General features: G+C 52.6%; 283 protein-coding genes and 1 non-coding gene across 284 annotated transcripts; 128 read left to right on the top strand and 156 right to left on the bottom strand.

Moving 5' to 3' along the window:
- Nucleotides 1-1121: 1121 nt before the first annotated feature.
- Nucleotides 1122-1567, bottom strand: N0V89_010771 (uncharacterized protein; the record flags this gene model as incomplete). The annotated part of the gene is made up of 3 exons (XM_056219512.1): nucleotides 1122-1344; nucleotides 1396-1471; nucleotides 1522-1567. 3 exons carry the CDS (start codon nucleotides 1565-1567, stop codon nucleotides 1122-1124), a joined length of 345 nt encoding a protein of 114 aa, XP_056066639.1.
- A 2010-nt stretch (nucleotides 1568-3577) lies between these two features.
- N0V89_010770 (uncharacterized protein) lies at nucleotides 3578-4936 on the top strand (the record flags this gene model as incomplete). Its single annotated transcript, XM_056219511.1, has 1 exon — nucleotides 3578-4936. The coding sequence occupies one exon, from the start codon at nucleotides 3578-3580 to the stop codon at nucleotides 4934-4936; it is 1359 nt and encodes a 452-aa protein (XP_056066638.1).
- A 2716-nt stretch (nucleotides 4937-7652) lies between these two features.
- Nucleotides 7653-12176, bottom strand: N0V89_010769 (uncharacterized protein; the record flags this gene model as incomplete). Its single annotated transcript, XM_056219510.1, has 1 exon — nucleotides 7653-12176. One exon carries the CDS (start codon nucleotides 12174-12176, stop codon nucleotides 7653-7655), a length of 4524 nt encoding a protein of 1507 aa, XP_056066637.1.
- Nucleotides 12177-12722: 546 nt separating this feature from the next.
- N0V89_010768 (uncharacterized protein) lies at nucleotides 12723-14649 on the bottom strand (the record flags this gene model as incomplete). The annotated part of the gene is made up of 2 exons (XM_056219509.1): nucleotides 12723-14402; nucleotides 14461-14649. The coding sequence occupies 2 exons, from the start codon at nucleotides 14647-14649 to the stop codon at nucleotides 12723-12725; spliced, it is 1869 nt and encodes a 622-aa protein (XP_056066636.1).
- A 187-nt stretch (nucleotides 14650-14836) lies between these two features.
- N0V89_010767 (uncharacterized protein) lies at nucleotides 14837-15679 on the top strand (the record flags this gene model as incomplete). The annotated part of the gene is made up of 1 exon (XM_056219508.1): nucleotides 14837-15679. One exon carries the CDS (start codon nucleotides 14837-14839, stop codon nucleotides 15677-15679), a length of 843 nt encoding a protein of 280 aa, XP_056066635.1.
- A 247-nt stretch (nucleotides 15680-15926) lies between these two features.
- N0V89_010766 (uncharacterized protein) lies at nucleotides 15927-16909 on the bottom strand (the record flags this gene model as incomplete). Its single annotated transcript, XM_056219507.1, has 2 exons — nucleotides 15927-16712; nucleotides 16760-16909. The coding sequence occupies 2 exons, from the start codon at nucleotides 16907-16909 to the stop codon at nucleotides 15927-15929; spliced, it is 936 nt and encodes a 311-aa protein (XP_056066634.1).
- A 460-nt stretch (nucleotides 16910-17369) lies between these two features.
- N0V89_010765 (uncharacterized protein) lies at nucleotides 17370-18386 on the top strand (the record flags this gene model as incomplete). Its single annotated transcript, XM_056219506.1, has 1 exon — nucleotides 17370-18386. One exon carries the CDS (start codon nucleotides 17370-17372, stop codon nucleotides 18384-18386), a length of 1017 nt encoding a protein of 338 aa, XP_056066633.1.
- A 243-nt stretch (nucleotides 18387-18629) lies between these two features.
- On the bottom strand, nucleotides 18630-19440 carry N0V89_010764 (uncharacterized protein; the record flags this gene model as incomplete). The annotated part of the gene is made up of 2 exons (XM_056219505.1): nucleotides 18630-18754; nucleotides 18810-19440. 2 exons carry the CDS (start codon nucleotides 19438-19440, stop codon nucleotides 18630-18632), a joined length of 756 nt encoding a protein of 251 aa, XP_056066632.1.
- Nucleotides 19441-20417: 977 nt separating this feature from the next.
- faeB-1_3 (Feruloyl esterase) lies at nucleotides 20418-22184 on the bottom strand (the record flags this gene model as incomplete). Its single annotated transcript, XM_056219504.1, has 2 exons — nucleotides 20418-21661; nucleotides 21821-22184. The coding sequence occupies 2 exons, from the start codon at nucleotides 22182-22184 to the stop codon at nucleotides 20418-20420; spliced, it is 1608 nt and encodes a 535-aa protein (XP_056066631.1).
- An 853-nt stretch (nucleotides 22185-23037) lies between these two features.
- N0V89_010762 (uncharacterized protein) lies at nucleotides 23038-24117 on the top strand (the record flags this gene model as incomplete). The annotated part of the gene is made up of 4 exons (XM_056219503.1): nucleotides 23038-23088; nucleotides 23147-23552; nucleotides 23624-23875; nucleotides 23933-24117. 4 exons carry the CDS (start codon nucleotides 23038-23040, stop codon nucleotides 24115-24117), a joined length of 894 nt encoding a protein of 297 aa, XP_056066630.1.
- A 156-nt stretch (nucleotides 24118-24273) lies between these two features.
- N0V89_010761 (uncharacterized protein) lies at nucleotides 24274-24651 on the bottom strand (the record flags this gene model as incomplete). Its single annotated transcript, XM_056219502.1, has 2 exons — nucleotides 24274-24558; nucleotides 24616-24651. The coding sequence occupies 2 exons, from the start codon at nucleotides 24649-24651 to the stop codon at nucleotides 24274-24276; spliced, it is 321 nt and encodes a 106-aa protein (XP_056066629.1).
- A 2096-nt stretch (nucleotides 24652-26747) lies between these two features.
- Nucleotides 26748-28394, bottom strand: N0V89_010760 (uncharacterized protein; the record flags this gene model as incomplete). The annotated part of the gene is made up of 2 exons (XM_056219501.1): nucleotides 26748-27356; nucleotides 27414-28394. The coding sequence occupies 2 exons, from the start codon at nucleotides 28392-28394 to the stop codon at nucleotides 26748-26750; spliced, it is 1590 nt and encodes a 529-aa protein (XP_056066628.1).
- Nucleotides 28395-30594: 2200 nt separating this feature from the next.
- On the bottom strand, nucleotides 30595-31449 carry N0V89_010759 (uncharacterized protein; the record flags this gene model as incomplete). Its single annotated transcript, XM_056219500.1, has 1 exon — nucleotides 30595-31449. The coding sequence occupies one exon, from the start codon at nucleotides 31447-31449 to the stop codon at nucleotides 30595-30597; it is 855 nt and encodes a 284-aa protein (XP_056066627.1).
- Nucleotides 31450-34150: 2701 nt separating this feature from the next.
- N0V89_010758 (uncharacterized protein) lies at nucleotides 34151-36484 on the bottom strand (the record flags this gene model as incomplete). Its single annotated transcript, XM_056219499.1, has 5 exons — nucleotides 34151-35408; nucleotides 35454-36055; nucleotides 36106-36273; nucleotides 36332-36399; nucleotides 36448-36484. The coding sequence occupies 5 exons, from the start codon at nucleotides 36482-36484 to the stop codon at nucleotides 34151-34153; spliced, it is 2133 nt and encodes a 710-aa protein (XP_056066626.1).
- Nucleotides 36485-37254: 770 nt separating this feature from the next.
- N0V89_010757 (uncharacterized protein) lies at nucleotides 37255-39636 on the top strand (the record flags this gene model as incomplete). The annotated part of the gene is made up of 3 exons (XM_056219498.1): nucleotides 37255-37259; nucleotides 37290-37296; nucleotides 37903-39636. 3 exons carry the CDS (start codon nucleotides 37255-37257, stop codon nucleotides 39634-39636), a joined length of 1746 nt encoding a protein of 581 aa, XP_056066625.1.
- A 7313-nt stretch (nucleotides 39637-46949) lies between these two features.
- Nucleotides 46950-48686, top strand: nob1 (20S-pre-rRNA D-site endonuclease nob1; the record flags this gene model as incomplete). Its single annotated transcript, XM_056219497.1, has 1 exon — nucleotides 46950-48686. The coding sequence occupies one exon, from the start codon at nucleotides 46950-46952 to the stop codon at nucleotides 48684-48686; it is 1737 nt and encodes a 578-aa protein (XP_056066624.1).
- Nucleotides 48687-48877: 191 nt separating this feature from the next.
- On the bottom strand, nucleotides 48878-49882 carry N0V89_010755 (uncharacterized protein; the record flags this gene model as incomplete). Its single annotated transcript, XM_056219496.1, has 1 exon — nucleotides 48878-49882. One exon carries the CDS (start codon nucleotides 49880-49882, stop codon nucleotides 48878-48880), a length of 1005 nt encoding a protein of 334 aa, XP_056066623.1.
- Nucleotides 49883-50191: 309 nt separating this feature from the next.
- On the top strand, nucleotides 50192-51015 carry N0V89_010754 (uncharacterized protein; the record flags this gene model as incomplete). The annotated part of the gene is made up of 2 exons (XM_056219495.1): nucleotides 50192-50448; nucleotides 50502-51015. 2 exons carry the CDS (start codon nucleotides 50192-50194, stop codon nucleotides 51013-51015), a joined length of 771 nt encoding a protein of 256 aa, XP_056066622.1.
- A 3163-nt stretch (nucleotides 51016-54178) lies between these two features.
- N0V89_010753 (uncharacterized protein) lies at nucleotides 54179-55048 on the top strand (the record flags this gene model as incomplete). The annotated part of the gene is made up of 1 exon (XM_056219494.1): nucleotides 54179-55048. One exon carries the CDS (start codon nucleotides 54179-54181, stop codon nucleotides 55046-55048), a length of 870 nt encoding a protein of 289 aa, XP_056066621.1.
- Nucleotides 55049-55092: 44 nt separating this feature from the next.
- Nucleotides 55093-56032, bottom strand: N0V89_010752 (uncharacterized protein; the record flags this gene model as incomplete). The annotated part of the gene is made up of 2 exons (XM_056219493.1): nucleotides 55093-55532; nucleotides 55585-56032. 2 exons carry the CDS (start codon nucleotides 56030-56032, stop codon nucleotides 55093-55095), a joined length of 888 nt encoding a protein of 295 aa, XP_056066620.1.
- Nucleotides 56033-58142: 2110 nt separating this feature from the next.
- N0V89_010751 (uncharacterized protein) lies at nucleotides 58143-58681 on the bottom strand (the record flags this gene model as incomplete). The annotated part of the gene is made up of 2 exons (XM_056219492.1): nucleotides 58143-58478; nucleotides 58526-58681. 2 exons carry the CDS (start codon nucleotides 58679-58681, stop codon nucleotides 58143-58145), a joined length of 492 nt encoding a protein of 163 aa, XP_056066619.1.
- Nucleotides 58682-60629: 1948 nt separating this feature from the next.
- ERG7A (Lanosterol synthase erg7A) lies at nucleotides 60630-63049 on the bottom strand (the record flags this gene model as incomplete). The annotated part of the gene is made up of 4 exons (XM_056219491.1): nucleotides 60630-60720; nucleotides 60772-62217; nucleotides 62274-62737; nucleotides 62816-63049. 4 exons carry the CDS (start codon nucleotides 63047-63049, stop codon nucleotides 60630-60632), a joined length of 2235 nt encoding a protein of 744 aa, XP_056066618.1.
- A 643-nt stretch (nucleotides 63050-63692) lies between these two features.
- Nucleotides 63693-64641, bottom strand: N0V89_010749 (uncharacterized protein; the record flags this gene model as incomplete). Its single annotated transcript, XM_056219490.1, has 2 exons — nucleotides 63693-64322; nucleotides 64378-64641. 2 exons carry the CDS (start codon nucleotides 64639-64641, stop codon nucleotides 63693-63695), a joined length of 894 nt encoding a protein of 297 aa, XP_056066617.1.
- Nucleotides 64642-67326: 2685 nt separating this feature from the next.
- On the bottom strand, nucleotides 67327-68091 carry N0V89_010748 (uncharacterized protein; the record flags this gene model as incomplete). The annotated part of the gene is made up of 1 exon (XM_056219489.1): nucleotides 67327-68091. One exon carries the CDS (start codon nucleotides 68089-68091, stop codon nucleotides 67327-67329), a length of 765 nt encoding a protein of 254 aa, XP_056066616.1.
- A 1164-nt stretch (nucleotides 68092-69255) lies between these two features.
- On the top strand, nucleotides 69256-72063 carry N0V89_010747 (uncharacterized protein; the record flags this gene model as incomplete). The annotated part of the gene is made up of 4 exons (XM_056219488.1): nucleotides 69256-69403; nucleotides 69667-70257; nucleotides 70304-71198; nucleotides 71256-72063. 4 exons carry the CDS (start codon nucleotides 69256-69258, stop codon nucleotides 72061-72063), a joined length of 2442 nt encoding a protein of 813 aa, XP_056066615.1.
- Nucleotides 72064-73011: 948 nt separating this feature from the next.
- N0V89_010746 (uncharacterized protein) lies at nucleotides 73012-75677 on the top strand (the record flags this gene model as incomplete). The annotated part of the gene is made up of 6 exons (XM_056219487.1): nucleotides 73012-73123; nucleotides 73172-73204; nucleotides 73252-73364; nucleotides 73413-74388; nucleotides 74438-74581; nucleotides 74629-75677. The coding sequence occupies 6 exons, from the start codon at nucleotides 73012-73014 to the stop codon at nucleotides 75675-75677; spliced, it is 2427 nt and encodes an 808-aa protein (XP_056066614.1).
- A 2111-nt stretch (nucleotides 75678-77788) lies between these two features.
- Nucleotides 77789-78128, top strand: N0V89_010745 (uncharacterized protein; the record flags this gene model as incomplete). The annotated part of the gene is made up of 2 exons (XM_056219486.1): nucleotides 77789-77885; nucleotides 77935-78128. The coding sequence occupies 2 exons, from the start codon at nucleotides 77789-77791 to the stop codon at nucleotides 78126-78128; spliced, it is 291 nt and encodes a 96-aa protein (XP_056066613.1).
- Nucleotides 78129-79353: 1225 nt separating this feature from the next.
- N0V89_010744 (uncharacterized protein) lies at nucleotides 79354-82977 on the top strand (the record flags this gene model as incomplete). The annotated part of the gene is made up of 7 exons (XM_056219485.1): nucleotides 79354-79562; nucleotides 79616-79742; nucleotides 79827-79921; nucleotides 79970-80123; nucleotides 80178-80722; nucleotides 80783-82112; nucleotides 82180-82977. 7 exons carry the CDS (start codon nucleotides 79354-79356, stop codon nucleotides 82975-82977), a joined length of 3258 nt encoding a protein of 1085 aa, XP_056066612.1.
- Nucleotides 82978-83761: 784 nt separating this feature from the next.
- GUS1 (glutamate--tRNA ligase) lies at nucleotides 83762-86307 on the bottom strand (the record flags this gene model as incomplete). Its single annotated transcript, XM_056219484.1, has 9 exons — nucleotides 83762-84419; nucleotides 84474-84543; nucleotides 84703-84746; nucleotides 84797-85588; nucleotides 85638-85793; nucleotides 85845-85906; nucleotides 85966-86000; nucleotides 86051-86091; nucleotides 86240-86307. 9 exons carry the CDS (start codon nucleotides 86305-86307, stop codon nucleotides 83762-83764), a joined length of 1926 nt encoding a protein of 641 aa, XP_056066611.1.
- Nucleotides 86308-86768: 461 nt separating this feature from the next.
- N0V89_010742 (uncharacterized protein) lies at nucleotides 86769-90738 on the bottom strand (the record flags this gene model as incomplete). The annotated part of the gene is made up of 3 exons (XM_056219483.1): nucleotides 86769-87344; nucleotides 87393-90611; nucleotides 90664-90738. The coding sequence occupies 3 exons, from the start codon at nucleotides 90736-90738 to the stop codon at nucleotides 86769-86771; spliced, it is 3870 nt and encodes a 1289-aa protein (XP_056066610.1).
- Nucleotides 90739-93530: 2792 nt separating this feature from the next.
- Nucleotides 93531-94914, top strand: N0V89_010741 (uncharacterized protein; the record flags this gene model as incomplete). Its single annotated transcript, XM_056219482.1, has 2 exons — nucleotides 93531-93924; nucleotides 93977-94914. 2 exons carry the CDS (start codon nucleotides 93531-93533, stop codon nucleotides 94912-94914), a joined length of 1332 nt encoding a protein of 443 aa, XP_056066609.1.
- A 384-nt stretch (nucleotides 94915-95298) lies between these two features.
- N0V89_010740 (uncharacterized protein) lies at nucleotides 95299-96840 on the bottom strand (the record flags this gene model as incomplete). The annotated part of the gene is made up of 1 exon (XM_056219481.1): nucleotides 95299-96840. One exon carries the CDS (start codon nucleotides 96838-96840, stop codon nucleotides 95299-95301), a length of 1542 nt encoding a protein of 513 aa, XP_056066608.1.
- Nucleotides 96841-98428: 1588 nt separating this feature from the next.
- N0V89_010739 (uncharacterized protein) lies at nucleotides 98429-101983 on the top strand (the record flags this gene model as incomplete). Its single annotated transcript, XM_056219480.1, has 1 exon — nucleotides 98429-101983. One exon carries the CDS (start codon nucleotides 98429-98431, stop codon nucleotides 101981-101983), a length of 3555 nt encoding a protein of 1184 aa, XP_056066607.1.
- A 784-nt stretch (nucleotides 101984-102767) lies between these two features.
- HSX11 (Ceramide glucosyltransferase) lies at nucleotides 102768-104447 on the bottom strand (the record flags this gene model as incomplete). Its single annotated transcript, XM_056219479.1, has 1 exon — nucleotides 102768-104447. One exon carries the CDS (start codon nucleotides 104445-104447, stop codon nucleotides 102768-102770), a length of 1680 nt encoding a protein of 559 aa, XP_056066606.1.
- A 731-nt stretch (nucleotides 104448-105178) lies between these two features.
- N0V89_010737 (uncharacterized protein) lies at nucleotides 105179-106891 on the bottom strand (the record flags this gene model as incomplete). Its single annotated transcript, XM_056219478.1, has 1 exon — nucleotides 105179-106891. One exon carries the CDS (start codon nucleotides 106889-106891, stop codon nucleotides 105179-105181), a length of 1713 nt encoding a protein of 570 aa, XP_056066605.1.
- Nucleotides 106892-107173: 282 nt separating this feature from the next.
- Nucleotides 107174-108108, top strand: N0V89_010736 (uncharacterized protein; the record flags this gene model as incomplete). The annotated part of the gene is made up of 3 exons (XM_056219477.1): nucleotides 107174-107570; nucleotides 107624-107874; nucleotides 107950-108108. 3 exons carry the CDS (start codon nucleotides 107174-107176, stop codon nucleotides 108106-108108), a joined length of 807 nt encoding a protein of 268 aa, XP_056066604.1.
- Nucleotides 108109-108743: 635 nt separating this feature from the next.
- N0V89_010735 (uncharacterized protein) lies at nucleotides 108744-109967 on the top strand (the record flags this gene model as incomplete). The annotated part of the gene is made up of 2 exons (XM_056219476.1): nucleotides 108744-109452; nucleotides 109537-109967. The coding sequence occupies 2 exons, from the start codon at nucleotides 108744-108746 to the stop codon at nucleotides 109965-109967; spliced, it is 1140 nt and encodes a 379-aa protein (XP_056066603.1).
- An 859-nt stretch (nucleotides 109968-110826) lies between these two features.
- N0V89_010734 (uncharacterized protein) lies at nucleotides 110827-111977 on the top strand (the record flags this gene model as incomplete). Its single annotated transcript, XM_056219475.1, has 2 exons — nucleotides 110827-111015; nucleotides 111084-111977. 2 exons carry the CDS (start codon nucleotides 110827-110829, stop codon nucleotides 111975-111977), a joined length of 1083 nt encoding a protein of 360 aa, XP_056066602.1.
- A 110-nt stretch (nucleotides 111978-112087) lies between these two features.
- N0V89_010733 (uncharacterized protein) lies at nucleotides 112088-113951 on the bottom strand (the record flags this gene model as incomplete). The annotated part of the gene is made up of 2 exons (XM_056219474.1): nucleotides 112088-113873; nucleotides 113944-113951. The coding sequence occupies 2 exons, from the start codon at nucleotides 113949-113951 to the stop codon at nucleotides 112088-112090; spliced, it is 1794 nt and encodes a 597-aa protein (XP_056066601.1).
- Nucleotides 113952-114354: 403 nt separating this feature from the next.
- Nucleotides 114355-115477, top strand: N0V89_010732 (uncharacterized protein; the record flags this gene model as incomplete). Its single annotated transcript, XM_056219473.1, has 2 exons — nucleotides 114355-114732; nucleotides 114782-115477. The coding sequence occupies 2 exons, from the start codon at nucleotides 114355-114357 to the stop codon at nucleotides 115475-115477; spliced, it is 1074 nt and encodes a 357-aa protein (XP_056066600.1).
- A 737-nt stretch (nucleotides 115478-116214) lies between these two features.
- Nucleotides 116215-118725, top strand: N0V89_010731 (uncharacterized protein; the record flags this gene model as incomplete). The annotated part of the gene is made up of 2 exons (XM_056219472.1): nucleotides 116215-116821; nucleotides 116882-118725. 2 exons carry the CDS (start codon nucleotides 116215-116217, stop codon nucleotides 118723-118725), a joined length of 2451 nt encoding a protein of 816 aa, XP_056066599.1.
- Nucleotides 118726-118819: 94 nt separating this feature from the next.
- Nucleotides 118820-119977, bottom strand: N0V89_010730 (uncharacterized protein; the record flags this gene model as incomplete). The annotated part of the gene is made up of 2 exons (XM_056219471.1): nucleotides 118820-119207; nucleotides 119853-119977. The coding sequence occupies 2 exons, from the start codon at nucleotides 119975-119977 to the stop codon at nucleotides 118820-118822; spliced, it is 513 nt and encodes a 170-aa protein (XP_056066598.1).
- A 2065-nt stretch (nucleotides 119978-122042) lies between these two features.
- Nucleotides 122043-123258, bottom strand: N0V89_010729 (uncharacterized protein; the record flags this gene model as incomplete). The annotated part of the gene is made up of 3 exons (XM_056219470.1): nucleotides 122043-122542; nucleotides 122653-122882; nucleotides 122948-123258. The coding sequence occupies 3 exons, from the start codon at nucleotides 123256-123258 to the stop codon at nucleotides 122043-122045; spliced, it is 1041 nt and encodes a 346-aa protein (XP_056066597.1).
- A 763-nt stretch (nucleotides 123259-124021) lies between these two features.
- On the top strand, nucleotides 124022-125538 carry N0V89_010728 (uncharacterized protein; the record flags this gene model as incomplete). Its single annotated transcript, XM_056219469.1, has 3 exons — nucleotides 124022-124166; nucleotides 124266-124363; nucleotides 124486-125538. 3 exons carry the CDS (start codon nucleotides 124022-124024, stop codon nucleotides 125536-125538), a joined length of 1296 nt encoding a protein of 431 aa, XP_056066596.1.
- An 875-nt stretch (nucleotides 125539-126413) lies between these two features.
- N0V89_010727 (uncharacterized protein) lies at nucleotides 126414-127749 on the top strand (the record flags this gene model as incomplete). The annotated part of the gene is made up of 2 exons (XM_056219468.1): nucleotides 126414-126420; nucleotides 126593-127749. The coding sequence occupies 2 exons, from the start codon at nucleotides 126414-126416 to the stop codon at nucleotides 127747-127749; spliced, it is 1164 nt and encodes a 387-aa protein (XP_056066595.1).
- Nucleotides 127750-128811: 1062 nt separating this feature from the next.
- On the bottom strand, nucleotides 128812-129666 carry N0V89_010726 (uncharacterized protein; the record flags this gene model as incomplete). The annotated part of the gene is made up of 1 exon (XM_056219467.1): nucleotides 128812-129666. One exon carries the CDS (start codon nucleotides 129664-129666, stop codon nucleotides 128812-128814), a length of 855 nt encoding a protein of 284 aa, XP_056066594.1.
- A 949-nt stretch (nucleotides 129667-130615) lies between these two features.
- Nucleotides 130616-134201, bottom strand: N0V89_010725 (uncharacterized protein; the record flags this gene model as incomplete). Its single annotated transcript, XM_056219466.1, has 3 exons — nucleotides 130616-131510; nucleotides 131559-132624; nucleotides 132674-134201. 3 exons carry the CDS (start codon nucleotides 134199-134201, stop codon nucleotides 130616-130618), a joined length of 3489 nt encoding a protein of 1162 aa, XP_056066593.1.
- A 1880-nt stretch (nucleotides 134202-136081) lies between these two features.
- On the top strand, nucleotides 136082-137946 carry N0V89_010724 (uncharacterized protein; the record flags this gene model as incomplete). The annotated part of the gene is made up of 3 exons (XM_056219465.1): nucleotides 136082-136295; nucleotides 136361-137083; nucleotides 137144-137946. The coding sequence occupies 3 exons, from the start codon at nucleotides 136082-136084 to the stop codon at nucleotides 137944-137946; spliced, it is 1740 nt and encodes a 579-aa protein (XP_056066592.1).
- A 70-nt stretch (nucleotides 137947-138016) lies between these two features.
- On the bottom strand, nucleotides 138017-138418 carry N0V89_010723 (uncharacterized protein; the record flags this gene model as incomplete). The annotated part of the gene is made up of 2 exons (XM_056219464.1): nucleotides 138017-138202; nucleotides 138257-138418. 2 exons carry the CDS (start codon nucleotides 138416-138418, stop codon nucleotides 138017-138019), a joined length of 348 nt encoding a protein of 115 aa, XP_056066591.1.
- Nucleotides 138419-138815: 397 nt separating this feature from the next.
- Nucleotides 138816-144591, bottom strand: N0V89_010722 (uncharacterized protein; the record flags this gene model as incomplete). Its single annotated transcript, XM_056219463.1, has 5 exons — nucleotides 138816-140351; nucleotides 140402-141763; nucleotides 141813-143134; nucleotides 143184-143694; nucleotides 143857-144591. The coding sequence occupies 5 exons, from the start codon at nucleotides 144589-144591 to the stop codon at nucleotides 138816-138818; spliced, it is 5466 nt and encodes a 1821-aa protein (XP_056066590.1).
- A 423-nt stretch (nucleotides 144592-145014) lies between these two features.
- On the bottom strand, nucleotides 145015-145950 carry N0V89_010721 (uncharacterized protein; the record flags this gene model as incomplete). The annotated part of the gene is made up of 1 exon (XM_056219462.1): nucleotides 145015-145950. The coding sequence occupies one exon, from the start codon at nucleotides 145948-145950 to the stop codon at nucleotides 145015-145017; it is 936 nt and encodes a 311-aa protein (XP_056066589.1).
- Nucleotides 145951-146744: 794 nt separating this feature from the next.
- On the bottom strand, nucleotides 146745-148509 carry N0V89_010720 (uncharacterized protein; the record flags this gene model as incomplete). The annotated part of the gene is given in 2 exon segments (XM_056219461.1): nucleotides 146745-147817; nucleotides 147837-148509. 2 exon segments carry the CDS (start codon nucleotides 148507-148509, stop codon nucleotides 146745-146747), a joined length of 1746 nt encoding a protein of 581 aa, XP_056066588.1.
- A 1317-nt stretch (nucleotides 148510-149826) lies between these two features.
- On the bottom strand, nucleotides 149827-150318 carry N0V89_010719 (uncharacterized protein; the record flags this gene model as incomplete). Its single annotated transcript, XM_056219460.1, has 1 exon — nucleotides 149827-150318. The coding sequence occupies one exon, from the start codon at nucleotides 150316-150318 to the stop codon at nucleotides 149827-149829; it is 492 nt and encodes a 163-aa protein (XP_056066587.1).
- A 982-nt stretch (nucleotides 150319-151300) lies between these two features.
- On the bottom strand, nucleotides 151301-152908 carry N0V89_010718 (uncharacterized protein; the record flags this gene model as incomplete). The annotated part of the gene is made up of 1 exon (XM_056219459.1): nucleotides 151301-152908. One exon carries the CDS (start codon nucleotides 152906-152908, stop codon nucleotides 151301-151303), a length of 1608 nt encoding a protein of 535 aa, XP_056066586.1.
- Nucleotides 152909-153980: 1072 nt separating this feature from the next.
- On the top strand, nucleotides 153981-155207 carry N0V89_010717 (uncharacterized protein; the record flags this gene model as incomplete). Its single annotated transcript, XM_056219458.1, has 2 exons — nucleotides 153981-154142; nucleotides 154191-155207. The coding sequence occupies 2 exons, from the start codon at nucleotides 153981-153983 to the stop codon at nucleotides 155205-155207; spliced, it is 1179 nt and encodes a 392-aa protein (XP_056066585.1).
- A 630-nt stretch (nucleotides 155208-155837) lies between these two features.
- Nucleotides 155838-158339, bottom strand: N0V89_010716 (uncharacterized protein; the record flags this gene model as incomplete). The annotated part of the gene is made up of 4 exons (XM_056219457.1): nucleotides 155838-157445; nucleotides 157494-157540; nucleotides 157602-157814; nucleotides 158255-158339. 4 exons carry the CDS (start codon nucleotides 158337-158339, stop codon nucleotides 155838-155840), a joined length of 1953 nt encoding a protein of 650 aa, XP_056066584.1.
- Nucleotides 158340-158435: 96 nt separating this feature from the next.
- On the top strand, nucleotides 158436-160337 carry N0V89_010715 (uncharacterized protein; the record flags this gene model as incomplete). Its single annotated transcript, XM_056219456.1, has 1 exon — nucleotides 158436-160337. One exon carries the CDS (start codon nucleotides 158436-158438, stop codon nucleotides 160335-160337), a length of 1902 nt encoding a protein of 633 aa, XP_056066583.1.
- A 2344-nt stretch (nucleotides 160338-162681) lies between these two features.
- N0V89_010714 (uncharacterized protein) lies at nucleotides 162682-164597 on the top strand (the record flags this gene model as incomplete). Its single annotated transcript, XM_056219455.1, has 4 exons — nucleotides 162682-162847; nucleotides 163048-163132; nucleotides 163184-163542; nucleotides 163591-164597. The coding sequence occupies 4 exons, from the start codon at nucleotides 162682-162684 to the stop codon at nucleotides 164595-164597; spliced, it is 1617 nt and encodes a 538-aa protein (XP_056066582.1).
- A 1256-nt stretch (nucleotides 164598-165853) lies between these two features.
- N0V89_010713 (uncharacterized protein) lies at nucleotides 165854-167320 on the top strand (the record flags this gene model as incomplete). Its single annotated transcript, XM_056219454.1, has 1 exon — nucleotides 165854-167320. One exon carries the CDS (start codon nucleotides 165854-165856, stop codon nucleotides 167318-167320), a length of 1467 nt encoding a protein of 488 aa, XP_056066581.1.
- A 2136-nt stretch (nucleotides 167321-169456) lies between these two features.
- Nucleotides 169457-171890, top strand: N0V89_010712 (uncharacterized protein; the record flags this gene model as incomplete). Its single annotated transcript, XM_056219453.1, has 2 exons — nucleotides 169457-169654; nucleotides 169719-171890. The coding sequence occupies 2 exons, from the start codon at nucleotides 169457-169459 to the stop codon at nucleotides 171888-171890; spliced, it is 2370 nt and encodes a 789-aa protein (XP_056066580.1).
- A 67-nt stretch (nucleotides 171891-171957) lies between these two features.
- On the top strand, nucleotides 171958-173264 carry N0V89_010711 (uncharacterized protein; the record flags this gene model as incomplete). The annotated part of the gene is made up of 2 exons (XM_056219452.1): nucleotides 171958-171966; nucleotides 172305-173264. 2 exons carry the CDS (start codon nucleotides 171958-171960, stop codon nucleotides 173262-173264), a joined length of 969 nt encoding a protein of 322 aa, XP_056066579.1.
- Nucleotides 173265-173743: 479 nt separating this feature from the next.
- Nucleotides 173744-174793, bottom strand: N0V89_010710 (uncharacterized protein; the record flags this gene model as incomplete). The annotated part of the gene is made up of 2 exons (XM_056219451.1): nucleotides 173744-174625; nucleotides 174677-174793. The coding sequence occupies 2 exons, from the start codon at nucleotides 174791-174793 to the stop codon at nucleotides 173744-173746; spliced, it is 999 nt and encodes a 332-aa protein (XP_056066578.1).
- A 356-nt stretch (nucleotides 174794-175149) lies between these two features.
- Nucleotides 175150-175727, bottom strand: N0V89_010709 (uncharacterized protein; the record flags this gene model as incomplete). The annotated part of the gene is made up of 2 exons (XM_056219450.1): nucleotides 175150-175526; nucleotides 175715-175727. The coding sequence occupies 2 exons, from the start codon at nucleotides 175725-175727 to the stop codon at nucleotides 175150-175152; spliced, it is 390 nt and encodes a 129-aa protein (XP_056066577.1).
- Nucleotides 175728-176355: 628 nt separating this feature from the next.
- On the bottom strand, nucleotides 176356-179015 carry N0V89_010708 (uncharacterized protein; the record flags this gene model as incomplete). The annotated part of the gene is made up of 2 exons (XM_056219449.1): nucleotides 176356-177090; nucleotides 177147-179015. The coding sequence occupies 2 exons, from the start codon at nucleotides 179013-179015 to the stop codon at nucleotides 176356-176358; spliced, it is 2604 nt and encodes an 867-aa protein (XP_056066576.1).
- A 288-nt stretch (nucleotides 179016-179303) lies between these two features.
- Nucleotides 179304-180680, top strand: KTR4 (putative mannosyltransferase ktr4; the record flags this gene model as incomplete). The annotated part of the gene is made up of 3 exons (XM_056219448.1): nucleotides 179304-179490; nucleotides 179542-180421; nucleotides 180524-180680. The coding sequence occupies 3 exons, from the start codon at nucleotides 179304-179306 to the stop codon at nucleotides 180678-180680; spliced, it is 1224 nt and encodes a 407-aa protein (XP_056066575.1).
- A 449-nt stretch (nucleotides 180681-181129) lies between these two features.
- On the bottom strand, nucleotides 181130-185227 carry ADE6 (phosphoribosylformylglycinamidine synthase; the record flags this gene model as incomplete). Its single annotated transcript, XM_056219447.1, has 1 exon — nucleotides 181130-185227. One exon carries the CDS (start codon nucleotides 185225-185227, stop codon nucleotides 181130-181132), a length of 4098 nt encoding a protein of 1365 aa, XP_056066574.1.
- Nucleotides 185228-185854: 627 nt separating this feature from the next.
- On the bottom strand, nucleotides 185855-186678 carry COX6 (Cytochrome c oxidase subunit 6; the record flags this gene model as incomplete). Its single annotated transcript, XM_056219446.1, has 4 exons — nucleotides 185855-185973; nucleotides 186123-186240; nucleotides 186341-186386; nucleotides 186515-186678. The coding sequence occupies 4 exons, from the start codon at nucleotides 186676-186678 to the stop codon at nucleotides 185855-185857; spliced, it is 447 nt and encodes a 148-aa protein (XP_056066573.1).
- A 790-nt stretch (nucleotides 186679-187468) lies between these two features.
- Nucleotides 187469-188664, bottom strand: ELO2 (Fatty acyl-CoA elongase/Polyunsaturated fatty acid specific elongation enzyme; the record flags this gene model as incomplete). The annotated part of the gene is made up of 4 exons (XM_056219445.1): nucleotides 187469-187815; nucleotides 187871-188083; nucleotides 188131-188200; nucleotides 188254-188664. 4 exons carry the CDS (start codon nucleotides 188662-188664, stop codon nucleotides 187469-187471), a joined length of 1041 nt encoding a protein of 346 aa, XP_056066572.1.
- Nucleotides 188665-190017: 1353 nt separating this feature from the next.
- On the bottom strand, nucleotides 190018-192330 carry RTS1 (serine/threonine-protein phosphatase 2A 56 kDa regulatory subunit delta isoform; the record flags this gene model as incomplete). Its single annotated transcript, XM_056219444.1, has 6 exons — nucleotides 190018-190354; nucleotides 190403-190701; nucleotides 190755-191108; nucleotides 191158-191766; nucleotides 191825-192208; nucleotides 192307-192330. 6 exons carry the CDS (start codon nucleotides 192328-192330, stop codon nucleotides 190018-190020), a joined length of 2007 nt encoding a protein of 668 aa, XP_056066571.1.
- Nucleotides 192331-193047: 717 nt separating this feature from the next.
- Nucleotides 193048-195144, top strand: TFC1 (tau 95 subunit of transcription factor TFIIIC; the record flags this gene model as incomplete). Its single annotated transcript, XM_056219443.1, has 4 exons — nucleotides 193048-193218; nucleotides 193280-193646; nucleotides 193691-193768; nucleotides 193823-195144. The coding sequence occupies 4 exons, from the start codon at nucleotides 193048-193050 to the stop codon at nucleotides 195142-195144; spliced, it is 1938 nt and encodes a 645-aa protein (XP_056066570.1).
- A 1078-nt stretch (nucleotides 195145-196222) lies between these two features.
- TRA1 (transcription-associated protein 1) lies at nucleotides 196223-208523 on the top strand (the record flags this gene model as incomplete). Its single annotated transcript, XM_056219442.1, has 4 exons — nucleotides 196223-196280; nucleotides 196356-196513; nucleotides 196565-207843; nucleotides 208397-208523. 4 exons carry the CDS (start codon nucleotides 196223-196225, stop codon nucleotides 208521-208523), a joined length of 11622 nt encoding a protein of 3873 aa, XP_056066569.1.
- A 302-nt stretch (nucleotides 208524-208825) lies between these two features.
- Nucleotides 208826-209557, bottom strand: N0V89_010700 (uncharacterized protein; the record flags this gene model as incomplete). The annotated part of the gene is made up of 1 exon (XM_056219441.1): nucleotides 208826-209557. The coding sequence occupies one exon, from the start codon at nucleotides 209555-209557 to the stop codon at nucleotides 208826-208828; it is 732 nt and encodes a 243-aa protein (XP_056066568.1).
- A 1578-nt stretch (nucleotides 209558-211135) lies between these two features.
- Nucleotides 211136-212427, top strand: N0V89_010699 (uncharacterized protein; the record flags this gene model as incomplete). The annotated part of the gene is made up of 3 exons (XM_056219440.1): nucleotides 211136-211286; nucleotides 211332-211537; nucleotides 211594-212427. 3 exons carry the CDS (start codon nucleotides 211136-211138, stop codon nucleotides 212425-212427), a joined length of 1191 nt encoding a protein of 396 aa, XP_056066567.1.
- A 180-nt stretch (nucleotides 212428-212607) lies between these two features.
- N0V89_010698 (uncharacterized protein) lies at nucleotides 212608-213195 on the bottom strand (the record flags this gene model as incomplete). Its single annotated transcript, XM_056219439.1, has 3 exons — nucleotides 212608-212850; nucleotides 212901-213104; nucleotides 213154-213195. 3 exons carry the CDS (start codon nucleotides 213193-213195, stop codon nucleotides 212608-212610), a joined length of 489 nt encoding a protein of 162 aa, XP_056066566.1.
- A 1069-nt stretch (nucleotides 213196-214264) lies between these two features.
- N0V89_010697 (uncharacterized protein) lies at nucleotides 214265-216544 on the bottom strand (the record flags this gene model as incomplete). Its single annotated transcript, XM_056219438.1, has 6 exons — nucleotides 214265-214490; nucleotides 214539-215386; nucleotides 215438-215561; nucleotides 215616-216227; nucleotides 216372-216458; nucleotides 216516-216544. 6 exons carry the CDS (start codon nucleotides 216542-216544, stop codon nucleotides 214265-214267), a joined length of 1926 nt encoding a protein of 641 aa, XP_056066565.1.
- A 3355-nt stretch (nucleotides 216545-219899) lies between these two features.
- On the top strand, nucleotides 219900-220865 carry N0V89_010696 (uncharacterized protein; the record flags this gene model as incomplete). Its single annotated transcript, XM_056219437.1, has 1 exon — nucleotides 219900-220865. One exon carries the CDS (start codon nucleotides 219900-219902, stop codon nucleotides 220863-220865), a length of 966 nt encoding a protein of 321 aa, XP_056066564.1.
- A 293-nt stretch (nucleotides 220866-221158) lies between these two features.
- On the bottom strand, nucleotides 221159-221670 carry N0V89_010695 (uncharacterized protein; the record flags this gene model as incomplete). Its single annotated transcript, XM_056219436.1, has 2 exons — nucleotides 221159-221416; nucleotides 221473-221670. The coding sequence occupies 2 exons, from the start codon at nucleotides 221668-221670 to the stop codon at nucleotides 221159-221161; spliced, it is 456 nt and encodes a 151-aa protein (XP_056066563.1).
- A 60-nt stretch (nucleotides 221671-221730) lies between these two features.
- N0V89_010694 (uncharacterized protein) lies at nucleotides 221731-222915 on the bottom strand (the record flags this gene model as incomplete). The annotated part of the gene is made up of 3 exons (XM_056219435.1): nucleotides 221731-222308; nucleotides 222378-222657; nucleotides 222709-222915. 3 exons carry the CDS (start codon nucleotides 222913-222915, stop codon nucleotides 221731-221733), a joined length of 1065 nt encoding a protein of 354 aa, XP_056066562.1.
- Nucleotides 222916-223450: 535 nt separating this feature from the next.
- On the top strand, nucleotides 223451-223998 carry N0V89_010693 (uncharacterized protein; the record flags this gene model as incomplete). The annotated part of the gene is made up of 3 exons (XM_056219434.1): nucleotides 223451-223469; nucleotides 223519-223747; nucleotides 223794-223998. 3 exons carry the CDS (start codon nucleotides 223451-223453, stop codon nucleotides 223996-223998), a joined length of 453 nt encoding a protein of 150 aa, XP_056066561.1.
- A 174-nt stretch (nucleotides 223999-224172) lies between these two features.
- N0V89_010692 (uncharacterized protein) lies at nucleotides 224173-225823 on the bottom strand (the record flags this gene model as incomplete). The annotated part of the gene is made up of 2 exons (XM_056219433.1): nucleotides 224173-225752; nucleotides 225808-225823. 2 exons carry the CDS (start codon nucleotides 225821-225823, stop codon nucleotides 224173-224175), a joined length of 1596 nt encoding a protein of 531 aa, XP_056066560.1.
- A 1160-nt stretch (nucleotides 225824-226983) lies between these two features.
- Nucleotides 226984-228172, top strand: N0V89_010691 (uncharacterized protein; the record flags this gene model as incomplete). Its single annotated transcript, XM_056219432.1, has 3 exons — nucleotides 226984-227121; nucleotides 227173-227594; nucleotides 227644-228172. The coding sequence occupies 3 exons, from the start codon at nucleotides 226984-226986 to the stop codon at nucleotides 228170-228172; spliced, it is 1089 nt and encodes a 362-aa protein (XP_056066559.1).
- A 404-nt stretch (nucleotides 228173-228576) lies between these two features.
- N0V89_010690 (uncharacterized protein) lies at nucleotides 228577-230904 on the bottom strand (the record flags this gene model as incomplete). The annotated part of the gene is made up of 6 exons (XM_056219431.1): nucleotides 228577-228858; nucleotides 228963-229079; nucleotides 229143-229313; nucleotides 229964-230174; nucleotides 230228-230740; nucleotides 230801-230904. 6 exons carry the CDS (start codon nucleotides 230902-230904, stop codon nucleotides 228577-228579), a joined length of 1398 nt encoding a protein of 465 aa, XP_056066558.1.
- Nucleotides 230905-231349: 445 nt separating this feature from the next.
- Nucleotides 231350-232312, top strand: N0V89_010689 (uncharacterized protein; the record flags this gene model as incomplete). Its single annotated transcript, XM_056219430.1, has 2 exons — nucleotides 231350-231357; nucleotides 231433-232312. The coding sequence occupies 2 exons, from the start codon at nucleotides 231350-231352 to the stop codon at nucleotides 232310-232312; spliced, it is 888 nt and encodes a 295-aa protein (XP_056066557.1).
- A 377-nt stretch (nucleotides 232313-232689) lies between these two features.
- N0V89_010688 (uncharacterized protein) lies at nucleotides 232690-233964 on the top strand (the record flags this gene model as incomplete). The annotated part of the gene is made up of 1 exon (XM_056219429.1): nucleotides 232690-233964. The coding sequence occupies one exon, from the start codon at nucleotides 232690-232692 to the stop codon at nucleotides 233962-233964; it is 1275 nt and encodes a 424-aa protein (XP_056066556.1).
- Nucleotides 233965-234063: 99 nt separating this feature from the next.
- DAK2 (Dihydroxyacetone kinase 2) lies at nucleotides 234064-236070 on the bottom strand (the record flags this gene model as incomplete). Its single annotated transcript, XM_056219428.1, has 3 exons — nucleotides 234064-234746; nucleotides 234798-235835; nucleotides 236064-236070. The coding sequence occupies 3 exons, from the start codon at nucleotides 236068-236070 to the stop codon at nucleotides 234064-234066; spliced, it is 1728 nt and encodes a 575-aa protein (XP_056066555.1).
- Nucleotides 236071-236403: 333 nt separating this feature from the next.
- N0V89_010686 (uncharacterized protein) lies at nucleotides 236404-237712 on the top strand (the record flags this gene model as incomplete). The annotated part of the gene is made up of 3 exons (XM_056219427.1): nucleotides 236404-236596; nucleotides 236649-237502; nucleotides 237554-237712. The coding sequence occupies 3 exons, from the start codon at nucleotides 236404-236406 to the stop codon at nucleotides 237710-237712; spliced, it is 1206 nt and encodes a 401-aa protein (XP_056066554.1).
- Nucleotides 237713-238330: 618 nt separating this feature from the next.
- N0V89_010685 (uncharacterized protein) lies at nucleotides 238331-239635 on the top strand (the record flags this gene model as incomplete). Its single annotated transcript, XM_056219426.1, has 2 exons — nucleotides 238331-238474; nucleotides 238523-239635. The coding sequence occupies 2 exons, from the start codon at nucleotides 238331-238333 to the stop codon at nucleotides 239633-239635; spliced, it is 1257 nt and encodes a 418-aa protein (XP_056066553.1).
- Nucleotides 239636-240320: 685 nt separating this feature from the next.
- Nucleotides 240321-243876, bottom strand: N0V89_010684 (uncharacterized protein; the record flags this gene model as incomplete). Its single annotated transcript, XM_056219425.1, has 4 exons — nucleotides 240321-242405; nucleotides 242437-242442; nucleotides 243138-243674; nucleotides 243724-243876. The coding sequence occupies 4 exons, from the start codon at nucleotides 243874-243876 to the stop codon at nucleotides 240321-240323; spliced, it is 2781 nt and encodes a 926-aa protein (XP_056066552.1).
- Nucleotides 243877-244377: 501 nt separating this feature from the next.
- On the bottom strand, nucleotides 244378-247942 carry UBP15 (ubiquitin-specific protease ubp15; the record flags this gene model as incomplete). Its single annotated transcript, XM_056219424.1, has 4 exons — nucleotides 244378-244490; nucleotides 244540-244969; nucleotides 245017-247863; nucleotides 247934-247942. 4 exons carry the CDS (start codon nucleotides 247940-247942, stop codon nucleotides 244378-244380), a joined length of 3399 nt encoding a protein of 1132 aa, XP_056066551.1.
- Nucleotides 247943-248636: 694 nt separating this feature from the next.
- Nucleotides 248637-250268, top strand: PKP2 (Protein Kinase of PDH; the record flags this gene model as incomplete). Its single annotated transcript, XM_056219423.1, has 6 exons — nucleotides 248637-248803; nucleotides 248866-248985; nucleotides 249036-249318; nucleotides 249368-250034; nucleotides 250091-250184; nucleotides 250235-250268. The coding sequence occupies 6 exons, from the start codon at nucleotides 248637-248639 to the stop codon at nucleotides 250266-250268; spliced, it is 1365 nt and encodes a 454-aa protein (XP_056066550.1).
- A 235-nt stretch (nucleotides 250269-250503) lies between these two features.
- N0V89_010681 (uncharacterized protein) lies at nucleotides 250504-252872 on the top strand (the record flags this gene model as incomplete). The annotated part of the gene is made up of 5 exons (XM_056219422.1): nucleotides 250504-250795; nucleotides 250926-251048; nucleotides 251164-251515; nucleotides 251627-252333; nucleotides 252415-252872. The coding sequence occupies 5 exons, from the start codon at nucleotides 250504-250506 to the stop codon at nucleotides 252870-252872; spliced, it is 1932 nt and encodes a 643-aa protein (XP_056066549.1).
- Nucleotides 252873-253059: 187 nt separating this feature from the next.
- On the bottom strand, nucleotides 253060-254328 carry N0V89_010680 (uncharacterized protein; the record flags this gene model as incomplete). The annotated part of the gene is made up of 2 exons (XM_056219421.1): nucleotides 253060-254171; nucleotides 254322-254328. 2 exons carry the CDS (start codon nucleotides 254326-254328, stop codon nucleotides 253060-253062), a joined length of 1119 nt encoding a protein of 372 aa, XP_056066548.1.
- Nucleotides 254329-254513: 185 nt separating this feature from the next.
- On the bottom strand, nucleotides 254514-255998 carry N0V89_010679 (uncharacterized protein; the record flags this gene model as incomplete). Its single annotated transcript, XM_056219420.1, has 1 exon — nucleotides 254514-255998. One exon carries the CDS (start codon nucleotides 255996-255998, stop codon nucleotides 254514-254516), a length of 1485 nt encoding a protein of 494 aa, XP_056066547.1.
- A 456-nt stretch (nucleotides 255999-256454) lies between these two features.
- On the bottom strand, nucleotides 256455-258143 carry SPO11 (endodeoxyribonuclease; the record flags this gene model as incomplete). The annotated part of the gene is made up of 7 exons (XM_056219419.1): nucleotides 256455-256982; nucleotides 257027-257265; nucleotides 257321-257357; nucleotides 257405-257511; nucleotides 257556-257627; nucleotides 257672-257883; nucleotides 257932-258143. 7 exons carry the CDS (start codon nucleotides 258141-258143, stop codon nucleotides 256455-256457), a joined length of 1407 nt encoding a protein of 468 aa, XP_056066546.1.
- A 739-nt stretch (nucleotides 258144-258882) lies between these two features.
- Nucleotides 258883-260674, top strand: RLF2 (chromatin assembly factor-I (CAF-I) p90 subunit; the record flags this gene model as incomplete). Its single annotated transcript, XM_056219418.1, has 3 exons — nucleotides 258883-259236; nucleotides 259292-260204; nucleotides 260253-260674. The coding sequence occupies 3 exons, from the start codon at nucleotides 258883-258885 to the stop codon at nucleotides 260672-260674; spliced, it is 1689 nt and encodes a 562-aa protein (XP_056066545.1).
- Nucleotides 260675-262476: 1802 nt separating this feature from the next.
- On the top strand, nucleotides 262477-263999 carry N0V89_010676 (uncharacterized protein; the record flags this gene model as incomplete). The annotated part of the gene is made up of 2 exons (XM_056219417.1): nucleotides 262477-262778; nucleotides 262835-263999. The coding sequence occupies 2 exons, from the start codon at nucleotides 262477-262479 to the stop codon at nucleotides 263997-263999; spliced, it is 1467 nt and encodes a 488-aa protein (XP_056066544.1).
- Nucleotides 264000-265816: 1817 nt separating this feature from the next.
- Nucleotides 265817-266827, top strand: N0V89_010675 (uncharacterized protein; the record flags this gene model as incomplete). The annotated part of the gene is made up of 1 exon (XM_056219416.1): nucleotides 265817-266827. One exon carries the CDS (start codon nucleotides 265817-265819, stop codon nucleotides 266825-266827), a length of 1011 nt encoding a protein of 336 aa, XP_056066543.1.
- Nucleotides 266828-267398: 571 nt separating this feature from the next.
- N0V89_010674 (uncharacterized protein) lies at nucleotides 267399-268616 on the top strand (the record flags this gene model as incomplete). Its single annotated transcript, XM_056219415.1, has 3 exons — nucleotides 267399-267487; nucleotides 267654-268005; nucleotides 268083-268616. The coding sequence occupies 3 exons, from the start codon at nucleotides 267399-267401 to the stop codon at nucleotides 268614-268616; spliced, it is 975 nt and encodes a 324-aa protein (XP_056066542.1).
- A 1173-nt stretch (nucleotides 268617-269789) lies between these two features.
- N0V89_010673 (uncharacterized protein) lies at nucleotides 269790-270739 on the top strand (the record flags this gene model as incomplete). The annotated part of the gene is made up of 2 exons (XM_056219414.1): nucleotides 269790-269794; nucleotides 270070-270739. 2 exons carry the CDS (start codon nucleotides 269790-269792, stop codon nucleotides 270737-270739), a joined length of 675 nt encoding a protein of 224 aa, XP_056066541.1.
- Nucleotides 270740-272992: 2253 nt separating this feature from the next.
- N0V89_010672 (uncharacterized protein) lies at nucleotides 272993-273289 on the top strand (the record flags this gene model as incomplete). The annotated part of the gene is made up of 2 exons (XM_056219413.1): nucleotides 272993-273111; nucleotides 273160-273289. The coding sequence occupies 2 exons, from the start codon at nucleotides 272993-272995 to the stop codon at nucleotides 273287-273289; spliced, it is 249 nt and encodes an 82-aa protein (XP_056066540.1).
- Nucleotides 273290-274846: 1557 nt separating this feature from the next.
- N0V89_010671 (uncharacterized protein) lies at nucleotides 274847-276910 on the top strand (the record flags this gene model as incomplete). Its single annotated transcript, XM_056219412.1, has 1 exon — nucleotides 274847-276910. The coding sequence occupies one exon, from the start codon at nucleotides 274847-274849 to the stop codon at nucleotides 276908-276910; it is 2064 nt and encodes a 687-aa protein (XP_056066539.1).
- A 351-nt stretch (nucleotides 276911-277261) lies between these two features.
- Nucleotides 277262-278489, bottom strand: N0V89_010670 (uncharacterized protein; the record flags this gene model as incomplete). The annotated part of the gene is made up of 2 exons (XM_056219411.1): nucleotides 277262-278304; nucleotides 278405-278489. The coding sequence occupies 2 exons, from the start codon at nucleotides 278487-278489 to the stop codon at nucleotides 277262-277264; spliced, it is 1128 nt and encodes a 375-aa protein (XP_056066538.1).
- A 635-nt stretch (nucleotides 278490-279124) lies between these two features.
- On the bottom strand, nucleotides 279125-282020 carry SWA2 (auxilin-like clathrin-binding protein required for normal clathrin function; the record flags this gene model as incomplete). The annotated part of the gene is made up of 2 exons (XM_056219410.1): nucleotides 279125-279226; nucleotides 279282-282020. 2 exons carry the CDS (start codon nucleotides 282018-282020, stop codon nucleotides 279125-279127), a joined length of 2841 nt encoding a protein of 946 aa, XP_056066537.1.
- A 1987-nt stretch (nucleotides 282021-284007) lies between these two features.
- On the top strand, nucleotides 284008-285658 carry N0V89_010668 (uncharacterized protein; the record flags this gene model as incomplete). The annotated part of the gene is made up of 4 exons (XM_056219409.1): nucleotides 284008-284325; nucleotides 284397-284886; nucleotides 284936-285525; nucleotides 285575-285658. 4 exons carry the CDS (start codon nucleotides 284008-284010, stop codon nucleotides 285656-285658), a joined length of 1482 nt encoding a protein of 493 aa, XP_056066536.1.
- Nucleotides 285659-286831: 1173 nt separating this feature from the next.
- GTR1 (GTP-binding protein gtr1) lies at nucleotides 286832-288037 on the top strand (the record flags this gene model as incomplete). The annotated part of the gene is made up of 3 exons (XM_056219408.1): nucleotides 286832-287031; nucleotides 287122-287670; nucleotides 287737-288037. 3 exons carry the CDS (start codon nucleotides 286832-286834, stop codon nucleotides 288035-288037), a joined length of 1050 nt encoding a protein of 349 aa, XP_056066535.1.
- Nucleotides 288038-289961: 1924 nt separating this feature from the next.
- N0V89_010666 (uncharacterized protein) lies at nucleotides 289962-291650 on the bottom strand (the record flags this gene model as incomplete). Its single annotated transcript, XM_056219407.1, has 2 exons — nucleotides 289962-291599; nucleotides 291645-291650. The coding sequence occupies 2 exons, from the start codon at nucleotides 291648-291650 to the stop codon at nucleotides 289962-289964; spliced, it is 1644 nt and encodes a 547-aa protein (XP_056066534.1).
- A 3325-nt stretch (nucleotides 291651-294975) lies between these two features.
- On the top strand, nucleotides 294976-295930 carry N0V89_010665 (uncharacterized protein; the record flags this gene model as incomplete). Its single annotated transcript, XM_056219406.1, has 2 exons — nucleotides 294976-295379; nucleotides 295441-295930. 2 exons carry the CDS (start codon nucleotides 294976-294978, stop codon nucleotides 295928-295930), a joined length of 894 nt encoding a protein of 297 aa, XP_056066533.1.
- Nucleotides 295931-296596: 666 nt separating this feature from the next.
- On the bottom strand, nucleotides 296597-297037 carry YAR1_2 (ankyrin repeat-containing protein; the record flags this gene model as incomplete). Its single annotated transcript, XM_056219405.1, has 1 exon — nucleotides 296597-297037. One exon carries the CDS (start codon nucleotides 297035-297037, stop codon nucleotides 296597-296599), a length of 441 nt encoding a protein of 146 aa, XP_056066532.1.
- Nucleotides 297038-297062: 25 nt separating this feature from the next.
- On the bottom strand, nucleotides 297063-297296 carry YAR1_1 (ankyrin repeat-containing protein; the record flags this gene model as incomplete). The annotated part of the gene is made up of 1 exon (XM_056219404.1): nucleotides 297063-297296. One exon carries the CDS (start codon nucleotides 297294-297296, stop codon nucleotides 297063-297065), a length of 234 nt encoding a protein of 77 aa, XP_056066531.1.
- A 4741-nt stretch (nucleotides 297297-302037) lies between these two features.
- Nucleotides 302038-306800, bottom strand: SNQ2_2 (ATP-binding cassette transporter snq2; the record flags this gene model as incomplete). Its single annotated transcript, XM_056219403.1, has 4 exons — nucleotides 302038-302992; nucleotides 303092-303762; nucleotides 303813-306187; nucleotides 306353-306800. The coding sequence occupies 4 exons, from the start codon at nucleotides 306798-306800 to the stop codon at nucleotides 302038-302040; spliced, it is 4449 nt and encodes a 1482-aa protein (XP_056066530.1).
- A 4798-nt stretch (nucleotides 306801-311598) lies between these two features.
- Nucleotides 311599-312183, top strand: N0V89_010661 (uncharacterized protein; the record flags this gene model as incomplete). The annotated part of the gene is made up of 2 exons (XM_056219402.1): nucleotides 311599-311803; nucleotides 311879-312183. The coding sequence occupies 2 exons, from the start codon at nucleotides 311599-311601 to the stop codon at nucleotides 312181-312183; spliced, it is 510 nt and encodes a 169-aa protein (XP_056066529.1).
- Nucleotides 312184-314651: 2468 nt separating this feature from the next.
- On the bottom strand, nucleotides 314652-316516 carry OPI1 (transcriptional regulator opi1; the record flags this gene model as incomplete). The annotated part of the gene is made up of 2 exons (XM_056219401.1): nucleotides 314652-315904; nucleotides 316171-316516. The coding sequence occupies 2 exons, from the start codon at nucleotides 316514-316516 to the stop codon at nucleotides 314652-314654; spliced, it is 1599 nt and encodes a 532-aa protein (XP_056066528.1).
- A 1371-nt stretch (nucleotides 316517-317887) lies between these two features.
- Nucleotides 317888-319789, bottom strand: N0V89_010659 (uncharacterized protein; the record flags this gene model as incomplete). The annotated part of the gene is made up of 1 exon (XM_056219400.1): nucleotides 317888-319789. One exon carries the CDS (start codon nucleotides 319787-319789, stop codon nucleotides 317888-317890), a length of 1902 nt encoding a protein of 633 aa, XP_056066527.1.
- Nucleotides 319790-321954: 2165 nt separating this feature from the next.
- On the top strand, nucleotides 321955-322521 carry N0V89_010658 (uncharacterized protein; the record flags this gene model as incomplete). The annotated part of the gene is made up of 1 exon (XM_056219399.1): nucleotides 321955-322521. The coding sequence occupies one exon, from the start codon at nucleotides 321955-321957 to the stop codon at nucleotides 322519-322521; it is 567 nt and encodes a 188-aa protein (XP_056066526.1).
- A 1210-nt stretch (nucleotides 322522-323731) lies between these two features.
- N0V89_010657 (uncharacterized protein) lies at nucleotides 323732-324288 on the top strand (the record flags this gene model as incomplete). The annotated part of the gene is made up of 2 exons (XM_056219398.1): nucleotides 323732-323734; nucleotides 323782-324288. The coding sequence occupies 2 exons, from the start codon at nucleotides 323732-323734 to the stop codon at nucleotides 324286-324288; spliced, it is 510 nt and encodes a 169-aa protein (XP_056066525.1).
- A 794-nt stretch (nucleotides 324289-325082) lies between these two features.
- N0V89_010656 (uncharacterized protein) lies at nucleotides 325083-326135 on the bottom strand (the record flags this gene model as incomplete). The annotated part of the gene is made up of 1 exon (XM_056219397.1): nucleotides 325083-326135. One exon carries the CDS (start codon nucleotides 326133-326135, stop codon nucleotides 325083-325085), a length of 1053 nt encoding a protein of 350 aa, XP_056066524.1.
- Nucleotides 326136-326651: 516 nt separating this feature from the next.
- taf6 (histone H4-like TAF Taf6, SAGA complex subunit) lies at nucleotides 326652-328120 on the bottom strand (the record flags this gene model as incomplete). Its single annotated transcript, XM_056219396.1, has 2 exons — nucleotides 326652-327688; nucleotides 327745-328120. The coding sequence occupies 2 exons, from the start codon at nucleotides 328118-328120 to the stop codon at nucleotides 326652-326654; spliced, it is 1413 nt and encodes a 470-aa protein (XP_056066523.1).
- A 4484-nt stretch (nucleotides 328121-332604) lies between these two features.
- Nucleotides 332605-334220, bottom strand: apm1 (AP-1 adaptor complex mu subunit Apm1; the record flags this gene model as incomplete). The annotated part of the gene is made up of 5 exons (XM_056219395.1): nucleotides 332605-332685; nucleotides 332756-333617; nucleotides 333685-333914; nucleotides 334003-334131; nucleotides 334182-334220. The coding sequence occupies 5 exons, from the start codon at nucleotides 334218-334220 to the stop codon at nucleotides 332605-332607; spliced, it is 1341 nt and encodes a 446-aa protein (XP_056066522.1).
- A 900-nt stretch (nucleotides 334221-335120) lies between these two features.
- Nucleotides 335121-335927, bottom strand: N0V89_010653 (uncharacterized protein; the record flags this gene model as incomplete). Its single annotated transcript, XM_056219394.1, has 1 exon — nucleotides 335121-335927. One exon carries the CDS (start codon nucleotides 335925-335927, stop codon nucleotides 335121-335123), a length of 807 nt encoding a protein of 268 aa, XP_056066521.1.
- A 1352-nt stretch (nucleotides 335928-337279) lies between these two features.
- On the top strand, nucleotides 337280-338167 carry N0V89_010652 (uncharacterized protein; the record flags this gene model as incomplete). Its single annotated transcript, XM_056219393.1, has 1 exon — nucleotides 337280-338167. One exon carries the CDS (start codon nucleotides 337280-337282, stop codon nucleotides 338165-338167), a length of 888 nt encoding a protein of 295 aa, XP_056066520.1.
- Nucleotides 338168-338552: 385 nt separating this feature from the next.
- N0V89_010651 (uncharacterized protein) lies at nucleotides 338553-340352 on the bottom strand (the record flags this gene model as incomplete). Its single annotated transcript, XM_056219392.1, has 3 exons — nucleotides 338553-338590; nucleotides 338640-340070; nucleotides 340121-340352. 3 exons carry the CDS (start codon nucleotides 340350-340352, stop codon nucleotides 338553-338555), a joined length of 1701 nt encoding a protein of 566 aa, XP_056066519.1.
- A 387-nt stretch (nucleotides 340353-340739) lies between these two features.
- N0V89_010650 (uncharacterized protein) lies at nucleotides 340740-341655 on the top strand (the record flags this gene model as incomplete). The annotated part of the gene is made up of 2 exons (XM_056219391.1): nucleotides 340740-341011; nucleotides 341067-341655. The coding sequence occupies 2 exons, from the start codon at nucleotides 340740-340742 to the stop codon at nucleotides 341653-341655; spliced, it is 861 nt and encodes a 286-aa protein (XP_056066518.1).
- Nucleotides 341656-342037: 382 nt separating this feature from the next.
- N0V89_010649 (uncharacterized protein) lies at nucleotides 342038-342667 on the bottom strand (the record flags this gene model as incomplete). Its single annotated transcript, XM_056219390.1, has 3 exons — nucleotides 342038-342479; nucleotides 342596-342609; nucleotides 342659-342667. 3 exons carry the CDS (start codon nucleotides 342665-342667, stop codon nucleotides 342038-342040), a joined length of 465 nt encoding a protein of 154 aa, XP_056066517.1.
- An 836-nt stretch (nucleotides 342668-343503) lies between these two features.
- Nucleotides 343504-344825, bottom strand: N0V89_010648 (uncharacterized protein; the record flags this gene model as incomplete). The annotated part of the gene is made up of 2 exons (XM_056219389.1): nucleotides 343504-344042; nucleotides 344204-344825. 2 exons carry the CDS (start codon nucleotides 344823-344825, stop codon nucleotides 343504-343506), a joined length of 1161 nt encoding a protein of 386 aa, XP_056066516.1.
- Nucleotides 344826-345439: 614 nt separating this feature from the next.
- N0V89_010647 (uncharacterized protein) lies at nucleotides 345440-346635 on the bottom strand (the record flags this gene model as incomplete). Its single annotated transcript, XM_056219388.1, has 4 exons — nucleotides 345440-345812; nucleotides 345871-346046; nucleotides 346103-346201; nucleotides 346324-346635. The coding sequence occupies 4 exons, from the start codon at nucleotides 346633-346635 to the stop codon at nucleotides 345440-345442; spliced, it is 960 nt and encodes a 319-aa protein (XP_056066515.1).
- Nucleotides 346636-347578: 943 nt separating this feature from the next.
- Nucleotides 347579-348692, bottom strand: N0V89_010646 (uncharacterized protein; the record flags this gene model as incomplete). Its single annotated transcript, XM_056219387.1, has 3 exons — nucleotides 347579-348056; nucleotides 348117-348143; nucleotides 348205-348692. The coding sequence occupies 3 exons, from the start codon at nucleotides 348690-348692 to the stop codon at nucleotides 347579-347581; spliced, it is 993 nt and encodes a 330-aa protein (XP_056066514.1).
- Nucleotides 348693-349223: 531 nt separating this feature from the next.
- Nucleotides 349224-350314, bottom strand: RBK1 (putative ribokinase; the record flags this gene model as incomplete). Its single annotated transcript, XM_056219386.1, has 3 exons — nucleotides 349224-349499; nucleotides 349550-349780; nucleotides 349841-350314. 3 exons carry the CDS (start codon nucleotides 350312-350314, stop codon nucleotides 349224-349226), a joined length of 981 nt encoding a protein of 326 aa, XP_056066513.1.
- A 677-nt stretch (nucleotides 350315-350991) lies between these two features.
- On the bottom strand, nucleotides 350992-355485 carry MCM5 (minichromosome maintenance protein 5; the record flags this gene model as incomplete). The annotated part of the gene is made up of 4 exons (XM_056219385.1): nucleotides 350992-352702; nucleotides 353264-355113; nucleotides 355161-355287; nucleotides 355340-355485. 4 exons carry the CDS (start codon nucleotides 355483-355485, stop codon nucleotides 350992-350994), a joined length of 3834 nt encoding a protein of 1277 aa, XP_056066512.1.
- An 883-nt stretch (nucleotides 355486-356368) lies between these two features.
- On the top strand, nucleotides 356369-359810 carry N0V89_010643 (uncharacterized protein; the record flags this gene model as incomplete). Its single annotated transcript, XM_056219384.1, has 3 exons — nucleotides 356369-356609; nucleotides 356668-359563; nucleotides 359612-359810. 3 exons carry the CDS (start codon nucleotides 356369-356371, stop codon nucleotides 359808-359810), a joined length of 3336 nt encoding a protein of 1111 aa, XP_056066511.1.
- Nucleotides 359811-363017: 3207 nt separating this feature from the next.
- N0V89_010642 (uncharacterized protein) lies at nucleotides 363018-364311 on the bottom strand (the record flags this gene model as incomplete). The annotated part of the gene is made up of 3 exons (XM_056219383.1): nucleotides 363018-363743; nucleotides 363799-364037; nucleotides 364095-364311. The coding sequence occupies 3 exons, from the start codon at nucleotides 364309-364311 to the stop codon at nucleotides 363018-363020; spliced, it is 1182 nt and encodes a 393-aa protein (XP_056066510.1).
- An 802-nt stretch (nucleotides 364312-365113) lies between these two features.
- On the top strand, nucleotides 365114-366749 carry N0V89_010641 (uncharacterized protein; the record flags this gene model as incomplete). Its single annotated transcript, XM_056219382.1, has 3 exons — nucleotides 365114-365333; nucleotides 365388-366562; nucleotides 366621-366749. 3 exons carry the CDS (start codon nucleotides 365114-365116, stop codon nucleotides 366747-366749), a joined length of 1524 nt encoding a protein of 507 aa, XP_056066509.1.
- Nucleotides 366750-367184: 435 nt separating this feature from the next.
- Nucleotides 367185-368969, top strand: N0V89_010640 (uncharacterized protein; the record flags this gene model as incomplete). The annotated part of the gene is made up of 1 exon (XM_056219381.1): nucleotides 367185-368969. One exon carries the CDS (start codon nucleotides 367185-367187, stop codon nucleotides 368967-368969), a length of 1785 nt encoding a protein of 594 aa, XP_056066508.1.
- A 69-nt stretch (nucleotides 368970-369038) lies between these two features.
- On the bottom strand, nucleotides 369039-371195 carry N0V89_010639 (uncharacterized protein; the record flags this gene model as incomplete). Its single annotated transcript, XM_056219380.1, has 1 exon — nucleotides 369039-371195. One exon carries the CDS (start codon nucleotides 371193-371195, stop codon nucleotides 369039-369041), a length of 2157 nt encoding a protein of 718 aa, XP_056066507.1.
- A 598-nt stretch (nucleotides 371196-371793) lies between these two features.
- On the bottom strand, nucleotides 371794-372289 carry N0V89_010638 (uncharacterized protein; the record flags this gene model as incomplete). Its single annotated transcript, XM_056219379.1, has 2 exons — nucleotides 371794-371958; nucleotides 372008-372289. The coding sequence occupies 2 exons, from the start codon at nucleotides 372287-372289 to the stop codon at nucleotides 371794-371796; spliced, it is 447 nt and encodes a 148-aa protein (XP_056066506.1).
- A 1999-nt stretch (nucleotides 372290-374288) lies between these two features.
- N0V89_010637 (uncharacterized protein) lies at nucleotides 374289-376094 on the top strand (the record flags this gene model as incomplete). Its single annotated transcript, XM_056219378.1, has 4 exons — nucleotides 374289-374366; nucleotides 374431-374840; nucleotides 374887-375336; nucleotides 375386-376094. The coding sequence occupies 4 exons, from the start codon at nucleotides 374289-374291 to the stop codon at nucleotides 376092-376094; spliced, it is 1647 nt and encodes a 548-aa protein (XP_056066505.1).
- A 312-nt stretch (nucleotides 376095-376406) lies between these two features.
- Nucleotides 376407-377503, bottom strand: ERG20 (Farnesyl pyrophosphate synthetase; the record flags this gene model as incomplete). Its single annotated transcript, XM_056219377.1, has 2 exons — nucleotides 376407-377336; nucleotides 377390-377503. The coding sequence occupies 2 exons, from the start codon at nucleotides 377501-377503 to the stop codon at nucleotides 376407-376409; spliced, it is 1044 nt and encodes a 347-aa protein (XP_056066504.1).
- Nucleotides 377504-377778: 275 nt separating this feature from the next.
- On the top strand, nucleotides 377779-379814 carry cut23 (Anaphase-promoting complex subunit 8; the record flags this gene model as incomplete). The annotated part of the gene is made up of 3 exons (XM_056219376.1): nucleotides 377779-377879; nucleotides 377930-378614; nucleotides 378660-379814. 3 exons carry the CDS (start codon nucleotides 377779-377781, stop codon nucleotides 379812-379814), a joined length of 1941 nt encoding a protein of 646 aa, XP_056066503.1.
- Nucleotides 379815-381600: 1786 nt separating this feature from the next.
- Nucleotides 381601-383400, top strand: N0V89_010634 (uncharacterized protein; the record flags this gene model as incomplete). Its single annotated transcript, XM_056219375.1, has 3 exons — nucleotides 381601-381973; nucleotides 382043-382446; nucleotides 382807-383400. 3 exons carry the CDS (start codon nucleotides 381601-381603, stop codon nucleotides 383398-383400), a joined length of 1371 nt encoding a protein of 456 aa, XP_056066502.1.
- A 2030-nt stretch (nucleotides 383401-385430) lies between these two features.
- N0V89_010633 (uncharacterized protein) lies at nucleotides 385431-387098 on the top strand (the record flags this gene model as incomplete). The annotated part of the gene is made up of 2 exons (XM_056219374.1): nucleotides 385431-386781; nucleotides 386836-387098. The coding sequence occupies 2 exons, from the start codon at nucleotides 385431-385433 to the stop codon at nucleotides 387096-387098; spliced, it is 1614 nt and encodes a 537-aa protein (XP_056066501.1).
- A 4292-nt stretch (nucleotides 387099-391390) lies between these two features.
- Nucleotides 391391-393936, bottom strand: LAP4 (vacuolar aminopeptidase 1; the record flags this gene model as incomplete). Its single annotated transcript, XM_056219373.1, has 4 exons — nucleotides 391391-392133; nucleotides 392181-393090; nucleotides 393567-393573; nucleotides 393932-393936. 4 exons carry the CDS (start codon nucleotides 393934-393936, stop codon nucleotides 391391-391393), a joined length of 1665 nt encoding a protein of 554 aa, XP_056066500.1.
- Nucleotides 393937-394868: 932 nt separating this feature from the next.
- On the bottom strand, nucleotides 394869-395785 carry N0V89_010631 (uncharacterized protein; the record flags this gene model as incomplete). The annotated part of the gene is made up of 3 exons (XM_056219372.1): nucleotides 394869-394941; nucleotides 394990-395671; nucleotides 395725-395785. 3 exons carry the CDS (start codon nucleotides 395783-395785, stop codon nucleotides 394869-394871), a joined length of 816 nt encoding a protein of 271 aa, XP_056066499.1.
- A 1792-nt stretch (nucleotides 395786-397577) lies between these two features.
- N0V89_010630 (uncharacterized protein) lies at nucleotides 397578-398724 on the top strand (the record flags this gene model as incomplete). Its single annotated transcript, XM_056219371.1, has 3 exons — nucleotides 397578-397615; nucleotides 397670-398509; nucleotides 398556-398724. The coding sequence occupies 3 exons, from the start codon at nucleotides 397578-397580 to the stop codon at nucleotides 398722-398724; spliced, it is 1047 nt and encodes a 348-aa protein (XP_056066498.1).
- A 1435-nt stretch (nucleotides 398725-400159) lies between these two features.
- On the top strand, nucleotides 400160-403923 carry N0V89_010629 (uncharacterized protein; the record flags this gene model as incomplete). The annotated part of the gene is made up of 3 exons (XM_056219370.1): nucleotides 400160-400168; nucleotides 400226-401238; nucleotides 401364-403923. 3 exons carry the CDS (start codon nucleotides 400160-400162, stop codon nucleotides 403921-403923), a joined length of 3582 nt encoding a protein of 1193 aa, XP_056066497.1.
- Nucleotides 403924-404601: 678 nt separating this feature from the next.
- N0V89_010628 (uncharacterized protein) lies at nucleotides 404602-405537 on the bottom strand (the record flags this gene model as incomplete). Its single annotated transcript, XM_056219369.1, has 2 exons — nucleotides 404602-405439; nucleotides 405494-405537. The coding sequence occupies 2 exons, from the start codon at nucleotides 405535-405537 to the stop codon at nucleotides 404602-404604; spliced, it is 882 nt and encodes a 293-aa protein (XP_056066496.1).
- A 513-nt stretch (nucleotides 405538-406050) lies between these two features.
- Nucleotides 406051-406779, top strand: N0V89_010627 (uncharacterized protein; the record flags this gene model as incomplete). The annotated part of the gene is made up of 2 exons (XM_056219368.1): nucleotides 406051-406588; nucleotides 406655-406779. The coding sequence occupies 2 exons, from the start codon at nucleotides 406051-406053 to the stop codon at nucleotides 406777-406779; spliced, it is 663 nt and encodes a 220-aa protein (XP_056066495.1).
- A 1213-nt stretch (nucleotides 406780-407992) lies between these two features.
- N0V89_010626 (uncharacterized protein) lies at nucleotides 407993-408707 on the top strand (the record flags this gene model as incomplete). Its single annotated transcript, XM_056219367.1, has 5 exons — nucleotides 407993-408233; nucleotides 408282-408368; nucleotides 408416-408490; nucleotides 408542-408607; nucleotides 408655-408707. The coding sequence occupies 5 exons, from the start codon at nucleotides 407993-407995 to the stop codon at nucleotides 408705-408707; spliced, it is 522 nt and encodes a 173-aa protein (XP_056066494.1).
- A 1187-nt stretch (nucleotides 408708-409894) lies between these two features.
- On the top strand, nucleotides 409895-410224 carry N0V89_010625 (uncharacterized protein; the record flags this gene model as incomplete). Its single annotated transcript, XM_056219366.1, has 1 exon — nucleotides 409895-410224. One exon carries the CDS (start codon nucleotides 409895-409897, stop codon nucleotides 410222-410224), a length of 330 nt encoding a protein of 109 aa, XP_056066493.1.
- A 5232-nt stretch (nucleotides 410225-415456) lies between these two features.
- Nucleotides 415457-416854, top strand: N0V89_010624 (uncharacterized protein; the record flags this gene model as incomplete). The annotated part of the gene is made up of 1 exon (XM_056219365.1): nucleotides 415457-416854. One exon carries the CDS (start codon nucleotides 415457-415459, stop codon nucleotides 416852-416854), a length of 1398 nt encoding a protein of 465 aa, XP_056066492.1.
- Nucleotides 416855-419612: 2758 nt separating this feature from the next.
- N0V89_010623 (uncharacterized protein) lies at nucleotides 419613-421815 on the top strand (the record flags this gene model as incomplete). The annotated part of the gene is made up of 3 exons (XM_056219364.1): nucleotides 419613-420548; nucleotides 420665-421576; nucleotides 421630-421815. The coding sequence occupies 3 exons, from the start codon at nucleotides 419613-419615 to the stop codon at nucleotides 421813-421815; spliced, it is 2034 nt and encodes a 677-aa protein (XP_056066491.1).
- Nucleotides 421816-421969: 154 nt separating this feature from the next.
- N0V89_010622 (uncharacterized protein) lies at nucleotides 421970-423833 on the bottom strand (the record flags this gene model as incomplete). Its single annotated transcript, XM_056219363.1, has 4 exons — nucleotides 421970-422260; nucleotides 422312-422443; nucleotides 422499-423085; nucleotides 423479-423833. 4 exons carry the CDS (start codon nucleotides 423831-423833, stop codon nucleotides 421970-421972), a joined length of 1365 nt encoding a protein of 454 aa, XP_056066490.1.
- A 310-nt stretch (nucleotides 423834-424143) lies between these two features.
- N0V89_010621 (uncharacterized protein) lies at nucleotides 424144-425655 on the bottom strand (the record flags this gene model as incomplete). The annotated part of the gene is made up of 1 exon (XM_056219362.1): nucleotides 424144-425655. One exon carries the CDS (start codon nucleotides 425653-425655, stop codon nucleotides 424144-424146), a length of 1512 nt encoding a protein of 503 aa, XP_056066489.1.
- A 515-nt stretch (nucleotides 425656-426170) lies between these two features.
- GCH1_1 (GTP cyclohydrolase 1) lies at nucleotides 426171-427279 on the bottom strand (the record flags this gene model as incomplete). The annotated part of the gene is made up of 3 exons (XM_056219361.1): nucleotides 426171-426473; nucleotides 426529-426833; nucleotides 426883-427279. The coding sequence occupies 3 exons, from the start codon at nucleotides 427277-427279 to the stop codon at nucleotides 426171-426173; spliced, it is 1005 nt and encodes a 334-aa protein (XP_056066488.1).
- A 3154-nt stretch (nucleotides 427280-430433) lies between these two features.
- On the top strand, nucleotides 430434-432786 carry LSK1 (serine/threonine protein kinase, CMGC, CDC2/CDK sub; the record flags this gene model as incomplete). The annotated part of the gene is made up of 3 exons (XM_056219360.1): nucleotides 430434-430464; nucleotides 430785-431764; nucleotides 431818-432786. The coding sequence occupies 3 exons, from the start codon at nucleotides 430434-430436 to the stop codon at nucleotides 432784-432786; spliced, it is 1980 nt and encodes a 659-aa protein (XP_056066487.1).
- Nucleotides 432787-433197: 411 nt separating this feature from the next.
- On the top strand, nucleotides 433198-433304 carry N0V89_010618. Its single transcript has one exon. It is a non-coding gene; the product is annotated as a tRNA-Lys (tRNA).
- Nucleotides 433305-434397: 1093 nt separating this feature from the next.
- Nucleotides 434398-435413, bottom strand: N0V89_010617 (uncharacterized protein; the record flags this gene model as incomplete). The annotated part of the gene is made up of 2 exons (XM_056219359.1): nucleotides 434398-434847; nucleotides 435411-435413. 2 exons carry the CDS (start codon nucleotides 435411-435413, stop codon nucleotides 434398-434400), a joined length of 453 nt encoding a protein of 150 aa, XP_056066486.1.
- Nucleotides 435414-435796: 383 nt separating this feature from the next.
- N0V89_010616 (uncharacterized protein) lies at nucleotides 435797-439264 on the bottom strand (the record flags this gene model as incomplete). The annotated part of the gene is made up of 1 exon (XM_056219358.1): nucleotides 435797-439264. The coding sequence occupies one exon, from the start codon at nucleotides 439262-439264 to the stop codon at nucleotides 435797-435799; it is 3468 nt and encodes a 1155-aa protein (XP_056066485.1).
- Nucleotides 439265-439667: 403 nt separating this feature from the next.
- N0V89_010615 (uncharacterized protein) lies at nucleotides 439668-440518 on the bottom strand (the record flags this gene model as incomplete). Its single annotated transcript, XM_056219357.1, has 3 exons — nucleotides 439668-440056; nucleotides 440115-440402; nucleotides 440491-440518. The coding sequence occupies 3 exons, from the start codon at nucleotides 440516-440518 to the stop codon at nucleotides 439668-439670; spliced, it is 705 nt and encodes a 234-aa protein (XP_056066484.1).
- An 807-nt stretch (nucleotides 440519-441325) lies between these two features.
- On the bottom strand, nucleotides 441326-442024 carry N0V89_010614 (uncharacterized protein; the record flags this gene model as incomplete). The annotated part of the gene is made up of 1 exon (XM_056219356.1): nucleotides 441326-442024. One exon carries the CDS (start codon nucleotides 442022-442024, stop codon nucleotides 441326-441328), a length of 699 nt encoding a protein of 232 aa, XP_056066483.1.
- Nucleotides 442025-443101: 1077 nt separating this feature from the next.
- Nucleotides 443102-443566, top strand: N0V89_010613 (uncharacterized protein; the record flags this gene model as incomplete). Its single annotated transcript, XM_056219355.1, has 1 exon — nucleotides 443102-443566. One exon carries the CDS (start codon nucleotides 443102-443104, stop codon nucleotides 443564-443566), a length of 465 nt encoding a protein of 154 aa, XP_056066482.1.
- A 95-nt stretch (nucleotides 443567-443661) lies between these two features.
- N0V89_010612 (uncharacterized protein) lies at nucleotides 443662-445449 on the bottom strand (the record flags this gene model as incomplete). Its single annotated transcript, XM_056219354.1, has 1 exon — nucleotides 443662-445449. One exon carries the CDS (start codon nucleotides 445447-445449, stop codon nucleotides 443662-443664), a length of 1788 nt encoding a protein of 595 aa, XP_056066481.1.
- A 1348-nt stretch (nucleotides 445450-446797) lies between these two features.
- On the top strand, nucleotides 446798-448060 carry N0V89_010611 (uncharacterized protein; the record flags this gene model as incomplete). The annotated part of the gene is made up of 2 exons (XM_056219353.1): nucleotides 446798-447213; nucleotides 447631-448060. 2 exons carry the CDS (start codon nucleotides 446798-446800, stop codon nucleotides 448058-448060), a joined length of 846 nt encoding a protein of 281 aa, XP_056066480.1.
- A 420-nt stretch (nucleotides 448061-448480) lies between these two features.
- On the bottom strand, nucleotides 448481-449119 carry N0V89_010610 (uncharacterized protein; the record flags this gene model as incomplete). Its single annotated transcript, XM_056219352.1, has 2 exons — nucleotides 448481-448842; nucleotides 448912-449119. 2 exons carry the CDS (start codon nucleotides 449117-449119, stop codon nucleotides 448481-448483), a joined length of 570 nt encoding a protein of 189 aa, XP_056066479.1.
- A 521-nt stretch (nucleotides 449120-449640) lies between these two features.
- Nucleotides 449641-452231, bottom strand: N0V89_010609 (uncharacterized protein; the record flags this gene model as incomplete). The annotated part of the gene is made up of 4 exons (XM_056219351.1): nucleotides 449641-449710; nucleotides 449760-450909; nucleotides 450956-451429; nucleotides 451553-452231. The coding sequence occupies 4 exons, from the start codon at nucleotides 452229-452231 to the stop codon at nucleotides 449641-449643; spliced, it is 2373 nt and encodes a 790-aa protein (XP_056066478.1).
- A 1970-nt stretch (nucleotides 452232-454201) lies between these two features.
- N0V89_010608 (uncharacterized protein) lies at nucleotides 454202-454722 on the top strand (the record flags this gene model as incomplete). The annotated part of the gene is made up of 4 exons (XM_056219350.1): nucleotides 454202-454256; nucleotides 454307-454442; nucleotides 454493-454594; nucleotides 454641-454722. The coding sequence occupies 4 exons, from the start codon at nucleotides 454202-454204 to the stop codon at nucleotides 454720-454722; spliced, it is 375 nt and encodes a 124-aa protein (XP_056066477.1).
- Nucleotides 454723-455031: 309 nt separating this feature from the next.
- PRE6 (Proteasome subunit alpha type-4) lies at nucleotides 455032-456001 on the bottom strand (the record flags this gene model as incomplete). Its single annotated transcript, XM_056219349.1, has 4 exons — nucleotides 455032-455359; nucleotides 455416-455803; nucleotides 455859-455918; nucleotides 455971-456001. 4 exons carry the CDS (start codon nucleotides 455999-456001, stop codon nucleotides 455032-455034), a joined length of 807 nt encoding a protein of 268 aa, XP_056066476.1.
- A 272-nt stretch (nucleotides 456002-456273) lies between these two features.
- On the top strand, nucleotides 456274-458099 carry DLD2 (D-lactate ferricytochrome c oxidoreductase; the record flags this gene model as incomplete). Its single annotated transcript, XM_056219348.1, has 4 exons — nucleotides 456274-456488; nucleotides 456543-457476; nucleotides 457524-458018; nucleotides 458067-458099. The coding sequence occupies 4 exons, from the start codon at nucleotides 456274-456276 to the stop codon at nucleotides 458097-458099; spliced, it is 1677 nt and encodes a 558-aa protein (XP_056066475.1).
- Nucleotides 458100-458181: 82 nt separating this feature from the next.
- N0V89_010605 (uncharacterized protein) lies at nucleotides 458182-459210 on the bottom strand (the record flags this gene model as incomplete). The annotated part of the gene is made up of 1 exon (XM_056219347.1): nucleotides 458182-459210. One exon carries the CDS (start codon nucleotides 459208-459210, stop codon nucleotides 458182-458184), a length of 1029 nt encoding a protein of 342 aa, XP_056066474.1.
- A 606-nt stretch (nucleotides 459211-459816) lies between these two features.
- MET12 (methylenetetrahydrofolate reductase 1) lies at nucleotides 459817-461852 on the top strand (the record flags this gene model as incomplete). Its single annotated transcript, XM_056219346.1, has 2 exons — nucleotides 459817-459903; nucleotides 459969-461852. 2 exons carry the CDS (start codon nucleotides 459817-459819, stop codon nucleotides 461850-461852), a joined length of 1971 nt encoding a protein of 656 aa, XP_056066473.1.
- Nucleotides 461853-462207: 355 nt separating this feature from the next.
- On the top strand, nucleotides 462208-463386 carry TIM8_4 (Mitochondrial import inner membrane translocase subunit tim8; the record flags this gene model as incomplete). Its single annotated transcript, XM_056219345.1, has 2 exons — nucleotides 462208-462706; nucleotides 462848-463386. 2 exons carry the CDS (start codon nucleotides 462208-462210, stop codon nucleotides 463384-463386), a joined length of 1038 nt encoding a protein of 345 aa, XP_056066472.1.
- A 1698-nt stretch (nucleotides 463387-465084) lies between these two features.
- Nucleotides 465085-466296, bottom strand: N0V89_010602 (uncharacterized protein; the record flags this gene model as incomplete). The annotated part of the gene is made up of 1 exon (XM_056219344.1): nucleotides 465085-466296. The coding sequence occupies one exon, from the start codon at nucleotides 466294-466296 to the stop codon at nucleotides 465085-465087; it is 1212 nt and encodes a 403-aa protein (XP_056066471.1).
- Nucleotides 466297-467282: 986 nt separating this feature from the next.
- On the top strand, nucleotides 467283-467772 carry N0V89_010601 (uncharacterized protein; the record flags this gene model as incomplete). The annotated part of the gene is made up of 2 exons (XM_056219343.1): nucleotides 467283-467493; nucleotides 467546-467772. 2 exons carry the CDS (start codon nucleotides 467283-467285, stop codon nucleotides 467770-467772), a joined length of 438 nt encoding a protein of 145 aa, XP_056066470.1.
- A 182-nt stretch (nucleotides 467773-467954) lies between these two features.
- N0V89_010600 (uncharacterized protein) lies at nucleotides 467955-470318 on the bottom strand (the record flags this gene model as incomplete). The annotated part of the gene is made up of 3 exons (XM_056219342.1): nucleotides 467955-468547; nucleotides 468597-469995; nucleotides 470256-470318. 3 exons carry the CDS (start codon nucleotides 470316-470318, stop codon nucleotides 467955-467957), a joined length of 2055 nt encoding a protein of 684 aa, XP_056066469.1.
- A 716-nt stretch (nucleotides 470319-471034) lies between these two features.
- N0V89_010599 (uncharacterized protein) lies at nucleotides 471035-472201 on the top strand (the record flags this gene model as incomplete). The annotated part of the gene is made up of 1 exon (XM_056219341.1): nucleotides 471035-472201. One exon carries the CDS (start codon nucleotides 471035-471037, stop codon nucleotides 472199-472201), a length of 1167 nt encoding a protein of 388 aa, XP_056066468.1.
- A 985-nt stretch (nucleotides 472202-473186) lies between these two features.
- On the top strand, nucleotides 473187-475930 carry N0V89_010598 (uncharacterized protein; the record flags this gene model as incomplete). Its single annotated transcript, XM_056219340.1, has 3 exons — nucleotides 473187-473193; nucleotides 473365-474111; nucleotides 474159-475930. The coding sequence occupies 3 exons, from the start codon at nucleotides 473187-473189 to the stop codon at nucleotides 475928-475930; spliced, it is 2526 nt and encodes an 841-aa protein (XP_056066467.1).
- A 486-nt stretch (nucleotides 475931-476416) lies between these two features.
- N0V89_010597 (uncharacterized protein) lies at nucleotides 476417-476686 on the bottom strand (the record flags this gene model as incomplete). The annotated part of the gene is made up of 1 exon (XM_056219339.1): nucleotides 476417-476686. The coding sequence occupies one exon, from the start codon at nucleotides 476684-476686 to the stop codon at nucleotides 476417-476419; it is 270 nt and encodes an 89-aa protein (XP_056066466.1).
- Nucleotides 476687-479628: 2942 nt separating this feature from the next.
- Nucleotides 479629-480922, bottom strand: FAL1 (RNA helicase; the record flags this gene model as incomplete). The annotated part of the gene is made up of 3 exons (XM_056219338.1): nucleotides 479629-479687; nucleotides 479737-480591; nucleotides 480637-480922. 3 exons carry the CDS (start codon nucleotides 480920-480922, stop codon nucleotides 479629-479631), a joined length of 1200 nt encoding a protein of 399 aa, XP_056066465.1.
- A 237-nt stretch (nucleotides 480923-481159) lies between these two features.
- On the top strand, nucleotides 481160-482659 carry sap61 (Pre-mRNA-splicing factor sap61; the record flags this gene model as incomplete). Its single annotated transcript, XM_056219337.1, has 1 exon — nucleotides 481160-482659. The coding sequence occupies one exon, from the start codon at nucleotides 481160-481162 to the stop codon at nucleotides 482657-482659; it is 1500 nt and encodes a 499-aa protein (XP_056066464.1).
- A 537-nt stretch (nucleotides 482660-483196) lies between these two features.
- Nucleotides 483197-483685, top strand: N0V89_010594 (uncharacterized protein; the record flags this gene model as incomplete). Its single annotated transcript, XM_056219336.1, has 1 exon — nucleotides 483197-483685. One exon carries the CDS (start codon nucleotides 483197-483199, stop codon nucleotides 483683-483685), a length of 489 nt encoding a protein of 162 aa, XP_056066463.1.
- A 1900-nt stretch (nucleotides 483686-485585) lies between these two features.
- Nucleotides 485586-486187, top strand: N0V89_010593 (uncharacterized protein; the record flags this gene model as incomplete). The annotated part of the gene is made up of 2 exons (XM_056219335.1): nucleotides 485586-485686; nucleotides 485824-486187. The coding sequence occupies 2 exons, from the start codon at nucleotides 485586-485588 to the stop codon at nucleotides 486185-486187; spliced, it is 465 nt and encodes a 154-aa protein (XP_056066462.1).
- Nucleotides 486188-490136: 3949 nt separating this feature from the next.
- Nucleotides 490137-491708, top strand: N0V89_010592 (uncharacterized protein; the record flags this gene model as incomplete). Its single annotated transcript, XM_056219334.1, has 3 exons — nucleotides 490137-490337; nucleotides 490385-490838; nucleotides 490891-491708. 3 exons carry the CDS (start codon nucleotides 490137-490139, stop codon nucleotides 491706-491708), a joined length of 1473 nt encoding a protein of 490 aa, XP_056066461.1.
- A 3390-nt stretch (nucleotides 491709-495098) lies between these two features.
- On the top strand, nucleotides 495099-496748 carry N0V89_010591 (uncharacterized protein; the record flags this gene model as incomplete). Its single annotated transcript, XM_056219333.1, has 1 exon — nucleotides 495099-496748. One exon carries the CDS (start codon nucleotides 495099-495101, stop codon nucleotides 496746-496748), a length of 1650 nt encoding a protein of 549 aa, XP_056066460.1.
- A 526-nt stretch (nucleotides 496749-497274) lies between these two features.
- On the bottom strand, nucleotides 497275-498809 carry N0V89_010590 (uncharacterized protein; the record flags this gene model as incomplete). Its single annotated transcript, XM_056219332.1, has 3 exons — nucleotides 497275-498206; nucleotides 498253-498515; nucleotides 498562-498809. 3 exons carry the CDS (start codon nucleotides 498807-498809, stop codon nucleotides 497275-497277), a joined length of 1443 nt encoding a protein of 480 aa, XP_056066459.1.
- Nucleotides 498810-498826: 17 nt separating this feature from the next.
- N0V89_010589 (uncharacterized protein) lies at nucleotides 498827-499553 on the bottom strand (the record flags this gene model as incomplete). Its single annotated transcript, XM_056219331.1, has 2 exons — nucleotides 498827-499234; nucleotides 499548-499553. The coding sequence occupies 2 exons, from the start codon at nucleotides 499551-499553 to the stop codon at nucleotides 498827-498829; spliced, it is 414 nt and encodes a 137-aa protein (XP_056066458.1).
- A 1072-nt stretch (nucleotides 499554-500625) lies between these two features.
- On the bottom strand, nucleotides 500626-501054 carry N0V89_010588 (uncharacterized protein; the record flags this gene model as incomplete). The annotated part of the gene is made up of 1 exon (XM_056219330.1): nucleotides 500626-501054. One exon carries the CDS (start codon nucleotides 501052-501054, stop codon nucleotides 500626-500628), a length of 429 nt encoding a protein of 142 aa, XP_056066457.1.
- Nucleotides 501055-502488: 1434 nt separating this feature from the next.
- N0V89_010587 (uncharacterized protein) lies at nucleotides 502489-503982 on the top strand (the record flags this gene model as incomplete). Its single annotated transcript, XM_056219329.1, has 1 exon — nucleotides 502489-503982. One exon carries the CDS (start codon nucleotides 502489-502491, stop codon nucleotides 503980-503982), a length of 1494 nt encoding a protein of 497 aa, XP_056066456.1.
- Nucleotides 503983-504216: 234 nt separating this feature from the next.
- Nucleotides 504217-505008, bottom strand: N0V89_010586 (uncharacterized protein; the record flags this gene model as incomplete). The annotated part of the gene is made up of 1 exon (XM_056219328.1): nucleotides 504217-505008. The coding sequence occupies one exon, from the start codon at nucleotides 505006-505008 to the stop codon at nucleotides 504217-504219; it is 792 nt and encodes a 263-aa protein (XP_056066455.1).
- A 678-nt stretch (nucleotides 505009-505686) lies between these two features.
- On the bottom strand, nucleotides 505687-507115 carry N0V89_010585 (uncharacterized protein; the record flags this gene model as incomplete). Its single annotated transcript, XM_056219327.1, has 6 exons — nucleotides 505687-506181; nucleotides 506230-506333; nucleotides 506380-506452; nucleotides 506508-506581; nucleotides 506843-507024; nucleotides 507072-507115. 6 exons carry the CDS (start codon nucleotides 507113-507115, stop codon nucleotides 505687-505689), a joined length of 972 nt encoding a protein of 323 aa, XP_056066454.1.
- Nucleotides 507116-508002: 887 nt separating this feature from the next.
- On the top strand, nucleotides 508003-508873 carry N0V89_010584 (uncharacterized protein; the record flags this gene model as incomplete). Its single annotated transcript, XM_056219326.1, has 4 exons — nucleotides 508003-508204; nucleotides 508297-508515; nucleotides 508567-508579; nucleotides 508714-508873. 4 exons carry the CDS (start codon nucleotides 508003-508005, stop codon nucleotides 508871-508873), a joined length of 594 nt encoding a protein of 197 aa, XP_056066453.1.
- A 2661-nt stretch (nucleotides 508874-511534) lies between these two features.
- N0V89_010583 (uncharacterized protein) lies at nucleotides 511535-514290 on the bottom strand (the record flags this gene model as incomplete). Its single annotated transcript, XM_056219325.1, has 6 exons — nucleotides 511535-511715; nucleotides 511796-511945; nucleotides 511998-512032; nucleotides 512896-512907; nucleotides 512963-513808; nucleotides 513862-514290. The coding sequence occupies 6 exons, from the start codon at nucleotides 514288-514290 to the stop codon at nucleotides 511535-511537; spliced, it is 1653 nt and encodes a 550-aa protein (XP_056066452.1).
- Nucleotides 514291-518281: 3991 nt separating this feature from the next.
- N0V89_010582 (uncharacterized protein) lies at nucleotides 518282-519462 on the bottom strand (the record flags this gene model as incomplete). Its single annotated transcript, XM_056219324.1, has 2 exons — nucleotides 518282-519061; nucleotides 519124-519462. The coding sequence occupies 2 exons, from the start codon at nucleotides 519460-519462 to the stop codon at nucleotides 518282-518284; spliced, it is 1119 nt and encodes a 372-aa protein (XP_056066451.1).
- Nucleotides 519463-521989: 2527 nt separating this feature from the next.
- Nucleotides 521990-523342, top strand: N0V89_010581 (uncharacterized protein; the record flags this gene model as incomplete). Its single annotated transcript, XM_056219323.1, has 1 exon — nucleotides 521990-523342. The coding sequence occupies one exon, from the start codon at nucleotides 521990-521992 to the stop codon at nucleotides 523340-523342; it is 1353 nt and encodes a 450-aa protein (XP_056066450.1).
- A 391-nt stretch (nucleotides 523343-523733) lies between these two features.
- Nucleotides 523734-525291, top strand: N0V89_010580 (uncharacterized protein; the record flags this gene model as incomplete). Its single annotated transcript, XM_056219322.1, has 7 exons — nucleotides 523734-523920; nucleotides 523968-524047; nucleotides 524110-524589; nucleotides 524644-524655; nucleotides 524710-524837; nucleotides 524891-524975; nucleotides 525022-525291. 7 exons carry the CDS (start codon nucleotides 523734-523736, stop codon nucleotides 525289-525291), a joined length of 1242 nt encoding a protein of 413 aa, XP_056066449.1.
- Nucleotides 525292-526440: 1149 nt separating this feature from the next.
- N0V89_010579 (uncharacterized protein) lies at nucleotides 526441-528459 on the bottom strand (the record flags this gene model as incomplete). The annotated part of the gene is made up of 1 exon (XM_056219321.1): nucleotides 526441-528459. One exon carries the CDS (start codon nucleotides 528457-528459, stop codon nucleotides 526441-526443), a length of 2019 nt encoding a protein of 672 aa, XP_056066448.1.
- Nucleotides 528460-528570: 111 nt separating this feature from the next.
- Nucleotides 528571-530827, bottom strand: N0V89_010578 (uncharacterized protein; the record flags this gene model as incomplete). The annotated part of the gene is made up of 3 exons (XM_056219320.1): nucleotides 528571-529100; nucleotides 529498-530284; nucleotides 530330-530827. The coding sequence occupies 3 exons, from the start codon at nucleotides 530825-530827 to the stop codon at nucleotides 528571-528573; spliced, it is 1815 nt and encodes a 604-aa protein (XP_056066447.1).
- An 873-nt stretch (nucleotides 530828-531700) lies between these two features.
- cwf16 (Pre-mRNA-splicing factor cwf16) lies at nucleotides 531701-532585 on the bottom strand (the record flags this gene model as incomplete). The annotated part of the gene is made up of 1 exon (XM_056219319.1): nucleotides 531701-532585. One exon carries the CDS (start codon nucleotides 532583-532585, stop codon nucleotides 531701-531703), a length of 885 nt encoding a protein of 294 aa, XP_056066446.1.
- Nucleotides 532586-533135: 550 nt separating this feature from the next.
- cut9 (anaphase-promoting complex subunit Cut9) lies at nucleotides 533136-535037 on the top strand (the record flags this gene model as incomplete). Its single annotated transcript, XM_056219318.1, has 2 exons — nucleotides 533136-533232; nucleotides 533284-535037. The coding sequence occupies 2 exons, from the start codon at nucleotides 533136-533138 to the stop codon at nucleotides 535035-535037; spliced, it is 1851 nt and encodes a 616-aa protein (XP_056066445.1).
- A 934-nt stretch (nucleotides 535038-535971) lies between these two features.
- CBR1_2 (NADH-cytochrome b5 reductase) lies at nucleotides 535972-537282 on the top strand (the record flags this gene model as incomplete). Its single annotated transcript, XM_056219317.1, has 4 exons — nucleotides 535972-536084; nucleotides 536134-536472; nucleotides 536534-537077; nucleotides 537133-537282. 4 exons carry the CDS (start codon nucleotides 535972-535974, stop codon nucleotides 537280-537282), a joined length of 1146 nt encoding a protein of 381 aa, XP_056066444.1.
- A 2543-nt stretch (nucleotides 537283-539825) lies between these two features.
- N0V89_010574 (uncharacterized protein) lies at nucleotides 539826-542186 on the bottom strand (the record flags this gene model as incomplete). The annotated part of the gene is made up of 1 exon (XM_056219316.1): nucleotides 539826-542186. One exon carries the CDS (start codon nucleotides 542184-542186, stop codon nucleotides 539826-539828), a length of 2361 nt encoding a protein of 786 aa, XP_056066443.1.
- Nucleotides 542187-543430: 1244 nt separating this feature from the next.
- N0V89_010573 (uncharacterized protein) lies at nucleotides 543431-544471 on the top strand (the record flags this gene model as incomplete). Its single annotated transcript, XM_056219315.1, has 1 exon — nucleotides 543431-544471. One exon carries the CDS (start codon nucleotides 543431-543433, stop codon nucleotides 544469-544471), a length of 1041 nt encoding a protein of 346 aa, XP_056066442.1.
- A 404-nt stretch (nucleotides 544472-544875) lies between these two features.
- Nucleotides 544876-546820, bottom strand: N0V89_010572 (uncharacterized protein; the record flags this gene model as incomplete). Its single annotated transcript, XM_056219314.1, has 3 exons — nucleotides 544876-545327; nucleotides 545380-546087; nucleotides 546145-546820. The coding sequence occupies 3 exons, from the start codon at nucleotides 546818-546820 to the stop codon at nucleotides 544876-544878; spliced, it is 1836 nt and encodes a 611-aa protein (XP_056066441.1).
- A 1388-nt stretch (nucleotides 546821-548208) lies between these two features.
- N0V89_010571 (uncharacterized protein) lies at nucleotides 548209-549601 on the bottom strand (the record flags this gene model as incomplete). The annotated part of the gene is made up of 5 exons (XM_056219313.1): nucleotides 548209-548749; nucleotides 548802-548921; nucleotides 549049-549239; nucleotides 549302-549406; nucleotides 549458-549601. 5 exons carry the CDS (start codon nucleotides 549599-549601, stop codon nucleotides 548209-548211), a joined length of 1101 nt encoding a protein of 366 aa, XP_056066440.1.
- Nucleotides 549602-551249: 1648 nt separating this feature from the next.
- N0V89_010570 (uncharacterized protein) lies at nucleotides 551250-552225 on the bottom strand (the record flags this gene model as incomplete). The annotated part of the gene is made up of 4 exons (XM_056219312.1): nucleotides 551250-551449; nucleotides 551529-551600; nucleotides 551665-551894; nucleotides 551954-552225. The coding sequence occupies 4 exons, from the start codon at nucleotides 552223-552225 to the stop codon at nucleotides 551250-551252; spliced, it is 774 nt and encodes a 257-aa protein (XP_056066439.1).
- Nucleotides 552226-552583: 358 nt separating this feature from the next.
- N0V89_010569 (uncharacterized protein) lies at nucleotides 552584-553754 on the top strand (the record flags this gene model as incomplete). The annotated part of the gene is made up of 2 exons (XM_056219311.1): nucleotides 552584-552673; nucleotides 552876-553754. The coding sequence occupies 2 exons, from the start codon at nucleotides 552584-552586 to the stop codon at nucleotides 553752-553754; spliced, it is 969 nt and encodes a 322-aa protein (XP_056066438.1).
- Nucleotides 553755-557542: 3788 nt separating this feature from the next.
- Nucleotides 557543-560572, bottom strand: TRK1 (low affinity potassium transporter; the record flags this gene model as incomplete). Its single annotated transcript, XM_056219310.1, has 6 exons — nucleotides 557543-557995; nucleotides 558186-558545; nucleotides 558596-558932; nucleotides 558980-560083; nucleotides 560304-560424; nucleotides 560473-560572. The coding sequence occupies 6 exons, from the start codon at nucleotides 560570-560572 to the stop codon at nucleotides 557543-557545; spliced, it is 2475 nt and encodes an 824-aa protein (XP_056066437.1).
- An 834-nt stretch (nucleotides 560573-561406) lies between these two features.
- On the bottom strand, nucleotides 561407-563774 carry GSY1 (glycogen synthase; the record flags this gene model as incomplete). Its single annotated transcript, XM_056219309.1, has 5 exons — nucleotides 561407-561578; nucleotides 561635-563190; nucleotides 563237-563512; nucleotides 563563-563660; nucleotides 563708-563774. The coding sequence occupies 5 exons, from the start codon at nucleotides 563772-563774 to the stop codon at nucleotides 561407-561409; spliced, it is 2169 nt and encodes a 722-aa protein (XP_056066436.1).
- Nucleotides 563775-565030: 1256 nt separating this feature from the next.
- N0V89_010566 (uncharacterized protein) lies at nucleotides 565031-567880 on the bottom strand (the record flags this gene model as incomplete). The annotated part of the gene is made up of 2 exons (XM_056219308.1): nucleotides 565031-566860; nucleotides 566915-567880. The coding sequence occupies 2 exons, from the start codon at nucleotides 567878-567880 to the stop codon at nucleotides 565031-565033; spliced, it is 2796 nt and encodes a 931-aa protein (XP_056066435.1).
- A 1705-nt stretch (nucleotides 567881-569585) lies between these two features.
- Nucleotides 569586-570347, top strand: N0V89_010565 (uncharacterized protein; the record flags this gene model as incomplete). The annotated part of the gene is made up of 2 exons (XM_056219307.1): nucleotides 569586-569603; nucleotides 569742-570347. The coding sequence occupies 2 exons, from the start codon at nucleotides 569586-569588 to the stop codon at nucleotides 570345-570347; spliced, it is 624 nt and encodes a 207-aa protein (XP_056066434.1).
- Nucleotides 570348-570991: 644 nt separating this feature from the next.
- N0V89_010564 (uncharacterized protein) lies at nucleotides 570992-572842 on the bottom strand (the record flags this gene model as incomplete). Its single annotated transcript, XM_056219306.1, has 2 exons — nucleotides 570992-572393; nucleotides 572556-572842. 2 exons carry the CDS (start codon nucleotides 572840-572842, stop codon nucleotides 570992-570994), a joined length of 1689 nt encoding a protein of 562 aa, XP_056066433.1.
- Nucleotides 572843-574451: 1609 nt separating this feature from the next.
- On the top strand, nucleotides 574452-576461 carry NRP1 (Asparagine-rich protein (ARP protein); the record flags this gene model as incomplete). Its single annotated transcript, XM_056219305.1, has 4 exons — nucleotides 574452-574607; nucleotides 574663-574720; nucleotides 574788-575494; nucleotides 575544-576461. 4 exons carry the CDS (start codon nucleotides 574452-574454, stop codon nucleotides 576459-576461), a joined length of 1839 nt encoding a protein of 612 aa, XP_056066432.1.
- A 1529-nt stretch (nucleotides 576462-577990) lies between these two features.
- Nucleotides 577991-579340, bottom strand: N0V89_010562 (uncharacterized protein; the record flags this gene model as incomplete). The annotated part of the gene is made up of 3 exons (XM_056219304.1): nucleotides 577991-578339; nucleotides 578403-578616; nucleotides 578770-579340. The coding sequence occupies 3 exons, from the start codon at nucleotides 579338-579340 to the stop codon at nucleotides 577991-577993; spliced, it is 1134 nt and encodes a 377-aa protein (XP_056066431.1).
- Nucleotides 579341-582902: 3562 nt separating this feature from the next.
- RAD9 (radiation sensitive protein rad9) lies at nucleotides 582903-587569 on the bottom strand (the record flags this gene model as incomplete). The annotated part of the gene is made up of 2 exons (XM_056219303.1): nucleotides 582903-587244; nucleotides 587565-587569. 2 exons carry the CDS (start codon nucleotides 587567-587569, stop codon nucleotides 582903-582905), a joined length of 4347 nt encoding a protein of 1448 aa, XP_056066430.1.
- Nucleotides 587570-588311: 742 nt separating this feature from the next.
- N0V89_010560 (uncharacterized protein) lies at nucleotides 588312-588935 on the bottom strand (the record flags this gene model as incomplete). Its single annotated transcript, XM_056219302.1, has 2 exons — nucleotides 588312-588762; nucleotides 588844-588935. 2 exons carry the CDS (start codon nucleotides 588933-588935, stop codon nucleotides 588312-588314), a joined length of 543 nt encoding a protein of 180 aa, XP_056066429.1.
- An 836-nt stretch (nucleotides 588936-589771) lies between these two features.
- Nucleotides 589772-592462, top strand: N0V89_010559 (uncharacterized protein; the record flags this gene model as incomplete). Its single annotated transcript, XM_056219301.1, has 6 exons — nucleotides 589772-590108; nucleotides 590158-590674; nucleotides 590731-590872; nucleotides 590928-591100; nucleotides 591428-591701; nucleotides 591749-592462. 6 exons carry the CDS (start codon nucleotides 589772-589774, stop codon nucleotides 592460-592462), a joined length of 2157 nt encoding a protein of 718 aa, XP_056066428.1.
- A 1126-nt stretch (nucleotides 592463-593588) lies between these two features.
- On the top strand, nucleotides 593589-595088 carry N0V89_010558 (uncharacterized protein; the record flags this gene model as incomplete). Its single annotated transcript, XM_056219300.1, has 1 exon — nucleotides 593589-595088. One exon carries the CDS (start codon nucleotides 593589-593591, stop codon nucleotides 595086-595088), a length of 1500 nt encoding a protein of 499 aa, XP_056066427.1.
- Nucleotides 595089-595876: 788 nt separating this feature from the next.
- On the top strand, nucleotides 595877-596515 carry N0V89_010557 (uncharacterized protein; the record flags this gene model as incomplete). Its single annotated transcript, XM_056219299.1, has 3 exons — nucleotides 595877-596034; nucleotides 596090-596202; nucleotides 596262-596515. 3 exons carry the CDS (start codon nucleotides 595877-595879, stop codon nucleotides 596513-596515), a joined length of 525 nt encoding a protein of 174 aa, XP_056066426.1.
- A 606-nt stretch (nucleotides 596516-597121) lies between these two features.
- On the top strand, nucleotides 597122-601361 carry N0V89_010556 (uncharacterized protein; the record flags this gene model as incomplete). Its single annotated transcript, XM_056219298.1, has 6 exons — nucleotides 597122-597317; nucleotides 597399-598176; nucleotides 598462-600005; nucleotides 600477-600632; nucleotides 600718-600923; nucleotides 600975-601361. The coding sequence occupies 6 exons, from the start codon at nucleotides 597122-597124 to the stop codon at nucleotides 601359-601361; spliced, it is 3267 nt and encodes a 1088-aa protein (XP_056066425.1).
- Nucleotides 601362-602074: 713 nt separating this feature from the next.
- On the bottom strand, nucleotides 602075-603538 carry N0V89_010555 (uncharacterized protein; the record flags this gene model as incomplete). The annotated part of the gene is made up of 3 exons (XM_056219297.1): nucleotides 602075-603045; nucleotides 603098-603304; nucleotides 603355-603538. The coding sequence occupies 3 exons, from the start codon at nucleotides 603536-603538 to the stop codon at nucleotides 602075-602077; spliced, it is 1362 nt and encodes a 453-aa protein (XP_056066424.1).
- Nucleotides 603539-604963: 1425 nt separating this feature from the next.
- On the bottom strand, nucleotides 604964-605904 carry N0V89_010554 (uncharacterized protein; the record flags this gene model as incomplete). Its single annotated transcript, XM_056219296.1, has 2 exons — nucleotides 604964-605282; nucleotides 605366-605904. 2 exons carry the CDS (start codon nucleotides 605902-605904, stop codon nucleotides 604964-604966), a joined length of 858 nt encoding a protein of 285 aa, XP_056066423.1.
- A 2183-nt stretch (nucleotides 605905-608087) lies between these two features.
- Nucleotides 608088-608790, bottom strand: N0V89_010553 (uncharacterized protein; the record flags this gene model as incomplete). Its single annotated transcript, XM_056219295.1, has 2 exons — nucleotides 608088-608571; nucleotides 608624-608790. The coding sequence occupies 2 exons, from the start codon at nucleotides 608788-608790 to the stop codon at nucleotides 608088-608090; spliced, it is 651 nt and encodes a 216-aa protein (XP_056066422.1).
- A 1238-nt stretch (nucleotides 608791-610028) lies between these two features.
- N0V89_010552 (uncharacterized protein) lies at nucleotides 610029-610667 on the bottom strand (the record flags this gene model as incomplete). Its single annotated transcript, XM_056219294.1, has 1 exon — nucleotides 610029-610667. The coding sequence occupies one exon, from the start codon at nucleotides 610665-610667 to the stop codon at nucleotides 610029-610031; it is 639 nt and encodes a 212-aa protein (XP_056066421.1).
- Nucleotides 610668-611996: 1329 nt separating this feature from the next.
- Nucleotides 611997-612384, bottom strand: N0V89_010551 (uncharacterized protein; the record flags this gene model as incomplete). The annotated part of the gene is made up of 2 exons (XM_056219293.1): nucleotides 611997-612175; nucleotides 612234-612384. The coding sequence occupies 2 exons, from the start codon at nucleotides 612382-612384 to the stop codon at nucleotides 611997-611999; spliced, it is 330 nt and encodes a 109-aa protein (XP_056066420.1).
- Nucleotides 612385-614446: 2062 nt separating this feature from the next.
- On the bottom strand, nucleotides 614447-616121 carry LYP1 (lysine permease; the record flags this gene model as incomplete). Its single annotated transcript, XM_056219292.1, has 4 exons — nucleotides 614447-614646; nucleotides 614670-615311; nucleotides 615404-615922; nucleotides 615974-616121. The coding sequence occupies 4 exons, from the start codon at nucleotides 616119-616121 to the stop codon at nucleotides 614447-614449; spliced, it is 1509 nt and encodes a 502-aa protein (XP_056066419.1).
- A 1693-nt stretch (nucleotides 616122-617814) lies between these two features.
- N0V89_010549 (uncharacterized protein) lies at nucleotides 617815-618909 on the top strand (the record flags this gene model as incomplete). The annotated part of the gene is made up of 1 exon (XM_056219291.1): nucleotides 617815-618909. One exon carries the CDS (start codon nucleotides 617815-617817, stop codon nucleotides 618907-618909), a length of 1095 nt encoding a protein of 364 aa, XP_056066418.1.
- Nucleotides 618910-620257: 1348 nt separating this feature from the next.
- Nucleotides 620258-621208, top strand: N0V89_010548 (uncharacterized protein; the record flags this gene model as incomplete). The annotated part of the gene is made up of 1 exon (XM_056219290.1): nucleotides 620258-621208. One exon carries the CDS (start codon nucleotides 620258-620260, stop codon nucleotides 621206-621208), a length of 951 nt encoding a protein of 316 aa, XP_056066417.1.
- Nucleotides 621209-621727: 519 nt separating this feature from the next.
- N0V89_010547 (uncharacterized protein) lies at nucleotides 621728-622771 on the top strand (the record flags this gene model as incomplete). Its single annotated transcript, XM_056219289.1, has 1 exon — nucleotides 621728-622771. One exon carries the CDS (start codon nucleotides 621728-621730, stop codon nucleotides 622769-622771), a length of 1044 nt encoding a protein of 347 aa, XP_056066416.1.
- A 777-nt stretch (nucleotides 622772-623548) lies between these two features.
- Nucleotides 623549-625527, bottom strand: N0V89_010546 (uncharacterized protein; the record flags this gene model as incomplete). Its single annotated transcript, XM_056219288.1, has 4 exons — nucleotides 623549-623697; nucleotides 623747-624291; nucleotides 625108-625362; nucleotides 625418-625527. 4 exons carry the CDS (start codon nucleotides 625525-625527, stop codon nucleotides 623549-623551), a joined length of 1059 nt encoding a protein of 352 aa, XP_056066415.1.
- A 2510-nt stretch (nucleotides 625528-628037) lies between these two features.
- On the top strand, nucleotides 628038-628328 carry N0V89_010545 (uncharacterized protein; the record flags this gene model as incomplete). The annotated part of the gene is made up of 1 exon (XM_056219287.1): nucleotides 628038-628328. One exon carries the CDS (start codon nucleotides 628038-628040, stop codon nucleotides 628326-628328), a length of 291 nt encoding a protein of 96 aa, XP_056066414.1.
- A 2374-nt stretch (nucleotides 628329-630702) lies between these two features.
- On the top strand, nucleotides 630703-631974 carry N0V89_010544 (uncharacterized protein; the record flags this gene model as incomplete). Its single annotated transcript, XM_056219286.1, has 1 exon — nucleotides 630703-631974. One exon carries the CDS (start codon nucleotides 630703-630705, stop codon nucleotides 631972-631974), a length of 1272 nt encoding a protein of 423 aa, XP_056066413.1.
- A 587-nt stretch (nucleotides 631975-632561) lies between these two features.
- Nucleotides 632562-633183, bottom strand: N0V89_010543 (uncharacterized protein; the record flags this gene model as incomplete). The annotated part of the gene is made up of 3 exons (XM_056219285.1): nucleotides 632562-632765; nucleotides 632817-632933; nucleotides 632995-633183. The coding sequence occupies 3 exons, from the start codon at nucleotides 633181-633183 to the stop codon at nucleotides 632562-632564; spliced, it is 510 nt and encodes a 169-aa protein (XP_056066412.1).
- A 2781-nt stretch (nucleotides 633184-635964) lies between these two features.
- On the bottom strand, nucleotides 635965-636770 carry ISU1 (iron-binding protein; the record flags this gene model as incomplete). Its single annotated transcript, XM_056219284.1, has 3 exons — nucleotides 635965-636125; nucleotides 636199-636486; nucleotides 636608-636770. The coding sequence occupies 3 exons, from the start codon at nucleotides 636768-636770 to the stop codon at nucleotides 635965-635967; spliced, it is 612 nt and encodes a 203-aa protein (XP_056066411.1).
- Nucleotides 636771-637194: 424 nt separating this feature from the next.
- Nucleotides 637195-639824, bottom strand: ubp14 (ubiquitin C-terminal hydrolase Ubp14; the record flags this gene model as incomplete). Its single annotated transcript, XM_056219283.1, has 5 exons — nucleotides 637195-637339; nucleotides 637390-637496; nucleotides 637565-639613; nucleotides 639667-639734; nucleotides 639797-639824. 5 exons carry the CDS (start codon nucleotides 639822-639824, stop codon nucleotides 637195-637197), a joined length of 2397 nt encoding a protein of 798 aa, XP_056066410.1.
- Nucleotides 639825-640271: 447 nt separating this feature from the next.
- On the bottom strand, nucleotides 640272-643465 carry POL5 (DNA-directed DNA polymerase; the record flags this gene model as incomplete). Its single annotated transcript, XM_056219282.1, has 5 exons — nucleotides 640272-641471; nucleotides 641526-642135; nucleotides 642191-642347; nucleotides 642394-642976; nucleotides 643025-643465. 5 exons carry the CDS (start codon nucleotides 643463-643465, stop codon nucleotides 640272-640274), a joined length of 2991 nt encoding a protein of 996 aa, XP_056066409.1.
- Nucleotides 643466-646207: 2742 nt separating this feature from the next.
- On the top strand, nucleotides 646208-648096 carry MIH1 (m-phase inducer phosphatase; the record flags this gene model as incomplete). The annotated part of the gene is made up of 5 exons (XM_056219281.1): nucleotides 646208-646461; nucleotides 646514-646581; nucleotides 646641-646926; nucleotides 646977-647669; nucleotides 647721-648096. The coding sequence occupies 5 exons, from the start codon at nucleotides 646208-646210 to the stop codon at nucleotides 648094-648096; spliced, it is 1677 nt and encodes a 558-aa protein (XP_056066408.1).
- A 1241-nt stretch (nucleotides 648097-649337) lies between these two features.
- SLD5 (GINS complex subunit) lies at nucleotides 649338-650340 on the top strand (the record flags this gene model as incomplete). Its single annotated transcript, XM_056219280.1, has 4 exons — nucleotides 649338-649505; nucleotides 649629-649757; nucleotides 649868-650172; nucleotides 650241-650340. The coding sequence occupies 4 exons, from the start codon at nucleotides 649338-649340 to the stop codon at nucleotides 650338-650340; spliced, it is 702 nt and encodes a 233-aa protein (XP_056066407.1).
- A 1883-nt stretch (nucleotides 650341-652223) lies between these two features.
- On the top strand, nucleotides 652224-653153 carry N0V89_010537 (uncharacterized protein; the record flags this gene model as incomplete). Its single annotated transcript, XM_056219279.1, has 2 exons — nucleotides 652224-652453; nucleotides 652502-653153. 2 exons carry the CDS (start codon nucleotides 652224-652226, stop codon nucleotides 653151-653153), a joined length of 882 nt encoding a protein of 293 aa, XP_056066406.1.
- A 5031-nt stretch (nucleotides 653154-658184) lies between these two features.
- Nucleotides 658185-660415, top strand: N0V89_010536 (uncharacterized protein; the record flags this gene model as incomplete). Its single annotated transcript, XM_056219278.1, has 2 exons — nucleotides 658185-659540; nucleotides 659651-660415. The coding sequence occupies 2 exons, from the start codon at nucleotides 658185-658187 to the stop codon at nucleotides 660413-660415; spliced, it is 2121 nt and encodes a 706-aa protein (XP_056066405.1).
- A 514-nt stretch (nucleotides 660416-660929) lies between these two features.
- On the top strand, nucleotides 660930-665187 carry N0V89_010535 (uncharacterized protein; the record flags this gene model as incomplete). The annotated part of the gene is made up of 3 exons (XM_056219277.1): nucleotides 660930-660977; nucleotides 661025-663476; nucleotides 663530-665187. The coding sequence occupies 3 exons, from the start codon at nucleotides 660930-660932 to the stop codon at nucleotides 665185-665187; spliced, it is 4158 nt and encodes a 1385-aa protein (XP_056066404.1).
- Nucleotides 665188-665378: 191 nt separating this feature from the next.
- N0V89_010534 (uncharacterized protein) lies at nucleotides 665379-666516 on the bottom strand (the record flags this gene model as incomplete). Its single annotated transcript, XM_056219276.1, has 3 exons — nucleotides 665379-666085; nucleotides 666135-666426; nucleotides 666478-666516. The coding sequence occupies 3 exons, from the start codon at nucleotides 666514-666516 to the stop codon at nucleotides 665379-665381; spliced, it is 1038 nt and encodes a 345-aa protein (XP_056066403.1).
- A 9001-nt stretch (nucleotides 666517-675517) lies between these two features.
- SWE1 (mitosis inhibitor protein kinase swe1) lies at nucleotides 675518-678748 on the bottom strand (the record flags this gene model as incomplete). The annotated part of the gene is made up of 1 exon (XM_056219275.1): nucleotides 675518-678748. One exon carries the CDS (start codon nucleotides 678746-678748, stop codon nucleotides 675518-675520), a length of 3231 nt encoding a protein of 1076 aa, XP_056066402.1.
- A 2886-nt stretch (nucleotides 678749-681634) lies between these two features.
- On the bottom strand, nucleotides 681635-682671 carry N0V89_010532 (uncharacterized protein; the record flags this gene model as incomplete). The annotated part of the gene is given in 2 exon segments (XM_056219274.1): nucleotides 681635-682448; nucleotides 682460-682671. The coding sequence occupies 2 exon segments, from the start codon at nucleotides 682669-682671 to the stop codon at nucleotides 681635-681637; spliced, it is 1026 nt and encodes a 341-aa protein (XP_056066401.1).
- An 867-nt stretch (nucleotides 682672-683538) lies between these two features.
- Nucleotides 683539-684918, bottom strand: N0V89_010531 (uncharacterized protein; the record flags this gene model as incomplete). Its single annotated transcript, XM_056219273.1, has 3 exons — nucleotides 683539-684385; nucleotides 684439-684749; nucleotides 684814-684918. The coding sequence occupies 3 exons, from the start codon at nucleotides 684916-684918 to the stop codon at nucleotides 683539-683541; spliced, it is 1263 nt and encodes a 420-aa protein (XP_056066400.1).
- Nucleotides 684919-685818: 900 nt separating this feature from the next.
- N0V89_010530 (uncharacterized protein) lies at nucleotides 685819-687455 on the bottom strand (the record flags this gene model as incomplete). The annotated part of the gene is made up of 3 exons (XM_056219272.1): nucleotides 685819-686027; nucleotides 686184-687317; nucleotides 687404-687455. 3 exons carry the CDS (start codon nucleotides 687453-687455, stop codon nucleotides 685819-685821), a joined length of 1395 nt encoding a protein of 464 aa, XP_056066399.1.
- Nucleotides 687456-688265: 810 nt separating this feature from the next.
- On the bottom strand, nucleotides 688266-689765 carry AUR1 (Phosphatidylinositol:ceramide phosphoinositol transferase (IPC synthase); the record flags this gene model as incomplete). The annotated part of the gene is made up of 3 exons (XM_056219271.1): nucleotides 688266-688570; nucleotides 688620-689215; nucleotides 689335-689765. 3 exons carry the CDS (start codon nucleotides 689763-689765, stop codon nucleotides 688266-688268), a joined length of 1332 nt encoding a protein of 443 aa, XP_056066398.1.
- A 2177-nt stretch (nucleotides 689766-691942) lies between these two features.
- On the top strand, nucleotides 691943-693958 carry N0V89_010528 (uncharacterized protein; the record flags this gene model as incomplete). The annotated part of the gene is made up of 1 exon (XM_056219270.1): nucleotides 691943-693958. The coding sequence occupies one exon, from the start codon at nucleotides 691943-691945 to the stop codon at nucleotides 693956-693958; it is 2016 nt and encodes a 671-aa protein (XP_056066397.1).
- Nucleotides 693959-694577: 619 nt separating this feature from the next.
- Nucleotides 694578-695763, bottom strand: N0V89_010527 (uncharacterized protein; the record flags this gene model as incomplete). Its single annotated transcript, XM_056219269.1, has 2 exons — nucleotides 694578-694901; nucleotides 695005-695763. 2 exons carry the CDS (start codon nucleotides 695761-695763, stop codon nucleotides 694578-694580), a joined length of 1083 nt encoding a protein of 360 aa, XP_056066396.1.
- An 808-nt stretch (nucleotides 695764-696571) lies between these two features.
- Nucleotides 696572-699137, bottom strand: N0V89_010526 (uncharacterized protein; the record flags this gene model as incomplete). Its single annotated transcript, XM_056219268.1, has 5 exons — nucleotides 696572-697441; nucleotides 697547-697698; nucleotides 697749-698403; nucleotides 698454-698672; nucleotides 698877-699137. The coding sequence occupies 5 exons, from the start codon at nucleotides 699135-699137 to the stop codon at nucleotides 696572-696574; spliced, it is 2157 nt and encodes a 718-aa protein (XP_056066395.1).
- A 532-nt stretch (nucleotides 699138-699669) lies between these two features.
- Nucleotides 699670-701493, bottom strand: NAG4 (Synaptic vesicle transporter SVOP; the record flags this gene model as incomplete). Its single annotated transcript, XM_056219267.1, has 2 exons — nucleotides 699670-700279; nucleotides 700400-701493. 2 exons carry the CDS (start codon nucleotides 701491-701493, stop codon nucleotides 699670-699672), a joined length of 1704 nt encoding a protein of 567 aa, XP_056066394.1.
- Nucleotides 701494-703027: 1534 nt separating this feature from the next.
- N0V89_010524 (uncharacterized protein) lies at nucleotides 703028-703918 on the bottom strand (the record flags this gene model as incomplete). Its single annotated transcript, XM_056219266.1, has 3 exons — nucleotides 703028-703200; nucleotides 703283-703557; nucleotides 703695-703918. The coding sequence occupies 3 exons, from the start codon at nucleotides 703916-703918 to the stop codon at nucleotides 703028-703030; spliced, it is 672 nt and encodes a 223-aa protein (XP_056066393.1).
- A 5200-nt stretch (nucleotides 703919-709118) lies between these two features.
- On the top strand, nucleotides 709119-710807 carry GBP2 (g-strand binding protein; the record flags this gene model as incomplete). The annotated part of the gene is made up of 5 exons (XM_056219265.1): nucleotides 709119-709479; nucleotides 709531-709583; nucleotides 709647-709919; nucleotides 709970-710621; nucleotides 710674-710807. 5 exons carry the CDS (start codon nucleotides 709119-709121, stop codon nucleotides 710805-710807), a joined length of 1473 nt encoding a protein of 490 aa, XP_056066392.1.
- Nucleotides 710808-711216: 409 nt separating this feature from the next.
- On the bottom strand, nucleotides 711217-712214 carry N0V89_010522 (uncharacterized protein; the record flags this gene model as incomplete). Its single annotated transcript, XM_056219264.1, has 2 exons — nucleotides 711217-711929; nucleotides 711998-712214. The coding sequence occupies 2 exons, from the start codon at nucleotides 712212-712214 to the stop codon at nucleotides 711217-711219; spliced, it is 930 nt and encodes a 309-aa protein (XP_056066391.1).
- Nucleotides 712215-712910: 696 nt separating this feature from the next.
- On the top strand, nucleotides 712911-714824 carry N0V89_010521 (uncharacterized protein; the record flags this gene model as incomplete). The annotated part of the gene is made up of 1 exon (XM_056219263.1): nucleotides 712911-714824. One exon carries the CDS (start codon nucleotides 712911-712913, stop codon nucleotides 714822-714824), a length of 1914 nt encoding a protein of 637 aa, XP_056066390.1.
- Nucleotides 714825-715358: 534 nt separating this feature from the next.
- ACF2_2 (endo-1,3-beta glucanase) lies at nucleotides 715359-718150 on the bottom strand (the record flags this gene model as incomplete). Its single annotated transcript, XM_056219262.1, has 3 exons — nucleotides 715359-715804; nucleotides 715845-717897; nucleotides 717947-718150. 3 exons carry the CDS (start codon nucleotides 718148-718150, stop codon nucleotides 715359-715361), a joined length of 2703 nt encoding a protein of 900 aa, XP_056066389.1.
- Nucleotides 718151-720253: 2103 nt separating this feature from the next.
- N0V89_010519 (uncharacterized protein) lies at nucleotides 720254-721955 on the bottom strand (the record flags this gene model as incomplete). The annotated part of the gene is made up of 5 exons (XM_056219261.1): nucleotides 720254-720523; nucleotides 720582-721104; nucleotides 721155-721176; nucleotides 721248-721610; nucleotides 721754-721955. The coding sequence occupies 5 exons, from the start codon at nucleotides 721953-721955 to the stop codon at nucleotides 720254-720256; spliced, it is 1380 nt and encodes a 459-aa protein (XP_056066388.1).
- Nucleotides 721956-725121: 3166 nt separating this feature from the next.
- On the top strand, nucleotides 725122-727435 carry N0V89_010518 (uncharacterized protein; the record flags this gene model as incomplete). Its single annotated transcript, XM_056219260.1, has 3 exons — nucleotides 725122-725440; nucleotides 725490-726995; nucleotides 727047-727435. 3 exons carry the CDS (start codon nucleotides 725122-725124, stop codon nucleotides 727433-727435), a joined length of 2214 nt encoding a protein of 737 aa, XP_056066387.1.
- An 877-nt stretch (nucleotides 727436-728312) lies between these two features.
- On the top strand, nucleotides 728313-729140 carry N0V89_010517 (uncharacterized protein; the record flags this gene model as incomplete). The annotated part of the gene is made up of 1 exon (XM_056219259.1): nucleotides 728313-729140. The coding sequence occupies one exon, from the start codon at nucleotides 728313-728315 to the stop codon at nucleotides 729138-729140; it is 828 nt and encodes a 275-aa protein (XP_056066386.1).
- Nucleotides 729141-729759: 619 nt separating this feature from the next.
- Nucleotides 729760-732513, bottom strand: N0V89_010516 (uncharacterized protein; the record flags this gene model as incomplete). The annotated part of the gene is made up of 1 exon (XM_056219258.1): nucleotides 729760-732513. The coding sequence occupies one exon, from the start codon at nucleotides 732511-732513 to the stop codon at nucleotides 729760-729762; it is 2754 nt and encodes a 917-aa protein (XP_056066385.1).
- A 983-nt stretch (nucleotides 732514-733496) lies between these two features.
- N0V89_010515 (uncharacterized protein) lies at nucleotides 733497-733847 on the top strand (the record flags this gene model as incomplete). Its single annotated transcript, XM_056219257.1, is given in 2 exon segments — nucleotides 733497-733502; nucleotides 733515-733847. 2 exon segments carry the CDS (start codon nucleotides 733497-733499, stop codon nucleotides 733845-733847), a joined length of 339 nt encoding a protein of 112 aa, XP_056066384.1.
- A 2220-nt stretch (nucleotides 733848-736067) lies between these two features.
- MEP1 (low affinity high capacity ammonium permease) lies at nucleotides 736068-737856 on the bottom strand (the record flags this gene model as incomplete). The annotated part of the gene is made up of 4 exons (XM_056219256.1): nucleotides 736068-736645; nucleotides 736695-737286; nucleotides 737337-737668; nucleotides 737787-737856. 4 exons carry the CDS (start codon nucleotides 737854-737856, stop codon nucleotides 736068-736070), a joined length of 1572 nt encoding a protein of 523 aa, XP_056066383.1.
- A 2370-nt stretch (nucleotides 737857-740226) lies between these two features.
- Nucleotides 740227-740971, top strand: aps2 (AP-2 complex subunit sigma; the record flags this gene model as incomplete). The annotated part of the gene is made up of 5 exons (XM_056219255.1): nucleotides 740227-740261; nucleotides 740309-740348; nucleotides 740400-740429; nucleotides 740565-740795; nucleotides 740870-740971. 5 exons carry the CDS (start codon nucleotides 740227-740229, stop codon nucleotides 740969-740971), a joined length of 438 nt encoding a protein of 145 aa, XP_056066382.1.
- Nucleotides 740972-741699: 728 nt separating this feature from the next.
- On the top strand, nucleotides 741700-744813 carry SFB3 (COPII coat Sec23p-Sfb3p heterodimer component; the record flags this gene model as incomplete). The annotated part of the gene is made up of 2 exons (XM_056219254.1): nucleotides 741700-744675; nucleotides 744730-744813. The coding sequence occupies 2 exons, from the start codon at nucleotides 741700-741702 to the stop codon at nucleotides 744811-744813; spliced, it is 3060 nt and encodes a 1019-aa protein (XP_056066381.1).
- Nucleotides 744814-745108: 295 nt separating this feature from the next.
- Nucleotides 745109-745665, top strand: RPL28 (60S ribosomal protein L28; the record flags this gene model as incomplete). The annotated part of the gene is made up of 3 exons (XM_056219253.1): nucleotides 745109-745215; nucleotides 745271-745368; nucleotides 745424-745665. The coding sequence occupies 3 exons, from the start codon at nucleotides 745109-745111 to the stop codon at nucleotides 745663-745665; spliced, it is 447 nt and encodes a 148-aa protein (XP_056066380.1).
- A 1785-nt stretch (nucleotides 745666-747450) lies between these two features.
- On the bottom strand, nucleotides 747451-749401 carry N0V89_010510 (uncharacterized protein; the record flags this gene model as incomplete). The annotated part of the gene is made up of 4 exons (XM_056219252.1): nucleotides 747451-747815; nucleotides 748197-748934; nucleotides 748979-749211; nucleotides 749262-749401. The coding sequence occupies 4 exons, from the start codon at nucleotides 749399-749401 to the stop codon at nucleotides 747451-747453; spliced, it is 1476 nt and encodes a 491-aa protein (XP_056066379.1).
- A 1996-nt stretch (nucleotides 749402-751397) lies between these two features.
- On the bottom strand, nucleotides 751398-753140 carry N0V89_010509 (uncharacterized protein; the record flags this gene model as incomplete). Its single annotated transcript, XM_056219251.1, has 1 exon — nucleotides 751398-753140. The coding sequence occupies one exon, from the start codon at nucleotides 753138-753140 to the stop codon at nucleotides 751398-751400; it is 1743 nt and encodes a 580-aa protein (XP_056066378.1).
- Nucleotides 753141-754924: 1784 nt separating this feature from the next.
- N0V89_010508 (uncharacterized protein) lies at nucleotides 754925-756474 on the bottom strand (the record flags this gene model as incomplete). Its single annotated transcript, XM_056219250.1, is given in 2 exon segments — nucleotides 754925-756454; nucleotides 756469-756474. The coding sequence occupies 2 exon segments, from the start codon at nucleotides 756472-756474 to the stop codon at nucleotides 754925-754927; spliced, it is 1536 nt and encodes a 511-aa protein (XP_056066377.1).
- Nucleotides 756475-758626: 2152 nt separating this feature from the next.
- On the bottom strand, nucleotides 758627-760249 carry cnd1_2 (condensin complex non-SMC subunit Cnd1; the record flags this gene model as incomplete). The annotated part of the gene is given in 3 exon segments (XM_056219249.1): nucleotides 758627-758800; nucleotides 758854-759853; nucleotides 759873-760249. 3 exon segments carry the CDS (start codon nucleotides 760247-760249, stop codon nucleotides 758627-758629), a joined length of 1551 nt encoding a protein of 516 aa, XP_056066376.1.
- A 21-nt stretch (nucleotides 760250-760270) lies between these two features.
- Nucleotides 760271-762482, bottom strand: cnd1_1 (condensin complex non-SMC subunit Cnd1; the record flags this gene model as incomplete). The annotated part of the gene is made up of 3 exons (XM_056219248.1): nucleotides 760271-761347; nucleotides 761400-761665; nucleotides 761720-762482. 3 exons carry the CDS (start codon nucleotides 762480-762482, stop codon nucleotides 760271-760273), a joined length of 2106 nt encoding a protein of 701 aa, XP_056066375.1.
- Nucleotides 762483-762755: 273 nt separating this feature from the next.
- Nucleotides 762756-764202, top strand: CDC7 (Cell division control protein 7; the record flags this gene model as incomplete). The annotated part of the gene is made up of 2 exons (XM_056219247.1): nucleotides 762756-763005; nucleotides 763067-764202. 2 exons carry the CDS (start codon nucleotides 762756-762758, stop codon nucleotides 764200-764202), a joined length of 1386 nt encoding a protein of 461 aa, XP_056066374.1.
- A 294-nt stretch (nucleotides 764203-764496) lies between these two features.
- N0V89_010504 (uncharacterized protein) lies at nucleotides 764497-765204 on the bottom strand (the record flags this gene model as incomplete). The annotated part of the gene is made up of 2 exons (XM_056219246.1): nucleotides 764497-764994; nucleotides 765061-765204. The coding sequence occupies 2 exons, from the start codon at nucleotides 765202-765204 to the stop codon at nucleotides 764497-764499; spliced, it is 642 nt and encodes a 213-aa protein (XP_056066373.1).
- A 490-nt stretch (nucleotides 765205-765694) lies between these two features.
- SCJ1 (DnaJ- protein scj1) lies at nucleotides 765695-767096 on the top strand (the record flags this gene model as incomplete). The annotated part of the gene is made up of 3 exons (XM_056219245.1): nucleotides 765695-765766; nucleotides 765860-765948; nucleotides 766001-767096. The coding sequence occupies 3 exons, from the start codon at nucleotides 765695-765697 to the stop codon at nucleotides 767094-767096; spliced, it is 1257 nt and encodes a 418-aa protein (XP_056066372.1).
- Nucleotides 767097-767715: 619 nt separating this feature from the next.
- Nucleotides 767716-769461, bottom strand: N0V89_010502 (uncharacterized protein; the record flags this gene model as incomplete). The annotated part of the gene is made up of 1 exon (XM_056219244.1): nucleotides 767716-769461. The coding sequence occupies one exon, from the start codon at nucleotides 769459-769461 to the stop codon at nucleotides 767716-767718; it is 1746 nt and encodes a 581-aa protein (XP_056066371.1).
- An 8446-nt stretch (nucleotides 769462-777907) lies between these two features.
- N0V89_010501 (uncharacterized protein) lies at nucleotides 777908-779260 on the bottom strand (the record flags this gene model as incomplete). The annotated part of the gene is made up of 1 exon (XM_056219243.1): nucleotides 777908-779260. The coding sequence occupies one exon, from the start codon at nucleotides 779258-779260 to the stop codon at nucleotides 777908-777910; it is 1353 nt and encodes a 450-aa protein (XP_056066370.1).
- A 961-nt stretch (nucleotides 779261-780221) lies between these two features.
- Nucleotides 780222-780592, bottom strand: N0V89_010500 (uncharacterized protein; the record flags this gene model as incomplete). The annotated part of the gene is made up of 2 exons (XM_056219242.1): nucleotides 780222-780505; nucleotides 780586-780592. The coding sequence occupies 2 exons, from the start codon at nucleotides 780590-780592 to the stop codon at nucleotides 780222-780224; spliced, it is 291 nt and encodes a 96-aa protein (XP_056066369.1).
- Nucleotides 780593-783022: 2430 nt separating this feature from the next.
- Nucleotides 783023-784114, bottom strand: N0V89_010499 (uncharacterized protein; the record flags this gene model as incomplete). The annotated part of the gene is made up of 6 exons (XM_056219241.1): nucleotides 783023-783296; nucleotides 783341-783412; nucleotides 783550-783612; nucleotides 783736-783755; nucleotides 783837-783909; nucleotides 784065-784114. 6 exons carry the CDS (start codon nucleotides 784112-784114, stop codon nucleotides 783023-783025), a joined length of 552 nt encoding a protein of 183 aa, XP_056066368.1.
- Nucleotides 784115-784651: 537 nt separating this feature from the next.
- ACR2 (DNA-directed RNA polymerase I subunit RPA2) lies at nucleotides 784652-788383 on the top strand (the record flags this gene model as incomplete). The annotated part of the gene is made up of 3 exons (XM_056219240.1): nucleotides 784652-785125; nucleotides 785181-786866; nucleotides 786917-788383. 3 exons carry the CDS (start codon nucleotides 784652-784654, stop codon nucleotides 788381-788383), a joined length of 3627 nt encoding a protein of 1208 aa, XP_056066367.1.
- Nucleotides 788384-788731: 348 nt separating this feature from the next.
- Nucleotides 788732-789547, top strand: N0V89_010497 (uncharacterized protein; the record flags this gene model as incomplete). Its single annotated transcript, XM_056219239.1, has 1 exon — nucleotides 788732-789547. One exon carries the CDS (start codon nucleotides 788732-788734, stop codon nucleotides 789545-789547), a length of 816 nt encoding a protein of 271 aa, XP_056066366.1.
- A 2390-nt stretch (nucleotides 789548-791937) lies between these two features.
- N0V89_010496 (uncharacterized protein) lies at nucleotides 791938-793239 on the top strand (the record flags this gene model as incomplete). The annotated part of the gene is made up of 2 exons (XM_056219238.1): nucleotides 791938-792300; nucleotides 792379-793239. The coding sequence occupies 2 exons, from the start codon at nucleotides 791938-791940 to the stop codon at nucleotides 793237-793239; spliced, it is 1224 nt and encodes a 407-aa protein (XP_056066365.1).
- A 928-nt stretch (nucleotides 793240-794167) lies between these two features.
- Nucleotides 794168-798317, top strand: N0V89_010495 (uncharacterized protein; the record flags this gene model as incomplete). The annotated part of the gene is made up of 2 exons (XM_056219237.1): nucleotides 794168-794353; nucleotides 794406-798317. The coding sequence occupies 2 exons, from the start codon at nucleotides 794168-794170 to the stop codon at nucleotides 798315-798317; spliced, it is 4098 nt and encodes a 1365-aa protein (XP_056066364.1).
- A 315-nt stretch (nucleotides 798318-798632) lies between these two features.
- Nucleotides 798633-799755, top strand: URA4 (dihydroorotase; the record flags this gene model as incomplete). Its single annotated transcript, XM_056219236.1, has 4 exons — nucleotides 798633-798767; nucleotides 798871-799062; nucleotides 799115-799313; nucleotides 799355-799755. 4 exons carry the CDS (start codon nucleotides 798633-798635, stop codon nucleotides 799753-799755), a joined length of 927 nt encoding a protein of 308 aa, XP_056066363.1.
- Nucleotides 799756-802552: 2797 nt separating this feature from the next.
- Nucleotides 802553-805676, bottom strand: N0V89_010493 (uncharacterized protein; the record flags this gene model as incomplete). The annotated part of the gene is made up of 3 exons (XM_056219235.1): nucleotides 802553-805299; nucleotides 805351-805571; nucleotides 805630-805676. 3 exons carry the CDS (start codon nucleotides 805674-805676, stop codon nucleotides 802553-802555), a joined length of 3015 nt encoding a protein of 1004 aa, XP_056066362.1.
- A 1859-nt stretch (nucleotides 805677-807535) lies between these two features.
- COQ9 (Ubiquinone biosynthesis protein coq9, mitochondrial) lies at nucleotides 807536-808366 on the bottom strand (the record flags this gene model as incomplete). Its single annotated transcript, XM_056219234.1, has 2 exons — nucleotides 807536-807868; nucleotides 807932-808366. 2 exons carry the CDS (start codon nucleotides 808364-808366, stop codon nucleotides 807536-807538), a joined length of 768 nt encoding a protein of 255 aa, XP_056066361.1.
- Nucleotides 808367-809060: 694 nt separating this feature from the next.
- Nucleotides 809061-810701, top strand: N0V89_010491 (uncharacterized protein; the record flags this gene model as incomplete). Its single annotated transcript, XM_056219233.1, has 2 exons — nucleotides 809061-809612; nucleotides 809688-810701. The coding sequence occupies 2 exons, from the start codon at nucleotides 809061-809063 to the stop codon at nucleotides 810699-810701; spliced, it is 1566 nt and encodes a 521-aa protein (XP_056066360.1).
- Nucleotides 810702-811613: 912 nt separating this feature from the next.
- On the bottom strand, nucleotides 811614-812214 carry N0V89_010490 (uncharacterized protein; the record flags this gene model as incomplete). Its single annotated transcript, XM_056219232.1, has 2 exons — nucleotides 811614-811858; nucleotides 811935-812214. 2 exons carry the CDS (start codon nucleotides 812212-812214, stop codon nucleotides 811614-811616), a joined length of 525 nt encoding a protein of 174 aa, XP_056066359.1.
- A 1502-nt stretch (nucleotides 812215-813716) lies between these two features.
- Nucleotides 813717-815498, bottom strand: CBS2 (Cytochrome B translational activator protein cbs2; the record flags this gene model as incomplete). Its single annotated transcript, XM_056219231.1, has 5 exons — nucleotides 813717-814861; nucleotides 814915-815052; nucleotides 815102-815195; nucleotides 815252-815308; nucleotides 815358-815498. The coding sequence occupies 5 exons, from the start codon at nucleotides 815496-815498 to the stop codon at nucleotides 813717-813719; spliced, it is 1575 nt and encodes a 524-aa protein (XP_056066358.1).
- An 883-nt stretch (nucleotides 815499-816381) lies between these two features.
- N0V89_010488 (uncharacterized protein) lies at nucleotides 816382-817554 on the top strand (the record flags this gene model as incomplete). Its single annotated transcript, XM_056219230.1, has 1 exon — nucleotides 816382-817554. One exon carries the CDS (start codon nucleotides 816382-816384, stop codon nucleotides 817552-817554), a length of 1173 nt encoding a protein of 390 aa, XP_056066357.1.
- Between the last annotated feature and the right edge of the window lie 236 nt (nucleotides 817555-817790).

Raw genomic sequence — 817790 nt, 5'->3', positions numbered from 1 at the left:
TAAGTTACCACTTCTTCTCCGTTGCATCGAAAGTGGAATAGCAAAGATGACATGCGCTCAATCCCCACTTTCTCAATACCGAAGTCATGGTACGCTCCTACGTCACATGTCTCTACGCCCTTCTCTCTCCTCCTTCTCTGCACCCATCTCCTCTTCCTCTCCTTGTCTCTTCTCCTTATACTCTTCATCCCCGTCACCCTCCATCTCCTCCACCTCCTCTTCACTTTCCTCCTCCCAAGGCCCCCTCGCCGCCCTAACCCACCTCCTCCTTTCATATTCAGGTAAGGTTAACGTCATCCACCCATTCACCTTGCGCTCCACAAGCACTGGGCGCACGCGATTAACCACACAACTGCACCTCATTCTATCAATCCAGCTTATGTGAGTATGCGGCCTAGGGCATGGTGGCGGGAAGGGGGAGTTTCCCCAAGCCGAGCCTGACTGGGCTTGCTCCCTCCCGACTCTGTCGCCATTGGCAGTAGTTTTTGCATTGGCTTGAGTAAGGTTCCAGGGTTTCGAGCAAGGCCCCTTATTCCACACCGCATTTGGACGTTCCGGTTTCGCTAGGAGAGGACGCGTGGAAGTGGTGATTTGCTGGAGCCGCCATGCGAAGCGGTTGGGTATGAGCTTCGTACACTTGAGAGAATTTATAGCGAGGGGAGGACATGCTTTTCCAGAGGGGGGTGAGGTTTCCTGGCTGGATTCGAGGCGCTCTACGGCAGCGAGGTAAGGGATTAGTGCGGCCATCATTATTAGGATTGTGTTGATATTTCCTAGGTGGACTTGCTATCTTCTACACCCGTGAAGTGCCGTGCGCGGATATCGCTCGTAAGGTATGCGCCGCGGGAACCGTCAGTGTATCTTGGGTGTACTCGTAAACCTTTCTTCAAGGCAAGAAAACAGAAGTCGTAACACGGCGTGTGCAGGAATAAATTGAGGTTTAACAATTCAATTTTGCTACCCTGGTACGGAAGTCTCTTGACACTGGATAACCTCACCTCGGTACCAAACCAACACCATCACCTTCCACCCATCACGCATCTTCACGGATATCGACCTGGCTGGTACTATCACCCGTCTTGACCACCACAACCACACCTGAGCTCGCATCAACAACAGCACTAAACAGTACCATAAGCCTGACCTGGTGGTACCTGGCCCGGCTGCGGAACAGGCTGCTGCGGCGGCATTGGAGGCGGCTGTACGTGCTTCCCGCCGCGCAGGACGCGCTCGCTGTAGATGCCTGCTGCGGACCGGGAATGGTATTCGCCGCGCTTGACTTCGCCTTTGCGCTCGTAGAAGACGTACATCAGGTAGAAGGCGTGGATGTGGCCTGGTATGTAGCTACGTGATGTTAGTTTGATTGAGGGATTGGGGGAAGAGGGGAGGGTGTACCCGAGGACCGTGAGACAAATGTTAATGATGAAGTCGGCGCCGCAGCCAGCGACCGCTAAGACGCCCACGGGTGGAACTAGAGTGGTGTTAGTGGTGGTATTTGGGGGGATGAAAGGGACGGCGTACAGAAGAGCGTGACAAGGATCAAGAGGAACATTTTGAGGGCGCCCATCTTTGCGATTCCTTTCCGGATTCTCGTGACACCAGCGAAGGGTTGATTTTAAATGTTGTGACGTTTGTCGCGAGCGAAGGACGACTGTCGATGTGTATGCTAACGAAGAATGCGTGCGTCTAGTTGACGAATGGCTGCTGACGAAGTGTGGGATTATTCGACGAGCGATGTACGAAGACGAAGCTCATTGAGTCCAGTCACGGAGAGGAAAGTCGTTTATTACGTTGTGTGGTGTTTGCCATACGTCGCTTCCTAGATCGTGGAATGCGTACATAAGAATGCAGGAGGCCCGCCTCAATCAACGGCGGCGCTTTGCCTTTATATGTTGCTACATGTCGCAAGCGCCAGGTTGTGATGAGAATCCCTTGTTTCAAGAACTCTGCGTCATGGTCGCTGGGTTTTGAATGCTGTTGAGGGTGCTTGATGAGCGATGATTGGTTGGAGGTGTGGCGCGTCACGTTAACACGTCACCGCCACACGGCTAACGGCATGATGAGATTGGACGTGAGGTCGATGCCCACAGCCACACCCGACCGTTCCGAAGGCAGTTGCACTTGCGATGCTTTCGATCCTTCATACCATCGAAGATACAGTGGCGTGGAGTGATTGAACCTATACGAGGACGGAATGCGCACCCATATACACTGGCAACAGCAGGACAACGCAACATCGCCCCGACCTGGTCTGGTATTGCAGCTACTTGGCCAACTTTTCGCATGAGCATGCTCGATATCAAAGTTTGGCAAGCGTGAAGATGTATGGAATTGACTAAGGAGTCATGGAGTCACCCGCAGAACCTTTAAGCTGAGCAAGCTACAACCAAAGCCCAAATTCCAGGTTCATCTTGTTCAAGGAAAAGGGACTTCAAGACATCAGAGGAACACTGCGCCCACGCAGCGAATCAATTTCCCAGACGTAGGTGATGAGCTGAACACACTCGCATGCACAATCTTGGCATCAAGAGTTTCAATACTTTGGGCAGCGCACCTTTGAACGCCTCCCCCCAGTCCTCTCCTTGACCTCACCGATGAGCTCATTCTCCAAATTCACACAACTACTCGCCATTTCTTCTCGCAGAATTGGCTCACCAAACAACGATGCCCGGGCCACTGAATGCTTCCTTGCGTGGGCGCAGATGACTTCGCGAAACTTGCTTTCGAGAACCTACATAGCTTGAAAGAGCTCTGACTGGAAGCCGATCACATTGTAAGACGGACACGCAACTCAATTCTATACATACGTGATGATAACGCCAACAACCAAGTCGGTCGAGAAGTTCAAGTCTATGCAAATATTAATGGGTGTCGACACGGCCATCTGACCCACTTGTGCGCCCCATTGAATGGATCCGGTGAGCTAATAAGGTCCAGAATTCAGTATAATCCGATACGGTTTGCTCAGCGATCATTCCGAAGCTACTACTATGTACATGATGGGACATATTCTTGTGGATAACTCTTGGACTCATCATACTCGGTGACAGGTCAACATGCGGTTGATCTTCCCATGACCCGCAGTAGAAAGATAGCGCAGGCCTTGAAACTCAAAGCACGACGGCTGTTTACTGGGGTGCAAACTCTCGCGACGGGAAACGAAAGAAAAGGGTCGACCGAGGTTATATCCGCTCCCCCCCGCATTCAACGCCGATCTTAGTCCATACCAGCACTTGCCAGAATCATAGCACCAGCCCTGGTCCGGCACGGCCAGCGATGCCGGATATCTCGACACTGATGGCTGCTTTCCCGAGTGGTGGAAAATACAAGTTTAGAAGTTGATCTTTCGAGAAAGCACGTCATAGCTGTTTTCCAATCCCAGCCTTGGTATAATATTGTACGATCAAGTCAAGACTTGTAAGATGCAGATCACCGATCCAGATCAACCGGATAAGCTTCTCATGCCTCATACAAACATTCGAAGGCGTCGTATTGAGATTTGAGGGTTACATCTTACCTTACAACGGGGTATGCAAGATATACCAGAACACACAATCTCATCTTAGACCGGATCGCCATGGCCACGCTTCAGCTTGCTTCGTGGGCGACCAATCTTCAGTACGCCAACTTGACCTCAGATGTTCTCCTCGCAGCCAATAAGTCCTTCTACAACTGGGCTGGATGCGCAATCGGCGGCTTTGCTTCCCAACCAGCACCTCAGATTGCTTTGAACAGTACACTCGGTCCTTTTTCTGGTCCCGCAACATCATCCATACTCGGTGCGAACGGTTCGATAAGTCATAGCTTCGCCGATGCCCAAATAGCGGCTTTTGTCAACGGCATCGCCAGCCACGTCGACGACTACGACGACACACATCTAGAAACCATCATCCACCCTGCGGGACCTGTGGCCTCAGCGCTTCTAGCTATTGCGGAGGCATATGGTCCAGTGACAGGACAAGACTTCATGACTGCTTTTGTCGCAGGCGTAGAGACAGAGTGTAAACTCGGCCTCAGTGTATGGCCGCAACACTACGATGTAGGATGGCACATCACATCCACGACAGGCTCCATAGGCGCAGCCGTCGCAGTGTCCAAGCTCCTTTCACTCGACAAGAATCACACCGCGCAAGCCATAGGCATTGCATCAACACAAGTAATTGGCATGCAAGCCTTTTTCGGTTCAGACACCAAATCCTTCCATATCGGGCGCGCAGCTCAAAGCGGCATGTTAGCTGCACTGCTGGCAAAGAACGGGTATACCAGCGCCTCCGACGCGCTTGAGGCAAAATACGGCTGGCTACACGTCGTTAGCACCCGAGAAAATGCGACTGCGTATTTTGACCAGCTAGGTAGAGAGTGGGAGATCAAAAAGAATACATTCAAGCCCTACCCGTGCGGCATTGTAATGCATCCTACAATAGACGGCGCGATACAACTCGCCAATGAAATAAGCGGAAGAAGCAGCACGATTGAAAACGTCAAAAGCGTCGAGCTGCGCGTCAACCCCGAGGTGCTCGTTCTGACAGGCAAAAGCTCCCCTCAAACTGGCCTTGAGGGCAAATTTAGCATCTACCACGCCGCAGCTATCGGCCTTTTGTACGGTGAAGCGACGCCCTCACAATTCACAGATGAGGTGGTGAAAAACTCGACAGTTGTAACCCTGCGTAGGAAGGTCAACGTTACGATCGACGATGGCGTGCCCACGGATGCAGCGTACGTGATGCTCCAATTCGACGATGGTACGAAGCTGGAAAAACATGTTGAGCATGTGAAGGGGAGCATGGAGAATCCGTTGACGGATGAGGAGCTGAAGAAGAAGTTCATGGAGCAGGTCACTCTTGCTATCGGGCCAGACAGAGCGCAGAGAGCATATGATACCTTTACCCAGGCGGAGCAATTGGAGGATATAGGGAAGATTAGGGGAATGTATTGAAGTATGGACAGAGCGTCTGGATGATCGCTAGGCCCTGAGACCGCCGCATTTGGGTGGATATATACAACTGTTTTGACACATCATTTCACATACGACCATAGGACACTGAAAACTAGGCTTCCCGTCCGCTCAGCCATATATAAGCAGTGTACCGGCGGATTAGTAGTTGCGTGGGTGACCAGCAGCGAATACCCGCTGTTGTATGTTTTTGGCACTTGCAGCGCGATGGAGATTTTACTGTTGTGGGTCACGGTCACGTGAAACCCCGAGCGACTCTATACCTCTGTAGAACCACTTTGTATCTAAACTTACTACCTTTGGAAGTAATAGACATACGATATTGCCTCCTCGCCTCCCCGCGATGTGCCCCAGGGCCTGAACGACAATCCAGACGCCGTGTCCAGATCGCCGCCCTACGATATTGCTTCCTCGCCTCCCCGCGATGTGCCCCAGGGCCTAAACGCCGTCTCGGACATTCAGGCAGATGCTGGAACAGAAGTCCCCTCTCACCCACAGAACGATTTCGACTTACTTCATCCATTACAGCTAGAAGAATTACGATCGACTGCAGAGCACTTATTCGGCTTACGTGGACCAATATCGGATCAGAGCGTCCAGTGGCTTGATGGCGCCCTGGGCGCTTACTTCATATATATCGACGGCTATCGTTTTCGTGGTTACGGATTCGAACAACGTCTTCTGTGGGAGGACTTTGCAAGGCTTTGGCGCGGGAATATGTCCTCACTGAACCCAGACATCTCGTCAATATCGAAGTATCAGAGGTACACATTCACGGCTACGACTAAATACCGTGTAAAGACACATTTCCTCCTCCCATCGGCACTGAGGAAGTTCGCTGAAGATCAACCAAGGCTCAGGATACCCTAACCCAATTACTCGCGTACACCGCAAGTCTGGACTACACGAAACAAGTCTCTAACAATGCATACTGTCCATCGTGCTCAGATAATACCACGATCGCAGCCTCTGGCGTGGAGGTCTACCGCAAGCATTCGCAAGAACATGGTAACACAGGCGATGACGTCTTCTTCTGTCCTACTTGTTGCCACCTTCTATTGAACATGCGCGATGTTTTTGAGCATCTCGCCCATGTCCAACCAGCAACTTTCCAGCCACAACAACTGTGCTTGTATTCCACTCTTATAGACGCCAAAAAAGAACCCAGCCAAGTCGAACTCTACCCTTCGATATGTTGTAATGGCTGTATAAGTTAGAGGCTCTTTTCGTGGCAAACCCTTTTGGCTCCACATCGATATACAGCAGGGAGTGAGCCTCTCTGGGTTACTTCACATCGCTATTCCAAATCTTCCGCATCCCATGTCGGATGGTTCGGGAGTGTGCCGCCGGAACCATCACATTTCGGGCAAGTTGGCTCGTGGCATGGGCAATATTAATTTCAAGTGGGTTAAAGATATCGACGACCTGAAGACGTGGTCCCTCAGATTCGGCATTGAAGACGCCATGCAATCTATCTATCCAGCTTTCGAACATGTCATTCACCAACGACTTAACTCACATGCTTCTTGCTATCTCCAAGTAGGTCTTTTACCAGGGACCCGACAGAGGTGAGCCTATAGTATACTTTAGGACTTGGTATTCGGATAACTCTAATATTCAATACTGAAGTTCCCGTGTATGATTCTGTCGGTTCAGTAAATCAATTCGGATTATCAGCTACAGTCTTGGCGTTAATACATACAAGTGATATATTACCTTTATAGCTACCACCGCCCCGCACTCCACCTCCACCCGACAGCGTCTGTCTATTACCTTATGGCGGTTCGTCATGGACAGCCAGACGCACTGCACATTCACACCTACACTCACAAACACGACCGTTTTATCGTGAGCTCCAGCGACAGTCTAGCCAACAGGCGCAGGCGCAGGCGGCAGTCCATGCCATACACCCACAACGGACCCCCAGACGAACGTATCGCGCAGACTTCTTAGAAACAGGCGGCGTGTACAGGTACGTATAAAACACTCGCAGGTGTGCTACATGATTCTAATAAGTCTAGCCACCATGCTTAGAGCAAATCAAGTCAGGCCGTCGAAGCCGCGATGGTGTCTGCTGAGTGAGTGCGACATGCGACATGCGATAGTGATTGCTCCGCGTCTCTAACATGACAGATGTAGGGGCCGCAATAATCACACGAAAGCGCGTGATTTTGATGACCACAAGCACAAAGCTAAGCGTAATAATGCTCAATAATGTAATTGTCGTCAAGCACTCTCCTCCAAAACGACTCAAGCCGTCTTTAGTGCTGCTAATGCCATGCACACAACCCTCTATGGAAGGATCAAGAAATTCGTCAATGCGGGAGACCGCACGATGGCGCGCCATGCGCGAGATGAGGTATTCGTAGCTTCCCCTACAGCGATAAACATCAAGAACGCCGAACAAACCGAACCCAGTACAAAGACGTTGCCGTGATAGATGAACGTACCCATGCAATAACGCAAGCTAACCACACGGGCCCGCCCTAATTCCTCCTATCGCGATCAAATTGCGCAGTTGGTTTTATAAAAACGGCTTCTGCAGCTTTTGGTCGCTTGTTCGCCTGTTCCTCCTTACCCTCCCTGATTTCTTCCCACTGTCGTGTTAGCTTGCTCCTGGTCGGTACCGGTGACCTTTTCCTTGACCGCCTTCTCTCGTGGTCGATATGCGCGTCTTTGAAGCGAAGGGACCAGGAGACTATCCGTTCCTCAGGTTCGCAACTCTGTCCCTGCCGTTCGGCAGCGGGCTAGCTGCTCTGCTTCCAGAGCGGGGCGTGCGCGGTCCTACGCTCGCGGCCCGTGTGCCTCCGCCTACGCCCCGCGTCAATTTCACGCGCTCGTTCTCCGTGGTCAGCTGCTTCATTTTTTCGTCGTTAACTCGGAGCAGCTTCGTCAGGATCATGATTTCACCCTTCAAGCGGGCCTCTTTTTCAGCGGCTTGATGCTTTTGACGGTCGTGGAAGTTTGGCACGAGAGGCTGTGCCTTCACTTCGCGTTGCAGCTTATCGTTGTCCTTCTCAAGCTCCTCGACCCTTTGATTTAAGCTGATAGCCTCACTCTGCACGGTGCTACGTGCTTCTTTGACGTATTCCAAAGTGGCTTCAGTAGATTTCTTGGACGCAATAGCGTCCTCTTTCGCTTTTATCTCTTTAGCCAACTGGACTTTCAAAGACTCGATTTCGACACTCTTCCCCGCTATTTCCCTGTCCTTGGCGTCTGGAGACAAGAGGTTGAGGCGCCGCTGCTCCTCAATCTGCTTCCTCAGCTCCTCATTTCTTGCAGTCATGTTAGTGAGCTGCTCGCGGGTCCTTACTCCTTGCCTCTCGCTAATGGCAAGCTTCTCCTTGTAGAGCTTGTTCTCGTTGTTCAATGCCGAGTTCTGAAGGTTCTGTTCCTCGTATCTTCCTTGTCGGTCGACATAGCCCTTCAACGCTCCTTGCAGGCGTCTAATCTCTTGTCTCAAATACTCAACCAGCTGCTCACCGGAAAGTGTGGCTCCAGGTTCAGAGTCGCTGACATGACTGGTACTCGCATGCGGCTGTGGTTGAGGCGTGAACCGCATTCTCTTCGCAGGATCATCCCGGTCATCATCTTGCATCAAGGGTCGTTTGCCAGCGGCAATCGACCCAGGAAGAGGAGACGCTGGATTGAGTGCGTCCAGGGATGGATGGGACTGGTACTCGATGTCATCCTTGATATTACCAAGAGGAGGGAGTGGCCACTCAGACAACGCTGATTCATCCTGGGAAGGGAGGAGAAATTTCACGATCTCACGTGCATATCCGACTTCGTATGACTTGGATGGAGGATCATCGACAGCATGGCCAAGAGTACCCCGGGTCACGAACTGTGATAACGTTGATATGATAGTATCCAACCTCCGCTTCGCGTCGAGTTTCGCAGACAAATACCGATCGATGTGACCTATAGTCCTGGGTATGACTAGTTGAAGGAGCGGGACGCCTGAACGATCAGGTTTCAGGGCCCACGGCTTCTTGCGAATGCTTGTTACGTCCGGCTTGCCATCGAGGCACACAATTAGGTGTGTCTCCCGTAGAACACGAGAGGCAGTGCTTGCGAGGATCGTGATCTTTAACAACTTCTGTTTGTTTGGCTCATACCCCGCTTGATGCGAGTGTCCAGTACTTGGAGATTCGAAGCTGAGGTTGATCCCTCGTAGGAACGATTCCAAGATACTGAAGAGCTGGGCATTGTTCTGATCGTCGATCAACAGGATGACGTGCAAATCCCGTGCTTGCATTGTAGACAGGAGCGCTTCCAGAAATTTGAACTTTATGGAATTGCCACGACTCCACTGCACTAGGTGCTTGTCTAGTGTTAATTGGTTGTCGTCTGGCTGCGGAGTCTGGTTCCTCACCCGCACAAGATCAATGTGCGTTTCGACAAGGCGCAGCTTCTTCAAGACGTCTTCAACTTGCAAATGAGCTGCTGGAAGATTCTGGCTAAGTTGAGCATGAAGATCCTCAAGCTCTGTGCTCACAATCCGATAGTCGTCTGCTTGTCGGCCCTGAATAGGAAGTGTAACGATATATTCCTCGTCTTGTAATTCGAGATTGTCGATCAAAAAGCTTTCATCTTCTTCGTTATCGCTGTATTGAGCCTCCCCCATATCAATATCCTCTGGGACAGACGAAGATGCTTCAGCCTCGAACTCGGGCTGGGGCTTGGCTGCAATATCCTGATGACTTTCAGCCGCTGCTGGAACAGGCACGGGTACTGAAGTAGCCACAATTCTTAGGGAAGTCGGTTCTTTGGGAACGGGGAGACGGTCAGGGATTGTGGAAGGCGACCGTGTGCCAGTCTCAGGCGCCGCTAGTCGATCAGGTCCGCGCATCCTTTCCCAGGTTTCTGGTTGCGTACGGGCCCTCTTCTCCCGCGACTCCTTTTCCCGCTCTGCTTTCTCTGCTTTGAGAGCGCGGTCCTTCTCACGTTTCTCCTTTTTTTGCTTTTGTTTGGCGTCAGATTCGGCTTTATTCTTCGCTAAGTTCTTCGCTAATAAGTCGGTCAAATTTTCTGGCTCAGGCGATTTGTCCGGCACCGGGAATTCCCTCATGTTACTGCCGCCAGTTGAGGACTCGTTCAGGAGAAGGTTTCCTGGAGCCGAGGAAGCTTCTGGAGTTGCCTGCGGCATTGACCGCGGGAGTGGAGGAGTGCCTTCATTCAGGTCCATGGCGCCCGAGAGAGATGTATTCGAAGGCGTTCCAGGCCTTGGGGGAGCGTCACTAGTTATTTCCAAACTCCCCGGTGACTGCTGTGGTGGTTGAGGGACCGAAGACGAGTCCTCGCCAGACTTTGAAGACTCTTGAGAAGAATCGTGGCGCGGACGACGACTCAATGTGCCGCTATATTGCACACTGTTGAAGGCAGGATCGTAAGATAACAATTGTCGTGTCTGAGACGAGGAAGGTTGAGAAGAAAGCGCGCGAAGCTCAGGATCGCCGTTGGCGCAAGTGGTCTTGGCGAACTCTTGGCGGCTAGTGTCGGGACCAAGCCTGGAGGATGGAAGTACGAAGGAAACGGGCTCTGGCGAAATATCGACTTGCGAAATGGATGATAGTCGAGGAGTGTGTTTATCTACAGATGAGACTGATGGCTGCGCGTCTAGCTGGATTTCCGTAAGTTCCTCGGACTGTGACTGTCGTTCTTGCGCCTGATTCGGCGGCGAAGTGAGAATACTCGAGTCGAGGATCGTTGTCCGCTCCTCGCTCTCAGTTTGAGACTGTTGCTGCCCACACAGTTGCGAAGGCGTGATCCGTGGTGTGTTTTGGGACTGGTCCTGAGTTGTCGATGGGATTTCGCAGGCCAGAGACCCCTCGAGACTGCTCTCAGCGGCGGATTGAAGCTCGCGCGGTGTAGTGATATGCGGGGCTTCTGTCGTGAGCTTTTGGGCGGGGTTTCGGTGAGCGTCGTCCGTCTCTTCTTGAACAACAGGCTCGACGTTTTGCGGGAAGCTATGTGGCGCGTCTAGTAGTTCCGCTTGCGTGGAGTGCTCAAACTGTTGCACGGGATGACCTTCAGCGGTGCTCTGAGGCGCGTCCCGTAGCTCTTCCTGAGTGGAAGGCTCAATTTCTCGCACGAGCGAATTTTCTGCGATGCTCTGGTTCGCGTCTGCAAGTTCTTCTTGGGCAGATCGATGGACCTTATGCTCTGAGGGCTCTTCAATCGTAGATAACGTACCACTAGCCTCCAAGGTGTCGGGTATCTCTCGACGGCTTTCTTCCTGAATCTGCACAACCGATCCGTCTTCGAAGGTCCTCTCTTCGAGCTCCTCAATTTCCTCTTCTTGAGCAGGCGTAGATTCGAAATCGGGTTCAGTCTCTGGGATGGACAACGACGGCGAGGGAGGCGAATCTTCGAGTGAAGCAGAAGTAGCCGTAGACTGAGTTTTCGTTAGCGGACGAGAAGTAATTGTCAGATCATGTACACTTACATCGTGCGTAGAAGATTCTGATCCTTTACTCTGGCTCGACGCGGACGGGGACGTGGTTTGTGTTGCAGGATGATAGCTTGCCGATAGGTTGTTGACCTCGTCGGCCGGCTCCGATTCTGATTCAGGGACCTCGATCCTGTCCGAAACGCTTGAGGAGGTGGGTGATTGTGATAGACACGATCTTTGGGCTGCGCTCTGAGCCGACGAATCTGGCGTTGAGTCAACCTGTGAAATGTACACAGCGTTCTTAAGGCTCGAGGGACTGTGCGGTGGGACCTGGACTTGGGGCGAAGGACCTCGCGGCAGGGAGGAGATGCACGACGATGAACGGTTAAAGCGGGTAGATCTACGCGGAAGGTCTTGCTTGGGATTATTGAGTGCTGGAGGTATTGACGATACCGATGAGTGAGTCGTCGAACTCGAGCTCGCGTCTGCACGTGGCTGTCGCTGTTTGGGTTTCTTTTTGAAAGGCCCAGATCTCGTTCCAAAGATTTTGTGAACGCCTCTGGCGGTGGTGGTGCTCGCTGCGCTATCTCGCGTCGCCGTGGCTGGAGTCGCTCGTCCCAGGCCGATCTCTGCTCTCTCCTTCTTCCTCTGGGGTTTACGGGGCCCTCCGTCCGAATATCCTGCTCGTTGTTCCGTGTCCGGATCAGAGCCTTCGATCAAGTTTTCCTTCGGTATTCCCCCCGGCGGTCGTTCGTCAATGGTCTTGTCGTGGTCAGGGTCACTCTGCTCTATGTTACTCGTCCTCTTGCGCTTCACAGAGGCCATCGCGCGAAACGAGCGCGGATGGTGTGGCTAATCCTGTGTAGACTGATCATAGTTAGGATGGTGCTCAAGCAATGGTATTGACAATGCGAGGACCAAGGCAAGCGCGGCGCGCGGGACACCCACCTACCTGTGTGACCAATCAAACGCCAACTATGTCCGAGCCCACTCGGCACGATACCCACGGAATGAGAACGTGCTGTGCGATTGTAACGACGCTCGAACTGCCGAGCAGCAGTAAGAAGAGTCTCATATACACAGTATGCAGGAACCGAATTGCCAAACGCTCTCGAGGGGCAGAGAGGGAGCAAACGCACATACAAGCGAGCGGGAATGGCACTCTCAGGCACTCTCAGGCACTCTCAGGCACTCTCAGGCACTCTCAGGCACTCTCAGGTCACACGAAGTTACCCGCGTATCGCTTTCTATCTTGCTCCGGTCGATCTTCTCAACACGTCCGTCTAAACATTCACTGACACGAGCGGCTTTAACGATGAATTGGTTCTCCAATCATAATTCACGCTACCTCTATTCACTATTGACAAAGCATCAATACCTGCCCTGACCACGTCCTTGCCCTTGGAAACCACCGCGAAAACCACCTCTTTGTCCACCCTGAAAGCTTCCGCGGAAGTTGCCTTGTGGTTGCCCTGCATATCCGCCAAGATTACCTTGATATGGTGGAGCATTGTTCCCAAATTGATAAGTATCATTCGGAAAGCCTCCGGTATTAGGATGTGCGCCATAGAACGGCCCTTGGAAGTTTGGTGGTGGTGGTGGAGGGGGCGGTGGGACGCCGGCACTTTGAAAGTGCTGAGGCGGAGGCGGTGGTGGTGGAAACCCATGCATTGAAAACCCTGAAAATTGTCCAGGCGCAGGCGCAGGCGGTGGAGGTGGAACAAAGCCAGACATATTGTGTGGTGGCTGCGACATTGATGGTGGGGGGAAAACTTGTTGTCGAACACCTGGTGTAGGATACGCATTTGGTGCGCTATAGCTTGGCTGCTGAGTAGATGGTATAGGGTAGTTGCGTTTGGTATTAGAAAAGTCGCTCTGATTGTCAATCCAGCGCGATTGCCTGTCATGCGGACGCTTGCGGCTGACGTTGTCTTGGGATGTACGTCCTTTGTCATCATACCGGCTGCGACGTCCATTCGACTTCCTGCCATCGTCACGGGAGGATCGTCGGCGGCGCTCGCTGGACCGTGATCGATCGTCGCGGTCATGTTTGCCATATGAGCTCGAGCGCGAGTGCGAGCGTGTGCGAGATCGAGAGCGCGAGTCCGAGCTGTACGAGTATCGACGGCGAGGCGATCGCGAATTACGCCCATAGTCGCGAGGGGGTGATTTCCATCGACTGTCACGAGGATTCTGCGCAGCTTTCTCCTTATATCCTTCCCTGAGCTCCGTAACCCTGTCAGGAATCCCGTTTTCTTGCATCTCCTGACAGAACTTCGTGGACCATCCGTAGCCGTTGCAAACGGTTGTCACTTCCTGGGTCTCCTTGTTCTGTTTCACCAGCTGGCCAATTGAATCGAGCCAAAGCTTATATTTCTTCGTCTCGCCGGTCGGATTGTCTGCGTTTGGTACATACTGTAGGTCGATGTTTTCGAAGTAATTGTCGAGCAATTTTCGTGTACGCTCCGAGGGCTGTTTCTGCTCGAATCGAGTCGCATTGATCACATTCGTAGGTATCGGACGATCAGGATTCTTCAACAGAGGCTCGACCATGTAGGATGCAGATAGCTCGTGCCACGGGACGCTCCTGTCACCAAACCAGTCGGGCAGCGCGTGTGTTCTTTTGAGCTGCGGCGTCGCGCCTTGCGCTACCGCGACACCCTCGTCCACTCGCTCGCGAATAGACTTGAGATCGCCAGCGTTGATACAAGCACTGGCGCCCCAGAAGTTGAGGACAGCTTTCAACTGCTGCTCGGCTGTTGAATTCTTTCCCGGTACAGCCAGAGCCGCGAGTTCTACCATATTCTCAATGTATGGTTTTAGATTGTTGAGAATCTTTCCTTGCACTGCGCCATCCTCGCGGTGAAACTTTTCCGCGTGAAGGACATCACTGATAACGAGGAGTACAGCCAGGCGAGATCGGGCGGCTTTGGCTGATTTGGCGGGTTGTTCAACGACAATTGACTTGGAGACGGCTACCAAGTATTCACCCAGTATTGCAATGCGGGCTTTTGAAGGAGCTATGTGCTTAACTATCCAATTCTTGCAAGTCTAAGTTCGCGATTAGTCTGCTCCAGACTGGGTAGCTCGATGCCGTTTCAATAGATACCTGGACGTTGTCCGTCGTGTTCCGCCGGAGCACCGCATCGATGTCGTCGCAAAAGCTTGTGCTGGACTCGAGGGAGACGGATGGGAGCGGTTGACCCGAGTTGTCTTCGCGCTTGAGCGCTTGTTTGAACTTAAGCTGCGCTATTCGTAGGCCTGTTTCGGCGCGCTTGAGCTCGTCGCTATTCACCATTGCATCTGCCAGTGGTTAGCGGCGGTGCGGGATTGCGTGGTTGACGGCGAGTGTGTGAATGTTTAAGGTTTGTCGCGTTTCTGCAACTTGCATGTGGGCTAAACTTCGTTGTCGGTCCCTGCACGCTAAGCCTAGCGTGGCGCCATCAAAGCTCCCCACTGCGTCAAAGCTCCCCACGGCCCTGACCATGTTCACCAACGATGCCATCCAGGATGAGGTTATCTCCATAAACTCGATATTCGAGGAGGACACTCTGAGGGTACTAAGTGAAGACTCGACGCTCTGCAGCTTACGCCTCCCGTCTCTGCCAGATATCACGTTACGAATCGAGTTCCCCCAGGACTATCCTGATGCCCCTCCATCAATCTTAGGAACGGAAAGTGTTGGGCAAGATGCTCCTAAGGGCATGGGAAGCAAGGTCGTCGATGTGGTTCGGGAGGTGCTTGCGCGAGTCTACAACCCTGGTGAGGCCTGCATCTACGATCTTCTCGAGGAGGTACGCGAAGCCATCGAAAAAGCAGAAGCGGATAGATGCATTCAGCGAGACAGGCAAGACGAACCCGAACCCCCAGCAGAAATACCACAGGATCTTACCCCAGACTTAGGGCCCGAACCGCCCTGGATCATCGCCCCTCTGATCACGGAGAAGAAGTCTGTTTTCCTCGCCCGTGTGGCTCCAGTTTCGTCTCCCGACCAGGCAAAGCACTATGTTGCACACCTGTTGGCGACAGACAAGAAGGCCGCCAAAGCTACACATAATATGACTGCCTGGCGTATCAAAGGACCGAATGATACCAGCTACCAGGATTGCGACGATGACGGTGAGACGGCCGCTGGCGGGAGGATGCTGCACCTCATGCAGTTGATGGACGTATGGAATGTTATGGTTGTCGTAACGAGATGGTATGGCGGAACTCATTTGGGGCCTGATCGGTTCCGTATCATCAATACAGCATCCCGTGAGGCATTAGTGCTGGGCGGATTTGCAAAAGATGCCAAAGAGGAGAACAAGAAAAAGGGCAAAAAGTAGACCTACAGTAAAGAAACATTTAGCAGCACCCCCTGACCAAGAAGAACACAGTGGCGTGAACAAGCTTGAAAAACTTATCGCAGCATGCCTGCACAGTACCAAGGGAAGACCCGCACGGGCAATAACGTCGGTCATCATCCAACCCAATGCTATTATTTCATCCCCCGTTATTGACACCGACGTTAACCGCCACATTGCGTTATGATTGCCCTTGAGATCTAATAATTTCTCTTAGATAGACTTTCCTTCAACCGTGACTCTCCCAAAATCCAGCCGCGCCCTCAAGATCATCCACATTGACGAAATCAGCTCCCTCATTATACAGCGTCCTCCAAACAGCATTCCTTGTACCAATGGGGAAGCCAGGCTGATTCCAATACCTCGCCTTGATCCCCTTATCGTGGGCCGTCTTGAGCTGCTTACGCAAAGTCTCCAACTGCGTGTCGTTGAAGCTCTCCGTGCGGACCTGACCAAAGCTTGCCTCGAAGTCCGTACTAGCAATAGGGGAGTCGTTCGCGGTTATATTGGAAAATTCGCCGCCCAACTGAGCCAATGGCGCATCGTAGAAAGCATCACGCGGGACGGCAGATTGCACAAGCCAGATTGGCGTGTTACCGGTTCCGATTACAGTGACGGGCTTCGAAGTGAACGTCGTCCCGTCGTACGTGGAGAGGTATTCTGCATTCCGCAGAGGTTCGAGCGCAGATAGTACGGCTGGCCAGGTTTCCGGTCCCGATGTCTTAAGGTCGATGAAGAAGTACAAGGTCTGAGCGCTTGACATATCGAAGACGCCGTTGAATGTCGCTTCGTTGGAGAAGTCTGTCACGGGATTTTGGCGATGCAGAGTGTCGAGGATGGGGTTAATGTAGAGCGATTCTAGGGTTCGCTCTTTGGTCAGGGCCTGGCGCTCATGCCCGACGTAGAGGGTCCCGTTGATTAGCCAGACGTCTGCTTCGGTAGAGACGGCGCCGTAAGAGAGGCCAGAGTAGAATGGCACATCCCTCCAGTAGTCGTTGTGAGAATGGAATGGCTTCTTATGAAGAATAAGTGATGGTGCTGTACCACAATGGCCAAACATACCGGTAGAATACCTCGTGTGAAGTCAGTCGGGTATTTGTACTTGTTCGTCTGCTCCGTGTTCTTCAAAATATTTTGAAGCGTGCTCGACACGTCCGGGATAGACGATGCAAGGGCGAGCCCCGCGAAGGGAATAGCGAAGGCAAACCGCATCGTGGCAGGGCCTGTGCAGATGTTGACGAACAACGAGTGCGAAGATGCTCTACACAAAGCTTTATATCGTTCAAGCGATCATGGCGACATTTCCAGAAGCCGGGCACGGCACGTAGGGTGGAGAAGGTCGACGCAGGAACCGCGAACTTCCCAGCCAACCAACAACGCCCGTGCGCCATCCACACGAGGGCTCCGCGAAGCTTGAGTGAGCGCTCGACATCACCATGCATACACCTGCCATTCCATCATCTAGACTACGGACGACGGGGCGTAGTGGTTGTTCACGATGAACTCTTCGCTACCGCCTTCATGTCTGATGGCTTTGAGTTTGCCCAGCTAGGTTCCCTGATCTGAAACGTGCAATGTAGGGAGACAACTTCAGGTCGCCAAACGCGACCACATCGCAAGCACCGCGATACTCTGCCACCTCAACCACAATTGAGCACAGAAACCAACGGAAATGCCAGCTTCGGAACCCCAATTTCATTACTGGAGAACACTTCTCTGGAGTCAATGGTGCTTCACGCCGCCTCACCCCACGACACAATGGACCGGCAGGACCGTGATTGTAACGGGCGCGAACATCGGCCTCGGAAGAGAAGCTGCGCGGCACTTTGCGCGTCTGGGCGCTGAGAAGGTCATCATCGCAGCGCGGAACATAGACGCAGCCCAAAAAGCGAAGGCATCCATCGAAATCTCGACCAAGTGTGGGCCCAGCGTCGTCGAATGCTGGCCTCTGGACCTCTGCTCTTACGATTCTGTCAAAGCGTTTGCAACGCAATGTGGCACCTTGAAGCGACTAGACTGTCTTCTCGAGAATGCCGGAGTGTCCAAGTACCGATTCTACAAGACCGACGGAGCCTTGGACGAGCTCCAAATCACAACGAACGTTGTGTCCACTTTTCTCCTTGCTTTTCTCCTCCTCCCGAAGCTCAAGGAGACAGCGCTCAAACACAACACTCAACCCCATCTCACAATCGTAACATCAGAGCTGCACCACCAGGCCACGATCCCAGAACGCAAAGCGCTCCGCCAGGGCGTCCACACCACGCTCCTCGATGCTCTCAACGATCCCCGCACATCCAGCCGCTCAGGCCGCTATCCGACTTCCAAGCTCCTGCAAGTGCTCTTGTTGCGGGAGCTAACATCGTCTCTGGGAAAGGACTATCCAGTGGTGATCAACTGCGTGAACCCAGGTTTCTGCCACTCGGCCCTAACGAGGGACTTCGCACCTATAGCGTATATCGGCAAGATTGCGATGCGGGCGAGAAGCACAGAAGTCGGAAGTAGGACGCTGGTGCATGCAGCGAGTGCGGGGAGAGACTCCTTTGGCGAGTACTTGAGTAATTGTCAGGTCGCGCTGGTGAGCAATTTTGTAAGGACGAGCGAGGGAAGGGAGGTGCAGGAGATGGTTTGGAGGGAGGTTCTGGGGAGGCTGGAGGGCATTGAGCCGGGGATTAGTAGGAATTTGCGATGACGGTGAGTGCTATTGTAAATATAGGATGCAGCAGGAGCATAGAGCGCACGTAAGACGATGAGATGCGCAATCACGACGGCGTGATCCAAGCCGAACATGTAATGATCTTGATTTGGAATCAAATGTAAAGCTTTTGTTGCTCGGGGTATGAGAAGAAGAATTGTACCTCAGGCACTTGAAGAAAGTAGCTATGTAGTGCAGAGTGCAATCCGGTGCACACAAGAGTCGCTAGGACTTTGACACTTAGTAGGCGGTCTCGCCGATGTAGTTACCGGGAGCCTTGTAGCGGGCAACGACGTAAGTAGAGCCATCGCTGCCAGCGGCGGAACCCATTCCAACCTTAGTGGTGTCCTTCCAGACGCATTGAGCTAGAATCACAGTCAGTCTCGATTCTTGTTCACCTAATTTGAGACAATGACTTACTGTAGTGACCGAAAGTCATGTAGTTGGTGGAGGTGATAGCCTCACCGTTGTACGAGCTCTTCTCCTCAAGGAAGCCTTTTACGGCGTTGGTAAGAGGGGTGTCAGTGCCGTACTGCATGTACAGGTTCTCGCCCTGGTCGGAGACACCAGAGTGTTCGAAAGTTCCAGAAGAAGCAAGCGTCTTAGCATAGGCCAGAGCATCCGCAGCCAGGGAGGCGTCCCAGGTCAGGTCAGCGGTGCCAACCTCAGCGCGGGCATCGTTATGTGCGTCGAGAGCGGCCTGTTCGTCGGAAGTCAGACTGCCGGAGGTGCTGGTGCCAGTGCTTGCGGCGGCAGTAGAGGTCTTCGAGGCAGCTTTGGTGGAAGCGGCATCCGCAACGGCAGAGGTTGGGACGACAGCGGCAGAAGTCGGGGCGACAGTAGCTACGACAGTGGTGGCTACGACGCTGGAGGCAGCGTGGCTCACAGAAGCAGCAACGGACTTGGTGGGAGTTGCAGAAACTGCCACAGAGGAGCCGTGGCTAGGACGGGGCCATCCTTGGAAGCCTTGGTTGCTCCAGTCGAAGTCTGGGAAGCGCCAGGCCGAAGCGGTAGAAATGAGAAATGATGCGGCAATAGCAGAGTAACGCATTGTGGAGGTGGTATTTTTGTGATGGGATACGGTGATTCAAGAGTCGAGTCTACTCGAAGAGCGGTGTTGAAATGAACGTAAAGGTCAAAAGAGTGACCAGGAAGGAACTGAAGGAATGTGTTGCGACTTAGGTCGATGAGGCGCAAAGGTTAGTGAGGTCTTTGCTATCTTATATAAAACAGTCAAGGCCAGACTGTCCCCATGCTGTTTACCTTTCGTCATACCTTCCACTGGTTTGATTGCTGATGGATCCCGTGCAAATTTCTTCAGATTTGGCGCAATCTTCCTCCCGAAGCTACATGAAGTCTGGCGCCGACGTTTCGCATTGCAAGGTCTCGACTCCGAGAGGCGGCCCGTCTCCACGAGCAAGTGGGGATGGAGAAATCGAACCGTGAATGTTGGGACAGTTGACATGTCATCTGTATGAGTTGTCGGCTGCCTAACAGCTCGCCTATGTCGCCCATCGCCCATCTCTGTGGGCAAAGCAGCGAGTCAGAAGCGTCTGTTTCATACCCCGCAATATAATCCTGACGCCTCATGCTGGAGGTACGTAAGCGTAATCTTGTCTTGGGGCTGTACCTAGGTAGTGAATGTAAGGCAAATAGCGCGGGATGTCCGGCTTCTAAACAGTGACTATGTCCCTTTTATCACAACCGCAGCTCTTGCCGTTACGTAGAAATACCAAACTCCTGAAGCATCTTAGCCTCCCTCAACATCTTCATGTCTTGGTAAGGTTTTGTGTGGGAAGTGAAGTGGCGCCTAGCTCCCGAAGCTCGGACGAAAAGGGTGGCGCCACCGTTACTCTAGACCATTATGGAGCCAGCCATGCGTTTCACGTTTGATGAACCGGGCATGTGGAACGACAACCGGAGAATAATATTTGCTCTTCATTCACGGCCCGAGCCTGCTGCACGGTTTTGCAAATCCCGACTATCACTGTCGGTGATCGCTAGGATACAATATAGGCACCGCGTCGCTTAAGGCTCGACACACTCCCATCCCTCTTCATCCAATCCCTCACGAGAGCCGGTATATTTGTTCACCTTCGGGTACTTGCAGTGCTTTCGCGTAAACTCAACACCAAGTGCGACCGTATCGTTGATGAACTTTGTGCCCCTCACAGACTCAGGTGCATCCCCCTCCTCTACCCACTGAACGATTCGTCGTAGCATACTGTCGTCTGGCGTATCAGCAGTGACCTGTCCTCCCAGTTGTCCCATAAAGTTCGCTCCAGGGCCACCATAGCAGTGTCCGACGCCGCTTGCCCGGAAATAACGATAGAACTCGTCGAGGTCAGCGACACTGGCGTTCAATGTAGAGCGCACTTTGTTGTAGTATAAGTCTGATGTTCTGCTCACGAGCAATTGGTCAGCAGTCCCGTGCCAATGGAGTATCTTGCCTCCCCGATCGCGAAAGGCGGAAATGTCGCTATCGAAGGTGTTTAGGTGGACGCCATTAGCATCTTGCTGTAAAGCGTACAAGACGTCCTGGAGCGTGAAGGTCATCGGGTCCCATGAGATATCTTCGTACACAACGTAACGAAAAACTTCAGGAATCCACGTGAGAACAAGTGGGCTGTATTCATAAGCGATCAACTCCGGCTCATATCCGTGACCGTGGCCAGGGTGAATGAGGGTTCCGTTGTAGGAGATGGGACCGAACAGCTTCGTCGCAGCTTCGATTTGATCCGCTGTAAGGCAAGTGTTGTTTGTAGTCGAAGAGCAAAGGAGTGGCTTCCAGTCGAGATCGCAAGCAGCAGGGTCTTCCAAGATGCCATCGTGCGCGCCGTCCAACCCATCGCATTGATTCAATACCTCCTCTCGAACAGCAGCCCATTGAGCTAAAGTCACGGAGCTTGTGTTGAAGCCGAGAGTCTGAAGAGCATATCCAAAGAATCCTACGTGCGCCCAAATATCCATGGCTGGCGCACCTGCAACCACGCCGTCGAACAATTCGGGGTTCTTCTGCACTGCCTTCCAACCCTGCCGCCCGCCAGTCGAACATCCAAGATAATAGCTCTTGCCACACACATCGCCGTAGAATTGCTCGGCAATAGACTTCCCAACCACTGCACCGGTGTAGATAGAGCGCCAAGCGTAGTCTTCATAGACCTCCGGCTGGTGGAAGAAGGCTCCACCGGATGTCCCGTTGTGTCCGTTATTGGTTCCAAAGGAGGCGAAGCCGTAAGAGGCGCCATATGTGAGTTCAGAGTATTGGATACCTACAGGATCAGTAGGTCAGCTGGGGAAGTCTTCACGAGCGCATGCACAAAAGCGCTTGACCTATCCGGCTGCTGCACTGCCCGACCTGGTACCGTGGAGGCAACGAAGTACACTCCGAACTTTCCCCCAATTCGTCATCATGAAGAGATTTGACTTACAGCCTGCTAAGCCGCCGTTGCCTGTCGTCAGAGTCCGTCCTTCCCAGTTTTCCGGAAGCCAAACTTCTGTGTAGACCTCACTGCTTTCCGAGGTTGCGACTCTAAGATTCAACCTGCATACTCCGACCGGAACGGGAGCTGTTGTATTTCCAATGGAGTCGTAGCAGGTCGCGTTCAGGCTTTCGGCGGTGAGATCGATCGTAGTATTTGGCGCTAGGTACTCTGCAAGGTTGACTTCAAATGTGTAGTCCAGCTGAATTTTATCGGCGAGATTTGCACACCTTTCTTGGAAGCTAGCTGAAGGACGAGACAATGCTGGCGAAGTGAGAATGCCCGTTAAAAGGAGTGCATATCGAAGCCGCATGATGGGAGGAATAATCGCAGAAGCTGCCATGTAGCGAGCAGGCTATGAGGAGCATGGCAGCTTTTATACGTTTGTGAGTCTTGCTGCCTTGGGACGCGAGATATACACAAACGTTGTACCAAGACTACCAAAGATGCGGATAGATCATCCTACAGGATGTGAGCCTTGCCCTGGTTGAGAACCTTCCGACGCGAAACGGGTCAATTTTGTCGTCCGCGCAAGATTCGTGTACCTTGTGGGCCACCGCAGTAAAGTTGACCGCTAGCCATCAGCCGTTCAGAGCCTAGCAGCACGTGGGAAAATCTCACGCAGGAATGAAGTTCTAAGGATGCCTGAGGATGCTAATGGCTGGGTGCGGAGCATCCTTCATGCCGGCTACCTACCATAGTATGGTGTACACTACGGAGCACCGCTAACGAAAGTCGGTGGAACGGTCACCGGTAGACCGTTCTCAAGCTATCTAATGTTCTCTTTTCAGGGATAACGGTCGTAAACCCTTGGAGAAAGTTGGCGATGGGAACAGAGTGTGCAATACTTCTTGGCCGTCCTTGAACCCCTAAGTCCGCGACCCGAGGGTTTTGGTCCGACTAGCGGCGCTAGTGTGCTTACGTACTGTACCATAGCACCCTAGGTATCATTTCGATTGTGATCTCAGCGTCATCTCGCCATTTTGACATTATCGATTACCAAGCTGTCCTACTCGTTTATCGACTGCATGCGTTGACAATAACGTCGAATCGTTGATTTGATTTCGCGACCGTCGACTCAGAACTCTATCCTCGAACTGCTTCAATGACAATACCAGACGGCGCGAACAAGTAGCTAGACATTGCGATCTCTCCAGCGATAAATAATGGCCAGCAATATCAGAACGGTAGTTGCAACGGGTGCAACATCAGGTCTGGTAGGTTTTAGCACGGCATCCAAGGATTGATCTGCATCTCTAATTATGACTATAACAGGGGTTCGAAGCAATCAAGCAGCTCCTAGCAGAGAGTCAGTCGTACCGCCTCATTCTCGGAGCTCGTGACCTCAAGAGAGCAGAGAAAGAGTTCAGCGACTTGCATTACGACAGGCAGAAGCACAGCTTGGTTTTTCTTCCACTTCAGCTCAATGATCTCCGGACTGTTAGGACATTTGCGACAGAGACTCTCGAAAAGCTCGGATCGTCTAAGATTGATCTTTTGTTGCTGAACGCCGGAATCAACAAACCGGCAGATGAGCCGGGCATCAATGGCTCAAAGTGGTGCGAATCGTACATTGTCAATTCTCTGTCTCAGCATTATTTGACACATCTGCTTCGCGAGCGTCTTGCGGGTCGTGTCGTCATTGTATCCTCTGGGGCAATTCGAGGCGTGTCCGATTCAGGTAGGTGTGATCATCAAGATTTCTGCGGTCTTAACGTTGAAGAGGTGATATCTGCTAATTGGTAACTTCAGCCCGTGTGGAGCAGCTGGAAAAGGAATTGACCGCTAATTCTGGCACTCAATTTCAGCGAACCTACGAGGATAGCAAATTCACCCAGTTGCTCACAGCGCATTGGTGGCGTCGCGAGCTCGAAGGTCAAGCGCAAGTCGTCGCTGTTTCTCCAGGGCTAATTCCGGATACGAACCTGGCCCGACACGCTATGGAGAGGATGAATTTTAAGTTCCCAGACTCTATCATGAAGGACGCCAGAAGCATTACGGAAGGTAAGCTGCTTCGTATGAATAGAATCTTTGAACTGGCCTCCTAAATTTACCAAATAGGAGCCCAATCGATTCTGGCGGCATACACAAGGCAAGACACCCCGCAGGATCCGGCGCAGATTTTCTTGACAAGCTGGGGGGAATGGTGGCCTTTGGACGTTCTTGCAACATCGCTAGACACGGTGCTTCAAGATAAATGGTGTCCTTCTTTGACGCAAATTGAGAAGGAGGAGGTTGTGGAGTAGACGCCAGATTTGTCTGTACCTGGCGATATTAGAAGACGAAGTCAGTCATGGACAACTGAAGTGTCACTGGCGGAATGGTGTTAGAAGGTCATTGTAACCCTACTTCAGAGTTTGTGACCGTTATTACTATATTACATGTACCACATCAATTCTCCACTATTCGCCAGTCGAGTCTCCCTTCCAAGAGTTTTCACCTGACTCGCTCTCAGACTCGCTTTCGGATTCTTCATCGGACTGAGAATCATCCGTCTTCTCGTAGAGGTCCCTCACCCATTCCTCATACGATACTCCACGATCTTCACTGATCGGGTCTTCATGCTCCCACTGCTCTTTAGCTTCGCCGTCCGCAGACGTTAGATCACTCCAGTCCAGCTCAGGCAACTCTTCCCGTTCGTTCGGCACCCTCGTCTCCCATGACCAATTCTTTGGCAGCTTGAGAAGCTAGAAAACGGTTAACCTATTGAGAACGACGAGATCGTATCCTTTGTTACAACTTACTCTGATTACCACATGTGTGGAGCCCGCGACATGCATTGTCCTAATCGCGACCTCCAGTGTCTGATCATCATAGATAGGTAACGATTCTTGACCCCAGTAATGGTTGATATAGGCGCAAGTATACACTTTTGACTCCTTGGATATCTTTCTGTCCCTACAGATCTTGTGCCACAGTCGTACAAAGCTCACGTCTTGAATATTCCAGTCTCCCGTTATTCACTTTTCTTCTGATACCAATGAACGCAAAGGAACGGTCGTATGATGCTCCCGCATCGAGTCAGCATCCATACCCACTGGCCGAATCTGCAATATAATATTTTGCAGTTCGCATTTCTTCTACACGCCCGGAGGAACAGGATGAGCTCTACAATGTCAACCCCAAGCGTCTGCTACAGAGCATTCGAACGGATCGCAGATCGATGCTGAGTGCGTGACGGAACATGCGCTGAAGCCTTCTTGCTGTATACGAGCCCGCAGTACATGCAGGTGCCACGATCATAGCGGTAGATTGTCTGTATCTACGAAAGGGTTATAGGCTTAAAGAATCTTTGGTCTACTGCGTCACGCGTTGTTCTGATGCTGACACATTTGATCTGGAACGGGAGACCGTGGTTTCCTTGTTGGTGTCGGATTAATAGAACGTCTCCTCTCTCCCCCATGAATACGCGCGTTAGCCATTCCAAGAGCACGGCTGTAGGTGGTTCCAAATGACCAAGATGAAGAAAAGGTACTTATTGTCTAATACATGCTATGACTTTGCGAAGCGCGGTCAGGTTCGCTTACTGGCGACCCGGCATGCTAGATAGCCCCATGCACGCAACCTTCTCTACCAGGCTAAAGGAGGCGAGGGATTGAGGCGAAGTGCTACTGTGGTTCCAGAAAGTAACCAGCACAAGTGAGATGTTGGAATGAGGCGGGCAAGTGATGGAAGACCCCTGAGCTGGCGACTTATAGGCAACTTGGATGCTCACTGTTTGATGGACGATGTAGACTTTTGCAGTGGTGCAAATATCTCTTCGTTCGTGCCCAAACTCAAGCCACGGACACACACAAATGCTGTGAAGAGCAGGGAATGACTCTCAAGAGTTGTGCTATAGAACGTCGCCTAAAACCGAGCGTACGCACTGAATGAGATATTTTGCCAAGGCTCTGGCGTGAACAGTTCAGGAGCGTGGGCTTGGATGACGTGCATGTAACTTGATCTAAGTCGTAACATGCCCTTCTCTGCATGACAAACTAGTCTTGCGTATACCGTCTTGCGTCATGGCTTCACTCACGGATAGACGGCAATTCAATCTTGGCAAGCACCCAAGGAGCTGGGCATCTGTGCTCCGTTCTTTCAATTTAGACTTGTTGGAGCATCAATGTAAATGCACGAAAACGTTTTCACCAAGAACATTGTGTTCCTCTAGCCTACTTTGACATCGCCTTGTGTGGCTTCGAGCACTATGCCATCATACTCCATCACTATCTCGATGATCACTTGCTTCCCAACGGTGGAAAGAGTGCTCATACTCGAGAAAAAGTTGTCAAACGCGTCCTAGCCGATGAGCGTAGTACTTTGCGGGGGGACTGTGGTTTTCTACCCCTCGTGGGTCCTGACGCGCGTTCCAGTTCACCATCACCAGCCGACGCGCGTACGCCTTGCGGGAGCCTATGCACCACGCGCGGGCGGATGATCGCCAAACAGGTGTCCAAAGTCAACTATGGCGTGCGTCGACTCTTTAGTGAAAGCTTGGCTGTGAGGTTAAGTAGACGTATGTTTGCCTTCGTCTACACCCAACCTTCAATCATCCGCCCACGCCGTGATGCACGCTATACTTGTACAATCGGCCGCTAGTCGAAGCTCGGCGACACTTGATTCCCGCAGTTGAAGCTGAAGTTGATAATTATTTGACATTGTTTGATATTCGTTGCTCTCCACACAGAAAACACCTTCTATACCTTACGAAACCGACCCTATACAAACAAGAACGCTCCTTTGGAAATGGTTAATATACACCCAGCCGGGTAGTTAATAAAGGTACAACAAATAGAGACAGGCGGGCTATCCAAGAAGCCGGCCCGTGTCGTCCGCCAAATCTCATCGCAAATGCATATGCGTATGGTATCATCTCTTGCCTGCTAAAAGATTAGGCACCGGGAAATTGCACCTTGCACTCGCCCTGGTCGGCAATCCACTTCTCGATCTTCTGGACAGCCCAGCCACTCATCCACCGCTCCTTTTGCTCTTTTGGCTTCTCCATCGGGTTTCCCAGACGGAAGTTCTTCGACATGGCGCAGGCATCGTCCTGCCAGCGGAACTGCAGGCACTCGTCGACGACATCGCATGCCTTTTTGCACGCGTCAAACGAAGTATGCGCCTTCTTCTCCTCCTCGTGCTTGAAGTCGCTCGGCTTGCGCATATGCCACACGTACTTCTGGTCGTGGAAGTTCTCCCAGTCCTTCGACGCGTCGTCCTTATCGATGTAGTACCACACGTTGTTGAGGTAGTCGTCGTACATGTTGTCCCAATCCTCGAGTTTCTCGGTAAGTCTCGGCGCGAAGTATTGGTAGTATAGATCCTTGATGAGGAGCGGAGAGGGTTTGCCGTCGGTGGCATTTGCAAAGCGTTGTTGCTCGTATTGCCAGATTGAAGCTATTTCTTCGCTGTTGAGCTTGTGCAATGTGGCGATAGGCTGGCACCATTGGCGGGGCCCGAAGGGGAGCGTAAAGGGTTTGCGACCGTTGATGGTGGGGAACTAGATTGCAAGTTAGGATGACAAGATTTATCACAACCCTCATCCAAAATATCTTACCAAGTTGGTGTTCGCGAGGCCGATGTTCTCGCGCACAGCGATCGTCATCAGCATGTCGCCGCAGCAGATGCTCCTTGCCGCGTGGTCAAAATGTTCCACGCTCGAGTTGGCTTGGAATTTCTTCATAGCCGATTGCGACAAGATGTACCCGCTACCGCCGTGGTTGAAGTCACCGTACTGCGAAGGCTCGAAGCTACCAAAGAAGTGGTCTTTCAGTGGATCGAACGGTTTTAGCAACTCGACCATGTTCGGCCAGTGAATGTATGTGTCAGCATCGATGTGGATGTACCAATCGTAGTTGGGGCGCATGCGGTAGGACACGTCCGACTGGCGAACGTTCTTGTACTTGTCGAGATTCCAGGCCTCGCCACCAAAGTTACTCCATTTCTGGCAGCTCTTCTGATCAACAAGACATTCCTGCTGACGGCGCCACAGGTTAAAATCGCCATTGTCGTGCTTGACTTCTTCCAAGGTCTCACCGAGGATGTCATACACACGGTAGCCCACGATGGACTCTTCCATGTCTGAGAAGACAAGGAAGTCAGGCAAGCAGCGGGTCATGGTCATAAACTGGGTAGGCAGGCGCTCGTAGGTCTCGCTAGCACCAGTCTTGATGATGAGGAGGATTTTGGAAAGGTCGGGGAGATGTGCGCAAGAGGGATCGATCGGTCGTGCCGGGAGCCAGTCATTTTGGGGGAAGACCTTCTGCTCGGCGGGAGGCGTGTTGACGTGCGGTGCCTCCTCTTCGTTTTCGATGTTACTATTTGGTTTTGCGGTCGGTATCACTAGAGGGGCTGATGTCGAGTGTGAGGGGGCGTTTTGCGCGGCTGGCTTGTCGTCGTGGGACGGCCGTAGTGATAGATGAGACGGGAGTACATTGAGTGTACCGTCATGGAAATACGACACAAAAACAAAGACGGCGAAGATGATAGGAATGCACACCACGGTGATGGCCGTGAAATGCACCTGTCGTAGCAGCATGGTGGGCGACGTGTGTAATGAGCGGCAGTCGTTTGCTCTGTCCTCTCGCGCGGCCACGAGAGTGAGAGAACGAAAAGGTAGACTAGAGAAACAAGAATTAAGTGATCGGACAAAGGCTGAACAGGGGCATGTCCAGATTTAGGCAGCACGTCTGCACAGCCGGGCGCTGTAAGGCTGGCTGTGCCCCTTTGACAGGTGCGGTAAAGCGTTGGCTGGCGACCCGCGAGCAGCAAAGTGAAGGGACCGGAGTGATGCTTGCAGCCGTGCGCACGTTGCCACCACGCCCCTCAGACCCCTGCTCCCCCATTCCTACAAATAGCTCGTCGCTTCTGATTCTTTGGCCAAGTTTCGGGCATTGCTTTGCGTCGATGCGTTTTCAGCTCTGGCCTTTGACAAAAACCCATCTGCATATCGAACAACAGAACCTCGTCGTCCGCCATGTTGTTCCAAGACATCGAGGGCAGTACTTCACGATTTTCAGCTCAGCAGCGCGCGCATCATGGCGCCACCGATTCGCCGAGAAGCTTTCTCGCTGCGAAGGACCCAAGCCCGGCGCGCCTCTAACGGCATGCGGAATGGCGACGGAATTCCAATCGCTCTTGATGTCGCTTGCATGACCGCATCGAGCATCAGGTAGCGGAAACAGGGAGTCCTCGGTTGGGGATCGCCTGTCCTGTCCTTGGCCCGTTCAAACGCCTCTAAATTAACATCCGCGGCAGCCCCCTGCGAGCTGCAGCTTCGGGCCTGATCCGCTCACTCGAACCCCGCGCTAGGATTGCGACCAATTCCGGGGCCTTTGGTGACATGTGCGTGCGGAGTGTTCGAAGTTGATGAAACGACGAGATCACACAAGCTGACGACCACGCCCGTCAGAGCGGCGGCGTGGGGTTCGTGGGAATGGCACGTTTCGTGATGCGGAAACGTATGGCAATGTGGCGTCCAGTTGCACAGATGCGCTGGCCAGGCTGACGGTTGGCTGATACACACACCGACCTGAGCGCCTTGGTCCACTTCGCAGAGTCTGGTCTGATCGAATGAAGGAGGCCGGTTCTAATGCCACGGGTGGATAGTGAAGTCTACTGTGTGTGCAGGCCCCCAAAATTTCGGCGTGTTGCGGGGCGCAGGCGCAGGCTGTCGTGGGCATCGCAATGCAACTCTGGTCTTGAGGTTGCTGTTGCAGGTCGAAACAGCATCAACATGTGTCAGTCGTTCGTCGCACATCGCCAGGGTCATGGATCGTGAACGCCTGCGAACATCTCAGGTGCCGTTGCAGCTTGTTGGATTGGAAATGTCTTGTCGAGTGCGCGGAACCCACTTCCAATCACCGCTCCAGCAGGCCGCCGGCTGCTCCTTCCTCCCGAGGTCATCATGACGTCACGTGATGGCAGGCACGCAATATCATTTTGTCTTGGTCCACACGTCGGTCTCACTACACGGCAACAGGGGTATGTGACAGATTCGTCTGACGAGTTCGTATGGTTATCTGGCTCATGTTTTCATTCAGTCGGTCGCCCCTTGGTAACGCTCTATTGACGCTGTAGGGTAATTTGATATACTCACTGAGCAGGCAACACTACATCACAAAGCAAAGAGAACTCATGGTGGCATTGTATAGCATTTTCTGCAGAGCTATTTGATCCCATCTCCATGCCAAAAGTCGGCCGAACTCAAATCGATCCCTCGAAAATATGCAATCTTCAAATAAGACTTGCGAAGAGCTACTCAACAGCTTGCCTCAGGATACGACTTCAGACTCGGAGCAGGGCTCAATAAGCTTCGGCCAGCACCATACGGCGAAGTTGAGAGTGCTTTGATGTGATGATAGTGCGAAGTAGATGAGGTTTTTGAAGGCATGTGAGCATCTGCTTTAGGCCGGTTCAACCGCTGATATTGCCGGAATGACTTGATGGTCTTTAGGTTCGCGGCATGAGATGATGATGGACCTCTGCGGCTGTGACTGGGCCTGTGATCAGGGGTCGTGGTAGGACTCGAAGTCTTATGAGGAGGGTTGTGGCGATCTTGGGCGAGTGAAGGTATCTGAAAGTCGCAAGCGCTTCGTGAATGTGGACTTACCTCCTTGCCTCAGGATACGACTTCAGACCCGGAGCAGAGCTCAACGGGCTTCAGCCACCACCATACAGCGAAGGAGTGCCAAAATGTCTTCGTAGATGACTTGTCCGGCAAGTGAAAAGCTTGTTCGCTACTGCCAGCGCTGCGCTGCCATCTCAAGGTGGTGTCCAAATTCCGACATCGCCGAAGCAACATAGATGTGATCGTCTTCCACGCGCTTCCGCTCTTTTAGCCCAAGAACGCGAGCTTGGATCTTCTTCTTTTGAAGAAAGATATCGTGCCACCAAGCAAACGTCTTGAAGACAGCCGCCTGGATTGTAGCATCGCTTTCATCCAGCCACAAGTCCTGTTTTGTCTCGCCAAGCACCTCCAACTGTCTGACTTCTAGAGTGGTGAGGAATTCCCTTGCGTAGTAATTCCACGTAACAAGCTTGTCGCGCTTCTCAAACTGCTGATAGGAGATGATGTGCGACTTGAGAGACAGTCTTCCTTCGAAGACGTTTTCGCCCGCGAAGTGTGGGATATCCATCTTCTCGAAGGGGAAGACGGGAGTGGCCTTGGGGTTTGTGATGTTACCCTGGATCCACACGAGTAGCCTACCCATATCCATGCCCCCAACAAAGCGCACGTGAGTGCGTGCCACCAACTCGCTTTGCGCACTCCCTGTTTGCTGAGAGATGCGTTGAATGGTAGCGAGAAGGGGTTTGGCATCGTAACCACGCACTTTGGCTTCGAATTTTGTGGCAGGGTTCCGGAGGGCTGCGGCAATGTAGCCGTATGTCTCATTGTGAATTTGCTTGGAGACAGCCATCAGCGGAGGAAAGATGATTTTGCCTGTCTCATTGATCTCGATAGTGAGGGCCGCCTTGCCATCGAAGACGGCTTCCTTGAAGATGTTGTTGCGGATTTCCGCTGGGAGAAGGTAGAGAGGAGATGGGACGTTCTCCTCGAAGAGAGAGTCGATGCTATTTTGAAGAAAAGACATCTTTAAGACTCGAAGATGAGAAGGTGAAGAAGCTTCTGATACTGTTAGAGCCTTGTCTGCAAACGCAGTGTAGTAGCTTAATACCTGTTGCGTGTTTGTTGGATGCGTGAAGAGGCTGCTGAAGATGCAACAGACACAGGACGAGCAGAGATATCTATAGGAACTCAATAAAATGTTCAAAAGTAGTCTCAAGGTAGATATCTACCTTTCGTATGTGTATTGAGCGTATGGAGGGTAACTGTGAGCTGAGATGTGCTGATGCTGTGAAGATCTGGCTTTGCTCGTAGATGAATTGTGAGTGAGAGCTGTGATGGTTTATTCTACAGAAAGAGGGAAACGGGCAGATATTTATATGCAGCTGTGTCGCACTGACGCTCACAGAACGGAGGTACCGAGGCGCCTGCCTTGACACGATTCAATGGCTCTGTTGAGACCAGACTGGAATCCGCGCCATTCGACGAGGTTCTCAGATGCAGATTCTGCACTTGAGGCGACAAGAATCTGCATCTGAGAACCTGTGTGAAGGAATATCATATGCGCAGGAGTAGCTGGGAAATGCGATAGAAACAGAACGAGATACGTTGGACAACATAACAAAAAAGAACAACACACAAGTCTGAGGGAAAAGACGCCTGTTCAGCAGCTCTACGTTCTCTTTGTCGGAGAACGACCGTAAACTTGCTGCCTGATCATAGGAAATCAGGTACTTGCGGAATAGGACGAAAAACACGCAGATAACTCCAGCATAATAGACAACATGGTTCCGAACAGATTCTGCGTGGAAAGTCCCACAAGCTACAAATTCTAGACTCAACAATCCTCCACTACCTACCACCCCTCCACAAACTTTTGGCTCTGCCAGATACTCACTCACAGTTCGACTTGATGCAACGCCATTTTTAACGTTCACCTCCAAACACGGTGCCAGGAGAGGTTCTGCACCTGCTCTACGGTCCTCGTGCTAGCTTTGATCGGGCCAGGGCGATTTGCGAGGCGACGCGGATAGAGGACGGTTATACCTATTGGCCTTGACGTTCCGTGGCTTCGCGCGAGGTGGAGACGAACCGTTGAGCGACGTTACCCGTTGGGTGGAGCTTACATGTTGAGTAGCGTGGAACCGTCGGTTGTGGGCCCCTGATTGCACGGGACAAACCAAGATTGGCTGGGACCTCACGCTCACTCAAGGTCAACATACTGGACATAATGCACCTCGTCGTTCCATGTTATTGCCTTGCGTGGAAACGTTCCGTTGCTTTACTTTGAGCTCGTCTTCTAGCTTGGGTTGCGCCGTACCTTCCTCCTCTTATCCCGCAAGTAGTCGCCATAGTCGCGCAGTGCGTCCGAGTAATATTCGCAGGTGGTAAGGCTTGGAGAAGCTCGTGCCGCCGCTCCAGCTCTCGTGCCTGATCTCCTTCCCTTGAGCGCGGTAATATTAGTCTCTTATGCCGAGCGACTATGAGAACAACGGGGCGTAAGCTAAGGGGCGCCCAATCTAACATCTGGAGTTAAGGCCCTTACTCAACTGGTTGGTCGCAGCCAGGGAAAGGAGAGGGTTTGCTACCCACAAATCGCTATCATCCGAGATCTAGGCATCAGGCATCTGGGCTGACGCTTCAAAGGTTGGGCGAGGCAAAGGCTCCTCCTCAGATGGAGGATGCGGGCCAGCGGAACTTAACAGCGAAGTAGCTGAAGTGTATGTCTTACATTATCGAGAGCGTAATATAAATGACTGAAGGTAGTAAAGGGGGTAGTAAGTATGGTAATGTGATCAGAAGTTTCAACCACAAGATATCGTAGGCTTCCATGCTCCATCGCCAGTGGTCATTAAATGCTGGGACTGCCGTAAATACTACGCTCTGGCATGTGTGGTGGGAAGACATAAGATGTAAGCCATCATTAACGAAGCGCAAGCCTTTATCAAACGTGCGGCTTATCCCAAGCTAGATATAGGTCATCAGAGTGTCTAACAACAAGCCGTGTCCTGCAGAGCAAGCTGGCATCGTTCTGGCGGATCAGGTAGGCGAGGCCTCATAGCACCGTTGGGTAGAACAATATGGTTGCTCCCCTCACAAGGCCGATTGTGCCGAACTTTGGATCGAATAACGATGAAGTCCTGCCGTGCGCGGTTTGTCACGGCGTCATGAACTGGTAGAGACGTGAAGCCTGGTAACGTCTTGCCAAAGTATATGTAGGGATTTGCCCGCACAGGAGACAGCGTCTTGCTCCAAGTATTGAAAGATTCACAGTATCGCCACATGAAACACTTCCCCATTTCGCAAGAAGCCATTTACATTACACCTCCATCCTTCCTCATACAGCTATCTGCACTATCCTAACCCACATATCTTACCAGTCCTCCCAACCACTTCTAACGCCAGAAATGCCAAAGAACGCCATGTATGTTGTTGTACAATGCAGTCGCAAACGCAAGAACAAGAAAGTAGGCAAGCAAGCAATGCATCGGCATCCCACAACAACAAGCTCATGACCATGCAAGCTCGTCAATCGTGAATCGTATGCAAGATGCAAGACAAGGAAAGACATGAAAATGCAAAAACTACGATGCAGTCGGACTCACAAAGGCGAGCCAGACGCAGGGAGAAGTATACGCAAGAATGGAGAGTGCTTTTGAGACCGCACCACGTCTACCCCACCTGTACAAGGCCACGACCGCGCAGTCGATCGTAGACCAAAGCGCAGTTTACGCCAGCGGCCACCGACTCTTCAGCCCCTGCATCCACTGTCCGTAAAGAATATCAGCAAGCAGACCTTGCTGCTCCATACCTTGTTCCACATGACCTGGCAGCTTCTTCTCGTTCAGCTCACCAGCATCAAACCCAAACACCTTCTCGCCGCCCACAAAAGCGCTTTGTCGACGACGGTGGGACTTGAGATGCGGGTTGTTTTGCGCGAGGACAAGTTTCGGGCCCTTGATTGGGGAGCCAGAGCTGTTGCTGGTGGGCGTGCCGTTGGGAGAGTCGAATGGTGTCCGTGGTCGCACAGGAGAAGCAGCGAATTCGTTCGTGGGCGAGGGCTTAGTAAAGGCGGATGCGGTGTTCGATGTGTTGGCGCGAACGCGAGTTGTTCCGTTGCCATGTACTGTTGTGCCCGCCAAGCTGAATTCGCTCGACTTGGTGTTGTGCTGTTTGGGAATGGGAGTCGGTGCAGGCGACACAGTGATACCAAGGGCAGAAGCGAGCTTGGAGTCTCCTTGCAGTCGGTCCACCATTGCCTTCAGGAGCAGAAACTCTCCTTCAGGGTCCATCTGGTCAAGGTGAGCCCAGGCCTGGTGCACTCGACTCATGGCTTCGCGCTGCTGGGGCGATGCAGAATCCGCATGGGCTTCTTGGAATACCGAATCGAGAGCTTTGCTGTACGCACGTCGACCGTATAGTGCATCCTTCGTGATAGGCATAGGTGGGTAGTCCGTAGGCGGGGGTGTATTCTCGTCGTGGATGTCTAAGGGATGTGCTGAATTGGGTGGCGATAGGCGGAATGTCTTTGCCTGGGGATTGGGATGGAACGAATTCCCAGTGTCAATCGGATTCGATTGAAGGGCTGCTCGCCGCTCGCCTGAGGAGACACGCTTGAAGTGTCGGACTGTGGAGGGCGAGTTGCCGAAAGTGAGATCCACACCCAAAGGCTGTTTAGGAACATTTGCAACGCGCCGAGCCGTTGGCGTTGCCCCAGAAGGTACACGAATAGCTGTTCCCGTGGACGACAAACGAGACGACGGCCGGCGTCGTTCGGGTAATGGCGAGTCTGTGATGTTGCCCAGTGGTGCGGCGTTTAGATCCATGCGCTGCATCGTAGCAACGCATGCGTTGACCTCGCCAGAGGGCATACGTGGTGGTTTGCGGCGCTTTGTCGTGGAAGGCGTAGCACTAATCTTGACCGTCTTTGGCTGCTGGACTGTAAAGTTCCACTCATCTTCGTCGCTCTTCGGGGAGAGATCAACCCTGGAACATTAGCACTGATATCCTGAGAAGAGACAGAGAACTTACATGGTCTCTTCATAGTACTTCACGTGCTTAGTGGTCTCCTGCTGGGCGTCGTACATCTGCTTGCGCTCGATCAACTCTCGCATAGCTTGGATATTGCCCGCCTTCCGGATGAACTTGTGTTCCAGAAGCTCCTTTGCGCTAGCACGTAGATCGGGATCTTTGACCAGACATTTGGACACAAAGTCCTTGAAGTCCTTTGTCCATTGGTTACCCTCGAGCCGCGGCGCTGGGTTCTTCGGGATGGTGAACAAGATCTTCATGGGATGAGAACCTGAGTGCGGCGGCTGCCCCATGGCTAGCTCAATCGCAGTGATACCTAGCGACCAGATGTCTGCCTTGAAGTCGTAGCCTTCTTCTTGTATGACCTCTGGTGCCATCCAATATGGCGTTCCGACAAACGTCATCCGTTGCGACTTGAGGTTCGTCAACTGCGCGGCGACGCCGAAATCGGCCAGTTTGACTTTGCCCATATCCGTGAGTAGGACATTAGCAGCCTTGATATCTCGATGGATCTTGCCGGTGCCATGTAGATAGACGAGTCCAAGCAATAGTTCGCGGCAGACGATGGCAATGTGGGCTTCGCCGAAGGGTTCGGGAGCCATCTATATCTATTAGCCTCTTTACCTGCAATGTCCTTATATAATCTGCGTACCAGGTCTAACGCCGAGCCTCCGCCCAGGAATTCCATAACGATCCATAGCTTCACGCCTCGGACGAAGCTCGTTTTGTATTCGGTAACGTAGGGGCTTTTGCAGGTGCCCAGCAAATTGATCTCAGCTTGAATATCGGCCAGCTCATCGGTACTCTCTTCGAGGTCGATCTAGTGGAATGCGTGAGCGTGGGGATCATGCCGGGGCCAGGGATGGATGCAATCGTACCAGCTTGATGGCAACCGTCTCGCCTGTGGCCTTTTCGATGGCCTTGTATACCTTTCCGAAGCTTCCGCCTAGCCAGTGTCAGCATGGAACTGTGGCTGACCTCGAATTGCACGTACTGCCCAATTCTTCCAAGACCTGGTAGCCCTCTGCCATTGCGGGCGGCTGACGGAGAGTTGCTACGAATGACGCGGGCGCTCAGGGGTATTCAAGCGATGATGGCAGCCAGGTCGAAGACGGACGGCGGTCGCCGTGGAGTAAGTAGTACTGGTGAGTAGAAATAGGACTGTGGTGAGGATGCACGCCTGGTGCGACGCTGCGAGTGGATATGGGAGCTGGGGTTGCAGGGCCAGCCAGTCGGTCTCCATGACAACACGCGGGGCCATCAACAAACGCACACGCCGCCCGCTTTGACGGCTGTCCACGAGTCGGCGAGACCGCAGTGAAGCGACGCGGAGGCGAGCGTGATCAGCAGTCTCGGGGACAGGACACAGGAGCGCATACGGCAGTCTGCAAGGTAGATGTTCGAAGTGTCGGTCGCGCCTGCTACATGGGAACGGCATGCGAACAGGCGGCTGCCAGTATGTTCCTGCAGCTGCTGCATCCAGTCACGGGCAGCCCTGCATAAGCCCGTTCCGTCCTCCGCAAGATGGAGCGTGAGAGCGGCTATCTGATCCCCAGTCGTCCCGACAATTGGTGCGTCATCCGGGTGCGCTGGCCTCGGCGAAGCGGCGGTATCGAACAACATGCTCAGAACGGGCGGCGGCCAATGACGTGTCCGAGTACTCCTTGCAGCGCTCCCGCGGTGGCCTTCTAGAAACCTGCTCGTTGCTGCGGGCCTACTACTTCGCCATAGACTTGAACGCCTGATCCATGTAGACCTTGGTTCAAGAGTGTTTATCGACGCGCCTCTCGCGCATTGCCCGATGCGGTTACCTTCGCCTACGGGTCTGGGCGGCAGGGCAGGGGTCCTTCACAGGTCCAGTCGCGGCTGCCAGCTGTGTCACCCCCACCGTCTCCTCTCTGAGGTTTACACGCGCGGAGGGTGGCTAACGTAAAGACCCAATGCATTTATGCTGGCAAGATGCTTCCGGGGTTGCAGTGTGTATAGCAGCGCGGGCAGACGAGTGTTGAACCTGCGCAGCTACACCGCTCTGGCACTTGCGCAGGCACAGCGAGGTCAGCTGCGAGCTAAAGGCGGTGGACCTGCAGGGAATGCAGATTGGAGCTCTTTGTTTGGCTCACACAGACCATGTCACGCCGTGAACGTGGGAGAGACAAAAGTCGGCTTCGACCTCGGCGGTGAGACACCAATTCCCCCTCTCCTCCTCGAAGAATGCGCGCGCCCATGGTCTTGACATGGGAAACTCAGCAAACCCTGCGTTGCTGAAAGTGTGGCTGTCGTGGTTGAAGAGCGGGTTCCTGCTCCGTTTGATTGGTCTGCCTGCAGCGATTCTAGCCCTGCACCTTGAGATTTGCGACTCTTCCCACCGCTACAGCGTCATCCTCCACCGCCTGTCCTCGCGCCTCCGCCTCGCCCATTTGACCTGCCGACTTTCCAAAGGCCATGGTAGTGGCATGAATTCTATCTTCTACCTAGGAGGAGCAGACGTAATGGACCGCGCACAGCACAAGCCCGCCTCATCTCGGAAACGGTCGAGCACCCCGGACAACAACGAACGGGCCCAGCCATCAGGGGCCGCGCCCGTTTCCACAGCATCTCAACAATCCTCCGACGCTTCGTCGACCTCCAGCACTCTCTCCCAACCCTCGCCCACCCCGCCATGCATTCTCACGCTCGCTCCATGTCGCATGCCGACCTTGTTCGCCAGGGAAAGCGCCTCTCTCTACAATTTCCTATCCAGCCAGCTGCTGCCGGCAGCAGCTCCCCAGCCATTCCCTCTCCGCGCTCGCGACCACAATCCTGGATCGCTGCCCCTTCCCCCGTTCCCTCACCTGACGCGACTTCCGCCGAAACGAACATTCTCAACATCATCGCCGCCCAAGAGCGCTTTGTCCTCGAGCTCAAGGAAGAGCTTACCAAGGCCGAGCAGGATCTCAAGACGCTTAAGAAGCATTACGCAACACAAGAAGCTGTCAAGGTACGGAACGATCTACGCAAGGTCACCAAGCTGCAGCCGCTCAATACCACGCTCGCCAACCATAACTTGAACCAAGACGACGAGGACGGCTCTTCGTCGTGGATGCAGAAGGAGATGGAACGTCGCAAAGCTCTCTTGAGTGCCAAAGCAACACAGCGTGGCGGCAAGGTCTTTAGCGGCTCAAGACACCTACGAACGCTGTCGTTGCTCTCGCCCGACAAGTCGTATACGCCCTCGTTTCCCCAGCCACTCGACCTTCGGAACGATGAACCACCACCTACTCCCGCAACATCCATCAGCAACACTAGTCAACAACGCCCACCCGTACTTTCTCGTCAATCGACCTCTCCCGACATCGCAAACCAAATAGCCAACACTGTCAACGGCGAGCGCTACGATATCGGCGGTCTCTCCAACATTCAACGCGAAGCTCTCCTACGCACAGGGAAGCAAATGGCCAATGACTTCCGAGACGGATTCTTCACCTTTATCGAAGATATTCGGCAAGCCACGGTCGGCGACGACGCCGTCAATGCCGGCGACGGTTCAGGGTCCGGCCAGGCCAGGGATGCCCCCACCAAGGGTACCCGTAAAGCATCCGAGAACCGACCCACGCTAAATCGAGCTGCCAGCTCAAAAAAGTCGGATCCATCCAAGGTGGATATCGGAGATGAGTTCTGGAAAGAGCACGGTCTGTCTGAGCCCAAGGCCTCGCCGACGCACAAGAAAACTCACGCTCTCAAGCAAACTCGCACCCCCCAAAAGCAAACCGCAAGCCAGGCCGACGACTTCGATAGCTGGGATAGCTGGGAAACACCAAACGACCACCAACTTCACGCTGCCAAGGTATCGGGCGACAACAACAGCTCTGATGATTCGGAGGGACCTTCATCGCCTGTGTCTGGTCAGACTAGCTCGAGGACGAGCACCAGGTACCACTCGCAACGCCATGACTCCAAAGCCTCCACTCACACAGCGTCCAGCTCTGCCGGCCTCGTAGACGAGTCATCGCGCCGCGACTCCAAGCGCAACTCCATTCCTTGGCCTGAACTCAGCAAGCTGTCACCTTCACAATTGAAGCGGACTGCTTCGCACTTGATGAAAGAGTGGGAAAAAAATCTCACACCACCTCCGGAGGCGAGAGACTTCAATCACGCCAGCGGTGATTATATCGGCCGATCAGTATCTCCTTCAGATTTTGCGTAATGATTTACTCATGAGCTACGGCAAGCTATATACCTAACGATTAACGCCATAGACGCTACGTCTAGACCAAATGTCTTTTGTCTTTGTTCTTTCTTTTTTTTAATCATTTGTCGAAGAAGATTCAGTCAGGCGGATTGGTGTAGCGAGACAATTGTCGGGCAAAAGTTTAGAGACGGAGCTTCGCTGTTTATATGGGATGAGCGGATTTGGCGTTGACGTGTTGTCTAATGGTAGTCATGATGTTAACAGATTTGGATACACCATGAGTTGCACAAATGAACATGCTTGCTCAACAACGTGGAAGACAAGCCGGCATGTGAACGTGAAAAGCGATTCTGTGAATTTCACTGTTGCAAACCGGGAACGAGCTGTTCCGATGATGGTAAGTTCCGCAACCGTGAATGTAATTGACACTAAGTCGTTAAGATGTCACATTCGTGAAAGCGCATCCGTATTGCAGTTCAAGTTTGCCCAGGACACATGGAGCGCGTGAAGTCCTCACAACGCGTCCGGCCCGCGCCAAGCCCCTTCCGGCAATTCCCGTCCTCCGCGCCTTCTCCGCAAAAGTTCCAATCTCATCGCATCGCATAGCAACTCTTACCGTTCCATACAGCGTCTTCCGTACGACGCCACCACATATACATCCCACACACACACGATGTCTTTCACACCACCGGGTATAAACCCCAATGCGGGGATGTCTGAGCAGGAGGCACAGATGGTGAAAATGGTACGAGCCTCGACGCCTCCTTCAGGAGCGCGGTGAATCTGATAGAAGGGTGCTGACAACGATGCAGATGCAAGGCGCGATGGAGAGCTGTGTGGGGAAGACGGTGATGGCGGGTGTCATGGGCGGTGGCCTTGGTGCTATGTTCGGATTGTTTATGTCGTCGGTGAGTTCCCCGAAGACCTGCCGCAGGGGAGAACAGTGAGAAATGCAATGTATGCTAATAGCAGAGGACAGATGCGATATGATACTCCGATGTCGCAACCGCTCTCTGTGCCAAATCCTCCCGCATCATCGGTGACGAGCTCTTCAACCACCGCTACTGCCGCAGCGAACAGCGCAAAACCCACACCCACACCCGCGACGGCAGCAGCAGCATCCTCCGTCTCCTCCACAGCCACCTCCACCGCATCCGCAACAGCAACCCACCCCTCCCTCGCCGGCCAAATGGTCTCCACACCTAGCGGCACTCTCCCCCTCACTGACCTGCCCCTGCGCCAACAGCTCAAACACGGCCTCCGCGACATGTACCGCTCCTCGATCTCGTCCGGAAAGAACTTCGCCAAAGTTGGCGCCATCTTCAGCGGGACTGAGTGCGCCATCGAGGGCCTGCGCGCGAAGAACGATTTATGGAATGGTGTAGCTGGAGGGTGTATCACGGGGGGCGTGCTGGCGAGGAATGCTGGGCCGCAAGCGGCGGCGGTGGGGTGCGTGGGTTTCGCGGCGTTTAGTGCCGCGATCGATGCTTATATGGTGAGTGAGAGGAGTGAAGGGGAGGGGAGGCTGGTTTATGTGCTGAGAATGAGAAGGGAGGGTTTAGAGGCTAACAAGCGAATAGAGAATGCCCGAGGACGAGCGGAGCCGGCCGATCGCGTAGACGGGGCGAGGTGCGAACAAAGAGAAACATGAGGGAGCTGTTGACTGATACAGCAAGCTCGATTGTTGGGGACGGGTCGACGATATTTGTACCATATGTTGTACTGCGTACGTTTATAATATGCGGATAGATTAGCATTGGGTGGCGTCACGGAAAAACCCCATCAGTAGTTTGTGGAAGCCTTGTCTTCCGAGCGTTTGGACGTCTATTGAAGGAGATAGAACCTGGGCATGAAAGATGGAATATCACAGTTGCTATTTAACTTTTAACGTGCTATGATTGCCATCCCCAAACCGCTTTGCTGCCGTCATCATTTGCTCATTGGAAATGAATCAATCGTCGGTCGTAGACTCCTCCCATATCACGCTCTTAGTCACCAGCATGTAAATGTCGAGTGGTATGTGCCTGACGTACCTGAAAAGATTGCACACAAGAGCAGGGCCGTTCTACTACACTACAATGTACCTCTCTAGGCGGATGACGATTCGAGTCAGCTAATCAGATCAGTCTTATTCAGAACGCACCCAACTGCTCAACGCTCGCGCAAGCATGCCAAGTTCCGCTGCTTGAACACCATAACCGTAGCCACACACTGCACGAGATCGACCAGCATCGTAAGAGAGGGAGCTTCCACCGTACTAATGTCCATTTGAGGTACAACAGACTGAAATTGATTGTATAGCTAGATACATTAACTGTGGTGATGGGTACTTTGCAGTCGAGCCCAATATGTTGTTCGGTGCCCGAAAGTGAGACTAATATGTTGCCGGATATAATTGAAGCGAAAAGCAGGGTTCCACAAGCATTTTCTTCTGGCAAAGCCCGATATGTGCAACCTCAACTCCAGATGAGATCCCCATGCTGGTAATCCCCAAGTTTGAGGAATGAACTGAGATCGTAGTAAATGACATATGTATTAATGGAGGCCTGACGGTGCGTGCATGCATTGAAGCGGCGAGTGTATCCTCTGAAGCTTAACGGAAACGTGGGGCGAGCGGGACAACGTATGTTGATTGGCTTGAGAACGAGGCGGAGCCGTTCTGGAGGCAAGGAAATAAGGCAAGCTGGCAGATTGTTGAGCAATGAGAATATCGTCCTGATGATTCGTGGAACGTCGTCATATTCGTATAAATTCTCTGTGCGTGTCTAAACCGGGTACCGGGTGCCGGCATGGTCGTGCGGGGGTCGAAACGAGGAGCTGCGGTTTGAATCGGTAAGGCAAGAAGGCAACGAACACCTGTTCGCGGACAGCATACGGTTCGTCCCGCAGGTCTTGGCAGGGGCTGTTATTGCCAACGTCGACGGCTGCGAAATCCTTAAGGGTAGTATTTTCCGTACACGCCTTCCTGGTAACGTTTGAGCTCTCTTGTCGTAGACTTGCTGTCCCATGTGGACGGAACCGTGTAGACGTATACAACCACGCCTCTATGATTTGTGCCTTACCACGTCAGTGAACGGGAGTTGGACTGGGGACATCGCATCGACTCACGGCCATGAACAACTCTGTGAGTCGCCCAAGCACCTTCTATGAACATCTGAGGCAGAATCAATTGCACATACCGTGGATCCACGGACAGTGCTATCAGAGCCAAGAAGATAGCCAGGTCGCCCTTTAGACCACCGTAATTCTGATGCATCGGTGCAGCTGGAAGTTGATTCGTGCTCGGTAGCAGCATGGCAGGCCACCTCTGGTCATTCCTTTGTACCCTAAGCGTGTGTTCGGTTCCAGCGTTGGTTAAGTACGAAGAGTAGTCTCGATCATCCCAATCGAACGAAAGTGGATGCCACGCTTCTGCAGCAGGTGGACTGGTCGCGTCACCTCTAAGAACCCAACAACCGAAGCCAGAGGAGTAAAAGACCGAGAAAGTCTGGAAATGTGATGATCCTTGGGGCGGTGTGTTGTCGTTCAAGCGCTGTATGCTTTGTCCATTGCAATACCACCAGATGCCAGTTGCGCCAGCGCCGTGCAAACGCTCGTTGCCTCCGTGGTCGATGGACGGGTTCCATATTCCATACCTATCATAGATCGCTGCGGTATCTGTATTCTCGCGTATCTCGTCGATCCGAAAGATGAATTGTGGCTTGAAGCATGAAATGTCAGCTCAAGCGTTCGCAGGCATTCAAGGACGTACTAACCGACATAGTCAATGACGTTCGGACTCCCTGCAGAATGTCTCGGCGCAAAGTTCTGGCGGTAAGCTTTCCCGAAGCGCGCTTCGCTTGCCGTGGCCATCATTGCCACTTCCACCAGTCCTTTATCCTTCGCCGCTCAAAATGCGGCTCTGCTGCATCTCCTGTGTGCAGGGAAGTATCCTACAACCTTGATCAGACGACCCCGCGTAGCCGTGGTGTGATTGAGACTAGAGCAAGCCGCAGATAAGGCCATGACACGCGGATAGGTGAGGGCGCAGCGAGATTCCTTTTCGGCTGCAGGAGGGTGGAGCAACATCCCGGCGACGCTTCCATTACCCCGCCGCGGGCACGAGTATTGCCGTGTTGTGTTGGCATTCTGCTCGAGCTCGAGGCGTGTAGTTGCTCCTGACATGCTTGTGATCATTCGTGTGACAGCGAGCAGGTTTCGTCGCCGAGCATACTGTCTTAGCGGGTCAACAGGCAGTCTTGTGTATAGACTCTTCTCTACAGCTTTGCTGTGCCACTTCGTAGATGAGCCATAGCTCTTCGCAGCTATTGCCATGTCAGCTGCAATCAAGGGAACAGAATGCGGTAAACCGACCGCTCATCCCCCAGCGGCAATGAGTTGGCTGCATGCAACCACTGGTTGCGTGGACCAACCAGCAGTAGGTCGATAGCGCCTCCGCATGGTGCAGACGGGTGGGACCTTGTGCTAACGGAGCGCCTACTCGATGTTGCCGTTGGCGAATAATTGGTTGCAGCCTAACGCATGCCGAACGGTAGGGAAGAACGGAAAGACTCCTTGGTCTCTCTGGATCGGGTATCTGTCATAGCTATCCCGAATTAGTCTTTTTGCTTTCGCTAGACGGATGTTTCAGATGCCCCAGTGAGGTGGACCAGAGTCGATATGTCCGAGAGGTGCAGGAGCTGACTTTGCACTGCATTGAAAAAGCTCAGTTGGCTACCAGCTATTGCCAAGGACGTATGTCATCGTAAAGGTGGCGGTTTTCGGCGGACATGGACGTAGCTGGGGCGCATGCGCATCGACGAAGACGGAAGAGATAGGTGATGCGGCTCTGCTCGAAGAACCAAGTATAAATGAGTGGCCGAGCGAGCTGGAACGCCGGCGGATCTAGTCGGCGGCAATGGCAGCGAGCGAGGATTGGATGGCGTGAAACGATGCCGGGCATCGGCCGATCTACTTGAGGAACAGAAAACGGGTAAGCTCTATTCCATCAGCGTGTTTTTTGGGTGTGTCCTGCTCACCTTTCATTCTACAGAACTGTGGGCGTGGCCAGCAATAAGTAGGATTCCATGACCGGGGATCGGCTGACCTGCCCTGGGCGTGCGGCGTATCGTCAGGGCTTATGGACAGCCTTTGCCGCTGTTTAGGTCTGCAAGTTTGCCTCGTTGCCTTCTTTCACCCACCTTGACGCGCATTTTGAGCCGCTTCGGTCCTTCTGAGCGAATGAGGCTGCTCAAATAGCGGAGTGCCTTCAATGGCCGTCCTTCGGCTCGATGCACCTATGTCCCTTCTTCCCACAGTTGCCGCCAGCTGCTTCGGATTCGCCGATCGATGGCCAATAGCACCAGGCATCTTACCAGGAGTCCAAATTTGGTTGACCGGACGTAGAGAATGCTCCGCGCCTTCCCCGTGTTCTCGCGTTAGCAATCTACTGAGCTCTGCACGATCAAGCTCACCGGTCAGCACGCAACCTTGCACGCACACAAATTGCTGGTGGATTGACGAGCTTAGGGTCATGCGTGTAACATTACTAGATGTCATTAGTCTGGGCCTGTAGGAGGAGAAGAGGCGTTAACCGAGCGTCTTGTGACGCGACAAGAGGAGCCAACTGTGAGTCCCGTTGAGAAGAAGATGTAGGTGTTGCTGAGCTCCTGTAAAGACAGATCTGCAGCAAGACGATAAGCCCGCCTTCAGCCCCGCAAACGCGACACAGGGTTCTTGAGGCCGCCGCGGCGACCCAGCCCTTCCGTCGAATACCGTTCGTGATAGATACTGTCTCGACCTGACCTTGTACAGACGGATCGTATAATAGGCAACCGCATGACCACAATCGGCTACCGGAATGGCAACGTTCCATCACCAGGCGGGTCGCGTCCAGGTTGGATACGCGTCGTGTATCCAGGCTTACATCCATCCGTATACTTGGAAACATAGGCCTTGCGTGCCATGAGCACAGTTCAATTGCGCCAAAGTAAGAGGAGACAAGAAAGATTATGGGGCAGCGATGCTCTGCTTCCACGAAGAGAGTCAGGATTATGTCCAAACAGATCCACCTAGGGATCAAAGTGTACAAGAATACAGGAACGATATAGATATATCCTTGCAGATGACGTATATACAATCGTTGGTTCGGGACAGGCCATCTGACAAAGATGCAAGCTGAGGTTGATGGGCCAATGGATTCGCTCACCGTCGCGCATATACAATGGATCGCGCATATCGTCGCATCTTGGGAACCGTCGATAGGATGATTCAGGCGAGCACAGCGAATGCAACCGTTTCATCGACATAAAGTCCACCTGCTGGTCAAGATTCTCCGCAGACGATTTTGCGAGCGGCAAGATACCTCTAGGCGTCCGGTGCGAGACGCCGAGGACTGCCGTCCAGTATAGCCGGGCATGACAATATTGATGGAGCCTCAGCCAAGCGTCGGCGTATTGACCCTGCTACGACAATTGCGTCACTCAGCTGGGAGCCGCGATGGACCAAAAACCTCGGTTGACCGATCATCAGATCGGAGTAATATCGTACTACCGATCCTTCATCACAGTATCGCTATAGCTCAGAAAGGAGAAGGGCACCCTGGCTTCAAAGCGTCTCCGCACCCTGCAGCCCAGGCCTCCGACTCGGTGGCCTACATGCGGCTTGCTGTCGGAAGATTGTACATCGAAGCGCCAGAAAATTTCCAGGGTCATTGCGCTGCCGTTCGGGAACGTCAGAAGGTCAGTCTCGAAGTACTTCTCACCAGCGGATACACAGTTACTTCGATACCACCGACGCAGGGCGAGTGGCGGCGCCGGTCGGATTTAGTCGACTCTGCTTCACGTGCAGGGGTGATGGTGCTCCTTAGCCCAAGGGGCGTAGTCAACATTGACGGAAGGTGGTAAGCTGGTACTGATCATGCTCCGTGTGTCCTGGTCAGCGAGTAAGGTGCACGTGGAGGCAGCTAGCCAAGGAGATGAAGCAAGACAAGACAAAGAGTGGTTGAGTCGCTGTAGCTCTTTGAGCTGGTCAGAAGTTAGAGGTTGGAATTGAGCAGCGGGAGCTAAAGCACAAGACCCATCAGATTGCGCCTTCCCTTGCTGCCCGTACTTAGTCAGCAGCTAGCATCGTCACTGCCCAATCACAGCCTTCCCCACTAAACGCACCTGTGTTACAAAATTTGCCTAAAAATGGTGCGCACAACCTCCATCGTCGACGCCGCGCTCGAAAAGTGCAGTTCAACGCCCAATAACCCCCGGGACGCACATCGGTCATAGACGGGCTTCTACTGCCGCCTTAATCCGCACATTGTGGCATTGAAGTAGCGAACATCCAGAACCAACCCCACCATGGCAACCCAAAATAGCGAAAAGCTCATTCACTCGATAATAATCGACACAGGCCCTCTGATCCACAACACCGTTTCCATTTCAACCATTATAAACTCAGCAGAAGTACTTTACACCACACCAGCCATCGTAGCGGAAATCCGTGACCCCGCCACTAGGTCACGGGTCGAGACGACGCTGTTGCCTTTCCTAAATGTTAAGACGCCTTCGCCAGCAAGCTATGACGCTGTTGCAGAGTTCGCAAAGAAGACAGGTGATTACCCGGTTCTGAGCAAGCAAGATTTGGGCATCTTGGCGCTGGCGTATGAGGTGTACTGCGAAAAGCATGGTGGGTCGTTTGGATTGAGGAGTGTGCCAAAGGGGCCGGTGAAGTTGACGGCGGAGGAGCAAAAGAGAGCAGACGAGGAAGCTGCTGAGAAGCGTGAACAAGAATCAAAGAAAGAGGCGGAATATGCCACACTTCGCGAGAAGAAGGCGGAGTTGAAGCGCAAGCAGAAAGAAGTGAAGGAAGCTGCAGAAGCGAAAGGAGAAATCGTGGCGGCGCCCTCACAGCCTATTGAAGGGCTTCCAGCCGAACCTGCTGCAGTATCTCAGGGGCCTTCCGATGAAGTATCTCTTGTGAACCACGAAGAAGTCTTAGAACGGAAGGATGGTGAACCAGCGGCTGCAGTAGAGCCGCCTGAGCACAATGACACCAAGACGACGAAGAAAAAGGTCAACAGCAAAAAGGCTCGTCGCGCTCGCCAATACGCCGAAAAGCAAGCTCTCTTAAAAACCCAGGACTCTGAGGAGCAGTCTAGTCAACCGGGATTCAAGAACAGCACAGCAGACGTCCAGGAGGATATCGCATCTACCCAAACCTCGGATGCATCTCCCGCAACCCAGCAGCGCGAGCAAGAACCTCAGGAGTCTGAGCAAGTAACTCAAGCATCTGAGCAAGCACCCGAGGAGCCCGAGGAAAGCAGCCTTCAGAAGAAGTTGCACCCCGCGAAAGCCCGTCTCCTGCGCCGCGTCGCCGAACGCGAAGCTCTCGCAAACGAAGCCTCACCCGCACCTGGCGTAACTCAGCAACCCACCCCTCCCACCTCGGAAGACGACTCCGATAGCAATGAATGGATCACACCAGGCAATCTCTCCAAGCACCAACACATGGACACCTCCGATACGCCCCTCCGTGCAGGCGAACCCCAGCTCTCCGTCGCAACCATGACAACTGATTACGCCATGCAAAACGTCCTTCTCCAAATGAACATGCAGCTCCTCTCGCCTGCCATGCAGCGCATCCGCCAAGCCCGCAGCACCATCCTCCGCTGCCACGCGTGCTTTCTCACCACCCGCGAAATGGACAAGCAATTCTGCCCGCGCTGCGGCCAACCCACGCTCCAGCGCGTCGCGTGCAGCACCAACGCCAAAGGCGAATTCCAGGTCCACCTCAGCACAAAGTACCAGCACAACAAGCGCGGGGAAAAGTACAGCATCCCTAAGCCGGTTGGCGGGACGAGCAACGGAAAGTTGAGGGGGCAAGGTGGCGGGAAAGGCGGGTGGGGAAGGGACTTGGTATTGAGTGAGGATCAGAAGGAGTTTCAGAGGCAGAATGCGGAGCGGAAGAGGATGGAGGTGAAGGATCCAATGGATCAGGATTACCTACCGGATATCTTAACGGGGAACCGTAGCAAGCATGATGGAAGGCCGAAGGTAGGCGCTGGGAGGGACGTTAATTCACGAAAGAGAAATTAGATGGGGGACAGAGTAGAGGGTCTATTATGAGGTTATGAATGGGCACCATGGATGGGCATGTCGGGATACCAAGCATCACAGTGGCGTTTGAGTCAAAAGCATTTGATAGACATTTCGAACAGTTCCATGCAAGGGGTATCTCAAAACAAAACGCTGACTGAATGGTCAGCCCCTAGCGGGACGTTGACCTCTCAATTGTCCATTCCCCACACGATGACATTGCCATCTCCGCCCGCACTAGCCCATTCTCTCCTACTCGGACAAAATGCCACAGCAGAGACAATATCCTTCTTCCCTTTCTCTTTCTTCTCCACTTTGCCCTTCACCTCTCGCATTTGAGAATGGCGGAATTTGTGCAAAGTGGTTCCGCCTAGCAAATCCCACGCGAATACCATCCCGTCATCACTCCCACTGATAACCACGCTGTCATTTAGACCCAACGTGCTGCGCACCCTCAAATCCGTGTTCACAAACGCCTCATCGCGATATGCTTTCAACAATTGCCCATTCGTCCGATCCATCAACCTGACCGTTGAATCTAGCGAGCTCACCAACACCTCCGTCCCCTTCTTGCTCATAGCCAAACTAGTCACAGGATACCCAATGACATCTACCTGGCAATATCCCGTCCGCAGATCATAGCTCCGCACCCTGCCATCCACCGATCCGGACACAATCTCCCCATCGAAGACTAGCACGTCGGTGACACTGTCCTTTGCGTCGCTAAACATCATGATTGGCTTGTATGATGTACTCCTCACATCCCATATCCTAACCGTCCCATCAAAGCTCGCCGACACAATGACACTATCCCCTTCTCCCCCAAAGACCCCTCTGTTAACGCGCCCGCCATGTCCCGTAAACCGCCTCACCGTCTGCGCGGTTTGCACATCCCACAGGAATACAGTTTTATCTCCGCCGGTGCTTACAAATCGGTCATTCGCTTGATTCACATCGATTGAGAGGACTTCGTAGCCGTGCGCGTTGTACTTGTTGACCAGGCCGGGCGGGTATGCGGCGGAGGAGGCGGGGGCGACGGAGGATGAAGGGGCTTTGGAGGGGTTGTATAGGCGGATTGCGCGGTCGGCGGCGCCTGTGAGGATGTAGGAGTGGGGGGAGGCGGAGTATGCGACGGCGTGGACGGGGCCGGTGTGGCCGGTGAGTTTGGCAATAGGTTTGGCGGGGAAAGGCGGCATTGTGACGGATCAAGGCATGATGGGTAAGGAGTGGGTGGCAGCAATGCAGATCGCAAGGTAGCGTCAAGCGAAAGTGAAAAGTGAAAGTGAAGGTGAAGGTGAAGGTGAAAGTGAGCCAGTAGGAAGACTGCCCCGCTAGAAGCTATGACGTCTCGGCGGAACCTCGGGCGACTTTTTGGAGGCAGTCGCCGCGATGTTCTGTTTGCGCCGTTCTACTTTCGTACACAACAGCAGCAATTGCAGCGCCCGTTTGGTTTGCTGCTGAAAGGACCTGTCGCCACGATTCAATAGCACCTCATTACATCCAACATGTCATCCCTCCGACACAGCAGTACCCCACCCAAACCAGACGATTTCACCCCGCTGCAAGAGCACCAAGAGCAAACGCCCTCCACTTTCTTCGGCGCAAAGCCTGTGCTCTATTCTCACCACATTGGCGTCACGATTTCCGCGCCGCCAGCCAAGCTACAATCAGACGAAGCATTCGCACAATTCAACACCGAGCGCGGAGGCGCGAGCGAGGACGAAGTGCTTGTCAAGGATGTCGAGGTGTGGGTGAGCTCAGAGTACGCACCTTAACCTCTTCACTGTTATACGCACTCACTAATGCACTACCTAGAAACCTCATTCTCTTCCAGCACACACCAAAAGCGACCGGTGTCTCCATTCCCTACCCCTCCATCGCGCTCCACGGCATCACTAAGAAGAACGGCGTCGAAGCCCTCCTCATGAACCTCTCCCTCAACGACGCTGAGACCGTAAATGCAGACGAGGACATTGACATTCTCGAAATCATTGTTCTGCCACCCAGTCACGGTACTGAGCCCCCGCAAACCTCGTGCATACAAGAGATATTTGGTGCGATGAATACCTGCGCGGATCTGCATCCTGATCCCGATGAGGGGGAGGATGGTGAACCGGATTTGACTGCGCCCGGTGCGACAGGTTGGATCACGGCGGACAATATGGACGAGTATCTGGATGAGAATGGCAATTTTGTGGGTACAGTCCTTGGGGGCGAGGACCTGGGACCGGGAGCGGGTACCGTGAGACCGAGGGAGGGGGACGAAGAGGAGCAGGGTGCCACTAATGGCGTGAACGGGCACGAAGAAAAGTATCAGAGGACAGGCTAGACGTGCGAGTGGAGGTTTGAAAAGTGTTATACCCTAAAAGTTCTGGAAGCGCGGTGTTGCTTGAGGTAGGGGATGAAGTCAGTAGGCTGTGACATTGTCATGGGAACACCGGCGTACGTATGGCCCTCGACCGGTCCCTGGATAGTACTCAGCGATATAGGAAAATGGCGTGAACATTGCCAGATTGCGATGCTGGAGCTTTCCGATGCTCTTCTTCACTGCTAGTACAATCTGACAAGACCGAACGGTGCGTATGCACAAATTCGCACAAAGTCAATCTTTGCGAGCGTTATCTTGATCAGCACTTCCAGACTTCACGATTCTGATTCTTCGCAACGCAATAAGACCGTGCGCGCTCACTACGTTATTCACAAGGGGCTTGCTGTTTGTCCACAAAATGTACCAACAGTATGCCGCAAAGTTCAGATCGGCGAATTTTTTGTCAATGCCAATATTCACTGCTGCAACCAAGAACACTAGACACAGTGATGTGAAGAGAGCGACCGCATATTTTGGGTATAAAAGCCTAGACATCTTATCCTTCAACAACGACTCTCAAATGCTGTCTTCTCCAGCTACTTTACACCTCTTATCAATCTCGTCCAAACGTTGAGCTTCCGCTTCACGATTTTTTTTTAACAAACAATTACATCATCCACTATGAGCGTCCACGCACATCCTCTCTATCCGTGTGTCTTCTGTGGCAAACGGCCACAAGAGCGACACTTGCCATCGTGCCTTACGCAACCCGGTTCTATGCTCGTAGATGATGGACCTCGCCGTCCTTCGAGCTGGAATCCGAATCGGGACTCTGTTCACGAGTCTTCATCTCTCCACGCTGGAAATCGTCATCTCACTGGTTCCTTTTACGAATCATGCCGTTCACAGCCGTCCTCGCCTATCTTCCCAAACAACTTCTTAGGTCACAGTTTTGCGCCGTCTCCTCCAGATCTTTCCAACGAAGTACTCGAGGACGCTATTATCACCTACTGGGGCCCGTATACTACTCTTGCAGAGGTTCGTGCCTCACCTTTCTATGTTCGTGTCGAAATTCCGGAAAATCCACGTCTCTTTGAGCAATGGCGCCATGACATCCTTTCGCCACCCAGCCTGTACCACACAATCCCTCCGCCAGATCTGTCTAAGGCTATATTCACGCTACATGCTGTGCTCCCCATTCCCTTCCGCTATCTCATACAGCTGTCGAGTCTCCAATTACATCACTTGGCTCGATGCCTGTGCGATGAACACTACGACGAGGGTGGGCGCTTCCTTAGAGGTGATGCGGTTAGTGCTACCTACGGAGAGACCTTCGAAAGAATGACGACAACCCTCAACCGTATCCATCATATTTGTGAACAGCGTGATAATCAGGCTGTGGATGGCAGGCGGTCTATGCTGACCGATTTCCAAGAGATACAGGGTACTTTCCAGCCTCTTCAGGAGGAATGGAATTACGCTCAACGAGCTGACGAGCTTCGCGACGCAGGTGCGAGAAACAGGAGGCCGATATCTCCTCCTCCCCTTTTACATGGTAGGAGCACCACGCCGCATCGCCATTTCGATTCCTCTGGCCCATTTAGTCCTTTCGATTACTATAGTGGCTATGTCCCAGAGAGTCTCTGGTATCCTCATCGTGCCAGCTCGAGGGCTCGGGAAAACAGGTCTCCTGAACACGGTCGAAGAGAGAGGCTCCATGGTCACAGTCGCGGCTTGTCCTTTACTGATAGTGGCAACTCTAGGTCCGAGCGACCACAACGTGCCTGTCGCGCCAGGTCTTCGTCACCAGCAGGAAGTTTAATCGCGATGTCTATCGATCCAAGGGATCTCCGCTCTCTCGAGCGCATTGCGCGGTTTGGGTTTTTGGATCGCTCAGCGCTTCGTGCTATCAGGCGCATTACCAGGTCAAAGTGTCTCTCTAATACGTGCCCTAGCAACGGAAATACTTCGTCTGCTACTCACCGCGCGAGTGGACTCCGTACCGGGGATCTAGGGCTAAGGCGCGACGGCCGCTCTGGTACTTCTCCTTCTCGCGCGACCGACCGTAACGTCTGCGGGTTCTGCCCTAGCGATACTCCAAATGCAGTCGATCGACGTGGCACTCCTCAGCGTGGGGTTAGTACGCGTGCTTCTGAGCATGACAGGCCTCAAGAAGAAAATCTGGAAGTAGATAATGAAGCGCTCAATGTCAATGGTCCTCGCCGCGGTGGAAGTACCGGTGAAGATCAACCCGATGTAGACAATTCTGGTGAGGGCCACAGCGGAGCGGCGGGTCGTGTGCCTGAGGCTACGAATCAGCGGACTGCATACGTAACCGCCGTTGAACCAGATAGTCATTGATGTGGGTATGGGCGTATCGTGTCGATGAGATCTAATCATGATAAGAACGGTTGGTAAGGTTGTACTCCACCATTACCATGGGTATATCTGTAAAGTCTCGACTTGTCATTTACTGTGGCGGATCATAACTGTATGTAAGCAACCGATTCAAAAGTTTCCAAGGGGTCCTGATCACAATAGACCGCTTGCGATTGGAATAATATGGACCTTTCTCTAGTCACATCATCATACACGCAGAACTTCCGCTTGCACACATTCTTGCGTCTGTTTTTGGTACTTGATAAGGATTTGTAGCCAATACGTCTCATATCGAAGCTTTGCGAATGGGAGAACCGTCGTCTTCAATGCCTCAATACCCTCCCCTCCGAAAGCGCGGCGTCGAACTGTCAGTATCAGCGACTTTGAGCAAAGACGCAAATAACGAATCATGCACATATAGCTATTAAATAGAATTCAGAATCACGGCCGTATCAGAGACACTTCTACATCGCAGTGATATTGGGATAATTACCTACATTGAGTGGACATCACCCTCGAAGCGGAGACTTTTGATCGCACCATCTCAGATCGTTTGCGCGCGCCGACTTGAACTCTCGGCCCAAAGAGAGCATTCCGAATCAACTGCATCATTTGTGTTGTGTCTCATCAATCCTTTGCTCCCTCCTGTAGCTTCTCGGAGACTTTCTTCGTGTCCGAGATGTCGCCGCCCAGCCATCACTGTGCTCCTCTTAACATGGCGAAAAGAGTACATAACAATAGACACTCTACACCACCAGCTACCATAAATTTGAAGAGCAAAAAAGAGCAATTCACAACTCGCATTATGTCTACCAACTTCTCCCCCTACGTCACTGCCCTCCAAACGTTCTACAACAATGTTGGAAGATCGTACAACACAATGACCAAATCCGTCCACGCGAACGGCCCAGAGCGCATCGTCGAAGCCGCCGGCGCCGCCATCAAAGAAGGCTCTAGCGTCCTCGATCTAGCCACCGGCACCGGAAAAGTCGCCTTCGCAGCAGCAGGTAAGGTCGGCGCTTCCGGCCGCGTCTTGGGCATCGACATCTCAGACGAGTTCATAAGCCTTGCAACCAAGATGGCAGAGGATACCGGCGTGAGCGATAGAGTGGAATTCCTGCAGCGCGACGTCGGGGCCTTGGACTTGCCGGAAAAGTCTGGCAAGAGATGGGCGGATGCGGTGACGTGCGGGAGCGCGATCGCTATGTTCGCTTGCCCTAAAGCGCTTCTTAATACCCTCGCTGGCGAAGTGCTCAAGCCCCGCGGCGTCTTCGTGGCAGATATGTGGGCTACGCACCTCCCTGCCAAAATCTTCCTTGACGTTGCTGTTCCGCGGGGTTTCGAATCTCCGTTCGACCCTCTCTGGCTGTCCGACACGGAGGAGGCGTTTCGGCGCGTCTTCGATGGGACGAAGTTCGAATTGGAGAGGGTGGAGAAGGTAGGAGAGAGCACGGCGAGATGGGATGCGGGGAGTGAGGAGAAGGTGGAGGCACTGTGGAACAGTCTGGCGGTAGAGCAGACGTGGCTGAGCTTTGGGTTGGATAAGTTGGACAAGCAAAAGGTGGAAGATATTAAGCAAGCCTGGACCAAAGAGATTGAGGCGTACAAAGACGAGGAGGGAGTAGTGGTCAAGGAGATGGGGCAGTGGATAGCTGTCGCTGGATCAAAGGAGTAGCGATAATGTTCCACGTTTGCCCAGAGAGGAAAAGTAGTAGCAATTCATATCGAGCCCAATTTCTCGTCCTTCTTGGGTGTCCATCCTGCTCCTGCATCCAGCTCCACTGCAGGGTTCTGGTTCAGTGGCATCTCGAATCTGTGTTGTGCGGCGTACAGCTCGGTTCCATATTGCGGGGGCATTTTTTGATCGCCAATCGCGACGGGATAGGTTCGGGCGACTGCAGTATCGGCTTGCAGGTCCTGCAGCTTATTGCCGAAGTCGCGCTGCTGCCGACGGTATCGCAAGAAGAACCATAGCGCAACACCTAAGGCGAGGGGAATGAGGATCAGGGGCACGACAATCGCCGCGACTGGTGTGCTGTTCTTCTTCTCCGATGCGTCTGCAGCTGCCGATGACGATGCAGCCGCAGATGACGACGAAGATGGTGTGACGAAGACGGTCTTAGGCGCCTCCGTAATGCTGCCTGTGGCCGACTGTTGGACTGGAAAGAGTTGGCATTCGAACAATAGCGCCTCGATATGCAGTGTACTCACATCTGGTCAACTCCGTGCTCTTTGCGCAATAGCTATCGAACGCTTCCAGAGCACTCTGAACATCCCCTGCAACAGCTCCTGTGGATGTGGGCGCAGGAGTGACTGTAGCTCTCGCCCTGACATGGTGTACTGGTGTTTGCACAACAGCATGTCTTGCCGTCAATGCGGCCTCAGTTGCGGCACTGCTGCACTGATTTTCAACAGCTGTCGATATGATTGACGCGAACTGGCGACTTGAGTCAATGCAGAAGCAGGCGAAAGATGTCAATTGTGTGTCGTCTCCACATCCAGAGGCTTGGGCGCGCACGATCGCACTGATCCGGTCCTGTGCGCATGATGCGAGCTTCGTGTAGATGGGTACTTGGTCAATATAGATGTGCGTCTTTCCGGCAGCTTCTGCATAGTGCAGACTGCCGATCAGGCAAGCAAGAAGTGTGAGAAGCTGCATCGATGTATACCCGAACGACTCTTTGTGAAGGTTGAAGGGTGGGGTGAAGGTGTTTGGGGAAAGTTCGCGGAGCGAAGGTATCGGAAGGTGGGTGTCGCATATCGTATGTTACCCCCATATTGGCCCCGAGCTTGTAACACCTCCTGCCCAGGGTCGAGCCATGGATCCCTTTCTAGTATAGGTCAACATTATGGCGACGGCGGAGTAAGTAGGCGTTCAGAGGTTGGCGCCGCGGTAGTGTGTTACGGAACGTACATCTAGCGTTGTGGATCCCACCTTGTTTACCCGATGGGGGAATAATGATACATTGCAGGGGTAAGTCGGTCCATGTCCTTTTCTTGAAGCTCCCTAGCCAAGGCTGCTAGAAGATTATACCAACGTAGAATTTATCTACGATAGTAAGATATCGCCGCTCTATACCTGAAGGAATACTGCATTACTACCTCTTGACTTTACGTTGTCTCTGCTCCGGAGGCCCCGCTGGCTTCACATACCCCTGCAACCACGGTACAGGAACCCCTGCGCCACCCCGATGCTCGGACACAGGCTGCATGCCTTGTTGACATCTGATTGCCGGACTTCAGCAAGTTAGTCTTTGTGAAACGTGGAACAGGTAGGGATATTCTGGCTTTTCCTGTGTCGTCCGTTTCGTGATACGCTGGCGAGCGTACACTAATCTCGTTCAGCGTTGGACGGCTGTCGAGACTGCGAACGAACGGTGTGGTGCCAAAAGCTCTGTTTCTTCGACCCACTCGTCCTGTTTGGCGAAGCGCCCAGTCTGTAGGTAATGGTAGTGACATTGGAACCAGGCGGCCGCCCGGCACGTAGTTTCGTCGTAAATCTCCGGTATGCGCATAAACGTGTCCAAGCTCTGGCCAGCCTGGGTACAATAACCGTGCTACTGATCGAATCAGTAGTTACTACGGATGGCCTGAAATCGAAGTTATTGACCTAGTGGATTACAGAAGCGCTTGAGCAGAAGCCACAGGGCTACCAGTGCCGCGACAGCGATCGGAATCCTCGACAGCATGGCCACCAGTCCAAAGACCACCCCTCTTAGCATAACTCACATGATGATCGTTTGGGAGAACGGAAAGACAGAGACAGGAGTAATTAATTAGGACGGCCAAAGCTTCTGCCCAGATGTCGATCGCTCAGCAGTCGAAAATTGGCGCCGTGATGCAAAGCTTGAAATCGACGGGGCTGGGGGCCAAAACAACGACTTCGGGTGCAATTCGACATTAAAAGCTGATGTGCCCAAATTTGTAAACGTCAGAGTTCGATGGATTTCGCACAAGGCTCCGTTGAACAGAATTAAACACTGAGTTGACTATGAAGGATCGCAGGGCTTTCCAAATAGTAGACGGCTTGAAAGCGGCGCCGGGAAGTCGGGTCCAGGTTGCAGCCTACATATATTTTCGCTGTGCGCCTCGTCCGAGATATCATCTGGACGAATTTTGGAAGAGGAAATGGGAGCTGGACGGTGAAGAGAAGCAGAGTCAAGCACGAATTCCTCACACCGCTCGTCACCACTGAGATCGCGACACGCATTGAGTGTCTAGGCTGATGGGCGAATCAAGTGAGCTGGCAATCAACGCGTCGAGGGGCCAGAGGCATGTGGAATGAACATAGCAGCAAACTGAACGGTAACCTAATGTCTATGCTATCCAATGCAAGAAGATACTGGTGAGGATGCGCATGGGTGTGGTTGTACAGATAGGCTGGAGTACGAGTCGAGAGTCGGCAAGCCGCGGTGGTGTGACGCTCATGCCTGTAGTGCAGCGCCTTCAGGTATTGATCGTGCAGACGGCCATCGGGAATGCCGAAAGATACAGAGTGCGGTAGCGCGCGGAACGCCGGGCTGCCATCAAATCCATCGGGCGTCGGCTGAGTCAAAACGGAGTGATAACATTCCAGTCGAAGTGAAATAGGTTGTCCTCGTCTGCGTTATTATACGCGCAGAGGTCATTGGGATTAATGTCTTGGCGTGCGCAGTCACTGGGAGCTCACTGAAACTGGTATTGTAGCCGTTGCCGTCCACTACTCTTCAGCATGACATGCAGCGATCTCGGTCGAATTCCAATATACATCAATTACAACTTGGAAATGCTCACTGGCCAGGCTTCTTCCCTGTAAGTTTCTCGACGCTGTCAGCCCAGGGCTGATACGCACTCGTTCCATCCTCCACATTGACCACCTTTCCATCCTCAACGAACATCTCTTCCCATCCAATGGATAGCTCTGCCCGTCCTGGATCGCACATATCTGCCTCATCCCCCATCAATTTCTGGAAGTCTGGATCGGCAAGCAAGGCTCCCAGCTGCTCCATCGATCGAACATAGAAGACCACTTCGAAGTCGTGGTCGTCAACGGTCCAATGTTGTGGCCTAGCAGTTCCGAAAGGTCCTTCCGTAAGGAGTGCGCGAAGCGCAGCAGGCTTGAAAGACTGTCTGATTGTGAGCGCAAGCGAAAGAAGAGCCATTGCAGACGAACCTGCCGCACGCCCAGAAATCCGTGACGAGCTTGAATTGGGGCGGCTTTTGGGGCGTGATCACGGGTCGCGAAGGCATGAAACTCTTCGTCGGAGACGCCTTCACTCTTGTAACGCCTCGAGGTGAACTTGATCAGGGTTTCCTTCTGCGGCGCCATTATTTCCTGGGAAGATCCTGATAGATGTTGTGAAGATCAGTTAAGACGGCAGCTGGTTGAATTGCAAGCATCAATGGGCATCTCACACGTTATATGTACATTTGCTACCCATCTCCGTTGGCCCACCTTCCAGGATCTCGGCTTACGTGTATCCAGAACGCTGCCTGTTGAACGAGTGCGGGTATAGCTTGCGAAGCATGCCGTCACAGACGCCATAAAGAGAGAAACGTTTCCTGGCAGCGTGAACTTCGGTTCAGCTTCAACGAATGATCCTTTGGCCCTAATAGCTCGGTCGCAAATCCGCATCTCCAGCGGTTAGTTCTCGCGAGACTAGAGACAACTAGGGCTTACGACATGCAAGCTGGAAAATCACACCTTGCGCTAGGCGAACGATCCCCACAGGTGTAGACGAATTATCCAATCAGTGCTTCACCGGCCTCATGCCAGCCAATCAGGATGTCAAGAGCACCGAGTCAGAGTAACGGTACTCCTGGTATTCCAATGAAAGTGTTCAATGCGCACAACGAAACCATAATCTGGGACGGGTCAATTGCAACGTCTAGAATGGTCAATTTTAGCTCAGAGAAAGAGTCGGCACAAACAACATATCGCATTCATATCTCGATTTATGTACGAGAGTAGCATTCAGCACCAAAGATAAGAACAGTATATACAAGAGAAGGTGCATAGTACGCATAAAGCGCATCCACTGACGATAAACCCGGGACATCCAGTGTGGATGGCAATACCCATGTGCGTAGCAAGATCTCTATCATGGCTAGGCTGATAGCATTGTTCCTCAGACATGCTGAACAAAGGTGAGCTTAACGTCGGGGTTACCGAAATTAAGGTTCTGGTAGCAGACGCGGCCGTCCTCGTTAGTGGGAGCACCTAGGCAGTCATTGCCGCTGAAGGAGCCCTCGGGAGTGCCTGAAGGGAACCCGTTAGGAGATCACGCTTGCATGGGGATATTGGAGATTTACACTCGAGGCGCGGCTGGAAGGTGAAGTAACCGGATTGCCCGGCAGGAACAGGTTGGCTTATAGGCGACGCAGGCAAAATGCCTGGCTGCCAGGGCTTCGTAACGACCGGCTCGGGAATCAACGCTATGATAGTAAAGGACTGGGACGACAACTGCCACTTTCGACATCTACGATGTCATCGACACGTCGTGTCAGTTTACGGATGTGCTCATGAAACTGGCGAGTCACGATTGTGAGTATTGCCCTGAGGTTGCGTGTGCAGCAGGAGGGCGAACAAGAGATGGGTCGCAAACACAATCTCGAAGGCGACAAAATCGTTCGGCAAGGACCAGAGGACGCTACAGGATGAGTATACGTGTAACAACACACTGGATTTTCCGTATGGGACCGATTCCATTTATAAGTGCGAGTAGGCAATTTTGAGAAGGCTCAAGCGGAGGTGATGTATATCCACGCGGCAAAACTTCGTGGTATCGAAACTACCTGATGCAACGACCGTCGTATGTGTGTATATTATTTGATCATATCCACTACTATTCACGCTTGTTGGTGATGTCCGTGGAAATCCTATTGGAATGTTACAAAGATCTTTTCCCCCGCTGTTACATAGTCGGGAAAAGCCTTGCTACCTTGCTGGAATACTCAATATAGTGCGATATCGCCATCCGCAGACCTCTTCGCATGGGCAAGCTCGGGGAAGGCTTGAGAGATGGAAGATCTCTGCATATTTCCAGAAGTAGGGAGGAAGCAGACTTGATGAGCCAGTGACGCGAAGTAAGAGAAGACATGGTTGAGAATGAGGTTCGCTTTACTGCGATTGTACGCACTGGCAACGCCCACATCCCCCCACCAGACAGTGCGTCTCCGTATTAATTATTACGTATATGCGTCTTGGCCGTAATGCCTTTTCTCTCTTGTCCTCAAATGCATGGATAGTGCCAGTCGTATATACAGGAGACACCAACTCAAAACAGTGCCTCATCTCCAAATCTCTCTCGATACATTCCCAGCGCCATAATCGGGAAAATGAACTTATAGTTCGGATAGGATATCATGCTGTCTCCGTTAGCCTGACATTCTGTGCATAGGAAGGAGAAACAAACTTACCAGCTTTTATTAAACACCCCCTCAATCGCCTCCTGCACCCACTCCCCGTTTCTCCTTTGCCTCCTGACAATCATCTCCAGTGCCTTCTTCAACGGCTCCTTTTCAGGATACTCCGCATGGCACATAGCGATAACGACCCATGCCGTTTGTACGACTTGCGACTCCGCGTGATTGCACCACACGCCCGTCTCGCAGCTGCGATAGGTCTCGCCCCACCCACCGTCTTCCATTTGATGATCCAGGAAGAATTTACATCCGCGGCGGACACGCTCGGAATTCGCGTATGTTTCTCCAGCGCACGCGAGAGACTCTAGAGCGAACATGCCTGCGTATGTGAAGCAGATGCCCCACGCGCCGTACCATGATCCATCAGGTAATTGTGCAGCGCGAATGTAGTCGATAGCCCGGGCTTTGAACGCTTTGATCTCGTCTGCGCGGTACACAGAGTCGTATTTCTGGAACATATGCAGGGCGGTGATCACGGCGGTCGTGCATTCCGTGTAGTCGTACTCGATCATGATGCGACCGAAGACCTCTGCGGCGTTGAGCAACTCGAGGTACTCGGAGCCGCGAGTGGGTTCATAGGAGGCGCAGCCGCCGCTCTTGTTTTGCATAGTCAGAAGGATGTCGATTGCGTCGTGGAGTCGGGTGTCTGGGATGAGGGACTCGAACTCGGGAAGTGTTTGCAGGATTAGTACGGCTTTGAGGCCTTCGGACGTGCAGTCAGAGACTGTGTAGCCCTGCCGTCGGTTCGAGAAACCCCATGCACCTTTTCGGGATTGGCGGTAAATATGGTGCTGGTCGCGGCATTCTTCGGGCATTTGTTGGTCTTCAAGGAACTCTAGCGAGCGGTGGAGCATGTCGTGGTATTGCGGGTCTTGGATGAGGCCGCAGTGTTTGACGGCTTGGACCGTGAACGCTGTATCCCAACATTGCACGCCGTTCGTGCCGTTCATGAGCATGCCCTCGTCTTTCATCCATAAGAACTCTGGGAGTGTCTCGAGATGCCGCTGGAAGGGGACTGAGTCCCGGCCATAACGTATGTACGAGACAAGCGTGTTCATCGGTCCGTTGACAGGGCCGAGATTGGCAAAGTCTGAGTTTTCATCTTCGCGCTGGATGATCCACCACGCGTGATCCTCTGCTTTCTTCTTTAGCGAGGCGGGTCGCAGGTAGGGAAACCAAATGTGGACCAGGAACCAGAAAAGGAGGCGCAAGGCGAGACTTTTGGGGTGGTAGTTGTCCACTGGGGAGATGTCGTTGCGGTGGCGGATGAAGGTAATAGATTCGTAGGGCTGGACAAGAAGTTCGGATCGTAATGATTTCGTAAGATCATTCAGAGGGTATGACCACCGCTGGGAGTAGATGTAGCCCATGGGGAGGAAAACGGTTCGCATGTGTACCCACCATTTCCAGGGGTGAATGGGCACCCAATTAGGGAGCAACCTATCTCCATTAGCTTTCGTGCTGTTGCGTATTCCAGGTTATATGGAGAAACATACCACAACTCAGGCGGCACCGGATTAACCACATCCCAATCGAGCACTCCCAACACTGCCAACCAAAACTTCGCCCAATGCGGCGCCTTCAGCGCACCGCCCAGTTTCCACAGTGTAGCCCTAGCCTTTTGCATCCGCGCATCTTCCGCATCGACGCCTAGTAGCCGCAAAGCGGTGTAGTTCATCGCCGTGCCAAACACGCTACTCTCACCCTCGATATGCAAGCCCCATCCTCCATCCTCAGGATTCGCCCTAGCAAACAAATACCTCTTCATCTCCACCTTATGATGCCACGGTATCGGCGTCTCGGTAACGTACCAAGTCGTTATGAGGCCTGGAAGGAGAAACATTGGACCTCCATATTCGCACGCCCAGTTCCCCACCGGTTGTTGTAATTCTTTGTAGAACGCGAGGCCATTGTGTATAGCTTGGAGCGGTGTGTTCGCGGACGGGAGCTCAGGGAGTTCCTAGAACAGCCCAAATGCAATGGTCAGTACTACGCCTCAACTATGCAGACAAGGTGGGGGTACAGAAGTAAGACATACCGTATCCATGCCCAAGTACCACTTATCCGCCGTGCTCTGTGGCCACGCCTTGACTTCCTCATCGCTCTCTAGATAATGCCATGTTTGTGTCCCGCGATCGTCTTTCATTCTCCACCGAGTAATGTCGGTCCCTGCCTCTCCTTCGCCCCTCCTCTGCCCTCCTCTTCTCATCGCCGCATTGCTTTTCACATGCCCATTCGCGTGCCCGTTCGGAGTACCGTTCGCCTGCCTCATGCTATCCCAATTGCTGTCGCGGAGGTCCGAAATCCTGTTTATCGTCGCGGCATGCCCCAAAACCAACGTTGTACAAGAGCTGTAGATTTATTTTGATTTATTTTGCGGCGAGCGATGCTGGATTGGTAGTGCATGCCAAGAGATCCGAGATTCGGAAAGGAGGTTCCGAATGGAGCAAGCGCCCGCCGAGACTTCCGAGGTCCCAAGTGATCGACGATGATGCAGGACGGTGGCAACCCTCGTATGATCGTATGCAGGACTGTGGAGAACTAATAGTGAGTGGGACACCGAGAAGAACTTCGTGATAGGTCGTATGATGCTGCAATGAATTTTGGGCTTGCGGTCTGGAAGATGCTTGAATCTCAACTTCGCAAAGTACATGCTTGGTTCTGATATGACACACTCCTGAAATTATACTCGGGGTAACGCTCCGTTGCCATTACGTATATACATGCAGCGAGCGACATCCCACTGTAAATCCAACAAGTAAAAGAAACGCTATGCCAGCATCGCAATCCTGCAATAACCGCCAGCCCAACGAGAGAACCATGAGTATATGCCAGACGCCGCGCCATATGTCCATGCATCACCCACCCCGCTCCTACATTCCTAATGGGTATCATGGTTTTGAAATAATTGGAGTCTAATCGCTCAGGTCAGGATTAGCAATAAAAAGCCTCGTACCACTCATCGTCGTGGTGCGCTCGTCCACACTGCCTCTCCGATGGAGATCTGAGGTGTTCTTTTCAGGGTCCACCTTGGGCAGCCCTTGTGGCATCGCACCGACGCCGCCAAAGTTTCTCTCTTCGCTACTTCCACTGCCTCCGCTCAAGCCAGTCTTGGTGTGCTCGAAGTAGTCGTCTTTATCGTATATAGGTACGGGCGTCTCCTCCTCGGGGAGGTCTGCCATTTCGCCTGGTGATGAGTTCTGCCCGTTTGGTGGGGTCGAATTGGTCGATATGCGGCCGCTGGCATAGGCGACGCGGCGACCGGAACCCAGAGAGCTGCGACCAGAGCCGGTGCGGTGATGGTAGGGCCCTGCGCTTTGTCCTACAGAGTTGTTGTCCTCGCTGTCACCCTCGTCGACTTCAGAGGCACTCAGGCGCATGGGGACACCAGAGCCGGTCGTGGCGATGGGTGCGTATAACGAGGCTTTTGGTACACCGTGGTGACGGACCTTGGACCGAACTCCTGCGGCGACGCCTGAGCTGCCCGAAGAGTTCCGGTGGGGCGCGTGATGGCCTCCACCAGCGACTTCCATGACGGCGCGCATCTGGCATAGAGTCAGCGGAGCTCAATTGACAATATACAAATCTGTCTCTACATACCTTTGCCTGGCGTTGCTGTGCAACTACGCGCGGATCATCGTACTGAGATCGGTCGCACCATACGGTGGCCTTCTGTTTGCGCATAAGGGCCACATAGCTGGAGGGCGAATTACCAGAGCGTGTGGAGGAGGATCGTCGGAGTGCCCCACTGTTTGTGCGGCCGGGCGTTCCGGTCGTGGAAGAGGTAGAGGAGGTGGGCGTTCGGCGGAGGCCTCCTGAGTACATTTGCTGCGGGTACTGTTGCGGATACTGCTGCGAGTTCATGGTGGCAGTTGTAGGCGAAGGAGCAACGGGAAACACGCCTGAAGACGTCGTTCGTGTGCGTGAATGTCCTGATTGTGCGTCGAAAGGAGGGACTGGTGGCCGCACGGAAATACCAGGGTTTGCGATGGGTTTACGCCGGACGGGCAGAGGGTGTGCAGAGGGGGCCATTGTCGCCATGGCTGTTTGTCACTCGCTTGGACTAGGTGCCGCCTGTGAAACGACGATCGGGCGTGACGTCAAGGAAGGCCAATGTTTCAAACGAGCTACAAGGAAAAACAATATTGCAGGCCGCGCAGTGAAGCGGGCGCGCCGAACAGAAGAATGATATAGCGACAGAGTGTGGGAGGTTCGCGGGGGTTAGGCGCCAAGGCTATCGCCGCCGCATGCGGGTTGTTACTTTCTCACGAGCCGCTTTCGGGGACTGCGAATGGCGTGACAAAAATCCGGGACGCTGACAGACAGGCTTTAAGAGAAGCTCGATCTGATCTCTTCGCTGAGATTCTGCGGGCGGGGCGGGGCTGAGGCCTCAGGAAACGGCGGCGCCTTCACCTTTTGAGGCGGCTAGCTGGAGACATCAGCCACGGAGCCTGGCTGACAAGACGACCAGCGACCCGCACGCGAAAACGTGGGCGGAGGCTGCGAACTCGTACTCACAATCGGAACTGCAGAACCCGAGATCCGCTAACGCAGCTGCTAACCAAACCCAGTGTGGATATCGCAAGCGACAGGGGAGCGCAGAAGAGCAGGTGTAGGAATGGTATGTACAAGTGCCAACGACCCAAGTGCCCTGGCGAGCAGAGCAGAGTCTCGAAAGTGGCAGCGCGGATGTGAAGACGGGGAGGACGGCACGAAATGCGCTCAACAAGAGCAAACGGGAGGATTTTCTATCTTTGCGCCTCGGACGATCGCAAGGCTACTGGAACTAGGCGCCGCCGCTAGGAACAAGAAGCAGTCTCCATCCATGACGACATTGGCATGTTCTGTCGTTCGCGGGCAGTTTCCAAAGGGCTCTTAAGATGACCTATCCCTGCTATATCGCGATCGCAACTTTGACAGCTTGGAAAACCTGAATCCGCTCGGCGCAAGGCCACAAGGCCAGGACAGACCACGGAGGCTCCCACCCGACAGCACCTGCATCGCCCGACCATAGCCGCAGGGGATGCGACCTTGGACATGCCCTGGTCGAGCGAGAGCACCCAAGTGAATGGATTTTGACGCCTATCACAAGCGTTGAAGGCGCGGCGTGGACAAGCGTTCGCCCTATCACGCTCCGCCATGCACCAGAAGTCACGGACCCATGCAACCTTCAGCGGATCACAGGTCGCCTCGAGGGTGTTGAACTACCTTTTGCGTGCTTCAGCCGCGCTCGACGACCGGACAGCGCGCTGCATCGGTGATTTGGTTGCGCGACGGCCATTTGCTATCCAAGCTCCAAGGAAGTCAAGATACCCCTCACCGCCGGGGTAGATGCTGCAGCCTGCACATCCTGCACCTTTACACTGTCATGGGAACCATTCGGAAACCAGCCGACGCAGCATGCAGCTACCCTGTGTGCGAGCGCTCTGCTTCCCCGCGCTTCCCTTTCCCGCTGGGCGGGTCTTTGGCATTGGGAGAGCGAAGGACTGGCATGTCGCTGCTGCATAGATTGTGCAGGTTCTAGGCCTCTCGACAAGCTATACCAAAGCTGCGAACAGTCTCAGCATCCTGCAAACATTGATGTGATAGAGACGTGGTGTAGCAAAGCTACGGAAACGCCACAGGGTCTCTCCTCCCGCTTTCACGCTCAACACGGAAAGTGGACGGTGATCGTTGCCTGCTCTGTACATTTGTGCGACCTTGTTGCTACCCCGCCGACCCCACGCTACTAAACGACTACCGTAGCTCATCTAACAGTACATCGTTGGACGAATGCTCTTGAGCCGGAGCTGAAACCGTAGTGCAACTCAACTGGATTTGGATCTTGAGTGATAGGTGTCGCGCTTGCTTGATGTTTTCCATGCGAAGTGTCTGGACCTGGTGAAAAATCGGTAGGTACCATATGTCGACTGGCGCTCCTCGGAGCAGGCACAGTACCCCTCTCGAACGTCTGCCAGGCCGCGTGTCGTTGCTGCTACATGGCTGTCGTATGCTGTGGGGTAGTACACGGAAATTCAGACAAAGAAATGCAGGGCCCAATTCCAAATCTGAGATCGAGTCGCACCAGCACTGCGGTGGAGAGCCGGTATCTGAGACCGCATAGATGTCGTATCACCCTTGAGAATTCACCTGCCGCAGCATCGTGCAATATCTGGATTGAGCAATTGGTTCACTGGAACGATCGGTCCGTGCTTGGACACGCGTGCTACGAACTCGCACCTGCGCCCGCGGCCCGCAATGCATCTGAGACTTGTGCGCTTGTGTGCACACTTATTGTGTGGGAGTCAGTGCGATTGTGTTCTCTGAGAGGGGCGAGTAAGCGCTTGGAGGACTATGAGGATTCGAGACGCATGACATTGACTGCTGAGCAAGGTTATAGAGCGCTCCAGGTCCATCAGACTTTACGCTAAAAGTTGCTTCAATAGATACCAGGAATCAAGCGGTACTTGGTCTGCTTCTTGAACTTGTCCCAGTCCTCTCCATATCTCTTCTCGCAGTAGCTGGAGCTTGTGTTAGTGTATGTCATGGACGTCGGTTGACCTGACTTACTCATTGAGAACGGGGCACTCCCCGCCTGGCGAAGTCCACGAAGAAGAATGTTCCCACAATAGCGCCCATGATCCAGCCTCCTCCAGTAAGGGCGTATGCCGCCCTCCAGACAGTGTAGCCTCCGTAGTTGATGTGTCTTGCGAAGCTCCACAGACCCCCAGTGTATGGCTTGCCCTTGTTCTTGGGATCCTTTTTGAACTGCTTCCTTTGCACTTCTGAGATGAGCTCCGTAAGAAGGCCTGTTACATACAACGCGCCCCCAACAAGAAGCGCCGGCTGCGGAAAATTGGATTCGAGCGAAGCAGAAGTTGCACGAATGAGGAAGGCATATGAGTTGAGGCTGTTGAAGACTGTGTTGAAGATTGAGATCGCGATAGCGTTGTTGACGTTCATAGGCTCTCCCGAAAGAGCGACTGCCCATATGTCTTGCTTCACCGCGCTTCCCGCGGCCATGCCCAAAAGTACTAGTCGATATGGTGATAGCCCTAGTCCATCAAGTGCACTTATACCAGTGTTCGCAGGAGTACCGGGTGGCAACGTTCGCAGCCCGAGCTGATGCAGAAGCCCTGTACCTGCGCCATGCAGTATAGAGTATTGGATAAATGGGTCAAAAGCTCTCGCTAAGACAAAGACGAGCTTGCCCACGGGCGTCGGTGTGTAGTCGCCGCGGGAAATCAGATCCCTCTTCTTCGACTCCTCTGATCGCGGATCATTGGCGCGGGCCTCATCGTACCCTTTGGTGTTGGGGATGAAATTACTTGGCATCGTGACTCTGGTATGTATCAGATCGGGGGGTTCAATTCGCAACAGACAGGCTAGTTTGAGCAACGCTGCAGAGCGAAGGTATGTACTACTTACGACACAAGAATGTCTGATGGTGAACTTGAGCGCGTGTCGGCTTTAGGTACCAGTACAGCGGTAGACAGTTGCTTCCCCTCTACTCGTGCGGCTTTCCGGATAGGGTCATGCGATGACCGGGAGGGTGGCGAGGTAGTCCAACGTGAAGGATTCCCTTTCAGCTTCCTCGATGAATGTGCGCGTGCGCGCCTTCTTATACCGACGAGATGTCAACGTATCATGTCCGCCCTAATACTCTCGTCAAGAGCTCATGCACTAGCGCATCCTCCACCCTGGCGAGAAGCTTGACGTAACGCGTCGCCAACCTCCGACATCCGACATCATGACTAACGTGTAGACTTCGGTCTTTCGAAAGAGCGACGAGTTCTGGCAGTATTCGACGCCGATAAAGTTGGTTGATGAGCAAATGGAAAGTGCAGCGGAAGCGGAGGCTTCGTGCCCTGTGAGTGTATTCGGATGTGTGTAAGTCACGCAGCCTTGAAAGGGCAAATGCATTCGGATGAATCAGGTCGGAGAAGAGACAGAGGCACCATGTCAGTATAGTTACCTTTCAGCCATGGCAGTTTTCACGCAGAATCCCGATTGTTGTAGAGTTTTGGAAAGCACCTGCATCTGTCGCGCCGAGGTGGGGCAGCCCGATGCAGTTTAGAAAAGCGCGTGCTCAGGTGATGTCGTGCATTAGCGCCCGGACGCGACTCTATCGCACAAAGCGCAGACTTAACTATATACTCCTCCTTCCAATTGTGGAGCAACATCTTTCAGTCCATTGTCATTGCTTCTATAACAGTATCACTATCGGGGGCGTTGTCGAGCGTCACGAATTGTAAAGTGCTACGGCTACAACATGCGATAAGCGCTCTTGCGGAACGCGTCTTTTCACTCAACTGGACCCATCGTATAGCAGGAGTGGACTACCTTCGGCTGGCGGACTGTGTACCCGCATCAGTCGGACTCTCGCCCTGAGGTCAGTCACAGCGCCATCACCGCCTGATGCAGGTCAACTCAATACCTGCTTCCTTCTGATCTCTATTTATATCTATAATTTACCTTCATGTTCATTTATTCGGGTTCATGGTCCTTGCGTTCGGCGACGTGTGCGCCCTTCTAGAAGGGGCAGAGAAAATTGCAACACGGCGCCCGCGATGTCCTCCAGACGAGGTAGAGAAGCGCATTCGCCAGCATGTGGCGAGATGGTTCAAAGAACGTAGGGAAGACCTGGGTAGGTGTTCCCTTGACGCGAAGCGCGACGACCTGCTCCTTTTCTAACTAATCCTAGATGATGCTAACACCCCAGCGGCTGCCATACTTTCAGCTATATTCCCACATCGACGAAAAGATAGGGTCTATGGCTTGCAACCGCCGTCACTATCTAGGAAGATTACGCAACTACTGAATTTTAACCACGGCCAGAGAGCCCTTTTCGGTGGCTGGGCCACCGGCGCTCATGGTGATTTGGGGCGTTATACTGAATTAGCATTCAAGCCTTGGGATGGTACGTTACCCCGAACGCTAAGATACGCCAAACGCATGCTCACAAGACATACTCCATAGGCACGTTCTCTACCAGGATCAAACGTGCAATTCCGATGGAGAGGGTCGATAATCTGCTCACCCAGCTGGCTGCGAAATACCGATTCTCCGACCTAAGCATCCAAAAACAACGTGAGTGGCATATGAGCACGGATACTGAATTGAAGTACATCCTCAGACGTCTCGAGTCTTGGGAGGCAAAATGGTTCGTCAGACTACTTCTACGCGAGTATACCACGATTTCTCTCGACGAGACGTATGTGTTTTGGAAGTATCACTTTTTGCTCCCCGATCTTCTGAAATTCCAGAATGAGTTCGATGCTGCTTTGCGCATACTGCGAGAGGAATTGAGTCGCTATCCGCCGGCTCCAGAGCCATCTCTGGAGAGCCAGATGCGATCAGAGGCCGCACGGCTCCTAAAAGCAGCCGTTGGTGTCAAAGTTGCGCGCCCACCATTTCACAAGGCTTGGTCTTTCAAGCACTGTTTCCAACTTGTTGGTAATCGAGCCTGGGCCGCTGAAGTCAAATATGATGGGGAATACTGTGAGTTCTTTTGAAGACTGTTTGCATGTCAGCTAATTCCAGGTAGGCGAGATTCACGTTGACGTAGAAAGCGCTCCGAATGACATCAAGATCTTTTCGAAGAATGGCAAAGACGCGACAGAAGATCGGCGACCTCTACACGGTACTATTCGAAATGCACTACGCATTGGACACCCCGAGTGCACGTTCAGACGAAACTGCATCATTTTGGCAGAAATGGTACTCTACAGCGACAGAGAGCGGAAGATCTTATCGTTTTCGAAGATCCGGAAGCACATTAAAAGATCAGGTTCATTCCTCGGCACATTACAAGACTCACATCCTCACGCATGGGAACATTTGATGCTTGTCTTCTTCGACGTGCTAGTGTTGGACGACGAACCCATTATGCGTCAATGCCTCCAGAAACGGCGGCGAAATCTGCGCGACCTTGTTAAGATTATTCCTGGCCGCTCTGTGCGCTCTCAGTGGACTCTTCTAGATTTTAAGAGTGAGCACGGTATCACTGATCTTAAACAGGCGTTTGCTCGATCGCTCGTTGAAAAGCAAGAGGGGCTCATCCTGAAGCCATTAGGTGTACCCTACTTTCCACTCCATTCCGAAGCAGGTGTGTACCAGCCCGGATACTTCATCAAGTTCAAGAAAGATTATCTGGGCGATATGGGAGGCCAACGAGACCTCGGTGACTTCGCCATCATCGGTGCATGCTACAACCCTCAGGTGGCCTCAAAGACAGATCTGAAGCCTCTCCATTGGACTCATTTCCATGTCGGATGCATTACGAATAAGCTAGAGATACAGCGCTCCAGAGCAAAACCCAATTTCAAAGTAGTAGGATGTCTCAGTCTCGACAAGCAGATCCCAAAGAGCGACCTGAAGTACCTCAATCAGGTTGGCCGACTCCATCAGGTGGATCTAGGTTCCAGCCTATCAATCGATGCGTAAGTGTAGATCGACCGACAGTCTGTGCGAGACTGTAGCTGACTGCATACTGTCAGGTTCGACCTCGAGCACAGCAAAGGCTTCGAGCGTCGCATGACGGTAGCCTTCAAGGTGCCCTTCGTGGCCGAGATCCTTGGAAGTGGCTACGAGAAGATGCAAAACGAGACCTTCGAGATGCTTCGTCATCCTCGGGTAAAGAAGATTCACCTCGATCGTACTTGGGAGGATGCCGTGTCGATGGACGAGCTGCAACTCATGGCTGGGGAGACGTGGAGCGTCCCAGATGCTAAGGGCTTGGATGGTCACGCGAGAGACGTAGCTCTGCTTATGAAGAAGTACCTCAAGGAGAACGAGGGTTCTCAGATAACGACTTCAGAGTGCGAGACAACGCAGGATACGACTCAACGAAGCGAAGCCTCCACCATCAACCACACCGATTCCGTACCAAAGGACGCAATCGTTCAGGAAACGCAGCAGAACTCATTGCACACTCGCACCACGCTCACGTCATCGCAATGCTCAGGAAGCACTCAGGCCAATGGCACGTGTACCTCGAAGGAGTTCCGGAGCATTCTGGTGCGCGAGGATACCTCCGAGCGTCTTCGGATACACGAGGTCGTCAACAGTAACCCTACTCCACCCATATCATCCGGGGTCTCTATCAGCTCGACACGTAGTTCGCCAAGTGACATCATCAGTCCACCATCGAGCAAGCGGAGAAGAACCCTGGCCCCGCTTGCAGATGCTGGTGGAAACCGAAACCTTGGTTCATTTGATTATGATTCGCAGACGAAGATTATCCATATCTATGCGGAGGAAGGCCTAAAGGTGCAGGTACACAATAGGCCGCATATAGATGACTAGATCTTTCGTGATACCCGACAATACAGTACTGTTGAGTCAGATCCCACATTCTGTCTGGTGTTATCTAGCGGTACGCGAGGGTGCCGATGACTCGCACAATGCGTCTCCGGTCTCTTCAGTCTCCGGTCTCTTCAGTCTCCGGTCTCTTCAGTCTCCGGTCTCTTCAGTCTCCGGTCTCTTCAGTCTCCGGTCTCTTCAGTCTCCGGTCTCTTCCACTACAACACTGGAACACCAATCTGTGATTATTACACACATGCAGTGACGCGCTATCACATGATCTCGTCTTCGATAGGCAGCTTGCAAGGATGGCACGTGTCTGCAATTGCCGGGAGCCTCTCGGCTAGACAGCTGGTTACCAACCTTGGACACCAATCTCAACTGAATTGCGTGGACATTGACAATACTTTCCGTATATTCAAGGAAATTCAGACTTTTAAAGATTCACATGCAGCTCTTCAAACCTTACAAGTGATCCGGATCGGCAGAGACTAATCCATCTCGTGCGTGGAGGAGCACGATGCAACCGTACATCACTGCCAAAGTACCTCTAGGTACATAAGCAACTACGCCCAGCCCACATCTACGTGCTACCGCCCGGCGACGTTCCTATATTCGACTGCAACTCCACCGCCAACTTTCCTCGATACTCCCATGACGTCCTAATATCCCCGCTAGTTCTCTGTACCCCGCAGCCACTGCCGAACATTGAGTTCAACGGGCTACTCTTTCTGGCTAAACTGCGCAACCTTCCCGTTCCTGCACGCTTGCATGCTTCAATAAAACGGTCACGATGTAACGCGACAGCCTTGGAAGAGCATGCGCAGATGTGGGCCTGCCACCCGCCAAGCGTGATAGGATTGTGCTGCACTTAAATACGCGGCGCGCATTCCTCTCTCGCGCGGCTCTCAAATCGGTCTCGGGCTCTTTGTCACAACAGGACCTCGAAGAATGCGGTGGAAATACGGCATTTATACGGTGTGCGCTGCGGGCGCTGCGGTTGTGAGCGCGCAGAAGACGCCTTTCCAATATGTGGATCCACTAATTGGAACGGTAAATGGAGGCGTGTATTCCATAAAACACGCGATGAAAAACGATTAACACGCTGTAGGCCATGTCTTCCCTGGTGCGACGCTGCCTTTCGGTATGTCGCATTTGTCGCATGACAACTTCATACGCTCATGAACACAGGCATGGCGAAAGCATGTCCGGACACAGACGCCGACGAAAACCAAGGCGGCTTTAGCTCAGACAACAGCTCAATCATAGGCTTTTCGCATATGCATGACTCTGGTACAGGAGGAGTGGGTCCTCACAAAATGGTGCTGATGGCTGTGTACTGATACAGCCAGGCTCGTAGCTTGGGAAACTTCCCCATCTTCGCCCAGGCAGGCTGTCCGAATGGCGACATTAACGCGTGCAACTACACTTCTTGGGAGCGCGCTACGCCAAGAATCAACGGAACAGTACATGCCAAACCCGGCTACTTCGACATCACGATTGCATCAGGAGTCCGCGCCGAGATGACCACCACTAATCGCACGGCGTTATATCGCTTCACATTTCCCGAGGCACCTTTAACCCCCAACACCACGCTTAGCCCGCTGATATCCCTCGAGCTCCAGGATCTCCCCAACACGAGAACCAATGCCTCCATCAACATCAATGGACAATCAGGGCGCTTGACTGCCGGCGGTTCGTTCTCTCCTAGCTTTGGGATAGGGCGCTATTCTTCCTTCGTATGCGTAGATTTCAAGGGTGCGACAATCAAGGATGCTGGCGTGTTTTCAAACTCGCGTGCGACGACAAAGGTGAAGTCACTCAAGGCTATCACTGAGACAGAACGATATGCCGAGCGTCCAGCGGGTGGCTTCGTACAATTCGAGAAGCCTACCAGCAATAACCAGATCCTCGTGCGCGTCGGACTGTCTTTCCTTAGTGAGACACAAGCTTGTCGCAACGCCGAGCGAGAGCAGGCTGATTTCGACTTCGATGGCACCGTCGCAGCTGCTGAAAAGGTGTGGACCGAGAAGTTTGATGTGATCAAGATCGTGGCTGGAGGTGCGAGCGAGGTCATCCAGACGGCGTTCTGGAGCGGCGTGTATCGCAGCATGATCAGCCCGCAAGATTACACTGGAGAGAATCCGCTTTGGAACTCCAACGAGCCATACTATGACAGCTACTACTGCATCTGGGACAGTTTCCGTAGTATACATCCATTGATTACGCTGCTGGATCCGCACAGCCAGACGCTGATGGTAAGGAGTCTCTTGGACATATATAAACACGAGGGATTCCTGCCGGACTGCCGGATGAGCTTCTGCAAAGGTAGATGGGCTGCTTGGCTTGACTAAAATAAGTTGCTGACCCAGGCCAGGCTTCACTCAAGGCGGCTCGAATGCGGATATCGTCATCGTGGATTCGTATATGAAGAACATAACGCACGGCATCGATTGGAATTTAGCATACGAAGCTGTCGTCACAGACGCCGAAGTCGAGCCTCCGAATTGGGATATTGAAGGTAATGATGTCTTCCCGCACTTCGAGTCCCCCGCTAATCCCTCCAAGGACGTGGAGGTCTCGAAGCTTGGAAAACTCTTGGGTACATCCCGACCGAAAACCTTGACCTTCAAGGCGTGGGTACCGAAACGCGCTCCATATCACGGACCGTCGAATATGCCTACAACGACTTCGTCATCGCCACTCTGGCTCTTGCCCTCGGACACACCGCAGACTACAACAAGTATCTCCGCCGCTCAGGCAACTTCTATAACATGTTTAAGGCTGACCAAAACTCGACCATTAATGGGACCGATACCGGCTTCACGGGTTTCTTACAGCCACGCTATATGAACGGCACCTGGGGCCTGCAAGATCCCATCTTCTGCAGCCCGCTCTTGGACTTCACTGGATGCTATCTCAACCCGAGCGGCCGTGAGACATACGAAGGCCCTGTATGGCTATACACGTTCTTCGCGCCCGGCGACATGAAGACGCTGATTAAGACGCTCGGCGGCGCCGACACCTTCGTCAAGCGCTTGGATTTCTTCCACGATTCAGGCATGGCTTACATAGGAGATGAGCAAGCCTTCCTCAAAGTCTTCCTGTACCACTACGCGGGTCGTCCGGCGAAGTCTGCAGAGCGCGCACACTTCTACATTCCAAGCCAGTTCAACGACACCATTAATGGTATCCCAGGTAACGATGACAGCGGCGCCATGGGCTCCTTCGAAGCCCTTACCATGATGGGCATCTTTCCCAATGCCGGGCAGGACGTGTACTTCATCACGCCTCCGTTCTTCGAGTCGGTGTCGATCACGAACGGGCAGACGGGTAAGACGGCGACTATCAAGAACGTCAACTTCGACCCCTCGAATAAAAACATATACATCCAGTCTGCCACACTTAACGGGAAGGCATATACGAAGAATTGGCTGCAGCATAGTTTCTTCTTGGAGGGAGGAACACTGGAGTTGACACTTGGCGCGGCTGAAAGCGCGTGGGGAACAAGGCCGGAGGACGTGCCACCGAGCTTGAGCGCGTTTGGCAATGGGACGACGGAGGAGAGGAGGTGGGAGATGCCACAGGTTCCGCAGTTGGATATTGGAAGTTGGTAGATGGAGAAGTACAATGTGCAACATTGCGTGCGTCTAAGCTACTTGCCTGTGTTGTCTGTTATGTCTTGCGGTGAGGTTGTATATTTTCGCGGTAGCGATGTCCAATCGGTGATCACTGGCGCCCGTGGTAAATATCGGCCTTCCTCATCTTCTGATGGTGAGTGAAAAGGAATGAAGTCTAATTAGAGTTGGTAGTGACCCCAGGCGTCGGTAGTGCTAGCGCAGGTTGAAAATGCCTCAGTTGCGTGGCTGGGACGCGAGAATGGTGTTATTCGACCTGTGGAAATGAAAAGATCGACAGAGAAAGTGCGTTAGTTTTGGGAGATTGCAATTTGAAAGATTATGTGTAAGAATAGGTCCAGTGAATCCGCAATGCGAAAGCTCTTGGGTCGTCCTGCGGGTCCGTCATGATCTTCGGTATGCACTTGCTCTGGCGAATTCTCGTGGTTTCACGGACTGTGGTGTCAGAAAGTCTCTGCTATCATCCATATGACATGTTCGCAGTACATGGTAGTGGTGTAAGATGCGTAGGGAGCTAAGCTGTTTAGCTATCTCAAGGCACACTTCCGATGTGTTGAAGATCTCGTGAAGTATTGAAAGGTGCTGCTCTTCGAGTTTGGACTCTCGATTTCCGGACAGCATGACCTCTCCCTCCGCCAGCAGAGTCAGCGGGCATAAGTCGTGACGGGGTGCGGCGTATGCGGCGGCGCCCAAGCGTCCAGGCACAGAGGGGTGATTGCCGACACCAGACTAGTGACGGCCCCGCAACGCAAAAGCCCCCCATGATCGACGCCGGAACGTCGGACAGCCCTCGTGACAACGAACCCAGCATGGAATTCGTTGGAACGACATGCCCTAGGCCACTGTGACGTTTGAGGTGCTTCCAATGAGGCATCCAACCAGTTCATGCCGTAACGAGGCACGAGACCGATGCATTATGTTGTCATCTTAACAGACGCGGTTGTAACTTCTGGTATTGAAAGGATCGCAACCCACGTCGGAGGACCTCGCTGATGCGCTGTTAGAAGAGTAGGGGTACATTGTGGTACTCGGCACACAATGACGATTCAGACGGCGCAACGTGCGATAAGGACGTCGAGCTATTGCGCGCGGTTTGCTGCGGGTTAAAGTTGTGCTGAATTTAGTTGCAGGAACGTGCAGGCGAGCACATTTGCAGGACGGGTCCAGAAATTGGGGTTCCATTTTTATCGCAGCATGTGCGAGTCTAAAAACGATAACAGTGGGTGAGTGTGGCACAGCTTGTTGGCATAATTTGCTGCAGCAACCCGCAACAAGTCGAAAAGAGTAACGGGCTTGTTTGGGTATGGCGAACGGCTGTATCCACCAAGCCCACTGCGGAGCCGCGGCTGGCGGGTCGTCGTCACGTTGTCGTCGTATGGCATGCTTCGTTGCGTACCTGCTGTCATTTTTAGCGGTTCTAGAAACCGCCCGGTGAAATGGTGGCAAAGACTCGTCATGCACGCCATCTGCTCGTTAGTCATGGCGAGACTCTGAAGATGCAAAACGGCACAACGCCGATGCATCGTGGACTTCCTTACAGAGCTGGCTATCGTGAGCCGGGCCTGTAGCCATGTCGATCCCTGGGTTGAAATCAAGAAAACGGCATTGGTGCGCAGTGGCGCGGTGCCAGAGGAAGGCGATCCCGATGGCAGACTGGGATCTTGCGTTGCCGCTGAAACGTCTCGACTTCCCCCAGACTTTCTGTTGGCTGAATCGGGTTCTGGCGGTGAAGTGGAGCGTCTAGGAAAAATGGCGCACTATACCCGATCCATGTTTGCGCGTCCCTGGTAAGACTCAGCTGCCAATGGTAGCGTACTACCGGGCCCTCATCGAGATGCAGGACGATACCTTACCATCGGCGTCCGTGTCTCAAGCTTAAGTCTGTTGTTGCGGTGAGGTTGGACGGGCGCATATAAAGTCTCTGCTTACTCGTCCTCGAAGCAGCAACAATCATCGAGCTTCATCTCTAGCTTCAACTGCACTCCAATCGGGACGTCCCTCTTCCACGCAACACTCTATCCAAACAAGATCGACGCCACAGATCAATCCAGCTTCGCCGTAGAATCCTTAGACCCACAGCCACCGTCACCATGCCTTCTCTTCCCTTCAGCAGCACCTCTTCTTCTCCTTCCTCGTCACCTACGCTCTCGCCAAGCACACCTTCGATAATACTCCATTCGGCTTCGGGTATACTAGATCGCTGCTACAAAGGCTGCAACTCTAACCTCTATCCCAGGCAAGGACTCAAAACGGGAGCTGTACAAGTCCAATGAAGACAAGTCAGCAGCATACCGCCAGCGCTACGCACAGTATCTCGCCTCGACGTTCAATATGTCGCTCGAGGCAGCGATGGCCGAAGCTGACATCCAGCTCGCGCCTCGCCGATCATCAGGCGTGTCAGAATCGGAGATGTTGAGAGACGGGTGGTGAATAGGCACGCGCATTTACGACTTTGATGACTGCGGCATCGTTTGGTGCAGGTTTCTTTGGGTATACACAGCATATGGGAGCGGGTAATTGGCGCTTTTCTGGGATTCTGGATGTGGATTTAATTCAAAAGCTTTCTCCTTGCCTGTGCCTCGACATCGTGAACAGCCCTTGCCGATGATGGTGACAGGCCTTCCCTCCTTCCAGAAGCGCGAAGCGAGCCCACTGGCCGAGGCTCTCCGCCATGGCAACGATAAGACAAGCGAATCAGACACCACATCAGAACGCACCAACATACGGTGAAGACTGCATCACTGCGGCGCTTCTTTGCTGTTTTCGAGCTCTCTCCGGGCGTACAAAGCACTGCGAGAGGAGCATGCCGTGGCGGAGGAGTAGCAGCCATCTGTCATTGGATCGGACACGCCACAGTAACCATTCCACCCAGAAGCTGACCTGATTGCGGGAGCCTCCTGGGCTCATGAGAATGGACCACGAGAAGCCAGGCGTGGAGGTGAAGCTGCATACGGTATGCGGGGAGTGTGCCACGGCAAGAGCTGCATTCGACGGGAAAACGTGGCTCGCGGTCGATCCAGATAACATACGATTCGTGGATGGTGACGGGCTGACAAAGGCACGAGTCAGCCAATAACCGCGTCGAAAACCATACTGCCCGGACCAGACAACCATTCACCGGCTCGCACCGTGCGGACGACATGCACGCGTCTTCTTTCAAACAGGGCATGCAGTAGATGACTGGTAACTTCCCGTGGCGCTATGCGAACTCTGCCGGCTGTTCGGCAATGTGGCATCTACATGACCAGACTCATCAGTCTGAAAGTGTACTTTCGTTGTCTTGGAGCCGTCAGCCAAGGCTCTTGTCGCTCAGCAAACCTGGGACGGCACCAACTGCAGGCGTGTGCAACAGAGCCGCTTGTCGAGACAGCCTGGGGAAACTCGTTGATTGTCGCGAACAGAGCCATGTGGTTTGAGGGGCGCACAACGCTGCAGCAAGACATATGTGCCTGCACCCCACTGGTGAGCAAGGCAAGAGCGATTGAGATACCAAGCCCTATCCCCACGTTCCTTCCTTGGGTAGGCCCACACACAAGCACCCCAACTCGGCGCGCTCGCCTAGTGGGCGTGTAACCCCGCCTTATATCTGGCCCCGCGCAGCCTCTCCCTATTCTTACTACATTCCGACACTTCTCGTGTGTGTATCTCATATTGAATGGGTGAAACCGACTTCTCTACGGCCGAGGAGAACCCTCAAGAAACCGAACCCCCTTTAGGTGCCCAACATGGAGCCTCTACACACCACCACCAACACCACCAACCTTCGCGACCAGTCTCACGCGACGTCGGGAACGCCTCGCCGCTCACGGCCTGGCACTGCCAGACCACAGCACAAGTCGCCCAGACGCTGGACGTGGACATCGGGTACCATGCGACCTTCATCCACACCGCATCTAGTCTACTGACACCTCCTCTAGCAATGGTCTCAGCGTCGACCAAGCGGAATCTCGCCTCCAGATCCATGGGCCTAACAAGGTTAAAGGAGCTGAAGGGCTATCCTTGTGGGCGCTTCTCTTAAGGCAGGTGTCCAACAGTCTCACACTTGTACGTGGCTTTCCTAATCATCCATCGTTCATGCCTTCCAATCTTCGGCCGGTACCAAATGAAGGCTAACACGCTTCGCCTCAGGTCCTTCTCATCACTATGGCGCTAAGCTTTGGAATCGATGATTACATCGAAGGCGGTGTTATCACTGCAGTCATCCTCCTCAACATTGTTGTCGGGTAAGCGTTCCCATGTACCATTGACGTATAGACCTGCTGACTCTATAGGTTTTGGCAAGACTACAAGGCAGAGAAGACGATAGAATCTCTCAAAAGCCTGACTGCGCCAGAGTCCATCGTTATACGTGGTGGAGACACCATCAAAATCCAGGCGATCAACCTCGTCCCCGGCGATATTGTACAGCTGGAGACCGGTAACATCGTAAGTAGCCCTACCGATTAACACCTATACTCCTACAACTTCCTGACTTGATAGGTCCCAGCCGATATTCGCCTCGTGGATGGCTTGAATGTCTCCACTGACGAGGCTTTTCTCACTGGTGAAGCGGAGCCTATAGAAAAGGATCCCTCGAAACTCTATGATGACCCAGATGTGCCTCTAGGGGACCGTCTAAACCTCGCGTTCTCCGGAAGTGAGATGAAGCGCGGGCGTTGCAGGGCGATTGTCGTCTCAACCGGCATGAAGACCGAGGTCGGCAAGATTGCTAACATGCTTCGCCAAAAGGACGAAACATTGCATGATCTTGGACCGCTGGCCAAATTTTGGAAAAAGACTGTCAAGACCGTAAAGTCAATTCTTGGACTTGACGGAACGCCTCTCCAGATCAGTCTCAGCAAATTCGCTCTCTTACTGTTTGGTCTCGCTATTCTACTTGCCATTATTGTCTTTTCGGCAAACAAATGGCAGGTTGGTGGCGAAGTATTGATCTACGGTATCTGTGTCGCCGTTGCTGTCATTCCAGAGTCTCTTATTGCAGTCTTAACTATTACCATCGCCGTGGGGGCCAAAGCAATGGCCAGGTAAGTCGACCCCAGCTGCATCATTACTCATAGGGCCACGCTTACTAAACGTTTGTGTAGATCCAACGTTATCATCCGTGTTTCTTCAGCCATTGAAGCTGTGGGTGGGGTGACTTCAATCTGCAGTGATAAAACAGGCACTCTCACAACGGGCAAGATGATTGCTCGAAGGGCGATCATCCCAGGCTTTGGTACATTAGAGGTGGACGGCACTTCACACTCCTATGACCCCAACAGCGGATTCGTCACGCACGACAGCACCCGTCTCGACCCCAATAGCTTCTCTCCTAATGGTGCCTGTACACGCTTCCTCAGGACGATTGCACTGTGCAACCAGTCTAAGGTAGAGTATACGGCCAACTCTTCTGATGATGCTACCGTCGGGAAGAAAGACGCAAACGAGCGAATGATGAGTGACGACGATGATGGTACCGATGCCTCAACTATCCAATCTGCTACCATCACACGTCCTACCACCGCTTCTGGACAGAGTACGTTAATCTTTGGGGAATGGAAAGCTTTCGGAGAACCCACAGAGGTCGCTCTCCAGGTCTTGGCTATGCGTTTCGGCATGGGCAAAGAAGAACTACTCTCCGGGCTCGACATTCGTCTTGCTGCTGAGTTTCCATTCGACTCATCTGTCAAGAAGATGACCGTTGTCTACGAAGACAGACAGGCTGGCCATCTGGACGTCTACACCAAGGGCGCCACAGAATTCATGTTGCCAGTATTGGATATTCCCCAGTCTGAAAAGGCCAAGATCGAAGAAATGGCAGAGAACATGGCCAAAGACGGTCTTCGTGTCCTCTGCATTGCCCACAAGCTCTTGCCAGTGGGCACGGATCTCCACCAGCGTGAAGCTGTGGAACAAGGTCTGAACTTCATCGGTATGGTGGCTATCTACGATCCACCTCGTCCGGAAAGCAAAAAGGCCGTTCAAGATTGTCAGGTCGCAGGCATTACGGTGCATATGCTCACGGGTGATCACCCCGCTACTGCCGAGGCCATAGCGCGAGCTGTCAGTATTATCGATGCTTCGCTACCCCGTGGCCAGATAGGCAAGACTGTTATGATTGCCAGAGAATTCGACGCCTTGGGTCAAGAGGAGGTTGACGCTATGGAACAACTGCCTCTCGTTGTCGCCCGGTGCAGCCCATCGACGAAAGTCAAGATGGTTGAAGCGCTTCACAGGAGGAAGCAGTTTTGTGTTATGACTGGTGATGGTGTCAACGACTCACCCGCCCTCAAAAAGGCTGATGTCGGTATCGCCATGGGCTCAGGGTCTGACGTCGCCAAAGACGCTGCAAAGATGGTTTTGACGGACGATAACTTCGCCTCCATCGTCGAAGCAGTGAAAGAAGGACGTCGTCTGTTCGACAACATTCAGAAGGTATGTCTTCTATAATGCCTTCCTCTCATTCCTAGTCGCGGAGAACCTTACACTAACACCAACATAGTTCCTCATGCACCTCCTCATCTCCAACATCGCCCAAGTAATCCTCCTGCTTATCGGCCTCGCCTTCAAAGATCGCGACGCGCACTCCGTCTTCCCGCTCTCTCCCATCGAAATTCTCTGGGTCAACCTCATCACATCCTCCTTCCTCGCCATCGGCCTCGGCCTCGAGGAGTCCCAGCCAGACTCTATGCTCCGCCCTCCACACAACCTTTCCGTTGGCGTCTTCACAAAGGAACTCATCACAGACAAGTTCATCTACGGCTTCTTCATGGGCTCACTGTGTCTGCTAAGCTTCGCTGTCGTTGCGTATGCAGGCCCTGGAGGCGGTGATCTGGGTAGCGGGTGTAACGAGGGTTGGAATGAGACGTGTGGAGTTGCTTTCCGCGCTCGAGCGACTACTTACGCGACGATTACGCTGCTGTTGCTTGTCACGGCATGGGAGGTCAAGCACTTCGCGCGCTCGCTATTCAACTTGTATCCTGACAGCACAACACCTCGCGGCTTGTCTGTCTTCCCGACTGTCTGGCGTAACCGCTTCCTCTTCTGGGCCGTCACTGCCGGCTTCACGATCATGTTTCCCATCGTATATCTCCCCGTAATCAATAGAGAGGTGTTCAAGCATGGCTCCATGACGTGGGAGTGGGGCGTGAGCTTCGGCTGCGTTGCAATCTACATCGCTGCCATCGAGGTGTGGAAAGCGATCAAGCGCAGACTTGGACTCTGGAGCGGTGCGCACAAGGTTCTTGCTGGGGAGGAGAGGGTCGACGGAGTTGTACAGCCGGTGGTGGCAGAGAAGTAGGGTCATCTCTGATTGGGAGACGAGAGGAGAAACGGTGGGCTGTTGGAATCAAATTGTTCTTGCTGGGTGTGTATGTGGAGGAATAGGTGGAGGTAACACTCGTTTAGGGGGTTCGTTGATCTTTTGGGATCTACTTCGTCCGTTAGGTGGCGCTGTCGTTGGCGCACCGGTGGGTTTTCGCCAGACGCTCGTTTTGCGTTGCTTTCAGGTATCTCAGACACTCATTTGGCGTTGCTTTCAGACTATTATCTATACACGCAATCCAACTTTGTCGCTCTTTACCATGTATCCTACTATGTGCAGCGCTTTGGAATCACCGCCTCGTCGGCGCTTCACCTAATACTGTGTTCACGTATCGCCTTTCAACACTGGCGTCGTCTTACCTGACCGCGTTGACTTAGGTGGCCCTGCGCTATGTACAACGATAGCATACAGTTCTTCACACCGAATCAAGAAAAAATGTCAATTTTGTTTTTGAGCCGGGCCTCGAAGTGATTTTGAGTTTTACAGTATCCGAAAACAAGAGGGTGAGAGGGTGCGCCCTTTCGAGTCTGCGTTTTGAGTTTTTCGCACACCGTGGTGAATACAAAGGCCACCTAGGTACTAAGTCCCACATCGCAAGACTTTGATCAATCGAGTGAAGTTCATGATCTGCAGATTCTTTTTTTTTTCTCGATTCTTTAACATGTTACTACGCACAGACTTATGTATAGAGGCTTTGTCAAAACGATGCCAGCGCGACACAGCAAGATTTCGCCACCCACTCTCAAATACGTGCGGTAGTCTACTTGCCGCCCGTCGGAATCTTGTACGCCACAGCCGGCTCGCCATGCTGGAACGCCCTGTCGATTCTGAAGTATCCCTTGCGGTCGAACTGGAATACATCGTCGACCTTCAGGTCCGCCACATTCAGATCCGCAACTGCTTTGGTCACAGTCTTCGTGTTCTTGTTCAAGAAATCCTCCAGCTTATCATCCTCTTCAAGCTTGTCCTTTGTAATGAGGTAGTCGAAGTCAACGAGCTCAACAGGGACGAGGTTTTGGTCCGTAGACAACCACGTCACCTTCTTAGACGTCTTCTTGACGTCGCCCTGGAGATGGAGCTCGAGCTCGATACCGGTCACGGTCTTGAGTCCGGAGGGGGAGGCCAGAGGGTTGATGGAGTGCGAAATGTTACGAACGATGGCATTACCCCAATTCATGAGCGTGATCTCCTCGTCCTTGGCGAACGACTGCGCGTCCTCCTGCTCAAGGAAGATGTCTTTGCTGAGAACGACCTTCTTGTTGCCGAGATCATACTTGGCGTGCTTGGCTTTCTCCTCGGTGACGACGCCGGCGGGGGCTCCGACAACGGTGACAGGAACTTTGGCGGCGTCGGCGATGGCGGTGTAACGGGCAGAGACCGGATCGATATGCTTTTTATTGGTCGCCCAGAATGAATGCCTGCCAAAACCGTCAGTGTATTTCTAAAATGTATGGTAATGATATCTAGCTCACCAATCTAGATTCACAATATTCTTCGATGGGCCTTGCTTTAGAATAAACTCACGTAGAGCGGGGATGACGACTGATACCGAGTTAGTGGATACCTAAATAAGTGTAATGAGGGTACTTTGCTGGTGTCTCAGCTAAGCCAAAGGAAGAACCTTCTATCATGCCTGAAGTAGACAAAGAAGAATATTTCTCTTGCTTTATGGAAACACCCACTTTGCACCAAGGGACTTACCTCCACGGCGCCGGACGCCTCTAATGGTCGGCATCCTGGCATCGCTAATATAGGAATCAGTACATGGTATAGCAATGGAGGATGCTAAACTCACTCCCAACCCGTTACGACGCCCTCATCCACAATCTTGGTGAGCTTGCGCTTCGAAAGCAAAGTGCGGATAAAGTTGAGCCGAGCGAAGCCCCAGTTGTACACGCCGCGCAGCTTGAGCGTCTTGATGAACCACTGATACTGCGCATCGCGGTCGTTGTACTCGGTTGTGCGAAGAGCGTGGGTGACGCCCTCAAGAGAGTCCACGATAGGGCAGCAGAAGTCGTAGGTCGGATAGATCTTCCATGTGGCCCCAGTGCGATGGTGCTCCTCCGGGTTGCAGCGGTAAATGACCGGGTCACGAAGAGCCTTGTTCGGGTCATCCACCGACATCTTGGCGCGGATGCACCATCGGAGACCCTCCTTGGTGCCCTTCTTCATCTCCTCGAAGTGCGCCAGGTTCTCCTCCACTGCAGCGTCGCGACGCGCGCTGGCAATGCCGTCCATACGCTCTTCGCGCATACGCTCTTGCGCCGTGTCGTCTGCATAGGCACCGCCGTCCTTGATAAGCTGTACGCAAACGTCGTACAGGTGATCGAAGTAATCGGACGTGTATGAGACAGAATCAGGCTTGATGCCCATGAGCGCCAGATCCTCAACAATAGCATCTTGGAACTCCTGCTTCTCCTTGGTCGGGTTCGTGTCGTCGAATCGGAGGATGAGCTTGCCCTTATATTTCTCATGCGCGAAGTAATCGTTGAGCAAGGCGGCTTTTGCGTGGCCGATGTGGAGGTAGCCCGAAGGCTCAGGCGGGAACCTGGTGACGACACCGGTCCCATCACCGACATCTTGGAGTCTAGTGCATGTTAATTACATCCTAGCAGGTGGAGTGTTGGATACGCTACCCGATATCGTAGTTTGCTCCGTCATCCTTCTGCTTGCCACCTTCCTTTGCTTTGCTGGCGTCTTTGTTCTTGCCTTCCTGCACAACAACGGTCTGCTGGGGATAGGCAGCTTCTATGTAAAAGAACCAGCGTGAGAGGTTTCGCATCAGTCCTTGCCTATCGAAATGTCAGTTTCTAAGTGTGATTGTAATAGTCTTCATCACTAACTTGATGTATGCGTGTGCCACGCGGTTTCCTCTCAATACCGACCAAACAGTAGTATCCGCATCCTGTTACGTTCATTAGCCAAGATCTCACGTTGATCATACGGCATGGTAGAGCATCATACCGTCAGGCCATATCCAATTATGTGCGAGCGAAGTGCTTTGGAGTGTCAGTCCATCGGTTCCCAGTGAACAGCTGCATCTACCTACTTAGATGATTGTCAAGCTCATATAGTAAAGGCTCGATCTGCCTGAGATGTGGGTATGTAGTCAGTGTGAGAGCCAAGATATTGGGATTGTATCTCATGGATGTTTCATGGTAGAAGAAAGACCCGTTGCTCGCTTCTGCGTCTTTCTTCTACCAGCAAACAAATCCACTGTACCTAGGGGATTCCATACTTCAAATTTAGCGGCTTCAAATTCTCGGCGCGGTCCTGCCACTCTTTGATGTGCGCTTCGTAGGTCATTTTGTAGGATTCGCGGTGAGACTGTCGGAATTCTGTGTTGTGAAGATGTAAGTTTTGGGATAACTTTCGATGGGAATGAGTCGTAGTGGGGGTCTTGGCAGGGACGCATCTACCCCGCGCTAGGGCGCTAGCGAGGCTTGAGGCCTCTGCTGGCCTCGCAAAACCTCAGTGCACATTCGAGCAACATCATCACAGGTGCGCAAGGGGTGGAATTCAAATAGAACACCAAAACTCATCTAAATTCATACACCTAAAAAGGCAGCCACGAGGCTATGCCTTATCATACAGACGCCGCCCACAATGCTAGCATATGCGCCAGGCCCAAACGCTGCAGCAGTACAAGTCGTAGAAGTAGAACATGAGTATGCATCGCTTGAACAAAAGGAAAGGAAACACAGCGACTTTTGCAAAACATCCACCACATCCATACACACCTGCACTCAAAGGTACGAAGAGCGATATTAGGCACACTCCCACTGCGCAAAGACACACCACCTCGCACTGCGATCCGCGAGCACCAGACCCCTCCACGTCCCTTTCTCGCCAATCTTGATGACAGTCTCCCACGAGCTTCCATCGCCATCGTTGGTCCCGCTCATGTGTTCGCTCTTCCTCGTCAATCGGATGATCTTGCCTGATGGCGTCTGCACCGCGAGCTTGGCCGGCTTCATCGAAGTGCTGCCCGATGAGCTGGACGATGCTTGCGATGGATTTGTATAGTTTGATCCGGAGGCTGAGACACTTTGCATGCTCATAGCCGATGCTGGACGCGCAAAAGGGTTGGGTGAGGCGCGGCCGGTGAGGCCAGGCGAAGTAACCTCGGGCGTCCGTGTGAGCGATGAGGGATGCTGGCGTACGGTGAAGACGAAGGTATTGTTGAGCGCAATGTTGGCACATTGCGGTTGGGCGACATAGAGGTCGTGGCGCTGAGCGTGGGGAGTGGGATGGAGCGTGAGGAACGAGTATGGAGGGTTCGTGCCTGTGTGCGTGATGGGGAGACCGAGGGCTAGAGAATGAGGATTCAACTTGTTGGAGTGCTGTGGATCGTTAGCAAAGAAGATGGAAGTATTTCTGGGAGAACTTACCATGAGACCGCGAGGTCCAGCATACACCTTGAGCACACCATGACCCTCATCGCTCGGCAGTACTGCTTTCACAGTATATCTTTTCTGGCCTCCAATCCATTCTGCCTGTGCAAGTGCTGGCTTCCGGACGATATCGCCACTTTCAAAATAGTCACCATCCGCATCTTGGGTAATGGCTCTTGCTTCAACTTCTGCGACACATTCAACATCCTCAGGGACGTTGATGTGAATATGTGCCATCTCGAGGTTGTCCAGATTGAGCAAGCTGGTATCGAAGTCCGCCAAATGGAGGTTGTGCTTGAAGTAGATGGGTGTTGCGCACGGCAATGCCATCAAGACATCGTGGGGTTGCGGGGGGCAGATGTGTTGCTGTTCCGGCAGCAGCGGAACGTGAGAATAGCAGACCTCCATCGGCCGGGCGAGGAAGTACCAAATCTCAGCGACTGAGGAACCGGCGTTGGAATATTGCACCCTTTTGGGGTTGGTGGGTCCGGCCAGCGAACAGTCCATTATACGCCATTCGCCTTCAACAATGACTGCGTTCCAGAAATGGTTGGGGTGTGCCACGCTTTCCAGATCTAAAGGCTCTCCTGGAGTCTTGAGGTATCCTCTGACAACCTCTGCATGTAGACCAACGGACGCACACATCTCTGCCACAATTATAGCTATTTCGTGGGAGCAGCCGCGTTTGCTCTGGAGCACATGACGTGTATCGATCTCGCCTTCAAAGTCTTCCTCCCAAGCTATACGCTCGCTAACCCACGTGAAGATGGCTCGTAGACGCTGAACGTCACTTCTGTATGGCCTACAGACATACCCTTGCGCCAGCGATGTAGGCGTTGTTCCGAGGGGGATGCTGTTGATGAACCTTGCACTTTTGTCAACTAGAACAAGATTAGACGCGCTGAAGTCCGTAGGATCTGTTATTGGCAGTCCGTCCAGCCCCTCGTCTCCTTCAGCAGAGTCATACAAGATGTCGACTGGGTTAATGACTGGTATATCCATCATCTGACAGCGATCGGCGCGTTCGGTTCTTTCGTTTTTGCTGAGGGAATTGGACCGATTGATATCTCTTCGCACTTGGACCCAGTCGACTGATCCGTTCAAACCCATATCCCGTGCCGCGTTCGATTGCACCGCCGTCCCTCCTGCGATGCCTATCGGACCTCGACCATCCAGTCGGCTGGCTGCTCGACTGCCCGCTCTACTCGCTGCTCGACTGGCTGCTCGGGAGCCTGGCCTGCTAATTGATCCTGATGCAATGGTACTGCGTGCGTTGGCAGCTTGCGTTTTGGCAGTGTCGATCATCTTCCTGAAGAAACCGCTCTTTCTCTTTGTCGGTTGCATCAATCCTCCCAGCGGATCGGGACCGTCTTGACAGGGCTGCTGCCCTTCGTTTGAACCAGGCCTCTCTCCAGAAGCATGACTGGAATGATATGTGACTCCCGTGAAGGGTGATTCTGGTCGTCCCTCATCAAACCCGAAGCCCTTGCCTGCACCTCTGGAGGTTTCCATCACGCTCTTTGGTCGCTCTTTAGCGAACTTCTTGCGGTAGTAGCTTCCGGCGCTTGTAGAGCTCATGTTTGTTGCAGATGCCCCGGACATTAGGCTTCGATTCGTACTACTGCTCGTATGCGTTGCAGTGGTCGAATTGGTCTTCGTTGTGAAGGTCCTACCCAAAACGTTCTTGCCGATCTCGTATGCTGACTTGCGATGGCGGAGAGTTTTCGACCCTCTGCGCTCCATGTCTTCTGTCTCTGCCATGACGGACCCAGGTCTGCTCTGGTACTTGTTCTTCGGCGGAACTGCGGGTGGCTGGCCTGACGCATCTCCAGGTATGAAGAGCTCGTCATTCTTCGGACCTTCCTGCTGATGCATGCGGCGCAAGCGACTCTCCATTCGCTGAACGTAATTGTGGACTTGGGGTGGGCCATCGTCCAACGTCTCCTCACCGTCGTAGAATCCACTATCATTGCTGATCCCTATCGACGTTTGTGCACGCACTTTATTCCTCGCTGATGCCTTGTACACCTCATCGAACGCCTCCGGTGACCAGACACCGGGTGGTGTAGCACGCTCACCTGGGGATGCCACGCTCATGTCTTGTAGAGCAGACATGACATCGCCCATTGCGTTCGTCAATGGCGACGGCGTAAAGTTGCCCTTACTTCCGGTACGTGGGTCAGGAGATGGAGGCTCAGGTGTATGGTAGCCATGCTGCGGCGGCGCAGGTGAGGGCGCTCTGCTCGGATTATAGGCAACGCGGTGCGGAGGAGGAGGTGGAGGCGGAGGGGACCCCATATCTTGAAAGGACGCCATTGACGCCATTGACTGTCTCCGAAACTGTTCATCTTGGTACGGCGACGGCGATGGACCTCGATCATATGCGCGATATTGAAAGGACGGTGCGGGTGATACAGATCGCGACGATGGGCGATATTGAGCTGGGGGTGCAGGTGATACAGCTCGTGAAGGTGGCCGATATTGCGCTGGCGGTGCAGGTGAAACAGCTCGTGATGCTGGTCGATACTGCGTAGGCGGTGCAGGCGAAGGAGACCTCGAGTATGCTTGGTATTGAGTTGGCGGAGCGGGCGAGACAGCTCTTGCATGTTGCTGATACTGCGCAGGAGGCGCTGGCGAAGGCGACCGCGAGTATCCTTGGTATTTGTTCGGCGGAGCTGGCGATGGGGCGCGTGTGTACTTTGGCGCTGGCGCCGTCGATGGTCGCGGCGATACCGCTCGAAGGTTCGAAGGGCGTTTGGATGGTAGAGGAGACGCACGGCTTTCGGTCGAGGATCTGTCGCGGCTTTCGGTCGACGACCTCTTCATGGAAGCGTATGGTTTATGTTGCGCGCGCAAGCTGCCATTGGGACTCGGTGCGATGCCGCCGGCCTTCACGATTTGGCGCGCAGCAGCCGCCGGGTTGGGTGCTTGTGCAGCTGCGTAGGCCGTGAAGGGCTTGCGGAATGTCTTCGCCTTCTGAGGCGTCTGCTTGACAGGCTGAGCGCTATTCTGCCTCGATATGCTCCCTGGGCCGGTCATCGGGCTTGTGTTGCGACTCCATGGCTGGAAGTCTTCGGGCAGCAATTCGACGAAGTTAGAGGGGAACAATCCGACCATGCGCCTGTCGCGCTTCAATCGTCCCATCCACCACGATCCATCGCCGGCGTTGAGGCATTCGATCAGGTCTCCTTCTATGAAGCCAAGGTCGCGTTTGGTCTGGAATATGGTGAGCGGATTGATTATAGAGCAAGCTCTTGTTCCTACTAACCTCACCACCCCATGAGTACACTGCCTTGCACCAGCACGGGAAGCGCATGGGAAGGCCATTTGCGGCAGGCGCCATGGCCAGCGAGTGTGTGGAGCGATCGGATGCTGGCTACCACTTAAGTTCATCCAGCGGGTGACGGCGAGCGGGAGCAGCGCGACATCAAGCTGCGTTGTGCGTGGCGGTGAGCAGAAAAAGCTACAGCGAGTGGCAATGCGTTTCGCTGTAAGTAATAAACACTGGATGGATAGCGGGGGACGATTAGGATGGGTCGCGATAGCGAATACCGGGGTGGTCACGGGCGCCCGAGTTTAGTGTGTTGTGTTGTCGTAGTGTGTTGCGTTGTCGCAGTGACCGCCTTCGCACGGGCCGCCAGCAGCCGCTCTCGCACGCCAAACGTCATTAGATCCCACCGCCCTTGCTGCGCTCCACCACATCTGGACCGAAGTGTCGCTGGAAACAGTTCGCGTCTCTCCACATTTGACCATGGTTGCCAGAGCGAACTCGCGTTTCAAGTATGCTAAAGTAACACTAGGTATCGATAGGGAATTGGAAACGCTCGCCAACAGCACACTAGACAGCGCCCGCCAAAATACTCACCGTACATTCAAAGCTACCAAGAACAACGCCGCACGCCTCCCGTACAGGCTCAAAAAGACCGCGACGCAAACTAGACCTTGATGTAACGAGTAGAATGCTTCGCGCATGTCATCCACAACCTTGCAACAGGTTGACCCACGTGTTCTGTACCATATACCTGGGTACCTAGGAGGTATCGTTGGTTCAACTCCTGCAGCATAGCAACGGTCGATGGCTCATAACACTTGTCTCTCGGAAGAACGCAATCCTGAACTTCTGAGAAGCTCCAAGTATTTATGTCCAGCATCCTTGGTCTAGGACTTATACCAATTAACTGCATACCAACGGCGTCGTGCGGCCATTGTTTATAGACAATTCGCTTTGTCGCTCTTCACATTCAGAGATCAATCGACTCGATGCTATCCCAGCTATTCTTCGAGCCCAGCCAATCAGGAGTTATTTGGTCTTGCAGCTACGGAGCGACGGTACCACTTCTAATCGTAAGTCAAACAACAACTCGAGACCGTCCATATACAGCGCAAGACATCCAAGAACATCCACGAACAATATTAATGTAAAACACGACTACAGCAATCACAGCAAATTTATGTTCAGTATATTTGAGGTATTGTACTGGACGTTTCTTATGTGACGAAAGAAGAATGTTGTATTTCGGCGGATCAATCAGCAGGGCAATCTCAGCGATACGATTTCGTAGTCTGCCTTTCGGATCACGTTGCTGATCTTGACTTCTCCAAGGAGCGCTCAGATATCGACACTCGTGCTCGTTCGTCCCTCCAATGTGCTTCAAGAGATGGGTAGAATTTAGTGATCGAGAGGCTGGTCAAGAGCGATTCCGATGTGGACGCCAAACCCGCCAAATACGACGGAGCTACAACGCTCCAATCCGCGGCAATATCAGGTCAGTTTGATGTTACTGATCTGTTACTCATTGCCGGGGCCTATGTTAACGAAACCCCCGGCTGTTTTGGGGGCAGGTCGGCCATCGAGGGCGCGGCCAAATCTGGCCACATGGATATGGCAAGCTATCTTCTTGGATTTGGGGTTAGGTGAAAGTTTAAAGAGTGTCATCCGTAGAACCGTGTACCGAGCGTGGCAGCACGGTCACCATCTCTGGCTTGGATGCTTCACAAGTGGAAGGCCGAGAATGATCAGGACCATTCGGGTCAATTCCAGGTATTTTGAGCACAATGACGCCTGAGACACTACTATGGGCGGGATCTTTCAGACTGGTTTCTGGATGGGTCGACCTTGATAGATGCGTCACACCTGGTGGGAGTGGGATTGGTTTACTACGTTTTCTATGTATGTACAATGTTGCAGTCAATGTAAAATGGTGCACACCCACTGCAACTACTGTCCGATAAATCCGTCAATGGCAGAACGTAAGTGAGAGCCGGCGTATGCACCGACGGAGCCTGTAGCAGCACTCCGTGCTCATAAGTATGACAGCATGCGTGGCCGTTTCGGTGTTGCGTTTACAGTCGTGTGATGAGGCGAGAAGCCTGATGCAGATGACATTTTGATGGTTCGACGTTCCTGAAGGTAAGTCTTGTCTTATTATCTCCAAGACTTCCGGAGCTAAGCCGCGCTAACAAATCCGGCGCGCAACCACTTCCATCATGAAGAGCTCCATTGTACACTCAAGATGTGACAAGTATCCATTCGCGACATTTCCTCCTCATCAGGTGAATATTTCGAAGGCTCTAGACCACGCGTTACGCCTCCTCCTATTCTAAAGAACAAGCCATATCCCGGTGTCGATCATTTTCGTCTCCATAGTGAAACGCGGATTTGCCTTTCCACGAATCTCTATTGAATCCCACCAGCCACAACGCCACTGCATCTCTTCGTGTTTAATAGCCGGCAGACATTCAACGCACGCTCGCGTAACGTGCGCCGCCAATCCTCATAAACCTCCGATTGATCGGGACGCGCAGTCCTATTCACGCCTCAATCGGATGAAGGCGTCCGTTTCGAAACCACTAATTTCTCCGACTCCAAAGTAATAATCAAGCTTTCGCCCAGCATTATGAAGGACGCTTAGCCCCCGCGGTGGGGATTCTAATTAATCTGACTTACCCAGGGGCACGACTGTATATTAGTCGGATGATGGCCTGGCTTTTACAAGGGCGCTGGCAATTTGTCTGCTCATTCACTCCTTTCGTCTCCCGTCACTCGTTGATTGATTTACCATTCTTTTCATATCTACTTTCTGCCTGCTGTGCGGTAGCCTTTCGTTTGCTTCTTTCCATCGACGCTCCTGCAACATGCGTCTTTCTATCTTTCTGAGCGCCGTCGCGCTGCTCCCTGCTGCTTTTGCTCAGCTCTCGGGCTCTGTCGGACCTACGACTAAGACTTCTGCGAAAAGGGCGACCAAGACTTGTGACGTGACCAAGTACGGCGCCAAAGCGGACAAGACGACTGATATCGGGCCACCGCTTGCATCAGCTTGGGCAGCATGCCAGAGCGGCGGCATCGTTATCATCCCTGCGGGTGATTATGCCATGAAGACATGGGTCACGCTGAAAAATGGTAAAGGAGTTGGCATCCAGCTTGACGGCATCATTTACCGCACCGGCACGGATGGCGGCAACATGATCATGATCAGAGACACCACGGACTTTGAGTTCTTTAGCTCGACCGGAAAGGGTGCTATTCAAGGTATGTTCAGTTCTAGATTCCCAAGTATCTCCTCCTCTGACGTGCAAACCAGGTAATGGTTACGAGATTCACGCCTCGCAAGGACAGTGCAAAGGCGCGCGTCTCCTCCGCACCTACAAAGTCACCAACTTCTCCGTTCACGACATTGCCCTTGTTGACTCCCCCATGTACCACTACTCTTTGGACACATGCACCAACGGCGAAGTCTACAATATGGCCATCCGCGGCGGCGAATGGGGTTGCCTCGACGGCATCGACGTCTGGTCCAACAACATCTGGATCCACGACGTTATGGTGACCAATAAAGATGAATGTGTCACCGTCAAGTCGCCTGCCAAGAATATCCTTGTCGAGAACATCTACTGCAACTGGTCTGGTGGCTCCGCTTTTGGCAGCTTGGGTGCCGATACCGCCATCTCACAGGTCGTGTATCGCAACATCTACACGTGGAAGTCGAACCAGATGCTCATGGTGAAGTCGTATGGTGGCAGCGGGTACGTCGAAGATGTCGTCCTGGAGAACTTCATCGGTCACGGAAACGCATACGCCCTTGACATCGACCAATACTGGTCTAGCATGAGCAAGGTCGACGGCAACGGCGTCCAACTGTCCAACTTCACTATCAAGAACTGGAAGGGCACTGAGGCGAACGGCGCATCCCGCGGACCGATCAAGATCGCCTGTGCAGACGGCGCACCTTGCACGGATATGAAGATTTCCGACTTTGCCATGTGGACCGAGACTGGCAGCAAGCAGACGTTGACCTGCCAGTCTGCCTACGGAAGCGGTGCCTGCCTGAAGGCTGGTACGGGCAAGTCCTATGCTATGGTTACTAGCACGCAGACTGCGGCCACAGCTGGATACACGGCTGCGTCCATGGCGGCGGACTTGAAGTCGGCGTTCGGAACCACTAAGAGCATTCCGATTCCTGCTCTGCCAACCAGCTACTACCCGGGTCAGAAGCCCATCAGTGCGGTCGCTGGAGCCTGATTGCAGTGTCAATTGAATTGATCGTGGCTTTGTGTAGCACCAGGACGGTGAACATTTTATTCTTGTACATCCTATCATTTAATATTCAAAAACAATGCGAGTGAACGAGCTCACTGATTCTCATGATGATCATGGGTTTCCAACCACACATCGCCGTGCACATGCTTTTCTGATAAATGCAATAAACTCAGTGACCGGCTTTGGAACGCCCGCGTGACCTGACTGCCACCTTGGGGTAAACGGTCATGTCCTGGTCAAGATCACATGTTGAAATGGGTATATATACAGATCCCAGCCACGAGCGCTTGAATGCTTTGCACAGGCTGACCACAAACATGTCAATCAATATTAATTCTCTCCAGTGAATTTAGATTATATGGCCTTCTAGCACGCTTCTGCGATCGCGACGACAGTCGAAGCGACAGTCTTAATACCATCACCGTGTGCTTCAACTTGAACAAACTGCGCATGACCGCTGATGCTGGCAGAGGTCTCAAATCCAGTCTTCTTCACGTCTGTCACGTTCCTCAGACCCTCCCTGGATGAGCCCGCAAGAACCTTCCAGCTCTGGTGCTCGGTCGCACCATTCCAGCTCATGTGTACGCTGGTCGTGGCATTGCTCTCCGCACAAGCGAAAACATCCGGACGCGTGGACGGTGTTCCAACCCACTGAGACTTGTACGTTCGATAACTTTGAACGGCCTGAGCTTGACCCCATTTAACGGTCTGGACGACGTTCCCGTGCTTGTCGAATTCCTTGAGGAAGGGTACGCTGCCATATCCCATAATGGAGTGCCCATTGGAAAGGAGTTGGTGATCGCCCTGACTCACAGCGTAGATCGGCTCCGATGGGTCGTAGAGTTCTTTGACCAGCGTGGCTTCCTTGGTGTCAGTATTGACGCTCAAGAAGATACCGGTCGTTTGATTGACATAGGAGACGACGGCAGAGTTGTCGTTGTTGAAAATGGAAATTAGTGTCGTGGAGCTGTTTTCCGAGTGAATACGGGCGTCGTGCTGGTAGCAGAAATGCAGGTCGTTCTTGAGGGTGAAGTCGCCTCCGGAGTATCCGTTCAACGTCCATTGCACCTCGCCGTCACGACCGATTTTGAAAATAGAGCAGTAATGCCGCGACGAAACCAACAAACTTCCGTCCTCAAACTCGTCCACAGAGTTAATGTGAAAGGGTCCCCATGGATAAGATTGATTTTGACCTAGTTCTCCAAGAGGATATGTCGGAACGGCATCCGTCAACGGAATATGATCCACATGTGCAAGATGACTCCACTGCCACAGAATCTCGCTATTGGTCACGTTCAGCTCCAACACAAGGGAGTCGACGATCCAACCATCCTCAGGGCCGCCAATAGACGTCAAATCCCACGCCGTAACATTCACAGCACCTACGAACATGGTGCCACGAGGCGTAATGTTGTTCTCGTGCATGTCGATCCAGCTGAACGGATCATACTGCGTGGGATCATACTCCGGATAGATACTTTCGAGAGTTGGGTAGGTCGTGTTCCACAGGGTAACGTTGTAGATATTCTCATAGTTCTGGTTGAAGATTTTGACAATGCCATAACCGAATCCCCAGGGCTCAGGGAAGCTGATGCCGCTCCATGCGGCTAGGACAGGCTCGCCAAAGAGTTCTGTTGGCCTGAATGCTGCGTAGTCGCCGTAGCCGGACTGCCAGACAAGCTCGCCATCTTGGTCGTAAATGTTCAGGCTGTAGTTGTGTGCTCCGTCGCCGCTGATGGGGAAGAATATCAGACCCGGTGCCGCTGAAGCATTCTGGGTGATCTCGAGCTGAGGAGGTTCGAAGCCGGGAAGGGATCTGAAGGTTTGAAATGGCCAAGCCGTGTTGTTCTGAGCGCAGGTTGGCAGTATCACCGCCGACAAGGCCACTAGCAGGCTCTGTACGCGCATGGTCGCGACGCAAGTTGAATGAGCTGTTTCAAATCGGCGATCGATGGTAACGTCGTCGTGCAGCTCGACTTTATGCGCCCCGTGGCGGTACGTCTCTGCCGGTAACGGACATGTTTACAGGGCTAAGAGCCCTGGTCCAGCGCAAATTTTCTTCCTCGTACAAGGCCTCACTGTAAAGAGCAGATGGAGCGGACATAGTTCCTTGATCTCATCTTATCAGATGCAACGATCAACATGTTGAGTGGCCGTACAAGGAAGTAGGGTGGAGAATGTGGGGTACAGTCAAATCTTATCTGATGAAGCTGATGAGCTTTCTCCGATGTGATCCCGAAGCTTGCCGCGGTGGCCGCTTGATACAACCTTACGGCCGTCGAGACACGTCCGGAACAACGGACTCTTCATCTGCTTGCGCGAAATACCGGGTAGTTCTTGTCTTGTTCTGTCTCTGTTGTTCACGGGCCGCGCGATAACATGTGATGTCCGGCTCCGGAGCTGCTCCTTCCTCCGAAGTAGCGCAGTAGCGAATCGGCCATCTCCATCTGTCGCGACGCGTCTTGAGACTTCCTGTCTCTGCACGCCGATTCCATTCTGCAGCAACGGCGACTTGATACAAACGTGCGACCTGTTCATGCATTTCGCGTCAGTACCACGAGCCTGAGGAACGACATCCTGAACTTGTATTAGGGTGACTGCTTGAACGCAGCTATCCCGAACCTTTGCTGCAGCAGCTCGAATAAAAGCATACAAGTCCTAGACATGATCTTCAAGAAACCTGACTGAGGCTTGTGCACGCCTCTTCCAAAGGCCTGGAAAATGGCTCCTGGATGCGGGGCGAATGGGGTGTCGCTAACGTGGTGTCGCAGATGCAAGACAGTTTACCGCGGCATAGCGTCTATCGGCTGCGCTCAAATTTGTGAGTCGCTGTCTCAAAAAGTCGCGTCCTTCATTGTGTACGCGTTCTACTTCACGAAGCGATCAAATACGCTGAGTAGATCTATAGAGCGTTGCGACAGAGGGCTACCTGAACCACGCATCGAAAGGCTGTCAATCTAACCCAAGCGCCGCTCGCAAAGAGTCAAAACCAATAACAGCATCGACAACTACAATTCACCAAAATTATCAGCCTATACTCATGCTGCCACCAATGGGTTGCTCGCGAGGGACGAACGGCCACATTCCTGCCCACTCCCTTGCTCAGCTGACTGGCCATCTTGTTTTTCTCCCCATATCTTCACTCCATTCCTCCAAGCTTGTTATGACGACCAGTAAATGTTCCTGAGACAAATGGAACTGTATGTTGACCTTCTAGTCCTCCGTATTGGCGTGGTCGCCTTCGCCGTGAGTGCATTGCACTGTCTGTTACTTTGCGCTTTGTATTGCGCCAATGAGGATAGGTAAGAGGAGGCTTTGGATGATCCGAATTGACTGAACAGCGTACATTGGGATTTGCGACCTGCGACTGCTAGACTGGACTTATACAGAAGAAAGCTCACTGCACACGATAACATCGCACCGACGCGAACGGGGCCCGTTACAAGCTAGCAGCGTGGAAAGAATGTTGCCGGTTGAGGCGCGCAACACTTCCACAATGGAACTGAGCATTACGACCATCGGTGCCATGGGCGCGGGTGTCGGCGTGCTTGTCGTCGGTCTTACAGTCTTTATCGTTATACTTCTCGTCCGAGCACATCGAGAGCACAAACGCCATATGGCGGACCTAGAAGAGCGAGGATACGCGATCGTACAAACCCGAAAAGTCGCGAAACGAAATTCAATTACAAAGCCACGAGCAGTACTCAGGCGAGATACAATCCTACCTTTCAATTCGAAGTCGGGTTGGGGCAATCTCACATCGGTGGAGACAATCGATCCACCTGAGCCGCCATCTTTCCCTCCGCATTATGCGCCTCTAAAACCTGCGGGCTTTGTGCCGAAGCCAAAGAGACTGTCGTGGCCATTCTTAGGGCGCCGAGTGTCGGGCAGGGCAATTCCCATGAGGAAGATCAGGGTTCCTGTGCTCTCCACAGTTCTCGAAAGTCCGAAACCTTCGCCTTTGGTTCCCGTCCTCAGTGGACCACGGGAAGAACCCTCATCGCCACGAAAGAGCAACAGTCGCCCTTCCTCAGACCAATCGCTTCTGCAGCATCACCCTGCTCTTCGTAATCAAGAGCAGTCAGCGGAGCCACCCCACGATCAGGCCCTTTCCGAGCCTCTTCGACGCAGCTTGACCGCCAAGCCTGTACCGAAAACAGAGATCTATACGCGACCAGTCCGGTCCCAATCTCTGGCAGATATTCGGAACAGTAGTAAGCCTGGGAGCATGACTAGGTTCGCGCGGCCACAGCTTCATGAGAGGTCGGTGAGCACTTCTAGCCAGGCTTCGGGAAACCCCCCAGATGCCGGGCTACCCATCCTTCCCTTGGAAATTGCGCGAATCAAATCAGAGGCTCGCAGGCGTAGTGTTCTGAGCCGGAGCCCGTCGCGTCAGTCCAATTCGAGCTACGAGTCAGCAGGAAGCTCGATTCTTGCTGTACAACCAAGTCCGATACTGCGTTCGCCGAATAGTCGAGTGCAGAAGGTGGCTAGGCGGGATATGAGGAACTGTACGATTGTCGGCCCACGACCTTTTCGCGACACGCTGACGCTTCATGGCAAGAACAACCCGTCTCAAGGCTCGATCAAGAGCAGTACAGCGCGATTCAGCTCGGCAACGTCTGCTACACAGGCCGAAAAACAAGGTTCGCTACTTCCCAACTCTTCAAGCCTACATTCTATCGCGACGGTGAAGACAGCGGAGTCTGTCAATCTCAGCAAGTTGTCATCCCCTGTACCCAGCGCGTTCGCGATACGAAACTCAACAACGCCAAAACGCAGGTCAGGCTCCTATGTTACTCCTTATGGTTCTCCGGAAAACCGACGAAGCCGCTCATCTATGTTGCAAAACGTGTCTGGAAACCAGAGCGGTCCCAAGCGCGAGCTATCACAAACTTCTACGCGGGCTTCGTCTACGCGAAGCAGCAACGATAATCCGTTCCAGTGGGATCCGGCGCCTGTGTCTGCCGGAAAACCTTCAGCTCTGAAGGGTAGCCCCAGTGCTCGTAAGCCCGGACACAAGAGACAGAATTGTGTCCGTATTTCGTTGATACCTACCTTGCTTGGACCTCAAAGCCGTTCCCCGAGCCCTGCCATTCACGACATCGCTGAAGAGTCGCCACAAGCCAGTTTCGAGAGGGTACAAAATGTTGGGCTTGGTTTCTCGAGCACGAGGTCCCTGCCATCGCCTCCCAGTACTTCGATCTTCGCACCTGAGCTCAAATTCAATGCGACCAGCATTCGTGCCTCACTTGCCGCGAGTTCGCCGACATTGCCAATGGCGAATTTCGACCACGGTCCAATAGGTACCCCGATCAAAACACAAGCCAAGGCAATCTTCCCCGACGCATTTCAGTATGATGTACAAAGAATGAGCACAGGCTCAGTTTTCAGTCTCTCAACGTTTCCAAGCCCTGGCCACAATTTCCCACAATCTAACGTCATGATATCGCCTCCTCCTATGTTTGCTTTGTCGCCGCCATCCAATGATTATGCAGATGATGGGAGGCCATACGATGAAATGGCGATGGTCTCATCTCCATTCGAAGTGCTCCTCGACATTAACTCTTCCCCGGGAAGGCCACTCATCCTGGATCAGTACGACACTGAAGACCCTTACCTCGTCCATCAAACACCAACAACTAATCTAACGCGCAATTTCTCATCTCCCTTCTCTACGATTTTCGAAGAACCTTGCCCGAACCCGGAAAGCTATGAGCAACTCAAATCAGACGACTCACCACCTTGTTCACCGAAAAGCATGCCATCGGGTTCTTGTTCCAATCTCCGCGACCGTGCGGCGTACAACTTACCCATAAGGGACACTGCCATTCCCGAAGAGCCTTTGGAAACCATCGACCCTGCTATTCTAAGCAAAGACGCGTTCACCAGTCTGAACAGTCCTTTCGACAACAGGAGCGGCAGCACCACCACAGACGCAAGTGCCGACCGAAAGAGCATGACTATGCCTACAAGTGCCACCAAGGCAATGTATTCGACGCAGCCGCTCTTAGACGCCGCATTTCAATCTAGTCCCCCCGTCCAGAACACCGATGTACCTTCAGTAACGCACGCACAACACGACTCTATGGTCTTTGAGCCATCCAGCCTATTTATCCCATCTTCACCTACCTCGATCTGCTCATCCCCTTCGCCATCTCCACTGCTTCCCAAGGCTCCCAGCTCCCCTCGCCCAGCACACGCTCAGCTCCCCACCCTAACGCCCACTCTAAACTTCGCCGCCGTTCCAACACTAGCACCGAGCGGACCCCGCGGGCCTCCCGCACGTTCGCTCCGAAGTTCCATTCAAACCCTCCGCCGGATGAACTCCGACACGAAGAAAGGAAGCAAAGCCGAGCGACGCTACGCTAATCTCGGGCGCGAGGACAGCATCGCGCTACCAGGCGAGGAGAGCTGGTTGGAAGATCTCGACAAGTACGAAGATGAAAACGAAGAGGAGGAGATGTGGGATGAGGAGAAGGGGAGGGCGTTGGTAGGTGATCTGGGGTTCGATTGGGAGGAAGACGTGGACAGAGGCGCCTCGGTGCTGGATCTGTATACTGACCCCGCGCTTACTTCTATTCCGGAGAGCACGATATCTGCGTCTTCGACTCTTAGTATCAACAGCGACGAGACGGTGATCAACGGACCAAAAGCGTCGCAGACGGGGCCTTCCAGCACCCCCGCCCGCGACCGTGGCTCCTGCATTTGGGAAGATGGCGAGAAGTTCTGGGGGAGCACGTCTCCACTGAACTCCCCCAACAAGCCGGCCAACCGCTTTTTGCCACTTTCTTCCTCGCCTGTATCCACACGCTCAGGTAGGAAGCGTGCGTTCGAGGTCGCGAAGGACGAGGTCCCCGCGCAAGAAGATGCGGATCTCGATACTAAAGACAAACGACAATCACAGCGGGACAGTGGCAGGTTCCGGAAGAGAAGCGTGCTGGGTGTGGGCACGCCGAATGTAAAGATCAATGTTGTCCCGCCGAGTAGCGGGGGGTTAGAGGGGACGCCGGGGAGTTTGTATGATGGTGATGGGTTCTTAAGGGGATGATTCTGTGCATTGCAGCCACGATTAGAATATGACGAATAGTGATAGTGATTAATAGATATTGTTTAGTACCTATACGGGCTTGGTCGGAGTCATGGCATTGCAGACTGCAAACTAAGTTCTTATTGACGGGACTGTGGGTTTTTGGCACCTTGTTCCGCATCGTGATGGACATAAAGGTAGGAAGCAGGGATGGCAACTTGATGTTGATGCCTAAGGCGCCATCGCCTCTTCGTCCGCGGTAAAGACTACGGTGAAATCAAGGAGCTAGCAGTCCGTTTTGGAAGAAAAATCAAATGTTATCGACAATGTCGTAATTTCCTTGAGGGCGGTGTGATAAATTTTCTTTTTCTTGTCGAGTGTTTCCCAAGACTGATATTCACTAATGCCAGAATCTAGTTAGATGCATCGAAGTGTGATAGACGTGACACTAGAAAAGAACGGATTGATTGGACGCATTTGTATGGCACATGAACTTAGGTTTGCTGCAGTGTAAATGTACATGTGCACTGATTCTCAAACAACGGTGCAGTACTGCGAGTCCAGGCGGGACTTGACCGACACGTACGATGACGGTGGAGCTGCGTACGGCTTTTCACACCGACGACTGTCAGGACTGAGCATAACGTCATTTTCAATATGTGGGTTTATTTGACTGGAACCAGGCTGTCTATCGAAGAAGAAGTTCGTGAAGGACAAGGCCTATCGACACGCCTTTAGATGGGATGACAAACATAACGGTATTTACTTCACACCAACCCTATGCACATGCTTGCCCAGATATACCCTATCCTTTCTTATCATCGAGTATCTCATGCACCTTCGTATCTAGGCCCACCCAAAACTTCTTTCCCCTCCACTCCACAGTGACGCCACCGTAGAATGCAGCAATCCAGATAGGCAGCGCGGAAACCTCTCGCCCGGCCCACGCAGCGAACCACTCTCTGAAGCTCCGCCTCGCTCCATCCAGTAAACTCGGCTCTCGTGGCGTCTTGTCGCCGAGCAAAGGTTCGAGAGAGGGCGTATTGTGATAGGCCCTCCTCGAGCGCTGGGGAAGGATGAAATCCGGCGTGTGTTCATCCAACTCTACGGTCTTCGCCGAGTGAAGGAGGAGGTACTGAACGTAGTCGACCGCGCACCAGAGCGCCATGCTAGCTATGAAGACTAGGAGGAAAGACAACAAAGTTGGTGGCAGGAACGCGGAGAAGAACGGAAGCGTGGTGACCGCGTACGCGCCGTAGAGAGAGCAGAGGATGGATTCGGTTCCAGGTTCTACAAATGTGGCTGCTGTGACGGTAAACTTGCGCACCCGCAGCCAGCGCAGGCGCCGGTCGATGCACGCCGGGACGGAGGTGTGCGATATAGGCTGGAAGCAGAAGTCGCCGAAGAGCATGGCGTGCTTGCCCCATTTCTCGACTGTCTCGCCAGGCCCAGGCTTGTAGCCGGGCTCTTCGAAGGCTTGCGGTTTGTACCAGAGGGCGTCGCCGATCAGGTGGTCTTCGCAGATGTTGTCGGAGAAGAAGTCAATTCCTGATAGACGGCGAGGAGAGGACGAGGCTGGGGTTACGTAGTTGAGCTGGGCGCGGCGGAACATGGTGCTCTTTCCCATGACGCAGGGCGCCACTAGCACAGTGTTGATAGCATTGTAGAACTTTGCGTGAGCGCTAGAGAGAAACGCTTCGTCTAGTCTGCCTCCTCCTCGCTGTAGAAGTCTTCTGAAGCGGCCACGAGAGTGATTGCGCGGGTCGGAGCTCGTGCTATCGGCGATGTCCACAGCATCGATCGCATGTTCTCCGCCGCCAAGGAGCAACTCTCGTTCCTCGGTCGAGAGAGCCTGCGAGTCCAGGTCCACAGTCAAGGGCGTTTGGTGCACGAACTTGTTCTTCATGTTGCCGCCGTAGCCGCACAATAGATCGACCATGCGCCCGCACACGCCCTTGCCGACCCAGACGTTGCAATCCAGTATCCACACAATGCTATCTTCCCTCGCCTCTCTATACGCGCGGCTCATGTTCCTGATCTTCGGATTCGGCCCCAGCGCATTCTTGTTCTCCTTCAACACAGGATCTTCCTCTTCCACCGTAATCTTCACATCCGCGTTTGGAAAGTCTCTCAGCAGCCTCTCAAGTATGGGCATCGCAGGGTCCGACCGCTCGGACACGCAGAGCACATTGTGGATCTTGGTTGCGGGGTACGTCTGCCGGAAGGTCGCAGCGAGGCACTCGTATAGGCGAGGTTCAAGGCCCTTGACTGGCCGGATGATGGTGACATGTGGGACATCCGGTTCGTTCGCGGCGGTCAAGCACGTTGCTGGACGCGGGCGCCTCGAGTAGTAACGGAACAGCTGAGTTACGCCGATGGCGCATACGATCCATACTACAACGAACCATATGAGACTTATTAGCGCGATATAGAACCGCACCGTGGAGACATGGTCCCCGGCGTCGTGCTGCGCCGAGCGACTCATGCGCTGTGCTTGTGGTTGGTGGGCCGTTGGGTTGTAGCGGGGTGTTGTTTGGTTTGGGTTGGCACACCGTGAATTTGGGAGCGCGGAGGTTGCGGAGTTTGGTCGAAGCGGTGTCACGTGTAAGAAACGAGAACGAACGACGGGGACCGGGAGCTAATGCAGGTACCAAAGAGAAAGGCTGGGCGAAGAATCAAAAAGGTGGACAAAAGTGAACATGGCACGCCTGCTCACAGCTTGTCACTGCACCAGAGGCGGTGCTTCCGATTGTTCCGACAAAACATCCGAGATGACATCCTCCCATCCGCAGGCAATGCCCGGCCCATTGTACGAGTAAGCGTATAACGATGCGCATATCGAACAGAAAGATCTGGCAATTCGTGGCCAACGCTTGATGTTCAAATATCATGTTTCATGGACCCAATCATAAGACTGTTCGAGCCTGCTGCTAGAAATACGTAGCCGAATCGCAATGGAGTGAGCTTTCCCCTGGAGATGTACAGATAGAAATGTTCTCCAGACACCAGAATAAACGCCAGGCTATGCAGTACCGACTTCCCATGCTTCCCAATATGCTTCCATGTAATCCAAAAGAGACAAATTTCTCAAGCTGTGCCAATGCCACACTTGGCCCCCAAGTTCGAAACCGAGATAGCAGAAGAATGATGCAGTGTCGAAAGATAAAGTACGCTGTGTTGCCCTAGAACAGGCTATGCAAAGGGAAGACTTGTAGGTCAATTCTTTAGCTTCTTCCGCACTAAACCTGCGCCTAGCGTGTTTACACCATGAGAGACATTGGCCTCGACCTTGGGTTTCTTCCGCACCAACCCCTCGCCTAGCATTGCTCCTCCCTGCGAGTTTGATTCAGGAGCATTCGCATCTGTCGGTTTCCTCTTCTTCCTCGTGCCGATCAGCGTAATGGTCGTACCGTCAGCCGGTACAGCAGTCGCACTTGGAGTGTCCTTGCGCCCCATAACGGTCTTGGTCCAGTCGTCGACGCTCCCTAGAACTGCAACCTCCTCTTTCCATCGCCGGGTACTCCTAATTGCCGCGGCGCGGGTCGAAAAGTTTTGCTTCAGGAGCACTTCATGCGCTCGATTGTAGTTTTTTGAAGAAAACACTACTGTGCCTCGCGATTCCGCCGGCCACCAATAGTACGGACTCGTTTCAGGAACAGTCTGTGCTGGTGCTCCTGCGGTGCCAGTCGACATGGTGGACAAACCTGATGATGAAGACTTGATCCTCGGGAGGATAAGTGGTATGGGCCCGTAGTCGGTGTTGGTCTTCCGTCTTCTCGACTTCTTCGAAGCTCTCTTCTTAGGACTGGAATTTGGCGAAGCGAGTGCTGTGTTCTGCGAATCATTTTGCGAAGAAGAGGAAAGCTGCGAAGGCTTATGCTCGTCTTCCTCCCCAATGGAAGGCTTTGGTGGAGTGATAACAACCCATATGAAGCCCACTATCCGGCCGGAGGAGCACTCCTGCCTGAATGCCATGAACTCCCAGAATTGATTCAGAGTCTTGACACTCTTCCACTGACCATTGCTGCGAGAAGGGGTGCCTCCTTCTTTAGTCATGGCATCGGTGCCTCGATCCGGAAGCTCGTCGTCCAACTCATCCAGAAAGCGCGCTTTGGGGTCATCTGGAAAACGCGGTATCAAACAGCGTGGCGGTGCGGCAGGATATGGTGCAATCTGGAGAAGTGGGTGTGCGGCTGACCAACGACGCGGTGCATTGGGTGCAGGCGCCGGGGTGTAATAGCGAAGTGTGTCGGAGGGCTCAAATCCAGGAATGACGAGATATCCTGTCGCGGTGGATTCTGGGGAAGACGCTACTGGGCCTGCAGCCGCCGTGAGCCGTTTGCTTAGCGGCTTTGCTTCCTCTTCCTTATATTGCTTTACGAGCGGGTCGAGCACCTTGCACCACCATCGTACCAGCTCTTTATCATCAAGAAGATGCTTTCCCTTGTTCTCTATGCTTGCGGGAAACAGATATTGATCCTGCGCTCTCGCGAATAGCGATACGACCGTCCTTATGCCTTCTCTTTGACGTTCCTTTGCCAGCCATGATACAAAGGTCCCGCATATCGCCTTTAATGGTGATCCACCGTGCGTTCGACCAGTGCCCAACAGTGAGAGATATCCTGTTGAGTCTGCTTTTGAGACAAATATGGTAGTGAGATGTTTGGTAGTGTAGAGCAAGACTTCAATGGCTAGTACGAGGAGCTCATCGGGCGCAGCAGTGTTCGGGTAGTCCTTCGGGTTTATCGAAGCGGCGAGGAAATGCGATTCGCAGTAAGTCCGCTCGGGTTTCGCATGCGGAGGTGCAGCAAATAGTGGCGGGGATTTCGTCGGCGGTGTGGAGTAGTGGTAGAAGGTAAATGCGGCTTCTTTGGGTAGGGATTCGGCGAGGAGGTCATAGAGAGATGTTTCGGTAGCGATATTCGCCATGGCTGCTCAACCAACACGGCGGACGCACAAGAACGACAGCAGCCGCGACGTCCCCGACTTCGAGTGATAGATATGCGGGACTTACGCGTGCAGTGACCTCGAACCGTGGAGCGCGCCTTCCTTTGGTGATGGGTCGCGCCTGCCTCGAAATGGCTTAGTTCGGAAGTCGCGCTGAGCCATCCGAACTTTTGTTCTACCAGACCTCTGAACAACTTCACGCTGCTATCGCCGTGGACGTCCCACATTGCTCGACTCCCGTCGCTCGATCCATCACAGGTCTCAATGGCATCCCATCGGCCCCTCCGAAGCTTGTTCTCGACGGCATCGTCCGCCGTCAACCCCGCGCAACCCGCCCAGCGAGCCCTCGTGCGGACCTCCGCATGCGCATTCTCGACGACAGTACCCTCACGGAGCTCTGAATATGACATAGAAGCTGCCGACCGGCCACGATGGCAACAGACACCGCCCCGCATGATGGCTCCTTTCCGCGTGCGACCGAAACCGCGAGGCCCAGAATTCAAGGTCAACGACGATCCCCGGAGGCTAGACGATGCCTACTCTCGCATGCTGGGGCCTGGTGGCGACAAGGTGCTGTCTGACGAGGTGAAATGGCTGGCCGTCACGCATAAGAGCTTCGATCACGGCCGAAGAGGATTCAATGACCGGCTCGCGTTTTTGGGTGTGTTTCAACTGCATGAGCAGCAACCGACGAAAATGCTGACAAGGACCCAGGACGGCGAATAGTCTCGCTGCAGACGTCCCAGGCGCTCCTCAATGCACCCCAGGTTGAATCGTGGCCAAGGAAGAGCGACGGCACTCCTCTCACAGACCGCTTCGGCCGCATTCCATACATTCATCCCGCGCTCAACGGTCTGCCTGGCCTCACAGGCGACGCAAAGGGTCGCGTGCTAGACAAGTCGCGGTTAGCAGGCCTCGCAGAGCGTTATGGCTTGGACAAAGTCACGCGGTGGACACCGAAACGTGTATGTCGCTTACGTCCCATCTCCCTGCTTGGCAGACGGGAGATTCCCTCATCTTGCGGCCGCTAACACTTCTAGGCGGATAATCTCCAAGGCTCTGGTCTAGAATCAGTCCTCACCACCTCGTTATACGCCATCATTGGCGCACTTGCCCTCGAACGGGGAGGTGAAGTTGCGAACAAAGTCACCCAAGACAAAATCCTGGCACCCCTCGGGTTTACCTTTACCGCCGACTAATACCCCGTTTTTTTTCTACATGTACAAAGCTTAGACCTGTACAAAATGTACTATATCTGTTACATTCCGTATTCATCGAGCTGCGCACGACAACGGCTACCAAATATGACATTCTTGACACCCAACATCACCAGCATCCCCTGTGTTCGTTCATCTCCGTGGGCTGACTTCCCAGGAAACTGGGCCTGACTCCCCATTATTGAGGAAGGCCTCAATGCATTGGGGATTCGCCGCCCACGCGTTCCCTCCAGATTGTCGAATAACGTCTCGTCCTTACCCCAGACCCCGGGCCGTGCGCCCCCAGACCCGAAAGCTTCAAGATCCTTCCGTCTCGCGCGAATCTGCAGACACGAGAGGCAAGAACTGTTGCACCAATCAGACCAAAGTCGCCCTATAGGAACCAACTCCCACCGAGTCAATATGCTGCGCATTATCACATTCCTCATTGTCGCTTACAGGATTTGTCTGATGCCCTGATGAAGGTAGCACAAGTCCATAAGTTAGGAGCACATGTGCATCCTGAGGCCCACCTCTCGACGATCTCCCATATCTCAAGAATCGATCTGCGCGCTTACTAGCTACACTTGTTCGCGATATACTACTGTGAGTGAGTGCTAACAAGCTCTCCCACCCTCATGGTGGTAGCCACCGAGGACTCGGGTATTGGGTCCGACGTCCAACTTCCCTTCGTCAACTCCATCGTCATCGCGTCCTTCACAACAATCGCATGGTACAACGTCCTCGAGCTCACTATCCTTATCCAATCCTTCTTCAAGCGCCGCGCGGGTTTCTATTACTGGTCCTTGCTCGTCGCCACGTATGGCATCTTTATTCACTGTCTTGGCCAATTCCTCAAGTTCTATCACATCAACGACGATGGCTCTCAAGCAAGAGATATCGGATACACCGTCATCGCCTATACAGGATGGATTGCCATGGTCACCGGACAGTCTGTCGTGCTATACTCGAGACTGCATCTCGTGGTGCAGGCGCCCTGGGTGAAGTGGATCCTCGTCTACATTATCGCTGACGGTGTCATCCTGCACGGGACCACGGGTGTGCTCACATTCCTTTCGAACTGCGCGCCCGACCCAGCGCCGTATATTCCTATCTATTCGGTCGTAGAAAAGATACAGGTCACCATGTTCTTCGTACAGGAATGCTTTCTCTCTGGGATATACATCTGGAAAACGTCGGTTATGCTGCGCTCCGAAGGACCGCTATTCAACGCGCAGGAGAACGCGAGAGGAACTAGGGGAAGGAAAGTCATCATACATACGTTACTGATGAGTATCTTGATTATCGTGCTGGATGCCACAACGCTGGGTCTCGAATTCGCTGGATGTAAGTCTCCTGCCCGAAGCCCCTGTCCAAGAGGAAGCATTTCCCTGGCTCGAAGTAAATCATCGCACTAATATTCTCTCTTAGTGTATGACATTCAAACCTCCTACAAAGGCGCCGTGTACTCTATCAAGCTCAAGATCGAATTCACCATCCTAAATCAACTCATGAACCTCGTCAAGGGCGCCCTCCGCGACACAAACACATCCATCTCGCACACGCACACGTCGAAATCGCGACCTCGCCACATGTCCCGCTCGGTGCGGGCTACGGACCTTGGACACTCTGCCGGCGCATACAGCCGCATGGATGAAGAAGGAAACGGGGGTGGAGGCATCAAATTACAGACCTTGCGCGCTGGCGAGATCAACAAGACGACCACTACTGAAGTCCGCATCGACGAGCTAGAGGTCGAGAAGGATGAGGTGTATAGTCCGCAGGGACAAAAGGGTGATAGCAGTAGTAGGGGGAGCAGTGAGGTATATATCATTGAGCGGCAAGGGAGGAATGGGACCTAGACCTTTCGGCTTCTCGGGGAGTGATGTCAATGGGATGATTCCAACGGAATGCTTGACTGTATATCGATGTAGCGTACTAGCGATTTCATTTGTGCCAGACTGTCCATGCTGCGCTATGCTGATTAGTGTATGCAGTGCGCGGTGCAGCTGAGCGACTCGTGAGCGATCTGCACCCAATGGTCTCTTCTCTCTCATAGATCCGGATGATTATACTGGATGTATAGCGGAGTCGACTGAGCTTGTTCACGTGGTGAAGGAGCGTGGGGATGAAGGCGATGTTATTGTACGGCAGACCATGAAGGGAGAGAAGAATGGGACGCACAATACCACAGACGGTCGAGGGAAGGTATTAAAGTCATTTCCATGGCGATGATGTCGTCTTACAATAGAGGTGGTTGGCAGTTCTTTTTATGCGCTTTGAACACTCGAAACGGTCTCAAAGACAGAAGTATATCACGTTGTTAGGTGTGCATTTTGCTGATCGGTGAACATGCGCTACCTACTATTTGGGGATAGAGATCAGAGAAGCTCAAGGAATTGCCATAGAAGAAGGGTCGGAGTGAAATGCCTCCGACTCCATGTAGACGAACAAATCCCCCAGCTTATCAGCCCGACCATGCCCGCCGGGCAACGTGTGTAGCTGTCCTTTTCCGCATAGGCTGTCATGCTCTTACCATTTACGGTGCGTTACAGTAAGCGCTAGTCTTCACGACAGTACGCACCGGCGTAGCGCGAGGCACAGCATAATCACTGCCTCCCACAACGTCGTGATCTTGTCGGTATAAATACCGTCTCAACGTCGTAGTAGGACCGAGCTGAGCAACCTGAGTAGCTGCAATCCCATTCCAGAGCTGCCATCATGTTCACTATGCTCCGAGATGTTGATACCATCGACATCCAGGTCCTAGTCGATAACGAAATCGACCCTATTTCCAAGTCTCAGAGTCCAGCCGTCGTAGATGCAACCTCCTTCCGGCTCACCGAGCTGCCCCGCGGCTCCCGCGGTCCGGCGGCAATGGAGATGCGAATGGACAACATCTGTTGCGGGGTAAACAACGCCCGCTCCTACCTTCATCCCTACGTGTGTCCTAGCTTACCTTTTATGTTCGCATCCAGGCCCACGGGCTATCTCTCATGATCACTGCCGCCTCGGGAGAAACTAAACATACGCTTCTCTTCGATGCTGGTCCGGAAGAGGATGTGTTTGAGCGGAATGTGAAGAGGTCGAGGACGGATCTTAGTGGCGTCGAACACGTGCATCTGAGCCACTGGCATCGCGACCACTCCGGTGGTATACCTCGCGCTGTTCGCCTTATCAACGCTGCAAGAAAGGAGGAGAATCCGCTTGGTCAACCAACGGTGGACGTGCACCCTGATCGTCCCATTTACCGCGGCTTTAACGCAGGCCCTTTCATTGCCTCATTGGAGGCAGACCCCACCTTCGAAGAAATAGAGAGTGCAGGCGGCAACGTGGTGAAGAACGATCAGTCTCATACGGTGCTGGATGGTATGTTCATGGTATCTGGTGAGGTGCCGAGAAAGACGGAGTATGAGGTGGGGTTTCCAAGAGGCATGAGATTCACTGGCAAGGGCGAATGGGTGCCGGATGAGCTGATCAAGGATGAGCGGTTCGTGGTGTGTAAGCTTAGGGAAAAGGGACTGGTGGTCTTCGCAGGCTGTAGCCATCCTGGCATCGTGAACATCTGCCGCCACGCCCTTGAGCTCGGCGGCGGTGCACCCCTCTATGCCGTAATAGGCGGCTTCCATCTCGCCGATGGGGACGCAGCCAAACTCGAAAGCTCGATCAACGGCCTGAAAGCACTGACACCCCAGATTCTCATGCCTGGACACTGTACGGGATGGAGATTCAAGTTCAAGATTGAGCAGGAGATGGCTGGGTCACTTGTGCCTTGCTTCAGTGGTACCAAGTACACACTCAACGCAGATGGAATGCAGGAAGGCCAAAATCTGTTAAAAGACTTGAAGAGTTTTCAATCAAAAGACAAATAATCTGTTCACAAATACATGAGTAGAAAAAAGCATTATTATGTCGTAAGAAGTATCATCCGAAGGTATAACATGGGCCTACTGAAACGGCTTTGCGAAAAAAACCGCTTGTGTCAGTGTTCTCGCTCTTCGCGCCGTGGAAGAGCGGGAGTAACCTCAGGCTCTGCAACAAGTTCTCCAGTCCCTAGGTTACGATCAGTACATCGATAGCAACAGGTTTGAATGGTACTCACCAGTACAGCAGAAAGGCAAGCAAGCAACTCAGCCTCAAGGGTCGAACCAAGCTTCACTCCCCACGATGTTGACTTTCCGCGCTTCAAATCGCACATAGCAAGCACCATATCCTGCTCTTTGCCGTTCTCCGTCCACTTACGTTGATACACGTCGAATGAGATCTGTAGACCAGTGCCAACAGCCAGCGCAGCCGACAAAGCAGCAGAGATAGAGGGTCCTTTCGCTTTGATCTCACGCGCGAGCCCATTGATGAGTATCGTAGCGCGGACCTCGAACCTCCCCCCTCCGAGCTCAGCCGCGCTATGCTCAAGCACCTTGCCCTCCCTCTCAAGCACACGATAATTCCTCAAGAACAACTCCTGCAGCTCCTCCGGTCTCAATACCCGCTGCACCCTATCGGAAACCGCTTTCACTATGCTGGAAAACTCTTGCTGTAGGCTTCTTGGCAGCCTAAGATTCGCGCTGCGCTCCAGCGTCCATGCAACGCCGCCTTTGCCGCTTTGTGAGTTTACGCGGATAACGGATTCGTACGTGGCTCCAATGTCGTGCGGGTCGAGCGGCAGGTAGGGGACTTTCCAGATGTTTTTCGTGCCTGTGGAGGCCGGATGCTCCCATCGCTTGAAGCCTTTGTTGATGGCGTCTTGGTGGGAGCCGCTGTAGGCGAGGAAGACGGAGTCGCCTGCGTAGGGGGCACGCGTGTGGACAGGTATCCGTGTGAGTTCTTCGACGGTCTTCCTGATGGCTGGGAGGTCTGAGAAGTCGAGTTTAGGGTCTACGCCTTGCGTATATAGATTCAAAGCAAGGGTGACGAGATCGACGTTTCCTGTGCGCTCGCCGTTGCCGAAAAGGCAGCCTTCAACGCGCCGTGCGCCGGCGAGCTGTCCGAGTTCGGCGGCTGCGACGGCGCATCCACGGTCGTTGTGGGGGTGGAGAGATACGATGACGGAGTCTTGTGGGAAGGCACGGCAGAAGATTTCGACTTGGTCTGCGAAGGTATTTGGGGTGCTCATTTCAACTGTGGCAGGGAGATTCAGGATTATTGGTACTTCTGATGTTGGGTTCCACGCTTGACGGACCGCGTCGCAGAGCGAGATAGCATACGATGGATCGGTATCGGAAAATGCTTCGGGACTAAACATCAAGTTCCAGGTCGTGTCTTGTCGCGTGGGGTCATCTTTTGTAATCTCTCGTGTGTACTTGACGCAGTCGACTGCCATGTTGAGAATGTCTTCTTGCGTGAGACCGAAAATGGTGTCCAGAAAGGAATCGCTTGATGCAATGTAAAGACTGATGGTTGCCTGCTTGGCTCCAGTTACACTTTCAACAGTTCGCTTGATGAATTCCCTTCGACAAGGTGATAGCACCTGTAGCCACACGTCGTCGGGGACAGCATTGGGGGTCTCGACCAATCGGCGGGTGAAGTTGAACTCGGTATCTGAGGCTCCAGGGAAAGCAACGTCGATCTCCTTGAAGCCCATTTTGACAAGCAGGTTGAAGTAAGTCCATTTCTGCTCGACCGTCATGGGATGAGCAAGACTTTGGTTGCCATCTCGAAGATCTGTCGCCAACCAGCGTGGAGCATCTGTGATCTTTTTGGACGGCCATGTGCGGTCGTTGAGAGTGGGTGGTGAGAAGGACTCGTATTTCTCTGAGGAGGTGTGTAGCCTATATTTATTAGTGCACGCTGTTCCTGGCGAAGGAGATCAGGTGTGACTTGGGACGGAGAACTACTCACATCGGCATGATGAAGTTATTGAGCGTTATCCGTGCTCTCGAGATGGGGTCTGGGCATCGAACCACCAGCGACTTACATATCTAGAAGAACAGTTTCATGGTGTGATGATCCTTGCCATGCATTGCACCGAGCCACAAGCCGAGCCACAGTCGGCTGTAAGGTACGATCGGACCGGCGATGGTGCCGACTTGGCTTCGGTCCGGGCCATATACGGCAACGATCGTTGCAACACCGACGGACCGACGTTCTGCAACTCCACACCGTTTCGCGATGGATTTTTGGGAATCCATGATCAATTCAAATTGGCCAGCTGCGCGCTGTTGGTATCGGCATCACAGAGCGTCGACTTGATCATCAGCTCATAAACAGATTCTCCAACGATTCTCAATTCTACTACACCCACCTTCAACAATGGTCAAGACCATCCCTGTCCTTGATGCTGCTTGCCTGTCCAATGGCACAGCACAGGAACGTGCGGAATTCAGTGCAAAGTTCCTTGAGTCGTTGACCGAGTTTGGCTTCTGCAAATTGGTCAACCACAGCGTGCCTCTGCCGGTGGTCGAAGATACCTTCAGCAAGGTTAGTCAAATTTCGCTCTCATCTGAGCCATTTCTGATGAAGCAACAGATCAAGAGCTTCTTCAAGCTTCCTTTTGCCGACAAAAAGGATATCATCAACGACCCCAAGAAGGGTCAACAGCGTGGTTGGAGCCCCCCTGGTGAAGAGAAAACGTGGTGGTTGGAGAGCAACACTGGCGACGTAGAGTCGCCTAAGTTCAGCGACAACAAGGTATACATCTTCGTTCCATGGCAGTGACGAGCCACTTTGACACCACCAGGAATCATTCGATTGTGGGCACCCAGATGACAAACAGTTCCCCAACCGATGGCCCACGCAGGAGGCTCTGGAGGGCTACCAGAAGACCATGGACCAGTTCTTCTTCGACTGTGGTGACCTATGCAGCGATCTCTTAGAGGTGCTGGCTTCGGCCATGGGTCACGAGTCCAAGCTCTTCTCGTCCAAATGCACGCATGAGGCTACCACCATCCGCATCAACCACTTCCCGCCCGTGAAGCGCGAGACGCTCGAGACGGGCCAGGTCAGTCGCATCTGGCCACACAACGACTTCGGTATTATCTCGCTCGTATTCCCCGATCGCACTGGCGGGTTGGAATACGAGGATCGCGAAAACCCCGGCGCCTTCATTCCGATGCCCTACAATGGAGACGATGAGGTCGTAGTCATTGCGTCAGAGACAATCCAGCGATGGACGAACGGCAGCGTGCGCGCTGGTCTGCACCGCGTGACCAAGCCTCATAACATGGATGAGAATGCTGATATGGTTCCGGAAAGGTGGAGTCTGGTGTATTTTGTAAAGGCAGACCGACACGTTAACGTTGGCCCACTGAAGGAATTTGTCACAGGAGAGAAGCCCATGTACGAGGATCTGACTGCGCTGGAATACCAGGCGATGAGGAACGCTGTCCACTACCCAGAGCCAGAGCAGCTGGAACAGGTTGCGGCGGCGGCATGAATGATGATCGGTGGTGTAAGGGAGTTTGTGAAAACTGGCAGATAGAGAGAGGTGTGAGGGCTAACCTCGGCACTTACCTAAAATAGCATGGCTTGTCTTGGAAATAGAGTTCCACTCCAATGCATCTCATGTCCCTCGCAACGCACTCTTTCTGTCACATCCTCATGCAGACGCTATCATACCTGCTTCACTGATTTGCACGTTTCTCACGTTTGGGGCTACTGGATATTACATCTGACGAACTCCGGTGGTTGTTTCCGTCTATCAAATAGCAGACGCGAAGTTAACCCGTCGGGAATGAGTGGTTCACGACCAGAATGCGATCATTGTACTTACGATCTCTGTTATGCACATCGCAAACAAATTTGGCGTACTCGAGATTGTGGCATTTCCATGGACGAAGCCATCGCTCATTTTATCCACTGACCTCGTAATTCCATCACACAGCTCGCAGCACACACAAACAGCAAGTCAAATCTGCCGGTAATGCCCTCTGTGACTTCGCGTTCGGCAGACAGTAATTGATCAGATGCGGTGACAGGAGCGAGCTGGTCCGCGGGTTCGGCTCGGAGCGCTGATCGGCAAGCCCAACCCTGAGCTGCGTCCTACGTCGGACCGGCATGTGTGTCGTGGTCCACAACCGTGGACCGCACCGAGCAGAAAACCGAAACAGCAGTATGAAGACCACATAGTTGCTGTCCTGTGCGGACATGCTGGATACGCAGTCGCAAAAAGCCATGGACTCGATTACTCGCCCTCGGACGCTCTACGAGAAGATCTTCGATGCTCATGTCGTCGCTGAGCGCGACGATGGTACCGTGTTACTCTATATCGACCGACATCTCATCCATGAAGTCACTTCACCCCAGGCTTTTGAAGGGCTCGACAACCACGGTCGCTCCGTACGCTGCCCTGAGCTAATACTCGCCACATCCGATCACAATGTTCCTACATCAGAACGGCCACAGAACGTGAAGACGTCAACATATCTCACACGCGAAGACTCCCGTATCCAAGTCCAGAAGCTGGAGCAAAATGTCAAGCGCCATCGCATTCCCTACTTCGGGCTACGGTCGAAGAGGCAGGGTATCGTTCATGTCATCGGGCCAGAGCTTGGCTTCACCCTACCCGGGACGACCATCGTTTGCGGAGATAGCCACACCAGCACCCACGGAGCTTTTGGAGCCCTCGCCCATGGCATCGGTACCAGCGAGGTGGAGCATGTATTAACTACCCAGACGCTTGTGGCTACTAAGAGCCGTAACATGAGCGTTGTAGTTCATGGCCATCTTGCCTCTGGAGTGACATCCAAGGATCTCATGCTACACATTATTGGCACCATCGGTGAGTTATACTCCTAATATCGTAGCTCAAGAACCCCGGACCTGGACTGACGCGAAACAGGGACTGCCGGTGGAACCGGCTCGGTGATCGAGTTCAGCGGGCCAGTCATCGAGACTCTTAGCATGGAGAGCCGCATGTCACTCTGCAACATGTCCATCGAGGCCGGTGCAAGGGCGGGCCTCATTGCTCCGGACGAGAAAACTTTCGCTTACATCAAAGGGCGGGAGATGGCACCGAACAAAACCTGGGCCACCGCGGAAACCTATTGGAAGACGCTCCGGACTGACCCGGGCGCTGCGTTCGACAAACTCGTGCACGTCAATGCCGACGCTGTCTTGCCAACAGTCACTTGGGGTACATCGCCTGAGCAGGTCGTACCGATTAATGGTGTTGTGCCCGCTCCCAACGAGTTCACGGACTCAGTCAAGAAAGAGAGTTGTCGTCAGGCTTTGGCTTATATGGGCCTCATTCCTGGAACCCGCATCGAAGATGTGCATGTGGACAAGGTCTTTATCGGCTCTTGTACGAACGCCCGCATAGAAGATTTTCGCGCGGCTGCTCAGATTCTGAAAGGACAGACTATCGCACGCAACGTCAAGTTAGCCCTAGCCGTTCCAGGATCAGGCCTAGTAAAGCGTGCTGCTGAGGACGAAGGGATCGATGTCATCTTCAAACGAGCTGGTTTCCAATGGAGAGAGGCTGGATGTAGTCTCTGTGTGGGCTTGAACGAGGACTCTCTTGCACCGACAGAGCGATGTGCCAGTACAAGCAATCGCAATTTCGAAAGTCGCCAAGGTACAGCCGGTAGAACACATCTGGTTTCGCCGGTAGTCGCTGCTGCCACGGCGATTAAAGGCACCTTGGCTGCACCATCGCAGGTTGTGGAACCCGCCCATCCTACGTCGCGCTTGCAGCACGTCAGTGTTGACGTTGAAGCTGTGTACTCAAGTGATAGTGAAACACTGTCGGACGAAGACCATTCCTCTCAATCTTCTCTTATATCCTCATCGTCAGAACATTCTGGTTCTCCAAGTAAAGTAAAGCGCGTGTGGTCGGCCGTTAAAAAACACGTCAAAGAACACCATGACAGCCTGAACCAGGCTTATTCCGTGTACTATGGTCAGGGCGCCGGGAGACGAAGCTCCGCATTATCCAGTTCTGAACACTCGGAGCATACAGCAAAGCACGCTACTGATTTGCGCTTCGAAGACGACATCCAGGGAACTGTAGCCACTATCGAGCGAGCAAACATAAACACGGACGATATCTTTCCGAAGCAGTATTGCACAACGATAACGCGCACTGGCCTAGGCCACGCCTTATTCTTCAATTTCCGATACAATCCGGACGGAAGCGTTAAACCGGATTTCGTGTTGAACCGCCCTGAATCTCGCAATGCATCAATCCTTATGGCGACAGGCCCCAACTTCGGATGTGGCAGCTCTCGGGAACATGCCGTGTGGTCGTTGCAAGATTTCGGTTTTCGTTGCGTGATCGCTCCGAGCTTCGCAGACATATTCTATAACAATGCTTTCAAGAACGGTCTGCTACTGGCCCAGGTCAAGGCGGATGTCGTAGAGCGCATTGCCACTGAATCAAATGCGGGACACGTTATCAGAATCAGCCTCCGCGAACAAGCTATACGAACAGAGAGCGGCGTTAGAATTGGTCATTTCGAGATTCCGGAGCGTCGCAAGCAAGAGTTGCTCAGTGGTATTGGCGAGATCGAGGCGAGTCTCGCATTTGAAACGCAGATTAAACTTTTCGAGGATCTCAGACGTCAATTATCACCGTGGTACGAAGAAGGCGTTCGTCTGCGGGCAGCCGCGCGACGACGTCCATTACCGCTGAGCCAAAGCAGCCCTTCCGCGGATCATCGTGGACCAGAAGCACTCGTTTGGTAGATTTGTCTCATTCGCAAAGATTGATATATCGCTTCGCCCCGAGCAACGTGTGAATTGAATTGGTCGCTGTTATACACAATCTTTTTTCGTTCGTCTACGTTGGCATCATCATGTCGTCTAAAGTGGAAATGTCGAATATACTCTCGGAAATATCCTGTGGAAAATCAAAGCATCCAAGCTCGCCTGTTGCTGTCTCACATATTCCCTTGTGCTCCAATTGCAATCTAAACGAGTCGCCTTCCACAGAGTCACTCATGGATTCTGGCGGTGTTTGATGTTGGCCCAGCGTCTTCGGATGTGCTGATAAGAACAGCTCGCTCAGCTCCGCAAACAGGTCCGCATCAATTTCGGCTTTCACACGCAACTTGCCGAAGAAGCCTGATGCTATGCCAAGGTAGGGCAGACAGTCTTCTCCTTCATCCCCCCTTTTCATCAAAACGTACAGGACTATGGCGGATAAGGCCGGTAGCATGACGACAGGCCTATCACAGTCAGTCAGGACAGCGATCGGCAGCAGATCGCCTTGTCGGATCGGAGCTAATAGACTAGTCGCAATAACTCACCAGTCTGTGCCGGAATCTGTGCGACATGAATGTGCTGCTCCGAGGACTCTTTTTGCAATCAACACGCACTGGATCTTGCTCGACGCTCGAACCTTGACCACTTCTGGAGGGCAATTGGTCGTGGCAAGAACCCATCGATGAATGGCGAAAGATACTTCTGCGTATCTGAGGGATATGTCCGACCTGATCATAGCATCTCCAGCATGCTCGTGACATTCTGGTCCGTCTAGATCTCGGTCCGGCCGATATGCGGCTGGTATTGACAACCTCCAAGACTCAAGCATGCCGGATAGTTTCTCGATTGCCATTGACACGTCCGCTGCTGTCATTCGTAGGGACATGTGGCTATACAACGTCTTGACGATTACCGAGCATAAACGCGCATAGCGGTAGTTCACAATTTCCCAGCCTGAATAATCTGTTATGCCTTGAGTGAAGAGACCGGATCGCTTTTTGGATGGAGCGTGATACACGAGCAGGTCATCGTCGACCACCTGCGTCGAATCTCAGTCTATATAACCGGTCGGGTCACGGCAAATAGTACTTACGGAATGGGCCCCAAACCTCAGCGCATGCGGTTTCTCGATGGAATAAAGGAGCCAGAACAGACGCTCAAGCTCTTCGGGGTTGGTGACAGTGCCTGTTATCTCCCTTGCTGGTGGTGTAGTCAAGCTGAGATCTGAGATCATGCTAATTGCCTGAGACAGCAAAGATCGTGTCAAAGCTGCATCGTGGCCGCGATGCACGAAGAGAATCTATGGCAATTAAGCTCGCTCCAGAATGTCTGTTTTGGGGCACTTACCATGGAAACGAGAGCCTGCACGAAGACATTAGTATAAAGGTCTCGGGATGCGGACGCAAGGTCGTACCTGTAGCTTCAAAACAGTCGGTGGTCCATTTGAGAGCTCTGTCCGGCGATCTAATGCGCACTGAAAGTATTGTAGCGGACGTATGGGGGACACTGGCGACGTCTTTTCAGAGTTCATCCTTTGTTTGCGCAGAGTATTTCGACAGCCGATCGCAAGTACCGAGTTTAAAAGAATCAATGCGCTCGTATCAATATGGCTCGTCGACCTCATGGCTTCCATCAAGACCTCCACGATGAGCTGTCTGCTAACGAAGATGGGGTAGCTGCAAGTGTCAACACAGACCCTCTCACACCTGTCGCATACGCGCTCACCTGTAGTGTTCCTGGAAGAATACTACAAGCTGATGTCAGCAGCCTGCGGATCTGGTAGATGCTTAGGGCAATCTTACGATCGATGAACTGCAAGATTTCTGGCTGTGCATATGATGGCAGCGCCGCATGCGTGCATATCTTGTGTGGATCATCCACTCTCGTGGAGCCACGCACCTTGTTCCATATGCGTCGTTGAAGATCTTCATCCCGATCATGTAAGTCGCTTGCCGACTGACTGATAAAACGAACGACTGCGAATGACGAAAAGTCCTCTCATGAAGGTCAGCAAAGCAACGACAGGGCCGGTCTACCACGCACTATACAGCTCTTCCGGCCAGACTCTGCTCTGGTGAGGATCATCACCTAATTCTATGCTATGATCTAACGGATGATCTTCGTCGCATGACACGGCACCGCTTGCCCAGGGAGATATACCGTCGCTAACGTCTGGTGTCAAAAGCTGTGGATTGATACCCTCGATAGCTGGAGTGGGGAATGATAGGCCCGTGCTAATGTTGTTATCTGCGTTAGATAAGGGTACATGAGCTTGAGAGTGGAAGGGCTTACAGCGTTGAGTCTAAAAAGTAAGAACCCAAATCCGCCCCGTTGGCACCCTGACTAGGACTGATTGTGAAGCCATCGATGTTTTGTGGGAGGCCGCCGTCCACATTGGTCTGCCGCTCTTGACCCCCGTCAGTCCTTATTTCAAGCGTATTCCGACGAGGCTTTTCATTCCGGCTGCTCGTATTGTTGCTATAACCACATTGCAAATTCAGCTTCTACCCAATTTACTGTCAGTCGCTCCCAAAACGCATGCAACACGCCACAAGAAAGCTCACAAGGCACTGCGAGCAAGTTGCTGCTCCGTCACCTGCAACTATCAGCAATCACGTCACCAAACAGTCAACTGTGCCGCCCCCTTACATCGTACTTTCCTCTGCCGACAATTTACACATGCACCCTTGCGGCGTGTGATTTTACGATATCCGCTCGTATCCATGGTGGAAGGTTTTGGTGAACGTAATGGCGACTTGGTGTTCCAGAGCCAAGGGCATCCCGCGTTCTCTTTGTGGCGGACTAGGTACAATGTGGCGACGAGGAGAGCACCGAGCACCTGCACGCTCATCCACAGCTGAACTGGACAAAGCGTGAGAAATGACATCAACAAGCCGCACGATTGGACCGTGAGGTCTTTGCGTGCGACGCGTACGAGGTGACTAGGGATACGGCATTTGCATTGCTAGGGGCGAGCCAATCAGAGTGGTTCCTTAGTCTGAACGAGCAGCACTATTCCCCATGGGGAAGGCAACAATCCACTTACAAAAAGTCCGGCCATGCAGGCGACACCCTTTCGGAACTCATCGCAGGCCCCCACAATCAGCATGCTGAGGAGTAAGCCTCAACGAGTCGGCTCGCTAGTTGCGGAGATTATTATTCATCAAACGTGGCACTTTTCCGAGCTGGAAGAAGGCAAGGTTTGCACATAATAATTATCTTTTAGCTCGTCCTATGTTGCAGGCTTCACGATTCTGCTCGGGGACTGAGCACTATACCCTCTGTCCTGCTTGCCACTACTAGCTGATCTGGCTGACCGGAACGCTCCACGGGTGTTCTTCCACAGCGTATTGCCTCGCCTCGATCCACTCTTTGAACAACGCCGTTATCGCTCCCGCGCGTTGATGACGGGCCAGCCCGCACTGCACTAGGGTGTCCCCATATTGGATCGAGCGGATAGGGCTGACGACAGCCGCTGTTCCTGTTCCGAAGACTTCGACCAGCTTCCCCGCCCCTGCTGCCTGTATAATTTCTGACATGCAGATCTGGCGCTCACTAATGATCCATCCCGAAGGCCGGAGCCTCTCCCTGGCCAGACTCAAAACACAGTCCCGCGTCACGCCAGGAAGAATCATTCCATCCAAAGGCGGTGTAATCAATTCGAACTGTTCTTCCTGCTCGGACCGCAGCACTATGAAGAGGTTCATGGTACCGGCCTCTGTGATACGGTCGTCGGCACCGGATAGCCAAAGAAGCTGTTGGAACCCTCGCGCTTTGGCAGCTTTCTCCGGAGCGATACCTGGATGAAAGAGAACACAGGTTAGCATACGTCATGAAATGCGGAATGCGACTCGATTTGTGTAGTTCGAGGCGCCTCAAGGGCCAGGACTAGACCGCGGAGAAACGTACACGGCGCATAGTTGCCACCTATTTTGTGATTCCCTGCACCTCCAGGCCAGGCTCTAGTCGCCACGGCGCTGCTTGTCGCTTCTAAATTGATGGCTTTGAATCCTGCGGAGAAATAGGGACCGACAGGACACGCAATGCAGTACAAGAGGGCGGCTGTGGGGGCAGTGACACCTAGATTGGAATTGGTCGCAATGATGACGGGGCGGAGGTAAAGCGAGTACCCCGGTTTTCTGCGACAGCACCGTCAGATTTTCCTGCCGATTTCGGACGCAGACTGGCCTGCTCAGCTGCTTACCCGTATATGAAACGTTCCTCGAGCTTTACAAAGCGAACGATGAGCTTGAGTAACTCGCTGGCATCGAAAGTCGGCAGCGCAATTCGAGCAGCCGACCGATTGAGGCGGTCAAGATTGATCTCGGGTCTGAAAAGTCTGGCGTTGCCCCAAGCATCCTTGTATGCTTTCATGCCTTCGAAGCACTCGAATCCATAGTGGAGAACAGCGGCTGCAGGATCGAGCTCTATCTGCTGATATGGCGCGATCTGGGGCGTTTGCCAGCCACTTCCCGCGGTCCAACGGACTTGGAGGATGTGGTCTGCGCGAATCATGAGCATCGTCTGACCCACTCGTTCAGAGTGTTCGGCGCAGAATCAATACTTACCTGTGGTATGACTGCCAAACGTCAAGTCCTCAGCTGGGGGTAGGGTCGATGGATGTAACGTCTTAGTGATGGACAGTCTCGAGGCATCGAGTCTTGCGGGAACGGAGGCGGTATCATGCTCGAACGAGCGCTGCGGTGAAACGAGTCCTGGCGCCATGGCTGACTTTCCCTAGCCATAGCAACTGCCATCTTGCCATTATAGTCGATATGATTGCGCGATACACGGTTGGAGTCGTGCGGACAGAGTGGAACCGAAGCGTGCGATCCATCGTCGCTTCGGTCCGCAGGCGCGTTCCCTAGCGAGCGGTCCGTCGGTCCGCATGCTACTAAGGCAATTGCAGACAAGTGCTGGCTGAGTAACTGGCCGTCTTCTTTCCAAGATGTTCGAAGGATCGATTTTGTGGTGCAGGAGACCGCCATTTGCTTGATCTTCGGGGCTGAACGCGTTTACATGCCTTTCACAGGAACCCGGTGCGTTGATCTCGCGAACCGCGCAGTTTCCCGACGGCCATGACTGCGAGCTCGCGGGGATGATGCACTATCGCTCCGTGGGACTAGCGCGGGGGCTAGCACCCCAGTTCATAAGACGCTGCTCCTCACCACCCGAATGGGTGTATGCGACGAGAACACCCTCAATTTGGTTCTGTGTGCTTGCCATCTTCCTTGTGCATCTGCATCTGCATGCTGCGTACACGACACTCAACACAGCCATGCCCGACACAAGTCCGGCATCGTCCGAGTTTGAGCTCGAAGACCGCGGCGAGCATTGTCCGCAGCAGCTGCCGCCTGTGGATGGCGGAAAAGATGCATGGCTCTTTCTCGCTGCGTCCTTCGTGATTGAGGCCCTTGTCTGGGGTGAGTACGCTCTGTGACGTCTCCATGCGTGCTGCAGCTGCATGCAGCATGGTGCATGCGATATGCGGTGGCGAGGCGGAGTTCGCTAACACCCTGCAGGCTTTCCATTCTCATTTGGCGTTTTCCAGGACTACTATACGACTCATGAACCATTCGCGGGGAGCGGGAACGTTGCCGTCATCGGTACTTGTGCTATGGTGAGTTAGCTAGCCTTACATTTTCGTGTCTACGGATCCAGTATATTGTGTTGCCCTGAAGCGGAAACGCAGTGTCCAAACAGTCGAGCCAACCGTGCATGGATGTGCTGACTAAAATTCAGGGAATCATGTATCTGGACCTGGTCTTGGTGTTCTCACTGCTCAAGATGTGGCCGAGTTACCAGCGCTGGGCGACATCGGGCGGCCTGGTCGTCATGTGTCTGGCTTTAGCACTGAGTTCGCTGTCGAACAAGACTTCGGAGCTCATCGTTTCGCAAGGCATCATCTACGCCATCGGCGGTAGCTTTACCTACTCTCCATGCATATTGTACATGGACGAGTGGTTTAATAAACGCAAAGGTCTCGCATACGGCATCATGTGGGCCGGCACCGGCCTTGCAGGCGTCATTCTTCCCCTCGTCATGGAATGGATGCTGCGCGATTACGGTTTCCGCACCACACTGCGCGTATGGGCAATCTGCCTATTCGTGCTCACCGCGCCACTGTTGTACTTCGTCAAGCCACGCGTTCCCATTGCGCCAAAACAACAAGCGCGCAAGATCGACTTCACCTTCCTCAAAACATCAACCTTCACCATCCATCAGGCGTGCAACACGATCGAGGCCCTTGGTTTCTTCCTCCCCTCGATCTACCTACCCACATATGCGCGCAGCATCGGCGCCTCCGGCACTCTTAGCGCGCTGACCGTCATCCTCTTCAACGTCGCCTCGGTCTTTGGCTGCGTGGCCATGGGCTCCATCGTCGATCAATGGCACGTCACAACCTGCATCCTCATCTCTACCATCGGAACGACCCTCTCCGTCTTCGTTGTCTGGGGCTTCTCCATGTCCCTTGCACCCCTCTACGTCTTCTGCCTCATCTACGGCTTCTTCGCGAGTAGCTTCACTAGCGCGTGGCCGGGCATCATGCGCGACGTGACAAAGAAGCGCGAGACCGCTGATCCAAGCATTGTGTTTGCTTGTTTGGCCGCGGGGAGGGGCATTGGGAACGTGGTAAGTGGGCCACTGAGTGAGGTGTTGATTAGAGGGCTACCGTGGAAGGATAATGTAGGCTTTGCGTACGGCAGTGGGTATGGTACCTTGATTGTTTTCACGGGGGTTACGGCGCTATTGGGCGGATCAAGTATCCTGGGCAAGCGCCTGGGCTGGGTGTAGATCATCTAGTTTCTGTATTGTATCGCCGAAAGCTTCTAGGATGTTGCGGTTCATCTGATTGAAAGTAGATAGCATCAGCTCACGCTGCGAATATAGACCTGACAGAAGTTTACTCATACCTCTCCCAACCCAGTAACTTGACAAAAACATCCACGGTGTCACCCTGAGGCTCAACGTTGCTAGCAAGTCCGCTCTTAATAATATACCACGGTGAGCATGTTTCTGTCCGTCAAGTCATCGGTAGGTACACGGGATGTTGGGAGCATCACGCGTATTGCGACACCCCACTGGAGGCTGTAGACTTCGACAGGAAAGAGTAGATAGCTTCGACGCCAGCGTGTCGTTGAGAAAACACGCGAAGAAGTTTCTCGACGTCGCGCCGTTCAGCGAGCAGGCTATCTCTCAAGATAGAGGTCTAACAATGTACCAGATCGGCGGCGATGCTGCCTTAGGACCACAACAAGCTAACCGTAAGAAGGTCATACCAAGGCGCTAAAAACTTAGCTTGCATCGAACAATGAGGCCCACGCCGCCCTTGACCCATCTCAGTCTATCTTGAAAGCATCAGCAACGTATGCTTTCCTGGCCGCAACTGCTCAGAGCACCCAGCCTTCGGGCGTGGAGTAATGCTAGTTTCCTACCGTGTCAGAAAGTCGCGCAACGTCAACTGTACCTGCAGAAGCGTTTAATTACCACAAGTAAGGAGAATTCGCCATGGTCACCGCAAAATGTCGATAATACTGTCGGAATTTCAAATGGTGATGGAAAAGGAGAGGAAATAGAGCATTGGGAAAGGGCTAATCGGGAGCCGATATCCTCGCCAGGCTTCGGTACACATTTGAAATCATTCTCTACCACGGAATTTCAACCTCTAGATGGCGAGTTCGACTGGCAGAGTAACCCCAGCTATGTTTCCTCGTTCAATGCGGATCTTAAAAGGAAGACTATATACGTTCCAGGTAAGTTCTACGTCTGCCGACTTCTCTGTCCTACCGAGTTATAATGAACTTTGTGATATGCTGTGTCTTCTGCAGATGACTTACTATATTGGCAGGTTCACCTCCCATGTGGGATGCACCCGATGTGCACTTTCGTAACGAAGATAGTCAGCCTGTTGATGACCTGGAACTTCGAGAAGTTGAGCTCGCCTACTATTTTGCTGCGCTCCGTTGTCTTTGTCCAACCTACGACTATTCTCGCGTGCACATCGACTGCGATTGGGAAGTCTTAGCAAGCCTTTACAGTATATTCCCCCTAGAATCGAAAGACCAGTATGATCCTAGACGGCATGCACACGGGAAAATTCCAGCAATGTTCACACTTCACACAGTGTCGAACACGTTGTTCATCCGAAGAAGACCGTCGCCTGACGTCGAGCACGAGCAACACGCCAAGGCCTCATTGCGCGAGTTCATGCCAGCTGCTACTACATCTGATCACAACATTCCTGCTAGCGCAAGGTCCGTGTATAGTGTCGAATACGAACTGGGACCTTTTAAATGTGTCGTCCATTTTACCCCAGATGCATGGTCACATGAGGACGCCATCCCTCGAGATACTCGCTTCGCGCCGAATCTGCACGGTAAAACCGCAACTGGAGAAAAGAGCAATTCCGAATCGCCTATCCAAGTTCAACAAGTCGGAGAGCATGTATCGATTTCCGATCTGCTGCTTGTACAGAACGTGCAAGATGCGAAGGGAATCGAAAACTACCCGCACCTTCCACCAAAAAGAGCTGCGCGACTCAGAAACAAGATCGTGCACCAAAAGCACCGCAAGGCAGGCCACCGCCTCTGGTGCAAAGTTTTCTTTTCGCGGATGCCCAAGACTTACCGGGTGACACTCGAGGAGTGGACGAAGCGCTGTCTTAAAGTTTCGCCTCACAACAACGAATTGATGCCCACCGAGGTAGAGATCGAGCACTTGCGCCGCATGTTCTCCCTTCTTGTCGCCCTTAGGGAGGCGACGAAGTCTTCGAAAACCAAAGCTTGTGTCTTGCAATTGTCGAATGGGCAGGGTACATGGGAGCACGCGGAGACCAAGATCGACCTGTGGGAGCCGATATTCGAAGAAACCGCCTCACGCGCGCATGACGTGCCCAAGCATCTTTGTGTGCCTCAGCAGATAGTTTCCGACGAAGATTATCGACAGTTCTGGCTTGCGAACAGTACAGAGCTTCATGAGAATCAATCTGGGCAGTCACAGGTTTAAGGACGGCTGACGTATCGCCCTACCACAAATCGGCACAACTTGGGGAATGGCCAGGCAGGTTATATAAGAGCTTTTTATGTTGATGGCGGGTTCTTGTAGTTCCGTATTTGAATTGTAACATATTCCACATCTGGGTTGATAATGCATGGCATAAAAGATCACTTAAGTAAGCAATTAGGTTGAACGACGGACAATCATTGTATTAGCCTGGGAGTGCCAGTTCGTCTACCTATGTTCCGTGTCCAATACCCCGCTTTTGTAGCTTCGTGCCCCGGGAGAAAGCCCGGATAGCACGATACAGAAGCGGGTCAACCGATTACAGTCCTACAAAGCCCGACTACCAGGCTTCGCTTCCTCACTGTAGTCTTCCGATGAGCCCTTACGTGACCTGCCCTTACGAGGGGAGGTGGTAGTAAGGTCGATCGTGCTGCCCCGAGACACGTGCTTCTTCGGGGGTGGCGCAGGAAGGTCGACGTCGTCGTTTTCACGATACCAGTAACCATATTCTGCGATAATCTTTTCGGGGCGAAACCTGAGCGGCACTGGGAGAAACACCAGGCCGAAAGTACCGGGTTTCTCCAACAAGTGAAGCATTGGGCTGCACAGAATCTTCCGCTTCAAGCAGCCACAGCATGCTTCCCTGGATGCCGCGTTCAGAGAGCACTCATTACGATTGCGCCCAATGACCTGGCATTGGACACAAGAAACAACCTCGTGCTGGACTTCCCCCATCCCACGGTTTACCATGTTCTGGTAGGTTTTGAGGTGGTTCGTCTCCACAACCATCTGGTTGTTGTGTGTTGTCGATTCCGCCACGGGGTCTTTCAACAATATACCCCCAGAAGTAGTGATAGTGCAAGCCATCACCTCACTTTCTGTGTGACTCAAAACACCCATGGCTAAGGTGCCATGTACTCACGTTCTCCCCTCTGTAACCTCCGGAGGTACCTTGAGGTTCTTGCACCCAGCAATCACAGGCAGCTGTCGCTCAACCCCCGTATCCAGAGTAAAGTCGACCCCAGAGCCTGGTATCCCACATCCGACCGTTCTGTTCTTAGTAAGTTACCTCAACCGCTCCACCTCGTCATCGTCCGTCGAAGCCCCGACAGAAATCGGTGCCGCACTCGTCCCCAACGGTCTCGGCAACGGCTCTTGCTGCCTTAGCAAGTCGGGCGGCTTAACGCCGTCAAGCTCCTGTAAGTAAGCATTTGCTTCCGCACAGGTAGCCGTTGTCTCGGCCACTAGGGCGTCTACTCTCGCACAAAGAGCATTGATGCTTTGTTTCCTTTCCACATCTTCGCTCTGAATCCGCTTCGTTCTCTCTTTGCACTCTTCCACCCTCTTGTCCATCGTGGCCAAGTGCTCCCGGCTATGATCATCAGCCCGAACAGCGCTCTCGAGCATCCTTTGCATCCGCTCCTTGAACCCAGGAACGTTGGCACGCAGCTTTTTGCCGTCGCGTATCTCCCTCAAGTCCGTTTCCAACTGCGCGAACTCCGCCTCTCCCATCATGTCCATCCTTGGCCGCTTGCTCGAGGCAGCGGCAATATGGCCGAACACGCCACCGCCGGCAGGGTGGGGTGTCGCTCTCCGCAGGCTCGCGGGTGTTTTACCAACAGCAGGCGATGCTGCAGGACTGTGGCCTCCTCTGCTGGGTGAGCCGAGCATAGGAAACAGTCCTGTCCCACGCTCTCTGTGTGGAGATCGTGGTGTGCTGGGAATGGCTGGCAGAGGATGCTGCCGTGCGCCACTCAATCCGAGCCATCCTGGAGAAAACCGCCCGCTCGCAGGTGCAGGACGTAGTCCCGAATACAATCTCCCAAACCCACCAAATCTCACCTGCTGCCCGCCTCCGTTGCTGGACGTTCCGCCGTCTTGTCGCGTCTTGTCACGTTGCTGCTCGCCGTCGTCGTCCATTGCTGCTGCAAGAAAGTCGAGTGTCGCAGTAGAGAGAACTATCGCGAGGAGCAGTCAAGTGAAGACAGGCAGCGCTAGCTCGGCCGTTTGCACGTACCTCTCACTTGCGCCTTTGCCTGCGTGTCTCTCACTCGCACCTTCACCGCGGCTCGAAAGAGCCTTCATATCCTCTCACGTTTCAAAGCACCTTCATCGGCGTCTTTGGGTATCTCCGAGCCGACCATCACTGCGGAACGCATCCGATACGTGAGGACGAGTGGGCGTATTGTACGGATTTGTACACTTTGTATGACAACGATCGCGTTCAAAAGATGGGCGCAGAACTACAAAATGCCTGAAAAGTGTCTTAGGCAAGAATGCGGCAACTCACTCACGTAGGTTCCCAACTCCATAGCTGTGTACAACTTGCTCCCTTCAAGGGTAGTATATGAGCATGAGCAAAGAGAGGAAGTGCAGACGGTAGAATATAATTGAATAAGACATCGGCCTACCGAGGCGCCGAGGTGCCGAAACGCCAAAATCCCGCGCAGTCACATGACCTTCCCCAACGCCGCCTCTACCATACGTGCACCCGGCCGCGAGCGTCTGCAAGCTGCATCTGGGAACGACAGAAGTCAGCTGCACGCGAGCGCACTTCGTGGTGAACGGCAGCCATGGGGAGACATTTGACCAATGGCAGGGCCTCGTTCGAACCGGTCCGCATCGTGTCATTGGGATAGGTTCGGACAAGAGGTTGGAGTTCTGTGTCAGGCGCGGCAGGTTGTCGTAGCCAACAAAAGCCTGTCGGCGGCGCTCGCTCAATACGTCAGGCACCTGGTGTCGCTTGTTTGGTGGGTGCCACATGGAACGGGCACAGCCCTGGCAGGATGGATATACATAGTATATGTATTGTGTCGTGTTAGCGAGCTACGGGCGTAAGGCGATATGTCGGGCAAGTGCCGGACCCTCCCTATCCCATCTTCTTCCTTCCAATGCTGGATTTGGTTAGCCCTGTCCTGACCCTTTCCCATTTGCTCTGCGTCCTCGATCCATTCCCTTCTTCCCACACCACTCCTAAGCCTTGACCACTCCCCACATTCACATTGCCACTGTCCAGCACCTCACTACCCCACCGCAGCTTTCCAGTCTCGCTCTTGAACCAGCCCAGCCTCACACGCAAGTGTTCGTCCTGCCGCAGCGCCTCTACACCACGTTCCTTCACTAGCGCAAGAAGATGGTCGCTCCCAGCAACAAGAAGCATGACGTCAGCCATGCTCGCTATGTTGCGATGTAGTGGTGATAGAAATCTTCGGTGCAGGAATGCTATAGCCATGGTGATGAGCAGGAGGGAGACCAGGATACCGAATGAAAGCCACGTCGCGACAGGATTCATCTTCAATAGCTGAACCCTTTTGTTCAGTTGCGCATCCACGGTCGAGTTCGTGTCTGACAACGGGTATGTTTCCGGGTCTTCTTGTTTCAGCGTTTTTGTCTTCGCGTCAAGTACGACCTTCTTGCCTAGATCAGGCATCTTGTCTCCTGCCCGCTGGTACGCTCGTCGCGTCGTCGAGTTCGCATCCCCACTAGCAAAGTGCGCGAAGAATGTTCGGATGGTTTTGTCCACCAATTCAGAATACAATGTTGTGTTCGTCAACAGTGCAGTGCTGTTCTTGTCGGCGAGATAGTACATGCAATAGGACATCAAGTCCTTGCCGGAATCACCTTCACGAATGAAATACGAAGCACCATTTGACGTGGCGTTTGGGTACATGATGTCGAAGCCCCAAACATTTGTTTCATCATCCGAGATTTCGTAACCAATTTGGGGTGCTTTGAGAAGTGATGAGAGGAAGTAGATACCGTAGCTGCGGGACGTGAGTCTTGTGCGTCATGAGAAGAATGCATTGACATACCTCGATGTGACATTGCGATGCTGTAACTGAGTAGGGTCTGGCGACTGGCCCGCATCGCTGCTGTTATGCGTATAACTGATGAATACATCTCTCCACGGGTCATGGAGAGGTTGCGGGTCTTCCAATAATTCAAAGTCGCTGATACTACCATCCTGAGCAGCAGTCGCTTTTGCGCTAGCGATTTCGATGACTGGTCGACAACTGACTGACTGAAATCTTGGTGCTTCGATGAAGATGGAAAGATTGAGCCGCGGGTGAGTGTCACCACACCAGGTTGCCGGATAGAGCCTCTCATCGTACGTTGTCAGGTTTTGAGTGAAATTATCGCGTAGAAAGAATTCAGACTGAGCAGCGCCCTCTATCCAGGTCGCCGTAAAATTGATTGGCCAATTGGAGAAGCGGTAGGGAAACCTACCCGGCATGTCGCCACTGTAGTCGTTCCACATCGCACCGCTCATTGCGGCGCCCGAAACGCTCGCACAGACGGCAACATCGTTCCATGGCGTGCCATATAATGTGTAGTTTCCAATCCAATATCCCTTCTCAATGCCTTGCGGATTCGCAGAAGTATTCCAAATGTTTGTGTCGGTAAGGTCGTAGGTTAGAAGCCATGATTCTGTGTCAGAGATCTGATAGCTTCCAGACGTGGAGCTACAATCTGCGCGGGCTCTTATAGCTTGTGTCATAATTGACATGGTCTCATTATTCGCTACGCCAGAATACTCGACTGGTGTGAAGGCCCATCCGTTCATGCTCCACGCCGGCTCGTCCGCTCCTTGGACGATCTCGGTGGTGGCACTATATAACCAGCTAGAATCTTCTGCCCAATAAATGCTGTAATCGGCATTGATTTCGATGTCTCGTTCCAATTCGGCAGAGGAGAGCAAGCTCGTCTCGTTGGTTTGAGACCAGGATTTAGCTGCAAGCGGATCGCTGGTCGATGAAAAAGAATTGCGAGCGTCCGCAATGACAGGAAGACGGCGAAGTTCAGTCGTTGTGTTCAATCGCGTATGCGTTGACACATAGCCCGTCTCGCGTGCGAACAATGCGGAAGCTGTTATCACGACTACGAGCGGTCAGCAATGAACGTTTAACCGACACAGTTGGTCGCTTACAGATTTGGCACAGGACGTTGCCAACAATGACGAAGAACAACAGCCAATGTCTGTTCAGAATTGCGCGAGAGGAACTCTTGATCCAGTTGGTGGCACTATAATGCATGCCTGGGCCGTCTTTCCATGACGTGCCTTCAGGCTGTGTCATAGCGATGAACGGCTGTAGCTGGCAAAACTTCTGTTGTATACCGTCCCACCACATCCCGAGTAGCACGGCCAGAAAGGTCGGAACAATGGAAAAAGGTGTGAACCTGGCTACATGTCCTGCAATTTCTCCAAATTTTACTTGATCTACGAAGACGTTCTGGTAGAGACGATTCCCAGTGGCGTAATCATAGAGTATCGAGATTGCTATTGTGATCAAGATCAAGTAGAAAGCGAGGCTGATGAGAGAAGGAATGCGCAGTGTTGTCGGCTTCCAGTCGTGCACCGATTTGTTTGTCTCCAACGCATGACTTGCATCGAATTTCTCTAAACTCGAATTCTGGTCGTGTTCTAGAAGCTTTTCATTAGTCCTATATGTGAGGTTCCGAAGCAACGTGTTTGCCTCGTCTGTAGATGCGATGAAGAGTGTCTTCCATGACTCCCTATTCCATTGTCCCGAGGCAACGAGGTCAGTAACGCCTTCTGTAGTAGATGGATTTCTCGTTAGGTTAAGCGATCGTTGAGTTGCGCCACATTGCCAGGCAAGTGCAGCAAGCATGAGAGCGCATAAACCATAGAGTACGGACAGCGCTATCCCCGTCCCTTGGAAGACCTCTACGCGGGTTCTCACGAGCGCGCTGTTTCCTAAAACGGTCTGCAGTTCGGAAGCATCCGGAAGCACTACAGACGATTGTATCAAGGCAGCGAGGAAACTCTCCATGATAGCTTGGGCCTTTTGCGGAATATGGTCATCCGAAATCATCGAGCCGAAATCGTACTGGTACCCAGCGGAGAGTAGAAGCGCAGAATGGTCGGTTTTGTAATGTGCAGGGTTAAGATAGGATAGCCAGTTAGAGTGATGCAGAAGCCTCCGTACTTCCTCTTCATTCAGAATAGTCTTATCGACCGGAACTTGCTTCTTCGTGAACTCTTCGCGATCAAATATAACATGGGAGCCGGTTTTTGAAGAAAGTGAATACTTGACTGGGATGTCCGCAGTGGTAACCTCTAGCTGGCATTCCCAGGCCTTCTGCGAGTAGTTACTGCGAAAAGTTGTTACACGCCCATCGCCGGTACTGACCAGCTGGGTGGATAGATGAATGATGTCCTTATCAGCGCAATTTGCAGAGCGGTTGTATCTTAGGAATGGACTGCCGGGGCCACTATATGTGTAAAGATTATATTCTGACAATCCAGGAACATAGATATATGCTTGGGTTGTGTTTTTCGCATTCATGTACTCTGTCCAGGGCATCCCAATCTCGTCCAGTGGATCCTGAGCACGCCCCCACACCGCACTATTCACCCTATTCGCCATCATTGTAGGGGCCATGTCGATCCGAAAGTCGCAGCCACTGTCAGAGAGAAGGGTTGTGGTGTCCATTTTCGATGTACCGTTGATCAAGATCGTAGTGTCTTGGTCAGACAGAATAGGCTGTCTCTGCCCTGTTGCAGAGAATCTTTTCGTGTTATTGAAAGATATCGTGGTATTCATCGTGTTGCAGTTGTACTTTGTACGAATGACCGAAGTTGTCGTCTCCCAAGTTGCTGTGCTATCTTGATCACCATCCCCTAGCATTTCTGGCCAAAATGGCAGCACCGTGTACTCGCCGATTGACCAAGGATCGACCGATAGATTGTATATGATAGTACCAGTCGTGCTGAGGAGTACGTCTGGGGAAGCTTCGAGCTGCAGCGGTGTATTCGTCCGAAGTGTTCTCTTCTGCACCGGAACGGTTCGGAGAATTGTATTTTCGCTTGTCGTCAGAAAGCTAGCGGACATAGAACTAATGGCCAAGCTTGCAATGACATAGACTATCGTGACGTTTGCTAGTGGCCAGTTTATAGTACCATCGTTCTTTTTGCGAGAGAACGCTTCCGCCAACATCTTCCACCATACTCTAGGGACATGGAGAACGGAGCTAGAAGCGGGGGTAGGGCTTCGTGCCATCCTAGCAAAGGGTTCGGTCCTGCGGAAGTCGCTGAATATCATATTGATCAAGCGGGCGTAGATGACTGCGACGATGGTAGGGGTGAATCTCCAGCCAAAAAGGAGTCCACTTGATCCGTCATTGTTACCCAAGCCATAGCGGTGCTTTGAGTAACCAGTCAATGCAGCGGTAACTGCACAGAGGCTAAGTGAGATCGCGATCATGCATATGAGGAATGGCCACCGAAGAGTGTATGGGATCCATGGTGGTCGATGCGGATATTGGCCGTCTATAGAGTATGCGCCAGAATGTTCGCTTTGCACCGGAACTCTCGAATAAATCGTATCCTGCAAGGAGAGTTTCTCGTAAGGTCCTGATCGCTTGGGTTCGCTAGTAGGCTGGGGAGGCTCCGCCAGGTTCGAATCCACGTCATGCGTCGCATTTGAGACGTAGGCCATCGCGCAATGGCATCGTCGTAGATGACGAGCGAGGCTGAAAAGGAAATCGACATCTGGGCATCGAGAAAGCAGTCAAGGCAACAAGCGAACTGCGTTTCAGGTTTTAGGGCAGAAGAAACAGCCCCCTTCTCAATGATCCTTCGCGCATGTCGTAACCCCACAGGGGAAATTGATGCTTCCGAGAACAGTAAGAGGTTCGCAATGTATTTCCTACCATGTCAGACAAATTTTCTTGACAACGCAGACTATTTGAGGTGGTCATGGTGGGCTGAGGACTAGTTGGAACGCAACGAAAGATTAGCGCACCGCTATTGTAGAATCACATTAGCGCTTCCTTTTAATGGAGACGTTCCCTTTCTAGGACTAGTGCGCAACGTACGGCTTGTGGGGACAAATGACACTCGAACGCAGGTACGCAGGCAGCAGGCAAACTTCATACATGGTGTGTCGACGATGAGCAGCAATCTCGTGATTTCGAATTTGTCGACGCGACAGAGAAGAGCTCAGGCGGTAGTTCCGCTCACGTTCTGCACCCAACTCGGTCGCTGTCTCCCAAGGCGCCCCTAGCTGCCAAGGTGTGAAGCAGGGCAAGTCATCTGCCACGCGGGTGTCAGGCTACACACCGGCGCACAGGCAAATCATCTCCCGCTACAGTCCCACATGTTGATATGTATTCGAAAGCGACAACGCTGCCTGTGGGCATATCTACAAAGCCTGACCTCTCAAGACTCTAGTAATAGTCATGTCGAGACGATTCCAACAGCTGATGCAAGCGGCAGGCTCCTGGTGGCGGAGTCCATCGTCAATCATATGCTATATATCTAACCGGCCTTCTTCGCTGTGTCACCAAAAACAATGTGCATCCACACAGCGCCATGAATCTGCCTAGGAAACGGCTATTCATTTGCTGCGACGGCACGGGTCGCGACTCGATCCGCGAGAAGAACGAACACATCACCAACGTCGCCAGGTTTGCAAGGTGCATCCAGCCCGTGGATGGAAACGGCGTATTGCAGCTGGTCTACTATCACAATGGCGTGGGGTTACACAACGGGGAGTTTCAGTACAGGGAAGCAGCCACAGGTCAAGGTATGGTAGAGTGTCCGCCAAGAAACGTTGCACTAGCGACCTCTACTGATGCTATCATATCCCAGGTATACATGGTGTGATACAGGACGCATATTACTATCTCTGCCTCAACTTCAGCATTGAAGACGGACGACAGGACGAGATCCACCTCGTGGGCTTCTCCCGCGGAGCATTTGCCGTGCGAGCGCTTGCATGCTTCATACACGAAGTCGGGATACTATCGAGGACTCGTCTCGCGCTGTCACCAATGATATACTCGTTATGGAGGAAACGGGACCTTGCACGACTGAAAGCATATTTGCCGTCATGGGAAGCGAAAGGACATGTACGAAGGAACGTCGACATCACCTCGTGCGGTGTCTGGGATACTGTAAGCGCCATGATCCCCGCTTCTGACTTGGCCTTCGTCAGTGATGCTGTGCCCTCGAACTTGAGATACGCTTGGCAAGCTCTAGCCCTCCACGAAACACGCAACTCGTTTTTCCCTGTTCTATGGAGCATAGATGCATCTGCCCCAGGTCAAACAAACATCAAACAGTGCTGGCTCGCAGGAGACCACTCTGATATCGGCGGCGGGCACCCGGATGCTGGCATATCCACGATCTCGTTCCTTTGGATGGTTGCGCAGTATAAAGAATACACCCATGCTGGTGTTGACGAAGTGATGCTTCTCGACTGTATGACGCCACTGTTTCTACACTGGCAAGAGAAAGCCTTTCTCAACTGGGAAGAGATGACCCTCTTCAACAAAGAGGAGTACCTCATGCAAAATCACGTCTTTACCAAAGGTAGCCACATTCTCACAAGTGCACATGGTTCGGCTGACCTTGGCTAACATCGATGTCCAGGCAACGTCCACGGGCCCGAGCACTTTGCAACAGCGCTTTGGCGTTTGCCCGGCCAGTCGAGCATTGTCGCTCGAGAGTCAGTCTTCATTCCAATGTCGTTAGCAGGTCAAGTACCTACGGCAGCGTCGACTATTTCTGAGAAGGTCCATGACGAGAAGGAATCCATGCCAGCCAGCATTGCCGTGCAACCGGATGAGTCAAATCAGCAAAACGGCCGCCCGAGCATCCACTTCACCGTGCGCATCCTCATGTCCGCACGCAAACAAGAATGCCACCTCCTCCTCAAATACTCGACTATTACTCGAAGCGGCCGCATTACTTGGGCTGACGTCACCAGGGTCCGCGGCTTCTTCGAAGAAGAACCCACAGCATGGGAAACCTGGATGTTTCGCCAATGGATCAAACGCGAAGAAGAGCTCTTTGGCAAAGACCTCATGACCAGCGCCGAAAACGAGCGCTTAACGCGCTTTCTCTACCCTTATCGCCGTGAAGGCGATCGTCCGAGGAAAGCATTTTACTCCCCTGCGCCGCGAGCCTCTAGCACGGATCGATCGCGCAAGATCAAGGATGCGAATGACATGGTCGCTGAGGCAGCTGAGAAAGGCCCAGATTTGAGTCAAAGTCGCTCGTCAGCTGCGACTAGCGTAGGCTCGGGCGTCAAGTACTACCTGGATCTGGACCTGGAAGGATCTTTACCTGAGCGGTTTGGGAGGGCGGGCAGTGCGGCGCTGGCGAGGAGGGAGTTGCAGCTGGACGCTTTGTACCTGTCGCGACGGCCGACGCTGCAGAGGCAGTCAAGCTGATACCATTCGCTATATATTTGTCCATACCCCGTAATGTAATAGCGCGCAATACTTTTGAGATTTCCGGGCCCTAACCCATCGCCCTTGAATGCTCAGCCTCCCCCCTCTCATGCACGCTCCCTTCAACACTATCAATCAAACTCTCACTCCCGGTTTTCTTCCCCACGAACCCCTCTCCCTCCTCTTCCTGCTGGAAGCTTAGATCCTCGCCCCTCCGCGCCTCGCTTGTGCCACTCGCATTATTGCCGTAGGTTGTCTATCATCAATGTCAACACTAAAATGTGATATGAGATTACGGAGGAGATCGCACCTTGTCAGTTGTGCTCGCATCTAGGCCTCGAGTAGCTTCATTTCCAACTTTGAAGGGTACGCTTGGGTCATCTTTCCCGGGGCCGGTTTGCGCGGTTGTGCCTTGGTTGGAGGGGAGGTCGGGCTGGCTGGCAGAGGATTCTTGGGCTGTAAGGCTGGACATTTGGGAGTTTGTTAAGGCGTTCTGTGTGTAAAACGAATAGGGAATGTGAAACGTAAACCCTGGCTGTTATCAAGTGTGTTGTAAAGTGTACCGAGTGCTGAGGTCGTGTACCGTGGTGATGCCCTTGAATACGTCATGATGAACTAGCTATTACAGAGTGGGCCAGGGTCAATACCAACAGCCACAAGCCATAAACAAGCAAGCGGGAAGTATATACCATACATGCTAGTCATATTCATGCTGAATTTTAGTCTAGGTTCATATCTATCATCATGATGCTTTTCGTATGCTTCTTCGCTTTTCGTGTCCCGTGCTCCATGCTCGATGTCAAAATGCATGACCATGTTTGCAATTTACGTCGGCTTGTCTTACTCCTGCCAACCATCCTTGATACCAACTAAGCCCACATGGCTCGGAATTTGGTATCGAAGTCCTCCTTCAGCGCTTGGAACGCCTTGAGCACATTCAGCAAGCCGGCACCCTCCCATGCTGGCCTGTCCTCCGCGTCCTTTGCAGCTTCGGCTTCCTTCAGCTCCCTCTGAGCGGCAATTTCTTCTTCTAATTCTTCCGCGTCCGCATCATCATCCCATGAGTCGACAACCTTCTTTTTCTTCTTCAGTTGGACAGGCAGCTCCTTCTGTGCCGGACCAGTTCGAGTGGCCGTGGAGATGGTTGATGCGGTTTCGTATCCTGAGTCATCTGGAAGGAATTTGTCATCTTGCAATGCTTCTGCATCTTCTCCTTCGCCCCGTACATCGGACAGATCCAGGTCGGACGCCGCCGTAAGCTGCATGAAATTCGATAGGCTGGTCACAATAGTTGCGAGGACCATGCTGAAGTCGTTCAAGACAAACCAAACATCACCACGTCGGATGCGGTTCGCGATAACTATCGCGTTGACGTCTCCATGGTTGAAGAAGTCATACAGGTAGGCATTAAGCGGCATTTCGGACTCTTCGGGGTATAGGCCAACATATGGTATGACCGACTCCTCCAAGAAGACCCCAGAGCGCGTAGTCGTACAAAGGTCATGAACGGACTCAAAGGTATCTCCGTGACCCGAAAGAGCTACAAATGGTGAGCGAACCGTAGTGGGAGCGCGCAGTTGCAGGCCCTGAGCCGAGGCAGTAGCGCCGCTACCTGACTTATATTGGGTCAACGGCAGCGCGTCATCCGGCTCGTTGAGGTGCTGTTCCACGAACGTTCCCACGTATGCTTTGTAGATATCAAGTGTAGACTGGTTGTGCTTCCGGAGAAGGTTGGCTGCGCCCACTGGCATGTCAGGTAGGAAAACCACAGAAGGGCTGCGCTTGATCACTCGGTCCACGAACTCCTGGTCAGCCTGTCGACAATATTGTCGTCCGAAGAGGTGGGACATGGTCAACATGAGCTCCCGCAAGGTATTCTCCTTGGCAGTGTCGTTTGCGTTTAGGTTTGCGCATACCTTGTGAAAGTACCCCTCTTTGAGTAAAGCATGGAATGCGAAAGAAGAGTTCTCCGTATAGTACAGATGGCTCACGCATCCGGCGAAGTTCAACGGGGTTCCACGAGCATCGAGCAGGAATTGTCGCCGGAGATACTCGATCGAAAATCGAAGATGATGCAGAACGGTCATTTTAGACTCTTCGCCACCAAGGTATAGACGTGGTTGCGAGAGGAGTGCATTGACAGATCGAGTGGCGAACTGAGAGTTCTTCGAATCGTTCAGAAGCGTGAACAGACGCAACACCAAAGTCGTGGTGATCGGGAAGTGACCATTGATGTCTGGTAGGCGCGAACTGATCAGTCTATGGACCTTGCTTGTCGATATTGAGTGAAAGACAACGTTTCCTAGCATATCGAATCCACGACGACCCGCACGACCTGCGGCTTGCCTGAAGTTGAGCGCTGACAGGAACACGGAATCCCCAGTGAAAATCACCGTTTTGCAGGGCTGCGTATCATTAGCTCCTGCGATATGAATAGATAGGCGTCTGAGCTTACCATGTTGATACCAAGTGCCAGCGTACCCGTCGCGATGACCACTCGAAGAAAACCTCGTCGGAACAATATCTCACAAACCTGCCTGTACTTCCTGTTCAAACCAGCGTGATGGACCGCGATACCACGCTTCAAAGCGGTTATTAGCCATTCAGGTACATCGCGTCTGAGCAATTCTCTTTCAGTCTTATCCATTTCATCTTGCGACATTTTTCGATTGTCCGCGAAATGGAATCTGTCAATGGGCTTGTCGGGATTGAAGGAAGCCCAAGGGCTGGCCTCGTTGTTCGCTGCGTCTCGTTGGATATCCTCCTTGGTCAGCCCTTCTTCAGCACCGCCCTTCTTCTTTGACAGTTTAGGAGGCCCACGTTTACCAGCCTTGGTCATGATCTTCTTCCATTCCTCCCACTTCGCCAATGTACTCTTCCACTGCGCGCTAGACTCTTTCCAAGCTGTTTCCGCGTCCACAAGTTGCTCCATCAACTTCCGACAGATACGCTCGCAAAGACCGCGGTCATAATTGAACAGAATAGCAGGGAGGGCATCTTGTTCGTGAAGCTTAGAGAGCATGGGCAAAATACTCTTGATGTCGTGTTGTATCTCCACCTCGTTCTCCTCGCTAGCATCGGCATCGTCAGCGACCTCAGCCTCGGGATCCTGTGTTGGAAGTGTCTCTGCCACTGTATCTTGTTGATGTCCTCCCAGGTCTTTAACCACGTCATCAAATGGAGAGTCCGGATCCTGCATCCACTGACGCAGCACAGATTTCAGCGCACTCTCCCATTTGATTGTGTCGATCTTCCTGATCACGGCCGGTAAAGCCACTGCAGGGTCCAACGATTTATCTAGCGGATACTTCGCAGTCTGGTGCTTGGACAAGCTTTGCCATAACATATAGCAGTCGCGCGCTTCCAAAGCTAGATCGGCCGGTATGCCTCGAGCTCGATTCACAAGGCTAGACACGGGATGGACAAAGTGGAAGTCTTTGCTGTCGTCTAGACCTAGTTGTGCGAAAGCGCGATTTTCTTCGAGCCCAGTGAAATTGTTGTCGGTATTAGTAGGTTTATAGATGAACTTTCTCAGGTCCGAGTAACGGTGCGGATGCTGTACCATAGTCAAGTTATTGCCAACACTCCTCTGAGTTGAGTCTAGCCAGGCGCTAAACTCGTCTGGGTTGCCGATTGTAGCGGAGAGTGCCAGGATTGGACAAGGGGCCATTAGCAACAGTTGCTCCCAGATCAAGCCGTCCTCCGCTTGTCCAATGCAGTGGACTTCATCAAAGATGATCCATTTGATACGCTTAGACCATGAATTTGCGTTGGGTGGTGACAACAGCATAATCTGTAGGATGTGTGGTACCGTGACCTATATCGTGTGTTAGCAATCCGTCATGTTGTGATCCAGGGCTACCTACCAGGATTTGACAGCCCGTGGGGTTATTTATCCTCATGTCACGAGTATGAATCGCCCAGACACTGTTTCCAGCGTAGCCGTAGCGCTTCGAAAAGCGACCCTGGATTTCGGCAGCGATTTGATTGACCAAGGCCTTGGTAGGCGCTACGTAGACTAGGACGTCTTCATCGTTGGCTTCCAAAACCTGCTTCATAGCGTAGAAGGAAATGAATGTCTTTCCGGCCGATGTAGGGGCTATGACCAGCAAGCTTCGTTTCGCGTCGATTTCGTCCAGCACCTTACGTTGCCATGCATCCGGCTCGAACGGCACACGAGGGTCCGGAGCTGAATCGATACTTCGGTCGAAGTAAGGACCACAGTGTAGCAATTGGAACTCTTTCTGTGGAATCGGCAAGGCCAATGATCGTGACGAGGAGTCGAGGGAAAACTTGAACGCCAGGGGTCTGTCCCCTTCTGGCTGCGGAAGGGGGAGTTTGGGCAGTGCAAGCTCCTTGAAAACGGTCTGAAGACATTTGACAATAGTCGACGTAACGGGTCTGTTGAACTTCGAGAAGGCCCCGAGTTCTGCGAAGATAAGTGCAGCAATCTTCAGCGCTTCCGGCTTTTCATCGTTGCGACAGGCCGTCAACCAAGGACTCAACAGAGCATTCAACATGTACAGACGTACTTCTGCTTCGAGAGTATCGCGCTTTAGGTCAGCCGAAGTGCCCGTGTTGAGTGTAGCTAAGTAGGTTTTCGCTCGCTGGTAGCGTGCGGTTGCAGTAGGCTCCTTTTCGATTGCACTAACAGTCGTGCGCCAGCCCTGAATGTGTTTCTCCGCAGTGGTTTCTTCCTTTGCACTTCGATCTGCGGCGATCTTGGCTAGCATCGTTTCTTTGCGTGACGGAGCAGCCTTCTTATTTGCCTTGGGCGCTGGTTTTCCCTTTGGCTTGGCATTCTCCTCTACCTCAGCAATCGGTTTCGCAGAACGTCCACCGGTTGTGATGGTCTCGGGGTCGAGAGATTTTCCGACAGTATTCGTGAGGCTTTGAGCGTACTTTTGCATCTCATCCATGAACCATTGATTTCGCTTGCGCGCCCAGAATTTCTGCTTCTCTGACTTGGCCAACTGCTCTTCTCGCAGCTTTGGGTCCAATGGTCTTTTGTGATTGTGCCAGTGCGATATCTCTCTGAAAATGTTTGCCGCCGTTGCGTCTTCTACGTCGCCGACTCGATCGATTGCGAGTTGCACGGGTGCAAGGTGTGGATCGAATATTTCGTTGGAGAAGGGCAGAACAGCGTACGATTCACTGCTCTGTGGCTGAGGTGCGTGCGATACTGCTGCTGACAATAGATCAGCGGAGATCTGGTCACAAAATAACGTACTCCCTACCTGCATGGCCATTACTGCCGATAGCCTGGTCGCTGGAGAAACCTGCGCCTAAGGCTTCGCAGGCCTGTGCCAGCGTGCTGTATAGCTCATTGGCGCCTATTGACGCATCTTGAAGACAAGCCGAGAGTAATCGACCGTCCACGAGATCGGCCACATCACATCCGCATCCCCAGGACTCCATATTTTCAGCCCATTCTTCAGAAGCCAGTATTGTGGAGGCTTCTTCGGCGAAAGCTTCCAACGATTCCTTCACCTTGTCGTCCAAGTTGGCGGCTGATACCAGACGTTCTTGGAGCGAAAGCCCAGATATCAAGGCACTATGTCGCAAGAACGCAGAAACAAAATCCTTTGTGACTTTGTTACCAGCGAGAAGGGCTGACAAAACAATCACGGTAAGGTAGTAACGCTCCGTCAACTGATCCTTGACTTTACTCGTGACACTGTCCCAAGTGCTGCGTTCAAGGTATCGTTGGCGAGGCTCGTCAATGGCATCGTCCTCGTCAAGATCAATCTAGAATGCGTTAGCAAGGTTTCACCAGCCTGCCAGAGTCCAGCCTTGTAACACAACGTGTCGAATGATAGACCATGGGAAGGAATACTGAGAGCATAAGAATCCAACAACATCGAATGCTTCTCTGAAGCAGGTTGTTACAAAATGAGAGCTTATAATTACCTCCATAGATACTCCGCTGCCTGTGCCACGCAGGTTCTCTAGAACCGTAGCAATGATCCGAGCATCCTGGAATTCGACACCGTTTATTAGCACGATGCTGGAACCTTGTGCCATAGACCAGCGTATGAGCTGGCGGAAAATGATCTTCTTGCGTAGCTCCTCGTTTTGTTCGTTGTGCTCTTCATCTTCAAGAGTGTCTAGAGTCTTGTCTAGCAGTTTCCTCTTTCGCAAAGCAGTCGAAGAAGCACCGTCATGACAGAGAACAAAATAGAACTCTGTAGCTTTCAGGTACTCGGCGAATTCATCAGAAGTGACTGACGAGAAGACGCTAACCAGCACGTCTGGGTGGGTAGACTTGAGATTGACAGAAAGGTGGCGAACGATAGCCTCCCTCGCCAAAAGGTATTTGGCGTGGGATGCCGCAGGTGCAAAGAATGGAATGCAAAGCTCGCGGTGCTGATCGAAGAAAACAATGTGAAAATTGGCCCTTCTCGAGATCAGGTTTCGTAGAAAGTGTTCGACTGTCCAGGTCGCGTGGAGGAGTTGGAAGCCGTCATCGAAATCGAGGTGTTCGTCGCTGAAGCAATGTAACAGCAGAGAATCGCCGTCTACCAAAAACAGCTCGTTTCCGGCATAGTCGCCGACAATGTCGACACGGCGAGAATAGATACGGGCATACCACTCAAGCACGGCACTTTGCGACTTGGGGGAGCTGTCGCCCTCTTCGTTTGCCATGTTTGTGGGGTGTCAATTGCGTGAGCTTCAGACGTGCAACATGACAATCGACGGGCTAGAGCCTGTGTATCGTCTGGTCAGGCAGCAATAGTAACACCAACACGTGTAGGATGTACAAGTGCGGGAGAGGTGTGAGGTTCCGAGGTTGGAGAGGTGCGGGAGTGAAGCTTGGGTGATGGTGGGGGTTTTGGCGGGGCGACAAAATTGAAAAAGTACAAGCGCGACCGGCTATCGATAGCGCGTTTTACCCGAGACTGCCACGATGCACACTGGTCGCGGCTGCCAGACCTTCTCCACTTGTGCAGAGGACGGCAATCACTGCTGTCCCTCACACGACATTGTATTACTCCTCATATTGCTAAGCTACGTGCCATGACCGGAAGCCCTCGAATAACACTCCTCCCTTTTTGTGCTGTTGCATTTCTACGAGTAAGGCACTGTTAGCGACTGCCGCAGCTGGTCTTCCATCACATGGCCACTTACCAGGTCAAAATATTCTAACACCAGGTCGTCCTGATTGGGGATGTTGTGGTCGATGCCTGCCGCTGAGTACGCCTCGAATTTCGGCCCGTATCGGTACCTAGTCCATCCTTCAAGCGGTGTGTTTGGTGTGGTTTCATTACGCGTCGGATTGTACCCGAAAACACTCGTCCATTGCTTGATCTCCTCCTGCAAGTTCTGCGGATACAAGACCGTGTCCACTGTGCCGTGAAGTACCTGCAGCTTCGGACGGAACCCGTGGTAGCCAGGATATGCCTTCTTGACGATTTCGGCCCACTCGGCTCCGGTCTTGATCACCTTACCGGTCGCACAGCCGTCACTCCATACGTCGAAGCCGTCACCAGCAAAACAACCAAACGCAACTCCTGCCCAAGCGCTTCCGGCGGCGAAAACGTCCGGATAGGCGCCTACTAACACGTTTGTCATCATTGCGCCCGAACTTGTCCCAGTAACGAACACGCGATCCTTGTCACCACCATATTTCTTCAGTGCCCATTTTACCATGCTCACAATTCCCAGCGAGTCACCTCCACCGTTATGTGTCAACGTAGCATTGCTGCTCACGTCCCAACATTGGTCCGCAAAGTTCGAAGTGTTTGGGTAGATCGTAATGAAGCCATACTGGTCACCAGCCGATGCCCACGATCGGTAGTCGAAGACCTGTTGCGCAGTTCCGTGACACCAGTGAGGCGCAACAAGGATCGGTGGCTTCGGTGGGAGAGTTTTGGGAACGTAGATGTAGAACGATACATTCCTGGGATTGGGGCCGAAATCCTTGACCTGGGTAAGATTCGAGGACAGCTGTTGCGCGGACGCAGCAGCTGCCAGCAGTGACACAGCAATCGACGACGCAATCATATTGACCAAATCCTAGAAAGAAGAATTGACGACACGAGAGCTCATGCACAGTGCGGCGGGTTTCTTATAAAATTATAGCTGATCCCAACGCTAAAATGCCCCGTCCAGGAAGCATGCTCATTTGTTCCACTAGTATATATGACATCTGATTAAATTCGCAGGCCGTCGACCTGACTATCCCCGGTTTTGGGAACGCACTTCGATTTGCGGCGTCATGATGGTATACTAGCCGATTGCTCTAGCCTAATTGGCCACGGAGCGAGGGGAAGATAGATGAATTTCCCCGTTCGCTAGCGGATCGCCCATACATATCCGAACTCTTGCAGAAAATCCACAGTCAACCTCAATTTTAGCTTACAGCCCATGTACGAACGTAAGAGATTTGTCGAGGTCACTGTGTCGCAGTACACGTAGCAGTCACTTCTCACGCTGAGTGATATCAGGTTCGTGTTGAGCACGTAGCTAGGCCAGCAACTCACGACGATGTGGCGAAGTTGCTATTATGACATTCTCAACAACTAATGTATTTAACTTGCGTTGGTATCAAAATTGGATTTGAAGACATTTCAAACGGAATTTCCTGCTACACGTCTTTTCTGTAGGTCAAATCTTAATCAATTGAATTCTTCCTTGATGAGATATACCTATTCCCAAACCTGCACTGACGACCAACGCGAATGAAATCTGGAACTTGATAAAAACAACCAAATTGACGCCAAATCCATCAGCACCAATAGATTGCGCGTCGCTCGCGGCCTCTCCTCTAGTATCCTCTTCCCTACGATTCCAACAGCCTAACTCTGGGCATACTTCGAGCGCGCACGAAGCTGCTTGCCAAACTTATACATCACCACGGTTCCAAAGATCCCCACCACACTCAGCCCACCTAATAAACTCACCCCTCTGCTCACTCCAAGGTTACTCAACAACGGCGTCGCGAACACCACGCTTGCTCCCGCCGTTATACTCCTCCACAAGCTGTTCCCCGCAAAGAGACTCGCCGCGTACTTCGGATACGAGAATGGCAAATAAATGAACAAGCTCTGCATGAGCCAGAAATGTCCGCTGCAGAAGATCGCTACGCCTATGAGGGGCGCAACCCAGTGGATATCTCGCTCAGCCGTCCACGCAAAGATGAATAGTCCGATGGGGAGCAGAAACGATCCGACGATGGCGGGGACGAGGCGGTGCTCTTGCTCGCGGAAGCCTTCCTTGTTGTCGGGTATCATGTAGAAGTGCAGGTACACGAAGTAACCCAGAAGCGCGAAGATGACACCGACGAAGCAGGAAAGGGATGCTAGACCGCTTTGTCCAAGGCTAAATCCATAGAAGGGAGGGAAGACAAGAGGAAAGACTTCGAAGAAGGTGTAAAACACGCCGTAGAAGAAGCCGGTGTATACGTTTATAAAGAGCACGGAGGGATCTTTGAACATGATTTCTAGGGGACGGACAAGGGCCGATGTTAGAATCTGCGAAGCGGTCATGTGGCGTTGGGTGACTTCGCTTTGGGACAGGAGTCTGGGATTGCCGGTGACTTTGCGCAGGCGGCGGGCGCGGCGTAGGAGGATATTTTCGGCGGACGTTTCGGGCATGAGCGTGAGTAGGATGACGAGTACGAGAGACGAAATCCAGACTATCTCCCATAAGGGCCATCGCCAGCCCTTCGCCATGGCCGCAAAACCACCGATCAAGGGACCGAATGCGGGCCCACACCACGCGGCAAGGACGAACCACGATAGTCCATAGGGAACGTATAAAAGCTCGAACAAGTCGGAGGCGGTTGCGCCGCCGTTCGCAAGTGCAGGACTACCAAAGAAGCCCATCCAAAACCGGAGTGCTAAAAGCGACCCGAAGTCATCGATCATAGCTGTAGGAAAGGCTAGGACCCCAGAACACAACAAAGGTAAGGTAGTACACCGGATTCCTTCCAATCGCTGGGATCTCACACAACGGAGCAAACACAATATCGCCAATGCCGTAGGCTAGCACGAAAAGCGACAAGCCAAGCGAAGCAACGATCGGGCTGATGTCGAAGTGTTCCAGAAGACCGCCGCCAACGGAAGCAGCGTAGATAGGGCCTGCAGAGTACACGGCAGCGGTGTAGAACGCAACGATGAACATGACGAAGCCTTTCTTGAAACCGGACCAGTTCTTTGGGTTGGTGGGGTCATCGTTGGTATACCAGTCCACTAATATGATGCCGTCTAATGTTCTCTGGGGGACAATGATCAAGGGATTTGTACGCTCGAGGTCGCGAGGTTGGACTTGAAGTCGTTCCTCCGCGTGGGCTACCGCATGAACGCTGCTCAAATTTCCGTGTAAACCCTGCCCTTGCATCTCCAGATCGTCATGTCCTTTGATCTGGGGTGTTCGCGCGGATGTGTCTTCTTCGATTCGTTCTAAGATTTCATCACCCAGATTTGATGATGGTTCGAGAAGGGCGGCATATTGGGCGGGCAACTCAAAGTCTGGCTTATCCTCTGGGTATTGAAACAGTCTGTTTCCTGACAGGAAGCGGATGACTTGACCCAGAGGCGCTTCGCGAATGATATCGAGCATATTTTACACTGCTAGGATCGTTAGATCATGTCTGACTAGGTGTAAATAGGTCCTTCGAAGCAGCATACATAAGGTATGTACACAATCAAAGTCGTGTCGATGGGTGTATGTGCCGCATCCAAGATGACGTTGAGAGACAAGGATTGTGGGAATTCTGTTGATTCAGTTGCTAGAAAACAAAAGTCGGGTAAACCTGGACTGAAGTCAATGACTGCGTGAAGATGTGAAGCCATTGACCCAAGGGACCAGAGCTTATATACGGAGATTTGTAGCCCGGAGCACAATGTAGCTTTCCACAACCAACTATGTGGATACTTGAGCCCAGAAACATAAGCTTGATTAGTCGATGCCTCTCTCAGGCTCCGTTCATTGATTTGTTGTCTTGCGATCAGAGAAGGGCCGGGTAGACGCTAGCCCCTTTAGGCCTGTGTTCGAGCGGACCAGGGTGTCCTTGTCCGCTCCCTGTGCCAGTCGTCCGTCTTCCCTTCTCGCAGAGTCACGTTTTCCAACTTCTTTGTCACCATCCGAAACGATCAAGGGCGAAACTTTGAAGACTAAATGATTGCACTGAATCGCTTGTCGCAAGATCGCCATGAGGCAGGCCGTTGAGCATAGGTTATAATAACTTGCGTGGGAGGATTTGGTGTGCCAGTGAAGTATTCGAAGCCAACAGTCACATCTCGAATCCATCTTCTTATCTTGAATCTGCTCGATGACAGGTTTTCGACGATGAACCCAAGCTTCAGTGGAATGACTTTTGAGGAAGAACGGTCATGGAAGGCCAATCACCTTCCAGCTTCTCCAGAGCATCAAGGTATCGCGCTACGCGACGTCAGTCATGTTTAATTGTGTGCGGAAGATAAAACCTACATGAATCGCCCCATCGCTTAGCAAATTCCTGAAGTATACTCTTTAGAGAATCGATCCGCAGCTTGCAGACTAGATTATTGGTCTGCTTCCAGACGCGGTATTGCACAACCGCTGCCTGGAACAACGAGTATGGGCAGTACGGAGAATGAACTTCATGGAGTGTACTCCCTATGCGTTCGCTGAACGATAGCTCCGCGAAAGCGATACAACGCAATGATACGTTTTCCATGCACTGCAGAATCCGGCATCTTTCCTCTAAACTAGCTTCGTCGCTTTTGCTCAGCTTGAACTCGTAGAGGATGAAAAGCGCACTGTTGTGGTCGGTATCAGCTCCTAATTTATCCTCGCAAAATCAAGGCGCGTGGCACAGATACCTGAATCAAGGCACGCCACAACATAAGACGTCGTAAACAGTAAGATTTCGAACGTATGCTGAACTTTGATCACTTACTTGTTACACATCGCAAATGCGCCGCAATATTTGCCCGTCTTCAGCTCTTCTTCGGCAAGGAGAGGTACATAAGCCCTTAGAGTACGCTCTATTTGATGACATTCTTCACGATTGAATTCTGGATCCAGCGTCGGGTTAGACATGTGTCGTGTAAGTCTTCCTATAATATGAGAGACCTGACACTCGCGTGCCATTTGTCCAAGAGTGACATTCGATGGCGTATCGAGTGAGGGGGCGGCAGCAATTAGCGCTGCAAGCTCCTCTTGTTCTGAGCCTTCTGACCACAACAAGTCTTCAATTGGGAGCTTATCCGAAATCTCGGGGTCCTCGGTAGCAAGCAGAGTCTCGCCGTGGCATAAACTAATGAATCTGTCTAGGTTGACAATTGCCCACCATGCTCTCTTCTGCTCCTCGAGAACCATGTTGTCGAGGCTTTGTGCTACCTTCGTCTGCCACGGCTTCTCGTGGATACCCATGATCCTCGCCATCTTCGCAGATGCGGCGAGTGATAAGTGAGCTGAGGAATGAAAGCCATGGCCCATTTCATAGTAAGTAAGAAGGATTCTACAGTGGAGTAGATCAATTGTGAAATCGTCGGTCATCTCGAGTAGTCCAATCAAGCTCTTGACATGAACATAAAGCGGAGACCGCATATATGTCGAGGGTTTCTCACCCGGCATTTGTTGAACGAGGTAAACGCATAGAGAAAGCGTCGCAAGGTCCGCAAGGGGGCTACTTGAGACCTTAGATATGCAGCTATGGAAGCGATGCCTTGACAGTATTGGGAGTCTTTGATGCGTCGTGATGAAGAACTCGTTCGTTATCGAGCACAAGTTGTCGTGTGAACCAAGAACAGACATCGCAAAGTCGAAAACCGCTCGTGGAAACGTCGTACGGTCGTAAGGATCAAATGCTGGCAGAGCTGTGTCTGGGCGGAGATTGTTGGTCGCCGCCTGGGCCAAGAAGGATGTGCGTATTGCATCTTCGCTATACTCACAGGTCTTTCGCAGTCTGAGCACTCCGCTGTTACCCACATACAAACCTCGATGAATTCTGTATTACTTACCGAGTACAGTTGGAGCATGCGGGTCGGGTTTTGTCGCACTTGCGCTTCCTCCTCTTGCAAAATGTGCACGCGTTTGCGCTTGCCATTCTCGCTATCACGGCATGCACATGTAGAGAGTCTGATCAGCTTTGCACTGGACCGACCTAATTACCCGGCAATCGAGCTTGACGTGAATTGTAGGAGCGATGTATGGTGTTCCCGGAACGCGCCTAGCGCTAGCTAGCAATCACGTGTGCCAAGAAAGCTAGAGCAACCGCATGGCGCCTTCCATATGCTTGCGTCTTCGAACACCTCTCCTCAGCGCAATATTTGTCCCGCTCAGAGCACCCTGGAATTAGGCATGTCTCGACACTCAGTTCGTCCCACGCGAAGGTAGTGAGCAAATGTAGCGTATGAATGCGACTCTACTTCTCTACGTCATTTCCAACACCCATAACGCTCTCCAAACTCGTCTCGGTATTATCCCACTCTCTCTTTATTACATCGATTGCCCATTGGCCTCTAGGCCTGAGACAGAATTTCAAAGGCCTCGGCTCAGTCATGAACCCGGTAACAACCATAGCCCACGGATCAACCTCTTCACCTTCTAAGGCTTCAACGTCAAACGCCCAAAGAATATGCGCAATGTTCATAAAGGTGCCGTCCATGGCAACGCGCTTTCCCTGGCAAATTCGTCGACCCTGACCAAACACCGGAAGAGGCAGGTCGCTGCGGACTTTTCCACCGCGCAACCAGCGTTCAGGAACAAAATCCTGCGCATCACCGAGGGAAGGATCGAAAACTTTCTCGTCGCGGCCGATTGCCCATGCATTCGCCATAACGGTGACTCCTTTCGCAATCTTGACTCCGGCAAATTCATCGGCGTGGTCTGCACGCCGTGGAATGGAGCCTGGAGATATCGGGCGCCAGCGGAAAAGTTCATGCGCGACAGCATCTATGTATGTGAGATTGCTACGATCGGAGAACTGGGGTAAACGGTTGCGGCCAACGACGTCGTCCAACACTTTATGAGCACGCGTCACGAAGTCGGGATTCTGTATTGCTGCGATGAAGAGCCAGAGGATCTGCCTGGGAGAGGTCTCCATACCCCCTTGAATCGATGTCGCGAGGGTGAAGGCAAGGTCAAGATCCGCAACTGGAGAGTCCGCAGGGGCGTGTTTTGGTGCGGTCGCGATGGCTTGCTTTGTTGCATTCCAGCCCGGGGCATCTCTACCGTGGTGAAAGAGGCGCATGTATAGATCGACTTGCGTAGCGAAAAGCTTGTCTGCGTAACGCTGCCATGGAGAGACAAATGCTGGCAGATGTCGGAGTAATGGCATCAGATCAGGGAGCTGTGGGTTGGCGGCGAGGTGAGTGACCTTGGCTTGTGTGTCGATAACCTCGTGGAGTATCGGCTCTTCGAACTTGGGAATGCGCAAACCATAATGGAGGGCAAGAATGACGCTGGACTGGGTACGCTCGAGCAGTGGGTAAACAATCTTCGTACTGATTGTCGAGGCATCGTCCGATTCCCTGAGAGCGCTGATGAGGTCGAAGAGCAGTTGCTTGGCTTCAAGTTCCATAAGCGGCTGGTAGTTCAATGCGGCGGGAGCACCCAAACTGGGTGAGAGAATGCGATGGTGCAGCTTGAGATGGTCGTCATAATCGTGCATCAGGGTAAACCTGGAGCGTCCTGGTCCGGCGCCAGTAATCATCTCCATGCTCACAGAGGCAGGGCGGTTGCTGTACCATTGACTGCGTTTGCTGAAGAGTTCAGTGACCGCTTCATACGAGTTGAGCACCACGATAGGAACGATTCCAAAAAGCCTGGGAACAGTGATAGGTCCATGTTCTTTTGACCAGGCACTCCAGTTTACGAGTGGTTTTTCGATGGGAGAGCTGTGGAGATCTCCAATGAGAGGAAGCTTGAGGAGGGGCTTCGCGGTCGCATCCTGGCTCTTTTTGCTTGTGCAGACATAAAGCACTGTCAATGCGCCCACAATCAGGACAATTGTCACAGTAGAGCTGGACATGATTGTTAAGGCATCTCAGTCGGACTGAGGGAGCGCGACTGCTTGAGTTTGCATACCCAAACGAATAACAAGCGTGACATTACACAGAATTTTGCTCCGCGGAACGAACCCTGAATCAGTTCGGCACTTCGAACATCCCGTTGCCTCAGGGGTACAGACTCGGCATGCCATTGCCCAGTCTTCTTCGTCAAATCACCCGATGTCGCGTTCGCAAGGCTTGCTCGCCTCGATGGGGCTTCCTCGGCACATTTCACCCGACCGGGGCTCCTCGTCCCACTGAAAGAGGAACGTCGCCCTCGTACGCTGGGCGCTAAATTCCTTCCCCAAACCACACGCAGACAAGACCTGGAACGGTTCTCGGGCCGCATTGCACTAGAAAGAGGCAGCCTGATAATGTCGTGATCCGTAACTTCGGCAAAGCGAGTGGGGAATCCCTAGTTTTCCGAAGTTGACAGGAGCCATTTCGTCGCCCAAAACCACCGTTGTTCGCGGTCAAACCTATCCGGCGACTTGCTCCGTGTACAGAGCACTCCTTGATGTGGCTTCCTTTCAGAATCATTCTCCATACTGCCCAAAGGCTACCATCGTACGAGACGATAGAAACCTCTGGCCTGGAACTTTGTGAATCCTTCGATGTTCTAGTGCCAAAGTGGGAAAAGACCAAGGACTTCTGCTCACTACGCCATTGTCTCCAAGGTGCTAGTCCCTTGGACTGAAGCACGGCTGTGGTATCATAAGTACGCCCCAAACGCGCAACTACTGCCTTGCAACTCACCTGCTAAGTTATTTCCGCCAATAGATGTGCCAGAGTCCCTTGTGTACCCCATAATAAGCTTGGGCTTGCAAGGCGATTTGGGAAGACTTTAGGGCGGCAACCGTGACCAGACTAGACATCGTCGGTTCGGGACCCTACCTCCTTCTAACCTCTTGAAGCACTCATGGCAGCGATCCCTTGCCGTCGCAATGCGATTGCTATATACAAAACTGGGCCAGTTGCTGCGCAGGTACAGTGCAAAATGTAGATATGGAGCCGTGAACCACACAATCCCGTTTTGTTGGACTGCACAGCAACATGGCCGTATTTCCCATCCAGACGCACGACCAGAAGGCGGTGCTCGGCGCAGCTCTCAGCTTCTCTATTCTCGCAACCCTCGCCGTCTCTCTGCGACTCACTGCTCATGCCATCGCGCACAAGAAATGGACGATTAGCGACTATCTGATCATCCTTGCATGTGTAAGTTTTCTACAATCGCCAATGTTAGATGCTGCTGACAGGCCCAAGGTATTCGCCGTCGGCCTACAATCAATTAGCATTACAGGCGTCTTTCAAGCTGGCATCGGCTACGGTCATGTTACAGAAATTGCCCTTAGATACGGCCTGGAGCCCATCACCAAATTGTCTCAGCTCATCATCCCTTTGCAATTTCTCTGGGTCCTGAGTCTCAGTTGCACCAAACTATCGATCTTGTGCCTTTACCTCAAGATTTTCCCGATCCGATGGCTTGCCTGGGGCTCATATGCCACTATGTCCGTAATCATTGCTTGGACAATTGCAACTATCCTCGCTGGCTGTTTGATATGCCGTCCTTTTGCATATAATTGGGACAAGACAATTGTTGGAGGGAGCTGCGGCGATCAAGTTACCTCCTTTACTGTCACTGGGATCATCAACTTGATCACTGACTCCATGGTGCTTCTGCTACCCATGTACCCGTTGTCCCAATTGCAAATGGCAACATATAAGAAGGTCACCCTTATCACCGTATTTGGGTTGGGCGTTGTGTACATTCCCCCAATTTCAACGCATGTATGGTTCGTCTTTCTGACAAACATGGCTAGGACTTGCGTCATCAGCGCGCTCCGTATCTCTGTCCTCTCTTCTATGGACTTCGCAGATATAAGCTATACGCTTCCCCAAGCCAACATCTTCAGCGGTGTCGAACCCTGTCTCGCCGTGGTCCTCGCCTCCATACCCATGATGCGCCCGCTGCTCGGTCGGTCTGCAGCCACACCTTACGGTTCAGGCAAAACACCTGTTAACAGTGGTTCTAAACCCACTGGATCAAAGGGAGCGGGTGAAGATGGATTCGAGAGATTAGATGATGACACCAATCGTCTCTGGCTTCGACCAATGGGGCTACAACATCGTGCTGATGCCTCGGCTTTGCGGGAAACCATGCATGGAGATGGCAGCGATAGTCAAGAGTCGCTAGATCGGCACGGCAGGCAAGGGACACACAGCCCGGGTGGGATTAGGGTGAAGCAGTCCTTCAACGTTACCGAACGGGCCGCCACTTGATCGTTTAGTATCTACTATCGATAGAAATAATGATCACCCGAGCACGCGACGAACTGGTATTGTGAGCATACCTCGCCCAACTACGCCTCATCTATTCTGGCATCCATTCAGCGCACCTGCGAAGTTCTTGAACTTCTCGAGAAGACATCTCCTCCAGAGCGGATGATGAGGTCAAGCTCGTTCCAAGGCTTCCCTTACTGTTCAGGTGATACATTGAGTCCATGGGAATACGAATTTCCTCCCCAATGGATCATGGATTTGAACTTGCCGTAGCCAATAACAGTCCAGGCGCTGTCAATTGTGGGAGCAAAGGCTCTATCACGTTCTGTGAAGTGAAGGGTAAGGTAAAACAAAACCTGTTGTATGGGGAGAGTGCGAATTTGAGATATGAGTGAACAAGGTGCGTAGTACGCTGATGCAAAAGAACCTGAGCGCCATAGACGCCCCGCGTGTGCATTGCTATGGAAGTCTTCATTATCATTCGTTATGTCTTTCCGTCTACCACAACGCATCTCATATGGTACAACCAGCGCATGGATACAGTGATTGCTATAATGACCGTGGCACGTCTGCGGGCGGGGACAGGTACGCTCCGCAAGAGCACATGCTGAAACATACTCCCCCATTCCCTTAACACATGCCGTTCAGCAGCGCAAGACCCGCATCCACCTGGCCATGCTCTGCCTCATCATCGTCCAGCAGTTCGTTGATCTTCTCCACGCTCTTGATGCGCCAGAAAGCCTGCGCACCATCGCTGAAGCGCTTCGTGATGCTCTTGACTTCATCCACAGGACACGCCGCGAAGCACAATCGGGCGCAGTTGAACGCATCGCCATCCCTAATGTCCGTGGTGGGCGCAAACATCGTGCCAGGCGCCACAAGGACAAGATACGGCTTAGTCGTCCAGAAGACCCAGAGCGCTTGCGAGAGGCGTTGAGCGGGTACCTGCTTTGCAAGCGGATGCGAGGAGAAGTCGAAGCGCACCCAGACGAACATACCACCGAGAGGGCGCACAAAGTCGTAGATCTTGGTCTTCTCCACGACAGCCCACTCGTCTTCGTCATCGGCGACCTCGGTCAGCGATTTTCGGCGACCAGCTTTGACGGCGTGTTTGTTCGCATCGAGGACGTCGCACATGGCGTTCATCCTGCGCTCGTAGTTGCCGCGGAGACCCTCGAGCCAGCGCACCCAGCCATCGACCTTCCAGCCGCTGCCATCCTTAGCTCCGCCTCGGCCCGGGTCAGTGGAGCTCTGAGGACCCATAAGGAGCTCTGCGATCATCGACTGGACAAATCCGGAGGGTTGTTGGGTGCTGGTTTCGGTGACGCGGAGGATGCGCTCGACGAGGGCGGGTTGCGCCGTGATCCATCCGAGACGGCATCCTGGAGCGACAGTTTTGGAGAAAGTATCTAGACGAATGACGCGGCCCTGGTAATCGAGCGACAAGTAGGAAGGAATGAGTGAATCGAGAAACTCGAAACCGGACGACTTCTTCGGCTTGGGAGTTGCGGTAGCCCCTGGTGAAGATGAAGGGAATTGAAGATACCAATATGGGTCATCCTCAACGATCAAGATGTCGTACTTGACGCAGAGCGCATAGATCTCTGTCCGCCTCGCTACGCTAAGGGTGCCGCTTGTGGGGTTCTGGCCGATGGTTACAGTGTACATAAGATGCGGACGACGTCCCCTGGAGAAGTCCCAGTTGTCTAGAACATCTTCGAGACCCCCTGGGCCCTTCGCGATCATACCCTCATCATCAATAGCCACAGGCGCAATGTTGAAGCCCTTCGGTTTCGCCGTCTGGATAGCATTCATGTAGCAGTATTCCTCGACCAATAGTCCCGGTCGCTCTTCGACGGGGTTGTAACCCTCAGCCCATTCATTGGAGAAGGCCTGGATAGTCTTGGAGAAGCCGTCAGTCGAACCGTTGGTCAAGATGACGTCTGGTCCGCCTTTGTATGGTACAAACGGGTGCAGGTTGTCGCGTGTGAATTGGCGGATGAACGTATAGAGCGACGGATAGCCCTGTGCTGTGCCATATTGCAATGCCGACTTCAGATCAATTATGCGAGTCGGATCTTGAACGCCAGAATCGTGGGGAACAACGAGGCGTGCTGAGGGCGGATCATCTTTGCGAGTGGCGATGGACGCGGAAGCTAGCTCTGCGGTTGGAGGGTCGTTGGGTGGAGGATCGATTGGCTTGTTGGGCGTGGGCTCCCAGCGATTGGGGTGGGCAACCTATTGTCGGTCAATAATGCTTCTGGGCGCGCGCGTTGCGCGACCCACCTTAGCTTCGAGGGTATCATAAGGAAAGTACTTGTCGTTGGGGAGGCCTGGCGGGGTTGTTAGCTCGGACGAAGCTCGATTGTTTCTCGAAGCTGTGATCTTGCGTACCTCCAGCTAGTTGGGAGATGCCGGGAATCCCGAAGTACTTGTAGAAGCGCTTGATCTGCGAAGCTTCACGGGCCTTTGTGCTGCGCGACAGGTGGTGGGACAGATCAACAGGCTCAGGAAAGCTTGCAGGGTCTGAAGTGTACGACATTTCTCTTGAAGGAACAATCTTTCCCAGTTTCCAAGCTTGAACCAAGATACGATTGAGTTTACCACCTATGGAGCCGCAACCAAGTTCAGATGCGAAGAAGCAGAATACAAGTGGGTTTCGTCCGGGGCGATGGTACTGGAGCTCTTTAGCGTGCCGGCGATAACGATAACGGCTGCTTAATAATGGGAAGGGCGTGCTGCTCACCTTCTATGACGAGTTACAGCGGTTCGCTTGACTCATAGCGGCAGCATATGCAAGGACTTGAATCCTGCATGAATGCCGTCTTCATATTGACGAGGTGCTTCCAAAGAATACAAAGACAGCCCCAACGTCGTGTGAGGCTGCGCGCTGCTGCGGGTGCCTTCGTCCGTTCGCGAATGGTAGGGCTGAGGCTCTTAGCGTGACGGCATCCCGTCCATGGAATGGACCGCCTCCCTGCCGGCGTCATGCAGGGCCGGCGCGTGAGCTTGTGCTTTCGCGACAGCTTTTGCAGCTCCTCACGCACCTAATCGTTGGATAGACCTTCTCTTGCCGTATTCCCTCTCTTTCTGTTTCTCCTTTAGCATCGTCCGCAGCGCAACCCCTAGCATTTCTTGCCGGCTCTGCTTGTGTGGAGCCGCGCCCTCATCCCCGCCGCCAACCTGTCTCGACCGAACTCGCGCCACGAACTCGACAGCATCTACGAGATGCCGCCTGGAAACGAACCCGATGATGAGGGCGCACCTCGCCAGATATATCGTGACGACGAGAATGAGCTGTCCCCGTCTGACGATTCCACTGCCGCCGATGCGACCCTCGTAGATGCTTCCGAAGCTTCCGACGACGAACAATTCACCCAGCAGCCATTCTACGCGAGCAAATACATACCTCCACGGTTACAACGCGCATGGAAAGCTACCAAGACGTGGGTCAAGGGCCCGCAGCCCCCACGGCCGTGGAGCATACAGCCGCTCTTTCCCACAGTGCAGCGTGCGCCCATAAACTTGCTGGATCGCTACTTCCCGAAACGCAAGCACAAAGTCGTGCTACTGATATTATTCTATCTTGCTTGGTTCCTGAGCTTCTCGTTGGTCTTGAAGCGGTCTGCCTTCGCCGCAGACATTCCCGGCCACGGTTCACCTGTCAACATTCGGTGCACTGACAGGTTATGGAGTGACGCAAATGGCTGTGGCCTCAATGGTGATCAGTGCCGGCCATTCGCCAATCAGACTATGGCTTTTCGATGCCCGGCCAACTGCAAGAGGGTACAATTGCTGAATCCCCATGCGGTTGGGGCTAAAGAGATAAATTATAGGCCGCTCGTAATTGGCGGTCCGACCGACGAGGAAGAGACGCTGGCAAACACGTATTACCGCGGCGACTCCTTCATATGCGGAGCAGCTATTCACGCAGGCTTCATCACCGACAAGTCTGGCGGGTGCGGCGTCCTCTCGTTTGTAGGCGAGAAGAGTCACTACCCTAGCGTCAACCGCAAGCACATCAAGAGTGTCAGCTTCAACTCGTATTTCCCTAGATCTTTCGCCTTCCTGGAAGGCACTCATTCGAAGTGCCGGGATCTGCGATGGCCACTCCTCGGTGTGTCGCTGACCTTTACCATCCTCTTATCCTTGTTCACAACCTCATCAGCAGTGTTCTTTTCATCCATATTCGTAGGTATATTCTTCCACGTCGCGCTCGCATCCGATCCACCGAATCTTACCGACTACTACTCCATTGTCAGTATCGCTCTCGGTCGTTTCCTGCCTGCCAGCTTTTGCATGTTCGCCGTGTACAAGTTCTTTGTAAGGAGGACGCTGCTCGGTCTAGATGCCCAGATCGAGAAAACCATTCTTTGGCTAGGAGGTTGCTGGGTTGGAGCCCTGAACAATTACACCTTCGACAAAATCCCGATCGAGCGACTGACCCCCCATGACATCAAGAACCAGCCTGGAGCGGTGCCTGCTCTCATCATCATCGTTTTGACCCTTCTTTGCATCACAATCGGACAAGCATGGTGCCTCCGTGTTGAAGGCCGTCTACCTCGTTTTCTTGTCATCTACGGCATTTATGTCGCTGTCATACTGATCTTGGTCGCTATTCCTCGCATGAACGTTCGCATTCATCACTACATCCTCGGTCTCCTTTTGGTCGGTGGCACGTCTATGCAAACAAGACCCAGTTTGCTCTTTCAGGGTATACTTATTGGCCTTTTCATCAACGGCATCGCACGCTGGGGCTTCGACAGTATCTTGCAGACCCCAGCCGAACTGCGCGGCGATGGGCAACTAGGAACAACTCTCCCCATCATCACCGCACCTATCATCTACAGCAATATTGGAACAGGCTTCAAGCCGAACATAACCTTTGAGTGGGACCTCCCTCATCCCAAGCACTACGACGGTATCAGCATACTGGTCAACGACGTAGAGCGCTTCCGTGGATACGAGGACGCAGGTATGACAGCTTTCACATGGGTTCGCCATATGGAAGATGTCCCAGAGTACTTCCGCTTTGCTTTCATGGATGGTAGTGCCAGGGCGGATTACACCAAGGCTGGAACGTGGCGCAGCGATGGAAGCTGGAAGCAAATGCAGTCTGGGCCTTCGTAGAGATCTTGTAGAAACCCGCGTTATATTATTACCCAACGGTGCGACCTTCGGGACTGCGCCGAAAGGTGCTCCGGCTGGGCAAATGATGTTCGAGCGTACATGGTCTGCACTGCGGTTTGGAAAAGGCATGGGTCGGGCAGGTGCGACTGCTATTGGGGGGCTTGGTATATTACCGCGGGCCTGGAGCTGGGAAGGCGCTATCGCGCGTGTAGCCTGGGATACCCTCACTTGCTTTCACGTTCAGATGTACGGATTGGTTTCGCATCGTATCGCAGATAGACAACTAGACAAGGCTAGAATCCTGAGAATCACTTTCACGTGCACACCTGCCCTACACGGCAACTTTCCAAAACGCTCCTTGTCCTCCTTCCCCGCCCATCTTGAAACGCCAGACCTGTATAGAGAAACGGATGCGCAGCAGCAGCAGCGCGAATCTCTTCGATCCTTCGCGTAGCCCCGCGATAATTACCGATTGGATGCCTCGTCGCAGGCCGCAAATGCTCTCTACAGGAATTCATATTGCCCCCAATGATAGACATCTAAGCGAAGGGCAACTATATGAGCAGCGATATACCCCGTACAATACGATCCTTCGCAGGTCCTACGCCGGAGACGCGGCCAGTTACGCACCAGTACCTAGACCGTATTGTGGCTAGAGATGACTATTCGCCTTGCCCGAGGCACATGAGAGAGTAGTATTCGCGGTTATGTTAAGCATTGCTGTGCCGCCGGGTAAGCCCGATGGCGCTGTACTTGTACAGAAATCTACTGGCCTCAGAGAAGCGAGCTAAGTCGGCACTTGATACTATTTCGGCATCCGGTTGGGTCTTCGGAGGACTTCTCTGCCATGGCATGGAGGGGCTGAGCAGCGGCACGGGGAGACGACTTCGGGGTCGGCACTGTGCCGAGGCGAAGAAATAGACGCTACGGACTTGGTAGAGCTCCTTCATAGGGCCGCAGGCTCATCACCGCAGAAGACTCGTCCGCCGTCTCGTGCGTAATTCGTGTGCTTTGCGACTTCCGTTTCGAGCAGACACCTCGTACGCGTTCATGTTTCTGTGAAACAAAATGGGATGCGAGAAGCCTACAGGGTTCACGGGGTGGAAGCGCTTGTCAGGTACCAGCAGCGTGCGATTGGCCGTCGGTAGGCGAGCACAAGGCTGCTGCACGATGGCTCGGCGCATGTCTTATCGATACGCATGCGGTGATAGGGAAGCAGGGAGATTGGGCATAGAGCCCTGGGCGCTTACCCCGACGGGCTTTGCCTTTTTCTGTCTGCACAGCGTGAAGCACAGCGGATGCGCACATTGGCGAGTTTGGGGTAGACTGGCGCGATATGCCTCCCCTCCTGAGGATCATGACGCCGAATATTACTCGCCTACGGACGATTTGCAGTGCTTGGACTGGGCCGCGAACCGAAGACTACCGGACACGGCATCGCGGGTGCGGCTCTTGCTGATCACAGAGCCTGCTGGATTGCGATGGACCGCAAAACTGGGCCTGCTCGTGTAGCGCGCGGCGCACATGAGTATTCTGGGGCCATGGAGATTGCGATCACAGGCGCACGGTGGTCCACGGCCGGTCCATACCGCCTGGGGAAACACGCGACGATCTGTCTGCAACACCCATCAGTGCCGTGTTACGAGGCATGCGGGCCTGAGGTGCTACGCTTCTTCAGCCTTCGTGGCCGTGTTCAAGAGCTATCCTCCAAGGTCCCACGGCAGATGCGCTGAGAAGAAACCTTGCGAAGCGGTGCATCGCAGAGGGGGCTGCTGCGAGGCTGCATGGCGCATGGCAGGTCCCTAGGCGATCCCTTACGTCCCTCCGTTTCAGCAGAGGGAATCCCTGTGCTCAGGGCGCACATCCCAGCCCCCAGCCCAGCACCGTTTCACCTTCTTTAAACAGACCCATTCCTTCATCTCCCCTGGCCGCCGGAGAACACCATCGGACTTGGTATCGTGATATCTTGCCCTTCTGTCCTCCTTCCACTCCCTTCGTTCTATTTACGCTCCTTCGCCCTTGCGGTGCCTGTCATTCTTTTGTCATCCAACCATCTTCCATTCACTACCTTGCTGTTCAGCTTGCTGGACGCTATCCATTCTTTTAAGTGTACACTGTTGATTGACTGCTTTTTGAGACGGAAGGGAAGAGTGCTGGAGGCCGAAGTTTGATCCCATCGATACCCAATTCACATCCGACACCAAATCGCATCGTTACAATCGACACGCATCGCTTTCGACAGACCAATTACTCGTCAATCGGCCATCGCATCGCACGTTGCAAGTGCGGGACACGCGACGCTACATCGATTTCGACTTGTCGAGATTAAATCCGCAAATTCACCATGAAGTCCATCACTACGCTCTCGGCGGCCGCCGCCATTCTCTCCGGTACCGCCGAGGCCTTCTGGCGCATGGAGTGCCACTCGCGCTCTGGTCTCGCGCGTATCGATCCCATTGTTACCCCAGGCAAGATCTCTAGCCACGCGCACGCTATTCATGGAGGAGGCAGTGAGTAGTCCCATCCCCTTGCCTTTTTTTTTTCTCCTCCAGATCCACTGCGAAAAATAGATGGGGAATGACAGCGGGACGCTGCGACGAACGCATTCAGGAGCTGACATTTTTGGGTCTGGGGTAAACACAAGGGTTGTTGTGCGATGAGGCAATTTGGGTTTCACAGTGGCGAACCGTGGTGCTGATCCTTGCTATAGACTTCGGTTTGAGCTCGAGCTACGAAGATCTCAGGGCTTCGGAATGCACATCGTGCCTAGCCACAGACGACAAGTCGGCCTACTGGTAAGCAAACAAAGAAAGCCCAGGCTCCATAGCTCAATTAACACTACCCAGGACGCCGGCGCTGATGTTCCAGCATGACAACGGCACAACACAGGTCGTTAGGCAGGTCGGTGGTATGCTTGCATACTACCTCCTCTTCTCGAATGAGGGGGAGAAGATTGAGACCTTCCCGGAAGGTTTCCGCATGCTCACTGGTGACATGAACCTACGAAACTTCACTGGTCCCGTGCCGGACCCAGAGAAGTCTCTCTGGACAGACGACGACAAGACTCAGATTCTTCTTGGCCAGAAGGCCATCGGCATGAACTGCTTGAACTACAAGAAAGACCCTGAACCGTCCATGTACCGACATTTCCTGCCCGACAAGCAGTACCTCGACGACAACTGCGTTGATGGTGTCCGTGCTGAGAGTGAGTGACCGAGCAACCCCTGAGAGGCCAAGACTAACGAGGTCCCAGTCTTCTTCCCTTCGTGCTGGAACGGCGAATTGGACTCGGACAACCACAAGTCCCACGTCGCCTTCCCTGACCTCGTCAACGGCGGCACGTGCCCTGAGGGTTTCGAAAAGCGCATCCCATCGCTCTTCTTCGAGACCATCTGGCAAACATACGATTTCAAGGGAATGCCCGGTACTTTCATGTTCGCCAACGGCGACCCCACAGGCTACGGCTACCACGGTGATTTCATGAACGGTTGGTCAACTGACATTCTCGGCAACGCCATCCAGCAGTGCACCAATCCCTCTGGTCAATTGTCCGACTGCCCCGTCTTCGAGCTTCAGACCGAAGAAGAAGGCTCCAAGTGCAGCTTCAAGATGCCCGAGGAGCTCGATGCAGACAACTGCGAGGGTCCTGCCCCTGGTCTCTGCGGTAACGTGCCTATTCAGTTCGGCCCTGAATACGCCACTGGCCTCCTGAAGCCGGGAGAGACCGGCTCTGCCACCGCTGCCCCTACTACCATCGCCACCGAGGATATCTCTGCCGTGCCCACGCTCTCTTACACCACCGCCAAGAGCGCTGTCACCGACGAATTTGGCGGCGGTATCTCTGTCGCTTTGGACGGCCAGGAGTCACTCGGCGCCGATGCCCCTGAGCCTGCGCCTGCTACTCCTACACCCGAGGCTCCTGCTCCTGTCGCCTCTTCTGCCGCTGAGGCTCCTGCTCCTGAGACGCCCGTCTCCCAGGAAGCACCTGCTCCCACGTCGCCCCCGGCCGACGCACCGGCTCCGCCAGCGGGTAACATCGTCTCGACGTCCGTATACACGAGCGCCGGCACGGTCTACGAGGTCGCCATCCAGCAGGTCGAGGTTACCGTTACTGTCAGCGGCCCCGCCCCCGGTGAGCAGACGCTCGCCGTCGAGCAGCCATCTCCTGCCATCCTTCCGCGCGCACCTGTGCATCGCAGGCACTCGCACCACATGCACCGTCGTGACCGTGAGCACGGTCTGCTTGGGCGCCACGTCTAAACGCGTTCTTCCATCTTGGGGTGGGCGCGTAAGGACAAAAGGCGTTGCGAGGGTGCGATTCGGTTCCTTTCCAACATCACATATCACCTCTCCCATTCGTTGCACTTCCCAGTACATGTGCATCAATTGCACGAAGTGACGATGGGCATGTTCATAAGTTCTGGATATCTGGTGGGGTTGGTCATTTTTGGGTTTTATATACCACTACATTTACATTCTATGTGAGGCCTGCGAGGGCATTCTAGCATTTACAGTTTTCGGACGCGTGGACGGCTGTGCCTGAGACGTTGGTCTTTTTCTTGTACAAGGAGGGAGGGAGGGAAAACAAAGAAAGAAAGAATACACAGAACAGGATTGTATGCATGCAATGAATTGAGATACCCTTTGAAGATGCTGCTTGCCAATGACATTGAGTGCGATGCTGCTATGCAATGCCTGCGCCACGTTGCCGGGTGAACGTGGCTGAGATGCAACCGCGTGGCTGCAGTCTGAAGTTGCGCCCTTCGCTCGTTCCGAACCGCGGTCATGCGCAAAGCTGACCTCTCCTGCACAATCACGTCTGGCCGCGATTTCGATTGCCTCTTCTTTCAGCGCGCAACTGACCTTGCAAGCCTCCTAGATCATCCTAGGGTAGTACCAATGACGCACACTGCTGCCTGGCACCTCTCCACTAACCATCGTCGTCTACAGCAGCTACTCCCCTAGCATGGGCGGCCGCTCCCAAAGAGACCAACTTTTACCGGTGAGGCTACGCACCCGCCCAGTTCGCGTTTTCACGCAATCATCCTCTATTGGTCATCTGAGGGCGCCATCCCGCCTTTCAGCTATGCCGACCCGCAAGGCTGTGGAAAGTTCAGGCAACAGTAGGACGAATGGTAGAACAGCCGTAGTAGCTGACCAATAGGCGTTCGATTCCACAGATCAATAAACTAGGGAGATCTGATGCACGTGTAACACAAATAGATCTGAACGCATCGGGCAGATGGGCGAGCAAACGGTGTTGCCGCCGTTAGATCGTGCTGACGGTGATGTGTGTGCGGCTGCGTGGTGCAGGTCGTATATAAGCCGTGCTTTTCTTACGGGTGTCAGTTGACAAGGCTTCAGGTTTGTCTGAGGATCACGCCTCTTGGATCCACCGGGCCTTTTGTTGTTTGGTTATGCTCACAGTCAATGAGTCCTGCGAGGTTTACTAGGTTTACTAGGTTCTACATTCGAGCAGCAACGGCAAGGACGAAACAATACCAAAATATTTCAAAATGGACTTCACACGACTCAACAGCCTGAAGTTCGACCTCTGGTCTACCAACGCTACCCTACCTAGCCTTCCATCGACGCTTCTCGATGCTCTCATACCAGGCTATGGCATCTTCTCTCAGGTTATCTTCCGTCTTCTAGGTTTCGACATCGGTCTCCTAGTCTCCGGATGCCTCGTAGTGATCGGTCTCAGCAAAGGAGGACAGTATCTCTACCACCGCGCCTTTGCAATTTTCGCCAGCTACTTTATGTCTTCGGTACAGATTGAAGATGAAGACCAGCTGTTCCGGCAGGTGGTAGAGTGGATCGCGGAGCAGAACATGACGCGAGTGTCGAGGGACCTGATGGCAGTGACTAAGTGGGTGAGCGCGTACGAGGACAGCGATGAGGAGCAGAACGCCAAGGATGAGGATGTGTTAGATGAGTCTGGCATTTTCAATTACGAAAAATGGGCGAGTAATATCCCACCGCGGTATGAACCCAACTTTGGGAGCGATAAGTTTTGGTACCGAGGCCGCATGTTCACCTTCTCGCGCACGAAGAAGGAGAAGCCAAGGAGTATCTGGAACAGCTCGGATACCCAGTTTCTGGTGATTCAATGCGTGGGCAGGAGCACGGAGCCTATCAAGGAGCTTCTAAACCACATCAAGAGGTGGACGCTTACCAAGGAGCACAAAATGACGAGTGTGTACCGGCCGGCACCGAAGGAAGAGCGCAGAGACTGTGCGTGGGACAGGCAGTCTTGCCGTCCTTCGCGACCCATGAGTACTGTCTCGCTAGACCAGGAGCAGAAAGCTAAGATCGTCATGGACATCAATGAGTACCTCCATCCCGCCAGCGCTAGATGGTACGCTGCTAGAGGTATTCCCTACCGTAGAGGCTACCTATTCTATGGTCCACCTGGAACTGGCAAAACAAGTCTTTCCTTCGCACTTGCCGGTATCTTCGGCCTCGACATCTACTGCATCTCGCTCATGGAGATTGGTCTCACTGAGTCCGACCTGAACAAGCTCTTTACCACGCTGCCACGCCGCTGCATCGTCCTGCTCGAGGACATCGATTCAGCCGGTCTCCGCCGCACTGATGACTCCCCAGCACCCATCGACGCCGATTCTAGCAGCGACGGCACGCCCTCTGAAGACGGCGTCAAAGTTGAAGCGCTGGCCAAACTACCAGGCGCAGCTCTTCAGGGGCCAGGCATCAAGTCGCTAATCTCGCTTTCCGGCCTTCTCAACACCATCGACGGGGCTGCGTCCCATGAAGGGCGCGTCCTGATCATGACGACGAACCACCCCGAGAAACTTGACCCTGCGCTCATCCGCCCCGGCCGCGTAGACCTTCAAGTCCAATTTACGCTCGCGACGCGCTCGCAGACCCGCGACATCTTCAAGCGCATGTTCAGCACCACCTCTTCGTCTCCCCCTCCCCAGCCCAACCCCCAAGCCCTCCAGACCTTCCACACCCACTAAGCAGCCCGCTCTCTCGAGCACCCGCGAAGATGAAGAGTTCCTGGAGCTCTTGTCTAGGGAACCAGAGCTTGATGTCGTGGAGTTGGAGCAGTTGGGCGAGATGGCGGATGAGTTTGCGAGGGCTATTCCAGAGGGGAGGTTTAGTCCGGCGGAGATTCAGGGCTTCTTATTGACGAGGAAGAAGGAGCCTAGGAGGGCCTTGGCTGAAGTGGAGGGATGGAGGGACGGCGAGTTGAGGAAGAGGAGGGACAAGGGAAGGGTGTAAAGCATAGTAGGAAGGAGAGGAAGGAAGTTCTGGTGTATAAAACCGCAAGACGTTCCGAGACATCATAGACAGTGCTTTACCGTCCATTATCTGTATAGAGTATCATCATCCGTTGAGAGAGCCTATGTTTCCAGATTCAAACAGTAGACAAGTAGGATTTTCAATGTTTAGTAACGATTATGTCTTACCCGCCTCTTACGTTAGTAGACCGGTACTGACATTCACGTCGCTTTTGCATTTACCAGTGTCAGAGTATCCAGTCCCTCTCAAACCAGAAATAGTAATTCCCATTGTTCCATGATTTGAATGCGAGGCCGCGGCCCTTACGCTCTGGTCAATTCCAGTGAGAAGCCTGAAACTTGGCATATACGAGTCAAGCTCCTCGATCCATCTTATGCTCATTGCTGATTCCTGATCAGTGCTTGGCCTACCCTGGTAATCAGTCTGTGCCGGTCTCTACAGTACCTATGGTATGGTAGAGCGTTCGAGTATGCCAACGCCAGGTGATTGAGCAATCGTTGTCACCGATCGCATTGTTCTACCCTTGGAATGACCCCCTAAAAATATCTCCGAAGCGTATCCGCGTACCTGGAGGCATTGGTGTTTCAGGAAGGCTGCCTGAAAGTCCGTTACCCCTTCACAAATCAGGAAGGTACGCGAAGAACATCAAACACACTTTCTTTGCCTGCTTCCACGCCCCTATCGACATCTAAATATGGCACGCAAATATTGATACAACAAAGACATAATCAATGTCTTGAACAATTCAATGCGGCGGCGTCGAAATAAGCTCGATCGGGCGAAGAGAGAGCAAGGGGCCACGTTACGTCACCATCCGAGTCGGCCAATCCTTTACGGACTTCAGAGATCCATCGCTTTCGTACGCGTTGTTGACCGTTCGACGCGAAGCATGGCAAAGCCCGAGCCGCAACTCCGCATACATTGCGAGGTGAGGCGGTGCACCTGAACGGCACGTGCGGCCACGAAATGGCGAGCGGCGTGGATGAACCTCGTATCCAGGCTTCGCCTTCTTGGCGTGCATCTTCCATTTCACCATGCAACAAGCACTCTACAGCTACAACTGCAGCCACGCTGTAAGATGGAGTTCTACAGAAGCGCATGGGAAAGAGCCGGAGATATTAACTGGAGCTTCGGAGACAGGCGAAGGAGGGACCTTGAAGAGCATCCGCAGCGCACGGCACAGTTTCCGCACCCATTTCAGCCGCCGCACAGGGGTATGACCGCCATGGCCGGACGCAAAGACTCTAGCCGCTCCACAGAGGGCTGACACCCATCTCTTTTCGTCCATCATCAAATGTGCCAGCGAATCACGGTTGCAGCGAGACAACGGGATGCCGGCGCCACGGTTAGTTTCGAAACAGGGCTGGCCGAGCGAGAGGCGCATGCACGATGCGAGAGACGCGGGATAATAAGATGGAGACGATCCCCCAGAAGGGAAGCTCTACGCCTTTTCACACAGTCGTTTGTGTGAAGGTTCATTCATTCGCTTTTTGCTTATAATCGTTTTGGGTGGTGAGGAAGAATTGCTTCAAGAGCGAGCGGGTACTTGCACACGGGCTTACAGACTCGCCGGACTTTGGTATTACTTTAGGGACCTCGTTTCACAGGCAAGAGTGCTTTGGGGTTTCGAAGAATTGTGAATTGAAAGAATTAGACTGCGGTGGTCGCACGCATACGAGTTTTCCTTCGTTCCATTCGCTCTTAATCCGGCTATATTCAGCCTCGCAGCTTTCCGCGCTATTGAGGCTGCAACTCGCATTCTCACATTTTGGAAGACGTATCGTTACACTCGGCCTTCCTCGGGACCTCCTTTCAACGCTCTCGAGCTTGTACAACTGTAATATTTCGTCATGAGGACTATAGCAACACTTTCGGTGCTGGCATCAGTCGCCACTGCACAGATAGAGACGTTCTCTTTCAGCACAAGTGCTACTGCAGATAGCGGCCAGGCTACCTCAACTGCATCTGTCTCAGGGCCCATAGAGACGGGCAAAGCATGTGGGCAGATCGCAGAATTGGTGGTTGAGACCACAGTCATTGATGCAGAGGTAAGTCAAGACCTGCGATTATGACATGAGCTCCAAGATGTTCATGAGGCTGACGAAAGACCAGCTCGCATATGCCTGCCTCAAGTCCGTACCAATCGACAAAGATGCCGCGACCGATACGTTGAAATCTGTAAAGAACATGGTAGAATGGCAATCAACGCTGTCGTATCTGAAGGACCCACCGGAGGGATATGGAGACGAGGGTGTGGATCTCCAACAAGGACTGGACGACATCAGCAAAAAGATCTCGAACGGCGGTTACGATAATGAATACGATTTCGAGATCGACATTGCGAGTCTGCTTGTAAAGGCACACGACGGGCATCTCACATTCTCCGGAATGGCTCACGCGGGAGTGTTCACCTGGCGCAGGGACCGCGAAATTGCGCTCATCTCGGGCTCCGAAGACGGCACAAGCGATCCGAAGATCTGGGGTATTGGGGACTTCAACAAGACCTTGGGCGGAAACGTGAAGCGATCTGCAATCTCGCAGATCGATGGTAAGGATGCGGTACAGTTCGTCAAAGATGAGAGCATGAACACTACCTACCATGACCCTGACTCGCGCTACAACTCCATGTTCTACATGCAGCCAGCAGAGAACTATGGTTTCTTCGCCAACCCTCGCTTTTATCCAGGTCCTTCGGTGAACATCTCGTATGAGAACGGCACCTCGCGTGAATTCGTTAATTCGGCTGTCGTTGTCGAGCCGAATGACTGGCTCAAGGTCAAGGACGGGCAGGACTTCTACGACACCTTCATTGTCCCGCGCTCGCAGATCTTTGAGACGACCGAGACGAAGAAGAGGTCAATGCAACACAACAAACCTCGGCATGTGGAGTACCCGCGTGAAGCAGAGCTCAACCGCCGATGGGTACCCTGGGCTTACCCTACAGCCATTATTGAGCACAAATCGGAGGACGTCAAACTCGCTGGCTACTTCGTTGACACCGGCGCTGGGAAAGTGGGCGTCCTGATGGTGCAAACATTCGATGTAGAAGCCGGTGAAGGCAACAACGACGAAGCCAGGGAGTTCCAGGCTGTGGTCCAAGAGTACATCAGCCAGGCCAAGGACCAAAAAGTCGACAAGCACATCATTGACGTGCGAACGAACGGTGGTGGTAAGATCCTCCTCGGATACGACTTGTTCCTTCAGTTCTTCCCCAAAGAGCAACCTCAGCTCCTGTCGCGATGGCGTGGGCACAAAGGCTCCGAGCTCTTCGGCGAGAAGCTGTCTTCTATCCAAACGTTGACCGAGGAGACCGGCAATTTGTACACCTCACCATTCAACTACCACTCCTACGTGGGTGCCGATGATAAAGACTTCTCCGACTTCAAAGCTATGTACCCACCAGAGAAGTTCAACGACGAATCCTTCACCAGCCTCCTCAAGTACAACCTCTCCGATCCGATCGAAACCTCCAACGACACCTACTCTATTGGTATCAGCATGACCGGATATCTTGACCGTTCCAACTTTACCAGCCAACCCTTCAAGACCGAAGATATCATCATCCTCTCCGATGGTATCTGTGCTTCCACCTGCTCCCTCTTCACCGAGTTGATGGTGCAGCAAGCCGGTGTCAAAACCCTCGCTGTCGGCGGTCTTCCTTCTACAGGCCCCATGCAGGTCGTCGGCGGCACCAAGGGCTCCATGCTGTTGCCCTCCGATTATCTAATACAAACCTCGTCCAACGTCATCAGCGAGTACGCAACGAGCGATTCTGAGGTCAACGACTGGCGCGATTTCTTGCCCCAGGCCTTCAGCATCGCGGTCAGCTCCGCCGGTGTCAACTTCCAAGACAACATCCGCAAGGGCCTTGAGAAAGACGGCGTCCCGACGCAATTCCTGAACGACACCGCTAATTGCAGAATCTACTACGAGCCCAGCATGTACCTCAACGTGTCGGCGCTGTGGAGTAAAGCGGCTGAGGTGGCCTTTGGCAAAGACGGTGGCATGGACGAGGACGCGTGCGTCGCGGGCTCAGTGACCAGCACACAGAACCAGACTAGCAATGGCCAAGGCACCACATCAAGCGGCGGTAACAGCGGCACTGGAACCAACGGTGGCAGTCCAAGCGGAACTGGAAGCAGCGACGGGAGCTCGCCGAGTCCTTCAGGATCCCAGGGCGCTGCTGCGGGTGTTATCAGGCCTGCGCAAGGCGGCTGGGGCGCGATCTTCGTGTGTAGCGCGGTGGTGCTGGGGTCGATGGCTTTCGGGGCGAGCTTGGTGTGATGATAGGACGAGTGCATTTGCATATAGCGGCGTTTTCTCTCATATGTATTGGGTTTCGATAGACAGTATGAGCTCAGTGAGCTTTAATGTGTAGAGCGAATATCCACGGGCTCCCTAGGTTGATTATAATATCTATTGAGTTCCCGCAACACTGCTGGTGATTCTACATGATTGCCGGAGAATTGAGACGATTGACAGATCGCCTGATCACGTCTGGAGAAGAAAACCTGGAGCTGGTATGGTGACTTCAGTTATTTTCAGTATCAAACGGTTTGCTTTTGACCACGCGTCACCGAGACTTGCAGCCGGTGACGTTGTCTTTGACAAACGGCATCAAACGAGATCATAGCAACTAGTGTTTCTAAGTTATATTTGTGAAGACGTCGATGCCATCGAATCTTGCACCAACCCCAGCAAAACTCAAGAAGTTCACCTCTTGTTTCCAAAGTTCTCGGAAGCAGACGTACTACCATGCCCGCCTCAACCAAAAGGAAAGAAGAAAGGGCAAAGAAGGCACGCGATGATCGCCGCCTCGCGATCTTGCATTTTCCATCTGCCTTTGGAAATAAAATCAGCCTTGACGCGCACGTAGACCTACTACAGAGCCTCATCAACGACGCAACGGACTACGAGAACCTCGACTATCTCCGAGAGACAATCAAAGTGTACGACTCCGCACTGGGCATCCTCATCAAACGCCTTTGTTCTGCCGCCGAGACGAAAAGGATCCTAGACAACTTAACGACGAGTGCAGCTCGGGACAGCGCTTGGACGTACATGACTACACACCTCCAGACAAGCATCGACTCCGCGTACAACATCGCCGGATTGCTACACATGGAGAAATCTACTTGCTTCATGCACGTAGCTTACGGCAACACGGCCCTGAGCAAAGTACCGGAAGAAGTACCTATGCTAGACTTCTTCCGAGAGACTCAGACCGCTTACGAAGAGTTGAAGGAGGCGCTTGCGGAGCATACAGAACTTTGCGAGTCCATGGATGAAGATTACGCGTCTGGTACGCTGAATGAAGTTGAAGTAGCTGTGCTTACCGAGAACTTGGAGTGGGTGTGGCGGTGTCGAGCGATTCAACTCGTTCATGCAACGGTCAAAGCGCGGTTTGAGGAGCTTGCGGTCAAATTCTTCGAAGACAAGGATGCTCATAAGGAGGCTATACAGGTTCTCGATGAGTTTGAGGAGGGCTTCGAGGAGCCGTGGAAATATGTGATGACGAGTGAAGGATTAGTGCGGCCTGGTCAGGATTTTTCCATTGCGGATTTCGAAGCAAGTTCAGGTAGCGGAGTGGTTACACCGAAAGGAGAGGTCGCAGAAGATGGCGAGCATCTAGAAGGCGGAGGGGATGCGCAAGGATAGAGGAGATGATAGATAAAGAAGCCTTAACACGTTCCGAACACGCCACTGTTCGAGAGGCTTCTTTCAAGCGACCATCTGACTCTAGGACAACCAAGATGTGTTTTGTGCGGCTACTCTCCGTTGTAGTCTGATTGCTCTTGTTTACAGCGCAGTACTTCACCTTACCTGATGCTTTCCTCTGAAAATGCTGATGATCATGTAAGTTGAACAGGGGATCGCCTGTAAGGTCATCGCTTCGAATCGGACTTGATGGGAGTACTGCTTGCCTGTACAGATGTAGGACATCATATGAGCTCGTCATTACCGCGAAGGCAATCTCGATTGAACTTTGCGCGTATCGCGTGAACGTACAGTAGGTTACAGTGTCTATTCACAGCTCTGAGAATTGCATTGCTCATGCTAGGGTAAATCATGTCTTTTCATGCGTCACTGACACTCGCACGTTCAGAATATTTACACTTTCATCCATTCCATTACTCCTAACTAATCAATATATCCGGTTCCGCATGAATTTTACGATCAGGAGTCGGACTCGGCGTCAGCGGTCCGTCCTCTGGCGTCCCCATCCCCTCACCTGCCAAATCCAACGTATCCGTCCGACTCAGTGACTTATTCACCGGGCTCAGCGCAAAAGTCTCTCCTTTCCAACCCTTCATCAAGAAATCAGCAATTATCTTTCCCTGCTTCAGCGCAAAAACTTCTGCGATGCGGCTCGCCATCCTTGCGACCCAAACCAACGTTTCCGGGCCCGTCGTGCTCAAACCCAGCAGCACGGACAGCGGCATCATGAGCATATGTGCGCCGATGCTGCGAGTTGATGCTTGCGAGGAGATGAGAGTGTCAAGGTAATACTCGACTGTGTCCTGTATGTCTTGGGCGAGGTCTATTTGCGCGGTTGTGGCACGTTGTAAGGCTTCTTTTGTTTCAGGTGACGGTAATATGGCTTGCTGGGCACGGTAGTATATAACTAGGATGTCGAAGACGAGGAGACGAGACGTGTGCATAATGAGCCAGGACATGGCAACCCAGATGAAGCGGTGGTCTTTGTCTGCGCTGGGCATCGATGACGTGTTGACTCCCGGCGCTGTGCCATCCTTTTTGTAACTTCGGTGTCCGGGCGGCATGACCCATGCTGGGAAGTCGGGGTGCCAGTCGTCGAATTGTTGGATTGTGGCTTTTGCATCTTCGGCCATGGCGTCGGAGACGAACCCCGCGCGTTTTTGTCGGGCGCGGAGCCCGCAGACGCGGTTAAGGAGGGTGTAGAACACCATTTCGAAGTCATTGTCCTTGAGTTTCTCTTCTTTGAGATGCTGTATAAAATAGTCGGGAAGAGGCTCGCTGGTCATGAGGCAGAGGGCGAGCTGGTGGTGATCAGTAAGTTGCGTGGTTGTTGCAGTGCTGACTTAACGTACGATGGAACCTCGCAACCGCACGAACATGCCATGGCCGACGAGGCTGGAGAATTGAGACGTGCCTCGTTGTCTTATGAGAGTTGCCGCGCCTTTCAGATGTATTTGCGAAGCGGCCATCGATTGAGAGCCTTCGCACATTATATTCTATTCCCGATTTAACCAAAGCAAGCACTAGAGCACCACCAACTTACCTCAAAAGACGACAGTAGCAGGCATGTAAGAACAGACGAATCAGATAGCGCCTGGTCGGGGTCCTGTAGTTGTTCATTTCTACACCAAGCCTCGCGTCAGCAAAGACGATCGTGGTATGCATCAAGCTTGCTTACAATTGTCGTAACACCTTGACTTGCTTAATCCTCGCCGCACGTAATAAATCTGGTGCGTTTTTCGCGTTTCCTAAAGCGGCAAGGCCACCTAGTGGATCAGTACAGGCTGGAATGCGCATACCCGCTGGCCCCCACAGGCCACAACATCTACTCACATGCATTGATGATCTCCACTGTCGGCCCCCCTCTCGAGAGATCACTCCGGTACACGGGCAATATGTACTCGAAACCAGCTTCTGTATCCGGACCACTTGAGAAGAAACGCTCATTGAAGTTGGCCAGCCAATGCATGATGGCCTCATCCTGCAGCGTCGCCCTCCGGCTTGGATGCTGAACCAAAGCACCCAAATCCAACATGGCGAAGGCATCTCCATCCGAGGGAGGCGTCGACTCGTCGTCTGTACTCTTGCGCTTGACCTTGCGAATGACCAATCCGGTTTCGTTGCGGAAGACCATGTCCTGCTCGTTCCGATAGCCGAAGCACATCCTGTTCTTTCGGACGCATTGTGTGCATGAGGGGAGGGCTAGGTCGCATCTGAATTGGCTGGTGGTTAGTGCACGGCTGCGGCTTGCGAGCGCTCTGCTGCGAAACCATTACCCGATTGGGATGCGGAGACACCGAGCGAGGGGATGGAACGAGCGAACGACAGAGGCTGGTCTGCTTACTTTGTTCTTTTCTGTCGGCAGGGCAGACACCCTTTGCTGGGCTTACCGGAGAAGCCCATGGTGAGGTGCGGCTAGCTGTGGCAGCAGCCCAATGAGTGGTGTTCGCAACGCCTGCTACGCCACAGGTCGGTGAAGGGCCCCCACAAGCACTGTCGCAGTGTAACACCAAGGCAACTCTTTGCGGACCCTGCCGCTAGTCTACCGAATCGCAGTCCGCGTACGAGGCTGTTGTGTCCGTGATTTACGCCGCCAGAGTGGATGCATCCGCCGGATGTGGTAGCGGAACGGCGCGGGCCCTGCCTACTCAACCAAAGCGAGATGAACGGCGCCGTACAGGTGCATGTCCAGACGGATGGGATAGTCAATCAGACTTGCCGCAAGAGGGCAGGCGACGGAGGGGTGGTAGCGCTGGACAGACCGGCAGCTGCAACTTTCGCGGACGCTTGAGATCTTGCCCCTCGGCGCTCGCGATGCCGGGCCACCCTCAATTTCAGTTTGACGCTACGTTACGTAAGCTCACGACAGCCTCGCCCAGAGACAAGTCTCACTCATGGAAGGAACGCTTCAGTAGATGTGGCCCGACTCTGCTATTCGAGTGTGTGTGCCAGGAAATCCGACCAAGATGCTTTCTAGGCGGTTGCCTGTCTGATAATACGGATGAATCTGGCATTGGATCTCCTCGTCAATTCAGCGATCCCTCTTTCCCTCCCATTCGAGTCGATCTGCAAGAATCTCCCAAACCGGCTCCGCACCCACACGTCCAACGCTCCTCAGCCCGGCCGTCACGAACGAGAGCAGTCGTTCGAACTCCCCATCTACACCTTCCAGACCCTCATCTGATTGAGTCGTAGCAGGCGATTTCGACGCAGCGCTCTCCTCATCATCCTCGACATCGCTACTATCTGAGTCATCCTCTTTAGGCTTGCCAGGTATCACGGACTTGCGGCGGGAGTGCTCCTTCGCTTGGTGTTGGCGAATTGGCTTCGCTTGGGCTGCTTCCCTCGAATGTTGCTGCGAATAGAGCACCGCAAGGTCGAGCAGCGAGACCATGGCCCTGTGGATGGGCTTCAGGTTGTCGGATAGCAGGGCTTGGTCCTGCAGCCTAGCTACATATTTGGTATGGATGGCTGACATCTCGTCAATGTTTTCTGCCATGCCCATCGCAGCTTTCATGTCGGCAAAGGAGGCGTCGATGACGGTTGCAGTGAGATACGAGCGCAGGACATCCGCAAACCAGATCAATCGCTGGCGGAGCTTGTAGCTTAGCTGGCGCAGCTGGCTGTCGTTGATAAGACGAACACTTTGCGGCGAGATCCGTTGCAGTAAATACTTTGCGCGGTAGGTCTGTAGAAGGAAGGTGGAAAGTTGTTGGTAGATGGAAACTGATGAGCGCTGTACGATGTTCATGAGGGGCCAAGGCAGCTGGTATACTTTAGTACAGGGCCACCGTCGCAAACACATATGTTAGGAGGACTTACGGCATAATCAAGCGATACATGAGAGAGAGCTTTGACAGAGCGGTGAGGAGACTTCGAGCTTTTGCGCATAGAGCGGACAACGATGCGCTCAGACTGGCCTTTAGGCAACTCCAAGCTGAAGATGCCGCGCGCAAGCTCAGTAAGCAGGAAACGATCGTTCCAGGCACGCTGGTTGGTATCCATACGTTCGAATACAGCGTCGGCAAATTCTTGGAAGACGGAGCCGTTAGCGCTAAGATATATGGTCCTAAAGCTGTCCAGGGTCTGGACGAGGCCGCAGATATTGAACAAGTATTCCCGCAGCACGGTTGAGGCGAGCGAGTATTTACTTTCTATCCACGTCTGGAATGCTGCTTGAAACAGTTCTGAGAAAGGTGAGAGCGGCGAATCAGCCGAGGTACCGCAGACTGTCTTGTGGTCTAATCGAGGCTCCTCAACCTTCGTTGGTAGAAGAGACGTATGGATACCCAGCTCTTTGAGGAAGACTACGCTTTTACCGGTATTGAAGATCTTCTGCGCTGCAGGCTCGAGGAAAGCGGGTGAGCGCAGTTTATTCTCTTGACCGCGGCGGAGCACGAATCGATCGTGCCATAGCGAAGATGCCTCACTACCAGAGTCATTCTCAAAGACGAAGAAAGTCTCATCATTGAGACCGAGCTCGCCATCTTCCATCCACCTTCGCATAGGTTTGAGGTAAGTTTGCAGACACTCAAAGAAGAGATTGGACAGAAAATCGAATACATCCTGCTCGAGTGTCATCTGCGCGAGATTAATCTGGTCGAACAGTATCTCTAGATGCACGAAAGGGTTAACAAGCAGCTGAGGTTCTATCTCTGAGACTACTCGGGCTAGGCGTAATATAGGTCGAGACAGAGACCTAACATTGTCGTGCAACTCTAATAGGCTTACAGCCGTGGGTTTCTCGGGTACTAGGTACCTCTGTTGAAGCAGTGCCAGCGATTGATCATATTCCCGCAACCGTTTTGACACAGCAGCCTCGAACGTCTGAATAAGTGGCAAAGTCGAAGGTCGCTTTACCCACTGTCGTAGTTGGTGAATCGTACGACCAATATCGCCAAGTTCGGCAAGGAGGTGATTTGCGGTCTTCGTCATGGCATGGCGAAGCTCGTACTCAGGTCCCACGCGTCTGTCCGCATGGAACAAAGAGGTCTGAAGACCAGCTAGCATAAAGAGCGTCTCTCGGACAGCTTGAAGTTCAGTAATTTCAAGTTTCTCGTCTTCTGCTTCTGTTTTGTGCTTCCAGAATTGTGCTTCCTCTATTTCGTCGATGGCAGCTGCATCTACGGCGACAACGCACCCTTTAGGATCGTACGTATCGTCCTCATCTACACTGGTCGGCGGCGAAAACTTTAGAACTTCTTTCTTCGGAGCCAGTAGATCGTCATCAGACGATTCCGCGCCGTAGTCGATGTCTTTCCAGATTTCCTCGTCGCTGTAAGGATCATCTTCCAGTATCTCCTTCCAAGTCAACTCAGGCGAAGGCGTAGGTGGCCTCAGCAACTCCAAAGCCTCGACCCGCGAATTTTCCGTCGGTTGGTCCGACAGTTGAAGCAAGAGTGACAGACATTCCGGGATCCATTTGCCCAGTCTCTTATTGATCTCTTTTACGCGCTCGTCCAGCGCGTCGGCCAGATCGTCGCGGTTTAACACGCGAAACTTCTCGTCCAGACCGATGAAGCTGGCCTGCACGTCAAATTGATTTGTCCGAGCATACTGATGCGCGCGTAGGCCGTTTCTTGCGATGTCCTTGGCGTGTTTGTATGCGCGTTTGTTGGCTTCCGGGTCAAACTTTAGGATCGAATGGATCAATTCATCCGTCAGAGCTGCCACTTTCGCATTCTGCGCCATTCTGAATTTCGACACTCTATCTCTTCACGTCTGGACCCGGGCGACGTCTACGCGTCGAATGACGCGCGTTGTGACAGTTCCACCACTGCAACCGCTTGCCGACACTCGCCGCTAGCACCAACCCGTTCTTGGCATAAGCAGGAACCATGGCGCAACTCTCCAGGCAGGAGGTGATGATCGCAACGAGCGCAACGGGCCCTAAATTTACACTAGCCTAATCGTCTTGGCTCTTACCGCTCCCATACAGCCACCGACACCTCGTCTTTAATCGTATACCCTCGCGCAACCATGGCGATACCCAAGGCGATGCGCCTACTGGGCGGCGCCACATTCCTCGTCTTCCTTTTCGTCCTCGTCACCCTCTACCGAAGCGAACCCACCGCGATCAAGCTACCCACCGAGGGCATCAAAGAGGGCACGAAGCCCAAGACTGGGCTACGTCCGCAAGGCTGGGACCACGACCCGCAGCTAGATCGTGAGTGCTGATGTCACGTCACAGGGAAAGTAGGCTAACCCAACGATGCAGCATCTGGCGAAGCCCCCGAGCCACTCCGCCGCGTGAATGGCAAAAACTACGACCCAGACAACGCGAACAGCGACCGTATAAACGCTACACTGCTCAGCCTCGTACGCAATGAGGAGCTCAACGACATGCTGCAGAGCATGCACGACCTGGAGCGCACGTGGAACCACAAGTTCAACTACCCGTGGACCTTCTTCAACGACGTGCCCTTTACCGACGATTTCAAACAGAAGACGAGCGCGGCGACAAAGGCAAAGACATCGTACCATACTATACCCAAGGAGCACTGGGAAATTCCCTCGTGGATAAACAAAGACCTCTACGCGGCGTCCAAGCAGCGCCTAAAGGAAAAGAACGTCCAGTATTCAGAAATGGACTCTTACCACCAAATGTGCCGTTGGAACTCCGGCGTCTTCTACCAGCACGAGGCCCTCAAGGACGTACAGTACTACTGGCGCGTCGAGCCCAAGGTGCACTTCTTCTGCGGCGTCGACTACGACGTCTTCGGCTGGATGCAGGACCACAACAAGACATACGGCTTTACCCTCACGCTGCTCGACTCCCCCGACAGCGTCGAAACGCTCTGGCCCGAAACCTTGAAGTTCCTGGCGGACCACCCTGAGTACGAGGCCAAGAACAACGCGAAGGGCTTCTTGACCGAGGAGAAAGAGAAGGGCCATAACCAGATCACGAAAGGCTACTCCACTTGCCACTTCTGGTCCAACTTTGAGATCGCAAATCTGGACCTCTGGCGGAGCAAGGCCTACACGCAGTACTTTGAGCATCTCGACAAGGCGGGCGGCTTCTTCTACGAGCGGTGGGGCGACGCGCCGGTGCACAGCGTGGCCGTTGGCTTGTTCGAGGACAAGAGCAAGGTCCATTGGTATGTCATTTCTCCTACCTTTCGCTTCGCAAATTACCTCCCTCCGCTATCGCGGCGCAACTGCATCAGGCGATACGCGAACTTAAGCTAATACGAGAACAGGTTCCGCGACATCGGATATCAGCACATCCCGTTCTTTAATTGCCCTAACAACGGAAAGTGCTCGGGCTGCGAGGCAGGCCGTTTCACCGACGGTGATGACTGGCTCAACTCGCAGGACTGCCGCGCCGTCTGGTTCAAGTACGCCGGCATGGACTGAGTTCTGCAAACCGCTTGATTTGTTGTCTTTCGAGCCACACGTCCTTTCGCAGCTTCTCAGTCGCTGGTCGACCTTCGCTTATGCTTACGCTCTGTACGATAGGTGTATATGGCTGTCATTACATATTTTGGTTGTTTGAAAGGGGGGTTGGATGGAATAATTTAGCGGGCTTCAATCCCGCAAAAGAGCATGACATGGAGTTTCCGGCGCCGGCATCACATGTCTGGGTTTGCACTTGTATACTTGGCACACATACCCGAAAAGCATAGCAAAATAAAAGAAGCAGCGTCATTTGCACTTGTAGTATCGAGTTCTCCTCATGTGAGTCATCTTGATGAATGCATGTCATAACCCATAAACGCCCACCCATTCCCGGTCAATCCCATCCATCCCAATGCATGATCCTCCCACATCTACCCTTGCCTTTGCACACCCGGTCTATACCACACCTACCCTACCCATCGCCTAGCACTCTTGAACATGCGTGCCCACGGACCGACCTCGCCCCACTCGTTGTCTCTGGGGATGTAGCTGCCCACCTCCTTCAAGATAGTCCTTTCGGGATGCGGCATCAACGCCAACACCCTCCCATCCCTACTCCTCACCGCCGTGATGCCCTTGGGGCTGCCGTTGGGATTGTACGGATACTTCTCTGTCACCTTTCCGTAGTTATCCACATATCTCATCGCGACCAGGCCCTCATTGTACAGCGTCTCAGGGCTGATGCCCGGTGCGAAGTGTGCGCGCCCCTCGCCGTGGGCCGTCACGATGGGCAGTTTGGAGCCGTGCATGCCGTGCAAGAAAACGGAGGGTGGTCGCGCTCCAGTGGCAGGGTCGACAACCTCGACCATAGCGACGCGCGCCTCGTACTGTTCTGAGATATTCCTCTCGAAGGACGGCCATGCCTCCGCGCCCGGAACGAGTTCTTTCAGCTTACTGAGGAACTGGCATCCGTTACACACGCCTAGGGCGAAGGTGTCTTTCCTCTCGAAGAAGGTCTGGAACTCCGTGCGGGTCGCGGGGTGTAAAAGGACGGATTTCGCCCACCCTTGCCCCGCGCCTAGGACGTCGCCGTAGGAGAAGCCGCCGCAGGCAGCGAGACCCGTGAATTGGGAAAGCGAGACGCGGCCACTGATGAGGTCGGTCATGTGTACGTCGATGGCGCTGAACCCGGCCTGGGAGAATGCAAAGGCCATTTCGGCTTGGCCGTTTACGCCTTCTTCTCTAAGGATGGCGACGCGGGGTTTGTTTGTGAAGGGAGAGGTTAGGGATGCTTTGAGGGGGAGGATGTTGTCGTTGGGGTTGTAGGTGAGGTGGTAGGAGAGACCCGGATCGGAGTCGTCTTGGATGGAGGAAAACTCTTGGTCTGCGCAGGAGGGGTTGTCGCGCAGGCGCTGGAGCTGGTAGCTCGTGGATGCCCAGCGCTGGTGGAGTTTCGAGCGGGAGGCGCGGTAGATGACTTGAGAACCGAACGCGAAACTGATCTCCTGCTTCGAGGCTGCGGGCACCCGTCCGATCTTCTTGATCATGCCTGGTGGCGGTCCGCAAGTGGCAAAACAGCGGTTGAAGTTGATTTCGTCCTTCTTGCGGACTTGGAATACAGCGCCGAGTTCCTCGTTGAACAGCGCTTCGACAATATCCTTGGTATCAGACGACTTCGCAATGCCGTCGAGCATCACTTCTAACCCGCAGCGCCCGGCAAACATCATCTCTACTAGCGTAGTAAAAAGTCCGCCATCAGAGCGGTCGTGGTATGCGAGCACGATGCCCGCGTCGTGGAGCTGCTCGACTGCGTCATAGTAGTCTTTAAGCACGTCTGCGTCCCACACATCTGGCGCCTCGTCGCCAACCTGTCCGAAGGTCTGCGCGAGGGCGGAGCCGCCCATGTTCTTCTTGCCGGCGGCGAGGTCCACGAACATGAGGACCGTTTCGCCGACGTCTTCGAGACGCTCCAGAGCAGGGGTCCAGGTGCGGTCGATACGGTCTACGGGGGCGAAGGCGGTGATGACTAGAGACATAGGAGCGGTGACTTCCTTGGCTTCGTTCGAGTCTTGGTCTTTCCATTTCATTTTCATGCTCATAGAGTCTTTTCCGACGGGAATCGAGATGCCTAGTCGTGGGCAAAGGTCCATGCCAATAGCCTCGACAGCCTCGTAGAGCGCAGCGCCTTCGCCAGGGTGGCTGGAAGCGGACATCCAATTCGCTGATAGGCGCACTCTTGACAGTCTATCAAACAAGCTAGCAGCGGCCAAATTCATGAGCGATTCCGCAACGGCCATCCTAGCCGATGCAGCAGGAGAGATGAGAGCGAGCGTAGGTTTCTCGCCTATGGACATCGCCTCGCCAGTCTTGATACCAGACATGAGAGAGGTGGCGGTCACCGAGACATCAGCAACGGGGGTCTGCCATTTCCCGACCATCTGGTCACGGACTGTCAACCCGCCAACGGTACGGTCGCCAATCGTGATGAGGAATGACTTAGAACCCACAGCAGGGAGAGCAAGTACTCGGTCCACAGCTTCCGGCAATAGACCCTCCTTCGGTGTCTCCGGCAAGTACATAGACAAAGTGCTGTCGAACGCAGGCAATCTCAGCTTTCGCGATTCAACGATGCGCGACATCTTCGGTGGCTTTCCAAAAAGAATCGGCATAGGAAGGTCGATCGGAGTGGGTGTGCCTTGTGACTCTTTGTCCTTGAGAACCAAACGCTGTTCCTTCGTCGCGGTGCCTACGACTGAGAAACCGCAACGTTCGCGCTTGCAGATGCGCTTAAAGAGGTCCAAATCGTCCGGTCCTACAGCTAGCACGTAGCGCTCTTGAGCCTCATTGCACCAGATCTGTAGCGGGCTCATGCCTCGGTCGGCGCTGTCCACTTCTCTCAGATCGAAGATGGCACCGAGTCCAGAGTCGTGAACGAGCTCAGGCAGAGCGTTAGACAGACCGCCGGCACCCACGTCATGGATGAACAAAATCGGATTTTTATCGCCCATAGATCGGCAAGTATCGATGACTTCCTGCGCTCTCCGCTGGACTTCAGGGTTTCCTCGCTGCACACTAGCAAAGTCAAGTTCGACCTTGCCTTCTCCAGACTGGACACTCGACGCAGCACCGCCACCTAGGCCGATGAGCATCGCAGGTCCACCGATAACCAGTAGATGCGACCCTGGCGGTACAATGTCCGGGTCCTTGAGCGCATGTTGCGGTCGAACCGTTCCCACACCTCCAGCCAGCATGATGGGCTTGTGGTACCCTCGAATCTCCGTCTCCTTCTCGTTCGTGAAAACGCGAACAAGCAGCGTTCTGAAGTACCCGATCGTACATGGCCGCCCAAACTCATTGTTGAACGCCGCACTGCCAATGGGTGCTTCGAGCATGATGTCCAGACTGCTTGCAATGTGCGCTGGCTTGCCTACGTCGTTCAGCTCCCATGGCTGCTCGTGTCCAGGAATGAGGAGATCAGATACAGTGAAGCCTGCCAGCCCAGCCTTCGGTCTTGAGCCCCGGCCCACTGCCCCTTCATCTCTGATCTCGCCGCCCGAGCCCGTTGCCGCGCCAGGGAAGGGCGATACCGCCGTGGGATGATTGTGTGTCTCCACCTTGCAGAGGATATGCACCGTCTCCTTTGTGCCGGTCCACTCACCTGTCAGGGTGTTCGGCGCCCAAAAGCTTGCCTCCTCGCCCTGAAGCACAGCAGCATTGTCGCTGTACGCACTCACAACATGCTCCGGGTGCTTCTGGTGTGTGTTCCGTATCATCCCGAAGAGCGAGTAGCCCTTGCGCATGCCATCGATGGTAAAGTCGGCGTTAAACTGCTTATGCCTGCAATGCTCTGAGTTGACCTGCGCGAACATGAACAGCTCGACATCTACCGGGCCTCTCTTGAGCTCCTGCGAGTATGCCTCGACTAGATACTCAATCTCTGACTTGTCCATCGCGAGTCCCAGCTCTTGGTTGGCATGTTCCAGCGCGGCATGAGGGCTATTGTACTCCTCAAAGCTGATCGTCGTAGCCTGAGCAGGCTCGTGCTCACCGAAGAGCAGGTCGAGGTTCGGCGTGGTGCGGCTGATGGTCTGGGTCATGCGGTCGTGGAGGGAGTCGGCGCTGGGTATCTCGTCGGCGGCGAGCGGCTTCTCGAAGGTGGCAGCGAGGACCATGCCTCGCTCGATGCGCTTCACGGCATGGTCGAGCGTGCATGTGCGGGCGATCATGGTAGCAAGAGAGCTCCATGGCGAAATGGTCCCTGGGCGTGGGCAAACGTAAAAGAGAACGGTATCGTCCTCGGTGGTGGAAGCGGCAGTAGGATTTTGGACGGAGTGGATAAGAGTTTGCGACAGCCTGTCCGTACTCCCAGGATACTCTCCATAGTGCAATATCTGCTCCAGCGTCTTCAATTCCTCCCCGCTCAGCTCTTTGGTAGGATTGACATAGTGCACCCAAAGCGCGCGCACTTCCTTTGCGCCGATCGCCTGGGCCAGGCGCTTGAGGCGGAAGTCTGAGAAGGCCAGAGACCCTGGTAGAACGAGGTAGGGGCTCTCCTCCGACGCCATTGCGTTGTCGTGGTGGCAGGACGAGTTGTTGTGATCAGCGGCGAGCGATGGCGGCGGGCGATGGCGGCGGGCGATGGCGGGGCTCAGAGATAAATAAATTTGTGGGGCTCCTGTACCTAATGACTGTACATGAAAAAGAAAGCTTTATGGGTAGGCTAGCAGATGCGGATGATCTCGGTATGCTGGTAAACGGCTCTGCTTATGTCTTTGCTATGCTGGTGAATATTAATCTGCTGGTGTTCTGCGGTTACGGTGCATTGGGCGTGAGCATAGTGATGCTGTATAGACTGGACTAACGTATACTGATAGTCGATGCAGCGCGTTAGCAATGTCAGGTAGCCAAACGACGACTTAGTAACTTCAGCGGACTTTCACAGCATGTGAGAAGGCTGTTAGAAACGAAAAGAAACTCTGTACAGCAACTACAGCGGCGTACCGCTCTACATCTCCATCACTCCCTAGTCACCATCCAGGCTGCAGTAAACTCACACTAATGGTACAGCGTCCCATCCCTCCCATCTCGTGTTCCAACCCTCTAGACTCTAAGAAATCGAAATGGTGACATTGACAGTCGCGCTGATTTACCCCTCTAGGAGAGATGGAAGGTATTGCAGTGATGCGAGCAGTTTACTTCTCCTCGGGGTACATGGTCTCCTTGAGCGGAATGCCGAGCTCCTCGCGTAACGGCTCGAGCTCCTGAAGATACTCTTCGTACTGGTTCTTGTTCTCGACCTTGAACTTGATGCCTAGATCGTCACGTTAGTATATGTGCGCCAATTGTAGCCTTCGACGCTGTTGAGAACATATATCCCACACCAGCTACATAACAGCTTTAGAGAGGCACCGTAGCTGGGCATCCACGCAGTGTATTAGAGGTGTTTTGGAATAGACATACCCTCGAAGACCCGGACGGCGGAGGGGAAGTCGTTAACGCGGCGCGCAGCGCGGAGAGCGGCAGTGATAACGGTAGGCGAAGGGACGAGATCGTAGGCGAAGCAGTTGTTCAGGTTTCGCTGTGTCCGTTAGCTCTATATCCATCATTGACCTTTCCTTCTCCATCGGAGCTCGGTAGCGTGATGCCGAAACCATCCTCCCAACCGGCGGAAAACGTACCTGAAGCTCGAAAACATCATTGACCTTGTCAAACTCCTTCTCATATCTGCATCAAAGCAACCCAAGTCAGCAACACAGCTCTAGCGAAGCTCAATGGAGCTCAATGGCTCCCTCCCTGGCCGAGGTACCCTCATCCCCTACGCATCTGCGTCACCCCTCCAAGGTGCGTCATACCTGGCAGTGAACTCCTCGAACGTCTCCTCGGCATGCTGGTCGCTGCATCGGATGACCGACTGGGAAAAGGCACGCTGGGCGGTCCAAGCAACAGGGCTGGCGCGGTAGGCCGGGACTCGCAGGCCCACGCGGGAGACCCTCGATACGGCGCGCACGAAGGACATTGCTGCTCAATGACCTGAAAAGAGGTTGTGGAGGCGAGTTCGGAGGCGGCGGGCGCGCAATTGGGTGGAGTGGAGAGTGGTGGTGAGGTCGGCGGGTGGAGGTAGGTTAGCTGATGTCGAACCTTGGGTTTTGCAGCTGCAAGATCACCTGAGGCGAGCTTGGCGGGTTTGCGTGAAAAAAGTGGGACCGTGCCTGAATCCCGGATTGTCAGATGACATCAATCCGTCTCCCCTCGTCTACGAATCTTTGCTCTTTTCAATGTAAGTATTGAACACACGCATGCCGATTGTAGTGATTATGCATTATTCTCATTGCTACGCCGATATTGAAACCAATCCGCCCCCGGTCTGCAACACAAGAACCCCATCGTACATGCTATCTATCGCTTGGACATCTACCCAGGATGCGACTTTTCGTGAGGAGCGCCAAAATGACAAACTCCAAAACGCGTGATAATTACAAGGAGATACTGAACTTGCCCTCCAGGGTTTTGTTGTAATGAAATGCAACGTGGGTTGTCAGGTCATCACCATAAGTGATGGTACTCCCATTGACAAGCTGAAAGCCCTCGTATCAGCAGCGAAGACTCCAGGAGCGTCTTTATAAGGACGTGTTGGCGGGAGAATGTCGCCTGAGCCTCAGGTGGATCGGTGAGCTGGAGTGCGAGCGAAGGGTCGTTCAAAGTCCTCACTCGCGTCCCCAAAGCTGAAACCCACCCTTCTCGAGCCCGTCTCCGTGCTCGCGCTAATAACCTCCCTGACCGTGACGACCACGCCAGGACTAAGGAGATTAGGCCTTGCGCGAACGAGTGGCACGGCTGTTCGGGGTGGAGACGCCTGTTGCCTGGCCGTTAGCTGAGGGATGCACGCTCTGGGAGAGTCTGCGCCGTGCTTCACCAACCGTCGGCACCTTCTCATCCTTCATCTCGACCAAAGCGCTGGTAGCCCTGCGGCGGCCCTTGGGCACCGGCTTCTTGTAGGTCGCAAGGTAGAAAAGGATGAAGAGGAAGAGGTACGACGTGATGATGCAAATACCGGCGATAGCGGCGAATTCCTCGCCAGCGCATTGGCCCATGTTGGGAAGGTGAGGCCAGTAGGTGCTGGTAAAGTAGGTCCAGGAGGCGAAGTAGACGAAGCCTGGTAGCAGCACATTAGTAAATTGGCCGCGATTGCGGAAAGCAGGCAAACTCACCGAGATCCAGAACGAACTGGATGATTTGCATCATCGTGATGTACTTCTTCCACCAGATCCGGATGCCCCGAGCGCTCTGGAAATAGTACCAGTACATGACAACGTGAACCATGAGGTTCAGGGTAATGACGACCCACGAAACGGAGGTATGACCGATAAGCTGAGTGTAGCAGAGCAGGGCAGTGGCGCCATGATGGTAGGTGTGGAGGAAAGCTGGTGAGATTAGTTATTGTTGCGCGGTACAATGCAGCATTACATACTCAGCGGCTTCTTCTTCAAGAACAGGAAGCAAGTGTCGATCAGCTCCAGGAATTTGGTAAGGTAGTTGAGCTACGTTTGTTAGCTTCGTTCCAACAGCCCTTATCTCGCCTGGGAGCACTTACGTAGTAGAGGATGACCATCTTGTCCGTCCAGCCGCCTGCGTGGTCGCAGACAGCAAAGAAAACACCATGTCGCACGACCGTCGGGATAATTTGTTCGAGGAACAGTCCAAGAAGGATTGCGCTAATCGCCGTGAGGTAAAAGTTGTGCACCTTGAACAGAAAGTTGAGCTTGAAGGGCTCGCGGTTTCGCATCAATTCTCTTCCTCCAAAGATTATAATGTAGTATGATACAAGTATCGCCGTGCACGACTTGATCGTGGAGATGGGTGTCTCGCCAGGCACGAAGCGGAAGTCTTGCGGTTTGTATCCGACGGCCGACTCGTAGGCCTTCTCGAAGATGGGCCAAAGCTGCAGGCCGAAGGGGCGGTCGAGCGTAGGAACGCCGGCTTGAATCCAGTCAGGCTTCGACATGGTGCGCGGTCGCAAATGCGTCAAGGTTGCTGGGGTCGTTGAGGTTGTCTACAAGCTGCGCAAACACAGCGAGATAAACAAAGGAAGCGCGGAGAAGGAAAAGATGGCAGCGACGGCCTAAGGAAGGACAAGAAGGTGTGAGGAAGGAAGAAGTGAGCCCTTGGGTCGAGGTAGGAAGGGTCGCAGTAGCGGTGGTGGGTGCGTAAATACCGTAGACTTTTGCTTCGGAACCAGAAAGGGGGAGATGACAATCGCGTCCCGAGCCTTCCGAGCTAACGCACACTGGTCCAAACAACAAATTGCCACGAACGTTGCTATGACATCCCGAGGCAGATTACTGCGCGTTTGATTGGCTCCTCAAGCGTAATGACAGCTGACGAGGCTCTACGTCGAGATGCGCGCGAGTACCTCGTCGTGAGCCGTTGTGCTACATGCAGCCCTACAAACATTGCTTGCTTGTTTTGTACGTCACCTCTCGACCAAGAATGTTTCGCGTGGACTTGATCTTGATATGGGCAAAGCAACGATGTTCGCCAAATGTTTTCCACAGATGTTGGACGCGTTGCCTAAAACTAAAGGTAGCATCCGCACGAGTCTAATGTCACAAGCAAGAAGCCTAATGAACGTCCGAGTCTCCGAACGAACACATGTTACCAAGAGCCGAGGCAGAGTCAGCCAAGGTTGATCTTTACATTCCATGTCTATCAGAGTGTATGAAGAAAAGGGCCAAGCCCACCCCAAACCTTCCATCAGGTTATCTTCAACCAGCGTACCATGACATTGGAAAGAACACAGGACTCCGCGCCAATACACCCTATGAGAAAAAGGCTCCATCTCGCTTTTTGCGGCAGGCCGGACCAAAGGTATGCCGTCATAGAACGCACCCATATCGCAACTGCAGCCGTTTCCGAACATGATAGATAGAAGGTAAAAGGGGAAGGGCCAAACGCGCCGTCGAGAAAAGTGTATATCGCGAAAAGGACCAAACCAAGGTGCTAGACAGCCCTGCTCGTAGCCGCCTTTCCACTAGTAACAGCCCGGATAGTACCATTGGCAGTTGGATTGCGAGAGACGTTGCTGTTGCTGCCCGACGAACTCGGACGACTGTTACTGCGCGGACGACCAGTAGACGACCGCCTTGTGTGAGACGCCTGCGTCCGATCCTCTCGTGAAGAGACGTGGTGTCTCCGCTGCATCGAGCAAGCACACATGTCAGATCAACCCGAACCCAAAACCAGAAGCAAATCTTGACGACAGAGAAAAGCCTAGAAGTCTAGGAATAAAATTAAAAGTACAATGATTCGGCCGTAGAAAATGCTCATGTTCAATGACGCTCAATCTAGGACTCAAGAATCAACGTACCGAAGTCTGGCTGCCCTGCCGTTCAAACTCCTTTGGCCGCCGGTCTTTGGCATCGTCCTGCAGCCGAAGCGCTTCCATTCGTAGGGGATCTGATTCATCTAACCGCATAGGGGAGCCTACTTTCGAAGCGACCTTGTTGTCTACCACGTCGCCGTTCTTCCTGGCTTCTGCGAGTTTTTCGAGTTTTTCCCATCGGCTCTGTCGACTTCGTTCACGCTCGCTGGCGTTATTCTGTGATTCGGCATAGTCATGCGAGCAATCATCAAACAGCTGCGGATTTACCTCCATGAACAATTTCATGGCATTATACACCATGCCGTGGATTGTCCTGCCATGGGTAAGCTTTGCCTCAAAGGTTCCATTTAGAGACACTTACCTGTTCCAGTGTCCTTTCGAGTTCTCGTACAATGGTGCAAACATGATGGGCAAAATGACCTCCACGTTGTCACTGACGAGGTTGCAAAAGTACTCGTTGTTCCAGAAGTAAAGCGCTCGTTCAGCGACCTGGAAATGTGGACTTGCAACGGACTTGGCCAGTTGGTTGAAGAGTGGTTCTTGGACCTTGGCAAACTCGGCGGGATCCATGACCTCGAAAATGTCTTCCACTTCGTTTAGAAACATGACCTCCTTGGTGCTGTTGACCTTGGGCCAGTATCGTAGGAGACCCAAAACCACCTATTCCTTTAGCAGCCATTCTGAAACTCATCAAAGGTGCGTTTCGAACTTACCTCTTCGGTCAATGCTGCATCTTTCTCCAAAAACTGTACGATGCAATACGCCAACTGCGGGTGATACATACTAAGGCTCTTCACCTTGTGCATGGGCAGCAACACGCGCGTAAGGAACAACTTGTGCTCCTCTTTCAAGGGTAGAGCAAATCCGTTAATAATCGAACCGAGAATCTCAAGCAGCTCAGCTATGCCGTTGAAACGCTCAGTCTCATAGCTGAATTGGAAGAAAACGTTGTTGATGGACCGACGAATATACGAGCGGAGATTAAGGAATTTGCCGTATATTCTGTGAAGTGTGGTCTTCAGAAAATCACGTTCTCTTGGGTCTTCTGAGTCGAACAGTTCGAGTAGCTACGAAAGGTTAGACGTGAAGCGGGTAAGGTAGGGGAGGACAACTGACATTCAGGACAAAGCTATGGTCGATGTAGGCTTTCGCGATATTGGTGTTGAAGTCTTGACTCTCTATGAAGCGGAGGAAGAATTCATACACCACCTGGATGTGGGGCCACGCAACTTCCAACACGGGTTCGTCTTCTTCAGGATCGAAGGCTTCTCCTTGCGGGTTCATGGGCGGCGGAATGGGTCGAAACAAGTTCTTTGCGAACATCTCGACAACACGGGGATACATTCGCTCAGTGATGACCTGGCGGTTGTTCGCAACGTAGTCTAGCAATTCGTGTAGCGCCAGGCGCTTGATTTCCTTCGACTTCATATCACCGCTCGCGTCATTAAAGTCGAAGATGATATTGCACTGATCGAGCTTCTGCATGAACAGCTCCTCGCGCTTGTTGGGCGGCACCTCGTGGAACCCTGGCAGTTTCTCCAGCTCTCTTTGGCGCTGGTCCGAAATGTCAAAACGCGACGAATGTTGACGCTTAGGCGTTCGAATGCCTTCTACATTGTCCTTGGGTGTAGTCTGCAGACGATCGAAGATCAACGATTTCTGACCCGCCTTCGGGGGTAGGAGGTCGCCCGGCATGGTCTCTGCTGCGCCCGGGGCCGGGATATGCTGTTACTCGCCCATCAGTCTGTGGTTATCGCCGCACGTACGGAAGGCTTGCACTTACAGGAGCGCTGGGACTGATGATAACACTAGGCGCTAATGGCTGACCTGCTCTGTGGGGTGTACCAGAACCTGAGGCAGCGGCGCTACTAGCACCACCGAAGTTTCCCGTGCCCTGCTGTCCACCGAATGATGAGCCTGCACCGAGAGAGCTCGGCACGCCCGGCTGGCCTGGTTGTAAGGAGCCTGTACTCCCTGTTGCGCCGTCACCAGAGGGGAGCGGCTTGTTGCGAGCATCCGTCAATTGTGTCTGAGAAGATGTGGGTGTAGCGTGTGCAGATCCTGAGGGCGAGCTCGAGGCGCCATGCGAGGGAGATGACGTGCCGTTGTTGGAGTCCTTCTTTTTGGAAGTAGACTTGTCAGATTTGGCTCTCGCGAGCTGTTCGTGCTGAGCATGTTAGCGTTCTGAGCCGCTAGTCGAGGGGGCTGCCCAATTGTGGAGCATGTGCTGTCCAGCGGAGACACTCTCTACGGGGATAGGCTTACCACCCTCTGCCTGAAGCCTTTCATCTCGTGGAAATGCGCGAGCCAACGTCAGGCGATACGGTAGGTGTGCGGCGACGTTCGAAAAGGCGGTCCGCTTAGGGCTGTTTCGAACTCGGCCTGGCGTGAGCGGCAGCCGACAGCGCCAATGGAAGCGACAAGAATGCGCGCCCAGTTGCTTGAATGCTGATAGCGACTGGCAACTCAAACAGACATGGACGAAGAAAGGCGGGTGTGCTGCACGTCGTCGCTGGTGTGAGGGAGCTTAGGGAGAGAAGCACGGCCGATGTCAAGAGGAGCGGGCGAAGGTCGGGAGGGGCTGTAGGAGGCGCGGCCTTGGCGACCACGGCCAGCTTGCAAATGTAGGACTGCGTGTGTTGTCGATGAAGGCGCACACAGGAGACAGAGGGGAGAAACGGCAGACGGTGGACGTGATGTGAATGCACTCGCAGCACCACCGTGAAGAAGGGGAGCGATGCCCTGTTAGTCTATGGTGCGGGCGCTCGGACACCACACCCCCGCCGCAAAGTATGAAGGACGCGATGGAGGTGGTGCCCGCAGCGTGAGCGTCACTGCGAGGCGTCGGAACGGAGCGAGAGGCCGCAGACGGGCCAGCGAGCCAGTAGAGCGCAGTCCAGCAGCTCATCGTCCGCCAGCAGCGAGCGGCGAGGCGTGTCTGCCAGCCGCCATTGCGCTAGGGTTGCTATCCCTGTACGCTCCGAGGAAGCTGCCATCGCCCTCGCCATGAACAGCATGGACGCTGCGAACAAGCACGGTAGCGAAGACGCGGTCGAGCAGACAGCACCGTGGCTGCAGATCCCGTCGCGCGCCATCTCCGTCGTCGAGCACCCGTGCATCATCAAGAACATCGACAAGGGCATCGTCTCGCTAGGTGGGCCAGTCAAGCTTAGCAAGGTCAGAGGCGTACCACTGCTGGACGGCATCACCGTAGACATGCAGCTGACACGACACTTAGGGCTTGAGGTCCAAGCTAGAACCGCAGCCCAACGCAGAGAGCCCAGATGCTCTCCCAAAAGTCATATCAGTCTCTCTTCGGCCGGACGATCCGCTTGCCAAACGTTTGCTCTCCACACCTGTCGCAACCAACAATCTGCTCCTGAAAGTGACGGTCCCCAAACGCACTGGTCGCAAGCGGAAGCGTGGTTCTTCAGGCCCATTCATAGCTGACGCCGATGCGGGAGCAGCCACCGGCAAGTCTCAGAGTCCCCAAAATCAGCACGCGCAAACAGATGCCGCAACTCTGTTTCGCAGTTTGCAAGACAATGCGTCCAGATATGACGTCTCTGTGGCCGGTGTAATCGACGAGACACATCGCTTTCGGAGTAAGACTACCCTCCATCATCTCGTTACGTGGCTAACTGGCCAGATCTGCCGGACCTTCAATATGCGGCTTCTACAAACAGCACAATGCTCAAGATTCGAGACCACGTGCTCCCGCTGAGCTGTAAGCCTATTCACATGTTCTAGCGCATTGACTTGTATATTGAACCTCCCGCAGTCTCCAAATTGAAGAACTTCAACTTAAATACGGCCGCAGGACCCGACCTCACTAAAGATGTTGGACCTTCTGCGGAGTTCCTGCAGCTCCCAATTGCATACAATTACCGCTTCCAGCAAAACACCTTCGTCAAATACAAAGACGACAACGGCGCCGTCGCTGAAGTGAACTTACACAAGAGCCTGGCATGGTCCGGTTACTCCATCATCAAGCCCAACGCAGAGGGTGTTCCCATGCGTCCGAAGTCAAGTCTGCCCCGGGAGTCAGACCTTACGCCCTATGTGCAGGAACTCATTCGTAGCATCAGACGTGAGCTAGAAAAGCGACCCATCATCACCCGTCATCTGCTTTATAACACACTCGGCTGGGACAAGCGCGACAGACTGCGTCAAGCCGCTGTTTATTGCGGATATTTCTTCGAGACCGGACCCTGGCGTGAAGCGCTCATCGCATGGGGCGTTGATCCTCGGACAGACCCCAAGTACAGATTCTATCAGACTGTGTCGTTCCTGTCCTACAAAAAAACAGGCACCGCTCGGCACTTCACCCGCTTCGACCAACACGTGCGGGACCTTGCAGAGTTAAGCCCTCAGGAGCTTCGCAAACAACACACGTTCGATGGCGTGCACGTGTCACGGACAGGAAATCTCTTCCAATTCTGCGACGTTACAGATCCGCTGATTCAACGCATATTGCGGACCGAAGACATTCGTACGACTCCCGCTCCAACAGCACAGGGCTGGTTCCATGTCGGCACATGGGCCAAAGCAACAGTTATCCTGAAGCACAAGATGAACACTATTCTTGCTGGCGATAAGCCTGATGATTCCATCTACGAGCGCATACTTGCGTGGCCTGAGCTGTGGGACGACAAAACATTCTTTGCGGAGCACACGAAAGAGCTTCACGACAAAGAGGCAGTTAGTAGAAAGAGCGTAGAGCACACAGTCATGAAAAATGTGCGGTACGCTGCAAAGAATCCACGATACGCGTTTGAGAGGTTGGAGGCACAGCAAGGGCAGTCATCCGGTGCAGAACACCCGCAAACAGAGGAAGTGGAAGAAGATGTTGAAGTGGAGGAGGATATGTCAGAGGTCCCTGAACGGGCTGAGGACATTCTTAATGAAGGCGGCAGCGTGGAAGATGATAGCGATAATGAGGTCGGCGATGAGGATGAAGATGACGAAGAAGAGGATGAGCTTAATGAAAGTGTGGGTGGGGTGTTGGATGAGGTAATGGACGAGGATGAGGATGCTGATGGGGAGTGGGAGGTTGATGACGTCCCGACTGCTTTCGGCTTCGGCGGTTTCAATGACACGTAGCACTGGACTATAATCTCCAGATGTCAGACAGTCATGACCAAATGAACTATATGAGAACTATAATTTCTCAAGTCACGCTCTCGCATAGTCTACGCCAAACTGCGTGCTCTCGAACATAATGGCGCGGCAAATGAATGCCAAAATTCACTTCGGTGCATGCCTAACAGTTAACAATGTGCCGAAAAAGGGTCCATTCCCTCAATGCATGTGTGGGTTTTGCGATGATTTTTTCGAAATGTTTAATGCGTAGTGTTGGATCGCCAAAATCATGATCGCCTGGAGGTTCTACATGTTGGGAAGGTTACACATTCAAGTACACGTGTATAAAGAGTCAAGGTCATTGCGGGATTTGCTATTATACAAAAGCCTGTACAGACCCAACGTAGTATATACAAGCTCGTTCAATCCGTCTCGTGTCTGCTAATGGCTGGATCAATATATGGCAGATCAGCAAAAACCGATATCTGAGGCATGCATGCTGCAAGGATTGACTTGCGCTGTACGCAAAATAGCATGATAGACCGGTAGAGTCGGTAATGTGCGACTGCTGCATCATTGACCCTGTCATGGCTCACAGAACGAAGCTCGTGCTACATTTCGTTCAGATGGTGAGGGTCGGCGTCCCACTGGTCGCTGGAAGCGAGCGGTTTTGAAACCAATGAACCAGGGGTACTAGCGAATCAACGCGTGCAAAGGAAACGTCTTTAATCCACGTCAGCCGTCGGGGTCAGAATGGTCTGCCCTTCTCAAAGTTCAGTCCGAGAGCGTAGCGTAGCTCGCGACCGGCATCACGTACCTGGGTTGGACGCGCCCACCACAGCTCACCTGCTCCACGCGCTCTTTCCGAAGTTAATGATTTTAATGCACGCTAAGGCTTCGTAGCCTGCACCTTTCCTTCTAAACTATAATTATACCCAGCGCGACAGGCGCAACACGGCGCCGCACCAAACGAGCACTGCGACCAATGCTCTTACTCTCGACCACAGCCCACAATTGACGGAACTTGCGTGCGCACGCGCACCGCGAGAGAGGATTCGGGCAGCGGGACCAGCAGCGCTGAGCTGCACAGCTCATCATCATGGCCGCGCATCACAACTTCGAGGCTATGGCCGCGAAGCTTGACGACCAGAGTCCGGGTACGCCGCCCTCTACAGCCAACTTTGAGGCAGTATACATACACTTACATGGCAAAAGGCTGACACATGACCTAGATTCAAGAGTCAAATTGGCCCAGGCAGTAGATATACGGGACAATATTGAGACATACTGCCAGGGCCAGCAGTACGGCGCATTCTTGAACCACCTCGTGCCCTTATTCTTAAAGGTGCTCGATGGAGATCCAGTTTTCATATCCACGTCTCCGGAACAGGTGAGCGGTCGCGATCGTACTGGGACGGACTCGGACTTACATGATGTGCAGCGCCTCCGCAACTGCGTGCTCGAGATTCTGCACCGATTACCCATGAGCCCACCAGACGCGGTCGAACCACACGCTGCGAAGATCGTGGACAAGCTGGTGGCCTTAGTAAAGACTGAGAACGAGGACAACGCGGTGCTCTGCATGAAGATCGTCATGGACTTCCAGCGACATCAAACCAAGGCGCTGCAGGACAGGGTGCAACCGTTCTTGGATCTTATCCAGGAGATGTTCCAGACCATGGAGCAGGCGGTAACGGAAACTTTCGATAACGCGACACCCGCCCCGTCAGGACAGGGCGTGCCGTCAACGCCGAGCAACCATCAGTACTCGCAGTCTCCGCGACCAGGCTCACCCGCGACATCCCTGACTGCGGGGCCCGCCGGTGATATCAATACCGAGCAGACGCGCATGTTGCTGAAGGGCATGCAGTCTTTCAAGGTGCTTGCAGAATGCCCCATAATAGTGGTATCGTTGTTTCAGGCATACCGTAATGTGGTAAATCGGAACGTAAAACTGTTTGTTCCGCTGATCAAGAATGTGCTCATGCTTCAGGCGAAGCCGCAACAAAAAGCGCATGAAGAGGCAGAGGCCCAGGGCAAAATCTTTACTGGGGTGAGCAAAGAGATCCGCAACAGGGCGGCCTTCGGCGACTTCATCACTGCTCAAGTTAAGACCATGAGCTTCCTGGCATATCTGCTACGAGTGTATGCGCAGCAACTTAACGATTTCCTGCCGACGCTTCCCGATATCGTCGTACGGTTATTAAAGGATTGTCCCCGGGAGAAATCCAGCTCAAGAAAAGAGCTTCTGGTGGCCATTAGGCATATCATCAATTTCAACTTTCGGAAGATATTCTTGAAGAAGATTGATGAGCTGTTGGACGAGCGGACACTGATAGGCGACGGACTCACTGTCTACGAGACGATGCGACCACTCGCCTACAGCATGCTTGCTGATTTGATCCACCATCTCCGCGATTCGCTCAACAAGGAGCAGATTCGACGCACCATCGAGGTGTATACGAAGAACCTCCACGACACATTCCCTGGAACGAGTTTTCAGACTATGAGTGCGAAGCTGCTATTGAACATGGCTGAGTGCATCGCGAAGCTGGAACCAAAGGAGGACGCTCGATATTTTTTGATCATGATACTGAACGCCATAGGTGACAAGTTTGCCGCCATGAACCGCCAGTACCACAACGCAGTCAAGGTTTCCGCAGCCTACAGCACTCCCTCCATCGATGCGGCAGAGGAGAACCACCTGGCCGTGCGGGATCAGCCTCCGGACTGGGACGAGATCGACATCTTCAATGCAACGCCTATCAAAACGTCGAACCCGCGTGAACGGAGCTCAGATCCCATTGCCGACAACAAGTTCTTGTTCAAGAATCTCCTGCATGGCTTGAAGAATCTATTCTACCAACTACGAGCATGCAACCCGCAGAAGATCAAAGATGAGATTGACGCTGCGAACGCGTCGGCGAACTGGCACGAAGTCTCCTACGGCTACAACGCAGAAGAGGTGGAGGTGCTGATCAAGCTCTTCAGGGAAGGCGCGAAAGTTTTCCGATACTACGGTACCGACAAACCGGCAGAGACCAAGGGTCTTTCTCCAGGGGATCTGATGGCGAACCAGCACATGATGTCAAGCGGGAAGGAAGAGAAGGAACTGTTGGAAACTTTCGCAACTGTCTTCCATCACATCGATCCGGCCACCTTCCACGAAGTATTCTCGTCGGAGATTCCTCATCTGTACGATATGATGTTCGAACATCCTGCGCTGCTCCACGTACCACAATTCCTGCTCGCCTCGGAAGCCACCTCCCCGAGCTTTGCTGGCATGCTGCTACAGTTCCTGATGGACCGGATCGAAGAAGTTGGGACGTCAGACGTGACGAAATCGTCTATCCTGCTACGACTTTTCAAGCTATCGTTCATGGCAGTCACCCTCTTCTCTGCACAGAACGAGCAAGTGCTCTTACCGCACGTGAGCAAGATCATTACGAAGTCCATACAACTGTCAACCACCGCAGAAGAACCAATGAATTACTTCTTTCTTCTCAGGTCGCTATTCAGGAGCATAGGAGGCGGCAGATTTGAGCATCTGTACAAAGAGATACTTCCTCTCCTTGAGATGTTATTGGACGTTCTGAACAATCTCCTTCTCACGGCGCGGAAACCAGCAGACAGAGACCTCTTCGTCGAGCTCTCATTGACGGTACCAGCTAGGCTAAGTAACCTTCTACCGCATCTCAGCTACCTCATGAGACCTCTGGTGGTAGCTTTGCGCGCAGGCTCAGAGCTCGTTGGCCAGGGGTTAAGGACACTGGAGTTGTGCGTTGATAACCTCACGGCAGACTATCTTGACCCGATCATGGCACCTGTCATTGATGACCTCATGGCAGCACTTTGGGAGCACCTAAAACCTCAACCTTACAGCCACTTCCACGCACATACGACGATGAGGATTCTCGGCAAGCTAGGCGGCCGCAATCGCAAGTTCATCACCGGCCCACCACAGCTGAACTACAAGCCATACTCTGATGATGCAGCATCCCTCGATATCCGGCTTATTGGTTCCACCAAGGATCGCGCGTTCCCAGCAGTGATCGGCATTGATACGGCCATAGCAAAGCTCCACGAAGTACCAAAGCTTCCTGCAGCAAAGAGATCGGATCCATTCCACAAACAGCAAGCTTTTAGGCTCATAACTTCCCACACTAAGCTCCTCGTGGGATTTGACAGCTTGCCCGATGACTTTGCGCAACTAATTCGGTTGCAAGCCAACGATCTAGTCAGCAAGAAGACGGACGCCGGTGCGGATATAATGACTCTTTCCGAGCGTAGCAAATCCATCGTCAAGAAGGGCGTTGAACAGGAGACCTTGAGGAAGCTTCTGAAAGCCTGCATGTTCGCTATTTCCATAGCGGACCTGAAAGATGATGCTGATACCTTGGTGACAAACCTTGCGAAGCACTTCACTCTTTTGGAGCTAGGGATGCATTTTGCGCATGAGAAGCATAAGGGGAGACCATTCGATGTTCACTCAGGAGAGGGTCCGGTCGTGATAGACGCTGATGTCTTCTCTGATGCTCTCGGTGACTCGCTTGCATCCGAGCATCAAACGGCTCGCGATGCTGCTGAGCAAGCCATCATCACCATGCGCGATACCGCAAAAATCATCTTCGGAGGCCAAGAAAATTTGGACAGTTTCACTTTCTTCGATGAACTCTCCAAAACGTTTATCCATAACTGCTACGCCGATGACTGGTTTATGAAGTCTGGAGGCACTCGGGGTATCGAAATCATCATCAAGAAGCTTGGATTGGGCGACGCCTGGATGCAGAATCGACATCTTGAACTGATCCGGGCACTGACATTCGTCATGAAGGATATGCCGACCGACCTCGACTCTAAGACGCGCATCCAGGCCCAAGGCCTTATAGAGGACCTAATCCGGCGATGCTACAAGCCTGCCACGGAGGAAGAATGCAAGAAAGTGGGAGGCCCCCTCCATAGGATCTGTGGCCAATTAGTCGCCGACCTGTCACATATGAACAAGAATGTGCGAGAAGCTACCCAGAAAGCGTTCCAGGTCCTTTCTGATGTGACGGGTCGTGCTGTGCACGAGCTCATCAAGCCAGTCAAAGAACGGTTGATTGTGCCCATCTGGACGAAACCCCTTCGCGCCCTTCCATTCGGCATACAGATCGCGTACATCGACGCAATCACCTTCTTATTGAAACTGAAGAATAACATTCTTGAGTTCAATGAGCAGCTTACCAGGCTACTAATGGAGTCGCTAGCCCTAGCTGATGCAGAGGATGAAGGACTCGCGACTAAACCTTTCGAGCAACGAAACGCCGAGCACATTGTCAACCTACGAGTCGCCTGCATTCGCCTGCTCTCGACCGCTCAAACATTCCCAGAGTTCAGCACCACACCTCCGAATCAGACGGTTATCCGTATCATCGGTGTATTCTTCAAATGCCTCTACTCGAAGTCTCCCGAGGTCATCGAAGCTGCTAACGTTGGCCTTTCTGGTGTGATCTCAGCAACGAACAAGCTTCCAAAAGACGTGCTGCAAAGTGGTCTTAGACCGATCTTGGTCAATCTCCAGGACCCTAGGAAGCTCTCCGTGGAGAATCTGGATGGATTGGCTCGCCTTCTGAAGCTTCTTACGAATTATTTCAAGGTCGAGATCGGGACCCGACTTCTGGATCATCTCAAGAACATCGCAGATCCCGTCAGCCTGCAGAAAATCTCGTTCACTATGATTGAACAGAATCCTAAGATGAAGATCGTAACGGCGATATTTAATGTGTTTCACTTGTTGCCTCCCGCAGCGATCAGTTTCCTCAAACAGCTTATCGAGAAAGTCATTGAACTCGAAACCGCCCTTCGCCGGACACACTACAGCCCCTTCCGAGAGCCGCTCATCAAGTACCTTTGTATGTATCCGAAGGAAGCTTGGGATCACTTCTCTCCCAACATGAAGGACGAGACGCAAGGCAGGTTCTTTGCACAACTGCTTGAGCACCCGGAGAGTGGCGCCTTGCGTGAAGAGTTGATGAAAGACATCCCAAAGTTCATTGCTTCCTTTGAATTTGATGGTTCAGAGAAGGAGAAGTGCCAAGCGCAACTCAACGCTATACACGTTGCCTACGCCATGAGCCAATTCGAGGGGACGCGCGAATGGCTTGCTGGCAAAGAAGACTTGAGGAAGGCTCTCTTTGAAGCTGCGCGCTCATTGGAGAAGACACTGCGACAGAACAGTATCGAACCTGGCCTGCGTTTAGCTACCGAACAGGCAGGCGAGCAGATCATGACCGTCTTCACGACCTACTTGCGTTACGACCCTGACAACCTCGATTTCTTCTTCGAGTTCATCGACGCGGTGACCTCCGATGATTTCAAGGCACACCCAATACTGTTCGATTTCATCTATGAACAGATGGTGTCGAATGAGTCGGTCGATTACTGGAAGGCTTTAGTCCACAAGTGTATCAATCTTTATACCGGACGCACTTCATCGCAGAAGACGAAGACCTTCATTTTCCGGTACATCGTCAACCCTATTTTTGCGATGGACGCCAAACGCAACTGGGAGACCTTGTTCGGCAGCGAAGCCAACAAGGGTACGAAGCTGGTAGACCGCAGCATGACCGACACAATACATAACCGGCTATGGAAACCGCAGGCATTGATCGATACATCGGAAGAGAGCGCCCAGCTTGGTGTCGATCACTCGCGTATGGAACTACTTCAACTTACTACGTTACTGTTAAAGCATTATTCAGGCGTAATCCAAGAAACTCGAAAAGACATTATCCGATTCGCATGGGCGTATATACGACTGGAAGATGTCATCAACAAATACGCCGCTTACGTGGTCATTGCCTTCTTCATTGCGGTATACGACACGCCCGTGAAGATCGCTAGTCAGGTCTACCAGACACTGCTCAAAGCCCACCAGAACGAGGGTAAAGCCCTTGTCATGCAGTCGCTTGAGCTGATGGCACCGGTTTTGAAGAAGCGCCTCGGCGGCGCAGACCAGAAGATGGCGATCCCGCGATGGGCACAAATTCCCCGGAAGATACTTTCAGAGGAGAGCTCGAACTTGCAGCAGTTAATGAGCATCTTCAACTTCCTCGTCCGACATCCAGACCTTTTCTATGAGGCTCGAGAGCCACTGTCGGCAATCATTATCGCAGCGCTACCGAAGATCGCTCAACCGCCAAACCCGTCCACAGAGGCAAAGAAGCTCGCTTTAAATCTGATCGGGCTGATTAGGACCTGGGAAGAGCGAGCTGCGGGTGAGACGGCCTCCGGCACTGACCGCTCTTCGCAATCACCACAAGCATCCAAGAGGCGCGCAGACGGCTCTGTCGTACCTCTCACTGCTACCAAGGGTTTCGTGGCTGCGCTCGGCATTCGCATGTTACTCGTGAAGTACCTGATCTCGTTCATTGCCTACCTTCCGGAGCGCTACCCTGTGGCCACACCCAAGCCCAAGGATGCCTCAGCTACCACTCCGAACAGCCCCCCGCCTGCCGAAATTTGTCGGAAAGCTGTGCAACTTCTGCACGACCTCTTGTCCCCGCGTCTCTGGAACGACCTGGATTTGGACCTCATCCTCAGCAAGAAGCTTGAAGAGATTTTGGTATTGGAGATGAAGCAGGATGATAAGCAAGAGGCATTTACGACCCGAATGATCAACTCTCTACAGATCGTCAAGGTCATTGTCAACGTAAAGCCTGATGATTGGGTGCTTCAACGCGTTCCGCAGTTTCAGCGGATGCTGGAGAAGCCGCTTCGCTCTGAGCACGCCGATGTGCAGGCGAGCCTACAGGCCGTAGATGAAGGAGAGGATGTTGCATCAAAATTGCAACCCACCCTGAAGCGCATCCTCGACGTTATGCCAGAACCAGTGAAGGACGAAGAGGGCAACGCTGAAGAGACACCATCGACTGAGTTTGTGAACCTACTGGGGACTATCGCCACGGAGGCTCTCTCTAACGGCTCAAACATTTGCGCTATCAACATCTTGTGGACGCTCTGCCATAAGCAACCGGAGGAGATCGATCAGCACATCCCACAGCTTATGAAAGCTTTCCAGGGAAAGATGGCGAAGGATCATCTCACCGCCCATAGTGGCCAACAAGGCCAACCTGCCGTCCCGCCTGGTGTCCGCCCTGACAGCGCTACCCCGCCAACCGATCCCCGCGAGGCTGAGATCCAGACCGATTTGGTGCTCAAAGTTGTGGATATCCTCGCCGCCCGGATGAACGAGCTCGGTGAAAATCGTAGGCCGTATCTTAGTGTGCTTGCGTCCTTGGTTGAACGATCCCAGAGCGCTGCTGTATGCACGAAGGTTCTTGACCTTGTTGAGGAGTGGATATTCGTTTCTAATGAGCCTGTGCCGACGCTTAAGGAGAAGACCGCAGTCCTCAGCAAGATGCTACTTTTCGAACACCGACCGGATACGTCGCTGCTCAATCGGTTCCTTGATCTCGTGATCCGAATCTACGAAGACCCCAAGATTACACGCTCAGAACTTACGGTACGAATGGAGCATGCCTTCCTCATCGGCACCAGAGCCCAGGACGTCGAAATGCGCAACCGTTACATGACGATCTTCGACAAGAGCTTGAGCCGTACTGCAGCAAGCAGACTCAGCTACGTACTTGCCTCACAGAACTGGGATACCCTCGCCGATAGCTATTGGCTCAGCCAGGTCATCCACCTCATGTTCGGCTCGGTTGAAATGAACACATCCGCACAGCTTCATCCCGAGGACTTCCGACTACCGCAAAATTCTTCCATCTTCGGCACCTACAGTAGGGACTCGCGCATCGCGGATGTTATGGTCGACGACGAGCTCGAGAATCTTGTCAGTGGCCATCGTCGCTTTTGCAACCAGCTCGGCGATGTCAAGATCAAGGACCTCTTCGAGCCCCTCGGGCACCTGCAGCACACCGACAGCAACCTCGCACACGATATCTGGGTTGCATTCTTCCCGCTTGCTTGGACTGCTCTCACAAAGGACGATCAGAGCGACCTGGAGAAGGGCATCGCTGCACTCCTGACAAAAGACTATCACTCCCGCCAGCTCGATAAGCGCCCGAATTGTGTCGCAAGTATGCTCGATGCCATCGTGCATGCAAGGCCACGGGTCAAGTTCCCGCCACACATCATGAAGTATCTCGCGCGTTCGTACAACGCTTGGTATACCGGTGCTGTCTATATGGAAGAGTCGGCAGTCGACCCCATCGTCGATACCGAAAAACTTAGGGAGAGTAATCTTGATGCACTGCTGGAGATCTATACCGGCATGCAAGAAGACGACTTATTCTACGGTACGTGGCGTAGACGATGCCAGTTCATCGAGACCAATGCCGCCTTGTCGTACGAGCAAATCGGCATCTGGGATAAGGCCCAGCAAATGTACGAAGCTGCTCAGATCAAGGCTCGGACCAGTGTGCTACCGTTCTCCACAGGTGAGTATATGCTCTGGGAGGATCATTGGGTCCTCTGTGCCCAGAAACTGCAGCAATGGGAGGTCTTGAGCGATTTCGCCAAGCACGAGAACTTCAACGACCTGTATCTGGAAGCGACCTGGAGGCAATTTGAAGTGTGGCAGAACTCTGAACAGCGAGAACAACTGGATGCGACGATCAAAGCTGTCAGCGACGCGCCAACGCCACGACGAGTGTTCTTCCAGACATTCATATCGCTGCTCAAGCTGCACGCGAAGCAGGAAACCCAACCGGAGTTCCACAGGTTATGCGATGAGTCAATCCAGCTATCTATAAGAAAGTGGCACCAGTTGCCTCGTCGCATTACTCAGGCCCACATTCCGCTGCTACAGCATTTCCAGCAACTGGTCGAGTTACACGATGCAAGCGTCATCTGCCAGAGCCTCGCGCAGACAACCCAGGCCAACCTGGACCACAAGTCGCAAGAGCTCAAATTGTTGCTGTCTACTTGGCGTGACCGTCTGCCAAACTTCTGGGACGACATCAACGCATGGCAGGATCTGGTTACGTGGCGTCAACACATCTTCCACCTCATCAACGGGGTTTACTTGCAGCTACTTCCACCAAATCCTAGCAACCCCAGCGGTAACTCGTTCGCGTACCGCGGTTACCACGAGACTGCATGGATCATCAACCGCTTCGCCCACGTTGCCCGGAAGCACAACCTTCCAGACGTGTGCATCCAGCAGCTCAGCCGGATATACACTCTGCCTAACATTGAGATCCAGGAAGCATTCCTGAAACTGCGCGAGCAAGCGAAGTGTCATTACCAGAACAAGTCTGAGTTGAACAATGGTCTAGATGTAATCAACAATACTAATCTTAACTACTTCGGCAACCAGCAAAAGGCGGAGTTCTACACTCTCAAGGGGATGTTCCTCGCGAAGCTTGGTCAGAAGAATGACGCTAACGACGCATTCGGCACTGCCATGATCTTCGATCTTAAGCTGCCAAAGGCATGGGCTGAATGGGGCCGATACAATGACATGCTGTTCAAGGAGGATCCTTCCACCCTTGACAAGGCCGAGGCTGCTCTTAGTTGCTACCTCGAAGCAGCTAGTCTGTACAAGAATGCCAAGTCAAGAAAGCTCCTGGGCCGTGTGCTTTGGTTGCTCAGCCTGGATAACCCTGAGCGGCGTCTCGCTGAGAAATTTGAAGAGTTCCAAGGCGACACACCAGCATGGTACTGGATTACATACATTCCACAGCTGCTCAACAGTCTGTCGAGGCCAGAAGCTCCTATTGCGCGATCCATCCTTGGAAAACTGGCCAAGACGTACCCGCAGGCGTTGTACTGCCACCTTAGGACTACGAGGGAGGATATGGTCACGCTTAAGAAGTCCCATGAGCAGAAGGAGGCGAAGGATAAGGCAACCAAGGCCAAGCAGCAACAGAATCAAGGAGCACAGGGTGCCCAAGGATCACCAGCTCAGAAGCAGAGCTCACCCGACAATCGACCTGGGTCAAGTGCAAGTGGAAACCGACCAATTTCCGCGAACGGTGAATCGAAGCCTGTTACCAATGGCACACCCAACGGAACTGTCAAGACCGAAGGGACTACGCAAGATGCACTGACCGGAACTGCCACCGATGAGAAACCTCCAGCCCCCAAGCGACCCTGGGACCACGTGGAAGAGATCTCGGCAATCCTCAAGACCGCGTTCCCGCTGTTGGCCCTCTCTATGGAGACGATGCTCGATCAGATTCAGAAGAACTTTAAGTGTCCTCCGGACGAAGACGCTTATCGACTGATCGTCGCTTTGTTGAACGATGGGCTCGCCTATGTCGGGCGCTCGCCTGGCCTTTACGGGCAGGAGGTTAGACTCCCGTCGTCCACTGAGGCTAACATCACACGCTTCGCCGAATCTGTGCTGCCGCCTCACATCCGCAAAGCTTTCGAGCTAGACTTCGTCACCAATAAGCCCACCATGTACGAGTACATACAGAAGCTTCGCATGTGGAGGAACCGGTTTGAAGAGCGCCTCGATCGCAGGAAGCTTGTTATCCCTCTCGAATCGTACACTCAGCAGCTCAGCGAGTTCCGCTTCCTCAAGTTTGATGATGTGGAAGTACCTGGTCAATACTTGCAGCATCGCGACAAGAACTCTGATTTTGTTCGCATTGAACGTTTCCTACCGGAAGTGGACGTTGTGCGTGGCATTGGTATCTGCCATCGCCGCCTTAAGATCCGTGGTCATGATGGGAGCATCCATCCGTTCGCCATCCAGTTCCCTGCGCAGCGAAGCTCCAGGAGAGAAGAGCGTATTCTGCAGCTGTTCAGAATCTTCAATGGCATTCTTTCGAAGCGCAAAGAGAGTCGAAGACGAAATCTGCAATTCCATCTCCCGCTCATGGTGCCTATCACGCCCGTCGTGCGCATGGTACAGGACGATGCTTCCTACATCAGCATGCAAGGCATTTTCGAAGACCACTGCCGGCGAACCAGCCTCAACAAGGACGAGCCTGTTTTGTTCAGTCTGGAGAAGCTCAAGGCTCTCAATCCCGTAAGAACCCTGGACTTTCGCCTTCACAAAGATCAAGCTAATGTTGTAACACAGAAAAACATCGAGCACGCTAATAACATCCGGTTCGAGACCTTTGACGCTGTGCAAAAGAAATACGTGCCGCAGACCCTCCTGCTCGACTACTTCCGCAGCACGTACCCGGTCTTCGAGGACTTCTGGCTCTTCCGCCGCACATTCAGCTACCAGCTTGCTGCACTCACCTTCATGACGTACGTCATGCACATGAACTCGCGCTTCCCACACAAGATCAGCATCTCGCGCGGCAGCGGTCGCGTCTGGGGCTCTGAGCTCATTCCCTCGATGGCGATAGGAAAGCCCGTTCTGCATAACAGCGAGCCGGTGCCCTTCCGCCTCACCCCCAACATGCAAACTCTGATGGGCCCCCTCGCCCTCGAAGGCATCTTCGCGCCATCCGTCATGAGCATTGCGCGGTGCCTTATCGAACCCGAGGGCGAACTGGAAATGCAGCTGGCCATCTTCATGCGCGACGAGATGAACCACTGGTTCACAAGCCAGCACAAGGGGCTGACGGCGGAGAATCTGAGAGAGACGGTGCAGACGAATAGTGAGTTGGTTGTGAAGCGGGCGACGAGCATGGGCAGCTTGCCTCAAACGAGCAATTTACCGGCGAACCAGACGATGGTGGATTTGGTCAGTAATGCGGTTAATCCGCTGAAACTGTGCCAGACTGACGCGCTGTGGATGGCGTATCTGTAAGGAAGGGATCGAGCGATGTTTTGAAATTTAGCGTGAGAGGTTTAGGATTGCATTCGGCGCCAAAGGCGTCTAGGGCCATGGGTTCTGCATTGATTCTGGAATTCTTAGCATGGCGCTCAGGCGATCATATGCGATGGGCTTGGTGGAGAGGTCTGATAGAGAGGGTGTTTTGTGTATTGTTGTGTTAAACGGCCAACAGGCTTGATTCACTTTACTTTGTAGTATATAGATACTTCATGAAACGAACAAATAGCTTGTTAAATGACTGAACACTTGAGCAGCTGGTCTACGTGTCTGTTCATGAACACTCTTATGTCTTGAGGTTGAGGTCTCGTCCCGATAGTGAGGGTTAGACACCTCGGCAAGTCCACGCCGGCCCAGAGCGGGGAGCTTATTGGTGTGTTACGCCAATAGCCGATGTCGCTAACGCAACCTCACTCCTTCTCTCCCCGGGGCCACATCCAAAGCACGTGCACATCGGGCATCACGAGGTACGAGGTATTTGAAAGCTTATCTTATGTCATTGAGCGATGCTAACGAAGCGCATAGAACGTCGAAGAAGTACCAACCAGTCGGTACCACTGGTTACGCCAGGCAGCCGTCCCAACGCCCACACACCCCAAACTCCCAATATTCCCAAAACGTCGGCAAGCAGAAGCACAAAATCGCAAAATAGCAGGAGTATCGTGCAAAATCTGAGAAGAGTACAAGAGAATGCGCCACCCTGCCGCTCCGACTGTAATCGCTTTCCTGCTGGGGTTGTTGGCGTTTTTCGTGTTGTGGGGCAAAATTAGGGGTGACGGGCACCATGAGGGGAATCCGCATCCGGATGATGTGCCGCCGAAAATTGAGGAGGAGGTTGAAATTGATGAAGAAAGAGAGGGGGAGTAGATGGTTAAGAGTGCCGTGAAGAGCCAGAACGCCTCGCCTTAGGAAACGACTTCCCACTATACGGCAAAGGACGTTCGATCGAAGACCCTATTTCTGCTCCTTCAAGCCGGCTTTCTCCGCCAGCTCCGCCAGCTCCACATACTTGTGCGACGGAACAAGTCCCTCTGTATCTTTCATCTGCTTGATCTCTTGCTTCAGCCGCATGTGCGCGATGCGGGCATCCCTCTGCTCCTTGCTCGGGCGCCCACTCGTCTTGTAGGAGGCCTCTTTCGCGAGGCCCGCCCCCTTGGGGTTGCGCTTGACTTTGTCTAAGCTGCCAGCTGGGCGGCCACGCTTCTTCGGTGGCGGCGTTGGCTGCGGGGGGGTGAGAGCTCCAAAGGAGTTGAAGTGGAGGGCCTGTGGCCCGGTCCCAAGAAGATTGTCCGGTGACGGGCCGGAGGGGAAGAGTTGGATGGCCTGGGTGCCTCCGTGGAAATTGAGGGTCTGGCTGACCCCACCAGACCTTGCCTGAGGTGCGGACGGCTGCGTTGCATTCAATGTAAACGACTGCCCCGGTACCTCAAAGTTCGGCCGGTGGAGCTGCGTAGGGGTGACGGTGGGAGGGTGCGAGGGTTGAGCAGGCGGTAACATCATCTGCTGGTTCTGGCCTGCTGCCAGGTCGTCCGAGAAGTCGAGTCCTGCGCCGTCCAAAATGGAGTAGTCAATAATGGAGGGGGGATGGCCCAGCATCTCCTCCGGCAACGATGGAGCCCCGAATTGCCCCGGAAGGAAATTTGCGCAGCCGTTACATGCGGTCTCAAGACAATTGCTGCAAGGCATTTTGTCTGCGACTGTTACTTCCTGAAGTGGCGTACAAGAGGAGAAAATGCTTACTTTTGAGGAGGGGTTTAAGTGTGTGGGTGAATTTGCTTGCTGTGTTGCTTGTCGTTATGAGAGGCCTGTGGTGGTGCTGAAGTGTGGTGGTGCTGAAGTGTGGTGGTGCTGAAGTGTGGTGGTGCTGAAGTGTGGTGGTAGGCCCAAGTGTGCTGGTGTGTCGAAAGTATTGGAGACTTGGTGAAGAGCAAGAGGAAATGGGAAGTCGGGGGATTTATAAACATGAGATGAGAGCTGTTGAGGTCGCGCCGTGCGAGGCGAAATCGATTTCCCCCGCTGAGGTCAACAGGTATCGTGAGCGCCTGGAAGGGTTCCAACGGTTATCGTGAAGACTTTTCACGGTAGGGAGGTTGGATAGAGAGAACCACTGGGAGAGGCATACCACATCGTTTCATCTGGTTGTCGCCCAACACGCTCCGGATGCAACAGGGGATGTAGGGCTCCTATAGCAGGATATTCGCAACATGTATGACAGTTGCGATGGCCTACGATGCACTGAGGTACATCAGGGTACACTGCATGCGCCAATCATCTACGAATCTCTCGAATCAGATGCACTATCCTCCTTGATCGATTACGAGATCACCAGAATACAACAGATGTAGGCAACTTGGGAAGGCGGCTCCCGGTTACCTATCATCCGAGGTATCCTGTAATGCTTCCACACTCAACGGCTATCGCAAACGGCCATGGTCGGTCGCAAACCCCTCAAAACAGTCCATTTTCCGGATCGGACAAAATTTACAACCTCAAAGGTTATCACCAACGGTTCCCGGTGGGTCCAATTGGCCCGAGAAGATTACTTCCACTGGCTGCGCACCACAATCCCATGGTAAAAGGGTTTGCTGCAGAGATGGAATTCTTTTATCGATGAACGGAACGATAAATTCAACTCTGCGTACCGTACATTGGTGTCGTCAACGGGTATTCTGGGGTGTGGGTAGGCTGAAGGAACTTCAGGTGGACCATTGGTTGACAACCGTTGACGGAAAACGGCTGTACCAAGGCTCCACCGGAGCATTCGATGGGGTCGTGGTTTGGAGCACCACGTTGTGCGAAGGCGTTGGAGAATACTGAGAAGCCGCCTTTGGAAACGACAAGCTTCTTTTCGGACCCCTCTAAACAGTGTAGTACATCTAGCTTGGAATTTCCCTGATACTGCGTTGCTTAGCTTGAGACACATGGGGTATCCAGACTTCTGACGATGCACGGTAGAGCAGCTGTAACAACTCTTTTTTGCCTCACGCGCACTAATACGATTCTTATTAGAACCTATCTTCTTAGATCGACTGCGAATATCTCAAGAGAACAGCTATCTATGTCCTACAGACTCACCCTCTCACTGTTTGGTTTGCTCTCGAAGAAAGACATGTGTGGTTGCTGGTCAATCCCCACCAATCAGATTGTTTGTTTGCATTACGTAACAAAGTCTGTCTTAGCGCGATATTCCTAGATCATCAGGCTACCTCCTTACCTTCCACATTATTTTTTTTATTCGTCGTTCGCTACAGATCAACTCTAAACATGGAGACTATCACACAGTCAGAGGCCTATGCGATGCAGCTGCAGCTATTGATTGAGCCCAAAGACAACCTTCGAAAGCACGGTTTCATAACACAGCTGCTTACGGACGAGGAGCTTCTCTTGAAGCGAAGATGTCTAGGGTGCGGGAAAGGTAATATACAAAACTCGCATCTGGAATAACAAGTAACATTGCTAGCAATGTCACAACTCAAAGGCAGAGAAAGGATGGGTCCGGGCCATTCGATAGTAGCGCACGCAGCCAACAACGCTTTCAGTTCTTCTACATCGAATATGGCACGCGCATCTCGAACACCCACTTCCGAGCTGAGCGCGCTGAAGGAAAAGGCTGCTCCTGCTCTCCAGTTCAATTGCAGGTTCCATTCTGGTGACGTTATTCAGAAGGTGAGACAAACAGGCACTCTTCCCCGCTCTGCTTGAGTCACCTGACCGTACCATAGTACTGGACCTGTTGCGGTCAGCATTGCACCGCCGACCCTTGCAGCGGCTCCGATTTCCATAATCCGCGCGATGAACCTCTTATAGAACTCGCCCGACATTACCAACTCCATTTCACACCTGTCGTGGCTGCATCAAGGGGACTCGGTAAGGGCCAGGATATCCGTGCAGCCGTCGCGCTGGATTGTGAGATGGGCACGGCGGAGTCTGGAGACACGGAGCTTATCAAAGTCACGCTGATAGATTACTTCACGGGGGAGGTCCTCGTGAACAACATCGTGGAGCCGGACGTACCGTTGCGACATCTCAACACACGGTTCTCGGGCGTTACATGGGGGCAGATGCGTGCTGCACAGAGACAGCGAACGAGCTTGAATGCTACCATGGGAGCGCGACACGCAATATGGAGGTTCGTTGGGGCGCAGACTATCGTTGTAGGGCATGGAGTCAGCAACGATTTGAGGTCGATGAAGTGGATCCATGAGCATGTCGTCGACTCGCTGGTCATTGAACTCAACATCAAGAAGCGTAGGGAAGAGAAAGAGAAAAAGGCAGAAGAGGAAGCGATCGCGAAGGCAAAGGCTGACGGAACCTATGTGGAGCCTGTGAAGGAGACCTTGGGTCCCGGTGACAGTGCAAATGCAGCTGCAGGGCTGCCGGTGCAGAAGAAGAAGAAGAGGAAGGGAGGAGATCTGTCGCTCAAGACCCTGGCCGATAAGCGTTTAGGCCGGAAGATCCAATTAGGTGAAGGGACTACAGGCCATGATTCTCTGGAGGATGCAATTGCGGCGCGAGACTTGGTCCATTGGCATATTAACAACCCGGCTACTGATTAAAGTCGTTGGAGGCGATCTAAACTTCCCTATCCTCCGACAATTCGTTTCGGTTTCATCATCTCCATCGTATACCCAATGCCCCGTTATGGTCATCATCAATAGGTACATCAGAAAAACCCTGCCTTCGTTTACTCCTGCAATTCATGCAATAGTGCACAATTCTGTTTTCAACCTGCATGCCTACTCTCCCTTCTTCGCCTTCAACTTCCTCAGCTCAACCTCGATCGCACTGTCCACCTCCTTCTTCAAGTTCTTGTAGAAGCCCAGCTTGAACAGAAGCTCGTACCAGACAAACAAGGGTGCCAGAAACAGCGCCTGCACCAAGTTGTCCAGCAGCGCGGGTTTGCGTCCTTCGAACTTGCCGTGGCCGACGAATTGCAGGATCCACGATACTACGTGCACGCTGATGGCAATAGTGTTCACCTCCATAAAGTCAGTGACTGCGCAAGAACATGTGAAAGTGAAGAACGAACTTTAGTGCGATCGTACTTGGTTGCGAGCTTGTTGGCGAGGGCAGCACCTCCCAAGACGAATGGACCGATACCGGCACCAGCGAGGTTGGGAGAGAGGACTAAATAGAGTGCCGAGTACGTCAAAGAGGCAAGTGTTGCAACGTTCAAGGGCAAATTGAGGCGTGATAGCAGGGCTGGAGTGCGTAGGGCAGGCGTGTTGGTTCCCTTTGCACCGGCGTTAGCGGAAGGCTGCTGGACTTGATGCTCAACGTACGAAGATCTGGCCGGTCGCTAGGAGGATTGGCACACAAGCCATGTGAATTGCGATGTTGGTCTGTGTTGGGATTAGTTGTAGGGACAACCATATTTAGCTAGAGTCGCGGACAGGTTCATTATGGTATGCGCCGTACTGGATGAAATGATCAGCGAACATTCAAGCTCCCATTCCATCGCTGTCACGCACAAAGACAAGTTGTTGCTTCAGATTGAATCCCATTGTCACGGTACTTCGTGCTGTCTCAGGCCGCCAAGATAGTGCGTGTCAATTTCAGTACGACAGCTTCACGAAGCGGTGCAATGCGAACACAATGAAAGCTTCCAAGCAGGAGTGATAGCTGTGAGAGCACGTTGCACGAGAAAGAGGTACGGTAAGACGGTCATGCGACACGGCGTGATGTTATGTTGGTTATGCTATACCGAGGCTAATCGGCGGGACGTGAGTGGGTCGTTCCTACTTGACATGTGGGCGGACGCTTAGCTCATCCTAGTTCATCAACGGACGCTACGTCACAGCCGTTTTTTGTGGATACTGTTGGGACTCTAATTCAACGACTTGTCATTGTACTTCTCACTTTTTGAAACGATGTGAAACCTTCAGCGGTCGCGAGTCGTGCTTGTGAGTGCGGTGCCGAACTTACCGGACCAGCGCGGAAGCCAAGAAACGAGAGCCCGATGCCGGCACGTTCAGTTTGAGCTACGAACAGATAGAGAAGCGGAATGCACGGAAGCGCAGACGGCCAAGCCTAGTCAGCGGTCATTGATTCGCGAGGAAAAACTGTAGACTAGAAAACTGCCGCCGACGAAACACTCCAGGGCTGGAAGAAGCGCACGTGATGATGTCGAGCCGGGGCCCGAGTTGCGCATTCCACGCAATCACTGTACGAATTTCTTGTATCATCTAATGAGCGACTAATAGCCGTCTACTCACGTACTACCGTCAAGATAAGCCATCAAGATAGGGCTCCAAACAAAGCTGACCAGTTGGGGTACATCACAACTACAGGGATTTCGCCCAGATCACTAGCTTGCGCAGGAAGTCGCTGGCAGTATCGGCTCACAACCCGCTATAGCATGCGGATCCTCATGAGGAACGGACCATTCCGCGCCTACGCCTTCAAGCCAGTAATATCAGGCTTCGGCTCGGTGCTGTGAACGATGTCGAACTTGTATAGGACGGGCTTCGCGAGGCCCTTCTTGCGGAGAATGTACGTCTTGAACCACCAAGGCAGGTTCTGGCCCACCTGGTATTTCATGTGGGTGCGCGTTGGTACGGCAAAGATGTAGTCAAGCTCCTCGAGCGTGCGCTGCTTGGTCTCGGGCAGCCACAAGAAGCTAAAGATGGTCAGCAATACTCCACTAGGATAGCCATATTGAACTTACATCATAATCATGGCCACGATGTTCAGCCCAGCGTAGAAGCCGAAAACACCCTGCGCCTTCATGACCCGCAACATGGTCGGAAGGGTCAGTGAGAGAACGGATGCCCAGAAGTTGTTGGTCGCCACAGCCCAAGACATGCCCATCTCACGATGCGACAGAGGGAAGACTTCGGCAGAGTATGTGAATGGAACCGGGCCCATGCCTGGAGAGTAGAAAGCGCCGAAGATGTACACGAACAAGGCGATCAAAGCCATGTGCGCCGAGCTGTCTTTCGGGATGTAGTAGCACATACCCGCGACTAACAGCGACCAGAACATGTTGGGAAATGTGAATAGCAGCAGGCCGCGGCGTCCAAATGTATCGATTGTCCACACCGCCGGCCATGCGAAGACAAAATTTACAAGACCGAAACCGAAAGAGGCGATAAGGGCAATCTTGTCGGTGGCACCGCCCTCCCTGAAGATTGTGCTTGAATAGAAGGCAATGATGTTTATTCCGCACATTTGTTGCCCGATCATCACCACGCCGGAGGCCTGGGTCGCACGACGCACACGCGGAATCGTGAAAAGCTCGATGAAGCGAGTGAAGAAGTTGCTGCTCGGCGTCAGACCAGCCTCCCTCACAAGAATCTCCTCTTGAGCTAGAAGTGCATGAGTGTAGTAGAGGTCTCGCGCGGCTTGAAGTGGGGTGTTGCGGAGCCGGAGGAAGGACTTATACGCCTGAGCATATCGACGCTTCTTCATCAGCCAACGGGGCGACTCTGGCACGAAGAAGATACCGAAGAGGAGTGGGACTGCAGGGATGAAAGCGGAGCCCAGCTGCAATCGCCAAGCGATCCGACCAACGTTCTGTTCGCAAGTCAGCGACGTGATCTATAATGTATCGAACATTCGACTTACCATGACAACAAGGTTAGCAACTGTACCCAAAAAGATACCGAACGCAGTCCAGATCTGCCATGACATGACAAGACCACCACGGACGTTTGCCGGTACGTTTTCAGCGGAGAAGACAGGGACAGTCCTAATATTGCATTAGCAACACAAAGCTTGTCGAATCCAGGCTCCAGGCACTTACACTTCTTTGAGACCCATACCGATACCTAGCAGTACACGACACACCGCGAGTTGGCCCCAATGCTGAGTGAGACCAGAACCAATGGGAGCGAGAACCGAGAAGATTGCAGCAATGAAGATGGTGCCGCGGCGGCCCAGCAAATCGTTGATTGGATCTGAGATCCACGCAGTGAAGAGAGCAATGGCAATGTATGGGCAAGAGTTGATGAAACCGACGATCCAGCTGTTCTTGCGGCACAAGGCCGTGTTCGCGGCGCTTTCATCACAGAAAGTCGCGGGTCCATCAGGGATACCAAATTGCTGCGCAAAGGTCAAGTTGGCACCGTTTGAGCCCGTCTGGTCCCATCCTTGGATAGCTGCAGCGATAGAGTTGAGGATGACTGTCACATACAGGATCTTGGGTAGCTTCCAGCGGTGCGTAATTTCCTCGCGGAGGGTAATGCGGTCGTTCTCGTCAAGCTCCTCAATCTCATCAATGAGAGCGGGCGCCTGAGCAGCGAGCGCACCCTTGATGAGAATTGGCGTGATATCTTCGAGCTGGTGCTCGCGCGCGAAACCCTCAACGTCTGCGATCAGTTCCTCTTTGGAAAGGCCGACGAGCGGATTACGGATTCTGGAGACGTTAGCGGATCGTTAGAGAAAGACTTGCAAGCGGTACTACGACAAACATCGGCGCAACGCGGAGGACCTTGGAATCGGCATCACAAAGACCGACAGTACGCAAACGTCTCGTCCCGGAACTGAGTCGGCAACTTACTCTCCCTCGGTGTTGGCGGTCAGCTCCGTAATGCTTTGGCGACGCTTCTCCTCGGTTTCGAGAATGGAGCTGCGGCGCTCAGTAGGCCTACAATGCTGTCAGCTTACTGGAGCTTGCGGCGAGATGCAGAAGCTGTAGACTTACTTGGTGCCTGAGATTTTCTCGTCCGCCATGTGTACGACAAACGCGGTTCAGATTGTTTGCAGGTGGGCGATCCAGGGGGGAGGTCGATGAGCGGGGAAGCTGTGTTTTATCAGCTGCGGGGATCCAGGCAGCCGGTCGGGTTGAAAGCGGTCGGTGCGTGGGTTCGCGTTGCAGGCTTCGGTCACACACAAGGCGGAGACTTTCTGGACATAAAGTGAAGGCGTCGCCATTCGGTTGGACGCTGCAGCGAAGGCACGCGACTCTACAGCAACCGCAGCATAGCACCTTCGATCCGAGCCGGCGTCAGCGATGCAACAGCTTCAGAATGTACATTGGGAATGCGTAAGTGGCTTAGCGGAACGTTCTCGTCATTCTTTCCATTCGCTACACAGGCGTGACAGGTTGGAGGCTGCAGGGTGGCTGCGCGTGCGCGCTTGGGGCTTTCACCTCCGCAAAATCTTTTCCACGCTCGGGCCAATTCGTATACCTGTGGCTCGAGGCGTGATCAGGTTGGAGATCAGCAGGCTCATTTTGACAAAGACGAGGGTCTTCAGGATTTGCCCATTCACCGGAAGTCTCCAGGACATTCAGACCATTGGCTGGAGCATTACTGCGGCGTTTCTAGGCCACGAGAATATCTCTCACCAGTCTGCTGAAGGAATCAGCCATCGAGCAATCTGCATCTCAAGTGCTAGCATGCCAGACAGCGCGAGCAACAAAGGGATGCGCAGACTAGCGATCGGTTTTTTGACAGGGTTCAACGACACCATCCCCGCAATGCGGGAACCCCAGATGTGACGATCCTCTAGCGCTCCACCTACCGGAACAGGCTAAAGGGCGACGAGGGACAAAGATCTCAGCTCTACACAAACACTGCATGTCGCATCAGAGTGCGATCAGGGTCTATGGCAAGGACAGACTGCTAGCCTGCATGGCTATCTGCATGGCTATGCAGTGCGCAGCCGTCATTCTGCACCACCCACCGCCAGGGACGACGTTGTGTGCAAAGCGAGGCTGCTGTTGGCAGAACGTTACGCGGAAATGGGAGGCCTCGTTTGCAAGCCCAGCAGTACGAATGGTTTACGCCGAACCGCACCCTGTCTTCACCGGTCCTAACGCAAGGATCATTGACACGCCCGAGGACATTCGCGTGTTCATACATACATTCATTATGGAATATTGCCTACGCCATTCCTTCCAACCTGAAGTCCGACCAAGACGTTGTGACGAGCATATACATCAAGCCTCTGACTCCTTCGCACAGTCTGAATAATAGCGCAAGGGCATCTTGACCAGACCTTTGCTAAGCTTGGAGATTTTTGATGGCTTAGGACGAGCTCATGGGGATCACCGAGTGCTTGAACCGCAAGATCTTACCTGGCCAGATTTGCTGCCTTGGCACTGGGCCATTCTGGCCTTCGAAGTGCTGCGAAAGCCACTATTGTGGTACTTGGTGGTCTTCGACGAGACAGTTCTCGGTGAGCTGAGGCTCTCGCGGTTGCGGGGCGGTCTAGTGTAGGCTAACGCCAGTCGCATGTAGAACTGTATACCCTAGTGTGATTCACTCTACAATGAGTGTTCAAAGTTGTGATGCATTACAGTATTGTTGATGTTCACACGGAAGAATTGCGTGCTACCGACATCCGACTTACACGTAGGTACCCATGGCGTCCAAAACTTCCTTGCGCAATCTAGAATAGATACCTCCATCTCAGATTGAGAACATCCTTTTAAGCACTCATCGAAATCTCCAAGATTCTCTAATGAATGATTCGTCGAAGCATTCCGATTGTGCGTCCATTGAAGGTCAAGTTTGAAGCGCTGACAGTGGCGGAGCTTCGACCTTGCCGCAAAGCTAAACTCAAAACGGTCAAGCGGCTCGATCTAAGCCTTCTAACAGTATGACGAGGTGCAGCTGCGGGACATTTCCCATTTGCTCAGCACGTAGCTGTTCGCATATTTCCTATCATGCCTTTTCCACATGCTTTCTCTGCATTGCAGATCTTGTTAATTGTAAAGCTCGGCCCTTATCTGCCTCCACTAAGTGCGTGGTTTCCAAAAATAGCGGCCCCCTTCATGATCAGGCTCACGAATGAGTGTTTGCGCTGTATACAAGGTAAACACCCACCTACTGCATATCGATAACATACGGTGTGGACTGGGTGGCACAGCATGAAGCTCGGCAGTGAGAAGCCATACCTCGAGAATAAAAAGAGGCCGTGATCCGTTCTCTTGTGATGCATAGTCGCCGCCTACTGACGAAAGCACTACCAAGACCGCCATATTTTTGGGACCCTCAAGCTTAGCCTTGAAGTTTGTCTCGATGGCTTATCAGCCACTGAAGCTGCAGCACAGCATTGCAGTGGAGCCGATGAATGAAGAACGCACGTCTACCTCGGCCCCTCGCGAGGACAACCCTTTCCGAGAAGGATTCCAGGACATACACTTGGATGGGGGTTCGGATGCTCCTACGACTGGTCACACAAGTAAGCATGCTCCACATTGGAGTTCGTCTACCAACACGACGGTCGTCACCTCGGAGGATTCCAGCCTCAAGTCCAAGCGCAGAGTCAAGCTGTCTCACCCAGGTACCTGGATGCCGGAGATAGTGACCCTATTGGTCGGACTTGCAGCTGTTGCCTCAATCATTGGGGTCATAGCTCGATACAATGGGCGTGCATTGCCTGAATGGCCTCACCAGATCACTTTGAATGCTCTCATCGCCCTGCTGGCCACGGTCGCAAATGCAACCATGTCCATCACCCTTTCGAGTGGAATTTCTCAGTCAAAGTGGATCCAGTTCAAGCAGGCAGATACACCTTTATCAGACGTGGAGGTCTTTGATGAAGCCAGTCGGGGTTCTTGGGGTGCCTTAAAGCTGCTACTCAAAAGGAGAGGAGGGTATGTATATCATAACTAGACTGTTGCAGTGCTAATACAGATCTTGTAGGTTTTTAAGCTCGTTCGGGGCACTAATCGCTATCCTTTCTCTCGCACTGGGACCGTTTGCTCAACAAATCGCCACGTATAAGTCTCGGAGTGTCGAAAGCGAAGTCGGCGCCGCGGTCCCTCGAGCTCTGAACTACACCGGTGCTTTGAAAGGAAACACAAGCTCAAGTAAGTACCTTCGCAGCTATCAGCTTGGATTTAGTATTGACTGAGGCTTCTCTAGCTGGCTACGTGCCAATCCTCCCTTTGAAAGCGGCCGTATACAACGGCCTCTTCGCGGAGAATAGCAGACCTGCTGCATCCCTTCCCTTCACATGCCAAAGCGGGAACTGTGCATGGGAACCCTTCGAAACTTTAGCAGTCTGTCACGAATGCATCGACATCAGCTCCCTTGCTACGAGGTATTGTCCATCCGAGTTTGGCCCGAGCCCAAACATGTCCACATGCGGGTGGCAGTTGCCTCAAGGAGCCCGCCTCAATACAAGTTCCGACGTGTTCAGCATGACGTCCATCATTCCGTCTGCATACGGCGATATGCCCCACTCAACGCTGATCAGGATCATCTTCATGGGCACAGAGCTTCACGACGTACCGGACACTCTGAATGTGTGGGCCAAGCAGTGCAGTCTACAAGCTTGCGTGAAGACGCTCTCTTCGTCGGTTGTGAACGGCACACTCCAAGAGAACGTCACTCACACAATGCTGAACCAAACGGTTGTCGACATGAGCTCACCTGACTCAGAATCGGAGTACGACGTGTATATCAAAGGCGGTTCGGACGATCTCTATCTTTTTGGAATGGGTGCTCTTCTTAGTATCCGCGGCTGGTTTGGTGCGATCTTCACGAATGGATCGGCCACCAGGACCACGACGGACTTCACTCGCAGCGTCACCGATCCGGATCGTGCCGTAGTTGTGAACCTTACCGTGGGCATCTCCTCTGGCGAAACGTTCTTCGACACAGATATCGTCACGGCATTCTACTGGAACTACTACGAGTACGCTGATGGTCTCAATATGCTAATGAGCGACCTGGCAGTGTCAATGACCACCGCGTTTCGTGGATTCACGGGTGCAGAGCCTGTGAACGGAAAATCGAGTTCGTTAGAGTCCTACGTGCACGTAAGGTGGGGCTTCGCAATCCTCCCAGTAGCGATCGTCTTGGCAACGGTTCTGTTCTTGATTGCATCGATGGTTATGACGCGGAGTTCAGAAACAAAGCTATGGAAGAGCAGTGCATTGGCAACTCTATTCCATGGGTTGGACCACGATACGAGAGCAATGTTTGATTTGAACGATAATCTGGAGCAGGAGAAAAAGCAAGCGAACGAGGTCAGAGTTAGGCTGAAGCGGGATGCTCCTGATGGAACTTTGCTAAGGGCTGAAAAGATGGCTTGCTAACAAGTTTCCTTACTGTGAAACATCTGTCAGGCAAATGCACTTTTGCTGACTGATGCATTGGGAAGGAGTGGTCTTATCAAGAGCTACCATGACAACGTGTGGTAACGGCATTAGCAGATATTGATCGTTCAAGTCCTGTCAGGATGTTCATTGCGATGTGATTGCGTATGCCGTTGTCCACCGCCCAAGCTTGAACACGACTACCGTTCGCCTCCTGCATCTCGCTGAGCAGTTCGCTATACTACCCAGTGCGCCAGTCCTTCATCCATTCTCGCCTGCGACTGCTCTTGTCTCTAGGTAATGTACCTAAAGTTCTCCCTCCTCGCACGATTTTCTTCTTCCGTAAGCCCCATAATACCCTGCGTCGCGTGTCCCTTCATAGCCTCCGCGACCGACTTCTCGCCCCTCTCAAGCTGCTTGTTGGCTCGCTGGAGGGCGATGCGCATGAACATAGCTGCGATTATGGCCAACAGCGCGAATGCACTGTTCACACTCATAGCCATGGTGTGACGAGAGGCGTTGTGGTCAGGGTATAGGTACGAGGTCCAGACCTACAGACATCGTGTCAGTACTCAATTAGATGCGGAGGGCAAGTGACGCTGCTTACCTGGCTGGTGTTGCCGATAGCATTGACGAAAGCGACGGCGGCGGCGCGCTTAATGCGAGGACGCAGCAAGGTCTTCTGCGTCCATGCTAGACATACAGAGTTGCTACCATGCCCTCCAGCGACCATAATAATCATGGCAAAGTAGCGCGCCCCGGTGTTGAGCGAGGCGGCGGCGACAACGAAACCGACGATCGCCATGGCTAAGGGCCACCTTGAACTGTAATCAGTAATATGTCTGCTCTTGACTATAACAGTCACTTACATGATATGGAAAGACGAGTTCCTCAGCCTATCAGCAGACCAGTTGTTTCCGATAGAGATGAACAATGAGACGATGTATGGCGGTGCGGTCAGGAGGAGCGTGTTCACTCGGTTAAAACCCAATGTCTGCACGATAGTAGGGAAGAAGTTGGACGTGGCGGATGCAACTTGGATGCAGGTAAAGATGAAGGCGAAGCCATAGAGGCGCCAGTCAGCAAAGGCTGCCTTGAAGCCATACGACCAAGACTCGTCGTCTTCGTCCACCTGTCCTGCGTCCTTGATGAGTCGCCATTCTGCGACAGCGCGCTCAGTCTCGTTAAGCCAACGGGTGGTGGACGGCCAATCGGGTAGGACGAGAATGGCGCAGAGAGCGATGAAGACGGTGATTGAGCCTTCGATGATGAAAAGCCACCGCCAGGCTTCGAGGCCGCGGGCGCCCTCAAGAGAGTTCTGGATGCCAGCACCGATGAGGCCGGAGAAGGCACTGCCTAGCTGACTGCCGGAGAAAAGGAAGGCGCTGCGTGTGCCGAGCTCTGAACGCGTGTACCACGATGACAATAGGAACAAAGCGCCAGCTACAGGACGTCTTCAGATACGAATTTCAAGAGTTTTGGGCGCGAGCAACGGCGCGAGCAAAGACTTACGATAAAAGGCAGCTTCGACAAAGCCGAGGAAGAAGCGCGTAGCGTACAGTCCGGCAGCATTGTGTACGATCCCAGTAAGCGCAGAAAGGACACCCCATGCAGCCATCACAAGAGGAAGGTACAGTGACGGACGAAGCTGCGTCAAAAATACGTTTGATGGAATCTGCATCAAGACGTAACCAACAAACAGGATCGCCACGGACGTGGCATATTGCGTGGAGTCCATGTGCAAACTCTTCGCAATGCCGGCGACTTTCGCCGCAGCAATGTTATTCTGAGTCTGTAGTCAGCGGTCAAGCATTCGAAAGTGCGCCAAGACAGGTGGTCTTACGCGGTCCAGGTAGTTCAAGACGAAGATGAGCCAGACCATGGTGGCTAGACGAAGATCAAGCTTCCGCTTCAGTTTCTTCTCGACACTAGCAAATTCCTCTTCAGACATGGCCTGAGCCGGAGCAAGACGGTTGTCCGCCTGCTCGACCTTAATCTGACTGGCTTTCTCATCGTCGCCGACGATGTCATGTTTGTTGTCGAAAGACATAATCGTCAGTGAAGGTCGAGTCCTTAATAATCACCTTAAATTGGAGCACGACTGCCACGAAAGATGGACAGATTAGTCTTACCCCTCAAAAAGAATCGACCAAAGCTCTGCTTTTAACCCGTATGTTTGCTGCACACTACCTCCATCCCCAGATCTTGGCTAGTCACCCGCGCGGAGAGAACAATTGTGGAGGAGGGTGGGGATAAAACGACGCCGGCAAACGACCGGTGTAGCAGGTGGAGTGCACTGGTCGGCATGTAAAAGCTATTGGACCGGAGGGTGGGTGCTTGGCATCACGGTATGATGCCGAAGACTAGCGGCTCCCAGCCGTGTGAGGATGGCGGGTAGAAGGCGATATGCCGGATGCAAAGCTATCCCCCGGGTTAAGAATCTTGCCAAGTGTATAGCTGCTCATGAGATTGAATCTTTTCCAATCACATTCACTGCCCTGCAACACTCCCGCCGTACGTACGCTCATTCTGTCCTTTGCTTCGAACCCGGTACTTTATCGTACGCGAACCACTCTACCTACGACATGACTCTTATCCACATCGGTAAGTATCTCTCATACACGACTCTGCCTGTATGTCTAATTGTTCCGAGTCCTTTTCAAGTTCCGTCCAGAAATAACTGCGGGACATAAAGCCACATTTGTCCGTGAGCTCCGAAAACTCAAGGATCTTTCCTGCGTGAAAGACGGAAGGTTGATCGTAGGCGGTCCGTCAGTCACCGACCCCATAGAGCGGAGTAAAGGCTTCCAGTATGCGCTGGTTAGTTACCACGAGGACCTCGAAGCCTTAGCAGAGTACCAGGCAAGCCCAGAGCACCATTGGTACGTGTCGTCAGAACGGTGGCCGAAAATTTTCCTAATTCCACAGGGTAACCTCAACGTACATGTTCCCATATAAGGAAGACCTTTGCCGTTTCGATTTCGAAGTAGAGCCGGAGGACGAATATATGTGCAACTTCATCGAGAGGTCGTTCGCAGGGAAGAAGCAAGACTCAGTCATTGGGGGCGTAATCACACCCACAGATAGTGACGTGGAGCGCGAAGCTGGACCAGCAGAGGCAGAGCAGCGGTGAGGATACCCACTTTGTACATTGCAAGCGATGCTCGTCTGACATCTGCGGCGTCTTGGAAAGCCGCCTTGAAGAACTGTACATGCTGTTGTATGCATGTAGAAGGCTTATTATCAAAGTACTGCAATAACGTGGTATTGATCCATTCATATATAAGTGCGCGGTAATCAGGTGAATTCAAAGAGCATTTGATGGATCGGCCATCCATGCAAAGTCATACGATGTAGAGAAGTCTCCCAGTTGATCCAAGAAGTCCGGTGGATCAAGCAAATCACCGAAGACGAAGCCGTCCCCTGCATTCATCCAGGATGTATCCAGTTCACCCCTAGATGGCAAGGTGGTGTCGTCGGACTGTATTGCCGGTGCCGCAGGTGGCCTCGAATGTGTTTTCAGGGCGGTAGCAAACTGTATAGTGCCGTTTCGCATTGCGTCAAGAGTCAATGAACCAAGGCTATCGAACTTTTCCTTGGCATCTCTGGCCACTGACCATGTCTGGCCGAGATGCTCAAGTAAATCCGAACAAGCTTTGATGCCGCTTTCAAGCGCTTCTGTAACGGACCTGTCTAGTGTAGTGAAGTTGCTAGAACCCGGTATAGCAGCCCGATTCCCAATACCTGGGAGGACCCACGCTGTATATATGACGGTGATGCCGCTGATGAACACTAAATGCGCAGTGAGCCATGTGTCAGCCAGCTCTCCGAATTTGAGCTGTTCAGCGTGAATTTTGAGGACCTCAAGTGCAGACATGTGGCAGATAGCTAACGCATCCGCTGTAGGGTTCCTAAACGCGGGACTTGGCCGAAATAGTAGCAGAACACACTGGTGATATTTTAGCTCGATCGTGGGAAGCGCACGTCGTGATCGTCCATGCGACAAGCTGCGCGACGACAGGATTCGTCTAGCAGTTGCGAGAAGACCATTGCATGCCTCATACGCTTCCTGCTGCCAGCTACCAAGATCTGTGGGCCATGGAAAGCGCGAAGGCAGCTGTACCACCCGGTATTGCATAAGTTTGATCTCGGCTGTCAGTCTGTCAAAGCGGAAAGAGAACCTCCCAGCGGCGTAGTCCGGTTTGTTCGTGCTTGCAATGCGAACTTTTTTCAACGGGGGTCCTTCAGACGGACTAGCCACCTGAGGAGCAGTAAAGGACTGTACGCTGAAGAAGTCAAGGTCCTGCAATGGAGATGGGATGACAGTTGCAGGGTATGAAGAGTAATTCGTTCCCGTTTCTCCCGGAAACTCTATGTCCACTGCTTCATCTCGTAGGGTAAGCGGTCGTCCAAGCGTTGTTGAGAGGGTACGCTCAAGCGAGTATGCTGACCAAAATATGCTGCTTCGGGTGTCCTCTTCATCAGCATCGAAGCCTTGCTGTTTCGATACTCGCTTCCGCTGCAGTCCCAAATCCAGGCAGCTAGCAATGATCGTCGCCATCAGATACCAAGCGTTCAATCCTTTCGGAAACCATAAGCTGACCAGCACGAGAAGAAGCATGATCTGGACACCTTTAAGACTATCGTAAAGCTGTAATGGACCAATTTCGGCCATGGCAGAAGCCAAATAGCGGTCTGAACGCAGATCGGTGTCGAGTCCTCGTTCAAGGTTCCTAGCTCCTAGAGCTGCTACGAGGAAGAGCAGAGCCAATTCAATGTCCCCTTTGCCTTGTGGCACAGACTGATGAAGCTTCTGCTCAATCAGGTCGTTGATCTCATCTTCCTTTAAAAATGGATAAATGTGGTTGAACGCTTCCAGATACGAGTCTATGAGGAATCAATCTTCGATTCATAAAATGAAGCTGGCATCGCTGACACTAACCTAAAAAGCGATGCATTTGCGAGACAGTAGGAATGGGCGCGCAAGGTACTGATTCACTCTCGATCCTCAAAGAAACATCCGAGGTTGATGCCGGTAACCCTTGACTCTGTGGCGCTGCAGCATACAACAGTCGAGCGAAACTGACACCTGACGATGGTCCCAGATACTTTGGATCGCTACTCGCATTTCCCAGTGAAAGCAAGCCAACATCGTGTGCTATAGGCTGATCGGGCCCAATACGACTCTCGCTGATAGCAGTCTGTGGGGTGTCGGCAATTTGTCCTGCCTCTACTCTCCCTAAAGCGGTGGCATTCGATTGACGCCGTAAAACTGGCGTTGTTTGATCTTGAATGTGCCTTCGCTCCGTCTGTGCGTTGGCTGGCAAGGGTCCGTGAAAAGTTGCTTGATTCGACAACGAACTGTTGGGACTGGCAGTTCTGGTAATCTCAGTCTGTTCTGTGACTTGTACATGCAGAGTGTTAACGTCGTTTGCGTTTTCTATTTGCAAATGAGGTGCATGCGTCTTTAATAGATCTTCGAGCAATGCTACTCGATTCTCTAGTTGTATAGCTCTCCTATGCTCTAGTTAGTTATATACAAGAGAAGTTCTAAACCAAGTTGGCTTTGCGCACGCTCTGTCTTGATTCCCGCTTTGATCGCATGGTACGCCGGCCCGCTCACAATGCGAACAGGCGGGTAACTTGTTATCGCATTTTGTCTTTCTCTGCCTACAGCGCAGACAGGCCGGAATTCGCCGACGAGATCGGGACTGGTCGGCAGGTGCTTCTGACACCATGCAGGCTGCGGGGCCTTGCACACAGCAGAGAACAAGGCCAGCGGTGAGATGGGAGGATACCGCGTCGTCTGGGCAAAGACCGAGAGATATGTGACGGCATGTTGCCGAAGGTTTCCAGCTAGTACGCAGAAGGGAAGGTGCTCCTGGTTAGCGTGCACTGAACGCCTCGGCTATTGGAGCCCACTCCTCCTCCGCGTTTCCACCTCCGGGCACTGCACCAATGCTCTAGTGGTGTTGACTTTCGTCGGCGAAATGCCGTGCTTCGGGCATATACCTGGCGATTTCGCTGCCTATTGTGAATAACATATGTCCAAGACTCGCGAACAGGTAATGGCACCTTGACGATACTTTCTCGTGCACTTGGCTCGATTTCACTTTCCATGTCTTCCATATATTATGCCGATCCGGCCGAGGCCGAGACCTTTGCGGCGTCGCTGCTGGTCAATGGTGGAGGACTTCCGAAGGATCAGGCGCAACTTATGGCCAAGTGCTTGGTCCAGGCTGATCTCCGTGGTGTGGTAAGTGTGTATTATAATCTACAATGAACGCATATTCTGATGTCCCTCTAGGACACTCACGGCTTAGCTCGCCTGCAACAGTACATGGCCCGAGTTAAGGATGGCCTTGTGAACGCTACTCCAAACTTAAAGGTCATGGAGAAGACCCCAGTAGCTGCTCATCTTGATGGCGACAACGGTTTCGGCTTCATCGTCGCTACCAAAGCTATGGAAGATGCCATCCGACGAGCAGAGACTTACGGCATTGGTATTGTCACTGTTAATCACTCGAACCACTTCGGTATGGCGGCAACATATGTGCAACAAGCTCTAAAGAAAGACATGATTTCGCTCGTGTTCACGAACTCCGCAAAGCAGATGCCCCCTTTCGGTGGCAAGGAGACTTTGCTAGGAATCTCTCCTTTCGCTGCTGGCGCTCCAAGTGACAGCGAAGTACCATTCATTCTGGATATGGCTCCTTCGGTCGTGGCAAAGTATGTATATCTACTGTGCACAACCAATCTATGTATTAATGTAAGACAGGGGCAAGATTCGCAAGGCTGCTCGCCGAGGCGAATCAATCCCATTAGGCTGGGCGTATGACAAAGATGGCAAGCCCACCACCGATGCTGAAGCCGCACTGAGCGGGAGCATGGCACCTATCGGTGGACCTAAAGGCTCTGGTATCGCTATTCTCATGGACATCATGTCTGGTGTTCTTGGCGATGCGGAATTCGGTGGCCAAGTTGGTGACCAATACAAGGAGGCGAGGCCACAGAATGTGGGCCACAGCTTCATTGCCATCAAGCCGGGAGTTTTCATGGATGCGGCAAATTTCCGGAAACGCATGGACACGCTCGTACAGCGGGTGCATGGCGTCACGCCGGCGGAAGGCTTTGACCGCGTTCTGTTCCCGGGAGAACCAGAGTGGAACCTTGAGATGAAGAGGCGAAGAGAAGGTGTTCCTTTCACGGATGCTGAAAAGGAGATGTTCACGGAGCTGTCAGAGGCTTTTGGTGTTAAACCACTAAGACTGAGCACAGATCCGCTGAGCTTAGAGCATCAACAATAAGTGCGAAGCTGTATATTTTTGTATGACCTTCTACATAGATTTAGCAACTCCAATGATCATTCACGAAGATTAATGCATAGTACTTTCGGCTTCAGCGTGATATGTTCGGTCCAGGGTTGATCTATTCCGGTACTATTCATAAGGGCTAGTAGGCAACGTTTTAAAGAGATTCATCTCCGTTCTCATGCTCAGTAGATTCGTTTCTATGCCCGAGAATTCGATCGTAGGTAAGCACGCTTGCGTTTGCCTCGGGCAAAAATAGCAAAAGAGACATCTGTTGCGGAACAGGGCAGTCAAAGTACTTCGGATGCAAGGTAGGAATACATGCTATGTTAGCGAGTGTGATCAACTGTGATACCAAATCTTTGATTTGGGTGCTCTATACAAGCAACTGCGGGCTACGCTCATCGACCCCGGTACTCTTTAAAGACATCTTGAACCGTACGTCCTTCCTTTATGCCAGCAGCACACTTCTCGTCAGCCTTCACGATCGGCTCGATAACTTCAAGTACCTTCTCTGCCAGATTGGCAGGTACACAGACAACACCATCCAAATCAGCAACAATGTAATCACCAGGTTCTATCCAGGCCTCATAAGCATCGGAATTGAGCTGCACTCGTACATCTGTCTGGGAAGGCCGACACACTGAGCCTCCGGCTGTAGTGGCGACGCCTTTGGCGAAGACCTAGGGAACAGTTAGAGTTGTTCACCGTAGATGGATTCTCATGATGTTACCGGGAAAGAAAGGTCTCGGTGTTCTTGAAGGTCACGTATTTTGCCGTCAATCACCACACCTGCAGCGTCAAGGAACCGTGCTCGCATTGACATGAGACCGCCATATACAGCGTTAATGTGCGGAGCCGGTTGCGAGATAAACACGACTGCCGCTTTCGGGATACTGTCGATCTGCACGCTTGATAAGTAATCGATCACGACATGGGATGTTCAGTTCAAGATTGCGAGACATACATAATTTCCATTAGGCTTTGGCGCGTTTGTATCCGATATTGGTACGAATTTCACTGTGTACACAAGGCCTACAATCTTTGTATCGCCAGATTGGTACTGCGGCGAGTACATTGTGAGACCATCCAAGTAACCGCCGTAGGGAAGGCCAAGCTTGACAAGACCATCTGCGACCTATTAACGAGGTAAGCCTATGAAAGCATGCAAAGAGGATCGACTACTTGCATCACATGAAGTCCAGCGCTTCAGACCCTCGATGATGCTTGCTGTAGAAGACATGGGACGATTTGACGTGGAGTGGGATAGAGCTGCCAAAGTGGTCGTATGGATGTCACTATCCGTCTGGAATTATATCTCTGGTGCGTGTTTTCACATACATCGCTGTTGTTTCAAGTGGACTTTTTCGGCGAATGGCCGATGGTGCTTGCCCGAAGACATCTGTAGAGGCAGTGACGTCATGTGCCCTACCATGCAAGTAGATGCCTCGGAGTTCATAGGGAACGGCAACCACGACAACAGTCACTGTGGCTGACAACGCTATCACAGACTGTCGGTATGTCTCTACGATTTGAACAATACAGAAGTCGGCTCTACGATCGCCGAAGTGTTGGGCATTGCAACGAACACCTCCAATTCTCTATCGACAACTCCGAGTCGTATCTGTAGAGATACTAAGAAACCTTTGCACCAAGGAATAGATGTAGTACTAACGGTCTGAGTTGTTAAAGCATCCTAATTTCCTATGCTGGTGATTGACTGGATCGGAGCGCCTTTCCCGAACTTCCAAGCATATCCATTGCCCTTCCGATCGATGTGGCATACACTTCGACAGCCTTTTCTTTCAGAACAGTGAGCTCGTGCCGCGAGTATTGCTGTCCCACAAAATCGGTGTAATCGTCCCTCACGTTACGGTTCAAATTGATTTTTGCAACACCCCTGTCCATGGCCTTGCGGAACAGCTCATCAGAAACTGGATGCGTTCCATGGAGCACAAGGGGTGTGGCCGGTCCCAACGCTTGGCCAATGGCTTCTAATCTACGAAAGAACATCAGCTGTAGCTACTAGGCCACGCATCAAATGGAGCTTACCGGTCCAACTGCCAATACTTTTCGGCACCTCCTTCAGGATACGGACCGTGGACGTTGCCGAAAGATGGCGCAAGGAATTGAACTCCTGTCTTCTCCACAAACTCACGTGCAAAGTCCGGGTGTGTATACAGAACCTCCATATCGACAGTCTTGAGACCATCTTCCCCGCCGTTGATCCGGCCCATCTCCGCTTCAACGGTCATGCCATTCTCTTTCGCTCGCCGGGCAATCTCCGCGCAGTACTGCATATTAGCCTCAGGGTCGGATGTTGACGCGTCGACCATCAACGAATCCAGATCAGGAATCTTTAACGCAAGTTCTACATCAGCATGCTCAATGCAGTGGTCCAGATGTACGGCGACAGGAACAGTTGCAGCGTGCGCACGTGCAATCGCATACGAGATGAACTCAGGACCTTGGAAATGGAGCGCCCAGGGAAAGACCTGAATAATTGCTGGCGATCTTTGACGTTCCGCTGCGCGGATGACCGCTATGATCCCATCATCGTTGTAACTGACAGCGCATTCAGTGGATACGAAGTTTTCTAAAGGATGACCACGTCGTCAAGCTTACCAATTGTATGCCCCGACCGCGTAGCCTCCTGTTTGCGCTGCGTGGAGGATTTGCCAGGTACGATTATCTCGCGGATACGTATCTCCGGAAAGGTGTGCTGTCATTGTGGGTTTCGGGAATTACTAGGCCTGGATCGTGATTCCGAGTACTTTTCATATACCTTGATCGACCAGTTGCGTGATTGAATTATTTGCATCACGAAGTGGAACTGCTGGTTCGTGATATCGGTCAAGCCCGAAAGCCATCGGCGTGATACCGAAGCCTTGACCCCAAACTTTCAATCAGTCAGCATTGGGCCTGTATGATTCAGGTAAACGCGGGGAAAGCGAGGACTCCACCATGGGGGCCATGCTACCAGGCCCCGGATGGGGTGAACAGGAGAGACGAATGGGATTATAAATGGAGACGGACCGAAGCTGCTGAGAGAGAGACACCGGAAGTTCCGCCGAGGCCCTCTCTTTCGTCAAGTAAGCTTTTCTAAGCTGACGATGAGATCTACAATCTTGCTGTTTGTTGCAGTTTGTTTTGCAATGACACAAGCCGCCGATAATGCCACCGTGCTGCCGGATGGAGCTTGGTATGTTATCAAACGTGGTTCCTGCAAGTATTTGGTGGCGCTAACGCTTGCTAAGGGACTCTCATATCCATATCATAGACCCTGAGCGTTATCCTATGGACCCTGAGCGCGACTACACTCCCAAAGCTGCGACTGTCAAGAACGCTACAGAGTGGCAACAAAAGCACGGCATATCTCACAGCGTCATCGTACTGCCGAGTGTTTACGGAACCAACAATTCCGTACTGATCGATGCGTTGAACACATTCAGTGGCTCCTGCCGCGGTGTCGTCGTAGTCGATCCGGAGAACATCTCCAACGAGACACTGGCTGAATTCCACGCTGCTGGTGTTCGTGGCGTACGCGTCAATTATGGCAATGAGGGTACAAACGATGAAATCGTAGAGGCGGTGAAAAAGAACGCGAAAGTTGCAAAGGTGCATGACTGGAACCTGCAACTCTGGATCCCAATCAAGGCGATGAAGGAACTAGTCGGCGTGATTCCCGATCTGGGCGTACGAGTTGTTCTTGACCACTATGGACATGCTATGGCGGGTTCTCGTACAAATGTTACGGCGAACACCTACGACCCGTATTCTATCACCGGGTTCTCCGAGCTTATTTCTCTCGTACAACGCAAACTTGTCTTCGTCAAGATCTCTGCGCCTTACCAAAACTCCAAGTCCGCACCATTGTACGAAGACATGCGGGTAATCGGACAGACGATAATGATCAATGCTCCCGACATGGTAGTGTTTGGTAGCGACTGGCCGCACACTGCGAGCAAAGAGGGCAATGCTGCAGCTGGTGGCAGACTGAATCCACAAGACTTTAGGAATATTGATGATGCGGGTTTGATCAAGCAGACAGTAGAGTGGGCCGCGAGTGAAGAGCAAGTGCGGAGGTTGTTTGTAGACAACCCAAGACGTCTATGGCAGTTCTACAAGGATGAGTAGTTCAAGGAGCGCGCACGGTCTCTATAAAGGATCTCAGTGTAGTAATCTTGTAACGTAGATTGATCGGCCTCGGATGTTAGCGAAGCTCCGATTGTTAGTTGTGGCCGATCTCTAATGTATCTTCTGATTGAACAATGAGTCTGAGCGTTACCTGTACTCAGTGACGGACTTTATTCAGCTCCGTTGTTGCATCTGCGGGCGCACGTTTTTGGGTAGAAGACAGGATGATGAACCATCTATAAAAGATATAAACCCCCAAAAGGGTTCGAGTAGCAGTTCCGTCCGATAGGAGCAGCCCCATGCAGTCTCTTGAACTAACTGGAGATTTCAGCCGTACCTTCGAACACCTCGTGCAACGAACCCACCAATATTTGACAATGTCGACTGACGCTCAGGCCAGGATTCTTATTATTGGAGGCGGAGTCGGTGGCTTGACGCTTGCCCAAGGTCTTCTAAAGAACAAGATCCCTTTCCATGTCTTCGAGCGCGATGAGTCTCAGTCATTCCGCGCCCAAGGGTACCGCATTCGCCTTGACGGAGACGCGGTCCATGCATTGAAAGAAGTCCTTCCACAGCACACATGGCAAAGATTGGAGTCCAGCGCAGCTGCAGAGCGCGAAACATCTGGAATTACCAAGATCGATGCTCTGTCTGGAGACGAGGTCAAGACAGGCCTCCCTGCAGGGCCACCTGGAGGTCCAGATGGCTCGAAAGGACTCAAAGGAGCGCAACACACCAATGAGAGACCGATCGCCATTGATCGAACGATTATGCGCGAGGTTCTTCTGTCTGGTCTTGAGCAACACATTTCGTTCGGGAAGGCATTCGAGCGATACGAAATCCGGAGCTCAAGTGTCACCACATACTTTGTAGACGGGACTTCTTACGACGGCTGCTTCCTCGTGGGTGCCGATGGAGTGAACTCGCGTGTGCGCAGGCAATATTTTCCACAGCTTTCCATTGTCGATACTACTGGTCGTTGCATCTACGGAAAGACCACTCTTACGCCTACACTGTCTGCCTCCGTGCATCCAAAGACTCAAAACGGCATGATCTTGATACAGCAACATTTTGAAGACGGCACGCCTTTGACGCTGTTTCTCGAGCCTATGCGTTTTCCAGATCCCGACCTCGTAACGATCATGAGTACTGAAACCGGGGCCAAAGAGACTGCCAAAGATTACATATACTGGGTCCTCTTGTCGCAAGAGCATTATTTCAAACACACGACTGCTGATCTTATACGACTTCCACCAGCACAGGCTGCAGACCTGTCTATCGAACTGACTCGACATTGGCACGGCACTGTTACGCCAATACTTACGCAGCAAAACAAGGCCGCTGCTTCGGCTTTGCGCATCGTCACCGCGGTCCCGGATATGCCCACTTGGAAGCCTTCAAAGTTCATCAGCGTCTTAGGAGATGCGGCGCATCCTATGCCACCAACTGCAGGTCTGGGCGCTGTCAGTGCCTTGAAAGACGTTGAACGTTTGCTCATTGCTATCAATGAGGGGCTGTCGGAGAAGAGTGTCGGAGCGTACGAGGAGGGCATGCGAGAATGGGCTTCAGAGGCTGTGAGAGGAAGCAGGGGTGGTGGTGTGAAGTTCTTTGGACAAGTCGACTTCTCTGAAGCTAAGCCTGTGGAGTTCTGATAAGGGCATACGAGAATCGCGTTTCGCGCGAAATGTAGATAGAATCAGTACCTCTGTAACAGATAAAAGCATTTCGAATACAGGAACAAGCCTATCCGGTCAATAAGCCACTCTCTGCGCTATCATCGCATCCAGTATACCCTGAACAATCGCTACTACACCACAAGCACCCGGATCTGGGATTGCGTCCGCTTCATTTTCGCCAGCCTCTTGCGCAGCACCGACATATGTAGATCTTCCATATTTGCTTTGCAAGCGAGTGGTGCTCTCACAGCCTTTTCGTGCTGCGTCAACAGCCTCGTTCAGTGCGGCAACAGCATCCTGATCAGCGCCCATATGTAATGACTGCACGAAAGGTATAAGCGCATCCATCATAGTGCGATCACCGACACCAGCACTGGTATACTTCCTCATCGTAGCAAGACCTTGCATGAGCGCGTCGCTGATCAAATCCAATGAGAGTGATACGTTTGGGTTGTTGCCGGCGGCTTGTTGAAGGCCTCCACCAAAGCCGGAGAAGAAGATGGAATAAAGCGCGCCAGAAGTGCCGCCCATAGTTGTGCCCAGACTGTCAGTCAGACGTTGAGTACTGGTCAGGAGATCAAACATATTTGCGGTGGCTAAGTCTGAGAATGTCTGCTTGAGACCTGCGGCACCAGCAAGGAGTGTCGTGCCGCAGTCTCCATCGCCAAGATAGGTGTCAAAGCGAGTTATTGCAGGCTCTTCTCGCTCTAGCGAGGAGAAGATGCTTTGTATCACGGCGTTGAAGAAATTTGCGTCACCTATGGTCTTGCGTCACTATTCTGCATGGTCCCTATGAAAGAGGTACTCACATTGGATTGTTTGCTTTAGAGGCGTAGTATCAATGTCCATAGGCGGAGCCTCCTTAAGTGGTGAGTCGGGGCGGACGGCCGTACTATGTTGATTGAAAGGCAGAGCAACTTGCCAGTTGACACAAGAAGTCGGCGCGTCTAGTAACCTAAACACATCGGCAGAGTGTGCCTGTTCTAAAGCCAGCAGGGTAATAGAGAAGCCGCGTCCGTCGAGCGAAGACAGATAGGTGCCTGAGTATACCCGAGACGGACTCATTCCAAAGTTCGTCTTCGAACCGTGCAATACGTGGTCAGTTATTGCAAGCAGCTCCAATTTGGACAGCCCCCCGAGGTTGTTGACTAAGAGCACAAACTGCGTGTTATTATTCCAGTTCAAGAATCCCCGCTCTTTGTTCGACTGATCCAGAATGGCAGATAGCATACTGCCGACGAGTGACATGATATCCTGCTCGCTGCTAATGCGTTGGGACCCGGGCTCGTTGTGAATGCCCATTCCAAGTTCCATTTCGCCTGGAGCGATTGTGCGACCTTCTTGCAATCCAGGAACAGAGCAAGCTTCCAATGACACACCGATGGTAGCGAGGCGATCCGCTACATACCGTGAGTTCGCAGCTACTTCAGCCAACGCAGCACCTTCAGCTGCAGATGCTCCAGCAACCTTGTGCACAAGGACAACGCCTGCCAGACCACGTCGTCCAACAAGTCCGCAACGTGATCGAGGGACTGCTACATCATCCTGGACTACCACAGTCTCGAGCTCTTGACCATCATACGCTCTTGCTTGCTCTGCAGCAAGGCCAAAATTGAGGCGGTCGCCGGTGTAATTCTTGATGACAACGAGAGACCCTTTGGGTGACGCAATATGACGAAGGCCTGCGCGAACGAATTTTGCATTTGGAGAAGCAAAAATTGGGCCGCTGACAGCTGCATCGAGCATACCGTTGGCGACGTAGCCAGTATGTCCCGGCTCATGCCCTCCACCACCTCCACTGAGCAGCGTGACTTTCGGCGCATGTTGACCCTGCGGGCGGTAAACCACTGCCAAATGTCAGCGTTTCCATCTATATACTCCTAAAAAGCACCCTCCAGTTGTGTCACTGACCTCGACTGGCCTTGTCGAGCTCCAAGCCCGGTTGGAGAGATGCACATGCGCGTAGGGCGCTGTCAAGAAGGACGTTAGGGTCCGAGATGAAACTCCTGGTATTCACTATAGAGAGAAGTCAACGCCCGCCAATTCTCCCCATACTCGCATAGCACTCAACATACCGCCCATTTCCAATGTTTGCTAAAGACAGCCTCGGCATGCTGCTGGGTGTCCAAATTTGTAACATCATCGCTAGACACTCGTCGGTCTGACTGCGATAGCTTTCTCGCATCGGCACCGCATAATGGTTGTCTCGATCTCGATAGTTGTCACTAAACGCGTGTCTGATCGATGGTCTTCGGATGGATCCGAAGAGCAGGAGCGTTCCGCCGCTAGGTCCCGGCTATTCACCGACGGTGTTTCGCCGAACATCTACATCTCTTCTTGAAGCATTGGAAACAACCTACCGCTACCTTTTACTCGTCCATTCGACAATATTGATTGTCTAGCGCAGCATTCGGCATGTATGCATTGTCGCGTAGTCACCAGGTCCAGCCGACAAGCGTTCTGCGGCTTTCCGCGTGCACTTGCCGTTCGTTTTCAGCCTCGGCTCATCTTTCCCGTTTCGAGCCTACTCTACCACGCGTCGCAGTCCTGTACCAAGAGCTCGACCCACCTCTCATCAACGGCATCAGGAAGCCGAAGAAGCCTGGAGGTATGAATACGAAGCAGGAATCTATCCAGACGCAAATGTTGACCCTACTCAGGCTACAAAGACTCGGGAGCAGACATCGCATATGTCTTAAAGTATCGCTGCGGGCTGGACGTTGTAACGCCTTCATCGTCACCTGATCCATGGAATGATGCGGATTGGGTATTCGGGGACACGGAATCTAGTATACTGTCTGCCGTCAATCAAAGAGCAACGCATCTCTGGGCCAACACAATCCTCTTCGCCAACCATCCTTTACAGACGTCTAAGAAGCTCAATGAGGCAGCAAAACATCTGAAAATCGTAGGCCAGCCGCCCAAGCTGGTGGAACTTTACGATGACAAGAATTACGTCAATGAACTCTTGAGGTTGAAAGGAGGCTACAAGCTGCCTTCAGCGCAACTTGTTCGAAATGAGGATGAGCTTGCAAACGTGCTTTCATCGCGACGGCAGTTTCCCGTTGTAGGTAAACCGGTTCGCGGGCGGGGTAGCCACGGCGTAAAAGTATGTCGAACAGGAGAAGAACTCCACAACCACTGCAAAGATCTACTTAGCCAACAGTCTTCTGTCATCGTTGAGGACTATCTCCCAGGAGTGGAGGGGACCATCACCGTGATGCCTCCTTCCCAAACCTCGGGAATCAGTGATTACTGGGCGATGCCCGTAGTCGAGCGATTCAACCACGCGGATGGCATCGCTCCCTACAATGGTGCTGTAGCTGTTACGCAGAATTCGCGACTCGTGACAGCCGAAGAGCACGAGCGAGATCCAAATTACGGAGACATACAACGTCAATGCGTCGAAGCTGCGACACTACTTCAGACGACGGCGCCAATTCGAGTCGATGTCAGACGAATCAGCGAGGCCAAGTCTTCACCATTCGCCTTATTTGATGTGAACATGAAACCTGTGAGTACACGCTGTAGAGTACGGTTTGAATCATTCTGACAGCCGTTGTAGAATATGACAGGGCCAGGCCGAAAGGGACGGGAAAATCAAGCGAGCTTAACAGCATTGGCAGCTGCTGGCGTGGGATGGGACTACCCGACACTGTTGTCAAAAATACTGGAATCCAGCAGCGCATTGCACGATCTGAGGAATGTCCATCCACCGAAATAGAAAGTGTACAGACACGACTGGAGTAAAGAGCCTTATCCGCATATGCTATACTGTTTTTGTGACCGGACACGTAGATTCCGACCCACGGTCAATACAACTCCAAACCTTTCGCTCCACTTGCCAGCACTCACCAAACTGCATATTCGCATCATTTATGCGCACTTGCGTCCTGACTACTAGCATAGGCGTGGCGCACAACATTTCTTCCGACACGTTGGCGCCTTCAACCCACGTTGCAGGTAATACAGGCTAAAGAGGCGCACTGCAAACACTCGCATATCACAACCGAATGAGCACTTTGGAAAGACTGTGGAGAATTTGGAACGCTAATCTACCGAGAAGTGGTGGTCGCTTGCTGTCGAATCGGCAAGTGCTCTATATGCATGGTTTCTGGCTATTTGCGCCATGCAGTCCCCAACGCGGCGCGTGTTTGGTCGTCGATCATGGCATCAGTATACATGAGTCGATGCGTTAGACAGGCGCATGGTCGTACCCGGATGCTTGGTTTGGTGTTTGGTCTTGTGATATAGAGGTGCTCCGTTGATCATAACCATTCGCAACCCTCGTCAGTCGGTTCGTATGGCCTTTCGCTGAATCGGATCACCCCTCACGCGTAGGATGGCAACTTCGCCAGCGACAACACTACTTGGTGTTACAGCGTTCCTTTTCTTGGTGATCCTCACTCTGTTCGGCGGACGCGTATACGAGAGAGCCAAGCAAAGACGGTTTCGATGGGATGACTATAGCATCACGCTGGCTACTGTATGTCAAGCTTTGGTTCAGTAAGACCACGCTAACCTGCACAAACAGCTTCTCGCACTTATCGAATGGTCTCTTGTCATCGCTGCCACTACGTATGGTCTCGGCCACGACGTAATTTCTTCTTCACGATACCTCAAAATTCACGCCCACCATCTTCTTTTCGCTTCGGACCTCTTCTGGATACCCACTACTGCATTAATCAGGATCGGCATTGCATTCACAGTCCTCCACTTTAAGCAAGGCCGCCCATGGCGGATCACGCTATCCCTTCTCATCGCCGCACAAGTCCTTTTCTGCATCATCAGTCTCGTGTTCATGGTTGTGCAGTGCATACCACTGGAGTACAATTGGAATGAAGCCATACATCGGGATTCTGTTTGCACGGCTAGCAACACGGTTCTATCAAGCGAATATGTACAAGCGGGTGTCGGCACTGCCACAGATCTCGTCCTGGCGTTGACGCCGTTATCGTTCGCGCAGGCAGGACTTGTCCCGACTCGCGAGGGGATCCTCGCCATACTTGTCATAACGCTCGGCCTCTTTGCAACCGCATGCAGTATTCTAAGGATCACGCTGCTCAAAGCGTACGCGGCCTCAAACGACGTACGACGAGACGCCATGCATATCACCCTCTGGTCTCTCCTCGAAGTCCAAGCCACCCTTATAGCAGCAAACATCGCCTCCTTCAAGTCCGTCCCACCGCCACCTCAACCTCCATCACACCACTACTCTTCCGTGCGAAGGCGCCGTCGAAACCCGAGATCCCGCCGCACTTCATCCCTCACGCACACTGACTCTTTCCAGCTTCCTTCGCTGCACCTATCGCTCACAAACTCGCACAAGCACAGTCTTGGCCTCGATACGAACGTGTCGTCCTTGACGGGGTCATCGACGCTCAAGCGATCGCGCAGTGAGGAGATTATCTGGCCGAGGGAATTCAAGGGAGAGGGGAGCGATGAGGATGGACACGATAGCCCGTGGCAGGAGATCATGGCGGCGGGAGGGATATTGATGACTACGGAGCTGGACGTGAGGAGTGAGGTGTTGAGTCGGGTGGGAAGCAGCGAGAGAGATAGGGCGAGTAGAGAACATGCAAGGAGGGAAGAGTGGGCGATAGCGGAAGATAGTGAGGGCATTAAAGGGGATTGGAGTGCGGTGTGATATATTTGCATACCAAAACGAAGCATGATATCACTAACAAGACACCACTGTGCCAATTATTGCCGCCACATGAAACGCGACTCCTGTTAGTTATGATAGTCCAAAACCCCAAAACCATCGACCTGTTTAAACCCTACAACCCTCGATAGCACTCCGGAAGTTTGACAAGGAGTTGTTATTGAAAGAAAGGTTCAATGAGCAATCTGTGCATCGAAGAATGAATGAAATACTGAATGCCAATGTGCATGTGTGAAGAGTCACAGTGCGTGCACTTCTCAATCCAAGTCTATTCAGCTGCTCCACGAAACCATGTCTAGGCTTCTACTCATTCATGCATCTACAATAACACAATGTTATCACAATGTTATCAAAATCATCGACTTTTGTGATTGTCTATCCTGACTGGACATGCTAACCGCGAGCTCGAGCTCGAGTTAAGCAAAGAGAAAAGCATGTTGCTTCTCGGGGGTATCTCCCTATACAAAGTGTGCTCAAGCAGAAACAAGCAGAAACAAGCAGAAACAAGCAGGTATCTCTCGGCATCGCATTGCGGTGCGTGCCATTACCACGCAACGCCCAATTCCAATATGAGTCAAAGGACACCGAATTCCTTCAAGAGAATCCTGGTGACCAAACACGATCACAATACTCCCAGGGATCTCAGACCAGATCATCTCATCCAATTTTAGACCCATCCCGACGCCTCATCGGTCCAATCGCAAGTCTTCTCTTCTTGCACATATTGCAATAGCTCTCCCACGATGGCACCTTCCTGCGTTGTGCCCGGCTCCGGTGCCCTCCAACACCCCTCCTGTTTATCCCACTCAGGCTCCAGAAAGGTTCCCGTCTCATGTCCAGCCTCGAGGGGGAAGAAGTCCGCATCCGAAGCGGTGATAGGATTGTATGCGGGAAGCTCGAAAGCGTTGATGAACCGGTCGTGGGGAACGGGGGCGTCGAACAGCGGTGTAAGCTCTTTCTCGGTACTCTCAGGGTCATGGGTTGTGAGGTCGACGAGGATGTCCGGTCCTGCGGGCTCGCGTCCCAGGCCGAAAACTTCCTCGAGTGGGGGAACGACGACGGGAGTGCTCCGATCATGCGCCGCCCCCAAATGCTCATGTTCGATACTCGGGACTGGCAGATCCGGGTTCATGCTCGGGAGATGTCCGTAGCGGTAGTCTATTGAGTTGAAATATTGGCACATATCGAACGCAACGTGGGTATATTCGACATCGAACATGTGTACGCCATTTTGCGAGGCTTCGCGCTGTCGAGTGTGATTTTGGATGTAAGTCTCGACCTCCTGCCGCTCCTGCCGGGTGCGCTCTTGGGCACGGAGGGAGGCATCGTGGAACTGCGCGAGGCGCTGGGTCTCTTGCGTGGAGTAGGGTTGTTTGTGCGCAGTGTGGTATGATTGCTTTGTGACGCGGGCGTTTTTGGATTTGTGTAGTATGTCTTGGTTGGTAGGGAGCGACATAGGAGGGTTCAAGGGATTCATGGGCCTGGACTGAGTGCCTTTGGGAATGATATCGCCGCTGATATTCTGGGCAGAGAGCATAGGATGGCCCGTTATGTTCTGGGCAGAGAGCATAGGATGACTTGTTGTGTTCTGGGCAGGCAGCATAGTGTGACCTGCTGTGTTCTGGGCAGACAGCATAGGATAATCTGTTGCGTTCATAGGTGGAGGCGGTGGCGGCATCTTGCGGCGGTCGTCTTCTGCTGATGCTGGAGCGCGAGACTGGGTTCGGAGTTGCGCTTCTAGAGTGTTCAGCTCCTCAGTGGAGTTGATACGGTGCATCGTGGCTCGTGTGCTCTGCTTGGAGGCCTTTCGTTGTTCGGGGGTGTTGCCTCGACGCGTACGCTTGGTGGAATTCTCTGGGCTGGCACTTCGAAGAATGCGCTTCTTGGTTCGCGTGGATTGACCTTGAGCGGCTTCTTGTTGAATCTTCTGGAACTCTTCGTAGACGGAAAGCTTCTTGCTTGGATGCTTGCCTTGTGCGGCTTCTTGCTGAATCTTCTGGGCCTTCTCGTAGACTGAGCGCTTCTTGCTTGGATGCTTGCCTTGTGCAGCTTCTCGTTCAATCGTCTGGAATTCCTCGTAGACGGAAAGCTTCTTGCCCGGTTGCTTTTCAGGGCTGCTGCTCCTCAGTGTACGTTGCGAGTGCTTCTCTGGGCTGGCAATCCTCAAACTCCGCTGCCTCTGTTTACCTTGCGCAGCTTCTTCTTCAATCCTCTGAAACTCCTCATAGACTGAAAGCTTCTTGCCTAGGCGCTTCTCTGGACTCGCGCTCTTCAAGCTCCGTTGACGCTGGCTACGCTCTCCACACTTCTCAGGACTCCCAATCTTATTCCTCAACCTCCGTGCCTTACCGTTGCGGTGCTCAACTTCTTGCAACTCCCTGGCTAGTTGTTCGTCAGCCGTCGACTGCGCTTCTTGCAGCTTCCCGGCTAACTGTTCGTCAGCTGTTGATTGCGCGACCTGCTCGTCCTGCTGCTTCTTGCGGAGAGCGCCGATAGGCTGCTTCTTCCTCTTCTTCGTGGGTGACAGTTGCGGCGGAGCGCTCTTGGGCGGTGAAAGACGAGGTCGCTTGACGGAGTGGGGTTGAAGTTCCGTGGAAGTGCCGTCAGCGTCGGAGGTGAGGTCGATGAACTCAACGCGCTTTCGCTTGTTGCTGCTGTCTACGTTTGGGTGAAGGGGAGGGTGACCAGACGGTCTCGGCAGCGCAAATAAGCCCAGAGGCGGCAGCCCAGGCTGGAGGAGACCGTACAGGTTCTGTACCGTCTCGTCAGCTCCCTCAACTTACCCCTGGCTACCCTATCAAGACTTACCCCTCCCGTCCCAAAGTTCTGCGCGTAATCACGCGCTTGCTGCTGAGCAAGCTCTCTGGCCTGCTGGCGGTCTCGCTCGAAGGTGTCCATGGTAGGACTTGAAGGGTGTTTGTGCGAGAACGCCAGTGTGGTGTTGTGTTGAGTGTCAAAACAAAATGGCGAAGTAGGTGAGGGCAAGAGGGCAAGAGAGGCGGGGCGGGCGTCGTCAGAGGCAACAAGTGAATGACAGGTACCTCATTAAAGGTTTTGATACCGCGAGATTCCCCAGGCTGCGATGCGATACCCAAACTCTTTGCCTGTCAGTGTTCAAAAGCGCACATATTAGAGCGCCGCGATTTGTGCAGAGAGTGCAAATGATATCTCGTTAATCGATCCTGTCTTGACTCCGTATCCCAAACAAATGCCGCTATGATGATACACAATTGACCTTGACCCTCCATGCGCCGCCCGAGCAGGCCCGTTCCAGGCGCGAAGCCCTCGCTTTTTTTTACCCATTGCCATACGCATTTTCTCAGCCCGTGCTGCCGCGTTCGCTCATACGTATCCTAGAAAACCAGTCAGCACATTCACACATAAATAGTCTAATTTTGAGTGAGTCCTCACCTTTCCGCGCGCCCTGAAAGAAGAAGCGCACGATGAAGACCTGTAGCCCAGCCATCGCAACCATCAAACCCACCTCCATCATGCTGAAGTTAAATATCCGCTTCTCCGTGCTCTTCACCGTGCTGAAATTCCGGTTCTCCCTCGTTCTGAAGTACTTCTGGCTCCTGCTGATGGTGCTCAACTGTGCGCTCAGCTTCAATATACTCTCCTCCAGCACGCTCGTCTGCTCCGGAGTCGATCCCTGTTTGCTCGGCAGCTGTGCGCGAACCTCGTTCTCGACCTGTGGGGCTCCTGCGTTAGACATCATGCCTTTCTCATATCTTGAATTGTAATTGGAGATCCAGCGTTGGAGCTGAGGCGGGGTGAGAGCCTCGAAAAAGGAAGTATCGGGGATAATAGTGGGATGGAAAGGTGCCCGTACCGCGATCTCGAAGTCCACCGTCTTCTCAGCGAAGGTGCTCATCTCGTTGTTAAAGCAGAAGCGGTACTCGCCCTCGTCGTTGGCCGTGAAGACGAAGTCGCCCTGGCGCTCCTTAGTGCCATCTAATATTACTCGATCGCCAGGGCCAGTGACTGCGTAGTCAACGTCGAAGGAGCCACCGGATTGGACCTGTAACTCAAATTAGCATTGGCCAGTCAAAGGGTAAAGGCAAACGTACGGCAAAGTAGAAGGCCACCTTGGTTCCCTTAGTCTCGACATTCGTGAAGAAGCACGCGCGCTCGTGGGCCTCCAAGCGGTAAGTCAATGCGGTGGCCGAAACAGTTGTCGCGCAGTAGGCCAGCAGGCCCGTCAAAGCTGCAAAAGTCCGCATCGTGGTGGTGGTTGCTTTCGTCGGACACGCGAGCCTCCAAGGCGTTCCCAGGGTCGACGTGCAACGTTCCAGCTGGCCGTTTCGGAAGAACATCGGGCCATGCGCGGAGGAGCTGCTGCATTGGCCAATCAGTGGGGCCGGGTGCCCGCATTGCACTCGAGCGCGTGCAGAGGGTTGTTAGAGAGCAAAGCATGTTCAAAGGGCATGGAAGAGATTGTACGTATGTGTTTTTTCGATTGATGTGTTCTCATCCCGTTCCCATAATGCAGCCTTCACGCCTCAACATCCAATACAGTCGTCCCGCGCGTGCGAACACTCTTCACCTCGTGCTCGACACCAACCTCCACACTCCAAGCTATGAGACCGCACTCAGCGGTGTCTATATATGCACAAGAATCACACCGAGTCCAATAACATGCAGTCGCTCCCAGACTGCGCCGCGCTCCCTGAAAAAATGAATTTCGACCCTGCAATAAAGCGTACATGCTGTGTAAACAGCCCTCATCGAATGAAGATGGAATCAGACTTGCCCCAGAAGCTCCGCGACTTGTTGGCGTGGTCCAGACCGATTGCTATATCATCCCTATCACCTATCAAATCCCACAAGATCTCGTCTATCGAAGGTTAGAAATGCACCATGCTTCGTGGACGCGAGGAACTCACCATCTTCAACTGGCTCTGGTCTTGAATACGTCGCCCTCGAGACCAGAGAAAACTTGATTTTATCAAATTGCTTGCCTTTGATCTTGGTGAAGTCTGAGAGTCGTTGCTTGGTATCGCTGAAGGTCTCTCCCTCCTTGAGGGATAATTGGAAAGGAATGCCATGAACCTTCGAAACATCCTTGTCATAGTGGAATACGGTGATTTTCTTGGCTGAATCGTCATCAGGGAACGCCGCAGCGTAAAGCTGCAGGTACTCGCCAATGCCCATGACTTGGAAGTCAGCGCTGAGTGACTTGTAAAATTTGTTGTTGTGGGCTTCGAATACGCGCACTTTCCCCATGACCTCATCGCTTATGTTAGCCTTCTTCTGTAGAGCTTCCAGAACATCGGCTATAGTGGCATTTCGCGGGATCATCAACTGATATTGCTCCTATGTTGCGTTAGCGTATACAATTGTCATGAATATAGGAAACATGCCTCTTTAGTCAAGCCTTCCGGCAACCACGTAATGTTCAGGGCCTTTCTTTGCTCCAGTTCCTTCAAACTCATATCTAGTACCTCGTAGAACAGCTGATCCGACCTGAGCATCGTGTTGCCGCCATATGCATACGGTCCCGGAAAGAGAATGCTATTTAAAGTGCCCTGCTGTGAGTACTTGATCTGTGACTTTGGCTTTCCTGCAGTATTGACTGTCGTAAAACGGACGTGCGTAGGCTCAATCTTCAGGTGCTCGGCCACCTTGGTGGAAAACTGCTCGTAGGTCATCTTCTTGCTCAAGGTCAACGTGAAGGTTGGCAGCTGCGTCGATTCGCCTAACCGGGGCGCGAACTCGACTTGGATGCGGTTGAGAAGATAATCATAGAAGTCTTTGGCGTTACCGTAGCCTCCTGACGCGGTGATTTGGGTGATCTCCTTATCCAACAACGTCTTCTGCACGGTGATAATATCGCCATCCTGGATCTCTGATTGAGCGAGAGTAACCTTGGGTTTCATAGCCTCTATCATGTTCTGCTTGATCTCCTCGGAAAGTTGAAATTGAGTTGATGCGGGCCAACCCAAGATCTTGCAAATCTGCGGACCCAAATCGCCGACCTTATCGAGACTTGACGCATAGACGTTGCCAACTCCGTAGAGACTTTGATTCTTGGCATCGAAGTGCTTGAGGAAGAGCATCAACGTCTTGCTGCCTTGCTGGTTCTTGGCGTCGATAAGGTCACCACCGAACACGGGTTTGCCGTCGTCATCGCGTTGATCGGTCTTCTCGATCCAGAGTCTCATGGGTGCTGTTTTTGTACCGTACTTTTGACAGGCTAGGTCCATGGACATCTCAAGGAACCCTATGGGCACGTCTGGACGCGTGGTTCCGTTCTGTCTGTTGACCATGGACCAGGGTCGAAGCAGGTCAGCCTCCGTTCCGAGATCTTCAGCTACCGTATTCATGAAGTCAAGTACGGTGGTCGCCTTGAGCACACGGTATATCTTGGGGTTTGCGTCACTTTCCGTCTCAGCTTTCCAAGGCACGATATCGAAACCTTGGTGGAGCCGGAATTCTCGTTCGGAGGCGACGGCAACCTCCATGTACAGATGCGCTTCTTCGCGCTCTTTCCGCCTTCGCTCAAATGCTGCCTTTTCTTCGGCGACACGTTCGGCAAGATGCTGAGGGGCCTTCACCTCCTTTCCGGGCAGTAACATGTCGTCTAGCCGGCTCTCTCTGATGTACACCAGCATGTAGGCACTCATAGAGCGTTTGGCCGACCAAGTCCGGGTGTAGGGATTCCGCTGGCCAATGTTGCCGTTAGCTTGTGTGTAGTCCCCACCAAAGTTCTCTTCCAGGGCTTCGGGGATTGTGGCTCGTGTAACTCGGTCATCATCGAACTTATAGAAGTGACCTTCTTTCTCGGGCTTCAAGAATGCATAGTAATGACCGGCATTGAGGTCACCGCTGTGCACCAGGACGCCGTGCAAGTGGTAGATCCAGGGCTCCGATCGGTCGGCGGTCTCGGAGAGATACGGCGCCGCATCCCAAATCTCAGGGAACTCGTAGCGATCGTTAACTTTCATCATGGCGTCGCGTTGTATGTCATATTCGAAGCGTTTCAGTTGAAGATGGAGGACCTGTGGGAACGACTCGAAGATGACGCCCTTCTTCGCATCTTGCAGACCGTGTCCTTCGGCGTGGTATTTGTTATCGCCGTCCATAGTCTCGACCTGGATGTAGTCCTTGAAGCTGTCGTCGAGGTTCTTGTTGCCGCTGACGTTTAGCTGGATGTCCCAGAACTCTTCCATCCGCGAGGATTCGTAGGCTACGTTGATACAACTTATGTAGGTTTTCATTTTCCCGACGAACATCCGCTCGAGCGCACCTTGGGCTTCCGTTCCCTTCATTTTCTCGTCGAGCTTGTCCATGAGTACGCGCGATAACTCTTGTACATCTTGTTGCTCGAAGATCTGTTTCGAGTCCCATCCAAAGGAGTGTGTCAAATCAGTAGTCGCAACAGCGGTGTTGGACGTTTGCAGGAGGTAGAATAATCTCTGCAGAGCAAATGCGCTATCGGTGCGGTTCTCTTCTTTCTCGGTCGGTATCTGGTAGACGGCCTGTCGGAAAGCATTGGTGAAGAATAATGACTGTAAAAGGGAGTTCAGATAACAGGTAGCGCCCTGATTCTTGAGCCCGACCATGCCGGTTTCCTTTTTGGAGTCGTAATTTATGAAGTTGTGCCACAGAACGCCAGTTGGGTCTTTCAGTACTCGGACGTAAGCTGTGACGTTTGCTGCATTATCCTCCACCATGGGCCGACCTCTTTCGTCCCAGCTAGCCGAGAATAGCCTCCTAAGCTCAGCAAAGCGTGTGAAGCCCCAGTCTCCCTCATCGGCGGTAAAGCGGTGGGTAGCGGTGTGTGTGATGAACATGGAGGGATCGTTTGGGTTCCATAGGACGAGCATGAACTGCACACAGGCGTACCAGTCCTCGGGCACCTTCTTCTCGTCATAGCCCTGTTCGAGGTAGAAGGAGGCGAAATCGACATTGTTGCCAAAGGGGAAGAAGAGTATGCGCCAGGGAATGCCACCGCAGTCGAAGACAGGGCCATGCTCCCGCCTGGTAAGCGTTCGCCAGTCTTTGATTTCCCATGTGTCATATGCCTCTGCTTCAGTCTCCTGATCTGGTAGCTCGGGCATGTGCTTCTTGAAGAAGGCGTCGTATTCGTCGGCGCGGGGCTCATCGTCGCCATCGACCTCGTCCATGGTGTCATCGCCGTCGTTGGTGATAATGGCAACATCCTGCTTCTCGTCGAACTCAGGCTCGACGACCATATCACTCCCGAGCTGTGCAACACGTTGGTCAGTAAGGCGTCGCCTCTGGGTGCCGAGGGCACATGTGCCCGGTTGAGCTTACCTGGTCCATGGCTGCGGCGCGCGGCGGATGTTGTCGCAGAAGCAGAGGTGCGCAGAGGTGGCGGGCAGGTCAGTGGGTGTGCAGCGCGCTCGGTCTGGTGTGCCCGGGGTCGCTGAGCTCTCGGAATGCGCACCAGTCGCGGGAAGTGTGGAGTGCAGGCGTTGTGCAGATGCTTGGGGAGGAACGGACCTGCCTCGCTAAAAAGGTGGCGGTGGTGGAGTGGACAATGACGATTCGCCGCCGTGCCTGCAGGCGCCCGTTCTGAGTGCCGGAGAGTGCGCGAGAATAGCACCGTCTGCCTGCGTTGGGATTGCGAACGCAACAGTGGTGCTCCTGGGTAGAATGGCTAGAATTCTCAGCGAAAGCTATGTAAAGGGTGCTGCTTCCAAAGGTGTGGTACCGCGTACAAAGGCAGCCCCCAGTGCCAGCTACAACGTCATGCTGGCGCGCAAACACAGGGCGACCAACTCACGCGTGTGCTGCCACGACTGCTCCGGCGAACGCCCACGCAAGCCTCAGGGCCCCGATCTATATCTACATGTTCGCGCGCAGGATGCATTGCTACACCAATCGCGGATCATGCAGGCTGTGATTGTGTCACGGCGGGACTGTGGCCGGGCTGTATGCAGCTTTGCGAGCACTGTTTCCTGTGCGGGCATTGACCATTGATCTATCTCCCCACCACTTTTCTCCAGCAGCTGCCATGTCAATGGCGACGAGATATATCGCGCCTTGGCTGCGCTCACCCTGCTGTGAAAGCTTGACTAGAGCTCCGTCGCAATGCTTGTCGCCGTTAAGACACAAAAGAGCCACCCATGCAGCCGCTGTAGCACACCCGCCCGCATGGCGTCCGTCGTCGGCGTTGGACGAGTATGCCATACCCAACGTCCACCCTTCATAGCAGCCTGGCAGTAGTTGACACATATTCACAGATGGGTCCAGCGCGAGGCCAGGCCCATCAGTCTGCGTCGTTTGACCTTCTTTGGCCGCACCCTCACCGAGTCCCGTTTGCTGGATGGCGCCAACTACTGCCGCTTGGAGCTACCCACGAGGTACTGACCCCTTCCATTTCGGCGGGGGATTGTGTGCTGAAGCTCTATAGGATAGCGCACCGTCTGCGTGACATCCAGACACTTCCTTACGTTGTCGTTGCGAACCCCCATCTTGCCCACGTCTACGAACAATACCTTAGTGCCTTTGAGCGTTTCCGCCGGGTCCCAGAAATACGCACCCTAGATGACAACGAGAGATATTGCAAGATACTGCAGGAGACCTTGACGGAGCATGCAACCGTTATTCCTAGGTTGGCCCTCGGTGTGCTCGAAGTGCGTGGGCTGATGCGACCTGAGGAGACGGACAAGTTCATGAATACCATGCTGCGATCTGTATGAAACTTCTTCTGGGCCAGAAATGGGTGGAGGCTAACACCGGCAGCGTATTTCGCGCCGTGTCATTGCAGAGCAGCACCTGGCGCTGACCGATACCTTCAATTCTCCTTGGCATTTTCCACACAACCAGCCTGAGCACGATCCGCACATTGACACTGTTGGGGAAATCTTCCTGAAGTGTAATGCGAAAGAGATTGTCGAACGCTGCGGAAACACGACGCAGGAGTTGATCAAGGCTGCATATGGCTCTAACGTACAGCTCCCAGATATCCGCGTTGAAGGCCACCTCGACGCCACCTTCCCCTACATCCAGAGCCACCTGGAGTATATCATCGGCGAACTCATCCGAAATTCGATACAGGCAGTCATCGAACAAAGAAAGTACGATGGCGCCAAGCCTCCACCGATTGAAGTCCTGATCTGCGAGACCTCGCAACATGTCATTATCAGGATATCTGATCAGGGCGGCGGCATCTCCAACGAGATTCTACCTCACCTTTGGAGTTTTAGTAAGGGGCCGCGACTTCAGAAACGACAGCAGAACCTGGCCCGTGTACCCAAATTGCTAGGCACGCTGCAAGAATTGAAAATTCCTGGTGCAGACTCGAAAAACCATGACAAACATGACGGTGGTTCCTCGCTGTCGAGCCTCACCAGTCGCCCACCAGATCTTCGCCTTGGCATTGGACTCCCGATGTCGAGGGTATATGCAGGTAAGTAATTCTTCGTCGTGTAGAAGCGATTGATGTTCTAATATAGACACGACCAGAATATTGGGCTGGCAGCCTGGAAATACACAGTCTAGAGGGTTTCGGCGTAGACGCGTTTCTGCAGATATCCAAGCTTGGAAACAAAGATGAGCGGTACGTCGGGCTTGCTGTTTGTATTCGGACGTACCTGCTGATTCACGTAGATTGACAACCCGCGCCAGCATGGATGCCATTTAGCGGAAGGACGCAATTGCCTCTGAACATGATGATGTTATAGGCGCGCAGCACCCAAACACTTGCATCCTAGCATCCGCACCTTGTTTGATCTCCCGGCAACCAGCTGCATCGAACAACGAGCGGCTTATCCGCTATTCTTCATAGCAACAACAATCATCATCAAGCCGGCAATATCATGGCACGCCATGATGTTACTCCCCCTGAGTCGACGCACGCGCATCCTTCGACTCCGCCGATGCCGCAAACACCGCCCGAACAATACAATTCTATGACCGAGCGCCTGTGGTCCTTGTACGGCAAAGGCCTGTTCGCCGATGGACTGCAGCTGAAGAGCCTACCTGGTGAAGACAGATCGACCGCCACCGAAGTTTACTGTCCAGACGTGCGACGTTCAGGCTTCAACAACAATATCTCGATCAATCATTTGGACGTGGTGTCATGTTGGAAAGGCCTCAGCCTCCAACAGGCAGAGGAGGTTCTCACATGGGAACGCATCTTCCGGAAGGCGCTAGAAGAGCAAATCGTAGGTGCGTCAGTCCCACGACGATCAATGCAGTGCCACCGTTGCCCGACTCCTTGTAATTCAGAAACATTGTGCACACATTCGTTTTGTACATGGCTATAGGCTTGTTTAAGCACAACTGATGATTCGAGTAGATAGCGTTTACGAAATAATTTCCACTCTACTGGCTATCGACGATGATACCTTCACCCTTTCACATGATTTTAACATCGATCTGCAAGGTCTCGTGCATACGATGCTCGAATCTTATTATGGCGGTGCGTACGCCTGACTTCAGCTTTTCTCACCAAGCGCTTGGTTATTCCCTGTTTTGCGCCAGCACCGGCAATCCAGTCATACCCATTCCTGATTTACATGACTGACCCTTCTTAGGCAAGCCTGGCCAACGACCCGCGAGCACATGGTGTCTTTCGGATGAAGATCTACCTAGCTTTGCATACAATTTTGTGCGCACGCGCGACTGCTTCATCGATGCCTCTCTTTGTCCCCGCGTTCAAGTTGACCTTCTCTTTTCACTGCCCATGACATCGATCGTGGGAGAAGTAATCTGGCAGCCCCCAAATGTCAGCTTCCCCGAGCTCCCAACCACTTTACCTCCTGGAGCGTCTTATTCAATCCACCCCGAGTATCGCTCACCTGACTATGGCAATGCTACCGGGCCTCGGTTTGCAGTCTTTCACGACTTCGTTAAGTTCACGGTTGATTCGCAGTGCCTCCCACTAGAGTGCGTTTCCCTGATCAGAGACATACCAGTCTTAATATTCTCTGTGTTGCATGTTCCGCGTCAACACAGTGTACGGATTATTGATGTACAGTATGCTGATTTTCTGCATAGGTGGTCCCAAGCTGAGCACAGCTTCAAAGCCATTGTCCCGCGGAGCGATGCACCGACCATGGAAACGACGCTAACTGCCAAGAGTACGATGCATTTCCCTGCAGGAGTCCGATTCGAACGTAGCAGCCGTTACAACATCAAACTCTCGGCTAAGACCCATGCGAAATCACTCCAAAGCGATGATATCTCGTATCATTTATTACAGCGGATGGACAGTATGTCGCCAGAAGAGAAGCTTCCTGTTCCGCAAAATACGGCCATGTCTCTAAAAGGAACCGATGAAGCGAAGTCCGAGTCACCGACGAAGGCGGGTGCTGCCCGTTCAAAAGTTCAGTCGTATGCAGAGTGCAAGAAAGAAAACATAAACCGCATAAACGTCATAATGGACAAGCACGTCGAAAATATCGCACGTGCTGAGACTGTGTCAAACATCCGCTACAACGGCGGATCTACCAAGCGCAAAGCAGAGCGACAGATGCCCATCAGCTCTGTCTTTGACGTGACACCATCCAAAGCTACTCGGCTTGCTTTGGACGACATCGATGATGAAGGGTCTCTGGAGCTGACTACGAAACGGCAGCGGGTTTGGCAGAGTAAAGCAGTGCAAGACAGATCCTCTGATGTCGTCGATCTGATAACCGAAGACGAGCTGATGACTGATGACAAAGGTGCTATGGCCGAGGCATGGACTGATAAGTATATGGATGGTATGTTCTCAGTTACCCTGTGACTACTCCTCACTGACAGAACAGATCTGGGACATCTCTCGACCACTTGCACAAGTGAAGCTCAAGTCGGCTGTGCCACAAAGATCTCGAAGCCGCGGGGCAGTTTCGAACAGACACAAGCCTCAAAATCTCGCGCATATACTACTAGCACCGGAACCTCACGGATCATGCCTGCGCTTCGCAGGAAGGGCAGCGTCAAGCGCATGTTGTTCAATCACCCAGGCCGGGATCGAAAGGCTGATTCCCCACTTGAGGTCGATACGCAGCCAGTCGATAACAGGAACTCGATGCTAACATGCCTCGAAGATCTCGAGCTGTTGGGGGATGGAGCTTGTGGCCCTGATCAGGCCACTATTCGTGGTAATTACGAGGAGTTTGTTCAGAAATCCAGGCACATGAAGTTGGACTCAGATGAGGCCCGGGAGGCGGAGGAGTATGAGAGCTTCTTCTTGGATAGTCCGAGTGGAGCGAGCTCGGTGTCTGATGGGCTGTCGGCGATGTCGCTGGGCGCCGACTGACATGAGTTCTGGTTGGGACATGGGTTATCCTTCTGTGCTTGCGCTGTGAGCTGGACGTCTTTCCTTGGGTATGGGTTATTCTGGGTTTGGTCTTGAAGTGAATGCATTATTGTTAGAGTCCATGTACGGTGTGGAGATCCAATGCTTCGTTCTTGTTGGCCTCCTCGTGCTGCCTGCACCCCAGCCTTCAATCCCACATCATCTCCTTCAACCTAGCCATCGGTCCAACATCCACATTCTGATACCCGTCGCTCCTAAATTGCTGATAGTCTTCCTCTTCTTCCACGATACAACCCTTGCTCCAGTGCACCTCCACCAACATCGTCACTCCAGCCCCCTCATGCTCCTCATGCTCCTCATCCCTCATCAACTTCGCTAGGCTCAGCTCGGCGTTTGGCTGGTGCGCATACTCAACGACTTTCTGTGGATGTGGGTACTGTCCGACCGCGAATTCGACATTCCAGTGCGAAGGAACGTAACCGGTGCAGTTGACTTCGAAGAGGTAGTCGTACAAGACAGCCATGCGAAGCCCATCTTCCTTCTGTAGATCGAGTTGGTCCTTGCTGATCAAGTACCCCTCGTCAGTCTTCCGAAAACCAGACCTCGATTCCTCGTCCCACTTCCTCTGTAGCGCGTCCTCGCCCAAGGTTCCAAGCGTTATGGAAGAGGTTCTACCTGTGGAGTCGCCGAAGCCCGTTACGCATTCGCCGATGAAGAGCCCCGCCATACCGGCTGATTCGCGCCGCCAGACGATGGTGCGAACTGGGGGGTTTGAAATGTGCATACGGCGCCAGGACGCTTCTTTGCGACGGAAGGCGGCAGGGTTGCGGTTAAACGAAGAATAAATGAAGGGCTTAACATTCGGGTCTACTGCCGCAGGAAGCTCAAGGTCGCCCCATTCCACATCCCAGTCCTCTGCTCTTTCAGCTGACTGCACCTTGTTGGGGGAAAATAAAAATGGGAAAGCAGACTTGAGAAGGGGGTTTAGTGTGTATTCAGACGATGAAAAAGGTGTCAAGGATGGGGACGATGACGGCGGGGGAGCCCGAAAGTACAGGAGTGTTTGCAGCGTGGGTGATGTGGTGATGAGATCGTGCCATGGCTTGCATACACGCTGTACGAGGAGGAGGTCGCGCGGGGGTAGGAAAGCGAGGATGTACTCGAGGAGCTCCGGGGTGGTGAGGGCGAGGGGAGGGGCTGCGTTGGGCATTGTGGTGATTGAGGGCTTGGACGTGGTGACGAAACTAGAAACGTCGCGTTTCGTCGGCAGGAGTAGATAGAGAAGAATACGACAACTCCCTGCAACTAGCGAAGAACCTAATTTGACACTGACTTTGTGACAATTAGCGTCCTTATGGTTGCCTAAAGTTCAGAATTGCTACGTCACAAGGAATGAGTCAGCAGATCGGAATTGGTACAAAGCGTTGCATTTTCTAGGAAACTACATACATAACATGCTCTGCATGCTCATTAATCGTTACTCGTAATTCGTCATAATTTCAGTGCCTCTAGGAGCACAACCAATCTGCCGCCAGGCCGTCAGAAGCAATTAACCCATGCGCCTTTTGAACTCGATAGCTTAGCTCGGGGTATATCTGTTCGTACATGGTCCCAAAGCCTGTGTGGCTTTCATTTCAACTTTCAGGCATTGCTCAAAGCTGCCTTACCTCTTCCGAACGCAGACTCTTGTGCTACCATCAACACCTCTCTCAGTCTAGTTTCAGCTTTTGTAAGATCTGGTTGAGCATTAGCCCTGGTATCGGTAAGTCGAGGCCACGGCAACCACGATGTAATGGATGATAGTGTGCTTGAACGTGCTCGAGAGGCGTTCAAGCTGTTAAGCGACGCGTTTCTGCTGTGCGAAAAGGCAGCTCTAGGGATGGCTGTCTGCGGCCTTGGTGAGGGTCTGCTCTCGTCAACGTGTGGGATGTCCTTGATGGTTGATGAAGTGTCTAGCGAGAGATGATTTGACGCTTGAGGAGAGGGAACAGTGATAACCGGGTGATCTTCCGACGAATTGTGAACGGCCCAGGCGGGTCCACGAGGCTTCGCATCCTCTGAAGGAGCTTCGGCTTGTTCTACAGCTGGATTGCTGGCCTTCCGCTTCCCACTCCCGCCGCTGATGACGCTCTTCAAGCTCCCATATGCAGACTGGCTCCTCTTCTTGCTACTCGCTGTGCCTTGTGCCTCCCCAGCCAGTCTCTCACTCGAGCTGCTTGCTTCTGGTACAGCCGTTAGTGTATGATCAGTCGCTGCCCACCCTTGCCCGATGCGTGATATGCGACCTCTTCCCACTAGAGCTCCTACGCCTGCCGCCCAGCCGGGACCGGTTCCAGTTATCTCGCCCTGCGGCGGAAGATGAGCATCGTACTCGTCCGCGAGGCTCAACCTGCTCCTCGCACATATCTCTGCAATGGCATCAATGGCGTCTCTGATCTCGGGATCGACAGCACGGAGGATAGCTGAGAAGGAGAAGTCCTCGATGGAAGGCAGCCTCTCGGTCCGGGCTGCTAGTCCAGCGGACAACGCAGAGGTATTCTGCGACGCGTGCCCGTTCATGTTCGGATAGCGGGGTGAAGCGAAGCCTGAGTGCCGCGAGTTGTGCCGTGAGCCTGAGTAGGTGCGCACCACGACGGGCTGGCTTGACAGGGTAGTGTGGCTCGAAGCCGACTTTGCAGACTTGCTTTTGAGGGTGGACGAGGCGTGGGACTGGAAGGCGGGCGCATTGAGGGCACGAAGGGCGGCCGATTGGGTGGGGGGCAGCGTGTTGGTCAGGGTGGTAGTGGCACTGGGCACTGAGTCTGCGCTGGCGGCGAGGTCTTGCAATGGTGCTTCCTGTGCGTCGACGGGCGAGGGCGCGTGGGTCACGATCGCGGGCGGCAGGGCGGTCGGCGGGCCGTTGGCACTCCACAGCGTCGAGAGCACGCCTAGCGAGACCGACTGGCGGGTCGTCGTCGCCGGCGTCACTGCGGGTGGGAGCGTGGCAGTCGTTGTGGAGTCCGCAATGGCAACATGGAAGCCATGCTGGACTGGCGGAGGGGTTGTGGTAGCGGTCGAAGACGGCGGGGCGCCGGGTGTTTCAAACGCACTGCTTGCAGGGCGTGAATTTTCGGCAGAGTCGGGCATGGTGCGAATTGCTTTATTGGAGCTGCAGGTCAATCATGCATGGTCGCTACGCACACAGGTCGAGTCTCGTGTGGACGAGGGCTGCAGTGTGAGAGCGGGAGGTGTGTTGGCGGATGCATCTCAGCCTTGGCGCCTTTGTCCCACCGTTTCTTCGGAGAATTTCCTGCACCGTCTTTTGACATGTCTGGACTCGAGTCGTACTGCTGATGTTGTGTCCATATCTTTTGGCTTCCTGATGTCGTCCAGTGTCGCTCAAAGGTATCCCAAAGAGAGAATACCACTTCGCCACAGGAGCTGCAATGGAAGAGCTGCAGTGCTGGAGGGTGTGGAGCTATCTCAATTCGGATGGCGATATGCAGTGTGTGCGTAATGTGCTAGATCAGTTGCATCAAGAGTTGGAGGCCTTCCTGCCCATTGATTCGGTTTCAGAGTGGCAAACAGCAATCTATCTGTTGCTCAAAAAAGTATCTCATCGTCTGCTGATCCGCCTTGCATCACTTCCAGCTGGTAGCTCAACCATGAGACAAGCCCTCCGCGCAGCTCGTCCAATATTTGCATTTCCGCCTTAATATTCAGCATCAGCAAGCGTTGCAGCTCCGCCCGCCATGTCGGCTCAGAACCGTGTTCCCCACAAACGCCCCATTCCAGCATATGATGCGCCTTCTTTCTATCCCTAGCGGTCAGTTTCATGACGCCTTGGACATCTGCGAGTGCAGCCGTTGCCGTGTCACCTTCGTTACCCGGTGCTCGGTTGATGTGGTGACTCTGAACACCGAGCCACTGTAGATTCGGCAAGTATACCCCAGGTATATCCATGTGTGCGACGTCCTCGTGAGCGAGACGAAGCGAACCGTATTTGTACGTTGACAGGATATGCATTCCATCTGGATCTAGATCGACAAGGGCGTACATCGGGATATGCGGTGAGTTATCCGCAAGCTCGCGTAGGAACTTCCTAGATACGAGATCGGGGTAGCCTTTCGCCTGTGATTGTCAACGAAGATCTCGAAGCTTACAGTAGCACGCACGGTGAGTATAAGCCCCTGTATGCCGAGCTCATTCCACAGAGGCGAGCTTAGCACAGAACGGAACGTCGCCTGTGAATGTGTAAGCTGGATCATACTTGCCACAAATGGTCTCACCTCCTTCTCGATAACCAGGATCCAATGGACACATGACATTTCTAGCGTGTCGCCAGCTTGCATCGTGGGCACCAGCAGACCCTTAAAGAAGCAGTTAGATCTGAACGGGGTCTGCGGGAGGATGCCTTACTTCCGATTCGCTCAAGCCACGCATCGAAGTCCCGTCCACGCGTTTAATACTAAAGTTACCTGCAATCAGGCCCTTTGCTGCAGCAGTCTACAGGGTTAGCTCGCGGTCTGAAAGCTCAAGAACAGCTGCCCCACCACGTTAAGGAGTGACCGGGATACTCCTAGGGTGCGCGCAATGTCATCCACATATCGGTCCACTACAGACTGTTTGCCGAACAGGTCAGGATGTCGGTAATACATGTCTCTGTACGGGGTTAAGAAGATATCTCGAAGTGGTGGGCGTTACTGTACCGTTTTGTCATGACGACACCGTCGATGAGGCAGCAGTGTATTAGCTCCAAGATTCTCACAACAACAGCTGTGATAGTCAGTCGAAGCAGCCCACTGTGTGAAGATACGCACTGAATCGTCGTGCATCTTGGGCGTTGTTCCCCGGGTAGCTGAGCTGTATGTCTTTTGGTGTTGGTATTGTGCCTGTATCTTGTGCTGGGCCGAGTTCCCGGCGGCTGAGTCGTGAGCAGGTTTTGAGACTGATAGTGAGCTGCTCACTTTCGGTAAGCAAACCGTCGACAATTCTCTCGAGCATACTCTCTATTCGTCCAATAACCCAGTCCCTATTACTGTTAGGAAATTGCATTGCTGCAAAAAAGAGATGGTTATACCTCGTCGGTACCACTGTAGGAGGTCCTTGGGAGCCTTCGCATTGATCATCAAGTTCAAATGTCGAGAGTGGTCGGCTATCATCGAAGTAGTCTTGTAGGATGTCGTCGTCCGCGTATTCTTCCCGTAGATCCCATGACTGGCTGTCCGGAGGTGAAAGCAGAGGTGACTCGAAGAGTAGCTCGTCGGCGTCTGAATCAATAACAGCATCCATCGAAGGAGCGCTTGCCAACGGTCATCAACACCACGCTGCCTCACTGACGATGCCACTCCTAGTGAAGTGTTTTTTGAGCGGTGTTAGCTTGTGTTTGTCCGTTCCACAGCCCCAACTGGTGTCCGAAGATGTGAAGTCAGTCTCGTTTGGTCAGTGGTGAGATCAGACGGAAGGTGCTTTAAAAGCTTTATTCCCATATCAAGCGGAGCGACCACGCAGGCCAACGCTCTCGGCATAAGATCAACAGAGAGTATAACTCGATGTGATTGTACAATGCTTTTCAGATGGAAGCGAGTGAACATGCGTCGAAGATAGGTGAAGGGCAGTGAGTGAGTGTGTATCGCGCTAAACCTAAAAAGGGAACTAGCATACAAATCAGAGGCAAGTGCGCGCAATCAACGAAACGACGCGAGTAGCCCAGTCGTGCCAGTGCCAAGCAATCACGCGCCAACCCCGACCGACGCGTTCGCGAGTTCCCGAAGTCGCGTCCGTCACTACTTCACCACATTCGCATCGGCCCACTTCACCCGCAAGCAATTCCGCCACCAATTGTACTTGTACTGTATTCAAACGCAGCAAAATTACGCATCAGTCAACAACTCAACCTTGACGAGCCATGGAGGCTCCGATTCCTATCCTCGCGTCTCCTCAGAAACGTCCACATGCCGATGATCCTGAGCCTTCCGTCACGACCCCGAGCCGTACTGCTCCCTCGACCACATCCACACCGCTTTCCGTAATGTCTTCGCTGCAGACGCCGTCACCGTTGAAGCAGACCAAGACGGAGACGACTACGCCCGCAAGCAGCATCAACCCTCATACTCAACCACCAGCCTCCAGCAATGAACAGTCCGCAAAGCGGAGGAAGTTGACACAGCAAGAGAAAGACGAGCAGGTCAAGGAGAAAGAGGCCAAGGTCAGGGCACGCGCTGAGAAGAAAGCCCAGAAGGAAGCAGAGGACAGATTGAAGGCAGACCAGAAGGCACAGCGGGACGAGGAGAAGCGCAAGAAAAACGAGGAGAAAGAAGAGAAGAAGCGGGCTAGGGAGCTTAAGCAGCAGCAAGAGGAGGAAGAGAAAAAGAAGAAGGAGCGGGTAAGTAGCTATCTGTCTACTAAGCACCACTTTGCAATTGCTAATTCTGGTCAAGTCTCAAATGAGGTTGAACGCATTCTTCTCCAAGCCCAAGGGTGGTGCAGAGCCCACGGGTAATACCATGGTAGAGCCAGTCCAGATACCCTACACTGGCCAAATATCTTTATCTACGGACACTGTCGAGACTGTTGCTAACGCAGCGCCCCCCTCGCCACAGAAGGCAATAGTTCAGAATGCCCAGTCGGACTACGAACGCGTCTTCCTTCCGTTCTCTCTCCCACCCACGGGCATCCTTGCGCCATTGAACGCGTTTCACACCACACCGGAGAATCTAGCCGCAGCCCAAGCACGCTTAGACAACATCGTGACAAACAAGGATGTCGATATGGAGCCCATCACAGTCGAAACTCTTCGCTCCGTCTTTCCCAAGCGTCGCCGCGGACTTCAGACGGAAACAATGGCTGAAATTGTCGAACGCATCAACGGTTCAGCCGACAATCCGATCGACCTGACAGAAGATCCCAGCGCGAGGCCGCTCGACCTGCTGAAGCCGGTCTCGATGAAATATTTGCACTTCGGCGAGGATGTCCGGCCACCCTACTACGGCACTTACACGAAACGTCACGACCCAGGTCAGGAACGCAAGGTGGCGCGCAACCCTACTATCCGAGGCCTTGCCGACTTGAATTACGACTACGATTCCGAAGCTGAGTGGGAAGAACCAGGTGAGGGCGAAGATCTTGATTCCGAAGGTGAAGATGATCTTGAAGAGGACGGTGAGGAGGACCTGGATGGCTTCCTTGACGATGAGGACGATCCAGAGGTCAAGCGTAGGCTACTCAATGGCGACCAAGAGCCCGTTAGCACCGGTCTCTGTTGGGAAGACACGAGCGGCGTGTCGCGGTTGAACGACGGGTCTGGCGCGATATCTACTGAGTTCAAGGAGTTCAAATTGGGCTTCCTACTACGTAAGTAATCTGCGTTCTCATAGCAAAGGTGCCACTAACTCGACCTAGAAACTCAAGCGCCTATCGATCCATTCTCGGACTCTTACTGGACACCCGAAATCCCCGTCGCTCGAGCATCTATGGCAGCAGTCATCAAGGGGGAGCAGCCCATCAGGTCGATGAACCCACCTCGTCTTCCCCTCGGCACCCGCCCTGTTAACGGTCTCATAAACACTCTCAACGGGCCACAAAAGGCGTCTCCCGCATTCGATACGAAGACCGGAAAGCCCAAACGAATGATCGACGCCAACCTCCTCCCTGCGTTCAAGGCAGAAGTGGCGGGCTCAGATCTCACCAAGATCGGTATGATCGAAGCTTTGAAGAAGAAATTTCCCAAGGTGCCCAAGGACGCTATCACCAATACACTCACGGACGTTGCCCAACGTATCGGCCCGTCAGCGGCGGAAAAGCGGTGGGTGTTGTTCAGCTAGATATCATCGCGTGTCACATTTATATCGTTACTGTATAGCATGGCGTAAGGCGAGGTCACGACGGCGTTGCATTGATTCAAGCGCTGGCTGGAGTCCAGACGGATGCGGGAGATGGGCGCAAGGTGCCATTTATGGGCAAGTATTGCATATGCGTAAAGCATCGTGAAGCGTATCATCATCTTTCCGTAACGCGCTACTGGAGAAAGACGAACGGGGAGTGTTTGAGGGGCGGATATTTCGAGCAGCTATACAATATACATATCTGCAATGTACAATGAATAACGCTTGAACAATCCAAACGAGTTTGAGTGATGAGTGTTCTGAATCGTCCACAGCGCAAGACTACTGCATGTTGAAGACTGCGTCATCTGCTTATACTCAAGCCTTGAAAGTGGGCCAAGACAACGTGTGTAAACGCCTTCCGGTATGTCCTTTGCCGGTCAGCACTTGTCGTTGTGATGCGCCGTAGCGGATCGAAATGATTATCCGGATTTTGTAGGCCTCCAAACTTTGTCACAGCGCTTCGATTTGACACTACGAGGAAGGCTTCGAGCATCACACACCATGTGTTGCAATGGTCCCAAGCAGATCCATATGGCTTCTAAGTATAACTTACACGCCATGGAGGTGCTGTCGCAGCTTTATGAACGATCAGCGATGTACTACCGGAACCAAGATTAGGCGTCATCTCGACAGCTTGGAGGTCAGCTCGAGGCGCGCGTCTTCCTTGGCTGCTTGGAAATGGCGACCGGGAGCGCGACCGCTGACACGGCCACTTGCAGCGGCTTGTCTAGTCCATGCACAGCTCGCTCGGAATGTTGTGGGATCTCTTCCACATGGCCATAGGATCCCTTGTAAGCGCCGGAGCACAAGCCGCTAGACCGCGACGGAGAACGCCCTTGGGCTGTACTCCACATGCCACATCACTGAAGCATCTGTCTTCAACCGGCCAGCGAAGGAAGGGAACACTGCAGCGCCCATTGTTACGTGGGCAACGCCTCACAGGTGCATTCGGCTTCGTTGATTCCGCGTTATTCTTGATGCGGAGGTATCTACATTCGGATGCCGACCGAACTCTGAGAACTGATATATTGCAGCTGTGGGGAATACATTGCAGAGAGTGGCTAGTGTCCAAGGGTGCTTCGTCCAAAGCCTGGAGACGGGCCGGTGAGTAACCGGACGGTCTGGGTACATGGACAAAGTGCATGGAGGGTTGGAAGACCCAGTTTACTGCGAGGGTCCTAGCGTGTAGCGAAGCCAATCGTAGATTTTCGGTAGACGCTGGGCAAAGATCTATTTCCGTACCACGCAGCCGCCGCCCAATCGCTTCCTGTCCCTCGACCGGCACCCTTGCGACGGAAGGGATCATGAATTTTCCATCGTCCGCCGCCCGTTCCAAGCGCCCACGCCATCCCAACGGTGGGAATTGACCATCCCACAAAGGCGTCAGCTGCCGCCCCACAGCTATTCGCTTGCTCGCTCCAGGCTCCAGTTCGCCGCTAAGAATTGCCTCCATGTACTACTCCACAAGCGCAAGAATAGCAGCAGATGCGTCTGACTGGCTGCAGTGATGATGCCAAATCTTAGCTCCCGAGTTGGTGACCATGTAGCTGGCTACAAAGATACCGCTCTGCCTTCTGCAGGTCGTTGCTTACAGGTGAGATTCCTGCCGACACTATTTGCCTCGAACCGACGACGCCCGCTGTTCTGTTTCTCCACACAACTTCGTGCGTTACGGACTCGTCCTTGAACTCTTCAACACACCGCTTGCTGGACTCGAGCGTTGTTGCTGCTTCTTCGACATGGCGTCGCTGGCTTTCTATCTCTCCGCAGCCGTGCTGTTGGCTCAGTCATCGGTTGCTTTCAACTGTTCAATACCCCCAGTCTACGTCGACATCCACAAGAGGGTAACCCACTTTACGGACAACTTCCAGTATGGATCCTTCGTTGGTGTAGGAACACCCGCACAGAACCACAGTCTATGGCCGTCATTGACGCAAAATCAAACCTCCTTCGGCGCGAGCACATACTGCGATGGAAACAGCACATTGAGAGACTGCAAGGAATCAACTGGTGGCTTCTTTGCCTCAGGAGACTCAACTTCGTACGTCTCCACTATCTGTTCTGAACTTCCCTGGCGTCTGCTTACTTCTGTTTCAGCTTTTCCGAGGACAAGGGTTACCAGACGCTAGACACTGCATCTAACAGCACATTCGAAAACTCCTACTTTGGTCAGGACACGCTCCGCTTGTACACACATTACTTCGAGACAGACGGCGCATGGCAAACCCTGATAGACAACTTCACTGTGGAAGTTGTAGAAGAGGGCTCAACAGTACCCGGAGTTGTGGGCATAGGCTCGTCATCGACCGTGCTCAACGACCTTTCCGCAAGCAATCAGATATGCGGCAAGATGTACTCGTTGTACATCGGCCAAGGCTTCGACCGAGCGGGAGGAAAGGTAAACGGAAGCAATGTCTTCGGCGGATACGACGCAGGCCGTTTCGTCGACCCCGTCCACAAATACAACATGAGCGCCGCTGGCACAAACCAACTGAGCGTCCGTGTGAAAGACATCATCATTTCCGAGACTAACAAAGCAAACACCAACGTCTCTCTCTTCGATGCCGCCGCCTTCCCTTCCATGTCCTCCCGCCCCGACGCCTTCGACGCCGAGATCACTACCGACCAGTACCCGCTCTCGCTGCCCTACGAAATAACACAAAACTTCATCTCGCACCTCGACGCCGAGGAGGACAACACTTGGGGCGACAACTCGCTCAAGCTTAAGAACGCTTTCAATGGCAGTCTTACGATTGTCCTCGATGACGGTTTCGAAGTCACGCTCCCATCGGAGGTCCTCATGAACGCATCGAATATCACGCCCGTCCAGTCCCGTGCCAAAGACTCTAAGGAGCCCTTCTTCCTCTCAGCTGCCTTCCTCACACAGGTCTACCTTATGGCCGACTTTGAGAAACAGTCTTTCTTCCTCGCGACCGCCGTACAGAAGAACAACATGGTGATGCCCACAACGTTCTGCCCTGGGTCCACACCCACCGCATACCAGCGGCCCAACCAAGGCGCTTTCGTCAAACAGGGCCTCATCGGTGCGATAGTCGGAGGCATACTAGGCGGTATCGGCATCGGCATCTGCGTGTACTGCTTTGTAGCGAGCTGCAGGCGGAGAGTCGCAGAGCGCAGGATCGAGAAGCGGGCTGAGGAGGGCAGAAAGGCGGCCAAGATGGCGCAGTTTGAGGTCGAGGAGGTCATGGAGTTTGACCCGCCGCCGAAGAGCGCAACGCCTTTCTTCTGGAAGAAGCGGTGAGCACCAGGGGGCGGGTTTGGATCGTTTTATACCCGAGCTGCTATAATTAGCACTCACTTCTTTTCGTTGTAGATATTTTGCATCCCATAGCGATCAACGCATTTTCAGATTCATCAAGGATAGTCTTGTGTACAATGTCGCTTGTTCAACCAGAAACATCCGTTTTGAAACAATACTCCACCTTCCTCCCCTCACTCCACCCTGGAGCCGGCATCGCCCGACAACGATCCACAAGCTGCACCCCAATAACGAGAATTCCACAGAAGGACACATGGAGACGGTGAAGGGATGCTTACGGGACTATGATACCTTCGGTATTTGGATGAAGACACACCGGCCAGCTTTGTAGAGCCAGAAGTGATACTTGGGTATACTCATGGTCATAGAGATGGTCTCTTCGTTAAGGAGCTCGAGGTCTGCGGTAATGGGGAGGAAGAACAAGATTGAGTATAGGGCACCTACGCATGCCTTCCAAAGGACAAAACCCCATTCAAATGCTGGTCTACACTTCTTATACCTGATATATCTGACCTATTGCTTGCCAATCTTGATGTAAAGTTAGACTCGCAATAGGTAAGCTCTATACCACTTGCCAGATGCCGCAAACAACCACGGAAGCAACCACAAGCGCCATGAGAGCTGTTTATGGCCCTTCGCCCAACACGCGTCCAATTCCCTCCATGCGGACATGCGTTTCAGGTTATCGTCTTCATGCTTCGTTTCCTTGCGATTCTGCTCGAATGACGGTATCTCCCAGCGATGCACACATCCTACAAACTCTGCCCGCGCTATCCGATGAACGTGGGCAAAGACTCATGTCATTCTTGCTCTTCTTCATCGTGGTATATGTGATATCGCTTTTTAGGCGCCAGTTGCTGCCCGACGCCATCTGATTTGTAGTCCAGCTCTTCGTGATGATTCTTTCCTTTGTTATCGGCCTCCCGATCGTTGGTTGATCTCTTTGTTTCTTCTTCGGTAAGGTGTTGCTTTGGCGCCGCCATAGCTGGTGCTCACCCAGCCTTGTCAGTGATCGAGGGGAGGGGAGATGTCCATATGATCAGACCAAGATCAAGAGTTCAATGCGCAACGACAGACACTGTCACTGGGACCATGGTTTCTGAGTTGCTCGACTTCTTGGTCTAATATATGAGCTAAGCTGTCAATTCACAAGTCAGCCTACCAGAATTTGCGGAATCAGCGCCTACGCAGTAGGAGATCTTCACAGCGCGACGAAGCCACGCTTCTGAGCAGAATCCCAAGAAGATGGAAGCTGGAAAGAACGGTATTAAGTCCGCTACATCGGGGCTATAGAGCTATATCAAGACTGTAGAACCTCAGGCAGGGATCTGGAATGCAAGTGGTGCCTTGTTGTAGCCTTGGATTGGTGAAGGACTGGGGGTCACAACGCTAAACACCGATGTCTTGGCGAAAACCCTGGCGCAATGCATGCCATCAACCCGGTCAATAGATTTACCGTCTAATGACATCGCGATCCTTGCGGCACATGCCATCCGTTCGTATCGTAAACACTGCACCTGAAAGTCCATAAGTCCATAAGCAGCCTCGTGCGCCTGCTTTCTGTCTTTCACATTGCAGAGAACAAGATACTGCGCGCCTCAACAAGTGGCTTGCGCTAAGACGTCATTGATCCTTTTTCCACCAAAACTGCGCTCAGCTGCGGCGTGTCGCTACCTGCGCTACACCATTGGAATGTCAAGATGTGGTGGCTGAAGGAGCGAGCTGGTTGATAAACCACTTCTATGCCCACTTAATTACTGCATACTTTCTCCCTACTAATATTCCACCCATCAGCCAACATGGCGACGAGGCCCGCGATAGACGCGCCTACGAAGAACTCGACCATCCAGGTCACGACGCGCCATGATCGCTCCATGCTTATGATCCTGCTGCAAATGCTACTTCGCCCCTTTCACAATCACATCGGACGATCAGGACATTCGCGACCGAAGGGCTCAATGGAGATCAAGCCGTCGCCAATCGGAACCAAGAAATGCGATGTCACTCACCGAGTAGTGTGCGATATCCATGTGTACGACTTGATAACGAAGGAACCACCAAAATCCACTCCGAAGAAGCGCATATACTATTTTGGCGGCGGTGGGTGGCAGACACCACCTTCATCCCAACATTGGGGCATGTGTTCGAGGCTGGCTCAGGACGTGCCCGGCACGACTGTTTCGCTTGTGTCATACCCACTTGCACCCAACAATCCGGCACCCGATGCATTTCCATGGCTTATGCGCTTCTATCGCGACATCATGACAACGGCGGAAGAGGTGGGCGAAAAGATCATTCTGGCGGGCGACTCTTCGGGAGGCAACATCGTCCTCTCGTTGATCCTCGAAGCCTTGCGAGAAGATGATCAGAACTTGGATGTGGGGGCAAAGCGTGCACCGCATCCTGTAGCCATCTTCGCGACATGCCCTTCGACCGACCTTACCCGCGACAACCCCGACATCAAGAAGACGGAGAAGAACGATCCTATGCTTACGGTCAAGTTTGTCAAGTCGACAGCCAAAGCCTGGTGTGGAGATTGGGACCCTACCGACCGAAGAGTATCGCCCATCAATGCGGACATCTCTTTACTCGCAAAGTACGGTGTACACGTACATGGAATTACTGCTGGCTACGACGTTCTTTGCCCGGACGGCATCCTGTTCAGGAAGAAGCTCGAGGAAAACGGCGTCATAGGGCAGTGGCTACACTGGGAGAGGCAAATGCATTGCTTCGTCCTAACGTACCCATATGGATTGCGGGAGGCCAAAGAGGCCGTCGATTGGGCGGCCGACGTGCTGAAAGATGATTAACCGGTTCTGAAGTCTTTTCATGGGCAGGTCTTGTTTGTCGTTGCTTGTAGATATCCTGGATGCAGCATCGGGACCGCCCGTCAATTAATGCGCGCCAGTTTGCGGAGATACCCTTCACGAATAGATTACCAACGTCGATCTAGATTTAGCCTTCTGTACTACTCTTTTTGCTTAGTCCTACAGTAATTTGCAGAAGCTGAAGAATTAATCCCGCATTGCATTCGCAGTGATATTGCTGCGGGACCTATTGCCTTGCTACAAACGAAGCCAAAGAACATCAAGGCTAGCACTCGGTCACACGATAGATATCGTGGGCTCGACGAAGCTTTCTATTTGCCAAGAGATCGGACGTGAATAGCCAAATTAGGCAGGTATAGTTTAGTACGCGTAGTCCATGGCACATCATGCGCTTGATTCGGGCCGCGATTGGTTCAACGCATAGCGAACAATTTGATTGATAGGGATTCACCGCATCATACAGCGCTTCTGTGAGGCAAGAAGCTGTATATATACTACCAAGCTTCGCCAAGTGGCCATCAAGGTCCTAAGTCGATCGACAAGCTCATTGGACATGTACACTCCTACGGCTTCTGTGCTCGTAGGGCTCGCAGCTCTGAAAGGCGCTAGTGCCTGGGGAACGCTAGGCCATGCCACTGTCGCGTGCGTATATCTTTGTTTCAGATGAATTATTGGACCAAATCAGCTGACCTTTACATTAGATACATTGCTCAGAACTACCTGACCGACGCTACAGAGGCCTGGTAAGCTGCAGATAACCTACGGACCCCACCCGCGTGGCATTGCAGGAAACTGATAGAGTTCAAAGGGCAAAGAGCGTTCTATCCGATACATCTACATCTTACCTGGCCAATGTTGCCTCATGGGCGGATACATACCGGTCTACGGCCGCAGGAAAGTTCAGTGCGCCGTATCACTTCATCGATGCGAATGACAGCCCACCTTCGAGCTGCAATGTCAACTATGCCCGTGATTGCACTAGCTCTGGATGCTCGATCTCTGCAATCTCCAATTACACCCAGCGTGTCGCTGACGCAAGGCTTTCCACTGCCAGCACAGCAGAGGCGCTCAAGTTTTTAGTTCATCTACTCGGCGATGTCACTCAGCCCCTCCATGATGAAGCTCTTGAAGTCGGAGGCAACGACATTAAAGTCACATTCGTAAGTGCGCCACATCCCCTTCATACCTTTCACCGTTGCCCATCCTACTCGATGGCCCTGATGATTGACTTGTCCAGGACGGCTACGCCAACGACAACCTCCACTCAGACTGGGACACGTACATCCCGGAAAAGAAAGTCGGCGGTGACTCCCTCACCGACGCGCAATCCTGGGCTAAAACTCTCATCGCATCCATCGACTCCGGCTCCTACAAGTCTCTCGCCAGCTCCTGGGTCGCCAAGTCCAACATCAACGACGCCGTGACCTCCGCTACCGCATGGGCTTCTGACGCCAACGCCCTCGTCTGCACCGTCGTCATGCCCAACGGCGTCGCCGCACTCCAGACAGGCGATCTCTACCCAACGTACTACAACAAGGTCATTCCTACTGTGGAGCTGCAGATTGCGAAGGGTGGGTACCGCTTGGCGGACTGGCTGAACAAGATCTACAGTGCGAACATTGCGAAGAGAGATCTGGAAGGCCAGTCTGAGGAACTAGTCTCACGCATGGCAATGGCGGCGCCGTTGCCGCCAGCGAACAGGCCGAATAAGGCGCAGTTGGCGAGGGAGGCATATGGAGGCGGCTGTGGGTGCGACAAGCACAAGAAGTGAGGGGAAAGTCAAGTTCACGGTTCACGAGGTTCACAAGATCACTGTCAAGTATACTGGCTGTTTCCACAGCGTGTTCAATGGATTTTACATACACTTCCTTTGGTCTGCGCTACATTCGGGTGATTGTTGGTAGACCTGGTGACTTGTCGTGCATTGCGTGCGAGCGATGTAGACGTTTGAAGAAGCCGAAAGTGCATCCGAGTTAAGCGCCATACTGCAATTCAAACACTTCAACCCAAAAATGGAAACGGTGCCACGTGAAAATGGTAGTATGGAGTTGAGAGCGAAGTCCGACGTGGCGCAGCTCCGAAGCGCTCACCCACACGTCCACTTCGTAACTCCGCAGAATGCGAAACGGTACCTCCGATCCTACCGGCTCTCTTAATTGAGCATTTACATCGCAAAAGGCAACGAGCGGTCTAATTGTGTCGAGACAGAGTCGTACCATTGGATTCTGGGGAAAGGTATCGCCAGCATCCTGTGCAACGCTGACCCGTATATCCGTATGCTCACCATGTCTTGTACCGTCGGCCCCGGTTGCGGACCTGCATGCGAGGGAAAGGCAAACATGCATGTTTGCCTAGACCATCAAATAGAAGATTGTCTGAACGCAGTCTCGGTATCAGATTGGTGACTACGTATATCTATGCCCAATGGAGCACGCAAAATGCGGGGAACTCGATAAACAGAACACCACCCAACCAGGCGGAATGTACTCTAATTCCAGCTACGTCCTGCAGGACCCGAGGCGGCTAAGCACTCGAAACATCTTGACTTGAGGCTTGTGTCGGACCTCGCATTGTAATACGCTGCGCAGGCGCCGCCCCACCAGCCTCGCCTAGTCGCAGTGGCGGAGATTGTACCCTCGCCATGTTTTACGGACTTTGTCTGGCTGATATTGTTAAAGAATGGGAGAGCGCCTGATCGCGTGCGCTTTGTGCGTTCTTACCACAGTCTTTCATTCATACACTCATTTGATTGTTGCTTTATTCGATTCTCGCGCGAGCCGTTCCCCTTTTTGGCATTTTCGGCATTTTGATAGTGCTGTGATACATTCTACATACAAATTCAGGGTTTTAGACAAATAAGATGGTTTTCGCAAGGTCTGTGGCACTGCTGGCGCTTGGCAGCTTGAGTGGATTGGGATACGCGGCGCCCGTAGAGGTGCGAGGTATGCCGTGTCGATACTTTATTATGTTCAAACAAGGCTCACCCATTCACAGACGATACTGTTTCAACTGAGATATTTGATAAGTTGTCTTTCTTTGAGCAGTATGCTGCGGCGGCGTACTGCCAGGAGAACAATAACAGTACCGACACCAAGGTGACTTGTGTGGTCGGCAATTGTGCTAGTGTCCAGGCGGCGGTTACGACCACGCTGACCGAGTTTGAGAAGTAAGACAATACCGCAAAATATGCTTGGATTGCAAGCAGAAGCTGACAGTCTCGATAGCTCGGCAGAGACTGATGCAACAGGCTTCGTGAGCACAGACACGACCAACAAGCTGATTGTAATCGCATTCCGTGGCTCCAAGAGCATCGATAATTGGGTAGCCAACATCGACTTTCAGATGGAAGACGTGAGCTTCTGCTCCGGTTGCCGAGCGCACAGCGGGTTTCTGGAATCATGGAACGAAGTGCAAGACGGTGTCATCAAAGCCGTGCAAGCAGCGCAAGCCCAGTTCCCAGACTTCAAAGTCGTTATAACGGGCCACAGTCTTGGTGGCGCCATGGCGACTATTGGTGCAGCTGCACTACGCACGATTGACATTCCTGTGGACCTCTACACGTACGGAGCCCCGAAGTCTGGAAACGAGGAGTGGGCGACATTCTTGAGCGGAACGGATAAGGGAGAAAGCTTCCGGGTCGTGCACAAGGATGATGTCGTCCCAACACTACCGCCGAGCGTCCCGTTCTTGATGCCATATACGCATGTGCAGCCGGAGTATTATATCACCACCGGTAACCAGGTGAACGTGACGGGGCAGGATGTCAAAGTGGTTCCTGAAGGCGATAACGGTGGTATGGATATTGCCGCGCACTTGTGGTACTTTAACAAAATCTCGGCTTGCGATGGACTGTTCGATCTGAAGGTGAAGCGAATGGTGGAGGATCTATCGTAGGACGGAATCGGTTCCTTCAGTGATGTGTTAGCTTCTTGTATATGCCCTTGTGTTTAGCCTCTGAACGATGTTCTCTTGACCTTTGCAAACTGAGACGACGCCTGAAGTGCGCGTGAAAGTGAAGTAAAGACGGGACCTAAACCTTCAGGTCGAGTGGGCGCCAGCTGTCACCAATTTCCAGGCACAACATCCAGCCCTACGCTGATAGACTGCAGAAAGCAAGGCCATTCGTCGGAACACGGCTCCTTTTAGACATGACGATATGTACATTCTGGGATTCCAGAAACGACACTAGCAGCAGCTGTCCCCGAGAGATGGATCCCGCTGCTTGTTATTGCGTACCGAGAGAGCGCGTCACCGTTGGAAACTGGTATTGGGCGGGAAGAACACCGACCCGCGCTAGATGGTGTTGGACGAGCGTCGCGAGATGAATTGAATCCACCTCCAACACTTGGACGATGATGTCGGCAGCCTACTAGTCCCCGGTTGACAGTGCATCAATACTCGCAGGAGTCGACACTGTCTCTGCATTCGGAAGCCGGCAAAGGCAGGCTAGATTGGACACATGCACCCAAGCGTCGCACAAGAATGAGGCGGGTCGTCATCTGTGCGTACTGCTGGTTCAGCCCCGTCGAGGGAGACCTTCCACACGTGCTTGGCGGCTTCCAAGTGGAGTGCTTGACGTGACCGCCAGCGTGCGTGCGGTCACCACCATACGTCATTGTGGACTATGGCAACGCGAGACCGCGACGAACGGCACGATGCGTTCACAAAAGAGGAGATTCTGGAGCAGTTGAGGAGATGCACACTGGGCCACTGGAAACAGGCGCAATCGCAGATGAAAGAGCACGCGACATCGAGATGAGCCAGGGACGATATAGGCAGCCTAGCTCTTTAGACCGCCGTCTCCTTACCACGGCCATCTCGATGGGTTCTCAACACTGTCGATTGTCGATGTTGGGCCTAAAGCAGGTATGGCGGGCAAGTACCATGGTAGCGTAGACTTTCGTCGAAGGGGGTTTCGACTCGCAAAGCCGGTGGTGCAAACTGTCCACGACTCGCTTGCCAGTCCCCCGATGATGGTGAAAGCATAGACTTCGGTTGTTGGACTCGAAGAGTATGACATAGCATGCACCCGCAGGAGCGTGTTCTGTGCAGTTCAGGGGATCTGGGCGCACGGTCCATGGAAATTAGCCGCAGGGTGCGACCAAGGACCGGAGAAGAAAATGGGATTCTCACGACAGCCAGGCACTTTCGCGTCACTGTTGACGTCCGTTGGGGCGAAGACGAGGGCGGAGAAGGCGTGGGCTGGCGGAGCGAGGCTGCCCTGCATATGCTCGCAACGGGCGGACCACGCGCTACGCTGCAAGTAGATTAGCGATGCCGTCAAGCACGCAGATCGTACCTACTTCGAGCGCCGTATGACGTCCATTTCAGCTGCGTGCCGCGAGCAGAGAGCTTTCGCAGCCTGCCGAGTGCATTTGCCCATGCGTTGCCTGGGTGAAAGTCGCATGTGGATCCTTTGGACGCACACCGGCTGCCCTATCCCGCGAATCTGACGTCGCGGTTGCCACTGAATAAGCCTCGAACCGCCGCAACGGCGTCGCCTTGCATCATGGGCGTCATACCTGTGGACAAACGAGCCGCGCGACGAGGCTGAGGATCTCGGTGTGTCGACTTGTAGAGACGTCCACAACAGTCCACATGTTCTGTACTGATGTCGGCGCATTCGCGGAGCGGGCGACGGTTCGTTCAGCACGCAATGGGCAAGGTGCATCTACGTTCGCTGGCACACCACGACATCCGCCAATGACCTCACCCCATCAGCCGGCAGATGCACTGGACCCTGGGCACGGGACAACGGCGTCGGTGGACAGCGGTGATGATGCTTACCGCATGGGCAGGCATCTCCAAATCGTCGCCCTGTGATACGTCTCACTCGCCGGCCAGAGTGGAGTCAGTGGGACTAGGGCAGATCTAGCAGGACCCTGCAGATCTCTGACCTCAAGTCTCGACCTTGGGTGGGACGGCCAGAGCGCCTATCTTTGTCGATCGCTAGCTTGGCTGTTGGACGCCCGTCGTGTGGGTATGCAGGGCCCCCGAAGCCATATATATGAGCTCCCCCGCGTGAGCCAATGTTCCATAATCCACCACACGATACCACCCAGCAACCAAACAATTTCCGCAGCTTCCGCATCTTTCCTCCCGCGTTGACCCTTTGTGTCCTACATACTCTTCACACACTTCGACAACATGTCTGCCGACGGCGTCTACATTACCGACAACTACTCCGAGCCCATGGCTCCTCAGCACAACTTCGCCAACAACTTCGACTTGGACAACCCAGGCCGCGCCATGTCTTCGTACGCTCGGTATGTCTCGTCCGATCCGTCTCCGAGCTCCTCACTAACGGGATCCAGTATCATGCACGAACACACCAAGAAGCAACTGAGCACCGCTACCAGCTCCGCTCGCCGACGGTCACAGGGTTTCTCCCCCGACTCATCAAGCAACGACTCTGTCAGCTCTGTTCGCTCCAACGACTCATAGCAACGGTCGTCACAGATACCTACACATTACTGTTGTCCGGGACACAGCTGGAACACATCGACCATTGAATGGCGATGTTACGAACCATTGTACCAATTAGCATGAGCACGAGCATGAAAGGCGTTATCAGCACTGGGTTCACGAGCAATGCTCAAAGGGATGGCGTTAGTCTTTGGAGTCGTTTAGTAACGATACCATCTTCAATTTAATCATTTCACCACTTCAAAATATTGCACCAACCTCATCATGATCGATCTATCTTCCACCACATGTTTCTACCATTAACACATCTACAGGTTTGTAGCAAACTATACGTGCGGCCATGCAACGTATAGCTGTGTACAATGAAATGTATAGCCGTGTACCGCTTCAGGCCGTGACTGGACGCGCGGTTGGGCGTTCCCGCGTCTACTAGCCACGAACACTACTAGTTTCAGGAGGATCAGCACTCTATCACACCATTTCATCTACACTAACAGGTGTACACACCAGAACTTGGCTGTCAATTCCGCTGCAGCCGCTCGGCATATGCGACCATAACAATCTACACTATGCAGCTAGTCGTTACAATCGTCCGAGGCTGTTGATCCTAATCAATCACCTTGCATGGTTAAAATCTAGGCAGATTCAGTACCAACAAGGATAATCCTACACAGCTCTTGGTAGCCGAGTTAGTGCCGAGAAACCCTTCCTATACGTTAGAGAGCTTTACGTCGCTGCTCTACTTCTTCCTGCAAGCCGGCAATCGCTATAGTGAGAGAGATTAGATCTTGTTGCTTTTGTACTCTTGTTACATTAATAAGCGACAGGTGTCGTAACTTCGATCTACCACTTCTTACCAATAAATCTTGATATTTTATCACACGCATTCCCGGGCACGGTGCAATGCAAGCTTACAATATCCCTGATAATTGGCCGGCTTGGCGGGCGGTATGAATAGGTATCTCGGCCACCGGGTTGCGTTCTTGTAGAGGTAAATGGATGTTGTGTAAATCACGCCACGCTAGACCTTGGCCAGCATTTTAGGAAACCATGGCCCGAGGCACTTTCGGACCTTTCGGCCTCACCCGCCCACACTACAGACCTCGCAAATATCTGACCTTGGCTGCCGGACCAAGAGAGGTGTGTAGCTGGGTGATTGAGCGATCTGACCGTAGGTGGCCTCAGTGACTCTGAGACGATGATGTGAACAAGTCCGGGACAACCACACTTCAGGTAGGTACGCGACTGATACAGCCTTTCTTGACCTGTCGGCCGTGGATAGCTGCGTAGGAGTTTCTGGTACTCATCTGAAAATGGTTTTTTTTGTTCCTCAACCATGGGCTGCTTATGGCTCCTGTGGATAGTAGAACGTTCTCTTCGAAATGGCATTTTCTACGTGCATAAAGGCGTCTCACTCCAGCATGTCTTCCTTCCTCACAATTGTTCGACAATCAACAGGTTGTGATTACAATTATCAAAAGCCCACTCCACCATTACCCTCAACTCACATATCCGCCTTCCCCTCAAGACAAGCGTCGAGCCTAAAGCCAGCCGTCACACTCGCAGACGAGCAAGATGAAGATCTTCACCTACGCAGCTCTTGTCGCCTTGTTCTTGCCATTTGTCCCGGCTCTAACTACCTCCATGTCACCTCCATTTCGGCATGCAGCACCGGCCTCAGCGGCGCCCCAGCTGGATCTTAAAGCCTTGACTGATGGCTCTATCGGCAAGGTTTCCGTCCAAGCTTTGATACTACATGGACTGCTTGCAGAGCAGCAGCAGAACGCAGCAGTGTCCCCCAAGGAATGGGAGAGTAAAGGAAAGAGTAAAGGAAAGAGTAAAGGAAAGAGTAAAGGAAAGAGTAAAGGAAAGAGCGAAGACAGCGACGCTCAAGAGAAGGTAGACGCCGCAAATGGAGGGATTGCAGGAGGCGTGATGGGTTCAGCACTTGCTGGTGGCATGATGAATGCGCACAAAGGCCCTGTGGTAGCACTATGCAACGCACTAACCTCCGGTGCTGGCGCTGCTGTTGGTCCTTCGATGAAAGGGGCGGTAGCCGGAGCGCAGGAGAACAACGCAACGGAGCAGACACAAAGTAATCAAAACTACGGCCCGGAAAATTCAACTGATACCGACCAGGCTTCTGAGCCCAACCACATCGCGACGGCCATACCTGCCTCCGTTGTAGGGAATTTTGCTGGTTCGACTGTCGGCACGAGTCTCAGTCGAGGTATCTGCGAGGGCGCTTTTAAAAATTGGGGCATGAAATGGGTTCCGAAGATCGCACAAGAAGCATTTGGGCCTGAAATGTACTTGGAAGCCGCACAAAAAGCGCTTGCCAATAAGCGCTTCAAGACGGTGCAGCAGATTCTGCAGAAGGCTGGGGTACCGGTGAATCGCGCTGCCAATTTCATCTCGGATCTCCAAGCCGAGATCAAACGTCTTCCACTTCAACTGGACGGAGCTGTTGCCAGTCTACAAAGCGACGTCGTTAATGGGGCTTCACAGATCTCTGATACCATCGCAGCCGGCCAAGGAGCTACAATTGGACCTGCCCTCAATGCTGTCAATCAGGTTGGTGCCTTGTCTCCAATGTGTTCCTTTGCTGCAGGTGGCTTGAGCAAGCGCATGCTGTGCCAGCCGCCCGGATCCTCTGCGTCTCCTATGCAGCAGTTCGAAGCATTCACAAGTCAGATGTCGCAACTCAACCGTATGGCGTCTTCCCAGTCCCCCAATGCCCAGGTCCTCAACCAGGTACAGCCCGTCATAGACGGACTTCAACGCAGTGCGTCGCAGGCCGTGAAAGGTGGTCACTCTCTGTTGAAGGGTGCCGGTTCCACTGCTAGAAATGGTCTCAGTGCGATCTTTGATCTTCTATCCCCGTTTCATGATTCAAAAGGAGAGGCAAAGGTCACTAAAACTCATCATGTCACGAAGACACACCATGCCACCAAGACTCATGAGATTACCAAGACTGATCATGTCACCAAGACTCACGAGATTACCAAAACGCATTTGAAGACAAAGACAACAACCGCCACGGAAACCGACACCAAGACGAAGACCAAGACTAAAACAGAGCATGTACGGGAGACCGCGACAAAGACCAAGACTAGAACAGAGCACGTACGCGAGACCGCCCATATTACCAGAGTACACTACAAAACGGCCTCCAAAACGGTAACGAAGACGGCGTGCAATCCAGTTTCTAAGCCCACTGCAGCCAACGGCCCTTCCCAGCTCCGTCTAACTGCAGACAGCGATTGGGTCTCATTCGGGCTTTGGCCCGGGGACACCGTTGATGGAGGCACAGTCTATTGCTACAACAAGGACCGCCATTTCTCTTGTTACGGGACTGTTAAAAATCCGATCAAGTACAAAGAAGTCAAGGACAAGAAATTCGAAAAGTGTGTGCAAGAGGGTGCCGCAGCGTGCTTTGTCAAAAGTTTACCAAAGGGTATCCCAACTTGGTGGATATCGGATAATGATAGGAAACTTCGTGGTGTTGCTTGCGCGGGGACGGGCGCAGGGGAAATACAGTGCTGGGGTACGCCGAAGCACAGCACAGTGCGTTACAAGAAGATGAAGTCTGGGAAGCTTGATAGGTGCTTGCGGAGTCCTGGCAAGAAGGCTTGTTAGTTGCTGAGAAAGTACTTGTGAGCTGGCACGGGATGGTTTTCGTGGAGCAATTCTCGCGATGTATTCGTTTTACTTTAGATCATGAACAGTAGTAAATTTTGTGTAGGTTCGATGTTATGCATTGAGCAATATCATCGATACCTTACAACATGATGACTTTTATAGCTCTCGCTGCATACTAACATTTTTTTGACTCGCTCTCACATTTCGTAGTGTTACAGAAGAGCCGCAGCGACCGTGCAGAACACGCCCTACAATTCTCATACAACCCAGGCCAGCTCAATCCGCAACCTCACTCGCTTGCTTCCCAAATACGGCATCTCCAATACCTCACTCCGCCTCAGCCTCCACCTACCGCGCTCCTTCCTCCTCGCTGTCACTCTCATCCTCCTTTCTGTACAGGAAATATTGTATAAAGACTCCGGCATCAAGCAACAGTGTTCCGAAGCTCCCCAGCAACCAGCTGAGGTTGACCGCAATGTATCGTCCGTAAATGGCAAGAGCCTCACCTTCTTTACAATGGTTGGGCTTCCTGCACACAGGCTTGTACGCCACAATACTCAAGACATAGGTCAAATTGCCAATGCAAGCAAACAAGAAGAACAGCATAGATATACCCTCGGTAGATTTCCTCCGGTAGTTGAGCAGTAATTGCGGAATACGAGACCCGAGGTACAGTGCCGCGCAGATGTACCCGAAGATCTGGCCCCATATGTTGAAGTGAAGTGTTTCGGGGGAGGACTCGGTTGGCGGCGGTGTGGTTGCGGGGGAGCGTGTAGTGGAGAGCCACCAGCCGAAGACGCCGGAGGCGCAGACGAGGATGATAATACCGATGTTGAAGAGGACGGTTTGGACTGTGGAAGGACTAGTCTGCGGGCGATGCGCTGGCTTGTGAGGCGCGGACGTGGGATCATCGTGTAATGGAGTTACGGGCGAGAGATGTGTGCCTGAGACGGAGAGGAAGCGCTCGCGGAAGGAGTTTGTCGAGTGCGCGGAGCTGCGTCTGCGTCCGTCTGCATCTGAGATCCTGGGAGCGGTGCGGAAGCCGTTACTTGGGTCATGTCTATCTCTTAGTGACGGGGATAGGAGGGGTGAGCGCTCCGAGGGTAGAGTCGCTTCGTCGTCTTCTTCTTCCGAGGATTCCTCACTTGAGCTCACTTTGTCGGTGAGGCGGAAACCCTCGTACCAGAAATATTGGCCTAGAAGCACGATGTCTGCGAAAGTGTAATACACTGCCAGGATGATCATCGTTGGAAGGACACCTTGGAGGACGGCGCCGAAGATGTTGAAAAAATCGCCTAGAAGCCATACTGTGATGAAGACAACGGATAGCCCCTCAGCTGAGTTCCTTCTCCAGTTTTCGATGATTTGCGGCGAGAAGACCACTATATCATCTATTAGCTACGTTCTTCTAGGACATCCAAGTAAGAAAGAAGACTGTCAGCTCCGATCGTTTCTCAATTGAGGACCAAGAGTAATGTAGCACAAACATACCTATCCAACAAGCGATCGAAACAGAACCGCATATCTGACTGATGGCATCGATGTCCAGGCGCAAGCCCTGTGATGGAGGAAACATATTTGCCTATGACGTAGCCGTCCACAATTTCACGATTTCTCCTCCTCCCGTTCACCCTCAGTACCTTGCTCTTTCTTGACGAGATCGACCCAATGCGAAACTTTGTGTTACCCTGGAGTTGCCCAATTGACCCGAGATTTGTAAGTGGCGCCTATGGTAGAAAAATCGTGATGGAGGCCGATGACTCCGGGAACAATGGCGGGCTGCTGTATGATTGAACGCCCCACTTCGGCTATAACGAAGCGCTTCCAGTAATGGGATACAACGAATAATGATAGGTCAAGATGCGACTCATTGACGAGGTCGATGGAGAGCAAAATGCTAAATTAACGGCGCGAAGTGCGCTCATCCCGAAGTTGAAGCGGAGTGGCTGGATCGTTACATAATGCCAAGGCACAAGATCTGGGGTATCACGCTGGGATTTGTCGCCGCAATGCAGGTACAATTGAACTAGCCCTTTCTGGACCACACACCAACATGTCGCGTGTCTCGATATCACGATTCACGGCCACACTATCGGGTACAATGCGCGGAAGCCACTTTCATCAACGTCATCAGTCGTTTCATGCAAAATCTATAAAATCTACGCTACGAGGCGCGCACGCCAAACAATGCTATGCAGTATGCGTCTGCGGCTATAGGCCGTTTTCGGTCTTGAACTTGTCCCAGGCTTCGTTTAGAGTCGCGAAGACAGCAGCGCTGATCATCTTCTGCTCGGTCGTAGCGGACTGAGATATCTGTGCTCGTGTTAGCACACTTGTGCATGATAATTCGCACGGTACGGAAGCCTACCTTATCAGGGTGCACCTTAGCAATGGCCTTCATGTATATGATCTTAACCTTGTTCGGCATGACCAGATCACCCATATTGACCTTGTTCCATCCCGCCTCAGGCCACAACACTTTGTCAAGTGATCCGAGCAACGCACGCAAATTGTCTGCTTTGGTGCCCTTCCAGGCGACGAGTTTGGCATCGACCGAATCAGAAAGTGCGAACTTCTCGTCATCCGCTTTCTCCGCCGCAGCATTCGCAGCCTTGAGCTTCTTGACAGCTTCAGACTCCTTGGCTGGACCAAGATCCGACATGGCAGAGGGTTTCGGTGGCACTTTCCGCACAGGTGCCCGTTTGGGCACCGCAGACGCTTGGTTCCCACCACCTGCAGCTTTGTCGCAGCGATTACGGCCTTGAATACTTATAGATCCGCCAACACCTGCCTCGACTGCTTCTCTCCAGACTTTCCCAGCATCAGCCCACTTCTCCATGTTTTCGAGCGCTTCGGCTTTCCGCATGAGTGCCTTGCCGTAGAATTCTTTCATATCTTTATCAGGTTCGGTGCCACCGGCGATGATTTTCTCACCTTCGCCCTTCGAGACCCCGATGATCGCAAGCGCAGAGTCTGCGTCGGAAATTGCGGCTTTGGGGTCGCCCACTTTGATGTTGGTAACGGCGCGGTTGCACAACACAATGATCATTACAGGGTGAGTTGCAGGAAGTGGACCGACAGCCGATGAGTATGCAGCATGTGCAGCCGCATAATCACCGCGCTTGAAGGCTTCTGACCCTTTTTGTCGATAAGATGCTGATTGATTGAGCGCTGAGGATGAGGCAGGCGGGATCTGACGTGGCGGGGCCTTCGGTCTCGGTGGGGGAGGGGTGACCGCAGGGCTTCTGGCTTTTGGTGCCGATTGCGTTGCTTTGAGGAAAGGATTGTTCGACTGTGCCGGTGTGGATTGTCGGGATGTAGAAGGCGGAGGTGAGGAGACCGGCTGCTCTGTAGAGAAAAGATCTGGCTGGGGCGTGGTCTTCTTTCGCCTCGATGGGCTGATGTAGGCTTGCGGGCTCTGCTCTTCAAGGTCCTGTCGCGTGAGCTTGTGAGCAGGTCTCTTGTCGAGAGGTGGTGGCTGTTGACGTAGAGATGGAGATTGAGAGGACATGCGGTCCGGTCGTCCGTTGCGGATATCTTGGCGTAAGTCATGCTGCTCCCGTCTCGGCCGTACTGGAAGTGGCTCTGGATCTCGAGGAGTACCCGACGGTCGTGGTGGTTTAGATGGTCGTCCACCAGCTTCCAACATCATGGCTTCATCAGTGACATCAGCAGCGGGCGCTTTGCCACGAGATTTACCTGCGGACTCAGAGGCCTGTGCATCTCTCATCCATTTCGGCATATTGTGCTCGCCGTCTTGTTGGAAGTCTGCAACTGCTCTTTGCGCTTTCTTTTGAGTCGTTTTCCAGAGCGAATTTGCCGACTTCAAGAAACTAGTTCCTATCTCGGATGCATATTGCGTGACGTCTTTGTCCTGTCCTTGCCCTTCAGTTCTGCGTTGACCAGATCGGCTTCGGCCTTCTTCGCCCCGCATCCAGGCCGGAGTAGACCCGCCAGCGCTCGAATCACGAGCCTTTTGCCTAGGATCGCTACGTCTCGGCCGCTCGTCGAACTCATCCGGACTACGCCGCGGCCTCTCTTGACTGCGATCCTGGGTTTTCTCCTTAGCTTCTGCATGCGCCTGGTTGAGAAGCCATCCAACCGCCTCTTGGACATCCAGTCCCGATTCAGTGGTTGCCAGAGCAATAGCAGACTTCTCGGCAGGAAAACCCATATCAACAAGCTCAGCAACGGCTTTATCATGCGGACTAGCAGCAGCTGGTGTCGATTGACGTTGCATCGAGGGCTCAGGTTTCAGCTCCGGCGCAGCTTTTGTCTGGAATTCGGAAACCGGCTTGCTGAGCAGGCCTAGAATATCATCGTCTTCCGCAGGCGCCGACTCAGGTGGAGGCTGACTGGTAGAATTGTGTGCCAGCTTGTTGAGACCGAACATATCGTCGTCCTCATCGTTCACAAAGTTGTTGTTCGAGGTTTGCGGCGCTGGAGTATGCCCTCGTGAGCTATACGTTCCATTTGCTGGTGTGCTGCGACCGCTGCCAAAGGACGGGGGTGGGAAATGGCTGGACGCATCGACGGGGGCGCTAGCATTAAATGCGGAGAGGAGATCATCATCGGCTGGGGGAGATTGTACGGGGCGCTTGATGGAGGTGTCGAGGCCGGCGAACGGCTTGTTGATAGTGCCTGAGAGGTTCTGCCTGGCCGAAGCGCTTGGTGTAGGGCGCCGAAATCCAGCAGCCGCGGGCTCAGGCGTGCTCTTCCCACTCCCTAGGTTATCGAGGAACGCCGAGCTTGATGCACCAAAATGCGCATCATATTGCTTCTGCCGCTCTGCCTCTTGGCGCTGCTTTTCCTCTTGCAATTGTCGCTGGCGTTCCGCGAGGGACAGGTTGCTCGTAGCGGACTTTGAGCTGTTGCCCGTGATGAGGTTGGCGAAGCTGTCATTCGCAGGCGTTGCAGGCTTGGAGGGCACTTTGAAGGGTCGGTTGCCGCCAGCGACAGCACCAGCACCCGATTGCTGCGCAGAGAGAGGCGTGGAGCGGCCGGATAGCTGAGGCGCGGGGCTTTGGCGGAACGGAGGGAAGGCGGTCGGCGTGCTCGACTGTTGTTTTGGAGGGGCCGACCAGTCAAGGCCGGCAAGATCGTCCATTGTGTGAGGTTGGGAGACGTGTATGTGTGTACGGCGAGCGTCAGGCGGTGGCTATATCATCGCAGCGATTGTTGCGAACGACATCACAAACGCCAGCGTGTTGCATCTCGTGCTCTGTGCTTCTAGTCGGAGGTGGTTGTGGCGCGAGCACCGCCACAGTTTCCAGCCCCTCCCCCAGAAAGACCCTTTTCATGCAGTCAACACAGCTTGAGTCCAACCGCAACACCTTGGACACAAAGCAAGTCATCTGCAACGTGTAGTGAATTCAGACAAGCATTGACCAGGACAGAGCGCACTAATTCTGCATTGGATTCACATGCATGTGGCCGCTATGAAAGGGCACAATCATGATTCTCCTGAGTCTCCTCGCTGGCTTTGCAGTAACAGTGCGCGATAAATGGATCACATGCCACCTGTTTGAGCTTGATCGACATGGGCTTGGGCTTTGTATGCCACTGTAGGAGATTCGCAAGTCAGAATGGGCAGATATAGGCCCACCTTGACGCCTGATCAGCAACCTGTACTGTACGCAGCGCTCATGTTATGTAAAACAAGGGCTTTCATTCCGTTGGTCGTTGGGACAACCGACAGACCTTCCCTGATGTCGGTCGGCGCAATGAAGCGCGAATTGGAATGATTCCTTTGCCAGTAGTGAGCACATGGCAAAGGGCCAATCGTGTGCAGCCATCGGGTTAACGCGTGGTCAGTGAGGATGATCTACGCATCAGGCGAAGCACGGGCGCCGAGTTTCGCGGATACGGGTGCCAAGCCATCGTGGGCTCTTGTCAAAAGCTTTCTAGAAACTTTGGAACGGTGCTTCCAGAGCCCGCGAGCGTGCTTTGCTGACTCGTGGGGCGCTAAATTACTCAGTGTGTGTGACTTGTGACGGACAAGCGTCAATCGAGACACATGGAATCGGCATCTCGCCGACCGCGCCTCCTGAAGGCTCGACGCAGTTTGCGACGTGGGCGATGAAGTGCCGGAGAGCAAGGTGGTTACGCATGTTACGCGGCGGAGATGCCGATTGTTCGAAACCCTGGCACGCTGGGACATCCCGCAGCCATGGCCCCAGTGCACTTAGCGCTTCGAGGCCTCTCTTGCAGCTACTGGAAATCGGCCCGTTGCCCTCATCTCGACTCGCACGGCTCGGACAGCTTCATTACTCCATGGAGCCGAATCTCGAGCCGCCTTGGGCACCGTCGCTCCAGCTGCACGCGTGGTCAGAACTGGAACGCAGTGCGCCTTGGTGGGATGATGTCCATGACGGCTAGTCGGTTTGCGGAAGGCCCGCCGTCCTCCAGAGGTCGTTTGCATGTTGCCCAAGCACATCGAGTGTTGCTTCGCTAGCACATGGTTTGTGAAGGGGACAGCATCTGCAGGCCCGTTTATGGCACGCCTCGTAGACAGATGACGCCATCCTGTAACGTTCAACGCTGCACAGCTGTCAGGTTTGACAGGCGCCGGGGGATAGACGTGTAGAAAAAGCACAACCAGGTACCGCGGGAGGTTCGAGCATCCCGTATTCCTTCTCCTGACCCTGGTGCCTGCGCTTGTGTGGATTCGGACCCTAGCCATTTCAACGGTCCATCGCAAGCGGCGCGACCACTCACTCCCGTCCCTCTCAGACAGCTGGCCAAATCTTACCCCCGTCGAGCTCCCTTCCTTAAGGTTCGGCAAGCAGGCGTCTTCTGTCTGCTGCACCCTCACAGCGAGAGATTCTGCGGAAGCTTCACCCTCTCCGTCTCCGCATCGGATAGATCCCACCAGTGCTCGCCCCTGTCACCCAGTCTACGCGGAGCCAAGCCAGCACTAACCGCAGCGCACTGACTTGACTTTCTGGGCCCGCCCGCGACCCGCCTACGCCCACCTCGAAGCGTGAGCTCTGGCTTTCTTTGTGCATTCGCTGGGCTTCACACCTCTCGACTTTTTTGGCCAGCGAGCACCCCCTCCCATTCCTAGTATCCTCTCCTCACCCTAGGCCGCGACAATGGGTCTCTTCAGCAGAAAGAGCTCCAAGCCAGCAATCTCCCCCGGTGGCAGCCAGCCGAACATGAGCAATGGCTCGCTCAAGTCCCCTGCACCCTCCACTGCAAATGGGAAGTCGCGCATGAGCTTCCCCGACGTGCCTCTACCAAGAGCACCAGACCCAACTCTCGACCCTGCCGCCTATCTGCGCAGCATCTACGCCGTCCGCGAGAGGACTCGCCTGGTCTTGGAGAAGGCGAGGAAGAACCAGCTGAAGCACTTCACCGTTGATATGGCCAAGTTCCAGGACACGGCCACTTATGTGGTCGCAATCATCAAGGTAAGGCACCATGCATCATCAAAGCAAGAATTTGGCGGCGTCTGTTTCTGTGACTAACTTTTTTTTTCAAGCGCGATTACGCTCCCGACTACGCCTCCATCCCTCCTCACGGCCGGTGGCAGCATTTCGATGTGGGTGGCCGACCGCGCGTTGACCAGCTCATGGCCTCATGGCCTTCGACCGTCGATAATCAGGAGCGAACGCGTCGTTTGATTGACCTTTTCCTCGTTTCCGTACTGTTGGACGCTGGCGCAGGCACAAAGTGGCAGTACCGCAGTAAAGAGTCTGGGAAGATTTACCGCAGAAGTGAGGGACTGGCAGTTGCTAGTCTGGAGATGTTCAAGGCTGGTATCTTCAGCAGCAACCCCAACGAGCCTTGCCAGGTCGATAGCGCAGGTTTGAAAAAGCTCGATATCAATGTGCTGGCGCGAGGACTCCAGGTCACCGACGCCAACGTCATCGATGGATTGGAAGGGCGCGCTGGTCTGCTCATGCGACTGGGCGACGCATTGCAGAATCAAGAGGTCTTTGGGCTCGAGGCACGCCCCGGAAACATGCTCGGTAAGTGTCATATAATCAATCGCGCGTGCGAATGCTGATTTTCACGCAGACTTCCTGCTCTCGCACCCTTCAACACAAGCCTCGTCTGTGCCTATCATCCCTCTCCCTACCCTCTGGAACGTTCTCATGGACAGTTTGGCTCCAATTTGGCCCGCAACCCGAACGCAGATTGACGGCATCTCTCTCGGTGACGCGTGGCCTTGCTCTGTCATGCCGTCGCATCCTACGCATCCCTGGGAAAACATCGTACCGTTTCACAAACTCACACAGTGGCTGGCTTACTCGCTTATGGTTCCAATGACCAAGTTGCTCAATGTACACTTTGCCGGCGCTGATCTCCTCACGGGCCTGCCAGAATACCGCAACGGCGGTCTTTTTATTGACACGGGGCTTCTGACACTAAAACCCGAAGACGCGAAGCGTGGTCTAGCCCAGTACCAGCGAAATGCGCAAAACAAGGGACAGCCTAGCATGGAAGTGGTGCCACTTTTTACAGCAGACGACGATGTCATTGTAGAATGGCGTGCGGTCACAGTAGGGTTGCTCGACGAGTTGCTGGTGGAGGTGAACTCTTTACTAGGACTGAGTGGTTCAAACAAACTGAACTTGGCTCAAATGCTCGAAGCAGGCAGCTGGAAGGTACGTCAAGGTTGACGACAATTTTGCTTGATATCCTAACAGATGACAGGGTGGCCGAGAAATCGCTGAAGTATCGCGACCCAACACGAAGGAACCACCGATCATGATCCTATCCGACGGCACTGTTTTCTAAGATACCCTTGTCCCTATTTCTCTTTCCTTTGTCGTCGAGTATCGAATTACTTTACGTTCTTCCCGAACCTAACGATTGTGCTGAGCGGCAGCGCGTAACCGGTTCCGTATATCCACCATGGCCGACCCACAGTCCCACTCGCTCGCAAGGGTGAGCGGACCAACCGACGAACCATGATTTGCACGGTCGCTTGGAGATTCCCCATTCCTGTTCATATGTTCATTTTCTCCTTTTACCCGGGAACAAAGTTCTGCGGTGTTCCGGCACCAGCTTTTTGCGTACGCGCATTGGACACCTTGCACCATTTACCCAAATCTTGTGCGACTTCTTCAAACACTTCACACGCGATTTACATTATTTTTGCTTGCGAGCATTCATCATCTTAGTACAATGCCAAATTCATCAAGGGGACATAGGAGACAGCAAAGGATGGTATTTTGTAAACTTTATTGGCAATGTAGTAGATTAATCATGAGGGTCTCCTGGCTTCGTAAGCTGCTCTGATGGATCAAAACGCGGTATTGGAGGATTGTATTTTTGTGGGATCTGAACGCGCGCGTTGCCTGCCTGTTCGAGAAGAGAGTTTGGAATGTTTACCGGCATCGCGGAGATAGACGCTGGCTTTTAACACTCCGCGAATTGTAACCTGTCAAACTGCACAACTAAACGGGCACGAATTAAACACTGCTGAGGCAATCTTCGACTATGTGAGATGCTCGTGCATATGTTCTCCCGTCTTATCCAAATCAACAGTTGCGATTAGCAACACGTTCATGTGACTAACAATCGATACACCCTGCGTGACAATCTTATCATCTCCCTTGTTCCTCGCACTGTTCACATCCACGTTCAGGGGTAATGTCCAATGTTCATCCCGGCTGATCCCAGCTTCCGCTTCCGTGCCGTCATCGACACGCTAGCCCAAATGAAGCTTACTAGCTCACGTGCTTGCAATGCCGCCTGAGGCCGCTATCTCGTGTTGATACCAAAAGTGCACGTCACCGAGCTTATCCCACAGCGGCACGATTTCATAACACCAGCTCCACCTTCGTTTCTTCCTTGCTGCGCAGCATTGAGTCCGTCGAGCTCACTGCAAAGCAGGCACAGGAGTACCGGACACAACGGCGTTAATTGAGCGAGCGGAGGGATGAGCGAGGAGGCTCGACAGCCACGATGAACACAACAAAGCGGCAGAAGCAGCGCAAGGTGCTGCTCATGGGAAAGAGCGGTGCGGGGAAGTCTTCGATGCGCAGCATTGTGTTTAGCAACTATGTGGCCAAGGATGTGAGACGACTAGGCGCCACAATTGATGTGGAGCACAGCAATATCAAGTTCATGGGAAACTTGATGTTGAACCTATGGGATTGCGGAGGGTACGAAACCTTAACTTCTTCCCATTTGAAGGACACCTAGACCAGATGAAGGTGGATCTAGCAGGTCACGCGTACTAACAAGATACACAGACAAGACGGCTTCGTCGAGAACTACCTCACGCACCAACGCGCCCATGTCTTCAGCTCCGTCGCCGTCCTCATATTCGTCTTCGACATTGAATCCCGCGAGTTCGCCGCCGACGTGATCTCCTACTCATCCATCATTCGCGCCCTCGGCGAGCACTCCCCCTCGGCCGCCGTCTTCGTCCTCATCCACAAAATGGACCTCGTCCAAACGCGGCTACGCCAACAGCTCTTCGAAGAGCGCGCAGAGTACATCCGCCAGGCGTCCGAGAGCTTCGCACCAACGGTAGAGTTCTTCGCAACGAGCATCTGGGACCAGAGTCTGTACAAGGCGTGGACGCAGATTATTTACTTCTTGATCCCGAATGCGAGGAGTATTGAGGGGTTGCTGAGGGAGCTAGCGGAGGTAGTGGAGGCAAGGGAGTTGATACTGTACGAGAGGACGACGTGCTTGATGGTTACGCATGTGACGAGGGATGTGGAAGCCGACAACCCCTTCTCAGACAGGTTTGAACGAATCTCGTCTATTCTGAAGACGCATAAGCAAAGCATGGCGTACGTATTCCCAATTACGTCCTCCACCGCATATTCATGACCTTTGACTAACTCATGTGTTAACAGAAAACACACCGGCATCCCAGCCGGCAGCGCAAACTTCGCCGAAATGCAAATCAAGACTGGTCGCTTCATGTTCTTCATCACGCGGCTCACCGAGAATACGAACCTTGCCGCTGCCATACCGCCCAGCGAGCAGATCTTCAATGCTGCGCGCATCAACATCACGTTGGCTAGGCCAAGGTTCGCAGAGCTGGACATTGCAAGTAAGCCGCGACCTGCGGTGCAACAGGCCTTCGCGCATAGTGCGGATAGTGGGTGGGAGGCACGGGAAAGGGAGAATGCGGCTGCGGGGTTTGTAGGGTAGTGAAGGACGTGGCTGGGTGCAGTGCTTTGGGCATAGGGTAGAGGGTCGGGGAGCCAGAGGGGACTTACAAAAGGGATTATCTGGGCGCAGACGGTGTTTGTGATACCCATCATGTTTGGCGTTACTTCAGGATGAAATGGAAAGAAACGAAGGCACTGCCTTTCCTTTGGCGAGCATTGCTAAATGAGTGTATACCTTGAGCTGGCGCAGCTGTGGTTTAGTACAGCGTCACGATGCTCGACCTTGAAAATTAGTGCTTGAGTGTTATGAGTATCCAATGAACGCTTGTCTAGGCTCATTCTCCGACGCTCTCGCAACAGAAGTTGACGACTATTCAGTCTACGTGTTTCCTTGATCCCGAATCTACATATCATGCACAGGTCGGCTGAACGGTTCGTCTTGAAAGCGGTTATGCTGTGGTGTCAAGCGATGGGCCACGTCGAATGACATAAAGCCGGGATCGGTCTACATAAGTATCGGCCAACTGGGAATCGAGTCGAGGTGTTGAAGGACATATTGAAGCACATGAATGTGAGTTCAAAGTAGACATTGTCCTGAAACAAAGTCGAGTTGGAGAGGTAGAGATTAGCTTAAAAAAGCGGAAACCGATTTGAATGACTCAAGGTTGGGTGCAATGTGTGGGAAGTGGATGCTTGAAAGCGGGGAGGCTCGTTGAGTAATGTAAATTTGAGGTGAATAATCGTAGGACAGCCTGGAAACGAGTTGAGAGAAGTGGGACCAATTTGGGAATGGATTGGTTGGTGTTGGATATGCAAAAACTAGTCAAAAGAGTAAAAGAACCAAGAGGTTCAATGCGAGGGACATTCGCTTTAAGTTACAGCCGCAGCAGTGCGTTCGGTCACGTCTTACTGGAGATAAGTTATCATACCAAAGCGAGACATTGCTCAGGATCACACGCCTGAACGCATCGCATTGTAGAAGCACTCTAGAAGCTTTCGCGACTCTTCTCCCATCCTTGACCCCTTCTAATCTCCGTTTGCCCATGAAACACTTCAACGTCACATGTGTCTCATGACATTGGGACCTGTTCAACCTTCAAGCGCGTCCTGGTCATAATAATCACATATCGATGCCGAGTTCTTAGCTTTGCATTTAGTGATGCTGGGTCGGATAGCTGCTATGCGGAGGTGAGGGCATTGAAGTGCGGAGTGCATGTGGTGAAGAAGAATTGAGTAATTTCGTTTTAACGGTGCCGATCGTTCCTTTTCCAATACTTTTGCAGCTCCTGCTGATTATCCACAGACTCCAAATACGAGCTTGTTTTTGGTGACCATATTATACAGTATATCCACTGAACCCCAGAAATGAACAGTAGCAGCCGTAATAGTATGAAGGAAGAAAATAAGAGGAAAGCAACTATAAAGTACACATTAACATTACACAAAAGCCACCAGTAGGAGAAACGTTTCAGACTATGGAAAGTCCCGGGGAGGTGGGACAGCGAATTAAGTACGTTTGTCGTCGTGCTCCGTCCGGCGTTGCGGTAGACTTTTCGGTGGGCGAATACATATCGTGGCGTCGATCTTATGCGAAGCTTATGCCCACGTGCAGATCGGTGTGCGGGCTTCGGGAACACCCATATGTTGTGCTGTAAGCATGTATGCGAGAATCTCCAAAGAGAGCACGCGCTGCCCGGTCGCATGGTGGTGTATGTTGTGGTCGCATTGCAAAAGCTCTCATTGGCGGAGAGTCGAAGCTGGCACCGCCAAGACGAGAACGCTACTCAACTTCCGCGAACCTATTGACGATCTCGAACATAACTGCCGTTAATTGTGCACACAGCATTATGGCTTCCAGATCCGGCATCAAGATACTCGAAGAACCCCCAAATTGGTCGGGGACAACCGTATTCGCGCCCGGCTGTTCTTGCATGATAATGCGGACGGACGCTTTACGCGGACCGTCAATATCTTGTGCTGGTAAGCCGATTCAGAACCTCAAACACTAGCTGTTGATCCGCTTTGTACACAGCATCGTCGTTCCCGAATGCGGCCTCCAAGCTCTCGGGCAGTCTCCAAAACTGACCAAGCGTACCGTTCCGGATACCCTGCTCTTCTTGCATGGCGGTTTTCGTGAGGTGCTTCAAACGATTCGCCACAACTTTGTGTTGCGTGCGAGCCGATGCCCAGAAGCCTGCAAGCTCTTCAATGCATGAGCTTGCCGTGCCAAGCGTCTCAATAAGGCCCGGAAGAGCCGTGACCGTGCCGGCGGCGGTAACAACATCTATCGAAAGCATAAGAGCGTAGCCTGGAAAAGGTGTGGAGAAGAGATAGTCCGTGGCGGCCGTCGGAGGCAAGCGTTGGCGACGATTTTCAGGCGCCAGCGAATGCATCATATGTATAAAATTCGTTGCATGATAGAAGGCCTGTTCGATATTGCGACCGACCTTTTCAGGGGACATCGCAGACAAGCGAATGTGGCGGTTGAGACGAATAATAGTGGTGCGATACAGAGCATGAAGGGAAACGAATGATCCTGCAGAGCCTTCGACAATACTGTTGTCTAGGTTTTGAGGAGTGTACTGAGGCGAGGCACTATTAGCGAATGCCTCGAGCGCACGCATTCTAGAATAACTTACCCTAAGGCCAACCGGCAGCAACTCAAGCCATGCCTCCAATCGCTCATATGTCTTGGCGTAGAAAGTTTCATAGAGTCGCTCATAGCTAGCTCCAGGGCGATGCACGGCACGGCTGGTAAAAGTCACCACATCGCCCCAAATTGTGGAGATCAAAGTCAAGTAGGCCATGTGTCCCAAGGGAGGGCCGGAGTACGCCTGGTGATCCAAGATATCGAAGTCGAACAAGGGGGTATCGCATGGCGTGGATGCTTCGAACATATTCTCTAGGCAGGGAAGTCGTAGAAAAGTGTCCTCGATATTGATGACGCAAAGGGTACCACCGCAGAAACCATTATATCGCTGTTGGTGCATTAGGTCAGGGGTGGTGGTTGCCGTGAACGCAGTTGAACTTACATCCATCAAGAATCCGGACCAAAAGGTGCGACGGCAACATTCTTCCAGGGTCAAGCGGTCGAATCCATAAGGTGTATCGGCCGTGGTTTCTGGGAGCTCCTTGATTCCGTCCTCGGAATTCAGCTTCAGCGCACTGAGAGCACGCAGCCCGGCTCCGCAGTAATCCCATGCTTCTTGAGACTTGCCACGAGCAAAGTTGTACAGACCCAGAATCAATCGGCTCTGACACAATTGAAGGGTAAACCTGCCAAATCGCTTTTCTAGGGCATATGCAGCAACAGCGGCATACCATTTTCCAGCGCTTCGCTTCTCAACGTCTGTGGAAAATACAGAGCCCATGGCAAGAGCAGAATAAAGCAGCATAAGATGGTCTTGGTTTTTTTCTCGATTGGTCTCCACCCAAGCAAGGAAAGACCTGCGAGGAAACATTCCGTACGTTGCACGTCCAGCATGAAGAAAGTAAAGATCCAGTAGGTGCATTGTAAGCCTCGGATCCGTATCGTACGGGTCTTGCTCCCATTGTATGGCCAGCTGATCCTGGTGCGATCCACGTCTAAGGTCATCCGGGTCCTGGTTGGCTACTGACCCACTCCAATCCGAATCCATCGAGTGTACCGACATGTCTCTTGAGGTAGCGACTGAGTTGGGCCGCAAGGTTCGAGGTTTGAAAGAAGGACCTGTGTTCCAAGTCTCAACTGCTTTGGAATATTGCTGCTCAAAAGCTTTGGATTTGTCGGGGCCAGCCACTGGGCTTAAACGTTCGCTTGACTGGTTCTTAAATAGTACAGACGATGAGGACGGTGAGGTTTCTCCCGAGGCATTACTTATGCCTGGTTGATTAAGACCACTACACCCAGTCAGTATTTGTCACATGAGCAGAAGTGAATGCATTATTAGGTGCTCCGGATGGATACTTTCATGCATATTGGGATGTGGTCGAGAAGAGATGTTGTACACAGTACGGAAAGGCCACTTACCCTCGACAGGCTCTCTGTGATTTGGCGCATTGATGGCATTTGGGATAGCCAGGCTCGCACTTAATTTTCTTCTCGCGACATGTAAGGCAGGCTTGAGCAAGCCGCTTTCTCGGTTTGCCAGCTTTGGTAATGCCCCAAGATGGATTGACCGGTTCTCCATCAATGACGACCCGACAGAAACTTCCGTCGTCAAAGACGTAGCACAAGCCTTCTCCAGCTACTTCCTGCTGGCCTAGGCAATGTTTCGATCTTATTGGAGTGCGTGATGATCCTTCTGTGCGCCTTCGTACTGGCTTGCCTGGATCCATAGGATCAGCGTGAAGTTGAACGTGTCCCAAAAACGCTCTTCCAGGTTCTGAGCATGCACTTAGCGCCGAAAATGCCGATGGTGGACGGAGTATCTTAGTGGTGGAATTGGAATACATTGTTCCAGAAGAACTGCTGTAACGTGAGGATTCCGACGGTTGGGACCTATGGTGGGGACTTGAGGTCGAGAAGGCGGCCGGTTGGCTGTCGCTGCTAGCGGTGTATTGGGCATGACGATGCACGGGTGGTATTCGAGAAGCGAGGGCATGACTCTCTGGATTATCGTGGCTGTAACTGTCGAAATCATGCCGTCTTTTCAAGGTCGGGCTCGCGGATCCATACCTCCCAGAGATGCTATGGAGTAGTTGTGCGCCACCAGGCCGCGGGAGCTGTTCAGAGGTCTTGTTCTCGAGTAGTTCTGGCTCAAGGAGGGTTCGCAGGCTTGGTAGCTGCTGCGCATGATTTTGACTTCCCTGGGGATCCCGGGGACGATGATGTTGCGATGGAATCTCGGGCCGTGATGGTGGAACACTGGTTCTTTGGTAAGGACTGTCAGAAGCATGTGGCTGAAATTGCGCTGGACGCGAGGGTATACTAGGCAGGCGGTTCATGTCGGTAAGCATAGTTGGGGGAGGTGAAGATGGACGGTCGACGGCCGAGGTGGGATGGCTTCCACGATACATTGGTTGGCAGGCCACATGGAGCGATAAGGAACAATACAAGATATAAACTAGGGCACTTTGGATGCAGGCACAGGCTAACCTTCACTCTGATGCAGGCACGGCACCAGCTCGCCGTCAAACGATCGGACACATGGAGGCAGTACTCGCAGGAGAAGGTCGGGAAGGTGGCCAAAGGACTGCAGAAGCACGATTGCGTGCGTCTGTATTGTAACGAGTTCCCGCACTGAGGTCTGCAAGATGGCAAGGTTCAGAGAAAGCGCCAACGGAACTACCCAGTCCGTGCAGGGCTGACGTCCACCCCTCCGGCTACTCCTTGACCACAGCCGAAGAGGCATGTACGGGATGTGCGTGTAGGAGCACCGTAGGGGCCTAAGCTCGGGAAGAGTGACAGGCACACGGGCACAGTTTTGCGGCACGGCTCCGGAGGCAGGCTGGGCACAAGGAAGGGCGTCCCAGACGGCAGGCTAGGACTGGCAATAGATTTGATAGACTAATACCGGGTAGGAGAGCAAGATGAAGACGGGAACCCGTGCGAATCCGTGCAGCGGTAGAGACGACAGCCAGCTGTGCAGGGGACGAGCAGGGGACGTGCTCAAGGCAGGGCTAATATCCTAGTGAACTAAGTTCTGCCAGGGACATGGACGTGGAGCTCTTGGTGTTTGAGAGCCGAGTGAAGGATGGCCCGGGCGGGCAATATTGGCGACGATACCGTGTGGTGACGGGCAGAGGGGTGCTGCTCACGGGGCACCCGGTGCTTGAGGTGTGTCTGGCCGACGTGTGAGGTGCAGGCAGCTGCAGGCGCAGCGGTACTATACGGACTTTGATGCGCGTGGCGGTTGGGATGAGCTGCTCATGGCTCAGCCCTCAGATCTCGCTCCAACAACGGCCTTGGGCGCTGGCCAACCGCGAGCGCTCCCGCAGGCCACTGGTGCCGATCATGCAGCGAGGGCGGGATGCAGCGAACAGGCTTGATGTTATTGCGGCAAAATCCCGCGAGAATTGCAGCTGCAGACGGGCTTGAAATGAGAACGGCAAGCCCCAATAAGCTTCACATAGATTAGTTTCAAAGTGCCCCGATGCACATTCTCTGACTGCGCGGCGGCCTGAACGCATGCACGGCGGCATGTGGTGAAGACTGGTGCTTCCTCCGCTGCGTCTGGAGGCCACAGACCCCGCAGCACGGCACGCCCTGTCGTGCGTAAGAGCGGCTCGCGAACAGGACACGCAGACAGGTTGTAAAGCGGCGTCAGATCGTTCGGGAGCGCGTCCAAGAGCCGTCCGTCGAGTGGAGCTCGACCCCAACGGCATCCCAGCCGTCTTTCTTGCATGTCGGGGACGCATGCATGCCACTTTATGCGCATGCCAGCGGATAATACGCCCGCTAAGCAGGCAGCTCACGGCCCTCGGGTCCTTCGAAACTGTCTTCGAGGTAGCGCCTCCATCCGAACAGGCCAAATGAACTGGCTGCCCTACGCGAGCTGGTGCCGGCCTATCGAAGCGGCCGGGCAGCTCAGGTGCCGGCTGTCGCTCCTTAGTGGCCTGTAGGCGGCGCCACACATCATCGAGGTCATCCTTCGCCGTGGCCTGTGATGCAGCTGGTGGGTTCCAGCATGAAGTGTGAAAGCGAGAGCGAACGTCTCCGGTGCCGTGCCGGCAGATGAGCGCCAGATGGAGTTGGCCGCACGAAGACAGCGGGTCGTAGGCGGTGCTGGCGAGACCGTGTTCGTTTTGGTGCTGTGGAGGCGTCACTGTTCATCGTTCTACGGTTGTAGAGTTGGAAGTTACGTCACGTGTGTGTCGACGCCAAGCCTTTCGATGACTAAGAATCGGTTGCGAAACAGGAATGATCGGACTGGAGGTCGAGGCAGCTCCACCTCACCACGTCCACCCTCTATATCACGCGCGCGCCCGCCGTCGGCGTCGACTCTACTTGGGTTCTTCTCACCAGTATTAGTGCCGTCATAATACAGAATATTTGCGATGACATCGGGAGGTGCCGAGGATGGCCAGAAGGGCCCTGCGTCTGTCGCAGCCGAGAAATCGCCAAACAACAATGCCGCAGTTGATTTTGAACAAGGCCAGAGCCCGTACGCTGGCGACGCTGATTCTCAGCTGAGCGACTCGCTACCCAGACCCCGCAAGTCCTCGAGCCACGATCGGGAGATTGCGACTGCTTTGCAGGCCAAAGGCGAACAACCATTACCCTATGATGATGAAGCGCCTCCGCTGCCCGACGAAGCGCCCCCGGAGGATGATGGATGGACGTATGAGTGGGACTACAATGCACAACGCCACTACTTCTACAACCGCCTGACGGGCAAGGCTCAATGGGAGAATCCTCGGTTGCCACAAGCCACCGCTCCAGACTACGGATCGTACGACAGGTTTGCTAACAACTTATTACTATCTTGTTTGCCTTCTTATCCTAATCCGTGCCTGCCGCAGATACGTGAACAGCTCAACCGTTGCCCCCGCGACCAGCTCTGGCGCACCTGGCACCTCGTCTCCGCCTAAGCGCAAACACGGTGGTTACAATCCCGCCATCCATGGCGACTATGATCCGAATGCAGATTATGCTCGGGAAGCCGAACAGGAAGAGGAGCAAGCGCAAGCTGCTGCTGTATCCGCGGCTGCTGCGGCTGCAGGTCTTCCAGACCCAAACGCCGGTGACTATTCCACGACTGCCCAGTTCAATCGCTTCACTGGCCGTTTTCAGCAGGCCGGAATGAACCCGGACTACCACAATGATGAAAACAAAAGCAAGCGCCAGATGAGTGCCTTCTTTGACGTCGACGCCGCGGCTAACAGCCATGATGGCCGCAGCCTGAAGGCTGAGCGTCGCGGCAAGAGCCTGTCAAAGCAGGAGTTGAAGGCTTTCAAGGAGAAGCGCCGCGACAAAAAAGAAGAGAAGCGCCGCGCATGGCTTAGAGACTAAGATCCGGCGGTAAGAAATATTAGAGATGAGCGACGATTGAATGATGTCTAGTACTAATGCAGGCCATAGTGAGTGCATCCAGGCTACGTCTACAAGTCTCGGCGGGTCAGCTTGAGCCAGGAGAAAACTATTGTATTTCTCGCCCACGAAGTCAAGGCTTGGTGGGTCAGCCTCATTCTTTGAAGAACCATTGCATTTGCATATCAAAAGGTTCTGTATTAACAGCTAGGCGGATGTTTCCTTTCCTTGCCGCCGTCTTGATTTGTATTTGTTCATTTGCTACGTCGCACATACTACGGCATGTCATCCACGAGAGGCATAGACCTAGCGACACATAGTGGGTTCATAGCAGGCGATTTATTTGAGAGCTCTTGAGAGTCTGGCGTATCTACGTCTTGCTATCTCATGATAGAACCAATTCATCATGTTGTTCACATCGCCGTTGGTAGCGCAGTTCTCTGACTCTCGTGCATGCGGTCGTCTGAGCCTACTCGCCCACGCCACATCACCTTCTTTCGCCCCACGTTCGGGGCCCACGTGGCAGGCTTCCCGGCTCCCGGTGCTACACTTCAGATCCTACCGTTCCGAACAACGTCGTTCATTGGGGCAGGGTGTAGGGGTGGTGAGCAATATACGATCCTGGGATTGCGTCTATCCTTAGGCCGTTCAACCGTCTTTTGAGGCGTCCTTGGTATCCATATTGTCCATTTGCCTTCTTACGTCTTCCACTGGACCTTCGGCACTCGTCCCACTGGAGCCGTTCAGGGCTGGCTCGCCTTGCGAAGCGGCCCCCATCGCGAACCGAAGTTCTCCGCCTGATGATTCGCCTGCCTGCCCGATACCTTTCTCCAGCTCTTCGACCGCCCCAAGCAGCCACTCGACCACGTCGCCTTTGTCGTTGATCTCCGCTTCGAATACGGCGTCGTGGCCAGCCTTGTTGATTATCGTGACATCGGCACCGGCCTGAACCAGTAGCTTTACACATTCGAGGTGTCCATTGAGAGCAGCCCAATGCAGCGCGGTGTTGCCCGCATCGTTTATCGCGTTGATAAGCCCCGACGCAGGCGCCGAAGCCTTGCCGGTTTCAAGAGAGAAGAGAAGCTTCATCGTGTCTGCGCTCTGCAGTCAGCATCTAGCTCGCCGAGACACCCAATACATCTAAAGAAGGAATGTCCATACCAACATGTCCGTTCGCAGCAGCGTAGTGCAATGCCGTGTTCTTGGAGTAGGGATCTGCCGCTGCAGCGACCAGCGCGGCCTTGGACTGTTTCGAGTGGGCTGAGACATTGGATAGGTAGGTCGACAGCTCATTGACCTCGTTGGCACGCGCAAGGTACAGGATCTCGTCGACAGTGTCTTCGTCCATAGTGGCTGTTGGGTCTGTAGGTGTGTTGCGGAACCTGGCTGCCCTCCATCGCACTTGTCCTCACTCGAGAAATTTTTGGTGGGGGCGGGGCGCGCCTTCCATGTCATGCTTCCGCTAGCCCCAACATGGCTAAAGCAAAGTAGCACAATGCCGACCCGCACCTGCAGCATGAGGCCTTCGCCGAAACACCATCCACGCTTCGGCACCCTACTGTCTCTCTTAGACATCTGTACGACGCGTTCGCGGGCCTCAATTATCGGCTCAGTCGTTATCTTGGGATACTCATGGTTGAATCTGGCGATTTGTCAGGCGACCGGCAGTGATGCCTCTTCTCACTATGGGGCACAATCTGGCAGCCGCTTGCAATATACCAGCTTTTGCATACGTACGTGAAACATCTCCAACTGCAATGTCCAGGTGTATTGGTACTCAAACTACCAATATTGATTCTTCTTCTTCCTGTCCGCTGTTCTCAATGCGCTCTCGCGGTTTTCCTGTCGGGCCGTTAGGATTCGCTACTGTCTCCTCGGTACTTGTTGACGCCCATCCTACGTACTTCTCATCTTCAACCCTGGCCACTGCATATGCACGGATTGCGTAGCCGTCTGCCCTCTCGAACATACATACTGAGCAAAGTTTTGCGGAAGGTGCCAACCGGCCCGTTCGAATGATGCATAGACGATGCATCGTCCCAACAAGTTATGCCAGTACGTACACTTCGCTTTGAAGGTCACGCCATCATCCTGCAAAGGCAATGATGTAGGTCCATCCCAGCTACAGGAAGCATCGCTGCGATACCTAACCCACTGACCGGGTCTGCTCCCCACAATAATTCAACGTCAGATACGAAGGATGGTCGAGATCCTCCCTCTTACAGTTCATTCATTTAGCAGTCTTGGCAACGTTTGTTTCTCGGTTTTGCATCTCAACAGTCTAAACGACCTGAGCCTCCTGATTAATATCGCAGGGATTTCAATAGCCTCGCTACCACAGCAGACTCTGGTGGCACTACGTACGATCAGTATACGTGCATGATCGCCACAGAATCAATCTCGCTCTAGATGGTGCTTCATGCTACCATATTCCCTCGATGCGCAGCCGAACCGTTGCGTACAGTCTAGCTTACGCAGCGGAGAAGCGGTGAATGTCCTGCAGGTACCGCCGCATCATTAGCCGAATTCGGTCGCTCTGGAACCGCCCGGGGAAATTCTCAGCGACAGGGTCGCTGTACTCCGATGCTGCAGGCTATTGGAGATCATGAGCATGGAAGAATCGGCATGCTCCTATTCAGCCCAAATTTCCGTCGCACCGACTCCTGATGTCCGCATACCTTGCATCAACACTCTATATCGCTACGCGAGTACTCATGTTCCTGGGCACTGCATTGTGCATAGCCTGGGGTAACCCAGGTCTCCATACGGGCTCCAAACTCTTGACTGAACATGTAGCTAGGTACTACATGTTCACGGTCGCTGGCTAGTGCTATGCCTGGCTGTACAGACTACATGGAACCGATCATGAAACAACGTCAGAAACGCCACGTCAACAGCCACCCAAAAACGAAATGGTGCGCCAGCGTTCAACGGTCACCCTTGCGCGATGCCTTTCAAATGTCACAGTTGATATTGTTCCGACATCACATTTACCCTGGTCTTCAACCTTTTCCCGCACGTGGCATTGCTTAGCTTCAGCAATGGCCTCCATGAATTTTCCAACAGCGCTGCTTTATGTTGTTGTGGTTGCCAAGACCACAGCCGTGCCGTCTATATTTGCTTCTTTCGCGGCCCGTACGAAGAGCTAGGAATGGCGCACGGGAGAGCTACCGTGCCGTGGCTGAAACGTTGAGGGCTGGGGCTAAGTTCGAATGCCGTTGCCGGAGGAATCCAAATCATGGAGGGCCGGCAGAGGTGATGTGCCTCCCGTCGGTCCCCCTGAAGTCGATTTGAGGAAGGCCGCGCGAGATTGGCTTTGCCAGGCGGGGATGTTGGGTCATGGATGCCCCCTGAGCTCCAAGAGCAAGGCAACTCGACGAAATGGTGACTTTTCGCCGAAACAGCCAGCATGTGGGAAAACCTTTGTCGCCAAGCATGCTACAAACCTCGTCCGGAAGGTGTCCCAGGACACGGCATCGTGAACGAGATTTGAAGGTGGATTGCGTCGGCGGGCGCACCGTGGCACAGTAACGTATCGTTACGTAATGCACGTATAATTGACCTGGTCGCTTCCAGTATGATGCTCAACATCGCGAAAGAAGAAGGAGACTGTAAGCGATATGTTCTCCAGCGGAGCAGTCAATAGATCTTTAGTCTCGCTAATGCAGACTAGCTGAGGCTTAAAAGTTACATGTAGCATGTGACACAAAACGTCAAAAGTGCAAGTAGACCTTCCTAATCCAGAACAATAAAGAACCTCATAGTACTCTACAAGTCCTTTGGCGTCACATGCTAAGTGACACAAGTAGACGAAGACGGCAGTCAAACATACGATCCAGGCATCTCCCTCTTCACATTCTCCCTCACACCTTCCAGACTCACTCTCTCCCCACTTCCCGCATCCCCACCGGCAACAGCAACCCCTCCTCACCCCCATCATCGTCTGTCCATCTCACCACCGCATCGACCATCTTGTTTACCCCCTCCTCCACAACACCCACCCAATTTCCTGCCCAAAGCTTCTCACCCGTTCTCTCGACCCCATCCGCAATATGCAGGACGCTGTGTGTGCTGCGGGACCGCTTTCTCGGGTCTCCGTTCTGAGCTTCAAGAGCGTCGAGGTCCGAAACAGGCGAGGATGAGCGGCTTGGGTATGGCGACGCATGTGAAGAGCGGCGAGGTGGTGTTGGCGGTGGAGGCGTCGGCAGAGGCTTTGAGAAGAAAGCGTGGTGCGCGGCGAGGTACTCTGAGCTTGAGCGGGGGCTGACGGGTGGTGGGAGGAAGGGGTTTGCTGGTGAGGACGGTGGTGATAAGCTGTTATAAGGTTGATGCTGGTTGTGTATAGTAGACACGGTGACAGGTGGTGGGGTAGAGGACTCCCACGGTGGGAGGGACGGCGAGGGCGGTGTTTGTCGTTCTGCGGCTGGGGTCCTCTTGCGAAGACGTACTGGAGACTTATTTGTGCGCTCTGGTGTTGCGGAGGTGGTCGCGATCGTAGCCGTCCCTTCACTCGTGCTGCTCGAAGTCGTCCCACCTGAAGAACCCGATGGTAGCGGTGCGTATGTTGAAGGCATGTCCACGGGCCTCTGCCGTACCACATGCTGATGTCCCCAGATTAACTTCCACCACATCCGTCTTCCGGTCTTCTTCTCGCTTGTCTTCTTCTTGTGTGTCCCCTTACTTGGTGTTGAAGGTGGCGAGGCGATCAACCACACAAGCACCGACCATAGTGCGCCTAAGCCTAGACATGCGAATAAGACGTATTGCACAGAGAGCGGGATTTCCGGCAGCTCAAACCCACCACCCTCCATACTTTCGAAGGGTGCAGGCGGATTGAAATTTTGGTCCGAGATGGCGGTGGGAGTGGTCGGTCTTTTGGCGCGGTGGTCGTAGTGGGTGAGTGGATAAGTCAGATCGTCTTCCTGATAATGAGTGTGCGCAAGGTTGTTGGACTCGTGCAAAGTTGATGCAATGCCATGCAGGAATGACGGTGGCGACGACGTTGCTGGAGCGGCTACCTCGTTGCTGGGTTGACTGTCGGTCTCTGTAGGTTGATTCCACTCGAAATCGCTTTCACCAGCCACGTGCAACGCAAGTCGCGATTGGGTCGGTGCTGCCTCTGTACTTCGCGAAGCAACCCACTTGAGAGTGCTAGGCGGTTCGACCCATCGTACGGTTGTGCGTGTTACAACTATAAGACTCGTAGAAAAGGTTGGGAGTCCATCCACGCTGCGGTTTAGGAACGGTCTATGGAAATATCGCGGTGCCATATTATATTGCTTCAGTGCGCGCTGTAGCTGGATTTGGGTATAAGTTGGCAGGTCAGTAATGTGTTTTACAAACAAGGTAAAGTTTATCATAACGAAGTCTCAAAAATCAGGCGTAGGCCAGCGCTGGACATATGAGAATACCTTGACCTACGTGTGAAGTATGCAAGTACTCAGTACGCTGTAACATGTGCAACACACTGCTCTGCTATTATTCCCTTGCAGCCCTCCCATGAGTTCACTAAGCATTTGAATGTCCGCATTCGCTCCAGCTTCAGGGTGGAATGCAGATCTGCTAATCCCCTTATCACAACAGGTTTTTAGGTTCATCAGGCGTACACGGAGGCACAGTGTATGCTGCAATACATAGGCAATTACAAGGTTTTGACTACTTAGAAGCATGGGGAATGTCTATTCTTCCCCATGAAGCTGTGAAAACAAACGCCGCCCAATGTAGTACAGTCAATTTTATAATAGCTCGCGCGCTGAAGCAAAACATCTAGCAGTGAAAGTATGAAAGGCTCTTGGGAAGCATTTCAAGAAGAGCGTTTTAAACACCGCATTAGAAAATCTATTAAGAACGAAGGCCCTTTGGTTCGCAACAATCGCGAGTACGGAACTGTGACCTGCATTGTGCTGAATGCATACACATTGCGATGTCCGATAAGTAGTCGCAGGCTGCAGGGTGATCTCGGTGCAACGACAGCGGAGTTTGCGCACGCACTGAGGCTTGACCCTAAGGACCAGCTGCGATAGCGTACAGTGCAGCGGCGTGCTAGCCAATCGGACGTAGGATATACGGGAGTTTTGGAGCAGGTTTGCTCACCGGCGGTTGAAGTTGAGATAACGAGCTGCCATGAACAGGATGAAGAGACTAGAGCCAATGAAAGCCGCCATGATACCAAGATCGCGCCAGCGGTTGTTGAACGAGAGACCAAGGGGCTCGAAGAACTGGTCGCCAACCTTGTAGGCACAGTACTGGCAAAAATCGGTAGCGTTATCGACAATATAGCCCGGACCGCCGTTGTTGAAGTAGTCGCTCATATAGTCTCCACAATTTTGTCCTTTAGGCGCGTTGAAGGTATTCAACTCGACCGGTGTGCATTCTACCTTCCGGTCATGGAGCTCCGTAACAATCATGCCGCCAACGAGACGAGTCATCGGGTTGAGCTGGTAGAGCCAGGCTCGCCAGAAACCAGGGATCTGTGGCTTTGGAATAGTGACACCACAGAAGAGGGCGAAGATGACGATAACGAACGGGTTGATGAGCGAGGAGATGAAGGGAGTTGGGGTGAGCGCAGCGAGGGCCTGCGCTAGAGTAACAGAGAAGATTTCTGTGATAAGGATCATAAGGAATTGGTATCCGGCGCGAGATGAAGCCGGATTCAGCCCAGGAATATAGTAGATCGGTAAGAAGAAGCAGACAGCGCACAGAACGTTGTAAGGCATCTCGGCGATGATCATGGAGAGCGCAAACGGGAACGTCTTATAAGCCTTGGCCATCTGTTCGCGGTAGGAAATCATACGGGCGACGGCGTACTTCGGTTCGACTTGAGCAAGGATGAGGGCGGGCAGCACGGTGACTTGGAATATTACGAAGACCCTGTATTGGAGCGAGGAACGGGAATCATCGAGCTGGAGGTACATCAATCCGGTCAACAACGCGATGATGACATGGTTGAAGAGACGTGTAAAGCCGTAGTTCGGAGTCCTCCAGAAAGCCAGATTCTGGCGCTTGTTGACTTTCTTAATCTGGTGCCACAGTGGGGTGGCATACCTAGACGCGCAGATACGAAGTCAGTTAAGTCAGGAAAGTGGAAATAGTACGAAGTCTTTATGTGTAAGACATATCGAGTCGTACCAGGGTAATACTTACTCCTTCTGTTCCACAGGCTCAGCAGCACCAACCTCAGCGATACGAGTCCTCTTCATGCGGACAATTTCTTCCTTGGTCTGGGCAAATTCGGCTGAATCTCGCCATACATCCGCCCAGTCGTGCTTGCCAATACGGGGCGTCGAGCCAGCGCCTATAGCGTCAAGCATCCACTCAGCAGGATTAGCATCCGGCGGACAGTCTGCACCATGGCGATGAAAGTAGTCGAGAAGTGCGTGGGCGTCCTTGCCAATATCTCCAAAGTAGACACATTGGCCTCCGCGTTGAAGCAACAAAAGCCGGTCGAAGTTTTCGAAGAGAGCCGAATTCGGCTGGTGAATCGTACACAAGATTGCCTGCCCTGCTGCAGCTAGCTTTCGCAGGAATCGAACGATGTTGAAGGCACTCTGGGAATCTAGACCTGAAGTGGGCTCGTCCAAGAACAGGAGGAGCTCGGGCTTGGCAGCCAGTTCGACTCCGATTGTCACACGTTTACGCTGTTCGACGGCAAGACCTGTCTCCGGATCTCCAATGATAGCGTCTGCCATATCTTCCATCTCCAAAAGAGAGATGACCTCCTCGACATATGCATACTTTTCTTCCTGAGGAGTCTCAAAGGGTTGGCGTAGATCAGCAGAGAAGCGAAGAGCCTCGCGAACAGTCTGGGCAGGTTCCTGGATACGATTAGCTCGCAATGTCGATCGATCTAGAAAAAAGGACTTACATGGACATCGAGTTGCTCTGCATACGCAGTGCCTCTCTGGAAGGCAATGCCAGGCGATTTGCCATCAACAAGCTTGTCGCCCCCAATGACACCAATATTCTTCCGGGCTGCGAGCACATCCAAAAGTGTTGTCTTACCAGCTCCGGAGGCACCCATGAGCGCCGTGAGCTGCCCTGGCTTGACGAATCCATAGATATTATTCAGCAGACGCAATTGTCCAGATGGAACCGGGACATCGTAGCAGAGATCCTCCCAGGTAAGCACAGCCTTAGAGGTGATCTTCAAGCCGGAGCTTGCATCAGTGTCTTCCTCTTTGCGGTTTCGTTTGTCGCGCTTCACGTGAAGCTTCTCATTCAGCTCCTTGAGCTCCTTGTCTTCCTTAAGGAAGAAAGTCACCGTTCGGCCTCCCGCACCCCACTTGACGTATTCTCCGAGGAACACGTTGGCTGTCAGGAATGCAACAATAAGAACAACACTGATACCCCAGTTCCGCCAGAGATCGCTCGTCAGGTAGGAGAATCCAATACGGATGTAATCAGAGCCGGACACAAAGGTGGAGCCGGCTTGACTACCGGACAATGTGCATACCTGAGAGTTGATATCGCCATAACCAGGACCGTTAGGGACCAAAGAGGTACCGGCACAGGTCAGATCGAGGCGCCCAAATTCATTCATCATAAGCGCCGAGAAGGCGAGACCGAGCGCGTTGATATAGAAGATCCACCTTAGCCATACCTGCTCAGACTGGTACTGGATGATGTAGCCAGACGTCAGTATGAATAACGTGATGATTGTAGCAGCCAGACGGATAGCGACGTCAAAATCAGGACACAAGCAACCGACGGTTCGGAAGAACAAGGTCATAGCCAGGTATCCGGTAATGATCATGAGAACGAAGATGAAGAAAGCGCCAGCATCGCGTACGAGTCCGGTCATGAAGTAGACGATTATACTGAAGATTAGGATCTGGGCGGATGAGAACAGCAGATCAACACCGATCTGAGCTACCCACAAAGCGGATGGACGATGGAAGGTGAACGCTCGATGTTTGTTGACAATTGGTCGTCCCAACATAACACCTGGCAGTTCGGAAAAGGCGTTGAAAGCGTTGAACAAAAGCGCAATGAAGAGCACACCACCTCGAGTGAAAGCGCCGTCCGAAGTTGTGGGAAGATCCAGCCAGACAGTACCGATGACAATAGCAATGATGATAGAGGTAGCCCAAGAAGTGACAAGAGTAAACTTATCCTGCCACTTGAGCAGGAACTGGCGCTTGAAAAGGGCCTGCACTTGCAGGTAGAACGGGATCGAGTAAACGGATTTCTTCGGTGCATGTCGCTTGCTTTCCTGGACCGCGGTCATGAACTCATCGTGAACCTCTTTCTCTTCAGCCATTTGAGTGTGATATGCGGCGATCTCGGCGTTACAGTTGGCTGCGATCTGAGAGTCCTTGTAAGCTTGAGCCAGAGCGTCCGGTGTACTCGGCACATCTTTCTCACTTCTTCCATCCTTGTATTCACGCTCGAATGGATCCGTGCATCCAGTCAGGTAATCCGGTGATGTTTGACGAGGCTTTTCCAAGAACCCGAGACCTTCAAAGTAAGCACGGGCGTCTTTCGTAGGACCGAAGTAAACCTGTCGTCCACTGTCGATGACCAGCACCTTATCAAAGACCTTATATATGTTTTCAGATGCTTGGTACAGAGACACAAAAGTCGTGGTCTTGTAAATGTTGGTGAGGACCCTAAGAGATCGAGCATAATCGACAGCAGTAGAGGCGTCCAGGCCACGAGTAGAGTTATCCCACGAAATCACAGATGCGCCAGTGATCATCGTCTCAGCAATAGACACACGCTTCCGTTCGCCTCCAGAAACTCCGCGGACAAAGGGGTTGCCGACGATGGTGTTTCGGGTGTGCTCAATGTTGAACATCTTGAGCATCAGGTCTATGACTCGTTCCTTGAAGTCTTTGCGCGACACACCTGCTGGTCGTTTACCAGGAATCTTGGTCTCGAGCGCGAAATCTAGGGTCTGCCCAACGGTCAGGGTAGGGTGATGGTTTTCGTCTTCCTCACAGTAGACGGCTTCACCACGGTAGCGCTTTTCGAAGAAGTCGCTTTCGAAAGGACCGTACAGAACTTTGCCATCGACCTTGGTGTAACCGTAACGCTGGTTGGAGGCCACTTTGAGGAAGGTGGTGCAACCGCTTCCAGGTCGACCGAGGACCAGGCACATCTCGCCCGGCTTCACGACACCCCTAAAGTCCTTGAGAATGTCGAACTCGCGCCCCTTCTTGCCGAGCCCGAAAAGGCCTTGGATCGTGCCGAACACGTTGAAAAATGACACAAATGCATCGGGGAAGGTCTTGACGTAATCTGTGCGGAGCCCATGTTAGTATAGGCATTACATTCGCAGAAAATGGGTTGCAAGATGTGATATACACGCATCAAAGTAGAAAACCCTGACACTGTATAAAGCATTCCGGGCTTGATGCAGCCCATGATAATGTGCTCGAATTGTTTCGACAGCATAGTACTTACTCTTGACGCCGCCAATTCCGCTCACGGTCAGGTCTTCAAAGACCACACCAATGCGCTTTGACTTGATACCTGCTCGTTCTTCCTCGTCGCGATTGCCTCTGAGCACAGTCTCCAGATCGAATGGCTCTTCAGAACCGGCTTCCCCATCAACGGCCTTTTCAATATCGGCGGTGGCGCCTTTACGACTCTGGCGAGACTTTGTGCGGCTCAGATGACTGGTCCTAGAGAATTCGCGATTCAAGGCTGCGAAGTCGGCCTCGGCGCGCGAGATGTTGACACCGGCATCATGTTGGTCGGAAGTTTGGGCGGTCTTCTCTCCGGAGCTACTCGAGATGGTAGTGATGCTTTCGCTGTCGCCACGAGGACGGCTGGCTTCTATTTCTTTGGCAGCACTCTCTGGCTCTTGGCGCAGCGCCGTAGTACTCAAAGGGACGTCGGCCTTCTCCATGGTGGCGCAGGTGAGGGCGCTCGCCAGCGTAGTCAGGCGCGAAGTGGTTGTTGCGCGGGCCACAGAGAGGACGCTCTGGGCGTTTGGGAAACAAAGGAGTGCGAGAAGAAAAATCAGCGACCAGGAGCAGAGTGAAGTATTGGGAATACACAGTATTTCCAATCGGCCTTAAGGCGCGACACGACGCTATGCTCTAGAGCCCGTCTCGAAAGGTACCGAGGGCAGGGGTCTATGGATCCACCCGCCTTGCTCGTTGTCGTTTAGTGAAGCACCGAAGAAGGTTTGATGCGTTTCGCGAAACGGGATAAGGAGTGCAGAAAATGCCGGGAACACGCCGGGCAACTGTTTGAGGCGCGTGGGGGGAGCATTCGTCGGAGTGAGTCATGTTAATCAGACAGGCTCCGCGGGCGTGGTCATGGATAGGGTGGGGCATCATCGGCCTCGAAGGGCGGAGAGGTCGTCGGTAGCAAGCGCCAAGCCACCCGCACGGCAACGGCAATTGCAGCCGCGTCTTCCCATGTTGCTTCCATTTTGTCCTCATCGACAGACAGCATGTATGCTCGCCACGCCGACAGTCTCTCGTTGGGATCCTCCGCACCCTCGCCAGGTTGTCGTGATACCGCGTCAGAAATGGAGAACGAGGTGTGACCGGAGACGGATGCTCACCGATCCGAGCCGAATCGCCAAGGCGCCCGCTATGTTGCACAAATATCGAGACCTCCCCACCGCGAGTTTGTAAGCGGCCATGAGGAAACTCTCGCTGAAAGTTGCCAATTGCTGCGGAATGTCCGTTATTCGTCCTATCTCCAGCATTTGTAGCGAGAAGCATCGGGGAGCATCCATCGCATAACCCTACGCGGCTAGCCACCATCTTATTCCCTCAGCATCTGGTATCCTTGGCTTTACTAGATGAGATACCTTGCTCATAAATGTCGCCGGTCCACTCACGCTCGCCGCTTACACTCCGCTGCCTTCCCTCCTCGAGCTTCAGATGAGTAATTTCGAATCATGTACTGTGTACATTGCAGAAACTACGGAGAAGATACCGACAAGCGACAATGGGCCGCCCTTTTCTCAATCTGCTCTCATCGACGCTAGCAGGCACCCGTCGTGCTAAGACAGCTCCATACCCCCCAACATTGACGTCTCCGGCCTTCTGCCCTTTCCTCAATTCCCACCGGCCTTCTGTTACCACATCGCATCGCGAACGCGTCAAGAAAGCGCGCCGGGTAAGAGATGGTTAGACGCAAGCTGATAAATTGATACTAGGGCGCACCCTCTAGCCAATCCTAACTCTGTTCCGCTTACTCTGTACCTCGGCTCTAGGGACTAGCATTTCGAAGCAAAAAAACCATCACGACTTGGGCCCGAACCGATGACGGTGCGTTTCTACCGTGACGCCAATCGTCGCTTCACAGCTGCAAGGTACACCACGGTGCTGTATGACACCGCTTGTTGCATTGGAATGTCGACTGGCCTCGTATCGCCAGCTGCGCGGCTCCTTGGCAGTCGTATTTGCTTGTCCCTCCGAAACAACACTGCTAACAGTGGTACCGGTATCGATACGAAATCCAAAAATACCCGTGTCTCAACGTCCCGGTGTTATTACCTACTTCTGTAGCAGATCTGAGCAGAAGCGCTGTGGTAACACGAAGTCCGCTCTCGAATCGACTCACCGCGCGCAGCCTCAAAACCCGATAATCGGCAATGATTGGATTGCAGACGCCCCTTGATGCCACCGTTGCTCGCCCTGCATCTCGTATTGCCAATCACTGCTTAAACTTCTCCCGTTGTGCCCGATCGGACGTTGCAGGGGCCTTAGTCGGCAGCTCTATCTTATAATCATACGCGTTTTCCGGCAGGCTTCTATGGCTCTACGTTGGGCTTCTCGTAAGGCACGGCAAGTTGACGCGGTATCAGGTGCCATTCTACGTCGCGAAACGGGTAAGATGAGTATTCTTAGTTAGCTCGGATCATGTACCCGAGCAAAGCAAAGGTTCAGGTATACTCGCGACCTTGACCTTCTTGGAGTCTTTACAGCGGCTAGCTCCGACTTCTGCTCGTTCCTACGCATATATTAGAAGCAGATCTCTGCTCTCCTTTCAATCTTCACAACTCTTTCAGTCAACTCTCTGCTCCCAGACTTCTTCACAATGTATTCTATGCCTCCAATCCGTTTCACGCCGCTTCAAGTCGTCAACGTTCCCTCACCAAACGGCAACACGGGTCATCCTTTCTTCCAGCCCCAAACCTCATCCTCATCCAGTTCTGGATCAGCTGCTCAAATACCCAACACATCCTCAAACAGTTCCAAAAATGATAAATAGTCAGAACGACGGTCACGCTATCGAAGCCTCATGCAACCCCCGCGTCGAAACCTGTTCTGCGATATGGTCAATATGTCGGGCCTCTGGGTCCTGTTCAGCAGCTGGAACGGAGTTCGTTGGCACAGGCACACTGCAAGCAAAGGAGAACATCAAAGAGTTCAGAGGGAAAATTCGATACTCGTAATTCCCGGGGCCTCTCTAGTGGCTATGTTGGGATAGCGTAATGTTGGGCACTGCCACCGCCTAACGCGACACTACGAACCACGATGACTTCCACTTCCACGAAAAGGCACTTTGACTGGATGGACAGCGCGCAAATGGGTTCAGCTATGATTCAGGGCTTGAGAGTGCAATTTGACAGGGCCCATGAAATGCCACTTTGGTCATCCCGCGCGGTCGACACTCACCACCCCTTGTCAAGTCATCTTCTGTAGCTGTGGACTGTATTTAAAGCTCAATGTACCATCCAAATGACTTCATCATCGTCTGTTAACGACTGTGTTAAGATCATAGTTTGAGTTGGACTGATTTCCTAGGCATCACCGCGATGCCGGTGCTACAACAGCTGCAATCCTGCACAAGATGTAACAGAGCCTGTCGTACTTGCAAGAAGTCTCCGAGGACCAGACTTATCTGCTTGGCCATCGGAGAGCCCGAAATAGCTTTCCACTATCGCACTTTCTACCCTGTTGTCCACGATCTCTCCGGTCGTTGTTCTTCAGCTGTATGACAGGCATCTAGTAGCATTGTCCAATCAGAAGTATAGCTGCAACCCAGCTGCTGTAACGTTGTGCACGCCTTTCGATGCGATCATCCCCCCTACTCCCAACAGATCAAGGAACCTGCGCATCGTCAGGAACTGACCCACAGGTCGCCGACCTCTGGATCTACACGAGCAGTCGTATCTGCGATCCTTCCCAGATCCATGTCTCATGGTCCCCACTAAGAACCGAATACGCCCTTGGCGGTCCTTCCAGAAACGGACAAACTCTCCATCACCAACAAAGCCACAAACGTGTCTACGCTGACATCGCTTTACCTCCAGGCACCCGCATGCACACGTGCTGCTCGCATCTGACTACACATGCGTCTGCGTCTTACACAAAACTCTACTCGGTTCCTCGGCGCCATCCGAACAACCTCGTTGAAAAAGGCAATGCGAAGCTGACATTTCGCTGGAGACGCCGGAGATGCACAAAATTAATCAAGCAATCGCCAATACAGATAATTGCTAGGGCGTAGAGAACGAGACGTGGGGGCCGATGGGATCTGAGCTTAGGTGCTAAGAATAGGTGGCTGTGTGGGAGTGGGGAGTACGAGATCAGATGCGTTGATTTATCCTCTCTGGAGAGCAACTCTCAGCGGAATAATTTACCGTGTGTATACGCTCATGTTGCTCTCGGTTCTTTCGCAACGACACACGACAATTGCGCTGACGCGTATAGATAGATAGCTTATGAAGCTCTGCACATTCCCTTGTCTTCTGTCCAAGACAGCCTATATTTCACATTATTTTCCACGATCAGAAGAACTATAAGCATATCCGATGGACAGCGTAGACTTCAGTGATCTTGTGAGGTCGAGGTTGCAGTTCATCCGACCAGGTGCTTTCCACATCTGTAATTCATCCGACCATGGCCTAGACCTCGGCCGACCATGGCAGGCGCACTTCGTGGTAGGCCGAGGTACCACCGTGGTTGCTCGAGCTGAGAACACGACTTCTCTGAGCCTCAAGCCGCATTTGATTGTACAGGCATGCAGTCCTGTTCGATAGGGTTTACACTTCCTGTTGCATAATAGCAACTGTTGTTGCAGGTGACCCGGGAGTTGACCGTGGGGGTTGGGGTCTGTGGTTGATGCAAGTTTGATTCCATATTCGGGTCGAAATGCTGTGGTCGGCTCGTCAAATTCGTGGTCGGCTCACCAAACCCCATGGTCGGCTCAGCAAATCCCATGGTCGGCTTGTCAATTATCATGGTCGGCTCGTCAAATCTCATGGCCAGGTTACGTCAACATCACCTCCTTCCACCTTCACAGCTGCTCTATGCATGCGGTCGCTGGACGATATTCAAACAGCCACCTAGCGTCATTTGAAACGGCCAATCAGTTCTTCAGCTGTGCTGCTCAGTCACTGCCGTGAATACCTGCTCGTACCTCGCTGCACAATTGCATCGCGTTTTTCCGAACAAATTGTCAACCCCATCTTTCCCCCGCGATCGACAGGGACTAGCCCTGCTTGCGCTACCCGTTTCTCCAGATCAGTCGCACGGAAGCCAACATCGGCTTTCATAATCCCACTCGCGCTCATGTAGCCCTCGCTACGAAAGCTACAATGGCCGAGTATCAGCCGCGCAAAATGTTATATAACCCGCCGTCTTGCTAGAAGGTCCTTGAGCTTTACCAATCCTTTCAGTTTGAGCAAAGCTGGGCATCGAGTCGGTATTCAAGGCAGCCATTGTCTTCTCGTCGCGATGCTGAAATTCTTCGTCTCCACGTCCTTGGTCTTGCTGGCCTCCACCGTGACCGGCTTGGCCGCGCCCACCCCGCCAGGCCTAGAGTTCCTGTACTCGCTCAACTGCACCCTTGGCGAGATATTCACCACCGGCGTTGGGCCATACGGAGAGGTCCGCGTGATCCCCATCACCGGCGGGTATTTTGAAGGTCCTAAGATGAAGGGTATCTGTCCCTGAGTTATTTCCTGTGTACTGTCCCGAAGGATGATGCTGACAGTATATTCTTTCTCTTTCCCAGGCGATGTTCTCAACCTTGGTGCAGATTGGAACTATCTCGATAATCATGGCACTACCCACCCCGACACGAGGTACTCCCTGCGGACCGATGACGGTGAAAACATCTACATCAAAACCGCTGGATCCGCACAGTCTGACGGCCTGACGCATCTTCGTGGAATCTACGAGACAGGATCGGAGAAGTATTTCTGGCTCAACTACGTCACAGCCGTTGGCATTTTGCGCAGCGGGGCAGCGTCCAATGTCTTGATCGATATGTGGTATCTCACGTCACCTCCGAACGGCACTGTCGCGGTTAGAGAATAAGTGGGTTGAAGGGAGGCCGCGTGGTGAGGGACAAGTCCAAATATGCGAGCGAGTGAGCTTCATAGTGAAGTGTACTTTGAAAATGGAAGCATTGCACATGCGTTTGGGGTGCATTCCGATTCTGAACTACCCGCTCCACGAGGTGACGGTTTGAGTAGGGTTCGTACGTCAAGATCGAGAAGCAAAAATAAGATCATGAAAGACCAGCCTAGTCATAGGAGTATATGACTCACCTCTTTTCGCATAGTAAATCGAGGGAATACCAAGCATGCCTTTATGGTAGGCCCAGGTCCAGCCATGGTCCAACTTGTGGACACGCGTAGCATCATAGGTGAAAAACTACAAACACGATACCTTGGAATCCAGTTGTACCAGTGACAAGACTAAGACTGCTGACGCAGAGCCAGGATAGCACTGGAGATAATATAGGAGTTAGTAGTCAAAATTTAGTCATCTCAGTGTTGATAAAAGCTGACTTCGTGGTCGGCTCAGCTCTCGTGGTCGGCTCAACTCGCATCGTTGAACGGACTCAACCAGTGATAGCAAATCTTCGGTCAGGCGATATAAGTTTCTTAGTCTCCGGGACATTGATTGCTTAGTTCGGCCAAGTCTACCTCATATATATTTCTTATGGTTGGATGAGCTCTATGCGTGGTTGGATAAGCTCTATGCGTGGTCAGATAAGCTCTATGCGTGGTCGGACGAGCTCCATGCGTGGTCGGACGAGCTCCATGCATGGTCGTGTCAACTCAAGTGGCCCTCGTCAATCTTGATTCGTTTGCTGAGGAGCACAAAAAATAAGTCAAAGGTCGTGGCTGCACGAGAAATTATGGGTGATGTCTCAGGACTGAAGGCTTTGCTGGCTTAGTTTCCTGAACACGTCAATCCGACTTCATGTTCGGTTGAGATCAGGCTACCTCATTGCGGTGTGAAGTCAATGTCATAACTAGCTCCTCCTGAGGCTCATGGTCAAGCATTGTCAAACTCATAGTCCGGCCTCTCTCATTCACATCTGAGATAATCAGATTTGAATGGAGTGGGTGACAGACGATGATGTCCATCACTAGGGGATAAGGAGCAAACCCACAGGTTTGAATTTTGGGAGAGATCCAGAAAATACCGGGCGCTTTCAACCTGCTGCGAGGTATATTTGATGCGAAGGCGAAGCTCTTGCACGAACTTTGAAGGTCTGATAAATAGCGTTAATGCCCAATTGATGTTTGACATCAAAGCACGATGTTCGAGTGAAGCCACGCCGCGCCTTCCCCATGCAGCGGCCTTTGTTTACAGACGTCTCTCACCTTTCACCTCACCCCCACCTCCACAGTCTCCCTCCCCTCGATTTACATACTATCTCTTTCTATCATTATCATGTATACCACTATATAAACGCTTTAATTCAATAGTATTTCACCTTCGACCGACACATAGAGAGTCTGGCGTAGTTGGGTGAAACCACTACACCAGTACTCGTTGACAGTGCACCGGTTCGAGGCCGAATCAAAACACTTTGAGCCGGGGCCTGCGGGTGAAATGGCTTTTTTGCTGGATTTTGGAAGTCCAGTCACTCACTGTCGGAAGAGTAAGCGAAAGGTTGGAGACTTCAAATTTTCTATGAGGTTTTGGGCTCACAAGGTATGGATATGCGTCTGTGTGTTTGCAAGATTGGGCAAGTTCATTTCCCATTTATGTATGCAATGTTCATTTTACGTGTACATGGCGGCAAACGGATTAAAGCGGTACTGGATTATAGCTCCTCCTGTGTGGTATGAAGTGTCATCAACGTTGTCTTCGATGGTCTATATGTATTGAAGCACCTGGGCATTTATGGCTACACGTGCCTTGAACACGTGCAGGTGCTCGTAGCTCTTCGCGACTATAGCGAAGGCGCTCCGGTCTTAGTTGGACAGAGGCTACCATAGGCATGAGCTAAAGCGGTGTTCGGTCGAAGTGGATCATACATCCTGGGTAACTCACTTTGCAAGGCGCCTTCACAGTTGTTGGCCTGATACTGTATAGCCGACTTTCACGTCGATGCGAAAGAAGGCGGCAACATCACGACGCTGTAACCCTAGCCTGAGTTAACTCACATAGCGAGAAGTAGACCCATGAATGTGAGAAGCCGTTACTGTATTGATAAACTCCAGCGCAGCCAGCTAATGTTCCCATCGAACCCATATTCCTCTAGCCTTTGCACAGGAAAGGACAGACAAACGCACGCTACAAAGTGCAACAAGTCAAGCCAAGCCCTTTTGAAACCCTACCGAAGCCCAAAAACGCCTCGCTTTCCACCATGATAATAGGAAACCGGGGGATATAGGCTCGAACCAAGGAATACAAGATCTACAGTGCAAGGAAATCCTCTAGTCCAAGTACAATCCTTCGTCAGTTGGTTTGAGATCCTGAGTTACCCCAGGCTGAGTAATGCAGTGCCCAAACTTCTGGCTAAGTACTATACGGCAAGCCACCTAGTTCTTCTCGTTGATACCAGCGTCGACTCTGACCTTGGTCAAGGGAGCTTTCTCTGGCTCCTCTTCAGGCTGTTGCGTAGGCTGGCGGCCAATGCGACTTAACCAACCCTCTGCGCTCTGTACGGTGCCGTCGACCACCGCGGTGATCTGGCCCATCATATCCAGACCCTCGCTCGCGAACGCCAGCATACGGTTCGCGCCGCGGACCTCCTCGCCGCCGCCCTCACCGCCATCGTTGCCAGTGGCGGTAGTCCTGGCGGCAAGCTGCCACCGCTGGGGCACGGAGAGAAGCTGCGTACGAACGACCTGTGACGCGTTCTGTGGGAGCGCGCCACCTGTGTACCGGGAGACCGAGGTCACGACGGACTGGAGAGTAGTCCAGATATCACTGGAGAGCTGCTTCATGCGATTGGCGATCGCGCGAACTTGCTCGTCTTCTCCCTCAGCCATCATGACGTCTTTCTCGTCTCCGTTGGAGTGGCGCGCATTTCGCAGCGCGGCTTCGTATTCATCCACGACGAGCTTAAGCGCGCGCATGACGCTGTCGATGTGCTTCGTCGCACCGCGCAACAACCGCAAGCATAGCTTGAGTGATTTGAGCGACGCGTCAGAGAGCGCAACGCCGAGGCCGGACGTTGTCATAATGAGCTGTGTAGACCAGTTCATGCGGCGGTCTTGTGTGGATTGCGCCTGTTCTTCTGAAGGGTGCACTTCTTTACCAGTCGCAGGATCAATAGTTATGACGGCGGTCTCCTCGTATTTAGGAGAACGGTGGTCGTCGTACGCGGGAAGGCTCTCCGCGTAGCCGGACGATTGCGAGCCGCCTCTTGTGCGGGATGCTGTATAGTCGCCTTCGATCTCCATGGCGTCGGTCGCCGAGCCAGAATTAGGGCTCATGACACGGGGTCGTTTCCCTCTCCTGTCTGCATCGCCTTGTTCTAGGTCGCTTGGCCGTCTGTGTACCTCTCCTAAGTAGCGTCGTAGATTTTGCTCAACGCCGGTGCGTCTTCCGACAGAGGAGACGGTGTTGACGACCGGCGAGCCGATATTACGTTCAATGAGCTCGGCTCCATATTTGAAAATTCGAGGGGAATATGTCTTCGTAGTATTATACGCAGAAATGGAGCCATTAATGCTGCCTCCGAGCCAGGGATGCGCCGACGTTAGGAGATTGAGCAGCGGTTCGGGCTCGACGGTGGGTTCGCGCGCGGAAAGGGTCACGGAGCGACTTGTCGGCGAGCGGGCGAAATCTGTAAGCCGTTAGCATGCTGCTATTTCTCGTGACAGCGTAGGACGGCGACAAGTTTGCCAACATATTTCGTTGGCAAGCCAATACAGGATCATGCAACCTAGGGTGTCCCGAATGGTAACATAATACATAGTATGGCCGATGTGCATGCAAGGGTGCGCTCTGTAGGTACGATGCCCCACTTGCAACACCAGGAAGACAATGGCGTCGCGACGCAGCACTCTCATGGCAACTGCTGCAATCACAGTGTTGCCGGATATAACTCACCTGGGTTTCCCAGCCCGCTCAGCGCCTCAGCCGCCAACCTCACGTCCGGATCCTCCATACTGACGACGCTCATCTCCCTCCTCCTGTCCTCGCCGCTCGTCGCACTCGCGCGATCCATGTCCATTGGGCTGCCCACGTCGCCCTCAGGCACACGCGGGAACGACACACGGGGAAGCGCGCCCCATTGCGTACTGGTTGTTCTGGGACTAAGCTCCACGGAGGCGCGGGCATCGGGCAGATCGAGGCTTCGCAGGCTTGGGAGAGAGTGTGTCGGGACTGAAGGCAGATTGAGGCTCGACGGGTCGTGCTGCGTGTATGCAGGCGGCTGCGCTTGCTCCTGCTCCATCGTGGCTGTACCCGAGGTGCTTCGCGAAGCCGTGAGTTGTGGTTGTGGGGTCCGGTGTCACCCTGGGCTTGTGACTGTGATTGATCGCGCAAGAGACACCGAGTTCTTTAGGTCTATGCGTGTGTTGACATGACGGATGCTCGTTCCGAAAGTGTGGGATTTTGCGGTTGGGTGGGCGGTGGAGGAGGACGGCGCTGATTTGGGGGGCGTTGCTCACTCGCACATCCGTCCTTTCAGCATGTGATGGCACTCGTCAAGGGCGACACGTGAAAGTCACCCAAACTTATTCTAGCGGTGCATGTGGCGAGCCCTCCATAGTGGAACCGAGACCCGACAATGACGGTGGACCCTCTCCAATTGTTCGAAAAACGACGTCTATGCTCCCACTCTCCACGCCTCTGAAGATGCCGTCCCATTTCGCTTCATTGTGCCATCCGCGCAAGATGCTATTGGTACACTCTGGGGAGTGACGCATCGACGTTAGCGGCCAATCGCATTACTCCGCGCAAAGCCACGCCTGCCCAGGTCTTCCTCCGCGCTTGTCCTTGTTCCACGTCTGCCGATCCTTGATAATCGTCTCCCTCTAACCCGATACGTGAGCGCTGCCGTCCTCCCCGTGCACCCATTATCCCCAACGCCTCCTAATCCACCCCTTCCCCTCAATGTTGACATTGTGCACACGAGTACCAAAGTTGTAAAATGTCAGGACCGGTCGCTCGGCACTGCCTCCACTCCGTCACCTGTCGCATGTTCTTTTCCGAACCATGGTTGATGCTCAATCTACCAGGCAAACGTGATTGGGCGATGCCGTAATCGGCATTGTTAACGAGTTATGTGGGGATCAGGAAGGATGCATCGTGAGACCCCGGATGAAAAAGGGTCCTCGGGTTATGTGAAGGATCAGCGTTTCCCCTCTGCGTTTTCTGTTCCTGGATTTGAATTTCCAGTACTGTGAGGCGCGTTCCGTACTGCTCTGTTCACATTCGTAGCCTTGAGCTTGCACTTCGTTTCAAAAACGTCTCGTTGAGGCGTTGCGCGATGTGCCACTGAACGCCGACTTCGGCTTTCACATGTCGGCGCATACTGGAACATTGTGATACCAGCGCTGAATGTGCCTTGCAAGATTCATATGTTAAAAGTATTCAGAGTATATTGAGATAACGTCGCTAATGTGTATGCTGGGGTATCGTGTCAAATCGTCGTCTCGATCGCTCATACCAGAAAAGAAGGTTTTCCGTAACGTATATCAACAAGTTGGAGAGGCCTGCGTCTGCACCGAAAAAGGTACGTCCAAAGATACAATGCATACTGTCGACCTCCGCAACCTAGACCTGAACGGCCGAGTCGTGCGCCACTGCTTGATTGATGATATCAAGTTCGAGGAGGCGCAAACTTGATTATGTTCCGCAGCAAGTCCATTTCCGCATCTCGGCATGCGCGAGCAAACGTCTCAATCCCCGGTATACGGTTAAAATCCTCTACTGTACGGGGCGAGACAGAGATAATGTGGTCCAGCGTGGCCTCAGAGACTATTGGCGCAGGCGACGAGCTTGCACTGAGCTTTCTGTTGATGAGCTTGCTGAAGGCAACCAGCTTGTTGCGGAATATTCTCGAACGAGGGCTAAGCGGCACAGGTTGTGTCGATGCATGAGCTGGTGGTGGCGCTGCCTCCAAACTAGAGCTTGTCGCAATTGGTTGAGTGCGCGAATGACTAGGCGTCGCTGTGTTCGGTCGCGTATCTGTTCTTTTCCTTTTCAGATAAGAAGGTGATCGCGAAGGTGGTGTTATAAAGACCAAAGAGTCTTCCGAAGAGCTGGGCGATTCAAGACTCCAACGAGCAGTGTTCTCCGCATGTGTCGCTCCAGTGGAAGCGCTGCGTAATGGATCGATGGCTACAGTGAATCCAGCGTCATTGGCCGAATTTTGGTTTTGCGGCCCATCGCCGGTCAAGTCAAGGACTTCGATATCATCATATTGCTGGTCGGAAATTGGTCCACGCATCGCAGGATAGCGTGGACTATCACCCGTACTATCGCCTGGATCTAGTGTAGTTCCTGCTAAGGTGAAAGACAGCCCGGTGTGCAGAACTGGCGTGCGATGTATAGGAGACCCGAAAGCTGGAGATGAGTCTGGTGAACTTTGCGTATCTTTTGGTCGCCGCGTAATTGTTCGATTAGGTGTGCTAGGCCTTGTTCGTGTAGCTTCAGCAGGCGCATTCGACAGAGCATCAATCGTTTTATCAGGACCATGGACTGCTAGATGAAGAGCAATAATTTCGAGCCAATCAGCACCATATTTGGCAACGGATACCTTGCCGATGCCTTTTACCTTCAGCAGCTCCTCATCATTCTGAGGTGATCTTTTTGCGAGGCCATGAAGAACGGAATTGTTGGCGATCAGGTAGACCGGTACTCCATTGGTCTGGGCAAGAGTTTTGCGGCGCTCTGCTAGTTGATCATATAGAATCTGTGCTACAGAGTCCAATGGTTCCTGGGAAGTCTTTGAGATGGTCTTTTTTGTCTTCTTCTTGCCCTCTCCGGGAGTCGGTATAATCGCTGCGTCCTTCTCTTCATCTGTTTTCTGGTCTGGATTGGCCTCGTTGGCCTCGTCCTTCGGGACACTGAAAAAGTCATTGGCTGCGACCGTGCTCCCACCTTCTTCTGTTGCATGGAGCATGAGCGTGGTAATGGGCGCAAATCCCTTGGCACCTTTTATTTTTCGTGGGTATTGTTCTGCAAAGATGGGTAAAGTCGGTACAGGGTTCAGCGCAAGCCGTTTGGCGTTCATGCAATGAAACAGCATGAAACCCGCATAGGCGTCGCTGGCAGCATAGTTCTTTTGTTCGTCGTTGAGAGGTCTACTCCAATTGCTTGTTCTAACGGACCCTTTTGCTAGAGGTAAACCGAGGTGATTCTCCACAAGATTTGCAAGTGATACCATCTTCGTGTTAAGGAGATGTGGAATATACGCAAACCGGACAAGGCGATCCAAGTGTGATAGCTCAAATGCGCCTTGTGGTTTCAATCTAAAGAACCGGTGTAACCTCGCGAAATCTGCGCCCAAGATGCCAACTCCCATTTTGGCGATCTTTGAACTTTCGATAAGCTTTCGGAGCGATGGCGCGATAATATCGTCTGTGGTTTTCCCCGGGTGTAATCCAATATGGAACAGAGCAATTTTGTCTTCCGTGGCGACTTGTATCAGCCCGATCCTTTTCTGCAATGGAGGGTTTTGACCGGGAAAACATGGCCATTCCATGTCAAAACCGACCATTGGCTCATGAAGAAACTTCTGTGCCAGTTCCTCCGACCGCGCCTTGTCCTTGCTGTATAAAACTTGCACCTTTTCGCCTAACGTACGTAGGTGAAGAGTCAGCTCGGGTCGTGTTTCTTTTGTTGTGAGTCACTGACCCTGTGAATTCTGGTACAAGCGGTAGCTCCACCATCGTACAAACGTTGGCTGCTGTAACGTCTGCAGACGATACGCTAAAGGCCAAAGGGTATCGCCCTCTATATCATCATTCGCATCATCTGCAGGCTGGACGGGCTCAACGGTCATCGGAGCATACGACTCAGGATGACCAGCGCTTAGCTGCTGACGTACGCGAAGGAAGATGACTGGGAGCTCGTGAATCGAGCTTTTCTTAATCCTTCCGAGTAGAAGTCAATACAATGAAAAGGGTTGAATGAGATTGTATGCAAAAGTGAGGTCAACAAGACGGAGTACGCGATGGTGTTTGTGCTGGGAAAGGCGCGGGGAAGTGGCGCATTTAGCACGGACCTGACCTCCGGAAGCGCGGTGTCAGGTGTTCTCGCGTCGGCGCTTATCATGGCCCCGTTCAAGCACACCAGCAATGTCAACGGAACGCGAAGTGACCATTCCAAGGCGGTCCGTATCGCGTAAACCCATCCTACACATAGTACCATCCGCCAATTGCTCCCTGCACGTCCCGCTCGAGCAACACGAGCAAGGCACGAACACAGCGAAAGGGAAACAGCAGCAGCTACCCGTTTCTGTGGATGGCAGTGGCTACTGAGCGTTGAGGGCCTGAAATGAGGATGGCCCTTTAGCATGCGCAGATGCTCTGGGCGGACTTGCTATAGCAGTCCGATCCTTTGAGCACAGAAACGTTGAGGACTGGAGAAGGACTCAATGACCAAGGAGGCGACAACTACACCTATGTGTTCTTCGGTAGTCCCATGCATGTGAACTCCATGGCATTGCTCGAGAGCTCGAGAACTTCAACCTGAGTCACTGATGCGAGTCATACTCCTGTACATTCGAGCAGATGTTCGGAAGCGCTCCACTCCGTACAGGCGTTGCAGACGTTGCAGGAAAGCCTTATGTGGTCTGCAGTTGCATCGATCTGGACCGCAGGGCGGCAGTAACTGTGCCGTATGCGGGACATGTTTGAAATTAGTCTTTGTGTTGCCATTGACTTAAAGCGATGGCTCCGGGATAGCGTTCCTTCCCGTCACGCCAGGTTGACAGCTCACAACTTCGCACAGCGTCCCGTCCATCCTTCAACACACCACTTTCGAACAACCCCCACACGGTACGACGCCACCAAAGTGCGCTCTTTGTTCTTGCTTTGATCGCGCACGGCCTTCCTTTGTGCGTGCATACAGGACACTAGGTTGTGAATCCGCAGCGAGTCATTGGACCTTCGACAAGAGCGCTGCAAGTCTGGGGACGCAATTATGCAACCACATGCAACTCTAAGAAGTGAGAACTCTGAACTTGTCCTCCGTTGCGAGAAGACGACCAAGCTCGCTGCATGCAGATCGCGGAAGAGGGAAATAGGCCGGCCCTACCGCGTCACCCCACACTACTCAGCGTGCAATCAATGCATCAACACCCGACATACTTTGGTTGTCAATTCGTTAGCGAACTCGCCGGTAACACGACAGCACCTTGTAGGGTCCGCACAGGCTTCATGGGCTTGTCAACTTCGTTGAAATGGCCTGTCTATGAAAGGCGCTCTTTTTCTCAAGTCAAACGGGCCAAGAACCGACGAACTGCGCCCTTGGTACGGCCAAGTTATTTGTACATGTAGCGAATATACAGAAAGAAACGAGAGAGTTCATCATGGTGCGAAGATACCGGATGCAACGACCAGGGTCTTAGCGCATGCGGGGGATTCGGCCCGCAGCATCATCAACGACTGGCCGACTACCGAAAGGGGACTCCCTCCACAGCGCCTGTGTTTTGCAGGGTTGTTGCGTGTAGATGCAGTGTCCTCCCACATCGCAGATGTGACCCTCCAGCCGTGGAACTTTCGGGACCGCGAGATGGCTCTGGCGAGATGAGGGGACGAGTGTTCAGAGTATAGCTGTTGCTCTTATAAAGGTCGCAATCAGTCTTGCCATTAGACTTCAGTACGATCATTGCGTCTTGTTCTAAGACACCATCGGCTGTCACCATTCTCCAGAACAAATATGACAGCACCACAAGCTACCAATAACCCGACTCGAAGCCCCTCGGTTAAACATCAATCCCGCAAACCAGGGCCATGGCCCACCGAATCCACGGGCGCACGCGAGACGGTCTACGGTACTCCTTTCGACAGATTCCGACCCTTGGGAGGCGGTGCCGAGGGGGACATCTTCCGTCGTTACCACATTCGAGCCGCCGAGGAGGCAGACTTCCTAACGTATTGGGCCGAAACGCGCACATCAGCCGGCATTTTTGCCCGCGATGCTACGGGTACACTTGTTTTTCGCATAAGTTCAACCAATCTCGCGGACTTGAATAACGAGCTTGACATCGGCAGGCCAGGTGCCCCGGATCAGTTTGCCAGATGGATACATGTCTACGATGCCGAAGGCACTTCTTGGCTTACCCAATTTCGCCGTATCGACCTTGAAACCCTCCCGAAGATCTTCGATGGCGCTGGAAAGCCGGTTCAGCATAACGGGAGACTTGGTCTATACGGACCATCTGGGCAAACTGTTCAGAATATCGTTGCTCGCCAACGGATCGAAGCCGAACTCGCGCGCATGTAGTATGATGATTCCTCTACTCTCGCCATCCATATTGGCATCTTCGTGTAACACATGGCATGCCACGTTTATAGCTCTCGCGGATTTCGCATTGTCTCATTCGCATCGCAAGTTCTTCTCCAATCCGTACACTAAGCATGACTCAAGGCGTCGCGTCTTCGCAAAGGCTAAGGACACTTTTCGGGGAGTTGCAAGTATGTTTGCAGCTCTATTCTTAACAGTAACATATGCAGCCGCTGGTATTCTGTTAATAAAGACGCAAGGCTTTCTTGATATCGTATGCAATTTCTACAACACTGTGATTTTCTACAAATGTACGTCACACTGTCATCGCGCTTCGCGCATGCGACGCGCTCTTGGACCACAATTAGAACATTTTTAGTGTCCTCCGCCGCATCTCGGCAGACAGTTCGTTTGTGGTTGTCTTGTCTAACCAAAAAAGAAAACGAGGCTCGGCCACACCCATGCAGGGCGCTTAAAATTCCAACGCTCTGGTTTGGCGCGCTCCTGGAAAACAATCATTGGCCTGAGGCGCCGCAGCACATTCGCAATCACACTTATGTCGGCTCGAAAATCAGCCTTCGGCTTTCCCTTGTGGCATCACTATCTAAGATCCGTGGCTTTATCCATCAATGATAACATTTGTGACTTGTCAATCCGCGCCTATGCCGAACTGCTGGAAACGCATCGTACGGTCGATCGTGTTGTAGAGCCAATGCGGGCTGGGCAACAAGCGACAGCCGCAGTGCAGATGCTTGCCGTAGGGTGTCCAGCAGGTGTCAACATGGGGGATATGTAGGTTCTACTAATTTGGTCCTCGGACTTGGCCAATTTTCATGCGCGAGGCACAATAGAGAGACCTACCGCGCGGAGAGCATGTATAAAGCGACCTTGTGCTACATGAAGGCGTCTATCTTATCTCCGCAAAAGTCCACCTTAGAAGCAAATTCGTGTTGAGAAGGCCTACACGGGATCTTACCTAATTTGCTTTCCATGAGGAGCCGTCTTCGCCCGTCTGGCTTCAGTCACTCGAGGTCCTTTTCTGCGCCCTCTGTACCCAGCTTCGACGTAACACCGCCCACACCACACGCTTCTTGCCACGAGAGAGCTCACGAATCGGACGACGATATCCCCACATCTGCGGCTGCCATGCCCCGTCCCAATCGATATCGCCGGCCTAGTACTCGTACTAGCTTCCATCCCTACGCTCCGAATGGTCAAGCATCGTCTTCGTCACCGACTTTCCCACCTGAACAATACCAGTCCATAAACCCAGGCTTCTTTCGTGGAAAACTTGATGGCAAGACGGTTGCAGCCTTCAGTGTTGTTATAGCACCAGACGGCACTGTTACCATCCAGGGACAGCTCGTCCCAAGGCCAACCAAGTACCCTTCGCAAGATGTCCAAGACCGGCGCTCGTTGTCGCAGCCTACATCGCCTCTATTTTTCCAGAACCCTATCGACCCCTCGATTGCTGCTCTGGGCTTGCACAACCCTCCCAACTCGCCGACTGATGGCGAAACCATATCGCCTCCACAACAAGCAAGCGCTCCGGTCATCCCTCCGACGCAGGAACATACTGTACCGTTTGTTGACCACCCTTCTGCACAGACAGGCCAGTGGTATCTTGAACAGTACAACGCATACCTGGCCCAGTATCAAGCCGAACAGCAAAACACGTGGATGTGGCCTGTTCAACAGATATCTGCAGCCGAGGATGAGCATTCCTCGATTCAGTCAAGAGCATTCGTAGCTGGTCTCTCCTCATAAGCTCAGGGGCGACCCATCCTACCCTAGCTCTCTCTCTCAAAATACCTCACCCTCTGGCTCTTTTCGTCGATCTCTCTCTTTGATGGGGTCAAGCCCGGTGTTATGCCACCGCGAGCACGCTCCTTCCTGTATGGGCTAAGTTTGTGTTTTTTTTTTGCATTGGGGGAAGCCTGTCCTGATTTCTGGGCGGACATTGAGCGAGTCTTTGCATTTGATGGCAGCCTGTCCTTTACGTTTACTGTAGAGAGCAATCTCTATTTCCTTCATTCAGTCGCGCTTCCTGATTGACCATCCAGACTCGAAAGTCTAGACGTCACGGTCAGCATCCCTTGAAAAGACCGGGCGGGCGACCGACTCCCGGTTTGATAATTGCATTGTACCTAGTTACACCATCGTACGTGAATAATACACATCATCTCGAAGAACCTCTGCACCATCATTACCATGCAAAGCATCGCTATATTGACTTCATGCCGTCACTGCCGAGTGACTTTGCGCTACGCTACCAAGGATCTCATCGCTTCACTCAAACAAAGGAACCCGATAAACTGGCCTAAAGCTTCTCGATACCTCACCATCAGTGTACCATGTTCCGGATCTGGAAGACCCTTGTAACTTCGAACAGGAGCTGCTTCACTTCTCTCTGCGTTTCGTGACCACCTCCACCATGCTCCGCTTTCCGCTCCCTCGAAATGCGAATCCGAAGTACTCGCTGACACATAGTGCCTACCCCGTGCCGCACTCTCAGCCACCACACAGATAATATCTAGGAGCACCTACCACCTTCCCACTTCTCACTCCGCCCTGGTTGGTGTCCGAAGCCCACCCTTACGCTTCCCCAACCGTCCAAACTCCAACACCCCACCCCCTGAAAACGCCTCCTCATCCACAAAGTGCATGTACTCATCCTCCTCCGAGTCTGACGGCACGACCTTCCAAGCATTCCGATGTATCAGGCCGAAGTACACAAAAGCCTTCCATAGCACATCCTGCGTCGCGCGAACGGTGACTTTCTTTGTCTCGAGGGCCCCGAGCATGCGATGTAGCTCGACAGGTTGTGGTTCATATGTCCAGCGATGCAGAGCGATGAACCGCTCCATGCGCTCTTTCTTCAAGGTATAAATTGGTTGAAGTGGACCGTCTGAATTGATGGCCCGGCTTAGGTAAAGCAAGGAGCTGATGAGCGAGAAGTAAATCTTCACGTCTGACTTCCAGTGGCCGCCCACGGAGCCGGTAAGGCCTATGGTGAGTTCGGTGAGCGGCAGACGTGTCAGTAGGAATGGGTTGTTAGCGCTCAGCGGGTCGAGCTTCGAGTGCGGCATTGTGATACCCACAAAGCGCAGGTGATTTACCCGTGCTCCGAGGGTCCAGAGGCGCTGGGAAAGAGTCTTCTTCCTGAAGCGCTCACGCGCGTCCGATTTCCTCGCCTTTCCAACCTTCCAAGCGTTCCACCTCCGAGGAAATCGTCTAAAGAACGGTGTACCCTTTATCATGCGGGGCCCATCAAGGACGTGGAAGTACCACTGGTTGAAGGCTAGCTTGTGGGCTTCGCTGTGGAGGAGGCGGCATGTTTCCAGCAGCGCGAGTTGAACGTATGCACGGCGACCAAGTTGCAGACTTAGACCCGAGTCGAAGACGTACCCGTAAATCTGCAGGCGGACTTCTGGTGGGAGGCTCAAAAGGCGCGAGTTCTGTTGCGGTTGAATCGGCGAAGTGAAGAGATGCGCCATGTAGACAGGTTCGAGAGTGTGCGAATTAGGAAATTGGTCGAAATGGCGTATGATGGACTGTGTGACGATGTTGCTGGAAGCGATTGAGCAAACGGACTGGACCGCTGGATGATCCATGGCTGGGCGGACTGTGCGTTTTCAATTGCGGGGTGATGAGCGGGCCGTGTTCGCTCAGTTTGGTGGTTGACTAAAGTGATTGCCTTCAGTGCGTGCTGTGCCTGAGTAGTGTACCTTCAAAGCGGGATATAGGGTTTATATTCACTGGAAGTGGTCTTGGCTAAGCCACATGTGGATAGTCTTTCACCAATCGTCGCCCCAATCTACGCTTACAGCTAACGCATCAGGCAGTAAATTCTAGCCTTCGCACTTTCAGCTACTGCATAGTCATTGCTTTTGAAGAGGTACCAAAAATCGGTCTTTGCAGTGCAATTCTAGCTAGTTTGAACAAAAATTGGTATTTTTCTAGCCTATATGATGAGATGGTATCTTGACCCTGTCCGTCAACGCCGATGACTCCCATGGCCAAATTTATCGTCCAGATGCCTACGACCGAATGTCAAGTCCCGAACCAAAAGTTCACTGCAGATGGCGACAACCGTCAACCGCGGAACGTTGTAGCAGCACTTGAGTGACTTAGGCCATGCTAAGATCTGCCTCCAGTATTGCCTGCGCCACAGCCGTCCGTTCACTCTTGATAAGCTGGTCAGCCACCTCACCGCCAACCTTGTCTGCCAGACGCTGTCTCTGCCCCTCGAGGTTCGCGACGCCATTGGCTCTTGAGGCGCCTCGGCTTCGTTCCATATCATCGAGACATAGTAGTATCGCTGCTAGAACACGCTTTGCTTCTTCCTTTCGCGAATCATCCGCCAGTGCCTCCTTGAGTATCTCGTCGTATATCTTGAGGTTTGGCAAAATCCCTATCCTGACACCATCGGCACCGAGAACGCGTCGAAGTGTTTCTAGCGCCCCATAGTGGGTGCCGAGCGGTTTGTTGGGATCCAGGAAAGCTTTCAGACACGAACGGGCAATGCGCGTCTTGAGGCCTTGGTTGGATGCTGAGTACTTGCGGCAAATCTGTTGGAGAAGAGATGCGGCGGTTTTGCGGATCTCGAAATGCTCGAAATTGGCGCGTCCGTGCCCATTGACGTTGTTCCCATTCAAGGTTTCTGACGAGGCGTTCGAGGGTGCTTGGTGTGACGTCGGTCCCAGATGTTTCCCCAAGCAACACGTGAGGACCGGAGGAACCATGTAGGGGATATAAGGATCTAGGTAGATGGTGGGGTTTGCCAATAATCTATCAGTAGCAAGCAACATAGCCCTGAGCACGGGAATGTTCTTCATGCTATGTGTGACCTTCTCAGCTATAAACGTAATAAGATATGTGGTAAGCTGATGAATGCCAGGGTCACTTTGAATGGAAGCCAGCGCGGCGTTCTGCCACTCCTGGTTGTTCTCGTCAAGCAGAGCACTGGAGAGCTTGGCAAAGAGCTCCTGGGACTCTTTGGAGAGGACGTGCTTGACAAGGGGCTTGACGCTGTAATTGTCCAAGCCGTTGGCAGCGGCCAGATGGGGATTCGTGTTGGGGCCCTTGGGCAGTAGGTCGGCCTGATTACTTGCCGTCGGATTCTGGGGGATGGAGGGTTGCACGCCTTCCACGGCGAGCCAATGCGCTACACAAGTCAGAGCCGTGACACACAAGAACGCTCCAGATGGTTGAGTAACGTACCTGTGAATGTAATTTCCCGCGGTACCTTTGGCAGCGGAGCGTTGATGAGCTTCTCAAAATCGACCTCTTCATCCTCGACGTAGTACAGCGGCTGGCCAGGTCCCAGGGAAGCTTCGCCAAAGCGAAGCGGGCGGGTTGATTCGTAGCCATAGAGCGGCTCCACATTCAATACCTTCAGGGCATGGGAGATGTCGTGCGTGCTAAGCGTTGTTCGTTTGCCGTGTCGCATAAACTTCAAGGCCTCTTCCAGGACCTGGGCCAGGCGGTAGTCGACGTCGCGGGCCAGTTCTTCGACTACGTTGTCTGCCAGTGAGGCGATGCCCACCGACTCGGCGACGTCTCGCACGTTGTCTGGATTCCACACGGACGACGACATGGCGCGAGGTTTGCGTGGGGTGTGCGCTGAGTTGTATGGTGGCCAAACGGTGTGCGCCGGCTAAAGGGGGATAGGGGAAGCTGGAGGGAGCAAGTGGGAGCGCATGCGGCGTTGGCGCGGCAAGCTGGGTGGTGCAGGTGTGGGTTGCAGCGACCAGCCCTAGGAGCAAATGAAGGGCATTCCGGGAGCGTGCAGACAATTGCGCGGCCGTCTTCAGCTGGGAGGCAGCCGTCGGGAGGCAAGAGGCGCGGGAGGAAGGCGCGGTGGGTGCGACTGCTCCTCTGGCTGGGCGCGGTTCCCTTGTTGGGCTGCGGTCAATGTGAATGGAAGTCGCGATCGATGCGGCTCTGTTCGCGTCTGCCCTCGGCCTTGGCGTTGACGCGCCCTCTCACCGACGCCTACTCCATCAATCTCACCTCTCACCCACTGTGATGCTCGCCTCGCCGCGCCTCACCTCACCTGCACCCCTCACCCTGTCACCGATCGCTGCTCCCTTTTCCATTCATTCTGCTATGCAGTAGGACTGCGGAGAGGCCACAGCGTCGGGTTTGCTTCACTCCAGCCCGCGCAAACACATCCGCGACCACTCGTCTTCGCAGCCATGCCTGCGCTGGCCTGGTAGCCGTTGGCATTGCTCGCATGCGGTCGCTGGATGGGCTACTCTCGCACAGTTCCCCACATTCTATGCAACTTCTAGAACGCTGTCACCTCCAGCCCGGGAGCCTCTCCCGCCCAAGGGCTGCCGGATGGGACCAGCACACAGCACTCTCCCTCTCTTCCTTGCAACGAGGTGTCACAACAGACATTGACAATTTGCTCGGTCGGTTCCGCGTAGGGCCGCCTTCCCCGCCAAATCAGCATCCCGCTCCGCTTGCGGTGACACAATCTCGACGGGTATCTGCGCCTTGATTCACTGCCCGACTTCCCCTGCTACACGGGACTAAGTCGACACGTTGCTTGCGCTTCACGGTGCCGCCCGTCTACCACACCCATTCAGGTATCACTTGAGGGCGTACCAGCGAATTCACCCTCTCGCAACATGATTCATTCCAGTCGCTTCCCACCGTGACCGCTGCAATGCCCTCCTCCGCCTTCCGTCCGAGCCGTCGTGACATTGATTGTCGTCTTTGAAAGGCCCGTACTGTTTGCCAGTAAGGCGGGACCCCCTGCCTATGTAGCTGCAGGCTCGCGGACACAGACTATTTAATGTCAAGCAATAGCATTGGCGACCATGTCTTCACAATATCACTTCTCTCTCCACTCAGCGCTGGTTCAAACGTCTCAAGTCTTTTCAAAGCCCTCTCATCCTACATTCATCAACGCCTTTTCCTTGCAAGACAACGGAAATACCATGGCTATCTTGAAAGCAGTCTCAAGTTACTCCGCCGATTTCGACTTCTGTGTCCGTCGAGCTCCGAACGACGAGGCGCCTTCGCTCGATTTCTACAACCTTGCAGCGCTCCGCGAGAAGTCGAGAGACGAACCACCCTCTCCACCACCTCAACCACCACCAAGCCCCGCAGGCTGGAGTCGTCCTTCTGACCCTGACGTCGTCTCCATGGACTCGGTAGGTCCTCGTACCACCCTAGCTTCGTCGGCCACTAATCCGCGCAAAGACCTACACCCTCACATCTTAGTGATACTGCAACCCGCGGAGAAAGACAATAGCCTCCATTCCATGATGCCTTATCGCCCAAGCTTTCATTGCCGCCCAACTGTGCACTCTCCGATAGTGTCTGAATTGCTTGACCTTTCTCTTTCACGGTGTATTGGAGGTACTACGAACCTTTCTTTGCGGGACTAAGCAGTAGATCTCCTCGGTCCTAGGCGCTTCTTTTTCTTCTCCTGTGGATCTTGGTTATCCTTGTATAAGGCTCTTGGAAGACGGATTATGGATTGCGCGAGACAATTCGGACCTTTTCTAGGGCTCTTCGTGTGTCGCCCTTGGTGGGGCTGGCATAGTTCGGAAATTGATGTTGCATTCTCAAGTCTTCCTCAGATCCTCCCTGTGCTACCCTACGAACCTCCCGGACTTATGACCGACTGCTACCATGGGGTGCTGTGTTCTCCACCTTTGTTCTCCATTATTTCGTCATGGGTCTTTGTGGAATCAGCTGGTTTTTTGTGAAAGCCATGGGACACAGAGTTTGACAGGTGGTACAAGCGGTGTACCTGGTACAGCTAGTAACCTTTACCAACAGAGTCCAAATGATGCTCCTGCGGATCTGCCCCTTCGTTCCTGGCTCAGTGGCTGCTCGTACCAGCGTAGTAAACACCTCGCCTGGCCCCTTACACTTCATGCAGACCAGCCGTGTCCACTCCGCGCCATTGGTCGGTGAGCACATCAACTCAATTGCTTATGGTCAAAACTTTCTCTAGACTTCATACGACAGCAAGCACAGCGAAGCACACTGGGCGGTCACGCCCGAACGTAGGTCTCAAGACATGTACAACAACAACGTCTCATATTCTATTACACCACAAGAGTAGGGCGACATATAATTCTGCATTGATCGATCCTGCTTCTCTTATGGGGTTCACATGTCTTGAACGTATGTTTGGACATTAGCCACGGCAATCATATTTAGCTCTCTCATGGTAGATCTTGACGCGATGCGGCCTGCTTTCGCGCAGCCTACGCCACAAGCACACATCGAATGACCTTGATGGAGCTTTGAGAGAAGCACATCATGAGTGGCGTCGACATTTGATTATCAGTACGCACATGCAATCGTAACAAGGAATCGCAATATTCTCTTAAGACCAAAGATACAGGATATGGTATGTGTTGACCAATCGTTTCAAAAAGACGCGCGTTCATGACTCCAGACCGCAGCAGGTCCAGTGCAAGAATATTGCCAGTGGTGTAGGGAGCAAGAAATCGCTGTAAGGAGGCGGAGATCTTGATCGGAAATTGCCCGCCAGAGATTTGTAGACATCCTTGGAGAGCTCCCATGAGGTAGATCCGCTGGCATTTTTGAGTCGGCTGCTCAGGGACCATGTACTGGTTTCGTAGTTCCTTTTCGATAAGTCCACATAATAGTTCTTGTTGAAGATTTGTGGACCGCAGCCATGCAACAGCGTCCAGATACTTTTGGAATGCCAGAAGATATAAGACACGTCGTCTTTACCTCAAGTTGGCGTTCAAATCCGAGCATGCGCTTGTGCATCGTCAAATTCTCTACTACATTGCTTTGGATCGACCACGTGCACGATATATCGAATGGCTTGAGGAGTTTGAAAGGTTTCCTACCCAGAGACATTGTTACTACCGAAATCGAGGATGGGAAAAGACAAAGCATACGTCGTCATGGTCCTTGAGTTTGAGAGAGCTTAGGCGCGAACCACATGCAATAGCGTTCTTCCACTTTCAGACAGACCAGACATGACAGGGTCATTCGATATTTTCAGTAAGTCAAGCACTCGATTTGAGAAGGAGATGTGAGTAGTCGAGGAACAGATAAGGGCGCTTCATATACATCAACCGAGATCAGGTCTATGCAACTTGCTTCGCCCGCAAGGTAAGACATGACATATTCATGCTGGACTTTTCGTCAACCCGTATAGGCCATCCACATGCTGTTTTGCGCGTCGGTTTGGGCAGATATTGTACCACATAAATGCGGCGGGGAACAGGGCAGCACCACGGACATGCACTGTCTATCATTATGGCATTTTCGCCGATCCGGACGGCAAACCACATGACAAGCGGGTGTGTATGCTTTGAACAGATACGGTGTCGTATAGACGCATTATGGGGCTAGTCTAGCACCACGCAGGCATGTCCTTTTTATATATTAATGACGACCTCCATGGTGAGTCATGATCGTCATTTGAGTAGACATTGGAGTGAGTAGAGCGTGATTTTTATAGCGGAAGTTTAGCAGCATTAGTATCTGGAGAAAGCCTAAGACAAACCGATAAGACATGAAAAGTTTTCGGAAGATTTTTGGTACATGCATGGCAATGCTCCGAACTATGAATCAAATTTCGGGCGCATTTTCGAATGCCGGTAGCCCTTACAGCCTCCATGGTCATGCAACGTGATGGTGTATCTTTGTAGAGTGCCACCAGGGGGCCATGCAACGCTTCTGTGGGCGTTTTTGAACGAAGATCCCATGACACTGGTGCTTCTCGCTTTTGATGACGGCTCTGTAACGGGAGCTCTGATCCAGACTCAATGGTCTAGAAGGCTATTTATGCCTGGAGCCAAGCGCGGCTCCACCAACACTATAGGTACGCTACCATGTCACAGATCGGGTGGTGAGGACCATCGTCACTTCTCTCATGTAGTATTTGTACGTGGAGATCCGCGAACATTATAGTGTGCCTCGGTAGAAAAAAAGGAACCTCATGCTCTCTCAGGCTACGAAATGTCATTGAGGTGAGACGGATGAGGGCACAATACAATACAAGAGGGCACAGGGTAGACACAGTATGCTTCATTTAATCATTGGTATCCATACAACCGTTCCAGACCCCTATTAGTTTACGTCCGGCAACCGCACAGCGATGTCGCCTGACTGTGTGATGTATCGCACCCAAGGCAGCGATGGGTATTGTAACTTGTGAAACAGTCAGTGACCATACTTTGATACAGTTCGAGACTGCCCGTATGGCATAGGAAAAGCTTACCTTCGGTTCAATGATCTTCAAGTACCGAACTTGTATCCCACTCGTAGTGAAATACGGAATCTCGAACTTGACGCTGATCGGCCTCTTGCCCTTACCACCACCCACGCCACCCATGCTTCCTCCGAATCCGCCCATCATGCCGCCTCCCTTCTCGTCATCACCTCTTACAGACGGCAGGCCAAGTTCTGCGCGCATAAGGAATTCTTTTCCGCCGCCGAATTGCTTTATCTTCCATACGATGGAGGAGGTTTCGGGGGCGTAGTGCACGGTACCAATATTAGTGCGGAAGCGCGGGGTGTCGGCGTCTTCGGGTACGGGGATGCTGATTTGGACGTTGTTGGCTGTGCTGCGTCGCTTAAACTGTGCTTTTGCCTTCAACATGTACTCTATCCTGCTGCCAGAGTGGCTCTCCACAATGCACTCTACCCAGATCAAGGGCTTGACCTGCGTATTCAAACGGTAACTCATAAGCTCAAACTCGCCATCTGGCGGAATGAAACTGATTGTCCGGTCGTTTTCGAAGCGCGATAATCTGACGCACTGGTGGAACTTGACGTCTTCCATCTCCACGGCTTTCCCTCTTGTTGCCCTTCCTGTGGTCTCGAACATGGCTTTGTCATTGAGTCCTAATCGTAACTCAGGCATACCGGATAGGTAGCACTTCATCTTTATCGCACCTAGAATCTCGGATCGTAGAACATTACCGTTTGCGGATACAAGGAGATTGAGCGATTCAACGACGTCGAGGAAGACTTCGTTCTTGCGGTAGCGGATGCCTTCACTTCGCCAACTGACAGCATTTGTGACTGCGATGGGCGGTCGCGCTTGTACTTCGAGCTTGTGTGACTCTTGTGTGATATATCTGCACGCAAAGTATCAGCATCCAGAACCAGCATACCCCCGATACGAGCGCGGCGGGGCATACGCACTCCTGCAATATCTTTGTCTCCGTTGTTTGCGGGTATCCAAAGTCCATCATCTCATCGAGCAGCTCGTAAATAACCACAAAGTTGTCTCGTATACTTTCCTCCTCCAGCTCCTTGAAGTACTCTGTGAATACCTCGACGACCTTGTGCAGGAATAGGAGGATCTCGGCGGCATTGGTATTGCGTTTCGTGAGGGCGAGGAGGTAAAGGTTGTTATGTCTAATGTATAGATACTGCGTACCACAAATTACGTCAGCTATGTTCGGTTCAGGACAGCGAAAGCGCGGGCATTGCGTATTGTGTCATTGTCAGGGTGCATACGTTGATGCCTTCGTTGGAGAAGCACGGCGGAACGGCGGAGCTCTCTTCTTCGGCCTCACTCAGCAGGACAGGGAATTTCTCGACAGCGGACATAGGAATGTCTCCCCTGTAGTTGCGCGCCAGAAGGGTCTGTTGCTGTGTTAGCCTACGGCTTCACATGGGGTACCCCACAAGCTCACCTTGCCCTTTAGGTCGAGGAAGAACAGCGCCGACGCCATTGTGGAGAAAAGGAAGGATCACAGGTGGGGTATGGTGTGGGCGACTCTATCAGATCATTGTGTGCAGGACAACGGTGGCGGTTGTTATTCTATGTCGTGCTTGCAAGCTGCGGCCATGTTGTCAACGTGAATGTTCGCCGCACTTGCCAAGCCGAGATCTACGCTAGACGTGAACGGTCTAGCACAAGGTACTTCCATCGCACGTGCGACACCCTTCATCTGGCACGTTCCCACTCTCTAAGTTTGGAAATATAAATAGCGCGTTCCACGTGTAGCCTCGCTCAACAATGGCAGCCTGCCACGAATTCGACGTTCTCTGCGAAATTTTGAAATCAATAGGTAATCGCTGGAGAGAAGAGCTCGATATCGCAGCCGAAGGACGACGCCTCATGAGGATGATGAATGAGAGGAGAGAAAAAGAGGAAATAAGATCAAAGTCAGAGGGCAAGGATAAGATTGGACTGGTTTGAGCAACAGTAAGCTGGGTGTGCTAGCTCTTCGAAAAGTGTAGCACCTCTTCTATTTGAGGCAAGCCTTGAGATACGTCGCTGAATTCCTTTAAGTCGAAATTAGATGCGGATGCGAGCGTTAGGTGCAATGGTCGCGAGAGTATCACGTGGACATAACTGGGGTGAGCTGTCAGTCATGGCAAGCGTAATACTGGGGTGTGAAGTATTAATAGATTTGAAAGAATTAAATCTCGTTCATTCGTAGCGACCGTATCTACATATTGAAAATGCAACAACCCAATGCCATGGAAGTCCATTTCTTGAAGGGTATGTAAAAGGAACGTACACCTATATATGTTAAACCAAATCACATCAATTCATGTTTTGGTGAATCAATCATGTGCATCGCTATGCTGCCCTTATTTATTACAACCCAGCACAGCCCATAATTTTATAGGAAGATTGCAACAGCACCACCAATTGCAGCTAATGCGGGGGCCATAGTCTTCATTGGGGCCGCGCCCTGACTTCCGGCGCTGTTACCTGAAGTGTCTCCCGTACCCGCTGCTTGGGCAACCTGGACACCATACTGGGTGGCAGTGGTCTGAACACCGCTAATAGTCGTGGTAACAACGCTCGTCCCCGTAGTGCTGGCACTGCAACCAGCCCAGCTAATCCACGGTGCATCCGTGCTCCACGAACCTTGCGTCCAGCCAGGCCAGTCGCTGCCGGGGCATGCGCTTCCTCCCCACCAATGAGTCCACGGCCCATTGCGCCAGGCGCTATTTGATTGCCACGCAGAAGGACCCCAGCTGTTGGATCCCCAGGGGCCCCAACCATTGGGACCCCAAGGATGGCCGTTTGGACCGTATGGGCCACCACCGTAGCCGCCCCAGGGGCCTTGACCGGGTCCGTAGGCAGAGGAGGGCCAGGAGAAGCCGTTGGATTGTATGGAGCGGTAGATAGAAGACCACGCTCCGGGGTTGGTAGAGAATGGCGGGGGAATGAAGGGAGGAGCTGTTGTTTGAGAGTCGGCGGCTGTGGTTGCGCCGTTGTCAGTGGTGCCGCTAGCAGTGGCAGAAGCATCGTTGTTGCTTCCAGCATCGGAGGACGCTGCGGCACTTGGCAGAACACCGCTGGGAATGAGCGAGAGTGCACTACTCGGGATGAGAGACACGAAGTTGGAGGGGAGATTTGTGAACTGTGACTGTGCGGTTGTGCTTGCCGCGACGGCGAGGCCGATCAAAGCGTATCTCATTGTGAAGGATCCGATAAAGTCTTTGATATCTCTGTAGTGTTGACTAGAAGAAACGATATTGAGGTAGTCGATAGCGCTGCGGACAGCGCAGTTCCTTATGTGTTCGATCGTCCAGAGAGAACCTTGAACTGAATTGAATTGACTTGCAACGATGGAAGATGACTAGACACGAGGCAACAAACCTTGTTATACATGCCTAAAACACGCGGCCTCTCACATCATTGGCGGTGCCAATGACCGTCATCGACCCTCGTCCGGAGGGGTCCCGTGGGCTTGGAGGCTCTGTCTATGCCTTTACTCACCATGATCAACAGCAAAAAATCTACTCAGAACGCTCCGCTGTCGGCGTGACGCGTCATGCTAGGAGTGCTCGCTCGTTGACAGAATTATTCTATGAGTGTCCCTGAAGTAAGCATTGTGGGCGTTGAGGGTTGCAGGTCGTCAGCTTGGGGTTGCTAGTCTCACAACAGAACCATGTATGGCTGCAGATGCGCAGTGTGTGCATGGAAACGGCGCGCTGAGCTCAGAGATTGGTTCGTTTCACGATTTAGTGGGCATATTCCCGGAAAGCGTGGTATGGCGTGCAGGCTGCAGTGTGCTTGCGTCGGAGAATAGTGCGGGGGGAAAGCGCGGAAAGAGTACCAGAAGTCCGGAAGGCGACATACGTCATGCGATAGTCACGCGGTTTCTGAGACGTTGCCAATAAGCTCAAGATCTGCTGTCTAGAAGGAGAATTATGTTCGTTGGATTGCGTCAAGGCCCTTGGTAGTGTGCACGATGTCTAGAAGAGGCCGGTGAGGAAGGAGACGTCGGCGTCTCGAGGCAGGGACCGCCGACGACGTGCATCATGTCACGCATCACTACGAGTACCGACATGCTCTTCGATCTTGCACTACACAAGCAATGGTGCCAAGCTTGACTACGCGTTCGTACCATACTGTATCGGAGAGAGCATGCGTATGCTTCTTTGTCGCCAAGTCTACCGACACTCGTGGATCAGCTCGCAGAAATTGTACACTTTCCCTGGTCGAACCTCAAATCTGTCCATATCATCTCTCCGGAGCGTATGCGCTTGCTCGAACTGATATTCGAGGTACCACTATTGACGGCCTAAGCCCAACTCGTTATTCTCCGCTCCGTAGAAATTCGGAATAGCGACGCTCGTTTTTAACATGTTTGCGAAGGCGTTACACCAAGTGTGTCATTTGCTTACTTTCATCGTAGATGCACGTGTAGACAGCTTCCAATCAAATTCGACGTCAAGCTCTACCCCTCCGAACCTGAAATTGGCCGTGTTATTCTTGCCATTGCTCTGCGTGACCACTTTAAAAGCAGTAAGAACTACTACAAACATGTCCACAATCACGAACCAGTCGACACAGTACAACAGCATAGTCTCCGCCTACAGCAGTCTCTACCCCACTTCGGGACCTTCAGCCTTTCCACCGGCACTCCTAGAAGAGGCACAGGTCCAGACCGCCTTGAACAGACCAGACATCGACGTTCGGGGCAAGCGAGTCCTTGACCTCGCCTGCGGTAATGGCTACTACTCGCTGCGATACCTGCTCTGGGGCGCCGCGAGCGTCACAGGTGTCGACATCTCGTCTTCCATGGTTGACGCCGCCTGCGCCGAGGCGCTCAAACAGGGCATACCAGACTCGAAACTGAAATTTGTAGTCGCGGATGTCACAGACGAGAAGGTGTACATCGATGGTGGACCGTTCGATATTGTTGCCAGTGCGTGGCTGCTCAACTACGCTCCTGACACTCCTACCATGACCAGGATGTGGGACTTTGTCGCCCTTCATCTCAAACCCGGCGCTGCTTTCGTTGGCTTAACTATTGCACCATTGCACAACGCGAGGAGAGGTAAGCTGGCGCTCGAGCAGGAAGCCGCCATGTTGAACATCACCCTGGCCCCAGACGGCGCATTTGGGAAGCTCGGCAATCGTGGGCGGGTATTGGGTTTCGTCGAGGAAGGACTGAAGGTCGAGATTGAGCTCGGCTTCAAGGATCTCGGTCAGGATGTCGCCATGTTTGAGAATTACTATCTCGGCATCGAGTCGTTTCGAGATTCAATCAAAGCCTCTAGGATTGGTGGATCTGAGGCATTCGAGGGTATTGAATGGCAAGACTTTGTGATCCCGAAGGAGCTGAAAGATGCCCATCCTGTTGGTCGCTGGAATGATATGGCTATCTGGCCTCTGTGCAGGGTGTGCGTTGCAAAGAGAGTGAAATAGAGCAGAGGAGAGGTATCCAGCTTTGTGCATGTTATATCTAAGGATTCGACGCCCCCTCCGCATCGCCCGCTAGTCAGTGCTGTCGCCCTTGCAACTCCCCTTTTTTACAACATATTCGGCCCATCTCCTAAAGGCCTCTCTTCCCCGTCCTTGACCGCTCCTCGTAAATCTCCTTCCCCACGCCCCTGTTCTGTTGCTATGCTGACAACCTTCTGGAAAAACTCTCAGGTGTACCTTCTTCTTCTTCTTCAAGATGACATGGCACAACCGACCGAACCGTACATACATCACACTGGCATCACAAGTGCATTGAGCAACAAGGTAATAAGAGGAGCGAGAAATATTCCTTATTGTTCACGGATAGGGGAAACCCGGTATCGCAAATCTATACATATGCAATGGTGTGATCTTCTCTGATTGTGCCTACGTAGTGTTAGCTTAGCCGGACGAGGTTTGAAGAGTTGTCGCTTACCATTGACACCTAGGGCAGTCTCCCCACCCGCAACAGACGCACCCGAAACAGTGATTTCTCCCGCAAATTGTTCGTCGGTGTTCTTGTGGGACGGTGTATCTTTCAACTTCAGCTCCAGGCAGCTCAGCGGGATACCGAAGTGGCTGTGCTTGTTGGACGGGGTGACTGCTCGCCTGTAATCGTAAATGTTCGTTTGTGCGACTGCTCCTGCTACTTTGGCCGCCGTCAAAGCATAGACTACACGCGCTTTGGTGTAGATGCGGAGGTCTGAAAGATCCTCCGAGCTGAGCGGCGGGGTGTTCAAGCCAGCTCTCTCTGAAATGAAGAGAAGACGTAGCTTGCCTGGAGTCGTGCCAATGCTGGCTCTTGTGGGTGCGTTGAGTCGTGACAAGAAATTGTCGGTAGGCAAACGACCAGAAGTAAGACTTCGTGTCTCGAGGTAGTGCGCGAATTTCTTCAAACCGCTTGTGATTGACGTAGCGGTAGTGTTGTGAAGCTTTGCTGCAGTTTCGGCTGATACGACAGCAATCGTTGGAGCAATAGAGCGGGTAGCGAGGGTCATATCAACTCCAGGTCCAGCTACTGAGTTGATGATGACCGTGGCATGCGCGTAAAGGGCAGCCAGGGTGAGGCACAGCGTGTAGGAGTTGGTGAAAGTGTCTGCAGGAAGAAATGAATCGGAGGCACTGAACCGCTGCGGACCGGGAAGGGCAGATAACAGAGCTCCGGTACCTGCGGCAAGGTTCTGTTGTGTGAACTCGACGATCTCGGCTGCTTTACCCGCACCCTCCTGCCATAGGAAAACTACATTAGGTGCTTTGCCCGCGTCCTTGGGCAGCTCCGGAGATCCGGCCTTCTGGTCTTGAACAAGTTGATGCCAGACAGACACGTCAGTCTTGCCACCGATGCCTTCCGGAACCTCGTTCCAATCCATGTGCCTGCTAGTTTTCTCCACCGTCCAGATAACTTGTCGCAAGCTTGATACGCCTTTTCCGACATCAGCAAGCGGAACAGACCCAGCCTCAGCAACGAGCGAGTCTGCATTAGTCTTGGACAAAAGCTCGATCAGCGTCTGGTGCGGCTGGTTGTAGGGAATCAGGATCGGGACAAAGTCGTAGAAAGCACCGGCGAACAAGGTAACGAGGAACTCGAGGCTGTTGGGAAGGTAAACGGCCACTCTCTTTGCGCCATGGTCCTTGAGGTGCTTTCCAATTATGGTGATCTCCTTGGTGATATCGGCAATCGCATGGTCGGTCACGCCTTCCTTGCCAAACACGGTCATGATGTTGGCATGTCCGCTTGACGTGGCGCCCTTGTCGAGCGGGATTTCGCCGGTGACGCGTCGCCAGATGTCTCGTAGATCGCCATCGCGGCCAGCCGTATACATGGGGGCTCCCGGGGGCTTTACTCCAAGACCGGTGCGCAGAGGGTCTGTTCGTTGTCAGCGGCGGGGTAGCTATGTGAATTAAGCTTCGTCTCACAGCCATGAGGGTGCTCTGGAGATCTGTAGACAGCAGACTCGCCAGGCTGCCTCACATAGGAGGCCTGCGCCTGTCTCGCAAGCAGCAGCGGGTGAGTGTCAGAGTCCTGAGTATCATAGATAACCCAGCCCACGAATCCAAGGAGGGTGACAACGAGCAGTGTGGTGTACGCATTATAGCCAGCGAGAAGCTCGGCAATAACGCCGTCAAGCTGCTCGACAATTCCCGCCATACTGCACAGAATGGAGGAGGGGCAGATGTGAAGGAGAAAGGCCGGCTTGCATACGTAGTGTACGCTGACGGGAGGCCCGCACTGCCGCAAGGCCGCAGTGGGGTTGGTTGCCAGGTGCCAGGGTATGACGCCCGGACCGTTGCGGTCGCCGAATGCCAAGGAGACCGACTTTGTGAAAACAAACCGTCTTTCAGTAGCACACTTTCTCCACAGCCCGCCTTCAACATGTCTTTGTAGAGCCTAACTCCTCTGCGCACCACTAACCACCAACTACTAACAGCGCAGGTACAGCTACCCAAGTCTTCTCACCAAGCGGCTCCCCGTTGCGGCGATCCGGCCGTCTTTGATCAAGTAAACAATACCGCGACCGCCCAGCAACGGTCCGCCATGAGCCAGCTCGCCCGAACCACACAGGGCACTGTCCCAATTACTCCGCGAACGCCCAGCTCCGCACCCGCGACGCCGTCTGCTCAAAGGGAACAAGAGTCTACACCAGGCAGGTGGAAGCACCCCCAATTTGACGAGATTGCCCGCCGCCAGTATGCGACCACCTTCGACGAGCGCAATGTGAAGATGATTGTGACAAACGGCTCGTTTCTCGTCGCCACCTTCGTCGCCCCTTCGGTCATCTCGCAGATATCTCTGCTGCGAACAGTCTCGTAAGCTCTTCTCAACTAATGTACAGCTACTGTAGAATACTAATTCGAGCTACAGTAAACCTGTCTTAGGCCTTCTGCACCAGCTACCCTATCAGGGAGACGAGTGGACACTCTTTCTCTTCCGTCTCATCTTCCTCGTCAATCTCATCCGAGCCTTCATACCTCTCGCGCGCCGCTATTTCCCCGACGACATCGCTGATATCCCTCTTACACCCTCACAACGACAGGCTATGGGCCTGAAACCAGGTGTCTCCGTGCCACAGTCGCCAGGCTCCGGATATGCCTCACCGAACTATGTGACGCCTCCCCGCTACCAAAAGTCAACTCCTCGAAGTAGCTTCAGCGCCCAGGGTACGCAGTCTCCGCTATCAGGCAGCCCGCGTGCAAGTTTGGGAAAGTCAACGTCGAACTCCCCCTTTTCTCCTAGCACAGGAAGCCCTCTGTTCCAGAAAGCAGTAAACGGTGGATCTGCTACAAAGAGGATGAGCTTCGGAGGATCAAGCAGCAGCCTCTTTGGGGATAGCAGCTCGAGTGCAGCGCCTAGCACGCCGACACCCAGCACAGGAAAGGCGAGTGTGGGTTTGAATAACAAGTGGCTGTACGAGAAACGCAGGGACAGCCCGAGGAGCAACCTATTCACTTGAGTTGGTAGCGGGCCTGGGGACGATTTTAGACGATAATTGCATACAGGATGATGCTCAGGTGTCGCACTATACCCCAATATACTGCGTTGGAGTTCAGGATTCACATGCATTTTTTATGTCTGCCTCCGTCAGCCATGGTTTGGTAGAAAGGCAGCATCAACTCGATTGAGAACCCAAGGGACGGATGTAGAGTGGAATAATTCATCACAGTTCCGCTACGCAGACTGTCCATTTCAGCCGCAGCTTGTAGTATGGTACAACATCGTACAATCTTTAACCCTTCAGGGTCCACTGTACGATTTGATCGTATACACCAGCTTCTCTGATCGCCAATTGAATAATAACTCCCGCATGTTTCCCAATGCAGCATCCCGTTCTTCGCTCATGAAAAACGGTCTCCCTTCCGACTCCGATAGATATCACTAGCCTCATACTTGCTCTTCTCCCTCATTTTCTGCGCCTCATCCTCAGGCGCATGCCTCGTAGGCGCCGGATCGCCATTCGCCTCCTGGCTCGGGTTCCCCGCCTCATCATGCGCCGTATGCCAATCCTTGTCCTCCCCCATCTCCCGCCGCTTCTTCCCGAGCTCGCTTGTAACCGACTTGGGCGCGGGCGGCGTGTACGGCTTGCCGGCGTAGGAGGGCATGTTTGAGGGCGTTGGCTTAGGCGCTGGAGGAGATTGGCTGTATGCTTGCTCGAGCTGGTACTGCGCAAGTCGTTTTTGGGCGTCGAGGTCGGCTTTGCGTGCGCGGTCTTCGTTGATGGAGCGCTTGGCGAAGTAGTAGGCGCCGCCGCCGGCGACGATTAGGGTACCCCAGCCGTAGCTGGAGACGTATTAGCATGCGCATGGATCCTGAAAGTTGTATGTCTGGAAAGCAGTAGATCCGGAGGTCCGAGACTGGGAGGTTTGTTTGCTGCGCTGGAGCTTTAGGTGACGTACTATACCGATTTGACCTGTTCGATGTGAGCTTTGACAGTCGTAGTTGTGAGGTTTGAAGCTTACAGTGTTCATTGTGAATGTTTGTTGAGGGCTAACTGACACTCAAGGAAGAAAGAGGCAAGGGCCGATTGGCGCAATGTTTTTGTGATGCTGGTGACGAAAGTGGTCTGATTCTCCAGACGGCTTTCGGCGATGCTTCGGCGATAGGGCTTAGGGTAACCGAGGCGCAACCAAGCACTTTTTTTGCGAATCCAGACTGCAATGTTGACCTATAATCGACTAATTTGAAGCAGTATCCAATCGGGCAGCTTAGTGTAGGGTTACGTTCTGGTTCGAGGTCTCAACCTAGGATGACTACGACCTACCACAGTACCGGCAGCCGTGATCGATGGGATGGAGGGACTGCCTGCTCAGCTGGTTAGCATGTACGCCCGTTTCGTTCTCTCTACGAGCGGGCAAGGACTCGGATACTCTGCACTCCACCGCTCTTGTACTTCGAAGAGACCACACGCCCTGCCGACAAGACATGATCTCAATGACCTGTGGATACCAAATACACTAAGATATGGCTTGCTGACAAGCTTGCTTGGTTATGTGTAGTGAAGGCTATCGTTCAACATTTGCTTCTCTCTCCAAGCCTCAAACCCCATCGGACTCTAATAGCACTGACATCTAGGTACAGTCTCGGTGTCTTCTTTCTCTATACTCATGGTAAAGCAGAGTTTATGGTTCCATTTCATTTAACTACGGTCCAAACATGACCCAGGGAATACAATGAGCAGCGGCTTGAAAACATCCCATGCATCGGCTGCTGTTGTGGCAGAGATGCTGTCGCAGTCATTACCGTTATCTATGGTCATCGTCATAGCCGCATTCACCCTCACCGCTGTCGTTGCCTAATACCTTTCCTAAACCCTGTCAGGTATCTGGAACGCGATCGTCCCTCCAAACGGGCCGTTGTGGTTCAAATTACTGATCTTGATGAAGCACACTCCCATCTTGCCTGCCACTCTGCCCTTGCAGTCTATATCCTTCGGTACTGCGACTGTGAAGGGGTAGTCCAGATTCACAACCGGTGCACACCTTCTGAGTGACCTTTTCGGGAACGAGTACGGTACGTAACCGCCAGCTCGAATGCGCCCTCTATTCCCAGGCACGTTCTGTGTGACTTCTGCCTCAATGCCTTCCGAAAACTTTCCGCTTGCGGTAGTATAAATCACCGCATAGATCGGACCCGCGCCATCGCCGGCTACGATGTGATACGTCCCTGAGAGGGTGCCGCTGCCATCAGCACTCACTTGCGGCAGTTCATCACCGCTTAACTCGAGTGTGTCCTCGAGATCGGAAGGTTTAAGTTCGGTACCACTTTCGACAACCGTAACATTGGCCTTGATAACGCCCACACTGCCGAGACCATTGAGTATGAGTTGGAGCGGCCGGGAGAAAACTATTGAATTATGAAGAGAAGCCGAATGATGTACAAATCGCAAAGTTCGAGAAAGAGTGTGGATTGCGGCCGGATTCAACGCTCGGTTTGAGCTTGTTCTCTCATCATGTCCCTCAGCAGCGTCGATCCCTTCTCGACCATCCTCTTATTCGAAATCGTACCTTCCTCTTCCTCACCGTGAACGACCAAATCCGCCACAAAAGCTCCTAGCGTCTCCTGTCCGATCACCATCCCATCCCCAAGCATTTTTCCAACACACTCCATCGCCCACGCGCCTTGGGTCGCAACACCTCCTGGCTTCACCACAAATGTTTGGCATACATCGTGGTACTGCTCCCCCAATTCCAGTGTCCTGGCTTCGGACATCCCATGCAGTTTTCTTGGTTCGGAATAGAACCATAATGGGCGGTTCTGATCACTTTCCGTAAATGCGCCGTTGACACGTATGTAGCGGAAGCGTTGAGATCGGTATTGGCTATCCTTACGCGCATCGAGGAAGGCTGTGAAGAATGCATGAGGATAGACAACGTTTACTTCGCGATTCGCGTCTGTGGTACCCATGGCCCATATTGCGGCGTCTGCGGACAGTATTTGAGAGAGAAGCGAGGCGTCATAATTTGCGAAATCGGACACAATGATGGTGCTAAGTTTTGAGGAAGTGATGTCCTGAGGGAGGGGCCGACGTGAGAGCGCAACGACTGATGTTATAGATGGGTTTTGGAGACAGTGCCTTAAGATCGCAGAGCCGATCGTGCCCGTTGCACCTGTTATGAGGACTTTCATGATGTCGAGTCCCGGTGTGTGACTGTAATAGTTCCGGCTTCTCGTATGCGTGGTACGGACGAACGCAGAGGATAGAGCGCGATGATATGGTCTCGTGCCTAGGTCTGACAAAGAAGATACAGATCGTTCAATTTATCTGAAGACGTGAATCAAGGATCGATGATGGAAGTTCTCGCTGAACAAGATTTGCGAATTGTTGAAGCAAATAGTGCTCCTTATATGTAGTCGCGTGAGCGTGTGAGGTCCACCGGTTGTCCTCGTCCGATTATGTTCCGAGACTTATCTCCATCCGCTCCAAATTCGGACCGGACGATTCGAGTTAGACTGCATCTGCATATAGCTAGGCTCGACCTCCGTCTGGTAAGAATTTCGCATATTCTTTACCTACCACACGAGGCTGAATAACCACAACAGCAGTGTCGCTCAATAATGAGAGTGATGAAGGTCACAGAAATCTGAGAATACAGGGTGCATGACTAGGCGACTGACGCTGCTTTGTTTGGTCGTCTAATAGGTGAATACCATAGGTAGCTACGCTTTGGCTCATTTCCTATGCTGAATCTTCGACTCTATAATTCCAGAGTGACGTTGACGAGTGGTTGGTGAGTGATTTGTTAGAGGATCTCGCTTCTTAAACTCTTCACATCCTGCCAAAGCTCTTCTGCTAATGCCAACACATTGCCTTCCAGAGGCCCCTTTCTAGTTAAAGCAACGGTATCATGGACCTGTTCAATTCGGCTGGCACCCAAGATAATACCATCATCATCGCCAAGCACAGAATGATGTATCAGCCAACGTATGGCTACCTCTGGCGAAGTCAGCCCTTCGGCTTGGACGGCAGCATCGAACTTCTTCATAGCGACCATTAGTTGGTCTCCAGAAAACATCTTTTGCATTACACTCCCGACTGGCGAACTTGTGTCGAAGCGCGTCCCTGTATAATCGTTGTTTACGAACTTTCCTGTCAAGAAGCCGGCCGCGAGAGGTCTTGAAGTGTGGTCAGGCGACTGGTGTTCTTGTCAAAGTTTTGAAGGGCAAAACGTACTGATAACCGTTGAAGTGCATGCCTGCAGATCGTAGCATGGGGAAGAGCTTCGTTTCCATACCTCTTGTTATCAGGCTGTAACTCCCCTGATAGTAGCGTGGTTTCTGCCATCCGTTCTTGTCGCAAATCTTGAGCATCTCTTCGAGTACGGCAGGCGGGGTGTTTGATACGCCCCACTTAAGGTTGGGTCAATATTGTAGTATTTTGTATGAAAGCAACTTGTGGAACTCACATGTTTGCAATGTCCTTGTTGTATTTGCTCGTTGAAGTTCCTGACTTGATCTACGAGAGGTGTAGCCGGATCTGCACGATGTGAATATAGAATGTTGACCTGTAATCAATTTTGATCAGCGAAGCTATCTACAGATATCTGCAGAGATTGGATTAACGCAAGGGTTTGATCAGTCACAGGCATTTGGGTCCCAATCTGCCGGTGAAAGTCGTGGAACTTACGCTTTCTCTTTTCAGCCTCCCCAAGCTTGCATTGACACTTTCCTCCATCGTTTCTTTCTCCAAATCACCACTTCCATCTGTGCTCGTATCGGTAAGAACTTTCGTATCGACAACGAATCCCTCAGCTGTTGACCCAACTAGCTGCTCTGCCAAACCAGGGCTTGGTGGCGGGTACCGAGCAGCAGTATCGAGATGCGTTATCCCAAGTTCTTTCAACGTAGACATAAGCGGGCGCACAGAATCCACGTCCTGGAAAGAGCCGGACCCGGCCATGCCGAGGCCTCCAGTGCCAAATATAAGCTTTGGGGACATTGAGATGAGACGAACGAACACGTTTTGTTGGAGTAAGAGAAGTTAGAACAGGCTTGGGATCTTTAAAGGCTTGAGAAATGCGGATGGTCTTGGCGGAGGATTGACCGTTGTGTAAGCAGTAGTGATGTTAGGAGCTGCTCGCAAGCCATTTTAGGCCTAGTGGGCACCCATCAAACAAGAAACCATCTTCCAAGGCAGCGTTCTACTTCAGATCAGACGTAACACAATAACTATATTTTAGAAGCGGGACTTTCCCTACACCGGTCGTACTATCTCAATCTAAGCACAACCAATCAGTGGTGCATACTCTGCCGAACCCACAAGTACGACTACACTCATTTCTTTCCAAATAGTCTCCGGCCTCCCCCTGATCGACCAATACGGGCAAAATTCTACGAAAAGGCCAACTTTGATCTGCTCTACGTCCAATTTTGCGGTGGCAAATCTGCACTGACAAGATCATATGTGACCACCCCCATAGCCGCACCTAATCAAAAGGTGTACCTGAGGCTTTCGTTTCCTTGAATGACTTCGCCATTCTCGTCCGCGGCTTTGTTCTTCTTTGAAAAGTGCAGAAACATGACCGCACACAGTATGATAAGCAAAAGTTGCGTCGCTACCGCACACCAGACACCCGTCCTGTATGTTGGATACTCCTTCTGCATGAACGTTGTCGAAGCGTATATACCTCCGATCGCTGCAAACAGCAATTGCACGCCATTTGAAACACTGCGTCGCGAGTCTGAGCGAACATTATTGCTCTGAAACGCTATAATGGTGGGCAGATTGGCATTGCAGCCGCTCACGCCGAGGAAGACCCCAAAGTAACGGGCGCCGGAGTTTGTCGAATATGCGGTGATGAGGAGACCCATAATAGTGATAGCAGCGTTTCCAAACATCCAGGGCATTCGCAGGTGGGAGCGGTCGGCCATCCAAGCGCATCCTACAGTCCAGATGATACTAAAGAGATATGGCGGCGCACACACAGGAGGAAAACCACAGCCGTACTGTCCACGATGGTACCCAAAATGATTTGGATGAAGTACGCAAACGCGTATATAGGAGCAGAGCATGTAAGAAACATGAAGCCATACACCCAAAGCTCCCAATTGGCGACATGTCTTGTGAACTTTTCCCAGGTGAGTTTGTCTGGCTGTGAATCTCCTCGGTCCCGCTCGATACGGTTCAGGATGACCTGGAGTTCGTCTTGTGTGAAGCCTTGGAGCTGGTTCGTTGCGAGCATCCTGTCTGGAAAGTCGATGACAAGAAAATAGCCTAGCACGGCTATTCCAATGGTTGCCGCCCCTTCAACGATAAAGATCCACCTCCACCCTTCAATACCGTGGGCCCCGTCCAACTTGACAATGGCAAAAGCGAGAATATTACCGAATGCGCTGACGAACAGGTTGATCAGATACCACCTAAAGATTGAGTCTCAGTCAGGACGTACACTCCACATGTAGTGGCACAAAGCAACTTACCAGCTCATCCTCGGTTGCACCTCAAATCTTTGTGGCCAGTAAGAACATGCAGCAAGGCAAATAACCCGCTTCGAACACCCCGATCAACATCCTGCACACGACGACATATCGCCAGTCATTGATAAAACCCATACCGAGCATCACGGCTCCCCAACACACTGCGAGTCCATTTAAGAGGTATTTTGGCCTGAGTGGTCGGAGCAAGAGGGTTGTGGGCAATTCAAACAGGAAGTAGGTAATAAAAAAGACGAGAAGCGCGATGGAGTATCGGTTGCCGACGTCGAAGCGTAGGTCCGTGTTCATGCCAGCGACGCGCGCATTGGATAGGTTGACACGGTCGAGACCCGCGACAGAATATAGAAGACCTAGGATGGGGATCAGCCGCCAATCCACCTTGCGGAGGACTTTTGCTTCGAGCTTTCTCTGTGCATCAGGGAGAGAGGCTTCGGTGATGTGAAGATCATCTCCCTCCTTAGTGGCGCCGATTTCTTCGTCGAAGGCTGCGAAGGCTGCGAATGCTTCGAATTTGGCCCTTTCAGAGGCCGTTTGACCTTCTGTGGTGACTTGGTGCAACATGTTCGTATGTAAGCTGGAGCCTGGACAAACTTTCTTGGTAGGCACGCCTATGATACAGGGACGACCAACTCGACCGATAAAAACCATGGTCGCACCACATATACTTTTGACTCGCGGAGATAGGGTTTGTCTGTTGTAATGGCTACCTTCATCCATCCTGTTGGAGTCACCATTGCGTCGATCTCCGCTTTCGCAGAAAACAGCATCGGTAATGGGCACAAATAACCAATGACCAGCGACATGCTTTGCTTAGCCACGGGTACAGTGGGTCTGAATTGTATAATCAAGCTTTTCTGAACGACGATATTGGCGAGTGCGGCACGTGTGTGGGGACTGTCGGGTAGGACCTAGGAAATCGATTTCCGTTGGATCCGGGGTCTGGGGTAATGCCAGATCGTTTATGAACGCAAAACAACACTGACGGCCCATCGCTGTAATCGTAATCACTGTAATATCGTGTGTCGACGTTTTTGACTGAAAATCGCTGCTGCTTGCTATCTCGACTCTTCGTCCCAGCCACCGCCGGTGCGATTATGACGACGAAACCTCATCAACCCAAGGGATCGAGGATTGCGCACCCGCTTTCTGCACGGTCAACGAAGCAGCCAGATTAGCATTTCTTATCGCAGAGTCGAGGTCAAATTCGGTAGTCTGAGCGGAAGATCTCCATCTCGCAACAGCAACGGAATAGGCACCAACGAATGTGTCACCAGCTGCTGTGGTATCAACCACTTGAACCTTCCTCGCCGGCACAATCTGGCCAGGCTGTTCCTTTGCATGTTGCTTGTCTGTTCGATAGTACACGCCCTACAAAAGTGTAAGTGACCAGCATTATCTTTTTGAGTAGATGCATGTACCTCTCCGCCAAGAGTGATGATCACGTTCTTTACACCTCTGTTGATGAAGACAGATGCGACTTCATCCCATGATGTAGGGTTCTCGATGCCAGATAATGTAGCAGCCTCCGTCTCGTTTACGATCAGATGACCAAGGCCGCGGTATGCCTCGTCTGGAAGAGGAATAGCTGGTGCAGGGTTGATGATCGTCTCTGCACCTTTCTCACGTGCCAGATTCATGTTGTATAGTACCTAGTCTCCATCAGCGCATGAGATCTCTATATGCGTGCCTCGAAAGGTTGGAAGACTTACAACTTGCAACGGTAATTCCAGCTGGAACAGAACCACAGCAGCATCATCGTCCACCAGATCCTCCACCTGCACGTCGTAGTTCGCCCCCGGGCAAAACATGATTCTATTCTCTCCCGTTCCAGTCTCAACCACGATGACTGCAACGCCCGTCTTCTTGCCCTTCAATATCTTAACACCCTTTGTGCCCAGCCCATCTGCCTGCAAACTCTTCAGGAACCCCTCATGAAATTCATCGTCTCCCACAGCGCCGACCATGCGAACTTCAACATCAGACGCTTCCTTATTCGACGCCTGTTTTTGCGTTCTCGAGAGTCGCGCACAAGCAACGGCTTGATTCGCGCCCTTTCCGCCGAATCCTGTGTTAAAAGACTCGGTCGTCAGCGTCTCACCCGCAACAGGCACACGGGGCGTGCGAGTGACGAGGTCGACATTGAGAGAGCCGATAACTGATATGACTGCAGATTTGGAAGACATTATAGTTCATGCCCGGGGTACTGTTCACGGGTGGCAGCGTGTAGTTAACCTAGGTGATGAGTGTTTTCGTCGGCTACTCTAGGCTTCTTCCGGCTAGGATACCTGACCGGTCCTCGCTTGCGCGCAAACTTGTGGGCTATCTATCTGATGAGAGATTTCGCCATAGAAAATGGGTTCGTGGGTCTCAATCACAGTTCACATTTAAGGATATCGATCAGAATGACCCGATATTCAAGTGAAATCATGGAAATTTACCGCTGTATCTGCAAACTGTCTGTTTATATTTGCCTATGCTTAAGTTTTGTTTATGTATATGTAGATGTAGATATTGGACATTTGGAGAAAGAAGTATATAAGACTCAAGGAAATGGCCATGTGATCGATCAATATGCGACCTAGATCACACGCGAGACACTTTCTCGTTGAGCAAGCGCCAGTCTCGGAAGACTTATGTTGTGTCTCTGTAAGCTATGTCTCGATAAAGAAAGCTAGTCTTGAATTTGCCAGGATGCTATGAGTGGAGCAAACAAGCTCAACACTTAGCAGCTATCAAAACAGCAGAGTTTCGTCATGGACGGAGAGTCATCATGCGGGGGTAATTATACCACTCAGAGGAGTGAATACCGTTACATCGATGAACCCCGATCTCAATGTGATCCAGTACCGAGATCAAGGGTTCAAACGACTTCATCACGTATCCGCGTCGCAACGCGCAAGAGCTTGCCCAGGAATTTGAAGGGCTTGAAAACTAGCGGCGTACGCGGCTTATGCTCTTCAAGCACGTTCACAAGCGTAAGCTCGCCGGCCTCATTCATCTCCACACCAGAAAACTGTTGCTCCGCAGCGTGACGCTGATGGTACGACTGAGGCTTTGTGTGCTTCCATTGCGCTCGGATATTTAGGTCTACAGGTTGGATGGTGTAAAGCCCGGGACGTGGCCAGATACCTTTGGCATCGATATGCAAAGGTGCAGGTACCGGTTCCGCCTGATATGAATGTACTGAGTGAACGGAGATAGTAGCGCTTGGAAGACGAAGCAGATCAAGCGAGCCGAGGGAATCAGGCGTCAACTCGAACGGAAAATGCCGGGCGGGCAATACATCCGGTTTACTCTGGATCACCGTCAGGTAAAGAGGCTTAGCCGTTTCGCGCTGAGCTTTAACCTCGGGGTGCACAGGTTGAAACATCGATGCGTTCGGTCGTGGAGGTCGAGCTTGCATACGAGGTGGAGGGAGGGATTGGAGCGGAGCCCAGTACATTGAATGAGTAGGCCAGACGATCACTGCATTGCGAATGTTGGCGCGCATGGCGCGGAGGGCGACAGTCTTGTCCTTGCGAGGAGCAAGACGCTGGAAGGACTTTAAGGGGCGGGTGATTGGTGCTGTGCGCTTTTCGTCGCTTCCAGGGAGAAGGATCGCTGGTGGAGGGTGCTTCTTCTTGTTGACGTATTTCAGTGGAACCCAGTCGAATGTTTGGCGGAATGGCAGATCTAGATGCTTGATCAGTTGACGTGCCTTCTCTACCGCCACAGCTTCGTCGTGTGCAGCAGCAGTGACACAACCGAAGGACGCCTCAGACTCGGCATCGTCATCATCATCCTCTTCGTCGCACTCCGTCCCGTTCAAGGCCGTAGAAAGAGTTTCGTACCCCACAACCACCCCACACTCATCCGAGAAAGGGTTTTCCTCTTCATCGATCTCTGTAGACGTATACGAGGGCAAAGAGTAAAAGAAGTCCGTCGAGCTCGCCGCCAGCGGCTGAGCCTTGACTTCCGGACCCCAATACAACACCCTCTTCACCTCGCGCTCAAGGAATGTTTCGATCGCCGCGCGATCATAGAGGAAGTCGTTATTCGGTAGACGGAGAATGATAGATGCATCAACGAGCTCCTCGTGGGCTAGAGTCTCGCCATTGAAAAAGGCGAAAGACTCCAACCCTTCCTCATCAATAGAACTATCCGCATCGAAGAACAGGACTTGCTCAAATGGCTTCGTTTCGTGGACAGGATCGAGCCAGGCATCCGTGCGATCAAATGTATCGTGGTCGAGGGCGTGCGCTGCGCGCGGATGCGCGACGTTGTCCAGGCCGCTCCGGTTCGAAGTGAACTTCTGCCGAGTCGTCTCGATCGCAGTCATCTCATATGGAAAGAGGTCGTATGCGAGAGTTCGACTCAGGTCATTGAAATCGGGAAACGGCTCGGTATCCTCCATAGGGCGTCCTACGCCATAGCCAGCGTCGACCGCGGACTGCTTCTTGGTCTTCAACATCTTTGCCTCTGTCATTGCTTCCGAATTCGAAGCTGGTTGGTTACTCGAAATGACGGTTTCTGTTCGCGAAAGGGGAGCTGCAGCCAAGGAAGAATATGGGCGGAACTTGCACTGCAATATTCTGCGTTCACTATAGGATACTTCGGGTCGAAATTTCACGAGGAGAAAGCTGCTTATATGGCGAACGGCGACCGGTATTGTGTGTTCGGCCAAAGAATCAAAAACTACGGAGATGTGTGTTAACAATGACATGCATTGTGAAAGCAACGCTCTCACAACGGCACCACCATTCCGCAAAGTCTCGCCCACGAAAATAACGCCTTCCGTCTGAGATGAATGCCTTGCATCGGCGAGAATCTGTAAAGGAATTAAATGCTGAATTGCGTGGTGATGGTGCGAACGCGGAGTGTTTGAGATGAACCCCTGTGATTGGTAGAACAGTGAAAGAGTCTTCGCATAACGAGAAGCGCTATGCTGATCAGGAACCAGAAACGCCAGTGCAATGTACCGAACCCGTGCGCAGAGGTATCTTTCCTCCATCTTACTCACATTTCCCTCCATCATTGTAGTCTCATATCCAGAACAAGCCAACCCACATATCCGAACGCCAAATTGGTGAAGCCTGACCACACCTAACAGCTAGATATTAGACCTATACACAGCACTTTGCCCATGCCTCCACTGTATTGTCTCTCTTGCAGCCATCACATGCAGTGCACGGCCCAAAGCCTGCTCCGAGTATCCCTTTCCATCACACATCTCGCGCTTCAACGTTGAGAGATTGACCTGCCACCCAATGGGCATACGTCGTCGCAATTCTTCTTCAACTTTGTTCACTTCATCCATCAGCTCCTTCGATGCCTGACCCTCACCTTGGGTCACGGCATCCATGGTAGAAGCCAAGAACAGACGGATCGCTTCGTCGACATGGGATTCATCGGCAACGGGAGACAGCGAGAGCTTAGCTAGAGATTCGGTAATACGAATGATAGCTTCCAATTGACGCACAGTGATTGGAATGGACGAGCGCTGGTTGGCATTCATCTCAGAGGCATGGACCTGTCGTCTAATGCTGACGAAGTGCGAACTTAGCTTCTCCGCAGCTTCGGGCGAGAGGCGTGGCGCGCATTTCTGCCGGCAGTAGGAGATGTAGCGCTTCATCTTCTTTATGTCAATTTCGGATTCAACGACCTCCTCCGTGCCGCGACCGCCCATTGCGAGACCCATGACGTGTTTTGCTATCCGCTCGTCGCGACCGCGGTCGTGCTCGTCTCGGACGATGAAAATCATGTCGAAACGGGACAAGATGGTGGTTTGGAAATCGATGTTCTCGCCTGGTGTCTTCATGTCATCGTAGCGTCCGAAGATAGGATTGGCAGCAGCGAGGACAGACGTTCGCGAGTTGAGGATCGTAGTAATGCCAGCTTTCGCGATGGAGATGGTCTGCTGTTCCATGGCCTCGTGGATCGCGACACGATCTTCGTCGCGCATTTTGTCGAACTCATCGATACACACCACACCGCCATCAGCAAGGACCATGGCACCTCCCTCTAGGTAGAACTCCCGCGTGTTGTGGTCGCGCTGAACCGAAGCAGTCAAACCAGCTGCTGATGAGCCCTTACCGGAAGTGTAGACAGCGATCGGGGCAGCTTTCTCCACAAACTTCAACAGCTGCGACTTGGCTGTACCAGGGTCACCGAGGAGCAGAACATTTATATCACCGCGAAGCTTCATGCCATCCGGTAGGATCTTCTTGGAGCCTCCTACCAACAGACACGCGATAGCCTTCTTTATGTCCTTGTTCCCGTAGATAGATGGCGCAATGCAGTTGGCAAATACTTCGTAAATGTCCCGTCTTCGACTCATCTCCAAAAACTCCTGCTCTTCTTCCTCGGTGAAGGTCAAATTGCCCTTGGCAGTGTGGTCCACATCTGCATGTATGCCAACAGCGCGAATATACGGGTTCCGAATGGCAACCGCGGCGTTCTGTGACCTCTTGGATCCTTTCTGTTGGTAGATGGAGTGGATGCCCATCACCGTGCATCTTGTACCGGGAACAACACGGTTTGCCAGATATCGGTCGGCCGAGATCATGATATGACGCGGCAATTCACCGACTGGTACCTCATCAGGCGCTTCCTGCATCTTGAGCACTTGCTGGTCGATGAACTGACAGCGCTCGTGCAGAACATAATATGGGTCCAGTGGACATCTATCATCGTTTTCTCCACGCTGCCGGCTACAGATGCGTGGGAGAGAAACGCCCGAGAAGCCGCCAGAAACAGGTATTACTTCTTCATGCTGGCAATTCCGGCACCGGATGGCGAGTGTTGTGGATTTTGAGGAGAGGGTTGAGGCGCCAATGATGATGCCCGGTATGCGCACAAGATGCGAGACTTGTGCAGCTGTCAGGTCGCGAATGGAGAGCTTCGCGGCGGACGAGTGGAGGAGCAGCTGGTGCTCTGGCAGCTTAATGTTTCGTTGCGAGGGATAGACGATGCGCTGTGTGCACGACTTGAGGGCGGCCTCGAACTGCAAACGGTAAGAAAGAAAGCCGTATCTCGCGTGGCAAGACATACCAGAGGGATGATCTCAGCGGGGTCTTGGGTGAGCTTATGGGCTAATTCCTCATCGACGGAAATGAGGTGTGCAATATCGACGTCGCAGTAGTATTGCTTGATGAGCACATTTTCGCGAATCTGGTCTCTTGAAAGAGGGTCAGCAGTCCTCCTAAAGTCAAGTCAGTTCCCGCACATACCTGTAGATGAAGACATTGTCAAGATGGAAGTCCATAATAAAGTCGACCAGCCGCTGCTGGATGCGGGTTGGGGCAGCATCCCCGTGGTCGCCATCCCCTTCGCTAGGGAAGACGCTTATGGTATACGGCGTCTGTCTGTCGGCCATTGTGTGTGCGCTGCGTATGCTTGGTGTTGTAGGTCTGCACAGTGCGGCGGGCGGTTGTGGAGGTTGAAAGTGATGGAGGGGCCAGGGCGACGCGCCAAAACGCGCTGAAAACGCGTAATATTGGGCCTATATTGAGCCTAGCGCGCCCTGCTATGGCAACTGTAGGCCCAGATAGACATGTGCCCACGATTGAACAGCAGGTGTGAACTTCTCCAAATCCACTCAAAACGACATCTGCACGCTTCTGTGATGTTCACTTGACGAGGCACCTACGACCCATCTGACTCCCATCGCTGAATTAGGAGAGAGCCAACGACTGCGTGTCTGCCGCTTCCTACAAAATACAGCAGCTACTCAGAACCAGCTGCCCATGGCCAGACTTGAAGCTCTTGTGTATGGCCGTGGAGTTGAGTTCGTGTCTTGCAGCGGGTATACGCTATTTGACCAACTCACACTCACAACAGGGTCCAAGATCGGAGCGCTGCCCCTGCTCTCAGGCATGAAAATCGGCTGCAAGCTTGCCACATAGCAGAGCATCTACAAGATTGGGATTCAATATTCTATCCCAGGGCGTGTTGGTGTGCATTCTCAAGGTGTTGCGCTGATGCTGTGTGGTCGACGTTCACAGCTGCGCCAGAGCAATGATCTAGCGCGGTCCCTGCCAAGCTGTCGGACCTCCAGGGCTACCGCAGCGCGGTGATCACACGTTAACGACTATCTACGCTCTCATCGTCGCACTTTCTGTGTCTCTTGCCTATCTTGTATTATATGTACTGTAGCTTGTGATCCTTCGGCTCGGCATGTCATAGCAATCCCCCCGAATACCGCTTTGTCCCCTCCCTATGCCTCGGCCACCCACGCGCACCCGTCTTGCGCCGCGAATATGTCATCCTCCCCCCGGCGGTCCTCCCAAGAGAGCTTCGAATTCCTGTCGCCAAACATCAGCCATAGCCAGTTTCCCTTTCCCCAGCAGCATGACTGGGCTACCCGCCCCAACTCGACCGGTGGCGGCCGATATCAGCCACGTCGCGGTTCCACGTCAAGCTCGATACACTCGGTGGGAGGAGCGCTGGATACGGCGTTTAAAGGCAGCATGGGACCGGTGAGGGAGCAGAGCAATAATGGTATGTCCCATACGGCATTGCACAAAGCAACAAGAAGTGGTCTTGCTGACGCTTACAGCGATCTCGACGTTGCTTCAGCCACCCATCGTGCGCACCGGCATGTTGCCGCATACCGCACAAACCGCCATGTCTAGCAGCCACAGGCCGCCTTCTACCAAAGATATACCTCCCGTGACCCTAGCAAACATACCCCACGTCGAACCATCCGCTTTCAATCCCTACTTGTCGCAGATTGGTAATCTATACGAAGCTTTTCAGCGCGTAAAAGCCGAGTCAGACGATGCAGCGTCAATACTGAGAAAGGACTCTGTCAAGAAAGACGACTTGTCCGATGCGCTCGAGCGTGGGCTACACGCAGGCTCTCCAGCCGCGACCCCCAAGCTCTCGTCTTCAGCATTCTCACCGTCTAGTTCGCCAAAAGCGAAACGCCGCACGAGTGGCTCGAAACGCGCGCTACCCACCGTCACACCACTGTCCACGATCCCTAATGTCTACTTCGACGAGAACTTCCACCTCGAAAACCCTCGGACCTTTGACGTAGTCAGCGAAAGGTCGGAAGTGGTCAGGCCGGTGCGGATCAAGAGTGGAGACGATCTTAAGGACGGCAATGGGTCACTCGAAGCGCCTCAACCACCTGGGCGCAAGGCGCTTGCCACGAACGCGATTCTGCAGGAGAAGTTGTCGTGGTACATGGACACTGTTGAAGTGCATCTGATATCGTCGATATCTACCGCATCGACCTCCTTCTTCGCCGCCTTGGGTTCATTGAGAGAGCTTCAGTCGGAGGCTTCCGAGTCTGTAGAGAGGATCAAGACCCTGCGAGGTGATCTCAAACGGCTGGACGATCAAATGGCAATAGGCGGCTTGAAGATTGTAGACATGAAACGGCGGCGGGAGAATCTCCGGAAGCTCACGCACGCCACCGACCAGCTGCAAGCTGTCATTACTGGACTCTCTGTATGCGATGAGACCGTGGACAAGGGCGCACTTGAGTCGGCCATGATTCGCTTGGACTCTATCGAGAGGCTGATTTGTGGCACGCTAGATACTACCGATATAACCGCCACTGCTTGGATACAACCGCCATGTCCTCGTGCTATCGTAGATCTTCGCAATCTGCGAGCCCTTGATGGTGTATCTGAAGGCATACAGCAGTTGAGGTTTCGCATTGGAAAGGGCTTCGAACAGCGATTCGTGGAAACTCTGCGCACGGATCTGCGTGAGCACGTCGAGCGCACATCAAGGCGTGATACGCTGGAAAGATGGGCAAAGACATCACTAAGAGGTCGTGGCGATCATCAACGATTCAAATCGACCCTACCGGCGTATCTAAACACTAGCAACAAATTCCGGTCGGACTTGCGTGCGGATCTCGTTGGTTTGAGTGGTTCCAATTTCACCAACCAAGCTAGTGCTACCTTCCGAGACGCCATCGTGCGCGAGATGAAGTTGTTGATTCGAAAATATCTGCCAAGTTCTACCGACGACGATGCTGAGTCCATGACCTCCGTTTCCACGCGGGGCGGTCGGGGCTACAGTCAGCAAGATAAAAACTCGATTTTGGCTCGGAATCTACGCGCTATGGATCCAGCGGACGCGGAGGAGTTTTTCACTGGTATCTTCACCGACATCGGCGAAGCCTTGCGCAGATTAAGCGTACAAGTCAAGGTACTTCTCGATGTTACGAGTGGCGTTAGTACTCCGCCAGCATCTAGCGGAGGCCTTCGGTCACCACCACGGAGCCCCTACATGAGCAGTATTGACGGTGCTATGGGAGCTACACCCAATCCTATGGACATGAACGGACTACAAGAGGAGCTGATGCAAGCACTCGACATGTCGAGTCTGCTTGGGCAGGCTGTAGATGCTGCTCAGACACAAGTCACAAAGCTGTTGAAGGTTCGTGCCGAAGTCACGAGCAACTTACCACTAAACCGGTTCCTCCGCTACTTCAACCTTTGTCGGTTATTCGCCGATGAATGTGAAGCCGTATCTGGTCGATCTGGTGCGGCCCTAAAGGGTGTCGTAAACACCCACATCACTGAGTTCGTGTCCAAATTTGGAGACAACGAGAAACAGGGACTGGCAAAAGCCATGGACTCTGATAGATGGGAACCAAAGGACTTCGATGAACATGACAAAGAGGTACTAGCGAGAATATTGAAGGGTATGGAATCAGACCCATTCGAGTGGTTGCAAGCAGGCTCCATACTGGGCGAGATCGAGGACGAAGGTACTGCAAACGGTTCCGCCCATCCTAACGGCACTTCAACGGAGAAGGACAAGAAATCTCCAGCACCGGCGTACGTCGACGAAGAAAAGTACATCATCTCAAATTCTTCTACCGTCGTCATCCGCGGCATCGAGCGTTTCGAGATCCTACTTACTGCCATGCCCAACATGACCTCCGAGATATCGATGGTTCTCTGCGATTACATCAAGCTCTTCAATTCGCGACTTTGCCAGCTCATCCTGGGTGCCGGCGCCATGCATAGCGCCGGGCTGAAAAACATCAACACCAAGCACCTTGCCATTGCTTCACAAACTTTATCCTTCATTATAGCGCTCCTGCCCTACCTCCGCGAATGTGCACGCCGCCACTCAACAGCAAACAAATCCACTCTGAGTGAATTCGATAACGTGAAGCGTTTACTACATGATCAGCAACAGTCCATCCACGAGAAGCTCATTGACATCATGAGTAATCGTGCAACTGTGCACGTGCGAAACCTTAAGAAAATCGAGTGGGACGCTGAAGCGGAGACGAAGAAAGACATCAGTCCAAACATGGAGACGCTTACTAAGGAGACGGTCACACTGCACAAGGTGATCAACAAGTATTTGCATGAGATGCAGGTCAGAATGATCATGGCGCCTGTCTTTGAGAGTTATCGCGATCAACTCGGCAAGGTTTTGAAGGAAGCCTCGGTCAAAACGGACCTTGGTCGACAAAGGTATGTATTCGTCTCCAAGTCAGAACGGTAGGACTTATGCTCGAACAGACTTCTTCGTGACGCGAAACTCTTCGATGCGAAACTCAAACACATCGACGGTGCTGGCAACACTGGCACGTACCTTATCCAACTTGTTGAGGGGAAGGCGGTCGCGCCAAGCGAACCTGCAGGCAAGAAGAGCGATGAGGCGAAAGATGAGGGACAGCCAGATACCGCAGCAGTCGAATCCAGCGAACCAGCATCTTGAGGTCGATAGCATGCATGGCCGAGATGCACATCTGGCAGCACCAGCATACGGTCACAGTGTGACGACGATCGGAAGGTGGAGAGGCTCTTCGTTTGTAAATTTATGTATAGTGCATCGAGCAAGGCGTCGGGGCGCATAGTCATCTCTGAAGAACGTCTAGGTGCGGTCTGATAGGGGGCAAGACTGCCCAACGCAGAAACGGAAATATCACAGCCACGCATTCCATTCCATTGTAGCGCTTTCCAGTCATTGGCTGTGCGTCGCGCGTACATGCTGCCGCTGCCATGCTAATGAGATCCCTATCCCAGAAATTCGTCATCGACACGGGACGACATACATCGCACAGTGAGCATGCAACGCTGATGTTTGTTTCGGTTTAAACCTAAATCATCCTTCGCTTGCCATAACGCGCGACTTGATGGACCAGGACGCAGTCCCTGCAACCCCGTTCAGAGCTTGACGGCATGACATGTTTGTACGCAGTCTCGGCCGTCACTCAACCCATGCACTGGGAGCTTTGACCTTGACAACGAAATGAGCCGTGTTTGTGCAATCACGAAATTAACTTCGATCCATCTCGCTCCAGCCAACCGTTCCCGTCGCCGCTGCCTCTCTCTCTAGGTAGATATGCATGACGGCGAACAAAGCTGCAGCAACCGTTACAAGCGTGGCCATCTTTACTTCGGACCCATCCGCCGCTCACTCAAAATCAAGTTGTATCCGATGCCGACTACTCCGGTAACACCCGAGCCGGCATCGATAGACGTCGGCCCGCCATTATCAAGATTGTGTGGCCATTCTCTGGAAGCGATGTCTCGTGACGTCGCGCAACGCGCCTCACGCAAAGCTAAGCCTTACCTATGTGGAGCTGTACGACTCTCACCCTCGCGCTCGTGCGGAGAAGACAGGCAGTGAGCATTCTCTCGGGAAGGTGCCACGACAATATCAGCATGTTACTGACGGACACATGTACATGGACCGGTCAACTGAAAGCATGGCGTGTCGGGGTTTGGTCAAGTAAGGCTGTCGGCGACAGCATTGGCGAGTTTCATGGTGACGCTGGACACTGATTTGGATAACACCACAGCGTTGACATACGGACTATACCGCATATTACATGACGACGCGCCTTGATTAAACCGTTCGGCAAAGGAAGATGATCTAGATATATCACGAGCGTCAAAGATACACGTGAAGTATTTCGATGCAGTGAAGTGGGGACATCAGGTCAACATCGGATGGCTAATCCACCAATGGAACTTGATCGGTGAAGCTATACCTCGTTTCATGTCATTGCCTGCGCTGCAACAATCGAGTGCCCAGCAGATACTATGTGCTTTGCGTAGCATCGCCTGGACGGCAGAGAGGTGGACGTACCCAGTTGCCTCTGCTGACCTCGAGGCCATCGCGTATATAGTCTAAATCCCGCCGCCCATTTCTTGCCACAAACGACCTCAAGCAGCATCTCCAGACACGCAGCTCTGCACATCGACCTTCTCTACAAACACTACACCACACCACGTCACCAATACAACGTGTTAGACAAACAACACCATAGTAGCACATCCTATCATTCACCCTGCCGAACAGAAGCTTCTCCAGCTACACCTTAAACAACCATCACACACGCAAACATGTCTCCACTCGCCCACTACATAATCTCCACCTACCAACCCCGCCGTCGCTCCGCAGCCAGCATCTCCAGCACCACGTCCTCCATGAACTCTGACCTAGGTCTCCAAGCAACTGCAGCCGACATCGGTACGCCGCAAGGGTCGAGCGTCGACTTGAGAAGGCAAGATCAGTCGGGGCAAGAGCCCATCAGCAAAGAACAAAGCAGCTGTAAAGGTGAAGAGAAGAAGCAACATCAGCTTAAGGGAGATGACATGAGGGAGGACAGCCGTGAGTGCTCTTGGCTATTATTTTCTGGTGTCCAGTGAGGCTAATCTATCAGGGAAGATGCAGTGTGATTAACAAAGTCGGTCGAACTGTTGTATGGGTCATGTGTGGCAACGAGAGCTAAGACCATTCCTGGCATGGAGATGTGGAACTGTGTAGTAGGCTTTGCAAGTTTGCAGTGATACGAGTTAGAATACTATCAAACACTCGTACACGTTCTGGTACGATTTCGGGTATAGTGAAGATACAGTCTCATGTCGATACGAATTAAGCGACTGTAACTTTTCCACATCTATGGATGAGATTTTCTCAGGTCATGGATCGTCTCACCAGATCAGCGCTACTTGGTTTTTCAATATCATCACCTAGAGCGTCAAGTTCGCCCAGACATTTGGTCGTTTTCCCGTGATTGCAGATCTGTACATATAGATGTACGTTTTTAGGCGCAATCAGTTAGTGTTTGCAGCTTGTCACCGTCACGATTTCATACATAGCATAACGACATGTACGGCCAGAACGTAGAGTCACAACCGTCAACAGCCACTCTGTCACCACATCAATCTCACGAGAAGCATCCGATCGAACGCACACCTAACACTCACAAATATTGCATCCCGCGTTGCAACATCACCTGAACGCACAGAGCAGACGTAACGATGCCTCGTACTCCTGACGAGACACAATTTTGGGCGTCGTGGAAATGCCATGAGTGCCAGTCGCACAACCCCGTGTTTTACGTCGAAGATGAAGAAGGGGACAAATTCCTCGACATAGAGCTCTCCTGTGATGGGTGCGGTCATGGGCATTGTACCCGTTGCGATGGTTACGAGGCGACTCCAAGCGGGAAATGCAAGACCTGGAAAGATGGAGATGCCACCTTGCCTGGGCGGACTGCCCTCGTTCGTAACAAGAACAAAAGAAGTCAAGATTAAGCTTGTACGGGTAAGCTAAGCGATCCATTGTAGAGGTATGCTGCCAAGAATGTGCTAGGTTCGGAGATTAAAAAGCTAATCCTATTGAGCAGAATTTGGAAGGTCTCAATATACCAGCGTACGGGCCATTATATATGCCAAGGTCATTCTAGATCTATTCGTTTAGGGCCAGATCCGCGTGTAGGGCCCGAGCAGGAGCAGTAAGGTGGGCAAGACAGGAGTGCAGTTAGGACATGTGATATCCTTTTAGATGGTCATTATACTCTATCAGAGGCTGAGCCAACTTCAGATTCGAATTGAATAAGTGTATACATGTTTAATAATACATAAAAATGTTGCTTTTTCTCCTTGTTCAAGATCTGAGTGTTCGTCCATCTCACGGTTGGTTGGAGGAAACCTCAAAGTCTCGCTGTACCGTTATGGCACCGAGCCCGGTTTGTTTCCGCGAGTCTGTAGACCCATTTGATGTTCGATCAGTATCATGACTCACTCGTGACTGTGATGCCCCCACCCATGCGCCCCCCTTCATCTTCTGCTCCGGGATCATCTCGAACTCGTCATCGTCCTCAAGCTGCGAAAACATTCCCTTGGGCTTCTTCCGCGAACTCATGTGTCCGCTGACGTTGCCACTCAATCCATGAGAAGCATCAGGTGTCCTCATGTCCGATGGGCGCGAGCGACCACTAGAGAACAGCCGTTTGAGTCCGATAACTCTCACAATGGGTCGCAAGCTTGGCAAGCATGCGCAGGTCAGGCCGACGTTGATCTCAACCAAGCTCCACAGGTAGACATCTTTGTAGGTGTACGTCACATCGAATGTGCCGCTCGCAGTGTCCAAGAGTACTGACAATCGTATCATTGACACGATTGAGACAAAGGTTCCGAGCGCGAATATGCCACCTAGGACGATACGCTGTGCGAGGGAAGCATGCAGCCTCCAGACGTACGGAAGGGGCATGATGACAAGGACGAGGTCGGTGATGACGTTGGGGACGCTTCCGCCGACGTAGAATGATTTCTTGTCCACGCATTTGGCGGTGGCGGCGAGGGTAAGGTCCCAACTCCCAGCTATCGGGTCGCAATTGAATATGACTATCAATGCCTAGAGGGTGTCGAGTCAGTGAACAGGTTCTCGAGTGCGATGTGCAGGAACTCACAATTGTGATACCCCATGCGATGATAACCCCACCCAGGAGCAAAAGTGGGATGCGGGCTTTATTAGTCAAACCGAACAGTCTCCAATAGAGCGCCACTATGGAGAGCTTCAAGAACATAACACTTGGTGTGTACAGCAGATTCGCAAGCCAGAGATAAAGCGCGAATTTTGGAAGCTTGGCCATGTCCTCCGGAGACTGTGCAACATCCACAAACTTCTTCCCGAGCAATGGTCGAACAGCTAGTGCATCTAGTTAGTGACCTTTCCGCTGGAGGTGGCACTGGGGACTGAGCATACCTGTATAGATGACCGCAAAGGTACTCGTCACAAAAGCTGCGCCCAGCAAAGTGAAGATTTCATCCCAACCCATGTTGGACCAACCGCCTGCTCTCTTCCGACACCAGATCTTGAGTGGCACAACCACCATGGCAAAGGCATAGGTAGTGATGATGGCTCCATCGAATCTTCCTCGGAACTGTTCATACGTCTCGTTCTTGGGAACTGCCGACGACATGGCGGCAAGAAGCACTGCTTCCTTGAAGCGCAGCTATGGAGGGGTATGCTGGGTGAAAGGAATGGACAGACAGGATACAATCAGTTCCCACGCAACAGCGGGGAATGGGGCTGCGCATGGCTTCATTTGAGGGTCTTGAAACTTGAACCCCTGGTGTACGGGAGTGCTCCTCTATTGCCTGTTTGAATACCACCCTGGCACCCTAATTCCTCAACGGGCCCCATTGCTCGGCCCGGAAGTGCCAAACTAGGGGCGTTCGAGGCGGCTTGCCGTTGCATGGTGGATGGTTCCTCGCCCAATCCGTACCCGGCCATTTGACTCCGAAAGACTCAAATCGACCCTTGGGTATTGCGCTACACGACTAGTTGTTAAGCGAGGCAACTGACAAGCCTCGGCGCGCGGGTACTGCCTGCTCCGCTCAAACGGCCGTCGCTGTTGTTGGTTAGTTTTCCCACAAGAGCCGCCGAGCGCTCGCCGAGCCGTAACTTACAATGGAACAGTTTCACGAGCTCTTCCCTGTAGACACAATGCACGAGCGGGAGACATTTTCAGACCCATGGCTCCGCGGCCAGATTGCGTGTAAATCGTACGAATTCGGATTGCCTGAACCCATTGTGGCGGCCAGGGTAGGTCCGAAAACTCTTAACGGCGAGTAGGATGCAAAGCCGCATCTACGTGTGCCTGACTCTGGAAGGTGTGCCTGACGCTGGAGAGTGCAATTGTTCGATAAGAGAGAGCAACCCACATTAGCCTTCTGCATTTCGCTTTCGCGGCGAACCTTCTTCCTCAAGCGACAACCACCATGGCTTCGGAGGGCTTTCTCACTGCCGTCTTCAAATTTGTGTTGCCTTTTGTGCCCCTCATTCTTGCTGGGTACTATGTCTACACTGCGGTCCAGACATGGCTCCCTCTACGTCATATCCCAGGGCCATTCCTTGGCAAATTCTCGTACCTGTTCATGATGAGGACCCAGGCAAGCGGAACGCAGCATCTCCGTTATAGAGCTGTGGACCAGCAATTCGGTACGCCTCGGTTCGTAGAATCTACTTGAATAGGCTGACAGAGCGTCAATCCAGGCTCCCTTGTGCGCATCGGACCGAATGAACTCACCACCAGTGATCCGGAGCTCATACGGCGTATGAGCGCTGCGCGGTCTCCTTACAAGCGTTCCGACTGGTATCTTGGAATGCGCGTAGATCCTCATCTCGACAACATCTTGTCAGAGCTGGATGTTGACACCCATGACAAACGACGAGCCAAGATGGCTGGTGCGTACGCTGGTAGGGAGAATCCGCAGCTAGAGAAGGATGTCGACGACCAAATTGCATCGTGGGTGAACCTCATCAAGACCAAGTACATCTCTGAGGGCGGGTCGCTGAAGCCCATGGACCTTGCTCTCCAAGCACAATATTTTACGCTTGATGTTATCACGAGCCTGGCCTACGGCAGAGCCTTCGGCTATCTGGTCAGGGATGAAGACATCTACGACTACATCAAGCTCGCTGAACAATTCGTATCCACAGCTGCGCCTATCGTTGGTGTGACGCCCATCCATAAGTTCCTGTACCGCAGTGGCCTCATCTTCAAGATTGCTCCCAACCCAGAGGACCCGAAAGGGTTTGGACGGTTGATGTCCGAGGCGAAGGCTGCAGTTGGCGAACGCTTCGAAGCGGATGGCAAGGAGCGACAGGATATGATTGGTGCCTTTGTGAGAAACGGGATCCCTCAGAAGCAGATCGAAGCGGAACTTTTGCTCCAAATTATCGCTGGATCTGACACAACCGCATCAGCTCTCCGTAGCACACTCCTCCGCCTTCTGACCTCGCCTCGGGTCCTCACTAAGCTCAGAGCTGAGGTGGACGCAGCTGTTGCAGATGGACGGGTTTCCAGTCCGATTCAGCAGAAAGAGTCGAAGGATCTGCCCTATCTCCAGGCCGTTGTCAAGGAAGGCCTCCGTATCACGCCTCCCTTCTTGGGCCAGGTTGCGAAAGAGGTTCCTGCTGGCGGCGACACCTACAACGGAATCTTCCTCCCTGGAGGTACTCGCATCGGCCACAACGTCTACGCCTTGACTCGCCAGAGCATATTTGGGCCGGACAGCGACACTTTCCGTCCCGAGCGTTGGCTCGAGGCTGACGCGGAGACTCTTCGCGAGATGGAGAAAACCATTGAGCTTGTCTTTGGATACGGACGCTGGAGCTGCATGGGAAAGAATGTGGCTTTTCTTGAAATGGACAAAGTGTACTTTGAGGTATGACCGGTAGCCCCTGCGTGGTAGTTCGTGAGCTTAATCGCTAACTTTTCTGCAGCTCCTTCGCGAATTTGATTTCGACATCGTCAACGCCGAGAAACCATGGTCGAGTCAGAACTTCAACATCTGGATGCAACACGAATTTTTCGTTCGGGCGACCGTGAGAGATGGGGCTGTGGTCCAATAGAGATACCCTTCCGTGACTGGAGATCTGTGATCATCATTTGATGTGTTTACAAGTTTGCCAAAGACTGCTGGCATACATATAGTCACCAGTAGCAAAGCAGCGTCAGCAAGATACGCTACTCATACACTTTCATGCTCAGGTCATTGATGAGACATTCGTTGTGTCGTCGCTAGTGTTGAGCCCCACTCTTGCCCAACGCGCCTCCCCCGCTTCGCGTTCCCTCGCGCTCACTTTGCACAACCAACCGCATCACTATCGTATTGGAAAGAACTATGTTTCGATTGAGCGAGCACACGAGAGAGCCCCATCTTGCCTACCGTCGAGCAGCCGTAGCCTGTCATAGGGCACTGGCTATAAATTACGTTCCTACCTCGTTGACTTCAACGCGTCTCAACGCGTTCTACCATCGCAGCTCGCAACACCGCATCCGTCACCATGCCGCTCCTGGGTTTGAGCTATGAATTGATCCTTTCCATTGCTGCGTATCTTGATCAAGTCGACCTCTTGAACATGTCGCTCGTATGCAAGCATCTGAACGTTGTCACCGAGCCGGAGCTGTACCGCGAATACACGAACATCCATATCGACAACCGGAGTTTCTCCCTTTTCGTGAAACGTATCATTCGATCGCCTAACCTTGCCCGGAACGTCAAAAAACTTGACCTATCACACTGGGAGACCATCGATGCTTTCAATCCGGTCTACTATGATTCTGCCAATGGCGTCCCGGACGTAGACAAGAAAGTCGCGGATTTCGACGAAGCCAAAGCGCCAGAGCCAAATGAGGATGACTATCTGCTGTACTGCAGGGCTGCCCAAGCTGCTGGGGTTATCGCAGAAATCTCACCATACGAAACAAAGAGCTGCATCGTCGAACAGGCAAGGCCCATGTTGTCTTCACAGGTCCCAGACGATGAACCGTGGTACACGCACATCATTGATGGCATGTCTTACGACCAGAAATTCTGCTCCATGCTTCGAGCCGGCCTTGAGGACCCCGTAATCGTACTAATGGTTGCCTTACTCCCCAACGTTCGCGAAATGCTCGTGCGGGGCGGGCCCACCGACAGGGTTGCATTGGAATGGCGAGCACCAACTCACCGATTCTCAAAGCTTCGTAGGCTCACAGTCCACGCGATTGACGGCATGCTATCTTGGCCGATTGCCTTCTTCAGCCCTATTTTGTCCGAGGGTCGGTTGGATATCTTCGAAGTGGAAATGGCCAGTTCGTGGTATCAAGACACAGGCGATATAGAACCTCTTCACCACAACATCATACCTCTCACCTTGACTCCAGGAAGTCTAAACCTGAAGAAGCTCGAGCTGATCAAGTCTTGTTTGAGATTCACCGACTTGGGGTGCTTATTGAACGCCTGTCCAAATCTTACCAGCTTCCAATTTACGGAGGATCTCGAGGCTGGGGCCTATACAATCTCTCCAAGTACGGTGATAAAACTCCTTGAGCCGCTCAAAGACACTCTGCAACAACTCATACTTGACCTGACCGTGCATGAGCAAGAGTTCGACGACGATAGCGACGATGACGATGATAATCGCGATCACATTGATTCACTGGCACATCTGACTAGCCTCAAGCTTCTCAGCGTTACCCCCGAGATATGGCGTGGTGTGGAAATGGAATACCTCAGGATGGACTTCACCCTCGATCGCTTCCTACGCGAGGTACCAAGCAGACGCCCTCTTGGGTATAGGCTACCGCCAAACCTGGAGACGCTCGCATTTCCTCTGTCAGGGCGGGGAATCGAAATGCCTCTTTGTCAAATACGGCATATCATCTGTAGCCGTGCCATACATCTTCCGCTGCTGAAAAGTCTTTACGTAAACTCGCAAGACGAAGATTATCTAGACGATCTTGAGGATCTACTAGAGAAAGAGGCGGAACACATCCAGGCGCGGCCTGGAGTGGAAGAACTTGGGATCAGCTTAGGGTGTAACGTTATGAGAACCGCTTTCGATACCATTGAGTCACATCGCAAGCTTCCACATCTGAAGTGGTTTGGAGACAAGTATGCAAGGCGGCATCGCAAATCGAAGAAGTCGGAAGAAGAAATGAGCCAGATCATGGCGAAGTACGACCATCAAGGGCTGAACGAAGACGAGATGACCAGGTTGATGGCCAACGATCCTGACATGGAAAGTTGGGTGGAGCGGAATGTTCGCAACCATGTGGAGGAGGATATAGTCTACGAGGACGAATAGACTATACATATCGATGTCTGTCCCGGAAGCTCGTTCGTGAACGACAAAAGTGCGATTGAGCTACGCCAATTATACAATTCGTACATTTCTCCATTTTTTATGCGGCCATTCGACTTTTCCGCGACGAAACGTGATCTTCTGGGAAGGAATAACACCGATATCGAACCAGACCAACAGCACCCCAAATCTTTCGAAATAGTCCTCTCTCTCGGAAACCTGCACCAGCGCAAGGCCCATACAAACGGTTCCGGTGTCTTCCCAGGAAAGATCAGCCTGCAAATCCGCCATGATAAGCGGTAAGAAGTAATGGGGACCCTCGGGAATGTGTTCAGGACGGTCGACATGCATCATATGATCTGTAATGGTCGGTAAGTCTTGGACGACCCATCTCATTGATGTAACATCGAGATCCTCTGAGACATCGCTTGATGGTAGCTCGGGATGCAGATCGAGAAGACCCCCTCTCGCATTTAGAATACTTGAATCTTCAGAGTCAATGTAGACGTTGGAATCCTCTACCAGACTGTATTTCATATCGTAGTAATGTCTAATTGGCGCAGCGATGCTCGTCCAGGACCAGGTCGGGGCGCCAACAAGCCTCGGAACCTCTCTGAACTCATCGTAGAGAATCCAGAGTAGATCCACAGCAAGATGATCAGACCATATACCATTTATGCTTTTCCACCCCGTATTTCTTGAAAATTCCGTTATGACGCCACTGATGGCGGGAAGACGATCGGTAGCCACAGTGAGGTCGCGTTGTGTAAATATGCGCAGATTATCATGCCATAGTCGCAAAGTCCTAGGCGTGCTCATGTACCCGTCTTCATCCGGCACTGTTTCCTCCTGGTTATTGCGAATATCTTGACTGCCGATTGGCTTAGTGATGTTGATGTGCATGCGCGTGTCGCCCTCCTCCAGTGTGCAAGTCTTGCACTCCCAAAATAGAAGCGAAGAGAAGTATATCTTCCTCGGGGCCAATGCGCGTTCTTGAAAAGTCCACCCTCGAGAATGAAATTTCGACTCTATGAACCGTCTGGCACCAATGTCTTTGGATTGGCGATTCGTGAGACTAATGTATTCCGTTGGCTTGAGTTCGCTTTCTACATCGCAATTTTGGACGCTGCGAGGCTCCCGGCGTGAAAACAGTCCTTCGTTTGCGCCAGATGCTCCCAGCGCCACTATAGTGAGGAGTGCGTGCTGGTAGACGTCACACATAGTTGCGGCCTCTCTTTTCCAATCTTCTGAATCGTCTTGTACGATACACATGGAATCCACCCAAAGGTACCGCCCGCCCATATCATAAACAGCTCTTATCGCATCCTTGATTGTGTACGGAAGGTCTTTGATTGGAATAGACCTTTTAAATTCTTCATATCGCGATTTCGTCGTAGTCAAGACAGGCTCCGTGCCCCAGCAATAACTGAGCGCGTAATATGCGACGAGTGTAGGCAACGTATTCGTTTCAACCAGCGACGCTTGATCCGCACCGGAGATGGCGATGACACGCGTCGGCATCCATTTAGGCTCGAAACGAGGACACTCTTGATGACCATTGAGACAGCGATGAAGCCAGGATTGTCCAATGTCAAAGCAGTTCTGCGATGCTGTGTAGATAGAGCCCGTCGGGCGCATCCTAGACCCTGCATATCGTCTTGAGGAAAAGGTGTTGATGCTAACTTCCGAGAGCAGGGTGCCCTGGCCGGGGTTACCCTTTACTGACACAGTTATCTCTATCCGAATGTTTGTCATCTTTCCATCCGCATATGTCGCAGCCACGCCTGTCTCCACCATGCGGCTTGTGCGATCTGCGTTCCTCCCATCATCGCATCTTATGTCAATGATTGTGCAACAAAGACAGCCCTGGACAGCGGAGTCATGGATTTCTTGATATCGAACCTTCCGCTTGGTATTGGGGAAATCCTCCTCGACTATTTTCGCTTCTGCTTGAGTCCATTTGCTTGGATCGGGATTCAGAGCACCACTCATAAAAACTTCCTCTTCCTCTACATCATCATCGCCAGCTAAGATCGTATCATCAAGGACGCAATTTGAGCCAAAGAGTGCGCGGTCGATTTCGTGAAGCAACATTTGACAGTATTGACACAAAATGTTTGGTTGTTCTTCATCCATACGAGACAAGGCCCGCTCCTTCTCTGTCAAAGGAGTGAATCCGATGTCCCAGAAAGAGCGCCGTTTGATGGGGGCAGCAGACCCAGGCGTCATGGCCGAGAGACCCTTTCAATGATTCTGGTAGGGTGATTAGTGGCTCTTACCAACCCAGATCTAGAGATGTCGCCGGTGCTCCGAGTGCGATCGGTTCGTGTGTGTACGAGGCTACAGCACGCGCGGGGCCACACATCAAGCGAGGTGGCGCCTGCTTGTAGCGGGTGCAGCCTAGGCTTCCCGGGCGCCCTTATCGGTACTAGTCTTTTCAACATCCACCGTTGCATAAGACAGCACACATCTGATCATATATTTTAAAGTAGATCACATTATTTACCTGTATATTCTACTTGTCGTTGACCTCTCACATCACATCTCGAATAGCAGTTGCGTACTGTGCACCGCTAGTACAGACTCGATCAATCATTCGCGAGGAATGTATTAGCCAGTCACATCGAAACGGTCATGTTCGGTGAACACAGTTGACTTCGCACAGAGGCGTCGCAATCAGACAAATGCCCTGATTGAACATGCTATTGATTCAAGATTCCATATTGCGATATAGTCGCGTTGCCATCTTTCTAAACTATGCTTTTGAGAAGCTATAGTAAGAGGTATTCAATAGAGCTTGAGGGATCCTAACTTCTTCAAGCTCATGCTAATCCACGTACCAAGTTGCAGGATGACCCTGGCACCTCATTGTTCCCTGCGCCGACACCTTGCCGGTGTGCGCCCCACCGAACCTCCGATTGACCTCGTCCAGAATGTCGACAATGTCCTGGTTATCCATGAAGAACTGGTAGGCACTCGGCTCTCCGTTGCCCTATCCGCTGTCAGTCAAGCACTAAACTATAGACATGGGATGTGCATACCCTTCCGACGCTGAAGCTGCATGCAGAGTTGACCATACGCTGGACGTAGCCTGCCGCCTGGCCCTTGAAGCTCACGCTCCAGTCGCCGGCGTCGGTCAGTACGTCCTTGCAAGAAGACTCGCACTGTGATGTCGATGGTGGAGAGCCGTTGTTGTTGGTGCGATCTTCGTAGGTGAGGACCTCGCAGTAGCCGGCGTTGCTCTTATTGCCCGTGCATTGGTTGGCTGCGACGAAGGTGGCCAATAACCCGAAGAGGACGATGGGGAGAGAGAAAATCTGCATCTTAGAAGGTTTGCGTGAACAGACTCTATGTGGTTGACTCTGACAAGTGGCTTTCGGGCGATTGACGTTCAGAGGGGCGGATGAGCTAGGCTTTAATAATTACGGCTGGCCCCGGGCACGAGATGGGGTTTAACTGGGAGTGGAGCCTGGCGTGGGGTCACAATGGTACGAGGTGGGAGAGGCACAGAGTCAAGGGCCAGTGAGTGCAGCTGCGCCGAGCTCGTGAGCTGTAATTAGATGAGGCGTAGTGTATGCCGACGGAAACCAAAGCAAAGGTAGCGAGCAAAACCCAAGCCTCTATTATATACCAAGACTGACATCATCCCTAGATCTTCTGCTCAGCCAGGTGACTGTAGATGTCTGTCACGCGTATGTGAATGGTGTTGACATTGGTCGTGCCGCACGACCAATCATCCTTCGTTAAGCGTTACGCGCCCATCTTTAACCTGACTCCGTCTTACTATTGGTCACACAAAAGTCGTCACATTCCTCCGTTTATGCAGAACACCAATCAGCCTCTTTTCAGAAGTTTCCTGTGGAGATCAGGTACAGATGTAGGGCACCAATCTCACGATGTTGAGCAAGTCGGTGAACGGAGGCTGTTTGCGATGTCGGCACTGCACCCCGGAACAAAGTCCGCAGTCGTCGCTTGTCCCCTTAGTCGAGTCGTCGTTCAGCGAAGCGCAAGTTTCTGTGACGATTCCTGTGGAGGCCAATACTGAATTGATGAGAAAGTCGAACTGAGGTTTATGTTTGGATTTACCGGTACAATCTATGCAGCGAGCCGAGCCGAACTGCGGCGCAGTCACTCAGTGCATAACCCATCATCAAACCTTGTTCGCACCGCCGCTTCGCTACAGCTCTCACAGGTTCGACTCCAGAGCATCGGTTGCTCAATTTCCGGATTTCATGCGGCATCATAGACATCTCTGCATAAGTTGCAGGAACGTCTTTGCTTTGTTCTCCAGCACAGTCAAGAGCATTCCATACCTCTGAATTCCTCCTTTGTAGGGTGTTCAACTGTTTCAAAATACTGATCCAGACTTCTCGCTTGAGGGTTTTTCGTGAAGCTCATGGCTAACACTCATTGTGTAATGTCGAATTTCGAAGGAGGCGGCGTCGACTTGTGAATCCATGAACAGCCAACAGATTTATTTCACCCCCGGTTATCATCCTCTCGTCTTCACTCTTCGTGTCCTCCCGTTCTATCGAGTTCAAGGAACGCCAGAAAGCAGGTCCGAGGCGTAAACAAAGTGACCGAAGGCAAGCAGGTGTCTAGCCACAAAACGCTGTGATTTCAGATAGTGTGAGTTCAGTTGCATTACTTCTTTGCTCGAACATCCATTGCGTGCCGTTTGTCTGTTGACTAGCAGGTGATGACTTCAGTCCTCAATGGCCAGGGTTGTGCGACGAGCGCGTGAACATCATCGCGGTATCAGAAGATCAGTGTAGCAGTCAGTGCTGGAAAGGGCCTAATACCAATACGTGATGCGTCGTTAAAATATGTGCGGGAGAAGAGTTGCGAATTGACGCAGGTCCGCATCATTTTGACAGGACAGCTGTATGTCATCACTGAACCAAAAGACTCCATGACCGTACTCAACGTCCAGGTATTACTAGTCTTAAATCGTGTCCATCCCGTTGTTGGCGTACGGCGAGCGGGAGGGAACTGTAAGTGTTGCGCGAATCGCACAACTTCCCCGGAGCGCACCACACTTCCAACGCGTACAACCGCGACTTCCTGCCCCTCCATCCAAACAGATCAATTTCGATTGCTTTGATAAGTGTGCGATTTCTCCAATCTCACGTCTAACCAAGCGACCTCTCCGCCAATCAAACGCACTTATTTCCCGATGATGCGCGGCCACCATCGAGGTGCTCAATGGCCAACCCCACGAGAGCAGCATATAAAACAGCCGTTTCCGAATACCCCTCTTTAATGAGCTTTTGTATCTTATATCCTGCCGTGTATCAAATCTTTACGTTCGTACAGGGAAAAATGGCTGGAAAAAAGAAAGTATTGAGGGTGGCGGAGAAGAAGAAGCCGCTGCCTGTGACGGTATTGTCTGGATTTCTTGTGAGTACGATTATGAGGAGATTGAGCATGCTCAGTAGATTTGTGCTGATAATGGTGGCGATAGGGAAGTGGCAAGACGACACTTCTACGACACATCCTGCAGTCACCCGACCATGGTCTGCGCATCGCGGTCATAGTGAACGACATGGCCGCCGTAAATGTCGATGGTAATCTGATCGCTCGAGGTGGTACTTCTTCGAAGGCGAAGAAAGGCGACAACGCTGTAGAGCGAGTGGTCAAGGAGAAGGTGATTCAGATGCAGAATGGATGCATCTGCTGCACACTGCGGGAGGATCTGCTCACTGAGCTCGCGCGCTTGGCGTGGAGCGACCAGGGTTTCGACCACGTCGTTGTCGAGAGCTCGGGGATTAGCGAGCCGCAGCAGGTCGCTGAAACATTCACGGCGGAGCTGACAGAGGCGATGGTAGATGCCGAGGGCATGGAGACCGAGGAGCGGGAGACGTTCTTGAGAGTGTAAGCAATTCCCATCGACTTGTTCACCCCAGCTGAACATGTCTAGAGCCAAGCTCGGCGGCCTCAAGTCCATCGCTACAGTCGACACCATGGTTACCGTCGTCGACGCCTTCCGGTTTTTCTCTGAGTTCGACACCGCCGAGTTCCTACAAGATAGGTTTGGCAAAGACGACGTACCGGAGGAAGACCAGCGCACTATTTCTGATCTCTTCGCGGATCAGCTCGAGTTCGCGAACGTGGTTATTGTAAACAAGGTGGACATGGTCGACCGGAAGACGCTCGGTCGGGTGCGGGCATATGTCAAGACGCTCAACCCCACAGCGAAGATCATCGAGTCGAAGTACTCCAGAGTGAACGTCAAGGAGATGCTGAATACGGGGAAGTTCGACTTCGCGGAGGCGATTGCGAGTCCGGGGTGGCTGAGGAGTTTACACGAGATGACTGTAATGGACGTCCACGGGAAGAAGCGTGTAGCGCCGAAGCCCGAGACACTAGAGTAAGTACTGCACAATGCCGCATGTAAGAGTTTGCTGACATGATTTCAGATACGGAATTGGTAGCTTTGTCTACCGAGCTCGAAGGCCCTTCGATCCGTTGAAGCTATACCGCGCATTGGAAGGCAAGTTTATCCTACTGCAGGATGAACCAGACGACGAAGACGAGGACGAGGACATGGGCGACGCTGGCTCGGACGCGGACGAGGGCAGCAACAACACCGACAATTCGGATAATGCGAGCGAGGATAGTGAGGGTCCACCACCCATGGACTCCAGCGAGATCCTCGCGAATAAGAAGGCTTGTCCCCTTTTCCGTGGCCTGCACCGCAGCAAGGGCATCTTCTGGCTTGCTACTCGACCCAGCCAGATGGGCTCGTGGAGTACCGCCGGCGCTATGTTGACGCTCGGCTCGGAGATGCCCTGGTTCTGCACTGTATCGGACGATGAGTGGAATGCCGATGAGGACACCATGAGGAATATCAAAGCTGACTTCGAGGGCGAATGGGGCGATCGTCGGCAGGAGCTCGTTCTTATTGGCGAAGATCTGGACATGGAAGGACTGACAAAAATGCTAGATAGCTGTCTGTTGAGTCGTGCAGAAATGCGTAAGTGGGAAGGTGTGATGCATGATCGTAAACTGAGTGAGGAAGAACAAGAAGAGAGGTTACAAGAGATATGGGATGATAGCTATTGGGCTGAGTGGGGGCGGGCAGAAGATGAAGAGCATGACCACGCGGGCCATAACCATCCCCACTAGAACAAGCTAAAGTTTGATTGCTCTTGAGAGACTAGGTCCCGTGAATGTTTGTGTGATTTGTTCATAATGAGACGACGTGGTTAATCGCCAGTGCTAGACTTTGGGAGAGGTGGGCTCCTCTATCGTTTTTGGATATGGATATAATGTCCAGCTTGGGCGTTGAGTAGAAGTTGGCCGATTTCGCATGTTTGGAGATGAGAGGAATATAACCGGACCTCATTGAAAGCATATTATATGTGTGTCGTGTATATTGCTGCCCTCTATCATGAATCATCATCCTTATTGGGTATCGTAGAGCGGGACGCGCTGCGTTTACTTGCTGCGCTTGTAAATCTTCTTCAGGAACGCCTCGAAGACTTCCTTCTTCAAGCCCTCGCTCTCGTCCACCTGCGCAATCTTCGCCCTCAAGTCAGTCACGCGCTCCTCCTCCCACTGCTGGTAGAACTCGGCCAGCTTCAGCTCCTGGTAAAGCTCTTTCACCTTAGCCTCTTTCTGTGCGTCTTTGCGACCATAGTTCTCCTCGAGCACCTTCCGCTGCTCCGGAGTCACCTTCTTCAGCGCCTGGTTGACGACCCAAGAACACTTGTTGTCCTGGATATCAGTGCCGATCTTGCCAAGGACCTCAGGATCGGCAAACGCATCCAGGTAATCATCTTGTGCCTGGAAATACTCGCCCATTGGGATCAAGATGTCCAAAGATGTCTGGAGGTTCTTGGGCGTGGCTGCACCGATGTAGTGCAGAGCGAGGGCAACAGGGAGGTAGAAGGAGTAATATGCAGTCTTGAAGATGACGATGAAAGAGAACTTCTCCAAGCTGAAATTGTCGAGGTCGACGTGATCCTCAGGGGCAGTCAGCAGGTCACATTGCTGGCCAAGCTCGGTCTGGAAGGTGACCTCGTGGAAGAGCTCGAGCATGTCCACGTAGCTCTTGTGCTGGCGGAAGTGCTTCTTCAGAAGCACGTAGATGGCTGACTCCAGCATAAAGGCATCATTGATGGCGACCATGCCGACACCGGGCTTGAGATACCAGCAAGGCTGTCCACGGCGGGTCTTCGAAGCATCCATGATGTCGTCTGAGACCAAGAAGAAAGCCTGGAGAAGTTCGATCATCCATCCGAGAAGAGCAGCTTGGAAGTAGTCCTCTGATGATGGGTCAAGGGCCTTGTTGAGCAGGATGGACGAAGTATCCACAACAGACATGCCACGATTGCATTTTCCGCCTACGGTGTTGTAGTCGAGGGACTAGATGCACGTATGAGTTGGTGGGACTCTGGGTCAGGGCTCACTGCAAGTACCTGAACGAACCAATCAAGGGGCTGCTGGGGCAGTTTGTAACTTTTGGCGTGACCGGCAACATCGTCCCTTATACGGGGCCACACGCTCTCGAACTCTTTCAAGGTAGTCGGCATGTTTGCGAGAATACTTCTAGACAATCATACAAGGGAATCGTCTGATGTGAAGCGGAGGGCGGTGGAGGCGGTCAATGAGAAAATTGGCGGGGGCGGGCGAAGGTTGTTCCTTTCCCGGCATTGTTTGTTGCCCCACTTCCTAAACAGGAACATGCCGAACAGGAAGCCAAGCATCACCGCGCGCGTTCGCGTCGCTCGAATTGTCGAAAACCGCGCTTTCATCGATTGATTACGCGGTCCGTATGCGATAAGCACCGTCACCGCCGCCCTTTGCAATGGGCTCGCTTTCGCAGGCCGACGCCGCCCAGCTGAAGGCGCAGCTGCAGGACGCCGTGATATGCTGCTCCGAGCGTGGCCTCTACCACGCTTCCAAATGGTACGCCGGGTGACGATACGCTGACAATTCTCTGTACTGATGCTCACTAGGGCTGCAGAGCTCCTCAACTCGTTTCCGGAATCAGACGATGACGACACCCGCACCGACGTGGACTCGCCCATGTCCGATGCGCCTCCTCACACGCCCAGCGCCGTACCTAAGGATCCGATCGAACTACGACTCGAAGCCCGCGAAACACACAAGTACCTCCTTGCAAAGTCCTTCTTTGACTGCCGCGAGTATGACCGATGTGCCGCTGTCTTCCTCCCCAGTGCCCTGCCGAAGGGCTCTGTAATCAGCTCATCGCCTCCATCGGCCAAATCGAAAGGCAAAGGCAAGGCCAAGCAGGGCACGCCGACGAAAACAAGAACTCGGATAGCAGAGTCAGTCCAAGGGCTTAGCCAGAAGAGCCTCTTTCTGGCACTGTATGCAAAATACTTAGCCGGTGAACGGCGCGTGAACGAGGACAGCGAGGTTATACTAGGCCCACGTGATGGAGGCGTCTTGAACAAGGAACTGCAGGGCATCTCGGCAGTACTGAAGGAGTGGTTCGTCAACCTTCCTTCGTGTGGGAGGCAACCACAGGGATGGCTGGAGTATCTGTACGGCATCGTCCTAGCCAAGGGCAAGAACGAGAACCTGGCCAAGGACTACTTCATCCAGAGCGTGACTTACTACACGTTCAATTGGGCCGCTTGGCAAGAGCTTGCCAGTCTTTTGGGCACCGCAGAAGAGGTATGAAGGAGCCACAGGAGCAATGCACGGGCTGACTCTTGGTAGCTGGACGAGATTGTCCCACGTCTGCCGCGGAATCTCATGGTCTTCATCTTCCACATCACAGCATCACAAGAGCTTTATCGCGCCGACGAACAGGTTCACGAGTCTCTCACCAACATACTGACCATATTCCCGACGTCTGCGTTCCTCCAATTGCAACGTGGAATGCTGTACTATCATTCGAAAGACTTCGATACCGCGGAGAAGGTCTTTTCCGATATACTGCTGGCTGAACCGCATCGACTCGACCATCTCGACACTTACTCCAATATACTGTATGTAATGGGCAACCGAGTCAAATTGGCTTTCATAGCTCAGCTTGCTTCGAACACCGACAAATTCCGACCCGAGACCTGTTGTGTTATTGGAAATTACTACTCTTTGAAATCCGACCATGAGAAAGCTGTAATGTATTTCAGACGAGCTTTGGTCCTCAACAGAAGCTTCTTATCAGCATGGACTCTGATGGGTCACGAATTTGTCGAGATGAAGAACACGCATGCGGCGATCGACTCCTACCGACGTGCAGTAGACGTCAATCGCAAGGACTATCGCGCCTGGTACGGTCTGGGGCATACGTACGAGTTGCTGGAAATGCACTCATATGCTCTATTCTATCATCAGCGCGCCACAGCCCTTCGCCCTTTCGACCCCAAGATGTGGATGGCCGTCGGGCAATGTTTCGGTAAAGTGGGAAAGATCACAAACGGCATTCGGGCATACAAGCGCGCCTTGGTAGCTGGATCGTACTACGATGCAGGGGCGGTATCGTCGTTCGGCTCTGGGGATATGTCTGCGCTTGGCGGGGGAATCCTCGACCCCGATGTTCTCTACCCGATTGCGCTACTCTACGAACGCCTTCACGACATGCAAGAATGCGCTGCATACATGGAGCTGGTTCTCGCTCAAGAAGAAGGACCTGGCAAAGATGAGTCGAACCCCGATGCGGGCGGCGGTGTGGGCGTCACAGCTACGACCAGTAAAGCGCGGCTGTGGCTGGCTCGCTGGGAGTACATGCGCGGCGTGTACCAGAGAGCTATGGAGCTCGCCAACGAATTGTGCCAGGATGGTATAGAGGTCGAGGACGCAAAAGCACTCGTCAGGGACATACGAGCAAGGATGGAAAGAGGGAAGCATGATGAGCTGGAAACACCTTGAGATTGCGCATCGCGATTTCGCAAGCATCAACGACGTCTAGGTATGATACCCGGTATGAACAAATATGAATTATCCACACGGAAGCAGTCGCCTCACCACGCACCCATTACCACCGCTTGCGATATGATTTCAGGTTGAACCCAAATGTAAGGTTCTCCGGTCGGAGATTTCCGCATGCGCGTTATTACCGAGCGGGGCCCAGGGGGTCTGTTGCTCCTCGGACCCTAACCGAAAACCACATGGTCTATCAGGGGTATTATCACGCATGGCACTCCACGGTGAGGATCCACAAGCTCAATGAATGCTTGGCTTAGGATATGCATTTGAGAACACAGCATTTCACTAATTTGGCTATGCCTGCTCCAGCTGCTCAGGTAGTGTTTCCGGAGCTAGACCGGAGAAACCACACCCATACCCGGGTTGCAGGAGTGTGTTCACTGCGGAGAAGCAACAGAAAAAGCAACGGGTTCGCCTCACTGCGATCGGCAGGTCGAGCCTCACAACTAACCTCAAGCGCGTGTTTGACGCGTTCGGCTGCAGGGTATTATGCTCGGAGGCAACGTCTGCCACCCGTCTTGCGCGACGCTCACCGTTCAGCAGCAGTCAGGTATTTCTTCGACTCTGTCTACCCTAACCATCAATGTTGTTTGTTTGGGAGGAGGCCGGCCTTGTTATCTCCCTGGATCCTTCGGATGTAGACACCCATGAATCATGCTGACGCCACGCCACCATCCCGCTACTAGCTGCTCCAGTATGCTTTCTAGATCAGGTAATTCACAAGTCTAGAGGAGCAGGAATGGCTGGAGATTGTGGTTCGTCTTGCGACATGGATCTTACGATTTCAGCAGCTGGAGATCTTGTATAAAGGGGATAAACCAACTGCCGCCAAGGGGTACGCGTTAAAACACAACTCGACCTCGAGTCGACTGAACTAGGATTAGGGTTATTAGTATAGGATTAAGGGTGAGGAATCTATTGGCTACTCTCTTAGGTCGAGTGTGATAGAATTCCAAATCGAGTATGTTGTTGCGCCACGCCCGTCAAGGGCGCAAGAGCACCAAAGCTTAATCGTAGATCAACCGTTCAACTTTGCCAATCAGCCAACGTTCCCACGACATCAACCTCACGGGTCGTGCTCGGGATGCTCATTGTCCGTGCGCACCCCAAAGGATCACGCACGTGCGCCATATCAGCACCACGAGGGCCATTGATGGCTACGACTCGTGGCTAGCGCGATCCCGTTCCATGGCGTCGAGATAGTCTCCCGTGCCGACAGACGGGCTCAGTTCCTTTTGAGGTGGGGAACGGCTCTGCCCGCTGTCCGCCGATTTCACGATACTCGGTTCCTCGTATCGGAGGCGTTTCGCCTTAACGGCCCTTCTCTTGCATCGTCGTTGATGTGATAGTGATGGATGGACTAAGTCTGGAGGTTCTTGTGGTCGGGAGAAGCACCAACTTGGAGCATTATGGCTTCGATACCATACGCGTGAAGCAAAAGTTCTTCCTGGTACGTCATTCTTATTTCCATCATGCTTTTGATCGGCTTCAACTGACAGGTGACAGCCCATAATGTGGGCCATGATAGGCTTCTCCTGCTTATTCTTACTCCTTCGATATTGGACCAGATGGAAGACATTCAGGCGCTTCTTCTCGGACGATTTCTTTGCGCTGCTCGCGTGGCTCTCTGCAGCCGCCATGGGCGCTGTCGCTATCTGGATGGTTGATTCCATGTGTACACACTCCCTCCAAGACCGTCACCATCCATTAACACCTATTAGACTGGACTATGCATCTCACGCTCGAGCCCATTGACCCAACCGACTTTGATCCCAACCTCCTTGTCTACGTCCGCAAATATTCCTACGGCGTCAACATCTGCTACATGCTTATGTACACCTCGCTGTGGTGTGTCAAGCTCTCCTTCCTGCTCTTCTTCTACCGGCTCGGGCCCCGCCTTATCCAGGGCATGAAGTGGCACTGGTGGGGCGTCGCGATCTTTACTATGCTGGCGTATGGCGCGACGTTTGCGACGTATCCGTACATGTGCAGCTTCGGGACGTACGAGCAGATTATGCAGCCGTATTGTACGGCGGAGCAGACGTTGAGTTTTGTAAACATGAAGGTTAATGTGGTGTTGGACGTGGTGACGGATATCCTCAGTAAGTGCCAAATTTCGCTTTACTTGGTGTGTGGTCACGATTAGGGAAAAGCTGATGGTGTATGTGCAGTTATGACGATCCCGCTCAACATCCTCTGGCGTTCGCGAATTCCGCTGCGCCAATCTCTCGCCCTCGCCGGCGTTTTCTCCCTCGTTCTCATTACTATTACATTCGCCATTGTTCGCGCGGCATTATCCACGATTGGTGTTACGAAGCAGATGGATTCTCCGTGGGTACTTATATGGAGTGGTGCTGAGTCGAATATTGCAATCGTGGTTGCGAGTATCGGGTCTTTCCGCATGCTGTTTGTGCAGAATAGGAGGGTGGAGGGAAGGCAGCGAGATGAGGTTGGGGCGAGGAGAAGAAGGATGGATAAGTCGACAACAATGGCACAGGGGGCAAGCGTAGAGGAAATGGCGAGTGTAGGCGGCAGTACCGAATGGACCGGAGTAGGCACGGTGGAAAGTACCTTAGTGAGTACGATGCATAGTACTATGCAGAATACCTTAGCGAGTGAGAGTACGGCGGCGACGGAGAATTCTCGAAGATCGTGATTCTTGCTTGAAAGAGACGCAGGGTAATTGCAAGCAGCTTACCATTGACATTGTTAACGCAGTATGCTTGGAGTATCATGACTTTTGCAACATTGTTTGCTTATTTGGTCGATTACCAGAGATCGTTCTTCTTTGTTCCACCGCATTGTGAGCTGTGTGACTGACACTTACAACACCACATATAAGTCTCTGATGCATCACTTGACAAGACACAAACGCAGGCAGACCATCCGAGAATCGAAACATTGACACATCCACGAAATGATTCCTGCTTCACAGCCTGCACCCAGCAACCGCCCTAGTTTGCGTCACCGTCGCAACGCTTCCAGCCGGCTTAACCTCCAATCAGAAAACATGGGCCTCTCTTCCTTCACAGGCATCCGCCGTGCGAGTGAAACGTACGTGAACACCCGCCGCAACCGGGTCCAGGCAGGCCGGTCCTCTTCTTCGTCACTCTCATCCATCTCCTCCACAACTGCTCAGTCAACTCCAGACTGTGCCCCCTCGCCAGTGTCCGAAGGCAAGAAGGTGCGTTTTGTCCACCCTGTCGTCACCGCTGTAATCAAGTCCAAGATCTACGAGATGAAGGTGCGTTTTGCTGAGCCACTGACAAGCATTCCTCCGCGTAGCAAGGAGGAGCGTGCGGTGTTGTGTCTGCCGGGCACTCCATATCAGAAAAATAGTGGGCCGATTTGCGATAATGCTCCGGGTCATTATGCGAGGATGTGCATGTGCTTCACAGAGAGCTTTCCGGAGTTTTCAGAGGAAGGTTACACGGATCCTTTTACATTCAAGTATAATGGACGTGTGTATGCCGATGACAACAAGATGTTTCGGGGCGCTACTGTTGAAGAGCAGGAAGAGGGCCTTTGAGAAATTGAATATGGATTTGCTTTGTAGGCAAGGGATATTTGAATTTCGGCTGGCCAGGGCTGTGATTCCATGGATTAGTGTTGGTGTTATTTGACGTATAAGTTTATAGGTGCTCGTCACCTTTCTTAATACAATACTTATGGTCTTCTGAGACTGTCCTTGATACCTAAAGTGAAACGCGAAACCCTAGACTGAGCCAGTATGACTATGACTCGAGTATCGTCGGTATGTACAGTGATGGTCGTATATGAAGAAGCTTCCACGGGTAGATGTCCATCGATGTCTAGCATAGCTGCAGTATCAAACTTCATGCTCCGTATGGACTCATGCAATTATCTGTTCGTGGAGGTGGAGACGAAAGTCGATCTGACCCTTCACGTCCAGTCATACTCGTCAATGTTCCATTCTTCGATGCAGGAATATTTTAGAAGTCACCATATCCAAGGCAGGTTGTTGACCTGAACTGGGGCGGCGAGCGTTCATCAGTGTCTCTTTACGTTAGGGCAGGGCGTTTACATGTCTCGTTTCGGTCGATGGCCTAGGATTGGAACGATTGAAGCAGCCGGTCCCCTACGAGGCGTTGAACTCCGCAACTCGCAATTTGAACGGAATTGTCAACGAGGACACTCAATTTCATGAAGTATATGACCCACTTCAAGTACGGTGATCTCAACTCGCTTGAAGTTGTCATCGTAGCGGATGCAAGGCTTGGAAGGCATTCAGGGATTGAAAAGGCGCAGAGAGAGGACTTGGCTTCTCCGATGATCAGCAGATCGAGCGCTCGTCCACTGGCAGTGCTGTCGCTGCAAGAGCAGCCTATGCTTTCGCTACCGGCGACCTGGCTCCCGGGAACTCTTGGATTTCTCACTCGTTGATCCCGAACCGGACGGGCAGGGGGTCTTCATGGGAACTGTTTTGGAACGCACTCCTGAGTCGTACGACAGAGAGACCATGCTTGCGGGGCCGGTTCGCGTTCAGGTAGCCGGTTACGCATTTTGCATCGGCTCGAACAGTCATATCTCAAAGAATGAGGATAGATTGGGCAAAAGCGGCTTTCTGTTCAATTGCTTGTAGTGCAAGTTCCCTGCCCAAAGGCTCCTTGATCCCTTTGGGATATCCTGGGATTCTCAACCAAGCCAACAATTCCGCAGAACAGGTTAGCCATTCGTCACATTTGCTTTCCGTAAGTCTGGTCTTCAGGCTATGGCTGACATTAGACGCTATTTCGTTCGCTGAAGGTTCAAAGCACCCAATCTTGGTATACAGTCCGATCATGGTCAGGCTGGAAATCACTTCGATGTCGGGTTATGCTTCCTGATCCAGAGATATTCGGAAACAACCCGGCCACCGGCTCTGGGTATTGGCGTGTAGCGACTAGCAGTGGAATTTAGTCTAGAACGCATGGTGTGAATTGGTCGCAGTCCGCGGAAGTACCTCAACATTGCTAGCATATTCGGATGTATGAGGCTGGAGCATCGCAAGCTGAGAGTGGTAAGATGTTCCGCAGGTGATCGTGTGCTACAGCGAACTTGCTTACGCGGACCTAGATCCCCGCACTTTAACTCGCGGAGCACCGTCCGTGCCCTCACCCTTCACCTAGGCCTCGGCCCGTGCCCTTCTTCTTGAAGGCGAATATGCACCAAAACGAAGTTGTTGCATCTTCCAAATCGCAAAGTCTTGTCTCTATAACCTAGACCCGCGACATGTGCTCGGTATCAGCCGACTGTTACTGAGCTGAGAACATGTGGGTCCCACGTGGAGTGATTTCCCCGTGGGGTTTTGTGGATCGCGACGATTCATGTGTTGCCGACAGCCCAACATAGTAACTTATCCCATGGTGGGAACCCGCATCAGTGGTACCGACCCCAGACTGGAGAAGGTGGATCACTCCGCGTTCTAGACGACAATCTCCAGACCAGCGGATACAAATACATGAAGAAATCCTCCCAACTTCTTCACTTCAGCCTTCACAGGTCGCACTGACAGTCGCTCAAGATCACTCAGTTCTTTCTCATTTGCCTTCAGTCACAATGACTATCACTGAGATCAAGGACGCTAAGGAGCTCGCGATGCACAACGAGTACACCGAGGATGTCGCCGTCTCCAACCAACTTGATATCCTCGAGCTGGACGCCATCGAACAGACGCCGACCGGAAAATTCGTCTGGCTCGTCACACTCACTGCCTCGATTGCGGGTGCGCTCTTTGGCTACGACACTGGAATTATTTCCGCCGTTCTCGTCTATCTGGGTACCGACCTCGATGGCCGCGTCATGAATGCAGGAGAGAAGGAAGCTATCACTTCGCTGTGTTCTGGTGGAGCTTTCTTTGGTGCCATCATGGCCGGTCTCACTGCCGACAAGTATGGTCGCAAGGCGGGCATCTATGTCGGGTGCTTGCTCTTCACCATTGGTGCGATACTTCAAGGAGCATCATACACCTTTGCTCAGATGTGCGTCGGTCGTCTGATAGTCGGTCTTGGTGTCGGCTCAGCTGCTATGATCGCGCCTTTGTACATTGCCGAGATCGCGCCCACTAAGTACAGGGGACGTATGATTGGTCTGAATAACATGTCCATCACTGGTGGTCAAGTTATCTCTTACGCCATTGGAGCTGGATTCGCACACGTCCCGAATGGTTGGAGATACATGGTCGGTCTTGGTGGTGTTCCCTCAATCGCATTGGCTTGCCTGCTACCTTTCTGCCCGGAGTCGCCTCGTCAATTGATCTTCCGCGGACGCGAAGATGAAGCGAAGAAGGTCTTTGCGCGTGTCTTCCACTCTGCCACTGAGGAACAAATCAACAACAAGATTCGTCTCATCAAGTCCTCCATCGAGCAGGACATAACAGTCACCGAAGGAAAGACCCGCTGGCAGCTCATCAAAGAGCTGCATACGGTTCCACGAAATCTCCGCGCCCTTGTTGTAGCATGCGGTCTAATGGTCGTCTCCCAGATGTCCGGATTCAACACGCTTATGTACTACTCCTCCACGCTATTCGCACTCGTCGGTTTCTCCAACCCCACTGCCGTTGGTCTCGTCGTCGCCGGAACCAACTTCGTGATGACTGCCATCAACGGTTTTGTCGTCGATCCCTGGGGTCGCCGAAAAGTGCTTGTTACTCTATCATGGGGCATGTCAGCTGGACTGCTCGCTGTGGCTGTGGCATTCGTCTACATACCAATCAACACTGCAACACTTGAGCTTGAGCAGTCGACTGTTTCCACGGCTGCTATTGTTGTGTTAGTTTTTATCATCTGGTTCGTCATCTTCTACGGTGTCACTGTGGGCAACACTGCCTGGATGAGCACCGACTTCTTCAGCCATGAGGTACGAAGCATGGGTACAATGTGGCTAACCTGCTCTTGCTGGGCTTCCAATGGTAATTCATCAATTCAGTCAAAACAATAATAGCGCAATAACTGACCCGCTACAGTCATCGTTTCTTCGACTTTCCTCACCCAGATGCACTCTCTCACTCCCTGCGGAACTTTCGGCTTCTACGCTGCCATCTGCTTCATCGGCTGGCTCCTTATCATTTTCTTCTACCCTGAAGTCTCCGGTCTTACTATTGACGAGACAACCGAAGTGTTCGACAAGCCAACGTTCAAAATGGTCAGTGAGGCTCGCAAGCTGAGGAAAGAACGCCAGGCTGCCGGCCAACTTCTGAAGGTCGAGAAATCAATGGGTGGACACTAGAGGATGGATGAAAGTGAAGACAGGAATAGTCATGTCAGGGATGCATCATGGATGTTCGAGAACTACATCGTTCCCTGCGATAGATATCAAACATAGCGATCATAGCGATTAACGAGAGATTCCAACGTCCACAAGCAACGCTATCCAAGAATTGTAACATGAAGCCTACATGCAACGACCAAAAAAGCCTCTTTGGTGTCCAAAGATGGCAATCGACAAGACTCACAAATACACTCTTTGCGATTGGTTTGAGCAACGGTGTGATCCTTCCTTGGCTCGGTCCCCATTGAGCACTGAAGCCGGGCGTCTGCTTACCGCGCAAAATTCTGGCCGCTCTGGGTAAGTCTTTTGCGATGGAACCTGTGAATTGCGTAGCTTTTGAGAACTGTTTGTGTGCAAGACGAATTCACAGGCCGGTAACAGCGCTCGGGGAACTCTGCTCCTAGTACTTCCACACTGGCACACACAGCGTACAACAACGGCTCTGTGATCGATCTTTTGGGCTATTTGGACCTATCTCGATATACTATAGGAGAGTTGGTCCGGAAAACATACAAGGCTTTTTTTGTGAGAAGGAGTTGACACTACCATAGGTATACGGGCTTTACAACGGTAACGCGAAGATGCAGAATGTACTGCCACGGGTATCAGAATTATGAGCGCTCATGAGAAGGCTCAGTAAGGCAGTTTCAATCTCTTTGCTCATGTACTGGCCTGCTTTATTTCTTCTAGGCGTGGGTACTGGACTGAAGTAGAGAAGCGTAGCAGCGTGTGGTCGATCCGCCAACAGATCTACAGAGCGAGCTACTTTCCCTTACCCTATAGACTCTCTTGGCAGCCCTCTACTAATGGTCAGCTTTGGTCCAGCCGCTGGCGAGGCTGATGCTGGGCCTCTGATGCCAATGTCTGGAGGAATTCGGTTGCTTGGTGCAATCCTGAGTAGGAGTTGGTTGCGAGAGACAGGTCTGCGCTAATCTCCGTGCTGATGTCCCCTACCCTCGATGAAAATACCATATGATATCGGCAACATTGAACTTCCGCGAATCAATGACAAATACCATTTCAAACCATATCGCTATACATATGGGGTGCATGTGGAAAAGCGCGGCTTCTTCGTTGACTCGATCGTCAAGATTGACATCGAGACGCAGACCACCAAGCTCTGGGTTCCGGATACCAATCATCTTCCGCCCGAGCCCATTTTTGTACACCGCCCCGGCTGCGACGATGAGGATGATGGCGTCTTGTTGACAGTGGCAATGGACTCGACTACCAGCAGAAGCAACATGGTCGTCATCGATGCGAAGACAAAGACAGAGCTTGGGAGAGCGAACATGCCTATCGCAATGGGTTATGGCTTTCATGGAATCTGGGGCGGAGTTTGAGGGTAAGTTTCTTAGGCAGCATAGGTCGTCACTGCGACACAGGTGTATGTGCCAAACTATTTGTTGTTGATCCTTCGTTGGGCCTCCTTTAGCTTGTAATGGAAAAAGGGTAAGCCCTGCAGTTTACGCAGCATCAGCTTCTCAGCCGTATCTCCTCGTATGCGTAGTGCGCATCCTATTGCAGGTTCTTCTGTTTCGTATCAGCAGGTCTCGGCCCGAGCAGCATGACATCGATGCATACAATACCCATAATATGAAGGGCCCGATGTCAGGTCAACAGTTAGCGTAGGATCACACCTGCCCATATTAGGGAGGACTGCGAAGAAAGCGCGCTCCCACGTGAGGTCGCGGCGGATACTCCGAGCCCCTTATACATGCCAAGGGAACGACCACGGCTACAAACACACGTGCTGCGATGGGATAGTAATGCGAGGGATCGATGGGGCCGCTTCTGTACGGCTAAGCCGCCATATTTCATCGCGCTTCGCATTCCATCCCCAATGCGGTATAGCGCCCGAAGCCATCTCCTCTAGCAGTCGACTGTGAACGGTCTATAACAACGTCTGGTTAGGTTCAGCGACAAGGTCCTGAGTACAGTGTAACTGGACTCTTGTTCGCGTTCCCGGTCGCACGAAAGACTTCTATAAAGACACCGCAACAACACATGGCCGAACCAATTCCTCCAGCTACATCGTCTATCACCCAACACGATTCGTCCAGCTCAATTACTTCCGATTCAGCCTCTCTGTCAGACTCCACTTGTTCTACAGATTCAGACTCTTGCAACACCACGATGCTCCCTCTTTTCACCGTTCTCATTTTCGGCTTCCGAGCACCCAACACTACGATACAAGAATACCAAAACCACTACGACAACATCCACGTCCCACTCGCAAAGTCACTCAGTGGAGCTGCGTTTCCTTTATCGCATACCCGGCATTACTATGGCCTCAACGCATCACTTGCGGCAATCTCAGCACCGGTCGATTGGGATTCATTAGCGGTCTTGACGTTCAAGGACGCAACGCACGCTGGCACGTTCAGTTACCTTCTTGGCCAACCAGAAGCGGCGGCGAAGATACACGCAGATGAGAAGATCTTTATGGCGGATGGAAGTCCAAAGATGGTGGTCATTGGGACGGATTCATCGGTTACGAAGCCATAGGGGCGCACATGATAATTTGGTCGCTGTTCAGGGGTCAGCTCGAATGGGTGATATCTTGACTGAAGATTATGCATGAGACCTGATTATTTCCGGCAGACGCTTTTCAGTAGCAATGCTCTTCCTTCATACTTTTTTAGAATCTAATGTAGTTTCAAATGTGCCGAAGGTGTTTGTGATACATCGCCCAGCACCCTGTGTGCAGAGTGAGCTCAAACATACAAATCATAACAAGTCTTATAGGAGCCCGGACATGCAGAAAGTGATATCTCATTGTACCATTGGGGGCGATATGAGCACTCCGCGGCCCTATGAAATGTGCCTCAATTGGTTGAAGCTACGAAGACAAGCAAGTACCATGTCATTTATTCGATCTCCTGACAGTCTGAACCGTGACCCACTCGGAAGTTTAGTCCACAATCCACTGAAATGACACGCCATGATTGATTTCATTGGCTCCAAGGCGAGGGAATAAGCTAGGAGCAGCTCAATAGCGTTTTCGAGCTGACTTGAATGAAAGGGCACACGCGTTGCTCATGTTCGCATTTCGATACCTAAGAGAGCACACATGTCTATTCTGACTCCGAATTTTCAGCCCCTTTGAGGCGCACATGTAGAATTCTAGGTGATTTGTAGTTCCTGCAAGTGACCTCCCAAGCAAGTATCGGTGCCATCCAAAGTTTCTGCCCCACCTATCATGGCTTTGAGTCAATACATTGTTGAGACTATGACACATTGACGCCATCAATGGTTATTGCTAACAGAACATTTCTTTCAGTAGAGTAATACACTAGAAGCCACTACGACGACCAAAGTAAGCTATTTCTCAAAGAAGGACCAACGACATGGTGAATGTATCATAGAAATTATCTATGAAAATCTGACCCAAACCAGGTAAGGGAGAACATGTCACCACTCCGGACCACAGTTTCCGTCCCCCCAAACGGCGCTCATGATAGTTGCAAACTCGGAAATTTGGTCGTTCAGTCTTCCCATCAGCAGCGCACATTTCGGCCTCGTCTCTCGACTTTCAAAACCTCCACAAGTAGCACACATGATGACTCCTGCGGAATAATTTTTGTTTTCCCAGCCGCCACTCATGCTTCGCTCTTCGATATCTTTTGAACCCCCCGAGGAGCGCACATCGGAGTCCTTGTCTCAGTTTGTGATCACCCAGCCGGCACACATCAGTTTGCATGCTGATTGTTTTGGTCCCCTAAGAACGCACATGAATGCATGCTGATATTGATCTGAGTCCTGCCCGAACAACATCAACTTCACGATCCCGAATTTTCGGTCCCAGAGAGAGCGCACATGAATTCTTTCTTGAATACCTTTCGATTGTCTTCTCTAGAGTAGAGAGGAGTGCAGAAGTAGTGTGCTGTCCCTGACAGCACATCATGAGGCTTTATATATATGCGCCATGGTTTGGAAGAGGATGAGATGACGGAGGACATTAGTCTCGCTCACGGGACGCATCAAGGAACAATAGTGATGGTGATGGTGCCCAATATACGATGGTTTCCAGTTTCCAGCCAAATGAGCGTCAGTCTCTGCACTGTACCATCACACGGATCAAGTCACTGTAGTCAAGTAAAGCTCGTCACGAGGAACCATAATACGGCGCTTCATATGCTAACGCCTGTCTTATCCCAAACGCCATCGTATATCTCATCGCTTGCTTGGTAACATGTCTAGAATGTCAGGCCACTCAAACTCTCACCTATCGCTCACTCGTGCGTGCCCTACTCCTTAAACTCCGCATCCACACTCTCAAATCTCTCCAAGAAACTCTGGAATGCAAACACACCCAGTCCGGGATCCAAACTTCCCGTCGTCGCCCTAATGCTGTGCATACTCAACTGCGGAATGCCGCAATCAATCGCCCTAATACCTGTCGCCGCACTCAACATCGGACCCACGGTACCTCCACTCCGGCTATCGTTCCTGATCTGAAAGACCTGCAACTTAGGATCTTGCTTGCGGGTGCCGATATCGCGGTCGACGCAGCGCTGGAGGATAGCCGTCGAGACAGCATCTGTAGTCATGTGCGCATTGGGATCCGCGGAAATAGCAGGACCGACGTTGAGACGCGGGGAGTGGTTCTCAAGGTAAGCGTTGAGGAAGTTAGGGTTCACGGCGTGGATGACGTCGGAGGAGACGAGGAAGGAGTTCGCATAGGTGCGGGAGACGAGGCTGCGGACGGACTTGTCGGCGAAGCAATCGACGATACGCTCGACAACGGTAGGAAGGAAGTTTCCGCGGGCGCCTTGGCGGAGGAGCGAGCCGACTTCTTCGTCGTCGAAGAGGGCCACAAGCTTGATTTGCGAAGAGGATGCAGTCGAGGTGTTGAGGAGGGCCTGAATGGCGGCCCAGGAGCAGAGCTTGTCGTCGATGCGGCCAGCGAAGATGAACTCTTTGCCTAGGCCACCGAGCTGAGCGGGCTGGATGTCGAAGAGCTCGAGTTCCCAGTTGACGATGGTCGAGTCTACGAACAGTTAGCTATTTTCCAATGCGATTGTCAGAGCTTCCTACAGTCTCGGACACCGAGCTCCTCGCTGATTGCTTTGACAAGCCTCTCCGGTTGGGTTGCCGCGAATGTACCCTCACTTAGACTACTGGACTTGAACGCTCCCTCTTGGTCAGCCTGTGCTGAGCTGCCAAGATCTGAGTTGTCAATGCCCACGATAGGTACCATCTGCGTCTCCTTATTGAACGGTCCTTGAGCTGCAGCACCGAAGTGTGGTGCTAGAGTAGGCACACGGGCAATGGGCCAGTCCAGCTTCACCAACTTTGTAACGATCTTGCCATTCTCCTTGACCAGGACGCGGCCACCGATGCCGAGATCGCGATCCCACCATGTCTCGTTCAGACCTCCAGCGTACGGTGCCACCCCAAGCTGTACGTAGCCTGCTTTGGTGCGCAGGTTGGAGATAGGCTTCAGCTTCGCCGTGATCGCATCGATGTGTCCTGCCACGATGGCGGCTCCGTTCCCAGCCGCGTAATCGTCGCCAACGGAGAAGGCAATGATCGAGGAGCCATTGCGATCAAGATAGTATTTCCCGCCTTGCTTCAGGTCCCAGTCTTTGCGCTCCGACAGCTTCTTGTAGCCCGCCTTCTCCAGATCCTTCGCAACAGCGTCTACAGCGTGGAATACAGTCGGGTTTGCAGTCATGAAGTCGGTGAACGGCTTGGTGTACTTCTCGGGACCCTCCTTCTCCCGGACCTGCTCTTGTCTCTCGAAAGCCGGTATTTCGGGAATCTTAGGGGGCACAGGGGGCGGGCTCTGGGACTGCTGAGGCTCGTCATATTCGTCGTTCAGATCGATCAGGTTCGACGAATACGGCGCGGCAATGCTGTGCCTATGGTTCTCAGGGAGTGTGGGCCTGCGCGTATACCCGTCGATGGGTTGCTCTCGCGGATCGGCCTGCAGCCTCGCCAGGCGCTGGGAGGGATAAGCATGTGCATGAACGAATGGATTCCTCGGTCGGTGGGGCGCCGTTGTCGTTGTGAAGGCACGAGATAAGCTCGCCTGCCGCGGGGCGGGCGATGGTTCAGCGTACAGGTCCGCGTTCGAAACGCTCTTGCGCAAGGATGGATGGTTCTTCGTCATGTTAGCTCTCTAACACACTGAAAATGTGCAAAGCGAGAGAGTAGAGGGCTTGAAGGTTGGTTGTAGTGGGTGTGAAGCTGAACAGGTGTCAGGCGCGTCGTACGCAAGCTCCCCAGTGGCGAGCTGTGGCGGTGCCTTCCTAATGCGGCAGTCATCCGCATCCGCAGCCGCCCACCAAGCGTGTACTCAAGTAAGTACAGGTCCGTAGACAAGCGGTACTTATCAATTTGATAGCCTCCTTTGGTATCGTATTCCAAAGCCCTCACGCAAACAATCGCGTCGCTCTTACCAGATTGGGGCTCCTCTACCCTCCTACTACCAAAATCAGGTGTCAGCCCTTCACACGATCCTAGAATGCTATCAAATGCTGCCCCGAAGAGAATGTGCTGTATCTTGTGTTTTCAGTTTCACAGCCTCGGCATGTATATTCTGCAACATTGAAGCCCGAAACTTTGCAATACATATGTAGCTTCCGGTACATATATATGGCCTCTGGTAATATCAAAAGGGAATGCACATTTCGCTGATATACGACAAAGTCAATCTTTGGGCCTGAATACAATACCTTGCACCTTTTTCTTGAACATGGTGTTCCAAAATATAGAATTAGAAGTCTTATTGCCTCTAAAAGTGTGAATTTCGGTCGTCAACTTTTGCCTTGAAAAGTAGGCACAGCATTTGGAGTTCGCATAAACATATCTCGAAAAACCTTTCGATGCGTCCTTCTTTAACTCTTGTAGTACTTTCGATCTAAGATCCGAGTTCTCTAGGCCCAGCTAGTTCTGTATGGTAGGTAGCTGCGAGTGCAGATTAGTATATGGGTCTGAACAATGCTGGAATAGTATGATGTAGCGCAGAACTGACAGGAGGCGAGTCCGGGCAGCATCCACAAATCACTCTTAGACTTTTTCGCATCCCACATCAGCCAGGAGGAGTCCCTAGTCCATCCACATCCAGACAGAATCTTCATTATGTGGGAAAGGTGAGAATGCGCTCCGAATGTTAAGAAATAGCTAAATCTCGAAGTTCAAGCTATCGAGCTGCTGTCATCGTCTTGCAGTGGGACGAACTTTCAGGTAGTGCTCTCTTGTAAACGTAACTGACCGCGTGGCACTTGATAATGACGATTATCACAAGCTTCCTTGCAATAAGCTTAACCGGTGTATGGGGACGTTATGGTCGACTACGACAGTAAAAGAGTAGAAAGTGTGATTTATCTGTTGTGGTCCCTCGCGCTGGTTTAGCCGTACCTTTCTTCTACCATTTACCCTGCACAGACGCCAGAAGAAAGGTTAACCTGTTTGTCTAATAGCACGTGTTGTGTACCACCTAAAGGTCATTATCATGAAGCCATACACGCAGGCCACAGGACGTTTACTTGGGTCAGTACACAGAATGTGTTCCTGATGTACGAACAGGACGGGAACCGAACTCGAATCGAATCCTTCATTGAAATGAGGTAGAGCATGCAAAGCAAGCGAAGGTGGGGTCTACTTGACGGTATACCCGAACAAAACCTTCACTCCATATCCTGACTCCTTCTGATGACAACGCTGAAAAAGACAGCTGGTATAATGAATCGTAAAGCCGTGAAAAGAGAGAACCCGCCACTACTGGCCATTGGGCATCGGAGGTACCTGATCTGGCTGGTCGTCCTCGTCCTCGTCAATAGCTTCCGGGTGTCTGTGCACATGTTAGTAAAGTTCCAGGTGAGCAGAGGTTATGTCGTACCCCAAGAGATCCTTGACGTTCTTCATCTCGTAGTGTTTCTTCCGCAGCTGCTCGAACTTGTCGTGCTTTTCCCGTTCCTCAGCAGTCATGTGCGCGAATTCATCCCCGTCGTGATGACCGGCCTCGCCCGGAGCGTCAGGCTCTACAATGACGCGCCTCTCGCTCTCCGGAGTCCGAGAGCTGTCTGCTTCCAGCTCCGGCTCACCCAGGTCAAAGTCGGGAATGTCGTCCATCTTCGGCTTGCGCTTCTTGGGCTTGTCGTCCAGCTCATCTACCTTGAGTTCCTCCGCGTTCAGCATCTCGATCTCTTCCTCGTCCTCAGTGGGATCGTATTGCTGGGCGTAGGGCGTCTTGGGCTCGGTGATCTTCATCGTGCTGTCCCTTTCTTGCTCGGTAAGGTATAGATTGGCCTCGTCCCATTTGAGTCGAGGGCTGTTCTCGTCCGCCTGCACGCTGGTACCGGACTGGCGACGGGAGCCGGGGCCGCGGGGGTTCGACGAAGAGCGGCGGTGCGGGCCCGCATTTCGCAGCGTGTTCTCAAGGACGATCTCCTTCTCAGAAAGCTCGCGACCGATACCAGGTCGTTCATTGGAGACGGTCTGGCCAAGTGGCGGAGGAGTGACCTCGCTCGTCGGAGACACGGAGCTCTGGCCGCGGAATGAGCTCGAGTTCTTGAGGATGCCTGTTTACTGTTAGCGACCTCGCAATATACACGGCGGGGTAGCAGAAATTCACCTTTTGGCCGCTGCTGTGGGTGTGCCGACGGCGAGTGAATCTCTGGGGAATGCTGCGTCATGTTGGTTGTAGTGTAGGTACAAATCAAGTGGGAGCTTTTTGCACAGCGATAGCTTCTCCGACACGTGGGCGGCCCTGGTGGGGTGATGGTCGTTGGGTGCTCAGTCAGCGGTTTGCAAAGGATTCGTGGAAGATGAGAGTGAGAGCAGAACCAAGTATGGAAGCAGGTCGGCGTGCGGTGGATGGAGTAGCAGGGTTGGGTGGGAAGGTGCAATGGATGGATAGAGGGGTTGCTGGGTTGCCGTGGTGAAGCGCAAAGCACAAGCCGCCTAGCACGAGAGAATGACGTATGTCGCCCGCGAATCTACTTCCGGAGGGAACAGCGGGCAGCTGCAGGAACTAAAGCTTATATGTGTCGTGCAGCGTGCAGCACGCGCCTGCTATCATCTCTGCAGAAGTATGGTTGCCTCCTCGAGGCAGCTGTGCACTCTCGCATGTGAAGAGGTGGCACAGCTCAGCCATTTCGGCTCGCTATGCGCGGATACACGGTAAGGATGCCGATCAGTTGCTGCGCGACACATGTCTCTCGCTTGTCCGCGCATCGATCGTATTGCCGTCCACCTGAAGGTGAATGTACTCTGTATGGTACCTTGCAGCTACTGACGCAGTTCAACCATCTATCTGTGAGCTTCATGTTGAAGGCGGAGGCAGAATGCCGTAAAGCACTCAAAGCATGCGTATTCGTTAGAACGCTTGACGCAGCTGCGGTCAGGTGCTACTGATGATACGCGATGCATGTGGTCTACATGCAGGTCACGATAGCTATTGCAGAGAACCTCTAGTGAGGCTCCGCATCTACATGATGCATCATAGGGTAGCGACCAATGAACACTTGTTGTGCTTGCGAGTCTGCACCGTCATACTCTAGGCAAAAGCCCCCGGGAGATTGGTAACAAGGCTGCATGATCCACCTGGGCAGGCTCAACATCACGAGTTCAGAGTAGCTGTCGGCTGCAGTCGCTGTGGGATGTATCAGCAACAATCGCAAGCACACTAATCGTTGTTCCAACGTATACATTGCTCAGACTTTGCCTTGAACGTCAACGTCGACCAAGGACATCGCAACGCGACAGTGTAGGTCCTGGCCGACTCGGACTACCAGAAGTGATAGTCCAATGAACTGTCATCACGGGAATGGTGGCTGTGGAAGCTTGCACTCACAAGGAACGCGGAAGGGCTGCAAGACAGCCTCAGGCGCTGCGCGTGACAAAGAATGTCCCTGCTTTTAGGTCATCACCGCATCATGGAAGCCGACAGGCGGCCCTCGTGATGATGGTTTTATAAGAGGGATGGCTCACTCTGGGCCAGCTTCGGAGTCGCCAGTCGAGTGGAGGTTGTCGACTGGCGATGATTTGAGTAGAAGGCCGGTGCTGTAAAGAAGAGAAAGGACGACGGGCCCGCCGCGAGATGATATTTTCTAAGGAGCTCGGGCCGTTCCAGCAACTACCCGCAGCAAGCGCGCGTCAGTGGATTGCTGTGGCTCGTGGGCGCCACAGACAGACCAACCCTCAAACGTTTTCATGTCTCCGGACATAGCACCACTCACACCTCGCAAGCTAACCACCCGTCCAGTCTTCCTCCCGTTTAACTACTCCTCTTTAATTTCTACGCACCAACAAGTCACATAGCTGCACCCGCTGACCCGTCCCAACTGCTCTTAAGCTTCGCACCTCGCCATCGCCTTTGGCCGCTGGCCCGCCGCCTCTGCCGCTTGTTCGCTCTTTTATCCCACCAAGCTTCTAGCAGAGCCCGCGTGCCTCTGATTGCCCTTGTTGTAGTATCAGTGACTGCCAATGGATAGCAGAGACAACCTATGGACCCGCCGATCCAAGTGCGTTCCCCGCAACCCCCGCCATGTGGTTTGAGACTGACGGCACGCGCGCAGTACCAGCAAGCTTTCACTTTCCATGAGCAGCGGTGATGGAAAGTCCGATCCACCGCAACGCACCTTCTCTGCCACCAAACGCTTTGGTGATACGTCATCCCACGGCGGCCGCAACCCTTTCAATGCCCTCTCCCCCATAACCGCTGGCGGCCTCGCTTCCCCCACCACTTCTGGCCAGACCGCATTTGGTCTTGGATCAGGCGCATTCGCTTCGTTCGGCTCTGCGAACAAGACCCCAAAAACGCCAGGCACCGCCTTCGACTTCAAAACCGCAACAATGAGTGGAGGCGCACCCACGACACCGGGCGAGAAAAAAGAGAAGCCGGCGGGCAAGATTGTGAACAGCGCCCGAAAGGAATCGCTCTCCATCACTGCCTCGGAAGAGGCACCAGTCTCGTCTGCGCCCTTAGACTTCAGCGTGCCATGGCCGCTCAAGTACACTTGGGTCATCTGGTACCGCCCGCCCACGCCCAAAAACTCGGACTACGAAAAGTCTACCAAGGCGCTGTGTCGAATGAGCACCGTGCAAGAGTTCTGGAAGGTTTTTATACATCTCAAACGACCATCAACACTACCTACCGTATCTGATTATCACTTCTTCAAAGAAGGCATTCGTCCTGTGTGGGAGGACGACGAAAATAAGCGTGGCGGCAAATGGATCATGCGCTTGAAGAAGGGTGTAGCCGATCGTTATTGGGAAGAGCTGCTCATGGCAGTGACCGGGGGCGAGTTCATGGAGGCGACAGAAGAGGTGTGCGGCTTTGTGCTCAGCGTGCGGAGCGGTGAAGACGTCTTCAGCATCTGGACCAAGAACGACGGCGGCCGCAACATCAAGATTCGGTAAGTTTCAACACCATGGCACAACAATCGTTACTGACAATCATAGCGAAACCGTCAAACGCGTGCTCAACCTCCCCGAAGGCACCATCATCACCTGGCGCAGTCACGACGAGAGCATCGCTCAGCGAACGGCAATCGACCAAGCACGCCAGGACAAGGGCCACCAAGAGAAGCGAAGACCTAACACCAGCAACACTGAAGAATCGTCAAAGTAACACACGGCTTGGCAGTTCTGTCTCCTTACGCTTCTCATCCCGTCATCCCATTAGCATTGCGTGGCTCGTTCCTAGGCTCCTTTGGATAGCGTGCTTCGTTTGATTACCTAGCATTGTTTCACGGCGGTCATCTTTCACCTCGCACGTCTCTCATTGGCTGGCGCGAGGCGGACTCTGACGACTGCATGCTTTCCTTTCTTGAGATTCTGTATTCTACATACCCGTTATAGGGCTTGGGTAGCGTCTGGTGCTATGGTTGGTTTAGGAACAAGGAGCACTGCACTGCAGCTACTGATGTTACACACGGAACACACGAACGGAGCTCGTCTCCCCATTTCTTCGCCTGAGCAGGTGATGGTCATGAACTTTTAGGCTTCTTGAGGCCATGTCTCATGATAGAAATGATATGTGTGATATATGTGAGTAGTGAGCATTTCGCATTGTATGTGTCACCGTAATTTGTTTGCAAACCTAACGGTGCACTGAGCAGGCAAACAGCGCTTGAGCCTAATTAAGCGCACATGTCTTTGTTCGGGACGATTGGGATGGTGCCTGCCGTGGCTATCTTGGGAAGGTGCATAGGAAGTGAAGATGCGCTCGTAAGAAAAGAAAACACAGCATTAAAACCCAGAGACCATACTAGCCCGTAGTAAAGGTAACAATTAGTAAAGGTAACAATCAATAATCTCGAGGTTGATCATGAAAACGTCCGTCGTTCCCCACATGGGAAGCTGCATGATGATGCCCGCGAGACGCTCGGACCTCTCCCGCGAGGACCGCACAAAGTGGAAGACATGCGTCAAACGTGCGCCTTCACTTGGGCGTTCCCGCTGCGCAAATGGCTTCCTTGACCCTCTTACATGCTCCTTCCTCGCTCCCTCGGATTCGTGGATACTCCTCTCCGCCAGTCGTGCCGCGCCCTAGCATGCCATGTTCGACACGCTCAAGCAAACCATCTCTAGCACAGTGAACAGCGTCTCTGGCTTTGTTGGAGGAGCCTCAAATGCTCCCGCACCAACAGCTCATATTGTGCGTGCACCTGTCTCACCCGGATGTCAAACTATAGCGGGAGAGCCTGAGCTGACGAGAAACAGACAAACGATGCCGCGGAGCCTGACCGCGCTCGCACACCTCGCACACCTCGCACACCCCACTCTCCCACTGCCTCTCGCCGTGCGATTGCGGCAATAGACCTCACCTCTCCCACGCGACGAATCCAAGCTCCCTCTCTTGGTCTCGAACGTATTGCAAGCCTACCCAAACCAAACGGCACTCTGAACAGTCGCGAGTCCGATAAGCCTGTCTCTGGGAAACCCAGGTATACGATAGTTCTCTATGCCCGTGACAGATGAACATGAGTTGACGACGTCGCAGTAAATCTCAGGCTATACCTCTGCCTGACCCTCGGTTTCACTTCGTAGACCGCAGAAACGGCATGCCCAAGGTGCGTATATTCCTTGCCCGCGCATTCACGCGTCAAACAGACACTGACGGCCAATAGCCCGGCGCAACTTTCGCTCCTCAGCCCAAGAATACCTTGAGTCAGCCAACGTATCATCCTGGCAGCGCCCACAAGACTTATGGCCGCCCAGCCCGGACAAACTACTCGAACTTGGATTTTCTGGAGGAAGAGCGCTTCAGTGCGGAAACTCGTCCAACAAAAAAGCGAAGAACCGAAAATGAACAGCCGCATGCGATAAGTGTTTATGACGATGGAGACGTCGAAGAGATAAGACCTGGAACTCAAACATCTCGGCCTGCATCTCGTCGAAGCGCAGGCAGTGGCTCCTTTTCCTTGCCAGGCCCAAAAGATAGTCGGAGCGAATTCGAAAGAGCTTCTGCCATAGCTGATCCTCGACGAAAGAAGGGACGGACGTCTGCCAGCCAAGGCCACTCGGGAATCATCAACGGTAACGCTCAATCATCAGCAATAACCGTTGATGATGACGACATACCTGACTACAACGCGCCGAGGAAGCTACAATTACAGAAATTTCAACAAGGTATTGAAGGTGTGAGAGACACTGCTAGTCAACAGCGAATACCGCAAACAACCTCAAAGCACTTTGCGCCCAAAATGAACCACTCTACAAATCCTTTGACTCAACGAGCGGTCCGAAAACCTGATAATCTACGCAATAAATTCACCCGAGCACCCTTGCCGGGTTCTTCCGCCCGTGGTGATATGGCAGAGATTCTACCTTGGCCATTACGATGGACCAGAGCGCATGATTTCAATGGAAACGGTCAAGACCTATTTCTGAACTCGAAGGTTTTGAATGAGTATCGCATCACAAGCTCGGATCCGAACGACATGAAGTACGAGATCTCATTAAAGAAGGTCGTCAGTGCACAATCAGATCACACATCGCGTATTCGTCTGACTGGTTCCACGGACGCCGCTGGTGTTCAATACATGGTGGACCTGCAGTTTGAGAATCAAGAAGACCTAGCTGCCTTTGAGACCGCGCTCGGCAATTCCATAACCATGAAATCCTTGACTATGAAATCGCGGTAAGTAGGGGCCGCTACAATCTTGTTCAATACCTTTTCTTGCGTATGCCTGGCAAGTTGCAACATGCCTTAAATAAAGAAATTCCCTTCAGTGTCTTCTGAATTCATGCTAACTATGACAACAGAGACTTCATGAAAACGATTTTCCAGAAACCGCTGGCTGTCACCTCAACTTCACCGAACGCGTCGCTTCCGCCTAGAGGCCGTGATGAAGTGGTCCAAGTGTCAAACGTTATGGAACGTCCTAGACTTTTGGATAACTTGGCCCCCGGATACAGTGATCCGACATCGCAGAAGTCCTTCACGTCTGTGCGAGTTCCCACTCAGCACGAGATCCAGCAGCGCACCTCAGGGCGCCCAATGCGAAGCACTCGGGCTACCCAAGCGCACGCTGTGGATTCGGGGGATTTCGAAGACGAACCTGAGGTAGAAAGATATTCGCAAATACACGGCTTGGGTCCTCCGTGGAAGAAACAGTTGAATTATGGCTCCGGACGACGCCGCGCGGTCGTCGACTTCGCGGACCTAGAGCGTCTCGACAATGGCCAATTCCTAAATGATCAGCTCATCGACTTTTACCTACTGTATTTGTTCGATCAGATGAAAGTCCCTCGCGAAAAAGTCTACGTCTTTAATACACACTTCTTTACGACTCTAACGCGCAAAGTCCCCGGTCATAAGGGCTTGATCAACTACCAAGGAGTCGCAAGGTGGACATCTAAAGAAGACATTTTCAGTTACGACTACATTGTGGTACCTATCAATCAGGATATTCATTGGTATCTCGCAATCATTTGCAACGTCTCCAACATCGCCCGTACGCCAGCTATCGAAGATCTCACCAAAAGTGATGGAGTCGCTTCTTCAGGAATCCTAAATGAACCGAGCAGGGAATCTGCAGCACATGATTTGAAGGCCGGAGATCTACAGTCGATGCCGCCACCTGCGCTGGTGGATGCGTCTTCAGAACCATGGGCACCACGTGCTGCAAACGAAGTGGTTGATCCCGACGATTCAGACCTCAACATAGTTGATCCGCGTGCAACTGGCCATGACCCAGGCCGGCACGCACCGAGCGGCAGCAGTAGCGTTGCGGAGTCTCCCGCCGCGGAGACTGCACAATTGAACAAACTGAGTCTTAATGATAGCAAGCCGGAAGGCATCTTGCTTAGCAGCAGCTCATTCTTGTCGCCCAAGAAGCCAAAGCGTCGACTTGGTCCTCCGTTAAAGAAATGGGACCTCAATCAGCCCGTCATCGTCGTCTTGGACTCACTCGGCGGTGGTGCCAAAAGTCCTGCTGTTCGAGTCCTCAAAGAGTATATGATTGCAGAGGGCCATGAGAAGCGGGGCATGGAAGCTAAGATATCGCAAAATGCGTACTACGCCAAAGAGAGTCAAATACCGCAGCAACAGAACTTCAGTGACTGCGGTGTGTATCTCCTAGGGTATGCGCAAAAGTTCTTTGAGAATCCTGACGTCTTCAAAAATCGACTGCTCTCAGGCGAGATGCATGTGGAGACTGACTGGCCAGATATGGCTATGCCAGATATGCGAGCTGCCATGCGTGACATTTTGCAGAAGCTGAACACCGAGCAAGAGGCGGAGCGTCAACAAGCGAAGCAGCAGATGAAGCAGAACAAGAAGAACGGCACGATGGGTGCTGCCGTGAACGCCACGAAAAATAATGTCAAGCAGAACCCGACTGTTGCGGAGAAAGAAGGAAATGCAAATGACAGATTGGATGTGCAGGAAGCCACAACCAATCCAGAAAGAACCATCACCCCTGGGGAAGAAAAGCCACCTAGTTTGTCAAGCACTCAGCCGCAACCTGGGCTCGGCTCACCGTTTCAGCCTCAGCGGCCCAAGAAGCGCGACAGTTCTCCTTCATTAAGCCTGCCAACACCAACCAAGACTGACGCAGTGTCTGAAGTCAAGCGCAAGGAAACACCTCCCACCAGTGACCGACAGGCTTCGCCTATTATCGCCGTACCTCGCAAGAGCAGAAGTCCGATAGTCTTGATTCCGTCACCGGTAAGGAAGTCCCCAAAACGATCGCGAAGAGAGACTGTGGTCGGGGACAGACCGGACGAGACGATTCGAAAGAAGTTGCGGATCGAGCCCAATCCAGTGAAGAACTTTTTAGAAGGAGAACCTCGTATAGTGGGCATACGTTCACCGGACCCAAAGGCCGAAAGCCTCCCCAAACAATTTTCGAAGACCTCAACACTAGCGCCACCTCGAGGAGATTTTTTGCCAGCAAAAGGAAGCAGTCGAGATCCAATTCCGCTTGACGATTCGCAAGAAACCCAGGTGTTAGCAACCGAAGCCATTCCACATAGTACAAAACGTAGTTCTCAGGGACCTGACTTCATCGTCACAACTCCTAAGAGCGCAAAGGGGCCCAGGCTTCCGCCGAAGCGCCAACACCAGCAGCACATGTCTTCCCCTGCAAAAGTCAATGTTGAACGGAGCTCTCCTGTGCGAAGAAGAGAGACAAGGTCGGCAAATCACTCTCCCGATGTGATTGATGATCCCCAAGCGCATCCGCAACGTTTTCAGGCACAAAGTTCTCCAGCGTATCGTAACTATCCACCGGCCCGCTCCAGATTTAGGGCTAAGACGCAGGAAGACGATATACCGGAGAAAACAATCGAAGTGCCGGAAACCCCGCCTCATGATCCTTGAAATGATATCTCGACTCAAGCTTCGCTGAACGCGAGCACGTTTGCCTACGTGCGATGCGTATCTATCAGATCGCCTGTATCAAATCGCCCATCAACATCACCTAAGCGATGTCCGCGCCATACACAGCGCAATCTCCCCGCGCGGCAAGGGTACAGGTTACCACTCCTGGACATGCTAAACCTTTTCATTATTTCACTTTTCAATATATTACACGACTACCCGCATGGCGATGGCGCTTTGTCAGCACATGTATTCTGCACCCTCGGATGTGCAAGCATCCAAGCATAACAGGAGTTTTTGGATTGTGCGGATGTCAACGGACCATTTCATATCCATCAGCATGAATTAGCTGACACCTCATTTTCTGGTTTGAGGGTTGTGTGGGGGTGTATATAGATGCGACGTGGTGAGCCATGTTTTGGTCGTGTAGATGGCGAGCAGGGACACTTCCTGCTAAATGATGAATTCGATGCATCGGATGCATAAGTCAGCCCTACATGCGTAATGTGCCAGATTTATCCGTCCAGATGCCTTGATACCCGAATGTGGACTGACTCGCTCGGATAAGTTTGGGTTAGAAATTACATAATGCCCAGAGGTCTATATGCGTAGTATCTTGTCAGATCGTCTGATCGTGTATGTGTTCGTCTCTTTCATCTACTCTCTCCTGCCACCTATTCACCTCATATCCCGACTCTGTCTCTCCCAGGTTCCCACGCTGTCTCCCAGATCGATGCCCACGCCGATTGTACCCTTCTCGCCATATCCAGGTCCACCCTTCAACATTTCGAATGACTCTCCCAATCTTTCCGGCGGTGGACTCCTCAGCTCCTTCTCGCCCGTCGCAGCCACGCCTTCTGGTCCGTCGCGCCAAATGAACCACTGCAGGCCCAAACCCAGGTCACAGGTAGCCTGGAATATGCCGCAGATCTTGAACGCCCATGGCACCTCACCTGCCGAAGATGCAAAGAAGAACCACATCTTGAAGGTGTCACCGACGATCCAGTTCGCGATGACAGACGGGCGGAAACCCCTGCACCCGCGGCGTTGGTAATTAGCCAGCAGTTGCGGCAGAGGGAGCGTCGCCTCGACCGTCAGCGCAACCATACCCAGGAACTCTGTATACGGCATGAACAATGCCGTTGAGGAAAGCAGCACATGCAGCACCAACAACACAAGCGTGAAGTAGCTCACAAACATCCAATACGGTCGTGTACTCCTCCACTGCCAGAAATCATACGGGCGTTTGCGCGCAGAGGCGGGCTGGAAAGGAAGATGTGACGGAGGAGGGCGGTTGGTGAGTGCGACGTGGAGAAGGACGATGTGGACGATGATCATGAGGAGGGCTTGGACGAGGAGCGAGGTGCTGAAATGGGCGCCGAACCAGTAGAAGATCTTGAGGATGCTGGCGACGAGCATGATGAGGGGGATGTCAAGAGAGAAGCCGGCGGAGGAGCGCGTGCGGTGGATGCTGTAGATTTGGTCTGCATAGCTGGTTACCGGGCTTGTGGCGATGCTGGAGGTTTATTAGTGCTGTGGTAGGGGGATTGGTGGGTGGTGGGTCACGCACAAGATGGGCGCGATGGAGGTGACGATGTCATTGATGAAGCCCATGGTGGCTTTGTAGTCTTCTCCAAACGCGGAGGCAGAAGCAGAGGGAAAAGACGGTGCGACGCGTTGGTCGGAGGTCAGAAGGGACGCAAGAGGCGCCGCAATTCTCGCGCCGGATGCGCAGGAAATTACGATTGTTTATTTCGCATTCGAACCCATTGAAAAGGAGCCGCGGCGTGCCGATCATAGGCTAAGCTTTCGTGCATTAGTTCCCGTTGCAGGGCTGCGATAAGGGCTTATCGGCGTCGTCATTTGGCTGGTGTTTGGCGGGGCCAAAGACAAACATCAGACATCCTTCAATACTCTCAGAAGGGTGGCAGCCTTTGTCTTGCTTGCGCAGTTCCTGTCTTCTAGTATCCGTCTTAATTGTTTGGATCACAATTACATTTTATAAGAGGTCGCGGCCTTCAGCCAAATCAACAAACTGTAAGATCAAGTCTCCTCTGCACAGACGCGGATATGCTTGCAGACATTATAGACTATCTCACAGATTTCAGCACACAAGACCCTCCCACCATGGCAGATGGCACGCACACAGCCTTTTTCTACGGCACATTGATGGCCCCTCCCGTCCTTCACCGTGTAATCTGGGGGCAGCCCACCCCGCCAACACCGGCCCACGCGTCCCTCCTCCACATTCGCCCGGCCATCTTACACGCCCACCAACGCCGCCAAGTTCGTCACGCAGACTACCCCGCCGTCCTACCCTCCCCTTCCTCATCTGTGCGCGGCACCCTCGTCACAGGCCTCACAGACGGCGACATCTGGAGGCTTGACATCTTCGAGGGTGACATGTACGAGCGGCGGAAAGTTCGCGTGCGCGTTCTGGAGCAGAAGGGCGGCAAGGCGGAAGAGGGCGAAGGCGGTATGGGCGACCTCGCGGCTAAAGAAGAAGACAACATCGAGGGCGAGGAGGTTGAGGCCGAGACATACATTTGGGTTGCACCTGCGTCGCATCTGGAAAACGAAGAGTGGGATTTCAGCGAGTTCGTGAGCCACAAGATGAAGCGGTGGGTAGGGCGTGAGGCGGCGGAGATGGATGAGGGGTTTCAGGGTAGGCAGTCGATTAATGGTGAACCTTATTTGGGGTTGGGATGAGTAATTTGCTAACAGTATGCAGATGTTGATGATGCGGTTGCGGCAGGGAAGGATCCCACTGGCGGAAGGGGCGCGAACGGAAGTATCACGAGGCAATTAGAAAAGGGGGGAAAGACCGAGAAAGAGGCATTGGATGCTGCTGTATAAAAGGTCGTGGGAAAAGTCGCCAGGGGCGACTCGGGACGTAAAGAGGACGATGAGAAGGATATACCCGTAGACATTCGTCTCATATAGAGATGCTAACATTCAGAATCATCTGCTGGCACTTAAGAAAGCTTACCTAGCTTATAGTGCTTTCACTTACAGTCTTCAATCAAGTAGCCGGCATTGGGTTTGCAGGTGCGGCCTGCGCCAGGAGTGGCGGCCCAGATGCAGGCTACGGGTCAAGCGTATCTGCAATTCATTTTACCTGACAAACTCACAAGCTCAGAGCCTCTCTTCTCGTAAATCTGAGCATCACTTCTAAAACTAATGCCTAAATGTCTCATCCTTACCTTCATGATGCGTTTTGGGACTTCGATGTATTAACAACATCTACCAAGTCCACCACCGCACAAAAGAATTTGTTTTTAATTACGCGCCCAAATTTCCCTCCCTCTTCACCGTAGAATCGAAAAATACTACAACATCAAGCGCATTAGCAGAGACTGCCACACCACCCGACATACAAGACATCTGTCAAGAAGCGGGGGATTATAAGATCTGTGCTGCGCATGATCAGGCGAAGACTTTTCAGGGAGCATTCAGGGTGCGTCCGGCGGTTCTGACGAGAAAATGTAAGGTTGGTGGATATGGGATCGGTTCGGGAGTGTTGAGGTAAGTAGGAGTAAATTGCGTATAAGTCTTACCATTAGGTAGCTGATTTGGGTTCAGAGCTCAAAAGATAAGCGGCATTCGCCATTTCGCAGTCAAGTCGGGCTGGCGAGGCGCATATGCCAGTTCCCATGTCATGTTGGATGCCTGTCAAGGCATTGTCCACTGTAACGGGACATGAACCCGTCGAGACTGCTTCTTGCGTGGCCTTACAAGTCTTGATTCTGCTCATTCGCCACCCTCGACATCGAGTGCTTGGTTATTCGATTCTGTCGAAGTGTCCGCTAACAGTCAACGGTATGGACGAGATGTATGCACCCGTTTCCATCTGCGGTCTCCCGTTCCCCCGTTCCCTGTTTGCCTTCTTCCGTCCCGACCGGGTTGTTGTCATCTTCGTTTCCTCGTTTCCCGTTCTCGGTGAATCTATATCATTTGGTGCCATGTCTTCCATTTGCGGCTAACTTCACTGCTTAGTGGTCGAGTGACGCCAGCTGGAAAGGGAACGAGGCGCGTAGGCCACCCCAGGTACTCGGTCCACCTGCATATAATGCTTGCTCTGCTTCCATCAGAACTCACTACACCGCACGTTCGCTCACACCTCGAAGGTACCAACGTGGCGCCTGTCAACTACAAAGTCAATACGAAAGCAAACATGTCTATGGCAAACCTGACCCAGGTCGACAAGGCGCAGCAGCGCCAGCAGGAGCGTCGCCAACCCCGTGGGCTCTACCGCCGAATGCTCGATACAGCTGCTAGTAGGTGCAAGGACCAGGAACAGGCCTTCATCGGTATGTTTCTACTAGAGTACACTGCTGTTCAAGCACTAAATAACTTAGATGCGGAGCGTCTAGCTGCGCACTCCGTCGTCATCCAGGTCGCCCCGCGCAAGGTCAACTCCAAGGTCAAACAAGTTGTTCACACTCGTAAGTCTCTCTTGATAACATCTGTATCCGGTCATTGACACTATCAGCGTCGAACAATCAGCTCGCGACCGGTCACAAGGGGGGAAAGGAGGTATCGAAGGTTCAAGAGGGCAAAGCGCGCGGTATATATACGACACCTTTTGAATACTTGCTGCTTCGACTGACTCTTTCAGCGACCACCCAGCGCGAAGGTCCCAACCATGGGCATGGCTCAGAGCCGGCATCCAGCACTTCTACCTGTAAGTTCAACCTTTGTTTGTCTTCCCCAACCGCCACTCTGTCCTAGCTCTGAAGACTCCGTACGTTCGCAACTTGGTGGCATCCAGCGAGCTCTTGTGACATCGTCGGTTTACTGTTCACTGACATGTCTTTACCACGCCAGACCGACGTCTTGCAGACACCCTCAACGGCCGTCCTCGCAACAACACGGCTGCAGCCTTCCCCAACCGGAACGCTCGTCTACATGTCTCCACCTCGGACTTGGTCTCGGTCGATGTTACCGTGCGGGAACATCCTCGACGAGCGTATGAGCGACAAGACGGTACTAGTGTCCGCGCTTGCGACATACCTGAACACTTACGCACAGTAATGAAGAAGCCCGAGAATGTTCCTGCACCGGTGGCCTCGACTGCCACATGGAACCAAGTGCGAGGTGCGGACGTAGATGGGAAGCTCGCCATGAAGTCCACCACCGACCGGTCGTTCTTAGATCGCCCTGGTGTTTCTTCTGCTGCTCCGGGTCGTCGTCCTCAGCATCATCACCGTTCGCTTCCGGCTGTTCCACGTCCGCGTGGTCATGTGGATCGTCAGCACTCTCCTCTCTCAACTTCGCCCAACCCGTCTGCTCGTACCAGCAACGGCGGTTTCGGTGGTTTCTATGGATCCCGCAGCTAGATCATACGGATGAATGACCACTTTCAACCCGCGGCTGCAGATGTTGTTTTATGCACGAGTAGACTCATCTCTCGCTCTTGCAAACATCTTCTGCTCCTCGGCTATGTTGGTCATTCAGGGGAAACCCATCAAGGACAAGGTGAAAAATACGACATGTGATTATGGAAAATGATTGGTATGGAAACGATTGCGGGTAGCGGGCATATTCACGATTCTGTTGTTGTCACTCGATAGAGATCACAGTTGTAACAAGGTCACTGTATAGATTCTTCTGCAGTACCTTCAATTCCAAGCGGATCTGAAACCGCCTTCACAGTATCAACCTCTGTCTTTCTTATGTGTCTAGTGAATTAACTTACTGTTGGCATGTTCTAGGCATAGGGCCATAAACTACAGTCAGTGGTAGACGAAAGCACGTCCAGCGTATTCTAACGAACGTAAAGGAGTAGACGATAGCAAGGAATTCTTCGTTTGCTTTCCTCTTCCATAGTCACGCTGTTCGACCGCCTGCTTCAACAACAAACGCTGCTGCAACTACAACATACAGTCGCACATCATGATCAATGATCCCACCAACTTTCCATTTCACCCCCAACATTCGCCCTCAAACAACCACACGCCTACCTCCAAGCATGTCCGACCCCAAACTCAAAGCAGAGCTCTACCGGATGGCCCGCAAAGAGCTCCAGCTCACCCACATCCCCATGATCAAAAAGGTAGCGAACGAACTCGACGACGCCTCGGAAGCCTGGTACCCCAAGATTCTTACACTGTCAGCACAAGTCAATGCTGGCAGTGACGAAAAGATGGTGGAAGTGATGAGGGAAGCGTCCGAAGCTATGGCCAAGTATGAGAAGGTGCTGAGTGATGTGGCGCCGAAGTTGAAGGAGTGGAAGGACTTGTTGGCGAAGTGGGGCGGGCCTGAGGGCCCGGCGCCGGGGCCGACGGCGTTTGATAGCTAGGTTTGAGGAACATGGGTTGGGCAAGAGGGGGTGGGTGGTTGGTATGTATGATGATGATGTCTAAGGGTCGTCGGTCATTGGTATTGCTTGCGAAGAGATCTTCGATTTGTTTGGCTTAAGATGTCAGTGTGTGCTGAAGTACACATAAAGGCCTCCAACAGAGTAAGTGGAATTATTTCAAAGTATCTTTCTATATGATCCATACATTATAGAGAATGTGAAGAAGGCTGCCAGTGCACGCGAACAAAATGAACAGCTACATTTGAAGCAGAAGTATTCAAGATCTTGAATGCTACGTTGTGGATCAATGGCTTATGAGGTTTCTGAATTACTTTCAGTTCTTGGAAGGCAAAAGAGTTATATCCACCCGTGTCAAGCTTTCGATAAAATTGTGTGCATGATACACCGCGCAAATAGAAGATGAGGAAAGGTAGTCGTGGCCGAACTGAAAGTGGCTAGTCGTTCGTACGACATGAGAAGTGACACTCAAAGACCCATCATGATACACTGCACTTGAAGGTTTGAGTAAGTTGTATTGGATATCTTTGACAGGTAGTCAAGAAGTTTCTGCTTCAATAGTTCAATTCATAGTTTGGCTATATGGAAGCGAAGTGGAGGTAGTCGGCGTATACACAAGTCATGCAATGAAAAGAGCAACGTGTAGCCTACACGTTGCAAAAAGATTGCGGTTCTGGCTATTGGTCAAGGAAGCAAATAATTCGGTTAGAAAATAGCTGGTTTCGCCATGTCTCGGTCACGAACGCTCTATTTCCTACATCGCAGCATTCTCGACAGCGAAGTCGAACTCAAGCCATACCAAACGCTCTTCGAGGTCACGCGGACGTTACTCTGAACAAAACCCAATCTGCCTAATCTAGATGCCGAATCTCTGATCTCGACAAGGATGTTGATAATGTAGTCCAGATGGGGGTTTAATGGGTTGGTGGGATGGCCATCTATCCGCAGCCAGTTTACCCGCCGGAAGCTGGGACCACGGTACCGAGCGAAAGTTGGGTATTCATGCACGTCAGGCTCGACGAGCCAGGTGACTGGGATGCTCTTCGCTTCTTTGGTGGAAATGGAGACGTTGGGTTTTGCTGCCATATGAAGAAGCGCGGGATGCGCTGCTGTCTTTTATTCATGTGTCGACATCTCGATCGGTACAATATGCCCATGCAGTAAGGACGCGCGGATGAAGTCTGGAGGATAGAGTTTGGTTTTCTTTAATGGACACGGTAATAACCTATCTTCCACGACTAGGCATTCCGTTTTGTCGGATTAAGATGCGTATTCTTCTCGGCTAGAAGCGGGATGCACACTGGGGGCTGCTTGAGCCACGGTGTAAGATCCGGAGGGCGTGCGCGTACTTGCATGTGGAAGGGAATCCACTGCCGTTGCCGTATGAAGAAGTGCGAGTTGCTCAGTACTTTCTCTTGCTTTACCTGAGGGAGCGGAGTAGTAGGGTATCGAAGGCATGCCGGCATAGCACTCATAAAACATGCAGATGCGGCGAAGGGATGCACCAGAGTCTACACAAAACGACACGATAGCACCGCATGCAGCGGTACACATGTATTGGGCCTACTAGCTGGGCAAATATTTTTTGCGCGATGTTGAATTAAAACGGTCTTGAATGTGATTCGAACGTGTCATGATGTTACCTGCGCGAAAAAAAGAGGAATAAAGCTTACTTCCCCTATTGATAACGTTCGGTGATCGCATGGCCACAGTAAAATCAAACTTAGCTTTCCTCACCTTAGAGAATAGAGCACTCGGACGCTTCTACTACTATCTGTGCTTACCTTTACATGTAAGACTTACTTCACAGACTTCGGAATTAAAGGAGACAATATCTCCTCCTCGTCCTCGCCTTCATACTCTCCAAAAGGGCCCACACCCTGCGTGCTCTCACCGGACTCACTTTAATATCCCGAGCTTTCACTCTGAGACCTAGACCTCTCCACTGCCTTGGGAGACTTCTCATAGGCAACCTCTACAAGGAAAGTTGTTATAGACGAGGCATTGCTCACCGCCTTTTTCCTATACGTATCACCTACAGGGACATACTTCTTACCTGGTAGATCTGGCTTGAGATACTTCGCAGGGTAGTTCGAGCGCGATACGCTACCGTGAGGTCGCTCGGTGGAGCGGTATGTGCGTCTTAAATTCATCGGTGCTGTTGTCATGCAAGATCCTCTCGAGCGAGACCTGCGCAGGAGATATAGATTTGAATGAAGATTTGAATGAAGGCGAAAAAGGGTCAGTGAATGTGTTTGGCGGTTCGGCGGCGTCAGTAAGGACGAAAACAGGCAAGGGCCGTGTTTCGCGGCCCCGTCGAAGGGGTTTGGGCGGAACACGTACATTTTATTGGCGGAAGGTTGGGTAGCTGTTGTGCTGTGGTTGCTGTTAGTCCTGGATGCAGGGGTCTGAATCTACACCGTGTCCCTGTGGGGAGGCATTTCACTATCCACTGTGTCGTCAATATTTTGGGCAGTGTTCCAGTTGATCGAGCTGATAAGGCGTAGGAACCTGGTTTGATAACTGAGGGAACTGCATTGTCAGTCCGCCCCACCTTCTGCGAAGACATTAAGAGGGCAACTTTTCCGGCGTACGTATTTGCACAACGCACTTGCTGATTAGTTGACGGAAAGTGAACATCACTGTTGATAAGGAACATGTGGTACAACAAGAATTTTGCGACATTGCCGCCAGGCCAGAATTGGGGTATGTTTCACTTTGTCGGAATGCACTGTATTGTGGGAAGCGCGAGGATTCTGGTCGTAGCTTGAACGGTGTAGTACTGGTAAGGCCTTGGGCAGTGGCTGTCAACGGCGCGTATGGCGGTAAGCCGAGACCCGGGACCGTTGCTCAACGCTTAAAGAGCTCAGACAGCTCACCATGTCTTCCGAAGACTATAGATTTGGTCTACGATAGCAACGTAATCTCGTATACTGATCACCTGCATGGCTTCAAGGCTTGAATGCGATCCTCATGTAAGGCATGCAGCGATCAGCGCTCACGTTGGATTCGCTTCCTCACGGAAGGAAGCGAATAGACGTCACCGTGGTACGGGTTATTCTTGGTATCACAAAGTTCCATAGGGTTTCGCCTTGGACACGTGCTTGTGTAGCACTGACACCATCTGCTGTCGGTCTGTCATTGTGTGCGATGCGGCGTCGGACAGGCTGACATCCGCCTGACACCGACCTGCAAGCCGCAAGTAGAGGGGCCAAGAGTCCGTGGTTTAGCTCTGCCACCTATGTCGGGCGTGCACGGGGCTATCTCACTCGTACAGGGCAGAAAGTACGCCTGGCGAACGTTCGGACTTGGGTGGGTCGGAGAAGTAGAAGGCTATGTTGGGTTAGCTTTGGACGGATGTGGAGGCGTGGAGGCGAGGTAGAGACGAAAGTGGGCTTGTCCGTGAAGATCTGGGAGAGGATCGGGAAGGGGCCACAGAGCGGTTTGCGGATGAGGTGGTAGTCGCTGGTGCTGTGCCATGTGTGGCCGGACTTTCAGGGTGGGATGGTCATGGTCATGTGTTGCACAGGGAAAGAAAGGGTCTGAGATGCGGTGTAGCAACCGCAAGACGGTCGACGGGAGATTGAAGATGCACCCTCCTGTAGGGTGATGGTGCTGGCAATGCAGTGTGATAGGTGGCAGAAAATGAGGATAGTTCGGCGAATGACGGCGCATAAGTGACGATGCGCATGGAGAGCACCCTGGAGTAGCGTAGCCTACACTTTACAAGTGCCGGCGGCTTGCACCGCTAGGCCGCTATCTTCTTTCGTAATCGTGTGTGCGACGCGATCGAATGCGACTGCTGCTGCGCAAGCTGACTGCGACGTCGCTTGTGCCGATCCCCCATGGAGAGAGGGAACGAGGTTCATGGCCCCGCGGCTGAGGACGGTGTTTCAGAATGACACTGGATGGCGTACGCCGACAGCTAATGGTGTGTGTATATGAGACTAGATTAGGCCAGCAAACGTAAAGGCGCGCGTGGACTTTTCAGAAACGCCATGGCATTATCTTTCATATAGGGTAGAGTGGGTGCGGGCTGGTGGAGGCCGAGGTGGGTGCCAGGCGGGGTCTGCGGTTGGACGGGGTGCTCAAAGTAGCAGATGCGCTATTCCTGGAGCATCGGGCCTGCTGCAGGGATGAAAATTGTACGTGCATCGTCTACGCACGCAGAGCATTCCGTGGTTTCGCTGTGCGACTGGAGCGGGCGCGGTGGCAGTCGAGCGTCTGCACAACGGCGGCTTCCGTTCAGCTCAGGTCAACGTCCAGCGCCCGTATCGGTCCAGCGTTCTCGTGTGCATGGAGGCAGCCGCTGGCAAAGGGACCAGCAAAGCTAGCGAAGGGTCTCCAGGGTGCGAGGCTCCATACAAATCCTCAATCCGGCTGTGGCGCTCCGTTCTCCACCGCCGCTAGCCGCATGGCGACGCTGAGGATGCTCGTGATTCGGGAGAAATTGTGAGTGGACGTGCCCCTGATGGAGCGGCAGGGAAACGCCCAAGACGGCATGGCGCACTGAGGCGACCATCGTGCACCGCGGAGTGGACACTGGACAGTGCAGCGAGCCGTCCGTTGCGGTGAGTGAGTGCGTCTAGTCCAACGCGGGCGGCGAGAGATGCGTGGAGGAGAGGATGCCGCTATGCGCTGAAACCACGCGCGCCGTGACTTGGTGTGATGGTGCAGCGAGCCCGTATTCCTGTCGCACACGCTGCAGCAGGCGCTCGAACATGGCATCGCCAGCGCGGACTTGACGTGGAGAGAAGAGGCCCTGGCGACGACTTGGCCGTCTAGCGGGCTGCTCGCGGCTTGGCTTGCGCGCGGGCTTGGTTGCTGGCAGGGGGCGCCTCGCCAGTTCTCTCTTGAAACCTCCAGCGGGCTCACGGACGCGGTGCACGGCCTGCGGTTCGTCCGCAATATATCTGGTATACCATGCCCTTAGGCATGCCAAAGGGCTTTTTCCCCTCCAACATATACACACCGTGTCTCCATCGACACTCTCTGACCCTCCTGACGGCTAAGTGCAGCGCTGCTACGACGCAGGTGTCTGACCAGTCTCACCAAACATTGTGCTCCCACAGCCACGCACATCTCATACCTCTGGTGCGTAGCCTGCAAGCGCCTCCGTTTCATCGCGCGCCGCCCACCCATCACCACCCGAGCATATAACCGCCAGCACCCACCGTCGAGCATGCCGTGTTCTGACAATTTTCAATAGTAACAATGGCCACCGTCGATGCTGTGTCGACGCAGCTCCGGCAATGGTCCTTCGAGAAGCCTGCAAACTCCCGCCCAGAGCGTTCGGACAGCACCGCATCGTCCCCGGACCTGTCCCACCATGCATCCGAGACCCTGCGGATACATACTGCTGCCGTGCATACTGCCACGAGCATAGACGCAAAAGATCCCTCCGCCTTCCAGGAGCGTTACCTTTCGTCTGAGGAAGATCTCTCGCCCATGGACGGCAACACCACCGACGAGGACTACGACTCCGATGTGAGCATCCACGAAGCCACGGCCACCCCAGCTACCCCAGGCTTCTTCAGGGCACGCACAATGTCAATCTCTCGCCAGGATAAGGGCAAGAGCTGCGACATGGCCGTGACGGTCTCTTATGTATCGGCCGGACGACCCAAGATGATCCAACTCGCACAATCACCCGTCCTAGAAGCACCAATTCGTTCAGCTTCTCTGGCACAATTGCCCATTGCGGCCATCGGCAAGCTGCGGCAACAGGACCTGCGAACGCGCTCAATGATCGTCAACCCCATGAACGGTCCCAAATCACCGGCAATTAGCATCGATACCCGAAGGCCGTCCATGGGAAGCAGGCCATACTCCCACAGCAACAAGAGTGCCATGCTACTCTCCGATTCTGGATCGCAATCGTCGCTGCAAAGCGGTGGCAGCACACCCCGGAGCTCTTCAGCTTCGGTGAGCGAAAAATCAGTCACCTCCACCCGTCCGGTCAGCGCAGCAGGTTCGACCTTCCAACCACGCTCTTCTCTCTACGTCGTGTCGAGTGCGCGAAGCAACACCAGCAACCCTCTAGCGCCCTTCCCGCCGCTCACCCCACAGTCACCGGAACCACACGCCTTCCTCTCCTCGGACCCCTACGAGAACTCCACCACGAACGCCGCCTCGCCCCTCATCAAGCAGTCGCCGCACAAGCGCCTCCGGTCCATCTCGCAAAAGCTTTCGCTCGCGAGAATCGCAATCGGTCCCTCAAAAAAGTATGACTCGAGGGTCAATGGCACTAAAGCAGGGAACATGCCTCCTACACCATCGACACCGTACACGCCCTTGACACCGCAGACAGCCCCACTACCCACGTCAACAGGCCCGAACAAGCTGCGCCGAAACTCGCGCATGTTGTCGTCGCGGCCCAACACCGCGCGGGGCCCTTCGCCGGATATCCCGCCCATGCCTGTGCGATCTGTCACGAGTGTTTCCATCTCGCCCATGAAGTCTGCTGCGAGGAACAGCAGAATGGTAGCGAGGGGCGCCGAAGAGCGCGAGCCCATTCTCGAGCTTCCGCCGTGTCCGGTCGAAGATGCCGGCACAGGCAGCCTCAAGACGCGGCGCGTGCGCAAGCGCAAGAGTCTCATGGACTTGCTCTAAGCCACCGAAAACCCGAATGCCTGGAATCGAGCCGGCCTCAGCACTCACGAACAGCGGTTGCGCAACGCAATGCATAGCATTGCAAAGTGCAGTACGGGATTGCCATTTGTTTCAGGCACCCGACCAGCATCTTGCATGTCATGCGCCGCCTGTTTCGTTTCGTTTCGTTGTGTATACCTTTACCCATCCACCCTTTGCATAAATGCATGAATTGCAATGCCGGTCTGGACCCACCACCGCAGGGCACGGCCACATCCATCACCACCACCTTTTTCTCTTTTGTCTTTCTTTGCAAGGCGTTCTTGGGTTTGGGTCGGCATGACTGAACACTCTTGTCGGCATAGTTGCACTTGATTGCACTGCCTCGATGGCGTTTCTTAGGCGTTCAACTTACTGGGTCCCTGCGGGGGCTACGATACCCTTTCGTTGCCATTGTCTCTTTTCGAGTCATGTCTTTATTGCAAAAATTGCTCCCTGCCGCATAGTATGCTGTTCGCTTCTACCCTAATGAACATGGTCATGATATCCATCCTATACTCTCTCGGTCTGAATACGGCCTTAGTCTTAGTCTCTTAGTAGTCCTAGTGTCATAGTATGCCCTGTAAAGGTGGCGAAAATCTCATCTATGCTTTACAAGTCTGTGCATAGTGTACGCGGTCGTGAGTCTACGTGGTGGCGAAGTTACAATCTGCCGAGTTCTGAAGTTGATGCTCTGCTTGCAAGGGTCTTCGCGTATGTGTACGTGGCTTCTGACAAGGTAGACCTTGGAGGCTGATTGAACTTTCAAGATAAGACCCTAGATTAAGATCTACCCATGACCTGGATCTTGGCTTGCGATGAACGTTGAGACATTGCGTAAGACGGCTTGTCTTGTTTGAGATTGAACAAGTTTGCGTCACTGCCAGTAAGGTCTTTCGTTGCAGCTTGCACAGAATCATCATCATGGTCTTGGCGAGATGCTGAATAGGACATGGTTTTGACATGCCGGACCCTGATGAAAGTCCCTACATCCTGTCTTGCGAGGTTGGGTAAGTGGGTTCATAACGTCAGTGGGCTGGTCTGAGGCTGAACATGTGCGTCACTGGCAACGAGGACTTCGTACTGTAGCTTGCACACAATCATCATCTTCCTGGCGAAAGCTTGGGTAAGATTGCTGCCAAGCATGCTCTGTTGCCGCAATCCGTGCCATTCGAATGCGTCTCGTGCGATGACCGTCGCCGCAAAGGATTTTTTCCAATGCGCAGCAATCCATCTCATCGCCATCGTCACCCATCGAGTTGTAGGATAATCTCGTATTGAGACATGACGTTGCGCACACCCATCTCACCACTTGCTTGCTTTTTGCCGTTGTAAGGCTCACCCACTCGTGGTGGTGGGCCTCTTGGGCCTTTTTTGCGGGGAGGTGGATACCCTACTCGGAAGGGAAGGAAGGCGGAGGATTCGGGCAGGATCCTTTAGGTGCTGATGGGTTCGTCAAAATGTTTCGAAACGAAACGTGCGGATACGAGAGCTTGAGCCAAGTTTAGACACGGCATCTCGTCGTTCGCGGCGCAGGAAGGCATCAGACTTTTCGCACGATGCGCTTCGCTGCGGTTGACCACGGTCGCTGACGCCGAAAGATATCCAGGGCGCTGGAAAGCATAGTCGACGTGTCGACTGATGGCGCCACCAGAAGACAATAACTCTAGGATGCCATGTCCGCGAACGCGTCCGGTGGAGCCTCAGGCAAGCGGAGCCACCAAGGTCTCCCCTCGCAAACTATCGAAGACGCGAAGAAGCTCTTGTGGAGATGCGGTGGATACGCGGGTCTGCTAGGCCAGGGGTGACGGGCTGTAGCGCGTCTGTCTGTCCTGGCAAACTTTGTGAGCAAGCGCACGTTGCGCAATCCCGTGTGCGCGGTGGTACGATCACGGTAGCTGTCAACGTGAAACCGCCACGCAGCCCGTTATCGCGGTTGGCGGACGCTACATATATGTACACTTCGCAAGCGTGGGAGTGCGGTGATTTGATTTTCCGGCTTGAATGCTTGGGCGATGCAAATCTTCATGATGGGAAAATGTCGCGATAATGTGTGGCGGGTGGAGCGGTGACGGAGTGGGGACAACGTCCTGATTCAGGTGAACGCGAAAACACGTGGTGGCTGGATTAGGAAGGCTGCGATGGGTAGCGCATTGAGTAGCAAGCACCGAGGCTGACCGCGACGTTCTAAGCGTAGTCAGGGTGGTACCTAGGTATTTCGCATTCGCATCGTGTATGAGGGCAAGCCGTGCCGTGGTAGCATACATTGTATGGTCATTGAGTGTACCTGATTTGATTGTTGCATTCGCGAACGTTTGGTGGAAAGCGCGGGGGGTCACGGGCGCGACTTCCCTCCAGGGCTAGAACGACCTAGGTGCCACAAACGGACTGTAGTTGAATGTCTCATCCAACACTTTCCATTCTTTTGCTTTCGTCGAGGAACACTTCACACAGTCGAACATGGAGTTTTCGTCGTTGAGCATCGGCAGCGCGACGGACACGCTGGAACTCGGCTGTATCCTATGCCCCGCATTGTCAATTGCCGGTAGTGAGCGGAATTACTTCCACTGTACATACATCCCACGTCTTCCTACAATATAACATATCCACGATCGAAGTCCTCTTTCAGTCTTTTCATAGATTTCCTATCACTTCCCCAAAGAACCAGTAGACAACAATGCCTTCAGACCATCCCATCCCCCGCAAACTATGGCAACACCCCAACCCCAAATCCACAGCAATGTGGTCCTTCATGCAGACCGCCAACCAAAAGCACAACCTCAACATGCAAACCTACCGCGACCTCTACAACTGGAGCGTCGGTCCCAACCGCACAGACTTCTGGAAACACATGTGGGACGCCGCAGGCTTGATCTATTCCGGTGACTACACCGAGATAGTCGACATAACGAAGCCCATGGACAGCATACCGCACTGGTTCCGCGGCACGTATCTCAATTTTGCGGAGAACATTTTGTACTCCGCTGATCCAAGTGATCCGTCTAAAACCACGACAAAAAATAAAGAGGATGACAGAATTGCTGCGACGGAGGTGAGGGAGGGGAATACGGAGGTGCGGGATATGAGTTTTGGGGAGGTACGGAGGAGAGTCGGGCTTCTGAGCAATGCGATGAGGGCGAAAGGTGTGAAGAAAGGGGATAGGGTTGCGGTGGTGGCGAGCAACAGCTTTGACACTTTTATCTGCTTTATGGCGGTCGTCAGTTTGGGTGGTCTCTTTTCGAGCAGTAGTACGGATATGGGGAGTAAGGGAATTTTGGAGAGGCTGTTGCAAATCAAGCCGAAGTATCTGTTCGCTGACGATTGGGCGGTGTATAATGGGAAGACGACTGATTTGAGGCCGAAGATCAAGGAGATTGTTGAGGGCATGAGAGGCGTCAAGGAGTTTGAGGGTGTGGTGCTGCAGCCGAGATTCTTGGGGAGACCTGCGGATGTGGGCGGAGTGCCGAGAGCGGTCATGTTAGAAAACTTTGTTCAAGCTGCAGGCGGAAAGGATGAGTTGGTGTTCGAGAGGGTGGCTTTCCGGGATCCTTTCCTGGTGGTGTACTCTAGCGGGACCACGGGGATGCCCAAGTGCATCGTTCACAGTGTGGGAGGGGTTCTGATCAGTATGCTAAAGGAAGAGAAGCTACACAAAGAAATGAATCCAGACAGCGTAGTAAGTTCTTACCCAGGCCGAAGGTTGGACCATGAAACTAATTTCAACAGATGTTGCAATACACAACAGTGAGTTCGAATCCCAAGGACCGAGCGCCTGGAAGCTAACATCATTAGACGGGCTGGATCATGTACCTCGTGAGCATACAATCCCTCGTCTCCGGCAGTCGCTCGGTATTTTACGACGGTTCCCCCTTCATCCCCGATGCGCAAGCCTTCCTCTCCATCCTCGAAACTCAGCGTGTCACCGACTTCGGCACCTCACCTCGCTTCCTCCATGAGTTACAAAAGAGCAACATCGTTCCTCGCAAGCAGTTCGACCTCTCCCGTCTCCGCTCAGTCTGCACAACCGGCATGGTCCTCTCCGATGCCCTCTTCGAATGGTTCTACGACACGGCCTTTCCTCCCAACGTCCACCTCCGCAACATCTCCGGTGGAACTGACCTCGCAGGCTGCTTCGGCATCATGAACCCCCTTGAGCCTGTTTACGTTGGAGGTTGTCAGGGTCCCACGCTCGGCACTAAGATGGAAGTCTACGACTCGCTCATCGAGTCCGGGCCCGGGCAAGCCGTCCCGCACGGCGAACCCGGTGAGCTTGTTGCCACGGCTTCGTTCCCCAATCAGCCTGTGTTCTTCTGGGGCGATGACTCCGGCGAGCGGTACCATAACGCGTATTACGCACGGTTTCCGCATGTCTGGACACATGGCGATTTCATCCAGTATCATCCTGTTACGGGGCAGGTAATGTTCCTTGGGAGGGCAGACGGCGTGCTGAATCCGAGTGGAGTGCGCTTTGGTAGCAGTGATATATATTCAGTGATCGAGACGCATTTCTTGGAGGTGGCGGATAGCATTTGTGTCGGGCAGAGGAGACCGCAGGATAATGATGAGAGTGTTATGCTATTCTTGAAGATGAAGGATGGTAAGCGGTTTACGGAGTCGCTGGTGGAGAGAGTCAAGCGGAAGATTGGCGAAGAGAAGAGCAAGAGACACATACCGCGGTATGTGTTTCAGACGTGGGATATACCGGTAAGTAAATACTATTTAGGCATAATCGTGACCATGGGACTGACTATGCGCAGGCTACTGTGAACGGCAAGAAGGTCGAACTGCCAGTCAAGCAGATCGTCAGTGGAAAGACTGTGAAGCCGAGTGGAACATTGGCGAATCCGCAGAGCTTGCAGTTTTACTACCAGTTTGCTAGGGTAGAGGACGTGCTGGAAAGCATGAAGCAAGAGAAGGATGGAAAGACGAGGAGCAAATTATAGTCGCAGGCGTAGGCTAGAGTATGTTTCAAGAACGATAAGTATGTTAACTCATAATCGCTTGAACTTGAGTCCACCTTACTTTTTCTTCTTCGTCTTCCGTCCACATTTATTCCCACACCTTTCTTGCTCCGAGGACAGCCTCCGCACAGCGTTCTCAGCGTCCATCGTCGCTCATGTTCTCAATCATATTTCTCCTCAGCCCCTTGAACCTCATGACCCTCTGGCCGATCCTCTCACGTAACCCCACAGTGGAATTCGAACCATCATCCTCAAACACCTGTGCCATATGCAACTCCCTCTCCTTCTTCCGCCACCACCAAAACGTCGCTGCCATGACAGCAACAGTCAGAAGTACTGTAGTCACCCAGTATAGCCACAGCCACCAGGAGTAGACTTGCTCGTGGCGTGTGACTTGGAAGTCGAAGAAGGAGGTGGAGAAGAAGGTCTTGCCTTCGCGTTAGTGGAAAGGAGAAATGGCAGGAAAGGAGGAACGTACAGCCACGGTAGTCGCAGGGAGGAAGAACATGGTTAAAACGGCGATAACGCGCATGATGGCGGAGTCGCGAGCGGCGGCGTTGGCGGCGAGTTGGCTGAGTGCGGCATCACGCTGGGCGATGCCGCTGTACACCTTGTCCTTAAGTTAGCAAATACGACGTGAAATACTGAAGGCGAAGGTGGCTCACCGTTTGTATCAGCGCCTGCGCCCTCTGACTCAAGCACTCCGTCTGCTCCTCAATACTCTTGTTCAAGCATCCCAAGCTATCTAGTCCATCCTCCATCACTCGCGTCGTATTTTCAATTTCTTCCTCTCCAAGGCCGCTCAGGGTCGCCTGCGTACGGTATCTCTTCTTTACTTCCCCAATAAACTCGAGCTGCCTCGTCATGGTCTTACATGCCCAGTCAACCAAGCTCAGGTTACCGATGAAGTAGCTAAGGTCCTTACTCAACGCAGTAAAATCCGTTTCTTCCCTATCATTTGCACTCTCTCTGACCCCAGCCTGAATCTCCAGCGAGAACAGCGTGGCGTGCGCGTTGGTGATGAACTTGTAACGCTGCTCTGCGTCGACATGCAGGAGGAAGAGAGGGATGAGGAAGGGTGTGGAGTTCGGGGAGGACAGGGAAGAAGCGAGGGAGGGAATCACGTCGATGTAGGGAGGGATTTCGTACATGTGGATGAAGGCGTACATGTGGCGCGTGGGGAAGTGGTAGGTGAAGGTTGCGCCGAAGGTGAGGCCGTTGACACCTTTGGCTGCAGAGCGGATGATGAAGCCTGGAAATTTAGCTGGGTGGTGAAAGAGGGTGAGTGGGCTTACTTAGATGTTCTTTCTGGGCAATTGACGCGGCGTGGGCGGAGGCTTGGGGAGTTTGTGGCTGTGCGAAGACTTGCATGGCGATGGGTCGAGAGAGAATGTCGATGTAACTAGATGGTATCCGCGCATACGGCGCGAGTTTTTCGAATAGTTCTTCTGATATCGGCAAAGGAGTTAGATGTCTCCTCGAGCCGGATTGCTGGACTGAATAGCTTTTCGCCGTCAAGAATCAAGGTCGTAAATATAAAGACTTCGTGAATCTGCTTACAAGAGTTTTGTGGGCTCTTCGAATACAGCAGAGCGTGGACTTATGTTGGAACAAAAGTCGTGTGCGATGTAGTCCCGGACAGAACTCTCTGTGACCAGTGTTTCTTTCGCGGTTCCCTCGCCAACTTCAATCAAGTGCAAGCCGTCGCCTTCCGAGTCATCAAAAGCTCGCGTCCTGCGCATCTCGGGAAAAGGTGGTAAGAACATTGTACTGGGAATCGTTTTCAACATCTCTCGAAACAGCGGTGGCTCTTCGACTACAGCTGCGCCTTTCTTGCCCTTCTTTTTCTTCTTCGTTGTAGATTTCCATAGTTCAAAGCCAGAAGCGGCCGGAGGTGTACGTGGAGCAGGCTCTGGTGGTCTTGGGGGTGGGGGTAGCTCTTCAGCTACAGCTACGGAAAACGATCCCCAGCCACCATCATCATCTGGTGGTCGTGACATCGTGAATCCCTCTCAAACAATAGGAGAGCGCAATCTTGTCAAGCGGTAGGTGTTGTGAGGTGAAGACTTCGGAGACGAAGACGAGCGGCGCTGAACCATGTAGCTTGGGGGCCAAATCACTTCCTATTTCGTCGAGCCGAAACTATCATGCACTGGTGGTCGCCTACTTCGTACTTATTGGATGGCTGGCAGCCAATGGTTACCCTGTACATGTTGCTTGGCACTATTGTATAACAAAGAGCGTCGGAATCAGCTTCTTCGATATCCAATTCGAGCGAACTCGTACGCTGAGGAACCATCTCGCCTTCCTTTACTCCGCTATGTCCATCTCATCTACTTCATCCTCAATGTCATCCTCCGTCCCTTCCATTTGCTCACCCTGCCTTGAATCCAGATTCCATGATATAATCGTCTCAGTACGGGCGGCTTGAGTTACGGAAATGTTCCTCAACCTTCCTTCCTTCTGCTCGATACCAAACTTCTTGTCCAACGTCGCAAGGACACCATTTGTCACGCTCAGAATTGGCCACGGTCTCTTGGGCACAGCAAGTTTCTTCTCGCCTCTCCACCTTCTAGGTGCGGCTACGTTCTGCTTCTTATCCAGGTCGATGTAGCCGTAAGTCATGAAGTCGATCAAATATTGTTGAACATCTAGACCTCTATTGATCGCTTCGATGCTAACCATGTCCACGGGCGACTCCATGCGATCACCTCCCAAGTACCAACCTTCGCGGCATAGGAGGCCTGTCTCTTCGAGTGGCACACCGTTTTCGGTCTCGTCATCGAGCCAGGGGTTTGCATCGAGGTCTAGATCTTCTTCGTGGTATGTCCTAACGAGAATGTCTGTCGCATCATCGTAATCCATGGTCTGCTGTCCGATAAGAATCTTGTAAAGCATCGATAGCGTTTTCTGTGTGAGTAGCATGTGTGAGAGATCGATCATGCCGTGCCCATATACCGGATGACTGAAGTGCATATCGAGTTTCACCAGGAACAGGTGGAAAAGGTAGATATCTTGATCCGTCCAGATGGTGCTGTCAGACAGGAAAGCCTCTCGGATTGTAGTGGTATTCATCCCCATCAGTAGCCAGAACTTCATCAGGACGATGTACATCTCGCGCGGCACCCTGTGTCCCTCGACACTAAGCATAGTCAGGATGGTCTTGGCAACGCTGTCGCGGTAAAAAATCATCTTCGTCCACCGCAGGCTGGGAATATCACGCGCGAGGTGCGGGCGGCCATCCATTGGACGCAGCATTGGGTCGCTGATGCACAGCTCAGGGAAGAGGATCCAGCTGAAGATGTATGCAGCCTGAGGGGCATGATAGCTCGCAAAATCGTGAATGATGGATGTGCTGTATTTGTTGAACCTGTAGTGAAACTCTTTGTCGATTGCATACAGATCGATCATGGTCTTTTGCGGCAGCCGAATTGCAAACTGAAAGAAGAGATTGGGATGGCGCAGAATGGCTTTGTAGACGCTGAATCGCTGCGGAACATCTGAACCGGGTAAAGAAGGACCCCATACAGTAGCTGCGACATTCTCACGGCGATGGCGATGGCGGCGTAATATTTTGGGTGCGGTAATGCGGGAGACGGGCGCTGGCATTGATTTGGGGTCGCTCTTGCCGTCGTCAGCCTCTTCCTCGGCGGTGCGCTTGCCTTTTCCTTTGCCGGCTGTTGTAATATCAGTCATTGGACTCGTCGGTCGTGACTCTGCGAAAGGAGATTCTGAAGGTGCGGGCGAAGTAGCCGTCTGCGGCGTTGGCAGCCCGTTCTTGTGCAAGGTGGCTGATGCCTGGAAGGCCGCGGCGGCTTCCATCGCGAGTCTCTTGCGGCTTGTGATTTGAAAGTCGAAGTGGGGACGAAAGACCAAGCCTGAGCGAGTATGAAAATGAGAGAAAGTGAGTGAATTTGATTGGCAACTGTGAGCTTCCAGTGTGGTATCAACATAGCAACGCCAGGACGCGAGTTCAACAGAAAAGGAAGGAGCGACTTGTAAACAAGGCCAGACCCACAACTTCCGCACAGTGAAAGAGCGATACTATGTTAGAAGTTTGAAAACCGAATGACTTGTCCAACACATAGCACCCAAGCTTTGCGCTTGCGGCACAGTGAAATGGTAGGTATAAATAACGGAAACATGAATCCACCATGCAACGACCTGCTTGAGGTCCGCGGGCGCCTGTTGAAGGCCTGATGCATCTAGTCTAAATGCAAGAACCGACCATAACCGCCCTCGTGAGTGGATGAGCACCGCTGTAAACGCCGAACGTTTTGCAGCCCTAGTAGTAATACAAGAAAAAGATAAAAACAAAATCTACTCGGAAAACCAAACTAGTTTCGCTTGATTAGGTTCAGAAATTCTTCCCTGGTTTTAGCAGTTGACCGCATACGACCGAGCATGCAGCTGGTGGTGGTGCTTGCCGTGGTCTTTTGCACTCCCCGCATCACCATGCAAAAATGGCTCGATTCTACTACAACGGCCACGCCCTGGGGCTGAAGCATTTCGGAGAGAGCAAGTGCGACTTGTTTGGTAAGGCGTTCCTGGACCTGCAGGCGACGGGCGAACATTTCAGCGATGCGAGCCAGCTTGGAGAGGCCGATCACACGGCGGTTGGGTATGTATCCAATGTGCATCTAGAATAGTCAGCCTGAAGTTTTGGTGTTTTCCAACCCTGCTCTCGGCGCATACCTTGCCAGTAAACGGTACGAGGTGGTGCTCGCACAGTGAGAAAATCTCAATGTCCTTCACTATGACCAGCTCGTCATGGTCTTCGTGGAAAACAGCACCGTTTACGATCTCGCGCAAGTTCTCCTCGTAGCCCTTTGTGAAGAAGAGCAGCGCTTTTGCGTAGCGGTCAGGGGTATCTAGCAGGCCTTCACGGTCGGGATCTTCTCCAATGCACTCTAGAATGGTTCGCACGGCGCCGGACAGCTTCGCCAACCGCTGTTCTTTTTCTTCGGCAGTGGCTTCTTTCCGTTCGCGGGTTCCTTTGCCTACGCTGTGTCAGTTTCCTCATCCTTATTCCAGGCCAGCGCCACCTACTCGGCCAGCTCAAGCCATCGAAATCGATGGTCGGATGCTGAGTGTAAGGACTGTGCGCCCGACTGGTGGCTAGCGGCGTCTTCGCAGCGTGCTCATCCACGTAACCCTCGACGTCGATACCGCTGTGTACTAGTTCGTATTCATGATGCGCATCGTGGCCGTCGGCGTCGGCGCTTGTAGAGGTCTTGGGAAAGTAGCCGTCCGGGCCGTCGAAATTGACGACCTGGCGCCCGCGGTTCGAGGCTTCGATAGAAGAGTAGAGATTGTCTCGCTCTTTTCGGTCGCGCATTTCGGTAGCTTTGTCTTTGTCTTCGACCCTAGAGGACTGTGCGAGCGGCGAGTGGCCGTTGATGAGGTGGGCGGGAATGGGCTTTGGTCTGAAGGGAGGTGAGTCCATGGCGGGGATCTTTTGGAATTATACGATGTAAGAGATGTCAGCGAGATTCAATTGATTGTCCAATAGTAGCTATGGAAGTGGAGAGTAAAAGGAAGACAGTGGGTTGCAACAGTCCATGCACATGGCTAAGCGCGGTCTGGTCGTGTTGGGTGACTGCAAAGAGTAACTTTTTCACTGGAGGGGACGTCCTAGTGGCGGGCTGCTACTGCGCGCCGGTTTGACGTCGCTCTCCGAGGTGAGCTCGCTCGGGCCACCTGCGTCAAATCGGACCGGCTGCACCGCCTCGCGTCCCTCATCAACGTCTGCCCACCGATCCGTCACCACCACCCCCGTTTGCATCATTGTCACTGCTTCCCTCTAGAGGTACGTATGCCACTGCTGTTGCTCTCGGCCGCTGCACTCAGGTTCACCGTGCTCCAGCGAGGACGGCGTGGGGAGGCATGTTGTACTGGGAAGGGGCTGGATTACGCCGCAACCCCCGCCAGTATCCGCTACGTTGACTACCAACGACGACTTGGACAGGCGCCCTGCAAACCAGAATTCGCGCAAGCTATGCGATGGACGACTAGCAGCAAAATGGTCCGGAGGCTCCGATCGAGGGAGAGCCACACTTGACGAGGGTGCATCGGGATTCGGGCATTTGGCTTGCGGGGGGACTTGCTTTCTTTCTCACCTTGTTTGCACCTCACTGCCAGCTGCACAAGCACTCCAGTCGCCTGCGCTGATCTTCGGCGTGCCTATCATGGCCGTTTCGACTGCTCCCACCTCGAGCAGACGCGCGAATTTGCAACTTGGGCGCAATCCGCGTCCTCCTTCCTTTGTTGGAGCCTGGGACCGATTACCCCGCGTGGACGACCTCGTCCTTTGACGTGTGTACGGCCTTCATGCCTCTGATCGCTCTTCGACTGCTGCAATAATGCTCGCTCGCAGCCGGTGCTTATTGTTCTGCACGGGGTGGTCTTCTCCTGCAGCTTATCGAGCAGAGACATGTTTCTCTCTCCACCTCTGCGCCACGTCTCGAACTAGAATATTTGAGTGTGAAAGATGTCACGATGCAGATGCTCGTCAGACTTCTCAGCATCTAGTCAGGGATGTTAACGGCACACATGCTTCAATATTGATACTCGCCTACCTACGCCACGGCTACGACCGGTAACAGTTGACAGTCTTGTGCGCAAACCGTCAAGATACCTCTACACGGATGCCTTTCGAATATACACTCACGAAAACCATGGTTTGTTCGGTTATAGTGCCGCCAGACATTGCAGTCGTGCCCCATTGCTCGCCAAGCTGGGCAGACGCTCTCACTATGTCCGATCGGTCATGCTGTCAGCAGTACCACTGGTATACACAAGCGGTTGCGGTCCTCCTCGCTCGTGCGCGAGATTGCACTCCATTATCCCTTCCTAAGTAGATAGCCATGTGAAGTCTCAGCCTTGCGCAGATAGAAAGGCCTACAGTCGAGGAACAGGAGATCATGGGTGGAATTTGCACGAGAGGGCATTCAGAAGAGGCAGTCTCTCTGGAAGCTGAAAACATCTGAAAGGCTGCACGGCTGCGAGCCCTCGGGGGGTCTTGAAATGGCAGTGGTCACGATATCGGCGGGAGAGGCTTGGCGCGAACCATCCTTCACTACCTTCGAAGTTGCGCAGCACGGCCCGAGGGCAAAGCTAACTCCACGAAACAGCAACTTACCAACGTGGGCAAGAAGGACTGGAACATCTGCAACACTGTTCTGCGGGCAATTGGGGCATATTCTTGCGTTATCTTCTCCCAGCTCTACCCGCAAGGCTGCGAGGAGCGGCGCGGTCTGAAGTTCTCGGCTAGCCTTGACCCTACCGTGACACTCGGACCTGCGAACGCCGCCATCCATTACCTCCTTCTAATGATAAGTCCGTCTACATGGCTGGGTTGCGCCGGGCCCAAGAAATAGATCAGTGGAGACCAGAGGAATCGTCCGTGAGAGACAGAGACAGGGAGCGGGTCAGCGACCGCACTGTTGAACCCGGCGCTGCGTCACCGGTGCCACGCACTGCGAGGGACTCCAGACGAGGCAATACCCACGAAACAGATACTCGCCCGTCGACGAGGCACGCGAGGGGACGCTCACACGAAAGAAGCTTGAGTAGAGAACGCGCACGAAGGCGAAGTCGTGGTGGTTCCAGGGAAGGCCACCGTCCCACGAGGAGGGCACCCAGCGACGACAGGGTTACCCACACCCATCGGCACCACCACTCCCACCGCCATCGAGAGTCCACCCCATTGACGAAGCGCCCACACAGCCGCTCTCCATCCACACACTCACACAAGCGGAGCAGGCATCATCGCAGCCGCAGCACCGTACGCTCGAGGTCGCGAACACGTCGCGCTGAGATCACCTATCGACCGTCTGGCAGGGCTTTTTCCCCACGTTCCGACCGCGATCGCACCCGAAAACCTTCGCCTGATATTGATACGTATAAGCCGGCATCGTCGGCCCGTCGCCGTTCGCCGTCAGTGGATTCTTACTACAGGCCGGCTTCGAGCAGGGGACGAAAGAGGTCTCCTACACCGGAACGGAAGTCGCGACGGGAGGGGTCACGCAGACAAGATTCGCCCCGACGACATCACAAAAGACATCACACTCCACCCGAAGACACAAGGGAGCGAAGACACACGCACGGCTCGGTGAAAGACCGACACCGCAGCCATAGCCGTTCTCCTGTACACGCTCGTTCTCGCTCGCCTAGACGCAGACGTTCACAGTCACCCAAGAGGAGGTCTTCTCCGCAAGCTTCCCGTCGTGAGAAAGAGCATAGTCGTAGAAGCCGCTCTCGTGCGCCTCGCCATCGCGCTTCCAGGTCGCCTTCTAGAGGGGCCGAACCTCCCAGCAAAGGAGAGACTCGGCCAGCTTCCAGGAGGAACTCGCCACCGCCCACCTCAGACGACGAAGGCGATTCGAAGATGAGGGGTGGTGCCTATTATCAGGGCCGTGGCGGCCCACATCAATCCTACTCGCCACCGTACTCTCATCAATATCCGTCTCAAGGCCATTCTGGCGGAAGAGGCGGGTGGTCTGGGTATCCGAATCAAGGGTAAGTCACTCCTAACTTCCTACGCATCGTGTAGCATATCGCACTAGAATGTACCACGCAGCCTTCACATATCAAGGAACATGCTAACCCTTCTAGTTCTCCCACGCACGGGTATTCGCCTAATCAATCGCCCTACCACCAGAACTACTCTCCGAACCAACATCAATCTGGCTATCCGAACTCATCCTACCGCGGTGGCTTTCGAGGAAATTACAACGGGTCTGACAGGCGACCGTCAGGACCTGCCTTCACCCCAATAGGCGGACGCGGCCGTGGTGCCCAACCCACGCAATTCTCAAACCTGTCCTGGACGCCTTCATCAGGTACACGGGGCGGCCGTCCGGCCACTGAAGCGCCGCGTCATTCGGGCAGTTCTGCTTCACAGTCGGCGGCGGGTGCTTCGGCGACAGCTGACCCTCTAAATTCTGCAGTGGACGCTGATGACAACCCATTCCGGCCATCGAAAGACCTTCGAGTTGAGGATGAGGGAGTCAAAGAGGACAAGAAAATGCCTCCACCCGCAAAAGCCTCGACTACACCATCAAAGTCAGGGTTCAGTTTCTCACTTAAGACTGCAGCCAGCAAAGCGAAGCTAGCCGAACAACCACCGACGGTGACTAAAGAGAAAGGGTCAATCCTTGAACCAAAGGCAAAAGAGGCCACAAGCCGAGAAGCTTCGGTCAAGGGGCCAGACTCTAGAAGCGAGCGTGATCCACGAGATCGAGATGCCGACCGGGACCGAGACCGTGAGCTCGATCTCGACCGCGATTACAGGGCTAGTGAACGTCGATACGAACCATACGATAAGCGCGATGCCTACTACGACCGGAGACCGTATAGAGATCCACGTGAAAGGGATCCTCGCGACCCGCGGGATTCTCGAGAGACGGCTTACTATCGTGACAGAGACTATCGAGATCCTAGAGATCGTCATGATCCACGCGACCCCCGAGACCGAGACCCGCGCGATTATAGAGACCCACGGGATCTACGCGATAGCCGTGACTATCGCGACATACGCGACCCGCGAGATATGAGGGATGGACGTGTTGAACGAGAACGAAAGGAACTTCCTCCAAATCCGAATCTACCCCGCCGGCCAGACTTCCGTCCTGACAGCAGACCTGTCAGCCGACCTGAAAGCCGGACTGAGTTACGGAGAGATGCTCTTCCTGAAAAACCCTCAAAGCCAGAGAGACCGAGGACGAGGACAATCAAGAAGACGCGTGTGAAGCCACGACCAACACTTTCGCCCGATTTCGCTGCCTCAGATTCCGTATACTACCGAAAACCAGGAAATGAGTCTGTGGTTGGATCTGGGACTTACGGGAAGGTATTCAAAGGTGTACATGTGTATACCAAGGATATGGTTGCCCTCAAGAAGATACGGATGGAGGGCGAACGCGATGGGGTAAGTGAACTTTTCGAACCTTTGCACTGCCCTAGTAGACTGACGATTTTCAGTTCCCGGTTACGGCGATTCGAGAAATCAAACTCCTACAGTCTCTCAATCATGACAACATTGTGAAACTCCAAGAAGTCATGGTCGAGAAGAATGACTGTTTCATGGTCTTTGAGTACCTCTCACACGACCTGACTGGCCTTCTGAACCACCCAACGTTCCGGCTTGAACACGCACACAAAAAGGACCTAGCGAAACAACTCTTCGAAGGTCTCGATTACCTGCACCGCCGAGGCGTATTACATCGTGATATCAAAGCCGCCAACATCTTGGTTAGTAACACGGGGCAGCTCAAGCTCGCCGACTTTGGTCTTGCGCGCTTTTATGCAAAGCGCAGCAAGCTCGACTACACAAACCGTGTTATCACTATCTGGTACCGCTCACCCGAGCTGCTCCTCGGCGAGACACAGTACGGCCCCGCCGTCGATATCTGGTCTGCCGCGTGCGTCCTTGTCGAAATCTTCACAAAGCACGCCATCTTCCCTGGCGATGGCGGTGAAATTAATCAGCTTGAGAAGATCTATAACGTACTTGGTACACCATCAGTGCAGGACTGGCCAGGAATTACCGAGATGCAGTGGTTCGAGCTGCTGAGGCCGACCGAGCGCAAACAAAGCACTTTTGAAGAAAAGTACAAAGACCGTGTCACTGAAGCGGCATTCGAGCTGCTCAGTGCGATGTTTGTCTTCGACCCTGCACAGCGACCGAGTGCCTCTGACGTCCTCGCACACCCTTATTTCGTGACGGAGCAGCCCGCGCCCAAGCGCGCTCACGAGCTCAAGGACCTCGAGGGCGACTGGCACGAATTCGAGAGTAAGGCTCTACGAAAGGAAAAGGAGAAGCAGGACAAGGAAGCCAGGCGGGCGGCGCGCGACGAAGCATCACGGAAGGATGAAAAGCGCAAGCTTGAGGAACAGGCAGATTCGGAGCGTGAACCAAAGCGCATTAAAAGTAGCGATGCTAGCGCGTAGGAGCGCGAGTGCGAGTATGTATTGTTGTTGGAGGAAGATAGAGAACAGTACGTGGTGTGCGTTGCACAGTTACAGTAGCTAGATGCAGTTGGAAGTGGAGATAATTATCCATACATATATTTTGTACGCAAACTACAACTCGACTCAAAGTACGGTGATGCGGTACTGCAGTATTACTCCAAAGACCGCGATGTTGTGATGTGGCCGAGTCTGGTGGATACTCGCATGACGCTCAGTCCCAACGCCATAGAGGAGTTCTGAGTGGTTGAGGGTTCCTCGGCTCATAAATCCTACCCCACAATTCCGACCAGATATTTCTCTGATCCTATGACAGGGTCGGAAATCAATTCTATCAGCAAAATTTGGTATATATAATTTATAAAAACAGAAAAATTATTAAACAGGCAACAAGCCCGGCTAGCTCAATCGGTAGAGCGTGAGACTCTTAAGTATTCACGGTCTAATCAACTCGATTACGCGGTATCTCAAGGTTGTGGGTTCGACCCCCACGTCGGGCTGCCTTTTTGTCCCTCGTCACTCCATGCATATCCGTCTGGTTCATTACTTTTTGCTCGAACCCATTCAACTGTGACCTTAGCATGATATTGTTCTTTCTGGCTCAAGGACAGTAAGTCTTGTTCAGTGTTGCTCAATGTGCCATCACATTACAGGCTAGTCCTTCCACTCCGGAGACGGTGGCCCGTCTTCCGCATTGAAGACTTACGAATCCTGAGGCATTCGAGTAGAATCTAGAACGACAGAATCAGTCAGTCTGGGGAAGGCGCATGCACGTCATGGTCACCCTCCACAACGCTTACCCGAGAGCACCCACAAGCTGGGACAAGCTTCCGACCCACTATTATCCGCCTGAACAACCTCCACAACGTGGTTGCGTTATTTGACGGGGAATGCAGCACCTGCATTGCGGGGTGCATAGTCGAGCTCGCGTGCGGCGGGCTGAAACGATCATGAGACTGACAACAGCCAGTCGCAACCTGGATGTGTGTCGTACAACATGCAAAGAACCGAAGAGCACTTGTCGTGATAGTGTGATTACCGATCTGACTTGGGGTGCTTTGATGATGGACAGGTTTGTGTGTAATGAGATGGCTTTTATGCCGACTGAACTCAGTTTACGAGTCACCCACCGAGCTGGCCTCAACAACTCCAAAATGTGCTCTTAGGATCACTGCGACTGCTCTGTTCACTTTGAATTCCGCACAATGTTGGCCGGCCAGCATGTCCATTAATTCTAGTCTCTAAACTCTACAGTACATTAATTTAGCCTGAGGCACACCATACAATCGTATGCGTATCCAGTACAACCAGACATGGAAACGATCCAAATTCCAACACCTACGCCCTGTTCAATCAACAGACATGGAGACGGCTTTCGAGGCATGAGAGGAAACTGCTCGATGAATGATTCGGCGCCAAACTTCACACCAACTGGATTCCTTATGAGTGGAACCGACACGAATCAAGCTCCGATTCTACTTGGTCTTGGAGGCGCATTTTTGTTCATATCAATATGTCTCCTCGCCGCTCGACTTTGGTCTCGACTTCGGCCAGTGTATCTGCTCAAGCTGGATGACTGGACCGTCCTTGGAGCTACAGTATGCTCCCCGTCTTCCCTTCCTTCTGCTCATTAACCGACTCTTCCAGATCCTCGCCGTAGTCCAATACCTCATTCTCGCCCTCGCCGTATTCAACGGCCTCGGCCGCCGCGCCCGCTTCGTCCCTGCCCCACGTCGCTCCACCGCAATGCGCTACCTCTTCATCTCCCAACTCTTCTGGTACTGGTCCGTGACCCTCGTGAAGCTCTCGGTCGCCTTCCTCCTCCTGCGCCTCAAGCAGACTCGCCCATGGCGCACCTTTCTCTACCTCATTATGGGAGTGACGATCTCCGCCGCCATCGTTCAGACATGCTTTCAGTTCCTGCAATGCCGTCCGTTCTCCATATTTTGGGACCCGCGCGTCTCCAAAAGCGTGCAGTGCTTCCGACGCTCTATCATCGACGGCAACATCATCGTGTTTAGTAGCATACAGGTTGGGCTCGATCTGATCTTTAGCTTCATACCGATCACTTTCGTGCGGAAGCTCAAGCGGCCGCGCCACGAGAAGATTTTCATGTGCGTTTTGATGGGCTTGGGGCTCTTTACGTCGTCCTTGGCGGTCGTGAGAACACTTACGCTGCAGGAGTATTACACCACACCGGATTTGTTTCGGACGAATGTTACGATTGCGCTGTATGCGGTGCTGGAGCTGGAGCTCGCGCTTATTGCGGCGACGATGCCAACGTTGAAATCGTTCATGGAGAGAGCGCTTGTAAGGGTGGGGCTGTGGTTTTATGATGAGAAGAGCGAGGGACATGTGAGGGGAGAGTTGGTGCAGCTGGGTTTGCTGCACGAGGGGAGGGATTGACCAAGGGGAGGGTGGGTTGATTGCTAAGAGGACGAACGGTACGCGTGTGTCAGTCTCAAAGCTAAGCGGGGATAATGGGAAGGCTCACGAGCTGGAAACCAAGAACATGGACCCCAAGAACAAGAGAATGTCTTTCCAAAAGACGCTGGCCGTGTCCGTCGAGCAAAAGGAGTTTGTATGATGAGGCGGCACGAACGTACCATCTTTATATTGACGTTGAAGATTTGTTCAGGTCATCTTGGAAGGAAATTGAAGGAATGCCAGAATGTGGAAATCGCAAGAGGCCTGCAAATCTATCCACGATCTCGGGATCCACATTGTTCATGACTTATGGGAACACTTCGGAGGAAGGAAGCTACTGAAAGAATAAGGCTGTTGTGATCATAATTTTCTAAAGCCTCTAAACTCCATGATGATCCTACAATCTCAATACTGCATGTACGCCGACCTAATAGCTTCAGTCATCCGAGACTCGCTGGCTTCCTCCGCAGCATCGTGCATCATGATACTCCGAACCCAATGCACCTATGTCCCCGTTCTTCTGCTATCGTAAACGAAGTGCAACTCTTCATACACAAAGCCGGTGCTAGGTAAGGGTACGCATTTTCCACAGCCAAATCGAGTACTTCGCCAGATATGCCAACGGGACGCTGACAAGCAACCCTGCCATTGGGCCGGATAGTTGTAGAGGGTCGACCCGAACAACGGAGTTGGGCGCACCGTAGGAGTCGGAGGTAGTGTGTGAGCCAGTAGTAGTGCTGGAGGAGTCAGACTCGGAGTTGTGCTCAGAGTCGGGAGCATCCCCTAAACCGGTTTTATACCCAGGGTAGAAGTTAGTCGTAGGATCCGAGTCATGCTCAGGGTTGGCGATGGTGTCATCCTCAGACTCAGTTCCATACTCAGGACAGGGGTAACGCGCAGTATTGCATTCGTCCGTTATGCCTTGTAGGCCAACAAGGATAGATGTAGTCGTTAGTTCTTGCGGCGTGGTCGAGATAGGTACCCCAAAACCAGACGTGGTGATAGGCTCGATCAATTCATCATCCAGGGCCATCAAGACATTTGCATTTGTCTCCTCATGCGTGTTCGTTGTGGCGGAAGTAGTCGTACCCATTCCAGCATTTTCAACTGGCCACCAGCCGAACACCATCGCAGTCATGACAACGGCTACACCCAACATCACCCCACACACTTTGACCCACCTCTGCAAACCAGTCTTCTTGTTCGCTTGCTTCGGTGAATGGGATTTACCGCAAGCCTGAGTAGAGCGGCGTTGAAAGCACTTCAAGACCACCCACGCACCGCTCAATACCGCGCCCACAATCAGGTACAGATCTCGAGGTGCCCGCATGGTAGGGTTGATAACGCCCACGAAGATATAGGCAGCGAAGTAGTAGGTAGCATGTTCCCAGGCGATCCAGGCATAGCTTAAGATTACTGATTTGTGATGGGATTCGGGGGCAGGTTGAGGGACGTGAAGGGGGTAAATGCCGTTAGCTTCCATGGGATTGTAAGGAACGAAAAGTGCATCTAACGGACTTCCGGGTTCAAGTGGACGGTGATCAGCGAGGTGGATGAGTTCTGCCCACTCTGTGGGTGTCATGGTGTTGTTGTTGACGGCTGGTGTGTCGATGGGAGGTGGCTGATTGGTCACTTCTTCATAGGGTGCGGATGATGCGTTACCTTGGGACCTCACTTCCTGAGATGATTGCGCCTCAAATGGCCTATCTTCTGGAGCTTCGAAATGATCAATATGCGGTTTTGCAACGTCGCCATCGTCCACCGCTCCAGGGATATGGACAGGCGGAATGGCCTCTCCTAAAGGAGAACCTTCATCACGCTCCGATCGGGGGGAACCAGTCTCTTCAGGTGTAGCCTCAGCAGCGTCCACAATGAGTATAGCTTCTTCAACAGGGAGAGCAGGACGTTCATGCTGATCGACCGATGCATGCGAGATTGTATGACCATGGAAGGTTGCAACAAGGTCTTGGGCCCAATCATCAACATTATCGTCGCTGAAGGCGAGCGATAAGGGTGCATCAGGATTCACCTTGGCAGGGCCTTGATAAAGTTCGTCATTCTCATGTTCATTGTCAATAGGAAAGACCACGGCTTCGAAAACTGGGTCTTCCGAGTGAGCATGATTAGAAACTGTAAGAGAGGTATGCTGAGCCAGTTGTGTACCGAGATTGTTAGGTGGAGGCGGATCTAGGTGCTCGGAGATAGGTGTAGGGTGATGCGTATGCTCATCGTAAGATAAAGATAATGAATATTCATTGTGGCCCTCCGTAGTATGCTCGCTGTCTTGATGAGGACGAGCAGTAGCGCCCTCGGTGGCATTCTGGCCAATCGTGCCATCATCCGCTGTTCGCTCCTGATCAATAGCAGATTCAATAGATGGTGCAGTCCCAGATGAGCGATCATTCGTAGGCACCTTCCGAACGAAGCGATGGCTGGACTTACGGAGGACCTGGGCCGCGTGATTAGAAATGGCCTCATGCAAGCCTTCTGAGGCGGTAGAGAGGGGAAACGTGGGCATTATTAAAAGCGGTGCTTCAGGCGTACGCGTACCTTCGTCAAGCGACAGATGCGTCGTGTGGGATGATTCTGAAGCCGTATGCTTGCGTGAACCCATATCGGAGGCGACGGAAGCAGGAGTATCTTCAATATCATCTTCAGATGCAGCCTCTTCATCGGCGTCTTGAGGATCATCCGAGGCGGAGCATTGGGCGGGCGAAAGAGTAGTCTTCTCGGACCATGGTGCATCTGCCTTTTCATTGGGTGTAGAATGATGTATATCTCCCTCGCCAGACTGAGACATCATGTCAGGACCAGGACCGTGACCGTCTAAATGCGGGAGCTTGATCTCTGAGTCAGACGATTCGTTGTGATCTTCATCGTTCTCTTGAATGAGTACATGACCGACCTCGGAGAAAGAATCGGACATCCCCCAAAAGTCGTGCGATAAGTGGCCGCCTTCAGAATCGGAGTGACAATCCAGGGATTCAACGGTAACTGCGTCGTCGTCCAGATGAAGTGTGGTGCCGACAGCACCAGCAGCTGGAGTATCGACTAAGACTTCTTCTCCACTGGTAGATGCTGGAGCCTTAGGAGTTAAAGGCTTGATTTCCCAGTTTGCGATCAAACTTGAAACGCTAAGAGGATTTTCATTCGCAGCAGCAGCAACTGCAAGCTGAAATTCGGATAAGGATGTATCAGTATCGTTGTCATCGTCACAGACGACGGAAGAGGTGCTCTTCATTTTGCCCTTATTGGCCTCAGGGACCGGAGCTTGCTGATCTTGGACTTTATTACCCCAAGTAGCCTCAGGGGTAGATTTGTGTGGATAGATTCCAGGCGCGCCCCCAAGTGGGCTTGCCGAAGCCGTGGTCTCGTGCGTTGCCTTAGGACGTGATTCATACGAGTTTGCTGAGGACCCACCATCAAACACGAAGGGTAGGAAATCCAGTCGCTTCTCAATGGTATCTGCACTAGTCTTGAATGATTCAGCAGCACGCAGCAACTCTTCTTCAGAAGCAGTCTTCAGGGACATCTTGGCCAGGGTCCACTGAGTGGTATCGCGAGGACCGATCAGCTCTAGGATACGATCCCGCTCCGAAGCCCGCGAATCAAAGGCAGGACGCGCCTGGTGCTTATGCCTAGGTGGGTTCGTGGCATCGTGGACAGGGTGATTCAGAGGGCCTTGACGGACATGGTCTGGCGACTTGCCATTGGGATCGCTCTTAGGCGCTGTTCCAATCTCGGAACCGAAATGCTTCTTCAACGACTCACGAGTCTTCTTATAGCGCCACTTCTCATCTAGTGGTTCATCCGCATCCCAGTTCAGTTCGATCTGTTCGCATTCAGCCAGAAGCTCTGCCCGCTCGTCGGAGCTAAGCATCGCGAGGTGTCGCAGGGGAATTGGATGAAGGCCCCAGAGGGAACGTCCGCTGCATTGGAAGATATGATGGCGGTAGCCCGGAGAGTTATTCAGTCCGGCTTTGATTTCATGGGGCTGCAACGGGACGATGATCTCGCCCGTCTTATCGGGCATGTTGTAGTCGCGCTGCGTGAGTGTCGAGAGGATGGAACCAGCAGGTTGAAAGGAGTCGACGTTACTGAAGTTGAGGCACTCTTCAGAAGTCTGAGCCGACGGCGGTGGTGCTACAGTGTGAAGTTAAGGGGAAGGGGTAGATATGGTATCGGGTCCCTGTATCGGGGTGATGTATACTGCGCGGTGAGTGTCTCTAGCGTGGCTTCACTTGTGAAAGCTGGCAGAGTGCAAGCGATCATGGTCATGTGAATCGGCAGCGGGATCGGATCTGGGACTGGTGAAAGTTGCATGTTAAGAATATAAGTGTCTTGCACGCATTGTACGTGGTCAGTTTTGGTATACATGCCCTTGCTCGTTGAATTCCGCCCATATCTCACTCCGTAGGTTTCGCGCACACTTAGGTTCAGGCAGCTGTTCCATTGATGTTGACAGCGAAAGGGTCGTTGTTCGGGTCGGTGATCCTGACATGCTCGATGAGGTTCGAGATGTACGTTGCATTCTGCAGACTGTAGATCTTCTCCACAAACTGAAGCAACATATCGAATCCAGATGTTACGCCAGACGAACTCCAGATCGGAGGCTCAGCCGAGTAGTCCTCTACCCAACGAGCCTTCGGCACCCAGGTCGTGTTCGGACCATAGGCGGTGATCGTCGTCCATGCTGCCTTGTTTGTCGTCGCCTTTCTCCCGTTCATGATACCAGCCTTCGCCGAAACACCAGACCCTGTGCAGATGTTGAGGACGTGTTTAGTCTTGGGTGCCGCTTTTGCGATGTAGTTCCACACGGCTGTCACTAAACGCGGAAGCAAGTCAGTTACATGACTTCGACATTGTATGTAGGTGTCACTCACTGTTCGGATTCCGTGCACCAGGACCACCAGGCACGATCAGGACATCTACTTCAGGGGCCGTCTCAAAGGTATGTGTGGGGGTGAAAGAGGTCCACACAGACGAATTCTTTGGGTTCATTGTCAGAGGTTGGGTTGAGACGGGGTCCAGCGTCTCCGATATCAAAGCAACTTCAGTGTTATACAGAAGGCCTATGAAATTCAGGACTTCCAGCGGTGCGGTGATATCTGTGGTATCAAAGGCGCGGAACATGACGATGCCGTATTTCTGAGGGATGGTACCGTTCAGAGCTATGAAAGTTAGTCGCGATCGGTTTGCCAGCCCAGATAAAGTTACAAGCAGAGATTGGGCTGGCCAGCAGACTGAAAGTCAAGGCACATGTGCCCAGAGTCTTGATGAAAGCCATGATAAGTGAAGAAAATGGCGATGAAAGGTATTGACGAGCAGAGAGTGAACGACTGGATGTAGAGATCAATCAGACACCGGATATCAAGGTACTTTAAAAAGTCCGCAATTCGAGCAGTAGAGCACGGTCATGCAGCACAGCAAACATTCGGCACTGCGCATCCTTCGCAGCCGTTAGATCGGCCTCTTCATCTATTCATCGCGGGGCTATGCCGAGCTCGGATGCGCACTGGCTACCATCCTCCAGTCGCACTGCAACCCTGTAGTGCATGGCTCTTAGCATTGTGTTTCCGCTTCGCGCGAGAAGAGCGATGGAAGCATGGCGGAGGTAGTGAGTTTTGGTAGGAGATTTAAGGGAGGCACCGGCAAAAGTGGGGTCGCTTTCCGAAAAGGGAGCAGGCTGAAGGATCAACTTTCGCTACTGCACCATCAGATTTACGTGCGCAAAGTGCCTCATCAGATGATATCGGATGGGGAATTATAGCAAGAGCTACTTTGTAACTTCGAAATGTTAAAATGCCGCTTTTGTAAGCTGCACTCTTAGAGAGCCTTGAAACAGATAAAAGGGTTCAAATCTGGGCAACATGCAAAGCGAGCCATCCCACCTCCTAAGTACCTCATTGCCTACCAATTGCAGGTAAAAGCACTACTGAGTCAGACACGATGTCACACATATTACGAAGACCAGCGTGGAGAGACTTGAATTCGGTAAACTTCTGTAAGCAGAGGTTTGATCTACAGATTCGAGCTTATAGCTTCTGCTTCCTGCGCTCATCAACCCACGTACGGAGTATCATGGGAGAGCGGCTTACGACTTAGGTACAAACCGCGGTGGTCCCTCAGCACTGATTGCCTTCTCGAGATCCTCATCGGGGTCGCCCCTCTTCATCGCTCTTTGATAAGCAGGTCGTGCTGTGACCCTCTTCAGCCATGCCAAAATGCCGGGATAGTCGGTCAAGTCCAAGGGCTCAAATCTGCGCATCGTAGTGAAACACCACGTTGTCATTATGTCCGCCGCGGTAAATTCATCGCCGGCCAGGTAGTCGTTCGATTCGAGACGCTTGTTAAGGTGGCCCACGGCCCTCTTAACACGTTCGTCAGTACCCTGGAAGCGCTGATCCGCAGGGTCGATTCCAAACATGCGCGCCTGGAATCTGCGGAAAATAGTGGGCTGCAGGTTGCCATTTGAGAAGTGAAGCCAGTACAGGTAGTCGGCGTAGTTCGGATGCGAAGGTGGTAGGGCAAGTCGACCGTTCCCATATTTGTTGATAACATATTCAACAATAGCGCCCGACTCGGCGAGAAGCAGCGGATTCTCTGGGTCAGAAGTAGCGTCCTCTAGGAGCGGAGATGCACCCATTGGATGCTTCTCTTTCAATTCTGGCGGTGCCAAAAAAGGGTTGCGCTGGTAGAGCTTGATCTCATATGGGATATCAAGTTCTTCCAGGAGGAAAGGGATGCGCTCTCCCTGTCCGACTTGGAGGTGGTGGACTGTGAGCTTCGCCATTGTTGAGAGAACGAACACAAGTGAATTCGGAAGCTGAAATTGTGAAGAGATGTTGTTGGCTCTTGCTGATCTCTTCAATTGCGATGTGGACTTGTGCTATATAGTGGAGCCTGTAGCCAATCAGCGGCTCGCAAATGGGATGCCGCGGCTTTGTTGATATCGGAAGCTGCTCGCTCCGACGGCGATTCGGTCATCCCTGCGGGGAACTCGCTGAATCGGCACGTTGAAAGTGCTTACAAACTCACAACAGATGAGCGTCGCTATTATCGGGCAGCTGCGAGAAAAGCGAATTCCCCGAAGTGAAATATTTCTGAGATGTAGACATTTGCCTGAGATGCTCTCAGGATCCCATGATTCAAATTTTCCTTCGTCCCGCTTTCACCTTTACATAAACCCAAATGTTCCGATCTTGGTCAAATATGAACACGTTGTTGCATGAGCAGTATTTTGAACTTAGATCAGGACTGCACAACAATCGTGGGGTTGGTCCTTTGTTCTGTTATATACAATGCGACATGGTCCTTTACTTGAGCCACCTTTGATCCATGAACAAGGAGAAAACACACCCCACACATTCGACTGGAAAGTACAACGTGTCTAGAGAGCCTTGTCCTGGACAGGCTTTCAGCAGCCGAATCGGCAAACACAGTGACCGCTTGACTCGCCACACGCAAAGAGCTAATAGGAAGAGGCGCAACTGCTTGTGAAAACCTCATCGCCGCCACGCAAACTGTTCACCTGCTGACTGAGAACTTTAAAGAGCGAGGGGGCGGCCCCAAACGGCGTAAAACCACACAACACCGCCTGACGGAACAGCAGTGAGTGTACTGGTTTGCATAAGTGGAGTCTTACTACCATAGGCACGATTGTGCGACCAATCAGCGCACAACAAATCCGAGCGGCCCTCTCAGCTGCAAGATACTATGAATCGAAATAAGGTAAACCCAGGGCTCAATTCATGTTAGCTTGAATTGAAAATCAGATATAAGGCGTCATCAACGCAAGATAGGAGTCTCTTCAATTTGAACAAATCTCACTTTGTCCTCTACGCTAGTATCTTGTACTTCACCTCACACAATGCCCCTTCCAACCGCCCTCACATCACTGAGCCCTCGCGAAGCCATCGCTGATGCTATTTACCGCTGCGTCCGCGGCATCGACAGCAACGACCGCACCCTCTTCGAATCAGCATGCTTGAAAACCGAAAGCATGACCATCGCCGTCGGCCCAACCGTCGTCCAAGGCTGGGTTGCAATCAGCGAGTTCTTCGAGCGCGTCTTCCACATAGTCACCACACACGTCATCAGCAATATCCGCGTTGAAGTGCCAGACGGCGTAGATACGGCGTCCTTAACGGCGCATGCGATCTCGTACCACATGCGAGAGGAAGATGCGCTGAAGGTGGAGGATACTTCGTACACCGCGTCATCCTTGTATGATATTGAACTTGTGAGAGATGAGAGTGATGGGCTTTGGAAGATCAAGAAGTGGGGGTTCCAGATTCTGTGGACTACGGGGGATCGGGCGGTTTTGCATGGCTGATCTTCATATTCCATCTAGTAAAAAGATGCAGAGGCCGCAATGGCGTTACAAGAGCTTGATTATATCATTGTTTCTTTATGCCAATCATTTACGATCTAGTTGTGAGACGCCGAGACGTAGACTCCCTCGTCAACCGCTTGCGCGATTGGAGTGTATATCCATCGACTAAAGTACGCAGGGGCAGTTTCAGCTTCGTTGCCATTCTTAGTGTTGAAGGCACCAACGAGTGTACCTGTCAGAATTAGCTTCGCAAATCCTTCTTTGAGTCTCCACAACTTACCTGTAAACGGCCCACTTCCTCCGGATACAATAGTTGCATCCGCATCACCCACGCGGACGACTTGCGATGCATGATTCGTAGACGCAGCCGAGAAAACGTACTTGTATTCATCCACAGCCTCGACTTTCAGGTTTATCGGATGTGAAAGCCATGATCGCGGGATGGGGATTGTGTTTGTTTCTGGGACCGTCTCGTTAGGTTTCCCAGACGCTTCGACGCCGAATTTCAAATGGGGCGCGAGAGTCTTATTGTCTGAGCTGCCTGGAAGGTTCACGATGCTGAGATCAATGTGTTGCAATTGTGTGAGGAATACAGTGATACCTGCCTCACCGCTGCTTGTCGTAGGCTTGAAAGAGAGATTGACGCTGAAGGAGAATTTTGTGCTGGTCTGCTTGCGCGCTATGAAACCAAGACCTTCTTCAGTAGGTTGGTAAGTTGCGTCAGATGTGAGATTGACCCGGGAAGGAGACATGCGCAAGGCGTTTGGATGGTCAGGCGGGGAGATGGTGAAAAGGTCTTCTTTTGGGATTCTCCAGTGGACAAACTGACGTGGAAGTGCGCTTCCGGGTCTGAAATCTACAACATCAGGCTCATCTATCCAAGGTCCACTTCCGGGGACTTTTCTGTTAATTGGTGGTAGTGGACCAGACTGTTTCCCGCGGACAGGTTCGATGACTGGCCATTCGCCTTTCTTCCATGTCGCAGGTGTCAGAACGGTCTCGCGTCCCATGGGGTAGTTGAGCCATTCAGGACCGGATCGAGTGCTCAAAGCAACAGTCCACCAGTTTCCTGAGGCGTCTTCGAACAGATCAGCATGGCCAACCGTCTGATAGTAATTGTCGGTGTTCTTGGCTGTCAAGATCGGGTTCTTTTCGTAGCCCTCGTATGGCCCTCGGATGCTTTTCGAGCGAGCGATTGTGACTGAGTGATTTGTCTCAGTTCCCCCCTCACCAATGAGCAGATAATAAAAATCGTCTTTCTTGTATAAATGTGGTCCTTCCGGGTTCCGATCACCTGTTCCATTCCATACTTTGAACGTATCGCCGATAGCTTTTCCCGTCGTGAGATCTGCTTCCCAGATATAAATACCAGCAGCGACAGATACGTAGGCCTTTCCATCGTCATCCCAGAACAGGTCGGGGTCAATATCGTCGCCTGGGTCTTCCATCCTCAACGGGCCCTCCCAGCCATCTTTGAACGGATCCGTCGTCCTGAATAAGAGAATCTTAGGACTCCATGGCCGCCAGTTATTATAACTCGTGATCAGATAAAACGTTCCATTTCTGTATCGAATTGTCGAAGCCCAGATACCCTCGCTTTGCTGCCCTGGTCCTCCACCGCTCGTGGCGAGCTCGGGAAGCTGATCGGGGCGGGCAATGGCGTGGGAAGCGAGTTTCCAATTGGTAAAGTCCTTGCAAGCATACACCGGAACCCCAGGGTAGGCGAGAAAAGAAGAAGTCGTGCAGAAGAGCGTATTGTCATGCTCTTTAACGAAAACACAACTGGGGTCAGAGTTCCATCCTGGTATGATCGGATTGATGTATTCCCGTCTCTTGCTACTAGAAACCTCTGTAGCAGGCGCTGTGTGTCCCACACCCGCCATGGCCAACGTTCCTATGAGTAGTGCTAGAGGAAGACAATGCATGATCATTGTTTTGAAGTTCGCCAACAGCCATACTACTGACTCAACACCAAGCCATCAGGATTTATACATGTGGCAATGTTGTGCTGTCGGACCTAGTGTGAAGCTATTCCATCAATCAGCTGTCACGATCTTAAACAGAAAGAGCACCGGCTATGCAGAGTTGCGCTATCGTCATCTTGGTATCGCGACTAGGCATTGCGTGCATATTCGGGCAGCGGACCTGCTGCGCCGCGGTACAGTCTGGTAGAATGCCCATCTGGTACCCTTTTCAGAAGCTTCCGTGCTTCCTTGACTGGCGGGCAAAGCTAAAGTTTATTTTGCTCGGGTTAGATCTGGTGTTGTATGGAGTAGCGTGCGGGGTACCTGGCTCGTACCCACAACCGATTGGCACCGCGACTTCCTTGCAGGACTGTTGTTTCCACTTCGTTCCTAATGTCACTGCATATGCAACATCAATCTACGAATTTGGTCGATATACGAATATTCGTTTGCTATATAGTATTGAAGGCATGACTAGGTAAGCATTTACTCTATGTCAACATCAATACTCGCCTCCTGTTCAGACCAACGAGTCTACGACATATGTAATACACATGGTTGTCTAGCTTATAGAAGCGATTGGAGAGTGTAATTCGTGAATAACTTGGAATTACACTTGCACCAGCCTTTGCGCGACGTAGACTACAGTTCGGCGTCTACTAAATCAAATCTAAAGATACTGACATCGTTGAGAAAATGCAGTCAACATCCGTGAAAGCCTCTCCACAATTCTCGAAGGTACACAACTCAACATGAATCACTTCTACAAGCTCTATGAGCCCCTCAAACTATGTAGTTTCCCCTGAAAAACTACTTCCAATCGATAGCCTCACCGAGTCGACGCTTCTCAAATGAACTCAATCTGTCACGAAGTTATCCGCGGAGGTTCTGGCTCTCAAGAACCTGCGCTGATTTTGCATGGCCGGCATGCGCATATTATTAGCAGGTCAAACGAATAGTTCTGTTCCGAGTCATTTGCAGAGGCCCTTCATGGGATTCGAACACTTAGGGTCACGTCTCTTCATATTGTCTCTAGAAAGCCCAGTGTGGCCACGGAGCGTCGCGAACGGTTGAAGGACTTAACAAACGTATGAGATTCAACTTGCAAATCAACTTCACTGAGGCACCGAGAAGCGCGTATGTGAAAGAGCAAACTAAGCCAACGCAAACTACCGCTCGCCTTGATAAAGCCCTTACGAGAAGCCTTCGCGCCGCTTCATACTTCATCACTTTTGCTATATACAACTTTGTAAACCACACCGTCACGATGGCTTCCGAAAACGACGCCGCCATAACCGCCCTTGCCAACCTCTCTCTCCAGCATGACCCTACACCCCTTTCCAACGCCGCTGATGCCTTCGAAGCTCTCCGTGAGCTCCGGGACGATGTGGAAAAAGAGAAGCTCAAAACCCAACTCAGCCGGCGGGAGCAGCGCACCGCTCTCCCACATGCTGTCATTCACTTCTTGGACCGCCGGGAGAAGATCTTCAAGAAACACAAGCAAGTTCTTGCGGGGAAGAACAAAAGATATGCTGGGATCAAGGTCGAGGAAGTCCAGAGTATGTGGACGGACGTGGAGAACAGGTTGGGATACTTGCTGAGGACGTGCCAGCATGACGGAGTTCGAGAGGACCTGATGCAGATGCTCAAGGATGCGTGCGAGCCGGGGTTCGCCTGGAGCGGGTCCTAATTCAGGGCCTTGAGACGTCTGAGCGAGACTAAATTTGAGCAGAGGAAGAGGCGGGAAGGAGACACTCAGAAGTCATTCGGTTCTCGCGCACTGCAACATCTGAACTCATGGAGAGTGGGACCTAGCGTCGGCTGTTGATATTGCATAGATGCCTTTCCGAATCTCATTTGAATTTATGCGCTATCCACATCGTCTTGTATGATTTATACTTACACAGTGATCCGTGAGTCACTTCACTTCGTCAATACCACGCGCAAATTCTCTGCAGTGTCCGAGACAGGGCAATGACATCTAGATCACACTTCACGTCGCGACTTCATAGCCCGCCTTGGTGAAGCAAAAGTGCAATCTACAACCCCTGATTCTGGAAATTACATTTTCCTTTCTAAGAGCAGCTTCGCAAATTTAAGGACAACAAATCGACTACTAAACAGACCGACAATACAACATAAGCAAAGATGCGGACCTTTCGCGGCGAAACCACCCCTGGCCACCATCCAAAAAGTTGATCAAATAACCGACCGCATACACGAGTTGTTGCTGCGCGTCGTGGACCTCCACTACGAATTCAAGAATGGCCTCGTACGTTCTGAGCGCGAAAATGCTGGCATACAGCTCAAAGCGCTTAGCGAAACCATCAAGAAGGATATCGAGGAAGGTCGGGATGCTGCTGCAGCGCTAAACGTGACTGATGTTGCAGAAGTATATACTACCGCAGGGTATACTCGAGACGAAGCGCTTGTCAAGGCGAAAGAGGATTTGGCGGGGCTAACCGGGAGGATGCGGAAGGTTGAGGAGATATTGGGGAGAATGGTGGCGGAGGTGGTGTATAACGTTTGAAGAGAAACATGCGCGTGCAAAGTCAGGAGTTTTTTTCCCACAAGGCTTGGAGGTTCTTGGGCATTATATTATACCATGTATAGAGCATATTGGAGAGCTCTAGGCCTCTCTCAGCGAGTTCTGGTGAAGAGGTATTGATCGTGAATGACGTAACATGTCTGAGGTGAGTACCTGAATGTCTTCATTGGACATATGAAAGGCCGTGCTACCGCACCACCCTCTTCGAAGTGCGTACCACGCCCTTTATTCATACCATCATCGTCCGATACCACGGCAGCCCATGCATGCTCCTTCGCGGCCCGGAATAGTCGACCATTTATCGTTGACACCATGCACGCCCTGATTCTCTCACTGCCTCAACACCTCACTCGTTCTCTCCCTTCTCGAACCTCTTCGACCTCTCCTCCTCCCTCTTCCTCTCTAATTCCTTGACCTTCTCTCCGGCGGACTATCCTCAATCAAATCGCTAGAGTCGCTGAGTCCACTCCATTTGGGCAGTCCATCCGGGATATCCATAACCCTCTGCCCATAAAACATATGGCAACGTGGTTTGAAGAACGCTTTGTCCTCGTCGGTCTTAAGATGAATAAGAGAAGGGAATAGGAGTATCATGTTGCGGCCCTCATCCATGATGGGAGAATGGCAGTACGAGCAGCGCACTTTGCAGGGTAGCTTGTGCTCGATGGACTTGTCCGTGGGGTCGTACCACTCGAGTTCGTGGTGACCATTGGTGAAGTTTATGTCGGTTTTGTGGAAGATGGCGGCCCATTGGAAGGGCGCGGCTACACTATATCAGCACCCATTTTCGGAAGGAAGAGAAAAGAAGAGGGGTTGAGGCAAATGAGGCATACCATGCTGCGTCTGGCACGTCGTGCAATGGCAGAGCTTGCTGTCCAGTGGCTCCCGCCTGCTCAGCTGGTACTTGACCTTCCCGCAGTGGCAGTTGGCCTCATACTTTGCATCGAAGTGCTCGTTGGGCTCGTGTACACGGTACGGCGGCCGCTGCTTCCACTCGCTGATTCCTGTCGTTGACTCGCCGCGGGCCTGGTTTTTGTCCATTCTGGCGGTTGGAACAAAAGATCGCGTGTTGTGAGAAAGGTGTGCGGTTAAGAGACGGGCGCGTGGGAGTGCTGACGAGGTGCACGTTAGCGGCAGGCGACGGAGGGCGATTGAAGAAGGGAAGGACATATGTGTACTTTTTTCTAGAGAAGGTTAAACTGTACGTTGTTTGTGCTGTGGACGCAATGGTGGTTTTATTCTCGTTGGTATGGCAGGTGCTTTTGGCGGTACGCGTGATTGACGTCACCATGATTCCACGCTAACACATGACATCGCAACGCGTAGCAATATCGATGATCCGCGCATATGCAATTCTGAAGATCGCTTTTTCGTCTTGCATGTTTGTGGCTTACACCAGACCCCTAGGCACGCGACCTAGGCACAGTATATGGATCAACAGTTTTCAATTCATTGAACTTCGCAAATAAGGCTACCTCACCAATGCAGATGCTTAGAAGTACTACAACAGCGCTCAATCAATATTATGAATGTGGTATCTCGAGAAGGCTGACGGGTCAACCCTACGCTCCTTGCAATAGCTTTTGTGCCTCCTTAGCACTTAATCCAAACACATTAATAAGGTAATCGAGCCTGCATCAGGTTAGCAATCTTCCCAATCAGTGACACCGGACAAACTCACTTGATATCTCCCGCGATCCTCCTCTTCACGGCCTCAAATTCTACCTCTACTTTATCGCCCACTGCCGTCTGCATCTTCGTATTGATAGTCTTGACCCTCAACTTGAATTTCCCGCTCACAGGCCTGTGATCTGAGACCTTGACGCAGTCATGCCTGCGGTACTCAGTTTGTTTGATCTTGCCCAAACCGCGGTAAAGCACCCTATCGCACCACGCAGGCGAGCGCTTCTTCTCGGAAGTGTCATATGTATCGGTTCCAACGTCGTACTTGTAAGTGGGCGCGAAGGTGATGGGCGCTTCGTTGAAGGCGCGCAGTCTTAGTCCAGGGTTCCGCTTGCGAGATAGCAGGAGCTGATCGCGTTCGAGGAGTTTAGCGAGGTTGCCCTGTTTCACTGCGGAAACGACCGAATCGCGCGTCATGGAATCGATGCGGTAATTAAGGTCGCCGTTGAGGATACATATCTCGTGATCGAGTATCATGGAGCCGTCGCCGCCGCCAACGAAGAAGTTCGTGCAATCTTTTGGAGACCGATTTCGCGGCAAAGGCGCTGCTTCCATAATTGAGGCCGCATCATTGTTTCTGTGTTGTGTCTGCGACTGTCCAGCCGCTAGATGGCAGTTGATAAAGCATAGAGATGAATCGTCGATTAGGAAACGGACTACCAATGCGCCCTTGTTTCCCACACGGCCGCTGAAGCCAAGTTTGATTTCAGCAGCGCTGACATCGCGGATCTTGGTGCGTTCGGAACCCTTTACAAAGATGCAGGTGAAGAGGCCCACCAGGTTTGCTGTGTGGAGTAAGGTGTAGTTTTGACGGGGACAGAATTCATCCAGGACACGAATGAGATGGTCGCGCCACGCTCGGTACTGATGGGACATGTGTTCCTGTTCGTTCGCTTCTTTCGACTTTTTCTTCTTGAAGAAGCTCTTGGCTGTGATCTTCTTGTTCTCCAGGTCTACCAGCTCCTGGAAACCGAATACAAGAATATCCGGAGGATCTTCGGGTTGTAGCAGCTCCCGGAAGAAGTTTTGATCTTGCTCATTATGTCTTAGCTCAGTGGGTTTGGATGCGCCGGCATTCCAGGTCATAACCTTGGCTGTCAATTCTCTGAATTCGCAGTACTCGGAGTCACGCTGCTGCATTTGAGTTTCTACACCTGTTAGCCTTTCTCTTCCCGTTGAGCCTCAGATACGTACCATGCCAATCCTCCTTCATCATGCCATCCCAAATGCGCAGGATGTTGTCAGAGCCCAATGTCGCGACCTGAAGGCGATCCAACTTCCAGATACTTGTCCTATCGGCTAAGATCCCGAATATGACCTTTTCATGGGCCTTCCAGTCCTTCATCACTTTCCAAGGCGTAGAACTTAAGTCGTAGACATAGACCATGCCTGTGCTATACCCAGCCCACAAATAGTCGCCAACACCCACCAGAGAGCTAATTTTGTATAGGCTCACGTTTATTACGCCCAGGCACTCAAAGCCCTTTTTGGCATAAACCGTGATTTTCCCATCATTATGTCCAAAATAGACACGGTCCGGTTGGCTGCTCAGGATGGCGCCCGAAGTGACGTCGCCTACGTTCAATTGTGATAAGCCTCCTTGTGTCAGTTCTTGGAAATAGTTGCCGTCGCCAGTCCGTTTGTAAACGCGCAATTCCCGGGCAAAAGCTATCCAGAGCTGTGATCCTGAAATCATCGAGAAGGTATGTCCGCTACGAATGCGAAATGGGCACGGTGTTTGTTGAAGAGTTGGGGATCCTGTCTCATCCGGTGGCCAGACATGAAGCTTACCTTCGTCGTCCAACGACCACATTTCGGATGAGTAGCGGAATATCTTCACAACGGGAGCGCCTTTGTGTGCAGAGCTCTTCGTACAAACAACACTTTGAGTCGGGATGTCGATCTCGTGCATCTCGCCAGTGTTCATGCCAAGCCAAAGACGTTTGCCTTCGTCTTCCACTTCTTTTGCAGGCCGAAATGCGACCGCAGTAGCTTTCACCGTATCACCGTGACTGATGCTCATGAGAAGCCTGCCATTTAGCACATTCCATACGTTGGTCACGTAACCGGTCGTACATATGTATTCGCCACATATCGCGAATAACTTGGTCTCGTAGCCTGTTGGAATCAACGAAGTTCCGGCATCAAAGACGGGCGGTCGGCGATTGGCTTGTGAGGAGTCTGGATAATCGGTCAGAGCAGCACCTGCCTTCTCGTTTGCGGTGTCGGTATCGTCCGAGTCGTAGCTGTACGGCTGCGATACTTTGCGCGGCTGTGCAGGTGTAGGAGCGGGAGGCGGCCGTCTAAACTCTCCAGAGTTCCGTGGTGGAGGGGGTTTGGGAGGTTCAAGAGCCTTGCGTGATTCTGCGGTGGCGGTCGAAAACAGGTCCGTCGTCTGCGTTCTTCTCGGAGATGGCTTGAACTTATTAGTGGTCTCCGCCACCATGGCAGGTGAGCGGAATGTGTCCATGGATCGCCTTCCAGGCGGCTCAGGGGCTGCCGGTCTCTGCAAGATCATACTTTTGCGCATATCCACATTGTCCCGTTCTCTCCGCGCTGGTAGAGCGGGACGATCTGCTGAGATATCACCTGTACTTTGATGTCGCCCAAGAGGGGCGCTTCTAGACGGCTGATTGGCAAAGCCTTGGGTCCGCGGGTCCGATGGAGGTAGCCTCTCAGCCACTGCGTGATGTACGGGAGGTGGCGGAAAATATCCATCCCTGGGTGTAGTGAAGCGCTTTGGCGGACTTGGATCCTTTGTAGGCGAAGGTGGTTTCTCAGGGCTGCTGGGTGGTGTGCTGAAGGGCGACACATCTTTCCTTTCTCTTTCCGATACATCCATCGGTGCAAGCGAAGATGACCTTGGAGGTGGCTCCACGGAGTGCGATTTTCCGAGTATCTTGGGTTTGCCAGCGCGATTGACAGGAGGTGGAATGGGCGCCGCGGAAATGTTATGTCGGTCGAACACACCACTCTTGCGCGACTCCACATTTGGACTTGTGGCATGGACTGGAAAAGGAACCGGTTTTGAGTCTAACGGTATAGCAGGAGTATTATCCCGACTGGGTATCTTTGAAGACTTCGTGCCATTCGAGGTTACTGGACTCTGCGAGGAAGTATCCATCGATGCATGGAAGGAAGTTCGTGAAGGGAGCGGCGAGTGGATTTGCGGGGCGGGTGAATTGGGCGGAGGGGATGCTGGCGAATTGATTAACACCTTGGGCGGTGATCTCGGCGGCGATCTCGGCGGCGAGAAAGCTACCATGGATGTCGGGCGCGATTTGGGTACGCTCCACGGTGACCGCATACTCCTCCCCCGCGGCGTAGCAGGACCTGTCCCGCTGCTGTCGAGCAAGTTCGACGTTGAATGCCGCCCGCCATTTTGCCGCGCAATATCCAGCGACATGCGCCCATCCCTCCTGCTATCCTCCGCTACAGCTAGCCGGTCGACGGCGACGGGCGATGGTTGTCGAGGGCTTGCGGGCGCTGGGGACCTGTTCGAAGTGAGATTGTTTTCGAAAAAGCTGCGGAGAGACGACACGGGTTTCTGTTCCCAGTTAGAGGATGCTCGTAATACTTTAGTCGTTTGCTGCAATGTTCTTTTCCTGTCTAGTACATCTTGAAGAACCATGTGGCAGGAGGGCAAGAGCTTGGAGCTATGTAGCGGGGAAGCACTCACAATGGACGAGCCGTCCGTCTTCTCCTCAATGTTTGAGGGTTCCATGGCGCTCCTCGTCAACCGGCGCCAGGTTCTGCGTTGTGGATGCTCATCGACTGTCCAGGCTTCGTTCCCATTGAGCGCCGACGGTGTGCTTTGAAAATGTGAGGACCCTTGGGCGGGGGATCTTCATGCGGCGCGGAGGTGCTTCAGCGGCCGCAATGGGCGAGGTAAACGGGCGTATACGTGTAGTGAGCGACAACTTGTGTGTGGACGAGGGGCACCGAGTCGTCAAAGTGCGTGCAAGCGGTGATCGGTGGGTCTAGGAATGGAGATGGTCGACAGCAGGGAACACTGTCTGAGGCGGGGGACGCCTGGGATGGCCGTTTCAGAGCCAGCACAGCAAACGCGCTGGGGCTGCTGGGCGTGCCGGAGCGACTGGACTGTTTGCGAGCGATGCTGCGAAGTGTGAGAGAGGAATGTGCTCGGTGGTGCCCATCCACCCATCTTACGAAGTCGAGTGTGGCTGACGTCGCCAGGCAGAGGCTCTGGTCCACCGACCCCCGTTGACAGCGCCCTGGGTTCCTGCATTTCCGACGCACACTTTAGCCAGACCCTGTAAACACTCGCCCCGCGACGCTCAAACAGGCCACCGACAAGCAGCAAACACCAACATTCACACGCGTTCGTGCCTACATCCTGAGCGCGCCCGCGTGGTACGCCGACCGACTCAACATGTGGTACGCACGCGCGACCAGCCCCGCCACAAATGACCTCCGCTAATGCTCCGCAGCAAGCACGTCCTCAACGCCCAGGTCGCCATCCGCGCGCCTTGCTGTGAGTGCACGCGATACGTTCACAAGGTTTCCTACATTGATCCTTCTTAGGCCGCAAATGGTTCGACTGTGCAGAGTGCCACCACGAGGCGGCCGACCATGATCTGATGCAGAGCTTCGAGATGACCTTTGTCTGCAAAAAGTGCAAAAAGGCCTTCCGCAAAGATTCACGCGAATTTGAGGATGCGTAGGCCACCAACGCGAATGAGATATATAGTTAGCATGCTGAGGTGACAGCGACGAATATTGCCCGCACTGCGACAACCACTTCGTCCTCGATGCCTTGACCCCTCAGGCGAAACTCCAGGTTGAGGGCGAGGATGTGCGGAAGGATGCGAGGTCAGTAACAGGAAGCACTGGAAAGAACAACGCTGATCCATAGCAGAATGCTCAAGGATGACCGTGTTCGTGTCGAGGAAGATCGCTCGATATTCAACGTGAAGGACGCCTCCGACAGGCTGGGTTAAGAGACGATACCCAACGAGACTATGACGATCGCCACACGAGTGAAACAACTGTTTCTGACACTATCTACCTCCAATGTCCATAAAGTCGCGCATTCGAAGGTTGTAGCTTGGCACATTAAAGACGCTGAAGGCGAATGGGAGGTGCAAGACCCGCTCCGCGACAGGCGAGGTGGAAAGGAGTTATATGCTAGTTATGCCATTTGAAGCACTAGCTGGTCGTATCTGTCGTATACGATCTGGGAAGTCTACCAGACGCCAATGCTGTTTCATGCGCCAAATCGTTTTCCTTGTCGTGGCTGTTCATACCCTCTATGCTCCTGATCCTGAACCCTCCCCAGCAGGCCGTGTCGGAATAGAGGCTTGACCTGAACGACCCGGCCTCCTGTTCGCAGCCTCCTCCTGCTTCTCCGTGTTGATGTTCTCCACGTACTTCTCGATGTCCTCCACCGGCAGCATCTCAAGCGACTTGCCCGGCGCCATGATGGCGATCTCAATGTTCTTTGCACCAGTCTGCACCACCTCAAGCAGTGACTTGACCGTCAGCTTGATCGTCTCTTCCCGGTCCAGATCGTCCTTGTGGTTTCGCTCGAGGAATTCGCGCACCGTCTTGCTCGAGCGGCCAATAGCGTTCGCTTTCCTGCGGAGAGTCAGCTTTCAATATCCACCTCTGTGCTGCCAAAGTTATAGACTGACCATGCCGAGTAGATGCCGGAAGGCTCGGTCTGGTACAGCCGCGGCGTCTTATCGTTGGGGTCGAAACCGACGATCAGCGTACTGATACCGAACGGTCGCACACCACCACTCTGTGTGTACCTCTGCTGCACACCGGCTACGTATTTGGTGATGTACTCTATTGACACGGGGTCCTCGACTGTCAAGCGATGTGATTGTGCTTCCAGGCGGGCCCTGTCTACGAGGATACGAGCATCGGCGTTCAGTCCGGCGAAGGCAAGGGCGACGTGGGTATCAACGAGACCAATCTTGGAGGGCGTAATCCGCGTATCCTGCAGCTTCATCGCCGACCTCTTCTCACATCCTAGCACTACGATGTCCTTGCCCTTGACGCCCACGGCGCATGTACCTGCCCAAACATTACTACTGTTGCATTGGTCATAGCAACATGTGCTCCAGCATACCTCGTTTGACAGCCTCCAGCGCATACTCAACCTGGAAAACGTGTCCATCGGGACTGAAGACTGTTCACAGGTTAGCTATTAGCTTGCCCGCCATCCACAAGCGGAAGGTTACCTGAGAGCGCGCGATCGTAGCCCGATGCCATAACGAATGATGTGAAGGGTGGTTGGAGAGCTCGAGAGAGGGCGGAGGCAAGTGGTCGAAAGGAAAATTGCAAATAGGATGGGTGATATAGGCGGCGGGGTGGATTGTATAGCAGAGTCCGAGCTGTGAGAGCTTCCGCGTCGTCGCTTCCACCTAGAGCGCCAAGCGCAGGCTCGTGCCACCCCTGCCGGGTTAGGTCATGGTCATTGAATTTATGTCCGCGACCTCGAAGCAGTTCCCCCACTGTTCTCTTTCATCTGCAATCGTGAAATCATGGTCGCCTCTTCGCGCGTCGCCGCTTCTTTGCGACGTGCAGCGTTGTCGCCGCGACCTTTTCCGTGTATAAACAATGTCAGGCCTGCCCTACAGATGAGATGGAAGTCAGAAGCAACAACTTCAGCGAGTTCGGAACCCCATCAGCCAGATGCAAAAGGTGGTGTAAAGGATGAACCAGCTCCCTCCAAATCCATTAAATTTACATCCGATTCGTACGTTCCAAATGCTCTGAATCAATCTCGAAAATATAAATCTAACTTGTGAAGGTATCCTCACATCCAACGAGAGTCCAAATTTGCAAAGCTCAGCGAGAAGCATGTCCAGTATTTCCAGGAATTGCTCGGCTCTGACTCTGCTGTGATAAACGGAGTAACCAAGGATGCCACCGAAGACATTGAGCCCTTTAACAGCGACTGGATGCGCAAGTTCCGCGGCCACGCGCAATTGGTGCTGAAGCCTTCCAACAAGGAGGAAGTGAGCGACATCCTCAAGTACTGCAATGACAACATGCTCGCTGTCGTTCCTCAGGGAGGTAATACCGGCCTTGTCGGAGGTTCAGTCCCGGTCTTCGACGAAATTGTGCTCAACTTGCAAAAGATGAACACCATCAGGTCGTTCGACGAGGTCTCGGGTATTCTTGTCGCAGATGCTGGTGTCATTCTCGAAGTCGCCGACAACTACCTGGCCGAGAGGCAACACATCTTTCCTCTCGACCTTGGCGCGAAAGGTTCATGCCAAATTGGTGGCAACGTCTCAACGAACGCTGGTGGCCTCCGCTTGCTCCGATATGGCAGTCTCCACGGCAGTGTGCTGGGTATTGAAGCTGTCCTACCCGACGGCACCATCATCGATGATCTCTCACAGCTCCGAAAAAATAACACGGGGTACGATATCAAGCAACTCTTCATTGGCTCTGAAGGGACAATTGGCATTATTACCGGTATCTCGATTCAATGTCCTCGACGCTCACCTGCTGTAAACGTGGCCTACTTTGGCTTGGAGAGCTACGAGCACGCGCAGAAGGCCTTTATCGCTGCAAAGGGATATCTTGGCGAAATCCTGTCCGCATTCGAGATGATGGATGGCCGCACCCAAAAGATCCTTAAGGAAGTGGCGGGTACAAAGCTGCCTTTGGAAGGGGACCACCCATTTTATTGCTTAGTAGAAACCAGTGGCTCGAACACTGACCACGATAGCGAGGTATGCGCCTTGTTCTTGCATCACAATGTGGCACTGACGGAAAACAGAAATTGCAAAATTTCCTTGAGCACGTCATGGAGACCGAGGTCGTCTCCGATGGTGTTCTGGCCGAGAGTCAAACCCAGGTTGCCGAACTCTGGGCCTGCCGTGAACGCATCACAGAATGCCTCGGCCACTGGGGCGGTGTCTACAAGTATGATCTTTCAATACCAATCGCGCAGATGTACGATCTAGTAGAAGACATCCGGGAGCGCATGATCAAGGATGGTCTCCTTGGAGAGACTGATGATCATCCCGTTGTAGACGTTGTCGGATACGGACACATGGGCGATGCTAACCTCCACCTGAATGTGCCCGTCCGGAGATTCGACAAGACTGTAGAGAAAGCGCTCGAGCCTTATCTGTATGAGTGGACGTCGAAGAGGAACGGTAGCATCAGTGCTGAGCACGGGCTAGGCGTCAGCAAGAAGCCATATGTTGGGTACAGTAAGAATGAGACAATGATCAAGCTCATGAAGCAGATCAAAAACCTGTATGATCCGGTATGTTGTCTTCCTTTTCGTGCCTTGCAAGTACTAACCATCTCCCAGAACGGTATTTTGAACCCTTACAAGTACATATAGACTACGCGACAGTATTATTAGATGTTCATATTCTCTTCGTTCACTATTGCCATGTTAGCTCTATCTTCATAGTATTGTTCTCTCACGCCTTCTCATGCAGAAACCTCTCAGCATTGCCCTGATAGATCGCCCCCCTTTCCTGCTCGCTAAACAACTCTTCCAATCCATCCCTCATCTTATTCGCAAGAATCATCGCCGACGCATGTCTTGTAAAAGGGAAATCGCTTCCATAAAGCAACCTCTCATGGCTTATATCAAATCCCCTAACTAGCGCCTTCAACTGCCCCGACCCAACCACCCCTTCGTCCCCCTCAAACACCGTCCCTGCTAGATCGAAGTAGAATTGTTCTCCCAACTGTTTTCTTACCGCCTTGGCATCGATTCCCTTACTCCCCGGCACCAGCGCCCCAAAAGCCGTAAACCGCGTGAGCAAAGGCGGCAGGACACCACCCGCATGCGGCAGCACAAACGTGACATTGGGGCATCTATCCACCGTCCCGGAGAAGAAAAGATGTATCGCCGTCCTTGCGGAGTCGAATATAAACTCGAAGACGGGGATGGGGTATCTGTCGCCGAGCGGCAGAGCCCAGGTTGTCTCGCCCTGCGAGCAGTGCATGCACGGCGCTGTAGGGTGTATGAAAACCTTCGCGCCTAGCTCGTTGAACCGTGCGAATATAGGGTCAAAGACGGGGTCGCCAAGGTAGGACCCGTGGTAGTTCGTCATAAGGGAGAAGCCATCACATCCTTCTGCTCTCGCTTTATCAATTTCTTCCAGTGCGGCGGGGACGTCTGGAAGTGGCAGCGACGCCCAAAAGCCGAACTTCGCAGGATACCTTCTTTTCAGATCTGCGGCGTAGGCGTTGCATCTCCGTGTTAGGTCTATCACAGTAGACGATGGGAGGTCCGGACGCAGGTTCGTCCCCGGCGACGAAATGGACAGGATGCTCTCCTGGATATTGGCGGCTTCCATGATTTGGAGGTGACCTTCTAAAGACCATTCTGGGATGGCGGGCATACCATCGACTTTCTCGTGACCGTTTACGAGGAGGGCTTCGACATAGAAAGGCGGGAGGAAGTGCGAGTGGACGTCGATACGGGGTGGGAGAGGCATGGCGGATGGATTGACTCGGAGAGCATATGAAGAAGTAGGTATAGAAAATCAAGCAGACTGAAAGTGTTGAAGTGTGGGGATTCAAGAAGGGATGTTTTGGAAGAGGCAACCGCGAGTTGGGGAGCCGAATGTCATGTTGTACAAGGGCAAATATATACGAAGGTTGCATTTTACTACGAGCACCTCTTCTTGATTCTGCTCATTTTTGAGTCGCAGTAGCAAATGATTTGCGAACCTTGACAAGAGGGACTTTGTTAGGTTAGAGGGATGGTGATGCCCGCTTTTGATTGATTCCGGTTGTCGGAACGCATTCCGACGGCTCCGCAAAAGCATTACAACCCTCTCCAGCTCCGGGTGCTATGATTTCAATATCCGACAGGTAGCGTTCTGATTCATCCTCCCATCGAATAATGGGAGAGCAATCACAATCGCGTGCTCAGGTGTGATCAGCACGGGGATTACCTGACTTAATCGGGCAACACCAGCCACATGGTCGCTGCCCCACATACCGCGATCGGGGCTTTCTCTGACGGCAATCATTCACAAAAGTCCAGCACCGCGGGCCAGCAATGACTCTTTATACCACACCACCCTATACCTCCTACCATGGAAAAGATTACGGATAAGATCAATGCGCTGCCCGATGGCGCCAATTACTTCTCGCTTGAGTTCTTCCCGCCGAAGACGTCCATGGTGCGCTTGCCCCTCCATGCGCGGATGTAGTGAAAGGAAAGGTTGTTGAGTTAAGAAAATTGCAGGGCTTCGCGAACCTCCAGTCGAGATTAGAGCGCATGTCGCAGGCGCTGCGCCCGCTCTTCGTAAACGTAACTTGGGGCGCTGGCGGATCGACGGCAACCAAATCGCTCGAGCTCGCAGAGATATGCCAGCGTCAGCTGGGCCTTACAACATGTCTACACCTGACGTGCACAAATATGAGCCGCAAGCTCGTGGACGAGGCACTCGATCAGGCAAGAGTACTAGGCATACGGAACATTCTGGCGTTGCGTGGCGATGCGCCACGGAGCGAGGAGTACCGAGAGGAGGGACAGCTCCCAGAGGATGATTCGAATAAAGACTTCACGTGGGCAGTGGATCTGGTTCGATATATTCGCCAGCAGTATGGGGACTACTTCTGCATAGGTGTCGCGACCTATCCCGAGGGGCACTCCGATCAGAGCCACCCGGAGGCGCAGGATCCGAAATATGACCTCCCGTACCTGGTAGAGAAGACGCAAGCTGGTGCGGATTTCCTCATGACACAGCTCTTTTTTGATGTGGAGGCGTATAACAAGTTCGAGACCATGTTGAGAGAACACGAGAGCGGCGCATTCAAGACGATACCTATCATCCCTGGCCTGTTGCCTATACAATCGTACCAGATACTCAACCGCGTCTCGAAGCTCTCGCATGCGAAGATTCCGGCAGACATTGTAGCTCGTCTGGACGCTGTGAGAGGTGACGACGAGCTGGTCAAGCAGGTGGGCGTCAAGATCTTGAGCGAGATTGTGGAGCACATGAAAGGACGGCCTAGCCCTACAAGAAGAGGTTTTCACTTCTACACCCTCAATTTGGAAAAGGCGGTATCACACATCCTGGAAAACTGCAACCTGATACCGCAACCATTGCTCGAAGATGATGACGACGCCATCGAGCTCACCCCTAGCGCCGACTTCCAACCCCCTGAAGGCGCACTGCGCAACAAGGAACGAAGACGTCTTTCTTCCGTTAACTCTGGCCCGCGAAACCGCGTCATAATATCCAATCCGTCACAAAGCAAGTCCAGTAACGCCTCTTACGAAGCCCCCGAAGACGAAGCCGGCGTTCCCAAGGGCCCGGTCAACACCCGTGCCAACACGCTCGCCATCTCCGAGGGCGAAGGATCCCTCGGCCGCGAAGCAACCTGGGATGACTTTCCCAACGGCCGCTGGGGCGACGCGCGATCTCCTGCCTTCGGTGAGATCGACGGCTACGGACCGACGCTGCACGTGTCTACGCCTCAAGCCCTGAAACTTTGGGGCCATCCCGTCGACAGAGACGACATCTCGAAACTCTTCCGCAGGCACATCGAAGGCGATCTCGAAGCCATCCCCTGGAGCGAGCAAGGCCTCAGTCCCGAAACCAGCACCATCGCCAAGGAGTTGCTAGGCTTGAACGCGAAGGGCTGGTGGACAGTCGCCTCCCAGCCCGCCGTTAACGGTGTCAAATCCACTGACCCCGTCTTTGGCTGGGGTCCCAAAAACGGCCTCGTCTTCCAGAAGCCCTTCGTCGAGTTCTTCCTCCCCTCGGCCGACTGGGTGGCACTCCAACCGCGTCTGAAGGCGCATGACCAGATCACGTACTTTGCGGGCAATGCAGCGGGCGACTTCGAGGCTAGCAGTGAGGAGGCGGTTAACCCCGTGACGTGGGGCAGTTTCACGGGTAAGGAGATTGTCACGCCGACGATTATCGAGGCGGTCAGTTTCAGAAGCTGGTGCGAAGAGGCGTGGAGTATCTGGCGCGAGTGGCAGAGGATATATACGCCGCGGACGGAGACTAGCAGATTACTAGGGGAGCTGAGGAGGGATTTGTGGTTGGTAAATATCATCTGGGGAGATTACGTTGACGGAGACGGGTTGTGGAAATTTTTGATGGAGGAGAGATGAATGGAGGCGAAGATGGAAATTGTAGGAATGAAGAGCTGAAGAAATATACACTATATTTGAAAACCTTGTAAGCTGCTGCCACGTAAGGCCTCGAGATTGTTGACCGCTCCAGATATTTAGTTCGATATTCTCAACGCTGCAGAGCTCCGATAAAGCTACGTCACAAAGGCCATAGCTTTCACCGCACCTATGGACAAGCCTTCATAAGATATCGCTGCCTTGCCTCGAAGTCAGTGAAGGCAGGTGCGACCCTACACACCTGCAAGTTTTCATGAAAGAGTCGCGTCCACGTCTTCACCCCACTCTGTACGACTGAGTGCACCCACCAACCTGTCAACAAGCATTCGTCGCTACGATGAAGTACAGGGTCACTATGCTGGTTGCAACCTTCGCGGGTTTCGTGAACCTCGCAACCTGCGCGCATTCCGCCATTGGCAATGACTTCCTTGACACAATATCTTCCGCTACCTTCGGTCCCACAACGGGTGCGAAAACCAACGAAACACATGTTTCTGAGGAGACTCCCCAGGCCGAGGGCCACCTCGAGCGAAGGGCGAATTGGGACATGTCTCCTATGGCGACCGACGACCTGTGGTGCAAAGCTCAAGCGAAAGGCGCGTCGATGTATGCCATTTTCTGGAAGTCTGACGTTGCTGCTGGTCGTCTTTACAACCCTCCGCGTCAGTCAGCAAACAGCATGTTCAGGGCCAACAATTTCAATACCATGCTGTACGAGACCTGGGGTTGGTCAGACGCTGACAACAAGTTCAACGACGCGGTTTTCAACGACTTCTATGGCGCCGGTTGGATCCGAGCCATGCAAGAACGTTCCATTGGGATCATTCCATGGCAAGGTATGTATTGTTAGAGTACAAAGTGTATGTGTTTGCTGTTGCAGACTTCTGAAACAGAAGTCAGTAAACCGCCAGGCTGACATGTTTCACTCGTCTTTCCTACTCATGATTATTACGCTGACTTCGCTTCACCACGTCTAGACATATGGAGTTACCATTATACTCATGGAGCCGCCAACTTGAAGGACGAGAAAGGTCAGCCATTTCCGATAAATGAGCAAACGTACGTGGCCTACAACAAACGTTACCGAGCCACCGGAGCTAGGGCAAAGTTCGGCGTTCAAGATAAAGCTGGTGCAATCATGGTGTCTGTTGCAGTAAGCCCAGCGGAGAGCTTCAAAGCAGTCTATGGCCGCGAGGCAGGCACCGGTGAGCTACCTATGCTTCGCAGTTTAAGCGATCTGCTCTTTGCTGGCTGGCTACGTGGAAGCAATCCTCATGCTGGAAATCCGAATCCTGCCAACCTCAACTACATGTTCATGATGTGGATTGTCAATAGGGAAACGTTGAGCATCATGAAGAGGGCTCTGCGTGCTAGGGGAAAAGACAAGTACTCTGTCTGGCCTGGAGACGACTTCTCCACGGCGACAGAAGAAGGACAAGCACTCCTAGGATCACCGAATGGGAAGCCGATGGGGTATCTCGTCAATCAGCGTAAGTTAGACATTGGTGTCAAGTAAGTACAACCTCTCAAGCGCATAGTCTTCAAAGTAGACATTCTTCAGCATCTGCGGTCTAGTAGAACTAAAACTATCTCGCAGATACATTTACAACATCCGTGTCTTCACAGGCGCCAATGGGGACGCTCCAATCATGATGTTCTGGCTCGCTACTCTTCGGCCGGATCAAATCCAGAATTCCTAAAGGATGAAAGCCTTCGTACATCTACGCTTGATTTGCGCCAATCTGGTCTTCAGTCTACAGTGAGACAGGAACAATATCCGGGGGCTTTGTTAGCGAGTTCTGTCAAGTGGCTACCAATCATAGTACACAATTCGATCTGAGTTACACGTGCTAAGAAAGGCTGTTCAGAGCATTTGAAATGCTCGTGAGAGTTTGCAAGCCGCGATTGAGAGATTGAGAGGTTGTGGAGCACGTACACACGAATTCGAGGAGCCCTTCTCGGTCAGACGTCACATAGCGCCGTAATCTCCAACACGTTGACAAGTGAAAAACTACGTTATAGTGGGAAGTGAGAGCATCCAGGCTCACTGGAGCTGGAAATAGCCAGCTAAGTCCATGCAACTTCACTCTCCGTACACCTAGTACTTTGTATAGCCTATCTCTTCCTCACTTCTGCGACGCATGCGAAGAACCCACATGCGATCCACCCCCGGCACTCCCACTCTTCCTACTCACCACACTCCCCGCCCTACTTCCACCACCCGCACCCCTCGCCTGAGATGCAGCCTGTGATGCCGCTGCCGATGCCCTCGCAGCCACCTCCGACAGCGCCTTGCTTATATGGCTCCTCGCGTCTCCACCGCCACCGCCACCTCCACCTCCCCATCCATCGTCTCCACTGCCGTCAGCAGCGCCACCACACCCAGCACAACAACCCACTCGACGAAACGTGGTGCTATTCCCGTTGGCGCGAACACCAACGCAGACATCCAAATTGAAAGGGGCGTTTTTGCTTTTCTCAATTTGTGCGAGGGTGGCAGCGAGTTGGGATCTGAGGGCGAGACGCTCTTCGGCTAGGGCCTGGATACAATGCTTGTCAGTGAATGGGAAGAAAAGGAGGGAAGGGTGTATAAAGCACATTTGCCTCGGTGTTCAGCGCGTCGGCGAAGGTGTGCAGTTTTGCGCCGATGGACTGGATTTCGGTACCGGTGTTTTTGACGCCTTCGGCGAGGGCGAGGAGCGAGGTTATGTGGTCGGTCATGGTGACTTTCCAAGTGGTAACCGAGTTGGAAGGTGGATTATGAAGGTGTGTAAACGAGGCAGATGAGTGGCCAGAGCTGAATCAAGCGTGGAGGTTGAACACCACGATTTGACTGCTGGGGTACTTGGAGCTTTATACGCGGGTGAGGGCACAGAAAGTGTTTGAGTTTTGTGACGTGAATGATGTGGGAATTCAATGACCTGGTACGTGGCATAGCGAGATCGAGTGCGCTCCAATGGTGATCGCAGGTGGAACATTGAAGGGACATGGTAAGAATATCGGGGCAGGACTAACTAACAAATGATTTTACAAACATTCGACTACTTGCGCCAGATAATAGCAGTAGCCTTAAGCCAACACAGGGGCGCAACTTGCAAGATGTTGTCAAATGTTGATTGCTCTGGTAAATTTTTCACATATTTGTCGTTTACGCTCACATCACTCACGCTCTTGTGAAATCAGGCGTGGCTAGGAATCTGATACAGCTCGCCTGCTAGGCACGGGAATCGTCCCGCATCTTTTGCAGCTCTTCCAACACCTTCTCTTTCGACCATTTCTCATTCAAGCCTCTGACGAGAAGGCCCTGTTCGCTCTCCGGCGCCATACCCGCGGTCTCTGGGACCCGTCTATCCAAATTCGTGGGGAAAGGATACCCCTCCGCAACGTTGCCCACAAACGCCATGACCCTGTCGCTCGAACCCTCATCCTGATGCATTTCCCTCAACGCATCCCATGTCGCCTCCACAAGCGGATACGTATCAATCATCTCCATCGGCTTACCAAACGCACTCGATATCTGCAGCAGATTCGCCGAGCGCAAGATATCCTTGGAATCGTTCTGCCCCGCTGCATGGAACAGCGCGGGATTGAAAAACAGTCCATCACCTTGCGATAATGGGACAGAGACGTACTGCTCCAGGAAGTAATTCTGGAACTCCGGAATCCGGTACGCCATGTAGCCTTCCTCAAACGTCTGGCTGAACGGCAGTAGCCGTGTTGGGCCGCTCTCAAGCGGCATGTCCGAGTGCGCGACGGCGCCCTGCAGCGTCAAGAACTGTGAAGCGACTTGCAACGCCTTAGGGAACTTCGCGCACGACTCGTTGTCCTGGAAGCCCAGATGGTAGTCGCGATGCGAAATCTGGGGTTTTGCGCCGGGCTTAACGATGTTGACTTGGGCTGTGAGGCGGTGATGAGGGCCCAACCATGCAGAGGATATGAGTGGCAGCCAGGGATTGGAGTAGTATTCGACAAAGGACTTTGCGTCTTGCACGCAGTGTTTTGAGAAGGAGTTCCAGATGCGGTCATTTGCGCCTGAGCCGGCGAAGTGGTCACCTCGCTTGCCAGAGCGCTTCTTCTCTTCGTCGATTATACTTGCGTAGGCATCGCTCACTGTGTTAAGAAGGGTGTTGTCTTTGTATAGTTTCTTTGTAACGAAGACCCCAGGGCCTGAGAGGAGGATGTGGTACCATTCGTCTTGAAGAGCTGAACGTTGATCTGGAGATAGCTCGGCGAATTCTGGAAGGTCGTATATAGGTACATTGGCCTCGACTGATGCTGCAAGCGGGTAGTGCAGTGGCTTTGATTGTGTAGTGAGTTTCTTGAATTCGTCTAGCGACGGAGGTTTGTTGACAGAGAATAGCCGAGGTCCTGTTAAAGAGTGGCCATTTTGGTGACCGTTGGTCGAGGCTCCGCTTGTGCCGTTCATGTTGGCTATGTGCTGTTGCGGTCGAAAGTGTGAATACTGTGAAGCTGTTGTTGGATTGGGAAAGGTCTAAATAGGCACGCCGACGTCCCCGAAGGGTAATTCTGCCCGCTCGTAGTTGCCCGTCGGAGCGGCGCTTTTTACCGAGCTAGAACGGCTCTACCCCACAATAGTTCAGACCTTCACAGCACCCCAGATATGATCATTTCTACGGTTAATGAGAATGCTTGTTTGACTTTACCCCCGTCTACCTAGGTCAGCCACGATTTCTCCAATTCGTCCACTTACGTGGGGTAGCATGAAGAATGGTGCTACCGAGCACATCTATCGTCATGGAAGAGACATCCAGGAATATTCTTCCGATCAAAAAGTCTCGGGACAGCAATTCCGAGAGCTGGAACTTGCGGAGGTGGAACCATACGCCTAGCAATGGACGAACCTATCAGAAAATGAGTGACCATCTTGCATAGTCACTGGGCGTAGCGGTACTCGTATAGACACATGACACAGCCACCCCACCATCCAGTCCAAACAACAATTTGAGATTAGAAAATAGCATCCTGATGCATCCTTGGGCAAGGTTCAGACGTGTGAGATTGCCCGCTCGTTGACTAACCACGGTCGATGTACTTTGTAACATACATCACGAACAATTTTCGGATAGCGACGGATCCACGTGAAACGACCAAAAGAGATCATAGAAGAGTTTCAAGATCGCCCAAGATTTTGATCAGCTCAACGATAGCCGCAAGCAGTGACTAGGCCCTGAAAACGCTTTACTAGTAGCCTTACACTGACGGACTACCGGTTGCGGCTGGGAAGTACGCAAATGAAACCAAACTTGAGGATAACTAGAGACTGACCCAGGCCCTGGGTGTAATGGTTCGCGGGAGTATAGTTCGATATGGAGCATATAAGAGGGTCACATTGATCGTAATTTCTGAACGTAGGCTGAAGTTTTATCCTATTCTTCTATCTACACAACCACAATGTCTGATTTGAAGTCATTCCAAAACCATATCAACTATCATTTCCACAACTGCTCCTTTCTTAAAGAAGCTTTCCTCTCGGCCGGAGCCTCCGTTTCTGATACGAAGGTGGAGGGTCCGGAAAAGGGCAATAAACGACTTGCTCTGGTTGGGGATGCAGCCCTACGCCTCGCAGTCATGGACGACTGGTTCAAAGATGACTCTGATACTGGTAAGTCAAGTATGTAGCATATTGCTGAGGTCGTTTACCTGACGAGTATCAGCGGCTGGGCAAAAGCGCTTTTTGAGCATTGGGACCAATGAACGATTGAAGGATATTGCGACCAATTGGGAAATAGACAAGCTCGTGGTAAAGAACCCTTGCCAACAAGGTAACTGCCCAAAGGAAACGCTCGCTGCGACCATTGAAGCAGTTCTGGGTGCAGTGTGGGTCGATTCAGACAGGAATCTGGCGGTTGTGCAGGAGGTTTTAAGCAAACTAAGCGCGTAAGGGTCTCTGAGGGCTACACGCATGCGGACGCAACGCGTCATTCTCAGTACTTTGATGCGTCATTCTCTTGACTAGCTTGTGGTTTCTCGCTCTTTAGTTTAGTTTACAATGCAACAGTCACTCATTTGATTCTTGCTAGTCCCGATGACATTGAAAACTTGTTCTCTTCAATGGTGTCTCGCTTATTTGTACACCGGCCATGATCTACCGAGTACCCCTGAAAACTTTCCAGCCTTTCCTGCTCTCTCTTTACCAGAAGTATCTATCATGCCTGTTCCTGTTCTATCAATACCATGATTTCCGAACCCTCCAGCGCCTCCGGACATGTGCGTCGGATAGCTATCGGGAAGTTCCACCCTGTTCCATGTCGCGATGTCCACTTGCCCAGCTGGCGGCATCGTAGGCGCAGGCGTCCAGTCTACCTTAATCGACTGGTCGCGTGAGAGCTTCTGATTATTGAACCATAGCTCGAAGCGGATATCAGCCGGGCCTATGATGACACGGACTTGATATTCAACCTTGAAGTAGTGCTTGCCAAGGGACCAAAACCGCTTATTCTTCTCTGTAAACCTCTTCTCGTCTGCGGAAGAAAGGTCTGAGGAAATTTCGCAGAGAACACGTGTATCCGGACTCATCTGGCTTGGGAGATAGGCCGCATCAAGATTGCATTCGATAACACTGGTTGGGAATGCTCGCCGCGGGTCACCTGGAGTTACCTTCTTGATGAAGTTATGTATGATCGGCTTATCCACGGATACAGCTTCGCCCTTTTTCACTACGCAAGCTCAGCATTGATCTTTGAAGCATCCCTTCCGAAGACTTACCGAACCAAGCAATTGCCTGCATGATGTACATTTTCCCGTTCAGTGGATCCCGCACGAGCTGCTTCCCCACATGTTCTGGGTTCTTCTTATCGTACGCAATCTTGCACATGGTCCCGTAAGAGGAGCGACAGCACCGCCAGCCGAGCACAGAGTAATTCGTGATGAGCTTCCTTACACGGTCCGCAACAAGACCTTTGCAGACTGCCAGCTGAGGGTCAGGCGCTATGCGTACCGATATTCCGCGTGCATTGGGAATGCTCTTTATCGCATAATGTTGCCGTAACCGGATTTGCACGTATGCTGAGTTGCCTAGTCCACCGGAGAGAACGATATGCGCTACCTGTTCTGCTGGAAATTTGCGATATAGTATCTGCAGCTGTGTGTCTATAAGTTGTAGGAGCTTATTCACTTGCTTATCGAAAAGTCGCTGGAGATCCTCGCGCTCAAAGGCCACTTCGCCGCTGCGAATCCCCGCCTTCTCGTTATTATAGGTATGCGACAGCTTGGGGATGGCAATGCTGAAGAGTGGAGTATCATCAGGAGCGCCATACTCGCATTTCACAGCTTGGAAGTCCCGACTCTTCATCATCTCCCACGCAGCATCGGCTGGATCAATGGGCAGTGGCTGAGCCGCATGCGCACGCTCCAGCCTCTCGCAGACAAGTTTCTCAAATTCGTAATCAATTGCTGCACTGCCAATGGTTTCGCCGAAAACGACGTCGAGTTGTTGCAGGTTGATGGCTTGGTTGTTAGTTCCGGTTACCCGGAGGACAGAGAGATCAGTCGTGCCGCCGCCAGCATCGCACACTAAGAGGATGTCGTTCTCGCGAAAAATGCCAGGGGCTTCGGTGGAGACATGTACTGCTGCTGCCTCAGCTTCTGTGAGGCCTATCGTTACGACGTGATTTGCGTGCACTCCAAATCCGGCCTCGCCTACGATCGATTTGAATCTCTCCACTGTCGGTACTGGCTCCCACGTTGTCGGCACCGAGAAAATGAACTCAACTTTTGCTAGTTCCCAGCTCACGCCGGACAGTTCGCCGCCTAGCTTGAATGCAAGGTACTCGTACATTTTGTTGAGGTAGTCGCGGTACCATTTTTCTACATCAGCCATGGACGCAGGAGCATTTTCCGGGTCCGACTGTTGCTTCTTTTGGAGGCGAGGTGGCGATAAAAGCGTCTTGAACCATTCTTTGTAGTCTTTGTCTTGGGCAGTTGTTTCTGCGACGGTTTCCGAGAGAAAGCCCCACGAGGAGGGGGTGGGGTTTGGAGTTGTCGTTGGGTAGACGACCACCGTTGGGACTTTGTTCTCGTTTGCTTGAAAGCGACCGGGCCATTTTTGAACCCATCTGACCGTTTCGCTGCCGATGGACAGATTGGCGTACGCGACACCCGTGCACTGCGAAGGCCATCAGCGGGAGAAAGAATGTAAATGTGGATTGCCGGAGTTTAAAGGCCCTGATTGAGCCAGATATCTGATCAAGCATCGCCTTGTATTGTATGCGATGACCCTTGCTCAGAAAGATCTGTGGATGACGTCCCGGAGAGTGAAGGCACGTGACGGGAACTGGGGGAAAGGTGCTAAGCCCTTTCTGGACAGGTCCTCGGCTCGGCCCTTTCTCCACGAGTTCTCCATTGCAAACCATCAATCATACTTACAGTCATGCCCAGATCAATCCCAATCACCATGTGCGGCTTCTCGTCCTCTGTTAATCCGTTCATTGTTGCGGTCAACTTCGTCAATTGCTGTTGTTACAGCCTTGTACAGCGAAATTGACGGCCAGGCTGAGCTCCTCGATGCTATAAGACAGCACGACTTCTGTTCTACCCCCATGTAACGCAAGTGGTCGGCTCAGCCTCAGCCTTGCGGCACAAAGGCCTGCAGCTAGCCGCAGGCGTATTATTAGGAGTCGGCCAACGGCCTATCAGGATGCATGCCAAGGTGAGCAACGAGCAGGGCGTATTGGGGGCTGAAGGATCTGTGCAGGATGAAGCTGCATCCGAGCCGGACTCTATTAATCCACGCAACGAGAGGAGTCCTAAGAGGGCGTGCAATTGAGATGTACTAAGGGAGAAGAGATAAAGGAAGGTGTGACGATGCGCAGGGAGTATGCAGATGCTTTAATTAAGGCCTGTGTGATTGTGCTGCAAGTGGGTGAGCTGTGCCGCAAAAGTTATACGGTATTTCGGACGGTGCTAAAAGGCTGTAACCATGTTTGCGCTGGCTTACGACGTACATATTAGCTCCGCTAGTGCAGGCGGATGGTTTGATATACATAAGCTAGGCTGTGAGCGTGTCGGGCTGAGGATTCGACCTTCCTTTCCCTCCTCTGCCGACACGGCTTCCGAAGAAGGTCAACTGCCAATTGAGGATTTGGCGACCTTTCAATACTTACAATTGCTCTCCTTGTTTCTTGCAATACAGTCGAGTAGCTACCATGGCCACATCCTCAGCATCACCTCAAGGCTCCCTGATCGCCGTCGCCACCGTCCCCTTCACCAAGCACTTTCCTACGGTAACACTTTACGAAGAGACGGCAACTACAAGCCAACCCGCCCCTGATCGTAGATTATGGTTCAACCAAGAGGGGAAAAATGCTGAATCCTTGAAGGGTGCCTCCCCGTCAAATTGGAAGACGATTGCACCAACTTCCGCTCTTATGATCAATCAGCCGGTACAGACAGTGGCAGGCGTCACACCGACAACCAATGCGGCCAATTTCTGGTGGGACGCCAGTGGAGGCAAGCTGGGATATTGGGAGCAAGAAATCCACGACGGAGCCACAACTACTGTTCAATCATCTACTGAAGTGACAGTCCAAGCACAGACTACAAATCAATCAACGGCACAGGAAACTAATACAAGCGCCGCGCCCACGCAAAACGACAAGCCACCAGGTGCTGAAAGCAACACGACCATAGCACCGACATCAGATACTACGGCTACCTCGTCCTCTTCGACCACCACTGCTGCCGCCGCCGCCGCAAATATTTCTGGATCAAAAGACATTCAGCCTGGAGCTGCGGCAGGAATTGGTGTTGGATGTTTTCTGGCAGGACTTTTAATTGCCGGCTTGCTAGCCTGGTTCTTCATGAAGCGCAGAAGGTCTACGAGTAGTGTCCGTGATTCAGAGGCGAGTGCGGTAGCCCTGATGCATCGCGAGAAGGGCCCCGTGGCCAAAACTGTGTCCGTTTCGAGCGGCAGTCCGATTGCTTCAGCGCTCGAAAACGGCCTCCCACAACCATTGGAGGATAAGGCTGTCTCCGGCGAAATCTCGAAAATTAGTAACTTGATCAAGAACCACGTCCAAAGTTACTATCACAGTCGAGCTGTGAGCCCTGGAATGATCGATTACGACGACCTTCAAGCTCTCGGCGAGAATCTTCCAGTATCCGTAGGTACCCTGAGTACACTCCTCAACAACCCCACAACTCGAGAGATAGCACTCAGGTTCTGTCTCGCTTGGGTTGTGACATCGCGGATCCGGCTGAATGATTCTTCCAACAAAACATTCCTACCCCCCGAGGTTGCAAAATGCATGCAGTCTATGAATCACACAGAGCGCGGATCGCGAGGTAAGTTACGATATCTCGATTCGCTATAGATCGTTAATTCTAACAAGCTTCTACAGTCCACTCGCTTTACTACACCAAGTGGCGCGCGCTCACGTCCGAGCTTCTGCAACCTACGTATGTTCGCAGCCCCTTCTCAGCTGGCGATGGTCGCGTTCGGAACATACAGGCTGCTGCGACACTTCTTGACAGTGTGCTACGGCCGTTCGCGGATTCTCGCATGGATGACGGAGCTCGCAGCCGAAACCTAGAGGAGATCCTCAAGCGGTCTGCCCAGTTCGCATTCACGCTTTTCTCGCAACCAACTGCTTGGGACTTTGACTGGCAGAGTGAACAAGGTGTCAAGACAGGTAGCCTCTGCATTTTCCCCGCACTCGTGCAAGTCGCGGACGAGAACGGAGAGCCAATACATCCACCACGACCGTTTAGCGAGGCCGTGAACCGACGTCTTGATGAATGAGGAAGTTTAACAGACGAACATATATACAGTAGTATTTTCTTCGTGTTTCCAACGGCGACCGTGTAAGGTTTCGTCCGATACGTGTGTTCATCCGCTCTTTGGGGGCTCGAACATAGCCCTGTAGGATACCTGGCGAGGCGTCGGTCTAGGCGTTTCGTGTGATGAAGTCGGGAGGCCAAGCGAGGCGAAGCGGCCCCCAAAGATTAGACAGCTTTCGACCGCTCTCCTCGGAGAACTTCGATTGGCGTAACTATAGCTATTTCCGGCGGTGCACCATGAATTCTCGCGTCGAGCGCATGCACGTGGATGGCACTTGGTTATGAAACGGGCCCTCATCCAATCGAAGTTGGTCCCATGTTGCACGGATGCGAAAGGCATTGGCTACGTGCTTCTGCTCCACTTCGTCCGGCCCACACGATCCTACAGTACACAGCCTTCTTCACCTCTCTGGAGAGCCTGCCGGCATCAGGACACACAGAGCACACGCACGGCCACTGTGCATTACTTTTCGTGCGCCAGCGTTTGCCTTGTCCCTATCAGTGTCCTGTCCGACGGGAATGACAAGTTCGGTCGGTGGCTAAGAACACTTGAGCTGCGGGGCGGGCTGCAATATCCTATCTCATCTGCTGTTTGCCTTTTCACAATCGTTGGCCATCGCATAAGGGAGCCGCCGCACCACCCCTAACCACATGACCGCCTAGTCGGTACCTTGATGCTTGACGAAAATGATTCCAGGGGCCGGTTTGTACCTGCCACACACCCTATCGAGACTACCTGATCGTACGGAGACGCACACCGTGAGACAAAAGTACCTTGAGCGCAAGTCAAGCCAAGACTCGGACTCAGACCGCAAATCGATCGCTCTCTCGAGAATGTCCTCAGAGGATGTCACCAAGGTTTTCTCGTCGTTACCTACGGTGTTTGATTTCGCGGACTGGGTATCGACACAAGGAAGAGTGTCGTCAGACAACGGGGTCTTCATTGAATTGCTCCAGCGCGTACGGCATGATGTCACCGAGGCCTCGCGGCTCTACACATCCCGAGCCGTTACAGAATATCTTGAATCGTGGCCCGACAAGAAAGCTTATATTGACAAGATTCTTCACGACATCGAAAAGGCGCTCAATGACATTGGCCAATTTTTAGAGACCGTGCAGGTGTCCGGAGATGATGGCGGCACAGTCAGTCTAAGACGCAAGTTTCAGTGGGGACACTTTCACCAGAAGAAGCTGGGGAACAAACAACAATTGCTCGCAACATGCCACCAGAGCTTGATGCCGGCTGTGCAGCTCATGCAGGCCGTGGAGATGAAAGCGACACTCGATCCCATCCATGAGTTGCCTGAGCACCCCCGGGTGGAAGGCGTCGCGAGCGATGTCTTCATAAGTCCACATTACAGACAGCAATCCAGTCTCAATCGGAGAAGTTCATCTGTGCCGAGCATCGCGGTCTCAGAGCCTGATTTGAAGGAGGGGAAGATTGGTATGCAGATCCTGACATAGCGCTATTTGCTTACTGATGTCCTCTAGTACGCCCTTACCAGCATACATTTGCAGAGCTTCCTGGAAGCACTCCTGATGATCTTCACCATTTTGATGAAGACTTACACGTAGATTATCACGAGTCACGAGATAATGCTCGGGATCAGGTGCATGCACCATCTCCAGCACGGGACGATGCCCAATCCCCTTCCCGATTTGCAGCGGTCAACTCAAGTACGCGACCGATGACAGCGGACGCAAGTGTCGCCACAGTCCCCAGAAGACGTCCGCCGGACCCTCCACTCACACGTAGATCTGTCGACCATGTCCGACCCTCTCTCTCATTCTTCGACGACAGAGCACGCGCATCCTTCGACTCAGCCCGACCTCGCGCATACTCAGAGCAGATACGAACACAGCGATCATTTGAGATAAAGAGCCGCTCATCTTACGATCAAGTGCAACCTCTGCCCACTTTGACGGAGCGGCCCATCGAACGCTTCAACTCAACCGCATCCATTGCAGTTGGCGATGCTATCAGTGTACCACTAGCGCCAATGAGATACCGGTCGAAGCCTATTAATGTTCGAAAACCGCCTGTGAAGCATAAGTCATTGCCATCGGCACTACCTTCTTTTCCGAGCCAGATGTCGCTGCTAGACGACCTCTCAACGTGGATAATCCCACAATCAGCGCGTGAAAGCTATCGCAGTACTCAGAGCATTGACACGATATCTTCGACCGTTGAGACTACTCCAGCGACTTCGGTCACATCATCCCCGACTGTGCCGACGTCACCAGCGCTATTGGATGCCGCGGCTGTTGCATCAGTGCCTACTTCTGTAGTCACACCAGAATCGAGCTTGAAGAAGGCTTTAACAGAGCCAACACCAGTACTCAAATTCATCCCATCCTTACCTTCACGATCTGCACCGGCGCGTCCATTATCGGACCTACCGCCACCTATACCGCCGAAGATACCTTTGACGCAGTCTTCTCAGCCTGAGGCGGTCTCACAGTCAAGATCAGACGATATTCTGCGGAGGATGCCTAGTGATCCGATCCCATCACCATACGTCCGGCGCAGACGACCAGCCGCGCCCAGCAATAGCACATTTAAACGAGAGTCCTCAGATGTGTCGCTCGTTCCAGCTGCATCGTCAATGTCCGTAACTCCAACCAGTGCGCCAATTCCGAGTTCGGAAACAGCTATCGAGACCAAATCACCAGAACCCACATCAAAAGGAAAATTACCACCTGTCAAGCCTCGACGTTACAGAAGACATGCATCATCGAACGCATCCGCAATGGACGATAACCCGACGGCTGTATTACCCAGTAACATTTCGAATGATGCGCACTCATCCATGCAACCTCCGGCGAAAGACGAAGACGGCGAATCATCCACTGAGTTCAAGCAAAGCATACACCACACTGCGTCGAACGCGACCACAACAGACAAGTACCCGATAGCTGTGTCATTTGACAATGCGCCACCCGTTCCAGCCTTGTCAACGCAATCACTCCCGACTGTAATGAGCGCATCGTCCGCAGCTTCTCGAAAAGACGTACACCATACTTTTTCAAATGCAAGTGCAACAGACAAATACCCGATCTCCATCTTACTCGACAATCCACCACCTGTTCCCAGTCTACCACTACAATCACCTCCAATAAGCGTGAACAGCATAGAGATACCGGACAACGAGACTTCTTCACCACCGACTACAGCTCGGCCCATGACTGCTCTGGCGAAAAGGAGGGCGGCACATGCGAAACGTATGCAAATGGCATTTGGCACCGAGTCGGAGAACGCGTGAGGAAAGCTGAGATGATTTTATAGTAATAGCAAAGCTCACGTAACTGACACTCTCGAGTTCTCATCCTTGACCATCCTCCCATCCCAGCACAGAATCCAATTCTCCTCAACTCAACCTCCCTTACGAGGAGCCGTCATTCATCTGCCATTACCTCCCGCTCCGCCCCCAATCTTCAATCTCACCCCATTGTTATCATTGTCCTCACCAAACTTCACTCCGAAGTCTTTGCCACAGGGCTCCCCATTCTTCTTGCAGCAATTGCTTTTGCACCACTCTGCATGCAATATCTGCGCGATTTGCTCTTGCGGCAGCCTTTTCGGGCAAGGCCCTTCGTTGTGGCCGCTGTTCTGTGTTAGCACTTTCTCGATTTCGCCCTGATCGTAAGTGAGGTAAAGAACAAAAATGGAACGGAAAGACGATTCTGCTCGGAGGATGATGGAAAAGGCGCGAGAGAGGGTTGATATGGGAGAGGGAAGTGGGGAAGACTTACCCAGTCATGCTCACGATGCGGCACTTGAGCCTCCCATCAGGATACTTTCCGATGACATCCTGTTCTTTCTGCCAGGGCCAGCGACCATCGCGCTTTTGGTGGGCGAGAGTGGGAAGGGAGGGGACGGAAAAGGCCATGGGGAGTTCAGACTGGTCCATGTTGACTGAGGACGGAGGGTGGCCGATGGTTTGGCTCTCTGAGTTGATGGCGACGGGCGCGCTGAGTGCGAGGCCGGTGAAGGCGAGAAGGGTGATAAGGTTGCGCATGGTGGAAAACATGTGAGTGTTGATGCGTGGTTGTGAAGTGCAAGGTCTGGTAGCTGATGCCCAGGGCGATGTGCGGATACTGGGTTGCAACTGCCTCTTGATGCACGGAGATGCAGGCTGGTCGATTGCTTTACGGAAGGCGGCGATGAACACAGAAAGAGCAATTTCGTGAGTCTCGGACCTTTTGTACCTGTGTTGCTCAACAGTTTCGCTACCATACATAATTTTACATGATAGCCACGCCGCGTTCCCACCGCCAGGCATCGCTCTAATCTCAAACCTTGGTTGGACCCACATCCACCCATGAGTTGTCAAACTCTTGTGGACGTATAAGACCTGGAGCATATGCAAGACATACCTAGGTAGTCAATAACAGGTGCAACGCTCTCTCCGTCCGTGCTATTTCTGCTCTCACTCGGTCCGTCCCTCGGAGACATGTAGGCGTACATGTTGCAGCTCCTCCAAGCTTGACCCCACTGACCAATAAGAGCTGCCTACTCTCCTCATTAAGTCCTTCCAACCCTATCAGTCTATATGACCCTGAATACATCATATACACCTCCTTTCCCATGTTGTGCACTATCAGTCAGCCGCCGCAATCTTGGAAGCGGGGTCGAAAGTATTGCTTTGGGCTACCGTAAAGCACTTTTTGACAAGGTCAAACATGTTCGTGCGACAGCATGCCTAGTTTGTGAAGTCGCGGATTCCGTGAACAGCCAAGCACATCGTGTTCGATATTGTGACACACATTACTGTTGCGAGCCCCAGTGTCGACGTCTAGCAAAGGCGCGGCAGCAAAGATAACAGCCAGAGTAGAAGACGCTGTAAACTGTGTTCGTAACGTGAGGCAGAAGTGTGCCGAAAGGAGGTGATGCTACCGCGCCATATGCACATGAATCAACGCACTCCCTCTCTTCTTATCTTCCGCCCAACTCGCCGCCGGAAGCTCCACCGGTGGCGCATAGCTGTTCCTCCCAATCTCGACGGCCGCTTCACTTGCCCACATCTCCTTCTGCGCCACTCGTGCCGGTGGCGCAATAGAGCCTCGCGATGCTTCTACCAGTGCGCGTTCCTGCGACAGTTCGTATGACGGCGGTTGACGTGGCTTTGGGTGTTGTGTTTTGTGGCGGTACAGGCAGAAGACCAGCAGGCCGATGAGTGCGGCGCAGACGGCCACGCTGCCGATTATGGCGCCGATAATGACGGCCGTGGGTACGTGGCCTGAATCTTGTTTTGGTGGAGGTGATGTTGATGCCGCGGCGGATGCTGGTGAGGAAGAGGTCGAGGTCGATGAAGATGAGACTGTGGAAGGTAAAATTGAAGAAGTTGAGGACGAAGAGCTTGACTTCGTCGTCGGGAGGACGACAGCGCTGGACGAAGTGGGTTTGGAGCAGCCGTCCACGCTGTAGTAAATCCACGACGAGTTGTAGCATGTAGCGAGTTGGCCGACGATCTTCAGCGGTGAGGAACACGCCTGTCCACTAGCATCATTCGGTCCATATAGCGTGACTGGGTGAATCAGTCAAGAGCCTTCTAGATGACTATGGGAACATACCTGCACAGCCTGGATCCAACTGAACGATCTGAAAAGCCTCCAGATTCCCCGTGATTTTCAGCGGCGTGCATAACCCATCCGGATACCCATTCTCCACTTCCAAGGCTTCATGTGACTTCTTGCATTGGTCATCGGTAAAAGACGTGATACCTGAACCCAAACTGCCGCATATGCAAGCTAGGAGCAGGAGACTCGTGTACGGGAAGAAGCCGAACATGTTGAACGCTTTCGTTGGACGATGGCCTCAGCCTGCTTCGCAAGTGGAGAGCAAATCGACAACAAAGTTTGATGAGGAGGGGCTACCAAGTCATTTGTAAGAGAAGTCCGGAAGATTAGAGCAGGACATCTGGGCTGAAGCGGTGCTGCGTGTGCGACAGGGTGCGGAAAAGCTGAACTTCGAGCCGCTATTCGGGTAACCGTGCAACGGTCCACCCCATGCGTCCTTGACAATAGCAAGGACAATATTACATCAGTCACGATGGAGGATACCAATTAGGATGTCATCGCGCGCGATGGCAATGGTCGTCACGAAACTGTCTCATTAGTAACATTCTGGGTCTCTCGCCCCAGTGTGCCTATGCATAGAGCAATCGAGCTGATTGCTCTTGTCAAGGAGTTCTTTCATTGCGAGTTGGGCCGCACTGTGACGCGTCACGTTAACCAGAATGGAACACTGACCCAAGAACTCAATCTTCGATTCACCTATTTCGGTATGAATTGTTGGGTGCCCGCACGATGCACAAGTCCCAAGTCCGGATGCGGACGTGGGGTCCAAGAGACGAGGTGTTGTGGTGATGCTGGTGGTTTCAGATGCGAAGTAGCATCGCTTAGGAAGCTCACACAAGAAGCTCATTGGTCGCGCAACTGACTAGTGGCGTCCGTCCAAATTTGGAGGAGCAACATCGGAGTCCGGTGAATGCTTCGGGGCAAGATCTCATTTCCTAGGGGGGGGGGGCATGTCACTTGGCTAGATAAGCATATGATCGGACTGACGGCGCTCAGCAACGCAAAAAAGGCGTCAGTCATTTTCAGCTTTGGAGGCCAACTTCGTAGCCACGAGGCAGCTGCATGTCATCTTAACTCTGTTGCGTAATCGCACGTGTTTATATGAAATCCGCTGGTGATCGATTCTTGACATGAATTCAGATCGGGGTATATTGATGAGCAATTTCGTGATACTGTCCAGATTCGGGTCAGTGCTTGTGAAGTTGATGAAGGAGCAATCGACACATACTGAGTGGCTACAAAGCCCTTTCCTCCACACTCTTCTCGGAGCGGTACTTCCCCGACAGTACGCGCTGTCTGTACCGGATGCTTCCACCCGTTGAAAATCAATCCGACCTACTTTTGATATATCGTGCTCTCGGAGCGCCATGATGAAACCCTCTTAGGAAAGCAGATCTGCAACGTTCATAGGCATTTCGTCGATCTGAGTCGAGTAGTATACTGAACAGGTTAGCAAAAGTATTTATTGCTAATTTCGAGAGCAACTTACGTTCGATATCGCGCAAAATGCGCACGTCTTCCTGCGTTACAAAGTTGATAGCTACCCCTTTGCGTCCAAAGCGGCCGCTTCGGCCAATCCTATGAATGTAGTTCTCACGGTTGGATGGGAGGTCATAGTTGATGACGAGGGACACTTGCTGAACGTCGATCCCGCGCGCCCAAACGTCGGTCGAGATGAGCACGCGCGAGTTAGCTTGGCGGAAGTCCTGCATAATGCTGTCGCGTTCGCGTTGCGGCATATCCCCATGCATCGAGGACACTGTGAAGTTGGCCTCTCGCATCTTGTCTGTCAGCCAATCAACCTTGCGGCGCGTGTTGCAGAAGATGACAGCTTGTGTGATGGTGAGTGTGTCGTATAGATCGCACAGTGTGTCGAACTTCCACTCTTCCTTTTCAATAGCGATGAAGTATTGTTTGAGGCCTTCAAGAGTCAATTCGTCACGCTTGACGAGGATGCGCACGGGTTCCGTCATGAACTTAGTCGTCATCTCCAAAACATCGTACGGAAGGGTGGCGGATACGACTACCACTTGCGTCGCAGGAGGCAGGTAGCGGTACACATCGTAGATCTGCTCACGGAAACCGCGGTTAAGCAGCTCGTCAGCCTCGTCCAGCACCAGCATCTTGATGTTGCGCGTTCGCAAGTTGCGGCGACGAATCATGTCGGCCACGCGCCCTGGAGTTCCAGAGACGACGTGCTGGCCGTAGTCCAGCTTGCGGATGTCTTCCCCAACGTTGGTGCCACCAATGCACGCATGGCACTGTACGTTCATGTAGTCGCCGAGGCCCATAATGACTGACTGAATCTGCGTCGCGAGTTCGCGTGTGGGTGACAGAACAAGGGCTGGCATTCATTAGTGTCGTCCTTGATCCCAATGGCTGTACATACCCTGCGTCTCGCGCACAGCAGTGTCGATAACCTGTAATATGGAGATAGAGAAAGTGGCCGTTTTTCCCGTTCCAGATTGTGCCTGAGCAATTGTGTCTCGACCTTTGCAGATCTGCACAATCGCACGCGACTGTACGGCCGATGGCGATTCGTAGCCATATGCGTAGATACCTCGGAGCAGGTTCTCCTTCAGGTGCATGGCCTCGAAAGTAGGCGCCACAGTGACCTCCTTGGAGGTGGCGAACTCCATCTTCTCTTCCGCATTGCGATCGATTCCTTCCGCCATGGTGGATATAGTTATTGAGTATGCGACAGGGTTGTGTGGGGTGAACGTTGCGGCAACGCGGTGGTGGAGAAAGTTTGGAGCTTGGGCAGGCGCGTTACGGAGATCGGCGGAAGGTTTATCCGAGGCTTCTAACTTTCTGGGCAGGCGCGATCAACATCTCTCAATCGGACCCCATAGGTCTGCTCCACGACACTAACTTCCCGCCTGCGCGCTCACAATCACCAGGCGACCGCAAACATGCTTCTCGAAGATCAGCGCAACATCCACGAAGAGCTCGAGCGCCTAGAGGATGCCATCGCGGACCGCCTGCTCGAGGACTCGCCGCAAATCCGCGATCGCCTTGCGCGCGACCACGACGTCGCCCAATTTCTCCGCCAGATCGAGGAGCGATCGGAGCGCCTCATTTCTATTTACCAAGATGTCGACGGCAAAAAGGATGATGAGGTCCGGAACCTGACTCTCGGCGATCCTATGGAATCGTTCATGCGCGAAATCGCGAACATCAAGGCATACCACGAGAAATACACGAACCTTCCGGTCGAGAACCTTGAGAAGGCGTACAAGCGCCGGTCGCCCGAGGACCACGCTCACTCTATCGCCGCGATCGACTCCATGTTCACAGGCGAAGAAGGTTTTGGCCGCTTCTTTGACCTGACCACGCTGCATGAACAGTACCTAAACCTTCCTGTTCATCAGCAAGCGCGCCGCCTGACCTACTTGCAGTATCTCGACGTGTTCGATGTCTTTACTCCGCCTCAAGCTACCATTCGTCGCGACCAGAAGATGTCCGAATCTTATTTCCAGTATCTGAAGGCACTGCAAGATTATCTGGAGAGTTTCATGCGCCGAACTAAACCGCTCGAGAATCTGGACAAGATCTTTGCCAACTTCGACAAGGAGTTTGAGGAGCAGTGGGCGAAAGACGAAGTGCCCGGCTGGGAGAAGAATTCGGCACAGGCCGGTCCGGCAGGCGGGGACGCCATGGAAGAAGGCATCTATTGCTCAGCCTGCAAGAAAGGCTTTGCGAAAGAGTCAGTCTACGAAGCGCATTTGACCGGCAAGAAGCACAAGAAGGCCGCTGTGGAGCTGGAGAACAACGCAAGTGGTGCCACTACAAATGGCGCCAGCACAGATATCAATCGCTTTAAAGAGCGTGCCGTAGCCGAGCGAGAGTTCCGGATACGCAAGCTTGCTGCGGCGATGCAAACAGAGCGCGGCGATACCAAAGTCAATGTAGAGCGAAAGCAAGGCATGACAGAACGCGAGCGGCAACAAGAGCTGGAGCAGCTTTACTCGGAGGCTCCAGATACTGCGAACGGCGGCAACGATGAGGATGACGAGGAAGACAACGAGGAGAAGATCTATAACCCGCTCAAGCTACCCCTCGCCTGGGATGGCAAGCCCATCCCCTTCTGGCTTTACAAGCTTCACGGACTGGGCGTTGAATTCCCTTGCGAGATTTGTGGAAACTACGTCTACATGGGCAGGCGAGCATTCGACAAACACTTCAACGAGCCACGCCACATACACGGTCTAAGGTGTCTCGGCATCACGAACACAACTCTTTTCCGTGAGATCACTAACATAGACGAAGCGCAAACACTGTGGAAGAAGATCCAACAAGACAAGAAGAAGGAGAAGGCGACTGTCGACAACGTGGTGCAGATGGAGGACTCGGAGGGTAACGTCATGCCCGAGAAGGTTTACCGCGATCTCGAAGCTCAGGGATTGGTGTGAGGGATCGGCTTCGTCACCGCAAGCATCGCCTCGAGCGTATTTCTTGGAAGCAACTCTCTATACAGAGGCCCTGCATGATGTTGAATTTGCTCACCACATACGGGTCAAACTCGTCCGCTTCATACACAGCGCGCGGCTCACGGTGTTATGGTGTAAGTATACCCTGCTTTCCTTCCCTGCCTGACGAAAACGTGCATGGTGATTCTCACACTTGGGACCCTGTATCAGTAGAAAGGAGGGTTATTCAACGCCAGCTGGCTTTAGCTTAAGCAACAGCTAAGACAAATGATTGTATTACCATGACCGCTGTCTCATACAGCACATACTGTGAATCTTAGGTTTGCGTCCGTGAGAAGCTGACACTTGTCTAGACGACGTTTGCACTTCATCTTCTTTTGGGTCGTACAACCACCACCACCCCTGGACGATCGTGCACTATCGCCCATAACCTCCGCTTTATACACTCTGCCCTGAACACGCTCTTCAGGACAACTTAACAGGCGCGATCTTGATTCATTCACGAATCAAAACTCGAATATGTACTGGACAACTCAAACTCTTATCATCCACCCTCTGCTACGCTCCGCACCTATCCCTTTGTCTCCACATGAGTACATTTTCGCCCTTAAAGCACTAATGATCCTCATCAACCCTCTGTCCGCTCACCTCCTTCCCCTCTTCCGCGCCTACAATGCCGCTCGCTCACATCAACCGTCCCCTTTCCCAGCTACATACCCCTTCTCTCTCGATGAAGAGATTCGCCACATCGAGCTGAAGATTATGTACGCGCATATCGTCCTGCTATTAGGAGAGATCAGGGCTCATTACGAAGACTTTTGCTATTTGTACGGCGCGTATGGAGTTGGGGAGGTGTGCGAGATGGTGCGGGAGATGGGTTGGGAATGGGCAGAGTGGAAGGGTTTGGTCAGTGAATGGGATGATCTGAGGTATTTAGTAGAGGATGAGGGGCTCGAGAGGTTTTACAGAGACGAGCGGGGAGAGAGAAAGAAGTCAGACGAAGCATGAAAGAGCGGTAGTATCAAATGAAGGTCGACCGCGAGGTAGGGAGAGGAGGAAAAGGGCAAAGTGCTAGGGCGGAACATTGTACTATGGGAATGGAGGGAAAGTTGACTAATTGGCATCGAAGGCTGGAAATAGGGAACAGTTCGTTGCGGGGCGGTACCCCAGCATCAAAAAGCACATGGACGGGCGTATGAAGCGGAATATGAACCATCACATGAATACTCGAAGACGAATAGACGTTGATCTCGCAGAGAGGCGACATATGATCACTTCATTGCACTTATAGCGTCACTGAAACGTGATGTCTGGTGAGACAGTGAGTAATGTTACGAACAGGCCGCCTTTGCCGTGCATATATAAAAGTCCCGCGAAAGTTGTTTCTACGCATTCTGCTCGCTTCCAAGTCCTCGAATCAGGAGATCTCGCTGAATAGCTTTCCACAATCAAGATTAACCTCGTACACTTCCACTATTGCATGATCAATGCACAATGGATCCAAATACTTTCCCTCAACCACGTACCACCGACAGAACCCTCGAGAACGCAGTAACAACACTAGACACCTTCCTCCACCCACCCGACAGCCCCCACCCCTTCCGCACGACTATTCGCTTGGCCCTCCGCGAAAGGGTCAAACAGCTCATGAAGTACTTTCTGCTCTTTAGATTTGGGGATCAGAACGGTAACAGCCCTTCTATGGCATGGATGATCGATGAGCCCCTGGACCAATTGCCAGGCGACCGTCGTTTGCGAAGGCATCTGACAGAACTAAGGGATGAGGGGTCAGATATTTGGGAGGACTTGATGAAGCTGGACGCGAAATTAGGGAGTCAGGGGCCGTGGGCGGCCAAGGAGATGAGGTATGCGCAGGCAAGGGCAAGGAGAGAGGGAATGGGTGGGCCTAGAAGGTAGGAACGGAGTACGGACTGGGGTGATTCAGTTGCCTGAATGTGTAAGCCTAGACAGGTTTCTGCGGCTGTAATTGTTGAAGGCTTGTTACGACTTTGATGGTTGTGCTTATTGCTTTTGTTCACGAGAAAGTTATATTGCGAACAGGCTGTTGTATTCGGGATCTCAAGAAAGGAACTGGTACACTGTGGAAGAGATGGTCACCGAGCAAATGTGTTCGTAGCGTACCACAGGTATGTATATAAGCTTCGGAACTGACTTTTATGGCTTTTCATCGGATTGGATGTAGTGGAATGAACGGTCCGCAGGTTTCTGGTTTTTCAGAGCTGCTTGGACAAATTGAACAGTAAAAGCTCAGACTGACCAGCCAGATTCAGTAATTACTTGCAGCCTTGCTACTTTGTTCATCTCGAGTATTCTCTTTGTGATCGTCGAGAATATGGAGTTGGAAATATGAAATGAACAGACGGAAATGGCCGCCACGCCTATTGAAGCTAAGCCAGCGCTGACCGCCGTTCCACGCGTTTGCAGGTGAGAGTGCCCGCTTGGAGCCGGCGAGGTGATATCGTAATTTGAAGCGTGTTGTTCTTCGAGACCACTTAATGTCAGTTTGATTACGCGAAGGCAATATTGAACGAACGGACGCAAACATCTAAGTGACGCCCAGGTTGAATTTGAGAATGCCCATGCACTTCACACACGCTGTGAAGTAAGCGGGATTTGCCGGGCAGCTTGGATCGGGGTTGAGTGAAGAAATGAAAGACGTTAATCTATTACTGTTTACCACAGCAGCTTCACAGAGACAACGCACCTCGAGAGTCAACAACAGTCAACACAAATGCGCTCTCTACCTTCACCCTCAGCAGCCATGTCGCAATCACACTCTTCAGGCTTGCTGCGACGGCTCTCCGTAGTACAGCGACACATATCACCGACTCAGAGCCGACCTTCTACGACCCGACGACGCTCTGCGATGTCCGATCAACAACCGTCAATGTCCCAGCGGCGGCCCTCGCCCACGCAGCGCCGCCGCTCCTCGTTCTGGCCCAGCGACATCCCACCAGTGACGCCCATGAAGAGTGTAAACCCCAAGGAGTAAGTCTCACCTTTGAAAACAAAGTTAATGGGCAATTCTGGCGGGGATCTCCCTTCTCAACTTGTGTCCTTGCCGCACATCATTATTACCAATCTCCACATCTTTTCCTCGCACTGACTTTATACCCTTACCTTAGGTACCTCACTGCGCTGTCAAACCTGCTCTCTTACGTCTCGAACCGCATGGCCCAGATCAATCTCGATCATCTCATCTTGGCCTTCAACCGCGCGCACGCCCGACACGATCACATCGCCATGCGTCAGCTCGGCACCAGCATGCTTTCCACCCTCGAAGATGTCCAATACGCCTACTATACTTTCTGCGAGACCCGCGGCACGTTCGATGAAGAGGAGATCTGGAAGATGGTGATGGATTTGGGGGACGAGGGAGACGGGTTCTGGGACGTGGTTGAGGAGTTGGCCGATCTCATTGATATTGTGGAGGGAGAGGAGTCGGAGGGGTTTTGGAGGAGTTTGGAGGGGGCAGTGAGTAGGGCTTAGAGACTAGGGCTCCGGTAGGTGGGTGTCGAGGGGTGGGTGTGATGCATGCGGAGGAGGATAGTGGGCGACGACTACCATAGGCATGGGACAGGAATTGAGTATGATCAGCGGGACCGGAGCGCTGCAGACGATATGTGCTCTCAACGCCATGATGGCTTTCAAGGTCATGGTGTGAGAACGTTAGGCGTGACTGCCAATGGCACTGGGGGAGTCTTGTCGCCGTGACTGGCAGGCCTTTGTGCGACGATTGTCGCACGAGCGACGCGAGATACCGTCACGATCACGGCATATAGTCCGATTTATTATATAGACAATAACCTCGTTGCCGTCGCCGTCTTCAGATGCAAGTGGGTGATGTCGTTCCAAGACGTACCCCGCGAATCCTCTTGATCCCGCATCTTGCTATTCCAACAGTGGCCTAGTGTCTGATAGCTCCCATGTCACGAGTGATCTCCTGCCCAGGAAGCCACACCCATTGCTTATATCGACGTCCCAGAGCGATAAGAACGACGACTTTCTCGGGATGCCTGCCGTTGCATAGGAACACAGGTACTGCGGCTTGGGCGCTGACATCTTGTTGCGTCACACCTCCTTCAACTCGTGTGCAATGTTAGGTCTCACCGTCCGTCGATAACAGCAAAAGCCGAACACTCAAAGTGTCCACCCTTCTCGAAGGCGTCACTACAACTTTGCCTCAACACTATGTGTTGTTACCAGTTTCGTGGTTGTGAGCACATTCCCCCACCAGTCCATGCTCGGTCACCCATGAGATCATCAGAGCACGTGACGTGTTGTTTCATAGGGCGTGGTTTTCGTTGTGGTAATAGACGCTTTTTCTTCCCTGGAAACGCATGATAGAATCGATCTCGATTCTCCTCGACATTGAGAATTCTCTCCAGGAACAAAAGTGCACAAACTCGAAATAGTTGTATCCATCACTTTAAATTGAACCAGAAGCCATGCCGAGCTCGGTGTTTCTAGTAACAACTTGTACTACGGACCGCCACAAGGGACACTGTTGAGCCTTAAAGCCCCGGATACCGACTTCGATGACGACCATGGACTGCGACTACTTCTATATGATGGGACAAAATAGCTTCAACATACCATAGTCCGGTAACATGCTGGCGATGGTCACCATCCTTCTGTGTGACTCTCTTTCGCTGTCTGACCTTGCTTTCATAACATGGTATGTACATTACAAGCCAAATGCAACGAGTGTCTCTAATACTGTGGCTGTAGCGTTGGACTGGGGCCTGTGGAACACGACAAGCCTACTACGAGGGCTTTCAATGATCATGGGGTGACTTGCGCTTCATCCACGCGGGAGTAAGCCATTGCGAAGTCAGTGCATGTCTTGCCCACCCATGTCTCGATCACGTTTGCCTAGCCCAGACGGAGTCAAGCAACAATCAAGTCGACAATTATAGGGTGGCTGTGGCGATACCCAGGAATATGTCATGGGTTGCACCTAACCGTCCTAGAATTCCGGAGACGCTGAGTTTCGAGAAGTGCAACGATTTATCAGCCCCAAAGACTGCATCCGCTCGACGGTATTTGTCTTTGACTCACCGCTACCGCCAACGCTGGTCGTACCAGTTGATTTATAAGTGATTTCAAGCAGCAGTATCTTCGAGACTCATGGTGCTTTGGCCGATAAACTTCCATGAGACAACGGAGCAATGCAGCTGCTACGACAATTACGCATTTTGAGCGGGTGTTTGTACGAGGGTGGTACCGGCGGTCGTATTTTTGTGCGTCGAGGGGGGCTTGCTGGCGACGGAAGAGTCAAACGTTGTGCAACCTATCGATGTCAAAACACAGAGTGGATTCAGTTTCGCTTCAGACAGGCGGACGGATACGGTCGATGGACACAAGCGTCGCCGTAAAAATCTGGAACCCAGTACGCTGAGGAAGAGTGCCCTCATTGTGGTCTGGAGACAACCTTCGCAACATCTGCCTGCCAAATGGACCTGTTCGACAAAGTCAAGTACAGATACAACATCTGGTTCGCCGAAGGAATCGGCACATGCTCCCCTTCATCAAGAGGCCCGTCAGAGAGAGGAGGGCATGACACGGTGCCGGCGCGCAAGACTCCATCAGACTCAAGGAGAGCGATGGTCTTCTTATCTGGACGGATTGAATACAAGATCAAGTCGTGGGGATTTGTTTCGATCGGGAGCCGTGAGAGTTGGAAAGGTGCGAGGGGATCTTCACGTTCGACGCATCAGTGATCGAATCCGATAATGCCCTGCTTCCCGGTATTGCCGTGGTCCAGCCCAGGAGCCCACCAACATGAGCATTCGCTGCCTGGTACCACCACTGGCGTAGCACTGCTGGCCTCCTTTCCAAGTGCCGGTGAGTTGCATTCGTTCTCGCGTAGTATTCAGCCGCAGACTCCTGCATGCGCGGCCGCAGCGCGAATATGACTTCATTCTATCCCTCTCCTCGTTCTCCTCACGGCCCCCACACCGGTCCGGCGCATACTCGAGTGAATCTTTATCGCGCAGTTCCACTGTTTCAGGCTATGTCGCACGGCTATCAACGGTGTAACGAAGGTCAGGGATGGTGCATGATCCGGTGTCGTCCGTAAACCACGTGATTTATGCAGATCTCGGGCATCCCGCAGGGCTAGGGTGAAAAACGCCGGCCTCCATGATACGGCAACTCATCCGAGACGGGTCTCTAGAATCTGGGGTAGTGGACCGTCCCGTTGCATCGAAGCGACCTCCCTAGCAGCAGATGGCTGGATCCAGACGCGAGGGTTCAGTTGTTGTTGAATTGTTCGAAGGCAACACCTCAGGGAACCGACATCAAGCCATCGAGCTTCCGAGGGTTGTTTCACTTTGAACAGCTCTTGTTAGGTTAGGCCTAATATCATAGAGTCTGTGCCCTCTCAGTCTGCGTTAGTCGTTCCGCAACAGGAACCACTTACCGAGTTCTGCACCGGCCCTGCAACTGCCGAGCTCCCGAAGCAGCTAAAGCTTCCTGTGGCAAACAGAAAGGCGCGCATCGAGAGCAGAGGTGGCGCTGAGGGTAGCATCAACGCGTAGAACAGACGAAGAGTTGTTGAGATCAAGAGACTGAGGCATTTCGGCCGTCCGATAAGGACAGACCAGATGTCGTGCTTCGAGACAAGTGCGAGTGAAAAGAGGGCTGACTAACGACTAGCGTCATCCCAACCAATCTTGGAAGTTGAGCCTCATCAGTCCCCGCAAGTCGACCGGCCCGCCTCTTACTCGAGTCATTCCATTCACATCCAGCTGCGTCACTGGCTGCGCGTTGGCGTTCACCGACGCCGCTTCAAGCCGCCCAAACGAAATGATGCCGCTGCTGACCGGAATGCCTTGCCCATCATTGAGATGTCCCGTGTGGTATTCTTATCTCGACGACGAGATGGCGCTGGCTGGAACATTCACTACTGTAACACTGCAGGGCTGCCATCTGAGCGCACGCGCATTTTGAAGATACGGCAAAGGAGTATCCCCACGCCGTACGGTGGATTTCCCGTTGTTTTTGAAGAATGACGTCGTTGCAGTCGGGGCACTGCGAGCGCGCGAGTTATTAAAAAAAGATCGGGTACGTTACCGATATCATCGGGATGTTACGCGGTTGGTGCAAGCATGAATGAAGCGCAAAAGGAACCGAAAGGGACCGAATTGCAACCCCCGCTGGGGCAAAGCATTGACCTGTGCATACATTAGCGCTCTTTCACATCGCTCGTTAGTTTAGGGTCGTGGTGGTGAGCCGTCTACGTATCGCCCAGACGCTGCTCTCCAGGACCCCAGATATTACGTACAAGTATCCTCTTCCCCAGATCCGTCCTCATACCCTAAATCCTTATATCTCCAGTTTGTTTCTTAGTAGTGCATACGATAGTCAAGCTTCTTCTTTCTCTTCCATCTCCTCCTTTCATGGAAAATCACTTGTCAGACAATTAGCCATCACCATGTCTTACGAACCGAAATGGGACGCCGACGTCGAGCAGGCGCAACATCAAAACAAGAAAGATGAGATCGATACCCTCGAACCTACCGAGACGCACCGTCAAGGAAGTGTTTTCAGCATTGGCAATGGAACCAAGCGACGCATGAGCGTCAGTGACGATGTCTTCGGCGAGATCACAGAAGGTGGACCAAACTATCGCAATGTACGACCCCTTGCAAAGACCGTGACTACAGCTGCTGACTTGGCCAGGTTGGTTGGATGGGATCAGTTGTTATCATGATCAAAACCCAAATCGGTCTCGGAGTCCTTTCAATACCCTCTGCTTTTGATGCTCTAGGTCTCATACCCGGAGTCATTTGCTTGTTGACAGCAGGGGGGTTGATCACCTGGGGCAACTACGTCGTTGGCAGATTCAAAGAGCGACACCCGGACGTCTACAGCATCGTCGACGTAGGCGAGAAGCTTTTCGGAAAAATTGGCAGGGAGGTTTTCATGGTTCTATTCGTGCTATGGTGGATCTGCGTTGCCGCTGCCGGGTACTCTGGAATTTCTACTGCTTTCAACGCATTGTCGTTGCACGGTGCTTGCACCGCAGTCTTCGTTGTCGTAGCGGCGATCCTCGGTTTCCTCACTTCCAGCATCCGGACATTGGGCAAGATTTCCTGGCTTGCCTGGATTGGAGTCGTCTCTATTATTGTTGCTTGTAGGTTACATTCCATTGCGCTTGATTTTGATATGGCGACTAACATGCACAGTGTTAACGTTGACCATCGCGGTTGGTTTGCAGGAACGACCCGCAACTGCGCCTCAGACTGGTGTATACCAATCTGATTACAAACTCGTCGGCGATCCAACTTTCGTCGAAGCGATGAACGCCATCAATGCATTTATCTTTGCTTACGCCGGAACTCCCGGCTTTTTTGCCATCATCTCTGAAATGCGGGAACCGAAAGACTACAACAAGGCCATGTTCACATGCCAAGGTGTAATGACTGCAGTGTACCTGCTCGTGGGAATCGTAGTCTACTACTACTGTGGCTCGTTCGTCGCCTCTCCCGCCCTCGGATCCGCTGGACCTCTTCTCAAACGCGTCTGCTATGGTCTTGCGCTCCCTGGTCTTATCGTTTCGACTTGTCTCGTCAGCCATTTTCCAGCCAAGTACATCTTCCTGCGCGTGCTCAAGGGTTCCAAACACCTTGTCTCCAACTCCAAGGTTCATTGGATGACGTGGCTATCTTGCACTCTCGGTGTTACGATTGTAGCCTACATCATTTGCTCTGCGGTGCCCAACTTTGGTAGCCTGATCTCTCTGGTCGGCGCCTTACTCGCCACCTTCATGTCGCTGCAACCCCTCGGAATGATGTGGCTGTACGATAACTTCAAGGGCCGCACGAGGGATGCAAGGTGGATGGCCGGCGTCTTTGTCAGCTGCTTTGTCATCGTCATTGGTACCTATATCATGGTCGCAGGTTCCTACACTGCGATTGTCGGGATCATCAACGACTACAAGAACGGCAGCTCCGGAGCTTGGTCGTGCGCCGATAACTCCAACTCTGCCGGTGGAGGCCACTAAATACCCCTTTTCTTCATATTTGTATAAATTTGCATTCTTTATTTGATACCATCTTGGGCAGTGGCGGTCACCGCTGGAAATGGTCTTCTGATGCTAGACAGAGGACTTGTAAGAGTTACGAGGAACGATCGCAGAGGTATACATGTAGCCAATGGAATCAAGACATGTCTCAATCTCATCACTGTGCATTCATGAATGACCGTGACTGAACAACCCCTGGAACTATCTTGCCTGTGTGCAATGCGGAACTGCTTGCCGAAATTGTTGCGAAAGCAGCTACCGATGATAGCTTCTTCACAAGCGACCTAAACGACATAGGCCTACATACGCTTATCGAGTTCTGTCAGTCAAAGTGAAATGGTTCATCACGTTGTCGACAGACCGAGGAGTGTCGAGAGATACAAAAGCAAAAGATAAGTCTCCTATCAGTTCCGTGAGCTACGGGACCATGTCCGCAGATGTGCTCGGACAAGGCTCGGTTCCCACGCCGTCCACGCCGACCCCTTCTTACATTCAATCTGACATAAAGTCTCGCAATTATCCCTGTGACCAAGTGCCCTGCAGCCACCAACCTCACACGTCTCCACACCGCCCTTGTCCTTCTCTTTCCGCCTTCCGCTTTCTTCCATCCAACCCACAGTATCCACAACCTCCACTTCCTTCACTTCACTGCTCAATTATCAATAGACCCATTTCATAAGCCATCCAGGAACCTCTTCCAGCGCCACGTATGTAACACATGCGCTGCATTTTCCGGTTTTGGTCAACCTAACCACCCGCGGCACAATGGGGGCCCATAAAACGATCCAACCCCAATCCACCATATCCTCGCACCAGCCGCTTCTCACCGCCCTACTCCGTCACCGCCCGGCGCGCCCAGCACTGGGCCGCCGACCAGGTAAGCAGGTACGTAACCAAAACACTGAGGCCAACGGCTAGACCCACTCCGAGCGCGAGTCCGATGCCATATCTTCCGATTTCCTTTACCTTCGCGAGTTCAATAGCTGCTTTGTTCCATGGCAAAGTGACGAAGAACGTCTGGCTGTTGTCGAGCAGCCTCTCTAATGCGCCCAATAGCACGGGAAGTCAGTGCCGTACTCGGGGCCTGAACCACGCTGAGAGATAAAGAGAAATTTCTCGCCCGTGGCTAGAACTGTCGCCTATGTGAGGTGCAGATCTGGAGCTAATGCATTAAAGAAGAGGTTGTCTCAAGGTGGTAAGGGCATCGTGTTGCCGTTGGTCACATCTATCCCGGGCTATTAGCTTTCATCTCGCGTCATCCTGCCTCTCATGCGTCGGCGTGCGCATGGAGATGACACGCTGGATTCCCAAAAGAACGTGTTTTTGGCACGCCGTCCCTGTGCTCACCGAGGCCTGTCCCTCTGCGTCCATCATTCGAAACCACACTGTCACTGGGTAGTGCCTTACTTCCGAGCGCCATGTGAGCTGGTAGTTGTAATTCCAGACGATGGACACCCTACAGACTAACCCACATACTATAATAGTATCGACGTCTTAGTCAAGAATCGCTATACTATCATAGTAACTTTTCTCCACACAAATAAATGGTATAGAAAATGGTTATCTAGCAATTTTGTAAATCTATACTATAAATGCTTTGCTAATTCATTGACTGGATGGCACTGTGAAGGTCAACTACTTACTTGTCTCGTTCGTATACTGCTCTGATTCGGAGTAGCGGGATAAATTTGCCTGTTTGTAAAACACTTGCAATGTCCACACAACCATTACGCTATGTCATACTATCGGCTCTAGAGCATTGTGTAAGCGAAAGCTTGAAACGCGAAGTTCTTCGATTGTAAGCAGGTTCAAGTAACCTTAGTACAGCATTGCACTACGCTAGACACAGTGACGAAGTTACGCAAACCTTGCAGAGCTGTGGTAGTGCATTCAAAGAAATCAAATGCTGCTTCGAATGACTCGCGCATGTTTCCTTCATGTAATCTCAACATCGGAATCCTCTGATGCGAAGTCCCAGGCCGCGAAGTCCCTCCTTGTGCGACCCTCACATAGTATATGCCCCTCTCACCGTCTCACAATAAACGCTACAATGCTGAGCCTCATGGTAGTCCTTGTCAAGTATCAACTATCGAGAGCAATAGCGCGTACACTTGAGCAACCGCATCATAGCCATAATCGCGCCTTTCACACTCTACCTAGGTAGACCGCCGGCTCAATCCGTGTCCATGGACGATAGCAACGTTCACATGCACTCAATCTATGTCTGTGCCTATGTTTGGCGTGACTGAACGCGTAGGTCGGCATCACAGTTGCGGCGTGTATCGGAATCACTTGCCTTCGTACCAGCCAGTCTCTTCCACTAATTCAAGCAGTGTGAGCCACCAAATTCGGGCGCAGGCCTGGAACACCCCTGATGTGTATTTACTTTTTGACACAAAATTAAGCCAAAACAGCTCTTGCCTGTCTCCGGGTCGGTCGGTCTAGCTCTTAGATAAGTCGCATCCCTTTTCCCTGTTCCGCAGCTGGTCCGAGAGAGCCCGATCGCCGAGGAGCATGCGCACAGTGGCTCTTTCAAAGCCATTGAGCAACATGCTGCTAATTGTTTTCTCTTGTCAACTGAGTCTCCACCGGGCCTAAGCTCAGTGAATAATGTGGTTGGGGGTACCTGGTCGCCTGGAATTCAATTCTGGTGGATGAATACGATTTACGAGGAACCAAGATTGTGCGTTGAACTGGGTTAGGGTCCTCCGCGATGAGCAGAGGAGTGAACGGTCCGGGGTGGATGAACGAGAATGTACGAAACCTTGACCTGAATCGAACACCATGTTCGGGAGGTAGGACGGGGAAAGGGTGTACGGTATTCGCGTAACCACACATCTCAAGTTTCGCTCAAGGCCGCAATAGTTGAAGTTCTATCCTAAAGTCGGGGTTCGCTTATGTAGAGAGATTTATCTAAAGGTGTTCTTGCCGCTTCACAGAGTTAAAGAAGTTCAGTGAGCTCCTCAAGCACAGTCGTGGGGTTGAACGAGTGCGCAATTAAGAGGTCAAAGTGAAGGCTTCTTAGCCCCGGGTAAGAGGTAATGGAATCCAACAGCCAATTAAGCCATAGCTATGTCGAGAGAAGCTCATGCGGAAGTGAGCAAGATGCGTCAACACAATGGAAGCAGAACTTCGAATACTTGCAGTGAAAATTACTCGTACAGGAGAGTCTCAATATGCATACAACAAGTAATTCGGCCTTCTACACTTGAAGCATATCAATGGTGTTCGAATACAAGAAGTTGACTGGTCAGAAGAAGAAGTCCGGATATGGCTCGGCGACGACTTCCCCACAACCAGCCCCGATCTGATCAGATAAGATAAGCCCCTCATGTCACATAAACATCAACTCTCTTCCCACCACGCACCATGTCCACTCAGGTGTTCACGAACGCTCGCCTGTTCACCGGCTCCACCACCTCCACCACCGATTCTGCCACCGATTCATCCACTCTCGTCGTTAAAGATGGCAAGATCGCTTTCGTTGGCGCGTTGGACTCCCCAGCCTGTGACGCCTACGCGCATAACCCAGTGCATAATCTGAATGGCGCATACGTCCTTCCCTCCTTCATAGACGCGCACACGCATTTCCTCCTCCTGGGCCAATCGCTCGCAAAAGTCCAATTAGACGGCTGCACCGACCTCACAGAAATCCGGGCACGAATAAGCCAGTATGTCAAGGAAAATCCGGAGAAAGAGAGAGTGCTATGCAGCGGGTGGATGCACAGCATGACAGGCAGCGCTGCGCTCGCATCAATGCTAGACGACCTGACGGATAAACCGATATACATTGATTCGAAGGACCTCCATTCGTGCTGGTGCAACAGCGCTGCGCTCGCAGAGATGAGGGTTCAAGACATGCCCGACCCCGACGGAGGGAAAATCGAGCGAGACGCAAATGGCAAAGCGAGCGGCCTCCTTAGTGAAGCATGCGTGCTCCTCATCGTGTGGCCCCATCTCGCTAAGGTGCTCAGCACAGAGGAAAAGCTCGCGTCTCTACGCGCAGGAATGAAGGCTTATCACTCAGTCGGCGTGACAGGCTGTGTGGACATGGCTATGGACGATAATGCTTGGGATGCAATCCTCGCTCTCCGGGACGCAGAAGGCGGACACCTCCCCCTCCGCATTGCAGCGCACTGGTGCATCAACCCCGGCGCAGGCGAGGCCGATCGCCTCAAACAAGTCGACCGCGCAATCGAGCTCGCGGGTCGTTACAATGCGACCACAAGCCCAGATCTGCGCGTTGTAGGCATAAAGATCATCTGCGACGGCGTAATCGACGCCTGCACCGCCGCTCTTGCGGAGCCTTACACTACCAATGTCGCATCGCCGGACCCCATTTGGACGCCAGCGATGCTCGACCCTGTAGTCAAGAAAGCGTGCGAAGCGGGTCTGCAATGCGCACTTCACGCCATCGGCGACGCCGCCGTGCACAACGCCGTCAACGTCCTCGAGATCTACGGAAAACCAGACCAACGGCACCGCATAGAGCACCTGGAACTCACAGCGCCGGAAGACGCCGCAAGGCTGGGGAAACTGGGCATCACAGCGTCTATCCAACCCGTACACGCTGATCCGGCCATCCTCCGCGCTTGGCCAAAGCTGCTGGGTCCGGAGCGATTGACGCGCGCCTTCGCGTACAAGGACTTCGCAGATCACGGCGCTGTGTTGGCGCTTGGGAGCGATGCACCTACCGCGCCGCACCCACCGCTGAAGAACATGTACGTCGCTACGACGCGGAAATCTGCGCGGTATCCGGACGCGGGCGACCTGCCTGTAAACGAGGAGTTCAAGCTCGGGATCGTGGAAGCGGTGACTGCGGCCACACGAGGGGCGGCGTATTCATGTTTTGCAGAACAGCATGTGGGAACGTTAGAAGTGGGAAAGCAAGCGGACTTCGTGGTCGTGGATATGAAGTTTGAAGCCGAGGACTTGCTGAGCGCTCAGGTGGCGCAGACGTGGTTCAATGGGGAGAAGGTATTTGATGTAACGGAGGGGGTGGAGAAGCCGAAGATGTAACCACAGCTAGGAGTTAGCAGATAGCTGGTGGTTGTATATATCGGATATGCGCTTTGATGCGGGGCAAGGATTCGGGGGATATACCAAAGATGCGATCATAGGCCAGGGTCACGAGATACCTGTTAGATGAATATCATTCAGGACGTACAGCGTGATACCGATTGTTAAATGAATGCGGTACTTGAACGCGAAAGATAAATAGGCTATGATTCAATGTCACAAATTATTGGATATGAAGGAAACAGACGAGGTGCAGTCACATCGTACACGGACGGACAAGCTGTCCGTATCCGACCGTCCGACCGACGCAATACCCGAAGCAAGCCAACGCTGATCAGATCACGGCTGCTTTTGCAATCATGCAGCGGGAAATATGTTGATCCCAACCATGAATCAGTCCCAGAACGACACTTGTGCTGTTGAGTATGTGCGTATAAAGTATCTACCGAAGCCTCTGCTCTGCATCAATCGTAATAGACAATCATATCGTGTACGAAATTCACTGACGTCCTCCCAGGCACTAATCTCACCATCCCCCCTCACTTGGCGAACTCGTCTGATTTATACCTCCATAGCCCTGCGACGGGTCTACGAGCCACGCCATATCGTCCATCGGCACAGCGAACAGCGAATCCCATCCCGACGCATTCATTAAATCCGGGAACGCTATAGAGGGTACATTGCCATACGTCGAATACGAATTCATCGGTATCATACCCACACTCGTGGAAGCGTCGAACGCGGGGTCCGGTAAATGAGGTAAGATGTTGCTTTGGAGAGGCTGGTTCTGAGAAGCTGCGCTGTGGAGGGGTTGTTGGTGGGAGAGGGTCGCGGAAAGGGGGACATGGCTTTGAGAGGATTGTTGCGAGTGCGGTGTTGCTTGTGTGGGAGAGGGCTGGATTGAAGATTTGTACGAGGAGGGTGTGCCTGACTGCGGCTGCATGTGCGGGGGCGAGCTCTGGTAAATGTTCCGCTGGCCGCCCACATGCTGAGATTCCGGCGTGTGGGCATCCACAGCTTGCGTCATTTTCTCATACCAGTTTTGGATCTTGCGCGTGCGCTGCTCGTAGTGGTAAAAGATGTCTTTGCGCTTATCACCTTCGCCTGAGCGGCCGACAAGGGCGCCAATGCGCAAGGACAGATGCCGGAATACATGATCGATATTCAGGCGGTGCCTGAGGTCGCGGGTCTGCGCTTCTACGGTAGGCGTCTTGCTCACTATGGCGAACTTCGCGGCTTGGGTTACGCCGAAGGAGAGTTGGACCCATTCCAGATTGGTGAGAGTCATTTCAGACTTTGGCGGCAGCCATAGGTAAAGATCTAGGAACGCCTTTGCGCCTTCGAGACCTTCGGAAAGTATGTTAAGATGCATTGCGGGTGACTGTTGAAGGTTGCGTTCGAAAAAGGCGACCTGGAAGAGAAAGAGCTTTGCAGTGTGGAATTGCATGAAGAGGAGATCTGACTCGGTTAGTGACGATCAGGGCACAGGCTGGACTTGACTGACGACTATCGCTGACATCAACGCTCAAGAAGGCTCGAAACTCTTCCAGCTGCGACCGTACACGTAGATACGCATCCTCCGCATCGGCCTCCGACCCAGTGCTCTTGGCCAGTTTTTCTATGTTCTCGATGATGTTCTGCAGCCGTATGACGTGGTACAGATCTTTGTCAGTTCGATATTCTGCCCTCTGGCCTAAAGCCAAGCATCCGTCCTCGATGGACTGAGTACAAGGATATGTATTCATCTTGTCTAGTAATTTGGAGATACTGAAAATGATCAGATTGACGTTGTAGACATGGAGGGCAACCATACGTTGAGGATATGTAGAAAAGTCCTGCGGATGCACGCTGCTCTTCTGGGCCCCACGTTTGCGTCCCTGGGCTACCGACCACGAGAGGGTCGCGTTTGTCCTCATATCTCTTTTGTACGCTGACAACAGGCTTGCGGTCCAGGCGCATGTCTACTGCTATTGATATAGCTAGTTGTATGTACTGCGTGTAGTATTTCGAGCGTCCGTGGTATTGGTTCCTGAGCTGCGTCAGCAACTTATTGGGCTTCATTGCGGGCTAGACCAGTCTCACCACGCCAGCACAATCATCAAGCCTTGCAGGTATTCCAATTTCAAGCAGTCATCTCCTCCGTATAAGACCTTGTCGGTCACCATCGTCTTGAACCTGTTGCCTAGCTTCTCCTGGCCCACCAAGTCATGGAAGCTAGCAACCGACAGCACCGCGAGGAATAGGAAGGGCTTCTCATGCCGCAAGCTGGTCCCAGTTTCATGTGATGGTATTATTATGAATGGGAAGTGAGGCATCATTTCTGATTTGTAGACCTCCACCAGAGTATCCGCCTTTTCGACCGAGACGATATCCTCGTCGATAACGTCGCCATCGGAGGGTGGGCTCGACTGAGTAGAGAGTGAACCTTCGGGCAAGGGCTGCTGGACAGTGTACGAGGGGTTCTGAATGCGGAGCAGGTCCCGGACCTGTGCTTCGAGGGCTTGAATGCGTCTGTGAGGCCGTCAGCTATCGCGCAACGCTCTTGGGGATGGTGGGCTGTCGTACGAATCACGTTTCGCAGAATTGTCGCGTCGCTTTGCAGGTCGGAAGACGCATTGTTTCCCCTAGCCGTGCGCACCTGCCCAGATTAGCGCAATTGCTTTCACTACATCAGGAACGGTGCAATGCACCTGTCGCATATATCGTTCCTGTGCGTCCGGTCGCATCGAATTTTCAGCGAGAAGCAATTCTGGCACGTCTTGGAGAGCAGTACGTCCCCGCTTGTGGTTCGCACGCTACCGGCATCGTTTTCTACAGGTGGAGCGAGGGACATGGCCACGGCGTGTGCGAGCAGAGGCGATATTGGTGGCAGTCATGGATGTAGGCGTAGGCTGGCTTAGGTGCCGGCTCGACGATCGCCTCAACGGATACAGGATCCAGCAAGCTTCAAGGAACCGTGCCCATCGAGGTATTGGTACTGTATAGTGACTGTGGGCGAGTGTCGATCAGCGAGGAGGAAGGTGTTGTCGAGTTGCTGCGCTTCGCCCCGCGGCGCCGGTAGGCTAGCGATGTCACTATGCTAAGCCTTCAATACGGCTACAGGCTACATTCGATGCAGTAGAGATACGCAAATGTAATCAGGAGCCTCTGCTTACTGCCAGACCATCTACTTGATACAGGGCTATGTCATTACGACGCCCATGCATTTCGAATTGTACGCGCAAAGGGCGTTGTTGCCGTGCTCCACGGGTTGCGGCACTTGCGGACGCGGGGCGGCCCCCCACCGTATCGTCATGCTTATCACCGCGTAGCGTGGTGCATGAACCATATCTGCGCGTCAATGATACAAGACTATGATATGCAAGGCAACAAATTAGGTATACTGTGATAAAATGAGCCGAGTTGGACGAGTTGGGGTTTGTGTGGGACGGACAGTCACATGTTGAGCCTCTCGCACGAGTACAAAGGCTGTGGTGGTTCCGGTCGCCAATCAGAGGTGAGATACTATCTTCCCCATCAAGATAGTGAATATATACCATTGAAAAGCATGATCATATGGTTTGCATCGCATTACGCACTGCTGGTCTGACCAAGTCAATCTTCGGGTATCACAAATCCATCCCGAAAGCACCCAGCTGGAAGAATTGCTTCCTTTGAACGATTCCGCTGTTTTGCCCACCCAACGCCCTCAAACGCCATCGTCGTCGCCGAGTGTTTCCTGCTCGCGCTGACCCAAAATTAGTCGTCATATCGTAATCGTCCATATCCGGATGGACGATGTAAGTAGGTTCCTTGATCCTCAATCCTCCTCCATGTCTTCCACTTGTGGTTGGTTTGGGTTTACGTAGCATCCAGAGTCTCTGAAGGGATCTTCTAGTCATGCTTTCTCTTTCTCGATGTATACCGCCGTACCGTAGACGCTAATTTGCGCAAAGCCCAGAACCTCACTTTCACCGAAGGCCATGCCGACGATCGCGTTGCCGCCCCGCGAGATGCAGTCCCTGATCATGCGCTCACTGGCTTGATCGCGTGCGTTGTAGATCATGTGCGTGAGACTCTTTGCTTCACTGCTGTTGCCCATTGACTTGAGGAAGGTCTTCGTGTCTTTGCGCGCGACAGTAGTAAGGCCGTGCACCATGCCGTGGACCTTGACGATACGGTACCCGGGAAGAGTAGGCGTTGTGGCTGTCAGAACCGAAGAGGTGCGGCAATGCGGCTCAGTCTCGAGTTGCGCAGGTTCAGGACGAATTTGTGGGCTGGTGTTTTGACGCGGGAGCATCATGGTAGAGCGGCGGTTGGTCAACATCGTGGCGGTTTTTGGGTATAATGTACAATTGCGAGTAATAAGACAGATTGCTATTAGAGAAAGGAAGATCCAACTGGATGATTGGGATGGAAGTCAAGATGTGTGCAAGTAAGTGACGACGAAGTGTGACTGAGAACCTGGGCGAAGCGCGGCGTCCTTAGCTATAATAAAGCTGCCATGGGCGATGTCGTATGCGCCGTACAGCATCTTGAAACAGTGGCAGGATAATGCCTCGCGACGAACAACCTCAAGGCGACTTGCAGACAGTTTCTCGCCACGAGCGGAGCGAACGGCGTTGTTTCTTCTCCACGGCTCATGGGTAGAACGGAATTTCATCCTCTTCGCACCATGGTTCTAACGACGTAGGTAGACGTTCGCGCGGAGAAAAGCGGCGCTCGTGGTCTGCTGTGTGTTTCAGGCAGGTGGACCCGAGATACTGTGACATTAGTGCCGGTGATCGATGTCGCGTAAGTTTGACGATGCGATCTGATACCCGGATGATGCTATCGATCATATCTAATGGTGGCTGAGAGTGTCGTGGCATGGTGAAGGGGTACCGCCAAGGGACGGCTGCGCGTGTTATTTCGACTGGATTGTCAAGGAAGACATCAATGCTTATGCATTGACGAGGCGTCCCAAGGCGCCTTTGCTGAGCTTGACAGTCTTCAAGGCCGTTGAAGGTCGAGACTGTGGGGTTTGCGGCAACGGACGGCGGGAAAAGCGGGAGGCGTGTCATTTCTTCGCTTCAGGGCTGGGGCGGCCCCACGTGAGGGTCATCTTTCCCAGCGATCGCATCAACGAACTCCATTTTGTCGTAAGGCGATCTCAGTCTCTCGCATTTCGATGTCTACCTCCCGCTGATAGATATCCTGATAAGCTGCCGTCTCTCGCGCTCGTGAACTTGCAAACACCTCCGCTATGCAGCTTCACTTTCCATCTCTTGCCCGCGATACAACATTTCCGGCTGTAGATGCTGTTCGTTGACATGTGCATTTTTCCTATTCGTCTTTCAAAATTGCACACATACTTTACCTACCTTGAGGAAGAGTGTGTATCATCGCCGCCATAGGGATGTTGTTGTGGTTACAGTTACTCCCGAGGTCGTGCGATTGTCAGCAATTTTGGAAAGGGTTCGAGCCAACTGAAGGCAAAGACATCCCAACAAGATCACGAGTCTATGAATGTGATGCTTTGCTAACCACTCCATCGTTCATATTTTGGGAGCTGGACACTGGCGAGTCAGCTGATGAGGGGCAATCGCGATCGCCTTAGGCTGCTGCCTTGTCAGTGTTGACGTTCGACACCAATTCTCGCTCGACAGCCCTTTTTCTGCCGCCCTCGCAACAAACCACTTCGTACTTCCTGATGGGTATATGACAAAGCCCACCCCGACGAACATCCAGTGTTAGTAGAAGACGGCCACCATCAGGCACAATGGCACCGCCCAACCTCCTGGATCTACCAAACGAGCTACTCCTCCAACTCCCATCGTACATGAACAACATTGAGGACTTCATGAACGCATCCTCTACCTGCAAGCGCCTGCGAAATTTATTCACCAATACTCTGCCAAAGACCATCCTACGTTTAGCGTCGCGATCAGCCCCCACCTTCTTCTCCCCGCATCCGCACTTCCTTGTCCTGGCCGTAGCGCGTCAGATAGCAGCATGGGCTGTTGCATCTCAAGCAGAAAGAGAGACGCGTGTTGCGCTCCTTGTGGAAGCCTTCCGAGGCGGCATGAAAGGTGTCTTGTCCCTTGCACTCAGCGATGATGTCGAAGGTGTGGGCCTGACCATGGAAGATATTAGGAAGATGTATGAGCTGAGATTCAACATTATCAACCCACTGAATACAACCATCGATGCTATGATTGGGAGTGAGTGGTATCAACAGCCCGCTTTCTGGAATGGTGGTGCTGAAGACGCCTTCACACTGTACACGGATGTCTCGTCAGCAACCTTTCAATTTCTCATCTACGGAGAACTCTTTGGCGGCACTACGTCATCCTTCCTCTTGCCCTCGTCCAACCGTAAACCCGCCCTGAATATCGATACAAGAATCGAGTTCATCAAGTACTGTATCCCAGATTGGTCATGCGGCCCCAACAATGGTCGGAACGATGGGTTTGAGTTGTTGTCCGTGGGTCCATACGCCGAGGGCGCGGAGGATAGCCCCTACGGAGACAAACTCGAAGGAAACCAGACGGCATTAGCGCATCTCGTCGGAGGTGCTATGTTTAGAGGGACGCTGTGGAAGAGGGCGTGGCGACGGGTTCTCATTGCAGCAGGTATGGAGGAGAACGAGGATGGAAAGTGGCCAGAGGCCTGGATCCAAAGAATGCAGAGGACCGAGTTCAGGAAAGAGATGAAAATAGTGGTTAGCGACGGAGAAGAAATCGCGGTGAAAGACAGTAACACTAATAATGAGACCGACGTGACAGCAGCCGATGGTAAGGGCGAGGCATCTACAGGAGAGGAGTCTGAGGCGGATCAAGTTGAAGAAGATGAGGCTGAAGATGAGGAGAATGAGGAGAGCGACGAGGAGGAGGACGAATACGACGATAATGACGAAGATGAGGATGATGGAGATGACGAAAATGAATCCTCCGAAGATGAGGCCAACGTCTACGGACACCCGAACAACTGGCGCTTCTTCCTCTTCTGGACCGCTCTCACGCAGGTCGGCGGCCTCCAGACAATGGAAATGGTAGCGCAGTTCAAAGGGCGCGAGGAAAATCGAGATGCAGTCATGAGAACAGAATGGAAGGCTCAGATCTTGCGCCTCCGAGACCAGGTCCTTGCGCTGAAGGACGAAGATGAGCCTGGGTTCAAAGAGTTGGGGAAGAACAGGAAGCTGAAGGTGTCGGAGGCCCCGCATTTGGGGGCGGAACTTTATTGGTGCTGTGCGGGGATGTGGAATGGGTTTTGAGAAGTTTTGAATGGCTTGGTCGGCAATTGCCGATCAGACTTTGTGGTCACATCTCGAGGAGTCGCAAAAGAGACAGCAAAGGGAGGAACTGGAAACTCGTTGACTTATGAGAGGTTACATGATTCGTGACCCAAATGGCAAGGTGTGTCTTTTGCGAGAAACAAGATGGGTTATAAGGTTCCAAGTGGGACAGAGAGACGCAAATAACATCCTACGAAGTCCTCAGATCGGACTTTACTCAGGCAAGGAGCTTGACTCGTGCCAGAAATCACCCAAAACTTGGCCATACCAGGTATATCGACGTCGCGTCCACACAACCCCAGTTGCTGGCGCGCAGATATGTCCCCTCACGAACTCTGTCGTCCTATCATCAGGACAATCTGAAGCATAGTAAGGTAAGACAAGGTCTTCATCTCCCAACGCGCCGTCAAAGGTACCCCATTCGAAAGCGATCCTCTCGACGGCACTACCTCGTGAGACTACCAACTCGGTTCCATCATCGGTCTTGATCGCTCTCGCAGGCTTGGAAGGGTCCATCAAATCCAGCAGGTCCCTCACAAAATCCGCTAGGGAGTGTTCCGTTACTGGGGATGTCGTGCGTTTCATCTTATCGTCGTCTTCGTATCTTCCAATGGTAAGCTGAGAGATGCCTAGCTGAAGGAGAGATAATAAGGTCGCCGAGAATATGCGTGCAGCTGGGAATTGAGCTTCCCGAGCGCGGAAGTATGAGTTGGGAATCGCGACGGAGAGTTTTTCGATCGAGGTAATACTGGTTGGTATGCAGATTTGCAAAGGTGCAGCGTGGACCTTCACCCAGTCCTTTTGTATTCGATTCAAATATTTGATCATGTTCCGGAGGAGTTCATGTTTCATCTCGTAGTGGAACAGTCTACATGATAAGAACAGTCCTCTCCAATCTAACAGGCGTGAAACGACAGGTGGGGTCATCTGCTCGTATATCTTCAGCCGTATCTCGACGGGAAGATTGCGAAGTCGTGATTGGGCTCTCTGACGAAATTCTTTCATGCTGGTAATATGTTGCTGCTTGTTCTTCGCATGTGCGGGCTGAATCTCTTCCTCACTGGAATTATGATTGACTGGTGCAAATTCTGAAGGGAACCAGGTGCGACACTCTATTATTCTGGTATCGGCAATGGTCGGGGTTCAACAATCTTACCAACATGCACATAACCCGAAGCGGAAACGTTAACTCCAACACTACTAGCGAGACTACCTTTCGGCTGTCTAGTCAACATCAAGATACGAACCGTTTCGCACGATCAATATTCATATCGTCAAAGATCTGTGTGCTGAAAGACGCAAATTCATTGATTAATATTAATCTCCCCGTACTATTCTGCGACTGTCATACGAGGAAAAACGCGTGTCGACGCCGTCGCACATAACAAGAAGCCCCATCTGTTTTGTATCGCTCTCTAGAGTTTGCGTGCGCCACACTGAGTAGCGGTAACTCACCGATACGTGCCGCAAAATTGTCCGACCAAAGCCCGGACTCGGCACACAGAGTATGCATTCAGGGATCAAAGAATGATAAGCGAGCAAAGGTCAACAAATATAGCTGTCCAGCATGAAGGAAGTTCATTTTCTTTTAATTAAAAGCCAACCATTAGCGAGCGCCTGGCATGAGATACGCCTGTTGCTCGCTTTATGTTCCGAAACAACCTTGAAATGAAGGCGCCAGTACTACTCTTTGGCAGCGGCGAACAAAGAGTCAACCAAGCTACTTTTCGCTTTTCCGAGCTCCAAGACCGCGTCAACCTCATCATCAATGTGTCTGAAGAACTTCTCTTCGTCCCACTTTGGTTTCCAACCGATTTTCGGGCCACTGCCTATGCCGGTCGAAGGGGCATCGTCCCTGATAGAATTAGCCTGTGACAGCTGTGGAGAGTGTATTACGCACCCTGAGTTCCAGAGATACTCCACGAACTTAGCAGGAACCCCGAGGGCTTCCGCGGCAGCCTCGGCGCTTGGCCAGACCTCTGGTTTCGGGCTTGAAACAAGACCTCGAGCGTGAAGGGCTGCAGCTAGCTGGTCTGCGAAGTGGTGGGAGGAGATTTGATACGACGTGGAAAAATAGTATCCTTCTGATCCGCTGGGTGGCTCTTCGCCTTGCAGTATCTTCTCGACGATGCGGCCATACAACGCAGTCAAATCGGAGATATGTACGTATGACACTTTCTGTTATTTGGATTAGTTGATAGTAATAGTCAAGGAATCTCGTCTTACGATGTTGTCTGCAAATCGCCGGACTTCTTTGCGCTTAATGCTTGCATTGATGACGATTGGTATGTTGACCGACAACTTGTTCCAGGCTCCTGTGCCTTTGCCATCTAAACGACGAGTCAGCTCAACATCTTTACCGGCTAGTCAACTTACGTGTGAGACATGGGATCACTATGAAGCTAATGACACCTTGAGATTGCGCTTGTTCGATAACGGTGACGTCAGTCTACAAGCGTCAGAAGCACATCCTCCGGAACAGCCTCAGAGTCAGGCTTGCTTACTTTGCGCACAGGGTAGGAATCCGCAAGTTGTTTCTCAATTGCAAAGATTTCGTTACCAGTACCGCGAAGCGTGCCTGAGGGCCACCCGGTGCTCGGCATGAAAGCACTCATTGCTGACGTCTAGTTTGTGTAAGCGATCGAATACATATGAATGTGAATACTCACATGGATGAAGTATGTTTGGCGGCCAGTATCCTTGCGCTGTTTACTCAGCCCATTGATCAAATTCAACGCAAGATCGGGGATTAGCGAGCTGGCAGTATGTATAATGATGGAAACTTTCACATCGCTAAGCCTGATACATCATGATGGGGACATTGGATCTCATGACCTACTGTCGTGGTCTACGATTGTCTTGGCGACTGCCTCTCCGTCGGTGAGATCGAGGCGAGTTACGTTGACACCGGAGTCGGATAACGCTGCAGCTTGTTCCTCTGATCGAACAGCTGCGATTATATTGCCCTTCTCGAGAGACGGAACGACACCAGTCAGGAAGTCCGCCACGATAGACCCGCCTCTGGTAAAGGTCAGCTATTGTCTTGTATCTTTAGATCGAAGTTCTACATGTAGCCGGCAGCGCCAGTGACGAGAATATTTGTTGGAGCCATCAGGAAGTTGGCGAGGAGTTAAAAGTGCGGATAGTATGCGATGAATGTAAGATATACTTCTTTGCACCGGAATGAGAGTAAGGTCTTATATATGGAGTGTCTTGAGATTCTGGCGACCAGCACGTCTCGACTAACTGGCTGTGCAATAGCCAGCGGACGAAAGTTAAAGGACGTTGACAGCACCCGCAGAACGTCGCGGACAAATGCTGGCGATGGACACCACTCAGCATTCGTAGTCTTACCGCAGACTATTGCGTATAACGACAGCGCTAAGTTGATCTGGGCTAGTAGAGCTGTAAATCCCACTTTTAATGGTGTTGCATAACGTAAAGTAAAGCAGCGCTGTTTATATGCAAGTGTACGGTGGTGGCACATGCGTAGCACTCGGAAAAAGTTGCACGAAGCGCGTTGCTCAAGCTTCCATGCATCTAACGAAAGCATGCTATTCCGTATGCGTCGATGGGTTGCCTAGTGATCAGATATGATAATCAGGCGTGCGGGGCTGCATCACGTTGCATTAGTCACCTCAGGCATTTTTAAGCCAACGCCGAGCACCGAACAACCTATTGTATTGCGCGAGAGCAAGTCTAAGTGCGCGCGGAACATCATATTCGACATTGGATTACCGCAAATGGAAAGAGGAGTGCACCGATTAGGCTTAGTGCCACAATAAGGCTACAAAGTATACACCCTTAGTGTCACGATGAGCCCACAAAGCATACACCCTTAGAAAACATTTTGTAAGCCAGCGGAATGAATTCCTCTAGGGTATATTTGTAGCTATAGATACGGGAGAATGCTGCATTGACGGGTAGAATACTAAGTAGTTTCTGGACTGATCACAATTGTATCCACCACCCGTGACTATATCTATTTCTCTCAATAACATGGCGACCACGTCGAAGGTCATTCTCATCCTTGGAGCGGGAACCAACATTGGGCAACACGTCGCGAGAGCGTTTGCTTCGCAAGGGTACAAGGTCGCCTCAACATCGAGAAGTGCAAAAGAAGCAGACAATACTTCGGAGGCCCTACACATCGCAGCCGATCTATCGGACCCAGAAGCGGTTGCAGGGGGTTTTCTCGAAGGTTAAAAATACATTTGGTGTTCCGAGTGTTGTGGTATACAATGGTAAGTCTACACTGTCCTCAGCCGCGATAGCGTTGACAGTTCTTGATAGCGGCTGCTGCGAACCCAAAGGATCCTAAGAACCCAGCATCACTCTCACTGGCTGATTTTACCAAGTCTCTGTGTGTCAACACCACAAGTGCTTATGCGGCAGTTCAGGAAGCGATTCAAGGCTTCGAGAAACTTCCTGACACTTCTTCGAGGACCTTCATATACACAGGGAACGTACTGAACACGACGGTCATGCCTGCACTGCTTGACCTGGGGGTTGGTAAGTCAGCAACCGCACATCTCATCCAGGCTACTGCAACTGCGTATTCAGACCGAGGCTTCAAGTGAGTTTTCCGTATCCAGTATTTGATTCGAAAAATACAAACCTATACACACGTGTTCCTCAGAGTCTCTAGGGATGCTTCTACACTTTTGCAAGGAACTGTTCTACGTATATTCTCCAGCTGACATATTCTAGGTTCTACTATGCAGATGAGCGAAAGTCTGATGGATCTCCAGCCTACAATGCTATCGATGGCGAGGCGCATGGGAAATTCTACGCTGAGCTTGCTGAGGGTAAGAGTCAAGCGGAATGGCTGCAAACGTTCGTTAAGGGAGAAGGATACAAGCACTTCTAGCTGCCTCATATCATGCAATACTTGGTATGGACATAGTACAAGGAAGATGTGTTTGAAAAAAAGTAGTTTCAATCTCGACTCTGGCAATGATGTTCAATACACTGTCGCGATAACCCCTTGTCCAAACAATACCCATGTCTCTGTACACGTAAATTTCCAAGTACAAATATGTCACGAATAATCTCCTGCAAACCTCTTAGCCGCAGAACACCTTTGGCCAATATGTATGTGCAGCACTGATCAACACTGCGATCACCTTCGAAGACTTAGTATGCTAGCTTCGAGTGAGTATTTCAAGCTATGAAGAACTTTAGATTGAGCAGATGGATGTTGAGCATACAGCATTTGGACCGTTAAGCCAAGTTGGAGATAGTGTTTTGGCATGAAAACTGTTACAGCTGTTGCCTGAGCGCCAAGCTGGCTGTATGTACGCACATGTTTCGTGCGTAAGTGAGCTCGACTAAATCGCACCTCCCGCTCTACAATTCGACCGGCAGGGGGGGTTCGAACGGATGTAATCAAGCACAGCGAGGTCGAATTTGATCCGTCCAGGAACGGCCACCCTTTAAAACCATTCTTTTCTTGCAAACCCGGCGTGCTTGAGCCCTCGGATATCGCAGAGTCAATATTCCACTTGGCTACAGCTACGGCTCTTAACGGAGCCGAAATATCTGTTGACAAAGGGTGGTCGACTGCTTGACGAGCGGCGTTGTTCAATGTGAAAGGTGAGGTGACTGGATAGGTAGCGATACTGTAAGTACTAGAATTACTGAGAAGACAGTTAACGAGGGATCCATTGGAGTCTTGACACGTAATTTCCGGCTTTATAGAGCTTGAACGTTTATCCCTTCAATACAGCCCTCAGTTCGAGTCGCGCTATGGGAAGCTTTCGTCAGGCCAGTGCACGTTCGCCATGATATCAGAATCAAGCTGACTGGATTGGAACATGAAGTCATTAGCTGATTCCAGGATGAGCTGGCTGTAGAAGCTCGGATCGTCAAAGAGGTCCGAAGGTTGTGATGCTGCGCCCGTCGCTGCGAGCGATTCTATCGAAATGTTAATCATACAGGCAAAATGACAGATATACATATAGAATAAGGCTAAAGGTGAACTCCAAGGGGCTGCGTACCATCCACTGTGTCTAGCATGTTCAGGAATCTTTGCAAACAATGGCGGCCTTTACGACTCATCAGGCTGGACCTTTGAATTGCCTTAAGAGTCTGTAAGCTTGAATTTAGTGTTTGGCGGACGACTAAAGGGTTCAATTGGTCGAATGAATGAACTCCAGAGCAGCGACTTGCTAGCAGCAGACCAAATAGGTGTAGACTGGCTGTGAACACTACACTATGCGTTAGTGTGAACGACTCTAAGATGCAACGATTCTTGCCCTTACGAGTGAAATTACAATGCCACCACATGGCATTATTATCTAGAAATTCAGGTACGGCCGCCATTATGTAGCGAATGATTTGCTCTAGTTCCGCCGCCGCGGTGAAGTCGTGTTGGAGTGCGATTAATGCTTCGGATAACGATGAACCTTGTCTGTCTATGTGAGCGGAGCCGCCCTGTATGTAGGCTGTGAGCACCGGCGTGTTGGCAAGTAATATGATGCTGTAATAATGGATGGAGAGTAGCAGCCGGAACCGGTTGGTATCGTACGCTGGGGCGGTCCAAGCATTGAGCTCGTTTGATGTAACAAGACGCAGTTCTGGAAGGCATTTTCCACGCCATCTCTCAAGCTCTTGAGTGATCTTCAGGCGTTGTATCACTTTGTCCGAGAACGTCGATTTATCTTCTATCCCTAGGTTCAGGCAAAAAAGGCTCTCGACGACACTATACTTGATGCTGTGTAGTTCGCTGCAACGCGAGTCAGCTTCGTATAATGACTTAATGATTAGGGCAAACTTACATGAGATGGTTGAAGTATCCTGTCGCCCGACATTGCTCTCTGTTAGCGGGCGCCATTTGCCTAAGAGCTGTCGTATAATCTCTTGTAATTTCCACTCGTACATGCGTAGGTGGGATCAGACAAGGGCGCCCAAGAGCTGCACTGAGATATCTGAGATCGCTAAGTAAGACTTCTGCTGCCGTATATGGTAGAAATGCGAACCTGTCTTGATTTATGACGCCAAACCATATACGTTTGAGTAGTTCGCGCTTTTGCAAGCCATGGTCGTCATACGATGATGGAGAATGCAGTCCAAGTTGAAAGACGGCCTTGACCGCGAGTGCATGGTAAGTCCAACTTGCAATAGAGCGTTGGGTATTTTGCTGGAAGCTACAAAGAAGTAACAAAGTTTGCACTACGACGTATCAGTGACGGCTAACGATATCAACCAGCGACAGAGACGTTTCTTCAACATACCCAGTTGTACGCTAGAACCGCGAAGCGTAAGTTCATCAAGTAGTGCATGCGTACGCCGGTAGAATCTTTCAGCATCCGGTGAATGCAGTGTAAAAGCCGCATGTGCGCAGACAATGTTCAGAAGCGCTCGCCCAGACCTGGACGTGCTCCACGCTGGGCTATCTTTTGGTCGAGTTCCATCGTTCAATAATGATGCCTTATCAATGTAAGGTATAACTGTCCCAATGGTAACAAAGAACCAATTGATGTAGCTAACCAAGTCTCTATCATTTGGGAGCGCGTAAGGATCGACAACTTCAGGGCGTTTCTCGGTCTCTTTCGTTGATCTTGGTGAAGCTGAAGAGGATACCAGGGCCGGGCAGGTGTCGTCCTCCGCGGACGAATTCACAGAAGTGTAATGTAATCGGTCTATCCGCGGTAATTGGTACGCAAATGCTGACGACAGTGTCCGAAAGAGAGCGTGATTGGAGCTCGGACCTAGAATCATTAGTCTTTGGCAAGCCACAGTCAGGTACTTACCAAAATAGCCTATATCTTTCTGTGGAACTTCGTTGAACGCGTTTGTAGCAAGCGCATCCACAGGAGTTTCCTCGATGATTGAAGCGGGATCTGTCGATGCAGGAGATGGGTCGTATGCCGACTCAGCGGTCGCACAGTTGAGCTGTGTTTCCAAGTCCTTTACCCTGCGTACGAGTTGCGCATAAGTCCTGGATAATTATATAAGCATATCACTAAAGTCCATGCGAGGCGTCTTCATACAGCTTGCCCTGAAGTATCCTAAGAGACTGCGGCTCCTGGTAAACACAAGACGAGCTGGTCTCCAGACAAGGTGTGCATGTCGGTCGTCCGCCATCGCACTTCCTCCCGTCAGCATGAACCAAACTATTCTAGGGCCTAAGTACTTTTGACTTCTTTTCTCGACAAGAGGCGCAAGCGAGAGCCACTCTCTTACGTTTCGGCAATGGAGCGCTAGGCCTCCTGGGCGAGGGTGCTGAACTGTGATCTATAAAATCGTCGGCCTGCATTGAAAGATGGTAACACTGTGCCTTTTGGTACAGACAGGCCAAGAATGAAAGTGCAGTAGACGACTGAATTTAAGCTTTCCCATTAGAATCTGCTGCCCCACTTTCCCCGCATTTCCCCGCATGGAGCGGACATTTACTTAGATCAGTCATTCCTGAAGTACACTCCCGCTCTTGCTCTAACAACGGTTATCACAACTGCGACTAGCTCGGATGAAGTGTGCATATCGAACGATCATTGAGTATCGTGATCTCTAAATTGATATATAGGTACTAACCGTCTAAACATTGTGTAATCTTCTCCCTGCCCTCACCATCAACGGATACTCTAAGTTACTGATTCCTACGCTCACAAGATCAGGTAGTTTTCTTTGGCCGAATTCACCCTTTTGAACATCAATTGAGGAGCCTACTGCCGCCAAGGTAAAGTCGAAATCCCTCAAAAGAGAACTTGTCAGCTTGTAGATGTTGCTCTGAGCAATTGTCTTCCCAATGCACTGTCTACCTCCTAGGCCGAAATGCATTAAGTATCTGGCCCTTGCGGCTGCCTCCGGTCTCTCCCATCGGTCTGGGTCGAAAACATCATGGTCATCACCCCATACCGCCGGATTGTGATGAAAGGCGTGATTGCATACCGCAACCGAGGTCTATAATCGCGTTAGTAAGTCTGAACATCATCAGGCAATGAATGGCGCGACTTACACCTTGCGGGATATGTGCGCCGTCTATTACCACACCCTCCGGGGCCACAATCCGACGGGCGAGTGGCATAGTAAATACTGGCGTGATGCGAAAGTTCTCCTTGATGCATTGTCGCAAGTACGGGAGTGACGCCTCGACTTCCGTGACCGAGTAAGCTGGCCGCTCTTCGCCCAGAGGAGGCAGCTGGGTTTCAATCTCCGCCACACATCTTTCCATAATATCTGGTGCATGTAATAGATGGTGGAAGAGAAGCGATGTGGTCGCACTAGTTGTGTGTGTCCCAGCAATGATGAATCCGAACGCCTCAGTCTCTAGATCCGCCTGGGTCAATCTTTCTTTTGTATCAGGATGTTTCGCCAAAATCAGGCTCGTAAGGATGTCGCTCCGCTGGTCAGCCATCGCGCTTTTGTTATCTTCGTTGTCTCGCAGAGCAGCAACACGCCGACGAACACACGAGGCTGCCAAAGCCGCACAAGCAGCTCGGCCCTCGAAAAGCTTCCTCAGGGTTTTTGAAGGCAGAAGAGGCAGCCACCGCTTAAGGCGGAAAGTCATCGCTGGCCATGCGCCCGTCGCAGCCGCAAGCAAACTGTGTTCAACAACAGGTGGGACAAGCGACTCGTCGTCCGCAATCTGAACACCGAATGACTGACTAAAGGCTAGTTCTCCCAAAACATCAATGACATAATAGTGCAGTAGCTTTCCAAGATCGAAGGGCTCATCGCGATCGCAGTAATCGGCAATCTTGCGTTTGAGAATAGCAATGTTATCGTCGAGGTAGCATTCCATCTTCTTGACGGAGGAGATAGAAAAACTGTGGGACATGTGCCGCCTTCTGATAGAGTGAAGCTGTGGAAATACATGAGCATATTCATCTCTGTGATAATCTGCCGTGTACATACCGCTACATCACGTATCCCAAAGACGTTTGGATGAGCTGCGCCGTATGCATCGTAAAATTCCGTCTTGGGAAACCTACTCCCACCTTTCTGATAGAGGATGGGGATGGAGTCTTCAGCCGTTGTGCTGAGCTTGTCCGGACCATAGCGAACGAATTGCCCATACTTTTCGTGCAATGCGGTCAAATTATAGGGTTGCTTGAGTGAGAGAAACTCTGCCACTTGCCATAGGTCTGTAATGGAAGCAAGGAAGGGTCCTGGGTATTTAGCCAAAGGGTGAAAAAAGCGGTAGTAGATGATGTATATAATAAGATATAAAATTAAGCATAGAATGCCGGCGAAGAAAACGTTGCAAAGGGTTATGCCAGGTGACTGGATTAAGTCGAGAATGAACGAGCCCATCTTGAGGAACATCCACAAAAAGAATTGCATGATTCAGACGTAAGTGAATTCGCGAGCGCCATGTCTTTATTAAGATCACTGGAGTAAATGAAGATCTATACGAAGCTCCAAGCGGAACTGCGATGGCGTATACCTATCATCAGCCAATAGGGAGTCCCGGCTCGCTCGCTCACTCGACCAGCCCACAAGAATAGTAGTATCGAGACTAGAGCCGACCTAAAAGAGTATGGTGATAAAACATGAATCCGAACATGCGCATATTGTGACGACGTTAACCAAATGTGTATCCTAACACTGCGGGAAAATAACGCTAGACGATATCTAGCGCACTGTGTCCGGATAGCTCCAACCCGATTGGCTAGGGAGTGGATGCACCCAAGGTTCCGACCGAGGAAGCGGTAGGATGCTCAAAAGTAATTCCGGGGCCCCGCGCTCGAGAAGAGTCTGGGGTATTATACACCCGTGACCTGTGCGTACTCGTGTAGTATCCTTATTTTGACAGCATAGTTTATGAGTGCAATCCGGGACGCGGCTAGCGGAGGTCTTCATCTATCGGCTAGGGGAACTACTTATGTTTTTGGTACTGTTATTAATTTGAGGGGTTTATCGCACGGGTAGTATTGTGTGCTATTTAGGTCTCTGGTCGTCTGTTTTAGTGAGAGAATGCCAGGCTCTACGGCTAGGGTAGAGATATTTGACTCCGTTGCTTGTTAAGGGGTGTGACTCCTTGCTACCCTCACTGAATTATATAGTTGCGATAATCTAGAAGAAATAAAATAATGAGGACAACTAGGGCTCCATCACTCTATATGATTAGTAATGTTAGAACGTTGAGCGCGGATCTCTGCTACGAGCCGACTCGCCAGGATCTACCTGCCCAACAGATACTCGAGCGGAAGTCTTCGTGTTGATATGCTGCGGTCGGGCCCAATTGCATTGGTTTCCGGCCTGAAGACGTGATCGATAGCACTGGATGCCAGTTAATAAGTGGATCTCGGCATTTTTCAATACCTCAAGAGCGCTTGCAGGTGGTCTGATGAGCTTCTTAGGTTTCGGCAAGCGGAACTTAGCTATCCAGCGTTGATCCGGCAATGCCGACCTCATATGCCGAGGTTTACGCCCCCTGGGGTCAGTTAAAATACGGGTGTCTTCGCCAAAATCAGCTTGAATCACGACTCTACGCTCGACCAGACACAACCCATATTTCCAATCGTTGAAAATCCATGATGGCGACCCAAGTACAGACTGATACGCAGACAAATGGAAGTGAAGGCGCTTTCTCGCGGACAATCGATATGCGGTCTTTCGAATCCATCGCAAAGCTTTCTCGAGAGCAAGCAGGTCATTTGAGGCATTTTCACAATCTAGCTAATCAGACTGATGGTGATTGGGCGCTCATGGGCACTCAGTTCTCTGCCCAGGAGTGGCTTGATGGCTATAGGTACACAACTGGCGCACATGGCGTACGCAGCGGGTGCTGCTCACTACCATCGGTTACCGGCACTACGCTCAAACTTCAAACAGCTCTTTCAGGATCTCATTGCCAAAATGTTGAGGCGTGAAGTTTGGGGCTATTGGTTTAACACCAGTCACAGCGGGAAGTTTGTTGATCCTGATCTCAAAGAATTGCGACGCCCATGGGCGGATCCAATTAAGAGAGAGAACATCATGGTAGGAATGGCACGAAAACCCCAAAGCATACGTAACATCTGATGCCTAAAGTACTCCGGAAATTTGCATCTTATGGTGTCCTTATACACTATGCTGTTTAACGACTCTAAGTACGACGAGGAAGATGCATTGTCTTTTCTCTGGGAGCCTATTTTTTGGGGAATGGGCCCAGAGAAGTTCTCGTACAATAGACTATCGCTGCAAAAGGCCATACTCTCTGAATTCGAAAGAGAAGGCTGGTTGGGTGCGTGTTGTGAGCCAAACAGCATTTTTGTCGTCTGTAACCAATTTCCGGTAAGCTGTAGAGACTCTGCCTTCACTCTTTTGTTTTGACTAGATGAAGATCATCGCCCTGAAATACGACGATGTACATGACGGAACAGATCTGGCAACAGAAGTGACGGAAAAGTACGTCGCTGCCTGGGAAGGCAAAGGCATGGTCCAAGAGGATGGGCTTGTTGCCCAATGGTGGTCACCCAAACAAAAGACTCTGATGAGAACGGAGCATATCGGCAGTACTGCATGGTAAAGTTAAAACTCTTTGCCTGGAGTTCCGGAGTTCAACCTCCTAACTTGAAGCACAGTTCCAACGCCTTTATGAACGGATGGAACCCGGAATTTTGCGAACGTTTGTATCGGACCCAAACGGTTGGCTTTTTGACGAAGATGAACGATGGTCGCGTAAATTTGAATCCTCCCCGCATTGCGCGTTTAATTCGGGAACTAGTTGAAACAAAAGCCGCTCCTCCGTTCGAGGAGGCCACGTATCACAGAGCCTCCGAAATAGCAGCCTCTCAAGCTGAAGATCCATCGCCCAATCCATTTCCGCAACCTATCTTCGGTTACGTTTTACAGTGGGTTTCGGAATTGGGTGATGAAGCCACCCTCTCTGGATTGCTGAAGCATGCAGATTCATTTCTGAATCCCACTTGGAGCAATGGTGGTCTGTACTACAGCAACAATGCCCGTGCAGAGTATGATCAAGGCACCTGGATTTCGGCAGATCCCTACACTGGAAATGCTGCAATCGGATACGCTAGATTAAACGTCTTTCAGGGTCAGAGAAAGATGTGGGTGGCTCCGTGGACTCCAAAGCAAGTTCAAGAATCACCGTTCATTGACAAGTTAACCTATGCAAGCAATGTCGATGTCTTGCGGGCATCTTGGGATCAACATAGAAAAGCTATGGTGATAACTATACGCACCTGGAACGATAAGGATGAGAGGTGCGTAACCCCATTGAAGAATCACAACATAAGTTATCCGCCAGGTGCTGATTTTCTACAAAGTCTTTCCTTTAGCGTGCGTAATCTTCCTTTGGGTAGATTTGGATTGTACAAGAATGGTGTTTTGTTGGAGGTAAAGGACATCACAGCTGGCAATGCTTTCGAGCTCACTCTTCTGGTCACGCCCAAGGACGTAGACATTGTCCTTTTGGCCCAGCCAGAGCATTGATGGAGGAGAACTAACTCAAACATTGCAGCCGTGTTCAAAATCTTATTTTCAGAATCCCACCCGTAGCAGTTGTTTCAAATTGCGTACGTTGAGCGCAATTCGATCGCTCTCAAAATGGCCGTCTCTTACTACCGGTGTGCCTAAGACCCTCGCTTCTGTAGTTTAATTTCAAGCCATTCGATGTGGCTGATTCTTTGGGCTTGAGTTGTAGTTACCAATATCTCAGAGACAGCGCAAAGGTGCACCACGCTTTGATTTCTTAGTTACATCCGCTGCCTCATCTCTTGCGATGGGTCGAAGAAGCGGAAATGAAATTGAGAAAAAAGTACTACTGTGGTAGTAATTATAACACTAACCCCAGTCCGGTTGTGTGGTAATCATTATAGAATTTCGTGGCTTCCAATGCGATCGTCCTTCCTGCTATCGAGATAACGTTAAGCAGAGCCACAACGCTATGCAAAACTCGTTAGAAGACCGGCTCGATCGAGCTTGCCTCCATTTTTCTATCTCAATACTCGACCACACGCTTGAAGGAGACTTTTTCCAGAGATTAGCAATAGAGTTTCATGCCGCATTAGGAGTGAATCCAGAGAAAAAGCTCCTTCAGGACACATCCTCCTTCACATCGTACTTGTCTGCCTTTCTCAAGATATCGCAGATTCTTGTCATTCAGATGTCAGTTAGGGTGATAGAAGAGGAACAGATTGAGTAAATCATCACACGTGCTGGACGAGATGCGCGAGCGCTTTATGATCCATGGAAGTCGGTCACCATTCAACTGGGTGCTACGGCTACAAGCGTATGGTAAAAAGATCAGGAATAGCTCTACAAGCCCTGGGTACATCTTCTGGTCTGACGACCAGGAACGGCTTACGTACAAACAGCATCTTTTAGGCTATGTATCTGTAAGGTAGTTCTTCAGAGCATCCTCCGGCCTCTCCTTGTGAACATAGTCTGGAATACGGTGAAAGGTCTCCCATCCGGTATGCTTCAGAAAGTCAATCTGCACCTTGATCCAGCCCTCGATTTCCTCCCTATCCGGATCCTCCCCCTTCCGTCTCCTGTCCTGAACCCGCTGCAGGGCAGCATCACACCGATCTCTTAGTTTCGTAAGCTTTTGCTCCATGAACAGATTTCGGGTCATCGCATGGCTGTCACGAGTATAATGCGCACTCGACAAAGAATAACCGGTATCGTCCGCATTCGGATCCGCAAAGCAGTAGCTGTTCACCATGCTCACCCGCTCCGAACAGTTACTTGCCCGCAGCGCTGCATGTTCGAGGTACGCACCTGCCATCATCACGCCTGCGCCCATTGCAGCTCCTGCGGCGTTAATGACTTTCCCATCACCCATGCGAACGGCTGTCTCGCCTCCTACCATGGTGGATGTATCACTTAACATCAATACGAGGACAACAGGCGTGTGATCCTTGTGCCACGCGTCGATCGGGACATCATCATACTCAGAAACGCTGATCTTCTCCCCCGCCGGAAGTGGTTTGGATGGTGTTTCGCCGAGCTCATAAACGCCGTTTAACCCCCCCGAACCGAGCTGCACGTTCACGTATCCCACGTCGTTGAGTCCGTTTCGGAATTTAAGTTCGGCACCGAAAGCGAAGTTGACCGCTGCTTGGGTGACAGGATGTGTCATAGCTTGTCTGATGAATGTTGCGTCCTAAGGCGTAAGCTTATTATCTAGGATTCTCGGAGTTCGGGATGATTATGAAGGTCACTTACTTCATCATCAAGCGAGAATCCGGTGATGATGCATGGTGCTCGCTCCCAGGAATGCATATATTTATCGAGAAAGGATCGGCGGAATACCTCTCGTCGGAGCATTCGGACACCCTCCTCAGAGAAAAGTTGGAAGGGCTCTGTATAGCAGAGGTCTGGTACACCCTTTGGAACAGGCAGTCCGAGCTCGGTGAAGGTGTACCGTTTGTGAGGAGGCTGGAAGTTCAGATGAATTGCCGGGTCGAAGGGCGGGACGGGAGGCTCTTGAACGAGCTGCTCGACTGCCTGGTGGACTGTGGAATAGGCGGGTGTCTGGTTATACGCAGACTGTGCTTCGATCATTGTGACCTGATTTTCTTGTGGTAACAATAAAGATTAGAGTAGATCGTTTGGTTGCAGGTAGTCTCGAAAGTTGAGATCTGATAAAGTTGTAGATTAGATGAAGAGGAGTCTAGATATAGGTCAAGATGGCACTTACCTATCATACAGGAAGTAGCTCCTGTGTGGTCGGTTTGGACGTACCAGGGGTGAGTTCATTAACGTCACCGGGATAACTTAACTTAGAAAGGCAACAAACTGCGAACCACAATTTGACCCCGAGCGAGGGGCCATGATTAGGGGTCTGTATGCCATCACTGATTCAGTAATTCTGAAGGTATACTATAACCTCTTCCCTCACCTTGGACTGGTCTTGAGGCCAGTATGCCCTACCTCGGCGCGACTGATCCCATTGCCAGTGGAGTTAAGCTTTTTACCTCGTGACTAGCGACAGTCGGTCCAGCGGCGATCTGTATGTGGGCTGCTGCCCGCGGAGCGCGCGGAATTCGTACCCCGCCCTCAACTCCGAGCAACTGGCCGATAAGTAGCGTAAGTTAGTCGCCATTGCCGGCCGTTCTCGATTATGCAGTGCTAACTCGATAGGACCCTTCACTATCCCAGGGCCCTAAATCTAGTGAGGGCTGACTAGATTTATGCTGGGGACGAGATGTACACATTGTCCTATGTCCCTGAGGCTGTTGCGTATCTGGCCAGATGCGTTTCGTTTAGGAATCGCGCTTGGATCTGCCCCATATCTATTTCCCGTTTTCGCCTAAGCTCGCGGAACAGCTCGAATTCACCTCGTTTGGGTATGGCGTCGAGTATCTCCGCACACTTCCATCTACCGGATTGAAGCAGCCGTTGTATGTTTTACCAGACATAGGAATTAATGTTGCCATGATACGCTTCCGTTAAGAGGCCGGCCAACACACGTTTGTGCTCTGGATAGGTTGGGTTAGAATGCGTCTGGGTTGGACACTCTACACAAACGAGTGTTTCTGCGAGCCGGAAAACCCAAAGGTAATGCTACGCCGATTTGCCTCTGCTTCCTCTCCGTTTACTTGCGACGTAGTTTTCGCATAACACACCTATGATTACAGCCTCTGGTACTAAATCAGAAATTCGGTACCTTGCTAAGTACGGTCACCTCTACGTCCCCTACTTTAGGAAATCATCCAATTTGCAGTCCTTATCTTATCGCCGAATTTGGTGTAGTTCTACTTGGAGAGCCACCGACGTTTCCCCATAACGGGCAGAGTTTCTTGAGCTTGCCCATCTAGCCTGCGCCATCGCCGGTATGTAAAGATCCAGCCTCTTCTAGCCCTGATAGTGGGGGGTACGAGGCTGTTGAAATCGGCCGAAGCAAATTTGGCAGCAAAGCTATCGGAGATAATTGCCTCTAGCTTGCGGGTACCTCACGCTACCTACGCTAGCCTCAGTGCCGTCCGAAAAAGGAACTTGAAGCTTCTTTCTGTCCATTTGCGGCATGTCCATCTCAACGTGTAACTATCGCTAACCATAACAGCCATGCACTCATAATGACTCGCAAGGGAGAAAGACGAACAGCGCTGTAAACGTCTACGCTTACGATAGTAGCAGCAGACCTACGTTCGGCGTGCAATTCCACTTCGGAGTTGGCCCGTTGAGATCCATCTCGCCCAACTCTACCACGCTATGGCCTTACTAATGATGAATCACAGTAGCATTCATTCATGCGCTAAAGTAGCGATCGCAAAACGCAGAAGCGAATTCAAGCTTCCCAGATGGGGGATCGTTTCGAGACATCCAAATCCTTGTCCCCGGATTCGGTGATGGTCAGGACGCCCACGTGCATGGCATGGATAGGCCAGGCACAGGACTCCAATCTCCTTGTGGTCGGCTGGATGCTCCACAAAGACATGTCTCTGCGCTCTACGTCACCATCGATGACGCATTACTCACGCGATAAATGCGTTGCAAGGTCAAGAGATATGTTGCACGAAGACATTGACGTGTCCGAACTTTTTTTATGGCATGTTGATTCAGTCTATGAGCACGACGATCCTCGGCGAGGTTTAATTCTCCGTATCAAGCGGCCGAGCACGTGGGTGACTTGAAAGCTTATCGAGTACCCACACTGTCCAAGCCTAGATGGTCTCTGGAAAACCCGGGCCGTTTCGGATTTCCCGGACTGGACGCTGACTCGTGTCCATCTGCACATCAACAAAAATTTCTGAATACTGCTCCAGTGCTACGACTGGATCTGCCCAGGGTGGCCCTGTCGTACGGTGATCTTGCAAGGGGAAATCTCATAATAGAAGAATCTCGATGAGCTACAGCTCGTCTACGCCTGTCGTCCCAATACATCGGTACACCCAAGGGGAAAGGCTGGAGTGAACCATGACCAGTGCCAGAGCCTTCGGCTGCGAGATGCCTGTGATTACCGAGATAGGTAATTCGAATACGGATGACATGGAAAAGATGTGATGTGGTGGCTATATAGAGGCTCTTGACTCCTTGATCTTCAATTTTGTACTACGCATCCTTTCGCACAATTCAGTTTACTACCGCCATGCGCTTCTCGATCGTCGCTACAGCGGCCCTTCTCGCCGGTGGTGTCGCAGCTGCTCCAACTCCAGAGCCAGCCATTGGTTGGCTTGACCTTGACAAAATACTATCTTCCCTCGGAATACGAGTTCGTCAAGATGGCAACAAACATGGTCCCACACTCAACTACCACAACAAATGTCCATTCACCTTCCCTCCAGTCAAGTGGAGCTGGAATCGCTTTGCCCATAACATCAACTGGCCCAAAGGAACCAATGGAGGAAACTTCATCAACTGGAAGACGTTCAAAGCGAACGGTGTCAACTTGGGTGGATGGTTAGAGAAGGAGAAGACCCACGATCCCATCTGGTGGGACCAAGTTGGAGGCTCTGCGGCTCCTGATGAATGGAATCTATGCCTGACTCTTGGATCCAATTGTGGTCCAATCTTTGAAGCGCGATATGCTTCATTCCTGAATACCACCACAATCGACAAGCTCGCAAGCGTTGGCGTCAACACCTTGAGAATCCCCACCACATACGCTGCATGGGTCAATGTCCCTGGATCAGCACTCTACCACGGGAGGCAGCAGGCTTATCTCAAGACAATCGTGCAGTATGCGGTTGAAAAGTACGGCATGCACATCATCATTGGTCTCCACTCACTTCCTGGTGGCGTCAACAACCTCGATATCGGTGAAGCCCTTGGACATGATGCATGGTTTTACAACGCTACGAACCTAGAGTACTCTTTCCAAGCCATCGACGCGGTCCTGAGTTTCATGAAGGCCAGCGGGCACATCAATGCTTTCACTCTTGCGCCTATCAACGAAGCATCCGATAATCTTTCCGGATTCGGTACGGCGGATGGTCTTTCGGTAAATGCAACGAACTGGATCAACACCTACATTGACGGCTGCTTCCAGAGGATTGCTAAGATCGACAAGCGCATTCCACTTATGCTGCAAGACAACTTCAAGGGTGCTAGCTATTGGGAACCGTTCTATGATAGCTCTACAAACCTTGTCATCGACTCGCACGTCTACTACTTTGCTGCAGCTGGGACTTACTCTGCCTACGTCAACCCTGCGGTATGCGGACAAGCGGCGTACATTGCTGGAGAGAAGACGTTCCCCGTGTTCATTGGAGAGTGGTCACTGCAGACAATGTACAACAACACCCTTCCCAGTCGCAAGCAAATCTTTGACACTCAACGGTACGCGTGGCAGAAATACAACTCTGGAGGTGCTTTCTGGACTGCAGTGAGCTACTCTACCACTGCTGTTGATGGCGAAGGAACACAGCGAGAATACTGGTCATACATCGATCTTATCAACGAAGGTGTTATTACAGAGGCGACGACTGCGTCCTACTGCTAGATGCTTAGACAAGCGCTGTTATCGTTCACGATGTAATAGAACATGTTGGGGTACATATAGAGTCTCACGACTAAAGGTCTCAATACTTAATGAAATGTTTAATCGATATGAACTAGTCACCCCGTGCTCGCATGACTGATGTGAGTTATATCAGGCTATACATGTTGATGATCAAAGCCCCGCATCACGATCGCTGCAAGCCACACCAACAAAGGGATCCGCCACCGATCACCAAGGGAACAATGGTAGCTTCGAGCACAGACAAAAGCAAGCAGTGCCTGCCTGGACCGCTTGGCGCGGTAATGTGGCTTCTGATCAACAGGTAGTTCAAAGCACCTCGCCCCATCAGCTTCTCCCACATCACGCAGTCGTACGTTCAAGACATAGAGCCATGATATACGCACTTATCAGTGCTGTGTTGGCTGTAGCAGCCGCGCAGCAAAACATCAAGGACCCGGTGGACGACTTCTGTCGACGACACAGACAGCAAACATGTGTAATCGACTCAAAATTGTACATCGATGGAGGCATGGTTTACTATGGCGGCAGCAAGAGTAACGACAGTGTACCGGAACAAAGTATGGTTATTACGCTCGCTCTGATCAAATTTTGCTGACCAGCATAGACACTTGGCTCCTGTGGGAGGACACTGCGGATGTCAAGAATGACCTAGCGTTCCCGTACCAGCATGCGAACCTGACGAAGGTATGCTCACTATGAAGAAGTTTCCAATCATTCCTCAATAGAACAAATCTAACAGGCTCAAGGAAGCAACTGTCCCCTCGGTGAGCGGCGGCGTCCTCTGGCCGGACACGGCGAACAAACTCTTCTACCTCTTCGGAGGCGAATATCCGAGTACCGATGACCTTCGAACACGAGATACGCAAGGGTTTACACTGTGGTTCTACGACACCATCTATAATACTTGGAATCGTTCTGCATCCGATGCATCGCAGGCCAGCATCAATTGGCCGGCTTTCGGCGCCGGTACGGTGACGGACGAGGGTGTTGCATACTACTATGGAGGGTACCTGACGGAGAAGTCGGACTCCAGCTGGCGCGGCGGTGACTTCATGCTGAATAATTTGATATCGTATGATATGAACACTCGTCGGTGGAACAACAATACTTGGGATCAGACACGTCGGGCTGAAGGATCACTTCATTATATCCCTGCTTCCGAAGGAGGGATGCTAGATTACTTCGGTGGCGTGGAGACAAATAGCACTGGTGGTGAAATTACCTATGTAAGTTCCCTTGTATGGTTTCATTGTTGTCAAGGGATGCTAAGAAACTGCTAGGCAAACATGCGTGTGAGTACTAATCAACATTCGTCTAGGCATTGTTCAAGACACTGACTAGATCAGAACGTCCATCTTTTTGACCTCGCCAATAGCAGGTGGTACACTCAAACGGCCACTGGAGACGTACCTAAAGCAAGACGCGGTTTCTGTGCCGGCGTCGTCTGGGCGGAGGATCAATCCTCCTATAACATGTAAGTGATTCAATAGCAACTCGGATGGAAGCGCCGACACTGACACGTCAAAGCTACCTCTTCGGTGGGCTTGGATCGGACGGGGCCGGCCTCGGTGATCTATACGTATTGTCAATACCCTCATTCCAATGGACCCTGGTTAGTCATAGTAGATCAAGACACGAGGCCAGGCTGATGTATCTAGATATGGCCAACGCCACAATGGGCCACTTTCCCTGGAGGCAGAGGCCGGTCGTCGTGTGACGTCTTCAACGGCAATCAGATGATGATCATCGGCGGCGATTTCACCAACAGCTCGATTTCGGACTGTGACGTTCCAAAGATCGGCGGACAGCATGCTTTGTTACTGGGACAGGAGAACGTGGAACTCGATACATGGTGGCACGCGCCCTTGGACAATATTACAGGGTATCGTGTGCCTGACCAGCTCGTGGAGAAGATTGGTGGCGAGTAAGTGCTTCACTGGTATTGCACGCATGGTAATCATTCTAACCATTGTAGCACTGATGGACATGCTACTGCAACAGCGCCAGTGATGGGCTGGGATGCAGAGGCGAAAGATCTGTCAGTGTACCTCGCGACGAGCTTTATTGGCAAAGAACGGACAGCGACGAGAGCCATACCTACAAGCTCAACGACCAGTCAGCCAACGTCTGAGCCCAAGGCCAAAAGAACAAATCCCGGCGCAATAGCAGGTGGAACTATCGGCGGCATAGTTGCGCTCGGTTGTATAATTGTCGTCGTATTGCTTTGTCTTCGCCGCAGGAAGCGTGCACAAAAAGAAGCAGACAACGCCGTTCCAGCTTCAACACCCAGTATCAACAGTCCCTCGACGGCGCAAAACACTACAGGCGTCTCACCGTTATCACGTAACGTCACCCTGGACACTACCATCTCTCAACCATCGCCATATTCGCGGCCAAGCTCGCCTCCTCCATCAACTCCATGGCACGGCATCTCAAGCTCTTTCTACAGAGATACATACTCTCCACCACCGTATGCCCAACAGGGTGGCTATGCGCATCCACAGGCATACTACCCATCTCCTCCTGACCAACCTCAGCCGTTCAAAGAGCATGCGACATACACGATGCCTGTTGAATTACCGAGTGCGGGGGCACAAGTGAATGCAGAACTACCAGGATCTACAAATCCAGTAGTTTCGGAGCAGCCACAGAAAAGGAGTCCGGAAGCTCCTCGCGATGCCGGGTTCTTTTGACCTGGGGAAGCGTTCGACTTGTGAAGTCCGTCGTCTGGACGATTTGTAGACTGGAGGGGCACTCTTTAAGTTAGAGAAGGAGGCTGGATATTGTTTCTTTTGTGTGGTATAAACGAATCTGAGCCAATCTCGATAGAATGGCCACCGAAACATAATGTTGCTCGAAGATGGGCGGACTTTTGAAACCCTGAAATAAACGAAGCCGTTCTGTGCGTGGTACATGTAGCTTTGATATACTAGGCTCCATCGTATTGTAGCTGTATTCCTAGACACCAAATTAATTCAAGATAGACTTGTCAAAACGATTGCACGCTATTGTTCCATCCTACATCCCCACCTACCCTCTACGTTCACACCTCACCACCGAAACCCATAAAGGTTCGTCTACTCCTCCTTTCCACCAGCCCTGATACTGACTCCGATCTTCTGCTTCCCCACATTCAGCCCCTCGATCTCCACTATCGTCGCCCAGTCCGACCCTATGCCATTGCTGGATGGAAAGTCGACTTCCAACTCCAAGACTTCCTCCGGCCACAGAGTGACGTAATTATCGCTCCACTTGACTGGTGTGACTTCTATGAGTCCTTCTTGATATGAATACGGGTCATGCTTTGTTTGCACTAAATTCAGCCGAACAAACACGGCCGGTATATTGGCTCTATTCTGTAGCGTGATCCTGGCACTGATTTCGTTGGGGTTGACCTTCGTTACGAAGGCCTTGGCCGACAAATCAGCCTGAGGTAGCTTTCCGAGGGCGCGGAAATCAGCGTATCTAGTCACGGGGGTATGGTACCAAGTCGAGTTGTCGAAGTCGAGGGTGTCGGGTTCGGGTGTGAGGTGGTATATATTTCTTGAGAGGACCTTCTCCTCTCTCTTGAGTACTAGTTTCAATAAGGCTACATCCCTGATCTTATCGATATTCTCAACCTCGAACAGCTGAGTGCTGTTGTTTGGTGAGAGTTGAGTGGTCGTCGTAGTATTGCTGATCGTTGTACCATTGAGATCGAGCAATTCAACATCGACGGTACAAGGACCAAGGGACGACAGGGAGCGGTTGATCAGGTAGACAGAACGCGCGAGGTAGTCGTAGGCTATATGCTGCTGGCGACTACCAACTTTGGTGCCGAAATACGAGCCACCGGGATGCAGGTAGTAATCGAAGAGATTCCAGTGTAATGAGGGCCACGCGTTGTTCAACATCCAGTATATCAGCCCTGTAGCAGGCTGTTCGGCAGTCCACTTCGCAGCATACGCTTCAAACTCCGCGCGCGTGGCTTCGTAGTCCATCAACTGCGCTTTCAGCAGGTAATTCTCAAGTGATGTTGGAGCACCATAGCGCGCCCATAGCGCGTCGTTGTAGATCTCGCGGGTGTAGAAGGAGGATACGTTAGTGCTCATGTGATAAAGCCCCTTATTAGGATTCTTCCAGAGATCTGCACAGTCGTAGGGATCGAGGAAGCGTGTCAACGAGTTGAGTTCAGGTGTGCCTACGCCAGCGCCCAGTTCGGAGCCGAAGCCAAAAGCGGCACCGAGTTGATCTGTGTACCAGTAATTGGGCGGTACCCAGTCATACGGGCCATCCATCTTCATGCCACCGTTTCCTAAGATAGACGGGTACCCTCGCTGGCTTGCCGAGGCTATAACGGGAACGTCCCAGTCGAATGCTCGGAGAGCATCGACATATATACGCACTGCACGATCATCAGGCCAGAAATCGGAACCAACCAGGAAAGCTAGGAGTGACGGATGGTGCTGCATCAGCTCTGCTTCGTGGCGCATGGAATTATTCGCGATGGCGTAGTCGGCGTCTTCCCACTTTTCGCCAGACCCCTCATCGTTGTACGACCAGCCTTCCCACTTGTCACAGCATTCCCAGCCAGCCATGATCATGATGCCCATCTCATCTGCGAGTTCGTATAGGCGTGGATGTTCTTGTTTGCCTTCAAGACGTACAGTGTTGAGACCCATGTCGAGTACGTACTGGAACTGTGCGCGCAGTTTGCGCTCATCGAAACGAAGGAAGATATCTGAGGTGTAGCCAGCGCCGATGACCTGAAAAGGCTTTCCATTAACGAAGAACGTGGTGTCATTGTATTTGTTCAAAGTAGACGTAATAGTGCGAATGCCGAAGCGTACTTTAGGCGTGGAATCTGAAAGCTGGGATCCTATCGACAGGTAGCAAGAAATTTTGTACAGAGGCTGTTGGCCCCACTGTGCTGGCCACCAAGTGAGAGGGTTGGCAACCTTGAACTTGAATGAAATTTGTTGCGCCGACTTCGCGGCTAAAGTGACACTGGTGTTGAGGCTCCCGACAGTCAACTCTTTATCTTGAGGGTCGAAAACCTTGCAATGAACGTGCGCCGAAGTGCCCTCGTTGGCCCAGTTGCTCACATCCGCCTTCATCTGAATATTTCCGTCAAGCTGTGTGGTCAGTCTCGGAGTCCCAGAGAAGGAAAGCTTTCCAGTCTTCTTGACCTCAACATCGCGCCATACACCGGTACCATTATCGGGCGGTTAAGGATTCCAGTCAACGAAGCCCAGCGCAAAATCGCGGTTGTAATCCGTAGGATAGATCCGTATTAGTAGCACGTTGTTCCCTGGCTTCACTTTGGTCGCAATGTCATACGTCAAGCCTGTGTATGCACCAGCTTGCACGGTTTTGTTTGCAATGAGCGCACCATTGAGGTAGATGTCTGCCCGCGACGAGATGCCGTGCGTCTTGAGCTGAAAGTAATTGCCGACGCTCGTATTTCCGGAGAGGAAGTCGATCTCGGCGCGGTAGAACCATGGTACTTGAAATTGCGTATGGTCTACATTTTCCAATTGTGTTGAATAGAAGAGATTGTTTTCGTGGTAGACACTGTTCTCGAGTAATGATGCCATCAACGTGCCTCTGGATCCAATGGAGTACCAGTCGGATACATCAAGATCCGGTGCAGAGAGCTTAGTCACATCATTGCCGACTTCGGAAGATGATTGGACTTTCCACGATGGTATGACGGCGGTGTGTCCAGGCGCATCTTTGAATAGGGACCCATTAGCGACTGATGTTAGTAGCGATGCAAGCGAAAACAAGCTCGATAGAAAGAAACACCGCATCGTAGCAATACTCAATGTCGGGTTGTTTTTGGAATTCGCATTTTTGTTTTGCGAAGGTTCCAGGGAGGCACGGAGGGTTATGGACAGTGGTAGCGCCAACCTAGCTTCTGCATTAGGAAGCTGTGTTTCGTCGATCTTTCCTTCCCTGCAACCCAAGCCTGCCTGATGCAGTGTAACCTCGACCTCAACGCGTGACGGAAGTTCGACCTTCGTGTTATACCGGTCGAGTGTCCAGCATGCACAAGATATAAGTATTGAGCACTTTAGCTGCATGGACGCCAATGCGGGGTGCATCCTTCTAGCACTTGAACATACACTCAACGCACGCTCAAAGCTTCCAACCCCTCTTCCTAGCAAGCGCTGTTTCCTGCCTCACAGCTAGATCGGCAATAATTTCTTCACTACCACCGCCAACAACCATCATCCTCAGATCCCGACTGATCTGTTCCACCACTGCTCCTGGACCACCTTTCTGATATCCCGCACCCCCGAAAATCTGCTGCGCCTCGCGATTTGCCATCTCTAGAATACGCCCGCCGTGCACCTTGGACAGTGCAATCTGTCCCGCGATCTCCGGATCCTGCCATCCGAGCGGCGATTGTTGAATCTGATATGCAATTTGTTCAAGCCAAGCCCAATGTGATTCCACATACCGTCCGAGCGTGGCCAGCTTGTGAGAGATGATTTGATTGGAAATGAGGGGTTTCCCGAAGGTATGTCGCTTGACTGCGTATTCAAAGGAATGGGAGAGGCAGGTGCGTGCTTTGCGATTGCAACCAACTGACATGATGAATCGCTCCTTGTTGAAGTTCTTCATGATGATGCGGAAGCCTTCATTTTCCTTGCCAATCAAATTCTCTACAGGAACGTATACGTTGTCTAGCTCAACGAAGCTGGCACCGCCAGCCTTCTGGCCACTGTTCGGTATGCGACGATGAGAGAAACCTTGCGAGGAGGCGGGAATGACAAGAACGGAGATGCCTTTCGCGCCATCGCCCCCGGTACGCACGGCCGTGGTCATATGTGTCGCCCATGGCATACCGGTAATCCACTTCTTGTAGCCATTTACAACGTAATGGCTGCCGTCCTTGCTCTTCACGGCCGTGGTTTGGATGTTGGCGACATCCGACTGCTTGCTATTAGCGAGTTGAAACTATGCAAATTAAGCACTCACACCACCACTTGGCTCTGTGATGCCCAGACAGAAAGATGTTTCCCAACTAAATAGGCCTGGAAGCCACTTCTTCTTTTGCTCCTCTGTCCCGTAGTGCACGATTGGTGGCACCCCGATGATAGATCCACCTGCCATTGCCGTACCCACGCCTCCCTCAATGCGACTTCCTTCATCGGTCATGACCATGAGGTGAAACACGTCTAGGTCTTTTACTGGTATGCCCGCTGGCCCTGGAATATCCGCTGGTCTATACGGCTCTGGGACGTCTGCAAACGGGTGACCGGTACGCGCATGCTCTAGCCTTACTTGGTCCGGAACGTCGCCCTGTTCCTCCCAATCTAGCATATAGGGTTTGACATTGCTGTCGTAATAAGCGCGCAACGTGTCGCGCAAGATTCTGTGCGAGTCGTTGTAGTAGGGCGACGGAAGAGTGAGCCACGACGGCTCACTCCAGGGCGGTCCATCGTTGACCGTCGTTGTTTTCTTGTCGGACGGCATGGCAGAACAGTACTCAACCTCTTCGCTTATATTTGCCAGGTGGCTCAGTGATGTTGAGTAACATTGTGGGAAGTACGTGCATGTAGATGAGAAAGAAACGAGCTGGGGTACATGCCTCGGTTCACAGAAGCCGCAGCAGCGAGTCAGCGTTCCCCAATAGGAAATTCGCTTGCTGTTTGCCAGGGACTCCTCTCCTCTACGAAACATGCAACAAAAGCATCACCAACACACAATGCCACGCCCTGTGATGTCGTAGCCAAGATGCTTGTCCCCAAGATGCAACCTACACGTGGATAGACCTGGGAAGATCTAAATCGTCGCAGATAAGTGAGGATAAGTACTCGACTTGGGCATGCACTGTCTCCTTGTCCCTACCCCGCATATCAGCGCTCTGGCCCTGCTACTTACTATGTACTAGCGCCACATCGTTCACTATGCTCAGGGTGGCTCAATCCAGCATCAGCCTCTAATCTCTCATCGTCACTTCTGGCTCCGCAAACGGTGGGCATCCCTGTGCAACATTTGACACCACAGCTTAGAGCAAGGCCACGAAGAAGAGGGGTTCAATTGTCCTTCACTGGTTGCGCGCAATACAAAACCCGCAACGTATACCATTCCCTCGTCATAATGTAGTGTTCGCCGCCATGATTTATGGTCTATACCCTGGTCGGGTGGAGAAATGGAGAGATCGATTGGGATTTTAGATGCCGAAGTGAGAGGAAAACCACGACGAATTGATGGAAACGAGGAGAAACGTGATTGCGATGCTGGTAGGGACGCAAGTGGACTAGAATGCTTGAAGAAAGGTGGATATCACATCTACTATACATGACCGGCGCTAGATCGCCATACGTGAAGCTGTCCAAATCAGTCTCAATCGTCATCGCTGTCATAACCCGCCAACAGCTCATTCGAAACAGGTGCTGGTGGCTTGGCCGACAGCGTTGGCGCGGGTACGGGAGCCTTGTTGATACCCAACACCGCACCAGAGTCCTTCTTTTTGATACCCAAGGCAGCACCGAAGTCCTTCTTCTCCTTTGGCTTCTTCGTGAAAGCCACCACGGGAACTTCCGCAGGCGCGTCATCCATTTCCTCCTCTGCTATTTCCTCCTCGCCAATATCTGGCATACTCCGCCCCTCAAACGCCTTCCTCGCTGCCTCTGCATCTTCCTCCTCCTGTCGCCTCCGCGCCTCATCAACATCAACAACTGTAACTTCCGCCTTCTTTCCCTCCTTTTCCGCTCGTTCAATCCTCGCATTTCTCGACCGAATCTCGTCCAACGCATCGGCAATAGCCATTTCCTGCTTCGCATCTAGCACCTTGGTCTCCAACTCTTTCATCGCGTCCCTCTCCGCTTCCTCCCTCTCTAAGCGATCTAGCCTCTCTTCCTCCGTCTCCTCTGCCAACTTCGCTTCTCTCCACGGCTCGAAATTCCTCTTTGCGCCTCTCTCACACTCATAGTCCATGTTCTTGGGATCCGTCTTGAAGGTGATCTCAGCCGAGCATCTCGTGCAGCGGATGTAGAACCGGAAGATGGCGATTTGGTAGTACTTCTCATCAGTGGTTTCTTTGCGTGCGTTGAATTTGCGCCCTTTGTAGATGAATTCGCCGCACGAGGTGCATTTCATGGAGAAGGGGGCCATGAGGCGGACGGTTTGGACTTTGGGGCCGGCTTGCTTTGGGCCACGGGTGCGGGTTATTTTGGAGGGGTCGAAGTCGGGGGGGTAGTATTTGCTGAGGACTTTACGTTCTGACATGGTGGCGGTTGTGGAAGAGTGTGTTGTGTAGTGGTGTCAGGTCTCCTGTGCAGGCGAGGGGGGTCAAATGTAAAGAGTGCAGGATGCTGATCGTAGCTGTTGAAGACTGATCAATTTGCGTGTGGCGGTTCAAAACCCTGCAATGGGAGGCACCCAGGTTGCGAGCTCGATATCACGTGATCTTCTTCGTGAACCAGAGTTCAGTGTCTTAGAGTGCTGAAATACGTCCAATTTGAGTTGCGGAAGCTGCAGCGGCGATGCAGTCGAGTCGGATCGATCAACGGCCCGTTGTCTCAATCCGTGAAATGTTCCGGCCAACTTGTAAAGGTTTAGAAGAGGACTGGATGCGACCAAAAGTCGAAGGCGGTCGCGATTTCCTTAGCGTCAATGCTTGGCACTGGGCACGTCACGTGCCAGCCCCGCCTCGTGCCCACGCGAACGGCAGGCGCGCTCGAGCTCACCGCGTCCGGCGCAGTACAAACATTGCATCATCCGCTTCCTTATGCCTCCCGCAATTTCTTACTGATGTTTTGGACATACTCTCCATCCAATGGATAAATTCTTGCGTGAATGGCGGCAGGAAGCCGTCAACAATCATCAGTACGAGACAGCCATTTTCGTCGGCGACAAGGTGCTCGCCCTCACAGGTATGCGGTCAAGGATGCAAATGTACACTTCTCGCTAACAACGCTATGTAGGAGCTGACGAAGACTCATTTTATCTGGCGCAGGTCCACTTCAGTACCGGCAACTATAGTCGTGCGCAGTCGTTTCTCGCTCGTGGTAACCTGCTCGACCGCAACGCGCAATGCCGGTATATGGCAGCCCACTGCGCGATAAAGCTAGGCAAGACAGAGGAGGCATTGGCGATACTGGGCGACAAAAATCCCACCCATCTTATAACGGCACCAGGTAGCGCACGCCAAAAGCTACGACACGTAGATGTAAACACTCGGGCGGGCGCACGGCACAATAAACATGGCTCGCGTTCAGAACGCGTCCCAACGAGCGAGGAGCGCGACAAGGAAGACGTTAATAACATCAAGTCAGAGGCGGGCATGTGCTATCTGCGGGGTCTCTGCTATGCCAAACAGAATGCCTTCGACCGGGCCAAAGAGTGTTACAAGACGGCCTGCCAGATTGACGTACAGTGCTTCGAAGCTTTCGACGCCCTTATGACCAACTCGCTCATGTCTCCCACCGAAGAGTGGAAGTTCCTCGATTCACTAAATTTCGATACCATCAGCGTCCCCAACAACCCTTCGCTTTCGCAAGAGGCCGCAGAGTTCACCAAGACCTTGTACACAACGCGCTTATCCAAGTATTCGCGACCGAATGAGTTCGAAGAGGCTGTGGAACAGCTGACGACACACTACAATCTCGCTAACAACCCCGACATCATCCTTGCCAAAGCCGAACAGCGCTACACGAATTGCCGCTTCCGCGAAGCTCTCGAGTTGACCTCATCTGTCCTCAGGGAAGATAAGTATAATTTCGCAATACTGCCTGTGCATCTCGCTTCGTTGTACGAGCTTCAGCAGCGTAATGTTCTGTTTTTGCTTGCGCACGAGCTTACAGACACACATCCTTCGGAGCCATGCACCTGGCATGCTGTGGGCATATACTATCTGGCAACACACCGCATCGCCGAAGCACGTAGATACTTCTCCAAGGCTTCAGTCATGGATCCGCATTTTGGACCTGCTTGGATAGGCTTCGCGCACACGTTCGCTGAAGAAGGCGAACACGATCAAGCCATTTCGGCATATTCCACCGCCGCGCGGCTGTTCCAGGGCACTCACCTTCCGCAGCTCTTCCTCGGTATGCAGAACCTGCAGCTTAATAACATGACACTTGCACACGAATATCTCGATACTGCATACCAGCTCTGCACCACCGACCCGCTCTTGCTCAACGAAATGGGCGTCGTATTCTACCACGAAGACCATCTCCCCAATGCCATCTCCATGTTCCGCCGCGCCCTTGCAATCAGCGAACAGAACAACGCCGATGTCTCGTCGCTCATCCCTATCCGCACGAACCTCGGGCACGCCCTCCGCCGCGACGCTCAGTTAGAGGAAGCCCTACAAACCTTTGAAGACGTTCTGCGCCATGGTGTCAAAGATGCTTCTGTGTTCTCTGCGAAAGGACTTGTGCTGCTTGAGCTCGGGAGAACTTGGGACGCTGTCACAGCGTTCCATGAGGCGCTCGCAGTGGCACCACAGGATCCTATGGCCACAGATTTGCTCAATCGTGCACTCGAAGCCAACGAAGACGACGCGAGTTTTGCGGGCGTGGATAAGACTATTGGTAATGAGCAAAGCATGGGTGGGGAAGGCAGCGACGAAGAGATTGAGGAGGTGGAACGCTTGCTCGGCGGTAGGCTTAGGGGAGATTCAGCAGAACAAAGTGGCAGGCAGGAGCCGGAGGAGAAGAAATGTCCCTATGGATGACCTGAGTGCACTGGAGGAAACAAGCATGGCTGTCGACTCTGATGGATAGTGCCCTTAAAGGTCCAGCGGCGCCTGCTTAAATGCAGTGTCATTGTAATGTTTTGTCTATTAGCGAGCGGGTTGCATAGGTGGAGTTTGGATACTGGTTGCTGGCCTTTTCGGGAAAAAGAGCATGATTAGGAGTTTTCAGCGCCCTTTTGACTAGCCATTGACAACGTGTAACGCGTTATCGCTGGTCGACGGGCTTTTGCGTGAGTGTCCTAGCTGTACCCACTCCGACCCATTTTAACATTGTATTGACTAGATAAGAGTTCCGTCCTGTGTGCACGAAAATCAACTCTCAATCATGAGGCCCAATCACCCATACCAGTCTTATCTCCTTCTGATAACAAAAACAGCTACCAGCACGCGATAATCACCACATGGGACACCGAGGATTCTTCGGTTCTTCTCTGCCGTATTGGGATAAACATGGCGAACCTCCTGTTAACGGCCCGCTTATGTGCCACGCGGGGACCCCACATTCACTCTCCGATACGCCAGAACACTGATTGGTCGCTGTTGATTTTACGGATTAGGCAAGCGATTACGAGTTTTACACAATCGTAAATACTTCAAAGTCACGGGGTGCGTCCAGTTGCGAATAGCGTTCGTACAATTGTAGCATCTTAGCGGCGATATGGATAACGTATCTAATTCTATGCGAAAACGTGGGGTAAATCCAGGCTCGTATGCGCTTGGTGTCCTCCGCGACATCGGTACGAGACCGTACTCCTGGCCCCTTCAAATGTTCGATTCTCCCGCTTGCAGTTGACTTAACATTCGATATCAACAAACTTTTGGTCCCCCAATCTCTCAAGTGCTGAGTGATTTCTGGAACCACCGCACAGCCTCCCAACCGCGACACGATACCCCTAGCTCGACTCCACCCATCATGACTCAAATTCTCACTCCCGCCGATGTGCAACTGCACAACACAAAAGAGGACCTCTACATGATCATCAATAACATTGTCTACGATGCGACATCATTCGTAGAAGAGCACCCGTACTTGTTCCCCTCTCACTACCTCACAACTCAACTAAAACATTTTCAGCGGTGGATATGACGTCCTCCTCGAAGTCGCAGGCCAGGACGCAACAGAATCCTATATCGCAACCGATCACTCCGAAGAAGCCGACGACATCCTCTCCGACCTCAAGATAGGGACTCTAGACCTTTCCGTCAAACCCACAGATGTGAAAAACGCGGTGAAGATAGACACGGTCGAAATACAACCCGAAGTCATAGAAGGCATCGAGCCGCCGCCAGCCGTCCTGACACAGGCACCTGCGAAAGAAGATGTGAATGTGGACACCATAAGGATACTCAAACCAGACATCTTCCAAGAGTTTAAGTTGGAGAAAAAGACGGAAATTTCGCACAATGTCGCTATGTGAGTCCCATGCCAAGTGCAATGCTCGCAAGCGTCCGAACTGACGGCTGTGCTCTGATAGATACCGCTTCACCCTCCCTTCTCCAACCTCAACATTCGGCCTTCCCATTGGACAACACATCTCCATCGGCGCTTTCCTCCCCCAACCCGACGGCAGCACCAAAGAAGTCGTACGCTCCTATACCCCCATCTCCGGCGACCACCAGCCCGGCTTCTTCGACCTCCTCATAAAGACTTACCCTGGCGGCGCCATAACACAGCACGTCTCCGCCCTTAATATCGGCGACGTGATACGCGTGCGCGGGCCAAAAGGCGCGTTCATGTACACCCCCAATATGGTGAGGAGGTTTGGGATGATTGCGGGAGGCACGGGCATTACGCCGATGCTGCAGATTGTAAATGCCATCAGGAGAGGGAGGGCACAGGGGGATAAGACGCAAATTGATCTGATTTTTGCGAACGTAGATGAGCAGGATATCCTGCTTAAGGAGGAGCTAGATGCGTTAGTGAGAGAGGACGAGGGCATCCGGGTAAACTACGTTCTCAACAACCCGCCCGAGGGATGGACAAGCGGTGTGGGATTTGTGTCGAAGGAGATGATCGAGGTGAGTGCTGCTTTTGAGGGAGAAGGTTCAAAGGAAATGCTAACGCTATCTGTAGAAATGGTTGCCCCCGCCCGCGTCAGACGTTAAGATCTTGCTTTGTGGACCGCCGCCTATGGTCGGCGCGATGAAGAAGATAACGGAGAGCTTAGGGTACGAAAAGGCAAGGCCGGTTAGCAAGTTGGAGGATCAGGTGTTTGCTTTCTAGAGATATACCGAGTCAATTAATAGATTTAGAGGGACTTCGCAAGATCACTTCATGATGGCCGCTTTCCAATCTGTTAATACGTGGAGCACGGGGAGGATAACGCGGACTGTCTCGTGCAGATTGCGCTTGCACATCGACCAAGTACCGAAAGACTTCCCTTGTAAGGCATCATCCGAACCGAGCCGCAACTTCCTTCAATGCCTACGAGAGGAGAAGGCAAACCTACAAATCGCTACTGTCGGATTTCGGTCGAGACAGATCTGCTTCTCACATGAAAGAAAGACCTTCACCATATAACCAGTTGCCTAGATGACCAAGGTGCACTTATGTCGGCTGATCGATTGTCACTTGCTTGAGACGCTCGAGACGAAAGGCCAGAACATCCAAGCTATACATCATGCAGCGTGACTAACGTAGCGTATGAGTGGGTCGCTTACCACGCCACTCTGCGGCTGGAATTAGCGACACCCATCATTCCAGGCTCCAGTCCCGGTTCAGACGATACTTTGAACACACATGCAGACAAAACATCTCAGATATGCCTGCCGACTCCCGAGCATACGAGTATGCGCCACTGGAACCCTTCCAGATTCGCTTGGCGAAGATCCGACCTGGGTTCGACATAACTCTCCGAACCTATGCGCTGACAAACGCACCGCCATTCGTCGCTATTTCGTACGTATGGGGTAACCCAGAGCCTCGACATACGATCACTTGCGACGGATCTCCTAGGAGTGTTGGGCCCAACCTCTTTTCTATTCTAGATGTGATCCAGCGGCGCCCAGGCCAGTCCTGGTTTTGGGTCGATGCAATCTGTATCAATCAAGCCGACATGGTAGAGAAGTCCGTTATAGTGCCTCGAATGCCCGATATCTTCCAAAAGGCAAATCACACATTTTGTTTGCTTGGCCTGGACGATAATCATATTGTTCGAAAATTTGTTCAGGATATGTCATCTTGTGTCCAGGCCTATGAAGCAACTATAGCTAGACTACTTTCAACGGCAGACATCATACACTCTACCTATAGACCTACAGCGGATGACCTCGACTTCTTTGAAACGGCGACGAATGCGATCAGCCTCTCTGCCTGGCGCAGCCTCGATACCTTCCTAAATAAGCCCTATCTCACAAGGTCTGTCTGGTGGTGTACAGAGCTTTCCCAGCTAGACTAACCCCTTAAATAGGCTTTGGGTTGTTCAAGAGATCGTGTGTTCCCGAAATCCTGTCATAATTGACGAGATCGAGGACATATCGTGGGCTCAGTTCGCTGCAACCTTGCTTGTCTGTAGATTCTTAGCACCGGGTCAACGAATGCGCTCTCCCGGCGCTTCGTTCGTATTGTATTGTGAATCAATGCGGCGTCAGTACCACGGTCAACAGCTTCATAGGTCCGGGCCCCTACAACATCGTAGTCGTTGGGCAGCTTGGTATTTCGCTCGTAAGACAAGAGCTTTCGTACACTCAACGCAGCCGACTCCCATGGACGGCACTCAATTTACTGTCCCCGACATTTTATCAGCGATGCGTAGTTCTTCAGCTGTATCATCTGACCCAAGAGACTATGTCTACGCAATGTACTCTTTTGGGCGGCAATTGCATCCGATACATCATATGCCTGATGTTGATTACCAGCTAGAAATTGCAGATGTTTATATGAGAGCTTCATCCAACATCAACTACCTCTCCGGACAGCCTCTAAGCCTCTCTTTGGCCGAAAGTGACGGGTCCAACGCTCTCGAACTCCCTTCCTGGAGCGCAAACTGGCTTAGCCATTCTGATCGATTCATCATCAACCATAATGCAAGTAAATTTGCTGCATCGTGGTATACAGTACCTGCGCATCATCCCTGGGGCCATGTGCTGGACAGATACCTTTTGTGTGCCGGCTTTGTAATTGACACGATTGAAGATGTTAGCGAATATCTGCCTCCAAGAAGTAACTGTGACCACTATATTGCTAGTGGTGACAATTCGTTCTTCTTCGTGGAGTGGTTGGAATTTGCTAAGGAGTCGTCACACTCGACCAAGGCCGAAGAAGACATACTGCTCGAGTATGCGGACACTATACAAGCAAGAGGTTGTAATCACATATGGGAATTGCCAGAGCAGAGTACTCATGACCGACTTCAACAAGTACAAGAATTTCTCCATTTTCTGGAAAACCCTGAAGCAGACGAAAAGAGATCCATTCAGTTGTTCTACGCCGCGTGTCTTCCCTCCCACGATAGAAGATTTGGTATCACCAAGAACAAACATTTCTGTATAGTCCCCAAAGCTACGAAGCGTGGCGATCATGTATGCATTCCTCATGGTTCCCGAGTCCCATATATATTTCGCCAGCGCCAAGACAATGGGAGTGCTGTGCAGTACCGGAACATCGGCGAATGCTATGTTCATGGAATGATGTACGGCGAAATGAAGAGCCGTACTGATCATGCTGAGGAAAAGAATTTCGATTTGTTTTAAGAAAGAGAAGGTACGATGAGCAGTCGCATGTCTCCAAGGAGGTGATCCATGCCAGCCCATACTGGTCTCAGAAAATCAAAGATCCGTTCCAGATTTCGACTTCTTGCGGCTCAGCTTAGAAGCCAAACGCTTCAATGATGATGGACGCACAGGTGAGACTTTGACGTTAGTAGGCTCCACTATCATAGGTATCTTCTGTTTGCCGGCAGTTATCCCCACCACAACCGGTTTGTGTTCGTCAGTCCGAGCATTTGACGACGCGGGAATATTCGAGCTATACGAATCTTCGATTGTGTGAAGTTCAGTCGATAGTTCTAGTACCAAATCACATCTTTTCTCTGAGCTGAGTACAGCTCTGGCGTGGTGATCGAATATTCTGCATAGAGCCGAAACTTGAGGTCCATATTCGGGACCCTGAGGGGCTGTTTTGACCTGTGCGAAGAGGACTTTGCAAATGGCCTCATGTGGGTCGAAATCCTTAGGCGCCCAGTTCCGGATGTTTGTAGTAGGTAGAGCCAGGTAGTCTCGTACGGTGCGATGCAGAAAATCCACCTTGTACTCAAACAAGACAGCTGAGGGTAGCGAGCCCTGTTGACTGCTCGTCTGTGGAAAATGAGGCTCCAAAAGTCCCTTGCAACTGGCAATCAGTCTTTTTTTCGCGTCTTTATGGCGCTTGGCCGTTTGCTGCATTTTTAGCGGTCGACGTTCAGCCGGGAGTTCTGGCTCGTCCAAGAACCAATATGCCATGAGAGGAAGGTTTTCCTTTGCCTCCAGGGTAATGAAGAACATCTGTGCGGCCTGGTCACGATAGGCTTGTTTTACGTCGTGGAACAAGATTCTCTCAAAATACTCTTCCAGTTCTGTCGGCAGTTCTTGAAGCCGTTTCTGTAAACGCGTGATGCTGTCTCCTTCCCTGAGGCCCTCTTGGAAGGAGCGGACCACTAGGATTACCCATAGGAAGACACCATTCGACCTGGAAACTATCTCTTCAACCAGAGCTCGTCCACGCGTCTCTGTGTCCTCCAGCTCTTTATAGTTCTCGTCATGAGAGAATGTATCGTCTATATAAGAGCTGATATCTTCATCGTTGAAGTCTTGCATGTAAAGTTTCGATGTGCCTTTTCGACCATATGCGTCCTCAAATTCATTCCATTGGCGACTGGAAACGCAAAGCTTCACAAGGTCAAGGGACCTCAAATCTTGAATTAGGCTAATAATGTCAAGTTTGTTGCCTTCGAATTCATCCAAGCCATCGATGAATAGGAAGAGCCGTTTACCTGACTGGGTCAAGAGCTTGCATGTACACTTTAGTGCGTTGAACCATCCTTCCTCATCTACAGGTAACTCGGGGTCCACGCCCGAACCCTCAGAAGCGGAGGGTCTAGTATTATCCGTGTCGTACACACTCCATACCCCTGGAAACACTAGGCGTATATATTCTGGACGTTGGCGTAGGATCTGGTATATGATCGAACGCAACAAACCCTCTTGCGATTTCTGAAGACGGTTTTTCCCTGCATTCCAGAAAAAATACTCCGCGATGATGACTTCGTCTCCTTTAGCCCAAGCCTCCAGGTGCTCTGTCGTCTCCGGATGAGTGCATAAGAACTTCATGAGAGTGGACTTCCCAGAGCCAGGACGTCCAGAAATCCAGTAAATTTTATCACCGGACCGTAACCATTCAACGAATGTTGCAGCTGAGACTTGTCGTCCCTGCGTATTGCCGGTGCCAAACAACCATGCCAAGGTTTTGCGGTGAGCGGCGGAGATGGAAGAGTAGCGATCTTCTAATCGAGGAAATCGTACCTTGGTGAGTATAATCTGTTCCGCGGTGTAATTCAAGCCTTCTGACGCGATCTGACAGAACGATTCCGCCGATGTCTCTTCGTCGGTTTGACTTAAAGCCCTCTTGAAATTGACTTGCAAGGCTATAATATCCCGCGCTCTTGTAATCTCCATCTGCTCATTGCTTACAAGGAGCGCATCAAGGCGCTGCTTGATGGAATCGTATTCGTCTCGTGCTAGACGCGCCTGCACTGCCTGCCCAATACGGTCCAGTCTCTTACGTAGGTCTTCAATCTCACTGTCATGCCATTGTGTTTTCAGTGCCTGAAGAAAGGTCTTCCACTTATTGTTTCCATCTTTGGATCCCAGTTTTTCCAAGACGCCGAGGAGCCGCTCTGTGAGATATTTGCATTGTACAGCCAGCCCCACCATAGATTCATCATTAGCGTCCAGCGCGACAGCCTCGGCATTCTTGGGTACTCTGATACGGTCTGCTCGAGCTTGCAAATCTTTGCAGATTACTTGCAATTCGATATACTCGCTCTTCGCTCCAAAGTCAAGTATTTCTCGGCTTACTGACACCAACTGTTTCGCCGTGTGGACAAATTGTAAGATGTTTCCAGCGAGGCTGACGGCGGCAAGTGCCTCCATGACAGATCACGGTAGCGCCAGCAAATATTAGAGCACCAAGATAAGCAAGCGACCAGACCTGGGGATGCAATCGTGTATTTGAGGGTAGTAATGTTTAGAGTTCAGCTGAGCAAGGTGTCACGCAAGGCTGCCTATGAAGCCCCCAACTCAGCCCTCGGCATACGGCCCTTCGCCACTGTCAGCTGGCTCGCTTAAAAAGCGCTTGCTGGGAGCTATCGCTTCAAGAAAGCAACGTGGATTGCAAATCTGGAAATCACAAAACAACAAATCGGGTATATACAGGAATTCCTGCTACGAATACTAGGCCATTAGAAGAAGGATCGCGAGGTTGTAGCAGTCCTGTACTCCGACTTCTATTATCGTACTGTAGACGCCCCATGTTCGCGTTCTAGCTTATATAGAGGAAAGTGCTTCGAGACTTGCGGTGCCGAGAGGACGAGTCTGAGGCATGACGACAACAAGAAGAAGGCTCCATTTCCCGCCGTTCTATGTTCGAAAGGGGTAATTTTTCACTCGTGACGACGTTCATTAGTCCGACAACAGATGGGATAAGGACTGGAAGACGCGTCTCGCGACGTGTATCCAAGCTATGAGGTAGAGCATAGAACAGTCGATTATTGCGATGAAGGATGGTAAAAGGTTTTACTTTGTATCGACACTACAAAGGATGCAAAAATTGGTTTGACATATGGCGCGCTGGTTCAATCGAAGGGTAAATGATATTTAACTCAAAGGGGACAGCAATTCATCAGAATCAACAAGAACGGAGCAATTGGATGCATATGTTGGCAGAACACATTGTTCGATTCAATTCCAATAGGATCGAGAAAATGTAAAGAGTGACACGAATTTCGGCGCTCAGCTCAACTATCCACTGCGCACAAGCCCTTGTCGACCTGCGCATGCTCCTAATTTCTCTTTTGAGTAGAGTGTTGCTAGATTACGACAACGATCAGAACATAAAATTGGTTGGGCCAAGCCCACGTTTGTTTTCAATGGGATGGTTATGTATAGTAGGCTGAATGTCCACCAATAATCATCAAGACACTGCATAGTGTCCATGTGCCACTTTAGCCAGATAATGTAGCGCACCTAACCTTGGTACCCTTGATTAAGAAGACTTATTGTCCTTTTTTGAAGAAATTATATTGAAGGGTGTACTAAAGAAAGACTGGACACCGTCGCCGGAGTAGCGCAGCCCTCGGTCTTTGCATCGCAATCAGCTATTGTCACACCACACCAAAATGCGTCTTCTACTGCTCATAGTCGCACAAATATCGATAACATATTGCGCACCCGTCCGACCTACTCAATCTCTAGACTTCTCGTCATACGGCCTGACACGGCGCGCCGACCCTTCATTGACAAATTACTTGGGCGTTTTCTTCCTAGGCGACAAACCATCCGTGTACCTCTACCTATCCAACGGCAATAATGCGATCAGTCTGAAAGCGTTGAACAAGGGAAACCCCGTGATTAGCCCTACCAAAGGCACTCAAGGCGTGCGCGACCCCTCTATTATCACCGGCGGCGGCGCCGAAGCAGGCAAGATATGGTACATTATCGGCACTGACCTCAACATTGGGAAGACAACATGGGACGCCTCACAGCGAACTGGTAGCCGGGGGATCTTTGTCTGGGAATCGACGGACCTAGTGAGCTGGACGAACGAGCGTCTGGTGGTAGTGGAGGACACATCTGCGGGTATGGTCTGGGCGCCCACCGCTATATGGGATGATACGAAGTCGCAGTACGCTGTGTTCTGGGCATCTAAGTTCTACGCCGCCTCCGATTCAAAACATACGGGCACCCCATCCGCGATTCGTATCCGCACGGCGTACACTTATGACTTCAAGACCTTCACGACGCCGAAGGATTACATCAACTATAGCCCAACTAATATCATCGACATCGACATTCTGCCTCTCGGTAACAACACATATACCCGCTTCCTCAAGGACGAGACCGCCAAAACCGTTTTCACCGAGATATCTACCACAGGCTTGTTCGGCACGTGGACTCGGCCGGGCGGGAGCAATGCCATTATCGAGAAGAGTGTGGAAGGACCAGCAAGCTACTGGGATAATCAGGTCGCTGGGAAGGCGCATTTATTACTTGACTTTTATGGAGGTGATGGGTACCACCCTTACGAAAGTGCGGATGTTAAGAGCGGGAAGTGGACTGCTAGCGATAAGAGCACTTTTCCAAAGAACCTGCGACACGGTAGCGTGCTGCCTGTTACAGACGCGCAAGGTAAGGCTGTGAGTGCGAAGTGGCCCATGTAAAAGTGTGCAGGTTGAGTCGGGCATCTTCGAGATGTATGTAGGCTGCTCGGCGCTTAGCTGAACTTTTAACTACAGCATGCTTGATTAACAGTCAACCCCTTGAAGAGTGCTGCATTTCGAAGTGTTACATATGCTTAGCCTTCCAGGGTCTGAAACAGTCAGACCGCGAATTGATCGATGAGAATCGAAGAGAAAGATTAGATAGGCATTAACATGATTACAGAAGAATTTTCCAGTGGCTGAGTGCCGCGCATAGCTCTTATTTACACTAGCAGATGCTACCCTTATGGCAAGAATAACATCCGAACATCCACCAGTGCCATACGTCCAACATCGTTAGCTACCTCAACCGAATCTTTCGTTCAGCGAGCGCTCAAGCTGAAGCAAGCTTTTCCGACTCAACTTCATCCAAGTTCTGTTCCCCTCAAGACCTTTACATCCACTTTCTCCAGCGGATCCTCATTGACCTCGCCCCTGTGGTACAACTGGCGGCTCACATGCTCAGTCAAGTACTGGTCGAAGTCGCGGAGGCAGATGCTAGCAATTATAGCAAGGCCGCCAAGCGCAACGGCAAAGTAGTACACGTAAGCGTAGGATTTGGAGTATGCGGTCGAGACGGCAACGTTGGTGGCTCGGAGGATCTCAGGGCTCATGTCGGTGACGTTGAGCAGAGCGGCCTGCGTACCTGCGCCGATGGCGGTCATGAGCTCTGGCACAGAATCGGAGGGCAAACCGGCGGAGGTCACGGCTGAGGGCACAATGGAGGCGAGGTATCCGGGGACCTTGTTGGTATAGACAGCGGTGAAGGCAGCGGTAAAGATAGAGCCGAAGATCGTGCGGGAGGCGGATATGACAGCTAATATCTGGGTCAGCGGTGCGGTGATACAGTTGAGCAGGCAATCACTTACAGAATGCTACACCAAGGTCCTGGTCAGAGACAACGTACTGCACCAGGATGGCAGCAATGACTTCTCCCCAACCGATTGTCAGTCCAGCCAAGAAACTGAACGCAATGGCTTCGCTTTTCTTCTCGAGACTGATACTTGCCATAGCACCCATGAAGGCAGTCATCCAGATACTGCTCACCAGAATCTGGTATCGGATGTGCCCGATAAAGTGCATGAGCGGGCCAAAAATCACGATACCGCCCCAGAGTCCGAATGCCGCCGTGGTGGATAACCAAGCAGATTCCTCCCACGAGCTGACAGTAGATCCAAAAATGTTGGCAATCTGCTGTGGCCAGATGATGAAGAGCGCGATATTCATCACCCCATACGTCGCGGAGATAACCTCAAGGCACGAAAAGCCACGAAGGTCACGGAAGAAGCGCATGGGAATGATGGGCTGAGCCGGCGTAAGAAAGACTTCGTAGAGGATGAAAGCGATGGTTGCGACAGCTCCTGAGACCAAGAGTCCTACAATCTTGGGCGAATCCCAGGGCTGCGCGGGGCCGCCCCAAGATATACCGAGCAAGAAAAGTGTGAGGCCGGCCACGAGGAAGAAAACTCCGACGAAGTCAACCTTCTTGATCTCATCAACTTTGCTGGACTTCTTTCCATGTAGTTGGACGTATGACGGAGGATGATAAAAGATGGTCCAGAGGAGTGCGCCAGGTACTGATCGTATTGATTAGCCGATTGGTCACTGTGCAAGACCAAGGATATTTTACTCACCCATCATGATGATGAAAATATAATAGATCCATCGCCAGTTAGCTACAATGGCTAGTCTCAAGCCAATGTAGGCTCCAAAACCGGTTGCGATAACATTGGGCACGACAACGGCAGCAGTTCCGATGTACTTGTCCTTGTTGCTCATAAGTTCGCCTGCCAACAGAGGGTACGATGCCGGGACACCAGACGCGATACCCATAAGGACCTGAGCCCCGATGAGCGTCTCAATAGACTGAGCCGTCGCAGCGACAATACCACCAATTATGGCAAGAGCGCATGAGGCAAGGGCAAAGCCTCTACGACCGAAGCGATCAGAGAGACGACCGAACAGAAGCAATGAGATGGGCTGCGAGATAGTCCACACAGTCGGTACCAGAGCAGTATTAAGACTCGGACCAATGTCTTGAGCGATGGCAGTACCAAGGACAGCAGCAGTGGCTTGGAACTGGAAGTAGGTTGCGCAGACGATGATTCCAGTTCCTGCCAAACTACCAATCATCTTAGGGCTCCAAAAGTAGCCACTGGGCAAGAGAGTCTTCTCTGTGGCCAGGACTCGTGACCGAATCTTGTCGGCTTCTTCTGAGTTCAACGACTGAGCAGAAGAGCTTGTGACCACATCCTTAGGGTGGTCATCCACCGAAGGTGTGGCCCTAGGCTCGTCCACTTTGTCTGCCATTCCGTCGTAGTGCAGATTGAAGGAAGGTATAAGAAGAATGGCAAAGAGGCCTCGCGTCTAGGAACGCTGGACAGTCCTGGGTAAAGTTGTCGAGCAAGGAAAGAGATGCAGCCTCGAAGGAGTGCGCATGTTATGGAAGAACCCTACACATGCGTCCAAATTGAGGGGGAGCAGTTCGCACCATACCCACTGACTCGTCCCTCATCATGACCCCGTGAAAGGCTGGAGGGAACTATGCTGTTCGCAGTAAAGCGAGCCAATTATCGTTTGATAGCGGACACGACCCTCGTTCGAGGCATGACATTCCTACAGCCTCTAGCTCTGGACCCAAAGAGGGGGCGGAATACACGCGGTATCCGTCGTGCATAATTATTTTGTGAAGATTGTCCTCAACAAAACGCACGAGGGGATGGTGAAAGGGTGGAAAGCCTCGTATCCGATAGACGATCGGCCCACTTCTCGTCCCTTACCCAAGACCCCTCTTTTGACTGTCGGAAATGGTGTTGGATCAACGGTGCAGCAGCTTGAAGTCGCCATACGGAACGGCGGTCAAGGCTCATGGAGGCGAGCAACGGTCTCGGAGGTGCCACTACTGCGTATACGCTGAGGTTGCAGATAGCTCCAATAGTAATTTTCTACTAAAACACATCTGAACGCTTGTCCCGAGGCCCAAGGCAGAGATCGTCGGTGATTTTAGATAACTCACAACACTAGTAGAAGGGCAGAGGGTAGTGAATGGTTGACAGAGCAGCAGTTCCCGAGACTGAGTAATGATCATCGGGGCAGCCTCATGCGACAATACCTCAAACGGTGGATGAGCACCATATACCAAAACGGTCTATCGTTCTTTTCACGCTCGAGCCGCGCGCCATGGGCGTGCCCGAGTAGCGCCCGAGCGTAGATCCCGCATCCAAAGTAGGAATAGAAGTGATGCGATCGGCGGCAAAACATCCTCTGTTCGTGGACGGCGCATCCTTGATCGGCACTTCCTTAGCGTACATGTTGCGACACGCAAGCGAATCCTCTGGCAGGGCCCCCGTGGGGTGAAAAGACGCGTTGAGTGACCTGAGCGAGTGCAGGGGCGGGACGAACCGCAGGGAATACATGACACATGATAGGCGGCAGAACTAATTCGGAGTTCCACATAGTCTCCGTATTGTGGATAGCGACAGATTTGATGTATGTAATCGGCTACTCGCGCGAATTAAACAAAGCGGGTCTGCCCATGCAGACAGTGACATATAAAGACAGGCTTAGCATAGTGGACCATCGGTTACGCTGCTTGCAGTGTTTGCCCAGTTTTCGAGACAAGGAGCTGTTCTTGAAGTCATCTTGTTTCGCATACTCGGTAATCACCCGAGCGCGGCTTTGGCGACAAGACCGAGTCCCTAACCCTGGCTCACACGGATTTGCACCTCACGGTCGACCATAATGCCGGTACCAGCGCCAGGGTGCGCTGGCGAGGTAACAATGTTCTTTTGGCTATGGTCATCACCGAGAGTGGAATTGCTGTCGCCGGCCATAGTCGTTCCGCCGTAGATTCGCGTTTCGGTGCCCTTTTGGCTCGCTAACTTGGAGTTTTGCTTACGGCTGGACAAACCTTCTTCCAGTTCGAGATAGCGGTCTGTCGACTTTTGCTGTTTGCTACGCTTGTCACTGCGAATAGTGGAGCGTAGGCTGAGGACTTTCTCGAGGAGTGGTCGGAGAGCTGGTAGGTTGGCTACGATAACTCCTATGCCGAGCTCTGCTTGTGCCCATGCAGCTACATCCATAGCATTGAACAGAAAGTCCTTGGTCGCGCTAAGGTTGACTGTGATAGAGAGACGAACGAGAGGAGCGATCGATGCGAATATGCCGAGACTTAGGAGCGCAATGACCGAGAGCTTGATCCGTTTATCCATCTGAACATTCCAGAGTAGAGGAATCGGACTATTACAATTATCAGTATCGTACAGAATAGTTATGGCGATGTAAAACGTACGTCAAAGCACAGAACCAGTCAGTGAATATCGAAACGGCTGAGAGAGCGTAACTGAAGCCGGTGATATTGCTCTGGGCATTGCAGTGACCATTGGGAAATTTTGTTGGCTTCCAGTTCATCCTATAAAACAGTCAGTCTATTATTGTCCTGCCTTGATGCCGTCTAAGATCCAAGACAGGGTTTATGCTCCACCAGGATAAGGCGCGCACATAATGTCTTGCATCAATTGGAAGTCGGGTCCACCTACGCGACAGGGACACAGTGGAAGAACTCGTAGATCGTGGTAGAACTCATTACGAGGAACACTGCGCCCATACAACAGTAGATCGGTATGGTGTAGAGCAACTGCTTGTTGGCGATGCGAAGGAGTGTGAAGCAAATGGACCATTTGACCGGTATGGCGGCCAGACACCACATCGTCTGCATGATGAACCACCACTTGAATAATATTAGCACTGGTTCCATGTATACCTTGCGCGCGAAACTATTCTTAAACTTACAAACATCGCAGTCTCCTGCTGCTTCTCAGTGAGTTGGTCATCTTTCAAACCGCCACCAGTAAATGCTATCCCGAGCATTCCAACGGTAGAGATACCAAAAATTGGCTACACGGTATCAGTATGAAGATTTCTCGGAGTTGTTATCGTCAGACTCACAATTGCAGCCAACATGCACCAATCGTCGGGGCCCCAAGCTTTCCGTGAAATGCGTACATAGAATCTGGCCGCCCAAGACAGAACGTCGAAAACCAGGAGGAGAAGCGTGCAGATTGCGAGACCAGGAGCAGTAGCACCAGCCATTGTAGCGGATGAGAGAGAATAACTCCAATACTGTTGACGATGACGAGCAATTCGCGCTCGGCTGGAGAATTGACTGCTTATACAAAAAACATTAAGGAGCGACTGAGAGTAAGGTTGGAATAAGACTGAAGATCATATATGCCCTCCTGCGCCGCGGACGTGACTTGAAGCGGTCCGTGTCAGGGAGTAGAAGACTTAGAACGCCCCTTCCCACAGGTTCGCAGGTAGTATCAGCTACGCATTTGGAAGCTTTCGAAGTCGATCGTGGGGAGAAGATAACATTTGAATCTCGTCTTCTTCGTTTCCCCCCGTTTGTGACTGAGCTTGGACAGCCCAACGGCTTGTTCAACGGTCACCGCCCGTCTGATTTGCTCACATTTTGAAAGTCACGGCTTTCCACTCAGAACACGCGGAGACATCATCCCTGGTCTTCCTCCTGCGCCTCGGCAGAAGGACACTGCATATCCCCACCCACGCGGGTTCAATCGGGACCAAAGGGGGCCTTGAAACTAATCCCGGTGTGGTGATGCATTTCCTGCAAAAGCAAATCCAGCATGATGCTCCAGGGGCCAGCTTAACCCTGATCTCGATGGGCTGCCCAGAGATGGTACCTGCGTAAACGGTAAAATGGTTGTCAATGCAATTTTAACGAGCCACTCTTTGATCGTAGAGAAACCTGACCTGACTAGCTAACGCGGCACGTCAGAGAAAAGATTGACAGTATTCTCCACAATGCCAGCTTCGGTTCGCCGCACAGCGGACAACCCATCAATGGAGACTGTAACAGTGCTGTGTAGGGAGGCAAGATCGAGTTCATGATTATTTTCAACTGCAACGCAGTTTTATCTCGTGACATAAGTCCTGACAGTCGAACGTTCAAATTGGTTCCGTGCCCAATAGCCATGAGGTCGAAATGCTGGGATCAGGAGACCTGGTGCCATGGCGCCTTGTTTCTCATGTGCCAGTAGTAGTATTTTCCGAGAGCAACGCAGGATTGGCTCGGTACAGGTTTAGCTTTGTGGAAAAGTACTGTGTATGGCTGATGGTCTTCATCAGGATTCGTATCTATCTTCAAAGAGTAATCGCAATGCACATCAGCCTCGGCCCGGCAGTTTGGGTCGGGTACACGGCTCACCTCCGCGCAGCCGCCGACTTCGCTCAATACGGACTGACTCAGGCCGTTTTACCCATGTAGGCGAAACCTCTCTAATCAAGGGTGGGCGTGCACTCGGGGAACGTTGTTAGCTCCCTTCATTTTACTCTTGTCGGTTATCGCTGTCCTCCGCTAGGATTTGATGACGCTCCATAATGCGCAACTCGCCATGGGCATCGCGTCACTTCGCCGAGGTGTTGATCCACAGTATTCGTGCGCAATGGGGTGAACGTGCAGGTGTCACAGCACCCTGCATGCACGTGGTGTGTTGAACAGCCCACTGAGCTTCGAGTGGTAGAACCGCGGGAATGGACATTCAATCTTTCTCGGAAATTTTGAGTACCGTTGACTGGGAATAGATTGTATTTGGTCTTCAACCCGATAGATCGTCTTGGGAAGAAATATACATTTCCAACAACGAAACGCTCTGCCGGGGTCGAGTTTCAGGACCCAAATGCTCGTACTCGCCTGGCTTTTCCTGTTACAAGGGATCGCCTATTGGGCCGTCAAGCCACCATCCACATTCAAGTTGATACCAGTCACCCATGCTGCGTCTTCGCTTGCCAAGTAGACAGCGGCTCGTGCATGGTCTTTGGTCTCACCGAATCGACCTCGTGGCAAAGCTGCAAGGACGGCATCCCGTGCAGAAGAGAGAGCGCCACCAAGCGCATTGTCCAGCATCGCAGTCTGGGTAACTGTTCACGTCAACTTCGTACGACAAGCGCTGAGATAGAACCAACTCACATCCTGGACAAATTGAGTTTGCAACGATACCCTGCTTAGCAACATCAAGAGCGACGGTCTTGGTCAGGGCAGCAACGGCTCCCTTTGAAGCCGTGTATCCAGCTGTTGAAGAGTGTGTTAGATCCAATGAAGGACAAGTCGGAGAGATAAGCTAAGGGCAACTCACAAAGACCTGCCATGCCGATAGTCGCAACCATAGAGGCGAAATTGACTATCCAACCACGAATTCCACAAGGATGCAGCTCTTGCTTCTTGAACTGGCGGACAACGTATTTGCATCCAAGGAAGACACCGCGGGTGTTTACCCTCAGATGCGCGTCGAAGGCGTCCTCATCCACTTCGTCGATAGGCTGAGGATTGTTTGCCTCCGTGCAGATACCCGCGTTGTTGATCAGGCTAGTGTTCACCTCATGTAAGCAACAGCACCATTGAGATTCGATCGAGACTGGACTCACATATCCACCCTTCCATACTCTGCCACGGTTTTTTCAATCAAAGCCTTCCAGTCCTCGGCCTTACTGACATCGGTTGGTACGAAGATGGCTTTGCCACCCTTCTTCGTAATGAACTCGTGAGTTGGGATATCTTCACCCTGCCCAATGGGGCGTAAGTCAGAGCATACGAGCAACGCTCCCTCTTCATGGAATTGGTTGCATATCTCGCGTCCAATGCCTTGGGAGGAACCCGTGACAATTGCGACCTTATTCAGCAGACGAGGACCGGTCATTTCGAGGAAGGTTGAGAGCAATGTTTATGATTTACTCAAAGGAAAGTGCCTGCTTCTAGAGAACTATCCGACGTTTTTCAGTTGATGTCCTGGGAGATCTATGCTAAAATGCGTGGCCTTCGGCCTCTGCATAACGATGTGGAGGCAATGGGCATCCCTGCCGTGCGTATGCTAGCAGGCTAGGTAGTCGCACGCTAGTCATGCAGCGTGACCCTCGTATCATCCCACTACTGCAGGGCGGCACAGCAAAAGCAATAGGAGACAGTGAACGGGTAACGATTGACAGGAGGAATAGTTGATACGGAAAGGAATTTGACCATGTTAGTGAGTGGGGGCGCTACCTTGGCGAGACAAGCCCATGAAGGTGGACGAGGACAATCCGGATGGCTTCCAATGGGACTGCCGATTTCTGGACAAGCAATTGATGTCGTTGCACGTCAAGACGTGGGTCCTATATCTATAGTGTCTCGGGAGAATGCCGCGGCCAGCAACAAGTGCGCGAATTGCACCCTCTTGCTATAGCTGGACCGGAATCCAATAGAACAGGACCGTCGAGAGCAAGATGTCGAGAACATTGGAAGGCAAACTCGCTATCGTAACTGGTGCTTCGAGAGGTAGGTTGTGAAAAGCTGCTGGAACCTACTTCCCAGTATCGTAACGCTGATAAGATCGATATAGGTCTCGGAGCCGCTCTAGCCCAACATCTAGCTGGGAAAGGCGCGAACGTAGTCATCAACTACACCTCGGACAACTCAACTGCCGCTGCGAAGACGCTCGCGACAGATATAGAGTCGAAGCATGGCGTTCAGACTGTCCTGGCTCAATGCGATATCACAACGCCAGATGGGCCAGGCCAGTTGGTCGAGATAGCGAAGTCGACATTCACCAAGGATGGTAAATTCCAGATCGATATTCTTATCAACAATGCCGGTGTAGTAAACCCTGCTCCAATGGGGTCGGTGACATACGAAGAATTTGATAAAACGTTCCAACTGAACGCGCGCGCACCGTTGTTCGTCATCCAGGCCGCTATGCCCTATCTCCCGAAGGATAGGTCAGGACGAATTGTGAACGTATCGAGTATCACGACCAGCATGGGTTTCTGGTGGCAGAGCTGTTATGCGGGTACGAAGGGAGCTCTGGAAGCCATGGTGCGTATGGATCACGATGAATCGATCCCTGCTAACCGGACGTCACAACTGCAGACACGCGTTTGGGCCCGCGAACTGGCTGAGCAAGCGACGGTCAACTCGATCAATCCCGGTGCTATGATGACCGGAATGTACACGGGCCTTCCGCAAGAGATGCTAGAGAAAGTCTGGTCATTGAATTACATGGCACCGCTGGCCAAACCTCGTGAAGGAATCGACTCGCCGGAAATCGTCGAAGCAGCGAAAGGGCTCGGTGGACGGCCGGCTTATCTGGAGGAAGTCTCCGGCATCGTGAGCTTGCTCTGTTCGCCTGAGTCGGGATGGATAACTGGACAGGTCATCGGCGCAAACGGAGGAGGGGTGATGACGAAGGGTTGAGGAAGAGTTGATGGGTACAGCACACTCCAATCGGAACTAGCGTGACTTGGCACGATTGAGGCTTTCCCGGACGCATGCCAAATCATTTGCCAGTACTTCCTTCAACCCAACACCATGAAGACGACACGAAAACAATGCTCGTGCCCAACCCCCGACCTCCTCCGTTCTATCAATGTTCTTTCTTCTCCTACCGAAACTCATACACCTCCAGGGCTCTTAGCCTAGTCACGTTCGCTTCTGACATGCATTCACAGCTGATGCCCTACGCAGCAAATCGAACAATGCCAGAGCTCACATTCTGTTAAGTGGCTCACTCTAGTAGTAACCGTTTATAACAAATCATCACACGAGAGTAGTAGCACACTTTGTCTACGTGTTCGGGGTCCAACAGACTCAATCTTTCAACAAGTTTCGCATGTGTAGTCCTGCTATCACAAACCGATGGCTGCCAATTCCTTCCTCGGATTCTTGTCGCTATCGTACGAGTCAACGGAACGGAGCAGGTACTGCGATGGCTCTGCTTCTCGTGCTCTCGACTGTCTCAAGCCCCCGGCTCCTGAAGATCCACGTTTTATTCCGGTGCTGTTTCGCAAGCCGTAGAAACACGTCCAGAATAGTATCGAACTCCGCCTTGAATTCCCATCTTTATTGTATATTCCTATGCTCACAGAACTACTACATGACAGACGATGGAAGGCCTTCCACACCGTCGACGTCCTCTACTGCTTCCTTTCCTCGACTACGATATCTTACCTTGTTCACCGGTACGAAAACATCATTTATCCGCTGATTGCTATGTCTACGTCACACTCGCTACCGCCTGTGATACCTTCCGCGATTTTCTTCTCGGCACCAGTTCTTGGTATCTTGGAACTTCCCCCTGAAGACTCCCAAGCAATTCACGAGATCGTATAAATCAAATTTTATACACAACGTAGCGCCAATCGAAACGTACCTGCTGCAATGATGTACACCTACCGTCAGGCGGCAAATACCCATGACTGCCTCATCTAGATCTTTGGGTGCGCCAAGTCGCCAAGGCGTGCTGGTTGCAACCAAGCCCGCCCTCGAAACAACAAACACGCCGCTCCGCCCTCAACAATCCACTTTCCCATAACCCCCAAGAAACGGAGAGGACCCGCTCCAGTGATCACCCGCTCTTGGTAGATGGCTAAGGTGTGGGAGGCATGGGATCTTGGGGCCTTGGGTTAGCGGAATCGTATCGGATCGGCGGGGCCATCTGAAGGTGCATCGGCCTTAAGGGGGTGCTTCAACTTCCGGCTTCGAAATTTTTCTTGGTTCGTTTGTATTTGCTTGGTTGAGGTAGTGTATGCTTGGTTGGCGATCTTGGGCTCAATGTAGGCTGTGTATCGTGCGTAAAGGTTGGGTTAAAGTGTCAGCGTGACACGAAGATCTGGGCGCTTTGACATATAAATGTCAAGTTCCACCATGCAGTCCCATCTTCACTCAAGCGCTTCCACCCTCCATCGATTTTTCTCAACATCCACGGGACTTCACACGCGCACATTGACCCACAATTTCGTTCTGATCTCTTACGCATATCTCCACGATGAAGCTCGCAGTCGTCGTCACCTCATTCCTTGTTACACTCGCAGCAGCGCTGCCCGACCCCATTCCTCAAGGCTATACAGGCCCTTGCTCGACAACAGACTGCGGTGTGAACCACCTCGATTGCACGGGTCGAGGCAACCTCTGCGTACCGTGGCCGTCAACCGACCCGGCTCTGCGCAAAGGGTGTACGTGCAGCACCGGTTAGTTGAACACAACGACAATGTGAACTGGTAAGTTCACCCATTAAATACTCTTAGGGGTTAGAGTGAAGGGCTCGACTATCCACATCTTCCCTTTGGGATGAAACCGACGAGATCCTGATTAAGAACTAGCATCACTACCCTCACTGCCGCGGAGAGCCTGCACGAAGCACACTTCATAAATAGCGTACCAGAAGCCCAGAAAAAGCGCCTAGATACCCCTGAGCACAGTCGTCACAGCTCACGTCCGACGTACATGCCTCGAGAGCCGTACGACGCACGATTCGGTGCGGAGTGAAAGGGAACGAGGGGCTCTAGTCTCCGCCACTCTTTGTCGAGATGCCATGTATATTAGATCTCTCATTCACGAAACATCACGACCATTTCCTTCATCAGATGTAATTTAGCGTCCTAGCATGTTGGTCTCTTACATGCCTCCACATTACACCTGAATACATGAAATTGTGAGCATGACTAGCGATTACGAGACCTCTTACCGCCAATGCAGATAAGGTCCTCCCATCCTGCCAAGTGCATTGGACCCCGCCCCATGATACAAGTGTCAAGTATCCCTTCCTAGCACATGCTTGTATCCACCCCTTCGAAACGGTCCACGCTCTAGACATCCATCAAGCAGGCCTTCTCAAGCCCGATGCTCCCTTATACAATTCCACCGTAGGTGTGCCAAAAGAGTGGAACTAAGTGACACCGCTTCTGCGCCATAACTTGCTCAGGCGATCGTTGCCAGGCTGTTGCTTCATGGATGCCGCCCTGCTGAAAGCTTCCGCCTGAGCCTTTCATATGGTGCTTCACCTCATCACAAGCTACGTCCCAAACTCATCGAATAATTCCGCTACATTGATTTTTGCGCGCAAAGATCTTCCTCGTATCCAGAATCTGTTCCAAACATGGCCTCTTCCCAGTGACTCTTGCACGTTTCCATTGCTTGAACAGTGTGTCTGGGCCCCTAGTTTCATGGGGAAGGAGAATGATCATTTTCCCGCCGGGTTGAAGGTGCCCAAGGCCAAGTGCGAGTTGCGCAACATGGAGCTTGCAAGCCTCCCAAGCCTCCCAAGCCTCTTGATGAGCGGCTCAAGAATCTTGGAAGCACTGCGCGGTGGCGCCACACAAAAGGTCAGAGAGGTGTTTGGGGTGGAACTGCCGTGCCAGGAAGGAAGTCTTCCGCTTCAGGACGCTCATAGGTATGTCCATGACGTCCATATCAGCAGCGAGCATAGTTATGTATGCCGTATCGATGGCCACATTCGGCAGGCAGAGCCTGCGCTCGAGGATTGATGTTGATGCTTCTTGCATTAAACCGCCAGGCGCAGCCCACTTCTGGGAACCGATGGCCCCCTAAGAAGGGGTTCGAGATAGCGAGCGTACAACCGGTTTCCTCATGCATCGCCCAAACAACATCGCTCATCTTTTTTCGAATGATTGCGCCGATTCCTCCGCTGGGAAATCAGCCCTGTCCTGCCGTCTGTCAAAGTACTCATCGACTTCTTCACGGTTCCTTTCCAGTCAGTACATTATCACTAGAATCGCTTCGAGTGTTCCACACGGCCTTGAACACCCTTGTACCATCCACCCGCAGCATCTCCCCAGCGCAGCACCCACTCCCAAGAAAATGTCCATCTCCCCATCTCTTGCGTACCTTTCACCTCCCCAATTTCAGCATGGCCCACTTCCCACCTTGTAAACACCCTTTTTAAAATCTGTATATCGCCATCACACAACACACCATATCTGAGGCAGCAGCACAATAATTGGTAGAAACGTTGTTTAGCAAATAAATCCAAAGGGATACCGAAGTTCGCACTTCGTAAGGTATCCCTGTCCTCTACGTATATACCAATAAAACCCACATGTACCTATAAAAAGCCCTTATAACCCAAAAGCCATCTCATCCCATCCCATCTCAGTCCCGATGCAGCTCCTCGCCTATAGCACCGAACGCCAATCGCTAAAATAAACACACAGCAGGCGCAACACCAGACACCCTTCCTAACCTGATCATCGGCTCTTCTCCCGGGGGATACTAGGCCCCGCATTCAAGGCCCCGGCGAAGAATCTACCCACATCCCCGGCCTTTAACCTCGATCTGAACCCGGGTCCTGGAGCTTCACTCGCTGTACTCCTCCTGCTCAATCCCGTGCCCGTCCTCATCAGTCCACCCTCTCCCAGATCACTAACGTTACTTCCCCTCCTCGCCCTCCTCGTCGCATCTTCGTCCTCCTTCTTGTGCAACGATTCACTCGGGAGAAGGATGGCACGATCGAGTGCGTAGGGAAGACCGCGGTGACGCCCACGGATCTGCATGGCGATGATAATGAGTTTCGAGAGGGTCTTGAATTGACCGGAGAAGGAGGTGTTTGAGCTAGGATAGCCAAGAGAGAGACCGACGGTGCCGTACGCGGAGACGATTTCGAAGAGGACGGAGAAGAGTGTGAAGGCGTATTCGTTGGTCTATTCTTTTAGCAATGACTTTTGGAAAGGGCAAATGGAAGCGGAAGGGGATGGGAGGATAGAAGGAGTTGCAAGTGATTTCTGCAGGACAATGTTGTGTTGGATGTTTGACACATACATTGCTCGCTTCAATAACTTGTACCTGCTGCCACCTCGGGAGCCCCGGGAGCGTCCATAGGAGCCGACTTACGTTCTGCAAGCGAGAGCCTTCGACGATCGCGATGATGAAGAAGCCCAAGAAGACATACCACAAGTCGAAGGATAGTTGGCGACGCACGTGAGTGCCGAAGTAGCTATTTTCGGTACCCTCGTTCTCGTCGTGGGAGTAGATACCCAGTGATTTTTCTTCGTAGACGTTGGTCTTACGCAAGGAAATGGCGATCGGAAAAACCGAAATATACATCATGATCAGGTACGATACTTGGATGGCGGGGTGAAGGTCAGAAAGACCGACGACCGCAAAGCCTGCAGTGCGAGTTGAGGCAGCTTGGAAGATGCCGTCCAGGAACCGGAAACCTCCAGGTAAGCCTTCAACAGCTGGAGCGTTGAGCTAGACGCGCATTAGCAGCTGGCTTGATTGTATGGTAGGACATGACTTACATCTAGAATAATGAAGAAGATAAGGTCGATGCCGTTTAGTAGTATGAGGACCCAGAAGAGCCACCAGTTAGCGCTGCTCGGGAACAAAAGTGTGAAGCAGCGACGCGGATGGTCCAGGAGGAACTTGAACTCCTCCCAAATGCCGCTTCTAAACGGCACGCATTTGGAACAGAGCCATATGACAAAGCGAAGCATACAAGGAAAACCTGTGTTTCCAATAATGATAAGAAAGGTACCCAGCAGCAAGGGTAGGACGCAAAGTTGGAAGAGGACCATCGAGTCAGGATTGAGGGTGAAACCTAGATCGTTGAACATGGAAGCTGGTGTAAAGAAGCCCCTATTATCATTAGCTCCGATATCAATAGCTTACGTTGCATGACTTACCACCACACAGGACTGACACCCACTTCACGGAGTTTACCGGAGTAATATGCGTCGTTCACGATCCACGGAAGCAGGCAAATCATGCCCAGCAGGTGGAAACCGACGAAGTAGCATACGAGAACAACAGCTAGCAGCTTGAGAGCACGGTATTCGATACCTCCGAGCTCCTCTCTTTGTTCCTCAGTCAGGTCCACGAAGGCAGAGTTCCTTCCTACAGTCGGAGTCCAACTCAGATATGGCATGGGATCCTCCTCCTCTCTATCGCGGGTGAGGAAACTGCTAAACGTCCTTGATCTTGACCGAGTTGGAGCATGGAAGCCAGTCGTAGGCGCTTCATTTTCCGACACATCGGATCGCCGCCTTGTTCGATTGAAATGGTACGCCGATGGTCCAGCATTGGGGCGGCGGCGCACGTTATCTGGAACGTCGATAGTGATATGATTCTTGAACGGGTGGTCGTCACCGTTCATTTCTTGTGCTTGTGGTCTAGAAGCCGACCGTGAGCGCTTGACCTGCAAGCGATCACCATCATTCGAAGCGTTCGTCGTCGGCCTCTCCAGCTCTGCACCTTCTTCAATCCGCTCCGGAACAAAGCCACGATCATAGTCCCGAGGACCCGGAATGCGAAAGGTAGCTGCATCCTTCGGGTTGCGCTGGTTCTGGACGAAGGCGATACTTTGCTCCTTGTTCTTCTGAGGCATTCGATCATCCGGAGACGCGGCATCGTCAGGGGACGCGGCATCGTCAGGAGACGCGACCTCGTCAGCAAAGGTGATGTTGCGATGCAAGGGCATCTCAGGAGGGGCGGTCGTGGGTGAGACGTCTTCCGGTGCAGGTTCTTTCTCTTTCCTCGGAGTGGATGCATTGCCGCTGTCGCTGTCCGTATCCTCGATGGCGATGTCTCCTTCGTGGAACGCTTCCTCGTCATCAATTCTCGTGCCCTTAACGTGTCCATCGGCGGCCCTCAATACCCTGATTTCCCGATCACCCACCCCATTCTCTTCCCTGCCAACGTCTCGTTCAAGCTCGGGTTTGCCTTTGGTGACGGATCTGGTCCGTGATCGCCGCATACTACGTGCCTCGAGTACGACATTCTGAAACCGTCTTTCGAACCAGTACAAGCGAATAAAGACAACGAATGTGTTGATGAAGATAGGATTACAGACACAAGCTAGTAGCATGAGCACAATCTAAGTGATCTGGTTAGCGTATTCCATAGTAGCCAACGCTGATATACACCTTACCTGTTGGTACAGTTGCAGTTTGTTGACATCGACGCTGTTCTTGGTCAGCTCAGCTCGCGGATTTCTCCCACCTCACCTACGTATTCAGCCCACTCTGAGTCGCTCCACCGCTTGCGAAGAATAATGCATCGATATATGCCAGGTTCTTGGCAGGATAGAGGATGATCGAACCGATAAGCGCCATAAGGATAATGTACGTATCTAGCCATTGTCAATACACGCAATAGGCCCAAGCGTTCTGGTACACACAGTGTAGTGTAATAAAGTTCAAGCGAGGCTTGAAAGCCGACCATTTCTTCGGTACGCGCTGCTTCAGCCATCCGAAGACGGCGAGCCACGGGCCAAACATCTTCTTCTGGTTCCTCCTTGTCTCGGCGATTGGGCTTGCTGAGAAGTGTCACACTGAAAGGTCCGCTCGGATGCCCCGGTAGTTTCTCTTGCGGTCGACGACCGGCGGGTGGCGCTCGAGCTCGTAGGACGTGCTGTTATAAAGTACAGACCGACGCGGAGTCTCTATGCAGGTTCTTGCGATTCGAAATGTGCATTGTCGGCAGGGTCTCGAGGGTTACGGTCGCATTCGAGTGAGGTGATCGAGTCCGTGAGAGGTGTAATCGGGCCGGGCGCAGTCGCGAGTGCTGGGGTTTAGGGTCCTGGCAGCGCGAGGATAACGCAAATGAAGGTCAACATGATGACGCCAAGACCGAGGTCGAGACTTGCCGCTTTCAGGAGAGGAGTGGTCCAACACCAAACCCCCCGTCCACGATCAAGGAAAAATAAAATTACTGGCTGACCCAATGTGTAACGCAACCGCGCCTCTTTCCTTTGAAACACGATAAACACACACGTGCATGATGTTTGGGAAGTCACTATCGCCCCCAATCCCGGAATCCTCCCGCACGTGCCGGGCAACCGCGGAAGTCACGCCGAAATCACCACTTGGGCATCAGTGCAATTCGCATCGCTTCGCATTCAGGTACCAAGTGGCTAAATCTAGGAGATAATGAAGAAGCTATTCGCTCTCCTCTCGCGCACCTCAAAGTATTCACATCTGAAAAGCATTGTCGCCATGCAGGTTCTCCCAATGCAACCAGAAACACGCAGAAACAACTGAAATCACCACATCCTACACATGCAATTTGTCCTTCTAGCCCTCGCCAATCTATTCACCTCCAGCAAATACGCACTATATCCTCGTTGTGGTTTGAGGCCCTGGTATTCCGGCCATAGAAGATGTTGCCTGTGCATCGGAAGCACCGTCAGTACCGTTCAGTGCTGGTGAAACGGCGCCGGATCCTGTGGACTTCTTGGTTTTGAGAGTGAGCGGGAAGGGATAGTCATCGGGGTCCTCCTCCTCCCTGTGCGATGTATCAGTCTGGGCCCTTTCTCACAATATATGGTGAATGGTACTTACGGGAGCTTCCATGCTATGTAGTCCTCGGTGCTTAATCCTTCCCTTCCTTCCTGCAGCGATGCGAAATCACCAGGCGTCATCATCCCGGACCGGTCGCGGGGCGATCCAGGCTCTGACAGCGGCCGCGAGACCTTGACCTCGTGCGAGCCGAAGAAGTCGGGCTCCTCGTCCTCTTCGTATGCCGCTGGGTAGGCTCGTCGCAGGGCAAGTTGGCGCGCTTTGACGTATTCCATGCCCATCCGCTTCCAGTCGAGCAGGTCGCTGAGACGCTCAGTCCGGTTACGCTGGTTGATGCGCTGTCGCTTGCTCTTCTTCGTGAACTCATGCATGTAGTCCACAAGCTGATTGACTGAATCATCAACACCCTTCGTACGGCGATCTACAATATAAATACCGTAGTCGGCAGCGTTCTCGATCAACTCCTCCATGTAGCAACCAAAACCGGACAAGTTGGTAGTGATGCTGGGTACGCCCATGACAGTGCACTCTGCGGGCGTGTAGCCCCATGGTTCGTAGTACGACGAAAAGACGCCCAAGTGGGTTCCTCGAACGAAGTCGTCATAGTCGAGAGGAAGTACAGGGTTCGCGGAATTTAGGAACTCAGGGTGGAAGACGACCTTGACACGATCCGACGGGTGGTTGAACAGCTGGCAGCGGCGAAGCTGGTTCAAGACTGGGTCCTCAGCATCGTTGACCATGTTGTGCGTTACGATCGGTGGCAAGTTGTTTCTCTTCATCGCGAAGAGCCGGCGACGGAGCAAAATCTTGTCCGAAGCGGAGAGCAAGTCTTTCTCGTCAGGCATGTCCTGGCCATCAGACCAAGTGAGAGAACGTTCGAACAATTTCTTGCCCACGTTCTGCTCAATCGTCTTGATGGTGTCGTGCAACGATTTGATCACAGCCTGTCCCTTGAGCGCTTCAACGGTCAAGGACTGTGTCTGTGCGGGTAGGATAATGAAGGCTACCACAGTCATGTTGGATCCGGCGCTCTTCATTCGGTGGTTCAGTCGCGCCAAAGACTCGATGAACATATCCACACCCTTATTACGGTACTCGTAACGACCAGCAGTGAAGAAGTAGAGGGTATTCTCCGGATCAAAGTCATTGTGCCCGTAGAAGTGACCTCGGACAAAATCATTGATTTTCTCTTTCGCCTGCTGGTGCAAGTTCTGGAACTCGTGTGTGGCTGAGAACTTCTTCACGTTTAGGCCATTAGGCAATACACCGTCCGGTTTGCGCTTCAGAAGATGTTCGCTCTCGTACGCAGTGATGTGTGAGACGGTAGTAAATACATCGGCGGCGTGTGTAGCTGCGCGTTCTATGCAGTAGCGGTGGTAGATTCCACGCTTTCCAGCTTCAGCATCCACATCGAAGAATTGTAGGTTGTTGTAGAAATCAACGGAACCAGCGCAAAGATAGCGGCCCAGCAGAGTAGCGTGGGTGGTGAAGATGGTGGTGACGTCTATGCGTCGCTTCTTGCACAAAGGAAGCGCGACACCAGCGAGCCACTCGTGGAACTGTACAATGACAGCGCGTTTCTTCTCGTGGTAGACATACTGGTGTGGTCAGCCCTGTCAGGTAAAGGTGAGGGGTCCGCCATACCTCGCCCAAGAACCATGCAATCACATAGCCAAAGACAATAGCTTCGTTGGTCTCGGAGTCGCCGGGCGGTGACGGAATACCAGCAGAGGACCACAGGTCGCCTTTCCACTCGTCAAGGTATCCATAGCCAGTGCTCGTGTCGAAAAGCAGCACGCGTGGCGCGCCATCAATCAGCCATCGACCGTACAGCGTCTTAATGCCCCGCTCATTCATAGACTTGATGGTGGCTACCATGGCCGGGTCCTTCGGCTCCAATTCCTCGACCTCGACTGCGGCCTGTCGCATCTGTCAGTGGGGCTGGAGGTTGTCAAGCATTGCGGTCGTACCGAATTTCTATTGAGCGGACCGAGCAGTGTGTATGCGGAGCCATATTCGGCCGTTGTCACCTGAGCTTTCGACTTCAGGACCGAGTAGATACCACCAACTGTGAAAGTCATTAGGAAGCTTCCTGAGGCTCAATTGACAACATACCTCGATTCGCTACCTCGGTCGCAACCTCGAAGAGAAGGTGGTTTGAGACATCGCGTGCTTCGGTCATTGTGCCGGCAATGGGAAGCTTTCCAAAGATAAAGAGACACGGAAAGATGCAACGCAGAAGAGCTCTCACGAAAGACGAAGCCGGAGAGAAGCTTTAGCCCGGAGCTTGAACGAGCTACCACGCGCGAATGCACTAGAACAGCCCTGGAGGTGCTGCTTGCACGGGAACCGATGGCGTGATGGGCGAATGCGTGCAGCTGCAAGTGGTCCGAATTGGAGTAAGAGGCACAACGAACGGCCGATTGATGCGAGACTGAGTTGAAGAAGGGACGGGAGGAAAAGTGGCACGCTCTGCCGTCTGTTCGAGAGCCCGAGCGCGGAGAGAGATGATGGAGGCTGGAGTGGTGCTAGCCCGCTTTCACGGCGACCCGACAGCTTGCATCCCTGCCAAACTACGTCACAGCGCCTCCCACGCTGCGAACCCGCGCCATTGGCCTATCACACGGCGCGCCGCCGTTGCTGAGGCACCAAAATCTTAAACGTGCCCACGCTCGAGTCAGGCCTCCTCAGGCGATATCCAACAGGCTGACCGCTCACGCCGCTCCGTCTGAGGCTCTCGGCGCGGTGGTGTTGTACCATGTGAACATGGCACCACTCGTGATCTTCAAGCTGCATGAGTGCCGTCATAGGTGGGCGAGTCGCAATGCGGGGCTGCCCAGTGTCGCAGAGGCAGCCATTGTCTCCACGATCCCACTTGTTTATTAGCGGGAGCCCGTCCGGAGACGCTGTGGGGTTTCAGTTCACGTGGACTGCCGATCCCCGCGGCTCTACTTCCCACGCAGGGAATCCTTCGCAGACGTCGGCGGGCAGTTTTGCCGAGGACAGTACACTTGTTCAGCACGAGCAATTGCGCTTCATGTTTGAGTTTTTCTCAACTACATGTCACATTTTGAACGAGCAGGGGCTCATCCCAACACTTCGTAGATTTGTCCCGTCTGATGGATTGGGCATAGTTCTAGACATTAAGTGAATAAACGCAAGCCCCCACTCACCTAACGAACGTGGCGCTAAAACAGAAGAGAGTTTGCAACCAAGAGAATTTTCAAATGGTCCCAGACAAGATGATCGCAGACAAGGCAAACAAGACAAAAAGTATCAAGGAGCCGCACTGAACGATGCGAAGAGAATAACATGAGAGAAATAGAAAGTTGAAACCCAGAGTGAGCAAATGCGCAAGAAATCAATGCGTACGAAACCGATGACCGAATGTCACTTTCGGCTGTATCCATAAAAACAAAAGGGTATCACAACAAGTCATCATCCCATGTCCACGCTCTGCCGCTTGTCCACCGGTCCCTTGACCGTTTGTTTCCGCTGCACGCCCGCAAGAAGACTCCCAGATGCAAATTGAGAGGGCTCGTTCATGTCCAGCATCGGGCCTCTTGCTCTAGATCCATCCATAACGCCATGGCCCACTGGCTGGGCTCCTTGGCTGAAGCCTGCACGCGCGAGAAGACCGCCGGTGAAGGCTTGGCTATCGTCGTTGATGCCGGCAGTATGGTTGTTTACCGTGTACGCTGCGAGACCTTCACCACGACCTTTGAGCGAGCGTGTGCGTTCGTGGCCGCCGGTGCCGTAGGTGCCATGTGCGCGGGCAGTCATCGGGCGGGCCCCCGCACGCCAGTCTGTCGAGGGCGGGACCTGGATTGCTTCTTCGACAGAGGTTGCATTATCAATAAGTGGTCCGGTGCCTCCCTCTGGTATAAACCCTTTGCCTTTGTTTCGATGTTGAGGGGGTTCCACGTATTGCGGCGTCAGATCGACGAGCGGTCTCGGCTTGATCCTGGTAGAAGTACTGCGTTGGATGTCGCTCGAAGTTCTTAGATGGTTGCTGCGGACGGACGACCTACGTCCGAGACCACTATCGTTTCCTCCAGCAAGCTGTGCTGCTGCCATGGCATCAATATTGCCTACGAGGGAAGGTCCGGCGGTGAAGGCTCCGTTGGTTTGAGCTTCACGTTCCTGCACGGCTCTTTGCCGTTGAGAATACTTCCTTCCAAGCAAACCGCCGGCAGCGAAGGTTTCCTCGTCAACTACCCTCGCTGGGGTCTGCGTGAGCGGATTGGTACTTTCCACCACAGGCATATCGGGAATCTCATCAACCAAACCGCTTCGATTGTACGCGATTGGCGGCGGGGCTTTCTGCCTAGTCGACATCTTTCTTGCGTGCATAGCTCTTGTATTCATCCTACTAAGGGGTGCTTCCGGAGCTGCAGACTGGTAAGCAGGTTGATCCAAGCCCTTGCCAAATTGGTCAGGTTCGAAGAGCGGTTTGAAGGATCCCAGCTGATAGAACGAATTCTCGGACGCGTTGCGGCGGTGAGACGTTGTAGGGCCTTGGTCGAGGCTCCCTAGTGCCTGGGTCTTCGCCAGGAAAGCATTTGCCGGTTTCGTCTCCAGAGATTTCGATTTCTTCAGACCTTCGCCCATAACGTGTTTCAGGTGCCAACTTCTCCAAGTATGGAGCATACTGTAGAACTTGACCGAAGTGCCATTGTCACTAGTGCAAAAGAAGTGAACATAGCGGGACTCGTCCGAGAAGATATTAGACTTCTGTTGGCTCTTTACGGCGTAGCAGAAGCTTTTGGGCGGCTTTATCTTCTTCTGCTTTCGCTCCGTAGGCCTATAGATGTCGAAGTCTGACATATGGCAGATGTTGTCTTGGTCCTTAGAAGTCTCGTTCTTCGCCATGACAAGTTGACCATCAGTACGCAGAGTGACGTACTTCTTATTCCACTTGCCAGGCCTTGAGGAATAGTATATGAAGCAGCTCATGCCCTCGGGTTTATCATCGGGCACTTGTGATGAAAGTAAGAACCCCCGATCGTGACCAGTATAGGCAGCATTGATAATTTCGAGATCGTTCTGGGTATCATGGTCCCATGAGTTCATGACATCCCGTACATGTTCGTACATCCGTAGAGGGCGTTGTACGCTGACTTTTGTGAAGTTCTCGAGCAGAATATCAGCGTGTAAATCGATCTTCTCGGTCATAACGATGGACGCAGATCTGAGAAGGTCTTGGGCTGTTGTTTCTGGGGTGATAGGAAGAAGGAAAGTCTTTTTGTTGCAAAGAATGGACACTCGCTAGAGGCAGCATTAGCACGGGAGAAAGGTGGAGGGAACTAGACGTAAACCTACTCGGTCACCAGCATTGACAGCAGAAATTGGCGCATCAATACCCAAAACTGCGCCTCCTCCTCCAGCTTTGATGTTCTCCATATCCCTACTTTCATGACTTGTATGAGAAGGTCTGGCAGTATTTGGTGGACTTTGAGACGCTGCAGAGTTGTCTCTGCGACGACTGAAGATACCGAAGCGCCCACCCTGTCGCGGCGGTGATGTTGGTGGGGATATTGGAGCGTTGCGCGCAGCCTCCTCAATGCGTGCTCTCCGCTCTGCCTCCTCCCTTTCCTGCAATCGCTTGGTACTTTCCGCCTTTTGTAACCTCTTGCCGCGCTCCTTCTCTTCCTTATGTCGCCGCAGCTGTTCTTCCGCTTCCGCCTCCTCTTGCAACCTGAGACGCTCCGCTTCTTCTGCCTCTCTACGCTGCTGCTCCTGACGCTCCTCTTCCGCCTGCTCAGCTTTTCGTTTGGTGCGTTTCTCGGCCTCAATCTTCTCCCTCATGCGCTTCTGCCGCTCCGCTTCGTCCTGCATGGGCTGCTTGGCCTCATCGCGCGCCGTCTTGGGTTGAGCGTCGGCAGTGGGCATTGGCGCAGCATCAGCTCGCGCGCGCGACGTGTTTGGGACTCGCGGTGAGACATTGGGACCAGCTCGCGTGTACGGAGAGCTCAGGGCGCGATTGCGGGACGAGCTTGAATTCTGTGTTGGCACAGGTTGGGCAGGAACATCGACAGTCGCGGTGCGCAATGGTGGAGCTTTTGCGGGGGAAGCATGAGATGTTGTAGGTCGGCGGTGGTAGCGCGACATGCTTCTGCTCACGGGAGCAGCATTGGGGACGTCCATTGGGATCGGAGGCATAGCTGGGATGGCCGGCGTCTCAACGGGGTTTTGGTGCAGAGCGGCTTGCTGTGCCTGCGCCCGTCGCACGCTGCGATAGCGAGAGAACTTCTGCGGAGGCACCTCCGAAGGCGCCGAGTCGGCCATGTTGTGTTCGTTTGCAACAATGCTGTGCGCTACTACGTGCCTGCGCGCCCGTGAAGTAAGGGAGGTGAACTTGGTCGCACGACCTACACCACGCCGAGTTGGCAGGACGGGCCAGGGAAGAAGGAGGAGGGGCTGAGACAGGGCGCGGAAGCGGTCGTGATCGCCTCGAGCCTTTGAGCATTGACTCTACCCGGCATCTGGCACCCGTCGCGGATACATGGCATCGTTGCGCCCCATGGTTTCGTCGTGGTTGGCCCAATGTAATTACCCTTTGCTGGCCGTTTCCTGGCCCTGCAGGGGGCCGCCTTTTTTCCCGCCGCCGGCACCAACGCTGCGAGTCATCCTACCTGAACCAAGTCCCCGGGCTCAGCGACCGGACTTGACAAAATCTAAACGTCCTTTGAGTGAGCCTCGCAGGCAATTCACGAGTTGGCCCCTTGTAAATGGCAGTGCGGTATACAGAGCATTGAGTGCGCCCCTCGTGCGAGTCGAGCTTGGAAGCGGGAGATGCAATGGGTAGCGAATTCCCCTGTATGCTTGAACACCACTAAAAGCATGCTGACCCACCTCAACATGGGGTCCATCCGAACAAGCCTTGTGTTCTAGAACGGAAAGACGGATCTCAAAAGACTTGGCTAGCCGCGAGCCGCGAAAGACCTCTGTACGAGTACACGCCAGTATTGCCTGGCATGCACTGGACACACGCAGGTCATCGAACGATTGACGAGCAGGTGCAGCATAGCTTCGCACGCAGTCGACATTTATAAACCAAGACAGAGTAAATTTCGGATTGCGTACTTCGGTGTTGTATTTACAGTCCCTTTTGCAGCTTAAAATGCTTGGGCTACGTCGTCATCACTTAATCTTCACGCTTGTGGTATCCCAAAATGTGAATAACACCACTTTCCTTAGTACTTCTCAATTTGTGTCATCCTTCACAGCGTACGATCAATTGCTGCTGAGCTCATTACATCTGGTTTCGTCGCTAACTCCCTGCATTCCTCGCTCCCAGTTTGGTAAGTGTAACACAGGCCCTTCCAAAAACAGCTCCATAAGAAAACCTCAGGTGCGCTTCCTCATCAATATGCCGACATGATTGCTACAAAATAATAATAAAAGGATGCACCGATTACTGGCGCCCTTAAGTGGCTACACAGCAAACACTATGCCACTGCGCTGGCCTCGTTGTCATCCCCACGATCCAATGGACGCAACCACTACAGAAGGACAAATGGCGTCACAAAGATAAGCTGCCGCACACGGAAATCCATAACTCTGAGAATTAGATAGAACAAAATGTCCGTCTTAATGTTAGGTCTCACTGTGTCCGCACCAGCGCACCACAACCCGTCAAGGTAGACCCAGAACGAACCGATTATGCCAGCACCCGCTCGATAGCCGTCCAAGCATTGCACCAAATAGATTTGAACGTACCATTCCAGCAAAGCGTGAACCAAGACGACGGCCCAGCAGTATTACGAAGAAGGAACGACTTGAGCATCTGTAGTGTACTTGCGTCACATCTTGCCGCAAAGCATGTATTTCGCAGAAAAGCGCTCCTACACGAAGACTCTCCCACCTACTCCACGCCGATACACCTGCTTTAATTGGTTACCTCTTGCATTTCAACGCATGGATAAGAAGAGACGAAGATTATTCATATTCTTACTTCCTATTTGCGTACTGTTCTTTCTGATTCAATACCATGTCTCATTGGTCGCACGTGGCACATTTCCCTTTGGATCACTGGATGTCTTGGACCATCGTCACCCGCCGTTCGAACATGAAGAAACTGTAAACTCAACACTTGGGGTAATTATGTCTTTCTCCACGAGTCATAATCTGCTAATCATGGCAACAGTTCGGCGCCCTCGTAGCTGTCTCCCACGCCAAAAGTCCGAGAAGAGAAGGGCTGTTATGGTCCGCCAAATTGACCGGAATCGATATTACTATCCCAGAGCAACCGAAATGGGCAGAAAGCGATCTGAAAGCCTTCAACTCAACAGAAGGTAGCAGAATCACCAGAGGAAGTGCACTGGCATGGATGGGCCACTTGACCGCACTGAGATGGTTCCTGTCAACCGATCACCAAACCGCCCTCATCCTCGAAGACGACGTCGACTTCTCCCTACACCTCCCCTCACAAATCTCCTCCACCGCCCACGCCCTCCGTACCCTCCTCTCCCCCGGCTTACCCGCAACTTCCCCAAGCACAATCCTCAACACAGACTCGCGCTTCTGGGCTTCCCCCTCAACCTGGGACATCCTCTGGCTCGGCCACTGCAACGACGCCGCCTCCCCTGCGCACGTTCTCTCCCACCCCTCAATTTCCTACCCCGACCCACACACCCCGCCGCTTTCCTCCATCGCACCTCCCGCCTCAGACCTCTTAGAGCCTTCAATCTGTCAAACAGCAGGATGCTATACCGCTCCTACTGGCCCCTCTGCACCTTCGCCTACGCCGTAACCCGCGCCTCCGCCGCTCGCATCCTCTCCACCTACGGCACCGAAGACGAGGGCGGGTGTGTCGCGTTTGACGTGCGCATGCTGGAGGCGTGTCGAGATCATGATTGGCGCTGTTGGACGGTTGCGCCCGAGTTGTTTCATCATGTCCCTGGGAAGAGTGAGATTGCTAGCGTGGATACGGACGTGGGGACGGATAAAGGTGGAGGGGAGAGGGGTGGGGAAGGAGGCCCAGTGTGAATATCGAGTGTGGCGCGAGGAACGAATGGTTGTGGGTGGATAGGGAGGATGGTGGGACGGGAGAGGATGTTGGGGAGGGTGAGGAGGCGAGCGCGAAGGGGGAGTGTTTCACTGCACGGACGAAGGAGAAGGGGCTGGATGGGAAGGTGCAAGTGTAGTTTGGTGGAAGTAGTAGTCAGTCGTATTTGGAAATTGTAGCCAGTATTCATATTGATGTTGACTACATCTCTCGTGGTCCCTGTAGGATGGTCTCGCAATTCCAGCTGACTTTTGAAGCGAGAAGAGGGACATGAGATCCAGCGCCTGCAATGCAGAGAACCCGCCTCATGCTACGAAAAGAAGCGAATGCAAAAGGGGTATTTAGCAGCAAAAGAAAAGAAAAAAGGCAGCCCCGACGGACAAGCTACCTCAGCGCCACAAGTCCGCCCGAGAAGACCTCTTCTGATGCCCCATAAAGCTGCCACGGAACGCAGGCCCATTTCCACCCAGGCTGTGCGAGTGCCCATGTCCGAACCCGCCCGAAGGCGACAAATTGCCTGCACTTCTGGGCCTACCATCATTGCCCTCGGCGGGAACAGCGAGGAAACCGCCGAATCCGTTCGGCACAACGATGCTCTTCCTTGCGTCGCCACCCCATTGCGGTCCCAGACCCTTGCTCGCGGAGTAGCTGCTCAGCGGTCGCCCGCCCGACATGGAACCGCGGCGGCCATATGCGTCCGCGGGCATAATGGAGGTGAATATCCAGTCTAGCTCGTCAAGTCCCTTCGAGAAGACCTCCAGGGGCTGCGAGAAGCCGCGCTGGGGCGGGGCGTCTGCAAAAGGTCGGAGCGGAGGCGCAAGAGTGAGGGTCTCAGGGAAATCAGGATCGCGGACGTAGAGTTGGCGGAGGGCAGGAAGGGAGCTGGACATGAGGCTGTTGGTGAGATATTGGTAGTGGGATGTTGCGGGAGAGTACATTTGGGTGGCTGTGTTGGCGATGATTTCAAAGTGCAGTTTGCGGAGGGAGCGCGAGGCCATGAGCGGAAGGGGGTCGATGGGGAGCGGGGTGGAGACGGTTGCTGAGTACTCGAGGTTAATGAGGCTGGGAGCTGCGGAGAGGAGAACGTGGAGTGAGGCTACTGGGAGACCTGCGCAGCTCCTGAGCTTGAGCGTTCTGAGGGTGTCTCGGCATAGCGGGTTGGAGAGGTACTGTTGCAAACCCTCGCCGGTTATGCCGTCTACTTTGTGGAATGACAAGGTGTCCAGTGCAGGGAAATCGGGTACTCCGGGAACTGTGTGGAAGACGGTGTCGTTCAGCAAGGGGACGCTGGAAAAGCTGACGTCGCTCAGCCATGGGAGCGTGCCCAATACCCGCCTCAGCAGAGTAGGGTCTATCTGGACTTTGTTGATCTCCACTACACGTAGCTGCTGCCAGTATCCGTGCAGTAATGATTCCAAAGTCTGTTCGCTGCCCTCGTTGTATTTCATTTTCCGTATGTTCGGACACCGCGCTTGTAGCTCTTGTCGTAATGTGTGGCATGTGGGATCGCCAGTGAAGAAGCCGTCCGGCAGGTCGATGTGCTCAAGATTTGGACATACGGACACGGTTCGCGCCAGGTCAGCCTTGCAGGACTCGCGGGTCATGTATGGAAGCTTCAGAAAGCGCACGCGGGAGCCAATGTTGTGGTTCTCTCGCACCGTCCGGCATAGCTGCTGTAGCCGCACGGTTGGGGGATCCATGTCGCCGCCGCGCGACTTGCGCCTACGTTCCTCGGCGTATACTTCTTCGAGCTCGCAGTAGTGCACTGCGTCCAGCCGAATACTCTTGTATCTGGCAATTGTCAGGTCGCGACTTCCTCAGCTGGGACTCATCAAGGCGCATGTCCCTTCTGAACGTGTCCACGTTGCTCCCCCAGGATATGCGGTGCGCATGCAAGGCATATCCTAAGGTAACCCGCAAGACACTTGCGGGAAGCTCCCAAGCGTCACTCACAGTAATCCTGCCGCCACGCCGTACCATTGCCGCTTAGTGAGCGCGCAGTGTGCCAAATCCCGCATGTCGCAGTTCATGCAGCCATCGTGACCGGAGTCTTCGCTGGGCTCGAGAGATTCGTCGCTTGCATGCGGACATACTTGTTCGAAAATCTGTCGTAGAATCTTGTCGGGGAGTCGCTGCGTTTGATCGGGGCCATGGTATGCTGGAAACGCGAAGTCGTCGCGCGCGCGCAGCTCTTTGTTCTTTGGGCTCTTTTTGCGACCAAAGCGCTTCATGAACCCCATGATGCGGTATGAGAAGGTCCTGGCGGGCAATTAGAAAGTGCAATTGGCGAGGGTGGGTGCAATTAATTTGGCTGTGACCGGGCGCGGGGAAGGGGGTGTTTGTAATGAAACTCACTCTCGTTCTCGCGGGGATGAATCAAAGCGATGCCGAGACATGGGGAAGGCGGCGAATCGGCGCACAGCTCTATGCGGCTCGAGCAGCAGCAAGGTCCGGACAAAGACGAAGCTGGGTCAAGCACAAGTGAAGTTGTGCCACGGTCGTGTGCCAGGCGGCGAGCGCGTCGGTGGGTCTTTTGAGGGTTCGGAATCGGAGGTATAAAAGGGGCACACGGCACAACTTTGGATATCTTTAGAAGGCAGCTAAACGCGGAGTCTCACTCACCCCCATTGCTGTACCACTGGCAGTCTGACTTGCAGCTAGTACTATTCCCGGCAAAGAGCAGCATCAGTGGATCAGCCTGCGCGCCGTTGCTTGTCACTCTGTGTTGGCCGCTGAAGACGCATCCATTCACAACCGCCGACCCCACGGAGACCAGGGTGTAGTGAATGGCTGTAGAGCGGGGAGTAGCTGCCAAGCGGCGGGCAAGCCACATATTCCGAAGCCATGGACGAGGATGAAAGGACAGCAGCACAATAGGGGCGAGAATGGCATACACGTATGAAGGGATCCCGTAGTGCCAACGGCGGTCCCGCTTCTTCCTTCATGCACCACAGTCCAATTGTCTTAATGACGCCGAATACCAGAGCTGCGACTCATTCTGATACCGCGTCTGAACAGCAAAGACATGTCGCGTTGGATAGGGCCAGCGCGGACCCTTGATCCTTGCGCGGCGTCGTGGAGCCGTGTCGCCGTCGGCCGTTGAGAGCGAACTGAACAGGCAGCAAGGCGACGGACAGGACAGCTCCCGCCGAGGACGCAGCATCGATCAACGCTCGAGGGCACACAGGGTGGTACCGAGGCGGAGGGCGGACTGCGCGGAAGCGTTTGCAGACGCGTGCATGGGCTTGGGCGAGCTGTCGTGGTGTGTTTCAGATGCCAATCAAGCTGCCGCGCGAGTGCCACGCACGTCTAGCACAGCTTCCAGCAGCTCTTGGGAGCAAGTGAAGGTCGAGCGGGCAGACTGCGTGGACGCAAGAAGCAGACAGGTACATAGCCGTTTATGCCGTCCATGTCCATCTAGCCGTCATCTGCGCGCATATCGGTGAGCAGAGTACACAGCGCGGCAGCCAGTCGCCGCGAGGCCTTAGCTCCAGCTTCTAGAAATATTCGTCACGAATCCAGTCCCAGGCAGAGGGAGACCGCGCACGGTCGTCCTCCTTCACTTCACCTCGACCACCTCCCGAACAACGCAGCAGGAGACTTTTCATCTCATCTCATCCTGCGAGTTGCTGCCTCCTCGTTTGTCCTTTACCTGCGCCGCTTGCAACCTTTATTGGCTGGCTCCATTCACCTGTCGCTGACGTCCTCGCCCGCTGCACCTTCCCTACGCAGCTCGCTACTTCCGAAGCTATCACGCTCTTTCCTTCTCTCACCACCACGCAGGGAGCAGCGACGGCCGTCTTGTAGCTTGCCCGCCAGACACAAAACCATCTTCCCAGACCCATAACCATGGCCGCACCGAGCCCGCAATCTCCCAATCTCGACCGTTACGTCGTGATACATGTCGCTACAACCTGCGACGAACACGGGGTGTACGTAACCAAGGACAGTGCAGAAGTGATTGAGCTGGGCTGGATACTGCTTGATGCAAAGAGCTGCGAAGAGGTGCGTCTACCCACTGTTCCCACACCTGCCCGCAGTTGCTGACGTGCCGTGCCAGCTCCACCGTGAAAGTGTCCTGGTCAAGCCCGTCAATACCCCCATTACCGCACTTTGCAGTGAGTTGCTCTTACTTCCACCCGCCTGTTCACATGGCCGAGCATTGGCTGATGTAGACTCTTCCAGCAAGCTTGACGACCCTCACCTGGGACCAGGTCCGAAACGCCGGGACCTTCCGAGATGCCATAAACCGCTTCGATACCTTTGCCCAAGAGCACCTACTGCCCAAGCACCTTGAGTTTGCCTTTGTCACACTTGACAGCTGGGATCTCCGCGTTCAGCTGCCCCGCGAGGCCCGTGATAAGGCCGTCGTCCTGCCTCCGTATCTGCAGCACTCCCGTACGTTTGATCTGCGAACCGAATACCAGCGCTGGCAGGCACACCACCCTGAGAGCTTGCCGTTCGGCTCTTCTGCGCTTTCCAATATTTGTGCTGCCCTTGAGGTAGAGCCCGTGCAATCCTCTGCGCCCATTAAGCATAACCTTCCTTTTCACTTGCAGGCCCTAGCTCCCGCCTCGCCAAGGCGGGCTATGGAAGAAGCTGTCACACTTACACGCGTGCTCAGAGGTCTCATCCACAAGTCCCAACCACCGCAGGATCACCCAGACGTATTGACAAAACCAATGGATGCGCGTGCCGACGTGCGAGCGTTCCTTTCGGAGCGCAGCAAAGTGCTCCACATGAGCGGCTTGCCGCATGACACTACACAGTCCGAGCTTGAGAGCTGGTTCACCCAATTTGGCGGTCGTCCGATTGCTTTCTGGACACTGCGAACACCCGACCAGCACAAACCTACTGGCTCTGGCTTCGCCATCTTTTCTTCCCATGAAGAGGTAAGAGGACATCAACCGGTCGCTATTGCACATTATTAACATTTCGTAGGCCGCCGAGAGTCTGTGCATGAACGGTCGTGCGCTCAACGAGAAGGCCATTGAGGTGTCACCGTCCTCCAGCCGCGTCCTTGACCGTGCAGCCGACATCCTGAGCCCGTTCCCTCCTAGCAAGAACCGTCCCCGACCCGGCGACTGGAACTGCCCCTCGTGCGGCTTCTCCAACTTCCAGCGTCGTACAGCATGCTTCCGCTGCTCCTTCCCGGCCATGCAAGGCCCACCTGGAGGGGATCCAATGGCTTACGGCGGTTACGGATACGGGCCGCCCTCCATGATGGGCCCGCCCCAACATCACATGGGCCACGGCCACGGCCATGGTATGGGTGGTGGACACGGCAACATGGGCCGCGGAGGAAACGGTGTCGTGCCCTTCCGTGCCGGCGACTGGAAGTGTGGAGAGAATGGCTGCGGTTACCACAACTTCGCCAAGAATGTTCAGTGCCTGCGGTGCGGTGCTAGCCGGGCCGGAGCTGCTGTCGTTGCCGACTCTGCGTTCCCTTCCCCTATGGACACGCCCTCCAGCTTCGGCATGGGCCCACCCTCGATGGGCGGAACTCCTGGTGCCGGTCCCTTCGGTGCAGCTCCATTCGCTGCTGGCGGATACCCTGCCCAGCAGTATGGTGGGCCTCCAAGCTCGTATGCTCTCCCCTCAGGCATTGGCGCTGCCAGCCCGTACCCTCCCATGGGAGCTCAGTACGCTCCCAATGGTGGTATGCACTCGACACCCTTCGACAGCCGCTCCGCTGAAGCCGCGTTCACTTCGGCCGACCCGTACCCCAACCAAGGAGCTGTCAACGGCGGTGATGGACGTAACGACCCCTTCTCTTTCCTCTCTGCGGGCTTCGGTGGTCTGTCTGTCAACGACGACCGCCGCAATGCATCCAACGCCTCGAATAAGTCGCCGGCGTAGACTCTTATCGTACATAATCGGGATTGATGTTTCGAGGCTTGGATCGTGCTCGAGCATTTTTGGCATGGGACGGATTTCTCGGCTAGGCAGGCGCGGGCAAGATCTCACTGCATGGGCACTTTTACACAGACTGGTTTCAGATTTGCGGCATTTGCAGGCATGGTACGGCTGGAGAACATAGACTGGAGATCTTTCGGCGATGGTGTTTGATACCTTCTGGACTGGTAGTGGAACGGTGTTCGGGGATCAAAAACTCACAAAAGCCTGGAGGCCTGGGTAAAAAGCACGGATACGGGCGGCTCACAGGTTCTGGTTCGCTGGACCGGAACTCTTTTTGGATCTGCTGGGAGGAAGTTCCATCAGTCCCTTTCTTCTTTACTCTAATCATCTCTTTCTTTCCTTGATCTTCTCTTCGACCCAACCTCACCACTCCCTCCCCCTCATCCGACCATCCTAAATTGACTGACCTGCACACAACATTACATATTGATCTTGTTTTATTTCCTTATTGCGTTCACAAAATCATACTTCGAGCGGCATAGCGTTTCTGGGGGGCTTGGGGCACCGGGTGGCAACAACTTTAACATGGGCCAAATCAATAGCGACGGCGTCGGTGGCGGGGCTTGGTTGGTTCATGGCTGTGTTTGTATCTGTGTCTGTGTCTTCGGAACCTTTGCTTGCTTTTGTCTCGTCTTTCATTGAATTTGTGGATAGAGCGGGAGAGTGGGAGCATGGCATGGAAATGCAAGGGGCCGATAGGAGATAGTGTATTTTTTTGAATGTAATCTTGTTCCGAGCTTTGTCCTCGCGCTGAGTTTCGTGAGGATCACAAATGAGTCTGCATGGTGTTGCAGTGAGGGGACAACGTGAACGACGGTCACAAGGTGTCAGATAAGAAGTCGGGGACCTCGCCATGGCCTGAGTTGCCCTGGCATATGGTATCAAATGTTCGGCACGTTGCTCTTGTAACAACTAGCTAGCATGCTCATAGCTGGGCAGTGTACTAGCACGAAGGGTAAGTGATTGTAAGCCCTCATGGTATGCTTCGTTTATTTACACCACATTATCAGGCTCGAAAGGCTTGCCACAGATGTGAACTAGAGTCTCCCTTGCTCCCCTTTGTCTTCAGCATCACGACCTGTTCATATACTCTAAACATACTCTGCAAGAAATGTTCTGAACTCTGTTTTTGTATTTATACCACGGTGTTGCATGTTGCTGCCAATGTCTGTTTCCAACGCCATCGCTAACCAACTGCTGCCCAAGAAAATGCGACCCAACCTATTCTTAACACTCCAAACCTAGATCATCCTCGGATCATCTCTACGTTCCCAGATATTTCGTCGATTATAAGTGTACAACGGAAAGTGTATGGAATGGCAAGGGGATATGGTATCTCAAGGATGCTCGCTTGCATCGAACCGCAAGGAAAGAAGGATAAAGGAAACGTCTGTCGCTCGGTCGGTCGCATCAAGCCATTCAACTTCTCTGCTCTTCTCGTGCCCCTCACACTGGCTATGAGAGAGGGTTTATGTACCCTTCTTATCGCCCTTCTTGTCCTCCGTCTTCCACGTATGGAACTTGCCATCCAGCGCCTTGAGCGCCTGCCTCGCGCTGCTGAGCAGGCCCTTGCTCTGGCCACCGCCCTGGGTAGTGTCCTGGTCGGGATTGGCCTTGAAGTCGAAGCCGTAGTCGTTGTCGGTGTCGCCGGGGCCGAAGACCTTCCACTTTACGAGCGTGGGCGGAGAGATGGTGTACGACTTTAGACGGCCGTCTTTGGCATGCTGGATAAACTCCAAGTCGATCGGACTGTCCATGGCTAGAAAGCCGCCGATTTGGTACAGGGCGCGACGCGCGCCGCGCTGGGTCATGGCATATCTGTTGGACGCTGTTAGAAGTCCCTTCTTTCAAGGAGAGATGAGGGAGGGGGACGTGGCTTACCCCATGGTGCACAGCGGGGCGTACGAAGGCGTGACTAGACGCACACCCGCGTCTTCGGGCTTGTACTTCCAGGTCTCGACCATTTCCTTTTTGTTATCCTTTGCAAAGGAGCCGATGGCGGGGGAGTTGGGGTCGTTGTAGGAGAAGTGGGTGTGGTCGGTTGGATGGGCCTTGTAGACGCATTGGCCCATGGACAGGTGGTCCCAGTCGCAGCCTGTAATATTTCGTTAGTATGCTTGTTGCTGCGAAAGAAAAAACGTGGAGATATCTGCTGACTCGTGGAACGCATCCGTAGTTCAGTGGTTGCGAACCGGCCAGGTCTGGAGACACAGCGTGCACAAGCGACTAGATGGAAAGTGCAACTCACCATACTCGCACGTCTCGCCATTCTTGCCCCTGCCCAGGTTCTCAGCGAGCGAGTTGTTGTTCTTCATCTGCCAGTTCCAAAGCCCAAAAACCTCCTTCACGTTGACGTCCCAGTCAACATCGTCCTCCATAATCAGCGCGCTCTGGATGTCATTGTCAATCATGTACCGCCACGCATCAGCATGCGCCCTCCACACGCCCAACCATGGCTTCTTCGGATCATCCCCGGGATGGTTCGTCAGCGGGCGCGCCTTCTCGTGCACGTCCGCTGAAGGAACACCTTTGATCATCTTGTTGAGCTTGAGGCCCGTCTGCGCGGCGGTGAGCACCATAGCGTCTTGTCGGTCGGTGCGGTAAGGCATGCTAATGTAGACGATTTCCTGGAAATCGAGGGTTGAGTTTGCGGGTTTGGGGCCGGAGGAGCCTGTCAGGTGGGAGACCTTCCCCTTCCATTCTGAAGTGTTGTAGGTGGCGTGGGTGGTACCGAGCTGGCGGATGGTGAGGAAGAGGAGGATAACGACGGCGTAGGCGCCCAACGCTCGCGGCGTCAGGAACATCGAGGACGCCATCATGGTGGCTAAATCTGTAATGCGTTTCGGGTTTTCGTTTCTTTCGTTTCGTTCAGGGAAGAGCCTAGGGCTCAGACTCCAGTGTCGCACTCCTCGCTGACGGGTGGCAAACGAGCGACAGTGTGGTGTTAATACAGGGCGCTTGGGAAAATCGCAGAGCAAAAGGCCAAGATGGACAAGAGGTGGAAGGGAGGGATAATATGAGCGGCGGAGGGGCCTGCTAGGGATGATTGCGGAAGGTATATGCCAGGGGGGGCTTCGCGCGTAAGCGTGAGCGTCTGCTATCGGACGGGGCCCGGATAGTTTCTTAGATGCGAAGCGATCTCTAGCCAGGGTCTGCTTTGATCCAACAGGACTTTCAACCTGTCGTGTTCTTTATGCAGTGCGCTGTTCTGACCCAATCCTCACTGCTTTGCATCTACCTTTCAACCAAATGCCTAGAACAACAGATATCGTGTGCTCTGCTCCTGGCCTTTCTTATGAGACCGATAGATGCCACCTCACCAACAGAGCCCGTTGATCTAGTTGAATTTCTCAGCCCCGGCACGCCAGTCTAGCCTTCGCGCATGCTATTTTCCGCACTGATTCGCCCCCTTGCCTACGCTAACACTAAAGAACGCCACGCTTCGCATGCAAGCAGCGCGCAGCTCCCTAATCTTACATTCTCCAGCCAGTTCCGCCTCCCACGTCGTCCCGGCCACTCAGGCCGGTCCTTTGACAAGCAGCGCCCACCCAGCGCCGACTGTTCCGCCACAATCTGTGGGATCGCCATCAAGCCTTCCCGAACGTTCCGTACTCCCTGTCAAATTGCCAAAGAACATGTGTGGCAGATTGCGAGGATAGGCACCAAGCTTTCAGCCATCTTGTTACTAATACCAAAGCGAGTAAAGCGCGGTGGGGAGCCGATGATTAGACTACGCGCACTGCAATTGGGACGCCAACAATGCGCTCTGCCCTCACATGGCAATCTTAAAGGCGGGCGGGAGCGAGATTTCCCTTGCACTGTAACTGAGATAAGTTTTGCTGGTTTGATTGCCTCATTTGAGCCTGCGACAGCGTGCTTACTGGGCAACCCATTCAGGGGTCATGTTTGAGGTGAATGAAGTTGGTGATCCGTAGCGGCGGGGGATGCGAGGGCTGTGCACGGTTGAGCTTACGGACTGTTTGTAGGCTTAAGCAAACGCGGTGGGAAGCTGACGCCATGTGGCCATGTACCTGCAGGACTGTGTGGTAAGCCGGTCTAAGCACCATATCTCGTCTACTTCATCTGAAGTTCATCAGGTGGGATCTCTAACAACGCCTTACTCGGGCGATCTTCACTGAAGTTCGTATCGGCTCTGAACAGAAGGGATGGATCGAGTGTTACAAGAGTTCTAGGTCCTAACGATGGGTTACACGAGCAGTCCTCCACGCTTGCCCCACCAGACTGTCATCGAAGCGAGGTCGTACAAATAACGTCCTACAGCCCGGAACGGGAGGCGCTTGACGGTCATGGATCGATGCTACACATGCGGCAGAGCGAGTCGGAAGAAGGGAGTACACCTACGAGGCAGTCTCAAAGCAAAGGCTTGGCACACTTCGTGGAGTGTAACCTCATGATACTGCAGGGCACCTACACAGTAGTAGTACAGTCCTGCTCTGATCCGAGACAACTCATCCAACTCTTCATCAATCCTATCCCAGCCACCACTACTTTAGCACTCAATTCTTCGTCCCACTATCCTACTCTACTATCCCCATTCCACCTCACTCTCTCCTTAAGATTAGGACATCTTACCATGCCCAACCTACAAGCCCTTTGCGAACTGCACACTCAAAAACGGACAATTCTCCTTCTCCGTCCTGCCCTCACTCGTCTGCTCACAATACTCTAGCGCTCCGTAATCCCCACACTGCGCGTCGCTCCCGCACAAGAAAGCGCTAGCCCAACAGTCGTCACCCCTTGCGCAGCTCGTCACCTGACTGCAGTACCCGCAGTAGAAGCCTCCGGGGGTGCCTTCGACACATGTACAGGCTGCAGGCAGTGTGCCGTTTGTTGAAGGCGAAGGGAGGATGGCAGGGGCTGAAGAGCCGCTTGGGGCGGCAGGTGAAGGATCTGAAAGAACGTGATGGTGACCGTGTAGCCCGCGCCAGGGACAGTTTCGAAGACGGCGGTTGTGGCGCCTGGTCCAGTCATTGTCTCAATCAGAGTTGCGCCTGGCGCGTCGGGGGCTTGCTCAGCAATGTATTGTGTCGCTGTCACTGTTTCCGCAGCCGTGTTGACCGGAGATGGAACATCTGAAGGCGAAGGTCCAGGAGATGGTACTGCTCCGGCCGTCTCCACAACTGTCGAGGTCGCCGTGGATGTACGAAGCGCGAGCAACGTGCTAGTCGTCAACACCAAGCTCGTTTCGAGCGTACGCTCAGTCACTCCATACGTTTGCTCGGCGGTAGTAGTCACAGTCCATGTCGTAAACACCGTCTCAAACTGATAGATTGTGCTGGTAGTAGTTGGCGTGCTAGCCGCATTTGCCGAGAGATATGCTGTGACGGTCTGAGTGGTGGTAGCGGTTGCGGTGCATTTCCCGGTCAAGGTAGTTGTGACAACGCCGGGAGTGTTGAGAGGCGGAGGCGGAGGCGCCGTCGATGTGAAGGACGTTGCTAAAGAGGTCAGGGAAAGCAACGAGTTTGTCAACAAGGGTTTGAAGGACGATGAAGTCGAGGAGCTTGGATCTGCTACGGAAAAAGACGCCGAAGAAATCGAAGATGGCACCAACGTCGTCCTGGAAGACCTTGCCAGGACTGAACTTGACGATAAAGAGTTTGACACACCCGGAGCCTGTAACCTGCGTCAGCGAAAACAACCGCCCAGATGTCTGTCGGTCTGTGTGCTTGGCTTGTAGATTGTCTTATTGACAGAACAAATCGCTCTTTATACAATTCATCGTAGGGCTGCATTTCTCCCTGCTTCAGGGCTATGGAGAACGCGCAAGCGGGCGCGTATCGCGCATACCGCGTAGACTAGCAACCACAAGCAGCTGGCAAATTGTTTGGTCACAATTCAGGTGTATCAGCAAGGGATATCAAAGTACATGAGACAATGCCTGGGCAAGTCCTTTCCAGACCATAGCCCGATCGAGAACGGCCTGCGAGAAGCGGGGGGGCAGGTACTGTATTTGAACTTGTAGTTTATCAATACTGTAAAGTGGCACAAGGCCCCCCCCGAAGACCGAGGACGCCGGAAGTGATCCGTAAGTCAATCTAACATCAATTGACATATCATATCTTTGATTCGAATATTGTGCCCATACACTATATGTAGCACGGCTTAAGCTGGGCGGTCCTTATACCTCCTCCGCTGAGAGCCCTCTGTATACACCCTTGCAACCGACCCTTTTGCCGTGGTATCTGTGGCGTCCCTCCCTTTTCCCTGAGCGCCGAAGCGATAAAAAAAGCGCCGATATAACATGCATAGTATCCATGAAAACGCCATTTTGCAAATCCGCCTACACCCATCTAAGATTCATCCTGAACAGTCCCTTACTGTTCAACCAAAGCCCCAAGAATGAGGCTCTGAATCACGAATTCACCACACGCCACCTTGACCTTCTTCTCGCCGGCAAATCCCGTGCGTACGAGCGTTCCCCGTCCACGGTGCCTTCGCAGATTCGCTGTCCCTCTTGCGCTTCTTGGTAGCCTTCTTGCCCGCTGTCTTGCCCGCCCCAATGCCGAAGATCTGGGCTGCTGCGTCAGCGAGCGCATCAGGTTTGCCGTCCACATACACCCAGTCCCAGGCTCCGGTATCCACAGATTCTTTTGCTTCCTCGAGGTCGCTGCACAGGCACACCTCAGTGGCGCCCATGGCATGTGTAAGGAAGATGTACGGTTCCTGTTCATTCTCTTCGCTGACAATGAGAACAGACTCATTGCGGAAGAGTAGCTCACGATCCTTTACCATCTGCGCGAAGGTAGTGTCTTCGGCGGTTGGGTCATATGTTGGCAAGTTGCGAGAGCGGACGACACCTACAGGATCCAGGAACGTTGAGGTGCCGGCAGGAAGAAGGTATTTCGCGAATGGTAAGGCACAGCCTACCGCTAGAGAGTCGTGAATCCAGCGGAGGTGTAAGCAGGGAATATTCAGAGAAAGCGCTTGGAGGAACTTTGGGCTGCGCGAATGTGACTGTGCAATAAGCGCCACGAAGCGCAAATCCTCATTCTTACTCTTCAGCTTCAGTCCATGCATTGATGCAGATGGTGCGTTTTGTGAACCAGCCGAGGACATTGGTGCGTCATATGAGTCTCTATCAAATAGCTCGTGGAAGCCTTCATCAACGACCAATCCGCCACTAGACGTGATGAGCTTGCTAATATCATCCTTGTTGACTGTCGTACTCGTAGACGTTACAGCAAATGCCATATTCAGGAAGACGTTGCCGCTTGAGCGTGCTGAGGAAGCAACCGAAGATGCGCGGGCAGCCGAGTCGCGAAGGAAAGAAGGTCCAGCAGCGCTCCTTCGAAGCGATGTTGACATTGGGATGGCCGACTCAACAGTCCGAGGCGTTCCGACGCGCGACGCTGGAGCAGCAGGACTGGCTGCTTTATCATACTCGAATGTTCTATCCCTCAATCGAGCCCACAATTGTGTCGTAAGGTAGATATTAGCTATCGGGACGTCAATGTGGTCCCTTGCTCGCGCCTGTGCATGCGCAGGAAGACTGTCGCGCTGCTTCTCTTCTAAAACAACCGTTGCATGACCATGACGGTTGGTCGCTGGATACTCCAATGTAGGGTCTTGTGGATCGACCTTGTTTTTGAAACCTACAACCACGTATGCGGATTTCTTTTTTCCAGGGATATCGATCTTTATCTGGTCCGCCGGGTGCAAGTCAAGGGCACGAATTTGCATATGTTCCAAGACATTGATCGTGCCATCATCGTAGCGGACACGAAGACGATGCGAGTCCACACGGCCAATGCATGTGGCAGGACAATAACCAATTTTGGGCCAGAATGCGAAAATGCGGTTAGGCATATTGCGCTCTCCAGACGGATCTTCGACAAAATCATCAGCTGTGGACACATCTACATGCTCAATGCTGGCGATGTTGGCGTCTTGCACAGGCTCGTCCTCGGCATCGAGATGATCTATATCACCCATCTCCACGTCAGCACTGCGAGCTTCCAAAGATCGAGTCGGTGTCGCATGCTCAGCTGTTCGGTCTTTTGGCAACGCTTTTGGTGGCGTTTGCCCCGGCGATTTAGACAACAATGTTTTGTTGACTGTCTTCAAAGCACCCTTACGAGGGGTTTGAGGCTGATTTGGCTTGAAGCGAGTCTTAGACTTCAACGTCGCTGACTGTATGCCAGCTTCCTTCCGAGCACGCGCTGCAGCTTGCGCTCCTTGTGCTTCACGGTCCTGGGTCGTCGGGGGCGACCAGCCAGGTGCGTGGGATGCCCGTGGTTGTGGTGAGCTACTTAGCTGATCTGACACAGGGTCCGTGTCTTTGATCGGGCTCCGGAAGGCTTTCTTCGTACTATAAGTCGTTCGACGTTTCTTCTGTGTGTGGTACGGCGAATCTCGAGCTATCATTGCATCTAACGCATCCTCTGGATCCCCATCAAAGCTCAATTGCGGTAGATCAAGTCCATCAAAGTCGACCGATTGTTGTGTGCCCGATTCGTTTGCAATGTCAAGCAATGAACGACCCTTGAAACGTGCCGGAGAAGGTGCGGCCACGGTCTCTTCTATAGCGCTGCTGACTTCATTGGCAACCTGCGACGTCGACTGATGCTCCTTCGCAGTATCGAAGCGCTCGTTGCTGTTGCTTTGGCCGTGATCGATCTGCTCATTCTGATCATTGTCCAAGATCCCCGTAGAAACATTCTCGGTAGCCGCTGCTGTAGTATCGAGCTGCGTGGCATCTGCAGCTTCAGGAATTAACGAAGGTTGTGTCTCTTCAAGCATATCAGTCTCGGGGACTGTTGACTGGCGATGTGTGCGCGGCGGAGCCATCGGTGTGTTCGTGCTCTCTTCTTTGCCATCCGGAGGATGACCCGAGCCGACCAAGGCGTCCTGACCATGCTCTTGTTCGATAGTCTCAGGCACTTCATCGTCGTCGACGCGCTCCCTATTTTCTGGTTCGTCCTCAGAGTCTGATAATGCATATTCGCTAGGCTCATCTTCTGGTGTAGGTAAGTCGTCTCCCTCGTCAGCCTCTTCCATTTCTGCATCGTCTGCACCTGATTGGCCGTCTCGCTCCCTGCATCCATCGTTTGAATCATCTTCGTATGCGTGCTCATCATAGGTGATGTCGTCATCGCCGTCAGCACGTACAATCAGAGGTGGACTGCTCGGAACGCCCTCTTCGACAACATCGCCCGTGTCCTCCTTGTCAATAGTCACGCCAAGCTCTTGTGAGCTGAATTTGGGTGGCATAGGAATTGCCGACGAGATAGGTGAGCTGATGAGTGCCGATTTGGGTAGCATTGTTGTTTGATTAATACTGTATGCATTGGTTGACGGTGAAGAAGGATACCGCAGTGGGGCAGGTTGTGAAGCACGAAAGGTAGCTGCCGGCTCGGGCTGGGAGTCCATAACGACTTCCGTTTCTCGGCTACTACGAAGCCTCGAGAGACTCTTTGGCGCAGGTTGAGACGCTGAGGCTCGAATTTGCGACTCTGGTTGTGGTTGTGATGGTGAAAGGTTTGGTTGAGAAAGGTTGTGCGAAGAAGGTGCAGAGTAAGTATGAACCGGGTGTGAAGAGGTATGGGGTACTTGAACACGTTGTTCGGCCCCAACCACCTGCATTGCAATGGCCGGTGCGGAGCGGTGGGTGAAAAGATCTTGAGGTAGCTCGTCAGGTGAATGACCGGTATCATCGTTTCTTGTTAGATGTTGCGATAGTTCGTACGGGGCATCAGCACCTGCACCATCGTAAGGACCGTGATAGACAGTGAGTTCGGTTCTTGTGGGCTTTCTGGGGGAAGTCGTAGTCGCCCTCATGGAAAGCAAGCCCCGCTTCTTGGGCAGACGCGCTGAAGACGTTGGAGCAGACACACCTGCGAGCGATTTGGCGGCTTCTTGCTCGAAACGCTCCTTCGCTTTTCGCCTAGCGTAATGCTTTCCCACGCCTGTGGGTTGTTCCCAACTGTCCTGTTGCTCTTCAATGTCCTTCTCTTCGCTTGCTCGCTCCCGGCTTCGTCGCTCTTGCGAATGCTTCATCGATTCGTAATCGGCCCGCGGTTCACTGGAGGACCTCAAGACTATATCACCCACTGGTTCCTTTCGATTTTGCGGCTTGATTGGACTGGACAACATCGCATCGGCGCTTGAATGACGCGCATGTGTAAAATTCGGTGAGGGTCTCTGGAAGACAACATCGTCGTTCGGGTTGCCGACGGCGGGTGATGTCTTTGCTTGCGTAGCATTGAAAGCCTGGGTAAGGGACATGCCATTGGCATATTCATCGCCACGGAAGCTGAAGAAGGCGGATGCCGACAAAACAGTCCCTGGAGTAGTGTTTGTTCTGCCCACCGAGCTCAGCACCTGGCCCTGACTGTCCCGCTTCCTGCCTGTATAAGCTGCCGGAGTCTCGAGGAGCTTGAGAGGACTAGTCTCTGCGTAGTGGGCGCGGTTTTGCGTGTCTTGGTCGTCGTTTATCGTCACCGGACTGGTGATGCGATCGCGGGGCGGTTCTTGGCTTGATGCTGCAATGTAGTTGTCCGCTGATTCCGAGCTCCCATGTTCTGCATAAGGTACCACTGGCTCAAAGGCAGCACCGAGCGTGCTGTTGCTGGGGTATATACCGCTGGTAAGCATCTTATAGATCTCAGGATCCACCTGCGTGTCGCCGGGAGCGTCCATGGTGCCGTTGAATGATTGGTAGGGCTTGCGCGTCTCCTCATTCTCCATAATCAACGGACCCGTACTGACCGGTGCCGAGTGGTGATTGTGAAGTTTCGGAGTAACATGTCGCGAGTTGAATCGTACGCGTCGAGATGCAGCACGCGTTGGTGAAAGAGAAAGCGCGACGGCGGGGCGCTGTGGGCTAGGCAGCCGCTCCGAAGAGAACGTGGGCGTCGCGTTGACAGTGTGATGTTCAGCTAAATTGAAGGAGTGAATGGCGAATTGGCTGCCTGCCCGCTGGCGGAGCAGCTGGGAGAGTTGGGACGGGTCCTAGTGGCGTCAGAGGATGCGCTCAGATAGCACGACCCATGATCTGCAAGAACGACCGGGGTCTTGCCGCACTGCATGGATGCGAGGAGACGACAACTCACATCATAGAGTTTATCATGCAACATCGTACAATCTTGCGACTCCGCCATGATCGCGACAGCCTGCCGGAGCCGTTCCGGTGCGACGTTGTGGAGGAATGTGTTGCATTTAGCCACGCGACGTTAATCCTCCGCTTACTCCAGGGCTAACGCGCACTCACGTGACAGACGTTTCGTTGTTTCTTTTGTCTTACGCAGAGTCAAAGCATGATATCCAGTGGCGGTCGGCAGCCAATTGCAGAACCTCTCTTTACGGGCTTAAATCCTCGTCATGTTTTGTGGCGCGACTCTATTTTTGATTCTTTACGTTTAATACATTAGTAGGATGCTGGGTACACGCTGCGCTATAACAGGGTGGCTGTAATACATGGAGCTTCAAAGGGAATAGATAGTGGAAAGATATAGCTGAGATTGATGAACTTGCTGCAGGAGCAATGATGCCGGAGTTCAGGATATATCAAACCAGACGGCTGCCGCCATTCTAGTCTCTCAAAAGACTGTTCAACGTACTGAGGGGCTGAGGTAGGCGTGCTACACAATGGATGTCTTATAGATTCGATTGCATCTAACGTGGAATACTTCAAACATAAAATTTACAATTGTATCTCCCCGGGAGCTGCGTTCTTCCTAGCTCTTGTCGACCAACTCGAACCCAGCATCCACCGCCAGCACCTTCTCCTGCATACCAATCCTAGATCTTCCACCATTTTGGTATCAGTCTCTAATGAAAGAAAGCGTAGTAGGCCGACAAGGCAAATGTAGCGGCCACAGCGGTCCAGCCGGTTCGTGCAACCGTAGTGTTCTTCAGGCCAACACCGAAGTCCCAAGCCAAATGCCTCAGACCATTTACGCTGTGGAAGAAGAAAGGCATCGCAATGGCGAACTTTGCGGAGGCCTTAGCCCACAACGGCCATGCGGCGACCGCAGCGACTAGGGACTGACTCTCGAGGTGCCATCCGAGCGTAGGAGCAGCGAGGTATGCGAAGCCGAAGAGGTAGAGACCACCACCAATGATGACGGCAGTAATACGGTTGAGACCGGAGGCGTACCAGGTGATCTGCGGTCGGTAGATGGCCATGTGCGGGGAGACGGGACGCTGGAGGCGCTGCTTCGCGAGGATTTCCTCCCCAGTCTCTTGGCTGACCTTTCCAGTAGTCTGGGTGTTTGCGAGTCTGTTGCAGTGTCAGCTTCACGTGTTCTGGGCGGCGTGTTGATGGGGTGAGCAGCTGGTGATGGTGTCACGGGCTACGTACCTCCGCTGGACCATGCGCCCGGCAGGCTGGAATCTGAAGCTGGGGGCGGCCGCCCGTCGCAGGCCAAGCTGTAACACTCGCTGGGAAGCCATGATGCACGCCGCGGCTGCCAATTGGTGTGGAGGGGAGAGGGTTGTCGTCGGTGGTGGTGATGTCGTTGCTTTGCGCTCACACTCATGAATCGCCCAGCATCCGAGCCGTTGCCGAAGCGGCCAATCACAGCGCTTCGAAAAGCGATCTGCTTAGTCAACGCCCAAGGGCACCCGAAAATTCCTCGCCCGCGGCTCTGCTCTTCTTCTCTCCAGGAACCTCGATATCGCCGCATCAACCTCCGGGTATGAGATCGCGGAGTGACGGCCTTTCTGCTGGCGTTATGTCAGTGGTACTGGGACCTGAGGGATCCGCGAAGAACTGCCCGTAGTTAATCGCTCATTTGGCCTGAAAAATTGACCTGATGAGTTTCATATCCAGGGCTACATTATTTTGAAAGAAGTCGTGTTATATGTTTGCTTTGCGTCTGCGACAAGTTCGACGGCTTTCATAGCCCTCAACACTTGTTCTCGCGTGTTGGACACCAAAGCAAGAACACATGTGGCTTCGCGGTGTGTCCAGCCATCCGGTGCTTCCCGATAGGTACCAGAGGGTTCAATGTTGCTTCTTCCACGTACCTCGTAGCGTCTGACTGGTGACATGCTCTAGGGATGCGCATAGCCAGATTGAAGTGAGCGTGCTGTCTGTCAACGTGGTGAAGATGATTTCTTACGCACTTGTTGTGACCGCACTCGATGTCCGCTGCCCACGTAAAAAAATTATTCTGCCACGAACTTCATCAATCTCGTCACAACCGCGTGTATTACGGACAATGATCGACAGTTGCTGCAACTCAATAAAAAGATAGCACTTTCTAGAGCAGCATCGAAAAGGTATCATGAGCGCCTCGCAGCACGGCCAGTCTGACCTGGGGTTGGCGCCCAATTCGTACATCTACAGGGTCATTTCCACAGCACCGCGGCAGGACCCGCTCACATACGGTGGAACGGGCCAGCTCGCTGCAATTGCATCTGATGACTCTCTTCGCTTCTTCGACCCCGCAACTCTAAATGTGCTCCCCAACGGTATCGTCAAGAATGTAAACGAAAAAGTCACGTGTCTGGAGCGCGGCAACGACCAGCCAAGCAACCTGGTAACGACCGCAGGAAGAGATGGCCTGATTAATCTTTGGGATAAGAGAAGTCCGGGAAAGGCAGTTGCGCAGATTCAAAGCCGTGAGTAAATTAGCTTGTCCATCGCAATATGATATTGATTCCATCGCAGCACAGAAGCTTATATCATCCCTCGTCTGCAACTCCGAGACGAGCTTCATTGCCGCTGGTATTGAGAATCCCGAAGATGGGCCGCGCGGCTCTCCAGTCTACATCTGGGACCAGCGCAACCCACAAGCACCTGTCCGCGAATACGTAGACTCGCACACAGACACCGTCACCGACTTACAGATTCATCCCAGCCTCCCAAACCTACTCTTGTCCGCAAGCACAGATGGTCTGATCAACGTCTTCGACTTCACTCAAGCTGATGAGGATGACGCGCTATATCAGGTTGTCAACCATCGCTCTGCCATTGCGCGCGCAGGTTTCATGTTTCCGACAACTGACATTTATGCCATGGGCACGGACGAGACGCTAAGCTTCTACGCCCTGCAGAGCCAGGATGAAGAGAAAGAGGAACCAAAGCCGAAAGCCTACGGTGATACAAGGGAGCAGCTAGGGTGTGAGTACTTAGCTAAGATGCACTGGGTTGGCGACAAAGCGTATCTTGCCACCGGGAAGCACAGGTGAGTCAATCTCTTGACAGCAGTCTGGTCGCAGAACGCGGTGCTGATCTCCATAGCTCTAGTGACCTCACCCTGTACTTTGTGCACAAGAACGCGCAAGGTGGCCCCCTCGACTACATTTGCAACCCGCAACAACCGATCCGGTTTCAAGGCGCGCATGGTGAGGAAATTGTACGGGATCTGTTCACCGACGTTTCCGTAAGTGTTCCTCCCTATCTCCAATACGACTAATGCACTTGCTGACCAGCCGCAGACGCTTACAACATACACTTGCGGAGAAGATGGCTTTGTACGTTCGTGGAAGATGCCAAGCGGTAGTACCATGGAAGTCGATGAAGAGGCCGCAGAACCAAAATCAAAATCAAAGGATAGGAAAGAGAAGCGGAAGGACAAAAAGAAGGACAAGCGGAAGGGGGAAGAGGGGAGGTTTGCTCCCTATTGACAATGGCACATAGTTGCGCTTTCCTCTATCTCACCGATACTCAGATTCGATAATGATTAGGAGTAGAGAAGGGTTTGGATTCAGTCCCTTGAATATGGCTTTTACTCGTGGATTGCTTCTCCTTCACTCAGCTTGCCCTAAAAGCCCCATGACAGCGGTCGCCGTGTTTTACCCTTCACTTCTATGCGAACAAACAATCACAAACAACCCTTTACAACAGGCACCCACATATTGACGATGTACTTAAGTCGTCGCCAGTCGCCGCACTGTACATTTTTTCAACCCGCCACGTCGGACTACACAATGACTAGAAGCGCATTCAATCAGGGAGTCGCCAAAGGAACCCGCCTCCTAAACCTCTTCACCACTCATGACGCCGAGCAAAGTATCTTCACAGCGCACTCAGATCTTGGAAGATACGGATATACGGAGACCACTCAGTATGGCAAGTTCGCATTCGAGCCGCTGCGCGCGTGTCTGCAAGGCCTGGGGGTGGACGACAAAACGAGCGACAATGGAGGGAGGAACGTCCGAGTTTATCATGAACATAGCCAGGATACTCTCGTGAAACAAATCGCCTATCCTGTAAGTCCCACAAGTTTTCTCTCCCAATGTAGTGCTAACTTATCAAGTTCTCGTCAGCGTACTTCTCACAGATAGTGAACCACGAAGACGGCGTGCTGATCGCGTATTCGAACACCACGGCTCAGTATATGCTGGAAGATAATAGCGAGGCGAGATGGCCGCCGCTGTACCATTGGTCCGACGTCGCTTTTTTGCAGTTTCTCGGCGCATCCACGATTACTCCTGCCTCGCCTATGAAGTTGAACTACATCATCCAGCACGCCATCCAGAACTTAACTACCTTAGCCATGCTTGAAGATGTCCTAGCTTTGCAGATTCTCGGCTTCCAACGTGCCTGGCCCGAAACGCTGCCTACCTGGCCCGGGATCGACATCGGCATGGATACGGACGAGGGAAAAGCGATCCTTAGTACGCCGAACGGATGCGGTACAGCGTGGCTGTTGGCCCAGCACAAAGTGCAGTTCGGGCTGAAAACTGTAGAGAAGGTTACTGTTTTCGCTGAATCCAAGGGAGACCATTACCGGGGACCGAGCCTGGTATTTTGGCTTAAGGATCTATCTCCGGAAGGAGGAGAGAAAGAGAACGTTATTATTCCTGACAAAATCGTGGCCTTAGAGGCTCTTACTACGGATGATATCGTTTCAGAGGCGTCCAAGGATCCTGTCATGCCCCCGATCCGTAGAAGAGGTAGTCAATGTGACACTTCGGAATCCGATCCGAATGTATACACCCCGCCGGACTCAGACTACGACGGGTGGTAGTGATGGTGGTAGTGGGAAGAACACAGAGGGCAAGAAGTCAGGTGTGAATTCAGTCATTGTGCATGCTGTAAGAGCGGTGACGCGGAAGGCTGTGGCGGTAAAGGTAGATGGCTGAGTGTAGGTATAGGTTCTCTTACGAGAGGTGGTTGTGAGACTGGGGGCGATACCTTATCTTTTCTAATCGCACTACCACGGACTCATACTCAAGTCAGACTTCAAAAGTTGTGAGGTCGCTATTCATGGTCTCGAAAGTAACTGAACGTGGAAGACGTTGAATGAATGCCTGCGTAGCGTTCCATCGTCCACCAGGAAGATTGATACCGGGATCATTCCCTCTTTTTCAAGGTTTTCATCTCATTTACAGTCTCAAACCCTAGGCGCACCTCGTCTACGTATCGATTTGGATTTTCGTTGAACCGAGAATATAGATTTGTGTTGCTTAGCATCTTCAGATAAAGCCCATATCGCGTCCTGAGTGACTCGCGAAGTGAACAGACCCCCAAGTTAATTGTCAAAGGCTTGTCGATCTGCTAGCCGCAGAGACTTGTAGTAGGAGACTTGTCCTGGACATGAAGACGAGAAGAAGAATTCGTAAGATTCACGCACCTACCTGCGCTAGGGTGGTGCGCAATTGTGCTGCTGTGTGCAGGCAATGCACCATGCCCTCTACCCGTGCTCAGTCATGTCCTGTTGTGATCTGGTAGTAGTGGCATCGTCAAAACTTGCACAAACATGATACTGCTAGAGAAACCGAGATGAGTTGCCGCTGTCGTGGAAAAGGTTGGGTTATAGCGATGGTGACGATGATGTTGCCTGTTAGCCAGGTCCATGAACCACGAAGGATGCAAGCATGATTCGCACTGGTTCATATTAGGCAAGAAGGACCGTACAACTATCCCTCGAGAATTGTTTGAAGAGATGTAGGCATTGCCATTGCGGTTGGCCAAGAGTGATGGAAGGCATCGGAGCGGCGCGCCATGAAACACCGACGCCGATCAATCAATGGCGCGTCGCGGATAGGCTGCCATTCACTGGCCATAGCTCCAGCCCCGCCTCTTATCAAGCAAACAACCACTCTCACTCTTCCTCCCCGTAACTCATCATCCATCACTCCGAAGGAATCACCATGGCTTCAGACGATAACGACCCTCGTCGGAATCGCGACCGCATCGACGAACACAACCCGTTTATCACCTTCCGCCGCTTCGCCGACTCGCAGGTCTCGTCCCTTATGAACACCGTCTTCACGTTGCCCGCAACGATTGCGAACTACAAGAACGTCCATGTCGCACGCGAACATTGCCTTTTTGGCCGCGCAGAAAAAACCAAGTGCAAGGAGCTGCACGAGCTTGAAGAGGAGACCGCGAGCTTGATAGCAGAATGCCGCGAGCTTTATCGCACCGGCAATGTAGAACAGGCACTAGATAAAGGCGAGGTTCTATTGCGGCTCAACTATGCCGCCGATGAGCTCCGAAAGCAGATTGTGGAAGGTGGCAGGGGGAACATCCTTCGTGATGGGCATAGCTACGATGGAGAGCTAACGCCACGTGAGGGAAGCAAAATGACGGGGTTTAACCCAGAGGCGCACGAGAGCAGGAGCAGGAGCGATTTAGTGGAGAAGGTGGCGAACGAGAAAGGACAGCAGTGGGGTTGGTCGTGGGATTGGGGCTTTCCTAGGCCGTTCGACGCAGAGGAGGATGCCTCGAGCAGACGCGATCGATGCCACCGATGGCGCCGCCGACGGGAAGAGTCCATGTTTGCGGTCAAAGAAATCGACGACCACGACGATGCAAAAGAGCAGCGTTCTATGCCTCCTGACCAACATGGATGGGTCGAGCAACAGCAGCGTTTCCTGCACCAAGTGGATGAAGCGCTGCTCCCTATGTTCCAAGAATTATTCCGCCACGAGAGTCTGGAGACCGATGAGTCATACGACATGTCTGAAAGTTCAATTGTTGCTGCAGACTTGGCACGCGCTGGCATACCCAGGGATGCTTATGAAGATCTCCTTCGCTCTCAGAACGGTTATCCTTTGATACCTTCAGAGAAGTTAGGTCAATCTGACCACCTACCGCATGATAGCTGGGCGCGCCGCTTCTTCGACCAAACAGACCGCAGTTTCGTGGGTCGGCTACCTAGAAACGAGTTCCCCAAACGAATTCCGTGGGAAGGCGAGGAGAGAGCCGAGGAGCCCAACTACGAGTACAGTCATGATCACGAAGACCAACACGATGAGCCTCCGACTCCGAAGACCCCGCAGGGTGGTTGGTGTAACGACACGCCAGAGACAGAATTGGAAGCTTATGAACGCTTGCTCGGTCCCGTCCCTCCAGTCGGAGCGAGCGCTCAGACGGAAGGACGCCCGTCTGTACTCTCGACTCTTACCACTACTGAGCGCACGGTTCATCCTGATGGCACTGTCACGACGAAGGTTGTGTTGAAGAAGCGCTTCAACGACGGCCGAGAAGAAAGCTCCGAAACTGTTCACACAGAGCGAGGACAGGAAGCCAACATTGAAGGATCTAACCCTTCGTCGAGGATGCTGGAGGCTGCTACTCAGCATAAGCTTCAGGAACAATCTCAAAAGAACAACAACAAGAAGGCTGGCTGGTTCTGGTCGAGTTAACTTCTATGACCGGCCATGAGACATGTGTTTGTGCATTTGGGTGTATTACGAACTAATTTGGCGCATGTGTACATAAGGCGAGGCAAGGCAAGGCGCAAGCGATATCCACTCTGGTGTTGTTCAAGGCTTTGGATTGCCACACTCTCCTCAGACGATCTCAATGAAATATTTTGTCCCATTCTCGAAGTCGCAGTTTTCTATCCTCGCCCGACCTGGTTTGTTCCAATCATGCCAGGGCAGCCACCTGGACTGACCGAACAACAGCCAATCTTCAGCACGTGTGACTATTGTATCCAGGCGACTACGATCAACTGCCGCATATGCTGGCCCCATATTCCCACAATATCAATGCGGGGAACGCACGTGCGCCCAACTTCGCGTTCCTCCACGGTCTGAAATACTGGACTTTATCCTTCTAACCGGGGCACGCAGATTAACTCCCAATAACTCTAAAGCAGGAGAAGGCCAAAAATATTGACATCTATCCAACAACGCCTGGTTCGCTGACGATCTACCGCAGTTCACGGACATGTTTATCAAATGATTGAGAACTCACCAATTATACATCGATTTGCATCCCTGAAGGCAAGGGTCTCCCATGCCTGGAAGTCCCAGTCGCCATCTAGGCAGTATCACTGCTAATTAGCGCTATACTCAAACTCAAATTCCACTCATGTGAATCTGGGCTTCCTCGAGCGATGTGCCTACATAAACACTTGTCGCCCACGCATGCCAAGTATCGCGACATCGATCCATAGGACACCCACACTACAATCTGCTTCGCCATCATGCTCACTACCTCCGTGATCACGCTCGCATTCGCTGCTACAGGCCTCGCCCAGGTTTCTGTACCCGCAGGCTACAACAAAGTCTACCTCCAGACCATGGTCGACACCAAGTTCGTTGTACAGGCAAAGGCAATGACAACCGGTAGCACTATTGTTGTGTACGACTTCAGAACCCCGAGACTCACAGACCAAGCTGACGCGGCTCATATACAGCAACACTGTTAACAACAAGGCCGACCAGCACTGGCTACTCACTTCCAACTCCTCCAAGATCTACCTCGCGAACAGCGACCCACCAACGTTGTGCCTCGATGCCGGCCCGAAGAGTACGACTCCCCATATCTCTCCATATGCCTAGGTTGGGTCAGCTGACAAGAACACGCAGCCGCTTGGAAAGACATGGCCACTGTCTACGTAAACACATGTGCCGACACCGCGCCTGGCCAGAACTGGACCGTCATGGCTGACGGCCGCATCGCTGTTACCGGGTCGAGCCCTGCTGAATGTCTCGATTTGCAGTACATGCGCGCGACCGCGAATAATCCCGTGGGATTGTATGCGTGTGCTGGGCTGAACAACTCCGGTGCGAAGGACAAGGGGATTAACTGGCCGCAGAAGAACGTTACTACGATGCCTTGAGGTGATGTAGTGTGAAAGTCGAACAAAGGGTGTACTGGAGATGGCGATTAGGTATTGTAGCTATGAAGCGACATGTGACACTGGAAACTACTACACATGTGCCTCAAGTTGTTGTTCGTCTCTCACCAACATATGCAACTTAGCATCAATTGGCCAGGAGTGATGTTGTCAGTTAGCGCGCAACGTCGGACACCGACAACACTTCCTCACCCACCACCATGATGAAGACCAAATTTCTTAACGTCTTGTGAATGTTCCTCGAGTGCCAGTTCTTATCGCAATGACGAGACCGTCGCCTCCAAGCACATTGACGTGGGTCGTCCTTGCACTCAGAGTTCGTAAGTCCAAACAACCTTCGATTATCACCACAGAAGAACTCTGTAAGGTGAATCGTACGCCTGGGCAATACACGCGGACCCTGATACCTCTTCGTACCCCTCCGTCTCCATGTCCTCCGCTCTATAGTCCTCAAAGTCCACGCTCTAACCGAACCTCCCCACAGTCTTCGCCGTACTCTTCCGCCACCTTACACTCCCCCTGCGATGCCTCTCCTGGAACGGCGCACCAACCTTGTTCGAAGATTTTCTCTTCACAGCCTTTAGGACTATGTTACGTCATTCTGATCTTGCAGTCTCAAGAGCCATCTTCAAGCCCACGACAGAAGTCTATCAGGACCTATGCAAGCAGACAGGCAGAAAACCAAAGACTTTGGAGGTGGAGGTGAATGGAAAGGGCAGCAAGGAGGTACGTGCGCATTGGGTGGGGGATGAGGGTGCGGATGTGGTGGTGCTTTATTTGCATGGTAAGTAGTGTCACAAATGGAGATGAAGAAGAAAGCGTGATGCGTATCTAGGAAGGGGAGAGATTAGCTGACAAGTGCCAGGCGGCGGGTACACTCAACCAGCTTCCCCAGGTCACTTGAAATATCTCGATGGTCTTGTGCAGGATCTCAACGACAATACAGAAGGTGCTGCTTCGATCTCCTTCCTCGTATTAGCCTACAGTCTCGCCCCCGAACAAGCGACCTATCCAACTCAGCTCCGCGAAGCAGCTGCCGCACTGTCGCATCTCGTCACCGTCTGCGGTCGCAGCCCATCCAGCATCGTGCTTGCGGGCGACTCTGCAGGCGGCGGTCTCGCACTAGCTCTCCTCTCACACATTTTGCGTCCAAAGGCGGGTGTGCCCCATGTGGGGCTACAGATGCCGCTCAGAGGCGTTTTGCTTTTCAGTCCGTGGGTCAGTTTTTCGACGGAGTTCGCGAGCTACATCAGGAACAAGGAGTCAGACACGCTCTCGGCGTATATTTTGAAGAAGTGGGCGGCTATGTATCTGGGTGAGATGGATGGAGGGGATGAGAGGGAGGTAACTTGGGACGTGCGAAGCAACGATGTCTACGCTGAAGCTTTCCTCGCTGAACCGTCGTGGTGGAGTGGGCTTGACTCTGTGGTCGAGAGCATGCTCATATGGGTTGGTGGGCAAGAACTCCTGCACGATCCTATTACAGACTTTGTTACAAAATTAAAGGAAGGCTGGAAAGCTCAGGGCGGGCTGGAAGACGACATCGTGGTGATCGAAGGCAGAGACGAAGCGCACATCGGTCCGATTTTGAATGTTTCACTAGGCAAAAAGAGCAAGAGGATGTCGCAGGTGGATGTAGAGACGTGGCTTTTGGATCGTCTTTAAGTCTCCGACAGTGGAGCTGCTGCGCGCAGCGGTCGCGCCGTGAGCAACTCGTCGTGAGTCTTTCAGGGCAAGTAATGGAGGGTGGCATTTCCCCTCTCAAGCGTAGTGTGGCCATAGTGCCGGGTAGCGACAAGTAGTGTCCGACTAGTGCGGTTAGCTTGCGTCAAACATAAAAGGTACACTAAGAACCAAGATTTCTCGGAGGAGACTCCGTACAGCTGCTTTAGTCGTGTGGATTTGTGCTCTTTTCTTTGGATTTTGAGGGAGAAACATGCTGAGTTGCAACAGAGGGGTATCATGGCGACCACCACTGGATCGAATGGAGCCCTGGAGACCATCTCCTATCAATACGACTCGGGAGACGTGACCTACAACGTGACAGTCTCCAAAGAGGTCTTCACACTCGTTGCACAGAACGTGATGTGCGCCTACCCCATCAGCGACATCTACGCCCCCGCGAGCAGATACCTCTTCTACGTCCTCGTCGCCCTGACCTTCTGTTCCATCCGCATCCGCTGGCTCTCTCACGTCTTCTTCGGTGCCGTCGTCGCATACGCAGCCTGTGCAGCAATCAATGCCTTCATCATAATTTCACACCCTCCAAAGCTGCAGGACCCCCAAAATGTAACCATCCCCTACATCCCCTCAAACTCTAATTGGACGACCGGCGACGACCAGGTGCAAGCTCTCGTCACCAACACGACTTATGTGGAAATCCAGCCAGATGCCGTAGAACTCGACATTGACCCCATAACCGCCATCGTGGTAACCGCCTGCTTGGTCGGTCTTCCTCTGCAAATCTGGTCCCGTACTATGCGCTCCTCAATCATAATCCGCTACATGATACTCCTCTGGAACCTCATTATGCTGGCGGCATCCATCTGCGCTCTTCTCGCCTGGCCGACGACCAACCTCGCCTCTCCACAATACCGGTTTTGCTTTGCCGGCGTGCTCGATTCAGATTCCCAGGCAAGCGACGGCTGGGACCCGAAGTATTGGACGGGAAGCTGGAACGCCACGATCAACGACATCTTCGGGCATCCGCAGACGACATGGCAGGAATTGAGTAACAACTGCTTCTATCCGTGCTGGAACACGACGCAAATTATTCGCCAGCGGTCGAGTCTCAAATCGGTTGTGTCGGATCCACATACGAACTTCGCGAAGCTGCACAATCCAAATAGAGCCGGGGATGACGCTTTCGCACCGCTTATATATGTCGCGGTTTGGGTGTTCGCCGCGGCACAGATCTTTTTGTACCTTGTGAGCGCGCTGAGGCTGGGGAGTGACGAGTTGAGGAGCACGATTCACGAGCCGCATCACTTGTTTAGGAAAAAGAGGTTGGTGTGGAGACAGTTGGCTAGAGATGCGAGGTACAGTTGGATTACGTTAAGGGGGATATACCGATTACCACTCCGAATAAGCCGAAGGATTAGAGAAAGAGAAGAGCGACCTCTACTGCGAGACCTAATCCCAGTCCTTCGCCTGCTCATCGACATCATCGCGCTCATAATTCTGGTCGCGGTATTCCTCCTCTCCCCGTGCATAGTAGTAGCTTTCATCTGCTGGATCGAATGGTACATCCGAAACGACGGCTCAGCCAACGAATCGATTAACCAGGTCGGGCAGTGGGCACCACTGGTGTCTGTAGGAGTCGTCTTTCTAGCCTCCGCATTGTACCATGTGTTGAAGGAGCCGCTGGCTTCCGAGCATGAGATACGCAAGGAGATAGAGCAGAACGAGGCTAGTCTGCAGAAGCTCAGGCGGAAACTTGAGAAGAGCAGTGGAATTGAAGATGTCGAGCTAAGTATGCTTAGTGATACTTTGTCGAGGCCGGTGTCTCCGCACGAGAGGCGGAGGTGTTCAGTTTAATAGGTAGACCTTATAGAAATGTGATGCATGATACATGTTAGTAATACACGAGCTACTACTTGGAAATTACACGATTGTAAGCGAGCTATATCTTCTATCCCGCACGAGTGTGGATTAGTCACATGAGCTTGTATATAATAGTAAATGTGAGCACTATCTTTCATATACGAACCATGAGATACTGGAAACTAGTCCTCCCTCCCACCTCCAGGTTACTGTTGACTAACGTGACGTGCGCGCAGGTGGTACTGAGGCTCAACAGTCCGAGGCCGCCCATGGGCATACTATCGAAGATTGGGTCGGCTATCGCGCCCAGTCAAAATCATCCTGTGAACTTCGATGTGCTACCACTTAATTTATGAACCCTCATGCTCTCCATTCCCTTCGATGTAAAACTCAAATACAGTTATCATGTCTACCTCAAATGCGCTGATGATCGAAAAGCTCCAGCCCAAGAACGTCACGCCCGAAATGCTTGAGGATGCGGCTGCCCTCTTCTCCTCTTCGTACGGTATCTGGGGCCCTCTTGCGGCTGAGAAGATAGGCAAATACTGTAAGCCCGGTATGTCCTGTTCTTTCAGATTTCCAGCTGTTGTGGAATGGTTGCGGATTTTTATCATGCGCACGCATGCTGATGCGTTCTATAGGTCAGCGTGTCAAGATGTCAGTGGCGCGCCTGCGCGAGCAGTGCCTGGCGCCAGACACACGCAGTGTCTTCGTGCGCGCGCTGTCGAACGGTGAGCTTGCGGGCTATGCATTCGCAACCCGCTGGGATTACCAGGGTCACCAGGTGTGCTGGGTCACGCAGCTATGCGTGAGCCCTGCTTTTCGAAACCAGAAGCTGGCAACGAAGGTGAGATCCATATTCTACTCAATAATGCGCGCGCACGTCTGACCTATTTAGCTTCTATTTGAGTTGCGAACTGGTGAGACGGATCGCAGTTTTGGAATTCTCTCTTCGCATCCGCATGCGATTCTAGCCGCCCTCCGTGCCTTTGGTAGAGGTATTGAGGAAGTTGATATGGATATGGCGCGGCTGTATGCCCAGGGCATTATTGATGCGTCGCCCGTTGAGTACGTGAAGGGTGCCAAGCTCACAGGCACACTCTTTGGCACTGGTAGTGGCATGGAAAGTGGTACCTGCTGTGCAGATACCTCATTCTGGGTTGACCACACTGAACCGTTGGCTGCTCTGCAGCAGGTGAAGGGTAAGGGTGTGCAGTGGCCCTTTGGTGAGTTGCCTGAGGGGTGCGAGTACGTTGTATTGGTAAAGGGCGCGGATGTTGATTGATACCACTGGCCAGCGTATTCACCGCCTGAAGCACCATTCGGGGATGGTAGGTGAGTAGTCGGAACGTCGGAGAGAGATCGTGTTGCTGAGTAGGTGATTCAAGGGATATACACGGATATGTTCGTGTTGTCCAATACATACGACCATAGGACACTGAGAACTAGGCTTCCCGTCCGCTCAGCCATATATAAGCAGTGTACCGGCGGATTAGTAGTTGCGTGGGTGACCAGCAGCGAATACCCGCTGTTGTATGTTTTTGACTTTTTTCTGCGCTAGCGGTAGTGGCCAGTACGTGCGTTTCGTAGATGCGGGGAGAGACTATGTTTATGCCTTGTTGGGCTGGCTCCCGCATCAAGCCTACCTATGGTAGGTAATGCATGTCGAAACTTGAAGATAAGTGGCACTGCTGTATATTGGATTCCCCAAAACGAGGAATTTTGAATTTTCAAATCCGTCGTTTGCCTCATGTTTCAAAGTCACAGAAGTGAGAACGGCGTCGCGCGGTCAACGTGCGAAGTTGAGACTTGACATCAGGTAACTCTTGAAAGGCTGTTAAGCATAGCGCAACTTTTTAATCTTACCAATGACGCAGGGTGACTAGTCGACTTTCTAATGTCTCACGAGAGTTGGCGGCGTTGGATAACAATGATTCCTTCGTACATGGTTCAAGTGCTAGAATACAGTTATCTTCTCAGAAGAGTACTAAAGTCAGATCACGGATCATCTCTCCACGGATCATCCAGAGGTGGAAGGCCGTCCTCTGCAGGTAAGGCACCCTCGGCCTGCAGTTGCGCAGCTACCTCATCGACTTTTCCCCAAACCCGCAACAGATTTCCTCCCACAATTTTCCGGGCCACTTCATCACTGATGCCCTGTCGTAGCATTTCCGCAACTAGCGAGGGGTATTTTGAGACGTCTTCTAGTCCTTCAATGACAAATGGAACGCCGTCGAAATCACTCCCGATGCCGACATGCTCGTAACCTATCAAGTCCCCGATGTAACGCATATGACGAACAATCTGTGGTATGGTGAGATTTGCGTCGACTCTCTGGGGCAATTGGCCTTCGACGGGATGCCCGTCCGGCCACTCGCAGCTGACGAAGTCGGGAGAGAAAGTGACCATAGCAACACCATCCTGCTCCTTTAAGAGCTGCAGAACATCATCGGGGATATTTCGAGGATGTGGACAAAGAGCGAAAGCGCTACTGTGACTGAAAATAGGTGGAGCCAAGGTACCCTCCCACCGCTCGGATTCGTCGTCATCTCTGTTGCCCGCTCCTAGTGCAGCGCGCATTGTGTCAGCCGATGTGTGGCTCAGGTCGACGATGACACCTAGTCTGTTCATCTCGCGCACAAGAACTTGTCCCGCCTTACTGACACCTCCCCAGTGGGGTTGCGATGGTCCAAGTTTTCCATCTGTCATCACCAGCGCTGAATCTGCGTAGGAGTTGTGACAGTTGTGTGTGAGCGTTATGAGGCGCACTCCACTTGCATGGTAGCTCCGTAACTTAGTGTATGAGTCCCCAACCAGGTGAAGACCTTCCACTGCCAGAGGCGAGATGATCCGACCGGACTTAAAGATCGCGAGCGCGTCTGAGCTGTTACTCGGTCTGGCAAATATGTCTGGATATCTTGTGTAGATCCTGTGGATCACATCGATGGCGGCCTCGGTGGTAGCAAGTGCTGATGGCAGTGTTCAGTCAAAATATGAATTGCTCGATAAACCAAAGCTTACCTTCGGCATAATACTCCAACGAGTAACCTTCCGTTGGACAGTCCGCAAAGGTAGACCAGAAGGCTCCACCGGAAAGCCCCTGGCGAAGCCTGCGAAGGTCGACTTCTCCACCAAGCGTTCCTCCCTCAAATGGCTGGGTGAAGTTGTCGAGGTACAAGCGATTGTTGTGAGCCCAACGAATGAAATATGCGAGATCATTGTGACCATCTAATTAATTCCACGATTAGAAATGACCCTGTCATCGGGCTAGCACATACCTATTAGCGGGGTGCTTGCGAGTATATCATTGACGCGGGCCTCGATAGTTCCTTCTAGGTACTGAGAAGGTGTTTTGGGACTCGCGACATTCACGGAGTCTGTAGTCCACAAAATCCAGACAACGAATGGTAAAGCCAAGACAAGTGCAATAGTGTAAGCCTTCAAATTGGAAGGTTTCGCCATGCTCGAAGAGCGTTCTCTTTTTGGGGAAGCCATGATGCAAGGAGGCTAGAGTGTGGTAGTTCGGACACCAAAATAGCGCACGGAACGGGGCACTTGGTGGCTCGATGACCATCTTATTGGATGAGCCAGTAGCGCACAGGGGCTGACGTCCAATCCTACAGTAGAACCCCTGACAGCAGATCTTTCGCGTCAATTGCTCTTCACACCTCCACTTCACGGTCTATCTTACTGTGTGACAACTGCGATGCGGTCCTGGGCTGCTTCCGCGGTACTCGCTGCTCTCGCAGCCACACCCTTCGTCACCGCCAACCTCTCGAAGATCGGCAACATCACACTCTTTTCAGATACCTCTTGCGCAGATCCAGTTTTCATGAACTCCTGGGGCATGGGCCGCGACTTCTGTGCCAAAGTAGACAATAGTGCTTCTTCGCCTCTGGATGTTGCTTTCCAATCCTACATCCTCAACGAGCGTCCATGGTGCGACAACGGCTCGAGGCCGTATCTCAATGTTTACCGCGATGAGGCGTGCGCTGAACTGATTCATTCTTACGAACCGGGAGCGTTGTATAACCCCACGGGCCCGGACGCGGATGGGACTTGCGTTGCTCCTGGAGGGTCTTACAAGGCCATGGCGTTCCTTTGCGATGGGTTTGAAGGGGCTTGGGGGAGCGAGGGCGCTGCTCCAGCTAGCAGTACAGGAGTAGTGAGCTCGGCGACATCGAGCGTGGAGAGTTCAACATCCGAGGTACAAAGTACAGATTCTGCATCTATCGTGACAGATGTTACCAAAGCTTCGCCAACACCCGGCGCGGCGTCCGAGACCACGACGGCAACCGCCGCATCAATCACGTCTTCTGCAAACAACGGAACGGCTACAAGCCCAAGCATGACTACGTCAGCGCCTACTTCAGCTTTTACTGGCGCCGCATCAAATTTGGGAACTTCCTGGCCGCTTGGGGCGTTGCTTTCCCCTTTGTTCGGTTTGCTTGCATGCTAGGTCTCGTTGCCATAAGCGGCTTCAGTGCCAGATTCAGGACTTGATACCCATCTAAAAATTGAAAAAGATAACATTCCAACTAAGATATTATATTCTTGGCTTTGGCGTACATCGGGAGGATGCAGGAGCTCGAGGCCGCCCTTCCAGACAAGGATTGATGAGAGTACTGAACTAAGGAAGAAATGAACTCACTGGATGAGATGCTCTGCGTGAAAGCCGGTTGAGATGCGCGCTGTGGTTGAGGCGCCGGAGAACCCTCGCAAACTCCAAAGAACTTGGGTGCAGGACAACCCAAACATGCTTGGTGATATCTGTTGGGAACGCTTCCGAGTTTACACTGAATATATTGTAATTTAAGAAGTTCACGAGTCTCAATATCAAGTCAATTAGTAAAGAGCAAAGCTATCTTAACCACAAGCACACCCAAATTACGCTCCAGCTTTCTGTACAACGAACTGGGCCGCCGTGGTTGCATTATCAGCATATGTCAAGTGGTCAACCGTGATAAAGCCCCCCTTGCACACGGCATCGTTCTCGTGGCAGATGATCAAGGTCTTGCCCTCCGCGCCGGTAATGGCATCCGGATTCCCTGGATCTCCGAAAGTGACTACCGAGTTGACCTTGGCCATTGTGTCCGCAGGGAGTGAATTGGCAGTGCTACGCAAGACAAGGGCGCCCTGGGAGTAGCCAGACATGACCAACTTGGTATCAGGGCAGTCCGTGAGTGCTTGGTTGATAAAGCCGGTCCTAGATGTCCTGGGTCAGCTCGAAGAATAGAATGCATCTACGCAAACCATGGGTCTCTGATGCGGGCTACTGCAATAACTTACATGCTTGGAACACCGTCTGTGCCGTTCTTGTTGAACCCAGCAAAAGTAGCGGGGTATTCGACGCCCTGAAAGGCAAGAGACTTGCTCCCCAGTTGCTCCTTTAGAGCGTCGTAGAATGGTGGGCCTGTCACCAGCCCAACGTTCCCTGGTTCGGTCGTTCCCCGGGCGAACACAACTGTGACATCAGCACAGGCAGCGTTCTGTGCCAAGTCATCTCTCGTTGTGTCGATTCCGACTGCATCAGCCAGGCCTTGTTGCAGGGGCGTCAAGATCAATCCAACCGCATCGAGCGCAGCTGCGCCTTCCGGTAGAGTGCTGATGAGTCTCAGAAACTCGTTCAGTGGGCCTGATGGAAATCCGGCAAGCGCAGGTGGAATGTCGATTCGTGGGTTGAGCGAGTGTGATTCAGCTACCACCGCGCTTCGGTCAGATATATATCCGTTGCTCGCGTCTGCAGGGAGACCATGAACAAGGGCCGTGAAGGAAACCACCGCGCCGAACACGATCGCTGCTTGATGGATAGTGAGAGTCGAGAACATCCTGCAAGTAGATAATGAGGCCTAAGGTGCTAGGTGAGAATTCCTAAAATTAGGATTACTTTGGGATGAGAGTGCATTAACACCGCATGGAATCTTCCCCTCTTTATGTTGTTGCGAACAACAAACAGATATCCTGGCGGAACCATCACGCGGGATTTGAACTGAAATTCAATAGTTTGAAACAACATCCTGACCCTTGCTGGTTTGCACAATATCCTCGACGGAGAGGCTTCCCAGAAGGCTTTTGGACTTTACTCGTCTCAATGGGGCGCCAATTCGATCAATTTGCAACGAGTGGAAAGGTTTCTCCCAGTAATCGCCCCGGACCTCGGAACGCATTGCCTATGCCAAACTTTGCATCAACAGTCGAGAGTCGTGAACTCAGGAGAGTCTGACGTACCACGTTCTCCACATGCAGGTTGGCGATACCCGTTCTGGCGCATGCCCTGGCTCGGTCCGATACCCCGCAAAGAAACCACGAATGACACGACGAGGATCGTTGCAAGGCTACCCATGACCCTAGCACCACATCAAGACACATGTTTTGCGTTGCCGAGGTAGGGCTGCAGTATCATTTGACTATGAAGGGGAAGAAGCAGTTCCAGCATACTCACGATTTCCCAGCTACGTCCAGTCTTCTTTATTTAGATTGTAAATTTAGACGGTGCTCTATTCTACAGACCGACTTCTCGAGACGACCAATTTCTACAGAATAGGTCACAGCAAGTAAAGACAAATTTCCAACTTACATCCTGGACTAGAGACCGCAATGTTTTCGGAAGACTCAATGAAGCACACAATGCACAAACAAACAGGGAAATTTGACCTGGGTCCTGCTCTGGGAAACAGCGGTAGGAAATTCTCCGTGTCGCATGCTGCCGATCTTCACCTGCAGTTACTCAAGATAAAATTGAGTTTCATACCCAGGTCAGTGGGGAAACTTCTTCTTGACTGAGTTCACAGGTTCGGTAATTATGGACGGCACCTTTACCTCCACGGCATCGTATGGCTCGTCCGGTAGCCGTTCACACCAATGAATGTTCAGACTGTAATTTTGGACGACTCGATCTATAAACGGGCATGTCTATTGCCATCTCGTAATGAGTCCAATATCGACCACTAAACACACATGAGCACCACGGCTTTGCCTCAGCGAAACAATATGTCTCAAACCAACAGCCATTGAGCTAACCTTCCCTCTCCTCGCCGCATTCTCGGCCTCCACCGCTCTGGCTGGTCACTCCAGTGCATGTAACGCTGGCAAGCACGATCGCCCCTACATCAAGTACATGTCCTCGCACCCCTACCTCGTCAATACTCTTTGCACTTGTATGGGACTGACAGTACCTCACCAAGAGTTTCAATAGCCTCTGTTATCCCAGTATACACATTCAAATCCTCAAATGTCTGCGATAGTATTGTATAGCATCCAGCTCAGATGTCGAGATGGCCATATTTCCAGTAGACCTGGAAAATTGGTAGAGTGAGGATATGAGCCCGATTGTGTCGGTGAAAACATGGACAAGTATGGCCATAGAACGTTAAGCATGCGGCAGTGAATCACCTTGGTAGATACTGCAGAGGGTGCAAAACCGGCCCAGCTTCAAAGTATCACGGATGTAGGCTTGGACCTGCATCGGAAGATAGGCAAGAAGAGAGCAGGATGATGCTGATGTTGAGAGCTGGACAACCCGCTTTGTATACTGTTTGAGGCGCGCGTGGAATTCAGGTGAACAGTGTAAGAAAACCCGCATCCGTTTGCTTCACAGCTTGAGCCGCTGGAGGCATCCGGTCAGAAAATGCCTTTTGAGTAGTACCTGGCGTGACTCGACGAACAATATGAAGACCATCTCGCGGGTATAAGGTGCACAACATCATTTGCGTTGTAAGAAGTCTATATAGCAGCGATCCGATCATAGGGATGCTAACTTCCACGTCAACAGCATTTTGGTATCATCAGTTCATCACCCCAACGCCCCTCTCACTCCATCGCCCATGCACAAAATCACTACCCTAAATAGCTAACTTCCCCGTCCCAATCCACCCCGACACCCACACACCCCCAACCTCCCCTCGCCACATCCTCCGCCGTCTTCCCATTCGCATCCCTCATACTCCTAATATCCGTCTTATCCTCCGTCAACCCCCGCATAATACCCAACGCCTCCGCCTCCTGGAAGACCTCAGGCGGAAACTCCAGCAGCGGGGAGATTACTCGCCAGCAGCAGGAGCAGCCACGCGACTTCCCTACTCTGCGCTTGCACTGCGGCGTGGAGCCCGGACTGCATCTCGCCGATGGGATCCTGGTAGCGGAGGAGCGCGTCGATGCCAACGTCTGCGCTGCCCTCGGCGTCATCGTCGGCCATTTCTTCGTCTTCATCTTCATCTTCGTCTGAATCTTCGTTGTCGCCTTGTAGCATCCCAACTATAGCCTGCATATCGCCCTCGCGGCAGAACTCGAGGAAGGCGCGGCACTTGCGCTCGTTGGGGTACGCTTTGAGGTAGCTCTCTTCGGTGAGGAGGGGCAGGATGTCGAGGTTTTCTTGGAGGCCGCCTTCGTTGTTGAGGGTGCAGAGGACTTGTTGGGTGCCGGTCGGCGATGTGGATGCGATGTTTTTGCCGCAGGAAGGGCATTCGGTGATTTGGTAGGCTTCGAGGAGGCAGTCCCTTCATAGCCGTTAGTTTTACCATGAATTAGGGAGGAGAGGAGGGTGTGTACCAGTGGAAGTGGCAGCCGCAGTTTAGTTGCACGTCGTCTGGGACTGTTTCTGGGGCTGCGGCGGGCGCTTTGCCGGACGATGAGCCGCCCATTTGGACATCTTCCTCGTATTCTTCGGGCTCGAGCTCAACCTCCAGCGGCTTCTGGCATGCGACACAGATAGACATGGTGAAGATTGTGTTTTTGGTGTTGTTGTGCTGCCATGTTGACGCTGTGGTGAAGGGTTCAACGGCGGGGCTCCCAAAATTTTGTGGGTCTGTGCGCTGGACGCGTCGCGCGTCATCGTTTGCCAGAGCGTAATGTAGCTACCGAAATGTCTACTACCCTCATCTCACAGCAACATCCACAAGCTTCGTCGAACACCAAATGTCAATTATCATATGTCCCAAGTCGTCCGTCAGCTTAAGCAGACAAATCAGAATTCTCATACAAGGGGAGGCTTTCCAACACGAACAAGATACTCCATGTACTGTCTCTAGTTACTCTTCCTCTCCTCAACGTATTTTACTCCCCATTCCTAAAAACAGTGGTAGCACATATCGACACAGACCCGCACGTGTAAGTCGTAACTAGCATGAATCCACTTGTCAATGCCATAGCAACCCTTCACCCAGCTTCCCAGCCTAGTTCCATTCGAAATTCTTCTCCTTACCAATCCTTTCCATATCCGCCCTGTCCTGCTTCCACATCCTGTACAATTTCCTCTGCATGGTTGCTTCTCAGGTCACAATGGTTGCCAGTGCCGCATGGGAACGCCGCTTCTCTACATTGACGTGCATAGACACGGGATGAAAACTGTTGTCACAATATTGCAGCTGTGCCTCGACGTTGATTACCGTCTCAATGGAAACTGGATGGTGGTGGTGTACGTGATGCAAAGTCGATAACTTGCGCTTCATGTAAGGGACATTGAATTTTGGACAGGCCTCATGGAGTGAGATTGACAAAGCATCGAAAGTAGTGCGACTTGTACATCGAAGAGCCCGAAGACTGCCGGAAATAGTGGTAGAGATTCCAAGTATCGTCAGGCTGAGATTTCGCAGGAGGCGGTCTACGCGCGAGGTAGTGTAGAGGGTGCCCGGCGGGCGCACTGCTGTCGTTTCGAGGAGAAGATCTAGCTTTCCTGGAAGGCCCCCTAGGCCTATTGTGGTCGTGATATTTGCTGTCGCTGCGGAAGTTTCAGTTTATCATGGTTACATGCTTGATGCTCTCATCACAGAGCGAGATGCGGTAAGAGTGACAGCCTCGTAATCCATCTCAGGGCCTAGTAAGCTCGGCGCCTCAATTTCAGTCGCTGAACGACGAGACCTTCTCGTTCATTCCAGCGTGATCCGAACACGGAGGCGTTCTAGCGCTGCTGAGAGTGGATTCATGATCAATATCGTCTAATGTCGTAGGAAGCCGTTCATATCCAATGCTGCGGTGATCGCGGCGAACGTGGCGACTGCGGAAGGTAAGCCTCCTCAAGGGGGCTCACAGTCAAAGGACTGATGGCAAGTAGGGATGCGGTGCTCAGGGGCGACATCTCAGGGGGTGAGATTCGCAAAGTCGGTACATCGCTGTAGCGTGGCTCGCTTGATCCGTAACGCCCGACACTCTCCCTCGTAGTAATGTCTTTCCGGTTCAGGGCGTTCTTGTTGTTGTCTGCACTTCCAGTGTCCAGCTCTTGGGCGCCAGGTACGTGGATCTTAGTGGGTAGTTCGGGGACTGGGCTGGCCTCTAGTTCATGTATGGTCTGAGTGTCGGCCTCGATGGGTGATGGCGGTATTGGGATCCATTGCTTTTCTGGTGGAGGTGGGATGCTCTTCTGTTCTGACCACGCGGGAAGCTCTTTGATATCTGGGGAGTGGCCTTGTTGTTGCAGTGCCTTGCGCTTATTGCGGCGGCGCAGAGCGAAGAAAGCGAGAAGCGCGATGAGGATCAGACACACAGATGAAGCCACGCCCACTGCTATGCCGCGCTTAAGACCGGGAAGCACAGAAGGCGTTTGCGGCTCCGGCGATGGTGAAGATGGTGATGCAGTGGTTTGCGGGAATGGAGCCATGGTATGGTTAGTCCCACCTTCCACGGGGACCTCTGAGTTTTGTTAACGAAAACCCAGCCTTGCAGGATTCAAAAGTCAAGCATTTCAAGCAGCATTGGCATTGACGACTATTTGTTTCTCCAGTCTCGTGAAACGATAAGCCTCACCCCTGCGTTGCGGCACAGCCCCACCTCCGACGTTGCTCAGGCTGCGAGGCGCATTCGAAGCGCTTGCAGCCTCGTGTTGATTGCTCGAGAGGCTTTCATAACGAATGAGAGCTGCATTACCGGCGACACGCACTGCACTTCGCCTCATGAGATCGGCGGCAACGCTGCCTTGTTCGCTGTATATATTGTTCAGCTGGTCTGCCTGCGAGAGGCAACACGATGGTTAGTGACGACGACGAGGCTTGACTGCCAGATCGGCGTGTTGCGCACGTAAGCTATGACATCGAGACGCTGACTGCATGGTTATTTGCTTCACAGGTATGTGAGGTTTGCGGAGATTCATGAGGGTTGACTGAGCAGTTGGTGCAAGGGCCGAAGAGTGTCATGTAGCGGGGGAGGAGGATCGAAGGCCGAGCGCCTCGGGAGCTGCCGTTCGCTAGTGCCGCAACATAGCCACTGGTTCACGATGCCCAATGCGACTCGTCTCAGACTTCCTCGCTTTCAATGCGGACTTCGCTCCGTTCAGCAGCTATGGTTGATTATTCGAATATTCTGCTTCGGTGGGGCTCACTCGTAGAGGAAATCACGAGTCGCATCATCTTACCTTGCCCCTAACGTGCTCATCGGAAAGGATGCGCACCAAGGATCGTAAAGACCCATATGTACGAATAGCTTAACTTGACCATCAGAGGATACGTACTTCCAGATCGTGGCTCCCCTTTGCTTGGTGACTTCTAGCATTTCAAAGGTCGTGACAAAACATTGGAGGTAGCTGGGAAGGCGTCAAACCCCCCATGCTCCGTGATCACTTTTGAAAAATTACTAGAGAAAAGACCTTCGAGCCCATCCACCTTTCGATATGACGTCCATAAGACAGTCTGGAGCTTCCGTTCAACTGCTAGATATGGTGACGGCCTGTTCTTGTAGTAGGATCTCACGAGCGAATTTAGGCACGATTGCAAACTATCATCACGAACCAAAGCAAAACATTTTGTCCAAAATATCATATCATTGAATATTAGACTCTAGACAACTTCAACCGATTCCTCATCGCGAGAAGCATCAAAGGAAGGGTATTGACCTAATAGTCCTACATTTCCATCTCGGCGATCTAACCGCCCATGTATGCACCAAACAAAATTCCATCCCATTTCATACTGTACAAGGCGTTATACAGGTAGCATCAGACTGTGCTTAAGCAGAAGAAGCGGGGAGCAGTGACGGTGGTGGTGTCGGCAGTGGGGTTGACGTCGGAGCAGAAGAGAGCCTGGCCGAGGATGGGCAGGATGCAGCACTTGGCCTGCTGGCCGGCGGCAGTGCAGATGTCAATGAAATCGTTGGTGCTCGTGGGGGTGGTGGCAGCTAAGGGAAAGTTAGTATGTGAAGAGATATTGTTGGGAGGTGTTGGGAGGTGACGTACGAGTAGCGCAGTCGAGGTCAGCAAGGTTGAGGACATCGGTAGCGCAGCAGAGAGGAGAGCCTCCAGTGCAGACTGGGAGCTGGCGCTCCTCAAGGGCAGCGGGTGCGGCAATGGCGGCAGCAGCGAAGGCGATGACGGTGAAGAACTGCATTTTGATGGTTGTTGTTGGAAAAGTGTCTGTAGTGATAGACTTGATTGTGATTGAAAGATGAGTGATAGAGGAGTAGATGCTCTGTGCAGATGCTGTGTGATGATGTTCAATTCTTGCGGAACTGACGTCCTCTTTATACTTTTCGATGCTGTCAAGGTGAGTGCTTTCGTAAGGGGGTTTGAAATCTTCCAAGGCCGTTCTACCCAGTAGTCCTTCCACGGCGTCGTCATCGCGAATCTCTTCTCTAGACCAAGATCGACATCGATATTCAGGCGAAGCAACGCAAAAGACCGCCAACAAACAGACAACGTAACTGTCCAGGGGCGAATCAAGATGGCACTCCACCTAGTACATCTCAAGACTAGGGAAGCTTGTGATGATCGTCATACCTCAGCTTCAATGCTTCCTCATTGGCATCCTAATTGGTCCTCTTCGAAATAAACCAGCGACTAAGGCTGGCGGAGGGAGGCGGGAATCGTGAAGTGGAGCTCGGCGGACTGCCTGTGCGCTGAGGAACAAGCATCTGGTTATGTCGATCCATCTCGGGGAAATGGCTGCATCGGGCAGTGACATGCTTGACGGGTTGACTAATGCTGGTGATTTGGTGTCACTGCCATGTATGTTGGCAACTCTACCCGGCTGCGTTGGACCAGTGGCGGTATCTCCTGCCAACGCAATGTATTCTTCAATGACCGCAAATGCTTTCTAACAGCCAACATGCAGCATGCACATATCGTACATGATTTCAACGTGATTACTAGAGTTGATGACGTCGAGTTGGCTGCCAACAGGCGGTTAACTTGTAGCATAAAGTGGTCATCTCCGTGGGCGAGCATTTGGCTAGGAAACATGCGGGGCCGTGAGAACCTGGCGCTCGGCATGGTACCCATGTTCATGCTGGCAAAAGGAGAACATGGTTTCACGAATCACATTCAGGTACCATCAAGATACAAGGGTTGTCAGCACAGTGCGGCCCTGTGGCGGTGAGTTGTGGCTGTTGGTGGATCCCGTGTGCAGATTCAATAGTGTTAGGGCATTGAACTGGTTCGTTCAGCGGACATCAGTCGAGCTCGTGAGGTGGCGAAGAACGGCAATTGTGTGATTCAACGTTGTCGCGCGCCTTTGAAACGTGTCGGGTGGAGCGAAAGGCAACCGAACCGATCACAAAGCGCTGACAGCCGTTGCGGCTAGGCTTAAACTTCCCTATGGAGGGAGACGTTCTAGATGCCTAGCCTATCGCAAGCTAATTGCAAGCTTGTGAAGGCGACTTCTTATAGACCAGGGGTGTGATATAGGGCTGGAAGACCCATAGAAAAGGTGGTGGTTTAGGGCTGTGCGCATGTTTCCCTGCGTCATGCAGCATGTTGCTGCCCTGGAATTGAGGCGGCGACAGTTGCATCGTGACTGCAGTGGCGTTTCGGACGAGATGAGATGGGGGATTGTGGCGAGCATGCATGGTGTTGTTGTTAAAGCTGGGGTTCGGTTCGCTTGGAATGCGAAAGCGTTGTTGGCGGGAAGCCACGGCCCACATGGGCCCACGTCACTGCCCCGTTTGGCCGGATCGACGTCACTCAATTCACCGCCCCCATCTGTGCCTTGCAGTTGCGTCGTCGCCTGTCCATGATTTACATCATTGACTGGAAATCTCCTGACAGTCGTCCAATTGCGCATCTGTATTAATCTATCATAAACTTTCTTTTTTTAACCGGCAACGGGCAGTTGGCATAAACGGCTCATCTACGCGAGCTTGGCTGCCGTCAGGACCGTTGCCATACTTGGCACAGGACAGATCCGAAACGGTTGGCAGAAGTGAAAGCTGCACGACCGTGGAAAACGTTTCATCGCATCGGGGCAGTGCCGTTGCCATCACATTGAACATCGGGATCGACAGGTACGGTCAAAAATAGCACAACTGAGTTTGAAATTGCGTTGGTATTATACATTTTTCAGGTATCGAGAAGTACGATGCCGAAAACGAAATGCTGTTCATCAATAAGGATCCAGACCATGCTATGCAATGCAATGCGAAACCACGCTTCAACAACAATAGAAATCGGAAATTTTACTTTCGGAAAACGGCATTGAAGCCTTTCGTCCACATGCTCCTGGAGCTTTCCTCCCATGTCTCGGCTAGCTCCTCGTGGAACTTGCCAGAGAAGATGTCCGCCTCCGCTGCGTTGATGAACTTGGACCGGGTAAAAATCTTGTGGCCAATGTACATGACCGCGAACAGAATCAAACTAACATAAGCAATGAAGAACTCTTCAACGCTCCAGGGCACGAACGCAACGAAGCCTTGTGTGTGAGCGTGATGATGACGCAGAACACAAGTCCGTACCAAGCGAACCAATCGCCGCCCCACGCCCTGTACGGAAGGTTGTCGCGGTCGATGTTTTGCGCCCGGAGAGCTTTGGTGAATGCGAGATAGCAGATGAAGATGCAGCACCATGCAATCAAGCCAGCCACACTGGTGATGTTCAACAACCAGTTGAAAGCTTCGGTACCGCTATCGGAGCAGTTCAAATAGCCCAACGCACCTACGGCAGCTGTGACGGAAACTGCAACGTAAGGGACACCGCGCTTAGACGTGAGCTGGAGGAACTTGGGCGCGCAATGTTGCTCAGAGAGACCGACTAGAATACGACTTCCAGAGTAGACGTTCGAGCTGGCAGCGGAAAGCACAGCTGTCAGGAGAACCGCGTTGATAATGTGGGGAAGAACTGACACGCCCGCAAGCTGCGCAGCAATAACCAACGGCGAGGAGCTAGCGTTCGTGTCTCCGATAAGAAGTGACTCGTTGTCGTAAGGGACGACGATGCCGATGAAGAAGATGGTAAAGACGAAGAGCAGGAAAATGCTCCAAAAAGTCCTGCGGATAGCCTTGGGCATCGTCACCCTGGGGTTTGTGCTTTCACCAGCGCCCACAGCTACCAATTCAGATCCCTGGAACGAGAACGCAGCCGCTACCAACACTGCCCAAAAACTGACAAACTTCGCTTTCGGTCCCTCGGTTAAGTACGGTGCGAATGCTCTCCCGGCTGGTCCCAGTACTTGAATCCAATGTAGCCTTGGTCACCGACACCGGCATTGATGCAGATGGAGAAGATCATGAAACCGACTAAAGCCATGACCTTCAGAGAAGCGAACCAGAACTCAAACTCGCCGAACAGGTCCACGGGTAGGAAGTTGACCAAAGTGATGGGAACCCAGAAGATGGAAATGAAGATGGCAATGTTGAGATCAGGAGCCCACCATTGGATGATCAGACCGGCAGCGCTGAGTTCCAAAGCATAGGTAATGCTCCAGCTGAACCAGTATATCCAACCCATCGAGAATCCAAGACTTGGGTCCACAAAGCGAGCTGCGTATTGCGTAAAAGCGCCGGAGATTGGTAGGTAGGTCGACATTTCAGCGAGCGCTTGCATGACGGCGTATACGAGGGTTCCGATGAAGACATAGGCGAGGAGGGCTCCAGCCGGTCCTGCGGTCGCGATACTCTTGCCCGAGGCGATGAAGATACCAGTACCGACAGTGCCACCTTTCTACTGTAAGCGATGCGCGATGAGGTGAGACCTTGTTCTCCACATACCAATGGCAACGAACTGCAAGTGACGACTTGACAGCTTTCTCTGCAACTTCGCTTCTTCCGGGGGGGAGCCCTGCTTCTCAGGATCACTCGACGAAAGCGTCTGCGACTTCTCCGACCTGTTGTCCATCTTGGGCGTGATGCTCTCCATCATGAGCTCCTGTTCCGGCTGGTCTCAAGAAAGGTCCAGAGAGATGAGAGGACACCACAGTGATGGAACTGGTCCACTTAATGTCGGGATGATGTTGTCGAGTCACCGATGGATAACAATGTGCGACTCACAGAGGACGGCTCAGGTCTATTTCAAAGTCCCCGTGCATGCACCCCACAGGCTCTGTGCGGCGACTATCAAGGTCCATAGCAACCTGGGTCCCCATAGTCACATTGGATGCCTTTCTGAAATTTTCTTCATGGTGGTCCCACCGTCGCCTTACTGGAGGCTGGTTGGAAGGTCAAAGCGTGATGGCCGCCGGCAACGAAAATTCGGCAAGGTACGCGGCGGTTAGGGGCGGGTCGCCACGCCTAATCGAAGTCCATCCCACAGCGCGATGGCCGCGAACGCGCAAAGCTATGCTGACGCCGTGTCAGTGCGTAGCATTTCGTGCACTTCTCCGAAAATTCTGCGCTGGCTAGCAAATAAGCTTGCGGCGTGGGGAGCTTGTTGATGGCTTGGCGAGGCTAATCGGGACATCTGCGGAAATGACTAATCCGGCTTGGCCGAATGCACCCTAATTCCCGGAACCGTCGTCGTCCTGTCTCCATCTTTTCCGTCGGACGATGCCGCTACTACCGTTGCTATCAAAGGGGTTGACTCAACTGCATGACAATCTGATGGCGAATGATCACTGTTGGTTATCGAGGACGACAGCTGCCACGGACCCAGATTCGATCGATCGGAGTGAACAACACCAACGCAATTTGTGTGAGAACATCAACCACCTGCAGCGCACCCTGAGATCGTGTGATATGCCAAACAGGACAAGATGCCAACAGACAATGCCAACTGTTCATTTAGTTTCTGACCCCGCAGATACCCTGCCAGGAGATCCCGCCGCCTTCTCCGCACTCTTTCCCCGCTAGCTAAACGTCCTGCCTGTTTGATACAGGGATGCGTCTTCAGGTTACGTACAACATACGCAGGTGTCTCCGCCTCCTTCAAATCCACTATTAAGAGGCCGGGTGCGGGCTTTGACGGCTGAGATCGCGGACAATGACGGAGAAAGTCTCATTGAAAAGCTCGAATGCGGCGCGGGAGCATAGTTCGACTTGTCTACCGATGTGGCCTTCACTGTTCTGGTGCAGCTACATTTAGTCACCTTGCCTCTACTACGGCGGACTAGAAGCGCGATGTCTCAGCCCTATGCACGTCCAGAACATGCCATGCTCCGATGACAGCCATGGTGTACAAGACATACATTACTAACCTACAGACATGTCTCATATACGAGCGTATGGAATGCTACGCTGCTTTCCTTCTGGGTAAAGAACAAAGCCATGTTCTTCCCAGCGCATCAGGATGATCAAGTTTCTTACCTTCCACGGACTACGTCGAGCTGTCTCTCCACCTCTTGTTCACGGTGTAACCATTGCTTTATGATCACTCCAGTGGCTCATCCATTTCGAATTACGAAGCTTCTACGAATCCGCTTGTCGGTGACTGCATACGTCGTTGCTGGCTCGTCAGCATGTGGCATATGCCTATTTCAGGCTCGTGGGTGAGATACATAATTGCCTGCTTTCCGACTTCCGCTACAGCATCGCACCTCACTCGAAGCTTGCATTTGACAAGTGCCGTACAACATCTGCGGCTCGCTGTCTGATTCCAACTAATAGTTATTTCAATAATGGGCATTGACTCAACACTTCGGCTGCACTGGACTCAACGCATAGCGCTCGTTAGACACAACCTCCATGCAGCCCGTCGAGCGAACGACTTCACATTCTTCAAAACGCTCCAGGCACACGCCGTCATTGATGGAACGGATCACGTGGCAATTCTCCACTCCGTCCTCGGGAACGATGCCGATTCAGTCCTTTCGACGCTCGACAACCTCAATGCCGGGATCGCCTACGTGCACCAAGATGCCTTCAAGGCAGTCTACGATGGCGCAAAGTCTACCATGTACAAGGCCGACAACTCCCCTTCCAGTCGACGATCCCTCCTACGAGTTGACATCTGCCAGCAACGCGACATGGCAGACCATGCCATCGACAAGACCGCCAATTCTGCGGTGCAGCTCATCCATGCCCAGCCTGTCCACTGTCAGGATGCCGTCGCCAACGCCTGGATCACAGGAACGACCATCATTGCGGATGCAGTCTGTGTCTGCTTGAATCAGATGGAAGCTATCGAGGATAATCTTGATGACTTCATCCGTCTCGAATACTCATGGAACAGCATCCAGAGTTCCGTGGATGCTGCAATCTCAGCCTTACGTGGAATATTCAGTCTCATGGAACGTTCGAACCTATCAACAAGCAATTCATCGCGCAATCTTAGCATCTCCTCAGCAGGCAGCGCGGAGACCGGTGGGAGCGGCTTCCGCAGCAGACAATCATCTACAGCATCAGCTTTCGGGGGCTTGATCAAGAGAGCCTTTACCCATTCTCAAAACATGGGCCCACCACCAGTAGCTGCTCCTAAACACGGTCGAACCAACTCGCTGTCTGTACCTGACGCAAACCCAAGGGGTTTACGACTTAGCATCAGCGCTGCATGTCCAACGAAGATGTCCACGTACACAGATCATCCCCACACCTTTTTGACGACGATTCCGCCTACACCTATTGTACACGACGCACATGACACGCCAAAGGGAACCGCGAACGCGAGTCCTTTCAGACCAAAGGGCGACTACTTCGCGTTCGACATGGAGAAAGAAGCCGACAAAAAAAGCAAAGAAAGCTCACCTTCTCCTAGTGACCTGATGCAGATGTAAGTACACAGCTAAAGTGGAGACGAAACGTCGCTGATGATGACAACAGCGAAAGCTTGGACCCCTTGTATTCACCTCCCGCCGAAGCGAAGACCAGAGGGATGCCAGCCCCCCTGACTCTTCGAAGACTTTCGGAAGCCTTCTTATCCCCGCCGGCAGCCGTTGGTGCTTGAGTCGGCATGCTGTGCCGCCGGACTTGCACACTCTCCTTTACGATCATGTCGTCGTGAAATTTCTTGGTCTGTACGGCACAGCATGCCTCGGTGCGCGAACATTATCCGACTCTGATTTTCTGCATGTTTTCTCAAGTAAACGTATGTTTGTCGCTCGCTTCTTCGTTTAGATAAGTCATGTACGTACGTACTCATGCCTTCCCAGAATGCTCATTTCAGAAGGCCTTTATCCAACTATTTCAACATTCCTCTCGTTCGTTCCTCAATGACAAAGCTGACATTCCTTCCCCACGCCTTGAAGTGAAACTTAGTGCGCAAGACAGCCTGTGCAACGCCGAATATGCAGGTACCAGAGGCTGTGTGTTAGGCCGTCGCGTACTAACCGGGAACCAGGTCTGCATGTCGGGCATCCTTTATCTGGATGCGGTTAGCCCTCCCTACGGCCGCATGCCCGAATTCCCCATTCGGGTCAAGCAGAGGGAATCAAGTGTCTATGCATGGTAAGCTCGAACGCTATCCAATGAACAGTCACTCGTACCTTTGCGCTAGGGCGATGAGGCTCATGCGGGCGTTCTCTGGCCGTCATCACAAGAAAGAAGTGGTAGTGCAATGCTATCATGAGTCTCGGACCAACCAACTTTTCGCGATGCATGCGCTGGCAGATTGTCGCAAGATTGTGAAGCCTTCATCAAGGTTGTGCACTCATTCCAACCATGTTGTCTTGACTCCTCAACATTCTTGTCGGTGCAACACCCCGAGCAGGCTCCCGAGCAAAACGCTTGGCCAACGCCCCAGCCCCCATGTAGTAATAATACAGAATCCTCATCTTCCCACCGGGGATAGCCTGCTCGCAGGGTCTAGCCGCACCGTCATCATTGGTCGTGTCTCGCCGCCTTTTGGGTCGAAGCTAACGTCAGCCTCGCAGATTCACCCACAACGGATTCGGGCTAACCCAAAGCAGTAATTAGGATCACCGAACCATACGGCACGGCGCAGCAGGGTTGCATGCTGTGTCGATATGTAAGGGAGCTCCTGCCTCGACTTCTAAGTGTCGTACACTATCTAACACCATAATCTAATGTCTAGACTTGACCACGGGGTTTCAGTGCTTGAACCCTCGCGAACATCAACACTTGCGCATACCTGATCATCATCACATACGAGGCCATCTCGACGCCATGTCGCTCCCAACATCCCTCCTCCTACTCCTCGCCTCAATCCTCCCAACTACCGCCGCCTCGCCTATCACTCCCGAAACCCACATCCTCCACAAGCGCTCGCCTTCATCGCACAACATCGGCATCGGCTTCGCAATAGCCATATCCGTCCTCACCCTCGCATCCCTAATCTTCTACCTCGGCGTCCAGCGCGGCCGAACAGGCTCATGGTTCTGCTGGCGCACACCCATCCCCTCCTTACCCGCCTCCCCCACCGAAAAAGCTCAACCCGTCTCCACCGATACGCTCAAAAGCCGCATCAGCTCCCCCATCCAGATGCTCTCCAGCGCACTCCCCGAACTCTCGCCACTCGAAGCGCAGCCCCCCTTCGCAGAGCTCTCCTCCCCCGCGGAAGAAAAGGAAAAGCCCAAGCCCAAGTTCCTCGAGCTATCTACCACCGAGAAAGGCGTGTTCGAAATGGGGCAGGCGTCGCCGAGGAGACCGCCTAGCGTTGCCACCGTAGAGGAGAAGAGTTTCTATTCGAGTCGCAAGTCGTCGCTTTCGACTGTGTATGCGAGGAGCGTGGCGTCTGTAAAAACAAGAGGGAAAAGTGTGTACTCTACGCATGAACGGCCGCCGAAGGTGACTAGCTGGTTTGATCGACGGAGCTGGTTTTGTAGGGGTGCGATGGAGGTTGAGGATGAGGAGAAGAAGATTAGAGGGTGGGGGGAGGATGCGGACGTGGAAGACGTGGGGAGCAGCGTGGCAGCTCCACCTGCTGCAGAAGTGAAAGATGTCGGAGGCACGGTGGCAGCTCCACCTGCTGCGGGCATAGCTGAACCACTCGAAGCGCATAAGAGGCAGAGCACTATGGACTGGTCTGGCATGGAGTGGTTGACGAAGGTGTATAATGGGCGGAAGTCGAGACGGCTGAGTGGGATGAGGAGCTTCTATATCGGCGACGAGAAATGAGCGAACAACATTATCCGGTCGGAGAGAATTGGAGAGGCACGTCAAAAGCGGTCGCGAGCAAGACACAGCTTGTGCGGTACGTCATGGTCCCATTGGAAGCCTTGGGATCATACTGATTGCGCTGTAGCGATTCCATCCTTGGACGTACTACCGAGCGCTCGCTTCGACGCGACGCGCCAGTGCGATATCGCTGCCGCTGGGTTTATGCCATTGGCTGCTTTTGTGTTGGTGCGAGGCTGTATTGCATTGTATGTACATGATGCGGGTTCCTTTGTGTTGTAAGATATGTTGGACGATATGATTGATACCCTACCTATAGAAGGGCTCCTTTGCCTTTTATTGTAAGAACAACGTATAATAACATGAAATATACAATGCATCAAACAGGTGAAAGCTGTCTCCACCGCACGGACACCGTGTGGTGTTCGACTCTTTCCTGAAGGTATAAAATACCCCACGCCTCTCCCGCCAAACACCAACTCCAACACCACCGCACCAGAACCCCAACTGCCAACCGCCATGGCAGCACCCACCAAGTTATTGAATCACCACGAAGAGACAACCGCTTTGAGCATGGACCGAAGCGAACAGACCCAGACATCTTCTCCGTATGCCGGCATCGAAAACTCATCAGGTTTCCCGGTGACACGACGCGAGCCCATAAGCTTGTTGCAACTACCTTCCGAGATCCGAAACATGATCTACGTGTATGCCTTGACGGCCGACGGAACCCTGATGTGTTGTGTGCCACCGACTGCCTATCCTAAGAAGGAGCCGAAGTTCATACGAACCGGGTGCCTCACGATCGAGCGCAAAAAGGTCGCGGCATGCCCTTCATTCAACCAGCTTCAGTTCGCCAACCGCCAGCTGCGCCATGAGACCGAAGGCCTTGAACTGACGTTCAACACTATCTTCTTGCCCGCCGCTATGTTCCGCTATAAAATGCGCACCGGTCTATTCCCTGTAGCAGATCTCCTTACCGCCTTCCGTAAGGTATGCTCGCCTATCCGTTTCTCGTGGCTCAGCAAGATTCGTCTACAGTCGGACAACAGTGATGAATGGGCCGTGCCCTTCGGTTACTCTGAAAAACCATTCCCCGCCATCGCCGACTTCTGCAAGGCGAACCATCACATCGAAGTCCAATACGTGTTGCAAGACTTTTACATCACGTATGTTTCTATGGACCGTTTCTTCATCATCGGCGTTGCTCTAACACTCGCACTTCGAAACGACAACAGCGCCCAGCATGAATCGCTTCCTCATGTTGCGGGTGACCATCAAGCATTGAGCGCTACATGGGCCGACCAGTTTGTGAACAGCTTTATGGTTCAGCCTGGGTGGCACGAAACATCGCCTAGCCATGTTCCCTTGGATCATCTCTTCTCTGGCATCGACAACCTTACTATATTCCCGCGCATGGAGGTCATTGACGAGGCTACATTCGCTACCTGCCACTACGGCTTTCCTTCCCAGGCAGTGAGCTTGTTTCCTAAAGAGCAACAGGAGAACTGGCTGAAGTGGGCGAAGATTTGGGTCAAGGATGGGATCAAGCCTTGTCTTTGAGAGCGGTATGATGTTACAGGGCCTTATTGATCAAGAAGGATGCACCTGCTCATACTCTGGCGATGGATAACTCATGTCAAAGCTAGTATGCGATAATTTGCAGGATTGGGGTCTCCGATCGGAATGCACATGAGCGAGAACGGAGGAAAATATATGGCACATGACATGAGTACTACACGCGGCTGTGGATGAAGTTTTTCTCAACAGACACAGTCCAATATGTTAGGAGTTGGAGAGTTTGTGTACTACGGTCCGGTTTTTGATTAATGGACCCTATTCTGCTAGTCTTTGCGTATCAATGTCGTGATACAGTTTCAGAAATGTGATAATTAGACCATTCAATCTCTTCTTGTCTTTCCCTAGATTGGCTGAAATGCTATAAGAGGCATATTCTACCATGGAAAGGTGGCAGGGGAACTTTTGCATAGCACAATATCACATGTGACAATTCGGCAGAATGCGAGTACCTGATATGGAAGGGGCACGGAGGACAAGATGTGTGGCGCTTAACATGAGGGGTACCCCACAGTCGTACATACATTGTGTCTCGACAGGTACAATTCTTTTTTCAGGAAATGTAGAGCTCAAGTAAAGCCAACCGTTTTCAAATTGATGCCACCAATTTTGCTATTATTTCAATCAAATTTCTCATATCAAACTTTCTGGCCCAAGTCCAGCTTCATCGTAAGTGTAGGTCCTGTTGTCCAAGCTCATCGCAGAAGTCAATCAGTTGGCTCAAGGTATCTGGCTCCTACCAACTAACATTAGCTATTACTTTCACGACGACATAGTAGAAAAGTGACTTACCATTGCTGAGTGACCGGCTTTCTCCAACCAACGCAACTCGCTGTTTGGCAAGCGCTTGTGAATCTCATACGCCGCTCTTGGAGGACATATGAAGTCTAGACGTCCCTGTGCGATGCGTGCTGTCTACTGTTAACCTATAGTCGACTTCAATAGTGGGCCACAACTCACTCGGAATATGCTGGATCTTCTGACACCCGTCTAGCAGCTCAGTAGGTCCCAGGAAGCACTCATGCATCATATAATGGGTACAAATGATGGCAGAGCTCATCTGCTCTACCTGTTCTTGCAGAATGTCCTCAACCTCATCGTCATCGCGCTCTTCCTGGACAGTCGCAAAAGTAGTTTCTGGTCTGTCCCATTCATACGCTGCTTTTCGCACGACAGCGGGATCGTTCGATGTAAGCAGCTCGTGATAAGCTGCTGCGATGTTTCCTCTTTTCTCAGGCGCGATGAAGTCCTGAAAGCGATCGTATATCTCCGGGAAGATCATTGAAGTGGAAAGCGCATGACGATCGTTCTCTTCCTTTGTTCCCAAAAAGACCCCGCGAATGACCAGTGAGCCGCAGCTCTCAGGATACGTCTGAGCATATGCAAGACTCAATGCGGAGCCCCATGAGCCTCCGAAAACCATGTGCCATTTCTCGACGCCAACATGTTTGCGCAGGGCCTCGATGTCGGACACGAGAGCTTGTGTAGTGTTTTCGCGTATCTCGCTGCGCGGGGTAGACAACCCTGTACCACGTTGATCTAGCAGGACAACACGATAGATTGCGGGATCGAAGAAGACAGTGTTTTGCTTGCTGCACCCTTTTGAGCCGGGCCCACCGTGGAGGAATATGACTGCTCGCTGTCAGCTTCATGATCGATGTGTTCACCGAAGCTTCTTTCCTACTTCGACCACTGGGAAGTTTCACCTGGCTTTCCGTCTTTCTTGCCATACTGATAGTAATGCACAGTATGAAGATCACTAACTTGCAAATAGCCGCTGTCGAACGCGTCTTCGTGCGAATATCCAGTCTTCAATGTCATGTTGAACTACACAAGTGTTGAAAAAAAACGAGTAAAAGGAAGCTTGAGAAGCAGCGTTGGTGGAGTGATGGGATATGCTTCTTATAGAGATAGATAAGGTTGCGTCGGGAATGAGCTTGAACGAAGAACGAGCACGTAAGCGGAATAAATTAACACCATCTGCAGCCGGCCTCACAGGCAACAAGGTCACGTGCTGCTGCCTCCGATGTAACAAACCTAGATCTTGCCATGAACATTGGTGCCATTGGGATAAAAAACAGTAATTTGTAACAATATTTGAGTTCGTCGGTAGATTGGATTAAGATTTCCAGTCAGACGAATGCCAGTATACAAGTAGAACTCGCGGAGCGGGCAAATTCTCGAGTGAATCTCTTGGAATTGAGGAAGAGACTGCCCGCGCGGCATGGCCCGATGATACTCTTATTTGGTCCAAGAGTGAGCGCTCAGGCAGCAGCCTTCAGTCGGCATCTGTCCATACAGGCGGCCCCGGCATGACATACCCCGAATGGTCAGGTGTTGTGTGGATGTTGAGTGTCAACCCGGCTTCGTTTCCCTTATATAATGTCTTCGCATCGACACCGCCGGTGACAGGCTTCCTCCCATCGCCTTCGACTTTCAAGCTGACACACTGAGGGTAGAACTCTGCTCCATCAAGAGAGTATGGACCCGTACTTGTGAATGCAACATGTAGTGCGATGATTTCGTGACGAAGTATATACTCGCCGGGCGAAAGCTTCGGTGGGATTCGCACAGTCCTATGCGCAATATAGTCAGCGACAAAACGCTAAAGGAAGTTACATTCTGGCATACCAAGTCCCATTGTTCGCAATTAATTCATCAGTAGCCCAATAGCCTTCCTGGTAGGTCGAGCTGTTGATCCATCCGCGCTCCTCGAGCTTGACGAACTTCAACGAAGTCATGTTTGCACTCGCGCAAGGGCCATTGCAAGAAGCTAAGTAGCTGAGTATGGGTCCATGATGTCCTACTGGCCATGCCTGGTCAACCATCCACCACCGTAACCGCACATCGGCGCCAGCGGCGACCGGAGCACTGATGTTCGCATTCGAACCACCTTTCGCACAGATGATTTGCGATTGATTCGCATCTGAAGGGTGAAGAGGGCCTCCACCAGCATTAGTGGTATACCAGGCTGGCGTATCCGATGGGTAAGCCTTCAAGTCGCCGTTCGCGTTCCATCCGTTGTAGCGGTGCCCGTTAGCCCAGATTTCGTAAACCATGCCATGTCCCAAAGCAAGAGCTATCCAAGATGCCCACAGAAACAATGAGTATGGAGTCATCGTTGTTGTTTTCGTTAGTGACAGTGGGTTTTGTCAAGGTGCACAAAGGGGAAGCAAGGCTAAGCCTGGCGGCGATATCACAAACCACGTGGGTCATCATTGCATATCTCCTACAATCCATCGGTCCGATGTCAATATATACGAAGAGCTTTCGTTCCATTTGTTACGTGGTATTTGAATGGTACCAATAACGGTTGAGATCAGCAGAATTTGGCTAAAATGACTTTTGATGAAATAGTCACATGGCAACCCAATCTATCTGACTTCAACGTCGTATACTGCAAGCTCTCTTTGTGCGGACTGCTATGCTTCCGAGATTGCGTCTTGGTCAGACGTGTGCTGATGCAGGTTAGTCCTTCAAATACTGCATTTGGTTGCAACGTTGCTGAAAAACAGGTCGCTCAGGGGTCGGACAGCACGGGGAGCTCAGTGAAACTCGTACTAGAGCATTACTATCGATTAAGGACAAAAGAAGAATGATGGAGTTCCTCGGTAGCGATGTGGAAGGCATGCGCAGTAAAGAGAAAGGGCAGATGGTCTAGTGCAAGCGAGGATGTGGGGCACTGGAAGCGGCAAGGGCACCTGGCGGAAACAAGCCTTCCATCTTCGCGATTTAATCTGTACACCGTACCTGCATCGGAATGGGCAAAGCTGGTGATCTAGCGCCGAATACCTTTGCGTGATACTACAAGCGATTATGCATCCTGAACATCACCACTTCCACCTCTTCACACAAGATTCGAGAGGTTCCGTGGAGGGGAGGCAATGCAATCAGATCGCCACAATTGCGACAGAAAAGGTCTCCCTATTTCCGTTGCATATGTGTCACTGAGGCTGGGGCTTAGATTATCGTTACTGATTTCCAGACACGCATCGATTGACAAAATGAAGGTCATGATATGTATAGCTCTGGACACGACCGCATCGCCCATCGGACTGGATCTCAGGCCATAGTAAAAGGAGATGCAGGATGCCACTCGGCTATTGAACGAGCGGCCTGCCCTTACCGTGTTTCTCCCGAGCTATTTCCTCGCGGTAGAGAGATGACCAGGTCACTTCTAGGGTAGGTGACCGTACGTTAGCTGACAACAACAAATCTGTTGGTGCCAGGTAGGATGTTCGCAGGATTCACTCGCGCACACATCGCTGGTCGGTGCGTCCCCAGTCAAGGCGAGAACTTCCACGAATTGATTAGCAACGAAGCATGGTATACTGAAACATCGAACTTTCCAAGAGCAGATTTCAGGCCGGCGACAACACCTCGACCAAAGATAGAGCAGATCCATAACGCAGCCATCATCACCTTCACTAACGTAGGAAAACTCGCCAGCAAAATGCCTTGCGTTGAAGTCACTGTGCAGTTGACTGGAGACTTCGATCGCTTTTCGGTCCAGCAACATGCTCACGAAAACAGCGAGCGCCACATTCTTTCAGTCAGTGCTGTAAGGACCTCAGTCATTGGTGGTGAAAGTTGATCTTAGGATCATCGGTTTTTGTGCCCTAGAGAGAGTATGTATCAGCGTCCTTCTCGGTACGAATCTATCGAAAGCAAAGAGACAATCATCAACTTCCTACGAGATGATGAGCAGTCAGGAGGCTATTTGGAGAAGCGCGATTCGATCGAGCTGACTGAGGTCATGGTCGTGCAACTACACTTTTCAACCACTTTCAGGATTCTACGTTGTAGTGCGAACTTTTTCTGGAAGGTAAGCTTGTATTGTCATCAAGCTCAAGGCGAAGGATGGGGCTTGTTCAGCCAGGCGGAGAAATTTGCCAAGGCTGCTAAATTGTGCCAAGCTCACAGCCCCACGGCCAATGTACCCTGATTGGCCAGGCATCACCGACGTCACTACGCAGCCAACACGATGCGCGAGTCAATTCCTGATCTTGCCTGAGATTGTGTTGGCGATGTCAGCGATCTTTACACATACGGCAAATTTTCGCCTATAGCGATGCACTGCCTGGTTATGAGCCGTAGAGCTGAAGTCATAGCTCCTACGATGATATATTAACAGTAGGCTCCCAAACTTGACTTGAAGATTCACTGAATATTCCCATCATCAAGTCTTCCAGAGAACCCTTACAAATCCTATCTGATCTCCTCCAATCCACATCTGCTCCAGACTTCCAACATGAGACTCGCGGCAGCTACCACCATCCTCTTCACTGCGGTTGCACTAGCCAACCCCGCGCCCGTCGCCCATCCAGAAGCATTACCAGAGGTTCTCAGCGACGCACCCTCACTCGCACCTGAAGTCGACGCTCGTGCCGCCGGCCTCATCCTGGAAGCCCGTGAACCGAAGAGCAAGACCGGCAGTGGCAGCAAGAACAAGAACACCACCGACAGCGCAGCAACTACGTTGACGTCAAACCGCATGCTCGAGCTCGGTGCTCTCGGTTTGGGGGTTTTGCTCTGGGTCTGAAAATGACCTGAGGATTTTGTACGATATTACGACACCTGGACTTTTGGACGACTGCACATGTTGAGGAGCATTTCGAGGACGTCGCGTGAAGCTTGAGCGTGCATCTTCGCACTGGACCGTCTGGCTTGTACGACTATTACGACGAGCGTCTTGTTTCATCGCCAGATACCATTTACTTTACTACAACACTGTTCTTCAAGAGATAAAGATGCAGGAAACATGTTCTCTCTTCTGTGTCCTTTGCAATATGTGCACATTATGAACGAATTGAATTTACTAGTGAAGGTGCTCGTGTTCTTTCGCTCAGTGTTGCCCAATTTCCTTTTCCAGCAATTGATAGATAGGCCTCGGCCTTACGACCTCAAACTATCTATTCGAATTATGCGGACTCTGATTATTTAGCGAATCTCGCTACGCCCATTTTGATGATGAAGAGAGCACAGCCACGGAGACTCATGCGCTACCCAAAGGCGAAATTGATAGCGCGGGCGCAGCCTGACATCCATCTTGGCCCTCGCCCTAACGAATGAGAGTAAAATCAACAATTGATCATCACATGTGCACTTCGTTCATGATGACCACAAGTGCCATGCCCTTGCGCGCCGAAGTCGTCATGGCCGCCTTGAAATGCTACATCATCAAAATCGTTCAGCATGACTACCAAGAGTATGCCCTTGCGCGCCTAAGTAGTCATCGCTGCCTTGATAATGCCACTATTGAGCCACTATTACAGCCTCCTCACCAAGTCCGCTAGTCAGCCTTCACAAGAGAGTCATCAACTTTCCTAGAAGGAACTTGATGGTTCGCCGAAGTGCCGAGCAATCTGATATGCCTCCTGTATACTTCCAAAACTGGGATCCATTCTTCGTGGCGCTACTATCGGCAATAGCATCTATATTTCCGAATCGGACTATGGGTTTCTAATCATGATCAAATTCTTTCTGGATTGCGTTGCAGCTCTTTTCGTAGAGCATACGGACGTGCTCTACATGTTGAGACCCAGGCCCCCGCTGTTGGGAGTGAGGATCTGATCGCCCGACGAGATGCGCTGACCGACGCAATGCTAAGTCACTATATAAAGAATAGTGAAGCTAATCTCTGGACGTTATGCTGCCAAAACTATCCTCATTCGGATTTACGAAGTAACATTTTCAGATTAAATAGTAATCAAATGACCACTCTCAAAGACGATTCGAGCAATATGTAGAAGGATCGGATTCCTTCGATACAAGTGCCAGAGTACTACGGCTGCAGATTTAACCAGCGTTACGACTGCCACACAGCTAATCACGGTGCTTCTATTGCCCTCGTTCTGCTTTCCATGAAACCTCGTGTACAGACGTGCCAAATTTGTAACCGCATGACAAAATTTGAGGACAACGGTAGTATTCTGATTACGGACCTCACCAACCACGAGGGAAGAAATTGCAATGAACTCTTCTCGAGCTACTATCGCCGACATATCTGATTAAATCTGAATGCGTGCCAAAAGTGCAATGTCAAGGTGAGAGATCTTTGTTTGAGAGGCAACAGCACCTTTGAGGTCGATTTCTTTGCACGCTTCTCGTTGCTGTTGTGGGTCTATTCGTTACCAGATCTAAAAGGTTCCTCTCGTTGTTGGGACGGACACTCCTTCTTCCACGAATGTGTATTTTTCCGTAGATAACAACAGATTGTCAACAAAACGTATGTTGGAAAGGTACCTATGGAATCATTCCAGAAAAGCAGAATAAGCTTATCAATATCAACATATTTTTCTCGTTGAGGGAAGGTCATATGCGACTGAGAAGTCGAATTGGGCCAGGTTGTATTATTGCTACGATGTCATTGGTAAGGCACACCACCAGAACCCAGACCCTACTTTCTACCCAGTATCACCAAATATGATTCGATATCACCTATAATGTGAGCTGAGATGTACCCTGTATGAGCTAGGGTAGCTACCACACCCAGTTCAGGTAGCTCGTGGCTGAAACGTTCCCACTTTTGTCCGTTCCCCACGCTCCTCAAATCTTCCGACTCTACTGCACCTCAGAATTCCCGTCCACTACACCTCGCTAGCCATAAAAAATGTCTCGCCGGCTTCTACTCTGGTCCTGTCGGCTACTGAACATGTTCTAGCTGCACTTGGCCCATCTTGGCCTCGTCTATTTCGTGCTATAGAAGCACCCTCGATTCAAACAATAGTTATTAGTTCTTCCTTATACAATTTCGGCAAGATTGGCATGGCCCAGGCTGATGTAGAAGGATATTGGATTTCACCGATAGAGTATTTGAACAGGCGGCTGTCCTCGCGAATATGAGGGCACGGCGCATCTTTTCAATAGAAACTTCTTCATTCTTTCTTTCCCAAAAATAACGCAGGTCGTACACGATGTTCAAGCAAGCCTTGGCTCTTTCTCTTTTCCAGGCTGTTGCTAATGCAGCTCCTGCGGGCACACCAGTCCAGGCCGCGGCAGCACCTCCTGCAACGTTCACAGCAGATCCGAGCATCGGCCCGGGTGGGAGCTCCTACACCGATTCTCCGCACTTCCGCGTCTATGGGGCGACTGGGACGACAGGCACCAATACTGTTAATATGCTCGAGGCAGCCTATTCCTGCTTTGTCGACACATTGGCATGGCGTTCCTCTGGGTTGTCTTTCAATGACGCCTCTGATGCCGGCCCATACAAAAAAGTCAATGTCTACTCCGTCAGCTCACTGAGCGGCAATGCAGCTGGTGTCATGCATTCCGATGCCGGCATGTCATGGCTTGAAGTCGTCGACACGTACCTCACCGTTCCCGGCGTCACTGTTCACGAGTACGGCCACGGGCTGACCTACGCCGCGAAGACATGGGTAGACCAAGGAAACACTGGAGCCTGGTGGGAGACTGTCGCGAACTGGGTCGCAGATACCTACAAGACGTCGCCGCTCTGTGCGACTGCACGTTCGAAATATGGGCAGTCTACAAGCGCCACGGAGATCGACCTCAACACAATCATTGGAAACTCATACCTCGTCCTCGTCGATGGCACCGCCAACTACTACGAGCAGTGGCCCTTCCTGTCTTACCTAACATACAACCCGGACAACTTCTCTGGCCTGGGGCAAAGCACTGTATACCAGGGTTTCGCCCAGTATAGCAAGAACAGCAACGAGACACCACTGCACACGTATGCTCGCCTCTTAAAGAGCGGTACGATCCAGCAAGTCGTCGGGCGCTACTGGGCCCGCATGGCCTTCGCTGACATCGGCCACCCAACCGCGCAATCTGTCTTCCTTGCTCAACGAAACTCGCTCAACTACGCCAACCTGGATTCCCAAGGCAGCGGTGTGTACAAGGTCAAGAGCGCGCGCCAGCCTCGATACATGGGCGCGAACATTGTCCCGCTGAAGAAATCCGGCACTGTCACCGTGACGGCGAAGATCACGACCAGCGGCTCGTATACAGCGACGTTGTCGATTCGCAACACTAGCACGGGTGTGACGAGGTACGTCGATTTTGCGAGCGGTTCGGCATCAGCTTCCGTGTCGAGCAGCGAGGAGGCGATGGTGGTCGTCGCGAACACGCCTGCACTGATTGTGCATGATGCCTTTAATATCCCAAGCACCGTTAGCAAGGGCCTTGACTACACGCTTACCCTCACCGGTGCGACCGCATAAGAAGTCTAACATGGCTTCTTGATTGGGCTTCTTCCCCCGTCGGGGTGTCCTTTTCTTTGTATATATCCTTATCTTGCATCTGCCGTAGCGATAGGTATTCACTTGTGCCTAACGCACAGTTTCTATTCTTTTTTGTCTATTCATTTCTGATTGGTGGCTTGGTTGTAGACGGGTGGGCGAATGGATGCGCTATTTCAATCTGTCAATACCTATTTCTCTAGTTGAGTGCACAAGCCATACCAGAAAAGTGATGCGCTCCGAAGTATAATAGCAGTATTATACAGATATAGTGAATCGACCGTCCGATGATGGCCATTCGAGCTATAGGGCGTTTTGCGTGCCACTCGCGCCACTATTACACACTTCTCCTCATGCTGACTTCCTCTACAGCACGACAGCGCACCTGAGTTGCGCTGTGTTCCTCAATATCCGGTACAGATTTGATAAATCCGTAAAATAGCCAGCTCCGAGGTCATTTCGTGCATGACGAGGTGTGTCCGGACCAAATGCCGAAATCTCAACCGGGACCGGACGGTCTAAAGCCCAGCCCATTGGTATTGTTTCAAAGACCTTTTGATATTGGAGTCCTACTCCTCGTCTTCTTCGTCTTCGTCCTCGCCTCCTGCGCCACCTTCCTGTTCGTCACCCCCCTCCTCGGCCTCAGCAGGTTGTGGAGCCTCACCGTCGTAGTTAGGTCGAACGACCTTCTCTTCTTTCTCGGTGAGAACGGATTCGAGAAGCGGTGCTGCGGCAAGGAACGCGTTGTACTGGTCGATAGGTAACGAGATGCCCTATAGGCCAATGATTAGCTTTCTTTGTAGATATTGTTGCAATAAGCGTACCTTCTTCCCTGGTTTCATCTCGCCACTGTCCTTGTCCTTGTAGTATTCTCGAATGCTGACTAATGTCTGGCCCTTGAAATCGCTAACGGTGACGCGTCGGGTGCCGTTCGCTTTGAGCTGTTCATTGTCAGTCTGATGTGCCTTCCTCCGCATACATGGTGAGAAGAGTAGTACTGACCGCAACAAAAGGGTTTTTGTCGTCGTCGGTGTCAAGCTGCGGAACAAGTGGCTCATCTTCTGCGTCACCCTTCGCCTTCTTTGATGCAGGAGCTGGTTCGTCGTTTTCTGGTGAAGAGCGCTTCTTGCTGAATGTATTCTTGGAACTACCCGCGGCTCGAAAACCACCTCGGCCGCGTTTTGCGTACATTATGTATCTTTTTATGAGCGATCACAAGCAAAGGTGTTGTCGAAATGAGTGGTCGTTGGAGCGGAAGTGGAGCTTAAGCTCGACGCGTCAAAACACGCTAGCAGGGTGTCACGTGCGGCCTCCCACCCGTCAAGCGACGTGAAAGAGCGACCCACTTTTCTTCTATTGTTCTTGTGTTCCTCTCAGCCACCTCGTTATTGAGCATGCAGCCAGCCTGCTACCGAAGAAGTCCAGACAGGTGCTAGGACGTAAAGGCAGAGGTGAACGCCATGCACCTCGGCTATTGCAATTCCCGACTGGACAGACCGTCAGCAGTAATCTCGACACCATGTTCAAACAGACAAAAATCATAACGGAAGAACGTAATCACAGACGCCCCCTTCCATAGCATTGTGGCGCACCCTACTTGAGATCTCAATCTGACTTGCTGCAATGGCGACTTCCCAGCGGGATCTGCCTCCCGGTGTCTCTCAATCAACACTAGACCATTTCTCTGCCATATCCTGGACACACAGTACTCTCAATGATGCTGCCTTTCGTATCGACCCTCATTTTCGCACGGTAACGCACGATGGGGTTGGCCACACGCTCACCGGCAAAACCTGGAACACCGACGCCACCATCAAAGAACTGCTTTCTTTCTGGCGTCCATCCTCTCCTCACTCTGATACAGCTCCACCTCATACTGGGTTGCAGCGAGCGGAAATGAGACGCTTCTACACCTTTGGCGGCGATCTGAATGCTCACCCGGGACTTCTTCATGGTGGTGTCATTGGATGTGTCCTTGACAGCAGCATGGGAGGCTGTGTAGGTCTACTCCTGCATGACTCTCGTGAAACGTTCGCTATGTTTACCGCACAACTGAACATCACTTACAAGAAGCCCGTAGAGGCTCCGGGGACGGTGATGGTAAGATCCTGGGTCACGAAGATTGAGGACGGAGGAAGAAAGGTTTGGGCGTACGGCATCGTCGAAGGCGAGGGAGGCAGCGTTTACGCTACAGCAGAAGGATTATGGGTGCGCCCTGGCGCGGGAAAAGAAAAGCTTTGAGGCTTATCAATAGATCCCATGGCCTCGAAAGGCATTTGTCCTCATCCTGACCTTCCCTTCCTCTTCCAAAGAGAGATCTTCGGTCCCCTCACTCAAAACTCGAAGTGTATTCACCAAGAAGCCCTCATGTGGGTGTAGTCTCTCAAATACCAAGCGCGCAATTTATGTGCCTTAATAGGTTCTGTCCTCTCTAACAACTCAAATGCATAACGCCGAAGTACTCGTTGTCTTAGTGTAGATAATAAGTCGGAGTCCTTCTAGGTCAGTCTCATTTATACTCAGTAGTGATGCTGCGTATTAAGGTGCGGCTTCTAAAAAAGGGATCATCTCAACTGCTCGATCTAGAACAGTACTCAAATCATAATCAACAAGATCATAAGTATGCATTCGATTTGTTCGACTATAAGCGTTGATATAACCGGGGCGTGCAGACGCGCACGAAGAATAATCCAAAGCCTCGAGCGAGTCCGCAACATTTGAGAATAGCCGCACCCACTGGTCTATGGACGCTGCATCTTCGTGTCGTGATGTAACGCGACGTACTCTGTAGGGCTGAATTGCTCTTTCTATAAACACTTGAGCTTTCAACATGGACCTGAAAAAGGTGTAATTCGCGTCTGTATCTGACATGCAACTCGGCCAACACACGCGTATTCTACAACACTACCTAGGTACTTGTGACTTTAATTCCTAGCTATTACCCACCAACTTCATTTTAAAATGTCTAGAACTCTTGATCCCAGTAAGTAGCATCGAAAACTCTCCGTGACGCTTACAAGTAGTGCCACACACCCCAGCATCCGCTCTTGTACTTGCGAGAACTCCCCCCCGCCCCTATCACCACCTATGCGCAACCTCCCTTACCCAACACACCTCGCGCACTCTCCTCTCCGATCCCTCCCATCCTACCACCAGATAAAAACTTCAAGCTCGGCACGCCCCAGCATACCTACCACCCAGCACACACCCGCCCATTCAAACCAATCCAATTAATTCACTTCAATCATACATTTCTACTCTCTCAAACATCTTTCCTTCTCGCGCATGCGATATCGCTACACACATATGTGAAGCCAGCGTCTTAAATTATCAGATCCTCCCCCTGCTCTACACGCTCGCGGGCCGGCCCTACTCAGATACGATGTTCCAAAAGTGGCGTGTTCCTCAGCTCACGCACGACGCACCGCACCCACGCACTTCCGGGAACGAGGCGGCATGCGCAAGGGCAGTCGGCATATAGATAGCAGGCTCACTCTTCCTCTCCTTTACTCTTCGAACTTGGGATTTCCATCTTTTCATAAAAATAAGTTCGATGGTTCGTCAATTGAATTGAGCACCTGTTGCATGGTGTGCATCACGTCGAGTACCACGCACAGTATAGAATGAAAGAGATATTTGGACTTTCATGTGCTTTATTTCGCTATAAAGATTTGATTTGATAGGTAGGTACGACGGTGCAGCGTGCCCACTCACGCATTCTGAAGACGCACGCACGCACTCAGCAGAAAGCTGCAAGGCACCTCAACGCCTCCGGCCCCGCATCCAGTGTCAAGTTCGGAAATGAAAAAGCGAAGGTCCTGATGCCTGTCGTAGGCAAACCTCGAAGAAGGCACTAGTATACACATCTCATCGCATCGCCGTCATTGCTTCATCTGCATCCCCTCTACTCCTCTACTCCTTTTCGTTTTTATATTTTACCCCGTTCTCAATTTCGTATCTCATTGAGTTTAATTACGCGGTCGCCGCCTTGGGCTCTGTGATGGTCTCTACCTCGATCTTCGGCATCGCGGCGCCGGTGCCGCCGAGATCGGTTTTCCGTGCAGCAGGGTTCTTGGTGTAGTAGTTTGAGATGGCGGACTTGATGGCGTCTTCGGCGAGCATGGAGCAGTGCACTACATTCAATCAATCAATCAATCAATCAGCAACCCTTCCTCACACACTTTCGGGAAATAGGACAATACTCACGCTTCACAGGCGGCAAGCACAGCTCCTTCGCAATCTCAGTATTCCGGATCTTGGCAGCGTCCTCGAGCGTCATCCCGCGCACCAGCTCGGTCAGGTAGCTCGAGCTCGCGATCGCGCTTCCGCAGCCGAAGGTCTTGAACTTGACGTCACTGATGGTGTTGTTGTCGGGGTCGACGCGGATCTGCAGCTTCATCACGTCGCCGCAAGCGGGTGCGCCGACGAGCCCGGTGCCAACGTCTGTGTCGGTCTTGGACATGGAACCGACATTTCGCGGCTTGTTGTAGTGATCTAGCAGTAAGAGGAGGTTAGCTGGGCGCTCTATGACGATTTTCCGCGGAACCTCCGAGATGTTCGGCTACGCATCCGAAGTGCACATTCATGCGATAGAACACCATGGGAAAAAGAGCACGCGTAAAGGGTGACTTATCTTTCTCGTGGTACTGCCGCCTCGAGTTGACGGCTACTGTGGCGGGTGCAGATGCTGAGCGGACCGGAGAAGCGATCATCGGGCGGGCATTGCTTGCGACGACCCGGCCGACCTGCGGCACGACTGCTGCGACTCTTCTGAACATTGCTGATGTTGTGTGAGGGATATCGAGGTGTTTTGGAGGTGTGTGGTGATGGCGGTCAATCTCGTGGTGGTGGTATGGGAGGGTTGACGTACGAAAGATGCGAAGGCGAGGTCAGTGACGGCGATGCGAAGAAAACGCCGTCATGGGCCGAGCGTTCGGCGTGGGGTTGTGGGCCCGTGCACTCGCTCGAGGCGTCTTATCTCCGATCGTTCACCAACATGTCCGCAACTTATCTTATCTGATCATCCTATCCATTTATCGGTCGCCCTCCCGACCGTCGTATCTAGATATCGTTATGCTTCTCGTGATGCTGTTTACGCCCGCTCCGAATTGAACATGTCGTGGGAAGAATACGAGACATTCCCGCCGTCTCTCTAGCGCCACCCGCAATGCTAATGCTCCCCGATAGACCCAGACCCACCGCTTACAAACGCCTAAAGAAATACACATAGGCAAACTTCTTCATCTCCTCCACATCTGCTGCCTTGGCCACCTTCTCGTCGTTGAAGAGCACCCAAGCAGCAGACTGCTCGTCGGGAATTTCCTTGCGCACGAAAGCGACGTAGTGCCTGTGGCATGATTAGTGGACGCCATAAATTTCTTAGATAGGAGGTCTCACCCGGCGTGAATGGAGCTGCCCTTGTGACAGACAATCGACTGCAGCTGGAAATTGGCCGGCAACTTCTCGCTTCCCGCCAATGTCTTCTCCTTCGCGGCGGCTGGTTCCTGTAAATTCCCGTTAGTTGCCTGCAGCCGACTTCGGCGTATTCGGTCTTCTCGGACCAAGCACATACCTCCGAGCTGCCACCCTCGTCGAAGTCCCCTTGAGCATCTGGATGGCTGAATAGCCAATCTACAGCTCGCTCCATATCGCCTCCAGTCTCTTTGAGTGCCTGCCGTGCCTGGGGGGCGCTGAAGCCCATCGCACCGAGATTCTCAATCTTCTCCGGGTCCACAGCGGTTGAGGCACCGCCGCCGGAGCCACTGCCTGCGTTGAAGTCTACCGGAGTGTCGATGTCAGGATCCTCCATGTGCGCAAACAGCCAATTGGATGCAGCTTCCGGGTCTGCGTTCCCAGTTGCATGCAAAGCCTTTTCGCACCTAACTCGAGGGAAGCCCATGGCCTCAAGCATGGACAGTGCCCCTTCGTTCGGAATCCATTTGTTGGAAGCACTGCCTGTGTCGGCATCTTCAGGAAGTAGCTCCTCGTTCGGCTGAAGGCCCTTTGACTTATACGGGCCGAACGAGAATGGCGCATCGTTGACAATGACCGGTACATCTTGCTTGGTAGGCACCCAATTGACTATCTCGAAGCGGCGTGCGTTCACTGCCAATACCGTAGGGAAAGTCTTGAACATGCTCTTCTTGGAGAAACCTGCCTTGCTACCGCAGTAGTCGCAAGTGAGCTCGACCATCTCATCCGCCGTGAAAATGTCCAAGCACTCTTTCAGCGTGACCGGCTCAAACTCCTCCTTGGGTTTATCCTTGCCTTGGCTATCTGTCACTTCCATTGAGTCGCCTTTTGGTAGCCTTCGTATGGGAACAGGAATTGAGATGTTCTCCTGCTCGTCATCCCGATACCTAACCCTCTTGCAGTTGAGACACTGTAATCGCTGCTCCATGACGAACCTGAAAGCATCAACCGGGTCCTGGGCTGGTGCCACATGCTGTGACCTTGAAACGAGCTTCAGAAGATGTAGTAGTAATTCGAAAGCATCCTGCTGCCGCATAGTGGAGAATTCCTCATGGCCACGTCCAATCAGATGCTTCAGCATGGCAGGAGCAAGTCCCTTCTGGTGAGGAACTTCTGGAGTATTCTCCGACACGATGACATCGCTATCAGGCTTGGAATAGCGACCTGACAATAAGCCGTCTGCGACCTTCCGTAGCTGAGTCTCCAAGTCTTCGGCCGGCTGAGGGGTATCTGGGGGAGGACGATCCGGTAGATAGTAACGGTCCGCAAATTCTGGCATGGCGAACAAAGCCTGCAGAGTACTGTTCAAATAGCAGCTGTTTCCGAGGTTCTTCAGGCCGGTGAAGTTGGGCCCAAACAATGGCTTCAGCTCTTTACCGTCTTCGGTGGTCATAGAGAATTCCCATAGGAGATTCTGCTCCACCTGCATCTCGGTCAAGCTCTTCTCTGTCTTAATTCTGTCCTTGATGTTGATGCCCCAATGTGCCAAATGATTGGGTAGCTCTGGGTCGACTCGCTCCTCGTCGCATGAGTAGCAGTAGATGTCGGCAGTTCCGTCAGCAGTCAAAGAGCCAAGCTTGACAGCTACCGGGTGGCCTGAAGATTTCGTATGAGCCACTCCGTGGGAGTTGCCACCAATACCGCCGAACTGCTGACGCCCACAGCCGAGGTTACCACAGGACAAGCAGAGCCACAGGTTCTCCTTCAATTCGCACGAAGAGCACTGACCCAAGCCCTGGGACTCTATCTGGCGCGCCGCATCCTGCTCTAGGCAAAGTGTATGCTCGCACGCTGTCAGCTCCTGCTCCCATGCCTTGACCTCCTCTTGCCTCGCAAATGTATTGGCCTTCAACACTGCATCCACAACCTCTGACAGCTTCCCTGAGCTCTTATCCACGTCATCGATGCCGCAAGCGTAGCACTTCACGTGGGTAGTCGTGTCGTATCGGTCGGCCTCGGTCTCGGCGGCGATGGCAAGCTTGGAGATCTTCTGCGGAGGCTCGTCGCGTTTCACATGTTTGCGCGTGCGCTTAATATTTAGGACGAGAGGGTGATTTGTCTTCGCGACGTGAAGGGAAGAATGGTCTCGCTCGCCCGTGCAGCCGCCGTTGAAGCAGAAGAGGCACACATCAAGACCGCTGGGGTCTTCCTGAGTTCTAATCAGTCCCTAAGGGCAGCACGGGAGCTTCAGGAAGAGCGTACAATAGAGTCGAAGCACTGCGTGCAGTCTTCACGATAGACAGACTGGCTCAGGCCGGGAGCGCGCAGCTCTGCGTCTCGTTAGCTTTCAAACGCGTTCTTGGAACGAAAGCAGCTGATGCGGGGCACTCACCAGCCGCGTTGACGTGCGTGCAAGCCATCTGAGCTGCTGCACGCCTGTATGTATTACGGAGGTATCAAGAGACAATAGTTGGAGGGGTTAAGTGAGGTATAGAGCGTGTAGTGTGGAAGGTGACCGGAACGCCGCACTGTTTGTTAATGCGGGATGACGGAGCTAGGCTACCAAAACTTTGGTGGGGCAACTGGGGCAAAGTTCAGGCGAGCACTAACGAGGCACCGAGGCACATACAAATGTACTCATAAGTCATGAAAGAAATCTGCATTATCTAGATCGAGATGTTGAGCTTTTATCGACCTGGTTCGGTGAATAAGGCCTCGATTACTGTCTTTCAAGATCATTCAATTACGCATGGACTGTTGCGACAGACAAGGTCAAAAAGCGGCTCTATTTGGCCAAGGCTATTCTTGACGCACTCTGGGTATCGAGCTATGAACACAAGAGGCTTGTCAAACCTATGCTCCCTTTCTTACTCCGCCTCCGCTTTTATCGCCGACCTAAACCGGGAAGACCAGTTCAAGAACTGCGAGAACATGCTATCCCGGACCTCTGACTTGGTATCCATGAACCAGTTCTTCTGGCTCTCGGCATACACATCCACAACCTTTGCATAGTTGTCCGGGTCAGCGTTGACCAGAGTCCGAACGATGTGCAAGCTGGCCGCGCTACATGCGCCACCGTGCGCAATTGAACCGCCGCCCTGTTTAGCTTCTTCGTGAACAGCTCTCAGTATCTCCCATGCAGGCTCTGCATCATCGAGTTGAGGGAGTGGCGTGTTGCTCTTGGCGAATATTGACTGCAATAGCTTCGCGCTCCGGTCCGAAAATTGCTTGTTTGCTGATGCTCGGGTGAGACGCAATACTGGTAGCAAAACTTCCAGACTGAGGGGGTTGGAGAACTGCTTGTCGAGGAACACCGCTAGAAGATCCAGCACACGGGACTTGAACCGAATCATGTTCTGTTTGGCTTCGTCCCGTTGTTTCTTTCCTGTGATCTGGCTGCGTTGCTTGAAGATGTTCGAGAGATGAGGGTCCAAGGCCATCATCTGATCGTCGTCCATATCCGAATCGTCCGAATCTTCCTCATCGTTCGCGGCAAGCCCCGATGTTTGCAGAGTTAAGGCGAGCTTGTTGTTAAATTGCGTAAGTTCGTCGTCATCGTCCTCGTCCTCGTCTTCAGAGTCGTCATCTGAATCGTCTGAGTCATCCGAGTCGCTCCCGGCGTCTTCCTCGGCATCACCGCTAACCATCTCGACGTCCGACGCATCCTCCATATCCTCGTCGTCGTCCGACTCCGCCTCCTCCGCTTCCTCATCGGCCTGAGAGAAGAGTTGCTTTTGACCCTCAAGCGTCTCCTCCGTGTCAAGGATGTCTGTCATCGACCTCAATCCTTCGAGGCTGATTTCAGAGGCAAACGCTGTGAAGGCCTCGGTCGCGATCTTATGGAACAGGGTGCGGGTGTTGCCCAAGAAAGAGAGCAGTATCTCAATGAACCCATCTTGACCTTCGCTTGACGCTCCTTTTTTAGGGCTTGAGATTGCCTTGTAAGATGCGTCCAAGTCGTGCAGCAGCATGATGGCATCTGTGTCACCGTTGAAGATCTGAATGAACGTGAATGCATACAATAGAGCGAGGCCCTGGAAGACCGATGCCTTGCCGTCTGTAGAGCCCTGTGACAAATGTCAGATCGAGTACCAGCATACGTTCGTCGTGGAAATGCTTACAGTAGTTTTAACAATGTCAAAGGTCTCGTAAGCCTTTTCTAAAGTTTCTTGGACAGACTCGTCGGCCTTGAATATCGGCTCGAAAGACTGACTGCTTGCCTTAGACCGAACCATGTCGACCACAATAACGCCAAAAGACGTTTGTGTTCCGGCAGCCACAGGACGCAACCGCGTTAGACATGAAGACAGCCGCTCCTGGAAAATAGCTCGGCTTGAATCGCTGATTGCTGGTGACGGTACTTTGCGCGCCTTCGCGCTCTGGCTCGGGGTGAAATAAGCGTGTTCGACAAGCAGATCCAGTGTGTTACGCAGCCAGTTGTCCTTCTCCGTGAACTCTGCTACCAGTTCGTCATAGCGTGTGTAGTGTTTGACGATGTTCAGAAGCAGATCAGCGATAGTCTGACGTCGGTGATCAGCTACATTCTGTTCCGTGGTTTCTGGCCGGATGAGTTGCGAGTGCAAGTGGCGGACAATCTTCCTTAGCCCATGGTCGTCGGCTGCAAGGGCGATCTTTTCCAGTGTCTCCGCCTTGGACGAATGTTCGAAATCCGCAGTCCCGTTCTTAGACGTTAGTTCAACAACGAGGGGACAGTGAAGATTCGGGAGTTTGCTGAGCCCTTCTCGCAATCGCTTTCCAAGCGTTCAAGGCTGCTGCGTGGAGGAACCTATCATCTTTCGAGGTCTGATTCCGTAGGGTCCGCATGAAATTGGGACTGAACAAGGCTGAGAGCGCCCAATCAGGGATTTGGATAACCAACTGCGCGAACAGTTTGAAGCCCCAAGATTTGCGTTCGTGCGAGGAAGATGACCCAAACAGTTGCGCTAGTACGGTCAGCAATTATCATTGTAGAATTGATGAGCAGCTCACCATCGACAATGCTGAGCCACAGCTGTCCGAACTGAGATTTGCTGGCATCTGTTCGGGCTGCTTTAGACTCGCTGTCCAGCTGAAGGACCTTCGACAGAAGCGTGTTCCATGCAAACTGCGGATTAGCATTGGTCGCTGCGGATTTGACTGCGTCCGGTTCATTGCTACTCAGGGAGCTCTGGAGGTCTCCTTTCAGCACCTTTGCGAGCTTGGGTCGGTTCTTCATGGAGAGAGGGTCATTGTCGTGCCACACATTGGTCGGAAGCGATGATGCATGCTGTTCCTGCAATGCAAGCCATATTGCGATGCCCTCTGGTGTGTCTGCCAGTTTGAAAGAAACGAGACGTTCGCTTAGAGCTTGCACACATGGCTCAAGTTTTGCCTCGTTCGGTAAAGTCTCGATTGTCTGGACTAGAACCAACGCACATTCTTCGCGAAGCCAGGGCGTGTCTCTAGCCATTCCATAGATCAAATCCAATAGCTCGTTCCAGCTATTCGTGGCCAGCTTTGGCTCGATCAGAATGGAGGATTGCAATATGGCCTTGTATGCAAACAGCTTTCCGATCAAGTGGTTTCTTCGCTCCTGAGGTCCTGTGTCAGCTCAATTCCGACATGTATACGCCTTCCTTACCAGTCCAGATACATTTCCCTCAGTTTTGGTCTGTTTCTCCACCTTTTTCAATAGGGCGACTACATCAAGATCCAAACCCTCAATAGAAGCTCCCGATGGCGCAAAGATCAGACGCAGAAGTTCAGTGAGAGTAACGCAGAAACCGAATCGGGCAGCTTTTCGGTGGGTGCACAGGCCTTGAATGAGTCGATTCAGAGCATTCAACACATTTGGTGCAGACGGGCTGTTTTCGGGAGAGAACTTCAGGATCAGCTGCTTTGCTGCTTCCAGTCGGATATCTTCTGATTCTGCAGAAAGATCATTGTAGAGCTCGACCATGCTGAGATCATTGGCCTGGCGCTTGCGTTTGACCGGTTTCTCCAGGCTCGCTCCTTCGACATCTTCGTGCGGTCTCTTTTGGCCTTGCGGCGCGCTCCCAGATTTCGCCGCCTTCCTGCCCATTGTGTCGGGTTAGCTGCAATTGAACCCTTCGCAAGGGCATGATTGAGGCAGAGATGGGAAAAAGTTCAGAAATCACTATCGATAAGAGCTTATGTAAGGGGGCTTGGCGCGGTCCCCAACCTCAACACCAAAGCTCTCGCGAACTTGGAATTGGACTCTCCTTTTCTTTATCGACAACGGACATTACATCACCCAAATTTTCTTCATCAAAGTTTTTACTGGCGGAGTAGATCCGCTTGACTCTTGCGTTTGCGCATCAATGCACTTTATCCACACTACCCCACATGTTACGCTCGATGCACAATTCCAGAGCTTCGGGCGGACTAGGCACTGCTATTCTTAAGCGTGTCAATTCCTTTCAACGGCGCTCACAGCGTCCCCGCGCGCCGGGCTAGCTGAAACCCTGAGGAGTCGAGGATTACTTAGCCGTCTTACCGCGTAGGCGCTGAAACGGTGACGTCGAAAGACCAGCGCAGCTTCGTCAACGCAAATCGCCGTCGATATTGATGGAGACTGATGGAGACGGATGGAGCTCTTAGAGGCTGCACGGCCATGTTGCGAAGTCAGTAGTTATCCACCTCGTTGACCGGATGTGATCAGAGCTTGCTTTATGAGCTCGAGTCGAGTCTGCACAATTGAATCATTGAAGCTGAGGCGCTCCGGCCACGCCAGCATCAGCAAATGGTGTGGTGTGTTTGTACAGGGCTAGAAACTGTCACCTGCATCGTTCAGGGTCTTGAAACCCGAACGCCTTGCTCAAGCGGGTCTGGGGTAGGATTCTTCCCTTGCGGCTCTGAGGCTTGGCTAATTAAAGAGTCACGGGACCGCGCATTTTACTGTTTCGGAGGTTTGTTTACAGGCGCGTTGACCGGTCCACGAGGGTCAGCCCTCACGCGACAGGCCAACAAACAGGCGCCGGACAGCTGCCGGCGGGCGGTCGGACCTCTTGTGAGGGGCAGCCGGCGTTGTTGTGGGGTCGGGAACAAAGCGACGGGTTTTATGAAGGGTTTGTGCACGTCGTGAGCGATGTTTGTGGTTCTCATCCTGCGAAAGGAACCGCCGCGTTCTCGACTCGTTTTCAGCCCGCCTCGTCGCTCACTTCTCACGCGACCCCCGGCAGCGCCGAATTGCGCAACAACAAACAACAGACGCGCAAAGTTGGCATTCGCAAAGGGAAATCGGACAGCGAATCGAGCAAACCGGGCAGGCTTTGTAGCGAACTGGGAAGCTCCTTCGAGGCCCTATTGGATATGACGTGGGAGATCTTGAGATCGAGAATTCGCAAGCAGTCGTTCGATCCACAACGAGCTCAAGCGTGCGTTAGAGCTCGCTCTAGGGAGTTATGCCGTCCCCTTGCGGACTACGGGCTGGGAGATCAAGGAACGATGGATGTTCACGGGCCGCGTACGGCGCCATTGTTTGCAGGGCTGCACGGAACCAGAGCGCCGAGCTGGGTGGCGGTCCGATTGGGGCTAGAGGGCGCGATTGTCGCTGTTGCATGTCTGCCCGCCCTGGCCAACCGCAGTGCGCAGTCACAGGTGGCCTCGAGGCCGATGCCTTGCTCCAGCCCGCCAAGCGAGATATGACGACAGATGGCGAGCTGAAAGAACGGCAAATGGGCGCGATCGAGGATCGTTCTTGCACGCGAACTGCGACGCCCCGCGCGTGCGAGCCGCGGCGACGTTCGCGGTCGTGGTGGAGCGCTGGCTCAGCAGGCGGTACGGCGGGCGCTGGCGGTCTCCCTGGGAGACGGTACCTTGTACGACGGCTCTGCCAGAATCTGCTCGGAGCTGCGTTTAGCCAGCCCGCGAGGTCGACGTTTCATAGCGCTGCAGGCACATGCCTACTTCGCGGGTGATCCGTGCCTGCTTGCTCTGGCAACACGGCGAGCACGCTGGCTCACGGCAGGAGCATTGCGCAGCTCCGCCCACTGCGACGTCGAGTGTCAGACCGTAATGCCAGACGAGGTGCCAATCGGCCCAGCGCGGGCGAATGTACGGTACATACGCACGCTGCGAACAGCTGTTGAACGGCAGCGGGTCTCTCTAGCTGCAGACGAGTGCGAATCCGCCTGCTGTGATTGAGTCGCTTTGGATACACTCTACGTGCAGCTGCAGCGCCAATTGCGCACGCAGATCCAGACGGCCAGCAAGCACATTCGCCGGCAGACGACGCAGCTTGCCTGTTCCTCTCCCGCTGCAGCGCGCCGGGCGTTGGCCATTGGCAGGGTGGGGAGGTGTGTGCAGCGCCTAAGCTCACGGACCCAGCCCTAAACCTCAGATGCTGGCCTGCATGGTTGCTGGGGCAGGCCGTCCTCCTGGCTGACTATACCCTCTCCACCCTCGGAGCCTCTTCCTCTCCAACCTTCTTTGTCCCCAAGAAGGCACTCTCTCCCTCTCTCTTAAAGCAGTTGCTGGCTGGGACGTTGGTCGTTCTCTGGATTCATCGGGCAGTTGCTACCATCTAGTGCTCCCTCGAACCCTACCGACCACGCCTGCGATCCATGCAACTAGCTGCGAGACGCTAGCCACACGGCATTTCCACCGCGAGTCCTATACAAAGCATACATCTTCAGATTAGAATTAGCTTTCTCGTCTTTAATTGTATGCTTACCGCAAGCCCTGCTCATTCGCCAAATTCCGCCTCCAAGTCGCGAACAAAGCACTCGGAGCCACCCTCGTTTGTCCCAGCAACGCCCGAACCACCCACCTCGAACCGCGCCCCGAGTCAAATAGAGCAGCCATGGAGATGTCTTCGCCGCTCGCAGCCATGCACCCGCCGCCGTTACCTGGCCCATGGGGCTACAGACGCGATCTCCCTCCCTCGAAGCCGTTGTTTGCATCACATACCATGGGACCCAAGAACTTCAACTTCCGGGACTTGAGCATGAAGAAGTCTGGTGGCGGTGACTACTTTACTATGCAGCCCATGAGGGGGTCTTCGCCGACTGCGAGTCTCGCCGCTGATATGTCCTCTAACCTGCATATGGACCAGAGGTAGCGGCATCCCTCGCGTTGCAACCCTGTCTCAAAGCTGATAGTCTTCTAGTCCCCAGCTCGCCACACCTCGCAGGTCTCTATTCACCTCCAGCCTGTTCCAGCAGCTGGAGAATCGGGGTAAGCCGCCTCCGCCTGCATTGAGCCAGAATTGGGTTGCTGATACTGAGCCCGAACAGAAGGAACTACGACCCCGCCCGTACGGTGGGAAGGCGTCACGACTCCGCCGATTCCTTCGTCGTCGCCCTGTTGCGTACCCGACTCAATGGACATCTCGCCTCTCCCCCACAAGGCTCCCTTCAGCTTTCTGTCCAACGAGCATCCCCTGCCCTTGGCTTCTCCCACCCCAGAGACAACACCGTCCACTGACGACGATATGCTCTCACCCTGCGAGCTACCCACCCCGTCGCAGTTGCCATTTGCTGCCCCCGAGATAGAGGCGCCGCGTCCGACATCAGCCAATGAGTAAGTTCTACGTTCATATCTGTTGTTGTGTTTGTATTGATCCACTTCAGACGTAGAAAGCCCACCTTCCTCCTACGCCCCGGTCTCGCTCGTACCAAGAACTACTCCACCAACACGGTCTCGCTCAAGACACGTAAGGAAGAGGTACCCGCCTTCTTGTTCGGCGCTGGTGTTAACACCTCCACCCTATCACTGGACGAGTGCTTCACCATGTCCCCTCCTCCAGAGCGCCGGCCAATGTCGAACCCTGCGATGGGTCTCTCGCGCCCTAAGCCCTTTGGTTCCAATATCAGGAAACCTTCCGCAGGCCCTGCTCGACGGCCGTCCAAGATTCGCAGGTCGCTCAGCATGTTTGAGCACCCGGGGGACATCATGAACGCCAAGCAGGAGAACGAGAGTTACACCCCGAGCAGTCTGCAATCTGTAATGGATGTGGAAGACTCGCCCGGCCTGAAGCTTCCTCACACCCTGCAGACCAACGAACCGGACAGCTTGCCTCGTATCTCTGACTCAACGCTTGTCAGCATCATCAACGGCGAGTATGACCATCTCTATCAGGACAAGCACATCATCGACTGCCGCTTTGAATACGAGTATAAAGGAGGACACATTGATGGAGCGATAAACTATTGTGAAAAAGAAAAGCTATCAGAACGACTCTTTGGCTCAGATGCTCCTTCGGACACAGCTAACACTCTTCTCATACTACACTGTGAATATTCCGCCCACCGTGCACCCCGCATGTAAGTTGTCCACCGCACCCCTATCACCGTTCGTTCGCTAATTCGCATCAGGGCTCGCTTCCTCCGTGAAGAAGATCGTAAGATCAACGCTCACCGCTATCCTCTACTATCGTACCCTGAAGTGTACATCTTGGATGGTGGCTATAGCGAATTTTATGCTTCACATCGTGCCCGCTGCTACCCACAGAGTTGGGTCAAGATGGACGCTGAAGAGCACCAGGCCTCGTGCGAACGGGGTATGGCCAAGGTTCGACAGCGCTCCAAGCTCAACCGAGCTCAGACCTTTGCCTTCGGTCAGCAATCATGCCAGATGGAAGACTCACCCACCGGTGTCGGCCGTTCAAGAAGCGGCGGTATCATGACGCTCGGTGATGACATGCTCAACGCTGGACGACTAGGTGCCTCTCGTCGCATGGCCTCGTACTGAGCCTGTGACGGGCGGTCCATGATTTCTTTGACGATTTTAAAATCACTTGACGGCGAATTGGTTCATGGCGTTATTCATTGCTTGCGGCATTCCACATCCAGCCTGGCGTTTGGATACATTCCAGCTTCATCCTTGCGGCGTTCAAGCGATTAACCTTTGATCTCGCTGCTTCGGACTTCGACATTGGACGGGCGGCAACCACTATTTTGATAGTGCGTAGCATACCCTGGGTCTACCCTGCCGACCCGTCCTGACCCGATTGCATTGCATACCGCTCGGCTCTCCGGACCGGGCTTTTACATACCTTCTCGCGAGAGACTGCTGGATACCCATTTTTGTTTTCTAGCACGCTTAGAGAGCAGCAGAAGACGGTTGCCTCGCGAGCTTAATTTCCTTTGTTTTATTCATGTCCATCCTCACGGATCTTTCTATGCCCCCCTAAAGAGCTGAAACACTGCTCTTATGTTGTCAGAACAATCTGCACCACCATCACGAAACAATTACAATCAGGCCTACGCGCCTTCGACACCATCACCACCTGCATCGACTCAGCATCTCTTTACGCTCTCCTACACCACCATTTTCCTCCGCACACAGATTGGACTCTTCACCACCGCACCATTTCATCCCCAGCATCGGTTGCGCTCTTTGGTTCCTCGGTCTTCTTCCGGCATCTTCTCTCTAACTTCGGGCTCTTCCCAAGAAGTTCTCATTCATGAGTCTCCAGCGACTCCATTGTACTTATTCTGCTTGCTACTTTGCTCTGCGGGCCAGGGGTTGAGGCGTGTAGAGGACAGTCGGCGTACATAGGAGGATCTTGGGCCGCGCAGAGAGAGATATCAGGGAGCGGTTTAGGTACCTCGTCGTAATGTGGAGGAGGGACGACGGTCGAAAGTCTGTCTGCTCATCAGTCCGAAAATGGAATTGCTATATTCAAGCTGTTTTTGCTTCTTTCCGTGACGCTTGACATCGTGATGCTTGACTCGAGACTCGAGTGATGTGATGTTCCAGTTTAGGACCGTTGCGTGCCGGCCAATGAGAAGGCGTGCACTGGCGTGGCGCTAAACCTTGCAGCACGATCAACCCTCGATGTTCGCCCGACCCCACTACCATCTTCTGCCCCACACCTCCCGCAATGTCTTAGATGTGTCTGAGAACCACGTCCGGCGACAAGTTCGATCTGAGACACGACACTCGCCTGATGACGCGTCGCAAAGCGCCCACCATCTTTTTCACGCAGCATGGACATCGATGATCTGCTCGCCGAGGTCGCGGTTGACACGACGCCGCAGGAGACGCGCGACTTGCAGGCGTTGACGCGGGCGTGGGTCGCGGAGAGGGTCGCGCCTGAGATGTTGGCGTGGCCGGGGAGTTTGATGGAGAGGGTGTTGGAGAGGGTGCGGCGGCAGGTGAGTTAGGAAGGTTTTGCTTTCCTCCCGAGGGAGGTGTTGAGTTGGATTGGGAACGGAGGAGTGTTGCTGGAGCTAGGGAGTGTTGCTGAAGGGGATGTGTATAAGCTGACGGGAGAATAGATCGAGCTCGTAGAAGACCAAACGGGGTCCATGGATCCGAAGACGAATTTCAAGCTCATCGTTATACAGACGGAGTTGGAGAGGTTTAAATTTCTGGTTCGGAGTTTCTTGAGGAGTAGGTTGAGGAAGGTGTGTTGTGGCCCCTCTCCTCCTCCCCTTCTCCAGGCTGTCAGTCAGGAAGATACGATAGGAGGGAGACTACATTTGGAGATGAGAATGCTGATTGTGAATGTGAATAGATCGACGCGCACCCGCTGCATATCCTCGCGCTGCATACGGACGCGGATGAGATGCACCCGCTGCTCTCCCCCGCCGAACACCAGTACCTCACGAGCCACCAGACGCTCCTCTCTACACACTACGCGTCGTCCTTCCTGTCGCAGTTTCCGAGCAGTCTGCAGCGGCTGGACGACACGACGGGGGGTATCAGCATGGTGGACAAGCCGGATGAGGACGCAGCTGTTTTTGTGCGCGTGCTGAGAGACGTCGGGGAGGTGGCAGTTGAGGGGACGGAGAAGCGGTTTGAGATGAAGCGGGGGGATGTGTGGGTTGTGAGGTGGAGTGCGGTTCGGGGTGGGTTGCGGGTGGGGATTTGGAGCTGATTTGAAAAAGGTGGAAGATGTATGACATTACGCCTGGCGTGGCGGGAAGCGACAGGTGGGCGAGGGACGAGGGACAGAATGCCGTGCATAGCGGCGAGAGGACGAAGTAGAGCGTGGCGTGGCATAGATCCAGCTAGCTGCTCGTCAAAAGATAATCAACATAATACCGTGCGCCAGAGGTTGAGTTTATTCGGTTTCTTCTTGTCTTGTCACAGTTGGGCTCGCGAGACTCGACGAGCGAACTCTCGAACTCTTATTATCCCGACCTCAAATCATACTCTATGGTCAGGATGTCTTTTACAAAACACCCAGTCTCCCAATCCCCTGAGTGACCACGGTCCAGCATTCATTTCTCGCGCTTACCACCGCGATGTTTCCATCCCACTACTCAACTCACTCTGACACGCTGCCTATGTGAACTTACGAAAACACGAGGAAAGAACACATGTGCAATTCGAACACGCGACACAAAGATCATAATTTTACTAAACGCCATGCCGTTGGCAATATCTCGAAGATGATCGTTGTTGATCAAAGGAGCTGTGTGGCTCTAGTAGTATGTTCGATGGTCATATCAGTGATGTTTAAATGTATATAGGTAGGGGAAGGTGGCGCGGAGAAGAGGTGTGGCGTAAAGTAAGTAGGGAGTATGGAGTAGGCTAAAGAGTGAGGGAGGAGTGAAAGGAGCTGAAGGGGAGGGTTGAAAGGAGCTGAAGAGGAGGGTGGAAAGGAGTTTAAAAGGACGGTTGAAAGGAGTGTAAGAGGATGTTTGAAAGGAGCCTACGAGGAGTGTTGAAAGAATCTAAGAGGATGGCTAAGAGGAGTGTAAGAGGAGGGTTGCAAGGAGTCTCAGGGGAGGGTTGAAAGGAGTCTCAGAGGAATGTTAAGAGGTGTAAAAGAGGTAATTAATAAAGATTTTTAGGAGAAGCCTTGAAGGAAGATGTCGAAGAGTCTAAGAGGAGGATTAAAAGGATTTTAAGAAGAGGGTTGAGAATTGAATGTGAAGGGTCTGACACAGGCGGGGCTGTATATAAGCGGTCGAAATTTATACTAATATACCAAATATGTTTCTGCTCCAGCCCTAAGTGTCTCTCTTCAAGACGAGATCCATGCCAGTAGTCTGAATTCCCTTTCTGCCAGCAGCCAAGGAGGCTCAGTAAGCTGAAATTCGATCAAAAGATGCTCACAAGAAGAGAAGGATATGGTACAGCCAATCTAAGGCCGGAAGATGTCCACTTACTATGATACATCTCCCAGCGTTCCATATATACCTTTACCCTCGAAGATATTGCTTACCTGGCTCTTGAGGTACGATTTAAGTGTTGCTGCAGACGCCCCGGGCTTATCCTGAATGACTTCGCTAAGCCCAGAGTAGACCGACCATGTTTTGAAACTCAGCCCCAGGATCATCTTGGCACAACGACACGGCGTACAAAGTCCGGATTATTTCCACGGCCTCCGGAGCTTTTCTGCCAAACAATGGTCCGATGACGCCCAGTCTCAGGTGAGCCGCTTGTACGCGGTGCCTCGTATACACCTAGGCGTTACCCGAAATAGCTACCAAGATGCACTTTATTATGTGCTTCGGGACTAGCTTTTTGTGGGGAACGCCTGAAGCGGTAATAAACTTGTTTTAAGCCTTGAATGAGACAGGGAGAGATCGGTCATTGGAGAGGTCACTCTGAACGAGGTACTCGTTCGTCTAGATGTAAGGGATATATGACCTACGTGAGGCACATCGTTCACCACATACATTTTCAATCTGTTTATCTTCTAGTTCAATTTTCCCTGTCTCTTTTTTCGCCAGTCATCGTTCCGCATCATGCTGCTTTCGCTTGCTTCCATCTTCGTAGCCTCAGCGCTGGCGTCGCCGCTCGCTTCACAACGCGATGTACAATGTAAAGGCATAGCAGGGCCTTTTTTGGGTTCCTCGTTTCCTGATCCATGTAGGTTGGCCGGAGTCTGTGCCCTGGAGAGACAGAACAACACTGACATGACTTTAGCTCTTACCAACGAGGACGGAACCTGGTATTCATTCGGCACCGGGAACGGAAAAGATTTTCAAGGCGCGAAAACATCCGACTTCACGAAGGGCTGGACGAGACTCACGTCCAAGCCGATCTTAGCGATTAATGAAGCAACATGGGCCGGCCAGATGGAGAGCGGCTCCTCCGGTCTCTGGGCGCCCGACGTGATGCGAAGAACAGATGGAAAATACGTAATGTGCGTATTCACCTTTCCCTCCTTGTACAATCGCTAATCATATCTCAGGTACTTCGCCGCGCAGGATAAACTAAAGATCAGCCAACACTGCATCGGCGGCGCCATCAGCGACACCATCGCCGGCGTCTACCACCCTGTAAACGATTTCTACCAGTGCAACCGCACCTCCAACGGCGTCATCGACCCCGCGTGGTTCAAAGACACAGACGGCAAACAATACGTCGTATACAAGACCGAGATCCCCGCCAACTACCTCGAGATCCGCGAGGTCGCCAACTCCGGGGAGAAAGAAGGCGTGCAGTGGACCGGCAATGCTGTCAAGCTGCTCAAGGTGAACGGCCAGGGTTTCAACGACGGAAACAACATGGAAGCGCCGTACCTGTTCAAGCGCGGGGACGTCTACTTCTTGATGTACAGCACGCATATTACTATGGACGGGAGTTACGACGTGCAGTATGCGACGTCGAAGAACGTGCGCGGTCCGTACACGCGGATCAACGAGCCGTTGCTGAAAAGTGGGACTCAGTATGGATGCAAGCTTATTGGGCCAGGGGGTGCGAGTTTTCAGCGTTATGTGAGTGATGGCAGCGCGACGAAGGTGATTTTCCACGGTTTGACGGATGCGATGGATATCAACAAGCGGGTTGTGTACACGGCTGATGTCAAGGTTGATGGGGACAAGCTTTCTATTCCTTCTTAGCGGAGGTAGGATATATGTCTTGGGGTAGACGTATAGACTGTTTTTGTTATAGCATTGAGATTTTCCAGACACCTCGCATGAATTGATCACAACTTGGCCTGCGGCGGACTCCGGCGGATTTCGGTGGTCTTCGTTCGTCATGTGCAATTCCAATCAGCATTCTCAGTCCGACACCAATAAAGCACGAAAACGATTGTGTTAGGAAAATCTTGCGAGATTGGGGCGCGGCATGTAGGCGATCGGTGAGCGGACGCAATCATCTATCCACGTCGAGAGGAAGTGGAAGTTGGGGCGGCCAGGCAGATACGTGCTGTGTTCCCACGTGAAGAAGTTTGGTTAACGGTCAAGAATTGTTGTTAACCGAAGTAAGTAAGTAAGCCAGGAGGGATTTCGGAGTACTAGAGCCAGGAGAACAAGGGTCGGCTGGAACCCTAGGCATCGACACCCAGATGATGCTTTCGACGGTTTGCCAGTCTTGGGATATCATGGATTGAAAGGTCTCGGGTTTACTTTGGTATACTGACTTCGGCCAATGTGAGGTTAACTAGTAATCATATTAGATTGGGTCTTCAGCTTGGGTCAGAGAAATGAGCGCGAGCGTGCAGTCACTTCTTTCCCGCACGAGGCAGACTGCGGGCGGAAACGCAGTGTTCCATGCTTGCGGAGGCCCAATAGAACATATTTCTGGGAATTGATCTAGATGTACCGAGAGGTTTTGAGCATGAGTTGAGTCAGGTTCTACGAATCAATTTCTGCGAGTCAACTTCTGCGAGTCAAATTCTGCGATATAGCGTGGAGGCGGTGATAGCTGACGGCGTTTGGCCGCCACGTACTGAAAATGGGGGCGACCAAGGTGACTGTCCTGTTATCGATAGCTGCCGATTGAGCTGGAGACGCTGGAGACGCTGGAGATAAACCGGCAGCAACTCTTTCCGGACAGGGGGACATACATGGCTACGTATGTACGGCTGTGCAGGTAGGCCGCATGGTCCAGACCATGAAACGTTGACCGGTTCTTGGCACGCACGTGTAGTTGCTCTCGCCTCCGACTCCGACTTCTAAATCCAAAGCCGAAGTACGAAGGGTAGTCATACCAAGTTGTATGCCTCCCTTACAGGTCTGGGCTAGGTCTTCGAGAACCAGACAGCCGGAATTCTGCTGATGTCCTGATTGAAACGTTGATCCAATCACCGAACTCATTTGGCACCCAGGTCCATCAAGAACGAGGACACGGCAGATACCAGTGGAGCTGACATATACTTACGTCGGAGGCTAGGAACGTAGCAAAACTCCTACGGGAATCGTCGAATTGGGAACGTGGTACGGCTGCAACCTCGGCCGTTAAAGGTTTCCAGTCCGTGGCCAGCCAGAGTGCTGCATGCGGCGCCCAGTAGAGCTGGAAAGGGGGACAGGGTAACCTAGCAATCCAAGGGTTTTTACCCCTCATGCGTGTCAGCAGAGCCTCAATATTTGCCGCTGACGAAAGTGGTCAACAACGACCGGGTCGAGATACTGCGTAGGATATGCGGCCCACATCTGGACCAGAAGTCGCATGCAGGATCGGTAATGTAGACCATCGAGGCATTGTTTCATGTTTACAGCATTTTGGGGCTTAGGCTGGTATGGAAGCGCCAGAGCAACTTGTCGTCGCTCATTGGTGTCGCAAGGTTGGGGCTCAGCCTTGATGCAGGTGGAAGTGAGATTGAGTTACGATCTGGTGGGGCTGTGAAATCGATGTGTATTCGCCTAATGTTCTGAGATGCGATACTGCGAAGTGCTGGGATTGTGCGTGAAACTTCCAGGAGTTGCTACGACTTACCGCGTGCAGACGTGAGCATACGGGCGAGTGAATTGCAGTCGTCGGCAACCACTCTAATCTTCGTATCACGTTAACGTAGTGCGACGCATCAATCACGCCCATAGCTCGTTGATGTTCAGGCTATACAAAAACGCTTCGTGCGATTCGTTCGTGATAGGTTCAGCATCTGTCAGGTACCGTGCGAACGATGCGGGAGCCCGTTAGCTTGACGACCAGGGTCAGGCATCCAGGTCCACGTGGGTCAGAGGTTCTAGGAGCGGGAATTTGTACGTTACTCCAGCTGCACTGGCCCAGCTGAGCACATGGCATCGTGGCGAAAGGTAAGCTTATCGCAGACGATAGCAACAGGTGTTGCAGGGTGGTCGAATAAAACCACGTCTTGTGTGATTAAGCGCCTAGATCCGGTTGCCTTCTTTCTCGTGTCACACAGCATATGTACTCCCGGCAGGTTATCGCACATGTCGGCGAAAAAAATGCGAAACGATAGCGTACGTTATCACGATCCAGGCTAGTTAGACGACCGTTTTCTTGAGCCTCCCAAATCTGGGGAGTAAGTATACGACGGCATCCTTCCCGTAATCTCACCGTCGCGGGCCGCGAACGTGCTCTCGATAGGCTGTTGTAGCCGCCCACTCGTGCGGATAAGGCATACCCCCTGATCTCTTGCAAATGGTGACGAATGCTTCAGGGCACCCTGCGCCCCGTATGTCTTTCAGCTGGTGTATGGCGGAGAGGCGGCCAAACCCCTGATATCAGGGCCGGAAACCGAACTTAGGAAGTGCGTTGTGTTTTTAGAGCGTCGTTCACCGGTGCCGTCGCAGCAAGAAGCTACCAGATAGAGGTCCTTCAGTCTGTGCGGGGGTCGTCTGGGGGTCGTAAGAGTCCCATTCTGGGCATCGGCACTCATAGTCTTGTCTCGGACACAAGTAGCAAATGAAGATAGCTGGAGTTTAGCTTTCGAGATGCAGTCATGTGGTCGAGGCGTTCTTCAGGAGACGATGGCATGGGGCGGGAGTCTGTGTCGAGGTTGAAGCCGAAGGCCGTCGGTTGGTATAAGAGATAGCATCTCCAACGGCACTCAGACGAACACGCACCATCGCCAAACGCTCCATCAAAAAGTCACAGGCAAACGAACAGCATCGTCTATCACCCGCCTTCCACCATGCCGCAAACCAATCAAAGACAGCCCCAGTCAACGCCAACACAGGTGCCCCAGACTTCCGGTGGGCAAGGAAACGTAAGTCTCGATAGGGTCGCTGGTAGGACGAACGTTGAACAGAAGCAGCCCTCCAACAACTCGAATCAAAGTTACGCCATGCAAAGCTTCCTAGGTGAAAAGGCGCACCAGGGACACTGGACCCCGTACAGCAGCCAGAGTGGAAAGTGAAATCTGACCATCTGCACCCGGAAAGGACGTGTCAAGTCTCGGTGGCGGTTGAGATTCGGTTACTGTAGGAATAGTCTTGTTTGAATTAGGTTGAGGTGTTGCAGGATTAAAGAGCAGGAAAAGTTTTGGGCATGTACGTGTACTTATCGTTTTCGGGTCTATACACTCCTTGATAACATCTCATTGTCATTCTATATCCTGATCTTGGACGCCGTCTTCATGGATGATGGTCCTTTTGCAAACTTCGATTCGTGATTGTAGGCCGGTGTCTTGGAAGTGGCGATGGACATGAGGAGCTCAGTGACGAACAAGTTGGCTGTCAGGCACGTTCGCCAGATCGAAGGGTACTTTAGGTAGGACCCGCCGCAGTTTGAACCTTTGCCTAAACAGGTGTGCAGCTTCCAGCCATACAAGTCCAAACTCCATGAAAGTCATTGCTGATGTAGCCACTTCCCCTGCGATTGTGTCATGCAATGCTTGTTGCGGTGCTCGCCACAGCTTTTGTTTGGCTAGCTGTTCGGGACGTATTTCAAGAAGACCTTCTGCGCCGCTGAGCGGAGGTCAGAACGCGCTGCCACATTTCCGCGTCGAGAGATATGTCTAGTCTTGCAGCTATTCTGGCCGCATCATCAAAGCCGAACCCACAGACGACAAGTGTCTCCAAATACACCTCGACTAAAGGCTTCTCATAATCCGGCACAAGTTCGTCCTCTTTCAGGTCGTTGTCCATACCACGCATTGAATAGACGAAGTCTCGAGGCTCTGAGCACTCTAGCTTCAGGCTGATTGATCTGAGGAGCAATGAGCCAAGAGAGTTGATGCTTTTCAATCGGTGCATTACGATGATCCGAAACATTCGTGAATTTTCGATCATCTTCCCGAGGTGATGGTATTGGTCATCCTTCACCGCGGCGCCGGATAAAAAGGCAAGGGAGGAATCGAGCCCGGAATCTACGATGGGTTTGGTGCCGCAGTGTATCGTGTATGTCTTTGCAAGGTAGATTTCCTGTTGTACCCAAGCTCGACCCCAGTATGAGCGCTCGCCTAAAGCGAGTATTCCTTCGATGTGGGCAGGGATCAGATCTTTAGCTCTTCGTTTGACTTCTCTCGGGTCATTGAAAAGCGTCATGACAGCGTCGCTCCCATCCTTAGCTAGACCAAGCCAAACAAGTACTCTTTTTGCCTTTCTGTATATAGCACTCATTATCTTCACCTGGTGGTTTCTTTCCTGTGAGTCAGCTTGATTAATGCTTAGGGCATCGATCCAAACGTATCGCTCCTCTTCTTCGAGTCGTATGTGCTTAAGAGCATCCCATAAGTTCTTTCGCACCTGGACTAAACATCCATTCACTGAAATCCATGGATCGTCTTCGCTAGGGGACCCCCACTCGTAGGATAAGGCTACATAAGGTTGTGCATTCCAGGCGTCGCAATCAGCGTGTAGAAGAATGCATTCGACAGGTTGCGTGCCAGAACCAGCTCCCAACACCACGAGGCGTATTGTGGATGATGATTCCAAGGGCTGGCAGTGCGTAGACATCCATTGTTCGGTGGCCATGGTGTTCAATAGCTTACAGTCGTAGGGCACAACGATGGATACTTCTGAGACAGGAGGCCGTTGTTTGTCAGCATGAATGTCGCGAGTAGATTGAGTCTTCGCAGCCTGGAAAGAGGGCATACACGTGGCGTTCCAGCCCCCACCTTGGCGGCGCAGCTTATATCGATCGAGTCCCATATCAACGCTTCAAGTGTAGCGACGAAGTCGATCGCCTAGTGCCATCGATACCAATAATTGCTACCAATTAGTATGTCCAAGAATTCGAGCATGTCTCTGCAGGAGGTGCTGATAACTTTTGCACGCTATCAGCCGCTGCCCACCAAAACAACAATCCGGATCCTCATACTCGAAGCGGGCAAGCCGGACGACGATATCTACGTCTGGCTGATACCTGCAGACCTCGATGCCGACCATGACATATATCCATTAACGGTTCCAGGAGCGCCTATCCGTACTGCCTTGAATACCCGGGCTCGTGTACTTGGCGGAGGTTTTCGCAATTTTGTCTCACGACTTGATCTCTACAAGACACCGAGTGGCTCTTTGGCTATAAACCCATTTCAACGGTACACGGCGCTCAGTTACGTGTGGGGCGATCCCAATGACCCTGAGTATGTTGTGGTAAATGGATTCGATCGCGTACCAGTAACAAGGAACCTGTTCCGCATGCTGAAGGCCCTTCGTTCCAGAGATGCTGGGCTCCCCTTATGGATTGATGCACTTTGCATCAATCAGCGTAACCACCAAGAAAGGGCGGCTCAGATCGGATTGATGAGACGCGTATACCAGCAGGCACAAACAGTATTTTGTTACATCCCACTTGCGAAGGTTGATGCAGACCGAGTTGTGGAACTTTGCACACTGTTATTGGATGCTGGAAGGCAACTCTTCGAGCAAAAGGAGAATGAGACGGGTCTGGCATCCACAGAAGCCGAAATTTGGGAGTCTTCGCGCCTTTTTCGCAAGTATAGAGACATGCAAAACTTCAAATCCGCCTTGGACATTCACAGCGACTACATTGACTCGGAAGCGGCGGGGCAAATCAAGACGCCCTGGATGTTGACTGAAACGATAGACCATACAACTAGGTCTACGTTCTTGGAGGATGGAAAAGAGATTCCGCACTATGAAAGCCCATTGTGGTGTTCCTGGCGTCGATTCTTTGCATCGCCGTACTTCACTCGAATGTGGGTTCTGCAGGAATTCTGCCTTGCCAACGATCTTATTCTGTGCACTGGAACAGAATTCCTGTCGTTTACAACCATCGCCGCAGCGCAACACGTAGTCCGCGTTTTCAGTGGTGTTGATGGAGCAGGATATCTTGGTTACTCTTGTCATGGTGACCCAGCAGACCTGCATCGTGAAGCTCTCATTGGATGGCATGGATTCCTCATGATGTCTCAAGGTAGAGCTCCGGAAATGGTAGGAACACTGATAGAAAAGTTGCGTGGAGCGAGATTTTTGAACGCTACAGATCCAAGAGACAAGGTGTACGGTCTCTTGGGCTTAGCTTATGACGGCTATGACTTTTTCAATCACATCAGCTACGCTCCGGACGAAACACCCAATCGAACCTTCACTAGATTTGCGAAGCTGTTCATTGAGAAGGGTCAAATATTTGAGGTTCTGAACCAAGCGGGGTTAAGTTCGTGCGCTGGTGGACTTCCCTCCTGGGTACCGGTTTGTTAGCCACCTGTTCGTTATATATGGAGACGCCGCACTGACATGCGTAGGATTGGTCAAAGAAAGGTTCGAGACCACAAGAGCGTATTGCAAGACGTGGCCGGTCAACGCAATATATGACCACGAAGTTCGTCGGTGATGATCAACTGGTAATCCGTGGCGTTATGATTGATCAAATCGAGGCTGTGTCAGATATGGGATTCACCTCGGATTTGGATTACGATGAGGATGTACCTTCCAACGGTGAAGCGCGCGACGCATGGCACAATGGCTTCATCAAAGGTTTTCTGCTCTTGTTCGACGCTCTGGTCAAGGACGAGGAGTCCTTCCAATGGGTCACCGAGTCCATGTTTGAATTGCTTATTGATAAAGAGAGGGTTTCAACTGCCTTTTCTCCTCCCCACTTATGCGATCCTAAAGATAAGAAAACCCTGCGCGATGGCTTCGATTTCCTGATGCGTCGCGTAAGTGTATGGGCTGGACAACTAGACGAACCAGACGCAGGCCACGGACTTTCATGTGTGGACATCTCTTCGGGAGATCTATATCGGTTTTACAGACGGGCGAAGGGCATTACCAACCACTCGCGAATATGTGTAACATCAAGTGGAAGCGCTGGGCTTTGTCCAAACCGGGTAAAGGTTGGGGATACCGTGGTCAGGTTTGAGGGAAGCCCTGATTATTATCTCGTACGTCGCGTTGCCCCTGCACTCACTCAGAATGGTAAAGGTGGTGACACTTACAATTTGGTTGGCCAAGCAAGCTTCGTCGGCATGTCTGTGTCCGCGGAAAGCAAAGAGATTGTGCTGGTATAAGTCTTGCAGCGAGAAGTGGAGTTGACGTTCCCTGAAAGATTATTGTGACGAAGTCGTCTGTGTAAGTGCACAGATGAGAAGCAGCCGTTCGCGTCAGAATACGACAATGCACCACCGATATTGGCAATGCAAGTGTACCGTATGCATATTTGCGAAACCTGAAAAGTATGAGGCAACACTTCTGGCTCCAGGGAAGCACCCACGGTGCCGTTTTGGGGGTGCGGGAGTTACTAATCCTGTTCGGGACAAACCGAGGTGATGACGCAGCTCCGAATCGGGGAGCTTTTGGCGGGGCATCCATCCGCGAATTGAGCACCCCACTATTCAACTCGACCGGCGCCCTACAGCTGTTCGTATCGCGTGCGATGTCTATCACTTTAGCCTCGCGTCACTTTGTAATCATCACGATTACTCACAGCCTGTCTGCCTATTCTTCGGCTACACGCCCATACGATCAACCTTGAAACTTCGTATATTCTCTTCATTTAGCACTCTTCCACTTGCGACTTTCAAAATGGGCTCAGCAGGTATCGGTGAGCGGGGCATCCGCATCGCCATAGACGTACGACTCATGGCAAGCGTCAGTTGGTTTAAGGCTTACAATCACAGCGCGGAGGAACATTCACAGATTGTGTAGGCAACCCAGGCACAGGCAGGATGGAAGACGACGTCCTTATAAAGCTACTTTCCGTCGACCCATCCAATTACGACGATGCGCCCCTCGAAGGCATCCGCCGCCTGCTATCCAAGTTCACGGGAAAGGAAATTCCTCGGGGAGAGCCACTCGACACCTCTAAGATCGAGAGCATACGCATGGGCACCACCGTTGCAACGAACGCCCTGTTGGAGCGCAAGGGTGAGGATATAGCTATGGTGGTGACCAAGGGCTTCAAAGACTGTTTGGAGATTGGCAACCAATCGCGACCGAATATCTTTGCGTTGGATATAAGAAAACCCGAGGTGCTATACAAGAAGGTGGTGGAGATAGACGAAAGAGTCACGCTAGAAGACTATGCTGAGGACCCAGAACGTACACAGACAGACGCGAAGGCAATAGAAGCGGCAGGAGAAGACGCGGAGCTCGTCAAGGGCATGTCTGGCGAGACGGTCCGCATATTGCAGAGGCCCGCCGAGGATAGGATACGAAAGCAGCTGCAGGAAGTCTATGATAGCGGCTTACGTAGTATCGCTGTATGCTTGATGCACGGCTACACATACCCAAAACACGAGGCGTTGGTAGGCAAGATCGCGAAAGAGATTGGTTTCGAGCACGTTAGCTTGAGTCACGAACTTATGCCCATGATCAAGTTGGTACCAAGAGCGACTTCTGCATGTGCTGATGCCTACTTGACACCAGCGATACGGAAGTATATCGACGGCTTTTCTAAAGGGTTTGAGGGTGGCCTTGGCACAAAGAGCGTAAAACAAGAGAAGGGCTCCAAGGGTGCGAGGTGCGAGTTCATGCAGTCGGATGGTGGGCTTGTCGACGTTGACATTTTCTCCGGTTTAAAGGCTATTCTGTCAGGTCCGGCGGGTGGTGTGGTAGGCTATGCGCTTACATCGTACGATCCAGAGACTAAAATCCCAGTAATCGGTTTCGACATGGGCGGAACTTCTACAGACGTCAGCAGATATGGAGCAGGAAGATACGATCACGTCTTCGAGACAACGACCGCCGGTGTGACCATACAATCACCCCAACTCGATATCAATACTGTGGCCGCGGGAGGAGGGTCACGTTTGTTCTGGAAGAACGGTCTGTTCGTTGTTGGCCCCGAGTCAGCGAGTGCACACCCCGGACCAGCATGTTACCGCAAGGGTGGTCCATTGACCATCACCGATGCGAACCTATTCCTTGGGCGCCTACTTCCGGACTTCTTTCCTAAGATATTCGGCAAGAATGAAGATGAAGGTCTCGATGCGGAGGCAAGCGAAAAGCTGTTCACGGAATTAGCTGAGCAAATCAACAAGGAGGTTGCTGGAGGCAATAAGGAGAAAGAGATGTCGCTGGACGATATCGCTAATGGATTCATAAAGATTGCAAATGAGACGATGACAAGGCCCATTCGGAGCTTGACGGAAGCGCGAGGTCACGATACGTCAAAACACAGACTTGCGACTTTTGGTGGCGCCGGCGGCCAGCACGCCGTAGCCATCGCCGAGGCACTGGGTGTCTCGCAGATCCTTGTTCATCGGTACTCCTCTGTCCTTTCAGCGTACGGTATGGCACTTGCAGATGTTGTAGATGAGCGACAAGAGCCAGAGTCGAAGGTGTGGTCGGACGACAAGCAGACTCGCGAATATCTGCAAAACAAGATGAACGATCTTAAGTCAAAGTCGATTGCCAGACTGGAGGACCAAGGCTTCGACGAAGAGCAGGTTAAATTCGAGGAGTATCTCAATCTGCGGTACCGCGGCACGGAGTCTGCGCTCATGATAATCAAGCCTACCAAGGAGGAGGCAGAGAAAGAGTTTGGAGGCGACGACTGGGCATTTGACAAGGCGTTCATCAAGCAGCACGAACAAGAATTTGGGTTTACACTTCCAGATCGCGACATCATTGTGGACGATGTCCGCGCAAGAGGTATCGGTAAAACGTTCGAGGGGCTCGAGAAGACGGTCGATCAGCAGCTCAAAGAGATAAAGCCCAAGGATCTTCAGAAGTATGACAAAGTGTACGCTACGCGCAAGGTTTTCTTTGAAGGTGGCCGGCAGGACACAGCGATTTACAAGCTCGAGGATCTGGATACAGGTGACCGTATCAAGGGACCCGCTATTATTGCCGATGGCACGCAGACGATAGTGGTTACTCCTGGCGCTTCAGCACTGCTCATCGATACGCACGTTGTCATCAACATTGGAGAGAGTGACAACCAGGACAAGCAGATCGATACGAAGGAAGTTGACCCTATCCTCCTGAGTATCTTTGCTCATCGCTTTATGGCTATCGCCGAGCAGATGGGTCGTGCTCTGCAAAAGACGAGCGTATCCACAAACGTCAAAGAGCGTCTCGACTACTCATGCGCGCTTTTCGACGCTGATGGCGGGCTAGTCGCAAACGGTGAGTTACACTCGTTTTTGGCACTCTACCTGTGACCTGCTGACCATGTCCAGCACCTCATCTCCCCGTCCATTTGGGTAGCATGTCGACCTGTGTCCGCAAGCAGTCTGCTATATGGAAAGGCAAGTTGAAAAAGGGAGATGTTTTGGTCTCAAATCACCCCATGTTTGGCGGTACCCACTTGCCCGATATAACAGTCATCACGCCCGCCTTCAGCGGTGACGAAATAATCTTCTACGTCGCCTCTCGCGCCCATCATGCTGACATAGGCGGCATTCTTCCCGGAAGTATGCCTCCTGCCAGCCGAGAGCTTTTCCAAGAAGGTGCGCAGATCAAGTCCGAGAAGCTCGTATCAGAAGGGCACTTCAACGAGAAGAGGATCACCGAACTGCTATACGATGAACCGTCTCAATACCCTGGATGCTCAGGCACCCGCTGCCTCAGCGACAACATCAACGACCTCAAGGCGCAAGTCGCCTCCAACCAGAAAGGCATCAACCTCATCAGTACCCTGATGTCTGACTACGGCGAGGAAGTCGTGAAGTTCTACATGACCAACATTCAAGCCAATGCCGAATCCAGTGTGCGCAGCCTTCTCAAGGACGTGTACAAGCGCTTCGAAGGCCAGGACCTCTCAGCCGAGGAATTCATGGATGACGGCTCGCCCATCCGTCTCAAAGTGACAATCGATCCCGACAAGGGCGAAGCCAAATTCGATTTTACGGGTACCGGCCCAGAGGTGTATGGTAACATCAACGCCCCCGAAGCAGTGACCTACTCCGCAATAATATACTGCCTCCGCTGCCTCATCAGCGAAGACATCCCGCTGAACCAAGGCTGCCTGAAGCCCATCCACGTCCTCATACCCAAGAAGTCGTTCCTCTCGCCATCCGACAACGCAGCCGTGGTCGGCGGCAACGTCCTCACCTCTCAACGCGTCACCGACGTCGTCCTCAAAGCGTTCCGCGCCTGCGCCGCATCCCAGGGCGACACCAACAACCTAACCTTCGGCTTCGGCGGCCAGTCCGCAGGCGGTAAAGCCCAGAAAGGCTTCGGGTACTACGAGACTATCGCCGGCGGGTCGGGCGCTGGCCCAACGTGGGAGGGCACCAGCGGCGTGCACACGCACATGACTAACACGCGCATCACCGACAGCGAGGTCTTCGAGCGCAGGTACCCCGTGCTGCTTCGCGAGTTCGGGCTAAGGACGGGCAGCCGCGGCGTGGGCATGCACAATGGTGGCGAGGGCGTCGTCCGCGACATCGAGTTCCGTATCCCCGTGCAGGTCAGCATTCTGTCTGAGCGCCGTGTGTACCATCCGTACGGCATGGCTGGCGGCGGTGAAGCCGCGTGCGGGCTGAACATCTGGGCGCGTAAGATCGATAAGAAGACCATCGATCAGAATTCGGACACGCAGCAGAAAGACAAGGAAAATGCTGCGAGGACGAGCAGCGCGGTGGAAGAGCTGAAGGAGAAGCAGAAGGGGATCGAGGAGGGCAAGGAGGACGTCGAGTATAGGTATATTAATCTTGGGGCGAAGAACACGGCGAGTATGAAGCCTGGGGAGCGCATCATCATTTATACACCTGGTGGAGGTGCGTGGGGGAAGGAGGGAGAGGAGAGTAAGGCGGTGCAGAAGGAGGATCCGAAGGCGGCGTGGAGAGGGGGGAGTGTGACGTCGCGGCAGCAGACGGCGGAAGCGAGTGCATAAGCGGAGCATAGTAGCAATATAGTCAGTATCATTTGATCCTGTCTGTCTGTAGTTGAGGTCGTGAGTCGTGATCTAGAAAGAAGTGGTATAATACGAGTCATCGAAGTCCAAACGCCGTCGCTGTGGTGCGAAGTCGTGAAAAGGGAAAACGCTATGCCATGCCATGCCATGCCATGCCAGCCGTGAGCGCATCATATCGCCATCTCTCTGAGTCGCGGCGGCGGTGGCGCCAGAGCCAGCGGGGCCGTCTCCTTCAGATCGACTTCCTTCTCTAATTCCTCAACGTCGTGGAACCGTCCTACGTGATTCACCAGCGCCTCCACCGTCCGACACACGGCATCTCTGTCCCTGTGCCTGTTGCACAGCACGCAGGCGTACTCGCCATCCGGCGTATGGCATTTGATCACGAAGCGCTGGCCCAGGTGAAACTCGCGAGCCTCGGTGACTTCCTTCCCGCCGTACACGATAGGCGTGCGTTTACCAATCTGCCAGAAGTCGTCGGCAGTGGCGTCGATGCGCCGGTCGCAGTCAGGACAGCGGCAGTCGCCGCCGGGTGCAAACTCGCCCGCAAGAGGCTTCGACGGTCTGAACTGTACGCCGAGGGCGTAGCGGCAGAAGAGCGGTTCCTCGTCGATGACGGTGGAGGCACGTTTGGGGGCGGGTAGGGCGCGCATGGGAGAGTCGCGTCTGCTAGGGGTGTCTTCTATGCCGGCGAGACGTTGCTGTTGCTGGCGGAGAGCGTCGATGGATCCTTCGCGGGCAGCATCGGAGGCAGCTGCGAGCTTGGCCATGTCGGCGCGGGAGAGTTGGCGGTCGTTGTAGAGAGCTTCCTGAAGGACATTGATGACGGTCTGCTGGAGCTGGATGATTTGCTTTTGTAGTAGGTTCTCCGTTATTGCTGGGACTGTCAGCGTGTAGTCATGCAGTACAAAGGTCGCAGAGCCTACTGTCTCCCTGGGCGAATCTGCTCCCCAGCCTCCCGTACCCCTCATCGTACTGCCGCTGTACAAGCTGAGAAGCGTCGCGGAAGTTGCGCCCGTAGTCGTCGCGGTCCCTATCCTTATCCTTTGCGCGGTCCTCTGCCTGGTCTACACGTTTCCGCAGGGACTCAAGCTCCTGGTCCTGTTTGCTATCCGTCTTTTTCTGGTTCTTGCGGGCTTGCACAGCATCGTAGAGATTCATAGTCGTCGTGAAGGTGCCGACGATGGTGGAACATAACGTCGCTACGATGAAGGTTTTCTAGGCCATATCGTCAATTACAAAGGTCCAGCATGGGAAGGATCCCCATACTTTGAGGTTCTTCTCCTCTATCCACGTGGAGTAGTTCATGGTGGGCAGCTATGATGCGGCGTAGCAGCTCAGGAAACCCAAAGACACGTAACAGTTGAAGACGAAGCCGAAGAAATAGGCAACCTCTCGAAGCGCCAGGCGTCGAGTAAATATGTGGAGATGGCCAGCCCCAAGGGAGCTATCGCGGGATATCGCGCACGCGTGATGATGCACCGAGTGGAGCAAAGAGCGGTGGGCGAGCCGTTACTCGAAAAGCAAGTCTAACTGTTTCTCAAGAACTCAGGCATACCATCGATCCAGGGGGAACCCAGTCTGCCGATGAACGACGACACGCAATTCGAACAACGTGGCATAGCAATGATTACCCGGCCCGGGGCGTGTCGCGATGTGTTGCCGAAGGGGTCATATTTCTGGCAGCGGCGGCTTGACGTCATCTGTGTGGGGACGTGCGGCTTGAGCTAACCCCGGCATTGTCCGCTAGGAGCTTCGAGACGCCGGCAATGCGTGAACGTGCTCCAGAAACTGATTCTAGAGTTACACATTGAGGAGGAGTTGGTCTGACAGCCGTTTTGTAGCACACTGGGCTGAACTGGGCTGAAAGAGAAGGCACGTGCATGCGTGGAAACCTTGGAACCGGCCCGCAGGCGGTCCGTATCGACGCAGGGTCTCTCGCTAGGTTTGGCTATCTCTGTTCCCGGAGACTATTTGGACCTCTTCCAACATTACACAGTCCGTTGTTTGGGCTCTGCTCGAAAATGCACTTCCCTTGATGCGCGTCAGCAGACCAGAGCGGTCGATGACGTAGATGGCCTGAGCGGAGATCCTGTCGATCACTATAGCGAATGCGGTAGACTATAACCGCAGAATCGCCGAGAGAGTGGGAGGTGCAGCTTCGAGGAAAAGGCGCTGGTCTGGACTCGGTTATTTCTGCATGTCGCTGAATCATTCGACAGAAAGTAATAGCTGGAGCATCGCACATTATTTACATGCGCAGTGAGCTACCTGCGTAATCACTGTGGCTTGACCCGATCAGAATTGGGTATGAGCAGTGTAGCTTGCAATCTGTGTTGAGTCGAGATCCGCAAAGTCTGGGGAAATTCCTACGGTTTGGCTGGGCCGCTCCCATTGTAAGGTGTATACGGTTTGGCTGGGCCGCTCCCATTGCAATGTGAATACGGTTTGGCTGGGCCGCTCCCATGGTAATGTGATAAACCAGTGTCCCACACGGCCCAACATGTTTTGAAAAATACATTTTCTTCTTTCTCGACATAAGAACACCTGAACGACACATCTACAAAAATATTAACCACCTCTGTCAACGCGGACTCCTGCGTTTGCATCCCCCAAGCTTCCCCAGGAGGCAACCACAGCTTCGGTACGAACCACTGTCACCCAACTGTAAAATTATCGCCAAAGCCAAAAGCAATGACCCAATCGAGCAAGTTCTTCCAGCTCCCCGGCGAGATACGGAATCAGATATACGAGCTCGCGCTGTATAGTGAAGATGGACTGCGATACCATGCCCCGCATAACGAACGGCCCTTCTTTTGCGCCCCTCTAAATCACAACGGTCAAGACCCCAAGGATTTCAATCAAGTAAAATTCTCGTGCCGCCAATTATACACCGAAACGGCGGCGTTCGAGCTCGGCATCAACACTATTATTTTCACGACCTATGGCCATAGGGATGGGTTCCAGTGTGCGGCTGAGCAGTTCTTACAATGGTTCGATACATGTCGGAAAAGCATATTGAACCAAGTGCGTACCGTGCGGTTCACGAGCTCGGAGAGACTTATCCTTAAGGCAGTAACTCTGCACCATCCGCCGCATGTTTCCGGCATACTCCGCAACAGTCAGGAGATCGGGAACCGAGTGAAAATCGCCCCTCACATGCGGCTCGAGGCGATCGTGCCAAATGATCAGTGGGAGATTCAGGAGGCGTACGTGAAGCGGGGTGGTTTACACTGGCTGGAGACAATACCTGCATTCGCTGAGAAAAGAAGCCCAGGGGAGACTATGTTCAATGTCATGAAGCGCTGCGAGCGCAAGGCAGATGACGAAGAGGTCGTGGCGGCTATTGGGAGGAACCTTTACAAGATTTCGCGCTACAATATGTACAGAGACCATGCAGGTGGGTGGGGCCGCGAACAACGGTGCGTGAGCCCACGGCTGCTTGATCCTGAAACAGGCAAATTGTTCACCTGGTTCATGTTGGAGGGGGAAAGTTCGGGAACTGTGGTTGTGATGCGGCAGTCCGCACGTCGTCCGAATGAGGAGAGGGTGTCGCGATGAGGAGGTGCGGCTCTATGTCCACGGCATCCAGGCAAAGTCGACAAAACAGGAGCGAGCGTGTGTCCGCACGCAACCATTTCCAGATTCCAGTCTTGTTCTCGATCGAAGTCTACATCAAGCATTTCAAAGAAATGAAGAATTCTGAGCTTCACTAGGTGGTTTGGCATACGGCAGCTCTCAATCCCATGAAGGTTCAGCAACTGCTTTTTGGTTCTCGTCATGTGTAATTCAAGTCGATGAAATTCTGATGACATAAATCCTCGTCAGACAACTGGTGGAGAACAGAGCAAGAGCAGACATGACACGTCTCTATATACATCTTAGAGCAAACCTACTCATCATCATCAAGTCCCAAGCGTGATGCACATCACCGCATAACTTCCCGTACCACCCGCTACGACCCATGCTTCGTGTAGGTGACTTTTTCGAATGACCCCGCAACTACTGTGTCAACGTGTTACATCAAAAGAATCGTCCTTTTTATCACACAAGGTCGCCACAGAAGCACATAGGAAGTCGAGCACACACTTTTAATTCCCCATGAGCTGATGATAGCACCATTTAGAATGCCTTTTCCCTAAGACACGTTGATGAAAGCCCAGCAAGAGAGGTACAGGAAAAGAATAGCGCCTTTTAAATATGCGGCAGGGCCTCAGACCTGCAGCACTTCTAGCCACAAACGGGCAAGCTTCTCGGACACTGATAATAATCTGCTTGAGTGGAGTTGCTCGTAATGTACTTCGGGTTCGCTTTTTCGAGCAAGGCTTTCTGGTAGAATACGTACAGCATTCATGTAAAGTCCTCAATACACACATGATTGTACGATCCCAGATTTTGTTTCGGTCGGCGATCTGCTTTCCACATACAGGCGAATGATGAGTATCTTAGAGGTCTCTGCTCATAAGAAAGTGAGAGTATTGTTTTTATACCAAGCAGGATTCAGATGTCGAATATTTTTCAGCTCCTGGCCTCTCTTTACGAACAGGCAGGGACTCCAAGACATGGAGCTACAGGCAGCTTGATCTTGAAAGGCCCCATGCTGGGTGTGATCGTTAGTTTAAGTCTCCTCCAAGCCAGATAGGAAGATTGTGAAGGAAGAAGTTCCAGGTGCATGATAGCAGATATGTAATGCCCTTTCGCAAGGCAAACACCTCCATAAACTTGGTAGTAGACGACTTTGTTGCATCACTGCGAAGCTTTGCCAACCACCAAACTCAGGCAGGGCAGAAGGAAAATCCCATGATACGTTCTTATGGTCTTTTTTGATCCGCCCATCTGCGAGTGAGGAACCCAATTTTAGTCGATCCTTGCTGTTGACGAGGAGCATGTAGAGAGGCTTGACTAGTGGGGGACGACGCTTTATACGCGTGGCGAACGCAGAATCCGTCATGTAGGTTTGCGACAGCCAATTAGATGGCACGGGTAGGGTTTTCGATGTTTCGGCCACGTCTCAGTTTGTCGCAGAGGGGAGCTTTTTGACAGCTGCGCTCGGGCAGAACGGACAGGAGATCCCATCGCGGACAGGCTCGAACTCTTTTAGTCGAGACATGGGTGGTAGGTAGTTGATCTTTGGTCATCCCCAGCTTTACACGAGAGGCGTGGAGCAGAGGCTCAAGCAGCGAAGAGAAGAGGCTTTATAGTCGTGTCCAACAAAATACCCGACATAGCAGATCCGCGAAGTCTACTCTGGAAGACATAGGCAAAGTGTTCAACGTTTGAACCACATCCCAGTTCATCATCAAAGGAATCTTTTCGACAGCTGTGCTCCCCAAGAGCGGACAGGAGGTCCCATCTTCCAGCCGCTCTATTCTTTTTAGTTCGCATACGAACGGCGGAGTCGCTTTTAGTCACCCCTAGTTTGACACGAGAAGGATGTGAATCAGAAGCTCAAGCAGCGAGGATGCGAGATCTTATAAGCTTTTCCAAGGCAGACTTTCATGCGTCAGGTCAGCAATCAATTTTCGAAAGCTTCTGCATGATTGAAGCCTATCAATAGCTTGCTCGCATATCCACGTGGTCTTTGGAAGCCATGTTCAGCGATCGCGTTTCCCCAGAGCAGGAGCAAGGACCCATTGTGTCGTCCACTTCCCTTTTCGGTCTCCCCATTGAGAGGTTCAGCCCCGAGCATGAGGCAGAACCCATGTTCCTTGAGAGTAACCTTTTTTGTCTGCATACATGAGCGAATTCTTTGAACTTCAGTCCCTCCAAATTCTTAGAGACAGTGATGTGAAGAAGCAGCTCATATGTTCAGGAGATGTGCTTTTGTAGACCTGGCATCCGCAGGACAAGACATGGTGGTAGAGAGTCGCAGTTTTGGAGCACACGAGGATCTGTGATCTCACAGCAGCTTTAATGTGTCGCGGAGAAAACATAGCGCTGGGGGGGTAGGCACTGTTAGAGCAGGAGCAAGATCCCATGAAGACCTGATACGTTTGCTTTTTGGTCTCCACATGTAGTCGTATTTTCCTACTTTTGAGTCCTTCCAAAGCCTTGGAGACAGTGACGTGAAGAAGCTCACACAGCGAGGAGACGAGCTTTTATAGGCCTAGAATCCGCAGAACAGGACATCGTAGCTTGAAACCGGTCTTTTGGAAGCACACGAGGCCTCTCAAATGCGTCGCAGAGGAAACATGCATTTTGAGTAGTAATTTTGTTAGAGCAGGAGGCAGGGCCGATGGTGTGGATAGAAAAGCCTTTTAGGTCCAAACATGTAAAGTAACGCATGGGATTTTGGTCACACCAAGCTGTTGACATGAGTTGTATGAAGTGGAAGTTCAAGCAGTGAGGAGATGGTGTTTTATACACGTCTCCAGGGCAGACGCCGACATCAGCGTGGACTCCGTGACTTTTGATAGGATTTGAACATGAGCAGCCAGATCTTCTGGAAGACTTGACCAGGATAAGGTAGGATCCGGCTGGAAGCTGAGCTGCACCAGGGCAGAAGCAGCGCCCCATAGCACTGGCATTGCTTTTCTTTGATCTCGCACATGGTTCGCACTGTGGAACTTCTGTAGTCCGCACATGAGGGTGCAGCATGGAGTTTTTAAGTCCTCTGGACCAGTGAGATAGTCAAGTGGAGAAGCTTTCAGCAGTATCGGCAGAGGTATTTATATCCCCGGCGCACATGATAGGCGCGTTCATCCTGCTTTAGCCAAACTTCTATACCAGGAAGATCCTGAGCCGTGTTACTCAGCCAGAGCCAGGTCCAAGTCCCGTAACTCCCCTTAGTTAGGTCTTGGATCCGCACATAGGCGCCTTCAGTCGTGATTTTCGGGCCACCAAAGGCAAGAACAGGCAGAACGGAGCATTTGACACCATAATGAGAGCTTGAAACTGTGCAACACTACGACAAGACAGTGGGCTCCATGCCATGTGATGTTCAACTTTTCTGTGCCTCCCAATCCAAGGCACTTCTGTAGCGCAAGTGCGCAGGCAGAGCAGAGGCCACGTCCCATGCGAACTCAGGGATATCTTTTTTTTCGCACATGCTGTGCGGCAATCGTCATTTTAGTCGCTCCTAAGAGTAACGAGAACGTGTGTAGAAGGCACTCGAGCAGCGAGAGGGTGAGTATTTATACACCTCCCATAAGGCGGACGATCCCATGGGTAGGTTTGGCTGAGCTTTACGGCAGCATAGAAGACGACTGTCTTAGGGGAGAGCAAGAGTCCCGGCTCATCATTTCGTTTTAGTCCACACATGTATTTGCTCGCCCAGCTTCTCGGTCTCCCATAAGAGTGTGTTGGGTGGTGTTTGAAAGGCACTCGAGCAGTGAGAGCGTGGGTATATATATGCTCCCAACACAAGCAGACACCTCATACATCATTTTTGCCACAATTTTGGAAGTTCGCAAGGCAAGACCTGCGTCCACCAGAGCAGAAGCCTCACCCCATGGTGTGGGTCTTTTCCATTTTAGTCGGCACATGAAATACATCGACGTCTAATCTTGTCAAGTCACGTACAGTAGTGACAAGATCGAGTGGGGAGGGTTTCAGCGCACATTTATATAGACAGAGAATGTGAGCGCGCGTGAGTCCAGGACATTCTCACCAAGACGTCTCCATGCTCTTTGAGGCGTTTCACTTTTGGACGAAATATGCACCTCCTCCGAAGACGAGAACAAGCTCCATAAGTCAATATGGTGAAGGTTTTTCGTCCGCACATTGCGAACGTAAGAGCGGCTTTTTCTTGATTCCCCTGGGACAGTAAGGAAGTCTCGTGTAGAATCCTCCCGAGAAGCAGGAGCATGATTGTTTTAGATCGCACCGGGCAAGCCACCACATGTGATAGTTGAGTTCCTGTTTTAGTGCCTCGCAAAGAAGCACATATCTCCGCAAGCGCACAAGCAACACCCCATCGGCCATTCTGGCAACGACTTTTAGTCCACACATGCACTCTGGGCAATCCTGCTTTTAGTCACCTTGTGGACTGGCGAAGTCTTGTGTGGAGGATTCTCTCGTTCATCGAAAAGACGTGTCTTTATAGCACCGTCTCCCACGCCAGTCCAGACATTGTCTTGCGGGGAGTCATTTTGGAGTGCGCAGATCACCCATAATGTTGTATGCTTGTGGTTTTAGACAAAAAGAGACGAGATCCACATGCCAGTTGCGAGAGGGCTTTGTGTCCACATGGCTGAAGTGAAAGAAACATTTGAACAAAGCTTTCCAAGACTCAAGACTCAAGTAATCCACTTCCATGAGTCGTGATCGTACTTCTTTTGTCCAACCAGGGCAAAACGCTCCTCCCATGATAAGCTGTCTTGAAGATTTTTAGTCCACACATTTCGTTGTAGGAACCTCTTTTTTTAGTCTCCCGCCACAGCCATGAAGTTCCGTGGGAAAGTCTCTCGAACAGCCCCGAAGCAGGTATTTATACCCGTCATCACGCCAGCGCGGCATATGCGTTGAGCAGTTATGTTCTGGAACACACAAGACGCTCATGGAGCATTCGGAGGAGTATTTTGGACGAGAGACCAGGGAAGCTCTTGTATCCGAGCTCGATGTCTTTTGGTGTCCACATAGTGTAGTGGATGTCGTTTTTGGTCGACTGCAACTTAAACAGCCCAGCCAGACTGCCACATATAATGCTCTATCATGGTTTTTGTGTTCGCGGCTGCTCGCAAGCTCAGACATAGTAGTCTAGCATTCCCATTTAGTCACAGCGCAGGTGTCGTTGAGATCCGGAAGCAACGACCACAACACCATCACTATTGCGGCCGTCATCTTTAGTCCGCACATACTGTCGGTTGTTGTTTTTTTTCTAGTCTGCCCAAGCAGAGCAGTGAGGAAGTGTGAAGAGTAAATTCCACAGAAATCTTCGCGCTTTTTATACCCACGCTTCGTCCGAACTACCCTCCCCTTCACGGAAGTCGACGTAACGAGTATGTCCCACGGCTGATAGCGATGATGCACGTCACCATCACCTTCTGCGTGCCAACGCTGTGAAGAACCAGACCAAGTCTCCCATATAACCCAGGAAATCCGGTTCCTGGCCCAGCAAAGGCGCGCCTCCATCGAGGAGCATGGTTTGGATTTTGGTCCAAAGCAAACGCACTCCGCCATGATTCCTTCTTGGATGACTTTTAGTCCGCCCATCGCAGCGAGCCTGGTTGATTTTTGTACTCCCCCAGCCCTCGAAGAGAAGTGTGAAGAGCAAAAGAAGGCAGGAAAATAGGTGGTTTTTATACCCACAATCCGCGTAGCCTCAAAGCGATGCACTGTTGCCCAATGAGCATGCTCGTCATCAGACCTCAGTGAGCCCCATAGTGGAGCGATGATGATGATGACGCAGCTGCGTAACGCACAAACGCTTGCATGAGCATAGAATTGTCTTTCGCTCCTCCGTCTCCCCATCGAAAGATATCCTCCAGCTTTCTAGTCCACGCCGACGTTCCTCCATGCGTGCGCCTCATCCTGCTTTTAGAGCCCCTTTTCATAAGACTGAGCGTGAACGGATCAACGACAGACCATAAATTGCTTTTCTATCGATAGCCGATATAGGGGTCACCTTACGTAAGGGGTTACTCGGGCGACAATCGGTACGCAAATTTCTTCACTTTGCACCGCACTTCACATAAATAGCAAGCAAACACTTCAGACACATTGCTTTGCACATGATCATCATATCGTCATAATGCCCTCACATCTACAACTACGGCCCTCAGATCCTCCACACACCGTCCATCTGTCCAAGCTCAAAACATCCAATCCTTTCACCCCCTCTCTTCAGCACCTGAGGCAGCGCACTCATACCGAAATCAAGAAATCGTAATCGTAAAACGTTTCATCGCCACGACCGACCACAGGAATTGAAGGCCAGAAAAAATTGAAAAACGCCAATCCCCAGCTCGCCGCATCTTCCAGCAGCGAGGGTAACAGTGGGGTGCATGCAGATGCAGTTCGTATCGAAACTCCGGGAAGTAATACAGGTAGACCACACAGACAGAAACACTAAACTCCGTGTTTCATCCAGAAAAAAAGGCCGTGTCAGAATCGTAAGGGCTCGACGATAGGGCCTGTCGGCCAACGGGGGTCGCTCGGGCGTTGAGTTCGAGCGGAGTGTTGATAACGTATAACTAGTCGAACATCGGGACCGCCTTTCTGCGCACAAAATCGTACAAAGCTAAGCGCGAATCGCTGGGTTCAAGCATTGGTTGATGAGACCACTTTGCATCCAATGGCAGTGGTTCTTGGTAGCGAGATATGAGGCGCTGCTAGATTGACAACAAGCAGGCCATTAGAGCGCAGAGACCTAGCTCATGTCCATGGCGTCGCCGTTGTCGGTGATCATCGGTTCGTAGCCGCACAAGGTATCTTCGGAAGGCCCAAAGTTTCCCTCGTAGATGGTCGCGCCAGCAGATCGTCTCTGCGCCACCCATTGGCAGCCGAATGCCATGGAGACGGCTTCGGCTGTGGGACGGTCCGCAGCATCATACATTATCATCGCCCTTGCAACCTGATCCATGGAATTAGGGTCATGTTCATCGGTCATGAACTGGGGGGCTTTCGCCACTTCGTCCTGCAGTTCTTGAGTGAGATAACCGGTCGAGTCGACGAAGGCTTGGGCAGCCGACTCTATTGGGTCGCCATTCTCATCTCGGCTGAGGGTGCTCTGAGTGCTCCAGCTCAAGCTCGGAAGGACCGAGAACTCCCCGGAGCGAAGCTTCTGCCAAGAGTCGCCGAACTGCGGCATATCACAGTCACCGGCAATTTCTGACATGATGAGACCGAGAGCAAACACGTCGGCTGGTTTGTCGAAGTGGCCCTGGAGTGCTTCTGGTGAGAGATACGCTCGATCACCTTCTCCGTCAATGCCTTTTTGGGCAGGCCAAGGAGTGGCGAGACCGAAGTCGGCGATCTTGAGCCAGCCGCCAAAGTCGATGAGTATGTTGGCAGGCTTCATGTCGAGGTGGATGAAGTTGCTGTCGTGGATGAACTTCAGACCCTGCACAGGATTAGCATGTATGTTATCGCAGAAGTTTGCAAGACCCACCAGTGAAAGATCCAGTAGTATCTTCCAGATTCTGAAATCATCAAGGCGGCCTTTGGTCAAGAAATCCTTCAAATTGCCGTTGTCGCAATACTCTGTCTCGATGTAGAGATGTTGGTCGTACTCCCAATGATCCTTGTAAGCGACGATGTGGTCGTTTCCGCGGAGAGCCATGAGGACCTCCACTTCCTGTAGCTTCTTCTTTCGGTCCAGTGGACCACTCATTGCCTTCTTCGTCTTCTTCACAACCGAGCATAGACTGCTGGTGGAGAAGGGCGAGTTAGCTCCTCTGTTCAACGGCTTGCTAACTTTGAACATCTGTGAAAATTCTCCTTTAGCGCCCTCAAGCACCTCTACATGCCCAAATCGTGCGGCCAAGGATTCGTCGACATCATTCTTCGGCAGTCCGATGGGGATAGCCGTGTGGTTACGCGAGAACAGTGAAGAGTGTTCTCGAGGTGTCGTCGGGGTCATTGGAGGAAACGAGTTGCTGCAATCGCTTCCGAAACTGCTCCCGAAGTGCAAGATGCCGGGACGGTTGCCAGAAATGCTGAGTTTGCTGGGATCTGGCACAGTCGATGACTCATTCCCAAGGGGAGTATGTGGAGTAGTAGTACCACTGATGCTATGGCGGAAGAGAGGTGCAGTATCGATTCGGGGTGTTGTTGAGTCCTCCGGAGCTGTGAAGGTGTCTGATCCAATACTTCCTCTAGTCACCGGTCTCTTAAAAGTCGATCGGCGTAGACTGGAGCGCCCTGATCGTCGTCCATACGAATCGCCGTTCTTGGTTGGTGTCGGTGGCATATCGTCGACACTTGACTGACTGTCAGTCATCCGGTTCGCTGTTGGTGAGACTGAGGCATCATCATCGAGTCCGTCGACGCTTAGGTGGCTTCCCCTCCGTTGAGAAACACTGTCAGGGTTTCCAAACATAGAACTGAAAGACAGCTTGGAAGCATGACTATTAGGCGTGCCGAACACGGGTTGCTGTTGCTGTTGGATCTTGTCCCTGAAGCTTGTTCGAAAGCTTTGCGACAGTGGCGATTCCGCGCCGCAGGGAGGAGGAAAAGAGTGCCTCTTGGAGGGTGTTTCAGGGAGCTGGTACTTATCAGCCTTGGGCGACTCCACGTCCCGACTCTTCTTGGACAAAAGTCCACCGGTGGATCGGGCGAAGATGTTTGGCTCGGCAGGTCGATATGGTAGTGGTGTGCCAAAGGAGTCGTCGCTGGATTCTTGCGGGCGCATAGCTCCAAGCGGCAGCGACTGGGTGAAGGGATTCCGTGGATTCGGCGTCGGAGGAACTGGCATAGCGACTGGAGAATCACCCGCGACGCTTGAGGATGTAGAAGCAGTCACCGTCGTCGCCAGTGGATGTCGTGGTGCGTTGCTAGCTCCGCCACGCATAGAAGGCTGCATTGTCGAGCGGCCAAAGACTGAATCTCCGCTCACGGGACTTGAGAAGTTGAATCCGTCCATAGAGGCCCTTTGAGGGCGTGTTTTGGAAGCCGCTAACCCAGGTTTCATGAATTCTCCATCCATGGAGGGTTTTGGTCGCGGAGATCCTGCAGGGGTACGCTGGGATACGGCGCGTCTTATTGATGTATTCCTACGCGCAGGCGAGTTCATGTTCGGTGCAGGGGTGGAGAACAAGCTCGCAGTGTTCATGCTTGCTGCAGGGGTAGAAAACAAGCTAAAAGGCTCAGGTTCCTGGGGGGTGTAAGACTCTTCCGGGTGGTATTTAGGTACTGGCGTTTGCTCGAAGACATTGAAATCGTTTGGCAAACCGGCGTGTAAGCTTCTCCTCTTAGGATTCGGAGTCGCGCAGCTTGTGGACTCGAAACCCGACGTGCCATCGCGACGCTTCAGTGGACTTGGTTGAGGGGGGGCGAAGCGACTTGCGGCCGGCGTGGTTGAAGGCGCGGGCTGCGAACGAGCAAATTCGAACTTGATCGGCTGATCGTCGATGTCGAAGCGCGCGTTGTCCTCCTGGTCCCAGGAGTCGATGCTGTTCTTGCGCACCGGCATGTTTTCTTCGCCAAAGAGGGGCCGTGAAACAAAAGGCGAAGCGTTTGCGCGATCAGTGGATTCAACCAGCGCGCGACGCGGGCTTTTCGGTGTGGTGGTGTTGCGATTGCGCGGCGACGAGCGGATTCGATCTCCTAGTGTGCGGCGCACGGCGAATTTGGACTTCTTAGTCGTCTGAGGCGCCTGCGATCCAAATGGCGACTCGGTGTAGGCGGCGATGGGACTCGTCTGTTTGAGTGTTTTGGGGCTAAAGGCGCGCGACGTGGCCAGCGGCGAGATTGGTGAACCAGGCGCGTCTGTCTTGCCCATGCGCAGGTGGAAGCGCGAGGGCTTTGACGGCGATCGCGAGAGGGAGCGTCGCAGCTGTTGCAAGGAGGATGAGAAGTGGGCGGGGTAAGCGTGGTGCGTGGGAGAAGGCAGGTGCAGAGTGCCACCCGTGTCGCGGTGCGGGGAATAGGCGAAGTCCATAATGGTCAGTGCTGTTGGTGGGGTGATGGGCTCCTCGAGGTGAGAGGTGAAGGTGAAGGCTGGTTAGTTGATTTCTGTCGCGATGCTCCGTCTTGTGCCGGCAAAGTCGGTGGCTGGGGCGTCAGGCAACTGCGTGTGTCGAGTAGAGGCCAATCTTCGATCGATAACGATAGTGCAAGTGTGTTTGCAGTGCTCGTGGGGGCGTGGTATGAATGCGTGGGATACAGCAAATTCCGGCGCCGTGTTGTCGAGTTCACTTCTCACCCAGAGTTCCACCTCAGCGAGCGATTTGCGACTGCGCCCGCTCCATGCAAGGCCTTTTCAGCTGCGCGAATGGCGACGGCAAGTGCGCAGTAGGTGCTTAAGAGTGAGGAGTGTCAAGAGCGCGGCGCTTGCGTGGCTGTGGTCGATTCGCTGGTGTGGGCGGCGTGCGGAGTTGTGAGTGACGTGTGAAGGGTGCGGAATGCTGGTAAACAACAACACCAGGACGCGCCTGCCGTTTGAAGTCGCAAATGGCAGTCACAAAGCGGCGGTGATGCAACGAGGGGAGGGTCCGAGGCGGCGAGGAGATGAGAAGACCCTTCACAAGTGTTCGCGATGCAGGCTAGGAGAGGATGGGATGGGAGGAGGAGACGGACGCGATCGCGTCGTGGATTCTTTTTCGGGCAAAACAGCCCGTGCGCACATCAGCCGAGCTGCACCTGCATCAAGCCGCCGTTGAGCCAAACACCCTCCCGGCTGCCCGCATCGAATAGGTCCTGGCCCGAGGACGCCTTTCCGCGGCGTTTCGAGTCTGGGACGCTTTCACAGGCGCGACGAGAAACGCGGCGACTGCCTTCTGGACGTCCAGCTGGAACGGCCTGCGAGCGTCGCCACTCAGACGCGTTGTTTGTTTACATTTTTTTTCGCTTACCACTTCGCCACACCACCACATACACTGTCCGAGCACACCCACACCCACCCATGGGACGCATCGTCATCATCTTGCACGGCTGCCGGGACCCCCCTTTCTCCAGCGGGCGTCCTCGCAAGCGTCAGATGAGGCAATTTCGCAGCGTTATGCGAAAAGGGGGGCAGTTCGGGCAGTCGGGCACGGCCCGCCCACGGCTTCGCTATACGTCTCCGCATTATGATTGCTTTTGTGCCCGACGGCGGCGCATCCATCTATCGTCTATCGATTGTGTGTGTGCCCGATGCAAGACGTACCAATGCCTCATGTGGGCTTTTGCGCGAGCATCGACCTTCCAAAGCGGCTGCCTCGACGGTCACAGAGTCTTGCCGTCCCGTGGAGCGCCGGCTTGAAACTTGTGGCACACGCCTGCGTTCGACGGCGCCTTCATAGCGCTGTATCGAACATTCCCCTTTCGGCCTGTGGCTCTCCTGGCCGCCCATCACGCAGCGCCATGATGATGAGATGCGAACCACGCCTCGATCCCCACTCCTACTCTGATCTGGTCCTCTTGTGAAGCAGTCAGATACCCGCAACTTCAATCGTACCGTACTGGAATCCGCGCTTGACTGGCGGAACGCGCTCCGGACGGCCCAGCCCATCTCGTCATGTCTCATCCACTGCGTCGGTGTAGCACTATCAGCCTTACCCAGACAAACAACAAAGGTACACAAACACCATCGCCAACTGTGCGCTCACATGCTGCAGAATTTGTTTCCAACATACCACTCACCGCATCTGAAACCGCATGTGATTGTTCTGAAGGTCCTTCCCAGTAAATTGGTCAGTGCTGGTACCTGGCCAGAGGGAAGGCGTGCCCAACGGATGCAGGGCATGTTGATCAGCGCCGCGTGCTTGACAGCACCACATTCCAGTTCCCTCCCACTGTCGAGGCTTGGAGGGTCCATCAAACATCAAACCGTTTCGGTGACACGTGCAAACTACCACTTCCAGTCTGACACTGTTAGGGTCTCGCAATCGGTGTCCGATACATTCCGGGGAAGCTCGATGTCGTGCAGCTTCAGCCTCACCCACCTCGAACAATGCGGCATGCTTACATGTTTCAGCACCGGAGTGTTGACAATATAGCCAAATTCTGCCCGGTTGCTCTGGCGATACTATGATGAGAATGAATATGTTAAGATTGCTCGAATATACACCCCATGGCAGACGCGACTTGCGCAATCAAACCGCGCCCTGAACGAACATCCGCCGCGGGGTTGCGAACGGAGCCCGCAGGTCCGGTCACTGCAGAAACGCCTCGAGGGGCTTGCTAGACCGGAGTTGACTAGCAGACGTGCATCTCCTGGAAGTCGGGGGACCCTGAACATGACTTTGGAATTGACCGTGCAGAATCGATCAGGCCCTCAACCGAGGAAGCGACAACCACGTCGGACCCCTCTCCTGTTCGGGAGCACTGACAGCAATTTCCCGCTGCAAAGCATGCTGACTGGATGCCATTCAAATTCTGCATGCAAATCCGGTTGCGCCGTGAAAGGGTCCCTCCGCTAGCAGCTGCTCGCCTACGAGCCTGAAGCTCGTATCAATCTCGCCTTGAGTGCCTGATGGCTAGTCGCCTCAGAAGACTAAACATGCACACATCACAACGCGGCTTCGATATTTCGGAGCTACTTATCGAGCCTCCTGCAATGTCTCTCGGTTCACTCTCGGTCGCTATGAGTAGCGATGTCGGCGAGCAAGAAGTTGAAGACGCGGAACTCAACGCCCAATATGCAGATCATTTCCATCACCAGATTGCTTGATGTGTGTCTTACGCGTACCAAGGAAACCACGCGTATCTACCAGAGCCATTCGAAAATTCTCGCGAGGAGATTTCAGCATTAGTCTACGTTTCATAGACGCAAGATCTTGTAAACCTCTGAACGAATCGAACAGTCTGCGTGCGAGTGATCCCGGTCTTACACAACGTATGCATCTTACTTCGCACTTGCCTTTGCCTTCTTTCGTTCCCTCAGAGCGTCGAGCAAGCTGAATAATAATGCGACACCCCCGCCCAGTCCAGCGACAACCTGGTCCAAATCGGTGGGTTTGGCCGTGCTTCGCGGCACGAACCTCGTCACGTACGCACTATAGGGATAGTAGGGGTATATCGAGCCGTACTTGATCCAAATCGCGCCGATGTTGCTTACCAGGGCCGAGCATCCCGCCATCCAACTGCTCAAGCGACCCGGTCGGAGAATGCGCCAGGTCAAAGTCGTCCCGGCCTCGGTGTCAGCCTGATTCACCGTCTTCAGCGCACGTAGTACGCCCAAGAGCGTTTCCAGAGGATACACCACCACCATAAGAAGATACCAAGAGGACATGGCGATGATAAAGGGCTGAATGTCGAAGAGAAACGGCCGCAGGAGCCGACTCGACTCGAAAGGCACCCAGTTGGTCAAAAGAAGCAGCTCCGTCGCGAGGCACAGCGAGCCAGTGGCGACGACCAAGGACATTCTCTTCAGCTGACCTTTCCGCGCGGCCAGCATGTACAAAAGCGTGGCCCACAGGATGAAATCTTCACAAATTGTGAGAGGCGCCTCCATGGCAGCGACAGCTTGCACATCGTCGCGGTCCAGGCTCATGAGAAGGTCTGGCAGGCGCAGCGTCTTGCCGTCGTGCTTCTTCCCCGTCTGCTGGACGATTTGATGGAAAAAGTGCCCGGCTGCCACTATCGGGAAGGTGAGTACGGCAATGAAGTCGTTCGTGATGGTATCCTTTTTGCGCAAGACGGGTTGATTGTCCAACTGACTAGTACGGACATGATCAGGCAGATCCAGCAGGCGATGTTTCCCGGCCCAAAGAGCGACGATACCAGCTCGAAACGTTCGTCTCCCGGGAGGTTCGTCATAGCTCCATACCCATTGACCATGATGCTGTATGGGTCGGGTCCTAGATATGCATTCCAGTCCTTTATGGACGGTGTATTGTCAAACCCAACATATTCAGGTTGAGGCGGACGTGTCCTCGACATGGTGACTGAATATCTCTAAACAGCGCGAACCGATTTGAGCAGTGATGGTCACCTTATTCACGAGGGTGCAGTAGTGGTGAATTTGTGGGAATTAACGCCTTCTTCCCTTCGATACAGTGACTGGCGTTGACGCTAAATCCAACATGTACAAAGTACGCATCGATTGCATGAGTAGTCTTGACCAACTTGCAAGCAACTCGGTCTGCTCCTGGAGGTTATGGCGGGGGGGGGGAGACACTGCAATCGCATTGACAGACACGACAGGATGAAGTTTAGGCAGTCAAGTGCTGTAACTTGGAGCAATTGCAAGTTGGGTGGCACAGCCACAACGGGCTGGGATAGTGGTGGCAGTGCCGACCAATTGCACGCATTGGCTAAGCCCGTTCCAGTCGCGTAGGTATACGACGCTTCGAGCTAGGTTTCTACGTTCAAGACATCTATACTGACAAGCTCTACCCGTGGCAGGCAAGATAAAACCAAAACTCTGTCTCCGCAACGTGAGCTCACGTCTAGCTGGAAAGTGAATGTCAGCGTCAAAGGTTGAGCCATTCGGATTTGCGCAACCGGCTCTGTCGGTGCGAATTACTTCCCATGTCAAGCGCTCGTCATTCATACTGCAGAGCATACAACATTCAGAACTCTACTTGCCCTATGAGCTCGGTGAGTCTCACATCTCCGCATGTCCGGAGCATATGTACTCAGTCCTACTTCCGGCCTTGAGCCTCGTGGATGAGGTATTCGCGATAAGTGCTCGTCCCATTTCCAAATCAAAGAACAGGTATAATCTTGAAACCGAGAATAATAGTGCTAATACGCTAGATGCTACTGCACGCTTCAAACGCCTTCCCTTAACCAAGTAAAGAACCCCTAATACTTCGGCTTAAACGGCAAAGTCTGCAGCTGCTTCACCGGATCCGCCTCAATGCCAAACAGCTTGTAAAACCAATTGAAGATGATAAAGAAGCTCATCGGCTCGCCCATGTGTTTGACACCCTGCACGAATCGCGCCTCCTTCGGCGCCCCGTGCTGCAGCGCGAGGTAATAATCGTCGATCGGGAAGATCTCGTCTTCTGTCCCGTTGACAAGCAGTAAGCGCGCGCAGTTTGGCCGGTCAAGCGTCCCGTCGTTGAGCAGCGAGAATTTGTCTGATGCTTCGGCTTTGAAGCGCGAGACGTCGTCGCCGTAGCCCCATTTGTACGCTAGAGTGTTGGCCAGGTCGAACGGGTACTCGAGATGGTTTACGGCGTCTAGCCACTCGCGGTCGAACATGTGGTGGCATCCTCCACCGAGGGCTACCACGCCGGCGAGCTTGTCGGCGTGCGTGTGCGCGACGCGGATGGCGTAGTATCCGCCTGTGCTGAACGCCCAGATGCCGACTTTCTTCTGGTCGATGCCTGCCTGTTGGCCGACCCAGTCGAATAGCGAGGTGTACAGCCTGTCCGGCGATGTGCGGTCCGAGGGCGCGGCGGGACAGTCGCCTGTGCCGGGGATCTCGAGGACGATGGTTGCGACGCCGTTTTGGCGCCAGCCTTCCATCCAGACGGCGAGCTCAGTGCGGTAGCCGTCGAGGCCGGTGAAGATGATGACGCAGGGGCCGGGGGTGTCCTTTGTGGCCGTCGAGGGGAGCATGTGGTAGACGGGGATGTGCTCGCCCTCATGGGGTAAGCGGTGGGTATGTGGAATGAGGACTTCTTCCACTGGATGCGGTCGCAGGCTGTCGTTTAGTTAGCACATCCGTGAGCAAGAGCTGGAAATATCATATCCCACCTCAGCCCCTTCAACGCACACTCCTTCCCCAGTCTCCATGCCTCCCGTTGAACCTCGCTCCTCGGCGCCGGGAACCTCGAGATCCTATACACCGCGCTGCTCCGCATGTAGTACTCGCTCGCCTTCTCCACCTCCCCCTTGCTCTCCGCCTCCTGCGCCACGCTCTTCAACCTCTCCGCCTGCGGAAAGTATACTTTGGCGTACTCGTCCCAGTTATACGGCTCTTTCATGTCGCGCTTTGTCATTTCGTCTACGATGGGGAGGAAGTCCTTCGCGGTGCCGAACATGAAGGGGTATACGCCCATTTCAGCCTAGACATTGTTATGTTGTCAGTTTGGCAGGTTTGTATGAGATAAGGAGATGGATGAGGCATACAGGCTTTTTCCACTTCGTCTCCCACAGCTGCGCGTAGCTCTCATGATGCGCCGCCTTTTCGCCCAGTTTCTCTTGTATGAAGTACTGTCCTCTTGGTGCTGCCATAATTGTGATGTCTTAAGGCCCTGTAGGTGTGATGGCATGGGATGTGCGTTGAGAAATAGCAATGTCAATGTAAATGTCGAACAAAATTTCACGGACAGGAAGTCGGAACGTTAAGTCAACGTCCGATCTACCACGCGACATCTATCTATTTATTCCGGTAGACACTGACGTCGCTCCCGGGACGTGGGGTCCGGTAAGCTGGGGGCTCGGATCGGAGGTCGCGAGGTGTGGTGGGGAGCCGACGTCGAACATCGCGGGTGGAACAACACCGAAATCTTGAAATAAATGGGTGTTCTCCGCATAATTGGCAGTCTGCATAGCGAAGTATGTCCGCCTTCGGGCTGAAAATATCGCTGGTGGCAGTTCTGTCGCCATGAGCCTATGGGTAGAACGCTTGTGTGAGTCCTGTCATCACCGGTTGGTTTGACTTCTTGAAGCAGGCAACGATCAAGAGCATCATATTCCATACGTTCTCCTCAATTTTCAACACCAGACAAAGTTTTCGATCCTGGAATCACGCAACAGACTTAAGAATGACTAAGAATTACATCTCGGCTACGCTCATACGTTTGGGGTCATTCCTCAATATCGCAGAGAAATATCACAACTTCCCAATAGGGTACCATAGGCAGGGTTCTTGTGTAGAACATGGAACTAGCCCGTGCCAGCCATGACTTCGGACTGCACACAACATCCGCAGATGTTTCTGTCGACAGCAGTACGCATGGAACGTTCGTAATCCCAGTCTCCGAATCGTCCCCCATCACTTCCCAACCCGCAGTACTTAATCACACCGTTACACACCCCCATCACCCTTCCTTCCACGCCCAAAACCCCCAGCCTCATGTCTTCCCTTACCCACCCCTCCCCAGCTCTATCCAGCACCACGCCCTACCCTCCTTAAATCTCCTTCCTCTCCCCACCCCACAGATTATTCAAGCACTCAGCCCAACTCGGATGCGCAAACACGGCATCCCTCACCGCCATCCACGTCAACCCGCCCACCATAGCCATCTGCACGACCGCCATAATCTCCCCTGCCTCCACGGCGATGGCGGAGAAACTGATGATCTTGTTGGTAGAGGGATCGATCACAGCTTTGAGCATGCCTGGATTCGTCAGCCGCAGAAGACGCATAGGGGTGAAGGGAATAGGAAAAGGAAAAGGGGAAAAAGGGGGAGAAGGATAAAGGAAAGATAAGGGATATAACTAACCACGCGTTTCCCCCGTCTCCAACCCCCGAGCAATCCACGCCGCCGGCATACTATAACTTACCAACCCCCTCCCCTTTGGCAACTCCCCCCATTTCGGCCCTATGTGCGCGAACTGTGGATCTGTGTACACGACGCTGGGCACCAGGCCTGTCCTGTCTTCTGTTGTGCGCGCCGTTTCGCCCGCGAGGTGTGCTTTTAAGATGCGGAAGTCGTCGTAGGAGACGTGCGTGAATGCTGGGCCGCCTTTTACGTCGCCCATAGCGTAGATGCCCGGGATGTTCGTTTGGAGAGAAGGGGAGGTGGGGATGTAGCCTGAAGAGGTGGTTGAGATGCCGGCGGAGGAGAGGTTGAGGGTGGATGTGTTGGGGACGCGACCTGTCGCTAGCAGTATATGAGATGCGTGGAAGTCTTTCTTTTCGCCGGCTGAGAGGGTGGTTACGCGGATGGGTAAATCATGCGCTTCCTCTGCCGAGGAGGAGGGAGAGTTTGAGAAGGTGGTGGAAGTAGCGGAGAAAATGATGTCGATACCGTCTTCTTCAAGGATCCGCTGCATACACTGCACCAACTCTGGATCGTCGTTCCTCGACAGCAGCCCCGGACCACGGTGGATAATGCTGACATCTGCGCCTAGCCTCCGGAACAGCTGTGCGAATTCCAACCCGATGTACCCACCGCCGACGACAACAAGATGCCCCGGTACTTCCCCCAACTCCTGTATACTCGTAGAATCCAGCACCCTCTCCAGCGGTATATCGTCTAAACCAGGCACCTCAGGTCTCGCAGGCCTACACCCCACATTCACAAACACCCTCTCCGCAGTAACCACCTTCTTCCCCCGTCCCCAGCGCAAACCTCCACGCTCCTCTCCCCACGAACCGCGCCTCCCCGCTTCAACAACCACCCCGGCAGCCTCAAGTCTCTTCTCCCCACCGCCGCGGAAACTATCCACGATATCCTTCTTTCTTTCTCGAACTTCCTGCATGGCGACCGTAATTCTGGGCGTACCCTCGCCGTCATGCACGCCATACTCGGTAGCTCTTCGAACTAGATACGCCATCCTTCCACTCGCCACCATCGTCTTCGTAGGCGTGCATCCCTCGTTGACGCAGCACCCGCCGATGTGGGCGCGCTCGACGAGGCACACGGAGAGGTTGAGGGAGCGGAGGTGCGAGGCGAGGGGTGTGCCTGTGGCGTAATATACATGTTAGCCTGCATCACAAGTTGATCAAGCCAGCAACGCAGAGGAACATGAAAATAGGGTATGTATGTACCAGCTTGGCCTGAGCCCAGGATGAGGGCGTCGTAGTGCAAATATGTAGACATAGCTGAGTAGAATCGCCTGCAGCGTACGGCACGGCTGGTCAGGTGATATGCGGGTCGAAGCAGACGGAGCATGAGAGATGCGATGCAACGAGCTTGCGTCAAGAGATCAATCCGTAGTCTTGCTGCTCCTTCGCGTCCCCTCCAATGTATCTACTCTCGTAGCTTGACCAGCTCCCCATGTCTAGGTCCCTTGCTGTGCGTGTGGGGTGTCCCTTCGGGGGAAGCTTGTCATCACCCGCCGCACTGAGTAAGCACCTCAGTCATGCACCCAGTCAGCAACTCCCGCTTTCACTCGTCACCGTGCAGTGTGATAAAGGCGCAGCCTGTCTTCATCCATTCCATTAAGCATTACTAACAACGATTATCTACGGCAGCCTTCCTAGCTGCGCTTGGTACCTCGTACACGCCAGAACCATACCAAACCATTCCTCCCATCGTGATACAGTGGCATCTCGACAGGGCTCAGCCGCTTAAACCGAATCGCAGCGGAGCCCCAAGCGAACGTAGTAGTACAGCGGTACTCGTAAGTAACCGGAAGCGACCGAATGGGTATCAAAAGAATAGAGATCCGCAGCCCGAAAAAAAGGGTGCGCTGCGGAGTGAACAATGCAATGCGGGAGCTTCTATGGAAGACGCTCTTTTCTATGCAATGCCGATATGAAGAAGTCGCGGATAAATCAATGCTCTCGCGCTGATGGTGAAAATGCTCAAAAACTCCTTTCTGTAATGCATAAGTCGTGACCGGCCGTCATCAGAAAAATAGGTGATGATGTTGCGATCTTAGGGATGGTGATGATGTGGTGCAGAAGGCTATTTCGAGGGCTCGGTGTCGGATCCAACTGTGTCACCGTCCCAAAGGCTTTGGGTATCGTCGACGGGTGATCGTGAGCCGGTGGATGGGCTGCGTCCGCCGGTTGAGTAGGAGGATGAGGAGCCGCTCGCCCAGTCATCCGAGTCGGAAAGTGGGTGGAATTCCTCGTAAATGTCGAGCATGGTGTATTGGGTATCTGCTGGGTCGCCGATCTCGACGTACTCGTAATCCCAGCGGAACTCCTTGTCGGGCTGCACGCGGGGCAGGAACTTGGCACGAGCCCAGAAGTAGGCGATTCCGGCCACTGTAAGAAATTAGTAATTGATCTTTAGCAAGATGAGCGCCGAACTTACGCAGACTGCCAGCTACCAGGTCTACAGCGTAGTGGTGAGAAAAGTACATTGTCGACCACCACAGCCACATGGTGTAGAAGAGGTAGACCGGAAACAACTTGGGAAAGACGTGTCCCATAAACAGCGTCTCCAGGGTTGCCCAGCCGGAGTGCAGCGATGGGAAAGCACCAAACACCATGGGAGAGGCGTGGAACCCGGAAGTGTAGAGATCAATACCGAAGAAGGTATCAATGGCCTTGAGGCCGGCAGCATCACCGGGAACGGAGTAGTTGGCAGGAGCCAGACCGTAGGTGTTCTCGTACCAGGGAGGTGAGCAGGGGAAGATGATCTGGATGATGACGGCAGTCATGTTCATGTAGCCAAAGGCGCGTGCCCAGATGGGAGCGGTACCGGGCGGGCCCCAAATGAACATGCATCCAGAGACAATGACGGGCGACACGTAGTGGATGACGCCGTACGGGATCCAAGCCAGGATATCCAAAACTGTGTGTTTATGGGCGGAAAGGATGTTGCTGAGGTTGGCGCCGTAAAGGATGTTTTCGAGCGCTGGGAGCACACGCACCCAGATGGCGGGGCGGTAATCGGCTGGGATATACCTAGAGGTCATTGTTAGCATGTTTGCGCAAGTGATAGTAGCATGACGTGGATAGCGCTAAGCTACGGCGGCCGAAACAAGAGGGATTGTGCCAACGAAATGCGCGTGGAGGTGACGTACTTGCAGCTAGAGAATAGGAGTAGCCATGTGAGGGCGGGGAGAAATGGCAGGAGAAATTGTCTTGAGATGGGTAGGACTAGGCCGCCCATGAGCAGCGCTGCCACAAACGTCTTCGCAAAGGGCCCCGGTGCTTCGCTCACGGAGAGAGCGAATATGGCGACGATGGCCAGTATGAGGTACTGGCCGTCATATATGGACCACGGGTGGGTGCGCAGCGAGCGCAGGGTGTCTGCGGGGGAGAAGGAGGTCTCGAGGGAGGCGATGGATGACGTGGGAGACTGGCGGCTGCGTATGCGCGACTTTGTGGCTCTCCATTTTCTGCGGACGCGGTGCGGGATGAAGCTGGGCAGGGCTGCGAAGCCTGGGACGTTTGCCCGCGAGAACTTCTGGGCGCTCTCGTCGAGGAAAGCGAGGTAGCTCTTGTTGGTCATTGCGTCGGGGGTGAGCACGGGGGCACGGCGGACAGGCGAGCGCGCGGCGGGTAGGCTTGGAGAGGCACACGCGACAACGAAGAGTACCGTCGTCGTCGGCGGCGACTGTATGGGAGGTGCGGAAGGAGGGATCGAGAGCACCTGGGGGACGGTCGGGCAGTAGAAGAGGAAGCTCTGGGCGGAAGGCGGCGGAATATCAATGAGAGCGAGGCTTGTCAGGCCGACATGGGTCTTGTCAAATTAGATTTTGCACGGGCCCCCAGCAACAAGGGCACCACCGCGAGAGCGAGCGGCTAGCCACCGCGAACAACGACGCGCGAATGGGGTCGAGCCGGTGCTGCGACGAGGGCTGCGCCGCCGTTCTGATGCCAACGGTGCCTCAGCGAGCATGAGGCTGCCAACGCGGGTGCATGCGCGTTAATGCCCGTTGAGTGCGAGAGCGAACCGCATGCACTTCATCGTTCAGTCAGATTCGCCATGTCCCTCCCACAGCAGCAAGACGACTGTCCGTCACACAGCAGCCATGCCCAATGCCTACACCTCCCCATCGCGTTGTTCTCTCACCACCTTGAAATCGCTTCACTGCGCGTCGAGCATCTCCCGGCGTTGCTGCATGGTTAGCTGCAAGTGATGTCAGGAGCCCCAGATGGCGCCGCGCCACTGCCCGCGGCTCGCCAGCGCAACCAACAGCGCATCGAGATGGCAGCGTCCAGCCTCACCGCAGCACAAGACACCAAGACATGTGCGTGTATCTCGTGGCGCCCACGGTACGTCTCACACACGATGCTCTGTGCTTCCCCAGCCTCAGCCACGCGAAACGCGCATCCTCGCCTCTGGTCTGCGGCAGGTCAAACATCTTCCAAACATGCGTCTTCGCTCCTGCAGCAGTTCGCGCAGCCGATGGCTTTGGCCCCGAGATGATGCTGACAGTGACAGAGGGTCGTACGCGCTCGGATCCGGCATCTCGCGTCCTCCGACCGCCCGTTGCGCGCACCGTCTTCGCTTTGACAAGCAAATTCGCAATTTCCCTCGACAAACCGTCAGATTCTGCGCCGCGGACCGTCGCCCGGACGAAACATGTGCGACCAATGGCAGTCGCACATGCGCCTTTTTGGTACAGAGTTACAAACCTTTGCAGATTTAATTTTCCTCTCCTAATCGATATCGACTACGCTTGCCGTATACCGACCCGTAAACCGTATCCCGTATCCACCTTGCTTACTCACACACTCGGTCGGCTCGACTATCCATCTCCTTTTCTCCCAACTCCCTTGACCATGCATTTCCGTCACTGACACGGGAACGTCTCTTGTGACAAGAACGGCCGATTCGATCCAGATGCGCTGATCTGCCCTCTCCTGGACATCTCGTGAGATGCAGTGCTTCCAACCCCAACCGCGTTTCGCACTCACGCGTCTCGCTTCCGCGTTTCCCAGCCCTGCAGCGCCTTCTCTTGCGCACCGTGCGCCCCCAGCCCTGCGCTCAACCCGCTGAACCCAGTCCTTCGACCCCGGGAGCGGCTCCTCTATCGCCGACCCGGGTCGGTCTCGCTGTTCGGTCTGCGAAGCCAAATTGGCCCCGTGTTGGTGAGGTGTCGAAATACAACGTCTAGTCAACAAACACACTAGGCTTAAACCGTCCACACTGACTTCGCATTTCAGCAATTACAAGCCACTCGTAGTACACAGTGTGCAGCGTCCTCAGGGATTTGTATATCTGCGTGTGTTTGACTCTGATAGTGGACCCTGCAGCAACCACTCAAAGCCGGGTATAACTGCCAACTCGTAACTTCTAACTCGAGACTCTTATTCCGGTGTAGCATTCTCTAAGCATCGAATCCAGCAGCCACGCAACAAGAGTGGCTTTCCAGCCCTTTCTGATGGGTACTCGTGCGCTGTCTACAAAGTATAGCCAACGGCGAGGCAATGGGAGATTGAGACTTGGAAAAAACGCACTCTATATCTTGCACTATCAACAATGCTTATAGAAGATTGCTGTCGAAACGAAAACATGATGGACTAGTAAAGCACCGTTCAGCGTAGTTCCGAGATGTGTTCCAATGAATTGTTGCTTCCGTGCGGCTGAACACGGCCCCAACAGTGCGACGGCAACCCCACTACATCGGCGTCTCCCTCTAGATCACTTCTTCGTGCTGCATCAACATAGCAGACCCGCACATGTCGCTCTCAGCTGGTGTCGCCTTGCGTGCAGGACGCACATTACCATGTATAACGGTGCCCACATGTAGAACCACGACTCAACGCCTTTTCCGACACGTGGATGCCACATTCTGGCAACGAAGGTTATCAACAGCGATTTATCAAACACTAAATCACGCAAACAACGAAATTCGTCTCCTCTCAATAACACCAGGTCAGAAGGGCGACGAGATTGCGTGTCGATTGGAGGTGGTCTCACTTGATCTGTTACCGATCTACGACACTTTGTCCTACACCTGGGGCAGCCCGAAGAAAACATCGCAGATACTCGTCGACGATGACCCAGTGAGAGTCACGGCTAGTCTCTACAATGCCTTGCGAAGCCTTCGCCACCCACGCAAGACGGTCACCCTGTGGGCAGATGGTCTTTGCATCGACCAGGGAAACAATGCTGAAAAAAGCAAGCAAGTGGCTATCATGGACCGCATCTATGCGTATGGCCGCCAAACATGGATCTCGCTGGGCTCGCCGGATGTTGACTGGGCAAACGGTACCTGGTCGCCTCCTTCGGTCATAGATGAATCTTTTTCCACAGCTAAATACGTACTTCGATATATCTGGAGTGTCTGGTGGCATAACATAATGTGGCGTCGCTCGCATAGGTCTAGACTCGGTGCCGGCCATCTGAACGACGCACGACGACAGCTGAAGAATCTCGAGGGAAAGAGCAGCCTCGGCCCTCAACAGGAACGTGACCGTCGCATGGCGGTGTCGATGCTGGACTGGCTAATGAACAACGAATACTGGAGGCGCGTATGGATATTGCAGGAAGTAGTGCTGTCGGAGAAAGATTCCATATGCATCTTTGGCGTCCATCAAATCCCCTTGCTGTCCCTGGATACGGTGTTGGGAGCATGGCGTGAGGGCGGCGGCTTTGGAACCGGGGACAACATACCTTCCCATCTACGAATGGGCTATGCTCGTGCCATGGAAGTGTGCTTGCTCCGCGACGAGACTTTCGCTGTGCGCCACTTTGCCCTGATCCGCTGCCTGTACTTCTCAAGCCACAGGAACGCTTCGCAAGCAATTGATCACGTACACGGAATCCGAGGTATCTTATCGCGCGAGGACCGCGAGCTGATTCCACTGGATTTCAATATTCCGACAAGTGTCCTCTATGCAAATGTGACACGGATCCTTCTTCGTAAGACGAGATCCGCGGATGTCTTGTGTGCTTCTGCAGGAGCAGACGCGTGCACCAAACATGGACTTCCATCCTGGGCCTTGGACATAAGCACGCCGCTCCAGTTTCCAGCTTCGGTCGATCAACGAGGCACCGCAGGCTTTCCCCTTCCCGAAGATAGTCTAGATGCCAGGGTCCTGTACCTGGAGGGCGGAAGGCTAGATGAGCATATCGTCTCAATTAAGGATCAGAACGTGTCTTTGAGTGATACGCTGGGCAATCTGGAGTCCGCTTTGAGCGATGCAGAGTGCGCACTTACAGCGTTGCAGAAACTGTCAACAGAGCCCGAAACAGACGGCCAACAATCCACTCGGCATGCAGCAGAAATGACTGCGCATGCAATGCAAGTGTCTCGCCATGTGATAGAGATAGCTCGTATCGAGACCCAGTTCTATCGTCGCACGAACAACACCATACTACAATTTCTCAATGCCCCACCGGCAGCTGAAAGCATGGCTGTGCTCCAGCCGTTTTACGATGTAATTAAAGCCCGTGTATACGAGCGCTATGTCCAGAGGAACCAGCCCTACATCGAAAGCGACCAGTTTGAGGGCATCGACTTCATGTTTTACACCAGCGGCGGAAGGATCGGGAAATGCCTCAACAGGGTGGAAGTCGGCGACTCGCTTTGGAAGCTACCAGGCTCTCAGACAGTGTTTGTCCTCCGGTCTAGCCCAAGCTCCGATGCCCACATCCTGAAATACCGCCTTGTCGGCCCCTGCGTTTGTAGCGGTGCTTTTACAGTGACCGTCGGCACAAGTCCGACTACGCAGCGCATTGGAATTGTGTGAAAGCCATACGGCACGCTTTGTTGATTCGCGATCCAACATCGGTGCGTAGATTTGACGCTGATAGTGCACCCTGCAGCAACTACCGAAAGCTGGTTATCGAGTACCAACTCATGACTTGTATTCAGGGGCAGCATTTTGCACGCATTGAAACCAACGACCACGCAAGAAGTGACATGGCGTACTGTTTATTTGGAGAGCTGGACATGTTCTGCCTGATTTGCGGTTTGTTCGATGAAATGGTGATTGCTTCAATGTGCATCGAACAAATCGCGATATCCGCATGGTCAGCCCGAGATATCTGGTTACCTACCGTAGAATCCGACCAACATGTCTAGTCTAGTAGATCTTCCGAGTAAACAGACTACACATTCGAAAGACTCGCTCCATTTCAACCGCTGCCTAAGCCGTCTGTCGGAGCTCTTGAGCGAATATCTACCGTATCAAACCACATGAAGTGTTGCCCAAATTGACGACGCGTTACTGTATTACGAAATTTATGGGCGAAAGTAAGCTGCTTTGGAAACTGGATGTACATCCTTGCTCGTACTTTAGATGCGCATGCTGATCAAAGAATAGCAACACGCAGCTTATTCACACTCCATCGACAGGAGCCAATCCTTTACTCCTCGTCGTCATCGTCATCAGCCCATCTCACCCGTTTTCGACTGCCTTGAGACTCCGACTCCACCTCATCATCATCATCGTCATCATCGTCAACAACCCATCTCCTCCGCTTTCGAATGCCTTGAGGCTCCCTCTCCACCACCTTGTTCTCGTCATCATCGTCGTCAGGAACGACAAATCTCACCCGTTTCCTCCCCTTCTCCACTGGCCCACCCCGACGAGAATCTCGGTCGTCGCCCAAAGGCTCAACACTATCCTCCCGCCCACCGGTCTCCTTCCACGCCTCTAACGCACCACGCGATCGCAGCATCTTCCACCCCTCAACGAAAAGCATTAGCTCTCTCACCCCATACCCGTACCCGCCCCACACTTCCCCATCCCACTCCCCTGTGGATCAATCCCCTCCAATCTCTCCTCCCCACGGACAAAGATGTGAAGACTGCAGATGCCGTCCCGTCCTCTGTGTCCGTCCCGAAGACTTTCCCCACGTTCGCACGCAAAAGCTCAGATATGCGCCGCGAAAGCGCAAGTCCATAAACCGCGGGCTGCGTCAGAAAACTACCCAGCGTAAGGTGCGGAATTGGCACATGCATGGCCCAGGCGGAGAAGTAAGCTGTTGGGTAGGCCAGCGGCAACGTAGGGATGGTGAACGTCGGGATACTCCTCCCTGATGCTGCGGGCTGTGAGTCTGGATTGGCATACGCAGAGGAGTGCGTCGTCGGCGGCGAAACAGCGTCTTGGCCGTCCTGGCTGTCCGTTTCGTTCGCTGAGTCGGTATCAGGCGTATCGAACAGGCTATCCCTTCCCGCCCTCAGCACAATTTCTCTTACCCCCTTACCCACCCAAAACCGGCACCCCTCATCATCAAACAGGCACTCCAGATAGCACAGCACCCGCTCCCGCGTCTTATACGCGAAGCAAACCACCAGTAACTTTTCCTTTTGCCCCGCATCCAGGTCTTTTGTCGCAGTCTCGAATTGGACCTGGTAGAAGCGGCCGAGGTCGACACGCCAGCGTGTCAATCTTGCGGTTTGCGCCGAGGTTCTGACAAGAGCGGCGTATTGGCGCTGAGCTTCTGCGTAGATAAGCGGGCCGGCGGGTGTGGCGAGGGCGGTGCCGAGAGGGGGGAGGTCGAGGTCTGAGTTGTCGGAGGAGGGGTCGGCGTGAATGATGTCGCTCATCGTGGTGTAGATAGAGAAGGCGCGCAGTCCGGCTGCGACGTGCGTTGAGTGCGAAAGGAAAACTTCCAACTGTGTGTATGGGAAGAAAGGATTGGAAGATTAGAACGAAGAAAAGTTGAAGTTAATTAAGTGCGGATTCAGGGTAAGGAGAGTGAGTGCTGAGCTGGTTGAGTACGGCGGTGATGGCTGGCTTGGTGAAAGGTGCACAATAGCAGACGCCTGCACAATAGCAGTTGACGAGTGCTGCGCGACGAGTGAAGGGTGATTTAGAAGTGAACAGAATGACACACGATAAGGAAGTCAACTTGGTTGGCACGGAGAAACGCGCCGCTGATTTTTGAATTCGTCTCGAACCTCTGATACTATACTTCGCTTGCACGTTATTCTTCTATGCAATGCCCCTCGAACTTTTCCGGCCTCATCGCCTACACAAGTAGTGCGGCTGTGTTCCCCGCTCTGCCTCTCTAATAGCAATGCCCTTTTCACTCGACGTTTTATGGCATTATTTGGTGTATCCCTCGCAGGTGGATGGCTCCAGATGGTAGCATCAAAACTGCACATAGTTTCCGATCTTATATGGCCAAGATACGCCCTTCTAACATGTCGATGATGCCACGTCCTACCTCTCCTTCGCCAGAGCAGATCGTTGCTGCGGTGCTCAAGTTGATCGACGAGCTGTAGTGGCCAGTGCGGCTTAACGCTCCGTCTGAAGTACGGTTTTACGATAGCCGTACCTCGATGTGATTTATTTCTGTCGCTGTTGCTGTTCCTGAACGCAGTGAGTTTGCGTCAGCCCAAAGAAGAATACTCAAGGTGTCTTCTGAGCGCCCCAGACAATGGACTCCATAAGGGCATATGGTGATGAGTCAAGCTCCAGTCCAAGTAGAGGCGACTGCGTCAGGGAGCCATCACCATTGAGGACACCGTTAAGTTCGTCTGTGGTGAATTGAGCCAGTGAAGGAGATGACTGGGATCCGGCCTCGCTGGCCTTCCGTGGGGCAGACGGAACTCTCAGCAATCGCTCGAGGGCTGATACCGAACGAGTGATGGGCGCTGACAGTTCTGCCGGATCCACGCTAGCAGTGACATCGCCGAGGACCTGAACGAGATTCGTCAGGAGAGAACGTGCTCGCTCGTTGCGGTTGTGCTCGCCAATGATACCAAGAAGAAGGGCGGTGCTGATGGATCGATGAACCGAAGCCCACGAGCGTGTAGCAAAAGGCGTCATATTTTGCAGTCCAAGGAAAGCCTCCACGGTGTTGGTGAGGCTGTCGATGCAGACCTTGCGCAAGGTCTTAGACAGGTCAAAAGCCGCCGTGCTTGGGCTGATCGCAGGTCGACAGAGTTCGGATGTGATGTAGGAAATGTGCAGGTACAAAGCCCAATGCTCAAGCTGATCCCTCATGGAGCGGCATCGCCTTGAGTCTTTCAGATAGTCTGCAGCATCCACCATGATCTCTTGGAGCTCTTGTCGGTGTTCGGTGATGCGCATCAGAGACTCTTGGGAGTTTTGTGGACGTTGACGCTCTCGGACAATGTCAAGGCCTACTTTACACAGACGGTACATGCTCTCAACATACGTTCTTGTGCCAGGTGCGGTATGTGGGCTCAGAGGAATAGTGTGGTCGATGGTGGTGGTTGATGATGCACGGTCGTAGGAGATGGACAGCAACGAATCCTGCCATAGCAAAGCCCACCAGACTTTGCTGCGAGCAAGTCGAATGGGTAAAGGCGTGGAAGAAGGGCACATCCGATGTAGACCAAGTGTTTGCGACAAACGTACAGTAAGTCCCATCAAACTCCAGGATACGCCGGCGTTCATGTTGTTAGAGATGACATTCCCAAGAATAAGGAGAGCGTTTGGATGTTCTCCAAAGTCGCATGGGAAAGAAAGTTGGTAAAGCGCAGGCATTCGAAGCTGCAGCAGATGTACACCTGAGAAGTTAGTTCGCGCTCTTTCCTGCTCAGAGTGGAGCATTGGCAACCCGAGGCGAGGATAGCAAACACTAGACCAATCCAATGGAAATCTTTGCCATATATCGCCTCGTCTGTAATGCCAGCGGTACCCTGCGCGCTTGCCCTGTTGATTAGGAAAAGCAACAAATCTGACTCTATGCCTTCGATGTCGGCAACCGCGGGGTAGACGACATGTGCCGTCTCTCGGTAGCATCGGAAAAAGCTGAGGCACTCGGCGTCATTTGGAAGCGCGTTCGCTAGCTCTTGCGCTCTTTGAATGGAACCGTGAGGTAGTCCCCATAGGTCCACGAAAGGATACGTGGCCGTTTCGTTGTCCAGACCGAAGATTGGTAACATGCTCTTTTTGCCTAGAACATCCTGAAGTCCCTGGAATTGACTGTCACCCTTGCCCAGAGCCATTACCAGCGCAGGCACGGAGCTCGGCCCAACATGTATCGTCTGTCCGGTAAAGTCGTTGTATGTGTGTATGCCTTGTGTTCTAACGTGGCTCGTCTCGCTGTCGATGGGCGCAGAAGCCGCAAGCGGAGTGTTGCCGGCCGTAGCTGGAGAGTATCCGTTCGCTGGCGCATTGGGTGACACTTCTGAGACGCTCGCAACCGAGTTTTTCAGATCAGCCAGCGACTTCTCTGCCGTCTGCAGCTTTGCGCAAATTCGCTCCCAGTCCTATCGCTGTTAGCTTCCTGCTTGTGCTTCCTGCAGCTAGTCATTCGCACCTCTCGCGGAAGTGTGACAGTGCCACCATGAATGTGCACCATTCCATTCGAAAAGTCGTTCCCATTCTGGCCAATTCCCATGTTCAGGCGCTTCGCTGGCGGATGCGACTCGCTGGGAGGATGGTAGGTGCACAGCTCCGGGTGCTCGCGGACAACGCATGTTTTACACGGGACTGACTGGTCGCATTTGACCTTGCGCTGACGGCACGGATAACAAGCCTGCACAGATGTTAACCTGAGCTCCTGGGACCACCCGGACACGCATTGGCCGCAGTGTTGCTCTGTCGGCGCAGTGCTTCAGCAGGACACGAAGCATGGCTGCAACATGCATGCCGCTGCGCATGGCACTTCGCAGCTACCCAGCAGACTCCACATGCACCCAATGCCATCCAACAAATCCAACTCTTCCAACGTCTTGCGTACCTTGTACTCGCGTGCCTTTCGCTTCCGCCTCAGGATCTCGTCGATGTCGGAGCGCGCTGGCACATCCTGGCCATAATTCGCCGGCGCGTGCGGCTGCTGCTTCGGTTCGTCTTCGTCCATGGTCGCAGCACGAAAACCATCGATCTCGTTCGATGGCTGTGTTGGTGGAGAGTCGTTGTTGTCGTCTTGGAGATCTCGAAGATCGAGTGGGGCGGACAGAGCAAGGGCAAGGGTACATGTCTTGGCCCTAAGAACGATCATGAATGGCCGACGCCTATGACTAACTTCAAACTCTCACCTTTCCCCGCTCGCCATCAATGTCCGTTATTCATTTCGAGCATAGTGATCGTCCATTGAGAAGGCTTTGCTTGCGTCATCCTCAATATTATGCGGATCCGATGCGAGCATGCATCGCGGACATTTGCGAGGCTCACAAAGTCCGCAGGAATGTCTGCTTTAATTCCCTCAAGTCGGGATGCCATGTACACTAAGTATTGGATTTCGCGCTACAGCTTGTACACTCTCGATGCATTTCGACCACGAAAGCACGTGAGGTCGTGCCAGCCCGGGAGAAAACGTGCGCATGGACTGACGCAGGTTGGAAGGATGATTCTCATGGAATATTATTATTGATCTTATATAGCGCAATACAAAGACACCACACGCGCCTCTTGCTGTGCTTACTGCATTCCGACGCCTGCCCCCAATGCTAAACAGGATATCTCTTCGCCAAATCGAGTAAAATATATACAAACAAATGCAAGCCACCTAAAAAGCTACAGCAACTCTACAATTAATGAGCCGCCTTATCCTCCGTCATACCGGCCTCATTCTCTTCATCCCCGTGGTATGCATAGTGCGAATGCTTCCGGATAGCAGCGCCCTTGTAATAGAAAACGAACGGAATCGCACAGCAAGCCAAGCCGATGAAAGCGAGCAGCGTGCTAGCCCACTGGTAGTTGAGCCGGTCATACATCTGATTCGTGAACAGCACGACCGCCGCGCCCCAGAACGAACGCAGGAACGTCTTGGCCGCGAGCGCGGATGCAGCCTGGTGCTGGTACGAATCGACGAGGTAGTTGTTGGCAGCATTGTACAAAAAGATGAAGCCGAAGCCGACTGGGAAGCCGCCGAGAGCAGGGCCCGACCAGTGGAGGTCGCTGTAGGAGGTCCAGGCGAAGATGAACAGGCCGATTGGAATGAACCAGCAGCTGATCATCATCGGGATGAGACGGGCCTCGGCTGGGGGCTTGCCGTTGTGCTTTGCGACCAGCTTGAGGTAGTGCTTGTTGACGAATGGTGCACAGCAGGCGCTGAGCACGACGCCGACGGCGATTGGTATGAACATGAGACCAGTGGTACTGGCGCTGTAGCCCTTGCCTTTCTGGTAGATGATTGGGTACCTGCGGGAGAGGTTAGCGACTATTGCAAGTAGCACTGCGTGCGAAAACGCCTTCGGTCGTGCCGTTGATCGGTGTGTGGATTGTGTATCCTGAGGTAAGACGGGGTGTAGGACAACTTACGCGACGAAAAACATGTATAGCAATCCATACAGGACCGACATATACACACTGATGAAGAAGACGATGAGCTCTCGGAAGAGTAATTGGAATGGTCGGAGCAGAAAGGTCATGAGGCGTTGGCTTAAAGGTGCCCTGGAGATGTCCTCCTCAGTGACGTACTTGTCATCTCCAGTCTCCTTCCTCATTTTCTTCGCCCGGCGGGCGAGCAGCGTCGGGGTATACGTCTCTGGGACAGTGAAGGAGATGGCCGCCCAAGCGGCGCCAGAGAGGATCAATTGGATCCAGTACAGCCACCTCCAGCCCTTTGCGTCGGAGAGGAAGCCACCGACAAGTGGTCCGATCGCGGGGCCGATGAAGGGTGCGGCAGAAAAGGCGGCCATGGGTACACCGCGCTCCTCGTTCCTCCACAGATCCGCCAAGGTACCACCGACCAAAGTCATCGGCGCAGAAAACCATATTCCCGCAAGCGCACGCGTCACCAACAACGTCTCAATGTTTTTGGCCACCGCTCCCGGAATCGTGAACAGAACCGCTAAGAACAACGTCGTCGCATAGATGATCCTCCTTCCTAAAATTTCACTGAGCGGCGCAAAAGCCATAGGTCCAACACCAAAGCCCACAACGAACAGTGTAATCGTAAGCAAAGCCACCTCTTCACTGACATGGAACTCTTCGGCCACACCCTCGATGTCGGCCGTGATGACAGCACTGTTGAATGCCACGACGAAGCAGGTCAGGGCGACGCACATCGTGCACCACCACTTATACGCTTTGGACCAGTTCTTTGGGTTCTCGGGGTCGTTGACTTTCCAGGTGACGAGCTCGTAGCGTTCGATGTTGCCGGTGACGTTGGACCGTACCTCGCGCAGGATCTGACCGTCGATTGTCTCGGTCGTGTATTCTTCGAGATCAGCATCGTTGCTGAGCGTTCGAATGGGAAGGTTGACGACATCGGCGCCATCAAGAGTCGGTTCGTTTGAGCCGGTTATCGAGCGGTAAATGGGCTTAGGGTGTTCGGCCGCGACATGAGTTACGTCTGAGCCCGAATCGGAGTCGTGAGGATGACCAGCGGGGTCTCTTGAGTGATCCGTCATTGTGATGTGCCAGACGAAGAACTAGTAGGAAAAGGCGTGGAGTGGAGTTTGGAAACTCTCAAGCCAATTCGAAGGCTTTTTCTATCACAGACTGTGATAAGGTATCTTGTTGATCTACCACGGCTCGCGGGTGACGTTATAGTGTGGTAACCGTTCATGCAGATATCCTGGGTATATCTCTCCTCCACCAGTATGGGCACGCTCCCCCTATATATATCCATCATTACCCACAATACCTCGCACGAGGCCCCTTGACAAGCTTTTGCTCCCTCAAAAATTGTGCCACATGCTAGAAGTCACCACACGGAGTTCGCTCGGGGCTGACGTTGCGCTGAGGCCTTCCAAAACATCGGATAAGTATGGGTCAGTCTAGCCGTTTGGGGGCTAGGGAAATCGACGGAAGAGGAATGGTGGGATGGATATAACTCGGAGCATCATAGTTATCAAAGAATTGCGCAGGATTTTCGAAGGAGGTTCCTGTCTTTGGACGGGTGGGACCCACTGCGTGAAGATACAAGCCCGATAAGATGACGGTCGCGTTTAATGACGGCAAAGGATTCCGACAAATTGCGATAGGGATCTGTACATCGATGTTGTAGGGTTCAATCGTGAAGTGTTAGTTACATCGGATAGGGCTGCATTGCGCGCAGCATAAAGCAGGACTCCAGGCCATGGCACTGGAATGTTTTAGCCAAAGATAGTGCCTAAGGTGAGCCCACTTGGAGGTGATGAGGCAACTTTATCGCGTGTTTCGCACGCGTCGTCGATGGTTAGTGCCCGGAAAGCTTTGACAGCGGGTAGAAACGAGACGACCGGCGGCGCATCGGGCCCACTACGAGGCTAGAAGGTAGAAGACACATGGGATGCTTTCCCGATGTTGATAAAGGCAAAAATTCGGATACTGGATCTCGAAGCGATATGCGTGCGCTAGCGTTCAAATGTTTGGTTGGAAATGTACCCATGTGAGTCGTCGCCTCTTGTTTCAAGGACGCCTGCTATCCCACTGACGTGTATGATGTAGTACACAGTAGGTCTTCAAGTTTGTGGTATGTATACCTAACAAGCCACCACGTGCTCCTCAAACCAAGCTCGGCCGAGCTTCAACTAGGTCAAGAAATATGACAATAAGCAACTCCCTATACATCGCGTCATGGGAAATTTGCTCTAGCGGAACTCTTCCTCAAGACGACAGCGGAACTGTCCGAGGACGGCGGAACCGTTCCACGACAGCCAAATTCGGCGGTAGAAAGCTGTATATCATCGCTAAGATCTCAAGAAAACAAGGGTACTTAGACAGAAACACAAGGCATTCAGCGCCTGCAAATTTGCGAAAGGAGGCTCTTCAAGAATTCAGATAGTATACTGTGGATACTGTTGATTGTATAGGCGCAATATGGCATGCGGTAAGTCGTGCAATGAGCGACCTCAAAGATCCGACGACAGCCCTATTCCGCAAACATCAGGACCCTCATCCGCAGCATGCAACAACTCATAGGCATCTTATGACTTTCCCACATTACGTACGAAGCCACTCCTAGACCCTCAAGCTCCCCCCATGAATCTCCCTGCTCAACCGCATCTTACGCGCCGCTTCCCCCGTCGTCCCGGTAGCATTGTAAATCAGCTCGATCCCCATTTGCAAGTCCTCCCAAGTGAACACATGGTCTGGGCGCACCCAGCCAACCTCAGTGGGTAGCTTCTCGTTCTCTGTTACCGCAGTCAGTCAGCATCGCACAAAACGCCACGACCTAGAATTTTCACGAATAGAGAGCGCCAGGACTCCACTTACCGAACAAGTACTCCACGAACTTCCTCGGCACCGACTGCGTGTCAATGTTTCCCAGGATGAAAAGATAGGCAGCTGATTCGCCGGCGCTGAAATTGTCGCCCAAGGTGCTCATGCTGTAGTTGGCGTTGGTTGCCTTCGAGGTGGTGTAGCGGGCGAGGCGGGCGTCGGCGGCTTGCTGCACGGTGATGGTGGTGTCGGTCCAGTAGGAGCGGGTTTCTTCGTAGACGGTTTGGTTGAAGGTGACCGAGTCGCCGGTTACGTCGAAGTCTGCGCGGCTGGGGATGGTGTTAGTTGTGGTGGAAGAAGGGATTGGATAGAGTGGTGTGGCTTTGAGAGATGTGGTCTATGTAGAGTGTGTGTCGGGTCTTGTTTCTCGGTCGTGATGTCGAGTGGGACGAGAACGAGGACTCACGTCAAACTAGCATCATGCTCCAAGACGTTGTGTCGCCCCAGGTTCTCCAGAGAGAACTCAGTCGCGTTCGGTTCTGGGTTCGTTGTGATTGCGAAGTTGAACAAGTTCGTAGCGACCTCCTCGTTGATGTTCAGTGCCGCGCCGAGGGCGTGCACAGTAGTATTTAACATGATCTCTTTGCCGCTGTGTGGGAGGAATCCATGATTGGCTAGGGAGTTGAGCATGGGGCACGGTCCTCGCACTGCAGAGTGTAAGTGTTTGACCCTGTGTATGTAGACATTGTATATTCCAAGATACGTACCATCTCCAGTGGTCGGTGGGTGCCAGTCATCGATGGCACCTTGCCCTTGGGCAAGTCCAACAATCAGGGTAGCCGCAGCAACGAAAGAAGTTGACCTCATGGTGTTTTAGTGGTATAAGAGTAGACCAGATACTGCATCTGCACAAGTATCCCGTTCTACAGCGTTCAGGTACCTACTTTATACATACTCTTTCGGATCCTTCATGGTCGTGCGTTATGTTCGCGACGTTCCCATCCCTGTAGAACCGTGCGTAGGATTCTTATTGACCGGGTATTCTGCATGGCAGCCAGTCATAGGACGTTTATTTCCCATGACACGTCGTTTCGGTTACACCGCGTGGTACAGTGGATGCTCCTTTTCCCTAGTCTCATTTATGCTAGGGGTAGCACGATATGCGAAGATGGTGGGTGTATGCCTCTTTCGATGCATCGAGTCACTTTGGACTCGGGTTCAAAGAGCAACCTCAATGGAACATGTTCGCAATATTGCTCCGGTTGGCCGGACTGACAGCGGCGGCAACCAATGGGGCTCAGCTTATATGGGCCTCGTAATGGACTCGAGTGAAAGCGCGAGGCGTCGCAAGACTTACCCGTATTGTTTGTCTGGATGTTGTACATGCGGGTCTGTGTCGTACTGAAAAGGCAACCCGGTATGTTTCAAAACGAATCCTTGTTCGAATCGAGGAGCCGCGCGGTCGATGCACTGCCACGAACAGTACCTTTAATCTAGGCAGAAGTCAAATTGTTGTTGGAACGAGCACTGCGTTTCGCGAAGCGAACTGTAAGCGGCTAGAGGCTAATATGAAGCTGCAGTACACTTGTGCGGGGAAGATGGGAATGTTCTAGTTTCCGGACGATCGCGTAGAAGGATTTTCTCGCCCCAGGTGTGCATGAAACGGCCAAATTCCAAGTTCGTTTGAGTAATCCAGATGGCCAAGCAGAGCAGCAACTCAAACCCGGCTACAGCACTGCGTTGAGAGTCCAGAAAAGCGTCGTGTTATGCCGACCGTCTGCCGCAGAGCATGGTGGTAGAGCTGAAGAACTAGCTAATCGAGTACGCCTCTAACGGAAACCGTTGATCTGTGCTACATGATGTACCCTGAGCGGCGCCCAATTCCGTCACGCACAATTCAATCCATATGCATGAAATGCCATGTCGGACGAACAAAGCGCCGATTTGTCTCAGGCTCATGTAAGCATGTATCGTACGCACAATGACCGAAGGTATAACTCGGACTTATGAGCGAAAAAGGCCGACGAGGGTATTGCATCATAAACCTAAATACTCACTAAAGAGTAAGCCATCCGAGGGTATGTGAACCTATGTGTCAACTATTGACCTTTATTCCCTGCATAGCTGACCTTGACCTTGATGAGGGAGCACGCCTAGCAAGCGTCCGAGTTTTTTCATCGGCCTCTGTGACGGGTAACGTAAAATTAGGAAAACGAAGCCACAAGCAGCGGCGCCGATCTGCTGTCAACTATCTTCCTTAACGTTATGTCAATAGCTCTTGCATATCTCTGCCTCGAGTGCGCCGAACCGAGCTTCAGGCGGAGCGGAGTTTGCGAATTCAACGAAGCGACTAGCGGATCATCGCGAACGTAACATGATTTGTTGGTAAAGCAGACGACTGGTGTTGGTATCCAAAAACGCGTTGTCAGCTCCTAAGCACCCCACCAATGTCAGTTTCCATAGAAAAAGTGTATTGGAACAAATCAATTCGAGGTTGCGAAACCTCGTTTGCACGAATCCTTTGGTCGGCAACAGGTGGTGCAATCATTCGTGAGCGCTATGTAAGCCAGGTTCTCACCACGTTCCAGGGCAAATGCAACATACCTAACCCCAAGGAATTACTCCACCACTTCAAATGTTGTCGTCGGTTAGGTTCGATTTAGGTAAGCGAAGCATCCCCACGTAGCTGAGCATGATCATGCTTCGGAGGGTAGACAGAACCCCGTCAGTTAGAAAAGCATTATGAGAAACCAGATACCACGTTCGACGCATGTGAGGCTAGCAGTATTCCACCGCGATGGAGGCTTGAGGATCAGGCTATGCGACGCCCGAGGTCCTGTTCGGAGAGCTCCTTCTACCATGTAGTGTTCAATAATAATGGCCGACACAAAAGATTGGACTACTCAGCGTCAACGCCTCCTGTTGAGATTGAGGCTAGCTATACGTATATAATTATACAGCGTAGGGTAACTTACGCTATAGCACGTGTTCAATGCTGTGGCCTGATACTGTATGGCCGTCTCTCTTGTTGGCGCAAGAACCAATTCAGCTTTTAGTGTCGGCCGCTATGATTTGTTTGGCAACATAAGGGCAAAATTAGAACCATCAAACCTAATGTTCGCTAGAACTGCTTCGATTGTGGGAGTGCTCGAAAATGAGCTAAAAAGAAGTGTTCCAGGGGAACAAGTTGGTGATGGTGATATATTTACGGCGCCTAACTTGGTCACAGCTTCTATAAATTCCGATCGGATGTATATGGGGCCTCGGACAATTAGTCTCTTGAGCCTGAACTCGTATCGGCCATATGTAGGCGTATAAGCGGTCATGCCTATATTGTACGTTGTTACTTGAACATGCAAAGGGACCGTGAACAGCTGCTACATCGTGAGGTGTAAGATCAAGTAAGGTGACGACTCATGGACGCAGGCTTCGGGCCATCAGAGGTAGAGTAAGTCTTGTGGTCTTCGTTATGTACCACAGTGTGCCGTGTAGCGTCCCTAGTCTCGGAGGAGCGGTGTAGGTTTTTGATATGCAATGCAGTAAGAGCTGACGCCGTGGCCTAGAAGAGGTGGCTCGACCGACGCTTACTGCCTCCTAGATCCGTCAGCAAGATATAAGGCTATTTGGTCAGGCATGGAGCATGATAAGTGGGAGTTCGAGTCAGTCAAGGACAACAGGGTGTTCGTGACTTCGTGGGCCCATTGTGGATGTAGCCTGAACGCCCGATCTCGGTATCGCACTGTGGATCTCCTTGATCTGCCTTGATGGACGCGGCAGGCATTCGAGATGTGCAGAAGGTCATGGAACTCTTCCATGCATTACATGGTTCTGAAACGCGGCAACGAGGACCTTCTTCCCGCGCAAGCTAAAAGCGTGGCTCGTCAGCCAGTACCGCTGCTTTGATAATACCCGCGCATTGCATTCACCGATTAGTGTTCGTGGGCCCACTTGGGTAACTTCGGGCCAAGTCGCGATTGGGCAAGGGTCAACTGGTGCGAGAGCGTTTGGTGTCAGTGCCTTGTGTGACAGCACTCAGCTGTTGGCGAGAAACCGCACGCTGTGCAACGAGTTTACCCTACTCAGATTCTGCAAATGGACGGCACGATCTGGAGTCGCGGCACTCGTGCACCAGGATGGACAGCACGACATGGGAGCCAAGTGGAGCGGGTTTTGCGGCACCGAAGACTGCAAGCAGGGTGCTCAACCGAGCATGTCCATATCTCCACACATGCTTGCATCGGCGATGCCTCTGTACACCGGTTTTCGCAGCCTAAGGGCAAGGTTGCGTGAGGTTAAGCTGCAGCGGCAAACGTTGAGACGATATATACCGCAGAAGTTTGGCTGCATGCGATGAGATAGTACGAAGTCTCACGGACGAGGGTTACTGTCGGTGTCGATGTCCGACGTGGGGTGGGCTTGACCAACAAGGTAGTGGGGATAGTGTTGGAGCGGTGGAGTAGCCGTCGCTGGCGGGCCCGAGTCCTTCGATTAAGGTTCCGAGCTGGTGGTGGGCTTCGCAGAGTCGTGCTGAGGCTGTCGGCTGTCTTCAAGCGGATGTAATTGGTGAGTCGGGCCTGCAGAGGGAAATTCCCTCATCAAAAAAACAGCCAATGCCGGGCGCGAAGCAGCGTGAGGGCAGAAAACGGAGCTGCGGCGGCACAGCAGCGGCACAATGTGCATGGTGGGGCAATGCATGTGCGAAGAGGGTTGCTTGGGGAGGCATGTTTCGGGCAGGCAGCACACCGGCGGAGGGAAGGAGCGAAACATAGCGCAGGGCCTGGAGCTGCAAGACGGCCCGCGGTCGGCAGACGGTGCCTGTCTGTTGCGGGAGTGCTGTCGAGCGGCGTGTTGGAGCAAAGGCAAAGGCGACTTGGGCGTCGTCTGTTCGTAGGGCAGAGAGGCCAGCCCTACCTGGGGGGAAGCGGGAAAGGCTCCCATCCCCGGCGCGCACGGGGCTCGAGCCGCTCAACAGGTGGGGGAGGGAGGCACGCAGGTCGTCGTCGCCCTCCAGAGAATCAACCTTGGAACGACGACGACGCCCAGCGTTCGATGCCATAGCAAGGCAGAGCCCGCACCACCAACCCGCCGCCTCACCCGACCCACCAGTGCCCGAATCACGCTCGTCTGCCCGCGCCGAAGCCCCAGTGCCCTCCCTGCAACCCTACCGCGTCCCTTCGACCACACGGCCGGATCCTGGGCCTCGCAGACTTTCGCATTGGCTAGCGGCCGCAGCATCCGTACAGGCGCACTCAATCGAGGCTCTGACGGCGCAGGCAAAAGAAGGCGGAGGGCAGACTCGCTGCAGCGCTTGCACCCAGCACGCATCAGGCCCGCCCGTTCAGCTGGCGCGCTGGACTCGGTCTAAGCACGCACACCTCACAGAGCGGCGAGCTCCCTTGTTCCACGCCGCGGTCGCTGTTGCTCAACGAAGAAATGGGTAGGCGCCCCGGCTTCTAACTTCTATCTGCACTGCAGCTTCCCCTCTCTTCCCTCACTCCACCACTTTGCTCCTACTCCACCCTTACCTCGACATCTCGCTGACAAGTCCCAAAGACGACGCCGACACTGACTCCTATCGGCCTTCTGCGGTGAGTTGTCTCCTTCTTTTGTTCCCAGTCCCACCGCACGCTGGCACTCGGTATGCTTTGTCGCGAATCGTGCCTGCCGTTGGGATGCGGCGCCGTGGTGGTAGCCGTTTGCAGGCAGCAGCGTCCCAGCCCCGACACGTGACCTAGTCCGGGGCTGAGAGAGCCAAGCGTGCGCTTGTCCTCACGACGAGCTCCACGACGCTCTGCACGCCGATTCCATCAAATCGCGTCACGCCTCTTTCCCCGCCCTCTCCGCACATAGCGGCCCTTGTTCATTCCCGTCTCCGTCATATCAAGCGACCATGTCGTACGAAACTGACACCTACGATCAGCGCGACTCAGCCCGCGAGCGCTCTCCCCGACGTCGCTCTCGCTCACCTCGTCGCTCTCGACGCTCCTACTCCCCGCGCAGCCGCTCTCGCAGCCGCGAGGACTATCGCCGCAACGACCGTCGCTCGCGTTCCCCCGTTGGTGGTGGAGGCGCAGGAGGTTATCAATCGTACGGATCTAGTCGCGGAGGCCAGTCGCGCTCGGTAGACCCTGCCAGCAAGGAGACGATGATGCAGAGCATCCGAGATTCGTCCCAGCAGGACCGTCGTGTCTATGTGGGCAACCTCTCTTACGATGTCAAGTGGCATCACTTGAAAGACTTCATGAGACAGGGTACGGTCGCGTCGCGTGTTTGGGGGGTGCGCAATTGCTAACGCGCTCCAGCCGGTGAGGTCTTGTTCGCAGACGTACTTCTGCTGCCGAATGGAATGTCAAAGGTAATGGTCTGATGGTTGGCTTGTGCGCTGGATGGAGGTTGACTGGCTTTTGCTTGGGTGTAGGGCTGTGGCATCGTGGAATATGCAACTCGGGAGCAGGCGCAGAACGCCGTGGCGACGCTCAGCAACCAGAACTTGATGGGACGGCTCGTGTACGTTCGCGAAGACCGTGAGGCCGAGCCTCGATTCAGCAACCCCAGCACCACTCGTGGAAACTTCCAAGGCGGTGGTCCCCAAGGCGGCCCCGGCCACGGATTCGGCGGAGCACCCTACGGACCAGGCAACTTTGGCGGATCGCCGCAGGGTGGCGGCGGTCGCCAGGTCTATGTCGCCAATGTGAGCATCTCCTATGCACGTGTGGGACTCTTCAGCTAATTCATTCCCAGCTACCGTACAACGTAGGTTGGCAAGACCTGAAGGATCTCTTCCGACAAGCTGCCGTCACTGGATCTGTTATCCGCGCTGACGTTCACCTGGCCCAAGACGGCCGTCCGAAGGGCTCCGGTATCGTCGCGTTCGACACTCCCGAAGATGCTCGAAATGCTATTACACAGTTCAACGGGTATGAGTGGCAAGGCCGTAATCTCGAAGTGCGCGAGGACCGCTTTGCTGGTCCAGCTGGTGGATATGGTGGTGGCCGTGGCGGTTTCGGCGGTCGCGGTGGCTTCGGCGGTGGCTTTGGTGGTCGCGGCGGTTTCGGCGGTCGTGGCGGCTTTGGAGGCGGGTTCGGAGGCGGTCGCGGTGGCTTTGCCGGAGGCGCTGGTGGTTATGGTGGTGGTGGTCCCGGCTTCGCTGCTGAAGGCGGTGCCGCCAACCCACCCAATCCTTTCACCGACTACGCTACCTCGGGAGGAGAGCCCAGCAACCTGATCTACGTCCGCAACCTGCCCTGGTCTACGAGCAATGAGGACCTGGTCGAGCTGTTCACCACCATTGGCTCTGTCAAGCGTGCCGAGATTCAATACGAACCCAACGGACGTTCTCGCGGCACCGGCGTGGTTGAGTTCGAGAAGGCCTCCGATGCAGAGACCGCTATTCGTAAGTCATACACTAGTGCCGCTTATCGTCCAGTCACTGACACACCACACAGAGAAGTTCACCGGCTACCAGTATGGCGGCAGGCCCCTTGGTCTGACCTATGTCCGCTACTCGAACCAGAGCAACGGCGACGCCATGGAGGGCACTGAGGCTACCGCAGGCCTCACCCAGGACCAGATCATGTAAAGGCGCTTCCGAAAAAGCTGCCTTCCTATTTACGCTCGAGGTTAGTCCGCGAGTCTCAACGTACATGACTCCTTGTTCACAGCTTAGCTTGTACGAAGCTTTTCACATGGCCAAGGTCATTTAGTCATCGTACGCGGCATCTGTCTGAGAGATCGGACATTTCAGTGGTAATTTGGGTATGGACTATGCATGGTGGACGATGGTGGACGATTTTAGTGAGGCCGGGAAAATTTCATACCACTTTCATACTGTACTTTAGATTGAGAAATCGTGGACTTAGGAATGTACCTGGATGAGCGGGACGACATGGTTCATTGCACGCATTGTGGTGCGCTGGTGTGCTTGGTGTGAGGACAGTTCATGGTCATCTGGTTGCATGTATCATCAATCCGCTAAGACGAGGGTAGATTCAAGGTTGCCGTAATAGGCGCATCATCCATTCATATACAGCCCACTGGACCGCGTTCACGACAAAGGCGCGTATACTACAGATGCCGAGCCCCCGAAAGAAGACTCCCGCTCCCTCCGCTTGGTAGGCTTTTCGAGCCACCTCGAGTGTACTGAGTCGCTTGCCATGTGTCTCGCGATGCAGCAACGCTTCCCTCTCGCCCAGTTCATGCGACGGTGCGTTCAATAGCTGGGTCTGGACGCGCGTCTTGATAACATCAAGCGGGAAGATGGACGCCCAGGTCACTACGCCTGCCAATCCGCCGCAGAGGAGCACTTTGATAGCCGTCTCTCTGTCCGTGTCTGTCGGCGAGCTCACGGCTTGCTTGCTCCATTCATACGTCCAGAAGTACCACCCGTACCCAAACGCATCACGTACGCTTGTTATGCCGCCGCCGTAGTAAAGCCCACGTATTCCTTCTCGCCTCCACACATCCCTAGCCACCGTCCACGAACTGGTAGCTTGATCGGTTGCGACTTGGGCGCGGCATTTGACCAACTCTGTTGGCGCGCTGATCACAAAGGACGCGAGTCCTCCGGCGGCACCAGCACACCAAACCTTTGCGAAAGAAGCTGGGAGCTCTGGGGAGTCGTGGAGCGCTGTGAGGGTGCGGTTGTAGGTTACAAAGAGGATCGCGTTTAGAGCGCCGTATCCGAGGAGGGGCGCTGTGGTGCCTATGCTAACACATCGCAGATCAGAACCTCTGTTTACACGATACACAATACAAGAAGCTAATTCTCACCCTTGACCAGTGTTCCCGCGCTTTCAAAGTGCTGTCTGAAGCTCCATGGTGGATGCAGGGTAGCAGTGGCAGTAGCGGGGCCTGTACCAGCAGTCACAGGCTCGGCATTGGGCGCTGCGTTTCCCGCTTGCAGACGTGTTTTCACGAGGTCCAAGGGGTTCCCGATGAGGATGCCTGCAGCACCTGAAATGTAACCGGCCCAGAAATCTGCGGACATTTTTGGTGCCTTAGAGAAGGGCGGGCGGGGCAGGTTGAGAGGGCAACGGAGCGGTGTTTCACGGTGGGGCAGTGGCTATCCGAGGCTTAGAGAAGACATGCCGATTGCAGGTCTGAGGAATGAACAGGTCATGATTTAGGAAGTCTAGGAACGGGTCTGAACGTGGCCTCGGTCTGCTCAGGAATGCAAATGTTCACGATGACAGCACGTGTAGTCTGGGTGCGCCGTCGTAAAAGGTGGCGCATGACTGTTTGACGTGGTCAATCATCGGCGCACGGACGATCGATCTGCGCACGATGTTGAGTACCCACGCCCGCCGCCACCCGCAACTCCGACTACCTCGACACCGCTCCCCTAGAAGTCGCGTACCTTTCGTTTCTATGTTTTGACTTTCCAACCTTGGCTCCCTACCTAAGTTATTCTGTTGCTACCTTGGAAGACACGTTGCAGCCCCATTGGAATCACAACCGTGGTTGATCATGCCGGAGAGATTGAAGCTATTGATTGACGCCACTTCCAGTACGCTCGTCCGCAAGACTCACTCACTACTACTCTCACTGACGATATCCAGCTCCTCTGCCGCTTTAGCCTTACAATCCGCCATCCACGAACGTCTCCGCGACATCCACGGACTTCAATACTCCCAAGACACATAGACCACAACAATACCGTCCTAACGCTTGCGTTGTGACTGTAATGCCGTCACAACCCATCGATACAGGCTGGGGTTTCAACGCCGTGATAGACCTGATAGAGTCGGATTATGACGCTGCGTCCCCTACGCTCTCAGCTGCAACTCCCGTCAAAATAGATGTTGGCACGCCTGGCTTCAAGTCCGCCTCCGGGCCGATCGCACAACCACCTCTAGATACACATATTCCCCGCCTCGGCGACTTCACAAAATTGTTCGATGAATTAGGCATTTCGAGACCGGAGCGGCTGGCACCCGCTAGTCCCCTGGACTCGGAAGGCCCAATTAGCTCTGACGATGCTTTTTTGAATGGACAAGCTGATGCTGCTAGCATTGGTGACCCAGATAGCCCACTGGCTGGGACGACAGTTAAGGAGCAAAAGAAAGAGCGCAAGAAAGCTGCGAAGAAGGAACGAAAAGAGGCGCGCAGGGCGCTTAAAGCGTCACTTGCTCCGGAAGAATTTACTTCCAGTAAACAGTCGACAAACCAGCCCCGTACTCGATCCAACGTTGGTGCAAAGATCCGACCTGCTACTCCATTACCGGTTGAGGCACAGTCTCAAGCTGTCAAGCCACAACCGTCCACAAGGGTACCGAACTTCTCGAACTTCTTGCGCAACTCGGCAGATCCCGCTTCTGTTGGCGTTCCCCAGCGTCTGAACTCACTGGCGCAGCCCTTCACGCCCAGTCCTGGTCCTTTTATGCATCAAGATGCTCCGATTGATGGCTTCTCCAAGTCTTCGGTCACGCAAGTCCTGAGCCGACCCTCTTTACATGAAGCCAAGCCAGGTAATGGCCTTCAGCCACAGGTCCCTCCTTCTGTACGCTTAAATCACGGCCTTGTTCCTCGCACACTTCAGCCCGCGAGTGCTCCCAGAATACATGTGAACTCAGCACAAGCCTCCGGTACACCAACGCCTCAGCCTGTGGTGTCTTCTCGATTCGAACCTAGTGCAACAGTACAAAACTCTGGTGCTAGAACGGATGCAGAATCAGCTTCAAGGCTTACAGACCGAGGCCCTTACCAACTTCAGTCACCGAACCGTTTTGCGACCCCCACTCAGCTTCCGGTCACGCCCAGAGGAGGCGCCACAGGATTGACCATTAAGCCACGTATAGAGCGACATTTCCAATTCCTTAACCAACTTCTGGCCAACTTTCCGGAAGATTCACAACATCTCCTGGCCCCTATGCCTCTGAACACAGAGGAGACTGCGGCGCGAGGTATTCACTGCTTCGTAGATGCCTCGAACATTATGATAGGATTCAAGAACATACTTAGAGAGCGAGGACAGTACCAACCGCTCGAGATGTCTTTCGACACGCTCGCCCTACTAATGGAGCGCCGCCGCCCCGTCGCCAAACGCATATACGCCAGTTCCCAGCGCGAGGCTAACCCCCTCCCGCACGTAACCAAGCTCGCCGCGACCTCCAAGGCCGTTGGCTACGAGAACCTCATCCAAGAGCAGGTATACATCCGTCGCGAAGACAGCGACCGCAAGAAATTCTTCAAAGATGTTGAGCGGCTCGGCTGGACTAAAGCCACGCAGCTGCGCTCCGGCAGCGGCAGCGACTCTGAAACGGGTCCTGCTGCGGCTGCCACCCTCTCGGCTCCGAAATGGGTCGAGCAGGGCGTCGACGAGATTCTGCACTTGAAGATGTGTCAGAGTGTGCTTGACACCGAGGTCCCGACGACGATGGTGCTTGCTACGGGCGACGGGAACGCGGCAGAGCACTCGGATGGGTTTTTGGCGAATGTGGAAAGGGCGCTGAAGAAAGGGTGGGTCGTTGAGCTTGTTAGCTGGAAACAGCAGATGAGCGCGGGGTACAAGAATAGGAAGTTTAGGGCGAAGTGGGGGGAGAGGTTCAAGGTTATACAGCTGGATGATTATTTGGAGAGTCTGGTTGAGACGCAGTAAGATGGTGGGTGAGCCTGGACTGGAGATTCTATGATGTACGGAACATCCGGCTAGAGCGTGGGTGCCATGAGCAGTGAACGGACGACCCTTTCTGTTGGTTTGCAGCTCTTCGGCAATCATGTTTGATGGATAACGCATTGACGTTGCTTCATATACATGATTTCATATATGCTGGTCGGTTCCAATACGTCTTTACGATGTAGCAGCTGGCACTCGGCTTCGATATATGACCGACCTAGGGTATCCTTGGTCACGGTCTCCTTCAATGACAGACATATAAACCTCCCTTCTTTGACGCAAATGCATGTGATGCATGCACGCAGTCACTCGGCGATTTCCTCACTTAGACATCACCACCGTACGCATTCAGAAGCATGTTCATAAGATAATGCACGGCACCAAGCCTAGATAAAATATATTGACGATAGAAATATATGTGCAACGCCCCCCGAACCAATGCCAAATATAGATACACGAAAGGAGCGTCCGTCTGAACTCCGCGCAAGCACTTCGTTGTATCACTGCTTCCGCCGGTCATACGCCCACTCCATAGCCGTCGTTAGAGTCGGCGTCCGTCCCAGTGTCGGAGTCGGGCTCTTCATACCCTGACGATGCCTCGTCGGAGCTGGTACTTCCATCGTCTGCCTCGCTCCCGTCATCATACTCCCACTCCCAATCGTCATCCGGTCCAGGCTCTTCATCTCCGGTCTCGTACCCACTCTGCATCTGAGCAGAAACAGGCTTCGCTGCCGTCCCACCCATCGACGCTTCAGTAACATTGGCCACGCCTCCCCCGACACCCCCCGCCATAGCCGCCGCATACGCCAGATAGAATGTGCGGCTTGCTCCACCGTCGAGGGAGCTCATATCGAAGTTCGGATCAGAGAAGAAGTCCAGCGCGGCAAACGGATCGATGAGTATCTGATTCGCATGGAGAATACCCCCTCCATCCACCCGTGACATTATCCGCCCGCCCGTCGCTAAAATACGTGTCCCACTCCTCCTGCACGAACGTCCTACTCCTTGTATACGCAGAGCTAGGATTCAGCGGAATCATATGAATCCCCTCTATAAACTCGGGCTCCGCCCCAAAGTACGTCGTGTGATCGACCTTGTTCTCAAAGAGGATACCCGTAACTTTGTTGGGCAGGAATTCGCTCGGCTGGACCTGGTTATCTGACTCGAGCAGGAAGTAATTCCGCAGACTGCGTTTCTGGCACGCGAGTTGGAGATTGGCGCGGCCGGCCATGGGGGCGTCGCCGGAGGTGGAGCCCCACATTTTGAGGGCGTAGGTCGCGAAGGTGTCTTCTGAGGTGGACTCTTGGTCTTTTCCGTCGCCCGAGTCGAAGAGGCCTTTTGCCCAGGAGTGGCAGGAGTACCAGTCGAAAGAGCGTTGGAAGGGGAAGAAAGGGTCTGTGGAGGAGGGGTTGGCGAAGTCGCGGACGAGCATGTTGACCCAGGCTTTGTTTGTGCCTTGGTCGAGCCAGGAGGGGTCGAGGTGGCCGATTACAGCCGCGGTGTAGACGAAGTAGCCGAAGTGGAAGTGGTGGTCGTTGTAGAGGGTGTTGCCGAAGTCGAGGCCGAGGTCGCCGCCGTAGGAGCCGGAGGATACGACGCCTTTCCAGACGGTGTCGTAGACGAGGGGCAGGGGTTGTGTGTTGTTGACGAAGACGTTGAAGGCGTCTTTTAGTTTGACGAGACCGGCGGCTGCGAGCTCGGTGTCCTTGCCCAGGGTCTGGACGGTGTAGATGATGGCTGCGAATTTGGCGAGGCCTTTGCCGCTGTAGTACATGCTGTCGAGACTTGTTTGGGCGGTGAAGTTCTGGCCTAGCTCGACGGCGCCGGAGTTCTGGACCATGATGCGTGCATCGTCGGAGAGCTCGATGTTTTCGCTGCCACTGTTTCCATTGTCCTGGTCAGGAACCCACGGGGCGAATCCGATGGAGGCAGGGAGTTCAGGCTCAACCATAGTGATCCTATCAGCAACAACGGCCCTGGCATAGCCTTTGGTGGTTGTAACAAGCTCGATAATGGTCAAAGCATCTTTCGAAGCTTGGTCGAATGACTCCACCTGGTGCGGAATAGCGAACATGAGCAACGTCTGATTCTGTACGCCGCTCTTGCCCCAGTCGAGCGTATAACTGCCGAACGCGCCGTTGACAGTACCAGAAATTGTAGCATTGGTTGCAAATGCACCTGCGGTAGAGTCGTAGATCCGCTCTCCATCCGAGTCTGCAGGATTCTTGGCAATCTGTATCGAGCCGATGTATCCGTCCGGTCCCTCAATGAGCTTATTGTCTACCAGAGTGAATGGTGGTGCGCCGAGGGAACCCACTGGGGTAGCATAGAGAAGCCAGTGAGAGCCATCCTCAAGAGTGATTTGGTACTTGTATGTGATACCATTCAGTCGACCCACGTAATTGAGTGTGCGAAAGAAGACACCGGAATTGAGTTGCGGCTTTCCGTTGTTATATAAGCCGGTCACGAAACCCATTCCTTGTACGAGAGGGAACGAAATGACAGGGTCCGCATTGACCGAAGGGGCCAGGTTAGCATAGACAGAGAAACCCGTCAACTCTTCGGTGGACAGAACTGTGCTGGTTCCCAGCTCCTTCGCCGACATCACGATATGTTGGATACCGATCGGTGCGATCCAGTATCGTGGCGGAGTTTGTTCGCCCCAGGCAAATTGCGTTCGTTCAATATGGCTCACAGACATACCCCAAGTATCGCCAGTGCCCTTGGCCCATGCTACCGAGTACGGATGCGTCCAGACGGGAAAGTTTTGCTCTCCTAGGAAGAGGTTTGCGTAAAACTTGTTGGTATAGACTGGGACATCTCCATCCACAATGTTGATCTTCTTAATAGGGTGATCGCCGCGCGAGACTACCTGCGGTGGAGGCGCGTCTGTAGCCATAGGGACGAAAACGTTGCCTTCGACATTGTTCAAGGGGGTGGTTGGTCCTGGCTGCAGTGTTCCATTGATGGGCGCTAGAGTATTGGACGGGTAGTAGCTAGGAGTTTTTATGGGGTTAAAAGAGAAGCCTGGGTCTGGCAAACCCGTCGGGATGACCTTTTGACTGTTCAGTGGAAGGAGACATACAAACATCGAAAATACTTACACCAGTAATGGAAGGTGACTCGGTCACACTCGCGGACTGCAAGCTGGTCACAACCAGACTGTAGCTCGTGGTGACTTGAAGGTTTGATGAGAGCGTGATGGCACGTTCACCGACATCAAGCGCAAAGTGTGGCTTTTCGTGGGCGGGTAGGCCGTGAATGAGCGCACTCTGGACCAAAGCCAGCAGGAAAGCCAGCTTCGCCATGTCGAACCAAAGGAAAGAAGAAAGAATGACTTGTTAGAAGGATTGATGTGTACTGAGGACGTTTTTTCAAGGAGCGTGAGTGTTTAGAGACAACGAATGTTTAGGGCTGATAATGGTGGAATGTGCATGTGCTCGAAGAATGAAACGCGGCTCCACGCACGAAGAATGCCATTGTCGGTACTAAGCATACGTTATATAACAAACGATATTGAAGGGGTCATTCCGAACGTGGAGACAATGTTTCATGTGCCAAATGCTAGGCACACTTCCGTTCGGGCAGGTGAATGAAGGCCATCGACGACGGACCATAGAGGCTATGAGAAGTAGCGGCCGCGCAAGACCCTTGAAGGCGGGAGTGTTAGCCTAAAACAGATCTCGACCTGCAGGTACCGTTCCACCTGTCGCACGGGGGAAGTATCTGGGGTTCTGGTCTGGTGACACAAAAGGGCCAGGGTACCTCATGTCAGTCTTCCGGGTTTAGCATTGTCCTACCGGGATTGTACCTTTGATAGTCCGATAGGGTGTAATCTTTAAACATCATCTGTCAGATCCCAAATGAGGCAAGCTCTGTAGCTCAAGAAACTCGTGATACATGTATCTTCGAGAAGGTCGCTGTGGAGAGTCAGTGTACAGTATGCGAGTAGTACTGTTACCAGTGCAGTCGACTTCATGGTCCGCGGACGGCTAGTGTAGCGCCCCTGCGGGAACAATAAGCTTTAGGTCCAATCGCAACCAAAGATGCTCATGTGAAAGCATCACGCCGCAACCCCCAAGGGCTGCAACTGTCATTAAAGATGCGACTTCCGAGGTAAGGCATGTAGACTATAGCAGACGGCAAGTCCGCTAAATTTGGGGGCGCAGTCGGCTCTTGAACGGTAATTTGGACGTAGTGTACTTGATGCGGAAGGAGGTATGCTTGCGTCAAAACGCCGAAAGGATTCGTCCCCACAAACTACACACGGGATCTGCGATCTCTTCGTTCGCAGGTCACTTTCTTCTTTCAGGAGGCCGGCTAGTCGATCTTTCATATAGCTCTTGTAGCATGTGCAGCTGCCAGAGGTAGTCGGTCATTGCACACTGTCAGATGCATCGCCACCAAGAAGTTGAGTATGTGACCAGCAGGCAAACCGCAGGAAGCGCTCGACTTGTCGCAGGTGTCACTTGGGGATAGCAGCAAGCATGAAGAAGTTTCTGAGGCTATTTGCACCACCGCGCGGCTGGCCATGTGAGAGGTGGTTTCGACATGAGGTTGGGAATGAAGGAACGAGGTTGCAGCGAACCAGGGCCTCTAAACGCTAGTGAACTCCATACCCTGGACCCGCCCGGCAAATGCTGGTATTCTGGCTAATCATAACGAAGCACTTATGAAACGCGGGAGCATCATTTCAACCAAGGGGCAAGGCTGCGTTCATTTCGTCGCGAGGCAGTCTTCAGCATCCGTGATATTAATAGAACGTTCGATGCATTCACACCGATCGCAAAGGTCTTGATGTGATAGCAATTGAGTGAGTACTTGTCAGAGGCAGCAAGCTCCCATCACATCCGATATGAAGTGGCTCAAGTTGATCAGGTCGGGAATGTTGTATTCAATGCAAGCAATCTACCAAAGTCTGTTCCTAACGTCCGCTATTTTCTTTCTCCCAATGTCCTATTCAAGTTGAAAGCGGCAGAAATCAACGCTAAGTGACTAAATGCTTGGGGTGTATTACCCAGTTGTTCACCCGATCGAGCAATCTCCTCCGAAAACATGCGAAGATGATTTCCAAAACTCAATATGTTTTCGAAAATGGTGACGGCTTGAGGGAGATACTTGCTTTCGTACGCGCCAGCCTATACACGTGCGGTGTTAGTGCGTCCAAATTGAGCGACACCAATCGAGAGCTTACTCTAGTCAAAGCCTCCACAAGCCAAAAGGTGCACATGCTGAACGCCCCTTCACGTCCACCAACGCCTATCATCAAGGTTAGCAAGCCGTATACGTGGCAATGACGCAACGAGGAAGCCCAGTCTTCGCGTAGCACATGAAAGGCTGGCAATTCCCGTACAACGTGATCAGTAAGGGCGTTGAGACATGACTGCATCTGGCTCACAGTATTTCCGCGTCTAAAGGACTTTGAGCTTACCATCATCAGACTTTGCCGAATTGTACCTGTACACCAGACCGGTACTGGTCAGGCCACCTTTTTCCGGAGCCTTCAGTATCCGGTCGAGGGTCCCTAAGAACCTCGGATCGTTGGGAGCCACGAAGAAGACTAGAGGGGCAACGAGGACCGCTGAATCGAGCATCTCGTTGGACTCGTAGCTTTGGATGAAAGCGCCCAGCTCACGGTTGTAACCTTTTTCCATGACTTCTTCCATGATTTCGTCTCGTACCTAGAAACATCTCGTCAGAGCTTGCTTCCTCGCTGACGTAGGCTCTGCTGCTACCTACCCGGTACCACTCTTGTCTCCGCGGGCATGGAAAACACCTCTTTTCTGCTAATCGGAGAGCGCGATCCACGGCGACCCAAAGCATGATCTTCGAGTACACAAAGTTCTGCTTAGCGTTGCGGACCTCCCAGATGGACATATCTTTCTCCTTCCAGATTGAGCAGACATAGTCTGTGATGTCGCGCACAGAAAGCCATTGGTCGTAAGAAATCGGTTTTCCCAGTCTGTTACTCAAGTAAATGCCATCCATCAGCTCTCCGTATATATCGAGCTGTAGATGGAACGCTGCCCCGTTACCGATCCTGACCGGTTTGCTAGCACGATAACCCTCCAGATGTGTTAGCTCAATCTCTGGGATGTCAGTCTCCCCTCGTATGGTGAACATGATGGGGAGAGCCCCTTTTCTGGCCTTTGCTTCCGCTACCCGCTGGAAGATGAAGCTTGTGTACGCTTCGGCTTCGTACTTGAAACCCATGCGAAGGAATATGTATATCGTGAATGACGAGTCGCGAACCCAAGAAAACCTACAAGCCAAATTAACAATGTAAGTCGAATACAACGTCGGGATACCCACCGGTAGTCCCAATTCCGTGCGCCTGGTCGAGGGTCAGCTTCGTTCTGTGCCATATGAGAGCGTGATATGTCACTCTGAGCTATGGAAGCTCACCTCCGAAATCTTCTGGCAGTGAGAAGGTTGGAGCAGCAACTATGGCTCCTGTAGGTTCGTATGTCAAAAGTTTGAGGATAAGTAAACTTCTTGTCACAACGCTCTCCCAACGTCCATGGTACTTGCTCTGCGAGATCCACCGAGTCCAGAACTTGTGCGTCGTTTTCTGTACCTCATCGATCAAGGCCGTCGTGTTATTCGCTGGTCCTGTGTCTTGATTGTCGTGCAGGATGAACGCGACGGATTGTCCCTCAATGAGACGGAACTGTGCGGTGACGCCATCTCCCAGATGGTGCTTGCTTGCCTCTTTTTGAAAGGCAATAGTTGGTCGCTCTAGGTCACCATCGCTGTCTTCGTCATTGACTATAATAGTCAAGGACAATGATAGATTCTCGGACTTGAAAGTAGCATGATAGCCTTCGCTGTCAATTTCGGTAGTATGCTTGTCTTGTGCGTAATCTTCCAATGTCAGTAAGCACAGGAGCGAACCCACGATATCCACTTACTGAATGCAGGGAATAGTTCGACCTCAACATCGACCTCCCCTCGCAGACTTTCAACACGGCGCACTAGCCACTTCTTCAAATCAGGACGCTCATCGTGGCCTTTGCATATTTCTCCCCGCTGTTTACCATGAACGACTTTCTCGTGATAAGCCGCGTCAGCAGTGCCGCTGTTCGGCCGCGGGAAGAAGTCGATCACATTCATGACGCCGTCTTCGTGCAAATGTCGAGTTTGGAGTATATTGCTTGACGGCAAGTACTGTTGCTTCGTGGTGCATAGCTGACCTGCTGCTGGGCCAATAGAGAAATGCCCGCCTTTGTCCTTATCCAGCATTCGCGCAAAAACAGAGGGTGAGTCGAAATCAGGCCTGTCGTTCATTAGCATCCGTCTCAAGCCTATGTAGTAATTCGCTCTACCAGCACATGAAGTCAATCCCCTGATAAACATGATCAGCCCTTACTTCAATCTCTCCAACGGCATTTCATACTTACTCCGTCCGTAGCAACGAGTGCAGATGTACGCATGTTGCCGATTAACCCATAGTTTTCGACCTTCGCTGGTTAGCATTCTATTCAATAGATTGCTGCGCAAACGTACGGGCATATATCCCGTTCCTGACCGGACCGAGGGCGCATCATCCTCTGCATGCTTTTGACTTGGCCGCATCCCGATGTTGTTCCGCTATCTAGTACCGTCGAAGTTGTAATGTTTCTTCGTTTCCTTTGTCGTAGTCTCAGTCTGGTGTGGTAGGCGCGCCTCGACCCGATTACTTTGTAGTTGAAGGAGCCGTCGCAAGGGAGGAGCGAAGCATTGGAGATGACGTCACACGAGCATCGGCTCTAGCCGATTTACCGCAAAGGATGTCCATTCGGATTCTGTATGATGTTGCTAGTCTACCCCACAGATTCTACTACGTGAGATAACTCGTCATGAGAGATCCGATGCTTCCGCACCTGTCGCTCGTGATCCATGCAGAGATCCTAGCCAACATCGGCTATCCACTCTTCTTCTTCCTCACGAATTGCACGAGAAAGCGCGAAGAGACACTGCAATACGCGCTTCATGGTAGGATAGGTGTTCAATTACTTTCTAAGTCTTTGGCGCGGGCCCATAACTGGACATTTCAGCGAAGGGGAACTGCGCAGCTGCGCGTGTTTTTGCGAGAGGCTCCTGTAGAGACACCCGCAAATGCCTACACTTTGCACAATTTCGACGCAGCCAGCATACGCACAATTCAAACTCGTCAGATCGGATAGAGTTACTAGTCTTGGTTGAGTGTGAATGATGGCCATGTATCAATCTGTAATTCATACATGCTCCATCCCAACAGCGCTCCATCATGGCAGCGACGGTGTCGAATATGTTTAGGTAAGCATCATCGTGTCTCTGATGGTGATGGTAGTGCACATTGCATCGAGATTTACTTTCAGCTCCAATCGTCTCGCGCGAGGTCAATCGCACAAAAGATCAAGCATTTGGAGAGAGCGTTGCAGCACATGTTCAAGCGACTCGAGCTTGGCGACAGTGACGCAGGAACGGAAGCGCCAACAAAAGGGGCCAACGGATCAAGACGGCAGCATTATCGATACGGACAACAAGCCGGAAAGCTTAACACTAAAGCACGGTTATGAGCACAAAAACCGTCGCTATGCCCGAGGTGGGCAGTATCGGAGTCGGATATTCTATTTGCTCGCCCAGAAATCCGTTATACGAGACATGCGGTTGCTGACGCGGCTTTTCGGCAACAACCTTCGGACGGTAAGGTGGGAGATACGGTATCGAGCAGCAATTGGATCTTTGTCTCTTGATGCTGGGGAAGAGTGATGTTATCGTTTGATTGCATGTGGAGATAATTTGGAGGGACAAGGTAGTGTTTGATTGAAGGACACCCGCCACAAATTCGACGCCCATGACGTGAGGTCTCTTCCTTCAGCGTTGAGAAATAGCCGTGAGGCGCAGCTGGCTTACCGATCTCGTACATAGGGTCTGCGGCGTATGTATAATCATGGGAGTGCAAACATTCACAATTCAATAAATCAACACTGTGGCTGTACCGTGACGGGCGTTCCGTAGTGGGGCTGGCACATGTCCAGACTCCAGCCCTGGAGCACTGTGGCACGGAACGAGAGTGGAGACTGGCGTTGCTTGGGAGCAGCAGCCGGTCGCAGAAAAGCGCGACGGGCCTCTGATGGTGTCGCAGAAGTGACGCGACACACTTGGGTTGACATGTCGAGGACACGAACGCAAAGACGTTGGACGTTGTTGGGGACTCCAGATAATCATTGCCAGAGCAAGACCCTTTCAATAAACAGGCACGCGGCGGGTTCCTGGTCGCGGAGCCTGTCAGCCGCAACCACGGACGGATCGACGAGTGCTCGACGGTCTATTTTTGCGTGCACAGCCACCGCTGCCACGCTGCGCTTCTCCCGATGGCTGCCCGTTACGGCAACGTAGCAACCCTAACAGGAGTCATCATGGGAGCGTCTCTCGAGCAGCGAACATGTTGAGCTGGCCACTGTCATCGCGTGCAGATGCCTATTGCTGGGTGGTATTGGTGTTTCAGCGCACGACTTTGCGGCGCCTGCAGCCTCTGTGGAGGCGGGACGCCGGCCGCTGGGCACGATGAATGGCTCCCGGCAGGGTGAAGCTAGAGTACGCTGGTCCCCCCTGATAGGCCCACATGGCTTCTCTGCAGTGTCGCATTCCTCAGCTGTCACCCGTCGCCAGTCGACGCCAGGAGCAGCGAGCACCGACGGGGCGCAAGGCTCGTGGCCAATATTGCGATGCGCTTAAAAAAAGAGCCCTGATCGTGTCGCGCAGGAGGCGTCGTCACGCTCGCTCCCCTCGAACACGTCCCAGAAAAGATCCCCTGGGCCCGTCCAGAACGCAATAGATATCTCCACTCATCCTGCGTCGTGTGGGCAAATCCAAGCAAAGACCATCGGGGTAGTACCGCGCCGTTGTTGCCCTTTCGGTCTCGCCTTCCCGTACCCCTGTCCGCTCTCCTACCAGGTTTCAGGCTCTGAGCGACTGCCTCAAACCTGCACGCGCTCGTCTCTCCCTTCCCAACAACAAGACAGCCTCTCGTTTCATCGTTCGCTTTCCACCTCGCCAGCACACCCTTGGCTTTTGGGCTTCCGTTTGTCTCTCTCGCTTGTTTGCATCTTCGACATCAACTTCAACTTCGACAATACCCTGTTCCGGCTCGAGAAGGTTGAACCTGCGGCCCTAGACCTTTAATCCACACGTTTCCTCTGTATTACGACTCTCTTATCGCCTCACCAGTGCCACCCTACACCGAGGACTCGACTATCCTTCCATTCCATCGTTGCCTAGGGGGTAGACCGCCTGCGGGCGAAGACCGAACGCCATGCGAGCACACATCTCTTATTCCACAATGCTCGCGCCATTCATATTACTGGCAACAGCGCCTCTGGGTGCTCTTGCCTCAGATGTACTCAAGACCACCGGATACACCTCGTGCCAGGATGACGCAGATATCAAGGTGAACAGGATGGACATCGAGTTCGATAAGTCGACTAAAAAGGTCGTATTTGACGTATCTGGTACCAGCTTGAAGAAACAGGAAGTCATGGCTTCACTTGTTGTCAATGCTTACGGCATCGAGGTTTACAAGAATGACTTTGACCCCTGCGCTGAAGACACAAAGGTGCCCCAGCTGTGCCCTGGTAAGTTCGCCACCACGCACGTCTGCAGATGCCATCTAACAGTCCACAGTACCCGAAGGCACATTCGGTGCGACAGGAGAACAGACCATCCCCGACTCGTACATGGACAAGATCCCAGCCATCGCGTTCAACGTCCCGGATCTGGACAGCCAGGCTACATTGCAGCTCAAGGCCAAGGATGGAACACAGCTGGCTTGTATCACTTCGACTGTCAGCAACGGCAAGACAATGGATGTCGCTGCCGCAAAGTATATTGCAGCGGGTATGGCAGCCGGCGCGTTGGCTGTTTCCGGTCTGTCGGCCCTTGCGAGTGCAGGCCATGCTGGCACTGCGACGTCGAGCCCCAACTTCGGCGACGTCATTGGTTGGTTCCAGTCTATGGCGCTCAATGGAATGATGAGCGTCAAATACCCCAGCATTTACCAGAGCTTCTCCAAGAACTTCGCCTTCAGCACAGGTCTCGTCAGCTGGGACGGCGCACAAAGATCGATTGACAACTTCCGCAACAAGACTGGTGGAAACCTAACAGCGGACAGCGTTGACTATCTGAAGAACATCAGCTATACCAGCTCGGGACAGAACATGACAAAACGCGCGATCCACGTTGCGTCGCTTTGGGTACGTGATGATTTGAGCGTCAACAACGACAACAGCACCGACAGCGGGGAGAGCAACCAGCTGGAGGATTTCGGAAACGGCATCAAGAAGTATGCCCAAGAGCTCAGCATTCCCAACGGCAACACTTTCATGACTGTACTCCTGGTTTTCGCTATCGTCATCGCATCCATCACCGTCGCCATCCTCCTTTTCAAGGTCATCCTCGAGACGTGGGCTCTGTGCGGAAACTTTCCCAAGCGTCTGACTGGCTTCCGCAAGCGATACTGGTGGACACTGGCCAAGACCATCACCCACTTGATCCTCCTTCTGTACGGTATCTGGACCCTCTACTGTGTCTACCAGTTCAGGAACGGCGACTCGTGGGCTGCGAAGGTCCTTGCGGGTGTCACTCTTGCACTTTTCACCGCTGTCCTTGCCTTCTTCACATGGAAGATCTGGAGTCTGGCGCAGAAGTTCAAGAAAATGGAGGGTGACTCCGGCGCTCTCTACGAGAACAAAGAGCTCTGGAGGAAGTACAGCATCTTCTACGAGAACTACAAGAAGAGCTATTGGTGGCTGTTCATTCCCTTGATCATCTACGCTTTCGCTCGCGGTTGTGTTATCGCTGGCGCAGATGGTCACGGAATGGCGCAAGTCGCTGGTCAGCTCATTGTTGAGGCAGCGCTCCTTGTCCTACTCCTCTGGGTTCGCCCCTTCTCCCTCAAGTCCGGAAACTGGATCAACATCATCATCCAGGTTGTTCGTGTCCTTTCGGTTGTTTGCATCCTGATCTTCGTTGAGGAGCTCGGAGTTGCTCAAACCACGAAGACGGTTACTGGTCTTGTCTTGGTGGTTATGCAGGCCGTCTTGACCGGTCTCTTGGCTATTCTGATTGCAGTCAACGCCATTGTCATCTGTTGCAAGGAGAACCCGCACAAGAAGAAGAGGAAGGAAGCTGGTAAGTCACACCAACAGTCCCTATATCAGAGATATCCTAACAACCGCACAGAAAAAGCACGCGACTTGGACAACCTGACGCCTTTGGACGCACGCAACTCCCTCCTCATGGACCCGCAAGAGTACAAGCGTGGCTCCGTCATGAGCGTCGGTGGTCACAAATACGACCCCATCCCGCTCACCGAGCAAAACACAGCATACAACGGCGGACGACCATTCCAGGACGACCACGATCATCTCATGGACCACGCTGCCGGGTTCGGACGAACTGGCACCCACAGCCGGGATGTCAGCGCAGAACGCGTCCCCAGCACAGACGCCAGGGCACCTCGTCTGCCCTCCATCGACATGGGCACACAACAGACGGGCTACACATCTTATGGCGGCCAATGGCAACCTCAAGGCGGTCACCAAGGGGGATACCAGGGACACGCGTACTGAGTTGATACCCATAAAAGTAATTCTGCACTGTACATTTTCTGCGCAGGGAATGCGCTTACTGGAGATTGGGCGTATATTGTGTGGGTAATAAAGAGATAATACCTACCGAGTGTTTAACATGTCCTTCCCTACCTACGACTTCATAACGGTTTTTGAGTCTCTTTATAGTTGGTTGGCCGCATAGATCTCTGACAGACAGCATATTTTGTAATTAACGGACTGCGCGGCCAGTGGCCCAGTTGCAGATACGTTCGTAAGAGCAGAGCAGAATGGCATTGTCGTATAAGATAAGAGGTGTTTAACGTGTTTCGTGTCACCGTGCTGTTTGTTACGTGTCGTGCTTTTTATAAGAGAGTGAGGTAGGTGGTCGGTCTACGTCGTTCTTTGTAGTCTTGTTGCTTATGTGTCATGCTCTTCCAGATCGATCAAACACAACCTAGGTTATTTCCTAGAGTCGGTAAGGAACGCGCTCTCGTCAAGATGAAGGTTGAATATAAACTTGTTAGCTGCCGACATGTTGGTGGGGCAAGTATAGGATTGTGTATCCTGAGGTAAGCCGCCTCACAATGGACTTCAATGCCAGAATCTGATCCTGAGCCCGACGTTCACGCGGAAGGCGCCTTCTCGGAGTGCTACGGCTGAGAGTCAATTGTCGTACCTGGCAGGAAGAGCAGGAGGCAGGCACGGGTGCGCCGCTCTTACCTTGTACCACAATGAGGTTGGCAGGCGTTGAGCAGTTGCTGCCCTTCAGAGACGTCTTTCTCGATTTGACTTCTTTTCGTACTTCCCAACAAGTCACCATTGTCATCTGCAAGTCGCTTTCGTTATCGCTACTGAGCATCGTTACAACTCTCTCCGCATCTTCTGACTATTCGTTATGGCATTCTTCCGATACGCTGCTACGGCAGCGCTCCTCACTCTCGCCACGGCATCGACCTCGTCCAAGCGCGGCCTCTGCTTCGTGCCTGAAAGACATCGAGGAGTTCACCCTCACCCAGAAGACAACGCTATTTGGGCGACGCGACGCTCTGATCTCACGTGGTACTACAATTATGAGGCCGCACCCCCTCCAGACTATAAGAACATGGCCGGCTTCGAATTCGTACCTATGCTCTGGGGCGTTCCCGACGGCGGCCTCCTTGGCACACCCTTCCTCGACAGTATCCGACAACAGATGAAGAATGGCTTGAACATCACTCATGTGCTTGGCTTCAACGAGCCTGACGGAGCTGACAACGGAGGCTCCAATATCTCACCCCACTACGCGTCCAAAATATGGAAGCAAAACGTGGAGCCGCTCAAGAAACACGGTGTCAAGCTGGGGGCTCCCGCTATCACCGGAAGCCCTAGAGGTGCAATGTGGCTCCAAGACTTCCTTGCCCACTGCAATGGTAGCTGCAACCCGGACTTTATGCCTATTCACTTCTACGGCGACTTCGAGTCCATGGCTAGCAAGATCGGCGAAGTCACGAGAGCATATCCGAAACTGCCTATCTGGGTCACTGAATGGGGCTACAGCAATCAGAGTCTCCATGATACGCACTGGGCGTTCAACAAGTCGCTCCGCTTGTTTGACAATTGGAGGTATGTTTTGACACCGTGTTACCCCAGGATGAGGAAGGCAGTACCAAGACTCGGACCCAGTTGCATTCACAGCCGAAGCACCATAAATACTTTCGACTGTGCCTTGATGCAGCCTGGGTAAATTGACTGACGGATTACCTAGGAATATCACACGCTACTCTTATTATGGCGCCTTCCGATCTGACATCTCCAACGTTGGCCCAAATGCAGCCATGTTAACGGAGAAGGGCGAATTGACAGACATTGGGTCGTGGTATCTGGGCGGAGCGGCCACGAACAATGTACCTCACGGCAGTCAGGCCGCGGACTTGGACCCACGCCTGAATGCGATGTTCGCTAGGGCGGCTGCCTTTACTACTATTGTAGGATTCCTTGCGATTTGGTGAGGATGGATTCCGCTCATGCAAGTAGCTCCTTGTGAACTGGATTTTCATCTGGCAAATCATTCAGCTCTTGAGACGGCTCGATGGATGTGTGGTGGCGATCATCTTGATTGTGTCGGGAATTTATACGTTGTTCTTGGGCTGGTTTGTGTTCTGGAGGGGTTGACTTGTTGTTGGGCATGTGATGCATAGCTGCGTGGACGGGAAGGTGCATGGGTTCTGATTTGTTATTTCTGGGCTTGTCTTTGGCTGGTGGGTAGATACTGAAGTACAATGTCACGCCCGCCTCTGTCGCGTAGAGTTATGCGAGAGGCCACCATCACAACTTTCGTAATTACGTTCCACGCAAAGGTAAAGTCATGGACTCTCGTTACCGCACTCCGCTCGCCAGCTATTCAGCGTGTCGAGCGATGATTGTGTACCAGTGTGTTGCTCGCCAAGGACTTGCTGGCGCGACTGGAAGCATGTTTCCATCAGTGCAAGAGCCTCCTCGCGGCGAGCTTGCGATCGAAGCAAAAAGGCAAAATTGTGGATGCTGCTCAGCGTGTCAGGATGCTCTTCACCAAGCACTCTCTTCCTCGTCTCCATCACGTGCACCTCCAGCTCTTCTGCCTCTTTCCATCGCCCTTGGTGACTGTACGTCGACGCTAGGTTGTGCATGCTGCTCAGCGTGTTAGGATGCTCGTCGCCAAGCACTCTGTTTGTCAGCTGCATCACTTGCATCTGCAGCTCTTCAGCTTCTTTCCATCGCCCTTGGTCCGTATACATGAACGCTAGATTGTGCATGCTTCTTAGCGTGTTAGTATGCTCATCACCAAGCAATCTCTTCGCTAGCTGCATCACTTGCGTCTGCAGCTCTTCTGCCTCTTTCCATCGCCCTTGGTCACTGTACGTTAACGCTAGGTTGGCCGTGCTGGTCAGTGTGTCAGGATGCTCGTTGCCGAGCACTCTCTTTGTTGTCTGCGTCACTTGCACTTGCAGCTCTTCAGCCTCTTTCCATCGCCTCTGGCTGCTGTACGTTGTCGCCAGATCGTGCATGCTTCTTAGCGTGTCAGGATGTTCCTTACCGAGCACTCTCTTCCTTGTCTGCATCAGTTGCATCTGCAGCTCTTCGGCTTCCTTATACCGTCCGTCACTGTATAGATTCAAAGCACATTTCTCCGTAAGACTCAATTTCTCTTCATCATTGTCGTCTGTCGCACTACGAGACAGAGCATACTGAGCATGTGGAAGCAGTCGTCTCCACTTGCTTCTGTTACTGTAATCGTCGTCTGGGTATACCCGCAGTAACTGTGTGATGGTGCGTTGAGTCCACTGCATGAGCCGTCCCTGCACTTGCAGCCGCTTGCGCAGAGCTTGATGGACCAATCGATTAAGATCAAGTGATGATTCAGCAGGTCGCCTGGTGACGAGCGCGTACTTGTCAAGTACCTTGACGGCGTCTTCACGAGCCCGCGGCGAAGCTGCCTCTAGGAGTTCGAGCGAGATATCTTTTCGATCTAAGCATGCAGCAATAAAGAGATAGTCTGCAGCAACTGCATTGCTATGTTGGACGTGGCTCATAGAGAGAGATAGTGCAGCAACTACAGTCTTCCCTAGACCAGATTCCCGCTGCTCGCCTTCAGACGAGTCATCGCTCCATTCGAGAGCTGCTTCTTTGTGATCGTCTAGCTGTGCTTGGTACTGCTGCACTGTCATACTGCTGGCGTTCATGCACGCTGCCGCTTGCACGACTGCTAAAGGCAGATACAATAGCTCTCTTAGCAGGTGCATGGCTTCCTGCTGCTCAGCGTTTAAAAGCGGCGTTGTCAAGCAGTTCTGCAGCATCCTCAGCGCCGTGTCTGGTGTCAGCTCATGCAGCGCTGTGACGTTCCGTGGAGCGAGTGCTTCCGCTGTGTTGCTCTCTGTTGTTGTGAAGATGACAGAACACAGATTGGAGTGCGGCAGAAAGTCGGCCAGGTCTGCAGCTTGTGTCGTAAACGAGCCGCTAGGCCGTAGAGTGGTGGCTCCTACGTTGTCGTAGATCAGCAAACACTGCCGCGCACTCATTGCTGCCACACAGCGTTTTACGACCTGCTTCATGTCTGCCTGGTCATCGTCACAACCAGGAACACTGAGCTTTTGCGCAACGCTTGCATAAGATCGGTAGAGGCTGTCCATGTCGCTTGCGTCCATCCAAAAGACCGAGCAGTTCTTGTTGTTCAGCCTTGTCCTGTGTGCAACCTCAAGTGCAAGCTGCGACTTGCCTGTTCCGCCAGGGCCAACAATCGCTAGCGTGGTCGTGGTCTGGTCGTTGCTGAAGAGCTTTGCTTCAAGGTCGGCAAGCTGTACTTCGCGACCCACAAAAGACTCATTTCGTGAGAATGGGATGATCGACGGTGCTCTGGCAGTTCCCTCAACTTCAGCCTGCAGTCTTCTCAATGCGCTCTCCTTCCCTTCTCCATACGTCGTAGGCATAGAGACGCCAAGAAGTCCAAGCAGGCAGTACACAATGTCTTCTTCCTCTGTCGTTCTGCGGTTTTTGACCCATCGCCTTCGCTCAGATGTGCTGAACTGGTCTAAAGGGCAGTTGCGCAGCGCGGCGAGCGGGATGTCGGTGATCTCGTGTAATAGTCGATTAAGTGACGCTTTGTCGCCTAGGCGCTGTCCTTCACGCGAGAAGAACTCGACTGACACTGGCGCAATCAGCTCTTGGAGCGTCCATCCTCGAGTGAACCATTCACTCTTCCGAAACGACGCCTCCCAGTCGCTGCATGCAGCCGTCTCCGTCACAGCTGACACGTCTGACAAGAAGACGTAGCATCGGGCTGCGTTCCGGTACCACTGGAACATCGAGTTGATCGCCTTTGAGCGCTCGTTATTGTCCCATCTGTCGATGCAGCATGTGTCGATCCAGAAATACTGCAGTCCGTTTTGAGCCGCCCGTTCAGCAGTGAATTGTAGCTTCCGGTAGCCCACTTCTTTCTCTTTGTGGTTTCTGTTCGATATGTCTTCGATGAGGGTCTCGGAGTCGCTCCACCTGTGCGACAGGATAGCGTAGGGCGGGATTGGCTTGCCGCGAAAGCCTGTCAAGATCAGTCTGCCCGGCGTGTCAAAGCGGAGAAGCCGCATGACGCTTGCAGCTTAGGATTTGGCCCTGGGTAACGAGAAGCGCGAATGACTTTTGTGGTGGTGGTATTAGAATGATATGGGCGCGACAAGGCAGAGAAGGGACCCTGAAGAGGCAGTGCATGTAACCAGGCTGAGGGTACTGGCTACACCAAGCGCCCAGCGCCCTGCACCGTCCTGCCTCGCCATCTGCGCTAAGCAGTGTTTGGCTTGTGGACTCATGTTAGGAAAGTGCACACGTGAGTAAGATGCCAGCGAATAGAGCAGATCTGCGAAGGTTGTCGTTGTAGCGTCCCGCCTGGCTCTACGCGATGGGGGCGAGCAAAATTGGGGGAAATGGCTGCCTGCACGGCCGGAAAAAAGAGCTGTGTAAGGCCAGGGGATTAACTTAGTGCCGCCTCGGCCACGGCGCGCAGTTCAAGGCCTTACACAACTCAGCACGCTACTGTAAGCTACCGCGTGCTGGAAGGTAATTTTCGTTCTGCTCTTCAATGAGCAAGAGGTCGTTCCTTGTAGATTCACGCTATTCGACATGGAAACAGTATATCTGAAAGGATAAGATATAGATTGCTCCAATAGCGAGTTTTTTTCTGCACAGTGGGTTTTTCGCGTCGTAGGGGGGAATATTACTTAATCTACTGTATCCCTCTTGAAGCTGATCTTTTGCTTATTATAATAGACTTCGGGAATAGACACATAAAGTATCAACATTGTGAAATTTCAAAGACACTCAGGTCTTACGTAGTTCGGAACGTTCAGTAAAATAGAATCAAGTCGCCATCCCAATACCTCCAAGTTCAGGTGTCGAATGATAGCCACTATCCCCACTCTTTACCCTTTCTAATGGCGGAAGCTCGCTTAGTGCCTGTTCGTAGAAGTCTAGGCTGCAATGCTCTTTCAAGTCTGGCAGTTTACAGGATGATCTGGTGCGCTTTGTGCTTTTCCGGATGATGTCTTTGAGCGTGAGGACTGGGGAAGGGGGCGTGATGGATGTAAGTTCTAAGTCCCCACCACCCATTACCACATCGCCGTCCCCATCCGAGGCCGCGACAACTGGCGAAGACGTCGTGGTGGCCTTAGCGCTCACATCCGCCCCGCTCGCCAGCGGCGACGAAGGCGGCACGCTCTTCCTCCTCGTTGCGCTCGCCACGAGCGCGCCCCAGAAGTCCGTCTTATCGCCTTTCTTCCCTTTGCAGTTCTCAGCCTTGAGGATGCCCTCCGTGGTCGACGGCGGCGGCGGTGGCGGAGGAGGTTGGAACGTTTCAATAGCCGGCAGCGTCACCTCGACGGGCGTGTGTACGCCGAAGCGTCTTCCCCAGCGGCATTCAGAGGGATAGTCGCAGGTATTCCAGCAGTCTTTCTGCTGCACACTCCCCTTCGCCATCGTGCTTTCATCCCCCTCCTCGCTCGAATTCGAATCCGAAGAACTCGAAAGACACTCGGACTCATCGTATATGCTGTCCTTACGGGCAGTCCTCCTCCAGCGTCCCCACGCCTTCCACCCCTGATAGTCAAACTCGCTCCCACACGCCTTGTGCTTCTTCCGCAGCGAAACCGCGCGCAGAGGTCGTCGCCAGCTTTTCACGCGCGATGTGCCTGCGCAGAAGGCGTGGCCGTCTTCGAGACAGCGGCGCGTTACGCCCAGCGAATACGTGCGGCGGCAGTGGTGGCATTGCCAGAGCCATTTTAGCGGCGAGGCCGGGACGTAGCGGGTGTCTGGGGCGGGGAGGGAGCGGGAGTAGGAGTTTTGTGGACGGGTGGGAAGAGGGAGAGGCGTGCGGGGGAGAAGGGGAGGGCGGGATGGAGAGGTGGGAGGGTTTGAAGGTGGTGGGGTGGATTTCGAGGTGGATGGGTTTGGATTTGGAGGGCATGGTGAGTATGTATGGGGTGCTGCTCTGCTGTGAGGGTGGTCTTGTCTTCGAGGGAGGGATGGTGATTGTGTCGAGAGAGATATACACCACACTGGTAAATGGAGACGGTGCAAAGTCCGGCTTTGCTTTGCTTTGCTCCTTGGAGTCCGAAGAAACGAGTGTTGCTGGAAATCGCACGAACAGCTTATCGTACATCCGTAGTGGAAGGAACTGGATAGAAGACTGCGTTGAAAACATAGAAGTCTTCCGTATGATATGCGCGTGTGTGAAATGCTCTTTGACGCCATAGCCGCGGATGCACTGAGCAGTATTGCTTTCAGTCTTTGTCAGTTGCGTCAATGTCTTTGTCTGCTATGAATAGCTGTGTAGAGTGTAATCTCTTGTTGCACGTGCGTTGTTCTAGAATAGACACTGCCTTTGTTCACACTACGCCCTCGGCGTCGTGAGGCTCTGCGTCTTCGGAAGTGGTGGAATTTGTGGGGAAGAGCTGGAGCCGGGATTGCCTGTGCATCATGATGGTGGAGATCTCGAAATAAGTATGGTAGTAATGCGGTCGAACATGGAGAGATGACGATGGCTTCAGTCAGTGAGCGGATATACCCAGGGCAGCTGGGTAGTATTGAAACAAGCAGACCAACACTGTGACCATCCAGCTAATCAGCCACACTACCCTATAGCAAAACACCACGGACTGCGCGCTCTCCAACAAGCAGAGCATCAGATGAAAAGCACGCACTCTTCTCAGAGTCACGACCATCCCCAGATCCTCCCTCCAGCAATCCCCACCGTCCAACCCCACCGTCCAACCCCAAAGATAAGCCCTCCCTCAATGCCGTCATCACGCATCCCCTCAGCTATCTATCATCACAATCACAGATCGAATTCACGCATCACCATCTACTCCCTCCACGCCCTCCCATCCCCGTACATATCAAGCCAATACCTTGGCGTGGAGCGGAGGCGTCACCAGCGCGCACCACTCACGCGACCAATCCACCACTTCACGTCGTCTTACACGCCAGCTCGCGCCAGCTTCAACCCGTAGTACGACGTGCTTCCTCTTTAGACCCATGCTACACGTCTGTCTTCCCGTCTCACGCTGCGAGATAAGGTAGCCACGCTCGCTTTCCGCCCGCGCACCGCGAGGAGAGGTCGAGATCGCCAACGGAAGGATGAGCGCAGGGAGGCCGTGACATCATGCAGTCGTCGTCGCCGACATGCGTGCCCCAGGTTCCGGGCGGGAGGATGCTGCTCGTGGCGTTTTGGAGGTGCGGGAGGAGATAAGGCATGTCTGGAGGGAGGCTTGGCGCGCGGTGGCACATGTGTGTGTGACGCTTGGCAGATAAGGCAAGTACCAGAGGGATCCCCAACAATGCTCGAAAAACCGCGAGTGTTGGGAGAAGCAAGCAAGATTTGATTCAAGGACAGTAAGAGCATTGATAGAAAGAAGCGAATTTGCATGTCAGTGTGAATTAAAGTATCGTTCTGTAAGATATATGTACAGAATAGCTAAGAAAAGGTGATTGCGGTAACTCCTTCCACCCACTAGGTATTGTAGCAATCGAGTTTTGCGCATGACCCTTTTCCCATTGATTGAAAAGACAGACGCAAAGGTGGTATCTCGAACTCCAGTCAAAATGCTACACACAATAATATCAAGTGAAGAACAACCGACGTGCTGGGAGTCTAGTGTTCGAGAGAGCTCTTCTCGTGGTGAACACCTTCAGGCCCAGCAGCCATCGCGTGACGATCGCCACCAATACCAGTGTGGGCGCCGTCGTGGCTGCTCTCGCTGGGTGCCTTGCCCTCGAGCATTTGGCTGTGTTGTGAGATGCCGTGGCGGTCGCCTTGGGGAATGTCGTGCTCTGCAGTGATCGGGTCGCTCTTAGCGGGCGTCCACGCAAGATAATCACGACGGACCTCAACGTAGTCGTATGCGAATTCGCCGAGCTGGTCATCGTCCATACCGAGGAGTTCAGCCTCTTCGGAGGCACGAAGGTGGAGACCGGGAATCTTGTCGATGGCGAAAGCGATGAGGGCGCTGACGACAAAGGAGTAGGCAGTGCAGGCGACGATGTAGGAGAATTGGATGTACAGCTGCTTCCAGTTGTGCATGATCCAGCCGCCAGAGATGGAGTTCACACCGTCAAGACCGACAATGTAGGGTGCGGCGAAGATGCCGTTGAATAGGAGACCGACCATTCCAGCGATACCGTGCTCAGCGAACACATCGAGGGCATCGTCAATCTTGATCCAAAACTTGACTACGAGCTGTCAGCGACAATCAAATCATCATGCAGAGTTTGAACATACTCTTGGTGGCAAAGTTAGCAACAATGCCGGTGGTGATGCCGAGAGCAACGCTGGCCCATGGGGTGATGAAACCGGAAGCGGGGGTGGCAGCGACAAGTCCAGAAATGCATCCTGAGCACCAGCCGACCATGGACCACTTGCGAGCAAGACGCCAATCGAGGAGAACCCAAGTCATGGCGGCGAACATGGCCGTCAGGTTACTGTTCCAGCAGGCCATGGTAGCACGCAGGTTGGCACCGAAAGCAGAGCCGCCGTTGAAGCCCAACCAGCCGAACCAGAGGAAAACGGTACCGAGCGTGATCAACGAAACGTTGTGCGGGCGGAAGTTCAGCATCATCTTCTCCTGGCGGCGACCGAGAACCCATGAGTAGGCGAGGGCAGACATTCCGGATACGATTTCGACGGGGCCTCCGCCAGCATAGTCGAGCCCACCCCAGGCGAAGAACCATCCATTTGCACCCCATGCCCAGCAAGCAACGGGGCAGTATACGATTGTGGCCCAGATCCAGATAAAGATCATCATGGGAATGAGACGACCGCGCTCGGCAACAGCTCCGACGATAATGGCGGCGGTGACGGCGCAGAATTGCATCTACAAGGGCTGATTAGCAAAAGAATCGTATAGGATCTAATTTGACGTACCTGATAGAAAGCATACAGGAGCTCGGGGACGAGAGGACTTCCAGGACTGGGAGCACCGAGAGTGTTCATAAGCCCGAACCTCTTCAAGTTGCCAATGAAGCCATTAGTGGCAGAGCCACTGAGAGCGAGCGAGTATCCCCAGAAATACCACTGGAAGGTGATGACAGAACTGGAGAACATGCAAGCCCAGATCATCGAGAGCGCGGACTTCCTTCGTGCGAGACCGGAGTAGAGAAATCCTAGACCTGGGACCATGACCATGACCATAGCGGATGCTATGATGATGTAGGCCTGGTCACCCGATTGGTACCATTGGTTCAGGTTCTCGATGCCTAATGTTCACGATGTGGTCAGTTTACTTGTGATTGTGACGAATGGTGTTCGCAGCCACGGATCTGGGCCTCGTGTTGCATATCCACGTGCGTGGTGACACAAAGCAGGGCAACTCACTTGAATCACCACCGGTCTCTGAATTGGTACCATTGAACTCAGTGGGCGCGCCCACCCAGGAGTACGACATGACGGGCGAGTTTGTTGACTTGTAATGGGTGTGACAGTGTACCAGACAGCGTACAGAAGTCAAAGGAAGGTTGGGTGGTCAGTCTGAGCTGGAGGTAAAGACAAGGGAGAGTGGGAAACCGGGGCACTTGAATGATATAGTGACCAGTGCAGTGGGAGAAACCGGAGCCTGCAGATCGACCCGAAAGGCACGCCGGGGTCTTTAATGGTTGGTGTCTGTCTTATCAGGGCTGGTGCTACTGGCGCGTTTGGGAAGGCAAAATAAACGATACCCGTGGGGTCGCGTTAGCAGATCTGGAGCTTTGTTCTTCTCGTGCCGGGTTTGGGCGGGTTGGCGTCACAGCGCAGCATCGACTTATCACAGGCTGTTACGGTACCGCTCTTTGACAGCTGATAAGAGCCCCGGGTGCTGCGACTGCCCAAATGGCCGATTGCGCCCGTCGCTGGGGCATGGAAGGCGGGAGCCCCTCGCGAGGAAGCAGTGGGCCGTGGCTTGGACGCGCCCAACGGTGACTTTACCATGACGGTCGTGCAAGATGGGCAAGTTTCATCCGCGGTGGGATCCTTGGCGGGTGGGATTTTTGTAAGGCGATTTGGTTTGCGTCGAGATAAGGAACGCCGCTAGCGCCGGAAGCGGGTGTCGCGCCGACCTAAGCCAATCTCGATCCGGGCGGCCTGCGTCCCTGCGCCGCTTGCCGCCACAAGTCAAACGCCAGCAGCTGGCGCCGCGCGAACCATTATGTATTTTCGTGAATGGCAAAGATAACGACGGCCTCGAGAGCGTCGACACTGACTTGCCCTCGGTCCGGGGTCTCTCCACACGCCAGCCTTGTCTGTTCCTGTCCATTCACTCCCGGCCGGCCGGCTTGCAGCCCATGGAGCCTCGAGAATGTCCTCGACTGTCGTGTCACTCACGTGCTCACGCCTTACGCCCTTGTACGAGGCCGCGTCGGTAGCACTCGGTTCCCAGGCACTGGTTCATCGTCGCCCCAGAACGATGAGAAACGTTCTTGCGCGGTCGCGTGCTACCCCGTTCCAGACCTCGGCGAGCATACAGCTGAACCCAAAGACTGGTAATTACTCCCCACAGCCCCCTTTCTGGTCGGCTGGAGCGTATCAACAAGAAATACGAAAGCGATATGAGCCTCTGTGCCTCTCTTGCTGTCGTAGAAACGTGTGCGTGGGCGCGCTCCACCGTACGACTACCGCGCTGCAGGTAAGCCTGCCCCCGCGCCCCGTATTGCGTTATACGTTGCGCAAAAAGTCAGCCCATGTCCCTGGGGAACCGTGATCTGGGTCCTGTCCAGTGGGGTGCGATATTCGGGCGCGGAGCGCATCTGGCGAGCAGTCAGCGTGGGACAAACTCAAATATTGTTTTGGAGACGGCGACACTCGCATTCACTAGCACTGCTTGTGCGAGTATGCTATTTCCGTCGAGAATTGCTTCATCCTGTCTCAGGAAGCATTGACCATGGAATCGTTGGTGCTATCTTGTCTTGCGCAAACGTGAGTGTAGCAATTACCTGACCATCGAAATTCTACGAGGGTGCGGTGGCCAGCCAATCCCTGCGTGTCCGACCTCGGACCTAACATTAGTACACATGTTGTCTAACAATCGCATGTCAAAGCCACTTGGAGATATCGAGGGCCTTGGCCACGTTTTCATCTCCGTGCCAATCAGAAAAATGACAAATGCGACGGTGGAGCTTCACTTTGGTTCGGAGTACATTTCGGATAGCATTGCGTTGTACATTCCGACTGCGATTATACAGCCCGCTGATATACCTACGTGTTGTGAACAAGGACCCTTTCCATCTATGAACCTGACCGATGTGAACAGGATTTTGTCAAACACTGTTCAACGGTCAAGTAGTACCATGAAGCACAGATATGTCGTGGAAGTCTAAAATCCCTCAAATGGTCAAGTGCTTGGTCTTATAATAAGACATCTATTCCGAAGCTACATGGACTTTGACCGTAAAACCATTGGCAGGTCCAAATGGACTCGACGAGCAATACTTCGCATCTGCTATGCAGCACAAGGTTGCACCCTGTAATTCAACGCTGCGTACAAGAATGCTTACTTCTCTTTCGAGTGGTGCTAACTACGATACATTCGTTCTTTATTCTTGTAGCTTCAATGTGCTTGGGAATAGAGCAAGTCTCTCCATCCTTTGTGATTGAAAGACAGCATTGCGAAAAAGGTGCGGAGCTGTCCCCAACCGCCAAGCGAGCGGTTAAAAGTGGGGCGATTGCCTGCAGCGAGCGGGAGCTTGACCCCGCCAAGTCTTCGATCGTTGCATCGACTCCCTCGGCGAGTGTTTCCGAGTGAGTGAATTGCGCTGCTGCACTTGCGCAGTCGGCCGCCAAGATGGTTCTCTCGTTCATCCTGATTCAGAACCGCCAGTACGTGAAGCCCTCGCCCGAGAAGAACTACACTGACAAAGGTTCAGGGGGAAGACAAGACTGGCGAAGTGGTATGCGCCTTACAGTGTAAGTTCTCACGCTCAGATATGTTGGGCGTAGAAGCTGATCTAGACACAGGATGAAGAAAAGGTCAAGCTCAAGGGCGAGGTACACTACATTCTCCATTTCGACCCACCATCCGAACTTCCCGTACTTCCGACCGGCTTACAATGCCTCATTAACGTTTCGCGCGCCCTTCGCTACACCTGTATATAATCGTCGGTTCGCGTCTTACTCTGTTAGGTTCACCGCCTCATCGCGCCCCGCGACCAGAAGCACCAGTCCAACTTTGTCGAGTTCCGGAATATGTCCAAGATAGTCTATCGACGATACGCCGGGCTATTCTTTTGCGCCTGCGTTGACACAAACGATAACGAGTTGGCATACCTTGAGGCGATACATTTCTTTGTGGAGGTGCTGGACGCATTCTTCGGCAACGTGTGCGAGCTGGATCTGGTGTTCAACTTTTACAAGGTGAGTGCTATACTTCGAACGGAGAATCACGTTGGAACACTGCAGGGAGGGAATATACAGCTAATTCAATGCAGGTCTATGCGATCCTCGATGAAGTGTTCCTAGCTGGGGAGATCGAAGAGACGAGTAAAACGGTGGTTTTGACACGACTCGCTCATCTTGATAAGCTGGAGTAGGGGTTGGATGAATGGATGTATACCACATATGGAAAAAGAGTTCCCGAGCACGTACGTTTGGATAACTAGCGCAAAACGGCGATATCACAAAACGAAGAAGCCGATATTGTAGATCAAGCCGACGGATGTCGCGAGATTTTGAGGAGCATCCCTGCTTCGCAGGAGAGTGCAACGAACCTAGAAGGCATAGATATGCTGCTGCTTTGGGTGTCCCGGCAGTAGTCAATGCACGCTCTCTATCGAGCTTGGAAGCTTTGATAGAAGTCATGTAATTGAAGGACACAGTCCAGTATTATGTACCTAATATTGCCCGGATTTGAAAAGAGGCTTTACAACAAATTCCGGGATCATGTTGATACGTCCATATAACCCATACATTAGTTATGTATTCAAAGAACCAAGACAGTCCTGGTGTACGTCCGGACGACACATGGCGTGACTTCCGCGGCCCGTTTCGGTCAAGGGCTGGATCGGAAGGTGTGGTTGCGGTGTACCACAGTAGCGCACGGGCCGCGTGCTCGGTATGGAAAGCTCAATGTCGAGAAAATAATGCCAGATCACCCAGATTCAAGAGTTCACTACGCGCCCCGCAAGGCCTCTGCTGCGGTTGAATCTTGACATGTTCTGCCTCGAAAGCCCTCCGCGTTCCTCACATACCCCGTACTGATCGTGACGACTGCAGCTTACCTCCGTCCTGAACCGCGACTGCGGACGCCCGCGCCGCAACCATGTCCGAATTTTCGATGTATCATGCCCTCGGACAGGGCTCGCCGAATCCGAACGGTCCTACAAGAAAAGAAGAACCATTGTATCGGCCTCAAGTTGCTGCCAGCCCTGCTGGATATCAACAGACTGGCAGCCCCGCATACGGCCACACCCCAAATCAGTACACGGGGACCCCGAATCAGATGCCTACACCAGGTCAGCAGCAAGGATACTTCCCGCCGCAGGGTCTCCCATCGAGTCCAGCAGGACAGGCTGTGGATTCATTAGCGCAGCAAATGGGTGGTTTTGGGTTGGGCGGGGAGCAGACAGGCACCGTCAGGCACAAGAAAAAGGACCGTCATGCATATCACAACATCGAGGGACCTGCAGGCAGTCCTCAGGCATTCAACGGCATGCCGCAAAGCCAGAATGGAACACCTAATCAATTCTTGAATCAAAATTCTCCTCAGGTGGGTGGACCGCAATGGGCCCAGCCAGAGATAACACCTGCCATGAACCAATTTCCGGCAGCTGCGCCAACGTTCTCGCCTGCGAGCCCTGCGACGGGCATGCAACATGCTGCGCGTCCGGCCGATCAGTTGACTGGCTCACCAGCTTCTTCACAGCAAGGACGCGTGGATCCAGAGCAGATACCGAGCATTCCACGGTCGCGTGACGCACCCGCAAAGTACTATCTGGAGCATGTATATCCTACTATGGAGCATCATTTTCCACCACCAGCACTGATACCCTTCGTGGCATTCGATCAGGGCAACTCTTCGCCGAAATTTGCCAGACTCACATTGAATTGTATACCCAATAGCGCTGATGCTTTGGGCTCCACCCATCTACCACTTGGTCTGGTTCTCCAACCTCTGGCCAAGCTACAGGAAGGCGAACAAGCAATACCAGTCTTGGACTTCGGTGATACCGGCCCACCTAGATGTAGGCGATGTCGAGCATACATCAACCCTTTTATGCAATTCAAGTCTGGCGGCAACAAATTCGTATGCAATATGTGCACATACCCAAACGATGTACCTCCCGAATATTTCGCGCCTACAGACCCGTCCGGCGTACGAGTAGATCGAATGCAGCGCCCTGAATTGACTCTGGGAACGGTTGACTTTATGGTTCCGAAGGAGTACTGGTCGAAGGAGCCGGTAGGGTTGAGATGGCTGTTCTTGATTGATGTTAGTGCTGAAGCTGTTAATCGCGGCTTTCTGGACGGCTTCTGCGAAGGCATCATTAGCGCCCTCTACGGTCGTGAGAACGAGCAGGTCGGAGATGAAGGCCAAGCTCAACGACGGCTTCCAGAAGGTGCCAAGGTTGGTATTGTCACTTTCGACAAGGAGTTGCACTTCTACAACCTGAGCCACAATCTGGAAGCAGCTCAAATGTTGGTGATGCCCGATCTTGAGGAACCATTTGTACCGTTAAGTGAAGGTCTTTTTGTCGACCCTGAAGAGTCCAAGGCAGTCATCAAATCCCTGCTCACACAGTTACCGAACATGTTTTCTGAATTCAAAAACCCCGAACCGGCTCTCCTTCCGACTTTGAATTCGGCAGTGGAAGCGCTCGCAGCCACTGGAGGAAAGATCATTTGCTCCTTAGCAGCTCTACCAACATGGGGACCAGGACGATTGTTCCTCCGCGATGATGGTAGCATACATAACAACGATGCTGAAAAGAAGCTTTTGACGACAGAGCATCCTGGGTTCAAGAAGGTTGCTCAGAAGATGGTAGAGAGCGGTGTCGGTGTTGACTTCTTCATGGCTGCACCTAGTGGCGGCTACTTGGATATCGCCACTATCGGTCACGTTTCAGCTACTACCGGTGGTGAAATATTTTACTACCCTAACTTCCATTCCCCACGGGATACACTCAAATTGTCGAAAGAGATCAAGCACACCGTCACGAGAGAGACCGGATACCAAGCTCTCATGAAAGTTCGCTGCTCGAATGGCTTACAAGTTTCAGCTTATCACGGAAACTTCTACCACCATACATTCGGAGCAGATTTGGAATTTGGTATCATCGATGCAGACAAGTCTATCGGCGTCATGTTCTCATACGACGGCAAACTCGATCCCAAATTAGACGCCCATTTCCAGGCAGCACTTCTTTACACGACGGCCAACGGACAACGCCGAGTGAGATGTATCAATAACGTTGCTAGCGTCAGTGAACGACCTGCAGAGTCGTTGAAATTTGTTGACCAGGATGCTGTTGTGACTATCATCGCCAAAGAGGCCGCCGCTCGCATGGCTGAGAAGAACCTCAAAGATCTCCGTGCCGCGTTAACAGAGAAGACTGTGGATATCCTCGCTGGATACCGGAAGAACTTCACAGGGCACAACAACCCACCAGGCCAGCTTGTTCTACCAGAGAACTTGAAAGAGTTCAGTATGTACATTCTAGGCTTGATCAAGTCAAGAGCGTTCAAAGGTGGAAAGGAGCCCACCGATAGGAGAGTGCATGACATGAGGTTGCTGAAGTCTATGAGCCCACTGGAGCTCTCACTCTATCTCTATCCGCGAATTATCTCGATCCACAACTTGGACGAGAGAGACGGCTTCGCCAACGAGAACGGCCATCTAAGGATGCCTGACGCAATTCGCGCATCATTCTCGAAGGTAGAAGAAGGTGGTGTCTACATCGTGGACAACGGTCAGATATGCCTGCTCTGGATACACGCTCAAGTGTCGCCAAACCTGTTAGAAGATCTGTTTGGAGAAGGGCACAATAGCCTAAAGAGCTTAGATCCGTTTGCGTCAAGCCTTCCTGTCCTCGAGACACATCTCAATGCTCAAGTGCGCAACATCCTGCAGTACTTGGAGGACACACGCGGCTCCAAGGCGATGACTCTGCAACTGGCACGACAGGGTCTTGATGGTGCGGAGTACGAGTTTGCAAGGCTGTTATACGAGGATCGCAACAATGAGGCGCAAAGCTACGTGGACTGGCTCGTTCATGTGCATAGGCATATACAACTCGAGGTAAACCAGCCTTATCCTTTGATAAACTGCGCACATATTAACGTAAACCTACAGCTTGCGGGACAGCGAAAGAAAGAGGATTCTGACGGCGGCTTAAGCTCGACGTTTGTAGGATTACGCACACCGTACTGGGGTTAAAGGGCTTTTAGCGGATCATGTCACTTGCATAGCGATTCTGGGAGTACAGCGGGTTGAGTAGAGTGAAACGAGTCATGTCACCTTTTTTCCATCTTTATTTTCGAGACCATGCCCTGGTATTGATGTTCTCTGTGAACGTGAAAGCTGCGGGACCTGCCAAGACTTTCCACGTGCGGCAAGTGTGCGGATAATCTGTCGGCCCGCTCGCTCGCTTAATTCAAGCCCACCAACTCCAAACTCTTCAAGTGCAGGTCGGAAGTTCAACGACAACGTACTAACCTCACAGTCGCCCACCATGCCTACCCATTTGTCGAAGACCCGCAAGCACCGCGGACACGTCTCCGCCGGTCACGGACGTGTTGGAAAGCACAGGAAGCATCCCGGTGGTCGTGGTATGGCTGGGTATGTCGCACATCTTGTCCTCCCAAGATGAAGAACTTCGCTAACAAAAAAATAGTGGTCAGCACCACCACAGGACCAACATCGATAAGTACCATCCCGGTTACTTCGGTAAGGTTGGTATGAGGTACTTCCACAAGACCCAACAAAAGTTCTGTAAGTCGTCGCATGCTCCAGGAGACATGGAATCATCATCCTAACAGCCCAAAAGGGAAGCCCGTTGTCAACCTCGACAAGCTCTGGTCGCTCGTCCCCGCCGAGAAGCGCGACGCCTACCTCGCCAAGAAGGGCGACAAGGCGCCCGTCCTCGACCTCCTCTCGCTCGGTTACTCCAAGGTTCTCGGCAAGGGCCGTCTCCCCGATGTCCCCATCATCGTCCGCGCTCGCTACGTCTCCGCCGAGGCCGAGAAGAAGATCAAGGAGGCTGGCGGTGTTGTCCAGCTCGTCGCATAAATGCGCACACGGAGTCTACGGCTTATGGAAATGATATACCTCACCTCTTCGGGTCCCGGTGTAAAGGGTCGGATATGGATAAAAGTTCAGTCTGGTTTGACTGTGGGCCTAGGGCTTGTGCTGCCTGCGGGCGCACAAGACTCTTGCAGCGTGGTGGCTGAGGAATGATGCCGATTCATAGAAATGAACGTCCATTCCTGAACAAACCTTTTCCTGCCCGATCGTGCCCTAGTGGGCCGGACGCTCACGGGCGTCATGCGGCTTCGCTGCTCAAGCAGCGTTCCGTAGGCTCTTCTGTGTGTGTGAATTGGTGGCTGTGATGTCGTGATGTATCATGCTAATCTCGAATAATTTGCTCTGCCGCATTGCAAGCAGGCTGATCGTCATTGACTATCTTTCCGCCTCGATCTTGCGATGGCAGCGGGACCGGATTTTTGGTTCCTGCTAAACGTCCTCGAGCTTTTCCTGCTTGTGCCTTAGTCCTCTAGCAACTGACATGCATGGGCAATATCGCAGTTACCCGGAAAACCCAAAAATTAGTGTTGAAAATCGGCCTTCGACCTCACGTCTGATAGATACGTAGTCATTGTAGGGCCAGGAAGCTATCATGAATTTGTGTAGACCATATTTGTAGCCTGGACAAAATCGTTTCTCGCCAGGGAATGTGTATTCGACATATCAATGCTTATGTTACCATTTCCATAAACTCTATTGCTCCTATATCAACAGGGGCCTGCATGGCGAGTCAATTGCGGCGTCGTTGCCTAGCTGTCCGCCTGTTTTGTCTCGGGTTGCATCGAATAGCCCATCACAGTCTACTGTCTTCGCACTCAATCGGCCTGCCCCAGCCGTTCACGAAGTGAACGAACAATCAACTCACTCCGCAATCGCATCATGACTTATCAGCTTCCGACTCTTTGTCAAAGATGGCTCAGAGAACTTTGGATCATGCCGGAAGAAGATCAAGCGATCTCTGCTAGTCAGGTCGAGAGCCCGCCCTACCGAACCAGCTACACGCCATCCTCAGATCAGCAGTGGGGGGGACCTCATTGATAAGATCCAGACTGAAGCGAGGAAAGCAACCGCTAGTGTAACTGACTCCGAGGAAGACGATCCTGACTTCCAGAAACTTTAGGCGCTTTTCCATCTCGATGTACATTCCGACGCTGCCTCCCTAGACAGTCTCGAGCTAGACCAGCTTCGCGAACTACACAGGAATAACAACCCAGGTCTCGATATAGACCCCGAGTATGCCTCTCGCAGCCAAGGAGTTTTCCTCGTGGCGGACGATGAGGTGTTTGCAGATGGCAACGCCTGGATTAAGTGTGTGCAGGCTGATTACGTGGCTGTGGAGTATGTACCGAAGAATCCAAGAAATCCCACTCAGCGGTACTTTGGGTGGATGAAGATGACGACGAGAAGTGTGGCAGAGTTGTGGAATGAGTTGGGGATATCTGGGGAATTGGGGCGTGTTGCGCCGCAGACGATTGGGGGGATGCATTTGGTGGTGTGGGATGGGGATTAAAAGTATCACTCTGTAGGATGGGTTCTAGCACTTTGAAACCTTTCGCCGGTTTCAAGGGAAAAGTGCCTCCGAAGGATGTTGCCGCAGTCGCCCCTACTGTCGAATGCGGGCTGAAGAGAAAAAAAAAAAAGGAACATCTACAAACAACAGTACCCGCTTCAAATATGGTCGAATAGGCCATCCATACAATCGCCAGAGGACCTTGACTGCCAAATCTAGGCCTTGCCCCAGGCAACGACACTGCCCTAACAATGATTCCCTTAGATCGTGTTTAGGATTGTGTCAACCTGCGCCTGGAACCACGCAAGATCACACGAACACTCGACTTTTCCCGAATCAGATAGAGGGGCCTCGCAGGTGGCTACCGTCACCCCGATTGCTTCCAGCTTCTGCAGTTCTTCCTCCATTCCCAAGCTGTTTCTTTCCTCAAGAATTGTTATCATACGAGCGCTCCAGTGGCCGTGCATAAAGTCCATGATGTTGCCTTGAGTGGCCTCCCATGCCTTGTTGAACTCTTCGACTAGAAGTTCGAAAATGTGAGTGTCTTGTTGCTCAGCGTACCGTATGTCGTCGATGTCTTCGTTGGACAGTGGTCTTGTTGAGAGCGAGTTGCTTCTATTCGTAGCTTGATCATCAAGCTCAGATGCATGTGGAATATGCTGACTCATATGACAGGTGTGTGTCAACCTCAGAGCTTCGAATGTAGACGCTCGTACTATCGAGCTATGCACCCAGGATTCGGTGAGTTTACCATCTGAAACGAGACTTGCTATAGTATGCCATGCTCTTGCCAAGGTTTCCATGCCAAAGGGATTACCATCACCGTCGCTATGGCTTCTAACGGCTGCGATGGCGGAGCTAAAGACATTGCAGCCATTCGAAGTACAAATGCAGTGGCAGTCGTCCGTTCGGTTGGAATCAAATATACTATTGACAAAGCAAGAAACCGAAGAGATCTCTTCGACAGAAAGAGTCCTGGATAAGTAAGTTTCTGTGTTCCAGGAACCTTCTTGCCTGTCATAGTCAAGCACTTCTTGAGCCTGAAGACAGAAAAGCGTAATTCTCTCTGCGATGAGATGCAGAAGCATCGTCTTCCAGGTTGGATGTGTTGCCGTAATGTCTGCGCCATACGATACGAACCATGACATGAGCCGCAGATAGTTATCAATCGTACAATTGGACTTAGCTGCATGATAACACAAAGGTGTACCCCTTTGCAGGTGGTTGACATCGGCATAAGGGAATCCAGCTTCGTGGAGAATTCGAGCAGCTTCCACCGTCATCTTGCCATCTCTCGAAGACAGCATTGCCTCTGCTGTGTAAAGTGAAGCGCAATAATTCGGATCAGGCTGTGCAGCCCTTGACAGAAACATGTTCGATTGGTTCAATTCCCGCTTATGCTCGTGGTATAGCGAAGTTGCGATAAGCGTCATAAACTCAGTGTTGCCCGTACTAAGTGCGACTGGCCAAGTTTCGTAGTTGAACCACGGCGACCGAAGTAAAACAGCCATCGACGCAGTGTACCGGCAGTGCATTGCAGCTTTCAGCATCTCAAGGTATTCATCTTTGTCTAGGAATCCGTGAGATATGAATAGCTCGAGGCCACGCGGCCAACTCAATGCTCGCCAAATCGAGAAGTCAGGGTTCGCCTCCGAAAGGAGATCTTTCGGTGCCTGTAGGATGAGTTGGACCTCCAATTCATTACGGATCGTGACTGCGCGTACTAAAGGTCCGTCGAGACAATCTACTAGATGTCAGTGACGCTGCTAAGCCTCAAAGCCTACTTACCCGGTCCTAATTCATGATCCAGCTTGAGCTCGGAGTAAATGTTCGTCCAGATCAAAGAATCTCCAGACTCGTTATGATAGAAATGCCGACAGATGTTCGTCATGAATTCGGTAGAGAACTCGAAGCAGCTGAATACACTAGTCCATGGAATGGCATCGGCTATGCTACGCATATCCGATACCAAAGGCGGCACAGGGGTAGTGTATCCAGTCATGAGTGAAACAACAGGCGTGCTATCATCCCTAAAGTTAGCTTCGTTTGATTTAGTGGTGTGATGACCTACCAGTCATCGTCATTCTTTTCGTTGAGATTGCAGCTCAGATCCACGAAGAACTGGATCGTAGCAAGGAGTGCCTCGAGAAATTCCGAGGAACATACTGAGCGTAAATTGCGCTTCAACGCGTGACCCAAAGGATTCAGCATGGTCTGGAAGGCGTCAAAAAACAATTTGAGGCACTGAGTTCGGAGCCTACGCCTAGATAACTGGATATTGTACTAGAACACATCGGACTTACGTGGGCCAAGGTATTTCCATACATATCCAAATCACGGACACCTCCTCTTCCGTCTCTTAGCAATTTGCTCAGAGCCCGTAAGGTCGACCACACAGCTTGGGTGTCCTGATGAATAGAATCGCTCCGGTCTTCTATGGTGTGAGTCGTTGCGTAGATGTGCGCCGAGAAAGCATCTAGAAGAGCAAATACTGGGCTATTCCGCGGCACAATGTGTCTTATGGCCATATATGGTGATACCCATGTGTTTGTCCACATCACACTTGCTTCGATCAGGTATCCGAGCCCATTGAAGCAGAACCGTAGTCGGGTTCGAGCAGTTCTGGCTTTTTGTGCCACCACGGCAAGTGGGCAGGGTGGTGAGTGTGCGAAGTATTTTGACCAGCTGAACGACGTTCGATGTTCCGATGAAGCCCGGTAATATCTTCTTGAAGCTCTGGTACAAGAGCAACAAGGCAATCTCTTGTATTGAAGGCCTTCTTCGATGCTCTTGCCGATATCCCCGGCCCTGTAGATTTGCGTTTCTTGGTAGATGTCTGTATATCCATCACAGGATGCTTTGAGCACACTTTGAGTGGGTATTCCGCGTCGCGCTTGCTCCTCCAAGAGTTCGCTCACAGCTAGTGTCAGGATGTCGATCTTTCCTGCTATGTGAGAGAAATGGACCGTATGTTCTGACGGTTCTCCAGTAAGCGACTTGCCATCTTGTAGAGAACTCAGCTGCTTCTGGGAATGTTGGATCACCGTCTCTAGTAGTTCAGTCTGACGTGTCTGTTGTTGTTGGATGAGCTCGACTCCCTTGCGAATCGCAGTGGTCTGATCTATTGCCTGGCCATGAAATCGTAACGAAGTATCACTGCTCTCGTTATTCTTACGAATTACTCGCGTAAACCTTTGAAACTTACACTTGAAGGATCTGTACAATGGTCCGAAGATTGCAGAAGACTCGATCAAGCTGTTTCTGCAACTCATCAAGCGTACCCTTCCTAAATGGAAAGAGGACTCTGCTCGTCGCACACAGCTTTCTCTTGGACCCATCGATTCTGATGCACTTCTTCAGGTATAGGTCCAATTTTTCAGTGGCTTCCTCGCACGCAACGATGCATACTAGGACTTCTTTAGACAAAGCATCGTTATCTCGCCAAAGGTACTCAGTCTGCTCTTTCAGGATCTTAAGCACAGTCTCGGTTCGCTCGATCCGAGATAAAATACTGACGATGTCCCGATGAAAATTTCGATAGCCATAGTAATAGGTCTTCAATCCTTCCAGTACTTGCACCTAAAGGGACAATACACCCACAATACTCCCAGGGTCCGGCATCTCAGTTCGCTATTCTTCGTTTTCTTGGGCAACCCCAAGATAATGAGACCAGCTGAAGGAGGCCGGTCATAACCCTGCAGGTCTTGCCTCGATTTAAATGAAACGGTATTTTGCGATTCGTCCGCCTTCTTCAGATGCAAGGTTCCCCGGCCCCAATCGTGACGCAGCGCACTATTCGCGTAAGCAACAGATTTTGTCTCACATACCTGGGTACGATTTGACACCCTGATTCGGTGTATGCATCGCCCGCACATCACGCCTAGTATTGCTTACGCGTAAGATGCAATTCGTGGGTTAAAGATAGCATCTAGGACCCCTTCTATGTACTCAATCACTTTGACATATGGTGCATACAGACAATGGATATAGTATGTTTGATCCACAAATCTGGCGTAACCAAGATTATAAATCCTGATTGGCTTTCCAGACCAAGGTGCTGGCAACTTGTTGATATCCATAGCCGGCGGCTGTGCATGCGATCAGAGCTAGACAGGAGATGAGATAGAATCCATTATATCAGAGATGCAACCTCTGGCCACCATATATCCACAAGTAGCTTCAGTAATATGCAAACTTCTCTCTATACCTAACCTTGTGCAGCATGCCTTTCCATGTCTTTCCTACCTCCCTTAACTGTCTTTGCAATCCATGCCTCCAAGCTCCGATGCAGGTACTCCTCTTGACCTATTCCCTCATTTAGTTCCAATAAGTGAAACTTGTTCAGGCTGTCGGCCCATTTTTTTTCCAGCGCACCGTCGTGCCCATAAGGGTTATGGTCCAAGAACGCGGTCCACATGCTCACCGTCCTAATAGCTACCTCCTTAGGAACTGCAAACCATTCATCGTGCTTGGTCATGCACTTGGGCGCCTTGCCGTGGCTCTTACAATCCATGTACCTCCTGAAATTATTCAGCTGTTCATGGCATACCGCCTCGATCTTTCTCAGCACGTCATACCGAATTGGGGCCGAGACATAGACGTCTTCGAGATCGGTGATGCCGCACCTCCTTATCTGTTCTATCCGCTCGTTCACGTCTGCAGAAATACCGATCTTAACCCATATCTCCTTCCGGTCACGAGATGGGTCGAACTGAGTGGAGAAGAATTCGGGCGCTTGAAGGACATAGATGTAGCCGGTGAGGGGTTTTTCGAGAATTTTCCTGATCCTTCTTGCCGTAGCTGCGGGATTGCGAATAGGAAAGACACATGTGGAGTGGAAGTCCTGTGGCGATGGCCTTCCTAGCGGCGGAATCGAGATTTCTTTGTCAAACTCGGCGAAGATATCTCCAAAATCTGTGGTGTTGTCCTGGGAAGATGAGGAAGATGAGGAAGACTTGAGAGTCGTTGACATCTCACAATATATGGTTAAGGTTGGATCACTATTCTTCTGGAACTCGGGTGTCGAAGCTCGTGGAGTCAACTCCCCACTAGACGGCAAAGCAAGTCTTAGCGTCAGATTTTCGCTCTTAGGAATACCAACTCCGTTCGGTAGAGGTGTGGTGGTATCACGTTCTACTGGCTCATCTTGAGGGATACTCGGAGATTTTTGGACCTGTCTCTTAACGTCCGATGGGATATTTAGTCCTCGTGGCACAGGACTCTGCCCAAATGCGCCTACTTTGTAGATCTGGTCGCCGAATTTGCGTCCCTCTGCGTAATCCGCACAACGAAGCTCTTCTAAAGAATAACTTGAATATGGATGTTGACAGGTGATTGTTTGATAATACTCGTACGATCCGTAGGGGTCCTTCATCATGATGTGCTGGAAGGGTGAACTTGGACTCTCATCATCCGACTCTTCACCATCCGACTCTTCACCATCCGACTCTTCACCATCCGACTCTTCACCATCCGACTCTTCACCATCCGACTCTTCACCATCCGACTCTTCACCATCCGACTCTTCACCATCCGACTCTTCACCATCCGACACTTCACCATCCGACTCTTCACCATCCGAATCTTCGTTATTCCCGGATTCCGAAGCAAGCTCTTGTTGACCTGCTCCCTTAGATCCGGAGGGGGACTGTTGTTGAGTTGCTCCCCTAGATCCGAAGAGGGACTGTTGTTGACTTGATCCCGTAGATCCGAAGAGGGACTGTTGTTGAGTTGCTCCCCTAGATCCGAAGAGGGACTGTTGTTGACTTGATCCCGTACCTCCGAAGAGGGACTGTTGTTGAGTTGCTCCCCTAGATCCGAAGAGGGACTGTTGTTGACTTGATCCCGTACCTCCGAAGAGGGACTGTTGTTGAGTTGCTCCCCTAGATCCCCCAGATAGGGAGGTGCTCTCATCTCGAGAAGGAGCCGTTGTTGAGCCCAACCCAAACATTTGTATTTTTACTTGGCTGTGTGAAGCGGGTGAGACAAGATGAGATACCAGAACGACAACGGGAATAACCAATGAGGCTTTTAGGCGGTACAGGATAGATGGTTGGAGAGGCGTACAGAGAAATTTGCTATGATATATCTGAGCAGACCGACGTTCACTAATGAAGTGTCCATCTAGCGATTCGAGCGTCAAGCCACTTAAGATCTTGCGACAATGAGGGTCAGATAATGCTTCGCGACGATGCATAGATGGGGCACAGTAGGCAACGGGACGGGAATTCCGATACCAATCCTTGCCGTATCCTTGCTCCTAAGTGTCGTCTCCTCAAAATGGGGCCGAAAGTACCTGTCACTGCCTGTTTCATGCACGGGCCGGCAGGCTCGTGAACAACAACACGGATGCTTTTGTGAGCCGACGGTAAAATGGCGTGTTTCCGATGGGATTTCCAAGTCAGCCAAGTAGATAACATGCCATGCACTGAAACAATTAACCATGCATGTTAGAAATCGTTTGTTTCAGAGCACTTACTCGTAGGGTCTAGCAACCTTTCTTGCGGACTGCGTTCACGCCTCGAACACGAATCAGCGAATCAATGGCTAGCGTCAACATACCCTTGGTCGCTTCCATTTTCTACTTGCTCAATCCCTCGCTGTGTGAACGCACCATGCTCACGTCGCTATAACCGCCCGCACAGCCCTTTACACCAAAAGACCTAAGAATAGAATCAGAAAGGGAGTAACTAGCTAATAGTATAGATTGCTATTCTCCTATACTAAATGAGCGAATGTATCAACATGCCTATGATAAATAGACAATACATCTATACTAATCAAGTCAAGCTAGTCACGGTGGAGGGCCCTATTGCATGATAGATTATAGTGAAGGATAAGATAACATTCTTATACATGAATTGCTCAGTGGTGTACCTAGTAGAGCTTTACCTTGAGTGCCTACACGGTTTACTCAAAAACTTGGTTTAGAGTGCTTCAAGCAGAGTTTATATGGGTAGGGTGCTTTGACGTTGACCTTCATACCCTGCACATAACACTCACAATTTCAAACCCAGCGGCTCGTTCTCCGTCGGCCGATGCACCTTGCACGGACTGATTACAAGGTGCTTCAGCAGCTGTTCTTCGTCCTCGATGTCTTGGACTTTTGACCGGCAGCGAACCATGTATTGCCGAAAGATAGGACCAAGCAACGCCATTGCGCGACATCGCCATTCGAAGTACTTTCAAAGACAAGCCGGTGTGAGATGAATGTTGCGAATACCTCTCTTCCTCCTGTAGGGAAGGTACTCGACGAGTTAGCAATCGGTAGGAGACGAGCTCGAGCTGTGATAGTGGGAAAACCATCTTTTACCACCTGAGCAAGCTTCAGGTTTCTTCGTGCTCCAAGGGGATTGCCGTGCAAGTCAAAGCTGAGTCCGAAGCTTGCCACGTGTTAATCCAGTCCACGATCGTAGCCAGCCACGCCAACGGACCACTTCGACGACGATCGCCAAGAGAAGCCAGTATGCAGAGCAAAGACAACAGTATCGTTGCCAAAAAAAACATGTACAACCTTCATGAGCCGAGTCACTGATGGCTTACGTCCAGATTATCATGGTCTTAGTCGATATCTACTTTGTACTCCCAGCAGCCACGCATACGAGCCAGAACACACCCATGAGATGAAAGAGAAGAACTCGCCAACACAGGAACATGACGCTTGATTGTCAAAGCGCATAGAACGGACATTAGTGTTCAGTGCAATTTTTCTAACGGAAAAAACGCCTTTCTTGCTCATTCCTCTTCCTCAACCGTTCTGCGAATCCATGCCTCCAAACTCTGATGCAACAACTCTCCTTGATCCAACCCTTGACTACCAGCCTTCAATGGGTGGAACTTATTCTGATCGGCCAATGACGTCCTCCACAAGTCTTTCAAAGCCTCACCATCGGGGTGATAGGGCTGATGATCCATAAATGCCACCCAAAGTTTCACCGTGCGTATTGCGTCCGCCTTGTCGACAGCGAACCATTCCCTATGCAGTTTTGTTTCACATTTTGCCGACCCACAATTCCAGGGTCTTCGAGAATTGATCAATTGTGCATGGCATAATTGTTCGATCCTATATAGCATATCCATGGGGTAGTTGCTCCAATGTGGCATGTGGACGACTGAGATATCTGTGATGCCACACTTATGCTTTAAATCGGCACGACGTTGATCGATGTCTTCTGTTATACCAATTTTGACCCACTGCTCGTCCTTAGCAGGTCCGAACTTGGAGAAGAACTCTGGTGCTTCCAGAATATATATCGTGCCTTTCTTCTTTGTGTCTCTCAGGCGCCTTTTGAGGAGCATTTTGATTTTAGATGCGATTTCGAAGGATTGTGCGACTTGCCCATCGCGTCGAGCAGTGTTTACGTTATGGGTTTTTGACGGAGTCTGAGTGGGAGGAAGTTCGGTGGGACCAGGGGATGGCTCTGTTGGGAGAACCGCTCCTTTGTCTGTAGACGTATTTTTCAATTGCTCCTGGAATTGAGGCGTAAGAATTCTTGCAGCTTCAGTCGCCGCTGATGAGGGCTCATTTCGAGGCATTCCCAAGCCACCAAGAAAAGGTTCATACCTGAGTTTTCCTATCTCTTGGGTTTCGGAAGTGCCTGCTGATGGATGCTCGGGGCTAGAAGTCGTGGGCAGGCTTTCCTTGAGTTTGGCCTCAGTCACGGGCGTTTGTGCGGGCGACTCCTGTGCAGGACACGTACGCTGTGGGGTTGGACTTGACGAACCGCCACTGTCCCTCGATACTCTCCGCTCATTCGAGTTAACAGTGTTTGAGCTTTTTGCTAGTCTCTCCCATATGCTCTCGTATGAGCACTTTTGTGGTGGCTGAAGGCTTTTCCTAAGAGCCTGGTCCGGTCCATGATAGGAATCAAACGGAAATTTTGCCTTTGGATCGAAGAAAGGGTCACCGAAGATCGAAAATACGTTGCCACGAATCACTTGATCCACTGGGACACCCTCTTGACCTTCGAATAGGTTCCCTTTCGCATCGGTCCGCCCTTTCATCGAAAGCCTGTCAAGATTAAACGATAAATCATCTTCTTGCCTTCGATCAGTTGAGACATGTGCGATCGATTCTGGGCCTGATAGCAACACTGGATCCTTCTCTCCTTCTGGTGGAGTATCCCCTTTTGAAAAGTCTGCATCAGCTCGATCGATTGTGAATCCACTGGAATCAACTTGAAAGCGAAATTCGTTGCGATCTGCTTCCACCGAGACGTTTGAATTTGTACCACTCGATTCTTGCTCCGGGGTTGAGGGGAATAGCTGACGGCGATTACTGCCATTTCTGATGCGAATAAGTGGGATCGGAGGGCCTTCGTCGGCACGATGCCTCAGGCTTGAGCTGAGCCTTGCTTGTGCAGTCCGCGGACGGCATGGGCTTTCAACCCCCGCATCCATGGGGGTGGGTGTAGTTGCATTCTCGTAATTGGAGTCTACGGTTGGTATGCCTGATGGAGCGCTGTTGGTTTCTTGCGGCGTAGGGCGATAACCTCGTGGTGTGAGTGGCAGGCTTATGCTGTGACTCCTATTTCGAAGATCATCCCAGAGAGCAGCCCTCGACTTATCGTCCGCAGCAGACCAGAGCGCCTCAAAGTGGCACCTATACTCCTGGTACTTCTGTTGGCGTATGTTATGAGTGCCGCAGAACAAGGTCCTCGCTACAACGATGAAATCTTTTTCATCGATCGCGTCTACTTTTCTTTCTAGGCATTTGACCGCTTTGGCGAAATTCCCTGCACGATCGATTGCGTTGTACGTGGAATCGGATTTACAGAGCTTTTCGTCGGTGTAACGATAGAGGCATTGCTTGCGCGTCTCCAGATCGGTATGCGATAATCGATCCCTCAACTTCTGCACATCTGCAATGTGTTCAAAATCCTGTAGGCTCATCCTGAAGTGAGGTACAAATGCTACGAAGGCTAAGGGGTTACGGGAATAAGAAGCATCTTGAATAAGAAGGCAGGAACACGCATCAAGTATTTCAAGGCTATAGTGGGCAAAAGGAAATACGAGAGCCGGCTCGGCTAGGAAGATGTGCAGCGGCGATCGGGACGGAACACAAATGGCCACTGCGTTCGATGCTTGAGGGTGCCCAGCCACCTCTCAGCCTGAATGAACGAGGACTACGAGGGTCCAATCCAGCTGCACTCAATCATGCAAATAACGTAACTTTTGGAATACGATGACAACGAGGTAGAATGAAGTTTAGCTGGTACAGCAGCTATCGAATGTCTTGAATGATCTGGTTGCTAATTCGATGGCATATCAGCCAGGACGGTTCGCAGATGAGGTTGGCACAGGTCCTGCGACAGTCTGTATGTACGGTTGCGGCACAGCAACAACGAAACGGGAAGCTCCAATGTGATACCCTGCCGCATCCCCGTACGCCAACCACTCTTCTTCAGAATGGGGCCAAAAACGTCTGCACTATGCAGGGGCGCACGGGATCGTGACTGGTGACACTGAACTAATTTAGTGACCTGAGAGCCGAGTGGCGTGCTTTCGATGACTGGCTTCATGTCAGCTATGTACACTGTGTGACTGTGCAGAGGAAGCGAACAAGCGAGCCACCAGGCTTGCTTGATTCAAATGTTACAGAACACCCTCAAATGGTGTTCAACATGGTTTTTGATACGAAGCCTAGCCGTGTCAAATGCGGTAGCTACGTGCTATAGATTTACAATATCCGTACATGGGTGTGAATTCACGTAAAGAAGTTACTGTATCGTGAAATTGAGGGAACATTGTTGCTGCCAACGATCAGACTGCATGCTTCCTCATAGGTTACAAAGCAGCGAAGCAACTGCTATCACGAACACGTTCTTCAGAGTTTTACCAATCTTGGTCGCCTATCACCACTAACACTCTACCTTCATCACAACTTTAGTGCTCCATCGCCGTTTCGTATTCACTTCTCGTCGAACCAAACGTAGATTGCGGCGAGGCAGCGCTATAACAGAAAGACATTCTAAAACATCATCTTTTATCTTTTGCAATGCATTCAGCGCTCAACCGTAAGGCCCAATCATGGCGCAACTTCCTTTCCTTGACCATGAATGCTTTCAGAGAATCATCTGCCTGCAAGAGCAAATACCGCCCTGTAGAAATGTAGATCACATCTCCTACCGCCTAGACAACTGTCCGTCACCTTCCCTCCCAGAGCGTGCGTCGGGTGAAAGTCAAACCTGCATCCGAACGTTGCGACAGAAGATTCAAGTGCTCAATTGTGACAGATATTCAGACAGATCATTTCGACAGTAATCAGACTGGACTGCGTGCAGAAGGAGCAGCACAATCTCATTACCGTAGCATGCATATGAATTACCCCAGTTCAATGCTTGACATTACGCCTTGCCCCCTGATTCCGAAGCCCAAGGTATCATGCTAAAAGTCGGATTCCAGACGCCTCATTATTTCCACCTTCATGTCCAAATTTTACGCTGACGCCTGCACAACCTTGAACCCTTCCGCAACCAACTTCGTGATTTCCTCGTCCTTATGCTGCAGCTGACCCAGCGTAAACGCAATATCATTCCACTCCTTCGCACTATCAGCCCTCGGCAAGCGATCCGCCAGCTTCTTCGACAACACCTTGGCATGTTTATCCTGCTTTTCGTTAGCACAGTAATTCTTGTCATCAATCGACAAATGCAACAACATACCTTTTCGATGTAGCCTGCTAGTGTCTTGATGATCTTCTTAAAAGCATCTTCATCTAGCCCGGTATCCGCGCTCAACGTACTAAACATGTCGATGAACTGGTTGTAAATAGCGTTATCCTTGGTTGCGAGCTCGGTGAAGAACATGCGCGCCATGTCCTTGATCTTATCGTCGCTGTCCTCCATGCACTTCGCCATCTTAGCCAGTTCGCTCTTGACTTTGACTTGTCCGGCTAAGATTAGGAAGGTGAGCGTCATAAGACACGTTCGCTTGACCGAGGGGTCGCCGTCATTGAGACGGCGGTATAGGTGAGATTCATTTTCGTCGATCAGTTGGTTGAAACAGACGGCCATGTCTGCGAGGGCAATGACGAGGTTGCTGCGCACAACCGCGTCTTTGCTCCGATCCATCATCGTCAAGAGCAGTTCCAGATTCTTGTCGCAATACTCGGAGCTTACGCACATTAGCTTCGCTAGGCAGAGCGCTGCCTGGGCTAGTAGAGTAGGGTGGTTGTAAGAAGTGTTATTCAAGCAGATATCCCTCACCATCGGTCCAAAGTTACAGAGAAGGGAGTTGGGATCGTAGAGGAGCTCTCGTTCCCTGATTGCTGCAATGTGATCGGTGATATCATCTTCTGATGGGCCAGCCATGAGCTCCAACTCATCGACCTCTTCAGCAGCTGGCGTTTTGTCTTTGATGGATGATTTCTTCCGACCCTTCTTGACCGGCGACGGGTTCTCGGCCGCAAGAGACGTCCGCGGCGTGGGTGCAGTCTTCGTTTGCTTTTCAGCTTTGCGACGCTTGAACTCCAGTTCACAGAGCTCAAGATGAACAATCTGCTTGATGGCAACATGTCCGACAATGAACAGTAGCTGAGAAAGTGCCAATGCAGGATTTTGCTTCTTTGGCTGTGATAATTCTTCGGGAGGTGGCGTCATAGGTGCATCTACTTCCATGGCTTCCCCCGGCGCCTGACCCGCTAGATGTAGGCCGAGAAGGTGCCTGAGGCGCAAAAACATACTTTGTCTTCCGTCGCAGTATCTCTGAGCACAAAACATCGGGATGTTTTGAGAGGACGTAGATGGCACTGATCGCTTGCTCCGCCACACCGAACCACTCTTTGTCGTCGGAGACGATTTCGCAGATAGCGGCAAGCTTCACTAGCACAGCGTGATCGTTGGGAAGTTTTGCCACCTGCGCTGGGCTAGTTGGATCTGACTGCTTACCAGGTGGTGAGCTGATGCGGCGAAGTGCAATGCAGGTATAACGAGCGAGACTTAGATCTCGTCGACCTAGCTCGCCCAGCCCTATGCGCAGGCAGAGTTCCATCTCATTGACGATAATCTCAGGTTTAGCGAGTGCAAGCATACCCAAGACGATGATGGCTCCCCGGCGCATAGTACGTGAGATAGCTTTCTTCTATGCATAGGTGGCCCACAACTTCTGGATGACCGTTTCCTTTATCATACCTTGCTTCATCATCGTACTCAGCAGCTGTTCGAGCGAGGTGAGCTCTGCAGGTGTGGTCCCGTACGTTAGGGAGATCATGTTGTTCTTGATGTAGTCATCGGTGTGATCTCGGTCGAAGCGGGGATCGGCCACGAAGAACAGGTCCTTGTAGCATTCGATGAGATGGGTTTGAACGCCCTTTCCTTCGTCGCTGTTGCCCTTGGTCCAGATGAGGCGGAGCATTCGCCGAATACCGTTACGTGCATTGGGAATTTTGTACGCGTTGATCTTTACGAAGAAATCCATCGCCTCGATGACCTCGCTCTTGTTCTTTGCGGACAGAAGCTGCATAACATCGTCTGCTGCATCGTCCACAACTTCGATAAACTTCAACATGTCGTCATAGTACTTTCTGGACTTTTGGAGAGTGTCTAGCTTTTCGGCCTTGGCCCGCGCCTCTGCTTGCATTTCTAACTTCTTTAGAAATGCGATTCTCTCTTCCTCGTTCATCTCATCTGGGTGTTTAGGCTGTACTGGGACAGCCCCTTCCACCTGGGTCGCATCCTGCAGCATCGATTCGTCTAACGTCTGCTCTCCTGACGAAGGCTTCTCAGGTTCGGGTGGCGCCAAGGCGTCGATCTGAGCATCAAAGTCTTCCAGCTGCCGTACCGTTCTGTCCTTCGAAAGTAATCCCTGGTCTTCGGCGAACAGGGTAAAGGGATGGGTCTCCACAAGCCTTGAAATCAGTTTGATAGCATTCCGCCGGACAATGCTACTCTTGTCCATCAGACTCTGCGCCGCATATTTCGCGGCCTTTTTCCGCCGCTTGGATAATCTTTGGTCAAGATCGCAGAGCTTGACATAAACTTGCATGACTCGACCACGACAATATGGGTTGATGTCCAGGAACCTCTTCTCAAGTTCGTCGAAGAATGGGTCCATTTTCGGCTTTGCAACTTCACTACGTGAATCGTCGCCGGTTTGCTTGCTGATCATGATTATCATCTGTCCGCACACGTCGATCATGGCCATGCGCAGAGTGTGTGACTGTGTCAGGGTTAATACGATCATCATCTAGTTTGCGTGGACAACCCGGTACCTCATTCTCGACTAATTTAGCCAGGGACGCCATCTGCTTCATGACAACTTCTGGAAGCAGCTCAGCAATCCTTATGAGGAAGGCAGATACAGATGTTGGACCCTTTCTGTCTGTACTGCTGAACTCCTTATCGCTGATTTCTTTGAGGACCTCTTCGGTAAGCTGCGGGTAGTTGTACTCTTTTGCAACGATATGTAGGAATTCAGCCATTGTCTCGGACAGGTGGCTGTAAAAGAACAGATCTTGTGTGATAGATATTTGAGCATCTATTTGCGTGTCAGTACTTCGGCATTACTGTGTTGAAAATGATGATGACTTACTGTATGCATGGCCGTGGTTTCTAACAGCCATTGCCAATATCCTGAAACTGTGGTTGCGTATTGCGTTGTTCTTTATCCGTCCCGTTTTCTCCGAGTTCTCCAACATGTGGTAAACAGGCTTTGTGAGTAAGCCAATGAAGGTGTCTCGTTCCGAAGTCGTCACAAAGATGCGACCAAGATCTAGTCGCAGCACTGTACTGATTCTATTCAAGGCAGCCTCAAGCTGAGCCGATGCATCCCACGTCCCAACTTTTGCAGCCTTTGATTTAGCGCCCTTTCCGCGACCTCGTGCAGCGGGTGCCGATGCTGTCGGCTTTTCCTGGGCTTCTCTGGTCTCGACGGCCGATATGGTCCAGCGAAGAAGAAAGCCGTACATCTCCAGGAGTTTCTTGTGCAACTTTAACGCATCCTGATCTTGAGCTTCTATGTCCGCATGTACGACCGGGGCATAAGTAGCAAGCGCAGATCCAACGAGATCGAGAATCTTGCCGAGCGTGGCTGCGGGTATCTGGGTGGAGAACTTGAGAAGAAACTGTAGGGTGTCGAAGTTGGCGCTGCGAGTGATCGCTTCTGGGCTGTCTGCGATGGCGTCGACGATCGGGTTCAGCTCAGCATTGAGCAATGCAATCTCCTCCCCCAGCCTCTCCGGGTCATGTTCGAAATCTTGCAGCTCTCGCGAGGCATCGGGTGTGGCTATTTCTGAGGGATCGCTATCGTAATTCTTTATGGCTTCGTTGACGTCGAAATCCGTTTGAGAATCCATGGCCGCGAACTCGCCAGGCGGCGGGAGAAAAGGGAGACAAGAAGAAAAAGAAGAAGAAAGGGCGGTGGGCGCGTCTCGTTGTGCGCGTGTGTTGCGGGATAGTGCAGGCACGACCGGCGGTGTTTGGCGGGCGCGCAATGTTATGAACTAGCCTATCTCGGACAAGATGCGGGAGGGTTCAGGCGCGACCGATGTCACCCAAAACACGTCCCGCCTTGTGCGCGTCCAGCAACGCTCAGCGCAGAGCATTACACAACACACCACGTATGCAGAATGGCCAAAGCCCGCGCGTCGCTCCAGCGACAAGCAGAAGAGCTAGACATCCACCACGATGACGTGAAGGAAGGTGATCCCGAAGACACTCTAGACGAAAGCGCCGACCCGCTCGAGGAGAGCGGGCGCACGATTGACACGAGCGAGGACGAAGAGGTGGACGACATGGTCTCTGAGGACATCGAACGCTTCGAGAACAGCTTCGTGGGCATCAACAAGCGCTATCGACTGATCAACCGCATCGGAGAAGGTAAGTCCCTCCATTGGCTCGCCTCATGCAGGCACGCGGCTTGACTTACATGACCGTGCAGGCACCTTCTCAACAGTATACAAAGCTGAGGACCTGGAGTACTACAAGTACAACAATCGCTGGGATGTCGACGAGCGCGAGCGACGCAAGTGGTCGTCACCAGCGAGCAAAACCAAACGTTCGGCACGAAAGCCCCATTATGTGGCCATCAAGAAGATCTATGTCACAAGCAGTCCGATCCGCATCTTCAACGAGTTAGAACTGCTCTTCGACCTCAAGAATTCCGACTCGGTATGCCCCCTGATCACCGCGTTCCGCCACCAAGACCAGGTCGTAGCCGTATTGCCCTACTTTCAGCACCAGGATTTTCGCGACTACTACAAGGATATGAAGGTATCCGAGATGCGGCTGTACATGAAGAGCCTGTTTACTGCGCTGCGTGAAGTACACAAGAAGAAGATTCTGCATCGTGATGTTAAACCCACGAACTTTCTCTACAACAAGTGGCAGACTCGCGGCGTCCTCGTTGACTTTGGCCTTGCCGAGCGGGAGGGAACCGAGTGGCATCAGTGTAACTGCACGCTCCCATCTGACGAGCGACGCTACAGAATCGCCCATAGTGTTTATGCGCAAAACCAGCAGGCCGGACATCAGACGACCAGTTACCCAAAGAACGACACGCGTGGCAGCCGTCGCGCAAATCGCGCCGGAACTCGTGGATTTCGTGCGCCAGAGGTGCTCCTAAAATGCACACAGCAGACCACCATCATCGACATGTGGAGTGCTGGTGTCATACTTCTCACCCTCTTGACTCGTCGATTCCCCTTCTTCCACAGCACCGACGACATTGATGCACTCTTGGAGATCACTACGATCTTTGGACGGAAGAAGATGAAGGAGGCTGCTCTTCTGCACGGCCAAGTCTTTGAGACCAATATCCCAAGCTATAGTGAGCATGGCCATAGTCTTGAAAAGATCATCCTCTGGTGCACAGGCCGCACCGATTCTGACAAGAATGCGCCAAAAAAGGAGCTCGACGAGGAAGAGAAGGAAGCCGTAGCTTTCCTTCACAAACTCTTGGAGTGCGATCCTACCAGGCGTATCACAGCAGATGAGGCTTTACGACATCCCTTCATTACGAAAGCATACGAGGATAGTGAGGCGGATGACGACATGGTAGACCTCAACGAGGTCTGAACTATTGATGATCATGAGGTTACACAGGGTTTCAGTAATGAGCGGCATGGGATGGCGTACTGCCTCTTGGTATGGCATCTGGAGTTGTTGTACCTTCGCATTTAACACAACGTGCGGATTTGCTATTGCGATACCCTTCAGTTCTTGTATGATATAGACACGCCGAGTATTGGTTTCCAAGACAGATAATATGCTACATTCAGAATATTCCAAACACCCTCCAATGCTGGTATATGAACAGCTCCTTGTACACATTTAATCCTACAGAATCCCCCACGGTTCAACGGTTCCACCCTATGCTGTCTGTACCCTCGCCTTCTTTACCTTCGCCTCCGCCTTCTTCTCTGCCGGCGTCTCTCTCCCCGCTTCAACCCTTCGCTCCTTCTTTGTCTCAGCCTGCCCCGTATGCCCCTTATGCGCCTCGGACCGCCCCTCCTTCCCAGCCCCCTCCTTCTCCGCTATCCTCACGTTCGCCATAGCCTCGTCCAAACTGGGAATCTGCAGCTTCTGTCGTCTCGCCTCTGCCAGCCTCTGCAAACTCGTCTGCCGTCCGTTGGCCGCGCTCCTCACATCCTTGAGTAACCGCTCTCGCATGCGCATCTGCATGCGCTCTTCTTCAGACAAAATGGGCGGGCGGTTCTCAACGGGTTCGCCGAACGGCGCGACAATAGATGTCACAACGTGCCGGATGTTCTTAGATGTGCGCCAGCCGGAGGCGATGCGGACGACATCGCCTTCAACAAGCGAGGAGTTGGGGTCCGCGACGAGGTAGGTTTGTTCCGAGGGGAAATGCTGGATGTCGCATTAGCATCTTATCATCGCGGGTATGTGAGGCCTGTATATTGGATAGAGACATACCTTTCTGAATTTCTTATTCCATTCCTGCGCTGCTATGCGGACTTTTACTGCTTTGGACATGCGGCCTGCGGAGATGACGACGCCGACTTGCGAGGAAGAGAAGAGCTTCCGCACTATGGGCTTGCCTACTAGAGACTTCGACATCGTGGATGTATGTGCGTCGACGGACAGAGAGGGAGGTTAAGAGTATCGCTCGCGTGCGGTGTCGGATGGGCGCCGGCGGCGCGTCGATCGTGGTAGGTGTCTGGAGGATCGAAGACAGCAAGCGAATGCGTCTCGCATATATGTGTGGGAGAGTTGTCCCGGTCAATCGTCAATTGGTGGTATACCCGTTGATGCGCGCTCCGCGTACAAAAAGTGAGCCCCAGCAAGCCTCTGCCAAATTTGCTCCGATTGGCTGCGCGACACAGCCACGTGACAGCTTAATGCCAGATAATGGTTTCCACCGGGAGCTCCAACACCACGTAACTACCTGCGCCCCGCCTTGTTTTCTGCCTTTACTCCGATAATTCAGGTGTCCCACTCCCGTGTCACCTCGGAATTCAATCTCTCTTCATGGACTAGATTTGTTCTTGAGGAAATTCTTCTTTCACTTTCTTCGCAACTCGAGACGCCGGGGGAGCAATTGGCCACAATGCTTCTGAGGATATTGTTGCTGCTGGGAGTTTTCGCGCTGGGGGTGTTGGGTGCTGAGGACTTCTATAAGGTATGTTTTCTAGAAAATTGTGGTATATGTTGAGTCTTAACATTGCACTCCATATACCAGATCTATGGAAGGCGGCTGCTAACATGAAGGTAGCTACTCGGTGTTAAGAAAGATGCGAGCGAACGAGAACTCAAGAAAGCATATCGGTCACTTAGCAAAAAGTTCCATCCAGACAAGAACCCGTACGTCTTGCCTTCACTCGAACCCCACGTCTCAGAAGCTAATAAACAACAGTGGAGACGAGAGCGCACACAACAAGTTTGTCGCCGTTGCCGAAGCATACGAGATTCTCATCGACGAGGAGTCCCGCCGCGTATACGACCAGTATGGCCACGAGGGCATAAAACAGCATAAACAAGGCGGCTCACCGCGCCAACATCACGACCCATTCGACCTCTTCAGCCGCTTCTTCGGCGGCAGCGGGCACTTTGGGCATTCTGGCGGACAGCGACAAGGACCGAACATGGAGCTCCGGGTTGCTGTACCCCTCCGCGATTTCTACAACGGAAGAGTGACGGAATTCGAGGTCGAGAAGCAGGCTATATGCTCTGCATGCGAAGGCACAGGAAGTGAGGACGGACATGTAGAGACATGCGACGCATGTGGCGGACGCGGCGCCCGAATACAAAGACAGCAGCTTGCGCCAGGCTTATTCCAACAGATGCAAGTTCAATGCGACAAGTGCAACGGCAAGGGCAAGACGATCGCACACCCATGTCCCGTGTGCGGCGGCAGCCGCGTCGTTCGGGAGCCAGAAAAGCACGAACTCCATATCGAGAAGGGCATGCCACTGAACGTGCGTATCACCTACGAGAACGAGGCCGACGAGAGCCCCGACTGGGTGGCCGGCGACCTCATCGTGCACCTCGCGGAGACGGACCCTCAATACGGACAGCAGGATCACGAGCGCACAGATGGCACGTTCTTCCGGCGGCGCGGCAAGGATCTTTTCTGGCGCGAGGTTTTGTCACTCCGGGAAGCGTGGATGGGCGACTGGACGCGCAACATCACGCATTTGGACGGCCATATCGTTCAGCTTTCCCGCAAGCGTGGGGAGGTCGTCCAGCCGAACCAGATCGAGGTCATCGCCGACGAAGGCATGCCTGTGTGGCACCAAGAGCTGGAGAACAATGCAGGCGAGGTGTACGGTAGCCTTCACGTGGAGTACGTCGTTGTACTACCGGATCAGATGGAGAAGGGCATGGAGAAGGACTTTTGGGGCGTGTGGGAGAAGTATAGGAAGAAGAGTGGCAAAGTGCTGGATGAGGAGTGGGGGAGGCCCAAAGAACCTATTGTTATGCCGAGTGCGGATGAGCATGATGAGTTATAGATATGAGAGACGATGTGGGAGAAGATGCAACGAAGTCATGTGTATAGTATGAGTGCGTTTGGGGTATACCCGCAGTTTCCTGGGAGTCTTTGAGAGTGGTGAGCGAATAGAGCCAATATATATATTCTGACGAACCAGTCGCAGTGGTTGTTGTGCAGTTCCATTCCACTTTGACTAACTGATTTTTAGGTACAAGTTTGTTCCGCGTCGCCCAACGCACAGAAGATAGCCGTACGATCTACCTTTTCGTGACAAGACCTGACGTTCAGCCCCGTTCATAGAACCCTCCCTAGGGCTTCGGAATTACCACTCTTCTGACATCAAAGGCACATTACATGGACGCCCTCGCGTAGATGTGGAAAGTGCGGTGAGGTAGCTTGCATTTGCTATCACAGAGACTCTGCCGTGCCTATGTCGAGCATCGTTCGATTCAACGTCCTCTAATCCTTAGTACAGCGGGTCAACGTCGAACCACCTAAGGAAATGTCGTCGATAGCCAGCCTTGCTGGCTTCCGTGCTCGTACTAGGGTTTCAGGAACGTTTTCAGTCCTTTGAATCAAGTCTTCTCGCATGCAGACCTACGCAGTCAAATCCTCGTCTACGTTATCACTCAGGCATCTCAGCCACGGGTCCGGCCATGCGGCGACTGCGGGCCCTCGTACAGGTCAGCGTTGGACATCGTGTCGCCCCCATCGCGTTCGTTTCTGGTCGTCATCGCCACTGGCAGCTCAATCGGCTCATGTGGCAGCTCATGAGGTAACTGGTCCTGCTCGCTTCCAATGTGATGGGCCACCTGCTGTTCTGGCAATTCTCCCAGGTGTTCATGATGCAGCTCGTATTTGTAGTATTCTGTTGGCTGCACTAGCGTCTCCACCAGAGGTTCATTCTGCTGCTGCTTCCGTCGAAGCAAGCACAAAATCCCTACTAGAATGACTGCCAGGCCAACAAGACCGCCGAGTACGCCCCCAGCAATAGCGCCTGTATTGGTCTTCCCGATTGGGGTTTGAGTTGTCATTTGGGAGGGTCTCGCCTCTGTTTCTGTGGGAGTCGATTGTTGGAATAGGGCCGCCAATTCAGCACTCCTAAAACCTGCACTTGGGGCAGTTTTGGTGGCCTTTCCTTGCTCGCTACCGCCAATGGCATCGTATACGATCTTAGGGACCTTGTAGGGGTTCTTGCCTACAGCTGCAGGTCCATCGTACTGGGTGGTCCATTCCAATTCCGACAGATCGAAAAGCCGGAGTCCATGATTTTCTGAGTCACAGGAAATGTTTTGGCCCTCGTGATAAGCTTCCAACCCGCCATACGTCAGCATGTAGCGCTGTCCGACGGTTGTACATGCGAGGCCTTTTCGGCGCGGGGAGTCGACCTTGACCCGCAGCCAGTGAAACGAAGGTACAGTCAGAATCCACATGTCGGATTGTGCGTCATCGATGCCGCCTTTTGTGTCTCCGCCGTACATGTAAATGCTGTGGCTGCTGTTGTCGGGAGCGCTAACAGCAGTCATACAGAATATCCAGCGACCAGTGGGATAGTCGTCATCGTCTGCCGTGGTAGGTTGCCTGTACCAATTGTCGGATGCAGTGTCGTACACAAGAACCTCGCGCATGGATTCCATCTGGCCCCAGGCTTCATCCGCAACATCCTGCCTCTGTCTGCCACCGATGAGTACCCCGATTCCTCCGTTCGCGGATTGTGTCAATGGCAGGAAAGCAAATCGCCCGCCCACGGTTCCTGAGGTTCCTGTAGTAAGAGCCTTCGTATCAAGGCTAGAGTTACTCCATTTGAAACTGGCCGCATCGAACGTCAACAGACTGCTACTCCCAGAATACTCGGTCTGGTTCTCGTTGGTCCCGAACATAGGAGAATTGAACGGATCCAATTTATTCTTTGCATCCCCATTCAGGCCGGAATAGAAGTACGCTTTTCCTGCCGGTGCGTTGTAGGCGAAGGAGCCGCAACAAAATGGGCCCCGAGCAGAAGAGCCGTCATTAGGCTGTACAGCTGGTTCATTATTCCACTCATCAGCCTCGACATCATACGAGAAAATAGCTCCGCCTGTCGCATCCGTGTAGTTGATTGGGTACATTTTACCATCGCGATCAAGCCAGCCTTCCCTGTTGACATCGCCACCAACCATATAGACGCGCTTCGAATCGGCCCAGAAGGCGCCATATTGCGAGACGGTGACGTTCTCCGGTATGTCCTTTATGGTGACAATTGAGCTATCATTCAGGTTTTTTACAGTGGTGAAGTTGTAGATTCGTAAATAATGGTCTATGGTTGTGAGTTCCCCGGGCTTTGACAGCAATCTTGCGGGACTGACTGGTAACTCTGTACTACAATGAATCAGCTGGGTCATCATGGCTTGGGACTCGATATGGAACAATGCCTACACCTGACTGCTCATTCATCCATGATTGACCACCTGTAGAGGGACGCTATCAGCGGCTATTGGACGAAGTTGGCCATTCGCAATGACTGCTTACCATATACATAGACTTTGTTGTCGCTTTCAGTTGCTAATGCAGTCATTAGCATCGGGAGATACAGACGTCTTGATGGGCTACAAACCTTGAATGTCGCGACGATTACATTCAACGCTCGGGTCCGCTTCGGCCGGTGTATAGGCAGCGGCAGCAAGGGACAAATATAGCGACAGCAGGGCAATGGGCGAAGCCACCGCCCGCCAAACACAAAGCTTCATGGTCAGTAAACGAATGTCTGCCTACAATCCGTAACGCAAGGCGGATCTCGCCCCTAAAGCTTGTTCAAAGGGCGCACCAAGGCGTCGATTGCGCGGTAAATATGTATACCAAGTATACTAAGAGTGAGAAGAGAGATAAATAGTACAGACGATGTTACTTTGCCGCGACTTCGCGTCGTTGGATGAGCTTTGAGATCCGTGGCCCCCAATTCAAAGATTACCGGTCATTGCTTTCCGCTTGGAGTATACCTCTCTGTTTCAATGATTACGCCCCGCATAGCCACTAAAATGAAGGGCTCATGCATTGCGGTTGGTTGCTTCGATTTATGACCCCCACCTGCGGCACAGCGCGGAATTCCGAGTTGCGTGCCACCAAGGTGCGTCTACGACGGCATGCAAGTTTTGCGTAAGTATCAGAGTGAACATACAAAGAAACCCTGAGTTACCGGTTGACTGCGCGTTCGACCTACAGATCTTACGATATGTCTCAGTCACCGTCCGCCAGTGAGATCGAGTGCTCGTCCTTGCGCTCTACTCATACTCGCGCTACCTTGTAAAAAGTGTTTCAATGAGGAAAATTGGTACTGACCTGTGGGCGCCATTACTTTATGTATTCTGATACATTCCACCATGCTACACAAAAGCATCAAGAGATAGCCACAAAGTTTTCCAGTACGTGTAGCAACAATCATTGAGCCATTGGATTAGACATGCAAATTCTTTCGCAGACGCAGCAACATTTTAAGAGTCGCCCAGCTACTTTAATGAATTCATTGTATCAATATAGCCTTGGGAGAACTCGTTCACAAGCTTCCTTATCTCCGCGATCAGCCTGTTCTGGATCAGCTGCATTCGCTGATTCGATATCAATGGTGCTTACTTCTCTCGGAAGTATGGTGAGTCTGTATACAACGCTGCGTCGTGTATGATCACTCGACTGATTAAGGTTGCGTTAGTTAAATCAGTCGATGACTTTAGTCCTGATGTAAAATACTTACACTGCGTATAGCCTGCTTCGGGCATCCCAGTCGCCAACTGGCTCTGACTTTGGGATGTGGTCGTGGTAGTTCCGCGTGCACTCATGTGCCCAATCATTCTCAAGCAGACGTATGCTTGCGAGTTCGTCTAATGGCCTTCATTAGTAGGTAGAAAAAATTTAACCGAGCGCAAGAATTGTGCGATGAGTTAAACAGCCGCTACTCAACTTCGAATCACTCACACTCATTATGACCCCAGAATGCAGATGCATCGAACATCAACGGTTGTTCACATTCTTCCTGAACAGATACATTGCCAAGCCAAAGATCTCCATGGATGAGGACTGGAGTTATTTGTCTTCCATCGGTTTGCAGAGGACGAAGTAGCCTAGGTATGACTTTCTTCAAGAAAGGGGCGGTGAGCTCTTCCAATTCACGACTGGCCCCTCTTGCTTCCCTTTCCAATTCTAGCATTTGCTCCATACCCTTCACATAGAACTCTTCCCAACTATCGGTCCAGTCATTGATCTGCTCAAGGGTACCATTATATGTGTTGATGTGGAAGCCAAATTTGCCAGTCGGGCTCGCACCAGTACTGCGCCTGTGTAGCTGCACCACCGCGTTGGTGAACCGAGGGATGGAAGGCGGGCCTTTGCGGAGACCATGAAACTCGAACAGGATAAAGCATCGGCCTGTGTTCTTACATTTTCCCGTGCTAGTGGCTTTGGAGCATATTCTGGGACGGTCTGACTTATGAGCTTCATGGATTCATACTCGCCTTCAAACATAGGACCACCGCGGGGTTTATCGGTCAACTCCAAGATTGATGTCAGCTACTTCATTCAAATCGATCGGGACATACAGACCTTGAGAAAATACGACCGGCTCTCGCCACTGTTTTCCTCGACGTCAATGCGGGCTGTTATGTTCCAGTTGCTCGCACCATGACCTCGACAACTCTTGATCTTTGAATTTGGCGGTAACTCTTCACCAATAATTAGTCTGAAGGTAGCGCACGGATTTGTATATTGATATGGGGCCGTACGCGCAATAATTTCTTCGTCCACCTCTATGTCGCCTTCATGAACCTTTGGGCTATTCTGCAATTCCCAATATGCCGGAGACATGACAACAATTTTAGCAGGACAGTGCTGTCGAGCTCAAAACCACGTCGGCACAGATTTGGTAGACGTAAAGATTCACGCTTGCAGCCGTGATCTTGCCGTTCTCGAATTGAGATGTTTCTCTTGAGCTCCGATACTTCGAAGACTTTCGGGGGTGGCCGATAAATATGCATGGAAAAATCTGGAAAGCATCAACTGACGTGTTAAGAATGCACTGTACTGACTAGACAGTGCTCTTTTACAACCCCACTTTTGTGTTACCCGTTAAGGCAGCAATGTTTAGTCGGGCGATGTTCACATCACACCAGGCTGGCGTTTGGTTTGTACAATGAACGCTAATCTGATCACCTCTCTTAACCGAGCCGCATGTGCCACATACACTACAGTCACGGACAGGCACGAGCAGTTGCCCAATCTTCTAACATGAGAGCAATAGCCTCGAAACCACACATCCGTGCTAACTCTACACTGTTCACTTGCTGGCCCCCAGTCTTCCATGCTGACCACCCTCGAAGCTCAATTTGTGCGCCTCTTTCCAGTAGAAGCTGCACTAAATCCACTTGATTACATGCAATCGCAAAGTGTAGTGCGGTCATGGTCCCATAAAGAACCCCATCGCCAGTCGGCATGTTGGGGTTCATAGTCGCGGAGTAAAGTGCATCGATCAGTGCGCCTTGGTCAAGGAGATAATAAATGGTCTCCCGACGATCCTCGAACTGCGGAGTTTGGCTGCCAGATGTGGCGGCCTGAGCTTGCGTGTAGGCACATGCGGCATGTGCTAAGAGATTTGTTCCCTTGACTGTAGCTCCGTGTGCGACTAGTAGCTTAGTTACTTCAAGAGAAGCGTATGCGACTGCCCGTTGCATGACAGTGTGACCGGATGGGCTTCTTGCATTCGGAGATGCGCCGAGTGCAAGACAGTGTTCAACGAGATCAATGTGTTCTAACAAAACGCTACAAAAGATCAGCCAAAAATCGTTTATCACAAATATAAGAACTTGTACCTCATAGTAGGCGGACAATAATTATTCACAGGTCTGTTGATGTCCCATCCACTATTGATCAACATGTCCAATATCTTGGTACGGCGCGTTTGTCGTGTTTGATGTAAGGATACAGACATGACCGATTCGCTGATCTCAAAACCATGAGATAGCATCATTTGCACCAAGTCTTCTCGATTATTTTCGACCACGTCGCGTAGCGCAGGACCTTCATTGAATTCTTTCAACGCGGCCCAGTGAAGGCGCGACGGATTCAGTGGGTCTTTCCATTGTGCGAAGAAACTCCGAAACTCTGAAAATGGCTTGTTGTCATACGCAAGTCGCGCCAGGTAGGTTGCTGCCTCTTCCATTGAATTGAAAGGAGAAAACACTGCACTGTCCGGATGTACTTCTTGCGGCGGGAATACAGGTAAATTGCAATCCATATTTCTTGTACTGATATGTACCTTGTTAGATTTTCCACTGGAATGACAGACGCTACAAAGAGGAAGAAGCGGGTCCTGCTGTCTGAAAAAGTCGACCGTTGGCCCGCGGGTGCGTGGATGACACGAAAGAGGAAACGACTTGTTATGAATGCAAGTTGAACCAGCAGCCGACGTTCAGGTACTTACGGCGAGGTCAACCTTAAAGAGAGAACGAGGAAGGTCGGTCGTCCAATTAATTGCTGTTACGCAAGAATCGAAACCGTAACGCGGGGCCTTTCAAAGGGCTAAGGGCAACGGACAATGGACAATAGGCGACCGGCAGCAACGAGGTAACGAACTGAGCAATGGGCTGTGCAACGGTCATAGTCATTCAGGCTCCCAGCATAGTTTAATGCACTCGGCACGGGCCGGGCAAGCGAGTGAACTGGCCCCACCTCACGTCGTCGCGTACAACAAGTGTGACAACACTATCTAGGTAGAGCTCCAAGCCAGAAAGGAGATTGTACTTAAGAAATAAACGCAAGGTTCGATGCCATTATACATCGAATCTCTTTTCTATTTAACGGATATGATATCATTTGGAGTATCTATAATAGTGGGGATAAATGAGAATAAGCGGGGATCGGTCTACCTAGCGCGCTCGCGCAGTGCAAGCCACATGTCGGGCGTATACTATTATTGTTTGCGACAAGAATGCACCCACCCTACTGTAGTATATGTCCCTGCTTTCATCAAGTGTATAGCGTATTCACTGTCTCTTATTAGTATGCTATCGAAATAGAGTACTAAGCTGATTAATAGGCGTACTAACGTATCTTGATTGATAGTAGAGTAAATATATAAAATGGAGGCCTATACTAGAGTAGGGTAAGTGCATTAAGTTTTGCTTGCAAAGCACTGGTATGTAATGCATATACTCCCGGATGTCTCATCATCACTACGAAAGTCTTGAGTCTCGAGCCAGCCTACGATGTGATCAAATCCCGAACCTCACGTAGTCCATTTCCTTGTGAAGCGTATGATTCGGACGTCGAACGTATTCGAGTTGCGATGCCAGCTACCCTCCGGGCCAGTCGGTCCACTAATTTGCACACTCCAGCCACTATGATCAACATGCCCATCCCAGGTCAACTCACAGGGTGCATTCGCTATGGGAAACCTCCAAGTCTTCGCTGCTTCAACGACTTGCTCAAGCTGTGCTCTTTTCTCTGTGAAAGTTCACAGCACCAGGTCGAGAAATTTCAAGTCGGGTAATTTTCCGATTGTTGCAGCCCATCCTTGGCCTTGGTTCAGTCCTTCACCCGCAGAGGTATGTGGATAATTGCCTGAGCGACGGTAGTCCGCGAGCTCGCGCATGATTGATGATGTCGGTCGGTTGGTTACATCGCCGTCACCAATGGCGGGATCAAGACCTAGTTGTTGTAGTGGGTCAGAGCTGCTCGGGGAATCGGTCCACGTCCACCAGCCGGAAGATTGGATACGCAGTGTGAGGTGGACAATTGGCCGAGCTCGCAAAACTCGCATAGCCGAAGACCAGGGTATTGAAGGCCTTTTCGAATAGATGGGGTCTTTGCCTAGCACATGCGAAAGGAAATGTCGCTCCTGCCCATTTTCTGCGGGCAGAAAGGCAAACTCTTCCGAGGGAGAATGGGGTGTTTCCAAGAGTTTCGTTTCTTTACCGTCAGATTTGTATATTTTTGGAGCCACGTAAACGCCTTGATGTCGCGCTTCTAGCTGCCACCGCCGACTTCCTTGGAGATTGTCTTGTAACGCACCCGGAAACAATCTGCCCTCAAGAGCAACTTGCGGAAGTGTGATATCCAAGCTTTGGATCAGCGCGAGCTGCCAGGGATAAAATCCCGAGAGCTTTAGAGTAGACGGTACAATATCACTTATATCGTAGTATATGTATGGATTGAGAGAGAGTGGAAGCATCCACGTCTCATGATAAGTGGCTCGACATGTGCGCAGTAGATCAGTCGCGATGTCGTCGCGTCGAGTTCCATACAGTCTCATTCTGAATCGCGCGCGATTGCGGTGGACAATACTTTCGAAGGAGTGTGCTTTCGTATCTGTCAGAGCATAGATAAATATCAAGTCGCGAAGCTCCTTGGGGAGAACAGAGTAGAGCGAACAAGAAGCCTGAGTTAATATTGGCTCATGCTCAATGTTCCATGCAAGTGGCTCAACGCAACGACCGTAATAGCTACACGGAGAGTTGCCGTTTCGCAGAACACTTTGACATTGGGAGCAGGTACAGGCATTTGCTCCGGAATTGTCTCCGCAACTACAGTTGTATTTGGCTCGCTTTATCTTATCAGATTGTATTGCGTTCAATAAGTTAAAGAGCAGACTCACGCGGCTGTCATGTGTCGATCGTAGGTTTGAGGGTTTGCGTGGCGGTAAAGGAGGAGGGGCGCGGACACGGGGTCGGCTAGGAATGCTCATCGCGATGTGTCTAATATCTGGTCCCTTGTATGACCAGACCGAGAGACTTGTACGGTGTTCACTGCTATCGGAAGTGATCGAATGTGAAAGCTGGAGGTGGATGTCCATGCTTTATACGAGGTCGCTTGTATTGCGCTTGCCGTAAACGTCAGGCTGTTGCCTGATTCGACCCGAACGCATTCACCTCCTATAAACATCCCAAGATGCAGTAAAGTTGGAAAAGCCAGCGTCCGCCATAGATTCCCACCAAGCGATCCACATTGTCCTTTGTTAATGTGTATGTGGAAAAGCTGAGTATTTCCCAGCTGCATGCTCAAACTGCCGCAATGGCAAGAGCTCGTTCTCGAGATCGTTGTGACTAAGATAGCTACTAATATTGTCGACAAGCTCGCGGTAGATACTTATCGTAGGGCATTGAATGTATGCCAGCGAGTGATGAGGAAAGCAATTAGACAGGAAATAGGAAGAAGCCAGTGTGCTCGGACCCGAAAAGGGCGCACGATGAACTGTGTTGCGTACAGATAATTAGGTGAATCTTTGGAAGCTCGAGAGGTGAGCTTTTAAAAGAACACCGTGAAAACAATACGTTGGGACGAGCGCTAAATAAGCGGCAACGCGGCTAGCACCGAAGCAGGCTTAGAATTTATTCAAGTATCGCTTATACCAATAGGCATGATTATGGCAAGATCAAGCCAGAAGCCAAACCATGCTGAACGGAATGTGAAAGAGAAATATCTAGGACGGTAATTGAAAGGGTTGATACGCGCAAGCGAGCATACAGATCGGTAAGTTAGATCATAAGCAATAGGCTGATTTGGACCTTTCAGTCTTGATACAAGCAATGTTCAACCAATTCAGTAGGTTGACCAAGGCTCGATCTTAGTAGGAAGGATGCAAACCGCTTACACTTCTTTCAAGACGTCTCGAAATTCAGAGTCATTGTAACGCGAGCTTAGGAGATCTTTCCGCTATGTGTGCTTTGGATAACATAGCGGCCAGCTGGGCCTTTGAAGCGACGACCATGTATCTACGTAGCCGCACCTTCCTGTGACTCCTCTCACTGGCCTAGATGTAGTTCCTTGATAGGCGCCATTGGTCGTTCCGTCGTTGTATAAACGGCCGTGCTTCACCGGGATGTAGGCTGAATTTGCATGGTTTAAAATGTAGTGCCATTATAGGCTGGAAGGCGACTTACTAACTAGAAATTTCCAAACATTGACTCTTACCGTACATGTTATCGATAACTGGAAGGATGCGAGTGGCTATGTTGGCATTCTCCAGCTGGATTGTGATTGAACACCCGCCACAAGGCTGAACCGTAAGCACAATCCGGGGCGCTCTGCCTTGCCTGCCAGAACTGCGTCCTTATTTTACATGGCCTGTTCTTATGAATATCAAACTAACCGTTGAATCCAGAACTTAACACCGGATCATGCATCTCCATGAAGTTATTGCACTGATGCCCGCTCTTGTCTTGCAGGCCTCGTCCCACCCTCACAGAACGCACCAAGGGCAATTCCCGAGGGATCAACCAATGAGTTTCCCTACCTCGACATCCTCGTTACCACCCCTTCTCAGTGTTGTACCACCCATCGTCATTGGAATCCTTGGCCTTACGTTCACTATCGGAGGCTTTGTTATTAGTGTCCTGCAATACCGGCGCCGCAACTCGGGAGAGACCGAAGAAATTGGTATGGCAGCTCTATCTTTCTCTTTAGCCTTGGCTGATCGGTTTCTGTAGATATACGGCACAATGACTATTCACCCACTTCAGAGACGGTTAACACAGAGAATGTTGCGCAGTCTTCAACATCTTACGATGTGCTGCTTCCCAGCTTCTCGGGCTCGACATTCGAGCTCGACCTCATCCCGCCTCCTTTGCAAGATAGCTCCCCTATCTGAGGATAGACAAAACTTGTTCTACCTTCTTTGTCCTACAAGATAGAAGACCAAGATAAGAGAGGCATTGTAGCTTATTGGTAAGAATTGTGACCAACAAGCAACGAAACAAATTTTTCTCAAGAGATAGTGTACTCCGCGGTGTACGCGACGAATGTAAATATAAACAGCTTACACACTTATTCCCCGAGCTCCTCCAAGCTCCCCAAACGATAGTGACAAACCCCTCACTCCCATTTCCTCCTCGTAATCACCACCCTCACATCCCGCACAGGCTTCTTCGCCCCCGTCCCCGGAACCATAGCCGGTAACTCCCACTTCCCACCCGCAGGCTCAATATCCCACGCCGCCGCAATCGCCGCCCCCAGCACCATTATCTCCTTCTCCGCAAACGTCCTCCCCTTGCACATCGCTGCGCCCGAGCCCCACGGCTTCAGCTTGCCGTACCGAGCAACCGGTTTTCCAGACGCGTCGTTCTGCTCCAGGAAGCGCGTGGGGTCGAAGATGTCGGGATCGCGGTAGACGGATGCGTCGTGGTTAACTAGGGAGAGCGGTGCAGAGAAGAAACTCCCGGGTTTGAGTTCGTGTTTTCGCTCGCCATCGGTAAGCGTGATGGGGCGGGAGACGTGCCGGATGGAGGTGACTTCGATGGCGAGGCGGTAGGTTTCGAATACGCAGGCTTTGAGGAGCTGGCAGTTTTTCGAGAGGCCTGGGATGTCGAGGGCGGTCAGCTCTCCGGAGGTGGAAGTGCTGAGATACGGAACGATCTCCTCGCGGATTTGCGGGAGGAGACCAGGAGTCGAGTACATGTATGCTAGTAGCCAGAAGACTACTGGTTGCGTGTTTGCGTTCTGGCCCCAGAGAAGCGCGAGATCGCAGGCTCCGCGTTCGGGAAATGTCCAGTTGTGCTTCTCGTAAACGGTGCTTCGCGTGAGAGCGACGTCACTGACATCAGACATATCTGCGTTGAAATCGATAGGTTTCCCGTGTTGGTGCTGGTCGATGCGGCGGTATAGGCCCTCGATTGCGATCATAATGCGGCTTCGTGCTGCACGTCCTTCGCGAACGATTTTCAAGGGAGCCCACGCTGGGATCCCTATCATCATCAGGGGAAAGAGGTCGTTGTCAAACTTCCAAAGGTCGTCAAGGACCTGAGGATACCTAGCCATGAAGTCTCGGCCGTAGAGCTGGGGGATCGCGACACAGGCTCCAAAGTCTCGACTCAGGTTTTGAAGACTGGCTTCCACCTTCTGGACACCACCGCTTGACGTTACTCGGATGTCTGCGGAGCGCTCCCAGTGCTTCATAAGGCTGCGGTCAGATGTGAACGTCACGAAAGAGTTGGCCTTTTCGAGTATGCGGGCACGCTCCAAAGCAGCTGTGGCGGCAGCATCGTTCAGAAACAGTTTCTCCACCGGAGCAGTCAATCCTTTCCAGGAAGTGAAGAACTTCCTTTCGAGTTCTGGCGAGTCCGGGGTGCCGAATACGCGAGTCATGAGTGTGTATTGAACTGGTGCGGCGGTGATAGAGCCAGCTGCGTGCGCCATAAGACGGTCGACCTGCGGCGGGTCGACAAGCATTTGATGCTTGGAGGTGAGTCCAAAGAGGGGACCATCGTTTCTCCTAAGTGCAGATCTGGAATTGGGGTTGTCAGTTCTCGTCTTGATCACTATGCTGGGTCGCTCTCACAGTATGCGACGACCTTGTCCTTTCTGGTCGAGAAGGTAGGAAGTTAGCGCAACTTCAAGCGTGGCCCACACTGGAAACTTGGTGCGGGCTTTCGATTTGATCAGGAGCTGATAGGTAAGTGTAAGAACGAGTACGACGAAAGCGATGAGCGCCGCATAGGAGCTCGGTTGTCTCCACGATTGACGTTGTAAGACTTCGGCCCATGCCGAAATGCTCATGCTTGCGTACAGGCTGGCGCTCCGCTAACCCCACAATTGGCGAATCTGTACTGTTAGCAATTTCGAGAAGTAAATTTAAAAATGAAGACGATTGTTATTGAATGTTTTTGAGGTGCGCGTCGAAGGTACCTTGAAGGTAGCACGGTAGTTGTCGTGCCGCGGTACTACGCAACGATTTCCTTTTACAGCATCAGGCTTACCTACTCCCGTGCGAGTTACAGCCAATGAAAGTCGAACCCTACGTTCGCTCACACAACAGCGGATGGTGTAGAAACAGAACACTCCTGGAAGCCTTCACGTACTTTATCAGTACTGTGCCCTTTCTTTGCTGATGCTGAAATTCGTCCGCCGTATCACACCGTGTAGTGGTCCATGCACGAAGAGATAATCAATGCACGAAGTCCTCGATACGAAATTCGGAAAAGTAAGATTATACAGTAGAGAATAAGGACTAATCGAGGTATCGTACTGTTATTCCCAAGACCGGATCGGAAGCGCCTTGCCGGCGTCAGATCTGTTTTTCCGTGCCCATGGTCATCTCAAAAGCCCGTATCCGACCCAACTCCATCGCTTGAAGAAACCATATTATCGTAAAACGCCCTCATCATCTCTCCGCCCTGCTTGCGAAGCTCATCTACCTGATGATACCGTCACCCTTGCCTGGTGGCGGTCCCGGAGGAGGCGAGTACACGTCTTCTCCGCCCCTAGCCTGATGTGCCTGTTGCGGCGGCTGCAACTCAACGCCGTTGGCCTGGCCGTAAGGGGTCTGTCCGTTGTTGCCGTAGTATCCTTGGTTCGCTCCACCTCCGTAGTATCCACCTTCTCCCTGAGGTTGCGCGGAGTACTGTGGCGGAGGTTGCTGGTAGTTGTTGTTGTAGTAGGGTTGTGCGTTGCCGTAGCCAGGGCGCGCGGCCCAGCCTGTGCCGTACATGGGGCGCTGACCAGCCTTGCGGCGGCGACGGGCAGTTATGCAGCTGGAAGTATGTTAGCCGGAATACGAAACATCGTTGAGCATCCAGTGTCGGGTCACTGTGAATGTAGCCTGATATCACAAGCCACAACACGGTGTCCGGACATTGGAGTCTCGTAGGAAGATAGTACGAACCTGCATAGGACGAAGAGGAGGAAGAAGCCGACGACGACGACCGCGAGGACGACCCAGCGAACCCAGTCATTCCACGCGCTCCTACAGTAGTAGTATCGACCATATTGATCGCGACATCTAGCCATCTTGTGTTAGACTGGTTGCACACGGGAAGAATTGTTGTAACGGAGAAACAAAGGGTACAAGCCGCTCAGTCGGGGGTCCGCAATAATATATCAGGTCGTGACGTGACGTGACTTGAGCAGGGCTGTGAGGTGGCCAGACACTGGAAAGGAAAGCAAAGCTTGATGGCGCAGGTTGTACGTACTCGTAGTATCTTGGAACCAGCGTCGGCATCTTGGCTATATGGACGCTTAGAGGTGCTAGACAGGTGCTAAAGAGGTGAAGTGTGACGTTAGAGGTTGGAGATGAGAACAAAGGCGGAGAATGCTGGGTATGACGGAGTAGATATGTGACGCCGGCAGGGATCGTTGTGGCTGAGCCAACGCCAAGCGGCGTGGCGTGCCTGCCAACTTGTTACCGGATCGAGCGGCGTGTTTGCGAACAGCTCCGGCGGAGATCTGTCCACGAGGCTTGGAGAGGGCGTGATGACTGCTGCGGCGAAGCCAATTACGACGCTTCTATTGCCTTCGCATGTCCAAGTTGAGATGTTGATGTGTGATCTTACTGAGACGACGACTAAACGGCACTCACACATGGAACGTTGCCGAATTCCGCAATCAAAGACGAGCATTGATGCGCATCTGTACTCAAATCATAGTAAACGCTGACTATTACGGACTTGAAGCAAAGGCATAACGATTTGTTGGGCGAATCGGATATCCGCATGCTACTACCTTCGTATGGCTAGCGGGACTTGCGAGGTTCGATGTGAAGGACGTAACCGGCAAGAACTACCCGTGATGGCTACGATACTCCACTCCTTCTTTGGATCAAAGGTAGACGCAAACAGAAGGATAACTTGCAAACTCCAGAGCATCTGGTATTGCTCTGCCGAAACCGATCATGCGCGACCGGAGTTCACGTCACCCCATCGCACCGTAACTTGCAACACAGTTCTGGCTCGCACATGGTTCTCCCACCGCGTCTCCCCTCCGTCTTCCAAATACCCAAGGCACTACTCATTCATACTCAAATCCCCAATCTCACCAAAGATTCCCAGTACCTCAGCCCTGCCAGAGAACGTCCCTCTGCGCCACAAGGCCCTCCCCGTACTGCCACACGCCCCGCGCGAATCCCGTGCCTCCGCCACGACTAACACAATCGGCGTTCGCATACGCTCCCGATGGGCGCGCAGGGATGTCGTCCTTTTCCCTTCCCAGGCCAGCTAACCCCTGGGTCCCGCTAATGCACGGTGAGTTGTCAACGCAGCAATTGTGAGAAGGGAATTTCTGAAATAACTGCGTGCGAGCTGCCAGCTGGCGTGCGTTCTCGCTGTTGGCTCTTGTCGTCCGCTTTGTTTCCTCTCCTTTGCGAGCGCATGCGATTGTGTTGCTGTTGCTGTTGTCGCGCGGTGCGCGTTGCGAAGCGGCTGTCATGCGCTTGACGATGCGCTCCCCTCGAGGCGCGACACGAGCTGCCTTAGCTTGTCTGGCTGTTGTCACGGCGAGTGAAGGCGAGCGACGGCACTGGTTCGACTTTTGAGGATGCGAGATGCCTTCTACTGTTGTTCCAAAGACACTCATCGTCACGACGACCGGCGCATGTCCGGAAAGGTCACTGGATCGCTCCAAAGCGCAAGTCACGGCGCACGCCTCACTACGAGTCACGAGCAGCCCAATTCGTCATATGAGAAGAGGAAGTTACCATTATGTTACGAACACGAACAATAGTACCCCAATAAAAGAGCTGCCACGGCCGATACCGCGTCTTAGAATGTAAATACCGCCAACCAAGCGTCGCCAAATGTTCCAGTGCAGCGCTTTTGCTGCTCGTAACGACATGATACCGCTCAAAGAACACAAGACGATACACAATATGCCAATAGTCGTTATCGTATCCACGCCCGCTTCAAAGGGAAACATGCGCAACGAAGTGCCACCGCTATCGTTGATGGAGTGAGAATGCAACAAAACAAGGAAACGTGCCAACAGGAGAACGAGATGGCCATCGCTAGCCTGCAGATCAAACTGCCCGTCTGTCTTTCCGTCACGTCGTAAGAATCATTAAGTATGTCGTTTAAAGCTGACAGCCGCATTCGCAAGAATGTCGGCAAATCAGGAGTCATGAAGCCAGCAATCCGTCCAAAGTTGAACGCCTCATCGAGTCGGCACGTGGTCGCGAGGCGACGTGCAAGTCACGTTCCAGTCCGAGCAACCTTCGAACAACACCTATCGGCTTGCGCGAGCGATCAACCACTGCAGGACAGCGTCGAGGTTGGTCTCTTCTTTCGCGCTGATGCCGTAGCAGCTCACCTCACGGTGCGACACCGCTTTGAGGTTCAGGGCGTCGATTAGCTCGTCCACGGAAAGTTTGTTAGGGAGATCGGACTTGTTGCCGAGGACCAGCAAAGGAATGCCTTCCAGCGCGGGCTTCTCTAGCAAGAGCTTCAGCTCTTCACGTGCTACCGGCAGAGCATCCCTGTCCGCCGAGTCGACGATGAAGCTGATGCGATGAGCGAAGTACTCCTGCCGGACAGATGGACCTACACCATGGCGTTGACGCCGCGACAATACCTCTCCCACATGGAACGGAACCGAGGCTGCCCTCCGAGATCCCAACTATAATGACGATGGTGGTCAGCAGATACTCGCGCAACAGGGTAGATTATCCTACATCCCAGAAGGATGGTTCGCACAGGCTTGGCGCTGCAAGAGACGGACGTGCGTGACCGGGGCAGATATCGAAAAACACTTACCACTTCAGGGTTACATGGCCTTTCTGGACGCGCTTCATGTTGAAGCCCACAGTCGGGATGGAGCTATGGCCAAGTATCAGCGCAGGGACTAGCGAAGAGGGAGCTCAAGGTTGCGCGACGCAGCCAAAACGGACACCATCGAAACAGTGCCGGCGGCTTGCGCTACATGAGCAGATGTTGACGCACTCGACAGTGAATTCGCCGCCCTAGATGGCAGTCAGTCATTTCGCCCTCGTCGCAGCATCGTCCTAGTCACACGCGCATGCCCGAAATAGGACGAGACTCACCGCCAGAACTCGCAGCAGCGATGTCTTGCCTGCGTTCTGCAGTCCGATCATGGTGATGTCCATCTCGGTCGCCCTGCGTAGTAAAGCCTATCAGCAATCGAACTTGGTGTCGTCGGGCGCATTTTGCTTTTTCGTCGATAGAAGTCTGATCATGGGAAGGGAGCAAATGGCGCATGCCTAGCGGGCGAGGGTGGAGTAGGATGGAAGCTGATGGAGGGGAATACACACCAGAACAGGCGCAGGAGCCAGTCGTAGATGCGGCGGAAGATGCTGGCCATCTCCGTTGTCGTCCCTCGGCGGAGGTTTGGCTGCGAGGTGATGTTGTTGTCGGGCTGCGGACTGGCGCAGGTGCAGGACGGATGATGAGCGTCTGGGAGGGAAACCTACAGCAGGACTAGGAATCCTTGCGGGGCAGTCGTCTGGCGATCACAACGTGACCTGCGCTTCGGCGAAATAGAATGACAATGCACGAATTCGCAGCAGCAGCTTAACAATTCATCCGCGCAGTGAAGGAGCAGAGACGAAGCCGTGCCGCTCAAAAGAACCAAGAAAGAAGCACTTGTGCGTTCCCAAGTCGAGCCGCCGCCAAGCGGCGTGTGACCGAAGATGGAGAGCTCTGAGAGCACGGGCCCTTTCGCTTACGATAGGTGCGCTATCGCCGGAGCCTATGCAACTTCTGAACTTTTTTTCTGGAGCAATGCACTGCACCTGAACGCACACCGCATAGCACCGCCTTCTTGCCGTGGAGGACATGAAACTGCAGGGTCATACTAATTGATTATACAACCCTCATCCCCGCGCGCGCTCCCGCAGCCATGGCGCCCGCGCCGACCAACACGCAGTGGTCCACCGACTTCGATACGGCGCGACGCCAGAAGCTCTTCCAGAATCCGCCCAAGGACCGCACCGCCTATCCGACACTCGCTGCAGCTGTGGACCCGCACATTCACTCTTTCAATCAAATCTTCGTGAAAGGCGGCCATCTAGACGAAGCTATCAAGGAGATCGGCACCAAGGTCTTCCTCGATGGCGACCCATATGCGCAGCCCGAGGAGGTGGGCCGACGCAACAGACTGAGCGTCAAGATTATGGATGTTTTCCTTGATAAATCGGTACTGCCTCCGACCAATAAGGTGTCTATCAGCAACCGCAACATTCTTCCAGCTGAGTGTAGAGAGCGACATGTCAGCTACCGGGGGAAGCTGCGAGCGCGTGTGCATTACCGGATCAACAACGGGGACTGGCTAGAGACGGTGCGCGAACTTGGGCAGGTGCCCATTATGCTCAAGGTAAGATCTTCCCACGGTACCGGGTGCTGCAATATGCTAAGTGCACTCGTGACAGTCTAATCGGTGCCACCTTGAAAACATGAGCCCGGCCCAGTTATACAAGGCTAAGGAAGAGACGGAGGAGTTTGGCGGCTACTTCATCGTGAACGGCATCGAGAAGATCATTCGCATGCTGATTGTGCCCCGCCGTAACTACCCCATGGCCATCCAGCGTCCCTCGTACACGAACCGTGGACCAGGCTACACCACCCTTGGCGTCGAGATTCGCAGCGTTCGAACCGACCAGACATCACAAACCAATGCACTTCACTACCTCAATGACGGTAATGTCAACCTCAGATTCTCGTGGAGAAAGGCCGAGTATCTCATCCCAGTGATCATGGTGCTCAAGGCACTAGTGGAGACGAACGACCGCGATATCTTCGAAGGCATTGTTGGTACCGCAAACTCCGAGGGTCTCGCAGAGAAGCAATTTGTGGCCGATCGTGTGGAATTGCTTTTGCGCACCTACAAGGTTTATGGGTTACACTCCCGAGCCATGACCAGGGCTTACCTCGGTGAAAAGTTTAGGGTGGTTCTGCAGATTCCTGAAGACCTCAGTGACGAAGACGCGGGTACGGAATTTTTAAGAAAGATTGTCCTTCCACACCTGGGTGCCTACCATGTCAAAGAACAGAACGATGCTGACAAGTTCCGAATGTTGTTGTTCATGATCCGGAAGCTCTATGCGCTTGCTGAGGGCGAGTGCTCGGTGGAGAATCCTGACGCTGTTCAGAACCAAGAAGTGCTTCTTGGTGGACAGCTGTATGGAATGATCATCAAGGAAAAGATGGACGAGTGGCTGAACTCGATAAGGTTCCCGCTGCAGGAATGGGGCCGTAAAAACGAATGGAAGCCATTCACTTCTCAAGAGTTCCAGAAGGAATTTTTGGCTAAGATCCTAAAAAGGGCGCAAGGTGAAGATGTCGGTCGAGCAATGGAGTACTTCCTCTCGACAGGAAACCTGGTCAGTCCTACAGGTCTCGATCTACAACAGACAGCAGGTTTCTGTGTGGTCGCAGAAAAGCTCAACTTCTATCGATTCATCAGCCACTTCCGCATGGTGCATCGGGGCGCCTACTTCGCCCAAATGAAGACGACTACGGTACGCAAGCTGCTCCCTGAAAGCTGGGGCTTCTTGTGTCCGGTACACACCCCTGACGGTGCGCCATGTGGACTACTCAACCACTTTGCGCACAAGTGCAAGATAATGACAAAAGGCGTGGACGTGTCAGCGATTCCCCAAGTGGTTGCACAGATGGGCGTATCGAGTAAAGCATCCGCGTCTCTAGATGCGAGTGTGGTAGTACAGCTTGACGGCCGTATTCTCGGTTTCTGCTCACCCAAGCAAGCCAAGGTTATTGCGGATACTCTTCGCTACTACAAGGTTGAAGGAACGCACAATATACCACTGGAGCTTGAGATCGGCTACATCCCCAATTCCAATGGCGGACAATACCCTGGTATTTTCATGTCATCGCAGTCAGCTAGGATGTACAGGCCGGTCAAGTATCTGCCCCTCGACAAGCTGGACTACGTAGGACCGTTCGAGCAACCCTACATGTCGATAGCGTGCACAGATCCCGAGGTTGTGTCCGGTGACTCCACGCATGTCGAATTCGATCCCACTAACATACTCTCCATCGTCGCGAACATGACCCCCTTCTCCGACTTCAACCAATCGCCGAGAAATATGTACCAGGTAAACGTCATTCATCAGCATTAGAGATTACTTAATTAACCCCTAAGTAGTGTCAGATGGGAAAGCAAACGATGGGAACACCTGCGACCGCCCTGCGATACCGAACGGACAACAAGACCTACCGCTTACAGACTGGCCAAACACCCGTCGTGCGACCACCCCTACACAATGAGTATGGCCTGGACAACTTTCCCAATGGGACCAATGCTGTTGTGGCTGTTATATCATATACGGGGTACGACATGGACGACGCAATGATTCTAAATAAATCTGCACATGAGCGTGGTTTCGGTCACGGCAGCATCTACAAGACTAAAATTTGCGACCTTGCGGAGGGGCAGCGCAAAATGAGGTCTGCGAAGACGGTAAACAGACTATTCGGATTCGCCCCAGAAGGGGTGGTGAAGGCAAATTGGAGAGAGACGCTCGATGATGATGGCTTACCCAGAGTCGGCACCATGTTGCGATCTGGTGACGTACTTGCTGCATGGCACAACGTTTCGTACGATCAGACCCAGGGCGATTACATCAACCTCGATGGTCAGACGCAGTTTTTCAAGTACAAGGAGGATGAGCTTGCGTTTGTCGAGGAGGTCCGCGTCATTGGCTCAGAAACTGCTGCCGACCCGTGCCAGAAAATTAGTATCAAGCTCCGCGTCCCTCGTTCTCCCGTCATCGGAGACAAGTTCTCCTCGCGCCACGGACAGAAGGGTGTCTGCTCGCAGAAATGGCCCGCCATCGACATGCCTTTCTCAGAATCTGGTATCCAACCCGACGTCATCATCAATCCTCACGCTTTCCCGTCGCGAATGACGATCGGTATGTTCGTCGAATCTCTCGCCGGTAAAGCAGGTGCGCTGCACGGCATAGCCCAGGACTCGACGCCTTTCCGCTTCGACGAGCAAAATACAGCGGTCGACCACTTCGGCCACCAGCTTATGAAGGCTGGCTACAACTACTATGGCAACGAACCCATGTACAGTGGCATAACAGGCGAGGAGCTCGCTGCCGATATCTATGTTGGTGTCGTCTACTACCAGCGTCTCAGGCACATGGTCAACGACAAGTATCAGGTCCGAACCACGGGTCCGGTCAACTCGTACACCGGACAGCCCATCAAGGGTCGTAAGAAGGGTGGTGGTATCCGTGTTGGAGAGATGGAGCGTGATTCTCTGCTCGCCCACGGAACAGCCTTCCTGCTGCAGGACCGTCTAATGAATTGTTCGGACTACACTAAGGCAACCATCTGCCGCAGCTGCGGCTCCTTCCTGTCAACTACGCCGACAGTCAACGAATACCAGAGGAAGAACAACAAGGTCTTTCAAGTTAGGTGCAGGCGTTGCGCCAAGTTGGCTGATAGCGCAGCGCCCAAGACAGAGGTGTGGTCGGATGGGCAGGGCCTGAGGTACCAAGGTGGCGACGATGTCACGACTGTAGCAGTGCCAGGTGTGTTGAAGTATCTCGACGTGGAGTTGGCTAGCATGGGTATCAGGCTGAAGTTCGAGGTCGGCCCTTGAGCTTGGAAGTTATTGTAAAAGGTGGCTGCGGCATTGCATGGATTGGCGTCTTCTTCTCGGGGCAGTGTAAAAGTGGGTTATTTAGCGGCATCGCGGCGTTGGACGTCATTTAGGATTAGCGTCTCAATGAAGAGCATATGGAATTTCACTTTTATTCTTCATCCTGGGTGACGCCTGTTTGTTGGCACGTTAACGTATCTCGTGAATCTTTGCTCCCCGGCCCTAGAGCTGCGAGGGATATGTGAGCTAGCCTGAAAACGATTAGCGCCATTGACAAAAGCTTAAACCTCGGGAGGTGCATTCGACTGCTCACCTGCACATCAAGAACGGTCGACCCAATCCATTTTAATGGCGCAACCAGAAGAAGACGAATGGGAGTACGAGTACGACGACAATGAGACGGAAGATTTCTACATCCCTGTCGACCTAGCCAATGTCCCCACAGTTCAAGGCGCTCTCGGTATTGGTGGCCCAACCCAAAAAGGTCACCCAACGCTACTTGCGACCAAATTGAGGGCAATCACCACCGAGCGGCGAGAGGCCGAGAGCAACTTGGCCGTCCAAAACGTCGAAGACTTCGACGAGTCGGTCCGTAAGATCCAGATAATAGGTCTTCACACGGAGAATCCTCTCATGATGTACAACGATCAGCTGCTCAGTTGTGAGTGGAACAAGATCATTGGGACGGACCTCATCTTTGCAAAGCCGGGCGCTCTTACTGGGGATACGAACGAACCGCTGCGCTCTTTGCCCTCTGTAGATCTTGTTGCAATGGGTTCTGCGAAATTGGTGGCTAGGGTTGCGCGGATGCGACCGAGGGATGATCTCTTTGACGAGGATTCGAAAGTTGATGAGCAGACCTCAGCTGAAGCGATGGACACTTCTGGAGGCGATGAGCGCGTTTCTGCCACCGAAGCAGCCGGCGAGGTTGCGCCTGTACCGGCAACTGCGACAGAAAGTCAAGCGGCCAAACCGGAAATTCGAACGACTCCACCGGCATCTTCGAGCTTCTTGGGACAGATCAACGCGGTAAAAGCTAGGCGCGGAGAGGCCTCACGCTTAGTGTTGTCCACCACGCCTGACGGATCGCGACTCGTAGCTGCAAGGGAGAGTGCGCCTTCCGCAGAAACAGCAGACGAGGATACCGCCATGGGCGGTGCGTGAGGCACTCCTGCTCGTCCCGGCTGGACTGGGGTATTGTTCCGAGCACTCAACCTACAAATCCCCATCGCAACACCTACTTCATGATATCCCTAGAAACATCCGATTCCGTTACGAACCGAACCTACCTCATCCTCTAATGCTACCACCAACTCGAGGGCAGCATGGGAAAGACCGTCTCAGTGTCAGCATTGTCCCTCAGCAGAACTTACGAACAGACATTCAGTCTCCTTGCCTTCACCTTCTCTTCCAAGAATCAGACCTGTTTCGACGAGTGTGCGACGATGATACTGAAGACGCCTTCATCAGAGGAGACCTGGCAAAGTCCCAAGACACGACAATGGCTGAAGTCATAGACTTTCTAGAGCATCTGGAGCGTGACGTCTTTTGGCGTCCGTCACGCTCTACAGACGAGGTCAGCATTCACTTGCGATCTACAGTATTTGAGTTCGGTGGGCTCATCTAGGGACAGGTCTTGCCATCGCACAGGCAGATGATCGCACCACTTGACGCTCCATTTCTTCAAGCGATCAAACACCTTCCCGACATTGAAGCATTTGATCTTGTTGCAGAGCTCATCGCTATGCAATTGCTGGCTTCCTGCTATACTCTACTGCCAGCAAGCAGCGTTCATCTTCCCCTCAACCAACAGAGGATGGGTAGCCGGGTGATCACTGCGTGAGTGGTGATATGTACCGCTCTACAGTTCGTACATCCAGCTCACAGTGCGTTCTGATGTAGCCTACGTCTTCACACACTTCATCGACTCGCCCCTGCGGCCGGCCACCATGCAAGAGCTAATACAGATGCTTCGCCATGGCCGAGCCTCTATAACGGTTTATCTAGAGAAGACGAGCTCACGGAATCGGTCCCACAAGGGAGTCAACATGCCTTGGAAGCACCCAGCGATGACGAGTATCGCCCTTGGCAAGACTCGATGACCAATGAACGTGCGGAAAGAGTCAGTCAATAGAACGACGGCACAGGAGACAGCAGTAGTTCACCCGCAGTCACTAGTCCATGGAAATCACCACCTTGGACAAGGCTGATAACAAAGCTCACGTGCGAACCTACGAAGAGACAAGATCCTAGAACGTCAGAAGCTGCAGTAGCACCTCGATCGAGTGCCCCACAAGCGTCAAGCCCAAGTAGCAGACTCAAGATGCCATCAGCCCTGCGACCTCGCCGGACGCAATCCAACACCGACAAACGCTCCACAGCTTCGACAGAACCGGCATCAATAGGCTTGAGGAGGAATAGCTGCGATCCTACCGTCGATACCTCAAGATCTATTCCCTGCCAGATTCCTGAGATACGGCGAATATCTGCTTCGTCTAATAGTCAAGCATCTGATCGAACCGCGACGCGAGCACAACTGGTCTTAAGAAGTGTCGAACCATTGATGGAAGCACCGACAACATTTTTCGATTCCATGGAAAAGGGTCCGTCAAATACAAGGTATAGCCCACAACGTGCTACAGATGGCATGTCGCCCTTCAATGTCTCGAACTCTGCTCTCAATGGTGGGAGACAAAGCAGCTACTTTAGCACTTCACCGCCGACAACCCATGAAGAGACTTCGCAGCCTGCTGGGACGCAAGGGTTGCCGGCCTCTGAAGGCATGACGAAATCAAACGATGATTCTTGTTCCTCGGAAGACAGCTTGTGTTACGAGCGAAGAAACAGGTGTTTGATTGGGAATGCCGTAGAAAAAGTGGTTGAATTCGCTGCCGAGTTGAGACGGCGGTCGACGGGAGCAAGCGAAGAAGAAGACGGTAGTGGTGGAATTTAGTCCTGTTGCCCTGTGTATCGACGCATGCATACCTGAGCGCGTGTGCCGGTGATTGTGGCATCTGCTATTGCGCACGTGCGACTGGCTTGAGCGATGTTGAGTGGTACGCGTCCCTGTGGGCACACGTACGTATGTCATCGCGAGACGTTGAATCGGAGCGCTATCTATCGGCTCCATCATGCGAAAATCTTATCGCAGTAAACATGTTCATCGCTGAACGCAGCAATTATTAGCAGCTGAAGCCTCAGGCCATGTGTCGTCCGGACGGACTTTTAGCAGGCTTACCTACATGGCCGGCGTGTGGTGGTACCAAAGGTGTTCATACATATTGCGGGTGTTTAGTTGCAATCTATTCCCCTTGCAGCAAGGGTAAAAAGGCCGCCGGAGTGAAACGCGTCACTAGCCCCATTCTTGCACCTTCCCGCACACGTCGGAGCAGCAACCACCCCACTGCGCTCGCACGTTGAGCGTCCCTGAAACCAATTCATGGCGCCGTTCCTGTTCGATTGCACTATGTCACCTCCTCTGCTCCTAGGGCGCACTCCACCGTGAAGCCAACATCTTCCTCGGTGGAGCTCACTCGTCTCATCCACCACGCAAGATGTTGGCTGGACCGCCCCGCCTAATCTCGCTCGTCTCCGTCCTTGTTCTGTTTATCCTAGCTTGGAGCTTTCTACGACTCGATCGCGCACCGTATTCCTCAATTAGATTTGGGCAGGTGCCGAGCTCGACGTCGTCGCTGCGCGGTGACCCGCTTGACTTCGGCATTCCGTTGCGCTTCAAGGATGGCGAACCGAGACCCGCAGGCACAAATTACACCTGGTCTATTGTGATCCCGAAAACGAAGAATGAGGACCTACGATGGCTGCAAGGAGAGATACCCGAGGCGAAGCTGGTGGTGTACGAAGTCGACAACCCGAATGCAGAGTACAAGATACCCAAGAACAAAGGACGAGAGGCTATGGTACGTGATTGGATACGAGAGTCCTCTCCGCGCACCCACCAATTGGAAAGGACGTTGCTGATCTGAAGTTCCCTCCAGGTCTACCTGTCGTACATGATCGACCACTACGATGATCTGCCCGATACTACTGTGTTCATGCATGCGCATCATCATGCTTGGCACAACAACCTCCTGCTCATGCAGGACGCGCTGGGTATGCTTAAGCGGTTGAACCACGATCGAGTCGCGAGACTAGGATACATGAATGTTCGATGTCACCACGAGCCCGGGTGCCCCGATTGGATCCACTTGGACCGACCTGGCGGAGATTTCGATTTCTTCCGCAAACCTGAGGAGATATACTGGCGCAAAAGCATTTGGGAGGAAATCCACCCCGGCGCAGCCATTCCAGCATCACTCTCAGGCGTTTGCTGCGCGCAGTTTGCTCTGAGCAGGGACAGGATCCGGGAAGTGCCCATCGAAAGATTGCTACATTATCGCAAATGGCTCTTGAACACGGGCATGGATGACACTTACTCAGGCCGGGTCTTCGAGTACATCTGGCACTACATCTTCACAGGCCACGAGGTCTATTGTCCCGCACAAAACACGTGCTACTGTGACGGCTACGGTGTTTGTTTCGGAGGACGCCAGAAATACGAGGAATTCGAAGAGAAGACAAACAAGCGCAATACTCTGTTCACAGAGTTTGACGCGATTGTCCAGAAAAAAGACAAGGCGAAGGAGGAAGGCAAGGAGGAGCCGTATATTACGGATGAGGAGCAGAAGGAGGCTGACGCTTTGAACAAGATGATCCTGGAGCTTGATCAGTGGCTGGAGACGAAGAGGAAGGAAGCGTTTGAGAGGGGGGAGGATGAGGCTAGTCGGAAGGAAGAGAGGGAGTCGTATGATAGTAGTCGGATTTGGGATTATGGACCGCCGGCTGGATTGGTACCGTGAGCCGTATTATGTGATGTCTTGTATGCGGAATGATTTAAACTGTATATATTACCTACATATGGGTATCTACGGTGTTCAAAAGGGGAAAGGCTTGGGGCGCACAACTTGCTCGACGAGACAACAATTGGTGACATCTTTTCCCAGACTGCCGATGACTCGTTCCTTATCTTACTATGTCTATATTCCTTTACTTTCTCTACAAGAACTGATAGGATTACGTGGGCGCGTCAAGCACGTGAAGGCGCGTTGAGGAAGCGCGAACACCCCGCCTTCCTACGGAGCTTGTACAACCACACTGAACGTTGCGTTGCGTCCATTTGCCCAGCTTTGCTCTTCACCGTCACTTGACTTTTCACTCCAGATCAGAACCACTCTATTCCTGGTCATATCTAGGCTATCTCGATGGCAGACGCGTTTGCGATGTCTGGTCCTGCCCGAACAGGTCTGGCGGATTCGCGATACCTTACACCTTCAACGGACAGCAACCACTCGCTATCCCGCAACAACAGCGCTACTTGTCGATGTTGCTCGCTCTGTCGCGTCTCTCTTTGCTCTTGAACTCGCGTTGATACAGGGCGCGTAATGGCTGCTTTGTGAAAGTCCAGTGGCTCGCCGACTCCTTCAGCGCGATTGCTTACCGTTTGTCAACTTTACTTGTTTACCAGTGTTTGGAGTGAGCAAGAAAGTTGCTTGACCGAGACGTCTTTACACTGCGACATCTGTTGAGCGCGACGTCTATTCACCGCGACGTGTCTTCTGTCCTGTACGGTTGCCTGGTGTTTAGTCTTGCGACGCGCTCAACAGTCCACGTCTCAGCGCACAGTCACACCCAGCTTTCCCTCGAAGGAGTCATCTTCGTTAGCCTTCCTACCGCCAATGTCACCAGTCTGACCGCATCGCATAACACGAACACTCCTTGATTTTCTTAATGCCACCAATCTCCGCCCAGGGCGGAACGAACCCCCGGTCGCGAAGCCCAGCCGTTGTGATTCGCAAATCCTCATCGAGCACAAGAACGTTCACAGACGAAGGTCATTTTCCCCGGCATTATGACAAGGCATGGAAACATGCCGTGCGTAGAAAAGCAGAGGTGGATGCAATAAGCTCCTTGAAAGTCAGTCTTGCTTTGAGACTACCCTATCAGCTCAGAAAGCTAATCGCAGTAGGCTGCGTGGAATGCTCAACAAAGGGCCGCATATCAACAAGCTGGCTACGAGAACGAGAAGAAGCCGCTGTATATCGATGTCAGTGATTATGAGATATATACTAACCCAGAGACCAATTTCATTGGCGAATTACACTCCTTGGATTACATGGACCTTGCTGGAAAGAAACTGTTTTTCAACGGCGTATTATCGATCGGAGATACCCAACACTATGTACAGGGTGTCCCTGTTAAAAGTTACTCCATTGAAGGATACGGTGTCGACGATGATCCAAACACCACGGTCTACATCGTTTCTCCAGAGACCAGCAACGACAGGGGGTACGATATCTGGTACAGACTAGGCGCTCCAAGTCGTCACTACAAACGCTTTCAAGATGCGTTCCAATGGGTAGCGACTCTCGGTAAACACGTTATGGATTTCTTAGAAGAGCAACAGAATATGGGACTGGCAGACTTCCGGCGAAAGTTCGATGACTGGCTTCAGCGACGCTTCTTGAACAACGCAGATCTTAGCAAGTGGCGCAAAACTTATGGATCGACCGATTTTCGAAAGATCCTTCATGCGCACATCTCCTATCTGTGGTCTGAGGCCGTGTGCCTACAGAATGACGACGTACTGCTACAACATCCGCTATGGAAACAATGCGAAAGGACCGACAATGGTATGATCGAACCGAAATGCGAGAAAACGGTTGCAACTCCCCATGTCTACAAGTGTTTCAAGAACAGATACTTTGCTGGGCAGATCATGGAGATGCAGCCTTCAAGTGCCGTTCTAGCAACTCGCGAACATCGAGTAAGAGTGCTAGGGTTCCCCTCAGAGAGGCACTCGTCTTCCGCTGTGCCTTCGCGACCGAGTCATTATCGAAAGCAATATGAGGTCGGCGATGTGGTTTGCATCGCCCCGGACGACTTTGAGAACCGGATGTGGCGCAAGGCAGCAAAAGACGCAGCCACTGTTCACGAATGGATCGGGTACGTTCAACGCGTTACGCCATTAGCGGACGGCCGCCAACGTCTATACGTTATATGGCTGTATAGACCAGAGGACACTACGATCAGTACAACGGATTATCCCATTACGAAGGAACTGTTCATGTCAGACAACTGTAACTGTCAAGAACACAAGCTTCTGTCTTCAGAGGTTGTCAGGCGTTGTTCTGTCCAATGGTTCTCGCGGGGCTATAATACTCGGAACGACTTTCTCGTCCGTCAAAAGTATGAGACGAAGTCCAGCTCGTTCATGACTATGAAGGAGACCGATTTTCGATGTACCTGTGAAAGCTCCGCATCCGCGTCAGTCACCACAACCTATCGCCTCGGAGAAACGGTTTATCTGCGTGAGAAAGATAATCTGGAGCCAGTCGTTATAGAAGAAGACGCCGATACAACGGCGAAGCAGGTCAAGGTACGGCGCCTATTACGATTAGAGAAATTTCGACCAGAGACGTTCTGCGGCCTCTCCCAGCCTCAGCGGCGTGCAGCCGCCAATGAACTGGTTTGGACAGACAACGTAGAAGATGTACAGTGTGTCAGGATAGAAGTCAGGTGCTACGTGCGCTTCTTCTCAACCCAGGACATGGCCGCTGGACTTGTACAGTTTCCATATGACCAAGGAGGGACGGGTCATTGCTGGACGCTCTCAACGCGCCTAGCCAACGCTGGACAAAGGCTTGAAGACCTCACTACTGCGCCACAAAACCTGCGTGAAGGACCGGACTACACTTCACTCGAATCGTCGAAGAAACTACCTGGACTCAGCCTCTTCAGCGGTTTAGGTAACCTAGATAAAGGTCTGGAGGCTGGCGGCGCGGTCCACTTTCATACTTCAGTCGATATGAATGGTCGTGCTATACAGACTTTGCGCGCCAACGCCGAGAACTCAGAACAGCTGAAGCTATGGTTTGGCTCCGTTGACGATTATTTACACGCTCTGCTCTCGAACGAGTCACCAAACATGAAGCTTGTGGCGAAAATCGGAGATGTAGCAGTTATAGCTGGGGGCAGTCCTTGCCCAGGATTTTCTAAGCTTCAACAAAACTGGTTAAGCGAACAGTCGCTGAGAAATGCGGCACATGTGACGACCTTTGCTTCATTTGTCGACGTTTACCGACCAGAATACGGATTTCTTGAAAACGTGGTTAACATGGGAGTAACGCGCAAGGGCTTTGAGGAGGAGCTGGTACTTTCCCAACTTATTGGATGCTTGGTATCGATGGGGTACCAAGTCCAACAATTTATCATGAGCTCGTGGCACTACGGCAGTCCTCAACATCGGAATCGGCTGATTCTCTCAATCGCAGCGCCAGGAAGAACCCCTCTTGCACCCCCGCGCGCAACGCATGGCGACCCTGATGGATTCAAGAGTAAGAGCGTGGGGAGACTTCTTAATGGTGAAAGATTCGGTGTACAAGATGCACAGCTAACGCCTTTCCGCCACGTCACGCCCGGAGAAAAGCTGGGACACCTTCCTTACCTCGGCGCCGGTGTCAGGCATCCTTGCATCCGCTCACCAGATCATGTCTTACGATGCCGGCCGAATATCAGAGAACGTCGATGCATGGCTCATGTACCGACAGACCCTCCTGGAGTAGGGCTCGAATACGCTGCGAAACGAGGACTCGTGCCGAAGTATCTGTACGAGACGAGGAGCGAAGTTAGCGGCAAGTCTTACAGACGCATCAAGAAGGACGGCCTCATTGGCACTATTGTCACTGCTCCCTCTCCACATGACTCTCGCGCAGGCCCTTTCGTGCATTGGGAACAGAATCGGTGCATTACTCTTGAAGAAGCGCGGCTTGCGCAGGATATCCCGCCTGAAGAGATCCTCATAGGCAATGTCAACGACCAGTACAAAATGGTCGGCAACGCGGTCGACAGACGGGTATCTAAAGCACTTGGACTTGAGCTTCGGAGAGCAGTGCATCAAGATGATCACAGAACAGTGAAGACGCGGTCGGTATCCGTGGTAATCAATGTCAAGAGACAGAGCTATGTCAATATACCAAGGCCAACAACGGATTCACAGGCAGAGGAAAAAGCTCTGCGCATTGCACAAAGCATCGATCAAGACATTGATATGCGCGACAAGTCTGACGACAGTCGAACACTCGGTGCATCGGACACAGCAACTGTTTCTAGATCCACATCCCAGGAACAGGCCCGGCGAAGCACGAATTCCAAAACGTCAAGTTTCAGCCATAGCAAGTCGAGCTCCAATACTGTCCCAGAAGTTGATGACGAGGAGGACCAGCCCCCCGTTCCAAGAGGCCGTAGGAGAAATGCCTACGTACCCCTATCAAACAGCGCGACAATATCCCGAATACCAACCGAGCAAAGAGAGCAGGAGGCACAACTAGAACGAGAATTTGGTTTTGATCTTGAAGCGAAGCCTCGTGGGGCTGCCTCGTGGGACGATGCGACGGTCGAGTACGATGCTCCAGCAACCGTGCCGGCCCTCGCGATGAGCCGCAAAGGCTTCCTTCGACAGCTGTCAGAGTCTTTTTCCGTGGCTTCGTCTTCCCGTCGATCCTCCCTCGCCACACCGGGAACCCCAGCTTTACTTTCGGCAGAGTCACCAAACCGCTCGGATTCAGAGCTGCCTCTGCGAACGAAGCGCTCTCGAGATCAGAGCGAGGTGGACGAGGACCGTACGGCCAACAGCTCCGCAGAGAAAATGAGTGCAAACAAACGGGTGAAGGGAACTGAAAAACCTTACAACCTGATGGTAGAGTTCACGACTGCGGAGAACACACCAGAGCGCGAATGGCAAGACGAGGTATCCCGCAAGACACGGCATTCGGGCTTGGGTCTTGAATTTGTTCCTCAAACTTGGCACAAGAGGGTCGAGACGGAAGTCAAAGCAAAAGATAAGACGGTAAAGAAGCCCAGCCCGAGACCATACGCTTGAACACATTAGGTCAGATACGGTGATTTTCACGGGCAAGCAACGCAGCGGCGTGCGCAGGACGAGGAGATGGGACTTGGCTTCGCGCTGGTTAGATATGAAAGTATAGTTACGAATAATCTACGACATTTTCTGTGAAGCACTGTCCCTTACCACACTCTGTGTACACATTCTGCGAATACAATGCACCAGTGTGGGGTCTTGGATCGTGATTACCTCATTAGGTTTAGCGCAAACATTTAGTAAAATAGCCCACCACGACCACAAAAAGCATTCCGGCTTCGGAACCAGTCCGAAGCATACAACCACTCGCCAACCATGGAGTTCACTAAGCTAACTGAGCTGGAGCTACCGGCCGCATTCGATGCACATGTGCACTTGAGAGATGGCGAGATGTCGCAGCTCGTTACGCCGACGATTCGACAGGGTGGTGTGAATCAGGTGTATGTCATGGTATGATCCCTTCGCTTCCCCGCATACTCCACCTTTACGAAAGTTAGAACAGCTTTTCTTATATCTTGATTTCCTAGCATACAATACTGATGCATCGTTGTAGCCGAACTTAGTCCCGCCCGTTACCACAGTGCAGCAATGTCTCGAGTACCGTGACCGGCTGAAGGCCATCGAGCCCAACGTCGACTACCTCATGTCTCTATATCTCCATGAATCAATCACCCCCGACGTGGTCCGCGAAGCGAAGAAAGCCGGCATCACAGGCGTAAAGTCCTACCCCGCCGGCGTCACAACCGTAAGCCTCCCTCCCCTTCCCCTTCACCCACGCTAAACTAACCCACCTAAAGAACTCCTCCTCCGGCGTCATCTCCTACGAAGCCTTCTACCCCGTCTTCGCGGAGATGGAAAAACAAAACATGATCTTGAATCTCCATGGCGAAGTCCCGTCTACGCCTTCTCATGCGAAGGTTGAGAAGGAGGGGCTGCTATTACTATCCTCAACGCAGAGCCCGCTTTTTTGCCTACACTCACCTCCCTGCACGAAAGGTTTCCTAAGCTGCGCATCATCCTCGAACACTGCAGCACAGCCGCTGCCCTCGCCGCCGTGCGCGCGTGTGGTCCCACGGTTGCAGGAACCATCACGGCGCACCACCTCTCGCTCGTCATTGACGACTGGGCGGGCGACCCGTTCTGCTTCTGTAAGCCAGTAGCGAAGACGCCCGAGGATAGAGATGCGCTGCTGCAGGCTGTGGTGAGGAGCGAGGGGAGGTTCTTTTTGGGGACGGATAGCGCGCCGCATGATCAGGGGAAGAAGAGGGGGAGGACAAGGTGGCGGCGGGGTATTTACGCAGGGGATGCGGTGGGGTATGTTCTTGATGCCCTAGAGAAGGGTGTGGCGAGGGGTGTGGTTAGGGAGGAGGAGATCAGTCTGGAGGGGCTGGAGGGGTTCTTTGGGGGTGGGGAGGAAGTTTTACCAGGTGAAGAATGAGCGGAATGAGCGCGTTGTATTGAGGAAGGGAAAGGGAAGGTGGTTGATGTGCTGGAGAAGGATGGTATCAGTGTGAGGGTTGTGCCGTTTAGGAGGGGCGAGGCGACGTGGAGTGTGGAGTGGAAGTAGAGCCGCTGAATGGGGAGTCGGTAGACACGGCACGAAGCTATAGTTTGATAGTCGAGAGCACAACAACATCAGAACAGTACTCGTACAGGACTAATTCCCATGATCTTTTGTGCAAGATTTCAAGCATGCTACTCCCCTTATCAAAAACCGCCTACACACATCCACCACAAAACATCACACCCCTATCCCCCACCCTTCGCCCAAGCTCAAACATCCTCCTCCGTCTCCCGCCATCACTCCCAAGCCACGCCTCCTCCCCGGCCTTGCTCACACCCTCCTCATCAACAACCAGCCCCTACCCCCTTCCATCACCTTGTATGAATTCCCTACAAGGCGCCTTCCCCAGGCTAGGTCTCGGATGCGGTATACGTCGATGTGGACCATGGCGTTTGCTATATCCTTTGTGCTTCTCTCTTCCCCGGCGTCGTCCGTTCGGAAACCAAGTGCCTCCGCTTGTTTCAAGGAACTCACCTTTCTATTATGTTTCAAATACTTTCATGGTGTTGCACAAGCGTAAGACTGGGCATAGTAACAGGCGTCCCACTGAATGCTATCGCGCGCTTAAACACAGGCCTGCGCGTCGTTTTCACGGCGATGCTCTCCCCGCCTGCACTCTGTCCCATCACACTCACATTTGAAGCTTCGCCACTAACATCACCAATATATCTTCTAATCCAGTGGTCTAGGTAAAGATGATTCGCACAGCCGAGGAAGAAGGCGCCACTGGATGAAGACTTACTGGGAGTTTTGCGTCGGGACGGATGTGGGCTGAGGAATCGAGACTTGATGGAGGGAGGTGGATAGAGAGGCTCAGACAGTCTTCAGCTTACTCTTCGTCGGTGGGGAGGTTATCCGTGGGCAATAGAATATTTAAGACATCGTCTATAACGCTGATTCTAGGCTAGATGCTTAAGGAGCCGAGGGCTGTGGCGTCGAAGACGTAATTACTGCATCTTATGCATTTACGCAGGGACTGTAGAGGTTCGGCGCGTGCGAAGCGCTAGGGTATAGTAGCATATAGTAGGCCGAGGAGCTTAACTATAGAGGTCGCTGGGTCTCGTAGACCTCGGATCGCGCCAAGTGAGGCGTGCTTGAGAATGGTATGTTGCATTTCTGAGTCCATTTTGCAAGGTGAGGTGCATGGCCTGCTACATGTTGGCGTTCGGTCTGGCGTTGTCGACGACGTGTCTTGACGTCAAGAAGGATGGTGGCGGTGGCGTCCATTTCAGCAGCGTCTACCTTTCGTCAAATGCGAAGAGCGATAATGGTAAACACTGGATGGCTTTCGTTGTCTCCTTCACTTCGAAACACGTATGAAGACAACTCCTCCTAGGATGTCGTCTAGCATGACCAGTTATCCCAGCCTTGTGCTACCCTCTCTCGCTACCAGCGTTTAGGGTCCCTTCCCGGACTTACCCACCTACAATCCATCCTTACCTCTTACAACATTATCATGGAAACCACCGCTGCTGTGCCCGAACTGCACCCAAAAAGCTGGTTTCGCGACCGATATCTATCACACCCCAAACCTGCTTCCTGCGACCCACCCAACCCCAAGCTCCAATCGTCCCGTCCCCCACCCCATCCAACCCGCCCAACCGCCCATAGCAGCCTCCCACGTTGCCCTATCGTGTCCTGACAAGCCTAAAAAGACAGGGAACGCCACTAATGCGCGCATCCCCGCTACCGTAGGTATGACATTTGCCAAGCCTACCCTGCCCTGCTTCCTACCTAGGTATACCTCTACATCACCCTACCTTCATATTTCCTGTCAAAATCAAAACCGCGAACCCAAACCTCTATCTAAACCTCCTGCTCTGAATTCATACCCACGCCCCTAAAATGTACCACACCGACACACAAGCCTTCCAACGCCTCCACTCGTATTCTCATCCCGAAGCTCCGCCCGCGCGAACAGAGCCTCAGTCCCTAGCGCCAGACATCCAGGGTGCGATGGAGCGCGAGAAGAGTGCACAGGAGTGGAGGACAGCGCAGGACCAGAGGGAAGGTATGCGTGATACGGGTACGTATTTGAAAGTAAGAAGAGAGGGTGAGGTGCGTTAACTGAATTTGGGTGCAGATGTTAAAGAGGTTGCGGAAGAGGCGTCTAAACGAGGGCTTTGATGTGATAGATGGATGGTTTTTTGTGTAAGTGAAGGAGTAATGCAGCGCGTGTGGGGAGATGATGCGGCTTTATGGTCGACTTTTTATTTTCTTTTCCGTGGCTATCTATCATCATATTAACTGTTCAATGCTCCAACAAACCGTACGTTGGACCCGCGGTGTCACGTGAATAGCTGCCTGTGCAGGCGCATTTAGATGGTCTGACACACTCACTTGTACATATCACGCATTTGTTGAAGAATTCTGATTGAACCATTCTCATCTTTCCATTTCGGTCTCCTTTACTAGCTGCACTAACGCCGAGTATAATACTACAAGCTGTGCGCGTATCCGAATGCACATCCACTGAGAAGAAAACGCCACATAAAGAAAAAGGGGTATAACTCGTGTAAATCAAACGCCGACATTGCCTAATGCGCATGCTTGTCCTCCACGCCATGTACATGCCATTCGTGAAGGGTATCGTATTTATGCCGGTATGTATGGATGCTTGGCGACAAGCGCCTATGTGCTTTATGAAAATGTGCTGTTGTGAGGTGTGCGTTTATAGATCTCGCCGCTCGCGTTTCTGGTTCTTCTGTCTTTTGGAACTTTCCTGGAGGGCAGTGGTGATCGACTCGCGCGTGCGGCTGCGCTTCAACTTGGCCCGCGGAGACATGCTACCGCTTGTGGTGCTCTGTCTCTTTACCCTACTCCCCCTCCTCGGCTGCTCGCCTTCCTCGTCGAGGGCCGCGACGATAGCATCTGCTGGGCTATTGAAACCGCTCCCACCGCCGGCTGTGGCGGCTGAGCTGCCAGCGGGGATGTCATTGGCGAGGCGATCAGCTAATGCAGCGTCGTACTCGCGCTCCGAAGCGATGATGGAGAGCGGGTCCATTTGGCGGGCAGTCGCGAGGAGGTCAATTGAGCCATCATCAGAACTGTCATCTTCCTCTTCCTCATCAGCGGAGTCGTCCGATGCGGTTGACAGCTCCCTTCGCATGGGAGATACATTGAGCATGTGGAGCGCGGTTACCGGTCCATCGTTCTCCGAAGAACTGGCAGTCGAAGGGTTGGAAGACACGTTGGATTCGAGGTCCGAGTCAACGTCTCCAGATGAAGCCGAGTCGAACGGTAGGAACGATGCGGGCGGAAGTGTCGAATTTGGCAAGGTTCGACGAGATGCAGAAAGAATCTCCTCTTTAATCACGTGCTGCTGCTTCGGGGAAGATGCCCCAGCTTCTGGAGATGCGCGCTGATTGAGAGCGTTCTGGATATTCTTTTGGTAAGGTTGTGACTTGCGGTGAGTAGTACTTGTAACAGCTGGGGAGGTCTGCTGCTGTGAGCGACGCACGCGGATGGAGAAGTTGTCCTCTGGATGCACTCCACCCAGCCCGGAGGCCTCGAACTCCATAGCATCAGGGCTCTCCGTTCCGTTGTCATCTTTGAGGGCGTCTGGCGAGAAGTTCATTTCCTCGCTACTCGAAAAGATCTGACTACCCTCCCGAGAGTCGATGTCCATCATGGTCGTTTCCAGCGGACCGCGCCGTTCTGAGTTATCGGAACCCTGCCTGCGAAGACCGTCTCTTGGGTTAGAAGCAGAAACCCCGATAGGGTGGCTCGTGATGTTATCATAAGAATCCGGGGCGTGACTCGCAATGCCGCGGCTGTCTCCTGTCAGATCAGTACAAAATTTTGCTTTACTGTAGAAGATAATGGGTCCGTCGTTGCGTCGTCGTTTGGAAGAAGCACTCTGCATGTTCGAACTACCCAAGCCGGAAGAGTCACCGGTTTGCTGGGGCTGGAACGGAGATTGGCTTGAGGATCCTACATCACGCCCATAGGAGTCTTGCTCATAGTCGGAGTCCTCTTCGTGGAAGAACAAAGGTGTGTAGGAGAATTGATTTCGTTCCTTTTCCTTCTGCTTGCGAGCGAGCCGTGCTTTTGCTCGTTCGGAGTTCATAGACCTGTCCGTGCTGCCACTTCCTCCAGTCTTGAGGTACTTCGACGGTGATCTGCTGTTGCCATTCGGGTCGTACGGAGAATCATTCCCTTGGTACTCTGAGCTGGAGCCAGTACTGCTCAGCGTAGCATCTGGCTCTCCTTTCCATCTGATCTTCCGGCCGTCGTGCGATAGCTCAAACGTGTTGCTGTATTCAGTGACGGCCTGCTTGACGAACTCCGGGGTAACATTAAGCGTATGGAGCTGTGCCATATTAATCAAGAGGTTGAGATATATCCACCCGTGATCATCTTCTGGCGAATCTCCGGACATCATGTCTGGAGGAGTGAATCCGAGATGTCGAATGTAATCCATGTTATCGGAAGGGACCTGAGCGCGGTAAGGGTCGAGGTCTAATGGTCTTGTGGGCCGTTGGTCGGGAGATCCAGAGCCGGCAAAGTCTTGCTCACTAACACGGAAGTTCGGGCGCAGCTTTTGCAAAGCTTCCTGTACCGGAGCCTCTTGTTGTCCAGTAATGTCTTCATCGTCCGCCCGTACAGGCATAATACGTGCTTCACGATTACCCTCTGTCTTGGCACGGTGACCTGCTGCTTCTTTAGCACGGCGATCGGCCGTGGCAGCTGATTGGGCAACCTCCTCTTGCTGCATTGGCTGTGGGTGACTACCAGGCGCCGATCGCTTCCCCGCGAAAATCTGCTCTAAGCGACGCACCACCAACCTCTTCTTCGACTTATCGGTCATCGGCGTGTGGCTCTTCGGCATCAAGCCCTGAGGGATGTCATGCAAGTACGACTGGATGCTCTGTTGCTGTTGGTTGTACTGCGACTTCGTCATGCGGCGGTTGTCCCTGTCGTTGCTGGAAGCGGTGTTTGAAGGTTGATTCGAACGAGCCGAATTCGAGTTATGACCGGACATGGATGCATAGCCAGACTCAGCGAAACGGGATGCATCGGTCTTTTGGGCATCGAACGGGGGCGGTTGGGAAGAGACGGCGGGGTAGCCTGCTTCTGACTTATTATCCAGATCGGCAGCAAACTTGCGTAGGGTTTCCTCGAGCTCTCTCTTCTTGTGATCAGGGAGACCATGAAAGCGCACTTCGAAGAGCTTCTCATCTTGTAAGTGTGAATCATGTAGCTTCTCATATTTTTTCAACTTCTGCTTCAGTTTCTTGTTTGCGACAGTCAGATCATCGATGACACTCCGGAAGTCCTCTACGCTTTCGCTGTTCATATGGCCGTCCCCGGGGCGATATGGCATAGTCGTCGTTCGCTGGTACAGACTGTCTTGCACGTTGCCATCCGGTGGGGTCTCGGACGAGGAAGAATTGTGCAGGAAGAACGGTGGATCATCTAAGTCGTTATGCTTAGCATGTCTATGAGTAGGTAACATGCGATACTTACTTTCCAAGTTGTTGTTACTCTGCACCGCATTGTTGGTGCTCTCAAACCACCTCCCAGCATCGCTGCTTTCTCCCGAGCTATTCTTGTTGGACAGGATCTGGGGCGACACGCTCGAGGGCGGATTGGCCTTGTCGCTGGCGCCAACATTGGGAGAGCTCACGCTCGAGGGTTGCGGTTGGTAGAAGGTAGGGGCTTTCGGTGGGTTGCGAGCCGTGGGAGAGCTATGGCGGAGGGAGACAGACTTGTGCGCTGGAGGTCGGCGGGGGTGGGGCGTCTGACGCTGAGGCGGTATCGTGCCCGGGGGGTGCGTCCATGTTGTCTTTCATTGTTGAAGCTTCTTGCTGACTATGTGCAGGACATGCTCTCAAGGAACTAGAGAAGCCCCGATCGCTACTTGCAGCCGGATCGTCAGTCAAGGAGTAGGATCGTGCCGAAGATGCGGGTTGTCGCTCAGGGTAGGTGGGTACAGGTCGGGTTGCGGCACGCTTGCATAGAAAGATTATGTTGCGCGCTGTATGCTTTCAAAAACAGGGCAGCAGAAGCGTAGGAATTGCAATATGGAGGACGACAGCTTTGTGGACTCGGATGGCTGGGGCCGCGGACGCAGATGGTAGGGATCGAAGATGGCACTGGCACTGGATGATCAGGCGCGGGCCCCCCAACGGCGGGCGTAAGGGCAGAAAGAGGCTCCCATGATGGTCGCGGGATCTTGGGTGTGGGCTGTCAACGATTCTCTAGCGATTTCAAGATGCCAAGACCACTGCCTCAGATCGGACCTCTGAGCTCGCGAAAGCAGTGGCGTTCCTGGCCTGCCTGCAACAGGGCTAACCGGCCTAGACCCATCGGCCGACATGCATCGACGATGGCTTGTGTCTGCAACATCTCACGCCGCCTGATGTGTGCAGGTGGTCCCCGCTGTCTGCACCGATGTCGAGCGCAATAATCGATGATCGCGACCTTGTTTGGAATACTTCGCGGCCCGTTTTCGCAATGCGGTCGTCGGACAGCCAGAACGCAATGGTGCCGATTTGCTCACCCTGCCCACCGTTCCGTCGTGGCAATCAATCATGAACATCACGCCGGCCAGACTCGTGCCCTGGTGGTGTTCCACACAACAATGCACGCCGTCGAAGAGCAACGACAACGCAACGGGTAGACCCGCCGCACAGGGCTGAGAGAAATCTTGGCTCGCCAATAACCGTATAGGCCAATCACCATCACGGCAACCAACTGTGTCGGAGCCACCAGCGACGATGCCCCATAATATGACGTCATATGCTCTGTGACTGCCGGATCTACTGGACCCTGAGTTGTGCGCGTGCGCGCTATTGGTCGGCGCAGAATTGGGATGAGCTGAGCATCGCATTGTTGGACCCTTGGATATTCACCTCGGATGCGCTATGCGGACCAATGAGAAGCTGAGCGCAATGGGATCACGATTGCTTGCAGCAGCTGAGAGGGCGTGGTCCGCAGATTACGTCATTGCACTTGATCGTGGCCTCAATATGGCGTCTGGCCCAGAGTTTTGCATTCTCGAAACTTCTATCTTTTATGGGCTGATGTGGTCGCTGCCCAGCTGTGGTCAGCAAGACGGCAATCATCGAGGTTGGGCCGGAGCAAAACAGCGCATTGCGAATGAGAACGGACGCCGTGGTTGAAGTCCGGGTAGCGGACTAGCTGGCTAATTGCTACGTGTCGCGGAAACGGCAGCGCCTCCAGATCACTCAAAATTGGAGGCATCGCACTCAGGTACCAGACGCAGGACTGCCACGTGTAAGTAGAATGGGCTAATCGAACTCATCCATGTGAAACGTAACACCATCGGCGATGGATGAGTACCGTGTCGCGATGGTCCCTGATGTTGAAACATACCGAGCTAGTACTGAGTGTCGAGCTCATGTGCTCTTGAATGTGATAGTACATGATACCGTACAGTAATGAACCATGCCTTCGATCCTCCTACAACGCATGAAGACACCAATTCGACACACAAGCAAGCCATTGTTGTGCGAGGCGACGGCGATGCGCGCAAGAGGCCTGTCAACGCTTGTCATTGCCCTCCAACCGTCGCGACGGCCGACATCGTAACCGATCGCATCGCCGATGTATGAGCATGAATTGCCATACTGAACCAACTTGATTGCCATATCGTACCAACTTGGGACGATCCTCGCATCTAGACCGCTCAGACGCGCATTCCCTTGCTCCTGAGAACGTTGACCGCCGAGTGCCGTGTGTAGTCCGTCCACTCAGTCAGAGCTCCAATGAATCCTCCAATTTTCATGACGTCTCCCAACCTCGAGTCCAAGAATTTTTCGGTCTCGATGAAATCTTTCGACGTATCCTGAGTCATGAATACTTCAGTCGCGGAATAAATGGCAGACAAGCTAGCGCGCTTGGTATACCAGCTGCTGTCTACGCTTTCATCGCCGGCAAGATACCACATCTCGTCTGCCAGGCGAGCTAATTCGGCTAGAGAGGCTGGGGCGTAGGAAGGTTGTGCCATGATTGCGAGAGCCTGCTGTTGTTAGCCGCATGTTTCTTGCATGTCTCAAACCCTCTTCTGGAGCTTTAAACGTGCCTCTTGCCAGCGATGTATTATAGGCTCGTTGGCCCGCAGTCGCGCCAGTGTCAATGTGCGCACTTTTGATCCAGTGCCCAGTTTCTTGCCCTGCTCGCCTGCAGAGGGAAATTGTACTGAGTTCTTCAGCGCTAATCTTTGGCTGACGAGATGGTAGTTGATGAGATCGAAAACGCCGCGCGGAAGCAGGTTCGTAGACACGTCCATGTAGCCGGCATCGCGTGCTCCGAGACGGAGGGCATCCGCTGTGAATCCGTAGCTTGGTACATGCGAGAGGGCGGCAGAGAGGATGGCGGACTCGGCGGGTGGGAACGGCGGAGGTGAGTTATATTCATAAGAGTGATAACAGCATCGCTGTCTCCATGTAGTTGCAGGACGACGTGAGGCTGCTCGGAATGTTCCGAGAAGCACACTAGAGGTTCGCCTAGAAGCCATTGTGGTGGGGTGGGATGGGAAGTGAACGTCGTGGTTAGATCTTGATCGATGGGGAGAGCTCCATCAAGCTTCCCGCATCGCCAAGAGATCAAGCAAGATCCAAGCACCTGTCGATCAGGAACGCAGAACGGTGCCACATTTCTGCGTGCAGGCGAGCGGGGAAGGCCCGGCAATTGCCACTGTCACACATGGTTTCGTTCGGCAGCTCTAGAATGGTGTTTCTGCGGCTGTGGTGGAGCAAGCTGCAGATGTTCGAATGCTGACCTCGGGACGCGGGGGCCGGGGGCTTAAACACCACGTGATTTCGCTTCGACGCGTCTCGAACGCGTCGCACTTTCACCCGCATTGCCACCTCACTCGTCATCATCAACATCAATCGAGAACCTCTCACGCGTGGGGCTCTTGCTGTTCGATATTCAGGAACCGTTTTGCATTCTATCGTTACATCGTGACTTTGCCACCGTCCAGACATTTGAAATTCATTCCCTTTTTGATCTGTAGGGCAATCTTTGAGCACTTCGATCATAGACCTAAATTCTAATCATGCCGCAGACTACAGTGTTCTCGATTCTCAGCCGCGTGGCATCATTCCATTGCACGAATTCCGTACCCACCCTGCACTCCTCCGCCCGCCGTATCGAGAACGCTCCGTCCATAACCTCAATTTGAAATCTCGAAGAACCCTGTAGGCACCATGGCACGCCCCAAAGCCGCCCCGAGCGAGTATGAGCGCAAGCGGCAAGAGAACATCGCAAAGACTCAAGCGCTACTGCGCAACCTAGAAATGGAGGCGGCTCAGGCCGGCCTCGGCCCAACCGCAAAATCCGCCTCCACCACCAAAGCCAGCAGACCGAAGAAGCCAGCCCCAAAGAAGATCAAGCAGGAAGAGGTGGCTCCGCGGCGCACATCATCCCGTCTCAAGGGTATCGAAGCGGATAGCGAAACGGCGAAGCGCAAGGCGGAAGAGGAACATGAGGCGAGGAGGGAGGCGGACAAGGCGAAGAGACAGCGTATTAGTGATGCTTTTAATTTTGGGGATATATTGGTTGCGGGGAAGGGGGGAGATGCGATAACGAGTTTGCTGAATGTTGTGGGGCCGGCGAATCCTTATGAGCGGACGTTTGATGTAGATGATGTTAAGGAGACGTCGGACAAGGAGCTTCGAGCGTTAAGAGAGAAGATGAGTGGATTGGAGTTGTGGCCCGAGTACGAACCAAACGAGCTGAAGATCACTCCTGAGCGCATTGTAAGTTGTTCGATTAGATTTCAATGTTTACATGTAAACCATTTCTTCAATGTACAGCTACTGACTGCGATCCAGTACGCCCTAGGCCTGCACCCCACCACCGAAAAACCCCTCGTCTTCGCCGGCGACAAACTAGGCAACCTCGGCATAATCGACGGCTCGCAAAAAGCCACAGAAATCAAAGTCGAAGACGACGAAGACGCAGACGTAGAAGGCCCCTCCATCACAACGCTTAAACCGCACACCCGCACAATCCACACCTTCCAATTCAGCCCCCACGACGCAAACGCCCTCTACTCCGCCTCCTACGACTCTTCCGTGAGAAAACTCGACCTCGCAAAAGGTGTCGCGGTGGAAATCTACGGCCCGAAAGATAGCGATGAAGACGCGCCCCTCTCAGGGGTTGAAATCTCAAAGAATGATCCGAACATGCTGTACTTTTCCACGCTCGACGGCCGCTTTGGCATCTACGACATGCGCACGCCTGCACAAAAAGCAGCTGGTCTCGAAATCTTCCAGCTCTCCGAGAAGAAGATCGGAGGGTTTAGCTTACACCCGTTACAACCGCACCTCGTGGCAACCGCCTCGCTAGACCGCACGCTCAAGCTGTGGGATCTGAGGAAGATAAATGGGAAGGGCGAGTGGCGGCTCCCCGCGCTGGTCGGCGAGCATGAAAACCGCCTCTCGGTGTCGCATGCAGCGTGGAATGCAGCGGGCCAGGTGGCGACCGCGAGCTACGACGATACCATCAAGATCCACGATTTCTCCAGTTGTGCAAGCTGGAAGGCGGGACATACATTGACGAACGACGAGATGAAGCCCAGCGCTGTCATCCCGCATAATAACCAAACGGGGCGGTGGGTCACCATCCTGCGGGCGCAGTGGCAGCAGTTCCCCGAGGATGGCGTGCAGCGCTTTTGCATAGGGAACATGAATCGTTTTGTGGATGTGTACACGGCGAAGGGGCAGCAGTTGGCGCAACTTGGAGGAGAAGGCATTACGGCAGTGCCGGCGGTGGCGAAGTTCCATCCGTCGAGGGACTGGGTTGCTGCGGGGACGGCGAGCGGGAAGTTGTGTTTGTGGATGTAGTTTCAATTCTTGGCTCTTGCCGCTTTAGATATCCATGTTAGGAAGTTACGCCTAGATACCTGTCCGAGGGGAAACGCAATGCTAAAACCAACATTGATCAGAACATTAGACTTGTGTAGGACATTGCTTCTGCTGCAGTCAGCCACAAACACCCACCCAGCAAGCTCTGAATCTATCACTCCAAAACGCGTAACCAGTATCCGAAAAGTTCAACCCGCAAAAAGAGGGCGTTCTTGTCGGCTTGCATGGTTCGAACTAACGAACTCTAACTTCCGCACAGGCGAACTGTATGACCGTCTTCCTCAGCAGAGTTCGTCGGAGGCTACGTAAGCTACACGCCAACTACATCTCTGTAATTCTGATGAAAGTAAAGGGAATTAACGGGTATATATAGTAGTAAAAAGGGAGAGATATGGCGGAGGTGAGTGAAGGGTAGCAAACAGGCAGAGATATGGCGGAGGTGAGTGAAGGGTAGCAAACAGGCAGAGATATGGTGGAGGTGAGTAAAAGGTAGCAAAAAGACAAAGATATGGTGGAGGTGAATGACAGAGCCACCTAGGTAAGCTTGGGTATGGCATAAAGTCTCGCCAACACATTGTAATGGGTTTTCCTAGTCGATCGATTGGTAATTCTTTCCTCAGTCCACGAGATGTAGGACATTTGTTAGAAGACATGATATGACAGGATGATTCGGTTTAGCCACGTCGAAGTATGGTGGGGGGGTTGGTTCGATATGGTATTCTTGCATTATCATTATACTCTCGGGCCGTAATTCATTACTCTTTTATTCCTCCTGCCAGCTCTTCCTCTTCCCCCTCTTAACCTTCATCCCACTCTCTAGTACTGCCACGCGGCCGCATCCGAAGCGTTATCTGCACACTGTCAGTCACATTTCCTCTACTCTCCCCACCACTACACAAACTTACAAGTGACCGCACTGAAGCCCAAGCACCCATCGCTCGGCGCCGTGAAGTTCGCAATCTGACCATACACCTGCCACGACTCCGTCTCGTTCCTAGGACACGCGACTAATCCATCGTCGAAGGAGAGACTGCCGAGGTTGCTTCCGTCGTTGCGCTCCGTTTTATTCCAGCCGTCGAGCACACTGCCTTCGGGGATGTAGGCAGAGTGTGCTACAGTGTAGCTCAAGGTACCATCTGGCGCGACGTATACTATTTCCCAAGACCTGTTAGCACGTAACACCGGATTGAGGCTTGAATTGAAAAGACGTACCTTGCTGTCCACCCGGAACAACAACACCCAGGCTGAGCGACACATTTCCGCCTGCAAGCGTGGTTGTGTTCCCGGGGTAGTGGGCGCATGTCTCATTGCCGATGGCGGCGGAAGGGCAGTACCCTGAGGCGGTTCCACCGAGGAAGAACTTCCCGCCGTTGGCTTGCAGAGGAAGGAAGTGGATGGGCGAGGCGCTGCGGGAAGATATGACGCTGAAGTAGGCGGGGGCCTGTGCGAAGACGCAGGCGGCCAACGTAGACAGAGCTGCTATGGACTTCATGTTGCTCAATATGTATCGTGTATCCTAACGGTAAAGCGAGCGTGGAATAGCTGGTAGTTCCTGGACGTGTCGTGAGGTTTGGAGAAGCGCTGGCTGCAATGATGGTGAAGAAAAGATGGAAGATGTAGGATCCTTATATGCAGACCAGGCGTCCCATGCAGTGAGGGGCAAACATCGCAGCGGCCCTGCCACTCCAAATATTAACTTACCCACCGAAGCTAACAAACCAGCCTCGCAATCCACTTGACGGGACGCGCGCAACCCGTAACCGTGGCCGTTGCTGCCGTAGCGTTCCGCAGCGGCGTAGCCGGCACGCTCATCACCATTCCCATCCGAGGCCCACGTTGCATCGTCATGGCGCGAGATGCCCGATCGGCGGTTTGATAGCCACACACGCAGGGTCCAACCCCCGTCACCCATCTCTACGAAACGATAGCTCGCGTGTTTTGGTGGTCGCGTACATCCCTGCGCACCTATCCTACTCATTTTAGGAAATTTCGATAGTCGACATCGTTTGTGGGTGAGGATATGATCAGCAATTGCTGTCCGCGACGTGGGGCGGCGATCTTGCGGAAGACGTCATCAGTGGCATGTAGAGATGCTGATGGAGGGCCTTGAGCTGAGCCTCAGGGCGACGTTGTGTGACAACCGTTAGAAACGCCTTTGAACGGATGGGGCTTGCTGACGGTTAAGAACGATGTCGAGTGCGAGGTAAGATCCTTGCATTGAGAGTGCATACAATAGCGTTACCATGCTTGCTTGTGGCGGAATACCACACCTTATCTTAGCTCGACTTTACAATTCGCCTAAGAATAGAGATAGTAGCAACGTGACCAGCTTCGTGCGTATATAGCTCGCTTTGTAAGGTCTCCTTCTGGACGACTAGAACATTGGCGGCGAACGTTGTAAAGTGCTGCTGTATTGACTGCCATGAGTGTGGGAGGGTACTGGGCGAACTGTCTGCTTACTTTCGGGGCGTGCAACAGATGAAGTGACACTCTGAACGCTCAGTCATCGTAACACTAGGTGCTCGGGCTCGTTGGGTGACATCACTTGTTCTGCGCAGCCCGTCGCCTTTCGATATTGGTGAGACATTCTGTCCTGTCTTTTCGCTTGTTCCAAGAATTGTTCGCCTGCTCACCTGACACGGTTAGTTGATCGACAAAAGTCTCAGACTGAAGCTAGAGTTCACAATTGGTGACATTGGCGATTGTGTATGATCAGATCACGGTTGTTTGGTGTCTGGGCATGTCGTGGGAGAGTCCGCCGATGCACGAGCTTGGAAAACTGCGTCTGGCGTGGATATGGAAGGCACAACGGGTATAGCTTATTGGCTCAGGAAACAACGCCCAGTAAATGAACAAAGAGGGAAGCCGTCAACAAGCGTTAACAAACACGCTGCTAAGAGGCATTGAGGGAAGTTGAAAGGTTCGTTTGCTATGTACAAATCCCCGCATAACGCCATGATGCATTAAACCAACAGTCGTGTCTACACTATTCGGCTAAGGGTTTTTCACCCAGGGAAGGCTGAAAGTGCCAACCCAGTCCTCGACCTCCTTGCGGAGCGAGACGATGTCAGTGATATCCTCACCTTCGCCCACGTACTCCTTGAACGCGGCAACGCTGCCGGGGGCTTTCCTGCCGTCCTTCTCAGCCTTGGCCTTCGCCTCTTTGTCAAGCTTTTGCGTGATGCCGACAGCACGGTGGACGACATCAGCAACGCGCTTGAAGTCCTCGCCCTGGAAGCCGCGCGTGGTCATCGCGGGCGTACCCATGCGCAGACCACCGGGCTTCATGGCGGACTTGTCACCAGGAACGGTGTTCTTGTTGCTGGCGACGCCGACCAGCTCAAGGATGCGCTCAACGCGAGCGCCATCGACGCCCTTGTCCTTCAAGTCGATGAGGACGAGGTGATTGTCAGTGCCACCGCTGACGATCTTGTACCCAAGACCTCCCTCCTCCTTGGAGTTGCCTAGTCGCTCCGCGAAGGCCTTTGCATTTGTAAGTACGGTCTGCTGGTAGTCCTTGAACTCTTTTGTCTGTGCTTGAGCCAACGCGACAGCCAACGCCGTGATGGTGTGATTGTGAGGGCCACCCTGATGTCCAGGGAACACCGACATGTTGATCGGACCTTCGAGGTCATACTTCTCCTCGACGCCCTTCTTGTCAACCCGCCTGACGCCCTTGCGGTAGAAGATCATAGCGCCACGGGGACCGCGTAGGGACTTGTGAGTCGTGGTGGTCACAATATCAGCATACGGGAAGGGAGAAGGAATAACGCCAGCAGCGACCAGCCCTGATATGTGGGCCATGTCCGCAAGTACATAAGCGTTGACACTGTCTGCAATCTTCCGAACCTTCTCGTAGTCGATCAGACGGCTATAGGCGGATGTTCCCGCAACAATGACTTTCGGGCGGTATAGGTTCGCCAGGAAATCCATCTGTTCATAGTCGATGAGGCCAGTCTTCTCATCTAGCCTGTATGGAAGCGTCTCGTAGTACTTGGATACTGCAGAGATCTTCTTGGTGGGTGTCTGGTAGCCGTGCGACAAGTGGCCGCCGTGGGGCAGGTCGAGACTGAGGATGCGGTCGTGGGTATTGAGGATTGCGGAGTAAGCGTACAGGTTCGCAGGAGAACCAGAGAGGGCTTGCGGGAATACGTTAGCTGGGAGATCGCAACTGTGACCGAAATTGACTCACGCTGCACGTTGACACCCCATTCTGCTTCCTTCAGACCAAAGGCCTGGAGTGCTCTTTGCTGGCAGAGCCTCTCTGCCTCATCGATCCACTCGTTGCCACCATAGTATCGTGCTCCAGGGTAGCCCTCAGAGTATTTGTCTGTTTGACGCGTCAGACCATGTCCGTGGCGTGATATTGGGGAACATACTCTGCATTACACTGCCGAGTGCATCGAGAACGGCTTGCGATGTGAAGTTCTCCGAGGGAATGAGGTTGATGAAGTGCTTCTGGCGGTTCTTCTCCTGTGGTTCGGGACTGGTAAGTCTGGTGTAAGCCAAATCGACAGCAATGGGCGTACATTTTCGATGATCTTGTAGACGGTCGGGTCGATGTCCTCGAGGTTTTGGGACAGAAGCTGGAGATTGATTAGCATGCTGATTACCGACAGCCGCAGCGATACACACCTTGTGCTGGCTGTCCGCCGACGAAGCGTAGCCCCGCCACTGGCGCGGTGACAGTCTGGGATGGTTTGTAGCAATTGCGAACGACGAGCGGGGGCAAAGCTGCCTCAGAGGCGCCCGGCAAACGGTCCTCAGGGTCGCCATTGTGAGGGATTGTGAAGGGCAAAGAGCACGACGGCGTGTCTCCCGAGAATTGATAAAGCCCGTAGCCCTCGAGCTAGAGAATCCCGTCAGTATCCCGTGGCGCGATGGTGAATCGATTCCTATTCGACCGCTGCAACGCCGAGCTGTTGGCCCCCCGCACCAGCCTCTCATGCTCTTTTCCGCTTTCTGCAGCTCTTGCCCGTCGGAGCAAATCGGCCCGGCCCCCGACACGCATTTTTTAACCTCGCGCGTCTGGCTCCCGTCTGCTCTCCATGAACTAAAACCAAGATGATTCAACGCCTTTGAGACAGCTCCATCCTCGCTTTGCAGGCGCAAGCCAGCAGACGCGGGTGCTGCTGACATGCTCCGGGCACCAACCACCTAGAGGAGACAAAGCACTTTATGATTGGTATTAGTTCTGTCCTGCGTTTCTACCCTCAACCGCATCACGGCTCATTGACTGCCCAGAGGAAGACATCAATGCGACGTGTCTTCGCTGGGACTGTGTTTGTACCGTGTCTTTCGTTAATCTCCACATCGAGGCGCTTCCAGTATGTATTTGTAGGACAATGTCAATCTTCTGTTCTATACTGCCCCTTCTTCACCGCTTTCACTCGGTTGTCCAGCTCGCCCTTCAAGCTCGCTCGTGAACGCCAAGGCTGTTTACAATCGCGCCTGCCCTCACGCGACCTCGACACGCTTGTCAACACGCCTGCCTACAAAGTGGCTCGCGCCTTCTGACCTCCAGCTACTCTTAAGCGTGCCCCGCCTGCCACCTCGCAGATTCCACCCCAATACCTCAACGGAGCACAGCACGGCACGGCAGCTCCTGTACCGTTAACCTCAACTTCGCTATAGCAAAGGAACAAGCGCGGACTTCAGCATGGCTTCCGATACCTCCTTCCCGCGCTCTGATAGCGACCGACAAAGCAGCCCAGAGCTCGGAACCTCCAACTTCAAGACCCAATACTCCAAGAAGACCGGCCGACCCATACGCCGCAGTGCGGGCAAAGCGAAACCAACGGCGGGCTATGTTGACTCCAAGGTTATCGAAGACGAGTACGAAGAGCCCATTGAGACGCCCTCAGAAGATGAGGATGGACAGATCAAGCACCAGCAGAAGCGGAAGCGCAAGCGATCGCCGTCTCCTGAACCCCCGCCTCTCGACGACGTGATTCGCAACGAGGCTCCCGACGAGCGATCTGAAGACGAGGATCCGTTTCAGAAGAAGTCAAAGTTACCACCCATTCAGCTTCAATTCAATGTCCCTCTTGGGTTCCACGGCCCGCTGGTGGTGAAGCTGGACCGGAGTATGCTGCTGCAAGATATGGCGTACGACATGCGACCCGGACGCGCAACGAGGAAGATTCTCGCTGAGCCTGCGCCGGAACCCTCAGATGGCCAGAAAAAGCCCCTTGGCTTCGCCGATCTCCCCGCAGAGCTGCGGAATAAAATCTATCGGCATCTCTTCGTCACGGATACGGCCGTATACTTCCCAGATGCCGACAAAATGAGTCGATCAAGCCAGTTCCTAAGCACGTGCAAGCTCGTGCACAACGAGGGGTGCAGTATCCTCTATGGGGAGAACAGGTTCAAGTTTGAGCGCAACTCCAAAACTCGCGGCCCGTTCTGGGAGCCTGTTCCTAAGGAGATCGGCTACAAAGACATCCGCCAATTCCTCAAGATGATTGGCCCAGAGAACTTGCTCTACTTGCGAGACATCAGTCTGTTTCTTAGCGATGCCATACCCAGTGCAACCCCGCATCTCGACCACGAGGCACGCCGATATATTCGCGATGAGCATCTGCTGGACGTGATTCGAACCCTTCGTCAGACCAAACTACGCAAAATCAACATACTCTTCGCAGGACGTCGCACTTTGGCTCGCACGGACACCAGGTTCGTGGATTACTTGATGCAGGTCAAGGCGGACGTGATTGTCAACGACTCGGGCAGTGGCTGGTTCTCTCATTACCGCAAGATCGAGACCTATGTCTGGAAAGAACTGAAAGAGGGCATGACACGGAAGAACAAGCTCTATCTCCCGGAAAAGTAGGATACCCCACGATGCCTGGTCTGCGGGCAGCGTGCCATCAAAGATCAGAATTACCTATCACGGTGTGAGCCAAGACAGCGAAGGTCGAGAACGAACGAGTATCAGACCTACGGGGCGGTCATCGACTCAGGATCTCTCTTCCAAGGTCATTGGCTTTGCACGTCCACTGTCGACACCACTATGGCTTTTGCTCACTTGTTCTCCCCTTGTTGCATGATTCAAAACTGTCTATTCAA

Source organism: Didymosphaeria variabile (genome assembly GCF_027946475.1).
Source record: "Didymosphaeria variabile strain IMI 356815 chromosome Unknown scaffold_8, whole genome shotgun sequence".
Classification (NCBI taxonomy): Eukaryota; Fungi; Ascomycota; class Dothideomycetes; order Pleosporales; family Didymosphaeriaceae; genus Didymosphaeria; species Didymosphaeria variabile.
Note: the sequence above shows the minus strand (reverse complement) of the source record. Positions and strands in the feature narration are given on the sequence as shown.